This window comes from Oikopleura dioica, chromosome 1 (assembly GCF_907165135.1).
Source record: "Oikopleura dioica chromosome 1, OKI2018_I68_1.0, whole genome shotgun sequence".
Taxonomy (NCBI): Eukaryota; Metazoa; Chordata; class Appendicularia; order Copelata; family Oikopleuridae; genus Oikopleura; species Oikopleura dioica.
The window spans coordinates 2,546,438-3,549,406 of NC_137291.1; the positions used below are offsets into that span (position 1 = coordinate 2,546,438).

The following is a 1,002,969-nucleotide window of genomic DNA, read 5'->3' on the forward strand; positions in this document are numbered from 1 at the left end:
TTGTTTGAAATACTGGAAATTTTTCCTGACAAGTACACTTCAAATAATCGGGCAAAAAATCAATTTGTTCGGTTTTTTTTCTTGGGCTATCATGAAATTTATCCAATTTTCTTTAAGAAAAGCTGATTTTCTTTGATCTCTGATTTTCGATCATAAAAGAAAAATGGGTTTCAGAGGAATAACAAAAAATATCCAAGAATAAATTAAGGGTGTCACCATGTTAAAAAAATGAGGAAATTCAACCTTTCCTTGTTTCATAAATCTCTTCAATTGGACTCTTTCTTCCCTCCGCCAAATTCTCTTTAATTTCTTCCAAGATCTTCATTTTCTCTTCTTGATGTGTGTTGACATAAAGTCCTCAATTAATCTCCCGGGCAACCTAGATTAATTAGCACACTTCCGCTCTTTATCAACTGTGCGCACCTTAATCAGCTGCTTTTCCCGCGCTCTTCCCTGTGCAAGATCCATTTAGGATCATTCAATAAAGTGAGCTTGTATAAGTTGGACGACTTTTTCACCAGTTGAACCAAGAAATATATATACGCAAGAGCCAAGTATATCACTGGCGACTGCACAGATAAAAAACCCAGAGACCTCCCCCGAACGAAGACTGAAAACTACATCAAGAGAACTCTCCAATTGTGCCGAATCCAGATCCTGTTGCTGAAACTTGTAAGTTAAAGTGTGAATCTTGGGAGTGGGAAGAAAGGCAATTTGGGAAAAGTGTTTTATCTTTTGGTGGACGCCTTTATTGGATCTTTGGATTGCCTGGACTTCTTTATCGTTGCGATCTCACACGCGCTAGTGGTCTCCAACCGAGCCGCGCCGATTCCGAGCGCCGCATCGCCGCACGAGTGACTTCCTACCACGACGCCGGAAAAACTTCCTACTGCGCTACCGTAACTTGCGTTGTTCTCCTGCCACGCAGATACACATCTACTCAGTTACAGAAGTAGTCAACTACACGCTGCGCTTTGATTTTGGTAACAAGCTCCCGCGTGGTTCCGCAAACACAAATCACGACTATCAACCTCGATCATCAGCAACCCGTTGAGTGATCACAACGACGGTCGCACGTGTCGATTACCCGCAGAATTCCGCTACTCATTATCAGTCTCCTGCTGTTCTCGTTGCAATCAAACGAAGTATCCCGCAGAACTCTTCATTAGCAGCGTCCTGTCATTTCTGGAACCCGCTGAGCTGAGCTCGCACGCAAACTTTCTGCTGCGACTGACACCATTTCTCCCAGTCGAAACTTAAGGGTATCACTCGCTTACCCGAAAAAACGCTCGCTAGCTTGTCGATTCGTCGGACACTCATCTAAGCAAAAGCGCGCCTCTTCTAAAGTCAACATGGGCCTCAAACCTGTTGCTGAACTCACTGTTGCCGAACTTCGAGCAGTCTGCAAACGACTCAAGTTGGACACGAAAGGCCTAAAGGCTGAATTACAACATACACTTCGGGCTCATGCTAAGAAAATTGGATATCGCCGAACGGACGATCTTAAAGACTTTGTTATCAATACAGATAACATCGATACTGAGAACCAGGATGCACCAGTAACGACTGTCAGTAGCGCTGATCCTGCTCTATCACTGTCGCCCTCGATCATTCCAGTACCCACGACGGAGTTGCCATCGGTAACAAGTCCAGCGCCTGTTTCATCATCGTCCTTTGCATTTCCGCAGCCTTGCTCAACGGTGCCGATCTCGACGACAAGTCTTGATTCAATGACTGCGTCCTCGATGTTTACTCCTCAGGAGAGCAATTCCAGAGCCGATTCGGTCTCCCGCATCCTTGGTGGATCTACTACTACTACATCGGCAGCATTTGGTGGTCAATATGGTCTTTTCGGAAATCGCCTAAATTCTGGATTAGCCTCGAATAGGAACGTGATTGGTCAATCAGCGCAATTTGCGAAAACTTCGCCTCCTCTGACGCCGCCGATGAATCAATTTGCAGTCAACTCTGCTGGTGCAAGCACTGGAAAAGCCAGAGACAACTTAAGAAAGGAAAGTTCCGACATCAAACTTGTTGTTTCGCGAGACCCGCAAGAGATCGAGAATCTGCTTGACCAAATTCTGAATTTGGGAAGTATCTACGAGTGGAGCGACGCGCAGCGCATGATCGTGCTTCGAACTAAGCTCAGCCCGCAAATTCAGCGAGAAATCGGAATTTCGGGTCTTGGAAACTTCGAAGATGCCGCGGAACGCCTCCGTAAAAGATTGGGATTCAGTCATCAGAAACTGACGCTGTTGATCGAAAAGCTCTCTCGTGGACGTCAAGAGACCGTGACTGCTGCCTTTTCGCGACTTATCAATCTTCTCTCTTCTGCTGGATCCGTTTTCCCAAATCTGCCCGAAGAAGCCAAGCAAACGGTGTTGCGCCAGGCACTGCGAAGAATCCTCCGCCCAAGCGAATTTCAGTCCTTCTATCTCGCTTGGATCGCCCAGCAGATGCCAACCAATCTTTCCTCGGTGGCAGAAATCCTCAGCCTTCTTGAGGGAACTTTCGCTAGCCCAGCCGAAGCCGTGGATCTCGAGAATGACGAGTACGATTTGAATGCAGCAAATCGCGAAATCGTCTGCCACATGTGCGGCGAAACTGGGCACGTGATGAGAAACTGTTCTTTGATGACTGGAATCAGGCAGATTTCAACAATCACGTCGCGATTGGACCAGTTGGAAGCGATCGCAATAAAGCAAGACTCCTCTTTTGAGCGGCTTCTGAACAAAATAGAAATGATTGCTGAGAACCAGTCCGCTTACAACACGACGCAGCAGCAGCAGCAATCACAAGGCCAGAAGCAAGGACAAGGTGGGAGCAAGAATCATCGCAACACGAAGCCGCACTGTGAGGTGTGCCCACTTTTGCCAACTGGATACCCACCTCGTCATTTTAAACAGACGTGCCCAATGAAATCCCAGCATTGACTAGGCGGGGATTCTCCAGGCTCAGAAAGCCAAAAACTCGCCTGTCATGAAATCTCGCTGCCTTCCCTGCTTCCGAAAATCAGACTACAAATCCTCGACACTGAACTTCTTACTCTCGTTGATTCGGGAGCCAACTGCTCGATTATGGCCCAAGAACTCGCTGCTAAATTCCCTAACGCGCGCCGTGAGCCAGTGGAAGCGAGCATTGTCGTTGCGAATTCTGACAAGATGCGCTGCAAGGAAAAGATCATTCTACCATTGTGCCTGAACGGAAGAGTTCGTTACCAGAGTTTCCTCATCGTCCCCGGCCTCAACCACGAATGTATCCTTGGAATGAACAGCTGGAAAGAATTGACGATCAACCGAGACACAGAAACGATCCAGATTGACGGAGAGACCTACGATATGGTTCAAACTGGCCGACACCTTGCACTAAACAATTTGGTCGCGGCTACCATTGGTCCTGAGTCCTTAACGCCAATCAGAGTGAAAGTTCCTGTCGGTGAAGACGAGCTCGAAGATGTGATCCTGGTTGAGCCTTCACCAGAGGGATTCTGCAAGGAACAAGGTATCGAGACTTGTGAAGCGATTTACAGTGCTGCGAAATGCCAAACAATCCTCGTATACAACTCAACGAACGTGGCGCTTACCATTCCAGAGGGCGCGCAGGTGGCGACCGCTAGCCTCATGAAAAGAACGAAAGGGGGGCAGTATGAGTTCAATGAGCTGATCAGTGTTTCAAGCAGTGAATTCGACCGTGAGTGGGAGGAGCATCAACGAAATCGCGAAATTCGACTTAAGGGTCCAGACCGCTATAAGTACAAGGAAGTGGAAATCGGCCCTGACCTCACGTTCGAAGAGAAGAAAGCAATGACGGAGAAGCTGGACAAGTATTGGAAGGTTTTCTCGACTGGACCGCAGGATCTCGGCATGGCGAAGTCTCTGGCCTTCAGAATCCGACTGAAAGATGAGACAGCCCGAGTTTACGAGAAGCCTATTCCTGTGCGCCCTGGATGCAGAGAGAAGGCTACAGTGGTCATCGAAAATTGGTGCAAGGCGGGCGTCGTCAAGAGGGGAGCGAGCGACTTTAACCTCCCTCTCTTTTTTGTGAAGAAGGGCAAAGACGACGTCCGCCCTGTATTAGACGCGAGGCGGCTCAACCAATTGACAGTCCCTACGCGTTGGCCGATCCCTTCCCTGAAAGAATTGATGTCCAAACTGTCGCGGGACATCTCCAAGACGAAAGGCAAGCTCTACGTGACTTCCGTCGATATCGCCTCCGCGTTTTCGCAGATAAGAACAGCCCCACAAGACATGCACAAGTGTGCGTTCTCCTTCCTTGGCCGACAGTACATCTGCCGACGCATGGCTTTTGGCCTGATGAATTCGCCCTCCGTCTTTGCTCACGTGATCGACCGACTCTGTTCGCACATTCCTGGACTCTCTGTGCTTATGGACGATATCATTCTTGTTCATGGAGATTTTAAGGAGCATCTTTCGGCAGTTGACGAATTTTTGAAAATAATGCTCGAGAACGGTCTTCTGCTGAAAATCTCCAAAAGCCACTTCGGCGTCCGAGATTTCCAGTACTTGGGATTTCAGGTCAGCCACGACGGAATACGGCCTTTGGATGACAAGCTTGACCCAATCCGATGTTTTCCGCGCCCAGGGAACCGAAAGCTTCTCAGGCGCTTTCTTGGGCTTTGCAACTTTTACTCCCACTTTGTCAAGGATGGCCATCGCTTGTTGTCTCCGCTGTTCAAGTTAGCTGCGCCTTCGAAAGAAAAGTTCGTGTGGAAATCCCAGCATGAAGAAGCCTTCTCCAGCTACAAAGAAGCACTCGCTCAAGTCGTCTCCTTCAAGCACCGCGACGAGTCAATGGACCTCGTGATCGCAACTGATGCCAGCACAACCGGAATCGGCGCTTGTCTGTACCAGAGGGACGAAAATGGGCGGCTTTTTCCGTTGGGTTTCTATTCGCGCGCGCTGACTGATGGCGAGCGGAAGCTACCGTCCCGATATCTCGAACTACTGGGATTGGTCTGCTCTTTGGAAAATTTCGAGTATGAAATTTACATGAGCCAAGTCTACGCGCTGACTGACCACAAGTCGCTGCAGTTAGTTCTGAATGAACGTCGCCTCCGGCAAGATGTGCCAGTGCGTGTAACGAACCTGTACGCAAGGCTGAGTAGGTTCAGGGTTAAGGGAATAACGTATGTTCCCAATAACGAGCCTGTCATCGTCTCTAGCGACGCCTTATCGCGCGCATACGAAATCGCCAACGACGACGACCATGACGAATCCGATGGACACATCGATCGGGGATTTCTCAACAAGATCGAGCTGCGACCAAAGGGACCAGAAATCTTCGAAGTTCTTACGATGCAGACGCGTCGGGCGAAACGATTGGCGAAAGAGGAAGAAAAAGCAAAGGAAGAAGCCGGTCAAAAGGTCGTTATGATCAGCGGCGACGTGCCCTACAGAGCCTGCGACATCATCAGACTCCAAGAAATCGATCCAGTGCTGATAAGAATGCAGAAAAGAGGAGAAATTGCCACTGATGAGCAGGGTGTATGGGTTCTGTCACGCGACAAGGACATCATCACCCTTCCTGAGCAGCTTCACATCGAGATTGCCTCCTTCGTCCACTGCAAAATGGGTCATCCTGGAACACTTGCCCTTCAGAGGATCCTGAAACGGAAGTTCTTTATCAATGGCCTTCAACGGGTATGCAATGAAGTCTGCAACGATTGCCACACCTGTTGGCGCACCAAGCCACGGCCAAAACTTAAGGCTCTCCACCCGCCTAGGCCGGAAGTAAGCACAAAGCCTTGGCAGAAATTGTATGTCGATTTGTCCGACTTCGGCTCAGTAGATATTCTTGGAAATCGGTTCTTCTTGGGAGTTATGGACGATTGCACGCGCTACCTTGTGGGAAGATGCCTACCGGATAAGAAGGCTGAGACGGTGGCATTTGCGTTGGCCGACGTTTTGCTGAGCAACAACGCGCAAGGGGCCATGCTCCGTTGCGACAATGGAAAAGAGTTTCGAAATGCCGTTTTCGATCGCGTCATGGAAGCCTTCAACATCCGCGTCGCCTACATCAGCCCTTTTCACGCTCAGAGCAACCGCATCGAAAGAAAATTTAGATCCTTGGGATTGAAGGCTCGACTGGCAAATGTCAGCCGCGATGACTGGAGCCGCCAAGTCTGCTTTGTCCTTCACACAATCAACAATACGCCAACGGAAGCAATGAGCGGTTTAAGTCCCTCTGAAGCACTCACAGGGCGCCCTATGGAACTCCCGCTCTTTCACCTCCGGCCTGAGCCCGACAACAACGACGACCCCTTTCTCTGGAGTGGCTACATGTCTGGATGGCTGCGTCAAGTTGGCCAGTTTCTCGCCGGAAAGTACCAAGAACAAGCGGCACATCACGTCAAGCCGTTTCATGGAACCACGCTCGAAGTGGATCAGCGAGTCGCCTATTGGGCACCCATGCGGATCGGAAAGTGCAAGAAGTTACATGTCTCCTTCCGCAACACCGCCGTCATCACAAAGAAGCTCAGCCCTGATGTCTATGAGATCAGAGACGAATCAAGTGGGAGCGTTCTGAAAAGGAACATCCGTTTTCTGAGACCTTTGCCCTTGCCCAGTTCCAAATGATTTATTCTCCATGTACATACAGATGTTTTGCCGTGACTCAACGTTAACTCGCCGATTTTCAGACAGTGCACCTTTACGAAATGCTTTTCTTCACCCTTGCCGTCGCGCTGGTCCGATGCTCTGCCGAATCTACTGTGCTGAGCGGGGGAATTCTCCTCGAGGAGACTGGCAGACTCTTCCTGTCGCGACAACGCAGCCATCATCATATCATCATCAGTCGGCCCCTTCCGCTCGACGTCCTGAGAATGGAACCTGGAGTCGACGCCGGACAATGCGACGTCGACCGCTGCATCAAACACTACAAAGCCAACCGTTGGGACAGGAGGGAATGCACGGAAAACCTCGCCGATAAGCGAACTTTTGCCCTACTGGATGTGATTGAACGGAAATTTCGATTGGAACTGCAGTCACTTAAAGCACAAGCAGCATATGCAAGATCTCACGAATCGCATCTGGGAAAAAGATTCGCCGGCGCTCCTGCTCTTGTTCTGGCAGCAGCCAACCTGGGTCTTAAATTGAAAAATACGAACGACATCGCCAAGCTTCGATCTGTATCTCTTCATCAAGGAAAGAACTTGGATAAACTCACACGAAACTTCGCGAAGCTCCAGAGCGCCGTCCAAGTCAATCTCAATGCAACACAGGACCAGCTTGCGAGAATCGACGACGATATTTGCCGACTCAATAACCGGATGTTGGAAGCTCGATTCGAGGACTGGGCCCGGATCACCGTGGACAAATTCATGGAGGAGATGGATTATCAAGTCGCAAGTCTGGAGCAAGGATTGATTCCGAGCCGTGTGGAATGGAACAGACTCTTTACGTCTGCGTGTTGGGGATCATGCATTGCTCTGGAACCGGAAATGTGCGAGCGATACTGTGAGAACATGCTGAGAGAATTCCCACAGGAATTAAAGCCTGAACTCTACGGGCTGAACATCACTGAAAACTCTCTCGACATCCACATCCAGCTCTCTTTCCCAGTCATCGAGTCCGCGCCAACACGACTGTATCATGCGAACTCCTTTGGAATCATCACAATGGACCCTTCAACTGACGAGAACTTCCTGATCGCCCCGGACATTGCCCCGTTTGCAACATTGATCCAGAACGAGTTTTACGAAGTTGACCGCTTTAGCTGTTTAAGCGCTCGCAAAAACATGATCTGCCGGCACTCAGCAATCTCAAGCGCTTCCTGTCTCCGCGATGTCCAGAATTGCAACATCCGGAGAACTGCTACAAAAGCAACCTGCTCATTCGCCTTCGACAAGAATGGACTCATCGTTTACGCGGCAGAGAAAGCAATCCTGAGAAACAGAACAGTCTTGTCCGACATCGGATCGGCCCACGATACTTTCACTGGCTTCAAATATTTCCCTGAAACAAGCTTGGACCAGGAAGTCTTTTGTTCCGGATCGCAGCAGCTCATCAAGATCCCAAAAACAAGCATTGTGACGTCTGACAACACCAAGATCGACTTCAGAGGTGCAAGGAACAACTTCACCTTCAGCGCCGTTGACCTTGACCACAACGACTTCGCTGATGACGTCGAGGACCGTCTCGATGACTTGGAGGATGTGGTGGACGACAACTTCACTCGATCAAAATCCATATCTCTAATCTCCAACGGTATCCTTATTCTTTTTACTTTCTTAACCCTGACCCTCTTCACTTGCATGTTCTGCAGGCGAGTACGCGGACTTGACAAAGCGATTAATAAACATCTTCAACCACTTGTGTAAGCTAGCACCGTTAAGTTCACACCCACGTCCAACTTCTTTTTTTTTTGATGGAGTCAAGCCACTTCGAGTCCTACCTCTGGAGAGCCTGGTTAACTAGTTATAAATAGAGTTTTTTTTTGTCCGATTTTATTAAAGAGGGGGGCGGGAGAGACTTGGTTGACGGCAAGTCTGGCTCTGTATACGTAACGGTTGCAGAACGGACTTTCCTCGATACCACTTAGCACTCCTTATTTTTATCGCGGAAGCTAACTCCACGCTGACCGACCCATATGAGCGGCCTTTGGGTAAAGGCGGGGGTTAATTGCTCTGATCGGACACTAGGATTAGAAATTAGCCAGGTCTAGCGTTTTACAGTTCAACTTATGTATGTTGGATAAAGAATGTTAAGTAAATCGCTTGGTCAACCCTGTACTCCGCTTTGATTATTGCAACCTTCAATATCATAATCACTTTTATCAATAGCTCTAGACATCTTATACTCAACCCACTTTTCCTTAAAATCTCTTTGTTCTTCTATTGTGTGTGTGTGTGTGCCTTTTCAACGATGCAAACTTCCTCGAACAATTCTTCAACGAGAAAACTACTCCTTATACAAGAAAACGACGAAATATTACTGTATCAAAGAAATCTGTTCTTCAACTTTTACTCTTATACTACCCTGTAAAACTTTACCGCTCGTGCCAGTCAAAATATATCCAGTCAATGTGTGTGTGTATTTCTTAACCCTTCTACAGCTCTAAAAAGCTGGGGGTGGGTGATGTGTGTTGACATAAAGTCCTCAATTAATCTCCCGGGCAACCTAGATTAATTAGCACACTTCCGCTCTTTATCAACTGTGCGCACCTTAATCAGCTGCTTTTCCCGCGCTCTTCCCTGTGCAAGATCCATTTAGGATCATTCAATAAAGTGAGCTTGTATAAGTTGGACGACTTTTTCACCAGTTGAACCAAGAAATATATATACGCAAGAGCCAAGTATATCATTCTTTTCCTAAAAAAATTTTTCGTTACCGAAAAAATCCATCCTGTCTTTTAAATTGTCCAAATATTTATGTCTCTTATCAAAACCTGGCAGCGCGAAAAACGGCGAACTTTGAAGTTGAATTTTTAGTTTTTTCATTTTCGCCCTCAGGGCTGTGCTTTGAAATCTCTTGTCTAGCCGTGCACTTGTCATTTTAGAAAACAGCGTTTTCAAAAATTTATTTTAAAAATGTGAAAAAATAATGCGCTTCTCAAATTGAAAATGCGCAGCGGCGCTAGTAGTTGTGGCGCCCCGAAAATCAGAAATTGCTAAAAGCTCCCCAGCGGGGAGAAAAATTATAGGCCAGATGGTCAAGGCCAATTTTACGGGAGGTGAGGAGGAGAATCGAATAGGGTCATAAACGGAGGATTGATATGTCTACTCATAGGATTGAATTTGCACTTTTTGGTAAGGAAGCACCTTAGACTAGATTTTTCTAAAAAAAAGTGATACCCTTATCCAATTTTAACCATATTTAATTTGTTGATTTTTTATGACGAACACAGTTTTTTGAATTTAGAAATTTAAGGGTAAAGCCGTCTATTTTGGCCGAGTTTCAGAGTTATAACTTATAAGCATCCGAAATCGGCGAAATCGACGGCTATACCCTTAAATTTCTAAACCAAAAAAATTGAATTCGTCTAAAGAATCTAGAAATTAAATATGGTTAAAATCGAATAAGGGTATAACTTTTTTTAGAAAAATAGAAAAATTTTTTTCAGAAAAAAAGCTAATTTTTATGAAAAATTTTGCATATCGGTCTTTGAAATCTATTAATAATAGAATAATTTCAGTAATTCTTACGTCCGTTATACTATTTAAAACTAGTAATTAATAAGTAATAAAGCATTCCTCAATCTCAAGGGTATCATCAACCTCCAAAAAATTTCACGCTCGGGCCCTAAATTCGGTCATCTGGGTGATTATATGGCTCCCCATGCGATTTCCGGCGCTGATTATTGATGCAATCTGGGCTTGTGAACAAGGCCAGGAGGATAATAATCCCCCTTTGCCAAAAAAAGCTACAATACGCATTGCTTTTTTGTAACCGCCAAGTTTAAAGAAAAGAGATTAGATCACAGGCAATCCGCCAAGTAATTTGGCGATTTCGCGCAACGCGGTTTTTTAATTTTTCTTTAAAAAAAAAGCAAAAAGCTTTATTTTAGGTAAACATACCAAGTTTCTCGGTGGAAATTTGCATCAATTGTACAAAACAGCTTCTTATGTCGCCAAATTTCTTCATGACTTTTCGCTGTCTCTGCGCAGACCAAGATTCCATTTGAAAATCGGGGCCGAGACAGATTCTTGAGGACAGAACAATCGTTTGTTTCCACAAATCTGTGGTCATTTCTATTCGGCCCAACAATGACAGCAGGAAATTTCCTTTTCAGAAGTTTTTAAATGAATCATCAAAGAAAATCGATGAAGTTATAGATAGGTCAGGGTGAATGTTCCTTAAAAATATATTTTTTAAATTCATTTTTTGGAAAAAATATTTTTTATTTAAGGGGTTAGAAACAGCTTTTTTCCGAAGAAGGCATTTTTTGACCGGTGCTCCAGACAAGAAAATCTTACATTTTCAAATTTTCTCTTTAGGTTTAGATAGATACCTCTTAGATCTAGGAGCATCTCCCTCGAAGTTTTTTAAGTCATCAATTTTTTGAGTAATCGGGCTCAGAATCAGCTCATCTCTCCGAAATTCTTGATTTTCGCCAATTTCGCCAACACGAATATCTCGAGTCACCTGATAGTTAAGCGTATTTCATTCACAGTTATGTGAAACTCAACCCCTTTTCTTGGAAAATTTATGAGGAATTTCCGTTAACATAAATATATCTTATGTTTTCTTTTATGGAGCTACGGTCCAAAATCGAGAAAGCTGTTTCTACCCCCTTTATTTATAAAAAAAATTTCTAAATTATTTTTTTTTCTTTTGAAAAAATATTTTTTTCACTAAAAATTTTCTTCTTAAAATTTTAAAAACTCTTTCCTAAACAATGACCAAATATAAAAACCAATCTTCTTTCCTCATCATTTTCCATCGTTTCTTCGTATCCATCAAGCATCTTCCCGAGAATCCTAAAAACCTTGAAAAACAGGTGGTCCGAAACTAAAATCGCTAATGGCTTATTATTGATTCGTCTTTTTGAAAAAAAAAGATCCTCAAAGTTTATTGCTCTCGCTAATAACACCCATCATCGCCATATGTTCCCTTTTTATCTTCTTACCGAAAAAGAACCGGCAGAAACTCATCTTTCTTCTTGTCAGAATTCAGATTTGATCGATAAAAATGTTCAAAGGCCACTTTTTCGCCGAGAATTCGCAAAATTGCTGTAATGACTTGAACGGGACTACTGGAAGCTGCGTTTTCTGATGAAGACAAAGAGGACTTATCGGCAGAAATGATCAAGGGGACGAGGAGGGCGCAGCTGACCAAGGTGGTTTCCATTGAATTCGAGCTTGAATCGGAACTTGATCTTTTGGTGGGTAATTCAATTGTTAATTTACGGCCTTTTTGGCAACAGAAAAAGGGGTAAAAGCCATAAAAGAGACAAACACAATGATTTGGCCACTCAAGCCAATTTTGGGAGAGGCTTGCTCAAATTTTCATCTTTTTTCGTGATGATGAATCCTGAAGAAAAAGAGTTTATTTCGCAAAAGGAGGCAAGAGTTGAGACGGAGAAATCTACTTTTTCAAAAAAATATTGGCGTCTTTCACTTTTGGCCCTTTTTCTCCTTGGTTCAGTTTTCTATGGAGGTATTTATTGTTTAAAAGATGAACTAAGAAATTAAATGAGATTAATAATTCTAGATGATTGTAAAATAATATCCGTTTAGGCTTCCAATTAGGACGTGCGAAAGCGCCTGAAAAGGAGGATGTGATTTCCGACTACCAAGAAGAATACAATGAGGAATTTGGGCTACCAGATGCTGACTGGGAATTCATAACAAGCCGAGGAGGTCACAGAATGCTCGCCTCCTTACAAGATGACAACAAAGATGATGAAAGCGCGGTTACTACCACCCTTTTTACCACAACCGTCATGAATTTCGACTGCGACGGAGACGCATTTAACCGGCAAGCCTTTTTCTGGCGCATGAGAAATTGCGAATAACTGTCTCTTTTTAAGCGAAAATACCGACTGAACATTAAATTAAATTTTAATCCACTCCTAAGAATCTTCAATATCTTCCTGACAAGTTCGCAAATTTCCTCAAAGACTTTTGAATCGTTCCCTCTCTTCACAATCAATTCTTCCAACTTGACAATCAGCACCGACAGAATCGGCTTTCTTGTAGAAGAATTGGCGAACTCTGTCGATTCTACCATCGATCTCATTGTGCTCAGTTGATCGATGAAAGAAGCAGATCTTGTGATTTTTCTCGAAAGGTCGTATTCTTTAGCGCGAATTCGTTCTGATCTCATCGCGCTAGAATTCGCAAAAAGCAGCGATTCGTCAAGCAAATCTTCCGAAGACTTGAATCTCTTTCTTCCTCCTTCCAAAGTGTCGTTTAAATTTCCCCAGCCGAAAATTCTCTTTTTACGCAGCTCTGATTTTTTCCCCATGTTTTGCCAAAAACCAGAAAAAAATGCAGAAAATTTCCGAAAATTTCAAAAAGGCGCCAAATTTGAAGGATTAAATTGAACGCGTGGCGCTGATTGGATAATGCAGCTGTATTTGCCCCCGGGCGTTTTAAAGCGGAGTTAATTTATTTTATACAAAGCGTGATGAGCTGATTTATTTGTACAGTAATTGGCGATTGTTAATGGATTTTGAGATTCTGTGGTTATTTGAGAAAATCGTAAATCGTTCCAAATGCTAAAATTTAATATTTTTGAGAATGAAAAACTTAATTATTCTTACCAATATTAAATATCGAATAAGTGAATATCGAACATTTGATCAGTAAGTATGAGTCACTTTTGAATGCTTAAAATTTTGCAAATTAAAATTTATAAAGTGGTATTTCAAGCTCTTTTCCTGAAATAATCATCAAATCTGACCAAAACCGAGCTTAGCCCGAATTGAAGAAAAAGAAGAAAACACTGCAATCCCAGGCTCAAGAAAACAATCGCCCTTTTTCGAAATTTCATGAAAGGCAGAAGCAAAATTCCAGCTCCGAAGACCCAAAGTTCAATAATCATTTGGCTCTCCATTAGCACTAGAATTTCTTCGAATAACCAGGCGCAGTTGAAGCCGATGAGGGTAAAGAGAAGTCCGAGGATGAAAAAGTTGTTATAAGATGGAGCGGCTGGGACCGCAGTGGTTGGAGCAGGAGAGGATTGACGGGAAGAGGAATCTTCATGGACGACGGAGAGAACTCGTTTCGGAACCGGCCTGAACAAAAAGTTCTTACAGGCGATATTGCTTTCAGAAATTTTTACCTCGTTGGTTTTTCACGAACATCTGTTTTTCTAGCTGATCCTGGGGATATTTTGCCATCATTTTTCTCTATCTCCACTTCTTGAATCCGACTTTTTATGCTCGCAAGGGCACTTGGCGATGAAATATTTCTTGAAACTTTGATATTTTCCTGCTGAAAGAAGATCTGTCTTACCTTGTATGTCCCCTTGATTTTCTTCTTTTGGATTTCCATCAATAACTGCTTCATTTTTCAAATCAGGATTCGAATTCCATTTCCTCAGCTCTTTTTCTTCCTTGTCTTTTCCTTTTTTGGTCAAAAATCTGATCGATTTCGGCACTTTCATCTCGAAGAAGAAAATATCAAATTGGCTTGGTTTCACACAAAGGTAAGAATCGGGAATTGAGAAGATCGAGAGCTGTTGGATTAAATTTCTGTTTAATCTGTCATTCTTCTGTTTCTGTTCTGACGAGTGATTATTCAAAACGCAAATATGTTACTAAGGCGTTTTCTTGGACAGATCTCTCTTGGACAGATCATCTGAACTTGTTGCAATAACTGAAGGCTCTGCGCCTTAAATTTCATCGGTTAAGGACCCCCCCGTCAACGAATTTCCTCAAAAAATCGAAAATTTCAAAACAACCATATTTTAGCTTCTCAGTGTGCCTGGAAGTTCAATTCATCATTAAAACTTGTTCAGAGCACTTTTTACCAATAAAAATCCAAAATTTTAGCAAAATTGGGACTTTTTCGTCATATTTCGTCAAAAAGCCCAATTTTCAAACGCGATTTTGAGGGTGTTAGAGTCGAGATAGACCCCCAAAAAATGCAGCCTCAAAATCGTTTTTTGACCCGAAGAATCCATTTCCGGGGTCAAAATTTTGAAATTCCGAAAATAGATTTTTCGAAAATTGTTGACGGGGGGGTCCTTAAAGAATTAAAGACTCACAATGATTTTGAATTCGAAAAATTCAGAAAGAATAAATCGACAGAATTGCAGGATAATGCGTAATCTTTGGACTTGTGAAAGTCAAACAATTTCTTTTTAAATTTTTTTTCTGTATTTTACAGATCAAAATCGGATAGAGAATATGAGTCTCGAATTTTCTTTTGCAGAGCTAGCAATATTCGTGATTATCATTTTTTCGATACCGTGCTGTTGCGCCTTTTTGTGGTGCTGGTGCTCAAATGAAAGAAATGAAAATGTAGAGAATCAAATGAATGAACCCGACAGTTACCAAGAAAGGTGTCAGTTCGGACCATACTCGTTTTAAGATTTTGAAAATGAAGAAAAACAGTTAGTCACCATTGAAAAGATGGATACATAAATCGATATCTGGACAATCTCTCAATTAACTCAAACGATAGTTCTTCGAATTTTGACCAGTTTTTGGCCGTTGTTTCAATGCAATACGGTGGTTCTGTCGAAAACCCTGTCTTTTCGGAATCACGCGACCCTCCTCGTAAGATTGCTTTTACCTGTCATTTCTTTACTTTTGATAAAGAGTACGTGGACAACAACGAGGAGAACGATCCGCCTCCAGCATATGATGCGCTCTTCAAAGTTTAATATTTCACTTTTTACGAGATCTGCGTTCGGACTGTTCATGTCATAAAACAATTTTCTAGGCTTGAATTTCAGTATAAAAGTCATCTGACGCCATATAAAATCTTTATTTCTTTTGACATTTTTATTTTATCCACACATTGTAGGAAATTTTCCGCTTTGACAAATTATTAAACTCAGCTGAATTTCCAAACGCTCCGGCGAATCTTTTCCCTTTGTAAAAAAGAGATAATGGAGAGAAGCATACTTTACGGGTTGATAATCGTTGCCTTATGTGAGGATCAAAAAGCCTGTACTTTTACTCAATACCCTGCTAGACAAGGAAATTTTCAACAAAATTTTCATGTTATCTAAAATTTTGAAATAATGAAATCGAAAAAGACGGAAAATGCGTGGCTGCTCCTGTTGATGACCCTTACTACTGTATTAGTCCGTCAAACGGGACTCCAACATTGTATGGATCTGTGATGAACAGAAAAGATTCAATAGCGCGAGTATTCAAAGATTACAAAGATATGCATAAAGGATTTACAGCGCAGAAGTATGATCTTGACCTTGAGACTTTTGGTATTGTTGCTCTTGTAGACGAACCAATCAAATACTGCACAAACAATCCGGCTCTCGGAAGTGAAAGCGGGCATTGCGAGGAGATTCAACCCAAGCAAATGACTAGTGATTTCTTTTATTTCGATGGGGGATCATTGAAGCTCAAAAATTATGTGGATATGAAGCTTTTGGGAGGCCCTCGACACATGATAAAACTCGGAACTTCTGGCGGATGCTTCGTTTACTACAAAGTTTTTATTTTTCCGTCGTTTGATTTGAACGTTGATATCTCTCTTGTCGATAAAACTCCAAACAACAGAATTTTGGAACATCTTGAGATGCCAACATCAAGTCTGATCAACAACGGGCTAAATCCTCTCTTTAAAATGGATATTTTTGACAACGTATTTTGCGCGATCCGAGATGAATGCAGATTAGATAAGGGCGCGTGTCAGAATTATGACACAGATCTTAGCAAAAAAGTGGCTATTGATCTCTGGGATGTCATCTCATCTTCTATTCACTTTAAAAACGCAAGAATTGTCTCTGGCCCAAAAATTGAGCTTGCTAAAAATTCTAGCGAAGAAGCCGGTCTTGCAGAAATGGCTAAACGTTGGTACTTACAGGATGAGTCTGGCAACTGGCTCAAAATCGCTCCACAATCACCGTTGTGCACGATAACTATCCAATTAGATTGGTACATGTACCAAGCGATTACTCTTATCGATAATATCAATAAGCAAGAAACACTCTTCATCGAATATGTGAGCATTCAAGGGGCCTTTCAAAATGTTCTTTTAGCTGATGCCGATATTAGTTTTAACAGAAATTTCGATGGTAATCTGCTTGCGACTAGAAATCGTACATCTATCAGGTCCCTATTCTACGATGATGTCGAAATCCAAGATGTCGACGATTTGCCTGCTATTTTTGTCATTGACCAAAGCTGTCAGTCATATTTTGATTGCGTTATCATCGACAAGCTTCTGATCAATCAGACTTTCGAAGCTTGTAAAGATGGAGAAGCCCTTCTTACCATGAATTCCGATCTTTTTGTTGTCGATGGCGATCGACAGATAAACAGCAGAAGTGTTCGATATGAGGTTCTTCAATCAAGAAGTTTTGAGCTTTTTGGCTCAGCTATTTCTTGCACCGCTGCTCTTTCCCCTGGCCAGCATGAATTTACAATGAAAGCTGTTCAAGATAACAGGATTGATAGAACTTCTTACTTGACGGTCGCGGTAACTATTGCTGAGCCTGTTGTAAACTGGACTTCAATTGTCACTACTCCGGTAAAATCTGCCGAATTTGAAATACTTGGTTCTCCAAGCTTTGTGATGAATACTCAGGACCATTCGGCGTTTAAACTTGACATCAGCCCTCCAGCTGATGGCCAAGAAGTCATTCTTATATCAAAAACTCCTGGATTTACTTTCACTGATAGGTTTGAGCTTCTTTACACTGGAAGAAGAAATTTTTTACTTTCAAACTCCATTGATTTGGTTGTTCAAATCTTACTCGTTGAAAATGATGCAGTTATTGCTCGAGAAGATAGTTTTTCGCTGGGAATTTTCAACATAGAAGATAGGACTGCTACAACAACCGAGACGCCTAAAACTGACTCGTTTACAGCAGCGGAATATGCAACGGAAATGTTAAATGAATGTTCTACTCCAGCGATTACGTGTGGTAATGCTTTTTTGAAATAATGGTTGTTCTTAATTGAGTCTTTTAGAGCCTTGCGCACCCATCGAATGTTCTTCAACAGCCGCGACTTCTTCAGTAATGACTTCAATGGCTTCTTCAAAAGAGGATAAATCTCGAAACTGTGATTTATTCAAAATATTAATGAGTTGTCTTGCAGCCTTGTTCTTCGTCACAACAATTGTTTTCATCATTTTATGGAGCAGAGCGAGGAACAGTGCCAATGAGGTAGGTGAAGCAAGAATTTTCTAAAAATGAGCTTTTCGAGAAAATCGCGCCGATCGGAAAGCAAGTTCTCGAAATCAGCGAAAATGAGGACCAGGGAGAAAGCAAAAGTTTACCATCGGAATCGGAACTTACTGATTCTGAATCAATCAGTGATTCAGAGTATGCACAGCCGAAAATAGTTTGGGTTCCAGCTGATACGAAGTAAGACTTCTTACATGATTTTCGGAATAAATTGATTTGTTTTAGACTTGAAGATCCTGTTTATCATACATTGGAAGACCATCAAGTCATTCTTAAAAATTTCATAAAACCGGGAAGAATTGTAAGTCACCGTGAGGTGCTCCTCAGGAAGAATGGTGAAACAAAACATGCATTTGCAGTCGTGCACGATATTGAGCTTGCTAGTCGAGATATGCTAAATGAAATCAACAGCAGAATTCAAATCGAGACACAAAGTATCTTATCTATCAAGAATAATAATATTAGGGGAATTTAGTTTCGAAAATGCGTCACGAAAATGTGCTGAGATATTACGGATCCTGGGTCGAGCTCGACAAGCTATATGTGGGCTACGAATTAGCAGAAAAGGGAAACTTAGACGAACATCTGCGACAATGCCTGCGTCCGGAAAATTCAGCGTCGAAGATTTCAAATAATCAAATAAAGGAGATCCTCTTCCAGATCGTTCAAGGCCTTGCGCATTTACATAGCCGTGAGATCATTCACGGAAATTTGCAAGGTAAAAGAAACAATATGTGTCCTCTTCGCTTACTTGTACTGTTACTAAGCGAGCGCGATATACCTGACACAAGAGAACATTCCTAAGATTGGCAAAGTATGCAACAATCAGATAGATTCAAACGATCGAAATTTCCGGCGATGGTGGGCACCTGAACTTTTCGAAAATGACGGGAAACATTCATGCGAGGCCGATATATGGGCGCTTGGCGTTGTTATGTGGGAAGTGTGCTCCTTTGGCAAAACACCATACGATGATGTCGAATTGGATCAACTCAGTCAATACGTCAAAGATAACAGGTAAATTTCAGAATTTTGAATATTTAAGAATGCCCACAAGACTAGACTTGCCGAATGGTGATTTTCCTGATGCCTGTACTTTCATGTCAAACTGTTGGATCATCGAACCTCGACTCCGGCCGGACGCTTCCCAGCTGATTGAACTGATGAGCGCTGAGCAAGAAGGCGACTTATACGAATTTCTTGTTTAATAAAAATGCAAGACTTGAATCTATAAGAAATATACGATAATACTAGAAATAAATTCAAGATACAGCAACATTCTTTTGGTTGATAACAGTCATGTTCTTAGCTCGATTGAGCGAAAACGTATCTTGTAACAATAGATCTCATTAATAGCCAAAGCGTCATGCTCATAAAAACGCAGCACATAAACTTCTTTGAGCGGGGTCATCACTCCAATTTCCTCTTTTCAAGAAAAACATGCGTTTTTTACTCTTTTTCGGGCTGACCGCTGCGCTCGAGGAAGATCAAGAGCGAGACAGAGAATGCCTGGACGATCTCAGTGCTCTGTATTTTTACGAAGAATACCACTGTGGCTACTATAAGAGAATAGAGACATGCGAAGACCAGAACCTGGCAATGGCCATCGCAATGGAATGTGACGAGAATCTTATTTTTGGACTTTCGAGATTCGGCGTTTCGGTTTTTTTCACGACGCTTTCGATTTTTACAATTTTGTCAATTCACTGGAAATTTGAGCCGCCAATTCGTAAGTCTACTCCGAAGACAATGACTTTTTCAACAATATTCTCTTTTCAGAAAACAAGTTCTACAAAGCCGCCAGAATCATCTCCATCGTTTTTCTCATCATCAACATCATCTGCGCTTTCGTGGCCATGCGAAAAACTCCAATTCACGAGCGATGGGCTTCTGGAGTCGCCTCCGTTGTTTTTAACGCCTTGAATATCCTTCCTGTCGGAGTGATGTATTACATCCGCGCTTCTGGAAATATTTAAATAAATTAACGAAGAACTCAATTCTTATTCTCTATATTTTCAGAGAGGGAAATTTCATCAACTTCGTGTTTCTTTCCTTCAAGTTCAGGTTCATTCATTTCGGCCTTCTCCATTCCTTTCTCGATAATACCTTTTCGATACTCCCTTGATTTTGTGACCAAATTTGTTATGATCAAAACCAAGCAAAGAAATGCTTGCACGAAATTGGCATAAGCAGCGACAAAAAATGGCAGTGCGTCATTTTTCATTGCACCCACGAGTGAATCTTTCGGAACTCTAAAGCGCAGGAATTATCAAATCGATCATAATTTTTGATCTTACTTGTCAGAAGTTAGAAAATGGAAATGCAGTGCGCCAGCAACAATCGACAGCAACAGCTCAATAACCCCTTCCCAAATCGACACACTAGAGTTTTGTCAATAATTCGCTTATTGTTAGAATAACTGTAAATATAACCGAATGAACTCATAAGCGCATAAAATGAAAAGTGTCTTGAAATCGATTTCTCTTCTGAGTTCAATGAAAGGCAATTCTGGGAAGTAATCCAGCGACATACCTAAGACAACATAATCTAAGCTTGTTACAGCAGTAGCTGCTGCATTCAACAATCATAAGAGCGTTGAAAATTGTCGAGACAATTCCAATCAGAGCAACCACGATGCAGTAGAGGCGGTAAGTCAGCAGTGCTTCGGGAAGAACAAGTGCATTTATCGCGAGTTGAATGAAAGAGGCTGAAATTTTCGATTTGAAGCAGGTCATTTTTGTCGCTTATTATACACCCTGAGTAGGGCCCGTCAATTTTTATTGGACATATTTAGATAAATCGGCGAAAAATTGCCAAAAAAGACCAAAATAACCGTACTTACAAATTAAACAAAGGGCGAGAACAACAATGATAAATTTTTCTCTACACTTCATTTTTATAATTTATTATTGAATGAGGAAGTCACTGTTGAAAAACAAAACTTCCGTTCTGAAAATCTGATGACGGAACTCGTTTTCCACTAGCGCCATTTCTTCCAGCAGCGCGGAGGACTCGCACCACTTGCGCCTTTTTCACTTTGACTCCTCCGCCCCGCTTTTTCCTTTTTCTTCGCGGCGAAAGAGAAACTCGCTTTCGGAGAAAAACTGAAATGAAAAACAGCTGATTTTTCGAATTCTCAAATCGAGTAGGTAAAGAAAATTTTTAATGATAATCTTTTCGTTAAATAAATGAGAATTTGTTTTAATTATCATAAATTATGAATCGATAAATTGTGGAAAACTGTTATTTCTCCGACTTTTATCGGTGATGATTGAGTACTCTAATCATTATTCAAATAGCACATTCTAAAATTTTGTATCAATACAAAATTACCCGATAAGAAGCTTTAAAACTGCTTCAGCCTGTCGATTTTTGGAAGAAAATGCCGCTGAAGAAAGTGAAAAGAAGTATTTCGAAGATTTTTTCGCGTTCTTCGACGAATTTGAAAGAAATCAAAGAACATCCGACAGAAGGGCTTGGAGCGAAAATACCTTCTTCGACTCTCTCGCCTTCTGAAGATTGCTCAGGTACGAATTCTCATCATTATTGTGGGAAAAATCGAGAAGCCGTTTGCGGCTTCGAGCGGAAAAGGGAAAAAGCCGCGTTTTTTGCCAAATATGCGGCTTTGAATAACTAGACACACCGCGGCTTATTCCTCGAAGCCGCGAGCTCTCGTTTTTCTTCGGAACTTTCGCCTATTAGCTAACTTCCTGTACTCTAGAACCTCCATTCTACTACAGTGGCTCCTCAACCCGTTCCCCTTCCACCTCGAGCCGCTCCTCATCAGAAGACTCGTCCTCTTCTTCTTCTACTCTCCGAGAAGAAGCGAAAGTAGTTTTGCGATCAAAAGAAAGACGCAGCCGCCCTCCGAGACTCACTCATGCCATTTCAAAGGTATTTTCAAAGCGCAAATTAGAAACAGATTTATCTCGGCTAAATTGACAATCCGAGTCTCTGAAGAAAGAATTATTATTTTATCTCTTCTCTGAAATGAGTTTATTTGAAGAGAAATCATGTCTAAAGCAAAAGTTTTTGGTTTTTTTTCTTACTTTTTCAGAGATCAAATTGAGCCTCAATTTGAGTGATTGACTCCAAAAACTCGCTTAATCTATTTATTATTCAAAAACGAAGCAAAATAAAGATATGGGCATGGAAATCTTCGCTGGAGCCGAGTCAGGCTCCCGTATAAGCGTTTTTTAAAGACCTGACTCAGGATTTCAACACAGGTTGGTTGTCTAGCCTTTTTTTTGCTTCCTTTTTTGATTGATGACAAGATTGAGCGCGTTTGTGGAGTCGATTCCCTTAAGATTAGAAAGAGACTTAGGAATAGGCGGCAAAACTATCTTAGATTTTCTATTCAGGAAAATATCAGCAAGCGGCTGTCGTTACCAGCAGATGTGCGCATTCCGCCGATTTACCTGACGATGCTGACGCCAGATTCTCCCATAAACTGGGAAAAGCCACTTTCTAGGTAAAATTAATTCGCAGAAAACATAAAGCATTCCAATCCCATTTTCAATTACTGCAAAAGCACTTGTCAATCCAGACTAATCCGCCTCGAATATTTATGACTGGCTTTCTTGTTTTATCTCGGATCATTACAGTGATTCGATTAAAGGAGCGGTTTTCTGTCTTTAATTTTTCATTAGCTTGGCTTGTTTTTTTCTTGTTGTGGCAAAATTAAATAGAAAAACAATTATTTTCAGGGTCGATCGAAGAAAGAGTCTAAATGAAATTGGCTTCGGAAAACTGGAAACATACAGAAAAGGCGTTGTTCTCGGCGAGGGAACTTATGCGGTCGTCTACAAGGGGACAAGTAGTCTTACTAGTATTGGGATCTTAGATTCGTTAGACTCCCTCGTCCCCTAAGGTCACTTGCTTATCTAGATCGAGCTTTGCTCGGTCGCCGCCGTGTATTTCTCTCCATTCGGTAATTCACGCAGTTCGTGAATTAACCTCTATTTTACTCCAGCTCGAAATACAGACGTCAAAGATACTTTACTCGTTTTCTTCACTCGTCCAGATATAGAGAGCAGGCAAACTACGCTAGAAGTGGGAGATTCAGCAGAAGCTAGGATCCCTTCAGTGGTATCAGAGTAGTCCCGTTGGAGAAAAGATAAATTTTTCCGCCATCGACAACCGAAGTTTCGCAACTTGGACGCTGATTGGCCGTCAGCGGAGTCGAGGGGAACCGAATCACCAACCGCCACCGCGCCGCCGGAGAAACTCCACTCAGAGAATTTTCCGCACCACACCAACACCACCCCGAGCGAGCGCCACCGCACGAGCGCCACCACGACCCACGCGCCGAAAGTCGCGCCCACGCAACCACGCACGCACGCCGGGGAAAACCTAAAATACTGAGAAAAACATAATTCTTTCGCCACTTTTCACCAAAAATCGAGAGAAGTTTACGAAGAATCGACCCTTGGACCAGACCTTGAAATTTCGACAATCGCTGGACAGAGAAATCGTCGGGCGTTTGCGCAAAAAGGCACCTCAGCTCATCATATTGCGACTTTTAGTCGCAGTATTTTCTGAGGGCCTGAAAGGTAATCCAAGGCCCATAAACCCTTACTGCCGATATATTTCGAGCTATGGCGGCGAACAAATCACTGCTAGAAACCGTCACCGAAATAAGAAGCATAAACGATCGAGTAAACTACCTCGAAGAACAAGTGCGAAATGACGAATCACTAAAGCCAAGCCTAGAGCCCTTGATCACAGAAAGCAGAGTAAAATTAGAACAGCTCAGTACAACGCTTCTTACCTGCGAGCTCGATCAAGGAAAAGACTCTACGAATGCGACAATGAGAGAAGAAGCATGGGTGGCCACTACCTGGTCTCGTCACGTCCAAGACTTGCCGAAGCTGGACGCCGCATGCAACACATCTTTCAACACCTTCTTGGGCAGAGCCGACATTTATCACCGCGCCTACGTCCGCGACAGACCTTCACGTGAACAGCCTTTCATCGCAGCAGTGTACAGCCACTTCGACTTGAACATCGAACGCTCACTTGGAACCGAATTTCTGAATTGTCAAGACTGGAAATCGGCCAAGGCGCTGCTAGAGAAATCATTCGCCGCGAAGAGTCACTACTTACTGAAGCTAAGCGAAGTTTTCGACGTCGAATACGACCATTCGAAGCCGTTTGCACACTACACCGCCAACGTCTTGCAAAAGATGAACGAGGCGAAGCAAGCGACTTTGAACTCTTACCGACAAGAGAAGTCAGCCGACGCCGGGGTCGATGAAATATTCGACATATTCTCGACGATGATGCTGTACTTGAATCTTAGGAAAGAAGAACCAGACGTTTTCAACGCAATCCTTCCAAGCCTATCAAAAGTTTACGATATCAACGAACTCTGCCGTCTCGCCCAATCCACAAGACAGAATCGAGTTGACAGCGCGACCGTCTCCCAGCACTTCAACAGAAATAAGAACAAAAAGAAGAAGAATGCTAAGCGCGCCAGCACCGATTCTAAGGATGGGAAAGACGATAAACAACCAGAATCCAAGAAGATTAATACGACTAAGAACGTCGAAGATTTCCAACCATTCGATGTTCACTTTTACACAGTGAAGAAGAAGCGACCAGGAAAGGCTTATTTCGCTTCGGCTACCATCATTACGGGCTCTAAAAGTTTTGACGTATCGATGGAAGTCGACAGCGGAGCCGAGTCCTCCTGTCTGTCCGCTGCTTACGTTCCCGACAAATTTCTCCAGATGCTGAAGCCCTGCCCCTTCAAGGTCACCGGTTTCAGCCCAAATATCCCCGCCGAGCAGCCGAGGGGTATCCTTCCCTGCCGCTTATCATTCAATGGTGGCCCTGCATTCTCCTTGAATCTCACCATCATGCCAGGCAGTAAATACCCAAGTCTACTGGGCCGCGATATACTAGAGAATGCGATGACGGACAGCTTCACAGTCGACAATAAGAATCGTACTCTCTCATTTTGCTACAACGAAGCCTTCACACAAACTGAGACTCAAGTGGTGAAGCTGGACGGAGTGAAGCGGACCAAAATCAAGAAATACTTGACGACTAGATCAGCGGTCAAAGACAGCGATCGGTCCCGCACTCAACCACCACGAGAAGTCCCAAAGCTGGACGCGCCGAACAAGAACGCAGCCAGGTGACCCATTCAGCTAGCGAAGCAAAAACTCGGAATAACCCTACCAGCAGACGCAGACCCGGGGCAAAAGAAGATGGTCGCCGAGCTGTGTTTGGAATTCGACGACAGATTCGGCTGCGACGGTCAAAAAATGGGTGAATTCCCGTTCGAGATCGAAATCCCGACTGATGGTACGAGTCGAAACATCAGTCAACACCCGATTCCGCAAGCTTTTCATGGTCAGGTCAGCGATCACATCTCCGAACTGCTCGAAACGAAAATAATAGAAGAGATCAAAGACCAGAAAGGGTTTAACAGCCCGGTATTGCCTATTCCTAAGAAATCTGGGGAAATGCGCTTCTGCATCAACTACAAAAACAGCCTGAACAAATGCCTCTCCGACAAATCCGACCCTTACCATCTCCCAAGCATGGAGGATACGATTGCGAACATTGGACCGGGCAATAAGTTTTTCGCCACAGTTGATCTACGAAGTGGATATTGGCAGTGCCCTGTAAAGAAAAGCGACAGGTACAAGACTTCCTTCCAGTGGGGTGGGAAATCTTACGCCTTCTGCAGACTACCATTCGGTTATCGATGCTCGGGGAATATATTCTCGCGCGTCGTAAACACAATTCTCGACTCAAGCCCCACCAGGAAAAAGATGCTTTCTTATATCGATGACATAGTGTGTTTTGGGAAGACTTTCAGCTGCTATTACAACACTCTCCGAAACCTATTCATCGCGCTCCGCAAGTTTAACGCTAAACTCAAGGGCGAAAAGTGCTCTTTCCTACAATCCGAAGCTCACTTTTGGGCCGAATCATCAACGAAGATGGAATCAAACCGGACCCTGCGCAAGTCTCCGCTCTTCGTCAGATGAAACCCCCACGCTCCCAAAAGGAGTTAGCTTCATTAATCGGGTCATTGAATTGGATCCGAGGTTTTCTAGAAACGAAAATGGGCGAAGCTATTTCATCCGGTTGCTTCTCGAGCAGAATGAAGCCCATAAACGATGTTCGAAATTCGGCGAACGAAACAAATTGTTTCAAGTGGACCAAAGAAGCGGATTTGGCGCTCAAGGAAATTCAACGACGACTCTCCGAGACTCCAGTCATAAGTTTTCCTAACTTTGACGAGTCTTTTCATCTCTACACAGACGCGAGCCTGTACGCAGCGGGTGGCGTCCTGCTACAAGAGTATGGCGGGAGAGTGCACCTAGTAAGCGCGATTTCCCACACCTTCAACAAAGCTGAAAGAAAATGGAACACTTCAGAAAAGGAAATGTTTAGCATTGTCTGGTGCTGCGAGCGACTGGAAAAGCTCCTGAAAGGTAGATTCTTTCAGATTCACACAGACCACCGATCTTTGATCTTCCTACACAAAAAGAAGTTCAAGAATTCTAAAATAAGCCGATGGCAAAGCCGATTGGAAGAATTCGATTTTCACATTGTCTACATCAAGGGATCAGAAAATCAATTCGCCGACTTTATGAGCCGCAGACCTGGCGAGGACGACAAATCACTTGGATACGACTCTGAGTTTCCCGTTGGTCGCGAGTACGAAATCGACAAGAATTCACCAGTACGTGTCTTCGTCCCTTTCTGGAACGAAAATCAGTTTCCGGAGAAAATCACTTTATCAGAGGTGAAGATACATAAGGTAAACGTCAAGGCTATCGCGGCGCCAATGGAGATTCCGTTGGTGTCAGCGAATTATAATAACATTCTGGACTATCAAAGGGAGGACTCTGCTCTGAGTGCAATCATCACTTTTCTGGAATCTGGTAAGGAGCCACTGGACATAAAATCGCTGGTGAAGGACTCCGACCACCGACAATCGTCTCTACTCAAGATGGAAAAAGCTCTGTTCCTGGATAACACTACCGGGTGCTTGATGTGTCAATTCAAATCTGGCGCGCGGGCGGTGGTACCGGAAGCGGTAAAAAGTCACTTTCTCTTTCTAGCTCACGACTTGTCCGGTCATCTGGGCGAGCCGCGGACTTTAGAGCGATTAGAGGACGTTTGGTGGCCTTCATTTCAAGACGATGTTTCTAACTACGTCCACAGCTGCGTCCCTTGCCTACGCAGAAAAGGATCTGCTGGAACTCGTACCAAACCGCCACTTGGAACCCTTCGTCGTGGAAAAACAGCTGGCGAATCGATTCAGATCGATTTCGCTTGTATGCCTCCCGCTGGCGGATTCAAGTATTATTTGGTGGTGGCGGACACTTTCTCTCGCTACACTTGGTGCATTCCGACGCGGTCCGACACTGCTATCTGCGCTGCAAAAGCGCTCATCTACAAGGTCTTCCTTCCCATGGATTTCTTGCCGAAACATCTACACAGTGACAGAGGTACCCACTTCTGCGCAAGCGTGATTGACGAAATGTGTAAGCTTAACCAGATAAAACATACAATAAGTACCGCATTTCACCCTCAATCAAACGCTTTCGCAGAAAGAGCGAATCGGACTATCAAAAACAGTCTATTCTGCATGGTCAACTCATCTTCCGGTCGAAAAACTTGGGCCGACTGCGTTCCCCACGTGATGCGCGCGCTCAATAGTGTGAAAAACAAAAGCACGAAAATTTCACCGCGAGAAGTTTGGTTTGGCCGAAAAAGTACTTTCACCCACTCTACTGGCGCAGAAATGACAGCGGAAACACCTCAGGTGTTTGGTCTCAATGTTGGAGCTTTAGCGAAATCGGCGGAAGCCATTGTGAAAACTGCGATGGAAGCTGCTGACCGAGCCATGGAGCACAGGCTGAAAAACGAGCCTAAGCCGAGACCAATCCCCGCTGGCGCTGTCGTGTACATTAAGCGAGAAAACCTGACCGACGCTAAAAGCAAGAAGGAACGCTGGGTAGGTCCCCTGAAAGCCGTTTCGAGCAACGACTGGGTCGTCATGGTCGAAGATAAAAAAGGACAACGTGATTTCATCCATCGAGAACACGTGGTTCACGCCGCAGAACGAAATCACGACTTACGCTGGATTGATTACTACGAGGCCGAGTACGTATTCCCACATTTAACCGAAATCGTTAAGTCGAAAGTCCCACAAAAATCGCCTGTTCCTACTTCCAAACCGATGGAAAAGTCCGGGTCGAAGTCGCATGGGGGGAGGAAATCTTCTCAGGTCGCGTCGACTCCGATGGTTGCTATGGAAAAACCGCCAAGATCATCTCTATCACCTATTTTGGAAAGTAGACGCCGATTGGACATGGAAAATCTGGGAGATACAACCGCTACATCTATTTTGGACTCGTCGGTAGCTCCAGCCGAGCCGTCAGATCGCTGGTACTCTGGTGGTACTCTTTATGAAACTGCCGAGGACATGTCAGCTGATGCTACAGTGATTTCGGAGGTTGCTGCGCCCGACAATAGCCATATGTCAGTCGATAAACAAAATTCAACAGTAGTTGAGGGCTCAGCAACTGAAAACAGCAAGAAAAGAACCCGTCCAAAGTCTTCACCAGATCGTCAATACTCAGCCGGCGCCGATCCGAATGCGACTTTAACCGAAGTTGGAGCAGCTCATCTCCCGAAACATACAAAACGAGCACACCGTGAAACGAGGCCCGTCGAACCTCTAAACATCGGCACAAACTCGGGTCAGTCATACGACTAAGCGCAAGTACTGCCCCACTCAGGTCCCCTATTCATCGACCGGGGCCTGAAAAGGTACGGAAATTATCACAGTTTACCGTCGCCGACGTATTTTGAGTTCTTCTACATGTGCAGCTACTCCTTCATGTCATCACCGCTCGGACATCACGAAAACTTCGCATCTGATTCAAGCTTTTTCCCAAAAAGGGTTTTTAACGCGAATCAGACTGCCTCGACGTTTCGAACCTGCCATGTTACTCATCTTACGCTTATACTCCTGCAAAAATCACACACTTTGGCCTTAGAGGACGTTTCAGTCTCATGGGGGTATTGGGATCTTAGATTCGTTAGACTCCCTCGTCCCCTAAGGTCACTTGCTTATCTAGATCGAGCTTTGCTCGGTCGCCGCCGTGTATTTCTCTCCATTCGGTAATTCACGCAGTTCGTGAATTAACCTCTATTTTACTCCAGCTCGAAATACAGACGTCAAAGATACTTTACTCGTTTTCTTCACTCGTCCAGATATAGAGAGCAGGCAAACTACGCTAGAAGTGGGAGATTCAGCAGAAGCTAGGATCCCTTCACTAGGTACAGGAAAACGCACGAAGGGAGTTAACCTGTTTTTTTAAGCCACAAAGTCGCTCTGAAAGAAATTCGGCTGGACGAAGAAGAAGGGTACTCCTGCACAACGATCAGGGAAATTTCACTTCTACGAGGACTGAAGCAAGCTAATATCATCACGCTTCATGATATCGTCCATACGAAGAACATGATTACTCTAGGTTCGTTTCTCTTGGCCGAAGCTTGCGCAGAAAGAACCTGTTATAAATCGATTTTCAGTGTTCGAATACAGCGATTGCGACTTGAAGCTGTATATGGAGCACGTCAAAAGCGTCGACATGAACGATGTGCGAATCTTCCTGTTCCAAATGCTTCGTGGTCTAAGTACGCCTGTCTAGCCTCTTTATGTCTTATTTATTTGCCGATTTAGGTTATTGCCACGCGCGACGCATTTTGCACCGCGATTTGAAGCCGCAGAATCTTTTGATCAATTCGAAAGGAGAATTGAAACTGGCGGATTTTGGTCTCGCCAGAGCGAAGAGTATCCCGACGAAGACCTATTCCAACGAGGTCGTTACTTTGTGGTACCGCCCGCCGGATGTTCTTCTCGGAAGGTAAGAAGATCCTCCTCCTTTTCTTTTCTCTACGGTCAAATTAAGCGTCGAATACACAACTTCGATCGACATGTGGGGCGTGGGATGTATTTACTACGAAATGGTCGCTGGTCGACCCTTGTTCCCCGGCAGTACTGCAGACGATCAATTGGAAAAGATATTCAAAGTTCTTGGCACTCCCACTGAAGATTCTTGGCCAGGTACTTCCTTTTCACCTCCCTTATTTCCAACATTTTCATTAAAAAAGGCATCATTTCGTCTGATCGAATCGAAGCAAAGGGCCTTGTTGGCTTCAAAACGCGCAAAAACGCAAGACATTATCCTGGCGAAGACCTTTCAACAATGGCGTCGAGATTAGACCTTCACGGCCGAAATCTTCTTCAGAAGTTTCTTTCTTATGAAACGACCAAGCGCATTGGCGCGAAAGCAGCAATGGATCACTCTTTTTTCAAGGTAAGGAATTCTTGGAAGCAAAATACTCCCAAAAAACAGTTTGAGGTGGTCAACCTGTTTAGAAAGCCTGAGTCAGGGCCGAAAGAGCTTTTCTCGTAACCACTTTGTGCCCTGACTCAGGTTTCCTACACGAGTACCGAGGTCAGCGTCAAGCTTTAATTCAGGTGCTGGGTAGCGAAGTGCGCCAACTGAAAGAAGACCAGCCAATTTTCAAAGCTCGTGGCATTCGGCTGCGCAACCCCGTTCCCGGCGAACGAAACAAATCCGCGAAGACGGCGGTTGATCGCCGCCGCTCCCACATTTTCTAGCAAAATTTCAACGAAGATATCGCTTCTTGCCAAAAACAGAAATATCGTTCAAAAAAGCCCTTTCTTTACCTGTTTAGTTTTCATCTCGTGCCAAAATTCGAATCGTTCTTTTCTAGCAAAAGTTCTCAAAATATGCATGCAATATCATCTCGTCTCCGCTCTTCATTCAAACTCTTAAATTTCAGCAATTTCACGATTCTAGTTTTATTTAGAGTCAAAAACCCATATTCGTGGACTCAATAAAATATTATGCTCGTTTCTACAATAAATGTTAGTTTCTTTTCGATATTTTGAAAATTAAAATAATCCATTTTCTTTTGAAGAAAAACGGAAAATCCGATTTCTAGCGTGCTCGAAGAAAAAGATTATGTTTCGAAAGGTAAGAGAGATATTTCCTAAAATGTTCTTGTTTTTTTTCTTTCTTGTGTATTTCGTTTCGGAAGCTCGAGGCATCCGATTCTCGAAAACACCTTAATCTCGTTTTTCAGCGAAAAGCAAAAGACGCCACAAAACTGAGAGGGACAGACAAGCCGATCAAAGAGCAGAGTTTCGTGAAGAGGATTCAAATGGAAGTTCCCGCCGACGAGCCGCGATTGACCAAGGAAGAAATGGACAGACGCAAAAATCGGGGTAAGAAATGAAAATCGCTAGTTTGGTCCAACTCGATTTAATTTTTGATTGTAAAGAAGTGGGCAAGAATCGCTTATAAGTATTCGCAAATTTTCTGTTTAGACCCGTATCCACAAGATCTGGATCATTTGGAACTATCGCTGCAGGATGCCTACGACGACAATCGCTACAATGAAAGACTGGCGGCGGTGAAGCATGATCGAAAAGACCCGGATGCGGAAGATGATCTGATACCCGACTGCAGGGTCAGATACTTGTTTAGTTGGGTGGAGCGAAGAGACGAGGAGGAATACTGCATTATTGGTAAAAGACTTCTTTGACGAGCGTTTTTATCGATTTCTAGAGCCGAAAACGAAACAGATCATTGAAAAAGCGGAAGAAATAATGAAGAATGAACCGCAAGAAGATCCCGATGTTCCTGTTCTTTTCACGCCATCAGCGAATGGTGGTAAAGGAAGAGCCAAGCCCTATCGGAAGACACAAATGATCGAAGGTAAATGAACGAGTTGTCGCCGAGCCGAGGCACCTTTTGATAATGTTTGAGCAACTCTCCTTTCAGACAAAAACGGCGTGAATCTTCCCCTCGTCATGATCCAAGCACCAAACATCGAACGCTACGATAGCGGGCTCTACAACTACAGGCATAAGCGAATGGACCTGCTACCGAGCGAGTACACCTTGGCTGTATTTTTGTCGCTTCACTGCGAAACTAACAATGACAAAACACGAATGCTGACGCTGAATAGGGAATTCGAGGAAGACTACAACAACTACAGTAGCATCCACGCGGTCATGGCGAGAAATAAACATCTTTACGATTGCTTGTACAAAACCAGCAACATTGGCGTGAAAAGACACAGTTTCAAGAACGGCGATTTAACTATTGGTAAGCATTTGCATAGCCGGGTTTTTTGATGCATTTTTAAGGCGAAATCAAGATGAAAAACTGGATCGGAAAAGTCCTTGGCGATGACAACACAATCCGCCAGCACCAAGAACAGTGCAAAATCCTTCGAGAAAGTCTGAAAAGAAGAGAGCCGGAAAACAACTATCGTATTCTTGTTGGAAACCGCGATTTACTCGGAGCGGTAAACGAATTTCTAGTTGGCTCCTTTTCATAATGTTTAGTCGCAAAATCTGAACTGCCAGGAAACTTGGGAAAACGGCGGAATCGCCGGTGAAATGGGCCCTGGTCGCTTCAAAGAAACTGTCAATCTCGCTCCGGAGTTTGAAAAGCTCTTCCATGGCTACAGAGAGAGAGAACGCGAATTTCTCCGGATGCGAACGACGAAATATGTTGAGCCTGGAAAGAGCCAACTTGGCGGTCTTCTCTGAGCGTTTTTTTAACTGTACAGTTTCCACTGCCAAGATATTTGTTCTTCACAAAAAAGTTAAAAGATTTTTCCAAGTATTCGATTTTTTTATTTTTTAAGCAGGTATTCTTTCAAGAAGCAACAGATGATGCCCAGTTTTGCTTCTTTTATAAAGAAAATTTTTCATTGTTCTTTTTCTGGAGTTTCTCCGGTAAACTTGACATCTGGATAAATGATTGAGACCTCGTTATCTTCTTCGTATCCGTCAGAGACTTGGACGGAAAAGCCGGCCTTTTGCACTACGTGATCGGATTGGAAATGGACGTCGACGAAAGACGAAGCGAAGGAGAATCGTGTTTCCTGAAATAGACGATGAAAAGGACAAAAATACCCCAGTAGCGTCTTTACCGATTGAGTTCCAGTGAAGGCATATTGTTCTCCAGCGTCATCACGGAAAACGAGATTGTCCCAAAATTCTTCGATTTCAAAGGAAGTGAAGTCGAAAGTGAGTCCATCCGTTGAGGAGGAGAATCTGTTGGTGCACTGAGAATTTGAGTTGTAGTTACTCTCTGGATAATTCGATGATCTGAAGAAAAAGTGAATGAAAAAATAATTCATTTCATTTAAGAAAAAATACTCACTGAAAAGTTCCAGTGCCAGAAACAGAGTACTCGTTATCACCATCGCAGATTCCAACAATCAATGAATTAATCGATCCTTGATCAGAAAACTCAGTCGTGAAATTGTACGGGTTGTTACGGGGCCCCAAGCTGAATTTCTTTTTGAACAAATGCATGAAAATTTGACTTACTTATCCCGTGAAACAGCTGCTCCAATGCCTCCAAGGATAATCATAAAAACGAAGAAAATGCAAGGGCAGCAAATTACGCCGACGATGAAATAGGCGCATGAGTTGTCCGACTTTCTTTGCTGCATAACGACCGGCATTGGTTGCGGGGAGGGTGGGGGTTGGTAGTAAGCTAAATTGTGAATATTTGCGAAAATTTTGAATTAAAAAAAAATCTTACGTTGTTGAGGCGCATTTTGCTGAACATTCAAAATCATCGGAGGTTGCTGCATTTTGCTGGCTGAGCTATCAAACCGTTTTTTGTTGCTACGAGGCTCCTTTACTAACGAAAACTAATTTTACTGAAAAACAAACTTGCTTGGTAAGTATTGGTTCTAGAAAAAATGAATGAGACTGTATTACGATTGACTCAGTTCTGCAGGCCATTTTCTGTCTTTTGCGTAGAAGTTTAGTCCGGAACATTTCATCTGCTTTTCAATTTATTTCAGTAAATATCCTTTATTATGAAATGAACAACAGTTATTTTTGGAAAATGAAGAAAGTCGGTGACAAATAGTATTTTTGTACAGGAGCTGCGTACCAGTTAGATAAGAGCTGATGAAGAAATTTATGAATGAAGATAGTGTTTTCTCATTTTTTTCAAGCGCTATCGAGCTTGATCTTTTTTGGTTTCGAGAGATCAAGGGGCTTTTCTTGCTCAGTCAGGTTTTCCGGCGACGAAAAATATTCAGAAGAAGTTGTGTCCGGCTCGATTTCTTCGATCGTCGCAGAGTTGGATTCTTCGTTGTTTGCGGAGCCAGTCATTTCGAGCAGCTGCTGGAGCGCTAAAAGAAAATGAATTTGGGCTGGCTTTCAGTTAATTGAAGCTTACCAAGAAGAGTTTGGAGGTTCTGCAAGTTCTGTAGTCCCTCGGCTCCTTCTCCCATGCCAAGTTGATTTGCTAGGCTCAGGATTTCAGAAAGAGTTTCAGCCGGAACTCCTGAAGAGAAATATCAATAATAGATTGATTGAATTTTTTGTTTTTGTCTTTACGAACCTTGAGAAGTCGGTTCAATAGCTGGTAGAGCCTTTTTCTTCTCCGTTTTTGGTCGCTGTCTTTTGCGAGGTGTCTTGGCCGGAGAATCCGCCGGCTTTGGAGAAGCCGCTGTTTTTTCTGGCGAAAATCGATAACTAGCAAGAGTGAGGGAAGGTGGAGAAGGAAGGGTTTCGACTGTGGTGTCGACTTCGATTTCGGAGTGGTTGAAGTTTTCAGGAAATTGGACGAAGCGGTAGACAAACTTTTGACCGGAGACTTTTTGGATGATGTTCTGAATTGAAAGCTTGGGAAGACGAAAAAATCGTTGTTGATTTTTACCTTGTCGTAGTAATATCTCAGTGCCCGGGAAAGCTTGTCATAATTCATGTTATTCTTGTTTTTTCGCATTCCCCAAAGACGGGCGACTTCTTCCGACTGGTGCAGCTTGAATTCGCCCTCTTTTGAAGTCCAGCTGATCAGATCACGTGAGCTGGGTTCCATCAATAGCTCCAAAAGGAATTGCCAAAGAGTGATGTTCACGTCAAAACCTGAACAAAACAAAATGAAATTTAAGATTTTCGAGAATTTTTCGCTGTTTCGTAAATTTTCAAAATTATCAATAATACTTTTCTTCGGTGGAAAGAGTCAACCCTTATGCCATGTTAATAAGCTAGTAAAGAGACTGGAAAGAGCAGCAGTAATCCGAAATCAATGACTCCGGCGGGGAAGATGAATCGGCTTATAGGATCGCGGAAGTTGGCGTCCGTCTGTCTTCTCCTTTTTTGCTGCGAGAAAGAAATCGATCGGTCAAAGCTCTCGCCCCGGGCCAAAAGTCAAAGAGGTTGAAAATGAATCCATTTGGACCCGGCTTAATGTAGTCAGAAATAACGCGTTTTTGAGAAATCTGAGCCAAGAAATATACTAGATGGAAAATATACTATCTTGAAATCTGTCTCGAACGATAAACTAACAATCTTAGGCGTGTACTCCTCAAAATCATCAAAATCTTGATATGACAGACTTGAGAATCGTTGAAAATTCCTCCGGAAAAAAATTCCTTCCCAGCGGAACAAAATGATCGACAGAAGCGGAAGAAATTTTCCGGGGCGAGGAAATATTCAAATCTTATCAGATCTTTCTTTCAATTAAATATTATCAAAAATATTTCAAAAAAGCAATTTTGTATTGTATCGTCTGCCACTTCCGCCATGCGTCAATCGCTTTCGAGTGATCCAGACTCGCGGCGGAAGTTGAGAGATCGTCGAAATTGACGAAATTGACGAGGAAGGCCACTTCCGCCACGCAAGCAGCATCCCGCCTGGCGGAAGACGCCTGATCCGGTCCCTGAGCTCAGGCCCACTTCCTTCTTCCCGAGAGAGCTTCTCAAGGGCAAAGATTACCAAGAGCTTGAGGAGAGGCAAATCGAATCCCGCGATGGAACGGAAGCCGATTCATTTAAAAACTCGCGATCTCCCGCTGCGAAGAGTCAAGAGCAAGAAAAGGCCAGGGTTATAAAGTCATCTCCTTTTCGAAAAAAGAAATCGCGTACACTGTGTATCCGCCATTATTACCGAGAAGGTGTTAGGATATCGATCGGAGCAGGAGCTAATGCATCAAGCCCGCGTCTCCGGGATCTATCGATGCAAGCGCGAATGGGAGGAAATTGAATTCAGATTTAAAGCGAGGCATATTTTTTATTGATGCATCAAAATTTATTCTTCTTTCAAAAAAATAATAATTAACTTCAAAAAAGGCATAATCTTAGTTAAAATCTGAAAAAAAATCTTTTTGTAAAAAAAAAATTTTTTTATCAAAAGTTCATTTGAAAAAGCCGCGTGCGGCTTTTGTTTGATTTTCTCTCAATAATTTTTACCTTTATTAGGAGATGAAGAAGAATCACTTTTGCTTTTCGGCTCTTTGGTTTTGATGACAACAATGTTATTATCGCTGGCGTTTCCGGAGTCTTCCATTTTTCTGATCTATATTTTGCTGAAGAAAAAGGTTTAAAAATGCGGAGGAATATCGAATGTGCTTTTGATGGAATGGCTTTTGGTCGTGCCGGGGGCTAGTGAGCGAGGCGACTTCCGTATGGCGCGAAAGGAAATCGATTCGCCTCGGGCCCCGAGGGAAATCGGCGGCCCCGGAGCAGCAAAAGCGGTAGTGCATTATACAGACAGTCTAGCTTGCGATTTACTGTATCATATTTCCAGGAAAAAGGGAGTAAATTGTTTCATAATGATTTTCGAAGAATTTCATATTGATGAATTTTATCGAAGAATGCTTGGATTATAAGTTAATGACACGCGGCTTTAATATTCAACTTGATCTGAAAGCCGTATTACAGAGTTTTTCACATAAAAATTATCATATTGAGATTTACCTGCAAAAAGCCGCGCGCGGCTATTTCATTTTCGATCGAATTTTCCTCTCAAGATTTTTGATCAAAATTCTTTAAAAAAAACCCAATGGAATAATTTTAAAAATCCCTCTAAAAATAAAAAAGCCGCATGCGGCTCAAATATTTACCGAATAATATATTTCATTTTCTTGAGCTTACCTAAAACCAAGAAGAAATTCCTTCAAAAGACGATTCTCTCTACGAAAACAAATTCGATATTCTGTGATTGCGGCCTGGCCCGTACAGGAAAAGGAGCCGGGATCTGTATCCCCTGGGATTTATTTTCGGAAAAGCTCTTTCACCGGAATGATCTGTTTTGTTCGATCTCGCGCGCCGCTCTAAAAAAGGAAACTCCTTCCAGCACAGGATACCCGCGCTTCGGCCATTTTTCTTTCAGAAAGATCCGGATCTCGCTTTTCTCACCCGTGACTATCGCATTTTTTCTCTCTTTCTGATTTCTTTAGCGCTATCGCATCGCGTGAAGCCGCTTGTTATCGCAAGAAATTGCTCTTTCGTGAATCAGCGGTAAATACAGTATTGTTGGTTTAAAAAATGCGACAGAAAACTTGATTTTTTGAGACGATTTTTCGATTCTTGATAAGTTTGACCAAAATTTTGGTCAAAAATTTTCGAACTTTTCGTCGATTCTTGACCAAAATTTATCACCAAATCATCATTAAGAACCAGTGAGACTCAAACTCCAGATTTGTCGATTTCCGCTTTGGATAATTTCTTCTTTGGATCTGTTTGATGGAGCGCTTTCGCGTCTCAAGCTCAAGGTCGAACGGAAATGCTCTGGCAAATAAGGTTCGCTTCCGATTTATTCATTTTCGTCCAAATAAAGATGTACTCTTACAGAAAATCAGCATCTCAATTGATGATTCAAATTCTCGAACATAAAAAATTATAGAAATTCGAGGCTGAAAGATTTTTCGGAACTTGGCAGTTTATCATTCGGAACTTGAACTCCCAACGCTCTCAGGTAATTCCAGAACAACATTTCGTATCCTTCGGGCGCTTCTTCGCTTATCCAAAAGTCCAGTTCTCCGCCAGCGCAGTACATAATCAGCCGAGTGCAGAGGCAGCTCATCTCTGGCATGGGTTTCCGAACGGGTCGTTTGTAAACTCCTGTTTTGAAGAATTCGACTCGAGCATCAAAGAGCCGATTCGCGAATTCGTAAAGCCATTTGTTAAGCGGTTTGAGAGCGTTTAATTTTTCAAGAACTAAAAATTATTTTTAAAAATTTTTTGTTTAAGGACCGCCCCCGTCAGCTCTTCTTTTCGAAAAATGATAATTTTTAAAAACACCATGTTTTTGGTTCTTCTTGCGTCCTCTGGTTAAACTTGCTTCAAAAACTTGATTAGAGGAATTTTTGACTAAGAAAATTCCATTTTCCTGTCAAAATTTGGGCAAATTCATCAATTTTTGGCGAAAAATCCAATTTTCAAATGCGATTTTAAGGGTGTGAGACTCGAGATAGACCCCCAAAAAGAAGCCTCGAAAATCGATTTTTTTACCCGTAGAATCCATTTCCGGGGTCAAAATTTTAAAATTCCGAGATTTGATTTTTCGAAAAAAGCTGACGGGGGGGAGGGGTCCTTAAAAACCTGAATCAGACGCCTTTGGTTTTCGCCCGGTCAAATCTGCGGTCTTTCGAGCATGCGCCAACTTGATGTTTTCTCCAATATAATTTCTTAAGAAAAAATCATGATGAGAATCTAGCTTGATAAATTCCTACGATAAAAGCTTTTCGGAGTCTTCCATTTTCTCCAGAATTCCAAACCAGCCCATATTCTCAAGTCTGTCTGCAGCCAAATTCAGGGACCAAGTAGCATTCAGTCTCATCAATTCCCGATCGCGGAAAATTTGATCCATTTTTTCCCGATCGTTTTTGTAAATTTTTCGCGTCGATGTTCTTTTAAATTGGATTTCGAAAACCTTGAAATCAAGGAAGAAAAAACAAGCGTCTAAAATCCTTTCCCGTAGTAATCATCCGACATGAGTCCGTCAATCATCGACAAGCCGGCAAAACTGTCGATCCACAAGTGTGCAAAATCGACCATGACCTCTGGCTGCTCAAGAAACGTGTCGAAAGTGCTCTTCATGAATTTTACGTAGGTCGGTTGCTTGCTTTTTGCGACGGCAGGAATCGTCTTTTTGAAGTGATAATTCGACACTGACCTTAATTTTGATTTTTATTGACAATTTCATCAAAAAAGACATTCAGCCTTGACAAAAGGTCTGATAAAAAATACACCCTTTTGGCCACGCCTTAGGCGTTTTTGGCCTTATTTTTAGTCCGTCGAAAAATCTACCTTTCAACTGGATCTCTTAACAAAATAATCGGCTCAACAGAGTCTTTTTCAAAAAGCTCAAAATATGACCAATCGTAGTGCAAATTTCCGATATATTTATCGTCCTCTCTGGTCGATAATTTCCTCACAACAGGACCCAACGTTCTGTCCATAGATGTACCGCCACATTTTCCACAATCTAAAAAGTTTCAGGCATCGATGAGAGTCGAAAGACTTTACGTAAAAATCCAATAGATTTGCTTCTGTCCCATTTTTTCAGCTGAAAATCTTCAATTTTTTCTTCCTCGAAAATTGCGTCCGAAATGATTTTCTCTTCTTCTCTCGAAATTCCGCTGGCTTTAATTCGAACGTCCAAAGTTTCTTGAGTCTCGCAGGAATAGAAAAGTAAGTAACAAAATGTTCCGAGAAAAATCGCAACGGCCAGAAATGCAGTTGTTGTTCTCATCATTTTCCTAGAAAAAACTGATAATTTTTCAATAATAACGCCTCGGACGAATAAAACCATCTGCATTCAACGTACGCGGAACGAGTAAGGCTCGTTAAAAAGCTTTTAACCTTAGCCGGTCAAAGTGTCATTTTGACCCTACCGGCCTAATGCTCCGTGAGTGGTGCATCACCTGCGTATCTTCTTTAAAAATTCAATTCAAAGTCTACTGCGTTCATTTTTGGGTCCTTGGTTTGGGTTCGGGTTTGGGTTCGGATTTGGGTTTTGGTTTCAGCATCGGATAGAGTCCTCCAATTCGAAGAGAGAGACTGTTCGGCGAATTTTTCGGAAAAATATTGCTTACCGGCCAAAACACCATCAGAGGTGTCGGCGCTATTGTAGCAATGCACCATACATGGTGCATGCAGTTATTCTCAAAATAAGCCTTTTTCCGAACCCTTACCCTAACAAAGGGTAGTCTATAGACTATAGGTAACCTAAGGGTAGCTAATCGATAAATATCCCTACAGTTTCTTCCGTTTTTCGAAAATCAAAATCACTTCGGTTAGAGACCCCTTTGATCCCTGTTCCATAGCTGGTGCACCCTGGCCGGCTAAGCTTAAAAAGATTTTTAGGCAAATAAAAAGATGGGCCCTTTTTTGAGTTATTTCCACAATAAATTTACGAATTTCATTTATCTTGTCGAGTTAGCCGCATCAATATCTCTTGGGTAAACTGGATCAGTTACATGTTTTGAATTTTCAAACTGTAATAGAAAATTAAGTTTTAGCGACAAAAACCTGTAAATGAGATTTGATTTGATTTTTGCAAACTGAAGCGAGAGATTCTTAAAAGTTTATTTTAAAAGGGGGCAGATAAAGGGCAAATTCCCTTCATTATAAACATATTGCCAAAAATAATTTGCTCATGTCATATTTTTGTTGCAGAATAAATTTGAAATAATTAATAATGACAAGCTTATATAAAGACTAATCATGATCAATGCGTCAGGCCGTGAACAACGGGCTTACATTCACAGCCAAACTTGACGGTCGTTATCTCGAAGTGATTAAATTTGAAAAAGAAAAATGAGGCTCTTTTGAGAGAAAAATTATTGACCGTAAATTGTCAACTTCGAGAAAAATAAAAGGTAAGTTAATCCTCCTTCTTTATCTTCATCCATTCATTCTTCTTTTAGGAAAAAACAAAAAGAAACGAGCAGAGAAAAATACTAACCGTAAGTTTTTTCAAGAAAAAGTTGAGAATATTATTAAATTGAAAACCGATAATACCGGTAGTTCAAAAATCCAAACAACTTGTATCGAAAAATTTGTACATTTTACTAACGAAAATTCCTTTCCCATCGCCATTAAAATTGGCTTACCTCAGGTTAGTGATTATTGAAATGTCAAATGCCGACGGGGATAATAAATAATGAAAAATCAAACAACCGCGTTTCGAAGTCAAATCTCTTTCGTGAAAACAGATTTTCTAGATTCCAATTGAGCTTGAAATATTTTTGCATTTACATTTCTCATTGACAAGAATCATCTTTGCACAAGAAAAATTAATATTGACTTTATGAATTAGCTCCGCAAGCGAAAAAGAAGCTCGAGAAAACGAAGAAAATAAAGAGAAAATGAATACTAAAGAAAAACGAAGCAAAATTGAAAATTATTCCGTTATTTTACTTTTTTAAGTTTTGGGAACTGGTTTGTTATAACTTATAACTTATAAGCAAGAAAATAAATGTTTTACTATTTCGGAAACCAGAAGAAGGGCGCTGCTCGTGACATTTATTCTTTCGAAAATGAGTGCAATCAATCGATTGATCAGAATATTCCTCGGCTCGAAATGATGGAAGAACAAGAAATGACGGAAGAAGAAGAAATCATAGAAAATGACTTTGAGGATCTCGATAAGGAAGTCAAAAAACTTAAATCATGCAAGACATTTGAAGCGCTCCCGGAAAATTGGAAAACAAATGAATCTTGGGAGGTTGGTTTCATCGAAGCGCCGAAATGTCCAGAAAAAGAACTGATAATAATCGTCAACACTGCCCATAAAAATCGGGGAAATCGACTTCTTCTTCGCCGATATTTCGAAGGTTAAGCCCAACCCTAACCCCTTACCCTAACCCTAACCTAACGATGTTTTCGCGCTTTTTGATCCCCTTTTTTCTAGAGCTGGAGAAGAAGCAAATAAATTTCGCGTATTTCTTCCTTCTCGGAAAATCAGAAACCCCGATAGAAAACGAAAACGACTGGATCATCGGCGACTTCGACGACACTTACGACAATCTCATTCTGAAAACGAAATCTTCTTATGAGTACTTTGAGCGATTCTGCGGCTCGGCAAAGTTTTATCTTTTGATTGACGACGATGTTGCTTTTTACCCTGCGAAAATTATTGAGAAATTGGGAGAGGAAGGAGCAAAAGATACTATTTTAGGCAAAAGATGGAATAAAGCAAAAGGTACGGAAAATTTGAAATTTCAAATGAACATTTCTACTTGAAAGCGCACAATCATCCCTGGCTGAAAGAAAAGGGAATAACAATTTCGGAAGATCAGTGGGCGAAGCAGTTCTGGCCGGACTACATTGCTGGTCCTTGCGCGTTCATGACAGCGGAGAGTGCGAGAAGCATGGCAAATGTTGCTCAAATGACAAAAAAGCTCTCACAATCCCTATTGAAGGAAATTGTTGAATTCGAAAATTGAATTAGACTATTAGTGTTTATATAATTTTTTTCAACAACTGAAAAGACGTGGCTTTCAACGGAATCCTCCGAGAAAAAGCCTGCCTCGACCTGAGAAATGAAGAAAATCTCTGTGTTCACTTAGAAGGAAACACGAAGAAGCTCGAAAATAGAATAAATGATGCAATTAAAAACATGTAAAAACGCAACACTTTTTTTACAGAAATAAAAGATATCCGTCACTTTGAAAATTTTCATCTGGAGCGCCTATTTTCTCGCGAAATCTTGCGGAACGCGACCGTCAAAAAGCTTTGAAACGAATTTCATTCTCATAAATATGGGGGAGAACGAAAAAGATAGAAAATTAGAAAAAAAGAGAGTTGGTCTAAACGGCAAGAATATCAAGCAAGGAAAAAGAATGATTGATTCCAGAACTAAAGAAACAAACGCGACGCAAGCGCCGACAAACGAAGGAATCAAGAAAGAAAATAAAAGCGAACCGGATACTACCAGTAATTGGCAAGAAAAGCGAAGTCGAAAAAAGGGTCTGGCTGTTGCTATTTTTGCTGGATTTGGTGTTTTTCTTGTTTATCTTTTCTTATGAAAGTGATTTGAATTAAACCTGGGGTCGGCGGTCCATCTTTCAAAGATGGGTATGAATCATACCGTATGATGGGTGCTGGGAAAGATGGGAATGATGGGTAAACCCATCTTTCCATAACCCATCATCTGATTCTGTAAGATGGGAAAGATGGGTCTCCCAAAGATGGGTAAGATGGGTTCAAATGATGGGTAAGATGGGTTTCACTCAGTTTTAAGATCGGATGTCTATCTTGTTATCTAAACCTGATGTACAGTTTTATTCTTCCATTGATAAATGATAATGATGATTTCCTGTTTCTGAAAACCCATCATTTCCTTCTCTGACACCCATAATTCCCATATTTGGAACTCATCTTCCCCACCTTTCGGTTACCCATCTTTCCCATCTTTGAAACCCATCTTTCCTATCATTCCCATCTTACCCATCTTTCGGGAAAACCCATCTTTCCCTAACCCATCTTTGTTTGAAAGATGGGTCGCCGACCCCAGAATTAAACATACCAGAAAATAACGTGATCATATAAGTTAGGTATATCTTATTACCGCGATTAGCATATCTGACTGACTGATTTATTATATTTTTATTCAAATCACGAAAAAGTATTCGAAAACATCAGAATTTACAATGATCTTCGATTCTCGGAATCACCCTTTTCCGAGCTGAACTCTCTGCCCAAACTGACCATTCACCGCGAAGAAATTGGCCTGGACTGGCAGAAAAATCCCTGCAAACCGTCATCGATGATTTGCGATGCCGTGCCTCGCTGGATCCCCTTGACAGCAAGCGATAAAACGGCAACACAAGAGCAGTGCTCTTTTACACTTCGCGAATCCGATTCGACGGCAAATTCAGAAATATTACCATGATTAAGAATTGTCTGGGGCTAATGACTAATTTGCATGCAGGCACAATGGATTTGTAAGTGTCCTGCTTCAAGAATTTTGTTCATTAACGGATTTTAGAAAACAGGAAGCCCGTCAGATTTGCGGAACTTTGGATGCAAGTCTTCCTCGCCCGAAAACAAAGGACGATATTCTACAAATAAGTATTTTTTCATCAATTTTTTCGGAATAATATTTGCCGATTTTTAAAATAGTCAATTTCGCCATGCAAATTTTGCCAAATATTTTCGACCGACCTGAGTTCTCGGCTGGAGATACCGTCGCTTACTTGAACCGGCGAACGATGACGGACTACAGGTCAGGCTAGCGATCTTTTGAGGCCATCAAAGACACTTCTCGCGCTTTCCACTTCTTTGACTAGCATCAAAAAGCTTCGTGACGGCAAACAATATTGGCAAATTGGCGGACAGCGATGGCAACATCCTCGATAATTTCTCTTTCATCTCTCGCAACACTTTAGGAGAACTTGATCCAGAGTACTCTTATTTAACTGTCGATGTGAGAGACTCTCATGGAAATTGCGACCCTTACTGCGTTAAAATGGAGCCACGTTCTCTCTTCAAATGGTCAATCCAAAGTGTCGATCCTGAAAGAGGATTGTACGCGACTCTTGGTGAGACCATTCATCTTTTTCTCCTTTTAATTTTAAGTTTGTTTCTACGAAAATGGGTTTGATTGGACAATAAGCCATCATGACAAGAATATAAGAGATGGTAAGCGAGAAGAGATACCAGTCATATTTTCAGTTAGGATGATTCAAAAACTTTTTTGGGGCCGGAAATCGTAAAAACTGCAAGTGCAGTTTTCTTCAGCTCGTCAAGACGAGTCGAATGATGGGTCTAACTCCTGATAATTCTAAGGATCGACCGGCTTACCGGCTGGTTTCCGAAAAATACGTTGTCACCGGACGGTTTGTTCTAGAAGTGATAGACTAATGTTTGACACCGGAAAAAGTTCCTTAAAGTAAGTTCTCTTGCAGGGTAAAAGATGAGGGTTTTATCAATACTCTGAAGAGAGTTATCACTAAAATACTATTTTTGGCAAAAATGGGACTAGAAATTAGGAACGTGCAGCAACAATAAAATTTTAGTAAAAATTTCTCTTTTTAGTGATAACTCTCTTAAGAGTATTGATAGAACCTTCATCTTTTACCCTGCAGAAGAACTGACTATAAGGAACAATATCCGGTGTCAAACATTAGTCTATCACTTCTAGAACGAAAACGGCCGGTGACAACGTATTTTCCGGTAACCAGCCGGTAAACCGGTCGATCCTTAGAATTATCAGGAGTTAGACCCATCATTCGATTGGTCTCAACGAGCTGGAAAAAACTGCACTCTAGGGTCGGCACCGACCACGACTTTCCCAGGTCGGGTTGGTCGGTCCCCCAGAAATTGGGCGAAATCTGTGGTCGCTTTGGTTGGTCGGGTCGCCTTAATTTTTGGTCGGTTTCTGGTCGGTCGGTGGTCGGTTTTGGTCCGGTCGGGTCGGTTTTATCCAACCAAACTATGATTCGCTTTTAGTTATTCACAAAAATAATACTCGAGTGGTGAAGAAAATGCGTAGGTGTCCGACCAAAAACCGACCAACCCGACCATAAACCGATCAAAATCCGACCAAAACCGACCATAAACCGACCATCGACCAACCAAACCCGACCACCGACCAAATAAAGGATAAAAATCTCAGGTTGGGTTGGTCGATACCAAAATCAACCCGACCAAACACGACCAGGTCGGGTTTTGGTAGGTGGTCGGTGCCGACCCTAGACTGCACTCGCAGTTTTTTTCGATTTCGGGCCCCACAAAAACTTTTTGAAATAATCTAGGATTTATTAAATTTATTGTTAAGATTTTACGTGGTATGAACCGAATATGTTTAACAATTTCTCGATCTTGCAAGCGTGGGATAGAAAAGGAAATGCTTGGGAAGAACTTGGCCAGAATGCAGCTTTCAGCACTTTGACGGTTTTTCAGGGCGTTAACAATCCATTTTATGGGATCGCGATGTAATTTTCAATCGAATGTTTAAAGAAAACATGTGTTTTTTAAGACGAGATTCAGAAGAGGCCTGCCAGCTTCTCGGAGGAAAATTGATAGAAAGCGACAAAGAGTTGCATTTCTTCATCAAAGCATTTCAAAGAGCGTTCGAGGACGAACAAGAGACACTAACTTACAACCAACTCGCCAATTTACGCATACCTCTCAAAATCGGCATACCTACTTTTCTAGGAAAAGCTTAAAATAATCCCCCTTTTCTCATTATTCAACGAAATTTTCGAGCTTGAACAGATATGCAACAAAACTGCTCAGAAAGTGGGACAAAGGAACACAAAGAAACCCGATGCGGGTCTCGTGTTTTTGGTAAATTCTCAGAAAATTTAATATCAAAGCTCATTTTTCGAATTCAGATCCTTCCGAATATATCGATATTGATATCGTTCCAGTTTACAATCACGACGAATCTGGTGGCACAGTAGTTTCCACCCTCGACTTGAACTGGTTCAACTATCTTCAGGGTATTAAGGGGTCCCCTCCCGGAATTTCAAAGCTTTATAACGGGTCTCTTTGTGGGATATTTAGATTTCTCGTGTTCTGAGGATCATTTTGATATATTATGGTACCCCCTAACAAACATCCTAACCCGAAATTTTGGCCTTCAAAAATCGCAAAAATACATGTAAATTATACTTAGCGTAAAAATCGTATTTTTTTCGACTTTTCAATGTCATCCAAAATAGACAAATAAGGGGTCTTTGGAAAGCTTAGAATCTACTGATTAAGAATATTATAACCGCAGAAGAATTTTTGGCCGTAATTCGGCGCTAGAGGGCAATTTGAAGCTAAAAAACTGGCAAAAATGGGTTCGAAAAGTTTTTCTTAAGAAAATTTTTTACTGACATGATGAATCATGCTAAAGCTGCGCTTGAATTTAGATGAGGGTACATTTTTCATATTGAAGAAGTTATCAGAGAACTTTGATACCTCAAAACAAAGTTATTCCCACCTTTATACCCCCTAAAACGCGTTTTTTTAGGAATTCGTCTTTTTCAAAGCAAAAATTGAGGATGTTTCACTTATCCAAAAGAGCTAAAGCTGCGCTAGAATTGTAATTAGGGGATAAGCTTTTATATGCGGATTGAATTTAAAAAATCCATAAGGGAAAACGAAAGTTATTTCAATGAAAAGTTGACGATTCCGGGGGATCCCTTAAAAGAAAAGAAAGAAAAATTTTTGGACAAATATATTTAGGTCGAAATCTCCTCCGACTCTTCAGGCCAAAATCTGCCGCCGTTGACCAAATCTGCATTCAGAAATAAATTTGATCATATTTATTATATTAGTCGTTATTTATATAGAAATACCGCGATTGGCATTTCTGACTGACTGATTCTGATTTTCGAGTGAAATAGCTAATCAACCAATTAAAATTTGACTCTAGTGTCTCTTCTTTGAGAGTTCCGTCAAACCAGTGACGCCTACGCAATCTACGTTACAAATCTCCTATGTTTTTAGAGAATTTTTGGAGAATTGTAACGTCAATGTGCATCTTTCAAAAATCAGTCAGTCAGGACTGCCAATCGCGGTATATGTTATTTTTTTCAGAATATTTTTAGTAAGGATCTTTGAGTATTCCGTGAAAACAGACGATTTCTCCTCCATTTCCTTCCAATTTCGTCGGCGGAGGACATTTTTCGTTGCCGGAGTCTTTCACCCAAGCGTAGAAGCCTCTTCCATAGTAAGCCGCATAATTATCTCCAAAAAGGATCGACGCGTACCACATGTTCCCTTCCCCGAGGTCTCCAAACTGAATTCTCGCTTTCGCCATTTTTCCTTCTTTTCTGGCAGACTGATAGACAATCGTTCCATTGACACTCGCCCGAAGATAAATGCCCCGATGAAGCTTGTCAGTGTTAATGACTTTGATCATCGGGCAGCAGGATTTTCCAGTCACGTGGTTTTCAAAATAACGTTGATTTCTCGCAATTTTTTACCATCGGAGCAATTTCGGCAATCGCAGTCCCATCTTCGCGCGACACAGTGCCCTGCAGGGCTACAACATGACCCGTTTCGCATCAGCTCGATCGGCTCATCTAACTCGGGCCTGGCGAGTGTGGCATATTTCGGCCCCCTGAAAATTGGGGCTTCCAGACTGCTTGCATACCAATTCTTAAAGAAACAAGACGGCTGCGATCGAATTTTTGGGTTTTCTTTGCATTTGCTCGCGTATTTGAAGACACTGTCAAGCATGCACTCGTAGTCGAACTTAGCATAATGCAAAGTAATTCCACTGAGCAGTTTGCAAATCGGCGTGTTTTCTTCTATTGGAAACGCGAGAAAGCGCTCGTCGTGGAAAATTCGATGCTCTAAATCCATTTTCTTGAAGACGATTCCTTCAAAGACGTCGTCGATGATTATGAACGGGATGAGCTGCATTTGACTCTGGAGCATGAATAGTGCTTTTCGGTTCAGAAATCCACCGGAGCCAGAAACCCACGCCGGATACTTTGGATACGGCCACCTTTTTAAGGGTGTCAATTGACAATTGTCTTAATTTAAGGAGGGGGTCGACGAGAATCGGGATTTCCGTGACCAAAAATGCGGGAAAACCTGATTAGATAGGCAAAATCTGATTTTACTGGTGGATAGAATAGGGTTGTGAAAATCAGGCGGCGAAAACTAGAAAAATTTTTGGCCAGAAAAATCGGTCAAAAATCTCGTCAAAGTAGGGCCATTTTCTCGAAAATGCACCATAAATTGTCAATTTCTTTACAATTTTGTTCATTTCGACCCCTAAATCTAATTTTTATCAAATGATTTTAGACTCAACAAATTCGGGAGAATCTGTAGATTCCAAAAAATATAAGATTCATATCCTGACTATGTGTTTAAGCGAAATTACGATCACCTTGAAAAAATTCTCGTCGACCCCCCCCCCTGAAAATTAGATATTCTCAAGGTTTTTATATTTTATAATTTTTTAATAATTATTTTTAAAAGTTTTTTATTATTTTATTATTATCACTTATAATTATATCATTATTATTTGATACCCTTAAATTTTGTCTCTGAACTCTTGTTTCTCAATCGTTGAGTCATATCCACTGCCAAATTTCATTCCCCACATTGCCGCCTCATCCTCAGCGAGGTCCCATTTTTCCTCAAAAAACTCCAATATTTTCAGCGGGTTCAGAAAAGTGTCATCATCGCCGCGATAGACAAATTTAACATTAGGTGCGTTTTGCGTCGTCCAAGAGAAGAACATTTGCTCCTTGACTGTCAAGTTCCAGTAGTTTTCCTTGAACTCGCCGTACAAGATATCATCGTGGAGTTTTAGCTCTTCGAGGATTTCGTGATTTTCATCCATTTCTTTTTGCCCGAGAAGGAAGACAAACTTGACTTTGAATTTATGCTTGTATAAATTTGCGTTTCCGAAAGATCTTCTTATGGCATCTCGTCGTTGACGCTTGGTTGAAACTGTTTTGATGCCAAAAATAATCTCGATTTCTTCGAGCGGCTCTTTCGGGGAATGAAGAATTTTGTAAGGAAGAATGTTCGTTTTTTGGGGGATGTAGGATCCGTTGTTGATAAAAAACTTCAGGTTCGTTTCATCTTTAGAGCTGTTTGTTCTTTTTTCTTGGAGGAAGATTCTCTGGCTTATAAGAATAAACACAATTAAAGAATAAATCAGAAGAAACCCAAACTTTTTTTGGGCAATCATTTTTTTTCTTTTTTTACCGGCGCAGACGAGAATCGCCGGTTGTTTCTGCTGGTGCACTCGAAACCGCATGTAAAATATTGCGAGAAAGCTCTTCAAAATAGCACCCTTAGACCAAGAACATCCACAAGAATTTTTCGCTCAATACAAAAAAGAAAGATGATAAGAGATAATTCTGTAAAATTGACTCTGATTCTGATTCTAACTTTTTTATTTTTCGCATTTTTGGGAAAAACATACTCGAAATTGTCGGTTTCGGAAATGAATCAGAAGCTTCAAGATAAAATGAATTATTTACAAGAAAAAGAGAAAGGACAAGAATCGCCGCCAAACAACTTTACTTTTCAAAAAAATTGTTCTTCAAGGAATATTCCGAATTATGAGAAGAACACTGAAGCAGGGTTCTTACAGCTTAAAACAGCTTGCTTTTGAATTTTAATTCATGAGAACCCCCTATTAAAGGAAAGCGTATTCTTATACCAGTGCTTGTCTGGGGTCCGAACAATCAACTTCAAGGACTTCGAGAAGCAGTGTACATCGCCAAAGCTCTGAACCGTTCACTCGCTGTGCCCATATTCTATCCAAACTGGAATCAATGGGAAAAACTGCCAACAGTTATCAACGCTTCTATGCGTGTCGACGTAGAAAGTCTCTCGAAAGTCGTCTCCTTAATTGATCCGGCAGAAGTTTCAACGCTTTGTGATGGAAAAATCGACGCTGTTTTTTATACAAGAAACGATGGCGATGGCCATGATGCAGTAAACATGGAGTATTACGGTCTGAAGTACGCGGAAGAGCATATCTATAGCGATCGTTTTTCAAGAGAAATGCCGTTTCGAGATGCAATCAACCGCACCCAAGTCGCTGAGTACTTTTCTTCTGATGTTAAATGCGCTCAATTACAATTTCCCTGGAGCACGATTCCTGCTGAAGAAATTTCGAAGCAAACTCAACTCAAAAGCAGACAAAGAAGTGGTGAATTCAAAGAACTGATAGAAATAATCAAGCACACAAGGAGGCCAGTGTTTATCAGAGAAGCGGCGAAAAAATTTTTGGAAATAAATGGAATTGAAAAAATTGCCGTGATGCATTGGCGATATGATGATGTAAGAATTGATATCGAGAAAGAATAATAGAATGCGTTCAGAACGACTATATTCACAACAAAAACTGGCGAAGGCAAATGGCCGAGGATTTTATTTTGGAGATAAGGGTTCGAAATCACCAAGACCAATTTGCCTACGTACCTTGATTTCAAAGAGGTAATCATTCGAGCCATCAAATATCTCTAGAATCTCTGCTAGTGGTTAGGGTTAGGGACTGGGAACTCTAAAGGGGGGCGAAGCCCCCTTGTTTTGGCCTTAGGGGGGGGCGGGGGCGTGATTTCTCGAGTCTAGTTAATTTTGTCGAGAGATTTTTGAACCCTGATTGAGATGAAGTCTGAAGAAAAGTATCAAAAGAAATTCGGCACTGAGCTATCAAAAACACTAAAATCGAAGAACCTAACAACAATCTACTTCGCCAGTCCTCCAGACGAAAAACCTCTTTTAGAAAAAATTGAGAAAGAATTAGATGGACAAAAAGTCGTAAGCGATCAACTACTTGTGGAATTTTTGCAAGAAGAGTTCAAAAATTGCGTTGAAATCAAGGAAGACTTTGGAGATATCATCTCGCTGATGGAACAAGAGCTTTGTTATTTGTCAACGCTTTTTGTTTATTCTTGTTTTAGCACGTGGAGGTACCAATGAAACATTCTTAGATCTTGCCTAACTGTTTCTTTCCTAGCGCGAATGTTTTACTTGAAAGACAAATCGACGGGTTCTTCGAGAACGAGACGAATGTCAAACTCATTGCAAGTGCTATTGGCAAAGAATACACTGGCCTTTGCTTTCCTGACAATCCTTGAAAATAAAAAATGAAAAAAGATGACGTTGTGAATTTTTATGGTTAGAAATTCTCTTGGGATAACCCGGGTACACACAATTTTCGAAATTTTTATTCCAGATTTATCCTTTTTCGTTTTTTTTGAAAAATGCCAAATCATTTTAAATTCTTGTTGTGATTTTTTGTGGCTTGGTCAATTCCAAAATATTTCTTTTGCCGATTTAACTAGAATCTGTATCATAAACCCGTATGGGACACAGGCTATGGCTTATTTTTTCAAATTTGCAGGAAAATATTTTAATGCTAAATTTGCTCTTTATCTTTGAATTTACGCGAAGAAATACAATAACTCCCTTACTGAAAACACCCTAAAGAAACAAATATCATTTTTTTAAATATGCGAGATTGTTTTATTTTTTAAGATATCACCAGAAATAAGGAAAATAAGGAGTACAGAATCATTTTGCCGAGCCAATTTTTTCGTAAAATTATTCACAAAATGAATAATTATGAGAGAATAGGAAGAGAGAAGTCAAGATCGTAGCTGGATGTAGAAGAGAGTCCGTGTCGGTTGGTGAACCAGATGTCGTTGAATGTGGCATCATTGCTTCCGTAAAGCGTCACAGTTGCCGAAACACCGCTGCCGTTGGGAATGGTGAATGAGAGTCCGTCGGAGTTACCAGCGAAGAATTGATTTGGCTTGTTAGCATCGGAGGTGGAGGCGTAAGCGGAAATTGAAGGGGCAAAGCAAGTTCTGCAGACGGAAGCGATCGAGCCCAGTCGTGGGATTCGGTTGTTGGTGTCGTGCATTTGATGGCACTGTGCGAGGTCTCTCAAAGCTGTGCCTCCTGTGATCGAGTTCTGTTGCTTGAGGTCCCAGCAAGCTTGAGCGTTCTTGCAGCCAGTGCAGATCTGGGTCAACTTACCAGCTTGATGACTTCGTCGGACTTCGAGGAAGCAAACCTCGCCATTTTCGCATGGCTGGTTGACCTCATCGTTTGTTTGACCAACAACGGCGCACTTTGCTGGGGTCATAACGTCGCACTTGATGCAGTGTTTAGTGATTCTGGAAGTGGTGGTGAAAGTCTGAGTGGTCGGCGACGTAGTGGTGGCCTGCACAACTCCGAAGTATCGAGCCTCGTCTTTGTCTCGTCCGGCCTCGTCGGCAACAGCGGCATCAGCGTCAGCGGCGGCAGCGTCGGCGTCGTCGTAGTTGTACGCAGCAGAAAGAGAGTTGTAATCGCTGCCGTAGGCTGAGTCGTAGAAGGCTCCGCTATCGAATCCAGCGTAAGCACTGTCTCCGTAGTCGAAAGCAGAATCCCCGAAGGAGAAAGTTCGTGCATCATCTCCAGCTTCGGAAGCAGCAAAGTCCTGAGCGGAAGCGATGGCCAAAGTAGCAGCGAAAAGTTTCATGATTCGTCGAGTTTTAAGTACAAATCAAAAGATTACTTATACTGAGACTCTTATAAGTTCTGATGAAAAAGACGACACTTTTTTCTTTTATAGGATAACGCTGCCACAATCATAAATAACAAGTCGTCAAAAAACTATGCCATCTCGATAAAGTGAAAATAGCGACGCTTTGTCTCTAAACAAATAAGCGGGGTTCTCCGCTTTGTGTTGGTGCTAAAAACTCGCAATGCCCAAGTACAGGCAGGTGTCAAGCTGTGCAAATAGGATGCAACGGGCCCACCGACACGCGCAACCTGCTGCGATGTCCTGCAGAGACTGGTCCTAGCACCAATTTCGAGCAACGCTCGGTTTGAGATGGCTTCAAAATCAGCAAGCTAAGCCGAGGATAAGCTCAAAAGTGAAGTTTTAAAAGAGTAAAAAATTGGAATTTCATAAAATAAATAACCTTGTAATTTACCTCGTAATTTTTTTTTTGTAGATTTTGATTCTGAGGCCGAAAATAATTTTATCTTACCAAAACTCACCTAAGCCTGCCCTAGACAAGAAAGTTCGGGTACAAATTGGTACTGTCTGCTCAAAATATAGTCCAGAAAAATGTGTCAAGGCAAAAAGAGCAGATTATAGATAGGCTATCTATTAGATAGCGATACCGTTTCTTATATTTTTATATTCTTGCCAACCGAGGCTCTCAGAAGTTGAGAGCATTTTGCAAGACCTGTTCGCCCCTGTTGGTAAACCCAGGCTGCGCATTATGAAACTCTGGGTTGGTAAATCTAGGTGACTGCATTCCACCTTGAGTCAGGATAAAAGAAATCTAATGCAAGTCGTTAGATACAAATTTCAGTCATCCTCATAAAAAAGCGTTTTTTGGAAGTTTTGATAATGATGATTTAAGAAAACTTTGTCTGAGGCCGAAACACGCGAAAAATTAGCCAATTCTTCTGTTGGTCGAGTCGAATTAAATGATGAGTCTTACCTCTTAGGATTTTCTGGATAACCGACTTGTTTTCGGAAGAAATGTTTTTATTCTAGAAATGATAAACTGATGATCGACCCAGAAATTTTTCATCATAATATTTAGTCAGTTCTTCTCGAGGATGAAGGATGATGGTCGTATCAGTACATCAATGTACTTTAATTTAGGCTAATGATGACTAAAAATCAGGAACGTGCAGTAACATCAAAATAAATGTAAAATTTACTGTTTTTAGGGAAGCGGGCGGCCTCGTTCGCAAAGGCTATTTTGCGAATGGCTTTTGCAATTTACGAACGGCGTTCCCAAAATCGAATAAATTTCGGTCAAAAATCGAGTTCTTCTTTATTTCAAAATGTGTCCTAGCGGTAGAGAAAGACTGCCCCTGCCAACTAAATGAGTTCTCTTCCTGATAATGCGCGAAGAATGCGCATCCTCACGACGCAATTTCATTTCATTGCGAACGGTGTTCGCGAAATTTCGAACGGTAAACCGGTAATTTTTTGCGTAAAACGAAATTAAACAAATTTTTTGACTAGTCTCGACGAGCCTTAGAAACCTGCACTAGCTTTTTTTACGATTTTGTAAAAGCTGCAGAAATATGAATCATTTTCCAAGGGTCGAATCTGAAAAAATATTTTTGGAGGCAGCCGAGAGAAAATTACAAATGAGACTTGTTTTTTGGATAGATATTTCAACTTTAGCCAAAACGAGAAACAGAATTTGCTGTCTTTTAAGCAATTACATTCAATGCTTTTTCCATTCTCATTCTAATTTGGAGGCTACGGAAGGTGAGTAGGGCATATATAGGCCAAGATTGAAAAAGATAACAGCTGCGCGCACTTGGATAGAGATCAATCGTTACCTGATGGTAAAGGGAACTGTAATCTACACTGTAAATCAGCCTCAGCAGGGCACTGAGTAGGGCATTCGCGAACAATATCCGTTTAGAGATGCAGAAATCCCTTCGAAATCCGACTTATCAAGAGCTAATCATTCCTAATGAAACTAGGTAAAATAACCTCCGATTGTAAAATTTCTGAGTTCTTTTCTTCAGGCTCTATTGCGTATGGATATCTCCAAGAAAATTGAAAGAATTTTCATTTAATGTTATTTTTTGTATTGGTTCGACAAACACCAAGGATCCAACATGGTCCATCGGTCGGTGAAGGCACCAAGCCGAGGCAGGGGGATGCAAGGTGACCACCCGCAGAGGCAGCACATCTGCCAAACTCGACGGTGACGAGGCTACTCTCAGTGATGGGCTGAGCAGATGTACAAAAAAAATGAGCGAGTTGAGCTGATAAATCATTTTAAGCTCAACACTCAGAGATATGGAAGACAAAAAAACATAATTCGCTAGAAATATCCTCAATAGGGTCAGAAGATTAAAAGTCAGAATTTGTACAATCGAATCGATAATTGAAATTTCGACGAGGTTTTTTTTACCTTCGATGAACGTTTCATAATGAATTATTAGCTCTTGATAAGTCGGATTTCGAAGGGATTTTTGCATCTCAAAACGGATATTTTCAGCGAATGCCCTGCTCGGTGCCCTGCTGTAGCAGATTTACAGTGTAGATTACAGTTCCCTTTAGTAAAGGGCCTTTACTACCAGGTAACGATTGATCTCTATGCAAGTGCGCGCAGCTGTTATCTTTTTCAATCTTGGCCTATATACATGTATGCCCTACTCACCTTCCGCGTCCCCCTAATTTGCGCTAGTATGCGACTCACAAAATGATACCTTATCTTATTTTGAATCCTTTATAAGTTATATTTGGTTATCAAGGACCTGCAAAATGTAAGAGACGAAAACGCAATCATATTTGTTGTAAGAAAAAAGAACACATCGTACTTTGGACACCAATTTATTTAACCAAATAAAGAAAACCTGCAAACCAGTTAACAATCGTTTCTGGTGGTTATCTTTTCTCCAAAATTTGTAAAATTATTTGACAGAGACAAGCAAGATAATAAAATTATCCAAATTAATAAGTATTATTATCATCGATCATGGCCCAGAACTTCCAGATGCTAGTTCCAGAAGCAGCATCAAGATCTTTCAATCTATCGGTGGTGTCCCAAACCCATTGTCCGTGGATTTCGTCACCAAAGAAGCAGTCAGGGAAGTCAGATCGGTCTGTTGAAGGACTTGATCCTCGTCGGCAGGTAAGGGAGATTGCAGCCCAAGTTCCTCCAGTAGTGGTGTCGAAAAGTGTCACTTCAGCGGCAGCATCGGTTCGCGAATTACCAGTATTGGCGGCATCCCACTGACTGAAAAGAAAAGTATTAAGAAGAAGCCCCTTTAAAAAAACTTATAATATAATTACTTACGTTGGTGCTGTCACAATGTTAAGGTAGCCGGAACTGCCAGAGACAGCAGCATCCATTTCAAGTTTATTTGGTCCAACATAGCTGGCGGCAGTAACTGCAACACCGTTGATTGCGCTTGGTCGTTTGTCTTGAACCATAAGTTTGATGTTGAGAGTATCAGTGAGTGCTCCCAAGGCGACATTGACAGCATAGTTTTGAGCTTGCGAGCTGACAACTCCTGGATGAGGCTCATCGATCCATGCTTCCGAGTTCCAAACCTTTATTTTCAAAGTTCAGATCAATATATTTTTTATGAAAAAGAGAAGTTAAGAGACTAAGTCTTGCTAGTTATTCACCTGCTTGTGAAGAGGGTCGACACTGTCGAACCATGCCTCAGCATCATAAGTATTACTGTTGATAGATGTTTTGTAATTCCAGTTCCATGTGCATCGTTTTGGATTATTTTGCGACCAGAGGCTGGTGTCTCCAGTAGGGTTGTAGTTTGCAGTGTAAGCATTAGCATTGAAAGCTTCTTCATCACCATCAGCACAATATTCGACATTGTTACCGACCTTAAACCGCCCGTTAAAAAAGATAGATTTCAGCAATAAAAATTGACAATTAACCACAAAGTAAATTGGAAAAATTTTCAGAAAATAATAAAAAATTACCTGTCGGAGATTAAATCGGACGCAAGCGCCAACACCGTGGCGGTAATCCTGATGCCAACCTCCAACGATGACCATACGGTTGTCGTTGTTACCAACACCACTTTCAGCTGGCTTGTTGTGGGTACCATCTTGGAAAGCTTCGGCGCCTTCAGCTCCTTTGTCTTCAGTCAAATGACCTCCTGCAAGTCCGCCCATGACATTGACATTGACCTTTCTCAAGTTTCTTGTGGCAGGTCCATAAATCATCTTAATTCATTATTGAATCAATTTGATTTTATGTAAGGAATATCATATAGATAAAAAATAAGAGGTATGAACTTACGTAGTCAGAGCGAGCACAAGTGATGAATGAGTAGAAGGCGGCCCATGCACCAGCGTTTGGCCATCTTCGGGTTCCACTTGTGTATGTGTTGAGATTTGTGCAACTGCCGGAACCAGCAGTGTTGTAATTGAAGCCGAAATTATCGTCCATAAGTTCGTTGTTCAAGGTCGTATCAGCATTGAGAGTTTTCGTGAAACCAAGAACGCTATTGGCTCGGCACGATGTGAGGCCATCAGCGTTTGGACCACGTTGAACGCCATCATTTTTATCGTAGCAGAGACCACATGATCCAACATCACCTCTAAGACGCTTATCCCAAGCATCCATAAGGGCTTCCTTAGTGCCATAAGTGGGCGCAGCTCCACCGTTCCATGATCGGAGATTCTGTTGCTTATCATTTGGAGAAGGAACAGCGTTTCCGGTAGTTTCGCCATAGCCATGATCGTTGCTCTTCTGCATGTCAACAATGTTCCAGTGAGAAGCACACCAGGCGGTATCAAAGTGAACAACAACATCGAAGTTGGATCCCATGTTGACTTTGTGTTGTCCAGAAGTTTTATCTCCAGGAGTTCCCTTCAACTGGCCGAAGTTCGTGTTTTGGTCGAAACCTGGCCAGATGGTACCAAATTGAGCAGCAGTTGCAGCACCAGTAGTATCGTCGTATTTAAAGCCGACATCGTCACCAAACCATTCTTTGCCAGTGCCGCCTGCTCCACGGGCAGTTTCATCTTCACCAGCGACGTTGGCGTTAGCGATGTTATTCTTTCTGTTTGTCATGAACTCGGCAATATTGACAACTGAGAAGCAGTATGCAGTACCAGCATGGTAGCTCGCAGAATGAGTGGTGCCAGCGGAACCAGCAAAGTTACCGACAACAGCAGCATTCATTTCAGTCGAGAATGCTCGAAGAGATCCCCCAGCGACTCGAGCATTATTGACGTGAACACCAGCAACACTGACTTGGCGGATGAAATTCTTCTGAACAGGAACAAACAGTTTGCAAACTGCACCAAGATGAACTTCTCCAACAACTGGCTTGCCTCCCTCGGCAGCAGCGCCCTTATCTTCACCGGAGAAAGATCCTCTGGTAAGGGAGAGCATATTCCAACCATTACTAGCGTTCACATCGGCCGGATTAGTATTGGCTCCGAAATTTCCACCAGTAGCGAGTACTTGGTAGTTAGCAGCTCCGCTCGTCCAAAGACCAAGTTTATGAAGATTATCAGAGGTATCACCGGCCTTTGAATGGTACCAAGGGAAATGTCGCTGGAAACCGCAGCTTCCCCAGTCATTTTGAACAGTGCTTGTTCCTTTGTGGGACTCAGAAGCAGCGCCCGCGTTTGCTTCCCAAGCCTTGCAAGCATAAGACTCCTGTGGAACAAGAGTGGTTGCTGGATCAACCGGAGAAAATGGAGATTTTTCGCTCAAGACCTCAATACAAGTATCGTGAGGGACTCCAAAGTCGTCGTATGGGCAGCACGCATAGTCGGCTGCGGCGACAGACAAAACAGATGCTAATAACTTCATCCTTAATTATTTGATATCAGACGGTGAACTTTGATTAGAATCAAGGTCCGATCTTTCGTTAACGAAATTCATGCGTTAAGGGGGTAGAACTAGGTTTTTCGAAAATAGCCAATTCGAAACCGGCGCTCAAAGCCAGGCGAGCTAAGATATTCAAATTCTCTCTTAGGCTGTAGATCCAGCAAATGTAGATCTAGCAACATTTTTCTTAAAAATTTTTTTCGTCAATGGATTTTTGCGGAAAGGATCGAAACGTCAACGCATCTCTTCAAAAATTGCGATTTTAGCCCATTCGCGTCCTCAAATTTCTAGATTCACGTGACGAGCCAAATTTTTTCTATTCCATTTTAAGATAGTTTAACCCTTTTTCTAGCAACATCTTATTTTTTTCTTATTTGAAGTGGCTCTCGAAAATCACTTTTATTCGGAAAATCTAGTTCTATCCCCTTAATGCATTAGATTTATATTTATGATTTGATATAATGATTAATTTGGTATTTTTTAAAGCCGAGCCGTCTGAAAATTTAATATCATCATTAATTAGAATAAATAGAAATTTTGGTGTACAAAGCAATTTTAATAATTTGGACTGATTTGCGTTCAAAAGCAAAAATTAATGCTTTCAGGCATCATGAATTTCGATATTATTTATGTTTTATATATTAAAAATTGACAAGCTTTAAATTTTTGATTTATCTTCAGATAAAAAATCTTCTACATTGATCAATAAATAAATTCTCTTGATCGGACCTCTCTCAGAATAAAAAGACTTACGTTCTGGTGAATGAACTAAATAGGCCCTATCCGATTCTTATATAGTAACAAGCATTTAAGAAGCCCTCCAATCAATAACTCTGGTTTTGAACCGCCCAACCGTAAGCTGTAGGGGAACTTCATTTTACCAATCACCATCTCTGGTCAGAGGCAGAGGAATATTTCAGAGGAAAATATTCTAGTGCTCCACCTGACCAATCACGATCAATGGTCATTTTAACCAGAGATTTTTATTCGCGAGCACTGAGAATGGCGCAAAACCAGAGCTTTCTATTCGCACGCTCTCTAAATGTCGCAGGACCAGAAGTTCTAATTCGCTGAGAAGCACAAACTCAATAAAAAACTAACGGACAAATCAGAAGCTCTGGCCACGGTTAGCTACGACATCAGATTAGTGAGAATCACGTGTGGTGGTGAATAATTATCCACTTCGGACATGGAGGACCTTCTGACTTACTACCGGTGAGCTGACTTTTTGCCCAGTTCTTCAAGTGCTCAACCAAAGAAACTTATTTGGAGCCTTAAAAGTGCGAAAACGGGATGAAATCAAAGTGTATCAAAGTTAATTTAAGACGTTGTGGCCATAAAACTTTAATCATGAGGATAAAAATGATGCGCATTGATGCTGTCGGTACCAGAGGTCCTGATTGGCGGATCTTCAGAGAGGACTCTTAAGCAGAGGATAAGCAAAGTACGGTGACCAGAGCTTGTGATTGGATAAAAGAAGACTCGTTTTAATCAACCAGACCTACCGATTCGGCAATTCTGAAATGCTGAGATGGTTAAGACGGTTTTGCGTAAAAGGGCAGATCTTTTTAAACAGCTCATCAAAAAGCATACAATTTATTTGTTTAAAAATAAGTTTAGCAATAAATGTGTAGATTAGAAAAATAAAAGAACTTAAAAATCAGGACTCTGACGATTCGGGAATCAACGCAATAATAAAATTTCGATTATTGATAACAATTCCAGAAAATGTGTTTTTGATGGAGAGTAATCATGTTGCTCATGTTGCCTTTGTAACCCTTGATGCCATTATCAGGTTTTACAAGGTTTCCCACGTTTAGACACAGGGACAAGGCGCGCGGTGTGTTCTAATGTGAGTTTACCTGAAAAAAGTTGATGGAGCATGCAGCAAGCCATTGCAGTGTTAAGACCGCGCAGATATTTAGAAGTCTCGCCGAGCGCCCGGGTCAACTGACTTCACCCCTTATCAGCTTCCAGATAATTTTTTCGTTCTTTTGGGAACTTGAGTCTGGTCAAAATCAAACGGGCTTTTTCATGAGCTATTTATTTGTTTTGAAGATGATTTCTTCGGTCTTTATATCAATTTTCAGTTCACATTCGCCTTCCGTTCAATATCTCGTGAAAAGAATATGATATGAAAGAATGAAAAATATGGAAAAAAAAAAGATTATTTTAAATTACATTGTATATTAGATCTCTAATTTTCAAAAACTTTTATCAATCTTGAGATTGTACGATGGCTTAAAATAAGCGAACCGGGCCGTGTATCCTTTTAGAGATCTCTGAAATAAGATAGAGCGGGGCGTATATCCGTAAATGGGTCAGATCGTCGAGAATTTTAAGTAGAATCAAAAGATAAGTTATCTTAGATAACTTATATTGAGATTTTTCTTAGTTCTGATGAAAACGACGGCATTTTCTTATCTCGTCCAAAATGATAAATAGCAAGTCGTTAAGAGGCACCAGGACGGTGTTATTTTCATTTAATCAACAAAGCATAGTTACTTGACGACTTGTTATTTATCATTGTGGCAGCGTTATCCTATAAAAGAAAAAAGTGTCGTCTTTTTCATCAGAACTTATAAGAGTCTCAGTATAAGTAATCTTTTGATTTGTACTTAAAACTCGACGAATCATGAAACTTTTCGCTGCAACTTTGGCCATCGCCTCCGCTCAGGACTTTGCTGCTTCCGAAGCTGGAGATGATGCACGAACCTTCTCCTTCGGGGATTCTGCTTTCGACTACGGAGAAAGTGCTTACGCCGGATTCGATAGCGGAGCCTTCTACGACTCAGCCTACGGCAGCGATTACAACTCTCTTTCTGCTGCTTACAACTACGACGACGCCGACGCTGCCGCCGCTGACGCTGATGCCGCTGTCGCCGACGAGGCGGGACGAGACAAAGACGAAGCTCGATACTTCGGAGTTGTGCAGGCCACCACTACGTCGCCGACCACTCAGACTTTCACCACCACTTCCAGAATCACTAAACACTGCATCAAGTGCGACGTTATGACCCCAGCAAAGTGCGCCGTTGTTGGTCAAACCAACGATGAGGTCAACCAGCCATGCGAAAATGGCGAGGTTTGCTTCCTCGAAGTCCGACGAAGTCATCAAGCTGATAAGTTGACCCAGATCTGCACTGGCTGCAAGAACGCTCAAGCTTGCTGGGACCTCAAGCAACAGAACTCGATCACAGGAGCTAAAGCTTTAAGAAACCTCGCACAGTGTCATCAGATGCACACCAGCGGCAACCGAATCCCACGACTTGGCTCGATCGCTTCCGTTTGCCGAACTTGCTTTGCCCCTTCAACTTCTGCTTACGCCTCCACCTCCGATGCTAACAAGCCAAATCAATTCTTCGCTGGTAACTCCGACGGAAACTCATTCACCATTCCCAACGGCAGCGGTGTTTCGGCAACTGTGACGCTTTACGGAAGCAATGATGCCACATTCAACGACATCTGGTTCACCAACCGACACGGACTCTCTTCTACATCCAGCTACGATCTTGACTTCTCTCTTCCTATTCTCTCATAATTATTCATTTCGTGAATAATTTTACGAAAAAATTGGCTCGGCAAAATGATTCTGTACTCCTTATTTTCCTTATTTCTGGTGATATCTTAAAAAAAATAAAACAATCTCGCATATTTAAAAAAATGATATTTGTTTCTTTAGGGTGTTTTCAGTAAGGGAGTTATTGTATTTCTTCGCGTAAATTCAAAGATAAAGAGCAAATTTAGCATTAAAATATTTTCCTGCAAATTTAAAAAAATAAGCCATAGCCTGTGTCCCATAGGGGTTTATGATACAGATTCTAGTTAAATCGGCAAAAGAAATATTTTGGAATTGACCAAGCCACAAAAAATCACAACAAGAATTTAAAATGATTTGACATTTTTCAAAAAAAAACGAAAAAGGATAAATCTGAAATAAAAATTTCGAAAATTGTGTGTACCCGGGTTATCCCAAGAGAATTTCATAGCTTGTTTTTGGCGATTTCAAAATATCAGCTTTTCTTTCGTTCGAATCTCTGAATTATCTTGATAAAAAGAGAAAAATGGAAAGTTCTGTCAAAGACTTTGTTTTTATTTTGATATTTTGTTTCGTCGTTTTATGGGCAAACACTTTGAACCTGCCGCAAGATAAAGCTGAGAATTTCATTGCACCCTTTTTTCAAACTCAAGAATCGGATACGGAAGATGTGATCAACTTTCCGGTAGATGAAGCGACTAAAGAAAGCAGAATTTTCAAAACCTTTGTGAAGAAAAGAAAACACATCAATTTCGTCTGCGAGCGATTGAGACAAATTATAAATCTGTATCAGGACAAATCCGCGACTTCTTTGAAACTCATGAAATACCAGAAAAATATAAATAATTTCGGAAAAGACTATATTCCATGCAAGCCAATTACCCATCCGCTTGGATTGCCTGACAATCTCTTCAAAAACGAAAGTAAGCGCAACGTCGCAAAGTCGAGATAATTACTAATTGACCTGTTTTAGAGTATAAATTAAGAACATGTCTTCCGACCAAAACCGGAAGCACTAGCTGGCTTAAAGCGCTTAGCTCTCTTAAATTTTCTGATGGAATGTGGAGTCCCAATGTTATTGAGCATGGATCACTAAAATTGAGATAAGAGTCCTCTTCTTAAAATAAGAAAAAAATGCCAAAAAAAATATAATTTAAGAAAAACATAAAATCTGACCCGCTTTTCTAAGCTGTAATTGAAGATCCATGAAAAAGATAACGAGTGGTCATATCCAGAAAAAATGCATCGAAACGCATGGTTACTTGACGCTGATGACAGTACGTCATCCGATGGCGAGGCTCTATTCAGCGTGGAAGGATAAATTTCGAAAAGGTCATGCATATCTTGGGACGATCGAAAATCAGTTCAAGTAGTATTTGACCAAGTTCGAGCGCCAAAACATGGAAAACTCGACCTATCAATACTCGTTTGAAGCTTTCGTCGAAACTGTCGCTCTTTCCGATTTCGATGGACAAAGAGACCGCCACTGGCAGTCAATTCACACCTACTGCAATCCGTGCGCCATCCCTTACGAATTCATTATAAAACAAGAATATGCCTCTGAAGAAAACGACTTTGCTTTGCGCGTGTTTGACTGAGAAGACAGATTTCAAAATCTTAAGAGCATTCCACAAATATCTTCGTGGGGCCGAGAGATGAAAAATAAGCCGATCGATGTAGACGAGATGCTTGAACACTGGAGAAATGTGAGCAAAAGAACAATAAGAAGGATTTATAAATTATTTTTCATGGATTTCGTTTATTTTGACTACAGAATCGAGAAGTTCATTGCCGCTGGAAAAAATGGTTTAGTCAAAATTATCGAAATTCATTCTACGATTAATACGATTTTAGATGACGGAGAGCTGGAGTCATTGAGAAAAGTGCTCAAAAAGAGGATCGATCTCCAGGGATCATTAATAAGGTGGAGAGAGACAAGTCATTGCACTGGAAACTTCCCGGAAGCATGTCAATTTGTAGAGTTCCCAGGATACATTCTTTCGTGCTCAATTCAATTGTCAACACAGGATTTTGAAGGTTTCTAAAATAATTTTAACTTTTCAAGAATTTTTTTTAGAGGCGAAAAAGAGGGCATGTCAATATCATCCAGACGAAGGAATTCATGGAATCGGAATAAACGATGGAAGTTACTGCCTCGCTACAATTGATGATAAATTAATGAAAACAGATGATAATCGAACGATAGGATGAGTGCGAAGGGAGCTACCAATTATTATTACGGAGAGCTTTCAACCCGGTTATTTTTCACGAATTCTGATAAGACACCAAAATAAACAAAGCTTAAACCTAACCGGCCAATTTCATCCGTTAACATATTTTCCGAAAAATAACTTTGAAATTTGTAAATAAAAAACTGGCGCATGAAGAAATCCCTTACGTTCAAGAATAAACTCGATGCGAATTTGCTCACATGTTTTTTTTTTGTCGAGTGATACAGTCAATTACGCTCTCTCAAAATGAAATCTTTTGCTTTGTCAACTCTTTCATTTTCTGCTGCAGAGACTCTTGTCCCGGTCACTCCTCCTCCTCTTTGTCCGTAGGTTCAAAAAAAATCTTCGTATTTTTGAACAATTGAAATTTCCCAAGAGATTTGGACAAGAACGAAATCTGCAGTACAGAATGCTCAGATGCTCGGGACAGTTGCTACAGTGGATGTGGAAATGATTACACTTGCGCGAATCGCTGCAATGTCGTTTGGTTGGATTGTCTTGAAACTTGCCCTTGCTCATCTGGCTGCCCAGACGGTTGTGATGGCTGCCCGCATCCAGTTTGCGAGTCAACCGAGCAGTATCTTTTCATGATCAACTACGACTGGAGTTTTGATAATAAAGCTCTTTTATTGAGACTTTCCGATGATACCTTTATCGAATCGAGTTTCAACTATCGATTCGACATCATGGACGTCGACGATGCCTGCTACTCGTACATCAAGGGCAACCACTACTTTCTCGGCGGATACTACAATCCCCGAGCGATAATCAAGGTCACCGACTGCGAGTTCAAATTGCAAGACGACGAGTTGATGGTTCCGCATATCGATGGGATGTGGGGATCCTGCACTAGTAAGAAAGCAGAAATTGATAAAAATATCACTGTTTTTTATTCAGCGTATTTTGATCAGGCGCATCTTTGTTTCTCCGAAGATGGAGTAGGGGCGAAAAAATGTCAAAGATTCGATGGAGAAAATCAAGAAACAGACATTTCAGCTTCAAGTTTTGGGTCAAAAATGAAAAAAAAAAGATCAATTGTATTTTTTTATTTTGGTGTTCATTTTTTCAATAATCTACGAGAAATCTTGACCCAAGAATCAAGGCATCCTCATGATTGGACTGCGATGGCGGTTTATGACAACAAAATGTGGGTCGTCGGAGGCTGCGATCCAGACGACTTTTCCGCCTGCCACAATCACGTCGAATACTACATTCACAACAACTACTCGTGGTTTTCCGGACCGGAGCATCCGGCTGAAAAAGTTTATGGAGGACTTGTTCTTGGAGACGCTTCTGGTTTGTATACTTTTGCCGGGCGAGGACCAAACCAGGGTCGCTCCGTTTTCCGAATGAGAAGTGGCAGTTGGTCATTCTTGGGTCAAATGACTGCTGCTGCGGGATACTCGTATTATTTTTCAAGCGGAAAGATTGTCGGCAACTTCGCTTACGTCGGGGAAAAGTAAGAATAGTAAATTGAAAAATTATCTAAGGAAAACCTAGCAATTTCGAAAAAGTCAACCTCGAAGACGAAGCATTTCCTCTTTCGACGAACATTGGTCCAGAATACGAGTCCCTTAATCTTTACTACGCTGCTATGATTCTCACTGACCGACCAATTTGTATTGAATAAATAAAATAAAATAACCAATTTGATGATTTTTCCAAATTGGTTCTATCTCTCTAGATAATTTTGACATGCTTCGCTCTGACCCTCAAAAATTTGTTTCACAATTCTAGTTTGTTTATATTTTGTTTGCGAAAAATCAATTTGAGATTTTGCGAGAAGAAATTTTTGTCTGTGATTTTAAATGCCCAAAATATCCTTTTGTTTTTGTATTGTCATTTTGTCCGAGCGCGATTTTATAGAGAGAAATGTCCGATAAGCCGTTCCATATCGTCGAATGTCCTCCAGGCTCGGTTCTTCCAAAAGAGTTGGAGAAACATATGAAGTTGAAGGAGACTCTTCCAAATGGCCTTCAAGTTCACACAATGGATATTCCGGAAGGAATGCAGGTTCCAGGGCCGAAGAGTTTAGCTTATCAACCGCAGTGGGTCGGAGGGGATCTGGCCCGCGAAATATCTCGATCATCTTTTACAGCGATTTCACCCCGCCATCCAGTGGAAATCGAGACGAAATTATAAACGCCTTGATGACTACCGCCAATTGTATTCTGATCAATGAGGCGAATCCACACATGGTCAAGTTCAAAGTCAGAGGCAAACCTGCTTTTATCGATGTCATTCATTGTCAGTTCTTTCTTCTTTTGATGATTTTAAGGGACCCGGTTAGGCAACGCCGAGCTGAACTTCACGCGCCCGTCGTTACTCTTGTGAATAAGATTTTTCGAAAATTCTTTTTGCTAATGATATCTGCAGATCAACAGCTTTCTTATCCAATTTTCAGTTTTGTCTATCATCACTCGTTCATGAGCCAGGTCCGAAAGAGGGAGCGCAACTTCAAAAGGGTGTTTGAAGAGCAATCTTTTTCAATCTTCATGAAAGCTGCATCATTGAAAAGCCCATTAAATTTTCTACAAATCTTACCTATCGCGCAAAAATGAAGCTGTATCTATTAGCGATACAGGTCAGATAAACAAAACTTCTTAGCGCGCGCCCAGCGGAATCATGTCCCGGGAGCCCGAAATAGCGTCCTGCAGCGCTGCGGCGTGCTGAGCGCGCTAAGTTCTCTAGTTTATCAGTCATTAATCCGCAATTAGTAATGTTTCATTTTTGCGCGATAAGTAAGATTTGTAGAGAATTTAATGGGCTTTTCAATGGTGCAGCTTTCATGAAGATTGAAAAAGATTGCTCTTCAAACACCCTTTGAAGTTGCGCTCCCTCTCTCGGACCTGGCTCATGAACGAGTGATGATAGACAAAAACTGAAAATTGGATAAGAAAGCTGTTGATCTGCAGATATCATTTGCAAAAAGAATTTTCGAAAAATCTTATTCACAAGAGTAACTACGGACGCGTGAAGTTCAGCTCGGCGTTGACTAACCGGGTCCCTTAAGGACGAAGACAGTCAGCTGAGTATTCTTGGCTTCATCAGAGCTGTGTCAGATCAATTCGCCAAACAAGCAGGAGTAAGTCAATAAAATAATTAAAAATAACTGATTCGTATCTAGCGAAAAATCAATCTTTGGCGAGAAATCCCGTGCAAGTTGAATTTTTCGAGCAAATTCATGTTCAAAACGAATGGAAACCGTCAACTTTCGACTGGCTCACGCCTAAATGTGCGAAGGTGGGTTTCATGTGTGAAGCTCACAAGTTGAACAAGAAGCTGGAATTCATCACCATGCGCGAGGTAAAAACAAGGACAGATAAAAAAATATTTAAATTTGTTTCCAGCAAAATGGATGGCGAGAAGGACTTGTTCGAGTCTTGAATGCATAAGAAAATAGTTCACTTTTTGGTCTTATCTCTTACACTGTCTTCCTTTACCAGCAACAAGATCAGAAACCTCATTCTTGCCTGGCAGGTTCTTACTAAATTTTCAAACGATCTTGAATAAAATAAAATTTATTGAAATAAGAAAATATCGATTTGAGCGTATATGTTGTTCTTGCATATCATTCATCTTCAGTTGCATCGTTTTTTACAAACTTACCATGATAGAATTATTAAGTTGATATTTGTTCTTTCATAAATATTTTGGTATCAAACTTACCTCCAGCGTTGTCACCCCATTGAGGATTGTGAGTATTGGTCCTGTTCCAAACGAAGCTATTGTAAGTTTCTCCAAGCTCATTGAGCGGATAAGGCGCAACGTTGCTATTGAGAGCGCCAAATTGAGTCTCGGTCAAGGAAGCCATCCAGTTGTATCGAACAACCCAGGGCATTTCTTCAAGCATCGGAAGCGTCTGTTTCATGTATTCGTGATGCTGCTCGTTTGGACAGTCCCACCAGCCGTTTCCGCAATTGAATTCGACTAGCCAAACAGGGTAGCCGAATTTAGCCTTGTAATGACTTTCTTAAAGTTGAAAATTGCGGAAACAAAAGTTATCTTCAGCGCCTTTTTCAAACTTTTCCTAAGGGTGTCTCTAAGCAACTTTGGCTCGCAATTGCAGTGAACTCCCTGTTGTCCTCCGTTGATATTATACTCATGGACATTGAGAGCATCAATTCTGATGTTTTCCGGCAAGTTGAAATAGAAATCCTCTCCCCAACGCATCGCGCCATCTTTTGAAGCGATCGAAGGGCCAACAATCTTGATCTCGTCGGTCGAGACGTTGTGATTGCCAGCATGTTCTTCCACTCGTTTCCAGAAGGAAGGCCAAAGGGCACGGGCGTTGGGGACGGTGAGATTCGCTTGGTTATCTCCGTATGGCTCATTCAAGTAGCCCATCCACTTTTCGCCGGTTTTCAGAACCTCATTGTCTAAAAATTCATTAAAGTTGCTGACTCGCGAGAATTCGCGGTGCTACGAGAGCGTAGATACAGCGCTAAAGAGTCCCGTTATGCGCAATAAGCGCTGCGGCGCGGTAAGTCTAGAGAAATAAAGCGCATTTTGGACATTGAGAAACGCGCAGAGACCCTGCCGCTGCGCTTATTGCGCATAACGGGACTCTTTAGCGCTGTATCTAGCGATTTGTACGCCTTTTGACTAAGTTCCGAAATCGGTGGAAAATCGAGCTGGTTCACTTACTTCTTGGGAAATAATATTTCGGATGAGTGCAAGTATTCTCTCCCCATGGAACACTACCGCAAGTTTCCTGATCACAAGTTCCATCTCCATATCTCGTGTCAGTATCCTGCCTACATCTCGGATAGCTCATGATCGGCCAGACATGCATATTCTCCGCCAAAAGCTCTTCATCCCCTTCGTTTTGAAACGACCACCAAACATGGCTCAGCGCTCCGAATTTGATCCATCCGATCGTCGGATTTTCCGGATTTTTATGAGGAGTGTTGTATTGACGAACAAATTCAGCCTGATCAGGGTGGTTCCAAATCGCCATCCCTCGCTTGATACCCGGCGCTGGAATTTCATCGGGAACCTCGCAGCTGACTTTCAGGCCGTTTTCCATGTCCCAGTCGGACCAGAAGTAGTTCATCAAGAATCCAGGGGATGGAGCTCGCCTTTTCGGCAGAGAAGCTCGGCGAAAACTGGGGCGGTTCCCTAAATTTTCAAAGAAGAAATTTCAAGTTCATGGTAATAATAAAAATACCTCAGAAACACATTGCAGGGTGCACATGCTTTCTTCTGGTATAAACTCCCCCTCTGCGCATTTGATATCATCGGAAAACTTGGCGATGGTCAGATTGTTCGTATTACAGTCAGTTCCGCTCAATCCTTCTACGACTCTCTTGTTGTACTTGTAATTTGGATCTCTTTGCGCAAGCGCACTGGAAAGAACGAAATTTGAAAGCTTCATTTCTTCCTTTTTTGCTCTTGGCGGAGTTGATTCGTGATATTTAAAGATAGCAATCACGAGGCTACCGGGCGGTGGTTGCGTAGTGAATTTAATTGTTTATCGTTTTTTGTCTTTCTGACTTTGATTGAAGGTTAGTTTGACGAGTAAATTGGCATTCGGAGAAAGATATATTTGAGCTTTTTCGACATTTTTCTTCAATTCTGAATCGATGGAAGAAGGAAAGAAACATGGAAAAACGTTCGTTTTGGGGTTTCTTGCTGACCAAAAGCAAATTATCACGCTGCTGCCTGCTTGCCGCTTTGCCTGATGGGAAAATCGGCCCCTGTCGTTCAACTGTTTTGGAAACAAAATTCATCTCAATTTAATTAGAGAGAAAAATGATTGAAAACATCGCATCTTTGATTTTGCACAAAATTTCTTTGAAAGTAGGAAGAAACGGACAATTTCACGGATTTGAGGATGATGCACTCAAGCTCTTTGTATTCCTGATTTACCCTGCTCTGGTGTTTGTTGCTGTTAGAATTGCTTCAAGAAATAAAATGAAATAAAAGGTCCAGTTTCAATATCTTTTATTCAAAGCTCAGGTTTATCAGTAAAAGTCGAAGAAAAATGAAGACGTTTTCGCTAGTAATAAGGATTTTTGACGAATTCTTTTTCAATTCGTTTTCCTTGTGCGCGTTTTGCCCGTCCAAGGCTGATTTTTTCGCTGGATTTGATGAAGAAATTCGGGACTCGGTATCTTCGAGACATCCTGAATTGATTTTTATTCATTTTATTCATAAATTTTTCTCAAAATTTACCTTAATTTTTTGTTGTCTCTATCTTTCCTCCTTTGATCGGACAATTCCAGCGCTAGAAAATCCGCAAAGTCGTAATATTCTTCTTCAAAAATTTCAAAATCGGTAAATTGCTTCACCATTTTTTTCTTTTATCTGAAGTTAGCATGATGAACGCGGCGTTTTATAGCGCCAAGGCCACGAATGAAAATGATGAAAGGATGGCGCATGTTTTTCGATGATTCTCGTAAGAGCGAGAGGTTTGGAGTGAGTAACGCGTGAGTTGGACTGGTGTTGATTCAATGGAACGGATGTGACTCATGATGAGCTTTGAGGACCCTTCAGGGCAGACGCATTGGAGAAGGGTCGAGTTGTTGGTTAAATATAATTGCATCGTCTTATTGAAGCTACTTGAAAAATGAAACATTCTAGTCAATTAAAAGTTCGTTGGTTCCAAATGAATCCCTTATCAGTGACACCGAAAGATTTGAAGTCAACAGAACTTGAATTTATCTTCATTTTCTTCCCTAATTTAAATAGCTACAAGCAATGTTAGAAATGATCGCATGTCTAAAGGTGCTAATCCCTGTCTTACTACAAATATTCTTCCCAATCTTAGAGCAGAAAAAGCATAAAAATGATGAAGAAAATCGAAGGATCGTCAGTTTTAACCGGCAAAAAGCAATCTCATTCGATGCTGACTGCTGCTATCGAGGATTTTTTCAAGCCAAGCTCAGGTAAAAGCTCCTCGATGAGAATCTATCTTATCGAACCGGCGAAGGAGGGGCTGGGAACAACCAGTGTCCACAAATTTAATATCATCAATTGAAAGCAAAATCGATTCTTTTTTCATGAAAATGGATTCAAAAAGCAATTTTAAATATGAAAAAGAGGCAGAGAAATCAAACAGCTTTCCGGAGAGTTTTATGAAATAGCATGCGATTTATCGATCAAGACTTATTCTTTTAAAAACTCAGCAAATAGAAGCTTCTCAAAAACTATCTTGTAATGAGAAGAATGCAGCAGGATCAAGAAGAGTTCGACAAATCTCTCACATCGACAAGTAAATTCATGAAACATTTTCTCGTGAGGACGATGAAAAATTCTCACTGGGGCTGGAAATTCAGTAAAATAGCGAATTCAGTAAACCGGAGTCAGGGCCCAAAAGATCTAAAAATGACGCGTAGCGGCTTTTTTACAACGAAGCCGCATTGCGCTTTGAAAGCGGCTTCCAAAGAATTCGAGAAAAATCTCGCAGGGCCGCTTTGACGCGCTTTTTTTAAGGTGGTGGAAGTTTTCTAGCCCACTTCCGCCATACCTACCCTGGAACACCATACCTTTTCTGAATCCGCAGAAAATTTCAAGAATTTTGACCCATTAAAATTCTAGAAATCTCCACTTCCGGTCGATTCTAGAGCCGGAAGTTGACGAAATTTTCGAATATGCATAAAGTGTGACCCATCAAATTGATGCTCAGAAGATTCTGAATCATCTCATTATCGATTCATTCAAAGAAACTAGTCCGACCGCAGTCAAACCGACCGCCAAAACTACGAAAAAAGCATAAATTTATGAAATTTTTTTCAGTTTTTAGCGGTTGATTTGACCGTGGATGAGATTGATTCTTCTCTTAGATGATAGAGAATCTTCTGAGAATCAATTTGATAGGCCACAAGTTGCCCATACTCCCGAATTTCGATGACTTCCGGCTCTAGAATCGACCGGAAGTGAAGATTTATAGAATTTTAATGGGTCAAAATTCTTGAAATTTTCTGCTGATTCAGAAAAGGTATGGTGTTCCAGGGTAGGTATGGCGGAAGTGGGCTAGAAAACTTCCACCACCTTAAAAAAAGCGCGTCTTTGCTTTTCCGACCCTGACTGAAATTTACAGTAAATCATTTACTACATAGGCTGCCAGGCTCAGGACTTCGCCGACTCAAATTCGGATCACCCATTTAGAATGGGCCATTTTACAATTATTTCGACAAATATCCATTCTACCTTAAAATCTTTATTGTATTATCACGAATCTATCGGACTTCCTCTCGAAATACCAGATGAAAATCCTCTAGGTGTAATTATGGTCTATTGCCAATAGACTAGTGGACTTTCGGAAAAAACAGGCTCCGAATTCCTCTGCGCCAAAAAATGTGGCGCGCCATTGGCCACCGCCGCCCAATCGCGTTTTTATCGACTTGGGGAAAATTGATTTTTCGCGTTTTTTGCTCTTTCCTCTGCTTATTTATCTTTTCGAGAAATCGCCCGATTCTTTCTTATTTTCTTTAGCTTTTCCTTCATTTAATCACCCGATTTTTTTCTCAAAAAAAAATCTTTCAAATTTTTTAATTAAAAAAATGTCTTCAGAAAGCATGACGGACTCAAAGTACTTCACGACAACGAAAAAGGGAGAAATCTTCGAGCTGCGAGCAGATCTCAATTCCGACAGAAAAGACAAAAAGAAAGATGCCGTTAAGAAAGTAATCGCGAGTATGACAGTCGGAAAGGATGTTTCGGCACTCTTTCCCGACGTCGTTAATTGCATGCAAACTGAGAACCTGGAATTGAAGAAACTCGTCTATTTATACTTGATGAATTATGCGAAAACGCAACCAGGACACGGGCTTTTTTGAAGAGAAAAATAGTAGAACATCTAAACAGTAACTGTTTGAGTTGATTTGAGTATTTAGATTCTAAATTTTTGAAGAAAAAACATCTCTTCGGGCCAAATATATACTCGAAACTATCTTTGATCAGCATTTTTTTCCGCTTTTATTGAGCCCGTCTTCAAGACATGACAATTATGGCTGTCAACACCTTCGTGAAAGACTGTGACGATCCCAACCCGCTTATCCGCGCTCTCGCTGTCCGAACAATGGGCTGCATCCGAGTGGACAAAATCACCGAATACCTCTGCGAGCCGCTCAGAAAATGCCTGAAAGACGAGGACCCCTATGTTCGGAAAACCGCAGCAGTTTGCGTCGCCAAGTTATATGACATCTCCGCCGACATGGTTCAAGAACAGGGCTTCCTGGACGCGCTCAAGGACCTCCTCAGCGATTCAAATCCAATGGTCGTTGCAAATGCAGTTGCAGCACTCTCCGAAATCGGCAGGGATGATTTCTTGACAAAATCAGTCGTCAACAAGCTTTTAACCGCGCTAAACGAGTGCACCGAATGGGGACAGATTTTCATCCTCGACGCGGTGGCCGAATATCATCCAGCTGATCCAAGAGAAGCTCAAAGCATCTGCGAACGAGTTACTCCTCGTCTTTCTCATGCCAACGCCGCCGTTGTCCTCAGCACTATCAAAGTGCTCATGCGCTTCATGGAGCTCATTCCCGACGTCGATTACAAAACTGGACTTCTCCGAAAGCTTTCGCCGCCACTCGTTACTCTTCTCAGCTCCGAAGCTGAAGTACAATACGTCGCTTTACGAAACATCAATCTGATCGTCCAGAAACGCCCTGAAATTCTCAAGCACGAGATCAAGGTCTTCTTCGTAAAATACAACGATCCAATTTACGTCAAACTTGAGAAACTCGACATTATGATCAGATTGGCTTCTCCTCACAACATCGCTCAGGTTCTTGCTGAATTGAGGGAGTACGCAACGGAAGTCGACGTCGATTTCGTCCGAAAAGCCGTCCGAGCTATTGGCAGATGCGCGATCAAAGTCGAAAACTCTGCTGAACGATGCGTGTCAACTCTGATCGAACTTATCCAGACAAAAGTCAACTACGTCGTTCAAGAAGCAATCGTCGTCATCAAGGACGTTTTCCGAAAATACCCGAACAAGTACGAATCAATCATTGCGACGCTTTGCGAGAACTTGGACTCTCTTGATGAGCCAGAAGCTCGAGCAGCGATGGTCTGGATCATCGGAGAGTACGCGGAACGAATCGACAACGCGGATGAGCTTTTGGAATCGTTCTTGGATGGATTTAATGATGAAGCGACGCAAGTTCAGCTTCAGCTGCTCACGGCTATTGTTAAATTGTTCTTGAAAAAGGTAAAGAATGCTTGCTTGGAAGGAAGAAATAAGGGAAATAGACATTTTCCAAAAGTTTCGTCGTTTTTGCGGGTTTCACGGATGTTTTGAGCCATTTTTTGGATAGCTTACCGTCTTCTTTCTTTACCCAGCGCACTACAACTTTCTTTTCAGCCAAACGAGTGCCAGCAGCTTGTCCAAACCGTCCTCTCCCTCGCAACACAAGACTCCGACAACCCAGATCTCCGTGATCGGGGCTACATCTACTGGCGTCTTCTCTCTACCGATCCAGCTGCGGCGAAAGACGTCGTCCTCGCCGAGCGACCTCTTATCAGCGACGAAACAGATCTGATCGAACCTACTCTCCTTGACGAGCTCATTTGCCACATTTCCTCGCTAGCCAGTGTTTATCACAAACCGCCCTCGCTCTTTGTCGAGAACGAAAAACCAGTCGTCAAGACTCTCCGATCGGCAGCAGCTGCTGCTTCCACTCCTGATGCCGCTGCTGAAGCCAATGGATCAGCTGCCGAAGCTCCAGCTCCTACCATCATTCCTTCCTCAAACAACCTCGTCGACGATCTTCTCGGTTTGGACCTTGGAGGAGGCAGCACTGCCGCCACTCCAAGTTACTCAGCTCCTCCACCAACTGGAGGAATGGATATCCTGGGCGGCGGGCTCGATTCCTTGCTTGACCTGGGAATCGGTGGTGGAGCTCCACCACCGCAGCAACAGGCGAATCCGGTCAATTCGAACCCAATGGGAGCTGCTCCTCCCATGGGTGGAGGATTGCTTGATCTCATGGGTAACCAATCTATCGATTCTTTCTTAATTGATCATCCCCTTGTGTTATTTATTATTCCCCAATCAAACTCCTTGTTCAGGCGGAGGTGCTCCACCTCCAGCTCAGGCAGCACCAAGTCCTTATGGAGGTATGGGCGCGGACATCTTCGGCGGTTTGGGCGGTTCAACTCCAGCGGCTCCACCTGTAGAACTCGATACCTGGTGTAATGCACAAGCTTGTATGGGCCTAGAACTCAAGGGCAGAATCAAACGGGAGAACAATCAGGTAACCCGAGTTTCCGAACCATTTTCGAGCTCTTCTTTATCCTTCAGATCAGGGTCTCGAAAAATTGGATGCGCGGCGGTTGTTTGAGCGCCCCCTCTCGCTTTCAACCCCCGCGCCCTAGATGTTTGCGCGAAAAAACAACGGTGGGCTGGATGTTGCGCCACCCTCCGCGGAGAGTTGTGCGCAACGGGAGCCGATTGTTAACAGCGGTCGCTCGGTTGTTCACCAACTGGTGCGCGGTCCTCGCCTAATAGAAATAAACAAATTAGTACCCTTAGTCCCTATTTTAAATAAATGATTAAAATTTCATATGTGATTTATCAAAATAGATGTTATTATACCGTGGTTTTCCATTTTAAGAGCGCCCAATGTAAGAGCGTTTTCGCCAACATTTTGCAAATTATGTTATCTGCGAAAATTCCAATTTAAGAGCGTTTTTGAAGATTTTTATGCAATCAAAAAATTTTTAGACTCAAATAAATCATTAACTAAAACGTGTAATCTCTGACTGCTTTTCCGGCCATTTTAAAGTCAATGGTTTGGCAGTGTCGGCTCCTTCTGTCATTTGAACTTGAGGTTCTTCTTCAATCTCCATCGCCGACGGACCATCATGGTCGGAGCTCTTTTGCTTTTAATCTGATTCCTAGATATTTAATTTACCTATTCCTACAAAGGCTAGAAAATGTACCCTGAGCCTCAGTGACTGAGGCATGTCTTCCCCATCATTTTCCTTCGGATTATCTATTAGATCTCCATGACAGTCTTTCTCCCATCCTTTCTTTTTGAGCCTTCACCAGAATCTGCGCATATTTTTTCTTCTAAGCCAAAGACATGTGTTTTTCTTTTCTTCTCCTGACATTTTCGTTGTTTAAATTTTGAAGAATGAAAGAGATCAGATTAAGAAAAAACGCTCGAGGAAAATCCTGAAAAAATCACTCACGTTCTCATCTTGATATACAAATACTTTTGCTTCTAGATCTTTTCTGTTTCATACTTTCGAAATTCCCTGAAAAATGAAAATAACCACTGTCATCCTATATCGATAGGAAAATTTCCAATTTAAGAGCGTTTTGAGCAAACCCTGTCATCTAAAAAACGCTCTTAAAATGGAAAACCACGGTACCTTTAAAATATTATTTTCTAATCGGCATTTTTCATGAAAATCTAAGAAACACTCATAAGAAAATATTTCAGATCACTCCAGCTGCCTATTTAGGGATTTTATCGGGTAGACGCGGTGTTTGACCAGATGACTTCAGTCATCTTTCAGTTCATTTTCAGTTTCTCAAGTGTAAGTGGCAGTGCGCTAGTGCTTTGGGCGCTCCCCGAAAGGCCCCATAATCTCAGTGGGTGCACACTCTGACCTACTGTGACAAATATCACCGGGTGATCTAAACAAAACAGTTCTCGGAAGTGGTCAGCTTCCTTTTTACCAAAAAATATTGAATTCATAGGCAACAAGTACTTCTAAAATGTGCTAGTTACTGTAAGCTGTATTTTGTGAGCTTTTCAATCATAAAAAAACTAATTGCCCGAATCTCAAAATAATTTTTACATATTCGTAATCAGCGGAAAAAGTTATATCTGGAGTCAAAGTTTCACCGAAATTGAACATTTTTGCATTTTCCTATAGCGTCACTTTCCCTTTGGCGCGAGCCTATTTTTCAAACATCCAGCCCAAATTGTTTTTGAAAGTGAACAACTAGCGCGCCGATGTTGAGAGCGAGAGGGGGCGCCCTCACAACCGCCCCACATCCAATTTTTCGAGACCCTGCTTCAGATCATTATGGAAATGCAAATTACGAATAAAGGAATGCAACCGATGACCGACTTTGGAATTCAATTCAACAAAAACTCATTTGGTCTCTGGCCCAGTGGTCCGCTGTCCGTTCCTGCTGTTCAAGCCGGACAGACTGTCCCAACTCAGTTGATCCTGACGACTCAGGGTCAGGTGCAAAAGATGGATCCTTTGACAACGCTCCAAGTAGCGATAAAGAACAATCTAAAGGTGTTTTATTTTGCCACAGAAGTTCCACTTGAGGTCTTGTTTACTCCCGATGGAAAGATGGATCGACAAGGAAAAGGTTTAATTATCAGCTTTCGTGGATCTTAGCTAGAAGTTCTTGCCATGAAGAGCTCTGAAAATCTCATAAAAAGTATTCCTTGCGACGTGGAAAGACATACCCGCACAGAATGAATCATCATCAACGATTCCCTCGGCGGGAAATCTCGGTGCAGATGCAATCACGGCGAAATTGGAGAGTGCCAATGTTTTCAATGTTGCGAAAAGAAATGTGGAAGGAGTCGACATGCTCTACAACTCGTTTAAATTAACCAACGGCATTTGGTACGTCAACGAAAGTTTGACGGTTTTCTAGCATTTTAGGTGCCTTCTTGAGCTTCGAATCCAGCCGGGGTCTTCAGACGTCGTTCTCTCGCTAAAAGCCCGGCAGACGGAAATCTTCAAGTTTGGTCAAAAAGCAATCGAGTCCATCCTCAAATGAAGATCTTTGAAAAAATCTCTTTATTAAAAGTATCTCCAACTCACAGCTTTTAATTTACACATTTATTCCTTCGTTTTTCGCGTGTATCGTCTTGTTTACTGTATATTTTACCCCTTATCATGTATTCTTTCAAGCAAGCCATTTCATGTGCAATTTCCAATTTTGTTTATCCGACTTTCTTCATTCTGGGTAATTTTGAGTTCAGAGCAATAAACTATTTATTCTCTCAATATAAACAATCGCTATTTCCGATACAAAATAGGTCTATCCATGAAAAAAGGATTCTCATGTTAACAGGTTAATATTCATAGAAGGGTCTTCCAGACATAACAATCATTGGCTAAATGTCTTTGATAATGAGGCCGACAAGGCCAGAGTCAGGGTATGAAAGCGTTGAAAATGGCGTCGCCAAGAACTGGGACGTCGATACCGGTAAAAAGAACGAAGAAGAAAGAGAAACGATATCTACCGCGAACGAGAGTGGCTCGACTAGCTCAAACCAGCCGCGCTCTCTCCTCGAAGCGTTAGAAATTCTAAAAGAAACAGAGGAGGAGAAGAAAGCACGGCTTGACATGGAAGAAAAAGTCAAAAACATGCTGGAGAACCTACCCTTTTATGTCAAACGCGTTGTCAGAACTCCTGTCAAGCCTCTAGGTAAGCTACTTTCAATTGAATCTTTCCTGTTGAATAGTAGGGAAGCTCTTAACCTAGGTTAAGAGTGCACTAGAGTGCTCTAGGAAAGATGAAATATTGAATGCCCCCAAGATCATATTTCAGACAAAAGTCTTCACTGCAAAGACTGCGATGTTTGGGTCAACTCTCCTACCCAGATGGAACAGCATCTCGGCTCGCTGCGCCATAAAAACACAGTCGCAGGGATTCCAGTACCTCCTCGTATAGATAAAATCGAGCCTGTCAAGCCGAAGTCAATCTACCAGTACAAATGCGAGCTGTGCCACAATACGCTCAACTCGGAAGTGCAGCTTTATCAGCACTTGTGCAGCCAAAGACATTTAGCGGCTCTAGAGGGTAAACCACCAAAACGCAGATGGGTTCCGTATGAGCAATTCCGGGCGCATAAAATAATCCAAGCCAGACTCGTAAGTGTCCACCTCTCAAGACCACAGGGCTTATTCCATAAATTCAGAGACAGCAGTCTGCATACACCGTCGCTTACCAGCCGATTCTCATGCCCAACTTTACGAACTTGCAGATAGGCCAACTCGGGCAGTTGCAACAGGGAGCGATGCAAAATGTCCAAAACGTACCCCAATTGTCCTTACCCCCTGGAATGCCGTTCGATCAGTTTATGTAACTTTGACAACCACTGCTACTCGATTATTTTTTTTTCAATACTTTATCTACACGCTCAGCCCACTCGTTCTGAAATTGTCAATTGTTCAAGGTTCTCTACCTACTATTTATTATTTTGTAGGTATTTGCTAGATTCCTGCCCACAAATTTTTCTCTGCTAGGGATGTCCATGATATTTGGAGAACTGCCGAACCCTCAAAAGAAACATATCGAGTATTTTGCACAGCCACACTCTCCTGTTCAATTGGGCGCCACTTATTTTCTAATAATTGAAATTTTTGCCACAAGAAATTCTAAAGCATCTTCGATTTGCAGATTTGAAAAAGAAATAAGATGCGTTTTGGCATTTCCCTTCGGAATTACTCGATCCGACTCGACCCAAGAAAATTCAAAATTGCAGAAAAATCAGCTGCTGGAGAACTCTCCATCGTTTCCAAAATTGATCTGGGCGTTCAAGCCAGCATTCCCTACCAAATCAAGATGACCGGCGAGAATGGGAAGCCGTTTTACTTTGCTGGGCAGATTCACGCTGTTTCGAAGAAAAATCTCGTCGGAATCGCGGGAGAAATCGACGAAGGGAGCGAAACGGGGTTTATTTATGATGAAAAGAATGAAGATCATTTGGGCGATCTTTTCAACAAGGTAAGTTCTTCTGAGTGGCTGGAATTGAAGTTATTATTTAGGATGATCTTTCGAAAAATGTATTCGGCTGCGAAACCGCCTTCAAAGAAGTAGAATACGATCTCGTTTTCGATGGTTCCTCTGAAAAAGCTGTTATTCACTCAATTGAGGGTCAAATTCAACTGACATAAAATTCCGTCTTCCGTTTTGATTGTTTATCCTGAAGCTAGGTTCAACAAATCGAAATCCGATGCCCGGAAAACCCGATATCGGATCGGATATTTATCGGGTTTTGTCGGGTTTTTTTTCACCCTACAAAACCCGATCCTGAAAATTTCAAACAACCCGACGTAGGATCGGGTTTTTGTCGGATTTTGTCGGAATTTCGTCGGGTTTTTCTTGCCTTTTCAGCCAATCACAGTCGGTCTAAATAGCCTCCCTTGCCCTTTTTTACTCAAAAAGCACTCGAAATAGATGAGTACTGCCTCCAAAACCGAATAAAGGCATAGAACGAGCTCTAGAGGACATTTACATTAATCTTACCAAAGATAATCTTCTGGCGATTGAGAGAATGAAATTCAGCGAGGTCCCTGGCAATCAGCGATCCATTTCGAGGGCAGAATTTCAGAGAACGCCTGAGCTTGAAGGCCTTAGCAGAACAGTCTTTTAGGTTAACGCCCACTATTTTCAACCCCATGGGTTATTTAAAGTCATGTGACCTCGGCAAGGCCTAACCCCCTAAACTGCAACTCAGCAAGGTCCAAGCTTTCTAAACATATAAAGAGGGTTTGGATTATTTATTCTATATTCTACCGTATTACTAATAATACGGTTTTAGACGAGGCGTTTTTATTGTATAAGGAGATGCACAATGGGAAAATGCACATTCTAAATAATATTATTAATGATCCTCGAAAATTGCTGAAAAAATCTGCTCAAGATAAGTTATTGACCTTCTTTTGACTTGATTTTTTTTTATTTTTGCTTGTAGGAAACCCGACAAAAATCCAACAAAAACCCGATAAAAACCCGATTTCGGACCCGACAAAAACCCGATAAAATCCAACAAAACCCGATCCAACAAAACCCGACCTCCTAAAAAACCCGATAAAACCCGATCTTGGTTTCGGGCGATTTTGTTGAACCTAGTGCTGAAGGAAAGCTGTTTGTAGAATGAGCATATTGCGAGCAACCAGATTTTTGACGAGGAGAAGCTCTTCGTTCATCCTCGGCGAGCTGAAAAACGGCGAAATTGTCGAAGCAAAATTGCCGAATGTTCCTCATTTGTCTCTTAATTTCCCAGGTACAGTTTTCTCTGTATCTTTGCTCGGTTTCATGTGTACAAAACCTGAATCAGGACATTTTAATAAAAGGTGCATGGCGCTCTTTCAAGACCCTGACTCAGGTTTTGTACACAGAAAGTAGGAGCTCTGAGTCAGAGCCTCTGACTGCAAGGAATCGTGTTAACCTTGTTTCTAGTTGAGCTCGAAGGAGAGGGAGAAGCCTGGCTACTTGGGAAGACCTTTCCAATTTTGGCGGAAGATGTAATGGGAACAATTATTGAAACGCCGACACAAGGACCTGGCTTGATAAAAGTAGAAAATGATGAACACGATGATACAGTTTTCTTCATGGTAAGAAAAGTAATCGTTTCTCAAGTGCTTACCATGTGTGTAGCAAGATGTCCCGCTGTATCTCCGCCCAGAAGAAGTAGAAAGCCTGGCAGGAGCGAAAGTAAAATTCGACCTCGTGAAGACACGAAAATCAACGAAAGCTTTTATTACAGATATTGTTTTGCCCTGATCCCTCGATATCCCTATCAAACTTCTCTTTGACGTCAACCTTTCTATAGAATGCTGGCTCGTGCTTCAAAACAGCTTCTTAGGACGAGAATAAGCTCGAATTATGTTCTCGCTCGAGTCGTTGATGGAGAACTTCAGGAAGCAAAGATTGATTTGACCAAGACTTCATCAACAAAAGATACTCGGGAGAGCTACGGATTCCAGGGCTCCATTTGGGCAGAAGTGAACGTCAATAACTCTGAAATGTTCGCTCAAGTTGGCGAAGTCTTCTCAAAAGAAGCTAGTGGCCGGTTAGGTAAATAGACAACTTTTATGGACTGAACCCGACACAAATGTTGTTTTCAGGCAAAATTGTGTCAGACAAAAACGGAGAAAGCTGTATTCATCCCCTTGACGTCCCTATTGAAGAGCAAAAAGTGATAGAATTCGACTTGGCCGATGTTAACGAAGAGCAACTTGTTCGAACTAAAAACACTCGCTACCAATTCGACACTGTCAAGGACCAGGATGGATTTATCAGAGCCGTTAATATTCATCGACTACGTAGGAGAATCATTTTTCTTCTCTTTCATCATCACTTTTTCTAGCGAAATCGCAGCTCAAGAAGTTAAACGCGGCTTGGGACGAAACTCAGGAAGAAAATCTAATTTCTTTGTACAGTTATTCTTAACTTTTATTAAAATAAAGAGCTCAAATGAACAAATCATGGCGCGATGACGAAAGTCGAGCAGCATTGGGAAAACAAAAAGGGCTTCCATGAATTCACCTGTCTCGATCGCAAGTTGTCCCTGTCCCAGTGATAGAAGTACTGAAAGTTGCAGATGAACAAGGAAAAACCTTTAGACTCTAAAGTTAAGAGGGAGTACCTTCAGATCAAGAGCGTCAGCTTCGTTGTCAGGAGAAGTGTAGATAGTGAATCCAACACGGTTGAAAATTTGTTCGGGAGAATCCGTCATGAACCTTTTTAGATGTTTTGTAAAACAAATCTATTTCAAGAAATCAAGGAAACAAAACGCTCCTTTCATCGCACCAGGTGATAGCAATATGCACATTTTCTGACCTTCGCAAAGTTACTTTCCGTCTTATCTAATTGTTCCTTACCCTCCTTTACTAGCCATTTGTGTGCCTAAATCGCCAACCCAAGCGTCTCTCAAAAGGTCTGCCTTGCCACAAGCTACGTTTTTCGTTAACCGGGCGATGTCGACTTCCTCTGATCTTGGGGTGAAATCGAATTCGGGATCAGAATGAGAAATATTCCACTTTGTATGAATGAACTTTGGCCTTCTTCTTGTGCTGATTCCAAGTGAGACCTTTTTTTGTTAAAGAAAATTGTTGAATATTTTCTCACCTCGATTCCGTACATAACCCGATCAGGCAAAACCGATACCGCTTTCGCCAAAATCAAGCTTGAATCCGGCGAGCAAGGATACCCCAAATCCGCTGAATCCTGACAATACAGGGCTCTGAACACTTCGCCGACGGAATTCATCTGCTCATCACTCTCTTTTCCTTCAAAAGCCAGGCAGAAATACGCTTTATTCTTTGCGTCAGCCAAGAAAGCGGGAAAAAACTCGTCGTTCATGGTTTGACAAGCGGCTGGTAGGGTTTCCGCGCGGCGAAGAACCCAGTCGCCGAATTCTTTAAAGTTTTCTCGCCAGTCTGCGTTAACAGAAGCAGAACAAAAAAGAAGTATTTTGAAAATCATGTTTATTCAATTCATTAGTTCGTGAACACAGTTTTAGTTTGATGAACAGTTGGGAGATTTCTCATCATAAACGAGTAACTTCAGACTCCAAAGAATCCACCAAGCATCTTTAAGAAAAAAACGATTATTATCTAGTAGACTCCGATATTCCCATGTAACATGGGCCATGTTACATGGGCCATGTAGTTTAACATAGCTCTAGCTTTACCTGGTAATACTTCGTTGGATCAGTTTCAAGCAGATTTCCCTGCTCATCCCTACTCATCTCTTCCAGTATCATTTCATCCATCGCCATTTCCGCTGATGTCGGCGGAGGGAGAGGAAGATAGTTTGCAACCACTACAACTTGTATCGTCGAAAACAGGAAAAGACCTCTCATAATCTTCGATTCGTGTTCTTTGAAAACTTTAGCTTCCAGGCGGCTTATATAGTCCCCTGATTCCTGTTTTCCGCATTCGAGTGCTTGTTTGAAAGCGTTTAGAATGTACTTGTAGCGATTTATATTTAATAACTAGCAGGGAAATTAAGCAAGCGCGAACTGGAATACGGTACTTCGTCTTTGAGCCACCCTTGGAGAAGCTTGCATCTGTGTTCAAGACCCTGTGTAGAAAACCTGAGTCGGCGTTTCTTGCAAATTTTTGGGATGAAAGTGAATCGAAGGGAAAAAGTTTATTTATAATCAAATTTATGAATACAAAGAATTGGTGCTTGGAAAAAGAAAACAAGAAGTATTTGTTTACGTATGAGAACATGTAGTTTTTTTATGGCAGTTAGGTCAGCAGTAAGTTATTAAATATTCTAGCGACCATTTTCATCAGGGCGAGGAGGCGATACTTCCGGATAGAGATGAATCACTGTTGCTTGAATTCTCTTGGTCGAGTTTGAAGCTTTGATGGAGTAGTCGAATCTTTAGTTGGCGCAAATTCGTGATGACGGAAATCAAAGTCTAACGAAAAATAATCAAATTGTCGGAAAAAAAGAAATTACCGGAATGAGTTGAGAGCGAATTCTTGCGTTTTTCTTGCATTTGAAAAAGTTTTCAAAAGCAACTGCTAGTTGATGTTGAATTTCTTCGACTGTTTCGGACTCGACAAGATCTCGCCTGTCATCGGAAAATAAGCTAAAAAGAAGCTAGAGGAAGAAAACTGTTGAAAATTCTTACCAGAGAGCGAATAAAAGCGCGGTTTCTTCCTTTCGAAGTTGAAGTCGAAAAAGTTTCTGGTGTAAATTGAGGTAGCTGTCGATGATCTCCTGAATTTAAAAATATAAACAGCCCCCTAATCGGCTGCTTTTCAACTTACAGGCGTCAAGATATAATCTGCCTTGAGCTTGAATTTTTTGTCCATGAACAAAAACGACTCATCTGCTGCATTGAATCTCGTATTCATCTAAAAACGAACATTATTTCTTAAAAAAACGGCGGCAAACCTTGAGAATAAAAATCTCGAGAAGACAGCCTCGTAGAAGAATATGCTGATCGACTTGGTGTACTTTTTCCAAGCTTTGAATTCGTGTCTAGCAGACAAAATTAAACCTCAAGAACTGAAAAAATTCCTTACCGAGAAGTCGATTATTTGCAAATAATCCTCGAGAAGCGCGCTTTTCAATCCATTATATTGCGAATTGAGAACTTGAAAATTTCAATAATTTTGAAGATACGAATCTATCTCTTACGGGAGCCGATTTCTTCGTCCACTAAAGAGATTCTAGCATCAGCAATTCTTCCATTATTCGTGGCGATTTTGATGACCGACCGGTGCTTTGGAGGAGTAGGCAGGAGACGGAAAAGGATTTGGTTCATCGAGTTGTCTTCTATCAGACAATCGGAAGCCTAAAATTTTCCCTAATGAGAACAGAAGAAAAAACTTACCCATGGGAATTTTTCAAGGCTTTGCTGTCTCCTGATGATTCGAAATTTATGCGGCAAAACGGGTAAATGGACGAATGCATCCAAGTAAGCTCCAACAACTGAGCTGACCAAATCCAATTCGTCCTTTTCTAGCGCTGGCTGGCTAAGCACTGCCCGTCGAAGTTTATTCTTCTCGATCACTTTTCGTTTTTCCTTGATTTCGTTGTCGCTCATGATGCATTCTCGCTTCATGCCAACTGCGAGACACTTTTCCCAGCGACAGTACGAGCAGGATCGTCGATTGACCCTGCTGATTTCGCAGTTTTTCGCAAAAGCACAAGCGAACCGCTTGCCTCCTTTGACCGATCGCCGGAAGAATCCCTTGCATCCTTCGCAAGTCATTGCATTGAAGTGGTATCCAGTTGCTTTGTCGCCGCAAACTCGACACATTTTCCATTCGGAATCGGGGATTTCCGATTCTTGGATTTTCACATGATTTTTTGTCGTTGCACTAAAAACTCTTTTTGATTTCCTTTTTCATAAAAAAATTTTTCATAAAGAATTTTTTTGAATAAATTTGGATTACATCAGAATGCTACTGGATCGATAATTCGCTGACGACATCGTGTCTCCTTTTTTCAGCGTATCTGGGTCAACAAATAATGCCCAGGTCACCTCGTGTCTATTTTTTGGCCCGGGTGACGATTTATTCCGCGACCTTGGATGATCTTTACCGCGAACGAAATCGATTTGGCTGTTTTTCGTGCTTTTTTCAAAGAATATACCGCCGTTTCATTTTGAGTGTGTGCACTCTCTTTTTGGTGACAAAAATCAAGCCTTTTCTGTCACGAAAAAAGTGAACTCTTTTTTCTTGCACCTCTTTTAACTTTCCGCGTCACCTCAGAAAATCGACGGCGTCGGCGTTGCACAAGTTCCCAGGCCACGAGCGCGTACCTCGAGCCTTTTCATCCGGCGGCAATGTTAATCCCTCTTTCACGGATCGTGATTTAACTCCAGCATAAAATCTTATTTTATGAATATTTTGAAAGTAAAAATACCATCATATTAATCAGCGTGATTCCAGCATTCTTATGGTACCAAAAACTTGATATCGATCTTTTGGAGTAAAACTGGGGCATGATCTCCCGCCGCGAATGTAGCTAAAACCGTCCGGAAATAGCTAATTTTATCAAGATAAACAGCTATGGATCGAACCTTGGTGGTTTCCTTGCACATAAATACTCCACGAGAAGTCCATTCTTGTCCGGAAGTCAAAAAACTGTAATTTTTAAAAGTTAATTTGGAATTTTAACCTAAAAAGAGAGCTCAAAGAAAATAAAGAGAGTTGAGAAGAAGATGCTGCTCGACGAGATTCCTCCATGAGTAAGTTTTAGAAGACAATCAGGAAAGGAAAACCAAAGATGAAAGGAGGAACTAAAATTTCTGCGAATGCCAGACAGAATTATAAAAGAAAATTAGATAAAATTCATAAACTAATGAAAGAAGCCGTCGAAATCGACGGTTATGAAGACCGAATTCTCTCTTTAACCGTTGTTTCTTGTTCGCTTGAAAATCGTGGCTCTGAAGCGAGAGAAATCATCGCTCAGGGAAAAAACGCGTTTGAAGCTAGAGCCTCCAAGAAAAGAAAAGCAGAGGCACTTTTGCTTGACGAAACAGTCAATGCCCAAGAATTAAATCAAACAGTAGCTGAACTTCCACCAGATTCAGAAGAAGAGTATTTCTGGCTCGATCCAAAATTACAAGCAAGAGCAGACGCGCTAGACCCTTTTGAAATTCCACCTCTCCCACAATTAAACACCCGAGCCGATTTTGCCGAGCTGCACACGACCGAAATGGGTCAAATTCAAAGAGAAGCCCTCTTCGATAATTTAGATAAATATAAAAAGTATGGACCAGCCATGTTTGAAGAACATGCTAATAAAAAGTTACGCTTACTTTACAGAAAGCATGAAATGTTTTCTGGGCAAGTTAAAGATCATTGTTTCGTTATCCGAAGCTCTAACAGGCAAATCTGGTGGCTTTCAAAAAGGGATAGACCAAAACTCGAATCTGTTTTTAACAAAAAAACCAAGCTAGAGCGAGCTATCCCAGATGACCCATCGCTTTTAGAACTCGTAACAAATGTCGAAAACGATCTCATTGCGCAAAGAGCGACAAGTTACAGGCAAAGTTCTAGCCTTAAATTAGCCCTTTCGAGACAGGGAGTTGATTATGATGACACTTCTCTATACAATAAAGTTTATCGAATCCTCCTTCAGAGCAAATGGACATGCGGCAATCTTGAGCCTGTCAAGCCATGCGTACCGGAGTCAACTCGAGTTGAACGTTTAAATTTCGCCCACTGGGTCCGGGAAAAATACTCAAAAGACAGAAATTTTCATGATAAAATAATCCATTCTGATGAATGTAGCGTTATGTTAAATTGCACTAATGATCAAAATTTCAAAGCCTGGCGTCAGAAGGGCGAAATATTAGCTCCTAGCGAGTTTAAAGTAAAGCGCTCTGCAACAATAATGGTCTGGGCGGCGGTGTCGATAAATTATAAATCAGAATTAATTTTTTTCTTAGAAGAATCGAAAAGAACATTAAAGGGCGTTGAAAAAACAATTTACAAAAGCCTTACATGTGGGTCAACGGAATACAAAAACATCGTTTTGGAGCCCTTTTTTCGAGATTTAGAGGCTAAAGGAATGATTAAAAATAACAAATTAGACGGAAAATTTTACGCTCAAGACGGGGCCCCATCACACACGGCTTCATCAACTCTGGATTTTATTGATGATAAGATCGGCCTTGAAAATTGTATCACGAAAACAAAAGCTTATAAAAAACGACCAGACTTGGCGGAAAAAGCAGCGACAGTGTGGCCAGCTTCAAGTCCAGATATTAATCCTATGGATTATTCAATTTGGAATACACTTAAGCGAAAAGCAAAAATGATTCTTGGATCTCAAGGATATTTTAAAAGCCTAGAAGAAGCTAAAACGATTCTTGCTCAGGCGTGGAATGAAATTCCACAGGAGCAGATTGATAGAGTCTGCGCCGGTTTTGAGCGGCGGTGTGAGGATATCATCCGCGGTGATGGCCATTTTCGTGAGGGAACTCCTCTTAATCGAGGCGCCTATGGAAGTCAGCAAAAGTAAAAAGCCGCGGTGCGGCTTTTATTTTGGAAAAATTTTAGACAAATCAGATTTTAGAAAAAAAAATCGACCTAGTCTGTAAAAAGATTTTTTCTACCGCCGCCCATATTTTGCCCCTTTAAAAAAAAAGCCGCGGCGAGGCTTTTAATTTTACTGGTCATTGGCCCGCTTTTTAAAAAAAGGCTCTGCGATACTGCCGCAGCGTCTTTTCCAGGGGTTTTTTATTGCAGTTTTTTTTCGCCCCTTTAAAAAGAAGCCGCGGCGCGGCTTTTAATTTTTTCGCCCCTGGTCCTCTTATTTAAAAAAAATTCTCTGCGATACTGCCGCAGCGTCTTTTCCCTCCGGGGTTTTTTATGGCAGTTTTTTTTTGTCCCTTGAAAAAGCCGCGCTGCGGCTTTCAACTTTTTTTTCAAAAATCGACTTTTTCCCCCATCCGCGTTCTCTTCGGCTTCGATTTCAAAAAAGCCGCGTAGCGGCTTTTCATTTTAGCTCTTCAGAACCTGACTCAGGTTTTCAACACAAGTTGCCGAGCCCAGCTAGCCGCCGTCTTCAGGTAAGGAAAATAAATTAAAACTGTTAAAAATTATTCAAGGAATAAAGCAGAGTTCGAAATCTGGCGAAAAATCTCTGCCCCTGCTGTTTCCTTGCTCCTCTGTGTCTCCATTTTACTGCTTATTCTAATCTAACTGTTTCGAATAAAAATAAAAAGAATTTTACAGAAAAATGTCTCTGGGTTGTCAAGGGAAGTCTCAGAAGCGAATGATTTTTCAAAACATAAAGCCGGCCCATCTAGAAAAATTTTCAATAACAACGTCTAGAAAATCCAGGCGCCCGCCGCTTTGCATTCGAAACAATTTTTGATTCTCATCGCTCGTAAAAAATTATCGAAATTACACGATGATTGGTATTAAAATATTGGTTGTTTTATGGAAAGAACGATTCCACAAATTATTTTCTGTAATTATTTAATTCTCAGGAAACAAATTTTTGGGTAATTATTCAGCTGTGAAATGTGACCGGGGGATTCTTTGAAGGGATTAGCGCCCGACGCCGGAGCCACTTTCCGCCCTGGGCGAGAGTTGGAAAAGTCCAAAAGCGAAATTTCTCCTGGGCCTTGCGCCCGAGCGCCCTCCCCCATGTGCACACACTCGAAATGAAACGGCGGTATGAACTTTGGAAGACATCGATAATTTTTTATTTCGGGTTCACAAGAATAACTTATTGCTTATTTACAAATGACTTTGAAAGATTGAAAAATTTAAGGGTAAAAATATCGAAAATGACGATTCTTTAGTAGATTTTTCTCCGAAATTTAGTTGAAATTTATTGATAAAAACACGGCTGAACATCAAAAGAAATCTCTTTCCATGAAAATCTCGGATTCCTGCGTCTAACCCTAAATTTTTAATTTCTTGAAGAAGCACGATCTGATTATGAACATTTTTGTCAATAAAATGACTTGAAATAACTTGAAAAAGTTACGAGTTCAAAAATGAACTCTTTTCTTTTCTCTTTCTCTTTGTCCCACTTTTTTCATACCTTTCATTTTCCATTTTTTCACCGTTTTTTCGATTTTTCGGATTTTAAATTTTTCGATTTTCTTGAAAAAGTTCAAATTTGTGAAATGAAGTGCTTGTTTGAAAAGGTCTGGGGCCTTTGAATATCATCGGGACGGGCTGCTCTCCTTTCTGGCTGTCTATATTTTTGCTGTCTATTTTTTCTACCGTTCAATTTCGACTCGAATCTGCCTCGATTTGACCCCCTTTTCGGCCCAACAAAAGGTCAAAATGATGTTTTGAGTCGAAAAGGGCCGTTTGAACTTTTAAAACTTTCAAATTTCTTGAAATAAAAGGCGAAAAAAAGATAAAATTCGAACGAGCTTGAACTTTTGAATCGCCAGAGGGGCGCTTGGACTAGTTACGTAACTTCTTTCCGCGGAGTTGTTAAAATTGAGCCTCGGCGATTTTGAAAAGAGCTCAACTTGAATGACATCGTAGTGAATTCAAGTAACTCGTGTTAAATGAGCACCAAATGAGTCATTATTTTGACGCTAGAACTGCGCGAAATAACGTTATTTCTGTGGAAACCTGACATTTTTAAGGTCGTCAACAGCGATTTAGGCAGTGACTAAATAATAAGCGATATGATCCATATCATATGGACACCCTTAATTTAGAAACTATCGTTAATAATAAAGAAGCTGAAATCTTTTACTGCAAGTCAAGTTTAAAGTAAAAATGCTAAGCTAGAATTAAAATTAATTATAAATATGAAGCCTTTTCGAAAAAAAAAACGATTTTTCTTTTCAAAATTATGGGAGAAAAGCTGCTGAGAAAAATTGAACTTTCTCTTAGGGGCAAAAAAGAGGCGTCACAATAAGGATATCAGACAATTAAATAGGGTGTCCGTATTGTGCGAACTAAGTATTTCTTGAGTTTCAGTCTATAAGACCTCGTTCGCCTCGACGCGTACACTGGCGATCGATCCGATTGTTTTCTTATCCTTTCCAAAAAACAATCTAGTAGACATTCGCCTTGAATCTAGACAGTTATGCAATAATTCTATCGTTTTTCAGACTTCGAAACCGTTGACCGCTGACCTAGAAATTAAAACATTACCACATCAATATTCAATTTTCTCTGGCAAGCATATTTTCTTGTTAATTTTTTGATCAAATCTGAGTTCAAAATATAACACCGTATGAATTTTCTCTGTATTAATTATCGGTATCACAAGAATAAGAAACAGAATTTTCATTTTCTTTGCAGAAGTTTGATTTCGCCTGAAATTCCCTCTTGTTCACTCTCGGAGATTTCAGAGTGATAGAAGTTTCGATTGACGTCGGAAAGTTCACCACGGTTATTTGCTTGATGAAAACGTTGTCAGCTTCCATTTTCGAGTCGATGCTCTTTTGCCCGCCCCAATGAGTCGAGTACGGTTGCGAGTGATTGACTGTGGATTGGCGGGTTCGAAACTGATTGGCATTTGTTAATTGAACTAGAAATCATCAAAGTTACCTTGGAGTATAATCTGAAATGGTGAAAATATGCGATTGGAGTCAAGGAGAAATACGAAACAGCCATAACCCTAGCAGCGTAAAGAAGCCAACTAATGATCACGTGCTCAAGAAACCAATTCGTCGCAAAGGATCTTGAAATATCAATCAAATAAGTTGGGAACCAGCCAATTGTGAACAATATACAGTCGGACATGTTGTAGCGATAAAGCATCGTCATCAACGAAGAACCTGATTTTTCCGAACGACCTCTAGAATTATTTGACTTTTTGTTTTCAAGAGAAATTTACATGTGCCGTCGAGAAACATTTCGTTGAATCAGATTTTTAGACGTGCTTTTGTTTCCCTTTTTCTTTTTGACCTTGAAATCGTTCGATGATATTTTTATCACCACAAGCGCCAGTAAAGAGCATAAAGAAGGGATCAAGTACAAGCAGCAAAAGAGGAGGAATTTGTAGTTTTGCTGGATTTTGTGGTAGGAAGAGGCTGAAAATGATCAAGATCGAGGGCATTTCGGAAATTTGGAGGGCTTTTTCGAGTCAAAACGGTCAAACTGGATCGACTTATCCTTATTAACGGTGATTGACCAGGAAAAAGCGTCTAAAAATGACGTCTTGGATCATTTCCTGGCATGCACATTCCACAGATGTCGTCGTACCAGAAGCCAATGGGCGAGGCCATTAGCACTGGCAACGAAATCACGACAAAGCGGATCATATCTTATCCAGGGTCAATTAAATCAATCTAAAGCAGAATGCTGTTGAAGCTCATTTTATAGTGAATGACCCGTCTTTTTATAGCATGAGAAACTGGTCAGTGTTTCGCGTTTTAGCGGACTGATGATGCCAATTGACCGATCTTTTCGTAAATAAATTTGAATAATAATGCTGTTAACAGTCAATACCTATGACCATTGCAAGATTCGAAAAGATAGAAACTCCAGAACAGACATAAATCCAGGTCATTCCAATTTTACAGATCTGAATAAATAAGAAATTAATGCTGAGCATCGTTTTTGGGGCCTCGAATTTGAGAAGTTCTTACCAATGATCCTTGACTCCAAGAAGGAGAGACAAGTACAAAAGCGTCGATTGGAACAGTAATGACAAGATACGAAATCGCGAAAATCGAATTTATCCTGACCATCGATGATGTCCAGCTTTTGTTGTTATTGAGGAGGAATAACTGAAGACTGTGCCCAATCAATCCAACAATCGCTTTTTATAAGGATTTGCATGATGCATCCCATTATGGGATCATTTTTTTATATAAGGAGAATCAATCTATATTGCGTATTCCTTGACAATAATCACGATAATCAGGGCGACGAAGTAGTCCTGCCATCTCGTATCAAATTTATTCACCCAGTCAGATTCAGACCCATTATTTGAGTCTGGAAGGTGTTTTCTAATTTGTTATTTATGAGAATTATGGTGGTAGTCAAGAAGGGTCGGAGACAGTCAACGAGGTAGACTTCGGTTATTCAGGGTAAGGGTTAGGGCTAGGGTTAGGGTTAGAGCTAAAAAAGATGTCTGGGTTTGTGTTAGTGGCTTAAACACCTTCCTGAAATATTCGCTAGCTCACTTTGCTCAACAGGTTTTTTGAAGTTCATCAGGAAGCTGCAGTTTGCCTAGAATCATTTGAATTTAACATTTTCTTACAAATTAAAAATAGATAAGCAAAAACCTCCATTCTCTGCTCTGTTCATTTCTCCCTTTGTATCTTATTATTTTCTCCCTTCTCTTTCTTTCTGTTTCTCTTGGACCGTCTTGGGTTTATCGACTTGTACTTTGGAATCGGTCCGTCGATTTTCTCAAAATCTGTCAAACTCAGAAGGCGGGGAACGTAGCCAGAGTCAATTTAAAAATCAGCAGCTGTACGGCCGAAATCGCTGTGCGCCCGAACGCGCCCGAAGAAACACGAACGCAAGGAGGTTTATTTTAACATGCATCGTTGCATCAACAACTGACACTACTTCTACTACTGTACTGATATTAATGACTATACACACTTTTGCACATCATTGAATTCAAGTATTTGCTCAAGGGACATACCAGGTACCAGTCTCATTAATTTTTGAAAAAAAAACAAGTTCGAAAATTAGTTTCGAATCAAAAATAATTTTAATTGAGCTTCTTATCATCAAAAACGTACCTTTCTGTAAATATCAATTCTAAGTTCTTTGCATGCGCAGCTTCGTATTTCTTTCATAATGTCCATTAACAAAAAAAAATAAAAATATTTTCTTCAAATTTATTAGTAAAGGAATTTTTGTCACGCGCGATAGCAGTCAAAATCTCAACGCCAGATGCTAAACCGACAAAGTCCGTGACAGACAGATACTGTTTTATTCAATCTGAAGCTATTAGAGAATGTAACTTGATGCAGGTCCATAATTCGATCGGTCGAGATTTCGATGATAGTTCGATTCTAGGTGACTTTCGACTAGCCCTTCAATGGCGGTCTTTCGACAGATCGTTGTAAGAGAACCGCCATTTTCGAAGATTTTCTTCATGCTGATTTCGTTTGCAAGAGCATCTAAAGAGGTGAATTTTTAAGATAAAAAAGTGTCAAACCTCTGAAACACTCATCAAAAAGCAGCGTGAACTCAAGAATTTCCCTTTCCAATTCTGCATTCAGGGCTCCAAAGGAAACTCCAATGAAAAGAAGAAAAAAGAAAAATTTCATTTTTATGTTGTTCTAGGTGTTGACAACACTGTTGAGACTGATTCTAATTACGAGTAAAGACGTATTATCTTCTGATGAATTCTGACGTCTTCGATTATCGAATGTAACTATTGATGAATAGACAAGATTTTCAGAAACAGAAGTTCAAGTGCAGAGTTCCAAATTCAACTTACCCAAGATTCACTGAGGTGAAGGTGAGTGAAGGTGAAAATTTTTACCTCATCTCACCTCACCTAAATTTTTCGAAAATTGGTTTTCACCAAACCTCACTTTTTCACCTCACTCTTGAGTGAAGGTGAAAAAGTGAATTTGGAGCTCATTAATTTCTTCATTGCACCCCCAAAAATCACATATTCCATGACAGACAGACTTTTTTATTCAAGCAATTAGAGAATGAAACTTGATGCAGGTCCATAATTTGATCGGTCAAGATTACGATGATAGTCGCTTTTCAGATGACTTTTCACCATTTCTTCAATCGCTTCATTTCGGCAGATCTCTGAAAGAGATCCGCCACTTTCGACGATTTTTCTTGTTTCATTTTCATCCTCGAGGCCATCTTAAAGGGTGATAATTGTATGAAAAAGGTCTCAAACCTCTAAAGCACTCATCAAAAAATAGCTTGAACTCGAGGAATTCCCTCTCAAAAATCTCAAGTTCTGAAATCAGGGATCCAAAAGAAGCTCCAATGCAAAAAAGAAAAAACGAAAAGTTCATCATTTAATGATTTCGAGTTCGAAACTGATTCTTATATGAGTTCAGACGCACTCAAATTAATTCTTACATCTTCAATTATTGATTTTTACTTATAAATTATTTAGGATATTGAAAGGTTTTACGAATTCGTTCAAGAATGGGGCAAAAACAAAAACAGGATCATGAGGCCGTAATTATAATTTCATTCGTTAATTGCCCCGTAATTGGCGCGCTTCTGTTGGCAAAAATTGCAGGTCAGAATATTTTTCGGAAAACATTGAAATGAAAGGAAATGGGCGACACTGAAGATATCTTTTCGAAAATCAGAAAACGAGAGGACCAAATTAACAGGAGAGAGATCAATAGACAGATAAGCTTTGGGAGCAGTGTTAGGAGGCAGATAAGTTTGAAGGAGCTTGGGAGGATGGATACGATTGAGCTTGGATATGAGGTAAGGAGGGATAAGATTGGAGGGCCTGGCCAACTTACTTATCAATTTAAAGGCAAACAGAAGAAATTGCCGCCGCAAAGAAATCGTTTACCGATACTACCAGCAGGTGATTCACAACTTTTTGGACCGTCCCTCCGAAGGAACCCTCGGCCGGTTCTCGACCCTTTACCACTTCCTCTCCTTCATTTTGGTGGTTGCCTGTCTTTGTCTGACGGTATTCTCGACGATGGATGCTGATCCACGATTCGAAGAAGCGCTGAATTTCATTGAAAATATCATGATCGTCCAGTTTTTCTTGGAATACATTCTGCGAGTTTGGAGCTCGGGCTGTAGAACACGATATAGGTAAGAATATTGAAGAAAGAGTATTTCAGCGAGCATCATTTTTTATAAAAGATATGACAAGAAACAAAATTTACAAAATGCAGATAAGATTAAGAGTTCTATAATTCCATTCGAGGTATCGGAATAGCTGCTGCTCCAGGAACCCATTGAGCTAAAATTACGATGAGTCATCATTTCAAGCATTTTCTTACCTTTTTGGCGGTTTCGGCATCACTCAACGAGCTTCCGAAAAAATCCAATCTTCAAAAATATTCAAAAAATCATATGACCAAAGTGCTTACTGGAATTGATTTTTGAAGCGTTCAATTTCGATGTCAACAGCTTCATTTTTTCTCAGGAGCTTCTGGATTTTTCTAGTTCTCACTTTGACCCAATCGATCATGTGACCCGTTGCATACTCTGTCGCTTGGGTGATCAAAGCGATGAGAACTTGCGGGTCCTTAGCCGGCATTCCCGCCCAATCTTTGATAAGTTCAGGGTCAGTCCATTTTGAGGTGTTGTCGGGACTTCCTTGTTGTCTCCATTTTGCCTGGGTACAACTTGAAAAAGAAAAGGGAAAAAGAATTTCTACCTCCCAGACCATTTGGTTGGCCATATTGACGACGACTTGAGTTCGAATGATTTTGTCACCCTTTTTGATTTTCTCGATTGATTCTCGCTCATATTTCACTAAAAATAGCGAAATGAGACCCTTATTTTTCAGATAACTTACATGGTGAAGTCTTGAACCGGAACTCTTCTAGCACATCTCCCAAAATTTTTTCATCATCGAAAATCTTCTCTGCTCCCTTTTTCGCCTCGGCAATCAGTTCCAATCCGAGCTCAGTTTTCCAGAATTTCTCATTTTCCGCAACGCTTGACTCGCATTTCAGCACTGGGTCACCGTGAAAAAGAACGGAATCGGAGTAGGCAAAAGCTCTAGAAATCAGCTCTCGTGCGATGATTTGCGCCAAGTGGTCGAATTCGCCAATTTCTAGCGCTCGCTTGAACCGTTCGGGATTATTTTGCAGGAGCCAGTCTTGGACAATCCAATCTTTCACATCACGAATCGCTTTTTCGCGCTCTTGAGGAAACGGGGCGACGTAGGCTTTCTTGAGCTCAACAATGAGATTTGGAAAGTTGTCATCCCACTTTTTCTTTGCAGCGGCGAAAAATTCTCTTGATTCGTCGTTATCCCAGCAACACATTTTTTGATTAAAAAAGAGCGGATGGGATGCTTCCGCTCCGGAGAAGAGGTGTCTATTTTTGATCTAATGACCTTATTAATTGCTAATTTACTATATGGCGCGATCACCAATAAATTAAGGGGAATGCGCGGAAGATTGCGCTACTGCTGCCGAATCTTCTCAATCTTGGACTTGGTCGTCATCATCGTTGGTTTCTCCATGCTCGCACTTGGCCGCGACAATGAATCATCTCGATCGTTGTCCGCGACGTCAACTCTCCGATCAATCCGTTTTCTCCAAATCGCCCGGGTCTTCCGCCTGGATCGCTGTGGAACGAGCTGGAAGTTGCTAAGAAGCGTTTTTCTAACTCACGCGAAAGAGCTTCTCTCGGCGGTGTATCTTGGATCCCTGACTTTGGTTTTTTCGTCTTTTGCGATTTATCGACTCGAAAGTGGAATAAATCAACAGGTATTTTATCAAAAGAGGCCCGTTTTTTCATTGCTGGCCAATAAGGATCAACCTTTCAAATTTTCTTAGAACGGAACTGACCCCTTCGGTACTTTTGGCGATGCTCTCTGGTGGGGCGTATCAACCTTTTCGACCATCGGCTATGGCGATAAGGTACCATCAACTGGCATCGCGAAATTCATCTCAAGCATCCTGTCCATCATCGGAATATGCTTCTTCGCCCTACCTGCTGGAATCCTCGGCACTGGATTCGCTCTGAAAGTTCAAGAGCAGCACAGAGTAAAGCACAATGTTAAACGAAGAATTCCAGCGGCGAGGTTGATTCAAACGCTTTGGAAGATTCACGCGGCTGAGCAGAGTATGCTCAGAAGATGCAGACGCAGCCAGTAAGAGGGCATTCTATTTGAATTTTCTCATTTGTTGAATTAGACGTGGTTCCTTCAGAAAGAAGAAAAATGAAATTTATCATGATCTAGTTCATACTCAACCAGAAATTCAACAAGAACGGTCTCCATCGGCTTTTATTCAAGGTTTGATTCTCGAGATTTTTACGTGACATTCTTTGACAATTGTAGGTTTTGCAGGAATCCTATCTTCAATCAAGAACCGGCAAGAAGACGAATGCTTTCTCAGCAGTGACTCTGGAGAATATTTTAAAAATGCATCTGAAGGAGCCAAAATTCAAGCAGTCAGATTTATAACAAAAGTCAAGTTTTTTGTTGCTCGAAAACAATTCAGAGTAAGCCCTAGAAAATGACTTGTTCCTGATTTTTTTCAGGAAGCGCTGAGACCATATGACATAACAGATGTCATCGAGCAATATTCAAAGGGGTATCTTTTGGTGCATGACAGTGTCAAAGCTATTCGAGCCGGAAACGATGAGATAAATCTTGAACTTCAAGGTGAAAATGATGAAATAGCGAATTATTGAATGCTTGTTTTAAGCTCTTCGAGAGAAGATGTCGTTGATGATGTCAAAAATGGACAGGATTATTACTGATCAGCGGACGTCAAGTGTGGCCCTTGCACAACTCAAAATCGAGCAAAACCTTGGCAACGCGAAGTCAAAGAGGATCGAAAAAGCCAAATCATCATCTCTCGAAGGCAAAAGCGAATCATGTCCTGAATGAGTACTCTTCAATGTTAAATACAAAAATATGAATATGAAATTATGAAATGAAACGACTCTTGATTGTAAAAAAAGGAAAGATATCTCTCTTAGTTTCATAAATCTTATAGAAGAAAAGGGAAAAGATAACATGTTAATAATTAATATTTGCTTAATTTTCCCTTCACCCATTTTTTGGAAATGACAGATGTAACACTGTCAGTATGTAGTTTTAAGTTCCGATGTGAGTACTTGTTCGAAATGACATCAAAAAACTTGAGAACTTATGATGGGTTGACTCCTGAGTCGGAGTCGCCAGTGACTGACAGCTCAACAGGTAAGAATAACTAATAAATAGGCAGTATTTATTGATATTATAAGATTTTCATGATGAATTCAACAACTACAACCCAAGACTACAAACGCGAATGCGAACAAACCGGAATTATTTCAACCAAAGGCCTGCTAGAAACTCAACTCGGCGATCCTCTCAGCGAGATGATCGGACTTCAAACTCGGAAATTATGCAAACCCTTCGGCAACAAAACAACAATTTGACTGATGAAAATCGAACTCAAAGAGCAATGATTGTTTTTCTACTGGCTCAACTCAAAGTTCCTCGGCAGGAAACTCCTCGACAAGATAATCGTCGAATCTTCAACTTTGGAATCTATCAGGAAAACCCGACAGTTGAAATCTCGACTGCTTCTCAAGATGTCTCTTCTCAAGCTACGAATCTGCGGCGAGGGTCTGCCGGCCAGATGAACGAGTCTGAGCTTGACTAAGATCGCGTTTTTACTATTTGCCCAAGAGTGTTTCATCGTTACTATTAGTAACTAACTAATGCAGTTTTCTTGAAATCGCAAATACTACATGTAAACTCAACATCAATTTCTTTATCTTATCCAATTATCTTCAGGTTTGACTTTGATTGTCAAACTCGTGATTTCAACAATTTTGTTATCATTTCTTTTTATTTTTCTAATTTCCAATCCTTTTTTTCGTCCGAAAAGCAATATTTTGTTTTTCCCTGATTTGATTGACAGCTATTTGCCGTTTGATTTAGGCATTCAATGGTTTACTTTCTTCAAATATTTAATAAAATTAATCAAAAAGTGTCCTGTCTAATGCTTTATTTTCACGGCCATCAAGATTTTTGGCAACTCCGGTGGCATAAAACAAATCAGTCCGCCAAGTCCCATGAATAATTAATCCGCAAAAAAACAAAGCAGCTTTGTCAATGAAGCAGGCGCGTCCGAGGGTCCTCCTTTTTCTGTCCCTCATCTTTTCCCGCAAGCACTCTCCATCGGCCTCTCAAGGGAACCCGCCCGGCCGTCTCTAATCAAATCCAAAACTCTTTATTCCAATATTCTGTCCTACACAGTCAATACTTACTTAAATATTCTTTCGAAAAAAGCAAAACACAGACGCACGGAAAAGAAATTCCTACTGAGAACAGAGCCGAATTCAGTGAAGATATGACAGAAAAAGCAGTCGAAGGAAATTTTAAAAAAATCTAGAAATTTGTAATATAGATTTCAGGGATAAGAGTAAGACCTTTCTAAGGTTCAAAAGATTTCTAAAAATATGAAAGATAAAGAAAATAAAGCGTCCCCATCGACAGGCGAAAAACGAGAGGCTCCAGATGGCGCTGTTCAGAAATCCGAGAGTTTTCAAGAAAGAAGCTCAAGAAGCTCGAGGGGCTGCTCTAGAAGAAGCTCGAAAGAAAGAAAGAAGCGAAAGGTTTCACAAGAAAAACGGGTAAGTAAAGAGGGGACAGATTCTCTTTCACGAAAAAAGCAGGTTTTCGCGGTACTCGTTTTCAAAGAATTGATGCAAGCATGAGTAAATTGATCCTGGCATTCGTAAAAGCCGCAGCAACCGATTTTTGAGACGATTCTTTTCTTCGATTTTTTGTTCTTGTTATTTTTTATTCCGATAATGCGAGATTAAAAAAGGTCAACTTGTCCCGCCTGAGCTGTTTTTTCACTGCAATTAAGAATTTGTATTATTCGCAGATTGCAGATCTTTGTATAAGGGCATATTCACAAGATGGTACAATTATTTTGCAATTTGCGTTTGATCCCTTTTGAATATAGATAGAGGCGGCGAAAAGTATGAAAAAAGTGTCAAGCGTGATTTTGGAGACAACGAAGAGAATATAAGTTGAAATGAGAGCGGCGCATACAATATCCTCGTTCGCCACTTCGAGGAATGACCGTGATAATTACGGTTTTAAGGACAATAAAGATTCTGACATCCTTTCTCAAATCCGGCGATTCTTGGGAAAAAGTCGAAAAATAAGAAATTTCGCTCAATTTTCGCAAAAATATTTTTGACAAAAATTTTATTTTAAATAATTAAAATATTTTTTATCAAATAAAAAAATATTTTTGACAAAAATATTCTCGAAAAAAAACCGTTGATTAGAATCAAATCACCACTTATTCGCAACGAGGGCAAAGTTGCCATCCCCGTTGGAAAAAAATCACTGACCGAGGTAGTGGGCTTTGACCCGATCGCAAACCAGCGCGTATTGCAGGCGAAAAAGGAGCGCAAGCACCGGCGCAAAAAATTTAAGGTACGGGCTTAATTAAATCGATTTTGAAAGGGTAATTAGAAGGGTGAAGAAAGTGTTTATTCGGAAAAGTCAATAAGGGTGCTTTTTTGCATGGATTTAAAAACAAATGGCTTTATGTTTTTTTTTAATTGATTGATTGATTGTTTTTTAAATTGGCAAATAATCGACTCTTTATTTTCGGGATGGCGTCCGGAACCGACAAGAAAATTTCGACAAATTTTCCGTAGGCGGCTAATTGGCTTCTGATTGGCCGGTTTGCCAAATCCAGGGTTCTGATTGGTTGGAAATTTCCACACAAAATTTGTCTAAATTTTTTTGCCGATTCTTGACGTCTCCCCTTATTTTCGATTTCAAAAGATTCAATGTCATCATTATGATATTAAGGATCTCACTTTCATAATATTGGGGAAAATAATTCTGAAAAATATTTTGACTTTGAATCAAAATTAAGAATTCATCTACCAATAGAATAAAAATGCATTTATTCACTTTAGGCCACCTGATTGAGCACTCCCCTGGGGGCAGAGCATCAATGAGTAAAATGAGTGATGAGCAGGCTGTCAGTTCGGCGAAAAAAAATATCGTCTAGCTGCTCACCCGATCAATTGAAATACAACGTATCGCTGAATCCAGGGCCCCGTCCAGAATACTCCCCAGAGATTGGGGTCGCTCTCGTCTTCTTTTCTTTTTTGCACGCGCTCGAAGACGAAAAAAAGTATTATCGAGAACAAGCATCGCGGAATGATATAATTAATAAAACGTTTTCAAAACAAATGAATTAAAAGAAAAACAAGAATACAAAAAATTTGATGACGAGAACAGAACCGAGATTCCGCTTTTGCGGGAGCACAGAAGCGGTTGAATTGCCAGAAGCAGTAAGAAAATATTTTTGCGAAAGAAATTTTGGCCGGCTTTAACACGAATGATATTATTTGAGACTGTATTTTTATTCTGATTTATAAATTTCATTCAGAATGCACATTTTCTGCGAGCGGCAAGATCTGGAAATGTGGAGAAATTTCAATTCTATGTTGAAGAAAAAGGTATTCATCGTTAATTTTCCCAAAAATGAGAGAAACATAATGCGTCTTTTTCAAATAGGAAAGATGGTTATTCAAATCAGAATTTCAATTTTATAATCTTTTTAAAATTTTTTTATAGTTTTATTGAGTAAAATCGTGTTGTATTCTAGCCATGCCTGGTTGATAATTTTATCTTGTCAACAGATAGGGTGCCATAAAAATTCTAGTTTGTATGTTTTAAATATCAATTATGGTGCCTCATTTTGAATTTTTTTTAGTCGATATCAACACTGTGAATACAAATGGTTTATCCGCACTTCATCTCGCAAGTAAGGAGGGTCATCAAACGATCGTAATCGAGCTACTCTCGCTAAAAGTAGACGTCAACAAGGAACAGGCTTTTTCAATCAGACAAATCATTTCATTTCTGAATTCAATTTCTGAAAAAAAATTGCGCATTTCATTTTTTTCAGAGTCGTGAATAATAGACCAAACTGTAGCTAAAGGTTGAATTCAGACATTTCTTGAAGAATTAAGCCGGTCTTTTAATCCGTTCATCCCTTTTCTTCGGAAGACACACGGAGCGAAAATCGATCAAATGTATAAGTAATTAATATACACCTTCAAAAGCATTTTGTTTCACCAAATCGCAAATTTGTAAAAGCCGAATAAAAAGACGACGAATCGAGGCAACACAGCTCTGCATATCGCCAGTCTAGCGGGACAGGACTCGATCGTGGAGAAACTCATCGAAGCAGGGGCGAATCCGAATTTACAGGCGCACGGTGGATTCACGCCGCTGTATATGGCGGCGCAGGAAGGACATGCCGATATTGTCAAACAGCTCTTAGCAGCCAAAGCAAACCAGGAAAGGGTTCAATCGATGTTCCTCATCAGAGTCATTTTAACAGCTGAGTTATCATGAGACAAATGATTATATTGGTACTACGGACGGTAACTGTCTAGTAAATACGGGTTAATTGTATGACTCACCTCTTATGATTCGAGAAAATTTATAAATTCGTTTTATTCAAATAAAGATATGGTTTTTAGACGACATTTTTCTAGAGAGTTTCGATCATTAACCCTCTCATAGTCAATTCCGACAACAGATGGATTCACTCCCCTTGCAGTTGCCCTCCAAGAAAACCGCCACGATGTCGTGAATCTCCTTCTAGAAGACGATGTCAAGGGAAAAGTAAAACTTCCCGCCCTCCACATCGCTGCCCGAAAGAATGATGTCAAGGCTGCTGCTCTTTTGCTGCAGAATGAACCAAAGAATGAAACGGAAGAGGTTTTGATTGTGAACAGAACGACTGAGTCTGGCTTTACCCCACTTCATATTGCCGCGCATTATGGAAATCTAGGAATCGCATCGCTTCTTGTTTCCCGGTCCGCTGGAGTCAATTTCGTCGCGAAAAACGGCATCTCGCCTCTTCACGTGGCTTCAAAGCGCGGTCACGTGGGAGTGGTCAAAATGCTCTTAGAAAAAGGAGCGAGTATAGCTGCAACAACACGTGATGGGCTTACTCCTTTGCATTGTGCAGTTCGGCACGGTCATTTGAGAGTGGCGGAAATTCTTCTAGACAAAGGAGCGAAACCCATGGTCACGGCTAATGGCCTCACTCCTCTTCATATGGCAGCGCAAGGAAACCATGAAGGCTGCGTGGGAAAACTGATCAAATGCGGCTATTCTGTCGATTCGAAAACGCACGATCTGTTGACTCCCCTCCACATTGCTGCCCATTGCGGACACTTGACCACTGCCAAGCTTCTTCTCCAAAAAGGGGCGGATCCGAATGCTGTGGCGATGAATGGTTTTACCCCTCTTCATGTTGCTGCGAAGAAAAATCGGTTCGAAGTGGTGAAATTGCTGCTTGAAAACAAGGCAAAAATTGAAGCGGTGACTGAAAGTGGCCTGACTGTACTGATGGTTGCGACGTATGCGGACAACTTGGCCGTGGTAAAGGTCCTAACCGAAGCTGGAATAGCCCTCGACGCCCTAAACTCTCGAGGAGAAACGGCGTTGCATGTGGCAGCGAGAAATGAGCTCAAGACAAATCACGTGCTCGATCATTTAGTGAAATTGGGCGCGGATGTCAATGTGCGCGGCGAGGATGCTAATGGAGTCATTCATTTGGCAGTGCGATCGGGCTCCGTTTCTTCCGTCAAGAATCTGATCGAAGCTGGGGCGAGGATTAATGAGAAGGTTGAGTCTTCTGGATATGCGCCGGTTCATTATGCCAGCAAGGATGGAAATTTGGAGATGGTGCAACTTCTATGTTCGAAGGTAAGAAAGATCTCGATGATCTTATAAAAATTATTCGCAAAGTTTGAAATATCTATATCTTGTGATACCCTGTGATATAATTCTAGAAAAAGTAACGAAAGCTCTTAGCCTTCGAAAATATCTTAGGAAAACCATAATATGGAAGAAAAGATACTGTGAGTGAATTTTCTTAATAACTCGTACATGGTCAACTATCTTAAATCTTTTCGCATATGATAATTACTTGGTAAAATTTAGGTGTATTAACATTTAAATATCATATTTTAATATGAGTCATATTATATGACATTAGAAAAAATAAATTTTGATTGATTAAGGGGGCTGACCTGTCGTCAAAAACCAAGAAAGGCTTCACCGCATTCCATATGTGCGCAAAATACGGACACCGTCAGTTGGTTCGATATTTGGCGGAAGCAGGTGCGCAAATCAATGAAGTGGCTCTTGGCGGTCTGACTGCACTCCACATCGCCGCGCATTATGGTCACGTGGAGGTGGTCAAAGATCTTGTTGGAGTCGGAATCGACATTTCTCTCCAAGCTCAAAAGACCGGCCACGATGCGTTGCATGTTGCTTCCCGACTTGGAAACGAAGAAATTGTTCGATTCCTCCTTGATTCCGGCGCAAAACCAGATTCGACTATCAAACAGGGCTTCACATCTGCCCATCTCGCTGCTTTCGGTGGCCATGCAAATGTCCTACAAGTTCTTGTCGATGCCAATGCTGATCTAGAATTTGCCGCGAAAAATGGCCTCGCTCCAATTCATCTCGCAGGGCAAGTGGGAAATCTCGAATGCGTCAAGTTCTTCTTGGACAAAGGCTGCTCGCTCGGACTGACAAAATCTGGCTGTTCTGTTCTCCATCTTGTCGCTCACTATGGACACGAATCTCTTGTCGATGAGCTTCTCAGACACGCTGATGACGATGAACTCAACAGAAAAAATGACGCTGATTTCACCCCGCTTCACCATGCCGCGCAAGGAGGCCATCTCGGCGTTTACAAGCTTCTTGTTGAAGCTGGAGCTCGGCAAGACATTGTCTCTTCTTCTGGAATGCGTCCGATTGACATTGCGAAGCGGCTTGGTTATGTTTCCATTGCTGCTGAATTCGACCTCGAGGATGTGAATAAAGAGGAAGCGACAAGCGAGGGCGGAAATGATGACCAATGGTCCGCGACTTCAAGCAAAATGATTATACCAGAGAGTCTTCAAGAATCCTTCCAGAATGAGTTGAAACAGCTGTCTGATGATGAGGTTAGTACATTATATTTTCAGTCAGGCAGCTGTTTTTATTAGAAATTCTCTTCCTTGATTTCATTATCTTTTTAGGAGGAAGCACCACAAGACTTCAAAGTGATGACTGACGACTCCCTTCTCGGCAAATCCTACTCTCTCAACTCAATGCAGCATTCTAAGAGCCTGAATCAATATTCCCGAAGGGTCGACCCGTTGGACGAGGTCATCGACGATGAGGAAAAACAGTCTGGATTCCTTGTCAGTTTCATAGTCGACGCAAGAGGCGGAATTATTTCTTCAAGAAGACATCCGGAGCTGAAATTTTTTATTCCAGAGGGCTCTTGTCCAGCGCCAACGAGAATAACTTGCAGGTAAAACTTGATTGAAGAGAAAGCTTTTTTTTCAAAAAGGTTGATTATCAATCAATGATTGATGAAGCCCTTATCCTACTTCCATTGATGAAAGACCTTTTCAGACCTTTTGTCTTTTACACTTGTCAGAATAGTGCCCCGCTTTTCACCGCCAAAGTCCAAAGGCTCGTGCAAAATTCAGCCGATATTGAATAAATGATAGCAGCGCAAGAAGAGTAGCTCTTTCCTTGCGATCAATATCCCGCAATGGGCAACGAGACCTCTTTTCCAGAGGAGACTCCTTCTAATCACTCTTTTTCAGGACATTGGCGCGAGCATTTAGGCTTTTTTTCTTAAGAAATATTCTCTTCCTTGATTCCAAGAGATTTATTTCATGATTCATGATTAACGCAATTTTGACAGAACGGAATACAAATAATAACTCTAGAATCGCGAGATCGACGAAACCGCCACTATCGGAAGCAGAGAACCAGGCGACTTCGGTGGTGGAGGTTGCTCCTCACCCAATGCACTACGAAAGGTACTGTCGTTCATGTACTGTTATCGAAAATGAATGTGGATGGCACTTTTGGCTGACTTTGCTAGATTTGATTTGATGCTTTAAATATGCTATCAAATTATTTTAATATCTCTGTTACTCCTTGCTTCTGTCTAAAATGAATCACTAGAATACCGCCAGTTCGCGAAGACGAAGGCGTCTGTGCTCCATTGTTGCACATGTCCCCGTCTCAGCAGTTTCAAGGGTAATTCATTTGTCTTTGTCGTATCGTCTGCCAGACATCTTAAAAAAGAAGAATTGAATATTTCTTTATTTACCTTCCTTATCTTACTGTACCTTGAAGCCCCGTGGCAATTGATGTTCCACATTTCGGCACAACAGTCGGCGGCAGAAGAGAAGTATTTGTCCTATCCAGCAACGACGGTCTAAAATGGCATGAACATCCGTCCCTTTCCAGCGAAGAATTCAAAGAGTCCATTTCTCCCGAAGGTAAGAGGCTCCAAGCGACGCTAGAAACGAAGCAATAGCGAGGATGCCGCAAAGTCTGTTTTTTTGAATTTTTAATCATTCTTCTGCTTCAGACATGGAAGAGCCAAAGGAATTCGTGCATCGCATTATCACAACAGATTTCCCGAAATACTTCGCTCTTGTTTCACGACCAACTGTGGAGTATGGAATGATGGGACCAGAAGGAAAGAGGTTTTCCATAGCAGAGAAATTCTTCATAAATTAGTGGGTGCCGCTCCAAGACAATTTGTAGAACATTATTATACCGTGATTCACATTTCTGACTGACCAGAATCAATTTCTATTGTAATACGTTTGAACAAAAGTCCTATAGGTTTAACATATGTTTTAGCACAGGGAAATGTTCAAACGATTTTTGAATTGGTCACTCACGAATGTGAATCGCGGTAATATTTCGCTAAGCGAAGTTTTTGTTGAATAGAAAAACTTATGAAAAATATTATTTTTATGGTTTTCACGGTCAAGTTTTTAAATGAAAACCTTTCAAAAAGGCGGTGAACTTTCTATCCGCGCAGAGGATAAAGACGGAATCGCCTCGTTTCCCGAGAATGCTTTGGTGAAAAAAATCCGCGTCGCGCTTCAGACGCTCCCCATCAATCCCGAAGTCGTGAAAAAATATGCAGATGGAAAGCTTTATTGCGGCGCAGTTTTGACCGTCGAGCCTAGACGTCGGAAATTCCACAAACTCATTAATCTCAGCATTCCGAGCCCGGCAAAGGACGAGCATGCTTCTGGGCTTAGGCTTCTTTACAGCTTGACGGAGGGAAATGAACAGGCAGAATGGGAGGATCTGACGAATTCGGTCGATTTCTGCGTGACGAAGAATGGATGCTTGAGCTTCATGACAAATGTATCAGCGCGCTTTTGGGCGATTCAAGTACTCGATCCAGAGATTATTCCAGATCTCGAGCCGCTCGCTACGGCAATTTATAAAGAGGCGATTAAAATACCGTACATGACGACATTTTCTGTTTGCTTGAATACCATTGATCAGGAAAGGGTTATACATTATAACTTAAAAGTAAATTAAGAGCACTAAAGTTGGTAATCACAAGTATATAAGCATGACATCAAGAGCAAAATCAAAAATAAGCATGTTGAAAAGTTCAGAAAATACAAAAAGATAAGAAGATTATGGTGTGCATTTTCGTTTGTTTTAATCCACTAAAGGTTGCTGGCGAAGTTCGACTTACAATCATCTGCGGCACAAGAAACGAAGCTCCTTCTGATCCTCGCCTTGTAGAACTCGCCAGAAGCAAACCAATCGAAGTTCATCAAGATGCGAGCATTTGGATCGACGTCATTGGCGACATTTCTCCACACTCCGACGATGCTCAAAAGGGACAAGCATGGTTTACCTTCCATCCATTTGAAGAGACCCAGCTCAATCTCCGATTCAAGCCTTCTATAACAACTGGCGACAATTTAGACTTCCGCGTTTGTTTCTACCCTGAACCACGTGGCGGCGGAAAAGAGCCTATTTGCGGGCTCAACTGCGAAGTACGAAACAACCGCGAAGAGTCGCCAGAAGAATGCCAGCTTGATACAGTGTCAGTTCATAGCTCCAATACGTACACTTATCTAGTGCCACCTGATACAAGTATGGACAGTATTGATATTTTAACGGAACTGTAACTTTATTGTCTTGTACAAATTTGTCTCCTCGTTGTTGTCAATATTTCAAATGAATATTATTCAATTGAATCCATGTTGATTTCTTCCACGAAAGCTCTTTGGTTAAATTTTGATAAAGTTTTTTTCAGTTGAGGTTTCGGATGACGAGCATCAAGAAACCGACCGTGGACGATCCTGCGGGGGCGACGAAGAAGAGCCTCCAATCACACCAGATGATCTTTTTCGCGACATTCAAGAGGTCAAGTCAAAACTTGCCGAAGTCAGGCAGTTGCTTGAGGGCAGATCAGGATCGACCAGTGGTATGACTTGTAGCCAATCAGAAATGCATTTGAGTGGCTACAAAGTAAGCACACCTGTGGGCACGCCGATGAAAATTGATGAAAATACAGGTATGATTTCAATTTCTTGAGCGATTAGGGACTAATCCGCTCTAGAATTGATGGACTCCGTTTTCGGGACAATCTGCAACGAAGATGAACATGGCGTGCTTGAAGAAATGGAAAAGCTTCGATCAAAGTTTAACGAGCGACGCTCGCCTGAGGGCGCGCCATCTTTTTCCCAAAATCCGGAAATGACCAAACTCGCCGGTATCTTCCAAGCCCGCGTCGAGCAAGAACTGAAAGAAAAAGAACAAGAGCGGCTGATCGCAAAGACCGCGAATGAAATTTTCAACGAAACATTCGAAAGCATCATCCGCGAGAACAGCCAATCGCAGAAAAAGAGGTATGAACCCGTGGATAAGTGCATATGTGTGGCATATTGGTGACAATTTTCGGCTCGATTTGCGTCACGAAATCCGAGCGGTAATGTTGAATAAAGTAAATTAAGGATGTCGATCAAAGACAGAATTGCATCGATCGAGACGGGAGAGTGGCGTTTTAGTTCAGACGACGAGGCCGACGAGAAAAAATCCCAAACCAAGGTGAGAGATTTTATTTTTTGTTCATTTTAAGGATATAGCCTATGAAATTGAGTTTTCATAGCGCCTAAATGCAACGTCGGATCATTATATTTCAAAAGCAGTCCTATCTAAAAATGTACGCAGAACTCGATTCTGGTACTTTTTTAAAATTTTTCATTTGAATTTTTCTCTTTAGAGCGTTTTGAAATCTTACGATCGCGATTTCTCGAAATATTTACATTAAATCGGTCGAGTTTTTTTGATAAAAAACTAATCTAGACCCTTATCTACAATATTGTGGGTTCGGTTTTCTCTTATCCCGACAAAAACCGATTTAAGAGCTATTTCCGTGAGGCTTCCTCGGCGCGTGAATAGTGTAAAAAGCGCCGCGCTGTGTGCTCAATCTCTCGACTCCTCTTTCCCGAGAGAGAGTGCGCGTTTTAAAGAGCGCTCTGATTGGTTAGACCTAAAAAAACGAGCAAGGAAGAAAAATAGGAGCATGAAAGAGGAAAACACTAGAATGATAATTTGCCCGAGTTTGAGAAATTTTCAGCCACAATATTCTAGTTTAGTATTTTGCTAATGCAGTCATTGGTTTAGTTTTAGCGATTTAATGTAAAAATTTCGAGAAATCGCGATCGTAAGATTTCGAAACGATCTAAAGAGAAAAAATCAAATGAAAATTTTTAAAAAAGTACCAGAATCGAGTTCTACGTACATCTTTAGATAGGATTGCTTTTGAAATATAATGATCTGACGTGGCATTTAGACGCTATGAAAGTTCAATTTCATAGGCTATATCCTTAAAAGGCTTTAACAACCTTTTGAATAAGTAAGAAACCATAAGTCTTAATTTAAATTTAATTTTGAAATTGAAAGTTTTTTAAATAAATTTCAATGAAGATAATTATTAACTCGATTGTAGTTCTTCGTAATAAATTCCATTCTTTTACTAAACATCCAAAACATTACATTCAGGAAAATCGAAATACCGACCTTGAAGAAGTCAACCCCTTCGCCATGAACTCCGACATGCCGATTGAGGGCGAGGATGAAGAAATCGCCGAATTCAAGGCAGCAGAAACCATCCCTGAAATGATGAAAATGACTGAAACAGCCTTTGACGAAGCGGAAAATATCATCGCCTCGGCTGAAACACGGCTGGGTGAAGCTTGGGATCATACTCAAAAGATTTTGGAGAGGAATGATGGGGAAGAATCAGATGAAGTTGATACAGGTTAAAACCGGGGATTATGATTTAGGGATAAAATTTTTTTAGTGACAGGAGAAAACAGCAGCAAAAATACTTCTGAGTCGTACAACACCGCCGTTTCTGATATTCGCGATCCAGATATCGGCTCAATCGAGGATCAGATTCTCAAGTCCGCGCAAAGCACCCGAGCCCGTCACTCGAGCGATCCGATTCCGTGTCTGACAGACTCGAACTTCATAGAGCAGCAAACGCGTGCTTCGTTCTCCGCGCTTTTTGGAGATCCTGTCCCCCAGAGCCGAATCGATGCTCAACTTTTGATCATGATGTTCAGGAATGTCTCGAAAATTACCGAAAACTGAAGAAAGTTCTTCCTTACGCCAGTTAAAAATTCCTATTGCAATTATTTTTTGAGACAGAACAAGAAAATGACAGTAAGCTCATCTTCATCAATGGACGATGTTTTTGAGCAAGAACTCAATACAGTAGCACTGGATCTATCGCTGAAGATTATCCAGGATTCGATTGAAGAGCTCCAGACGGAAATCTCACAAATTGACTCCGTCGAAAAAGCTGCAATGAATCTACTTGATGACATCATTCCTTCTGGTGAGTTTATGCGTGATTTTTTCTATGAACTCTTTCAGTCGTGAAAGAAATCAAGGAGGAAAACGATGCGAAAATCGATCGAAGCGAAATGGTACAAAATTGGCTGAACGACAAGGGCCAATCCGTTGATACAGTCATTTGGCGCAATCAGAGCGAGGAAAACGAGTGCGATTCCGTCTGTGAAAATAACACGTCTTATGAATCTGACGAAGAATCCATCGTGACAAGAACCCTCCCTCTTGACATGAAAAGCTACGGGTCTTTTGATCAAGCAACATCGTTGACAGAAACTGCTGTAGCTGAGCATAACTTGGTCGAAGCCTTAGTCAATAACGCGATCATGAGTTCCATCACTGAAATCAAGCGCGAATACGATTTTGTCCGACAAGTCCAGCTCAAAGAATGCGTCAACAAGCTCGTCCTGGACGCCATCGGCTCAGCGATTCTAGAATCAAAGGAAGAATCCGACTCCCCGCAAGAAACTCAGCGTGAAGAAAAGTGTCATCTTCATCGAGAAATTTCAGAAGATACGACCATCGAAGCTCGCTACGAAATCGCTAGCTCAAGCGACTCTGAGGGCGCTCCTGAGCTCGACGAGCCGATCGAAAAAGGCCCCTGCAAGTATCTTCTCAAGCGCGATTCTTGCGAGCAATTTCGATTACGTAACAGCCGAACTTGCCCAGACCGTCATTCAGCTAATTTCGCATCAGTAGATGAAGAGGATGAGAGCGATGATTTTCGAAAAGTGTCCTTCGGAAGCTGTAAGATCTACAGCTACAAAGTAGCGAACAGTGTGGACTTGGACGATGTGCCGGAAATGGACGATGACGATTTGGAGAGTCTGATCGAATCGGAAGCAGTAGCACTTACAGAAGATGCGATTTTCTTTGCAAAAAGGAACTCTACCAAGAAATCTCTAAAGCAGAGCGAATCTTGCAGGAAACCGCTGAAAAACTCGTCTCGAAAGCGATCAATTCATCGCTCATCGACCTCTACTCTGATCGTAACTCAATGGCGTCTTCAGACTCTGACGATCGAGAAAGCCCAGCCACCTTGCTAAACGAATTGCCTGATCCATCGGATTTTGTCTACACTTCTCTTGGATCAAACTGCAGCTCGATCGCTGGCGAGAGCCACGGCATGCTCCGATTGGATTCGATCGCTGAAGAGAGTGAGCACTCGGAATGTTCGCTAAGAAGCTCAAGCTCGAACAACCTTGGTTTGATGCAAAATATCGAGCAAGCCTCGACCAATAGAACAGTTTCATACGGTCAAGAATCCGTCGAAATCGCCGAGTACTTCAACAACACAGAAGAATCATCAATGACTCAATCGCCAATCAAGATGTTTGTTCATCAAGGTTCCCTGCAGCATCAACCTTCTTACACCGGCTCTGCAGACTCAGCATTGTCAGATGTTGAATCTCAATCGCTTCTTGGTGGAAACAATTCTCCTTATTTCCGCCCTCAATCACCAACGCCCCCTGCCTCTCGCCTTTCCGGCGAGAATCACAAGAATCGAGCAATGGCTTGGACAAGGGAAGAGTCCCGGGATTGGAGATCTAGCGACGATGATTCAGCTCAAGAATCGATCGGAACATCTCCGCTTTTTAATAGAATCCAAAAGCGTACCACGCCATTCCCATTTGGTTCAAGATCATCGACGATGGATTTGGACGACGGTCCAATCGAGACTCCAGAACAACAGGGTTCGACCGAACAGCTACCAATTCAGCCTCGTGCTGGGTTCAATTGGTTCTCAACGACGCTTGATGAAGATGACGAAGCAGAAGAGCTTATTACAGGATCAGGAGCTCAAGGATCAACATCTCAGCATCAAGATCAAACGATGGACTTCGAAATCGCCAGCTCTATCGCTTCTTTCGATACAGTTATCGAGCGAGAGAATGAAAACGTTGACGACGGAACTATCGACGAAACGACTTCAACCGGCTCTTCTCCGTCGATCATTAATTTGAAAGACGGAGGTTTTCCAGAAAGCGAAGTAGAGAGCAATTACCCAGCCAGTGATGATTTCGACCTGGTGCAAGTTCAGCCGCCAACACCCACTGACGGCTGCAGCCGAACCTTATCTCCTGAACTGATTCCTCAAGAAGAACCGGAAGTGGACAAGAAAAGATACGACTACGATCCGATTGAGCGAAAACAATCCGTGGCCGATCTTTTGGTTGAAAAAATGGAAGCACAGCTCAACTCCGTCGCATTTTCTGTCGATGAACCGTGCGAAGCGCCCCCTGGAGAGACTCAATTTGACAAATTTCTAGAGGATATGCAGCGGGATTTCAGCCCTGATTCGGATATTGAGACTTCTGTTTCCAACGAGACTGCTGTGGAGAAAATTTCGGACATTGAGTCGAACGAAGATGAACATTCAGAAAAACAGGAAGATCTTTCTCCTCATCACGAGTTCGATCATTACGGAGAAGAAGAGATTAACATGCTCGCGAGAATGCTTGACAACATAGCAACTGATCTTGTCGCAAGTTGCTTAGATGATGTCGTTCATTCTGAAAGGCTTTCCTGCCAAACTCTTCGAGAAAAATTCAAGCAACAATTGAGTAGCGCTGAAATTGCCGATGAATTTGATCCGATCCCGAGAAGAGGATCAACAGGAGAGAGCAATCCTGAAGGCTTGCAGCGAAGAGACACGGGTATCCATGATCTGATGGCACCCGTCGAGGCGAAACCTGTCAAGCGCTCTTCTCTGGAGATATTCGACGAAGAAGACGAAGACGAAGAAGAGAATGATTCTGAGAACATTGGCGTTTCTAGAAAATCACCCCATGAAGAACCACCAGCCGAGCCGACCTTTTCCACTTTTATCAGCACAACTGAAGAGACAGTTGTTCCGGGAAAAGTTGTCAGTGAATACATGACTGTCGGCGGCGAAGCAGCGGATGCGAACGTAACGATGCGAGAATTCGGCTTTCAGAATCCCTATTTTGACATGTCAAAATCGATCTCGCTAGAATCCAGCTCAAGAGGGGATACGAATGAGCAGATTTCTTCGCCAGCGATGTTTGCTTCTGAAAATACACAGGTAAAATCATTTCATTCTCCAGAAAAGAATATCATTTTTAGGAGCTCCCAAGCGTTCCAGAAGAATCGCAAGAACCACCAAAAGATCCCTTTACAACAGAAGCGCCCGAGTCCGAGCGAGGTGATGACATGGAAAGTCTCAACTCAACATTTTCGCCATCGAGCTCGATTCTCGATTTTCGTCAGGACCCGCGTAATACTCAGTCTCTCACTGGATCGATTGAGCGTCGATTGAGGTAAAAATTTTTTTCAAAGCACTCAGCTATTTCCCTTCAGATGCACTTCTCGCTCCTCAGCCTCAACTTTGAGTTCCGGATCATCCCTCAGTCGACGGTCGAAATATTCAGATTCGACGATTGTTTCTAGAAACCGCAAAAAATGCTCAGGAAGTGCACCACCTTCTTCTGATCGCTTTTTGCAACTCAAAAGTGGCGTCTTTACCTACAGGTTGCTCAAATTTTCAATTCGACTTTTTAACCTCAAATCAAGGATGAGCCCCGACGAAGAAAATCGCTTCGGACGATCAAAATCATCGAACACCGTCGAGCGTCCACGAAGCGATTTGATCTGCTACTCGGACTCCGAGGAGATTTTCAAGCCAGCAGCGAGCGAGCCTTCGCTTTCAATGAGCACTGGAGATCTTTCAAGCCCAAAGGCGACCAATCTCAATCGATCAAACAACAGCTCGTCCAGGTATTTTCAAAAGAATTTCGAAAATATGAACGACAATCCTTAGTCGATTGTCAATTGGCGAAATCATATTCGGGCAGAGCTCGAACTCCACCTCTGCGACTTCTTCAAGCTACAACTCTGCGATGATGTACTGACCTTACTTGTTTATCTGTTTCCCCCTACCGTTCAATAAATTCATATTATTCTTACTTCGAAAATGAAAACACCGAGGATAGCAAAAACAAGCCACAATCTGAAGCATGTGAAGCATGTGAAGCCACGTTTCGGGTGTAAAAATGTTGTCTTCGGTTTTTCATTTGCACCTGGTGTGGTCCACAAGAATTTGTTGTACTGAAGATAAGTGGTCCCATCATTGAAATTTGATGCTTTTTTCAATGATTTTTTCTCTGTTGGTCTTATTTTTCAGGAATTTTGTTATATTATTATTAATAATTAAAGATATTTATTATTCAATTTATAATTCAAAAATATTTACTCTTGAATTAATATCATCTTTTCATTAAATTTGGCTTTAAATCTTCAAATTTTTTTATGGCTTTGAGACTCTACGGTAGTTCTCGTAATCTCCCTTTTAACTAATAGTTAGGGTTAGGGTTAGGGTTAGGGTTCCGCACGATTGGGACAGAGACTTTAAATTTACCAAAATTTTTAGATTCTACTAAAAATGACTAGTAGAATTCATTCCCGATCCTAGTTTTTCCTAAAAGCCATTTCTTCTGTCATTTTAAGGCTATTTAAAAATACCAAGTTTAATAAGCTTATGCGCTCTGATTGGTCAACTGCGCAAGGGACTTTTTCTAGACTGAAGATTCTTCCATCTGAACAACACAGAAATTCAACCAATCAAGTTTTTGAAATTTGGGTCCTCCGATCCTGCGGAACCCTACTTTTAACTGTCTAAGAGAAATTTTCGGGTGGAGCTTGTTTTCGTCAATTTCTGACATCGTGAACCGACGCCAGGATTATCCTGACAAGCTTTTGCGTTTCTCATGCAAAGCTCAACAGCGCCACGATACCGTTGAAAAAGAACTGTAGCTTGTGAAAGTTACTTTATTCTCGAGTCAAAAATTGAGATAAAATTGCTTGGCTCAGAATGAAAATTCTAACGTTTCTCATATCATTTTTCTCAGCTGCTAATGCTCAACAATGCGAGCCAATCCCTGACATAGAGAATCTTAGGTACCAAAAGGGCAAAAATACGATACTAAAAATATTTCTAGTGTGAGATGCTCAGATGGAAACAACGAAATGTCGATCTGTGTTTTTTCATGTCTTCCGGGGACCATAATGCAACCAATAAATCATCCATTGATAGTCATTTGCCGGCGGAACTCCTTGGTATGGTCGAGTTCTTGGCCTGTCGGGTGCAAATCAAGTGCTGGGACAGACTTCTCCACGACAACTGACTTCTCAACAACATCGACCGCTGAAGGAACAACTTCTTCAACAACAACGAGTACCACCCGAACAACGACCTCGACTACTACTACTACAACAACAGAGTACGATGACACAACGACTACAACAACATCAACAACAACTACAACGACGACGACAGAGTATGATGACACAACATCGTCAACAACTACAACTACGACAACAACGACAACAACATCGACGACAGAATACGATGAAACTACTCCAACCTCGACTACCACTACGACAACAACTACGACGGCATACGACTCAACAACGACGACAACAACGACAACATCAACTTCAACAACATCGACAACAACTCTCCCGCCACTCTCCCACGATCAAGCTCTTCTCTCACTCCAACAATGGATCAATATAACATCAAATATTCTCTCCACACATCGTCGAGCTCATAAATTTACAGTCAGAAGCAGAAAACTCCAACGAAACGCTATCTCAACTTTTGATGAAAACTGCAGCGCTCCCTACGGTAAACAGCTTTACTTGCAGAATGACTTTGCCATTTGGAACGCTCAAACTGTTGTATCAGATGACCAGTGCACTCAATCAATAACTATGAAGGAAGGCTACAAGCACTGGATTAACAACTACGCCTGCAAAGATACGAAAACAACAAGACAAGTCAAAGCGATTTCTCGTTTTGTCGAGAAAATACCACATCCTTACTGCTGAAAAATAAAAAAATAAACTTTATTGATCAATAAAAACTAAGCAAAACCCTATTTCGTTGCTCCACTGGCGTATCTAAAACCGAGTTGTTGATTGCAAGCGGCGCAATAATGAGTTGTATCCTAAAATTTCTTAAGAAAAGTACATTTGAATATATTTTAACCTTGAGCGATGGGATGCAAAACGCAATCCAGGAGATCGGCCAGACAAAAACAAGAAGGATTATGAAGATCAGAAAAGTGTATCCTCCAATGGATTTCTCGATCGACGACATTCCCTTTGAAAAAGATAATAAACACTTGCGAAGTTTCTTTTTACCTGGTAACCGCAAACTGGACATTTGCAGAAAACACTATCGTGGCCAAATTCAGGTTGTTTTTCGGGAATCGGAGATCGAGCCGGAGCAGCCTGTGTTGGTTGAGCATTTTGCTGGACATTGATGATCACAGGCTGCGGAGTTGGTGATGGCGCAGGTTGTGGAGGCAACGGTGATGGGGGAGCTGGAGGTGGCATGATTGGCGATGGTGCTGCTTGAGAATGAAGATATGGATTCTCCTGGGGAGCTGGAGAATACGCCGGAGGAGGTTCAGAATAACCAGGAGGCATTGCATAAGCAGGCAGTTCCTGTCCATATCCTTTTTGAATAAACGATTGCCAAATGATTTATGTGAAGTTTGAATACCTGTGCCAGAAGGGACAGGAATTTCGGCCTCTTCTATTTCGCCAGAATCGGCAGGCGCCACTTTACCCATTTTTATGATCTAATTTTTTGAGAGAAAATATTATAAAGACATCATTTGTTCTAGAAGCTGACAATCTTTTATCAAAAATAAATCTTCTCAGCGCAATTCGACGCAATGATTTCAACAAACACTGTCTTCAATTATTCTTTATCAATATTTTTATTGAGAAAATATAAAATACCTACTGCTGATCCGAAAATAATACGAACAGGAAATCAAAAATATTTCAGTAAGAAGACAGTCTCATAATTAGGCGGCCTTGAAAGCAATTTGCTGTTTGCAAGCGACACAGTAATGTGTGGTATCCTAGAATATATTTTAAACAATCATTTACATAACATGGGTTAACCTTGAAATTTGGAATCATGAAGGCAATGCAGCAGCATGGACCCATCAAAAGGAAAATGAGACAGCAAGCAATCCAAGTCATTGATCCGACTGTTTTATCGATCATCGACATTCCCTTAGAAAAATGAGTATTTTCGAAAAAAAAACGGTTATATTATTACCACATGGCCGCAAAATGGACAATTGCAGTAGACAGGATCATGGCCAAATACGGGTTGGGGAACTGGAGCTTGAGTCTGCCATTGGTCTTGGCCCCAAGCCTGTTCGGGAGCCGTTGAATATCCTGGAAGACCTTCAGAATACCCAGGAGGGGCTGCATACCCGGGCTGCCCCTGATAGTATCCTATGATTGTATTGACTTGTTAAACTTGTGAACAAAATCAATAATACCTGTGCCAGAAGGAGCAGGAATCTCGGCTTCTTCGTTTACGCCGGCATCAGCAGGCACTACAACCTCCATTTTTTCTTACTAATTTTTTTCGAAAGCAAAATCATTTTGGAATTTCTGTGTTCTAGAAACGCTTTTAATTTTTTTTCTTTTCAACTTTACTGACAGAAAAATACAGGAAAACAAATTATGTAACATTAATTATGTAACATAATTCTACGACTTTTGGACTATGAGAAAAAACATGTGTATTTTCTATTTTAATTTAACAGAAAATCATAAAATACAGGCAGAAAATCATGCGCTTCCTTATTTTATCGATATTTTCTGAATACCCTGCACTCGAGATTTCAAATTTACCAATTTGCAACTATCACTGCATTGGCGCCATCATCAGAGGAAATCGATCCTGCTCCGATTCGTGGGACAACGATTCGGAAGAGTATCATCTTTTCAAAGAATACTTTCACAAATGTACTCAAGAAGGAATTACTTTGCCAGTAGAAGATAGGTGTTGGGAAAATTGCATTGCTCCAGGGATGGAGTACACGGGCGCTGCTGACTGTGAAGATGGATTTGGGGATGGAGACCAGGATGAAGATATTTTCTTCAAATGTCTCATAGACTTAGCGGTATGTCAAGCAATGATACTTTCAAGAAAGTTTTATGTTCATATTTTTAGGTTACGGCTGCCGAATGCCTTGCAAATTGCGATCAGAAAAAATAGACAATATTGATTCTTCAAAAATTTCTTCAGAGTAACAACACTTTATTCAATAAAATCAGGACTCAGAAGTTGTTATCGTCAAGAACATTTATTGCAGATCGGCCCAATCTTCGAGAAGCTGAGAATAATCTGAAAAGTATAAAAAGAAACGTCTTTTATAAGAGCGTTACCATTTTCGTTGACACTTCGTTTCTTGAAATAATTACTGTTCATGAGCATCGAATAGGGCGAAAACGATCTTCTCACTTTAAAAAAACCATAATTTTTTATCAAAAAAAATTGATTCTTACCAGCATCAGGGATTCGAATATCACTGAAATCGGCATAATTCGACCTTGTTCTCGCAGAAATCGCGGAAACGAGAAAAAGAAGAAGGTTCATCCGTGTTTCGGTCCCTTTTTTGGATATTGATATTGACAGAAAAGCATATTAGGGCGGCATTTATATGCAAGAAAAAGGGGATTAGGTTCGCTTGATCAAGTGGATAATACACGACGACGGGAATTCGTTATTCTCGTTTGCTCTTACTGTATCTTTTCCCATTGATAAGTCACTATTTCGTGAATAGTCAAATAGTTTCGGCTGTCATTTCTACCTGAAAAAACAGCATTGTTTGTTAGTTTTTCGTTAGAAATCATCATTTATTCTCCAAATGAATCGTTAACGACAACATGCACATGATATTCTCCCTCAAAATCGTCAGAATCAAAGATAGGGATAACCTAATTTACCAATAAAAAAATTAGACAAGCTCAAAACTTCCGGTCTAAAAATCACTCCAAGCCTAGATTAATTTCCTCTTCTCTTCTCATTTGAGAGAAAAATTGACAAACACGATGGGTTTTTACTACGACAATAACGTATGAGCTCTTCCCCCTTTTACTCTCCTAAGAGATATTTTTAGCAAGGCTTCTACTACGCCGTTCCTGTTGAAGAGCAGGCTCCTCAGTTCCAGCCGCGATTTGGTGGATTTTCGCCTTACCGACAGGGATTTTACTACGACCAGCAGAGAAAGTCCAAGCAAGGTACACAATAACCATCTTCTTCCTTGATCCCATCATATTAGGTTTCTACTACGACAGATTCGACGGCGAAACCAGCTTCGCCGCCGCCTGGCAAGAAAACGACGATGCCAAGCGCGCCCTCGATGCTGCGGAAAAAGAGGCCACCAAGAAGGTCTCAATCTTCGCCGTCAAGAACAAGCACTCGCCAAACCAGGTGCAGAACCGAATCCTCGGAAACATCGCTGGCGAGCGACTCGCTTATGAAGCTTGTGAGATTTACATGAACGAAACTGCTCCTAATGATCTCTCTGCTGATGAAATCCGAGCCGAAATCTTTGAAGTTGTCAAGAAGGCCATCACTGCTGATGAATAAGCATCGATTTGATTCATTTGTTTTATATTGTCAATAAACTTATTGAAAACTTGTTTCGAGGGAAAAATAGATTTGATCGTTCATGAACTTTGTTGTTGAACTTGGCCCTCCTCAAAAACGATTTTCACGCAATCCATCATTCATGTTTTCATCGACGTTTCAGAAATGACATTTCGCTTCCCCCGCGTGAAGTCTTTCTTTCGTCAGAAGGTAAATTATTCTGCGTTTCAGGAGTTGAGTATTTACTGCTTTGATGATTGGTATTCCAAACTCAAGTTTTCAACAAGAATGTTAGATTTAATACAAGAAATTTTCATCCTTTTTTGATAAATCCGATTTTCTTTTCAAATAAATATTTAATTCGAACTCTTATTGTCTTGAATGGAAGGTCTTAACAAAAATCCTTCGGGGTTCAAAAGGTTCCCTGAGTTTGAAGGGCCTTTTCTGAAGAATCTACAGATATAAGTGTTAACCGTCGATGAGCACAAGATCATTACTGATAGGTTGCAATTAACACCCTGTCCCCGAAGAAAATGTTCTGAGCAGTTAGAACAGCGCTGCGTGCCCAACACGCCGCATAATCTCCTCTTAGCGATCCTTTCTGACCTTCTACACGTACATTCTTTTATTTCGAAAAAAAAACGGAGAGATTAATCAAAAATGGGTTTATTTGGAATTTTTTCGTATTTTGCCAAAATCGACAAGGATGGATCTGGATATCTAGAGCTGAATGAGATTGAAGGTAAGGTTTAAATATATTAGTGAGGATGAGGGTCTTCGTAAAGGGTTTCAATGCGATCCCCTCGTTGTTAAATTAAAAAAAAATTCTTATGAAATAAGGGTATCTATTTTATAAATTTTGATAAAATCTCTGATGAAATAAGGGTATCTCATTGTTAATTTTTTAAGAATACTTAAAATTATAGTCAAAATTAAGATAACATGCAAAATAATATTTTAAGACCTCGCTCGTGAAATTTTCGGCGCCGAAAAAAAACAAGAAGTCAACGAATACGTCGGTCGAGTTTTTAAAGAATACGACGCTGATAATTCTGGAGAGCTGAGCTATGAAGAGGCTCGAAATTTCATCAAGGGTATCTACACATATTTCGAAAAGGCCGGAAACCTAACGGAGGAAGAAAGAGCAAAGTTGTTTGGAATCATTGAACAGGTAATTTTTGGTTGAGAATGATGAGTGGGAGTTAAAATTGAGCAGTTATTTTATTTTCGTCTTGACCCGGTCAAGAAGTTGATGCGCTAAGATCAGTGTTTTATCCACTACAAAAACTGTCTTCCAAAGCAACCTCAACGCAATTAACCTTTGGTACAATTTTGAGAGCTTTTGAGGGTTGAAATGATGGGTTTATTATGTGACTTTGGAAATATGGCCTGTGAATTTATGTCTTTCCCCGTCACAAGTAGCGATTTATCGCTCTGATGTCAATCCTCGTAATCAGCAGTCCTTTTTCTAATACGTTTCTTTTATACTTGTATTTAATTCATCCTTATTTTAGACAGAAGAACAAGTGGAAGTACCACAGGTAACATTCAATGTCATTTTGGCTTCTCATTTTCATGCACATTGAAAATGATCTGGAATAACTACGATAACTCTTATCAGCACGAGTTATCAAATGCGCCTGTAGCTGTATCGGAGTCAACAGTGCAAGAAGTGGTCGCGCCGGTAGAAATTCCCATTCCTCCAAAGGTTTTATTCGTCAATTTATAAAGCCCAAATACATCATGCTTTATGCTTCTTATTTCAAAAGAAATAAGATGTTTCGAATATGTTAGGAATAGAAATGATAAATAAAAAATTCTCAAAACTCCCTCTTCGCTTAGGTTGAATTGCCACCACCACCGCCACCTGCAGAACCTGAGCCAGTCAAACCCGCTCCTGTCGAAAACAAGCCAGTTGAAATCAAAGTGGAAATTCCACCAGGTTCGTCCCTTACTCACTAAGGAGCCCTTATGAAGATCAAGCGTGGATCTTCATATCAACCTCTCTCTTTTATAGCGCTAGAATATTTCTTGATTGTTTTTGTCTCTTGAAATATTCTCTTCCAAACCGCGATTATTTCAGTTGTCGTTCCTGAACCAAGTGAAGAGGTTAAAAAGTTACTTGAAGAAGGACCAAAATTGGGGGCGAATGGAGAGCTTCTTGGTCCTGATGGAAAGCCGATTCTTGGGCCAAATGGCGAGCTTTTAGGTAATTAAGATATATGGACAAAATATGCAATTAATAAAGGCGCGGATGGAAAACCGCTTCTTGGACCAAATGGAGAAATCCTCGGCCCTGATGGAAAACCTCTTCTCGGCAAATTTGGCGAATTACTGGGTCCAGATGGAAAATCTCTTCTTGGAAAATTTGGTCATCTTCTTGCGCCACCAGATGGACGAGCGCTTTTGGGCAAATTTGGAGAAATTCTTGGCGCAGATGGTAATGCGATTTTGGGACCAAGTGGTGAAATTTTGGGAGAAAATGGATGTGCGCTGCTTGGACCGATTGGAGAACTCCTTGGTCCCGATGGAAAGCCGCTTTTGGGGAAATTTGGACAGTTGCTTGGTCCGGGAGGAGTGAGTCTTTTGGGACCGAATGGAGAGATTCTTGCGCCAGGTAGGCCATCAGAACTGGCAAAATATCAGTTTTGGTCATTTTTGAACGACCATTTTTTAGGAGGAGTCGCCCTTTTGGGTCAATTCCAGCATATTCTTGGCCAGGACGGAAATGCTATTCTTGGCAAATTTGGTCAAATTCTTGATGCCGCTGGTGCCTCCCGTATTGGTGAATTTTCGCAACTCCTTGGCCCCGATGGTAAGTCTCTTCGTGGAAGATTTGGGGAGCTTCTTGGTGCTGACGGACGACCGCTTCTTGGACCCAACGGAGAACTTATTGGTGCTGACGGACGACCGCTTCTTGGACCAAATGGCGAACTTATTGGTCTTGATGGTCAACCTCTTCGTGGACCAAATGGAGAGCTCCTCGGTCCTGGTGGAAAACCTCTTGTTATGAGAACCGCAGCAGGTTAGAAATAAGATTTTCCGGTCATGTTTAATTTCGAAAAAGTTGCACCAAAAGTCGAAGCGAAAGTCAGTTCCGCGGCGCCACAAGCCGCTAGTCAAAGTCCCGCTTCTACCACGAATACAGCCCCGAAAGAAACACCAGCAGCTCCAGCAGCAACTACTGCCCCAGCTGTTTCTTCAACGACTTCCGATCAGAGCTATTCTCTTCCACAAAAACAGGAAATTTTCGAAAATTCTTCAGATCATTATTGAAATTTTTTCCTTTTGAAATCATGAAAGACTGTCCGATCATCATCGCCAGTAGAAGAAGCGACGATTCAGCCAATTTCCACAAATTCAACTGAAGCTAGCCAAGAAAAGGTTAGTAAGTCTTTCGAAATCGAAGCACCTGAAAGCGAAGCATTGTATCGGACGATTAGACAAAACAGATTACAGTGTAATGATCATGCTATCAGAGCTTGTCTGATGCATTCTGCTGAGTTTAAATGATTTGTAACCAAGAGGATTCGCCCTAATGCTGGTCTCACACTTCGTTAAAGCATTTTTCCAGAGCTGTCACCAGTTTTTTGAGAAAAGAAATTCTCAAGAGTGATGGAGGTGGGTGATGATTGGGCGGGGGTTTTTGATGATAACGTGGGAGATAGTGAGAACTGACCACTTGACAGCTGACGGATGAGCGCTAAAATTGTCAATTTCGTTGAAAAGTAATTGCTGGAAGTGTTCCAACTAGATGGTTATTGTGGGAGAAATTTTGTTTTCTTTTATTCAGTACAGTGGCATTTGCGGTTGCCTCCCTATCCAAACGCTTCTAGAGAGGGAGGCAACGCGGGACGATTTCTGGTTCGATTTAATGCGCCCTTATAGTCTATAAGTTATAGAAGAAGAGCGTCTGGATAGGGAGGCAACGAGGGACGCTCCAACAGGGAGGCAACCGCAAACGCCACTGTAATTTCAAATAAGGGTGTCACTATCTTAATTTTTTTTCTTCGAATCTTCGAAATCGCTTCATTGATTTCCACCCCCTTAATTTTCTTTCAGGTTTACAAAGCAGGAGGAAGTCTTCGTTCAGAAAAACCCGATCCTTTCGCAAAACAAGAAGATGATGGTTTCGATTACTCTGCCCAGGTTTCGAACAAAATAAACTTATCATTATTCTATGTCCAATAAGGCAAATGCGATGCAAGCTCAAGTTGACAAAAGAAAACTCATGGAAAAACTGAAGAAAGAAAAGTTGGCAGCTCTTCGAGCGAATCGACCGACTGGACATGATGGTTGGTTCGAACCACTAGGAATTTACTTACCAAAGGTTTGCAGGAACAAACGGTCTTTCCCTGTCTAATTGAATCTTAAGCCCAGCGCCTGTGAAATCCCAGACACCTGCCCAAAAGAAGTCAAGTTTTTCCGCGATCCAATTTCCCGCCAGTGGATTTCCGTCCGCCAAATCGCCCCCGATTTCGTTCGAAAAGACCGTCCCGGGGAAGAGAAGCCGACAGCAGAGTAGGGCTCCAAAAATGCTTTTGCCAGTTTCGCTCCGATTTCTTTCGCTTCGCTTCGCTTTTTTTTCATGCCTAGATTATTTCGCTACGCACTGATTTTCGTCGCGATTTCGTCCCGAAAATTTCTTTGCCAGCTTTTTTTTCAAAATTATGAAAAATTTGAGTCAAAAAATCGAATATTCAAAACGAATATTGAGTTTTGTTCTCTCTGCCTCTTTCGACGGGTAGAGCCTTAAATTATGATCCAGGAGCATCATGATTTTGAATAGGACATTTTTGGAACCTGCCCAACTGAAGGAGGAGGAAATATGATGATGCGACTTGGTTAACATTTGGAGGAAGCAATTGAAATTTGTTGAAATCTGTACCATACTGTTATTCAACTTTGTGCTGTATAAATAATAAAAACTCAAATTCTCAAGAACAATAAGCATTATTCTAGATCAGTTCTGATTGAAATTTGTGTAAAAAAAGCTGGTTTTCGATTGGTAAGGGTATTCAACAGACCGTCGTGCCCCGGGGTCTCATCCCTTCTGAATACCAACTTACTTCAAGTTAACAACGTGCCTTTAGACCCTTGTCAACGTTTGAATTTTTGAAAATAACCGCGGAAAAAGACTGATAGAAAGAGAAAAATGAACCACGATCATCATAACCACGGCCATCATGAAATTCCACAGTCAGAAGAAACAGTAGGAGGAGATTATCAAGAAGATCATGGAGCTCATTCTATGAGCGGACACGTGAGTTTAAGTGATCAGAAAGCTTTATTATTTGTTGTCAATTTTGGTTTTGGGAAAAACTGCCGAAAAAATTGTGATTCAGTCACAAATTTTCAGCAGAAAAAAATTTTTTTCAGCTACTGTTTTTCGCATAACACTTGATTAATTGCACAGGCAAGTGCTGCTATCAATGTGACAAACTCTTGAAAATTCACGTCACCACTCTCATCCATGTCCATTGTACGAAAAATGTCATCCAACACGGAATCGGGCCCGAGTTCCAAAAGGCCCTTGAACTCAGCTAAAGTATACTTTAGGTAATTGTTAAATTCAATCGCTTACTTTGAAGTAATTTCCGGCACTCTTCTTTTGAAGTTTTTATCTGGGCCGGCATGCTGGTAGAACACTTCAATATTTGCTGCCATTGCTCCCTGAAGTCGTGACATGTTTTTTCTTACGGGTTTTTACTAAAATAAGTAAATGGAAAAGTGGGAAAAGCGAGGGTCGATTTTATACCATCCTAGCTTCCGGTCTATTTTCTATTCCATTTTAATCTTGATCTAACTACTCGCTTTTGTGGAATTTTATCATCTATTTTTTACTGAATTATTCCAGGCTTCATCCTTCACATCCAATTTCGGCCAAACTCTACTCTTCTCTGGCTGGGAAATCAAGGACGAAAAACACTTGGCGATAGCTTGCGTTGCCGTCGCCGCAATCGCCATTATCAACGAAGGATTAAAAGCCGCTCGTCAAAAACTCACGCACAAGACAAAGCCCGGACAGTTTTTGAACAAAACTTACGGCCAAAAGATTTGCAACAGATGGCACATTATCAACACGATCTTATCTCTCATTCAGGTGAATATTCAATTGAAAGACTCATTTTTAAAAAATGTATCAAATTTTAAGAATATTTTATCATATGCGCTGATGTTGGCTTTTATGACTTTTCAAACATGGATTTGTGTGTCGATTCTTCTTGCTCATATGGTAAGTTTCTTATCATGAAAACTCATGAACGCTGAATTTTAGGTTGGGCATTTTTCTTCGGAGTTTTCCACTCTGATTTTGCCTACGACCACTGCTGAAAAGTACATGTTTGAAGCCTTTTGTGTTTAATCTTGTTCTGAATAAATTATTTTGTATGTATTTTGTTTGATGCGAAAGCTGACAGAAATCTGTCTTTGAAAAATGTCAGCGACTAAACAAATCTTGTGTTAATATTGTTTTGCGTTTAATTTATTTATCGAGGCTTCTTGAAGACTTGAACCAAGAGGCGTTTTCAAAAGAACATTTTTAAAAGAAAAAGAAAAATGTTTATTTCTCCTTCTTATCAGCTGATTTCTTGTTCTAAACCGGGGAGATACAAAAAGAATTGGAAAACGATTTTGATTGACATCGTCAAAGATCCGTTTTTTATTCCTGGGAATAAGAGAATCAGTTGGAGAATCAAGAAGCCGTCAAAGGAAGCTCAAAATAATAGAAGCAGATGAACTTGCATCGAGACTTTTGTGCCGCTATGTGCCGCTTTGTGCCGCCTTTTGCCCGCAAAAAAGTCTGAGTTCCTTCAGATTTGAAAAAACTGGGCTACCGTAGGCGGCACAAAGCGGCACTAAGCGGCATAAAACAGCATTTCTCTCGTTCTTGAGCCTTTTAGTCAAATATATGGGTTTATATCGCTTCAATTTCGTTCAAAGTCATCCACAGTACTCCACCTCAGCAAGACATCGTTCATCAATTCGACAATGAACAACAGATTTCATAGAAAAAATATTCTTGAAAACGATGAAAAGAAAATAGATCAGATTTCAGAGATTTTACAGAATCAGTTTCAACATCGAAAAATAAGGACACACTGAGGAAGGGATGAAAAAAAAAACAATTTTAATATTCGATGAATCATCAAAAAACATATTTTTTTCATTGACAAAAGGACGAATAGTGAGCATTTGTTCGGAAACATCGATTTCGAACAAGAAGAAGATGATGGCAGCGATTCTGGAAGCGAAAGTGGCGATGGAGAGAAACAGTTTCAGGATGAAGATCTCGAAATCGTCAACGCCCAGGAAGAAGAAGAAGCGGATGAGGGCGGCGACGACGATGACGATGATGGCGATGACGACGGAGGAACTGATGATGATGACGGGTAAGACAATCTCTTCCTTAATTTGATTTTTTGCTGAAGTGGTTTTGGTGAAAAAGACGCGGACGAACGGCAAGTCGATATTTTGTGCCATGAAATGTTCGAAAACGACCCAAAAATGGGCGATGGTGAAATTGAGGCTGCATATCTTGAGCTCGAACTGCAGCAGAATATGGTTGAATGCCTTGATTACGAATATGCCAGAGAAGGTGAATCTGATGAAGAGGATGATGAGTTTTCGGTTAAAAATCAGAGATGCAATATTGACATTACTTTCAAGAATTTGACATGATGATTTAACCGATTTGACAGGCTGACAGCGATTTTTCTCTTGATGAATATGATCTTTTGTGCTCTGAAGCGGATTAAATTATTTCTAAAATAAAAAATAAACAGATGATGATAGTCAGTTATTTACACAAAAATGAGTAGCAAACTGGGAATCCAGCCATCTGGGGGCGATTCCATGAATTATACAAAAAAAAAAATTGAAAAAATAGAAAAATTATGAAGCTTTTTTCAACAATTTTAGCCACTACCTCTGCCTTGACCGAGAAAGGCGAGTACACCCTTCCAGATGACTTCAAAGCCTGGGCGGAGGAGCACCACAAAGTTTACCCAGACTGGCGAGTCGAGAGAAAAGCATTTGGCGACTGGCAGAAAGCGAAATTATGGATGAACGCAAAGGCGGAAAACTACGATTTTGAGCTTGGACTGACTTCCGTTGCGGATCAAAATCCTTTCCGAAAGAATGAAATTAAAAGGTCTGATGGGTGTCCGCCGGTGAAGATTGAAATCGATGGGGATGTGCCTGAATCGCTCGATTACAGAGCTTTTGGGCCGGATAAAGAGGACTGTATCGGACCTGTTTTTAATCAGAGCGCATGTGGACCTTCATCAGCGCTCGCGGTCAAAGATGTTTTAGGAAAGGCTTTTGATCAGTAAAGGTCAGGGTTTGTGCAAAATCTTAAGCAATTTTCAAAACCATTCTAAGACAGCATTATCTGTATTCAAGACAATGTCCGAGAAGACATATCACTTCAAAACATCGTCGACTGCGCAGATTGTCCCTTCCCCGAAAATCCCGGGCCAGACTGCCTCCTCGCCGGAGCAGTTGCGAATAAGGGCGCAAATTGCGAAAAGTGCTACCCGACGAGCAATTATTGCAAGCCGGGAACTTGCAAATACGATCCCTTCTGCAATTGCTCGAATATTCAGGGCTGTGGGGTAAAGAACAAAGCAAAGAATTTTCATTCGAAAAATATTTCTAGATGATGAACCCAGAAACTGACGAAAAACTGCTTGCTTATGCTCTTTCGAAGTTTGGAACGATGTCTGTAGTTGTCGATGCCGGAAATCCATCTTTTCAGGTTTCACTAGAAATTTAAGGACCTCCCTTCCTTAATTTTTTTTTCAGCTATACACTTCGGGAATCTACTCCGAGCCGAAATGCCGAACTGATCATGGCAATCACGTGATGTCGCTCGTCGGCTACGGAACTGAAGACGGAAAAGATTATTGGATCCTGAAAAACTCCTGGGGAACCGGGTGGGGAGAAAATGGATTCATGCGAATGGCGAGAAACGCCGGAAATATGTGCGGAGTTGCTTCTTACTGTACTTACCCGATTTATACCTTGTGAATTGAGAGGAAAGATACATTATCCTTGGGGTCAAGAGAAAACGTGAGGTATTAATAATACCGTATTATATTTTTGACCATGTGTATCTCAAGGAGTAAAGGCTTTCACCTGCTGACCCAAAGTCTTACTCTCGATTAAGAATTTTGCTGAATCATCATTTATCCGCAGACGTGTTTATTTTAGCTCCAGATTTTATTGTCAAGTGCAGCCACTAAACTTTATTTTTCTTTCGGTTTGAGATAAAGCCAGAATCTTTTTTTCTCTCAGGTTTTGCAAGCTGGTAGACACGAGGTCAAAATCGGAAATTCGTTGAGCAAAATCTAACCTCAAACCGATTATTCGACCACCTTGGTTCGGCTCATTTTTTTGTCTTACATCATTTTTTTATCGGCAAAAAAAAATTATTTTTTTAGTTCGAGAAAAGGGTTGAAAAAGGCGCCGTTTATCAGCTCTTGTAGTTTGTTTGAAACGAAAATAGATTTGACATAACAGAATTTTTTGTGAGCCGCCTATGCGGATAAATTACAAAACATCGACAGCTTCGTAGAACCTGCGGATTGTTTCTTCAAGAGGAATGTAAAACAACGTCTTGCGGAACTTATCAGATGAGATCCAGTTACATTCCTTGAGTATCGAAGAATGCAAACTTTGAAAGTTTCTTTATAATAAAGTTTCAATATATGTGTCAATTTGAAAAAATCACAAAGATGAAAAAGAGCGAAAGTTATTTTTTGCAGATTTCGATACGCGGGTTTGGATTCGTTGTCAATCGGAAAATCGGGGATCATTTAATTTTCCGACTTCCTGAATCAGGAAGCGATGACGTTTCTTCTTAGGGCACAATTTTGTTCTAAAAACTTTGCTCTTTTCATTTTTATAAGAGTATGAATGCTTTTGAAGACACATTTTTAAGAAATAATTATTAACGAAATAGTTGCGCAACTTGAATTTCGATGAACCAAAATAACACCGCGAAATAAGCCGCGAAAAAATGTCGCTTCAAGTCTGCGAAAAAATCTTATAAAAACATGTTATTTCCGAACGTCTCAATTTAATTTTCGTTTCTTTCAGAATCAGGATTTTAAATAATACACTGCGTCGCAAGTTTCGTAGAAAGTGTGTTCCTTGCGGAATCCAAAAATCGTTTGATGTGAAAACAGTCGTCTGATCCAAGCAAGATAACATAATTAATCCAAGCGGAGAGTAAACTTGTCGTCAGCTTACCAAAGATCAAAATAAATTTAGTTGATCTTGACGTGTTTTCTTGATTTTTTTTTGTTGAAAAAGATATTTTTTTATTTAAAATCTTATCAGAATAAGCACTAGGTTTGGTCGTTATTTTTTGCCAAAAATCTTTTTCAAAAGTCGCAAATCAAGATCAAGATAAAGAATGTGATCTTGAGCCCCGAAATGAGCCCCGGAAAGAGCCGTGAAGATCATTACTAATGATTCATTAGAAAAGCTCGTTAGAAGTTTCGCCTCACGTTTTTCAAGTCCGTAGTTAAAGAGTAAATTATTTTATAAAAAAAACGATCAAAAGAAAAATAAGCTTTATTGAATAAGGCATAATAAGTCATTTAAAAAAGTTTTAAAACTTGATAATATATTAAAATTTCATTATTCAAAAGTCATTGAGTAAACGAGGCCACGTAAAAATGCAGAAAAACGTTTTAGAAAATCGAGTTTTTGTGTCGAGGTTTTGCAAAAAGCCGATTAAGAAGAAGCGATTATTCAATTTCGCGATGCTTTGCGCGGTCTCGAAGTTGGTGGAGTCTGGTGCTCGCGCAACAGTGCACCACCTAGGTTACGAACTGCGTACTAAAGCGACGGTCTCGTCTTGAGTGAATTTATTCACGAGAGAGAAAATCTTCGATATGAAGGTAAGAGAGACATCCTTTTTTTTAATAAAAACTTGGGAAAGATACCACGTCGAATTTGAGTTCAGTAATCATAAAAGTATAAAACATTCAATTCAATTTGAATTTGGGAGGGGGGGGGTCGACGAAAATTTCTTTCAGGGGTGATCGAAATATCACTTCTACCTATAGTCTGCATATGAATTGCATATTTTTGGAATCTACAGATCCTGCCGAATCTGTTGAGCCTAAAATCATGTGATAAAAATAAGTTTTCGTGGGCGAAATTAACAAAAATTACCATTTTTGGTGCATTTTTGCGAAAATGGCCCCACTTTGACGGGATTTTTGACCAATTTTCTCTGGCAAAAATTTTTTCTACTTCTCGCCGGTTAATTTTTTCAACCCTTCTCTATTCACCAGTTAATTCAGATTCCGGCTATCTCATCAGATTTTCCCGCATTTTAGGTCACGGAAATCCCGATTCTCGTCGACCCACTCCTTAATTATCGTGATTACAATTTATTAGTCTATTCAGACATTAGGGAACGTGGATTTTACAAACAACACATCGGATAAAATATCTCAGACAATTGTAAACTTTTACAAAACATAAATTTACTAAAATAATTAAATAATTATTTAATAATTATTAAATACAGCCGGAGTCCAAAATAAGGGACTTTTTTTGGTCCCAAAATTGTCGAAAATAGTCCCTTAAATTGGGTCATGAAGGAAAATTTTCGGGCGCAGCGCAATTTTTCACAAAAATCTTCTAGAGCAGATTTTAATTTGTTGTTTTCAATAAGCGTTCTATCACTCATATCATGTCAAGTAAAAAACAAGAGAGATTTCGCCTTACTTTCAATGAGAAAAAATATTGGGCCTCGCTTCAGACAGCTCGAAGAATCAGACAGTTCTTGGACAAGTTTCTCGTCGAGCATGATCATGCGAAAGTTCCCGAAGAGCAACTTGTTAAAGAAACTCTTAAAATTTTTGAAGGCCTGTCCGCTGCGCTGTTCAAGAAAGCTTGGACAAATACTCTTCTAAGTGAAGAAGAGTTTGAAAATGATTTGGACAATGATGAAGATATGGAAGAAGAGGATGATTTGGAGGAGTTCTACTTTGAAAAAGAACAAGAAGATGAGATTCGAGATGAGTTTTTTGCTATTGAAGAAGCTGAAAATGCTGTTTCTGTCTCTACGAATCCGGTTTCTAAAGCGATTACGTATTCTCAATCACAAATCACTTCATTTTTCGAAAGATCTAAAACAAAATCAAGCAACTGATTTCCTTTATCTGCTGTCGATTGAATAAAAAAAATTTCTCGTCTGAAAAAGTCCCTTAAATTAGATTTTTTTGAGGCGCAGATTGTCGGCATTTTTCGTCAAAAAGTCCCTTATCTTGGTGTCCCTTATCTAGGGCCAGCGCGGGGAAAATCAGCATGCAGAACCCCTTGAGGTAAAGGGCTGAAACTTCGGGACAATATAGATTTTGAGCGAATCAAAAAAATTGTAATAGAAAATTTTTTAGTCTGGTCAAGTGATCACGTGATACAGGCCCTCGAAAACCTAGAAAAGCTTGACGAGCTCGATCCCCTTGTCGTAGTCGATCACATGATAGCTCAAAAGAAAGAGCATAAGGAGTACTACCTAGAGAGTTAAAAAAATCTTTGGGCCCGATTGTAGTTTAGGCGGTAGAAGCAAGAGAAGGCCTCGAAATGGCTGAAATTTGGGTAAAAAATGGACATCATTGGGTGATTTCTGTCAAAATAAGCTACAAAAAGGGTCATTTTTCACGTAAAACTCTCCGTGCGGACTCACACGATCGCGGGCCCAAGAATTTTTCTCATCCATTCAGAAGTACTTTTTGAGCTCTTTCTTCTGAGCGATAAAGTAATCACCTGTAATAAGGGGATCAAGCTTGACGAGCTTTTCAAGCTTTTCGAGGGCCTTTATCACGTGATCATGTGGCCAGACCAAAAAAATTTCAATACGATTTTTTTTCGTTTGTCCAAAAACTCGATTGTCCCAAAGTTTCAAACCTTCACTTCAAAGGGTTCAAGAGGCTGATTTTTCGCGCGCTGACCCTACCCTTATCTTGGACTGCCCCTGTAAAATAATATGAGCATTATGGTTCGCGGGGCAAAAGATTTTCTCTAGAAAAACAAGGGAACTTTTGAGATTGATCTTTGTTCTTGATGAAGCTGTCTGTATATCACCGTTATAGCCTATATAACTTATAGGTTATAGGGAGCTTAAATTTAAATTTGACGCGAAACCTGCTAAATACTACTCCTAAATTTGTATGTCAGTCAACGTTTTTTAGATCTCTGCCAGTCTTTTCGTCCTCACTTCCGCCGCTCCTGGCGCAAAGAAACCCGCCAAGTTCGTCCAAGACCCCGATGCTCCCCGAACCGTCTGCGGCGGCCGAATCACCGGCGACAGCATCATCACCTCTCCCGGTTTCGAAGACCCGGGACACTACGTAAATAACCTCGACTGCACTTGGGAAATCGAAATTCCCGGCGTTTCTGCTTTCACGATTTACCCCGAGTTCTTCCAAGTCGAAGATCAAGACCAATGTATTTACGACTCACTGAACATAAGCTTTGGAAGCTCGAGCTTCAAATTTTGCTCGCCTGATATTGACTGGGACAATTTGGAGCCATATACTTCCTCGCCGGCATACAGTACTACCGATTACTCAACTACTTCAACGAGTGATTGTGAGTTTGACTCTATATTTTTTTGAATTTTTTTGTATTTTCATTTATTGATTTAAAAATTGTAATAATAATTTAATTCAAGACACAACCACATCAGACTACTATCCAACAACATCAACTACTCAGACATCAACAACGTCGACATCTTACGATTATCCAAGCGGAGGAGACTATTACAGTAGCTACGGTAGTTCTTACTCTGGGAGCTACAGTAGCAGCGATTCTGGCGGATACAGTAGCTCCAACTATAGCTACGGCTCTAGCTCTTCCTTTGGCAAACGAAAGCGACGAGCGCCAGTTAAGGGTGTTCTCGGCGCTTCCGGAAGCGGCAGAACACATGAATCCTCGAGCTCTGGATACATTGGAGATTTCACCCAACCACTTCGAGTAAGAAATTTCTCTCCTGGCTAGATAAGTTATTCGCATCTTAGGTTGAAGGAAATACAGCAACGATCAATTTCAAAACTGATTCATCCGTCGTTTTGAGAGGATTCAAGCTTCGAATTGAAAAGGACAACAACATCGAAGAAACAGGATGTGATCAAGTTCAATCTGGTTCCGGATCTCTAAGCAGCACGAATTATCCAGAAAGATACGGAAACAATGAGCTTTGCAGGTGAGAAAAGGGCTAAAGCGATGATTTTCAACCATATCTCTAGATACACCCTTAATGCGGAGCCCGGCAAGATCATCAGAATCAACTTCGATCAGTTCGACGTCGAGTCCGAATTCGAATGCAGATACGACTTCCTGTCAATCAACGGTCGAAAACACTGTGGCACTGAAGACAAAGGATTCGGCAACAAGAAGATGCCACAAGAATCGCTTTACGTTCTCTCTGAATCCACCGAGCTTGTGTGGAAGACCGACGGCTCTGTAACAAAGAATGGTTTCTCCCTTTCCTGGGAGTCTGTTGATAATCCAGCCGGGCCCGCCGCTTCCGGACCTCTTGAAAGCGCCGCTGGATTTCATGATCATATGGAGGTAAGATACGATCAGGGAATGCAAACAAGTTCAACCGCAGTGTTTCTTTAACCAGGGCGGTCTTATCATTCCGGCTTCAAAGATGTCCTTTTAGCTCTTTTACGATCAACTCATCTATCAAATGGAATTCCGTCGACCTTGGATGTCAAAAGCTCTTTCCCGATTCTGGAGCAACATTCAAATTTCCGAAGAATACTTTCAGAGCGAAGGCGAATGCGAATGGAAATACTACACCCCGAAGTACCAATCTTTCGATTTCAAAAATTTCGACGAAGGTCTTTCGAAATGCTCGAATTTGAAAAATTTTGCCAACAATGCCAAACAGTTTTTGGACAACTTTGTTTGTATGGATGACCACGAGTTGCCAAGAAGAACATTTAACCAATGGCAGAAGCAAGCATCACAAATAGTCGGAATCGCCGACGATTTGGAAGGCCACTGCTCCGATTCTAGCGCAAGCTCTAGCAGCTCCAGCAGTTCTAGTAGTTCTAGTAGCTCTTCAAGCTCAAGCTACAGCTACAGCTCCAACAGCTCAGGAAGCTATTCTAGCTCCTACAGAAAATGAGTGCCAGAAAGATGCTGGAAGTCGCATCTCATCTAAATTTATGTAAGAAAAAAAAACTGTTTCTTGCCTGTATAATAAATTATCAAAGAAAAAAAATGATGAAAGAATGTCGGTAAAGATCGAAAGAAACTTCTCAAAAAAGCAGATGTCATGCTTATTACTTTTCAATAATAATAGCCCGCAAAAAATGAAAAAAAATATTTTCGAAATTTGACAATAGTTTTCAAGACTGGAATGATCCACCAGACATGTGAAGATACACTTCGCTGCTCAAGCAAAAACATGAACCCAATTTTGTGCAAGACTTTTTCTGAAATTTCATTTGAGATCGATAAAATAAAGCAAAAAGTTTAAATTTAACGAGTTGTCTACCGTTTCTAACAAAAATGGGAATGCCGGAAGAGAAAAATGGAGAAAAAGAGTCCGATTCTTGGCTCAATTCTTACTTCACTGACTCACTTCTTTCCTGTTGAATAAAAACAACCAATCTTTATAAACCAGCATTCTTGATTTATTACAATATTGTTTTCAGAAATTTCTTTTCTCTGCAGCATAATCGGTGGAGCTTCGAACATTTAAAAATGATAAAATAATGGAAAACTTACCAAATGGCATTTGTCCTCCATATCTTGGAAGGAATCATCTTTTTTCATAAAAGAAAATTGAATAATTTTCGCGCATTTATAACAATTCGTCGCCTCGCAGAGTTTATTCTTCACCAATTCTTAAAAAAATGATTTTTTAATGTCCAATTACGCACTATCAATAACTTACCGTAACCAAGGACGCATCCAGCGAAGGCAAGAAAATTCTGAAGTCTCATATTCTCCGCAAAAACAAGAAAAATGAGTGACAAAATATTGTTTCTTGCGATTTATATAGTGTTGACGGACAGGTGCCACGAAACATTTATTAAAATCCCGAGCCCCAATCGCGTTAATAATAAAGTGACGGACAGGTCAATTTCCGTCGACATCAGCACAATATCGAAGCAATTAGAGGTTCTTTTTTTTTTGTACAATTATACTCTAAATGAACTTTTGCACCTCCTTTGAACCCAGTCAAAAGGTTTAGTGGCTTCCCTATGGAAAGAATTTTAATTTATTTGAAATGCATCGAAAGATCTTTTTCTAGCGCCAAATATAGCGAAAAGACCGATAAGCAATATCAGCGTGTTCCAGCCGGCATCAACAACTCTCTCTTACCTCTTGAACAGCGCGGATTATTTCATTTTATTAAAAATAATGCCACCAAGAGATGAAAAAATTCAAGTCGATCAGCGCAAATTTGAGCCTGGCCTAGCAACAATCCCGGCTCAAGCTTACCGAAAAGCGCTCAAATCTGGCTTCAGATTCAATCTAATGGCGATTGGAGAGCCAAGTTTGGGAAAGACATCGACAGTGAATACAATCTTCAAATCGGAAATTTACAACGAGCAATTTGTCAGCTCAACTCAGAGAATCGCCAATTCGGACTCGCTGATTGTCCAAGAATTTGACCTGAAGCTGAAAGAGAATGGTGTTCCACTGATTCTCAGGTTTGAAGGGAGAGATATGTCAAGCCCCTGACTTATTAAACGAGAATTCAGAGTCATCGACTGTCCTGGTTATGGCGCCTTCATCGACAATTCAAACCAAGTGCCAACTATTGTCAGTTATCTGGATGGTAGACACAGACGGCAATTCGACCAAGAAATGGATATCGACCGTGACATTGAAAAAAATGATGATGAGCTTGTCCACTGCTGTCTCTGTGAGTTTATTTTCTTTCGAAGTGCAAATGAATTTTTTAAGTCTTCTTTTCGCCAAATTGCCGGACAGTCAAAGAACTCGACCTTGAGTGCCTAAAAGCGATCCACAACAAAGTCAATGTTATTCCAATCATCGCGAAGGCTGATAGTTTGACGCTGGACGAGCGACACGAGTTGAGAAAGGAAATTCTCCGTGTTTTCGAAAAAAATAAAATCAGTTGCTATGCATTTCCGGAAAATGTTGATGATAGTCAAGCAGCGCTTATCAGGAAATTTGTTCAAAAAATTGTTAGAAAAAGTGAATTTTTCGTTAAAATGGAGAATTCCACTTTTAATTCGATAGACATTATAGACATCTTAAGTCATCTGAGATGACTCATCTCTAGGCATCTGTTGACATCCGTAGACATCTATAGACATCTACTGACATTTTAAGACATCTGTAGACATTATATCTCAATATTATCATTGAACTTCTTTTTTACCTACAAAAAGGCTCGTTGATAAAAACGAACTGCTTCTACTTTGAACGTCAACTTTTAAAATCAATTTGAACGGAAAAAAGACGAATGAGAAGAAAATCTCCATTCAGCATCATCAGTGGAGGAAGAATGATCGACGCCGGTGCTGATTCCATCGGAAAACAAAAGTTGTCATCTTTCAAAATTTTCGTGCTAAAAGCAATTCTAGCGTTTCTCTATTCGACGAAGAAAAGAAAGAAGAGCCCGAATCAAAGCCAGTCGCCATGAGACGCTATACCTTCGGAGCATGCGAGATCGAAAACGACGAGCACTCCGATATGCGAATTTTGCGCCATCTGATGATTCAAACGCATCTTGTCGATCTTGTCAACTCGACAAAAAATGAAAAATACGGGAATTTTCGCGAGCACTGGTTGACAAAGCACCCAATTAAATTTCCAGAAAAGAAGCCGGAAACGACCGAAGAGCTGAAAAAACGTCTTGACAAGGAGCTCAAGTAAGTTTTTCGCGGAAAATTTGAATATTGAAAACTCTCAAGGGATGAAATAATGGGGCACAAAGAAAAACTCCAACGAATTCAAGCGGACATGGAAGCAGTCTTTCAAAAGAAACTCCAAGAGCGGCGGATGAAAATCGCCGAAGGAGAAAGAAAACTTGAAGAAATGCAGAAAGCCCACCGGGAACACATGAAAGATGAAGAAAACGTCATCGCAATCAAGCGAAAGTAAGAAAATCAATCCGACCTTGACAAAATTATTTTCTTCAGCAAAATCAAGAAAGACATGGCAGCGCTAGAAGCTGAGCTGATTCAGTCGAACAGGCAGTCATTTGAATCGAAAAATGAGAAGAAAGAAAAATCTGGAAGACGTCTCTTTTTCTAGAAAAAATAACAATAAAGATCACAATTTTATTTGGAAAGGTCTTAGCAGGCGCAATTGGCTCCGCAGGCTTCTCGAGCTGTCTGGCAGACAAAGACTTGACCAGCTCCGGCGTTCTTTTTTTGGACTTTCTCTATTTCTGTGAAAAAATTCTTCCTAAAATGAGTCCATTCCTGGGTGCATCGACGAAGCTTTCGATCGCATCTTGTCAAGCATCGATCATCGTACCCGAGGTAGCAGAAGCCAGAAGAAAGGCCAAAAACGGCGGCAAAAATTGTAAAAAACTTCATTTTTAAGAATCTCTGTTCTTAGTTGATCCTATGCTAAGTGGCTTGCCGGTAGGAAAGAGAACTCAAATACTGTTTTGTTTATTAGATAAACAAATCTTACGGTAAACTTTGTAAGTTCAGCACTTGAAGAGTCTTCAAGAGTCTTCAAGAGTCTTCAAGACATTCCGAACTGCTGATACTGTTAAAAGTGAAAACAGCGGTATTTTGTTATTTAACAAGTTTATTGTTTGTCAATAGAAGCTCAGTATTGGTGCTATCTATTCAATCATTTTTTTTTGAGTTTTTTCGTGACTGAAACCTTTTCAGTCTATATGCAGAAAGAGGATAAGGAAAGAAGTAATTTAAATAAAAGTTTTGTTCGTTGGGCAGGATCGGGTTGTCATTTCCAAGCGTCGATTTTAGGAAAAATCAAAGGATTTATTTACTTTCGTCCGGGTGCAGTAGAACTGTAATCGGCAGCCCAATCAGTCTCAGTTTGTGGTCTCCATGAGGCGTTGCAGTTGTCAGCGTTTGAACAACACTGGGTGCATCTTTTTAATTGGTTCAGAGAAGTTTTTCTAGTTTTAAATATGCTGTTTGTAAGTTGCTATTTAATGATTTCTGAATCGTTCCTGGAAGTCTCCTTCATTCCATTTTTGTAAGCGCCGGAGTGGCCATGGATGATGTGAAGAGAATTGTAGTTCAAGTTGCTCGAGCCATCAAGAACGTAGTCTGGATCAACGTAGAGTCCGCTGACAAGTCCACCAGAATCAGGAGAACCGTCAGTGAAATCAGTGAAAGTTTTATCATGAGAGTCGGCGTGGTTTCCATTGGCATTGTAATACCACTAACAATAAGTAAATGTCTTTGATCTTAAAATAATATCTCACCTCATCAGCTTTAATGTCATATGGTCGTCGGGCAATCTTTTCAGCGGTGTTAGTTGCATCGACAGGCCAGCATTGTCGTCCAGCCTTGACAAGGAAGTTCTGGTACTTTTGCATGTAGCAGGCCTTGGCTTGTTTGCAACCTCGCTCGAAGGAGACCAAGAAGCCGAACTGTCGTCGCTCTTCAACAAAGCAGACACCAGATGAGTATGGGCAGAACGTTGTTGGCGCATCTCCGTCTCCGTCTTGGTCAGCGTCACAGGCGGTGATAGCAGCGGCCTCGTCAGTGTAAAAGTCAGCTGAATATATTTGAAATCAATGTTATCCGAGTCATTGCTTACATCCGTTCTTCTGCTTGAGAACAAATTTATCATTGTCCGTGTCCCACATAACTTGGAAGTCGATCTTGCAAACTTTGCATTGCAGTCTTGCTTCATCATTGATGTCGCTGAATGCTCGGGCATCACTGGGGTGAAGTCCAAGTTCCCAAGATTTATCATAAGTTGCATCACCGGCTTCATTGTTATGAGTAGCGGAGATCCATGATCCCTGATAACGAGCATGGTCGTCTTGGTCGAAGTCGCTCAAGACACCTTTGTCTTGGATGCCACCTAAAAGTATATTATTAAGTCTCAACCTTAATTATTCTTTATCTCGTTTGATAGAAATGTTTTTGCTCCTTACCCATGTAGTTCTCCATGTTGTTGTGGACGTGTCCAATATCAACGGCTTGGTCGGAATGGTTAGTGTGGACCTTTCCATCCCAGTGGCGACCGTAATCAGCTTTCCACATTGCGTATGCATCGGGAGCAGCAGCTCTCTGGCCACTGACGTATCCGTAGGAAGAGACTTCGCCGAAGTTCTGGTAGGGATCGTAGCTGCCGCTGGATCCAGTGTTGTAGCCGTATCCGGTATTGTCATAGCTTGGGTAGCTCAAAATGTTGGAAAGGCCGTAATCGTAGGAACCGTAAGGATTGGAAGATGGAGCAGATGGAATGTATGGCTGGTAGTCCTCGGCTCGTTCGGCGTCATCAGCTACTGGGGCCTAAACTTGGGTTGTACAGAAATTCTCGAGGATGAAAATTACCATTGTTGTGGTCTGTAGGGAGTTCACTTTTGTTAGATAGCCTTATTGATAAAAAATCTGTATTCAAATAATTGATCGCAATTATTTACTTCGTTAGATTAGTGCATGAGTACTTGTCTCTCGATGCATTTTAGTAAAGAAATTGAAATAAAAAAGATAAAGAACTTTTTAAAGAACTCATCGTCTCAACTTTCAGAGAAGAAAGTGAGGTTGTAAAAATTATCTCTTCAGTTGATGTGGTTGCCGTTGTTGTTTTTGTTGTTGTTGTTGTTGTTGTTGTTCTTGTTGTTGTTGTTGTTGTTGTTGTTGTTGTTGTTGTTGTTGTTGTTGTTGTTGTAGTTGTTGTTGTTGTTGTTGTTGTTGTTGTTGTTGTTGTTGTTGTTGTTGTTGTTGTTGTTGTTGTTGTTGTGGTTGTCGATGTGGTTGTTGTTGTGGTAGTACTTGTCGTTGTTATTGATGTCTTTTAGACGTTAAAAAACATTAAAAATGTGAAAACTTGATATATTTTATATATCAGCAGATAAAAAATGTTTTTTTTTGGTTTGTTAAAAAATGAAAGTAAAAATGGAAAAATAAATTCTTGTAAAAAAAATTAAAGAACTCAACGTCGTGGTTGGGGGCTCGGTAGTCGTTGTTGTTGTAGTTGTGGTTGTAGTGGTTGTTGTAGTGGTTGTTGTAGTGGTTGTTGTCGTGGTTGTTGTTGTGGTGGTGGTGGTGGTACTTTCCTCCGTCTTCGACGGTTCACATTAAAAAACAAAAAAATATATAGAAAAATAACTGTTAATAAAGTATCACGACGCTGAGATAAATATATAGAATGTTGGAAAATTGAAAAAACTGATAAAGAATTATATAATCTTGAAAATCGAATATTTGTGAACTTAACGTTGTGATTTCAGCAGTGGAAGTCTGGAGCTCAGTTGTAGTGATGGGCTCCGTTGTTGGCTGATATTTGTTCACATAAAGAATAGAAAAATTCAATGACAGCAAAATAAGAAATAATAAAACTCGGAAAATCGTAAAAAAATCAAAATAAATGAAAAACAAATAATTAAACAATTTGCGAACTAAACTCAGGAGTTGTCGTTGTGGTCGTCGTCGTTGTTGTTGTTGTGGTTGTTGTTGTGGTGGATGTTGTCTTACCTTGGTTCCAAAAAATTTTTAAATAAAATAAAATATTTGAAATATTCTTTTGAAAAGAAATAAAGATTCAAAGAATTCTAAGAAAAATCAAATTTAAATACAAACAGAAAAATAAACAAGAAAAAAATTGAATCGAACAAGCAAAAAGCTTCGAAAAAAGCAAAATTAAGGAACTCAACGAAGTGGTTGTTGAAGTAGTTGTGGTTGTTGTTGTTGTTGTTGTGGTGGTGGTTGTGGTCTTCAGTGGTTCAGAATAAATAATATTAAAAATCATCTTTCAAAAAATAAATCAAGCTTTTGAGAAAAATTTAAATATTAAATTACAAATCGATAATAAAGAAAAATATGTATTTTTAGTAGAATGTCAATAATAAAGACAAATATTGAAGAGTTTAAATATACCAAAATTGTTTATAAATTATTCGGAAAATAGAAAAATCAGTGTAAGAATCAGTAAAATAAATAAATAAACAATGACTTTGTTTCGTTAAATAGATATATTACTTGAGTTTTGATTGTGAGATGATATTTAAAAAAAAATTTTGAACTCTTAACGTTGTGGTTGTAGTTGTTGTTGTCGTAGTCGTTGTTGTGGTTGTAGTGGTTGTCGTTGTGGTGGTTGTTGTCTTCGAAATGGTTCATTTTGTTCATAATAAAAATATTCCATTAAAAATTAGAATACGAAACAAATATCTTCAGGACAAGAAAAATACATAGAGTTTAAGTAAATCAAAATGCATTCTTTGTCCGTTTGCAACATATTATTAAACTATAATGAAACTCAAAAATTGCAGATTTAAAGAAATAATTGAAGATATCAAAAAAAATTAACATCAAAAAATTATTTCAGGAAAGACAACTGTTAAATAACGCTAATCAATATTTCTACGTAACAAATTAACGAAAATTTGAACTCATAACTGTTCAGCGGTGGTCTCAACAGCGGCGAAATCGAAGTCACCAAAGTCAAAGTCAGCAGCCTCGCTCTTTGACTCGGTGGCATCAACACCGGCGGAGTCGTAGTTGTAGTAGTTGTCGAATTGTGAAAGGTCCATTCCTTCGAATGTGTTAAGTCCAGAGCTGCCAGCTGATCCGGAAACGTCATCGCTCGCACCGGCGGCAAGTTCGACATTGGAACTGTCCTGAAATCAAGAATAATTTCAAAAGTAATGAGTGAATATCTACCTGGAACTCAGCAGAATCGGCAACAGCAGCTTCAGTTGTTGTTGTCGTGGTTGTAGTAGTGGTCGTTGTAGTGGTAGTGGTCGTGGTAGTGGTAGTAGTAGTAGTAGTAGTAGTAGTAGTAGTAGTAGTAGTAGTAGTGGTAGTAGTAGTAGAAGTGGTAGTAGTAGTAGTAGTAGTTGTAGTAGTAGTAGTAGTAGTTGTTGTTGTCGTTGTTGTCGTGGTCGTTGTGGTGGTGGTTGTGGTAGTTGTCGTTGTTGTTGTGGTCGTGGTCGTGGTAGTTGTTGTTGTTGTCGTGGTTGTCGTGGTAGTGGTAGTAGTAGTTGTAGTGGTGATGGCAGTGCATTTAAATCCATTTCCTTCAAATCCATCATTGCACTGGCAAAGGTAGCCGAGATCATCTGGTCCTCGCTTTCGACCGCGCTCAAATCCGCCGACAGTGCTTACACATGTTGCGTCGGCATCACACTTGTGGTCACCCACGGCGCAGTGGTCGATTCGCTGGCAGGTAAATCCGTCACCTTCGTATTCATTGTTGCAGGAGCAGGTGTATCCGCCATCAGTGTTACTGCAGCTAGCGTTCTCGTCACATCGATCTTCGCCTCGCTTGCATTCATTCACGTCATTGCAGCGGACTCCATTTCCGTCGTATCCAGCATTGCAGCTGCATTCAAAGCCGCCTGGCGTGTTATTGCACGAGGCATTGGCGTTACAGTTGTTTTCACCGTTCGAACACTCGTCGATGTCGTTGCAAGAAGCACCGTCGCCAAAGAAGCCCTTGTTGCAGGAGCAGTTGTAGCTGCCTCGGGTATTGCTGCAGCTAGCGTTAGCATCGCAAGGAGAGTTGGCGCACTCGTTGACGTCGTCACAGAACTTGCCATCGCCGGAGAAGCCAGCGTTGCAAGAGCAGCTGTAGCCGTCTTCGAGATCAGTGCAGGAAGCGTTGGGGGAGCAGTCGTCCATGCTCAAAGCGCACTCGTCAACTGGACCCTGAGTTGTTGTTGGAGCAGCAGTGGTTGTTGTTGGCTCAGGAGTTGTCGTAGCGGCTTGGGTCTTGGGCTGTCTCTTCTTCTTCTTTTTCTTTGAGCCGGAATTATTCGCGGCAGAAAGAGCGATCAGCTGAGCAAGAACATCTGCGCTTGGAGCAGCGAACATGGACGCGTAATCCATATCATCGCTGCCGCCGAACTGGGCCGTTGCCAGGCCGCAGAGAACGGCAACGCCAAAAACGAGCCGTTTTTGCAATTTCATCGAGTCGAGTATCGATCAGTCCGTCCCTTATCGACACGTGACTTATACCCGTTGATACCTTCATATTGGATTAAGAACGTGGTTAGGCAAAATCAGTTAATAAGGAAAATGACATCAAATTTTGGTAGAAATGACCGAGAATCGAAGTGAGCTTACTTTGATTTTTCATTTTACTTAAAAAATTCAAACTATAAAATTAAAATCAAAAATTCTCTATTCTAGACTTTGCGATCAGATAAATATGGATAAGGGTTTCACTAGGTAAAGATTTAAAAATCTGATGAAAATAGCGAGTATTGAAGCCTACTTCTTTGATCAACATTTCTCTACGGAAAATCTCTTAACAGTTCTCATGAATGAAAGTTAAAAAAAACAAAGATTCGTTAATCCGTCCCGAGAGGTGAATGATGAATATTGAATGATGCTGGAAACAAACGTCCGTGAAATCACCGGTGCTCCGTTTTGGAAGAGGCGCCGCCATAACTCTGAAGATTCGGGTTCATATGACACAAATATGTGGCGGATATTGATGGAGATCATCTTTTTCAATGAATAATAATCATTCTCTGGCTCATTTTTGAAAATAGTCCCTTATATTATTCTTTACGAATGTCTTAGAAGGGAAAAATAACTACAAGGCGGTCTTCCCACAGCGTCCAAGGCAATTCTCATCATTAAGCGTTTCTCTGCGCTCTGATTGGTCAATCCTGAAAATCGGCCTAGTCATGATTGAAAGACCCCTTTGTAGAATCTGACTTGCCTGCATTGGTTTCTCTATTTTCCGAGGATGACCATTTTTTTATCAATTTTATCAAATTTTTGATAAATCGAAAATTTTTTGGACTAATTAAACTCATTTGTATTCAGATAAAAATGGATCAATTTTTCAGCGAGATCTCAAGAACAATTTATGTAAACGACATTTTCTTGCTTTTATTACGATTTTCATATGTTTTTAGAATTTTGATATCGATATTATGATAAAAGATAACTCACGGAGACTTCGAGAATCAGAATTTGTGGAACTACGGAATCTTCCGTCGAAAAAGTCGTGTCCAGGATTGTCGACCGCGGAAGCCAAACTTTTCGAAAATTTTTCGCGTCCTGGCAGAAAACAAAACGGCGCTCTGGCCAAATTGTTTAAGCCGCGTCAGATAAACAGTGGCACGCATGCATAGACATAGCTTTTATTCGCCGGATATAAATATAACTTTCTAAATATTGACGGTGCTAAATTGTGAACTTATCATCTGAGAATTGATCTTTTTGTATTTTCGAATCGATGTGAAATTAATTTAAATGTCAATAATTTACGTCAATAGTTAAGTGAACTTAATTCAATGTTTTATTTATTTGCTACACATATTGGCAGTTGTCGCGTACAGAATTGGTTGCCACCAGTATTTTCCCATATTATTTGTGGAGTGAATGAGTTCTATCGTTTTAACCTCGTCATTATCTTTATAAAGATATAATTTAGTTTAAATTCTTAATCTAGTCGAGTTATATCGTATCTTTTCCTAGTATTATTCGCTCGGCCATAGAATTACCGTCCCATTTAAAGGGATGAGAAGCCGTTCCCGGAATGACGAAGATTTCCTCGTTAATATAGATTGATGAATGGTCATACATATTCTGAACACAAAATGAAAATAACAAAGAAAATCAAGTGAGAACCTGGTTAAGTTTTCCAAGTCTACTCCATGACAAATCCTTCAATCTCCAGATACCTCTCTCCCTCCATCCTCCAATAGTAAGAAGTGCTCCCATGGGAAGAGCAAGCCCGGATGCCGAATTCAAATCTCTTAAAATCAACAAATCATTAGGCTTACCGGACTAAATTTCAGCCATTTTTCTAGCTTAGTTTAGAAGAAATATGGCTTATTGTTGGAAAGCCCAAGACCTGGGCTTTCATTTGGTACCCATATCGAGGGGGTTAGGTCATGCCCGCAAGGCAATTTTTGAGGCCGGAAGTACAAAAATAGGCACTAGAACTCTTGCATCAAATTTTTCGATGCATTAAGGCGATCAAGAGCATTTGACAGTCGAGTAATAAGAAAGCTCATACTCTGAGCTTTCTAAAGAGCCCAAAAAATCTAGCTGCCAGTCGGTCTGTGGCCTCCAGCGAGCGCTAGACGTCCAATTTTGGTGCCAAAATTTCGCTAAAATTAGAGACTATTCCACAAAAAAAGTGCCAAAAATGGGGGATAATAGACATTATAATTGATTATTGATTGTCACAAACCCCCCTTGGCAGCCAGATTTCTTGGGCTCTATAGAAAGCTCAGAGTTTGAGCTTTCTAACAAACCTAGGTCTTGGGCTTTCTTGGCCTAGGTCTTGGGCTTTCCAAAAATAGGCCATATAACTGCTAAACTAAGCTAGAAAAAATGGCTGAAATTTAGTCCGGTAAGCCTACAAATCATCTTTCATAGACCAGAGAACAAGCTTTTTTTATTCCTTGAAAAGCTCTTCCAATTTTACCTCCCTGGATGATCAGGAAGAGGAACCCAATCTTCATCTGTCTTTAGATATTCTGATGCACCGTCGACATCTTGACCTGCAATGAGAGCAGGACGGTACTCGTACAATGCAAGAACTCCCTTTTCGTGGTGATAAAGTGCCTTCGGAAGCCTTCTTGATTTGACTCCGTCAAATTCTTCGCAGAAAAATCTTACATGGGCCGAAGGCAAGCAAATAACAGCTTTTTATAAGAATTATGAGTAATGATGATTTACCTTCACCGCCACCATAAGTTGACGTCGCAAGATATCCACTAGTCCAACCATTTCCATTAATTAATCTGTACTGTAATTTTTCGAAGCGACAATTGTTGAAAATAGAGATCTGAATTTTTTTATGCAACAATTAAATGACAACGAGTGCATTACTCTTATACGGAAACTTTCACTTGTAAATATATAAAGCTTGTTCTTAATGACAGCTTGAACTGCTTCGCGAGTGTCATGTGGGGTTTTCATGTTCAAATTCGCGTTTATTGATCCGTCAGACAACAACCCGTAGGGCCGATTTTCTTGAATTTCCTTTTTGGTTGTACTATCTGTAAGAACGAATCTGGGTATGACCATAATTTGATAGAATATCGAAGAAAAGAAGTTTTTTATTTCGAAGATTTGATCAAACTTGTAGATTCGTATTCTTTTTCCGCTTTTGTTTTCATCAAATTGTATATTTAATGAGAAAATTTCCACGCCATTCTTTTTGGGCAAGATAAATAAGAAATATTCAAATATGGCACTCATTAAAAATCATCAAAGCTTGATTTGATCGGAGATGCCGCCTCTTCTTGGAATTTCTATACTCTTTCTTAAGATTATCTCTAACGATCCTTTATGATTGTCATTTTTTTGTCATCTGAATGATTATTTTTCAGGCGAATATTGATAGATGTCCACTTTTATCAGAGCTTTAAATTTCGTAAAATAGAAATAAATAGATAAAAGAATTGATAGAATTTCTTCTTCACCAGTAAGTCATAAAATTTTTGAGTCAATAGAATTATTTTGGTGGATTTTAATTATCAACTCTGATTCCGATTGAAGAGAAAAATTATTGATCAAAACGACATTTTTCTTGAGAAAATCGGATTCGAATACAACCGTGTCATTCGAAATAATCCTTAGACGAAAGAACACCTGCTCATTGGTAAATTCACAAGTTAGAATTTCATGAAAATTCGTCATATTGTCAACTCGTCTGATTTGAAATTGAAAAATCTCATATTCATCGAACCTCATTTCAATCGTTGAAATATGATTGAACTCCTGAAGAGAGACAAAAGCATTGTCTGGAATGATTGTTTTTGCATATGAGGGCGAATTTGCGTTAGCAGACTTGCTAAACATGCGCTGCGAAACCATATTCTTCAAGAGGGTTCAAAATTTTTTGTTTTCAGGGGCCCTGAATCAGGGCGTTCTCAATTAGGTTATAAGCGGATGCGTGTCATTAACCATCGTTTGGGGGTTTGAGTCACTTGCAACGGCTGGGTCAATTGCTACGGTGCGTCAATAGCTACGGTTAAAAAATGATTCCTAGGGACCATAGCAATTGATACGGAGTTTAGGGTTGGCCTCAACCAACGTTCGGTTTGTTAGTCATTTAGAAAATTAGAACAATTTGAAGCTATCTAGGTCGGTCATAACGAGAGTGTGGTATTTTTTTTTGCTTGCAAAAATGATAAAAATATGAAAAAAAAACCATTTTTGGATCTATACACATTAGTCCAACTTTGTGACTTATTTCTTGTTTTTTAAGCGATAAGTGACCACACTCTATTTTCGACCGACCTAGATAGCTTCAGATTCTTGTAATTTTCTTAATTATCGGCAAGCCCTTGGTTGATGCCCACCCTAAACTTTGTGTCAATTGGTATCGTCCCTATGATTCATTTTTAACCCTAGCTATTAACCCACCGTAGCTACTGACGCAAACCCTCCAAACCGTAACTAATGACGCGCACCAGTAATAAGCTAGTTTACTTGAATAGGGAGTGAATTAAGCCCATACAATATGGGCCTAATGATGTGGGCTATTTGCCTATTTCAAACCCTCTTCTTAGCAAAAGCTGGAAAGATATCGTCGTGAAAAGCGAAAAAGGGATTGCTTGTTATATACATCTTGTTTGTTGAATTTTGTTGCACGAAGTCAAGTTCGAATATATCTTTGTAAAATTGAACAAACAATCAAGGAGTAATTTAAAAACGGTAAAAAATTCGTTTGATCCCTTCCAAAATTGTATTTTATCTCAAAAGTCGTATCGAAGACATAATTTTGAAGAAAGAGTCTGTCTTGATTGATGATTCCGTTGACAAAATACTCGCATTCGTCATTGTTGCTTCCAAGCTGATCGGTGAATTTTTATCATTTGGTGCAAAGATCGCCGAGTAGCATATCGATCTCTGTTCATATCTGACGACCGATCCTATCCACTCACTGCCAAGAGTCAAAAATCTTCCATCACTCTCTACTAAGACGGAGTACTGAGTATTTGAGAGAACGATGCTTCTTGTAACTAAGATGAGGAGAAGTCGACCAAGATCAATCTTTCGTATGGTTAAAAAGATCACCATTATCAGAAGTGAATTAGAAGTTTTAACCCATGACATTGGAACAATATGTACTGGATCCATATCTCGAAATTCAATAGGCAATACGATCTCGCCCTTCTTCCACCCTTTTTCAAGTTCTTCCGTTTTACGAATTCGATTGAGCGCCATAGTTGTTGACAATTTTATCCACCGTTCGCCTAACCTCACACTCATGAGGTGAAAAATTCCGTTGAAGCTTACAGAAGACAGCTTTGCGTTTAAATGGTTACTGGCAATGAAGCCCTGTGCTTCCTCAAACCGATCAAGGTTGTAGTCAGGAGCATAAAAATAACATCGATCTGCTCTTTCCGTTGGCGCACAAATAACGACAACAGGAAAAACCTGCTTATCCTTCTCTTTATGTCGAATTTCGATTTGAAATGTACCAATTGATGATCCAAAGTGGAAAACAAAAAGCCAGTTCTTTGAAAAGAATGATAGATTCTGAATTTCTTTATAGAGACTTACTGTCTAAAATATCGATTCGGAACAGAAATCATTAATGATTGACTTTCGGTTAGTCTCAATAAATTTCCTTGCGCGTCAACCAAATAATGCTCTCCCTCGAGAAAAGTTGCACCAATTGACTTTCAAGGTTTTTTTGTCTCATTGATACAGTATCAACGGTAGGGATTAAATGTGTTAAAAAACCTTCATGAAGGATGAAAGAACCGTTGATCAGGTTTTCGCTATTTTGATTCATCCCCGTTGTTAAATCTGCAAATTGAACAGAAAACTCCTTGATTGTACGTTCACGGTCTTGAATTCGACCGGTGATTAATTTTAAATTTAATTCGTTCTCCTTCTCATAAGTTTCTTTTTAAATTTAATGAATTTGTTTAAAGAGAAAATAAATAACTACATGTATTTTTTCAAAAATTATTTTTAAACTTCCCTGTTAAATTTTCTTTTGATTTCTGTAGGTCAAAAACAGGAATCATCTGTTGATCGAACTGAGTTATCTCGCATTTGTAATGGAGACAAGGACAGCCAGTTTTACAATATTTCTCAAACGGACATATTTCTCCAGCAGCATCAGATACTCTTGCGAGCTCAAAGCAAATGTTTTCACATCGAGATGGTAGATTCTTCTTTCTTGATTCCAAAATACGAGTTTTTGAACAAAGATGACGGCAAATTTTCGCGTCGTAAAACTGTTGCTTCTTGCAGCGGAGTAAGTTAATCCTGTTGTCTTCTTCAGTAAACTGAGCGGGCTCAAGTTTTTCATCAGGGATTTTAACGGCTGGTTCGGGGAGGACGAACTTTCTGGTTTCACGACATTGCTTCATCAAATGTCCACAGATGTCCATCGATTCAGTCCGGACGCATTTCTTGTAATTACGGTGGCAGGTCGAAGTAAGAAAAGTTTGAACGCCACGTGATCTCTCCAAAGACTGGTAATTTGCTAGGGAAACATAAATTTCAATACCCATTCGATTCTCTTACTGATAAGCATGATCGTGATCCAGAAAAGAGAGCCAAGAGTCAAATAAGTGTATTGCTGCTTGTTAGTTGCGAATCCATGCTTAGCAAGACTAACGCTTTCGTTAATTTTTTTCACAAAAGTTTTCTTTTCCAAATCATGCTTTTGAGTATGAATACTTCTAGTCGACAGGACTTCTTCTGGGAACAAGTAATATTTATTTTTGCTCTTTCTTATAACTCCAATACATTGACAGTCCAAGCACTTAATCACTTGGTTAAAAAAACTTAGTCAATCATTTATTTTTCAATCCTTGCTATAAGTTATAAACTGTACTTGAACTCTTTTTTGGTAAATCGGAACCGATTGTTTCTCGTTTGAAATCACCATTTAAAAAGTAGCATAAATTTCGATTCTGAAAGAGTTTGTGAAGGGAAAATTTCAAAGTCGCTCTTGACTTCGACATTTTGACACTTTGCTATTTCACTTTCTGCTTGTAGTGCGCTTTTGAATATCATTTGTTAGTAACGATTGGGTTTTGACTTTTACGAATCGCAGGGAATTATCTCTTGAATTTTTTTGGCTTTATTTGGAAATAAAAAGAAAATTCTTCTATAAAAACTCTTGAAAAGCTACAATAAAATAACCATTAATAAAAACTCATCCTTACTAGTTTGAAAACAAACAAGACATAAATCAAGTCTCATAAATTCCGACATGCTATTCCGTAATTATACTTGCGCTCAGAAGAAAATTGGCAATTTTCCTTTACAACGCCACTATTTAAAGCATCGAAATTATTGTTTATTTCGCCGCCGGTCCTGAATTGCCAAGTTCCGCCATTGCTCAGGCGCCTTGAAAAAATAAACATGATGAAAAATATCTTTCTAACTTTTTTGCTTCAATTTTTGTTCTAATTATCGTTTATATTTTTGAATTTAAAGAGCTTGAATTCGAGTTTTCAGTTGACAAAATAGCGCAGATAGAGAGAGTAAACGAAGAAATAAACGAAATTTCGACGTCAGCGAAAAAGTGCACGCCTTTGAAAAGTTATGTTTTCCTGAAAAAACACAAATGCGCTTCGAGTTCATTCCAGGGAGGATTTTAGAGCTGATCGAAAGCAAAGATTTTTAGCGGAAAAAATCCCCGAAAAGACGATTTTCAAACGATACGGCGATGAAAATGGAATCGGCGCCGCAATCCCCTACTACGGCTCTTACGGCGGCGGATATCCAGCCCGTTTTCAACCTCAATTTTTCAAACCTCCGATTATTTTCACCAACCAATCTATCCGATGCCACCATCGATTCAATCCTGATATCGAGCCTGGGCTTTTTCCCGGGGCGAAATTCTTCACTTCTATAAGAGAGCCATTCGAAGCCTTCAAGAGCAATTTTAACTACCACTACGGAAGATTTTTCAAGTAAAATTGCTTCCGTTATTTGTAAAGAAATTTTTCAGCGAGAAAAATTTGGAGCGACGGGAGCGCTGGTGCACTGTTGGCTGCTGGGGCGAGCCGTTTCGCTCGATCGTCGGTAAATTGAACGTTTCAGCGGCTGAATACCTCGATGTCGTTGAGAAGAAAGGACTGCCAGCTGACGAGAAGACTCCTTGGTTATTTCGAGCGAAGAATTTTCAAGGCTTCGAGCTCGGAATGGATCACAACAACTTCGACATCAAATACATTTATGATGAGATTCTGAGACTCGATGACATTTTCGACCTCGTCATGGTTCAAGAGTATTTCTTCGAATCCCTTGTTCTTCTTGCTGAAGAACTTTGCACAAGTTTCAAAACACTGTATGCTTCGACAGATAGGATGGTCTCAATGCCAAGATTGAAGGAAAAGAACTCGAATGCGAAATTCACGGACCAACAAATGAAAACCTTTCGAAAAGACAATATCCAAGATTATGCTATTTATGAATTTTTCAATAAAACTCTTTGGGAGAAGATCGACAGATATGGACATGAAAGAATGAAAAAAGATGTCGAGAAACTGAAAATGATCTACAAAGGTAACCGCTTATTTCATTTTTATGAATTTTTCATCGTTCAAGAATGCGATGAGGATGAATCATTGTGTGGAATAGAAAAAAGACGCGAGCCAAGTGGAAAAGCCGAATTCGACCCTGGAACAAAGAAAGAACTGCTTCAGCTAATGGCGGAGAATGGTGGAGCTTGCGCGACGGGGGTCTTCCCTAAATTACGAGCGGGGAACCAACAGGCTGCGACTATGTGGACAGAGAGCTCACATGATTCCCGAGAAGCACGAAAGAAAATTGTATAGTTCTGTATCTACTGATATTTATTCAATAAAAGTCATCAAGTTCAAAGAGAAAAAGCAGCTAAGAGCCCCTGGAATCCAGCATTATAGTCGATTGCCACCTCATTCGCGACATAATCCGATCGATCATTGACGAAAACATCAGTCAGTGTTCTTGGGCCTCCACAGAGAGCTCCATAGAGAGTCCAGTGATTTGGACCGGAAGAGTGGAAGTTATTCCAGCCACAAGCATTGGGGTAAGGAGGACAGCTTGAAGCGGTATGGTGGGGTGAGTGGGGCGATTTCGGACCATGACCGACGACGAGAGAGGCTTGGATTCCGTCGATCACCGGATGTCCGTTTGGTCCGTTTCCAAGAACGTAATCAAGCTGGCTCTTTGCGAAGGTTCCGTATTGAGCAGAAAGACCAAGATCGGAAGCCACCTGAAAGAATTAACAAAATTGGCATCATGGAAGACTCACCTTGAGAATGAAGCCTGCATTGCACGCATGTCTCGCAGATCCCCATTCTTGAATATGCACAAGACCTCCTGGAGTTGAGGGTCTGTTTTGTAGGGCATTGTAGAATTGTTGGATCTTGGCTGAATAAGTGCTTGCATCAGAATCGCCAGCAAGAGTCAGGACATCGTACATCATGACATTTGCGCCCTCTCCCTTGTTGTCCCATGAAAATTCACTTGCCGAACCTGGATTGAAGGAAGAAAAGAGAGATTTTGCCTGCGCAACGTCGGAGTTAAATGATGCACTATCGACAACGTAGCTCGCTCGGGCAATGGAAGCTCCAGCAAAAACGATTTCATCGTTGTATCCAGACCAGGAATCGTAAAATGGAGAGGCGCCGACAATGTTTTCGGAGTATTTGCCAAGATTGGTTGTTGCAAAATCAAGCAGCTCACGCGCCCTGCTGAGGAGATCCGCTGCATAAGCAGGATCAGAGTCGTAGAAAACTAGCGCAGCAGTGGAGAAAAGTGATGAAACTCCAGCGGCAAGGTCTGATCCAGGGTTTGAAGGGGTGATCTTCACAGCTGGTCGAACCATGTTCATTTCTTCAGGGCGATCCCAGAAAGCGTGGTCGAGATTGCCATCACCGACTTGAGCGTACAACTCGTTGGGCGCGATATGGCATCGGACAAAATAATCGACTCCCCATTTGAACACTCGGAGGGCATTTTCATACTCACCGGCGGCTTCATATCCGGCTTTGTATTGATGAAGACCCCATCCGAGAGTTTGCATGGCCATTGAAGCTGGGAAATGAAATTTGACGAAATCACCAGCGTCGTAAAATCCACCAGTAAGATCGACTCCGACATCGCAACCATCAGTGATAGTGGCGTCTCCTCGCCAAGGGACGCGATGCCAGGCGGGCAAGGGACCTGCCATTTGGGCTTCGTAGAAGAGGATGCTCTTCTCAAGAGCACCTTGATAGTCAAGCCAGCTTGTAGAGCCAACGGAAGTCTGAGCAGGACTTGGAGGAAGAACTCCCTGAGGGCCGTTGCAGTCTTGTGGACCAGTTGTGGTGGTGGTCGTTGTTGTTGTCGTTGGTGGACCTGTGTAAGGCGTTGTGGTGGTCGTTGTCGTTGTTGTAGTTGTTGTTGGCCCTTGGGTGGTAGTCGTCGTTGGTGGGAAGTTTCCATCAGGATAGACGCCGTCTGGCAGACAGACCTTTAGGCTGTTTGGTAGGAGTGCAGTTAGTGACGCCTCTGTTACGTAAGAAGAAGCAACTTGACCCTCGAAGACGAATTCGATCGGGTTGACGTTCCACTTGTTGTCGAAAAGCATATCCCAATTCAGCGCTTCTGACGCAGTTACAGGGTCTTTTATAGAGTTTCATTTAGGATCATTCGAAAATAAAAACTTGCGGTAAAACTCAGTCCTGGATTGTTTACGGTATTACCCCATGTTTCGATCGAATTCACGGGCCATTTGAAATTGACCTTCACCAAAAAGGTATCTGTCATGCCAGTAAGCGGGATATTCGGACGGGCTTGGAAGTGATAGTTTCCTGAGTTTTCCCAGAAATTCGTGATTTCCATCGAATATTGCTCCGAGGACAAAGAGAAACAGTTAAGATCGCCAGAAGTACTCGTTGTTGTAGTTGTTGATGGACCAGGGGTCGTTGTTGTCGTCGTAGTTGGACCAGCTGGTGTAGTGGTTTTTGTTGTCGATGTTGATGTTGGACCTGTCGTAGTCGTGGTTGAAGTTTGTGTTGTAGTTGTGGTCGTCGTAACCTATGAAAGGATATACTAAGTAAAAGAATAGCTACAAATTCTGCTGCCAAATCCTTTCCTGACTGGTGATATCGAGAATCCAGGGGACGATCGAAGACACTTTTGTGAACACTGATGGTCGATTTGGCCCGACACATCCTAAAAATGATAAAGAAAAATCGCTGATCGATGATTCACCTGAAGTTCCCCAAGATAAAAGACCGGAGAGAACGGGTTTGCCGCCCATATCGCAAACAAGAGGGCTTCCAACATCACCATTGCAGATGTCCTTTGTTCCGTCAAACATTGAATCAGGAACACCAGCGCAGAACTCTGAGTTCTCATTTATATTTCCATACCCGAGCCCGGCGCAGTAGTTATTCGGAAAGTAGTTGACCGGAGAAGCATGAAGATTTTGAAGATTCTCAGATGCGGCTCTTATCGATCCCCAGCCGGAAACGTAGCACATAGCACCATCTTCCGGCATATCATTTGAGATGCAAGCTGGTTCGTAGACTGATTGACCCGATGTAGTGATTTTTCCAATATTGATCAAGCAAGCATCATTTCCAGTCCACTCGCCAAATTTGAGGTAATCGTCATGGATGAAAATGTTGCTGCTGGTTATCGTGATTTCGCCGGCATCGTAGTTTTGAAGGTTGAAATCTCCAACTTTTGCGATGATCGTGTTCCTGTTATCACAGCATTGGGCAGAAGTGAGGACCCAATCAGGAGAATCAGCATTGTTTTTGCTGATAAGAGCACCTGAGCAGATGAATTCTCCGGTTGGGTCGAAGAGGGGTACTTGCCATCGATAGGTCTCTCTAGAAATAAGTCATCAAAAGTGATCTTTGTTGAAGTTTACCTAGGAGCTTCAGATCCTCCAAAAATCTTGGGCCCAGGTCTTCCCTTGACGGATCCATAGCCAGCGGGGTCTAGGGGATTGTGACACGTCATCTGATTAGGCAAATGCGCTCCATTATCCTCCCACGTAGGGGGCGCGACGGGGGCATTCGTCGTTGTCGTCGTGAATGTTGTTGTCGTGGTCGATGTCGTTGTAGTTGTTGGCTGAGGAGCTTCATCCCAATCCGGCGTTTGAAGATATCGCTGATAAAGATAGCATTTTGAGTAGTCCGCTTCTTCGAAACCAAAATCATCGTCAGCCATTGTGGCGATTCCCACATTCGAAAAACACTGGTAGTAGTCATCATGCACTACATTTGAATTTGGCGGATCAAGTGGATCGAAATCGGGGTCAACTCCGCTCATAGTGAAAAAGAATCGATCTTTTCCTTTTGTTAGGAAATCGCCTTCGAGGAATCGTGATCGTCGGAATTGAACAACTGCAGCTTCCTTGGTTTTGGATCCGTCGGCGGGGAGCTCGTAGTACTGTGCTTCGGTGAAGTAGTTATCATCGGTACGATCCCAGACATTGATGGTGATGGTTCCGTCGCCGATTGCACGGAGGATCGGCCGTTTACAGTAAGTTCTGTCGAATCTAAAGAGAAAGGAAAGAGGTAAAAAGAAGAGTCAAGAAAAACCTGAGCATGCCAACATATCCATCCTCTTTGTTCAAATACGGCAAGCCCCATTTCAATGCAACCATCTGCGCCGTGAAAGAAAATTCACTCTTCCCCATGTCTTTGTACATGACATTATCTCCCCGCCCGAGCCAATCAAACGAACACGAATTTTTGCAAAGCATCGTCGACTCTGGTTTTGTTCCATCTTCGTAGCAAGAGCCCTTGTTCCAAGCCCTTGCGGATGCGAGAACGCAGCCTAATATCTTCATTTCTCTCTTTTTTCTCTGACTTCTGCAATAATCGAAAGAAAACTCACTTATCAAGCTTGATATTTCTCGGCCAAAGCGTCGGACATGCGATATCAAGTCGGAGATGAAATTGATTTGCGGTATATTTTGATGAAAAATCAAAATCTATTTTTAGTTGGAACATCAGAGTTATGAAAAAGGGGAAAAAACTAATTGAGAACAAGCTTTTATATTTACAGAAATATACAAAATTTCAATTTCAACTTTATATAAAATGCAGATTTTCTCTTTCCTTCAGCCTCGTCGACCTATTATCGAACCACTGAAGCCATCTTTTCGGATGAGTCACTCTCCTCCGCGAAGTCTGCCGACAAAGTTGATCTTGTCGAGAAATGATCGCCGTCAAAATCGACATGATTTTGGTCGATGTTGTCGCGGAATTGATCTGATTCAAGAAAAGTGGCGGAATGTCGCTGTTTTCAAGCGAGCTTCCTTGTGGGAGATAACAAGGACGAAGTTTTGATTTTCGATCTTGATCGGCAAAAACATGGGTGATCAGCTTGTTGAATTTTTCGATGATACGGCTTAATACAGGTTGAGATCTTAATTTTTTTCTCTTCAACCTTTGAAGACTTTGATTTCCTCCAACTTGCTCTCTTCTTTTGATAAGCAATTCATATCTTCTCTTCACTGTTTCGATAAAACCGACCTTAACCCTTTGCTTTTTCTTCTTTTTCCGACTCTGTCTCTTTTTCCTTGTCGTTGTGGTTGTAGTTGTCGTTGTTGTTTTTATTTGCGATCTCCATTCAAGGTCGAAGCCATAGTGCTTCCCGGAATAGCCTTCGAAATAGACCCCTAAGTTGCCCGAATCGACATTTGTCCAATTCATGAATTCATTATCCGCTATTCGACGGTTCGAATATTTTCTAAAAATTCAAAAAAAAAAAATTTTCTGCGAAAAAAAATTCGAATTTGGGGACATTTTTCTTAGGGAACCGTTTCTTGGCAAATCCAGCCAAGTTCTTTGTGTCCATCATAGAGCTGAATATTATCAAACAAGCAATTTTGAGTTACCTTGAGTTCCATCTTTTTGATCCGAAACTCGATCGGTTCTGGAGATGTGACAGTGTACATACATCCGAATCCAGCGGCGTAAGGGTGCTCTGATGAGATTTCACCGGAGGTACTTTAGAGGGTTAAACGCGTTAAACTGATCAGATGGCCGTTAGATTTTGTTTGGTCAATAAGAAAATTGCGTAAATGAAAAATTTGATTGATAAAAAATTATCCACCCAAGCGATTTTCCAAAAACGTTTTCAAATTTATTTGAAAAGCAAACATCAATATTTCTAACAAAAAAAAAGTTTTTTCATAAGTTTGTCGAAAAAATTATTTTAAAGTTCAACCTATCCTATCCCAATTACCACAATGCTGCATTGGGAGAACATCCGGTGCACTTTCGGCAGAATTATCAACTTGTTCGAATTGAATTCGTTTTATTTGCACTCAACACTGTCAAAAAATACCTTTATTAGCCAGGTCATAGATTTCCTGAAGAATTCGATCCGTTCCTGTATCTTTTGCCGCTGTCGACCCAGAACTAAAAGAGGGAATCGCTGCTGACACCCTTAGCAGTCCAAAAAGACAGAACCAATCGACTCTCATCGACTTCTTTTTCTGCTTCTCTTGTTAGAAAATCACTTTTGCTTCTTCAGAAATTTTGAATAAGCGACAAAAAATTGCAAAATTTTATTCCGAACACGTTTACTTTTTCGAGCGTAAACTTTCATGATAACGGTACAGCGCCACCAGCGCAAATCCGCGGGTACCAGCGCGCGCGGTTCAGTATTTCTGGTTTTCTAGAATTTGTCTGATGACCTTTTGGCTGGAAAAGAATGAGGTTATTCGAAGCAATATTTGATTGAGTAAACTTAAGGGTATCTCAAAGAATTGCTCATGGGAAGCAACAGTTGCTCATATTTGACCTCCAGCGCCAAATCAAAAAGACAAATCTTTTATCTAAAAAAATGAGAGCAGTAGGCTTGCTCCCCTTGCTAAATGCCTTTACAATCGAGCATGGAAGTTCGAAAGGCGAATTTACAATAAGAGGTAGTAAAGAGCACACACGGCATGTCTAAATTCGGGGAACTCTTCAAAAGTGAATATTTCAAAAAGAGTCCTAAAATAGTTGCCCGGAAATCCACAGAAGCCTCATAAATATTCATTTTTAAAGACGTAGAGATGGTTTTATATTAACAATCGCGTGCACTTTTTGGCCGAAATCGGGTGGGAAAATCGATCAAAAAGGAAAATTATGTATTTTTTTCAAAAATTTTTCGTTGAAAAGATACAGCGAAAACGGCATCTGAATTTTTCCACACGTTTCGGAACGTATACCTGTTTTCTCCACGTAAAAACAAATAGTTGCCAAAACAAGGCCCCTTGTTTAGAGGAGAAAACAGCTTTGCTGGCCTCAAAACTGGTTTTGCATAATTTTCTGTTTAGGGGGCGATGCGGCCTTTGACTCCATCGGCGGTTTTCTTTGGGCTGATGGACGCCAGGTGAGTTCTTTTTTATCATCTGTCTGAGCTTGAAGACGCTTTTTGACTCAAAAATTGATATTGACGGAAGTCCATTTTTTTCAGTTTCACCTTGGAGATGGATCACTCGAAGTGTACGCAGAAGATACGGTATCCGGAAGGTTCGTTCGTTTACAATTAAATAATTATCACAGACCCCAAATCCGCCTCTCCAACGTGAATTTTGCTCTCCCGAAATAAGGATAATAACTTTTCGAAAAGCTTGTTTTTTAAATCTTTCTTCAAATTAAGGGATGAATTCGGCGACTATGAACTTTTACGATGGCGAGCAAAGGCGGAAAATGAGGAAGAGGAAATTTTGGTCGAATTTTTCATCAGAAATTATGAAAAAAGAGACATCATCGTTTTTGAACAACATTTTATGTAAGTTGGCGAAATTCGAGCGCGAAAAAACGCGCTGATCCGTCTAAAAACGTGATTTTTTTATCGGGCGAATTCAATAGCTCCGGACACGATAGCCAAGCTGTTAGCGAAGAAGACGGGATGGATACGATTTGCACCGCTTTTCCGATGATTCGCGTGCCTAAGCTTTGGTTCAGCAAAATTGATTTTTGAGCCGGATTTTCACGATGATGTTGAACTTGAAGGTTAGGAAGATGAAGGATTTGGATATATAACGCCGGGAGGAAATATGATGGGAAAGGCTTAAATTTCGTGCTTTTTTTCGAATTGAAGAAAATAATGCTAATCCCGGTTAATAAAGGTGCAACACGTATCTCGTTTGGGCCGTGGCATGATCTTCCAGAAACGCTCTCCGAAAACGGTGCGGCTTACGGTTAGATTATCCGCCTCACACTTTCTCTTAGAAGCGACCTTCATGGACGGACGTGAAGGTGGATTTGCGACCATTTTTACGAAAGATTTCTCGACTGTTTGGACTTCTCTATCCGAGCCGATGTCTCAATACATCCAGATTCTCACCGATCCAATCACGAATCAACAAACAATGTCTTTCGGAACCATGGGAGGTGTTAAACACATTCCAGCTGGCCACATCACTAGAACCGTCCTGGTCGGAGGCGATGGAATCAAAGAAGGAATCGAAAACTGGGGCGAGTTTTTCAGAAAATTTCACGAAAAAAGTTCGGCAAAAAGAGACGCGTTCCTCGAAATGCGATACTTGGGATATTATACAGACGCCGGAGCTTATTATTATTATAACACGGAGCCAGGGCTGAATTATGAAGAAACTTTTGATTATATACGGTAAGAAGGGAGGAGTTTCGAAGGAAATCATTAATCCCCAATCTTCCGCCACACTTTTTCTTTTAGAAAATACGCCGATGAAACCAGTTTTCCGATCCGATTCGCTCAGTATGACTCTTGGTTCTACCCCCATGGCGAGGGAAATGGATTGCTAGAATGGGAAATTCGAACTGACGATGGATACTTTCCGAGTAAAAACTTGAAGTACTGTATGGAATGTTATGTTCTTTAGACGGCGGCGAGGCAGCATATGCAAATCACAATGTCCCAATAGTGGCCCACAACCGGTGGTTTGGACCGGACGCGGTTTATGCCAAAGAAAACGGGGGCGATTACGATTGGGTTCTTGAAGACAATAGAAAACGTGATAAAATGCAAGATTTTCCATTTTATTTATGTTATTCAAATCACGGAAAAAGAGTCGATCTTCCAATAGGCCCACCAGGCTCTGGAGTAGGACCATATTCATTTCCCAGTAAAACGAATCAGAAAGGAATAAATTTTTGATCTGTTTAGACGACACGAGTTTTTGGCCGGATTTTCTGGCTAATCGGCGCCAATGGGGGCTCAAAACGTACGAGCAAGATTGGATGGACGTTCAAATAAATAGAATGAATGCGACTCAACAAGACCTTGCTCTCGGAAGGTAAAGACTCCCTCTTCTTCGATGAGTCATTGTGACTCATAATTTATAAGTCATAATTTATGAGTTATATTTTATGAGTCATAATTCATGACTTATAAAATATAAGTTATATATTATATAACCCATAAATTATGAGTCATATTTTATGAATCATAATTCATGAGTCATAATTTATGACTCGTCATGATATGAGTCTGTAAGACGATAACTACGCTTCAATTTACTTTTGAATAACAATTTTCAGAGATAACTGGCGGCAAATGGACTGGGCTGCTGAGCTGAAATACCTGGATATACAATACTGTCTTACTCTTCCACGTTTCGTCCTGTTTTCAACTGAACTTGACAACGTCTCCCACGCTCGTGGCTCGCCAGATTATGCTTACAACTTCCTCCAGTGGAATATCGGCTTTCAGTCGCTCTGGGGAGAGGCTGCCGGTCTCGCTGTTTTAAAAGTATTGAGAAAAACGGGACGAAAAAAATCGGGATGAGAATATTTTCAGGACACGTTCCACTCGGTTCATGTCCAGCCGGAAGTAGAGGCGGATGGAGATGTTCCAGGCGACATTTTCAATGAACATTTTCCGGATTTACATGCTGCTGTTTCCACTTTTTCCTCCGGTTAGTTCGAAGACCGTCTTAGAGGGAGAAAAAAGCGTTGAGGATTATTTCAGCTTATGAAGAGATAAAGTAACTGATAAGAATCTAGGGCGTTATGTTTTTTTTCAGGCCCGGTTGTTCCTGGAGATCGAATCGGCTTCGAGGAAAGGGGTTCTTAATCCTTTTTAAAAATCATAATTTTCACCATAAAATCATGGCCACCCTCGGCAAGGATCGTCTTCTCATCGACAAAAGCATCAACTCCGACGGCCTCATCCTCCGCCTCGGCAACTCCATGAAACCTATCAACTCCGAAATGCAGCGAAAAGCGCGAAATGACTGGGACGGCCCAGCCAGCCAAGAGCCAGGAGAAAATCTCCACATCTTCGGAAACCGATTCGGCGCTCAAATTTGGTCGGCAAAGTCGACATTCGGGAAATTTGAAGGATCAGCTGTTTTGTACGCGAGTTTGCTGGAGGAGTATGAAACGAATGCCGAAGATTTGGAAATGGACTCTGAAAGGAACGGGCTAAAATTAAAGGGGATACAAGGAAGGAAATTCAGGACAATTTATATTTGAGATAAACACAGTGCCGCCCTGTTTTTTTCTTCTTTACAAAATAGTTTTAAAAAGAAGAATTTCTTTCTTTTTTGCTGCAAATGCGACATAATCCGTTATAAAAAGTTTAATTTTGAGCTAACAACTCCCGTTTGAATAAAAAAAAATTGAAAAATCATTTGAGTCAAAATTTCATTTTTTTTTTCAATTTTTTTGAGTCAAATCTCAATTTTAGCCTTCAAAAAGCTATATTTTCGAAGGATATCCCGAACAAAATTTAGAAGTTCGTCTATCCGCCGCATCAATCAAATTGCCAGGGACGGGGATAAAAGCTCACTTTTGAAAATACATCTGTTCGATTTGCATGAAATTCGTTATCGCGCACGTGTTGCGCTCAATCCCTGCTCAAGTGGCGAACCGGTGGGGATTGTTGTATTCGGCGCCGATTAAATGCTTTGAAAATGGAAAGAAGCTTGTCATTTTTGGGGAGATGGGCAAATGGAGTTATCTCAGTCCGCAAGTCAGGAAGTCTTTTTTGTTTTCCTAGGTATAATTCTATTTCTAGAGAATCAAGCAAATAAACGATTATGGGAGCTTCTTGACGATAGAACTTTTCGGTGCGATTGGAGAGGAAATTGAGTTTACAACTGGACGATTTTCTGAAAATGAAGAAATTCAAATTGAAGTTCAGTCGATCAAATTCGATCGCTCTCAAAAGAAAATGCTCTATTTTTACGAATAAATAGCGAAAATACGGCAAAACGGCTTTTTATTGGCTCTGAGGAAATTTTGAACCCTCTGATTAGCCGAAATTTCTTCCCATTTTTGGCTTGAATCTTGAATTTGTACATTTTATTTCAATATTTGAGGCAGTTAAAAGCTCTCGCTGGAATTTCCTAGACTTTCTGTGATTGTTTTGGGTGGCTCGTCGGATGATCTTGGCGAGCTTGAGAAAATTGCCGCTCTTCCAGTGTAGTGACTTTGTTCGAAAACCGCATTGAAATTCCAGAAATACCCGGCGACCAGTCCAAAAATTGCAATCAAGGAAGAGATAATGAGGTGAACTATTAGGGCTTTATCTAGAAAAAGGGATTAGCTACTATTGCAAAATTACAGGAGAAAAATACCTATGGTTCGAAGACAATTGCTAGTAAACGGCGTTTGTATCAAATAAGTCTCGTTTCTTGGTTGAATCAAGTCGTCATAAAAATCCACCTTTTTCTCGAGACAGTTCATAATGTAGCTTGGATCATCGGGGAAGGTCAACACCGCGAAAATACGGACGGCGTGAACCACGAGGATTGAGAAAATAATCAAAACCATAAAAAAGAGGCGAAGATGCTCGTTAATCGTATCCACGAGTTTCCAGTAAGGAATCACGTGACGCAGGAAGCGGATGAAGGAAATCAGGGCGAAGACGACCATGATGACGCTTTTTACTAAAAAGCGATTGACACCCTTATTAATCACCATTTTCTCATACCTGTAACGAGCCAGCTATCTTCTCCGACAAATTTATCAACATAAAAATATTGGGCAAAGCTCTCAGCTGCATCTTCAAGCAAAAAGCTCAAAATATCTCGCCAATATTTCAGTTTTTCGTAGACGTTTTCGTCTTGCAAATTGCCTTCGTCATCTTGAGCGCTGGAAATTCTAGCGTTGACGACATTTGGGCGAAGTGGATTGATTGTTTGGCGAATTATTGGGACGTTCGGTCGAACCTGAACTCAGGGAGATACCCTTAAGAAGAGGGGTTGTTGAGCCCTACCTGTCTGACAGCAATGACACCAAGAGCGAAAGCTTTGACATTTGCTGTTATCAAAAAGGTGAACATAACAGGAAAGATCTTCCAATCTTTAAAAGCATCAAAACCTTTCTGCTTCCCCCAATAGTCAAAAAAACATGTGATGCTTTCCTAAGTGAATCCGATTGTCAAACATCTTAGACAACGCGAGATCGTTAAAATATTTCGTGTCAAAGAAAATGTCGAAGAAATCCGCCATCAGAACCGGAATGACTGTGAAGAAAATGACGATTCCAACGATCCAGCGGGGCAGACATCGTAATTTGTTGAATAAACAGTTTTTTGAATAGGGCCATTCTGGATTTTGTCGTTTCACCTTGTTTTAAAATACATCAATTAAAGCGAATGACATTTTTAATTTTTATTTATGAGTTCAAAAACGTATAGAAAGGCCGACTTAGAGTCAGTATTTATAACCTTGTTAAACTTAATCCAAGCCGGCTGGCCATAAAACGCGAAATCAAGGAAGAAAATGTCTGGTTAGGACATGAGATTTTCATTAGTAATAAATTCTTAACACGTAATTACGCAAATAAGTGATTACCTTGACCCAGCTGCGGTAGATATTGATGATAGAAACTGTGGATATGAGGGTTGTGATGACGAAATTTACCCAAAGGACGACGCGGAAAATCTTTTTTTAGGCTCACATTTTTTTCTGTAAATAAATTCTCAATGTTTCAACATTAGGAATCCTAACCCTAACTCTAACATAAAATGATGTAGGCAAAGTCAATCGAAAGAAAATAAATAAGAAAAATATAATTTTGCAATACACAGTTTTATGGGATTTCTGGCGACCAGAATTGTCAATTTTTGGTCGACCATTTCGGCAAAAATTTTGAGAAAATTTTGAATCAATTTAGAAAGATGATAGAGAACCTTTCCTGAACATAATTCGGTGGCTCAAAAACTTTGCATTGATTCTGGCAAAGTTCATCAATCTTTTCTTTTATCAAACTCATATTTTTAGCTTCTCTTCTTTTCTCTTCTCATTTTCAAGCGTCTTTTTTCCTCTCTTTCTCTTTCTTGCCTTTCAAAAGAAAAAAAAGAATGCGCTCTAGAAAGACTCTAGCATTCTCGTTTTTTTTTTATTTATGAAAGATTTGAAGATCTGGCAAGTGTATGTTTTATAACGTGCTAGATGGTCCTGCCGTTCGTAAAAAGGTATTCGAGGTATTCTGCGGGGCTCGATCGCGAGGGGTGCTCGTAAATCCTGCTGCCAATTTTTTCCTCTACTGATTCGAAATATCTATCTGGTAATCACCTCCTTTCAGACTTGGCCTAATCAACGGGGCAATCCATTTTTAGATCTTCTTTCTCTCTGAAGACGAAATTTATTGTTCTTGCCTCTTTCATTTAATTTTTTTAATTAAATTAATAAGAAACCCTTACTTTTTAATTAACCGTTTAAAATTTGATTCTAGGGAATATTATTTCGAAAATTGCGATAATCGCGTGGGCCCCGAAATTCGGGCGAAGCCTATTCAGCTTTTTCAGCAGTCGAGGAGTTCAGAGTAACTAATCCTGCTCCAGGCGAAAGAAACTCAGAGTTTCAGACTTAAATGAGGGGCCCCCGCATCTCATCCCTTCATATCTCAGAACGAAAAGTTCCACAAGAGATAGAAATTTTGAAAAAAGAGAAGCGATGAAGATTTCATCCCTGGTTTTTGGGAGTGCCACAGCCCAGATGGCATCCCTTTGTGCTGATAATAATGAGATGGTATTTATATTAATCAAAAAATTTCATAAATAAATTGTTAAAATCATCTGAAAATTTAAATTTTTTCTTATGAAAATAAAATTATTTTATTTTTTTTTAAATTTTTTATTCAATTTTTATGTTATGAATTTAGGAATGTAGAGGCGCGACTATGTGCAACTGGACCGGATCATCATGTGACCAAGCCATGAGCGGATCAAACATGCTCAGCCCAGGAGTCAATTCTGCCATCACCAATGCCCTAGCCGCTGCCATGGGAAACATGAAGCTCAGCCAGCAAACGACAGCAGCTATCAATCCAGCGAGTAACAGTCGCATGGGCGGAATCGGCATCACAGCGATGGCTGCTCCATCCGTTGCGTCGACTAACTCTAGAATGTTCTCCGGCATCGGTGGCGGAGGCTTCGGATTAGGTCAATTCATGACTTGTCCGTTCAACGTGCCATTTTGCGAGCGTCAGGCTTGCACAATGACTCCTCTCGACGTCAGCCCCCTCGAAAACGACGCTTACCAGTGCTACTCTAATCCAGGCTGCTGTTTTGACGAGACACTTTTTGTCTACCGCCAAGCCTTTGGACCGGCATTTTTCCGAGGAGTTCCTCTTTGCTACAGAGCGATCGACAACCCGATCTTCAACCAGCTGACTGCCATGAACTACAATCCATATTTCCTCAGCTCGATTGTCAATACAGTCAAGCAAGCAAATAGGAATGCATTCGTAAGTCATTTATTATTAAAAACAAGATATTCAATTTATTCTCAGACAAATATGCAATCACGAAGCTTAATTGGCTGCCCACCTCGAGCCGATGACGACTACTCAAAGCTTGGCTTTATCCAGAACGTTGTCGGAAACAACTGGTGGCTGATGAGTCAACTTACGGACAATGATGGATACGCGGATTTCGTGGAAACCGTCAGTCCCGCTTGCGGCTGGTCAGGAATCCTCGAAGATGAATGCTTCTTGATCGGCTGCTGCTGGAATAAGGGCAGCAATACTTGTGGGTCTCCACTCAGCACTGGGCTCGGAAAAGACCGAATCAACTCGTTTATGCAGTACAAGATGTACAAAGGAGTTTTCGGCGATGACGAAGTTTCGATCGGAGGAAAGGGAGGCAGCATCTCTTCCGGTTTACCTCTCAAGCCAACTCAACCAGGAGGTCTTCCACCATTCGTCGGTAGAAAACGAAGAAATGCTCGGGATCGCAGACAAGCGAATCCTTTTGGCGCTGCTGGCAACCTTGGTATGCTTGCTCTCATGACAAACACTGGCAACAACAATAACAATGGCAATAACAATAACAACAATCTCGCCAATCTTGCTTTACTGAGTGGCCTGGGAGGCAACGCAGGGTTAGGAGGAATGGGTGGTCTCGGTGGACTTGGCGGAATGGGAGGACTTCCCGGATTCGGTGGAATGGGTGGCTTTCCAGGATTCGGAGGAAACCAAAACGCAGAGATTTGCCCATCGCGCGAAATAAGCTCTAATTGCATGGTGTCTACGCAAATCAAAGCTTTCGATTTCTCCCAGAAATTGCTCCTCAAAGAATCTTGCCGAGCAAAGGGGTGCTGCTGGGACGAACAACACTACACTACCCAGCAGTGGGGAAGTCCTATCATCACCAACTTGAACTGTCCCTGGAACTTGCCTGCAACGATGAATCTTTGGAGCTTCCCAAGTCTTCAGGCATCTGTGAGAGGGTGCTGTGAGGCCTCTCCATGCGTCGATCGACAAGCTAGAAATGGACAAATGTTTCCTGGAAATCGCAATTCCTTCCCTCAACCAACTAACCCACCCACTCCAGTTGAGCCAATGTGGACAAATTGGTCCTCCTGGTCTTCCTGTATGCATTCCATTCAAAAAAGAACCCGAAGTAAACCAGAAAGCCCACAAGAAGAAGAAATCAGAACATGCTCCGCGCCAGTCTGGTCGAATTGGCAACAAATCAGCCAATGCAGCAAGCAATGTGGCGGTGGATCAATGTCGCTTCGCCGAGACTGCACGGGAACTGCATGCCCACGATCTTTTGAATACAAGGACGCTCCATGCAACACTCAATCCTGTGGCCAAGGCGGTTGGGGATCGTTCATTCCCCAATTTGGTGGAAAATGAATCATCAGATACTGTCTTAAAAACTCTGTGCATGCAATAAAACTCTCCCGAAATCAAGTTCGGCAAAATTGAATTTCAAAATTTGCGCGCGTTTATTTATCCGAAATGTCACGATTACGAACCCGACATAAAAAAATCATTATTCATCGCTCGTATCCAAACAGCGCGCGAGGGACAAGACCAGCTTTAAAATTTCCCAGCGCGACATTTTCTTTTTCCATTTTGCCAACAAAAGAGCTTTTGAAAAGAGAAGGAAACAGAATGGACACGAGTAGTTTGGAGGACGATTCAATTACGCCTGGTTGGGTCAGAGAAATTGGGTAATTAGTGAAGAGGATGGTTTTTATAAGCTTTATTCGAATAAAAATTCTTTTAATAAAAATTAATAAAAATTTTTAATAAAATAAAAAAGCTTGAAAATCTTAAAAAATTGAATCAAAAGCTCAAAGAAATTTTTCAGTGCTAATATGTCTCCCAGACTCGTTCTATCCCGGTAAAACTCTCATTTTTGTCTCATAATTAAAACTCCCTGATCAATGATTTCGTTGAACTTTCACCTCATTTTACCCATTTCTGATTGTAATTCTTTACTAAAAATGCACTAAGAATACGGCTCATGACTCACGAGTCACCATTTTCTAGAGAAATGTCGAATCCGTTTCAAAATGTCAAATTGCCGATGACATCGAGGATATTGAAGTACTCGTTGTTTTTCTCAAATCTGCTTATTTATATTCTCGGGATTGTTCTCATGAGCACAGGTAGAGACGTTTATGAGAAGTTTTTCTATTAAAAAATGAAGGTTTTACGGTTTCTGCTGAATATGCTTCGGCGAATGGCCTGGCCGAGCTTTTCCAGGACAATTATACAGCACTGCCAGTATTTGTCGGAGTCGCGGGGGTCATCCTCAGTTTCGTGACTTTCTTTGGCTGCTGGGGTGTTGTCAAGGCAAGGCGAAAAATGTAGCATTGGAGCAAGTTTTACCATCAATTTTAGGAATCAACTACGATGACACTAATTTATGGAATTTTACTTTTCCTCACGATGGTCTCGTTGCTGTTGGCTGGCATTTTCGGCTACTTATACAGGGATGCCGTTGATCACTATGTTGAAGGTCAGCTCACTACTTCGCTCAAACACTGGTGTCATTCCAATCCAGAGCCATGGGACTCGATTCAGGTGAGAGAAGACATGGAAGACAATTATCAAATCCCTAGAAATACTACAAATGCTGCGGCATCACAAGTCCAAAAGACTGGTCCGAAAAGGCAAAAGACTTCGAATACTGGGCTTACGGTTATGCACACTTGAACAATCTGACATCTACAGAGACAAAGTTTTCTGAAACTCCAGTTCCAAGCTCCTGCTGTGCGGAAATTTCCGGAAGGGCTTACCAAACTTTTTTCTGGAATAGAAATCCACTTGATAGTTTTGAAAAGAGTAATTGTGAGCTGAAAAAGACGGATGCGGCCTCCTTGAGGGCGGAAACATTCATGAAGAAGGATGCCTAAACAAACTTGAGCAAAACATCGCTGATAATTTATCAGCAGTTGCAGGTTGGAAATTTTTTTACGCCATATCTTCAAAGAAATAATTAAGGCGCTGCCGTCGGTATTAGTATCTTCACCTTGATAGGCATCTTTGTGGCGTTCTTCCTTTTCCGAAAATACCGAGAGCGAAACTACAGCAATATGGACTAGTTTTTTTAGCACTGAATATTTACTGCGAGCAAGTTTTCAATTAGACTAAATAAAGATAACATTGTATTATAATTAATTCCTTTTGTTTTCTTATGTTTCTCCTTTATTTTTCTCAGAAAGAAAACAAGGTAGAAGAGTAAACTCTGTAAAAAGCCGCGTTTATTTGTAATCATACATATCTAAAATCACTGATTCATCGTTGATTCGATTGTTTTTGATGGTGAACTTCTTCTTTGGCGGCTTGTTCTGCACTTGAAGCATGATAAGCTCGTCCCTTTTGTTGTCCTTTCTGGATCGATGGTAGCTTTTGAGTTTCTTCGTGAACTTTTTTCCATAGCTTAAACTTTTTGAGTATAAGAAACTTCGGTTCGACTTACGTTTTGAATAAGTATTTGATGAAGTATAAAAAAGCCCTTCTGATAAGCGGGTAGATTAAAATTATCATGATGATAGCAAGGAGAATTTTCCAGAGGTAATTCAGAGCAATTTCAATAACAGAATTTTTCGCCTGCTTGGCTTGGGAATTTCTTTTTGCTTTGAAAATTCTCTTGCTTAGGTAAAGCCGAGAATTAGCCTAGTCTCGCCAAGCCTCACCTTAGTGGCAAATTCGCCTAGATTATTTCGAAACCTGGGTAGATCTTTAGAGAAGAAACTCACGAACGTGTTTTCGATTGATAAAGCGACTTCAGCACTAACAAAAGATAATTAAACCCATAAAATTAACACAGTATAAATTATACGGTGTTGTGAATACCCTTTTTCAAATGCGCTTTGCAAGTGTGCTTCAATCGCGCTGGTTCCGTTTGCAAAGAATAAGTCGGGAATCATTTATCAAGTCTGAAAAAAAGAACTAACAAAATTATCAATATTGTCTGATTATAATTTGCGATTTTTCTATATAGTTGGAGGCAATTATGATCAATAACTCTTTGTCTAAATGAAGTTTTCTCTCTTTTGTTCACTGTAAAGGTAATGCGAAAATACGAAAATCTTCGTACTTTTTATACATTCAATTTTATGGTGTTAGAATGACTAGACATTTAAATCTAGTCACGAAAGCTTTTCCCTCGATTTTATTGATAAGTTCAAAGGTTTTATTTCCGGAACTGAAGTTTGATGATATATGAGGACAATGATTGTTTATCCCTTCTAGTCAAACAAATTATATTTCAAAGACGATTATTAATTAAAATAAAAAATTTTCCTTTTTTATTGATTCTTTGATGTTAAATATCGACTCACCTGACAGCTGATGCAAATCGGAGTTCTGATGAAAATCATGAATTCAAAAAAAATCAGTTGCTTATCCATATAAAAAAGAAAATAGAGAAACTTTTTTAGATAATTGATAAATTTGTCGAAATGAAGCAAAAATGATGAAGAAATTATTATAAAATGCTCTTTCGAGCAATTTATAATCATTTATTCTTTATTAATAATGTTGTTAACAGAGCGTCATACTTGAGACCTCGAAAAAAACAAATAAAAAATTATTGTCTCATATTTGAATTTTAATTATTTTTCGAATAAAAATCGGAAAAAATATCGCCATGGAAACCGCGAGCTTATGTTTACCGATCCGCTGCTTGAATACTTTTCTGAGTCACAAAAGAAAGCGATAATCCTAAATCTCGCTTTTGAAAAACTCAAGTTTAAGTGTTGTTGACTTTCTAGAACCGAAGTTTTGAAAAGCGCCGGAATGAGCAGACGCACCAGTCAGGCGACGAGCCGCGCCAGTTTCGCCAAATCGCCAGCGGTACAGAGAGATCCGAACATGAAGGAGACGGTGATTTCGTTCAATATCAAGGGTGGACAGAATTTATCAGCAACAAAGGTCAGTTTTTGCTTTCAAAAAATTATTTTCTTTAATTTTTTGCTACAAAAAATATTTTCACGAAATATTTTGAATGAAAATTTCTTTTTGACTTATCTTAGTGACACCCTTAATCCTATAAAAGATGGTCAATCGACTACCGAGAGATTTTTATTTCTAATTAATAAAAATTTTTATAAATATTTTCATTTTTGCCATTTAAAAATTATAAACGATCAGTGTCATCATAAGGGAGTCAGAATGTTATTTCTGCTTTCAATCTTGTTTTCTCAATCCTATCAACCCAAATTTAGGATGGTTCTGAAATGTTCATTCGCCTGTCTTTCGGCTCCTTCACCGCTGAATCTGAATACGTCGAGGCAAAAACCGAAGCTTCCAACGTCAAACTCGCGATCAAGGAAGAAATCTCCGGCACGAGCACTCCCTTCTTCGACAATTTGGTCCGATACCCCTTGACAGTCAGCTTGATCGAAATGCTGCCGAAAGAAAAGAAGCAAAAAGAAGATAAAATTATTTGCCACAGAGAAGTGCACCGAGATCTTTCGCCATTTTTGAAGGGAAAGAGGAAGATTTCCGAAAGCGTGCGGGAGGTTTCAAAAGAAGCGCCAAATGTTCAGGTCAATTTGGAGATTTCTGTTTCCATAAGTCCAGGTAAGAAACAATCCTTTTTTTTCTGTTTTCTTAATCGTTTTCAGAGCTGAAACCCGAATTCCTGGAAAAGAACCGAATCATGACCCTCCGCCTAATCTACGCTTCTGGAGTCCCCGATTCATGGGTCGGAAACAATTTCAACGCCTGCCTTCCCATTCAAAAAGAAGAAAACGAAACCGCCGCGATCAAGTTTTCCGGAAAAGCAGAAAACGCTTTCAACACAAGCGAAAAATTGCCCCTCTTCTGGAGCGGATTGAAAAACACTACCGAGAAAATCATCGCGAAGGAAAACTACAAAATTCCAGACAGCGCGGAAGCTGAAGAAAATGCGGATGGAGAATGCCCTAATGCGATTGTTTTTACTTCGGAGAGGAAGATGATCATGAGTGAAGATGATTGCAGAGCTTTTGAGGCGAGAATCGCGAAGGTATCAAATTTGTTGCCGATTGAGGTTTCGAAAGTGAAAGATACAGGAAAGGGATGAGATAGTTTTCGCTAAAGAAACTCTACTTGATTGGTCATTTCTAGCCAAAAAAACTGTGTAGAAGCCTGTGTCAGGATCTTGAAAGAGCTGATTAGCCGGGTAAGATCCTGACTCAGGTTTCTACACAGGTTGCCATGACAGGACTGTCTTTTGTACGTTTCAAATTGACTCCCTAATTCTTGAGGCTCAGGTTGAGCTCATTATCATCCCTTTGAAAAAGACGCAAAAGCAAAAGGAAAAGCAAAACCTGACGATGGTGAGCTCCACAACCACGGAATCGCCCTGATCAACCTCGAGTCACTTCTCTATCCCGGTGTAAAATCCGTCTCTGGCAAATTCAAGCTCAATCCGTTTACACAAAATCAACTTATTCGCGCTGGATATGGAGAGAGTATCACAGCGAGTTCCTGCAACAGCGGCACGATTTTATCGATGGGATCAACTTCAAGAAACGACAGTTCTGATGCCGGCGGCGCTTCAGACATCAGACCCGAATCACGACAAATGGCCCAAGACGCGCTTCCTTACAAAGAAATGAACTCGTCAATTTTCTTCGAAATCTCGTTCTCCCGCGCCCTCGTCGATCGCGCTACTCTTCAAGACCTGGACAAGAACCTCGCGACTTTGATTCCAATGCGGCCGAAAATCCCAAGGAAGAAATATGGAGCTGACATTAGCGTTCAAGAGTATAAAAAGCAAATCACAGAAGTCGCGAAACAAGTTCTCGCGGAGATCAGAGCTTTTGCGCCGTCGACTAAAGGAGAATCTTTTGAAAAATCATTATTGTATCAGGTAAGAAAAGAAGCATAAGGAGTAGAGCCCCATTTTGATTTCAGCTGAACAGAACTGGAAAACACGCACAATACCACGAACTGCTGAAAAACTCGATCATCCGCGTCGTCCGCGAGAAATTCCTGAAAAAGAAAGACTTTGAAGATCCAGAAGCAAAGAAAGAATTCATCGAGCAACTCTACGTTTTTCTCATAGGCAAATGGGTTTCTTTTTTATTTTTGAGAAATGATTTTTTGAAAGTTTTTTGTTTCGCCAAAAGGGAGGAGGCCGTATTTTTGGAGGGTGAGGGCGGGATTGTTGGTTTGGAGTGCGAGGAGGACGATGAGGATTTCTTGCTGTTGGCGGCGGCATTTTGAGATTTCTAGAGATGAAAAATAGTAATCAGATAAACCTGTATTAAACATGTATTTTACCTGTGTAAGAATTCTCTGCACAATCGTATAAAAGAAGAGGTTTCAGGTCTTCAAGACCTTCTTGAAATCCTTGCTTTTTTCAATGCTTTTGAAAAGCGTTCTGATATCCTTATTCCTTGCATACTTATTAAAATCTAGAGCATTTCCTGAGAATATCTCCCTTCCGTCATCATCTTCCCCAGCACCATAAAAAGCGTATTGTCAAGCTCTCCACTTGATTGTCTCGTTTTTCGCGAGTCACTTTCTTCATCCCTCAGTTGGGAATTGCTTCCGCTCATTACGGGAACATAAGTTTTAATTGGTCTATTTCCTCGCACGCGTGAAACCGTCGGACGCTGATAAATCGGTCGAGCGGTTCTTTTTCTCGGCTTTGAGTACGCTTGAATAACGAGGAGCTTTTTGAGCAAGTTTGAGTTGAACGCGGATCGGCGGAATCTCGACTTTGTGTTTTGGAGAAAGTCGATAGCGGCTTTTGTATCTTCCTTGACCAATTCAGAAAGTAGAAAATCATTCGAGCTAAGGAAGGAGAATTCTTCGGCTTCTTGAAGATTCTTTCAAACAATATTCATCATTGCTAATTATTTAAGAGTGAAATTAACGAATAAGTTCGAATGGTTCAAAAACACAAAATCCATAAGAATCATTCGAGATTTTTCGTTTAAAAATTTTCCTTTTCAGTTTCAGGCGACAACCTCAAAATATCAATTGGAACTGCGTAACAACAGAACTTTATAATAAAAATAAATTTAAATATTTTCCTGAAATCCCCGACCATCGATTCTCTCTTCTTCCACTTCTCGAATTCCTGATCTCTTCCTTGATTTCACTACTCCATCAACACCTCTTACAATGAAAAAGAGCCAAAAAACCTTCAAAATTTGTGATCTCATCAACATTTTTGAAAATTTGTGAGTTTGAAATGAACACCGGTAAAACATATGCCGCCTGGCTTATCCAATCTACGGTTCATTAGGCACTCGAGTTGAGACTTTTTATGTCAGTGCTTTTAACCCTGTTTTCAGGTTGAGTTAACATGGCGGAACTGAAAAAATATTGATTATTGAAGGCGAAATTTTGGACATGATTACATAACAAAGGATTTTTTCTTCCCGTTTATGACTAAAACACTCATTTGTCTACCAGACGGCGAAAAAACCCGAATTCAGAACAAATGCACGTGGCAATCAACGAACAAGTGGTCAAGCAAACTGACGAAGAGCCAATTCCAGATGTAGTTACTGTCGAGGAGCTCGCCAAAGTGGCCCTTCTCGCGGAAAAAATTGGAGATTTGAAAAAAGCGGAAGCGACTTGGCTGGAGCTGCTTTCCCGTGACGAGGCGAATTCGGACAATTGGGCGGGCTATGGAAGAGTGTGCTACAGAAAAGGAGATATTGGAAGAGCATATGAAGCTTTCAAGCAAGCTGTTTCATTAGAACACTCCGAACCCTGGTACATGATCCTCGCCTCCCTCCTCGCCCGAGAAGAAGGATTCCCCAACGAAGCAAAACTCATCCTCCAGCGCGCAGCTGCCAATCCTGACTACAACGATCAATCGACCAAGGGTGGCAAAGAATCGAGGCTCATGGAGCGCGCGCTTTCAAACATCTTCCTTTCGGAAATTCATGAAGAACAGTTGGAAAACAGACTCAGCGAATTCACGAAGTTGGAGGGAAAGAGGCTGATAAAACTTTTAAACTCAGGTAAAAACGGAGAATTGGACCGTTTGAACTCATTTTTGAAGCTCATCCTGGCGAGGGAGTCCTCCTCGAAGCGGCTGAAAAACTCTTCGATTCTGGCTTCTGCGAAGTTTCGGACAATCTTCTCGCGAAATACCTTTCATCTCTCGATGCTGAAGAGCCGATTCCAACAGCTGCTTTGCTTCTCCGAACTCGACTGATGATTCAGCTTGGCAAAATTGATACGGCGATGGAGACAGTTATTCAAGCGACGGAAGCTGATCATAAAAATGCGAATGTTTGGGCGCTAAAGGTTTGCTTCCCATTTCTCGTCCTTCGACTGATTTTCGATTCTAGGGCGAGATCTTGCACATTCAAGGAAACGAAGAAGCAGCAAAAGAGTGCTTCTCCCGTTGTCTTTCTTACACTACTCCTTGCAAAGATCCAGCTTTTGTGTGCCTTCAGCTTGGCGATATTTTCTCCGCCGAGGAGAAATGGGAAGAAGCAAGAAATTACTACCTCCATGCATGCAGACTTAGTCCGACATCGATTTCCTGGCTTGGAGTGGGCATTTGTAGTCTGAGAATGAGTCGACTTTTGGAAGGTAAATGATCTGAATGATTTCGCGACGGCAGAAGGCAATATCATAATTTTATTAATTTCTTCAGAAATTTTTATTAAGAAAAAACTAACATTTTTTCATACAAAAAGCAAAGTTATGGTTTCCAATTTTCATCTCATTTTTTTTAGCGGAAGACGCATTGGCCGAAGCAAATCTCCTCGACTCAAAGAGCCCAGAAGTGTGGGGCTATCTCTCCGTCCTTTGCCTCCGAACACATCGAAAAGTCGAGGCTGAGCAGAGCTTCAAGTACTCGATGAAACTCGGTCTTGACGAGTCATCATCTCTTCACAAAGAAATTCGAGGGCTTCAAGCAAAACATGGATTCGGCGATCCAAGCCTTTGAATTTTGTTTTCTTTTGTAAATACTGCATATTTTTTCAGTAATAAATATATTTTTGCAAATCTAAAAAAGTTCTTTGTTATGCATTGAAATAACCGCTGACGCTAGTTTCGAGTCAGCATTCAGCAGAATACAGTGGGATAAATCAAAAATGTGCGAATGCGAAAGTCAGGTGTCAATGAAACTCGGCCCCGCTGCTCGATGTTTTTATCTTCTCAGTCGACCATCGCCTGATTTTCCTAAAGGACTCTTTTTTTCTGCAGAAAAAGCATAGAAGAAATAATGGCTCACGAATTTACTGAAGAACAAGTTGCTGGTAAGCTTTTTATTAACCCTTTCTATAATAGAGGACCTCGCTTTTCCCTCCTAAAATCTCTCTAGAATTCAAGGATGCCTTCGAGCTCTTCGACCGAACCGGTCAGGGCTTGATCAAGTGGGAAGAATGCTGCAACTTGGCCCGATGCTTCGGTTACAATCCTGCTGAATATACAGTTCAAGGTACGTTTTTTATGAACTTTTCTTCCGCGTTTATCAAAATCAAACATTTATTTGACATTTTCGGGACAGGGTGTTGATTGGCGATAATCTTGACTTGTTGTGTAATGGGAAAATGGTGAGAACGAGCTGAGAGGAAGTCTGCAAAAGTGATGAGCAGACAGTAAAAACACAATTTTAGTTCTTCTCGCTGGTGGAGACGAAGAAAACCTCCCATCAAAAGAAGACATGGCGACAAAGTCCCTTCCATTCGAAGATTTTCTTCCTATTCTTTGGGCGATTTCCAACACTGCCGATCCAGGAAGCTATGAAGATTTCCTCGAAGGTCTTAAAGTCTTTGACAAGGATGGGAACGGAACTGTCAACTCTGCTGAATTGCGTCATGTTCTTACTTCTCTTGGTGAGTCCTTGTTGATTTCAATGGAAATTATGTCCTTTTTATAGGTGAAAAATTGACTGGCGCCCAATTTGATGACCTTATCGAAGGCATGGAAGGATCAAACGGCCAGATCGTGATCGAAGACTTCATCAAAAAAGTCATGTGCGACGATGAGCTTGCTCCTGCTGAAGCTTAAAAATCTCCATTTTCTTTATTTTTCATTTTTATTTTCAAAATTTGGGGAAATTTTGAAAAATCGTCAATCCAAATTAGCTGCAATAAAAAACGGTTTCTGCTTGATTTATAGATTTATTCGTACATTACAGTAATGAACAAGTGTTCGCATCCAGCGCCACTTTGAGATTCTGTTGAAATAATCGCCATCGTCTCTCAATCTCTCGCACAGTTCCCAGAGTTTGTCAACTGGGATATCTTGTGTTTTCTGAGGGAGAAAAACGTGGTTAGGGTGCAGCTCTGGAAGCGCCTTTGTGGATTCGAAAAAGCTCGCTTCATATGGAAGTGAAGTCGAGTAAAAGCCAAAGGCAAAGACCAAAAGCTGGAAGAGCGTGATTTTCATCTCGTAATCAAAAAATGGCTTTTTGCCGAAAAAAAAATGGAGTAAGGACAGATTTGGAAGGCTTCTTTTTATTTTTTATGAATGACAGTCACATGACAGATTTTCAATATGGCGACAAAATATGGCCTTCACTCTTCGACCACATGCTTGCAGAAGTGATAGATTCCTAAAAAAGTCCTCTTATTGTGCTCTTTGCAAGTTTTTAAATTTTCATTATAATAATACAGACCTCTGAGTCTAACTTTTCTTCTCAGCGAAAATTTGCTTTTTGGATATTTGAGACCACTAAAAAAATTTTCACGAGCGGGAAACCGTTAGTTACTAACTTGCACATTTTCTGCTGTTCTGACATCCATTGTGGGTGTGATGTGAGTGACATGATGTCCTCAATCGGTCTCCCGTTGAGCTTAGATAGATAAGGCCGTTTCCGCCGAGAATCAACTGTTCTCACTTCCTGTCAGCTGTTTTCCCTCGCCCTTTCTGTGCACGATCCGCAAGGATCACTCACTCATGCAATAGTTTCTCTACAAAACACACACTCAAGCAAAGCCCAGTGTTTTACCCACTGTGAAATAAATATGTTACAGTCACAAAGAGTCCAGTACATTGAGCAAGGAAAAACTCATGTCACTGGTGACTGTACGGGTAAAGAGCCCCGCCACGCCCCGAAGAGCCGACTGAAAAAACAATAACCTGGAAAGAGAGATCCCTTCGACTCGGATGAAGAACGTCAACGACAAGCAGTAAAGAGGACGCGGGAACCTCGTTGTTCACTTGTCAATGATAAACCGCAAGAACGGGATGCGGCGCTAATCCTGTTCTTCATCTCAACGGAGCCGAATTCGATCTTCTTGCTAACCAACAAAAATCTGAAAAAAGAGAAAACCCTTCGACTTGGAAAGAAAATCAAGTACGCGCAGCAGCTCGACTCGTCAAAGATGATCAGGGGATGCGTGACCCCCGACGAACACGACATGGAGCAGGTCCTGTTCTTCATCTCAACCGATCCGAAAATGCGTTTCTCTTCTCATCTATAGTTCTTAGTTAAATTTTTTGACTATTCTTTAGGACTTGTGCTATGGTATGCTTTTTGATAAACCTTCGCTAGGATGCTTGCTCTTGATAAAATAGGTCTAAAATATTTTCGTCCTCAAAGCCATTATCAAAGCCTGACATTTTATTGCTACGGCCATGGGGGTGCGTCATGGGGTGGCTATAAATATTGTCTTTTTCTTGTGATCTAGTAAGCTAAGACCGTTGATATGTCCGGCACTGAAATTTCACCTTTTTTGGCCAATTGAATTTTGAGTTTTCGAGGTAATAAAAATGGACAACGGATATAAGTGCCATGTAATTAGGGAATCATTAGATTTTTTTATCAAGAAATGCTTTATTAATTTGAATAGTAAATGAAGGTTAACCTATTCATAATGATAATTTTTCCCTGCTTTATCTATAAGCGTACCAAACCTATGATGAACTTATAATTGATGTTAAAGATGCTGATTTTTCTATCCTTTTGTCATGAAAAGGGGGGAGGAAGAATTCTTGAGACAAAGAATCTGACTTTCGCAAAATAAGTCATTTTGTCCTCTGACCTACCCCAAATATTCTCTCCACATTTCAGTGCTAACTTTTATTACTTATCCGATATCCTTAACTACCGCTTATGCCAATCAATACCAGATCCAGTCAAATCTTGTGTATAACCTTATAACCTTTTATAACTGTGCACAACCTTAGAAAGCTGGGGGTGGGTGATGTGAGTGACATGATGTCCTCAATCGGTCTCCCGTTGAGCTTAGATAGATAAGGCCGTTTCCGCCGAGAATCAACTGTTCTCACTTCCTGTCAGCTGTTTTCCCTCGCCCTTTCTGTGCACGATCCGCAAGGATCACTCACTCATGCAATAGTTTCTCTACAAAACACACACTCAAGCAAAGCCCAGTGTTTTACCCACTGTGAAATAAATATGTTACAGTCACAAAGAGTCCAGTACATTGAGCAAGGAAAAACTCATGTCAGGTGGACAAGCGAATAAAAATCGTTCTGATAGGCAAAATGGCAAGTGAAAAATACAAACAAAAATCTCATAATGACACTTTTTTATGCACTTATTTGTGAATATGCATTGCTTTTTATATCCTGGTTGTGGTATTGACTGGAATCCGATTTCTGTCATCATTAAGAAACAGGGTAATGAGGATAATTTATCATGGCGCATTTATACTGTAAAATCGGGATAAGAAAGTGTGGCTTAGCATAAAACAGGTTTAGTATACTGACCCACAAAACTTATTTTGGGTAGACTTTCTTGCTCAAATATGTGCGGCTGTGTTTTATTTCATTTTTTCGCAGTATAGTAGTTGCATTTGATAAATGGCATTTTGGTAACTTCGGCTTCGAAAACATTCTTTCTGACTTTGACTTGAAGTTGTGTCCCTGGCTTGGCTAATTCGAGCGGGACGTATCCCATTCCAATATTAAGGCCGAGAGTAGGACTTGGGCCACCAGAAGTGACTCGGCCGATTTTTTCGCCGTCTTTGAAAAGCTCTGCTCCTTGTCTGGCAGGTGGTTTTCCCTTTTGAAAAATCAAACCAACTCGTTTTTCGTCTGGCTTTGACTTTTGCTGCGCCACGATTTCCGCACAACCAGGAAAATTTCCCTGAGCTCTGCGAGATTTCGGGACGGTAAAAAGAAGAACAGCTGATGGTGGAAGCGTCGTTTCGTCGATATCATTTCTTAGAAAGAGGGTTGAAACAGGGATGATGCTTGAGAATATTTTACCCTATATTGTAACATCAAAATAAGGTCTCCTCGGGGTTCAAAAACATTGATTCTTACATGATGTAAGTTACATCAAAAATTGTAAGTGACACCCTCATTTATTATTCTAGAGATTCTGTACTCTATCAAGTTTCAACCCTTTCCCATAAAGACACAATCCTGCTTCCAATCTCAATGTATCCCTCGCTCCAAGTCCTGCCAAAAGCGCTCCATCCTCCATCAGTTTTTTCGTCAATTTCTCAACTGCTTCTGCCGGAATCGAAAGCTCGAAGCCATCTTCTCCAGTGTATCCGCATCTTGTTGCGCGAATACCGTCGATTCCAAAGAGGGAAAGATCAGCTCCTTGCATGAAAGAAAGGGTGGAGAGATCTGTTGTAGTTCCTTTTTGAAGAATTTCCGCGGCCTGAAAACAATAATTGTACTTTTCTTCGGATAAGTATATAGGTACGAATTAGAGTAAGCATTGACTCTAACAAACTACCACTAATAATTTTAATCAATTAAAACCGTGAAGGCAGAAATATTACCTTAGGACCTTGAACGGCAATAAGCCCAGTCTCAATCTTCTCCAATCGACAGCCAAAAGAAGCCGCAGCAGTCTCCAAAATCGCAAAATCTTGCTCCGCCATAGAAGCATTTGAAACGATGTAGATTTCATTGTTTGAAATTTTGTTCACAATCAGATCGTCCAAAATTCCTCCCTTTCAAGAGAAGTCTCAATACCTTCAACTCTATCGAAAATTCTTACCTGATCATTTGTAAAAAGAGCCAAAGACCCTGAATTATCCGGCATAGCAGCAACATCAGCAGTGCAAACAGATTCAATGGCGGTAACTGCTGCTTCTCCAGTCAACCGCGTCTGGAGCATATGCGACACGTCGAAAATCGAGCAGACGGAGCGAGTATGTTCGACAGATTGAGGAATCGACACTCCCTGAATACAGCGATAAATAAACAAATCTGGCGATAAAGGCAAGAACCTTGTAAATCATCGGCATGTCAAAACCAGCAAATTCGGCCATTGTAGCATTTTGCTCTTTGTGAAGATTCCATAACGGCGTCTTTCTCAAAAATCTCGCGGGAATTCGAAAAAGTGAATTTCTCATTTTTCTTGCTAAAATTCTCTGCACTAGAATGATGGGAGAAATGATGCTAGACAATATCAACAAAACACACACCCTCGTGTGTTTTCGTGATTTTCCAAATAAAGGGGTGCGAAATCCCGCGAGCACGAGATCGTACTGGATTTTAACGACACCTTTTTAGAGCGAAAAGGTTGATAAAAAAGGGGATAGGAAGATAGAAAATTCGAAATTTATGACCAAAAATTTGGTCAAATTTTTGACCTCTCAGATGAACGCATTTGTCCAGTAAGCCTATAAAATAACAAACAATTGAAAATTTTGAATTTCTTGTCGATTTTAGTCACCAACCCGATACCTCACTCAGAGGGCAAATTTGTAGTCTTCTATTTTATTACATTTTATAGATTTCAAAGAAAGCACTTTTTCTTGAGTTATTCTTCTTCACCCAACAAAATAATTGTTGCACAGAACGGTAATGCATGCAACTATCGTGGCAAACTCAACAAAGTCCACATGTCCGCTGCTATCAGAGTCTTAGTCTTTGAATATTTTCTCTAATTTAGAAGGATCTACTGCATTTCCAAGCAATGCTCCATACTCGTCTAAAATGATATGTATAGCAATATGTGAATTCCAAAAAAATGTGATATCAGAATATTGCTTACCATCAAGTAATTTTCTCAGCTCTCCTTTTCCTAAAACCTGGTCATCGCCGGCATGCTTTTTGAAAACTTTGATCAAGAGTGCCATAGCGTTTTGTACGTAAGTCATCGTCTCAAAAATATTTCAATTGCTTGATATAAGCGAAAACTAAGGAAAACTAAGGATGGAATGAAGCGAGAGATCACGGTTTTATGCAAAATTACTTCCGTTTTTTGCTTCGCTTTATAAACACTCTCATTTTTAAGCTTCTAAAAAGCTCGACGGCTGATAATACGAAGCCTTCGCTAGAAAATATGAAAACGGGAGTTTTTCTTTATTGTCTTTTGGAATTTATTTCAAGGAAGATTTCTGTAATGAAGTTGTCGACCCAACTTCTGAAGAAGAAACAGAGCTTATTTGCGGCGGCTCGGATTTGTTCAAAATCTCACTTTTCGACACCACTTTACTGAAGAAGAAAATAAATCAAAATCACGTCACACTAGCCCTACTTGAATCGTCTTCTTCTCAAATAACAGAAAATCACGGATATTCCGATGAAAACAAGACATCCTAAAGTCACGGAGCCAATGATGAGAATTCGCGTTTGCGTGTTTAATCCTCCTGTTTCTTCCCTTACTTCTGAAATTTCAAATAAAAAAAGCGAAAATTAAGGGTATCTTACCGTTATCCATCGGATCGAAGCACTCAAAACTGCCTTGTGTATCTCTACAACTCAATTCTCCACAGCCACCTCAAATTTAAAGTCGAACTTTCGTCCGTCAAAAATGATGAATGACTATTTCATTTCATCAGAATTATAAAAGTTCAATGAAAAAGGAAAAACTCACCATTGTTAACTTCACACTCATTAATATTCAAGCACATAGGCGTCGGTGGATCCCAACGACCAGAGAAACACGTGGATGGAGTTCCTGAATTTTGTTGGTTTTAAAAGTTGATAGAAAAAGAAGGTCAAGAACCTTGACGAGAGCCATCGCGAAATCGAAATCCTGGGTTACAGAAAAACTCCACTTGACGCTGCGCATTGAAAACACCGCTAAAATAACATCATTATCTGTTTCTTACATAATCGATAGAAGAAACTTACAATCCATTTTCAGGATGCGGAAGCGCCCCGCAGCTCCCACTCGTTCCATCTTCTCTCCACAAGTCCAAATTCATCGTCGCTTTTGCTCCACAAGGAATCATCGTTGATATCGTTGGTTCTTGAACAAACGCATCCGGGGGCACTCTTCCAATATCACTCGTCTCGCAAAGAACCAAGCCCATATCCACTGCTTGGATCGCCTGAGTTTGAGCGGCGGAGAACGTCGATGGATTTTCGAACCAAAAACGATCGCCAGTTCGGTATCGCGAAAATTGCTCCATCAGAAGACATTGAAAAGTTGGTCCGACGCGCGAGCCGGTTGGAATGTCTTCCAGAAGACCAGCGATCCAAATGTCTGTGTTATCGATGTCTCCGTATAAGACGGTCAAGCGATTGATGACGTCAGGATCGGTGATGAAGGCAGTACTGGCAGAGTAGGCAAGGGTAGGGGCGGCCGTGGATAGATAGCTTTCACAGAATTGTTTCCAAGCGCCATAAAGGGGCAGCCCATGATCTCTTCCTCGCTGCAAGTTCAAACTTGCAAGATCGAATCCCGACTTGTTCTCCAACTCAAAGAGTTTCTCCCTCAACTCATCATTCATCACCGATCTTGGTGCCACGGCCTTTGCTTGCCCAAACACAAGACCCCGAAGAACAGGATCTAACCCTCCTCCGCGAACGATTCGCCAAGGGCTGAAGAAACTTTTGTGAAGAGGAATGTTTTTGAATTGCTCGTGTTCTTGAAAATTTTCGTTCAGTCGAAAGAGTGTTGATCTGATGGCGGCGTGGCCGAATCGGAATGCAGCTGTGGTGAATACGTTTGAGACGGTCGCGTCTATCGTCTCGTCATAACCAGGATAATTGACACCTATCGCGTCGAATGCAGTTTGTCCGATAATCTTCGGCAAGTAGTCATAAAACGTCACTTTTTGATGAACGGCAGAGACGATTTTTCGCGTTTCTTGATAAACTTGCTCTTGGGACCAATGACGATTAAGCGAGATCAGTTTCTCGGCTAGAAAATTATGCCAACGGACCCAAATGGTATGAACACTTGCAAGAGGGATGACTTCTGCTGCTCTGCCATCTCCAGCGAGCCAGCAAGGAACGTCGGGTTCTGTTGAGTTTACTTCTTGGACGCATTTGTCGCCGGAAAAAGGAAGGTATGCGCGGCCGTTATCATTGAACTGAGCGTTGACTTTCAGAAACGCAGGTCTTTCTGGATCCCGGATCATTTCTTTCGTCTTCAAATTCGATCCATAAACCGTCGAAGCGTCCAGAAATGCCGTATTCGCATTAACCTGCTCTCGCGGCTGCTGCCAGGTAAGGCCACCCGGAACGATCGCGCCTGTTCCACAAATCGCAGCAGATCGGAAAAAAGGCAAGCATTGGCGGCCGAGGAGCAGTTTTGGGTCGCCAGCGGGAAGTTGGATCGGAAAACAGGGATTGAGATTTTCGCAGGTACTTTCGCATCGAGTGTTGCCTTGGAAAGAGGAGATTGATTTGGACTTTTTTGGTTTCATATTTTTTGAAAGAAAAATATTTTTTTCTTCTGAAACGTTCCTGAGGTGTTATTCCAAGATCATGATCGATATACTGTCCCCAAACAGTAAGCAAATGCGTGTACTGAATGTCCGAAATTACATCTGCCTCTGCAACTCTCGCCAAAGAATTCGACACCGCCCTCACTAACGGTAGGGGTTGCCCTTGAGTTTGATCAGCGGAACGAGTTCCGCCGGCGTATCGTATCGCTGGGTCGATTCCGACGGGGAGGGAAATGTTGTCTTCGTAAATCGAGGGGAGCACTCGTCGCTGGGGCATGTTGGAAGCGCCCCAGTGGGAGTTTCGCTGGTTATTGCAGGTTCCCGTTATTCTTGAAATAAAATAAGGAGGGAAAGGATTTATATTTAGACTACTGTTGATATTTGGTATTCATAAGGTCTGTCGGGCAAACTCGCGAAATGTCGTTGACTCGACATCCCGTAAAGGCCACCAACGCGTCCTGCTGCTCACGGCTCAATTGATCTTAATAAAATGGATGTTATCGCTATTGATTTTCACCACCAGACCTGTTGCGTCAACTCTTTCCCTCCGAACCCGTCGCGGATTTTTTCGCGAGTTTTTGATGAGATCGAGCGAATGGGTGTACATATCCGCTGCAAGGACTAGCTTCTCAGTTTCATCTCCTACAGGGCGCTTGAAGTAGGAAAACAAAAGACGGGGATCGCGCCAGATGTCGGATTTGAATTGATGCTCGGCGTGGCTAAATGATGATTTTGAAAGAAGTTCAACATCTTTAGTATCATAATTTCCTATGAAGACAAAATTTCAATCATTTGTTATTTTGGCGGTATTACGATGTCTTAAACAACATAAATGTCTTGATGTCAAAGATTGTCAAACGATCCTCAAAAAATTGTTGCAAGAAAAATTTTAAGGGATTATCATTTTTTAATTCTGATTGAAATTTTTCACTTATTTAAGAATTTCTATTTTTTAATTATCATACACATTATTTTGAATTTCAAATAAAAAGAAATTTAAATCGAAAAATCAAAAAAAAAAAATCTTGAAATTTTCTTATGGTAAAACTCTTACCTGTAAGTATCCAGTACATTCTGCTGCGCTTCATAAAAAGTAACCGCAATTGTATCGTTATTGATTTCTTCGAAGATCATTTCTCCTTTCAGCTTCTCTCCTAAACGAAAGATCGTATCAACAACTTTGTCTTTATTTTTGTGCAATTTTGTTTATAATGATGCCGCCCTTGAATAAAAAGAAAAAAGACAGAGAGAAACAATGAATCGAAAAATTCGACAACGAAGATTTTTTATGATAGTTTTGCAGTTTATGAGATCATCTAGCGGCCCTAGCTATAAATTGTTTTCAGGCGTGCGCGAACGGTCGTCTAGATCAAGTCGGAATTCAAAGAAAAAAAAAAACAGTTTATTCGGTTTTAATTGCCAGACACGGGAAACCAATGGACGGAAATGTACGCTTCTCAATAAAAAAGGCTAAATTTTTATGACTTCTTACCATAAGTAAAGACAAAATCGTTCATTAAAATGATAAATATAATGTTTCTTTTCTTCATTTTTTTTACGAATCGAATGAAGAATTGCGCGACGTTGCTTTGTTTGAACCGATGTCCTTACAGTACAAATCTCATTTTAAATAAAAGTACAGGTATATGTCGATTAAAAAAGCAGATTTTAAAATGACAGAAATTCTCGGATTGATGGATAAGTAGATCATTGTTCATTTTTATATGAACAGTCAACTCATTTTCCCTCTTTTCCGAATTGATTCTCAAAAAGTCAGCTGGCCTTTTTATATTTAATGATTCCAACGATCCCTATTTGTAATTACTCTCTAAAGCAATCAAATCAGAAATTGTAGGAATCGAGGCAATTGGTGTTAATCTCCGGAAACGACGCTTTTTCGGCAGATTTTTTTTATTTCCATTACAATTTGAAATGTCGACATAAAAATCATACCTTGGGAAACAACGATATCCACCAAAAATATGCACAAAATTTTGATTCTCTTCATCTTCATTTTTAATCGTTACAAAAAGAAATTTTCATGAGCGTCCTCTTCATCGGTTTTTTTAAAGGCTAGCTCAGATGTTTCAACTCGGAATATCAAGTCCCTCTTGTTCAAGCGCGCAAGAAAAACGATAGACGCATTTTTTCGAGTGTGTTTTTTCTGACATGTTCTTCGAGAAAGCGGGTAATAGATCGAGGTGAGTTCACTCAAGGTAAGCGATTCTCGAGTCCGGAACTCTTGTCAGCCGTATTGTTGGATATTTTCATTTGAAAACATGTTTTCTGATGAGTAAGGAGAATATTCTCGAAAGAAATTTTGGAGAATCTTTCTGATCTTTTTTACTCTGATCAGGGAGATTAAAGACAGATGCTTGTTGTGATGAAGATATTATCGTTTCAGCTGCCAGGAAGAATCTGGACCCCAGCTGGAAGGAAGGATATATGGACAAAATGAGTTAGATTGGTGTCAAATTTGAAATGAAACATCTAAAAAGAATAAAGAGCATTTTATTGCTTTAAAAGCAATAAGTTGTTCTATGTTTTTTTTCAAGAAATTGTTGTTCGAGTCGCTGCAGCGCAGAACAGGCAAACAACAAAGTCAACAAAGTAAGAAGACGGAAAAATTCGATTAATGAGCGGCCTTCTCTCTCTTTTCTGTTTGATTTATGTTGAATTTTTTTCTGCAATAAAATATCATGATCAAGAGATAAATACTCATGCAGTTTATTTTGCGAAATAAATATAGGAAGTTTTTGGATAATTGTTTACTTTCGAATCAAGATCCCAAAATCAGTCTCCTAAAAATTCAATAATTTAAGAAAAAATCTACCGTCTTACAATTATCTCTTCTGTTTCAGTCGTAAATGCGGTCGTTGTCGATACTTCTTGCACTGCCGCCTTTTCTAGAACCTCCGGACAGGCGCCATCCCGAATCTCCTTGATTATCTCCTGAAGCCGTCCATTGTAGCAAAACGTCCCAGGAACAGGGTCTGGGTCGGAGCAATTTTCGACGGATTTTTCTCCGTTTTCATCAAGACATGCTTTTTGCTCGTTTGTTTCTTTGAACTCGCCATAGCAGCGCCAGTTGTTTTTGGTTCCTGGAGGACCTGGTCCAAAACGAGCAAGCATTTTGCCCTCGTAGCCCGCGACGTTTTGACAAGAATCTGCAGTAAGGGATTGGCAGAAATTGTCTTTCAAAGGATAATATTCATTTTCATAGCTCTTGAATGATAGCGAAAAAGAAATCCTGCCCTAGATAGAATTGAAAGTGCCGTTTGTACTTCCACTTTTCAAGCAGATCTTCAATTTCCTCTTGTCTATTACAGTAAACTCCTGAAAGAGGAACCGGATCGCTACAATCAATGCTCGTTGATTCACCAAAATCATCCACACATGCTTTTGTTAAATTCATCGGAGCAGTAACACCATAACATCTGTAACCAGGCTAAATTTCATTTTGAAATTTTAGCTGAATTTCAAAGTTACTTGTTTTCCACTTTTGTTGAGTCCGAATCTGGCGACCATTTGTCCCTCAAATCCTTCTGCTCTTGGGCAATTGAACTCGCCATCGCCGAATCTGCTCATTCTTGAGCAGTAGCGGTCAAGCTCCATTTGCAAATTGCAATAAGGCGTGTCATATGGTGGGGGTTTCGTAGTTGCTGGTGTAGCCGTTGTTGATTCGGTTGGTTTAGTTTGTTGAGTCGAAGTTGCTTCGGGAAGTTTGTCGGCTGAAATTTCTAGAATTCTTGACATGGCAGATTCCCACTGCTCTAGCATCATTTCCCAGCGTAACTGCAATTTTTCTAGCTCGGCTTTGGCATCTTTTAAACGGTTCTCTTCCCTGATTCATTGAAGTTTCTCTTTTGACTTAGAAATGAGATCCGTTTCTGTTACTTGAGGAGCTGGTTGATAAACAGGCAAATGACTTGCAGGAAGATTGCTGCCTTCGTGAATTTTGTACTCAACGGTAATTGTGGCTGAATACTTTTCTTGAATTCCATCTTCAAGATCAGCTACGGTTTCTGCAGTCCACTGTGGGGGCTGCTGACCTGGTGTTGTTGATGGACGATTTGTCTAAATGGCATAAGGAGGTTGTAAGAGATTGAAATACTCGTACTTTTGTTGTGTGTTCGTGGGTTGTGTGAGTTGGTTTGGGCTTCTTTGTTGTTGTGACCGGAACGGTTGGATTAGGAGTTGTGTTTGTAATTGGTAAAGGAGTCGTTGTTGTAGTCAAAGTCGTTGTTGAAGTTGTCGTCGTGCTGGTAGAGGTACTTGTTGTTGTGGTCTTGATTGTAGTCGTTGTTATGGATGTGGTGGAGGCTTCACTTGTTGTTGTAGTTTTAGTGGTGGTCAAAGTTGTTGTAGTCGTGATTGTCGTTGTGGCTGAACTCGTTGTTGTGCTTGTTGAAGTAGAAGTTGTATTTGTCTCTGTCGTGGTTATCGTAGTCGTTGATGTCGAAGTAGTTGTTGATGTACTAGTAGTCGAACTGGTTGTTGTTGTTGTTGTGCTTGTGATTATGGTTGTAGTCGATGTTGTTGTTGAAGTTGTTTTTCTTGTTGTAGTTTTCGTTGTTTTCGTAGCGGTCGAGGATGTTGATGTTGTTGTCGAAGAAGCTGTTGTCGTTGTTGCAGAAGAAGTTATAGTGGAAGTTGTAGTAGTCGTTGTAGTTGAAGCTTTTGGAGATTTTGTCTTTGGCGTTTTCGGTGATTTTGGTGAGCCAGTTTTTGGTGTCTTTGCAGTTTTTGGACTCTTCTCTGACTTTGGCGTTTTGGCTGTTTTGGGACTTTTCTCGGACTTCGGCGACTTTGCTGTTTTTGGACTCTTCTCTGATTTCGGTGATTTTGCGGATTTCGGGCTTTTCTCAGACTTTCGCGTTTTCGGCTTTACCGGTGAATCAACAGATCTTCGAATCCTTCCGCCGACGACATCAATCCTTGAGTCTCTGCCGCATTCTCCATTTTGCAAGAAAACAACAAGGACAAAAATAAGATAACCCCCTTTCATTATTTTTTCTTTGTGAAATACATCTGCTCTGCATTTGTTATATATCTTTTACCGCGTCAAGACGAGGATAAACTAAGATTTTCTGCTTGACTTCCTGGCGTCCTGACAATTAGCCGTTTTTTGTCCGTATAAAACTTATGATTTAGATTAAATTTTCTTGTCTGAAATATTTTTCCCAAGACTTTGTGCGGTCATCTTGTTCTGAAATGAACGGACTTGATATCAAGTTCTCATTCTTATAAGATATGAGTTGCTTTGCAAGAATAAAACTTTTCGCGCGAAACAATCGAATCAGCCCAATTTATTGCCCTCTCGATTCCAGCTGAGTAAGCAATCGCACGCCTTCATATCTCCCGTAGCCACTCAGCTGCTCGATCTTCCACTCCCTTCGAAAAATCGATGCACTCTTTTTTTTCATCAATGGGCGCACTGCTGTAAATCTCCAAGTGCGTTAATGAAAATGGCCTGGTGAGATGATTGAAAGCTGACTCAGAGATTTGAGGACGAGTCGCGCCTTTCTTTTTTACTGTCGTGTGTTTTGTGTATTCCTATTTACTGAGCAAAAGAGAAGGGCGAGAAGAAGGGATAAAAGAACTGGAGACATAGAAAATGGCGGTCAAACAAAAGAGTGAAAGGAAGAGGTCATTTTTTATTATTGTCGAAAAAATAATGATTAAATTTTTTCATACTCAAATTTTCGCCCGTTTTTGATACTAGTTTTTTTATAATTAAAAAATTTTAATGACCTCCTACATGAGCCATGAGAATCTGTACGCGTCAACCACAAAGATCCGATTCAGCCAAGTTCAAAAGCTCTTTCAATCACACATTGGATCAGATGCTGTCGCTCAAATTGTCTTTACGCTTCTGGTCGTATTCTGCTCAAGTCTAAGCTCGTTCGGCTTTGTTGTCAGGATTTTGGCGATTTGGACGCAACAAAAGGCTTATTCAAAAGGAATCTGCGTTTTCTTTTCAAGATTCAGAAGGCTTTTTATTGATGCAAAATCTTCTTTGGATTGTTACATTAACTATGATAGGCGACCTGTAAAGAAAACCTGAGTCAGGGTTCTGAAAGAGCTTCGTAGGACCCTGACTCAGGCCCTTCTTACAGGTTTCCGGGCTCCGATTTTCTTTTGAAATTGAAAATTGAATCAAGTCGAATTGAACTCAAGTTGATTAAACCTTCTGAATAATTGAAAAACGCCGTGACAGCTCCCGAAGGAGTATCGCTGCATATTCTCGCCGGAGTAATGTATCTCATCGACAGGAGCTTTCAAATCGGCCGGCTCAGTGTTCTCCTTGGCATCATTTCTTGGGCCTGTGCTTTTGACGTTCTTCAGAAAAACTTGGAAGATCATTTGGAAAAATCGAAATACACTCAATATCAGACGATTCAACGATTCAGCTTTCAGATGATTTTTCATCGAATTGCAGATACAGTCAGGTACAGCCATTCTGTGGTTTTCTCCATTATGCGCCCTTTATTTCATTTTTTTCGCTGCCTTGGCAGCTGGATGAGGCATTGTTTGCCGAGATTAGAATGCTCTTGATCAAAATCCTGAAACTTTCGATTCCGCCACGCGTTTTCCCAGACTCGAGCTCTGAGAAGCATTCATTGCCATAAAAGAAAGATAATATTAAAAGAGATATGTAGTGGATAAAGCGAGAAATGCTCAAATTTTACAATGAAAATGAGTGTAAATGGGAGAGGAAGAAAATCTCCTACCAGAGAAAATTGAGGAAGCTTCCGCAAAAGGATCGAAACAAATTCGTCCTTGATGATTCTTTCTGGTAATTTTCGGGGAGTGGCCTGAATCGACGAGAATGCGACAACTGTAATCTAATTTTTAGCCAATCAGATTTCTCCTTTCGGTGAGAAGGTCAAACAAATTCAAGAAAAAATGGAATTCATCGTCGTATTTTTTCTCAATTAGAGCCACCGCCCCCTTTTCTAGTAATTTTCCGACCATAATCTTGAACTCCAGGAGCTTCTCAAAAATCGTCCAGGAAGAAGAGTCCATCTCTGGCAGATCCTTCTGCATCGCGAATGAAATCTTCACCACCGAAAAAACTTTCGTGAAATCCCTCCGCGTCATCAAAGAAGTCTACGCAGACCCGATGGAAAACATCCTCTCCTACGATGATTCTTTCATGACGCGAAACTCGTGGAAAACGATCTTTCAAAACTTCCCCGCGATTCTAGCGCTGCACGAAAAAATTCTCACGGACATGGAAGCTGTTCTTCAAAAGGGGAAAATAAAGGGAGAAGAGGATCTCGAGAAATTTCTGTACTCGAAATATACCGCGGAGATTGTTGAAGTCTACACTCTGTATATGAACTCGTACGATCGAAAGACGGAAGAATTGGCGAATCTTCAATCAAATGAGAAGTTTTCAAGCTTCTTGTCAAGGTATTTTTTGAGCGATTGCTAAAGATGTTCTACAGTTTCTTTTCTCGATATCAAATTGTTCTATCGTTCTTTTGATTGGTGGAGCTACGAAACTAGGTCTTATATGGCTCTCTATATGGCCAATCACAAGATCGATGAAATTTTCCGTTATCAAGAAACGCCATTGTAGAAAATCGTCAAATGAGCCAGTTCAACCGTATTTCTAGTCAAATTTCCAATTCGAAGGGAGATGGTCGCCCTCTTGACGCTCTCCTAATCCGGCCAATACAGCGACTTCCTTCTGTTCTTCTTCTTTTGAAAGATTTCCACAGGGAATTGGAGAAAGCAGAATCGAAGTACAGTAGCATCGTGGAGATGAGTTTTGATCAAATGAAACTGATTCTGGAACGGCTCAATAAAGAAAAAGGAATCGATGAAGGGCGTCAACGCATGCTCAATTTAGCAACGACGGTCGAGAACTTTCCTCAGGGCTTGGTCTCATCGGACAGGATTTTGCTGGAAACGGGCGCAGTACAGGGTAAGAAAGGACCATTTGATCAATTTTAAAGTCACTTTTTATAAAATTCACTTTTTATAGTTGAACAAGACATTACAATTGAAAGATCGAGGCTTTCAAAGGGAAAATCTAGGATCAATTTCCATCTTATGAGCGATATGATTATTCTGACGAAAACGAAGACGAAATCGGTTGGTCTCAAACGATCGAAAAGAGATGTCGAAAATTTCGTCGGGCTGATACGAAAGGACAAAATTTCCCAAATCTTCCAAGTATGGCGGACCGCCTTTTCTAAAGAAAATATGATTTTAGGTGAATTCAACGAACAACATCGGCATCTATTTCTCAACCCACGAATTATCCCACCAACTGCTGTACTTCTCCGTCCTCTCGAATCGAGAAACGCTCGTAGAAAAGCTCAAGTCCTTCGAAAAATATAGAGTCAACGATGATTTTACGCCGAAATCGCCAGTTCGAGCAAGGTCAAAATCCTTTGACAGAGCAGCTTTAGTAAGAAGATCTTTCGACTTTCAGAAAAAGATAAATCTAGAACTGTAAAAATTAATAAAACTTGTCGATAAAGTCAGTATTTCTTGCTTACAATCAGTTTTTTCAACGAAAATGAAAGAAAAGGAGGCGGACAATTGAAGAGCTTGTTGAAGTTTATTAAAATTAGTGAGCCTAGGAATATGAAGAATGAATACTTGTTCTTTTGTCAGAAGAAAAGATTGATCTCCACCCTTTTCCTTGAAGGAATGAAGCTTTTCTCGTCAGGAAAGAACAAAAACAGGACTGTGAACATTGAATTTGGAGTAAGAAAGAAAATTTTGAACAACAAAGGGGGTTACAGGAGGAGTAAGGGTGGTTGAACAGATAGAACACGACGAAAAAGAAAAACCCTACAAGAGTGGATTGAAATTTCCTTCATTTCTAGAGCTCGAAAGCGCTAGAAAGTCATGCAAGCAGGGTGAGAAAAGGATGATCTTTTGAAGCCTTTTTAAATAATTTCTTTGAACTTTGAAAGATAAAAAGGTTGAAGATGTTTTTCGCGAAATTGGAGCGTGTGAAATACGACTTGGCAAAATTCTAGTTTATCTCTTTAATTTCGTTGCTTTAATTGGCTACCTTGTGAATCAAAAAAGAAGTATTTTGTTTTGGAATACATTTAGTAATTTGTTCTAAATTACATGGGGGGAGTATAGAGAACCGGGTTGAATGAAGAGGATGTTGTTTTCACGCAGCTACATGTCATCAGAGCATGGCAGATTCTCAAGCTTCGCGTAGTTGCCGGAGATTGTCCGGCCACGCTGCTTTTTCGCGGGAGATCGAGCGCTTTTTGAGGATTTCGATGACTTTTCTTTCATATAAAATGACTTCCAAAAGAGTAAAAACAATCTAAAATAGTCAAAATCCATTCCTTGGAGGCCCAACGATCTTGGGCCCCTCCTCAAGATCGAGGTCCTTGAGGGGAGTGTTTCCGAATCCGTCCGATTCGGAGACATCTTGAGATGAATCTGTGAGCTTCTGATACCGCCTCCGCAAAATTCCATTTCGCCCGCGCTGGAACCAATGTGCGATGGTGTGGCAGCCCGGGACGAGGACGAAACAGACGCCAAAGACGACGAAACATGTTATCATTCGGTCTAAAGAGGGGTTATCGAAGAGTTTGAGTGAAGAACTTACAGTCGCCCCAATCAAGTACTCCCTCGTAAATGTACGGAAGAGAGGAGTACTTGTGAAGAAGCCAGGTCATGAGGATATACGAAAGGCCGAATATCCAGGTCCAGGTGAAATGAAGAAGTCGGATAGGCACATCTGATACGACCAGGTCGAGAATTATTCCTACAGAATTTACTTTCAACGAGTTTCGAACAAAAACGTTCCCCCTAAATCTTCAAAATTGAGATCAGCAACCTGTGTAGAAACCTGAGTCAGGGTTACTTCACAGATTGCCGTCTACAGCTTCGAAATTCTATGAAATATGAGATAAAACTCGGTTCCTAAATGGCAATGCCAGGAAAAAGCATCAAATTCAGTCCTCAGCAACGCCCAAAAGGAAATCGTTACAGACAAGCCGACGTCAATCGCGAAGGTATAAAGGACCCAGCTGAGTTTGTGGAACCAAAGAAGCTCGTCCTGCTCGGTGGAGTAGATCTGACCGGCCCGGCCAGTCGCGGAGAGGAGCTTGTCGTTGGACTTTTCGTTGCCGAGGTCGATTTCAGACGAGGTAGAAGAGGGATTGTCGCTTGTGTCGATTGTTTCTAGGGAAAAAAGAGTGTTACAATCAGTCACTAACAGGGAACCCTGCTCCGAGATCGGTTTTGGGAGGAGGTACAACCTGAGTCAGGGCCTCATAGTTTCATAGCCTGACTCAGGTTGCCAGCAAAGTTGCCAGGGGGTTATCAAGGTTCAGAAAGATTTCTAGACGCGATAAGAAAACGAACCATTGAGGTATCCATAGAGACAAGTGAGAAACGAGGCGATAAGGTGAAGATTCAGCGCAGTTTCCGCCCATGTAGTCAGGTAGATGAAGTGCTTAGGCTGCTCTCCTAGTGATAAAAACGGTAAATGGGTATATACTCATTTGGTGATTTTATTACCTTCCAAAGCCTTGGAAACAATCTGGACAATAAACCAGGCGACAAAGTACGCAGCGAGGAGGCCACGGTAGACGCAGTAAATCAGTTGTGACGGGAAGAGCTAAAACGCAATTTAAAATAAAACAGAAAAATAAGCGAAATAATGAAATAAATCATCGACCAAGTCAATTCGGTGCAATCAGAAAGAAAAGCATTCACCAATAAATGGCTTTGAGAGTACTCAATCGTTGAATTTCGATAATTCAATCAAGAAATACGGAAATCTCCATCAAAAAAGACCTCTCCTTCTGAAAACATAGCTGCGGTTCCGTCATTTCCGCTCAGCAATATTTTCTCCTTTACAAAATCACGATATATTTGCACTCTGAGTTGCGATTATTTTATGAATATATTTAAATAACAACGCATTTTACGTTTCCCTGTCAAATGACCCCGTAAACGCCCATATTTTTAAGCTCAAGAATATTAGAGTCAGGTTTTCCTCGCAGGCTTGAGCCAGAAGGTCTTTTTAGGAGGCCTCCTTGCAAAAGTGGTTATTTTACAAGTTCCACTGAGTTCGACTCATAAAAGTCAAACTCATAAAATCAAACCGCGATCACGCGAACTGGTTGTATTGCTCAACACCAGAATTATGCAATTTTTGATGGCCGGGCATCAATAATAAACCAATCCGTTATTAACAATACCTTGTTGGAAAAAGACCTTTCTGAAAAACGGATGATGTTGAAGAAGGAAAAAGAAGACAAGTTTAGATTTTAAATATTGATTAAAATTGACAAATCTGATATCTATTTGTTGCAGACGTGTTGTATAAGAAACCTGAGTCAGGGACAGGAAACAGCTTTCATAAAAATAGCGGCTTCGCTAGAATCTTGACTCAGGTCTTTTACACAGGTCGCCGAGCCCAGAATAAGTCGAAAAATCATATAAAAACGCGCCGTCAGAAATAAACTCAAATTTCAGCAAATAAGCAGATAAATATCTCAACGAAAAATGGGCGTCACCGACGACAGCCGGTTAGAACCAGAAAAACCCGTTCTTGACCGTTTCGAAAATAAGCCGAAACATGTCAAAATAACAAAAAAATCAATGACTGGCATGGGCCCATGTTCCTGGTATCGGCGTCACAAATGAGATTAACACACGCGTGATCCTTAATCAGCCTAAAAGGTTCAACAAAGGACGAATTTGTTATTCGCACCTTTATTTTGAAAGAATGCAAAATTCGAATATTTCTCTAAAAAAACATTTCTGCTTTCAAGTCTCAAAAATGCGAATTTTATGTAAAAAGTCGGGAATAAGAAAAGCTTTCTTCACGAAAAAACTTTGAAAGTAATTATTACAACTTCAGAAATGGACTTACAGTACTCCGATAAAATCGTCTTCGCGAAACTCCAGCAAGCTTCACTTTTCGCGGATGAAGTTCGCTCTCCCTGCTTGGGACGCAGCAATGTTCGACTTCTGAAAAGTCACAGAAAATCGGCATTTTTCTCTGTCTTTTCGGATTTTCAGAGTTCTTTCCCGATTCTGATTTTTTCTCTTTTTTTTTCCTCGAGCTCCCGAGCGCGATTTTTTTTCTTTGCCTTGGCGTCGCGAGTCGTCGCCGCTGCTGATTGGTCGAGCGCGCCACTTTCGAGCCAATTCACGCACCTAAAACATTATCGGACCATTATTCATCCCTTCGGGACCTGTGATAGATGATGAGCTATTTTCTGAAAAATGGATCATCTATGAATTAAATTCGACTATAATCTTGATTTTTGGCTAAATCGTTAGTAAGTAAAAGTCATTTTCATCACGTTCATCGAATATTCAGGCATTTTCGACTAGATAGTCATTTTAATTCAAGTCAAAATGCCTAAATTTTCGATAAAAGTGATGAAAATGACTTTTACTTACTATTGATTTAGCCAAAAATCAAGATTTTAGTCGAATTGTTACGGAAAACATTCGAAATATGATTCACATTTCTTCAGAAGAAAATATTGGAAAATTTTTAACCACCCACTTCGGGGCAGATGACCAAGGTCAAGCAATTTTCTGCATTGCACTTGAGGCGCTAATCTACCATTTTTGTTCATGCTTTTTTTCGCCATGGCAGGCGTTTTTTCTGCCTTAGAGAAAGTCGAAGATGGGGCTGGCTCTTGCGGAAACGCTGATTGAGTACTCTAATACAGGTTGTTATTTTGAGACAAAGACAGTTTCCGGGACAGTTTTCTAGCGATTTTGTACAGTACTCGTCTTGGTATCTTGTGGTACGCGTTGACATGCGGTTTTCGACTAGGAATGGCGGCTTTAATTGGTCCGGCAATTTGGACAGGCGCTTCTGGCGAGTTCAGATGCGATACAGTTCTGTTTGGGTGCGATAATGCTTGTTATAATAATTTCATGCCGATTGGACTGGACAAACTTTGGCAGATTCAATTGGAAAGTGATTCAAAATTTCGTTTTCTTCCTTGATTTCAGGGCACGTTTTTGAATCATTCGTAAGATTGCGGCTCTTTTTCCAAGTTTTTTGTTCACGAGTTATATTTACCTCGAAGATGGAAAACGGCGGTTAGGTAAGATTAAGGCCCTCCCCCTCGATTGTTCATTACGATCTCGATTTGAGATGTAACAAGAAGAAAGCTAGAAGAAAAATCGACAGTTGTTGGCTCCGATCATACAATTGAAGATGACGTGACTGTATCCGAGGCCTCACGAAGAACGAATCATGAAGTGATGAAAGCAAGAAGTGAAAAACGAAAACTGAGGGTGATGGGAAAGAAGGTTGTGGAAGTCGTCTGGAGCCCAAAAATTCGATTTGCTTTTTTGGTCCATCTGATTTGCAGAATGTGCGTCGAGATTTCCTTCTTTGCGTTTTCGATGATGATCCAGGTAGAACGACTTTTTGGTCATTTTTTTGCAAATTTCAGGTGAACATGAATAATATTGGTCGACATGGAGCTGATCATCAGTCCGTTTTCGCTGGACTTTTTGATGTTCCAGCGACTTTTTACTGCCCTGTCAATGATGTTTATGTCAGACAATGGTGCAACAAGAATGAAAATATTCTCTGCTACGTCAATAAGGTACAGTCCCTCTTCTTTCTTTGTTGAAAACTATTTTCAAAGCCATCAGAGAAGAAAATCTCTTTGTTTTACATGAACATCACCTGCCTTATTTCAATGTGCCTTACAGGTAAAAAAACTAGTATTTCCGATGTCATGTTTCTAGTCGCCGATTTCATCTCCGCCTGCAGTCATTTCTGCCGAAGAAAAATCCGATCCATCAAGCACCAGGCAAGAATCGGGCAACATTTTGCCCAAGAACGTAATTTTGGGCCGATTCCTCCACTGGCAGGTCGAGATTCGTTGAATGGACCAAACACTTGGAATGGCTGCAGCTACCATCCAGATTTCACAACAGTAAGTATTTTTTTCCGATGCATGCTTCATGATTTCAGATCGGCAAAAACCATCAATGCAATCAATACGTAAATGATATTCCGTCGAGAAGAGCGACCCCCCAAACGATGCCAAATCAGCAAAGTAGTTTTCAAGAAGAAATGCCATCAGAAGAACTAAGAATCCAGCCGCCAGTAAGGCAGTCTGTAGCTTTTATTGATCCACAAAATCGAGGAAGTATCTGAATCAAACAAATCTTCTCTGACTAAAAAATAAGTCCTGACAAATGTTCTCAAAATTAAAATAAACTTTCTCGGCGAAAATTTTTCCTCGATTCGGAACTTCTGAAAAAGCTGTGGAACTTTCCCGCGGGGCATATTCATCCATCATTTTGGCTTTCTTCCAAAATTATTCAAAACATCGCGTAAAAGTTTCTCCTCTGAAAAACCGCGAAATTTCCCAAACAATCATCCCTTTTTTGTATCGACCGGGTGAACTTCAAAAAAAGGTTGAAAAGCGTAGGCAGTCGATTTCCCGCTTATTGAGTGCCTGCTGGAACGTGTCTGTCTGTGTCTGTGTGCCCGCTAGTCCGCTCAACTTGAACCCCTTTTTTTATTTTCTCCCGAGAGAGGAAAGAGTAAAATCATCCTGATCGACTATTTGATTATTCATTATTCAAAAGAGAAGATAAGGAAGACTTGATAAAAATCCCGGGCGGGCCATCTCTCCTTTGTCTGGGGAAAACAAAACGACGGGAAATAAATATCAGAGAGTAGCAGCAGAGTAGACAAAAGAACAGTTTTTGGAAGAAAAGAAAAGTACTCAGAAGAATTTCAGAAGAACAAGAGATTTTAAATAAGAATTATTTCTGAAAATTATCGACCAAAAAATCAGGTAAGATTAATTTTTCTTCTTTTATTGAAATTTCTTATTCTTTTTTTAATTAAAATCTTCTTTTTCAAGCCTTTTTTTCTCGTAAAAGCTAAGTTATAAAAGTAATTCAAATCTTATATAACCGAAAAATTTTCGAGCTACTTGAAATTTTTTCATTCAAAAACTGATTATCAGGGCAAAAATACATGAAAGTCGTAAATTCTGAGCACCCTGGGAAAGCTGAAAAGTACTCAAACGTCATAAGCCCATTATATCCTCTGATACTCCTCTGATGGTATTTTCTAAGTGGTTCTTTTGCTCTTCAAAATGATTGTTCTTCTTAGAGTGATTATTGAGGTTGCTAATTTATTGATTTCAAATGGAGTTTGCCATTTGAACTTTGATCTCGTGTTGATTGATTGACCTCATTAGGATGATGGCCAAAAACTCGATTAAGGATTTTTTTCTAGAGTGATTCTTAAGGGATCATAAAATGGTTTTTATTCACTTCGATCAGACAATTTTCATTCATAACGAATTGAACTAGATACAAAAGGACCACCTTACCCTTCTACCTTCGTGAAAGCAAATTTCAGTAATGATTTAATGATTTTTCACAATGACGACTCATCTCTCAAAAATTTGTTTATGATAAGCCCTCTTGGGCAACAGTTTGATTCCCTAATCCTACTGGTCGCAATTTTAACACGTGATCTGTCTCTCTTGTTCCTGTGTGCCTAAATGCTCCCTCTCCCCTTGTGACACTCGGACTGCTTAATTAATAAGTGACACCAAAAGGCTAAGCCTGACTCTGCTCCTTGAGTTTTTGTTCTTTATTGAATTCTAAATTTGACTTTTTTTTTTCCAAGTCATTTCTTTTCAACGCAAAAAAATATGCCGAATTCTTTTTCTTCAAAAATTCTAGCGCTCAGCCCTAAATTAGGGAAAAAGAGAAAAAATGAAAATGATAAAAGTATCAAATTGGACAGAGAAAATTCGAAATCGATGGAACTTGCATTTCATTTGAAAAAACTTGATAGATTTCAATTCAACAGCGGTTCCAATCGGAGTCTAATCCACCATCAGCTGTGGAATGTCCCGATCGGGCGGAGCTACTCCACCTCGACTGTTAACTTCGGCCCCTTGCCGGTCATTCCTCCGGTAATTCAGATTTTCCTTTTCCAAAATGGGGGAGGAGCAAATTTCCGGGAGTGTTTTTTCGAGAAATTCATCAACAAGAAGTTCCAAAAGAGAAAAAGCGTTTCACAAGCGATTCAGAGAGAGCATCGCGCAATTTCCGAGCATCGATTTTGAGCAGTTCAGAATGTGCCCTGGTGCTCAAGAATTTATGCCGTTTTATGAATGTTTTCAGAAAAAGAAATCATTTTTTCCATTAAATTTTTCGATTTTTTCTTTGAAAACTCGCTAAAAAGCAGCTAGAAAGACTGATTCAACTTGACAAGATCTCCTTAAATTTCGAGCGGCTTCGTTTCGATCGCCTTAGTCGGGAAGGGGTCAAAAAATTTTTGTATCCAATGGCGTCGGAGATCGGAGATCGGACAATTTCACGCTCCGCGGACTGCCGATAGCATTAAACGGGTAGTAATCCTTTTGTACTCGATTACTAAATTTGACCCTGAAATTTTTGATTTTCGAGATTTGAGGAGCAAAGCCAGTTTTCGAGGTTGGACGAGATTCTGCGAGTTAGGGTTTGTCAAAGTCATTTTTCTAGACGAAAAATTTCAATTTTTATAGAAAGAAAATTCATGAAAATTTGATTTTTTTCATTAATTTCTCGTGGTAATATTTTTTTTGTAGCGCAAGTCAACAGCGTATTCTGGAACTGATGTGTCCCAAAGTATCGATTGTCTCTCAATAATGTCCGATCGAAGCAGAATCAACACTCTTCTCGACGATCCTGGCCCAGTTGAACCGATAGATTTCGAGCGCCATTTGGCTGGAAAAAGATTTCAAATACAAAACGATGCCTGTAAACATCTTCTTCAGCTCCCCGAAGAACCTTACGTAGAAATCCGCGAAGCTGAAAAACGAACAGCTGTTTCAGAAATTCCCGCTTATGAGCCGACTCAAATTGATCCAGTTGTTTTGTCTGCGATTGAACAGTATGCTGCTCCGAGCTCGACTGTAATTAGAATTCACGAGGCGCAGTTTGGAAGGAGTTACAAGCAGTTGCCGCCGAACGACCTTCAGTCGAATATTTTCCCGCTCCAGTACGAGCCAGATATTGATAAAGAAAATGAAGTCATCAATCCAAGCCAGGGCTCTAGAATCTTTTTCATCCTTTCTGATCCTTTCAGATGGTTTTTGAATAAAAATCAATTCTCTTTTCCCATTTCTAGAGCCCTGATTCTAGCGATAAGCGAGGTTGGCTCCTGAAACTGAAATCAACAGTCGAAAATAGCGAAAAATTCTCCCTGAAGGAGCTCAATCGCGATGGCAAAAAACGATGGGCGGTTCTGAGAAAAGTTCAAGAAGGAGATGATACGACGGGGTACTTACTGGAATGTCTGAAGGACGAGAAGGAGGAGCACAAGGGAAAGAATGCGAAGGGAGTGACGTACTTCTTGGCAGAGCCGATTTTCGAAGCATTTCCGTTTGATGAAACGAGTAAGGATCAGAAGAGAAGATTTGGGTTTGAGCTCAGGATGCAGAACTCCGAAGGGGATGAGAAAGATGAAATAACAGGAATGATTATATAATCAATATTATAATATTAAGATTTGATACACTTGACTAGTCAGAGGATGATAAGAATAAATGTTCAATGAATAAAGGGGTAAAAAGGGGCCTTTTCTCCAAAGAAACGATAACATTATGGCCTCTTTTTCAATTTTATAAATCATAAAAAAGTCAATGCTGTCTTTGTCGCTGAAAACGAAGAAGACCGAGACGATTGGGTCTCAAGAATCAACGATGCCCTTGCCTGCTCTAAGCGACAAGAACTAGAAGAAGATTCAGACCCGGAAGACATCATCGACGAGGAAAAAATCCAATCGAGATTTTCCGCCACTCAAAATAACTCGATCTACTCGTACCTCAAAGAATCACAGCGATACGATGATCTGACACGAAAACGCAAGCGGAACCGAAATCGAATTCTTGCGCTTTCATCTCAGCGGGAAGGGCTGAACTTATCACAAAACTCGCAAATGACGGAGATCTCTGAAGTCGCGGAGAATCGATTGGAGCCAGTGAGATTTGTTCTGAGAGCGGCGAGTTTGCAGTTTCATCTGAGAGGAGCAATAAGGGAGCAAAATATTGACATTTCAAATCTGGAGCCGTTTTTTGTTACTTTTGCGCTTTTTGATGCGAAATCAAGGAAGAGTTTCAAATTAAAAAAGGGACCATAATATTGTCCTCTATTTTTCTATTTGGAATTAAAATACAGAATTTTCAATTGATTAGGAATAAGAAATTGAAGCAAATGTTTCTTCTTACACCACAACTTAATTTCGGAACTCTCAAAAGAAAGAAAATCTCGGCGGATTTCCATGCCCAAATGAACGATGAAGCCCTTAAAAACCTGACCAATCCAGTCGGCATCAATGACTTCGTCGATCAGATGTTTGGCGAACCTGAGCGCAAGAAGATCAACTACTCCTGGATCGAAAACCCTAAGCAAGCGATTTTCGATGTCTACCAACCTCATGAGCAAATTTATCTCGTGGCAAAAATCGAAAGAGTTTTGCAAGGATCGATTTCGAAAACTTCCCAGCCGTATTGTGAAAAATCTGATTCGGAGAAAATCGTCAACGGAATAATCAAGCAAGTCAAAAGCGCATGCAACAGAATTCCAGAGCATCGGATGCCCTTTTGCTGGGGAGCCGTTTCTCTGTTTGACAAAAAGGGAAGTTTCGCTCCTGGTGGCTTTCAGTCTTCTTTCAAGGAACAGGAAAACTTTCAGATACCGTTTGGAGATCTTTATCGACAAGAAGCGAATAAACTAAAAGACGAGGAATTATTCCGCTTTCTCTCGGAAATCGGCAAATCTGGCAAAAATCTCGACAAACTTGACCGAATCTACCGCCCTCCGAATCTCTCCTTGCTTACAGTCATCATCGAGCCTCTCAAGGAAAACGAGCAGTTGGTCGATGTTCTGACTAGCTCTCTCCAGCCAGTGAAGCCGTATCACGCTGCTGGAGCCGATCCATACTTTGAAATCGACACATTTGAAGATATTCCTCAACATATTGCCGCTCCTTTTGAGAATTACCTCAATCATCTTTATATTCGCCCGATTTCGCTGAAGTACGATACTCAAAAGAGCTTTCCAAAGGCGAGGAATATCACGATCAGCTGCGAACTGTGGAATGGAGATGAGCCCGCGAGCTCGAGAAAATTATGCGTGTTTTATACGAGGCCGGAAACGAGAGGGCTGATTTTTGATACTTCAAGGAATGATTCCAAAAACCATAAGATAAACATTGTTTGATTCTTTTGATAATTTTTCATTACTGATATGACTGATACAAAATCAATTGGCCTAAGATACATGTGATGATGGTGGAATACAAAGGCCACATTCATCTTACTTCTCAATACCGAATCCCTTATCAGTAAAAGCTTATGCCCTTAAAAAGAACCCCGCTGGTGTTAGCGCTTATCACTCTAGAATCTATTCAAGACACACGGCAGTCACTCATCACCAAACGTGCCCACAATTCTACGAAGAAATAAAAGTAGAACTTCCACCAAATATTCACGACGGACATCACGTGAAAATCGTCATTTACCACGTCTCCGTCGATCCGAAAAAGACTCCCTCAAGCAAGAAAGGAGCTCCCGAATCCGTCTTGACAGAAATTGGTTCAAGCTGGATTCGGCTCCGGCAAATCGACGGAAGATTCGACTTGAAGCAAAAATATGACCTCCCGGTTTTCGTAACCGACGGCGAAAACAAAACTCTTCCAAATCATTACTTGACAAATCCATCAGGAAACTACGTCGACGGGATGAAAAAACTCCTCGAAGTGGAACTCGTCCTTGTCTCCACTGTCCAAGTCACTGGCAAGCTCATCCATTCGTTTCTCTCCAACCCGTTTGACTTGAGAAATTTCATGGCTCTGCCGGGGGAGGATCCGATTCATCTGATTCACTTCATGCCGCTGATTATTAACCGGTTGTTGGAAATAACCGCCAGCGACAAGATCGTCGAGCGGCCGAAAATGATCCCTCTTGCTCAGAGAAATACGCGAGCAGGTCCAGATGCAGATGAAAACTCGAACCATCATTTCAACGTCATCGAATCAATCCATTCGCAGCCAGAAATGATCACCAAATCAGAACGATTCGCTGACTCTGCTTTTTCGACTTTTGTCCACATCGTTGCGATTCTGGTCGAAAACGAGCAGAAAGAAAATTTGCTGAAATTTATCGAAAACAAGCTGGATTTGCCGAAGCTTCCGAATTTGTTCGATTCGGTCTTGTCCGCGATCGTGAACTTGTTGGATCAGGACTTGATGTCGAATGATCCGAGGAAGCAGCGCCAGGAACAGCTTTTGGTTTATTTGGACGTGTTTTTGAAGATTTTGGCGAAGTTGATGTTTCAGCGAATTTATCGAAATCAGCGAAAAGTGAGGAGGAAGTCCGAAATGTTCAATTCGATTTTTTTAACGAATCTTGAACGATTTGTCTACAAAACTTGCGAGCACATGCATCGACTGAAAAATCATTCTCCTTGGGAACGATCTGTTGATGATTCTCTTCAATCTAGAGCTCGTAATCCTTCAGGAAAGGTCTCAAAAATTATCGATAACCTTTATTTTTGAATTAATCAGCCGGTTGAAAGGATAGTCTTTCCTTATTTTTTGAATTTTTTCTTCTTAAAATGTTCGTCCGAAATTCCTATCCCTTTACGTTTGTCGCATTTTTGACACCTTGATTGAAGGTGGTGAGAAATTCCGTATAATCCGCGCAGCTGCTTTGGCCCTCACCGACTTTTATAAGTCGATTTACTGGAGCCTCGAAGTTGGTTTTGTCTCCAAACTGGTCGCCTCTACCATCAACCATGAGGTGTTCTTTCTCGACCAAAATTTGGACGAACAGAGTCTCAATTTGCGACTCGAGATTTTGAAGAATCTGAGCGAGCACGAAGCGTTTGTCGCTCTCAACTTTCCCAACTTCGCGGACACTTCGCTAAAAAGCTTGAAATTGACAAAATCATTCGTCGAAAAACACTTTCTCGCTGCTGAACTCCTTCGAATGGTTCAATTTGGTCTTTCTTCTCCAAGTTCTTCAGTTTCCTACGCGAGAAAGAAATCACTAGAAGCTCTTCTCAACCTCCTGACGAAACACACTCTTGATAGAAGATATTCTCAGCCAAAGGATCAAAGCCGCATCGACCAGCTTTACAGTCCTTTTATCGGCTTCGTGACTCGCAATCTTCATTCGCTCAACATTGGCTTCACCGATTTATCCGAATTCAAGCGCAATCCTTCAATGCGATCCATGCCAAATCTCAATCCAGCTTCTCTCGACCTAGATGCCTTGAAAATGATGCTCAAATGCTTCTTCCACATCGCCAACAATCTAAATGAAGACATCATCGCTGATTTCTGGGGTCAATGCTCGGCCTCGGAGCTTGAAAACTTCTTCACTATCCTTTCAATGGCAGTGCATTTCTTTAAGTTTAAGGAGGCGAAGAAGAATTTTGACAGAATGCCGTCGAATTTAAGGGTCAGTCTCAGGAAAACAGTCACCAAAAAACTTGCATGAAAATGAACTTGATTGATCAAATTTGGGTTTATGATAGTGACGCCCTTAAAAAGTGAGTTTAACTTTATGACGGGTAGAGCCTTAAGTCAGCGAAATCCCTGATTTTCGAGTGCTCGTTTAAAAAGTCCACCTCATTCTTTTACGAAACCTCACTATCATAAGCTCAAAAATCATCTCCAACAAAATCCGCGCATTAAAAAATTCTGCGGTCGTTCAAAATGACGACGCATTTTTCTTTCAAACACGTGCGATCACCTTGATTACTCGTTGATTACTGCACTTACTGACCGAAACTTTGCTCGAAACAGCTAACTAAAACCCATCGCGAAAAAGCTCTTGAATTTTGAAAAACACAAATTCATGAGGAAAAAAATGGAAAATTCATGAGGCGCACCGCAGGAATGGGACCACGTGACCGGGCGAAAAAAATGCCAAAAACGGGTGGTACTCGTCACTTGATCGTTCGGCACACCGAAGCACTTATTTCAAATTTCGGCGAAATTCGGATGCATTTTTCAATAAAATCATTTTTCCATAACCTTCATTACTGTCATTTAAACAAAATTCCGAATCTTACGGAAATCAACAACGTTCAAAATTACTCCTGCTTGAATAACCAAAATAATGTGCAAACGCAATTTTCATTTTTTCTTCAATAGGAAACCTCAAACAAGGGTCATTTCCCAGTCAGAAATATTGCGACAATAGTTCAAACTAAAAACAGCCCGAACGATTCTCCGAAACTCGGGAAAAAATCAACTCAAACTTCTAGACCAGTTTCTCAGGTAAGCAAACCCTAAACCTAACCCTAACCCTTCATTTTTCAGCAACTGGGAATCACAAATATCCTCTCCCTGGCAGAAAGTTCAGGACTCAGTTCTCGAGTACCGCGACCAGCATCGTGGTTGCCCAAGAGTTTCCAAATTGCAAGCAATTCAAAGGACAATTATCAGGGAAATAACGCCGGTAGTGTCAGTTCCACGAGTACTCAAGAGGTACAACGGAAAAACGTAACGAACGGGCAAGGGGTGCCCACTCTCAAAACGCGACCTTTTGAGGACATGTTTCTAAGTGCTGCGCAGCGGAAAATGGACAGAAGATCTGAAGAGTTTGAGAAGCAGAACTGTAAGAAAATAAAATTTTCAAAAAACGAAAATTAAAAACGAATTTCAGTTTCTCGAGCGGGCGTTTACCGCTCCCTCGTATTAACAAACCGCCCTGTTGAGAGTAAGTTGCCCCCAATTAAGATGACCCCACGTAGCGCGGTGGCACTTTTAGTAGATTAGTTCCTTCTCAAACGCTGGTTTCATGACATTTAATGACTCCAGCCTTATCATGGATTTTTGAAGATCTCGGAAAAAAATAATTTAGGTCTTCCAACTGATGACGACTGGGCAAAACACGAATCCGCCGAGTTCTCCCTCATCTCTCTCGACCTCCTTCACTTGTACATTTCTGGAGCGCGAAGTACAGTCGCCGAACGCCACCGGGGAAACAGCCAGCTTCAGAAGAAAATCTTCGAATTGCTTCTTGATCTGCTCGATTTTTGCCAACCTACTTTGGTGCTCCACAATGCTTTCAGTTTGCTGAGGATTTATATTAAGGCAAGATCCATCAAACAAGATCGTTTCGGCATCTTCAATGTGCCATAAGTGCCTTTCGTTGCCGGGCAACAGGCGAGAGTACACAAATGCTCAAAATCTGTTGACAGTTATCTTGCGTCTGATCTATTAGCTTCCCCGCAAGAAAATCCAATAAAAAAGAGAGAAACGAAGCACACTTGAAAATTTAAACACGGAAGTCGATGAAGCAAATTTATTATTTCAGGAAAATCGACAAAGTTTATTCGTGCACCGGACGGACTACTGTCAACGAATCGTGTTTGTACTGCTCAAGGCATGCAATTCGAGGATTTCCGCGATCAGGCAAAATGCCAGTGCCACGCTCTTCTTTCTGGAAAGAGGCTTAGATGACTTTCAGACGGGATGATGCCGTTTTTCTTTAAAAAAAAGCCGCTTGCGGCTTCGACAAAAAGCAAAAGCCGCGCTTAGGGTTCGCGAAATTGTGTCAAAAACTGAGCTACTCAAAGAGACTCTTGAATTTATCATTATTTTTAATCATCAAGTGTCGCTCTAAAATAGAACTTTGTTGACACCCTTAATATTATACAAAGGGCCCACGCAAGACTCAAACTACGGTTCATATAATCCATAGAAACGAAAAACTCTGAGCCTCAAAAAAGATGCAAACGGAAAACAACAATCCGCATTCCAGCCGCCGTGGCTTCCCACGCTCCCAAATACAGGTATTCTGCTTGAAGAAAATTACTTTCCCAAACACCACCACCCGAGCCTTCTCAACGTGAGTTTCTCTTCAGATTATGGGCGCGATCTTCCGTCTTATTTCGGAAAAGCGAGTCAACCAGAAACTCTTCCAACTGGCGCTGACTGGATTGAAGCAACTTGCGGGAAATGATACTTACTCAAGCGCTCTGAGTTTCGCGAAATCGTAAGTTTGTAACAAAAATTCTCAAAATTTTTTTTTTCAAAAAATTTTTCAAAAATTTTTTCTCAAATATTTTTCTCAGAAATTTTTCACTTTCTTTTTTTTTCACTTTTTTCAGGTCATTTTCTGGCGAAGTAAAAGACCTCATCAAAAAAATCCGAAACGTCCTCGTCTCGACCCAGCAAATGAAAGAACACGAAGACGACCCCGAAAAGTTCTCCGATCTGCAGCATACAATGGCGCAGAGCTATTCGGACTCGCCGGAGCATCGGAAAACGTGGCTGCAAGAAATGGCGCGTCGCCACAGAGAGAACGGAAATCGAATTGAGGCGGCGATGTGCTACGCGCATATTGCCGCGCTTGTCGCCGAGATTCTAAATAAAGCAAAGGAAAGCGGCTAAACGAAATTTTAGTACTGAACTTTCTTATTGAAGGGACAAGTTTCGATGTCTCATTTTTATTTCTTTCGTCAAAAGAATAAGTTTTGATCTAATTTTTAAGGACCATAAGATGATGAAATTTTTTTGATGTTTATAAAACAAGATTATCTAGAATTTGATTCAATAATAACACTTTTTAGACGTATTTTAATAATTTCACCTTCAGCATACTCTTGCTCAAATACGTTTCAAAATTGATTCCAATAAACGTGTCCGGTTCAGAACTTTTTGTTAAACGAACGAGCCTAAGACGTGCTTTTTTAAAGTTAACGAAGTTTTCCAGCCCACTTTGGCCATATAGACCGGGTGTAGGGCGGCCACGGTACAAATTTGTACCGCCGTTACAAATTTGTACCGCCGGTACAAAAATTTTTGTACCGCCGGTACAAGCCAAAAATAAAATCCGAGAAAAAGTGTGCGCTTCGCGCTAGAATTGAAGGAAACTCCTTACTGGTATAGCTGAGGTGGAGTTCTGTCCAAAAACGAGCATTATTTTGGGTAAAAATCGGTTTTTATCGCCAAAAAAATTATCATTTTTTGTACCGGCAGTACAAAATTTGTACCCGCAGTACAAATTTCACTTTTGTACCGCGGCCGCCCGCCCCCCTATAGACCCCCTAACAACATACCTTTTTAGAGAAAAATTCTAGAAAACTCTACTTCCGGTCGATTCTAGAGCTGGAAGTTGACGAAATTTGGGAGTAATGCTAGAGTGTTACCTATCAAATTGATGCTCAGAAGATTTTGACTCATCCTATAATCAATATATCAGAAAAAATAATCCCAAACGGTATCAAACCGACGGGTAAAATTATGTAAAAAAGGCATAAAATTATCAATTTTTTTTTCTCAGTTTTTTCCGGTTGGTTTGATCCCCGTTGATGTTGATTCTTTTCTTAAATGATAGGAAGTCGTCTGAGCATCAATTTGATAGGTCACACTTCACCCTAACACCTAAATTTCGTCAACTTTCGGCTTTAGAATCGACCGGAAGTGGAGTTTTCTAGAATTTTGAATGGTCAAAATTCTTAGAATTTTCTGCTGATTCTAAAAAGGAATGATAAAAGGGGGTCTATATGGCGGAAGTTGGCTGGAAAACTTCGTTTAACCCTATAAAACCAAAATCCCGAGCCCAACAAGTGTAGTTTTGGTTGAGCTGGAATTCTAGTAGCCGTGTAAAAGGTGCTCGACTTTGGATGCAAAGAATTTCACGACATTTCCGAAAACATCGCGCGCGACGAGGGAAAGCCAAAAGAGGACGAGGAGGATCTGTACTCGCCCGCCGATGTGACGGCTAATTTGAGAAAAGCCGCGCATCTGGCTCGACAAGCTGATCAGCCTGAATTGGTGCCGAAGCTGCTCAGACTGGTCACGCCGCTGGTGGAGAGAGATTTTGATTATGAAAATTTGGCCGAGCTTTTTGGAGAAATGAAACTCGCCGCGGAAGAATCCAATGAATTTTTGAGGAAAAAAAGATTTCTGGGAAAGTACTACCGAGTCGCGTTTTACGGATCTCACTGGGAGGATGATCAATCAAAGATTTTCATCTACAAAGGGAAGGTTCGAACATTTAATATTCTTATCATCATGTTTCACATTTCCACTTGCTCACGTGACGAATTAGTAATCAACACGTGTTACGAAAAAAAAGAAAAGTTTTCGTTATTTTTTTACCAGAAAAAGCAGTTTTTGCTCGTTAGCGATAAAGAAATGATTGTTGAACCAAATGATAAGAACCGAAAATTACGCAGCTCAATGAAGTCAGAGCGAGGCTGGAAGAATTGTATAAGAGACGATTTCCGGGTGCTTTCGAGATTATAACAGATTCTAAGGAAATGATTTTAGAAAAAGAGCAATAATTTCCGAAACCATAATTTTGTGTTTATTTTGCTTGAATAAGTATTAAGCGATATTGCAATTATTGTTCTCTCGTTTTTACCATTATAGCCTAGTACTAGAACGACCTTACCTAACATTTTTACCAAACAAAATCACTCAAAAGCCAATATCCGAAGCAGAACTTGACTCCAAGACCGCTTTTCTTCAACTCACATCCGTCGAACCCTATTCCGCCAAAACACCATCCTTCTCCACCGATTTCTCCATCAACCACAACCTGAAATCGTTCTCCTACGAAACCCCCTTCACCAAGGACGGCAGAGCCCGAACCGATGACGTAACAAAGCAATGGATCAGAAAAACGATCATCTCGACAAAACACGCTTTCCCGTACTGCACAAAGAGAATTCAAGTTGCCGCAGAGCATCAAATAGAACTTTCGTTTTGGGTGTCTAAAATTTTCTAGTCGGAAAGATAAGATAGTGGAAATTTCGGGAGCGAGTGGTTTTGAAAGTTATTTTACCCCACCGCGGGAATTTTGATACAGTCGAAATTTTCGACTCGAAAATGACTGGAAAAAAGCCTAGAAAATCTCCAATGTCTAACAGACTTTTTCATATAAGGGGGTAGACATCGTTAAACAAAAATTCGACACCCAATTTTCAGCCTCCTGAAATCGCCATAATCTCTTTGGAGAAGAAAAATTCTGACCTCAAAGAAGTGGTACGAGAACCTGTCGATGTGAAGAAATTACATCTTTGCTTACAAGGGAGTGTCATGGTTCAGGCAAGGGTCAACTGATTTAATTTTCAATGCGTCGAGAACATCAACAAATGATGTCTGAAATGATGTCTTACAAGCGGTGTTTTGGAGCGTTTTTTTTCTTACGTGGAGTTTGGATTTCTCTGGTTGATTGAAAATTGACCCTTTTGTAAAGGTTAATGCTGGTCCAATGACTTACGCTGAAGCTTTTCTTCGCTCTGGCACTGGCGTCATAATATCTCCCCACCATCGAAAACGCCTGATCGAAGAATACGAAAAGTTTCTAAATCTTTCCTCCGCAGCGCTAGAAACGAATCAAAATCTTCTCCCGCCTCCGACAAATCCGCCCTCGAGCGAATGGCGATATCACGAGTCGCTCAAGTCCGGATTCAATCAAATCAAAACTGCCCTTGCTTCCATGGATCTGTTGACCGAGGACCCTAATCTTGTCTGAAAAGAAGATTTTCTATTAAAAAAATGGGGATGAGAAAAGTCCCGAAGCATTCCATTTCCAAGCTTTATCTATTTAATCACCCGACACCCTTATTTTGAAAAGTTCAAAAACTAACCTCAAATATCAAGAAACAGCTAAAATTCGTCTTTTATGAACTTGCCAGAAATTCACTGAAATAAAAATTAACAGAGCAATATTCTTTTCATCGAACAAGGCCTTTTGGAAGAAGCCTCTCAGAATATTGAACTATCCCTCATCCGGACTTGAGGGTTTTACTATATTCTTGCGGGCTGGGCAGTTAATCCCAGACCGCTGCTGATTTTCGCGGTCCCTTCTTTCCTAACATCTATCCCAACTTTAGAATGCGACGGATTTTTATATAACAGTATTAAATCGCTGATTCGACACTTTCTTCAGTAGATTTCGACTCGAAAATGGCACAAGCTGAAATTCAAAAGCTTCTGGAGCTCGCCGAAAATCGAGAAGGAAGGGTTTAATTTTTGCGATAAGAAATTCTAGTTTAACCAATAAGATGAACCCTAAAAAAGAGGTCGGAGATCACGATGGTGCTAAAAAATCCTACCAATCAGCTCTAGAACTCGCCCGTTCGAGCCAAAATGAGCAGCTCAATCTCATCTGCGGCTACAACTTCGGCACAGCCCTTGTAAACACCGGAGAGCCACGAAAAGGGGTTGAAATTTTGCTCAAGATGCTGAGGTAAGCAAAAAAAAAACTAGGATAGAAAATGTTTTGAAAATCCTTGTGGACTTGAGTTAGCCGGGGCTCGGCGAATTATCTTCGCAGTTTTCTCCCGCTTATCGGTCCTGCGTTGGCGCGCTCTCCTGCCGAGCTCTATCAGTCTCAGCGTTAATTGCACGTACTTGGGAATTATTCTCAAGGCTGTTGGTTCAGTTATCAAGGGCTTATTTCAGATTTTTTTCGAACTCAATAATTTGGTCATTAATTTCGACATATTCGAGTGGCGATTTCTAACCAATCAGAAGCCTGAATTCGGTTCACCCGCCAATCAGCAGCCGAGAAGCCGCCCACGTAAAATTTGTCGAATTTTCGTCGCTTTTTGACGCCACCTAGATATTCCATCATTGTGAAGTAAGGGTGTCACTATGATATCTTCAAAATCGCGATAAATTAAGATAACGATCTAATTCTAGTCTTCTCCCAGGCGGAGACGAGCCTAAAGTCATCAACGAGCAGCACTTGTACTACAACCTCGGCATCGGCATGGCCTACATCGGCGACTGGAAGAGCTGTTTCGAAGTGATGCAGAAGATCATCAATCCGAATTTGTACGCGAAGGCGGCAATTACGCGCGGCAAGGTGAAAATTACACGAAATCAGAAACACCGCCCAAAATATAAATTTCACATTCGTGGGAAATCTAGCCGTTTTTAGGCGGCGGAACGAATGCGCGAGTTCGACAAAGCTTTGGAAGAACTGTCGATTGCTAGAAAAGCAGCTGAGGCGAGCAGGGACTATGCTACTTTGGCACAAGCGTGGTTTATTGAGGAAAAGTTCTCGAAATTAACTGAACGGAGTATTTCTCCGTTAGAAACAAAACTTTTAATCTGGCGATCTTAACCTCTTTCCGTGCGATAAAAATCTCGTTCATCCCCTTTTCGTGTTTCGACAAACTCGTGAGCTTGGACTAGGGAAAAGTCAATCTGGCCACGGACGAGCCGAAAAAAGCTCAACGTGCTCTTCAAAATGCCGCGCTCATGTCTGACAAAATAGAAGGTGATAATAATCATAATAAATTCAACGTTAAATAAGCCTCTTTTGTTTCCTAGACGACCAAGAGAAAACGGAACACAAGACGCAACTGGCAGAGGCAATGATAGAGGCGAAGTTGTACGAAGACGCCCATGTTACGCTCAAAGGAGCAAAGAACAATCCAAGAGGTACGAGTTAGAAAATTATATTTGACTCCCTTAACTTAAAAACAAAAAATTTTTTTTTCAATGAGAAATTTTTTAAATAAAAATAATTTTATTTTAATTATTTATTAATGATAATAAATTATTTTGCAAAATAATTATTTTATTAAATAAATTAATAAAATAGTTAAAATTATTAAATAAAATAATTATTTTTTTTTATAAAAATTCCTAAATATCAGTCGAAAATGCTTATTCAGGTCATTATCTTGCCGCAACAAATTTCGCCTCAACCGGCGATTTCCAAAACGCCATTTCCTCCTACGAATCCGCCTCAAAAGGCTACCTCCTCGATGGAAACCTAGAAATGGCCGGCTTATGCTATCTCGGCGAAGGAAAATGCTTGAAGCGAATGAAAAAGTTTGACGAAGCCCTAGCCGCTTTCAACAATGCTCTAGCGACTTTCGAGGACATTACAATTTCTTCGCATGGTAAAGTTTTAAAGAACACTTTTTTCAAAAATGCGCTGCGAATTCCTCGAGGACCAGGAGGGCGGACAAGGTCGCCAAGGTCGGATTCCGAGAGTTCTTTGTGACTTTCTTCGTTTTCTTGCGGGGCATTCCTTATGCGTTGGCGCATATTTTTGTTGAATACTTGACTTACTGAGCCGCGATTTTAGGAAAGACGAATGGATTGATGGGCTCAAATGCGAGTATTGGCGAAACGTTGGTGAAACTCAACTCAACTGATGATGCTCTTACTCCACTCAAAGAAGCAGCTGCGATAACTCATGCCGAGCAACAGAGGCTCCAAAGACAACAAGAAAAACTACAGGTAAAAAGACAATAAGGCGAAGCTCCTGTGACCGGAGCAAAAAGAAAACGTTTCCTAAAGGGGCAAATTTGAGTGCTCGCGTCAACAGTAGCACTTTCGGATGCATTTCAAGAGTCACAAAATGCACGAGTCGGAAAATGCGAGTCTCGCCCCTTTTAGAACTCTCCGTCAAAATTTAAACCAACGAAGCAAAAACAAGATTATTCACTTCATTTTTCAACCAAATTTTCAGCGACTGATCAAAAAAGCAAGCCGCGGAGGAAAAAATGACGATTCTTTTTCCGAAACAGCTTCGTATGCTTCTCTCCCTGTGGTGGTACCTCCTTCTGTGACGAATTCGCTGCAATCGGCTGGTGGTGGAGTTTTGCTACAGCGACCGTTTTTGCAGAGGCCGACGAAAAATGGACTTTCTTATAAAGCGCAATTATTGATGAGCAGACCGAAAATTTCTCAAAAGGTAAAAAAGAGAATTTTTATGAAAATTTTCAATTTTTTTATATATAATTTTTCATTTAGGAAGGAATTGACGCTGCATTATCCGGCCGAGCGCCATCCAAAAGTGCCAAAAATGTGATCCCGTCTCTTCCCAATCCTCAGCCCTTGAACCGCGGCAGAAGAGCCCACGGTTCCGGGCGAGAAGAAAGACCCGGCACAGCAAGCAGATTCGCTCTGAGGTAAGATTCAAATCGAATCAATCGCCGCCCCGAAATCCTTTCAGCGATAAAGTGATTAATTATGTAGCCCGCAAATTTATAAAACTGAAAATTTACGATTTTAGAACATCGCAGTTGGATGAAAGTTCAGACGAAGAAAATCCCAAATCGGCGAAAATGATTTTGAAGGAATATGACGAGGGACTAAATTCTGTTGGTTGAAGACTCTTTAAAAAAATTTTTTTGTATGGAAAATTTTTATTTTGTACTGAGATTAAATTTAATATTATTCAAGAAAATCCTTTGCCTGAAAAAATGAGGAATCACGATAAACGGGATCAGGAAGGAAAGAGCTTATAGAAGCTCTTAGCTGCTTATCTTATTTTGCAAGCTTGATTTTGCAAGTTGCATAAGTCGCGATTTAGGTTGGTACGAAAGAAAGGGCTCCCAGCGGGAGACGGAGAAGCGGTTATCGCCGTGCGTCTAGATAAGGGACCACAACCACAACCACAACGAGACACGTGCTCGACCGGAGCCTTTTAGCACCACTTTTGGAAACACAGCGGGTTCATTTTCAAAACAGCAATTTTCATAGGCACGAGATAATTACAGCCCTTCTTACAAGCAAAAACATTTAGCAGTTAAACATTAATTTTATTCTTGAACGAAGGTAATGTTGAATCTGACATAGTTGAAGTCTGCATCTCCATTGAACAAGACAGATTCCCAGGCTCCATCTTTGATGCTCATAAATTCTCGTTTTCTTGACACATCGCCTTTGTCCAAAAGTATTGTTTGAGCGACAGCACTGAATTTCGCGGAAGACTGACCATTTGAGGAAACAGAAAGAAAATGATTCGAACCATCACCACCGTATTCTTTTTTTGCAGTTTGGAATCTTATTCGCCAGCCAGCTTCTGCTACTTCATAGTTTTGAACTGTTACAAACTTGGGCATGCTATTTAAAATAACGAATCATAAAAAAAATATGCAAATTTTTTAGGAAACAAGTTCATTTTTAACTTTCATGGCTTGACGTTCACAGTTTTTTGGCCAAGAGATATAAGCTTGAGAACTCGTCGCAGATTCTCATCATTCATCGAATTGCGAATGCTGTTGGTATCTCGTCCATAATAATGATGAAACCCGCCAGAGTTGCAAATTTGCTGAGCTGAGTGAGCTGAGCTGGCTGAGTGAGCTGAGCAGTCGCTCAGCTCAGCTCAGCTCAGTGATTTTGGAAAATGATCTGATCTGCTCAGCTCAGCTCAGAAAATTTTCACTCAGCTCAGCTCAATTATTTTCGAACATGATCTGTTCTGCTCAGCTCAGCTCAGCTCAGACAATTATCACTTAGCTCAGCTCAGCTCAATGATTCGAAAACGTTTTACTAGCAAAAAACAGTAAAAACCAGCTCAGCTCAGCTCAATCAGCTCAGCTTAGCTCTTATTAGGGTCCGCTCAGCTCAGCTCAGCTCTCTTAAACAGAAGGTCAGCTCAGCTCAGCTCCGCTCAATGACCTCTGAAAATGTTCAGCTCAGCTCAGTAACCTCCAAAATAGGCCGGCTCAGCACAGCTCAGAGAAATTTTTACTCAGATCAGCTCAGCTCAGTTAAGAAAAATTAATCAAAATTTGCAACTCTGAAACCCGCCGATGAGGCCCATTTCGATTCCCAAATTCAGTCTTTGAATATCAACTTTCAGTTTTCCATCTGCTTTTTTTGCGGCGCTATGGATGTTTGCGATTTCTTCTTGAATTTTAGACGTTTCCCATTTCTCTTTGAGCTCCTCAAGTAACTTTTCACTATCAAATTTCTGGCGTTCCATTTCTCCGACCACGTGATCGATGTTTAATTGAAGAGTTTCATTTCGGTTTTTCAGGTTTTGGTTTTCTTCGGAAAGCATCTTAATTTCATTTTCAAGGTTGGCGATTCTCGCCTTCGTCTCAATCATTTCTAATTTTGAGGAAGTTTGGATATCTCCAAGGAGTGTGTGGATTCTCTGCAGCTGATTTTCGATATTTTCATCAATTCTTGGCAACGATAAAGTCTTTCTAAGGCCTGCAGGAGGTTCAAAATTCGAAGGTGTTCTACCAGTGACGTCACTCAGAGAAATATCAGCAGTTTTTCCTCCAGATTCGGAGCTCGAGTCGGAGGACATTTTCTCTTTTCCCTTTTCTCTAACTGATTTTTCTCGCTTGAGTTAAAGAAAATCCATTTTATGGATCATTAAATCGCTATCGATTTATTTTTTGAGTTACGTTTACAAACTCACCATTTCGTTTTAAATCATGAAATAAACTAGGAAACCGCATAAATCTTAAAAGACGTGTCATATTCTAGAACAGGTCACATGTCATGCACCTTTGAAATGATGTTTTCTAGCTGTCCGCAGCCGTGGTTTTCATTAAATTTTCATGTTCTCACGTCCTTCAAAGGACTTTAGAAGCATTTTTTTTATGATTTTTTTTTCTAAATGACATCATATTTATAACCTCATATCTTTTTCAAGAATCAAGATTTTATTTCAAAAAAAAAAAAATAAAAAAAAATTGCCATGATAGGATTCGAACTCGTGCGCCTGCGATGCCATTTTTAACGAAAAGCGATTGTTTTAAACAACTACTACTAACAACAACTTACTAATAGTAAATATTCAGTAGAATTTATTAAATTATCTGATCATAATTGACCCACCCTCTCTCTATCAGAAAGGGTTGCCAATTACAGTACACTGCAGAAAGAGTGAGATATAAAAAGTGAGTGAATAAGTTCACGTCACAAATTACTCGAAACAAAAATTTTCGTAGAATACAAAACTGTACAGTATTAAAAGAAAAAGAGAGACAGTAAGTTTGTTTTTGAGGAAATTAGAAGAGTTGTGTATAATACAGTCAAAATGAAAATCTTCGTCAAAATCTTCGTCATTTGAAATTGCCCTGGCCATTTTTTTCTATTTCAACAAAAATAGGCAATTCCAACGTTTCATTTCGATTTCGAATTATTTTACCGCCCGGCGGGGAGCGGAAAAACCAGTAATTTTTATGGTTCCACGGAGAACGATTTTCATTTGCTTCCAGTTACAAGAAAACCTTTCTCCGAGGCTGCTGGTTTAGCGCCCTTTGCCTTTCGCTTCTAATCTCTCTTCCTAAAAGAAACATTTTTAGCCTCTCTTTCCATGTTTTCAAAATGCGTACCTGTTTGAGTCGTCTCTTTTCGTCCTTGACTTTTTCCTTGAATAAGCTCGAGTCGCATCCGGAGTTGTCCTTGTACGGATTGTCCGTCTCTTTCGTCTTCACAAGTCCCTTGTACAGGTGCTTGCAGACGCGAAGTTCCAATGTATCGAATTTTCTATGCGCTCGGTTTCGCCATTTCTAGAATTTTATTGAGATAAATCTATAGAGAACGGTTGTTCCTTTTTTTTAATACAATAAGGGTGTCACTTTCTTATCAGTGCACCCTTAGGCCCTGACTCAGGTCCTGACTCAGGTTCTGACTCAGGTCCTGACCAAGGCCCTGACTCAGGTTTTGACTCAGGTCTTGACTCAGTTCCTGACTCAGGTTATGATTCAGGTTCTGACTCAGGTACTGACTCAGTTCCTTACTCAGGTCCTGACTCAGGTTTTCAAGGAAAAGAGAATATTTAGAGTCGAAATTCTCGATCTCAAAAACCTTAAATCTTTGGCTTCCCCGAATTCACAAAATTGCCAGTTCTCGATCAACCCTCTAAAGGCAAAATTCGAGGATAAAGTTAAACACGCGCAAATGACTCTTTCGTATCATTACGAGCTTACCTTAACACGTTGAGCACCAGCGCGCGAGTCCTGCGCTTTCGGGTTGCTTTCATCATAACACGCCGAAATGTTTTCTTTGTTACGGATTTTCTATTGCAACTCAAAATAGTATGGTATGGCTTGTTTGATATCCGGCACGTTTAGTCGATGTTTTGGCAATTTTCAAGTTACGTTAGTAAATGAAGAATTAGTAAGTGCTTCTTTTACACCTTTTATTGTCTTAAAAATAAGGGTATCAACGTGATATCATCGAAAAATGATGATCCAAAAGTTCCCCGAAAAGTTGTCGAATTTTTCATTTTTTGGTTGATCTGAAAATCAAATCAAGCATCTGCTGTAAAAAGAAAACTAGAAATCCGTTCCGTTAATCCACAAGCGCCATCTGGCGAATTGCAGCCACAAGTTTGTTAGCGGCGCTTCTTGAACCGTCTGCCGTCCGCGGAGTCCGTCGGCCGCGCTCGCTGGCCAAATCAGCTTGCCGAAGAGGTTGTATTGGTCCTTGATCTGGAAAGGAGTGATACGCAACGAGAAAATTGGCCCTGAATAATTTTCGTATGAAAAGAGAAGGCCCTGGACGGATGTTTGAAAAAGCAATAGATTAACCTTATCAGACAACGGCGGGATAGGGACCTTCCGTTTCGGGTTAAATTGAAAATAGATCGGAGGGAGGGTTACAAGTAGGAGAGCACGTTTTGAGTGTTTTGGGAAAGGGGCTTATAAAGGGGGCTTAATAAGGGGCGTAGGGACTGTATATTCTGGAAAGAGGGGGAAGAATTCAATGTGAACTTTTATAATTAATGATAATATATTTTTTAAAAAATTTATTTGAAAACGAAATAATTTATGAATTAAATTATTTAATAAATTACAAATTTTACTTTTTAGATCAATTTTTAACAAAAAGACTTGATTAATAAAATTATTAATAAAATAATTAATAATTTATGATCAAATAAAAAAATTGTGTATCAATTCCTTGTTGCCTCCAAACTCCGCCCAAACATCGCTGACATCACTTTGATTCGGGTTTCCGTATTTTCGACAGTCCGCGGAGTTGTATTTTTTCTGGAGGAAGGAGGTCTGCTTGACGATTTTGGTGACCCAGCTCTTGTGAATTCGATCGGAAATCATTGTCGATTCGCTGCGCCTTAAAAGATCACCGTCCTCTACATTACCTTTTTCTTGGCTTGAAAATCAGTTTTGCAAATATTTAAATCCGAGCGATAAAGATTGGATTTTTCAAACAAGTTATAATTTCAAAAAAATATTTACCCCGTCATAGGGAGGGGCAGGGCTCAAACATGCAAATTCCAGAGGCAAAAACACCCCATTTTTGCAATTTTTAAAATAAATTACGGGAAAAATCATGTTTTTCAAACTCAAAAATAGTCCTTAAAAGCTTTATTTCCGGAATTTTTCGAGTCAAAACACCGTTTTTAGAAACATTCTCCACGTCAGATAAATCATAGCTCTCAAACCGCCTATTACATTTTCGCAGAGGAGGATTCCCTTATTAAGGGTATCTCCGGAAAAAAAGGGAGAAAAAACGGCACGTGTTAAAAGGCCACCTTTTTCTTTCTAAAGGATCTTATCGCAATCTTATCAGGCATTTTTGGAAAGAAAGGCTAAATTGTTTAAAAAACGCGCAGCCGGGCAGTTTCGTCTTTGCATATTCACGCAAGCGGACAACTAAACGAATTTTCAGACTAACAACGTGTTTGACAGAAACGAGCCCAAAATAGCAAATATTCAGAAAGGAAAAATATTTTTCGCAAAAGAAAAAAAAACGCGAAAAAAATCTTAAAATAAAAATTTAAAAATTTAATCAGAATTTTTAAAGTTAAAATTATTTTTTTAAGAAAGAAAATTTGTTGCTTCACTAAGGCGACGTGGCCTTGTGAGCCAACAAAGGTACCCTTCCATTTAAATATTTATTTCTAAAAAACAAAATTATATCTCCGATAAGAGAATGATCATTTTGCCAATACATAATATCCCGATAATTTTTTCATCCAAATTACCTACTATCCCTCTTTTCCTTCCCTTATCAAACCCGTTATCAGCAAAACGGTAGTGTAACAAATATTTTGACAAAAGAGTAATCTCTGTCACAATTCGCGATTATGAAAAGAGTGTCCCGCCGAGCGTTTTTACGATGAAATTCAATTCCGATAAGGACAATCGCCAAATCATATTACACAAGCAAAGAATCCAAATCCTCAAAAAAAGGCTGAAATGTTCCAAAATGACGCGCCGCTGAATTTTTCCCACGAAAATTTTTGAAAATTCTTTTAGAAAAAAAAGTTCAAGAATCGTTCAAGCCAAAGTTCCTGTAACTCCAATAGCTCGATCTGCTTCTTCCTTGGAAACTGCTGTTGCAAGCATTTGGTCCACAATTTCGATGGTTTTTCTTTTTCATGGATAAAAATGTTTGCTTTTGTTGTTTTCAGCAAAATGAAAGGTCTTCTGGGGCAACGAAAAGAACAGCTAAACGCGCGATAAATGGGCCCAAAGGAGCTTTTCGCGCTGACCCCGGCAACACTAAAGTACCGCGAAGCCGAGAAAGGGATTAAGAAGCTCGTTTCTTTTCGTGCGCAAATACGATTTATGCTGAGTTTTACAGAAAATTATGCATATTTTTCCTTTTTCAAATCCTGAGTCAGGTTTTTGCAAAGGTTCTGAGCCTTGTCTTTTTCGAGAATGACACCCTTAATTTTTTAATTAAATGAGTTTTAAAAACAAATAAACGAATCTCTCCCCTTTGGCAAACGAATAAAAGAGTGAGATTATTGAGTGGTACAGCCTTAAATTCAAAAAGTTTCGGTCGTTCGGCGATTAGAAAGAAAATGCATCTGTCATAATTTGATACCTCCGCGGCGAACTGACATCACTGAATTCGACCTCTCCCAAAATTGACCCGCGGAGTTAGAAATGAATTTTTTTGTTCATTATCTGCCTTTTTCTAAAATCAACAAATTTTTTTTCTATATTTTATTAAAATAAAATTTCATGATCGCGATTCGGGTTTTTTCATAAATAAAGATTTTTATTAGAAAATTATTAAAAAATCTAAGTAAAAAATAAGGGTGTCAATCTGTTATTTTTTCGTCAAGACTAACGGTAAGATTCTTACCGTAAGAATAAGGGTATCCACCTTAGTTATCAAGATGACTAATGAAAATCAAGCTACACCCTTATTTCATTTTACCTAAACGTCTTGCTATTTCCCGAAAGAAAATAGTTCTTATCCATTCCTGAAGTTTTTCTTGAGCCTTTGATTTGGAGTGTCCCCAGCTCCGGCCATTGCCTGGCCTATCAAAATCGCATTGAACAAGCGCATCTTTTCTTTTTTATTCTCTCTTTGTTCTTTTTTTCAGATTTTTCGTAGCTGTTCGTTTCGCAAGAAGGGTGTTCTCTCGAATAAAAAAAGGAAGCCGCTTTTGGGCACACAACGGTTTATTCCGATGCTGGGGATTGTTACAAGAAACTAGCCAGACCGTTAGCTATGCAAGCAAAATGGAGATTTTTTGTCGCGCTCGTGAAAATTCAGGCGGCGCCGCAGAGCGCACAAAGTTCAAGCGCCGGGCGCCGGGTGGCGCTGTCCCAAGCGTGCCCGGACGAGGACCACGGCTGACCTCTGGAGAGACCAAGACGGCCCGAACGTGTTTTCCTTACGCGACACGTAATCAGATTTATTTAATTTTAAAAAGTAAGATGATAAGGAAGTTGCCAAAGAGGTTGACTCGCGACTCGCGAGCTAAGAAACTTTTTCCTTTGATCTTGCGGTCGATGCTTTTTATCTTTTAAATATTAATCTTCATGAGCCGAAACAAATCCTTATTGCATACTTTTAACATCATAAAAAATTTAATTCGGAACAAAAAAGATCGCATGCATATCATCTTTATTATAGATTATAGATTCTATAACTAATAAATATTGAAACTTTTGATTTTTATGAAAAAAGTTGTTTTGGAATTTATTTAAATCATCTAAGGGAATAAATTATTCCGCATAATATTCTAAGGATAATCTTCGAACAGATTCATTTTAAAGTATTTAAAAGAAATGATAAAAATCATTTCATTGTCGCGGAGAAAAACGTAAGAGTTTCATTTAAGATATTTTTTCCTTGATAAAAATACATAAAATGACCGTTTATATGGCGCTTAACAGCTGTTCCATAAAATTGGCCATGTGTAGATCTCTCTGATTGCATAAATGCCAAAATTCGCGATTTGAATCGATCCATATTGCCTAAAAATCAACTCTTTTTGAGATAAAAGTGCCTGTCTTTCAGAAATATCTCCCGGATAGAGAATCAGCTTTTTAGATTTGTTTTTATTCCGAACCCGAATTCTCCCTTTGCCAGAAAACCACAATAGTATCACGAAAAAAAGGGAGCATAAGAGCTTCCACTCAAGCTCCACTCGCTTTTATACTTCTACTTACCCTCACGACCCTTATTTCAGACAAACATTTCCTTTTCTATTTACAGAAGAAATTTTTTAGAGACATTGAGGCTCTCTCAAAAGCTTCGTTTATTTGAAAATAACGGGGCTTGAAATTGACGAGCGCAAAATTGAGCCGTCGCACGAGTCGTATTTTGACTGTGAATCTTTATTTCGCTGATGTTTCAAAGAAAGGAAAATTTTGACTAATAAAGTGTCAAGATAGAATTTTTGTAAGAATAACCGCGAAGTGACTACTAGCTTGATGGCGTGGCAGGCGATTACAGTGATCTTATTTCCATAGCCAGGCTGGCGACTTTAGAATTCTGCAGGTGCGCAAGTCACGTGCTCTGACCACTATCTTGGCCAGGCTTCTTGAATTATGTCTACGAGTGATTTTTACCCCTGTCGAAGGCAAAGAGAAAAAAACTGAAATTTTTAATAATTATCTTTAGTTATTAAATATTATTTATCATTTTTAAATTATTTATTTATTTATTAATTTATTCATTAAAAACTTTCATTTATTCATTTATTGATTTTATTAAATTATTAAATTTATCAAATAATAAATATTTTTAAATTTTTTTTGATTGATTTCTATTCGGGCTATTTTGCGTCAGAAACGCTGCCTCTGATAATAACATGTCAAAATCAATCGCTTTTTTCAACTCGTTTTTGAAAACGCTCAAGCGCGGTTAAACCAATTTCCAGTCTGCATAAAGCGCGGCGAAGACGAAATAATCAATCAGTACCAAGAAGCTAATTTCAAAAAGCCGATTCGCTAGTTCAAAAAAATGGGATTTCGGTTGGTGAAATTCCTTCGAGCGGCTAGTCAGTTTGTGGCCAGCGAGACTAAGGAAGACCATTCAGGTTCAGAAAAGGAGAGCAAATAGACGTGAGCCCAGATTGAACGCTGGCAGCTGGTGAAGTCCGCGGACAAATATTTTCGCGATTCGCGCGCTGGTTTTGTTTTACAAGATCAACTTATCGAGCTTGGAAGCAACTTTTCAGCCCTCTCGATGGAAAAGTCGGAAATTTGGAAGTTTCTTGAAGCGAAAAAGTTGCATCGAAGTTAATGAGTTCTGCGATAAGCTTATCTTCAAGTGGGAGAAGTAAGTTCGCCCGGACGCGTTAGAAACTCTCTCTTACGATCGATGCTCATCCTGTTTATAAAGTAGCCATTCAATGAGGAGGAACCTTTTTTATTCAAAAAATGTACAGTAGCTTTTAGGAATGAACTTTTTTGCCTTCCGAAAAATTCGGCTTTTCCGAAGATTGTTTTGAGCAGAGCTTTTTGAAGAGGATAAGAAAAAGGATGAAGAAGAAGGAGCCGAAAACGACGGATGAGGCGACGATCAGGATGTTGAGGATTTTACTGCATTCTTTCTAGAATTCTCGAAAAGAAAGGCTTGATTTGAAAGAGCACGGGCTTTGTTTAGTGAGAGCCTTATCCTTATCAATTGGAATACGTAGTCAGGCAGTGTATCGAGCGGATTTACGAGCGATTAATTTCTCTTATCATTGATAATTAAACAAAGCTCAAAAGATCATCCGCAGCTGCCCATTTTTATCTCGCAAGGTAGCTTTTTTCCATTCATGGGCTCTCTTTTTTCGATATTTTGAGAATGTGCCTGTTTGGGAAAGGGTAGTACTGTCTGCCAGCTTTTCCATTTTGCCGTAACCATTGCGCGGGTCATGATGGTGCTTCATTTCCAAACACGTCAGCGTCGCGTCCCTAAAGAGCTCCTCGCTAATGAGCTTGAGAAACTTCCGCCCCTCCGGACGACGAGCCAGTCCTTCGCTTTTTTCTAATCGCAACGATTTGAAAAAAAAATTCTTGGGATTATGAGGCAAAACAATTCATCTTCATTTAAATTCAAAGAGGAAATGAAGATCTGTCTCGTCATTCTGAAGAGCATCAAAAGTGGAAGACACTTACCGGCAGGGTTCGAAATGTAGCAATATATTGCTGCTACATGCTACACGTGCTACATCCCTCAAAAGTCCCTGCTACATGCTACATGTGCTACACCCCCTTAAAAAAACCCATGCTACATGCTACACTTGCTACATAAAATTATGCCGGTCTGCTACCATTTTCGATTAGATCTAAATTATAAATGAGTTTTTTTTATGTTTTTGAATTTCTTAAAGTCAAACTAGATAGAAATTAAGCTTATCATCATCCCTAATAATCAAAAGAGACATTAAAATATATTCGCTATCCATAAATCGTCTCTTCTGTTAAAAAAAATCTTCGCCCCCAGAAAAATGTAGCAATGTAGCAAGCTACACTTTGCTACACGCTTTTTGAACGCTGCTACATGCTACACCTGCTACATCAACATGTAGCAAAAATGTAGCGATTGCTACATTGCTACATTACTACACTGCTACATTTCGAACCCTGCTTACCGGCTGTCCGGAATGTCGTACAATCCACCCTCAATCACGCACTAGAAAAAAGATCTTACTTTCTTTCATGTTTGATGATTTTTTTAAAATTTTTTCTTAATGAATAACATTTTCTTTCTGAATAAGCGAGGCTTTTACCTGGCCAGATATGCATATGTAATGTTTCGGACAAACGTGGTTCTCGTTGCTGAAAGGAAAAAGATAAAAAAAGAGATGAAAATTTCTGAAAAAATGTTAGAATTGCAAAAAATAAGGAATAAATTGACAAGGGACTTGAAGCCGAAATTACAAAAAAAAGATAACAGCGACTAAGAATTTCGAATTTCAATATTAAGATTTTTTCTAAAGCTAGCTCTTTTTTTCCAGTCAAAATACGACGACCAAAAATACGAATGATTTAAGAAAAATTTAAAGCCGTCTCGCAGCGTCAATTTTGGCAACAGTCGGAAACGCGTGTCTCAAATTCCCAAATTTCCAAACTTCAGAACTCAGAATTCTAGGTGATTTAGAATCAGTGGAACTGGAAAGGGCCATCTTCGGCGAAAATGGCCACTTGATGGCTACACTTGACTCGCGGTGGCGATTATCGACGCAACGGGACGCCCGTCAAGCCACTTAAGGAGGACTCCCTCGTTTTTGGAGTTCAGGGGGAATCGAAGTTTTCGCTTTTTTTTCTTCGAAAACATCATAAAAATAAATTAAACTGAAAACAATTTTTGACATTTTCGAAAAAAAATGAGCACTGCGATTTCGGTTAACTTGTCTCCTTTTTTTGGTTTGAAAGGTAGTGCTCTCGGCTCGCGATAATGACACGCGAAAGATCGTGGCTGCTTTCTAAATCGCTGGCGTTTTTTCGAAACAGCTCCTGCTTTACGCAGATTTACGAGCTTTGAAGTTATCTTATTTTTAAGCTTCTATCGAAAGTACAAAAAAGCTCCTTTCAACGAAAATGAGAAAAAGCGACAGCTTGTCACTCGTTGTCAGATTTGAGCATTTCCGCTTTTCCGGACAGGCTAAGCCGAATACATAATTGGTACCTTCCGAAAAAAATGCTACGATAGAATTTTTCCTCCCTGGAAATTTTCGGCTCAAAATGGTAAAAAAAAGCTTACGACGTAAAGCTTGCCCTGACAACCTGTGAAGAAAACCTGAGTCAGGGTACAAAAGATTTTTAAAGAAAAGCCGCGCCGCGGCTTTTTAAAAATCGAAGCCGCGAGCCAAAATAACCATTTTTTCGCGGCTTCTTTTTTAAAAAGCCGACTCGCGGCTTTTCTTTATAAATCTCTAAGATCCTGACTCAGGCTTTCTTCACAGGTTGCCGAGGCTGGGTTTCAAGTCTTATTGAAATAGGCGACAGGCAAAAACCTGAGTTACCTTTTCTCTTCGTCCTGAAACAGGGGTGCTGGAGAATCGGGAAAGCCGCAATCCACTTACATAGTGTTCAGAAATTACAACTGCGGCGTCTTTTTCTTTTCAAAGAATCTGACTTCAAAGACGCTCAGTTTGTTTTCTCTAGAAATTCTCGCACAAAGGAGGGTCCAAAAGGATTATTACGAAGTATATTTGCATTTCTTCTTTTAAAAATTAAGGAACACGACCTTCGTCGGAGCCGTTTTCGCAGTCGGGGACTCGGTCACAGACCCAATCGCGAGTTATGCAATAGCTGCCGTGAGAATCTTCGCATTGGAACTGGGTTTTCTCATTGCATTTTTTTTCTAAAAAGAGAGTCAAAAAGACTAAACAAACTTTCAAAGAAATAGGCTCTCTTTTTAGTCGAAAAATAATTTTCGATTTTTTGTCGAAAGAAATTTTAGATTTTCGAGTCGAAAAAAATTTTTGATTTTTTAGTCGAAAAAAAATTTCGATTTTAGATTCGTAAAAAATTTCGATTTTTTAGTGGAAAAAAAATTCTCATTTTTGAGTCAAAAAGACTTTCGATAAATTTTTTGAGACATTTTGCTATCATACCTTTTCTCTTCTTTTTATTCGCCATAATCTTTTCTTCTGCTTATCTCTGTGGTGTGGTGTATTTTGATTTTTGGCGTGAACGCGGATTTGAATTGAAAATTTAGTCTCCTTGTACCTATCTCCAGGCAAGAGCATAAACAGGTGCGTCAATTCACGCGCTTTTGTTTTCTTATTTTCTGAAAAACTCGGTTCTTCTGTTAATTTTGATTGATAATTTTTCGATTTGAAAAATTTACTTTTTGAATTTTTTTTTTGAAGGCCGAAAAATTTTTATGAAAAAATCTCGCTTCTTGGAAAGAAATAATTTCGGAGCCAGCTGTGGCTCTCGGCTACCAGCTAAAGCACGTCAAATATTTAACTTATTTCTTTTATAGCGCTATAATACCTCCCGGACGGATTTTTAAATTAACAACGGGCCGTGGCTATAACAAACAGACGCTACTTCTCCTTCCGAGCAGCGTTAATTGCACGCTTCAATTTGCGGACGAAGGATTAGCTCAGCAAGTTCACGGGATTCAAAAAGATGCGATTCTTGAGCCATGAAAATATAATATTTTCAATATAATATTTTAAATATTCTGCCATTCTTTCTTCAAAAAAATTTTAGGCAACATGCTCCAATTCGAGAGGTAGATAGAAGAATTGATTGTTCGGTCAAGCCAGCCGTAAAATTGGCCCGAAACATGAAGAACAGCTGTTTACTGAAATAAATACGAATGCATCTTATTCTGGCCAAGAAAAAAGAGAGAAATCTAAAATGAAACAAGAAATAACCTATTTCTAATGTCGATAAAATCTCAAAATGAGTCTACACATCTTTATATTCTAAATCTTTTAATTTCCCTACTAGTTGTTTCTGCCCCTTTTTTTCATATTATCATTGAAATGAATCTTAATTTTACATAATATCGATATGTGTTATAATGTCTTTAATACTATGTTCCAAAAATAAATTGATAAAGAGAAATATATTGAGAAATTTGTTTTGGCTTTGAATAAGTCCTTGCTTTCATACGAAAAAAAAGAGATTAAACTCATTAAGAAAAATATTCTTATTATTGCCTCGAAGCCAACTGCTTAATTGTACCGCTCCCCCTCTGTTTCGCCCAGACGCTGGGTCGTTTTTAAATTCCAGCGCGGCCGCAGCCACTCTCAGGTCCAGCTCAGCTTTCGGCGGTTTCTTTTCCGCCAGAACCCTTAACATTTCAATTCAGCACAAAATTGCCAAAATCACCATCGCCCCTGCATTTTGACGACGTGTTACTTGATAAAACATGAAAAGTGACAGATTTTTTTCCAGAATTTATATTTTTTTCTGACGCAACGAATTCTTCTCGTAAGTAAAGGAGCTTCCTTCAAAAGGTCTGTTCTTCGTGATTGTGCTGGAGAAAAAGCTGTCTTTTTTCGATTTTTTGAAAATTAAAATTTTTAATTTTTTTTAGTCAAAAATCGTGTCTGATAGAATTGAATCGCTTGTGCATTCGTCTCGGGCTTGGAGTTTGATAAATTCGCTCATTTTGGTGCAAAAGCTCTGGATTGACAAATTGTCGCAGTCCAAAAATAATCTAAAAATCGGGTTCGTGAAATCAAGGAAGAGAAAAACGAACCTGAATGGCGAGTAAAAGCATTGGAAGACTCATAATCGTTGTCCAGTCCTTCGTCGCCATCTGCATGTGATACTCTTCCTCGGTCATTTCCACGTAGCTAGAATTTCAGTTTCGGCACAAAATTTTTGTTTCGCGTGAAACGTAATATCTCGAGTGCGAGTTATGCGACCGGCGGGAGCGGTTGAACTCGAGCCCGGGCCAGAAATTGTTGCAAAATTAGATGGACAGCTGCTTACTTGGAAATGTGACCTTTTTGGTCGAAAATAAGGGATGAATCGAAAAGAAAAAATAATCAATTTTACAAAAATTTATATTTCAGTCGCCTCGTAACACGATTTTTCGGTCAAAAAGATGATAAAAAATATTCATCCCTTATCAAAACTCATGTATTCACGGCCAAGTTCTTCATAGTGAATAAGCTTAAATGAAGGCTAAATACTCAAATAGTTTTTGACCGGCCAAGAAACCCATGTGGGAAACCTGAGTGAGGGTCAAGGCTCTTTCAGGACCCTGACTCAGGTTTTCCTCACGGGTTTAAGACCGTAGGTCTTGTGGTAATTTCAGACCATGATAATAAATGCAACAAGAATCAAAACAATGATCGCTGAAAGAGTCTGTCAAAATGCTCCAAATTTGCTTGCAAATAATCTCTTCTAAGAATTTTTTGAAGCTCTGCATAAAAAAGTCCAAGTTTCATCGTTTTGAAAAGTGAAAAGTGCTGCTGGGTGGAAAAAGAATAAATGAATCAATGAAAACGATAATGCGTGAAAAAATCGTATTGACAACATCATTTCTGCTGTCATATGTATTGGAGCGGATAAGAAGCGTAGTCCCTTCTTAAAACAGCCATAATTGAAATGAATCTTGGCTCATACATATGCTCAAAATGGATAGAAACCCCCTTTTCTGATGAAAGATATAAATGTTTTCTTGAAATCGTTTATTCAAAAGTGTAAAAATCATTATTGTTCTGTTTGTTCTCTAGCAGTACGGCGCCAATTATCGAGCAAATGTCTACTTTTCCTCGTCCAAGAGGGCCTTCTTCAAGCCCAAGACCCATCAGGTACCGGCATTCTTCCTCTTGCCTGGATTTTTTTGAAGCTGGAGCTGCTGATGCATAAACGAGAACTGATGGAGAGCTTCAAACTGTTTTTTTTTTCTGAAACCGAAATATTTGAATAAAGCTTTCCTGAAACGAAAAATGCAAAGAAAAAATTCATAGTTGTATGAAGAGAAGTTCAATTTAAATTCTTCTTTATATGAACCCTGCCTCGCGTCTTTCATCAATTATAAGTAGCAAAAAGTTGCCAATAAAAATTCATTCAGAAAAGGTGCAATCTAAGAAGATTAGAAATGAATCTTTAACTAGAAAAAATCACAAAAGTTGACCAAAAAGCAATCAAGTAATAGCTCAATGGGAAAGAAGATCGCTCTCTTATTCTTTATTGAGAAGTTCATTCATGGTCGCAAAGCATCCGCCGTGGATGTCGGAAAGTTTCATGATTTTAGTTTCGTCGCCTTCGTTTTTCGTCAAAATCAAGGTCATGTCGCCGAATTCAGCGAGTGTTTGGCGGCAATTTCCACAAGGGTAGATCCAGTCTTCCAGGTCTCTAGGAAAAAATCAGTTTTTCATCCCTTGTTACAGGCAAACTTACGAAGTAATCAAACAAGCCGAGAAAGTCCTGCTTCCTTCGCTGACAGCCTTGCAAATTCCAGTTCTTTCTGCGCAAGTGGCACTTCCATAAGCCAAATTTTCGACATTACAACTTCATAACTCCATAATACGGAAAAAATGAGAATATTTACCCAGTGAAAATTTTCCCATCAGTTGTAAGCAAAGCAGCCCCGACTCGGAATTTACTGTATGGAGCATAAGCATTTTCTCTTTGAAGATTTTATGTAAAATTTACAGTAATATTTGTTTTATTCCATTAAAAAATCGTTCCTGACTTCTCTCGCTCTTTGAAGAAGATGCAAAATTGACTCTTTATCCATTTTTTTGCGAAAATTTTGTTATAAAAACTGAAGAGGAAACAAAAAAGGCGTGTCATGAATTACGTCATTCTAGAGATAAGCCTTCTTGGCAATAAATTGATGTAAGATTTCTGATCAAAACTGATAAAGGCAGTTCTAGATAACTTATCTAGCATGAACTTGATTTCTAGACTAGAAAGACTTTAAGACTTAAGTCTTTTTGCTTTCCCTTTTTTTTGCGAATCTGATTTTGAAGAAAGGGTTATTTCTTCATTTCAAGCATGAAGTCTGAGAAGTTTTTCAAGGGAGTTTGGGATGGAGGAGAGATGTCTTACGTCGAGGCTGGTAAATTTTTCAATGATGAGAAGACTAAAAAAAGGATGGAAGCTGTTGGTGTAGAGATTCTGAAGGTAGGCTTATCAGTCCTTAATACTAGAATGTAATGCTACTAGTGGGAACAAATCTCGCAAATTAAGGGATTGCCATTTGGTGGATTTGCTGCTTCCGCTATTTCAAAGCCAAAACAGCAAGAAATCAAGACTGAAGGATCATCTCTTCAAGAATCCGAAATCAAATCAGAAGAGTCGAAGACGAGTGACCCTCCTTTTGCCGGGATTCGGCAAAAGCACGGTCACTCTTCGAAGATGTCAATCGAAGATTTGGAAGACAAAGTACGAATGCTAGAGGATTTCATGGTTGAAATCAAAAGAACTCAAATGGTAAACTAAATGAATTAACTATAATCGACACGAGCTGAATTTTAAGAATGAATCTAAACATACCCACTTCCTCCTCTCCCAGCTTCGACGAGAAATCAGCCAACACGAACTTCGAGTCGAAGCCCAACTTCTTGAGATGAAGAAAGAGCTTGGCGAGAGGAAAGCGAAGAAAAGGGGAACCTGGCGCCGATTCTTCTGCCTTTGAAGCGCCTTAGAATAAAACGACAAACAAAAATTTTCTTTGTCAACATTTTCAAAATTTTTATCAAACCCGCTGAATTTAATATTGTTGGTAGAAAACAAAATTTTTTCTTTGAAATTTTAGCTTTGAAAAAATTTGGCATCGCAACAATTTCGAGCGGCTTGAAATTTCGCGGCAATCAATGAAATCAGGGCTTGTTCAAGCTCATCGTTGCAAATTATCGACAATTAGAGCCTTTCTTTCTTCTTTCAATTCGTTCAATTCTGCGCGCCAGAGAAGAAGAAAGCGATTTTACAGAGCTTCGGTGACAGTTCAAATTAATTTCTAGTCAATTACTGGCTCATCAAACGAAGCAGAGGGCAGAGTCCCTGGCCCGGAAAACTAAACAAATCAAAACGCTGAAGGATCAGAGCTTTTTCAGACGACTCCATCATTCTCAGAACAACCTCATAAAGGGTTTTTAATACAGAGAATTTAGGCTCAAAGAAGATTAATGAGATGATATGAAGGCTTTCTTGTTTTTGGTCTTCTGATTTCAGTACGAGGTAAAGAACAAGGATTTCAGTACAAACAGCAGTAGATGGTTGAGGGTTTGTTTTCAAAGTTAGAAATTCTAACAAAGCTTCATTTAAGAATCAAACAATGTTTTAAAATTCATTATTTTTCATGTAAAAGAAAATAAAGAACTTAAAGATCTTTACGAGGGCATTTTATATTTCAGAAACTTTTTTGTCATTTCTTAAATATCCAAAGAAGAGATCTCTAGCGCCAAATTTATTGATATTATCAAGATAAGGGCTGTGTTTGACTATTCTTATCAAAATCTCTTATCTACTCGAGGTCGATAAAGGTAGATAATTTTCGACTAAACCAGTTTATGGAAGTGTATTTGTAGATAACCAATAAGATTGTTGTATTTGACCTGTCGGCCAATCAAAACCCCGATCCATAAAATCACTTCCACAAATTGGTTTAACCCATTATTTAAATCAAGATAAGTAAACATTTCTCTTTTCTACTCAAAAAATTGCCAACATCATTTCTCACAAGACTTTTAAGGACTGAATACAACTGTAGAAATATTCGCTACACATTCAACAAATTTCGATGTCCGTCAACAACCCGAAAAACCCGTAAATCTGGCAAAATGCCTCATTCAAAACTGCAACTGGAACTTGAAAAAAGAAGAAATCCTCTTCATAATTGGCCAAAAAAAAGTCGAAGCGACTGAAATCGAAATCAACGAAGAGTCAAATTTGTGCACTGGAATTTTAAATTTCGCTCCGATTGCAGAAGATGATGAAAAATGGATCAGCTGCGAAGTGAATAAAAATAACGAAGAATTGTTGAAGAGCAATAATTGCTTTAATTTGGATGTCAAACGTAAGCAATCATTTAATTGATTTTATTGAAAGAATTTTTGATAAGAGCCTTTTTGCTCTGAGAAAATCAGAAGACAAATAAATCATCACGTCACAATTAAGACACTGCTAGGTCGATTAACCTTGAACTGTCGAATGTAATGAAGAGTGGAAACGCGACACTCGTCCTGGCGGGCACTCGCCTAGGGGTGAAATGTCTCACCGATGGAAATCCTCGGGAAAAGACGCAAGTCACGGTTAACGGAAAACGAATGAAAGGAAGATTTTACAACGTCAAAAAGGAAAATTTGATTGTTGAGTGCAGGTCGAAATCACTAAGTACGTTGGAGCCTGTAAGAGTCATTTGTAAGTATTTGATTTTATACAAATAAGGGTGTCAATTTGATAATTTTCAAAAAAGATATGTAAAAAATCTCGATTTTCGACTTTTTCTTCGAAAACTTCTCGATCGAATTTTGCAAAAAAATATATTTCAAGACCTCAATGAACCAAAAATCACGAAAACATCCGCCAACCAAACAACATGCTCTGCTGATGGCTACCCTTCTCCAAAAATCACCTGGCTGAAACTTCCAGAAATCGGTCAGCGAGTGTTCAAAATGCGCTCGGAATCAACAAGGACTCGAAAATGGCTTCGAAAATGGGAATACGACATGATTTCAAACTCGTCGACTGCGTTTCTTCAGCAAGATCAGATTTATATCTGCAATGTGGAAAATGAATATTTGTCGATGTCAAAATTATTTCGAGCGGAGAAAAAGGCTGATTCTGCTCAAACAGATTTGATAATTCAGGTTTGAAGAAGAAATTGAAATTATTAATTAATTTTCAGCCTGAAATTCGGCGACGAAAAGAAGCATCAAAGCAAAGTCCCTGTTCAAACAGCATTTGCAACATTCAAATGAAGAAGTCCATGCTCGTCAGCTGTAGCAAGCCATATTATGAATCATCAGAGTCTGACTCTCTTGAACTTGTGCTTGATGGATATTTATTGGAGCCAAATGAAAACAGAAGGAGTTCGAAAGTCGTGGCAAAGATGGAACTTCCGATGAAAAAAGAAGGTTTGATAAGGTAAGACACATTACAATTGAATTGACGTTACGGGGAAATTTAGGCGAAAGAAGAGCTTTTTTCCAGAACCGACTCGAAAATCTTGCGCTCATCGTTTAGCCTGCTGCAGTGGAGATGACATCCTCAATTCCGTCGATATTGTGCAAAACTGTAATTTCCTTCGTAAAAATTTCTTTCACAAATTTTTTTCTAGTTCTGAAGAAGCCGATAATCGCTTTCAAACGGCACAATATCTATCGCCAAACGCACACAAACAAAATTCGCCGTAGAATCGGGAGTTTTCTCGATTTACAGTGCTTTCCTGACAGTATTCCGCAAAGTTCAATTTTTTGGGTACGAGAAGATAGAAAGAAGAAGGAAAGAAAAGTTGTTGGAGACAAAGCTTTTCTTTATTTTTCAGTAAGTTTTTAATGAGATTTATCGTTCAAAAAAATTGCGAAGTGACACCCTTATTTCAAGATTTTGAATTAAAGCGATAAGGTTAACCCCGAACTCAAATTATGATTATGAAATTTTGAAAATAAGGGTATCACTCTTTTATCAAAAAAAGAAAGAAAACACCTTGAACATTTTTTTAGAACATAACATTGGAAGATAGCGGAATCTACACCTGTACCTCGTCAAATTCACTTGGCTCTCGCGAAAACTCCTTCAAACTCAAAATTCACTAAAGATCCCAAAATCCACTGCCAGATTTTCCTTCAATAAATGCTCCTTGAAAAAGACAAGGGGGATAATTTCGTTTGGTATTAATAAACGAGAACTTGATGAACAGATTCGTTAAGCATTGAAGAAAGAACAAAAAAATAATGAACTGCAAATTTGTTAAACTCAATCACAGTCGATTCACTTCTTAGATTGATGCTGCAGCGCAAAGTTTTTCTCGTATTTTTCTATATTTCGACGCATTTCCTTGAAAATATGATTAGCTTTTTTCGGATGGGTTGGACTTACTGGTGGCATTTTGTCGTTTTTGGTCAACTGTACATTAGTTACAATTGGATTTCTTCCGATCGGGCGCGACAAGTACTTCTTTCCAAATTCGTTAAAATCTATTTGTTCTGGGCGGAATTGGAAGCCGGAGCTCGACGAGTCCGACGAGAAATTTGAGCCGTTGGAACTTTGACTCCAGTCGATCGAGCTCGACGTCAGCTCGCTTGACGATTCGCTTAGGCTTTGCTGGCAATATCCTGAAATGTGCTTTTGAGAGATTATTCTTGATTTGAATAAGAGTGAGGAAATGCTGGCCTCAGCAAAACTGAAATCATGGAAGAGAGGATCTCAAGCCGGGCGATCGAAATCGCTCCAATCAGCGGGTAATCGCCAGACTGCCTCTCAAAGTTCAAGTCACGTTTTTCTTACTCGACACAAAGCATTTCTACATCATGAGCACTTACTATGCAAAATACTACGATTCTAACAAAATTCACACCAAACCAGTAATTACACCGCATCGGGCTTACCTCGCTGTCGATGACTTGACGGAAAAGTCGGGCGAAAATTGGGTTTAAGACTAGAAGAAGGGAAGGCGGAAGATCCAGATATGGGCGAGAAAAGCGCGTCGGAAGATCTTGACGATGGGTCGCCCGGGGCGAGCTCGACGACTTTTGAGGGGATGAGAAACGATAGCGTTCTCAAATAGGGCTGTCCGTGATAGGGTGTTTCGATCCCTTTCCTAATGAATCCTTGCTGGCAAAAGTTTGAACCAGTTGTTCTTGCGATGGGGATTGCGGCTTTCTCCTGCGCATTTTTCCAAAGCAGCCGCATAAGATCGTCATGATTTCCGAAAGATTTTCGAAAGATTTTGTTTCGTCAGCAGGAGCTCAATCAACAGCTGGTTGACGAAATCAGGAATTATACAGCGTCATCTTAAATAATTTAATTAAATTTTTATGAAAATAGATATTTGTTCTTTCTCTCTCGCATAAATACGTGATGGAAAGGAAAGTTATCGCCGATCTTATATACAAAACTCCAAGGAAAAAACGGTGTCTCAAAGACGAAATCCCTCAACCGTCCCGCTTGAGTTTCATTCTTCCGTTACACAATCAAAATAACTATTCCGAAGTCTGACAGACTCAGAACTGCCAAAATTCCAAATGTTTCCAGCAAAGCAGAAATAATGCAAATCAAAAAGCCGCTTGCGGCTTCAAGAAAAATAAGGGGACGCCGCGGCTAAAAATTTTTCTTCAAGTACTTCAATTTATGATGTCATGATGTTCTTGAATGCCTTTACTTCCGCTTCGCGAAGGTCATTCGAAAATAAGTACGGTTGCAATGACGAACTCGAGTTGAAGAAAATCGAGCAAGGGTTTAATAGCGTGACCCTTGCTTTATTTGGCTTTGCTAATTGCTTTTGCCGCTGGCTCCGCAAGAGCTTTTTTCACCGAGGACGTTCTACACCAGACGTGACTTCTTGAAGCACCGTCCCATAAGATGAAAAAAGACCAGCTATCTGTTATCGGAAATTTCCCAATTCAGTTTTTCTTTTAATGATGTATGTTTAATAAAAACTAGTCACTTCGTCCAAGATTTTTTGAAGCAAAAGTTCATAGGCTAGGGTTAGGGTTAGTTTAAAAATTCCTTATTACAAAATACAATGAACCAAATTGGCAAAGGTATGATTAAGGGTTAAAACAAGCTCTTCGTGGAAAAGTTGACTACTTGCTACTTTGCAAATTTTCAACCGATCCTTCCTAAAGTTATAAACTCCGATCGCCGAAGTGTTTTCAAAATACATGAGGGAAAAAACTGACTTCCCGCAAAATTATTTCATAAATGAAGAAAGAAATATTACTGTCTTCTATTGTGTAATCTTTGACCCTTTTACTGTATCTATCATTTACCCTTACCCAAATAGAAAATATAAATGAGCTTTTCTTTTGAATTTTTGTTTTCAAGAATTTTGAAAATTTTCACTCTAACCCTAACCCTAACCCTAAAATTTACATGAAGTCGAACTTACTTTCTGAAGAATCTGTAACCCTTCTTTTTCGAATCGAATAGCTTTTTTTATTCGATTTTTTTCAGAATTCTTCTCTATCGCGTGTTTTTGAACTCTGGTTGAAAGTCGAGTTTTCGTCGCTCTAGCTTATCAATCCTTCGCTTTATCAGTATCTCAGTCTTCTCTGCTGCCTTCTGGTAGTCGCTGTTATTTAGGGTAGCTCCCTTTTTCTGTCGTTGTGAGTGAGAAAGAGAGAGATGCGCAAAAATAAATGGTTGAAGGACGTGACGGCCGAATACGTGAAGTGTAATACTGAAGCCAAGGCCGGTCAGGAGCCGCATGTGTACGTGACCTGACAGGCGCCTAGCTCAGCACTTATCACGTCAGCACCACTTTTCGAGTCGAAAAACGCCGCTCGCGCACGCGCCTCGACATCAAGCCCACCAGACGAGGAAATACTCGCTTTCCACGCGTGGATGTTAAACCGCTTTCGATTCTATCTCCAAAATTTATCTCGAAGATTCTTTTTCATGCTTGGCGACCGACAATTTAGGGATCTTAACCAGAATAGAACTTTTCAACTGATTTTTCCTCTTTTTTGTCAATTCTAGCCGAATCCCTAAGTATCATTCCGCTTCGAAATTTGTCCTTTTGAGTCCTTCCTCCTTCTTTTTGGCACAAAAAATGGTGAAGAAGCTGAAGACAATAAAAATGCACTGAAACCGCACTGATAAGTCGCCTGAGCCTTGAGAAAGATCCTCTCTGACTCAGCAACTATTCCAAAAATAATTTTCCTTTGGAAACAATTTTTATCAATTTTCTCGTTCAACCTTTCCTGTTCCAGAATATATAGACTGAGCCAAAATGCCGAAAAATCAAGAGAATGAAGAATCAGCTGGAGTCGGAAATGCGGCTCTTTTTGGTGAAGTCAAAATGAAGAAAGGTATTTTTCAAGAAAAAGCTATTAAGGGAACCCCAATGGAAAATTTCCTCCACCAAGAAATATTTGTGCTTTGATTTATCAAATTTTCAAATTTCACGGAATCCGGAAATTTTGAAAACGCATTTTCTGTTATTGAATTTCTAAGAAAATGAGGAGTTCTGATTGAAAACTCTAATTCTAATAGTGATTAAATTAGCGAAGGAAAACGGCGTCAAAAAAGAAGCTGAAAAACCACTACCAGGTAAGGCCCGTTTTCTTCCTTGATTTCAGCTGTTTTTAGAGAAGAAATCGAAAAGGAAGGGAATGTCAAAAACAGAACATTAGACCTTAATTAACAGCTTGGCGGAATTTTTTGTTTTGTCATTTTCGCGAAAAAGACGAGGAAGTGAAAACTACTTGGGCAAGGCTCGCAAAATTTCAGTCAAAAATCATTGAAATCTGATGATTTTCGATTCCGATTTTTTGCATCACTCAAACTTGATTTCACATCAGTAATGTGCCACGTGACGCTAGAATATGTTTTGTGATGAAATCAATCAACCCGCACGGTTCAATGATTCACTAAAATTCTGAGTAGTATCAAACTGAAAGAGGTCGATGTTAGAGTTCACCTTAAGCATGTTCGAATTTGATACTGTTTTCAATCATTTACCGATCATTTTTCGATAAAAATATAATGTTAGTGAATAACTGAGTGAGCCCCTAAAAGTCTCTTTGCATGAATGGATGAGTAAATGCAAAACAAATGTTGAACCCAAATAACGCTTTAAAATACAATAGATAATAGAAAAGTAATTCTGGACGACATCCCCGATAGTCCTGAAAAAGAAGAAAAGCAAGAAACAAACAGTTTGATGAACGCGAAGGGAACGGAGGAGTCAAAAATGAAAATGGAAGACGAGGCGCTGGATCTTGTTGTTAAGGTGACAATTTTGGAGGCGCCGCTAATCACCCGTGAAAATATTCTAGCCTCTCATCTTTCTTTAGAACTCAGCTTCTGTCTGCAAATCTCATAAGATATGAGAAAGTTCATTTTTCAAAAGAATTTCTTAAGAAAATCGCGAGGTTCTTATTAAATATCTTTCCTTCAAATTAAGGGTGTACCTTATTTAAAAACCAAAAAGCCTGCTATTAGGAACCTGACCTTTAATGGCCTGTATATCCTTAAGAAACGATCTAGAGATCATGATTAAGAGAACCTTGAAATTAAGGGTGTATCTAAGATAGATTCGAAGATAATTCTAATTTTAAGGGTTTCAAACACTACCGAAAAGAATCGATACGACTTCAAGCAGAAAACGACAAGCTTTGGGAAGAAAACGAGCGAATCAAAAAAGCTTACGAGAAACTCAAGGTTCATCATTTCTCGATCTTAATTGAATTAATACCACTAAATTTCAGGATGACGCGATGCAGCTGAAAAACTTGATGAGTATGGTGACTGGAGAAATGTCAAGTGCGCTGGGTTTTATGGAGAAAGCATCCAAAGGCGAAGACGAAGAAGAATAATGAAAGTTTGAGAAAAGAAATTTTCATCGAAAATAAATGAGACAAAAAAGTTCTTTTGCTTCTTTTTATCATTGCATAATTAGGGAATAATTGAATTCGTTTTGGTTAAAAGTGCCAATTTTGAATATTTTCTAATTTCACTCAAAACAGAAACTAAACGATCAACGATGTTTTCAGAAAACAGGGATTACTAGCACTACCTATCAGCTCACGTTTTTCTTATTTTGATCCATAATGATTGCTAATCGACGATTGCGATACAAAAACATACAGAATTGGTTGGAGATAAAATAAACAATCTGATCTTGCAAAATCAAAAAAATGACGCTGATATCCGTGAAAAGATTGAAAAGAGACGATTTAAAATCGTCTATTTTGGCCTATTTTATGACAAATATGTACGAAAACTCGATGACAAATTATTTTTAAAGGTTTCTGCTATTTCAGATTAAAATTAATTAGAAAAAATACAATCGCTTCTTAAGACCTTGATAATGAAGTGGTGCCCCTTATTCGAGCCTAAATTCTTTGATAAAAGACCCGTTTTGCTTGATAACAAGACAATCTTTAGACGATTTCCCTAATTTTCGCGAGCTCTAGTCACCGCGTCCACGCGCTCCGAGGGCGCTCGCAAGCCATAATAAGCGTTCGTGAGCGCTAACGGGAGCGCCACGATCCCCCTAGAAACGGCGATAAAGAAGATACTGAAATTCTGAAACTGAACTTGAAAAAAGTTTGATCTTTTTCTTTTCTTCTTTTTACTCGCATCCTGATAAGGGACAAGAGAAGCGAATTTCTTCAGCGAAAAAAAAAAATATTCTTCGAAAATAGAGAAAAAAGAAAAATGAAGATTTTCAGAAACTTTGGGATTGTTGCCTCCGTAAATGTAAGCAAATTTAAATTTGATATAAAAATTGAATTTTGAAATTAAATAAAAATATTTTTTTTTTAATTTTTCTTGTTTCTGATTTTTTTCTGAATTTTTGTCGGCCAAAATTTTAAACCAAAAAGATAGGAAAAATGAAGAATAATTTTTTTTCCAAAAAGAAAGCTCAGCAAAAATCCAATCGCCATAATCGCCTTTGAAAAAACGGATTTGAAAAAGAAGCGTAAAATTAAATTTTACGAAGCGCGCGTTTTTTCGCTTATTCGACATTGCGTTCTTGCGGCAGGATGTTTCGTTTTCTTTCTTGAAAAGATTGATTTTATAGGGTCGCATCTGCGGCGATGATATATCAATTTTTATGGTTTATGAAATAAGAAAATTTACTTCAAGGCTGAAACCGAGTCGATTTAAAATGACTTTTCTAAAGTACTTTTTGGATCAAAATTGATTTCTTCATTGAAAATTTGATTTATTTTTTATATTTTTCTTTTGAAATCTGATTGGCTTTTTTGCCGAATGCACGAATCTGATTTGTTTATAAAGTCATTCTCCCTTTTTTTCCAAAATTACTGCCATTTTAATATTTTAAACCTATTATATAAGTTTTTCAAAGCCCTAACCCTTATTTATGAAAAGTCAGGGTGTCCCCTTAAATTCTTATTTCACTGATTTTTCAGGGGTTGAGCACAAAAGAATGGCGTACAAAACGAGTCGCCAAATCCGAAAAGAAGAGTTCAAACGTGGACACCTACCGAATCTATCAAGAAGATCTGGAGCCCGAATCAGATGTTGACGGAGTGGTAATTTTAGACTGGTGGGGGAAGAAAGAAGCGCCGCCATATTTGAAAAAGTTGACAGATTCTTGTGGAGCGTGCTTTTTGACCAATGATCAAAGACGAGGTGAGAAAGTATTCCCGCAGCATTCAATGTTCACATTTTCTCCTTCGGTGAACTCGCTGGTGACACCCTTATTGTTATCTTGCTCTTCAACCCTGCCCTTTTCAAGACTCAGCAGTTCTTACGTAGTCGATTATCCCTTGCCCTTTTCAGAGCAAGAAAAGCCTTTGTTCCTCTTTGATCATCCTTTTTTCGACTGAAATGAACAAGCGCTAGAAAAGTAGGCCAATACAAAATCTCTTAATTCTTTATTTTCCAAGTCGGAAAAGACAACGTTTCTAGGTTGGATCAAAAATGTTTTCGGGTCACTTGTCTCCGGATACAAGTTCGGACACGGGTTTTGTTCATGTACATAGCGGGATAAGGAATATAGTGATATGCAAATAACCGGTAGGAAGGTTTGGTAAGTCGATAAAATGTTGATAAAACAAAGACGACTAGCCTTGAAGGTCAATTTGTATTGATCGAAACTAAACTTTAAAATTTCCAGGGCAAAAATCGTGAATCCGATCTTGAAGAATTAACCTAGTGACGCCCTTATTTTTTTCAAAATTGCTGAATTGTGAAAAGAACCGTTTTAGAGAGGAAAAGCTGTTTCGTTTCGAAGCGCGGTTTCTTTGAAAATTAAAATTCTTTGTTTTAGAAAAATCGGCTGATGGCATTCTTCTCGATAACACTCGTTATCTTCGTTATGCTCATTTGGACAAATTAGAAGAAAAGTATTTCAACCCGCCGAGTTTAAAAGACAGGAATGCCGACCAGTACTGGATCTTCTGGCCACGGGAGGCCGCGTCCAAAGGGGTAAGTCGAAACTTGCAAGCAACATTTTTTCCGAGCAAATGTCAAGAAAATTGATAAGAAAAATATTTCTCCACGAAGATATTTGAAATTTCTAACTGAGGAATTTAATTTTGGAAAGATTCTTTTTCCAGATTTTCCAATGTCGTGGAAATCTGATGAAAGCGAATACTTTTTTAGATTTAAGAAATAACTTGATCTTATCGACCTGAGCTCGGCAACCTGTGTGCAGAACCTGAGTCAGGGTTTGAAAGGGTCTTTATGGCGAAGTTTTTTTCATTTTAAGGGGGTCCCCATCGATTTTGCTAAAGTCGGAATTTTCAAATTCTTTAATCATGTTTTCGATGATGACACCCTTAAGCATGCTTCTTCAAATCCTGACTCAGGTTTCTACAAAGATTTTTGATCGTAGATTTTTTTTGATTGGTCAAATATAAAAATCAAAAACAAGAAGCACACCTTGATTTTTTATCATTTTGCGGTTTTTTGATTATAGTTTTTGACCGTTCTACAAGACCGACACGATTTCCTTTTGGTAAATTTACACCTTGTCAAAGCATTCATCAATCTTCAAATTTTCTGATCAACAAATTGATAATGACCGTGAAACAAGTAAATTTTCCCGTCCACGAATCAATTGAAAGAAAAACGTTTTCAAACTTAATCTATCACGCAATCTCCTGTAGAACTTGCTGGAGTCTCTTTTTGAAATGCTTTCACTAGAACTCCTTCTTCAACTACTGCGGCGACCACAGTTTCCCACGTGGAAAGGGCGCGGATCGAGGGCCCTGCGGTGACTTGAAAAGGAAAACGTTCTATCGAATCAAGTATCCGGGAATTTGTGATGAAATCGAGGAGACTTCGAATTACAGATTTGTTGGGAGGTCAATTTCTTAAAATGTTAGTTGAAGAAAAAATTCAAAAACAATGAATTTTCTTCTTAAAAACGACTGGCGCCAACCAGTGCGAAAATATTTAAAACATTCAAAATTCAATCACTTTTCTCATCACTTTTCTTCTTCAGGCGGATGAAGGAGTTGAACTGATGGCTGGTGGATGGGACGGTGCTTTCAATTTGACGACGAGTTACCGGATGGATTCCGACATTCCAAGACCCTTTGGTGATTTTGAGAGCGAGCTCAAATATGCGAGGTACAAATACAAAAACGGAAACTGGACGCAACGACAAACTCCTGAAGAACATCTCAAGGTAGATCATCATCATCGCTATTTTGAAACTGAGAGAAGTTCCTTTGTAAAAATTATATTCCATGGGAACCAAAAAAAAGTCGAGCTGAACAACGTTAATAACAATAATCAACCCATTTTTGTGAGCTCCCAAAAACCTCAAAAACGAAAATTGAAAATTGAAGCCGCAAATTTGCAGAATGAATCCAGAAAAGAGAGATCTAGAATCAAAGTCTAATGTATTTTTAAGGATGTGATGGCGCAGAAAACGTCGGCAAATAACGTGGCTTGGATGGTGTCGAACTGTGATCAAACGGGTGGCGCGGATCAACGATTTGAATACGTCACAAGGTGCGTTCTTTCTGCCAAGGTTTTAAGGGCATCACTTTGCTATTCGAAAAATTTTTGAATGTGAAAATCACAATTGAAATTTGAAGGAATATTTTGTCTTGAAAGATTTTGTATGCATTAGTCATCAGTAGTTTATTTGCAATAAACTTTAGTCGTTACAGTATTTTCCTCAAAACATTGATGATAAGGTGCTTAAACGCAAAAAAGTACACATCCGAGCCCTTGACCATCCGGCCACTTGTCCATGTCCAAAGATAATTGATAGTCATGCAAAATTGGAAGTCACCTCAAGACAGGATCTCCTTATCCTCAAAACTGCTTTCCATAATCCGGTGAGAACGTGGACTTTCCCTTTCCCCTTTTCTTGTCTTATCGACATTCGCGGAAAATTTTTCGCGTTGGCAAAACTGAAAACTTTCATGTCAGTGAAAATTTGAAGTGTTCAACAGCCGCAGTTTTAGGCCTATCTTATCGTTATTGGTCAAGTTTTGGAGGGCAATAAAAGTCGAGCGGTCTCTCTAAAATATTGATAGCTAGGATAAGAAAGTAACTCCCGGAAGCAATAATTATTTTGACCCTTGCTAAGTCTATTTTCCTGTCTACATTTCAGCGAGACGGAAGTACTGAAAGACTTATCCGTTTCCCCCACAATGGGGCTAATCTTCTTTTCAGGATGATTTCCGAGGGTCTAAAAATGGACGGCTACGGTCACTGCTTTGACAACGTCGTCGGCGACCGACCATGGACAATCTACCAATCGAACGGCGTCCAATGGGGACAATTCGCTAAGTATAAATTTTATCTAGCTTTAGAGAACTCAGTTCACTGCACGGATTACATGTCCGAAAAATTTTGGAGAAACTCGCTGCGCCAGGGTCTTGTTCCCATTGTCTCAGGTAAAATAAAACGACTAGAATCGATAAGCCGCTTGCGGCTTCGAGTTGAAAAAATGAAGCCGCGCGAAGCGCGGCTTTTTCATTTGAAATCTCGAAGCCGCAAGCGGCTTCTCGATTGAAGTCATTTGTATATTTTAAAAACGGGCGGGAATGAGTAATTATGCTCTAATTTAAAGCAACCATGAAAAATGTCTGAGCTATTCGAGATAAAAATGTGTGTTGAGGAAATAATTACATGATAATAACGGTAAAGGGTTCTCGCTCTTCTTCTTTCTGAAGAATCGCGGTCTTGAAATTGAGTGGTTTTTAGATAGTTTCATGACTATTTTTAGAAAAAAAATTTTGTCGATTTTCAAGGATCGAGCTCTTCCATTTGATTATGCAATTTTTTCAGGAACGCATAAAGCAGATGTAACAAAAATGGCTCCTCCAAACTCCTTCATCCACGTCGAAGATTTTGCGACACCAAAAGAACTTGTCAATTATCTCGATTATCTGGATAAAAATGACACCGCTTACGAAGAATATCACAAGGTAAGAAGAAGACCAGCATATGTTGGTTCAAGCCTGATTACACGGCCAACGCATTTCTGACGTCAAGTACAGAGTAGCTTCTTCATTTAACTCATAATTGCCTCAAGTGCTTTTCACCAGGTGCGAGAAAATTGGATCGAAAGTGGAAGAAAGGCTTCTTGTCTATTTTAAAGAAAAAAAATCATTCAAGAATAATTTTTTTGCAATTTTTTTTCGGCCGGATTTCACGATTTATCCTATTTTTGAAAAACACCGCGGAGCCAGTTCGAAAAGAATTAGAACTCCGAACATTCGAACAAGGATTAAGCTGATCTCCAGCGATGTCACTTCTCTCGTTATTTTACTGAGAGAGCTTACTGGCCACGTTGACACTTGCTCAACATATTTTCTCTTCTCTCGGGTTGTGCTTATTGAAGCTTGTTTTGAGTCGAAACAGTATTTGACGGGATCATGAGTTTTCATGAGAGCAAGCAAATATTCGGTCAAATTATGGCTTTGATAGATAATAGGGCCTTAATTAAGACCGTCGAAATTAAGACCAAAATTTCAGTCGAAATTTAGACCAAAATTTTAGTCAAAATTTCGACCAAAATCTTAGTCAAATTTCTACCAAAATCTTAGTCAAAATTAAGGCCAAAATTTTAGTCGAAATTAAGGCCAAAATTTTAGTCGAAATTGAGACAAAAATTTACCTGAAAATTAAGACCAATCAGATGCCTGTATTCGCTCCCTATACCAATCAGAGTTCCAAAAAACGCCTATCTTTTCTTCCCTCTAAAATCGGCTCTAGAAAGCCGTCTCTCTCTTACCTCAAGTCATTGGTAAAACACACGTTCCATCACACTTTCGCTGTGATTTATTTTTCCAGTTGGATTTGTCCCTACCTGTTAGTTTATAAAAATAAAGTGAGCACACTCGAGCGCGGTCTATGATCTCAATAAATAAATTCTAGAGCTTTGCTCTTAGATCGACGTTTCGTTTACCCGCGGATGTGGTTAAGGCCAGGGATCTAAATTTTTGCCGAAAATCAATTGCGATTGCGATGCGATTGCGACGCAAAATACTCCGGAAATTGCGATTCGATTGCGATTTTTTCGCAAATTGCGAATTTTTCGCGAATTGCGATTTTGTCGCTATTTTCGAAATTTTAGCGAAAAAAGTACCTTTTCAAAGAATTTAAGAAAATTTTTTGGAGTCAGGCTTTCAATTAAGCCTTAAGAGCACAGAATATATGCTCTGAGTCAAAAAACACTCATGTCAGAATACCAAGGGAGCATTTTGACAAGACCGAAATTCCCAAAAAAATCGCAATTTGCGAATTATTAGCGAAAACTGAGTTGCGATTGCGATGCGATTGCGATTAGATCAAAAAAGTTTTTGCGATTGCGAATTTTCTGCGAAATTTCGCATCGCAATCGCAAAATATTCGCAAATTGCGATTTTCGCGAAAAAATTTAGATCCCTGGTTAAGGCTATACCAACTCGGATTTCCGAGAGAGAACACTTTAGAAACGGACGCCCTTAAGGGGGTGGTGGTCGAGAATTAAGATTTTTCAAACCATGATTTCCTTTTTTAGTGGCGACTTCTTGAGCCTGACTTTGAGAAGCCTTTTTATATGCAGCCAGAAGAGACGATGATTTGCGGAATTTGCAAAGAAGTAACAAAGAGGAAAAATCTCGGTTTTCCGAAAAGAATCATCAAAAGTGTCGCCAACTGGTGGTGGGTTAATCAACATGATGATCAGGAAAGGGTTATTTTTCGGGAAAAATTAGTCGATTTTTCAGGAGCCGATAGAAAATTTCGACAAATTTTGCGTAGAAATTTTAACCAATCAGAAGCCTGGATTTGGCTTACCGGCCAATCAGCAGCCTAGTATCCGCCCACGCATAATTTGTCGAAATTTTTCGCCGAACCCTAATTTTTTTAACGATTTTTTTATTCTTTCAAAAATTCAATCCTTAAAAAGTGCATCGCTGGGCAAACCCTGCCATCCTGGATCCACGAAATGCCAATTGTCTCGATGGAAAACTCTTTCGATGAATTAAAACATCTACCAATGCAGACATTATAAAAACAAAAAGAAAAAAAGACGCCCAGAAAAAAAAATTATGCAAAAATATGCTTGTAAATAGAACACTGTACAAAGAATTGTATGTCGCAAAATCTGACCAGATTGAATAAAAAACAATTTTATTCCTGTAAATTTGGATTTGTTGTTGATGTTCCTTGTTGTTTTAGAAAATTTTTCGATAATTGTAATCCGATCGGTAGCTGCGGTTTAACGATAGAGGGTTTTCTGTGAGTAATAAACGTGAACCCGGAATTGGATGACAGAGGATTACTTCGTTGTTTGTGGCATTCTTTTATTTTTAAAAATATCGTTAAATTTGATGTTGATGGATGCTCATTTCTAAACGCACCGTTGACAAATCGGCGTAATCCCCGATTTTCAAAGCTCATTACGTTACTCTCCTGCACAATATTCAGTTTCCAGCGAAAAAAGGTAGATTGGGCAAAATTAAATGGTTAATTTAAATTCTGACTAGCCCAAAAAATGGATCTTGGTCTCTTATCTTTCGATAAGAATTTAATTTTTGACCATTTATTTCGGCTCGAAATCGATTTCGAATTTATAAATTGAACTCTTTGAACCAAGAAAAGCTCGTTCGAAAAAAAAGCTTTTGATTCGAAATCGCTGAACTTTATTTCACGCAATTTTTTTCTCGTTGATTTAACCTTTTCTCGACAACGCTTGACCCCTGTCAGCTCGATTATAAAACCGGATTTTCGAACCATTTCGAAAGTTGATTCTTTTTTTTTCTTTGAACGATAGTGAACTTTTGATGTTTCAAATTCTTGTAACTGTAACTGTTATTCAGCAGCAGGGGGGGAGATCTAATCTTATTGTTTTGAAATAAATTATTGCGGGAAAAACAGCTTCCGAGATAATGAAAAGATTTAGCAATATCAAAAATCATCAAAAAAAAGCAGGAGGAAAGATAAATGAAAGCATTGAACTCAACTTTGAACAGAAAAAATATTCCAGAATTTGAAGAATGCAGAAAGCTCACATTCAAAACAAGATTCAGTTTTATAAAAAATGCGCATTTGAAAATTCGAAAAAGGTCGTGGAGAGCGAATAATTAACCTGTCAGTTTGCCGCCACAAAGTGACGCTTTAGAAATTGGTTAGTCGACTGCATTTGCATTACCAATGCTAATTCCAATGCTGACATCAGGGAAAATTTTCGAGCCAAACTCAACTGAGTCATTTTTATGGGGAGGTGTCTTGATCCGACGAAAAAATTTCGACAAATTTTGCGTGGAAATTTTTAACCAATCAGAAGCCTGGATTTGGCAAACTGGCCAATCAGCAGGCGAGAAGCCGCCCACGCAAAATTTGTCGAAATTTTTTTGTCGATTCCAGACACAATCCCATTTTTATGAAGGTTTTTAAGGGGGTTGCGTCAGGAACCGACAAAAAAATTTCGACAAAATTTTGCGTGGGCTGCTATTTCAACGCAAAATTTGTCGAATTTTTTGTCGGTTCCAGACACCTCCCCTTCTTTAAGTTTTATGACAAATAGTCGATTTGTAGCGAAAACAAAAAAGACTAAAGTTAATTCCAACCACGTTGCGAAAAACGGAAGTATCCCTCATTAAATAGCTGGCCTTATATTTTGACTACCGACAAATTGTTACATACAAATTGAAACAAACGAGGAGCCCACAGATCAAAAAAGAATTAAGTGCGTCACGTCAGAAAACATTTTCGATCACAAATTATCTTCACGTGCATAAACACATGTTTCTTGATGATAGGAGATCGGAACCGTCGGAACCAGAAGTGACAATCATGATGCGCGCTCGCTGAAAAATGAAAGCAACGAAAATAATTCTTTGGAAATCGAGAAGCTGCGGTAATGGAGAAGGGTCAACTCGCGAGCAATTTGCAAGGAACAAGCCTTTCCACATCATTTTTTGCATTCTAGAGTGGTCAATTTTTAAATCGATTTTTGCGGAAACAACGGTAACTTAAGGACCCCCCCCCGTCAACAAATTTCCTCAAAAAATCGAAAATTTCAAAACAGCCATATTTTGGCTTCTAAGTGTGCCTGGAAGTTGAATACATCATAAAAACTTGTCCAGAGTAATTTTTGACCAATAAAAATCTAAAATTTTAGCAAAATTGGGCCTTTATTGTCATTTTTCGTCAAAAAGTCCAATTTTCAAATACGATTTTGAGGGTGTTAGCGTCGAGATAGACCCCGAAAAATGAAGCCTCAAAATCGTTTTTTGACCAGAAGAATCCATTTCTGGGGTCAAAATTTTGAAATTCCGAAAAATAATTTTTAAAAAATTGTTGACGGGGGGTCCTTAAGGATATGCCTTCGATTTGCTCTTTTTGCTAGGTAAATTAAAAATTACAAGGTTGAGGATTTTGTCCTATTTTTAAAAATCAAAAATCGGTATTTTGATGCTCTTATCTCATTGGTAATCTGTCGATTTTTGAGCACGTGACGCGGCTGAGCTGAAAATCACTGATCAAAGGTACTTTTGGTCTCTTGAATTTTTATCCTCGGGCACGTTATGAGCCCGACTCAGACTGATTTTTGAAACTTGTGAATATCTCTGAGTCAAGATTTGCATAAGTCTTCCAAGAGAAAGATTCAATTTTCTCTAACGAAAAATTCCGGCAAAATTAAAAATTGGAACGTGAATTGTTTATCAATTTTCTTATCAATATTCTTTCCAAAACAGCTTCTTTTGGACTTTTAAAAAGTGAAAAAGAAAATTTCTTTCCTGAGAAGGTTATTGCGATATATTCTTGACGGGTTGTCATCATATTAACCCCACGAGTCCAATCGGAGGGCGTAACCCCACGAGTCTAAGTCGACATTTTTTGTCGAAATGGCCTTCCCGATGAGATAACTTATTGAAAATTAGTACTTATACTAATTGAAACGTGCTCTTTCACATGGTGGTCTTTTTTTTCTCTAGCATGAGTAGAACATGATTTATTTGGTCTGACCCAATTTAACAAGCACCGTTCCATCTATTTTTAGCGACGCGCTAATTTTCAAATCTTCATGACAATATTTGAATGGAAACAGACTGAACCAATTAATTAGGCCAGGGTTTTAGCAGGATTACTGCATGATGTATAAATGCTTCCGTTTTTGCTTCCTGTATTACCATTCTTTACGCGCTTGTTTTTCAAAAATGTCTGACTCCGAAAATGAAAATGAGAATGAAGCTGAGAGATTTCTTTCCGATGAAGAGATCACAGAGTTTCTTGAAAAAGTTGAAGAAGAATTGTACTGTCTGCCTTCTTAAAACTTTCACCACTTGAAGTCATCACTTCGATTCCTAGCCCAGACTAGCTTTTCTTCATTTTATCTAATTGTAAATATCTTATTTGAATTCTACGCATTTGAAAACCTATATGTACCTTTTTGAACGAAATAAATCCGATTCTTTGATCCGAAATAATTGTCGGAAGGTTATGGCACGTACTTTCACGTTGGTGCAGAAAGTGATTAATCCGGTACCAAGCGACACCAAAAGGGATTAGCGCGCTCTTTTTTTGGTCAGAGGTGCTTAATACCAGTGTGAATACACATTACATTTTTCAGCTCGATCCGGATCACAGATAGATCAGTACAGCTGATTAAAACCGGATTTCGACAAAAAATGTCGACTTAGACTCGTGGGGTTAAATCATCGCCGGTGAGCGTTAACATAATAAATTTTTAACGCCATAAGCGGCGGAGGAATAATAGTCGCTGCCATATTTTTATTGTACGCGGTTGACCGCAAATCAATAAAAAATTTTATCTTAGGCTAGATCTTAATCTTCGTTAGTATCTTCAGGATGGTGTCTAGAACCGACAAAAAAATTCCACAAATTTCGCGTGGGCGGTTACTCGGCTGCTGATTGGCCGGTTTGCCAAATCAAATATTCTGATTGGTTAAAATTTCCACGTGAAATTTGTCGAAATTTTTTTGTCGGTACCAGACACCTCCCCGTATCTTCGGTAGAACTGGCAGCCCTAGAAAGTTCAATGTGGACTGAAGAATTTTTTCTAAAAAATAACAAAAAAAAATTTTTTTGTTCAAAAATGGACATTCGTACCGATGGGGGTCAGCAGAATTTTTAATTTGCGCAGATGATATCGACTGAACCTCGATTGATGAGCCCGTTCGTCCATAACCGGCATACCAAACATTAAATCTCAGACTAGGCAATAAACATGATCGTTAAACGATTTTGGCCTTAATTTACAATGTTTGTCACTCGTTGGTCACTCGTGGAAAACATTTCTGCTAAAATGAAGCTTTTTTATCTTTTTACTGCAAGTCTTGCAGAGAGACAACGGGGCAATATTACGGCTCTAGCACGATCTTCAGGTTCCTGCGCGGCAGTCGATAATCCTAAGTGTTGTGGAAGTCAATTCGAAAGCAACGGGGGATCTTGCTCCAATGGATGCTATTGCGATGCCGTTTGCTGCTCGTATGGCGACTGCTGTGATGACTACGATACCACCGGCATTTGCAATGTCTTAATAGGAACCAGAGCGCGATTTCATTCTTATTTTTCCAATAAAAAGAAAAAAATTGTCACTCTGTCGATTAGGCTCTTGTGGTTTCCAAAACGGCGACCCAAATGCACCTGGCCCAGGAGGAGCATCCAACACGACTACAACGACGACGACAACAACAACAACAACTTCAACGACGACGACCTTAACAACAACATCAACAACCACAATCGTTCAACTGGAAGAGAAATACGACGAGCTTGAATTCGTTCTCGACGACGCTGTTTCCGATCATCCCAACAACGGCCTCAAGAATTTCTACAAGATAAAGCAGCGATTCGGCTGGTTTAATGACTACGTTGATAGTCCCTGCGTGAACCCTGCCGGTGCTGGCCCAGGAAAGGCTTTTTGATAAAAATCGACAAATTCTTGAACAAAAATCGACAAGCTTTCGTAAAAGGAGTTGCACCAGACTACATTGATCCTACCATCGCCATCACTGATCCTTGCCTCGCCGCCGAAACCTTCTACAACTCCCTCCTCGGCTTCTACGATGACTTCGTCTGCTTGGATCGAGTTCCACCAAAGATCGCCGCCAAAGTCCCCGCTCAACTGGCCCACGCGAAGAATCTCTTCAACCGAATCTTGAGAAAGACCCCAACCTGCTCACCAATCGTCTAGGAAAAATCATCGAAAATTCAATCAAAAACTTTTAAGAGCATTCGATTAATGCTTCACTTAAATTATCATTATTTATCTCAAAAGAATAAACAACTCAATTATAAAATGTCTTTTGGATTATTTTTTTGAGTCCGATGATTAAAATTCGGATTTTCTTCGACAAGTTGTCAAGATATTTTATTTTCAGCGGTCAGCGTCAAACCAATTTTTATTTAACAACCGGAAAATAAATGCTGAAGATTTAATTTGATGCGCTTCTTGGTGAAGCAATTAAACATCTGAGAAGGATAAAATTAACGAGTGACCAAGAGACTAACCCGGATCGTCCATGATCATGGACCATGATTCATGGTCAACGGTGGTGTCGACGTAGATTTCCCTCGGATAGCAATTATTAGAAATTAAAAAAAAAACATGGCTGGGCGTTTCCATTTCTAAAATTTAAAATATTTTTCATCACTGTTCTTTCCAAAAATATCAATTTTTGCAAAGAAAATATAATTCATTTGAAATTTCCATTTATATTTTATTTGGAAAAATTTCATTAAAATTTCTTATGTGACAAACTCCCTTGCGGGCATTACGAAGAAGTTTTGGTTAAAGACCGCTTCATAAGAAGCTTTAATTTTGGCAAAAACGGCAAAAAATGATGGAAAATAAGCCACATTGCTGGAACAACATTTGGAGTCAACATGCAGAATTTTTGGAAAAAATAATCTCAATAAAAAAAAACGATTCACCATGTGTGTCTTCTTAAATGTACTCAGAGGTAACTCGGGTAAAAAAAAAGACTTTCAGCGATCGGAACAGGAGTCAACGACGGTAGTTAGCGCCCCTTGATAGCAGCATAACGATTGTCGACAGGGATTTATAAAAACGAGGATTAGCAGAATTCGAAAGAGACAATCTTCATTTTCAAAAGAGATGAAGCTCGCCGGATTTTTGTAACCTTAGCCTCGGCTCATCAGGTCCACAAGGAAGGAAAAGTAGTTCGACCAAAATCAGTGACATGCGGAGCTGATCATACAGGCACAGATGAAACAGTGACAATTACATCTCCAAACTACCCAAGCGACTACAACGATGGCGATTATTGTCAGTGGACATTCCAGGCTCCGATGGCTTCTCATGTATGTTTCGTTGGCTACAAAATAGAGGCAGATGCATTTATTCTTGAAGGTAGGCAAAATTATCGAAAATTATCGAAAATTTATCTCTGAAATCATTAATTCAATTAAAGATGACACTGGTTGCAGCTACGATTCGCTGTCGTTTGAATCACCTGAGACACCAATCAAAACTTTTTGCGGAGAATCGGATATTCTTACTAGAAAACGAAGATCTCATTGCGGCTCCTCTTCTTACTACTCTTCTTACTACTATTCCTCCGGTTCCTCTTCTTGCTCTTCATCCTATTCATCCTATTCTTCTTCCTCTTCTTCTTCTTCTTCTTCTTCTTCTTCTTCTTCTTCTTCTTCTTCTTCTTCTTCTTCTTCTTCTTCTTCTTCTTCTTCTTCTTCTTCTTCTTCTTCTTCTTCTTCTTCTTCTTCTTCTTCTTCTTCTTCTTCTTCTTCTTCTTCTTCTTCTTCTTCTTCTTCTTCTTCTTCTTCTTCTTCTTCTTCTTCTTCTTCTTCTTCTTCTTCTTCTTCTTCTTCTTCCTCCTCTTCATCATCTTCATCATCTTCATCATCTTCATCATCTTATTCATCCTATTCGGAGTACGATTTTCCGGATGCCACGGAAGACGGGTAAAATCACCTCAAAAATAATTCTTTCAAGTTTTTTCCAGCATGGCTGATCCTTGGCTCATCGAAGGGGCCAATTTAACCATAACATTCCTTACGGATGGGTCTGTCACATATCCCGGCTTCTCCATCGATGTCACTCCAGGAAAACAGCTAAAAAAAGCAAAAAATTGAAATTAAAAAGAAAACTTCTTTTGAATTTTAAAAGTTTTGAACCAAACTTGCGTTGGAGATCTTCTCCCAAAGGAGTTTGATTACCTTGAATTCGTTCTTGACGATGCCGTATCCGATCATAAGAGTGACGACTTGAAGAACTTCTACAAAATCAAACAACGACTTGGCTGGTTCAGTGACTATGTTGACGCTCCTTGCGCTAACCCCGCCGGTGCTGGTCCAGGAAGGGGTTTTTGATTTTATTTTTGGATTTCTCGAAATTCCAGAAATCCGAACCCCTTACCAGGATTTGCACCAGACTTCGTTGAGCCAACCATCGCCATCACCGATCCATGTCTTGCCGCTGAAACATTCTACAACGCCCTTCTTGGTTACTACGATGACTACGTCTGCCTTGATCGAGTTGAAGAAAGAGGGGTGACGAAAAATTCTGCCCAAAAACTTGCAAAAGCGAAAAACTCTTCAACCGAATCTTGAGAAAGACCCCATCTTGCTCACCGATTGTCTAGAAAGCCATCGAAATTCAAAGTTCTTATCATGTCAAATAAATTGATCAAATGAACTCATCTAGATGTTTAAAGAGAATTTCGGTAATCATCAAGTTATAGTTTTGTGATGTTTTCGAGTGATTAATTAGAAAATAGATTTTATTAATGGCCCGGCTCTGTCTTTTATTGATATTTAAAAGCAAGTCCAACGGAAAATAGGTCGATGTTCGCAAATTCTTTATTTTATTTGTGTCTACTCTTCAAGTGACAAAATGAAAAGGTCGAGTTTTCAAGCAAAAATCACAACGTCTCCACTCATTTGAACGGTTTATTTTCCTCATAATATGAGATGAATATATTCTTCATAAATTATTAAAGTCAAAATAGAGGTTTTTTGGGGTCTTTATTTATATTTAATTTTAAAAGAGACGTTTTAAATTAAATTGAGTCAAAAACGTCTCTTCTTAGAAAAATACGATCAAATGAGTGTTTCAAATTCTCCGTGCGCAGATAAATTTCGCGAAAAATTTATATTTTCCGATATCGGACAGAGTGAACAGTTCACTCGAGTGAACAGTAAACAGGGGTTTTCGGCGGATTTCGGCCCCGAAAAATGTGTCATGCTTCTTCGTGCTCCCAAGAAAGAAACCTCCCAAAAGTAGCTCCCAATTTTTCTCCCGAAGATTTCGAATTCTGATTTCTGAGGTTCAAAACGCTTTTTAGACAATACTATTATTAAAAACGCGCCACGAAAGAAGACCGGAAGAAGCAACCACCACCGAGACGGAAGGTTAAAACCTTCTATGCCCGAACTTGTAATTACCTCGGTTGTCCCACGTTTCCGAGCATTACCGTGAAACTTTTACGGTTTTAGATTCCCACTCGCAATGGTTTTTGTCGTAATTATGCAAAATGTTCTAGAAACGAAAGAAAGGGTGACATAGTTAGGCTCCACGCTTAAAAAACGCTCGATTTTTTAACGCCTGATATTCAGGGTTTTTATTCTTTAGAATAGTTAAACATGTTCCAAGGAACAAAAAATTGTATTATGACGAAATTGTCAGGTCACGTGATGACCCTTAAAAATGGCCGAAAAGTGTCAAAAATCGGCCATTTTTGGTTTTTTGATCACATGACCCTCCACAAGCAGTTTTTTCTTTTTTATATATTTTCTGAAAGAGGATCGAATACTCTTTCGATACATATTGGTCTCGACCCTGCCAATTGATATCTCGACCCTTTTTCGAAGGGTTGAAAGTATTAAAACACTGTTTTTTTTGGATTTTTTTTTAAAAAAAGCTATATTTATCACATTAGTATGAAACCCGGTTAAACTTTCAATTATCGGCCGGTTATGGTCGGATTCGGCCGGAGGACCCTCTGGAGGACCCCTGTGGTTGAAAACAAATTGGTGGAAGACTAATTTCATTTACATTTGAATATCTTTACTCTTATCTTGAAAATTGGCCTTTTAGGGTCAGTTGTGACCGGAGGACCTCGTGGAGGACCTCCCTGGTTGAAAACAAATTGATGGAAGACCAATAAATAAAATCTTTTTTGAAAGTTTATTCAGTTTATTCATTCGGGATGATACAGGAGTCTGCAGCTACACAATTCAGAATATCTAATTTCGGACGCTTGTAATAGCAATGATCCAGTCTATCAGCATATCCACAATCATAAGCGTTTTTTATAAAAGGTGAGACAATGTAAGAATTTCCAAAAACAAGCAATGTTGATTGACTGTCGAAAAACTTTTCTTCAGTTGGTACTCTAACAGATTTCGAGAATGACAATAAAGGCATAGGATAGCATGGCCAACTCTGACAAGGTTCATCTTCATGAAAAACATTTTTTTGAATTTCCAATGCCAAAAATAGTTCCCCAACTTTGTTGTTTCGCTCAATCACAATTGTCGCATATTTATTGTATAAATAAACTGACGATGGATATGACAAAGAAATTCCTGTTTTCTTTCCGTGATTGTTGATCCAAAACAGAACAATTTCAAAATCCATATTTGCCTTTCTGAAAACAATCTCGTATTTTTGAATTTCACTATCATTTTCCCGATCTTTATTGTATGATAGGCTCAATATTTTTTGTCCGTTTTCATCTTTGGGCTCATCTATTAAAATCTTTATAAATACGATTTTTATTTTTCTTACCAAGAAAAACAAGAAGTGATATCAATTTGAGATTCCGAAGATCAACAAATAAATTTTCCTCACCAAACCAGCGATTCCAGCTTCTCCTTGATATTCTTCTTCATGTCTTATCGGAATAGTATAAATATAAGGTGGATGCTTTGTCTCGTCAGTAATTTTGCAACGTAAATTTGATTTCAATCGACTTTTCGGATTCTCATAGTCAATTGACACGATGATTTCTTCTCCACGAAAGGAAAATTTGTTAAGAGTTACAGTATTTGAAATAGATGAAGGTTCTTCAATGGAAGTATCATGAAGTTTACCAATTTTCAATCTTTAAATCGGTTGATAAAAATCATCCTTTTATAAGCATACCTAAATTCATTTGTTTTGATATATCGTGAAGGCTCTAACAGGTTATCAACGTGAACAGCTTCGCTATTGAATTCGTGTTGGAATTGAATCTTTCCAGTTATTAAACCAGCTGAGAGTATTCCGTAATATCGTCGTATTTCCAATCTCATTGAATCGCCAATAATATAGCCACTTGTTTCCAATTGAATCGAAAATATTTTGGAATCTTTCTGCGGTGAATAATAAATCCAAACTTTTGAATTTTCCATTTTCGCCCCGAGCCTGGCTTTTCCAGTTTCCTCCCTATCAAAACACATCTATTTGAAAATATGGATAGACTTCGGAATAGGGAGGCAACCGGAAACTCCACTGTAAGTCGAACGATGTTGACCCCTTGGATCCTTTTCATCGGAATATGTGTCTTTATCGGGTTGAACTAAAGTGAATAAGTCTTTGCAAAGAAGATTCACTGTATCTTTTGGATGTTCTGATTCGCCAATTGTTTGAACCGGATTCGTGCCAGGGGCATTAACTGTATTATCAGGGCTTTCGTTACTGATTGTTTCATCCTGGTTATCAATATTGATTGTTTCATCACCATTCTGGGCAGGGTTGGATATTTTGATTTAAACTCCTCATTTCAACCCCATTCGGCCATCCTGATTGGTTGAGAACAGAAATTTCAGGGTTTGAAATGAGGTTTAAAATCAAAATATCCACCCCTGATTCTGGGTAATGTCAAGATCGGAATCAATATCATCTTCAGTGGTGATGTCGATCTTTTGAGAACAAGTTGGTGTAATAGTAAGCTGGCCACAATCAGAACCGTCAATTTGATTGCTTGTAAATTCAATCGCGGCTTTTAATTGCACATGGAAGATAATCGGATGCAGAAGGATGGTTGCAGTTGGCCGTTATTGAATAAGAACGTGAATCAGGACAGGAGACTTAAATTTTGCATTTTCAGGATTCTTATTAAATATGATACCCGAAACAGAAGCGCCACCATTACTTCCGTCAACAAATTCCATAATACAGGATCTTTTTCTGTTTTCTCGCTTTCGGATTACCCCGAAATAAGTTGGCTCAGATTTGTGAACAGTACCAGCTTTTTTCAAGAGCCTCAGAGCGTAGGTTTTGATGAAAGCAAATTTTTCAGATGTCCAACGATCGCCTTCTCGAAGGACGCATGTATTGCGTTCACTTTCGGACCAAATTTTATTTGTTCTTGTATTTTTCTCTATCCATTCGACGATATCATCAATATATTTTTTCGTTAATCTGTCCCAGCTCCGTAACTTGCTCTTTCCCATCCCTGGATTAGCATAATAAAATTCTTTGAGTTCATCAGTTCCGGGTCCATCGTAAACACGTATAAGAGTGTTTAATAAAATGCCAAAACAGGGCAAATCTTCTTGGGCTTTTGATTTTCGATTCAAAAAATAAAGCAAAAACAAAAGCACTCTCATTTTCTCTTTAGGCTTGTAAGTGAGCTTTCTCAGTCTTTTCTCTATGCGCCACGCCGGCACCACTCCCCTCACGTACAGGGTCACGTTCAGTTTGAAGTGTAAATGATTCTTTTCGGAAATTTTTTTTTCTTATTTCACCATATCTTCCAAGAGTTTGTTTTCAAGCAAATATTCTCCGGAAGTCCTCTTTTAAGATGGCCAATAAGAATCGAGTTCTTGCTCATTTTTGCCAAATAAAAGAATAATTTTAATATTCTTCCAGCAAGTTGTCTTCCACCCACGGGGTCCTCCAAGGGGTCCTCCGGCCATAACCGACCAAAAGTGGCCAACTTACAAAAAGAAATATGTTGTTTTATTAAAAAAGCCCCAATATTGTTTTTCATTTAAAACGTCACCAAAAACGCTGTTTTTAAACTTTCAACCCTTCAAAAAAGGGTTGAGATATCAATTGGCAGGGTCGAGACCTATATGTTTTGAAAGAGAATTCGATGCTCTTTCAGAAAATATATAAAGATCGAAAATAACTTGCTGTGGAGGGGGTCATGTGACAAAAAAACTAAAAATGGCCGATTTTTGACACTTTAGGGCCAATTTTAACCCAATTCCCATCGAGATGAGATGTTCACGTAATGGAACAAAATGTTCCTTATAGTCATACAATTAATAATTAAGGGTCAAAACACGTGATATCACGTGTTTTTTCGACCCGATTTTTTAAGCGTGGAGCCTAGACATAGTTCAAAACATTCGATTTCAAATAATCGCATCACCTCATTTTCTATAATATTTGCACTTCGAACAGACGAGCTTGAAAAGCAAACTAAACGCCTTAGCCTTTGGGCTTTTATTTTTTTGGGTACTTTTTCGAAACAAAAAAAAGACCAGGAAAGAAGAAATGCCGGAAATGATAAGAGACAGAGTAAATGAAGTTCTGGAGGAGAATGACTCATCAAGGAACTGTTCGAAAAAGGTTGAAGAAAGTGATTTTTCGATTTTTTTTTTCAAGAATTTTCGACGAAATTCATGATTTTTCGATACATAATTTTTGACTCATAAATAATCTAAAAATCATAAAAAACTATTGGTATTTTATCTTCATGTCCTCTTTTTCAATTTTTCGATCCGAAAATTCGAAAATTTTTCGAACGTCAAAAAGCGTTATCCTGTCAACAGCCCTATCTTCCTACGCTATCTGGAAGCTGTACACCTGGGTCTATCACCACGAGCTATCCCTGTCGCAAAGATTGAGACTTGGTTTCTTCGAGTTTGTCAAATCGCTGCCGATCATCAGCGGAAAAGTGAAAGAACAGGTCGACGCGGAGAAAGCTGAGATGGCTAAGAACCTCACCACCGCCGCTGACAAGTGGATCAGGATTGATTAGAGACGAATCGTGTTTGTCGTTGCATAACTTCCAATTTCAAGGAGCTTTTCTCTATTTTAAGTGTCTTAGATACCACCTAGCCAATAGATTTCGATTTACTAATATCAGGATTTACCCACGTTCATTTTTCGTCTTATCTTATCGCTCGGCGGGGGGCGTCAATAAGCTTAATTTTCCGCTGATAAAAAAGTATTTGTCGAGGGCAGCACTTTTCAAATCGGATATTCTTAGAGCCGAAAAATTCGTCTAAAAATCAAAAAAGTCAAATTCCAGCTGACGAAATGAAGGACGAAGACCTCATCAAACTGATGAAAGAATACATCGATTACGACAAAATCGACTGGCGAGGCGGCCGTCTTTCCGGCACCACTTTCGAGAGCAACGCCGAAATCACGAAATTATGCGCCCTGATCTACCCCCAGTTCATGCTGCAGAATCCACTCCACGCAGATTTACATAAAGGACTTCGGAAAATTGAGGCTGAAGCGCTTTCCCAAGTTTTGAATTTGTACAACGCCCCGAAAACCGGCTGTGCGCTGATGACTGGAGGCGGAAGTGAGAGGTAAGAAACAGTAAGGGAGTCGAAATTCTAAGTCTGAAATTCTAGCCTCGGTTTGGCAGTTCTCGCCGCTCGAAATCGCGCCCATTCGCGCGGAATCCGCTGGCCCGAAGTGATCATGTGTCGAACCGCTCACTCAAGCATTGACAAAGCCTGTCACTATTTCAGAATAAAGCTGATCAAGGTTAGACGCGACCTTCGAACCAGCTCACATTATTTTCTGAAAGGTTGATTATGACTACTCGAGTTGGACAGCAAATGTGAAGCAAATGGCGGCGCAAATTAACCGCAACACATGTCTCATCATCGCCAGCGCGCCGGATTATCCACACGGGCTTATCGACGATATCCAAGCTATCTCCACGTGTAAGTACTGCTATTCCAGTGAAATTTTGAGTTTTGAAATCTTTTCAAAAATCTCTTCATTTCACAAATCGGAAATTTTCGACCAATCAGATTTGCGTATTTTATCGGTTGTCCAATCAGATTTGAGATTCTTTTTCTGAATTTCACAGCCCAATAGAAAAGCTCCCTGTCAATTGAACAGATCATTAATAGAAATATTGAGTATTTTCGGAAAAAGCAGAATTGTGTTTTCGTCCAACTCAATAATCAAATCCAGTTGTCCTCACTTATAAAACTAAGTGGATAGTTGCCAAAATAACTAATCAACTCAATAATTCCATTTTCGACCCTTAGTAATGGGATCTCTTTTTCACCAAAGCAAGACTTTTGTTTTGATTATAAATTGCAGGAAAATTGCTTCTACGTGGCTTATCACTATCGTTAAGCCAATCTCTTCACCTTGATTTTCTCCTTTGGTTACACTCTGATTTCTTGAGCTCGAGAATTCAGCGGTCTTTATAGAAAAATGGCAATTGGTATGAGCATGAAAATTGCTAATATTTACTTCGAAATAGCTCAATTCTCAATTAAACCCCTTCTTGCGGTCTTGTTTTTTGGTGTTTTTGGGTAAAGAAAATATTACGGAATTTATTTGATAATTGCATGTTGGAATTTTGTTTAATCGTCAGTCAGACCTACCAAATACGTAGAAAAAGGACACATGTGTTTTTTTTTAAATTTTATTAAAAAATGTCTATTGAAATTTCAAATTGCATCATTTCTAGAATAATGATGACAACGGTTCAGTTTGCTGCAGATGGAAAAAAAATTATGGGTTGTTAGCTTCCCAAGCGGCCAAAAAGGCGGCCTTGTTGAAGGATCGCGATCTCAATCCGAGCCTCTGGGACTCTTCCTTTGATTTCTTCTTGGCATCTCTGAGCGCGCCCTTCTTTTTCTGTTTTCTGTCCTTCTTCTTCTGCTTGTCGGCCTTCTTCGAGTCCTTGTCTTTTTGCTTCTTGTCCTTTTTCACCTTCTTGTCTTCCTTTTTCTTATTTTTCTTCTCGTCCTTATCTTTCTTATCGGCCTTTTTCTTGTCTTTTTTGTTTTCTGGAAATTATTTTTTGATTTTATTTTCAAAAATTATTTTTTACCTCGGTCCTTTTTCTTTTGGTCTTTTTCGGCCTTTTTGCCCTCCTTTTTGTCTTCTTTTTCGGCCTTCTTTTTATCCCTTTTGCCCTTCTTGTCCTTCTTGTCATTCTTGGCAGGCTTGTCTTCCTTGGTTGGTCGTTTTCCTCGCTCTTCTGAGTCGTCCATGGAGCCCATAGTTCGCTCGATCGCGTAGACTTTTTCGTAGACGGGTTCATCTAAAGTTAGCCCTTTAGTTTCCCGAGGAAGGACAAGGTCTTACGGTAAATTGGTTCAGGAACAGGTTCCTCTTCTCTCCTAGTTCTAGCGAGCTGGAGAGCGCTAGAAGCAGCAACAAAGATCGTCAATCCGGAAAAAAGTCTCATCTTATCGATTTGATTTTTGAGTCTGGACGAAATTCAGTGGGATAAGTTTATATAGGAACAATAACGATTGAACGTAAACAAATAAAGATGCGTTGGGCAGCTTGCCACGTATTTTATTCTGAGTCGGAAAAATGTATAAAGAAAATCGGTCAGCCAAGACGTAAATTTGCGGCTTCTCGAGAAAATTCGAGTTTCCAAACTTTCTATAATTTTGCGCAATGAACATCAGAAAATGGCTAATTCAGTGGCCAAGAAAAACAACATTCCTTGTCACGTGGACGCCTGCATGGGTGGATTCCTCCTCCCTTTCGCCGAGGAAGCTGGTTTCCCGCTCCCTCTGTTCGACTTCCGGTAAATATTATCATAACAATGACAACCGAAAATTGAATTTCTAGCCTCCCTGGCGTCACTTCTATTTCTGCCGACATTCACAAATATGGCTGCTCTCCCAAAGGAACAGCTCGATAATTCATCTTCTTATTCATTAATTGGTAGTTGATCGCTTCCTTCGAACTCGGTAAAAAGGCGCCTCAGTACTGATGTTCCGAAATCGGGAGCTGCGCTCGCACGCGATTTACACGTGCACAGATTGGTGCGGCGGAGTCTACGCTACTCCCACTTATCAAGGAGCGGTTCGGAAATAAAAATATTTTTATTTGTCGTTACGAGCATTTTTATCAGGTTTTAATTATATTGAACTCTGATAAAGCAGAAGCATAATTTATGAGTCATGATTATGAGTCATAAAATATGAGTTATATTTTATGACTCATGAATAAATTATGAGTCATTATTTTTGAACCTGGAAAATCTAATTATTTTAATAAAAAAAAATAATTTCAATTTTTGCGAACGAAAAATTTCCAATCCGTCAAAGGCTCCCGCTCAGGAGGCAATATTGCCTGCGCCTGGGGCGTGATGAACCTCTTGGGAAGAGAAGGATACGTCGAGCGAGCGAAGAGAGTGATCGGATCCGCGCATAAATTGCGCGACGCTGCGCGAAATATTCACGGCATCGAGGTTGTCGGAAACCCTCAGGAACATGCTGACACTTTGTCGCGCTAGAATCTTATTTTAGAAAGTAACGAGTTGTGGAAGCATGGATTAAGCTCTGCATCGTGGCTTTTACGTCGAAATCATTTGATATTTATGCGATTTTGTCTAAAATGCGCGAAAAAGGATGGACAATGGGAGGAATGCAATTCCCGCCAGCCGTGCATTTTGATATTACTCCTCTGCCAGGGATCTTAAAGCGGAATGAATTGCTCCTACGTGGAACAAAAATAGAGATCCTCGATAAAAGAACACGCAGCCGGGAGTAATGGACCAGTTCATTTCCGACCTGCGCGAAGTAGTTTCCGTCCTGGTCGGTCTCGGCGGCGCCGCAGCCGCAGAAGGAGCTGCCGCAATTTATGGAAAGGCTGCGGTAAGCGCAAATGATTGATAACAATTTTTTCTCTCAATCGCCGGATTTGGACGTTGGGGGAACATCATGTCGCGGGGTACATCAACTCTCACGTGTTCTTTCTTTTAGGCTATTCCTGATCGATCGATTGTTGGAGAACTGGCCTCGTTTTTTGTCGAGAATAATTTGACTATTCCAAAATCTCATCAGTGAATAAATGACTGTTTATTTAAGGGGGAGTATCACGGATTTGGAAAAGTCGGAATTTTGATAATATCTCTTTGGATTTTTAAAGCTCTGGTCTTGACTAACAAAAAAAATATGTATCACTTTTTTTGATTTCTTCGAAAAGTCCGTCAAAAACGACATTGAAAGTTGCCTAGCCGCGCCTATTGATATTCATCTGCGACGCTGTGGGTGTCGAAATTGTGTTCAGAATACTTTGTTTTTAAAATTTTTTGTAAAATTTACATTTTTATGGGTTTTTAATGAATATTCTCACATAAAAACAGCAAGATATCTTCATTTTAGCAGCTTTCAATACTAATTGAATTCATGAAAATCTTCAAATTTGGAATCATTTTTTCAAAAAAATTTTCGGTAAGAATTTTTTGGGTACACAAAATTTCCTCCAAAACAGCATTAGATAAGGGAATGATCTTCCTAAATCCACTGAGAATTCCATGATCAGACTTAATTTTCTTAAGAAAATTTTTGTTCTGCGAGAGGCTAAAATCGCGACTTTTCAAAAACGGGTTTGACTCTTGGCTCTCTTCTGCGATACTCGATTGAGTTAATTGAAATTAAAAAAAACAGCACTAGATATTGGGCATATCTATCTACCACAGGCGGAATTTTAGCGTAAGCTAAGCTCACGTAGAAATGAGAGCTGATCTCCGACCCCCCTTTAGCCCAAAATCCGTGATACTCCCCCTTAATGTTCAAATGTATTTATACAGTTTAGTAGACATGGGGTTGCTAAAGGGTTCTCTCAGCCAATCAGAGACCAGTATTTTATCTATCAGCCAATCAAAGACGAGCTTTTGCCAAAAGTCTATTGATCAGGTGGTACAGAGTCGTATCTCATCAGCTGAGAAAAGTTCTTCTTATTTTCTTCAGAAACCATGGTCGTCTCCAGAAACGCTTTGAGATTTTTCGCATTGTTCGCCAAATTTTCAAATCGTTTTCGGAAAATGTATTTTCTCGTCAGATGAACTCCTTCAATGTAAGCGTTGATAGTATGCGTCATTCGAGAATTGGTAGGGTCTTTTCGTGGCTTTTCGAATTTCCGTTAAATATACACGTCACGAATCCTATGATTTTCCCGTTACTTTTTTGAGCCGAAAATAAACGTAAAAGTATAATCCCCGAACGCTTCAAATCCCCTGACGTGTTTTTCTTAAATATTTTTGTGTTGAAATAGCTACGAAAAAATGACCACAATTATTTTTTATTAACGGCCAATTTTATAGCTCCACCTTAGTTTTGCTCATAAAAGCGAAAGCCCTGCCGTAACAAATAAAATTCTGAGTCGATCCCTTGTCACAAGTATGGATGAGCAGTGACCCTCGCTTCATTGCTTTTGGAATCGGATCGTTTGGCATCACAACTCGTAGATGGTGATTTACCCTTTTTTCTGGCTCGTTTTGCTCTTGCTTTTGTTTTTTTGCGAGAAAATGAGCCCGACCTTGTCTGGAAAAGATGCTTGAAAACGATATTTCCCGGTTTTGGCGACCCAAACGTCTCAACATTGATCCTAACATCTTCATAAACACGCGCCAGATAGCAACCAAATAAGGCGGCGACACCTGTTTAGATTTACATAAAATAATGCTAAAACATAATTTTCTTACCTCCGCCGAGAGAATGGCCAGTAAGAAGAATTTCGTCGACTTGATGTTTTGATTTAATTCGGTCCATGAACTCGAGAGCTTGATCTCTCAAGCCAACAAATTGTTGGTAAAAGCCTAAAAATCTTGAAATACACCGGTGTAAAAACCTGAGTCAGGGTCCTGACTAAGCGTTTATACGAAGCCGCGCGGAGCGGCTTTCTTTGAAAAGCTCTTGGTTGACCCTTATTGAGGTCTTTTCTACACAGGTAACGAAACTGTGCGATTCTTATTTAGCATAATTTCTTTCTAAAAAGAATGAAACTGCCCGCGAAAAATACCTGCGTGAACTTTGATCTTAGGATGCGTGTCGGCCTCTTCTTTAAATTTAACTTGCCACATTTTGAGATCTTGTGCCATGTCGCCAACTTCTGAAGTTCCACGAATGCTCAAAATTATCATTTTGCGCGGCGGTTTCAAACAGCCTGGAATTTCTTTTTCAATCGCGTAACAAATGTACGCGTCAGCACGCGACTTGTTGTGCCGAATGTAGTCGTACTCCAGGTGGCTAAAATTTTTCATTAACTTATGAATCATAAGTTATGATCGATTCGGAATCTGAAATGAGTTTTCATGAAAATATTTCTTGTTTTTTTATAAGAAAAGAGAAAAAAGGTTAACTTAGGCGTAGTCGAAATTCTAGAGTATAACTTAGTTGTTTTGATTATGGTGGCCAGTTCCGAGCGTGAGTGTTGTTGAAATCAGGTGCGCGGGTCACGATATTTCTAGAACGCTCCTGAGGATGGGCCGCGCTAAAGCAAAAAGTGAAAAACACTTCATTCTGAATTTTCTCAGAGAGGCATCAACACCTCTCGGAAAATTTTCTCAAAAAGCGCTTGAAGCGGACCGGAATCCGAAAACAAGCAGCTAAGAAAGAGAATTTGAAAATTTTTCCTCACGAATTGACGCTCTCTGGAAAACCCCTACTCAGTGTGACGTTTATTCCACACGAGGAAGATGCTTACGGAGGTCAACCCTCGTCGGACGGACGTAGCCCATTGGCTGAGACAGAAGGATAATCCGTGGGTTGGAATGTCCGTCTTTGATTTCTCAGTCACGGAGCTTTTCTCCAATCTCGTTGTCACTAAGGCTACGACTCCCGTTGGAGGTAGAGCATGTGAATGCTAATCCTCAGTAGTTAATTTTGGTTTTCAGAAGGCGTCGTCTTCCTGGAGGAACTACGGACAGAAACCTTCACGAACACTAAGCGACTGATGGACCAGTGCTTCTTGATTCGTATTTCAACTAAGGATGGAGGCAAGAACCTCTCCTTCTATCACGACGCGAAAGAGTGAGTTATTCCCACAAAATTACGTTTCCTAAGAATGATTTAGCATGACTGAGGTCCTGCTCACGGCGGATGCGCTTAATGCCTGGATAAACCCGGAACTTATTGGCACCATCGGACGGTGGAAGCTTCCTCAGGAAAGGTTGAAGAAAATCCTTGTCGTAAAAGTTCTAAGAAAAACAATTCTAGAAACCCGAATTGAACATTCATCATTAAAACCACATATGTGTATAAACTCAGTAAATTCATTTGGAATCATCCGGGAAACATGTCAAAGCGCCTTTATGGTTTACAAAAACAAACAATTCTAGAAGGTCCATTATTGCGAATCACACATCCTGCCGGGAGAGATATTTAAACCCTTTCCTCAGGCCAGATAAAAGCTGAGGCGACCGGAAAACCGGTGATTTAACCCAAAAGATGGGAAAATAATGATTCTAGAAGCCATCTATATTACAAACTACATATCTAAGTAAAGGATTTTCGGTTCTCTAACAAGAACGCCCTCCCGAGAGATATATTCCTAAGGATTCACTAAAAACTTAGTGGACTTAAAATAAACAATTCTAGAATCGTACAAAATCGCCCAGAAGGATAATCCAATTGCTAAGTTGATACCGTCTTCAAACCTCTCTAAGTTGCCGAAGATTCGGGTGCCGATAACCCGAAATGATTCCTTAGCGAAGAACTGCAGCCTTCGAGCGTTCGCCAGTCTTTACAAAGAGGATGAAGCGGAAAATCCGAAATACTTAGAAATCTGCTACGACTCGCCGCGCGAGGACGACCTCAACATAAGTCTTTGGGAAGCCGAGAACTTGAATGCGATCACTAAGGCTCAACGGAAATGGTTCGAGCGAGACCCAGCGGGAAAACTGAGATCCCCGGCGCCGGCTGACCCAAAGAAGCTACTGGACACGAGCACTTCAGCCTTGATCCGCTGGTGGACCAAACTTCTGATGAAGAAAGATACTCAGGCAGGCCATCTCGACTTAGATATCTCCACCTTGCTCACTGAGGAAGATTTGGACGACATCTTTCGGTGGACCGAAACCGTGGACCAAGCGGATTTCAATACCCAAAATTTAACTAAGTTCCTCGCGTCTCGATGGATAAAGCGAACCCGACCACACACCCGCAGAATCTGGTATGAGAAAGACTACGTGGAGAAACTAAAAGAAACAGGCGGAAACCTAAGAGAAACTACGAATCCTGAGATAGTTGAAAAGCTATACAAGCTCGCTGACTGCATTCGAATTGACCCGGGTAACCAATTCTGGAGATTCACCGCGGCATGGCTGAGACAAGTTTACCAACTAAGTTACAGCTGGCACAAAAGCATGCAGCAGAACACTGAGGAAATCCCGGAGACTCTTTTCTTCTTCGAGAACGGCGCAGATTTGACCAGACGCAAGAAGGAGAAAGATGAATACCTGAGCCCGATTCCCTCCGTCATTGAAGAAACGTCTTCGACCCCGACGGCCTGGTTGCTTATTGACACAGCCCCGCTGCAACTGGTTTTGATCAACTTAGAATACGATAAGGAAAGAATCACTCAGGAAATGTGGATCTGGCAGAAGCTGGCCAAGACGATGGGCGTCAAGAAAGAAGTCCAAGAGTCGATTCGACGATGGATAGCCACAACTCAGAGACAGGGCTTTCGCCAAGCTGCGGATGATTGGAAAAACTTAGTGGAGAAAGTTAACGATCGTAACTGCGAAGGAAACCTGAGGGTGTTAATCGAACCATGGGCAAATTCGACCGACGAACAAATGTTGAAGAACATCCGACAGACTCTGATTTACTTAGCAAACGACGACATCATGGTCACCAGAGCCCGACTTAGAAAAATCCTAGGAAAGCAGAGGGTTTCAAACGAAGTTATCAACTTTGAAGATATTGAAACGGTCGAGGCTGACTCCCTCCCATACGATTTTACGACTCAGATTCTCAACGGCGGCCCAGTCAGAGTCTTCCAAACTTCCTCAGAACACAGACCGGGCATCTGCAGAGTCATCGGCTGTTCTCGACGCAGCGGAAACTTTCAGTGCTGCAACAAGTGCGGACAAGCCCTCCCGATGATTTTCGACAACCTGAGAGACTCAAGAATGGTCGTCGACCTATCCCAACCCACTGAGAAGAAAGTAATTGCGCGGGAGCGATGGACGGAACCGAAAATCATGAACGACGTTCACCCACACACCCGAGCTGAAATCCACGCCGACATCATCGACATTCAATCCACTCAGAGGGAAATGGGTGGCGCCCGCGACAAAATTGCGGCGATTCTGGCTGAGAAATATCTGTCAGGAGTTCAACGAGACTGGGGCCACTCGTATTACCGCAATAATGAAAATCTACTGAGAAATATGAGGGACTTCGCGGAAAACTTCCAAACCCTTAAGGAAAAAGCTCACTGGTGCTGCCTTCAAGAGCAAACGGAAGGCGTGGCGATCCTCTTTCCTCTACTCAGCATCAACGACGATGGCAAAAGAAAATACGCCGACCCTCTCTTAGTCCAGATAACTAAGGGATCTTACTCGAGAGGGATCCTGCTCCGCGAATTACCCGACAACACTGAGAAACTCTGGACTAAAACTAAGTTTAAACTGAGACACGTGGACGTCCTGGCCTTCATCGACCAAGTCTCCCAGCTCGCTGAAATGTACGACGCTGAAAACTACCTCCCTGAGTTCGAAGTAATGCGCGACATTATCACTAAGCAAAAGGGAATCGACATCGCCATCCTGACCGAAACACACAGGGAATTCGAAAAACTCTCAAATCTCCTGCTACGAGAATTGGTCGACGACGTGGAAAACAGGGGGGCCAGAACCCAGTACCCACAAATCTTAGGACACGGCTCAGTATATGGTTTCTCAGTAATTGACCGTTTTGATGGCCGATCGAAACAAACCAAAACTTTCCTCAGACCAGTCCAAAAAGGCGCTCATCTTGGAATGCCGAAATCCGTGGACAAACACGAATCTCAGTCACTCCTGAACTTCCTGAGCAACTTAGCAGTCGCAAGAAACACCGTCAACGGTTGTCATCCTGAGAACTTGATGGGCATCACAACCTGGAGCGTTTTGGGATCTTCTCAGGGAGCGGAATGGGCACGACAAGAAGAGGTGGTTGCCTTCATGGCATTGATCATCGATCATGCAGACCGTGCCATCCTGAGATTTTGGAAAATTGAAGAAGCTGAGTTGATCTACAAGGATGGAGTTTTCAAACCAACTGAGGAAACTCCTGAAATTACTAAGAAGAAGATGGCAACTTCTCAGGCGCCACGCGAATTACAAGCTCAGCGGGAAGAAACCCTCTGGAATAAACTGAGAAGTCACACGTTGTGGCCCCGCCGTTTCTTAGAATCGATCCGACAGTACCTTCAGCCAGACGGCCGAGTGGGAAAGCGCCTGTTGAAGCAGATTCTTCATGACTTTAATCGCTTCTATCTTACAGGATACATGGGCCAGAAGAGAGCCCTCATCCCGATAATGGAACGATACTTTCAACTCAGAGATGATGCGAGGAACACGAGAAATCGCCCACGGGATCCGACGAACAGACCTTTCCCTTCTAAGACTTGGCACAAACGCCAACGAACGACCCGCAAAAAGCTCGACAAATTCGGTTTCCCGGAACCGGGCGATGACTCAGATTGCTCAGATTATAGCTCAGGCGAAAACGACCCCGAACCAAATTACGATACGGGACTTACATATGTAGCCGACTCAGCATCGGAACTATCCGACACTAGCTCAGACTCAGACTCGAACTCAGAGGATGGAGAAAGAAGCCTTCGCGTGGAAGAATCCTTGTCGAATGAAGAAATTCCCCCAGCCTTGGTGAGACTGGAGGATGCAGGATCACCGAACTTACCTCAGCTGGAAGATGTTCCCGAGCCACCACCGGCCTCAATGAGGGAAGAAATCGAAAAACTTAGTCAGAAAACTCAGAAGAATCACCCAGAGCCCGAACAACCTGGCGGTTTCAACAAAGAAAGATACTTCGAGATGCTGAAAGAAGAAAGGCACGCAAGAGTGCTAGCTGGCGAACTTTCTCACCTTTATTTATCTAAGGAAACAGAGGATAAAGCTAAGCAAGAAGCGAGGGATTTCTTCGCACGAAAAGCCCAGGAGTACGCGAAAAGAAATGTGGCAGCGGGGATGAGCTCAGAAAGCTCTTCTTCATCGTCCTCAAACAGCGAAAGTCCTGAAGAAGATGAGATTGTCATGGTCCCAAGACTGGAAGACGACTCCGGCTCGTCTTCGGATTCCTCAGTGGCAACAGTCATCGATCAAACTGAGTTTAGAAGGCGACAAGAAGCGATCCAGAAGATCTCCGACGTCCAGCGAATCGAAACGGATGATAGACAACGGGAAAATTTAACTAAGAAAATCCTTTCGCGAGAACTGCTTGGCGAAACTAAGAAAGAAGATGGACTTTCGGGGTCACGAAAGAACGCCGGAGCAGCCGGAAAACTTGCAACTGAGAAAGAGTTAGAGGAAATCACTGAGGACATGAGCAAACTGAGCGTCAGCAAGAGCGAGAACTCGGGAAACGACTCGAAACCGACACCTAGAAATCAAAATCTGCTCTTCGATGAAGCTAGACAGCTGAGACAAGGTACGGGTGGAGAGAGACCCGAGAGAAGATTCAGATTCGCCGATAACTCATCAAGGGAGCGACAACTAAGCGAAGTTCGTGTGATTCAGCGATTGAACTACCGACGAATGTTCGACTCAGCGGAACTGAACCAAAACGAGGGTCCGTCTTATTTGCCTGAGGAAGAAGACGGTTCACTTCCAGAAGGTAAAACGACACACATAAAAACTCCATTTAATACTAAGAAAGAATACTGGCTAAAAGATTGATTAAAGGCAGCTTTTTCGGACCAGGATATAAAATTTCATTTGAAATAGTTCCGCTAAGCATTTCATGAACCGGTATTTCCAGCTACTAAATTTAACTAAAATATGGTGTTGACTTTGTTAACAAAATTATCCTTACTAACTTAGAATTATAGTTCCAGCCGGCATTTACGGTCAGAGCTCGAGATTTACACGCCGGGGACCTACTGGCGAGTCCGAGCGAGAAATCCTACGACTAAGACAGATCGGAATCACCAGGGAAGCCCAAGCAGTCGAAACAGCCGCCTCCACGTGGTCCGAAACTCAGGTCAAGAGGATTGAAATGGCCGCTTATACGGTCACGACCCTTTACAACTCAGTCACAGATGATGTGCTCTTACAGGTAGCTCAGTAATTCAAGTTTCTCGGGAAATTAATGAAATCTCAGGCACAAGACGACTTGGCACGTTTTGCCTTAGAAGACGGCGCTCAACTCACACGCTTACTTCACCAACTAAGTTTAACTCGAAGAGACGCCTTTTTCAACCCGTCAGTTTTGCGGCTCTCTATTTACCACGCGCTCAGACGAATGCAGAAACTGGTAAGAACTGAAACTCGGACCCAGAACTAAGTAAGTGGTTCAGGGACAGGTTAAAACATGGTGGAAGGACTTCATCCCGAAGAGCCGAGAAGATTGAAAACCGAAAAAACCAATAACTTAGAACAGTAAAATTTTCCTTTCTACTGAGAAAACTTCAAACTTAGTCTGTATCCATTTATCAATACACTTATCTCATTGACAAGCAAAAACGCTACGCCGAGAATTCACAACTTCCGTGGTCAGATTACAGCCGAGAAGCCCGGTGAAATGGGAGACCCCAAAGTACTCGGTGCTTCGGAGCGGAATGAAGGAGTCGGTGACTCTGAGGCCTCGGTGGTTATGAATTCTTGGAGGGCAATTTTTGTTATATATACTCAGGTTCAAAGGCTTCAGAATGAGCAAAACTCGCAAGCATAACTCGATTCCCCCAACTCAAACTGAGCAAGATCAAGAGCCTCAACTTGGAACAAGCGGCTCAGTGCAGGAAAAACTCAGTGATAGCGGAGAATGTACGATCAAGGTGTTGCAAGAACAAGTCATCACTTTGCAGGCGCAAGTCAAGCTTGTCGACTCGGTGGTCAAAAATCAAGCACACCTGGAGAATTCCGTGGATACCTTAGCAAACCAACTTCACTTAGCACACCAGCACAACGACACGGTGGTCCCGACAGACTACACACGCGATTTAACTGAGATTGAAAAAGAAACCGGCCGTTTCTCGAAACCGATCGAAATTTCGGTTCAACAGGCTTATAGAGTCGAAGCAACTTACACTCAGATGCTGGCCCTAACACTGGGAAGAGAAGCTAAATGTCTCTACGCGGCAACACGTTTCTCCCTGTACGATCTTTTTCCCAATCTTACCTCAGAACAGACAATGGTAAAGAAAGTCCCACTCGACGCCAGCATCTATAAAGAATTTGCCGACGTCAATGCACTACTTAGAGAACTCATGGACGAACGCAAGGAGAAACGAACGTGGTCTTTAAATCTGAGAGATGGCCTTTTTATCGTAGCACGGTGAGTACTCAAAGACCTTAAAACTTCACTTTAAGATTCCCGTCAAAAATTTTCCGTACTAAATAACGTAGACTCCCTAGAATGTATTTCTTGTAAATCTTCGTTATATAAATCTTGAACGTTCTTTAGTAGTTGAAACGAATACAAACTTAGTGATTCCTCGACAAACTGAGTTATTTAGAAACACCTACCAAGCCTTCTTCGTCGATCTTCTCCGGGCAGTCACGGCCCCAAACATCTTCGAGCTGTCCCTGGGAACTTTATCTCACTTAGTCAGAACATCGAAGGATGGCCTACAACGTTTATTCGGACGACACAATAACACCGTCTACAGAATGGACGACTGGCTGAGAATGTCTGAGAGCCCTACTTTTACCAGACAGAACGCACTACAAGAACTAAGAAACCTCTTCCCACTCAAGTCGGAGACATCGAAGATGGTTTTCACAGCACTGGCCTTGGATAAAGCAGATGAGGCTCTCGCAGCCGGCATCGATGATTGGCATGCCACGTCCTCGAAATACGACTTAGAAGAAGAAGGAGAAATCCCGACGACTACTTAAAACTCAGACTCAGAGGAAGAGGCCGGAAACATCTACGAAAATTTCGTCAGGAAAGCCAAAAGAGCCCGACTATAAAGAAGGAATAATTTTACTTAGATCATAAATAACTACTGAGATAAAAACAACTGAGAGTTGAATTATGTAATCTGCCTTTACAATTAAATATATCCAATAAGGAAATTCCACGTCCACATTTCAGAATGACAGATAATTATAACTTTCATGAGGCGCGCGCGAAAACGTTGGAATTAATAAAAGAAGGAAAATTCGATTATCGCAACTCAGATGAAATTGCAGCATGCAAGCTCGATCAACTGGAACGAGACAAGAATACACCGATTTGGAACACTCAGGACTGGATAGCTTATGGATTAAGATGCTTAGATAACTTAGAAAAATACGATAACGGGAACCTTGTACTCGACTGGGAGTTAATAAGGTTTAGAGCAGAGTCAGAATTCCAAGCAGGTTCGTTTTCTAAAATGTCCCCAATTTGGTTTTTAATCTCGAACAGACTTAGGCCCCAAGACCGCGGCGAAATTTATCACACCATTCATAAAGGAGTAAACCTGTTCGATAATTTAACTAAGATATCGGAGAAAAAACCAATAATTTATAAGAACAAATCATTTTTTACTAAGAAAATTACTAACCCAGACAATGCCTCGATTTGCCACAAGGAGGAAGTGGTCTGGGCAGAAAAGTACCCATACCCGCGAGAGGTGTGGACCCCAGTCTTCAGAAATGATAAGGGAAACATTGAGAACTTAAGTTTTAGAAACCCAAAGTCCATCACCAAGTACCACTCCGTTATTACTAAGCAATTAATTAAATGGTCCAACTCGGGGAGTATTGAGTGGGTTCCCTGGCATCACGTTCAAAGACCCTTAATGATCGGAAATATAGTTATCGCCCCAAAAGCAGGACCTGAGCTCTATCGAATGTGCTATAACGGGGGCCCCATAAAGTTCTGTGAAGAGCACAAACAACCCTGCCACTTAGATACAGCCGCAATGGCTCTGGATCACCTAGAAAAAGGGGACTTGCTGACCAAAGTGGACGACAAGTCGGGTTTCCACCAACTTTTCTTAGATAAATTTAGCCGAGAAATGGCATATTGCTCGTACGGGGGAGAACTCTTTCGTTACTCAGCGGCCGCGTTCGGTCTCCCTAAGATTCCCGGAGTCTACCAAATGATAAACAACGTGGCAATTAATTTTCTGAGAGAAAGGGGCCACCAGGCCTTCTTATACTTAGATGACAGACTTTTTATCACAAGACCAAAAACTAAGACAGAAGCGGAAGACCTTCTCAAAGGGAAAAAGGTCCCCGAGGGACCTTTCTTAGGAATGATGATAATGACGGCCTTGGGAACTTATATTAATCGACCAAAGAGCGAGCTGGTTCCCACCAGAAGAATAGAATTTTTAGGTTTTATAATGGACACCGATAAATGCACGGTTGAGATCCCACCGGGAAAGTGGGAGAAGTTTTCTGAAGAATCTAAGGAAATCTTGAAGAAATCCAAAGTCTTATTTAAGGACTTGGAAAAGCTAAGGGGGAAGATGGCGTCTTTCGCGTTGGTCGCCTTAAATATGAGACTCTACATAAGACGGATAACTGAGGCTCTGGTTAGATCGGAAGGAGAGGATTACGTTAAAATGACTCAGGATATTAAGGATGAAATTAATGAATGGCTCAGCTCGAAATACGTAGCCAAAAGTAGATCTTGGCTCAAGCCGGGTATTGTCAAAGCCAGGATAACTGAGGTACATACAGACGCAAGCAATTATGCGGCTGGAGTCACCATCGAATCGGAAAACTTAGATATTAATGTCCCCTATACGGAAGGTGATGCGATAAGCAGAGACCCCATACACCTAAAAGAGGCATACGCCGTTTTGTACACACTCAGAAATTTCGGGAAAAAGTTTCGAAACCGCAGACTTAGCTTTAAAAACGACAACATGGCTGTCGTCAGAACTTTCGAGCACGGCTGCTCGAATCCGGCCCTGAATAGACTAATCCGCAAGATCCATGAAACGGCGGCGGACAATAATATTTCCTTAGAAATAGAATGGGTTCCTACAAAAGAACAAAAAGCGGACGCGGCCTCGAGAATGATCGACTCACGTGAAGCTATCTTTCGCACTTCAGCTTTCACTGAGATTGAGAGAACTCTCAAAATAAAATTTACCTTAGACGCAATGGCCAGCCCGAACAACAAGAAATGCAAAAACTTCATCTCTTGGAGAGAGGAGGATAACACGTGGGCCTCAGATTTTTTCTCAGTTAAGGACTTCGGGGATCACAACATCTGGGTTTTCCCGCCCAAGAAATGCACAGAAAAGGCCTTTTTCTGGCTTAAGGAACGGGCGAGACGAAACACATGGGCGCTGGTTATCTTAGAGTATGAAGCGGTTTCTTCAATCTGGCCAGTGGCCACCGGCCCGGAATTTAGCACACTTAGAAATATTAAGAATAATCCTGTTCTCTTCCCTTCGAAAAAGTGGTCTGATAGCTTTAAGGGATATTGGAAAATTCCAAGCAAAACCACCTGTTCAATCTTAGTGCATTATCCAACAAGAAAACGAGCTCTCCAAATTTAGAATGGCCCCCTGGTTCGTTGCCTCAGTAAGAGCGGGAGACTACGCCTACAAAAAGCACGATGCAAGAGTTAACCTCTTCAACGGATACCAGTACCAGCTAGAGCAGATTCGGACTTCGAAGTTTTATAGCGGCTACAAAACTAAGTTAACAAGGAAACAGTGGGCCGACACGAGACCATCCTTGGAGGAATTACTGAGCGCAACATCGAAAGTCTTTCCTCTCTTCCGAACCACCTCCATGTCGTCGATCGAGAGATGTATCTTGCTATCAACTCAGGACAACTTGAAATATGAATTCCTACACAACATCGGAGAAACACTGAGAGAAACTCTCGAAATGGAAGAAAAATACGTAAAATTACAAACTAAGATGACAACGCACATTCACTTAGACTGCTATACTTTCGCCCAAGAGGCAAACCTCTCAGCACCTGTCCTCGACTAAGAAATTTCTTTTCTTGTTAACGGAAACAAATTTCATTTTAACCAAACTTTTATTTAACGAATTTAGAATGGCCTTATTTACGACAAACCTAAATAAACCGTTATTATGGGACTCAATGATCAAGGGTGAAACTAAGTCGAACATCCAGAGATTCATCGAACCAGTGGCAATTGATGAAAAACAATTCCGTGAAATCCACGAAGAAAACATGAAGAACTCAGACTTCAAGCTTTACTACTCAGACATGAAAGAGACTAAGGAAAGATGGGAGCAGGCAAGACGTGAGTCTTCACAAGCCTTGGAAACACTGAAGGAATGGAAGAAGAAACTGGAATGTTTCCCTCTTCTAAAGAAGTCCAAAGAATCCGGATCGCTACTCAAGGGTAAAGACAAAGACATCTACGAACTAAGGGAAGAAGGATTGGCGGATAAAATCGAGGAAGCTAAGAAATTGGACGACGCCAAGAATAAAGAAAAAACTAAGCTAAGAGAGCAGTGGGTCCACGCTGATCGCCTCTGGAAAGAATTTTCCCTGACAATGCTGGGCCAGCCCTTCGCCTACGAAAGCGACGGTAAATTCTTCAGAATCGGAGGAGGAACAATCTCACTACGACAAAAACCTAAGAAAAATCTGGACGAAATGGGAACTGAGTTTCGGGAATTCTTGATGGATAAGAAGAGCGTTACAACGATGAGCTTTGCAAAAATAACTGAGATTCTTTACAAGTAAGATACCAACCATAAAACTTAGAAGAATTCTCCCCATTTAGAATTTCAGTAGATAAACCCAGGCGATACCCTGATGTAATGAATCTTGTTGGACATTTATGCATGATTACTGCTAAACGCTAACCCTAGATACGAGAAAGCCTGCGAACCTGGAACCCACGATCGCGGACAAGTAGGAGAGGTACTCAACTTCGTCCGAGAAAATCCGACCTGCTCAAGACAAGATTTCTTAGATGAGGCAATGAAGATTGCAGATGCGGACTTCAAGGTCGAGCTTCAACGACACATAAAATCACTAAGAAAAAACAAAGAATATGAAAACGATCTGAACAATTCAATCGACCCCACAACTGAGAGAGATGAAATACTGAAACAAGGACGCGCAGACTTCCAGGTCGCCAAAATGATGCAACGGAAGCTGGCACCCGTTCGGGAACATTTAACTGAGGAAGAAAGATCGAGGTAATCACGAACAATTATGCGGAACTTAACGCAATTCTTGAAATTAGAATATCAATCTTAGCACGACTTAAAATTATGTACCAGCTCAGAAAAAAGAAACATTACGGTTTCCATAACTTAGGATTTAGATATGGCCTCCAGTTCAGCAGGAGAGGGAGCCGCCCTGACAACCGACGAAACAACTTCCAAGAGCAGCGTCGACGACATGGAAACTCAGATCGACGTGACAACGGCTTTAGAACTGAGCGAAGAGAACGATACTCAGGGCGGGACTCAGGAAGAGATCGCCGGGAGGGCTTCGATTACCGACGACGGGATCAACGCCCTTTCAATGACAACAGGCGGTTTCACAATGGCAACGGCAACCACAACAACTCAGGATACAACAACCGACGTGGTTGGGGCAGCAACAACAGAAACAACTCAGGCAACTACAATGGCGGCAGAGGTTACCACGGAAGAAACCGCGACAACTCAGGTTACAACGAAAATCAACGACGAGGAAATGCTCAGCCTTCTGAACAAAAGATGGAACAGTAGATGATATGAAGAATATGACAACTGAGAGAACTTAGAATTACTTAGAAAAACCTTCCTTATGCTCAGTAATTGGAAAAGTCTGCACTTATCTTCAATATATCCCACGTATACCTCATATAACGCCACAGGATCTAAAAATTCTCCCGAAACTTAGAATGAAAGACCGAGACTGGGCAGTGAACGAATGGGTCCGCGTGGGCCTGAAAAAGAATACCAACTCAGAACGATTGGACGACGAGAAGATGCAGGAGTTAGTAGGAAACTTAGAAATAGATAACCCGGGTAAACCCTACGGATGGACATTAATCCAATCTCAACTAATTTATGCACTAGAAGAGTCCCTAAGATATCAACTAACAAATGGTGCAATTCAGACGTTAAGATCCTACATAACTAAGAGAACCCGGGAGCAAGCGAAAGGAGAACTGTATGAGCCAAATCCGCCTCCCTTCTTTGGATGGGAGGACATGAAAAAGTATGGAATACGATGTGGTACCCTCACCCAAAGAAAAACTTAGAAACTCGGCACAAGGTGGTGCTCGTGAGCTACATTTGCTACGTTACTGGAGCCAGAACTAATGAAATTTGCAACATCAAGATCCAAGACTTAGAGGAACATCAAGAGGACGATCACACTTTCCTCAGAATGCCAATTAGGGTAAGCAAGAGTAACAGTAAAAAGACAAGGAGAGAAAGTGTGATCCTTATTTCTAAGCCAACGGATATTATCCCAGTCATGGAACGATTAAAACTCAGCATCGGGAAACGAAAGAAAGGCCCGGTCTTTCAAGAAATGAATACAGCTAAGGTCACTTATTTTTTGAAAAAGACAGCGAAAACCTTGGGCTGGAAGATCGCGCCACGGGCCCACGGAATGCGGTTGGGATACGTTCTCAACTCTTCGATCGGAGGAATCGCGGACGACGAGATCATCAACTCCTGCCGTTGGAGAGACGACCAAATGCTGAGATATTACAGAAATCACCACTTAGAAGCGACGAAGCATGGATCGGCCTTCAAAATATACCAACAAAACGAGAAACTGAGACTGGGAGACATCGAGGCTAAGAAAGCTTGGTGCGAAAGATCGACACAAACACCGGATTGGGAACCCCCTAAGATGGTCCAAACTAAACTGAGAACAATCAAGAAAATGGCGGATGGACAGACTCAGACGGAAGAAATTACATCCGAAAATCAGGAGGAAACTTCTATCTTCGAAAAATTTCTGAGAGACTCTCGACACTAAACTTAGAATTTAACAAGATTACCGAAGTTGACAAAGACCGATCTTCAGAATGCTATCCGTGAACATGCTCCGAAAAGGGCAACGACTCAACACTTGTGGATCACTCAGGTGTATCTGGTCTCCAGTCACACCGGCCGATGCCTGTGATGCCCCAGAAGAGAGGAAGGACCAGCTCAACTTACAAGTCTCCATGGCCTGTCAGTCTGCCAGTTACTGGTATGCAAACAACTTAGTGAAAATGGTGAGAGATGGCGAAAACAAGGAAGAAGAGTTCAAGAACCACCTTGACACTTTAACTGAGAAACACCACTACGACTGGCACGAGGTGAAGTCTTTCTATCACAACGTAAAGAACCACTCAAACATAAACGCTGTGCTGGAGAAATGGGAAAGGTAGATCACCTACACGTGATTTATCGGGATACAAAAAATTTTTTAGTTTAAAACAACTGAGTATCATCAAGATCGCCAGAAGGGACAAGAACGTCGACGAGAAGCTGGAGAAGATGGAGAGACGAATCGGCATCCACTTAGCGCAGGAGGAATGCGGACTGGCAGACCTTGACCTTGGAACCGACTCGAAAGGGACAATCCAGAAAACTCTGCATAAAATCTGCGAAGAAGCATTCCTTAGTGACATACAGGTGAAGAAGCTTTGGCACTTAGCTTGTAGGGAACCGGGCCTCTCAAACAAGAAGACAAACATCTACGTGACGGGCGAAGCAACAAACCTATACAGCTTAGAAGAGGAAATCGCCACTCATGCCCGTTGGGACAGGCTCGACAAGAAGTTCACGCTCGTCTATCTTTACGTGGATTCAGACGAGGCCCCCCTACTGGTGATGTATAATGGAGAAAATCCGACAATTCTAGACTCAACTCAGGATGACTGGACATTCAAAACTAAGACTTCCTGGACACGTAACGATAGAAAAATCAGCGAAATCCTTCAAGACTCAGAAAGCAAACCTCTACTCAGATATAACGACTCCACTCAGGCTGTTATCTTGTCACTCACAGGGGAACAGTTCAAGACTACGGCAGGAAGAAAACGACGAAACTCAGCATCACGACCTTTGACAGATCAAAACTAAGGAATGTTATCTTGTATGTCTCCTCATGTATCAAATTCACGGGAATAAACTTCATAAACGCCACACTGAGATGGGGTTCCAAATATGGAGAGGGAACGTATTTGGTCTCCATTAGTTGTTATTTATTGATCTTTACTGTAAGAAAAGAGAAAAAAGGTTAACTTAGGCGTAGTCGAAATTCTAGAGTATAACTTAGTTGTTTTGATTATGGTGGCCAGTTCCGAGCGTGAGTGTTGTTGAAATCAGGTGCGCGGGTCACGATATTTCTAGAACGCTCCTGAGGATGGGCCGCGCTAAAGCAAAAAGTGAAAAACACTTCATTCTGAATTTTCTCAGAGAGGCATCAACACCTCTCGGAAAATTTTCTCAAAAAGCGCTTGAAGCGGACCGGAATCCGAAAACAAGCAGCTAAGAAAGAGAATTTGAAAATTCTCTACCCACCCTTGCAAAAATTTCTCAGAACGAATTTAAAAACCATATAGATAACTGAGGAATAGGCGGTTAATAATTTTAACCTAAGATTGATTTCCGGGAAACTTATTCGTAGAGTCACCACCATAACTTAGCTATAAGAACTTAGACACCGAAGAATACAACAATGAGAACGAGGGAGAAGGTAAACTGGAGATAGTGGGGAAACCATATCAATTACTAAGGAAGAAGTCGCTTATATTTTAACTAGGACGTGGATATTCGAGAAAACTCCTATAATTTTGGTAATAATTCGTACTTTTGGCAGAGCATTTCTAGCGTAAGGATCGATCACCATAACAAAGCCAAGAAAACTGAGATACTTGTATTTATCATTACGGGAAACAAACGATAAACTAAGATAAAGAATTGCACTAGTTTCTGTAAACTGATTGGTTAAACATACTAGAAAGATCTACGGACGGAAGAGATCCGAAGGATGCTAATTAAACTAAGCTACTTCTTCACTTTGTCTAGAACGCCAAATCTTAGAGTATAAGATATCGATTGAGACACGGGGAAAGAAATCCAAAAGTTTAGAAACCGAATGAGACTTAAGGTTTCCTCTGCTACTGGCTTCTCGCAGGGATCCAGCCTGAAAGCAGCTTTGGCCAATCTGAGTTCGAACACGGAGCTGGGATCAAGACTTAGTTTAGCGGCTTTCGTTGGATAGTCTCCTAGATGAAATTAAAAATGCCATAAAAACTCTCTCGGGCGACCGAGATAACAATCCTTTTGATATACAACAAATGACTTAGTAACTTAACTATAATTCTTAGGATTATTAATCATCTTACTGAGTGTTAAGCTAGAAAACAACACGTGAAACGATATCAAGCTCGGTTCAACTACCTATACAATGGGCCATAATTTTTAGAACCATTTCTAAGTTTATTCAATTCCCAATCAGACCGGACATAGCAAAGTTAGGTAAAATAATCACCACGGTTAGAAATCTGTACGATGATAATTTCGCTCTCTAGAAAGGGTATCAGGGGACCATAAAACATCTCAGATGGAATAAAACGGAAACTCAGGAAGAGCCGCGGGACGCGATTCAGGATTATGATTTATCTTTAAAATGCGTACACTCGAAAACATCATGGCAAGTCCAGACAAACTTAGGGCATTAAAGAATGCGCTCAAGATTAAATCTCAAAAATGATTATGAACCTAAGACAAGAATCGAATAACATAACCCTCAGATGAACTGATGACGGTGATTTCGACGAGTACATACCCCCGGCGTCTTTCGAGATAAAATGCTTAGCTACCATAATATTAATTATTCCGAGTGACTGAGACTCTCGAACAAATGACGGATACTTGAAGATCCTTTCTTAGGCCAGTAATTTAACTCTTCCTAAATGCTATCGAACTGAGACAATAAAACTAAATGTCCCGAGACACACCATTCATTCGAACGACCTTAAACCTTATCGTAGGATCACATGAGAAGTTACATTTATCCTGAGTAGTTAAGGATGGGAACCAAGAGGCAAATTACCTTGCGAATTAGACAATTGAGTCGGATCATCGGCTAAAGCGAAAAATCTAAGGAAGACTCTAAAAAAGGAACTTTAAGGTGCTCACACCCGTCGGGAATTCCTGAAACCCTCTAGAGAATCTCTTTCGGGAAGAACCAATCGATGCCATGACGGGCTTAGACTGAGTGAGGAGGCCCTTAAAACTGAGAGTTCGTGCAAATTAGTTACAAACAAGTTTTTCGTCACCACTAAAGAGTATTCTGAAACTTAGGAACACCTGAGATTAAGGCTCAAAAAGCACCGTTGTCGATAAAAAACCGTAATAACCCTTAAATAATGGTCACTAAGTAGTTTGTATCGAGACTTAATCTCCTTGGATATAAGGAGTGATGAAAGATGTCTTGTGGACCTCAAGGATCATAACGGTAATAAGAATTTTTGCCCACCCTAGTTTACAGTAAGGATCGGTAAGTATTTGGTCTCCATTAGTTGTTATTTATTGATCTTTACTGTAAATTAAGTTTATTCTTCTAATAATACTATTGTGATAAGATTCATAAATAACTTAATTGATAATTTCATTAAAAAATTAATAATAAAATTAAATTAATTCTTTCATCAAAGAGATTAAGAATCAAATCGATATATTTAAAAAAATAATTTTTGATAATAATGAATAATTATTTTTGTTATGAAACCAAATTTTTTAACGCCAAATTTTCATATCAAAAAAGTCGCTCATGACACGATTTCTAAAGCAAATTATGATTCAATTATGAATTTAATAAACCGTTAATTTGCCACAGATTTCTTTACGAAATCATCAAAGCCTGCGTTTTGATTGAAATATCAACACTTGCCTGAATCTACAGAAAACTTTTTTAATATTCAGTTCTTGCTGATAAACAGCTGGTTTTGACAAGCTCCTTTTCTTCCACTTTTGAGCTTTTTTGTCGTCAATCGCAGCGGCCGGGTTAAAGATTTCGTTGTAAATCCTCCTAACATGATCCTTCAAACCAATAAAATTAACCGCAAATCGTAAAAAGGGAAGACTCTTACTTCGTCACGATAAGCGATCGCGCTGAAGCGACATGCCATTTGAATTCGAAGAATTTTGTCCAGGGGGACTTTTCGGCAATTCTGAAAGGACATTTAACCTATTTTTCAACAAAATTATTCCGAAAATTATCACTGATAGAATCCTTTTTTGGGTTTTTGCTCGAATGGACAGACTAAACAAACAAATTACTTGAATTTTTGAGATTTTTTTCAAAAATCCGATTGGTCCTTCCACAAAAAAATACCAGAAAGGCCAAGATGCTGATTATGCTGTGTCTAAGCTACGGTATCTTCAACTTGAGAAGACTTCAAGATTTATTGTCGTCGTAAGCAGTTAAAGTTAATTTCAATGGCTGTTTATGAGCATTTTCTGTGGCTCGGCCTTCTCGTTGTGGGTTTTATGCGAAAGAAATTAAATACGTCAGAAAAATTTTTGCTCTCAGAAAAAATTTTATTCATAGATTTTAGGATTTTCTAATCATGAATTTTCCAACAGCTTAGAATAAAGCATTTTCCATAGTAATATTGCTTGGAAATCTCAGAAACTTCATTCTGCTTACCTCTTCTATCCATGAAGCAGCTTTCCCTTCAGCTCTTATCTTTCAAGGATTTTGAACAAAAACTTTTTCTTGCAAAAACTCTTATCGATTCAAAATCCGTCCCGTAGATCCAATCATCCAGTGCCACCATCTATTGCAACAGCGATCTTCTTTATTCAAATTCTTCTCATTTTCTTGCTTTTGAACCTTCATGCTCTCTGCCATGATAAAGTGCTTTTTCTTTCTCAGTTATTTCCGCCGAATTCTGAGCAGAATAACGACCATCGGTCTTCTACTTGAGCTTCAATTTTATTGACAACGCAGATTACAACCTGCCAACTTGGCAGTTTTCGAGAAAATTACTGCTTATTCTACGGCGATAATTCAATAAAAAATCGTTTTTTGGAAGAATGATTGAAAACCTTAAGAATTAAAGCTGTCGAATAGAAGGAAATAATTATTTTTTTTTACTAGAAAAATTTTATATTCTAACTTTTATTATTATTTTTCGTCGAAATTACGATCTACTAGTGCCAAATCGTTAGTTTTTATTATACTTAGGTTCAATTTCTTTCAATATGAAATGAACAGTTCCGAACTTCTTTTTTCTTGAAAATCTCAAGAAGAAAACAAGTTCTTAAGATTTGACTCACAAGCGGAAAATTCTTTTTACCCTAATCCAATCATACAAGTTGGCCAAAAAACGTGGATTTGTTTTATGCTTACTTTGAACAATTTTTTGCATGCTGTGTTGATTTATTTGGTACAATTAACAGTCTTGAGATATTCTATCTCAAAAAGGAATAATCTGTAAAAGTCAGTCTTCGTTGTTTTCACGGCTCAAAAACTGGAGCGATCCTCTAGAATGATATTTTATTTTTCATAATCGCGAAAAAAACTCACTTGTCATCTTGATTTTTCGCCCATTTTTGCGCCTCAGAAGTGCCGAAAATCAGAAATGCCGCGGCTCCGACGAAGTAGACGATCGCTGTAAGCCAGAAAACAATGAACCATCCTGTTATTCCCGAAAACAGGCTCAATAAGAGTCCCGTCACTGCTGGCCCGATGAAGCCTTTTGAAATGGTTCAAAAATTAAAGATTGAAAAATTGTGAAATCAAGGAAGAAAACCTCAAATAAGGTCAATTTTCCGTTGTCAAAATCGAATTGAACCATTTCCTGGTAGTGATCCAAAGGTATTTGCCATGGCATACGTAATTCCCGAAAGACCTTAAATTTCAAACTCAAAATTAAAAAATGAAAATCAAATCTTACCCGGAGCAATTTCCACATGATTTGCCTTGAACCCACTTGTCGTAACTCCATCAAATGACAGCGAAATCGAAAGAAGAAAAACGATCACCGGTGCATTACAACCGACATGGCCGGCAAGAGCAATCGAGATTCCAGCAATGCAGAGGCCACAAGTCGACATGATTTTACGAACAGTGATGGTCTTCATTTGCATGTGACCAACGAGGAAATCGGACAAAACACCAGAAATCATCGTCATAGCTGGTTTAATTAGCGCTGGTATTGCGGCTGAAATGATTGTTATCACGGTGACGCCCTTATTATTCTACTTAGTAAGTTATACTAACAGAAAATCGCTGCAGATTTGATATTGTAATGAAGCTGTTCATCCAAATAACTCGGCATGTAGCTTGTCATAACGTAACTGCCAAAATTTCCGGCGGTGTGAGCAATCACGATTGCCCAAACTGGAATGCTCGTCAAAATGCTTTTCCATGGAATAACCAGCCGTTCGTTGGTTAATTCTTTTTTGTCTGAGAGGATGAGGGTGAGCTCTTCTTTTGAGATTGAATTGTGATCGGCTGATTTTTGGCTCTAGAAATCAGTTTTCAGAGAAAAAAGGAGCTGATTAAGTTTGCTTAGAAAGATAATTCTAGAGCCAGAGCTGGAGTATCAAAGCAAAAATACCCAAGCGCCGCTGCAAATAGCATCGAAACAACTCCAGTGAAATAAAAAATGAACTGCCAACCAAACTCGACGGCTAACCAGCCATTGATTGGGTACATCACAGCAATTCCGATTCCAGCGCCGGCGAATTGAATCGAGACCAGACGGCTCAACTCGCTAGATGGTGCCCAGCTCCCCCAGAGAGCCATGAAGGTCGGGTAGCAGCAGCCTTGTAAGAAGCCAATCAAGACTCGCATGAAGATGAAAAATTTGACAGCAGCGGAATCTCGGAGCTGAAGCATGACATATGGCAGAAGCGAAGTCAACAATCCCGCTCCAAAGAAAGACATTGTCAGAATCTTGATATGTCCGTATTTTCTGCCCGCCCAAGCGCCTGGAATCTGAGTGACTGTATATCCAATGAAGTAAGAACCGAGAATCTGGCCCTTTGCCTTTTCATCCCAAGCGTATCGCACTCGCCGTTCTTCCTCCATGATGTATTCTTCTGTTGAGTTTTTCGACTCTTCCGGATATGGACAAATCGTGTCCTCGAGAAAAGTTGAAGAATTTGACGAAATTGATGTCTCTGGAATTTTATTTTTCTGGACCATTTCGACGATGGCGATGGAGACATTGCTTCGAAGGGAATAGACATTGAAAGTAGTGAAAAATCCGAAAATTGCTTTTCAAGGCTTTGAGGATTCGGCTCGAAAAACTGTCCAGAGAGCCTGAGTCAGGGAAGTTAAAAATCCGCACAGGGTGGGAAAGCTCTTTTGAGACCCTGACTCAGGTTTTCTACACAGGTTTCGGGCCAGATTTCTACCGTTGGCTTGAAGCCCTGGTCCCTAGAACATATCTCTTTGGTAAAAATTTCATTGTTTGTTCTTCTCGTTGAGCAAGTAAAAATTTTTTAAAGTGCAAATATTCTCGTTCCAGCTTCTTGTTTGCCTTGACTTTGTCGTGTTCTCTGATACGCCGTTTTTCCAGCTTCCGTTTTTTTGCCAATAAAATGGTAATTGTTACGAGAAATTGTAACCGATTACGAATTTTCTTGAAATGAAAAAGGTCTTATTCGAATTCGAGATTGTTACGTATTTTTGCGTTGGGCAATTAATTTTATTTTATTCGGCCGATTCTGCCGCCATAAAAGGTTCTTTCCTCTTTGATCATTCAGACGAACTTTGTTGGCTCGCGTTGAGTTTTAATCGTAGATAAATTGAGAGCAGTCATTTTTGACTGTTAGATAAAAGAAGGTTTTCTTCTCCTGTTCTACCCGACTAACTCAATTTGAAAAATGCTTGCTGTCAAAAAATCATCAAAAATCCCTATTTCCATCGAAAAAAATTGTTCGATCATCATCATTTTATCCGAAAATAACAACGGTCCATGATGAACCCACGTGGCTCCATGTTGAGTAATTCATCCCTCTACGGATCCCTCCCCGTGAAGAAATAACCGGATCGGAAGTGATTACCAAAATGCCAACTTGAAGTGAAGGCAAAATATCAAATCCACCAGCAAAAAATAACTATCAACGATCAGAAGAGGCTTCGGCTCGAAAACTGCTTTTATTAATTTTTTATCGATATAATAGGGTTCATCCTTTGTTCTCTAAAAAGATAATCCGACAAAAAACAAACTACCACGTTTAAAAACAGGTTAAAGAAAGCCTCAGATGTGGTAAACACACAAATCGACATGGCGTTCCGGAAAGGGCAATCCTTTTAGCCACCGATTGCTGCATCAATCGCTTTACCCCAGACTGGTATATAAATCGCTCCATACCAAATCGCTCAGAAGAAAAAATAGAAGTTGAAATAATCAACAATGAGAATTGCGCCGCTTTTTGCCCCGGCCATTCTGGCGAATGAAGTTTACGATAACTTTTTGAAGATCAAAAGTGATGGGCAAATGGCAAGAGGAGAGTGGTCTGGGTCTTGTAAGGAGAGGGCCCAGTGGAGGAATCTTTTCGGGGATGAGGGCAATGGATACTTAGGTATGAAAAAAGGACCTCAGAACCCTGTGTTGAAAACCTGACTAAGGTTTTTTGGGCCAAAATTTTCTAAATTAACCTCCTTTTCAGATGCTGGTTTCCATGTCTGCCAGACAGACACAGAACTCTACTACGACGCATACCAACCAGACGGCACCAGCGTCTTTACAATCCAGAAGATCAACGAGTGGGTATCCCTCTGGCCCGGTCTTGGAAATCATCTGATCTTTGGAAGCGCTGAATTCAAGTGCGGCTGCTTTCTCGGCTGTGATCGATTTTTCGTCGAAGGAATTGGACTTCATGTTGATTTCTGCTGCTCGGATTATGAAGAAACTTGTGTCAATCGTTAGTTCGACCCGAAAGACGAAATTTGAATTATTTCTAGCGCCAAATGTAAGTGATGCTTTGGAGCAAGCAAAAACCGCTGCTGAAGAAGAATTGGAAGCGATGAGAGATGAGGGATTTCAAAGAATCGATTTGGGGAAAAAGAAACTTCGACGATTCGTGACAAAATTGAAGAGAAACATCAAAAATGGTTTGTTTTCTGATCATAAGTCCTCCTTATTTCAATTTCAGATGCTCCCAATTGCAAACTCCGACGCGGTTGCAACGCCGGTGAAACCCCTCTTCTCAACAATTGCCGCAGAAAGTCCAATCCTTCCTTCGGCCAGTCATGGAATGGTTCGGCTGAGCCCGTTGCTCCTTTCAGACGAAGAAGAGATATCAACATCGTCGAACCTTCCAAGGGCGATCAATTTTCTTCGCACAAGATCACTGACGATTTGTGGCATGTCGTCGATCATTACTTCAAGGACTGTCTCAATGTGAGAAAACACTTGAACAAAGTTAACAAGTTGACGAATACGCTCGACAAGATCAAGAAACGATAAACGATTCAAAAAGAAAAAAGTGTATTTAATAACAAACTGTTTATAAAAAAATCAATCCGCAAAAAGTTTTTGCCAAAAACTGAAAGACTCTTTTTAAAAAAATTGCAATCGCTCTTTGATGTTTTCGAGTCGAAAAAAAATTAATAAGCAGGAACATGGATAAAATAAGGGTTTTAATATTTCAACTTTGGGAGAAAAGTCTGAAGGAAAATCGCAATTCTTGATATCAGTTGGTAGTCGAGAATAGGGGTTCATTTTGACCAAATTTGAGCGAAAATCACCCCCCATCAAGATGAATTTGGTCAAAATTTTCTGTATTTTTGATCATTTCCTGTTCTATAGACAACGATTTATTCATTAGTCATATGGTTTAAGGTTCGAGAAGCAAGATAAAATAGCAGTGTTGGCATCTCTCATTTTCTGTTTGATTCTTTGGATTTTTGGCGGGCATTTCTCGCAATTTGGCATACAAGGAACATATGATCGTTTGGTCCATAATTCGCTGCTCGAAGTGAACATACCCACAGAACGTGTGCTCGGCAAGTAAACAACTCTTCCATCATTTTTTATCGCTGCCCATCGATAGTACGTATGCGGAAACTGACCATTAATAAGTACATTCTCATTTCTTTCTTCAAGGCGACTTTGATAACAAGCACCGGGGTTTCTGAATAGACAAGATAAATTCACCTTTAGATAAATTCTACTCCTGGTATTTTTACTCACCTCATTTTCAGCCACCAATAGCCCGAATATGTGCCATGTTGTCTAATCCATGTAAATGAGCATTTCTCTTGATAGTCATTCTTGAGAAGAAATATTTCTTTAAATAATTCATTCGAAAAAAAATAATTACGTTTATGTCTGCTGCTAATGACCGAACAATATGGTCGAAAGACTGACATGTGCATATTGTTGCGCCATATTTATCTTCGCAAGCCTTTTGTTTTTTTATGAAGTCGGAGAATTGATACTCAATGAGCTTTGTCTCATAGTCAATATTACTTTTATCGCAGTTCTTTCCAGCAAAAAGTTTTCTCGATTCTTGTATGACTTGATAAAGAGAATAAAGCGTTTTGCCTCCAGCTATCGCCCCCGGGGACACTTAAAAAAATAAAAAATAATAGAAAAAAAAAATCAAACCGCACTCTCCCGGATGAAGAAAAATGAAGATCAACAGAGCAGGTCTCATTTTCAGAAACAAGCAATTTTCGATGAAAGCGTTCTATTTATCATGGCCTTTGACGACCAAGCAAATAAATGCTCAATGACCTCTGATGTAAAAGATTATAATAAGGCCGAAGTTTCAAAACAAGCTATCAAAGTATCATTGAGAACCTTAATAACCTTTTGCTTTTTAAATTTACGAATGCTTCATTTCAAAAATTTCTTTGAATGTAATGATGCATCAGTGATATATTGGCAGGGTAAGTGTAACAGATATTAAGTTGCAGGAACACGTGATTCCAGGCTGCTGTCGCTGCAGTCTTCGATATTGACAATTGTTAGTCGGTTTCTTTTGAGCTGGAGGCTGGTATCTTTTGTAGCTGTTTCGCGAATTGTAGTTATGCTGATTATTTGTTAATATTTCCAGGAATAAGACGGCGTTTTCTGATATTGTTTTGGCTAAGAAACTGTTGGTTTCTTTGGAATGCCGAAGTTTTGCTTGTAAGTTGGTCTTTTGAACGGCTCTTGAGTGCCATATCTTCGTTTTGGCGGAAATCTCTTGTTGAATTCAATTATTCTTTGGCGCGCTCAGTCCTTGTAAGCTTGGTCATATTTTGGGCTTCTATGGGATTGATGATTTAAATTGACGAGTTTTTGAGGGTCAAGATCAAATCCCTTTCCTTTTTACTTTGATTGCTCCAGTTTTAGAGACGGTTGAAGAAGAAGTTAAGATTATCTTGTGCGCGACAGTATTTCGTACAATTAATTCATGCTTGAATTTTCAGATAAGCAGACAGGAGATAGAGGAAAAAACTTACTCTTCGTAATTTTTTAGAGTCCTATTTGTTGGATTCCAGCGGCGAAGATATTGATAAGCGATTGGAGTGAAAACTGCAGCATAACCCGTATAACGGTATAAGCGTCGATAAAGGTAGCTTCTTCGTTCTGAGCAAAAGATGCGACGCGAAAGACTTTTTGAACTCCTTAGAAATTTTTTGATAAAAAAGGGAGAAAATGCACTTACCGATTATGAAACAGTACCAGGGTCCGCCAGAGTCGCCTTTTCCTGCTATTGCTTTGCCAGAATTACCCATCAAAAATACATTTTCCTTGTCGCCGTTCATGAATCGAACTGATTTGAGCTGTCTCAATGTGAGAAAACACTTGAACAAAGTAAACAAGTTGACGAATACGCTGGACAAGATCAAGAAACGATAAATGATTCAAAAAGAAAAAAGTTTATTAAATTTCAAACTGTTTATAATAAAATTAATCAGCAAAAACCAGAGTTGCAAATTTGCTGAGCTGAGTGAGCTGAGCTGGCTGAGTGAGCTGAGCAGTCGATAAGCTCAGCTCAGTTCAGTGATTTTGGAAAATGATCTGATCTGCTCAGGTCAGACAATTTTCACTCAGCTCAGCTCAGCTCAATAATTTGAATACAATTTTACTACCAAAAACAGTAAAAATCAGCTCAGCTCAGCTCTAAATTAGAGTCTAATTAGGGTCTGCACAGCTCAGCTCAGCTTAACTCTCTTCAACAAAAGGTCTGCTCAGCTCAGCTCCGCTCAATGACCTTTGAAAAAGGCCAGCTCAGCTCAGCTCAGTAATCTCCGAAATAGGCCAGCTCAGCTAAGAGAAATATTTATTCAGGTCAGCTCAGAAAAATTAATCAAAATTTGCAACTCTGGCAAAAACTGAAAGACTCTTTTTTGCAATCGCTTTTTGACGTTTTCGAGTCGGAAAAATATAATTCACCAAAAACGCTCTTTCAGAATAAACATAAGCGGAGGTCAGCAAATACTAATTTTCCCTTTTGGAAGGTCAGAATTTGCCCGCCGTATGCATTTCAAAAGAGAGGGGCGGTAAAAAAAGAATTATTATGCGAAATTTTGATCTAGGTGTTCCAATTGATTTGCTAAATTTACAGTTCTCAGAGAGTACTGATCAAAATACATGTTTCTACTGCAGGTTGGGAATTTTTGTTAAATTTTTCCTAATTTTTTTTTTCAGAAAAGTGACGGCTTCTCTTTTCTTTCATTACCTCAAAGACCAACCTGAAGAGGATGAAAATATCTGTCCTCAGCGAATTTGTGAAAACTGCTTCAACGAAAACGAGAATAAAGAATGCACAAATGACGACTGCAAAGTCACCTTTGACGAGAATCTTCAACAGCATCGAGAAAGCGAACACCATCACGGCCTGATCTTTCAATGCCCATTAGAAGAACCCTGCAGTCAACTCTTGACCTTCGAATTCTTTTCGCAGCATAATCATGATGGCTTTTCCAGAACTCAGAAGGAAGCTTTCAAAAGAAGAAGCATCAACAATCGGATTGCAAAAAGCAAAACGAGCATCAATGTAAAGAGGGGAAAAATGGTCGAAATTGAGAGCTCGATTCTAGAAGGGATCCGACAACTAAAATGCTTGACAAATGAAGTCAACGAAGAACAAGCCGAATTGGCGTCAATAGATCCTAATTTCGAGCCAGGTACGAGTCTCCACTGCCAATTATTTCCTCAAAGAGTCATTTCAGAGCTCCATACGATGCCGACTTTTGATGAAAAAGCGCTTCAAGCGTTTCTTGGCGAGGAAATTTTCTGCAGCTTTTGCGGCGGAGCAGGAGTCTGGGAAAATCAACACGACGCATTTTCATGTGGACACAAAGTTTGCAAAAACTGCCTGACCAAGTTTCTTGAAGAAAATTGTTCAACCTGCAAAAACCCATATCTGACATATAATTGAATACAAAAATTATTTATTTCAAGACTTCAAGATATCAAATCGAGTGGAGAGAAAGTCGTTTTGGGTTCAAAAAGGATTGATGCTTTGCTTTTGATTCCAAAGTCAAGGTTTTTGAATCGATCGTTGTCTTCTGATCTCTCCGAAGACTTCCTTTTCTCGAGACGAAAGCGCTAGAAATATCAGTTAGAGACGGAAAACATTCAATTAAAGAAGACTTCATATTGTATCGCTTGGCAAAAAAGACATCCTCTTTTTCTTCTTGCTTTGCGTAGCTGTCGCTTCTATCTCGCAAACTAAAAAAACTGTTTTTCTACTCAAAACGGTTTTTTTCTTACAGGCAGTATGAGAACAAATCGACGACAACCATGACCGCAATTCCAAAAAGATACAGTCCCACGACGATTTTTCCAATTATCATTCGCCTAAAAATCGTTTATCCTAACTTTGCTCTTGAAAAACTCACAAAGGTAAGCCATTTGTGTGAATTTCTGCAGCTTCTCTGTCTGTAATAATCGCGTCGATGTCATGAGAACTTAATTTTAAAATGAAAAATGAAAGTTCAAGGGAGTGTTCAATTTTGATCTTACGAGTCCATCTTATTTCTTTTCCAGTTGTGAAGCGAGAGACACGTAGAAAACACGCGTTCTGCGGATTTATAAAGAACAAGAATGGTGATTTATTCATCCCGTGCTTCTGAATATCTCCTCTGCTTAGCAAGAAAATTCGCGCGCTTCGTTAAAAATTTATTGATGCAGTAAGTACTTGCTATTTTCGAGGACTTGTGCTGAAAATAATTTCTAGAATTCAGGAACTCTAATATTGATGAAAATATACTAACCGCAGATCACGCTATTGATGTATCCTAATAACGTACCACCACAGGGTCAGCAGCAGCCTTATCCTGCAGCACCCTTCGCTGGTGCGCCCGGCTACGCAGCTCCACCACCAGCGCCCGCTCCAGCACCAAGTCCTCAACCAGTTATCCTGAATATTCAACAAAATGCTGCTCCCACTCCTCCTACTTTGGCAGCTCCTGTACCGATTCGATCAGCCCAACCATCACGTGAGTTGAAACATAAGGCCCTTATGATAATTTATAGCTTTAAGCTAAAAATACCAGCAAAGATATTTTTTTGAAAATTTTGATTATCGACACAAAAAAATTATGAAATAAATTCAGCAACTCCATCCTACAAGCCGCCACCTTCACCAGTTATAATGCCACAAGAGGAATCGAGCAATTCATGTGGCAAGTTTTGTCTCGGCATTATTTGCTGTCCTGTGATCTTTTTTGGAATTCTAGTCATCATTGCTCTTATTTCTAGAGCTTCTAGTAGCGGGTATGTTCCTTACATTTATCTCATTTTTCTTCATATTTGTAGCTTTGATGGTCCGGTTTCTACTGGACCTAACTGCGGCGAAAACGTTTACACTACGACTAGCTTACCATACAATCAGTCACCAACTCCAAGCTCTTCTTTCTGCCAACAAGGTTCAATCAACTCCAATACTGTAGAATTTTGCGAGGGCAGTAACCATTATGAATATTCTGTTTCGACTTCTGGAACCATACAGTAAGTCAGACATACATTTTTTTCATGAATTTATTTTATTAATTTTATAGAAAATTATTAAATAGATTCTTAGATCGCCAAATTACCCAAACGGATACTACCCATGGCATACTTGCACGAGCAGATTCACGACTTCTTCCGATGGAATCACTTTCAATTTTAACAATTTTACCATGCAAAGCTATGAATCCCTGACCTTCAGCAACAGCACGAATGAAGATTATGCTTTTTCCGGATCATATTCTTCAGTAGGTCAAATTTCAAATACTTCTTTGTCATTTCAAATAGGGAACGCGATTTTCATTTTCTTCATCGTCCGTGACTGTTTTCTTTGTCAGCGAATCTGGCTATGATTATAATGGCTTTCAAATCGATGTTATCAACGGGTACGAATCATACAACGACGTTGGCTACGTCTACGCCAACGTGAGTCCTTTCAAAAAAGACACATAAAGAAAACATTTCTTGATTGACAATTTTTCCCTGCTCATTATTTTGATTTTTGTGAATAAAAAAATAAGCTCTCAAAACGCTTTCCTTGAATTCATGAATATGATTTTATTGAAACAGAAATTGAATAATTACTTTTTAACCCGCTTCGATCGTCTTCTGGGTTGATTTTCTGCAAGTCGTTTTTCGCTTTTGAGCTTTTCTAGAGCTCCGTAGCCGCCGCCTCCGGGAGTTTGAAGCTCAATCGTGTCGTTTGTCTCCAAAGATAGTTGACAACGGGGAGCAAGGCGCATGATCGTATTCGTCGAGGCTTTGTGGATAAGATTGTTGCCTTTGGAGCCAGGAAGGCCGCCGTTGAGGCCATACGGGGTATTCACTCGGCGCTCTGTGAGAAGCGATGCGTCCATAGGTTTTCTAGAGGTTGTTGACGGCGGCGTTCGAGAAGGAGATTTACCTGAATCGGACTTTTCGAATGACGCCATCGCCTCCTTTGAATTTTCCAGCGCCACCAGATTCGGTTCGGATAGAAAACTCTTCAAGAATAACCGCTAAAAATAATATTAAATAACTTTAATTCCAATATTTGTTCGTTCATATTTATAAAAAAATTAATTCGTTTTTTAAGTTCAAGAAAACTGCTCATTTTCATTGCGAAAATCAGTATTCTGGTTTTTTATGAAGAAAACCTCAACTTACCGTATCGATTCTCCATGATCTCCGGATCCGTTATCCTCGTGTTGGTCATATGAGTATGGACCGCTGAAGTGCCAGTCCAGCCCGGACCGGCGCCTGCTCCGCCACAAATTGTCTCATAATAACCAACATTTCCATCTCCAAAGCAAAAGTTGTTCATACATCCGCTGCTGGCCGCCGCTGCTTTGAACGCTTTGAGGACAACGTCTACGACTCTTTGGCTTGTGAGGACGTTTCCGCCAACAACAGCAGAAGTTTCCGAGGGAGAAAGAATTGTGCCTTTTTTGAGCTTGATTTGAACTGGGTTCAGGCAGCCTTGGTTGAGAGGAACGTCGTAGCCGATGAGGCAACGGAGGCAGTAGATGACGGCAGAATAGGTGACGGCGCGGGGGGCATTAAGGTTTCCGTAGACTTCCGGGTCGGAATCGGTGAAATCGAAGATCGAGTCGCCTGAATCGGGATCAACGGAAATTTTCAAGGAAATTCTGAACGAGGGCGTTTCTATTATTAATCTTAAGAATGGTTTTCTTACCTTGTTCCATCATCCATAAAATCCTCTGCCTCAAAAACCTTCGCTCCTATCCTCTCCACACTTTTCCTCAGCAAATCTCTTACAGAATCTTCCGCCGCTGCTTGAATCCAATTCATGTACTTCAACACTCTCGGAAAAGAGTATTCTTCGATGAGCTCCTTGACGAGTTGACTGCCACGGACATTGGCGGCAATTTGAGCGTGAAGGTCGGCAAGATTGTCGGATAGATTTCGTGTTCCAGTACAGCCTGGGTGTTTTGCTGGCTCGTTGAGATGGGCGATCAGGGCTGACTCTTGGAAGTTGCCGGCCGAGACGATTTTGAAGGACCTTAAAAGATAGCTCTCAATTTTAAGAAACATATTTTTACATTTGTACATATTACATTTGTAATTTCCATTTTTTTGATTTTTTTATGCCGAGGTTTTAATTTCCAAAAATTTCAGTGCGATTATCTTTTTGCCAGATTTATGGTTCTAACGAAAAAATTTTAGAAAGATTAACTGCAAATACCTAAAAATCGCGCCTTCTTCATTAATACTCGTTGACATTGGCGGCATAGAACCTGGCGTCAAGCCACCAATATCAGCATGGTGACCTCTGTTGGCAATGAAAAAGCTTGGCTTGTGATCCGAATCGATGAAAACTGGAGTGATAACCGTCAAATCTGGCAAATGACTTCCTCCTGCTTCGGGGTGATTTGAAAGAATGACATCTCCGGGGACGAGAGATTTTTGAACAGAAAATTGAAATTGAACTGCTTGTTGCATCGCTCCCAAGTGAACAGGAATGTGAGGAGCATTCGACACCAAGCCTCCGTCTGGGCCAAAAAGAGCGCAAGAAAAGTCAAGACGCTCTTTTATATTCGTAGAAATCGCAGTTCTCTGGAGCACTCGACCCATTTGCTCGGCGATTGACATGAATCGGTGACCAAAGATCGAGAGGAGAACCGGATCGGCGACTTTTTCTTCGATGATTTTGCTGTTGACTTCAGTTTCCGAAAAATGCATGAAGATGTCGCCAAAAGCGTCAATTTTCACCGTCCAAGATGGCTCGATGATCGCGGTCGAGGTTCCACAAAGGATGATAGCAGGGCCAGGGACGGAGGAACCAGCTGGGAGTTCTTGAAGATCGTAGATTTTTACCTTCTTCAAATGACCATCAAGAAACAGTTCCGCTTTGCCTATGAAATCCGCCGTTCCAGAACTTCTCTTTCTCGATTCTGAAAAAGCGCCGGTTCTTGCTTCAGCTCGGACTCGCAAATCATCAATGAAAATTTCCCGATCTTTCAAATGAAAACCAAATTCTTTCGTGTACTTTTCTGTGAAAGTCTTTGTCCAATCATCACTTGATCTTGTTCCAGAAAGGTCTTTTTCGGAAATCATGAGGGGGAAGTCAGTTCCACGGTATCTCAATCGCAAGAACTTTTCGATAACGATTTGGTCTTCCTTGAATTCCTTCAGCTTCAATTTTTCCTTGCAGGATTCAGCGAGTTTTTCAAGATTCGAATTGATCGATTTCAGCGTTGCTTCGTCCATGATTCTAGATCCGGCTGGCTCTTGCTTTTCTACGACAATCGGGGATGTTGAAATGCCGAAAGCAGAGAGAATTCCGGCGTATTTATGCAATGAAATCGTCTTTATCTTCAACGACTTTGCGATGGCGCAGGCATGCTGTCCTCCCGCGCCGCCGAAGCAAGAAAGAACATGGGTGCGACAATCAAAGCCTCTCGCCTGAGTCAAATTTCGGATCGGGCGGCACATTGCTTCATTTGCCACTCGGATGAATCCTTCTGCAATTTCGAACACATTCTTGTTTGTTCCTTCTGCTTGGTTGACTCTGTCTGCAAGTTCTTGAAGGACTTTCAGCGAGGCTTCTTTATCCAATGGCTGGTCTTCCGTCGGGCCAAAAATCTTCGGGAAAAAGTCTGGCTGGATCCGTCCAAGAACAAGATTAGCATCTGTAACTGTCGCTGGTCCCCCACGTCTATAACACGCAGGCCCGGGAAAAGCGGAGGCAGATTCGGGGCCAACTTGGAGCAGTCCGCCTCGGAAGGTCAGAATACTCCCTCCACCAGCAGCGACAGTTTGAATATCGAGCTGAGGAACTTGCAACTGCACTTGTGCTGCCTTCCCTTCGTAGACGATTTCTGCCTGTCCATCCCACCTAGAAACGTCTGTTGATGTTCCACCCATGTCAAATCCAATACAAGGCGCTTTCTCTTCCAATCTTTCATACGTCGCCGCGGCGTATCCTCTCACGCCACCTGCTGGACCCGATAAGACCGCTCTCGAACCGAAGAATGATTCTACTGGAGTAAGGCCGCCATCTGATCTCATGAACAAAATCTTCTTGTTGAGGCTGTCAGAATCAGCAAAACCAGATCGGAAGTTTCGAACATAAGTATTGATTGTCGGCGTCAAATAAGCATCAACAACTGTTGTTTGTCCCCTTGGAACCATTTTCACCATCGGCATGACTTTGTGAGACACGGCAATGTGCTCGAAACCTAGGTCGGTCGCGACTTTTTCAATTAAGAGCTCATGATCGTGAAAAGCATAACCGTGGCAGAGGACGACAGCGAGGGATTTGATGTTCTTGTCGAGGAGGGATTTGAGTTTTTGGCGAACATCTGCTTCGGAGATTTTTAAAGTAACGATGTATTTTTCGCCGGTCGATGCTTTTAATTGGCTCTATCAGAAAATTCTTGAGAATTTTTTGAAATATTTGTTTAAAAATCAATGAATTGAAGAAGAAAGCCATGCCTGTAATTTCTTGAGTTCTATCTTTGACCATCTTGCAGTCTTCTCTAACTGGAATCACCCTCTCTTCAATCTCCACAACTTCATCATAAAGCGGTTTTGCCCTAGCAGCCTTGATGTCAAAAATATCCGGTCGATCTTGAGTGCCAATGTCGACCACATCTTTGAATCCCTTCGTAATGACGAGTCCGGTAGGAGTTCCTTTTCGCTCAAGAAGAGCATTCGTGGCGACGGTGGTACCCATTCTGATCGAGCCGATTTGAGAGTGGTCGATGGGTTGACCTTTTGGAGAGTTGAGAACTCGGCGGATTGCTTCGCGGGGGGCATCTGGGTATTCAGGGTTCACGGACAAAAGCTGAAATTTTTGATAAAAAATTTTTTTATAAGAAAGATTTTAATTATATTTTTAGCTTGATTATCATTAAAAATCAATAAAAACGAATCTTTCGCTTTTGAAAGAACTCTCAAAAAGGATTTGACCTCTGTTCGAGAGTGCACGACCTTGGCCTGGTATCTTTGTTCCAAGAGTGGCCACGCCCTGTTTTGATCAAACAAAGAAAGTCACGAGTTTGCGCCGACGTACCTTGAGCACTTTGAGCTCTCCTGTTGGCAATTTGACAATCACATCTGTAAAAGTTCCACCTCTATCGATCGCGAAATGATACATTATAACCTCTTCTGTTGACTATTCTCTGCTCTTCGCTGTCAAGTTTACAAAAACAATGATATGGTATCCTGTTCAAGAAATTGAAAAAATAACTCCTGCGTTATTGTTTTGTGCCGTATTTGGTGAATGAAGAAGGCGAGCTAGTCTTGTGACCAGTTTGAGCTGGATCACACGCGGGGACATGGCCCTCAAGGCATATTTAATTTGGCTGGGCGCTGCCAAGTTTAGGAGGTTCGCCCCCTTTTTGACCTCTTTTCATTAAAATACGAAGAAAATTCTCGAAGATTTTCATTGAAAACCACAATAATACCGTTCATTTTATCATTCCCGCGGCAATTTTTCGGAATAAAAGCTGTTCTTAGGATATCCTTTAATTGACGGGAAGATGACTTGAAGATGAAACTTTTTGAAACGGAAAAGATAGGTTTGTTGTGCTCAAAAACAACCAATTTTAATAATTTAGTGCATGTTTTTCCCCTTGCAAACGGTTTTTTCCTCCGTTCTAGCGCGAAACCAACTCACTTGAGATAGATCTACTTTGGATAGTATTGCATAAATTTGAACACTTCGCGAAAGTAAGAAGAAAAATCCGCATGAGCTTGGCGGTAATCAATGTTGATCGCTATTTGGATAGCTATTTATTTTTTTGCGCACCGCTGTAAGACGATTACTTTTCTTACTGTAGTTAAGTTCGCGGTGATTATTTTCAAGCACAGCAATATACAATTGTCAATTGACGATTGTCGAAAGACAAGTTCGTCTTTCGGAATTATTTTTGGACTAAATCATGTTTTTTGATCAAAAAAGCGACTTTTTTCTAGTCAAAAATGAATGAAAAGACCAATTTTTTCCCAGAAAATATTTTTTTTTGTTTATTTTTTTAAATTGACAGACAAAATTGGTCTTTTTTATGACGAAAAAACGTCTTTTTTGACTCATTTTACCCCCATCCCTTTTTCATTATTCAACATCATCTGATAAATATTTGAAACAACAACTACATCAGGAACAGGTATCGTTGCATATCTCTAAATCAATGGATGTAAGTTGCGGCGCTAGATGGCGGTTTAATGTCGGACGCTTTGAACTCGCGGACGAAAATTACTTTTTGGTGTCTTTTACTTTTTTAATCATATTTCGTTTTTGGGAGAGCTAAAAATAATGAGCATAAGAGAACATTCATCAGAAGTCAGAGAATGAACGAAAGTATAAGAGGGACAAGTCTTTACGGCGAAAATATTGAAGAGCTTTTGAGGTACTTTTAGGAAGGCGGTTCGCATGGACCAAAAAATGATTTTATTTTCGGAAAAAATTTGCTTAAGATTAAAATCTTTAGGCCAATCAAATTCTTATATTCGGCGGACTGACCAGTAAGATTTCGGTTATCATACAGGTTTAAATTAACTTGCGCTGTATCACCTTTTTACAAAAAAAATTTGGTTGATTTTTAAAGTCGAAACGGATCTAATGGTCTTTTCTTTTCAGAAGCTCATGGAAAGAGCCAAAAGTTTGCTACGAAGAACTTTTGCTGCAATGTTTTTCCGCCGCTTACGAAACCGATGTTGACATTTCTGACATTGGGAACAACACAAGTTCAAGCGAGGATAATCCGAATAACATGGAGGAACACGACCCACTCACGATCATAATGATGGTCCTTGGCATAAGGAAATCTCGGTCCTTATTTATACGAATCTTTTGTTTTTTTAGTCATAAGCGCTTGAAAGTGACCAGGCTGAAAGTGTCAATTTGATTGTTGTGTTAGTCTGGATTCAAGATGAAACAAAATATCGAACGTCGAGTTCCTTGCGAACGGGTTCCAATTTTTCAGAGCAAAAAATGAGTTTGTCGGTCAAATACCTTCTTACTAAAAAGAACATACCCTAATAAAATTTATCGGATATAGATTCTATATTAAAGATCTATCTCATTAATTTCTAATTCGATTGATGGTTCTTGTCGAAAAACTGACATAATCTATTGGAACTCAAAATACAGTTTCTCATCCACATGACTCTTGCAAATATTCTCAGCACTTCTTTGTTTCCTTTTGGGTACTCCGGTTTGCACAATTGTCAATCTTTCAGAAAGACAATGAATTTTGTGCGTAAACCGTACTTAAGATCTGGTAATCGGGTAATGGGCGTAGAAGTATGCGGACTGGGGCAACCCGTCAAGTGTGTCTCCTCGATTATTTCCATGATGATGGTCACGCTCATGGCTGTTGACAGGTGGCGCTCGATAAAGATGAACCCAGGAATTGGTTCTGTCTTGTTTCTGTTTGTTCCAGACAGCTTCCGTCTTGCAGACAAATTGCCGTCGTCAAAATCATTGAAAATAACTAGCTTCAAACCTGTTTGATCTCTCGATAATGATCAAAAAACTTATCGAAAATGAGACAGGCGAAATGTCTATCAGACAGTCTGCCAGACATAAAACCACAAAAGTCACAACTTGGTCACGAAAAAGCTTCCCACGAAATGTTCACCTTACTTGCCTTGCCATTTGGCTTGTTGCCTTCTTATCTGCTGCTCCCTTATTTTCTAGAGGTACTTTTTTTAAGCTTCATCACTTGACGTTTTCTAGTTTCGATCACATTTGTTAGCGAAAAAGCTAGCTCAAACATGTGCGAATCTTGGAAAGCAGGAGAAGGAGATTGGAACCTCGCAAAAATTCCTGAGATGGACGAGGAGGAAGTTTGCAATTGCGCGCCATCTAGCGGTGAAAATTTCTATTACTCTGAAATTGAAAAGAAGGAAAAGATCAAAACTATCACGACAGCTGATTGTTTTGTTTGGGGGATCTGGTCGAATCCGAAAATGCATTATGCAACTTGGAAGCCGCAATTTCCAGATTGCGATTTGAAAAACCAACCAGAAGATCCATGCAAAGATAAGATTTGGGAAAAGGGTTTGAAATGCTTTTTGACTTATTTTTTCGAGTAGTCTGCCTCTTTCAACCCAAAGCAGAAAGATATCGATGTTCGCTGCGGTTGCCCCTCATCTCGGCAGAAGAAAACCCTGTCCTGGTACTTGATGATCATCATGCTCTTCATCCCCGTCATCATCATCACCTGGTGCTACATCAAGATCATAAAGAGCGCGAAATTCTTGGCGAAAAAGCTCGGCGAGTCCAGAACCCGGGGTAGAAGCATCGGCAGTACTCCAAAAATGAAGCGACCATCTCCCTGCTCTAGCGAAAGTGGCTCAACGACGGCGCTTCATTTTGCATCGAGCCAAAATACGATCAGAAAACCGACGATTTCCTCGACAATGCAAAACAATAACCGACAAAAGCGCATGTCTGAGTTCAACTCAAATCTTAATCTGATGGTTTTTCTTATGGTCGTTGCTGTCGTCGTCTGCTGGCTACCATTTCACGTCTTAAATCTATCCTGGGCATATGGCCTCCGAGTCAGGTTAAATCATTTTCAAATCGCCTTTCGGTCTGCTAATTATTTTCTTAGAACGGGATTGTGCGAGTTTCTTCAGAGCGCTGCTCGATTTTTGACTTGGTTTCATCCTCTTGTGAATTGCTTACTGTATTCTTTCATGGGAAAGAAATTTAGGAAGGAACTGAGGCACACGATTTATCGAGTCAGAACCATGAGAAAAAGAGGAATAGAGAATGACTCTCAATTTCTAAGGTAAAGAATTTTCATGCAGCTGAGGAAAAATCTTCGTGAAATCGATTTAGAGCAGAATTTTCTTAGAAAAAATGTCTTTTATAGCCTGAAATCATCATTCAACTCTAGAAGACCTTCTGCTTCAAGACTTGTTCTGTAAAAAGTTTCAAAGAAAAAATAGTTTATCCGAATGTACATGGTTCTTTTCATGGTTTTGTTGCTTTTTATTTGCCTAGAGATGATTAATTCAATTTTTGCTGAGCAGAAGCTTTTCAAGTTCGGGCAGGCTAATGAAAAATTCGATGATGGAGATTTTCCCGTCTTTGTTGTAGTCGGCGTTTTTGTAGAAAAAGTCGACTTTCTAGAAAAAAAATTGAAAAACGAAAAGATTTTAATGGTGACAAACCTTCATGATATCGTCTTTGGTGAGTCCATATCGATCAGCTCGAGCTTCCAGGAGCTCAACGGTTTCAATTACTTCGATTTGTTTGTCTGAAAAAGTCTAGTGATTTTTAACTTCTTTCTCGTTTACCTCCATCTTTGTCGATCTTGTTGAAAAAAGCATACAAATCGGCCCAAAACTTGACGAATTCTTCTTCATTCAGCTCACCTGGACGAGTTTTGTCGTATTTGAGTTTTGAGATGTAGGTTTTCTTGAATTTTTCCTTGATAAAAATTGCAAAAAAATACTCACAAGAGCGGCTGAAAATTCAGCTTCTCGATCACCAGGAGAAACTTCTCCCTTGGCAATCATAGCCTTCGTAATTTCGTCGACTGTCGCGTAGCCACTTCCGTCTTGGTCGATTGTCTAAATGGGAAGTGGATGAGTTTTCTTGTTCGTAATTTTCGGACCTGGAAAGCGGATTTGAGCCCAGCGCCGTATTTTTCCCGTGCTGCTTCTCGGCTCTTTTTTCCTTCTTCTTTTGCTTGTTTGATTTCCTGAAATGGAAATTGAAAAATATATTCTTCAGAATTCAAAAGCTTCCTCCCCAGCACTTCCGGGAATAAGGAAAAAAATCCGTATTTTCGTGAAACCTCAAATTTCTCGGTCTCGCTAGAGCGCCACCGTGTTGCATAACAACCGCAGACTCCTGCATTTTAACACGGCAGACCTTCTCCCTAAAATTAATTGGAAAAATAAACAATGATTTTTTCTCTTTTGCTTTCGGTTAAGGATGTACAGGCAATTTCCTTTGAAGCACTGGCTTTTGGGGCTTCGTCTTCCAGCTGGATAGAGAAAATGTCGCCGGAACAGTGGGCGCTTTTTACATACAGACAGGAAAAGGGATTCAAGACACTGATGTAATTTCTTATTTTAGCCCTGTAGAAATATGGGTGTCACTAAGAAATCTTTATTTCTGAATGAGGCTTATATTGTAATTTATCGTTTTCTCATAAAAAAATTGACAAATCGGATTATTGTCATCAAAAAATCTAGGTTTATTAGGGCCGGCCTCGAATCGGAGCAGAAAATTGTTGAATACATCTTACTATTCATCGTAAAAATGCCAAAATGGTACCCCCAAAATCAAGTTCCCAGCGCTAACCTCGTTAACTTCTTCGTTTTCTTGAACTTCTTTTTCTTCTTCAGGGGCTTCTGGAGCTTTTTTTTCACATGTTTCTACTTCTACTTCTTTTTCTGGAATTGGTTCTTCCGGAGCTTTTTCTGGTGCCTCTTCCTCAGGAGCTGGTACTTCTTTGGGTTTTTCTGGACTTTTTTCTTGAGCGGGATTGAGTTGACATTTTGTTGGTTCTTCCTGGTTGGGTTCTTCTAGAATTGGTTCAGCCGCTGGTTCAGGTGCTTGTTCCGGTGCTGGTTCAAGTGCTGGTTCGGGCTTTGGGTCCTCCTTAGTTGGTTCGTGCTCTTGTTTTTGTTCGGGCTGTGGTTCGGGCTTTGGTTTGAGTTCTTCCGGAACCACGACTTGACCATCGACAGTTTCGATCCGATATGCTTTTCCGCCTAGATCTTCGATCAAATCGGCGAGCATGTTGTTAAGTTTAAGAGCGCCTTCCATCTCACTATCTAAAATAAAAGACTTCAAATAAGGACATAATAAATATCAAAAAGGCAGCAATAAACAGCAGCTTCTTTTTTTTTCTCTTGGCAATGAGACGATTTTCACGATATGTTCTTACGCGTCTTTGTTTCATTTGTGCGGGAAGCGATGAAAAAGCTCGTAAATTTACCGGATGTCGTGCGATTTATCCGCTTTTTATGATGAGAGCAAAACTATTCGAAAAACAATATGCAAGCAAATTTGTTTTTGACTTTATCGCACTTTTTTATTATGCCAGATGATCAGTTTTTTTTATGATTTGTAATCAGGGTGGAAACATGGCGGATTCCCGAAAGATTAGGGCGTTATAAACCGTTATTTCACTTTTCTCCAAATAAACTCTTAGAAATATTCACTTTACTTGAAAGACCCGCGCGTTGGTACATTGAATTAAATTGTTAATATTCATAATCAAGATTTTTTTTTTACAAATTTATTTGAATTTCGGAGGAGTTCAGGAAGGAAAGTGATTGTCAAGCAGAAAGATGTTCATATTCATTTCTCGAGAGAGCGATCATTGGGTTTGTTGAGTAACGTTTTCGTCTTGGGGATCCTTGTTTTGGGAGTCGTCGATGTTGGAGGCGTCAGTGGCATCGTCGTTGGCATCGTTGTTGGCATCGTTGGAATCATCCGACTTCTTCAACTCATCAGGAACAACAACTCGGCCATCCTCACCGACAACAATCGAGTAGGGTGTTCCTCCGAGAGAAGTTACAAGCTTGGAGATTTCCTCGTTCAAGTCGATAACAGCTTGCAACTCAGGAGCAGTTTGGGCGACCATCTCGATTCTCTGTTTTTTGGGAGGGACTCTTTTTTTAGTCTGCTGCTCTGCCGGCAGGAGAACTTGACGCCTCCGATCGTAAAATTATTTATGATATTCGCAAGTCGCGGCACTCCTCTGATTCGACGATGAGACGTCATTAATTGTGGCTTTTTAATTGCAAGTTTTTCCGAAAACGTAGCATTTCCAAAAAAATCCCTGAATAAAGAACCCCTGTGGGCCACTAGAAGAGCCTCGAAACGGCAAACTTTCCTGCAAACTTCGCCATGGAACTGCATTTTGCCGAGTCACGTGTTCCGATGGCTTCGACTTTGCGGACGACAAGAGCAGATTCCAATGGTGTAAAAATAAACAGTGGATGCCGAAAACAAGCGCTTCTTGTGTTCCGAGCGGTGTTTTCATGCCAGAATCGGCCAGATCGAGAAATGTTCTTGGCTCGGCGTTTTTGGCGGAGTTGAGGGATTTATTTGGGGATGAGGTTGATTTTTCAGAAGAATTAGGAATGGATAAAAGATGGTAAAATGTCAGGTTCAAAAAAATCAAAAACCATAAGTTTGTTAAAAATTTCATAAATCTATATTTTCTACTTTTAAATCAGTTCGGAAACATAGAACAAGTTGTGTTAAGACGTAAATATCCAAACTCCAGAATGTCCGGCTCTAGAAAAACCCAAAAATGGCGTCAACTGGTGCGACGATGATAATAAATCCGGCTCTGTCTGCTCGACAATCTGTCAGGAAGGCTTTCATCTTGCCAATTCTGAAACTGGAAAGCGAAAATGCAACTGCACAAATGGCGAGTGCCGTTGGTCCGATTCTAGAGCCATTCGATGCCGAAAAAATCCAAGTTGTCCTTCTCTCTCTGCGCCGGAAAATGGCAGCATTTATTGCCCGATTGATGATGTCTGCTTAGTTTCTTGCAATGAAGGGTTCGAAACTGAAAACGGCTTGGTAGAAGAAACGATCAAATGCGATTGCGACGTCTCTTCTGAGGAAGCAATGTGCAACTGGAATCAAAAAATGCCCATTTGCAAGGCGAAAAAAGGCTGCGAGAACGAATGCGGAAAGAACTCATCCTGCCGACTAGGGCCGAACGGATGGGGCTGTACCTGCAATTGCGGCTTTTTCCTCCGTCAGGGAAGGTGTATTCAAATAACTCCGAGTTGGAATAAAAATCGTTGCAGGAAAGGGTTTTCGATCGAGTTTTTCCAAATCTCAAAATTGTCGACCGATTTTTTTCGACCGATTACGAACCCTGATGTAGAGATGGTTGGATAATGAAAAGTCGAGAATGTCAACTTGAAGACTTGTCGAACATCGGCCCTTGTTCATACGAAAAAATCGCCAGGCGAGTTCTGGAAGGGCAACAAGAGACGAACGAGAGCTTTCTGGACTGCAGCAGAAAAGACTTGTCAAATTTGAACGAGATCATCATTCCAGGAAAGACGAATACGTTCATTGCTTGGAATTCAGGGCTCAACTCGACAGATGACTTGATGAAGAAATTTGAAAATCTTATCGACTTGGAAGGTAAAAATTAGTAAGAGAAACTTTTATAAAAATTTCTTTTAGTGACGAATATCGGCCAAAACGATTTTGAAGAGCTACCTGGAGATCTTTTCGCGTCTAACTGTCAATTAACCGGGGTTGGAATCGGTCCAGCGAAGAAACCACCGCGAATTTCACCTTTTCTCTTTCACAATAACAATCTTCTCAAGAAGGTCGATCTTGGTGGTCTCAAGGAATCGGGTTTATTTCTTATAGAAAAATATTTTTTGAAAAACGAAAACTAACCAAAAAAATTTCTAGAAATTCTTCCGACAATTTTGATTGGTCAAATTATTGAATTTAATCTTAAACTCATCAAAAGACGACGATCCCTCTTCTTACCTTGTCTCATCTCTCCAACCTCGAATGGCTGAGCCTCCGAGAAAACAACATTCCCGTCCTCACTCAAGCCGTTGCTTTTGGAAAGCGAAAGCTGCAATACCTCGATATTTCTAGCTCCAGAATCCGAGCTATCCTTGATGGGGCTTTTCAGGACTTGGAAGCGCTGGAATTTCTGGATTTTTCCAACAATCAGATCAACTTTCTGACGGCTGGGCAAATGAGAGGAATGAAAAAGTTGAGGTTTGGAGATTTTTCGGGAAATGAGATTCTTGAGCTTGGAGGCGATTTATTCATCGATTCGGTAAGTTGATTAAAAGCCGAATGAAAGATAAGCCTTTTTCTTAGCCCCTAATTGAAGATATAAATCTATCATCGAATCATCATCTTTCAAAAATCTGCCGGTCGACCTTTGTCAGACTTGAATACCTCCAAACTGTCGATCTGCGAGATTGTTCATCCCTACCGAGTGTTTTGCAGAAAAAATTTTGTCGAGAAGGTAATCTGCAGAGAAATTTGTTGGCTCTTCTGACAAATTAATTGTAGTTCGTCCTGAATGTGCCGGATCATTATTGTCCATGCAAAGAGCTTTACTGGACTTTGGCGAAGAATGCTGAAGAATTTTTCACTGTATCATAAAAAGCTGTAAATAGAAATCCTATTTGTACACATTAAGAAAAAAGGGGCTTCGAAAAATCTGATGGGAAAAGTTTGATGTCATTGTTTTCATTTTCTGATGTATAAAAATTCAGCTCTGCTTCGTGCGAGTTTATTTTTAAGGCTATAACGTCCCTTTTGGCCTCTCTGGAAAACGGACTTCCCTTGGTCAATTTCAAAAATTAAAAAGACTCATATACTTGAAATCTATCGTAGATTTCAGAAATGCGATCAAAAATCAATTTTTCTTTTGAAATTTTGACTTTACAATCATTTAAAAAACGCCGATCGGTTTTCCGAAGAATTTTACCATTACAGAGGTAGATTTTTTCGATCAATTGATAGATTAAAGCCTTCTCTACAATCCCCATGGAAAAAATCTTCGATATCTCTTCAAATTTTCATTCTAGGGCCATGTTAATGCTGGCACCTGAGGATAAAAATGCGCGTGGACGCGCTGCGCGGAGTGCTATCCTCCAGGCCAAAAAGAGAGCGCTGTTGGCGAGCGTGTGAGTCAAGCGATTCATCGCGCTCTGATTGGCTGCGCAGATCTCAAGCGTCAGTCTATAAACAAAAGAGTTTTAAAAGAAGAGAGAACTATAATCATTATTTGGACAATTTCTTGAAATTTTTTCCGTGAGGATTATAGAATTTGCTCTGTTTAATATTATTATCGGATAAATTCTACCTCAGAACTTCCAGTTTTCTCGGAAAACCGAATGGCGATTTTTGAATGATTCTAGAGCAAAAATTACCAGAGAAAAGTATTTCTTGATGGAATTTTTAAATTTTTTAGGAGAAAACAAGTATGTTTGCCCTTTAAATTTTTGAAATCGACCAAGGGAAGTCCGTTTTCCAGAGAGGCCAAAAGAGACGTTATAGCCTTAATGGAAAGATATTTTTTGACGTTCTTTCTAAGGAAGAGTATAGTTGAACGAGAGAATCGAAATAAACTTTATAAATTAGCAAAAATAAAGCCCTTTTATTATCGCTAATGATGATTTGGGAAATTGAAATCCGGAGAATACGCATTTTTGCTGTGCAAACAATGTTATATCCGTGCTACTTCTCTTGAAATAAACCGTTGTGAATAATAACACGACCGCTATCCATAAAACATTTTTATTTTTAGTTAGAAACCAATGGCGAATTTTATCCATTTCGCATTTTGAGCTCGTTTTAATATATTTTTTACATTTAAACTTCATTTTTATATATTTTTTTTTTAATTTCTAACGTAAAATGATTGAAGGAATTTTTAATTGCGAAACAAGACTTTAACCTTTTTTCAGTAAAATTTGAAAGTGTTAAATGTTATAATCGCTTTTTTAACAAATTTTGTTCATAAAACATGCAGCTGGGCCTAATTCCTAACAAGTTTCAAACGTGCGAAAAGAAACGTTTCTTTTCAAAAATTTAAAGTAATAACACCCCGCGAGTGCTGGAAACGGTTGTTATTTGTTCTCGATACATGGTTTTTCCAGCGCTTGTTGAGGCTCATCGAAACATTGTTTATGGCCAATACGATGTCCAGAGCGCCATCAAGGGTTCAATCAGCCGAGGCTTTTTAGAGGAAGACTTTTTGTCAATTGAACTTATCTGTTCATTTTAGAGATACACTGAAGTGAGAAAAAAGAGTGAAGATATGAAGGTAAGAATTTATATTTTTTGGAAAAAGAGCCGCCAAAAGAGACGTTTTTACGATGTATTTTTTTCTACAACATAAAATTCTAGCTCCAGCTGGCACTTTTTGGCCTCTCCGCCAGTCGATCAACCGATCTCTGGAGCCCTGAAGAAGATCGTCTCTGGACTCCTGATGTCACCGAAATCATCGGCATCGATCTCACCGAAGGAGCCCCATCTCAATCCTGGACAGTTCCAGTCGACGACATCGGCCGATACGCCCACGACCAGTACATCCGAGTCAATGTCAACGCTCCGGAATTGTGGAAGATCACCGCTTCTTTCGAGAATTTTCATCTTGAAGGAAAGGATTGGAGTGGCGAGTGTACAAACGATGCGGCGATTATCTACGATGGACCAGATGGAAACGAGAAGATTACAGAGTACTGTGGGAGTGGATCCAAAGCGCCAGTTACAGGTTTGTTTCCGGAGAAAAAGCGTTTGGGAACATCTTTTAGGAACGAACAACGTGATGACTCTCGTGCTCAAAACAAACGAGCCAACCATCTCGTTCACTGGCTTCACCGTCACTTTCACTGCTGAGCCCATGCCTGATATCGAAGCAGCGTGGTTCCAGATTGTCGATGAAATGGGAAAACTTCAGAGTATGATTTTCGACGCTCACGCCCACAAAAAAGATCATATTCAGATGAAAAAGGCAAGATTTTTTTTCTGATTTCTCTTTTTAAAGAAATTCTTCAGGCTCGTCACATCCAGCTAATCTTCCAACGATACGCCTGGTTCCGCGATGAAAGCCTCGAGCTTTGCGAAACATACGCTGGCTCTGGCGATCCAAATGCCTTTGTCGCTCCCTACGTCGACACGAATGACAAGTGCGGATCCGTCGCCTCCTTTGTTCATGCTCTTAGGACCTTCCACGATGCCTTCGTCTGCCGAGACAACACTCCTTTCTCGATGGCAGATAAAAGACCAATTAGGGTACAAAACAGGTTAGATCGACAGGAGAACTTCTTCCGAAAGCGAAAATTTGTCAACATGGGATGTAACTAATATGAAGACCTCGATTCTTCTCTCTTTTCTCTGAGCAATACTGTATCTCTGTACATATAAAAAACTATCAATAACTTTTTGACACAGGAAAGTGTGCTTATATCATCGTCTTCCTGTGGAAATATTTTCTAATAAAATTAAAATCAAAAAAAATTTCGTTTTTTTTTCTAGGAAAATTTATTTAAAAAAAGCTTTACAGAAGATAAGAAGACAATCTTTTCATATCGGTCAAATTAAAGTCCAGGGAAATATGTGCCAACACACATTCCAATTTCTTTTACTTCTTCATCGCAGCATTCATGAGAATCAGGACTAAAAGCGTCGTAATTAATCAGATTTTATTCAAAAAAAGAACCTGAAAACGCTCCCAGCACAGCACTTTTTCTCAACTCCTTCTCCGTTATCCGCGACATAGGGGAATCGTCTAAGCAGAACAATAAGCTATCACATTTTTCTGAAGAAACATTTTACCTTGGGTATTCTCCGCAACATTCATGTTTAGCCGGATTGAGTTGAGCCATGAGTCGCGCACTCTTCAGCTGGACTTTCGGAGGCGTCCATTTCTCACAACTCTGATCTCCCTTGAAAGCTCCCCATTCGACATGATTCGCCAGCGACCAGATTCCCTGGGTATCGGCAAGATCGTAAGCGAGGGCCTTATCGCATTCGCACAAATTCTAGAGCCATTTTTTTATCGGAAAAATACCTCTTTTTTCATACCTTTTCGCAGGAGCCCTCCTTATCTTCGCATTGAATGTATTTGACTCCAGTTAGCGAATCCATTCTTGCTTCGAATTTGTATCCCTTCGTCGCTTTGCATTGATGTCTGAAATAGAGATTCTTGAGTTTCTAGTACTAATCTGTTGATGGTAAAATAGCTCGTTAGCGAGCCTAGCGATGTTCTTATTTTCGAAGTATAACGGTAAATATAACCAGCTCTTTTTTTCTGGACTCGATAAATTTAATTAACGACAGTTATTTTGACGAAAATAGAGAGGTTTTTCCTAGTGAAAGTTCACTCGTGATTTTTAACGGATGACTTACCCATAATCGAGCTTGATACAATGATGGCATTTCTGATGATCCTGGCAAACTTGATCTGATCTATCTCGCGGTTTTCCAAAAGTAGGATTTTTCAAATAATCCTTTCCGTTGTCTTTGAAGCAGTGGCAGCCGTAATTGAAGTACTTTCCGAAGCGGGGAACGTCTTGAAGGTACATGATGAAGTTTTTGACCATTTTGATTTTCATCACTTCTTCCAGCTCATTTTCAGTCGTCGAGGGAGTCGTAGTGGCGTTTCGGTATCTTTCTTCAAAAGCGTGGAAAAGATCGTCGTCCGAATTTTCTGCTAGAATTCTCTCAACTGGAAAATTTTCGAAACTCCCTTCGAATTGTTTTGGTACAAGCTCGAAGGCCCGTGCGCCCAAAATTAAGCACAGAACTTTCATTTTACGAAATTATTACAAAAAAAATATAAAAAGAAAAAGGCAATTGTTCGTTTTTCAGAACAATTTTCCCGAATAAAGGGCTGAGATTGAGCTCCTGAAAAGCAGCGAAATTGATTCGGAGCATTGAGAGGAAAATATAAACCGATGTTTATTTTGCTCTTGCAAGTTTGCGGGCCAAGAAATTTTGTTAGAATTAACAAAACGACGAACTCGAAAATTCCTGAGTAATTGCATGACGGTTAATTCTGTCAACGAAACAAAATCTTAATGTATTTAAACACACTTCTTAGTCACAAAACCAACATGGCACAGTTTTAATTTCTTAAAGAATTTTAATCCTATTCACCAAATCGTCCGGTCCTCTTTGAATAAAATAAGCTTTTCAAAGGGTGCAGAAACCCTCAGGAACAAGAATTGCATGAGGATCATCCCAATTGTAAAGGGCTGGATGACGAAGTGTTCTTGCAGTTATATGAGTAAAGTCCTCGTTGAAAGTGAATTTGGTGAATTTATGAGCCTTTGCTTCGTTACCACCGACCAACATTATCTGATGTATGGATAAAAGAGAAGAAAAATTATCTTATTTTACCTCGTTATTCGGAAAAAGTACCGCTCTTGCCCAAGGTCTCTCGGTCCATCGTGTTAAACCGATTGTCGTCCACTCATTATTGTAAAGCCGCCAAATTTTTACATTTGATCTTTATACATTATTTTATTCATTTTTGCTAACTTCTCATTACCCTGATGATCCCGGAAACACAACAATACCGAATTCTCCCCAAACAGAAGTGTAGTCTGTTATGAATTTGTCTGGAAAAATAAGCTCATCGTCTGCGATCCAGCTGTTATGATCACTAACGCAAGAATCAAATAAAATAATCAATGACGTCGTACTTAAAGATCTCGACTTTGTCGATGTTCAATCTATTCGTCGAGTCCCAGCCGCTTATGAGAATGGGTCTACCATTATATATAGGAATTTGGCCACCTGTGCTCCCATGAGGAAAGGTTGGACCATTGATAGACTCATCCAGAATTTGTGTTCCATCGTATCGTATAAATGATTGTTTGTTTATTTTTCTTACTTAGTTATTTTTACCCTTTAACGGTAAAATCGCCGTCATATATCATAATGTTAGCCTCGAGATCATCCCCTTCAGGAAAATATCCGACCGCTCCTAGCGCGCAATTATGGTGAAACTCTGCACCACTCGATTTAACGATATCACATTCGTCAAGAATGTGTGGTCCATACTCTTTCTTTCCATTTTCAAGAGCGAACCAACCACCAAAGAGATAGTTTCTTCCCTTGAATACCACTGAACATCCCTCCTCGGCAAAAAATTCCCGATTATAGGGTCCATTATTAAACCATGATATCTAGTTATAGTGAATATAAATTATTTTGTTTTAATTTCTTTACCTTCAGATCCTCTGTGTAAGTGTCAAAGCTAGCGAGAATCGGCACATCCGGAATCCTGACATAATCAGGATCTCTTCTAAGCAGTAGGACTGCTCCAAGCTTCTGAGGTGGTTGAGGATTGCAAATATCAGCTGGGCAATTCAAACACCCTTCAGGACACTCAATGTGGCAGGGGCACCCATCGATGCAGTGAAATCCGTCACGAATGCACAAACTCCCACAAACATCATCATCGGGCTCGCAAAATTTTAAGCATTCGAGAGTCTCATCAACACAATCGGTCGCACAAAGCTCTCCAAGATCAAGGTCGATGCAACTCTCATTAACTCTCAGAAAGGGGTAAGAAAAGAGTTCATTGTTCGAAAAATTTTCTGTTAGAGCAAAACTCATTTTATAAAAAGTCATTTTTTCTCTTTCCAAAGTATCTCTTGACAGAAGGAAAGCTCTCACAATGAATATCTGACAGTTTTTCCTACAGCAGGAAATCATATTCTTTTGAAATCGTTCTAATGAAATCAAGGAAGAATAATTTTATTAACAGTTAGTCATTGGCTAAGAAGATCTTTGAGAAGAATTCGAGGCGGTTTCTTGTGCCGGGCGCAATTGAAAATCGAGTCAGGATTGTTTGTGTGTTTTCGGATTTTGTACAAAAAGTAGATCATGAACTTGATAAAGATGAAGAATCCTCCACCAAAAGACAAGGCAAATAGCTAAACATAAATATTTTCCGTTCATTAACTCTCTTTTCTTACCCAAAGCGTGACTATTCGACTGTCCCGACATTTGCACTGAAAAATTTCCCTTTTTTTCTTGTGACAAACTGGATCTTCTGGGCACTGTTTTCCGTTTATCCGGCAGTTTTTGATGCTCATTATTATCATATCTACAGTCTTTCGATCCGGATCTAATCGACGTTCTTCGCAACTTTCAAAGCAAAATCGTTCTGTCATTGTACCGTTGTCCTTCGCTGTTACGAACCAATCGCCTCGGTAACATTTGTCTTCACTTAAAATTTTTTTGAATATCGAATTTTATATTAAAGAAATTCTTTTTTCGTCTTAAATTGAGAACTTACTTTGCAGAAATCTGTTGAAGCAAAAACATCAGCATCTGTAAAACCTTCATCTTGATAGTTTTCTTGTTTTCTTTTCTCGTTTTTTTCTTTAATTTTTTTCTCAGAAAATAATCCAAATCCAATTTAAATCAGCCCTTTTGTGCGTCTGGCAAGGGGGCTTTTCACTGGTCAGTGTGGCCAATCCTTGCAGCTCGCTTTTGATGAGATCGATTTCGCCCTCGCTGATAGCATCTTACTCTCCCGTCGCTCATCCAAAAATCGGATTTCTCGATCAAGAAGAATTTTCGAGCAGCCTTACATACCCTCAGACAACAGAATTTACATATTTCTGGGGAGCGTTGGGCGGAATTACGGGTCCCAGACAGAATTTGATTATTGATTTGACTCGGAATTTCTAGTTCTAGCTCGTTGATCAAATACTGTAACGGATTATTACAAAAAATAAGCAGAAAAATTATTTGAAAAAATAAAAAAAAATATTTTTCTAAAATAATTTCTCAATAAAATTATATCCAAGATTCGAGTCTTTACAAAAAACATGGCCTTCTTCGCCTTAGGCAACTCTAAGATTATTTTCATCCCGGCGCAAAAGAATTTTTCCCCATCGAAAAAAATGAAGATTTCTAGCTTCTTATTTCTTTTTGACTTTTGCCATGGAAAATTGGACATGGGATCGGAGGGTAGAGGAAGTGTTACAGGCAGTGCGAAGCCGCAGATGAATCAGAAGGGGAAAATTTCGCAGCTGATAGAGAATGAAAAAGATTGGGAAGAACTTCAAGCGAAAGATGTTCCATTAGGTACGAATGAAAATTTCGAATAAGGGGGGGGGGGGAATCAACCTAAGGGGGGATGAAAATTTTCGTTTTGAATATTTTCTTTAAAATTTATTTTCAGTCGTTGGCTACTTTGAAAATTTCAACTCAAACACTGCCCGAACTTACATCGAAGCAATGCGAAAAATCACATCTGAGAAGAAAATCGATTGGCTCTTTGGCCACTGTATTGATAAAAAGCAAGTCGCAGAAATCGGCAACGAAAAAATCATCGCATACAAGTCAGTTTAAACCTCTTTCTTTTTTGCTAAAATATTTTAGGCCACTTTCGTTCGAGTCTGATTTTGAGCCGCAAGCAGCTTCTTTTGATCACAATAGTGGTTTAACTGGAGATTCACTGTATAAATTCGCGGTTCGAAATGTCTATGGATTGGTTCCAAGAGTGACAAAAGAAAATATGGCGATTTTTCCGAAGCTAATTGTTCAAGGAAAGGCTTTATATAGAAAATAATCTGTTCAGCAATTTTTGTCGAAGCAGTTTAATTGTAAGCCTTTGAAAGTTCTGAAACCAGATGAGGATGTCGGAATCGCTCGGGCCCTCCTCGCAAATGTCCGAAAAGCAGGCTATCAAATCGCGTTTGGATCTTTGTCAGACGATTTCGTGAAAGAAACCTTCATTGTTGCCGGATATTGGGAAGTTCTACGAGGCCAGAGGCCCTATAAACTCAATAGTTTGGATGAAATCGAAGATGCAAAGAAAAAAAATGATGCTAAAACTGAACTTTGAAACGAGCTCAAATAAATTAAAAAATAATGTTTTTCGTTCATTCTGAAAAAAGGAATAAAAACGAGGATAATCTGGGCTCTGATGAAATAAATTCGCGCGGCGCTAACTATCAACTAGGTTTAAGCTCAATTACGTAAGGCAGGCAGAGTCACTAGACCAAAAGCGCGGTAAGCTGGAGCGCGCGGTTGCTGCTACTAGACCGGCCGATCGCAATATAACTACACCCGAAGCGCCAACTTACGTGGCCTTCTAATCACTATGGTGGAGAGCTTTCTTGAATGGAGCCAATAGAGCGGATTAACCTATCTCCAAAGCGAAACCGTTTTTATACTTTTAACCAGCCACATTTCTTATCTTTCTAAAAACCGGTCAAAATCTTCACTGCAAAAATTGCTCTCATAATTAACAAATCTAAGATATTTTTAATTAAACCTTAATTAAATTATTTTTTTAAATTATTTCTTTAAAAATAAATCACTTTTTGTTTCCAAAACCAGAAAAATTCTCAAAAATTTTTTATTGAAAATTATTTTTATTTTATAAAAAATTTTAAAATTAAAAAATAATCAAATATAATCATTTAAATTTTTTGAGTGAGTTTTTATTAATTTTGGCTTCGCGATTTTAAATTTTTTTTTATTGAAAAATAAATTTTAAATTGAACCATTTTTCGGTCCGTTGGCCGAAAATCACTCGAGCTTGTATTGAAATCAAAGCCTTTTTGAACCAGTTGGTTCGATTCTGAATTTTTCCGGGTTTTTATTTTTATCGGCGAAAAAGCAGAATTTGGGCTTTTAGTAGATTTGTATGTAAATATTCGCGTCTTTGGGAGAGTGACGTAAAAGACAAGAGTGGAAGAGTGTGGTGGAGAAGTGGCACCGGTAGAAAATGCAGAAGACGCAATGGTACTAGACCGACCGGGGCGCTACCACACCGGGTGGTGGTGGAGCGTGAGTGGCTCAAGACACACCACTGGCCAGTTTATCGCTTTGTACATATTTCTCAGAAGCCCAACTTTCTCAGAAACACGCAACAAAACGGAAGAAACGGCGTAAACAGAGAATTTTTATAAAAGAAGATAGAAGAGCCTTTTTATATATTTTTAATAGTAAGTAAACATTTAATAGCACCATTCAAAATAAAAAAAATCTTAATATCTAAATTATGAGTAAATATATAAATAAAAAGTGAGATTCTTGAGTCTTATTAATTCAATAATTTTTTTTTTGAATTCCAAAGAAATTTTATCGAAAATTCTGACTTTTATATTGAAATTTTCTCTCGAAACATGTCTTATACTTGCATTTTTCACAATTTTTATTAATTTAGAGACCCCCTTAATTTTTTCCACAACCATTTCTCTATTTTGAAAAAGCGATCCAATTTTTTATTTTCATAATCTCTTCTTTCATTTTTCCTTCTCAAAATAATTTTTTTGCGATGACACCCTTAAATACTGGAAGATGGCCCATCAAAATAAATATTATCCTTTTCTTTAAATAATCATATTATAATGTGAACCTTCTTATCCAGAATCAAACAAGTCGATTCCTACTAGGAATTGTCTAAGACAAAATTGATAAAGAAGACTTCTAAAAAGCTTTTAAAGAATTTTGTCAAGTTATGTTTTCGGCGGAGTTGTTTGAGTAACAAATGCATTAATGTTATGCTTGCGCCCAAAACAGAGACTTATCGCTTCGTTTTCTTTCATTTTCGATGCATCAAATCAAGGTCCACCAGCAATTTCGATGACTCATGATTTTTTGGGAGCCCTAGAAACCGCAGGGCACCCTTCAAAAGCCTTCCAAGATAGTCATTTTTTTTAAATAATTACCATAATGTTTCTGAGTCATCAAAAAGGCGGTTCAAATTATATTCACGAGTTCGATAAGCCGCGGTCTAATTAGACGCTAGAAATGAACTTGGGTCCCCTCCACTTCCCTCGATTGCGGGAAGTCAAGGGCGGAAGTCAAAAGTGACACCTTGTGAAATTCTAGCGCCCGCATCTGCCTGTTTAAAGGGCTCGGGTGACTGTATAAATGACGTGTCTAACAAGTGCAATTCCGTTGCTACATAAGTTCTAGAACGACTCGTGTTCCAAAAAGCTCTTCCTCGAAATTTCAAATTTGCAACTTTCAATTTTCAATTTTAGAAAAAAAGAAAACTCGTGCGTCATTTTTGAGCGACCCGTCATTTTTGAAGCACCACAACTTCCTTTCCTCCTCTTTCTCATTTCATGCATTTCAGACTACCCGACAAAATGGCTTCTGACAAGCCAAAGCTAAACGGAATGGCCGCCGAGTTTACACCCCGTGGATTTGGCGTTCAACAGAATATGACGAACCAAACGCAAGATTTGAGCCAGCTTCAGAATATGATCAACCCGGCTGCGCTTCAAAATCTTCTTGCTTCTCCGGAATCAAAGGTGAAACACCTCCCTTTTTTACCCCCTCATCCTTTGTTTCAGCTTTTCCAACAGATGCAGCATCAGCAATTGCAGCAACTACAGCAGCTTCATCAGCAAAACATGCGTCTTGCCGCTGCTTTTAGCCGGTCCCAAGCCGGTCTGTATAACGCCTTGATGAGCCAAGGTCTCAATGCAAATGCGGTGGCGATGAATGGGCGAAAAGTGCAATCAGTGGCCGACCAAACGAATGCTGAATTTGATCATTTTCCAACAAGAGAGGTCGATTCGCCTCCAGCTCCCCTTCCTGTCGCTCAACCAAAATCTAACTCTGGCCACAAATCCGGTCCTGACTCCAATAAAGACTCCGCCTTTGACGACATCTCCGACGACTCCTCCGACTCCAACGGCTCCTCCTTCCTGACTGGTGATCTTGAAGAGCGCGAAATTCCAGAGCCCGAAGTTTTGCGACAGATTTGTATGCAAGTTGAAGAGTATCTTTCTGATGCGTATTTGGCGAATGACAAATATCTTCTTCGCCAATTGCGGTCTAAATCGGAGGGCTATCTGTCCGTGAAACTTCTGACCAGCTTCAAGAAGATCAAAAGCTCACTCGTGACTGGCGAGTCACCTCTTACGCTCTTCGAATGAGCAACAAAGTCGAACTTTCCAGCGACGGAAATCGAGTGAAACGAATCGCCAATCTTCCTGACAACCTTCGCCGGGGCCGAACGATGACATCCATTCTCGCGATCCGCGTTCCTGACGATTGGGCGACTCTAGAAGCAATTACGAACATTTTCTCTGCGTATGGAAATATCACTTTGGCGCGAGTTCTTAGACCAGGAAGGCCGATTCCTGCGGATTTGAGGAATTATGCGACGCAGATTCCGGATATGGGAAATACCACCTGCGCCGTGGTTGATTTTGACTCAACTGATTCTGGTAAAACCCCTTTTAGAGAGAGTTTGACATCCAACTGATAATTCTAGCGCACGAATGTTGCCGCGGACTTCGAGACCAAAATCTTCATGGAATGCGAATCGCTCTTCTCGGCCCTAGAATTCGACGAACTCTTTACAAGTCTGAGAAGAAGAAGTTTCCTGAGAACAACAAAACGCACCAGACTAATCAAGTCCAAGCCCATCATCAGCAAAAACAACATCAGTACGGAAACCAACAAATGATTGACCAGCATAATCAGCGGGCTCATCTTCGGTAATTTTTTTTCTACCTCTTTCCTTTCTCAACCTTTTTCTCTAGAAATGTGACAAAAGAAGAAGGCCTCCGAATCATCCAATCGTACTTTCAAGCCAACCAGCCGCAAGTTACACCGAATGATCCGCTAGAATTTCCACCACTTGGAGCTCCAGCGCAAAATCCAATCAACTCGCTCGAGGCGAATATGAAGAAAATGACCGTCCAGAAGCAAAAAATCAACCCACCAAAATGGCCGCTTCCAAATCAAAAGCCCAAAATGGCTGAGATTGTTGCTCAGGGCACTGCACAGGACAGGCTCAAAAATAAAATATTGCTAATCTCAGGGACACGGGATCGATCCCCGATTCGATCAATTTTTTTACTTTTGCAGAGATATATTTTGAACCTTTATGAGCGACACCCGCTGCGAGCTGACATTTCTGAAGATTCAGTTATCAGTCAGAAGTCAGGTGGCGCCCTTGGCTGGTCAACCGACCAATCTGAATCTTGGTCCCCCTGGTCGACTAGCTTCAGCTTTGATCGACGAGAGAGCAGCTCGTCCAATGCCAGTGATGATTTCGGAAGCCAACTGCTAATGGCTCCAACTGAGACGAAATTTGATCAGATCCCAAGGTTCTTGGGACAGACAGGATTTGATTAGTTTTTGAGGCAGCTTTTATCTCAAATTTATTCTCATTTTTTTAGATTTTTTATCAAAAAATTATGCAAATTCGATATGATCTGCCTCAGAAATGGTTGTTTTCTTTCATCACTAATTCTGAATTTAGCATGGGACTTGGCGACATCTGGAGCTCCACAAGCAATACCGAATCTAAGTGGTAGAAAATTGCAACTGATCACATTACGTCCGCAGGACACCCTACCCGTACACACAAAATTTAACCCCCTTTAAAACCAATAAGAAACACCATCTCACCCCCTCCCCTCAATTTTTATAAGAAAATAATAAAAAAATAATGGTTTCTGTCAAAACTCTCTTTCCAACCTGTACAAAGATGGCTGAATTTTGGTGCTGGAAAAGAAGATACGGCCTGAAGAAACCGCAACACTGGAGACACAACATTTTTTTAGCTGGAGACATTCGCCCGAACAACTTTTTTAAATCAACTTGTCTACGAAGAAGAAAAAAAAATCAACAAGTAGAATTTTGATGGCGCCAATTAAAAACGCAGCAGAAGAGGAGATTCGGCCAATCAAAAATTCTGATCGTTGGCCATGGGAATCATCATCCGATCGGCGCCGAAGAACCAATCAAAAATCGAAGAATTGAAAGATTGATCCAAAGAAGATTCTTTAGAAGACAAATGAGCCCGTTTTGAAAAGATAAAAAATGGGAAGAAAAGAAGAGTTCGTGTAGAATGAGGAATAAACTTTCATCATTATAAAGAACTTCATTTTTGTGTCTCGTTAGATCTCTCAGTCTTGAAAAAAAGAAAGAAAGCCTGAGTATTGATCAAATAAAATGACGCATTGAGCAATGAAGACGTAATAAAAAACAAAATAAGATTTCCTACTAAGTTTTTTCAGAGAAACAAGTGTCAAAATGAGCGATTTGCGTTTCGAGCGATGTGTTGACGGCTCAAGAAAAGGTTGTGTACATTTAAATTTTCGGTTCGAAACGGATTTTTAGAGGAAATTTTGAAGTTCCTTTTGGAAAATTTTCTTCAAAATACTTTACAGAAAGTTTTGCCATTTTCTGTTGAACAAGCGCGGTTCCACTGGGAACGAAGGTAATAACTCTTTTGATCTTGAGAGGAAAAATCGATTTCAAGCATCGCCGGCTGTAAAAATGCCCAACTTGTATTTTCGGAGAATGATCTTGTTGCAGTTGAGACTGGAGATTTAGTCAGCTATCGTGAAACGAAAGAGGAATCTACTGACGTACTGACAGGTTCAAAAATTGGTTCAAAGAGGTGATAAATTTTCTTCTAGAAAATGGCGAAAATTCAAAAAGAACGGAAGAATTTCTTGCTGAAATGAGCAACGTAGACTTGGAAAAATTCGGCGTTACTGATCAATCAAAGATTTATAGTAATGGAGTCGTCTGTGTTTCGGAAACAATGGCAAGATCTTCAATTTTTATCATTTCTAGACAATTTTTTTCTTCAGCGAGGGAAGAAAATTGGTTCAAAACTTGTCAAAAACTCGATTGAATTCGCCACATAATCACGTGATACAGGCCCTCAAAAACTTGAAAAGCTCGTCAAGCTTGATCCCCTTATCACAGGTGATTACTTTATCGCTCAGAAGAAAGAGCTCGAAAAGTACTTCTGAATGGATGAGAAAAATTCTTGGGCCCGCGATCATGTGAGTCCGCACGGAGAGTTTTAACGTGAAAAATGACCCTTTTTGTAGCATTTTTTGACAGAAATCACCCAATGATGTCCATTTTTTACCCGAATTTGACCCATTTTGAGGCGTTCTCTTGCTTCTAGCGCCTAACTACAATCGGGCCCAAAGAATTTTTTGACTCTCTAGGTAGTACTCTTTATGATCTTTCTTTTGAGCTATCATGTGATCGACTACAACCAGGAAATCGAGCTCGTCAAGCTTTTCTAGGTTTTCGAGGGCCTGTATCACGTGATCACTTGACCAGACCAAAAAATTTTCTATTACAATTTTTATGATTCGCTTAAAATCTATATTGTCCCGAAGTTTCAGCCCTTTACCTCAAGGGGTTCTGCATGCTGATTTTTCACGCGCTGGCCCTAGGTATATTTCAGTAAATGTATAGAGGAGCAAAATGATTTGAAGGTTAGATTTCTACAGGAGAGTTTTGAACGCCATTTCTTCGATAAAATGTCTGATTGACGATCATCTTAAAAAAAGTAAAAAAGGGGGTCGGTAAGTAAACTTACTTTTCTAGCAAAAGGAGAAGGTTTGTGAAACTTGAGAGCATCAGAAACATCCCATCCATAGTCCCAGCTCGAAAGCGCCTGAAAAGAGATAGTGAGTTCATTTTTTGAAACAAAAGACGAAGAAAAAAGTGTCGAACTTGATAGTTGTATTTGTCTTGAGGAGCGAGCATCTTTCGCGACGCCAGATAAGCGTGTTTGCCGAGCCCCTCTTTTGAAATGCCGTTGAGTATTTGGCCCCTGACACTTGCATCCACTGGCTTCATCAGATTTACAGTCACGTTTTCCTTCTGAAAAAATGACGTGATAAGCACTTTGCTTCCATCAAGAAAATTTGCTCGAAATAAAATTTTTATGGAAAAATTTTTTCGATATTTACATTTTGGCCATTATCGCCGTTTCTCGAAAGCGCAGGAAGCTTGATTGGGTCCGATTTTTGGATCTGCTTTTCGAGGACTGGAATTTCCACTTTTGGGCTCATTTCTCGCTGCCGAGCGAGGCGTTTTTGATGAGCAGAGTTGAATTTTGCCAGTCGCTCTTCTTCTGTCATCCCTTTTTGATAAATAGAGTCTTTTTTAAGCGCCTAAAAAGTACCTTCTTCTATTTCCCGCTGTCTCGCCAGAAGTCGATAATGTGCTTCTTTTGCGATGCTAAAATTTCCCGTAATATAACTGCTTTTTCGAACACTGCTAGAATTACTTTTCTTTGTAGAAATTCAAGACTGCAGTTGTCATTCCCAATTCTCTCGACATTTTGATAAGTTTTTTTTTTAAATTAAATGTTTCAAGTTTTTCTCCTCTGAATCAAGCTCGAACTTGATGCTTCTTTCTTTCTGAAAAAGTTTGTTTGAGAAATCCGGTGACGTGCTCTTCAGATTTGAAAAAGTAAAGACAAGGAGTACTGTATTTGCTCGCATTTTCGCGGCTTTGAAACAAAGAGTAAAAAAACGGGAGATTCGCAAGATTCTCAAATAAATTTCAAATAAACGAAAAAAGGTCTCCTTTCTCTGACAGTATCTCTTAGAATACAGTGTGCCCGGTTCATTGTTGGCGAAGGTCTTTGTGCGTTGCGGGCGGTTACCTTGTGTTCTGACCTTTTAATAATCTAAAGGCAGGTTTTTTTAAATAACATAGGTTAAATCCTGAAAGTTTTCCAGACATTCAATTTTCAATTTTTTAGGAAAATGATATTATATCATTGATATACACTGGTGTGAGGAGTTTCCGCACCCTTTGTGAGTGCTGCGTTCCGGCACCCCTAGCCCGCAATTTTTCTACTATTTTCTTCTAAAAGTAGCAAAAGTTTGACAGAACAAACACAAGACAAGCTTACAAATGCAAATGATTTATTTTCATTGTTTTTGAAGAATTTTGGTTTTTTTTAAATAACAAGAAGACAATATTTTTTCTAAGTAAAGTTCTATGGAATTAAAATTAGATAAGGCAAAAAGAAGGTTTTTGAGAAACAAAGGCTACTGGAAATGTTCCTTCGAATGCTGATCCAAACTCATCAGTTGATATAAAAAACAAATCGGAGTCTGATTCGAATTTTTAAAATAAATTCAAACTTGATTAATAATTTTATTTATAATAATTTTTATTAAAAAAACTCTGACCTAAATTGATTCGTTGAATCCGAGCACTAAAGCTGAACATCACGCCAGGAATAACAAAAATATTGTCATTGAAGAGAATAAGAGACATGCCATAATAGCTCTTTAATTAATTGAAATAAATTGAAAATAATTTGGGTCCCAAAACCTTTGCAAGGAAGCCATAAATCGTCCATTGATTATTCATTAATTGCCAAATTTCAGGAAGTGGATCAAATTGAACATTAAAATCATTTCCTCCAACTGTAAGTAAAACACCAGAAGGGAGACCGATTGCGTCAAAGCATGACAGAATTCTGTAATATTTTAACTGTATTTTACAGAGTTTTTCAAGAATTATCCCCGAGAAAATCAAAAATCGCCAGATATGATGGTCAAAATTTGCTGATCAGCCAATCAAAGCCCTGGAAGGTCTTTGTAGCAGGGCTTCTCGGATTTTCAGTTTCAAATACTCAGTTTATGCGTTCAAATACCTTGGGTGCTTCTCAATATGAATCCAACCATCATCTTTCATCACTTCAACAAGGCCATGAGTTTCACGCCCGGCTACTGCCGTTGGCAGACCATTGTAATATGCCAATCCACCTTGGTAATGCGAAGAATTTGTTGAGAAAGTCGAAGTAACATTCTCTCCATCAAATATTTCACAATTTTTGCCAGAATCCTGATCTGCCCAGTATTGAAGATTATAATTGAAACAAATCATAGCTAAAAAGGATAAAAAAATAATTATTCTTCGACTACCCTCATTTCCATCGTTAATTGTCAAGACATCATGTCCATTTTTATATTGTTCTAAAAGATATACATCAAGTGAAGAAAACATACATCCATCCAATCGAACAATCTAAAGCGCCATTATTGAGTAATTTTAAGGACCCCCCCATCAAGAATCATGAATTAAGGGCTGTTAAGTGAAAGTTTTTCTCAGAAACTATCTTAGGTAGACCCTTAATTTCAATTGCATCCTTAAGGTCCAACCCTCGACTGCAACAATTTCCCTTATGATGATCTTTCGATATCAAACTTAAGGTTTTACAGGCTGATAAGGGTAAGGTTGCTAAGTGAAGGTTTTTTGCGGGGTTTTAACGAAGGTATGCCCTTAATTTTTTTCAAAGGGAAAGTTTAGGCCGTAGGCTACGACAGTTTACCTTGACAGAGTTTTTGGTCATTAAATTTAAGGAGGGCAGCCCCTTTAAAAATTTATAAAGCAAAAATTTCGCAAATTTTCAGAGATTATTTTCAGTTTTTTCTGCTTGAATTGCCCTCAATTATGTTTTTTTAATAATTTTTATGAAAGAAATGCATTTTAAGATATGTATACCCTTAATTTTAATTAAAAAAGAGCATTAAAATGAGAATCTAAGATTTTCATAAAAAATATAATGCGAATTTTCAATTTTAAAACCCAATTTTTGCAAAAATTTTCTATAGCAGCAAAAAAATTTTCAAGACAAAATTTTCTCCTCGTTCTCTTAACAACCCAAAAAAATCAACAAATAATGAAAATTTGGACATAACCAATTGGGGGGGGTCCTTAAAATTATTATTTCACACGAAAAAGCCACTCAAAATCAAAAAAAAGTGAGATAATATACCTGATGCGCATTCTTATCGCCTCCGAAAACATAAACTTGATCTTTAAGAAGAGCTTGTTGTGCCCCATAAAGAAATCCATGGATAACGTTTTCACTCGTTAAGCCATCAATTTCGATTGAAGACAAAAATGATGTCTCTCTGTTGATTTTTCCGTCAGCAAGTAAAGCATAGCTCATGACTCTTCCCCGACTATAGAAAGAATCTCCAGTAACTAAGACATTTATTTGGGTGGAATCTTTAGCGCCAAAGACGAAATTTACGATTTCAGTAACCCGATCAAACTTATAAATCTTAATTTTCTTTTCGTCAATTTGTCGATACTTGTTAAACTTGAAGTTTCTTTCAAAGTCAATATTTTTTTGATGATTCTTCAAGAGTTTACTATTTTTGTCTAAAATAGGGCAAAATTAATATTCGGATAACGAAAAAATTAAAAATTTTTTTAAGGGGGTCCCCAACGATTTTTCTGGAATTGGCCATTTTCGACCGGCGCTCACGCCGACACGGACTTATATTTTTCAAAAATTTTTTCTTGTTCATGTTAAACAAACCTTGATCTAGTGAAGCGTGTCTCAGATTTTTTTAAACCCAACCACATCTGGCGCTACGGCGCAGAGAAGGAGAGCATCTCGCAGAAAATCGCGTTTTTGGACACTTTTTCACCTGAGATTACTCCAAAATTTCGGGTTACAAAAAATTTTTTTCCTTCTGTTTCCGAAAGTTCCAACACTAAACTAGTGAAGCGTCTCTCAGATTTTTCAATTTCCAAAAAATGATTATGTAACAACGACGATCAAAAAATGTACGATTTTTGAAATTTCAACCCTGTGAATTGTCTTCCGGGGATAACTTAAACACTTATTTTCGGGTATAAATAGAAAGATGAGCTCATAGCCTTTCAAAAAATATGGCATAAGAGACCCTAAGACAACAGTAAATAGGAGTTTATTTTTTGATTTTTCTGCAGATTCGTCGAAATTGGCCACTTCAGATTCAATTTTAGACACTTTTTTCTACAACAATCGAAAAAAGCTAGAGACCTTTTTTGCAGCTTTTTGCATGAGGAATTCAAATCTGAAGAGAAAATATTCTAATTCGAAAAATCGAATAATCGTGGGGGACCCCCTTAAGGACTATAAAATTTGAAATAATCATCAATCTATAATCAATTTTTTTAAAGGTAAGTTATTGCCCAAAACATCACTTAAAATGGCCATATTTTATGATGTGACGTTAAAATTTAGTTTTTCCGATTTGTACAACTTTTTTAAGCAGTTCCCATAAATAAAATGTTATGATTCTTAGCTTTAATAAAAGCTCAGAGCCTCTTCTTAATTGCAAATTGAAAAAAATCGGAGGCTCCGAAAATCGTGTTTTCGTCTAAATTTTTCACTCTGGTTTTTTAAGTTTACTCGAAACTTGAAGGATAAAGCCGACACAATTTTTGCCACAAAAAAGAGACTCTTAGCTTTTATATGGGCTTTTTTAATAGATTTCTGCACAAAAAAACCTTGCGTAATCGCGTGTTCAAAGATAAGTAAAAAAATCAAGATATTGAGGCAATAGCATGAGATGGGAATTTTTCAAATATTTTATCTAAAATCCGACAATCGATTCTCACGATTCATCAATGAGGTTTTATTTGTTCTTGAAACTTTTAAAAATTTTGTAAACTATATTTTCATGTCCCAATTTTCCTGATTATACCATGTAAACCTCATTTTTATTCAATGCCTCTAGCCTTACAGTGGCGTGCATGAGTGCCGCCCTTTTCGAGCGTGAATGACTCGTGCGCTATCAAGAAGAGCTTTTTGTTTTAGTTCCTTCTGAAATTAGAAAAAATCGGGCAGCGTTTTCGCTCTGTCTTGAAGAACTTCGAAGGGGCGGGACCCGTGCATGCCACTTATACTGAAACACCAGGAATTTTTGATTTGAAGATATCAGATGTGGATGAACAGAATTCGTATGATGTTATTTTAATCACTCATGAAAATTCGTTTATATCTAACCCCCTTTAAAAATAATGCATTTACATCGAAGAGAGAGAAAATATTAAACTTTTGTTTTCCTTGAATTTTATAAAGATCTCGGCTGAGGATTCTGATGAGTTCGATGTTATTTCCATTTCCATTTTTCCGATAAGAGTGGTGTTAAAAACAAATTTTTCCGGATTATAATCAGAGTAGATCCAAAAGGAGCCATTTTGAAAAAGACCAAGACCAAAAAATATTTTGCCGTCATTAAATCGCCATTCCATGATGTTTGTCTTTTTGGACTTTGATTTCGTTTCCTAGAATAACATGATTATTCTTTAAATCTAAAAAAAATCCTATGTGGATCATTATAGGCATCAACCTTTTTGCCAGTTTTGCCGTTCTGCCCCGATGGTGTTTTACCCGAATACCGTTCTGCCCGTTCAGGGCAAAACGGAAAAATGTGCTGAACGGATTTTTGATCAAAGCGTTTTTTGAAGCCTTGATTTCGGAAATAATTATGAATTTGATGATAAAGGGGAAGTAACTTAGCTTAGATGGAGTTAGCGAAAAATGCTATTTATTTAAGAAGCGTAACGAAAATTGAAAAGATTCCGATGTTTTGTCACCTCAAGAAAAAAGCATATCTTATAAGGTCATGGTAAATAATTTCATAATGTATTCTTAGTCCGTTGTTAACGCCCGGTCCAGAGGAAAGTATACAATTAGCCCGGGTGTTACTTGAACGAAAAATGCGCTAAAAAAAGGACTCCTAGTACCATCAGATATGCCTCTTGGACGGGGCCAACTTCACCGGAATTGATTTGAATCTGATTCGGGCCTTTACTTTATGATTGTAATTTTTCAAATCTGGAACTCCAAAAATAGATATGATTGAACGCGATTTGGAAGTTAATTGATGTTTGAACGTGAGAAAAGTCTTCAAGTTTCAATAGTGAATATTTAACAAATTGCGTCCTCCGCCTGGCGTACAGTGGTGTGTGGAGTTGGTGCACCCCTAGATAGCGGGCAAAAGGTGCACAAACGCAGCACTCACTTTTGCTACTTCTAGAAGAAAACAATAGAAAAAGTGCGGGTCAGGGGTGCACCAACGCAGCACTCGCTAAGGGTGCACCAACTCCACACACCACTGTACCTTGATACTGATCTCAAAATCGAAGAATTTTGTTCCATGAGAATTAAAATTGAGACTCGATATATGCTCGAACTCTGCAAGAGAGGAAAATTTTTTCTTCTTGAAACTGTCTGGAATAATTGTTTTTTTGTATGATCTAAAAACTGCTTTCGTTGAGAAAGGAAAAGCTGCTTGGCGGGCAATATTTTTCGCGAACGCAGGAAAAACATCATCGTGAAATGCGAAATAAGGGTTGCTTGTTACGTGCATTTTCATGCTTGAGTTTTGTTGGATGAAGTCAATCTCATGCAATTCTCATTTTTGGAATTTTTAACAGTTTTTCTTGAAAATAAGAAAGTCATTTTTATAAAAAAACACCTTTTAAAATATCTTTCTTTAGTCAATCCCTTCCAAAATCATACTCTAAGTAAAAGGTCGTATCAAATACATAGTTTTGAATCATTAATTTGTCGTTCACAATGAATGCATTCCCATAGTACTCGCATTCATCGTTGTTGTTTCCAAGTCGGTCAGTGTAATTCGGATCATTCGAAGCCATCAAGCTAGAAACACAGATAGAAGTTTTATTGTATTCAACAAGTGAGCCAATCCATTCAGTGCCGAGTGTAAGATATTGTCCTCCCGCTTCTAATAGAATAGAATATTTCGTATTTGAGAGAGCGATGCTTCGAGTTATTAAAAGAATAAGAAGACGCTCATCATCAATCTTCCGAGGATTTATCATTTTTAAGAAACAGAGATCCTTAGCTAAAAAAATCCTTTATGACCTTTTCAAAGGTACAAGATGGACTGGATCAAGATCTCTGTATTCTGCTGGAAGTTTAATCTCGGTTTTCCGCCAGCCTTTTTCGATTTCTTCGCTACGGCGTATTTTATTTAATGCAATTGTTGTAGATAACTTGATAAAACTGTCACCAATCATCACGCTCATCAGATGAAAGACGCCATGGAAACTTATTGATGACACTTTTACATTAAAGTGATTGCTTGCTATGTAACCTTGTGCTTCCTCAAATCGCTTCAAGTTATAATCTGGGGCGAAGTAAAAACACTTATCAGATCTTTTTGTAGGAGAACTAGAAAATGCTCAAAAAATTCTCATTTGAGTTATAAAAAGCAATTTCTTTATGATTAATAATTTAAAAGATTAATAAATCAATAAATTATTGTCGTCAAATTAATATATGACGAGTTTTTTGACCTTGATCAAATAACAACGACGGGAAAAACTTTTTTACCATTGTCCAATGGACGGCGAATTTCTATAAAATGAGTACCAATCGATGAGCCAAAGTGAAAAATAAAATATTTCCTTAAGAATAATAAAGAAGACATATAAAGTTGTATAAATTTTACATATTGATATTTTTGTTTTGAATAAATATCGGAGAATCAGTTGATTCTGAGATTGTCAAGATATTTCCAAGTGCGTCTACGAGAAAGTGCTCTCCTGCCAGAAATGTTGCACCAGTTGACTTTTGTGATTTTTAGTATTAATTGGCGCCGGACGGTGCCAATACCATTATGGTTCCTTAGTCAAGCATTTTATCTGACTCATCAAAAAACAAGTACTCGCTTTTCGGCTTAACTGCAAGGATACTCTTACAACGAGTATTTTGGATTGATACCGGCACCATCCGCCCCCGAATATAATTCGATTAAAATAACAACAAGTTAATTCTTATAAAAAACCGTTCGTAAGAAAGAAACTCTTTAGGAACATTCATTTTTAAATCGCTTGAATTGTTTATCATATTTGAAAGAAATACTGGAAAATTTTTAATCCGTGATTGACGCCCTTCCCAGCGCCCAGTTATCCATTCGATAGATAAATTCTCTTCACTTGAGTTTTCAGATAGAAGCTTCACTTCACCATTTTCTAGATCGAAAACCGGGATTAACTCCTGGCGTGACTCAAACTTTTCACAGTCATAATAAGGACAAGGGCATCCATTTTTGCAATATTTTTCAAACGGACAAACTTCTCCAGCAGAATCAAACGATCTTGATAGCTGATAGCACATTCTCTCACAGGGCGTATTTGAAATCATCCTTCTTGATTCCAAAACAAGAGTTTTTTTGCATAAATGCCGGCATATTTTGACGTCGTAAAATTTTTTCTTTTTACAGCGTTGAAGGTTGATTTCATTTTCCTCGGAGGTGAACAAAGGAGAATTTGCCTTAACTTGCTTGATCAATGAAACTGGCTCGGGAAGGCTAAAATTTTTCGTTTCTTTGCATTTTTTCATCAAGTATCCGCAGTAATCAGTGTTTGCAATCGTAACACATTTTTTATAATTTCGATTGCAAGTCGATGTCAGAAAAGTTGTTACTCCTCTTGATTTTTCCAACGAAGAAACATTGGCTTACAAATTAAACTTAATTTGAATTAAAGATAAGTGTACCTAAAATCATCACAGTTATCCAGAATAGAGAGCCAAAGCCTAAATAACTGTATTGCTGTTTCTCTGTAGCGAATCCATGTTTTGACAAGCTCATTTTTTCTGTCACTTTTTTCTTCCACGTTTCCTTTTTTAAATCAGCTTTTTGAGTGTGAATACTTCGTGTCGACAAAATATCCTCAGTAAACAAATAAACGTTTCCCCCTTTTTGCTTCAAAACGCCAAAGCAGTGGCAATCCAAGCACTGATATTTTTTTATATAAGGATTATCTATATCTTCATCTGAAACCTGAATTTTTATCTTTGGCAGCTGGGTAAGAGAACCTTCGTCATCTTCTTCGATACTCATTCTATCAATTCAAAAATGAAGTGAAGATTTAACTTGAGGGTCTTCTTAAAGGTCCCAAACATTCCTCGGGAAATGTCGACTGTCATTTTTGTTCCTAGTTGGTGTTATTTGTGTATCAACCGCATTTTTACGAGACAAGAAATATTGTATTTGCTCGTAATTTCGAAGTTCATCAAAAAAATAAGCTGATTCGATCACCCGAAACTCGCAAAAAAGACTGTATTTTTGCGCTTCTCACGCTTTTCCGTTATTTTTTTCTAATTAAATGCAGTAACAGCTCGTAACACTCGTGTAAAATGATATCATCAATTAAAAATTATTCTTTTTTTTTGGTTTATTAAAATAATCAAAAAGATTTGACAATTCATGATTTCAATTTATTCTAGTTTTTCGAGTTTTCTTCTTCTTTGTTGACAATATTTTTGAGTTTCTCGGCCCGTTCCAAATACTAAGAAATTTATTCAGAAAGTCGTCTCATTTAGGACTTTACCTCTTCGCATTTTGCGCGAATCGTCTCTTTCGCTTTTTCAGATTGAGCTTCGTACTTGATTGCATGAAGAAAGTGCTCGACGCCATTTTGATATAGCTAAAAATGAAATAAATAAAATTAGAAGGAACAAAACTCACTTGGAAAGCCTTAGCGTAGTTTCCTCCTTCATCTTCTTCGGTTGCTTTTGTGACGATTTCGATAGCTTTTTGTAACATCGTCATTTTCGACTAAAATGAAAAAATATTCACTCTGTTTTTCGTCCAATAAAAGTTTACCTTTTCACCTTTTCTCTGATTTATTTTATCGAAAATTTATGTTTAAAATACGACTGAACAAACAACTCGTTCTCGAGAGGTCAATATTCTCGAAAAATTTTTATTATTCGCAATAATTGCTGTTTTACACCCAATTTTTCGAAGAACTCTTTACACCTCATTATAAATTAAAGACCCTTGGGTATGATTTGGAACACGACTTTACAAGCCTTTTAAATGCTGAAATCTTAAAGGGCTGTCTAGTCTGGATTATAAAAGAAGAAAACATGGGCTCGGCGGTTGCGCTGTGAAATATCTGTGGTAGCGAGATTACATCAGGGCGCGAAATCGAAGCCCAATACTTCCTTGTTAGGACAACTCAAGGCCACTTCCACCTCTAATCTCCTTAAAAACGGAATTATTTCCGCTCTCGCCCTTTCCTCATCCCCTTAATCTCGCACTCAAAATTTCTTTGAAGAGAAAAAGATCTTGAGGTCTTCTCGCGGAAAATCATAAACACCCGCATTTTCTCCTAATCGACCTCGAGAAAACCGCTTCATAATAAGTCCACGGTCTTAATTAATGCCGTCTTCGGTTTCGTGATTTTGTGGTCAATTTTGCACTCATAAACTTTAGAAGATTATCAAAGGGTAAAACACCCGGTTTTTTTTTAATATTTTTTCTTAATTTTTTTCTGAAAAAATATTTTTTTGATTTTTTTTTTGAAAAATTATTTTTCAATTTTTTTCCCAAATTATTTCTTTTAAAATCTTTTTTTTTTCTTCAAATTTTTTTTTTGAAAATTTTCGAGGAAGCCCAATTTTCCTCGAAATTCCTGTCAAAATCTTTGGTCACAGCGGTCTTCAAAAAAGGCCCTTCGGAAATAATAGTCGGCAGCTGGTGCCAAAAACATTTCCGGTCTATTTGGTTCTACAAACGGTCGAGCTTAGAACGCTGGCCACAGTTGACAAGCTTGGCATGGTGAATTTTCGCGTTTGGTCCATTCAGAATTTTTAATCGAAAAAAGGGCGAAATTCTTGTTAAGACTTCTTTCTGGCGTAATCACGTTTCTAGAGCTATGATCGAGGCGTAATGAGCACCGCAAAATGACAGATGATGAGACACGGGTTCATAGAATACGTAATAATTGGAAGCTAACCGGACAATTGACGCTAATGAAAGTGAAAGAGACGATAAAGAAGTCATTAAATTTCATAACGAAATGATGGGTTAGATTCAGTTTTTATTCGGAATGCCTTTGTTATGTCCCCGAATGTCCCGAATGTCCCGAATGTCTCCGAATGTCCCCGAATGTCCTGAATGTCACTGAATGTCTCTGAATGTCTCCGAAGGTCCCCGAACCTCCCGAATGTGTCCGAAGTTCCCAAAATGTCCTCGAATGTCCCAAATGTCCCGAATGTCCCCGAATGTCCCCGAATTTTCTCAATGTTCCGAATGCTCGTTCTTATTCGATCTTTCTTTTCCATTAAAAATGCTTGTTTTTCGGCTCAAATACCGAAAAACCCCAACTTCACGGTTTTCGCCTTGTTACAGTCAGTCAAAATACCACTTGGCTTCTTCGAGATCTTCACACGTCAGTTTTGATAAGCTCATCACGCTTCAAATGCCAGAGTTGTAGCACCAACTTGGATCAAACATCGATCCTTTTGCAAACGATGATATTATTTTTTTGCAGAAGATAAGATGGTGAGTATATTTCTAAAGAAGCGTGACGAGCAAGACACGGGTGAGCAATTGCGCAAGGAGCATTAAAAGACTCTCGTATCGATACCGCTAATGGCTTGTCGAAGATCTCATTTGGAACATGAAAGGCCCGCGCTGCAAAATTTTCTTTTTGAAAAGAAAATGTGGCTTTTTTGTTTCAAGCTGAAACAGTCGTTACAAGAATATCCAGTCAATTGCCACGAACAGGGAACAAAATTTCGAAGAATCGTTATTTCCAAAATCGAAAGAAAGTTACTCCCTTATTTTTCTTATTTTAATGCTATTCCAAGTTCAATTGAAAGAACTTAATTATGACCTAATTCATTTGACCTCAAAAAATTCATGAAATGACGGGGCTGCAGTCATTTTATGTAAATTTAATATAAGCTTTCTGGAGCCCTAGGATAGAGGCGACCGATTAACATTGAAAGATGATCTTCTAAAATTTAAGTTCTAAAACGAAATTATCGATTTTTTTTTCAAAGTTCAATTTTTTGATTTCGAAATTAAATATTTTTTCTGAAATAATTATTATACTGGAATATTGAATAATTATTTAAAAAAAAGGAATAAAATAAAAATTTTTCTTAGAAAATGAAAAAAAAAGAAAAATTGCAATTTTCTTCTTTTCAAAATCAGGTTTTGCGAATTTCAAGTTTTGAAATCGGAAAACTGCCGTAATAAGCAAAAACGCGTTAATTTATGTATAATTGGTAATTGTTAATTTCGCAGCTTTCACGCGGTGCTCCCAACAGTCGACCACTATTGCATTCATCAGAAATACCGTTTTTCTCTCACTGATTCGGAAACTCGCCTTTTGAGCATGACGGACATTTCCTGTGACATCGTCGAAGATGGCCATTCTAAACTCTGAAGAAATGAACATGACTCGCGACCGGAAGTCAATTCCAAAATGCATTTGCGACGGTCGATTTCGCTTACAAAAATTGAGTTTTGAAATTTGCCGATTTTCTTGAAGTGCCGAATCAATCAGGTACAGTTGATTTTAACATAACGAAAGGTGATTTTAATATTATAATTTTTATCAGATAATGATTCATTGGGCCTTGGACGTAAAAATAAACTCGGGTTCATGGGGTCGTCTAGGACTAATCTGCACAAAAAAATTAAAAAAACAACGTTACCTGTTATATATTTGAAGGAGCTTATTTTTTACTTACCCAACGGTTATTTTGAAGGGGAAATGGAAGGTGAGTCGGCCAACCAGACCTCCAAGACTTCTGAGTGAAATCCTTACCCCCTATTTTATTTGCTCATTGAAAAGAGCGTTAAAAGTTATCCCAGATGCGCCCGGAAAAAGATGAAATTTCCGAAGAAATACCTTCATGGCACGTGACTGAAGTCCCAAGTACCAAAACTTTCCCGCCCGAGCATTTTCGACTCGTCTAAGATACAATAGCTTGTGATAGCTCAAAATGATCGTCTTGGCGAGCATCATATTTTCATCCTTCTTCAACCCTTTTTTATCCCTTTATCTGTTGCTCGAAAGCTGATACTGACAGTATCAATGATATCAGTGTATTAGTGATACACTGTCATCCTCCTTCAAACTTATTGCCTTTATCATTTTCCTAGGACGAACGGCCCGAGGAGCTCTTTACTACAGGAATAAGCCTCCCCATCGAAAAAAATGTCCGATTTCGCGGCGTGGCTTTCTCTAGCGCCGAACAGCGCCCCTTTCCGCTTATCATTTTGACCGTTTCTTATCACCTCAGCACTTATCTTTTTATTTCGGAACTTCAATCAGAATAAATTTTGTAAAGTTTTTTATTCAAAAATTTTTTGTTTTGTAAAAGAGAGAAAGAGAAAGAGGAAACATAGAGGAAAATCAACGATGAAGCTTTTCGCGCTTCTCTCATTGGTTACAGGTTCTTACAGTAATTTTTCTAGCTTACAAAAAAACATCTGAAAATGTCAATGAAACCATTATAGCAGTTAAAATTAAAATAATCGCTTCAATTATTCTTTAATCTTTAAGGCTTTCAACAATCGGAGAAAATCGAGCTTGGGCCACCAACATATGATAAAATTCAGCGGCGTCCTGCCGCGCTATCATCCGAAAGAGACGCTTTTGCTGAAAAAGGAAATGGAAAAGGAAAAACGCCACAATTGTCAGTAAACGATTTGGACATTGCCAACAGATTACCACGTAAGAAAATACTGATTTGAAGAAACCATAATTTTTTTTCTTCTTTTATGTATCGGATTTTTATTTGAATTATTATTTACGATGATTTTTAAAGACCTTGATTATTGATTAGCAATATTCCTCTAGTAACGATGACCCCTTTTTAACAATTATCAAAAATAATCGTTCGACAAACATAAATTCAGCAAAACTGAAATGCCACACTCCACTGGTGAAAGAAGGACTGGCCGAGCGAATCGTCGGCGGCTACGATGTCCAACGAGAAGCCTGGCCCTTCATCGTCAAAATTCGAATCGGCTGCGGCGGGAGCATAATCGCCAGCAACTGGATCCTGACCGCGGCGCATTGTTGCAGGCAGGGCGCGACATCTTTTTTTTCAATCAGACATTTCTTCGAAAAATGACTCAATCTTCAATGATTCGATTATTTGGTTTGTAGGTCATTAAAGTTGGGACTCCCAAGCTTGCGAAAATTTCAAATTGGAAGGCTTTAACTTTAATGACCTATTTCAAATTATCAAAATTAAGGATTGACTCAAGTAACATTGAAAATCATCCAAAATGTCTTGTCGAACCCATTTTAAAGAGTTTCAGATAATCGATTCTTGCAAGTGACCGTCAGCGAATTTGATCGAGCGAAAATTGACATGGGAGCCAGGACGATCAATATTAAAGAAAAATACCTTCACCCTCAATTCGACCAATTCACCCTCAAAAACGACATTTGCCTCCTCGAGCTCGAAGATTCCATCAACTTTCACGTCTTTGCTCAGCCAGTCTGTCTGCCAGACAAGGGCTCGAGAATCGACAAAATCCCACTAGGAAAAGGGCCGCTTTGCTACGTCGCCGGCTGGGGGCGAATCGGAGAGATGGAAAATACCGCTAGAATTTTGCAAGAAACTCAAGTGCCGATCGTCAACAATACAGTATGCGATGCGGCTTTTCCGAAAAACGAAGTTGTCGAAGATAAAATGATGTGCGCCGGATATGCAGAGGGAGGAATCGACGCTTGCCAGGGCGATTCTGGAGGACCGCTGATTTGCGTCGAAGATGATAAGCCGATGCTGCGGGGGATCGTTTCTTGGGGAATTGGATGTGCAAGAGTTGGGCATTACGGCGTTTATACCAGGACATCTTCTTATATCGACTGGGTATTGAAGAGCATTTAATCTTTATGAAAAAGGCCTTTTTTGAAAAAGAAAAAATAATCAGCCGAGTTTCTAGATAAAATCGATCGTCGTTCCTGATGAAGTCAAAACCACCCTTCCGCCAACAACAACGACTACAGAACGAAGTCCCGTTGTCGGCCTCACCAAAATGCATTCCTTCTGCGGTTCGACCCATTTTTCATCCCCTCTTCCCAATCTCATTTTAAGGAAATCCGAAGGAAAACTACAAGATAGCAAAAAACGTCCAGGTCGGCTGCAACGAAATCGGATGCAAGTTTTTCTGCCCAAAAAGGATGAAACCTTCTGTCTCGAAAGTCGGGTGCAATAAGAAGTGGAAGAATTTCGTGCCGAAAAGACTCAAGGTAGGTACTGTTTATAACGCAGGTAGGGACTGAATTCTAGCGACCAATTTTCTGCATGGAAGAAAAGAAAAAATCGATCAAAGAAGAGGTCATCCAAAGAGGTAAAAAAAGACAAAATAGATGATGGCTGGAGAAACTGGAGTTCAAAAGACAAGAGAGTTAATCGAGATTCTGACATTTTTTAGGAAACGAAATGACAAGCTGCGGTAACGTGACGAAAAAGTTCAAATTGCCAGAGTCGATTAATATTGACTGCAAAAACGACAAATGCGATCTCACTGTAAGCAAGTTTACCATAAAAAAACTGATGACAAAAAAACTTTTAGTGCGAAAATCCAAACATGGAGCCTACGCTGTCTCAAATCAAATGCCAGCGATCAACAGGTAAGTCGAAAAAAGGCAAATTTATTCCTAGACGCGCTCGGGTCAACTGCGTCGTGAAGAAAAATTCGAAAGCAATGAGATCAATGGGCTCAACTGCCGAAGAAACATGCGGGTACCTTCCTGTCCAGATTGCTCAGCCAGCCAGCTACTTTTGCGAGGACATGTCCTGCCATTTTTATTGCCCTGATAATCTGACGGTAAAAAATGGAAGCAGAACTACAGTTATAAAGCTGCTTTCAGCCAAATCATGCAAAAATCACTTGCAATCCTTGGAAGCGATCCTGGTGGCCAAAACGATTCAGCGTTTTCTGTGAATAATTCAAACTCTCAAGCCTCGAAATTGAGCTTTTTCCGAAAAATCTTAAAAAAGAGAATTTTCGAAATTTAACTGTAAATATCAGCTTGCAATCACTTGATGAAATGAACAACCATTTTCGCTTGAAAAACCTCAAGCACGACAATAAACTTGTAAATATTCTTTGAATAGCTTCAAATTATTCATATATAGGACTTGAAAATAATCGAGAGTTGTCTTTTGGTGATCGTTTGTAGTATCTATTCCAGTGCATCAACTCGTCTTGAGTTGGAATGATCAAGGATGGGAAGAAATCGATAAGTAAAATTAGGACACTGAAGCCATTTCTCTGAGCTGAAGCTTCATTCGAGATATTGCTGGTAGAGCGTTTGAGCTTGCTGATTTTCATAAAAATTGTAATGAAAGAGATTTCTGAATTATCAGCTGGGAGGCTCCTCCTTTTCGACTCGATTATCACAAGATGTTCAAAAGATGATATGATTCTAGCGATACGGGTGTATAGAAAGGTGAAGGATCTTATTGGCGAACATCACGAAGGCTGCCTTGAAGAAGAATTATTCCATGATCTCGAGAAAGAACTTTATCGCATTGACCCAAACAACGAAACACTCTACCTTCCCGGAGGATATGCAGGTTTGACCGGTTCTTTATTCAGTTGAATCAACATCAATCAAAGGTCTATATTTGGTCATGAATCAAAGCAATCGTGAAAATGAGTTCAAGCCGCAAAACACTGATCCGCATATTTTCGAGGAACTCATGAAGATTGACATAGAAAATGGTGCCGTTCCAAGCCATTTCAGAGTTGTTGCAAGCTTCACTTACAATTTCTCGATTCTCAAACATTCTCTATGGGAAGAATGTAAGCTGAAATTTTTTCATAAAAAAAGTGATTAAATTATGTTAAGACACGATGGACTGGGCGTACAATATTGGCGGATACACTATTTTCACAGCCCCAAACGAGTTCGTCGTAAGAGTTATCATCGGAAATTGTTCATATTCAAAAGATGAAATTCGCGAAATGCAGCTCTCGAATGATGAAACCCTTATTTACTTGATAAAAGAAATGCTGAAAGATCTGTCGATTGAGGAGGGGCAAGAAGTTCTTGAGATTCCAACTCAAGTTGGACTGACATTACCTTATTACGCCACGCTTTATTATTATGGATGCTCGAGCTTTCTGTTGGAAACATTCCCAAAACTCGAGTTCAACTGCTGCAGCTACTTCAATCAGACTCCCTACATCATGTACAAACCACTCATGAAAAAAATACTCCAAAGAGGCTTGAATCCTTTCATTACTCCACATACTTTGCCTTCCTTTGGAAACTTCTTCAACTGGTACTTCACGGAATATGCCTTCGACGCGCACGAGGATCTGCAAGATTGCAAACTACAGAAAGATATCTTCTTCATTTCCTCCCCATACATCAAAAACAAAGAAGAAATCGAGCAACTTGGTCTTTACGATGAGCTGGTTGAAAAATACGTAACCGAATTCGCAGCCGATGGAGCTCCTTTAACAACAACGTACAATTCCTGGTACGATATTGCTTGCAACGAAAAGTGTCCCGAAAATTGCAATCAAGCGATTCCATCCCTCCGGTATTTCATTGGCCAGCTCATCGAGAAAACCAACCTCCTCGGAAATGGCGGGCAAGGATCCGTTTTCGAGTGCACTTGGCATGGAAAAAAGGCGGCAGCGAAATTCATCCCGAATCGACAAATAACTGAAAAGTTGTTCAAAATCATCAAGGGAGCGCCGCAAAAGCTAATGGACCCGTTGCGCGAAAAAAAGATGCGACAGCTTTTTACAATGCAAGCTTCGGAATTCTACATCGCCAGGGAAATCAATCATCCTTATGTTTTGCGAATGTTCGATTTTTATCTGCAACATCGAAATGGAAAGGACGAGTTCGTCATTGTCTCGGAGCTCTGCGACACGACATTGAGCAAGATCGACTTCAATATGGCTTCCTTTTTGAATTATTTTCTACAGGTCACTTCGGCTATCAAAGCAATCGGAGACCAAAATTTGTCACATGGCGATGTGAAGCCAGAAAATATCCTGCTGAAGCGAGAGGGCGACACTGGAGCGCTTTCTGTTCGACTTGCAGATTTCGGAATGGCCGGAATTGTCGGAGGTACACCCTTATTCATGGCGCCTGAGGTGCTGACCAGATCGATTCCTTATGTATCTGATATCTACTCGCTCGGCATGTCGATACTTTTTTCTGTTTACGACTTGCAGCTGGCTTTTAAGCTCTTTCTTCTTCCAGGTAAAGCAGTCGAATCCCGTTCGTTTTTGAATTTTCTATTTTTAGTGGACAATGATAGCCTTCGATCGGCGAAAAAAATTGTTCAGAAGCATGAATTGACGAAATTCATTTCGAACATGATCTCGGACGATCCAGCTGTCCGGCCTAGCATCCGGGAGGTAAATGATTTCTTGACGGTGGAGCAACTTCTTTTCACAGATGAGAGCAAAATCACGATAAGAGATCTTGGAATCAACGATGATTTGGAGGCTTCGGAGACGAGTATTTCAAATGATCTGAAGAGAAGAGCAGAGGTTTTTGAGAACTGTCCGTTTTCAACGGTGAATATCTTGAGTTCAATCAGTCATTTGACGTCATATGAAGAATTATCAAAGGCCGGATAAAACAAGATATAGTCTGAAAACTGAATAATTACGTTATATTCATCCTTAAAAGACGACGAAAATGATCAGCAAAACAATCCATGACCAGGTTTAAAAACACTCGAACTATAAGAATTATTCAATAGGGTGATTCTTTCAAATGCTGGGCTTTTTCGACCGCAAGTATGCTTCGATCTTCACTTCGAGAAATGATCAAAGGCGTCGTTTTGAAACTCAGTTTCTTGATTTTTCGAATATATTTTTTCTAAAACGGCTCAAAAGGATTGGAAAATTTCTCCGATACCGCGAAAGAAGGTTGTTTCGCGGTTCTTGATGATCCGTCGCATCACAAGGTTTCAAAGAATATATATTTCGACTTACTGTTTTTTGTAGACGCTTAGATCTGAGTTGATGATGACCGTGATTCCGACGAAAATCAACGCAAATGAAAGCGAAATTCAAGCAGCGCTTCTCTATCACGTGATGCAAAGACTCGCCAGACCGACATTTCTGCAGCGAGAAGGTGCAGTGCTTCATTCCTATAATTAAATTCAACGATTATTGAGGAATTCATCTTCTTGGAAGCCTGAAACCGATACTTGATAAGATCGGACAAGTTCAGCCTCTTCTTGAAATATTTTTCCACCCAACGGAATATGACAAAGTATCCGAAAAGCTTAAACAATTCGACGTTGTTGGCGATTTCTTCAGTGCTATTGATCAGAAAAAGACCCTCGTCTGCCCGGTCAAGTACGCTCTTTCCTTTTAATTTCAAAAAACGATGATTTTTAGTACTGGATTGGAAAATATGAAGCATGCAATGTGCTTGTACGGATTTGATGAAGAGGACAAGTCATTCATTTTCAAGAACAGCTCTTCGGAACAGACGACGATCCATGTTCCTCTCATGTCAAACCAGGTCAAGGTCGACTATTCGTTGAAGTAGAAATGAGATGTTGCAGTTTTTTGTCGCTCCCTGACAGATTTTCTTTACAGAACGCGACCTTAATTTAGCCAAATCTTGGATATCACATTTCTTTTGTGCAAAAATCTTATTGAAACCGAAAATTTTTTTTAGCTTTTTTCTTGTTCTTTGTCATTTGTTTGATAATTTATTTGGGAAAATTATTCATTCAATCAATAAAATTCTAGTAAAGAAAATTCTCCACAACTTATTTTTTTAATAATAAATATTATATATAGCTAGCGCCGTGTGATGAAAAAAGGTTTAGTTAGTGAAATCGATCGTCGGATCTCTTTTCGAAAATCTGGCTTATCCGGCCGCGCAAGTCTAGCGCGCATTATATCGATGCAAAAGACGAGATGATCGCCAGGCCCGCCAATTCGCGGCCCCATTCAAAACCTTCATTTTATATTCCTTTCGCATTCATTTTTCGAGAAGAGAAATTATTGAAAAAACACTTCTGAAATCAAGAAAGACCCCATTTTCTAAGGGAAAAGTCAAGCAATGGGCGCGACGAGCAAAACTTCAAACAAAAAGTCATCCCGTTTTGTTCGTTGGCTCATGCTTTTCTTCTCGCTTTTTCTCGACAAAAGTTAAAGCATTTGCATAAAAATTCATTTGCGAAGCAATTTCTGTTCTTTGTCGCCATAGAAACTAGCCATCAAAACTTCAAGATCTTGAAAACAAAATCAAAGAGAAAGAAAAATGTCGTATCACTACAAAGATTTCAATATGATGTACGACAGGAACCTTTTTACGGCTGCCAAAATGGGCGATGTCCAGGTTCGTTGTTTAAAAAATCGGAAAAGTAAAAATTGAAGATGGTAAAAAACCTCCTCGAAAGTGGATTTCCTGTGAATCATCGGGACAAGTACAATAAAACGGCCCTTCATCATGCTGTGGAAGGGTTGAATTTTGAGTGCGTGAAGATTTTGCTCGCTCATGGATCCACTCAGAATAGGGTGGGTCACTTTCAGGGTTGGTCTTTCGATTTCGATTTTTGTTTGTAAGATGCTTGTTCTTACCCCAATAAAGAGCTTTCCATGGAAAACTGATCAAAAAATTTTTTCATCCCTCATTTTTGAAAAAAATTTTGTCGAAAAAACGGTTTTTCTAGAATAACACCGGAAGCCGCTGACAGTACACGTGATCTTACTGTATCATCATAAAGAACTCGTTAAGCCGGTCATTTTGGTACCCGAAACTTCCCCGGGAAATGGCAGGAAAAAAAACTGCTGAGATTTTGAATGCCCAAATCCAGCAAAATTGAGCCAAATTCGGCCCAAATTTCGCGATTTTCACGATTTTCTAGAGTCTGTAAAAGTACTTTCCCGGGAGTGCACAGAGGTGTTCGGGTGCTCAAAATGATCAGCACGGTGAGAGCTTTCAAATGAGCACAAAAAGAAAGTGCGGCTCGAAAAATGTTTAAAAAGTGACCCACCCTAACTCAGAACGTTACCGGTAAATTCTTTTATTCGTAAGAAATGAGAATAGTTACTTGAAGATAACTTGCACCGAAATCCGATGGAAATTTTGGACTATCTCTCCGCCCGGGCCCCGGCAAGACGACAGCGACAAATTGATGATATCAGAAGATGCTTGGAAGCCGACAGATCTCAAATTTAAAACCAAAAAATCTGTTTTACAAATACTGTTTGTATTTATAGTCTGCAGATATTTCAAATGATAGAAGACCATAAATAATTTATGAATTGAATAAATTTGAGTTTTTTATTTTCTTATGCACAAGAAGACACAATACAATCGTTATCAAGAAAGTAATAGTAAGTAGAACCGCTGGACGCACTCAACAAAGATTTATACATGATGATTTTTCTTTAATTTTATCTATCTAAAGGAAGTTAAATTCAACAATTGTTTTTCCCAAAAAACCCCTCTCTAAATAACCCAAAAATAGTTTGCTTGAGTCATGACAAGTGCGCAACACAAATCAAGCATGATTCTAGAGCTGAAGTGTATTCAGAGGCACTGGGGGAGTCAGTGCTTGGGCGGCGATAAGCCCCACCTCTGCGAGGAAGAACGAAACTCACAACGGGCTTGTTCTTCTTTTTCCCTTGAGAAAGAGACTCGCACAGGTAGATTTTTAAGAATTTGTTTTTCCTGAAAAAATCCTCTTTGAAAAATTATCTCTAGACATTAATTTTGGCAAACATAAAAAAATAGATGATTCTTCTTGGTCTGAATTTTGGCGGGTTATTAACTGTAAAACCCGGTCTAATTTCATTCGATCATAATTGTCTCTATCTTCATGCATTATAATTTATTATTAATAAACAACTCATCAACAGTTGAATAATCTCAAAAAAACTTAATTCCAGCTCAACGCAAAAAAATATGATCCTCGAAAATTCCTACATCAAATTATTTAATGAATATATTAAGGGTATCATATAAATAAACAATAAAAATATGGGCAGCTTTCTTATGAAATTCAGAAAATTTCCTCTTCATCAAAATTGCTTCTAGCTTTCTACTCGGAACAAGGACCTCTTTATCCTTTCCTCTCTTTTGAATACAGAATAAGAAATGGACGAGGATTTTGTCAAAAAGCGCCTCGAGAAGGATCTCTCTGAATTGAAGAGAATCATCGAGGCTCATTTCATCCAGCGAAAAAAGGATGAAGAAGAACTCGAAGAGCTCAAGACCCGAATTGAGAAGCGAAAAGAATACCGAGAGCAGCAGCTCAAGCAGCGAGCCGAGCGAGAACGACTTCGACAGGAAGCCGAACAGCTCGAAAAGGATCGACGAGCCGCCGAAGAAGGTTTGAAAAGATCGATTCTAGAGGGGTTTCTGACGGATTATTTAAGCCGCTCGAAAAGAAGAAGAAGAGCGAAAGAAGAAGGAAGCTATGCAGGCTCTTTCTCAATCCTTCGGTGGATACAAAGCTCAAGCAAAACAGGTGAATTCGTTTTTATACAAATTGACACCCTTACTCAAAAAAAAAATTTTTTTCAAGAAAAATTTTCGAAGAATTTTGTTGTTCCATCAATACTTTCAGATTTATCTGATCTTTTTTCTAACTTATCCCTAGCGAACTGGCCGAGGCGAGCGAGAACGAAAGAAGAAGGTTCTCGCCGAGCGAAGAAAGCCGCTGAACATCGACCATTTGGCCGCCGAAAAGCTCCTCGAAAAGGTCAAGGATCTTTACGAGCACCTCAACCGAGTCGAATCCGAACGGTAGGACTCTCTTCTCATCGCTCCCGCAATATTCTTTCAGATGCGATTTCGAGCAGAAACAGAACCACCACAAGTACTACGTTACGATGCACCGCGCCCGCGTCAACCAGGTCATGTCGCAGCTTTCCAAAAAGAAGAAGTAACTTTTTCTCACGATTTTATTCTGACCTCTCTAGGTGTTGACATACAACTCTGCTTCAAATACATTACTATCGTGTCTTTTTTAAAACCTCGACTCATCACAAAATTTATTTACAAGCTCTGAAAAGAAGGAACTTTGTAAAAAGCCGCTTGCGGCTTTTCGTCATTTTTCAAACGCGGCTTTTTTGAGCTTCGTTTTTTTCTACTCCGATTCAAAGCAAATACAGTTTTCGCACATTTCATGAGCGAGGGCAAACTGGCTATCTTGGAAGAAATGGAAAACCCGAATTTTTTCGAAGAGAAAAAAGGAGGTGCATCGACGATATCGGAATATGAAGAGTTTCAGGGAAGAGAAGATTATACCAATTGTCCGACTTGTCAAGGGATCGGGCGAGTAGCGAGGAAGAATTTAAATGAGCTTGTCGCGCTCGTTCCTGCAAGGTATCACAAATGCTATAGCCTATAGGGTGTTGTAGGTATGGGATTTAGCTAGAATTGAAGACATTCTTACATAGTTAACTTCGGCGAAAACACATAACTAAAAAATCAAGAAAATAGAATTAAAAAATATAGTTATGATCCTATTTTTCTTGATCTAGAAATTTTTTCGATTTGATTTTCTAGTGACGATCGATTAAAACCTCGCAACGACAAGCGAAATCTCTTTATCGGCGGGATGGTAGTCCTCGTTGTCTGCGGCCTTGTCGGAGGCCTCGCTATTTTTTTCCTCCTCCCTCGAGTCGTCATGGTCTCAATGCGCACACCTTCCCGTGACTCCGTCATCGTTTGCCCCCAAAATGGAACGGAGCCGCCCTGCACTGAGCCGACCAACGCTCATGGCGCAGTTTTGATGAACCTGACCGTGCCATTGCATTTGGACAATTGCAACTTTCGAACAGGAGAAATTTCTGCGGTTGATTTTGAAAGTAAGATTCTTTTTTTAATTAATTTTTAAAAAGCTCTTCTTGAAAAAAGAAGGCGTTTCTTGAGCTCGGCAAGTTTTCTTCCAGTCGTCGCAATTTTCGCCTTAGATTTGTGTGAACCAGGGCGAACGCTTGTTACGTAATAAGGGTAGTTGCGAAGGAGGCGGTTGAATTTGATTCTGTAGATCAGGTCGGATTTACTAAAGAAAGTGTTTCAGTTTTCAGTTTTTTTGAGTCTCTCTACCTGAGCTGGGCAAAGCAAAATGAAAAAAATAAGAAAAAAAGATTCATTTTTTTGTTCTTTTTTCAACTTTTTCAATTGAGAATGGGCTCGGGTTCTTTGAATCATTCATTTTATAAAGCATTCGTTTGGCCGATACCCTGGCCGTGCGTCAAAAGTGAGCAGATTTATCTCGACGCGCGCTGCTTTCTTAATCTGTAGAATTGCGTGAACTGTCAGAAAAAATGAAAAACAAACAAAAAATAACCCAAGTCGGATTATACCCGTACAAGACGCTGACTAGACTTTATTCAGTTCTTTTTGGAGGAGTCATCATTGGATCAAATAAGCTCCTGAAACCTGGTCATGTGAATTCCAGATCTGAAGGAACCTTCAATACGACCATTCCTGCCGCGGTCACGAGTAAAATCAGTGAGTTTCTCAACGTTTATTCTCCTTTATCTCGCTCTTTCAGACCCTTATGCAGTAGAAGCCTGCCAACCGGACGCGAGCGGACCTCATCTGATGGTCATCCACTTCGAAATCACAGTGAACGTTACAGTCCACGATACAGTCCAGCAGACGGCATTGCAGCAGTATTGCTACATAAACTGCAGCCCGGCAGTTTCTGATATAACATGTGTTTTATAATTTCCAATAAACGTTTCCTTTTGAATGATTTTCGTCATTACTTTTATTCGTGAGAAAAACTCCGTATGGCAGAAGAATCGGCAATTTTACTTGGCTTTGACAAGCATATCTTTTGAAACAAGATGAAGGTAAGGCGAATTCGATAAAAAACGTATCTAGAGAATATTCATATAAATCTTAGTTCGCCGCAGGAATCCTCGCCGCCACCAATGCCCTGTCCCCCGTTCCCGTCATCATCGGCGGCAGCATTGTCAAGCCCAACTCTGAGCCATACATCCTCTCTCTCCAGCGAAGTGGATCCCACTTCTGCGGTGGCTCCCTCGGCACTTTCGTCTCCAAGGGTATCACCGCCGCCCACTGCTTCTATAACAGTGGCGTCACCGCCGTCGCAGGTGCTCACAACATTCGAGTCAACGAGAACACCACCCAGAAAAGAACCGTTTCTACTTTCCGACGACACCCCAACTACAACAGCCGAACTTTGATCAACGACATCGCTGTTCTTCTCTTCTCCTCCGCCTTCACCGTCGACACCTACGTCACTCCAATCTCCCTCCCTCCTCACAGAAACGAGGAATGGATGCCAAACGGCGCTCAGGTCCGAGTCTGCGGCTGGGGCAACACCTCGACCTCTGGATCCGCTTACCCAAGCGAACTCCACTGCGTCAATGTCAACATCATCTCCAACGACATCTGCAACACCAAAGACCGATACGACGGAGAGATCCTAAAGGGAATGTTCTGCGCCGGTATCTTGGATGTCGGAGGCAAAGACGCTTGCCAGGGTGATTCTGGTGGACCAGTTACCTACAACAACCAGGTCGTCGGTGCCACCTCCTGGGGATACGGCTGCGCTCAGGCAAAATACCCAGGTGTCTACACTGATGTCGCCATGTTCAAGAACTGGATTGATGCCCAATAAAAACAATAACAGTTCTTTTTCTAAGATGATAATAAATTTTAAAATATAACTTTCGACGAATTGCCATTCGAAATATTTGCATTCGACACATTTGGAAAGTTCCTCGGTAAAATGTTGCATATTTTATTAACTTGTCAAAAAAGAGCAGGATAGTGATTTGCAGGAAGTTTGAGTTTTGTTTCAAAAAAAATTTTGATACTTTGAGGTTTTTTCTTATTGCGGTTTCAGTTGATCCAAGATTGCGAAAACCTGGCGCCGAAGTTCCTTGAAAAAAATTTACAGAGAATCAAGTGCGTTTTCTTACGTTTGAGTCCATATAGCCAGCTTTGCCTTTTGGTCCGTTAGCGCCAGGCATTCCCTTAATTCCACAGCGACCAGATTTTCCAGGTGGCCCTTGTCGTCCGCAATCACCAGGTTCTCCGGATGACCCGGGAAGTCCTTTGGGTCCTTGCTCTCCGGCTGGTCCTTTCTCGCCTCTCGGTCCGTGAGCTCCATGATCAGCGAGTTTGCCCGGTTCACCTTTTGGTCCTGGGAAGCCTGGTTGACCATCGCGACCGGGAACACCCATCGGGCCGACGGGACCAATTGGACCTTGTTCACCGGGAAGACCATCTTCACCAGTGCAACCGCTTTCACCGCGTTTTCCTGAATGAGAAAAACTAAGAAGAGTTTCAAAGTCAAGACTCGATGGTAGCAAGAAAAGAAAAGAAACGCTCTCAAATTCACTCGTCAGCAGGAGTAACACAAGTCCGTCGCGTGGATAACCCGGATCAAGGGCAAAGCCGCAGCTGGAGTTTTGCATTTCAGGCTGAAGTCTACTCCGCGGGATCAAGCAACGATTACAACTTGTGAAATTCCTGGAACAAGGAGCCCTTGTGTAACACTTATGTGCTTTTATTACCTTGTTCGCCAGGAACACCGGCGGGTCCTCGCTCGCCCTGGCAACCAGTAGGAAGGGGGCATTTGCAGTCGCAGTGGATTTGCTCTTTTTCGCGCTTGGGGCACAAGCTGATTACGTTGTCGACGAATGTTTTTGCTGCCCATGCATCTGTGTACCTAAAAATCGGGACAAAGGGTTTCGGGGGAAAAATCCTACTTGTCAATATGCGGGTCATTTCCATTCAGATATCTCAGCGTAGCAGCCCGTTTCTTGCAAATTTCAACTGCTTGAGCAGAAGTCATGTGCGCAGCACACTCATTTTCCGTCATGATAGAATGGTCTCCTCGGGCGATTGTATGGACATCAACCTAAAAACGAGTTTCCACGAGCAAAGGAGGGGAGAATACCTCCATGGCGTCATGGAGCAGTTTCATTGCCCCTTTGATGTCAGCCACGGAAACAGATGGGTGATTGTAGCCGTCTGTGATTGTTAGCAAAACTCTTCAAAAAAGCAAAATTATCAATAAGCAATTATTCTAGGAGGACATACCGTTTTGAGTTTTCTCTTGCGTCGGCAAAATTTTCAATCACATTTTTCAGTCCATTTGTAACGTAGCTTCCTTGAGCAACAAACTTGTCCATTTCCAGATTTCTCGCTTTGTTGATCAGCATATCTGGAATGTAGCTCGCTGCTTCGACGAAATTCGTAACGACTTCTGTATCTTTTGAGTATTGGATGATGCTGATTCGTGCCTTTTCGGGCCCAATTCCGAAATCGCGGTCGATTTTTTTGATCATTGTCTTTTACCGAGTTTCAAAGGAGAAAAATTTTTGAAAAAGTGGAACTTTGAGAAACGGTCCTGAAGGTAGCTTTTCATCGCGTTCCAGACATCGATGGAACAGCTACAGACATCGACGAGAACAGCAATGTCAAGTTCGCAAGGCAATGGCGGCTCCTTAATTTTAAGGAAAAGGGGGGTCATTTGAGCCATAAATTTGAGATTTTCTCGCTTTACCTGAACACAGTCGCAGGAGCAATCCTCCTCCTTTTTCATTTCCGCGGTGCACGTTTGCATTTCCGGCTCGCAGATCGGAATATGAGGAGAGCAGATTTCATCCCTCTCAAAGTCCGAATCATCAAAAGAATCCGAACTGGAGACACTGGACACCACTGGCCCGTGCGATGAAAAATCCTTAAATGTCACAGGGACAAAACTCGAGTAGTCGGAAGAAAATGACTCTGGATCGTCGTTTTGAATGTCTATTTGGTGGATTCTTTTTCGCCTTGTGATTTTGCCGCCGTTTTGGAGGAGTCCATGAGCGAGGCCGATTTGCAAACAAGCCTAAATTGAAGAAGTTCTCGAATGAAAATAGTCTCTTTCTCTCACCGTAATTTTCATGATCTTGACTTCTCGAAATCGCCGAAAAAAGTGAAATGAAAGAGATTGAGCCCAGTGCCAAGGGTTCAACCTCAAAGCGATCGTAAAAGGTATTTTTGGACGGGAAGTTGATTGAAGCCGGTAATAAACGGGACTTTTTGAATTTTGACTCGTCGGTTTTACGGGAAGTGAGGATTTATCAATCATTTTCTCGATTTTTTTGATAAAATATTATTTTTTGATAAATAATTAAAAATATTCTTCATGGTTTTTCAAAATTTATTTGTATTTTTTTCATAATTTATTTTTCATTTTAACAAAAATTCAATTTTAAGATTTTAAATTACATTGTAATTCTAGATTCAAAAAAATGAAATTACTTCTGGAGAATTTTTTCATATAGAAAAGCCAAGACGGGCAACGTTATTTCCGGTCAGCGCATTTTGTTCATCTCCCCAAGTAATCGCGAGATATCCCTTGTCCAAGAAGAAAAGCGCATGTTCAAAGTGCTGAGTGCGCAGGTAAGCGATACGTCTTTAGAGTCTCCAAAGTCGCCGATTTTTTGCAACGTCTGAAGAAATGAAATGCGACGGGGCGCGCGCGCTCCAACTCACCGAGGATTATCAGGTGAGCCCCTTTTTGGGCTTCTATTACCAGCCACTTCGAATGTATATAAACCCAAGCGGCAACGGTGTCAAAGCATCCAGTTCTTCCAACAACGGAAAAACGAACCAAATCGTATCTTTTTAAAGACTCAATACGAGTTAAAAAAGAAAGCAACCAACCACCTCCCAGATCAAGATGAAACTCTCCGCCAGTCTTTTCGCTCTCGCCAGCGCCGATATTTGTGGCCAATGTGAAGGTAAACAGAGATCTAAAAATTTTCGACGGCTTTCTTCATTTTTTCAAAATAAAATTTTTATGTACTGATACCCTTATTATATCAGACGAATGGCGTTTCAGACGTTTTCTTAGCTTTTTGAGTCGAAAATTTTGACTCCAAAAATTGACAATTTCACAAAATTGACAAGGTTTTTGTTGTTTTGGCTCAAAATCATCCTCAGAATCGCCTTTTTTAATATTTTTTTCAGACCACGTCGCCGCCGTCAACGAGTGGCACAATCAAGACAACATCGTCTGCTCTCGATACACTCATCCCCGAGACTACGCCCAGTTCAACTCCCGCGCCGCCTGCAAAGAATGCAAGATCAAGTGCGTCCCCACCGAGGATGCTTGCCCCGGAACCGACGATCTCGAAGCTGGATTCTGGAACAAGACAGCGATGAAGATCCGAGAACAGTACATCGAGAGAGCCGCGCAAATGCAGGCTGAGAAGGAGAAGGAGAAAGCCGAAGCTCGATTGGCCAGAAACTTGACCAAAGAAATGGCCAAGGTAAGTGATCTTAAGAAAAAATTGATCGTTAACGGGTTTTTCTAGTACGAGAAAATCAAGAACAAGGTCGAAGAAAAACAAGCCAAAGAAGACAACAAGGCATGGAAGAAGGCCGACTGGGAAGCCTGGCGACAAAACAAGCGCGACGAAGCCAACGCTCGACGCGCCGCCGCCAAACAAGCCAAGAAAGAAGCTAAAGCCGCTGCCAAGGCAGCTAAAGAAGAAGCTAAGGTAAGCTGGAAGACCCTTTCCTAACCCTAACCCTTCCTTCTAGCGCAAGCGACTTGAAAAACGAGCACTCGCAGATGAGAACAAGGTCCTCTTCGCCTTCTACGCCGATTTGGAGGAGCACTACGATCCCCTCTGCCCCGACATGTTCCTGATCAAGGACAACAAGAAACTCGCCCGACAGTATTCCGATTGGTTGATGCTCCAGGCTTAAATGAGCCATTATTCCTAGGCCTGTGATAAGAACCTGTTATCACCAACCTTTTTATACTATTTTTTGAGGATCCCGCGACTGAGTTATATTCTAGAGACATCTCCTTAATATGATAATCAGGGCGGGATCCTTATTTTCAACCGAGCACAAAAACATCTATTTCTAACTAACTATCTGTTAATCCAGCGAGTTCCCTTTGCTCCTACTCTATCAATTTGTGAGTTCTTGAATTGCGGCATAAGTGGGAGTGCCGTGGTATTCAGTCTTATACTTGTACAGTCTTCTTCCGAGGTGAAATTAATAAACAAAAGTACTTTTATACCAATGATTTTTGATTGCCCTGAAAACTAAAGCCCGAATAAGCGACACCAAGCGAGCATTTTTCTCTTTCTTTTCTGCCTGGAGGACCCCTCCTACTGGAAGAATTTCAAATTGAAAGAAGAATAATCTCTTCCAAGGAATTCTTCACTTATTTCTCGTTATTTTAACAAAATTGTCGATTTTTCATTTGAAATAATTAAAAATTTATTTATTGCCTTCAGAAATTTTTCATTTCTTCATAAAGCGGGTTGATTCGTGCAAAGTGTACAGGTCCTTGCTTTTCATAAATTTCAAAGAACAGTTGTTTTGATTAAAAAGGGACGATGAAGATACATTTTCTACAGGTCACATGTTGTACTGTTATGCTGGAAGAAAAGATGTTCATTCGTGGTAAATGAATTTGAATAAATAGTTTGCGACGAGGGCTAGAGCAAATGCGAAGTAGAATTTGTAGCGGTTGTCGTTGATGATTTCTGACCAGCGTCGCTTGGTTTTTCGCTCTTTCATCAAAATATCCACCGCATCAGAAAACTTTTAAAATCAGATTTGAGAATTCTAGCGGCTTTTAATTTTACCTTGTAGTTTCCGGGTCGATAGCCAAGCTCATTTTTCGCCGCAGTGATATCGCAATAATGCGACAAACACACTTTTAGGCACTCGTTTCGAGTAACAATGGGCTCGAGGCGAAATCCAAAAGCCACAAGTAGGAATGACGTTAGCTTTTCGCTTAGATACGCGAAGAAGAATACTGAAAGAAAACGCTTGAATGCAGGAATTGGAAGGAATGCGCTTACCTAGGTAAAATGGCAAGCTGATTTGAGGTAGTGGTTGCTCCATGGCTTTGAACAAAGGAAAAAGAAAAACATATGGGTCGGATGGCGCGTCGTCGGAGATGTTGTACGCTGATTTAGTGCTCATTTTAGTGCTGTTACTCATTTATATCAGCAGCTCGCAAGCCTTACCAGATTTTTAAACGAATTTCTGTCTGACAGACAGAAAAAATGACCAATTCCTTTTCCACAAGAAACATCAATCCCCTCCTTCAACTTCCTGTCCGCACAAATATGCGCTTCGACCAGATTCATCACATGACACCAGTCAAGAATACAAGTCCCAATTCCAAATTTGAAGATTGTGACGCCTTGCTCTATTCTAGACGCGATCCGGGGCAGATGTTTCTTCTCGTGCTCGCTTTTAAAAAGGTTCGGAAAAGGGGGATGAGGAGGGATAATCGGAGTTTTGAGGTTTTTGAAGATTAAAGTTTTTAAAAGAATTAGATTTTTGCTGATTGATTGCTTTAAAAGAATTTGTAAATGCTTTTATATTTTCCGACCTAAGCCATAAATTCCATTCGGTCGGAGGGCACAAGTCCTAAAATCCTCGTTGTTTGCAGCGAGAACCATTTTTTCAGCCTCTTTCTTTGTCTTCGAGTACCAATCATATTGATCCTTATCGTCTGGGTAGGGCTCTTCTTCTGTGACATTGACAAGCTCTTTTTTGCTGAAGATAACGTTGTAGGATGATGTGAAGATGAATCGCTTGACGTTGTGTTTTTGCGAAAGATTGAGGATATTTGAAGTACCGTTGACATTTACTGAAAAAAAGAGGAAAATGTTTATCTTGTGATTCAAGTCTTCCTGTTTAAAACTTACCTTTTTTATTCAAATTTTCGTCTAGTTGATAGCTCCCCGTCATCCCCGCACTTGCTGTATGAAAAATAACTTCTGCTCCTTTGATCAGAGGCTCCATTTCCTCCTTCGAAAGCATGTTCGCACGGTGGAACACGCATTTCTCCGGGAGTTTTGATTCGGGAGGGTTCAAATCTGAAGAAAAAGATCATCATTGTGAACTTTTTGTTTATAATTTTTGCCAGTTGTGATAATTGACCACGTGATTAAAATAAAGGAGGGGCAAGATTGGAGATTTGTTTGTTCTTCTGTGGTATTATTTTGGGTTCAGGAAAAGAAAACAATTAGGGTCGATGAGGGGGTCGGGGTTAAACCATTCTAGTTTTGATATATAGGGGGCTATAGCCTATAGGGGGTGTTTTTGGGCTAGGGTTAGGGTTAGGTTACCCTTATCTTAACCCAAACCAAACCATTCTTTTCCAGAGTTGGATACTTTTTCCTTCGAAATTTCTAGCAATGGAGAAAAAAGAGCCTGAAACATGTCATAAAGAACTCCGGAAGAAAATCCTTCTGACATTTTCAACCTGTCTTTATGTCTACACTGCGGCCAGAAAACCTGGTTTTCCTCGTTTTCTTGAAGTCAAGTCGAGAATTATCAATATTCCATATTGACGGCTTTCGCGATGGAACAAGGCTTTTTGTAATCAGTGCTTAGTGGCTTTTGAACAGAACACAATTATCAAATGCCAAAGGATTATTGAGCGAACGTGATCAACTTCGCTTTTTTCCGAAGAACGATCAAGTTTATGCCAAACAGACGTGATAACTTAGTGATAAATACGATGTTCGTAATTAAACTTCTGAACAATTTTACGATGAGCAACATTTCAAATTGATGATGTGAGAAAATCGTTTTTCGGGAGGGAGATTTTAATGGAGAAAAAGAGGGATACCCTTAAGTTTGACTTACCAACACATCTGACGACATAACCTTCTTCAGCCAGCGCCTTCACCAATCTCTGTCCGAAATAGCCGCTCGATCCCGTTACCAGGGCGATGCTCTCTTCCATGATTTCAACCAATTAATTGAATCAACTGACTTTTAAAAATCGAACTTCAAATTGATATTCTAAATATTTAGAATGCAGAGTTATTTCCTGATTGAAAGGAAAGAGAAGGGGAAATGCGCCGGCGCGCCCTCGGGCCGCCAACACCGCGCCTGAAGTTTACTACTTTATCGCGAAATCACGCCCGACGCGGAAAAGAATTTCGCTCTGAGATTCGCATTCCGATGGACAAGCTGTTCTTCGACGACCCAAAAATGAGCATTTTTCAATATCTTAAAAAATAGAAAAAAGAGCACCAAAAATCCACAAAAATCGCAAAATCCCATCAAAATCACAATAAAGACAGAAGCCAATCAAAAATTTTCATTGATCAAAAGGCTAAAGATCTATTTCGGTTGATTAACAGCTTGAATTATTTTTGGTTCAATTTTGATTTATTCGAAACAAATTGCTTTTTTGTTCTTTTGATTGAAATCATTCAATTGCCGGCTTGTTCTTTACTGTATGTATTGTTCGTTTCAGGACAAATAGAAGTCTTTTCGTCACGCAACGTTTTCGTGACGCAAAGAAATTAAACGACCTTGAATGATGGAACTTGAAATCAAGATAGAGCAATTTCGATGATTTTTTTTATTTGAATAGATTGTTCTGGCTTGGGTCAAAGTAAAAAAGTTCGTCTGTTAAGCCAACAACAAGAAAATCGTTTCAATTAACTTACCAGTAATCAGAAAAGAGGCACTGTCAAACACGTGATTAGATAAATGGATTCGTGGTTCTGGACAGACAAGGTGTCTGACAGTATTCATCGAAATAAGCTTACTCAATCAATTTGTAATTGACAATTTAAGGTCGAGTAATAAAGAATGTCGAAAATTTCGATTCAAAAAAGAAGTGTTCTTTTATGTAAAAATAAGTAATATCGCCTGAAATTGTAAATGGTTCGATTTGGACCGAACTTGTTAAACAAATTGTCAGCTTCATTTTTCAGCGAGATTTGCACTCGTAGGTTCCCACGCGTAAAAAAAAAGAAAAACACAAGTTTTCGAGAAAATAATGAAGAAGGAGACGAAGAAGAAGAATAAAAGCCCAATCATTTGCAAATATTGCGGAAAACATTTTAATAGAAATTTTGCTGTGAAAAGACACGAACGAATCCATACGGGAGAGAAACCTTACCAGGTAATTTTGTCTCCCAAAGCAGCTTTGTGAACATTTCAGTGTGATTTCTGTGACGTCAAGTTCAATCAATCCGGGACCCTTTACGAACATAAACGAAGGCGACATAAAAAGGCTCAAGAAGCTCTGAGCCAAAAACAACTCAAATTTCGCGGGAGAAAAATTATCAATGAAGTTGTGCACTATCGAATTTGCATTGACGAGGAAGATAAAGACGAAAACGTAAAAGAAATCTGGGTGCCGATTTTCGACATAGAAGATTTCCAAGATGTGGTCGAATTCGAAAAATTCATGAGCGGAGAGCTCTGAAAACGCTTTTATTCAACTGTAAAGACGAGAATAAACCATTTTCGTGAATTTTCTTATCAACCGGTTCAATCGGGCCGAACCAATTTTGCGAAACTATCGTGTTAGTACCCAATTTTTCACTCGATCGCAGAGTTGATTGAGAAGTGTGCTTTTCTGCGAGAAATGAAAATGAAGAAAAAAAGCTCGCGACCATGCAAAACCTGTGGCAAATTGTTTCAAACAAGCTGGCATGTCAGAAGACACGAACGGATTCATACTGGAGAAAAACCGTTTGAGGTCTTGTTTTTAGTTATTGAAACAGAAAATAATGAGTTTAGTGCGAGCTGTGTGATTTCAAATGCAACTTGAAAGAAAACATGGTCGTTCATCGAAGAAAACTTCACAAAAAAGCTCTAGAACTTCTTCACAAAGAGCAATTAAAAATCCGAGCGCGAAAAGTTATCAATCAAGTTGTTCACTATCGTATGGACGAGAGAAAAGAAGAGAAGGAAAACTGGGTGCCGATTTTCGACGTCGAAGATTTTGAAGATGTCGTGGAATTTGAAAAATTTATGAGTGGGTAACTTTAAAACGGGGCGAAATGAAATTTTTCTCTTCCTTTTTTTCAAAAAATCTAAATTTCACTTTTTTTCGCGTTCTCCTCTTTTCTTTATCATTGAATTCTTATTTCAACATCATCGAAAACAGGGCTCTAGAAAGCAGAGTTCGAAATCTGGTAGAAAATCCGTGCTCCCGCTCCCTCCCTGCTCCTTCACCCTGAAAAAAAGGGAGCTCCCTCGTAAAAAACCCGTGCTCCTGCTCCCTCCCTGCTCCCAAAAAAGGGAGCTCCCTTTGGGAGCTCCCAATTTTGCTCCCTTTTTTCAAATTTCAAAAATTTTCGAAAGTTTTTAATTTTATTAAGTAAACTCTAAGTAGCAAAACCATCGTATGGTTATTATATAGCAATGATAAAGAAAGTATAAATAGGCATAATGCCAAATAGGCGAATTTCGTGAATGACTTCAATATTTTCTTTTTAAAATTACATAACCAAATTTAGGTCAATTTTAGGCTATTTATTTATATCAAATTTCAGAAGAGACATTTAAAAATAAATCTAATCAAAAAACGTCTCTTCTAATGAAAATCTGAGCAATCACGGTATCATAATTAATAATTATGCTTATAATCTGAGAAAAATACATTATGTTGAAATTATTAAAGTCAAACTAGATGTTATTTTGGCTAGATATTTATATGATAATTTAAAAGAGACGTTTATAAATATATCTAGTGAAAAAAACGTCTCTTCTAAGAGAAAAACTATAAAGTTAGCGTTTCTCATTTTTCGGTGCGCAGATTAGATTCTAGACTAAAAATTGTTGATTTTCAAAAAATTTTTGAAATTGGGAGCAAATTGGGAGCTCCCAATTTACTCCCAGCCCTGAAAACCTGTGCTCCTGCTCCCTCCGTGCTCCCAAAAAAGGGAGCTCCCTTTGGAAGCTCCCAATTTTACTCCCATAGATTTCGAACTCTGCTAGAAAGCACCAAAAACTAAAAGTAAATGTTCTTAATTTTTTTTCTCGAAAAAGATTGGCGTTTTTCCAGCCGAAAGACGCAGTAATAAATCTATTGATGAAATTCTACTCGAGGCTGAGCTGAAATCAATGCCGCTGCAGGCAGTCTCGTCCATCCAAAAATCGCCAAGGGCGGCTTGTGTTTTCCCGCTGCGGGCTAACGACTGGATTATAATTGGGAAATTTAATTAGTTCTCCCTTTTTTCATCCCTGGGCAATGCTTATGTAGAGCGGTTTTTAAAGAGATGATTTTGAAATCAACGAAGAGACTTTGATCAAGCAAGTAAGCCTTTTTGATCGTTAAAAACTTAAAACCGAATCTTTTATATTTAACCGATTTTAATTGCTTTCCTGACCTTTTGTTCGCATATCCTTTGATATACTATTTAAATGCTTTGCTGCAATTAACAATTGTTTTTTTTTCAGCGTCTCTTTTTCTTGTCTCATTAGCTTTGCAAACAAAAGATTTTGGAATTTACTTTCCGCGAAAAAGTGCAACTCTTTCAGAATAACGAAAAATGCCGATGGAGATGATAGATTGAGAGAGATTCAAGAGGAAAAGATTATGGTGATTTTGGTCGTCGTTGGATGGCCTAGGATTAAGTTCAAGGAGAAGAAGAAAAGGTGAGTTCTTTCATATGTCTGATCAGAATTGCAAATTTTGCTTTATTTCTGCTGAGCTGAGCTGAGTTGAGCTCAGTAAAATTTCTCTGAACTGATCGGGCCTTTTTCAGATGTCATTGAGCTGAGCTGAGCTGAGCGTTCTTTTTTCAGAGTTTATTGAGCTGAGCTGAGCTGAGCAGGCATTTTCTAAAAGTAGTTGAGCTTTTTTAAGCAGACCCTTTTTAGAGCTGAGCTGAGCTGGAAGTTTATTGTCTGAGCTGAGCTGAGCAGGCCAGATAATTTTTGAAAATCACGGAGCTGAGCTTAGCTGAGCGTATGCTTAGCTCACTAAGCCAGCTCAGCTCACCAAATTTGCAATTTTTTGTCTGATTCATATTCTTTTTTATGCTTTAAAATTTTTAGCTTTGATGAGGAAGCAAATAAATCACAATATCTCTACAGTTCCCAAGGACCGCGAGTCATGAATGTCCTTAATTACTCGCATCAATAAATTAAACCCTGTTTCTCAAGTGCATATTTTCCAGCTGCATATTAAAGATCGCGTCAGCACTTGAGAGTTCTATTAGCTCATGTGATTGCCTCTCGCCGATGATTGTCGGGCAATTTTGGAGCTCACTGAGCCGCGGCAAATTGCTCGAGCTACTTGTTGGAAACAAATTGTAGAATTCAAGGCTCAGAGTTTTTTTAATGACCCGCGGGAAAGAATCGCTTCAAGAGAGCTCTGATGATGAAGTGTTTGAAAGAATCAGTCCGCTGCCGAGGAAAATTGAGAGTGCTGGAATGAGAAAAGATAGTCTAAGAAGATCGCCCAAGGTAAAGTTTTTGGTGACAAGATGCGTCGAAAAAACTGCTAAAATTCTCGGGAGATTTTTTTTTGATTTTTTTCTTTTTATGATTTTAGGACATCAAAGAATTCAAAACCCTCCTCCTGAGTCAAATCACCAGCTCAAGCGGCCTAAAACCTCGCCTCTCCGCCGCCGAGCGCTTGAAAATCCAACCGGGAAAGAGCCTCAAAGAACTGTACAAACCTCAATCTTCATCAATCCAGATCTCCGCTCGATCATCAAACTCTAGAAAGAGCAGCACAAAACAGAAATTAACCTCAATCTCAGAAGAAAATAACGATGTGAAAAAAGCTCAAAATGATGATGGATTATTACGAGCGCCAACAGTTTCTCTCGATTCTGATCTGTAAATAGATAAAAACGCTGTCAAGATTTTTCGTTATTTCTTTCTTCGACAGATGTGACACTGACCTAAATCAGGCTGTTTTTTTCCCGAAACAGTCCACTTTATCGGACAGTTTGCGATTGTCTTCTTCGTGAACGACAAACTTCTGCGTCTTTGAATAATTCAATCCTTCCAGGAATAAAAGCAGGACGCAAACTTGGAAGTCCGAAAAAGCGATGAGATTTGTTTGTTTCATTTTTTTCGCAGCTGTTTTTAGCCGAGGAGTAACAGTATATGATCTTCATAATATCTTCAATTTCTGTATGAAAGGTAAATACATTCTCTTTTGCAATTCCTCGAAAGAAATTCTAGGGCTGCTTTCAAATGATAAGCGATACGCCAATCTCATGGCGGAACCGAATTCGCAATCATTCTTCAGCCTTGAAATAGCCTGTGACCAGTACATCAGCCTTATAATGATGAAAAAGGATCTCTATCAAAAACCAGTCCATACAATTGATGACCATCACTTCGCGTAATAACAACAAACACTTATTTTGATAAAGAAAGAAACAACAAAATTTATATTTGATAATTTTTATTTAAAAAGAAAGTATAAAAATGCAATATACAATGGAAATTTAGTGGTTCTCCCATTTTCCAAAGCGTTTGAGGATTTCCCGGGAAGGATTAAGAGGGTTGAATGTACAATTTTTTTTCTTCATCGTTGTTTGATTTTGCTTCGTGAGAGTTGGCTTCAGGGTGCATCATCGCTTTACAATGGCTGGTCGCATCCCATCAAGTGGAATTTTTTTTCGACGAGTCGGTAGGTCAGATTGTCGAGTTTTCGGTTCGTGAGTTTTGGTCGTCGGAATCGCTGTTCTTCGAATTTCAGATCGGCGTAGGTGTCGAAGCAGACAAATCTGAAAATGTTGAAGAAAAATTCTTGATTTTTCAATTATACCGTTCATAGAAACTTCTGAGCGAAGTCATGAAATTGTTGATGGAGACGCAATGATTGACGGAATCGATGACAATTGGGACGAATTCAGCAGAATCCCCAGCGGCAGCCCAGTTGGTGCAGGAATCGGCAGCCATTTCTTCGAACCAGGCGAAGTTGAAGCTGAATTTTCGCTTGAACAGCTCGGTTTTTCGGGTCTGGATGTGGTCTTTCTTGTGATCGTGTTCGACGAAAATGGTGGACTGAAATGAATTTCGATAAAAAAGTTTCGAATCGAGAAAATCGCCGAAGAAGATTTTCTGTCCGGGAACTTACTGTAAGAGTATTGAAAGCATCCATGATCCTGATCCAAGCAATTTCGTTTTCTTCCAATTCGACCGCCTCAAATTGCGCTTCGAAACCTGGTTGCACGATGATGTCTTCATTCGACTTGAAAACCAGCGTCATGACATTGTTCGTACTCAAGAAGCTGAAGTTGTCCTGTCCATCAATGCCGCAGAGCCTCGCCGCTTCGGCGTTTCCGTCCGGTCCGTCGTAGATGATCACCGCGTCTTGATCGCACTCGTTGGTGAATCCGACGCCGTCGAGCTTGAAGGAGTTGAAGGTCTGGACGATTTTGAAGCCCTCGGGTGCTTCGACGTTGATTCGAATGTACTGGTCAGGGTAGTAGTCGCCAGAAGTAGGGTCGGTTGGAAGCGTGTAGGTTTGAATGTCGCCGGGGCCGGTTAGAAGGATGGTTTCGCGGGCGGTCGTGTCGGGGGTCCAGATTCTGACTTCATCGAGGCTGGAAGCGGATGAGTCTGAAGATGGGATGTCTCGAGCCAGAGCGATGGATGCGATTAAATTGAAGGCCTAAAAGGGTCGTTGAATAAATAAAATGAAATGTTTTTTGCTTTCATGGTGACACCCTTATTTCTCAAATTTATTTTTTCATTGATTTTGATTTTAAAAATTCGCAAAAATTAACTTTTTCTGAGTAAGAAAATAAAGAATAAGGTGCGATCGAAATCGAAATTCCTTAAGGGTATCGCGATGAAAATTTGAAAAAATAAAAAAATTGATAGTTTTTCTTACCTTCATATTTAGTAAAAATTCTCTGATGAAGAAAAATGATGAAGAATTCGTAGATCTGTCGCGATTTATAAAGAATTTTTTGCTGCTCTCCGGCGGCGCCAGACTCTCAAAACATTTTTTTCCTGGATGCGGGAGCAATGTTCGTTTGAGGATCTGTTTGAGACGATAACAAGCGCCAAGGATGGAAATTCTTGCGTAAATGTGAGACATTGTTACGCGTCCAAACAGCTTGGCTCAGACAGTTTTCTAAGTCGAATTAGGAAACTTAATTCTGTATGTTTCCGGATAGTTGTTGTGTTAGCTTCTTCTCGAGAATACGGAAGAAAAAGAGCATCCGGAATACTCATTACTGCGTTTGTTTTTCGAAAGAACGGAACTTGACGAAACCAAGTCCTCAAGTCTTCTGGAAACTTTTGACGTACTGTTAGGTAAAATAAATTAGGTAAAAAACAATATTTTTACTCGATATCGGGCGAGAGTCAAAATTGAACGCCATAAACAAAGAAAATTCGGTGTAATGTTCGATTTCATTTGAAAGCGGCTGTTTTAACCGTCAACACAGGGGTATCTCAAGTTCGCTTGTTTTTCTTACAAATGACGTTCAGGGCGCTTGGATTACGAAGTTGATTTGACCAAAATAATCAAATTCATTTATTTTTTTTTTTGAAAGCAAAGTAACTCAGACTTATTTTGAAAATTTTCTTTGATTTAGGGATCATTTAGGAAAAAAATGATTTTTGACTTATGAATCTGCAAAAATCATCCTAAAATTTTTTTTTTGGCCCGAATCAGCCAAAAATTATCAAATTCGAGGGGAAATTTAGAATCATCAAAAATAAACGGGAGCTTTAACAACAATTCTTTATTTTGCTCACATCAAAAAAGTTACCCCCGCGCCATGGACATGTTTTTAAATGAAAGCAAGTGAACTTGAGAGAACTCTTTGTTGATCGTCGAAATAACGACTTCATAATGAGATTGATCGGCTCCAGAATTATTACTATGGTTTGTAGAAAACACGAAAACAAGAAAATCTTATCGATCAATTTTTTTAAATTTCGAATTTCATCAGAAAATATTTTGAAAAATTTTCGTCAATTTTAACTAAACCAATTTTTTATGGTTTTCTAAAGTTATTTTAGAAGAAGAAAGTCTCGCTTGATGTGTCATCAAAACCTACCGGTGCATAATTCTAAAGAAATGTTCATGTATTGCGTTTTTTAGCGACAATGTTGAGGGTCTAAATTATTTAAGTGTAAATCCGCGGTTCAAAGAATGAACAAAAGACATAACAGTCTCTTCGAAATTATCCAGCTTCGTTTCTAAATAAAGCTGTTTCCTCCGCAAACCGGTGTTAATTAACTTTCTTTATTATAGACATGGGAACAAGCGGCTGTGTTGGCAGAAAACATCAGGATTCAATCAAGACGGGTTAGTAGTATTGAAGATAAAACATTGTGGTATTGCAACACTTTGTTTCGATGTAGTAATTCGCTGATTCCTCGATTCTCACTAATAAAAGAACTTCCACATTAACCTCATAAGACTCGAGATGATCTTTTTAGACATTGCAAAACCCAGTTTTGCAGATGTAACATCTCATTTTGCAGCATTAATGACCATTGGCCGTAAAGTCTATAAATAAAGAGATCAATTTCGCTGCTGACACGTTATATTAACACATTTCAATTAACGCCGTGATACCCTTATTAATTTTTCCATGCAATTTTCTGTTCTATACGGGGAGGTGTCAGAAACCGACAAATAATTTCGGCAAATTTCGCGCGGAAATTTTCAACCAATCAAAAGCCCTGGTTCGGCTAACTGGCCAGTCAGTGGCCGATGAGCCGCCCACGCATAATTTTTCGGAATTTTTGTGTCGGTTTCTGACGCAACCCTTAATTAAATTGGGAATCTTTGAAAAAAAAAACGATTTTCTCTCATAAAGACGGCGTATTTACATTTTGTCAATAACTGCTTGCTTAGCTCTCACGTTTATTTTTTCTTGCTGATCCTGGCGAAACGCGTCCGTGAAAAAACCGCGAGAAAAAAAAAAGAAAAAATGAGGGAGAAAAACGAAGAAAAAGATACATTAAATTTCATGCTTTGGAATTTTTCATTTCTGTGTTCCTGCATAAATGGGATCATTATTTTGAGCTCGAGATGGATGGTGACGAACAGGAAGGAATCCATGAGTTTGGCAATTGGAAGTGAATATTGGAAGGGGATCTTTGCTCAATGTGTCAGGTAAAATTTCCTTATAAAAATTTTTATTACGTTGCAATTTCAAAAAGCGGCTCTGTAAAAGTTGCAATAAATATTTCGTTTTTTTTTAAATCTGATTGGTCTACATGCCAAATGTGCAAATCTGATTCGTCGTAACTTTGGCTGAATATTGGTCCAATTTTTCCGTCGATTCATTCTGCCTCCTTCTTATTTATGAGCAAAAGTAATAGCCACTTATCCAAGAACTTACCATAATCTTATTGATGGAGAGAAATTAAGAGTCTCACTATGTTAGCCCTTGTATAAACCTTGTAAGTTGAGTCCGATTCCACGTTTTGAAAACATTAACTCTGGGTCTCTCTTGAACAACGAAAATCATATTCATTATTTTAAAATGAATTTTGAATTTTAAAAACCTCTAGCGCTAATGAGATGAATTTTCACTGCGATAATTACGAGGTCCCGTGGTTTCTATTCGACTCTTTGGTCCTTTCATCCAGGTTTTTCATGGTTCTAGCCCTCGTTTTCGTTATTATCGGCCAGATTCTTATGTTTGTCTGCGGTGGCTGGAATCATTTGCTTTCAAGGTTAAAATTTCATTCCCTATTATTTTCGCTTAATCCCTTTTTCAGGTCGAAAGAAGAAAATCCCCGAATTTTCAAAAACCTTGTCCGGGTTTCTGCCTTTTTCTTTTTCCTTGCTGGCGTTTTTCTCATCATCGTTTCGTCTCTTTTCACCGATATAATTCTCAAGTCATATTCGAGCGACACGAAATTCGGTCCCGTCAATGGAAATATCGTCGTTCAGCAGCAAAATCAAAATACTGTCAGATACGAATTCGGAGTTTGTCTCTGTAAGATATTTTCAGAAATTTTGTTTTTTGAAAATTTTAGATCTCGGCTTCATTTTTGGGTTTTTCGAGCTCTCCCTTGGTTTGGCAACGCTCTGCCTGAATCCATATTTAAAAAGAAACCAAGAAGAGGAAGAGCCAGATGAAAGATCTGATCTTCAATACGGCTACGATGGCGAAACTTTTCATTCTTATCAATAAACGCTCTTATCATTCCAACTCGTCGTTTATTTTTTCCGAGATTGATGGTTTTAGTGAAGGTCATTTTTGAGTAAATATTCTGAAGCTTCTTTGTCGCATTCTTCCTCTATTTCAGCGTATATTTCTGCTGTTATTTCATCGCCATACGCATCCAATTTCTCTGAAAAATGAAGCTTAACCTTAGCCGGTCAAGGTACTCCAATTTTGGATCATGGGTCATTCGATCGCATTTAGCTTCAAAAGTTGAGGAAAAAATTTTATTTGAAATTCACTTTGAGGAGTATTTTTCGATCGCCTTTCGACTGGTAGGGGTTTTAACCCGTTTCAGATTGACCAAAATGTTGGCAGAGCCTCATTTTCACGAGAACTCAAGGCTCCATATATGGCGCCGGGTAATAAAAGGAGGTACTCCATATATGGCGTCCTTTGACCGGTACCCGAGCTTTTTCCCGGCAGCGGGCCGATAAGTTTTTCTCGAAATAGATATTATAAAACTAGTTTTTTTTTTCATAATAATGATAAAATATGATTTTCATCCGGAAAACAAGCAGAAAAAAGCATTATTTAGCGTTTTTCATCCGAAATCAGTTTTTGACTTTTTTCTCGTCAATGATCATCAGCGAGAAAATTTTTTCGGATTCATAATTTCTTGGAATTGATACGATTAATCCATGCTTATATTAATAAAAATGATTTTTAATAAATTAATATAAAAATTTTCAGAAAAAATTTTGATGATTTCTTTAAAAAAAGCCGCGCGGCGCCATATTTGGCGCCTCTTGGCCTGTACCCGGAGAAAATCATTTTTGGCCGGCTAGGGTTAAGGGGGAGGTCGACGAGAAATATTTTTTTCGACTTTTCAAAATTCTAATAACATTTTTGACTTCCTCAATAAAAAACAAGCAATTTTGGTACCCAGCTTTTTTCGATAAGGTGAAGTCAACAGTGAAAAAATTTCACTCAAAGATTGGGAATTCGGGCGCGCGAGGCGGAAAAATGGCTCGGGACAAGCGAAAAATGAGAAAAATAGCGTCGAGAGCGCGCCGCGCGAGCTCCTCTTACTTTTTCAATCGTCTCTAAGACATTTTTTCTGTAAATATAATTACATCATCTTGTCGCCGCCTGATTCTAAAGGGTCTAAACTATCAGTAAATTAATTTTGATTACAAAAAAACAAGTCGGGTTTCGAGATTTTTTGGTCAAGAGACACCCCTTCTTTGATCCAATTTTTCGCAAATTTTTTGAATGAAAATTTTTTTTTCTTCTCGCCGCCTGATTTTTTGAACGCTTTTCTTAACACTCGAAAGATCAGAATTTTGATATCGAGGCCGGTTTTTCAGCATTTTTGGTCACGGAAATTCCGATTCTCGTCGACCCCCTCCTTAACCCTACGCGCCAAATGTGCCATATATGGCACAAGGGCTTTCGAAAACCCATTTTTCTCTCCGTCATCATTTCGGGTTCTTCCATTTTTACTCATTTTCGGGCAATAGTCTGGGCTTGGGTTTGGGTTCATTTTTGAGCTCGGGTTCTGGTTCGAGTTCGGATCTTGGTTAAGGTTCGGGTTCGGCCATTATATGGGGCCTAGGACGACGGAAAAGATGATGTGCCATATATGGCACATTTGGCGGCGGGGGGTGAAATTTTAGTTTGGCGGCGTAAGGTTAAGTTGTTTTCCGAAGAAAAAATTCTACTTACTATTTTCACATGTAAAATAAATATCGATAAATGCGCCCATTGAATCGAACTGTAAATTGTACGCTGGGGTCGCGTCAATCTTCATGGCGAAAAATGCAAGAAGCGAAAAGAATCTCATTTTTTCTCAATGCCTAAGAACTCCAAATACGGACGTTTATACCTGCTTGAAGACATTAATGTACATTGAATATCGGACGTCTTGTCAGGAACTTGTCAGCTGTCGTTCAAAAATCAGGAAAGATGGAGATATACAGTGTTTTTTCTGTAAAGAGAAGCCGGAGGGTTCAGAGGATGTTTATTTATTCAATCAAAATTTTCACAGTCGCATAATCTTTTCGAAATCTTGTTCAGTCGGGGCGATTTGACTTGGTTTTGGTTTCAGGTCCTTTCTCTTCATGATGAGGTTGATGTACTTGTCGCAGGCGTTTTCGAGACTGTAGAAATTATCGGATTGGGTACTCGCCATCAGCTGGGCATATCGCTTATCATTCAACAGGAGACCTTAAAAGCAAAATAAGGCGGTTTTTCCTAGAAAATTTTACCTTTGATGCACAGGTTGTAAATATTGTGCAAATCGTAAATCTCAATCGCTCTTCCAAAAACACCAGAAATAAAAACAAAATTCAAAAACTTCATTTTTGCCGTTTTCCCAATCTTTGCTTTTGCTTTTCTTATAAAGCAGAAGGACTTAATTATTGAACACAAATTGGAAGCGAATTGGAAATGCGGAATTTTATCTAACCACAGTGTGGAGTTCGACTCATTTTAAATTAATTTTGATACTTTTCGCGTCCACTTTCGTTTCCTGAACCTTTTTAAGTGGTACTATACAGCCGGAGTCCAAAATAAGGGACTTTTTTCGGTCCCGAATTTGCGAAAAAAAGTCCCTTAAATTGGTTCAATTTAACATTAGAAACATACAAAACGGGGCGCAGATTTTCGGCGTTTCGAGCCAAAAAGTCCCTTATCTTGGTGTCCCTTATTTTGGACTCCGACTGTATATACTCTCTTGGAAGCTTTTCAAATCCCTCTCGACTGTACTCCTTCTCCTCGAATAACGGGGTTTCTAGAGCTGAAATTGATGATTCCAAGTATCGAAATTTCTCTAGACGCGATGGAAAACAACAATAACATCATCTTCAAATCCCCCAAAATCGTCGGAAATGGAGAGAAAAGCGGATGTTAAAGAAATTGTCAACGACGCAATCGCTTATGAAAATTCCCTCTTGAGCAGAGGTCGTTCCAGGGCACTGTCGACGCCATCAATTTGCCGGGATGACTCGACATTGAAAATCAAAAAAGAAGAAGACGTTGGAAATCTACGAGACTCAGAAAGAAGAAGCCCTCCTAGATTTAGACGATTTCCGCCGCCGACAAAACGGAGGGATCGGCAAACAAGAGGGTAAGAAAGATGATTTTTCTTTAAGAAAAAACCGTTTAGGGGCTCATTGTCTCGCTCCCAGCATCATCGAAATCGCCGCCGAGAAGGGTCAGTCTTCTCTCGTCTTGGAACTATTCATAGAAATCGCCGCAACAAAGGGCCAAGAAGAAGATTTCGTCAACGACACAAACCATACGATAGCCTTTCAAGATCAGAAGACAATCTTTCTGTAAAAGGAAACGGTTCTTAAAGATTGAATTCTAATAAGGAAATCTTTGAGAATCTTTTACAAGTACTGCAAGCTCGAAAAATGGCATTGTCGATTCAGGAGCATCGAGAAAAGACGAAGATTATTGAGAAAAAGATGAATGATGAAAAGAATATCCTTGATGAGGTAAAGTCATTGAATAGGAAGAAAATTGTACTGCGAGAATTTTAAGTGAAGACTTCTGATATTTTATTTATTCAGTTTTGAATGCGGTCTTACTAATACCGTATTAGTGCTGACATTAGAATAATATAAGCTTCATTTTAATTTTCATAAAAATAAATATACAATTTTCGGACATCAGACTAAATTTGAAAAAGATTACATAAATATTCTCACGAAGATCATAAAAATCATGAAAAATCTTACCGCGATAAATATCGTAATTAATGTTTCATTTTTTCAACTTGCTTGGTAAGCGAAAATTTTCTGACTATTATACTATCTGAACAGCTGTTGAAGCAGATGCATATCGAACTCTATCTACCTGGCAATGTGCTCGCCAGCTTGTTTTGCCATCTGTTTAATTTTATTGTAGGTTTACGCTCGTCTACGAAAACTCAAACGCCAAAAAGAAGACAATGAGCGCGATCGTGGAAATTACGAATGTAAGTTCTCTTTCGTCATTTCTTCTTACATATTTCTCAGGTCGCTTCGAGCGATTGTGCGCAGAACTACGATTGAAGGACATTTACTGGAATGGCGACTTCCGAGCTCCTATTTTCAAGCGCCCCGACGATGGGCCTGATGATTCCAGTCTCCTTGAAGAATCAGAAGAAGACGGAGAACTGCTTGATGATGATGATGACGATGATGAAGACGAGTGGTCCGACGATGAGACATTTACTGACGGTCCTGATGACTGATTCTTTTCTTTATTTCTATTTTTATATTCAATAAAATTTTCGCCCTTTATAAGTTCAAAACTGAAATCATGGAAGAAAATTTGTTAAAGAAAATGAGTAAGAATAGCTCGTTTTATGTTCTTTCCAAAATTGACAGTCATGATTTCTGGTCATATTTGTTAAAAGCGCGTGAGCAATTGTGATATCACCAGAAAATCTAATAGCAACTGTTTACTTTGCCATCATGCAGCATTTCGACATTTAAAAAGCTCATTTTCTCACAGGAACTGATCATTTCATTCTAAATATTGAGAGAAAATGAAATTTTTTACAATTTTCGGCTCAGCTGTTTTCGCTCAAAAATGCGAAAAACCGACTGACATTTCGAACCCCAACTCGGAGCTTCACTGCATCGGTGCCGGCGGAAATTGTGGAATCAATGAGGATTTTGCGAGAAAAGGATGGCAGGCATATTTAACTGTTCCCGGACAAACGGCTGAAAATACTGTCTGGACTGAGGTAAGCTTTTCAGATGAGCTCGGTGAAATACCCAAATTTTAGGCACAGAAATACTGTGAGTCCATGGGCATGAATCTCGCGACTGTTGCAAACGAGCAAGAACACAAAGATCTCATGACATACACTGTCGAGTACGGGAAGTGCATGACGAATGTTACCAACCGACCTGGCAATTTCTTCATTGCTCTCAATCGAGTCAATAATCATGATGAGTTCAAGTGGACTTATCGCAATGCTCCTGGAGAAGAGGTAAAATTTCAAAGATGAAATTTGAAATGCTCATTTTAATTCTAGAAAACCTGCCTTCCATACGAATTCGGAGACGGGCTCAACAAATTTGAAACCGAAGACAAGCTCATCGACAAATTTTGCGTCTACATGGAAAGTGGATCTGGCTCAAACCAGTCGAAAAACTGGAAACAAGTCAGTTTTTTTTCTAATAGGAGCTTATTCGATGACCTCTTAGGTTGATTGCAACAAGAACCCAACTGGAACTCAAATTGGCTTTGTCTGCCAGCCGCGAAGAGATGTAGAAGAATGCAAAAGTGGCGCCGCCGGGTTTTCTTCCTTGAGTGCAATGATTTTTATGCTTGCATATTTTTTGATTGAATAAATCCGAATATAGTACAGATGATCAGAGCATACACTCGATCCTTTCTGAACTTGGCTTCTATTAACGAACAAGAGCGAATGAGCCATCAATTATTGATGATCAATATGTGATTTCAAATTTGTTCAAACGATAAAATCCTGAATAACAGAATATATCAAGTAAATTCAACACCGTATAAAAGCAACAAGAGGCGTTCTTATTCTTTAATATTTTGGGTAAAATGAAATTCTATTTTCCCTTTTTCATTTTCATCTGGCTAACCAACCCATACCTCGGTGACACTGACAGTGACTTCGTCAAGAAACTCAAGGTAAATTTAAAGGATAAATTCAGTTTAACAAATTCAAAGCTCCGTCAATGGCGATTCAAAATGCGGCTTGCACGGCACAATTCCCATCACCGTCACAAGAACTCACATCGTCGCATGCGAATTTTCTAAATATCATTCAAAAAATAATTTACGAATAAAGATTTTCGAAATATGAATGCTAAGGTATTTGCTTTTGAAGATAATTATAGAAAACAATTTGCTTGAACTTTAAAGAAAGGCCTTCTCTGAAGACAAAAATAATTTTGTTGACAGTTGTCCCTGAAGGTCTGTCTTCCCGTACGTATAAATGACAATGCCGAGAATAACTGAATATGTTAACAACTGTATATAAGAAGCAAAATGTCCAATTTTCAATTGATATTGGTTTCGAAATCTATTTTGATGAATTCATTTTTTCCCTTTTTCATTTTCATTTGGCTTACAAACCCGTGGCTCGGAGATACTGATAATGAATTTGCTAAAAAACTCAAGGTAAGGAAGAAAGCTGGCGACGTATTATTAAAATTATGTTGGCTCAGCTTCGTCAAAATCGATTCAAAATGCAACTAACTGGACACAACTCCCAACACAGTCAGAAGAATTCTCATTCAAAGCATATGCGCATGCTAAAAAGATCATACTTCTCATAAAAAATTTCTCCTGTACCAAATAAACTAAAAAGAGAAGGTCAAACCCAAACACAAATGGAACGCAAAAACACAGAAGCTATCAATACCCGTCCTCCGATTTTTTAATGACAATGTTTTCAATAACAAAAACACAGTATATAAGAAGCCGAATGACCTTCAAAGAACAAGCAATCGTTCCTTTTTTTATTTTTTTTTCTCGTTAAAATGAAAATTTATCTTCCCTCGATTATTCTTATTTGGGTAACCTCCCCGTGGCTTGGTGAAATTGACAATAATTTTGCTAGAAAACTCAATGTAAGTTTCGAGACAGGAAAAATATTGAATGAATATTAAGCTTCGAATATGGCGATACAAGATGCACCAGGCTCTGCACAAAGCTCACGATAGGCACAAAAGTAGCATCTACAGACACATGAAAATATTCAAATAATCATTATTTTTATTTTCTTCTTTCTGGATACAAAATAAACGAACCAACAGCAAAAACTAATTTTTGGTAAGTGCGCAGCTCTCATTAATTGGAACTTTGACTTGAACTCGGCAATGAAAATGATTCCACCTGCTGCAGACGATATCATTCCACCACGGCCCACCCCACTCTGTTGATCGCAAACTTTCGGCGCAATTTTCGTTTCCACCCGTTTTGTCTGGCTGTTGGGGGAAAGGAAGCCAATTTTCCACGGTCTTCTCGGCACCAGTCGGATTGTACCATTTTTCATCATTTCCGAGAGTCATTCCAAGCCACTCTCGTCGATCTGGTTTGATGTAGTTGTAATGCTTTAGCTCAGCCTCATTGTTGAAGAAGGGTAAATCCCCTCCGATCTGGTTGCATCGCTTTTTTGCTTTTTCAAATTCAAGTGGAAAGGGCTGTTTTTTGAACTCAATGCAGGTCCTCTTGGCCGTGACTCCCTAAGGAACAAAATTTATAATTTCAATTGAATAAAATCTCTTACCAAATCACAGCCCTTCTCCCACTCATCAGAATTGGTCCACCAAAGAGAGGATTTTGAAAGTTTTCCATTTGCACAGCGGGCTTGTCCATTTATTTTGCCATTTTTGCATTCAATATCGTAGTACGCGCGATAATTTTTCGTTTTCTCGTTTCGATTTGGGAGTATTTTTCTTGGAACGAGTCTTCCTTTCACGGAAAGTTTCGAGTTAATAGTCATTGCTTCAGAAAGACATGGAAAATTCTTGAGATGAAGGCATTGCAAACGCTTATTTTCTTCAACTTCACCTTTTCTATAAAACTTGAATCAAAAAATAAAATCTTCCTTTACCTTTTAATTCTCACGATCCTGCTACCATCGTCAAAGCACTTGATGAACAGATTTGGTTCTCTACATCGCTGGGCTTGGCAACCTGTTAAGAAAACCTGAGTCAGGTAAGTTCTCTGAGTCAGGTTTTCTTCACAGGTTGCCAAGCCCAGCTTCGCCCCCATGTTGGAAAAGAATTATCATCGCACTTTGGTTGACACTTCAATTTACCCAGAGCCGTCTTTGTCCCAAGATCCTTGCAATCCCAGAAGCCATTCTTGATCGAGTATCTATACCAGCTGTTATTGATCTCTTTTGCTTTTTCATAACATCGTTTCGGAGAGTCGATGGCCTCACAAATTTGAAAAGAAAAAAAGAAAATAAGTAAGTTCATGACTAGCAGAGAGAAATTGAAAATGATCTGCTTACTGAATTCGAGCGCAAGGAGTGATTGAAATACGAGATGGATTATTTGACTTCATGTGCAAGTTCTTCAAATCTGTTAAGCCGCTTTCAAATGCAGAAAAACATCCCTCCTCAGAACTTCTTCAAAGATGTCTTTCTTGAAATAAACAGAAGTTCATTTCGCCGCAGAAAGGACAGAACCTATCAATATTGCGGATATAATAATCGATTTTTCGACAATAATTTTTTCAATAACAAAATGGTGTTTATAATTTACCCTCTGTATATAAGGTCACGTATTCCATACTGGAAGAAACACTCGATTTTATTAAATGAGATTATATTTTTCTTTACTTATTTTTACCTGGGTGACAAATCCCTCACTCGGCGATACTGACAGTAACTTCGCTAAGAAACTCAAGGTAAAAAATCAATATAAAAAGGTAACCAAATATTATTTTGTTTTAGCTCCGTGTTTTGCGATACAAGATGCTTCATCCGGACAAAAATAACATGCGAGTTTTTAAAAAATCCTCCTGAATAAATTGTTCGAAATTTATTTAAATTGAAAAAAGCAGGACAAAATTATGCCCATTTTAAAGGAAAGCAAAGATTAAGTCTTCCGTAGTCAGTTTTTTCTTCTCTTTCTTCTATCAACCTCAAATTCTCATCGAGTTTATTTTGAAGTCTGGCGATGATCGGCTTTGCCCATTCTTTCTCAAACTGATTAACAGTTTCGTCTGGATTTTGCTCGAGATTATAAAACTCGGAAATTTCCGGGATGAGTTTCCACTTGTTCCATCTGATCGATTGAATTCCTTGGTAGACGGCATGAGTCATGATCCACTGCGGTCCTTTGATCTCATCAGAGGCGCCGGTCAGAAGAGGGAGGAGGGAGCGGCTGTCGGGCCCTTCGTTGCAGGAGGGGGAGTAGTTGATGATGTCGGAAAGAGTTCTAGAGAAGAGTTAATTAAAGAATATTTTTCAAAAGGAATTTACCTGAAAACATCGACATAGGAGACGACTTTGTCCTCCACTGTCTTCGCCGGAAACTGCTTTGGGTACCACCACATGAAGGGCAATCGATGACCTCCTTCCCAGTTGTAGTTTTTAAACCCCTTCAATTGCCAGTGCTCGCCTCCAAGGTCGATGGCATTTTGAGTGTGATTGTAGAGAATTCTGTTGAACTCGCTGGAATGGTCCGCTCCGTTGTCCGACATGAGCAGAATCAAAGTATTGTGGATTTTGCCCGTTTCTTCCAGGGTTTTGAAGAGATTTCCGACGATGTCGTCTGCCTCGGCGATCATGTCTCCAACGACACCGGCTTCGGTCGTGTTTCGGAAGCGAAGGGGGGAGTTGAAAGGACGATGACCAGAACGCATCCCGTAGTAGGTGAAGAAAGGAGTGGTGGAGGCTTCTTGCGAGCGGATGAAATCGAAAAGCTTGTTGGAAACGACCTCGTCCATCGTTCTGAAAATGGCTCGGAAGGGCAAAAACTGAAAGAAAATTACCTAGAATCGTAGTTTTTTTGCGCGACCATCGATCTGGGATAGTTGCCCATCAGAACCTCCCCAAAAGTTTCTTCCTCGAACCAGGGAGCAGCAACGTAAGCCCCGACCCCAAATTCTTCTCTGTTAATCCTGGCAGTATCGTTTCGAATAGAGCCTTCCGGGAAGGTCCGTTGAATAGCCCATTCAGTAAAGGGCTCAGTTTGGAGACCGTTTTCGAAATATCCGTTTGGTTGGCAGCAAGGGGAGCCTAAATTTTGGGTCAGAAAAGAAGAATGGCGATTCTAGCGCTTGCCTGAGGTAAATGAATAGTCGTAGTCAAAATCTTTTACTTCCGAAACCGGTTTCGTATAATTTCCCGGAACTTGATAAAGCCTTTTCTCATCTCCAGGAGTTCTGCTTTGCGGATTTTTATAGCTAATTTTCTTCCATTCTAGAACCTTTCTTCTTTGTTCGGCTCGTTCTTCAGGCGTCTGGTCCATATTGAGCGTTTCAGTTTTCAGCGGCTGCGATTTTCCGAAAATTCCAGTCGTGTAGCCCGCTTTTTTGAACATTTGGCCGAGGTGGGGTTCGCGGCCGGCTTTTAGAATTCGGTTCTTGCCCTCTAGAAAATGGTTAAGGGAAACGAGGGTTCAGGAAGGGGATATCTTACGTTGCATGGAATATCGGCCTGTCATGAGCATGTATCGACTCGGTCCGCAACGAGCTGAACCAGCATGAGCATCCTAGAATAAAAAATCCGATGACTCATCGGCGATGAGATTTTTATCGTTACCTTGAAGTTGACTCCTTCTGTCCCCAATCTATCAATATTCGGCGTCGGGACTTTTCCTCTCGCTTGATTTACTCTGAAATCCCCAACTCCAAAGTCATCTGCAATCAAAATGATTACATTTGGTCTCTCATCGCAAAAAATATTTGAAAAAAGAGAAAAATATTTTGCAAGTTTCATTTCTTTTTCAAATTCGTTTTTTTCAATTCTAGTTCACTTTTCTTGCGTCTGATTGAACGGATCACGAAAATGCGGCTCTAACTTGTTTTGAGTAAAAATATTCGAATTCCGTTGAATACCGTTTCTTGGGGATTTGATAATTTTACGAAGTAGGGCAATTCTATTAGGTCGAAATTATTATGTTTTCCCATTTTTTTGTCATTATTGCAGATAATCGTCAATTCGACTTTATTTATAGCGGACAGAAACCTTACGTAATGATTTTCATCCTTTTTCCGCATTGTTGTTAGTTCTTCTCTAAGACATCTTGTAAGAAATGTCTTTTTGTTATCTTTTGACATGGAAAAGCAAGATCAATTTCTAATGTCGCTTTTCTGATTTTCAGTCTTGTTCGTAAGGGCCCTTGGTCATTATCTAATCTTCTCTTTTTAGTTTTCAAAATCCATTTTAGTCGATAAAGTCAAGTGCATCGCCAAACCTCCGAAAAACGAAGTGGGTTCAATCGGGATCATTTTTTTATCAAAAAAAAAAAGAAGAAAAAAAATGAGGAAAAACGGACGATTTTGAGTTTATTTTTTGATTATTTTTAATAAAATTTTTTATGACAGTATTAAGAATTTCATGTTTCGAGGAAGTTCATGTAGGGCTTGAATTTTGAAGAAGATCGCATTGGATCGGAATCGCCGTAGTCGTTCATCAAAGAGTCTGACATGCCATCTTCATAAACGCTAGAAAATCACATTATTATATCTTGTTCGATAAGAATTTTTTGAGAATAGGGGCTGCAGGGGCCCCCGGGGGTGTTATTTTTCAGAGGGATAAGGGTTGGGGAAGGGTTCTTAAGGGTATCACTTCGGTATTTCTTTTAAAAATCCAGCATCGAAATTTCCATTCAAATAATTCACATGCGGATTTTTCTCCCCTAATTTCATGAGGAGAACCCCTTAATTTTTGACTTACTAGTTCCATGGATTAAAGTTTCCAGCATCTCCCCTCGTCGGACTTCTTGGAAACATCGCCTGGCTGATTCCAGCAAAAACAGAAAAGATCAAAAAATTCTTCATTCAATTTTAATTTCGCAAATATTTTTGGTTGCTTTTTAAATACAAAGGAGGAAAAGAAGAATTGGTCGCGTTTTTATAGAAAACGAACGTTCGCTGAGCGCCATCTGTGGCATGTTTTTTACCGCGAAAAGCTGTTGCTCTTACGTGCTGCGTTTGTTTCAATGAAAGATGACTGATGTCCGTCAAAATTTGATGCTAATGAATGTTGGTTCGCGGAGACGTAGAATTCGCACTTTTTGATTTGACAAAAAATGCTTTTACCTCAGTTCACGTCAGTTCTACCAGACAAATGGCAATTTTGAATATTTTCCAAAAAAATTGTTAACTATTTTTTAATCAAAAACTCTTTTTGTCCCTTGAAATTTCATTTTAAATGACTTATTTTCAAATATATATTAAAATTATTTGGAAAAGAAGAATTATTTTACTTATTTTTGCTTATCTTTAAGGGGGTAGAACTAGGATTTTCAAAGTCGGATTTTCAAATTTTTCTTTTCAGATTCTTAAAGCTTAGCTCATGCAAAATAAAACTTATCATTACAACTTTTTCCATCCGCCAATCAAAATCGAGAAAAAAACGATTTTAGTTTAATCGATTCCTGCGTTGAGCGTTGATCCCTGCCATAATAGTTTTGATCTTTTTTCATGATTTTTACAGTAAACACGTGCTTAGAAATCAAAATTATTCATAGAGAATATACTAAAATATTTTTACTATTATTTATATATTCTAATTTATGGAAAAAATAAGGAAAGATAAGCAAAGACTAATTTTCTTTTTCAGAGTTTTCTTTATTTTCGACTTCTTTCTTCTTTCGTTTTTCTTCTCGATCAGCAATTTCCTTCTCAGCTTTTCGCTCTTTCTCCAGCTTCGTTCGATAAACACTTGTCTTGTTATAAGTTCCAAGAGTCGCCCTTCTTTTGAACTTATTTTCAATTTTCGTCAACTTTTGTGATCGACGATTAGCATCAGCAGCTTTCTTCAATGACTGCAATTTTTCGATAACAGGATCATTGAGCGTAAATCCAAGTTTTGTTGAAATCAAGGAAAAAGCATTAGCCTCTCCTTCGTTCCAAATTATTGTACCAACAGACACTGATGCTTCAGCGAGAAGAGACGGAACCAGAGTTTGAAAAAATGGTCAAGCCATTTGTGAATTCTAGCCTTGAGCGTCATTTCTGGTAAAGAAGCGTCCTTTCGAGCTTGTTCCTTGATCCAAGTCAGCCTGAAAAGGATGAAATGAAAAGAGCATAAAATGACCCTTGCTCATACTCTGTCGCTCATAACAAAAATTAGACTGTGGCCTCTCGAGCTAACATATTTATGCATGATTTTAGCATTTTTTCAAACTCTGGTCGAGACGGTCACTATCTTTGATTTGTCGATGAGGGATCGAGAGGTGAGCAGGGCATGAAATGCTTCTACGAAGCTTGTCGAGGCGGATTTTCTCATGATTTTAAAAAAATCGGTATTTTCAAAATACGCAATTTTCATTTCATCAAGGAATGAAGCCAGTTGTGCATCAGGGTTCTTCTTCGCGCTTTCTCGATCAAAAATCGGGATTTTTCTGCTGCATTTTTCTGGATCCAAACAGTTGTCATGCTGGTTGTTGCAGTGTTGAATGAAATATCGAAAACGAGCTCGAATCGTCTCATCTTCATAAAAATCTTCATCTTCTCCAATTTCCTTGATCAACCGAGCAATAAGAGTTTGAAGGCTAAAAATATAAATTGAGTTCATTTTCAATAGTTACTCTAAAAACCAAGCGTGAAATACAAAACCGTTTTATTTTGACTTATCTGAAGGTCAAAAGTCAACCCGTTTTTCGCTTTTCATGATGATGTCTTTCCCAACTTCGCTAAAAACGCTGTGTGTTCGCACTTTTCATCAGACACTGATGAAAACAAGAGTATTTATCGATCAAAATGAATTGTGAGAATTGTAATTTGAAAGAAAAATGTTTTCGTAGAACTCACCCTTGAATGAATCGTCGTTTACAGTTTCCACCAAAGCAATTTGGATAAAACAGCTTTACTGTTTTATCAATGGTCTCCACACGATTACTGACGTTTTTCAAAACGTGCGCTGTAATTTGATAGTAAAATAAATCCAAAGATTATAAGTACCTTTGTCGCGCAAAAAAAATAATTGCTTCTTCAGAAAGAATAACATCTCCAGCCTTTTTTGAGTCAGGAGAATAATGCTTCGTGTAAAGCAAAGGATGCTTGTACTTGATGTCTCCATCCGTCGCGAATCGGAGCGGCTTAGAAGTGGTTTCATGGAGTGGGAGAAGAACATCAGTCGCCATTTTTGTGAAAGAAAGATATTCCATTTCATCTAATATTACTGTCATATAACGCAAAAAAGCCCCCTAGGTGGCAGGAGAATAAATTTATTCTCCTGCCACCTAGGGGGCTGAGGTATAAAGAACTTACTGGCTTTACAATGTGCGATTTGACCAGGTCCATCACAGTTCGAAGTGTCTGATCTTTTCTGGACATAATTACTGATAATCTTTGGTCTATCATCGTCGGTCACGTTCTGCGGAACCATCATCGTTGTATAGCTACAGGCGTAACTTTTGAATCCCGTTGTCAACTTTATGAAAGTTTGGAAAAAAGTAAAATGCTAATAGTGATTTTTTATCATTTTCATTTCAAACTCTTGCCTTATCATTTGGTTCAATATACATTGTCATGGATTATGGGAAAAAAGGAGACCTGGTTAGGTACATCCAGAAAAATAATGCATTAGATGAAAGTGTAGCGCAAAAATGCTCTTTGACAACTTTATCGAATAAATAAGAACCGTTCATATTGTCCGTCTCCAGCAAAATAGATTCCCGAATTAGGATCGTCAAGCTGAAGTCGGCGCTCTGCTTTCGCTTTGTAAGAACTCATATTTTCGTCAGAAATTTTCATCAGAGAAACATGAACATCTTTTCTCACTTTACCAAAAGCAGAATCGGATCGAGTCAAATTGACGCTATTTGATTGACCATTTTTCAAAACCGCTCCAAAATTGAGAAACAGGAGTAGTCTTTGAGCATTGACTGTTCGAATTCCGGAAACAGTGCAGCCAGCTGCAAACTGTCTATTGAAATTTTCAGAAACAGTTTTGAACTGTATCTTCTCGCCGCATTGGCAAGCGAACTGAATGCTGAAACCGACGCCAATCAAACTGGTCAAACTTTTTTAGGGTTATACAAGACCGGCAAGAACAAGTGGTTATTCCAGAAGCTCCGATTCTAAATTTTTAGAAATCCCATTCCTTGGTAGAAAATACGCATTTCTACAATTCTGAGAATGGGTGACAACATCGTTGACAAGCTGGCACAATTTGAAGTAATTGACAAACATGTTTGTAAACTAAATTTAGTGATCGTAATGTATTAGAAAAAATATGTGTTCGGGTCTAAGTTTGTTATCAAAATCTAAAAATGCAAATCTATAATAATCTTACTTCATTTTTTTCAAAAGATGTGCTCGAGCTGGAAGATGATGATGACCTTGCACTAGAAGAAGGAGGAAACGAAGGTCTAAAGCCTTTTTTATTTCTCTTATCTGCTGGACTCATTTCAAAATTTGAATTTGATTTTATAAAGTGCGAGATTTTGATGCTTTTCCTGCCCTGCTTCAGTATTTTCGACCCGCGACGGCGCGAGCTATCCTAATCAAAAAGTCATCGTCAAAAATGATATTTTTCGATCATATTTTTGATAAGAAAGAATATTTAATTTATTGACAACAAAAAACGAGTAAAAAGAAGACGATAACAGTCAGTATATTCATCACATTTCGAATTTTTCTTCCTTGATTTTGGCCGATCCGCGATTTTCGACTTCCAGTTTTCGAGCGCTTCGATTACGTTATCATTTTTTATGATTGGACAATTTCCTTTAAAATGTTGTTAGAAAAAGGGTTAAACTGTCTTAAAATGAAATTTAAAAAATTTGGCTAGTCACGTGACTCGAGAAATTTGAGGACGCGAATGGGCTAAAATCGCGATTTTTGAAGGGATGGGTGGACGTTTGGCTCTCTACCGCGGAAATCTGTTGACGAAAAAAATTTTTAAGAAAAATGTTGTTAGATCTAGGTTTGCTTTATCTTCAGCCGAAGAGAGAATAAGAATATCTAAGCTTGTTTAGCTTTGAGCGCCGGTCTAGAATTGCCTATTTTCAAAAATCCTAGTTCTACCCCCTTAATGCTTTATTTGAATTTTTTCGGACGAAACTTAAGGGTATCCCCGTAATAAAAAATTTTGCTTTAGAGCTTATCTTCAGCTTTTAATAATAAGGCCTATGTTTTTATTTTACATTTATTTTTTGCCCGATTTTTAGTCAGACTTCAAGACGGTAACTAAAGTTGTTTCAACCATCTCGGAATGTTGGAATATTGTTTGAAACATTGTCAACGACGATGCTTATCATTAGAAGCCTAGTTTATTCCACAACAATTGCATATGTTTCTGCGGTTTATAAAGACGCCGCAAAGTGGAGAGAATGATCAGGATTAATGCCATAATGACGCAATGGCAGATTCAAAAACTGAGATTTCGATATGCAGCTGCGTATTAATTATGTTCAGATTAATTAATCAAAAAGGCTTTAGAGGCGACCAATGCTCCATCATTGACGATGTTCAATATTTATTTGATGATGATGGGCATGAGCGTATTGGAGCGAGAATATTTTTTGAAGGGCTATTATTAAGGGTGTCAACATCGATTTCGCCATTTTTTCGTACGCAGTTTAGGCACTACCCCCTTAAAAATCGACCGAGAAAATCGGCCAAGAAATCTCATTTCCTGGGAAAAACTCGATATTCGGACGTCGAAATCGTTCAATTCTTTTTACTTATTGACAGCTTCGTTTTATCGACGGTACGAATTCGACAATTGCTAATTGACAAATCTTCTTGTCAGACTGCTTTCATCAATTATTACCGAGAAGAACATGAACTTCAAATTAAAAATAGACGAATTAAAATGTGATTGACAGATTTTGTCTGATTGACAAGACATGTCACATGTCACCTTTCATTTTGAGTCGGAAATTTGTTTTTTCGAGGAAATGCAGGAATTATTCTTAGTAGCCAAAAAGTTAAATTTAGAATTTTTTTCATCATGAAAAAGAAGCGCAGAATGGTCCAAATATACAAGTTTTTTATTGGTAAAATCAGTAAGTAAGGTTTAAATAAGCAGAATGAATATTTCATTTCGATCGAAAACAGCTTAGAAATTGCTCAGCTTCAATTGCCTCTTGATCGACTTTTTGCTCTTTTTGGCCTTTTTCTTCGCCTGAGTCGCAGCCTCTTTCTGCTTTTTCTCTTTCTTGATCGCTTCTTCAGTCAGCCAGTCTTCGTATCGTCTAACCGCTCCGTTCAGTCGCTTTACAGTGTTGTCTACTCGCTGGCTGACGTTTTCGATCTTCTTGCATTTTGACAAATAAACGGCGGTGAACTTTTTATACCCATTGAAGAGCTTTTTGATTTTGTTTCCAGCATGTTCCGCGAAACTCCTTTGGATGCCTAAAATACTTAATTAATTTAGAAAACTTGAAATTTGAAAATTTGATTCGGAATCGCAATTATGTCATATTTTTGACCGGCTTCATTTGAAAAAAGAAGCATATTGAGATCAACCATCTTTTTGGCGATTAAATAGTCGTCCAACAAACATATGACAAGTCTTATCTTGGATCGACAACTCGACTCGCCGGTGAACGAAGAGAAATGACGCTACTACTCTCTGTAATCACCCCCAGATTCTCATGTAAAACCGGTCTTACCTCCAACATCATTGCCAAATAGAAAGTCGAAGTCGCTTCCCAAATTGCGCCTGACTGATTCGGACTCGTCGAAAAAATCGTCCCAGTAGTCTGATAAGACTTCCACTGCTTCTCGAAAGCCTTCATCTCCAGAACCAGAGGTTGCTAAAATCAGATGTTAATGGATTGCCACTGCTAATGGAGCTTTCTTTTTTTGCCTTTTTCTGTCAGTTTTTTGTGGAATAAAAGCTTACTTAGCCCAAATCTTAAAATCTAAAGGTCTACGGATAATTGACACTCAATTCACAATTGTCAATAAATCGGGAAATCTTGGCTTAGCATTGTTTTTCATGGGGACTGGACTTACAGTCATAATCCTCGTCTCGGCGGCGTCTTCTTCGGCGGCCCTTGCCGATGATGTTGTCTCCGTTGAGATCGACATTCCAGTCTTCTTCGAATTTCGTGATGGAAATGGGGTCGTAGCCGCATTTTTCGAGGAATTCGGCCAAAGCTTTCTGAAAGAAAAATTTGTTGAAAAGCAGGAAAAAGAATAAAAGGAACTGTATCTTACTGTGAATTATCCTCTGCATTTTCTTACCTGCATCTTGTGGAGCTTATGAATGTAGTTATCCGCTCTTGGCCAATCGGCGAGGTAATCGACGTAAATTTTTTGTGTTCTTTGATTCAGTTTTGTCAATTTTCCACTGGCATCAGCGATCAATTCTTGAAAAAAAAAATAAAAAGAGTTTTTTAAGTTTATATTTTTACCTTTGTTATTTCTTGCTTTTCCCGCAAGAGCAAGAGCAAATTGGAGAATCGAAAAAATCTTCATCTTTTTCTTGGATTTTTTCTCTTTTTTGAAAAGATTTAAATATTTAAATCGTCAAATTTATCGTTTGAAGAATTTTAATTTAATGCAATTAAGAGCTTTGATTATATATTAATGGCTCATGAGCGCCATCGGAGAATGCGCGATCATGAGAACCAGTTTCTTCCGACTAATCAGTGATGTTCCGGCTCTCGTTGATTGGGAATCAAATTTGATTGCTCAATCAAAAGGGCTTATTAGAACAGATCAAATCAGAACCCTAACTCTAACCCCAACCCTAACCCTAACCTGAAAAATAAAAGTTTATTTTCAAAATATTGAATTAAAACTTGCCCCTTGGGATATCATTTTTGCGTCATTACAGTAACTAAAATGCTGTTAGCACAATAGAAAATAATTCGAAAAAATCTGCGGTTGATGAAGTGGATCAACACAGGCTTTTAACCGCTCATCCGCCTTTTAGGCAGGCGCATAATTTGACAGAAAGAGGTTCAAACTGTGAAAGGCAAGTCAAGTTTATACCCGCTTTTCTGTAACAATTTTTCAGTTTGTCAACTTATAAAAGGTCAATTTTTCTCAGCCAAAAATGCTCATGTGGACAAAAAACTGATAAAAAACCCAAAAGATTTATCTTGGTTAAGCTATTTATCAGCAGCTAAAAGCTGTATGACGAGGTCGGTTTCGAGATATTATTACCTTTAAAAAGAAGGCCAAAAACTACCGTATTTTTTCAAAAAATAAATCTCCAAAGTTCATGAAAAATCGACAATAAAATCTTATTTCTTGTCAAATGTCATTTCTATTACCTCAATTCTGCCTCGACAAGAGTTCACTAGAAGAAAACCAAGTCTTCGAAAATGAAGATTGCCCCTTTTTTGACTCTCGCTTCTGGCAATGCGCTGGATATGAAACGACTGCTTCCTGGAAACTTGCTCAGAGAAGCGCGAGAAAAATTTCAGATTTTTGACCCGATTCCAGAGGGAAGTTTTGGGGCAAAGCCGGTGGGGGATTTGAAACTTCCCCGGGGCGATTCTTCGATTGAAAAAGCTGATGAGCTTTGCAAGGTGAGATTTTTAGGAAGAAGGTCTTGTTGTCTATTTTTTCTTCAGAAAAATTTCGGAATAGAAGCTTACTCAGAATATCTTGCTGAAGGAGCTCAGGGTGTCGTGTACAAATGCGTCAATGATGTGACTGGAACAGCCGTTGCTCAAAAAATGTATAAAAACGTAAGCAACCTACTTTTGTAAGAATCCTAATAAACATTCCTTACAGCCGTATTTCATCGACACCGATCGCGCGCGTCAAGTCGACCAAGCAATGGGTGACACGGGAAATGGCCCGGAAGTGTACGGCTTTGAAGAATACAAACCCGACATCGGTGACATCGACTGCTGCGATTTGAGTGACTGCGATCCATTCTACGAAGGTTGTGCTGATTGCTCGTCTTGCCCGCAAGATGCGTACTTTTGCAAATTCGAGGAGTTGCTCTTTGGAAAAAGCTTGGACAAGATTGAAGAACTGGGGGCGAATCAGCCGGAGATTTATCGAGTTGCTGCGAAACTGTTTGCGAAATTGCATACTGTGACGGAAGAGGAATTGCCGAGAAAGATGGACTACTGCTATCGAAGCTGGCCATGGAATACCAGGTAGATCCACATAAACGATCTGTTGTTATCGATCTTTTTCTCAGAGCAATGGAAGCCGCCCTCAACAACTGGGGAACCAAGACCAGGGAATTCGTCACCTCCCTCATCAAAGAACACCCTATCGAAGCTGGAACCATCAAGATCACCAATATCGACGAGTACATGGCATTCCTCTACGACCTCCAATACGCGACAATTTCCCCTGGTGTCTGGGCACACAATGATCTTCACCCAGGAAACTTTTTCGTTCGGGACGCGCCGGAGGGCACGCCAATGGAGGAACGATTGTTGTTCATTGATTATGACAACTCTGATTTTGGACTGAGGAATTTCGACTTTACCTACTATCTCTTGAACTCTGACTTTTCAGATGAAGTCCTCTACGAAGACTTCTTGGGTAAGCTCCTCCTTTGTGCAATTTTTTTATTTGATAAGCTGCTTACGCTCGGGAATATACGAAAATTGGAGCCCGAGAACTCACTTATGAGCAGCTGAATCAAGAAGTTTTCTGCAACTTTCCGTTTGCCTACATGAACAGGGTCTATCTTTTTGCAACGTATGGCGGGGAGAATTTCGCGAAGCTGTATTACTATGGATTCATGGTTTGGGCCGAAGAATATGGAAACGGGAATGGTCAGTTGAAGAGAAATATTTCGATAATTAGTCCTTTTTTTAGTGAGCTGCCCGTGGGAAGGTCGATATCCAGAGTATCCAAAGTGTTACCCAATTGCTTGAATCATTTCATTTTCTTTCATTTATCAATAAATTTGATTTGTTTGTTCATTGAGAATATTTCCTTAGTCATGATCATTGCATAAGAACTTAGCGGATTGCGTTCTGCGGAGAATCTTAATGCAAAATTAGTTGACAAAACTTGATAATCAGGCTTTTTTCCCGATGCTCATTATATCTTCCGGAGTATTTTCAAAACAGAGCAGAATCAATCACAATCATTCCCTCGAAAGTCGTAAATTTGATTCTCAAGAAGAGCAGAAAAGCCCAAATTTTAGTCTTCAATCGAATTTATTAGCAATGCGATTTGAAATTTTGTGTATCCTCGGCTTCTCAAATTACTGAAAAGATTAAATCTTGTTCTGTAATTTTTCTCTTACCTGCGAAAATTTTGATTTTCGTTGTCGAAATTATCAATTATTCTCGAAAGAAAAGCAGTGATGAAAGCAAAAATCTTCATATTGGATCGTTTAAAACTTATATGAAAAATGCCTTAGCTGAAAGTAAAGCTTGTAGCAATATCATGATTCAATCAGAGGGCGCTCCTGTGAAGACTTTCGGTGGTACCGCATAATTAGTTACACTTACGACTTAATCCTCAAAGATGAGTATTAACTGCCTCAGCATCGTTTTTTACAGTTCGCCTTTTTGACCAAAATATGATTCAATAAAACAATCAAAAAGGAAGGCGGCGTTCTTGTGACGGTAGAAAATGTCGGCCTCATTCGTCTTATTTGAGCGTCGAATGTCGCAGCAAACAAAAAATGATCATTAGTGTTTGCTTTCAATGCTTGCAATGGTCGTCTGTTTCTTGACTCAGTCTCATCTAGCGCGCCATTTTTTTCGTAACCCACTACTACGCCTCAGAGAATCCGCCCATTCTAGAGCTTTTTCAGTCTTAAACTGTCTTCCGTGATTTCTAAGTAGAAGAACAACTTGTCTTCCTTTTTCAAAAATTCGAAAAGCCGCTTGCGGCTCCGATTTTAGACAAGAAAAAGCCGCACACAGCTCGACTTTCATCTAAATTTCTCGAAACCGCAAGCGGCTTATCGATTTATTCTTTATAAACCCCAAAAATAGCCGCATAGAAAGCAATATTTTCAGATAAAATATGGGATTTGTAAGAACCCTTGGAATATTCCTCGGCTTTTGCGCCACCATTCTTTCGTTCTACTGCCTGATCACGCCCTTTTGGGCGACAAACGTCTCAAATAACAACGGCATCCAGACGACCAACCAAAAAGCACTCGGCTTATGGAAGTACTGCGAAAAGCCACAGAATGCTGGAAACGTAAGTTCTGTCTTCCTCCATTATTTTGGCGCGCTCCTAGCGAAAATCCGGTAGTAAATTGCAAATATTTACTGTCTCAAATTTTGCGCCCTTCCGATATTTGCCCACCACTCACCGCCATAATCCCTTTTTTGCCTTTTTTTCCCCTTTTTTTTCAAAAAAGAGCACCAGCCGGCATTTTTCTCACCCCAGAGATGGCGGTTATCAATGTTTTGACCAGTTTTGCCGGATTACTCGCTACTATTGCGAGCATTTACAGTTGCGTTTCGCCCTTTTGGGCAGTAAGCGTGCAGAATAATAATGGCTTCACGGAAATGCAAAAGAGATATTTTGGATTGTGGCAATTTTGTGCTGGCGGCGATTATTATGGAACGGTAAACCTTTAGATTATGGTCCTTTTTCATGGATTTTCTTGAAAATAAATTATTATAAAAATTATCCTTTTTTTCATTTTTTTAATTCTTCCTTTTCAGTACCAATGCCAGTCGTTGAGCCAATTCGGTATCGCCCAGCTCGCCCAGTACGGTATCGTCGGTTTCCGAGTCCTTGTCATTCTCGGCTGCATTTTCGGAACTGGCGGCTTTTTCGCCGGCGTTGCTTCTTCTGATTCTGTCAATATTGCTTCCACAAAGGTAAGACTTCCTTTTCCCAAGCCGGGTTTGAAGGAAATTTTCAGAAAGACAAGGGACGAGCAGCAGGCGGCGCGGCTGGAATGTTTTCCCTCGCTGGAGTTTTGATCCTCGCGGCTACTTCCTGGGCGGCGAATTCAATCATCAAGAGATGGAAGCAGCTTCAGATGGGTGGCGGTGGAATGAGCATCAATGCTGTAAGTTAATGAAAGAAGGAATAGGGGACGAAGGGATCCTTTTCGGACTTCTTCTGCTAAACTATTCTTTTTAGGGAACTCAGTGGACTTTGGGCGCGGCTATCTACGCCGGCTGGATCGCCGCTGCTATTTACATTGGCGTCGCAATCATCATGTTCATGGGCTGCTGCCAGAGCTCGGGCGATGACGAAGACGAATACGAAGATGACTACCGTTAGTTCCAAAACCTATCGAAATCGCGTTAACAGTTCTTTTTCAGGAGGAGCTCCTGCTGCGTACGCCGAGTCGGGATATTCCCAAGGCCGAAAAGAATTCGTCTAATTCTGCCAAAAAATGAAATAATGATAGAAATCCAATCATTCCTCTGTTCTTCTTTACTATCAACTTATCAGAATAAAAACAAGCAATAGAAAAACCTATTAGCCTCAAATCATTTATCCTTCAAATTTTGACTCAAAACACAAATAACAGGCGCTAGAATTTTATAATATTCAGAGAAATAGAATCCTAGAGAAAATTTTCCGTTCCAAAAAGGTCGTAAAAATCCTGAGAAATATCGTTATTCTTCTTGCAGCTTCAAGTCTAGAAAATATCATTCGCCTATTTGAATTTTCACCCTTCTTCCTAATTGGCCACTCTTTGCACTGAGGTTTTTTCATCAAACTTTTCATTTGTCGTTTTCTTTCGTCAGAATTAATCTGAATTTTCGCTTTGTTTTCATTTTGTGAGAGAATTACTGTGTATTTTTTCTAGCTCGAAAATATATTTTCACAAGAGAATTTCAGATAATTTGATGATGAAAAGTGTTAGCAAGATGAAGAAAGAAAAAGAGATAAAGGGGGAAATAAAGGAAGAGCCAGTTGAAGGAAACGAGTTTTTGATTAGGCATTCTTTGATAAGCGCAATTTGCGCTGCGCAAATTTGATAACAACAATTTTAAACTCATGAGAAGTCAAGGAAGAGCCAGAAGGCACCTTTGTCGGAATAGCTGAGAAAGTAAAGGACAACCCGCGAAAAGCGAAAACAAAGAAGAAAATCAAGGATGAAAACTCAAACAAGGTCCCCGACAAGTCTCATCAGGTCGATCTTTTTGCGACTGCCTTAGCAACTGGCGATCAAATAATTGAAAAACAGGAAGGTTTTTTTTTGATATAATTTGACGAAAAAGGGAGAGGCCAAAAATAAACCCAAAAAGACAAAGAAGAAGAAATCAAAGAAATATAAGAATTCGGAAGGCAAGAAGAAAATCAAAGAAGAAGGGTCACGGAAAGATGTAAAGACAGAGCCAGATGATTCTTCATATGGAGAATCTCTCCAAAAAGAAGATCGAAAGAAAACGCTTAGGCCAAAAAAGAAAGATGTTCGTCGAGAAGCCAAAATCGAGAATGCGTCCGATGAAACTTCAGAAGATTCAAAACTCCCTCAAAGGAAGAAGCAAGAAAGAAAACCGAAAAACCCTGATTTCTCGAAGAAAAAGCCGTTTCAGGTCTGTTCGTTATCCAAAAAAACAGTTTTCGAATTTTTATAGTGCGAAGTTTGTGGAAATCGTTTCAAGACCAAGGCTACTCTTAAAGCTCACACGAAGAAATTTCATGAAGAGAAGACGGTCAAGCAAGAGCCGAATAAGGAAATCAAGGAGGAAGAAATGGTAAACGAAGAACCCATAGAAGGTTTTGTCTTCAAAGAACCATATCTTCCGAGACGATTCATTCCACTCAAGTAAGCCAAAATCAAAATTTTTTGAGCATTGTTAAACCCTTTTTCGAGCTCGTTTTCGAGCCAACAGCTTCTATTTAACAATTTCTTCAGCAAGCCGTTGAACCAGTTTGCGAAACCGCCTTTTATCGGCCCAAAAACGCGCCAAAACGACTCAAAGAAAACTTGAAAATCAAAGCCCGGCGAATCATCAACAACGTGGTCCACTACAATATTGAAGATGAACGATGGGTGCCGATTTTCGAGGTGGATAATTACGATGATATCGTCGAATACGAGAAGTACAAGTCGAAGATTCGAAAAGAAAAGGGCTTTACCTTATTTAATTTGAGATTTTTTTCTCTAAATTTGAAATAATTTAAACAGAGATACCCTTATTTCAGGATCGGAAGCGGATCTTTTTGTCCCAGAAGATGAAGAAGTCGAAGAAAATGAAGAAGAAATTGCGAAGGAAACAAAAAAGTTGGAGATCAAATAATTTTACAAATGTTTTTGAGTTCAAAAAATATTTTAACTGCCACTAAAGTCGCTCCAAATTGCCATATCAATTGAAAATAAACACAATTTTCGAAATTTTACATTTAGAGATGATTTTTTTATTACAGAAAAAAATAGTGACAGAATAAATAAGTGTTCTCATTTTGCATATTGCCGGCCTGAAATTGAAGGATTATTTTATTTTTCAAGTCTCAATTCTGCGGCTTTGACTATAAAAAAACAATGATAAGCAAAAATTAAGGGGTTAAAAAACAAAATTCCAGGCAGAAAAGTCTGCTTGATTGGGGGTTTATATTTAGGGAAGCATTTTTTTACCTTCAAAACCAACAAATAAACAAGCAAAACAACAAAACAAAACACGGAATCACAAAAACTCTTTACTGTCAAAGACGTGGTAAGGAAATTTTTTGATGAATCCATCAATGAATTGCAGTCCCAGCAAACTCGAGCTAGAATGGATCGACAGCCAGGGCGAGTAAATCGTCATTGACAAGACTCCAGGAATGACTACGTCGGTTACACCGGAGACGCCGCTTTTCGCCGGGACGCCGTATTTGAAAGCGAAACGGCCAGAATAGTCGTACATTCCACAGGTGAACATGAGACTGAGAGCGCGTTTCACAGATCGAATTGGGAGGACGGATTCGCCTGTGATGGGATTGATGCCTCGATTGGCAAGGCAGGCGGACATGATGCTCTGGATCTCTGTCGTGACCTGAAAAAAGCTAGCCTCTTTTTAATTTTGAAACTGACTGTACCTCTATACTACAGAGTTGATAATACAGATCGAGATTCTTGAGTAGTTGTTCTTCTGATTGGATCATTCCTTTCCAGCAGCCCATTCTGAAGATAAAAAAGAATATTTTGGATAAAGAAAAATAACTTACGTCATCATATAATTGACCGCCGCCTTGTTCATAAACCCAACTTCGAGCTCCGACTTGTAAACGGGCATATTACAGGAGAGCGTAGACCGACTGCCAGTGAGCTTTTTGTAATGCTCGAGGAAGTAATTGAAGCGATGCGAAAGCGGCTGCTCGTGATGCACCAGTGAGCAGGTCATGATTGCGCCCATGTTGATCATCGGATTGAAGGGACGGCCTTGATTGTCGAGGATGATTTTGTTGAAGGCTTGGCCGGAGGGCTCGTGCCCGACAAACTCGTGGAGGACGTCGTCCAGGGCGGCATGGGTGATTCCATAAGTATAAGGCTTTTCATTGGTCGAAAAAAGAATAGTTTTGTTAAGGGCGTCACTCTGCTAAGGACCATTTCCTTTGAAGTACTCTGCATCGTGTAATAAATATCCGAGTCGCCAAGATGCATCCTCTGTCCATCAACAGTACAAATCGAAACGGCAAATAAAGAAGTATCGACTTCGCTGAGCTGCGGAATATAATCCGGCAGACGGCAGATTTTGACTTTTCCATTCCGGTCGATAATTGAACAATCAAGTTTTGAGCTTTGATCAATTTCCAGGTCGCGAACTTCGTCGAAAATCTCCTCGCAGGATTTTTCAAATGACTCCCAATCAGTTACTAGAAAATAATTGAGAAAAGACAAAATAAGGGCGTACCTTTGAGATTGTTGACGAGTCCATTTAAAATCCTCTGTTGCTCGAAGTCTGACTGTTTCTCTATAATTCCCACAAATTCTTCTTTTGTATAAGTTTCTCGCTCTCGTAAATCTCGGAAAAGATTGAAAGTTCTTCCTTCCAAGCCGCGTTTTGAAAGGACATTTCTTAGTTTTCGTGAAGTTATACCGATCAGATCTGGCAAATGCGGCGGTGAGGATGACGTGTCCTTGGATTTAACCAATGAGAGCCAGTCCTCGCTCGCTCGATCTGAGAGGGCTTCAGATCCAGATTTGCGGCCGCCGCAGCTACCAAATCTGATCGGTATCATTCTCTAGAAAAAGTCGTTTTATTTTTAATCGAAGCTAGAAGTTTACCGAGGTTTACGTCCGAAAGAGCTTGTGACCAATTGTGCGCTTTTCTTAAGATTCTTCTGGTCAATCTAATTAATTATTCAGACCTTCAGTAATTACTAGAAATGATTTTATTGCTTCGATTTCTCACCTTTGCGCGCCCAAATTCATTTTTTCTCTTTTTTTCTGCTTTCTGTCTCTTTCAGAAAAACATTGACCGCCTGCGACTTTTTGTTCTAGAGCGCGTGACCTTTCTTTCCAAACAAAATTTCTATAACAAAGTCTTGGCAATATAAATCGGGGAGGGAAAAAGAGGAGTGATGAGAGCTGAAGGCTCGTGTTTAGGGGATTAACAATTCCCTTGAGGGAGTTTGGAGAGACAAAGTAGTGGGGTCACAAAAGTATGTGCTTTTCTTGCAATAACTTTGTCATGAAAATTACGTTATTTTCTTGATTTTGCCGATATACACAAAGACACATTTTTAGTTTAATGATTTTTATTGCGAAGAATCAGAAAACAGATTGTTTATTTCAAGGGCTCGTAGCACTCATCGTCCGAGTCGAGATTGTATGGCCAGTCGCAGATTTTGTACTCGTCGTTCCAGACAAGACCTGAAATGTGCATTTTTTCACCAATTATCAAGTAGTTTACCGATCGGGCAGAAAAGCTTGTCCCCAACGCTTCCTCGCTCCCAGCATCGGAAATAAGAGCTGCAATCTAAAACAACGATTATACTCTCTTCTTTCGAAAACGAGTCACCTTTTGGGTTCAAGTAGGTCCCATTCAAGCAAAACCCAGTATCTGGGTAATGAGTATCTGGCTTGTCCTGGCAGTAGTTGTTGCAGAAGGCCATGGCTTCTTGGTCATGATTCTGGGCCTGAACAAAAGCGGCGAGAAAAAGGAGCTTCATATCTGTATCTTTTTATGCTGCTCATTTCATTTTCTGCTGAAGAATTAAGCGAACAGATGATGAGATTCTCAACAATAGGAAATTTTCTAGGAGAAGAAAGGGCGATTCAGTGACAGAATCCGTCATTTGGCAAATATTGGATTTGACCCACTTCCAGTCGGACTCATTATTAGCTAATCACCATAATACAAGAAAATAGCAAGAGACAAAAATCGCAAGAAAATGAGCAAAGTTGTTCTTTTTACCCCCGGGTCGATATTTCTCCTTGGAGTCGGGGGCTGGTTCATGACTTATGGAATCGGAATCAGTGATCCCCAGCATCTTGTTAGACGTAAGACTAGATTTATTTAGGGAGTCCCCAGAAAGATCGCTTTTCTAGTTCCTGATTGGCCGACAATCTCAAATACAGGGTCATTTCCGCCAGAATCTTGCGTTTTCTCGCAGTTACTCAATACAACAGGAAAATGTTTATTCATTTAGAAAAAAAACAACAGACAGAAATCTTTTGAAGACATTTTCGGAGCAATTATCGGCCTCTTCGTCACCGTCGTCTTCTTCAAATACACTCAAGCAATCGGCGCTGACGATAGTCTAGCAAAAGCAACAGCGGTTCTTGGAATCATTCAAATGTTCGGAGTGATGCTGGTCGGAAATTTTCAATTTACGTCTATTCGGTTTGTTCACTTTTTCGGGGCTACTCTTGCGTTTGGTTGTGGATTGGCCTTGGCGCTTTGTATTTCAATAATGAGCGCGGGGAAACTCATGTCGCCGAAGTGGTTGGTTTGGACGAGGATTGGGATTACTACGATTGCTTTTGCTTCGGGAATCATAAGTATGCTTTTTTCAGATAATTGATAACATCATAAAAATGCCATTTCTTAGATGAGTAAGAATCGATGCCATTTTTTTCATAGAATTTGATAATTTACTTTTGACAATTTATTGGTAAATAATTTTACAAAAATAACAGGGTTGAAATACCGAAGCCCAAGCTCGCATTCTCTTTTTTGATAAGGTTTTCGTTTAAAAATTGTGCAGCAAGTAGAGAGAATAAAAGATCGGAGAAAAAGTTCGGGCGTGTTTCAGGTTGTCTTATTTATTTCTTTACTCCGATAAAAGAATAATAATTCCTGTTTGTAACGAATCATTTCATTTTTGAATATGACAAAAAAAACTCATTTTCTTGGAGACTTGTATCGTAAAAATAGTTATTGCTGGTTCGGGTCATCATTTTTATGGCGGCAAACTGAAGAGCGTCATTTTTGCAAAAAAAATATTAATTAATTATTCATCTAAAATCTGACTTCAGTGCTCGTGTCGGCTTTTCAACAAGGCGATCCAGCAGAAGCCGACTACTCACGTTTCTGGGCAAATATGACGGATGCCTTTGAGTGGTCTTTGGGAATTTCACTTCTTTGCTTCTACTGCTCGCTGACGTATGAGTTTTCAAAGATCAAGTCGACGAAATTTTCAATAACGCTGGATTCGGTAACCACGGTGAAATCTGAAAATGGTGATGGGAGAAGGGAGGTGGAATCAGAAGAGCATCGATTCTAGATTCTAGCGATTCGTTTCAGAAGAAATTTTATAGAAAAGAGACGCTGACGCCCAGACAATTACGACTGAATTGAGCATCGATTAAAGCCTGTTATATATTTTCTTGTGAATTTATTTAATAAAGATGTCACTTTTCCCGACGCGCGGAAATTTATTCTCCTCTCAAAAAACATGAGATCAAAGTTGCACAAGCATTCAATTTGCATTGGAACGTAAGATGCATGCTGTTTGCGTGCTGATTTTTATATCGGAATTTTGGCACACCGCGCTCAATAAACTTTGCTAATCATTATCCTTGTGGTAGGGCACTTGCATTTGTCCAAACGAATTTCTTTCTTCTCTGACACAGTTATCAGTATCAGTCTTTTTTCGCAAAAGAGAGCAGCAGTCACTTAATCAAAAGAAGAGCTAAATAACAACACAGAAAATGGGCTGCGGGAAAGGTTTTTGTACAGAGAGAAGAACTTGATAGTGCCGCCCTGAGCCGCTTTTTGCCGCTCTGCGCCGCCTTGCGCCGGCATAGAAAATTCGATTTAATAGATAACATCTATTTTGAATCACTCCTAACAAATTCTTTAATTTTCGAGCCAGTTACTAGCATTTGACTGACTATTTACTTTTTTTCTTTTCTGGACAAACAGTCGGCCCATGTTCTCAAACAAACAAATCTAACTACCGCAAAAAACCAACATAAAGTCTTATCATCGCAACCTTCGCCATCCTAATCGGCTCATGGTGGAACATGGGTTGGGCGATTGGAGTCCTTAATCCGCTTGGTGGCGCTATGGAGGAACTTTTCGACAAATGCGGATCAGCTGCTTTCGATGAATTCGACTTGACCTGGTCTTTTACTACGGGTCTTTGGACAATCGGAGGAGCCATCGGAGCCGTTTTGGGAGGACCAGCGTCGAATTTGTGGTTCATTGGACGCAAAAGAGGGTTATTTGTGACTTGCGGATTGATGGCTCTTGGATCATATTTGGAAGCTCATCCGTTTTTCTTTGCGTACGCGAATGATTATAATGAGTGTGCTGGAGATTATGACTTTATTCTTGCTGGAAGATTTTTCTCAGGTAAAAATTCTGACGAATTGAGCCCTAAAATCTTCATTCTTAGGAATTGCTTGTGGTCTTACAACTGCTATCGCCCCAGTCTACCTCAATGAAATCGCCCCTAAAAAGTGGAAAGGTCTTTTTGGCAATTTGAACCAGTTCACCTGTGTCATTGGAAACCTCTTCGTTTGGGTAGTTGGGCTCAAGCAAGTCACTGGCTCGATGGATTGCAAAGTCCCTCTGAACGATGATAATGAATGTCCGGCGGAAGAACAAGATATTGGACCAATCAACAGGTGAAATCAACAAGGAAACCCCGTTTTCTAATTATTCTTATTATTGCGAATTTCTAGATTTTCACTGACTCTTGGTCTCCCCCTCGTTTTCTGCGCTGTTCAGATCATCATTCTTCCATTCATCTGGGAGTCACCATCGCACTTGGCAAAATTCTCCCTCGATCGAGCGGCCAAAGCTGCAAAATACTACGGAGCCGAGGTTGAAGACGATTCCGGAGCTGACAAACCAGGTATAGAATTTTCTCATTTTCGTCTTCTTTCATGATTTCAGTCTATCCACGACTCGGCTGCTGCCAACCGCTTTTCTTCAAGCCCCTCATTGCCGCGATCATTCTTCATCTTTCCCAGCAGCTCAGCGGAATCAACGCCATCTTCTTCTATTCAACTCGTAAGAAAATGCTCCCTAAGCAAGGCCTAAAATTCCCTCAGAGATCTTCACGAGCGCTGGTGTTTCGGACCCAGAAGTGGCCACTTGCTTCATTGGCGTGATCTCCCTCATTTTCTGCGGCGCTTCTCTTGGTCTCGTCGGCTGTGCTGGAGGCAAAACGCTCCATACGTATGGAATCGGGCTCATTGGCATATGCGCTGGAATTATGGCGCTTCTTCTCGGCATTTTCCTCGAAGACGATTCTTATAATCAAGATGCTGTTTCCACCTCCGCCATTGTCTTTGTTCTGGTAAAGTTAAACTTCGAAATTTCCTTCAATCATTTTTCATAGACTTTTGTGGCTATCTTCCAATGCGGACCAGGTCCAATTCCATGGGGAATGGCGGCGGAACTTTTTGATGACACAAACAGGTAATTTTCTCGATGATGTTCAAAATGATCCGTTCTTCTATCAGATCCCGAGCAACTGCTATCGGATGTCTGTTCAACTGGGGGGCCAACACTGCTGTCGCCTTCGGTTTCCCTCTCCTTGAGGTATAAAAAGCTCATCAACCCTTTTTCAATCAAATCTAGGCATCGATGGGTGGTCATGTTTTCTGGATCTTTTGCGGCTTCAACATCATCTTCTTCTTCCTGCTCCTCTTTTTCGTCCCTGAGACAAAAGGAAAAACCCTCCGAGAAATCCAAGCCTTCTTTATTCCTTCAATTCTCGATGAGCCGGAAAACTTCGCCGTGGTTGTGCCCGAATACAACGACGCTTTCAAGGATGAAGAAAACAAGGACAAAAGCGAGTTGAAGAGTGAAGAATGTGATTTTTAAAAACGACTTCTGATAGCTGTAAATTTAAGGCAATCCTGTCATTATTTTTCACTGTACGATGAATATACTGAACTTCAGTTTATGTTCTGTAAACTTTGCTTGTCAATTTCCCTGTGGGAAAAATCATTGATTTCATCAAACAGAAAAAAATTCCCTGGCCTACATTTTTTCTCAGATAAAGAATTAAACGCTTATTTTATAAGAAAACAGGAAATGACTTGCGGGATTGGTTTTTAAATAAACTAAAGAGACACTTTAATATCTAAGAGAGCTCGATTAAAGGAACCATGAATAAAGGCTGCTTCTGGCTACTTTTGGCATCCTGATCGGCTCATGGTGGAACATGGGTTGGGCGGTAGGCGTCCTGAATCCTCTCGAAAACGCTTTGAACGAGCTTTTCAACGAATGTGGCTCCGCAGCGTTCGACTCATGGGAATTGACGTGGTCGTTTACAACTGGGCTCTGGACGATTGGAGGTGCAGTCGGGTCAGTTGTTGGGGGACCAGTTTCGAATTTGAGAATAGTCGGCCGGAAAAGAGGGTTGTTTTTGACCTGTGGATTGATGGCTCTGGGCTCGTATTTGGAAGCGCATCCATTTTTCTTTGAATATCCTTAAAACTACGAGGATGATTGCAGTGGATCGTATGATTTGATTCTTGCAGGGCGATTTATTTCAGGTAAAATTACTCTGAGCTTTTTCATTCTCATTTTTCAGGAATCGCTTGTGGATTGACTACAGCGATTGCCCCTGTTTATCTCAATGAAATAGCACCTATCAACCTGAAGGGTCTTTTCGGCAATCTCAACCAGTTTACGTGCGTTATTGGTATACTGTTCGTTTGGGTTGTTGGACTCAAGCAAGTTTCTGGCGCAATGGATTGTCAAGTACCACTTGATGAAAAATTCGAGTGCCGTGTCGGGGAAGAAGATATCGGAGCAATCAACCGGTAGGAACTTTGGATGAACCTAATTTCTCAAATTCAAGGTTTTCTTTGACTCTTGGTCTCCCGCTCGTTTTCTGTGCGATTCAAATCATCATTCTTCCATTTATTTGGGAGTCACCGGCTCACTTGGCGAAATTCTCTCCAGAAAGAGCCGCAAAAGCTGCTGACTATTATGCTGCGGAGATCGAAAAAGATACTGAAGAAGACAGACAAGGTAAAAATCGGAACAACTGGGCCAAAAACCCTCAAATTTTATCCCAGTTCACCCTCGACTCGGTTGCTGTGAACCACTTTTCATCAAGCCCCTGATTGCCGTCGTCATCCTTCATCTCTCCCAACAACTCACCGGAATCAACGCCATTTTCTTTTATTCAACCCGTTAGAAGTCCATCTTAAAATCTTATCCAACGACTTTTTTCCTAGAGATCTTCACTAGCGCCGGCGTTTCTGACCCGGAAGTAGCGACTTGTCTGATCGGTGTTGTCTCCATCATCTTTTGCGGCGCATCTCTTTGGCTTGTTGGCTGTGCTGGAGGAAAAACGCTGCATATGTATGGAATCGGATTGATCGGCATTTGCGCTGGAGTGATTGCGCTTTTACTCGGCGTTTTCCAGGGCGATGATGATTTTGATAATCAAGCTGCTATATCTATCTGCTCAATCGTCTTTGTCTTGGTGAGGATAGGCAAAGAATGATGAGGCCTAAGTTTTTAGGTTTTTACGGCAATTTTCCAGAGCGGTCCAGGTCCGATTCCATGGGGAATGGCGACTCAGTTATTTGATGATACTAATAGGTGCAAATTTAATTCAAAAATGAATAAAAAAATTTTGTATAATAGATCTCGAGCGACAGCGATTGGAAGTCTTGTAAATTGGGGGGCAAATACCGCCATCGCTTTTGGTTTTCCCCTGCTCGAGGTAATATCATACTCAAAATTTGACATTGACAAAAAATTTTATTAGGCAGTGATGGGAGGTCATGTCTTTTGGATCTTCTGCGGCTTTAATTTCTTTTTCTTTTTCATGGTCATGATCTTCGTCCCTGAAACCAAAGACAAAACTCTTCGCGAAATTCAGGCTTTCTTTGTCCCTTCAATTCTCAATGAGGAAGAAACTTTGCCAAAATACAACGAAGCTTTCAAGACTGAAGAAACCAAGGAGGACAAAAACTTTGGGAGAAAAGAATATGCTTTTTAATACATTTTCTATCATATTAATAAACATACTTTTTTAGACAATATTCATAAAGATGTTTGAAATTAAATCTCAAACTCGCGATAATCCTCTCTTGATCCCATTGACTGAGGTGGCGTAAGATAGTACTCAGAGATATTTGAAAAATGTCGACTTATAAAAAATGGATTTGCGTAGAGGAAAGAATGGCCATTTTCAACAATCATTACACAAAACTCCAAAGGAAGATTCTGTTCGACGATATTTTCATTGACAGGTAAAGACTCTTCCCGATAATTTCAGGCCATCACATGACAGACGATTTTATTTTATAAAACTGCTTTTTTTGTTTAGACAATCTTGTATCGCAAAAGTCCCAATTTCTTATCGCACGATGAATATGCTCAAAACGGGCGACGTCGTTTTCTACCTTGAAAAATGCGAAATCAAGCAGGCGACATACCTTTGTTCATCCCTCCGATCCCGACTGAGTCCTAGAGAAATCGTATCAGAACTTCTCGGCTCAGAAAGCGAGCTAAGAATGTACTGCAAACAGTATGGCATCTACAAAAGCGGAGAAAGAGCTAATGGCTTTGCTCTGGCAATCGATGTTCATCGGCATATCGTCAAAACGCTCGGAACTCATGAATGTTTATGGAAGCTCTCTCACGACCGGGCGCTAGCGATCAGAGCAGAAGCAAGAAAAGAAACCCCGAGCACAAGTACCAGCAGCCAGGAAATCAAGGAAGAGAACCAAGTCGAAGACGATGGAATTTCCGACATTTCCGAAGCCTCGCAAACAGAATCAGAAATGAACGAAAGGCCGAAAAATGTCCCAATCAGCATGGGAATCTTACCGATCGAGCTAGCTGGTGAATATGAGGGGCCAACAGCTGGATTAGAGTTTACTTCCCGACCATCGATTCCACTTGTTCCTGTGCAAATGTGTCCGGAATTGCCAAGTACTTCAAAGAGCATCAGGCCGCCGGATAGAAGCAAGCAGAGAAACGTACTGTCGTTACAGCAGAAGATCAAAATTATCCGTAAATCGATCTTTTTGATAACCTTAAAGAAAATTCTTTCTAGACCAACATGAGAAAGAAGGTCTTTCTTATCGAAAACTCGCTGCGGAATATGGAGTTTCTGCCCCAGCAGTATTCTATCTCATCAAAAACAAGGAGCAAATCATGAGCGATTATGCAAGAGGATGTCCCCCTGATCGGAAAATTCGGAGACAAGAGTAATTATAAGAAAACATTTTTATTTATTCTTATAAAATTAAAGGCATTTTGACGCCTTGGATGACAAATGCGCAGAGTGGCTACGAGCTCAACCCTTTCCAGAGCATGTCCCAAAAGTCGCCATCCAAGAAGTTGCCCGTCAATTTGCAAAAGAACTTGGCCACAAAAATTTTAAAGCGTCCTATGATTGGCTTTCCAGATTCAGCGAAAGGAAGAACTTGAATCTTTCCAGAAGCAGTCTGAGATGAGTTTTTGTAACCTCATTTTTTTCTATTGTCTTTGTAAATAAATTAAAAAAATATTTTTTATGGGATTCTTTGTGTTCATTTATTCATCTCAGTGCAAATAAAAATCAATAAAATTGTTTAACTCTTCAGGTGTTCTTATTTTCAGCAAGATTTTGGACGCTTTTCTTTCTAGAACTTCGTTTTGATGATTATTCTGTTCGATTTGGGCATAATGGAAAAATTTTCTCGCATCTAAGAATTTAAGTTTATGAGAAAAATAACTCTTCTTATCAAACCTTCGATTTCTTGCCCGATAAGAAGACTATTTTCTGGAGAAAGATCCATTGCGTGGTATTTCCAAGCTGTTGAGATTGAAAGAAGATATAAAAAGAGCATGATTGGAACGTCAACTGTTGAATTGAACACGAAAAAACAGTCTTTTATTGTGAATTCCGAGGACTCATTAAAATTTTATCGAATCAACTCGATTATCTGTCTCATTTGAACCTCTCTTGTATTTTTATGTCAAATATTTCGCCGCCAGACGATCGTTTTAGAGCTTTCAAAGCAATTTTATTTACAGAAATATCGCAGTCAAAGGCACTGGACAGGATCACCAATCCAAAAGCATTTTCCATCGGAGCACGAGCATTTTCTCCAGGCATTTTTTGGGCGATCAAGCGTTCTGCCTAGCTTGCAATTGAGGAGGCAAAATGAGTTTTCTTCTGAACCATGGGTGCATTTCGGTCGCCGGAAGTTTTTGTCAAGTTGTTCTTCCAAATGAGCGCAGCTTTTTTCAGGATCAGAAAATTTTCTCTTACAATGGATTTCTTTTATCAATATTCTGATCCCATCGCTGAGAAGATTGCTTATGACCGGTGGCGAAGGCTTTTTTCTCCGCCCTTCGAGTCGATTTGAAGTCTCGGGCTTTTGAACCGTGCCCCCAAGTTTGACACATCCGATTGACTGCTCACGGCTCCAGCGACATTCGCCAGATTTCTTGCAGCGGCATTTTTTCCAGTTTTGTTTCGGTGATTTGGTTTGAGAGACGTAGCCTTGTGGGCATTTCAAAAGACATTTTGATCGATCAGCGTAAATTCCTGAAGCGAAAAAATGATCTTTTTCTTCAAAAAAAAATTTTTTTCTTCTTGAAAAAATTCTTACCACTTTCACATTCGAATTCTCCGACAAAATTCTCTTGACTAATTTCTGGCGCATCGCAAAAACTCCCTGTTTCCATCACGATCCCTCTTTCTCCACCAGAACCAAAGACCGGTTGACATCGGATATTTTCTATGTCTGCATTCCATGCCAATCTTTTAGTGCATTTGACGGCTGATCTTGTTCCTGAGGGAAGAGAGAAGCCATTGTTGCAGATGATTTGGCAGCGGGAATTGGCAAAGTGGCCATTTGGGCAGTGGAAAAATCCGTTTTCGAGATTTTCTTTTTGCGATTCAAACAACTTTTTACCCTTTTAAAAAATTATGAAAAGATGAACCGAACCTGGAAGAGCGCATCCCTCCTCATTTTCCGCCAAACACTCCATTTTCAACAGAGAAGATCCTCCTTCCATTATCAATTCTTCCTCGTTTCCGATTCCGTTGAAAAGCTCCGTTTTCACGGCGACTCTAGAATTTTCCCACTTACAGAAATCACCATCCAAGCAGTTGCAGGTGACCTTGGCATTCGCTGGTTTATCAAGACGGTATCCTCTTCCGCAAGAAGCGTAGCACGTGACCCCGTGGAGAAAAACGTCACTTTCGCAAGACCAGTTGAAATTCGGGGAAAGATCGAAAAGGCGGCAACTTTCGAAATTCAGTGATGAAATTTCTAGCTCCCGAGCTTGCTCGATGCTGGAGGTCGATGTTGTTGTTGTTGTTGTTGTCGATTTGTTGATGGTTTGATGAAGAGTTGTCGATTGGGCTATTAGAATTTGAGTTGTTGTTTGTAAAGCTGGTTTGGGGAGAGATTTCGATTCCCAGATGCACTCGTCACGTGGAAGCAGAATGTTCCAGTATTGTTGGTAACAGGAACATTTTGCTATTTCGGTTTCAAAAGAGGGGATAATTGACAGACATTTTAAACCATTTGTCTTTAATATTTTTGAGGTACCCGTTAATCAAGAATATGTTATGATAATTATTATTCAAATTTCTTTTAATAAAGTACTATAATAAAGTTATTTTGTCGTCGTAAGGTTAACTTATTTTCTAAGTTTGCGAAGTAAATGAAGCTATTACACTATATTTTTTATCTTTTACGTTTACAATTGATTTGAATAACTCAGATACATTATTAAATTAGATAAATTATGATTTTTTTAAACGTTTTAATCTAGAATCAACAAATTATATGATATAAAATTTATATCGGATTCTTTTAGTGCTGAATTAACGCTTCTCATTTTAAGAATTTCTGAATGAAATTAAATTTTGAAACCAAAGCTTCGAGGAGAAAGTCCTCATTTTCTCCGTTGCAAATTGTTCTATGAACCCAGTCCTCACCATCGCAGTCAAAATTTATCCCCTCGGAAAAAGGCTCTATCAAGCAGATTTTTTGTTGTGGTTGTTGAATGTGCCTGGCTTTGGCGACATAATTGACGAGTTTGGCTAAAGATGATCCGGCGAGCAAAGAAGTTGCGAAGAGTTTTGCCATGAAAAATTGGCAAAATTGAGATTCTAGAGCTCTGTTTTAAAATTTCTCTTTTTGAAAGGTGAAAATCGTAGTTAACTTTTTCACGTTTGAATGAGGATTGGGATCTTTCTCGTTTTGGAAAATGGGAAAAAAAGTGTATTTTGGCAGCGCCACCGAGGAGAAAGTGAAAAATGATCCAGCGAGACTAGTCGGATTTAACTGACGCAAGGAGAAGATCTTTTAGAAAGCTGCAAATTGAGTCAGATGGGAAATGCAGCCGGGAGGGGGAGACTATAAGTCTTTTCGAAGAAGTGAAGTAAGTTTATTTTAGAAGTTTCTGGAATTTATTATTTGACTAACTGACTGCCAGAAGCTCGATTTCTTGACTGAAGATGGAGTATCTGATGAATCATCAGTAATGATAAAAATATTGATTTGATTTCACGAATTTATGAGAAAGAAAATTCGATAAGCGAATTCTCAGCTTTCTTCCTGATCATTTTGAAATGAATGAAAGTTGAAGTCTAGAAAAAAATTCTTTCGCAACCGGCGCTTTTCGAGATTTCATTTTTTTTCATTTCCAGATTGCGAGGAAGCGCGTTTTTTGCGCTGACGCATTTCAGCATTTCGATTTTCGCGAATTCGGAAGATGAATTTTGAAGAATTTCTGGAGTGGATTCACAGGGAGCCAGAGAAACTGACAGGAGCGGCGAAGAGGAAGAAGAAAATGAGACCAGCGGACCACTTGCACAACAGATTGATTGATTTGCGGGAATGGGTTTCAATTTAAGATTTTCCGACTCAATTTTTTATTGATAATTTTCCATGAAACCCGAAAAGAAAGAGATGGAGAAAAGAAACGTCAGCGAAGAGGACAAAATGAGAGAATATCGGCGTCAATTCGACAATTATAGCGCTTGTTCGGAGCACTTCAGTAGAGTCTACAATTCGGCACCTGTTTTTCATCAACATCCAGATCCCGACGGTTTCGGTATGAGTGAAGGGTCCCTTTTTTTTAAAACTGATTTTAGTTCCGCCGCGAACGCCATCTCCGAAAAATAAGCGAAGACGAAAACATAAGAAAATGCAAAACTGCAAAATTGAAGCAACAATCGACATCACAGGAAATTCAAAAAACCCATTTTTCCTACCAAAATATGTTTTTTTATTGAATTTGAAAAGATGATCAGCCAAAAATCGAACCAGCTGCTGAAAAGAAGGCCGAACCAGAAAAAGAACCAAAGAAAGAAGAAAATGAACCGAAGAAAGAAATCAAAGAAAGAGGCCGAAAGCGGAATCTTCGAAAAAGGGATGAAAAACCGGAGGAACCAGAATTGACGGAAACAGAAAAGATCTTGAACAAAGTCCGAGAGCACTTTGCAAGTTTGAATCCACGAAGAGAAGGAACGGGTTCCATTGACTCGATTTCTTGCTTTCATTTGCTGTCAGAGAATCGAGAAGCCGCGTGTGGCTTTGAGCCAAAACGAAGAAAAAGCCGCGTTCTGAGGTCGAAGTATCAAGCGGCTTCTAATTGCCGTTTTTTCGACTCAAAATGAGCCCCTAAAAAGAAAAACTCGACGAAAATATTCCCGAATTTTCTGGACTGGTCATAACTCCACAGCTTGAAGCGCGAGAAGACGAAATTCCCGGATTCGAAGCTGAGCTTGAAATGAGTCACGTGGTTTCGAAACTTATTTTTTCAAATTTAAAAATTGATTACGAAATCACATGATAGAGAGGAAATCGAAGCAATGAAGAACGAAGTCGAAGATGACGGGTATGAAGTTCCCTCTCCTTCTGGAATCAATTCTCGAGCGTTTTTGGAGGAGGATTCCGAGTCTGATGAGGACGAAGTGGAAGAACCGGCTGGTGGAAAAATTGGGCCGCTGGAAGATCAGCCGGAAAATGAGCACATTTTGAGAGAGCTCAAAAGGATCGGGATTTCAAATATTTTTATTAGAATGAGACTTTAAATTTAAAAATTTTTAATTTTGAAACGTCCAATTCGAAATCCTGAAAATAGAAACCAAGAACGGCTTTCTTTGATGGCAAATGAAGTGAAAGAAATCGAAGACATCAAGAACATCAGCCTTGAAGATAAACCAGAGCTTCCCTGATTCTCGAGTCATTTTCCCTCGAACTACCAGTTATTTTTCACAAAAAAAACGAACCTGCCAAACAATAAAAAAATCTCATTTTATGCTGTTTCGGATTTTGGTCTTTATTTCCAGCAGGAGTCAGCAATTTCCAGCGCCGGGGCGATGTTTTTGGGATGAGATTTCTGTAATTAAATATTGATCTCAAAAGTGGTTGAGTTTCTTGAACCTGGTTTTGGAAGCCAAATCAGCTTATTGCCAGATCTGTCAAGGGAAAATGTTTAATTGTCAGAATTTCAAGGGATTTTTGGAAGGGCGCGAAATTTCTCGTTTTCAGGTTTTCTAGAGAAATAAAAGACTGTCTTTTGTTACATATTGCATATTTAAGGGTATCAACAACGATTTTCCACCTTTGTTATTAACTTTAAGGGTATCTATTCCTTTTTCAAGTTTAACTTGAAGAAACAAAATTCGATTTAGAGGATAATCCACTAAGGTTATCATTTTTCAAAAAAATCGTAAACAAAATCAACCGCTCAAACTGACAATATTTATTTGCCACAGCTTTTCATTTTGCGCGCTGGGAAAAAAGTTGGACGAAACTGACAAACCCTTCCAGTCTGTTTTCATTTCCTCTCCTTTTTTCGAGACGATGAGATTAATTCCGGTAAAATCATTTACTGTCTTTGAGAGATTTAAAAATTTTTTAGACGATAGTGTTGGCGTTTGGCCTTGCCGAAGCTCTAGAAACTCATCGAGTTGCCCGAGCAGCTCATCACTTCGGACTTGGAGCTCATACAAACAAGCCTAAACCTTCGAAGGCGCCAAAGGAAATGCTCAAATTAATATGAAAAAAAAAAGAAATTTTTTTACCAAAGAAGTCGAATTTTAGCATCTTCCGTAGCCCCCTAAACCATCAAAAGCCCCAAAACCACCAAGACCGCAAAATTCAAACAACAACAACAATAATCGACCAAACAACCAAGGCGGCGGCAACAACAACGATCCAAGATGTGATCCTACCTGGAGTCAGAAAAAATGCACAAGAGCTCGGTTAGATTTTATTTCTAACTTCCAAATTCTATTTATTTTAGCAAGCGATTCGAAAAACGGGAAGAACGACGACGAAGACGAGAGCAAAAGCTCGCAAACCGACCGGGCAAGGGAAAGTAAACTGATTTCTCTACTGATGAATAAACATGAAATTCAAATTTCGAATCTTTTTTTTTTCTAAAACGGGCAGGCAGTCATTCGGGGAAATTTGATAACCAAGCGTGCATCAAAAGAAGGATAAGTCGAATTCAAGATTCGGGGAGAGATTTTTGCAAGGAAAGCAGATTTTTCGGGAACATCGATTTTCATCAGAATCTTTATTTTATATTTTATATTTTTCTCACTTAAAAAAAGAGCATTTTACGAGCATCAAAAAGATCACCATGTTTCTCAGGCAGAAATGCGGAAACATCAAATTTTTGATATAGCGGCTTCTCTAGAAGTTTTTCTGACTCTTCCCAAAGATATCGCGGTAAAAGACTGCTGCAGGAAACCGTTGCAAAAAGAAAAAAATTCATACTTTTTCGAACGACTTGTCTCATTCAAGAAGTTATTGACAATAACTGAACTTATATTTCGATTTGTTTATAATATTAATTGTTAAAGATGGCCACGCCTCTTCAAAATGCACAAGAGTGCTTGAAATTAATAAAAAATAAGAGACCTAATACCTGTTTGCAACCGCAAGTTCAAGTTTCAAATAATTTAATTTCGAGAAAAAAAAAGCAGGCAGCGTGAGAATTCTTCAATCTGAATCATTTTTTTCCAGACTCCCGACGGATGTCCAGCTCCTTACTCTCTATTGTCTATCAGACAGCGACGAGACTTCAGTTGCATTCAGTATCGTGGAGATCGGACACAGTATCGTCTTCAGGATGCATGAAAGCATTGTAGAAAGTGAACGCGGAAAAGCCAAGGAAGAGAATTCCTCCAGCAATATTCACTGAAAAAATAATTTAGAAGGAAAAGAAGAACTTACAGTAAGTTATTTTAATTTTCGAGACGACGAATTTTCCCAGAATGACTGCCAGACCCACGCAAGCAGCATATCCAAGGGAGCATCCGATGAAAACCATAAGTTGAGCACTCGGCTAAAAAATTATTGGTAAATAAGTCTTTTTGACTAGAAAATTTACATTTGTCGCGGCCAAACTGATCGTTCCAAGCTGAGATTTGTCGCCCCATTCGCCGAGAAAAGTCAGCAAAAAAGCCTTCAGGAAGACTTTGTTGACGCAGATTCCGAGAGTATTTTCGGTCTTCTTCAAACAGCCAACATTTTGATTAGCTGTGTCGGATGTTTGCGAAGCCGCTTGAGATGGGCGACGAGAATTGCTGATCATTTCCACGGAAACTTCTGGGTCATTTGGATCTTCGCTTGTTGAAGACTTTCGGAAACGAACTGTAATTGACGAATCATCGTTGCCTCCCTCGCTCAACTCATCCGCCGCGTCCTTCATTTCATCCGATGCCTTCAAGCCCCTATTCTTGTACCCTTCGTAAAACATCTGAAGTCCAAAAATGGCAAAAAGCGCTCCAGCCGCGTATTGAACGTAATTTTGCGGAATGACGGAGTGTTCGAAAATCATCGCCAACGCGACAGAAATGCCAGTCATGCAGACAAGCCCAAGCCAGCAACCCATGAAGACAAGGACACGACTGTACTTCATCGCCAAAATACAGGCGACGAAGAAGGTTTTGTCGGCGAATTCGGCCATGAGGATCATTCCAAAGGAGAGAAATAGCGCCTCGAAAGCGTTGGCTTAAAAGACGATCAGACTTTCAAGACTGGACTTTGATTGGCTGTCAGTACTTTATAGCTTTTCTTATTGGTCTATTTCAAAACTTACGCTCTTCGAAATCGTCATCGCAACCGGGGAGCAAAACCGCTTCTCTAGGAAATCTGGGGCGATTTTCATCCAAAAACACCATTCTTTTTTGCCCTCTTTTTGCAAGGCACTTGTTTGACCTTCTGAAATTTTGAAATCCCACCCGCCGGAGCAGACCCGTGAGCAAACATCAAATAGTCTTATCTCCTGCTCAAAATGCTGAATGTTATCTGAAGTCAAACTATCGTATGTTGCATTTTTCTGATGTAACAGTCGACTCAGAATATTCAAAATAAATATAAAATATTTGATATGAAATAAATATTTAAAAAAAAAATCTAAAAATCAAAAGAAAAAATTTTATTTTAAAAAAATTAAGAAAAAATTTTAATTTTGAAATAAATTTTTTTATTTTAAAAATCCGGCTATTTCGCTCTACGACCGTGACGCTGATCGGTTATCCCATTAAATACCTTTTTTATGCGGCAATTCATAGTCAACGAGCAAAGCAAAACAAAAGAATTTTACATTGCTCGACAATTATTCTTGTCGCCGATCCGTTTCAAATTGACAAGAGAAAATGAATGGATACGGCAATTATGAACATGCTTAGAGCAAGCGTATTTTCAGCAGTGTTTCTGATTTTGATCGGATTTGCCGTTTTACAACTCGGCAATGAGGATAAAAAGCTGACAAGAAATCATAAATTAAACGGAAAACAAAATTGGAAGATAAATAAAAATAAACAAAAAATCGAAGAAACCAAAGAAAAGAGAGCAAAAAATGAGAAAATTAAAAAAGAAAAAGAAGAAAAAAGGCAATGATTTCAAAATAAAGGGAAAAAAATTATTGCTAATGATAAAAATTTTTAAAATCGTCAAAAAGACAACAACAGAAAAAGCTCCAAAAACAAAGCGAAACGCTCAAACTCAGACCGAAAGAAAAAGTCCTCTTCAATCCCGTGCCCCGATCGTCTCTAAATGCGGCAAAAGAAATGAACGAGCGGCGCGCCGCCAACTTAGATAAATTCATTGAAAGTGGGAAAAAAGTTCGACTGCCAGATGTGATCATCGTTGGCGAGAAAAAATGCGGCACGAAGACGCTCATGACGTTTTTGCTGGAACATCCGCAGATTTGCGGATTTCGACAAGAGGTGCATTTTGTTAATACTGGAGGAAAGGGATCAACAAATGAACAAGCATTTACCCTTACCCCTCGCGGCCTCGCCCTTATCCTAACCTTAAACACAAGCAATAATAGTCTTCTTATAATAAAACAAGTAATGGGAACCTAACGACCGGACTCTTTCCTATGAGTTTCCTATTTGGGAATTTTTATGAATATCGTCTTTTATTGCTGGCACTATTCTTACCTCCTTGACCTTTCATCTTACATTATCCCAACAACAGAAATCGTGAAAGACCTAAAAGCCTTGCTTGGCCACTATTCTTCCATCAAAAACAACAAGTCGCAATTTCTCATCGCGAAAACAGGTTTCGCTCTTTTCAAAGCCTACCTGCCAACCGTTCCGCAGAACAAATTGAAGATGATAGAAGAAAAATATCTGACTGAGACGTTCGAAAACTGGAAGAATCGAGTCGTTTTTGTAGATATTGTTTGTGACCCGGTGAAGAGGCTTTTGTCCGATTTTCAGCACTACAAAGCTGAGCATCCGAATGCGTTGAAAATGAATGATCATAAATTTGGAAACAAATCGGAATTTTCAGTAAGTTCTTTTTCGTTTTTTCAACCCTAGCCCTCCCCCTTTTCAAGGAAATCAGCTTCAACCAATTCGTCAACACTCGCATCAAAAAACACATCAACCAAACCGACATCGCTCGAAGCATCATACGAACATCGACTTACAAGTTTCCCAGAACCCTTCTCAAAAGTTTTCCTTCCCAACTAGTCATTCTCGACGGCGGTGTTCTTCAAAAAGAACCGTGGAAAGAGATGAAACGGCTAAAAGAAAAGCTGAAATGGAAGGGTTTATTTTACGAAGGAAGATTTGGAAAAAGGGAAGATGGATTTTGGTGCGTCAAGAAGGATGTTCATTTAAATACGAAGGAAAACTTGGTTTGCATGCCGGAATCAAAGGGTCGATCGAAACATGGGAAAGAAACCATCTCTCCCGCGAACGAGAAATTTTTGTACAAAGCATATGAACTATCCAGCAGAGCACTGGGAAAAGCAACAGGGAGGAATTTTTCTTGGTTCGACAAGTTCTAGCGCTTTCTGATAAAAAATGATTATTCGACCTTTTTTCTTCAATATTTTTTAAAAATTATATTTATTTCTTCTCTTGCCTGAAAATCTTATTGAATAAAAAAAAATTTGATAATATTATTTCAGTAAAAAAGACTTGAACCAATAAAATTTTTCGATTTTTTGAATTTTTTTTCTGAAATCTTATTGGTTGAAAATTTGTCCTATTATCAAGAAACCCTTTTTCTACTTTTTTGAAAGAAAATCTGGATTAACTTTGTTTCAAATTGTCTTAATCCCTCAATTTCGGCCGCAGGCATGGTCAGATGAGCATAATTACGCTGTCTATTTTTCCTTCAACCCCTCCTTGTTTAGCAAACAATGGCGGAATCCGATGAAAAACGCTTAAAATCGGCTAAAACTAAGTCATAATCTCTTAATCAAAGTCTTCCATTCAAATTGTCCATGTTGCCATGACGAGGTGCTCAATTCTTCAAGTATTTTTCGAAAACCTTTAAGAGCTTAAACTAAAGCCCGGTGGGCATGGTATTCGTTCAACCAGGTCGAACGTACTAGGCCTGGTTGACATTCCGCGGTGAACGTTTTTTTTTCTTCAAACTAGACAGTGGATAAAGAAAATATTAAACTTTTATTGGACAGTTTTTCCTGAATTCAGCGGTTTTTTACGAACGCATTGACAGTCTTTCTACAGCAGTGACCTAGATTAAAAGAGAACGGAGGTCTTCAAAGAAAAACTCGATGACAAATAAGGTAATTTTTCTCCAAGCTTCAAAATTTATCAATTTTTATTTATCATAAAAAAAAGGATTTTAAATCGCAAAATTGCTTTTTTTGAAGAACAAAATTTGGGATGGCGTCTGGAACCGACAAAAAATTTCGACAAATTTTGCGTCGGCGGCTACTTGGCTACTGATTAGCCATCGAGCCGAATCCTGGCTTCTGATTGGTTGAAAATTTCCACGCAAAATTTGTCGAAATTTTTTTGTTGGTTCCAGACACTTCCCCCAAAATTTTGATCATTTTTCGTTTTATTTTCGAGAGTCTGTTCTTTTTTCTAACCACTTTTCCCAGGTTGGAGATTCTAGCCAAGGCGAAGCCTGGGGAAGTCATATCGAGTTCATCCTCTCTTGCATCGGCTACTGCGTCGGCCTTGGAAATGTCTGGCGCTTCCCCTACTTAGCTTATGAAAACGGAGGAGGGGTATTCTTCATCCCTTATTTTTTGATGCTGTTCCTCGTCGGAATCCCACTCTTCTACACTGAACTTGGCATGGGCCAGTTTAGCGGAGAAGGAACACTTGGAGTTTGGAAGTGCTTGCCAGCGTGTAAAGGAAATGTTCAAGAAACTTGAATGAAAAACCAACCGGGCGGAAAATAACTTGATTGAACCTTTTTTGCTCAACAACGCGTGAAAAAATATTCGATAATTCCGGCTTATCATTGTTTTAAAAACATTGAAAAAGGTCTTGGCTATGGGATGATCCTGGTCTCTTTCTACGTGATGATCTACTACAACGTCGTGATCGCCTGGTCGATTCACTACCTCTTCTCCGGAATGCAGAAAATCCTCCCCTGGACGAAGTGCAACGAGTGGTGGAATACTGCAATCACAAAGGTCAGTTTACAACTCCCGTGAAATGCCACTAAAATTTTTAATTCAAGGGGCAATGCGCTATTACCGCCTCTTTGAGCGAGAATCAAATGAACTGCAAAGCAAACAACACCGACGAATTCGAAACGCTCTTTTGGAAACTAAACGACACTGTTCGTGATGAATGGGCACCGGTGCTCGTGTCCAATTACTCGCTAAGCGAGGACGAGATTGATCAAGTATTCAATGTTTCCACCAAAATTGCTTCTTCCGAAGAATATTGGTTGTAAGTCTCTTTTTTCGATAACCATAAAAAAACCGTTTTCCCCGGTTTTTGGGGGGTTTTTCGGGGTTATCGCTCCTTGGAGATTTTTCGGACGCTGATTGGTCGGTTGACCGGAAACTCGATTTTCATTGGTTAAAATTTTTTTGCTCGATTTCCTGAATTTCAAATCTATTAAACCTTTTTAAGCCGTCGAGTTCTACGAGTTTTCGACAATTCAACTGATGCTGGAGAGCAAGTGTATGGTCTTGGAAACAACGGTGCTGTTTTGGGAGATCTGGTCGGATGCAACCTTTTTGCTTGGATCCTTGTCTGTGCTTGTCTTTGCAAGGTTTGTTGAAAGACTTGGCTCTTCTTGACCTCTTTTGAAGGGTGTTCAATCGGTCGGAAAAGTCGTCTACGTCACTGCTACGTTTCCCTACTTGGTTTTGCTGATTCTCGTTATTTTCGGAGCGACACTTGAGGGCGCTGGAGAGGGCATCAAATTCTACCTCAAACCGGACATCGAAAAAGTAGGCGAAATCAACCCTTTTCTCTTAAAAAATCTTGTAAGCTTGCTGATCCGAAAGTCTGGTCAACCGCCGCTTCTCAAATTTTCTTCTCTCTCGGCGTCAGCTTCGGCGGCTTGATGGTCATGGCTAGTTACAACAAATTCTCAAATAACATTATGCGGGATACTTTTATCGTCGCTCTTGGAAATTGCTTCACTTCGATTTTCGCCGGCTTCGGGGTTTTTTCTTTCCTCGGGCATATGGCCGTCAAGTAAGACTTTTTTCGAGATTGGATAATATCTTTGCTCTAGAAATTGCATGTCCGTGGATTCCGTCGTCGAATCTGGCCCTGGTCTTGCCTTCATCGCCTATCCTGAAGCTATGGGTTTGCTTCCAGCATCTCAGCTTTTCTCAGGTTATATTTGATAACAAAAACCCTTTTAAAGCCAATTCTAGTGCTATTTTTCATCATGTTGATCACCCTCGGCCTGGACTCCCAATTCGCCTTCGTCGACATCCTCATCGCCGGCGTCCTCGACGAGTTCCCGAAACTCCGGTACGGCTGGAAGCGACTCCTGACCGTCAGTTTCTTTTGCTTCCTCGGTTTTCTCCTTGGCTTTCCGATTTTGACCAACGGTGGACTCTACTGGTTCAAATTTGTGGACAACTACAGCGCTTACTATGGCCTGCTTCTCTTGGCTCTTTTCTTGAGCTTGAGTGTCCATTTTGGATACAACTTCATGTCCGAGCCATTCAGATTTTTGGAGAATATGAAGGAAATGAATGGTAAGACGGATTTTATTTATCGATTTTACTCATTTTTTAGGAAATATGAATGTGATCCTGAAGGGGTACTTCTACAGCTGTTGGTACTTGCTCACCCCTGGAATGATCATTTTTATCACTGCCATGGCATTCAGCGGCTACGGCCCGATTTGGAGTGGGGATGGAAAAGAAGTTTATCCAGAGTGGAGTAATGGTCTTGCGATGACCATGTCGATGAGTCCGATTATTGTCTGCGTTCCTTACTTTATCATCAGGTATGAGAAAATTTCAAGTCCAATTTCTTACCTATCTCAATTTAGCGTGATAATGACAAAGGGCAAGAGCCTAAAACCGACCGATGATTTCAAATCAAAGCAAGAAAAAGAAGGCGGCGCAACAACTCAAGACTCGAAATTCTAGCTCCGCCATTCAAAAGAACGCCTTCTAGAATATTTCTATTAATTTCTCCACTTTTGCAAGTTCCGAAACGCCACTAATCCTTCTAACAAAAATGTGCTAACAATTATCTTCTCGGTTTATTAAAATAAACTTGATTAAAAAAACGTCAATTCAAAATTCTAGCGCTTCGTTTTCGACAGCGCCTTTTTCCGAAAATTCTTCATCTTCGTATTTTTCGCTTGAAGTCATTGCATTTTGCCTATTCAAGGTTTCTTTTGTCAGTCCGGATAAAATCGTTCCTAGAAAAGCTCGAGCATTTCAAGTTCTTATAATTATACCGAAGAAAAGAAGACCAATGATGATTAAATTGGAGATAAGCACTGCGTCCTTGTTGATTTCAGCTGTCAAAATCGCTTAAATCGTTCAATTTTCAACCAAAAAATAGAATGCTTCTGGACCAATGGTCCTATGCAAAAGCCTTAACCCTGAGTAAAGATTGAACATTTTCTTGGCAACCGATTGTAAGCCCCATTGAAAAAATCCCGATGAAGAAATTCAGCATTCCAGAGCTGGTGCACTCATCGATCGGATATGTCAGCTCAGCTGCATATTCAAATCCGATCGGAAGATATCCGGTCATGAAGAATCCCAGTATCGAAATGAGAATATAGTCAGTTGGAATACTATTCAATTGTTTTTCGAAAATTTCACAAAAGAAAAATTCAGTTGAAAAAGCACAATTTCTTGAAAGATCTAAAATTCCCGCAAAAGCAGCAAATGTTCCCAAAACGCCAATATAAGTAATCATCGTCACCAATTTAAACTTTTTCGACGCATCGAGCGCCAGTCCTCCCAAAATCGACCCGACCAATCCGGCCACGATGAAGCAAAGCCCCATCCAGCCAAACAGCGTGTCCTTCTCGCTAGTCGATAGACTCGAGTCTTCAAAACTCGGCCCGAGCAGCTGCGGCAAAAGGGTTGAAATCGCGTAGTACGAGCCGCCATTAATGCCGTATGAGATCATCAGAAAAATGTAAGAACGATTTTTGAGCAGATCACTGAGGGCTTTTTTGTAGACTTTGAGGGCATCCTTTGATCCGTGGTTTTTTGTGATATTTTCTGCTCGACGAAGAGCCTCAGCTTCAGATGGTGGTCGATCTGGCTCGTTTCGGAAGAAGACAAGGATGGAGAGAAAACTTATCGCGCAAAGCCCAGTTCCAACAACAAACATCAACAAAATCTGCTTCCCAACATCTTCCACCGTCTTCTCCGCCGCGTCCGAATATTTGGTCGTGTTCGACCAATCTTCAGGTACGACCCCATTCGGCCAGTATTCTTCTGGAGGGCCGGGAACAAAAGCTGGAGGGAGAACGAAACCAACAGCGACCCCAAGTTGATTTCCGAAGACACCGATGGAAGTTGCGGTTGAAACCTGGTTTTGGGGAAACCAGACGGAGGCGATTCGAGCGGGAACTTCAAGGAGAAATGGCATTGTGCAGGCGACGATGAATTGGCCAGTGACTGAATGAAGGAATAGGTCTTGCCCCGAAAAAGAACTCATAACTTACAGGAAAGCCACCATAAATCGGGCTGAACAGCGCAGCATTTGATCACATTTCCGAGCAAATTGATAAAAGAGCCGACGAGCACAAATCTTCGAAGAGTCGTTGTTTCAAGAAAGAGCAAACAAGGAACCATAAACAAGACCATGTTGGAGCTGAAAGAAAGTGCCGTCCAAGATATAAACATTTCAGAGGTCTGGTAGTATTCGATGAAAATATGAGGAATAATCGTGTACTTTTTAAATATTTCAAAAAAATATTTTTTGTGTAAAAAAATTCTTTGAAATTTTGAGAAATTTTCCTGAATCCAAGCTACCGCATTTGTAAAGCTGAAAAAGGCAAAAACAAGGAGGACAAGCCATCTTCTCGGAGTCACGGAAATCTCTGTCATTTTGAAAATGCGGTCAAAGAATCAAGAAGTGCAAATAGAGGGCCGATTATATTTTGTCTCTGTATATTTGCCGGATTACTTTCGATCTTGCAAATTTGGCTTTGGATTAAGCTGCTGAGATTTTTGCTGACGGAAGAGTGACCTATTTTATCCGTTTCCTTTTTTTGTTATTTTTAAGCTCAATTAGGCAAACAATTAAAAAAGAGTTTTATAATCGCTTTTTTGCTGATCATCGGAATTTTAAATTGATGACAAATTTTTGGCTTCCAAGCAAATTTGGGTTAAGAAACCCCGTATCAGAAATCGTGAAAATGAGGCTCTGAAATTAAAGTTTTTTTCAAAAACTATCATAGGTAGACCATTTATTTCAATTGCTTCCTTTAAATCCAACCCTCGACTGCAACCGTTCCCCTTATGATTATCTCTCGAGCTCAAACTTAAGGTTATACAGGCCGTTAAAGGTAAGGTTGCTAAGTGAAGGTCTTTTTGGTCTAATTGAGGTATACGGTATACCCTTAATTTTTTTTTAACGGGGGAGGTATCGTTTTCTTATTTATTTTGCTCAACATTTTTTTTAGTTGTTAGCAATTTGTTTTGTCCTAAAAATAGACGGTGAATTATGATTCATAATTTATGAAGCAAGCATCTCCCTCTAGCAAATTGTTTATAGTCATATCACCAAGAAAAAAATTCTGTTGGCGGTGGTGCACCAAAAACGTGCGCCCCGGCACCACCACCAATTACAAACGAGGCGTTTTTTTCCACTAAGACTCGATCTCGCTAAAAATAATCAACTGGGAATCAAAAATAAGAGAAAATTTGAAAAATGCGCGGAGAGAAAAAATGATATTTCATCGAATCAAGCGGGATTGCTCGACGGTTTTGCTCTTTATTTTTGCCCTGTTTTTGGTTTCTTATGAACGGGTTAAATTCGATTTAGCAATTTTGAGTCGTTTACGTTTATGTTATCAGGGCTTACACTTGTTTTTCAAGAAAGAGCCTGGCGAGAACCTTCTTTTTCAATGAATTTTGAACCCGCAAAAACAGTTCGACGAGAGAAAAGTCCGCCACCACCGATCAGCTGATGAAGATTTTGACCCTTCAGATCTTGAAAAATTCTTCGAAAAGCAGAAGAAGCACGAAGCACATGAAAATGTCCACGTGAGACATCTAGAACCCTTGGTCCCAAAAAGAAATTTCCAGATTTCATCATCACAGGTAAAGCAACTTTCGATTCCCTAATTCTCACCCCTCAGGTGTTCAAAAATGCGGAACAACAGGCCTCCAAAAGTTCCTCCAGGGCAATCCGTTTCTTCTTTCCGCCCCGGGCGAAGCGCACTTTTTCGACAGCGATGAAAATTATGCCCGAGGCGCGGATTTTTATCTGTCGATGATGCCCAAGGCGAATGAATTCCATCACGTGTTTGAGAAGACTCCGAGTTATTTGACGCTGAAGAAGGTGCCCGGAAGAATAGCGCAGTTTAAAAAAGATATTAAAATTATAGGAAAGGTTGAGATCTTAAAAATAAAAGCCTTCCCGCTTTCCGAAAACGGATACTTTTTCTTCGACCCAAAAAAGCCATCCTCTGCGATCCTGTAAAACGCGCCCTGAGCCACTTCCTCCACGTCCACGCCAATAAGATCAAGATTACAAAGAATGCAGAACGCAAAGAAGTGCATTTCGACCCAGACGTCACCCTAATTGACGTTTTAGGTAGGCCGCCGCTTGTGCCCGCAATCAAAAAATTAATGCTCACAGGTGACATTTTCAGCAAGAAATCAATCGATTATTTGAAGTCGGATAAGTTCAACCCGCCAAAACATAAAGCAGCTAGGGCGGAGTTTTGGAAGTAAGTCACGAATTTTTTTTTTTTGAATTTTTTCATTGATAATGTCAAAATTTTTAGGTTTTTGGAAAAGCACGAAGACCGAAAACCGCACAACTTCGTGACCCGCGGCGCTTATGCGTTCCACATAAATATTTGGAAGGAATATTTCCGCGACGATCAGATGCTCTTTATCAGCGGTTCGGACTTGGCCGCGAAGCCAGCGCAAGTCGTCATGAAAATTCAGGACTTTCTCGGAGCGCCGAAGATTTTGAATGAAAATCATTTTGTTTTCAACAAGGTAAAACGCCTTTTACGGCCGCTTTTCAAGCTTTTTTTTAATTAAGACATCCGGGTTTTACTGCCTCCAAAGTCCAGGAAAACACAAGCCGGATTGCGTTGGCGCCCATAGTGGCGGAAAAGGGCGTTCGAAGACAGCTTCTTTGTCGGAAAGCACCACCTATCTTCTCAAACGCGTCTTTGGCCTCGTCAAATACGATCTTGACCAGGCGCTGAATACGACTGTCAAATTCTAGCTTTTCTTCAATATTTCTTTTTGTTAATAAATATTATTTATAAACTGATACGAGAAATTTATTGAATTGAAGAATATATATTTCGCAGCAGGAGCAATGATGTTTAAGCAGTTTCTCTTACAAACTTGAACTTGTGCCCGAAAACTTCCGTCAAATCGTCTTCTACTGATTTGAAGATTTTCGACAGGACTTGTTTCGTTTGAGGCGTGAATTCGGCGTTGATGCGTTTTTGGGAATCATTGACGGGGTCGGAAATTGCGCAGTTTGGCACGTGATCTGATGATTTTCCATGAAGGCAATACCAACCTGAAGACAAGGGTTGAATAGAAGGGTTGAAATGAGTGAGGTTTTGAATTTTACCAGAAGTCTCGTTTTTGACGAAGGAAGAAATGTTGATCAGCTGGTCTACATCTGCGAATTCTTGGACCTTATTCAAGACTTTCCACGGCTCTTTTCTGAGGTCGTTTTCGTTCAGGATCAAGATTTGGTCCCGTGGAAAGTACTTTTCATCGAGTTATTATGGTTTTCTCAAAATACAGTCCAATGAAGAATAATTCAAATGAAACTTGATTATCAATTTGAATTTAAATTTTTTCAAGATGGTCAAATTTTGTTGGAAAAATTATGGTTTCAAGCTTCGATCAATTTCACAAAAAGAAAACTCGTTTCCTTGAACCAATGTCGAATGTGATATCCGTATGCGCCGCGAGTCAAGAAATTCGCCGGTTTTCGATCTGAATTTTTCGCGGTTTAGATGACATTTTGTAAATTGCGGATTTGCGCCGTACCCGCGCCTACCTCCGTTTTGGTGCAAGTATTGATGCAGCAGATCGCGCACGTCCTCGGTGTTGAAATCAGGGTCGTTTTGCATCATTTCGACGACGACGGAAGGGAATATTTCTTTGATTGCATCCATGAGGCCTTCTTCGGCGGTGGTGGCGGTGAAGACGAAATTTCGGGGAAGAAGGTGTTCTTCGCCGTTTTCCATTTTCGTGCTTTCCGCAGGAATAAAAATTTTTCATATTATATTATATTATATTAATAATTATATTATATTATATTATATTATATTATATTATATTATATTATATTATATTATATTATATTATATTATATTATATTATATTATATTATATTATATTATATTATATTATATTATATATAATTTAAATATTTTAAGTGCAGAAACATTCTTATCCTAGCCTTTCTGCTGAAAAATAGTGCGCAAGAGCTCTAGAAATCGGATCGCAAACGAGGATGACGATTTTCATCGACGAGTCGAAATCATACACTCGCCCAGGAACGAGTTTTGAAGAAAAATAGCTGAAAATGATAATTATGGAAAATCAAGAAAAATCCAACCTCGGAGTACTCTCGAAAACGCGATGATAAGGGTAGACCTTAGGCATCAGCGACATGTAATATTCTGGACCAGATTTGAAATGCTCCATGTTATCGAAGTAGTGCGGGTCTTCAATATTTGTGTGAACAAAATAAGGGTTCCCATGAAGATAGTGTTTCAAAACGTTGGTTCCGCATTTTGAAGCGCCGACGATCAGAAAATCCGGAAATCGACGGTGTTTTTCGTACAATTTGTAGTCCTTTCAAACGTTAAAAATAAGGCGAAAACGAGGCTTTTGTTTATTTACGATTATTCATCTTATGAGCATAAAGGGCTATCCAATTTGTCAGCTAGAAACATAGCTGAAAAGAAGAAAAAAACTATTTTTCCGCGCCGGATCGAGAGGGATTTTCCCCACATGTTATGATCCTAAACATTTGTCGCCGGCTAGCGCGGCCGCATGAAATAAAAAAATAGGTAACGCGATCCTGTGATTGCTTCGCTAAAAAATCTTGTCCAAGTTCTCGCGAATGTCCGGGGCGAATATTTTCGCGGCTTTTCTTTCGCTCGATATGTTCTTCGTTGAGAATTTTTATTATATAAAGGCCTTTGAAAGGGGTTTAAAATTAAGGGTATCGCGGTCTCATTAATTTAGCAATAAAAATTATCGGCTTTTTAGCTTTAAAATCATTAAAGTTCTTATTTTAAAGCGTTATTTTACTTAAGACACATTTTTAAATAGTGGAGGGTATACCCTTAGTCGTGCTCTCGAGTTTTTTATTTTTGACATTTAGATGAAGCCTATTTTTTCAATGTTTCTATCAAAAAAACCGTCCTTCTTTTGGCACTTGAATCGATATTAACGCAGTGATACCCTTTATTCCAGACCCTTTTTCCTATGATAAAAAATATAATCTTCGCAATAGAACTCCTCGCGAGCGGATTTCTCATCGTAAATCTCGGCTTTACTGGAAATTTAAATCTTGTATTCGGACTTTCTCTCTTCATCCTTATTTTCTATTATCTCTACTGTATTAAAACTTGTTAATGAAAAAGAGGTTGAAATTGGCTAAGCGGTATGGAAGGACGCCGCGCCCAAACGATGTTACGAAAAAATTGGTACCCAAAGGGCAAATGCTCACAGAATGGAGAATAACGCTACTATCACGATCGCAATTTAAGGATCAACCGCAGTGAATGATAAGCGATTCGAATTTGCGGAGGAAATTTTTGTACGAATAAATTTTTTTAAACATGACGATTTTTAGACTCCTGAACGTCAGAGTTCATTCGCGAGTGTTATATAACTCGCTGTGGAAATGCTGAATGTTCACGCATTTATTGGACGAAGAAGAATAATCATGAGGCAATTTATTTTTTGATGAGAAATGCGCAGAACAAAGCGACCTCAGCAATTATCCTTGTGAGTTCATCCAGTGTTGTTATATAATACCGTATTCAGGGCAGAAGTACGAATAAATAAATTTCGGTCTTACAGAAAATCGTCAGCGAAAGACATGATGCAGTCTGTACAGTGTACACCTCGACTTTATCGTTTCCTTGCATTCCAAGAATCAATGGCGTGTCTGTATCCTTTAGTTTTAAATAGATAAAAATCATAATTATCCAGCTCCAACTAAGGGGCTTCTCTTCGATTTACCTTGATAATTCGATCGTGGAAGCGAAATTCTAGTGTTCCCCTTGCCACCTTGTGAAATTCTGCAAATGATTGGAACACAATTCCAAGTGGCAATTGCTAAAGAAACGGGTTCATTCATGATTAAAATTCTCAACTTACGATATCCACGACAAACGATCTCGGCTCGTCAAACCCTAAATATCCAAGAAAAATCTTATTGTTTTTCTCTAACTGTCGAAAAAAATTTTTGATAAGAGGTTTTTTGTAGAAAAATTTCCTGTAAAAACCTGCCGGACATTTCAGAAATCGTCTAATAAAAGTAAACAAGGGAAAAATTTATGTTCGAGAAAGAAATTTTACGCTGGAGGAAGCACTGATCCGTAAATCGTTAGTCGTCATATCGATTTATATGAACATTTTTATCGTTCTTTTTATTAACAAATTTCATTTTCTTCAACAGAAAGTTTTCTATCTACAGTGATTCTACACAAATTTCTTCTACATTTGAGGCGATGTTATTGCCAAACATCTTTCGTCTTCATGTGTCTTACTGTACTTCAAAAGACTCGTATTTGGCGATTTTCCGGAGCCTTTTCGGAAGAAATTTTTCAATCCAAAGAACTAGAAAATTATCATTCAGGGAAAAACTCCTTCAAAACAGACCTTTTTCTGATTCAAAGCAGATTTTTGAATGATGAGTTTTGCTCGTGAGCGTGACTGTGAGCTGATGAAGGAATAAATGATAGGATTGAGAGCGTCGTTGAGGAAAATGAGGCCTTGGATTTGGATAAAAACGTATTGAACTCATTAATAACTAGTATGTCTGACCTAATTCTGTCGAGAGCCAGGAGCTGATGGGGTTTAATCTAACTCAATTTTAATGTCTTTTTATTAAATATATCTTCATTGTTATCCTTGACATAAGTCAATCGCCCGAGAAGGACGCAGCTTCTTTCGCTCATAAACTTATTCTCGGTCAATTTCATCAAGTTATAAATGTGAAGCGGAGTCCAGCAAATCACAAACGTCACAACAGTCACTCCCACCAAATACATCACTCGAATTGTCTTGCCTTTTCCATTTTTTGAAATATTCTGAAAAATTTTTTTTTTAATTATTTTGATTTTTTTCGATAATTTTTACCTGCATGTACGCTTCCTGTCTTCTGATGAAGTAGATGATTCTAGAGTAGCAAAACATGATCACTGTAAAGGGCGAAACAAAGCCGCCGAGGAATATTGAAATGTAATATCGTTTGTACATATTTGAGTCCGACTGTTATCGGATATTTATAAGCATATTGAAAAAAACGGGTAAAACCAATTTTTGGAAAATTTAATTTTGGAGAAGTTAGTAGACTCTACTAAGTAGAGAAACGATTAGTGAGGATAAAATAATTTAGGAACAAATAGTGGGGATAAAACTATTTTGAAACGAGTAATTTGGGAAGAACTAATTTTTGAAATGATTTTATGGAAAAGGGTTTTGATTGGCCGGTAGGCCAAATACGGCAATCTTATTGGTCATCCAAAAATGGATCCTAGAGATTTGGATTTCCAATATAAGTCGGTCCTAGATTATTTTTTAAAAATTAATCGTTTAAAAATTCAATTTTCCTAAATTAATCGTTTCAAAATTCATTTCTCCAAAATTAAATTTTCCGAAAATTGGTTTAGACCAAAAAAACAACCATAAAAAGTCCCTTTCATTTTCTTTAAATATCCAGTCTTGTGGCAATAACCAATGGATTCCCAGTCTAATTCAGAGCCATTTGTTACCTTTGAGTTCGAATTCAAATCTGGAAAGCGGACGACACAATCCTTAGTGACCGAATCGTATTGAGAAAAGATTATCATCGGTAGGGCAAAAAGCGTCGCCAGCAAGAAGCAAGCTAAGCACTTGCGCCACGAAATACGGAGAACGCGATTGATGGTCGAATTCTGCGCAAAGCAGATGAGCCCAAATCTGTCCAGTGAAAGAAGGGCCAGGATGAGGGTTGAGGCGAGGAAGGAGATGTAATCGTTGCTTCGGAGGATTTTGCAGCCAATTACGCCGATTGGAAGCTGCTTCTGGAAAAAAATTAAAGTCTACTTTTTTCTCGAAAACTTGCAACAAAATGAGACTGTCGAAAAAAAGACAGCTTCATTTTCTACTAAAAGATGTGATCAAACTTTTTTGACATCTTTGCTTAATCAAACCTGTCCGAAAAAGTTCGCCCTGGTTGATTATGTGAGTCGCCATGGACAGGGTGATTGCGAGTGCACTCGGCGGATTGTGAAAGAGAATAATCAGCAGACAATTAGTTTTTTAATTGAGCTCATTTTGAGGCATGATGAATGATTGGTAGCCTTGGCTACGGTTCTAACTGTGGGTAAGCAGTTTTGTGGGTTGAAAAAAATGTTCGATTTGTAATTACCTGTTTTGGAATGAGAAGAAATGGTATCGAGAACAGGTGGAATAAATTCGCAACGGCCAGGGAGATTATGCCTTCAATACCAATTTAAATTAACCAAAAAAGGTTATGTTACTGTAGATTCTACAGTTAAACACCAGAACTTTCACTCTTCAACAGTATTTATAAAGACTCAAAATTAAAAATTTATAAGAATTCCGTCTCCAAGGAGGGGGTCGACGAGAATCGGGATTTTTTCAACCAAAATTCCGGAAAAACCAACTTTGAATGAAAAATTCTAATTGGTTAGGTGACTAGAAAAGGGTTTGAAAAATACATCGGCGAAAACTAGAAAAAATTTTGACCAGAAAAAATCGGCGTAATCGTGTCTCAAAGTGGACCCCAAATTGCAATTTTAGCAATTTTCCGATTTTTTTGCCATTTTTTTTCTGTCACATTTGGTAATGAAGTGCACAAAATTCCTGCGAAAACTCGTGAAACTCGTTGCCGCTGTATTCTAAATACCCTTCTCTTCTCACGTGATAAGTCAAAAAATATTTGCAAAATCGGGTTTTTCGGAAAAATTGGTTTAAAAATTCTGATTCTCGTCGACCCGCCCCTTAATAAAATAGGGGAATTCTTAGTTTTGTAATTATGCATACTTCCATGACTACAAATGCATTATTATTTCTGATGAACAAAAAGTCGTACCGACTGTACTCCCTTTAAAAAAAGAAGCCGTCAGAGCAAATCAAATTCTTCAAACTAACGGCTCATGCTAAAGGTAGACATTAATTTAAGATTCATCAATTTGACGAAAACAGTTCAAATACGAAAAAACAGGTAGACAACATTGTTTGTGTTTACCTCGGGAAATACCTTTGGTAGAAGGATTTGCAGCGATACGGTCGTTTCCAAGGCTATTTAGGAGCAAAACGAAGAGGTTGCCAATGATTCCGATGAGAAAAGTTGTCGTGTAAAAGACGTCCTAAATTATCAAACTTGGAAAATTTTTTATCAAAACATATTATTACCAAAAGAACCCTTGTCGCTTCATTTTTCGTATTTCCGGTCGAAAATGTCTCTAGATAATCATCAATTTCGCCAGCAGAATAAAAACTATAATTCGAGTAATCAGACGAATAATCGTACTCCTCCATGATTTCACTGATGCCAGTCCGGGATGCTTTCTTTGCGAAAGTTTTTTCGCGCGGTTTTATGATGGCCTTGCCCCAGGCGAGTTCAAATGCGTGCGCACGCGGGCGACACCAGTAGAAGGCGATAAATAGGTGTTTTTATTTTCAGAAGAGGAGATTTATTCATAGACGATAATTTCATTTGATGACGAACTGCCTGTCTCATTTCCTCTTCAGAATTAAATTAAAACGGTATGTTCTCATGGAACATGACTGAAAAACATCATCAACTTTTTATCAGTCAATTCACAATTCCGTATCTCAAACAATTATTCAATAATCAGACTTTTTTTTTACAAAATTATCGCGAAAATTTTGAAAAAAATATATATATTTTTTTTTTCTAAAAAATGATTTAATAAGGGTTGAAATCATGAAGGCGACTTTTTCTGAAAAAATAGTTTTGTCAAAAAATTGTCGAAATTTAGTGTCAATGTGGAGCTGTAACGCGTGTTTCGTTATTTTCGTGAAAACATCTTCCAATTTGCGGTTATTTTTGGAGAGATTTTCTTTCGAAAAAAATCTTTCTTGTTGGCTGAGCGTAAAATTATCCGCTCATCCCTACCAAATGTAAGCGAAGCTACCATTAGCGAGAGAGTGTTGGTTACTGTTACAGTAACCAGCAATCAGCCCTGCGTTTTCCTTCTTCCCTTATATTGACATTTTGGATGACCTAAGAAAACAGCGTTTGAAATTCAATGGCGAGCAAATTTCCGCGAAAATATTTTTCTAAGACACCCCGCTGCGGAAATGAGGAAGAAACGCGCCGCTCAATTTTCGTTTGATATTTTGAGTTCCAAATTCGCCTCCTGTCATTATTCTTGCAAAAGAGAGGGATTACTGTAACTAACCTTTAATTGAAAGATTGACAGATATTAACCTTGAATGGAAGATGAGCGGTTTAGGTTTGTCTTCGTTACATAATATTACGTCACGTGATTAATTCATCAAGCAGATGCATCTTTGCATAGATAGATCTTATACTTACAGTAGGCTCCGGGAAGAGTTACTTTGTAATATTGAAATATGCACAAGATCAGATTAGGCTTCTGACTCAACTTTTTTTACAAATATAAGAATTTTATTGAAATCAGACATAAGAAGCAGGCGTTTTTTCAAAGCTGGAAACAAGCTTGTATTTTATATTTTTCGCTAAAAGTTCTGCTCAGAATTTTTTTCAGTAAATCATTGATAATTTCAAAAAAAAAATTTGCGGGTCCGGAAATCATAAAAAATCTGAAAGTGCAGTTTTCTTCAGCTCGTTGAGACGAGTCGAATGATGGGTCAAACTTTTGATGACTCCAATGATTAACCGGTTAGCCGGCAATTTCCCGGAAAATACATTTCCGGTCGCCGTTTTTGTTCTAGAAATGCTAGAATGACAAAAAAAGCGGGAAACTGGTCCTTGAAGTTAGTTTTTCTGTGGGTGAAAAAATGAGAATCATATCTCTAACCATAAGATGCTTATCACCAAAATTCTATTTTCTTATGAAAATGGGACCGAAAATTAGGAAGGTGCAGCAACAACGAAATACATACAAAACTGCACTTTCAGAATTTTTACGATTTTCAGACCCGCAAAAATTTTTTTGAAATTATCCATTACTTACATGAAGACGTTCTGCAATTTCTCGGGCAATACAGTATAAGAACAGTAACAAACAAACAAAACACTAGCCAAAGTCTTTTTCGAGGCTCGAAAATTTTCCGACAAGTATTAAAAAGTTGATTTTTGAGCCCAAAAATGAATATACAATAAACTTGTTCCAGCATCTCTGTTTTATACATTCTTTTTCAAAGCCTTTTTTCTCTTAAATAATTTGCGGATGTTTTTTTCTCGGACTTGCATCTTTTCCCGAGGGGTTCGATTAAGGCCGAAAATGTTGATTTATAATACATAAGGACGAGGTAATCATTATCGCCCCTAATGAACGTTCAGGGAATACTGTCACTGTCTGTTGCTCTGAACCGTTTTTTTTTTGCTTTTTTTATTGATTTTATTGCGAATGAAGACTTTTTCCTGCAAGAAAGACACCACAAGTAAGGGTAGAAAAAATAAGTTTATTAATTAAAAAAAATATTTTTGCCGTCATAAAAAAATATAAAAAATCATTCAAAAATCATTACCTGATGCAGCAGGATCGAGAGAAGCAATTTGAAAGACCTCTTCTTGCTCATCCGGAGAATTGATTGAAGCCAGGGTTCCTCCTTCTCCTTCGCAAACGCCAAGAGCAGTTTTCCACGGCTTCTCATCTCGCATCAGCAGGACGCATTTTTGGGAGCTCGGGATGAAGTGCCAGCCGTAGTCGCATTCTTCGTGAGGACTTGCAGTTGGAATCGTGCTTGGGTCCTGAATACCGATCATGAAAACGACGAAGACAGCGCTTCAGCCAATCAAAAGACAGTATGTCTAAGACAAGCCAATCAGAGGCCTCGCTTCATACCTTTGTCGTTGAAACAGTAACAGCTGGTCTCATACAAATCGGATACTTTTTCAACCCTTGATTATCCTCCCCACAGGGGCAGTTTTTCCACAGACCATCATCGAGACCATCTCCTTTGATTTGCGCACAGAGCTTGTTCTGATCGGCCTGTGGATTTCCATCCCGCCAATTTGTAAAAGTAATTTGCTCTCCATCGTCCCAAAATTGCGGCTCATTCGGAGGGTATTGGTTCGTGTGTCCGCCAGAAGGTCCGAAAGTTATCCCCAGCCAGGAGTTGCCCATGATTCGTTTCATGACGAAAGCGTTTTCGTCTTCAGTCTGGATTTGAAGCAATTTCGCGCCGAAGGATTCACAGTGAGCTACTGCGTCGTCTTTGAATGTCTACGAAATTGGCTCTAGAATTAACTTTAAGGGGGAGGTCGTCAATATCGGGGTTGCTCTTGACCAAAAAAGCGGGAAAACCTGATTGGATAGAAAAAAATCAAATTGTTAGGGGGAAAGAAAGGGTTGTAAAAACGTGACCGGCGCAATCGAGAAAAAATATTGGCCAGAAAAAATCGGTCAAAAATGCCGCCAAAGTAAGGCGATTTCGCGAAAATTCACCAAAAATGGTTATTTTTTTCACAAATTCCTCGATTTAACCCCCTAAAACTTATTTTTATTAAATAATTTTAGGCTCAACAGACTCGTTAGGACCTGTAGATTCCAAAAATATATGATTCATATGGGCACTATATGTATAAGTGGGATTTTGATCAGCCCTGAAAATCCATATTGACGACCCCCCTCTTAAAACATCAATTTTTCACTTGATTATAATTTTTGTAAAATATCTAGATTTAAAATTCTAGAGCCCTTTCAAAAGACTCGTTCCATTATAGAAGTTCGAAAAGCTGTAGCACATTCCATTATCCTCGTTCAAATAAAAATTCAACGTCCAGCTCGCATCATTATAGCAAGTCAAATTGGAAGTCGGTTTTTCCGTCGGACGCAGATTGAAGGGCGCTGGCATTGAGCAAGCAAAAGCTTCCCTAGAAGTGCAGCCTTCTGAGATCCAGTTTTGCTTCGATTTTTCGAGATTCATGTAGGCACAGGAATGCGATTGTTCCAGACATTTGGGCTGCTCTGCCTCCCAGGAAGTGTAGCCAGGTGATTGGCCGGAAGAAGAGTAGCGCATGTCGCACTGAGCGCCATTCAACGGCACCGACTGGTGCATATTCGACAGATCTAGCCACATTCTAGTGACGCCTGCATCTAACCACTCGTGGAAATAATTTCCAAGAGCTTCTTGCTCTTGAATGCTTTGGATTCTCAACTGCTCCGCTCCGACGCTTTCGCAGTATTTCTTCGCCTCGAGCCAGGGTTGATGGTATTGTCCGTTTAGGAAGAATTTGTAGCACTTGCTGCTGTTATCGTTGATTCTGATGAGCGACCATCCATCGGGGCAAGTTCCGCCAAGGGGTTTTTGACAAACGCCGGAGAGTTGTTCTCTCGAAATGACTGCTTCCCACTCTCCAGAACCAGGATTGCCGAAAGCAGCAGCAATCGCGCTTGGATACATGTCGAGTGCCGCATCGGGCTCGCCATAGGCCCAATTTCGGAAGCCGAAATCTGGTGCCCCGGAAACCCATTCGAATCTGTCTGGCTGGTTTTTCGGCGCGTTCAGATTGTTTAACCCGATCCAGGCGCCGTAGTACTTGTTTTGAACTGCTTGGTCCCATTTCTTGATTTCATCCTGAATCAGGTCGACGATGAAGTCGTTCTCCTCCATGTTTTCAATCGTCACTAGCTGACCACCCATGTCCTGGCACTTTGAATTGGTCAAATCGAAATTTCTATTGGTCGACGAAGGAATGACTTTGACACATGAAGGATCAGATCGACCAACATCCATCTTGTACCAGCCTTCTTCGTTGCGACAGTCAGGGACGCAGCCCATTTTCTGGACTTTGCAGATAAAGCTAAATCGCTTCGTACATTCGTTCTTGACCCATTTGCCTTCGGTCCCGTAATCTTGGGGGAGATTTTCGGTGAATAGCGCGAAGGTACATCGCTTGGATGGATCGGAGTTTGTTTCTTGCTGAGGGCCCCAGTATTTGAAGTTGTACGGCTTTTCGATCGACATTGAATTGACCCAAACGTTTTGATTGACGTTTTCGAGGTTGTTGAGGCCGATCCAGTAGCCGCGGTAGCCGCGCTCTTGCCAATTTAGCTGGTTGTAGATGAAAAGCATCTCTTGCTCCGACTGAAAATAAAGGTTAAAGTAGCCGAAAATGAGTTTGTTACCTGAAAATCAACGAGATCTCCTCCTTGCGAATTGCAATAAGATTCCGCCTCATTCCAGCTTTTTTCTCCGACTCCATCTTTGCCGCTCTCAAAAACTTTGTAGTGAAAGTCGCCAAAAGTACTCCACGAGTTCGGACAAGCCACTCCGGCTTCGGCAACTTCTAGCTTTGAAAAAAGAATATTTATAACTATCAATTTTATCATCATTTTTTGATCTTGAAAATTGACCGTCTGAGGTGTTGGCAATAAGTTTCGAAGACAGAAGTTTTGAAAGAAGGTGCGAAATTGGCGAGTTAGCGAGAAAATGGAACGATTATGATTTTGCAATTGCGTCAATGGAGAAATGCCAAAGAAGAATTTACCATATCATTTTTCTTATAAAAATTGTTTCGAACGAAAAAAAAAATGATTTAGGAAGAAACTACCTTATTCATAAAAATCTAAAAAAATTTCTTGATGACCAATTTATTACTAGAACTGTTTTGAAAACGATGATTCACCCAGTTCAAATAAAAAATTACGCTTCTTTCCAAAATAGCAAATTTTCTTAAAAATTCGCCTCCCATTGATTTTCTCATTTTTCACCAGCTGATCTTTTGTCTGGCCGCCAGCGAGACAAGCTTCTGGCTCTTTTCCAAGGGGCGACGTATCTCAAGCCTTTCAAGAGATTCAAGCCAAGAAAACGCGATTTCTAGAGTTGTTGTTGAGACTTCTTTTGATGCACGAAAAATGGACAGTTTTCAATGGAGAATGGAAATTTCGTTCGAAGAGATAACTAATTTCACAAAATTTTTGGAAAATGAAAAGATCGTCAAGTTTTTGGAAGCAGATTCATGTCATCGATATTCGGATAAATATCTTCTCGGTATTTTCAAGAATTTTATTTTTCATAAAAAAAATTCTAGCGACGACGCTGATTTATGCAAGCAGAACGAAAAGAAATCCGCTTACCATTGACGATTTTTATTGCTTACTGTATCTGGCGAATGATATGGAAGAGGACATAGAATTCAAGGTAAAAATTGAAAATTTTAAAAAAAGACACAAACGAAGAATTCGAATTTCTATTTATTTTTGTTATGTAACAGCTAAAAAACTTCACAAGCTTTTCGAGAAAATCATAAATATTATATTTAATAACTTTATATACCATCATAAAATACCCTTGTGTTCACAATCTGCATAGATGGCCAATTGACTCATTTTATTTCACATGGTTGAAGTTAATTCACATCTTCTTCTATTTCTTAAAAAATAGATCCATTTCAGAAAATATTTCTCTTTTTTTTAAATATGGGTTTCTCATTTCAGTACCAATAAAGAGAAAAAACCGTTCTACATGCTTAACCATGCATTTCATCTTCAAAATCGAACCAAGCCAAATTAACGGTTCATTGAATTAACAAAACAAAAATTCAAAAAATTCAGAACGAAATTCTCCCGTGGTGCCTTGGAAGCGACTGGGAAAAACGCTGGCGCGAGTTCAACCTTCGAAAGGAACATCTCTGGAAGAAGATGGGCTACCGCGCTCTCGTGCCGCTAGAACTTCTCGAAGAAATCATCTTCTACGGCGAGTTTTGTCAACAAAGCTGGGTCTGGAAACGAGTCAGGCACAACGATCACGGTGGTGCTATCAGGTTTGTCTTTCTAAGTCGACTGGTAGAGAAAAAAGATTCTAGAGATCATCATCGACCAAAATGCGAAAACATCATCAGCCCTCGTGGCCCAAGAAGAAGCCCGATGGGCTGTCATTATCCAAAACATTCCTCAGAGCTCAAACGAACTTCAATTTCCGCTTCATCCGGCTATTTTACGGACTCTTCCGAGTAAGTCTTTCTTCCTTGATTTCATCTTATTCTGGTATTCAGCGAAAAAGGAGGAAAAGGCGGAATTTTCGGCGATATTTCCATTCTTTCCGAAGACTACAACGAAGAAAAACTTTGATTGCTGTTCTTAGCTCAAACTGCCATTTATCTTTTGTATTATTCAGAATAAAATTTTGTAAAAAAACAAATCAAAAAGATATTTACGCAAGCTCTATCTCAAAATCATCGTAAAAAAATCGTTTTCGAACAGGAAGGAAAAGTCAAATTTGTTTGATGAATAAGAAAGGACGCTTAATCATTGACATACATTTCTGTGCCGGGTTTTTTGTCAAGTTTAAAAGCTCCAAAATGGATAAAAATATTGTCGAGAGCGACAGAGAAACTCTACTTTTTACAAGAGGAAAACTAAAAACCAATAATAGTATCGCCGAAAATATCCTTATTTACCAGAATCATTTTCATATTCGCGAAGGAGCAGAGACACCAGCGCGCAAGAGTAAATCTCACAATAAGATACTAAAAAAGCTTTATTTCGCTTTGAAATTTATTGGAGCTGTTCTCGGAATCGCGAGTTTGAGTTTTTCTATTTATATGGCCATCATCAAGATCTCGGTACCGAAATCCGAAGCTTCAGTCATAACATTCTCGCCGAGTTTGTATAACATAACAACTCCTTCTCCGAAAAATTTTTCTCTGAAAAACCCAATAACGACAACATCTACAACAACAATATCTCCTGTCATCACAGAGAGCTACATTCCAAAACCGGTGATTAAAATAATTCAGCGTTAATAGTAACTCAATTTTCAGGACGATTTTACCATTCTCCTTTATCGCCATAGATTCATTTTTTTCGGTGATAAGAAAATAAAAAAGACATCGGCGACTCAAGCTCATATTTTTCCTCCTTACGCTGTAATAAAAGATCAGCTTTTCCTATTCGGAAATGATCAGGTACTCGAAAAACATGACTGGGAATATCGGAGGTTTATTGTTAAAAGATTGCAATGCTCGATGGATGCTCAGTTAAAAAAATGAAAATCAAAACATTGAATTCTTATAATTCTGGTTCTGCTGCTCTCTCGATTGAGGGAAATTCAAAAGGTTCGCATTTCATAGAGCAAATACTAATTTTTTTTCAAGCACTTATTTGTTTCGACTCTTATTATGGAAATAAATGTGAGATTTTCGATTCAACATCAACCAAAAGAACACACGCTTCAAAGTTTAAACATCTGTGGGGCATGCTCGGATTTTATAAAGGAAAACCAATAACTGTCGGCTCAACATCTTTTTCAAGCTATTGCAAGGTAGAAAGTTTCTCGGAGAGCGGATGGTTTTCGGTAGGTTCTCATCCGAGAGATCAGTGTTTGAAAAAAGAATGTGCGCGGGCTGCGAGCGGGCGAGCGGGGCGCGGGCGGGCGCGCTCGTCCATCCGACCACCTAAAATTTTGACAAATTTTGCCCCCGCCCATCCGCCCATCAAAAAATCAGGCCTTATACTGCTCGCACGCGCACGTACCGCTCATGCGCCCCCGCTCGCCCGCCCTCCCCTCCCATGCTCGCCCCTTGCCCGTGAGTGCATGTGATCGGACCGGGTATTGTCAAGTAAAACGGACTCATTTTACACAGAACAAGGCCTTATTTTACATAAGATTGGGACTTATTTAACACAGAAAAATAGAAAATCGTTGATGACCTGTGTAAAATAAGCCCGTATTCTATGTAAAATAGGTCCATTTTCTGTGTAGATTACGTCCGTTCTCTTAGTTGGTCGATGGGTTGGGGTTTTTGGTCCAGAGTTGGAAACGTAGTAACATGTTGCGACTACATAGCTCCTCAACTGTGGAGCGGTTTTTAGTATCTTATAGTCGAGATATTTTAATTATCTCTTTTGCATCATGTAGGGTAGGGTCCATAGTGTGTTAAATAAGCTTTTGGTGTCTTCATCTTAATCGGTGGTTGAGCAATTACGTCATCATTCATCGATCCTGCCTCTTTTATCGACGGCACCAAAAAATTTAAAAAGTTGTAAAAAGCAATAGAGATTTGATCTAATCGACCAGGGGCCTTCCTCACATCAGTAAAAATAATTCCTAGGGTTTTTTGGTGTCAACACCAATGTTGGTGGTGGAGAAATGACGTCATCATCAATTTTTCCTATGATTTTAGTGTATTTTTGACTATCTGATTACTCCACCACCAGTGATGGTGCTTACACCAAATCCATATTTAACACACTACAGACCTTCTAAAGCAAGAAACAAAAGAGAGAATCGAAAAATCTCAACTCTAAGGTATTGAAAATCGCCCCACAGTTGAGGAGCTGTCTTAAAAAAAACTTGTTTTTGGTCGGTTTTTGTTTTTACGTTTCTTTCGGTTGGTTTTTTTTGAGTAGAATTTAGCGCCCCGGGAGGGTGAGCGGGCGGGCGCGGGAGGGTGCCCGCGCACATCCGCCCATCCGAAAATCTGGCCTTTACATGCCCGCTCCCATCCGCCCTTCCAAAAAATCGTACCCTTCGCGCCCGCGCTCGTCCGACCATTCGATTCTAAGGCTTTTTTCAAACACTGCGAGAGATACAAGAGAGCACACATTAATTGGGCTTGAAACTGAGCAATGATCTTAGCCGGTGGGAAATATTATCGAAGAGAGTCTAAAGATGTTTGGATTCTCAAAAATAACGACTGGTCAATTATTGGTCATTTGAAATCGGTAAGAATAATTATTCAAAAACTTTCCTCAACTGAGTCTAAAGAGACTTCATACAGCTTCTTCTATTCAAATCCAACAGTTTGTCTTTATCGTCGACAATGCTCTGAGTCAGATGGAAGTAGCAAGATTAAAAATTGAAGATGATAAGATTGTTGAATCAGAAGTTGTTGGTCATTATTCCTTTGAGACAAGATTATATGAAAGACCGCCTGTTCTTTATCAAACGAAAATGATAAACTGTATTTGAAAAAAAAAATCATGTAATACATTGAGTCAAGTTTTCGGGATGCATTTTTCTTTTAAAAATTGGCTGTCATTAAAATTGATTTCTGGGTGCTTTGATTTATCGAGTTAGTTTGGCAAAAGTGAAACAATGGGCAATAATTCCCCTCGTCTTCCATTTTCCGTTTTTCCCTCGAGTCAAATAAAATATTTATGACGTCGGATTTTTTCACTTCGTCCTCGGACATTTCCTTGATCTCGCGACACTGATTTGAGAAGTTGACGGAATGGCGGTCGGTTTTTCCGCTGGAATTTTGAGAGGAAAACAAAGAAAAAGATTCGGAAAGAGTAAATTTATTTTAAAAGAGGTTGATTGGGCTGGAGCAAGGACTTATTTCGATGGTCTCAAGGACAGGAATAAATGCAAAATTAAGGGCGTAGAGGCCTAATACGGTTGCCTTCTTTTCACCTTATTTTCTCCGTGAATCTCAAAATGATCCCTACGAAAGTTCACCAGATGCACTTCCTATCTCCTTCTCAACGCCTTCCTCTTCATCCTCGCCGGAACCGTCGTTCTGGCCTTCATCCCAGACGCAAAACGACGCGATAGAGTGGTCATTTCTGGCTCCCTCATCGGATCTGGCTTCTTCCTCGTGATCACTGTTTTTTCTTACCTTTTAGACCTGCGAGATAGAAAAGAGAAACAAATAAACATCGATACTATTTGAGTCCATTTCATGATGAAAATCTTTATTTACAGAAGAATAATTAAAGGCAGTAACAAATTACTAATAGTCCTCGGATTTTCGGATTCGGACATTTGCCTTTTGGTAAATATTGTCCAACGATGAGCTTAAATTAAATTTTTATAAAGCTCTTTTATTTTTCAATTTGTAAAAAATTGATGTTACCTGTGAAAAACTTGAATGGCAGTTTCATTTCTCTCGATTTTCTTCATCTTCTGACCTCTTTTCGGCTTCCCGATCTTTTCACTCTTCGAACGAAAATCATAAAAATTTAAAAAAATCAAAAGAACGAATGTCTTCAAAATCGAGAAATAAATCATTCTTCTCGCTGCTTTTCGTAAAAATTTGATATTGTTCGCAACATAACTGTATATCAGAGACTTCATTATTTTGTTATTTTTAGGCAACGTTATTTTTTCGACATTCTAGCGTCTTATTTTGGGAAAAAGGAGAAGGGATGGGCTTTGGTAAAGGGAGTATTGTTGCCCCGCGGGCCGAATACTGAATTTTGTTTTTTTTTAATTTCTCAGACTTTTCTTCAGACTCATTTTTATTAAGGGTACTACCTTCGATTTCCAAAAGGTATCTTATAGAACTCAATGTAGAAAACGGTAACTAGAAATGGATTCTTCGTTAAAATTTATGGTCATATATTGAAATTCTCGATCCTTCTTCAGATATTGCCTCAAGAATTTTTTCGAAAAAAATTTTGATCTTCGATTTTCTTGATCAAGGGCTTATTTCAAAGCTTAGAGCAAGAGGATAATTTTGGCAGCTATATCGATCGTTGAATTTAGATATTTCAGATTCTAGAGCGAAAAATAAGGCCGCAACTTTTAAAAAATGCTAAATTTTAGCAAAATCGTTGAGACACAATTTTCAAAAAATTAATTTCAGTATTTTAAGTCTTTCAATGAAAAAATCCTTCTGACATTTTGAAGATCAATGTTTAAAGAATAAATAAAAAATAAAATGAGATAAAGTTATCAGGGTTGTTTTTGAGTTATTCAAGCCTAAATATAGGCCATTTCGGCAAAGACGTTGACTTCAAGCCAAAATTTAGCCGGTTTTTCCTTGAGCAATGGAGAAACCCCTCTGTAAAAGTAAGGATCTAGGATAGATCTAATTAATAAGCGCATATGGAGTTCGCCATCATATATAATTCCTGAGTTATTCAAGGCTCAACTTGGGGAAATCGAAGGTAGTACCCTTAAGCAAAAATATTATATTTTTGCTCAAGAAAAAATATTCGTTCTGGTTGAACTTAATCAGATATCATTTCGATTTCCGTCAAAGGACCATCTTCATCGATCTGCGAATAAACTCTTTTACTTCATTTATCAACTTGATGTCATTTACAACAAACATATCATTTCAATCATTTCGGTCAAAGTTGGGCCGCCAAAATTTATTTCCGGGCTTTGAAGCAGCTGATTCTTATTTCTCGAGATGAAGCTTGATAATTATCAAAATTTCGAAGCTCTTACCGACTTCTCAGTCTCACTCAGGAGAATTCCTCCTGGGCTATAAATATTTTTGCTCTCTTCAATTTTCAAGCCAGTCAAAAATTCTTCGGAGTTTTCTTTAAAGGTGTCCTAAGACTTCATTTTTAGTAGAGTCGAGATCAGAAAAAAAATTCAGTCTAGTACATCATCTAGCGACTGAAAAAAGAGAGATGAAAGTTAATTAAGGGCTCAAATCAGCTGATGCCAAATATTTACCGAAATTCAATTCAGCTAATTTTGGTAAATTTATGGTCGTCATTTGATTGATCTCGCAATCGACTTCATATTTTCTTGAAAGGAAAACAATAAAGAAATATTGGTCTTTCGTCGTGTTATTCAGCAAAAAAATGTAAAAAGAGATGTTTTTTCAGTATAATTTCGGAAGTAGAGCTGTTTACAGTAATGATTCTGTAAGATGCAAATTGAAAAAAGAGATGGTCGAGCCTGAAATGGTGGAAACTTTGGTTCTTTGCTTTATGGAGACTTTTTGGCCAATCAGAGGACAGAAAAGCTTGGCTGCGCAAATCAGAGGCCATCTGGTCCTGGAAGAACCAATAAGATTCGCCCATTTTAGGCCGATTTTGGCCTTGAAACGTGCGGAGATTTGTGTGTTGGAACTGATTTCTTGAGCAAAAAAATGGTCATTCTTTCGGATGGGAGTGTGATGCAACAAAATTTTCGGAATTCGAACTAGTGTGAGAGCAGGTTACAGTAGAAACAGTTTCGTGATAAAAGTCGCGGTGACTCTTTTTCTTCGTTTTCGTTTTCTAGTTCATCTTATTCTTCAAATCGTCAAGGGCGTCATCGCCAAAGGCAAAGGGCCAGGCTTTGATAACGAGCAGAATGTTGAGGATGGAGGCAGCGACGATCCAGACGACGATGAAAATGCCGACGCAGAGGATTTTGAGCGAGTCGCCGCAGTCTTGGCAAGCAGCGATGAAGATACCGAGGACGGTGACGATCAGGAAGAGAGCGGTGAAGAGGAGGGAGATCAGGGCGCAAATTGTGGTAGCCTGAAAAATTGAAGATTCGATCGAAATTTCTCATTCGAAAAGCAAGTCTGAAAACCATCCTTACTTGTCTGAACAAAGACTTACCACAAGCAATTCTTTGCAGTCGAGTTTGATGGCCAAAACACCCATGAGGCCAACGAGGAATGCGAAGAAGGAGCTACCGTTTCCAGATGCCCTAGTTTTTGGTTTAAAATGGTCCATTGTATTTTCGCTTACATTGATTTTCGATCACCACTTTCAGCACTTCGGTTGGTGATGCAAGAAAGAATTCCAGGGAGAACGGCGAAGGCGATCTGGATGATGCAGATCCAGAAGATAGCGCCGATGTCGCCCTTAAGATTCTTAAGTTAAGAAGATTGATGAGTTCATTTCCCGCGAGGAAGGACTTGAGGTTCGTCAGAAAGCTAGGGCAAATAAAAAATCAGCTGAATTGGTAAACAAGTTATAAATTTATGACGCTGCAAAAGTAAAAATTCCGCTCATGAAAATAAAATAAACTCTATGATGAGTACCAACAGTGTTAAATACCTTTGCCTTGTCATTGAGGCCGACTGCGCCCATGACTCGATCAGCAAAGCCCTCAACAGTCTTGATCCATGGTGTTCCGATTTGAGCCTCTCCAGGCCACCACCAGTCTTCGCCGTAGGATGTTTGGATGTCAGAAGCTGAATTATCGATAAAGATTCGCATATTACAATTGAGCTCGGCAAACTGTGTGAAAACCTGATTCAGGGTCCCGGAAAAGCTTTGATTAATAATGCAAAGATCTTTCATGACCCTGACACAGGTCTTTCGACCGGTTGCCGAGCCCAGATGGCTGAGACTTATTTTTCTTCAGAAAAATGTCAAAGAATTTTTTTTATTCTGAAATGAATGACTTTCAGCCGAAAAAATTCCTTTATAAAGAGCGAAAAAGGGATAATTTTCCCTTTTTTGATCCCCTTTGAAATTGATATTTCATGAAAGAAATAAAGAAAAAGATCGATGGATCGATTTTTAGTAATTAAACCAAGAAATTATCAAGACTTTTACATTTTGTGTTAAAATCTTTGACAAAATCTAAGTCCAAAATGCTGCAAACATCTATTTTCATAAAAATCTTCATTTGATTAAAGTCTTTGACAAAACCTGAATTCAAGAGCTCTCTAGCAATGCTTCCTTCTGCCATCTTTCAAAAATCCTTATTTTTAATTCCTCTTTATGAAAACTCGCAAAAAATAAATAAAAAAACAGCTTTAGATTTTGTGAACCTACAAAAAAAGGAGAACGAGGATTTCAGATTCTAGAGCGAAAAATAAGGCCGCAACTTTTAAAAAATGCTAAATTTTAGCAAAATCGTTGAGACACAATTTTCAAAAAATTAATTTCAGTATTTTAAGTCTTTCAATGAAAAAATCCTTCTGACATTTTGAAGATCAATGTTTAAAGAATAAATAAAAAATAAAATGAGATAAAGTTATCAGGGTTGTTTTTGAGTTATTCAAGCCTAAATATAGGCCATTTCGGCAAAGACGTTGACTTCAAGCCAAAATTTAGCCGGTTTTTTCCTTGAGCAATGGAGAAACCCCTCTGTAAAAGTAAGGATCTAGGATAGATCTAATTAATAAGCGCATATGGAGTTCGCCATCATATATAATTCCTGAGTTATTCAAGGCTCAACTTGGGGAAATCGAAGGTAGTACCCTTAAGCAAAAATATTATATTTTTGCTCAAGAAAAAATATTCGTTCTGGTTGAACTTAATCAGATATCATTTCGATTTCCGTCAAAGGACCATCTTCATCGATCTGCGAATAAACTCTTTTACTTCATTTATCAACTTGATGTCATTTACAACAAACATATCATTTCAATCATTTCGGTCAAAGTTGGGCCGCCAAAATTTATTTCCGGGCTTTGAAGCAGCTGATTCTTATTTCTCGAGATGAAGCTTGATAATTATCAAAATTTCGAAGCTCTTACCGACTTCTCAGTCTCACTCAGGAGAATTCCTCCTGGGCTATAAATATTTTTGCTCTCTTCAATTTTCAAGCCAGTCAAAAATTCTTCGGAGTTTTCTTTAAAGGTGTCCTAAGACTTCATTTTTAGTAGAGTCGAGATCAGAAAAAAAATTCAGTCTAGTACATCATCTAGCGACTGAAAAAAGAGAGATGAAAGTTAATTAAGGGGGTGGTAGTCGAGAATACTTTTCTCGACTTTTTGAAATTTTGATTTTATTTTTGAATTCCTCGATGCAAAAGGAACATTTTTGGTCCCTACCATTTTTTGATTTGATCAACTTTATTTTAGAAAATATCGATTTTAAGTCGGGAATTTATGATTTTTCGAAACTTGGAAATTTGATTTCCTTTACTAAAACCGATATTAACATGATTTTTGCTGCGTGATATTGTCAAGATAAAAGATTTTACTAATAAATAGGCAATAATTGAGAATAGTTGTTATTTTTTCGAAAATTAAAGTTCAAATTGGGTGAAAATTGACGATTTTTATGAAAACTACATTTTTTAAATCAGGTTCTGCGACCTCAAAATGAAACAGAACCTTTTTTAAACTTATTTGCCCACACGCCTAAGGGTCTGAACTATCTTAAGAATAAATCAATTTTCGAAAAAAATTTAAGGGTTTTCTCACAATTTTGTCAAGAGATAGGTCCACTTTAGAAGCATATTTTGAGCTTTTTCCGAAAGAAAATTTTTTAAAAACTATGTCGCCCACATAATTTGAACCCTTTCAAACCCATTTTCGATGAGAAAAGAAAAAATTTTTTTGAAAAATTTTGAGCTAATTTTGTTGAAAAAAATCCGATTCTCGACCACCACCCCCTTAAGGGCTCAAATCAGCTGATGCCAAATATTTACCGAAATTCAATTCAGCTAATTTTGGTAAATTTATGGTCGTCATTTGATTGATCTCGCAATCGACTTCATATTTTCTTGAAAGGAAAACAATAAAGAAATATTGGTCTTTCGTCGTGTTATTCAGCAAAAAAATGTAAAAAGAGATGTTTTTTCAGTATAATTTCGGAAGTAGAGCTGTTTACAGTAATGATTCTGTAAGATGCAAATTGAAAAAAGAGATGGTCGAGCCTGAAATGGTGGAAACTTTGGTTCTTTGCTTTATGGAGACTTTTTGGCCAATCAGAGGACAGAAAAGCTTGGCTGCGCAAATCAGAGGCCATCTGGTCCTGGAAGAACCAATAAGATTCGCCCATTTTAGGCCGATTTTGGCCTTGAAACGTGCGGAGATTTGTGTGTTGGAACTGATTTCTTGAGCAAAAAAATGGTCATTCTTTCGGATGGGAGTGTGATGCAACAAAATTTTCGGAATTCGAACTAGTGTGAGAGCAGGTTACAGTAGAAACAGTTTCGTGATAAAAGTCGCGGTGACTCTTTTTCTTCGTTTTCGTTTTCTAGTTCATCTTATTCTTCAAATCGTCAAGGGCGTCATCGCCAAAGGCAAAGGGCCAGGCTTTGATAACGAGCAGAATGTTGAGGATGGAGGCAGCGACGATCCAGACGACGATGAAAATGCCGACGCAGAGGATTTTGAGCGAGTCGCCGCAGTCTTGGCAAGCAGCGATGAAGATACCGAGGACGGTGACGATCAGGAAGAGAGCGGTGAAGAGGAGGGAGATCAGGGCGCAAATTGTGGTAGCCTGAAAAATTGAAGATTCGATCGAAATTTCTCATTCGAAAAGCAAGTCTGAAAACCATCCTTACTTGTCTGAACAAAGACTTACCACAAGCAATTCTTTGCAGTCGAGTTTGATGGCCAAAACACCCATGAGGCCAACGAGGAATGCGAAGAAGGAGCTACCGTTTCCAGATGCCCTAGTTTTTTTTGGTTTAAAATGGTCCATTGTATTTTCGCTTACATTGATTTTCGATCACCACTTTCAGCACTTCGGTTGGTGATGCAAGAAAGAATTCCAGGGAGAACGGCGAAGGCGATCTGGATGATGCAGATCCAGAAGATAGCGCCGATGTCGCCCTTAAGATTCTTAAGTTAAGAAGATTGATGAGTTCATTTCCCGCGAGGAAGGACTTGAGGTTCGTCAGAAAGCTGGGGCAAATAAAAAATCAGCTGAATTGGTAAACAAGTTATAAATTTATGACGCTGCAAAAGTAAAAATTCCGCTCATGAAAATAAAATAAACTCTATGATGAGTACCAACAGTGTTAAATACCTTTGCCTTGTCATTGAGGCCGACTGCGCCCATGACTCGATCAGCAAAGCCCTCAACAGTCTTGATCCATGGTGTTCCGATTTGAGCCTCTCCAGGCCACCACCAGTCTTCGCCGTAGGATGTTTGGATGTCAGAAGCTGAATTATCGATAAAGATTCGCATATTACAATTGAGCTCGGCAAACTGTGTGAAAACCTGATTCAGGGTCCCGGAAAAGCTTTGATTAATAATGCAAAGATCTTTCATGACCCTGACACAGGTCTTTCGACCGGTTGCCGAGCCCAGATGGCTGAGACTTATTTTTCTTCAGAAAAATGTCAAAGAATTTTTTTTATTCTGAAATGAATGACTTTCAGCCGAAAAAATTCCTTTATAAAGAGCGAAAAAGGGATAATTTTCCCTTTTTTGATCCCCTTTGAAATTGATATTTCATGAAAGAAATAAAGAAAAAGATCGATGGATCGATTTTTAGTAATTAAACCAAGAAATTATCAAGACTTTTACATTTTGTGTTAAAATCTTTGACAAAATCTAAGTCCAAAATGCTGCAAACATCTATTTTCATAAAAATCTTCATTTGATTAAAGTCTTTGACAAAACCTGAATTCAAGAGCTCTCTAGCAATGCTTCCTTCTGCCATCTTTCAAAAATCCTTATTTTTAATTCCTCTTTATGAAAACTCGCAAAAAATAAATAAAAAAACAGCTTTAGATTTTGTGAACCTACAAAAAAAGGAGAACGATCAATTTTGCTGTTTTACATCGTCCCAGGGGATGAGGTCACGGACCAGACTCACGTCTCAGAAGAAAAATACTGTGCTAATTAACCGAGTTTGGGAGAGATAATGAGCTGCATAAGCTGGTTCCCATTTCCTTTAACGAAAAATCGATCAATAAATTAAAAAAAATTCCTTAAAAAGCGCGAAAAATTACGGGAAAAACAATCAAATTTAAAGCCTATATAAAAGCAGCTCCCCCTATTTTCAGGTTGACCCCCTTTAAGGGGGCCCCTTATTCAAATAAATAATTACCCTCTCGAATAATCCGCATTTTATGATAGAGTCTCTCAAAAATTCAACAAAAAATTCAATTCTTTCAAAAATCAGAAAGTGCCATAAAAAGTGATCTCAATGTCGACTGTTTTACGACCAAGGAGGATCACCTCTCGTAAAGATTTTTCACGCTCGAATCATTAAATTAATCATTATATTATTCAAGCACAAGTTTAGCGAATATGGCAAATTTCTGATGAGACTTTTTAATTAATTTTTTATTTTAAAAATTTCTTACCAATGTCTTCAATTTCGCCGGGAATATCTCTTGCAAATCTCATTTTTCGCGGATTTCTTTTTCTGGAAATTGTCACTGTACTTTTCAATTTCAAACAAAAAAGTGCGAAGTCGTGAATGGCGAGCTGATTCAGTTTTATCAAAAGGCCCCAGGCGCCCAGAGGGGAGGCGAAAAACGGCTGACGCACTGTAGCGGGGGCGGGCGATGGTATTCCTCATTCCCGGACGCGATCCATCGAAGAAAGGGAGAACTGATTTTCAAAATTTATTATGAAAGACACAGGAACGTTTTTATCAAGTTTTGATTCACCCGAAATTCTCACAAAGCTCATGAAGGTACTCGGGCTCATCTGTTTCGTCTTTTTCACAGTCTTCAAGCCCGAAATGGCTGATGCATGCGCTTACATTGTAATAAGTTGATTTCAAGCATGTATTTCCTACTTCATAGCATTCTAAAAAATGTTTTTTTGGCTTCGCTTTTTTCTGGCGATCTTTACCTACTTCAAACATATTACAGTGTTTTATAGGATAAAATTTATCCAATAAACAAATATTTTTTTCATGAAGATCATTCATAAAGTCGCACTCCCTAGGATGTGTGATCACTCTTCTGGTTGTTGTTGTTGTAGTCGTTGTTGTAGTTGTTGTTGTAGTAGTTGTTGATGTAGTATTTGTTATAGTTCTTGTTGTTGTAGTAGTTGTTGTTGTAGGTGTCTGTGTAGTTGTTCTTGTAGTAGTTGTTGTAGTTGTAGTTGTAGTAGTTCCAGTTTTTGTTGTTGAAGTTGTTGTTGTCGTGGTTTTTGCTGTTGTAGTTGTTGCTGTGTTTGTTGAAGTCGTTTTTATTAATCTTGTGGAAGAAATTGATGGAGAAGTCGTTGAAGCTGTAGCGGTTGTTGAATAAGTTGCCCCAGAAGTTGTGGTGGGTATTGCTATAGAGGTGGCCATAGAAATATTCATAGCAGGATGGAACATTCAGATTTGGAAAATTTAGGAGCCACAAAGGTGAACGATTTGAGCATATATAACTATTAACTGGATAAAAAAACGCATCGGCAAAACTCAAATTTTTGCGCCATAATGTTCCACCCTGGTCGAATAAGTTGTAGGAGAAATAGACGTGAACATCGTTGTACTGTGAACAGCGTTTGGATATGTCAAAATGGACGTTGAAGTAGTATTATCGACATCTGGCTTTGTTGCTGGTGCAATCGTTTGCGGGATGGTAATCGCAAGAGTCAAGCAAATAAGAACAAACAATACACTCGCAATTACAACCTAAAAAGTTTGTCATCCCAATTCGCAAATTTATTATCAACCCATGGTTTTATTCTTGATTTTTAACTTCTTGATAATCGCTATCAAGATTTTCTCTCGAATCAGATCTTGCACTTTTGGGTGTCATTTGATGTTATGCGCGAATATTGAACTGAAGAACTTGCTCTTCTATTTGTCTATACTTTCGATAAGGATGACAACTTTGACAGTGTCCAATCGTCGATCTCCGATATCTTTCCTTAGGCGCCTGTTGGTCGCTAGTTTTTATTAAAAAAGAATTGATGTATTCAGTAGAAAAATAAAAAAGGCAAGCGTGAGCACATTGAAAGTTTCTACAAGTCTGAGCCGTGAGCATCGTTGAGCGTCGATCGAAAATCATTTATGAAGTCAGCGAAAGTTTTGAAAAAGTTTTCCGATTTGATGACCGTCGGGTTTTCGCTGAAAGCCTTCGCGGTTTGAAAAAATTGTCGATTCGCCTGAATAAGTGTTGACGAAGGCATAAAAAAGGAGTCTTACCTGAGCCATGGCGATTTCCAAGTCGATGAGGATCTTGTCAGATTGATGAAGATATTCTCTTTTTTCGGGGTTTTCAAAGGTTTCTCTGGCGTAAGACAAAGGATTTTTCGAATCAACACTAAGAAAATTTCCCCTTGTTGGTCATTTTATCCATCAAAAAAATGCCAAGAATTGAAAACTCCGTCCCTAATAATCTTCGGAAAATTATCCTTTGAATTCACTCTTCTCATCGTGTTAATTTTCTTTGACAGCCAGTTGCACTCATTTCGGTACCGCTGCATTTCATATCGCAAAGCTCCAAAATGCACTAAAACTCGCACTCAGAAAAAACCGAAAATGTTCAAAATTACCCTTGGAAGCTTCCGGAACAAACTGCAGTTCTTCTTCAAAATCCAATAAGTCCTCGCCAATAAGCTTAAATATCCAGTTGAGAAAAGAAATCAAAATTTAAATGTCAGTTTCTTACGCGATTTTGTATAAGGGGCCATTCAATAAAAATTTTATGACAATGAAAATGGCAAAATGGGCGATATAAAAGAAGTTCTTACTCAAGCAAACTTTCATTCGAGCATTGAGTTGTCAAGAAAAAGGTCAAATTATGAAATTATTTTTAGCGCTTTTTGCAATTTCTCAAGGTTTGGTTGAGTAAATAAAAACATGAATGAAATTATTTTGTAGCGAATCTGAGATTGTCGGTAACAGATAGTGTTCTTGGGAATCTTGCTGATGGAATCGAAGGTGAGAGGAAGAAAAGTCGATATGAGAGATAGCTGTCCTTTAGAGCGGGGTCGGACGGTGCCGGTACCAATCCAAAATTGGTACCCGGTACCAAATTTTTGGTACCCGGTACCAAAAAAATGTCAGAATACCGAGCCAAAATTGATTTTAAAAGGTTAATTCGGTCAATAAATGGAGTTTCTTCACACTTCAGCCGCGGAGCGGACATTAGTTTTTCGATGATTCAGAAAAAATGCTTGACTTTGGTACCGGATACCAAATTTTTGGTACCGGGTACCAATTTTGGTACCGGGTACCAATTTGGTACCGGCACCGTCCGTCTCCCCCTTAGAGCGCCCCCTTAACCGTACCCTGGGCTATCCCCCCTAAGGCCTCACGCCCCCCCAACTTCGGTGTCCTGACCCCAATCAAATTTCATCCCAGTGACTGACACAGCCCCAAACCCTGTCTACCGAAATGATGATCAATTTTAGTGACAATTTTCGATGGAAAATCGGAGCAAAATGCGACTCATTCTTGGACAAATTGGTCAAATCCCCAAAAACTGTAAGAAAAATTGCCTTAGTCGGGTCAGAAAGGGTCTTATTTGTCTTTTCAGAGGATATTCCGAACAGAATGGACTCGAGAAAACGACCCTTTCGGAAGGTCAACTTTACCGGATTCATTTTGCATCCGGGAAATTCTATGGAATCGAAGCACCGTTTTTCCCCGAGCCGACATTCGATTTTAAAATGGTGCCAGTTCCTGAGGAGAAAGAACTGATGCTTTCCGTTCTTATTTCTCCCTATGCCTACAGGTAAAAATCGAAGTAAAACATTTCTGAGATGAATTAAAGCACCGACGCGAAAATGGTTCCGAAAGGATCAGGTGCAAGAGCTGTTATTGTAAGTCTCTTCACCCTGCTTCTTGCTTACTGTAGTTTCTGATACCGCGCAGCAGTAACAATAAACTCACCTTTATTCGTTCGATCAGATCCAAAATCGCCCCCTTCGCCGATTCCCCGGACTCCGATTTGATAAAAGTCTTCAAATATTGAAGTTTGAAAGCATTTTCGTTTTCCGACTTTGGCGGGGCTTTTTGATTGACTCGATCAAGGGCTCGGGATTTTTTCTGTTTTTGGTGTTCTTTTTGGGTCAGAAAATATTCGAAAAGGAGTCTCAAAGTTAATTTTTGACCATTCCTTGAGTCAAAATCAACTTGCAAATTTCTCCGAATTTCTCGCTTTTTCTCAAGGATGTAGCCGCTTTTGTCATCAGATTGAAGATCGGAAGAATTATGTCTAAAAACCATAAGAAAAAAAACCTCCATTGAAAACATACCGCCGCGGCCATCGAACTCCATCTTGAAAATCATGCATTTGAGTCGCAATGGAGCATCAGAAATACTCATCAATGCATGGGCTAGGGCATCAGCTTCGTTGATTTCAGCTCTTGAATGGATCTTTTCGAGGATTTTTTGTAACTCCTTTTCGTCTGGGAGGTTTCTAGACGAAAGGATCAGAGTTTGTCAGAAATAAAGGACGCGCTTACTTGAGAAGAGTTTTCAGATGACAGACGTCTAATTTTCCCGGATTTCCGGTAATCAAACATCGAGCGACATCATGTGGTGAGGATCTGAGATGAGTGAGGAGAATTGAGAGATTTTGCGCCTTCGAATGATGAATCATTGGTTTGATACTTGTCTTGAGCATCGATCGGATTCGACCATCTTTATTTGGTGTTTCCGCTGAAGACAGATGGTTATGGTTTGGGTTAGGGGTGATAAGAAACGGTAGGATAATTTTCTACCTGGGAGTGGCTCTGGACTTGGTGGAGGAGGTGGTCTAGCAAAAGAAGTCAACTTCTGCTGAAAACCTAGAATTTTTGTCAGATGAAGAACAACAAAGAAATTTGAACCTGGAGACGTGGGCTCGTTTTCGTTCTCAAGCGAATCCTCTGAGTGAATACTCGGAGTAGCCGGTGGCGGAAGTGAAGGAGAAGAATCGGTTTTCCAGCATTTTCGTCTTCCACTACCTTTTCTAGCGCTCATGTGCCGCGCTTTTGGAGCTTGGAAGTTGATTCCATCGACAGTTCTTCAATTTTGATGAGGGTAAAAATGATGAATAGTCTTACTCATGTGAGCTGATCATTTTCCGCTGAAGCGCTTTTCTCATCGAAGTTTCATCTGATCCCCCTGAGAAAGACCTGTTACTTCCTGCTGAGCTTGTTCTTCCTCCTCTTTCAAATCGCCCTTGCACCCGGGAAACTTCTTCTTCTGACAAGAAATTCTCCAAAAATGTGAAAAACTGGGTCCGGTCATAATCAGATGAGGTAAATTCTTCGCCGAGTTCTAACCCAAGTCTATTGAAGTCCTTGTGACCTCGGTACTCGTTGCAGATTCTCTCCATTCGCGAAATATCCGCTCGGGAAAGGCTGTTTGGGTGAGTTGGGGAAACAGAAGTCGTGGCGTCCTTGCCGAGTTTCACATTGTCGATGATGACCAAGACGGGGTTTGGGCCGCAGGAGGTCAAAATCTGGACGATTTTTGAGCGGTTGAAGTTTTTGATTGAAATTTCATTGACGGAGAGGAGCTGGTCGCCGATTTGAATTCCGGATTTTTCAGCGGGAGAACCAGGCTTGATGTCTTAAGAGATTAAAGGGTGAATAGGAGCATTATAATAAGGGGCTCACTGTACTAATTTGTAAAGGAGAACTTGACTGTATGTTACCTGAAATAGTGACTGGATATTCGCCCTTGATCGTAAACCCGAAACCTTCCGATTCGGTCTTCCTAATGACCAGTTTTCTGACATTACCATTATTCATCCTTTCAAAATCAAGGTCCGGTCTTCGAGGTCGCTCGAATTTCTCAGGGGTAAATCTTTGAACCTACAAAAAACTTGTTCTCTTCCTTGATTTCAAAGAAAATCATTACCTTCGGAAGGGGCCCGGATTTGGGACGACGAAGGAGTTTTGGAATAGCAGGTGGGGCTGAAGGAAGAATCGGTTGCTGGTTAGGCTTCGTCGACTTCAAAATCGGCTGTGGCTGGTGGTTATTGTCTTCTTTTCTCCGATTCTCTCTGAGCAAATTGTCGAATCTCGGTCTGTCTGCCGTGGGCAAAAAGCCGCTTAATGAAATTTCAAAGACGTTTTCAAAAATTCATGGAATACCGTAATGCATGGAGAATAAACTCCTCAGCCGGGTGGCATAATAACGTCGTTAATTTTTCAAACAGGAGGTCGAGATTTCGGTCGTGCGTGTAGACCTTTAGAGCGCGAAGCAATCGCTAGAATTAATTATGAATTGACTGGCAAAAGATTAAGTATCTTAAGAACGCCTTCTGTCTGGGCGCAGGAACCTTTGTGAAAACCTGAGTCAGGGTCCTAAGAGAGACCTCAGAAAGCCACACAGGACCATAACTCAGGTTTCAGTACAGGGTACCTATCGTAGAGCAGAGTCATTCTGTACCTCATAAGTTTCGAAATGATCATCTCCCAAAGTCTGCTGAAGCGTCTTGAGAAACATCTGGGTCTTGATATCTCCCTGTCCATAAAGCTCAAAGTATCGTTTAGCAGAAATCATCTTCGGCGTTGATTTCTTCCGAACGACTCCTGTTGTTATCATTTGCCCCTTGTGCTGGCCAATCATTGGGAGAACGATGTCCGTTCCGTTTGAATTTGACATTCCATTAACCTAAAAATTCAATCAGTTCAAGGATGAAATTTTTGATGATGCCTTGAGTGAAAGGCTAACAGGAACTTCTGGTTGGAAACGATATCTACTGCCATAAATCGTTGTTTCTCTAACAAAAGCCATTTGGGCTCCGGCAAAATGAAAAATCTCGACTGACAGTCATCATTGTTTATGTTTTCTTTTTCGAGGGAATTTTTAATGAAGGCAATTTATTATTCATATCAATATTTTTTACAAGGAAAAGGTAAAATTTGACGGCGAACTGCTTGTTTCCTGTGAGTTCTTTGCAATTTGAATTATGTTAGATTTGTTTCAACTCTGAAAACCATAAAACAATTTCAGTCATATGAAAATCTGATTTTTCGTATTTCTCAGAGTTTCAATTTTCGAATGAAATTCTTTTCAACCGTTTCTATCGAACCTTTATCCACTAGAATTTTTAAAACTCATCTTACAATATCAAGAAAATTCGGAGTTCTCCTGCCACAAGACGGTGGAGTCAATCGACGCGTGAATTCTCTAAATTGCAGCTCGTTTTTTCTCCCAGCCATAATTCGTTTTCTCGCTTTTTTCCTCGATCTTTTCGAAACTTCCAAAACTACGAAAATAATTCAACCCCGGCGAATTCAAGCGAAACAAATTCATAAATACGGAATCGTGATTTTTTGCTCAGAGAGAACTACATTATTCATGGCGCGAATTTTCTGCTGGAAATGAGACGGAAATTCACATTTTATTTACAGTAAATTTTTCTAAAAAAATCATACAAGCGTTTCAGCTTTATGAACTTTTTGAACAGGCAAATATTCGTTATCAGAAGAGTCCATCGAACTAAAATCATTTTAACGCCTTTTTCGAGCGGCTGAATTTCAAACCTGAAGCCAGTATCGGAATCAGAATCCCTCAAATCGTTGAATTTCGAGCAGTTGTTTTCCGAAAAACTCGGGCGAAGGAGATTGTTCATTGAAGGCCAGCGACATGTCCTTGTTGATTTCATGGAATTCAGGGTTGCTGATCGACGCATTGAGTTTATTGGAGTGTGTTTGTTGATTTGGGATTTGAGGAGATTTGCTCGATTTTCGATAAATTCCAGATTCTTAAAAAAATATTTTCTACTATCTGAAAAACGGACACCTCAAAGTACAACAAGGAAGTCTATATAGAGATTGATTACCTTTTGAATATTCATATTCTCCTGATCAAAATGACCGAGGCAAGTTGGCGCCAGTAATCCGGCAATTTGTCGGTCTAAACTTGAGATGATCCGTCTTTGCTGCTCGATCTGCTGCTCTTGAAGTAAAATACTCTTGAGACACGCTTCTTCTGCCGTTTCATTTTTGTCTAAAATTCCTTTCACAAAGAATTTTTTTTGAAACCTACGATTAATAATTTTTAAATGGAGTTCATGATCACCGTCATTTTCTTTCGATCTTCTTGGCAGTCTTGAAATAATCGTCGAATGGCTTCATTTCGGATAGTCACGTGAAAATAAGAACGAAAAATGTTTCGTTTGAGATTTTTGTGTTTGGCGGATCCGAGTCTTAAGTCTTCCTGTTTGAGTGCTTCAGGTCCGATCCGTCGGAGGCAGAAATTTTCGTTTCTGACGAAACGTGAAAGGGAAGAACTTTTTTCACGCAAATGACTTGATATCCGGCTTGATTGGAAGATCGAGGAAAGCTGTTCTTCGACAAGGGCGGATATAACATCTGAAAATGACTTTTAATTCGCGGTTTGGGTCACTCTGACTGATAATAGTCTTTCTTGTTGACAAAAAATAAGAAGGTCATTTTATAAATTCTTCAAGAAAATTAGCTACAGACTCGTTGATTAAATTAAATTTAATCAGCAAAGTCGAGTAGTCTTTCGATATTGGTTTTTGCCCAAAAACAGTAAAGTGTCTTTAACGCATTTTTTCTGCGGTAGACTTTTTCTCCCTCAATGATGCGTAATTTGCGGCTACGTCCCGACAACACCTACTGCCCCGCCGCGATGCGTCTGAGGCCCTTTTCTTTCCTCCCCGCCGTGAAATCGGCCTCGGTTTTTCAATAAACTCGACAAGACAACAAATCTTTTCTGAGAGGAAATTCGAGGTTAACTGCTTTGACCGAGCCCATTGTTTTTTATCGAAGAGTCTGAGATTTTCTTGCAACGATTTTTTTTAAGAATTTATCAATTTTTGCCTTGTTTTTTTTACATAAATCCTCGGAAAAAATCTCACTTTCATGAGAGCCTACATATAGACAGGTTTAAAAGCAGGTGCGAAACCCGCATAACACGTGAATTTCTAACCGTGGGATCATCACTTGAAAAATTAATTGCTACTGCGATGTGCTTCCGAAACTCAAGATTAATTCATTTATTAAAACATGAAACTCGATCCGTTAGAATAACCCTTTGAATCCTCAGGGATCATTTTCTTCCGCCCTGACAGGGTTAAAATGATTAATCTTTCAACCCTCCCGGCTTCAAGTAATCAGATGGTCTTTTCGAGGCTCAGTCACCTGTGTAGAAAACCTGACTCAGGTTCTTAAGAGCTTAAATTACTTAATAGTAAGAGCCGCGTAGCGGCTTTTCCAAAAGAAGCCGCAAAGCGGCTTTCCATAAAAGTTCGTCCGAACCTGACTCAGATTTTTACACAGGTTGCCGATCCTAAGCCTGACTCAGGGTTCCGTTTTTCAGAAAAATCCATTTGAATATTCAATGAAAAACATAAAGATGTTAATAGTTCTTGTTCCTAACAAGATCAAAGTGTTTATTTTTTTCATTGTAGCTCCCATTTAATTAAATTTGCGTCAGATAATTGCCCATTTAGCTCGTTAATTTATTTATTAATCAGATAAAGTAGCTGTATCTACATAAAACCAATCTTCATACATTTTTAATTGCAAAACCCTGTTCAATCAGAACTTTGTCATTGGAAAAATGCTGTTTCTTAACACCTTCACTTAGTCTTGTCAGATCGATATTTCCTATTAGCGAAAAGAGCCTGGAAAAAAAAGTTAATTTAATTCATCTTTCCTCGAGCAAATCAAGTTTTTATCTCCCCTGTCACCCGGGACAGCTACTCAAGCTCACTGGTAATAAGCTAGGGTCGGCAAATTGCGTGAAAAACCTGACTCAGGGTCCGAAAAAGCCCTGAGAACCTGACTCAGGTTCGATTTTCGAAAACAGGTTGGAAAAGTAATATTGCGAAGCCTCTAAGCAGCTTTTTTTTCATGGAAGCTCTTTCAGAACCTGACTCAGGTTCTCAACACAGGTTCTCGAGCTCAGGGAAAAAAAATTACCTCCAGCTGACGTTTTCTTCTTCACATTTCTAATCTCTTTTTCCACTGACCCGACCCAAACCGTCAAGACATTTTCTTCATTCATTCTTATTATCTTTGTTCTTTATTTCTCAATTTTGAAAAAGATATTCTTTCCAAAAACTATTTTTCTATTGAGAAAAGCTCGGAGAAACCCTTCCGCCGTGGTAGTTTTTCACGCTGAAGAGGGCGCTCCCGCGCGCACACGCTTTTAATTTTGCTCCTCTTTTTTCCGTTTTGCGGTTTCAAGTCTTGATTGAGTTTATTTTGCTGATTGACGCGATGCATCATCGGGAGATGTTCGCCCAAGTACAGTTATTTTGCCACTAAAGCGCTTTTTTGGCTAGTTTTTCTGCAGAATTCCAAAAACTCTTGTCCAAAAACTTGAACAACCCTTTTTTGTCATAACGGTGCTTCTGAGTCTCCTCCACGCCAAGACTTGTCACAAGTTTGACAACGTTCCTTTCTCCGTGGTCAGAATTCTGACTCTCAATTTCAATAATCGACAGTCCAAAATTATTATCCAGGGACCATTTTTTTCAATCAATAAAAAAGAAGAAAAACCGATTTGTTTTGCGTCAGTCTAACGTGCAAAATAAACAAACCATCCGTCAACTTGAGCTGCTTTTTGGAATAAGAAAAAAAGGGATTACATAACAATTTATTTCAAACTCAATCTTTGAGATGCCTTTTCAGCTCAGAAAATTCGTAATTCCTGAAATATTCGAATAAACCAGCAAAGTCACCGTGTCAAGAAACGGTTTTAGAATGCTGACTCTATTTTAATTGACCGTTCTTGGGCAAAAATTCGGATGATCCCGGATCACGATTATTTAATCCCAATTAAATAATGCGGCACAGCTGCAGTTCATTCTTCATTAATCATTTTTTTTTCTTCGAGAAAATGAACTTGACAACTGCTCAATGGACACAAAATCCGGCGAATGAATTTCTTGCTTTTACAGTAAAAAGAAGAGGTTTTATAAAAATGCAGATTTATCATAAACAGCTCTTGAGACAATTTTAGATTAGCGTGAAACGCAACGTGGCGCATCACTACGCCGCCGCGGATTAAACCAGGAAGTTATTATTTTTACCGTCTTAAAATAGAGTCAAGCAATTTTCAAAACATTCGTTTTTCCCAATAACTAGTTCGCAAAAGCCGTTGAACTGTCGCTCACGGGAAAAGAAACCTTGTTGATTGCAAATTTAAGGAATTTAAATTCAAAGCCCTGCTAACGACATTCAATAAAAGGCGGAATTCTTCTTCCTCTAAAAGATAAAGAAATTCTTTAAATCAATCTTTTTTGACCATATTTATTCAGTAAAACACAGTCAAAACAACGCAATATCCTTCTATCGCTGTCTTCGGTTCGCCACCTTGTTTCCAGTCGGTTTTCCCTTTCTCGATTTGCCATCTGCTTTGAAGTTGCGCTTCTGAACCTTGCCTCCTGCTTTTCTCTTCTCCAAATTAAGTACTTTATCCGCGGCGGAGTTTTTGTTGAATTTCGGGTTTTTCGCTGACATCAGGTCAAGGATCTGTTTCTGCTCCGCCTGAAATGAAAATAAGTATCGCTTTATCTGTATTTTTTTATTTTAAAAGGGAGCTATGAGCACTTACCTCGGCGTCCTTGGAAAAGAGCGCGTTGTACTTCTTCTTTCCTCCAATTTTTTCCTTCTTTTCGCCTTCAACTGCCTTGTCGAAATTGCCCAAACTGGCCGTACTGTACTTTGCCTTCCTAAACGAGTCCCGGAGCTCGTCCTTGTCTTGCTGCTTTTTCGCGTTGTTCATTCCTCTCTGTCGCGCTAGAATCGAGAATTCAATCGGCATATATCATGAGCATTTTTACCGATGTTTTTGAGCCGGGCATGCTCGTTTTTGGCGACTCGTTCTTTCTTTTCCGCCTTTTCTTTTTCCCAAGGATCGACATTTGGGTCCTCGTGGGGCTTGATTTCTCGGATCCAGTCTTTCGACTCGTCGTTTTTGTTCAATTGCTAGAATTTCAATAAAACATCGAATTGAAAATCAATTTCTTACCGAGGCTTTTTCAGCTCTCATGTATCCCCATCTCGGTTTCCAGGAGTTTGTGATTTCGCACCAGACCATTCTCGACTTCTTTTTCTTCGGGTTGATTCCTTCAAAATTGATCATTAGTCCACGACTCTAAAAGACTAAACGCACCTTTCAACGTCGCATAAGCTTCCCACTTCGTCTGAGCGGCCTTCTTCGGCACTGGTTTCTCACGTGGTTGGATGAACACATCATCGTACTTTTTATCTGGCAGTTCTGTTACGATCGAGTCGTTCACAACTAAAAAATCAGTAAAATCAACGAGGAGAAGTGGCTATTATACCTTCAGTTTCAAGCCCATCGCCCTTGAAAATCTGGTTGATGAGCAATTGAGCGTTGTCGCGGGCAAGGTCTTTGAGGTACTCGTTGGATTTGCCCGTCAACTCGTTTGTATCGAAAATAAGCAGGTCTTTCAGATCAAACTGCGGCTCTAGAAATGTGTAAAAAAGGGAGGGGGAGTTCATTCTCACCAAGGACTTTTTCGACCTCGACTGTGACGGCTCCGACTTTTTCAACTTCCATTCTTGAGACAAGTAAACGTTAAAAAATCGAAAAAGACGACATTTTTATAAGGAAAGGGAAAAATACAGAACAGTCATCACTTTTTCTTCTTTTTGCTAACTGGAGATGTTCCCAAGAGCTCATGTCTTTTTGCCTCCGCGGTTTTACTTAAAAAGGTTTAATTGCTTTCTTCTAGAAAACAACTTTACCTTAGTGTGAACGCAGCTTTATCCACCATCCCTTCAAGTGTCAAAATCACATGAGCCCCCAAACTCTTCGCTGCCCATTCATCTTCCAAATCCTCCGAATACTGCTCACTTTTTTCTGCTCCTTCCATCGCTTTCAAGTACTGGGAGGATTTGACCTTCAACATCTTTTGAGAGAAGGATTGTTCGATGGAGTCGACGTTTTTGACAAGCTTTTTACGCGAAGCAGCTGTTGTTGGGGGAATTTTGATCGTGATAACTTCGTTTTGAGATGTAGCGATGAGGTTTGCTTTCTGGCATGCTAGAAATTCAGTCAGCTGTTGATTACTGCATTCTTTTACCTTGAGTGATCGGCTGAACAAGCTCAGGACAGCCAGCAACAGAAGCTTTCACCATGCTCCGACTAACAGCCAAAGTCGCCAAATCTTCCAAGCAAAAAGGTCGCCATCGTAAAGCACATTCAGCTGTCCAACGGTCTCTGCCTCTAAAACGCTCTTTCTCCACTCCTATCAACTTCAAAATCACCTCAAAGCCGGGCTTGATCGCGTTCAAATGGCCCAGCGAATCGTCAAGAAGCGTTTCGACGATTTCCTCAACGGCGAAAAAGTCGATGAAATCAACATCATCAAAGTCAGATTCTTGAAAAGCGGAAACGACGAATTTCTGAGCAGAGCTACGTCCTCGTTCTTTGGGCCCTTCGAGGAAGCGTTGGTTCTTGTTTTTCTTGATATCGATGTTTTCAAGCTTCAAGTAATCAGGAAGAGCAAGAGCGGCGCTAGAATTGACAAAGGCTCTTTTGATGCCTGATATCGACGTCCGTAACATTTTCTAATAATACCGGCTTGACTTTTTCTTTGATCAAAATCCATCGTGTTTATTTTTAGATTTGGGCAGTGAAGAAAAATTAAAAGAATTGTGGCCTAAAGAGATTGAACTTAAAGTTTCAGTGTGAACATAAATTTGTCTATTATTTCAAAATCGCCCGTGATTGTCTTCCAGCAGTCCTTTTTCGATGATGCCAAGATCTTCGAATGCTACCTTCATCTTGTCCACCATATGCTGGATTCCCTTCTGCTGGTCCTAAAGAAAAATAGATAGAGGGCCGGGGAAGAGAAACTTACCCCAAGATGTTTTTGAATAGCCTTCATAGTTCCTTCATCAAAGTTGGCGTTGACATTTTCAAAGTGGGGCCGATGATCACCTTCGTACTGCATCCGGATCGAAGACAGAAGCTCATTCAGTCGTCCTAAAAGGAGGGATGAGATCAAGGAGGAAGCATTTTTTAACAAATAATGAATAGATATTGAGTTTAGACCGGAAGTAGAGGTGAAAAATGACAATAAATACTTGCTCCGAGCATAGTATATTGTCAGAATAAAAATGCCTGAATTAGATTTTGGAAAAATCGTCGACGAGTTTGTCGAGCACACCAAGAAAGTAGGAAAAAAGGACTGGGAACAGCTCTTTGCGCTTTTCGAACGAGGTTTGATAAGAGAGAATTTCATACATTTGTTATTATATATTTTGAAGAGGCTGAAGAGAAAAAATATCCTCTCGATACAAGAAAACGTGACTTGTTTGAATTCATGGACTATCTAATGACTACTGGACTCGAGAAAATGGCTGCCATTGTGGATGTTGCCGATATGCATGTTTTCAAGCAAGAGAACGGGGAGCTGTCCGAAGCTTTCAAATCACTGTATCGGGAATATGAAAATGTTTAAAGCCTTTCATCTCTCACCATTGACAAAATAAATCAATAAAGAGCCAAGATGTTACCTCTGAATTGCTGCGGAGCGCGAATTTGATTGTTGAGCGCTTCCAGCTGGGCTCTCAGCTGCTCTTCTTCTGTTTGAATCGCCATACCCGACTTTCGTTGCACTTCTTGAGCGATGATCACTTCGAGGATCTTGTGGGAGAGCTCGAGGAGTTTCCGTTTGCGTTCTTGAATCTTTGACTTTGTATTTGCCTGCCGCTCCTTTGAAGAAAGATAAGACGATGTTAAACAAGGGAAATAGTACCTGGGCTTCACGAATTTCCTTCTTGAGCATGTCGCATCGATTTTCATGCGCTTGAGTCATTTCTTCCTGCAGTTTTAGCCGTCCATTCAGCGCTTGAAACCCTAGGGAAGCCCTTTCATCACTTGAAAACGAGGCTTAAATTACCGAGAATAGGAACAGGAATCATTTTCTTCGGGTCGGGATTGTTCGCCACTGCTTGCTTCCAAATCACTGGGTCAATACAGGCAGGAGGTTTGTCGCAAATCTGCTTGATAGTCTCTTCTGATAATGTCGTTCTTACTGTAATTTCTTCCAGCGCAAGTGCGGTTGTCAATTGCGATTTGATATTCTAGGGGATTTTTAACGATAGTTTTTGGGTAAAAATACCTGTTGATTGAGCCCATTTGACAATTCCGAAGCGCCAAGCACTCGTGATGTTCCATCGTTGTTCTGCACCTTGACAAATACAGTAGCTTCTGTTTTTTCGCTCTCGATTGCGCGCAAGCCTTCGACTTGTACTGAAATCGCTGGATTCTTTCCCATCGCGTTGTGGATTGCATCAGATACAGTCGACTTTTCGACGCCCCCAGGACCGAGTTTTTTCTTCAGCGTCAGAATCACAAGACCGTCTATGGAAATAACTGAATCATTGCATCAAAAAATCACTGTACCGGAATCTTTCGCAGTCGGTAGGGAAGCATATCCAACATTTTTAAAGCAGCAGAAGTGATTGTTTGGCTTGAGTTCGACCGCTTCTCCACTCTTTGAATAGAAAGCTTTTCCAGCGCCCCAATTTGCCTGGACCGTGTTGAATTTACCGATGATTTGGTCTCGCTCGTCGCCGAAAAGTTGAGGCTGGGACAAGGCTTTGGCAGTGAGGAGGAGCTGGTTGGATGGCTGGCCTTGTTGGTTCTGATTCTGGTTGTTCTAAAATAGCACTTGGTGAACTCGTGATACTCTCTTTCTATCTGGTATCCGATAGCCAGCAGGAAAAGGAGACATGTGTAAATGAACAAATGTCAAAAAAGCCCCGCTCAGAATCATTTCTTATCGATCAGAAAAGCTCGACAAATATCCCTGCAACTGCGCAATCAACAAATAATCTACCCTTATAAACAACAAATCAGAATGTCAATGAAAAAAGAATCCAAGATGCCCGAGGAAAATGAACCCGGTGAAGATATAACGATAGTCGTCAACGAAAAGCCAGAAGAGGGAAAGAACGAGAAAAATGACCTAGAGCTTTCGCATTCCGATGACTCCATCAATAAAGATACCTATGAGCCGGAAATTGTGGAAAACTATCAAGAAGTGAAAGATTTAAACGGCAGACGCTTGGTAAAACTTCCAATAAAGTCAATTCTTGAAAAAAATTTTAGTTGAAGATTGGAGCTTTGGTATTTTTGCTCATAAGCATTATAGTAATTTCCGTTACCGTTCCACTTGTCCTTCTTGCCCCGACCACAGAACCAATAAGCGAACTAAGTTCAACGACATCATCCCTATTAATTGAAACAACCACAACAGCACAGATAACCAACATAACAACGACAAGCCAGTCAAAGTCTGAACTCACAACCACAATGACTAACAATGCGGAGAAACAGACCTCAACTAAACCAGTAATTTCAACTTCACGAAACGTCTCCACATCGTCTTCGATAACAAACAGTACAGTGATCTCTGCGCCAACATCATCTGCCGCTTCTACTTCAACAACTTGTCCAAAAACTGCGTTGACAACTACTTCAACGACTAATTCAACGACTACTTCAACGACTACTTCAACGACTACTTCAACCACTACTCCAACGACTACATCAATATTTACAAAAACGACTACGTCAACAACAACATCAACCACAACAATAAGAGTCATTGAAGATGATAAAGAGTGTCTCGGTATTGATGAGCTTTTACAACTAGGTGGTATTTGTCGATTGAACATAGGCTATCCGATTAAGCCTTGTAATAAATATGACAAAGGTAGAATATTTCTCAGCCCAAAAAATTAAAAATTAAGGATGTTATCATCTCGACGGAACTTGCGTAAAATCACTCTATATGGACATGAGTTTATGCGCTGAACTGCTAAATTGGGAATTTTGTGAAGAAGAGCAATCAGAAGACCCAGATTATATTTATGAGCTCTGTAACCCACCTGAAAAATAAACAAAAAAATCTTACTCTTGATAAAATGATCAAGAAGATGCACAAACTTTATCTCTTGAACTCTTTGATAGAAAAGTGCCGCCGAAGAAGTCACTTGACAGTACTGTCAAAAATGCTGTCTTCAAACATATCTGTATAAACAGAAAGAACTGTTTTTCGAATACAGTTTTTGCATCTTCAAATCAAATGTCTGAAGAAAGAAGTAAAACAGGTTTTTTTTAAGTGTGCCCAAAAATGGTGGAGCGTTTTTGAAGGTGTTAGAGTCGAGATATTTCAATTCTCTCTTTTGCACCTTGTTGGGGAGGGTCTGTAGTGTGTTAAATAAGCTTTTGGTGATATTTGCACCAGTGGAGGTGGAGTTATGACGTCACAAAGTTGAAGGCCCCCTTTTATAATGCATTTTTATGACGTCATAACTCCACCACCAGAATAGATATTGACACCAACTCTATCTCAAATGAGTAAACTAATACCCGGCTACATTCTGCAAGTTACAGATTGTAATAATATTAACCCAATCAAAAGATACGAAAATTCTCGGGCACACTTAGAAAAAACCTGTTTAACTCCGCATCGAGAGATAGTCTTTATGATGAATTTCAAGAAGTAAAAGAGCCAAGAGCTAAACCATGGGTGAGTTAAACTACTGATGAGATTTAACTACATAAGATTTGAGGTTATTTTCCTAAGTGTTTGTTTTGTTCTTACTTGCCTCATCACCGCTATCACGATTCCAATTACTATCTCTCCAGCTACTAAGCCGGAATCTACATCAGAAACGCCAGTCCATTCGACCATGACAACGAGCTCAACAGTAAAATCAACGACATCTTCAACAACAACATCGACGACAACTTTCCAAATTTCTTCTCATACGACAAAAACTACAACATCCCCCACAATAATTTTTACGACAATACCAACGACAATGGACGCTCCAACTACTCAGTTGACTACAACAAGGCCTTTCTTAACTTCTTTTCAAACAACAACAACAAGAGCAGTCGATAACACTGCCGAGTGCGATGATATCAGTCATTTACTTGATCGAGGGATATGTTATTTCGACAAGCATTATCCAGTCAAGCATTGTGACAAGAACGATTTAGGTAGTAGTTTTTAATCGAGCTATTTTTTTTAAATTAAGGCTGCTATAAAATTGGTGAAAAATGCCTGAAATCATTGTACTTGGATTGGACGCTATGCGTTGATTATCTAGGATGGGAGAATTGCGAAAATGATGAAACTGAAGAGCCGGAACTTATTTCTGAGTGCTGTTTGAACCACGACTGTACTGATAATTGAAAATAAAACGTACTTGATTATTATTTGAAAAAGCAGACGCTCCAAAAGAACTCGTGTTTCCAAAAAGTCCTCCTGTCGTCCCAGTCGTCGATTTATTACCAAAGAGTCCACCACCGCTACTCGACGTTGTCGTATTTCCAAAAAGACCGCCTCCAGTTGAAGTCGAAGTATTTCCGAACAAACCTCCTCCAGAAGAAGAGGTAGTCGTGTTTCCAAAGAGACTTCCGCCGGTTGAATTCTTATTGCCAAAAAGACCGCCGCTTGACGACGAGCTTGTAGTTGTGTTGCCAAATAAGCTGCCTCCAGTTGACGTACCAAAAGTAGAACCGCCTGAAAATTAAAGTTTATTACTCTATTCTCTTTGATTTCGGCCTGCAACCTTCAGGGTCTTTCTTTCTCTTGATAAGCATTTTTCAAAAGAAGAAGGAAACGATCTGTCTCTCGTAAAAGAATGAGAATCATCTCAAGAGAAATCTAGAAGGCGGAATAGATCTAGAGATCGGGTACCTGTAGAAGAAGTGGCTGTGTTTCCAAAGAGACTTCCACCTGTTTTATTATTCGAATTCCCGAAGGTAGATGTCGTCCCAAATGAGGAGGTGCTATTTGACGTATTTCCGAAGCTAAACGTCATTTTCTACAAAAGACTTCGGTAAGAATTTGGAGAGGAGAGTTGCTTGAAAATGTGGGCAGGATTTATTGAGAGCACAATTGTCAATTTATCTAAGAATTCAAACTAAGAATCGGTTATTTTTCAATTATTCTTGCTTGAGGACACATTCAGACGGAGTTACAACGATGTCATTCCAGATTGAGATTTGTGAGTCTGAAATATATTCAATTTTTCAACCGAAGTCAAGGAAGACTTTCTTGCCTAAATTGGAAGTATTTTCTAGGCCAAGAACAGCCCTGTGGCCGCCATTGCACCAGACTCGGAGGAGCGTTTGAGCCGTCGTGCAGACCATGTCCATGTCGTTTGGCGACCAGTCCTGGTGGACGCGGTATCCGGCCTCAGTAGGATCAGTTAGACCGACAGAGTGCGGTAGGAAGATTCCAGAAGCGAGAAGTTGTAGAAGTCGACGCATGACCTGAAATATTGTCAATTTGTTATGACCAATTTTTTTCACCTTTTGAGGCGATAAGCGGCCAGTTTCCTCTTGCTTCGGGTTGTTCATTATACAGTGCGCGACGAGCAGATCGGCGACCCAGACATTCAGTGAGCTAAAAGAAGATATTCGTTTGATCGGATAATTTTCATTCAAACCTGAAGCCAGGGAATCGTTGACGCAAGTCGCGGAAAATACGAGTCAAAAGAGGAGCCTGAGACTCGTTAGGAGGAACGACTTGGATGGTGGAGGAGTACCATTGAGTGTGCTTGATGGCTCTTTGAGCGAGCTGACAGAATTCAGGGGAGATGTGAGTTCCTGAATATTGAATTGAAGAAAAGCTCAAGGAAGATAACTTTTAACAGCTATTTAATGAAAAGAATTCAGACCTGGACATAGCTCTGGAAGCCTTTCAAACGGAATCGTCAGCCAAACTGCGACAGTAGTCGTTTCCTTCTTCGTAATATCGAATCCGTAATCAGTACTGTTCAATAAATACTCGCTGCAACTCGGGTCTGTTTCCTTCATCTTATTCATCACTTTACGACTCACTTGTCCGATTGTTTCGTGTGTTGGTAGGGTGGAAATGATCATGGCAAGGTCAACCCTTTTGTTGTTTTTGAGAAGACAGTTACGCGTGTAAGAACCGATTGTGTGGAATTCCAGGATTTGAAAGTTCTCTGGCTGGTCCATATCTCCAGTCATGAAGTCACTCGGCGCGTTCGTTTGCTAAACATTATCGTGTCAAGTCTTTTAGACGTTTAGGGCTATCTCAGATAGCCTATCTGTAATGATCTACAGACATCCAGGGACTAGAAATCTACCTAGAAATGTACCTGAACAGCAGCGATTCCCGCTACAATTTTATCATGAAGCTCTTTCAGCGCCAGATAGTCATTTTCATCCGGTCGGATCATGTAATCCCGCTCCTCCAGTGCTTTAAAAATATCGTCTTCGTCCAAATCTGGGCGGATTCTGAACTCGATTCGTTTCAATTCCCTTTCCCTGCAAACTCACCTTGGGAAAGACTTTTCACAAATGACGAAATCAAACGGTACATGTGGAACAAACTGTTGTGGCATGGGCGGTCTTGGAGCTCCCATGGGCCCTCTTGGGCCGTGACCTCCTCGCCAGTTTCCTCGCCATTGCCCTCGACCACGGTAGCCTCCCCGACCACGCGGGCGATATCCTCCTCGATTCTGATAATACGACATTCTAGACGCGCTGATTTTAGCTTCCATCGTTACATAATTGGCAGTTTGTTACAGAAAAATCAAACAGAAACGCATAAATCAGCTACCAGTCGTAGTCAAGCAGCGTTCCGCGTTTCTTCTTCGAGTTTTCAAATTGTTCGTTTGGTTTGCCGCGTTTGAGGGATGAATATCCTGAAGAACGATCATTCTAGCGCCCGAGTGAGGATATCGTTACCTTTTCTTGCAAGTTGTTTGGCGATAACGATAGCATTCGCTGTGTAAGAATCAGCAATTTCCTTCGCTTCCATTTCATCCTCGTCTTCGTCGATTGTCGAGATCGTGACGGTTCCGAATTTTCCAAGATCTAGCATAGTTCATGAGTTTTTGAAAGGAAAATGAGAAGGGATCACCTTTGATTTCTCGTTTCAACTTCGTTTCGACCTTTTCTCCAGCGACATTCACGTGCTTCTCGCTGCTTTCTAGCGAGTCCGGGTAGAGAAACATAGGACCACCTGAATGAAACTATAATTTTTACACCTTCAGAGAGGTTGTTTTTACCTTCCGTATGAGCATAAAGTATAGGCAGCTCACACCGTTTACAAAGATGTCTCGTTCTCTCTTCGTATCCATCTTTCCACTTGATATAAATTGATTTATTCTGAGTATTGGGATCTTAGATTCGTTAGACTCCCTCGTCCCCTAAGGTCACTTGCTTATCTAGATCGAGCTTTGCTCGGTCGCCGCCGTGTATTTCTCTTCATTCGGTAATTCACGCAGTTCGTGAATTAACCTCTATTTTACTCCAGCTCGAAATACAGACGTCAAAGATACTTTACTCGTTTTCTTCACTCGTCCAGATATAGAGAGCAGGCAAACTACGCTAGAAGTGGGAGATTCAGCAGAAGCTAGGATCCCTTCAGTGGTATCAGAGTAGTCCCGTTGGAGAAAAGATAAATTTTTCCGCCATCGACAACCGAAGTTTCGCAACTTGGACGCTGATTGGCCGTCAGCGGAGTCGAGGGGAACCGAATCACCAACCGCCACCGCGCCGCCGGAGAAACTCCACTCAGAGAATTTTCCGCACCACACCAACACCACCCCGAGCGAGCGCCACCGCACGAGCGCCACCACGACCCACGCGCCGAAAGTCGCGCCCACGCAACCACGCACGCACGCCGGGGAAAACCTAAAATACTGAGAAAAACATAATTCTTTCGCCACTTTTCACCAAAAATCGAGAGAAGTTTACGAAGAATCGACCCTTGGACCAGACCTTGAAATTTCGACAATCGCTGGACAGAGAAATCGTCGGGCGTTTGCGCAAAAGGCACCTCAGCTCATCATATTGCGACTTTTAGTCGCAGTATTTTCTGAGGGCCTGAAAGGTAATCCAAGGCCCATAAACCCTTACTGCCGATATATTTCGAGCTATGGCGGCGAACAAATCACTGCTAGAAACCGTCACCGAAATAAGAAGCATAAACGATCGAGTAAACTACCTCGAAGAACAAGTGCGAAATGACGAATCACTAAAGCCAAGCCTAGAGCCCTTGATCACAGAAAGCAGAGTAAAATTAGAACAGCTCAGTACAACGCTTCTTACCTGCGAGCTCGATCAAGGAAAAGACTCTACGAATGCGACAATGAGAGAAGAAGCATGGGTGGCCACTACCTGGTCTCGTCACGTCCAAGACTTGCCGAAGCTGGACGCCGCATGCAACACATCTTTCAACACCTTCTTGGGCAGAGCCGACATTTATCACCGCGCCTACGTCCGCGACAGACCTTCACGTGAACAGCCTTTCATCGCAGCAGTGTACAGCCACTTCGACTTGAACATCGAACGCTCACTTGGAACCGAATTTCTGAATTGTCAAGACTGGAAATCGGCCAAGGCGCTGCTAGAGAAATCATTCGCCGCGAAGAGTCACTACTTACTGAAGCTAAGCGAAGTTTTCGACGTCGAATACGACCATTCGAAGCCGTTTGCACACTACACCGCCAACGTCTTGCAAAAGATGAACGAGGCGAAGCAAGCGACTTTGAACTCTTACCGACAAGAGAAGTCAGCCGACGCCGGGGTCGATGAAATATTTGACATATTCTCGACGATGATGCTGTACTTGAATCTTAGGAAAGAAGAACCAGACGTTTTCAACGCAATCCTTCCAAGCCTATCAAAAGTTTACGATATCAACGAACTCTGCCGTCTCGCCCAATCCACAAGACAGAATCGAGTTGACAGCGCGACCGTCTCCCAGCACTTCAACAGAAATAAGAACAAAAGAAGAAGAATGCTAAGCGCGCCAGCAACGATTCTAAGGATGGGAAAGACGATAAACAACCAGAATCCAAGAAGATAAATACGACTAAGAACGTTGAAGATTTCCAACCATTCGACGTTCACTTTTACACAGTGAAGAAGAAGCGACCAGGAAAGGCTTATTTCGCTTCGGCTACCATCATTACGGGCTCTAAAAGTTTTGACGTATCGATGGAAGTCGACAGCGGAGCCGAGTCCTCCTGTCTGTCCGCTGCTTACGTTCCCGACGAATTTCTCCAGATGCTGAAGCCCTGTCCCTTCAAGGTCACCGGTTTCAGCCCAAATATTCCCGCCGAGCAGCCGATGGGTATCCTTCCCTGCCGCTTATCATTCAATGGTGGCCCTGCATTCTCCCTGAATCTCACCATTATGCCAGGCAGTAAATACCCAAGTCTACTGGGCCGCGATATACTAGAGAATGCGATGACGGACAGCTTCACAGTCGACAATAAGAATCGTACTCTCTCATTTTGCTACAACGAAGCCTTCACACAAACTGAGACTCAAGTGGTGAAGCTGGACGGAGTGAAGCGGACCAAAATCAAGAAATACTTGACTACTAGATCAGCGGTCAAGGATAGCGATCGATCCCGCACTCAACCGCCACCAAAAGTCCCAAAGCTGGACGCACCTAACAAGAACGCAGCCAGGTGCCCCATTCAGCTAGCGAAGCAAAAACTCGGAATTACCCTACCAGCAAACGCCGACCCGGGGCAAAAGAAGGTGGTCGCCGAGCTGTGTTTGGATTTCGACGACAGATTCGGCTGCGACGGTCAAAAATGGGTGAATTCCCATTCGAGATCGAAATCCCGACTGATGGTACGAGTCGAAACATCAGTCAACACCCTATTCCGCAAGCTTTTCATGGCCAGGTCACTGATCACATCTCCGAACTGCTCGATACGAAAATAATAGAAGAGATCAAGGACCAGAAAGGGTTTAATAGCCCCGTTCTGCCAATCCCTAAGAAATCTGGGGAAATGCGCTTCTGCATCAACTACAAGAACAGCTTGAACAAATGCCTCTCCGACAAATCCGACCCATATCATCTTCCGAGCATGGAGGATACGATCGCGAACATTGGACCGGGCAACAAGTATTTCGCCACAGTTGATTTGCGGAGCGGATATTGGCAGTGCCCTATTAAGAAAAGCGATAGGTATAAGACTTCCTTCCAGTGGGGTGGGAAATCTTACGCCTTCTGCAGATTACCTTTCGGTTATCGATGCTCGGGGAATATATTCTCGCGCGTCGTAAACACGATTCTCGACTCAAGCCCCACCAGGAAGAAGATGCTTTCTTATATCGATGACATAGTATGTTTTGGGAAGTCTTTCAGCTGCTATTACAACACTCTCCGAAACCTATTCATCGCGCTCCGCAAGTTTAACGCTAAACTCAAGGGCGAAAAGTGCTCTTTCCTACAATCAGAAGCTCACTTTTGGGCCGAATCATCAACGAAGAAGGAATCAAACCGGACCCTGCGCAAGTCTCCGCCCTTCGTCAGATGAAACCCCCACGCTCCCAAAAGGAGTTAGCTTCATTAATCGGGTCATTGAATTGGATCCGAGGTTTTCTAGAAACAAAAATGGGCGAAGCTATTTCATCCGGTTGCTTCTCGAGCAGAATGAAACCCATAAACGATGTTCGAAATTCGGCGAACGAAACAAATTGTTTCAAGTGGACCAAAGAAGCGGATTTGGCGCTCAAGGAAATTCAACGACGACTCTCCGAGACTCCTGTCATAAGCTTTCCTAACTTTGACGAGTCTTTTCACCTCTACACAGACGCGAGCCTGTACGCAGCGGGTGGTGTTCTGCTACAAGAGTATGGCGGGAGAGTGCACCTAGTAAGCGCGATTTCCCACACCTTCAACAAAGCTGAAAGAAAATGGAACACTTCAGAAAAGGAAATGTTTAGCATTGTCTGGTGCTGCGAGCGACTGGAAAAGCTCCTGAAAGGTAGATTCTTTCAGATTCACACAGACCACAGATCTTTGATCTTCCTACACAAAAAGAAGTTCAAGAATTCTAAAATAAGCCGATGGCAAAGCCGATTGGAAGAATTCGATTTTCACATTGTCTACATCAAGGGATCAGAAAATCAATTCGCCGATTTTATGAGCCGCAGACCTGGCGAGGACGACAAATCACTTGGATACGACTCTGAGTTTCCCGTTGGTCGCGAGTACGAAATCGACAAGAATTCACCAGTACGTGTCTTCGTCCCTTTCTGGAACGAAAATCAGTTTCCGGAGAAAATCACTTTATCAGAGGTGAAGATACATAAGGTAAACGTCAAGGCTATCGCGGCGCCAATGGAGATTCCGTTGGTGTCAGCGAATTATAATAACATTCTGGACTATCAAAGGGAGGACTCTGCTCTGAGTGCAATCATCACTTTTCTGGAATCTGGTAAGGAGCCACTGGACATAAAATCGCTGGTGAAGGACTCCGACCACCGACAATCGTCTCTACTCAAGATGGAAAAAGCTCTGTTCCTGGATAACACTACCGGGTGCTTGATGTGTCAATTCAAATCTGGCGCGCGGGCGGTGGTACCGGAAGCGGTAAAAGTCACTTTCTCTTTCTAGCTCACGACTTGTCCGGTCATCTGGGCGAGCCGCGGACTTTAGAGCGATTAGAGGACGTTTGGTGGCCTTCATTTCAAGACGATGTTTCTAACTACGTCCACAGCTGCGTCCCTTGCCTACGCAGAAAAGGATCTGCTGGAACTCGTACCAAACCGCCACTTGGAACCCTTCGTCGTGGAAAAACAGCTGGCGAATCGATTCAGATCGATTTCGCTTGTATGCCTCCCGCTGGCGGATTCAAGTATTATTTGGTGGTGGCGGACACTTTCTCTCGCTACACTTGGTGCATTCCGACGCGGTCCGACACTGCTATCCGCGCTGCAAAAGCGCTCATCTACAAGGTCTTCCTTCCCATGGATTTCTTGCCGAAACATCTACACAGTGACAGAGGTACCCACTTCTGCGCAAGCGTGATTGACGAAATGTGTAAGCTTAACCAGATAAAACATACAATAAGTACCGCATTTCACCCTCAATCAAACGCTTTCGCAGAAAGAGCGAATCGGACTATCAAAAACAGTCTATTCTGCATGGTCAACTCATCTTCCGGTCGAAAAACTTGGGCCGACTGCGTTCCCCACGTGATGCGCGCGCTCAATAGTGTGAAAAACAAAAGCACGAAAATTTCACCGCGAGAAGTTTGGTTTGGCCGAAAAAGTACTTTCACCCACTCTACTGGCGCAGAAATGACAGCGGAAACACCTCAGGTGTTTGGTCTCAATGTTGGAGCTTTAGCGAAATCGGCGGAAGCCATTGTGAAAACTGCGATGGAAGCTGCTGACCGAGCCATGGAGCACAGGCTGAAAAACGAGCCTAAGCCGAGACCAATCCCCGCTGGCGCTGTCGTGTACATTAAGCGAGAAAACCTGACCGACGCTAAAAGCAAGAAGGAACGCTGGGTAGGTCCCCTGAAAGCCGTTTCGAGCAACGACTGGGTCGTCATGGTCGAAGATAAAAAAGGACAACGTGATTTCATCCATCGAGAACACGTGGTTCACGCCGCAGAACGAAATCACGACTTACGCTGGATTGATTACTACGAGGCCGAGTACGTATTCCCACATTTAACCGAAATCGTTAAGTCGAAAGTCCCACAAAAATCGCCTGTTCCTACTTCCAAACCGATGGAAAAGTCCGGGTCGAAGTCGCATGGGGGGAGGAAATCTTCTCAGGTCGCGTCGACTCCGATGGTTGCTATGGAAAAACCGCCAAGATCATCTCTATCACCTATTTTGGAAAGTAGACGCCGATTGGACATGGAAAATCTGGGAGATACAACCGCTACATCTATTTTGGACTCGTCGGTAGCTCCAGCCGAGCCGTCAGATCGCTGGTACTCTGGTGGTACTCTTTATGAAACTGCCGAGGACATGTCAGCTGATGCTACAGTGATTTCGGAGGTTGCTGCGCCCGACAATAGCCATATGTCAGTCGATAAACATAATTCAACAGTAGTTGAGGGCTCAGCAACTGAAAACAGCAAGAAAAGAACCCGTCCAAAGTCTTCACCAGATCGTCAATACTCAGCCGGCGCCGATCCGAATGCGACTTTAACCGAAGTTGGAGCAGCTCATCTCCCGAAACATACAAAACGAGCACACCGTGAAACGAGGCCCGTCGAACCTCTAAACATCGGCACAAACTCGGGTCAGTCATACGACTAAGCGCAAGTACTGCCCCACTCAGGTCCCCTATTCATCGACCGGGGCCTGAAAAGGTACGGAAATTATCACAGTTTACCGTCGCCGACGTATTTTGAGTTCTTCTACATGTGCAGCTACTCCTTCATGTCATCACCGCTCGGACATCACGAAAACTTCGCATCTGATTCAAGCTTTTTCCCAAAAAAGGGTTTTTTAACGCGAATCAGACTGCCTCGACGTTTCGAACCTGCCATGTTACTCATCTTACGCTTATACTCCTGCAAAAATCACACACTTTGGCCTTAGAGGACGTTTCAGTCTCATGGGGGGTATTGGGATCTTAGATTCGTTAGACTCCCTCGTCCCCTAAGGTCACTTGCTTATCTAGATCGAGCTTTGCTCGGTCGCCGCCGTGTATTTCTCTTCATTCGGTAATTCACGCAGTTCGTGAATTAACCTCTATTTTACTCCAGCTCGAAATACAGACGTCAAAGATACTTTACTCGTTTTCTTCACTCGTCCAGATATAGAGAGCAGGCAAACTACGCTAGAAGTGGGAGATTCAGCAGAAGCTAGGATCCCTTCATGAGCGACGATTCCTGGAGTTCGAAAGACGGTGAATTTCGGGTCGAGAACTCGGGCCTTGTCTTTCGATCGCATCGGCAGCATGTCCAGTTCTTTATCAACGACTGAGAGCATGATATTCAGGTCGATTTTGACGAGACTTACTGAGACAAAGTTGACCACAAAGACAGTGATACGTTTTCAGCGACCCTTCAGTATCATATTTGACAGGCGCAAACTTCTGTACTGCAAAGATCTTGGCATCTTGAGTGTATTCTTCTCGAGCACCGCGCTCCTGGTGCATTGCCAGGCCTCCAATACTTCCCGTCGCCATTTTTGATCAGCTGAAAGTTATGAAGTGAAATAGGGGTTAAGATACGGCTTCGTAACCTGTGTATAAAAGCGGCTTTGACAGACAAATGATCTTATTGGCTTAAGTGTCTAGCTCGCTCAGAAACCTGAGTCAGGCCTTCTACACAGGTTGACTAGCGAAAGATTGAGAGGCAAAAGCAGAAAACATGCGTTTTGAAAATTATAGTACGTTGGTTCATCAAAAATTGAAGAAGAATAAAACAAAAGTAGATAAAGAAGGTCAGTAGAAACAAATGATAAAGAAAGGTAAGGAAAGTGCGTTTTTAAATCAAAAAGTTGGTACAAAATCAAACTTTTTCGGTGTTCTTTTAGCATTATTTTTGTTGGCGTAGAAGAAGGCAATCTGGTTAATAGAGATTATTCTAGATAACTGTCCGAATAATGGAATTCTTTTGAGGAATGCTGTTTTTAGAGTCGGTTAGTACAGAGAGAGAAAACATGAAGCAAAATTTCATTGAAACGAAATATACAGGCTTTGGAAATCAATTTGCTTCGACGAAAAAATGACGACGATCACATGATTTGACAGCCCTTTTTCTTTTTGTTCTTCTTTGGCTGCGGTGGCGGGTTTTTCAGCCTGTATTGGACCACTTCTCGGACGATCTTGAAACAAATGAGAGTTTGCTCAAGAGTAAGAGCGTACCTCAGTGAACAAATTCTCAACATTGAGGTTTGTTTTGGCAGAAGTAACGATGTAGCGCAAGTTTAGCTGGTTGCACATACTTCTGACGGCGTCTTCTTGGAATTGACGGTCTTCTTTGTCCGCTTTGTTGACCGCTATGATGATCGGTCCGTGCTTTCCTGAAAGAAAAATGAGATCTGACATTAATACTTTTTTCTTACTCTCTGAGGTTCGCTGAATTTCGTCAAAGAACTTCCTCACTTCGTCAAGAGAAGCTCTGCTGTCGAAGGAGCAGACAATGATGAATCCTTGGCCGCTTTTGTAATAGTTCTCGCGGAAGAGAGAGAACTCATCTTGACCAGCCGTGTCCAAGATGCTCAGTTTGTATGTTTGACCGTCTACGTCGTGCCGTTTTACGTAGTTGTCCTGAGAAGAATTGAATGAAAAGATTGGTGCTGCCGAGCCCAGTTTCAGACTCCTCTTACCTCCAGTGTGGGATCATATTCCTGCACAAAAACTTGTTGGTGAAACTGAACTGTTAGCGCTGATTTACCAACTCCCCCAGATCCGAGCACTACTAAGCTCATGTCATTCTGCGGAGACGCCATTCTAGAGCGCGAAAAATATTGAAATTTTATAGGAAAATAATATTTCTTAAGACTATCTAGGCAGCGGAGTGTACATGGGTCCCGATTGAATAGAAATAGTGCTGGTGCCGAATTCGGAGCCGAACAGAAAGTGGAAGTAAATGTTTGAAAAGACGATGATGTATTCGAAGAGCGCGAAGAAGGTGTAAACGAAATCGTTGCAGGTTGAATTGTGGTGGTGGTAGAGGAAAAGGGTGACGAATGTTGAGCTCAAGTGGAGCAGAAATGTCCGTTTCCGCGATCGATATGCGCCGTGGCCAACGTTTACGCAGGAAAGCGCTAGAAAAGGGGGGAATTTAATGATGGAAGATGTCATTTGATGTCTTTGAATGTCTAAAGATGCCGAAAGACTTACCAGTAATCATGAATAAAGGAGAGGCAGAAAGAAAGGTGCCGAAAGAAATCGCATGGACAATAAACCACTCGTTCGATTGAACATACGTCAGGCCAATCAGCGCCAAAATGTCGAGGAAGTAAAAGAAATACATAAGATTCACGCGGCTTTTATTCCCGATGAGATGCAAGTGCTTCTGGCGGAAGTAAACTCTGAATATGAAGAGTTAAAAATGAACATTTTTGTTTCGACAATTACCCAAGAAATAATCGAGGAAAAGAATGTAGACCGATTGCCGCTCTCCAGATGAATTCCATCGGCTGTCGATCTTGAAAAACTACATGATTGGGTGCCTTAGAATTGTGTCTAACCTGATATCATCATGGAAATCGAAGGGAGCAAATTATACGGGTGATGAGTTTTTCCATCTTTGACACACTGTGTGTTAACAGATCTTTCCCAATCCGTCCAAAGCGATAGAAATAAACAGGAAATGAAAGCTAACGATGGACAGGCGACGCAGAACTTCCAAATAGAGAGGATTTCTGCTTTCATACTTCTCTTTTTTTACTCTCTCATTCTAGTAAAAGAAATATAAAGAATCATTCTATGAATTAAAATGAATTATTGATAAGAGTAAAGGAGATATCCTGACTCAGGGCATGCGTTCTGCAGCCTGTCTACAAAAACTTACTGAAACTGAAAGGGTCAAAGTGGAAAGCCGCTTTTTCAAAAACTAACTTAGCGTCAACGGGTTACAAAACCCATCAGCCGAGAGGCGGCTTCGTCAATGCTATCCTCTCCATGCTCCCTCTATTATATAAATTTTGAAGACCCCGCTTCGCGACTTCGTTTTTATAAACTAGCGGCTTTTGATTTCAACTCTTTCAGAATCCTTACTAAGGTCTTGTAGTTAAGATGCCGTGTCCAGAAGTTAGGTGAAACAGGTTAACAGTAAAAAATGCTTGGAAACAGAAACAAATGAATTGATTAAATATGAATTGTATTTAAAAAGTAACAACAAGATTTTCATCACGAAATTCTTGCGAGCAGTAAGGACACAATTTCCTTGGCAGTTTTTTGGAGCACTCTTGGCAAAGCTGATGGCCGCAGGTTGAAAGCACCGTTCTCTTCCTTTCTTCTCGGTTGAAAAAGAGCTTGCAAATGCCGCACTCGAGTTCGAACTTGACGAGATCGATGTTGTCGCGGACATAAGCGAGGAATGCTTCTTGGGTTTGGGCGGCGCTTTCGGGGATGTAGTCGAGCTTTGGAAGGGATTTTTTGCGAGAAGAGGAGCTTTCCTTCATGACTAGCGGCGGACAGTGGGAGAAAAGGGTTGATAGGGTCTGGCAGAGCTCGATTAGCGAACACTTGATGTTCCAGTTTTGGAGATAGGGAGTAGAGATCTGAAGAAATGCGTCAATTTTGGACAACTTTAAAAGAAAAGGCGTGTATTTTTCAAACAAATGCTACCCAGCTTTACCAGAAATCTGAGTCAGGTTTCTGGAAAGGTTGCCAAGCAAAGGAGCAGATACAGCAATTGATATTTGTCAGATCAGAATTGATAACTTACATGACCGGTTCTAGCGACATACTCCGACGGTATTACTCTCATCCCGTCAGTGGGCACGACTTTTGCTAAGGGTGGGTCTTGTGGAAACGTCAGTGGAAGCAATATTTGAATCGAGTAGTTATAGGTTTTTCCTTTGTATGGCGCTGGAATCGTCCCTTTGAGAACTGTATATTCGGCACCGCTTCTGTCGGTATTTGAATTGAATCGCTGGCTTGTTACTTCGAGATTCGGAAAATGGCGTTTGAGCGAGTCGAGCTGTTTCTTTTTCATGTGCTTCCAGCGATGACTTTCAAGGGACATGAAATCTGAATAATGAACATTTTCGATGAATTTTCACTCCGAAATCCGGTATTGAAGAATATGAACTTTATTAAACATAAAACCCTATAAATTATCAGTCTGAGTTATCAAGCATCGCAAAACGATTTACAGGCGCGGAAAATTCATCATCGTCTTCATCTTCTTCTTCTGATTCTTCCGAGCTTTCTTTCTCTCTTCTTCCTTTTTCAGCTTTTCATACTTCTTTTCCAGCTCATTTTCTCGTCGATAAAACTGCTCCTTATTCGCCAGTGCTTTTATCTTCTTTACTTCCGGGTCATTTTCAAACTCCGCCGCTTCGAATCCGGGCGGCTCAAATGCCAAAACGAGTTGGCCAGAAACTGCCATTCTTAGAATGAAATTCGCCCCTCGGTACGCGTCAGGATACGCTCGTTTCGCGACCATGAAGTTTTTCTTTTTTGCGAAGGCTTCGCAAATGTCCCAGGCTGTCCAGTACAGTTCGTCGGAGATGTGCTTCAGGTGGAACGCGGAAACGAGGTTGACTCGCTCTGCCAAGTATCCTAAATAATTTTCGTAATGAGTTTTCATCGAGGAAGACTTACCAATGACAGAATATGGCTCTCGAACTTGATCAACAGGGAAAAGGCCAGAAAGAACTTGGAGCTGTCGAGAAACTGTTGATGGGAAGATTATTCCAGGAGAGTCAACTAGCTGCACATGCTCAGAAACATTCCAAGTTTGTAGCTCTTTTGTGTGTCCTTTTCTTTGGTTTCGAGAGCTTTTGAAGAGAAAAGAGTGGGATCTGGTAGGCATATTCCGAATATTCAGGCGGTTTATTGACTAAAGCCTTTAGCCTAAAGAGATAATATTTTCCCCTTTGTTCATACGCGATTAGAGCTTAATATTCTGTAAAGCGCTCTTGAAACCATTTCCTGGACGAATGGACATCGAGAAATGCTTTTCGCCGACAAGCGAGTTCATTATCGATGATTTACCCACATTCGTATGGCCCACGAACCCGACTTTGATGACTTCTTTTTCATTGTCTTCAAATCTTGACTCTCTAGGTTGCTCTCCCTTCGCGATCGTCTTCAACTGCTCAATCCACTGGTCGAGTGGGTAGTCGGGGAACATTTCTTGGATCGCTTCGCCGAGTTCTAGCGGTCCAATTTGGGAGGAAAACTGGTTGCCGAATTTTACGGTTCTTTGGCGACGTTTTTGGAAGGTTTTGTTTTCGCGATAGGTGAAAGCGTCGAAACAGGTAAATCCGATCAAAAGGGTTATCAAATGGAAATGAGTTTACTCGAAATAAAGGTGTTCTTGTAGAAATGGATAACCCTGCCTATAACGCGTAATTCTGGATATGAATTCGAGAAGTATCGTTTCCAAGCTGCATATTGTTCAGGCGCCACGAGATCGACTTTCGACAGGATCAGAAGAACTTGGATTTTCTTTGAACGGAGATGATGATAAAGAGCGGGAGGAAAGTGAAGAACAGGATGACGTACGTCCGCGACGATGCAGATGACGTCGCAGAGCTCGGTAATTCGCCACAGTTGACGCCAGGTTTCGATGTTGTGCTCGAAATAACTCAAGTTTCGGCCTTTTAGAGGGTTTTCAAGCCTTTGATATTCAAAATGAAAAATTTTTCCCCAGTTTAACGAAAGTCTCAACTTTTTTTCTGTCATTGAAAGCCTTTCCTTGATATTCTTCATGAATTTTTTCAACAAAATCATCAAATTCCTTTCTTTCTATTTCATCAATCTTCTTGGCATCCGTTTCTCCTTTCCAATCCGGCCTTTTTGGATAATTTATCACTTCACTGTAAATATCAGCAACAGAGAGATCACGTGCGGTTTGACCAAGTCGGATGGTTTCGTTCTGGGCTCGCCTTTTCGCTAAATCGAGTTCTTCCCTCGTTTCGTTTTGAAAAAGCAACTTGTATTTTTCGCTTTTGGAGACTTTTTCGGCTTCTTTCTTTCTGCTTTCGGGCTTCTCTAGAACTACAGGAGCGGAAGAAGAAAGGAGAAATTCGGCATGAGATGGGATGGAAGATTTCGAAGCTTTTCTCTTTTGCTGGAGCTGTTCTTTCTTCTTCTTGCCCGAAAATGCTTGAGCTCTTCTTTTTGGTGGCATTTTTCACGAAATTTTGGACATTCTAGTGATGAAAAATAATTAATAATTTTATCCTTGCTTTTCTTTTCTTCAGGGAATAAATCCTCTTCTTCAAGAAAATCCGGCGCGGCGGTTTCATGGAGCGTGGAAAAAATAGTCCGCCGCGATGGTCCTCCTCCTCCTGGAAGAGCAAAGATTGCTGGAAGAAAAATTGATTTCGAAATTTGTGGGATATCTCCAGATGCTTCCTCTTCCAAAGTGCTTTGTGACGTAACTTATCGAAGAAAATAATTTGTGATGCGTTTTTTATTACTCTTTTCGGGTTCCTGGGCTCAGTGTCCGTAAGATTTCCTTTCGAATTTTATATAAATCATTGATTGATCGCTAGAGACGCTTATTTACAGAAAAAGTGTACAGATATCTGCCCAGGCGAATTAAATGACTGCACTTCTTTGTGCTCCGAAAACGACTCTTCCTGTACAACACGATGCCAAGCAACCTGGCTCGATTGTCTAGCAGATTGTCCCTGTAACAGCAACTGTCCAAACGGATGCGCCGACTGTCAAAATCCAATCTGCAACGAGCCAAGAACGTTGATGATTCTCAACGATGCCTGGAGAGATGGAAATTACGGCTTCACCATCAATCCGGGTACAGATGAACTGAATCTGGCCTGGATTGATTACGGCGGAATTTCGATCGAGGATTCTTGCGCAGTCAATTTTCGAGGCGAGGTTTGGGTTTTGGGAGGATGGTTTAACGACAGATTGGTCGCCAAGTTTCAGGACAACGCAATTGTTTCTCAGGTTAGTTTCAAAAAAGAGGAGAAAAAAAAGAGAATCTTAGCCCGTTCAACTTTCAAATCGATACGTCTTCGGCTCATATGGTTCTTGCGCTGTTCATAATAACCTCATCTACATGTGTTTCGATGCTATGTGGCACTATGACGACAAATGCATGACCTTCGACGGTGAAATGCAAGAAGAAGTGGACGGAAGAAGCATTGGCGAGCATGATTGGTCTGATTTAATCGAATTTCAAGGTGGTTATGGATGATTGAAGACGAAATATTTTTTAGGACAACTCGCAACGGTCGGTGGTTGCGATTGCTGGGTAGAGTGCAGTGGAATCACAGAGTTTTATACTGATGCTGATGGTTGGAAAGAAGGACCGAGGCATCCGCTTTCCGAGATTTACGGACACGCCATTACTACAGGAAAAATTCTTGAAATCAACAATGAAAACACCAAAACACGGGTTTGAGTTCCTTACCCCTTAATCTTGATTTTTATTTGAAATCAAGAATGTCAAAAGACGGAGAATCAATTTTCACAATCGGCGGGGATATGTTTCCAAGCCAAAGGCACCAAATCTACCGACTGAAAAACAATGTCTGGGAAAATTTTGGACGACTTCTTCAAGCCGATTCTAGCAAACCCGTGAACAGCGCGTATCATCTAGGAGATGTCATCTTTACTGGCTCATAGTTAGTTAGAATAGATAACAGGATTGATCATTTTCTAGTGAAATCGAAAAGATTGAGATCGTTGATGACGAAATGCATTCGATAATTTTGGAAAATAACGACTTTGAAGATGGTTTTGGTTATTTATACTACGCTCTGATTTTTGAAATTTGAATAAACGAGTCGCTAAAAAGTACTTCTTCTTGAATAAACAATCATAACTGTACAAACAAATAGTCCAAAACACCGTTAACCTGGGCTTTAAAAATATAATAATGAGATTTTTGTGTTTTTTAACTGGTCTCGTGTTTTCAATACCATCAGAGCATTTTTCTGAAAGATGCTCACCAGAAGGATTTGATATGGAATGTCGATTTTCTTGTGCAAAAAGATATGTTGTACGAGTTAAAGATCGTTCAACGAATATGGAGCACAATAGAGAGTGGCTTCAATCTTGTCGCTCAAAGGTAGTAAAGATTTAGATATAAAAATTATCGATAGTGTTATACCCTTGAATGTTCACCAACAACCACTTCAACAACAAAGACGATGATTTCAACTACGATCACTACAACAACAACGACAACGACAACGATTTCAACTCCAAAAACGACAACCAAACGACCTGTAAAATATTTAGCACGGAATATTTCAGTTGGAACTTCTCGATATACTGAACCGAGTTGGGTGAGTCCATGTTCGAAACCTTACGAAGAAGATGGAATTATGAAAGACCTACACGGAGCTGATATTCCATACACGGATATTTGCAGGTATTAAGATTTTTCGAGAAATACATCTCTTAACCCTCATCTCTTAGGTGGAATAATAAGAAAATAGGGTTCGAGCAGAATGATGGAAGACAAATTCGGTGGATGTGTTATTATTTATGCGATCGTATTTATCGATATGAATAATAAATTTCAAGCAAGAATATCTTTTTCACAGCTAAATTTTCCTCCTAAAGTATTTTTCTTTATCAAAAGTCGGAAAATTGCTTTCTTCGAAAAGATCAAATACTTCGTTGATGTACTGATTTCCTTTTTTAATCATCGACTGCGTAAAATATTCGAAGGATGGCGGATTTTTTGCTCGATGAAATTTCTCGGTTTCTTTTAAATTCTGAAGCTTATAAATAAATTAACAGAGTCCTCTGTTCTTACTTTTTCGAGGCATTTAAGTCGTTTCTTTCTGTCTCGGACAATAAAATATTTCTGCTGCTCGATGAAATCAAGAATTTTCTTCATCTCTTGTATCGCATCAATTTTCAAATCTTCGTAATAAAAGATGTGCATAGGAAGATTCGTCTCTTCTTTTTTCGCGAGAATTTTCAGCATATGCGAATGCCACCATCTCAAAAACTTCGTTCCCTCCTTGACCCATTCTTCTTCCTTGAAAATGGATTCTGAAACTGTTGAAGTGTGGCCATGGCCTTTTCGTCGCTTGAATTCGGCGACAACTGCGTCGAATGGATTTCGGATGAGAATTAAGTAACCCTTCGCGGAGGAAATACTAGCTTTGTCGATACTATGCGCTTTTTGAAAAAGAGTTGTTCCGTCGAGAGGGTTTTCATATTCGCCGAGAAAGCCGTCTTCATAAAGAGAGGTGTCGTTGTAGATGCTTCCTGTGAAGATTCCAGTTGCTTTTTCAAGTAGCATTCGCGTCCAACTAAAAAAATTAGGGGGCCGCCATGGTATCAATTTTACGTGTTACCGCTCCCTGGAAAAGATAAAAGTGGGAAGACCACGAATTCGTTTTTCTTCCCCATTCTGATCCCCAACTCGCAGGAGTCTTCTTGCGGCATTTCAAAGTCTAGAATCATTTCCTCGCCGAATTTACCGTCTGCGAGTCGTTCAAGAACAACATTCGCACTCCAACTTGACGGATTTGAATAAAAGAAGAAGTCGGATCTGAAAGCAAGCTCTTGGGAAACAAGAGAGAGCTGGGTGTCGAAATAATCTTTGCTGAGTCGCGGTCGAGAGAAGGCTGAAATTTCTTGTTCTTGGATGACCTGAGCTTCTGGATAATATTGAAGGAGGCCGTCGCTTATTTTTTGTAAGAAGTCGTAGTCTGATGGAGGGCTATTTTTGATTCGAAAGAGACCAAGAAAAAAAGCTTATTTTTGGTCTAAAACTAAGGTACAAGCCGCCGATATTCAGAATCATTGGCAATCTGCAAACACTGATTTCAACATGAAATCGTCAGTTTTAGCAAAGAGACCGGTCTTTTCGAACCTTTTACCTGAAAAGAATTATTGATTTTTGTCCCTTCTTCTTCATTTTGTCGACAACCCACTTGACCAAAAATGATGGATCATTTCGTATCGCTTGAATTTTCTCCAATAACGAATCTTTCTTTTCTTTCCGAGAATTGATTTTCACGAAATCGTCCATATCATATCTCCAGTGAAGAGCCGCAAAATTCGTAATGTTTTTTGAAAGAAGAAAGTCTTTTGATATTTCTTGAATTTTTCGCGATCTTCTTGTGCTTCGAATGACTTCGAGAATGATGTCGATGAATTCAAAGTCGTATAGTTTGCTGGCTCTTAACCGATTCTTCGCTAATTCGTTCTGAAATCAATGATAAAGGTTCAAAATAAATAGTTTAATGTTTACCCAATTGACGATACGAAATGGTTCTTTTAGCATGACACAGCTGATTTGGTCGTAGCGGGAGAATTGCTTGAAAATTTCATCTTGAAATTCGTTTTTTGGAACATGTAAATCAACTTTCTTTGTTTTGTTATAAGTGGCAAAGTCTAGGCCAAAATATTTGTAGGTTTGTTTGATATTGCGCTCGCTTTTCCAGTTTTTATGAGTATTGAATATCAACTCAAAGCGGTTATCTTATCATCAGATTTCATTTACCGCGGTATTTTTTAAATATAGGAATAAGTTCGTATGAAATCCTTTCCGGGGCAACTTTCATGAATTTTATTTTCAACTGCAATCATTGATTCAATCAATGAAGTGTCGAAAATCTCTGATGGTGGAATAACAGCTTTGCCACTTGATGAAAAATGACGAAAAAATGGCGGAATGGCGATCTAAAATTCTCTTCGAAAGCAAATTTCGAAGAAAAGTTACCTTTCGATTAAGAATTTTCGCAATAAGAAGATTTTCCCTGAACCCTTGAAACTGATTGTTTGGCCCATAAATTACAACGGGAATCAGTACATTAGCATTTTTCTCATCGTTTTTATTTGTAAAATCTTCCTTGAGGACAAATTTTATATGTGGCTTACTTTGGCTCATAAAAAATTAAGGGTTCCTTTTTGAACTCTATCCGGCTTCAGGAATCCACGGCCTCACTAAGTTGAAGAGCCAAGACCTGAAGAATATCGTTAGCTTCTCTTTTCTCTTCGTATTCTTGTCGAATTTGAAAAACAAACAGCCATATTAAAAAAAGACTCAGAAAAATTTGATAAAAGACGGGTTTTTCCATTCAGTCTCTTTTGCTCTTATTTTGATTTAATAAATCTCTCTCAGTTTAAATCTCCCCAGTTTTTATCACTAGGAAAATCTTGATGAATTCATCAATTAATTTTCATTCTTCTTCCGCTCTTCTTGATGGATAAGAGACGAAAATTTACACGAGCGAATTTTTTAAGGAAAAAAATGAAAGTTTTTTGTTTCTGACATTCAAGAGGAAAATAACAAACGGGGAGGTAACTGTCGAGCTGTCAGGAGTCAGCACTGTTTCACCTCAACAAATCTTGCTTCTATTTTTTAGGCAATAAATTTTTTTCTTAAAAATTGATATTATATCAATCTAGCTATTAGCTGAAAGGTTTTTTTTTATTTTTCGAAGAAAATCTTCAGATAAAATGTAAAGTCAAAAAGAAAGAAAATTACTTGCAGGCATTTTCGCATTCTTCCTTGGTCAAAAATCGGTTCTCATTTCCCTGGCATCCTCCGTAGAAGAACTGCTCGCACTCGTTCGAGTTTCCATTGTAGTAGAAGACTGGCATCGCTGCTCGACAAGGTCCAATGTCTATCTGAATTCATAAATGACGATGTTTTTAATAAAAAAACTTACTGGAAGATCGCAGATGCTCGCCGACGCGAAGCAAAAGCCGAGTGAAAAAGCTGACATCAACTTCATAACTGTAAGAATGAGAGGCTCGTTTTCTCTCTTTTTATACAATTATCTGGATTCGTTCCGCTTCAATAAAAACGGGGAGAGAGAGAGATAGAGATTTGATTGAGAGCCCGGGGGCTAACCTGACCTTCAAGCTTAGGATGAAGGAGGAAAACATGATGATCTAGAGCTTTTTTTCATAGAAGAGCAAGCTCTTTTCGTTTTTCAGAAATTGAAGGAAGGAGAATGTCTGGGAAAAGGGGTGAAAAAGAGAGGTCCTACCGAGATTTGAACTCGGATCGCTGGATTCAGAGTCCAGAGTGCTAACCGTTACACCATAAGACCTGTTATCTGATCTTATCTCACTGTAAATCTGAAGTCGACTCAAATTCGTTTAGAGTCGTCCGCGGTCATCACTTGAAAAGGGCCGACCCTAGTTTAGAAAATTTAATTCGTCTGAGGGTATTTCTGTATTACAGCTCTTATCGCAAGAAACAGGCACCACAAAATATATTCAAGCTTCGAGACATTTTTTCACCAATCTTTCGAACAGAACGTTGCCTTCTTCTTTCGCTTCTTCCTTACTGTCATCCTGATTTGGTGATGGAGCTTTGTATTCTTTAAGCAAGTCGAAAACTCTCTCAGTGACAGTTTGAGAAACGGCTTTTTGAATTGCGCTTAACGATGTTTTCGATGGTTGATGAAGACTTTCAGCTTCTTTTTCTTTCAAATCGCTGCTTTTTGAATTCTCATCGAGTCCCAAAGCTGAATCTTCTGTCTCCGAGCTAAAAAAATTACCAGTTTTGAGATCGTAAAAGTGTCATACTTTTCTAAAGAGGAAAAATGCTCTTCCTTGATTTCAACTTCCGCCTCTGTTTTCGGAAATCGCATGGCTTGCATTCCTAAGCAATTTTCATCCTTTTTTGCAAAGAATTCTAGCGCTCGTTTCGCGAAAAGCGGGGTCGGTGGAGCATCGAATATTCCGATCTTTACACCTCCTTGATCATTTGCTTCGAGTGAAGGAGCAAATGAAAAATTGGAGAGAAGAGGTTTCTCGGAATTTTTCGCTGGTTGTTCGATTGTGATGGTTTTTGTTGGGACAGGAGCTGGTGGCGGCAGGTCTTCGAATTCAAACGACGTTCCTTAGGACAATTTTGTTCAAGGAAAGTGATGATAAATGCGAAAGTTTACCTGATGCTTGGCGGAGAGGTTTTTCGCTCATCATTTCTGAAGAAAAACTTCTAAATCGAGGAGTATGGCTTGATGGAATCGTGCTTTCAAAGGTTCATGTTGCTCATTTTCACCGAAGAAATCCCAAAAATTCGCATTTCCAAACTTTCCTGAAATCATCCTCCGTTTCATTATCCGCGTCTGACGAGACCTCCGTATGTTTTGATTTCCTCCTCGAGCGCTTGGAACTCCTCATCGAAAGATTTTTCTTGAATCTCGCCTCGTGCCACGTTTTTCTGATTCTGATCTCATCATCTGTCGCCAAAGGCCCGACAGATTTTGAAACGTCGTCTTTTTCGTTTTCTTCATCTGTTGAAATTGGCTTGATCTTCTGACTTGCTCCAGGGTCACGTGAAGCATCTGTCGAAAAAGTTTTTTTCTTGTGATGAAAAATTCATGTTCTTAAAACTCGAGAAACCTCAATTTTGACCTGGTTTAATTCTTAAAATCCGGAGTTGTAATTTCTGGCTCCGTTTTAAGTTAGTTTCAAAGTACTTTCTTGTTCAAGTTAAACAGAGCGCATTTTCGTTAGTTTAAAAATTCATCATGCTTTTTTGTGCCAGTTTCATAATGGATCGAATTCGGAGGATATAAAAAAGGACAAGAGAGAGGAATTCGGGAAGCAAAAAAAAAAAATGAATTTTAGCTTTTTACTGCAATTTTTGACGGTTTTGAAGGCAAACGAGATCGGTCAAAGTTCATCATGTAAGTGAAAAAATTTCCCGAAGAGAAAGAATTACAAAATTTTTTCAGGGAGAAATTTATGCGAAAAATGGCCAAATGGAGTTTCCCTGAACTGCGCACGAATCAAGTATCAACTGCGCTCTGGAAAGCCTGACCCCGTCTTTCCCCAGACTTCGCCGATCAATCTCGAGAGGACCCTTTCTGGCATAAAAGAAATCTTCAACCGCGTTCCCGTCCTACCTCCGAGAACGAATCCGTTTCACTGGACAACTTACGAACAATAAACAAAAAAAAAAAACTTTTCCTTTTCCGGAACTTTCGATTTGAATCTCATCTGCCACGGAAAGATGTTTGACGGAAGGAGCTCTGGAATTCGCGCGAGACTTGATTTTCTCCGATATTTCGTTGAGTTTTGCCAGGGTGTCTGGATGGCACTCCGAGTCGATGGAGAGTTTTCGAGGTTGAACGGATTTCAGCGAGAGCGTTTCATAATGATTCGGGATGATTTCGTGATTTGCGTAGATTTGATTCGGTAGAACATGGAAGGAATAGGGCTCATTCGGTTTCGCATTGGTCGAAGTAAAAAAATATCAAAAGCCAATCAGAACCCGACACTGAACTACCGGTAGACCGACTCCAGAATCAAAGCTTTCAATCTTCCTTGCCATTGGAGGAGATGTTCCCACCCCGCAATCCACCGTTCTCGAGCTAATGATACTCTTCGTTGACTTCATCGAGGGCTTTCTCATCAAATTCGACTTTGGCTTGACCTTCGTTTCAGAATTCGCGAGATCCTTGAGCAGCTGCTCTTGAGTCACTGAAGCGGCTGAGCCTACAGCTGAACCTATTCGGCTAGGTGCCTCGGCAAATCGACCTGTTTTTAAAGATGAACCAGTAAATTGAATCATTTATTGATGCATTAGATTTATACAGTTTTGTTTTCAGGGAGGAAAATTTCCCGATGTCAAAAAAGTTTTTACAGAAAAAATCTCAAAATCGTTGTAAGTTAGAATTCTGGGCGATAAATTCGTTGTACGAAATTGGCTTGTCGCCTGATATTCTCCTGCCTTATTAAGGGTTTCTATTAAATAAATATCCCAGGTAGAGAAGACTTGCTTTCAACCCCTATTCCTATTGCTGGTTCACCGTTTCCTTGTTGTCCGGATGTCGTCCTTCCTGATGGTTTTGGATTATAGGGCCTTGTGGAGTTCGAATTCTTGGACGATCTCCATTTTAGAAAACCGAGGAATCCAAAGGCGAGAATAATAAACAGGAAAACGACGTTTATGATGACTACGCTGATGATCAAATCGTCTCGTTTTGGTTCTTCCTCAGATTGGTCTTTCGCTTTTCGTTGAAAGTTATTCTACAAATTTTGATGGTTATATTTTTAAAAGAGTAAATTTCAAGAACATACCGGAAAATGCATTGGATTGAAAACAAAAGGAGTGTGCTCTGTCTTTGGCTTTGTTGTTGCATAATATCTTGGCGTCACTGCATTTTGACTCATGATTTCATGTTCAATTTCCGGCCTCGATAAAAGCTCGTGCGTTGTGGTCGTCGTTTTCGCCGTTGTCGTTGTTGTTTTCTTTGCCATCGTCATCGTTGACGCTGGTGTTGCCACGACTGGAGGCGGGCCCATGTAGAGAATATCATCTCGCCGCTCGAAAGGGATTTGTGTTGGTTTGCGAAGAGTATCGGGGCCAGAGTAGGCGAGTTTTAGTTGATCCGCGTAGCCAGTGTCTGTGAATTCAATCACGATTTGGTGTCCACCGCCAGCCAGGTAAATCGTTGCATCGAGTAATTCTGACCAGGAGCATCCTTTTTAGATATAGAGAGATTTTTGTTCATGGACTACTGTACCTGATTTGAAGATTTCAATATTGTCAATCTTCACTCTCGCCGTATCCCGCTGCCCGAGCATCATAAAAATCTTGTACGTCCCTTTTGCTCGGACGAAGAAATAGCTTGTCATTCTCAGAACGAAAGCTTTGTCCGTTTGAATCCCATAAATGATTGGTTCTTCTTCGGGACCTTCAAAAGTTGCTTCAGAGATTCGCTTTTCTAGGTCGGCTTCAGGGAGGGTTTCGAATTCGGGAAGGTAGCCGCAGTCGACTTTATTGGATTTCCAGTACTCGAGCTCTTTTTGATTTGGTCAAAAACAACATCAGAAAAAATGATTAATCAAATAAATACCAATCAAATTAGGGGGTTGCCCTGGAAAAAAGCGACACCATGCGAGTGGATATCTTTTTTTTCTCAGGGGCAGAGGACCCCGCTTGCTGGAAGACTTCTATTATTTCGGAAGAAATCAATTTTTAATTGAATTGTTATTTGACCAATTCCTATGGGCAAACTTTGCTTACACGCCATATCTCTATCCGGGCAGCAATCTCCCCTCCTCGTACAATCTGTATCACATTGACACGCGTAATCCCCTCTCCACTGCCCATTACACCTATTCACGCAGCTCGTACTCGTCCAGCAATTCGTCACTTGTCTCAATGTATGCTGACATTCTCCAACCAACAGGGGCCATTCGGAGACGCTCTGATCCGCGCAAAAAGGAAGACATTTTTGGTCAATTGATTCTTTCGCGCAACAGTCTTTTCGCATGAAATCGGTTTTTGTGATGATTTCATTTTCTGTCGGATCAGATTGATCTTTTGTTTTGCCAGTTAGGTAGCATCGCTGGACTTTGTGAATTTGCATTTTGCAGGACTCAGTTGCCATTGAAAGGGAGTCGACCATGTTTGCAGCTGTGCACATTTGGCTGCAGTCGTCTGAAAACAGAGGTTGCCATTGGTATAATAATCATGTTAGAGTAATCTCATCGAAACGTCGGATAATTCTGACAAGAAAGCAGCAACTTGATAAATATCGACCGCTGCGCATTCTCGATATTTGACCATCACACATTTTCGATACAGAGAAAAATGGTCAAAGAGATTACTTTATCAATAAATCAAACTGAAAAGGTACAGTCTCTTCTAGAAAAAAAATTTCCAGCACATCATTCTAGTAACTCGTTAATTCTAGTGGGTTCTAGAAAGAATGAAAGAAGACCCTACTTTGAAGATCAAAGTCTTTCCATCAGTTTTCTCCTCAGCAAGTAATTACGGAGCCGATGCGATAAAATTCAACAATTATGAGCCGTGGATGCCCGAGTCTGAAAGCGCGATTCTCAGCGAAACCCCCTGGTTGTATCTTTATTTGATTATTCCAACTCTCTCTCCATTTGTTTTTATTCTTTATATGTTCATACAAGTTGCCAAAGAAGGTTAGAGCTACTGTATTTCGTAATCAATTCTTATGAAATTAAGGCGGAAAACTTCGATCAATGAGGCGAGAAACATCTTTGTCTAGAAGAAATGCAATGCCAAAAGAATCACTACGGTTTCTTCCTTTTTGGGGAAATTTTCAAGGAAAAAAAATAAATATTTAAGCGGAAAATTCAAAAATCGCGGTCGAACTCGAACAATATCTGAGATGTCCTCCAATTCCGTCCCTTCGCCGAAAATTCGAATCAAGTAAATATGCTTTTTTAATTCTCAAAAAAATTTCTTTCAAAAAGAGAGCCAATAATGAAACTCATCAAAAAAGAGAAGAAAACTCGACGATCTTCAAGCTGCTCCGATCTAACCTCTGCTACTGCTCTTTCAAGCCCGCAGAGTACTCGAACAACATGATGAGTTGAAAATTCGTCTCACCTGTTATTTCATGTTCGCAGCATTCTTTCAGCGAAATATCATCTCTCAAATAAAGCGTCTTTGAAACTGTGTGTTCATAATTGCCCGTCGCAGTCCGGAAAGTCCCGATAATGACCAATTCTTCTGGCATTCGCGGAAGACCAGGAAACGAAGCGACCCATTGAAGGCGAACTTTTGACGTTTCTCCTGGAGTCCTCCAGCGAATCGTGTCCAAAAGCTGGGTGAGATCTCGCTCTCCGCAGCGATACGCTTCTTGAGACGAGTCGAGTACTTTCCAGTAGCCGCTCGTTTTGTTCGTTTTTAAATCTTTTGCTTGAAGAAAAAACTCGGTGAAGACCAGTCCATTATTCGCAAAGACATCCACTTCGACGATGTCTTCTCTTTGGAAGGTGTAATAGACTGGCTTGATTTGAAGACCAGTTTTTGAAGGAACCATACTTGTTCTGACAACGGGACACATTTGATCACCGACGTTTTCTTGAGCCTCGATAAACTCATTTTCTGGGACTTTCGCGGATGAATTTTAATTGAAAAATGAGCAAAAATCAATCATCAATTTCTCGCGTTCTTTTCATTAAAAAATCCGCTCCTGTAACAGCCGAAATCTCTAGAATCCTTCCATCCCTCGGATCCGTCAACTGTGGCGCCTCTTTCTCTAGAATCACCTTCTGCGTTGGATAAAGCTGCGAACTCGGAACGCGCTGTCCTGTTCCAGCTTCAAAGTGAGAAAAAGAAATTGCCGCGGCGAAGAAATACTTGAGCATCTTGGCCCTTATTTTCTTCGCAACCGACAGATTTCACAAAATTTATAAATTTGTTCAAAAAAGAAAGTCAAAAGACAAGCGCGGAGGGATGCAATTTTCGCCCGGCGCATCATTCTTTTTAAACAAACGAGGAAGGGATTCCATTCTCGGATTTACGTTCTAATAAATGCCTACAAGAAGACATAGGATTGGAAAATTCTGGTTCATAAGCGTGAATCTGATTTATATACCATCTTCCGAGTCTTCGTTCAAGTTTCAGAAAAGAATTATTCATAATAAAGTATTGTCAATACCTGCTAGTTTACTTAGCCATCACTTTTGAACTTCGCCTAGGTATATCAATTTTTTGGATGCTAGACAATAATTTTTGCTCTTTCGACTTGGCTTTGAATGACAGCTTCAAGAAAACGAATCAAGAGTTTAAAAATTCATTGGGAAAAAAAGCTGCAATTGCATTTGATGATTTTTTTATCAACGATGATCGATTAATTATAATGAATTCTGTAATTAAAATAAAAAGTCTTCCGCAAAAACCCCCGATAATTTCTTTCACAGAAGCACTGTGATTAAAATCAAATGAGATTCACCCAGATCAGAAGCTCGCCTCAGGCGTGAACTTAAAAAGAGAAGAACCAATCAAAGTCGATAGAAAAAAAGGGTTGAGAGAAACGTAGTAAATTTCATTGATTTCCCTCGCGCCTCTTTATTGATTCAATATTGGCACAAAGAAAAATATATTTATATGAGATATTTCTAAACATCAAAGGTAAGAAAACAAGCAAACTATTTCTCTGCAAAAAATTATTTGATATTTTGCCATAAATCGGGGCATAATACAAATTTTGGAACTTTTCAGCCTTGGACGGGGAAAAAAAGGAACTTTTAAGCTTGGACGAGAAAAAAAAAGGAACAGTTAAGCTTGGACGACGAAAAAAAGGAACTGTTAAGCTTGGACGAGGAAAAAAAGGAACTGTTAAGCTTGGAAGAGGAAAAAAAGGAATTTTCGATTTGGAAAATTTTTTTCAAATTAAATTTTAAGGGTTTTTAAGGCCTCCCGGCCTAATGAAACCCCGTTTAAATGAAAGAGAGGATCGAAAGGAACATTTTAAGGGGGGTTCCTCTAGGCCGGTAGGCCTCTAACACCCTTAAAATTAAATTTGAAAAAAATTTTCCAAATCGAAAATTCCTTTTTTTACTCGTCCAAGCTTAGCAGTTCCTTTTTTTCCTCTTCCAAGCTTAAAAGTTCCTTTTTTTCCCCGTCCAAGCTTAAAAGTTCCTTTTTTTCGTCGTCCACCCTTAGAAATTCCTTTAACTACTCGTCCAAGCTTAATTGTTCCAAAAATTGTATTACGCCTAAATCGGAGATGAAAAAGATAAGACGAAAAATCGCCCCTTCAAATTGAAATCTTTGAATTTTAAATTGTTATTTTTCTAGACAAGTTTTTTCTTTACTTAAATTTTACTATCTGCGCTTTTATAGCCTCTCGAGACTGGGCCGGATTGGGCAATAAAAATCTGTTGACCTTTTATATTCACGAAACAAAAAAATTCAGAAACGCGCGGAAAAAACAACAGTCAAACGAACTAAAAAGCTAATTGAAAATTGAAAAGAGAAAACAAAAAGAAGCGCTGGAAAAGCGGGTCAACTATTTGGCTTTCAATGGAGAATGCAGTTTGCTGGAAACAAGAGGATAAAAATTAAGAAACCGGGCTCTGAAATTGAAGGAAAATCTTTTTAAGGAAAATTTTAAGCGAAAATTTCTGAAAAAATAATTATTTTTTCGTTTTAAGGGTAATGGTATACATCGGCGCGTCGCTGCTCGCTCGATCCGCGCTCCGCCAGAACCAATTTTTCACGAAGCTGTTAAATCTGAACGGATAAAGATTTTTTCAAAATTCAAAAAGATTCTGAATAATTAAAGTCTCTTTTATAAACACAGCAAAAATGGAAATGATTGTCAAAGAGGAACTATCTGAAAATTGCAAGTTTTCTTCAAATGACATTTTCTTCAACATTTCTCATCCAAAATTTTTAAAAATTAGACTGTCTTGTAGAGAATCGTCAGCTCTACAAATCCTGTTTTTTAGATTTATGTTTTAAGCTTTCATTAATTTTACATCGCAATTTGTAAAGAGCGCTACTTCTTCTCGCGCCTCTCCGCTCTCTATTTCTTACGCCACGACTTCACAGCGCTGACTTCAAGGTCGCCTATTAAAATCCGAAGAGCTTGAAACAAAAATCTGAAAAACAGGATTTGTAGAGGTCGTCACTTCCAACCTTTCGGGATCCCGAATGTTTCGGGATTTCCCGAATCTTTCGGGATTACTCCCGAATCTTTCGGGAATTCCCGAACCTTTCGGGATCGCCCGAATCATTCGGGAATTTCGTTGAGGATTACGTTATAAAAAAGTGGTATAAATGCCGAATTCGGGCATTTTACTTATCAAAAAGATAACTCTAGCTGCCTTCGTCAAATTCGATGGTCTAAGAAGGCCAAACCTTGTTTAAATTGTGAATTTGCAGTCAAAGAGAATGTGTGCGCTCCGCGCCTGTCTTATAGAGAACTTCATGAGTTATAAATCCAACTATTCGTGTAAATTATTTTTTTCCTTCGTGTCTTCATTTGCTTCAATAAAGATGTACTTAGACGTTACTATTTTGCTTAAGATATTTTCTCGGACAGAAATCATTCAAAAATCATCCCCGAAAGGTTCGAAGACAAAAAGGCCCATTTTCACTGCGAATGTTTCGGGAAATCCCGAAACATTCGGGATACCGAAAGGTTGGAAGATTCAACCATTTGTAGAGCTGACGATTCTCTACAAGACAGTCTAATTTTTAAAAATTTTGGATGAGAAATGATGAAGAAAATGTCATTTGAAGAAAACTGGCAATTTTCAGATAGTTCCTTTTTGACAATCATTTCCATTTTTGCTGTGTTTATAAAAGAGACTTTAATTATTCAGAATCTTTTTGAATTTTGAAAAAATCTTTATCCGTTTAGATTTTACGGCCTCGTGAGAAATAGGTTCTGGCGAAGCGCGGATCGAGCGAGCAGCGCCGCGCCGATGTATACCATTACCCTTAAAATTTGAAAAAAATTTAGGATGAAAAATAAATGCAAACCGGAAAAATTCTAAAGCCCCGAAAAGACAGGAACCGCTTTAACCCTTCTCCTTGGCGGAATCTCATTCATAATCACAACCCTCTTGTTAAAAATTCATCGGTAAGCCTCTTTTTCAGACTAAATCACTCGATTTTAATTTTTAATAATTTTAGCCTCCAAGATGATCTGTTGCTGGCAAAACTGACTCTTTCGGAAGAAGAAAGTCTTGTGTCAAAGTTGACGCGAATTTCGCAGCCGGCAAATCTGGCAAGCTCCTCGAAAAGGGAAAAGTCGAAGCTTTCGCTGTTGAAATTTGAAAGAAGAGCTGAACATGTGAAAAATTATTGTGAAAATGTTCTGACGGCGAAGGATCTTAATGAGTATGAATCGCCAACACTAGGTACGAAAACACTAGAAAAAGGGGTTTTCGACGCTGTTTTCGTAGATTATTGGGACTCATGGAATTGGGATGAAAATGAAGTCGACGATGATGGCTTTTCCCGAGCTCGAAGAGAAGAAAATGAAGAAAAAACCGAATCTCCTCCTACTCGGCCTTCGTTAACTTATCACAAAGATTTTCACCAACATGGCCCGACCGGTAAGATAACAAAATAAAACATCGCTGAATCCGTTCTAGCGGTGGCTCCAGCTTATAATTTCTTGGTCTCGGTTCCGGAAAAATGTGGCTCTGAATTCTGGTTTGCGATTATTGAATACTTGAATTTTCCACAGCCGAGTTGGCCGAAAGATTCAACAGACAAGGTCAGTTTTTCTCCAATTTTTTTCTTCATCAACCATTGTTCAGAAATATCATCAACGAAAATATCTGCTTCCAATGGTCAGCTCGATAGATGGCGCTTCAGAATCACTCATGAAAAAAGGAAGTACAGTAGCTGTCGTAAGACATCCTTTCCTCCGACTGTACTCCGCCTACACTGGATTCTTCAAAGGAGGAAATCTTTACAGAGACCGTGAATTTGCTTTTTGGGTAATTTATATTTCGAAAAAATCACCAACGAAATTAAGTGGACTGAACAATCAGGTTCTTTTTACGAACTGTTCGACCGCCATCCCCACATTCGCGAAAATATCTACGATTTGAAAGAAACAAAAGAATCATTCCAGAGCCAAGCGCGCGATTTCTTCACCTTCCCGGAATTCATCGAATTCGTGATTATCGAACTCTCGACAACAGAGAACTCAAAGTATCAAAGAACTTGGAAAGAGAGTGGGAATGATCATATCAACCCGATTTTCGCAATTTTACAGCCGTGTAAATATGAATTTCAATACTGTAAGTTCTGACTTGAGTCAAGCTCTTTTTCATGTTTTTAGTCGTCAAAGTTGAACACCTCTCCGTTGAGTCTCGAGCCCTCTTTTCCGCGCTGGACATCAATCTTCCAGACAAATACCTCCTGCCAGGTAAATAACCTCAAATCTTATTACATACTATCGTTTATTTTGAAGCTCATGAATCGACAAATGCCGCAAAAAGCGCCGAAATGAAAGTGCGCGAAGCCTACAAAGACGTCAAAATCGCCGATCGTCGCAAACTCGCCGAGTTTTACAAGCTCGACTTAGAAATGTTCGAATATACCGTCGACCCAGACACACTTGCAATTACTTATTGAAAGAAAAACCTGTATAAAATAAATAAATTCATTATTTGAAGAATTCATGTCAAAAATCAATTAATTTTTGCCAAAATCATTGTTTCTTTGCAAAGCAAGCAAATGAAATCGCATTTTTCGCACATTTACGCCCTGCAAAACCATCCGAAACTCATTTTTTTCAAAGATGACCATACAAAGTCATCCACTAGAGTTGACAAAAGAAGCGATCAAAACATGGCTAAGAGATTTTGTTCCGAAGCTAAGACGAATAACAACGAGAAATTGTAAGGATCGATTGCTCCTTTCAATTGAAAGAACAGAGCCGTATAATGTTCATCACCGAAAGTCATGGACCAAAGCGAGATTCAAAAAAGGACGAGGAACAGTTTTTTATCCGCTTACTGAATCTGTCAAAAATATGACAAGACTATGGTCACTAGATCCGAACACGAAGGAAATCGACTTCACTCCTTCATCTTGGAAAATGTCGCGATTTCAACATAAAATTCTTATTCAAAATCCGCAATTTTACGATGCTGAAATTGAACGATCAGAGTTACAGGCTGAAAACGGAAGGTGGGATCTCGATGAAGATTTGTCAGAGAAAATCATTTCATCTGGAGGAGAAGCAATTGTCGTCAAAAATTCTATTCACGGCGTTGATATTGCGGCGAGATTGCATGTTTTTGACCCGAAACTTTTCACTGAAGATGGAGCACTTGAAACCTACAAATTTATTGTCCATCTTTCTAATGGTATTTACTTTTTGAAGATGGAATTTGTGACAAGAATGATATTTTCAGATTATATTTCTGCGACAGACTATCAGATTGACAGGGAAAAGTCTGAGAAAACTAGGAGAATGGTGCCTTATCATGAGAACGTCATCAAAAACTATGCAAATATTGAGATTTTCGAAGCAGATGACGAGAAAAATGAAGACTGTCTTGGTTGGATTACACTTATGGAGTTATGTGATGATGAACTCCGTGGTGCGCTGATAAAAGACATTCTCTCTCTCGAAGAAAGAAAACGGATCGCAGTCGGAGTCAAAAATGGCATTGAGTATTTGGAGTCAATAGGCATTCATCATTGTGATCTCAAACCAAAAAACGTTTTGCTCAAAGACGGTTCGCCTCGTATCATCGACTTTGGAATTATCATGGATAAATCACTCAGAGACGGATATCGAGAGCTAGGCTTTTGTAGAAGAGGCTCAAAATTTATGTTTTCTCCTCATTTATGTAAATTACTCAAACATAATGCTTATAATAAATTCATTTTAGTTTCTGGATCAGCTGGTTTTTCGAATAGTGCTCAGCTAAATACAAATGTTTGGAAAGGCTATCCAACTGAAAATAATATTTTCGTGTATATTCTTAGCGATTGGACTAGTTCCTGGAGCTTATTTTTTAATCCGATCGTCAATGAAAATATGAAATCGAGTATTAAAAAGATTCTCAAGGTCTCTTTTTTTGAAATATCTCGAGAATTCAAGACTTTATTTAAGAACTCGAATGCGGAATGGATTTTTAAATCAAGAAAACCGTCAGTCAAAGAAATTCAAGCGCAATCAAAAATTGTTTCTCTTGATGAAGACCAAAATCTATCATGTGATGATCCAATGATCGCCAAATCGGTTGATGTCGCTTATTTGAAGCAACGATTTACCCGAGCTGTTTATAATAAATTCGAAAATGTCTCTGAGAATCTCTTGGACCAAAAAGACACGAACCTTTGTGTGCCAATTTGTGTCGCCAATTTGCTTCGATGGGCAATCAAATATGACCTCCAGCCTGATGAAAAAACAATGAAAGAAAAATACACTTTCGAAAATATTTTTACAACCCTGACGATGATTTTCTATCCTCGAAGCCTAGCGGGCATAAATTTAAATCCAAATAATGATGAGGTAGAATTTCAAAGGAACGAGATCGAAACACTCTTGAATCGCTTGAAATATCCAACATTCCTGCAACAAAAAGGTTGGTCGATTCTAAGATTCGATCACGAGCCTGATTCCATTTTTGATTTCAAACAGGGTAAGAGCATGAGCTTACATTTGATCACTAGGCTTTTTCAGTTTTGCTGAACCAAAACTTTGTTTTCGATGGAAGACCTCTTACAGTCACTGGAGTATATTTCAAAGAAGATCCCCGAAAAAATGAAATTGATGAACCTATTTTTCATCAGATGGTTATTGATCGAATCGAGAACGATCATTATATTCTTAAAAACAGCCTGATAAAATACGGAGGAGCCGAGATTCGAATTGATATGAAGAGCCCTTATTATACGAACATTGAAATGGTCAAGTTTTACGAAGATCAGAATTTTATCTACGAGACGAAAGATGAAAAAATGCACCTAGTGAATGAAAATATCAACAGAGACGCACTTCAAACAAATCGTTGGTATCTTCTCCCCCAAGCGTACTCTGTTTCTCTTGAACAGCTGCCACTGCATCCTGGATACGAATTTATGCGAAAAACACCCTTCGGCAAATGTTTTCTCATTCCAAGCCATGAAAAAACTTAACGAGAATTTACTTTTGTCAAAAAAATGCTTTCCCTTAATCATCCTCATTTATTTACAAATTTAAATTTGAATTCTGCACTCAAAAATCTTCTCTAGCGGTTTTCTTCCAGCAGGCTTAATTCGATTATTTTCCAAAAGAATTATATTTCCTTACTTATTGCGGGTGAATCGAGGTTCCCATTTGAGCCTTGATTTTCAAAATTTGGCAGTGTATTGCGATTCATTCTTCTCATCAGGGGAGAAGGCATCATGTTATCCCCTCCCTTCGGAATGGATAGTTGTTCAGAAATGTTCAGGTGCTCATTTTTCGAGTCCATCAAGAAATCGTCAGAGATCACTTCTTCGTCTGATTCCAGAATTTCATGGCTTTCCTGAGTTTTTAACGATTTGAAGTGATCATATTTTAAATAAGTAAAAACTGTCCTTTCAACATTTAAGGCTTTATCAAAAACTTTTTTGACAAAATTTCCGAATTTCTCCGAGGTCAGGGAGAGCATACTTCCCAGCCAAGCAAGGCCAATCAGCATCCTCAAGAATTCGTAATCAAATATCCTTTCTTTTTGTTTACCATGTCAGGACGAGAATTCTATAAATTGACATGAATCCGATTCCAGTTTCTTCCGCGCCTTCAAAACTCGGTGTGTAGTCGCCAAAACCGACTGTTGTAAGCGATATAACTGTGAAATAAGCAGCGTCGGAGAAGGACCACCCCTCGAGGTTGCTAAAGCCGTATGCAGGTAAGATGAAGAGAATAAAAACTCCGAATGTAAGATAAAGGACATAAGAAAGTCGCTTTTTCGCCTAAATTACCGGTTATCAGAGAAGAAATCAAGGAAGACCAACCTTAGTCGGAGAGTCGCCAATTACTTTCTGTTCAATTACTTCAAATCGTGCTTTGATGAAACAGCTCACGTGATAATTCACGAAGCCGAAGATAGGAATCGCCGTCAATGCGTAGAAGATACAGAACATCTGAAGAATTATGTTTCCTTTTGCCAACTCATTTTCGCCAACCTTGCCGTAGAATGTTTTCGGGTAAACATTTCCGTATCCAATGGTAGTACCGATCGTTCCAGTGAAAAAGAAAGCGTTTCTGAATGAGTCAGAAAAATGAAAGCCCTTTGAAGACTACCTGTAATTCCAGATGTTTGGACAATGCACTTCATCTTCAATTCTGATGTTCACTGCCGTGGGATCATCCGGCTCAGATGGATGATCAGATGGTCTCGAGATTCTCGAATCTGAAGAGTTTCGCGCTGAATTCAAGAGATCTTCAAAACACGCTCCGGAAACAAAGAAATCTCAATTTTCTATAGTCATGAATTTCCGCCACAAGAAATTTCTGATGTCAAAATTGACCGAGTATTTTTCATCAATACGCGGGTAAAGACTCGAAGAAAAAAAAATTACGGAGTTGATTGGACATCTCGACTGCGGAGGGATTCAGCATGTTGTTTGCGCCGCTCTTCATTTTGCCGAAAATTTCCATCGTGTTTTCAAACGCACGGATTTGACTCTTGAGCGCTTGGATTTCGTAGTCCTGAAACATGCTTTCAAGGGTTCTGGAATTTCGAGATTACTTTTGCTCGCAACTCCATTCTGAGCTTTTCTTCCAATTTTTGTTTGTTGATCAGGTCTCTTTTGTGCTCTTCAACTTCGTTGTCCTTGACCACTTCCACGGCATGGATTTTTTCTTCGACCTTTTCGATTTCTTCCGTCATCTTCGTAATCGTCTTCGAAAATGTCGTCATGTGATCTTCTAGCGCGGCTATCTTTTCATCGTCTTCTTTCAGCAAAAGAATCGATTTCTCCAATTTGACCTGGCATTCATCATTTTTCTCCTCAAGCTTTCGGACTTGATCGGGATTGAAGCCCTCAAAAATATTCGTCTTCGGAAATTCGATCGATTTTGCTTCGTCAAAGCGCATCGAAACACTCATTTCTTCATCTTCGCCGATTGTGATTTCTCCAAGACCGTAGCCAAGTTTTCCTAACGAGCGTTTTATGTGATTTCGGACTTCGCTTTCCAGATTTTCTTCCTTGATTTCAGCCGTTTTTTCGGCAGGCTATATTTTGGATGCAAAATTTGAAGACGAAATTTGCCATTTTTTCCTTAGAAATTATTTGATCCGATCCCAAATAGCAGTTTGAACAGCAAGAATGTATTTTTCTCCCTTTTTGGCTCAAAAAAACTGAATCCGTATAAATGTGTGGCAAATGATCAAGTATATTTTCGAGTCTTTCCTGTTCGAATTTGTGACCCGGTGTCATTTTCGCGAGCAAGTTCGGCAGTTGTAAATCAATTTGATTTTTATACTTGTCACCTGTGTCTAAGACCTTTTGATTGCTTGAATTATCGTGACAAGAGCTTAATTGCAGCTGTTATTCATTTCTTCTCCTTATTCGATTAACACAGTTTCATTCAGTTCTTGAAGCAATTCCTTAAATTTGACTGGTGGGGAGCAATTTTTCAGATTTTCAGATTTTTCGCAGATAAATGGAAGCTTTTTTGAGCAGGGCCTGTAGCGAAAACTCGGCTTGAGAAAGCTTCAAAATAACAAATTCATCTTGGCAAAATGGCTTTTCAATGCGAATTTATTTTGAAGCTTTTTCCTTTTTCGACCAATGATCGACATGAAGATTGAACTCCGCAAACTTCGAATGATGCCAGCTATAACATCTCCTACCACAGCTCTTTTCCATCCCAACCATTGGATTCAACCAGCTCTCTCCTTCCGCAAATCCTTGACTCTCCAAGACAGCCTGGTCAGTTTCTTGCGCCAATCGCATTCCCTGAATTTCGCAAAATTCTTTTGCTTCCCAAAATCTTCTTTTCTCTTGAAAAGCGACGAGTTTTCTCGATGTTTCTCTGACAGCGCGTTTTTTGGATGACGAGATTTCGATGCACTGAGGACTGTCATCATTTTCTGCGCAAGAAACATCGATTTCTGTTGAAGAAGCAATCAGAGCATTTGATTTTCTTGCCATTTCTGCTGCTTCATTTTGGAACCGCCTTTTATAAAAATTTTGAAAATCCCAATTTTGTCCAATTTTAAAAGTCATTCTCTTACCTTGCTGTTTTCGCTAACTTCGTTATTTCTTCACATGTTCGTATCTCATCTGGTCTCTCCAAAATCATAAAAATAAGTCCGCCGAAAAAGATGTATCCAAAGTACAAAATTGTCACTAAAACTGCATAGAACCAAGTAGGAACTTGCGAACCCATTTTTAAGAAAAAGAGAAAATTTGAAGCATTCGCGCTATTCGTTCGCTCGCATAAAGAAAGAAGCCCTAAAATAAATCACCTCGCAATAAACACGAGATGTCAAATGCTGAGCGCTAGAACAGTTCATTCGCGAAAAGCGAGCAGTAGACATTTTTGTAACGAGAAAAAATAATGAATTTTCTTGCAACCATATTTCAAAGTCAATAATTTATTGTGTGATGAAAATTTCAGTCGAAAAATGAGTCAGTAATATAAAAAAATTACTCAAGAGCAGCAATAGCTTTCTTGGCAATAGCAGAAGCCATGTTCTTCGATTGAGCAAGAGCTTGTTTTGGCTCATCAGCGATATCGGGCTTGGTCTGCTTGGCAAAAGCGTAAGCGGCTTCCTGAAAAAAGGGCTTTAAATTTGGTTCAAAAGAAAATGGATAACCTTGACGCATCGTCGAGCGACGAGAGCCTGGAGGGTTTCTTCCTGTCCAGCGTTGGCGGTCTTGAATTCGGCCTTCTGGAGCCAGGTGACGATGAAGGGGATCAGCTCCTTGGAAACGTTGTCCATTGCTTCCTTGGCCTTGGATCCCTCGACTCGCCATTTTTCTCGGTGGTCGACGGCTAGAGAGAAATTAAAGATTTGTCACGAAATGATCATTCTAACGGTCGGAAAGAACTCGCTGGCATTCTTTGCCGAGGAGAAGGGAAAGCTTGTCCTTTGCCTCCTCTCCCGCAGTTTCGAGGAATTTAGCTGGATCGGTGTTGAGGCAGAATCCTCGGACGACCTCTTTGACGAGCTGGGTAGTAACGACGTTTTGGATCGCGGCTCCAGCGGTTTTACCGGGCTAAGCAAATGCATATTGGGTTCATGAGTTTTTCATTTACCTTTGGGTTCTCCTTGTTGATGAATTCGTCGACTTCGATTTTGAGCTTGTCGAAGACCTCGAGCATGCGGGCTTGTCCGTCGCCAGTGGTCCAGTAGTCCTTGTTGTCCTTGTTGAATTTGTCTACCTTGTCGGCGAGGAACTGGGATCGCTTCTGGTCGTAGTAAAATCCCTGCTGCTGGTCGTAATAGAAACCATCTCGCTGGTCGTAGAGAAATTTCTGAAAAACGGCTCAAACCGGGAGATTTCTGGAAAAACAAACCGTATCGTAGTAGAAACCCTCGGCTTCGTTGTAGTAAAAACCTTCGTTGTAATAAAAACCCATTTTTTAGCTCTTATGACGCTTCCCGTCTAAATTTTTAATTTTATACGCTCGATGCTTCCGGTCTATAATTTTACTCCACTTTGTCTATTTCTCTCTCTTCCATGATTTCAGCGTCTTTTTCGCGCTAGAAATCGCAAAATCAATCGGGTTGAACAAAATAAAGAGAAATTGATACTTTCAAGTTGAACAAAGTTTTTTAATTGCAGGAAATAACAATTAGAAATTTAGACTCTAGGCCACTTCCGGCAAAAGAAAAATAACTTTGTGAATAAAATCTTGCGGAAATTGAGCGGGGAGAGCACAATTGTCGAAATGAGCTTTCCGAGATATCCCGTGAGTAATTCTATTTCAGAGATTCTACCCCGTTTTCGGACCTCAAATCGTTTTATTTAGGCCCCTCTCTCCTTCATCCCCGCCGAGGAAGCCGCCAAATTGGCGAAAAAGACCGAAACTGATGGATTCTACTACGACCAGGCCGATGGTTTCTACTACGATGGATTCTACTACGATGGTTTTGCCCGAGACAACGGCTTTTACGTAAGATAACTCTTCTCAAACTGATAAAAAGCTTCTCTATAGTACCAAAATCAGCAGAAGCAGCAGGTGAGCCAGTATCAGCAGGGATTCTACTACAATCAAGAAGAGAAAAAATGGCAAGATCGACAGGTAAACTTTTCAGAGAAATGAGAAAATGAAGAACCAAAATTTCTAGGACAGCGGTGACGCTGGATTCGCTGCCGAGTGGCAGGAAAACGAAAACAGCAAGAAAGCTCTTGACGCTGCCACTAAGGTAGGAACTCTCTTTTTCTCGACAAATTATTGTTTTGGCTAGGAAGCGACCAAGATCGCCGAAACCTTCGCGATCAAGAACAAGCACGCTCCCAACAAGACCCAGGGTCGAATTCTCGCCCAACTCGCCGCCGAGCGACTCGCCTACGAAGCATCCGAGATCTTCATGAACGAGACTGCTCCTGATGGTGATATTACTTCCGAGGACATTCGACAGAAGCTCTTTGAAATGGTCGTTGATGCTCTCGTCAACTAATTCAACTTTTTTTTCTGATTTTTACTTTACTGACTTTACTGAACTTGAAAACTCACATAAATACACCTGGACTGCTTTTATTTCAAAAGTGTTTATTTTGTTTATTTTTCCATAGTAAAATCAAGAAAATTTGTCGTAAAGGAAAGAGCTTCCTGCGGCTCCGATCGTCGTTTTCTTCGAGCTCCGCATCCTTTCAAGCGTTTTAGAAAAGATTCTTTTTCAAATTCTTATTTGATCATTGAGTAAAAACGTTCCTGGGTCTTGGAGACAAGTGGAATCGGAATCATTTTCATCACAAACCATCACAGAGCAAGCGATTGAAAGTTTAGCGCTATCATCTGAATTTGGAAAGACGAAAGAAAGGAATTGAAATCTGATGATTTTGTCGTCTTTAGCAAGGATCATGGAAATTTAAGATTTGATTTTTCACTTTGAATTAAGAAGATCCGATCCTGAGTAAGAACTAATTACGGTATTGACCAGTGGCGAGCCGCATCTGTTCTCGATGATTTCGAAAGAATCGCCGGTTGATTGATCGTAAAGAGTGCATTGCTAGAATTATCATCACTCGAGCAAATTGAAAGGAGCTTACGTCGACGGAGAAGATCATTCCATCAACATCGACATTTGTAGAAACAGCGGCGTAGATCGTGTCTCCGATCGAAAATGATTGGTCGTTTGTATCTTGAATCTTAAACCGTTTTTCATGATCTTCGAATTATATTGACTCTTGATTGAAAAACGATTCCTGTGTAAAACTTCCATCAGTATAAAAGTTGACATCGTAGATGAATGCGGGCTTTTCGGGTGCCTCCTCTCCGATATTGAATGTCACTTCAACGGCATAATTTGTAGTGTTGAGCCAGAGGTCATTAATTTCTCCAGCAGTATCGAAATCGCAGTGGAAATCGAGATGACTTGGTCGGGCGATCATGATTCCGTTGTCGAATCCGGCGCCGGCGACGATCGTGTTCTAGAATTTTTTTCGAGAAAGAGTCATTTTTGAGAAGATCAACCTCGAATCGAATGTACTCTCCATCAAAGAAATGAGAGCTTCCGCACTCATCAAGAGCAGTTTCAAAGACATAGCTTCCATCTTCTTCTGTTGGTTCGCAAGTATCATCAAGAAGGGCAATCTCAGAAACTCCTGGAATGACACATTTGTCGACAACGAGTTTCATTCCTTCCTGAGAACAGGTCAGCTGAGCAAGGCCAGGTGAAGGCCTGCAAGTCAGTTGATTCGGAAGCAGCTCCCAGCAAGGTGGGCAGTAGCAAAATCCAGACGCACACATGTGGGAGCATCCTCCGTTGTTGCCATCATGACAGTCTCCTGCGATCTTGGTCGTCGTTGTTGTCGTCGTTGTTGTCGTAGTTGAAGTAGAAGCTTCACAATCAGGAGCAACACATTGGTAGCTGTACTCGAAGCTTTCAGAGTTTAGCTTGTAGTTGTTAAGGCTCGTAAAATATTCTGAAAAGAGGGTAAGGAAGATTTACGATACTGTAGTTACCTTTAGAGCCGGTCATCCACTCGAATTTGCTCAAAGTCTCGGTGAGAGGGAGTTCTTCGAATCGTCCACTCATCGAGAAGCAGAATTCAAACTCGCTTGAAAACGTCGTTTTTGTAAATTTCGTCGTTCCTTTGACGTGAACACCTTTCTCGGTGCCAGCCTTATTGAAGCTCGATCCGAGGTAAAGATCTCCCGTTTCTTCGCTAACATCGTTGACGGAAACAATGTTGAATTCCGAATTGATGTAATAATTTTGGAAAAATGAGCTGTGATCGGTGAAATTGCCGAAACCAGCCTGGAAATTAGTCATGACAGCTGTTTTTGCTGCGTCAAGAGCATCAGCGTCGGAAATATCGAAGAATTCCATCGGGATGTCGTAGCAGAAATCGACGTCGATGAAAATGTTTCTGCATTCGGTTGCATCATCGAAGCAGGTTTCTTCGTGGATGATTCCGTTGGGGGCGAGCTCCAGATCCGGGTTTGCGTCCCATGCATTTTGGTACTCGGAAGATCCGGGGAGAGAACCAGAAGGGAAGACAGCTGAGACGTCAGAGGAGAAACTCGAGGGAGGGCTTCCCTTGTACATCACTTTTTGAGCTCCAGAAATTTTTTTTAAGAAAACCCCAAAAATCTGTGAGCACGACCTTGAATAATGAAATAATAACTGTAGTCAGCAGAAATATCCGCGCTGGATTCTCCGAGAAGGGAAATGTTCAAATCGCAAATGTCTGGATTCACATCTCTTAGCTCATTGAGCCACATTCTTTCAATCGACCGGTAGGTCATTTCCTCGCCGATTCGGACATTTGGGCCGGGGATGAAATTCGCGAAATTCACGAAATCTAAGTGACGCTTTAATCTTTTCTTCTTGGTGGGTTTTTAAAATTACCTTTTGAGTAGTAATACGCATTCGCAAAATGGTTTGTCGCCAAAGCGAAAAACGATGCAAGCTTCATTTTGTTTCTCTCAGAAGTTTAAGCTACGAAATATTGCTTGAATTTTTTAAGCTTATTTCTTTTCTGGCGCTTTCAACCGATTGCAAATAACGTGAATTTTGCGATAAGATCAGCGTTCTAATTTATTTACCGATAAATTCCGATTTTGTCGCCGTTAATTCTGAAAAATGGAATAATTCGATGACTTTTGAAAAGAGACTTCATCGGAGTCTCGAGTGTTATTTCAGGTTGATGCAATTAAGTCAAAATGCTTTTGATAAGCGTTGTTGAAACTCATCACTTTTTATCAGTGCTCAACCAAAATCGAGGTTCTCCAAAATAATTTAAATTGCTGAGCTGAGCTTGCTTCTTTTTTTACAACTTCTCCCAAGTGGGCGGGTTAACAACATCGTTTTCTTGTGATATTTTTTATCTTTGGTACTCAAAACATGCGTCTTTTCGTTCTCTTTTTCTCTGCGATTACAGGTGTCACACTGAGAGATCCGATTCCAACTCAGGAATCGCCATCAACTGATCGGACTCCTGGTTCTACTTGGAATCCTTCCTTTGCTTGCGAGACACTTGAGTGGTCAAGTTTCTGCCCAGAAGACAGCTCTCTTTCTCCTGAGATCGTTGAGCCTGCTGAAAATGAAGAATAAATGAATTAAAGGTCTTTTTTTATTTTTCCATAAATTTCGTCAGAATCGCAAGAAACAGACGAATAGCTTCAAGATGCGTCAGATTATTTGGGTTTTTATCAATGTCTACGCTTTTGAAGAGATTGTCGAAAAATATTCGGTTGTCTTCGGATGATTTCGTCGATAGCCAAGCCTTAATTCATTAAAACTTTCAAAGAGCATTTAAAACAAACGTGTGCGTAATCAAGGAGATTTTCAGTTTCTTCTTCATTCAAAGAAAATTCTTCTGCTCCTCCGAAACCGTGATGAATAACTTTGAAACTTGAACAAATTATAAAGGAAGATGAAGTTCTTTTTCTGTTTACTTGATATAACCAAGCGCGAAAATATAGCCCTTCCACTCGGTGAAATCAAGTTTTCCGTCAAAGTCTTGGTCAATGCTTTCCCAGCTGTTGAAGATGAAGTTTTTCGAGACGGATGACTCATCATTTTGCAAATCGAAGGGGAAGCATTCTAGCATCGTTTCTCGTGTTACATATTCGCCATCAGAGCAAAGTTCAAAAGAAGGCTTGAAATCTTGGCTTGGGATTTGATTCTTCATCAAATTTCGGTAATGGCTATAAAATTTAAAATATAATTAAAATTAAGAATACCTGCCTTAGACTATTCTCAATCTGCAAATAAGTCTTCTCTCTCACATCTCTAAAAATATCTAGCGGAGTTGCTAAAGCAATTCCAACCAAACAGATATTCGCCTTCATCCTTTTTTTCTATTCTCGGAAAATACTTGGCTTCACTCGAGCCGCTCGAACTTTAAATAAACAAAAACACACTTGAGGAAGATTTATTTCATCTTTTTCGGAAAATATAGTTCATTCAATCCGCTATCGATTGATTTTCTTCACCTTTGTCATTTTTAAACTTGTACAGAAGATAAATCGCCGGCGCTGTTACTAGAATCAGAAAGCCAGTGTAGGAGAAAATTATCCCTTTGAGAGCGTCGGTTTCAACAAAATCTGGCATTTGTGAATTCAAATTGTGAGTGTTTTCAGGTTGAATCGGGGGTCTTCGAGGAATTTTTTTGTTCCAAAACGGGCTTGGTCGGCTTTGACGGGGAGTCGTTTTGAAAACAGGCTTGTTGATTGATTTACTGTTGACTTTGATGCCTTTCTGATCAGTAACAGCTTGGTATCCGAGCTTGAGCCTCGCTCCCGCCGCGGGGGAGTCGACAATGAAATGAATCTCGAATGAAACATCGCTTGAAACGAACGCGGGAATGTCGATAGAGCCACAATATTGAGGACTTTCATTTTTCTTCGTCTGTCCGACCGGAATGTCGATGATCTTTAACATGTTGTTTCCTCGGCAAGGAATGTCCATTATCTCCGGGACGAGCTTGATGTATTGGCCGTAGTTGGTGTTGATCGTCCATTTGCAGGAGATGGTGTTTTTGTAGAGCGAAGGAAAATCTGAAAAAAATCATAAAATTCCGTAGCAAAGAAAAAAGACCTGGTGTCACAAGCCATTTGACTCTGCCAAGATCGCCCTGATCACTTCCCCTGAAACAGTCGGTAAATAAACTTGGCGCTCCTTCTCTTTCTCTTATTTCAGCAACTGTCAACTTCAGCAAAAGCAACAAAATACCAATCATTTTTTGAAAAGTGAAGCGGTGAAAGCAAAGTCTCAAATGGTCATTCGATACGCGATTAGCGCGGTTTCAGGATTAAAATATTCTTCGCGGTTGCAAAAATAGCATTTTTCGCCTTTTACAGACAATTTATTTTTAGCAACAATTCAAGTCATGTTTTTAAATTATCTTTATTTCGACTCATTTTCATTTTGCGAATCTTCTTCATCGTCTTTTACAGAAATAACTTCAGCTTTTTGCATTTTCTCCGATTTCAACTTTACCACTTCTTCTTTTGCTTCTTCCAGCTCTTTTCGCAGAGAATCAATCGTTCTTTCATGCTTGTCGATCTTTTCCATCATCCAAATATAAACTTTATCGCGGGTTTCACTTTCTGCGTCTAGGTCGATCACTTTTGCTTTTTTGGCGACATGGAAGACTCCATTCGTCAAATCTGAAATGAGAAAAATGAGAAGACATTCTGGATAAGCCGCTCAGGTCGGCAACCTGTGTAGAAAACCTGAGTCAGGGTCTGAAAAATCATAAATGAAAAGCCGCGAAGTTTAATTTGCGAAGCCGCTTCGCGGCTTCGATATTAAAAAGCCGCTACGCAGCTCTTCATTTATGATTTTTCAGACCCTGACTCAGGTTTTTTACACAGGCTGACGAGCTCGTTATTGAAATTACCTGTTACATTGTGGACTGAAATCTTCGGCAGTTCTGTCGGAAAAATACGTTTTCCATTCAATCCTGTTTTCTGGGAAATATTCTGACTCGGGCGAGGCGCAATTGCTGGAAGAAGAGTGGGCAAGGAATCGACGATACTTTGAGCCGTGAGGTTTTGCGAGGCGAGGGTGGTGATAAGAGCAGCGGGTGATTGAGTTTGATAGATAAGGGAACTTTTGGCGGTTTCTGCTGTTTGCGGTTTGATCGCGTTCATTTCGCTGATACTTTTGAACTAGAGGGAGTAAATGACTTTTTACTTACGAAACGGAAAGTACCTGTGAATCGATTCTAGCTTCAGAGAGCGGGAAAATCTGCTCCTTTTCGGTTTTGGACGCGAGTCGGTAGATTTCAAACTTGTGATGTAGATTTTGAAGAACTGGGTGTTTCTTTGGCGCTGAGGCGAAAATTTGCTCGCAGATTAAAGGCACACTGGAGTTGTCGTATCTTCCTTTCAGCTGAAATTTTCGATGAAAAGTAAAATTCTAGAGCTTTTCTTACCTTAACGGGGTCGTTGATCAAATTGCTAATTGATTGAACTCGAGTGAAAATATTCGCTAAGGCACTTTTCGGTTTGTAATAGCTCGTTGAAAACCAAATCCCTTTTTTGATGCATTCCGGGTCTTTAGAGGTCTGAAGCAGGAGGGCCATTATTGAGAGGTTTTCTTTGTTTGTCTGGAGGTGAGGATCGAGCTTTGACATGTAAAACTTGAGCACTCCGACTGGGCAGGGAAAGGCCGCGTTCTCGCTCGCCTGGGGGATGATCCAACCATTGCTAAAGGCGATTTTAAGGGGGGGGAGAAGGAGAGAATGGGTAACCTGTTGTTTGAGGCGTAAATTTTCTGGAGCCGCTTTGAGGGGAGAAAATACTCGCCATGTTTATCTTCGTGATGAATGAAATCGCCGAACTTGAGATTCTCGATTTCGGAGACTGTATAAATCTTCAAGTAATTTATCACCACGAAATGGACCAGACAAGAGAGCACTTCAGGCAGCTCGGTGTGGTATTTCACGAAGAATTTCACTAAAAACACTTTTTAGAAAATTCAAAATTCCTTCCGTTTGTACCTAGTTCTATTGCATCTTCCTTGATAGAAATATTGCTTTTTGGAAGCAATTTTACTTCTTCCTCTGATTTCTTTTTTTCCTCGGACTGTTTCTTGAATAAATATCTTCTTCGTTCCGCCATCGCTTGGTACACCAAAGGAGCCGTGTGTTTCGTCAACTGAACTCCTTTCAGACTCAGTTGTCTTCTCAGCCCAGACCATCTTCAAAAATTTATTTTTTTGGCAAAAAAATTGAGATAAGATTGGAAAAGCGGCTCGAAATTTACAAAAATTCGAATTATTTTTGAATTTTTTTCCTAAAATCTGATTGGCCCGCTGATTGAATCCGCCCATCTGATTGGTCTTAAGCCTAACGAAAAATTTTGATGGGACTTTAGTAAGTATTTTGATTTTAACGATATTTTAATTATTATTTGAATTGAAATCTTGATATTTAAAAGTCTCACCTGCATTCTAGCGTCGTGACTTTGACTTCTGACTCGCCATGAACTCCCCCCATTTTGTATTTTCTGAAGAAATCGGCAACCAGCTGGTCGAGTTGGTGAATCTCCAATCCTTCAATAACCTGGTCAAGCACATAAAACTCGCCATGATCGCGTTCCAGCGGAATTGTCGGGAGACCAAGAGTCTCAAACGGATCGGTGGCGAGATATTCGCCGAACTGCTTCACCACGGTCCTGAAAAGATGAAAGGTCAGAAAACGGGGGAGGGGCGCGGAGCCAATATTCCAATGTCGCAATTTTCTGTATGCATAATTTTCGTATGCTCTTGCACAACGAATATTTGCCATTCCGGGCGATGGAAAAATAAACTAAAAACGACAATAAGAAATGACTAGACGATTATTTATGAAAAAATTCTTGAAAAAAAAAATAAGTCTGTGGTAATCTTGTAATTTCTAGAAACTTTTGTTTCTAGAATTTTTCTAGAAAAAAAAATTTTTTTTGCGAAATTCTTACCTGTCAGAAGAAAGGGTCGATTTCTTGAACTCCTTGCTCTCGCCAGTCTGCAAGTTCGAGTAAGAAGAAGGCGTCCCAATCGTCAATCCCTCCGGATAGTTCAGCAAAGTCGCGTTCGAGGAAAGAGTTGTCAAACTTGTCCCAGAAATACGCTCCAGCGAATTCGTTCCGGGAAAATTGAAACTACCGGTAGAAACTTCGCTTTTGACGATTTCTTCTGGCTCGTCGCTGCCTTCGTCTTCTTTCACGTCGATGACGTAAACAGAACTAGAAAATAATATTAAGAAAATTGAAAAATGAAAATTTGAAAATTTTCTGATATTACGTAATTTGAAATAATTAATTTCCCAATACCCAAAACCCCCCAAAAACAGCTGTTTCACTCGTTAAACACTCACTCGTCGTCATTGTCCGAACTCTGCTGCATATTCTCTCGCTTTCGGCCGCGTTCGGGCCCTTTGTGATACGAACTAATATGAGACAAAACAAGACAGGAGGCTATACAATATCGAATGAGCTAATAAAAGATTTCCGAGCCAATAAGACGCGCAGAGTCAAAATCTCCAGGACTACTACACGCCTGGGCATATTACACACGAACCAAGCGCGACCACCCAGCGCCCGTATAAAAAAATGATCTGGTCAGAATTGGGAATTAAAAAGGGTTGAAAAAATTCAATCCTTAAAAAATTTTTCTTACATAATTTAAATTAAAATAAAGCCAAAGGGTCAAAATCAATTTTATTTACTATTTTTATTTAAATTATTATTTTAAAAATTAAATTTATTGTTATTTCTCAGATTTTTAATGAGAATCTTGATTAAAAAATATTATTTTTTTTTAATTTTTAGAAATTAATTTTGACTTTTGGGCGGATTTTATATTTAAATTTTATTTTTACATTTTTTTGTAATAAGAAACTTACTCTTCTGATATTTCCGAATCTGATCCCATGGCTTCGTCTCTGTTGAGATTTAGCCATGTTTAGGTAGATTCGGGGAGATACCAAAAGAAGCGATCTCCTCGACAGGACGGTCCATCGCTGGCATAATATTTTACAGAGCACGGCCACTCTCAACTTGGCGCCCACGCAGAATCAACACTGTGTGATTCTTCCTCTCTGTCTTCAATCAGATAAGTCAGCTGATCATCGACAAGGGACAGGATTAAATAAGCCTTCAAACTGTAACTCCAAAGTTCCACTTAGTCAGGGTTAGGGTTAGGGTCCCTAAGTCAGGGTTAGGGTTAGGGGCCCTGAGTCAGGGTTCCTTTCCTTATACAGTCAAAATTTTTATCCATAAATCTTGTGTTCGCCGCATATATTACCATCTTCAGAGAATTGTATTTCCTTTTGTTCTCCTCATACAAATGATGATCGCGCAAAAGAGCGAATAGGTTGACATCGTAAAAAATGTCACAAAAAAAAGAGTATCTCCGAGTGTTGAATTAGACAAGTGCTGATTTAAAAGCGGCAAAATGGGGGGAATGCTGCATTATCTTGCGCAGATTTTATGTGAAGAGAAAAAATGCATGAAATACAAAGGCGGGCCGAGTTTTGTGACGATTTTGACGATTGGGACTATCGTTGGTAAGGATTTTTTTACAATTGATTCTTTTCAAAAAATGCTCGTTTTTTATACTTCAATCTTCAGCTCTTTTCTCCTCCATCGTCATTTTCTTCATCATCCGCGCCCTCATCCGCCTCTTCCAAAAAACGACTCTCATCAAAGACCATTACCTCCATCTCCTCACTTCTCTCCCCCACGACCTGGTGCACCACTTCTTTCAAATTTTTCTTTTCTTCAAAATCTTCATTTTCGTTCCCGACGAAGCCTTTCCCGCCACCTTTCAAAGTTTTCTTCTTGAAAAACCGGGCCTTGGAATATTTTATGCAATCATCTTGTTTTTGGATATTCTGCGAATTTTCGTCGTTTTTAAATGGTGCGAAAAAGTGCAGCGGGATCAGGGGCTCGCTCTTGTCAGAATTGACGCTTTTGTTAATGGAACTTCTTTTCTGATTTGGTAAAAAAGGGTGTTTAAGGGGGTAGAAACAGCTTTCTTGATTTTGGACTGTAGCTACATAAAAGAAAACATAAGATTTATTTATGTTAACGGAATTTCCTCAAAAATGATCCTAGAAAAGGGATTGAACTTCACAAAAATGTGAATGAAATTTGTTTAACTATCAGGGGACTCGAGATATACGTGTTTAAAAATTTGCGAAAATCGAGAATTTCGGAGAGATGAGCTGCTTCTGAGCCCGCTTTCTCAAAAATTTGATGACTAAAACAAATTTCGAGGGATTTGTTCCTAGATCTAAGATGTATCTATCTAAACCTGAAGAGAAAATTTGAAAATGTAAGATTCTCTTGTCTGTAGCGCCGGTCGAAAATCGCCTTTTTCGGAAAAAAGCTGTTTCTACCCCCTTAAGGGACTTTGAACCTTTTTTAGCCGAATTCCACTGATGCTTGTCCAAAGAGCAATAATGGACAAATTTTATTTTCCGAATTTTCTCGTCTTATTTATTTGTTATGATAACTTGTTCCTTCTTTACAGTGTCATTTCCAGGCAAGTTGTTTTCAACGCAAAAAAATATGAAGAAAAAGCATGAAAAACAACAAAAAAGCGCTTACTACGCAGAAATCAAGCTCAAGAACGCTTTAAATTTCTTATCAAAAACATTCATCATTATTTCTCTGCCGATTATATTTATCATTCTTTCAATATTTCGAATGGCTCTGCAATTTAGCAGTGTCGATATTTCCAAATGCTTACAAATTGTTACTTACGGCGAGTTTTCATATTTGACGAGAAAATCTTGCACTGGAATTTTGGAGCATTTCTTTATTTATTTGAGGTAAGGCCGTTATGCGAGTATTTTCATCAGAATTAAGCATTTTGCCATATTTGCTCATTCCGGCGTTGATCATCAAAAACTACTACTTCATCCGAAGCAGCATGAAAAAGAACAAATCATTGCTCGACAATTTTATTCTCGACAAAGTGCATTCCCGAAATCCATCGGAAGAAGAGGAGCACAAAGAAACGCTGGAAGAAGTCGATGAATTCTCACAAGTTCTGAAAGAAGTGAAAGTTGATGATGAAGTGTTTGACAATCGAATTTCTTCTTCCTCTGGACCGTATCATATGGTTGGCTATGTGCAGACGGAAAATGAACCGATGAGTCAAGAAGCTCAAGAAGTTTTTCAAGATCAAAGCTTGAAGACCGGCGCCTCTTCTCTCAAGGTAATTTTGTTGAAGATCCTTGATTATATTTTCTTTTCAGTATCTTGAGTTTCAATCAATGTCTCGAGAAGAGAAAAACATGTGGCTCAAAAACGGAATTGATCCGGAAACAGGTCTGTACTCGGATAATCCAAATTTTGATTCTTATTTTTAGGTGAAACTGCCGCGAACTCGGAAGACGAAGAAGATGTCGAGTTTTATTCCTCCTTTGCGTCTCTTTCTTTGAAGAAATGAGTAATAAAATAAGTAGTTATATAATTGCCCGTTAGAGGGTACTCGATTATGCGTTGCCCGTTAACGGAGTCATGTTTTTAAAGGTCAGTACTTGACCTTTGATCAAGTGATAATTGGGGACCGTAACCCGGCGTGTTTTCTCTCCCGGTGGAACTTGGCTCCCGGTAGACCCTGGTTCCCGGTAGAACCTGGCTCCCGGTAGAACTTGGTTAGCGGTGAAACTAATCTAGGGATAGAACTTGGTTCCCGGTGGCTAGCGGTAAAACTTAAGCGGTGTAACTTATCTACCTGCAATTTTCTGAAAGATCGACACATAAATGAGTTTAAATAATTTATGTATTTGGGAAGCCAATGACAATAACAATTAATAAATATGTAGTTTCATTTTAAACAAGTTCAAATTATTTTCTTTACTGTCGTTGATTCTTCTTCTTGCTGTTCATTTTGAAATCATATTTTTAGTGTGTTCTATGTGTAACATTTTGAGCGTACTTAATTCGAAACCCTTCCAAAAGAGGGTGCCAAGTGCACTTGAGTAAATATTGAAATCGAACCAGATGTAACTATAAATATCTCAGCGTGAGCTCTCAGCAGGAGACCTGACCTTCCAAAAATATCTGCTCTGAACGCCCTCTTTGGGTCAACCTAGGTTTATAACTGGTGGAGAAAAGATGTAAAGTATGATTTGAAAAATGAAACAATAACAAAAACCGAAAAACTGAGACATGATTTTGAAAATGAACCAAGAAGAAATAAGAAAAGAGTAATTTTGAAAATGATACATAATGAGAAATACTATCGCCGGTGAAAATGAGATGTTTATAAAATGAAAACAAGAGCTAGTCTATCTTTCTCATTCCTACGTTCTTCCTCAATGAAAAATATTAATCTATTTTCCTCTTTATAAAATGAATCACTACACAAAAGGTAAAACAGATGCCAAAAAGGGTTATTTCACACATAAACTGTATAAAATGACAAACTGTATAAAAAAGACCGATGTGTGCACTCTCTCAGAAATTCTTCTTTATTTTCTATCTCTTAAATGCTGCAAAACAAGTATTACGTCGTTGAAAAATTTGACACAACACTTGTCCTCTTCTGAATTAAAATAAATCTGAAATATATCAATGAATTTTATTGCGTCAGTTATTTTCAGGAGTCAAACTTATGGTTGGAAACATCATGATATTCGTATTGATTCATTTCACTCGGTAAAAAAGGTATTTTTGGAAAATCTCGAACATTTTGATGTGTATCTACTGTTCTTCGGATTTTATATGCGGAGCCGGTGATTCTCAGATTTTCAGCTTGACCTATCAACTGTTACCATCTTTACCCATGACTTGGTGTTCTCTAAACAATATTCAAAAGCTATCTTGACCTCAGGGGAAAATAACATTAATATAAAGTGAAATCGTAAATTCATATCATCATTCGCTCAAATTGAAAATGAAGTTAACTGTAAATGGAGAAATTCTTCCAAAGATTAAATTTGCTTATCCGTACCGCATTCTTCTCAGTGGAGCAAGTGGAAGTGGAAAAACATATATGGCTGGCAAAATATTGGGAAAGAAAGATTTATTTGAGAAAAACGCAAAGAGAATTATCTACTACTACCCTTGTTTCATAAAAAGTCGTCCCGTTAATTGGGAGGAAGAATTATCGACTCCTGTTTCCTATCGCATTGGAATACCAACTCAGGAGGACATTGATGAAATGCTTCCTGACACAACAATTGTTATTGATGACAGTTATGATGAGGCTGTAGAGAGTAAAGCCATTGACCATCTTTTCCGAGTGACGAGCGGTAAAAATATGCTTAATGTTATTCTCATGACACAAAATAACTTTGCTGCCGGGAAGCATAATCGAGATATTAAGAATCAATGTAACCTATCAGTTCTTTGTCGAAACTATATTGATACTCGAATAAATAAGCGTGTTTGTCAGCAACTTGGTCTGACGAAAGCTTTGGCAGCAGCTGAAGCTGACACTCAATACGAACAATATCCTTACTTTCTCATTGATCAATCACCAAGAGCCTTCGCCTCGAGCTATCGTTTCTATACTGATATATTCAGCGAATTTCCTGTTGTATATTCAGTCGAAGGAATGAAAGGGTTCATTGTAAACGAATCTGATTTTCAGCGATTTTTCGAAATTCAAGAGCGGGGGAGAAAGTTTGAAGCTACCGTGAAAAATGAAGACGAGATCAAAAAAGAGCTCGAAAGAAATCGAACCGAAGAAGACGACAGTTTCACAGATGACAGTTCCAACTCGTCGGAGCAAGAGACTTCAAAGAACTCAATCGAAAAGAACGTATCATGGAAAAAACTTGACTGCAAAGTCAAATCAAGGAAACGAAAACGTAAAGATCAAGCTTCCGAAACGAGTGATTCTTCCTCCTCCTCCTCCTCCTCCTCCGACTCCTCATCAGAGTCGTCCAGCGACTCCTCCTCCTACGTCAAGTCAAAATCAAGATCAAAACGGGAAAAAAGAAGAAGGCGACAAAAGAAGAGATCAAATGAAAGAAATATACGAAAACGTAAAAAGTATTCCGTCGTTCTCAGCGAAAATAGCGGATTTTCTTCGTCAGAATAAGATTCACAGTGTTCATAGACGAATCACAAAGAAAATATTTCCTCGTCGAAGAATCATTGTAGAGTATCCATTCCAAATATTCATGGGTGACCTGATTGAATACCAAAATTTCAATTATCAAAATAAGGGTTATAAATTTATTCTTGTTCTTATCGACTGCTTCTCTAAATTTATTTGGACACGCCCAGTGAAGCGTAAAGATGGTCCAAGCTGCGCGAACGCTTTAAATGACATTTTGCAGGATTTTAGCGAATGGCCCAACTCTTTGATTACAGACCAGGGAAATGAATTTTATAATAAGGAAGTCAATCAAATCCTCGAACGATATGGTATTCATCTTTACAGTATCAAAACCAAAATAAAAGCATCAATGGTGGAGCGAGTTAATCGAACTCTTAAAGAAAGAATCGAAAAAATAATGATGAAAAGAAAACATAAGAAATGGGAGGATATTTTAGAAGACGTCACAGCAAATTATAATGCAACTCCACACTCTGCAATAAAGATGGCGCCAGAGGACGTGAATCAGAGCAACAGAGATTCAGTCTTTGCCACTCTGTATCCTGACATCGACAAGAAAGCAACTCCAAGATTAAAAATTGGAAATATTGTAAGACTTAAACTAGAGAAGAGCCTTTTTGACAAAGGATACGCTCAAAATTGGTCCACAGAGCTTTATCAGATCCTCGACGTTCGGCAACGAGCTGGCATTGTCTGGTATAAAGTTGGAGACCTTGACGGCAAGCGTGTTGATGGAATAAAATATTATTACGAGTTGAACAAGGTCGCAGATGATTTTGAATCTTTACGAACATAATTCAACTACAATCAAACTTCCAAATATCAACCTTGATGTTAACAAGGAATACAAAATTGCCATCTTAAATGCGGGTGCTGTTTTCAATTGGGATAAAACTGATCGGTCTCCTCACTCTTTCCTACACATCACTTATGATGGGATTCGAGCTCAAGAGGGACCTCATCCTTACGTTGTTCTTATGCTTTCGATTTGGCTATTTAAAAATGGTTTCAATTACCCTGCGGCAAAACCTGTTTATTATCCTCTTCGGACAAATCAATTAGCCAGCACTTGCTTCAAATTCAATATCGAAGAAGCAGCAATTAATTTTTTTACGATTTTTATGCAAATTGAGATTACTGAGGCTGATGTCAAGAATTAATAAAGCACTCCAAGACCGGAAAAAGATCTGGTCTCCTACAAAACAAACTGGTGAAGGCGTTAAAAAAAAATCAACTCGACAATGGTCATCAGCAAATTCACCAAAAACAAAAAAGAAAAGAAAATCTCAAAAAATAAGCGTTTCGAAAAAGTCAAAGAAAAAATTGAAGAAGCGAAGACGATGAATCAGTATTTAATATTGAAACGACTTCAGCGTGTTCAAAACTTTATCGGATGTTTTCCATCCGATTCTCTACCGGCTTGTTACTCATTTCCATGCTACTATATTCTCAATATTGACAAATCTTTTCAGAAAGGTTCACACTGGTTTGCCGTTCGAGAAGATCGCAACTCATTTGAAGTATACGATAGTTTGCGCCTTAGAAAATACCCGTCCGAAATAGAATCATTTCTGTCGAAAAAGAAAATGATACGAATTCGAAAAGTACAGTCGAATAAGTCATTCCTGTGTGGGCTCTTTTCCTGCTATTTCATTTTATCCCGTCAAAGTCACTCTTTAAAACAAACTCTTCTTCCTCTCTCAAAATCTGTTTTAGCAAATGATAAAATCCTTTACGATCAACTCGAAAATATTTGGTAGCCTACTCAACTTTAACTGTCTTTGAATCTTCGAATAAATGTTGGTGTTTTTTTAATTTGTTATTTCACAAAGAATAATTTACCCTACGGCAAGACAAGCTCCTTATATCCCTTGCAGTAATTATATCTTCATCATTTGCATCAGATATAATATCGACTAAACACCTTCTGAGTTTTTTTTCAATTTTGAGGAGAATTTTGAAAAGATGGAGGAAACATATGACCAGCGTGTTATCAAAAAACACTTTCCGAAAGATCTTCAATCGTCTGAGCTCATTTCATTCGAGTTTGAAAGTGATCCAAACTTATTTTTATTAAAGAATAAGATTGCAATCCATATGACGATAGCTCTTGACGAAAACTATTTACCCTCGAATGGATTCGCTGCCAAACAATTTGGAGTAATGGAAGTTGAAGTTAATTCGCAGCTTATCGCTAGCTCGAAAAATACGTAAGTAATTCAGAGAAAGGCCTTAGGTCAAGTTTTGTTTAGTTGTGAGTACTTCTTGGCTGACTTCATTACAAAATACGCGAACTTCAACCGCGACTACATCACTACTGGTTTTCAGATGGAAGGATATTATGACCATCAGATCTATAATTATCTCGAAAATGCTGATGATAAAGCATACGTCGCTAAGCTGCGTCGCCCTCAATGCTTGTATGATCCCGCAAGCAAAAAATACATTTACGAGCTCATATTTTTCCCAAGTAATGGATTTTGTTTGGATAACAAGCCGCTCCCGCTAAATACAAGCTTGAAATTGAAATTTAACAGACTAAACGCAGGCTTCTCGACATATTTCTTGTCGCCTGATGGAGAGAAAGTAAATACCGGAGTACATTACAATAAACCTCTCGAAATTAAAGATTGCTATGCTCTGTGCGAGTACGTTTCAAGCCCCTCGATGAGAAACTACTTTACTCGAATTAGATCAAAGCCAATTACATATAAATACGATGAAGTAACTGTTTCTACACGGACTATTCCATCTGGAACAGAGAGTATTACTCTCCACAATATAAAGGGAGGAAATACCCCAGCATATTTTTTCTTTGCGTTGACACCAACAGACGCATTCCAAGGGCAAGGAGATCTCGAAACGACAAGCTTTGGGTTCCATCAGGATTTAACTTCGATAAATCTTACTTTGAATGGTCAATCATGCATGGGATATCCTCAGGTAGGATTTAGTCAAGCGATAAAAATAAACCTGAATACTTTAGCGAATAACAAATGAAATGCCAATTTGGCCATATTACAAATTGATGGAAATTCTGGATCGTCTTGTTAACACAAAATGTCCATCATCGATCGGTTTGGACACTTACAAGACCTGTGCAATCTTTGGTCACGAGTTCATGGGGACTGAAGAGAGTCAGGGATGGCTTAATCTATCCCTCGACTTCAAAAATAGTACGACTAAAAACCAAACGCTTGTCATGTGGAGCGTTCATCGCGTCAAAGTTGGAATTGACGAGCATGGAAACGTAGAAAAAGAAATCCTTTAAAACCATGAAATGGCTGCGGTCAATCTTTTGGCAAGCACCTCAATCTGGCTGTCTCCCAAATTTCATGCGGTATTTTAACCTTTGCGAATCGTCTTTAATCCAGTTATGTGCGAAAAACTTGGCGTATAAATATCGAAAATAAGCTTTGAAAAATCATTCCTCACGATGGTGCAACTAAAAATCAACTCTTTTTCTCTTACCTTTACGAAGAACTCGGCGGCATATCTTACCATAACTGGAATTCCAGCTGACCGTACGACCAGTATGAAGCTAAAGAAGTATCTACGAGCTGACGAAATCGAAGACGCCGTCAAAAAGTGTCTCGATCTTACTCAAACCTGCGAAGTGATGATATTAGGACGCAAAGTGCCAACAGAATTCGAAAAATCCCATAACCTGGAATTCTTTGAGTTCTGTTTCCTAGAGGAAAACTGCTACTAAACCTGTCAACGATCTTCTCCTTCTTTCTGTGCGATTTTTTTCAGTTGGTTTTTTACTTTTCTAGTTTCATATTTCTTGCTTCTTTCTCTATAATCAATAAATGTCGGTGATAAATTCTTTGTTTTTTTTTTATTGTTCACAGCAAAGGATGTCTACTCAAGTTTTGTGAGAAAAATGTTGCATGTTAAAAGTTTCTTTAGCTGATAGCCACTACTTTCATAGTTGCTCTGATTCTGATGTGAGGTAACAAGCATTTCCGGGAGAGCAGTTTCAGAAGGAAAAGTTTCAAGAAAATTTTCTACCGATTCATCGTCTTTAATCAAATTTATTGGCAACGGTAGAGCTGTGCTTCTTTGTGCCCATTTATATCTATATCGTAAAGATATCTCAGTTTGAAAAGGATTCTCTAGGAGAAAGCTGAAATCTACCAAAATTCGATATGGATATTGAAGAAAGTCAAAGATCTCTTCAAAAATTCTCCGCAAAGAAAAATCAGGGTGAAGGAGAAAAATGAGTACAGAATTTTCCACTATTCGTCCTTCTTTCGGAGGGTTTATAATCTGATAGGTTCGTAGCTGACGAAGATTCCCCATCTCTCGAAAAAACTCCAATTCATCTTCTTCGAGATCAACGCTTGCTGACTCTTGCTGACTGATAAGTTCATAAAGCTCTAGTCTTTCAGTTGCGTTAAATGGCATAGTGTGTGTTTGAATAATGTTGGAACGTCGAGATTTATTGTAATTTCTTTACAGATGAATGATTTTATAATATTTTTCCGTCTTTTTCGAGCGGCGAGCAAGTTATTTTGTCATCCGCGACTCGCATTTTGAAAAAAACATCACTCAGGAAACGTTTTGTCACAGTTGTTCGACAAACAAAGTGGTTTGAAGGTTGCTTACGTAGCCCGTTCAAGTTGAAGGTGTTGTTTTCGAGAGTGTGTCCTTTCAAGCATTCGAGCATGAAATCGAATTCGACTTTCACTCTGTGAGGTATCCCTTTGCTAGATCGTTTTTCCAAGCCAGTTTCGGGATCTATACCCATGTATAATTTATTTCCAAGAGCAATCAGCGCACCAGACTCAGTTGACCATTCGGCTATAAAAATTTTTATCTTAATTATAAGAGAATTTCAAACTTTTCATAAGTCCCGGAGTTTTCTTGTTTCGTTCAGTCTCTTCAACAACAAACCATTGATCCATCTCGTTAATGAATTGATCTCGAAGTTCTGGCCTGACGATTGGCAAAAATGTTGAGATTGTCTGGGATCGGTTCGTTTTGTCGGACGGGGCTGTTCTTGTTGTGGCTAAATATTTTTAAGGCATAAACTGATTTGAATGTACTTACAAATCGCCAGTGAGTCAGTATCACAATAGTTCAATTTGAAACTCCCAGGGACAAGGAACTTGTGAAGAACGTCGTAAACAAATTTGAGAAAAAGAAGTTTAGACTGCTGAAGAATCGCAACGGCGAGAACAATTGGCTTATCATCATTGATTTTCAATTTGTCCATAGTAACTTGTGTTATTTCGTAGTCGCCATCTTCTTGTGTTAACGGTTCAGAGTACTTGTAACGTGGCTTTTTGACTGCTCGTTGAAGCTCTTCCTCGGTGAGGAATTGCGTGTCCGGTCTTTTGACGATCTCTCCCATTTTACCGTACCCGCTTAATCAAATATAAGTCGAAATTCTGAGAAAAGAGACTCTTACCAATTCCCCACCGTTTTGAATGCATTCGCGAGTGAATCGTTCTTGTCTTCAAGACTCTTTACTCTTCCATCGGTAATTTTGCGGCAGAAATCCCCAAGACATTGTTCAGCACGATATTGAGTGAATTTGGTGATATTGGTTATCTGGAGACCAAGGCGTAAGTAGAAGGCGACCAGTGGAGTCATAAGAAGAAGTTGCTTTCCATTGTACGTTTGAACAACAGTTTCCTGTTTCATTTCGCGATTTGCTGCTTCTGCTCTCGTTTTCATGTAAGGCGAAACGTGATCTTCGTTGAGCGTCATTCTTTGTATAACTGGAGGGAAGTTTAGATGCTTGATTTTCTCGTAAACCTCTGACGGACAGGTAACATCGGCGACAACGAATCCAAAAACTTTCTCGAGACGGATTTCTTCAAGCAAATGTTCTTCAGTATGTCTCATGAATATCTTTCCCCAGTAAAGTGAACGAGTATGATGCTTGAGAGTGATTCGTTTACTCCAAACGCACTCGTGGATGTATGTCAATTTTCCAGCACTCTGTAGATAGGCTTTCTTTAGCTCCCAGGCAGTATCAGTTTTTCCAGATTTGCAGACAGGACAGCAATCATGAAAGTAACATCCCAGAAACTCGTAAAAGTGATCAACACCATCAACGCAAGCGTACCCGTCGATTTTCCAATTCATCACTTGATGTTCTCCACGAAAATAGGCATGTTGAAGGGGCACTCGTTCACCATTTGACGAAATAAGATCTGAAGAGTATTCATCGATGAAGGTCAACCATCTATGGGCGGCAAAAGAAGTCTCTCTAGCCATCATTGTTTGCTTGTAAAATTTTGCACCTTTTGTCCAGAGAATACCTAAATTTTGGTCAATACTCAACAATAAAATTCAACTACCTGGTGTCGTTGGCATCTTCTGATTTTGCGCATAAAGATATAATGCGTTAAAGTCGAGAAAAGTTATTTTTGTAAACCTTTCTCCATTACCAGCATATTTGGCATTTCTAGGTGCGTCGATATCGTCACGCAGCTCAGTGTATCGCGAAAAGACATTGACAAGACCTCCAACAATATTGTTCCTGAATAGCTGATGCTCGGACGGAGACAGAGATGAAAATGAATCTAAAGGAGAGTTATGTACAATGAAAATTATATCATCAATTACATGCAAGCGGAGCCTTTTTAGAGAAAAGATCGAAAAGACATATCATGGCGAATTTCGGAAGCGAAGAGCAAAGCGAAGGATCAACATTGAATGCTTGATGAAAGATGTCAAACTGCACAGCAATCGCTCTTGCGAATGGACCAACATCAGTCAAGTTGTAGTAACGAAGCCAATCCATCATTGAATAATCTGGATTGAGGGCTTGATTTGCATAGAATTGTCCTCTAGCAATCGAATAATCGTTGTCATCGACAGGAATGTCTTTTATATCATTATAAAACGCATCTTTTGACGGAAACGTTTTGCAATTTGCGATGTCGGAGACCGATTTAAACAAAGTGTATGGCCATATTGACTTGTTTTCGTTGATTTTTGATTGCTTCAGGTACTTTGACAAAGTCATCGGAGTGGTGAAAAGCATTGCATCCTTGAAAACGTAGTGTTCAGTGGAGATTGAGAAAAATGTCGATCCCTTCTTGATAATGTGCAGTTTTTTCGGATACTCTTGCTTCAGAATCGGAATCAAATAAGGACTCAGCACAGCAAGATCAAATTTTGCTACAAAAATGAACAGTTGCTTTATCGTTTGCTCAATTTTTACCTGAATTAAAACCAAAAACGCTCAGCTTCATGTATTCTTTGAGCTCTCTCTTCAGTCCCAGCAACTTCAATCTTGCTTTCATTTGTGATTCTAAAATAGGAGTCGTTACTATCCAAAGATTTTTTTTATACCGTTCTCGATGAGACTTTCAAGTTTTTCTAATGCAAGAAAAAACTCATCCGGGAGCTGACCAGCTTCTCCTTGCGAAAGCTCGTAGAGTATTCGAACAAATCTCTCCACCAGATCAGAGGCTGACTTTGGCGAGTCATCATTTCGTACCAGAAAATGCTCAACTCCAAAGTTACTTCCTGAAAATTGTCTTGAATTTTGAGTTTAAAGAGTTTAATTACCAATAGCTATTGAGAGCAATCTTAACGATGAGTGAATTGTCGTCTCACAGGTTTTTAGCCCGATCGGAGACTCATAAGTCTCAATATCGTAGGTCACTTAAATAAATATAAGATTGAGTTTTTTTTTTTCAACTTACCTATTTTTCTTTTGATAAAACTGATAAATTCATCATCAAGAAGTCCAAGGTCTATCAGTTTTGCGATTGGACTTATTGGCTGTCCGTAAGCACGTGGCACGGCTTCAACGACTCCTCTTCTGTTTTCACATTCTTTTTCGTGGGTTTTCAATTTAGCAAGTCGGTCGAAATGCATGAAGCAGTTTTTGAATTGGCAAAGAAAACGTTGTTCGGCGATTACTAGAATTCTTTTGAGTAAATTATAATTGGATATTCTTACATTTGCTGTTGAAAATTAAGAAGGGTGTATTTGGTGTTTCTTCATGCCTGTAAAGAAGAAGAGGATCTCCTGGCTCTTTATTTTTCGGCTTGTATCGTCCGATTCTTTTGAAGAGAAAGTTTTTTTGCTTTGCCTCTGGTCGAGTTGAAAGAGAATAGATATGAACTTCCTTGTTCAACTCGTTTGATATCTTTCTGTACGCAGACTCATTGAAAGCACCATTGTAACCGATGACAGAGAGATTCTCGAGTTCCAGGGCAAAGTATTTGTGAACATTCTCGCAATTTTTCATCTTCTGATTGCAATGTAGGTTTTGCACAAGGTCTTCAAAAGACAATGGACAATAATTGTATTTGGGTTTTACTCCTTTTTCCCGCAGTTCATAGTAAAGAACAGACGGAGACCAGAAGGGAACGTCATCGACAAATCTTATTCCACTTTTATCGAGTGAAATTCGCATGAATCTTTTGCCATAAAAACTCTCAAAATCATCTTTTGTGACAAACGGACATGTGCGCGATAGGTCGTAAACGTACTTGACAAATTCTTGATCACGTATGTATCCCCTTTCGCAGAAGAAGCTCTCTAACGGTAGTTCTGATTTGATGAGCTCTCCCAGAACTATATAAAAAGGGACATCATCCAATGTTACATCAAATTTTCTCATTAAAACCTGCTGACCTTGAGTTGGCTTTTTAAATGCAGAAAACATGTCAAGAGCATTCAAGTGGAAAGAGTTGTATTGATTATAATCGGATAAGGCGACACGGTTGAGAGATAAGAGGTCAGTAAAAAGTGGAATAGAGTAAAATGTTTTTTTATGTTGAGAGTTGAGCGAACCGGATGAGATATCCATGACGTTTGAGTAGCAGTACTGTTTGACGGGTTGCGGATCAAGATTTCTTCTTCGCGAGTTGAGGTTTCCATGGTTGTCGAGATGAGGTATAATTCTTCTGAGAGTCGTAACGAGCAATTGTAGAAGGAGAAACTTTGAAAGAAGTAAATTTCATGCCTTCACAAAATAAAGCTTACTTTTTTAGTCGAAAGCCAGGCGTCGGGGTTTGATGTCTTTTGTGGGGGCTCCAACGTCATCCTCTGATCTTTTGCGTTTTCTTGGATTCTCCGGGATGGGTGGGACCCCTTTAAACTCTGGTGTCCGAGGTAAATCGTCAGAGGAGTCGACTTTAAAGGTGGAGTGAGCATTTTGACGAACAAGAGTTGTCTTACGGAAGGCGAAATCTTCGTCTTTTTGATCAAAAGAGACATCGATGGTTCCATCTTCATCGATTAGACTGAATTCGACAACTTCAGATGCTTCATTTGTTTCCATTGCTTCGAGTAATCTCCCTAAAGATATTTGGGTAAGCTATAATTCTAGTCAAGAGTGGACTCTTACATTTGATTTTGGTGGCAAACTTTCGCTCCTCTGCTGATAGAGTCGACTCCATTCCAACAAAGGCAGTGGCTTTTTCCACAAGGATTGACATCGACTCCTCAAAAGCCTTTTTAAGACTTTTTGCGGCTTGCTTGTAAGCTTCCATTTCTGAATTGAATGAAGATGATGGTCTTTTCCTTGATTTTATTGTTTTCTGGACTTCTAGCGGTGAGATAATTTCAAAAGGTCAATTTTCTAAGAGCGAGCAAAAGCGAAGCGTAACCCGGCAAATTAGCGATGGGGTGAGGGGGTAAGGCTAAACAACAAAATCAGTTCAGTTATGCTGGAATCTATCTGGCCGTCGTCGAGCTCTGGGTGGATTGCGTCGGGGCTAGATATAATTAAGAACCGAGATCCTTTGAGTCAAGTCTTGCCTGATTGTGTTCGATTTCTGGGGCGCCTTGTTGGTCTTGAAAGAGAACTGCCTATCAAAATAATAAATTGATATTCAGCCTGTTTTCTCTTACTTGAATCGCTGGAAGATTTTGAGCTGCGAACTGCTGGAGTGGCAATGGAAGACGATTGTAGAGCTGCAGTCGAGCCTCTTCGGAGAGTCTGTTGACGTAGTCTCAACGATTGTGTTAGAATTCAGTCATTTTGTGAATAAATTACCGTTGACGTAGATCAGAAAGGCGCTGTAGAGGCAATAGAAGATCCAGTAGATCATGAATACGAGCACTGCGGTGACTGGATCATTGATCGTCATCATTCCCCGCAAAAAATCGAAGATCGCAACTGGTAGTCGTGTTGTTATTGGCGGCGGTGGTGGCGGTGGTCTTGGCGGTGGGGTAGGTGGAACATTCGGTCCGGGCGGGTTCATGACTCTAATAGAACACAAACATTAGCTGGTTTTTTGGCCGAAATTGATAATTTAATTAAACTAAACCTAACAAAATTTGAAAATAATTTGGAAAATTGTTTTTTGCAGAATTAAACTAGCTGAAGTGTTTCCCGGGGTCGCGGAGGAGTGCGTCGCATTTCCCGCTGAAGTCGTAGATAAGCGATGATGGTGGTAACAAGCGTAACAGTGACGAGCCCAATGACAACCATCGACATCACCAGCAAGAGTTTAGTTTGCTTGCAGTTGAGCATAGCGTTATACTCACCTGCAAGCGAAATAAACACTGGCGAGTCTTGGTAGTCGCTGAGGATTGCGTCGTCACGCATTCTGAAATTTATAGAAAATAATATTAAATCGTCGACATGTAATTTGGATGGTTGCAAAAAAAAAACTCCCGGTCACAAGCGAAAGAAATCAGTTATGCCCGGGAGATATTGAAGTTGAGCTTAGGAAGTTTGTAAGAAGCGAAATGATTCTCGACTGCAATCAGATATCTAAAGTCTTTTCCGCATGCTTCCAGTCACAATTTACGACGGGAAGCACACAAAGAAAAGACCTCTTTCTACCTGATTGCAACCGAGAGTCATATTTTTCAGTTCTGCTTGGGAGATGAGCAAAGGAAGATTGAAGGCAAGCGTGATTCTCGAAGGCAATGAGATAGCTAAAGTCTTTTCCCCAGTCAAAAAATATTCCAAAAAGCACGAGAAAAAAAACCTTCTACCTGATTGCCTTCGGGAATCAAGAAAGAGTTTACTCAAATGGAAGTGGCTCCCGTTGAATTGCGGTCTCAAGCATTTGAAGTGGAGTGGCTATAAAGAGTAGTTAGTTATTGCTTGATTTTGATTAATTTCACCTTGGTTTTGAGATGGAGGGTTTAAAATGCTTCGCAGCGTTCTGAAGTGAGTTCGAATTCGCTTCCGCCATCTTTAGATTGTCACTCCTAAAAGAAATAAAAGAAGTAGGGACCAATAAAGCTAACAGTACCTGTTCCAAGAAGAACAAGAGCGATGCTGATGCCGAGCAGAATCTTGACTAGATAGGAACGTTGGTTTGTTTTCCTGGATTTTGTAATTACCGTTGTTTTGAGAAGTCTCGATTTCTGAAACTGAGGTTGTTGTTTCAAGAGGCTGGGTCGTTTCGGAAGTCTCGGGAGACTCCTCGGTGTCGTCACCGGGTAACACGACAGAAGGAACAAACCTATTCATCTGAAATTTTAGAGGTTAGCGAGTTTTTGTTGACCCATTGAGCTTGAGGAAGAAAAGTATTTCGTCTTCAAGCTAAATGGGTCTTTTTTTATTTTATTACAAAATTATTGAAAAAGTTCTTAAGTTAAGCTCAAGGTTTCAAATTAAACAACCAGACAAATCACCAAACAGACAAAACAATCAAAAGAAACAGTTACGGTTTACAGCTCACGAAAATGCTTGTAGACTCTCTTTGTAGAAGTCTTCGTTGATTTCAAGTCCTTCTCTTTAACGTTTGCCCCAGGAAGAATTCTCTTCCTGATGATCACGAAGAGAAAAAGATATTTGGTTATTTTCATTTTTTGAGAGATTTGAATGTGACTGTATGATCTGACTATGACCCATATAGGGGAATGGTTTGATCTAGAGGAGCGCCCTCCGGGTGACCGTTTGAAGCGCGCCCATTCCTATCTAAAAATAGCTTGATTGAAGTTGGCAAACTAACAGCAACTGAATCATCGATATGACCGAGATATTGAACATTCTTGCTTCTCTTCTCAGCGATTTAGCTGAATGTGCGATTCACTACTGGCTAAAAAAAGAGTCGGCGATAGAGGAGATCAAAGAGCTTCAAGAAGTAGACGAGAAAATACGATCCTCAGCCATCATCAAATTGCTACCTGATCTTTCGCCGGATGTGCTCGATGCATTCAAGCTGCAAATAGGTTCATATTATCTATAGTCAAATTTTAACTCGAATTAGAAACAATGATGCTCAAGTACAGAAACTGCCCTGATGCTTTTGAAGTTCTTGAAAAGCTCCGAAACCACCTTGATACAGCAAACGGTAATATACATTAATTGCAACACTTTATTATTATAAAAGAATCCGATGACAAAATGGAGACGGATGCGAAGCCTGCGATAATCACTGCCAATGAAATAGACGAATACTTGGGTAAAGAGCAACCAAATTTATTGAAATTACGAAAATCAAAGATTCAGAGTAAAGATTTCTTTCGCCGACGCCTCGTTCACACCTCAGTTGATCGAACAATGTAGTCTCCTCGCCCGTCGTTTAATGTGTACTTGAGTCCCTGGGAACGTCGATTCTTGACGAACTTGCAAACCGCCGCGTAAATCCCCACTGCAACAATGATTATCGCCATGCCGATGCGATCAGCGAGGATCTGGTCCTTTACCTCCCAGAGGAACAGAATCATTTCCTTGCTTAAATTTCAGATTTATCAATCATTTTTCCTTAAATTTTCTTACCGTTCGTTTTCGATGTCAATTGACAAAGGCATATCTCCACTCATTTTTAGTATTTTGACTGTTTTTAAAGTCGATTTTTTGGTATCTGCGAAACATTTATTATTCCTGCTGTTTTTATAACAAATTTTCTTTGACCCCTGGGCAAATAAATTGGTGGCATTTAAGTTTTTGAGAGATTTTTTATTTTTGAAACTCGGCTAAAAGAAACTGTCTAGCGGTGGAAGTGTCTGCGATTGTTGAATGTCAAAGTCCATGTTTTGCGGTTGTCGCTGGTCATTAGATCGTTCGTTGCCTATAATTTTGTAAGAAAATAATTTTTAATGAATGAAAAAGACCTTTGTATGGAACAATATTGCAATCGAAAGAATTGTTGATTTCATTTTGCTGGGTAGAGTAGGTTCCAAATATTGTGTCAAACTAAGAATAATGTCTTTGCGACCTGTATTCTGATTACCTCAGCAACAAACATCTGTGTCGAGAGGTTCTTTGAAACATCTATCGCTGGCTACAGAATTGAATTTAATGAATAATTCATAGATAAGCTCACTTCTTCTGTTGTTTTATCTGGTTTTTCTTCAAAAAAAGACGAAATTTCGAAATTTTCTGGCTATTGTAAATAATTAGAATAGTAAGGATAAGCTCAACTCACAATCTGGGGCACAGAAGCATTCGGTTCACTGACAAACTAGAATTATCGATAAATTGAGAAAAGCAAAAGTAAACTCACTGTATAAGTTTGGGGACAGGGATTATCACAGACAACGATCGATTGTTCTTGAGACTAGAATCCGATTATCTTTGAATATAAATCCATTGAACTTACTTCATGAGCAGGATTCTGTTCAGGCTGCTGATTTTCGATGGAGTTAATTTGAGGAAGGATTATCTGTTTTATGAGTTTAAATAAAAATTGCAAGGACGAACCTTCTGAGGTGGGAAAGTTTTAAGCGCGCGGAAGGATGGCTTGATTTTTTGCGGTCGTTCAATAGATTCGCCTTTTCTTTTCATGCAGCTTTTCGAATTCTTTGGAGCGATTGAAGGACCCTTTGATTATTGATTTTTTTTTATATCATGCTAGATCTTACTTTATAACAATCATTATTCGATTTGGTCCAATACATTTCGGTGACAGCCTCGTTTGTAATGGGACCAGTATCTTGTATGTCCAGTATATTCTTCAAAGATTCTTTTGGACATTGGCTCAACACATTAAACATCGAGTCTAGATTGATTTTAAGTTTATTCCCATATCAAAGGAATATACTAATGAGAATGGTTGAGTTTGCTTCATCTCGAGGATGAACCTTTTCGAGCTGTTGTTTAAGTTTCTTTCCGTAGGCCTCGATATTAGAGCAGCTTTTGTTCCATTCGTTCATTATTTTCCCGACTAATTCTCTCATGGTCTCCATTTTGAAATGAAACGATGATGATCGAGATTATACTCTTGGAAAGTTGGGGCTGTCGAGCATGAAATGGTGAGCGGGGGTTTACAAGGTTAAAATTTCGAACTACAAGGGCTTTGTCACGAATGTCGAAAAATGGAAAACAACACCTAGAAAATGTTTTAGGGGCCAAAAATGACACCTAGGCTGTACAAGGTTAACGCGTCTAGATTTTTAAAAGCTTGAACATGCTTGTTATCTTGTTCACTTTTCGTTGATGAAGTCTAAAGGCTCTCTCTCTAACTTGTTTCTTCAGTACTGCGATTTCTTTAGAAAGAACAGTAAGTCTTCTTTTTATATCTTTTTGCTGTTTTTTAAGAGCCTGCTGCTTTTTTTGGTTGACTTTCATATTTTGCATATATCTCTATAATCACCGAATATATAACCGACTACACGAGCGACATCTTACCACCTAACAACTTGCAGATCAACAAAACTACTTTCAAACGATTGATAACCGTTTGATTCTTTTTTTCCTTGGTGTACATGTTTATTGAAGGAAAAAGGGGCTGGGGCAGTTAGAGTCTCTTTTTTTGGGGCCCACTCTTTTTCTTCGGGGGTCCCGATTTCTTCTTGGAGGGGGCAGCTCGCTTCTTCTTGGAGGGGGCGGGCTCGTCTCGCGTCGTCTTTGGCTGATCTTTCCTCTTGTGCTAAATAATATTTGTAAATAACGATTTTCAATTCATTGACTTACAATTCGCATCGAATATTTGCTCCCGGTGCCGAGGCAGCTTTTTTTCTTGAGGATCTTCCCCAAGAATACGGCGAAGGCCTCCTCTAATTCCTGGTAATAGTGGTACTTGCTTTCCCAGACCTCCGGTGTCCTGTCTTTTTCCGTCTGCATCCAGATTGCTCGGTCTCTTAATTGAAAATAAAAAAGTGTGAAGAACCTAAAAAACTTACCGCCATTTCTGGAAAGTCAAGGGCTCGGCGGACGCCAGCATTTGAACCAGGGCCTTCCGTTTCTCGCGGCGACGTCGTTTCAAAAGATAGCTAAATATTTATTAATATGTTTGTTTGTCTAAACTTACAAATGACATCTGCTGACGTAACGGTGTTTCTGGAAGGGGAGGAGTGGTTGCTGCGCGTTCAGTTTTGCGGTGCCTCTGGAGATGCTATTCGACGCCCGTTTGTTGAGTTCGTTATGAGCTTGCAGCGTCTGGAGCCATAGCTTCCACCGTCCTCCCGCTCTGTATGAAGTGAGCACGAGGTCCTGGGGGGAATACTCGCGCGAATCGGGATTCTTGGGGGCGAGATCTTTCTGCATCTCTAAAAAATAAATGAGAATCGTGCTTATTGTCAATAAACTTACGCAGTCGCAGCGCTCGTTCAGGCTCGTAGGTCTCAGGTTCGCCGGCGGTTTCTCTATCAAACCATGAAACCGCGTTGTCTACTGATACTATCGAGTCGCAAGTGTCCTGGCTATTCAATGTGCTGTCTGAGCCCGATAACGAGCATTCGTACTCGGGAGAAACGGCGGGCAGATTGTCGGGTGTAAATTGAAACCCGAATAGGGCCCCTTGATGCCATTTCCCTATTTGGCTGAAGGGGAAACATGTCACATATCGCGCGATACGGACTTGAATGTCCTAAAGACGATTATTGTTCTGTTCTTGTTTTCTATCCTACCTTTATGCTCGCGTCGGGATTTCCACATACCCGTAGAAGGTCGCCATGGTGTTTAACAAGGTTGGCCACCACGCGCCAGTGTTTATCGTACGAGGAGCAGACATTGATGACACGTTTGAATTGCAGGCTGAAGGAGCCCGGCGTTTCTTCCATCTCGAGAATTTTGTCCCAAATTATTCGAGGGATGCGTTTCTGTTTCCCTGAAATAATGATATTATTATACTGTCTGTAGGGTCACAATTATCAGGAGAAACTGTTATTTGCTCCTGCTTATTGCTCGCTATTCGATAGAACTCTTGCAGAGAAGAACTCCTCTAATGAGTGCAGAACATCAGCCGCTGCTCCGTGGGGGATTCATCCCACCTATGGGTTACAGACGCACTGATGTTCTGAACTCACCAGAGGAGTACTTCTCTACAAGAGTTCTATCGAATAGCGAGCAATAAGCAGGAGAATAGCAGTTCTCAAAAATTTTCCGTCGATAGAAACCTGCTTTAACCCTGGTGATCTTACTATCAACTGTAAAGGATCACCAGCCGCTGCTCCGTGGGGGAGTCATCCCACCTATGGGTGACAGACGCACTAGGACCCTCTATAGCTGATAGTAAGATCATCAGGGTAAAAGCAGATTGCTACCGACAAAAATTTTTTGAAAACTGCTATTTACCCTGCTTATCGCTCGCCATTCGGTCGATCTCTTACAGAGAAGAACTCCTCTAATGAGTCCAGAACATCAGCCGCTGCTCCGTGGGGGATTCATCCCACCTAAGGGTTACAGACGCACTGATGTTCTGTACTCACCAGAGGAGTACTTCTCTGTAAGAGATCTACCGAATGACGAGCAATAAGCAGGGAAAACAGTTATCTGCTGATGATTGTGACCCCTGTGAAATATAAGACCTACCTTTCCATGTCGATTTAGTCCTAGTGACTGTCCCCTCGCCCGATGGACCGTCTTTGTCTGTACCCTCGGCCGATGGGGCGTCGTCGTTGCCTGTGCCCTCGCCCGACGGACCGTCTTTGTCTGTGCCCTCGTCCGATGGGGCGTCGTCGTTGCCTGTGCCCGCGTCGTTGTCAGTGCCCTTGCCCGATGGGCCGTCCTCGCCACTACCCTCGCCCGATGGACCGACTTTGTCTGTGCCCCCGTCCGATGGGGCGTTGTCGTTGCCTGTGACCACGTCGTCGTCTGTGTTTACGACGTTTGGGGCTGTGTTGCCTGTGCCCTCCACGTTTTGGTCGGTGTTGTCCTCGTCGTTGCCCCTTTGTGACCGTGTTCGCGGCCCCGCGAGGGCTGTGGCTTGACGCCTGGGAAAATTTTTCATTCTCACCATCTTCTATAAAATATTTTTATTTCCCTCCCTCCCCAAATATTTAGAAAGAAAACAGACACAGACACCGCGGAGCACCATGAATTTACAGTTAGTGAGTTTTGGACTGGAACTCGGTAAGATCGACGAACAGGGTAGCGGTGATGGAGGAGACGATCTGTTAAGATTTGTGTAGGTAGGTCGCTCGATGTCAAGGTTTCGTCGACAGATGTCAACCTGAATGTATAAGTTAGCATTTGGTTAGCTTGAAAGTTCAAATTGTAAAATCGATATTTTTTCTAGAACAAGATTTGTTTTGGTCTTACCATGAAAGCAAAGTCGAAGCTTGTGAGCTGACTCGGGTGGTCTCTCGAGCTTGGACTTCTTGCCGTAGTCGACGGAGAGTCGCTCCGAAGATGAGGGAACCCTGGAGACCAGTGCACTGATCGGCGAGCTTTCGAATTCGAAAGTCTTAAAAATTTGGGTGAGTTCTCTTATTTTCAAAATTTTTGTCGCTTCTCTCTTATTTTTCGAAAAGCTGCTCTTGAAAAGCGCGGAAAATTTAACTGAGCTTTATTTTGAAAAGTCGCGTTTAATTCAAAGCGTTCTAGAAAAAATTACCTTTCGGAAGCGCGTCGTTGCTCTCGTTGCCCTTGTTGTTCTGATTCGTGTTTCTGAAAGATTGTCGTTAGATCGTTTGTTGATTAAAGTTTGAAATTTCAATCAGAATCCTTAATAAGCTTACCTTCTATTTCTGTCATCTTGAATCGGAACCGCCGAGCGAAGTTCCTTTTATCATATGGTCTTGGTTCAAAATCGAAATGGCACCATCTAAAAACAACCATTGAATATTTGTTGTATTCTAGAAAATAACGGACTCGATTTTTTTTTCGCTCGAAAACTAACTCGAAAAAGTTGCTACGGTGATGTGCTCAAATTGAGAAAATACTATTCACCCAACCCATCTTTTTATTTCTTACCTTTTTGTCTTCTTCTCGTTTTCTCTGTTTTCTCTTCTTTCTCCTTCTCTAAAAATCAATTTTTTAAAAAAATTCTGACTTTTATAAAAGTCAGTGGCATGAGAGCCAATCGGAGGGAGGAGATCCAAAATCAGGTGAACGCGCTCGACCAATCCGAGGAGTATCGGCGATCTAGAGAAAAATCTCGAGCGAGCGCGAAGCGCTCGCTTTTTTCAATCGCTCACCTTCAACGCCGCGCTCACTTCCGTTGATTCGTAATCCAGCATAATCGGGTTTTTCAGTTATGAATATGAAAAGAGTCTTCGTCTTCTTGCTGAATTTGAATGGTCGGAAGCTCATAATTAACTTGGCAAGTTTCATGAACTTCAAGAGGACAAGAGTGCTCCTGAATCATTTCAGGGGCGGCTTGGGCGATTCGATAGACAGGCAAGTCCTCGACTAGTGGGTGGTTTCGGTCGAATTTAATTAAATTTCTGATTTTCGCACATCGCTTTCGCTCCCTGCCGATTTAGTTTGTTCATCTTATTTAGTTTTTCCGCCGAAAATATCACACTCGCATTACTACGGTGCAAATGTTTGGCGTCATTATATGGCAAATGAATTCCTATCTATATAAAGGATAAGGGGCTAAGGGGTAATTTAAGTTTGAAGGAAGCATTAATCCGGAATGAGTGGCTAATTGTTGTGCGATCGGCTTAGGGCTTGTTGGTGTCCGCTCCAGTCGACGGAAAAGTAATTCGATTCTGCGCAGAAGAGAAGGGTTATTATCTTGGCCAGACTTAAAAAGCGGACTTATTGCTTCAACACTTGCCTTTTACAGTTGATCACTGACGAGAGTTTACCGATGACGAAGACCCTGTAGCTTCTCAAGTGCTGATTTTGGCCAGTGTAAGTCCGACATGTTTCTTGCTTGCTTTGTTTTGTTATTGCTTGAACTTCTCCAACCTTTCTATGATGTTTTTCTAGCCGGGGTTAGTGAGTCACTTCATTTAGCTTCTTCTGATACTCGAATATAGAATTGATGAAACGAGCGGCCAATGAGTTAAAGTGAGCTCTTCAATAAGGAATAACTGTTTGGAAATTGAGAAGCACTTTGTGAATAGTTGATAGTTTTGTTCTAAACTAACGACGCATATGTCTCAATGCACAGAAAATTACCAGTAAAAACTTTTCCAGAAAAGAAAAACTCAAAGAACTCTACCCGGACCCAATTAAACGATCCTTCAAAGTATTTACAACAAAGTATTTACAACAAAACGGAAGATAAATATTACTGTAAAGTCCGCGCCGGCCACTGCATCGACATCGCCCACTGACAACCTAGAGATGAAGATCTTAACGAAGAAGGCTATCCTTGCCACGAGAGAAAGTGCGCAAAGAAGCATTACACGATGAAAGGCCGTGTAGAATTCAACCAAAGAAATCCAGTTCGAGATTCGACGACGAAATTTCGTCCTTGCTCAAAATTTCTTCTCACTATGCATTCAAAAAGATTTCCTAAGCGGTCAATACGGAGAGGATGAAAAACGCAAAAACGGCAGCTTCACATCGAAAAAAGCCGGCATCGTGCACGTCCCGCTTATTTCAGGTTTAATGCTTTCGAAAGAAGTAGCTGTTAATATTCATTGATTCCAGGATGCAACCCAATCTGTACGGGAAAAGATTTGATCGACAAAAACGAAGACCTAAAAAGTTCGCTTGTAAGTGCGACGTGAAACTTGTAAATGGATTGGTACGCAACATCGACTCGTTTGAACAGTCCCGGTATGAGAAGAATTCTTTGCATTGAAATAACAGCAGATATTTAGCGTTCTTGGCTACAATTATGAGCAAAAGCGACATTGAAAAAGTAGTAGCAGAGACCCAAATGAGGAAAGCAGTGATGTTGAGATTCCGCAAAACGATATGTTTCGAATGGAACTTGAATCGCTCGCATTTGCTGACGTTAACAACGAGGAGCAGCTGCAAAAGAATCAGCTCGTCCGAACAGGTCCAACTAAAGTAAAATTTCTTGACTGACTTATATATTTTAGAAAGTTATCATTCAATCCCAGCAAAGGAACATACGACATTTGCTACGGTGATTTCCCTAATGTCAAGTCGTTCAATTCTTTCGGAGGTCACCGGGCTTGCTGTGCAAAGTACGTGATTGAAACAAGAACTTTAATTATGTATAAACAGATTTTCAGCAATGCTCTTTTCTAACTGCTTCGTTTGCTTTTCGATGTCGTTGAAGTTCTTCAAATAGAAGATGTTCTCGGGCGATGGAACCGACCGGAAGTTCAACCGGGAGCCAGTTTCTACCGGGAACCAGGTTCTACCGGGAGCCAGGTTCCACCGGGAGTCAGGGTCCACCGGGAGCCAAGTTCCACCGGGAGAGAAAACACGCCGGGTTACGGTCCCCAATTATCACTTGATCAAAGGTCAAGTACTGACCTTTAAAAACATGACTCCGTTAACGGGCAACGCATAATCGAGTACCCTCTAACGGGCAATTATATAACTACTAAAATATTTACGAAATCATAAGTTTATTTCACCACAGAGAAATTAAAGATAATTCAGAGACATTTTAATCAACAAGGACCTAAGGTTGTCACAAGGTGTTCTTCAAGACAGCTTAAATTTTGAGCTCAAAAAAGAGCTCATTTTTCATCAAGTTTACTTACTCATTCCGAGTTTCGCAGCGGATACTCCTTTTTCGTTGATCGCGAAAAGCTTACGGCGAGTTAAGGTATTTGTAAACAACGATTGGAAAAAAATTGATGATTATTGCAATAAAAAGACAAATTTTATTAGGTCATCTTTTTTTCAAAACATCTGGAAAAACAAAAACATGACAGTAGTCATCAAAGCAGTAGTCGTTGTTGCAGAGCTACATGTATCAGTTCCTTCTGAGCATTTGAGCTCATTCGTCTAGAAATTCATTTAAACGATAAAACGGACATATTTTTGTACCTGGATGAGATCAGAGTAGAAGCGTGCAGAATCCTTGAAGTGAGTAGTTCTGTTGTCGTCAGTGAAATCGACCCAGATCATTCCGAATCGCTCGCTGTAGCCAGATGCCCACTCGAAATTGTCCATCAACGACCAGGCGGTGTAAACTTCTACGTTTGCGCCGTCTTCTTCCATGGCGCGCTTCATTTGTCCTAGAAAAGATGTTCGAAGAAAGGGATAACGAGGGATTACCGATATATCCAGTGTAATGATCTATTCTCCACTGATCGTTGAGTTCAGGATTAGCGTCTGTGCCGTTTCCTCGGGAAGAGACGCCATTTTCAGTGACGTAGATTGGGTAGGTCTTCGAGTTGTATCGCTGGTGAATGTATGCCAAAAGCTTTTTGTAGCCCCACGGGACGGAATATAGCCATTCCGACCCAGCTTGTGGCCATTGAGGGCAGGTATAGCCAGTCCATTCAACACCAATGCCTCCTTAAATTTGAAGATAAACTTGAGTAAATATTGCTAAAGATACCTCCATTCTTGTTTCCATCCTCAACAAGCCGAGTTGTGTAGTGATTGAGTCCGAAGAAATCGGCAGCACCAAGATTTTTCTGCTTTTGCTCGTCGGTAAATCGCTGGAGAACAGAAGCATCGTTATTTTTCAAAACCGATTCAGGGTAATCTCCCGTCAGGTAAATTGGATCAGCCCAGAAGCCAAGCTTAATCTAGGTTTGAAAAGAATCGTGAACAAACTGGCAACCTGAAGGTCCATCCATCGCTGCGCAGCATCCAAGTTTGCTTTTGTATCATCAAGACCTTCGTACCAGTCGGTATTCATCGTGATTCCGATCTGTCCTTTTTGCTCCGCTCGGAATTCTTGATCATAGATATGGTACGCCCTAAGTGGGAACGGTTGAGTTTTGTGAACTCTAAAAATGCAAACTTACTTGACATGAGCAAGAACTGTATGGTGTCTGCAAGCAAACTGCGATTTATCACCAGTTTTTCCGGGCGCAAATACCCCGATTCCATATCCAAGGTCGCAAACAACCTCCGCTTCGTTCAGCGTGATCCAATTCTTGACTTTGTTTCCATATTCTGTGAAGACAAGTCTTGCGTAATCGCCGAAGTCATCAACGATCTGCGATCCCTCCCAACCTTCGTACTCGTCTTCGAGCGCCTGTGGAAGATCCCAGTGGTAGAGCGTCACGAAGGGTTCGATTCCAGCTTCGTTGAGCATGTCAAGAAAGGTGTGATAGTGATCAATCCCCTTTCGTTCTTGACCAGCAGTGGTAGCGCATTTGCCAGTTGGGCAAAGTCGAGCCCAGGAAAGTGAAAACCGGTTATCCTTTACCCCCAGTTCTTTCATATTATCCACGTCTCGCTTCATATTCTCGTATGATTTGCAAGCGTCGTTCCCATTGTCGTTTTGCCAGACATTTCCGGGGGTTTGAGAGAAGGTATCCCAGATGTTCTTTCCTTTACCATCCTGGTTCCAGGATCCTTCGATCTGGTAGGCGGCTGTGGCGAAAGACCACTTTTATTGGATTAACAAAAAATTATTTTTTTAAATTTTATCAAAAAATTCTTGAAATCCGTTCCTTGAAGCCATCAGGAAATTTTCCAGCGCTGAATGAATCTCTATCTGCATCGAACTCGCACTTCGCCACCGGGTTTTTAAGATCATCTGGCCTTGGTCTTACTTCTCCGGCGAGAGCAGCAGCTAGAATTGATGATCCGAACAGCTTCATTTCAAAAAAAATATTGCGTTTGCCGCGCGCTTACGAACTTGTGAACGCTCTATAAAAATGCTTGTAAAGGAGTTACATCACAATCAGCTTAATTTGCTCACTGTCACTGTAGTTTGCGAAGAGATTGAGATTTTAGGGCGTTGGCAACTTTGGCCCGAGTCCTGCTTTTTCTCGAATTTTTTTCTTTTGCAAATAGTTTTTTCGCCTGAGGGGACAAAAACGTTGGTCCACTCCTTTTGTCAAGTGTTAATTTTTTTTTTGTACAGAAATTTATTCTCGGAATTTTTTTTATAAAAGCGGAAAATTATCTTCATCATCTGAAAAATCCTCCGTAGTCCATTCAAGCCTCCAGCCATAGCTTCCTCCTTTTGTCGCATTGAAAAGGATGGTGAGTCCATCTTCGTCATCCGAAGACATTCTCGTCCATTGAAAAAGCGACTTGTCCTCCTCAGACATTTTGGGATCCATAGAAATGTCGAAGGCATCGACTCTAGAATCCTGACCGATCTCGAACATTGAGCCAATTCCGCAAATTTCGCGCGTGTTATTTTGATTTTCGAATTTCAAACTGTCCGCACATCCATTTTCCGAATCACGTGGCAAGTCCAAATCTGAAAAGAAACGTTTTCCTCGATGAATGAGAAGCGAGCGTTACCAGTAATTCTGATCTTGAGATTGTCGGCGTTTTCGCGCGGCTGGATTCGATACTTGCACGCTGTTTTCTTGGGTCCTCAACTGCTCTTAGCAATTTTAAAATAAAGAATTTTTCGGGGGATTATGAGGACCCTTGCCTTGGCGAATCTTTCAATTTGGCTTGATTTCAGAGCTAAGAAAAAAAAGTCATATCGAAAAAAATATTAAAATATGAGGTCTCCTTGTAGATTTATTCGAAGATCAAGCCAAATAACTTAAGGGTACAACCTTTGATCTGTTATCAGGAAAACACGTGAAGAAAATCCCCCTCCCGCTCGAAATCGATATCTAAAATCCTCTCCCAAAAATCTCCCTCTCGAATTTCTTGATCCCATCGCATAATCTTAGCTTACCGGATTTTCAGATTAGTATTAAAATTTTTCTAGCGCTCGAATTTTCTCTCAAACCGCTCCTGAACAGGATGAGCCGATTGGAAGACGCCACGTGATTCCATGCTCAGTCCGCAGAAGTTCCAGCGAGGCCCTTCGGTGTGTGTTCCTAAATATCTTACCAAGGCTGATTTCATCTTCTTTTTGTTTTGAAGTTTTTGAGGATGCTAAGTTTGCTTTATTCTGGAGTATTGCCAGTAATTAAAACGGAGACCTAAAATTAAGATAAGAAAAGGGATGAAAGAGATGGAGCTTCAGAAGGGCTTTTCTAGAGCGCGAAAAGAAAGACCATAAAGTACTTATTTAACCCTATGCGTGACCATCAGAACTACCCCTATGCGTGACGCGGGTGCATTCAGTGCACCCGGCCCATCTAGAACAATTTTTTGCTCTTTTTTGCAATTTTTGGAAGAAAAAAGCCTAATTTTGCTGTTGTTATTGTCTCAGAGTTAATTAATAATTGACTTCTATACTAGAACTTTTCTCCAAAGAATATTTATAAAAATATATTTTTATAATATATATTATAATTTTGCATTTACTCTTAGCCTAATCCTAACCCTAACCCTAACCCTAACCCAACGAATAAGGATATCTCTTGTTTGACTTACTTGAAAAACGCTGGAAAATCAAGAGGCGGTTGATATCAATCGTCCTCGAGTGGGAATGCGCTGGGATGATCATGAAATCTCCGGTTTTCGTCAAGGACCTGCGAGGTGGCGCTCTCCGCACTTGTGGGATTAATTTCAAATTTGCATATTTTCAAAGCGCAATTTCTATTTATTCAAAAAATTATTAATAAAGATGAAGAAAACTGACTCAAAAGCGATTGTGCAATAACTTTTACTTTCCATTTGTGCTCAGAAAAAAATCACATATTAAAAAAGCGAAGATGAAAAAACAGAAAAAAAAATAAACGTAAAAAGGTGGATTTTTCTAATATTCGATGATTGAAGGATTGGAGTCGAAAAATTGACCAGATCGCTTGAAATACTGGCTCTTCATCAGCATCGAGTACGGCGAGTAGCCACGGGTTTCTGAAAATTAAAAAAATTCGAAAAATTTTTTCAAAAAATGCCTGAAAAGGGAAACTTACGTTCTTCATTGAAATGGCTTGTCTTGCCATCTCGAACATTTTTGAAGGGATCAAACAGGGCCGAGCTGAAACCAATGAAAAAATATTGTAACAACATCTGTTTTCTTTTTTTCAAGTTAAACTCGTCTTTCTCCACTCTTGTTTATAAACTTACAGCTCATTAATTATGCAGTATTCACTTCACTGTACGCACAGCTCTCATATTCATAATTCAAACCGGGGCGAAAAAAAAGAGGATGAGAATCCGCTTTCAAATGGAGGATGGTCAATGAAGGAGAAATCTGAAAGAAGGGATGAATGGGAACAACATAATGGAGTTTTAATGAGGTCCGAAAAGGTACCAAATTTGAAGGTATTTCGAGAACGAAAGTGGTCGAAATTAGAAAGTTTCTTTCGCGATTTTCCCAAGAGCGCGTAAGTGGATTCCGTCCTACTCAAGTGGAAGCGCCAAGCTGCGATAACAAATGTTTCCACGTTCAAGAAATCAGATTCGGACATGGTTTTCCGGACACGCTTGTGTGCAATGTATAATCATTACATGATTTCTTGCGCCTTCCAGGAATCCTTGCCGGGAGAAAATTGCAGAAAAAATATTTTTTATTCAAGATCCATGTCAATGTTGGTCAAGAAATTTTGCTCGATGTCGATGTTCGTTTCAATTTCGTTCAAAACTGGCGCGAAGATGACGATGCCATCCTGAAAGTCAACCTTCTTTTTTGTTATTATTGTATTAAAAACATTGTTATTAATTGCTCTTACCAATTCTTGCTCCTCGTCATTATTGTCCTCACAGTTGCATGGCTCTTGGGGAGCTTTTTCCGTCGTTGTTGTTTCCGGCTTGAAGGTTGGTTTCATTGTGGGTCGGGTGAAGGTTCGACTGGTTGATGATTCAGTTGTTGTGGGAAGAGTGGTTGTTGGCTGTCGAGACGTTGTCGTTGAAACTGTAGTTGGCCGTGTGGTCGATGTTGTTGTTGTACTTGAAACGGTAGGAGGGGGAGTTGTGCGAGTAGGAAGAGTCGGGAGAGTGATTGTTGGCCATCTTCGTGTAGTGGAGGTGGTGGTTGAGGTCGATACTGTTGTTGGTCTTTTTTTTCGAGTTGTTGTTGAAACGGTCGTTGGTCTTGTCTTGATTGTTGTGGAGGAAACTGTTGGTGGCTTGGTTGGTTTCGTTGTTAGTGTTGGTGGTCGAGTCGGCTTCGTTGTCACTGGAGGAGGTCTTGTTTTTCGAGTAGTCGTTGAGACAGTTGTTGGTCTTGTTTTTTTGGTTGTGGTAGAAACTGTTGTGGGTCGTGGCGGTTTTGTTGTTACTGTTGGTGGCCGAGTTGGACGTTGAGTAGGCGTTTTGGGAGACTTTGGCGTTTTGGGAGACTTTGGTGATTTGGAGCTTTTGCCGGATTTGGGTGACTTGGGCGATTTTGGAGACTTGGAGCTCTTACCAGATTTTGGCGTTTTCGGAGATTTTGGAGATCCACTCTTTCCAGATCCACTCTTACTGCGCGCAAATCGATGGAGAGGTTCTGGCTCATCAACCAGTAAAGAGTTTTCAGCTTGAAGAAGAAAGTCAGTTCTCGGTTGTGTAAAATAATTTTACCTCTTTGAATTTCTTTTGCAAGAACAGTTCCAGCCACAAAGGCCAAAAACGATACGAGCCTCATTTTTTCAATGATTGAGACTCAAACTAGAACTAATCGGAAGCCCCTCCTTCTTAAATCAGAAAGTTCAACAATGGAAAAGAGAACTTTTTCTTCTGAAACAAAACGAACTTCCAGATTGATAAAATTTAAAAACAATTAAACGGAAGCGACGTGGTCTTTTGTGCGGAGAACGTACGAGAATCAGCTGAGTTTTTTACTGCAAAATCAACGATTCCCGAAAAATGACGTTTTGAGATGAAAAGATTTAAAGAAATTTATTTATTTCAAAGCAAAAATGAACAGGAGCACCCCTATGTATGCGTCAAAAAGCGTTGTCTTCTGCCAGCTCCAGGGCGTTGTTTCTCAATCCCGTTGTTCAGTCGAGTGAACAAGGACTTGAATCTGTCATCTTGATCGTCCAGTTTTTCTGTCAAATTACTTTCAGCGAGTTTCGAAGCCACGTTTTTTTGGGATGGGGTCTGGAACCGACAAAAAAATTTCGACATATTTTGCATGGGCGGCTTCTCGGCTGCTGATTGGCCGGTTTTCCCAATACAGGCTTCTGATTGGTTGAAAATTTCCACGTAAAATTTGTCGAAATTTTTTCGTCGGTTCCAGACACCTCCCCGTTTTTTTTTCAGAAAAAAAGCAGAAAATTCGAACCCCTTCCTTATTTTTGTTGACAAATCAGAAATATGCGATTCTACCGTCGTTGACCGATCATTCACTTCTTCATAAAGCTCTACCACGACAGATTTTTGCTCCAATTCTTCAAGTTTAATTTCGTTGTTCAACACTTTGTCCCACCAGGAACGGTAGTATTTTGGATTCAAAATGAACTTTATCGCGGGTACATTCATCGTATCGACTCGATATTTGTTCGGCAGCTTGTAGATAGAGCTCAGCGATTGTCGGACGCGAATGGCGATTTTCTTCAAATTGGCTTCTTGGCTTACCGCGCATACGTCGTCGACGGACAGGGCGATCAGCATATTGACTGTTTTGGTGGTTTCAGAAAGCATGGAAGATTCTACAATGCGCTCATGATCGACCACCTTCCTATAACGATCGGCATGGCGATCACCATCGTGGCAATAATCAGCATTCCAATTTGATATCCTGCCGACATTCCGTGGTAATCAAAGCATTCTGCTTCCGGACCCTCAGTGATTTGAGTGTTGTTGTATGGGTCGCAAGGTGGCTTTACTACTGCTGACCAGTTGTAGGAAAGAATCAACATGAAGATAGTGCTCATCAGGGAGAGGAAGAGGGTGTGGAAACTCGCGTGGTTCATGAAGAGGAGGTAGAGAATGATGGTGAAAGCGAAGATGAAAACAAGGAAGACCATTCCGAAATAAATCTAGAAATTGATCGGTGATTATTTCGTTATTAAGGCTCCTACCCAGGTCATCGTTACTTTTCCCATCATGATCAAGTAATAACCCATTTTCGGAATATTCATTAATTTGATGAAAAACACGATCCAAGCGAGCCAAATCACAACGACTCCGCATTTCCACTGCCAGGTTTCAACCAAATTGTATTCAGAATCAATATTAATCACAAAAATAATGGTTGAAATATACAGTGCGACCTGTTCACGTGTTACCACTTAAACTGTCAATTCACAGTACAATCACTGTATAAAAAGACGGCTCAAAAGACATATGCTGAAAATGCGATTCTTTTCAATTATCTTCTGCTTTTTTATCTCCTCTGAGGCTCAGCTTGTCTCAGACGCGGTCATCGAGGATCCTGATTTTCAGATGGACGTTCTCAAGATGCTCATGGATCGCAGGTTTTTAATTCTACCAAAAAATAAGCGACAGCTCTTTTCAGAAAAAGCGTGAACGAAATGAAAAACATCATGTCCAATTACCAGGGCTACTTTTCTACCTAGAAATCAAAGTTGAAATAAAACACGTTCCTCGATCCAGTTTGGTATTTTTCGCAGATACTGTAGTCGCTCGTAGCTAAGATTCATCAATTCACCGACCAAGCGAATTCCTTTTTATCGGGGTTGAAAAAAAATCGGGGTTCTGATCGGCCGGCAGGACAAATACAGCAATCTTATTGGTTATCCAAAAATGCTCTTTCATTTTGGTTAGTCCATTTTTTTAACCCTTAGCTGAGTAAACAATCAAAATCCAGTCCAATCCATCTCTGAGCGCTTTGAACGAAAAGCAGAAATTTTCATAATTGTCGAGATCGCAATAATCTTATTTTAGATTTCAGCAAAAATTCCTCAAAAAAAATCTTAAAAAATTTTTTGACGAAAGTTTCCTTGAGAACTAAAGCAATCTCCATGATGCCAAGTATCCTGGTACTCTTTCTTGATCCCGACGTAAAAGAGCGTCAATCCGTTCAAATTACAAATCTCCGTTCTTTCATGATCAACCGCATAATTCGGCGGCATCAGAAGCGCAAAAGTATTGATCATGCACAAGAAAGCAAAATACGAAGCCATCGAAATGTAAAAATACCAAAATCCGCCAGAGTCCCAGAGATGATTGTTCACAGCGGTGATTACCGGATGAGCAAGAAGACGCTCTCGTTTGTGGCGAATCATGAAGGCGAGCACGTGATTTTGGTAAAGAAGCTGGGTGTTTTCGCTTCAAAACGGTCAATATTTCGGAGGTTGATTTCATTTCCTTGATTCTTTATTGATAAAATGACCGTTTCCTGTAAGCCCGATAAGTCTGAATGACATTCCTCCCCTCTTGATAATTCGGCTCTAGAATGACATCCAACAGCGACGTTCCATTATCCATCTCATTCGACTTTGCAAGCACCTTTTTATACTCCGCGCACCAGTTCGGTATTCCGTAATCATCCAAAAGCCACGTGACATTGCAATCAAATCGCAAATCGTCCTTATCCAAATCTTGCTTCGCGACGTTTTGAAACTCCACACCCTTGACATGCATGCATCGATTGAGTACGAACTCGGCTTGGGCGGGCATTTGTTCGACGAGTTTTCGCATCGGTGTGATGAACGGAGCCATCGCTTTTCGTGTCATTATAGCGTTTGACATGACTGATTGCCAATCGTTAGTTTTCAGAATCAGATTCACGATTGGCTCGTTTTGACTGTCGATCGCGTAATCCAAGCAATTGCGCCCTTGATTGTCAATTTGGTTAATTTTTTCAAACCAGTTCAAAAGAAAAGTGACGATTTCTTCTGATCCTTGCTTGCAGGCGTACATGAGCAAAGTACAGTTGTTCGAATCGGGAAGATTGACGACTTCCATGAATCGCTTTTCGCCGAGGTTTTCTTCCATGTAACCGACTAGTTTCATCCAGAGATTGACAGCTTCTTCTTTTCGGCCGCGATAAGTCAAATTTCTCAAAAGCGGAAAGAGCAATGATCTTCCGTTGGCTTTCTGAACCCAGTTGAAGTCCATGCGGCGGATTTTCCAGGAGAAACCTTTGAGAATATTGACACTGTAGTACCAAGAACAGCGCCAGAGAAGATCTTCAATGCAGACTGGGCCTTGTTTTCGCTCAGCTTCAACGAGGAACTTGAAAAGCTCAATATCACCATCCACATTTCGATCATGAATGAACAGCTCTAGAATCGTCATCGCATGTTTGAAGTCTCCGTAAAGAATAAATTTCTGCTTCAAATTCGTCTTCTTTAGAAGAATATTCAAAAGCTGCTTCGCTTTTTGGTTCGTTTTCCAAAACTCTTCTAAGGGCCCGATTTTTTGCTTGAAGACCAACTGATGAGTGGTGATCAAATGTGCCAAGGGAATCATCCCGATTTCGTCGACAAGATGGTAGCCGAATTGCTCCAGGAGCTGAGAATAGGGTGATGAAGAGAAATTACAGTAAGTTTACCTGGATGATGATGTCGACAAGTTCCAATTGGTCGAGAATAAAGTGCAATAATGTTGTTGCTTCTTGATCCTTTTTCAAGTTGATCAGACTGAAAAATAAAAGTGATATTTGCCATCGCGACTTACTGTAATGATTTAACATTTGCGGCAACAGATTTGATGTTAACCAGCGTAATTTGCGAAAGCTCCAACGCCTGAGAACACTGTTTCTTCGCATCTCTGAGCATCAAAAACAAAGAGAATTCGATCGGAAACTTCTTCTCCAAATCACTCAGCGAATAAACCGTCGTATCGATAACAACTGGCTTTGGCTTCGGAGCTTTGTCATCTTCTTTCTTTCCTCTTTCGGGCGAAATTTTCCCCGGTTTCATTTTTTTTTCTTGTTTGATTTTTTTCGAAGGGAAGCAGGAGTGAATTTCGGACTGCGCGACCTTTTTGGTTTTATGATTTTTCAAATAACGATTTTCAATCTTATTCCATTTATTGGAATTGACTGTTATTCTACAGTTTGAGAAACCTTTAGAGAAAAGAAGAATACGGTCGAATTAAAAATTAAAATCTGGCATTAGAAGATATTTTCCACTTTTGATTGCCCTTTCCTCCTTACATAGTACTTGTCATATAGAGTCTACATCAGTTTAGCGCGAATAAATTATAAATTTATTCCTGCTATAAAACAGGCATTTTTGCTCGGGAAAACAGAACGAAAAAATGATAAGGTTTCTTTTTTATTTTCTTTTGGTTTTTGTCTCCTGCGCTGAAGAAAGCTTCAATAGGGAAAGATTTGACGATTATTTGAAGCAGGCGAGAATGAAATACGCCATCAGAATGTACATGGAGTCGCTGAGTGATAGCGGCGGATTTGGGGAGCTTGCTGATTTCTTCTGATTTTTCGATCTTCCAATAAAATATATCTAACACTGACAACTTTCTTATTTATTTGCTATCAGCAAAAGTTCCATTTTGACTGATTATATGAAAATCTCAGAAAAACCAGATACGGAGACGAGATAATTTTCGGCCTTGTTCAAAAATATCTTTCGGACAAAAACCCGATCAAAGAGAAAATGATTACCCTTCCTTTCCTTCTTCTGAATCGTGGGTATCAGCAAATGAGAGACCAAATATAATTTTTGTGCTAACTGACGACTTGGGCTGGTCAGATGTCACTTGGAATAATAAAGCCGTTGATTCAACGCCATATATGGCGAGTTTGATAAAAACGGGCAGAGCCAGCACATTGAGAAACTCTTATTCAACTCATAGGAAGGGAATTTTAATGAGTAGAATAAATGACCGTTGAGAGAACTTTTATGAAAAAGTCTTCGAAAGATGCACTCCTTCCCGCGCTCAGCTGCTCACTGGTAGGTATGCTTTTCGATACGGCCTCGGAACGGACCCTCTTTCTTTCGAAGTTCCGACTGGACTCAGCCTCAAGGAAAAACTTCTGCCAGAATATCTGAAAGAGATCGGATACACAACTCATGCAGTGGGAAAGTGGCACCTTGGATATTGCAATGACTCATTTCTCCGAATGATCCGAATGAAAATCGAGGATTTGACACTTTCCTTGGGTAGGTTCTCGTTGTTTCTTGATTTCAGTCTGTTTTGAAGGCATTATGGTGGTGCAGTCGACTATCATAGCCACGTTGCTTCTGGTGATCTTAGAAACTATCTCAATCATTTTCTCAACGGAGAGCCGTACATTCCTGAGGACGGTTTCGAGTTCGCTTCGTATACTTGGAGTAACAGAACGATCAAAATTTTGAGAGAAAACGAAGATCAGCCAAATTTCGTGTATCTTGCATTCAATGCGCCGCATGAAAAAGTGGCTGCTCCACAAGTTTTGAAGGATGAAATGGACGCTCTTTATCCGAATGTACCAAGTACCCGCCGAATGCAACTCGCTGCTGTTAAGTCAATCGACATCGCCATGGAAAGTGTCATCAAAGAAGCATCAAAACTCGACCGAGAAACCATCATCATTTTTCATTCCGACAACGGCGGCGCCCTCCAGGCCTATGGCAGCCTTGAAGTAGGTCCACGAGGATGTAGCTTTCCCTACAAAGGATATAAAAGTGTTTTGGCTGAAGGAGGGACCTTGAGTCCGAGTTGGATCTTTTCGACAGAAAGGCAATTTCATTCAAGAAACATTGACGGAATTATCAACATCATGGACTTTTTTCCGACCATACTTCATTGGACAGGAACGGGCTCTAGAATGATTTTTTTGTATCGACAAATTTATCGATTCTCAAAGCTCTCGAAAGGCTACAATAAACCGCTGCCAAGAAATCTCGATGGAATTGACCAACACGCGCTTTTCGAGAACTCGACTGTTACTCAAATCAGAGATAAATTTATTTACGCGATTTTACACGAATGGGACGATGAGAATCTTGCCTGGAAAACGACTTATGCAGTGCGTTTTGGAGATTTCAAGTTTATGAACTATCAATCTGAGCTCATCGGAATTACTCAATGTCCCGAAGGATGGTCAAACTATGAGCATACGAAGTCTCTTTTCCCGAATCCGAGTAAAAGACAAACGAGCATGAGAAAAGTCTGGGATTTGTCTGATCCTGGGCCGAACAAAGAATTTGGCGAGATGATTCGAAGCTCTGGGTTTTCTCTTTATAATCTGAAAAAGACCCCTTTGAACTCAACAATTTGGCGTTGAAGAATGAAACTTTAAGAAAATACAAGGATTTGATTGACGAAATTCAATCATATGTGGCGAAAGAAATGCAGAAGGGCATTGAGTTTCCGGTCACGGGGAAACTGAAAGGAGGCAAATTACTCGCCAAAATTTTGCGAAAAATTCCATTTGAAGAGAAAATGCAGCACTACTACGACACTGGACGAATTTACTCTTTTGACAGGTATCGAAATTTTCACTGTTGAACCCTGTTTCAAGCAAGATTCTAGTGTTCTTCGAAACAAAACAGGTTTGGACGGATATCTCGGGAGCAACTGGTGTCCAAATAAACTCGACGAGCCTTTATTCACAAAAATGTACTTTGAAGCTGTCGAAAATAACCAAGAGGTGAGCAACTATCAAACAAATAATAAATAGACAAAACCGTATTTTTTCAGAAACACGCCTTTATGATCAATAAACATCTCTGGAATGGCCTTGGTCCAGATCCAAATACCCCTTATTTTGGGTCCTCACACAAAATCAAATTTAGATATATACGAAGCAAATATTTTGAGGAGGACGAAGAAGATTTGGACAGCGATTGGTGGTTTACTGATTAAAATCGAAATCAAATACACTTTTTATTCAATTTATTTTGTATTCGTATTTTGATTTTCAAAAAAAAAGATGAAATTTACAGCGTATCTTCTTTGACCGAAAATTGCCTGAAATAAAACTCAAAAAAATAATCTCGCAGGATTTTTGTACCTTGAAAATTGTTTGACCTCCGGCTTGTTCATTTCGACAATAATTTCCAAGTCCAATTTCCCATGTTTCACATCTTTACCAGTCAGTTTGAATTGCCCCTTTTTGAAGCCCCTCAGTCCAGAATCAGATAGCGATGAGTTCTTCGAAAGCAAATTTTGAATACTAAAAATGTTGAAGAAAATAAAAAGAAAAGCAAAAACCTGATCTCGACTGAGCCAAGAAAATCGTCGTGAGTAAGTTTGTTAAAATCCCAGCATTCGATTTGCAAAAACTCTTCGCCATGCCAGTCGAAGTCGAATTTCTCGGACCATTTTGGGTTCAAATCGTTGGGAACTCGCTTCGTTTCGAATTTATTCTTCAAAAGAGCTTTTTTTTTCTCAATGAAAAAGAAGGACTTACCGGGCCGCAGAGGACGATGCAATACGGGTCAGATTTTCCGATCAGGTCGGTGTCCATTAAATCTGTTCCTTGAATAACCCGAAGTTGAATTTTTCCCAAAGTTGGGAACTCGCAAAAGTTCTGCTTTGACCAAGCATGGCCGGGGTCGAAAACGTTTTCTTTCTGCTTCATGACGATGAGTTCATTTGGGTCAGTAACAACTATCAGAGGCTGAAAAAAGTCAGTCTCGATAAAATCGAAAAAAACTTACATTTTCATCTTTCATTTCTCTCAATTTTCAAGTTATCTTTTTTCAGAAAAAAATTTGTTTTTTCAAATTTCTTCAGAAGCTCTTTCGAAGTTTTAGTCAATACTGCAGTGGAAATTCCTGCCTAGCCAAACAGCTCCGACTTTTCAGCTTTACTCAAATGCCAAATGCTGAGCTTATCCGAAGAGCAAACAAAAGAAAATCAGATTATTCAACTTCAGTGGACTTTTATTTCTTGCATCACGTGAAAAAAAGACATGCGAAACAAGATCATCTTTTCTTGGCAGTTTTGTTTCATTTTTTAAGCCGGGACAGCTTCAAAAAAGCAGGAATTACACAAAATCGTGTATCAATTTTGACTCTTCATCAGTTTTCTTTGATTCTTTCCAGAAGAGCACTATTTTTATCGTACTACAGTATTCATCAAAGCATTCAAATGGCAGACAGTCGCAAAAAATAACTGAAGAAAAAGAGGTCCAAGAAATAATCCAATATTTGAACCAAAAGAACAGTCCAGGAATAGTCATCCAAACAGGCGCAAACAAAAAAAATCACAATAAAACGGAAAAACAAACAAAAATTACAACTATCCTTCTCTACCATTTTTTTCTTCAAAAGAAAAAGAGATTTGTTCTTCCGTCTAAGTCTTACGTCATAAAATTTTTATTGCTTCTTCAACATGAAATGTTGTTTTTTTTATTGATCTAGTTCAAATAATCGCGACAGTATTTGAAGAGCGCAACAATGCCCGCCTGGAACTCTTCCCACTGCGGCATAATCTGATCAGCCGGCAGCAAGAATCCGAAATCGCCAGTATCTCGCAACTCCCAAGTCCATGCCATGTCGACATCGTAGACATCCAGCATCCAGTCCTTTGTCGATCCGCTGGATGGGTAAAGAATGTCCCGGGCTTGGCCGTAGCCGTAGTTGAGGCCGTGGACGGAGCTCATTGCTTCGGCAACGAGGCCGCCAGCTCGGGTCATGTGATTGAGATTTTTCGGGTCTTGGGGGTAGACGTTTTTGGAGACGGCGTAAGAAGAGATGATGATCTGCGAATAGCTAGTAAATGAGAAGTTTAACGATGAAAAAGCTGTTTCTGAAAGACCTGTGGAGAGAAACATAAGCATGAATTTTGCCATTGTTTGTGTAGTTGTTGATGAATTCAAGAGCAGCCATGGCGGCTTGAGTTTCTTTCTCCGAATTGGGCGCGTCGCCGTGGAAGGTTTCAGAGCAGGTATTGCTGGAAGCGCCTTCAGTTCCCCAAGCAATATCAGCATTTCGATTGAGATCGGTTCCCAAGCATTGGCCGTTTACCGAGCTCGATCGGTTTTTTCTCCACATTCGATTGTCCGACCAGGTGTAGGCGTAACTGAAAAAGATTGAACGTGAGGTTATTTGTTAAGAGTTGTTCTCCTTACCCGTCTGGATTGTAGATTGGGATGACCCACCAATTGTAGAGCTGCATGAACTCGTCTCGGATAGTCGGGTCGCATCTTTTTTCAGGCTCAAAATGTCTTTGAGAATGCTGATTTTCTCGATATTATTGTTTACCGAAAAAAAAATTTCTAGATTTTTTGAGCCTTTATTATCGTAGTTGTGCTCTTCTGAGCATTTCATGAGCTCGTGGATGAAGAGGCGGCACATAGCTGAAAGTATTCAAAATAACTTTTCTCGAATAGTCTTACCTGGCGAGATCCATTCTCGAGCGTGAATGCCACAATCAACAACGATATTTGGCTTGTTTGGATCTGGAATCGCGGGGATTGCTAGACCAGTAATTGGGCGATTCTCGACAGTGTAGCCGAAGATTTGAGGAGAGATTTCGTTAGGATGATTAGTTGTCACGTGGTCGAGCCAGTCTTGCCATTCGTCGAAGTCGAGGTACTCGTTGTAGGCGTAGTTGGCGGGAGATTCGAACTTACGCGCTGCGCGTTTTTCAAGATCGGCGTCGATCAAGCTCTAGAAAAAAATTAACAAATCGAAGGAATTGGCCATCATTTACCTGGACATTTTCTTGAAGGACTTGATAGTCAGCTCCTTGGATTTTGACTAGCTTCTCGAACTTTTTAAAGTCCTTGGGAGAAATCAGCATGCGAACCTCCTCCTTGTTTTCATCAAAAACCCGGGAGTTCTTCAACAAGTCAAAGTGAAAATTTTCTCTGGCATCAGCATTGATTTTCACGAGCTTGTGGCCCTCGAAAGATTCGGACAAAGCCGATCCGGCTAAAAATGACAGGAAAAGTTTCATTTTCGAAATAACGGAAAATAACAAGTCTTTTTAATAACAGGAATTTGAAATTTTTCAACCAGATGGTTTTTTCCCAACAAGTTTTTGCGTAAAATTTCGGTAAACTCGGGTCAAATGATGTTGTTGAGATTTTGCAATAATGTAAAATTATTTTTAAAGAAAACGATTTTTATAATATTAAAACCGTTTTCATATCAAATCATATCAGATTAGTAATGACATGAAAAAACCTCTTTTATAATCAAATCGATAATTTCGACCCCTTTGAATACCCTCTGGCGATCAAGTTTATGCTTCAATTGCTTTCGAAAACGTCAACCCTTTTTGAACCCCATTTTGAGTGAGTGACGCGATTTTTTTATTTCCTCCCGGCAGTCGTGTTTGCCCTCATAATCTCTTTCTTCCATCGATAAAAAGAAAGAAAGATTAAAAACGAAGATTTGAAGAGAATTTCGAAAAATGGAGAAATCCGGGTCCCAGAAATTTTTGCCCGTTTTTTCGATATTTTTCTTTCCGCCTTGGCTGCTTTTATCATTCTGTGCTGGATTCCGTTTGTTTATAAATATTCAAAGAAGATTCTTGGAATTCATAAGCACAAAAGGTAAAAGGAATGATCTTTCTTTTCGTAAAAATTTTCGAAGAATGACGGAAGAGTCGCCGCTCGGCAAGATTTTCAAGGAAAAGAACTCGATTGACTGGACTGAAGCTGAAGAAACTGAGCATCTGGTCTAGAATTTTCACTGTAAAAATGACTTTTTAATGCATTTTAAAATTATCCTGCCAATAAAATTCAAGAAACCCTTGGCTTGAGCTATTTTCTGAAGATTTGCTAATTCCAATGTCCCTTATCAAGTTTTCTTTCGAGCAAGTACAGTATGAAAAAAGCACTCAGCAGCGCAAATTTGCCATTCTCGCGACAGAAAGAAAGATAAGGCTATTCGTAACTTTTGTTCGAGATCTAAAGTTGTCCGGAAGCCTATTGTAATTGTATTTGCCTTCTTCTACGTGTAGAATTATAGGAAAGGGCGAATCATCAGATTCCAAAAAGACTTTTTTCGGGGTCAGAGATGAGGGTCTTGAGCAATTTTGTTGTGGCGGTTTTTGGGCAATGCGATCTTTTCCCAGGTGAGTTCCAGGCGACTTGAGAAATCAAGGAAGAAAATCTGAGTTTTTTAATTATCTTGATTTTCAGTTGATTACGGTTTCGGCGAGTCGATCTACCACCGAGCGGAGTACTTTCTCCGAAATCGCTGCCACCGAACCCTCAATGACGGCGATTACCACAAGTTCGGCGCCCTCACTGATTTCGCTCTCGGCGGAACTGGCTACTACAGGTACAAAGTATCATATTTGTTGGTTGTTGAAATTGATCTAGAGCGACTGGATTGAAGGGAAAGGTCGACAATTTGCTCAATTTGCCACTGACTTGGGAGGAGACAATGAAGAAGAAGTATTCTGTTGGAGTCATCACTGGCTTTCAATCGCCGTTTGTAGAGATGGGCAAAGTGTTTGAGCTCAACTCTGCCTCTGTCGCCGGTTTCGTCAAGTCGGGAAAAATTAAAGGGACAAAAAATTATTTGTTTTTCTTTCAGTGGTATAATTTGGACCGATCATGCGTTAAAATCATACCGAGAAAAATCTGAGTGGGACATCATGAGCGATTTCGAAATGACAAATTTGCTGGATGAAGCTGTTGACGATATGTACGCCCAGTTTGAGTCGATTTTCCGAGGAGGCTTTCTTGATCCTCAAGAATTGACGATTCATTACGCCCAAATTTTGCTGAACGGGTACTGGCTCGTCACAACTGATGGTGTTCTTGGTCTTATTGAAGTAATTGAAAACAAAATTTTCGAGAGAAAAAAATAATAATTTTTAGTTTGTGGCATTTCTCGGCGATAAGTTTTTCTCCTGGCTTCCCTCAATTATGACCGCAAACATCTACGAGCTAATCATCATCGTCGAGGAAATCATTGTCTCCATCCAAAATTTAGTCAATTTCTTCATGACAACAGATACGATCGGTGATTTCTTCCCGAAGATTCATGATCTGTTCTCTGGTTTCCATCGCTTTTTCAGGTTTATATTTCTTCAGTAGCATTTTTTATTAATTTCTAAAGAAAATCTGTCCTTTCTCTTATCGATTTGCAAGTTTTGGCGAAAGAAAACAACAAAAACTTCCGACAATACGGTAACTCCTTCCCTCCAACAAAATTATATAACCGTCCTTAAAGGGCTTTATGGAACAGAATGTGAGCCCTTCGCGGCATTCCTCTGCCCTATTCAAACAGCTTTTCCAGCTTTGGAAGATGCGATTATTTTCATCAATGATCTTTATGAGTCGTTTTTCCTCATCGTTGTTGATTTCACCGAGCTGATCCTTGCGCGAGATTTCATCGACTTTTTGGACTCGGTTTTCGTGACCGTCACTATGACAACTTGGATCGCCGCTTTCCCGATGAGATTTTATGAAGAAGCAATTTTAAGTATAATGGAAATTTGAATCAAGTAATATCTTGTTTCTAGAAATTCCAGCGCTTTTTGAGACAGCTACAGCAACTCCAACAGTAACAACCACTGCATCGATCGCTACAACAACAGCTTTAGCAACAACTACTGTTTTATAATAAAAATGCATTTCTCGATCTCAAAAAAATTGAGTCAAAACGAAAAATCATGACATTTTTTTGACATTTTCTAGCAAAAAAAGGAGATTTTTCCATGCAGGCAGTTGAGCAAATATCTCATGCTTGTAAAATTTAAATGACCCGCCAAAATAGCTTGAATTCGTTCATTCGCGCAGCGGAGAAAAGACAAATTCTTAGAGAAAAATGCAAAAGATACGGCTTGGAAGTGGATTTCCCAGCTTAAAATTTGCGAAAAAATCGAACAGGTTCATAAAAAATCTACTAAAATTTTTCGTCATTTTACTCTTTGAAGAGCTGTTCCAGTAAAAGTTACGACTACAGATGGTTACGGAAATGCGTTCGTCTCAAACTCCACTATTCCCACTTCTCCGTCGTCTCCAGAGTTCACAACTCTTTCAAGCGAGCAATTACGGGACATGGTCAGCCTGAGAGAGGCGATTTTCTGGCAGTTAGACTTTCTGGCAGTTAGACTTTCTGGCAAAGGCGATTTTCTGGCACTGCCAGAAAATCTTATATGCCAGAAAATCTAATTTCCAGAAAATCGCCTCTTTTGATTTTGAATCTACAGTTAGTGATCCTTGAAGGTAAAAAAAAGGAGAGGGTTTTCGACAGTACCACCAATGTTTTCTTACACGTTTTATAAAAATTCATTGACAAAAGCCACTTTTGACCCATTTATTCAAGATTATTGGCTGTAGATGAATTACCATAAGAATTTTTCGGCCGAAAAAAAATTTTTTGAGATAAGAACATATTCTGAAAGCCCAAGTCAAAATTAGTCGATTCCCAAATTTCTAGGGCTCAATGACGTCATTATGACGTCATTTATGATGAATAAATGTCCGAAAAGGCTCCAAATTCATGAGACTTTGGAACGCTTTTTGAGGCGGTTTTTGCTGGAAATAGATTTTTCGATTGATGGCATGTTGTTCGCCATCAAAAACTACGTAGGGACCCGAGGTTTATTTTCGAACCGACCGGTTTCAAAAATTGAACCGGTCGGTAATGGTTGATATTCAATGGTTTGATCCCGGGTCCCTACGTAGTTTTTCATGGAAAATCCAAATCCGTCGAGAAAGATAAAATTAAAAAACGTTTTCGGCTCGAAAAAGCGTTCCAAAGACAAAATTTTCAAATCAGCCCGATGACGTCATAATGACGTCATCTGACCCTAGAATTTGGTGATTCTGTATAACTTTTTACGGGCTTTCAGAATATACCAATATCTCAAAAAAAATTTTTTTGCCCGAAAAATTCTTATGGTAATTCATCTGTAGCAAACATAAATCAGCTTCTTCCGGGAATTTTTGTGTTAACCCGTTAACAGGGTGGTCGATTTTGCCTACGCTTTTGCCTGTCTGTGATTGAGTGAAATCATGGATCCATGCATACGATTTGCTACTCATTTCCACGCGTGGCCGTGAGACAGCCACGCGCCTGTTAACGGGTTAATAACCCGGTGTTATTTGCATCTGATTTCAAGTACTTGGTCACAGTGGGCACCCACTGAGATAATGGCGCACGCTCATGCTTTTCGAAACTGAACTTGTTATAAAACTCTCCTGAAAATTCTTCCTCAGAAGGTGGTGTAATCGGTGTCATTTTCAATTTTTTTATCCGATTTTTCTTCCTCATCATTCTCCATTTTCTCAAAAAAATCAAAATCTAACTTTTCAGCTGCCTGTGAACCCGTTTGTCACTCCGAAAACAGCAAGAAATTTCAATTCCCATTTTAGCGCAGAAATCTCAATTCCCAATTCGTAGTCTTTTTTAGCGCCCTGAATAGTCGGCTTTTAGATCAAACGCTCCCGTCGAAAGGTGCAAACTCCTGCTGAAACTGCTCCGAAATGAAATTTGTGTGATAATCACCAGTTTTCGAATTTATAAAAAGATTTTATTAAAAAGAGTTTCTTGCAGAATTTCAAATAATATCCAGCCTATAAAGGCGATTTCACCACCTGAGGAAGAATTTTCTAGAGAGTTTTATAACAAGTTCAATTTCATAAAGCATTAGCGTGCGCCATTATCTCAGTGGGTGCCCACTGTGACCAAGTACTCGAAATCAGATGCAAATAACACCGGCTGATTAAGGCTATAACCTCTCTTTTTGCCTCTCTGGACAACGGACTTCCCTTGATCGATTTCAAAAATTAAAAAGGCTTATATACTCAAAATCTATCGTAGATTTGAGAAATGCGATCAAAAATTATTTTTTCTTTCGAAATTTCGTTTTTACGATCATTTAAAAAACGCCATTCGGTTTTCCGAAGAATTTTACCATTACAGAGGTAGATTTTTTTCGATCAATAAATAGATTAAAGCCTTCTCTACAATCCCTATGGAAAAAATTCTCGATATCTCTTCAAATTTTCACTCTAGGGCCATGTTAGTGCTGGCACCTGAGGATAAAAATGCGCGTGGACGCGCTGCGCGGAGTGCTATCCTCCAGGCCAGAAAGAGAGCGCTGTTGGCGAGCGTGTGAGTCAAGCGATTCATCGCGCTCTGATTGGCTGCGCGGAGCTCAAGCGTCAGTCTATAAACAAAAGAGTTTTAAAAGAAGAGAGAACTATAATCCTAATTTGGACAATTTCTTATTATTTTTTCCATAGGGATCATAGAATATGCCCTACTTAATATAATTATCGGATTTATTCTACCTCAGAACTTCCAGTTTTGCCGGAAAACCGAATGGCGATTTTTGAATGATCCTAGGGCAAAAAATTACCGATGAAAAATATTTTTTGGTTGCATTTTTGAATTCTTTAGGAGAAAACAACTATGTATGCCTTTTAAATTTTTGAAATCGACCAAGGGAAGTCCATTTTCCAGAGAGTCCAAAAGAGAGGTTATAGCCTTAACACAAAAATTCCCGGAAGAAGCTGATTTATGTTTGCTACAGCCAATAATCTTAAAAAAAAAATGGATCAAACGTGGCTTTTGTCAATGAATTTAAAAAAATAACGTGTAAGAAAAAATTGGTGGTACTGTCGAAAACCCTCTCCGTTTTTTTACCTTCTAGGATCATTAACTGTAGATTCAAAATCAAAAGAGGCGATTTTCTGGCAGTGAGACTTTCTGGCAGTTAGACTTTCTGGCAAAGGCGATTTTCTGGAAGTTAGATTTTCTGGCAGTGCCAGAAAATCGCCTTTGCCAGAAAGTCTAACTGCCAGAAAATCTAACTGCCAGAAAATCGCCTCTCTCGGTCAGCCTTGGAAAGTGCGAAAAGAAAACGGCATTTATGATTCCCGAGTTTGAAAGCTTCAATGTCGATGTCGAAATTGAGGGAGAAAAACAAACGCTACAGGTCGAAAGCGGTGTCGGAGACACGATTGTGAAGGAAGAATGGAGAGGAGAGCATGTTTGTAATGTCTTTTATCCGGCAACTGGGGGCCCTTTCAAGGTCATTATTCATACCAATGGCGGGGTTTCGCTGATGCAAGATGCCAGGAAAGGGCTTGAATAGAAAAATAAGAATAGAAGTTTCTAAGAATTCAAGACCCAATTTGAAAGATCCCAAATGCTTGCGAATCTTGGCTACTTGGTCGTTGAAGTCGGCTACAATCTGCCCCAATATGGCCAAGAACTCATCTTTTTCCGAAAACAAATCGAGTTGGAATACTTTGAAGCCATCATCAAGCGAGCTTTGAAGCATGATAAGGCTTATGGAGATGAGGTTTGCTTCATTGGACATTCGAAGGGAGCTGATTTGGCGCTGTTTACATCTGTTTCTTGTCCGGAGCTGGTTAGTTTGACGATTTGCAGCTCAGGAAAGAGATTTTCATTGATAAAAGAAACCTCTTTCTAGATTTTTTTCTAGAAAATTGAACATTTTTCCATAAGGCGGTTTCAATGCACCCGTTTTTACCGATTCGACTTATGGAAACCGACGATTTCCCAACGCAGGAAATGGATTAGATTTCTTTCTCCTTTTCATCATTTAAAAAAAAAAATATCCATCAAAGGAAATCACCCCGTAAAACTCCTCGACTTCGCCCACCAATCCGACGATGGCTTGATGCGATTAAGGGGACCCCACGGGCTCACTGGCGCAATGAGTCTCGCCTACCACTACCAAGATCACCCGCTGTACATTGCTGATAGTTTTGAATCTGGATACTACCTGAATCCAAAAGCGCTCGAAATTTCAAGAACTTATCCTTTTCCCAACCCCCGAAAGATGCTTTATTTTATGACTCTTGATGATCCGATCGTCGCGCCGACGAGAGAAATGATGCTAGCGTTCATGAATGAGTTCACAGACCATTTGCCAAGCGGAGTGGAAGTTGAACTGCTTGAAGCTGGTCATTTATACGTTCTTCCAGATATCCCAGGTTTTATTTTTCCGCGACAATAAAAAAGAGCCCCTTAGTTTGCAACGAAGCAGTGATGAAATTTGGCGACATCAAACTCCTGCTCGACTGGTCTTGGAATACCTCAGACGAAGATCGACTCAAAGAAGCTGCAGTTTACAGGCATGTTTGGAAAAGAATTCAACAAATGCTTTCTGATCACTTTTGATTTTGCCGAAATTTAAGAAAATAGAAATTTTATTTTTTTTTTATTTCAAGAAAAATACAATTATTGAGAAGTTTAAAAAAGAAGCAGGAGGAAAAATTATTCCTCGCAGGAATAATGAACTAGTAAATATTTTTCCGAGTCTTCACAGAAGCCCTTATTCTCTTCTGGAATTAAGCCTGTTGTCAACGAGCAACTTGTTTGATCTTCGCATGCATCAGAAATCGAGCTCTTTACATCCTCCTTGTGACTGCAAACCGAAAAATGGCCCTTCGGAAAATTCCCGAGGCATTCGTGGCCATTTTGTCGCCCGAAAACGGCAGAATCGATCACGAGTTTCTTGTCGTCCTTGCAGGAGATTTTTTGTTCGATGTCATTGTTTCCTGCATCGATGTCGCAGACGACTGCTCGTTGTTGAAATGGAGCGTTCTTTCCGTATTTGCCTTCGATCCAAGCTTGTTTTCGGGGATGAGCACGAATGTTCTTTTTGTTGTCCAGGTATGCCCAGCTGCATTGGGGGACGGTCGAGTCGAATCGGTGACAGTAGTGCCACAAGGCTAAAAAGAAGTGAAAAACTCTTTGAATTGTAAGAAACTTACTGATAAGACGAAGTCGCTCCAATCGTCGCATCAGGATCACCTGCTGCTTTGTGCATCTAGAAGATCCAGTGCTGAAAACTTGCCGGATATATACAGCGATTTTTCTCGCGAGCTGAATATGAAATCTTCTGTACATCGTTGTATTGATCAGTTCATTCCCTCCGTAGCTAGTCAAATCTGGGAATTCAATCGGGGCGATGTCGAAATCGCCGAAGCATTTTGCCGTGTCGCTTCGAAGTCGATCTTCGAGCTTTTCAAATTGGTCGTTTATAGTGTTCTTGACCGTTGTTCCTCGCATTCCTTCACTAAAAATTATGAGAAAAGGGCTTCATTAGGGAAACGAACATTGGTGCCGGCCAGTCGAAAAAGAGTTTCGCCCTCATATCGCGGATCGCAGCGAGCTCGTCGTTGAGATATTGCTCTTCCAATTTGAAGTTCTTATTGTCGATGTTCATGAAGCCTTCTTCATCAATGAAGACCCTCTCATCAGCATTCGCGGGTCGAGAGAGTTGAGAGAAAGTCGCAAGCAAAAAGGTTGAAATTTTCATTTTTTTTCTTTCAGAAGAGAGTGATGAGGAAAGAAGGTATAGGTCGTTGTTTAAATAGGCCGCTGCCACGTTGTGTCACTCAGGGGTTCGATAGAATCTAAAGACATCTCTATCGTAAAGGGATGTTGTTATCCGAAACACGGGGGTTACGGGCCTCTGAGTGCGATTAAAGTAACCAAAAACAAAGGAACGTTACCCTCAGAATCCTTTAAACATGAATTACGAGCACGTTGCCGTGCATTTTGAGGAGGTAATTATAATTTGCAAAAAGTTCAAACTAAAAAAATGATGACAAAAGGAAATGAATTTCTAATGAGTTTTTACTGATTAAAGTTTATTTTTTTAGAAGTCATTTTTTCTCTTTAATGATTGTAGACATCGATTCTGATACTTCCGACTCCAGGAGGGCTTGATCCAGTGGCGAAATTTCCGAAGAAAATCAAATCGAACTGATCGTTTATTTCAACGTCAACCTCCTCATTGCCGCAGAATTTCTGTCCTAAATATATTTCCTAGGCTTTTAAAATTTGCTTGTTTGAATACCATTTATTTCAACGAAGGCATCCTCACATGCAAAATTGGATAAGGCAACATTTCCTCTTGCTAAAAATTCGTTTGAGGGAATTATTTCTCATAATTTTTGTACCGGAGATACGAGAGTTACTCGGATTAAGAATCGTCAAGCTACAGTCCTTTCCCGCAATGGAGGGGTCGATGAAGGACTCGTATTTGTCTCTGTTGAATGCGATTTGATTAGCAGGGAATGTAAGATGCGCGCTAGCAGGGCCATCCAACAGCGGCGATTATTATGACAAGGCAGCAGCAAAATGAGGCGCAAAATTTCGACCCGTTCGATTCTATAAAAACTTTTTTCTCGAAGTTTCGAATGACTCCTGCCTTGTTTATTTTGCTGATAAGACGAAACCGGTTGGTTTGCGCTCTGGTTAAAATTCGAATGCGAGAACTGTTGAACTGGAGTCGGAATTGGATTCAGAGCTAGAGCTGGAGCAGGAGCTTGAGATGGCTGAAAATTGGAGCTTTGGAAGGATGGTGGAGAGCTATAAGAACTGTCCCCGTAGGTGTATGTTGAACCCCAAGGGTCTCCCTGATTTTGGCCGTAGTACGACATTTTGAAACTGATTGATGAAAAAAAAAAACACAATAAAGTACAAATTAGGTTCTAGAAATTATCAATTCAGAGATTTTTTCTTATTTTTTTAAACAGATGCAATTTGAATCATTATTAATAATTCTTATGCTGCATAAGTTATGCACGAGAAATGAAAAAGTGTCAAAGCGTTTTCGCTTTACTTTCACTTTTATAAAATAAGACAGAAAAAGGCGAAATTGAAAAAAATAATAGTTCATTTTCAAAATGGATTAATTTTTGATCGAGATTTATTCGACATCATATAAAGCTGGGTAGACAAGGAAAACAGTTGATTCGCTATTTTACCTTTTTCGAGAAAAAAATGAAATTTTATCTTTTGGGTGTATTCCTTTGCTTTGAATGCTCGTCGCAGTTTCATGAAAACAACAGTTTTAATGATTTGAACAAAATGTACTTCAACTGCTTAGGTATAGGATATTTTGATCTCTTTTTCCTGGCGGAGAGAATTTCATTTAGACTTTTCAAAGATGAACAAAATTGCGCTGCCAAGCTTTGAGAAAATTTGCAAGATGATTGTTGCCACGGAAATTCGACACCAGCAAAAAATGTATTTTTTCTCATTTTTCTTTTCAAATTGAGTTTGTTCCTCAGCGACAAATACATGTTAGCTGGAAGATTTGGTTGACAGAATTGAAGAAGAAGATTACAAAGAAAAAATCGATTTTCTTCAGAATTTTTATCGAGAGTAATGAATTGTGCCGCCTTGCGCCGCATTGTGCCGCCCTTTGCCGGTCTGTGCCGCAATGCGCCGCTCTGAGACCCGATTGGTTCCGGGCGGCGCTAGGCGGCGCAGAGCGGCAAGGGTCGGCAAAAGGCGGCACAATTCAGTGTATCCCTTTTTATCTTCAAATAAAGAAGAAACAATAAATGAGTCCTGTTCGTTTTGAAGAGAAATTCCATTAACAAAATTCAGCGCGAAAATCGCAGTAAAAAAGAGGGGCGCTCTCACACGTGCCACCTAGTCTACATTAGGTTTAAGCCGATTTCTCATCAAGCTGTTGGTTTTTCTTTTCTTGTTGTCGTAAAAACGCTCGGCGGAGGAAATAAAACTTTTGCTCTAGCTGTCGTCTCACGAGTGTGTGTTTTTGAAGAGCTCAAAATTAAGCGCAGATTATCAATCTTGCTTTTTTGAAGAATTATTTGATTTTTTAAATACAGAATTTTAATAGGGACGAAAAGGAGTTACCCATTGTTCGAGACTATTTGCCGAAGTCTCTCTGTTTGAGAATGCTGCTGAAAAGATAATTACAAGCTGAATACAGTCATGTTCTTTTTTGTTGAAAATGGAAATTGAGAGATTTGATGAGGTGAAATCAAGGAAGATAAACGATAGAAGATACCGTATTTAGTTTAAAAGGCTTAGATGATAAATCCCCAATTTGAAATTGGTAATTTTCAAAGTCAAACCGTTATTTTAGCCCAATATTTCGATTTAGGTCAAATATTTCAATTTTGGACAAAAATTTCGATTTTGGTCAAAAATTTAAATTTGGTCAAAAATTTCAATTTTGGTCAAAAATTTAAATTTGGTCAAAAATTTCAATTTTGGTCAAAAATTTGAATTTGGTCAAAAATTTTAATTTTGGTTAAAAATTTAAATTCTGTTCTTAATTTTCAACTCAAGTCAAAAATTAAAGCTTTAGTCAAAAATTTCAATTTGAGTCGAAAAAACAAGTTTTGGTCGAACAATTCAATTCGGGTCGAAATAAGATTTTTCTTTGAAATGCCTTTTTGATCAGAAAAATGAGTCTTTATTACGATGATGAGAAAAATAAGTCGTCATAAAATGATAATTATCGTTTCCGTCGCAGGATTGATTTCTGCTGGCAAAGTTGAAAGGTTGGAGCATTTTATGATGATCGAGGCGCGCTCAGCTGCGAGGACGTTGTTAAATGATTCCTCCCATCTCACAATCATAAATTTTTGCCCTCTCTCTAATCAAAATTCTTACTCATCGTAAATATCTTTTCATCATCATTTTCAATTCATTCTTAGAAGCGAAAGACTTATTTAAACGAAAACCATTTTTTTTCACAGGGCAATGCATTTGCCCCGAGGCGTGTTCCCCGCTTTCCCGGAGCTACTTTCGCCTCGGGCGCGCATTCGAACGTGAGCAACTGTTGACCTGTCAAATATTTAAAAAATTTGGCTCATTTCAATTTCGATTTTTGAGTATTTTACAGCTCTAGACAGCGGCCTTCGTTTGCACAAAAATCTATTTGAAAGACAATTATATTTTTCTACCGTTTTTAATCCGGCCAAAAATAACCCTTTTTTATTTCGAGATATTTAGAAGAAGCCGAAGAAAAGCAAAATCGTCAATAAAGAAAAAAACTAGAAAATAAATTATTCATTATTTAAGTTAAAATAATTAAGGGGGTATCCTACCTTACGGATAATATTTTTCTAAAGTCACCTTCTGAGGCTTTTCTTTGAGTTTTCTAGCCGAATACGGATATCTTATCGGTTGAAAATTTTGGCTTGAAATTTGGTCAAAAATTTTGACTCCAAATTTTTGGCATAAACTATCGATTTGTTCTGCTTATTCTTATTGAAAACTCCGAACTGTATTTCGTTACAGCAGATGAAAACAGTAAAGAAGATCAAAAGCCTAAAGACAATATTTTTCAGCGAGAAGGAAATCGTAAGATTGTGAAAGATCGAAATCGGCTCTCCTCATCATATTCTGTTGAGAGAAACGAACAACCTTGAAAATGCTTTTCAAACACAGGTAAATCGCAAATCTATTTTCAGAGGGTTCATTTACCAGCCAGATGCAGGGCAGTGCAGGTGTAGACTAGTTGGAAACATAAAACGCGCTGGTTTGAGCAATTAGCTCGAGCTGGCCGCTTCACAAACGTGAACTTTTCGACAAGAGCGCATCGCAAAGTTTACGATCAAAAGGAGGGAGACAGCTCAAAAGTACTCGTAAATCTTGAAAAAAGATTCTTGCTTGCCGAAAAAATATAGAACGATCACGATAAAATTGTTTCTTTACTATTTCCTAAAAAATTTTAATAATTTTCTTAAAAAAATTTTTTAAATTATTTTCTAAAAATTTTTTTAATAATTTTTTAAGTCAGACTTAAAATTCTTATTATGAGTTTTGCGACATGAACCCCTTCGATTTACAATTATGACACATTTTTTCTAGCCTTGTGCTGTTAGGGTTAGCTTCGGCTAACTCGCCCTGCTACGACGAATTCGGCGCGGCACAAGCTTGCTCCTCGGACTTTCAGAACATCGTCAGCGGGAAGCTTTTCGACGCCTCCTCAACTTGCGGCCAGGTCGCTTCGGAGACCTTCTTCAAGCACAAACGACATGGCCAGTTTGCAGAGGTGAGTTAACTCGTTTGCGGCTTTGGGACAGTTAAATGCTTCCGCCGGATAAACTTTGGAATTTTCACTCAAAAGAAGAATCTTTCTCGAAAAAATTAATTTAGAAATTTTTTAGAACAAAGTTTATACCTGCAACACCCGCGGATCCGTCGAAAACCACGATGCTTCCCGATTGACCGACAATTCTACTGCAACTTGGTGGCAATCCGAATCCATCTATTCCTCCCGAAAATACGGCCGGGATATCCGGGACAACGACGTTACCCTCACCCTTGACCTTCAGAAGGTGAGCTAGTTTTAACGAGCCCGGCGCGCGAGCACGCGGGAGCAATTTTACACCAGAAAATACTTCCTCAATGAACTTTTGCAAAAAGCATGCTTCCAGGCATTTTTTCTTGACTGACAGTCGAAAACAGTTACTGGCTTTGTTCCAAAGCAGCACCTGGATTTCTGAATTTTATCGGTCTATAACGGAAATAGAAATTTTGCAATTGACCTTTTCGAGTTCTCATGCTTCTAACTTCTTTATTTTTGTCGAATGAAAGAAGCCTTGTTGGTAAAAAATGACCAGCTGCAAGTTTTTACACATGCATTTTGACAGTCGTTGAACAAACTGAAGAAATGTCACCTCAATTCAAACAATAACTCGTTTTTTTTTCCGGATGCAAATCTTTCTTCTTCTTCCAATACTTATATTTCTATCTAGAATTACGAAGTAACTGCGATGATCCTCAACTTCACCTCTCTCCGCCCAGAATCCATGGTCATCGAAAAGTTCCAAAACGGCAAATGGTCGGCCATGCAGTACTACAGCTCCTCCTGCCTTCGAACTTTTGATCAAGTTTCTGATGATTATGTCCGCGCAGAAATGCCACAAATGGCCATTTGCAGTTCAAAATTCACCTCAACTTCGCCGATTCAAAACGGAAAGATTCTCTTTGCTATTCTCGAGGGGCGACCTGGCGCGACCAATTTTAAGTACGATGCTCAGCTCCAGGACTTTTCGACTGTCCAGAAGCTTCGATTCCGATTCGTCCGACTCAACACCTTTGGTGACGAAATCTTCAGCAATCCCAAAGCCCTCAGGTCTTACTACTACACTGTTTCGGAAATCTTCGTCATGGGTCGATGCAAATGCAACTTCCACGCCTCCCAATGTCTACCAGACAGCAACGGAGTCGACCAATGCCAGTGCGAGCACAACACGACTGGACCTGACTGTAACATGTGTAAACCACTGTACAACAACAAGCCCTGGGCTCGAGCCACACCTGAAGACGCAGCTGAATGCGAGAAGTGCGAATGCAATGGTCTCGCAGACGAGTGCGTCTACGACGAAACCCTCGGACATGGAAGATGTCTCAACTGCCAGGACAACACTGCCGGGCCAAGATGCGAAGAGTGCGCTAAGGACCACTTTCGAGATCCTTCCACAGGCCGATGTGTCCCCTGCAACTGCTCAGAAGACGGCGCCAATAGCTCACAATGCGACGCAAATGGCAAGTGTTCTTGCAAATTCGGTGTTGAAGGCGACCAATGTGATCGATGCAAGCCCCAGTTTTTCGGCCTCAGCCGTGGTGGATGCCAAAGCTGTCAGTGCAATAGCGCTGGATGCATTGAAAACACTCCAAGCTGCGATCCAATTACTGGACAGTGCGCATGCAAAGATAATGTCGCCGGACAGAAATGCGACAAATGCAAGAATGGCTACATGGGAGCCAACGTCGAAAACGAGCCCGATGAAGAAAACACTGATGGTTGCATCAAGTGCTTTTGTTACAAGCACAGTAACCAATGTACTCCCGCAACGGATTTTGTCAAGAAAGATATCGTCGAGCCTTTTGCGGACAAGACAATCACTGGTTGGTCCGATCTTAACGGCAACGATGTCGACTATGATGACATTTCCGGCGGCGTGATTTCTGAAGACGGTTTCGTCACGACTAGCGAGAAGTTTACTGGAAACCAGCGAAAATCATACAATGAGTTTTTGACAATGGAGGTTCATCTTGGTGACGAATTGGATGCTATTGATAATGCCAAGGTGACCATCACCGGAACTGACGAATTTGGAACCCAAATCGAAGTCAGCAAAGAAGTCCCACTTTCCCAGACCACTGATGAGCAGCTGATCTCCGTCAAGGTCAATGAGAAGGAATTCATTCCGCAACTTACTGATGAAGAATTCATCACAATGCTCGACAACATTGAAACCATAGCCGTCGATGTTCCCGGCCGCCCTTGTCTATCAAAGGTCTCCCTTGGTAGCGCCACCAACGATTTCGACCAATCAGGAGATCAAGCAAGCCATGTCGAGAAGTGCTTCGACCCCAAGTATGAAAACTCTTCGCTTGACAAGTGTGCTCCAGGTTTCACCCGCTCTCCCGTCAAGAAATTCGTCAAAGATCAGTACAACCCTTGTGTGCCCTGTGAATGCAACGGCCATGCTTTGGAACCATGCGATCCTGATACCGGTGTTTGCAAATGCCTCCACAATACCAAGGGCGACAGCTGTGAGGAATGCGCCAATGGTTTCTTCGGCAACGCGCTCGACGGAACTAAATCAGACTGTCAGAAATGCCCCTGCCCCGAGGGCGCCACTTGTGCCCAGACAAAAGCAATCGCCGAAGGTGGAAGTGTCGATGATGACGTCACATGCTTCGACTGCCCCGCTGGTTCGACCGGAAACCGCTGTGAAAAATGCCAAACTGATTATTTCGGAGATCCTTTGAATGGCCGACCCTGCCAAAAATGCAACTGCAACGGAAACATGGAACCCGGTGTCCCTGGAAATTGCGACGGAATCACAGGCCAGTGCAAGAAGTGCCTCCACAATACAAAAGGCTACAACTGCCAAGTCTGCGAACTTGGAACCTACGGAAATCCGTTGGCTTCGATCCAAGATCAGGGATGGAAGGGATGCAAGGATTGTGGTTGCAATCCTGATGGAACCCAAGCTGGTGAGGACAACTGCTTCCAAGATGATGGACAGTGCAAGTGCAAAAATGGAGTTGGTGGCAAGCAGTGCGATACTTGCTTGAAAGGATTTTACGGTCATGGAGAAGAGGAAGGTTGTCTTGAGTAAGTAAAAATGGGAATATTTGAGATTTATTTATTTAGTTATTATTTTAGTTTTTTTTTACTTTCAAAATCATTTTCAACCTTATTTTTTGAAATAAAAATTTTTTCTATGAATTTTTTTTGAAATCTCGGGTTCAAGGAGAGTTTAAATCTAGAACCGCAAAACGGGCGAAATATAAAAAAAATCCAATCTGTCTACAGCCTGGATAATATAAAATCGAAAGCTAATAAAACAAATTTTATGGGAGCGCTCGAACAAAATCGAGTGCCATTATTTGCCTTCCCAAAATCCAAGAAATGCCAAAATTCTTCTTTTTTTCGATTTTTATACAGAGTTGCGTTTTCGCGCTTCAGTAAGAGAAATCGCGCCCCGGAATGAGATTTTTAACGACGATTTTAGATGTGGATGCGATGCACTTGGATCGGTTGATGATCAATGCGATGATCGAGGAGTTTGTACGTGTCAGCCGGGAGTTTATGGTGCTAAATGTGACTCGTGCATGCCAGGTAATCAATTTTTCAATACTAAGGATATTTGAAGCCGGAGCCTATTTTTTGGGGGTTCTGGAGGGGTGCTACGCCCCTTGATAGGGTTTAAGGTTGGAGCAGCTCGAAGAAAATCCCCATTTACTGATTTTCTTTATGATACCTTCCTTTATTTTTTTCCTTCGAAAGCCGTGTTTACAGAAGAAAACAATTCAAGCCTGTTTATTTAAGGATTCTACGGCCTTTCCGCCGAAGGATGCAAGCCCTGTGAGTGTTCCCCTGATGGATCTCTCGACGCCCAATGTGACGAAGATGGAATGTGCCTTTGCAAAGAAGGCGTGGAAGGCGACAAGTGCGACAAATGCGCCCGAAATCACTTTTATGAAAAAGATCAGGGCTGTAAGAAATGCGACGATTGCTACAACTTGGTTGAATTTGAGTACAACAAGCACCAGGACGAGCTCAATAGACTTCGACGAGCTGCTGAGACGATTCAATCTTCTCCAAGCATGCTCAGGTGGGATTTCTTTCTCGTCCCTCTTTCCTTATATATAGGCTTCCCGCACCTTTTTCTATTTTTAAGGTTCTCTGGCCGAATCTAACCAAACTTGCTGGACATATGCATCAAGACAAGTTATGAAAAACTGCACTAGCCGATTTTTCGAAATGAGTCTCTTTGACACCTTTTTGGGTGTTTTTTGACGAGAAAAAAGCACTAAAGTGATTAGAAGCTGATTAGAAGTGCCTTCCCACCGGGTCAGACGTTCGAGAGTAGCCTTGGAAGAAAGCTAAGGGTCAATTCTATCGACACACCAAAAATTGGTTTTGCACCTTGGTGTTATCAGTAGTATCTGATGCCTCAAAATTGACTGAAATTGTCAGATACGAAAATTCAAGATTTTCAACTTTTGATAAACGCGAGCTATGATGACGTTTTATAGCTCAAATTGAAGCTTAGGAATCACTGAACTCACTGAACCGGTTTTTACCGAACCAGCCGGTCATTCTAGCGTTTCACCGCGGTTAATCGCTTTTTATTGAATATTTTCACTCAAAAACGAAATAGAACCATGAAATAAGTCAATTCAGAGCCTTCTGGTGTTTCAACTCGAGCTAACCGAAAATAACCGGACGGTTGATAAGGCGGTTCAAAGCGGTTCAGGCAGAAAAATGATCGGAAATACAGCAATATGCACATGAAATTGCTCCTTATTACACGACGATCATTTTGAACATATTTTTGAACCGATAAAACAAACCATGTGGTCAATAAAGCGGTCCCGGGCGGTTCATCGCGGTTCACGCTAAAAATAGTAAGAAATATCGCAAGATGTATATCAAATTGCTTCTTATCTGAGTACGAACATTTTAAAAATATTTTCAAATCGATCGAGCTGACCAGGTGGTCGATAAGGCGGTCAAGGGCGGTTCATCGCGGTACATGCTTAAAAATAGTCAGAAATATGGCAATATGTATATCAAATTGCTTCTTTTCTGAAAACAATCATTTTGAAATATTTACGAATCGATCGAACTAACCAGATCGATAAGGCGGTTCAGGGCGTTTGATCGCGGTTCAAGGTCAAAAATTAAAAATTGAAAAACAAGAAAATGAGACTTTTTCTATTGATTGCGCCTGTAGGCCTGCTTAAACAATTCAGTCTGAGACGGGGCCAAGCCGATCCGAAGGGGAGGCCAGGCCCATTTACACAATTCAGTCTGGAACGGGGTCAAGCCGACCCGAAGGGGAGGCAAGGCCCGTTTACACAATTCAGTCTGAGACGGGGCCAAGCCGACCTGAAGGGGAGGCCAGGCCCGTTGACACAATTAAGTCTGGAACAGGGCCAAGCCGACCCGAAGGAGAGGCCAGGCCCGTTTAAAATTCAGTCTGGAACGGGGCCAAGCCGACCCGAAGGAGAGGCCAGGCCACTCTACACAATTCAGTCTGGGACGGGGCCAAGCCGACCCGAAGGGGAGGCCAGGCCCTCTACACAATTCAGTCTGAGACGGGGCGAAGCCGACCCGAAGGGGAGGCCAGGCCCATTTACACAATTCAGTCTGGAACGGGGCCAAGCCGACCCGAAGGGGAGGCCAGGCCTCTACACAATTCAGTCTGAGACGGGGCCAAGCCGACCCGAAGGGAGGCCAGGCCCGTTTACACAATTCAGTCTGAGACGGGGCGAAGCCGACACGAAGGGGAGGCCAGGCCCGTTTACACAATTCAGTCTGGAACGGGGCCAAGCCGACCCGAAGGGGAGGCCAGACCCATTTACACAATTCAGTCTTGGACGGGGCCAAGCCGACCCGAAGGGGAGGCCATGCCCGTTTAAACAATTCAGTCTGAGACGGGGCCAAGCCGATACGAAGGGGAGGCCAGGCCCGTTTACACAATTCAGTCTGGAACGGGGCCAAGCCGACCCGAAGGGGAGGCCAGGCCACTCTACACAATTCAGTCTGAGACGGGGCCAAGCCGAACCGAAGGGGAGGCCAGGCCCGTTTACACAATTCAGTCTGGGACGAGGCCGAGACGACCCGAAGGGGAGGTGAGACTAATTTATACAATTAAGCGTAAGACGGGACCAAGCCGACCAAAAGGGAGGCCAGGTTCGTTACACAATTCAGTCTAAGACGGGGCCAAGCCGATCCGAAGGGAGGCCAGGCTCGTTTATACTATTCAGTCTGCAACGAGGCCAAGCCGACCCGAAGATGAGTTGTATGAACGGGCCTGGCCTCCCCTTCGGGTCGGCTTGGCCCAGTCCCAGACTGAATTGTGTAAACGAGCCTGGCCTCCCCTTCGGGTCGGCTTGGCCCATTCCAAGACTGAATTGTGTAAACGGGCCTGGCCTCCCCTTCGGGTCGGCTTGGCCCCGTCTCAGACTGAATTGTGTAGTGGCCTGGCCTCCCCTTCGGGTCAGCTTGGCCCCGTTCCAGACTGAATTGTGTAAACGGGCCTGGCCTCCCTTCGGGTCGGCTTGGCCCCGTCTCAGACTGAATTGTGTAAACGGGCCTGGCCTCCCTTCGGGTCGGCTTCGCTCCGTCTCAGACTGAATTGTGTAGAGTTGCCTGGCCTCCCCTTCGGGTCGGCTTGGCCCCGTTCCGGACTGAATTGTGTAAACGGGCCTGGCCTCCCCTTCGGGTCGGCTTCGCCCCGTCTTAGACTGAATTGTGTAAACGGGCCTGGCCTCCCTTCGGGTCGGCTTGGCCCCGTCTCAGACTGAATTGTGTAGAGTGGCCTGGCCTCTCCTTCGGGTCGGCTTGGCCCCGTTCCAGACTGAATTGTGTAAACGGGCCTGGCCTCCCCTTCGGGTCGGCTTGGCCCCGTTCCAGACTGAATTGTGTAAACGGGCCTGGCCTCCCCTTCGGGTCGGCTTGGCCCCGTCTCAGACTGAATTGTTTAAACGGGCATGGCCTCCCCTTCGGGTCGGCATGGCCCCGTCCAAGACTGAATTGTGTAAATTGGTCTGGCCTCCCCTTCGGGTCGGCTTGGCCCCGTTCTAGACTGAATTGTGTAAACGGGCCTGGCCTCCCCTTCGGGTCGGCTTCGCCCCGTCTCAGACTGAATTGTGTAGAGTGGCCTGGCCTCCCCTTCGGGTCGGCTTGGCCCCGTTCCAGACTGAATTGTGTAAACGGGCCTGGCCTCCCTTCGGGTCGGCTTGGCCCCGTCTCAGACTGAATTTTTAAACGGGCCTGGCCTCCCCTTCGGGTCGGCTTGGCCCCGTCTCAGACTGAATTTTTAAACGGGCCTGGCCTCTCCTTCGGGTCGGCTTGGCCCTGTTCCAGACTTAATTGTGTCAACGGGCCTGGCCTCCCCTTCAGGTCGGGTTGGCCCCGTCTCAGACTGAATTGTGTAAACGGGCCTTGCCTCCCCTTCGGGTCGGCTTGGCCCCGTTCCAGACTGAATTGTGTAAATGGGCCTGGCCTCCCCTTCGGGTCGGCTTCGCCCCGTCTCAGACTGAATTGTGTAGAGTGGCCTGGCCTCCCCTTCGGGTCGGCTTGGCCCCGTCCCAGACTGAATTGTGTAAACGGGCCTGGCCTCCCCTTCGGGTCGGCTTGGCCCAGTCCCAGACTGAATTGTGTTAACGGATCTGGCCTCCCCTTCGGATCGGCTTGGCCCCGTCTCAGACTGAATTGTTTAAGCAGGCCTACAGGCGCAATCAATAGAAAAAGTCTCATTTTCTTGTTTTTCAATTTTTAATTTTTGACCTTGAACCGCGATCAAACGCCCTGAACCGCCTTATCGATCTGGTTAGTTCGATCGATTCGTAAATATTTCAAAAATGATTGTTTTCAGAAAAGAAGCAATTTGATATACATATTGCCATATTTCTGACTATTTTTAAGCATGTACTGCGATGAACCGCCCTTGACCGCCTTATCGACCACCTGGTCAGCTCGATCGATTTGAAAATATTTTTAAAATGTTCGTACTCAGATAAGAAGCAATTTGATATACATCTTGCGATATTTCTTACTATTTTTAGCGTGAACCGCGATGAACCGCCCGGGACCGCTTTATTGACCACATGGTTTGTTTTATCGGTTCAAAAATATGTTCAAAATGATCGTCGTGTAATAAGGAGCAATTTCATGTGCATATTGCTGTATTTCCGATCATTTTTCTGCCTGAACCGCTTTGAACCGCCTTATCAACCGTCCGGTTAACTTCGGTTAGCTCGAGTTGTAACACCAGAAGGCTCTGAATTGACTTATTTCATGGTTCTATTTCGTTTTTGAGTGAAAATATTCAATAAAAAGCGATTAACCGCGGTGAACCGCTAGAATGACCGGCTGGTTTGGTAAAAACCGGTTCAGTGAGTTCAGTGATTCCTAAGCTTCAATTTGAGCTTTAAAACGTCATCATAGCTCGCGTTTATCAAAAGTTGAAAATCTTGAATTTTCGTATCTGACGATTTCAGTCAATTTTGAGGCATCAGATACTACTGATAACATCAAGGTGCAAAACCAATTTTTGGTGTGTCGATAGAATGGTTCCTTAGCTTTCTTCCAAGGCTACCTTCGAACGTCTGACCCGGTGGGAAGGCACTTCTAATCAGCTTCTAATCACTTTAGTGCTTTTTTTCTCGTCAAAAAACACCCAAAAAAGGTGTCAAAGAGACTCATTTCGAAAAATCGGCTAGTGCAGTTTTTCATAGCTTGTCTTGATGCATATGTCCAGCAAGTTTGGTTAGATTCGGCCAGAGAACCTTGAAAATAGAAAAATGGTGCGGGAAGCCTACTTATATATCTTAGATCCGATGGTGAATTCGATCAAGCCCTGAGCAACCTCCAGCGGGACTCGGAAGATCTCGAAGACAAGGCGGAAGAAATCCTCAGTGACTACAAACAAATGATCCAAGAGCTCTCCGACGCCGGCCAATCAGCCCAAGATGTCCAACTCAAACTCGATCAGTTCGCCAGTTCTCTTGAATCTTGCGAAAATAGCGTTTCTGCTTCAAAGGTTGATAAACCCCATTTTTTCAAAAGAAAACTCATCTTTCAGGAGAAACAAGAAGCAACAAAAGGAACCATCAAGACTCTTGAAAACGAAATCGTCAAGATCGAAGAAAACATCGTCGCCACTAGCGATGATCTCGACGCCATCCAAACCATTGCCGATGCTCAGGAGCTCAAGAACGAGGAACTCAGAAAACTGGCCGAAAAATCTTCCAAATTCATCGAAGAAATTCAAGCCAAGAGCGAAGAGGTACAATTTCACACCGAAAATTTTCATTAATCTTTCATATCAGGTCCAAGAAAAAGCTCAACAAGCTCGGGAAACGGCTCAAAATGCCAAAGATGAAATGGAAAACAGCATGAAAAAACTCGCCAAGCTCAAGAAAGATCTTGAAATGATCCGATCTGACGACGTCAAGGTACTTTTTAGAATTCCTCTTCAAATCTCAATCTCACTTTCAGGCAACAACTGAGCGAATCATCGAAGCCAAGAGAAAAGCTCAAGCTGCCCGTGACGAAGCCAAAGCTGCCAAACAACGCGCCGTAGAACTCTACGAAAAGATCAAGAGTGACGTCAGGGTAAGTCAAGAACCAATAACGATCTTAGAACAAGAATACTGTAATGGACGTGGGAAAGTTGAAAGTGATTATTTTAGATTCCAAACATTGGCGATCTCTTTGACAAACAAGATGTTAAAGAAAAAGCTCAGCTGATCAAAGAGGAGGCCGCGGATCTTCAGAAAAAGGTCGATCACTTGATGAATCAATTCGAGGCGAAGAAGGATGATCTCGGAGAAAGGTACGTGACTGTATTAGAAAATCTAATCATCTTTTTTCTAGCGTCGAATTGGCAATGGCAGAGTACGAAAAAGGCCGCGAATACTTGAACAAAGCAGATCGACTTCTCGCTCAACTTGACGGCGCAAAACACGACTCTCAAAACAGCAAGGCTTTGATTGACGAACTCACCGCCAAGGCAGAGCGTCTCATCCAAGATCTTAGAAAAGTTGTCGCAACTGCCGGAGACATGGAGGATTTCGACAGTACTCAAATGTAGGATCATGTTTTGAGGAAAATCCGTTGATAAAAATTCTAGCGCTTCCTTGGACGAACTGCAATCGCGAGTCAAATTGGCTGAGGATCTTCATGAGAACTTGAAAGACAACGTCCAATTGATTTACACCGAAGCTGAAAAAGCCAACGAAGGAGCCCAGAAGCTCAAGGATTCTTCCATCCAAGCTTTTGAGGTAAAAAACCAGCTTTATAAACGGTTTCATTTTCTGCTAGGACGCTGAAAACAACAAGGACAAGGCCGAAAAGATCCTCCAGGGAGTTCAGGATGCGATTAAGGATGTCGAGAGCAAAACTGGAATGTCCGATGAGATCCAAAGTGCTTTTACGGCGAAAGAAAAAGAGGTTTAAAAATCTTCTCATCTCAAATTTTTAATTATTTTTAAGATCGACGAAGCAAAGCGCGAATCCGATCGAGTCCTCAAGATGGCTCAAGGAGCTGAACAACAAGTCATCGATAGTAAAGAAGATTTGGACGAGATCAAAAAACTGGTCGAAGAAATCAAAACGAGAAAGCTCCCAGAAATCGTTGACAGTATTGGAAGCCTCGTTGCCGAAGAAAATTATGCTGTTAAGACTTCGGTATTATTGAAAATTAAGGATAGTCGATGAATTTATTTTAAGGGTATCCAAGCTGAATTGGAGGCACTGGCGAAAAAGTTCGCCGATATCAAGAAACATCAACAGGGTCAAATTGATATAGTGACCCAGCAATTGGCCGAAGACGAGCGCAACTTGGTAAGAAAGCATAAGTTTACACAGTGACACCCTTAAAAAATTAATTTAAGTCATCCCTGACAGACAAGAAACAAAAGCTTCAAGAAGAAGTCGACAATTTGGAGCGAATCAGTAAGCTTCTTCCCGATTGGTGTTCCGGCAGCGCGAGCAGTTCGAACGAAAATCCTTAGATTTCCCGATTTCTAGAGCTCGTTAACTCTCGATTTCGCGATCTTGTTTTAGAAAGATGATAAATTTATTATTGTACCACCTTATTGATACCTCACGTCCACACTGGCCCAGTGCTGGACCTTCTGCCAGTTAACTTTCAACCAGTTCCTGGTGCCTTTTTTAACTGACAGTCAATCTTTGAAAATATTGACTGTTACTACTTGTATCTCAGTTTCTTTACAACGAATACAGCATACATCCCTTCTCCTGTATAAAACGCTCAGCAACAAATTTAAACAGTATTGAAAATGCCTCAAAATAAAAAATATCAAAGAGTTCAATAAAAAGCTATTTATTCGATTGACAAAAATTAAAGGTCGCCAAAAACTGGGAGAATGTCTGTCAATTGATAGGGTTTATTGCAGAAAGGACATCTTCCAGTGTTCTGCTGAATTTGTTCCAAGCATCGCTTGCAAAGAATATGACCACAGATTTTTGAGATTGATGTCGCATGCTGACCAGAATCGTATGCGCTAAAAAGACATGATTTTTTATTCTCGAAAATTGGAGCCGAATTGACTTAAAACTTACATAGAACAGATAGAGCACTCGTTTGGCTCCTGAGAGGCTTTCTGAAATTTAAGTTGTGCGATTTCCCTCAACATGAGCTCCTCCTTTATTCTTAACCCTTGGATTTCCTGAATTGCCAAATTACAGGTATTTGTCTTTTCGTCTTTCTCAGAAGTAAGTTTTTTATTCATGGAAAAGAGAGAATTAATATTCTTCTCCAAGTTTTTAATTTTTTCTTCGGACTCATGGATTTCCATGGCCATTCCTTTATTTTCCCTTGTCAATCTTTTGATGTTCATTTCAAGTCCTGAATTTAGTTGATATTTAGTCTAAATTTGTGATTCACCATTGATTTGAGTGTTTTTCTCCTCAATAAGTGAAACTGTGTTTACAGTTTGTTCAGGCCTTGGAGTATTTATTTCAGGAACAATCTTCTTCTCCTCTTCTTTCAAATTTTCAAGAAAAAATTCGAGTTGGACCTGAAAATCGACATCGTCTAAGACTTCTCGAAAACAAATCCAGAACCAGCAATATAAAATACTGAAGACGAATAAACCAAGACAAAGCTCCCAATGTTCCTAGAAAACAATAGCGTATTTTTTTATATTTAATTTGTAACACAAATATATATTCAATTATTAATTGACAAATAAGCTAAAAAACCTTGTTCTGAGCTTTCAAAACACCAAGGCTGTAAATGAGTTCCATAAGCTAGTACAATGCTAAAAAAGGTCGATATGATTTTTAATAAAGAAATTTAACAGTCTGATATCAAACTGAGATAATACTAACTTATAAGTTATGAGTCATAAATTATAACTCATAATATGATAATGAGTTATAAATCTGTTGTATGCATTGTTTATGCTCAGTAACTCCTCCTTATAGGCGCAGGAAGAAATGACAAATATGCGATCACTGCAAGAGAATTAAATGAATGCAAGAGAATTTTGAATGCATATTTATATTTCACGTTTTCGTCCAGAAAACGATTAGTCATCATCCTTAAAAAATTATCGAATGATCTAACAAATAATTGTTACCAGATAAACAGGAACGGCGAACTAAGAAAAAATATGACTTGAAAAGAAACAAGGTAGGAAACGAATGTTGTTATTCTCAGAATAAGCCATCCGAACTGTATGAAAAGATTTTCGCATTTCATTTTTTCTCTCTGCAAAGAACTTCAAAAATTCAGAAACTCTTCTTTTTTCGACTTGATTTTATTTCATATAAACATAGATTTAATGACAAATTTCATTCTCTGGAAGAATAGGCTTTCTTTTGGGAACATTATACTCTCAAATACCAACTATAAAACTGGGATCCATTCAGAATAGACTATAAAATGCTTGAGGTAAATCTAAGAGGAGAGAACGCCAAAAGAAACAAACAACTGCATTTTGGTGTTGGAACAGAAATTTTAAATTTTTGTCAGACAAAAGTTTTGTCTTGCATATGAGTAAAGAAAAGAATCCAATGTGAATAGGTTATCTGCTAAAATAATTACTATGACTCATATTATTTGAGTTTGTCAAGAATCGTTGTTGATAAACTTAAAGAAATCATATACATTTTATTCGACAATATTTACACATTGATCGTTACAGATGTAATTACTAGGCGTTGCGCCACAGGATGTTCTCTTCGACGCATTTATCTTTCAAAAAGCTCCGAAATCATCCTTACCAAAAAAGCCCTAAACATTCTAGAGCCCTTCCGATGCACCAACGGTGACACAATCCTCTTTAGTTTTCAAATAAGTACTCGAAACATCCTTAGTGAGAAAACTCTTACGTGTAGCTAAATCTGAAGTGATTGTTCGTCCTTTAGAGTTTCTCGTGATTTTCGTGGATCTTCGATTTTTCGAGCCCATCCACCTTGGGAACGAATATTTTGCCAGCTTCGCTCGTATCTAGAAAAGTTTTGCTTTCGACGGAAATAAGGGGGTTACCCTCGATTTGCATCCATTCCAGCGTCGGCGAAAATCTTGCCCGAGAAAAATGTACATGAGAGGGTTTATCGCGCTAAATTCCAACCTCATTTTCGGCTCGAAAACTTCAGTTTTACCTGGACATGTATGCAAGACAGAATGTTACATCAGTTATTATTTCGCAGTTCTCCAAAGGGATTTGGAAGCCATGCGCTTTCACCAAATGCCAAGAATACCTTAAACATAAAAAAGGAGAGATTGAACTCAATTAACCATGGAAGCCGGCAGATGACGAATGTTGAAAGCAGCAGGGTCACGAAACGATTAAGCTTTAGAGAGGGATAATCGAAATAGGAGAGTGAAGTATTCATCAAAGTTCAATCAGGTTGTTAGGGTTAGGAATCAATTTCATCCCTTTCCTGTCTTCTCGCCGTTGATTCCTTATTCATCGGCATTTTCAAGTGTATTTTCGCCTCCTTTCATTACTGGTTAACCTCCTTGCCTCCTCCAAAAAACCATATTCTCTTGGTTAACCAGTGTTCCTTTTTCATGCCATATTTGACAAAGGGCTGTGTCACTGTGTCCGTAAACGCGCGCCACATCGGGTTGTCTTTGATGTCTTTTGACACGAAGCGTTTCGCGCGTTTTTCAGTATGCTTCACTTTCATCATAATACGTCCGTAGCAATAGCAAATCACCCCGAGCGGGATGATGAAGCCGAGCACGAAGATCGAATAAAGATACTGAAAATACAATGATCATCATCAATTTTCTTGTTTTACCTGAAGAAGCATCTTTGATTTGGTAGTTTGGCATTTGTGGAGGACTCGTTCTTTGAGCAAATTGAAGATATCAGCCATTTTGCACTCAATTTCGTCGGATTTTTCGTCGGAATCGTCGGTTGGGAGACTGTTTAGACCTAGCAAAATGCATTTTCTGTCAAATAAAAGGGTTTGATTATTGTTTTTTATGCCCGAAAACTCGATAAAATTGAAAGAAAGCTTAATTAAGGGTATCACTTTGCTAATTCCCTCGATGAATACGGTATTCAGAATACCTGATAAATCCAAAGCTGGAACTGGGCTAGCTGACGAGTTGAACTGGATTGGCGGAAAATCTCGTCGATTTCGCATGAGAGAACCTTCTTTTTCATCAATTGTTACAGTATCATTTGGCCTAAGCACTGATAAGGCTATTTTCATGATTATAACTTACAGTGATAGTTGATTGAAATTTACAGTGGGCAGGTCTTTCGGCAAGTTAAACCCCGGCATTGGCAAATTTCCAGTCGGAATCGCCCCGAAATCCATCCCCCCGGAAAAGGGATTTGATGTAACGGGTGCTGCTGGTTGTATTTGCGGATCATCGTCTGAAGATTGATTGATAAATAAAATCAAGGAAGAGGAAAGTACTCGGGAATTTTTGAATGCACATGAACTGGCCTTCGTTTCCTTGAATTTGAGTGTAGTGAAGAATTGGCGAAACCATGGCGATGGAAATAAACCAAACAACGACGCAGACGGAATGGGTAAAAATCGGCGGCTTTGGGCGGGATTTTCTGACCCGAACGACCGTGAGATACCTATCTGTCGAAAAGGTCCATTTATCGAAAAATTGCGTACGCCAATTTGCCGAATGTCAAATGATTTGTTAATAAGCAAACATATTTGTCCGAGAATATCCTCCTTACTCTTACGTAACTCGAAAAGAAGAAACCTTTTCCTACAGCCATTAGAGATATGAAAAGAATGGAGTTGAAAAAATTGATCATTTTCAAGCTCTCATTCATTTTACAAGCCATCCAGCCAAATCGCCAACTAGAATTGTTCAGCCTCGAATCTGCATTTAGCGGAAGAGTCGTCTTTCAAAGGGATTTTGAAGAGGAAAAACGATGACATCGTAAGACATTGTCAGACCTTCGAAGATACATTTGAGGGGACATGTTAGAACATCGAAAGAAAGAGAATCTATGGGAGGATGTTAATGTGTGTATAATCCCGCTCAAAAGAAGAGTATCGGCGAGGGACAAGTGAATAATGTGGACGGTTTAAAAAAGGGATAATCAAGTGATTGAAAAGCTTAAAGCTCGCTAGTCAGATCATCCCAAACGAAGCGGTCTTGACCGGCGACACCATCAGCACGAGAATAATTGCCAAGTTGGCGATTAAGCCGACAGAGAAGTACACCAGATAAGTAATGATCACAGCATATTGCTAAAAAGAAGTGAGAATTTAATCGGAACGAAAAAAACAATACAGTAAAAACCCGAAAATTGGCCGGTTTTCGGATACAAATTCCCGAAAAAGCGGCCAAATTTTGGGTTTTCTGTCGGGTAGTCAAGTTTCGCCTTGAAAAAGCGAAGTTTCGAAATTTTCGAAAATCGGCATGATTTTCACATTTTTGAGAAATTTTATTCAAATTTTTGCTTGCTTGAAGACATTTTTATTTGAATTTTGTCATTTAAAATGATAAATACACCTGAAAAAAGATTGAAATGATCAAAAATAGCATCATTTGGGCCCAATTCTGATGGAAAATTTTTTACTTTTGAAAAAGCGGCCAAATTTTGGGTGGGCAATTTTTGGGTTTTCACTGTACAGGACAATCAGACAATCAGGACGAGTTTTTTCGAATAACTTGAATTTGCAAGTCTGATTGGTCAAAGATTTGACCAAATTTTTGGTAAAAATTCTCGGATTTACCGTGGATTCGTGATCATCCCTCGTTCAATTAGGGCTAATGAAAAATGAGACATGATTGGTCGAAGTCCATGAGTTTGCAATCTGATTGGTCGAAATTGAGAAAACCATATTTTTTAGGATCAAATGAAAAATTCGAGTAGAAAAAAAAGTTTAACAATATTCTTTATTGTAGGGAAGTCCTTAACTTACATTCCAAGCCATTTCGTCCGTCATCCCGTTGTCCATGATTGGTTCTAGCGTTTCATTTTGCGCCGCGTAATTCTGAAAAAATACTTTTTTCTCTGAAATCAGGAAAAGATAAATAATCCCCGGAGGAATCTGGGATAATGACGGTCTCGTCGAAGCGATGAGTCGCGCCCCGGGGCGAGAGAGTGTAGATACTAAACATTGCACTTTGGCGCCGTGATCAGTTTATTTTCTATTATCTTTTCTTGTTTGCAAAATGTATTGGAAAATATCTGATATGATTGAACTTGACAGATCTGTATGCAAGCGCAGCGATACGGTCTTTTAATATTTTAGGTAGTGGACATAGAAGGTGTCAACTATTATTTCCGACTGTCCAATTTGATCTCGGGGCGTCTCAGGACAGACGCAAAAATTAATCTTGTAATAACTAGATTTTCATCATTTTTATTAACAAAAATGAATTTCGATCGCCTTTATTTTAATGTCACTTAAGGGACAAAATTCCTTCAAAATATTTCTCTAGAATTTTAAATAAAAGACCATTAATGAAAATTTAACGCTGCACTTATATTTTTATCTGTATCAAAGAACTTTTGAAAGACAATCATAAGCCATTCACAGAGTTTTGCGCCTAAGGTTCTAATCCTCAATCATGAAAAACGCTATGAGTTAAAAATTACCTGAATATTCGGGTAGGTTTCATTGCAGTTATTGTAATGGTTATTATCAACATATTGCTGCACATTCGCAAAACCATTAAAAAATCTTTTAAGCGGGTCGATTGACGACAAAACGATGAAAGGACAACTTATTTTTTAATAAATCAAAAAAGCTCTTTTAGAACAATTTTTCTTTCAAGTCAAGAAAGAAGGAAAAATCATCAAAGAAGACTTCTGCTATTGAACAGAAGAAAGCCTGTATTTTCTACTGCTGGACTCGGCAACCTGTGTTGGAAGCATGAGTCAGGGTCTGAAAATTTTTTTATGAAGAGCCCCATCGCGGCTTTTTTCAAAACAAAGCCGCAGAAAATAGAGAGGCGGCTTTTCATTCATAATCTTTCAGACCCTGACTCAGGTTTTCATACACTGGGCCAAGTTCTAGTGTTCTAGACCCTTCCTAGAAGAAATTTCGTCATTCATCTTTTTTTTCTTCAAAAAGGCGTTTTTCCTTCTCTGGACCTGTTTTCTCTTTAAAATTATCTAAACGCGTCCAAAAACGCGAGCAAATGTATTGCACTGAAAACTGTGATAATATGTATGCTGAACACGGAGAATGATTGATGTATAAATATTAACGAGGCGGTAGACGAAAAAATTGCTTGGAGAAGGTTGAAAACGGTTTCCAGTCACAAATGAGGTTTTAAAAGCATTTTCCCTTCATAAAATCCGATTGCGTCGTGATTGTCTTTAAATTTTTATGGCGCAAATGAAATGGTCAGTTCAAGGTGATAGAACGTCTAGAAAGATGCTTATTCTTTACTGATAGGCCGGACAAGACGGCCTACCGGTAGTAGGGGCAAGATTCTAACCCTAACAGATATACCCCTGATCGAGAATTCCTCGAAGAAACATTTGGATATCATAATCATCCGGGATGAATCATCCCCCTTAACTTCTCATTACACGGGCGCGCGACTAAGCGCTCAAAACACGGGGTCCAATTATTGGACCACAATGCATTATCCAGCCCCGCGCGGCGCGCCAAATTCAGAGTGTGAAAAACAGCGCTCAGGACTTTTGGCTCTAATTGACGTTTCCGTCGGGTAAAAAAGCTCGTGAATATATTGCTAGAAAGCTTGAACCCTCTTCTATAAAAGTAAACAATTGTAAATGGAAAAATCCGTTCCGATTTTTCACCAGAGAACGAAAGAGAAATCTGGCGCAAAACGCCACCACTTTTGAGTTTTCACTCGAAACTTCACAGAGTGGTTCGTTTTTGTCTTGTCAGCTCACATTACAAAATTCAGGTCAAACAGATAACTACAACGGGAATTACAGGCGGTCAAAGTCCCCGTGGTCCAATCATTGGACCACGTGCATTGGGAGCCCCTCCCCCGTCAACAATTTTCCTCAAAAACTCGTTGAGAGCAATTTTTGATCATTAAAAATCTAAATTTTTAGCGAAATTGGGACTTTTAGTGATTTTTGTCCTTAACCTTAGCCGGTCAAGGTACTCCAATTTTGGATCATGGGTCATTCGATCGCATTTAGCTTCAAAAGTTGAGGAAAAAAATTTTATTTGAAATTCACTTTGAGGAGTATTTTTCGATCGCCTTTCGACTGGTAGGGGTTTTAACCCGTTTCAGATTGACCAAAATGTTGGCAGAGCCTCATTTTCACGAGAACTCAAGGCGCCATATATGGCGCCGGGTAATAAAAGGAGGTACTCCATATATGGCGTCCTTTGACCGGTACCCGAGCTTTTTCCCGGCAGCGGGCCTATAAATTTTTCTCGAAATAGATGTTATAAAACTAGTTTTTTTTCATAATAATGATAAAATATGATTTTCATCTGGAAAACAAGCAGAAAAAAGCATTATTTAGCGTTTTTCATCCGAAATCAGTTTTTGACTTTTTCTCGTCAATGATCATCAGCGAGAAAATTTTTTCGGATTCATAATTTCTTGGAATTGATACAATTAATCCATGCTTACATTAATAAAAATGATTTTTAATAAATTAATATAAAAATTTTCAGAAAAATTTTGATGATTTCTATTAAAAGCCGCGCGGCGCCATATTTGGCGCCTCTTGGCCGGTACCCGGAGAAAATCATTTTTGGCCGATTCTCAAACGCGATTTTGAGGGTCTTAGAGTCAAAAAAGACCCCCAAAAATGAAGCCTCAAAATCGTTTTTTGACCTGAAGAATCCATTTCCGGGGTCAAAATTTTTAATTCCGAAAATCGATTTTTCGAAAATTGTTGACGGGGGGGGAAGTGGTCCTTAAATAAAGTGCCTGATTATTAAATGAGTGTCTGATTATTATCAAAATGTCTTACTTTTTCGCATGGATGCGTTTGCAAATAAGTCTCGATTCTCCCGAGCACCCTTGCTTGAAAAATCTCTTTTGGAGGTAGTTCTCTTCCATGATTTCATTCTTCTGATTTTTACTTCTCGTTTTTGCTCACATTGACCTCAAGTCTTTTCTCATTCTTTGACAGTTATTTTCGGATTTGAACGGCTCAGGTGACTGAGGCCCGAGCAAATGGACTAAGAGAGAGAGAAAAAGTATAATTGTAATTAATGTAAGTGACGAAAATGTCGATATTTCTCCGTTTTTGTCTCCGAAGCACAATTATTTCGGTTTTCTTTTTGAATTAAAAAGTGTGTTGAAATTATAAAAATATAGAAAGAGGGATGAAAGATCCAAATCTAATAATAAATCGGATCCAAGAGGATATACTCCTTGAGTGCATCTTTATTTTTAAGTTTTATCGGCCTTTTTATCTTATTTTTCTTGGAATCCTCGAAGAGACACTGTATATAAAAATATATAATATATTTCATATATATATATATTATATATTATATATATATTGATAAATGATGACATCTCGTCGATAAATGAGTTCGTTTTATTTGCAGTGGCTTAACGTTTTCGGAACAGCAAAGTTCCATCATCAGAGCCGAAGTCTTGGAATTACTTGTAAACCTTCCAAAAACAGACAAACGTACCTTTTGGTGAAAACTGCAGAACTGATCAAGCTCCCAAAAACAACCATCCCTCCAGATAGTGTTCTAGAGAATTTAACCCATTAAAAACTCGAAAATTTGTCAGAGGCTCCTACTCAATTTTACGAGTTTTTAATGGGTTAAATTCTCTAGAACACTATCTGGAGGGATGGTTGTTTTTGGAAGCTTGATCAGTTCTGCAGTTTTCACCAAAAGGTACGTTTGTCTGTTTTTGGAAGGTTTACAAGTAATTCCAAGACTTCGGCTCTGATGATGGAACTTTTGCTGTTCCGAAAACGTTAAGCCACTGCAAATAAAACGAACTCATTTATCGACGAGATGTCATCATTTATCAATTCTTATGGCAAGCGACATCAAGATTTCAAGTCCTTGGATACTCTTGCAAGTAAATTGCACAGGACCAGGCAAACGCTGCATTTCTTAGACAACTGCGTTTCTGATCAAGTACTTCCAATTTTTACCAAAATCCCAATTCAGGTGGTAAAATTTTGTAAATGGGGTCGAAATAAAATTAAGCGGGAACGATTAAAAATTTTAATTAATGAACAAAAAATCTGTAGTTACAAACTCGAGGAAATTCGAATATTATTCAATGAAAGTCTATCCAAATTTTTTGAGAAAGAAGGTATTGGTTGTGAAAAAGAAAAAATGATAATAATTTTAGATTTAGAAAATCGTGCGAGAATCCGAGATGAGGAACGCGACAGAAAAAGACAATTAAAATTCGGCAAATTGAAAATTCAACAATCATTTCGGAAACCACTTAAATATGAAGTAAAAAATTTTTCAAAAAAACAAATTCCTACTAATATAATAAACATTCTAGAAAGAGGTTGGAAGGCCCCTCTTGGGGGGCGACCGCACTCGATAAATTTGCTCCAACAATTTGATAGCCTGATGGGCCATATAATAAAATATGATCAATTTCAACAACTCACACCAATGACTCAATTTCAGTTAAAAGGCAGATTGACTTCGATTCACGAAAAATTAACTACTTGTTTCGGTAATGACAATAGTAACAGGATGATAAGACAGTATTTACGGGAAAACAGGGAAAGTGTGTTTGTTTTATCGGACAAAGACTCAGTTATTTTAATTTTGGACCGTTCTCAATACGAGAATTCTATGCATCGAGAATTTTCAGATAAGACAAAATTTATTCAATTAAATTCCGATCCAACTGAGGAGGACACTTTGGAAATGAGGCAAAATTTACGCAAAATGGAAAAATTTGCGGACAAGAATTTTTCAATAGAAATAAACCGGTTTCGAGGATAAAAGACGCATATGGACTTGGCAAATGCCATAAAGAAACTTTCGAGCAGGAGCTTAATATGAGAACTATAGTTTCAGCAAGAAATTCTGTTTGTGAAAATTTTCATAAAAATTTTTTGGCAAAATTATTAAATAATCTCAAAAGCAAATTCTCACTTCGTGGGTCTAAAGAATTCGGCTTATGGTTTAAAGAGCAAAAATTCAATTTTGATGAAGTTGATTTTGCAAGTTTTGATATAGTAAAACTCTACCCAAGCTGCGATACAACTCACCTGATTCATCTCCTCTTGAAAACAATTTATGACGATAATTCGCCATCCAAAATGTTACCTCGATACCGGGATGAGAATAAAAGACTGCTAAGACCAATTCCAAAAAATGTTCTCCGACCAGTTTTGGATTCAGTTTTGAAAAAACTAACTGCATTTCGGTTTGCAGACAGAACTTATCGTCAGATATCGGGTCTATCAATGGGCGACAGTAGTTCTCCAAAATTAGCGGATTTCTATCTGTTTATGCTTGAGAAAGATAAGATCGAAAAACTTATTTCGGAAAAAGTGATTTTAGGCTATAAAAGATTTCTGGACGACACGATTGTCTTTTTTCGACGCGGTTCGTTCGAAAAAGTCAACGAAGTTTTTCAAAATTTGCATGAGTCTCTTAAAGTAACTGTTGAAAGGTCAAGTCCTGAAGGGATAAAATTTCTCGACTTTGTGGTCTATCCCTCGGAAACAAACACCCTGCAAATTCGTAATCATCGAAAACACACTGTTCCAATGAATTTTGTAAATGACATTGCTCCTTTGTCATTGAAAAAGGGTATTCTAACGTCAGAATATAAAAGGGCTTTATATAAACACTCAGATCCGAAAACCCTGGGGGATGAGTTTATAGAGATAGAGGAGAAATATCTCGCCCAAGAATATCCCTTAGAAATGATCCGTGATGTAGAAAAGGTGGTGAAAGAGGGAAGGGTTGACAAGAAAGATTGGAAAGAGGAAAAAAGTTTGCATCCAGAGAGGAATTTCACAGTTTCTATCCCCTTTACGTCCCAAAGGGTGTCCCGGATAACGAGGGAAATGCGTAAGATTATCTCAACCTTTCTTCCCGAATTCAGCCTACATACGGCGTTGAGAACAGTATCGATGAGAAACACGATTATCTCCAATCTCTTACCTAAGCCGGAAGAGGAAAAGGCCATTAATGTGGTGTATTCCTTTGTCTGTAGTTGTGGGGAGGAGTATATTGGGGAATCCGAAAATTTACTGATGAGAATTCGCGACCACGGGCAAAAATCAAAAGATACAGCTGTATACGCACACACTCAGTCATGTGAGCTTTTTCAGACAGGATTTAATGAAAAGTATCAGCAAAATAACCCGAAGTCCCGGTTTGAATATCTCAAATCGAAATTTACCCTGCTGCATAAGAATCTATCGTATGACAAACGAAAACAAGTAGAGGGACTTGAAATTTCGTTGAAAAATCCCAGTTTAAACAAACAGATACAGCATAGGAAAATCTTTATTTTGTAATACCAGTCAGAGGCATTGTAAAATTGAGTAGGAGCCTCTGACAAATTTTCGAGTTTTTAATGGGTTAAATTCTCTAGAACACTATCTGGAGGGATGGTTGTTTTTGGGAGCTTGATCAGTTCTGCAGTTTTCACCAAAAGGTACGTTTGTCTGTTTTTGGAAGGTTTACAAGTAATTCCAAGACTTCGGCTCTGATGATGGAACTTTTGCTGTTCCGAAAACGTTAAGCCACTGCAAATAAAACGAACTTATATATATACTTATTATATATATATTATATATTTCAGTCTTAAGGGACCCGGTTAGGTAGCGCCGCGCCGAACTTCAAGCGCTCGCCGTTATTCTTGCGAATGGGATTTTTCAAATTTTTTTTTTGCAAATGATATCTACAGCTCTTCAGCTTTCTCATTCAGTTTTCCGTTTTTCTCTATCACCACTCATTGATGAGATAGATTAAAAAAGGGGATCGCAACTTCAAAAGGCATCAAGTCCTGCAAATTTTATTTTATCTTTTTGAAACCTGCACCATTAAAAAGCGCATGAAATTCTCTACAGATTCCACCTAATGCGCAAAGCTGAAACATTACTTATTTCGGATCAAAGGCTGATAAACCAGAGATCTTAGCGCGCTCAGCACGGCGCGGCGCGACAGGACGCTATTTTGGGCTCCTGAGACATGATTCCAGCAGGGCGCGCGCTAGGAATTTTTGTTTGTATGACCCGTATCGCTTATTAGTACTGTTTCAGCTTTGCGCATTAGGTGGAATCTGTAGAGAATTTCATGAGCTTTTTAATGGTGCAGGTTTCTAAAAGATAAAATAAAATTTGCAGGACTTGATGCCTTTTGAAGTTGCGATCCCCTTTTTTAATCTATCTCATCAATGAGTGGTGATAGAGAAAAACGGAAAACTGAATGAGAAAGCTGAAGAGCTGTAGATATCATTTGCAAAAAGAAAATTTGAAAAATCCCATTCGCAAGAATAACGGCGAGCGCATGAAGTTCGGCGCGGCGCTACCTAACCGGGTCCCTTAAAATGATTTCGCGTCTGAAAATTCTAAACCAATCAAAGTTCCGCATTTGGCCGGTGAGCCAATCAGATTTCGGCAGAAGAAAATTGAGTTTTTATTGCATTTTTATGACCATTTTTAAATTAAAAATTGTTTATTAATACCTTCATCCGAATTCTAACCCAAATCATACCATAAAGATACGAATTTCTCATCAAATATATCCACTCACCGATAAAAGTCGCGAAATTTGAAAGTTTGAAAACTGAAAGATGCATTTCTCTAGCCATCGCGGGCTGAAATTCGGCGTCATTATGAACTGCGATGGAAAACTCATTTTGCAAAAAGCAAGGAAATAATATCAATCTCGAAAGAGGTTGAGCCTCGAATTAAGGTCACTTGCAAAGGAGAAAAAAAGGTTAAGCCCTGCGAATTGGCCTTTTTCATAAGTCTGTATTTTGATTTCTTAGATTAATTTATTTATTAATTAAACCACAGGATATCGAGCTGGCAAATATCAATAAGAAGAAAATCATAGACTCTTCATAAAAATCGATCTGAGGAATTTCTACAATATTTTTCGACACGAAAAATCAGAAAAGCTAAGTTTTCCAAAATCGACAATCTTGGTCGAAAATTATAATAAAAATCAACAATCTTCCCCAAAAAAATTTTTCATGAAAATTTGAGCCGAAAATCGACTGTTATTTTGACCGTTTGTCTGACAGACAACCCATGTCTGTTCTCATGAAAAACCTTCAGACATCCCATGCTATGCTTAATTTCCCTCATGATTTCGTCCTTTTTCTTTTCGAAAAAAGAAAACTCAAGCTTCACAAAGCTAAAAAATGAGCTCGTATCAATCGAGTTTTTATGTTCTTGAGAGCGAAAATGACATCGAGAGTTTGAACGAAGGCTTGTCTTCCATCACCATTCAAGAAGAAAAAGACGAAGAAAAAACTGAAAAAGTAGAAGATCTCCTTAGCCGTTTGCAGATTATTTCTGAGAAAGCTACAGTCCTAAGACGCGCTTTTTTACGGTTGGATTTTATAACTTTTTATTCTGTCGGTCAATTTCGGAGTTCTTGGGCGCAAAATGATCGTCTTGAAAAATAAAAATTTTCCAGTGCATTACTTTTTTTTCAAAAAGTACCTAATACAACTGATATGAGCAAAAAGAGCGATAAAAAGAGTTTGAGAAAGCCTTTTGAGGTAATTTTACCAGCAAATTCATCAGAATGAAAATCTTGAAAATCTCAAAGTTAAAAAAGTACTCAAAAGTACTGATAAGACCAAAAAATACTGATATCTTGGCTTTGATGGGGCAAATCCGAATGATTTCAACACCAAAACCGATTTTTTTGTCTTCTTCTTTTTCAATTGGTCTCACGTGTATAAGATGGAATTAAATCATCAAATGAAATAAATTCTAGCTTAAATGCTAGTAACTCTCATCTGTACTGCGATTTCAAATGAGCGGAAGTTCTCAAGAACCTCCGGAACATTTTATTAGAAAGGTTGATTTTCTTAAAAATATCTACTTGACGCAGCCGGTGGGCCAGATGAGCCAAAGAAGTAAATAACATACTCGACGTTGCCTTATCATATGGCCATATGCGCTTATTGCAGCTGTCCTCTCGTATTTAAATTGATCAGAACTCGGAATTTCTCATAGAACAGAATCTTTAACTATTTTTTATTGAAAAAATGTCTGGTGATAAATGTGGTCATGTTCGAGAAAAAATCTCTTGAAGCCTAATAACAATCGATAAGCCAGATAAAGTCCCATTTTTGACAATCAATACCTTCTTCATTTCGTACAACAACCTTGTATTTCACTCTTAAAAATTTGTTATATCACTTTTTCCGGGCTTATCAGTAATTTAAGGTACTATTTTTATCGACTTCGAGTTTTGAAAATTTCTCTCCGATCAATTTGGTGGTGAAATCATTGGAAAGGATGCTTTCAAACTCATGATATCATTACTTCCGGTCTTATCAGTACTTATAAGTACCATCTTATCGATCATGATTATTGAGAATTTCTTTCTCGTTAATTTGGTGGTGAAATCAGTTCATTAGATGCTCTCAAACTCGAGATATCGCTACTTCCGGTCTTATCAGTACTTTTTGGTACTTTCTTATCTATTATGATTGCAGAGGAATTCTTTCTGATGAATTTGCTGGTGAAATCACTCCAAAAGATGATCTCAAACTGAAGATATCGCTTTTTTTCTTCTTATCAGTACTTTAAGGTACTCTTATCGGAAAAATAATGCATTGGAAAATTTTCATTTTTAACGAGGATCATTTTGCGCCCAAGAACTCCAAAATTGGTCGACTCTATAAAAAGTTATTAGAATCCAACCGCAAAAAAAGCGCGTCTAAGAGAGGAAAATAGCTCATTAAAACTTCGGAACGAGCAGCTGGAATCGCTGAATTCATCGCTGATTGAAGAGAATCATAACATCAAGTACAATCCTCTTTTTGCGTCGCAAAGTTCGATTGATTCGTTTGAGTCGGAAATTGACGATCAAGATGAGTTCTGGGACTTTGATGAAAAACTTGGGCTTGGAGTCGAGGTACTCTTTTCGGAGGAAAATTTTTCTAAATGAATGCTAGTGCCGCCGAAAACGCAGAAATGAAGCGCAAAAGCGATGCACTTACTGTACCAAAATCGTCCCGCAAATCACAGAATTCATTTCTCAGACGGGCGAGAATCACGTGATCAGACAAAGCCTCTTCTGTGACTCAAAGAATGTGATCTACTTGGCCACGGTTTTGTCCTAGTTTATATTGTCAGGCTTATTTTCAATTCTTTTTAGTGCAAGAAATGCAATTTGAGCTCTGTCGGATCTTCAATCAACTTCAAAAATCGCCTTCAAAGCTATAAAAGAAATATTCTTGAGCGAATCGGGGACACTGCCTTTGAAACTCACATGCGTAAAATTCACTCGAGGTCAGACCCTTAATTTTTGAGCTTATCGATGAAGATTTATTAGGGTAAAAGATCCGCTATCGATTGTGGAAATTGTGCCGATAAGAAAATACGACCCGCGAACGCATAATGCTTCGCATTTGAGGGCACATGAGACACTCTGGATGAATAGGTTAAATACTCTTGAAAAAGGATTGAACAAAAGAGAGGAGAAATCAATTTGCTCATGTGTTGATTATGAACGCGAGGAATCCCTTATTTTGAATCATTTGGCAAAGTCAGTGCATGATACTCAAAAAGAACCAAGAAGAAGTCCAAGGAATAAAAAATCTGTGAATTATAAATAAATCAAATGTTCAAATATTTGTCTCTTCTTTTTTTGTAAAGCATTGTTGCTGTAAAAGATATTCTGCATGTAGATGCTGAGAATAAATTAAGGGAATCGCTTAACTCCGCAACTGGAGCTCGACATTTTTTTTCTCGATAAGGCCCGCTGTCATTATTGACTGAGATTTCGGAACGGAAAATAAAGTGTAATATAGAGTATTTGCACTGACCTTCCGCACCCTTAGCCAAAAGTAAGTCGCGCTAATCCCTCTCGGTGGGGGTTGGCACCGAAAACTGTCAGTAAAATCAGACGTGTTTTAGGAGGAAACTTTCTTATAACATTTTTATCCTGATGATATATCTGCATTTATGACCTGAAAACATCTCTTTATAGGTTTTCGAACATGCAGATTTCGAAAATTTCATTAAAATAACGAAACTCCGACCTTTTTTTGGAGACAGTCGTTAGAATTTGAGCGAGATATAGCTGAAATAGGGACAAACTAAAAACGCCATGTGAAAAACACATTTAAATTAGTGTGTCCACGAAGATTCAGAAAATTATCTCGACGGGAAGGTCTTTTCCACAAAAATTGTCGAGCTCGAGTTGGGAAGTTCTCGGGGCGCGCTCCACTTGGGGAGTTAATAAAAGCACGAATTCAATTTGCGAAAAAAAAGGAAACTGCCGCGCTGTATACTGATCCGTCATTTTCCTTTTTAATCGATAAACTTCGACTCTCTCGCGCTACGATTTATACTAGTTTGAAAAGTGAAACATTCAGGGACATATTGAGAGAAAAAGATGCCGCTTCTTTTTAATAGTTTTTCATATTTCTGTATAATTGTACACTAAAATTCGTTTAACCCCTTCAAATTAAGAAAATGTCGGCGAGCAACGAAAACAATGAGCAGGAACCCATGAAGCAAGTGATATGGGAAATTGAAGATTGGTTTGGGAAAATACGTTTTACAGCAGAAGTGAAAGGCGTTATCGTGAGTTAAACAAAATTTTTATTTTCCGATAAAATTATAAATCGACTGCTTAATTTTAATTTATAAAGTGCCGTAACCCATGGGAAGTTCCAGGAAAAGAACTTTGTACTTATTGCAAAGATTTTGTGCCACAAATCAAAGAATTCATTGTTGACTCGACAGGCGATACTTACAGACTCACGCAAAATCTTGCTTGCGACCATACTGATGTAGTCTACTACGCTCGGGTTTGTTCAATCATATGATTAATAATAACTTTATCTTAATTTCTAGTGCAAGCCTTGCAAAAAAGGTTATGTCGGTTTCACGACCGACATGAAATCAAGGCTTGCCGGATACAAGTCAAACATTGTTGCACGACTTGGTCGAACAGCAATTGAGAAACACCTGCGTGAGAAACATGCTGAGTAAGTTGAAATAATTATTGAAATGAAAAATATTATTAATTACTATATATTATTATCTTGTTACAAAATGTATTGATAAGGTGATTTTTTAAGTTCCGAAAACCCATTAGATCTTTTTGAGATCTTTCCTTTCATTCATTACAAGAAGCACGAAAAGATTTCTGAGTACAAGGCGCACGAGTCCCTTTGGATGCAACGATTCAAAACGCTGGCAAGAAATGGCGGCGGATTGAATATGCGGCTTGAGAAGGGTACCTGTTCCTGTCCTGAATATGTTGCTGAGCAGACCCTTCTCTGGGAAATGCAGCAAAAAGAGGAGCCGGAAAAAAACGAGAAGCCAAAAGACGAGAAGAAGAAAAACAAGCCAAAGAAAGCCAAACAAACAAAAAAATCAGCAAGAAAAACAAAGAAGAAGTAAAAATATCATCAACTGCATCTCCATTTATCATTGTGGACTTTAGAATTCCGTGTTTTATTTGTCTGTAAAATCTCTTTGCAAAATAAGGGCGATTTTTTCGTCTTTAAAATAAAAATAATTGAAGAACTTTGATCGTTTATTTATAATTGTTTGACTGTAATATTACAGAATAAATTTAAGTTTTCAGGTCTGACAATGTTTTCAGGAGCAAGAAAAGAGATTCTTCAAAGAGGGATCGAAAGTTAAGAGGGGAGCATAAGTTTACTTATTCAAAGAAAGCACCGCTTTTTGATACAACTTAGTTTTGGGCATGTTTCGTTCCACCACGGAAAAGAGTTTAAATAATCATTTTACAAAAGAAAAAAGAGAGAGTCTTCAGTAGAAAACATGATCATTCGCCGGCGCCGGTATCTTTTCCGGAAGAAACGCCGGGAGCGGAGATCCCTCTCCAGTCGGAGAGATCAATTCAGGGTTGACGCAGAGAAGTCGGTAGTTTTCGCCGTCGTTGTTGTCCCAGAACTCGGTGTCGTTGGCGGCGTAGCAGATGCAGAACTCGATTGTTTTCGTGGAATCGTAGTTTTTCGGGATCGAAGTGGTGAATTTGAACGTATTTGTCCTGAAAGAAAAGGTCAGTTTTGACAGGTTAAAAGATAAGGATGTCTCTGTAATCTAAAGCGCTACAAGCTGCTCGACAATCTGGTTACCGCCCCTTTTGAATTTTTGTCTCTCTAAAAATTGGAATTCCAAATTTGACAGTTAGACTCAATTTGAAAACGTGGTTCTATCGAATCAGATAAAGCCATAATATTTAAGAGCGCTTGTTTAGATAAGCAAAGACATCAAGGCTGGGGATTTATTTACCATTCTCCTTCGTAAGCGTTTCGAATATAAGTCGCCTCCACATCGCTGAACGTCTCCCAGCCATCGAATGAGATACGGACTGTCACGTTCTTTTCAAACGCGATGTTTTTAACCTTAATTTTCATTTTGGAAATTTGGCTCAAAAGATGAAATTTTACCTTTATAGTGCCAAGAATTGTGCGGTGTCGAATAACCATGTTTTCTAGGGAGACGTTTTGCTCATCAACTTTTCTCTAAAAACAAGTAAAGAAGGAGTGCCGCGAAATTAAGGGTGTATACCTTGAATTTTAAATAATCCGACATTGGTTGAGGAAAGCAGATTTCAAAAGTCTTCGGCCTCGGAGTGGTCTCAGAAGGAATCGCCAATCTGAGTCGCTCTAGAACTGCTTTTTCGGAAGGTCGGGGGAGGCTTGGTTCGTCGGGTTTCTCTGTGAAGATTTTTTCTGAACGAGAACTTGAAGGAGGAAGAGAAGGGGGAGTGGCTTACCTTTGCAAAGTGGTTTTCCGTGGTCGTCAGCAAACGTGACTTTTCGCTCCTTCGTTGTTTTACTTTTTCTAATTGGTTTTGGCTTTGATTGTTGGGTGTTTAGCGCCATCTGGATCTGGAGGAAAAGGTTGAAAATGAAAAAGGAGGATCAGAAAACTTACGGTATTGTACAGCTGTGTTGCTTTGGCGCTAGGAGAAGGAGCAAAAGATTTGGTCCTTGGAAGATGTCGATGGCGCTGGGGCTTGTTGTCGAGAAGGGACGGACTGAGGTCGAACATCGACGCGGTTAACGCCTTCCATTCGGGCGAGTGCGAGATGAAACACGCTACGTCGGCGGGCATCTTTTCGCTCCTGAAAATATCCTTGAAAATTGCAATACAACAGAATCAAAATTACTCATTTATTCAAATTTTAGCGCCTTTTATCGATGTTTTTTGACATCCCAACTAATAAAAGAAGATTAAAAATAAAAATAAATTCAATTCTTTTACGTAACAGGTCGGCAAATTCTAGAAAAATGCAAAAAGAAAGTCTTTTTTTGATGAAGATTCGAGTTTTTCTGATGATTCATCATCAAATCCTAAAAAAACCAGCCACTTAGTCGTAGCAAAGTGCTAGCTCCGTGGTATAATTAAAACGCATCTGTAGAAAAAATGCTTGTCGCGCTAGAACTTGACTTCTTTTTAGAGAGGATAACGTCGCCTTAGGAGCTGAGAAGCTATCTCTCTTTTGCGACACGTTTTTGATTCGTTCACGTTACTTTTGAGCGCAAGCGGGTTATTTATGGACAATCATCATAATTAGTCTTGCCGTCCTTCATTCCAAAAAAGAGGTCTAAAATTGGAAGATATTGTAACTGGAAAAAGGGGGTGGGGCGATTCTTTGAACCGCCCGGTTAGAGCTTATGAAATCAGTTTTTAGCAACAACAAGAAGTTATTTTAAGGGAAATAATTCAAATTATCAAATACGTTCTCCAATAAAAGATGAACAAATTTTCAATTATCGATAATCAAAATGTAATGAGACGATAATTGTCCAAAAATTCGATGATTTTGTACATTTTAAACGATAAAAGGGGTATTTTAATGGAGAATGTTTATATTTCAATGACTTTAAATGCCTTGATTAGGGGATTTTTTGGCCGTAAAATTTGAAAATTAAGGGTTTACCTGTCGAAGTATTTAATTTTGCCTGATTTTTATGAACCCTCTTTAAAATAAGCTCTCTCTTTTTTCAGATATACTTTTGGAGAATGCCTCCTTATATCTTTTTTTTTCTCTTGATTTTCGTCTGTAAAAGCTTATATTTTTCAATTTTTTACGCTTTTACTTGATCAGTTTTCGGGTCAAAACTCGTAACTGTCAAAAAATCAGCGTCTAAAAAGCGTCTTTTCAGTAAAGCGGAAAGAGAGAGAGAGCGATTTTCGCGTTCCTGGCTTGTTCCAGGGTCGAGATTTGGTGGCGCCCGCGGGTAAAACCAGAACCGTCATGAAACAAGTGCTAATTACGGGACCCCGTAAACAGGAAAATAAATTGTGGAGTGCTCTTTCACCGAGACCAATTAGAAATTAATGTTTTAAGAAAGTCATTTGAATTTTAATAATATAGAATTTTTTTTAAAAATTAGATTTGCTTTTCGATGAAAAAAAAAGAATTTAATTTTTGAGCACAAAAAATATATTTTTGAATTTTGTTGCAAAAATAAATAAAAAGAGCTTTTTCGAATAAAAAAGCCATGAAAAGATAATTTTAATAAAAAATCAAGAAAAAAATAATTTACCTCAAAGACTGAACTTTCGCCATTTTCAATAAAAATTCTCTTTTTCTCTCCGAACGAAAAAATAAACAGCCGTTTACGGTATGATAAAATCTCGCTTTGAGAAATGAACTTTGAAAGAACTCAAAAAACCTCAAAAATTTCACAAAATTAAGCGTGGCGTCATTTTCCGATTTTCATCGCGCGTACAAGTGTTTCGAACTTTGGCGGGAAGGGCAGAATCGAGGGCGTGAATCAACCCTCTGGGCAAAATTTTTGAAAGGAGAAATTTTGAATTTGACGATTTAGGGACTTACAGAGGTATTCTCATTTTTCGTCAAAAACAAAGTTTTTCTTTTTCAGTAAATCTCTTAGGAACCGATTTGATCTCTATGGATTGGTTGTAAAAATGGTCAAAATCATTGAAGTCATTTTGAAGTACGTTTTAAAATCATTAAATTGTTTGAGTGAAAGCGGGGCCCAGGGCTGGCTAGTGGCCAAACTGCGGCTTGCCCGGGACCCAAGGGCAGCAAATAATTGTCAAGTGATTAGGACCCACTCCAACGCAATTTTCTGAGAAGCTAGGTCTCTTTCTTAGTATAAGAAAATAATTTTTTTTTATTTTTTTAGTCAATCAAATTTTGTAAATTCATTTTTGAGTCAATAAAAAAAAGAAATTTTCTGATAAACTTTTAAATTTACCTTTTGTTTAGAAAATAATATTGATGCGTTTTCTTGAATCGGGTGATTTTTCTTATTACTGATATTTTTTCTCGCAAATCAAAATGGAAAAAAACAAATGACTAAAGGAAATGATCCCCTTGAAAATCAAATCCCAAGTGGCCACTTGTTGGCGCTTGGCCCACGTCAGGCCCGATTGGAATCACACATGCGTGCCTGCTGATTGTTATGTAACCAGCAGGCGGCGCACCTGTGTCCGCGAAATTTGAAATTATTTCTCTCAGAAGCAATGCAATTTTTTCAACCCTATCCATCTTACGGTCTCTAACCGCACCAGAAAATAGTTAAAACAGACCATTTTGTTGATTCTGAATTACCATTGTGAGACCCTTAAAAATAATGCTCATTTTTTAGTTCATAAAAATTGAATTTTCTTCAAAATGAAATATAAGTCAGTGAAACCCTTAAATTTTTGTATCAATCAAAGAAAGGCGATTATATAAAATGATCCGTCAATTTTTTTCGGGGAGACCCTTAATTTGGGAAATTTTTATAGGAGATTTTTTTCTTTGAAATCAAGGAAGACTACTCCCGGAAACCCCCCTTTTCGACGCCAAAATTTTTACCTGCTAATTCTCCTAACTCTTCTGTTTCTGATTGGTTTTGGTCCAACTCCAACAGAATGCGGCATTCTCTCTCTTTTAGATTTTCGTTGTTGAAGAAAAGGGAAGAGAGGGGATGATCCGATTTTATCGATTTTGATTAAAAGCTTCGTGCGACAACTGAAACAGGATTTTGGTCCAAAATCTTCTCTTTGATTTTCAGCTCATTCGACACGAATCTCACTTGTCTGAAAATGCATTCTTGTAATTACGAGAAACGGTCGTAAATGATGATAATGACGAGGGGTTAAAAAGAATGAATTGAGTTCGAAATTTTGGGATTTTCAACCAAGCAGCTCAGTTTTGCAAAGCTCGAAAACCTGGGTCAGGGTTTGAAATATCTCTTTTGAAAAGCCGCGAAGTTAAAGTAAATTTTGCAGACCTTCAATATTCTAAGTAAGCGGCGAGTTTGGAAAGTAGACAATCTCTGACTTAGTGAACAATATAAAAAAAAACGATCGAACGATGATTTCAACATGCTCTCAAGTTGAAATTTAGAGTGCCTCACGCCTATTTTGCGTGCTGCTCCAATTTCGCCAGATCCTGATTTCTCTCTTCAGACAAGTTACGTAACTACTCTTGAAGATTAGCACAGCCTGGAAGAAGAAAAATAGGCCATAAAAATCAAGAAGCTGACAAAATTTTTAAACATTGTTTCAGCGAAATCAGCGAAAAAACGAGTGGGTCTATTAATTCCTGAAAAGATGAGGAAAAGAATAATATTTTTGAACTGATCACGCGCCGGCTGCGTGATCTGGTGGAGGTGCGCCGCTGAACTTAGAAAACGAGCATCATTCGGAAGAAAACTGTCAAAACAGAATATTTTGGTAGCGGAACATAGCGGCTTTCAAAATTTCTTTCTAACGATAGTGACACCCTTATTTTTGAAGCCGAGTATTTCTTGATTTTCAATTCTAATTTTGATTTTTGATTAAGAAAACTTCTCAAAAAAGGGAGCCGCATGCGGCTTCGAATCATTAAGAAAAATAAGCCGCGCTTTGTGCGGCTTTTTCATTTTTCAATTACATAATTCCCTGATTTTTAACATCTTTTTCAACCGGCTCGAACCGGTCACAACTTTCTTCTTCATGTAAAAACGCTGATCTCTGGCTGATTTTTTCTCAAACGAAACACACCCCGTTTTTCTCTCTTTCAATAATGAAAAGCCTGGACAAATCACGCAGCTTCTGCGTGCTTCTCGGATGATCTCTCTTTTTGAGCTTTTCTTTCCTTTGTTGGATTCATTATCGATTTTATGGAGGAGTAAACAGAAAATGGCGAGTTTTAACGATTCGAAAATATCATAAATTTTCTTGCGACGATCATCATCATAAAGACCGTTTTTGATTTCTAAGCGGAAAAAGGGAGAATAAAACAAGAGTTCAAATTCGTTATTCTGTTTTTATCCAATAAAGTGCTCTAGAGCTATTTTTCTTTTTCGGGATTGTGAAGAGGGATAGTCATTTAAAACTGTTGCAAGTTTGAAAAATAGAATTGCGCCTTAGGCGATGATAGTACGACTGAAATGACCTCGATAAAGGTTCAACGAAGTGTTGGGTTTACGAAATTTCGACAACACTATCGACATCCTTAGGTTAAACTAAATTAGGGGATGGTCTTATCGGAATCAAAAAATAATCAAAACTATTTATCCATTTTCTTATTTTTAAACTTTATTTTCGGAAGCAAAAGTAAAACAGTCAAATAGAATATTTCAATATCTTTCTAATTTGTTTGAAGAGGTCCTTCGGATCACTCTGAATTAACTGTTCTCAATTTCCGGTTTCTGAAAGGATCCTTACCTTCAATGTACTCTTCCTTGATTTCAACTTCATTTTCACCATCAAGAGTATGAACAGAACAGTGTTCTGGGTGGTCGTTTTGAAAGACGATTTTTCCCAGGCTCTAAAAGATAGGTCAGAATTCTTCCGTCTAACCGAGAAAATTACCTCGCACTTCTCGATTTTCACCTCGACAGTTTCTTCATTATCGTCTTTTAGAAAAGCAGTCTCAGATTCTTGAAGTCCAACAGGTTTTTCACCACATGCAACTGGGCCGAAATCTTCAAACTGGCCAGGTTTTTCCGGGTTTTCAAACAGACAATCTTGAGGAGGACAAGTTTCGTTGCCGATAAACTCCAACAATGGCAGTTTTCTTTTCAGAGAAGCAGGATTTTCTGAAGGCAAATCATCATCATAGATTTCTTAAGCAAAAAAGGCTTACTTTTCTTGGGAATCGGGTTTAACCAGGGCTGCCAAAGATCCGAATTTCTTGGAGCTTTCGGAGCTGATTCATCGTTTTGCAGTTTTTTCTGCTGAATTGCGATGATTTTCGACTTTTTGGGCGTGAAAATCAAAATCTTTCCAACTGGATTATCTTCCCATTGAATACCAGCATCTTTTTTCGCCAGTTCTTGTTCGTTGTTCGTTTTTTGTTCTGCTTCTTTGGCATTTTTAGGGACTGTCAGGTCGATTGGCTCTTCGTTGATTTCAGCAACAGGGACTGGTTTTAGTCTTTTCTTCCTCGAATTTATCATTTTGAGATGCTCTTCTGCTAGCTGTTGCCTTTTTTGAACAGTAAGGTTGCTTCTTGTTTTAACATGCTCATTTTTGTTTGCCTGAAGTTTTCTCTAGAATAGAAAGTGAGAATTTTTTCCGAAAAAGGCTTCTTACCCTTTTTGGCATGTAAACTCTCATGATGTCTTTGATGTATCCTTTTTCGCAGAAATTTTTGATCAGCTTCGTCAAGTCTTCCGCTTTCGTCGCGCAATGATCCCAGGATGTCGCTTCGAAGTGCTCGTACAGGTTTGGAAAGACCAATTGGTAAAACTCCTTGATCGCGATTTTTCGAAAGTCGCCATAGTGATTTTTTCCGACGCCTTCTCGTTTTCGCTGTTGTAGAATTCCTTGTTCAAAATTGAAAGAAAACCAAAATTAATAATTTTAAAATACCTAGTGCTTTTATGACGAGTTGAGATTCCTGCTCAAAATTGAGGGGTAGTTGCTTTAGTTCATCTGATTTTTTCGCGTTTTCGCTGTTTTTGCTCTTTGGCGAAGACATTTTCTTGAATCTGCTTTCTGGAATCAACTTTTTGACAATAAATTCTCTTCTTCTAGAGATCTGCAACTGCATGGAAAATGCTATTTTCTAGAGATCTATCGTAAAAACATGTAATTTTCATCTGTTTTTGCGTTTTTAGGAGTATTTTTTTTCAAAGCTCTATTTTTCAGTTTACTTTTCTTCTTTATTTACAGACAATAAACAGTTTTTAAACATGATAACCAATGCTCGTCTTCACCAGCGTAAAATCATCTGCTTTCTCAGCAACAATCGAGTCCTCATATCTTCTCTCTCCCCACGGAAAGCTCTTCGGAAAAATATCCGAGTAATTCGGGGGGCATTCGCCGAGATGAACAGGTCTCAAAATCGGGCCATTTGTTGGTGAGAATCGAAAAGAATCGTTCGCGGAAATCGAGTAGATTCCTGTTGATGCAGTGTTTTGAGCGGCGATTTCGTCAATGTCGAGAATTTGGAGGCCGGGTTGGACGCGGTTTCGGACGATCCAGGAATCAGTCGTCTTGGAATTTTTTTAAGTTTTGAAAATTAAAAGTCAAATTCGAGTTAAAATATTGCAAAAAAAATCTCTGAAATTTGATTTTTTTTTTACCTTGAGTTTTCTTTTCTCCTCCTCGGCCTGTTTGACCGAAAGAAGCCAGTTGCCCCCGACTAAGAATGGAATTGTCGTGCAAAAAAGACCAAAGGCTCCCGCAATTTCACATAGAAGTACCAAAATCGCAAATTGACTTTCATCAAGCAAAATGAAAACGGCAACTAGGGCGCAATCGATGACAAAGAGGGCGCCGGAACAAATTGCTAAAAGGAAAAGGTTAGTTTTAATTGATCTTTGATGTCTTTTTGGCGTGTACCTGTTAGGATGGCGAAGGCGAATTGCATGCGGACGAGGGTGATTGAAAGATTGCAGCACCACATGGTGACGCAAATGAAGACCAGGAAGATGTCTGAAGGAAGAAGTTAAGGATTGAAGATGGCCCATCTTAGATGGGAGATAGGGAGCTGATGAAAAATACTCCCATTAAAATCCATATGTAATCCTTGTATGATATTCATGAATCCGTGGCAGATGTGACCACGTGACTCTGGCCGCGAGCTGTCAAGGGTATCATCAGGCCATCGATTTATGCGTTTTTGGAATTAATCTGATTACAGAGCGAGCATTTTTTGGCAGAGCGAAGAAATAAACTAATTTTCATCTTGATCTGCGATGGTTTATTTGGCTTTTTCAGCGGTAGGGGCATAATGTCTTTTTTATAGAAATTAAATATGGATAAAAGCTGAAGATCTCAGATCGCTAAGGACGATCTTCGGCGAAATAAAAGAGATTTTAAAAGGTATATATGAATGATTCTATATCCTCTTTTAGCTCTATGTTCATTTTTCTTACCTAAAAACGGTCCAGTAAAACCGCCAAGAGCAAAAGTACTCGATTTCTTATAAATAAAGATTCCCTGCGTCGCCAAAACCACCATCGAGCTGATCATATTTATGACCAAGACGATGCCCACGTGACAAGAAAGTCCAAACAGCCCACATCGCATCTCAAATTTGCTTCCTTTCCATTTTGGTCCGATTGGTCTTTGTTCGTTGACATTCATTCTTTTTCTCTTGGTCTTTTGGTTCGAAAAAAATCGAGTAAGTGAGATAGTGACAGTAAATAGGAGTCACATGGCCTCCAGCGAGCGCGGCGTCCCAGGAGATGGAGGATGGCGCCAAATTATGTCGCGCAAGAGGGAGGAAATTAGGGGGCCAAGGATGCAAATTGGGAGCAGGATAATAAGCCGGCAGGAGCTTTTATGGTCGAAAAAAGGGAGAATCACTTGATTGAAGATTGAACATCATGTCTTATCTTGTTTATATGGATAATATTTATCTGCGGATATTATTTTGGACGCAGCAGGAAACGGGGACATGAAAATGAACCAATTTTAAGGAGCTTGATTTTGCACCGTTTTTATTAAGGGTATCAATGCGTTTTTCCTCATGAAATAACCTGTGAATTCAATAATTACATAATCGCGTCTATATATTCTGCAGATGACAGTCGCGCTCCTAATTTATATTCTGGGGACTTAATTTGGCAGGTCGGATCTTGCCTGACAGAATCCAATTAAGAAGGGCAGAATGGGAGATACGAAGGAATTAAGGATATCTCTCTTTAAAATTATCGCTGATTAAGGGTTTCAACATCGATTTTGGCAGTCATACCCTTAATTTAATTCATGCTTTTCTTTTACTAAGAAATTTATAAAATTATTAAGAATAATTAATAATTTAATTTATTTAATGAAAATCCGAAAAAAAATTTATTTAGCGTCTAGACGCCCTTATTTTTGGCTTCAAAATGCATGCTGAAAAGCTGAATAATATAAAGATCTTGTGAAACGAATTTTACAAGTATGAGCATATTTCACCGTGAAAATGAGCTTCCGGCTAAGGACAAATTGCGCAGAAGGGCGCAAAATTCAGATCGATTTTTCAAAATCAGCAAAACACATGTTGGATTTACAACACTTTCCGCAGGCAATATGGCGAAGGAGATAGATAGTAGCGCGAAATCGAGCGGGCTTCATTGTCTGCGAAACTCGCTCCGGGGCGAGTTAATTGATCATTGAGGGATCATTAAGCGGATAGGAGATACATAATTTGGCAAGCGAACACACAAAAGTCGACAGGCGAAAAGAAGGTTTATGCCGCCGCCGAGATATTCTTATGCTTTATTATAAAGGTCATATAATAGGCTTTCTCCGAAATAATAAGTTTTTAAAAAATGAAAAAATAAAAATCATAAATCCAAAAAATCAATTTATTTCTTATTTTGTAGAACTCAAAAATCACTAAAAATTAAAAATTTAACAATTAATTTGAAGCAAGAAAAAAAATATTAAAAATAATATTTTTCAGAAGTGAAAATTTTGATCGGGTTAATTCTATTCCGAAACTTTCAGTTGACCAAATTTAAGGGTATCCCCTTAAAAATCAAATTTTAAGCCGACATGACAGAAGTTTAAAAGCATCCTAAAAGATATCTGATGTGGATTTTGTGACAACAACGAAGGGAGTAACGCTTTCATGCGCCGCCCCGGGGGAACCTGTCGATTTCGATTTTCTGTCAGAAGATCAAAATCATTGAGATACAGTGGGACACTACAAAGCGGCGATGAAAATTTTAGGCACAAAACGGGAACTTTCAACAGGTGACTATCAAAAGTCAATATTCTTCATTCGTCATTTTCTTATTATTTTCGCGAACGTGAGTTTTTTCCCCAGCTGGAATGAGCTTTATCAAAAGTCCCTTACATAATCTTTCTCATTTCTTAACTCATCAAGTTCCAAAAAAGTCATGTCCCGGGCCTTATCAACAACAACGATGGTCATATAAAAATATCACCGATGCCAAGGGTCTTCACATTCTTTTTTCGATAAAGAAAAAGAAGAGAAAAATATTCGAAGGATGAAAGGGTTTTCGTTCGCTGTTTTTCTGACAAGTGCTTTTGCTGGAAAAATCGTGAAGTGCAACAATGTCATAATCGTAAGTCCAGTTTTCAAAAAAGAGTGAGTCATTTTTTTCAGTTTTTGGAAGAAAATGGAATCAGAGCCGAGAATCGGGTTCATCGACGAATTTCTCTTTTCAAATCACAGCTTTTTCCTCTTGTCAAAGATCGGGCTTCAAGCTGCAGTCCGGAGTTACAGAGTCGGATGGATGAAATGGAGGAAGCAGAAGAACTTGATGATGTCGGGCACAGAATGACATTCGAAACCGTTGGCAACAAGGTAACACTAGAATGTGGATGCTCGGGGCTGAATTTTTAGATTTCCTTGTGCGCCGATTTGTGGGATGAGTACATTCAGCGAAAACTGCCATTTGACGTGTGCCCAAAAGCGAATAACAAAGCGAATCGAAAACTTCGCCGATTCACGAGCCAACTGCTCCGAGGTTCTCACAAAGCGCATGTGAGAACTGTTCTGGAAAGTTGAATTTTTTTGACTTGAATTTCTGTAAATAAAGAAAGAAAAAAAATGGTTTAAAAAACTAAACAATTTATTGTATTAAATAAATAGAAATGCTGATTTCAGAAAGTCATTTTTTTACGAAAATAAAAGAGAAAAATGGTTTATTTTTTTATCGAATTCGTCGAGTTGGAGATCGACCTCGACGAGTTGGGGATGGCGAAGTTGAACGACGGGTTGTATGGAGGAGCTAGAAAGAGTATTTTTGGGAAGGCTGGAGGGATCTTACCGCTCCTCGTTTTGTATGTGCTTCTCCCTTGGCAACGCAGTCCTTTCCGTCCATCAGGGCGGGCCAGGTGTAGAAGGCAACAAGAGGGGCGGTGTATTCGGAATCGTAGGTTCGTCGGTATCTGGGAAAGATGATATGAATTGAATTATTGGTTTGAAAATAAAGATTCTTATTTTATCCACCAATAAGATCATCAAGATGGCGCTCCTGGCACAACAGCGCCACCAAGAGAATGGTTTTCTTACTTTTTCTCGTCATAAAGTTCTCCTTCCGAAGCATGAGCAATATCGATTCGGGGATTTACTGCCTGCATTTCGAAAGCTAGAAATAATCATATTCATCCTTGCGAAAAGTTTTTTTAATACCGATTTGGCAAGCTTCTCGAATATAATTGTTGATCAACATAAAGTCGCACTCTGCTGGGTGAGAAATGACGGCATTATTGTCCATTTGTCGAACAACATCTCGGACGCAAGATTCGATATCGAAAAGATCCATGTTTCGGACGACGTAGTCTTCAACGGCTTCAGAAAGGAGTTCTAGGGATGGTGGATTAGTGATTGGTCAAGAAATAAGGGGGTTACCTGGGCCAGTGTGAAGCGGGGCAAGAGTTTTGGATGCTCGGTCTTTGAAAGATCTAAAAGCAAAAAGGGTTGAAAAAGAGGATGAAAGAATGCGAACCTGTAGGCAATCTTGGCACTATGGAATGCCTCAACAGTTGCAATGTAAACGATTCGTCGGCACATTTCTTCTTCGTCCACAAATCGTCGAAGAACATCCAGGGCGTTGAGTCGAGAGGAAGAGAAGAGACTGCTGTATCGGGAGATAAGTCGATTGGCGCGAATGTCATTCGTCAGGGCGGCCCGGGTTGGAGAAGGGGATCGGTAAGTCACTGAAGAAAAATCGGTAAATTTTAAGAGAAAATGGAGTTTTACCGATGTGGCGGACGGGCGAGGTAGATCGAAGGTAGGAACGAGTCAATGGGTAGGGATATTCCAAGTCCGAAATTCGAGTCAAGAGCTCTCGCTTTTCAAATGATAAGAGACGGATGTCAGATCGGAGTCGAGCGACTTGGGATTCGTAGTCACCAACAAGATCAAGTCGAGAGTTGGTAGCAGACAGCTCGAGCTTGGCATCAGCATTTCTAGAGATATTGATATGAAATGTCTTGACAAAAATTCGAGCAAAGCTTACTTTTTTCTGAGCTCCAAAATCTCCTCTTCGCTTGCTTTGAGAGTTCCAGCAGATTCCAACTTGTGAGCTTCTAGTTCCGAAGTCAGCTGGCTGACCTTCTCCTGTTCCTCGGCAAGTTGAGCCTTGAGCGTGTTGATCTGAAGCTCGAGCTGCTTCTGAATTTGAGCAGAATTTCTCATCGCTTCTTCGAGTTCCTTCTGCTTCTCGACTTTTTCCTTCAAAAGCACAAGTGAAGTGTCGTTTGAAACTTGCCCCTTTGGCGCTGAAGAATAGAAATGTTAGAGTTCTGATGAGCGTCTTTTATGGTATTTGAACTTATGAGTCCAAGTTAAATATTTGAAAAGAGTCGACTTTTAAATGAGAGATAAGCTGCGCATTTGACGTTATTAGCAGCGATTGAATAAAGCACTTGTTTTTTGAAGACCATTCATCAATTTTCTCTGACGGAAATCTGTGAATCAAAATCATGGGAGGATGGCATTTACAATAAGAATTTGACACGACATTTGTCACTTTATTTAAAAATTTAAATTAAATTAAATGCTGTTTTTATCCCAAAATTAAGGGTATGCAACCCATATTTTATAACTCTAAAGATAAAAATTTCTTATTTATCAAATGAAATAAGGGTGTCACTCCCTTAATTCCAAAAAAAAACTATTTGTTAATTACCGTAATTCTCGTTGCTAACCGAGTAAAAGATACAATAAGGGTGTCTCTATCTTAAGGGCGAGATTTTGATTGGTGGTTAATGATGTCTGTTCCCATATTTTTTCTCTTACTTCTGAGTTTGTCCGCTTTTCTCGAGTAAACCGGCTCGCCGAGTCTGCCGTCTTTGACAGTAAATGTACAATTCGAGCGAAAATGCTCCATTCTCTTCCTATCCGATCAATATTCTATTTTCTCCCTTTCAAAAATCTACGAGATTATCCTCGTCTTTTCTCGCCCGAAATAGCTAGATCTTGGCCTTGCTGGAGAACATAGAAAGAGCAAGAAACAAAGGCCCTCCCCTCAACAATATAAAAACGCAATTTATGGGAATGTTAAGACTCAGCGAAATCGACTCACAATGGGACTTTCTCAGCTGGGGGAACACTGTTGAGTAGGTAAAGAAAAAGAGAGTTAAAAAACCTGCTTTGATCTTAAAACATTCTGGGAACGACAAAAAATTTTGACAAATTTTGCGTGGAAATTTTCGACCAATCAGAAGCCCGGATTCGGCTGAAGGACCTATAAGAAGCCGAGAAGCCGCCAACGAAAAATTTGTCGAAATTTTTTTTGTCGATTCTTGACGCCCGCTTACTCTGACGAAAATATAGAATATAATTTATTTCGGGTTGGCTTCTGGAACCGACAAAAAAATTTCGACAAATTTTGCGTGGGCGGCTACTCGATTGCTGATTGGCCGGTGAGCCAAATCCTGGCTTCTGATTGGTTGAAAATTTCCACGCGAATTTTGTCGAAATTTTTGTCGGTTCCAGACATCTCCCCTTTTTTTCTAGTTATTTATTCTTGAGTCTTACAAACACGATTGAAGTCAACTTTCTCTTTCTTGATTCCCGCCTTCTGAAAAAACCTCTTCAGAAAGCTCTTAAGAGCGCTAACTTAACTCCCCACTTCAAAAATTTTACCTCAATTGTTATCTGAAAACCCACCTTATCGATATTTGTCAGAATGGAGGAATAATCTCTCTAACGGTCTCTTTACCTTGACTTTTTTCAGTATAATGAGATGGCAGAGCAAAGTTTAACTCTCTTTGAATGGAAGGCGAAAGAATCTGATTACCTAGGAAACCATTACTGATCCACGGAAGGACGCGTGTTTGAAAAACATCAGAATCCGATGCCTGTGACAGAGTGGAGACCGCGCTTTCAAGAGCTTTCGAAAATATTAACAAAAAAACTTCGGAAAAAATTTTTCAGAACAAAAAATAAAAAGACCATAAATTTTCTCAAAAAAGTAAAAGACTTGGTTTTTTCCTCAAAAGGAAAAGACGAGAGGCCTAATTCACAATAATTAAAAATGAAAGCATAACGAAAACTTATGGCAGGGGCAAAAATCTCATCAAGAGAAAGCTCTTTCCTGAAAAGCTCATGCTGAACTTTGGCAGTCAATTCCAATACTTCGATTACTTTTTCAATTTGCTCTTTGGAGACCTCCTCTTCTCCCGACTCTTTAATGGCTCCATCCAGTCTCTGAATTTTTCATCGTGAGTTTCAACAAGATCAAATATCATAAAACAGCTCAAATTTTTTTTCATCTCAAAAAAAAAAATTATTTTTTTGAATCTTCAATTTCAAAAATTTTTTTAAGAATATTCTCTTATTAAATATTTTAACAAAAATCAATTAACCTCTTGAAGCTGGGTAAAGACAGCGCTCTGGCTTAAATTTTCCAAGCTCTCCATTTTTAGCGATTCTCTTCGTTGATTTCAAAAAGAGAAAAAGGGTCTCTGGAATTCGAAAAGTCGTCTTCGCGGTGGGTCGTAGTTAAGTCGAAAGCGGCGATTTTTCTGTCGTTCAAATATTTGACGATCCTGCGCGGCGCAGCACAATGCCTGAATCGACTCACAATTATTGCTGCTTGTATTTGAAAAAGAAGTTCTGCCAATGAGCAAATAAAGATAGAATTGTGCCCGTGATGATAGTGTCCAAGGAACACTGTTTTCAATCACCAATAAGACTGTTTGACATCAAGGAAGACCTGATTATTCAAGTCGATATCTAAGTTCACAAAAATACCAAAGTGATACCCTTATTTTTCATGAAAAAGCCCCCTTTACCTTTTTTGAAGAAAGAAGTAAACTCTGAAGGTGCTGTATCTGAAGTGTGAGGCTTTCTGAATCTCTGAACTGGTTTTTTTTTGAAGAGAGGCTAATCCCGTCGCAGAGGCTGTTATTGTGACGACAATGGGCGAGAATGGAATGGCCCAGAGACTATATTGTTTCGATTCTTGTTTTCACTGTTTTGGCAGTTTTTTGTTGCTCGCTTGAAGACTGTCAGTCAATGTCAAGCACATGAATCGGCTCTTTTCTCACTTCGTTCTGTAGATAAAATTTCAGACCGATTCAGGCACCATAACTCCTTATTTCTGAAATCAAGTTTAGTTTTTCTGATGGTTAATTATCTAGTTTTGTCTTTTTATCCTAGGCGATAATTATTCTCATTCTTTGAACCCTGGTTTGTCATAACTGGGGATCGTTTTCATCAAAAAAATCATTCAAATGAATTATTGTATTGCGAAAACGTCACTAGGCGGGGTAAAATTTGCAAAAGGAGCGTTACCTTTTAAATAGGGAACAATTCAACCATCATTGTGATTGATAATAAAATTTCATGAAAGCATTGACGCTATTTCCAATAATTATTTCTGCCTGGAATCTTCCGCCAGGATGGGTCGAGAGAAAAAATGAATTCATGAGAAGAGTCAATGGAGAGGATCCAATGGGTAGGGTTTGGGGTAAATCTGAAAGTTATGTTTTTCAAAGGGTGGTGGATGAAGCCTGCTTCCTTTCCTCTTCAGGAAGATAAGCACGCGGAATTGAAGCAAGAAGCGGGAAAAAGGCTGGAAATTTATGATGCGATAGATTTTATCAAAGATACTGAAATCGTCAAGGTAGCTTTTTGAGAAGAAGAAAAATCACCAAAAATTCAGGAGCTGGATGAAACATATCCAATTGGGCCAATCGTTGACATCATCGACGACGCAGTTGTCTTCCCAAGAGAAGAAAACGAAGAAAGGTCAGCGTTTTCTTTTATTTTTTTTCATTTTTTTTTCTAGCTCTGCGATCCTCCCAACAACTGGTTTCCTGCATATAATGACTCTGGCTCTCATAGTTCTTTTGAAATAAATTTTATTTGTTATCTTATGAAAAGAACGGTTTATCGAGTTTTCCTCTAAGTTTGTCCAGGCCTTCCAAATCAGCTTGGTCAGTCAGAGCTACAGGCATGATAAAGTCAAAAGAAGGTGGAATATTTTCAGGAACAGTATCGGAAAATAACAGCAGCAGTGACTTGTATTCTTTTATTTCTTGAGCCGGTGGAATTTGTTCTAGAGATGTTCGATTTGAATTGATGCAGGAAGATTCGACAAGATCAGAGGCCAGGAAAATATCCGCTCGGGAGGAGAGGGTGATTTTTGAAGATTGCTGACGGTTTAAAATAGTCAGGAGATCGGGATAAAATGTCGATCTTTCGCCGAGTTTGAGGATCGAAAATACGTTTTCGGCGAATTCGCTTATTTTTGGACAAAGATCCTTGTCTTATGAAAAAGTTTTACTACAAGAAAGCATTGAATCTCACCTGGAGAATATATTGAAACAAAAATCGACATCGGACTTTTCTCATTTTCCCCAATCAGATTGTTCAAAAACGGCACTTCACAAGAGCACTTCTCACAAAAACACTGACAGCTTATATTCCTCACTCTCAATTTCTTCGCTTGAGCGAAAAGGATCAAAATAAAAATCAATTTTGTCATCATTTTTCTCTCAAAATAACAAATCGACCAAATGACTTATTTTATTGCCATGAATCAAATATGAAAATTATTTTTTATTGCTTCACAGAATCAACCCGATTTGAGTTTTTCTGCAACAGAACTGTCAAAAAAGCTAAGAAAAGTGTCGGTTGAAAGTTGAGAATTGCTCGTCGAAGATTTGAGCTGAACTTGCGGCGGCTCTACAAATTCGGCAGAGAATGGCAAGGTCGGGTGGTGGAAGTTTTCAGCGTGTCTCTGAATCGATTTTTGAGCTGACGAAAAGACGGAAACCAAACCTGGCAAGAAATCTGCAAATAATTTAAATTAAACAAATTTCTTTGATAATCCCTCGTGTTTAGAATTTCTTTGCCAAAAGGATCGGAGCACCAGCAAATCGTTCTTTTTCGATTGCATTGGAAAGCTTGGAAATATCCCTTGTCATCGCAGCTTGGAACGTCTTTCATTTCTCGATGAAAAAGGCTAAGGATGGGTCCGCCGCCAATTTGGGTCAATTGCTCGTTGAATTGGGTGTATATTTGGGCGAGTTCTGAGCAAGGCCCTCGGATTTGGCCCGGGCTAAAGAAGATTTTTACTCAGCACAAAATCAGGGTCCTAAAAGAGCTCAAATGAAAAGCCGGGAAGCGGCTTTTAAAGAATCGAAGCCGCAAGGCGGCTTCGCCGGAGGTTAACTTGATTTTAGTTGAAATATTTTTGAAGCCGCTTTGCGGCTTCGCTTCTAAAAACCCACTGCGCGACTTTTCATTTAAGGTCTTCTATAGACTATAGCCTTAGTCAGGCTTACCTCTGGTTTTCTTCAGCCCATTCTTTTGCCCGCAGATTCTCCGGAATAGCCATTCTTGCTGCTTGATTATTCCTCAAAATCTCATCGCAATCCGGTCTCTCTTCATTGTACACAGTCCTCTCCGTATGAGGAATTTTAAACATTCCAATATAGCAAGTACAGACTCTCATCATTCTCTGATGCGCAGCTCCTTGTCCCTTCAACGCGACTGGAATTGGATAGAGTGAGGCTAAAGGACCTGGCATTGATCTCCCTCGATTTGTGATGAAAGCGGGGGAGGAACAACTGTGGTAGAATTTTGAGTCGGAGAAAATAACTGGAAAAGAAAAAAGGGAAAACTTCATTTTGTCGTGGCTCTTGCTCTCAAAATGGATGTTTTTAAATTTGATGCATTTTTGCTTTACTGATCTATTTATGCGCTGAGAAACCGCCTCGAGGGATGAAAATTCTGAGGAAAGAAGCATGTTGCAAAAATCTTTACCTGCGATCACGAGACCTTCGGAGGGATTTAGGGATTATGCGCGTTCTAGAAAAATCTTTATTTTTTGAAATTCTTGTACAAATCAATTCAGTGGTAAAACTTAGACATATCCATATTGTTTCTTGAGATTTCCAACAGATTTTCCTGTCTTTGCTTCGATTTCTCCTTCCATAGCGCTCAATTTGCTCGTCCACTTAATAAAATATATTTATTTAAGAAAGTTTTTAGAACTTATTAAAACTTTTTAAAATTTAATAAAATATTTAATAAATTTTTGCTAAAAGAAAGCTCTTTTTTTCTAGAAATTGTCCCTTTATCAGTTTTGAAACCATAAAAGAATAGTTTGAAATTATAATAAATATTTATTGTTAGGTATTTTCGTCGGTAATAAACATTAACAGTCACATATCACTTGTGAATCCTGATGGTGTGACGTGCTTTTTTTAAGGTTATGCAATTTATTTCTCTGATTTTATCCATTATCGACCCAGAACACTATATATATTTAGAATCAGTGAAAAAAATCTAGAAACTTGACCGTTTTAGTTTTTCGAAATTCACTTCCGGTTACGATTCTAGAGCCGGAAGTAGGCGAAATTTTGGAGTCATGGTAAAGTGTGACCTATCAAATTGATGCGCAGAAGATTCTCAGTCATCTCATCATCGATATACTTGAAGAAACAGTCCCAAACGCGCTTAAACTGACCGGTAAAACTTTGAAAAAAGCATGAGTTAATGAGAAATTTTTCAATTTTTACCGGTCGTTTACCGGCGGTTTTTGACCGCGGTAAGACTCGGTTCCGATAAATAATGACTAGATTCGTTGTGAGCTTCAATTTGATAGGTCCTATGCACGCTTTTCTTATAAATTTCGTGAACTTCCGGCTCTAGAATCGTAACCGGAAGTGAATTTCGAAAAACTAAAACGGTCAAGTTTCTAGATTTTTTTCACTGATTTCAAATATGTATGGTGTTCTGGGTATTAAAATGAGGAAGTAGGTGAAATAAATTGCACAACCTTAAAAAAAGCACGTCTGTGCATTTAAGGCTATGATTTTTATATTGAAAAAATTAAGTTAAAAGACATATATTGAGCTCTGAGGAACAAACCTTTGATTCTTGAAGGTTTTCCTTCGCATAAGCTTCAGCTGCTTTAAGGGTGTCGCTGTGCAATAAATCATACAATCTATCGTCCACCTTTCGCAAGCCAGTTTTCAAATCATCAATTGCAAGATCATCGCGCAGAATATTCTAGAACAGTTCATTCATCCAACTCCCACAGAAAAAAACACACTTGCCTTAGAAACAAGTTCGGCAGATCTGTAGGACATGTTAGCGATTCGGCAGACGTTTGAGGAGCGTTTCATCATGTTCATGTCCAACTCTACTTGACGGTCTTTTTTGGGTCGAAAAAGACAATTTTCTTCAAAAAAATTATAAAAAAAGATTCCAATTTTTTCTTCAATAAAAGCGTTTTTTTCGACCCTTTTCCCATTCGAGCCCGGATCAAATCCGGCAAAGTCAAATCTTTCTGAACTCCCATGATGTTTTTTTACTCTCTGTAACTATCGTTCAATCGTTAAACTTTGTATGAAGCTCAGAAGGGGTGGGAAAAGGTGAGAATACTGTCTCGTAAATTTTAAGCCATCAGAAAAAGCGTTTATCATCGCTCATAAAATATGCTGAACTCAAGTTCTCGATTTCACGCTGACTAATCAAAATATTTTTCATCCCTTTTTCCTCCTGATCAAAAACTATCGGCAAAGTATTGAGATATTGGTCGCAGCGATTTATTTGACAATTGAATTTTATTGACTAAAAAGGGAACAGTAGAAGAATTCGAATTTTCATGAGCATTCGATTGCGCTGAAGTGAGCATTCCAATATTTTTCGGATGCTCGCGGGGCAAGATGAACTGCATCCTTGTTGAAGTCTCGCTTTGTCAGGATTGGAGCGGCGGGCGAACAAGGGTACTCTTCCAGAACTTCCAACAGCTCTTCGTACACTTCCAGCGAGACTTGTTCCTCTTCGCCGTGGAACGACCATCGCGGCACTTTGATCGGCTTGACGAAGTGGAGACTCTTCAGTTTCGGCATGCAGTAGTTGATGTCCCTGTGCAGAGAATGCATTAGTTTGCCGACATCTTGATTTTCGAAAGCAGCTTGTGACGCTTTGAGAGCATTATTGAGGCCGATCCCGATTACGAGTCGGCCGGTGAATTTCTTCATGCAGTTGCTCTCACAGCACGGACAGATGGTCGACAGAGGCATCATCTTCTTCTTGTCGCCGTTTTGAAACTTATCTCTGTTCGATTTCGTCGAGAAAGGGTTGATTTTGTTTGTTTGCGGGTCCTTGAGCGCGCCAGTACGTAGGATGCAGAGCAGCTCTAGAATGTCGCAGCCGCTGTACGAGGTAATATTGTAGCCAGCTCGGTTGATCTTTCTCCTTCCAAACTCTTTGAGTTGCGAATCGCCAACGACGACGACTTCGTACTTCTCGAAACAAGGCCTTTCCCACCTCGCTCGTTTGTCGCCAGGAAACCAAGTCGAATTGGATTTTTTGTCGTCTTCTTTGACGACTCGTTCGGAACTTTCGCTTTCTAGCGGAAAAGAACGACTCTCAGAATTTTCCTCGGACCATTTTTCTAAAAGAAGAGAAGAATTTCTAGTAGCCTTGTTTCTTTCTTTTTGACGAATAAGTTTGTCCTTGAACTCTTCAAGTTCCCGCTGCAAAGAAATGATACTTCTCTCGAGCTTCTGATACTGCAGGTTGGTAGCTTCTAGCTCCTCTTCTTTCTTCTTGGGCTTCAGTAGACATTCTTTTATGAATTCTAGTAGCTGCTTTCTTGCACTTTTAGTTTTTGGGTTTTCACATTCGGCTGGTTTAGGAGCGACCAAGCGGTTGAAATACTTCATGTCAATCTGGCACATGCCGCCGAGAATGTATTCCAAGTGCGCCAGATATGTCTCGGCTGCGCGAGAGCCCTGTTCAACAAGAACTCTGAAAGCAGCATTGGTGACTTCTTTGGCGTGGTTCAACTGAAGATCGTTGACCGAGGTCACTAAATTTCGAGCCAAAACTTCTTTTGATCTTGCTTTCTTTCGTTCAGAGTATCTAAAAGGACTTCTGAAAGGAGAAGTTTTTCTTCCAGCATTAGTGCTTTTCTCTTTCTTCATCATTTTTTGTCGAAGCTCCGGAGAAAATAAAATTGATCCGGGTCTTTGTTTGGTCAGCAAAGAGCGTCGTTCAACCTAAATATGGCCAAACAGCTGATCTCAAATTTTGTGAAATCAAACCAATCGCTTTATGCAATCACCGCTCACAGATATGCGTTTGCGAGCGATTCTTTTCGAAAAAAAATATTTAACGCTCCCTTTTTTGATTGACCGAACAAAATGTCCTACGGCCAAAATATTCAAGAAACTCATTTTTTGGGAATAAGTTTTGGATATCTTCATTTCAGATTCAATTGCCCCGTTTCCAGGGTTCTAAAAATTAACAAAATTGCTTGTCTGGTAAAACGAGATAATAATAAAATAATTATAAAATAATATGGTTAAATGAGCGTAATGAGACATTTATGATGACTTGAGGATATATTCTAGCAAGAAAAAACTGTCGTTATCTCATAAATTTTCTTGCGAAAAAGCCAGTTACCGAAAATGACGAGAAAATCATGAATCAGGCGGCTACCTCCGAACATGCTTTTGACCACGCCACGCGCGCATGTGCCTCGGCAGTCGGAATTTCTTTCTTATCAGTCCTTGTATTTCATAATTAAGAAAACTCGCTCCCGTCTCGTCTTCACAGAGATCTGACATCATGCATCGATATCGCCTTCGATATTGTCTCTTCAGAAACTATAAAATCAACAACGCGCTCCGAAAAAAATTCACATCGAAAAAAAATGATGATCAAAATTTTAACACAGATTTTTTTGCCTTTTTCCTTCTTCGTTTTAATAATTTGCTCGCCTCTTTTTCTCAAGAAGAGAATAAAAAACTCCTCAAGCGACTCAACTTCCGTTTTCACAACTTCTGGTATTCAGTTTTCAACAGTAAAATCAACTTTACCTCAAACAACGACGAACACAGATCAATCTTCAACAAGAAAAATTGCTTTAGAAACATCAGTCGCTGAAACAACCATTTCTCCATCATCATCATCCTCATCATCTCCATTATCATCTTTTTTACAGTCAACAAATGCTGACTCACCTTTTCCGACGACAAGAGATGCTCCAGCATCACCCATTACATTTTCTATCAATCCATCGTCCTCAATTCCCGTGGAGACAAAAACGACTCGTTCAGAACCAACAACCACCTTTTCCCTTCAATTGTCAACGATAAAGCAGGACTGCGAGTCCTGCAGTTGCGATCATAAAGAAAATTGCCTCGGAGACTTTTTCGGAGACGACAAGCAAAACGAGTGCAAGAATCGTGGTTGCCGCTGGTGCCCGAATTTCGACAATGAACCGGATTGCATCAGAGGACCAAAGCCGGAAGAAGATCAATGTGAAATAGAGACGAGGGAAAAAGTTGATTGTGGTTATTTCGGAATCTCGTAAGTTTTCGGAGACTTTTTCTTTCTAACTGAGATTTCTAGGAAAGAAGAATGCGAAAGCTCCAACTGCTGCTGGCAAGAACCTGTCTTTTTGCTTAAATTTTCTCGTGATATTCCTTGGTGTTTTTATCCTAAAGGCTTTGGCTACTGACACTTGATGATCTTTTTTTGCTGAAAAATAATAAATTTCCAAAAAAATATTTTTGACCAAGAAAAGTCATTTCGGAAGCTTTTAGAAAAACCTGCTCAAATGAAAGATTGATGCGAGTTCAATCTGAGCAAAGAACTTGGAATGTGGAAATGCAGCTACAGTAGTCGTGCATAATTGAGGTTACAAAATTAAAGCTCCCCAAACTCGCCCTTTTGAATAATTCTGAAGTGCGAAGCCTCATGGAGCGCACAGTCTGGCGTCACAAAGTCCGCTGCGTGCCTAAATAAAGGGATACCACTGTGCCCAAACACAAACGACCTAATCACTTTTTTCGAACCACGAGATAACTGACGCTGTAATTGAGCTTGTAACTATCGACTAAGTGAAGAAAAATCGCGATAAATTCAAAGAAAAACTTCGAAAAATAGGAAAGGCTGTGAAAAAATTGAAAAAAAAAATTGGGGATTAGGCTAGAATCTATAAAAATCAATATTTTTGACCAAAATTTGGTCAAATTTTCAAGAATCTTAACACCAATCCTAAATTTTTGGCCAAAAAGAATCAAATTTTTGGGACATTTTATTTTGAAATCTGATTGGCTTATCAGCGGAACGCGGAAATCTTATTGGTCGAAAATTCAACACTCTTTTTATCACATTTTATGACGTCTCAGCCGAACATAAGCTTATCCAGATAATCAAAAAAAAAAAGAAGAATCGCTTCATTGTGAGCACCCGCACATCAATAAAATAGTAAAATAAAGTATCTCTCTGAGGACCTTATTGTCCCAAATAAAAGAAGAGAAGAGGAATAATTCGGCAAAAAGTTCAGACTCAAGAGATTTTCCAAAACGAAAGATGAGAATTCCAAGTAAGTAAAGATTCTTTTTCTCTAGAAAAATTGATAGGAGAGCATAAATGTGATAGAAAAGTCTTTTACAAAGAGTTTATTTTGTATAAGAACTTTGTAACCAGCTGTAAAGTCTAACCGGATTAAAAGATCCGCAAACATTTGCGTATTTTTGTAGACCCTCAAAAAGCTCAACGAGGGTCATTTTACTGAAAATATAAGAAAAGATATAAGGATTATTATAAGAATACAAGAAAGAACGAATTTCAGAAAGCGGCTTCTGATTGGCAGGGAAGGCTGACACTATCTTTTGATTGGCTATTGAAGGAATTTTTGAAATTTTCTGCCAAACTTCACTAGAATCGAAGTCTAGGCACAATAATATTGTATTCTTTTATTCCAATAGGAATTAAAAAAATAATTCTTGTGCATATCATTATTTCAAATTGTTTTACCGAACAATTCTGTGTAATCGAATTTTTGCCCCCTTGTTAGGGCCTCTTTCTCCAAATATAAAAACCATAATGACATGAAAATCACCATCAATATTTATTTTTATTATTGAAATTTGGTCAAGTAAACCTTTGAAGTCTTTAGCTTTTTTAATGAAGCTGGATCTCTATTTTTAATCCCCGCTGTTCATTCAGAGGGGCATCTTTTTCAAAATATCGACATGAATATTGCTAATAAAGCAATTCAGCAACAATAAAATTTGACTTTTATTTCAGACTTCCTGTTTAATTTTTCCGTCTTTACGATCGTCCTCGCAACATCGTCCAATTCATCATTTTTATCCGATGACGAAGATTTTTTGGAGAATCTGGAGGCGTCTGGAGAGGAAGCAATTGATGAGAAAATCGTTTTTTCGACGATGGTGGAGGATACAACTTTAACATCCAGGTAAGATTCATCGTTAAATGGGCAGTTTGTCTGACACCCTTACCCTAAGGGCCTTGGGCTTACCCCTAAGGGGCTAATTTGAGCATTTTTCTAAGCACTGAATTTGATGATCAACCATCAGCATCTTCCGAAATCATCGAATTCTACGATTCGTCCGACTACACTGTAACATCGAAAATTTCAATTTTCGATCCTGAATTGAAGCAAGCAAATGAAGAGGTGAAAAATCTCCAGGAAGAAATAACAGAACTCATCGAAGAGGTATCTTTTCCTTCTCTTTCAAAATAAGAAATGTGGGTTTCAGACGATTGAAGAGCAAAATATTGAACCAATAGAAAAACTGAAGCAAGAAATTATTGAAGAACGAAATCGGGAAAAGTGGGATATGATGAAGTGGATCACTTTGGCTTCGATAATTGTTGGTTTCTTGCTTATTTGCTCGACTTTTGCTCTTCTTATTCACAGGTAATTGACATTTCTAGAGGCCAAAATGGCCAGAATACTCATTTATCTCATCCTTTCTAAAAAAATTTAAGATATCAACAAAAAGACCGCGGAAGCTACGAAATCATGACTCCCTTCGAATATCAAAAAGGAAACAGAGAAGCCTTTGCATAAATTATACCCTCTCACGTCTTTTCCTAAGTTCAACTTTCTTTCATTATTCAAAATTATAATATTTTTTTCTTTGCCAGTTTGGTTGAAATAAAATTCTTACCGCCTCTCTCTTCTAGACTTGATTTTCAAGACATCATAATCTTCCATCTTTCTCCTTCGAAAATTCATTTTAAGGGTGTCATCAAGTTATTGACTTCCACTAATCTTCCAACACAGTTTTTATAAAATTTTTCCACCTCTCCTTATCTCCCTTCGCAGGGCTAGAGAGGTTATTATCTGAAAACAAACGAAAAAAAAATCGAAAAAATCGGGTATTCATTTATTTCTCAATGAAAATTTTCCAGGAGCGGTCGTTTCGTGGCCAAGAATGCCTTGATCTTTTGTTTGCGAATTTGAGAGGTCGTAGAATCGAGAAGCAAAAACTGACGATTTCCTGCCGTAGTAGGATGATTTTCGGAGGTGGATTTCTTTCTTGAGAATTTGACCGTATCGCTTCCAGACGTATAAAAGCAGGACGAATAATTCAAGGAACTAGAATTTTTATCGATTTGGCAAGAAGGCTTTATCTTACCATTGCGATAAGAATCGCGACAAAGACAAAATATTCGACGGGATTTGAACAAGTGTGACTGACAACGATCGGTTTTGTCCTCAACTGCGCGAGTTCGCAACCATCTTCCATGGTCATCCACTCGCTTGTTTTCGGAAGGCATTCGTCCCCAAGACGCATGTGAGTATCGAAATATTGCTTCGGGAAGAGGTGACAAATTGGACCAGAGTTCAGGTCGTGGTCTTGTTTTTCTTGCGCCAGGGGGCTTTGTTTGTTCAGCATCGTTCCGTTTTCGGACATAACTCGCAAGCTGAAGAGGTAATAAGATCATGAAATTGCTAGAATTACCGGGCGTCGATATAATTATCCGCTGGAATGCAGGAGGAAACAATCAGGCTCAGCATAAAAATGAAAAACGTCAGCATCAAAACAACAATCTGAATCGCTTCGGAACAAATCGTCATCATCAATTTTGTGCATCGCTCAGATTTGTTCATTTTTTTCAAGCTCGAGGTTTCGGAAGATTTCGACGAGTTTCGCTTTTTGTAATATTTTTTGACCGCCCGGGCGATGTCGAAAATTCCGGGAATGAAAGCCATCAAAAATTCAAAAACAGGGAACCAAATTGCTGAAAATGAAACGTCGTTTTCTGGAGTCATGTAGCGAATGATCATGAAGTAGATGACCAGGAGCTCCCAGCCGTTGCAGAGGAGGAATTCGACGATGTCGTTATCCAGGAAAAGCTCGAGGATGAGGGGATGGTCTTTCAGGAATTGGGATCAGAGTTCGAAATCTGAAAGAAAATGGCGACTGCCACTGCCAAGCGACTGCCAGCTTTTTTGAAATGGCGACTGCCACTGCCAAGTGACTGCCAGCCTTTTCTAAACTGCAACTGCCACTGCCAAGTGACTGCCAAAATCGGCAGCTGCCACTGGCAGCTGCCAGTCGACTGCCAAAAACTGCCAACTTCGATACTATTTTTAAAAAATTTTAAAGTCAAACTAAGTTCAAAACAGTCTTTTCGACAAGTAAAACAGATAAAAGAGACGATATCTTAGATATAAATGTCTCTTCTGATTAAAAAGATTGAATAATATAGGTCTCAGGAGCGAATTTGGATCATAAGCGTTGTTTTTTGTGGTTCTAGAAAGAAAACTTTAGAAAGAAATTAATATCTTTCGAAGTGGCAGTAGGTTGGCAGCTGCCAGTTACTGCCAGCCCTTGAAAAATGTAACTGCAACTGCCAAGTGACTGCCGAAATTGGCAGCTGCCAGTGGCAGTCGTGGCAGTACTGCCAACAAATTTCGAACTCTGATTGGGATTCTTTCGACTTTTGTGAGTTTGAAATCTTTTTTTTTTCAAAATTGTCAAAAATGAAAGTTTCGTAAACTCTTTCTTGAGATAGTACAAATACATCTTTCCAATAAAAAAGACCAGCTTGATGACCAAAAAGTACAACAAAAAGTGAGAAATGTGTGGTAATGGTTCGTATATGAGTTTGTCATCAGTTTCATACTCGTACCAAATGAATATCATCGGCACGATTCCAGCAATCGGCCAAATGAATTGAAAAATAATCGCGTACAAGAGCGATCCAAGAGTCTTTGAAACGGTCAAAATGAGCAAAGAAGGGTTCTTTTCGGAGTGCGATCTTTTTGAATTAAAGGTTCAGATTTGATAATAATCGACCTTTATGGCCTAATTGGTAAAGAACTGATTGGCGATCAGTTCGCTTGGAGTCGCTTGGAGTCGCCCTAGAATTTGAATGAAAATGAAATGAAACAAAACTACGGGATTTATATGTGGAATATTATTGCTGAAAAAATATTTTTATCGAGGACCAATCCTTTTTGTTCAATTTAATTCTGTTCCTGACCTTTTTAAAAATGAATCCCAAAGATTAAAATGACCTATAAGAATGACGTTATTGTAAAGTGACTCAAAAAACATGGTCATACTTTAATTATGAATATTTGAATAAATTAAGATGATTAAAAATAAATTCATTTTATCAATTAAAAATGTGATTAAATGACATTTCTATGTCGATTTTCTTTCTGAAAGCAAAAATGAAAAGAATGGCAATTATCAAAAGAGAATCTGTTATGGCAAAGAGCGAATGCTACAGTAAAGCAGCTGATCCGATCTCGGGTCGTTGATTGAGCCCGACTTGGGCGCGAAAGTTGACGCGCTTACTCTCGCGCTTATAAAGAAGGTATACATTAGTGCTCTCAGGCGCACTCTGCTTTTTTCCATTTTCGATTTTAATTTGAGTCTGCCTTTTTTTGATCCAGCGATCCTAGTTTCAAAGAACCCGAAATGAAGGTAGGCCGACTCCATTAGAGAAAAAATGCCAACAAAATAGCTGATCGACTATTTTTTGACTGTAGAAAAGAGACTGTAGGCTTCCCTTAGGATCCTTGCTTTATAGACCTCAAAATCCATATTCAGCAAATTCTGATATTGCTTCTTCTTTATGGGAAGCAAGAAAACCAGATCCTTTGTCAAGAAACAAGAGAAGGCTTTCCGACAGCAGCGCCATCTCCCGAGTCAAATGTCGACATGAATCCGTCCAATGAGGAGCTTTACATGATCGACGACCCGGAAATCATGAAAGTTTTGCTTCCAAAACTTGAAGGTTTCATTTCCACTTTAATTTTGTTTTCAACCGATTGTTTCTAGCGGCGCTGGTGACGAAAACCGAGACGATCAACGAGTTTCTAGTCGACCAGCTGCACGAAATCGGCATGTGCTCGAAGATATCCTGCGTCGCATGTCTGAGACTGCTCGCTTACGAGCGCCATTTTAAAACGATCAAAATCCCCAGACTCGCCTGTTTACAAGGATTCGGCTCATCCACGCATTCTTAATTTGATCCCCTAAAATCCATTTCCCCATTTCAGGGATGAGCCGAAATAAAGCCTGGTCATCGTATAATTGCTGTCGGACGCCGAACGCCCACAAATTTATCTTTTAGGGAAAAAGCTTTCAAATCTACAGTAAAATCGCTTCATCGAGCCATCTTATTGGTCAATTTCAATCATCAAATTTTTTCAATCAAAATGAAGCTTTTTAAAAGACTTGAAAAAACAACTCCAAAAATCTTGTTCTCTGAAATTATACTGCGGAAATACTTGAAATAAATTTGAAACTTATCCCACTGTAATCAATCTATCTTACAGTATCGATTTTCAATTATTTGACCGGGCCCTTGTGACGTGCATTTCCACTCGCACCAGCTCGATACATTTGCACCTGGAACGCGCTCGCCGCCAGCCCGATACAAAGGCAAAAAGAAAGGACCACCATTTGCGCGATAAATAGACCTTGATTATCTAAAACAGAGAGCTTGAGCGCTTTCCATGACGCATTTTCTGTCACTGACCTTGTGGAGTCAGAAGTCCCAACACCTCGTTTTGGCCTATTTTGCCATCGTCGTCTTTTGAATTCAGTCGATTTTCAATCTCCATTGAAATATTTTGAATAATCTCTTCCTTGATTTCAACTTCCAAATTGTCCAAAAATCGGGCAACTAGTGTCACTTCCGAGGAAGACTTGCAATTTGACGCAGAATTCGACCTTGTATTCGGCTCTGGTGAGGAGAATCGGATGATTTTACAGTCGATCATTCCTGTTTCCATCGATTCTAGAGCTTCGTAGCAGCTGGAAGATGCTTCGTTGATGAGAACTTCTTCGCTGATTTCATCTTCCGTCAAAAGAGCAAATTTCATTTTGAAATTTGAAATTTGCTGCCGCTCTAGAAAGCCCATTTCCAGCGATTTTCGGAATGCAGAATGTCGTGGATTCGCGCAGTTTTCATCGGAAATGTCAATATCGAACGAAAAAACATCCCCGTTGGAATTCGAAAAATCAATTCGAGAGTCGACCGGATCGTATTCAGACAAAACCAGATTAAACTGAATGCCCTGGTTCGATGCGACACTCTTTAGATTTGTTAGCTCCCCATCGCAATTGACGAAGTTATAAGACAAAGGAGAGCCAGGTGAAATAAAAGATTCCCCAGTGTTGAGCTCAAATAATTGAGGTGAAGTTGCGCAAGAATCGTAGACGAAAAACTCGTCTAAAATTTGGACGTCCTCCTCTTGGAAATTGGTTGTGAGGATGGTGGATAAAGTAGGAGCCAATGTTGTCTGAAAAGAAATTAAGGGTAGGGACCACAGTACGGCAAGTTACCAAAATTTCGTTATTTTGACTTCCAGCGAGAAATTCAATCAAGCTCAGAAATAAAATACCCGTCAAAAATCCGCCCGCGGCGATGACCACATCCGAGAGCCCATTTTCTGGAGCTAGAGTTGTTGTAGCCACAGTCGTTGTTATCATCTCTTTTGCTGGAAACAGGTCATCAAAGAAGCCAATAAACAGTCCGACCGCAAGAATGCCAATGTTTTCTAGAAGATTGGGGAGCCAAGTGGGAATGTTTGAAGCACTTGTTGTTGTGGTTGTTGTCAAAGCGGGTTGAGTAACAGGAACGGTGATGTTGATTGAGTTCGAGTAAGATTTCTTTTGGCAGAAAATTTCATCGCTATTTTTGTAATAAAAGCATGGAAAGAACAAGTCCCAGTTATAAGCCGCTTTGTAGATACTTCCATCGCAGAGCAGATTCTCTTGCGGCATGACTGAACATTCGACAATGTCAACAGTCACTGCTCTGCTGTACAAAACTTCACAACTGTTTAAATCGCATATTTCTGTAACAAAAACGTCGCCAGAACATGAATCAGAATATGGATACGTTCTTGAGGAACAATTAAGCTGGCAATCGTTGTTGTTGTCCAAAAAGGTCGAGCAGGTGCTTTGAACTATTGTCGACCCGGTGACGTTTTTGTTTTCAAGAAGAGAGCATCTTGAGCTGTTGCAGATTTCGACTACCGAGACGGTTGGAGAACAATCGCCGAGGTAGTCTTCATAGATTCGGGAGGTACAATTGAGGGTGCAGGAAGAGTTTTGAGGAAGGGCTGAGCATTGGCTTTTTTGAAAATTAGAAAATATGAAGGATGAAAAATCGCTCTAGAATATTTTTTTCTCTTTTTTCAACCTTGTTCCTTTCAATAAGAGTACTGGCCAACACAAACTCAAAAAGGAAAATCTGCCAAATGGCAATTTTCTTCATAAAATCTCTCTTTTTTTTCTCCCACAGTTGCGTTTTTTAGTCTTTTTTTTATTGAGGAATGAACTCAGATGGGGAAGTATAAAAAAACTTTTATTTGCGCTTTTTTGATCGGTCATTTCCGCCAAAGTTATTCAGAACAATGGAATTTGCCAGCTTCTGTAATTGTCTTTTGATAAAGACCTGTCTTACAGTAAAGAGAAGAAAATGGGTAAGAAACTGTATCGAAAATGTCTGGAATGGCTTTGAACTTGAAAACGATTATCACCTTATTGAGCTTGGGTGAGCCGATAACAGGTTACTAGGGTGAAATTGATAATCGAGAGAAATGTTGAAACTTTGGCTTGTTTTGTCTACTTTTTTAGACTTTTTGTTGATTTATACGTTGGCTTTTAATGAATTCGTTCTTTTAGGAACCGGATTTGATAAATTTGACTCAAAAAAATAATTTTTTTATTCGTAAATTTCCAAAATAACTGATTTTTCTCGAGTCCTGAAAAGATGAGCTTTCAATAAAAATCGCATTTTTCTTGACTTGCTTTGAAATTTTTCTGAAGCTTTTCGTCCTTGATTTTATCTACTGCCGAATTCGACCGAAAACGCCGGGGATCATTTATGTCCTCATCGTTTTATGCTCTCTTATTTGTCTTGGTATCGGATGGTTTTATTCAAGAAGCGAATGTGAAAGTCTCTGCGCGGTGGATTTTCGATATTTTATCACGCAATATGGCGCGATTATTGGAATACCGATTGTTACTGTGGTTCTGGCGCTTTTGGTATTTACTTTAGTAATATCTTGAGCGCCAAAAAATATTCTAGAATCTGCATTACGAAAGAAGTCGAAACATCGAATACTGCTGCGTTGGGGGTGGAGTTGGTGATGGAGTTGGACCTGCGTGAAGGAAAATCATTCTGATTCTTGAATAAATTTTATCCATTAAAAAATCTTTGCTTCCCTCGAATCTTCCAAGAAACGCGGATCTTTCTTGTCTTTGACAAGTCTCGAAAAAACATGCGAAATAAATGATTTGAACAGGATACTGCGGATCCTCGTGCCATCAAATATTCATCTTTCAAATGATCATTTGACAATCTAATTGATTCTTGAGCCAAAGGCATCGGAGTTTGTCAGAGTTTTGTAGAGAGAACTTTATTGCTTTGGAAAAAAAGATGAAGAAAGGATGAATTTTTTCAGAAGAAATAAAGTTGATGCGGAGGAAATCAAGGATGAGAAACCTTGCCCGTATTGTACGAAAGTGAGAGATGATGATCACGTGGGAAGATGCTTGACAAGGACTGGATTTTGTGAGCCGCCGAATAAGCCGATTTATAATTGTCCAAGCAGAACATCATCATCGTATTCTTGGAGAAAGCGATAAGTTCCCTAAAAATACTCGTTTTTATTGGCATCACCCTATAATTAACTACTAGTAGACAATATCAATTTAACTTACCGGACGAATAATATCATTTTCTGACATTACTGAGGTTGAAAAAATTAAATTTTTCCCGTTTCGGCGACAGCTTCTATTTTTCAAAAACTCTTTAGACTCTCGAAGTCTTGTTGAACGTTGTGGCGGCTCGCTCAAGGAACTCGTATTCATTCTTGATTCTCCAAGCTCTAACGGAGAGATATTTTCTTCAAGAATATCTTCATCGGCTAGTGACGGCTTGAGTGAACCGATTTTTTCATTGAGTTTCATATTTCGAACTTCACTTTGAGCAAGAGCTAGGATTATTTCTTTAATATTGTAAATAAACTTCGACTTACAAGCTTTCAGGCTTTTTATTTCCTGATTCTTTGACATGAGCTGCTGCTCAAGGCTCATAATATGTGATTTTAAAGAGGATAATTCCGCGATAAAACCATCAATATTCTTAAAAATTGGCTCGCTAATTGACTGAATATCTTCGTCTTCATTCATGAGACCTAAACTAAGAGTAATATTTTCGATTTTATACATTTGTGCTTACTCTTGACTAGTTTGCCTTCGAAGAAATCACCAGGAAGACTTTCGGTTATTTCAGATTCCGAAGCAATACTGAAATAATCGCTTGATTTATGCATCTCTCTAAGAAAAAAAAACCAAAACTGTTTTCTGAGTAGCGCAACGCCGGAGTTTTCAAAATTTGAAAAAAAATCCGGGATTTTTTTTTTTGATTTTGAAACATTGTAAATTTGTGAAGTAAACATCGCGGGTTCCCAAAAGGTTTTTTCGATAAACAAGAAAAATAGGCAATCCAAAAATCCATCGCAAGAACAGTAAAGGACCTAGTCGAATCTGTCAACCAAATTCATGAGTCCATCGAAGAAATGAACAAATCTGCTACGGCAATGGGAGCAAAAGTCGAAAGCTTCGCCCTTCGAATGCGAATGGAAAAACTCGCTCCCGGCGCTGTCAAAGGCTTGTTAGCAGCAGGCAAGCAGGAGCCTCCCCCTCAATCCGGAGTTTCGAAGAAAGAAATCAACGAAATTCAAGCAGCGCTGAAAGGAATGAAAGTCATGGGCAATTTTCAAAGCGCCAGCATGCAGAAAATCAATCAACAGAATGCCAAGATGTAAGTCCTTGACAAAAGGAGCTCTTAGGCTCCTTTGGCCGTCACTTGATTGTTTAAATTCTTGATTCTAGAGAGGCGCGGATCGACAATTTAGAACGCAACTTTTCGAAACAAACTCAGCAGATTCAAGACACCCTTCGTTCTGGCAAGAAATTTGGCGGGAAACTTTCTCGTTGGCAAGCTCTTACAGTAAGACTGAAGCGCAATAAGAGAGATTATATTTTGTATAGAGAAGATTGGACTCGATTATCTCGATTCCGCTGATGGAAAATCGAACTGCTCCTGTTGACTCGAATGAATTTCCGATTAGGAGAGACAGATTGCTTCAGACCGTCGAAAAATTGCATCGGACTTGGATGATCAAATTTGAAATCAGGAGCTGTCCTCATTCGCTTGTTATTGGCTCCTTTTTGGGCATATTAATGAAGGCAGTAAAAGACCATTAGCGGCTGGAATAGGCCTTGGAAGCGTGCTGAGATTTACCCTTGGTCAAGATCGAACGAATTATGGCGACAGAGCTCCAGTTTCGGGTTCGAAATCGAACTTTTCAAAGACTTAGGGGACAGCTCGAACCCAGAAACCAGCTGTTTGGTTCAATAGCTATCGGATGGCTCTTCAATTTTCGAACGCTGTCAATGGAAATCTGGACAAGCAATATCGAAATCCTCAGAAATGCGCTATCCCGATGAAGGAATGGAGCTCCATAGAACTTGCCCAAGGACCTGGTTAACCATAATTCTCGAGAGAAAAAATGGAACTGATGTCTAATCAGGGAGAAAGTTGAGGACTCAAATGGGATCTTTTATTCGATACGAATAAATGACATTCTTGTGCATATTGAAGAAAACAAGGATCCCCGAGCTTTTGAAAATGTCAAAGTTTTTGCAGGTAAGAATTTAAACATGCTCGCCGCTGATTGGCTCTTTTTAAGGGGACCCATGGTACCGACCAGCAAAATGTTTCATGAGAAACTTTTCTGTGAGAACTCCTGCGTGAATAAAATGAACAAAACTTTTGTTAAATAAATATTGTATTTACAGGGAAAAAGATACAGTGAAATATTTACGATTCTCAATTGATATTTGCTTTGAACTGTCAATTGATAAGTTATGAATCTCTCTTCGCAATTTTTGCATGTTCATTTTTGTACAAGCGGCTTTCCAAAAAATTCCAATCGGGAAGATTTTGTTCTTTTTTTTTCGTGATTTGTTCAAAATTATTTGCAAAGTGGTGGGTTCAATTGTTGAGTATTCGCGTCTAAATTATTTTTAGCTGAATTCGAATTTGGGAAATTAAGGGTGTACCTCGCCAAAGACCATTTTTGCACTGTGGTTTTGCATTGGTCTTTTGTTTGTTTCTCGGACATCGTCGGACAACGGCGAGGGTGGTTTTAACTGGGTTTTTCTTTGCGCCAACTCGCTAGAATAAAAATTTCAGTTTGCGAACTTTAGCGAATTACGTCAGTATTACAGTGAAAATCGTTAATATCGCACATGTCATTGCAAAATTTTAAACCGCTTTGACCGGAACTCTCAAAAACCACCAGACATCTTGAAAACAACATGTTTTTTATTTGACATCAAAGAAGAGTACCGCCGTTTTTTGGGGGTGGCGTCTGGAATCGACAAAAAAATTCCGACAAAAATTTTCAAAAAATAGACACTTCAGAAAAAATACTCTTAAAATTTTTTGAGAAGATTTTTTTCTTAAAACTATGCAGAAATGGCCTTCTTAGGCCACAATGGACATTTCTAGGCAGTTTTGAGAAATGTTCGTTAGCGCAGCAGGTAATGGTGGGCGATTGAAATGTACATGAAAAAATTTAAAATTTTTGTCGGGATTTTTTTGTCGGTTCCAGACACCTCCCCGTTTTTTGCACTTGCCCAACCTTGTCACATTTTTTTTAACAGTCAGTCTGCTTTTTAGACTGTATTTAAGGGGGTCCCCCACGATTTTTCGATTTTGCGAATTAGATTTTTTTCTCTTCAGATCTAAATTCCTCATGGAAAAAGCTGCAAAAAAGGTCCCTAGCTTTTTTCAATTCTTGTAGAAAAAAGTGTCTTAAATCGACCTTAAAGTGTGCAATTTTGCTGCATCTTCATAAAAATTTAAGAATCAACCCTTTTTTATAGTTGCCTAGGGGTCGCACATGGCACATTTTTAGAAAGCCTATGAGCTCAGCTTTCTGTAAATACCCGACAAAATGGGTTTGGGTTATGCCCTGAGGCTAATTCACATCGTTGAAAATTCCGAAAGCGTACATTTTTTTGATCGTCTCTGTTACATAATCATTTTTTGGAAATTGAGAAAACTGAGAGACGCTTCATTAGATTAGTGTTAGAGCTTTCAGAAACAGCAAGAAAAAAAATTTTTGTAACCTAAATTTTTGAAGTAATCTCAGGTGAAAAAATGGCCAAAAACGCGATTTTCTGCGAGATGCTCTCTTTCTCGGCGCCGTTGCGCGAGATGTAGTTGGATTTAACAAAATCTGAGATACGCTTCACTAGATCTGGGTTTGATCTACTTATACGTGAAAAATTTTTTGGAAAATATAAGTCGGTGTCGGCGTGAGCGCCGGTCGAAAATGGCCAATTTCGGAAAAATCGTTGGGGACCCCCTTAATGATTTTCTAATTGGGTCAAAAATGTAAAAACCTAGTAAAAATCTGACCGAAATGAGTATTAAGAATGTTTTTAGATGTTTTCTAAACCGTTTTTTCTTACCCTGAATTTGACTCTTTTTCCAAGCTGCTTCGAGTAGATACTTTCGTCGCATTCATAAACGCAGTGGCACTTCTGCCTGTTCGTCCATCCCATCGAGCTAACCTTTCCGTTTCCCTTTGCCTCCATTTTCGCGCATTGTTGAATTCCTAGTGTTTCACCAGGAACAAGTCCTTTACCTGTGCAGCTGAGTTTCTGGCCAGCGGGGCATTTTGCCCGACAAACCTGACCATTTCCGAATTGATTGCCATTCATTGGTCTCCAGCCGCTCAGATGACTGCATTCGATTTCGCCAGAAGTTGGTCCTTGAAGAATTCTTGGCCTATTGCAGCTTTTGCACAAAACCTGAAAATTTCATTTTCTGACCTTTTTTCTTCAAAGAGTTACCTTGGTAGTTCCGTGCCAATTTCCATCAGCCCCACAAGTCAAGCCATCACCACCGACTGGAATCGCTGTCTCATGCCATTTCTTACATTCTGGCTCACAAAGCGTCCCTTCAGGAACAAAACCGCCTCTGGTATCTCTGCACATCCAGTTGTAAAACTCGCTGACGGGCAATTCTGACATGTTGCATCCGCTTGGGACGCAATCGCAGCCGCCGTAGGGGATGTCAGTATGGTCGTGGGTGAAGAACACGTGACCGTCGACGGCATTGCATCGAGCGGTTTTGGAAAGAAGGTCGCCGGAGGAACATTTTAACTCGAAGTTGGCTGGACAGGTGGGGATGCAAAAGTCGCCCTGGTCGACATCGCCGAATGCGTTATCGCCTTTTTCGAGTTCGATAAGAGCCAAATTAGATCAAAAAAGGAAAAACTAAAAGAAGAAATTATCAAACACTGTCCTAAACAAGTCCAATTTCCAGCGCTCAGCCAAGGAAGATCAAATTCCGAGCACTTCTGATCTTCATCAAGATAGTCGTCCTCCCAACTAGTCGCGTTTCCTGTTGAGTTTCCATTGAGCATGTCATCGACTTGCCAGTGGATTCCAGAAGGAGGAGCGAAAGTTGTCGTCATGTCGAACTCGTTGCTACGGTCAAGGCAGTTGGGTATGTAGTTGACGGGATCCCACTCGTTGATTTGATCGTTGTAGGTTAACCAACCGGATGCTGAAGAAAATGGGTTGATTTTTGGGTCGAAAAACGGGTCTTTTTTTACCTTCGTTGGCGCATTGTCCCGGCGCAAAGTTTCCAAAAGAGTAAGCACTATCCGATCCGAGCGTTCTCCCGAGAATCCAAAATCCCATCCTGTCATTCAAATAAATGACCTTGGAACTGCTCGGCGATCGGTACCATTTTTGCCCTGCCCAGGTTCCTTGTTCTTCAAAAACTTCGCCTCCAAACTCCCATTTTTGCAGCAGTTTTCTTCGCAGCCCATTTCATCCGAGCCGTCAGTGCAATCAGCGAACCCATCGCATCGGCGAGAGGCAAAGTATTGTTCTCCGCCGCTGTTGCACATTTCCAGCTCGTTGCCGCAAGTAGGATCGCAGCCGTAACTCTTGCAGATGCCCATCATGTCTTTTGTCGTCGGACGAAGTCGTTGGCCATTCGTGATCGGATTCAAGCCGCTTTTGAGCGTCAGAGTCGGGCCGTTACCATTCGAAAAAGCATCGGTCGAGTAATGCATTACGCTGTTGATATCGTAGCCGATGAAATTATCAGAAAACTGGTTCATGGAAATCTTGGAGAAATCCGAGGCATGTCCGTTTCGGATGTTTTCCCAGTGGATGTCGACGAAGTTGTCTCGATCGGGTCGCTGATGCTCGTGGAGAAAACCAAGCGCGTGGAAGAATTCGTGAAGGGATCGGCCGAGAGTATGGCAGCCAGAACCAAGACTGATTGAGGTGATAAGAAGACTTGGAAATAGAGAAATTCGACATTTTTGATACAAAAATATTGTCCAAATTTCGACAAAAAAAAACGGATTTTTTCGACAATTTTTTTTCTGAAATCTGATTGGCCAAATTTGATTGGTCAAAAATGTCGATATTTTGGTCAAATTCATTATTTTTATTTTGCCGATTTTAGCCCCTTTTCAAGAAACCTGATGTTATGAAGTTTTCTCTATCATTTTTCGGGGATTAAAAAAGGTATCGCCCAACGCTTTAGATAAATGAAAACCCCTCTCTGAAAGCAACCCTCTCGCGAATTGAACGTGTCTAGTACCAGTTTTACGAAAAACGGCTTCTCGACTGCCGCAGCTCACATTCCGAAGAGCCATTCCGCGGACATAATCTCTGTCAATTATTGAGCAACGTTGGCGATTAAATTTTTTGAAGAAAAATCCCTGAAAATTTCAAAAATCCCTAAAACTCGAAAATTATTGCTTACGTCGAGATTTTATGACGAAAACCGAATTTTACATTGAACTTCATTTTATGGATTTTTTTCTGTTTCTTAACAGACGTGAAAACCCGCCTTTATCTCGAGTATTTTCATGCAAAGTGAACGTAAAGGCGCAGCTTTAGCGCCGATTACGGAAAAAACGTTGTCAAAGTTTACGCGATTGGATCCAGCTCGTCCAGAATGCGTGAGGCATACTCTGCTGTGAAAACATGATATCAGCGCCTATCACGCTGCGAGAAAAACAAAATTCGAAGGCAAGGGGTTATTTCGATGAATTTTTTATCGAAGCGTTTTTTTTGATTGGACAAAAAAGATAATCATCAAAAAGCTAGAAAACCTGTTAGATTTTATGTTTCTCAAAGCTAAATTTCGTGCTTATCCCTAGAACATGTTAAATCCTCCTCCCGTTAGCGCCCGAAATTATAAATTCTACAACCCCTTCAACCAAATTTTCGCAGCTTTTCGAGTCTAAGGTGGCCCAAAATTTACAAACAGAACGAAAAATTTACACAATCGGCTGGTTTTTGAGGTGGAAATTCTATTCGATTGAATATTATGCGACTGTGGCATGGGCGAAATTCGCAAATGAATTCGATTTGTTTTCAAATTTCCCATTTTTTTTTTTACGAAAAATACACAAAAACTTTCTTGGATTTGAAGAAGATCACGTTGTTTTTTTAGAGAAAATTCGGTATCCGACCGCGAAGATAATATGAGCCGCAATAGATACGTCAGCCGGAAAATATATTATCAAATAGATTTTGATCGATTTCCACTCCGGAAACATAAAGTCGGAAATATGTCCAAATTTCATGAAAAAGCATGCATCATGTTTTCTTTTTAACCCCATTGGTCATTTGTGTCCAAAGTGGACATTTTAAATTTTTATTTTTCACGATTATCGCTTAAAAAATTTGGGTCCCCAAGTTAGGAGATGTCAGGAAACAACAAAAATCCCGGCAAATTTCGCTTGAAAATTTTCGACAAATCAGAAGCCTGGATTCCCCAAACGAGCCAATCAGAAGCCAAGTAGCCACCCACGCATAATTTTTCGATATTTTTTGCCGAACCCTAAAGAATTGGCGGAAAAAAAACGAAAACTGAATTATCAGAAAATTCAACTGATAACGATTTTATCACCCTTTCCTAATCAACTGTTCTTTATGAAGCTTTCCAATATAACTCCAGCAACCGGACTGGGCACCAATGATTTTCAACCTAGCGCCGTTGAACGAGTCCGAATCGTCTTCTTTAAAAACGATGCACTTTTTCGTCTCCGAGTTGAACCAGTCCAAGTGCTCGCGAATCGAGTTCTTCGTCGATTGAGAAAAGCCAAATTCAGCGATCGAGCCGAATTTGAAGGGAACTTGGTAGACGCCGTTTATCTTCTTTTCTTTCCACCTGAAGGAAAAAGGTATGAAACGAACGAATGATAAGATATGCAATGAAGAATTTATAATTCGACCTTGGGAAGATGATAAAAATCTTGAAATAATATATTTTGCGGAGAGGGCGAGGTAAGAATATGCTCATAAAAATAACACAAAAACTGATGATTCGTCGATTTTTTAATCAGCAAGAGTATCGATAATTTTGAAATATACGACGGTTTTTCAGAAAATTCTCGACTAGAAAATTGGAGGTGTCAGGAAGCGACAAAATTTCGACAAATTTTGCGTAGAAATTTTCAACCAATAAGATGCCTGGATTTGGTACACCGGCCAATCAGCAGCCGAGTAGCCGCCCACGCAAAATTTGTCGAAATTTTTTGTCGGTTCCCGATACCACCACCTAGAAAAATGCTACTTTTTTCGACTTACTGAGGTGCATTTTTCTGATTTGATCTTGCCATCAATCCATTTTCATCTCTCCTTCTCGGTCTTGAAATTTCATCAGGTCTTCTTTGAACATGTCGAGCTGGAACATTCTCGCCATCGAGTCGTCTTTGTCGAGCTTGCCAAGGAGTCATGATCACCTTTTCAAAATCCGTCTTGAAGGGCACTTGTACTGGACTACTGTCTGATGATAGGAAGAATCGCTGCATGCCTAAAAATAATTTTTACTAAGAGTTTCTAAGTTTGGTAGATTTCAAGAGTTCTCAAGAATTTGTGATTTTATCATAACATTTTCGGGTATCATGTAAGTGCCCTTGAATCTGGATGTTTTTGATAAGCCGGAAAGCGGAAAAAATTAGCTGAACCTGATCAAAAAGCAAGACATCTGTGATGGATTTGTACTTGTACCTAACACGTACGCCGAGCGAACTTTTAACGAATGAAAATGAAAAGATTGCAAAAAATATACATTGTCTGGAAAGTCGACATCTGAATTGGGATAAAGAAAAATTTTCGAATTTTTCAAAAAAAATAAAACTCAATAAAAGCAAAATAAAATTTGAAATTATGCTTTTCGAAAATAAAAATTCGAAATTTATTGTTTTTACAAACCTAAAAATCAATCCTAACCCTAGCGAAAGTTATCTGTTTTTCATGAGTTTTCATGAAAAACTACTATAAGACTGAAAAATTGCTGTTAAAAAGAACGTTATGAACATTGTTTTCAACAAGTTTCAATCATCGTCAAAATTCACATTTTCTACTCACGTCTCGTGCTCGCTGGCTCGGGCGGAATGCATCTCGGCTTGTACAAGGACCGCTTTGGTTGCCATTGACATCTGTTTCGCGGAACACCACTGAATTCGATTTGAAGGAGATATATTTGTAAACTTTCACGCCACTTTTCGAAACGGTCCAAAATCTCGTCATACCCATTCAATTCGTAAAAAAATTGAACAGTATCTCAGATTCATGATCATCATAATCCGAGCAAGACAGAATTTTTTGCTAAAACTAGTGGTTGTACCGCTAACACGTGATCTCTTATCAATCGGATTCAAGTAATCCGGGGATTACTTACTCATACTCAGGATAATCGTTTGAGCCCTTTTTCAATGCTGACTATTTTTTGAGATTTTGACATATCTTTTTAGGCTTTTCATTAATTTAAATAATCGTGAATTTATGACTCTTATGAAAGTTATGATTTATGAAACCTGAGTCAGGGTTTGAATGATCTTCTATGAAAAGCCGCTCTGCGGCTTATTTTAAACGAAGCCGCAAGCGGCTTCGCAGAATGACTATTTCGATCAATTTTTTTAATTCGGATATGAGAGCTTTCCGAAAATTAGTGGAGCGATTTCGCTCTGACAGGAATTTGACAGATGTGGAGTGCGCGTTCTCGAGAAGAACTTTCTCACTAACGTAAGCTCCGATATTGGAGATGTCAGCGATTTTTTATATTTTTGTGGACTCACCTAAATCTGGTGCAGGAGCAAGTGACTTCTGGAATAGACGGCGTGTAATCATCTGGGCAGGTGACTTGGCACTTCGAGGAGTCGGTCAGTTCGTCTGGGCACGAGAAATTTACACGGCTAGAAAAACGTGTAACAGGGGTTAATTGAGAGAGGGAGAGATGTTCTCATGAAGATCGCTTATCCGAGGCGAAAAATCTCTAGAAAAATTGATGAAAAATGTGAAGCCGCTTGCGGGTTCGAGCCGAAAGAAGTAAATTTTTTTCTGGGCTCGAAGCCGCAATTTAAGCCGCGCTTTTTTCGACTCGAAACCGCAAGCTGCTTCTCGATTTTCATCATTTTTTCTAGAAGAAAGAAATCTTATGTAAAGAGACAAATGTAAAAGAGGATTTGGCAGATGAGCCTCTCCGATTTGATTTTGTGAGTGAGAGCGGCCACTCGCCGCGGCGCATCTGCCGAAAAAGCAGATTAGAAAGAAGCATTTTTGTTTGTGCGACCTTGAGAGACGCGTACTTATCGCTTTTATCGAATCATAAATATGCAGGTCTTTTGGATCATGCTTTCAAAGAAATCAAAAATTGCAAAAAAAAAATAATATTTTATGATTTCTGAATCGTTACTCATTTCAATCTTTTGCTCCGCAGCCTGCGTTAAAACCTGAGTCAGGGTTCATGAAAGATTTTCAAGACCCTGATTCAGGCTTTTTCTCAAGCTTCATCCTAACCTGTGTCGAAAACCTGAGTCAGGGTTCCAAAAAGATTTTCAGATTCCTGACTCAGGTTTTCCTCAAGCTACATCCGACCTGTGAAGAAAACCAGAGTCAGGTTTCTGAAAATGCTTTGACAAAACCTGACTCAGGTTTCCAACACAGGTTCCCGAAGTGTTGTTCCAAGGGTTTTTTTGTTTGTCCTTTAACTCCATTATTTCTTACCTTGATAAGTTTTTGAACCACTGATCCGGCTTTCTACACTGAGTATTTGTAGCTATGTCGCTTCCATGAACTGAGCTTGCGGCAAGTGCCAGTAGTTTTAGCTTTACCATGCTTTTCGTTCTGAAAAATAACGTGAATAGAAGTAGAAGCGCAAGAATAAGATTACGAGAAGCGAAGCACAACTCGAGACCCGACCGCGTAAATAATCATTATTGACGTACCAAGACGCCAGCTGAGGTTTCAGTAATGCCATGATGCGCCATGTACTACTCATCGCGATAATTTCTTTAAACCCTGATTGGCCTCCAAGTCGAATACCGAGTTTTGATTGGATCAAATTTAAGACCAATCAAATGCTCGCATTCGGCCGTTAAGCCAATCAGATTTAAGAAAATAATTTTCGCAAATTTTATTTTTTCAAAGCTTGATCAATTTTAAGGATTTTACTCCGAAAAAAGGAGAATATCTTTGAGATCCCCTTAATTTCGGAAGCAAAGTTTCTTTGAAAAATTTCATTCTTTTCCGATTGAAGGAGATATCCTCACTCCACAGAAACATCTTATTTCCAAAAGCTGTGTAATTTGTTGGCTTGATTAAAAAAAGTAGCATTTCTAGCGTTCGGCTACTGGAATTAGACGCACCGGTAATGCGTTGCCGCCGCGTTAGGCACCCTTGCGAATACCCAGATGCCAAATCAAATAAGCATCTCGTACGTAATATCAAGCTCCGTTTTGTCAGCTCGATTTTGGCTTTTTTTAGGAAAGAAATTACTCGCTGATTACATAAATTTCAGTATCTTTGGATCTACAAAATCTTTAGCATCTTTAAAAATTCCTAAATTGACGGTAAATCGTGAATGTTGTTTCTTTAACTGACAATTTTCCTTTCTATTTATTAAATTTAGTAAATCAAATTAATTTCAAGAATATAAAAATAGAGTTTTTTGTTATTTTTATCGACTATTTATTAAATAACTTGATTTTTTCTTTAAAATTGATAAAAAAAAATACCTTTTTGTATGTTTTTTTGCTCAGGTTGACGTCTCTATCTTTCGATCAAAAAAAGTAAATTATCAATCAAATAAGAAAATTAAAAAGTTGGAGAGTCGAGATAATTTCTCTTTCGAACTCTTCCGGACTTGAGAAATTTCAACTTCAAGCGCGTTATTTTACAGCGCGTTGCGATGCGCGCCGCGCGCCGCCGTGAGCTCTCGCGCGCCCTCGGAGGAACTCGGAAAAGCGACGAAGAAGTGAGTTAACGATTGATTTTCTAATGACCATCAATAGCTGTTTACGGTAAAAGATGAAAAACAAGAAACTGAAGCTTCTAACATACATTTTTTTGTGTGCCGATTGATGAGTTATCACTATTTTATAACAGTTGAAAAGCAGTTGTGATGATTTATGAAATGAAGAACTAGGGATTATCATTTATAATCCCATAATAGTACCTAAATCTTATTTTGTAAAAAGCAGAATTATTGAAGTTTTTTACCAACAAGTCGATTTCAGCGGGAAATATAGGGATTTTCTTAGTTCAAAATATCTTTGAGCAAATGATAGTATTCCAGCTTATCTTTTTCTTCAGTTACGTCCAGCTGATTTTTTTGTTTTCAAGGTTTTCTATTTTAATCTTTTCCTCAAAAAAGACCGTTTTCGACCGTCTTTCTAAGTCTTACCGAAATAGTAAGCGACTTGACATCATGAACAGGAGCCTTAATATAGTGACACCCTTATTTTTATGTAATGGGACAAAATTGCATTTCGTGCGAAACAAGGTTCATGAAAATGATCTCTAAAAAGACTCGAGAAAACTATTTCTTTCCATAGATTCTAGACTCTTGTCGAACTTGAAATTTTCTCCGGGATAATCTTGGGAAGATATTTTATCGAGAGACTCAGGGGTAAGTAACACGACAGCTTGGTGGAGCGGCGGTGGCCTCTAGAAATTGCAACGGCGGTTTGACTTGCGCAACCTTTTGGATTTTTTCAAGATGGAAAATCTACCGGTTTGGGAATCAGGATGCAGGATGTTTTACGTGTGACTTTGGTTTTGATTTAGACTTACAGTTTTTTTATTTCATTTCGACCATTTTCTTGGAAATTTCAATACTTTAGCTCTCTCAAAAGCTGAACGATAATATGAATCTCCTAAAATTGCTCAAGTCTCGTAAAAATATACGGTAAAAACCTGATTGAATTATCAAAGACGTAGATAATTGGCCCAAACATCTTTTTGAGCCCTTTTCCTGTATATTAAATTGAGCCCTTCACGTTTCTAGCGTCCAAGAAAAAAATTATATTTGTAACGAACGACGTATTTATGCAGCTCTTTTTGAGCGACTAATTTGATTGAGGAAAAATCAGAATCCATTCTCCCGCATAAGCTTTTTCTAGTGGGTTAGAAATGTTCTTGTTTGACTCGCAATACAATCAATTCAATTGTTAACAAGTTTTGAGGACCAATTTCAGGAAAATCTGAAATTTTAGCAAAATTGGGACTTTTTGGTCATTTTTCGTCGAAAAGTTCGATTTTCAAACGCGATTTTGCGGGTGTTAGAGTCGAGATAGACCCCCAAAAAATGAAGCCTTAAAATCGTTTTTCGACCTGTAGAATCTATTTCCGGGGTCAAATTTGTGAAATTCCGAAAAAAGATTTTTCGAAGATTGTTGACGGGGGGGTCCTTAATAAAGTGACATCCTTATTTCATTATATTCAAAGAAAATATAAGGTGGAGAAGATATTTTTTATTTTTTTTTTTTTAATTTTATCATTTTTGTCAGAATTGTCTTCAAAAAATATTTTTGAAACTCAGTTAGGAAAATCAAGTTTCCCGACATCCTAGATCTGCTTCGTTGAGCATCAATAATTACCCCTTGGAAAAGCTCGTACTAATTCTGTTTTCTCACGTTTCGCTGTTTATCTCAAAATAATTGAACAATCCAAAAATAAGTTAAATTATTGTCAAAATAAAATGAATTGTAATCCTCTTGTTGTCATATCGACAGAGAAAATCCGTTTACTATTCAAAAATTGAATTGACCTGCCAAGTTCTATTAATTGTTTTCAAGCGAAAAAATGGAAAAAGTGGAACACGAGTTAAAATTATTGATTGACGTGGAAAAAAGTGCTGATCAGAAGTCGAACAAGGTGTTTTACCACTAATTTTTTGTGATCAAAATATATTCAAAGAAAACAGATGAGTTTCAAGAGACAGTATTTTTTCTCGTTGAGATTGTGACTGGCAGACCATATTGACAGTTAGAGTTTTATATACAGTACTTTAGATAAAAAAACGAGAGAGCACAAAAAGTTTAAAAAATAATTTATTATTTTTCAATAAGTGGCCATTTTTTGGGGAGGTGTCAGGAACCGACAATAAATTTCGACAAATTTTGCGTAGGCGGCTACTTCGATGCTTATTGGCTGGTTATCTAGGCTTCTGATTGGTTGAAAATTTCCACGCAAAAATTATCGAAATTTTCTTGTCAGCCTCCGACGCCATCCCTATTTTTCCCCAGCCAATCAAAAAACAGCTACCCTAACCCTAACCCTAACTTTAAAAAATTAATTCTTCAGTTAATCACCTTACTTAGGAAAATTTCAACATCTTTATTTCTTTTCAGTATATTTAACATAAATCATTCATCAGAAATTGGGTCTTTTGGGTTGGAGTCAGGATTCTATATTTACATTGTCCTCAAATATCCACAGCGCTGTTCAACCCTTTTGGCTCAACATAAGTCAGGTCGTCCACCGAATCGCCCCCAGTAATCGTTGGCGGGGAAACGTAGTCTTGCAGGCCATTGTAAACTTCTTGTTCGAAATTTTCCGCGATGGAGCTTCTCGAAGCGACTTCGTAGATTTGATTGGATTTGACGGATAGAGGGTTGGATTTGGGCTCGTGGCCGTAGGCGATTTCGAAGTCGGTTGATTCGGGCGTCTGTGGCATTCGAAGCTGAGTTGGCCGCCGTTTACTGATGCTCTAGAAATATTATAATCGAGTGGATAAATTGACGGAAAATCGCCCAAATTTTGGGCGGGCAAAAATCAGAGCATTTACTGGTAACTGGTAAAAAAGTGATGTCATGTATCACTGCTGTAAAACAATATTATTGCTTTTATTCTCTAACTAAAAGATATATTTTTAACATTCTCATTTCTGATTCGGACGTCTAGAAAAGTGACTTACATTTTTGTTGAGTCTTTTGTAATGCTCCCTGAAAAACGTCGAGAGTTCTTTGAAAGAAGGTCGGTTCTGCCGCTCGAATTGCCAGCAGTATAAAAGTGTATCGTACAGTTCATCGTCACAGTGATCTGGTTTGTCGAGTCGCCGGCCGCACTGGAGGTATTCCTCAAGCTCTAGAAAAATGAGATGAAAAGAGCTCCTGAGGCGAAAGCCTACCTTTCCAATTATTCTGGGGTCCATAAGGAACCAACCCTCTCGTAAAAATCTCCCAAATCAGAATTCCAAACGCCCAAACATCGCTCATTGTCGTAAATTGCTTATTTTTCAAAACCTCAGGCGCCAGCCACTTGATAGGAAGCTTCGTCATCGTTTGCATACTGTACTGGTCATAATCGCCGTATGCATTTTCCATGTGTTTTGCAAGGCCAAAGTCGGATATTCGGAGATTAATTTTTGCTGAAAAATAAAAAATTTTTCGTTATCTGATTGGCTGGCAGGCCGAATCGAACGATTTGATTGGCTCTAATTGGTACGTACTTCCGTTACTTTCCAAAAGGCAATTTCTCGCAGCTAAGTCTCGATGAATCACATTCTTGGTCGACAAGTAGTCCATTCCATCCGCTGCATTCATCGCGAATTGCATGCAAAGCTTATAAGTAACAGGGCTTTCAGGAGATCTGATAAATGTCAGAGCATCTCCTCTATCCATCAGCGGTAGAATTATCTGTTTTATGGCTCGTTTTCGAAATCAAAATACCAAAATTGCTGATTGAAAAAGCCATTTCTCTGGGTTAATCTTCTCGTCTAAACTGACACCCTCGCATTTCATAATATTCTCATGCTCGAATCTCGCCATTTCGAATGCCTCTTTGAAAATCTCCTTGAACAAATCCTGGTTCAGCTCTAGCATGCGCTTGCGGAAGGCCTCCACTTCTCGATAATCTTTTTTTTTGGGTTTCGAGCTTATTTAAAAAATTGCTTATTCATCTAAGATTGAATCAAAAAAAATTTTCTGCAACCCGTTCCGACATCGTCAGGTGGCGAAATGTCTGCCCGACACGTCTTCACGCAGCATTCTTTTCCGTCGACAATTGCTACTGATACAACTCCGAACTAGAAGAATTAGTATAAAAATATAGATAAATAGAGGTGAGATTCTTGATGTCCAGAAACCACAATTTGATTTTGAAATTGATCACCTGGTTAAATAAAAGGCTTAATTTTATTGAGAAAAATTCTTTATAATCATCGACATATCTTCTATCGAATAGGATCCTTAAGTTAACTGACCTTTTTAATATTAGATTTTTACCATTTTTACTATACAATATGATTAAAATTTTAATTGATTATCAATTCAAAAACAAAAAAATTTTCCTACCTGGCCTTTTCCGAGAATTCTTTCTGTTCTTTTGATCCTTTCATTCGGAATATAAAGCTTTTTGAGACCATTTGCTAGCATTGGATCTTCTTTTTCCACCTTTTGAATGTATTCTTGAAACGCTTTCGTATTGCTGATCACGAAAGACTGCGGGATTAATCGGTCCATTTCTTTGGAATTTGTTTCTTTTTGCTTCTTATTCTTCCAGAAGAGATATCCGATGACGGCGAGAAGGACGAAGATGATGGAGAAAACGACGCTGAGGATAATGGCGACCTTGTTTTTCCACGGGTTTCTGATGACTCCGATGATTTTTGACTGATTTCCAAGGCTAAAAGAAAAGCTTGACTTCGGAAAAACTGGCTGATTGGGTAGATTTGTGCTTAGCCCTCACGTTTAGCTGTTATGATGGACAATAAATGGACCCTTGTGTTTTTGGATCGATCGATTGTTAGATGTTCAACCAAAACAGAGCTCTATTTACTCTCAGCAGCAAGGAAATCAGCTCTGTTTTACGAACAATGATAATGAGATAAAAGTAGAAATGAGAAATGAATAAACAAATCATCAACAATTTGCAATTTGTTGATGTCTTGCGCCAATTAATGATTTATCTTAGAACAAGGGCCAAGGAGAAATAAGCAATTTTACCTAAAATGCAATTCGGAATATTTCCACTGAAGATAGTGCGCCGCGTCAGATTCGTACATTGCCTCGAATCGGAGGATGTTCAGATTATCGACAGTCGTGAAAGCGCTGATATTTCTAGCGCCGTGGAGAACTGGTCCAGAGTAGCTGTCTTGTCCAAGATTATCGGCCATTGTAACTCTTTCGCCGTGCGCGATGGTGACGTTTTGGTGCTTGTTTTTCTCGTTGAAGAATCCAAGAGAACTGTGCTTGATGAAGTATTTGAGCATATCAAGTCCGTCTTCAACATGATGGCCGGGGACTTGGTTCAAATTCAGCTCCAAGTACTTGACTTTTCTTCCCGCTTTGTCGACTCCTTCAAGATCTTTGACCAACGAGAACTCTCTTGCGTCTCCTTTCTTTTCATCTTTCGATCCCTCCAGGACGAGTGGATAAAATCTGTTATCGAAAAAATCGTGGAAGACAATTTCATTTGTGATTAGCACTCCCAAACCATCCAGTTCCAAATTCAAGATTCCGCGCGACCAGTTTTTGTTCACCTCCGGCGTGTTGAAATAAACCCGATTTTCTTTTATATCAATCACTTCTACTTTCACGGGATCAAGTCTTCTATCGGGATCTTCAAGCAGAAGCTGGTATGTTTGAAAATTTGGAACTCGTGCTTTTTTTCGCGCTTTCTTTCAATTCTTCGATCAGAGAGCTCAGAGTTTTCGATGATTTTGAAAGACCACCAGGCTGCCATCTTGTCACATGACATCCCATCGTTAGACCACCCTCTCGTGGCCAGTAATGAACTGTATTTTGACAATCATAAAATGCTGCGGGGCCTAGAGCAGCTTGAGCTTCTGCGGAAAGAGGAGAAGGCGAGGGTTGAATTGATCCAGTTTGAAAAAATTCTATTAAATTCTGAAAACCTTCTTTTCCATTCTCTAGTTTTTCTTTGGCCTTCTCTCCCCATTTATAGGTCCTATCTGCTTTCGCTCTCAAAAGAAGAAATAAGAAAAAATAGTTCATCTTTTTTATCTTTTGAAATGCATTTTTCGGATAGCGGGGAAATTTGCACAAGAGTATGATTACTGAGCAAACAAGGTGAGCCTGGCTCTCCAAATCATCAATGACACTACAAGTAGTCAAATTGACATGAATTTATTTAATATTTAAAAAATGAAATCGCGAAATAATCAAAATAAGGCTTTGTTTGGTAAACCTTAGGGAAATAAGAATGCAAGTTCATAAGTATTCATCAGCTAATTATGGCGACGGGTGATCACCTTCAGCTCCTTCTTTTTTCTTCAAAGAGAAAACCGAGAATTGAAAAAAAATGAATGTCGGAAAGGTAAGTTCCCTTCTTTTTGCCTCTCAAGCAGTTGTCAATTGTAGCATGGAAAAATCTATGGCGATCAAGTTTCAATCCACAAAAAGCACTTATGCAAATTTCTGTTTGAAGTCAGTGAGGATAATATGAATATCAATTTTGGGTCCGAGATCTGTGAAGAATACACTCCCGTATATAATCAAGAAAAGCCTTTTGAAATCAATGACGATAAAATCGAATGAATAAATTAAAAAATATTTTTGTTCCCGAAATTTTTCAAAAAACTCTTGAAAAGACAACTCAACAATCGTCGGCGCAATCAAAACCGACTCTCAAGAAAACCACGAAAAGTAAGTTACCCCCCCCTTTCCCCCTCCTCTAAATCTCTTATAGAACTTGGGATCCAGTAGATACGACCCTGGTCATTCTGACCCTTGTTGGTTGGATGCTTCTATTGGTTGTTTGTTTCAACAAATTTGTCGACGTCCTGGCTTATCATGCTATTCGAAACGAGTCGCAAATTGACAAAAACTACCGAAAATATCTTCATGCGAGGGTTCAGATTGTCAAGCCTTCTGAGAGACGCAATGCTTTCGGTAAGATAGTTTTCTTTTAAAAAAGAAAAAAACCTATTTAGTAATTGAAAATAAAGATGCAAGAGACAGACGATCATCAGAGTTTCGACGAAGCCAATCAGAAATCGGTATGGTCTCTTGAAAAAACCCATAAAATCAATTGTTCAGGGGATGATTTTGACGATCTGGAATTTATGGATTGCCAAGAATTTACTGTTTTCTGACTGTTTCAAAACAAAACTGATGTTAATAAAATTCTTTGCAAAAAATTCAAAATATCTCAGACAAGAGAAGAGAAGTGAGTACATATGTATTTCGGGATATAAGAAACTACAGGAACATTAGCAACAGTATCTGCTGCGAGTCATATCATTTGCATTCAGTCTTATTGCAGCTCGTTTCGCAAGGAGTGCAGGTTTTTTCGTGCGTCTACAAAGAAAATTGTAAAAAATATTCGTAGAAAAAAAAATGAAAAATTTTTCGAAAAAGTACTCACGTGATTCTCTTTCGGAGCACAGCAGTGGTCTTCCTTGTGACAGTGCGTTTTTGGATCGTTTTCAATCATTGTCAATTTTTTTGTTCAAAAAAATTTTTCTTTTTTGACTCTGCTGAATCGACCTTCATTATATACTCTCTTCCCTCTCTGCTGCCCTCAGGAGATTACTCGCCCGCGGCCAGCGCATGTAATTGCATAACTGATGCTAAATTGACGGATAATGAGCCGTCCGTAATCCGATCACGCGACTTATTAGCCTTATTACGACGCAGAAAAGGCTGATTATTCAAAAGTTATTGAAACGAAAAGCATTTTCTCCGCTTCTTATTGCATCAAGCATGCATATTCCACCCGTCAATTATTCAAAAACGCTCAAAAAAGAGCTGCAACTGTACCTCCAAGGTCAGCCTGACCAAGCCTCGGGGGAAATTTGTTGACCGGTAAATATTCGTTCCAATCAAGTACTAAAATGAGCCATTCAGATCCAAAAATGGGTCGTTAAATTCATAAAATTCAAAAAAAGTACCGTTTTTTGAGATAAACAGGTCATAAAAATCTGTTTTCCGTGACGCCCGAAAAAACAATGAACCTAACAAAAGATACTTCAAAACTAGGGTTAATGAACAGAAGAACGATTCAGAGAAAATGGCTATTTGGAATTCTAGTGGCGCTTTCATTTTTTCTTTTATACAGTATCGCAGATCTCTTTCAAGGTAAACAATGCGATTTCGGCAGCTTGAAAAATATTTTAAGTTCGAAGATTCTCCATGAGCGAGATTACAGGGAAGAAATCGAAATCACCGAAATTTTCACTGCCCCAAAAACCGCTTCGAAAACCTGCCAAAAACCCGTCGAGGACATCATTTTCGTCAAAACCCACAAGACCGGCTCATCAACTCTCCAGAACATTATCCGAAGATTCGGAATGAAGAATAATTTGCCAATTGCCATGCCTGTTTCTGACGGAAATCGCTTCGAATACCCTTATTTCTTCAAAACAACTTTTATTAAAAAACTTCCGTCTGGGCAGAAACCGCGGATTATTGCGAATCATTTACGAGCGTCGAGAGAATTGTACGAAATTTTTCCGGAGGCGAAGAGGATCACAATCTTAAGGGACATACCGTCGTTGTATGAGGAATAGGATGAATGAGAAGTTATATTATATTATATTATATTATATTATATTATATTATATTATATTATATTATATTATATTATATTATATTATATTATATTATATTATATTATATTATATTATATTATATTATATTATATTATATTATATTATATTATATTATATTATATTATATTATATTATATTATATTATATTATATTATATTATATTATATTATATTATATTATATTATATTATATTATATTATATTATGAATCATCATCCCAAAATAAGAGCTCTTTCGGCTACTTCCGGTCAATAACCACTCCCTACAGAAAAGCTCAATCCTTGGAAGCCTTCTACTCTTCTCCCGAAAGATTCTGGAACGCAGACGAGCCATATGGAAACAAAGGAAATGATGTTTTCGCGCGAAACCATATGGCCTTCGATCTGGGTAGGGAACGCTCTATTCGAGCAATTTACAATTAAGATTTAATTATTCACATTGCAGGCATGCCATGGCTCAGTGAAAACAACGAGGAAAATATTTTGCAAGCGCTTGAGCAAACATTTGATTTGGTCTTGCTGACAGATTATTTCAAAGAAAGCATGGTCCTTCTCAAGAAAGAACTTTGCTGGGAGTGGGAGGATGTCCTATTTTTCGTCACAAACGAACGATCAGAAAAGCAGAAACTCTCACCGGAGCTAGAATCGAAAATGAGAAGCTGGAATCATTTGGACAACGCGATCTATGAACATTTCAGCAAAGTTTTCTGGCAGAAAATTGACGACTATGAAGGATTTGGAGAAGATTTGAAGATTTTGGAGGAAAAACTTGATGAAGTTAAAAAGACTTGTTTGGAGAAAGAATTTATTTGTGAGGAAAATGACCTTCAGTGTCAGTTTTCTTACGATCAAGTCAAGATCAAAAATTATCAGGTACGATTAAAGTGGCTCAATTAAGGGTGTCCCCATACAAATTTATGCTTTTGAATCGATCAACTTCTTTACATATTTTTTTTTCATCTATAAAATTCAGTTGTCGAAAGAAGGCGAAAAACTGGAGCTTTGTCGACTTATGGTCATGCCAGAACTTGAAATGTCAATAAAGATCTTCGAGTCCCAGTGGACCGGCTGGTACGATCTTTATGACGGCCAGGTTTGAAATATTCATCGTCTGCACTCACTTTTTCTCACTGAGCATCAATCATTCATCAGTTCTTTATTGTAGAAATATATTTGTACAGGCGGTAAATAAACAATTTAAAAATATACCATATCGTCAAGTTGAAGGTTGTTCGTTAAATGTTAATTTATTTCAAAATGCAGTTAGTACAGGAAAAGAATTGACACCTTTATAAAGCTTTTGCTTTCCACCGAAAGAAATCGGAATTTCTGTGAATTTTACGCTGTCCTCGAATTCATAAAGCTGAAAAAGCATAAATTATCAATCGTCCACATTCGAAAATAACCCTTATGTACTCAACGCTGAGATTTTTCGCCAGATCTAGATTCAATTGGCTAATTTTCCCAAAAGAATCCACAACTTCAAACGAGTACTCATTTCTCTGGTTCGCGTAGATTCCATCCAGAGCGATTGGCTCGCCTTTTTCTCTCTAGAAATTTTATCGATCGGAAAATTTTAGAGTTCTTGCCTTTTTGAGATGTTTCTCATTCGTAAGAAAGAACTCGAGTCGGTCGTTATCTTCATTCAAAATAACAAGAGTGGCTTGAGTGACGGAGTTGCTGAAGAATTTTTTCGCTGTCTTGATTTCAAATCTGTAAATTGTCGAAGGAATTTTGTTGGAGTCGGAGCTCGCTCGTGTTATTTCTTCGTGATTGTTGATGACGACATCTTTTTGAGATCAAGAAAAGCTGATTTTTTTTCAAAAAAGAAATAATTTTATTGATGATCATTCCTGAATGATATCTTCCTTCTTCCTCTACTGGTATCTCAGGAGCAAGAGGTAATGGTTCAACTTTCGAGTCTTCTTTGTAAATGACAGTATTTTCATTCTCCTTCCTTTCGACATTTTCGTAAAGATGAATTGACGAAGACCATCTGCTGCCACCAAGAGGCACTTTTTCCTATTCCGGTTTTTCTGACGCAAAAATTTCTGACCGAAAAAAGACAGAGGAAAAACCCGGGGGCGCTCGGTTAGAATACCAAAAATATTGGGTATTTGAATACCAAAAATTGATATTTGAATACCAAAATTGGTATTTGAATACCAATTTTTTCTAGCGGAAACAATTTTTTTCCCTGAAAAATATGTAAATCACCTCTAGAGCTTCCTAAAAAACAGGCCCGGAACGCACACTCAAATTTTTTGGCGGGCGAAATTAGTATTCTTTGGCGAATTTGGTATTTGAATACCAAAATTGGTATTTGAATACCAAAATTGGTATTTGAATACCAATTGGTATTCTAACCGAGCGTCTCCCGAAAAACCGTGCCTCTAAGTTTCGCTTGCGGACTTTGCACTTTTTCAAAACGCCCAGATCAGAGAACTCCGCCGGTAGCGCGCGACTGAACAGTAAATATCACCAACAGCCAGAATTTAATGCGAAAAGAGAAGTTATATAATCGCTTATATAATGGTTACTTTGACTCTTGAAGCACAGGAACTGACGGACGACTTATTTGAAGAGGCCGGGCAAAAACAGGTCGCTCGGACGATTTGTAGGAAAAATTTTCGCTGGGAAAATCGGATGTGTCAGCTTTTTCTGGTGCTTTTTCTAGCGCTGCTGGAGCTGGAATTCTTCATTAAAAAAAGCTAAAAAACTATGCTGGCTTACCGACAAAAGGAGTTATTTGAGAGAAATCTTCAGATGTATTTGACTCAAAAGATGATTTTCGTGACGTCGTTTTTGAGCATTTTATCTGGCAAGAAACCGTCACAGGACTTTCCCACTCGATCCCTTCCAATCCAGCGGAAGAACTTGTTTGAACAAGAAAAGATTTGAGATAACTTGGCTGCTGTCCACCCTGGTCGACAATTTTATACTTTGCAAATTTGTCCATCGCAGCACCGGATGTGAAGAAGATCGCCTTTTGCTCGTGAAACGGGGCGGTCGAATGCTGGTTGAAAAGCTCCACACGGTTCGATTCTTCTTTTGCAGCATCATCTTGAAGGAACAGCTCCTCGGATTTGGATAGTGAGTTGGCAATTTCGTCGCCGCAATTTGAATGGAGGACTTTTTGGTCTTAATATATTTCCTGACACTTCCGACATCGTTGACAACACTGACATTTGTGTAAAAAGCCAGATAGCCAGTATTTTTCATAATTTTAATGCGAATCTCAAAAACTTCCTGACCAACAGTTACAAAATTTCAGTTACGTAACAACCTCTTCAACTCGTTCAAACTTGACCAAAGACAACAGTTTCAAAATCTGCCCTTTCGCAGAATTTTCTTTTTTATTCGAAATTTCCAATTCGAAAAGAGGTCATTTCAAGGAGTGAACTCACTAAATGGGGTAACAACTGTATATTCTTTCCGCTCGGAACATCGAAAGACAAACACGTGACCGATCCTGTTTCTCCCGTCGCGTTTGTTCTTCTGCTTCATCGAACAAATATTTTATTCTGTTGGCAAATAACATAGCGAAGTTATCTTTATATTCCTTGAGCGACATTTCTCAGAAGAACTCTTTAAAAATATGGATGATTTTTTCAACGAAACAAGAGTTAACCAAATTGACCAAGAACCAATGAAACGAGAGAATACTAACACTCACGAACCCCTTATTCAGCAGTACCAATACCCAATAAGTCAGCCAATGGATGACTTTTTCGATAACCGACATTGGCAAAACGACGAAAACATGCAGGACTCCCCACAAGATCCCAATAATCAAACACCAAGTCCTTCGACTTCTCATGATTTTTTCGACCAACAACCTTCATTTGCCAACAACGAGCTTTCGTCTCCCCCTTCAAATCGCCGAGAAAAGCAAAGAGAGCCCTGTCCAGTCTGTGGCGACGTTGTGTCTGGATATCACTACGGAATACTGAGCTGCGAGAGTTGCAAGGGATTCTTTAAGCGGATCGTTCAGCTGAATAAGAAATACTATTGCTCGAATAATGATCAATGTACGATCACGAAGACAACGAGGAAGAAGTGCTCTTCTTGCAGATACAACGTAAGTTTCTGCTCATCCCTTTTCTGATTGGCAATTTTCATTCTAGAAATGTATCCTTCTTGGAATGAAGCGCGAAGCCCTGAGAATCGGCGGTAATCGAGGCGGCCGATCTGCGCTGAAAGAAGAATACGATAAAGACCGAGCAAATCGCAAGAAAAAACGACTCGTCAGTTCCAGCTCGGACCAGAATCATAACGAACATCCTTTTCAACCGCTGGAAATGAAAAATGAAATGACCGATTTTGACCCAAAACCGGCCAATTTTCTGACAAGCTTTGACTCGATCCTTGGAATGACGAATTTGGACATCATTAAGGATATCACATCGTCTTGGATTCCCGAAGAACAAGTCGCGGAAAGAGTAAGGAGGGGTGAAATGCTGGTTTCTAGAGATTTTTAAGGCGCGAAAAGCGGTTGAAGGGATGATTTTCGTGAACAAATACAGTGTGATCGATCACGTGATACGAATGGACGAACAGGTGTTGTTTTCAAAAGTGCTTTGGGCAAAACAAACTGCTGCTTTTAGAGAGTTGTCTACTGATGATCAGGTATTTTTCAACCTGATGCATGATGACAATTTTAAAGGTCAAAGCCCTCTGTAAATCCTGGCCGCATGTCATGTGCCTTGACCAAATCTACCGCCAACTTTGGTTCTCTGACGAAAAGCATCTCCTCCTTGTCTCCGGGCGAAAAATTTCCCAGGAGAGCTTCTCGACTTATTTTGACCCCGGAGCGCAGAAAATGGCAGAAGAGATAATGAGGATTACGACTATTTACAAAAAGCTTAGGATTGATCGGACAGAGCTTATTTGCTTGATGATGTTTTCTATGTTCATTTTGGACGAACGGGTAGGTAGCAAAAGGAAAAATATGGTCTGAATGTCTTCTAGCCACAGCATCAGCTGATTGCAGAACGAATCAAATCATGTTTACTGGATCATATTCAAACTCATTTTTCCGACCAGCCAGCGAGATTTCATGAATTAATGAATGCTTTCAGAGGTAAGAAAAAATCTACAAAAAAAGATAAAAATTCTGATAAAAAATATTTCTAGAAACATCCGAGCTCGCGCGAATAGGAACCGAATGGTTTCGCGAAAAGAAGCTCTACGGAATGATCCCAAGCACCTACATTCTATCCGAAGTCCTCGACAATGGAAACTCTTTAATGCAAGCATAAGACCTTTCCTATTTTGTACAAAGCGCCGCTTCTCAATTCGTCTGCATCGCTTCTTTCGCTCGAATCTTTGAAACAAATAAGTAAATAAATCAAAAATGAATAAACCCACTGTAGTAGAATTTTCCAGCGTCATTTTCTGTCGAAACAAAAAGGCCAGTTAGTTCTTGGTGGGTCAGATTTTGGTGGTAGTTTACTTGATTGTTGAGGCGGACTTTGACGAATTTGACGGAGCCGATTTCCGGGGCTTCGATTTCGAAGGCTTCAAGAGTCGAAGATTTAAAAGAAGATCCAATCGAGCAATTCACCCATTTCGTCTCTTGTCCATTTTGACCAAAAAGCTTGACTTGTAAAACTTCTCCATTCTCTTTATTTATCGCAATTCCTTCCGGACCGGTAGTGATTGAAATTATATAAATCATCCGTTTTCTCTTCGCCGCTTTTTTGTTGTTTTTGAAAGAGAGATTTTATTGAGGAGATGCGAGCTGACAAGGCCGTTTTTACGACTGGAGTGGTGAAAGAGATTTTAACTGACAGTTTGCTTCATCAATAACAAGTCAAATTAAAGTCACGACTGAATTTGATTTTCAAACTTAAAAAAATTCGATTAAAATTTTTCATCAATTAAATGGCGACAAAAGGGACTTTACTGTAATACGGTCTCATGAAATCTCTCCGTCTTCGTAAAGCTTTGTCTACTCATCGTTATTATTTGCCAAACGAATGTGATTCGTATCCCCGATCAAATATTGTAAATTCGAAAGAACAGAAAAGAGAGAAAATGTCTGAATATTCCCACTCTGAATTCACAGAACCTGCTCCTGAGAGTTTTGTTTCGTATGAAAAAGAATCTGGCGATTCAAGAGCTTGTCAAGGTATTTTTTTAGCAAAAGTTTTGCATTCATTCTTTCATAAGCTCTCTCGAAAGAAGAAATTACATTTCTTATAAGACAAGAAATGGGCTTTTATGAAACTGAACTAACAAGCCTGAAAAGAGAGCAGTATCAACTACGAAAGAAGAATGACGAGCTCGTCGAAAAAGTTAGCGATCTTGAGAATCAAAATGAGAATCAGAAGCTGACAATCTCTGCTTTGGAAGAGAGAATTGAATTGAATCACGAGAATCAAGCCCTTAGCCAGAAGACAATCGAAACATTGGAAAATATGTTTAGCGTTTTGGAGAAAAAGTATCAATCTGCTATCCAAGGTCAAAAGAACCTCACTGAAACGATCGAAAATTTGAAGAATCAAGTCGAATTTTTAAATTCTATTGAGCCTGATTCCGAAGAAAATACAGAAAACGTCTACGATCTTGTCTACGAAAATCCAAGAAAAAGCAAAAACGATGAGATAAACACGAAAATGGAAACCCTTGCAATCCCAGCAATTCAAAAACCAATACATAGTAGCCTCCCACCTAAACCGAATCTTTTCAAATATCATACTCGTGACGATGTCGAACCATTTTTGAATGCCCTGAAAGATGACACAACTAACTTGAGTTTCAAAGTTTTGTTTTCAAAGCCAAATAATGAGGAGTTTTTCAAAGGAACCTTCGGGATTTACTACTATCCACGACTTTATCACACTCAGGCTGATGAAAAATTCTCTTCATTGGATATGGATTGGAGACGTTGGTTCGCGAAAGAGACAGTTACTATGAATTGGTTTTCATCCTGTATTCGCCTATTGACAGAAAGCTGTACTTGCAAGCTAGCTTTGATGGTGATAACAAATTGGATCCAAGGAAAATATTGAGTTCGAGAGATCGAGCTATTAAAGACTCAGGAACAATTAAAATTGACTCAGATAATCTAAATTTTGTGCGACTGAAAATCGACGTCCCAAAGCAAAGTTTCACAAAACAAATTGTTACGTATTATGTTTCATCTGACTGTCTCATATAGTTTTAACAAATACATGAGCATATTTCTGATGATCTGCTGCAATAAAGACAATTTTATTATACAATAACGTTATGTTTTGTATTTGAGGGCATTTTCAGGATCATATTTGATCTTTTTGATCTCGTCTTTCGTCAGTCCGTAGGAGCTGAATCGATCGTCGGTGATATTGTCCAACTGTCCCTTGTGCTTTCGCTTCTTCTTTATCTTCTTCTCCTTCTTTTCAACTTCCTGCGCCGGCTCTTCTTCGCTCTTTTCTTCCTGAAAACAATCAGTTATCTCCGACATCAAGAAAAAAGCCTAACCTGGTCCTCGCCTTCTTCCAAAAGCTGTCTTTCCTTCAGCTTTCTTCGCCGTTTCGAATTAATCTTTCGATTCTTCTTCGGCTCCTGGGCCTTTTCAACCTCGTATTCGTCCCCATAAATACTTTTGAAGATCTGTTTCTTTTTCGCTTCGATCTTTTTCGGGTTCGTCCAGAATTTGTTCTTCGTAAATCCATCGTCTTGAAAGAAAGAATAAAAATACAGTCAAAAGAGTGACTCCCTACCTTTCCATTGAGTGACTCTCTTCAAACCGACCCACTGATTCAGCTCTGCATCTGTAGCATTCAGTAGCTCATCAGCTGTTAGTCCATAATCTTCCTTGTCAACCTCCCTAAAAACGACAATAGAAGACCACCACTTCCCTTTTTATCCTCCTACCGATATCTAAACTTGCAGGCAGTGTCGCCGACCATATCAACTTGATAGTCCAGCTCGTCGATTTCTTTGGCAATTTCGGGGAACTTTTCTTTCGCTTCTTCGTAATCATCTGTCTCGCGAATTCGTCCACGGCCACCGCGCTTCTTTTTCTGCTTTCGTTCCTTTTTCGCTTTTCGTTTTGTTTCTGCCTGTTCTTCTTCCCATTCTTCCAGGTCGGAAAAGACCGGCTAAAAACGTCACAAGTCATATCAAGTGTAGAAAAGCGGGCATACCTTTATGAGCTCTCCATTTTCGTCGAATTCGTCTTCTCCTAAATTCGCAGCTAGCTTTTCCACGAGTTCTTCGTGCTTGTCCGGGTCAAAATCGCCCTTCAACAAGCTCGGATCGATGTCGATATCGGACACTCCAAGCGCTAGAAAAGAAGGAAGATAAGGCTAAGGAGAGAATGAGGCATTTCTTACCGGACTTGAGCTCTTCCATTTTCGCCATGAGTTCTTCTTCTTTGATGTGTTTCATTCTAGCCATATTTTCTTTGTATTCCTTTTCTTTCTTCATTTTGCGTTCTTTCTTTTCCTGTCGTTTCTTTGCTTTTGCTTCTGACTTCGTATCCTAAAGAAAATTGTCAGAAAAGACAATTCTAGCGCTTTTAAATCCCAAAATCGAGAAGCTGCAAGCGGCTTCCTGATCTCAAGAAATACAGAATGGCTACTGTAGTTAGCGAAATACCTGTCGCAAGCTGTCAGGAACACCATTTCTCGGGTAAGCTTTTGGTTCCCTCGATTCTTCTCGCTCAAACTTCGTTTTCAAAACGTCGACAGATTCTTTGACTTCGTCTGTTTCAAGTTTTCTCGACGAAAAGAGGTCTTCTCCGTCGCTTTCTTCCTCCTCGGACGATTCTTGAGCTGCTTTGCCGTTTTCTTTGTGGTATTTCAGCGCGACAAGTTCTTCTCCAGAAGAATAATCTACAAAAATGGTGAAAAAGCGAAGAAAAGTCGGTCTTACCTTGATCAGATTCATCTTCATTCCAAGCCGCATTCATCAAATACTGCTTGACAAACTTTTCCTTTTCGTCCAAGTTCTTATTCGCCAGCAAATCCCAGTCAATGTCCTTTTCTGTCGCGACGCCGGACTTGATCGCTTTCTTCGAAAAGATTTCATCCTCGGAATCGGAGCCAGAATCGGACTCGGCGAGTTTTGCGAATTCGGACTTGATTTCTTCTTGTTCTTCCTGAATAAATCTCATGAATTGGAACTCCATTCACTCACGTACCTTATGCGATTTCCCACTCGTAGACGGTCTGGTCAATTCTTCCATTTCTTCAGCTTCTTCATCGACGATTCCGCCCTTCTTCAGCACCACATTTCTTTCGTAATCTTTCAAAGTCAAGGATTTCTCTGTTTTCGTCTTTTCGTTTTCATCCTCTTCAGAATCAGTTTCATAAAATTTCGTTTTGGAATCGTAAATCGACGGGTCGTTTCGTTTCAACGCATCCAGCGCTAGAATTTGATAGGTTTTGAGGGAGAATCAAGGGCAAATTTTACTTTTTAAAAAGCCAAGAGTAGATTTTTTTGGTGAACTGCGGGTCTTCCTCTTCTTCCTCGGAAGTTGATTCTTCATCTGATGACCCAAAGCGGTCTTTGAAGCGCTAGAATTATTTTCTCTTATCAATTATTCGCGCTGAAAATAGTACCTGTAATGTCTCTTTTCGTCTGTACGAGTCATAATGATCTGCAAATTTTTTGTTCACTTTGAATCCCATTATTCTCGTTTTTTCTTATTTCTCTATTTTTTCTGAAAAAATGGATTTTAATTTTTTTCCTTAGAGAGAAAATTGAGGCCAATAAGAGCGCGCCGCGCGCTATTTGAATATCTGAGGAAGCAAATCTAGAGAAACCGCTTGAAATTGGTCAATTCGGGGAGCTCTAGTTAGCAAGTTTTTCTAAAAGTATTTTTTTTTGTTAGAAATTCTATATTTTTATTTTGAAAAATGGCAAATCATCTAAAACAGAAAGTATCAACAACGCAACGGAAAACGAATATCAAGTATCAACAAAGTGGTTAAACTTGCACGACATATCATTAGAGCTCTCTATTGCAAGAGTGCTGAATTTCGCTCATGAACTCATCTAGTGGCGAGGGCGACTTCCGAAGTCGTCAAATTCAAAAACGAATGTGTTTCTCAATTTTTTTCAGAGAGAACTATTTTCATTTAACAATGAAGATAAAGGTATTTCAAGAGATTTTAATGAATAATTTTATTTTATTTAGATATTCTTTTTGCTTTTCTCTTCGATTGCGAGTAAATCGCTGAGCATTCCATCAGCTTCCGCATGGAAAGAAATTCTTGAAGCCTACGACACTGTCCTCGAAAAGGTCTCTCAAGAAGAAAGTGATTGCCTCGCCGTCACACCGAAGAAAATACGAGCCTTCTTCGAAAGAGTCGAGAATTTTCCTGCAAGAGTGAAAGATGACTGCGCTGAGTTTGCCGGATCCGGCAACGAGAATGACTTCATCCGTCCATCAGTCGACAATCCTAACAGGATAGAAATGATGCACAATTTTTACGAATCGATTAAGAGTTTTCACAACGCTTTCGTCTGCATGGACGGTAATACGAACAAAAAATGGCGATCGAAAATCATGGTTCGCTACATCAATCGACAAATTAGATGGACAGAAAAAAGAGGATGCGGAGAGAACGAAAAAACGCCTGAAGAACAGCTAAAACTCTTGCTTGAATCAACTGGTTGGAAACCTTTTTGTTTCACTGGAGAAGCGATTGAGACTTTTTGTAACCCAGAAAGGATCGAGAAACTCGCTCTTCCTCACAAAATGAAGTGTCCTATCTAGGGTGGGTCACTTTTCTAACAATTTTTCTGTACGCTTTGTTTTTTGAGCTTATCTGATAGAGCTCGTTGCGCTGATCATTTTGAGCCCTCAAATACCTCCATACCCTTCCGGGAAAATACTTTTGCAGAATCTGGGAAATCATGAAAATTGAAAAATTTTGGTCAAATTAGAGTCAATTCCGGTATAGTCAGAGCTTTAAAATGTGTATAAGATAAGTTCCTGTAGTTTCCCGGAGTAGATTCGGGTATCGAATTGACGAGCTTGACGAGTTCTATCTGATGACGTCATAATATCACGTGATATGGGGGTGTGCCCAAAAGTTATTCTAGAAAAACCATTTTTTCGAACATGAATTTTTCAAAAAAGAACCCCAAAAAAATTTTTTTTCCGAATCTATTGAAAAAAGTTCTTTATTCGGGTCAGATCTATCACCTGATAAAATTAAATCAAGTTCGGAAGACCAATCATGAAAGTGACCCACTCTAGTCCTATCTTTTCTGAATGCATCGAACCTACCACTAGCCCAAGTATACTTCTTGGAAAATAAACTCATTTTTTTTTTATTTTGTCGGCTTATTTTATGCTTTAAAGTTTATTCGTGTGTTTTCAATTTTACATAGAAATCAGTCGAATCTGCTCAGAGCTCATTTGTTCAACTTTGTACTTTTTCGTGATATCGTCGTGTCTCGCACTCCAGGCGGCGCCGATCTTCGGCACTTGCTGGAAAAACTCAATTAGTCCGATGAAAACTGTGATCAAGCCAGTAATGAACATGATCCAAATCGCGATCGTCTTCTGATGCGGGCGGGAGATGTAGCAAGTGACGATGTTGCTGAATGGTTCACGATCTATTGGCTTGTCGAAAAGGTTGTAAAAGTACCATTTCTTTCGGACATCGGCATTACCAAGTCCACTTAGCTGAGCAGGCATGCGCAGAGTTGCAAATTTTGCTTTATTTTCGCTGAGCTGAGCTGAGCTGAGTGAGAAATTCTCTGAGCTGAGCTGAGCTGGCCTATTTCGGAGCTCACTGAGCTGAGCTAGCCATTTTCAGAGGTCATTGAGCTGAGCTGAGCTGAGCAGACCTTTTTTAAGGTAGTTGAGCTGAGCAGACCCAAATTCGAGCTGAGCTGAGCTGAGTGAGCTGATTTGAGCTATTTTTTAGTAGTGAAATTGTGTTAAAATCATTGAGCTGAGCTGAATGATACTTGTCTGAGCTGAGCTGAGCAGATAAATTCATTTTCGTAAATCAGTGAGCTGAGTTGAGCTGAGTGACTGCTCAGCTCACTCAGCCAGCTCAGCTCACTCAGCTCAGCAAATTTGCAACTCTGGGCACGCGATGCATGAAAATGATCGTCTTGTCGAGCTCTACATTGGCATCTAGGTCTCAACCCTTTTCATCCATTTATTCTCGAAATCAATATTTTCAGAAAACAGCTGATTTCAAAAAAGGCTGAAAAAAAATAAATTTCAAGGGTTCATACCATGATGCCGATGTAAAGTTCGACAAGACGATTATCTTCATGTATCGCTCAGAAATCTTTATTGAAAATCGTCTTAGGAATCGAGTCCATTCGGGGAACTAAGAAGAAAATAAGAAGGTTTTTTAACTTATTTTTACAAACATAAGAGTAGGCTGTTTTCAAAAACAATAAGATGAGTTTTTAGAGAGCTATTTAACTTCGAATTGACAAATATCTTCTACGTTCAAAAATGGCAAATCATCAAAAACAGAAAATATCAACGCAACGGCAAAAAATATCAAGTATGAACAAAGTGGTTAAACTTGCATGACATACCATTAGAGCTCTCTATTACAAGAGTGCTGAATTTCGCTCATGAACTCATCTAGTGGAAAGGGCGACTTCGTCAAATTGAAAAACGAATGTGTTTCTCGATTTTTTCAGAGAGAACGATTTTCATTTCAAAATGAAGATGAAGGTATTTCAAGAGATTTTCTTTTCAGAATAATTTTATTTTATTTAGATATTCTTTTTGCTTTTCTCTTCGATTGTGAGTAAATCGCTGAGCATTTCATCAGCTACCGCATGGAAAGAAATCGTTGAAGCCTACGAGACTGTTCTCGAAAAAGTCTCTCAAAGCGAAAATGATTGCCTTGCCGTAACACCGAAGAAAATACGAGGCTTCTTTGAAAGAGTCGAGAATTTTGGTGCAAGAGTGAAAGATAACTGCGCTGAATTTGCTGGATCCGGCGACGAGAATGACTTCATCCGTCCATCAGTCGACAATCCTAACAGGATAGAAATGATGCACAATTTTTACGAATCGATTAAGAGTTTTCACAACGCTTTCGTTTGCATGGACGGTAATACGAACAAAAAATGGCGATCAAAAAACATGGTTCACTACATCAATCGACAAATAAGATGGACAGAAAAAAGAGGGTGCGATACAGAGAAAGAAAAAACGCGTGGGAAACAGCAAAAAGAAAAAGCGCCTGTCAAACAGCAAAAAATCGTGATTGGACCAACCGGTCTGCAATCTTTATGTTTCTCTAAAAATTTGATTGAACTTTTTTGCAAACCAGAAACTGTCCAGAAATTCCCTCATCACAAAGAGAGTTGTCCTAACTATTCTGAATGCATCGAACGCCCTATCAGTAGCCCTAAGTTCCCTGCTCTCTGTGGAAAATAAATTCAATTTTTTGTCAACATGTGAGTTTTATTCGTCCATTATCAATTTTACATAGAAGTCAGTCGAATCTGCTCAGAGCTCATTTGTTCAACTTTGTACTTTTTCGTGATATCGTCGTGTCTCGCACTCCAGGCGGCGCCGATCTTCGGCACTTGTTGAATAAACTCAATGAGTCCGATGAAAACCGTGATCAAGCCAGTAATGAACATGATCCAAATCGCGATCGTCTTCTGATGCGGGCGGGAGATGTAGCAAGTGACGATGTTGTTGCATGGTTCGCGGTCGCATTGGTAAGTCTAGAAAACGGTTTGTCTGGTAGACAGGGGGACAGGGGCTTACCTCTGGCATGTAAAGAGTCCAGGCGTAGATTTGAAAGTAATACCAGATGAAGATCGCTTCGATAATTGTTCGGAAAAACACCTGAAGGTTTTGTCAGCTCAAAAATCGCGAGAATCTCTTCTTTCGTGGTCTTACCATTGGGACGTGAAAATATAAATTTTCGGTTTTGACAAAATGTCGTAAACGTAACATTTTCAAAAATCTAAAAGTGCAGTTATGTCGAGCTAGATGTGCCATTCATGAATCTGCAAAAAAATTTTGGGATTTCATTATTATGAAGCGTGGGCGGGGCGATCTAAGAAAAAATTACGAACTCGCCTAGGGACCAGGGGTACTTATTTTTTCGGTTTTTTTTTGGGCTTTATTATTCTCTATGATCCAAGGACGCTTCATCTTTTTTCAGATCTAAAATTACTCATCGTTATCATCAGTTATTGCCAAATTTCAAATTTGATAATAATTTCGAAAAATTCTTAATAAATGCAAAACGAAAGATTCTTTTTCTGAATTAAATTATCTATTTCTTTAATAAAGCATAAAAATGATAAAAAAAAGTATTCTCGGAAAAGATAAACCTTTTAAAAATCGATTTTTATTCATTTAAAATATATAAATACAGTAAATATTCTGATATCTGCAAGATCACTAGTCTATCACCTGAAATTTGTAAAATCACTCGGATTAATGTTAATGATTATCCACTGATTATCCTTATCAGTGGTTCCCGCTCTCGGCGAGCGAGAGCGGCATGTTGCGCCCTCTTTTGGCCGCAGAAAAGTGGCATAAAAATCGCTTCCGCTTCCGGAAAAAACAAGTTCAAAGGCAAAAATTTTAAAACACCAGGGGTTCAATTATTGACATTAGCTAGTTTTTCATAAATTTTGATTTTATTTTTCTGAAATTTGTGAAACATGGAAAATATCAATAAATGAACCCCTGGTTAAATGAGAAAATTTGAAGAGATGAAGGAAAAAATCATGTTCCTGTTGGTTTTGGTCGTCGTTTTGGTCATTATCATCAAGTTTTCAGGTAAAATTAATGATGAACTATTTATTATAAAATCTAGTTGTATAATTTTATCAATTAACTCCATAAATCCTTATTTTTGTATAAAATTCTCTATTTAGTTCAAGATGAAGAGGAGTCCGTCGTGACAACTACTTCAACAACAACTTCTTCAACAACCACAGCAACTGAATCAACAACGACGAGGTTCTTCTGTGGAATGCGTTACCATCGCCGTTTTCATTATCGACTGCGTGATAAAATCTGTCCTTGAATAAAAATAACCGAATTTTAATTTTAACCGTATGCGGCTCGCGGGGGAACTTTTTTCCCCCGCGCCCCTTTTTTGCCAATTTCTCGGCCATTTTTGGTCCAAATTCAAAAATTCAAAAAGAATAAGAATCAACATCGAATTTCCTATCTTCTTAGATCATAAAAATGATATGTTGGTATTTTTCATCAATGAGTAAATTGTAAAAAACCGTCAAAAATAGCCATTTTTTGTCTCGAGAACATGAAATCTGTCTAGAAAATCGAAGGAACGCGCGTAAAGTTGGTGCGTTTTCGTCTCCAGAACATGAAATTTGTTACATAACAGTCTCTAGCTCGCCTGAAAAACGCCAAAAATTGAAGATTATCTGTCTCCAAGACACTGATAACACGAGACTCACCCCATTTTGCTCCGAAGACGCGTAAAATAAGGCATAAATTCTTCTAGATGGGCGGGTGAAAAAAATTCCCCCGCGAGCCGCACAGGGGGTGCTCTGACCGAGACGCATACGGTTAAACGTAAGTGACTTGTTGATTAGCAGTTCGAACATTTCGGTAGGGATTTTCAAGAAAGAGAGATTCTTAGATGCAGCAAATTCGATTGAACCAGAAAGCGGGAAGGTTTTTTGGGGGAGATGGGACAATTGTCCGGTCCAAGTCTTGAGGAGCGCGCTACGACACCGCGCTTCAGTAGTTACTAGCCGAACAGTAAGAGGCGCCAAGGAGCACCCGCCAGAATCAGAATCACGAGCCAGGAATAAAAATCTCTCCTCTATCTGATGCCATTAAGACTTTTGCTGATAAGAACTAATTCTAGCTAAATGTACTTTCTATTTTTGAGGTTAGGGTTAGGGGGCACTGAGCAAAATGACAGAACAAACTCATCCGAGGGGGATAGGCTAGGGTTAGTTAGGGTTAGGGTTAGGGCTAGTAGCTTACTGAAGCGGTGTGGTAGCGCGCTCCTCAAGACTTGGACGGGACAATTGTCCCTCCAGCCGTTTTTTTGGGCAGATTGCAACGATTCGATCTGTCACCGCGTTTTTAAAGACTGACCCGTGTTATTACAGAGTGGAAATAACTGCCAAAGTTCGATCCAACCGCCATCGTCGAGGTCTACCTCCGAGTTGTTGGTGGCGAAGTCGGTGCCACTTCCGCCCTTGCCCCAAAGATCGGTCCCTTCGGTCTCTCCCCAAAGAAGATCGGTGCCGACATCTGGCGCCCGGGATCTTTCCGGCACCATCCGAGAAATCCTCGGCACTGCCCAGTCCGTTGGATGCACCGTCGACGGCTCCGACCTACACGATCTCATCGATAAGATCAACGCCGGCTAACTCGATTTTCCTCTTGAATAAATACTGCAGCTTGAGTTGAGCAACAAAAAAAAACCATCTTTTGGAGAATCCTAGTTTTATTTACGATTATTCTCTTCCTTGTTTCTATGTGCTTATTTGCAGGGCTAGATGAGTTCTTTTAATGCGTATTTACAGGGCATTACAGTAACGGTTATTGCTTGTGCCGATAAATAGGCTCAGAAATGATGGCAAAATCGTAGCTACGCCGACGGACGTGGCTTTTATCAGACTTCAGCAGCGGACTTCTTGGCAAAAGTCCCTTGGGAGATCTGATTCAGTATAATTTAATGAGCACAAATAATTAAACTCCGTCTGGGACCGTTCTTGTAAGATTCGCGCACTCTTCCTAAAAAACGACAAAAGCTAGATGCGAACAAGTCCAAAGTGCTCAAAATCATCACTAGAATTCGAAAGCGATTGGGGAGCCAATTACAGTCGATATTCCAGGTGTTGAGGCACCGATGGGAGAAAAGTACTGCGTTGAAATTGAGAAATTCGTGATTGGAGTGCGCCTCAGAAAAATCATACGGAAACGCCCTTTTTTTTCTAAGAACCATGCAAAAGTTTTTATCGTAAAATCCGACGCAAAAGATCTTCCAACGATTCTCAACTATTTTCATTCCGCTGGCTTGAAATACACGATCTGCAAACTTGCTGCAGCATTTCCCGTCCGTTTTTGTACTCGCTTGATTCAAAATTACAGTAAGACTACAATCCATACAGTCAATTTTCATGCCCGTACTGGACAAATTGCCCTTCCGGGATCGTTTCTGAGCAAGGATTGAGACAGTCGCACCTGTTTTCTCGGTTTGACTTGGCTGTTCTTGACGGGTCAATAATGAACTTGGCAAACCGCTGACGATTTTGGCGACGCATGTGGCTTGATCTTGAACGCTGCATTTGCTTTCTCTATCGAGTCATTTTCGCCGCGCAGGTAATTCATCGTGCAATTGCAAGTGTTCTCGACCGTGTCTGCCAGAAAAAACTGCCAGAAAAAATAATGCCGCATTTTTGGAGGGTTCTTTTTCTCTTCAGCGAATTTTGGCTGGTATCTCCAGGGCAGAGCCTCGAACAACTGGTACATGATTGAGTTTTCCGCTCGCTGCATCAACAGCCTTTATTATTTGATCGTCGAGAATTGGTGCACGTTCTCGCGAGCTGTTGGAGCAATTCGATAGCTTGCGATCTTGTAGTTCAGTACGACCATTCTTTGAACCAAACTCGAAATTATAAACGATCCGGTGGAACTGGAAGAAATGCTCAAGAATCATTTTTCGAGTTTCGGAGAAATAGTGGATTGTGCGGTGCTCAACGACCCTACTGCTGATTTTTCTAGCCGCGACTGTGATCAAAATGATTGCATCGCTGATGCAGTTCAAAAGAACGCATTTTGTCAGCTGTTTTTCTGGGTATATATTTTAATTTCTTGGTACTTCGAACACCAAAATTCGAGATGAAAATTCCAGAGCAAAAAGCGAGAGCGATGCGAGAGAGAGAAAGAGAGCTTCGAGAAAGATATGGTGTAAGAAAAACAAGAGATTTACCACTGAAACTTTTGGCGAGACTAGATAATTTTAAGATAGATGAAAAGTACTTTTCTATCCACTACATGTCAAGTAATTTTCCTAATTTCATACATCATGTCAACAAAACTAAATGTCAGCCTAAGTTTAAGAAAAATCTCATCAAAACAGCCGAAAAAATTTGTCTTACCCATCTTTCTGAACTGAATAAGGCAGACTCTCTCTATCTCCAGCCTATTTTGCTGCCTGAATTTCGCTTGAAAAAAAATTCGGCTTTGAAGCGTCCGGCAAATATAAAAAAAATCCATGAAATGGATAGTGAAGACCGTGCAGCTTTGGTTGGAAAGAACTCGAATGACATTGTCGCGGAGATTTCGCCAATGTTCATCACCAAAGATCATCTGAGTAGCTTAAGCGGAACACAATGGGTGGACGGAGAGGTATGAAAAATAGTCAAATTTTCTTCACTGAACTCATTTTTATTTAGGTCATCAACTTGTACATCAAGTTGATCGAGCAGCGATCTCTCCAAAATCCGGGCATGCTTCGAGTACATGCATTCAATAGTTATTTGTATGAGAAGCTTCAAGAAGCAGGCCACGCTTCAGTCAAACGATGGACGCGGAAATGCAACATTTTCAAGACAGACATCATCTTGTTCCCGATCCACGTTGGCGGGACTCATTGGACGCTGGCCTTTGCTGACACGAAGAAAAAGGTGCTCCGCTATTGCGATTCAATGGGTGGAGATAACCCGAAATGCTTGTCGATTCTTCTTGAGTACTTGAAGGTAATTTTGATTGATCTCAAATGTTTCAAATTGATAATTTTAGACCGAGCACGAGGTGAAGCAAAACTGTCCACTGAGCGATGACTGGAAGTCCGAATCGATTTCAGAAGAAGTCCCCCGGCAAACGAATTCTTACGGTAATACAGTTTTTAAAAATCACCAATTTAATATCTTTCAGATTGTGCTATATTTTGCATGACTATTGCCGAATATATTTCCCGCGATGCGGCTTTCGATTTTTGCGAAGATGACATGCCCAATTTGAGAAAGTTGATAGGGTCTCAACTTCTCAGAAAAAAACTTATGTACTGATATAATCTCCATCATATTTTACGATGTTTTTTTAATTCACTCCTCCAATCTTCATTTTATTATTTTTACTCTCTTAGTTTTACTTCCAGTTTATCATGAAATAAACAGTCATTTTACTTGACATCAGTCTCTTTAATTAATCAGGGAGAGGCAAAAAGCTATGGTGTTCAAGAGCATCATTGTGCACCAAAAGGAGTCGATGCGAAAATTGAAGAGGGAAATGTGCTCCACCGAGCAAAAACATCACCAAGTAAGAGTCCGTTTTATTTCTTGAAAGAAAAAAGTTGCTCATACGAGTTTTTAGCTGATGGAAGAGTTCGGAAAAGAAAAACATCAAGAATACATGGACAAATCCGACGAGTTTGAAAATCTTTTAGGTAAAATAGAAAATGAGCTTTTTTCGGGACAAAAATTATTGTCCGAGGCCTGCCGGCAAAAAAATGAAGCTTCTTCTGGAAGAAGAAAAAACTCTACGGCAGGATTTCGAGGAACTACGAGAAATTGACAAAAGACTCTTCGGAAGAGATCGAAATGCTCAAGAAGTTCTCCATGTTGTTAGTCGAGGAAAAACAAGCGCAAAACAAGAAGGATGAGCGGTTCCTTTCCCGGCTGAAGACGGCAGAGTCAGAAATCGTCGAGCTTAAAGAGACACTCGAAACTTTGCTCAAATAGTTGGAAAATGAGCAGGAGCATTCCGCCCAGGTAGAGCGTGGATAAGACGTGCTCTGCGACAAGCACATACAAGAATTGGAAGATGCGATGGAGGAACTCGTGGCGGACAGGAAAAAAGTCGCTGAGTTGGAAGACACGCTCGAGAGCAAAATCGCACAGGTGAAGAAACTTAAGGGGTCCCCATTGGTTTTGCGAAATCACGTATTTTTGAACAGCGCTGACCAATAGATGCTCTTGTACTTTTGAATTTTTAACACTTCTAAATTGTAGATCTATCCTTCAGCTTAAAATATAATTTTCGAAAAAAAAAATTATCAAGCATTTTAGGCGCTAGAGAGCTCGAAAGAGGACTTACTCGAGAAGAATAACGATTTTGGCTCATTTTCAAACACGCCTCAAGCCCAAAAAAAACAGATTTTTTTCAAACTAGCTTTGTTTTTAGAAACTACCAATCTTGATCTAAAAATTAAATGAAGGGTAGCTGGATTCCCCAAAAAATGTTTATGTAATATCGAGACAGGTCGCCAACGAGCTCAAAGCGATGGAAGATCTTGAAAATGAACTCGATCGATTGCGAAAAACGGCCTTGATCAACAAGCAACCAGAGTTCGAAATTCCCGCGAACTTTTGCGGGTGCGGGGGGGAGCGGGAGCAAGGTCGAAAAATTAAAAATCACGAAACGGGGCTGAAACGGCCCGAAGGGCCGTCAAGCCCCTTAAATTTGAAAATCATGGAACGGGGCTGAAACGGCCCGAAGGGCCGTCAAGCCCCTTAAATTTAAAAATCACGGAACGGGGCTGAAACGGCCCGAAGGGCCGTCAAGCCCCTTAAATTTAAAAATCACGGAACGGGGCTGAAACGGCCCGAAGGGCCGTCAAGCCCCTTAAATTTAAAAATCACGGAACGGGGCTGAAACGGCCCGAAGGGCCGTCAAGCCCCTTAAATTTAAAAATCACGGAACGGGGCTGAAACGGCCCGAAGGGCCGTCAAGCCCCTTAAATTTAAAAATCACGGAACGGGGCTGAAACGGCCCGAAGGGCCGTCAAGCCCCTTAAATTTAAAAATCACGGAACGGGTTGAAACGGCCCGAAGGGCCGTCAAGCCCCTTAAATTTGAAAATCACGGAACGGGGCTGAAACGGCCCGTAGGGCCGTCAAGCCCCTTAAATTTAAAAATCACGGAACGGGGCTGTAACGGCCCGAAGGGCCGTCAAGCCCCTTAAATTTGAAAATCACGGAACGGGGCTGAAACGGCCCGAAGGGCCGTCAAGCCCCTTAAATTTAAAAATCACGGAACGGGGCTGAAACGGCCCGAAGGGCTGTCAAGCCCCTTAAATTTAAAAATCACGGAACGGGGCTGAAACGGCCCGAAGGGCCGTCAAGCCCCTTAAATTTGAAAATCACGGAACGGGGCTGAAACGGCCCGAAGGGCCGTCAAGCCCCTTAAATTTAAAAATCACGGAACGGGGCTGAAACGGCCCGAAGGGCCGTCAGGCCCCCTAAATTTAAAATTTAAGGAACGGGGATGAAACAGCCCGAAGGGCCGTCAAGCCCCTTAAATTTGAAAATCACGGAACGGGGCTGAAACGGCCCGAAGGGCCGTCAAGCCCCTTAAATTTAAAAATCACGGAACGGGGCTGAAACGGCCCGAAGGGCCGTCAGGCCCCCTAAATTTAAAATTTAAGGAACGGGGCTGAAACGGCCCGAAGGGCCGTCAAGCCCCTTAAATTTGAAAATCACGGAACGGGGCTGAAACGGCCCGAAGGGCCGTCAAGCCCCTTAAATTTAAAAATCACGGAACGGGGCTGAAACGGCCCGAAGGGCTGTCAAGCCCCTTAAATTTGAAAATCATGGAACGGGGCTGAAACGGCCCGAAGGGCCGTCAAGCCCCTTAAATTTAAAAATCATGGAACGGGGCTGAAACGGCCCGAAGGGCCGTCAAGCCCTTAAATTAAAAATCACGGAACGGGGCTGAAACGGCCCGAAGGGCCGTCAAGCCCTTAAATTTAAAAATCACGGAACGGGTTGAAACGGCCCGAAGGGCCGTCAAGCCCTTAAATTTAAAAATCACGGAACGGGGCTGAAACGGCCCGAAGGGCCGTCAAGCCCTTAAATTTAAAAATCACGGAACGGGGCTGAAACGGCCCGAAGGCCCGTGAAGCCCCCTAAATTTAAAAATCAAAAAACGGGGCTGAAACTTTATAACATCCTTTTTATCCCTTACTTTATCATTACACAGGAGGAAACGAATTTAAAGATTTAATTCAAGTTTATTCAAAGAAAGCAGTTTTTTCATATTTTTGTGCAGTCCAGAATTTCAAATGAATTTCACGCAAAAAATTAATATCTTTGGAATTAAATTGATAAGGGGACTTTATAAAACTATAATTTTTAGTCGACAGAATTTCAGAATCCAGGATCATGTGTGGGCCGCAGTCATCCGCGTTTTGCGGCATCGTTTCCGGGATTTCGACGTCAAAAAAATCTCCCCAAATATGACTGTTAACTTTCGTGAGAATCTCGCCAACTAAAAATAGACTTATTTATCCTTAAAAATATGACGACATACCGTAACTCCAATAATCTTCTGGACTGTCAGCGTGATCATACAGGATTATCTTGTTCTCGTCTTTCAATAGACCAGCGACAACGAAATGACCCTTTTTTCTTCCGATACCAAGAAATGACTTATTTTTGATCGATTCTTCATTTAAGAAAAAAGTGAAGATAATGCGATTGACATTTTCCATTCCTCCACCATAAAAATGAAAAATTCTTGGCCAGAAGTTCCGAATATCATTTTTCGTTTCTTCGAGAATGGCAGCAGTTTTATTTGGATCAACAAGTAAAACTTCTTGAGAAAATTCATTCTTCATAAGATTGACGAGGTTGCAAAGAACATCCAAATAATAGGCTCTATTTGGTTTGAAAGAATTGCGACGATCCGCGATTTCTTTTTTGTAGGTTTTGTCTTTACCTTCCGTCATTTCGCGAACAGCCCTCTTTATTTGTTTCATATCAATATCGATATTAGGCAAAGAAAGTTGAGGAGGATTTCGTGTTGCGCTCTCGTCTTCTTTTTCGGAAACAATAAGTGTTGGAAGCGGATGAACGACCGATTTAGGTATCTCCTCTTCTTCAAAGTTCTCGGTCTCTGTCTCACCATCAGCATTGATCGACGATGAATTTACAAATTTACTCTGGCTGTGATTCTGGGAATGCGCTTGATTTTGGCTTTGGCTTCGATTTGTGTCTGGTTCGAATTGCTTCTCATAATCCATTCGACTTTGGCTTTGGCTTTGATTTTTGTCTGGATCGAAATGCTTTTCACAATCCATTTGACTTTGGCTTTGGCTTTGAGACTGGGTTTTATCCTTCTTATTTTTGTGTCGAATGTCCGCTTCACGAATTGAGCGTTCAACAACTTCTCGATATGTCATTGGACAATTTGAGAAATCACCGGCAGCACAAGAATCACAATTTGATGAACAGATGGCATTTGTGAATTGAATTTTCGATCGATCTTCTGAAAAACATGCCATTCGCACTCTTCGGCATTGAAAAGTCGAGGGGAACACTTCTCTCCGCTCTAGTTTATCGTAATTCTCCAGGTTTACAAATACACGTTCGAAGTATTTTTCGAATGGCCTTTCTGCTCGAATTCGATTCTCCTCAATTCGAAGTTTTTCAATCAGTTCAGGCAGATCAAGTCCTTCATCAAGACTGTTGTACTTGTCCGCTATCGAGGGCACAAAGCCATGATAGCCATCGATAAGACTCTTTTTTGGATGAACAATTTTTATCAATAACAAGAATTATGAAAAATGAAAAAAAAAGAAAGCCTACAATTAAAAATACTTTTTGCTCACCCAACCTTTCCATGGCTCGGGCATTTAAATCGAAGGCATGTCGGCCGAAGACTCTCCAATATGGAGAGACTAAACCTATTTTTGAACTCCCCCCCGGAGTTGTCACTGACTGCGAGGATTTTTCTTCCGGAGAGATCAAGATTACGCTTGGATGCATCTTCGAATGCGATGTCTTCAAGTATTTTTATACTGGAAATATCCTTCTCATAGGAAAGACCGTGGTAAACCATTCGAAACCATTGCTCTTCAATATCATCATACGCGGAAAAGATATAAGTCAGCGAAGCAACTGATTTGCTGTTCTAAAAAAAGTTAAAATCAAATTTTATTCTACTTTTACCAAAAATTGTCCTTGAGTTCTTCTTGAAGGTAAAATCGAGAAATTTTTGCCATAGTCAAACTAAAATTTGTTCTTTTATCTTTACTTTAAAATTTTTACCAACCTCAACGTAAATTTGATTTCGATCAAGTTCGACTTCACCCGCTGAACACTTGATTCGCTTTTCGTGTGATAATTTTCTGTCGAAATGATGGGCGTGCATTTTCTGGAGGCTTTCAGAGCAAAATTGGAACGCCTCTTTGAATTTCATAAGAGCTGTTTCAGATCCTTGAGGCACCCAAATAATTTCTTTTGATTTAACCTAACATGAATTAATTAATTTTCAAATAAAGCGTCAAACTACCTTAAAATGAGGGATTCGATAATTATGTTCCGATGATTTAACATCTTTTAAGAGATCGTTTAAAATATCGTCGATTGAGCTTGAATCGCATTTATGATTGCATCGGTTACAGGATTTTTCATTTTTCAAGTGTCGAAAGCATTCTATCACAAAAAATAAATAGAAGATCAAGAAAAATGACTTACGGAAATGTTTACGAATATCAGCGCAATGAAAATTTTCATAAATATTGTCTCCACAGACACTTCTTTGGAAGAAATTCTCGACGGTTATCCAATTGTATTTTTTACGCTGATCTTCCGTCATATTTTCTCGGCGAATTTTATTGATGAAGTTGATGGATGACTGTCCATTCGTACAGTTTTCGCATTGGCATTGAAGACCCCAATAATTATCGCTACTTCTTATGACAACGTTTATTGGGCGAAATTTATTCAAAAGATGCTCCGAAACATAAAATCCCAATCGTTCTCGAGCAAGTGCGTAAACTTCATGAGTTGTCGCGGATAAAATAAGTTTTTGCACTTTAACGATTTCTTCTGCGCCCTTTTTGAGATTCCTTGTTTCGTGAAAAGCGCCAATTTCATTAAATATCTGAAGCCAAAAATCATCGGTTTTTGATTTTCGTAGCGTCAAAGTAGACCGGTTCTTCGATACGATCGGGCAGGATTTTTCCAACCACGTTGTTGCTATCGTTTTTCTGTTGAGAACTCAGTAATTCGCCTCGGCTCTTTCGAATAACTTGATTTTCTAAGATTTTTCGGCGATCTTCAATCGCCGTTAATGTTGCATGCTTGCTGACTTCAATTCTGTTCATTGACTGAATAATATATGGAAGTACTGAAGAGTCGGGTCGTGATGGAACGATTGAAGCGATAAATGAACGTTTTGCATCAGTTGATATCTCCGCGAATCGAGGGACAAAATCTTTGAGAAATTCAATTTTCACGAGTCCAAGTGAGTAAAACACAGATGTTATCGTCTTTTCATCAAGCTGTTTGATGATGGATTCGATGCGTTTTTTTGTATGTTTTATCAATTTATCCTCAGCTTGACATTGACGTGCAATTTTCCGATTGATAAACTGTTCTTCCTCCTCCAGTTCTTTTGAAAATTTTGCTTCTTCATATCGACGTTTTCTGTCATCTTTAGAATATTCTTTTTTTTTATCAGAAAGTTGAACATCTTTGTCGAAGATTTCCCAAAGTTCTTGAGAATTTTTTTCGTCAGTTCGATCTTTGCGAAAATTCAGCGTGCATAAAGATGCGTGCGAGGGAAAAATTGACGCGGGAATAAACATAAGACAGCATCTGCACTGGATTCCATTGCAAGTACTTTTATGTTCAGTAAAAAATCTTGTTTTTGCGATCTTTTCCGAGCAAAAAATGCACTGAACACGCTTCAGATTTTGACTTGAGCGACCTATAAATATTCATTAGTTTTTATAAAAATTTGCTACTATCACCTCTCGGAAAGTCTTTTATTGGAACTTTGATTTCTTGAGGCGAGTGATGAGCCCTTCGATATTTACATTTACCATGAAGATGACTGTTATATTCGTCTGGAAGAAGAAAAATTTTGCCGCAAGAACGACATTCAGTTCCTAGAATCATTTCATACAATTATTGATAAATTTTTACGCCCTACCATTGCAGGTAGTTTCGTGTTCGGAATAATCAGTATTTTTGAAGAATTTAGCGCATTTACAACACTGCTTGAATTCGGGATAATCTTGAAATATCTTTATTTATAGAAAAAAATCGAAAATTAACCTTTTAAGTCACTTATTATAACCAGTGGTCCGACGATTGATCTTTTAACTGCATCTTTTCTGATAATTTGATTCAAAAGGGTGAGTGATATTAAAAATATCGAGACAACTGATCCGATGAATATTGTAAACCAGATCATTCTAAGAATAAAAGTCAGAAGATATTTTCTAAAATTCAAATATATTTATCATACAGAAACTCAACAAATAGTATCATTGCAACAACAGAAACGTAAATATAATTCTTTTTTACAAATTTCAAGAGATAAGCAAGAAAAATAATCTGAAAAAGCCTCGGACTTATAAGCATTCGGTAGAGATGACGCTGGAGTTGGATTAAACTGCGTTCGTAGACGTTAAGATCGAGATGACTTAGAGGAGCTCCGTCGCTTTATATAAAATATTTTAATTCGAAATGCATCATTGTGATAAACATTACCTTTGAAAAATGATGAGCATAATGAGAAGCATTGGATCAATTTAATAATGAAAATCTGAATAAAAATACAATAATTTTTTATTACAAACTTTTAATAACAAATTGTAGAACAAACATAATTGAGAGAACAATCATAACAATGACAAGAAATATTTTGATATCACTAATTAGAATTCTAAAAAATGATTTTGCAGAAGAAAAAACATTTTCTGAGCGATTGGACAAAAAGTTATCAATGTGGGTATAAGTTAATTCAGTTAAATTAAATCCGTTTGAAAGCATGGTAAGAGCACTATGCGACCATGAGTATGTTTCCGGGGTTAAAGATGAGAATTGATACATGTTATCAAGCTTCGCTGGCGTAAGAGTATATGAAACCATTCGCTTAGGAATAAGGAAGGTCTGCATTTTTATCACTGCGTTATAGCTTCTTGAATATCTTGGTAGGCATATCATTCCCGCTTAAAAAAAATTTAGACGCTCACTTACTGAAATAGTTTTTACCTTGACTTCGAACTTTCTCATTGGTTTTTATTTCAGCATATGTATCATGTCCACTTTCGATACAAATACGATCAGAATGATAATGAGCACGGCCGAAAGTGAAAGCAGACTGAGAGATACGAATATGCTGGTAAAGTCCGAATCCTTCTTTTGAATTTCTCATTTTACAAACATATGCTTCACCAATACCCCGCTCGCATCTTAATAAATTCATTAATAATAAAAATCATTGATAAACAAACCTATCTCTTTTAAAAGATCGAAAATAATGTTGATTATCCCGATGCTCGCGCACAATTATTGCATTGCTGAAATCGGGCGATTCGTAAGCATCAGCGTTAACGCGTCCGCGCGACTCGACTTTGACTGCATTGTATCGGGAAATTTTCGCAGGCATTTTTATCTCCACTGAGCAATATTTGTGAATAAAATTTAACCTGGCATTTTACTTGAGAGTTGAAGTCCAAGAAAAGTTTGATTGTCTTTATAAAGACTCAAGGAAGGCTCATCTATTTTGAACAAATAATTTGCAACTAAAAATATAAATAGAAATTTTAGACATAGAAATACCGATAAGCTCGCAGGAGTGGTCTATTAAATGCTGCCTTTCAACTGTCGTGTTCTGATTCTGGCTCGCTCTACACAAAGATTTGAATAACCCTTGGGTATGGTAATCTAAAGATTGTTAATAAAGAAATATTTTGATAATATACCGATATCCTCGCACGGCTGACTGTTTGTAAGCAGACATTTGACAAAATTCGACAGTGCCTCGAATCGATGCATGTTGTCATCAACTACTTGCTCCCACTCAACTGAGTCGGCTTTTGCTTGTATTTTTAAACTATCATCATTCTTGAATGGTGTTGATCGGAAGTCATCAATAGCAACAGCAAGTTTTTGTTGGTTCTTTTTTAGTTCCTGTAATGCAACATTCACTCTTTTCTCCAAGTCCTCGGTTTGTTTATGAGCTTAATTTTGAAGTTCAGATTTTCAATATTTTAAAATTTCAGAACCTCGGTAGGAGCCAAAATAGGGGAGTGAAAAACTAATTTCGTCCACTGCTGCAGTCAAATCGAACCCCCTCTTATGTTTATCTTGAAAATCATCATTTTCAATACGCTCATCGGAAATAACATAATCAAGGATTGAGTTTGTCTTCATTGAAATTTTGAGAGAGTCAACGTAAGCGAGCGCCAATTTTAAATCCAGTAAATTTTCTTTTTGACAAAAAATGAACTCATTGTCCACCACACGGTCATTGAAAGTTTTTTTTCTCTCAGCTCGCTCATGTTTTTTGAACTGGAATCCAGGTGAAATGTACATCAACTCCTCTTTTTCAGCTGAAGATGTAGTCACGATGAAACTCGACAAAATGAGTCGTCGTATAAGAAAATCGTTTCGATCAGCAAAATTTCGAAAAGTGAGGAATCGTTGGAATGCCTCAATCAATAGGTCACCGCATAGAGATTTTATGGGCTCACTCGTTTTTCGTGATCTTAAAAAGGGGCACTCAAGATTTTAGATGTCTTGAAAACAAATAAATATGATAAGAAATTATAAAATGCCTCTTTCCTGACGGACAATTGAAATAATTGATGCGCGTCGCATCCTCCCAAAATCTTTGTTACGATGGAATTTAAAAATTCTTCTTGCTGAGGGTTGGATAGCTTAATTTTCTCCACAATTTCGGCTTCAATATTCAAATTGAAAAAGGTCTCGATGGAGACAAACATATTTTTAGCAAGAAAATGCGCTTTTTTATGATGACAATCGTATTTACTGAGCTGTATTTAAACGAAAAGCCACCTTTCCTAAAAAGACGCCACAAGAAAGGTCAGATGATATCACTGCTTCTCCTGTGTCGGGAAACTGGACACTCATCGAAGAAGGTCCTGGGTATTTAAGGTTCAGCGTGAATTCGGCGAATTCTTCGCTACCGATAATGACATTTGCCGTATCGTGGATACTAGAAAGAAAGATTTTGAAGAATCTTCTACAGCTGATTAATATTTTTATGTTAAAATCACTCAAATGGAAACCAATGTATATAAACCAAAGGACTGATTGTTCAATGATCAAATTAAAAAATTTAAATATATAAAACGATAAGCAGACATTGTTTATAATAAATTTAGATAGAAGCTTCTTAAACGGATTTTATCCATAATAAGACAAATAAACTTATTTTGATCATAAATATTTGCTTACGTCTTAAAATTCGCATTTACTTAATTCCAAAAGGATTTTTTCAATGCTTACTATTCGTCAAATAATTGGTTCGTAAAAAATATATTTAAAAACAATAAGCATGCATTTTGAATCGTTAATTTGGAAAAAATTGTCTAAAACGGATTCTATCCATAATTAGACAGGAAAATTATCAATTATCACAAACAGCAGCTTTTGTTTTTAAATAAATTTTTATTTTTTTCTTCAAATCTAACACGTCTTAAACGGATTTTAATCCATATTAAGACCAATATTTCTGTATTTATAGTCCTACATTAATGAATAATAAATTCTATTCACAATGGGAGTTGAATTTAATTTTATACAATTATTTTACTTTTATCATTTAATCAGCGGTAAAAGTTCTTAAATAAAAAAATATCATATTTTAAAGTGTGTATCTTTCTCTTAGTTGAAGAGATTTCTGTTAATTTGACAAACAAAATTCGTTGGTTTTTGAGGTCGCAAGTATGACGCTCGCCGAGGCCTTCATATGGCATATTTACCACGTATGGAACTGTATCGGACTACCCTCCTCTTTGACCCCTCGACCTTGAACCCGTCTGTCAAATGTTTTTATGAATGATTTCTGTTACTTATTCAGTCCAAGTGTATCATCGACTCTTTCATGCTGGGTCACGGATTTTAATCCATGAACACCAGAAGTAGTTTTCCGAATCAACTGTCTTGACTGATCCCCCAAATACGATTAAGAATACTTACGAGGTTAGAAACGAATCCTCGACCTCAAAAGAATACTTTCGATTGTCAACGAATTCTTGCTCCGCAGAGCGGCGTTGTCTTATTTCCGACGATGAATTCGTCGCAGACGCATCTGAGCCGAAAAAGACTTTCAGCCCTTCATAGATCTCTCTTTTGTTGTCCCGGAGTAAGTCCGCTATGAGAGTTGCGGACAAAACTGCGATGACTAGCTGAACAAAAATGGGAAATTGCATGTTGATGATGATAAAACCAACTCACGTCAAGTTATAAAGGCCAATGCCAACTGATAGAAACAACTGATCAAAACATAGCATGATACCGTAGACTTTCATTTTGACACTTATGGCGCTTCAGAAGAGGCGGCGCAGCAGGTCATCACAACCGCGCTTCTATTTTATCACACTTTGGAAATGACCGATGTGATCGAAGTTTATCCAAAATGGCAATAACGAGCTAATTCTCAATTCTAAAAATTCTTGTCTTCAAGCATTCATTCTTCCATCAGGTTGGTCCTCCGGGAGGTCCTCCAGCAGAAAATGGCCAAAATAAGCCGAAAAAATGGCAATTACTAGCCCTTGATTATTGTTCAATGACTTTTTGAAATACTTCTCTTCCAGCACATAATCTTCCACCAGATTGGTCCTCCGGAAGATCCTCCAGCAGAGAGTGACCAAAATTAGCCGAAAATGGCAATTACTGGCCCTTCAAAGCTATTTAATTATCTTTTTAATTATTTGTTTTCCAGCAGTAACTCTTCCACCAGGGTGGTCTTCCAGGAGGTCTTCCGGCAATTCTCGACCAAAAGTGACCTTAGGTGGCCATATACTGGCCAATCACAGCTATATATCCAATATTTTTAGTATAATCCTCATAAACTATTACATAATGGGTAAAAATAATGAATAACGCAATATTTCATAATTGGGATGAGTTATTTTTGATCTGAAAAAAGATGAAGCGTCCTTGGATCATAGAGAATAATAAAGCCCAAAAAAAAACCGAAAAAATAAGTACCCCTGGTCCCTAGGCGAGTTCGTAACTTTTTCTTAGATCGCCCCGCCCACGCTTCATAATAATGAAATCCCAAAATTTTTTTGCAGATTCATGAATGGCACATCTAGCTCGACATAACTGCACTTTTAGATTTTTGAAAATGATACGTTTACGACATTTTGTCAAAACCGAAAATTTATATTTTCACGTCCCATTGTTACATAAGCAAGAAACAAAACGGAAGGAGTCGAATTTTCAGATTTGGTCGCTTTTGTCGCTCGATCATCATCTTTATTTTCCTTCTCGTCTTTTTTCGCTTTTTCTAGGGCGTTTTGTCGAGCCTCGCATTCTTGATTGATTCTGAAAGAAGATAAAAAGGGAGGAAAAAGAAGGATGATCCTACCGATCTTCTTCTTCTTTGAGTTGTGCTTCAAGCTGTTTTCCATCGATTGTTACACCACGGATTGTTTCGTAATCCTCAAAAGAACTTGAGCTTTTTTCGAATGAGTCGCCCTCTTGACGGTCCTTCCTGACTCAGGAAAAGTAAAACGCCAGATTCAACAGGTCGCGACATGTTTAAATAGATGTGCAAATTCACAGTCACGGGCGCAGACTCTCAAATAAACTCTCCTACCTTTGAGTAGTCGATCTTTTCTAGGTCTTCTTTCAGCGCTCTCAGTTTTGCGGTGTATTCATTTTCGATCTTGGCCTTGTCTTTTTCAAGTTCTTCTAGCCGCAACTTTCGTGCAATCGCGATTTTTTGCTTCTTGTCACTAGAAATGGCAGTATTTGCGATTGCCTCTTCTTTTGGCTTGTCACCTGACATAGACGACAAAAAGCATAATTGGGAGACAAACGCAAAGCATTTGAATCGCCCAATATCCATTTGGCGTGATTGGGAAGAATTGATTGATGCACATTCTAGCGCAACCAGGCGTTTTTGTGTCGCATTCTAGATCTGACCCTCCAAAGGCGCTACCGACGATGGAGAATAGAAGGAGAAGTCTTTATACAGGGTTTTTGATTGAAATTATGTTTCCTTGTATGAGTTATCAAAGCCCGTTCCTTAGTGCTAGAAAAGTCGAAATCCAGTATTTGCCCAATAAGGTTGTATGCTTCTGAGTCTCTTGCAGGTAATTCTCTATCACATGCCACCCTGCCATGATTCAATCCCTCTGTTATCAATTCTGTATCTTTCAAAATTCGCGAGAGAAAAATCGTATTTGAAGAGAGATTTGGTAAAAAATGTTTATTTCCTCCGGCAGCAAACTTTGGAGCCCACAGACATGATTTTGTCACGTTACATTGAATTGACGCGAATAAAAACGCAGGAAGAATTTCAATGCAAATAACAGTTTTGCTGATCTTTTTATTTTTTGATTTATAGTGGTCATTCGCTTTTTTCTTGGAGGAAAGATGGTTAATCCTCGTTGTTGTTTTCTGAAGATTCGAGTCGGTTTTCGAGCTTTTCTTGAATCGCGCCGATGATTGATCCCAACCAAGCGAGGCTAGAACATTTGATGAAAAAAGCCAAAAGAAGAATGTTTTCATACCCGAGATAAATGAAAATCACAATGCCAAATTGATAGTTGCTTCCTGGGGTAACAGAATAATCCCCGAATCCAACAGTAGTAAACGTAACCACCATGAAATACAGAGCCTCAAAATAGGTCCAGCCTTCTACCAAGCAAACGATCATGGCAGGGATGCAGATGAAGAAGCCAATGCCGAAAAGAAGGACGAAGAGAAATTTCAGAAAAAGAGGAATCTTTTCGAAGCGTCGTCTTATTTTCTTCCGAATAAATGTATACTTAAAATATTTTTCATGCTATTTTTTAGATAAAAACTTACGAGTTTGGCGATTTCTCCAAGAAGAGCGCCGCAAAGAACGATTCCCGGTATCACATAAAAAATAAAGAAAATTCTGCCTCCCACAGTCTAAAGTCCTTTTTAACATGAACTCGTAGCTTGACAAACCTTAGGCGCAGTGTTTCCGTAACCAATAGTGGTCACGACGGTCATCACGAAATATACAGCGCTTTTAGGTGTCCAGTTCATCGGGCAAGGCTCCTCCGGATCTTCTTTGAACATAGAAATAGGGACGCCTTTTCCTGCGTATTCCTCTGCCGTTGCGATGATATCCGTTAGGTTCTTTTCGGACAGGACGAATTGCCCGTCGGAATTGATCTCGAAGGAATCCCGCATTTCAACAAGCGCCCTTTGAGATTCTTTGCAGCGGATTATTTCTGCTGGGCCTTCGAGCTTTCCGAAGGAAAAGGTACCAATGATGACATAAATGATGAAGGTTAAAAAAACGAAGCTTTTTTAAAATGTCAATTTTTCAGTGAAAAATATTTATGATCAAAAATAAATGACACTTTCCAAGGACGTCGCCATTTTCCCTTCTTTACCGAGCATTTTCCCTCTTCTTCTTTTCGTCCCACCACCTCGCGATTGACTTCTCTCGTTTCCATTTTCGGAAAACGAACTTTTTTGATTAATTTCTCGATTCTTTGTTATCGTTAAAATAGTTTTAGGTGGTCTTGATTGCGGCCTGCCTCGAAACTAATAAACTTCTGACAACAAGCTGTTGCCGTATTATGCCATAAATTTTATTTTCTTTGTTACGTTCGAGACGAATTTTAAGGTCAGCACCTTTCCGCATTGTTGCTTTCAAGTTCAGAGCCTTTCAAAGGCAGTTGTGAATATTCATTAGTACAGTCGTTCTCTGACTATAAGGCAAATATATAACGAGAACCAGAGCAAATAGAGATTCTGTAACGACTGCTTTTTCGAGTAAAAAGAACTCTCATTATAAGATCACGTCTTTTTTTTTTGACATTTTGTTCATGCGAGTAACCACTCATCCAGAGGAATTGGCAAGAGAAAATGTCGAAAAATGGTTGCCAAATTTTACGCGGAAACTCAGGCGATCAACAAGTAGAAATGATTTAGACAGGCTCATTTTATCTGTCGAAAGAATGGAATTTTATAATCATGATTGTGCAAATTGGACTCAAGTTCTTTTTGAAGACCAACATTCATATGAAATGGGGGGAAAAATTCTCGGAAGCGAAGAATTGCTTCTTGATGTATTTGAGCCGACAGCATTTCAAAAAGAGATTCTCGCTAGAAACCCACAATTGAAAGGAAAATTGATCGAGCGAAAAGACTTGAATGAAGAAACTGGAGAATGGCTACTTGATGAATTTCTTGCTGAGAAAACGATTTCAATTGGGGGCGAAGCGATTATTTTGACGGAAAATTTCGAGGGCTTCGAAGTCGCTGTTCGCGTTCAAGCGTTTGACCCGTTTCTTTTTACAAATGATCTGAATGATGACGACTTGAGATTTGAGATTCATCTTTCAAACGGCTACGAAATAGCGGAGGATAATTCTGAAGATGATGATGATGATGATTCACAAGTGATTCCATTTCATAAAAATCTCGTCAAAAATTCCTGCAATATCGAATTTTTCGCAAGTGAAGATTGGGAAAAGCAAGACTGCTTAGGGTGGATCACAATTATGGAAAGATGCGACGGCGATTTAAGAGGTAGACTAAAAGCAGACGATTTGGCATTTGAAGAGCGAAAGAAAATCGCGATTGGAGTCAAGGAAGGAGACGATTATTTGGAGAGAATTGGAATTACGCATTTCGACCAGAAGCCGGAAAATATTCTTCTCGTCAATGGGGTGCCAAAATGGAGTGATTTCGGAATCGTCTGGGATCGCTCAGGAAGAGAAAGCTATCGAAAACTTGGTTACGTCAGAAGAGGCAGCAGATTTTCAAATTATCGATGTCTTTGTAAGCTTTCCATTTATTTTTCAAAATTGTTCATTTTAGATTCGGGATCTCCGGCCTTTTCATTGAATTGGCAGCTCTGTGGAACCACCGGAGAATATTTTTCGAATATTTATGTTTTTATTCTGTGCGAGTGGAAAACTGCATGGAATCTTTGCTTCAGCCCAGTTTCACATGATCAAGCGGAGAAAATAAAGAGAAAACTAAAAGTTTGTCCAGATATTTTTTATTTGAACCGTCGATTTCTCTTTAAGATCTTGAACGCTGAATGGTTATCAAATAAAACTTTCAAAATTGACGACATCGAGAAGTTATCGAAAGCCATCACAATCAAAAACGCTCATTTTTATTATTGTCTGGAGAACCAAAGTTTTACGAAGTCGCTTGAAATGGAAAATTTGAAACATCGACTAGCTAGAATGATGGATCTTGAATTCGAAAACTTGACGACGAAAAATATTGCTCAGAGAGAACGATTCCTTTCCGTCCCATTTTCTGTCAGCATTCTTGTTCGATGGACCATCAAAAATGACCTTCAGACGACTGATATAAAAATGGAGAGCAAATATTCTCTTCACAAAATTTTTATAATCTTGACGATGGTTATTTACCCACGAAGCTTGCTGGGATTTAATCTGAATCCAAGAAACGCTAAGGGGGATTTTCAAACGACCGATGTCGAGATACTCCTAAAAAGGCTTAAATATCCATCTTTTTTGAACAAAAGTGGCTTTGACATTTTCAAAGAAAGTGGCGATTTAGAGGGAGAGCTTGATTTTCAGCAAGGTTTGTTTCATAATTGTCATCGTTTTTATTTTTTTTCTAGTTCTTCTTCATCAAAACTTTCATTTCACCCGCCCGTTGAGTGTAACTGGCGCTTATCTGGATTCCAAAGGAAGCGTCATTTTCCACCAAATGCTTCTTGCCGGAATCGAATACAATGAGTACATTTTGCAAAATACGCTCAGTGCAGCTTCATCATCGCAAATAAGAATCCCTCTTGACCGACGATACTACGCCTCTTACAAGATGACCAGATATTGCTACGACAATTACAACGACCTCATTTACTACGGACCAAAAAATGAATTTATTAAATTGGCGAATGAGCAAATCAATATGAAAAAAGAAGTCTGGCATCTTCTTCCCCAAGCCTATTCAATTATTCTTACTGATAAATAAAGCTTTTTCCTGATAGCATCTTAATCCCTGTTTACAATCAAACGTTATTTCAACCACTCGTAAATAAGAGCGAGGTTGGCAAAATTCATCCATAAATCCGAGAGCTTATTTGACCTGTGAAACGATTTTGCATTTTTCCGAGATCAACAAGGTTCATGAAGATTCAAATGCAGGTTATTTTCATCAGCAGGATTAATATCTTTTGAATTTTCGATAAAGCATTTCAGTGATATATTTCCCTAGTCAATAGAATTGAAAGAAAATACTATCTTTTGAAAGCATTATTTAATCAACTCAAATTCGAGACACACATTAAATTGTGACAGACTCATCGAGAATTGGAGCCAGTGAATGATGTCTAATGACTTTGATTTGAGCAATCTTCGAAAACAATTTTCCCCATTCATCTTAGTTCGACCGTAAATCTGTGCTTCCGATTTATGGTTTTTCTTTTAACGATTGTTGACGTAGCCTACAAAATCCTCTCGAAATATTGCTTTCAATGATCGTCAATAATCGTAATAACATTTAATATTTTTAAACGTCATTTTGACATTGTAAAACTTGATTTTCCAAAGAAACTGATATAATTTCCTTCGGTATTAAAAAAGCAATAAACATTTGTTTCGATTAGTTTTTTTCTGAATTGATACAAATACAAGGCCGAATCTACGAAACAAGCTGCCGACAACATAATTCTCAAGATTTATCGGAGGATAAGCCCTTAATTTTTATCAGCCTGGACGGGCATTGTAGATTAATCTCGCTGCAGATCGTAAAAGCTTAAGCTCCTGGTGTTGTAGCGCTACGTGAGCGATCATAATATCAGTAGAGAAAAAAACGAAACGAAACTACGAATGAAATATAAAGTTTGTAAACAAAATTAATCAAAAGATAACAGAACAAAAGTTTGAAACTTAAACTTAAAATTTTCTTTCTTTTTTTATGAAATCTTTAGTTCTTCCTGGGCATCCTGTGCCTAGGAACAGTATCCTGCCTTGGAGTAACCGACCTCACTTGCGCTGAAAACTCTGATTGCTACGCATACAATGCTTTTTGCAATTCAACAACCTTGACTTGCTACTGCAACGATGCATTCTCCTACTACCTTACCCCGCAAGACCCCGAAATCGAAGTCAATGGGCAATTATTGGAAGAAACATGCGTCTTAAAAACTCGTAAAGTCCCCCTTTTGCCCTCCGTCCAAATCAAGGCCAATTTAGCTTGCGACTTTTACGTGGAGGAAAATGGCCCGTGCCCTGCTAACTCGAATTGCATGATTCAAATCGATGGAACTGCCGAGTGCGCTTGTTATCCTGGCTTCGAATCGACGGATGCTGACGGTCAAGTCGGAGTGGATGGGGTTACTTGTGAAAGGAAAGGGATGATAAAATCATTTTTGTTTTTCATGAAATCAATTTATCAATCCAAAAATAAAGAATTAATCCATGCAACTCCTACTCCTGTGACGCAATAGCAAATTCTGAGTGCGTTGCCCTTTCCGAAACGGAAGCTAATTGTGCATGTGGCAATCTTTACGAGCCGTACGTTTTCGGACAATCATGGGAGCTGTCAGAAGACGATCTTTTTCCCAATTCATTTGCGCCAGACGTCATTTGCAATCCTAAATTTCCCTGTTTTGATCAAACCTGTGGTGGGAATCAGACCTGTGTCGTGAACAACAACGATGACGGAATTCCCACTGCTTTCTGTGCCTGCGACGATGGCTTTTCCTCTACTGGAGCTCAAACAGTCCTCATGTCGGATGGCGGTCTTGAGTGCGAAGATCTCGACGAGTGCTCTGATGACGCGCTTAACTTTTGCGCTGCCACTCAAACCTGCATCAACCAAGTTGGAAGCTACGAATGCGAATGCTCTCCTGGATACCTTCCAAATACTGACGAGAACACAGTGTCTGTTGCTCCTTGTGTCCAATGCTCAGGACCAGGGGCAACGGAAAATGACGGAGAATGCACTTGTTATAATGGAGCGATTCTGAGCGAGGGTGATAGTACCCTCTGTGTGTGTCCTGATGGTTGGGAACAGGTAGGTAATATGTGTTCGCTAGGAGGAACTTCTTCGACAACAACCACAACTACTACCACAACTACGACTACAACAACAACTACTTCCACGACGACAAGTAAGACTACGACAACAACCACTACTACGACGACAACCACTACTACGACGACAACCACAACAACGACAACTACAACAACGACAACTACTTCAACAACAACAACTACCACTACTACCACTACGACAAGTACAACTACGACAACTACGACTTCCACAACGACCACTACTACGACGACAACAACAACAACTACAACTACTACAACAACGACAACTACATCCACCACAACTACAAGCACAACAACAACAACTACGACAACAAGTACGTCGACAACTACTACAAGCACCATCACAAGCACAACCAAAAGTACAACAACGAGCACAACTACCACCTCGACTACCACGACTACTTCAACAAATACAACTACCTCGACGACTACTACCACAACGTCAACAACTACAACAACAACCACTACCACCACAAGCACAACGAGCACAACTACGACCACTACAACCATATCTCAAACAACAACTTCAGGCGAACCTTGCTTTGGTCCAACCAGCCGTTTTGAAAATGGCGCTTGCACTTGCGACTTTACAATCCGAAGTATCGAACTAAAAGATGACCAGAAAACCTGCCGTTGCAAAGAAAAATTTACTTGGAGAGAGAATCTTGGAATTTGCGACTGTGAGCCTGGTCTTTTCGTGAGTACAAAAGTTTATAGAAATCATTAAATGAGTTAAAAGAAATCGATTCGGGGAGGTTGCGTTCCACCAGAAGACAACTACATTCAATGGAAGGGACCCTTCGGAAAATGCGAAGGAAATCGTCGGAAACGAGCGATCAAGCAAATCGACCGTGTTGAAAATGGCGCTACTGAGGTTAGGTTATCTTCTTAATTAATATAAGAACAATGTCAAGGCTCCTTGGTTCGGAAGAAATGTCAACTCTTGGAAAGTCACTGAAAAATGCGGCGCCGATAGACCAGGTTCGAATCCTTCGAAAGAAGATAATTGAAGACTTTATAGATTTTTTAAGCCATCACCACCGACTGGAATCGCTGTCTCATGCCATTTCTTACATTCTGGCTCACAAAGCGTCCCTTCAGGAACAAAACCGCCTCTGGTATCTCTGCACATCCAGTTGTAAAACTCGCTGACGGGCAATTCTGACATGTTGCATCCGCTTGGGACGCAATCGCAGCCGCCGTAGGGGATGTCAGTATGGTCGTGGGTGAAGAACACGTGACCGTCGACGGCATTGCATCGAGCGGTTTTGGAAAGAAGGTCGCCGGAGGAACATTTTAACTCGAAGTTGGCTGGACAGGTGGGGATGCAAAAGTCGCCCTGGTCGACATCGCCGAATGCGTTATCGCCTTTTTCGAGTTCGATAAGAGCCAAATTAGATCAAAAAAGGAAAAACTAAAAGAAGAAATTATCAAACACTGTCCTAAACAAGTCCAATTTCCAGCGCTCAGCCAAGGAAGATCAAATTCCGAGCACTTCTGATCTTCATCAAGATAGTCGTCCTCCCAACTAGTCGCGTTTCCTGTTGAGTTTCCATTGAGCATGTCATCGACTTGCCAGTGGATTCCAGAAGGAGGAGCGAAAGTTGTCGTCATGTCGAACTCGTTGCTACGGTCAAGGCAGTTGGGTATGTAGTTGACGGGATCCCACTCGTTGATTTGATCGTTGTAGGTTAACCAACCGGATGCTGAAGAAAATGGGTTGATTTTTGGGTCGAAAAACGGGTCTTTTTTTACCTTCGTTGGCGCATTGTCCCGGCGCAAAGTTTCCAAAAGAGTAAGCACTATCCGATCCGAGCGTTCTCCCGAGAATCCAAAATCCCATCCTGTCATTCAAATAAATGACCTTGGAACTGCTCGGCGATCGGTACCATTTTTGCCCTGCCCAGGTTCCTTGTTCTTCAAAAACTTCGCCTCCAAACTCCCATTTTTTGCAGCAGTTTTCTTCGCAGCCCATTTCATCCGAGCCGTCAGTGCAATCAGCGAACCCATCGCATCGGCGAGAGGCAAAGTATTGTTCTCCGCCGCTGTTGCACATTTCCAGCTCGTTGCCGCAAGTAGGATCGCAGCCGTAACTCTTGCAGATGCCCATCATGTCTTTTGTCGTCGGACGAAGTCGTTGGCCATTCGTGATCGGATTCAAGCCGCTTTTGAGCGTCAGAGTCGGGCCGTTACCATTCGAAAAAGCATCGGTCGAGTAATGCATTACGCTGTTGATATCGTAGCCGATGAAATTATCAGAAAACTGGTTCATGGAAATCTTGGAGAAATCCGAGGCATGTCCGTTTCGGATGTTTTCCCAGTGGATGTCGACGAAGTTGTCTCGATCGGGTCGCTGATGCTCGTGGAGAAAACCAAGCGCGTGGAAGAATTCGTGAAGGGATCGGCCGAGAGTATGGCAGCCAGAACCAAGACTGATTGAGGTGATAAGAAGACTTGGAAATAGAGAAATTCGACATTTTTGATACAAAAATATTGTCCAAATTTCGACAAAAAAAAACGGATTTTTTCGACAATTTTTTTTCTGAAATCTGATTGGCCAAATTTGATTGGTCAAAAATGTCGATATTTTGGTCAAATTCATTATTTTTATTTTGCCGATTTTAGCCCCTTTTCAAGAAACCTGATGTTATGAAGTTTTCTCTATCATTTTTCGGGGATTAAAAAAGGTATCGCCCAACGCTTTAGATAAATGAAAACCCCTCTCTGAAAGCAACCCTCTCGCGAATTGAACGTGTCTAGTACCAGTTTTACGAAAAACGGCTTCTCGACTGCCGCAGCTCACATTCCGAAGAGCCATTCCGCGGACATAATCTCTGTCAATTATTGAGCAACGTTGGCGATTAAATTTTTTGAAGAAAAAATCCCTGAAAATTTCAAAAATCCCTAAAACTCGAAAATTATTGCTTACGTCGAGATTTTATGACGAAAACCGAATTTTACATTGAACTTCATTTTATGGATTTTTTTCTGTTTCTTAACAGACGTGAAAACCCGCCTTTATCTCGAGTATTTTCATGCAAAGTGAACGTAAAGGCGCAGCTTTAGCGCCGATTACGGAAAAAACGTTGTCAAAGTTTACGCGATTGGATCCAGCTCGTCCAGAATGCGTGAGGCATACTCTGCTGTGAAAACATGATATCAGCGCCTATCACGCTGCGAGAAAAACAAAATTCGAAGGCAAGGGGTTATTTCGATGAATTTTTTATCGAAGCGTTTTTTTTGATTGGACAAAAAAGATAATCATCAAAAAGCTAGAAAACCTGTTAGATTTTATGTTTCTCAAAGCTAAATTTCGTGCTTATCCCTAGAACATGTTAAATCCTCCTCCCGTTAGCGCCCGAAATTATAAATTCTACAACCCCTTCAACCAAATTTTCGCAGCTTTTCGAGTCTAAGGTGGCCCAAAATTTACAAACAGAACGAAAAATTTACACAATCGGCTGGTTTTTGAGGTGGAAATTCTATTCGATTGAATATTATGCGACTGTGGCATGGGCGAAATTCGCAAATGAATTCGATTTGTTTTCAAATTTCCCATTTTTTTTTACGAAAAATACACAAAAACTTTCTTGGATTTGAAGAAGATCACGTTGTTTTTTTAGAGAAAATTCGGTATCCGACCGCGAAGATAATATGAGCCGCAATAGATACGTCAGCCGGAAAATATATTATCAAATAGATTTTGATCGATTTCCACTCCGGAAACATAAAGTCGGAAATATGTCCAAATTTCATGAAAAAGCATGCATCATGTTTTCTTTTTAACCCCATTGGTCATTTGTGTCCAAAGTGGACATTTTAAATTTTTATTTTTCACGATTATCGCTTAAAAAATTTGGGTCCCCAAGTTAGGAGATGTCAGGAAACAACAAAAATCCCGGCAAATTTCGCTTGAAAATTTTCGACAAATCAGAAGCCTGGATTCCCCAAACGAGCCAATCAGAAGCCAAGTAGCCACCCACGCATAATTTTTCGATATTTTTTGCCGAACCCTAAAGAATTGGCGGAAAAAAACGAAAACTGAATTATCAGAAAATTCAACTGATAACGATTTTATCACCCTTTCCTAATCAACTGTTCTTTATGAAGCTTTCCAATATAACTCCAGCAACCGGACTGGGCACCAATGATTTTCAACCTAGCGCCGTTGAACGAGTCCGAATCGTCTTCTTTAAAAACGATGCACTTTTTCGTCTCCGAGTTGAACCAGTCCAAGTGCTCGCGAATCGAGTTCTTCGTCGATTGAGAAAAGCCAAATTCAGCGATCGAGCCGAATTTGAAGGGAACTTGGTAGACGCCGTTTATCTTCTTTTCTTTCCACCTGAAGGAAAAAGGTATGAAACGAACGAATGATAAGATATGCAATGAAGAATTTATAATTCGACCTTGGGAAGATGATAAAAATCTTGAAATAATATATTTTGCGGAGAGGGCGAGGTAAGAATATGCTCATAAAAATAACACAAAAACTGATGATTCGTCGATTTTTTAATCAGCAAGAGTATCGATAATTTTGAAATATACGACGGTTTTTCAGAAAATTCTCGACTAGAAAATTGGAGGTGTCAGGAAGCGACAAAATTTCGACAAATTTTGCGTAGAAATTTTCAACCAATAAGATGCCTGGATTTGGTACACCGGCCAATCAGCAGCCGAGTAGCCGCCCACGCAAAATTTGTCGAAATTTTTTGTCGGTTCCCGATACCACCACCTAGAAAAATGCTACTTTTTTCGACTTACTGAGGTGCATTTTTCTGATTTGATCTTGCCATCAATCCATTTTCATCTCTCCTTCTCGGTCTTGAAATTTCATCAGGTCTTCTTTGAACATGTCGAGCTGGAACATTCTCGCCATCGAGTCGTCTTTGTCGAGCTTGCCAAGGAGTCATGATCACCTTTTCAAAATCCGTCTTGAAGGGCACTTGTACTGGACTACTGTCTGATGATAGGAAGAATCGCTGCATGCCTAAAAATAATTTTTACTAAGAGTTTCTAAGTTTGGTAGATTTCAAGAGTTCTCAAGAATTTGTGATTTTATCATAACATTTTCGGGTATCATGTAAGTGCCCTTGAATCTGGATGTTTTTGATAAGCCGGAAAGCGGAAAAAATTAGCTGAACCTGATCAAAAAGCAAGACATCTGTGATGGATTTGTACTTGTACCTAACACGTACGCCGAGCGAACTTTTAACGAATGAAAATGAAAAGATTGCAAAAAATATACATTGTCTGGAAAGTCGACATCTGAATTGGGATAAAGAAAAATTTTCGAATTTTTCAAAAAAAATAAAACTCAATAAAAGCAAAATAAAATTTGAAATTATGCTTTTCGAAAATAAAAATTCGAAATTTATTGTTTTTACAAACCTAAAAATCAATCCTAACCCTAGCGAAAGTTATCTGTTTTTCATGAGTTTTCATGAAAAACTACTATAAGACTGAAAAATTGCTGTTAAAAAGAACGTTATGAACATTGTTTTCAACAAGTTTCAATCATCGTCAAAATTCACATTTTCTACTCACGTCTCGTGCTCGCTGGCTCGGGCGGAATGCATCTCGGCTTGTACAAGGACCGCTTTGGTTGCCATTGACATCTGTTTCGCGGAACACCACTGAATTCGATTTGAAGGAGATATATTTGTAAACTTTCACGCCACTTTTCGAAACGGTCCAAAATCTCGTCATACCCATTCAATTCGTAAAAAAATTGAACAGTATCTCAGATTCATGATCATCATAATCCGAGCAAGACAGAATTTTTTGCTAAAACTAGTGGTTGTACCGCTAACACGTGATCTCTTATCAATCGGATTCAAGTAATCCGGGGATTACTTACTCATACTCAGGATAATCGTTTGAGCCCTTTTTCAATGCTGACTATTTTTTGAGATTTTGACATATCTTTTTAGGCTTTTCATTAATTTAAATAATCGTGAATTTATGACTCTTATGAAAGTTATGATTTATGAAACCTGAGTCAGGGTTTGAATGATCTTCTATGAAAAGCCGCTCTGCGGCTTATTTTAAACGAAGCCGCAAGCGGCTTCGCAGAATGACTATTTCGATCAATTTTTTTAATTCGGATATGAGAGCTTTCCGAAAATTAGTGGAGCGATTTCGCTCTGACAGGAATTTGACAGATGTGGAGTGCGCGTTCTCGAGAAGAACTTTCTCACTAACGTAAGCTCCGATATTGGAGATGTCAGCGATTTTTTATATTTTTGTGGACTCACCTAAATCTGGTGCAGGAGCAAGTGACTTCTGGAATAGACGGCGTGTAATCATCTGGGCAGGTGACTTGGCACTTCGAGGAGTCGGTCAGTTCGTCTGGGCACGAGAAATTTACACGGCTAGAAAAACGTGTAACAGGGGTTAATTGAGAGAGGGAGAGATGTTCTCATGAAGATCGCTTATCCGAGGCGAAAAATCTCTAGAAAAATTGATGAAAAATGTGAAGCCGCTTGCGGGTTCGAGCCGAAAGAAGTAAATTTTTTTCTGGGCTCGAAGCCGCAATTTAAGCCGCGCTTTTTTCGACTCGAAACCGCAAGCTGCTTCTCGATTTTCATCATTTTTTCTAGAAGAAAGAAATCTTATGTAAAGAGACAAATGTAAAAGAGGATTTGGCAGATGAGCCTCTCCGATTTGATTTTGTGAGTGAGAGCGGCCACTCGCCGCGGCGCATCTGCCGAAAAAGCAGATTAGAAAGAAGCATTTTTGTTTGTGCGACCTTGAGAGACGCGTACTTATCGCTTTTATCGAATCATAAATATGCAGGTCTTTTGGATCATGCTTTCAAAGAAATCAAAAATTGCAAAAAAAAAATAATATTTTATGATTTCTGAATCGTTACTCATTTCAATCTTTTGCTCCGCAGCCTGCGTTAAAACCTGAGTCAGGGTTCATGAAAGATTTTCAAGACCCTGATTCAGGCTTTTTCTCAAGCTTCATCCTAACCTGTGTCGAAAACCTGAGTCAGGGTTCCAAAAAGATTTTCAGATTCCTGACTCAGGTTTTCCTCAAGCTACATCCGACCTGTGAAGAAAACCAGAGTCAGGTTTCTGAAAATGCTTTGACAAAACCTGACTCAGGTTTCCAACACAGGTTCCCGAAGTGTTGTTCCAAGGGTTTTTTTGTTTGTCCTTTAACTCCATTATTTCTTACCTTGATAAGTTTTTGAACCACTGATCCGGCTTTCTACACTGAGTATTTGTAGCTATGTCGCTTCCATGAACTGAGCTTGCGGCAAGTGCCAGTAGTTTTAGCTTTACCATGCTTTTCGTTCTGAAAAATAACGTGAATAGAAGTAGAAGCGCAAGAATAAGATTACGAGAAGCGAAGCACAACTCGAGACCCGACCGCGTAAATAATCATTATTGACGTACCAAGACGCCAGCTGAGGTTTCAGTAATGCCATGATGCGCCATGTACTACTCATCGCGATAATTTCTTTAAACCCTGATTGGCCTCCAAGTCGAATACCGAGTTTTGATTGGATCAAATTTAAGACCAATCAAATGCTCGCATTCGGCCGTTAAGCCAATCAGATTTAAGAAAATAATTTTCGCAAATTTTATTTTTTCAAAGCTTGATCAATTTTAAGGATTTTACTCCGAAAAAAGGAGAATATCTTTGAGATCCCCTTAATTTCGGAAGCAAAGTTTCTTTGAAAAATTTCATTCTTTTCCGATTGAAGGAGATATCCTCACTCCACAGAAACATCTTATTTCCAAAAGCTGTGTAATTTGTTGGCTTGATTAAAAAAAGTAGCATTTCTAGCGTTCGGCTACTGGAATTAGACGCACCGGTAATGCGTTGCCGCCGCGTTAGGCACCCTTGCGAATACCCAGATGCCAAATCAAATAAGCATCTCGTACGTAATATCAAGCTCCGTTTTGTCAGCTCGATTTTGGCTTTTTTTAGGAAAGAAATTACTCGCTGATTACATAAATTTCAGTATCTTTGGATCTACAAAATCTTTAGCATCTTTAAAAATTCCTAAATTGACGGTAAATCGTGAATGTTGTTTCTTTAACTGACAATTTTCCTTTCTATTTATTAAATTTAGTAAATCAAATTAATTTCAAGAATATAAAAATAGAGTTTTTTGTTATTTTTATCGACTATTTATTAAATAACTTGATTTTTTCTTTAAAATTGATAAAAAAAAATACCTTTTTGTATGTTTTTTTGCTCAGGTTGACGTCTCTATCTTTCGATCAAAAAAAGTAAATTATCAATCAAATAAGAAAATTAAAAAGTTGGAGAGTCGAGATAATTTCTCTTTCGAACTCTTCCGGACTTGAGAAATTTCAACTTCAAGCGCGTTATTTTACAGCGCGTTGCGATGCGCGCCGCGCGCCGCCGTGAGCTCTCGCGCGCCCTCGGAGGAACTCGGAAAAGCGACGAAGAAGTGAGTTAACGATTGATTTTCTAATGACCATCAATAGCTGTTTACGGTAAAAGATGAAAAACAAGAAACTGAAGCTTCTAACATACATTTTTTTGTGTGCCGATTGATGAGTTATCACTATTTTATAACAGTTGAAAAGCAGTTGTGATGATTTATGAAATGAAGAACTAGGGATTATCATTTATAATCCCATAATAGTACCTAAATCTTATTTTGTAAAAAGCAGAATTATTGAAGTTTTTTACCAACAAGTCGATTTCAGCGGGAAATATAGGGATTTTCTTAGTTCAAAATATCTTTGAGCAAATGATAGTATTCCAGCTTATCTTTTTCTTCAGTTACGTCCAGCTGATTTTTTTGTTTTCAAGGTTTTCTATTTTAATCTTTTCCTCAAAAAAGACCGTTTTCGACCGTCTTTCTAAGTCTTACCGAAATAGTAAGCGACTTGACATCATGAACAGGAGCCTTAATATAGTGACACCCTTATTTTTATGTAATGGGACAAAATTGCATTTCGTGCGAAACAAGGTTCATGAAAATGATCTCTAAAAAGACTCGAGAAAACTATTTCTTTCCATAGATTCTAGACTCTTGTCGAACTTGAAATTTTCTCCGGGATAATCTTGGGAAGATATTTTATCGAGAGACTCAGGGGTAAGTAACACGACAGCTTGGTGGAGCGGCGGTGGCCTCTAGAAATTGCAACGGCGGTTTGACTTGCGCAACCTTTTGGATTTTTTCAAGATGGAAAATCTACCGGTTTGGGAATCAGGATGCAGGATGTTTTACGTGTGACTTTGGTTTTGATTTAGACTTACAGTTTTTTTTTATTTCATTTCGACCATTTTCTTGGAAATTTCAATACTTTAGCTCTCTCAAAAGCTGAACGATAATATGAATCTCCTAAAATTGCTCAAGTCTCGTAAAAATATACGGTAAAAACCTGATTGAATTATCAAAGACGTAGATAATTGGCCCAAACATCTTTTTGAGCCCTTTTCCTGTATATTAAATTGAGCCCTTCACGTTTCTAGCGTCCAAGAAAAAAATTATATTTGTAACGAACGACGTATTTATGCAGCTCTTTTTGAGCGACTAATTTGATTGAGGAAAAATCAGAATCCATTCTCCCGCATAAGCTTTTTCTAGTGGGTTAGAAATGTTCTTGTTTGACTCGCAATACAATCAATTCAATTGTTAACAAGTTTTGAGGACCAATTTCAGGAAAATCTGAAATTTTAGCAAAATTGGGACTTTTTGGTCATTTTTCGTCGAAAAGTTCGATTTTCAAACGCGATTTTGCGGGTGTTAGAGTCGAGATAGACCCCCAAAAAATGAAGCCTTAAAATCGTTTTTCGACCTGTAGAATCTATTTCCGGGGTCAAATTTGTGAAATTCCGAAAAAAGATTTTTCGAAGATTGTTGACGGGGGGGTCCTTAATAAAGTGACATCCTTATTTCATTATATTCAAAGAAAATATAAGGTGGAGAAGATATTTTTTATTTTTTTTTTAATTTTATCATTTTTGTCAGAATTGTCTTCAAAAAATATTTTTGAAACTCAGTTAGGAAAATCAAGTTTCCCGACATCCTAGATCTGCTTCGTTGAGCATCAATAATTACCCCTTGGAAAAGCTCGTACTAATTCTGTTTTCTCACGTTTCGCTGTTTATCTCAAAATAATTGAACAATCCAAAAATAAGTTAAATTATTGTCAAAATAAAATGAATTGTAATCCTCTTGTTGTCATATCGACAGAGAAAATCCGTTTACTATTCAAAAATTGAATTGACCTGCCAAGTTCTATTAATTGTTTTCAAGCGAAAAAATGGAAAAAGTGGAACACGAGTTAAAATTATTGATTGACGTGGAAAAAAGTGCTGATCAGAAGTCGAACAAGGTGTTTTACCACTAATTTTTTGTGATCAAAATATATTCAAAGAAAACAGATGAGTTTCAAGAGACAGTATTTTTTCTCGTTGAGATTGTGACTGGCAGACCATATTGACAGTTAGAGTTTTATATACAGTACTTTAGATAAAAAAACGAGAGAGCACAAAAAGTTTAAAAAATAATTTATTATTTTTCAATAAGTGGCCATTTTTTGGGGAGGTGTCAGGAACCGACAATAAATTTCGACAAATTTTGCGTAGGCGGCTACTTCGATGCTTATTGGCTGGTTATCTAGGCTTCTGATTGGTTGAAAATTTCCACGCAAAAATTATCGAAATTTTCTTGTCAGCCTCCGACGCCATCCCTATTTTTCCCCAGCCAATCAAAAAACAGCTACCCTAACCCTAACCCTAACTTTAAAAAATTAATTCTTCAGTTAATCACCTTACTTAGGAAAATTTCAACATCTTTATTTCTTTTCAGTATATTTAACATAAATCATTCATCAGAAATTGGGTCTTTTGGGTTGGAGTCAGGATTCTATATTTACATTGTCCTCAAATATCCACAGCGCTGTTCAACCCTTTTGGCTCAACATAAGTCAGGTCGTCCACCGAATCGCCCCCAGTAATCGTTGGCGGGGAAACGTAGTCTTGCAGGCCATTGTAAACTTCTTGTTCGAAATTTTCCGCGATGGAGCTTCTCGAAGCGACTTCGTAGATTTGATTGGATTTGACGGATAGAGGGTTGGATTTGGGCTCGTGGCCGTAGGCGATTTCGAAGTCGGTTGATTCGGGCGTCTGTGGCATTCGAAGCTGAGTTGGCCGCCGTTTACTGATGCTCTAGAAATATTATAATCGAGTGGATAAATTGACGGAAAATCGCCCAAATTTTGGGCGGGCAAAAATCAGAGCATTTACTGGTAACTGGTAAAAAAGTGATGTCATGTATCACTGCTGTAAAACAATATTATTGCTTTTATTCTCTAACTAAAAGATATATTTTTAACATTCTCATTTCTGATTCGGACGTCTAGAAAAGTGACTTACATTTTTGTTGAGTCTTTTGTAATGCTCCCTGAAAAACGTCGAGAGTTCTTTGAAAGAAGGTCGGTTCTGCCGCTCGAATTGCCAGCAGTATAAAAGTGTATCGTACAGTTCATCGTCACAGTGATCTGGTTTGTCGAGTCGCCGGCCGCACTGGAGGTATTCCTCAAGCTCTAGAAAAATGAGATGAAAAGAGCTCCTGAGGCGAAAGCCTACCTTTCCAATTATTCTGGGGTCCATAAGGAACCAACCCTCTCGTAAAAATCTCCCAAATCAGAATTCCAAACGCCCAAACATCGCTCATTGTCGTAAATTGCTTATTTTTCAAAACCTCAGGCGCCAGCCACTTGATAGGAAGCTTCGTCATCGTTTGCATACTGTACTGGTCATAATCGCCGTATGCATTTTCCATGTGTTTTGCAAGGCCAAAGTCGGATATTCGGAGATTAATTTTTGCTGAAAAATAAAAAATTTTTCGTTATCTGATTGGCTGGCAGGCCGAATCGAACGATTTGATTGGCTCTAATTGGTACGTACTTCCGTTACTTTCCAAAAGGCAATTTCTCGCAGCTAAGTCTCGATGAATCACATTCTTGGTCGACAAGTAGTCCATTCCATCCGCTGCATTCATCGCGAATTGCATGCAAAGCTTATAAGTAACAGGGCTTTCAGGAGATCTGATAAATGTCAGAGCATCTCCTCTATCCATCAGCGGTAGAATTATCTGTTTTATGGCTCGTTTTCGAAATCAAAATACCAAAATTGCTGATTGAAAAAGCCATTTCTCTGGGTTAATCTTCTCGTCTAAACTGACACCCTCGCATTTCATAATATTCTCATGCTCGAATCTCGCCATTTCGAATGCCTCTTTGAAAATCTCCTTGAACAAATCCTGGTTCAGCTCTAGCATGCGCTTGCGGAAGGCCTCCACTTCTCGATAATCTTTTTTTTTGGGTTTCGAGCTTATTTAAAAAATTGCTTATTCATCTAAGATTGAATCAAAAAAAATTTTCTGCAACCCGTTCCGACATCGTCAGGTGGCGAAATGTCTGCCCGACACGTCTTCACGCAGCATTCTTTTCCGTCGACAATTGCTACTGATACAACTCCGAACTAGAAGAATTAGTATAAAAATATAGATAAATAGAGGTGAGATTCTTGATGTCCAGAAACCACAATTTGATTTTGAAATTGATCACCTGGTTAAATAAAAGGCTTAATTTTATTGAGAAAAATTCTTTATAATCATCGACATATCTTCTATCGAATAGGATCCTTAAGTTAACTGACCTTTTTAATATTAGATTTTTACCATTTTTACTATACAATATGATTAAAATTTTAATTGATTATCAATTCAAAAACAAAAAAATTTTCCTACCTGGCCTTTTCCGAGAATTCTTTCTGTTCTTTTGATCCTTTCATTCGGAATATAAAGCTTTTTGAGACCATTTGCTAGCATTGGATCTTCTTTTTCCACCTTTTGAATGTATTCTTGAAACGCTTTCGTATTGCTGATCACGAAAGACTGCGGGATTAATCGGTCCATTTCTTTGGAATTTGTTTCTTTTTGCTTCTTATTCTTCCAGAAGAGATATCCGATGACGGCGAGAAGGACGAAGATGATGGAGAAAACGACGCTGAGGATAATGGCGACCTTGTTTTTCCACGGGTTTCTGATGACTCCGATGATTTTTGACTGATTTCCAAGGCTAAAAGAAAAGCTTGACTTCGGAAAAACTGGCTGATTGGGTAGATTTGTGCTTAGCCCTCACGTTTAGCTGTTATGATGGACAATAAATGGACCCTTGTGTTTTTGGATCGATCGATTGTTAGATGTTCAACCAAAACAGAGCTCTATTTACTCTCAGCAGCAAGGAAATCAGCTCTGTTTTACGAACAATGATAATGAGATAAAAGTAGAAATGAGAAATGAATAAACAAATCATCAACAATTTGCAATTTGTTGATGTCTTGCGCCAATTAATGATTTATCTTAGAACAAGGGCCAAGGAGAAATAAGCAATTTTACCTAAAATGCAATTCGGAATATTTCCACTGAAGATAGTGCGCCGCGTCAGATTCGTACATTGCCTCGAATCGGAGGATGTTCAGATTATCGACAGTCGTGAAAGCGCTGATATTTCTAGCGCCGTGGAGAACTGGTCCAGAGTAGCTGTCTTGTCCAAGATTATCGGCCATTGTAACTCTTTCGCCGTGCGCGATGGTGACGTTTTGGTGCTTGTTTTTCTCGTTGAAGAATCCAAGAGAACTGTGCTTGATGAAGTATTTGAGCATATCAAGTCCGTCTTCAACATGATGGCCGGGGACTTGGTTCAAATTCAGCTCCAAGTACTTGACTTTTCTTCCCGCTTTGTCGACTCCTTCAAGATCTTTGACCAACGAGAACTCTCTTGCGTCTCCTTTCTTTTCATCTTTCGATCCCTCCAGGACGAGTGGATAAAATCTGTTATCGAAAAAATCGTGGAAGACAATTTCATTTGTGATTAGCACTCCCAAACCATCCAGTTCCAAATTCAAGATTCCGCGCGACCAGTTTTTGTTCACCTCCGGCGTGTTGAAATAAACCCGATTTTCTTTTATATCAATCACTTCTACTTTCACGGGATCAAGTCTTCTATCGGGATCTTCAAGCAGAAGCTGGTATGTTTGAAAATTTGGAACTCGTGCTTTTTTCGCGCTTTCTTTCAATTCTTCGATCAGAGAGCTCAGAGTTTTCGATGATTTTGAAAGACCACCAGGCTGCCATCTTGTCACATGACATCCCATCGTTAGACCACCCTCTCGTGGCCAGTAATGAACTGTATTTTGACAATCATAAAATGCTGCGGGGCCTAGAGCAGCTTGAGCTTCTGCGGAAAGAGGAGAAGGCGAGGGTTGAATTGATCCAGTTTGAAAAAATTCTATTAAATTCTGAAAACCTTCTTTTCCATTCTCTAGTTTTTCTTTGGCCTTCTCTCCCCATTTATAGGTCCTATCTGCTTTCGCTCTCAAAAGAAGAAATAAGAAAAAATAGTTCATCTTTTTTATCTTTTGAAATGCATTTTTCGGATAGCGGGGAAATTTGCACAAGAGTATGATTACTGAGCAAACAAGGTGAGCCTGGCTCTCCAAATCATCAATGACACTACAAGTAGTCAAATTGACATGAATTTATTTAATATTTAAAAAATGAAATCGCGAAATAATCAAAATAAGGCTTTGTTTGGTAAACCTTAGGGAAATAAGAATGCAAGTTCATAAGTATTCATCAGCTAATTATGGCGACGGGTGATCACCTTCAGCTCCTTCTTTTTTCTTCAAAGAGAAAACCGAGAATTGAAAAAAAATGAATGTCGGAAAGGTAAGTTCCCTTCTTTTTGCCTCTCAAGCAGTTGTCAATTGTAGCATGGAAAAATCTATGGCGATCAAGTTTCAATCCACAAAAAGCACTTATGCAAATTTCTGTTTGAAGTCAGTGAGGATAATATGAATATCAATTTTGGGTCCGAGATCTGTGAAGAATACACTCCCGTATATAATCAAGAAAAGCCTTTTGAAATCAATGACGATAAAATCGAATGAATAAATTAAAAAATATTTTTGTTCCCGAAATTTTTCAAAAAACTCTTGAAAAGACAACTCAACAATCGTCGGCGCAATCAAAACCGACTCTCAAGAAAACCACGAAAAGTAAGTTACCCCCCCCTTTCCCCCTCCTCTAAATCTCTTATAGAACTTGGGATCCAGTAGATACGACCCTGGTCATTCTGACCCTTGTTGGTTGGATGCTTCTATTGGTTGTTTGTTTCAACAAATTTGTCGACGTCCTGGCTTATCATGCTATTCGAAACGAGTCGCAAATTGACAAAAACTACCGAAAATATCTTCATGCGAGGGTTCAGATTGTCAAGCCTTCTGAGAGACGCAATGCTTTCGGTAAGATAGTTTTCTTTTAAAAAAGAAAAAAACCTATTTAGTAATTGAAAATAAAGATGCAAGAGACAGACGATCATCAGAGTTTCGACGAAGCCAATCAGAAATCGGTATGGTCTCTTGAAAAAACCCATAAAATCAATTGTTCAGGGGATGATTTTGACGATCTGGAATTTATGGATTGCCAAGAATTTACTGTTTTCTGACTGTTTCAAAACAAAACTGATGTTAATAAAATTCTTTGCAAAAAATTCAAAATATCTCAGACAAGAGAAGAGAAGTGAGTACATATGTATTTCGGGATATAAGAAACTACAGGAACATTAGCAACAGTATCTGCTGCGAGTCATATCATTTGCATTCAGTCTTATTGCAGCTCGTTTCGCAAGGAGTGCAGGTTTTTTCGTGCGTCTACAAAGAAAATTGTAAAAAATATTCGTAGAAAAAAAAATGAAAAATTTTTCGAAAAAGTACTCACGTGATTCTCTTTCGGAGCACAGCAGTGGTCTTCCTTGTGACAGTGCGTTTTTGGATCGTTTTCAATCATTGTCAATTTTTTTGTTCAAAAAAATTTTTCTTTTTTGACTCTGCTGAATCGACCTTCATTATATACTCTCTTCCCTCTCTGCTGCCCTCAGGAGATTACTCGCCCGCGGCCAGCGCATGTAATTGCATAACTGATGCTAAATTGACGGATAATGAGCCGTCCGTAATCCGATCACGCGACTTATTAGCCTTATTACGACGCAGAAAAGGCTGATTATTCAAAAGTTATTGAAACGAAAAGCATTTTCTCCGCTTCTTATTGCATCAAGCATGCATATTCCACCCGTCAATTATTCAAAAACGCTCAAAAAAGAGCTGCAACTGTACCTCCAAGGTCAGCCTGACCAAGCCTCGGGGGAAATTTGTTGACCGGTAAATATTCGTTCCAATCAAGTACTAAAATGAGCCATTCAGATCCAAAAATGGGTCGTTAAATTCATAAAATTCAAAAAAAGTACCGTTTTTTGAGATAAACAGGTCATAAAAATCTGTTTTCCGTGACGCCCGAAAAAACAATGAACCTAACAAAAGATACTTCAAAACTAGGGTTAATGAACAGAAGAACGATTCAGAGAAAATGGCTATTTGGAATTCTAGTGGCGCTTTCATTTTTTTCTTTTATACAGTATCGCAGATCTCTTTCAAGGTAAACAATGCGATTTCGGCAGCTTGAAAAATATTTTAAGTTCGAAGATTCTCCATGAGCGAGATTACAGGGAAGAAATCGAAATCACCGAAATTTTCACTGCCCCAAAAACCGCTTCGAAAACCTGCCAAAAACCCGTCGAGGACATCATTTTCGTCAAAACCCACAAGACCGGCTCATCAACTCTCCAGAACATTATCCGAAGATTCGGAATGAAGAATAATTTGCCAATTGCCATGCCTGTTTCTGACGGAAATCGCTTCGAATACCCTTATTTCTTCAAAACAACTTTTATTAAAAACTTCCGTCTGGGCAGAAACCGCGGATTATTGCGAATCATTTACGAGCGTCGAGAGAATTGTACGAAATTTTTCCGGAGGCGAAGAGGATCACAATCTTAAGGGACATACCGTCGTTGTATGAGGAATAGGATGAATGAGAAGTTATATTATATTATATTATATTATATTATATTATATTATATTATATTATATTATATTATATTATATTATATTATATTATATTATATTATATTATATTATATTATATTATATTATATTATATTATATTATATTATATTATATTATATTATATTATATTATATTATATTATATTATATTATATTATATTATATTATATTATATTATATTATATTATATTATATTATATTATGAATCATCATCCCAAAATAAGAGCTCTTTCGGCTACTTCCGGTCAATAACCACTCCCTACAGAAAAGCTCAATCCTTGGAAGCCTTCTACTCTTCTCCCGAAAGATTCTGGAACGCAGACGAGCCATATGGAAACAAAGGAAATGATGTTTTCGCGCGAAACCATATGGCCTTCGATCTGGGTAGGGAACGCTCTATTCGAGCAATTTACAATTAAGATTTAATTATTCACATTGCAGGCATGCCATGGCTCAGTGAAAACAACGAGGAAAATATTTTGCAAGCGCTTGAGCAAACATTTGATTTGGTCTTGCTGACAGATTATTTCAAAGAAAGCATGGTCCTTCTCAAGAAAGAACTTTGCTGGGAGTGGGAGGATGTCCTATTTTTCGTCACAAACGAACGATCAGAAAAGCAGAAACTCTCACCGGAGCTAGAATCGAAAATGAGAAGCTGGAATCATTTGGACAACGCGATCTATGAACATTTCAGCAAAGTTTTCTGGCAGAAAATTGACGACTATGAAGGATTTGGAGAAGATTTGAAGATTTTGGAGGAAAAACTTGATGAAGTTAAAAAGACTTGTTTGGAGAAAGAATTTATTTGTGAGGAAAATGACCTTCAGTGTCAGTTTTCTTACGATCAAGTCAAGATCAAAAATTATCAGGTACGATTAAAGTGGCTCAATTAAGGGTGTCCCCATACAAATTTATGCTTTTGAATCGATCAACTTCTTTACATATTTTTTTTTCATCTATAAAATTCAGTTGTCGAAAGAAGGCGAAAAACTGGAGCTTTGTCGACTTATGGTCATGCCAGAACTTGAAATGTCAATAAAGATCTTCGAGTCCCAGTGGACCGGCTGGTACGATCTTTATGACGGCCAGGTTTGAAATATTCATCGTCTGCACTCACTTTTTCTCACTGAGCATCAATCATTCATCAGTTCTTTATTGTAGAAATATATTTGTACAGGCGGTAAATAAACAATTTAAAAATATACCATATCGTCAAGTTGAAGGTTGTTCGTTAAATGTTAATTTATTTCAAAATGCAGTTAGTACAGGAAAAGAATTGACACCTTTATAAAGCTTTTGCTTTCCACCGAAAGAAATCGGAATTTCTGTGAATTTTACGCTGTCCTCGAATTCATAAAGCTGAAAAAGCATAAATTATCAATCGTCCACATTCGAAAATAACCCTTATGTACTCAACGCTGAGATTTTTCGCCAGATCTAGATTCAATTGGCTAATTTTCCCAAAAGAATCCACAACTTCAAACGAGTACTCATTTCTCTGGTTCGCGTAGATTCCATCCAGAGCGATTGGCTCGCCTTTTTCTCTCTAGAAATTTTATCGATCGGAAAATTTTAGAGTTCTTGCCTTTTTGAGATGTTTCTCATTCGTAAGAAAGAACTCGAGTCGGTCGTTATCTTCATTCAAAATAACAAGAGTGGCTTGAGTGACGGAGTTGCTGAAGAATTTTTTCGCTGTCTTGATTTCAAATCTGTAAATTGTCGAAGGAATTTTGTTGGAGTCGGAGCTCGCTCGTGTTATTTCTTCGTGATTGTTGATGACGACATCTTTTTGAGATCAAGAAAAGCTGATTTTTTTTCAAAAAAGAAATAATTTTATTGATGATCATTCCTGAATGATATCTTCCTTCTTCCTCTACTGGTATCTCAGGAGCAAGAGGTAATGGTTCAACTTTCGAGTCTTCTTTGTAAATGACAGTATTTTCATTCTCCTTCCTTTCGACATTTTCGTAAAGATGAATTGACGAAGACCATCTGCTGCCACCAAGAGGCACTTTTTCCTATTCCGGTTTTTCTGACGCAAAAATTTCTGACCGAAAAAAGACAGAGGAAAAACCCGGGGGCGCTCGGTTAGAATACCAAAAATATTGGGTATTTGAATACCAAAAATTGATATTTGAATACCAAAATTGGTATTTGAATACCAATTTTTTCTAGCGGAAACAATTTTTTTCCCTGAAAAATATGTAAATCACCTCTAGAGCTTCCTAAAAAACAGGCCCGGAACGCACACTCAAATTTTTTGGCGGGCGAAATTAGTATTCTTTGGCGAATTTGGTATTTGAATACCAAAATTGGTATTTGAATACCAAAATTGGTATTTGAATACCAATTGGTATTCTAACCGAGCGTCTCCCGAAAAACCGTGCCTCTAAGTTTCGCTTGCGGACTTTGCACTTTTTCAAAACGCCCAGATCAGAGAACTCCGCCGGTAGCGCGCGACTGAACAGTAAATATCACCAACAGCCAGAATTTAATGCGAAAAGAGAAGTTATATAATCGCTTATATAATGGTTACTTTGACTCTTGAAGCACAGGAACTGACGGACGACTTATTTGAAGAGGCCGGGCAAAAACAGGTCGCTCGGACGATTTGTAGGAAAAATTTTCGCTGGGAAAATCGGATGTGTCAGCTTTTTCTGGTGCTTTTTCTAGCGCTGCTGGAGCTGGAATTCTTCATTAAAAAAAGCTAAAAAACTATGCTGGCTTACCGACAAAAGGAGTTATTTGAGAGAAATCTTCAGATGTATTTGACTCAAAAGATGATTTTCGTGACGTCGTTTTTGAGCATTTTATCTGGCAAGAAACCGTCACAGGACTTTCCCACTCGATCCCTTCCAATCCAGCGGAAGAACTCGTTTGAACAAGAAAAGATTTGAGATAACTTGGCTGCTGTCCACCCTGGTCGACAATTTTATACTTTGCAAATTTGTCCATCGCAGCACCGGATGTGAAGAAGATCGCCTTTTGCTCGTGAAACGGGGCGGTCGAATGCTGGTTGAAAAGCTCCACACGGTTCGATTCTTCTTTTGCAGCATCATCTTGAAGGAACAGCTCCTCGGATTTGGATAGTGAGTTGGCAATTTCGTCGCCGCAATTTGAATGGAGGACTTTTTGGTCTTAATATATTTCCTGACACTTCCGACATCGTTGACAACACTGACATTTGTGTAAAAAGCCAGATAGCCAGTATTTTTCATAATTTTAATGCGAATCTCAAAAACTTCCTGACCAACAGTTACAAAATTTCAGTTACGTAACAACCTCTTCAACTCGTTCAAACTTGACCAAAGACAACAGTTTCAAAATCTGCCCTTTCGCAGAATTTTCTTTTTTATTCGAAATTTCCAATTCGAAAAGAGGTCATTTCAAGGAGTGAACTCACTAAATGGGGTAACAACTGTATATTCTTTCCGCTCGGAACATCGAAAGACAAACACGTGACCGATCCTGTTTCTCCCGTCGCGTTTGTTCTTCTGCTTCATCGAACAAATATTTTATTCTGTTGGCAAATAACATAGCGAAGTTATCTTTATATTCCTTGAGCGACATTTCTCAGAAGAACTCTTTAAAAATATGGATGATTTTTTCAACGAAACAAGAGTTAACCAAATTGACCAAGAACCAATGAAACGAGAGAATACTAACACTCACGAACCCCTTATTCAGCAGTACCAATACCCAATAAGTCAGCCAATGGATGACTTTTTCGATAACCGACATTGGCAAAACGACGAAAACATGCAGGACTCCCCACAAGATCCCAATAATCAAACACCAAGTCCTTCGACTTCTCATGATTTTTTCGACCAACAACCTTCATTTGCCAACAACGAGCTTTCGTCTCCCCCTTCAAATCGCCGAGAAAAGCAAAGAGAGCCCTGTCCAGTCTGTGGCGACGTTGTGTCTGGATATCACTACGGAATACTGAGCTGCGAGAGTTGCAAGGGATTCTTTAAGCGGATCGTTCAGCTGAATAAGAAATACTATTGCTCGAATAATGATCAATGTACGATCACGAAGACAACGAGGAAGAAGTGCTCTTCTTGCAGATACAACGTAAGTTTCTGCTCATCCCTTTTCTGATTGGCAATTTTCATTCTAGAAATGTATCCTTCTTGGAATGAAGCGCGAAGCCCTGAGAATCGGCGGTAATCGAGGCGGCCGATCTGCGCTGAAAGAAGAATACGATAAAGACCGAGCAAATCGCAAGAAAAAACGACTCGTCAGTTCCAGCTCGGACCAGAATCATAACGAACATCCTTTTCAACCGCTGGAAATGAAAAATGAAATGACCGATTTTGACCCAAAACCGGCCAATTTTCTGACAAGCTTTGACTCGATCCTTGGAATGACGAATTTGGACATCATTAAGGATATCACATCGTCTTGGATTCCCGAAGAACAAGTCGCGGAAAGAGTAAGGAGGGGTGAAATGCTGGTTTCTAGAGATTTTTAAGGCGCGAAAAGCGGTTGAAGGGATGATTTTCGTGAACAAATACAGTGTGATCGATCACGTGATACGAATGGACGAACAGGTGTTGTTTTCAAAAGTGCTTTGGGCAAAACAAACTGCTGCTTTTAGAGAGTTGTCTACTGATGATCAGGTATTTTTCAACCTGATGCATGATGACAATTTTAAAGGTCAAAGCCCTCTGTAAATCCTGGCCGCATGTCATGTGCCTTGACCAAATCTACCGCCAACTTTGGTTCTCTGACGAAAAGCATCTCCTCCTTGTCTCCGGGCGAAAAATTTCCCAGGAGAGCTTCTCGACTTATTTTGACCCCGGAGCGCAGAAAATGGCAGAAGAGATAATGAGGATTACGACTATTTACAAAAAGCTTAGGATTGATCGGACAGAGCTTATTTGCTTGATGATGTTTTCTATGTTCATTTTGGACGAACGGGTAGGTAGCAAAAGGAAAAATATGGTCTGAATGTCTTCTAGCCACAGCATCAGCTGATTGCAGAACGAATCAAATCATGTTTACTGGATCATATTCAAACTCATTTTTCCGACCAGCCAGCGAGATTTCATGAATTAATGAATGCTTTCAGAGGTAAGAAAAAAATCTACAAAAAAAAAAAGATAAAAATTCTGATAAAAAATATTTCTAGAAACATCCGAGCTCGCGCGAATAGGAACCGAATGGTTTCGCGAAAAGAAGCTCTACGGAATGATCCCAAGCACCTACATTCTATCCGAAGTCCTCGACAATGGAAACTCTTTAATGCAAGCATAAGACCTTTCCTATTTTGTACAAAGCGCCGCTTCTCAATTCGTCTGCATCGCTTCTTTCGCTCGAATCTTTGAAACAAATAAGTAAATAAATCAAAAATGAATAAACCCACTGTAGTAGAATTTTCCAGCGTCATTTTCTGTCGAAACAAAAAGGCCAGTTAGTTCTTGGTGGGTCAGATTTTGGTGGTAGTTTACTTGATTGTTGAGGCGGACTTTGACGAATTTGACGGAGCCGATTTCCGGGGCTTCGATTTCGAAGGCTTCAAGAGTCGAAGATTTAAAAGAAGATCCAATCGAGCAATTCACCCATTTCGTCTCTTGTCCATTTTGACCAAAAAGCTTGACTTGTAAAACTTCTCCATTCTCTTTATTTATCGCAATTCCTTCCGGACCGGTAGTGATTGAAATTATATAAATCATCCGTTTTCTCTTCGCCGCTTTTTTGTTGTTTTTGAAAGAGAGATTTTATTGAGGAGATGCGAGCTGACAAGGCCGTTTTTACGACTGGAGTGGTGAAAGAGATTTTAACTGACAGTTTGCTTCATCAATAACAAGTCAAATTAAAGTCACGACTGAATTTGATTTTCAAACTTAAAAAAATTCGATTAAAATTTTTCATCAATTAAATGGCGACAAAAGGGACTTTACTGTAATACGGTCTCATGAAATCTCTCCGTCTTCGTAAAGCTTTGTCTACTCATCGTTATTATTTGCCAAACGAATGTGATTCGTATCCCCGATCAAATATTGTAAATTCGAAAGAACAGAAAAGAGAGAAAATGTCTGAATATTCCCACTCTGAATTCACAGAACCTGCTCCTGAGAGTTTTGTTTCGTATGAAAAAGAATCTGGCGATTCAAGAGCTTGTCAAGGTATTTTTTTAGCAAAAGTTTTGCATTCATTCTTTCATAAGCTCTCTCGAAAGAAGAAATTACATTTCTTATAAGACAAGAAATGGGCTTTTATGAAACTGAACTAACAAGCCTGAAAAGAGAGCAGTATCAACTACGAAAGAAGAATGACGAGCTCGTCGAAAAAGTTAGCGATCTTGAGAATCAAAATGAGAATCAGAAGCTGACAATCTCTGCTTTGGAAGAGAGAATTGAATTGAATCACGAGAATCAAGCCCTTAGCCAGAAGACAATCGAAACATTGGAAAATATGTTTAGCGTTTTGGAGAAAAAGTATCAATCTGCTATCCAAGGTCAAAAGAACCTCACTGAAACGATCGAAAATTTGAAGAATCAAGTCGAATTTTTAAATTCTATTGAGCCTGATTCCGAAGAAAATACAGAAAACGTCTACGATCTTGTCTACGAAAATCCAAGAAAAAGCAAAAACGATGAGATAAACACGAAAATGGAAACCCTTGCAATCCCAGCAATTCAAAAACCAATACATAGTAGCCTCCCACCTAAACCGAATCTTTTCAAATATCATACTCGTGACGATGTCGAACCATTTTTGAATGCCCTGAAAGATGACACAACTAACTTGAGTTTCAAAGTTTTGTTTTCAAAGCCAAATAATGAGGAGTTTTTCAAAGGAACCTTCGGGATTTACTACTATCCACGACTTTATCACACTCAGGCTGATGAAAAAATTCTCTTCATTGGATATGGATTGGAGACGTTGGTTCGCGAAAGAGACAGTTACTATGAATTGGTTTTCATCCTGTATTCGCCTATTGACAGAAAGCTGTACTTGCAAGCTAGCTTTGATGGTGATAACAAATTGGATCCAAGGAAAATATTGAGTTCGAGAGATCGAGCTATTAAAGACTCAGGAACAATTAAAATTGACTCAGATAATCTAAATTTTGTGCGACTGAAAATCGACGTCCCAAAGCAAAGTTTCACAAAACAAATTGTTACGTATTATGTTTCATCTGACTGTCTCATATAGTTTTAACAAATACATGAGCATATTTCTGATGATCTGCTGCAATAAAGACAATTTTATTATACAATAACGTTATGTTTTGTATTTGAGGGCATTTTCAGGATCATATTTGATCTTTTTGATCTCGTCTTTCGTCAGTCCGTAGGAGCTGAATCGATCGTCGGTGATATTGTCCAACTGTCCCTTGTGCTTTCGCTTCTTCTTTATCTTCTTCTCCTTCTTTTCAACTTCCTGCGCCGGCTCTTCTTCGCTCTTTTCTTCCTGAAAACAATCAGTTATCTCCGACATCAAGAAAAAAGCCTAACCTGGTCCTCGCCTTCTTCCAAAAGCTGTCTTTCCTTCAGCTTTCTTCGCCGTTTCGAATTAATCTTTCGATTCTTCTTCGGCTCCTGGGCCTTTTCAACCTCGTATTCGTCCCCATAAATACTTTTGAAGATCTGTTTCTTTTTCGCTTCGATCTTTTTCGGGTTCGTCCAGAATTTGTTCTTCGTAAATCCATCGTCTTGAAAGAAAGAATAAAAATACAGTCAAAAGAGTGACTCCCTACCTTTCCATTGAGTGACTCTCTTCAAACCGACCCACTGATTCAGCTCTGCATCTGTAGCATTCAGTAGCTCATCAGCTGTTAGTCCATAATCTTCCTTGTCAACCTCCCTAAAAACGACAATAGAAGACCACCACTTCCCTTTTTATCCTCCTACCGATATCTAAACTTGCAGGCAGTGTCGCCGACCATATCAACTTGATAGTCCAGCTCGTCGATTTCTTTGGCAATTTCGGGGAACTTTTCTTTCGCTTCTTCGTAATCATCTGTCTCGCGAATTCGTCCACGGCCACCGCGCTTCTTTTTCTGCTTTCGTTCCTTTTTCGCTTTTCGTTTTGTTTCTGCCTGTTCTTCTTCCCATTCTTCCAGGTCGGAAAAGACCGGCTAAAAACGTCACAAGTCATATCAAGTGTAGAAAAGCGGGCATACCTTTATGAGCTCTCCATTTTCGTCGAATTCGTCTTCTCCTAAATTCGCAGCTAGCTTTTCCACGAGTTCTTCGTGCTTGTCCGGGTCAAAATCGCCCTTCAACAAGCTCGGATCGATGTCGATATCGGACACTCCAAGCGCTAGAAAAGAAGGAAGATAAGGCTAAGGAGAGAATGAGGCATTTCTTACCGGACTTGAGCTCTTCCATTTTCGCCATGAGTTCTTCTTCTTTGATGTGTTTCATTCTAGCCATATTTTCTTTGTATTCCTTTTCTTTCTTCATTTTGCGTTCTTTCTTTTCCTGTCGTTTCTTTGCTTTTGCTTCTGACTTCGTATCCTAAAGAAAATTGTCAGAAAAGACAATTCTAGCGCTTTTAAATCCCAAAATCGAGAAGCTGCAAGCGGCTTCCTGATCTCAAGAAATACAGAATGGCTACTGTAGTTAGCGAAATACCTGTCGCAAGCTGTCAGGAACACCATTTCTCGGGTAAGCTTTTGGTTCCCTCGATTCTTCTCGCTCAAACTTCGTTTTCAAAACGTCGACAGATTCTTTGACTTCGTCTGTTTCAAGTTTTCTCGACGAAAAGAGGTCTTCTCCGTCGCTTTCTTCCTCCTCGGACGATTCTTGAGCTGCTTTGCCGTTTTCTTTGTGGTATTTCAGCGCGACAAGTTCTTCTCCAGAAGAATAATCTACAAAAATGGTGAAAAAGCGAAGAAAAGTCGGTCTTACCTTGATCAGATTCATCTTCATTCCAAGCCGCATTCATCAAATACTGCTTGACAAACTTTTCCTTTTCGTCCAAGTTCTTATTCGCCAGCAAATCCCAGTCAATGTCCTTTTCTGTCGCGACGCCGGACTTGATCGCTTTCTTCGAAAAGATTTCATCCTCGGAATCGGAGCCAGAATCGGACTCGGCGAGTTTTGCGAATTCGGACTTGATTTCTTCTTGTTCTTCCTGAATAAATCTCATGAATTGGAACTCCATTCACTCACGTACCTTATGCGATTTCCCACTCGTAGACGGTCTGGTCAATTCTTCCATTTCTTCAGCTTCTTCATCGACGATTCCGCCCTTCTTCAGCACCACATTTCTTTCGTAATCTTTCAAAGTCAAGGATTTCTCTGTTTTCGTCTTTTCGTTTTCATCCTCTTCAGAATCAGTTTCATAAAATTTCGTTTTGGAATCGTAAATCGACGGGTCGTTTCGTTTCAACGCATCCAGCGCTAGAATTTGATAGGTTTTGAGGGAGAATCAAGGGCAAATTTTACTTTTTAAAAAGCCAAGAGTAGATTTTTTGGTGAACTGCGGGTCTTCCTCTTCTTCCTCGGAAGTTGATTCTTCATCTGATGACCCAAAGCGGTCTTTGAAGCGCTAGAATTATTTTCTCTTATCAATTATTCGCGCTGAAAATAGTACCTGTAATGTCTCTTTTCGTCTGTACGAGTCATAATGATCTGCAAATTTTTTGTTCACTTTGAATCCCATTATTCTCGTTTTTTCTTATTTCTCTATTTTTTCTGAAAAAATGGATTTTAATTTTTTTCCTTAGAGAGAAAATTGAGGCCAATAAGAGCGCGCCGCGCGCTATTTGAATATCTGAGGAAGCAAATCTAGAGAAACCGCTTGAAATTGGTCAATTCGGGGAGCTCTAGTTAGCAAGTTTTTCTAAAAGTATTTTTTTTTGTTAGAAATTCTATATTTTTATTTTGAAAAATGGCAAATCATCTAAAACAGAAAGTATCAACAACGCAACGGAAAACGAATATCAAGTATCAACAAAGTGGTTAAACTTGCACGACATATCATTAGAGCTCTCTATTGCAAGAGTGCTGAATTTCGCTCATGAACTCATCTAGTGGCGAGGGCGACTTCCGAAGTCGTCAAATTCAAAAACGAATGTGTTTCTCAATTTTTTCAGAGAGAACTATTTTCATTTAACAATGAAGATAAAGGTATTTCAAGAGATTTTAATGAATAATTTTATTTTATTTAGATATTCTTTTTGCTTTTCTCTTCGATTGCGAGTAAATCGCTGAGCATTCCATCAGCTTCCGCATGGAAAGAAATTCTTGAAGCCTACGACACTGTCCTCGAAAAGGTCTCTCAAGAAGAAAGTGATTGCCTCGCCGTCACACCGAAGAAAATACGAGCCTTCTTCGAAAGAGTCGAGAATTTTCCTGCAAGAGTGAAAGATGACTGCGCTGAGTTTGCCGGATCCGGCAACGAGAATGACTTCATCCGTCCATCAGTCGACAATCCTAACAGGATAGAAATGATGCACAATTTTTACGAATCGATTAAGAGTTTTCACAACGCTTTCGTCTGCATGGACGGTAATACGAACAAAAAATGGCGATCGAAAATCATGGTTCGCTACATCAATCGACAAATTAGATGGACAGAAAAAAGAGGATGCGGAGAGAACGAAAAAACGCCTGAAGAACAGCTAAAACTCTTGCTTGAATCAACTGGTTGGAAACCTTTTTGTTTCACTGGAGAAGCGATTGAGACTTTTTGTAACCCAGAAAGGATCGAGAAACTCGCTCTTCCTCACAAAATGAAGTGTCCTATCTAGGGTGGGTCACTTTTCTAACAATTTTTCTGTACGCTTTGTTTTTTGAGCTTATCTGATAGAGCTCGTTGCGCTGATCATTTTGAGCCCTCAAATACCTCCATACCCTTCCGGGAAAATACTTTTGCAGAATCTGGGAAATCATGAAAATTGAAAAATTTTGGTCAAATTAGAGTCAATTCCGGTATAGTCAGAGCTTTAAAATGTGTATAAGATAAGTTCCTGTAGTTTCCCGGAGTAGATTCGGGTATCGAATTGACGAGCTTGACGAGTTCTATCTGATGACGTCATAATATCACGTGATATGGGGGTGTGCCCAAAAGTTATTCTAGAAAAACCATTTTTTCGAACATGAATTTTTCAAAAAAGAACCCCAAAAAAATTTTTTTTCCGAATCTATTGAAAAAAGTTCTTTATTCGGGTCAGATCTATCACCTGATAAAATTAAATCAAGTTCGGAAGACCAATCATGAAAGTGACCCACTCTAGTCCTATCTTTTCTGAATGCATCGAACCTACCACTAGCCCAAGTATACTTCTTGGAAAATAAACTCATTTTTTTTATTTTGTCGGCTTATTTTATGCTTTAAAGTTTATTCGTGTGTTTTCAATTTTACATAGAAATCAGTCGAATCTGCTCAGAGCTCATTTGTTCAACTTTGTACTTTTTCGTGATATCGTCGTGTCTCGCACTCCAGGCGGCGCCGATCTTCGGCACTTGCTGGAAAAACTCAATTAGTCCGATGAAAACTGTGATCAAGCCAGTAATGAACATGATCCAAATCGCGATCGTCTTCTGATGCGGGCGGGAGATGTAGCAAGTGACGATGTTGCTGAATGGTTCACGATCTATTGGCTTGTCGAAAAGGTTGTAAAAGTACCATTTCTTTCGGACATCGGCATTACCAAGTCCACTTAGCTGAGCAGGCATGCGCAGAGTTGCAAATTTTGCTTTATTTTCGCTGAGCTGAGCTGAGCTGAGTGAGAAATTCTCTGAGCTGAGCTGAGCTGGCCTATTTCGGAGCTCACTGAGCTGAGCTAGCCATTTTCAGAGGTCATTGAGCTGAGCTGAGCTGAGCAGACCTTTTTTAAGGTAGTTGAGCTGAGCAGACCCAAATTCGAGCTGAGCTGAGCTGAGTGAGCTGATTTGAGCTATTTTTTAGTAGTGAAATTGTGTTAAAATCATTGAGCTGAGCTGAATGATACTTGTCTGAGCTGAGCTGAGCAGATAAATTCATTTTCGTAAATCAGTGAGCTGAGTTGAGCTGAGTGACTGCTCAGCTCACTCAGCCAGCTCAGCTCACTCAGCTCAGCAAATTTGCAACTCTGGGCACGCGATGCATGAAAATGATCGTCTTGTCGAGCTCTACATTGGCATCTAGGTCTCAACCCTTTTCATCCATTTATTCTCGAAATCAATATTTTCAGAAAACAGCTGATTTCAAAAAGGCTGAAAAAATAAATTTCAAGGGTTCATACCATGATGCCGATGTAAAGTTCGACAAGACGATTATCTTCATGTATCGCTCAGAAATCTTTATTGAAAATCGTCTTAGGAATCGAGTCCATTCGGGGAACTAAGAAGAAAATAAGAAGGTTTTTTAACTTATTTTTACAAACATAAGAGTAGGCTGTTTTCAAAAACAATAAGATGAGTTTTTTAGAGAGCTATTTAACTTCGAATTGACAAATATCTTCTACGTTCAAAAATGGCAAATCATCAAAAACAGAAAATATCAACGCAACGGCAAAAAAATATCAAGTATGAACAAAGTGGTTAAACTTGCATGACATACCATTAGAGCTCTCTATTACAAGAGTGCTGAATTTCGCTCATGAACTCATCTAGTGGAAAGGGCGACTTCGTCAAATTGAAAAACGAATGTGTTTCTCGATTTTTTCAGAGAGAACGATTTTCATTTCAAAATGAAGATGAAGGTATTTCAAGAGATTTTCTTTTCAGAATAATTTTATTTTATTTAGATATTCTTTTTGCTTTTCTCTTCGATTGTGAGTAAATCGCTGAGCATTTCATCAGCTACCGCATGGAAAGAAATCGTTGAAGCCTACGAGACTGTTCTCGAAAAAGTCTCTCAAAGCGAAAATGATTGCCTTGCCGTAACACCGAAGAAAATACGAGGCTTCTTTGAAAGAGTCGAGAATTTTGGTGCAAGAGTGAAAGATAACTGCGCTGAATTTGCTGGATCCGGCGACGAGAATGACTTCATCCGTCCATCAGTCGACAATCCTAACAGGATAGAAATGATGCACAATTTTTACGAATCGATTAAGAGTTTTCACAACGCTTTCGTTTGCATGGACGGTAATACGAACAAAAAATGGCGATCAAAAAACATGGTTCACTACATCAATCGACAAATAAGATGGACAGAAAAAAGAGGGTGCGATACAGAGAAAGAAAAAACGCGTGGGAAACAGCAAAAAGAAAAAGCGCCTGTCAAACAGCAAAAAATCGTGATTGGACCAACCGGTCTGCAATCTTTATGTTTCTCTAAAAATTTGATTGAACTTTTTTGCAAACCAGAAACTGTCCAGAAATTCCCTCATCACAAAGAGAGTTGTCCTAACTATTCTGAATGCATCGAACGCCCTATCAGTAGCCCTAAGTTCCCTGCTCTCTGTGGAAAATAAATTCAATTTTTTTTTTGTCAACATGTGAGTTTTATTCGTCCATTATCAATTTTACATAGAAGTCAGTCGAATCTGCTCAGAGCTCATTTGTTCAACTTTGTACTTTTTCGTGATATCGTCGTGTCTCGCACTCCAGGCGGCGCCGATCTTCGGCACTTGTTGAATAAACTCAATGAGTCCGATGAAAACCGTGATCAAGCCAGTAATGAACATGATCCAAATCGCGATCGTCTTCTGATGCGGGCGGGAGATGTAGCAAGTGACGATGTTGTTGCATGGTTCGCGGTCGCATTGGTAAGTCTAGAAAACGGTTTGTCTGGTAGACAGGGGGACAGGGGCTTACCTCTGGCATGTAAAGAGTCCAGGCGTAGATTTGAAAGTAATACCAGATGAAGATCGCTTCGATAATTGTTCGGAAAAACACCTGAAGGTTTTGTCAGCTCAAAAATCGCGAGAATCTCTTCTTTCGTGGTCTTACCATTGGGACGTGAAAATATAAATTTTCGGTTTTGACAAAATGTCGTAAACGTAACATTTTCAAAAATCTAAAAGTGCAGTTATGTCGAGCTAGATGTGCCATTCATGAATCTGCAAAAAATTTTGGGATTTCATTATTATGAAGCGTGGGCGGGGCGATCTAAGAAAAAATTACGAACTCGCCTAGGGACCAGGGGTACTTATTTTTTCGGTTTTTTTTTGGGCTTTATTATTCTCTATGATCCAAGGACGCTTCATCTTTTTTCAGATCTAAAATTACTCATCGTTATCATCAGTTATTGCCAAATTTCAAATTTGATAATAATTTCGAAAAATTCTTAATAAATGCAAAACGAAAGATTCTTTTTCTGAATTAAATTATCTATTTCTTTAATAAAGCATAAAAATGATAAAAAAAAGTATTCTCGGAAAAGATAAACCTTTTAAAAATCGATTTTTATTCATTTAAAATATATAAATACAGTAAATATTCTGATATCTGCAAGATCACTAGTCTATCACCTGAAATTTGTAAAATCACTCGGATTAATGTTAATGATTATCCACTGATTATCCTTATCAGTGGTTCCCGCTCTCGGCGAGCGAGAGCGGCATGTTGCGCCCTCTTTTGGCCGCAGAAAAGTGGCATAAAAATCGCTTCCGCTTCCGGAAAAAACAAGTTCAAAGGCAAAAATTTTAAAACACCAGGGGTTCAATTATTGACATTAGCTAGTTTTTCATAAATTTTGATTTTATTTTTCTGAAATTTGTGAAACATGGAAAATATCAATAAATGAACCCCTGGTTAAATGAGAAAATTTGAAGAGATGAAGGAAAAAATCATGTTCCTGTTGGTTTTGGTCGTCGTTTTGGTCATTATCATCAAGTTTTCAGGTAAAATTAATGATGAACTATTTATTATAAAATCTAGTTGTATAATTTTATCAATTAACTCCATAAATCCTTATTTTTGTATAAAATTCTCTATTTAGTTCAAGATGAAGAGGAGTCCGTCGTGACAACTACTTCAACAACAACTTCTTCAACAACCACAGCAACTGAATCAACAACGACGAGGTTCTTCTGTGGAATGCGTTACCATCGCCGTTTTCATTATCGACTGCGTGATAAAATCTGTCCTTGAATAAAAATAACCGAATTTTAATTTTAACCGTATGCGGCTCGCGGGGGAACTTTTTTCCCCCGCGCCCCTTTTTTGCCAATTTCTCGGCCATTTTTGGTCCAAATTCAAAAATTCAAAAAGAATAAGAATCAACATCGAATTTCCTATCTTCTTAGATCATAAAAATGATATGTTGGTATTTTTCATCAATGAGTAAATTGTAAAAAACCGTCAAAAATAGCCATTTTTTGTCTCGAGAACATGAAATCTGTCTAGAAAATCGAAGGAACGCGCGTAAAGTTGGTGCGTTTTCGTCTCCAGAACATGAAATTTGTTACATAACAGTCTCTAGCTCGCCTGAAAAACGCCAAAAATTGAAGATTATCTGTCTCCAAGACACTGATAACACGAGACTCACCCCATTTTGCTCCGAAGACGCGTAAAATAAGGCATAAATTCTTCTAGATGGGCGGGTGAAAAAAATTCCCCCGCGAGCCGCACAGGGGGTGCTCTGACCGAGACGCATACGGTTAAACGTAAGTGACTTGTTGATTAGCAGTTCGAACATTTCGGTAGGGATTTTCAAGAAAGAGAGATTCTTAGATGCAGCAAATTCGATTGAACCAGAAAGCGGGAAGGTTTTTTGGGGGAGATGGGACAATTGTCCGGTCCAAGTCTTGAGGAGCGCGCTACGACACCGCGCTTCAGTAGTTACTAGCCGAACAGTAAGAGGCGCCAAGGAGCACCCGCCAGAATCAGAATCACGAGCCAGGAATAAAAATCTCTCCTCTATCTGATGCCATTAAGACTTTTGCTGATAAGAACTAATTCTAGCTAAATGTACTTTCTATTTTTGAGGTTAGGGTTAGGGGGCACTGAGCAAAATGACAGAACAAACTCATCCGAGGGGGATAGGCTAGGGTTAGTTAGGGTTAGGGTTAGGGCTAGTAGCTTACTGAAGCGGTGTGGTAGCGCGCTCCTCAAGACTTGGACGGGACAATTGTCCCTCCAGCCGTTTTTTGGGCAGATTGCAACGATTCGATCTGTCACCGCGTTTTTAAAGACTGACCCGTGTTATTACAGAGTGGAAATAACTGCCAAAGTTCGATCCAACCGCCATCGTCGAGGTCTACCTCCGAGTTGTTGGTGGCGAAGTCGGTGCCACTTCCGCCCTTGCCCCAAAGATCGGTCCCTTCGGTCTCTCCCCAAAGAAGATCGGTGCCGACATCTGGCGCCCGGGATCTTTCCGGCACCATCCGAGAAATCCTCGGCACTGCCCAGTCCGTTGGATGCACCGTCGACGGCTCCGACCTACACGATCTCATCGATAAGATCAACGCCGGCTAACTCGATTTTCCTCTTGAATAAATACTGCAGCTTGAGTTGAGCAACAAAAAAAAACCATCTTTTGGAGAATCCTAGTTTTATTTACGATTATTCTCTTCCTTGTTTCTATGTGCTTATTTGCAGGGCTAGATGAGTTCTTTTAATGCGTATTTACAGGGCATTACAGTAACGGTTATTGCTTGTGCCGATAAATAGGCTCAGAAATGATGGCAAAATCGTAGCTACGCCGACGGACGTGGCTTTTATCAGACTTCAGCAGCGGACTTCTTGGCAAAAGTCCCTTGGGAGATCTGATTCAGTATAATTTAATGAGCACAAATAATTAAACTCCGTCTGGGACCGTTCTTGTAAGATTCGCGCACTCTTCCTAAAAAACGACAAAAGCTAGATGCGAACAAGTCCAAAGTGCTCAAAATCATCACTAGAATTCGAAAGCGATTGGGGAGCCAATTACAGTCGATATTCCAGGTGTTGAGGCACCGATGGGAGAAAAGTACTGCGTTGAAATTGAGAAATTCGTGATTGGAGTGCGCCTCAGAAAAATCATACGGAAACGCCCTTTTTTCTAAGAACCATGCAAAAGTTTTTATCGTAAAATCCGACGCAAAAGATCTTCCAACGATTCTCAACTATTTTCATTCCGCTGGCTTGAAATACACGATCTGCAAACTTGCTGCAGCATTTCCCGTCCGTTTTTGTACTCGCTTGATTCAAAATTACAGTAAGACTACAATCCATACAGTCAATTTTCATGCCCGTACTGGACAAATTGCCCTTCCGGGATCGTTTCTGAGCAAGGATTGAGACAGTCGCACCTGTTTTCTCGGTTTGACTTGGCTGTTCTTGACGGGTCAATAATGAACTTGGCAAACCGCTGACGATTTTGGCGACGCATGTGGCTTGATCTTGAACGCTGCATTTGCTTTCTCTATCGAGTCATTTTCGCCGCGCAGGTAATTCATCGTGCAATTGCAAGTGTTCTCGACCGTGTCTGCCAGAAAAAACTGCCAGAAAAAATAATGCCGCATTTTTGGAGGGTTCTTTTTCTCTTCAGCGAATTTTGGCTGGTATCTCCAGGGCAGAGCCTCGAACAACTGGTACATGATTGAGTTTTCCGCTCGCTGCATCAACAGCCTTTATTATTTGATCGTCGAGAATTGGTGCACGTTCTCGCGAGCTGTTGGAGCAATTCGATAGCTTGCGATCTTGTAGTTCAGTACGACCATTCTTTGAACCAAACTCGAAATTATAAACGATCCGGTGGAACTGGAAGAAATGCTCAAGAATCATTTTTCGAGTTTCGGAGAAATAGTGGATTGTGCGGTGCTCAACGACCCTACTGCTGATTTTTCTAGCCGCGACTGTGATCAAAATGATTGCATCGCTGATGCAGTTCAAAAGAACGCATTTTGTCAGCTGTTTTTCTGGGTATATATTTTAATTTCTTGGTACTTCGAACACCAAAATTCGAGATGAAAATTCCAGAGCAAAAAGCGAGAGCGATGCGAGAGAGAGAAAGAGAGCTTCGAGAAAGATATGGTGTAAGAAAAACAAGAGATTTACCACTGAAACTTTTGGCGAGACTAGATAATTTTAAGATAGATGAAAAGTACTTTTCTATCCACTACATGTCAAGTAATTTTCCTAATTTCATACATCATGTCAACAAAACTAAATGTCAGCCTAAGTTTAAGAAAAATCTCATCAAAACAGCCGAAAAAATTTGTCTTACCCATCTTTCTGAACTGAATAAGGCAGACTCTCTCTATCTCCAGCCTATTTTGCTGCCTGAATTTCGCTTGAAAAAAAATTCGGCTTTGAAGCGTCCGGCAAATATAAAAAAAATCCATGAAATGGATAGTGAAGACCGTGCAGCTTTGGTTGGAAAGAACTCGAATGACATTGTCGCGGAGATTTCGCCAATGTTCATCACCAAAGATCATCTGAGTAGCTTAAGCGGAACACAATGGGTGGACGGAGAGGTATGAAAAATAGTCAAATTTTCTTCACTGAACTCATTTTTATTTAGGTCATCAACTTGTACATCAAGTTGATCGAGCAGCGATCTCTCCAAAATCCGGGCATGCTTCGAGTACATGCATTCAATAGTTATTTGTATGAGAAGCTTCAAGAAGCAGGCCACGCTTCAGTCAAACGATGGACGCGGAAATGCAACATTTTCAAGACAGACATCATCTTGTTCCCGATCCACGTTGGCGGGACTCATTGGACGCTGGCCTTTGCTGACACGAAGAAAAAGGTGCTCCGCTATTGCGATTCAATGGGTGGAGATAACCCGAAATGCTTGTCGATTCTTCTTGAGTACTTGAAGGTAATTTTGATTGATCTCAAATGTTTCAAATTGATAATTTTAGACCGAGCACGAGGTGAAGCAAAACTGTCCACTGAGCGATGACTGGAAGTCCGAATCGATTTCAGAAGAAGTCCCCCGGCAAACGAATTCTTACGGTAATACAGTTTTTAAAAATCACCAATTTAATATCTTTCAGATTGTGCTATATTTTGCATGACTATTGCCGAATATATTTCCCGCGATGCGGCTTTCGATTTTTGCGAAGATGACATGCCCAATTTGAGAAAGTTGATAGGGTCTCAACTTCTCAGAAAAAAACTTATGTACTGATATAATCTCCATCATATTTTACGATGTTTTTTTAATTCACTCCTCCAATCTTCATTTTATTATTTTTACTCTCTTAGTTTTACTTCCAGTTTATCATGAAATAAACAGTCATTTTACTTGACATCAGTCTCTTTAATTAATCAGGGAGAGGCAAAAAGCTATGGTGTTCAAGAGCATCATTGTGCACCAAAAGGAGTCGATGCGAAAATTGAAGAGGGAAATGTGCTCCACCGAGCAAAAACATCACCAAGTAAGAGTCCGTTTTATTTCTTGAAAGAAAAAAAGTTGCTCATACGAGTTTTTAGCTGATGGAAGAGTTCGGAAAAGAAAAACATCAAGAATACATGGACAAATCCGACGAGTTTGAAAATCTTTTAGGTAAAATAGAAAATGAGCTTTTTTCGGGACAAAAATTATTGTCCGAGGCCTGCCGGCAAAAAAATGAAGCTTCTTCTGGAAGAAGAAAAAACTCTACGGCAGGATTTCGAGGAACTACGAGAAATTGACAAAAGACTCTTCGGAAGAGATCGAAATGCTCAAGAAGTTCTCCATGTTGTTAGTCGAGGAAAAACAAGCGCAAAACAAGAAGGATGAGCGGTTCCTTTCCCGGCTGAAGACGGCAGAGTCAGAAATCGTCGAGCTTAAAGAGACACTCGAAACTTTGCTCAAATAGTTGGAAAATGAGCAGGAGCATTCCGCCCAGGTAGAGCGTGGATAAGACGTGCTCTGCGACAAGCACATACAAGAATTGGAAGATGCGATGGAGGAACTCGTGGCGGACAGGAAAAAAGTCGCTGAGTTGGAAGACACGCTCGAGAGCAAAATCGCACAGGTGAAGAAACTTAAGGGGTCCCCATTGGTTTTGCGAAATCACGTATTTTTGAACAGCGCTGACCAATAGATGCTCTTGTACTTTTGAATTTTTAACACTTCTAAATTGTAGATCTATCCTTCAGCTTAAAATATAATTTTCGAAAAAAAAAATTATCAAGCATTTTAGGCGCTAGAGAGCTCGAAAGAGGACTTACTCGAGAAGAATAACGATTTTGGCTCATTTTCAAACACGCCTCAAGCCCAAAAAAAACAGATTTTTTTCAAACTAGCTTTGTTTTTAGAAACTACCAATCTTGATCTAAAAATTAAATGAAGGGTAGCTGGATTCCCCAAAAAATGTTTATGTAATATCGAGACAGGTCGCCAACGAGCTCAAAGCGATGGAAGATCTTGAAAATGAACTCGATCGATTGCGAAAAACGGCCTTGATCAACAAGCAACCAGAGTTCGAAATTCCCGCGAACTTTTGCGGGTGCGGGGGGGAGCGGGAGCAAGGTCGAAAAATTAAAAATCACGAAACGGGGCTGAAACGGCCCGAAGGGCCGTCAAGCCCCTTAAATTTGAAAATCATGGAACGGGGCTGAAACGGCCCGAAGGGCCGTCAAGCCCCTTAAATTTAAAAATCATGGAACGGGGCTGAAACGGCCCGAAGGGCCGTCAAGCCCCTTAAATTTAAAAATCACGGAACGGGGCTGAAACGGCCCGAAGGGCCGTCAAGCCCCTTAAATTTAAAAATCACGGAACGGGGCTGAAACGGCCCGAAGGGCCGTCAAGCCCCTTAAATTTAAAAATCACGGAACGGGGCTGAAACGGCCCGAAGGGCCGTCAAGCCCCTTAAATTTAAAAATCACGGAACGGGTTGAAACGGCCCGAAGGGCCGTCAAGCCCCTTAAATTTGAAAATCACGGAACGGGGCTGAAACGGCCCGTAGGGCCGTCAAGCCCCTTAAATTTAAAAATCACGGAACGGGGCTGTAACGGCCCGAAGGGCCGTCAAGCCCCTTAAATTTGAAAATCACGGAACGGGGCTGAAACGGCCCGAAGGGCCGTCAAGCCCCTTAAATTTAAAAATCACGGAACGGGGCTGAAACGGCCCGAAGGGCTGTCAAGCCCTTAAATTTAAAAATCACGGAACGGGGCTGAAACGGCCCGAAGGGCCGTCAAGCCCCTTAAATTTGAAAATCACGGAACGGGGCTGAAACGGCCCGAAGGGCCGTCAAGCCCTTAAATTTAAAAATCACGGAACGGGGCTGAAACGGCCCGAAGGGCCGTCAGGCCCTAAATTTAAAATTTAAGGAACGGGGATGAAACAGCCCGAAGGGCCGTCAAGCCCCTTAAATTTGAAAATCACGGAACGGGGCTGAAACGGCCCGAAGGGCCGTCAAGCCCTTAAATTTAAAAATCACGGAACGGGGCTGAAACGGCCCGAAGGGCCGTCAGGCCCCTAAATTTAAAATTTAAGGAACGGGGCTGAAACGGCCCGAAGGGCCGTCAAGCCCTTAAATTTGAAAATCACGGAACGGGGCTGAAACGGCCCGAAGGGCCGTCAAGCCCTTAAATTTAAAAATCACGGAACGGGGCTGAAACGGCCCGAAGGGCTGTCAAGCCCCTTAAATTTGAAAATCATGGAACGGGGCTGAAACGGCCCGAAGGGCCGTCAAGCCCTTAAATTTAAAAATCATGGAACGGGGCTGAAACGGCCCGAAGGGCCGTCAAGCCCCTTAAATTTAAAAATCACGGAACGGGGCTGAAACGGCCCGAAGGGCCGTCAAGCCCCTTAAATTTAAAAATCACGGAACGGGTTGAAACGGCCCGAAGGGCCGTCAAGCCCCTTAAATTTAAAAATCACGGAACGGGGCTGAAACGGCCCGAAGGGCCGTCAAGCCCCTTAAATTTAAAAATCACGGAACGGGGCTGAAACGGCCCGAAGGCCCGTGAAGCCCCCTAAATTTAAAAATCAAAAAACGGGGCTGAAACTTTATAACATCCTTTTTATCCCTTACTTTATCATTACACAGGAGGAAACGAATTTAAAGATTTAATTCAAGTTTATTCAAAGAAAGCAGTTTTTTCATATTTTTGTGCAGTCCAGAATTTCAAATGAATTTCACGCAAAAAATTAATATCTTTGGAATTAAATTGATAAGGGGACTTTATAAAACTATAATTTTTAGTCGACAGAATTTCAGAATCCAGGATCATGTGTGGGCCGCAGTCATCCGCGTTTTGCGGCATCGTTTCCGGGATTTCGACGTCAAAAAAATCTCCCCAAATATGACTGTTAACTTTCGTGAGAATCTCGCCAACTAAAAATAGACTTATTTATCCTTAAAAATATGACGACATACCGTAACTCCAATAATCTTCTGGACTGTCAGCGTGATCATACAGGATTATCTTGTTCTCGTCTTTCAATAGACCAGCGACAACGAAATGACCCTTTTTTCTTCCGATACCAAGAAATGACTTATTTTTGATCGATTCTTCATTTAAGAAAAAAGTGAAGATAATGCGATTGACATTTTCCATTCCTCCACCATAAAAATGAAAAATTCTTGGCCAGAAGTTCCGAATATCATTTTCGTTTCTTCGAGAATGGCAGCAGTTTTATTTGGATCAACAAGTAAAACTTCTTGAGAAAATTCATTCTTCATAAGATTGACGAGGTTGCAAAGAACATCCAAATAATAGGCTCTATTTGGTTTGAAAGAATTGCGACGATCCGCGATTTCTTTTTGTAGGTTTTGTCTTTACCTTCCGTCATTTCGCGAACAGCCCTCTTTATTTGTTTCATATCAATATCGATATTAGGCAAAGAAAGTTGAGGAGGATTTCGTGTTGCGCTCTCGTCTTCTTTTTCGGAAACAATAAGTGTTGGAAGCGGATGAACGACCGATTTAGGTATCTCCTCTTCTTCAAAGTTCTCGGTCTCTGTCTCACCATCAGCATTGATCGACGATGAATTTACAAATTTACTCTGGCTGTGATTCTGGGAATGCGCTTGATTTTGGCTTTGGCTTCGATTTGTGTCTGGTTCGAATTGCTTCTCATAATCCATTCGACTTTGGCTTTGGCTTTGATTTTTGTCTGGATCGAAATGCTTTTCACAATCCATTTGACTTTGGCTTTGGCTTTGAGACTGGGTTTTATCCTTCTTATTTTTGTGTCGAATGTCCGCTTCACGAATTGAGCGTTCAACAACTTCTCGATATGTCATTGGACAATTTGAGAAATCACCGGCAGCACAAGAATCACAATTTGATGAACAGATGGCATTTGTGAATTGAATTTTCGATCGATCTTCTGAAAAACATGCCATTCGCACTCTTCGGCATTGAAAAGTCGAGGGGAACACTTCTCTCCGCTCTAGTTTATCGTAATTCTCCAGGTTTACAAATACACGTTCGAAGTATTTTTCGAATGGCCTTTCTGCTCGAATTCGATTCTCCTCAATTCGAAGTTTTTCAATCAGTTCAGGCAGATCAAGTCCTTCATCAAGACTGTTGTACTTGTCCGCTATCGAGGGCACAAAGCCATGATAGCCATCGATAAGACTCTTTTTTGGATGAACAATTTTTATCAATAACAAGAATTATGAAAAATGAAAAAAAAAGAAAGCCTACAATTAAAAATACTTTTTGCTCACCCAACCTTTCCATGGCTCGGGCATTTAAATCGAAGGCATGTCGGCCGAAGACTCTCCAATATGGAGAGACTAAACCTATTTTTGAACTCCCCCCCGGAGTTGTCACTGACTGCGAGGATTTTTCTTCCGGAGAGATCAAGATTACGCTTGGATGCATCTTCGAATGCGATGTCTTCAAGTATTTTTATACTGGAAATATCCTTCTCATAGGAAAGACCGTGGTAAACCATTCGAAACCATTGCTCTTCAATATCATCATACGCGGAAAAGATATAAGTCAGCGAAGCAACTGATTTGCTGTTCTAAAAAAAGTTAAAATCAAATTTTATTCTACTTTTACCAAAAATTGTCCTTGAGTTCTTCTTGAAGGTAAAATCGAGAAATTTTTGCCATAGTCAAACTAAAATTTGTTCTTTTATCTTTACTTTAAAATTTTTACCAACCTCAACGTAAATTTGATTTCGATCAAGTTCGACTTCACCCGCTGAACACTTGATTCGCTTTTCGTGTGATAATTTTCTGTCGAAATGATGGGCGTGCATTTTCTGGAGGCTTTCAGAGCAAAATTGGAACGCCTCTTTGAATTTCATAAGAGCTGTTTCAGATCCTTGAGGCACCCAAATAATTTCTTTTGATTTAACCTAACATGAATTAATTAATTTTCAAATAAAGCGTCAAACTACCTTAAAATGAGGGATTCGATAATTATGTTCCGATGATTTAACATCTTTTAAGAGATCGTTTAAAATATCGTCGATTGAGCTTGAATCGCATTTATGATTGCATCGGTTACAGGATTTTTCATTTTTCAAGTGTCGAAAGCATTCTATCACAAAAAATAAATAGAAGATCAAGAAAAATGACTTACGGAAATGTTTACGAATATCAGCGCAATGAAAATTTTCATAAATATTGTCTCCACAGACACTTCTTTGGAAGAAATTCTCGACGGTTATCCAATTGTATTTTTTACGCTGATCTTCCGTCATATTTTCTCGGCGAATTTTATTGATGAAGTTGATGGATGACTGTCCATTCGTACAGTTTTCGCATTGGCATTGAAGACCCCAATAATTATCGCTACTTCTTATGACAACGTTTATTGGGCGAAATTTATTCAAAAGATGCTCCGAAACATAAAATCCCAATCGTTCTCGAGCAAGTGCGTAAACTTCATGAGTTGTCGCGGATAAAATAAGTTTTTGCACTTTAACGATTTCTTCTGCGCCCTTTTTGAGATTCCTTGTTTCGTGAAAAGCGCCAATTTCATTAAATATCTGAAGCCAAAAATCATCGGTTTTTGATTTTCGTAGCGTCAAAGTAGACCGGTTCTTCGATACGATCGGGCAGGATTTTTCCAACCACGTTGTTGCTATCGTTTTTCTGTTGAGAACTCAGTAATTCGCCTCGGCTCTTTCGAATAACTTGATTTTCTAAGATTTTTCGGCGATCTTCAATCGCCGTTAATGTTGCATGCTTGCTGACTTCAATTCTGTTCATTGACTGAATAATATATGGAAGTACTGAAGAGTCGGGTCGTGATGGAACGATTGAAGCGATAAATGAACGTTTTGCATCAGTTGATATCTCCGCGAATCGAGGGACAAAATCTTTGAGAAATTCAATTTTCACGAGTCCAAGTGAGTAAAACACAGATGTTATCGTCTTTTCATCAAGCTGTTTGATGATGGATTCGATGCGTTTTTTTGTATGTTTTATCAATTTATCCTCAGCTTGACATTGACGTGCAATTTTCCGATTGATAAACTGTTCTTCCTCCTCCAGTTCTTTTGAAAATTTTGCTTCTTCATATCGACGTTTTCTGTCATCTTTAGAATATTCTTTTTTTTTATCAGAAAGTTGAACATCTTTGTCGAAGATTTCCCAAAGTTCTTGAGAATTTTTTTCGTCAGTTCGATCTTTGCGAAAATTCAGCGTGCATAAAGATGCGTGCGAGGGAAAAATTGACGCGGGAATAAACATAAGACAGCATCTGCACTGGATTCCATTGCAAGTACTTTTATGTTCAGTAAAAAATCTTGTTTTTGCGATCTTTTCCGAGCAAAAAATGCACTGAACACGCTTCAGATTTTGACTTGAGCGACCTATAAATATTCATTAGTTTTTATAAAAATTTGCTACTATCACCTCTCGGAAAGTCTTTTATTGGAACTTTGATTTCTTGAGGCGAGTGATGAGCCCTTCGATATTTACATTTACCATGAAGATGACTGTTATATTCGTCTGGAAGAAGAAAAATTTTGCCGCAAGAACGACATTCAGTTCCTAGAATCATTTCATACAATTATTGATAAATTTTTACGCCCTACCATTGCAGGTAGTTTCGTGTTCGGAATAATCAGTATTTTTGAAGAATTTAGCGCATTTACAACACTGCTTGAATTCGGGATAATCTTGAAATATCTTTATTTATAGAAAAAAATCGAAAATTAACCTTTTAAGTCACTTATTATAACCAGTGGTCCGACGATTGATCTTTTAACTGCATCTTTTCTGATAATTTGATTCAAAAGGGTGAGTGATATTAAAAATATCGAGACAACTGATCCGATGAATATTGTAAACCAGATCATTCTAAGAATAAAAGTCAGAAGATATTTTCTAAAATTCAAATATATTTATCATACAGAAACTCAACAAATAGTATCATTGCAACAACAGAAACGTAAATATAATTCTTTTTTACAAATTTCAAGAGATAAGCAAGAAAAATAATCTGAAAAAGCCTCGGACTTATAAGCATTCGGTAGAGATGACGCTGGAGTTGGATTAAACTGCGTTCGTAGACGTTAAGATCGAGATGACTTAGAGGAGCTCCGTCGCTTTATATAAAATATTTTAATTCGAAATGCATCATTGTGATAAACATTACCTTTGAAAAATGATGAGCATAATGAGAAGCATTGGATCAATTTAATAATGAAAATCTGAATAAAAATACAATAATTTTTTATTACAAACTTTTAATAACAAATTGTAGAACAAACATAATTGAGAGAACAATCATAACAATGACAAGAAATATTTTGATATCACTAATTAGAATTCTAAAAAATGATTTTGCAGAAGAAAAAACATTTTCTGAGCGATTGGACAAAAAGTTATCAATGTGGGTATAAGTTAATTCAGTTAAATTAAATCCGTTTGAAAGCATGGTAAGAGCACTATGCGACCATGAGTATGTTTCCGGGGTTAAAGATGAGAATTGATACATGTTATCAAGCTTCGCTGGCGTAAGAGTATATGAAACCATTCGCTTAGGAATAAGGAAGGTCTGCATTTTTATCACTGCGTTATAGCTTCTTGAATATCTTGGTAGGCATATCATTCCCGCTTAAAAAAAATTTAGACGCTCACTTACTGAAATAGTTTTTACCTTGACTTCGAACTTTCTCATTGGTTTTTATTTCAGCATATGTATCATGTCCACTTTCGATACAAATACGATCAGAATGATAATGAGCACGGCCGAAAGTGAAAGCAGACTGAGAGATACGAATATGCTGGTAAAGTCCGAATCCTTCTTTTGAATTTCTCATTTTACAAACATATGCTTCACCAATACCCCGCTCGCATCTTAATAAATTCATTAATAATAAAAATCATTGATAAACAAACCTATCTCTTTTAAAAGATCGAAAATAATGTTGATTATCCCGATGCTCGCGCACAATTATTGCATTGCTGAAATCGGGCGATTCGTAAGCATCAGCGTTAACGCGTCCGCGCGACTCGACTTTGACTGCATTGTATCGGGAAATTTTCGCAGGCATTTTTATCTCCACTGAGCAATATTTGTGAATAAAATTTAACCTGGCATTTTACTTGAGAGTTGAAGTCCAAGAAAAGTTTGATTGTCTTTATAAAGACTCAAGGAAGGCTCATCTATTTTGAACAAATAATTTGCAACTAAAAATATAAATAGAAATTTTAGACATAGAAATACCGATAAGCTCGCAGGAGTGGTCTATTAAATGCTGCCTTTCAACTGTCGTGTTCTGATTCTGGCTCGCTCTACACAAAGATTTGAATAACCCTTGGGTATGGTAATCTAAAGATTGTTAATAAAGAAATATTTTGATAATATACCGATATCCTCGCACGGCTGACTGTTTGTAAGCAGACATTTGACAAAATTCGACAGTGCCTCGAATCGATGCATGTTGTCATCAACTACTTGCTCCCACTCAACTGAGTCGGCTTTTGCTTGTATTTTTAAACTATCATCATTCTTGAATGGTGTTGATCGGAAGTCATCAATAGCAACAGCAAGTTTTTGTTGGTTCTTTTTTAGTTCCTGTAATGCAACATTCACTCTTTTCTCCAAGTCCTCGGTTTGTTTATGAGCTTAATTTTGAAGTTCAGATTTTCAATATTTTAAAATTTCAGAACCTCGGTAGGAGCCAAAATAGGGGAGTGAAAAACTAATTTCGTCCACTGCTGCAGTCAAATCGAACCCCCTCTTATGTTTATCTTGAAAATCATCATTTTCAATACGCTCATCGGAAATAACATAATCAAGGATTGAGTTTGTCTTCATTGAAATTTTGAGAGAGTCAACGTAAGCGAGCGCCAATTTTAAATCCAGTAAATTTTCTTTTTGACAAAAAATGAACTCATTGTCCACCACACGGTCATTGAAAGTTTTTTTTCTCTCAGCTCGCTCATGTTTTTTGAACTGGAATCCAGGTGAAATGTACATCAACTCCTCTTTTTCAGCTGAAGATGTAGTCACGATGAAACTCGACAAAATGAGTCGTCGTATAAGAAAATCGTTTCGATCAGCAAAATTTCGAAAAGTGAGGAATCGTTGGAATGCCTCAATCAATAGGTCACCGCATAGAGATTTTATGGGCTCACTCGTTTTTCGTGATCTTAAAAAGGGGCACTCAAGATTTTAGATGTCTTGAAAACAAATAAATATGATAAGAAATTATAAAATGCCTCTTTCCTGACGGACAATTGAAATAATTGATGCGCGTCGCATCCTCCCAAAATCTTTGTTACGATGGAATTTAAAAATTCTTCTTGCTGAGGGTTGGATAGCTTAATTTTCTCCACAATTTCGGCTTCAATATTCAAATTGAAAAAGGTCTCGATGGAGACAAACATATTTTTAGCAAGAAAATGCGCTTTTTTATGATGACAATCGTATTTACTGAGCTGTATTTAAACGAAAAGCCACCTTTCCTAAAAAGACGCCACAAGAAAGGTCAGATGATATCACTGCTTCTCCTGTGTCGGGAAACTGGACACTCATCGAAGAAGGTCCTGGGTATTTAAGGTTCAGCGTGAATTCGGCGAATTCTTCGCTACCGATAATGACATTTGCCGTATCGTGGATACTAGAAAGAAAGATTTTGAAGAATCTTCTACAGCTGATTAATATTTTTATGTTAAAATCACTCAAATGGAAACCAATGTATATAAACCAAAGGACTGATTGTTCAATGATCAAATTAAAAAATTTAAATATATAAAACGATAAGCAGACATTGTTTATAATAAATTTAGATAGAAGCTTCTTAAACGGATTTTATCCATAATAAGACAAATAAACTTATTTTGATCATAAATATTTGCTTACGTCTTAAAATTCGCATTTACTTAATTCCAAAAGGATTTTTTCAATGCTTACTATTCGTCAAATAATTGGTTCGTAAAAAATATATTTAAAAACAATAAGCATGCATTTTGAATCGTTAATTTGGAAAAAATTGTCTAAAACGGATTCTATCCATAATTAGACAGGAAAATTATCAATTATCACAAACAGCAGCTTTTGTTTTTAAATAAATTTTTATTTTTTCTTCAAATCTAACACGTCTTAAACGGATTTTAATCCATATTAAGACCAATATTTCTGTATTTATAGTCCTACATTAATGAATAATAAATTCTATTCACAATGGGAGTTGAATTTAATTTTATACAATTATTTTACTTTTATCATTTAATCAGCGGTAAAAGTTCTTAAATAAAAAAATATCATATTTTAAAGTGTGTATCTTTCTCTTAGTTGAAGAGATTTCTGTTAATTTGACAAACAAAATTCGTTGGTTTTTGAGGTCGCAAGTATGACGCTCGCCGAGGCCTTCATATGGCATATTTACCACGTATGGAACTGTATCGGACTACCCTCCTCTTTGACCCCTCGACCTTGAACCCGTCTGTCAAATGTTTTTATGAATGATTTCTGTTACTTATTCAGTCCAAGTGTATCATCGACTCTTTCATGCTGGGTCACGGATTTTAATCCATGAACACCAGAAGTAGTTTTCCGAATCAACTGTCTTGACTGATCCCCCAAATACGATTAAGAATACTTACGAGGTTAGAAACGAATCCTCGACCTCAAAAGAATACTTTCGATTGTCAACGAATTCTTGCTCCGCAGAGCGGCGTTGTCTTATTTCCGACGATGAATTCGTCGCAGACGCATCTGAGCCGAAAAAGACTTTCAGCCCTTCATAGATCTCTCTTTTGTTGTCCCGGAGTAAGTCCGCTATGAGAGTTGCGGACAAAACTGCGATGACTAGCTGAACAAAAATGGGAAATTGCATGTTGATGATGATAAAACCAACTCACGTCAAGTTATAAAGGCCAATGCCAACTGATAGAAACAACTGATCAAAACATAGCATGATACCGTAGACTTTCATTTTGACACTTATGGCGCTTCAGAAGAGGCGGCGCAGCAGGTCATCACAACCGCGCTTCTATTTTATCACACTTTGGAAATGACCGATGTGATCGAAGTTTATCCAAAATGGCAATAACGAGCTAATTCTCAATTCTAAAAATTCTTGTCTTCAAGCATTCATTCTTCCATCAGGTTGGTCCTCCGGGAGGTCCTCCAGCAGAAAATGGCCAAAATAAGCCGAAAAAATGGCAATTACTAGCCCTTGATTATTGTTCAATGACTTTTTGAAATACTTCTCTTCCAGCACATAATCTTCCACCAGATTGGTCCTCCGGAAGATCCTCCAGCAGAGAGTGACCAAAATTAGCCGAAAATGGCAATTACTGGCCCTTCAAAGCTATTTAATTATCTTTTTAATTATTTGTTTTCCAGCAGTAACTCTTCCACCAGGGTGGTCTTCCAGGAGGTCTTCCGGCAATTCTCGACCAAAAGTGACCTTAGGTGGCCATATACTGGCCAATCACAGCTATATATCCAATATTTTTAGTATAATCCTCATAAACTATTACATAATGGGTAAAAATAATGAATAACGCAATATTTCATAATTGGGATGAGTTATTTTTGATCTGAAAAAAGATGAAGCGTCCTTGGATCATAGAGAATAATAAAGCCCAAAAAAAAACCGAAAAAATAAGTACCCCTGGTCCCTAGGCGAGTTCGTAACTTTTTCTTAGATCGCCCCGCCCACGCTTCATAATAATGAAATCCCAAAATTTTTTTGCAGATTCATGAATGGCACATCTAGCTCGACATAACTGCACTTTTAGATTTTTGAAAATGATACGTTTACGACATTTTGTCAAAACCGAAAATTTATATTTTCACGTCCCATTGTTACATAAGCAAGAAACAAAACGGAAGGAGTCGAATTTTCAGATTTGGTCGCTTTTGTCGCTCGATCATCATCTTTATTTTCCTTCTCGTCTTTTTTCGCTTTTTCTAGGGCGTTTTGTCGAGCCTCGCATTCTTGATTGATTCTGAAAGAAGATAAAAAGGGAGGAAAAAGAAGGATGATCCTACCGATCTTCTTCTTCTTTGAGTTGTGCTTCAAGCTGTTTTCCATCGATTGTTACACCACGGATTGTTTCGTAATCCTCAAAAGAACTTGAGCTTTTTTCGAATGAGTCGCCCTCTTGACGGTCCTTCCTGACTCAGGAAAAGTAAAACGCCAGATTCAACAGGTCGCGACATGTTTAAATAGATGTGCAAATTCACAGTCACGGGCGCAGACTCTCAAATAAACTCTCCTACCTTTGAGTAGTCGATCTTTTCTAGGTCTTCTTTCAGCGCTCTCAGTTTTGCGGTGTATTCATTTTCGATCTTGGCCTTGTCTTTTTCAAGTTCTTCTAGCCGCAACTTTCGTGCAATCGCGATTTTTTGCTTCTTGTCACTAGAAATGGCAGTATTTGCGATTGCCTCTTCTTTTGGCTTGTCACCTGACATAGACGACAAAAAGCATAATTGGGAGACAAACGCAAAGCATTTGAATCGCCCAATATCCATTTGGCGTGATTGGGAAGAATTGATTGATGCACATTCTAGCGCAACCAGGCGTTTTTGTGTCGCATTCTAGATCTGACCCTCCAAAGGCGCTACCGACGATGGAGAATAGAAGGAGAAGTCTTTATACAGGGTTTTTGATTGAAATTATGTTTCCTTGTATGAGTTATCAAAGCCCGTTCCTTAGTGCTAGAAAAGTCGAAATCCAGTATTTGCCCAATAAGGTTGTATGCTTCTGAGTCTCTTGCAGGTAATTCTCTATCACATGCCACCCTGCCATGATTCAATCCCTCTGTTATCAATTCTGTATCTTTCAAAATTCGCGAGAGAAAAATCGTATTTGAAGAGAGATTTGGTAAAAAATGTTTATTTCCTCCGGCAGCAAACTTTGGAGCCCACAGACATGATTTTGTCACGTTACATTGAATTGACGCGAATAAAAACGCAGGAAGAATTTCAATGCAAATAACAGTTTTGCTGATCTTTTTATTTTTTGATTTATAGTGGTCATTCGCTTTTTTCTTGGAGGAAAGATGGTTAATCCTCGTTGTTGTTTTCTGAAGATTCGAGTCGGTTTTCGAGCTTTTCTTGAATCGCGCCGATGATTGATCCCAACCAAGCGAGGCTAGAACATTTGATGAAAAAAGCCAAAAGAAGAATGTTTTCATACCCGAGATAAATGAAAATCACAATGCCAAATTGATAGTTGCTTCCTGGGGTAACAGAATAATCCCCGAATCCAACAGTAGTAAACGTAACCACCATGAAATACAGAGCCTCAAAATAGGTCCAGCCTTCTACCAAGCAAACGATCATGGCAGGGATGCAGATGAAGAAGCCAATGCCGAAAAGAAGGACGAAGAGAAATTTCAGAAAAAGAGGAATCTTTTCGAAGCGTCGTCTTATTTTCTTCCGAATAAATGTATACTTAAAATATTTTTCATGCTATTTTTTAGATAAAAACTTACGAGTTTGGCGATTTCTCCAAGAAGAGCGCCGCAAAGAACGATTCCCGGTATCACATAAAAAATAAAGAAAATTCTGCCTCCCACAGTCTAAAGTCCTTTTTAACATGAACTCGTAGCTTGACAAACCTTAGGCGCAGTGTTTCCGTAACCAATAGTGGTCACGACGGTCATCACGAAATATACAGCGCTTTTAGGTGTCCAGTTCATCGGGCAAGGCTCCTCCGGATCTTCTTTGAACATAGAAATAGGGACGCCTTTTCCTGCGTATTCCTCTGCCGTTGCGATGATATCCGTTAGGTTCTTTTCGGACAGGACGAATTGCCCGTCGGAATTGATCTCGAAGGAATCCCGCATTTCAACAAGCGCCCTTTGAGATTCTTTGCAGCGGATTATTTCTGCTGGGCCTTCGAGCTTTCCGAAGGAAAAGGTACCAATGATGACATAAATGATGAAGGTTAAAAAAACGAAGCTTTTTTAAAATGTCAATTTTTCAGTGAAAAATATTTATGATCAAAAATAAATGACACTTTCCAAGGACGTCGCCATTTTCCCTTCTTTACCGAGCATTTTCCCTCTTCTTCTTTTCGTCCCACCACCTCGCGATTGACTTCTCTCGTTTCCATTTTCGGAAAACGAACTTTTTTTGATTAATTTCTCGATTCTTTGTTATCGTTAAAATAGTTTTAGGTGGTCTTGATTGCGGCCTGCCTCGAAACTAATAAACTTCTGACAACAAGCTGTTGCCGTATTATGCCATAAATTTTATTTTCTTTGTTACGTTCGAGACGAATTTTAAGGTCAGCACCTTTCCGCATTGTTGCTTTCAAGTTCAGAGCCTTTCAAAGGCAGTTGTGAATATTCATTAGTACAGTCGTTCTCTGACTATAAGGCAAATATATAACGAGAACCAGAGCAAATAGAGATTCTGTAACGACTGCTTTTTCGAGTAAAAAGAACTCTCATTATAAGATCACGTCTTTTTTTTGACATTTTGTTCATGCGAGTAACCACTCATCCAGAGGAATTGGCAAGAGAAAATGTCGAAAAATGGTTGCCAAATTTTACGCGGAAACTCAGGCGATCAACAAGTAGAAATGATTTAGACAGGCTCATTTTATCTGTCGAAAGAATGGAATTTTATAATCATGATTGTGCAAATTGGACTCAAGTTCTTTTTGAAGACCAACATTCATATGAAATGGGGGGAAAAATTCTCGGAAGCGAAGAATTGCTTCTTGATGTATTTGAGCCGACAGCATTTCAAAAAGAGATTCTCGCTAGAAACCCACAATTGAAAGGAAAATTGATCGAGCGAAAAGACTTGAATGAAGAAACTGGAGAATGGCTACTTGATGAATTTCTTGCTGAGAAAACGATTTCAATTGGGGGCGAAGCGATTATTTTGACGGAAAATTTCGAGGGCTTCGAAGTCGCTGTTCGCGTTCAAGCGTTTGACCCGTTTCTTTTTACAAATGATCTGAATGATGACGACTTGAGATTTGAGATTCATCTTTCAAACGGCTACGAAATAGCGGAGGATAATTCTGAAGATGATGATGATGATGATTCACAAGTGATTCCATTTCATAAAAATCTCGTCAAAAATTCCTGCAATATCGAATTTTTCGCAAGTGAAGATTGGGAAAAGCAAGACTGCTTAGGGTGGATCACAATTATGGAAAGATGCGACGGCGATTTAAGAGGTAGACTAAAAGCAGACGATTTGGCATTTGAAGAGCGAAAGAAAATCGCGATTGGAGTCAAGGAAGGAGACGATTATTTGGAGAGAATTGGAATTACGCATTTCGACCAGAAGCCGGAAAATATTCTTCTCGTCAATGGGGTGCCAAAATGGAGTGATTTCGGAATCGTCTGGGATCGCTCAGGAAGAGAAAGCTATCGAAAACTTGGTTACGTCAGAAGAGGCAGCAGATTTTCAAATTATCGATGTCTTTGTAAGCTTTCCATTTATTTTTCAAAATTGTTCATTTTAGATTCGGGATCTCCGGCCTTTTCATTGAATTGGCAGCTCTGTGGAACCACCGGAGAATATTTTTCGAATATTTATGTTTTTATTCTGTGCGAGTGGAAAACTGCATGGAATCTTTGCTTCAGCCCAGTTTCACATGATCAAGCGGAGAAAATAAAGAGAAAACTAAAAGTTTGTCCAGATATTTTTTATTTGAACCGTCGATTTCTCTTTAAGATCTTGAACGCTGAATGGTTATCAAATAAAACTTTCAAAATTGACGACATCGAGAAGTTATCGAAAGCCATCACAATCAAAAACGCTCATTTTTATTATTGTCTGGAGAACCAAAGTTTTACGAAGTCGCTTGAAATGGAAAATTTGAAACATCGACTAGCTAGAATGATGGATCTTGAATTCGAAAACTTGACGACGAAAAATATTGCTCAGAGAGAACGATTCCTTTCCGTCCCATTTTCTGTCAGCATTCTTGTTCGATGGACCATCAAAAATGACCTTCAGACGACTGATATAAAAATGGAGAGCAAATATTCTCTTCACAAAATTTTTATAATCTTGACGATGGTTATTTACCCACGAAGCTTGCTGGGATTTAATCTGAATCCAAGAAACGCTAAGGGGGATTTTCAAACGACCGATGTCGAGATACTCCTAAAAAAGGCTTAAATATCCATCTTTTTTGAACAAAAGTGGCTTTGACATTTTCAAAGAAAGTGGCGATTTAGAGGGAGAGCTTGATTTTCAGCAAGGTTTGTTTCATAATTGTCATCGTTTTTATTTTTTTTCTAGTTCTTCTTCATCAAAACTTTCATTTCACCCGCCCGTTGAGTGTAACTGGCGCTTATCTGGATTCCAAAGGAAGCGTCATTTTCCACCAAATGCTTCTTGCCGGAATCGAATACAATGAGTACATTTTGCAAAATACGCTCAGTGCAGCTTCATCATCGCAAATAAGAATCCCTCTTGACCGACGATACTACGCCTCTTACAAGATGACCAGATATTGCTACGACAATTACAACGACCTCATTTACTACGGACCAAAAAATGAATTTATTAAATTGGCGAATGAGCAAATCAATATGAAAAAAGAAGTCTGGCATCTTCTTCCCCAAGCCTATTCAATTATTCTTACTGATAAATAAAGCTTTTTCCTGATAGCATCTTAATCCCTGTTTACAATCAAACGTTATTTCAACCACTCGTAAATAAGAGCGAGGTTGGCAAAATTCATCCATAAATCCGAGAGCTTATTTGACCTGTGAAACGATTTTGCATTTTTCCGAGATCAACAAGGTTCATGAAGATTCAAATGCAGGTTATTTTCATCAGCAGGATTAATATCTTTTGAATTTTCGATAAAGCATTTCAGTGATATATTTCCCTAGTCAATAGAATTGAAAGAAAATACTATCTTTTGAAAGCATTATTTAATCAACTCAAATTCGAGACACACATTAAATTGTGACAGACTCATCGAGAATTGGAGCCAGTGAATGATGTCTAATGACTTTGATTTGAGCAATCTTCGAAAACAATTTTCCCCATTCATCTTAGTTCGACCGTAAATCTGTGCTTCCGATTTATGGTTTTTCTTTTAACGATTGTTGACGTAGCCTACAAAATCCTCTCGAAATATTGCTTTCAATGATCGTCAATAATCGTAATAACATTTAATATTTTTAAACGTCATTTTGACATTGTAAAACTTGATTTTCCAAAGAAACTGATATAATTTCCTTCGGTATTAAAAAAGCAATAAACATTTGTTTCGATTAGTTTTTTTCTGAATTGATACAAATACAAGGCCGAATCTACGAAACAAGCTGCCGACAACATAATTCTCAAGATTTATCGGAGGATAAGCCCTTAATTTTTATCAGCCTGGACGGGCATTGTAGATTAATCTCGCTGCAGATCGTAAAAGCTTAAGCTCCTGGTGTTGTAGCGCTACGTGAGCGATCATAATATCAGTAGAGAAAAAAACGAAACGAAACTACGAATGAAATATAAAGTTTGTAAACAAAATTAATCAAAAGATAACAGAACAAAAGTTTGAAACTTAAACTTAAAATTTTCTTTCTTTTTTTATGAAATCTTTAGTTCTTCCTGGGCATCCTGTGCCTAGGAACAGTATCCTGCCTTGGAGTAACCGACCTCACTTGCGCTGAAAACTCTGATTGCTACGCATACAATGCTTTTTGCAATTCAACAACCTTGACTTGCTACTGCAACGATGCATTCTCCTACTACCTTACCCCGCAAGACCCCGAAATCGAAGTCAATGGGCAATTATTGGAAGAAACATGCGTCTTAAAAACTCGTAAAGTCCCCCTTTTGCCCTCCGTCCAAATCAAGGCCAATTTAGCTTGCGACTTTTACGTGGAGGAAAATGGCCCGTGCCCTGCTAACTCGAATTGCATGATTCAAATCGATGGAACTGCCGAGTGCGCTTGTTATCCTGGCTTCGAATCGACGGATGCTGACGGTCAAGTCGGAGTGGATGGGGTTACTTGTGAAAGGAAAGGGATGATAAAATCATTTTTGTTTTTCATGAAATCAATTTATCAATCCAAAAATAAAGAATTAATCCATGCAACTCCTACTCCTGTGACGCAATAGCAAATTCTGAGTGCGTTGCCCTTTCCGAAACGGAAGCTAATTGTGCATGTGGCAATCTTTACGAGCCGTACGTTTTCGGACAATCATGGGAGCTGTCAGAAGACGATCTTTTTCCCAATTCATTTGCGCCAGACGTCATTTGCAATCCTAAATTTCCCTGTTTTGATCAAACCTGTGGTGGGAATCAGACCTGTGTCGTGAACAACAACGATGACGGAATTCCCACTGCTTTCTGTGCCTGCGACGATGGCTTTTCCTCTACTGGAGCTCAAACAGTCCTCATGTCGGATGGCGGTCTTGAGTGCGAAGATCTCGACGAGTGCTCTGATGACGCGCTTAACTTTTGCGCTGCCACTCAAACCTGCATCAACCAAGTTGGAAGCTACGAATGCGAATGCTCTCCTGGATACCTTCCAAATACTGACGAGAACACAGTGTCTGTTGCTCCTTGTGTCCAATGCTCAGGACCAGGGGCAACGGAAAATGACGGAGAATGCACTTGTTATAATGGAGCGATTCTGAGCGAGGGTGATAGTACCCTCTGTGTGTGTCCTGATGGTTGGGAACAGGTAGGTAATATGTGTTCGCTAGGAGGAACTTCTTCGACAACAACCACAACTACTACCACAACTACGACTACAACAACAACTACTTCCACGACGACAAGTAAGACTACGACAACAACCACTACTACGACGACAACCACTACTACGACGACAACCACAACAACGACAACTACAACAACGACAACTACTTCAACAACAACAACTACCACTACTACCACTACGACAAGTACAACTACGACAACTACGACTTCCACAACGACCACTACTACGACGACAACAACAACAACTACAACTACTACAACAACGACAACTACATCCACCACAACTACAAGCACAACAACAACAACTACGACAACAAGTACGTCGACAACTACTACAAGCACCATCACAAGCACAACCAAAAGTACAACAACGAGCACAACTACCACCTCGACTACCACGACTACTTCAACAAATACAACTACCTCGACGACTACTACCACAACGTCAACAACTACAACAACAACCACTACCACCACAAGCACAACGAGCACAACTACGACCACTACAACCATATCTCAAACAACAACTTCAGGCGAACCTTGCTTTGGTCCAACCAGCCGTTTTGAAAATGGCGCTTGCACTTGCGACTTTACAATCCGAAGTATCGAACTAAAAGATGACCAGAAAACCTGCCGTTGCAAAGAAAAATTTACTTGGAGAGAGAATCTTGGAATTTGCGACTGTGAGCCTGGTCTTTTCGTGAGTACAAAAGTTTATAGAAATCATTAAATGAGTTAAAAGAAATCGATTCGGGGAGGTTGCGTTCCACCAGAAGACAACTACATTCAATGGAAGGGACCCTTCGGAAAATGCGAAGGAAATCGTCGGAAACGAGCGATCAAGCAAATCGACCGTGTTGAAAATGGCGCTACTGAGGTTAGGTTATCTTCTTAATTAATATAAGAACAATGTCAAGGCTCCTTGGTTCGGAAGAAATGTCAACTCTTGGAAAGTCACTGAAAAATGCGGCGCCGATAGACCAGGTTCGAATCCTTCGAAAGAAGATAATTGAAGACTTTATAGATTTTTGCATGGATTGGTTTGCTGAGTTCAATGAAGAAAGTGGGCTATGCGAATGCATCGACGGTTACACTGACAGCGTTGATGGGTGCACACCTTGGGAAAATAATAAAGATTCAGCTGGACAAACGATCATGGATGAAATTCTCCGACGTCTTCGATTTATCGGTTCGCTTTTTCTTGCTTTTGAACGCAAACAGGGATTTTATTATTTGATTTTCAGAGGAAGATGGTTCTTTGAACTCGATCAACGCCAAACGACTCGGTGCTTTTGAGCGATTCTTCTCAATAATGGAACAGAAGGCGCTCGCGAAGGCAAGGTCTGGTTGCGGAGAAAGGGGTCGAGGCATGCATGGATCCTTCATCGATGGTAAGTACGAGAAAAGAATGTCATTTCTGATGGAGCTCTAGAAAATCTTGATTTGTTCCGCAACTTTGAAATCGAGTCTGCAAAGGGCGACAACAACCACAACGCTCTCCGTAAGATCATCTATCTCTACAACAAATGGCAACAAGCGTATCTGTGGAATTGCCCAAGGTTTATTTTAAAATGATTTCATTCCGCCTCAACCCTTTTTAGATCTGGGTATGGATATGATCCCCAAGATCCGTCCGATCCAACCGGAACAGTTTGCAAATCGAAAAACAAGAAAGATTCTTTCAAATGCCGAATCCAATTCCATTTTGACATCCTTTTCGACCGAGTTTTCAAAGAAACAAAACTCGACTGGTAGATCTGAAATAAAGAAAAAACACTCTAAAAGAAATTTTGCCGGATTATCCTAATTGAGCATTTTTTAAAACACCTGTGCAAATAAAAAGAACCAGGTGCCAGAGAAAATGCCTTCTGAGCGAATTTCAGTTTAGCTGAGATAAACAGTAAGTTAATTTTTGCTTCAACTCTTTTTCTTTCCATCGCCGGTTTTGTTTGAAAATACGGAAATCCCCGCCGCCTCAAATGGCTCAGCTCAAGGGCATCAAAATTTCCACCGAGAAAACACTATTGAAAAAATATAAGAAATAACGTGAGATTTTTTTGCAGAGGCAAGCATTTGAACTTTCACGCATTTTTTCGCGAAAATTCTCTAGATGAAAAAGTGTCATTTCGCTTTTGAAACTTCCGAATTCGCATTTTTTCTCTAGATGAGCCGGCTTGGTTCAGCTATCTTCGCAGTTCTCGAGCATTTCCAGTTTCTTCTGGAGAAAGCGGGGTCCGAGAGCAGGGTTTGAAATCTGAAAATTTTGCGTGAGCACGAGCACGCGTGAGCACGGGGTGCTCATAAATCAGTGAGCATGAGCACGCGTGAGCACGGGGGTGCTCATAATTCAGTGAGCATGAGCACGCGTGAGCACGTGATGCTCAAATTTTCGTGAGCATGAGCACGCGTGAGCACGGGGGTGCTCAAATTTTCGTGAGCCTGAGCACGCGTGAGCATGCTCATTGAGCTCACTCACGTGCTCATGAACAGCTCATGCTCACGTGCTCATGAGCAGCTCATGCTCACTTGCTTATGAGCTGCTAGCGTACCTAGAGTATTTTCAAAATTAAAAATATTAACCATAATAAAATTAAAATCTTGGCAAATTTTAGTTTTTGCAACAATGGGTGAGGGTGGGGTTGGGGACAATACTGAGATTGATCACCTCAACGGTCCTAGCCAATGTCAAGCCCCTTAAATTAAGAAATCAAGGAACGGGGCTGAGACGGCCCGAAGGGCCGTCAAGCCCCTTAAATTAAGAAATCAAGGAACGGGGCTGAGACGGCCCGAAGGGCCGTCAAGCCCCTTAAATTAAGAAATCAAGGAACGGGGCTGAGACGGCCCGAAGGGCCGTCAAGCCCCTTAAATTAAGAAATCAAGGAACGGGGCTGAGACGGCCCGAAGGGCCGTCAAGCCCCTTAAATTAAGAAATCAAGGAACGGGGCTGAGACGGCCCGAAGGGCCGTCAAGCCCCTTAAATTAAGAAATCAAGGAACGGGGCTGAGACGGCCCGAAGGGCCGTCAAGCCCCTTAAATTAAGAAATCAAGGAACGGGGCTGAGACGGCCCGAAGGGCCGTCAAGCCCCTTAAATTAAGAAATCAAGGAACGGGGCTGAGACGGCCCGAAGGGCCGTCAAGCCCCTTAAATTAAGAAATCAAGGAACGGGGCTGAGACGGCCCGAAGGGCCGTCAAGCCCCTTAAATTAAGAAATCAAGGAACGGGGCTGAGACGGCCCGAAGGGCCGTCAAGCCCCTTAAATTAAGAAATCAAGGAACGGGGCTGAGACGGCCCGAAGGGCCGTCAAGCCCTTAAATTAAGAAATCAAGGAACGGGGCTGAGACGGCCCGAAGGGCCGTCAAGCCCTTAAATTAAGAAATCAAGGAACGGGGCTGAGACGGCCCGAAGGGCCGTCAAGCCCTTAAATTAAGAAATCAAGGAACGGGGCTGAGACGGCCCGAAGGGCCGTCAAGCCCTTAAATTAAGAAATCAAGGAACGGGGCTGAGACGGCCCGAAGGGCCGTCAAGCCCCTTAAATTAAGAAATCAAGGAACGGGGCTGAGACGGCCCGAAGGGCCGTCAAGCCCCTTAAATTAAGAAATCAAGGAACGGGGCTGAGACGGCCCGAAGGGCCGGGCAACCGGGAGAATAATTCTGTGCACAGAACTATTCTGTGAAAAACAGAATTATTCTCACGATAACACCCCCCCTTTCCGGGAGAATAATTCTGTGGAAAAAAATTTTTTTTGGCAAAAATAACTATTATTCTGCGAATGCAGAAGTTGTTTGCTGCCAAAAATGAGTCCCAGCGGTAGAAAAAGACTGCCCCTGCCAACCCAATGAGTTCTCTATCAGAAAATGCGCGCAAGGGCCGTAGGCCCGTAGCGTGCTTCATAGCCTCTTCGGTTCAGCTTCTATTAACAAACTATCATTGTTATAGATTGCAAGATTCAAAGACCGACTGAAGTCAATCCTTTTCCACTCTTAGACATGATTTCCAGAGTATTATAGGCTATCTACGACATAATCGAAGTGAATTTTGCTAAGCTCGACACAGAATAGTTTTGTTTCAAACAGAATGGTTCTGTTTCAAACAGAATAGTTCTGTTTTTTCACAGAATAGTTCTGTTTCCACAGAATAGTTCTGTCCACAGAATTATTCTCCCGCCCAGCCCGAAGGGCCGTCAAGCCCCTTAAATTAAGAAATCAAGGAACGGGGCTGAGACGGCCCGAAGGGCCGTCAAGCCCTTAAATTAAGAAATCAAGGAACGGGGCTGAGACGGCCCGAAGGGCCGTCAAGCCCTTAAATTAAGAAATCAAGGAACGGGGCTGAGACGGCCCGAAGGGCCGTCAAGCCCCTTAAATTAAGAAATCAAGGAACGGGGCTGAGACGGCCCGAAGGGCCGTCAAGCCCTTAAATTAAGAAATCAAGGAACGGGGCTGAGACGGCCCGAAGGGCCGTCAAGCCCTTAAATTAAGAAATCAAGGAACGGGGCTGAGACGGCCCGAAAAATCCCACCAGCGCATCGCCAAGTTTGACTTACAATCGCTTATAGTCTATAAGTTATAGAACCTGTCAATTTGAGTCGTTAACGACTGTGAGCACGTCTTAATGTGAGCTATGAGCACGTGCTCACGTGCTCATGAGCACAGAGTTTGCTCTTGCAGGGATCCATGAGCATGAGCTCGCGTGAGCACGACTGTGCTCTATCATCGGTGAGCATGAGCACGCGTGAGCACGAGGGGCCCAGAATTCCGTGAGCATGAGCACGCGTGAGCATGCTCATCGAGCTCACTCACGTGCTCACATGCTCGTGAGCTCGTCAGATTTCAAACCCTGTCCGAGAGAGCAAGAATTTCCGTAAGTCGACCAAAATATATTGAAGTAATTTCTTTTCTAGGTGGAAAAAGCCGAACGGACCGAGGCAGCAAAGGGTAATCCCTCGATTACTTCAATAAAGCTGCAGAAAGCTGGTAACATCACATGTTCTGATCAACTTTCACATTTCATACACAGATAAACTGTCAAATAAACCTTCCATTTTTATTTCTACTGTCTCATTTTCAAAGCAAGCAGACAATATCGAACTTTCAAATTAGAAGAGAGTAAGATTCTTTCTATTATGATTTTCGACAGCGCCACCGGAGTGATAACACTGGCGCCGCACGAAACGGATCTCAACTCTGGACCATTTCGATCATTTGCGACGCGACCGAGCTACGAGCTGGTTACTGAGCAAGATGAAGATTTTCCAGGCGTTGTTAGTCGGCACCCTGGCCGCAAAGGGCGGGAAGAAGAAAGCTGGTAAGTTGAGAGATATGTTTTTCGTAAAGGATCGCTTTTTAGAGCGTGAAGCCGCTAAAGCAGCAGCTTTAGCTGCTCAAGCTGAGGCTGAGCGACTTTCTTCAACTCCGGAGCTCGGTCCGGGGACACGATTCAAATGGACAACTACGGTGATAACGTTGCAAAAACCTGGGAAGTCGTTGCTGACGATGAAGGAGTAACCTCTCTCACTTTCCACTTCGTCGGCAGCGAGACTTCCATGGACTGGGGTGCTGCAGACTGCCCGGACTACGTCAAAATTGAGCCGCAATCCGAGTTGGGAGAAATCCTCGACACGGTGTATTTTTGCGGTTCTGGCGATGCTGCAACTTCGTATTTCATTCGAGATGGAGAGAAGAACTTCATCCCTCGGCAGAAATTCGGTCTGAAAGGATGGGACCATGCTTGGGATACGTTCGCGAAGAGAGCCACCGTGACATTTTCTTCCGACTCCGAAGGAAACGGCGGCAACTTCAAAATTCTCGTCGGAGAGCAGCTCCGATCCTCGCCCTGCCGAACTCGATCGGATTGTCAGCACGTCGACTTGACTCAACATATTTGCGCCATCAACGATGAGACGAAAGAAAAAGTCTGCACCAAGGTCGACTGTACCAGCCACGATCACTGTAAGAAAGGAGAGAATCCTGGAGACCCAATTGAAATCTGCTCGAAAAACAAGTGCGAACCAACAGAATGCCGTCTCAGAGAGCATTGCCCAGAGCAGCACGTCTGCAAGGACAACGAATGCACACTCGTCGACTGCACAAAACACGATCACTGTGACCAATCTGCCGGCCCGAAGCGATGCACCAAGAACGTCTGTACCTCCGTCGGTTGCGTCGGCAAAAAAGACTGTCTGGCGAACCAGCTCTGCGTCGAAAACGAGTGCGTCAGCCATGAGTGTCTCGGACATTTGACCTGCGAGAACGACTTTCCGGAACGATGCAAGGATGGAATTTGCAAATGCATCGGCAGAAAATGCGAAAAACAAGAATGCACCAAGCATACACACTGTCCCGATGGCGGCCTCTGCGACAACAATCCCTTCAACGACCCAACTTTCAAGTGCTACAACGAAGTTGACGGCGTCAAGACCTGCCGAAACCATGCTCAATGTGGGGCAAAAGCAAAATGCCAGGACAAACGATGCGTGAGCGTGGAGTGTCGAACAAATAAAGATTGTGAAGGAAAGAAAGGTGCTGAAGCCTGGAGATGCTTCGATGAAAACACTGCTCCAACTGTCGAACAACAGAATACTTGCTACCCAGTCGACTGCAGTAGACATGACACTTGCGGCGCCAAGAAAGCTTGCAAGGATAACACCTGCGTGGACGTTACCTGTAGAACTAATGCTGACTGTACTGGCAACTTCTTGTGTCACAAGCCAGATCGTTCCGACCCTACGAAGAATTTCTGCAAAGCCGTCGACTGCATCGGACACAAAGCCTGCAAGGAACATTCCAACATCGACTGCCAAAATGGCAAATGTCTTTGCATCAAAAACAAATGCGAGGCGCAACAATGCGTAACTTCTGATCATTGCGGATCAAAACAACGATGTCACGACAACAAATGCGAAGATGCGCAATGCTCCAATCATGATCATTGCCTCACATTTTTCCCGAAATCCAACGGAGTCGACTATCACCCAGCCAAGTGCTTCCCCAACTGTTACACCGAAAAGGGACGAAAGTACTGCCTTCCGGAATGTAGAAAAGTCGCCTGTCGAACGCACGAACATTGCGGGCCCAAGCAGCTTTGCGACAAGACAAAGAATCAGTGTAAAAATGTCGATTGCAGAGGACATGATCACTGTGGCGACAAAGAAAGTTGCGTCAAAAACGTCTGCACCCTCCAAACTTGCACGAAAAATTGGCACTGCAAAGGTGAAAAAGAGGTCTGTGAAAACAACGAATGCAAACAAGTCGGATGCAAAGGACACGACGATTGCGGAGAGAAAGAACGATGTATTCGCCATGAATGTGTCGCCAGAGAATGTACTCTCAACGAGCACTGTAGCAAGAGCCCAGGCAATTTCGAAAAATGTGATAAAATTGATGGAACATGCATCGACATCGAATGTATTGGTCATACCAGTTGCAACAATGTCAAATTGAACTCGTTCGGCGACGACTGCTCTGATGGACACTGCCTCTGTCTCGGAAACGTCTGTCATTGGCAAGAATGTCGAACGAACGACCATTGCGGTGAGAAAGAAAAATGCTCTGGAAATGCATGTCTTCCCGTCGATTGCACCAGCCATGATCATTGTGGCGAGAAAGAAGTCTGCAGGGATAATAATTGTGTCGATGTCAAATGCCGCGATAGAGAGCATTGTCAAGCCAAGGGCCTTAGAAAAACAGCTTACAAATCGTTAATTTTTAAGTTAAATGATAAGCCCTAAAAAGACAAACAAATTTGCGGTGGCGAAGCAACTAATAACACCTGCGTAGACGTCGACTGCCTCGGCCATGCTGATTGCGACAACTTCAAGGGCGATACGGAAAACGCCTACTATTGCAAAAACCAGAAGTGTGAGCCGATTCAATGCCGAGTTACTGCCGACTGTGGTGATAAAGAAGTGTGCAAAAATAGGGAGTGCCAGACAGTTGCCTGCACAGAGCATTCTCATTGTGAGGAAGAACACGATGATACTTACAGGCCTGGTTCTTGAGATTTTCATATTTTTCTTCGAAAAAATATTTAAAAAACCGAATAAAAGCTGCTTGAGCAACACCTGTACAAAACAACAATGTCGAAACAACCAGCACTGCAACAGCAATCAGCTTTGCAACAAAGCCAAGGGCGAGTGCTACGATGTCGAATGTCGAGGAAATCTGATGTGCGACGATAAAGAAGGCTGCGAAGATGGAAAATGCCTCTGCCTGGACAATGTTTGCGAGGTGCAAGAATGCAGGAAAGATGCTCACTGCGGCGAGAAAGTAGGATCTTTTTCTTGTTCAATAAATAGTTACTTATTCAAGGGCGTTTGCGAAAAAAACCAATGTGTCCAACTCGACTGCAAAACTGACGAGCACTGCCTCGACGACAATAGAAAACCTTGCAGGGACGGAAAATGCCGCTGCAACCTGTCAAAAAACTGCGAGCCCGTTTCATGCATGGAGAACACTCACTGCGCTGCTGATGAAGTCTGCTCTGGCGACGATCCGAATGATGGAATCGAAGATAACACTTGCATTTCTGTCGAGTGCAAGAGCATTAACGATTGTGGCGACCAAGAAATTTGCGAGAAAAACACTTGTAAATTAGTCGAATGTACTACTTCTAGCCATTGTGCCGATCGATCTTCTCCTCATGTTTGCAGAAAGAACAAATGCGAGCCAGTGGAATGTGCAGCTCATGACGACTGCGCCGACTTCTTCCCAGAAACTGAAGGCCTCGGGTACAAATGCATCAAGAATAAGTGCAAAAACTTCGAGTGCACAACAAACTTCCACTGCGGCGAAGGGCAACTTTGCAACAAATCGATCAACGAGTGCTACGCTCCCGAGTGCATTGGTTCCCTCGCTTGCGATAGCCTGGCAACAACTGAGGGTGGAGAAAACTGTCTCGACGGAAGATGCAGATGTGAAGCGAACAAATGCGTGAAAAAGGAATGCAGAGACAATACTCACTGCGGATGGCCACAGAAGGCGAGTATTTGTCAGAACAACAAGTGCAACAATGTTCCATGCACTTCTCATAGCCACTGTCAAAACGCTGATGGCGGAAACGTCGCTTCCCGATGCGTTGATGGAAACAAATGCGACCACTCAGGCGAATGTCTTGTGACCAACCACTGCGATTCATACGACGAGCCACATGTCTGCCGAGACAACCAGTGCGTTCCAGTGCCATGTCTCAGAAACTCAGACTGCGGCGACCAGCACATTTGCGTCCGACAAGAGTGCGTCAAAGTTGAGTGCGACTCGAACATTGACTGCGAAAAGGGGCAAATTTGCGTCGACAACCTTTGCGTCGAGTAGACAATCGTCCTGTCTACCAGACTGTAGCGGACCAATTTGCAAGCGAAACGACATGAATACCGGACATCCCAAAAAACATAAAAATTTCTTGCTTATGAAATCTATATTTTGTAAGCATTCTTTCCTTATCTTCTTCTGCATTTTAAAAACTTTTACTTTTGAAAAAAGATGCGTGGTAGGCCATGTCCACGGAATTATCAATAAATCTTTTTCGAATGTATACTATTTTGTGTGTATTGTCAGGCAATGCTACATGTATAAAAGCAGTCCACAAAAACGGACAGGCAGTTATTGAAATGCTTGAATGAATCGAGTTGTTGGTTCCATTTTCGTTGGCTCTCGTTTTCTATTGAGCGTAGACGACGCCGGACCACTTGTCCATCATGAGTGCAGTTTGAGCTCTGAGCTTCTGGAAAAGAGGTTAATTTGGGTAAGGAAGAACTGCGTCAAACCAAGGTTTCGTCGTTGGCATCTTCAAGCTCGGAGACTTCTCGGACTTCGATTTCATTGTCGCTTTTGACATATCCTTCGGCGACGAGGTAGTTGTCCTCCTGAAATTTGTCAAGCAAAAATTTGCGCTCGAAGACTTACCATGAGAAATTCGAAGAACTCCGCGGCGTTGGCAGTGAGAGTGACATCGCCAGAGCCATCCCAGATTGTGATCGAGGTCTCGCTCTTTCGTGCTTTCATTTTACCAAGGATAGTCACCGCATTGCCTTGGTGCTAGAATTACTCTTAGCTAGTAGGGCGTAAAGGGGAAAAGAACTGACCTTGGAAAGGTTTTCAAGGCAGGCAAATTTGCGGATTTCTTCTTTGTGATCTGGGATTTCGAACTCGACGTTTGCCATTCTTTCTGAAAAGAAAATCTTTAGCTTTTTTCTGTGAAAATAATTTATAAAAGAAATAGTGAAAAAAATAAGTTGAACTATTCTATAGGAATGTTTCAAAGCGTTGTTTTCAAACTTGATCGTCTTCATCTTGCAGCTCGTTATATTTTTGGCGGACGAAGTTCTTGAATAAAGAAATGAGCTCGAAAATCAGGCTTTCTTTCTCACCTGCCAGGGAGAGTAGCCAGCGAAACAGTCGTCTTGGACCTTTTGCTCTTCACTTTCGCTATCCATGTATTTGTCCAGGCTTATAAACGTGTCTAAAGCCAAACCGGGTTATTCTAGAATTTATCCTCAATCTTCAAATTACCGATGAGTGGAGCAGCTTGCCCCTTTGCTCGCTTCAGGTGCTCGAGTCTGATTCCCTTCGCCAGTTCATTTGGATCTTCATTAATCGCCGCTCCAAGTCGATCGAGAATTTCGTCCATTTTGTTTTCGAATTTGAAGTCTCCATCTTCTGCAGTGACGTCGCTGCTGATCCTGTCGATTTGCTCGTAATAGAATTGTTGCAAGTCGTACATCCTGAAAACTTTTGTCAAAACTATCTGGTCCGTGAAGAGTAAGCCCAAAATAGAAGCAAAAAACCTATTTATGTAAGAAGAAAAGGTATAAATAAAGATCCCGAAGGTTAGAGAGAGCACAATGAACTGGGTTTCGCAAATTGTAAAGAGAAACTGAATCGGGATTGGAAAAGCTGCTGTTCATCTTTCGAGACCCTGACTCAGGCTCGCTACACAGATTGCCTAGCCTTGATGATGAAAGCGTTATCAATTAAAATAATCATTGGTTTCGGTTTATTTATTTGCTTGGGATTGCTGGGCTTTGTGCTGAAAAAGATATCCGGAAAGGATGAAATCGAAGAGATAGGAAACGCAAAAGATTTAGATTTCAATTTTGATAATCTAACGAAGATTTACGATGTGAGAATCAACAATAAAGGTTTGGCTGACTTCTGGGCTGGGCAACCTGTGCAGAAAACATTGTCTCAAAAGAGGACAGATAGAAAAAGCGGCGGTTCATTACAGCAAAGCTGAAAAATTCAAATCCTGTCTCAGGTTCTCTACATAGGTTGCCGAGCACGGACTGGCAAATATCGAGAAATGTCGAATGAGCGAGGAGCTTCTGAAATTTGTCAATAAAAATTTAGAGTATTTGGCGGAGCTCCTTCCTCTGCAATCATTGGAGAGTGCGGTACAAATCTGCAAGGAAAAAGGCGGAAATCTTCCTTGGAATAGACTGTCATTCGAAATTCCGTATGAAGACGGGTATTGGGTCCTCCCAATAACCGAAGGTGAAGAAAAAAAGACTAATTTAAACGAGTTCAATTTGCTTGAAGCTTATGAAATCTATCAAAGGACGGGAGGGAGAGGAAATTGAATAAAAATAGAGGAAACTAGATTTTTCAATGATATTTCTATCCTTTTTTAGATGGCAAACCGGCTTATTCGACTTTTTATCACTGAGCATCTTCCATTTCAATAATAAGGATGAATCCTGTTTGATAATTTACTTCACCACTTGGATGAAGCAGCTTAATTCTCGACAGTTTCTTTGCGAAAACGATCTCTACGACAGCGAGTCACGGGTGAAGATCTTTTTCGATGAGAAAATCGACTGTGAGCAGATGAATCTCAACGCGACTTTTTGGAAAGAAAACGACTTGTGGAATACTGATTATTTGGGAGAAAAATGGGTTCTCATAAATCGCCTTAAAAACCGAACGACCGGGTCACTTCCGAACCTAAGGACCTTTTCATACTTACGCTTTTTACCCTAGAAGGCAACCTGTAAAGAAAGCCTGACTCAGGGTTTACAAAACTGTGTGACACTCAAACAGGCTCACGAGCCAATGCGATCTATTAAATTTCAGCTAATTTAGCTAATAAAAGCTAAAATTATGAAAACTTAAAAGACGGGATATTGGATTCAAAACCGTTCCTCTTACAGAAGTAGAAAACATAACTGGTTTTCATTTCTGTGACCGAAACCAAAATGCTCTAGCGATTTCGTGGATCCCTTACGAACAGCGATTTACTATGTCTTCCGCGAAAAAGGGGTGAGTTTTGTGAAAACTCTTGGATTTAAAATTTTTTTAGCCAAACTTTCTGCATTTACGATAAATAAAAAAAAATCTGCTGATATAAAACCCCCGAAAAACTTACGTAACGATTCCATCTCCGTCAAAGTCAAGAATCCTGAACCAATATTCGATCGCTGTCGAGTGCGTTTTGTCTTCTTCCGACATGATGAACCAAATAAAGTCGCCAAAGTCGACCCCTTCGGTGTTATATCTATTCGTCGCCTGGGCCATTCTACTGAAAACTTTCGGGTTGACTGTGTGTGACGAGTAGCGAGAAAGCTGGTTAAAAGTCAGCATTTGCGTTTGGCGCGTGTCCAGCTCGAACCATTCGCAGTACTGGACGTAGAAGTGCTCGTAGCTGAAGAAGTGCGGCTCGTTGTTGACGTCGTTGCCCGGCTCGAAGACGTAGTCGAGGGCAGAGAGGAAGTCCGTGCGTTTGATCATCTTGGCAGTGAGATTTCTACCCCAGCAGTGGGCGTTATAAGCTAAAAATGAACTCTATAAGGGGATCAGTCGAAGGCGGAACCAACCTAATCTTTCGATGACAGCTCTCGCGTAAGGATAATGAAAGCTGGGACTGTTCTTTAGATACGCAATGGTCGGTTGACAGTTGATCAAATCGAAAATGAGATATTTCATTCCAGGAGAATCGATGTTGATGAGCTCGCCTCCCTCTACCAAGCGCGTGAAGAGAAGATACAGGTCCGTAATGTGTTCGATTTCTTGCCACAGAACTTCCAGATTGCGTTTTGGGACGTTTCCAATGTACAGTAACTTGAAAAAATGACTGTTAGGAGCGATTCTACCTTCAAACTTGTACCTTGTCATTGAATAGCTGTACTCCCTGGTCTCGTTGAATCGACCAAGGGATCAAAATTCTCCAAGATTTCGGCAATTTGGCTCTTTCGCAAAACAGCTCAAAATCGAGTAAGCTTCGCGAGGACTCCGGAAGATCTCGGCAAGGATCGAGCTTTTCTTCGCGCGGCATTCCAGTCGGAAAGTAGAATCTTGGAATTCGCTCTTTCGGTTGTTTTGGCTTTTCAGTAACAGCGATCGAGCTTTTGGATCCCGTTGAGCCAGTGCTGTCGGCTCGGCGACCACGAGGACTGAAAACTTTCTTTAGAAGGAGAAAAGTCGGTAAATGAGGGGATTATGAAATAGCTTGAATGAAGAGCCGCGTAGCAGCTTCTATGAACACTAAGCCGCGAAGCAGCTTCGCCAGAATAACTTCCAAAATAGCCGCTATTCACCTTGTTCCAGCAGAAGGCGGTCTAGGCGACAGTTTGACTTCTTCATATTCTTCATCAGAACTCGAACAGAAAGCATTTTTCTTCTTCTCATTCACGGTGGCCGTTCCTGTCGTATCCAAAGGGTTGATTCCACGAAGAGCGAGAGAATGAGCTTCTAGCAATTTTTCATAGACGCCGGGAGAATTCATAAATCGATGGAAAAGCTCATCGATTTTGAATTTAACGCGGACTTCTGGCCGTTTTTGGTGTTTTCCCATTTTCACTCTTCAATTTTGCTATTTCGCGGCGTGTTAGTGAATTTTCCAGTAGGAACGAAGAATGGGATTCCCAAAATAAATTCAGATTCTAGTAAATTCAACTTTTCAAATGAAAAATTTCAGTTTTATTTTTCCAAAGAAATCGAGACTGAAATTCACTCGTTAATTCACTAATTTCAAGCAAAATTCGCTTTATCAGTAGAAAACTTGAAAATTATCAAAAATTCCGATCTTCGGAGCGAGTAGGCGTCAAAAATCGTCTTCTCAGTGCTGATTGGCTGCGCGATTGCGCGTTGAGTTCAAGTCTGCGCGAAGAATTTCTCTCGAATTTTAGGACAGTAAAAAGAGAAAATGATCAGTCCAGGAGCAGAAGAGAGATGCTACTCCGAATCAAGAGGAAAGTTAATATTCGCAGAAAAAGGAAGACCAGTTCATCAAATCGTTGAGAATCTCCCTCGACCAGCGACTCATGAACTTGAGGTATTTTCTGTCAAAGGGCTTCTTGAAAATAAATTGTAAAATTCTAGCGTCGAACACGAAACCCAGGCGGCGCAGATGACCAATTCCTCGAGAGCACGAGCGTCTGTCACGAAGAACTTTCCTTCGCGGAAAATATTGACCAGTTTTGGCAAAGCTTTGAAGCCGACGGACTCTACCCCGCGATCAAGGGCTTCATGTACTTCAATCCAGCTTCTCAGGAACTCACCAGGCGATATTTGAAAGCAGCGAAAATGGCAAAAAATCTCGTCCCAGAGAAGATTCATTCTTATCTAACTGGAATCTTTCACAGCGAAATCGAGCACCGAGAAGTTCCAGGGCTTATCAGATGCATCGACTGGCATCCTCGTTTCTCAAAGGTAAAGAACTACGTTTTCAAGAGGGCTCGAAAAACTGACTCAAAACCTAGCTTCAGATGTACCCCGTCTAACCGGTTTTTAGGTAGCGATTGGTTTAAAAGACGACACAGTCAAAGTGTGGTACGAAGAGAACAAGCTCGTCGTCCCTCATTTGAAGCACAAGCGCCAGCAGCAAATCCACACTCTCGCCTGGAAACCCGTCGTCGAAGAAGTCCTCGTCGTCGGCTGTCGAGACTGCGCGATAATCTGGACGATCGAGACGAATTCAATGTCGAATCGACCAGCTTCCGGCTGCGCTCAAGTGATTCCTTCTCCCGGCAGTCAGCCGATCCACTCGCTTTCTTGGGACCCGTTCAGCTCGCTTCTGGCGCTGAGCTCGAAGAACGCGACTTTTGTCGAAATCTGGGACTCGGATCGAGAAGAACTCGTTCAACGACAAGTTGGAGCTTCGTGCGTTGCCTTCGTCGGATTTAGTAACTCGGGAGAGAAACTGGTCGTTTCAGGAAGCGATTCTATCGCTATTTTCAGGTAAAATTGAGTTCAATTTGCGACCGATAAACTGTTCTTTCAGCTGCGTAACCTGGACGAACGAAGGAACCTGGCGAAACTTGGAAGGCCCTGCTTTGAACGTCTGTTGGTCACATGACGATCAAAAGATCATTTTCGCCATCAAAAACAAGGCAAGTACTCTATCCTTGTTTTCGATTTTTCACTCTCAATCTAGATCTTCATCGCGTCTTTCGAGGGAATCATGGGCCCGGACGAAGAAGCTCGCGAAATCGAAGAGTTCGAAGGCGACGTCCTCCAAATGGCCTGGCATAATCAACGCCTCGCAGTTGCGGTTGAAGGGGTCAGCGATACGCTCTTGTACTCGACGCAGATTAACCAGTCGGGCTTGATGGACATCGAGCTCGTCGGACAACTCCCAGGCGCGGGTCACGCGATGTTTCTTCACATGAAGCCTGTTCCGGGGTCAGATACTGTTGCGCCAGGATCGCTGCTCTCGATTGTTCATGAAGATGGAGAGATTCAGAATATACCACTTTTCTACAAGGTAAGCTCGAAATTACCAACCCTTCATTTCTATTCCTTCTATTTAGTCAACGAACTCTGCGATAAACGAACTGAACTCTTCGCACAACGAAACATTGTCGACCAGCTTCGGCTTCACCACCGCCCTAGAATCAAACGCCTTCGAAATGAGTCAATTCAATTCCACTCGTCGCTAGAATTTTTCTTCCCTCAGTTCAAATTCACATTTTAGACCATTTTTTCACTGCTACACTTCACAACTCACATATTTTCTTGAAAAACAAACTGCCTTTATCATTTTTTGAAAAATCTTTTGTATTCCAATATCTGAATTCAGAAATTTGACTTGAAAAGTATCGAAAATGGCCAAGTCGAAGAACACTTCGCATCACAACCAGAACAAGAAGGCTCACCGAAATGGAATTCCTCGACCACGAAAGAGCGTCTACAAGCAGATGTCTCTCAAGGGTGTGGATCCAAAGGTAAGGCTTCTTGATTTGTAACCAGGGCGGCTCTTTTTCTAGACTAGAAAGACTGTGCAGCTCGAAGCCGCAAGCGGCTATTCGAAGAATGAGCCCTTAGTTAATGTTTATCAGTTTCGTTTTATAACACCTTCATTTTAGTTCGTGCGAAACATGCGATTCGCCAAGAAGGGAAACAAGCGAGTCTCAAAGGAATAAATCTTTAGGCTTACCGGACTAAATTCAGCCCATTTTTCTAGCTTAGTTGAGGGGTCACATGATACAGTTTTAGAAAGCCCAGAAGCTGGGCATTCATTTGGGCACCGTATCAAGGGGTCAAAGTCATGCCCGTAAGGCAATTCTTGGGACATGAGGTTCCAAAATAGGCACTAGATCTCTTCTAACTATTTTTTCGAAGGCGGGCCGGCCTCGAGAACCGTCAAGACTCATATATTTAGAAAGCTCAGGCTCTGAGCTTTCAGTAGAGCCCCAGAAATCTTAGTGCAAAGTTGTTTTTGGCCACTTGGGGGTGCTAGAAGCTGGGTGAGAAACCGGAAATTCGGGTAAACTCTGATTAAGAGTTCTTAACCGGGAGGTCAATTGCGTGGCTTGGCCGCAATTCATCTTCCATTTCAATTTTTATTTGATTTCTCGTCGAAAAATACCCATATTGTCATGTTTCAGAAGATTTCTAGAGTTAAACCGCGATCAACCACCCGGTTGACCACCCGGTCTGTCTGCGGTTTCCTAGTTTTTATAGCCTCAATTATTGTAAATATATGTTTTATAAACAAAATAAAAGAGTTTAGAGCTCTAAAACCGAGTTTTCCAGAACTTCCGGTTTCAACTAATGAACTTCTAGCGCCCCTAGGTGGCCAAAGACGGCTTTGCACTAAGATTTCTGCGGCTCTACTGAAAGCTCAGAGCCTGAGCTTTCTAAATATATGAGTCTTGACGGCTCTCGAGGCCGGCCCGCTTTCGAAAAAATAGTTAGAAGAGTTCTTGTGCCGATTTTGGAACTTCAGGTCCAATAAATTGCCTTGAGGGCATGACCAAGACCCCTTGATATGGTGCCCAAATGAAAGCCCAGCTTCTGGGCTTTCTAAAACTGCATCATATGACCCCTCAACTTAATTAGAAAAATGGGCCGAAATTTAGTCCGGTAAGCCTATAAATCTTTCTTTCTTTGAAACAGAATGTCTGTCTGTGTACTTTGGCACTTGAAAGACCGTTCTCTCCGGCTGTGAAATAAACTCATTTTCCGCCGATGATACAAGTTGTTTCTCTTTCATTTTATTACAGAATTCTATTCCGGAAATTTTCTCATGGCATAAATTTTTAACTTGAAGCTATCATTCAATCTTCGTTTCAGTTTCACAGTTCGTCTTTGCTTTTTCTCTTCACTTCGCGGTCTTTTCTGTCGTCTCTTCCGTGTCTGTCCCCGCTTGATTTGCATCTTATTTTGTCTTTGTATTCAATAGGCGCATATCCTTAAAATTTTAAGCTTCCATGCGATTCCCTTCTCTACCTTTGGAACAGACTTTGCAGTCAGCGTCAGTGGGACCAGAGCATTCTTCACAGGCTTTGTCGCAAGCTTCGCAGTCGAGATTTTTGTTGATGAAATGGTCGGCAGCGCAATGATGGCAGAAAGCTCCAGTGTAGCCTGTTCAGCTTTTCAAAAGAGCTCTTCGACAAAAAAGGCCCCAAAGGACAAATGTCGAATATTTTTTCTTTTGAAAGTTTCCTGTATTGCACTCACAAACTCCAAGCCCTTGTTTATCTCCTCCTCCGAGACATTTTCCCTGGTTGCTGCAAACTTCCCCCTTCTTATTCGTTGGGCATTTTCGCTCGCATCTACTCCCGAATTTGGTCTTATCAGAGCAGCAGTACTTCATTTCTTTCACGCAGAATTCTTCCCTCAAACTAAAAAGAAGCAATTCAAAGGTGAAAATTGAGTAGAACAAACTCAGATTTTCGTTCTTCTGGCTCCGAATAAAACCATTCTTCAATCCACTCTTCTTCCTGCTCCAAGAGATTATGACAGCCAGTGTTTTTGCCGGCTTTTTCGATGTCTAAGAAAGGGTTCAAAGGAGTCCGAAAGCCCGATTTGCTTACCCATACTATTGAGGTTGATGTTGCCATATCCTCCTCCACAAGCGTTCTCTAGAATCTCCAAAAGCCTACAATTGAAAAAGTCATTGATGTTGGGGTTGAAAAACGTACCGGCTTTCGCTAGAAATCCAATTGATATTCCTCTTCTTTAATTTCGCCTCTTCCCACTGCGTATTTCCGCCGCCAAAGTTCTGCTTGTAAGTTTCTTTCATTTGAAAATTGACGCCATCGACTAATTGTTCACAGCTCCCGCATTTTGTTCTTTTATCCCCAGCTCCGAATGCTTTTCAAACAACAGTTTTTTAATTGAATTTTTTTCTTCCTACCTGTGGACGAAAGAGCACAAAGAAAAAGCTTCATTTTCTCTGAATACGAAAATCCAGAGAAAAAATGAAGTTCAATACAACCCGCGGCGGAGCATGACGCAGCGTTTTCGTCTTTTGACTACGTCATGTTCCAACGCAACACTTATTTGAGCGGTAATAAATTCCAGTTTTCTGTTCGTTTTTTGTACATTTTTATTATTTACAAAATGACAGTATTCTTTTTCAGTCTTCACTGGTTTTGAACTCAAGGGGCATTGTTCGTAGCACAAAATCGGCACCTTTGTTCTCCAAAAAGACGCTCATCAGATTCGCGGTTTTCGGAACAGATCTTTCTTCCAGTAAGTTTCCTTCAGAGACATTTTGAAAAAGGGTTTAAATATGCGTCTTACCTTCGCGTTCAAGAAACAATGAATTTTTACTGTGACGACCGAGTACAGTTCGCATCATGTCCTTCACTACTGTAGCTTCATCGAAAGAATACGGCACTAGAATTCGGTTTTTTAAGATGGCCATTTGAGCAGGCTTACCTGTTTTATACTGAATTCTTCTCTCATCCTCAATATTCAACATTATCGTCCTGTGGCTCATGTTCTCCCCACCAGCCACAGGAGCAATGAACTTGTTCGACTCCGAAATGAGTTTCTGAATCGAATGCTCTGAAAACTCCTTTTGCTTTTTCCAAGGGAGGAGGCTCTTCCAGAGGCCGCGGGAAGGGATTCTGTTTTTGTCCATTTCCATCTTGTATTTTCGCAGTTGATTGACGATCGATTTGGGGACCAAAGTGATGATCTCGTGGTATTCGACCATGATTTCCAGGGCGAGAATGAGCGAGTCCATTTTTGCTTGCATCGATGCTATTTGAGAGGCACTTGCTGAAGAAAATTCGATGATGAAAAGGAAGTAGGCTATTTCAATTTACTTTTTTGATGCTTTGAATGTTTCTCAACAAAAAGGGTCGGCGCGAAGCAAATTCCGATGTTCTTCGCAGACATTTTGTTTTCCTCGTCATTTTCGGATATTCTCTTGAAGAGTCGTAGAAGCTTTCGGAGAATGTACTGATTTGTCGTAGGAAGCGTGAGGAAAAGCATATTCAGGAGCTCGAGCTGAAAGTCATTGTTATTGAAAATAATACAAAAAGTAACTCAAAACCACCTTAGTTCAGATTTTCATTGAACTTCACTGAGATGCTCATTCGAGAGATTTGAAAATGACTACTTTAGAAGATCTTGTCGAAGGCTTTCGGGACTATGCGCCAGAGTTAGTAAAATAAGTGCGATTTAATTGACAAAAGGTTTTTTATTGAAAATTCTATCGGATTTCCAGTCCTGCACTATTTTACTAGCTCTGATCTGCTTCGAAGCTGATAGATGACAATGACTACTTTTTGTCCGTTGCAATCCCTGTTGGATTTATTGCATTAGGGATCTGCATTTCTGTCTATCTTGCACAAAAAATTAATGTAAAAGATCGCAGTGAGAATATTTTCCTCAGAAAAAATTAAGGCCGCGAAGAAAAAAGTAAGCCCAGAAGCGAATGGACGTTCATCTGGTCAGAACAGCCTTCGCATCGTTCGAGTTGTGCGATACTTACCATTTCATCCTGCATTCCTAGCTTTTCTTATGGCGGCTGAGAAAGAAAAAACCGAGCAGAAAGAAGAATCTGAGGGGGAAGATGCTAATTTGATTGATGCTTAATCTGTTTTTGCAAATGAATTTTTGAGAAACTGATTGATAGCTTCGACATTTTTGATCATTCAATAAACTTACTTGACTCTGAAGATCTTTTAATTTCGCAACGGCTTCAAATCCAGGCGAAAAGCTCTTGATGCACAGTGGTTCGGGAAACGAAGCGAGGATCTCTTTTAGTAATCCGCCTTTGATGAGCGGATTTCTGAACGCTTCTTCGTCCAAAATCTCCCTAGAGAAAAAAAACTACTGTAAACGAAAAAGAAAAAGAAGAAGCAAAACCTCACTTCAATGTCGAAATACGCGCGATCTTCTCTGTACAAATGAACTAATTTTTCTTTTACATCGACAATCGTCTTTTTCGACGGACAGGTTCTGAAGATTCCAGGAGTAGCGGCCATTTCCTCCGTATTTCTGAGGAAATCATGAATTTTTGATCAAAAAAAATGAGAAATTCTTTCGATCCAATTAGCCGATATTTTATACTCACTTGCATAGAAGGTCAATGAGGAGCGGAACTTGACGCCAGGGAGCGCCTAATTTGTGCCGATCGACATTTAAGAGGGTATCTTGGTCAATTTCGAAGAGGTCACCTTCTGTCGAAACAGCCGTCTTCTTTGGTATTTTGAGCTGTCTTTCACGCAAGGATCGTAGAATGGCATCTGCGTGCAAAATGCAAGCAGTCTGAAGAAACCCTATTTCTGGTTCAAAATCCATTAATGAGTACCTGCACAAATTCCATATCCCGCTCCCCGAGGTCCGAAAAGCTCACATTTCCCGTCCGCGGCGGTATGACAATGGCAGTTGCCCATTTTCTCGTTGTTTCTTGCTCAAATCGAAGTTGATGTCGGCAATTTTGCGTTTCTTCCGGAACCGTTTCATGAAGCTTGGTTGGCAAACTTGAGGATTTTTCGGAATCGGACTCGATTTGTTGATTTTCTGTCCAAGCAGTTGGCAGGGTCGAGCGCTTGTTTCGTTTTGTTCTCTTAAACATTTCGTCAAATTCATCATCTCATCGTCAACAAAGATAAGGTCAGCAGCATCAATGAATTCTAGAGACTCAAAATGCGAAATAAATTCATCAAACTTCATTTTTCTTATGGATTTTTTTTTATCCTAAACTTACATCATATTCTGCCTGTATCCTCCTTGTCAAGCTGTATCGCTGATTCCTCGTCAGGGTCCGTAAAAAGCTCTTATCTTCGCCCAGCCTTATCAGCGAATCCTGCTCTTCATCTGAAGCAAATATTTACCCGAAGCTACTGTAGTTCGATATGAAATCGTGCTACTTTCGTTCGGCCTGATAAATTTGCCATAGAAACAAAAAGAAAAGGCCAAAACAATCCAAAATTAAAAAATTCAAATTTCAAATTTTCGGAATTTTTACCTGAGTTTTCTTTTTCCATAGCCTGTTGTCTCTATTTCTCAGTAATGGTCAAGCGGTTTTCCTTAATGAAATCGATTCAGCTTCAGTCTTGTCCGACGGCTTCTTATTTCGGTCGATACTTTTCAATCCGACACTCGTTTCTTACTGAGGATTATTCCAACATAAACTTCAAACTGAAATCAGTAAAAAAGAGGCTAACGAAGTTTTTCTTTAAAAAAGACAAATAAAAATTTGAGAAGTAAAAAAAATCTTCATAAAAAAACAGCTTTTTTCTTAAAAATTTCATTAAAAACTTACCTTGAAAAAAGTATAAAATTCTTAATTTCTTCGATTATGCTCTGAAATAACGGCAATTTTATTTTGCCGACGAGCTGAGAAAAAATCCCGAAGTTTGCGCGATAACGCTATTTACTCTGGAAAACGTCATGCTGATGTTATTTGCATTCCATTTTTATTTCAATGCCAGGGAGGCCACTTTCTACAGCCCACGTGATTTTCGCTTCTGTTCACGAAATAATGACCTCCTCCGCGCGTTCTTTTCAGGTAAAATTGATTTTTTTGGAATTTTTAAACAATGAATTTTTTTTATTTTTTATGCTCGAATTAAACTGAGAGCGAGTTATGAAAAAATTTACAAATTTTAACATTTTTCGACAAAAATAAGAAAAAATTTTTTTTCGTCGGAAAAATTTATTATTTATTCACTGTTTGCAGCCATCTAAAATAACTAATTTAGTAGCCGTAGTAAGAATAGTCTGAATCTTCATCTTCATCCATCGTCGGAATTACTCCTCGGGGATCCATTTCCGGTGCGTATGTATTTGTGTAGATTTTCTTCAAGATCGTGTTGACAATCGTCGATGTTTTCGCATAGACTCCGGCAGATTCACCGCAACTTTTGCCTAAAACATTGAAAGGCAAAAATCCCTTTTGATTACCCTACCAGAAGATACGAGACCATACTGAACTGGGACATTTTTGGCTTTTCCTTCGTATTCGATCTCTTCCATGCAAACAATGGCTCCTCCAGAGTCTCCTTAAAAACATTTGAAGATTCATAAGAAGAATTTCTTTTAACCTTGGCATGAATCGACTCTCATCGAATCCTCAACACCAGGGGATGATCCAGCGCAGAAATATTGTCCGTCGTTGAAGGCTGGCACGGCAATTTTAATGTCACTGAAATGGGTTTTTTAATTTGAACTATGAGAACGTCGATGATACTTTGAACATTGGGTAATATTGACATGCGCCCCAAGAAGATTGTTCGACGTTTCTCGTGTCTCAAAAAGACTCGAAAACATTTTGTATATCCACGAGAGCTAAGGGGGTCGATATCAAGAATCGAAGGAGAATCCTTATTACCAGAATTATCAAGTCCGATCCTGAGTATCTGTGACTCCCCAGCCAGCAATATGGCACATCGTTCCAAGTTTTGGCGGTTCACTTGCAAGGCAAATCGGCTGAAAGCACTTCTCCATTGTCGAATCATAATAAGGTGATTGTTCCGCCGCGTCGCTCAAATTGGGGACTTCGATCAAGCAGGAATCTCCAACTTTGCCACTGAAAGCTTGTTAACATTTTGTTAAGAAAAAGCGCCAACTTTTCCTGGATAGTAAAACTCTCCCCTGCTTCAACGGAAAATTCATTCGTTTCATCTTGAGCTTCTCTGTTTGCATCACAAGCAATTATTTTCGTAGGCTGACCGAGCTTTAGCCGATCCTTCATCGAATCACAGCAATGATCTGCAGTAAGAATGTAGTCTTTTTCGCCACTTGGATTTTCTCAAAAAACCGTTTTTAATCAAAAAGAAGAAAAAATGTACCAGTCAAAATTGAGCCACTGCAAAAACTCGAGCCGTCTTCAGTAAACTCGATTCGAACATTCCAAGGGACGGATTTTTGGGAAATTTCTTCGGCATCTCCGAATGTTGCATTTCCGTTCGGATTGTTGATCATTACGATTCTGTCTTCTATTGGCTGATTGTCTTCTCGAGATTGGCAAGTAACCCCGCCGAGGACCTTCTTTGGTTTCAAGGTTCGAATGCACTAGAATTTTGAACAATCATTTCAGGGAAATTTCAACTCACTTCAAAGTCTTTGGCAGTCTCACAACCCGCTTCGCAAAGACATTGGTTCGCTGGATCGGTGTAGTGAGCATCAAGACACTCATCGTAGCATTCCAGACCCGTGAGAGCGTTGCTGCAGTCGTTATCCTCAAAGCACTGAACAGTTGTATCGGCAACAGTTTTCATGCATCGCTTCAGATCAGCGTCATTCTGAGGACTTTCGCACTCCTTCGGTTTCTTGCAAAATTTTGACTGGCAGTTTTCATCGCAGCCGCCGGGGCAGGGTCCGTCAGGGACACAAGGGCAGTTTCGTTGGCAAGATTCAAAGTCGGCCTCGCAGCTTTCCAGGCACTCGTAATAGTCTTCAGCCCCAAAAATGCAGGATTCTCTGAAAAAAGATGAATCAGGGTATCCTTTTTCTCCACATACTTGCAGGCAATTACTCCTTTGACATCCTCACTAATGCAGTTGATCTCGCATCTTCTTTTCGCATCATTCGAGTCACTATCCTTGCACTCATTGTCATCCCCGATCGCTGAAGTTGACTGTGTTATCGCGCTGCAAAACGCAAAAAATGTCAGGAAAAGTTTCATGTTTTTTTTGCCTCCACTCTGAAGACCTCCTCCTGCCTTGCAGATTTTTTCTGTTTGCAAATAATTGAAAGACAAATAAATACGCTGCCATTGTTACTTACAGTCAAATTATCAAAAAAAAACCAGCGGTTGAAAAATTCTTCATTCATTTATTTTCCGGATTCTTAAAAAAATTAAAAATGAACAAAGAAATCAAACTTCTTCTTCCTTAGCTTCGGCATTTTCTTCAGCCTTATTCTCCTCCGCAACAGTCTGCGCCTCAGCCAAGTTGTTGAAAATCCATTCGCGGTCGATTTGATTCCAGAAGCAGCAAGTCTTAACCGTTCAAAATACTCGAAAAAGAAGTCGCTTCCAAACCTGTATGATGAGAGTGACGAGGGCCAAAAAGAAAAGAGCCACATTGAAAACCAGATGGACGGTCCTGACTGAAAACAAGTCGACGGTTTCGAGCGTGGCAGAGATATCAAAATTAATAATCGCGAAATCCAGAACGATGTTGAAAATAAGAGCAAGTATGAAAATCAATTCCTGGTAAAAATGGTAAAAAGGATATTTGATGAAATTTACCGTGATATTGAACATTGCTCTTTTGACGCTCGTTTCCGGTGTGGCCTGATTGTGTGTCGTGTAAATGCTGGTTCCGAAGCCAGAAGCGATGAAGCCAATGACTACGCTGCCGAGACTGACGGAAAGAATCGGCAAGGTGTAAAAATCGGCGGAGAGGGAGTTTTCTGCATTTGAGTGGCTAGTTTATTCCTTTACGAAAGGACCAAACAATTTTTTTGCATTAGCCACCCTGATCTGAAGAGCCCTCGATTTCATAATGATCGTTTGCTAGACGATAAACCTCGTCGAACGACAGGAACATAACAACTGAGATAAAACTGTCATTTGATTCACAGAAACCAAAAACTTACGAACTAGGATCACCCACTGAGCGATAATGATTCCCTTGAACTGGGCCATCGTCATTTGACCTACACATCCCCATAAATTGAGTGGAAAAAGTTTCTGAAAAGATTTAGGAATGTGCCCTGATTCTCTCGAAGTACCTTTTTGGCGCTAGTAAATCGGTCTTTCAAAAAGTCAAAAGTTTTCATTTTATCTCAATCGTTGAATATATACATCGGTATGGAAATTATTTCCGTTCAATGTTTTTGTTGCAAAAAGTTTTAGACTTCAAAACTAGGTTAAGTTTTCAGGCATAAATATTCAACACAGCTATGCTAGAATTTTCATTGTATTTTGACAAGAAAATGCTAAGCCTTAAAAATCTTAAACCGCGTCTTTTTGGAACAACCCAAAGCCGGTTCCGTATCCGATTTCAGCTCTCAATTCGAAACGCTGAGCATATTTTTGCTCAGAAGAAGAATTCTCATTTTCGAGATGCAGCTTTCTCCATTTTTTCTCACTGCTGTTTCTGCTTCTGAATTCAAGTGAATGTTCGAAATTTTTGAGTCGGGACTTTTCATTGAATAAAGATGAAATCTTTCAAGTTTTTCGTTTTTTCGAACAGAGAAAAGGGATTCGGCTTTCCATTCGACCGGCCGTCGAAGGACTCTCTAGAACGCATGGATACCAGGATCATCGGCGGAGAGGTCTCAGATCTCGGTAACTGGCCCTGGCAAGCCGCGATGCTTTACGCTAAATATGGAAGTCACATTATTTGTGCCGGAACAATCGTGACGAAAAAAGTGGTCATCGGCGCGGCACATTGCGTCGGAAATTTTGAAACGAATCTTTTGACTTTTTCTGCTGGCCATACCGAAGGTTTCAATGCAAAGAAAAGGGCTCAAGAATCAAATAACAACAAAATCAAAAACAATCGCGAGCCCCACTGAACAGAAATCAAAAAGAATCATACCAATCCAGTCCTGTCAAACGAGCCGTTCCTCATCCAGATTTCAATAACTTCTTTCACAATGATATCGCTCTTTTCGAGCTAGAAAAACCATTCACCTGGACGGAATTTGTAAAACCCGCGTGCTTGCCTTACTCGGATTTCGTTCCTTCCGATTCTGGCCGATGCGTCGTTAGTGGCTTCGGCAAAGGGTCGAATGATAGGCTTACTCATGTGGTTCTCCCGCTTTGGGAGAAAGCATCTTGCAAGTCGATTCTTGAGTCGCAGGGCGGCGCGACCTGGACTGGACTGCCACTTGATGAATCGCAATTTTGCGCGGGCTACCAACCAGGCGGACTCGACGCCTGCCAGGGAGATTCTGGAGGGCCCTTCGTCTGCAAGACGAACCAAGGATGGGTTGCAACAGGCGCAGTTAGCTACGGATACGGCTGTGCGGAGAAGAACATGCCCGCTGTGTACGCCAACATTCCGCTTTATCGAGATTGGATGCTCGCTTTCATTGGGGAGTCGAATGATGAGATTCCGGATGGTTGTGGGGAGCCAGTAAACAAGGCGAGTTTTGGAGACTCAATTTTGGCACCGACTTTGCTCGATGTCGAAAATGGGAATTTGTGGGAAGGAGAAGAGCATCGATTTGTTCAAGGTATGCAATTGCCAAATATTTATTTATTTTATATAAAAAACAGAACAAAACAAATTTTAAAAGGGGGGAAGATCCTCTCTTTTTCGACGAACTGTAAATTTTCCGAGCATAAAATAAAAATCAATTCGCTAAAATCAAACAGGATCAGGTGCTCATCCATGGATCTAATAAATGCCAAGAGAAAATGTCTCGCAAATCTAATAACTTTAATTCGTCTTGACTCTTCTTTTTTCGTTCGCGTGCGCGTCTATCTTTTTTTCGCAAGTTCTCATTTTTTGGCGAGCTGGCATTACCGAGTTTTTGGATATGGAAATCAAAGAGGAAAATGATTTTACAGAGAATGCTTTCGTCAATTTTCTAAATGATAAATAAGGGTCAAATAAACTTTAAATCTAATATAAATTATTATATTATATAATCTTATTTTTATGTGTCCATAAAAATCAAAGAACCTTGAAAAATCCTAAATTGAAAAAAAACCATAAAGTTGCCAAAAACCGAGCTTTTCAGTCATTTTTGGTGCGCTGATCTATTGAAAATAGAAAAAAATATCGCAGAAATTTTATCTGAGCAAACCGATTTCTAGAATATAAAAATTGACCCAAAGAAGCCCTCTTTTGACAGTTCTCGCCGCCTTTTTGCTCGCTCTTCTTATATTCTTCCTAATCGCCTGGAAATGTTGCCGAATCGACATGGCTGAAGGTCCTCGAGATACAGTCACTCAAGTAAGTCTTCTTCAATCCGATTAACTAACATCAGAAAAAAAGTCTACGACCGCGGCAGGAAGGCTTTCATCGATTGGAACGGAGAAGAAACAGTCAAGAAGCTCAAATTACTCAATGAAAGTGTAATAATCAAAATAAAAATGAAATGAAAAAATGCTGACGTCATGAATTTTTATTTTTTGAGTTGCTAACTCCTCGCTCCCGATTTGGTTGGCAATACGGTTAAAGTAAGTGCGCGAGCTTTGCGCCCCTAAGTGGCGAAAGTTGCGGCCTACAGTAAGTTTACTCGTCAAAGTTCGATTATCATTCGAGCTTCAACTTTCCATTTTTCTTACATGTTGAAATTTAACAGACCATCAAGTGCACCGAGCTCGAGGAAGCAGCAGACGAGGTCGAAGAGTAATGAGAGAAATAGAAAAGCACTCAGAACAGGTATTTTTTTTTCATTTTTTTTGCAATTTCGAGTCAAAAATCTAGAATTGGAAAAATTGTCAGTCGATCATTTCAACGCGCTTTCACTTTCAAAGCCAAAGAAAAACGTCACCTGCCGTCCAGTTTCGGCAAAAGGACGAATCTCCTTCCGGCCCGAAGTGGTCACCTCCGACGATGGCTTCGAAGAAGAACTGAGCTGGCCCGAGCTGCCAGACCTCTGCGGCCTGTGCAACAAACTCGTCATGGCGGCGACGAAATGCACCGTGCTCAACGAGAGCTTTCACAAGAGCTGCTTGAACTGTGCCGACTGTGGCGAAAGTTTATTGAGGTTTGCTTTTTAATTTCGAACACGGCGGGAGGCGGTTTGTTTAGGGACAGTAGGGGGGCTATCGATTCAGTTTGATTTTCGGAAATAAAATTTTGAAATAAAAAAATAGGGATTCCACTTTAAAAATATCCGAAAAAGATGAATTTTTAATTTTTATCAGAAAATTTCATTTTAGAGATTTTTTATTAAAAAATTATTTTTTTGACTAAAAAATAATAATTCAGAAATGATTTCAAACGAGGAGAAGACAAACAGTTCTACTGCCAGCAATGTCATCTTTCCCGATTTGCCAAAAAATGCACAAAATGCGAAAAGGTACGATTTTTTCTTTACCCATTTATACCCAAAACCTTCAGCCACTGATAGGAATGGCCTTGAATGTCAACTCGGAACTGTATCATCCAAACTGCTTCAAATGCGATTCCTGCGACACTTTCCTTTACCACCAGAAGTACAGACATCAAGGAGGAATATTTTACTGCATTGGCTGCTATGAAGAGTAAGTGATGTAAAAGAGAAAGATTGACAAATAGGGATTTAGGGGCTTTTCGAAATTGATTAATTACTTGCGAAAAAAGGGTACCCTGCTTTTAGGAAGTGGAAATGGGCGGCAGTAAATGGCATCTGTTTCCAGGTGACCTTGTCAGCTTCGCACAATGCGCGCTTTTTTATGGGTCTTTTTTTTTACGGCCAATCAATGCCCTAACGAATATTTCCTTATAAGGAGTTTTTCAGGGATTTTTAAAAATTGAATTCTCTTTTAAGAAATGTTCTGTCAACCTGCTGGTACTGTTCCGACAAAATAAGAGCAAATTCTTACGATGGACTCATTGAAGAAGTGATTCTAGGGAATCGCCATTTTCACCGCAGATGCTTCTCGTGCCATGTAAATTCAATTTGTTTGAGCAAAATCTAATGCAGTTTCAGGAATGTGGGAACAACTTATCGGACCCGAGCGCGGGCGGATGCTTCGAACTTCAACAATTCATTTTCTGTAAATCTTGCTTTCTCAAAACTGATGATATTCCATGTTAATACATTAACTGTTTGTTCCGTCTCCTGCGAAATAAGCAAAGCGAAAAAGATCCCTGAGAAAGAGAGAATGCCAATTTTTTATTATTTTTTTTTATTGTAACTAATTTTTTGTGAGATGTCAAGAAAAAAAATAGCAGACAGAAGAAATAAAGAGCTAATTTTCAGTAGCAAGGTCAGGAACTTCCAAATGAACGTCAATGGCTACTGGAGACGCGCCGGAGAATAAGATTTTTTCGCTAATCTTAGTGAAGAAAGCGTCAATGATTTGCGCTGAAGTTTGCTCGGGGTAGAAAATCATTCGAACAAGCTGGAAACCGATGTACAAGACGACCAAGACGATGTTTAAGACACCGAGGACCAGGAGGAGATAATTACGTATCTTCTCCCCTTTTGTTTTCGCGTCGAGGAGTGGCACGACGGCTTGGGTCAATTGGACAAGCTGTCCGACAACAATATCCTTCCATGACCAATCCTGAATCTGACGGTTCTGCTGCGGAGGCTGCTGAGGCTGGAGTTGCTGGGTCTCCTGATTGCTAGTATCGTCGTCCCCTTGAAGTAGAGGTTCTTCGTCTCTGGATGAAGGATGACCTTGACCTTGTTCAACATCATCCTCGTGAGCTCGTTGTTGTTCATTACGACCACAAATCAATTCTGGAAAACCACCGGCAGCGGGAGGTCCTATATTCATTATAGGAGGTCCGACATTCTTTGATTGACTTTCGGAACCAACGTTTCGATGCTAAATAAAAAATTTATGCCATGAATATAACAGTTTTAATTAAAAATCTCTATAAATGTAATAAAATTCAAAATTATTGACATACTCTAAGTTCATTCTTTTTCTCTGAATCGGTCATTCTCTAATGAAATTTTTCTCTGAATTTTTCGAACTTCGATTTTTGTTCGGCGATTGCTGTCGGCGTCTTGGTTTTAAAGGCAGAGAAAGGAAAATGATTAATTTTTACGATGCGAGTTGAAAGCGCGCAATCATTGTGGAGAATGTGTAACGATGATTTTGACTTTCCCTTTCAGAAATTGTATTAAAGAACCTTCTGGAAGCGTCTTGAAGGGAAAACCAGAAAATTTGTATATTTTGAAAGGGCTAAAGACAGTATTAGGCCCTTTGCTACTAATTCTAAACAAACATTACTTTCGTTGAAACAATATTTATTGATGGAAATTCCGAAGAAGCATTGACAAAAAATTTTGAGTCATCAGTACTACTGATTCAGTAGTCGGCTCGCTCAAATTCAATCGGGCACGCGCCAGGACCATCAGCAGGCTCCGCATGAATTCCGCGAAGGTTCATTCTGCATTTCATTTGATGAATTCGTTGTTTTGCGTCTTCCACATCTTCAAAAAAGGCTCAAGTATAAAAAAGCAAATATCGAAGAATACCAGTGACATCTCTTGCTGACCAGAGTCGCTCGGCAACGGCAGAAGCTCGTGGAAAAAGTCGTGAAACATAATTCGATGCATCGACAAACTCCGACCAGAGGCAGGTTTCTCCTCCAATGACCAAGTCTTCCTCTTCTTTTGTTCCATTGAAAGCAAGTGGCTCGTACTAAAAACTGGTTGAAGCAGGGGTCTAAATTCGCAGTTAAGAAGGAGAAAAGGCCACAAACATTGTAGTAGTAAACCCAATCTCTTCCGTAGCTGATGAGGTCCAAATACCACGGCGCGCTAATAAGCGCTCTATTTAACATTATCAATTTGTTACAAAATGAAGATAACCGCGCGATTTGATAACGATTTCCTATAGCCGGCTTTTGTTACGTCGCGAGTTGTGTTTAATGGATGGTACGGAAGCCAGACTTCTACAACAGTACTTTAGAAGGTTTCATCAATCTGGAATCGTTTTTCCTCAGAATAAGCACGGTGGCCTAGTTTTTTTGACCGTCATTTGTCAGAGTTGTGCATGCATTTGGTTGACAAATCTGTCAAAAATACGCGAAAGCACGATTTTTTTGCAGTTTTTTTTTTGCAATTTTCTTCATAATAAGGCAAGTAGGTCACAAAAATCATTTTTCGAATCGGATAAAATTTTCTAGTGCAAATTTTTTTCAGATTTTTTTTTTGAAAAACCGGCCTTGGATCAATTTCAACCCCGTTGTCGAAAACTTCCTCCCAGACGATGTAGTTGAATCCGACTTCTTTCGTGATGTTCAGCACATTTTTGACCCAATATTCTTCCAACTTCGCGTAGTCGCCGGAAATGCCATGTTGGTACATCCAATCGCTGATGTTTTTATTCGATTTCCAGCAAGCAAATGACACTTCATCGCCTCCCAGATGGACATAATCGTCGTGAAAGACGTTTCTAAAGTCTTGGAGAACAGTTCGCATGAAATCGTAGTTCGACTCGTTTGTTGGATCTGCTGGGCCAAGCAAGCCTGTCGGTTTTCCATCGGCATCGTAGCAGACCGTAGCAAGACCGGGGTGTCCCTTGGCCGCCGCGCCAATGTGCCCGGGCGTGTCAAACTCTGGAATGACTCGGATGCCCCGGACTCGCGCGTATTCAATAATCTCCTTGATTGTCTCCAGCGCGTAAACGTGGCTCCGCGATGGCGCAAAATAGGCACCTTTCAAGGCTGAGTACCGACTCTTGAATTCTTCCCTCTACTTTTATACTAAGCACTTGTTCATAATAAATATAAGAAAGAAAGATCATTTTGGGGCAAAATCCGGTACCAAAAGAGAGAGAAAGCAGGATGTTTCTTAAGGGGGTAGACATCACAAAAACCGCTTTAAGACCGTTATTTTATTAAGTTTTTTTAGATCCAAAAAAAATTTAAATTAAAAAAATTTAAAATATAAAAAATTTAGTTTTCAATTTTTAAAAATATTGAAAATTTAAAACCAATAAGAAATTTAAAAATTGAAGAAAAATCTAGAATAAAAAAAATTTTTTGATTTTAAAATTAATGTTCTTTGTATTGTTAATTCAAGATCGTATTCTGAATACGGTATTCAAGCCGTTCCTTTACCAGCAAGATCCGGCAGCGGCTTGCAATCGTATGAAAAACTCTGATCATCGACGAGATGCCAGTGGAAAACGTTGAACTTGTTCATCTCCAATCCATCCAGAACTTCTTTGATGACACTTACGGGTTGGAAGTGGCGAGCTGTGTCCATCAAAAATCCTCGATGATTGAATCGGGGAAAGTCTTGAACAGCCATTCCGTTGATTTCGTATTTTTCTACTGCGCCGTTTTTCGTCATGATTGGGGTCGTGGCTTGGTAAAGGGTTTGAAGACCTCGGAGGATTCCCCAAACCGTGTCGCTGTAAATCGTCGCTCCTTCGCCGTCGAGATGGAGATCGTAATGCTCCTGGATCGAAGACATCGGCCATTTTTCGCAGGTTCCGGGCATGATCAATGTGACTGTATTGACAGTTGGATGGCTGTTTGAGTTGAGACTTCGGCGTTTTCGAACCGGATCGGATTCCTCGTGGGGTTGAATTCGAGCGGCAAGATCGTTAAAGTACTGAGTGTATCGCCAAGTTGCATTGTGGAGGACATCGCAATCCGGGCCATCATGAGTTATCTTAGAAAAAATAAGGGGTGGTGTCAGGAATCGACAAAAAACTCGCCAAATTTTGCGCACGCGACTACTTGACTATTGATTGGCCGGTTTGCCGACCCATGGCTTCTGATTGGTTGAAAATTACTACGCAAAATTTGTCGGTTCCTGCCACCTCCCCAAAAATTAAGGGAGTTTACCTCTTAAGGAAAGAATTATTAGTAGTAGGTGATAAATCATTAGGCTTACCGGACTAAATTTTGACTCATTTTTCTAGCTTGATTCAGCGGGCATGTGACACAAATAAAGAAAGCCTAGAACCAGGGCTTTCATTTGAGCACCATATCGAGGGGTCTGGGTCATACCCGCAAGGCAATTTATGGGACCTGAAGTTCAAAAATGGGCACTAGAATTGTTTAGAAGAATTTTTCGATGCCGGGCCGGCCTTCTCGGAAGTCGAGAGTCAGCTATTTAGAAAGCTCAGGCTCTGAGCTTTCAGTAGAGCCCAAGAAATCTTAGTGCATGGCGGTTTGTGGCCTTCAGCGAGCGCTTGACGTCTTGTTTTTGCGGTGAAATTTCACTGAAATTGATGACTTTCTCCCAAAAAATGGCCAAAATAGGAAGTAAATTGACAATTAAACTGATCGCTGATGGCCAAAAATTGGCATGCACTAAGATTTCTTGGGCTCTTCTGAAAGCTCAGAGCCTGAGCTTTCTAAATAACTGACTCACGACTTACGAGGAGGCCGGCCCGGCATCGAAAAAATCTTCTAAACAATTCTAGTGTCCATTTTGGAACTTCCGGTCCCATAAATTGCCTTGCGGGTATGACCCAGACCGCTCGATATGGTGCTCAAATGAAAGCCCTGGTTCTAGGCTTTCTTTATTTGTGTCACATGACCACTGAATCAAGCTAGAAAAATGAGTCGAAATTCAGTCCGGTAAGCCTATAAATCATAGTACCTGTGGAATAAATTTGATACTCGCAGTATCAATCGTATAGACATCACTTCTCGTATCCAAAAACTGTGGCTTCGGCCAAATCGTTCCCGTGTAAGTCGGACTTATCGCTGGATCACGTGCCAGCGCCACACCGTATAAAAAGCTAAAAAGTCTCATCGCAAGATTTTGATCTTGTGATGCGTTTTTTCAACGAGTGGGAGGGTTTTTAAGGAGAGTGCCGTATTTGCCAATTGCAGCAATAAATTTCCGATTTTTCATTTTTTCATTTTCGTTTGTAAATTTGCGACAGGATCATAAATCGCTCTTGAGGGCGGGAGCGAACCACTTACATGCAAAAAAAAACGCATTGGGAAATTCTAAGAGCGGTTTTTGAACCTCTTGTATCTAAATAAGCTCTTGTGGTTTGTAATTTTTTTGCTGGAAATGGTCAAAAATGAACGTGGTTCTTTTTGTTTTCGACCATGTTTAATTAGCGATTACGGGAAATGCTTGATAGAGCGGCTCTTGAAACGTTCCTTCTCCTATATGAAGTTTATTGTGACATAAAGGGTTTGTTTTTGATTCAAGCTGACGGCCACGCAATTTTAAAATGTGCTCCGTTATTGTCTTTCTAAACAGATTTGGAAAAAAACGGAGCGTATCCTGAGTTTTTGGATAAACTTTGCTCAAGCAACAAATGATGGTATTTTTCCTGCGTCAAATAAACATAGCGTAATATGAAGAAACATTTAGATATAAATTTACGTCAAAACCTAAAAGGGTTAGGGTTAGAGATAGGGTTCAAAGTAAGCGATTTTGATGAAAAATTTTGTGAAAAAAATTTTACAAATTTTAAATTTCGGCTTCGATAGAAAGTAGATAAAGGTCAAAAGTTTTCATTTTCGAAGTAAAATAAGGGTGTCACTATGTTAAATTTCGGAAAAAAAAGCTGTACCAAAATGGCGATTCTTTATATCTACCACCTAAAGGAATCTATCTTTTTCATACGTTTTCAAACCAAAAATTACACCATCTTCGAAAATGATAACCTTGAATACTTGGCAAATCGGTTGGACACCTGTTGCTTATCATTTTTCAAAAAAATTTTACACAACCTCTAAACTGATGAATGAACCTCATTAGAACACTGATGACTTCTAGTCACATGACTACTCCAAATATTCAAAATTTAGACTTTAGACTAGCTCATCTCATGTATAATCAATTTTTATCTTTTGAGAGCATCTCCATGCCGTAAAGAATTCGACATGGCTCCGGAGGTTACATATCCGCATTTATTAATTTTGCAACAAGCTTGGTCGTGTTTTTCTTACGTTTATCGTGATCATAGACCATTTAGAGGTCTTTTTTTCGGTGTTGAATAGTGGGGCATTCTCGGCTCGAAATTCAAGAGCTGTAAATTTAAACTTTGGACTCACGTGTTTTTTTTCAACAATTCAAGTATCCTAGATTGACGAACTTAGAGATAGCAATTTAGTTGAACGAGTTTTTCTGACCAACGCGCTCTTCAAAAGATACATATTATTTAGCTCATTATATTTTCTAATGAGTCTTTTCTTGATCATGCTTTTTTATTTTAGATAAAATTTTTTTATAAAAATAATTATTTTATTTTAAATATTTAATTATCAAAAAATATTTTTTTAAATAATTAGAAATTTTATCATCTTATTGAATAAAAAATAAATAATTCAAAAAATAATATTTTTAAATAAATTTTTTTCAGAAAATGAAATTTGATTTTTTGACGAAAATTGAAATTTTGTTCGTATTTTGATAATTGCTCTGTAAAGAGGGAGAAAAAGAAACGTGTGCCTCTAATAAGCGTTCCACTTTAGCAAACTTCAAAGATGGCGAATGTCTCAAAAACACGCTCAGAAGAATGCTCTACGGGTCGAATAATAGTCAGATTAAAGTGCCGCACAAATAGCGCTCTGCACATTTTGGGGGCTCTAGAAAATTGACAGGGATCAGGTGAATTACTAGCATCAGCATTTTTGTTCATAAATTTGAGCCTTAACCGGGAAGAAGCTTTCTGCATTTTACGGTGATTTTCTATGTGCAAGTTTGGCTCAAGAAAACAGTTATTTTGCGAATTAAAAAATGTCAAATAATACAAAAATGACTGTTTTATATATCAAAATTTTAGATTCTCCTGTTATTGGAGAAAAATCGCGTCTTAAAATATTTCGAAAAGTAAATTATGTTCGCAGCCTTATAGTAAAATACTTTAGGAAGTATACAATTTCCTCAAATATGGCAAAGAATGTCCAAAAATACATCATTTCGTCATGATATCCTTACAGCAATTCAAAATAAAGATGAAAATTAAGCCATAAGATAAATTATTCGCTTCGCTTTCGCTTTCAAATTTCGAAAAATTTCGTTTTCTTTTGCTTTTCATTTTACGCCAAAATCCAGACTCCTGCCCAAACGACTTATTTTTGAAGAATGATCTCACTAAAAGGTCAAAAACTTGAGTATTTTTCTAACATCTTTTCCGACAGAAAGGGAAAAGCTCTGATTTTTATTCATGAATCGGAAGTTGATCATGCAAACGTGTTGTACAAATTCTATTTATTAGCGAGCATAAACTCTAATCCAGCGCTGAGGTGTACTAAACTACCTGCCCTTATTTAGGCTCAAAACAGTGGAGCGCAAAGTTCGCTCCCCGTGTCTTTTTAGCCTATGCACGATAACTGCAACGCGTTACGTATAAGCTGATTTTCCTGAGCCCGTACCTTCATAACATACAAAAAAGATAACCGAGTTTACGAGTTATCGAAGTTTTAGACTTTCTTAATTTACAAAATATATCCGTAGAGTTAATCTCGATTTTAGGGACAAAAACGTGCAGAATCAAATGAAGGCTCTTTCTCATCTTATTTTTAAACATATCAATTTTTTGAGCTAAAAAATATCTTCAAAACTATTCCGTGTAATTTGTTTTTTTTAACCGTTTCTTCCGTTTTCCGTTAATTTTATCAATATCCGAAAACCGTCATTAATAATTTTGAATCATCACGGGATCAGTTAGTGATAACAGATTATGATTCATTACTGGAAAATTTTAACGGTAATGAAATTTTTTATCGTGAAGATGACATTTTACTTGAAAACGCGAAAAAAACAGATAAACTTTAGTTATGTGATAATTTTCTGCCAGTTTTGATCTTGACATGGATAAGTAGCTGGTAATCGAGCGGTCCTGATGATCTTTTTTGGAATCAAGATTTGTTAATCGCAACACTTCACTTTTCTATGTGTCTATTTCTTCGAATGATGAATTTAGTAAATATATGGTAGATTAAGAACTGCGTCCAGCTGATCAGCAACCTGGATGCGGCTTGTTCTGAAAGCTTTTAATTCTGAATACATGACATTTTATCCGATAGATTCTATCAAGAGATGCTCTGTCTTCTTCGAAAATTGATTGATCAGCAGCGGAAACAAGGATACTTCAGATTTCTCATAAAACGTATCATTTTTTTTTGTAATTTAACTCGCTCTTTTTTCAGAATCTTACATAAGAAAGTGGCTATCTTATGCATGCCTCATAGGGTTGGCCAAAAAAATCGAAGGTCGTGCGACCAACACAAGTCACCCCGCATTCGAAGCGCCTTTTCTTAGGGATCATTTTGATGTATAAATGAAATCGGTCGCGCAACGGGAAGGCATCGAAAAAAATGTTTTTTTAAAAATTTCGATTTTTTCGATTTTGAACAATATAACCATTATAAAATGAGTCATATCTTTTGTTGAGTCATGATCCCACATGGTTTGGAGAGTTGCGCAAAATTTAAATTTCAATCTGCTTTAAAACAAAACTTAATACATGCTTTTACGTTTTTGAAGAATGCAAATGGTTTTTTCGTATAAAATGACTATTTCTGATTTCATCTGTACAGTAACAATAATAAATACTGCTATTTATCTTAATCAGTATGCAAATTATAGTATATATATCGTGTTTATTGCTTAACTTTGCTTTTGAAAGCTTCTTTGACGATAAAAGAGCAATTAAAATGGTTCTTATATATACTTGATTGAAAGAACAGACGCTCATTAACATTTCTAGAATAAGAATGATGACGTCATAATGACTCAGCAAAAGTTATGAGTCATTTTTTGACATTGATTTTCATAAAAATCGAAAAAATCGAAATTTTCAAAAAAACATTTTTTTCGATGCCTTCCCGTTGCGCGACCGATTTCATTTATACATCAAAATGATCCCCTAGAAAAGGCGCTTCGAATGCGGGGTGACTTGTGTTGGTCGCACGACCTTCGATTTTTTTGGCCAACCCTATTGCCTCATCAAGATTCGCCGCTCAAGACGATTGTTCTTACGGAAAATCAAGTCTTCCAAATATGATCATCCCGGATGATTCATCCGTTTGACAGAAAATTTAATAAAAGATAATCAATTTGTCTGCCTTTGAAGATAAAAAGATATATTAGGCTCAAATTCTGAGCCTCAGAAAGCACATTATATTGCCAATGGACAATTTGTAGTAAAGGGTCTTTATTCGAGCTGCCTCTATCCGAAATCAAAACTCAAGGCAAAAACCAGGGAGTTTTCCTTCAGAAACTTTTGACCTCATTGCATGTAAGTATGTTCTTCACATTATCTATGTCAGAGGTAAAAGTTCAGTCGCAGGTCATTTCGGGCGCCTAAGCTTCTCAATAGACGCCGTGCACGATTTCTCGCGGTAGATTGCTCGTTGGCGCCAAGTCACGCGCGCGACGCACCGCTCGACCTCTTTATTAAAAAGCGCGTATCTGGTCAATTCGTCAGTGCTGAAAATAGCTTTCCGTTTTTACATATTTTTTTTAAAAAAGATAATTTTTGAAAAATAAAATTAAACCGCGATGAAACTCTTTGGAACATATCTCCTCGCCAGCGTCGCTGCTAGAAGAAATAAGAATAAGAATAAAGGTAAATTAAGATTCAAGAGAGCATAGAATTAAGGGTATCTCATCGTTTATTCTATTTTATGTTTTTTTTTTCATTTTCTTAAAATATTTTCTCGAAAAAAATTATTTTTAGCTTTTTGATTGGCCAAATCATTTCTACCTTGTACTACCCTTAATTTAATCATCTTATGTCCCCTTAAAAATATTTTTATCAAAGGTGAAGGTCGACTCTATGCCGATTTGGGCAGCTTCCTCTCCGCCGCCCCGCCATCCTGGTGGAACGAAAGCCAAACCGTTGGCTTCCTCAAAAACGCGCGAACTGATGGAAAAGCTGTCTTTTCCGATGAAGTCTGGGCAGGTGCTCGTCGAGGTGCTGGAGAGCGAATGGGAAACCAATACACTGCCATTGTCAACAGAGCCTTGTAAGTCCTATATTCAAAGTTCGTTTTATAACGAAAAATTTTAAGGAGAACCTATGCTAAATGCAAAGACATCACTCTCCCTGAAGACACTTTCGAGTCACGACGAAGACGATCCACCGAGGAGGGCGGCCGAAAGAAAAAGAAGAACCGAGGCGGCAAAAAGAACAAGAAGAACAAGGAGTCTGGCCGAGGCATCCCAGCCACCACTCCAGACAAACTCCACTGGAACATGACCTGGAGAGTCGCCATGGTCGTCCGAGAGACAATGATGTCCGACGTCAATTGCATCACATCTGCTTACAGGTAAGCTATTTTGGCATTTTTCGACATCTTTTACCTTCTTTCAAGACTCTTCCAGCGATTGGACCGATACAACTTGAACGCGAACTACCAGTACTGCACCAACGTCAACGACAGTGCCCCTTACTGCCAGTGGCTCCAAAAGGATGAAGAAGGACAGACGATCTCGTACAAGACTGCCCGAAAGCAGGGCACTTACACAAAGGAATGGGTCGATTATTTTTCTTTTTTCTCCTTGATTTCAGCGTAAGAAAGACAATTCTGACCCTTGAAAAAGTTCGCTAAAGGTGGCGCGATCAGCGTCTACTCTCCAGTTTGCGAAGTGATGGACAAACCCGCCAACGCCAACTACGATGGAGACATCTACTGCCCAGAAGGATACGCCATCAAAATCGACCGAGCAAAATATGGACGAAGCACCAGAGGATTCTGCCGAGGAGATGCTGATTCCAACATCAACGTAATTTTCAAACACAGATTCACTCATGTTTACCAACCAATTTAGCTTTGCAAGGGTAAAACCGGCAGTACTGTTGTCGTCACTGACATCATCGCCGACAAATGCGACGGCCTGACAAACTGCGTCATCGAAGCCTCCAACGAGTTCCTCAACGGCGGCGAAGATCCCTGCCCCGGAGTCGAGAAATTGGCCGAAGTCTACCACACCTGCGAAAAGATCGAAGAGTAATTATTTTTTCAACCTTCTTTGCCAAAGCTTTTAATTTCGCCAAATCTTCTTTTACCGATTTTTGCCCGGCAAATCACGGGGAAATGAGACTCACTCAAAAAATTTGAGTCATCTACCGGGCAACAAATTGGTTAAAGGAAATAACATGCTTCATCTTTCATAAGTGACTGTACATAAAAATATCAATAAATTTTCTACAAAAAATTTTTTTCAAGAATTTATTGAATCGATTCTCTTGATTCTGGCAGCAGGGTTTTTGAAGAAAGCGATCTTGGTATGGATAAAAACAAATAAGGGTCTCACTCTATTATCAAATTTTTTATCCATTTTCTTGGTTAGTTCGTGGACAGCTTCAATGACCAAGAAAAGAGAAAAACGCCGAAAATAATCGCAACTAAGATTTTTTCGACACGAAAAGAAAACTAAACTGACCAAATAATACATCGATTTCTAGGTGAATTGATCCGAGACCGCCGGGCATTGGTGGAGCTAGAAATGACATTTATTCCAAAAGTAAGTTTTGAAGCTGAACTTCTCTTTGATGCTCTGTAATCTTCCGCGAGTTTTTGAGGCATTCTTTTTGCTCGATTCAAGTTGTTATTCATTGTCGAACCTTCTCTGCTCTTTTCTTTGCGATAACTTGATTTAGGGCTTTGATTGAGTTGCAGTCGACTCAATTAAAATGTTCAGAGTTAGAGTTTTATTTCGACAGTTTTTTCAGAAAAAGCTTTTTTGGAAAAATTTTCAAAAACACAAAATTCTTCGATAATTCAATAATTGACTCATTATTTTCTCATTCTCAGGGTATTTAGCTAATCCTATAGCTTGTAAAGAATTAGGAGCTAGAGCCAGGAAAATCTTCTTACTCATTTTTCTAGCTCCTTCTTTCCATAATTACCAGAGGCGGGCCAGGTCAGAAAAGTTATAACAATTAATTAATTTGGAAAAAAAAAATGGTGGCGCCATTTGAAAAAAAGCTGCCCTCTGGCGCGTGTTCTCGTGTTCGATCAAATTCAATTATCACGTGATTGAAGCTGATAATTTTTAATAGAAGCAAAGAAAAAAAAGAGATTCTTTTTTACTCAATGGAAATCATGCACAGTAGAAAAGAGGAAGAAGGAGGAAAGAAAATTAACTTTGGAATTGACTCGATTCTCAAAAGCCAAAAGGTAGGGCGAAAAATGATATCAAGGAAGAGAAAATTTCGGTCTAGAAAAACGAAGAGTCCGATTCTTCGACAGAAGAGGGGCACGGTCACGAGCCTCAGGGCATGCCACAGCATATGAATCCACTGCGACTTCAAGCACTGGCAGCTCAGCTGAGCAGTTTGAACAATCATCAATCCAGGTAGGAAAGGGCTAATGAACGATTTTGAAGAAGACTTTCGCTTGTTTGATTTTTCGTTGAGATACCCTTATTTTTCAGTGAAATGGCCGCCTGGTATCATCAAAATCTAATGCAGAACATCGCTCAGAACAATCAGTTAATGAGTCTGCAGCTGAATCGTCTGGCCACTCATCCTTTTCAAATCGGGCAATATCAGGGTAAGTAAAGAGACATGGGCTCTTTGTGCTAATTGAGCAAGTTTTACAAGCCTGACGAGGCTCATCACAGTCCACTTAGTTAAATAATCGCGCTAATGAACATTCGACAGTAGAACTTGCCTTCTCCTTGCTTTCGTTAAGGGAGTATCCCGGATACTGTATCCGCCTTATTTTGACAAAAAGCAGGTTTCATAATGTCCCTTCTTCAAATACAGTATTATCAACACGCTGGGAGGAATGAACTAGTAATCGCCTGTAATAGAACAAAGCCAGCGTGTGCCCAAGCCATAAATCGCCCCCGGGCACAGTAGGAAAGCGTCATAAAACACCGAACAAAAACCACAAATTAGCAGTTTTAATAACTCAAAAATATCAAGATCGACGTTCCGCTTAAAATCTGCCTTTTTGGCGATCAAAGAGGGGGCCGCCAATTTATTATCGAAAAGGCGCGGGAGGGGCGCTCGTAAATTATCACGTGATATATAGAATATTGGAAGGGATCATATGGTGATTTCATATTGTTAGCAAAATTTAATGGGTAAGATCCAAAGCTCCGCAAGCCTGTGCAAAAAACCTGAGTCAGGGTCCACAATGGAGTATTTTTAAGAACCCCCCCCCCTTAAATTTTTTGACTGAATGCTCAAATCTGATTGGTTGTAAATTTGACCAAAATTTTGATCCAAATTGCCTTTACTTTGGGCAGAACCAAAATATGGGAGTCATTTTAAAGATCGGGGTTTTGATTGGTCCGTAGGCCAAATACAGCAATCTCATTGGCAATCTAAAAATGCACTTCCATGAATTTGTTTGATTCATGTTTTTTTTGTCTTTTCCGGCAACTACCTTAAAAAGTCCAGCTCAAGATGGCGAGCTCCCTAATTTAAGGGTGTCCAAAGCAATTTGAAAAATAATCAAGAGTGATAGATCAAGACGTTATTGGAATTAATATGTTATCGATGCGGATTGATTATAAATTAATTTTAATCAAGCGTGTATCAACCTTTTTGGACAAGTTAATCAACACTCGTAAATTCGCCTGTAATTGGGCGCAAGCAATCATCGCGAATAAACCTTCAATTTACAGAATTAACACTTGATTAATTGAGCCCCTCCCCGCTGAAAAAAGGACGAGTTAATCAATAAACACAATTTTATCTCTATTTTTCAGGGCTTTTGCAACAAACTGGAGGAAAGTCTAGACGACCACGAACAGCTTTCAGCTCGCAGCAATTATTGGAACTAGAGAGGCAATTCAAGATGAACAAGTATCTTTCAAGGCCAAAACGATTTGAAGTAGCGACGATGCTTTGCTTGACTGAAACACAGGTTGAAATCAACAAGGAGAACCAAAATTCTCGATCGTTTTTTTAGGTTAAAATTTGGTTTCAAAATCGAAGGATGAAATGGAAGAGGAATAATTCGAAAGAAAACGGGGAAGGAGAAGAAGGATCTTCGGAAATTCAAGAAGGGGAGCATAAAGAAGATAGTGATACGAGTGAAAATGAAAGTGAAGGACTGAAAATTGCTGGTGAAACGATGGAGAGCTAGAGTTTCTTCGCTTGTCGGCTAGATATTGTACAAACATTATTGACTGTTTATATAATCGAAGATATTATCAATATGATTTTGAAGTTTTATTTTCCGCGAAGTTAACGGAAAAGTGACCTTTTCGCGCAGCACAGTGCAAATATCATTTGTTACATCGAAGAGAGGTTTTTTCCTTCAGAGAGATTCCAGAGATGAGAAAATTGCTCATTTTATTTTGCCATTTAGCAATTGCTTTTCGCCCAAAACAAGTCAACGAAACTTGCCCGTAAATATTAATAATAGAGTTCACTCTTTTTTAAATTAATAAGTGACGCTGATCTTGGTGAAATTTGTGATGGACATTGTTTCTCAACATTTCTGAGCTGCAAGGACGATTGTGAGTCCGGCTCTTGCGAAAGAGAATGCCTCTTTGATTATACAGGTTCGCTTACGATTGCGATAAAATTCCGTTCAATTTATCTCCCAGACTGCTATTCGAACTGTCCATGCTACCAGAACTGTGAGAATGGATGCGTTGAGTGCATGAATCCAATCTGTTCATGTGTATCACCCGAAAAAGACAATGCTTTTTATCAACACTGCATTGATGAGAGTCAGAAAAACTTCGGAAAATGTGTGAAAGCATGCGTTGCTCAAGAGATTTGCTACGATGCTTGTTATTCTGACTTCATTGTCTCGTCGAGAAAATGCCCATGTAATGCAGGGTGTGAGCTTGGTTGCCCCTGCGAGTCAGGTTATGATTGTCAACCTTTTATAATGGCCCTTTGTCAAAGCTCTGAACCACCAAAAATTGATTTCGGTTACGTTATATCAGCTGATGGAAATTTCAAGGATTTGTTTCTTGATTAATTAATTGATTCATTCACGGAAAATAGATCTTTAAGTTAAACAGAAAAAAGGAAAATAGGTTTTATACAAGTCAACAAGGATCGTTCATTGAAAGATCTGGACATGCCGTATTGAATGGAGAAATGTTCATATTTGGTGGTCTTCAAAATCCGAAAAAAGTAATTGAAAAAAATTTTATTTACTTAAAATATTGTTAATCTTAGATTGGTAAAATTGATGAATGCAATTTTGTTGACACTGGGATGAAGCTTATCAATGACTTTTTGTCTAACTCTGGAGCACTTGTGACCGTGCATGAAATTCACGATGAAACAATTTTGTGCCGAGGCGAAATTGAATGCGAGGGATTTGACGGAGTATCGTCGAAGCCAATAGCATCAACGAAAGAGAAACATTTCTTTAGTTGTATGGCACTTTATGATTCACAGCCCATAATCATCGCTGGAATCGCTTCGAGTTCGGTCGAAGCTCTTGCTGTAACGTAATGAAACAAAAAAATATTTGATGATAAATAACAATGTTAAGGGGCTGGCAGACGGAAACCAAGCATCCCTCTGGGACTATTCGAGGCACAACTTGCGTTTCTCTTGATCATGGAGTTCTCGTTATTGGAGGTTATGTAGATTCGCACCAAACCAAAGCATATTCTTACACTGATTCTAAGTGGTCCATGATTGGTGAAATGAAACAGGTAGAATGGAATTTCATCGTCAATAGAATTTATCTTTGAAGAAATTTTATGGAGGATCAATGATATTATTTGACGATTTTTTTCTGGTATTTGCTGGAATAGGTGGCGGGTAAGGAACAGGAACAATCAAAAAATATTAATTATTGAGGTCATTTGCCGTTGAACGCGCAGAATGGAATGGTGAAAAAATAACTTCTTCTGAGGTTTTATTCCATCATGAAAATGGATGCTACAGGCCGATAGTCTTCGAGACGTATCCTGACCATTGTGAAAATTTCTGTTCCGATGATTTCTGCTATGTTTAGCGAGAGAATGATGAGCAATAAAAAAGTGAAATCATGGAAGAAAATATCAAGATTCGATTCTCAATATTTTCCACTGACCGTATCATCATGTGCCTAAATGTCAAAGTAAATATACGTATTTCTCTCCCCAAGAGGTGACCAAACAAAACGGTGTTCATGTCGTGCAAATATTCAACAATCAGAAAGCCACAAGTGAATGTCAATCTCACGCGTCCGCTCACGTCATTTCATTTCGGTAAAAAGAAATTTATACAGCCCCAGCAGCGACAAAATCGTAAAAATAACCTCTTTCGAAAATGGCGTAAAATATCACAAAAAATGGAAAAATATTTTTTTCAAAACAATTTTTAGCAAGATTTTTTTTTGAAAATTCACAAAATCAAAAAAAAAAGCGAATAAATATTTTTGACTTTATATTTTTCTTTATATAAAGGAAATAATAATATTTACAGAAATAAACAGGAAAAAATACTCTTATTCTAAACAGGCTTCCAAAACCGGCTCAAATTGTAAACTTCTTGAGCTCGCATTCGTTTTTTGCTGTTTTGGCTCGATCAATTCTAGATCTTCAAGATTCAGCCTCGACAAGAACTTCGAGGAGGAGGTGGAGGAGGATGAACACGTGACGTCGGAATTGCACTGGCGAAGGGGGCGAGCGTAGATGGCTTTGGAACGGGAAAGTTTTCGGTGAGTTCGGACGATTTTTCGACCTCGGGGCGCTTCGTCGGAGAGTGTCAGGTGGGAGAGATCGAGGTTGCCCAAATCTGAAAAAGGGGAGTTATGGTTTTGGCTCAAAAAAGGTTATGATTCATTTTCATTGTTTCTTATTAAGAATAATTCAATCGTATTTTAAGGGTATCATTCTGTTAAAAAAATTTTCTTAAACTTGGAAATTTCGAGTCGAAACATAAATATTTTTAAGTACAAAATTTTAAAAATTCTTTTTTTTTTCTTTTAAAAATAAGCCTATATTTACCTGATATATCCGAGCTCGTTAAATCCGAACTTGTAGAAGACGCGTCATCGGACTTGACTGACTGGCTGATGCTCATTGCCGCTCGAATTTCATGAAACATAAATTCCTTCTTTTTTCTTTTGTTGCTTTGAGGTCTTGTCGCTTCGATTTGCTGGTTTTTCTTCGATTTCAGAACTCGGCAGCGCCGCCAGAATTCCTTGCTCCGAGGGGTTTTCTGATAGTATGATTCCTTTCTGACAGCGATTTTTGATTCAAATATCTTCGTTTTTGTCGACCTGAAAAATTATTAAGGGCTTCATCAATGAAAATAATAACTTAAAAAGTAATATTAAATATCCTTTAATTTATTAAAATAATTCGTTAAAAATTATTATAATTATTATTATTATAATTAAAAATTATAAGGTTTCATCAAAAATATGTAATTTAAGGGTGTCACTTGGTAAAATTTGAGAAAAGAAGCATTTTTCTTACTTTTTGCTCTTGATATTTTTTCTTGATTTGTTACCTTAAATTTTTTATTTTTTGATAATCTGCTTATTTTTTGTCTTCTTTTTAGTTTTCTTTTGAGATAATTGAAAATTCGAAATCTCTGTTAAAAAATTCTTGCTTTTTTATTGATTGAAAATTTTCGTGCACGGAAAAATGATAATTTTCTCCTAGTCCGTTTAGTTTTTTTTTTCTTTCTTCGTGTAACTCGGATGAGCTCGGTGGCGACGCCTTGACGTCACGTGACGACACTTCAAATTCGATCGAGGCTTCTTGTGACGTCACAGCGCTCATCGACCGAAACAGACCCCCACTGACTTACACAATCAGTATCAGCTTTATCAAGAGATTCGATGGCTTGATTCACTCTCCTCATTCTGAAGCAGAAAAATTAAGGGTATCTCCACGAAAACAAAAAATATTTAATTCGCTTAAAATTCGAGATGAGAGCTTCTTTCTTAGGTCCCAAAAGAAATTAAGCGGGCAAATATTTCTTGGATGCCCTTAAAAATTGAACGACAAATCGTTAATTACAGTCATCAGTAACAGTTAGATAAGTTATCTAAGATAACGTAAGCATATTTGAGAATCGACCAAATCAATACTGCGATAAAAAGACAGCTTTCGACGTCACAAACTTAAGGAGGTCTCTCCGCACATTTGGTAAAAGCGTTTGCCAATGCATTTATCATTTTGTCACTCAGATTGCGTCACTCTGACCCATTGAAAATGCCCGTGAAAATGCACCCTGATCATAAAACAACGAAAATTATCGCCGAACATAAATCATCATAACCCGACAGTCAAATAAAATGAAACTTGAAAATTCTTCCGGCATTAGTACTTTTGAAAGCAAGATTTATCTGACTGCCCTTTCAAACAAGAATTCAAATTAAAAGAAAAAATCATGGAAATGGTCCTCTAAAAACGTCAAATTTATGATTTCGCTTCCTACGAAAATGAATCAGAAATAATATGACGCTTTTTACGTTAATTTCCTACGAAAACGCGAGTCTTTGGTATGAATTAATATTTTTTCCATTGAAGATTTAAAATAAATTTGAAATTTTCCGCTGAGACAGAATGTGTTAATATCGAATTTTGCGAATCGCATAAAATCGTTCATTTCTGATCCAATATTTGCGCTGGTAAAGGACATGTTTAAAAACTCTTCCATGACAATTGAATTTTTCTCGTTCTTGAGAGAAAATGAAGCTGTTTTCATTCTTGTTCTTTTCTGGTCTGAGGGCGAGTCTTGTGCCCAAAAATGACACAACAGAAGTTTGCTACGAAGGACTCGGTTGCTTTGACAATGAGTTCCCCTGGGACTGTCTTTATGCGCAGGAATGGGACTGACAATAAGGGCATCAATGAGATAAAATAAAGATACTACCAAATCATTTTTCGAAAAGCTGCGAGTAAAATTTTATCATTAAAAAGGGATGGTGTCTGGAACCGACAAAAAAATTCGACAAATTTTGCGTAGACGGCTACTCGGCTGCTGATTGGCCGGTTTGCTGAATCTAGGCTTCTGATTGGTTGAAAATTTCAACGCAAAATTTGTCGAAATTTTTTTGTCGATTCCAGACACTTCCCCTTAAAAAAGTGGCAATAATCAAATTTTCAAAAAAAAAGGTTATCAAGGTGACACCCTTATTTCGAGTTTTTTTTATATATTATCCTCTTAAAATTAAAGCCTAAGGCTATAAGCTATGCATTTTAACCTATTATTTAAAGGTTTTGATTTTAAGAAGATAATATGAAATAAAAAAATCGAAATAAGGGTGTCACCTTGATAACTAATTTTTTGAAAATTTGAATTTAATCCTTATTTTTCTGATACTTATCAAAAACCGTCAGAAAACTGAGCGGGTAACGGGAAATGAAGTTTGTCATTGACGTAAATTTACGCTCCATCCTTCGAATAACGCATGTTTTCAAAATAAACGGCCCTGTTCCCTTACGAAAAAGCGCTTGCCAGGAGACCCAGCAACGATGATGTTTTCCTACCGACTTTATACAGAAGTTGACAATTATGACGAACTAGATTATTTTAATCCGGTGAGTGGAAAATCGAGCGCCGAAAGGACTAAAATAGAAAAAGTCGAATACGTCAACGATTTAATTATTTCTCCGCCTCACTGAGCAAAAAGCGATATTGCGATTGATACACCATGTGGAAAATTGAATACCCTCTTTTCACATGTACCACATGACTTGATAAAACTCGTGTATCGCATACGTAGTTCTTTGATGAGACATCTTGAGATTTCCACATGATTTGCTACTTGAATCTCAAACGCAAAAAAATTATCAAAAATTGCGAAATTTGCTAATAATGCGAAATTGCGAGATTTGAAAAAAACTGCGAAATTATACAAAATTGCGAAACTTGTCAAATTTGCAAAAAAAAGGCAAAATCTCCAAAAAATGCGAAATTTCCAAAAAATGCGAAATTTCCAAAAAATGCCGAATTTCCAAAAAATGCGAAATTTCTAAAAAATGCGAAATTTCCAAAAATGCGAAATTTCCAAAAAATGCAAAATTTTCCAAAATTTTCGTAGAGCTTTGGTAGCTTGTGAGCTTCTAGTACTGACAAAAAAAAAATAATTAAATTATAAATTTATTCATCCGAATTCATTTACATCTGTAGTCGCCAAATGTCGACTGGACGGCGAAATCAAAGATCTTGCTCGCGACGCATGGCTGGCATGATTCGGGCACAACTGGCTGGCTTAGAGACACAGTGATGAAAGCAACGCAGCTTGATGATTACCATGTTGTCATACTTGACTGGGAAGGAGAAGCATCTTCGATCAATTACGTCGAATCGGCGCAGAATGCACGGGTCGTCGCTGCTGCTGGAGCGGTTCTGCTCTCAGACGCTTTCAACAATGGTACGGTAGACAAATAATTTAAAAGATTTATTAAGATTTTTGAACGAATAAAAAATTGGGATGAAATATGGGGTGGCCTCGGGAACCGACAAAAAATTTCGACAAATCTTGCGTGGGCGTCTACTCGGCTTCTGACTGGCCGGTGGGCCAAATCCAGGCTTCTGATTGGCTAAAAATTTCCATGCAAAATTTATCGAAATTTTTTGTCGGTTCAAGACAACTCCTCTCGAAAATCGGGGTTGTTCTAGATTTAGATATCAAGAAGCATATTTAATATTAAATTACTTTATATAAGATATTAATTCTTTGATTAAAATTGATAAAACGTAATTGTTTTCAATCTCTTCGATCTTCATTTGGAGGCGCAAATTTACCAATTCTATCCATTAAATTTTCAAATTTTTATAATTCAAGGAATTCTTGCTGAAAACATCCACATAACCGGCCACAGCCTTGGCGGTCAATTAATGGCATTCCTCGCCCAAAGATTCCAGACAATCACTGGTGGCGCCAAAATCGGCCGATTCACTCCCTTGACGCTGCCGGCCCCTTATTCGATGAATGCTCCGCTGAAGCTCGAGTTGACGAAAGCGACGCTGATTATGTCGATTTTATTCATACCGATTCTGGACGGCTCCCAGCGCTTTCGATGGAAGAAGCGGTTGCTTACGCGGGTAATCAAAATTACCAATTGATTATCATTTTTCACAAAGCGTTTTTGAAGATTTTTACGTGAATGATGGGCGCCATCAGCCTGGATGCCCGACTCCGTCCTTGGATACAAATTGTGAGCATCAGCGAGCAGGAATCGTTTATTTTTTCCAAAAATGTTTTATGTAAAAAATGTTTGGAAAAAATCTAATAAGTTCAAATTTGGGTGAGTTCTTTCGACATTTCCTGCTACGCCTGCCCTTGTGAAACCTTCCAAAATCTAGAAAACGGCCTCTGCTCCAGTAAGCGAACAACAATTACAGTAACCCGTCATTTTTTTCATTCTAGACAACTGTCGGTTTAACGCGATCGGATTTTACTCCCAAAAACCAGCTCAGAAGACCACTTATTTCATCGAAACAACCGATAGAAAACCATTTTGCGTTCAATAAAATCTCTGAAATCAAGGAAGAAAATTTCAGAAAAAAATATTTATTCACAATTTATATTTTGTTCAACAAAGTTGGCTTCTCTGCGCCCTAGCAGCTGCGAGCCGCGATTCTAGATCTTTTGCCCGTGCGCTTTTACAGTAAGTCCTTTTTACAGAACTGTTTCTTGTCGAATTCGCGAAATCGCGTTCTTGTTTTTTCGCCTTTTGATAGATTGCAATTTTCTCCATCGTTTGTGCCAGAAGATCTTCTCGGTCGCTCTTGATTTTCCCGATTTCTTCGCGCTTTTCTTCCTCTTTTCTCTTTAATTCTTCGCGGAGAATCGAAAGTCTTTCCTGCAACTCAACGATGGACATTTCGTCGAGCAATCCATGACCAGCGCTTGAAATTAAATCAACTTGGAGCTTGTATTGGCGATCTTCGAGGGCGCGGCGCTGGAAATCCTTGATTTTCGATATCAATTGCTTCTTTGCTTCCATTTCCGCAGCTTCTCGTTGCGCTTTTTCGGCAAAAAGTTCTTCTCGGTGTTGACGGATTTCAGCTGCGATTTTGTGTTTTTCTTGCTCAAGGCGTTCTCTTATCTGATAAAGAGTAAGGGTTAGGGTTAGGGTTGGGCCTTACATTTGCCAGGTTCTTATTCGCTTCAATTATTTCTTGAATCCGCTGAGCAATAATTTTCCGTTCTTTCGCCGTTTTCGCTGACTAAATCGAACTTTCGTTTTCAACATTTTTTTCATGACAAACCTTTTCTTCGAGAAGCTCTTGCCATTCTCTTCTCAGATCATCTGCAAGATCGTGTTTTCGTTGAATTTCTTTCAGGTGATTCAGAACCGCCATTTCGCGCGAAAGTTTTGCATCGAGAATGTTTTCTTCGAGCCGATTTTCTTGTTCTTCTCGGTCTTTTTCGAGCATTTTTTCTTGCCATTCCGTGAAAGGTAAATCATCAGCCCCGCCTGAAAAAAATAAATAGTGAAATGAACGACAGGAATACCCTTAGAGGGGGCTTTTTTCTTACCCTGAAGAAGAATTTCTAGTTTTCGGAGATTTTCTGTCTCTTTTTTCGTGATAATTTCCCCCGCCCTGAGAATGCTAGCCGCATTCTCTTTATTCTTATTCTTCGGCTCTGGAAAATCGGGCGAAGGTTGCGCGAATTTTCGATTGAAATCCAATTTCCGCTGCTCTTCGACAAAAATCAACCGCATTCGCTCTTTTGTCTTGTCGCTCTTGTCGACATATGCGCAAGAAAAAGCATTGAGATCACTCTCTTTAGTTTTCTCCTGAATTCGGACGAGGCGTTCGTGCTCTTTTTCACGAACGAAACTCCCGCGAAGATTTTCGGGAGTTTCGTATGTTGTTGCTGGAATCGATGTTCGGAAAGTGCGGCTTTCGTAAACTTCTTCTTCCTTTTCCAGAGGGACAGATTTGTTCAAATTTCGGGAGAAGGGGACTGGCTTTGTCGGAGCTTTTTTAATGAAAGTTCCATTCGATTGTGACTAAAATATTGACTTGGTAAAATTTCGACTCGAATTTTTAATTAAAACGGAATGACATTTTATTCAATACCTTTTTGATAAGTCTTTGCTGAATCCCTTGATAAATTCTTCGACTGTTCTTGATCGGCTGAATCAATTTTTGTTCGACAAATTGCTTGTCCATTATTCTTATCCATCCATTCTTGAGTTTCTTCAAATAGCTTTCTTCAAGAAAAATGTCCAAAAAGGCAATGCCTTGCTCTTGCTTCAAAGTTCCGAGCCATTGAAAGATCAAATCTGCTACTTCCGCGTTGAAAATGCATAAATAGCCGATCACTTCTAGTTTTGTTCGATCTTTTTTGAAGAAATTCGCTTCCAAAGAGAACAGAAGCTCTTTTGAAAATGTTGAAAACGGCGAGAGAATTCCTTACCAGAGATTTTCCGAAGAATTGATTTGAACTGCGCCATTCCAGAGAAAATCTCAACTGCCAAGAACTCTTCTTCATCTGAAAATTGAGAAGCATTTATTTTTTCGCGTAAATAATTCTCTGGATCTACTTCAAGTTTGTAACCATCGCAAAGTTCTATGATAAAATCAAGAAGATCTCTAGAAGTTTTCATTTCGCGCTTGGATTTTCGAGAATGACGCATAGATTCAAAAGCAACTCAATTCGTTGCTAGGGGACAAATTTCTATCTGCATGGTTTTTCTTTTCAGACTTTTTCAATAATTTTTTTTAATTACAGTAAGATACTTGCTGCTCGTTTTGGTCGGTCTTCAAAAGGGTAAACTTTGGTCCGGAAAATGGAAGAAAAATTGATTTTCGTCCAATTTGATAAGTTTTCGCCTTTTCCTAAAGAAAATTTCCCGATGGCTGGAGTAAGGATTCTTCGATTTTTAAAATTCGGGAGTGAATGAAACAGAGAAAATATCGCTAGCGCAGTCTTTTTCGTATCCTCGGCTCCGCTAATTTCGCATCTTCGATCAGCATTTTGCAAACAGACTTAAAAATAAGAAGTTAGAAGCTAAACGAGGTGCTGACCTTGAAATTGGTGGAAGCGTTTTTGAGCTTTTGCTTGATTTGAATTGCCAGTTTTATGTCTTCTTCACTTTGCTGAATTGTCGATTTCAGTCTTGTCGTTTGAACCCGATGAGCAGTTAGAGCCCGCTCTAGTTCGCGGATTCTATGGATAGTGTCAAGGTCACATTCTTTTTCGGACTGCTGTTCGTCCAATTCGTCCTCCAAGGAGCGATATTTATTCACCAAGCCTTGGATGATTCTTCGTTTTTCGCTGTTTTCTTTTGACAGCATCTGAAATTCTCAATTTATATCAGTTTCCCTTGGTCATAGAGGGTACCTGAATAGTGCCATCAACGACCGTTTCCGTCTTAGGCAGCCTCATATCTTGATAAGTCCTGGCTAAGCACTGGTACTCTTGAAACTGATTTTTGAGACTCATCGCTTTTGTCAGAGAAACCCGAGCTTTCGGGTCAATTTTGAGCAGTTTCTTTGAAAGAACCGCGTTTTCTCGAACAACGACTCTAGAATTGAGGATTTTTGATGTTTAGAAACTTATTTTTGCTTACTGGTTAGTTCGTTCAAGCTGAAGTTTTGAAACTTTTCGAAATTTAACGACCAAATCACCAATTTTATTTCCAAGTTCTGCTTTCTTAAAGAACTCGTTAGCTAGTTTCACGCGTTTTGGCATACTTTTGCATGAAATCCGATGAGTTTATTTTTATCTGTATCATAAAGGGTGTCTCTGAAGAGAATTGTGTTGTCTTTCAGGAGTTTCTGCTGATCGAAGATTGCTGTTTGCAGCTTTTTTCGTTCCAAAGCTAGAACGGATTTCATTAAAAAAACAAATTAAAAAAATTACCCAAGGGATAAATATGATTTCTCGACTGCTTCAGTCTCATTGTTTCTTGCTTCATCCCGCCCTGAAATCAACAAGGAAAGAGACGACATCAAATCGAAACGACTCAAACCAGTTCAATTCCTTGATCCTTGTTTTCATCCTCTTGTCGTTGATTGAGCTTATTTTCCTCGCCTTCTCTTTTTTCCTCGATTTCTTCATGAGTATCGACGGCCGAGTCGATGAAGTCTTCTTTTTTGATGATTTGATTCGTCAGTAGGGTTTCTATTTCTTCTCGCTGCTCGAGAACTTCCTTGAGCTTCGATTTCGCATCCTAAGATTATGATTAAACGAAATTTTATAAGGGTATTCAACCTTTATCGTCAATTCTTCCTGTTCAAGAGTGTTCCGAAGCTCGAGTAGAATTGCTTCCCTATCAGCTATTTTCTGCCTTATCAAGGTTTTTATTTATAAAATCTTGAAATACGTGACAACTTTGAAACCATTTTTCCTGTACTGATCATGAGTCAACTTCGGTTCTTCCTCAAGAACCCGTTTCTTGTTCTTTTTCTTCGGCATCTCTTTTTTCCGGCAAGACTGAGGCACGTGCCGTAAAAAAATAAGGCTCTTTGTCTCTACGTACTTCAGTAGTGTGCATTTCACCCAACAATAAACAACTCAACAATTCCGCAAAGTCTGCCATTATGATAGACAATCTTTGGTGAAGGCCTTTTCTGTACTACCTCAAACCGGTTTCACTCCGGATTATTGATAAATAAGTTATTTAAAATAACTCAATAATCGGACTCTCATGCATTTTGTTCCGAATTCATATTTTATGAATCAGAATTCCACTTGTCTTTTTTGAAAAAAAAATTATAAAAGCAGCTTCGAAAGAATTTTATCGTTTGATTTTAGCACACTTAGAGAAGAACATTTTTCAGATGAGGTTATTTATGGTAATACGTCAGTTTATGATTAGGACAATCGATGACGTTTTTCGCCATAAAATGGGATTTGCTCCGAAATGATTGTGAATTGATAAAAATTTCAATTTTTTACGTATATATTTTCTCAAATTCCTGATATAATCGTGAATGTGCAGGTAATTATTTTCAGCAAGAAAAAGCAACATGAAAGCTGCTGTTGGTGATTAAAGATAATAACCTCTGCCGGATACATTGTCCATTTCTTTGGTGGCAATTTATCTCACTATAGTCCACGATTTATAGATCTGTCACAATTATAGAGATTTCAACCGTAAAGAAAACAAACCTCAAAACGACATTTTACGACTCCGATTTCATTTCCACGATCATAAATAAGCACAAAATATGCAAATTTTGTTCGTATTTTTGTCATAAGAGCGATGGAAGCGACGAGTCCTTGTAATGAAAAATACTGCGTAACTTGTGATCGGTTGAGAACAGAGGGAAGAAGAGTCGATGTCTGTGAGAGACTATTGGCTCAGAAAAATTGCTGCTCGATTTATTTGAATGGCAGAGGTAATGATTTAACCCTAGCCCGGCAAAACGCCATTTCGACTTTTTAGGAACTCTTTTTACAGCATCAATGATAAAATGCCATCTCCACGAAGCTATCGACGATAATGGCTCATTATCTCCGTCAGAATTCGATGAATTATACGAGGCAGCGAGTGCTTGCGATGAAAAATGTGTGATGATCGCAAACACTAAAATTCTTTCCTTTGGCGTTTTTATTTTGGTTTCACTGGGAATTTATATTGCCTGGCTATTTTGGAGAAAAATGCAAAAGAATCGTGGATCGATGATCGTAAGCAAAGCTTCTTTTAAAAGAGGCACAAGAAAATGGTCAAAATTTTATAGAAATTCGGAAAACAATTTTTCCGAAAAACGCAAACAGAAAAAAATTCTCTGAAATCTGATTGGCTCACGAGCTGAATTCGTATTTTTTATTGGATTTTAATTTCACCAAAATTTTCCTCAAAAATTCTCGAATTTTTTGTCGATTTTAGCCAAAAATGGAAATTTTTGACCATAAAAAGTATCTCAAATTATGAAACAAATGAAGCCTGACAACCTTATTTCCTGCACAAAATCTTTTTTGAGCTGTCTTATATAAACAACACCAAAGAGATATTCCAAAAATTGTCTATTGTAACACCTGCAAAAATACCCTCCTTCTGGCACAGGCCGAACTCACTAATCAAACAGATCAGCGCAAATATGCATGTTATTTCATAAATTTTCAATCTGAAAAAAAATCTCGACTGCAGAAAGCAAAAAAATTTATGTCATTTTTTATTGGAATCGAAGGGGGTGCGACCAAATCAAGTGGCGTTTTGGTGGATGGAAAGAATGGAGAGATATTAAAAGAGATAACTGGTGGTCCAGCAAATGTTCGGGTATGAAAAGAGGGTCAAAAAAAGGACCCTTGCTAGCAGGGTTCTAAATCTGAGCTGAAAATCAGAAGTCAAGTCGAGTCGAGTCGACTTTATCGACTTATTAGTCGAAAAGTCGACAAACTCGAGAAAAATAAAAATTTAGTCGAAATAGTCGAAAATAAGTCGTTATTTAGTCGGAAGTTGAAAGAGAAGTCGGTTACTTTCGACTTGATTTTCACCTTTTTCGACTAGATTTTCGACTTATTCGACTAGATTTTCAACTTTTTCGACTAAATTTTCAATTTTATCGACTAGATTTTCGACTTATTCGACTAGTTTTCGACTTTCTCTGCAATCTTGTTTTCGACTTTTTCGACTAGTCGACAATCTTGTTGAGTCAGAGGGTCAAGTCGAGTCGAGTCGAGTCGACTTATTTCCACAAGAAGTCAAGTCGAGTCGAGCTAATCTTTTCGACTAAGACTCGGCCCGACTTCGACTCTTGTCGAAACTCGACTAGTCGATTTAGAACCCTGCTAGCTAGCTGAGCTTTCTTCTCCGGTATTTTAGACTGAGGATTTATCAACAGTCATCTCTCGCTTGGAAAAAATAATGAAGTTTCTATACATGAGTTCTTCTTCCGACGTTCCCATCACCGGCAAGGTCTCCCTCGGCCTCACCCTCGCCGGAGCTTCTCAAGAAGACATTCAAGCAAAAATCGCAGTTGAAATCAAACAAAGAGTCAAGTTCATTGATCGAATAATAATCAACACAGATGCTGTTGCTCCTGTTTTTATGAGTCAAAAGAAAGGGACCGTTTTGATTTGCGGAACTGGCAGTAGTTGCTTGTTTGTGACGGAAGATGGGATACAGAAGAGAAGTGGAGGGCTTGGTCACATGTTAGGAATTGGTCAAAATGACGAGAAAGCGCTTTTTCGAAGCAAAAATGACCAAAAATAGGCGATGAAGGATCCGCTTTCTGGATAGCCACAAAAGCCATTAAGTCAGTTCTCGACAAAGCCGATGGAATCCCAAACAATGTCCTTGATACCACCCTTATCGAAGCCGAAATAAAAAGCTACTTCAAAATTGAAGACCTCAAAGAGCTAATAAAAATCTACCAGGAAAATTTTGATAAGGGAAAAATTGCTGGTTTCACCGCGAAATTGGCCGCAATTGCAAAAGAAAAAGACGATCCAGGTTTTTTCAACTCGAAAGAAAATTTCTGAAAGAAAAACTTTTAGTTGCAAAAATTTGCTTTGCATCAGCTGGAGGTGAGTTGGCAAAATTGGTCGTTTCGATGGAAGATACTCTTGAAATCGGAGAAGAAGAACCACCGGAGATTCTGTGCCAGGGCTCAGTTTGGAATTCATGGGAGCTTTTGAAGGAATCTTTTATCCAAGGTTCTTGGTTCACGGTTGAATTTAATAGGAAAATTAAGGAATGAAATTGCATTCAAAACTGACTGCGCTTTCTCTGGTGCGAGTATCTGTCTCCTGTGCTTATGGAGCTGCAAGATTTGCCTCCATCAAACTCACGGTAAGCATTATTCTAATTACTAAATTATTATTGTTAACAATTCTTATTAAAAAATTAAGGATGCGCCGCTCGACTCAAAGTTGACATTTAACCTCATCGAAACCGTTCAAATACAACGAGAAAGTCCTGTTCTTTAAAATATAAAGAAATGCGTTGTTTTTGTAGATCCAATACTTGAATTTAATTCGAATTTTAATAAAATTTTGCATGGCTCAAACAACATGAGCGAATTTATTGCAGACCGAAAATGTCTTTTAACTTATTAATGTTGAAATCAGTGGAAAGTTATAAATGAATAAGAAATTTTTGGCTTAGATTATAAAAGAATATATTACGTTTCTTACGTTCTCTTGTTTCCCTTATTATTTATAAGCCTAAAATTGATAAATGACCTATCATAGATAAGAACAGGATAAAAACGGGAGAATCTAGGACAAGGGATTAGCAGGCCGCTAAAAATAGAACGCGGCAGCGGAGCCTAGTCAACGGCAGCAGAGACTCCCAGGAAACGGCGGAAGGTGTCACAGGCGCGCGAGAGCATCTAGATTCAAGCGGGTGCCCCGAAATCACGCAGGTTCATTCCAAAAGGTTATAGCTTGAGGCTAAAACCTTAAATTGGGAAACTTATATTAGAGACTTTTTCTCAGCAGGAGCATTACCAATAAGACTCCTACCTGATTCAAAAAGACTCTAAGGTAGACCATCAATCGATACTACCGCTTATTTCACCTAAAGTCCAAGGACTATAAAAAAAAAAAAGGGGGAATTCCCTTCTTCAGAATCTAGAAGCGTTTTCGGCCTCTTTGACTCACCTCTCAGAGCACGGGTTTCCTTCGAAATCTTCGAACGCTAAACCGACCCACCTTGGCTCCGCCAATCAGGTGCGCCGCGATTATTTCTTAAAAAAAAGAGATTCAAACTGTGAGGAAAAAGAGAAATGAGCCGTTTCACTGCCGTTTCCAGAATCCTTGACTCTCTCATCTTTTAAAACTCCCTTTTCAGACCATGATCGAGAAAGCTTTCCTCGAGGCAGCCGAGGATTTTGCCCCGAAATGGGGAATAGCCCTGGATTCTGACCCGTCCAAGCCATTGGAAAATTCTGAAAGGAGAATCCAGACTCTGAACGAGACTGTGACCAGGAAAGGATCTTAAGCTCTCTCAGATTCTTAACTTTCTGAAATCTTTTAATATGAAGAGAGTCTTATCCATCAAAAGAAATTCCCTGCTGCTTTCGAGTCAGGTGAACTGGAAAAGAATCTCACGCACATCCACAGCGAAGCCAAAGATTCAAACAAGGCTGATCAGACTCTACGTCCCGGCGGACGCGAATGAGCCACTCTCCAACCACAGGCTGGCCTTTGATCTTCAAGCCCCTTCAAAAGCGAAGTTCAATTTCGCGGAGCTAGCATCCTGGACAAAGATCATCTTCACTTCACCCATGGGTAAAGAGTCACTTTGGGCAGCGAACCCGCGCAACGAGCCCAGCTTCACTCTCGAGCAAATTGCTGAAGAAATAGCTGAAGCAGAAAATGACTCCCCCGAAGATTGGAGCCTAGAGTCGAAGCCATTTCCCTTCAAACCGCTGCTCAGCCCAACAAAACTCCTGAAAAAAGATGCCTCAGGCATGAGCGTAGAACCAAGCGTCAACATTACCGACTCAGAGACATTGGAGGAACTCCTGAAAGCCCTGAACATAGAGAAAGGCCCGTTAAGAATCTTGGCCCGACGAGGAGACACACCAGCTTCAAAAGCCGCCCCAAAGCCTGACGAGAAGGGCAAACTCTATCCCACCAATGTGATGGAAGAATTTTCAAAATGGAACAAGCTGGCGAGCCAAGACTGGTTCCAAGCATGGGAAGACTCGGAAAATCAGAATGTCCTCAACAAGGGTTTTTGGCACCATGTCTGTCTCCGAGTAATCATGGAGGACAAAATCAAGGCTCAAGCAAATTACGAAAGACCTGAATTCCCGGATGAACACTGGCTCCAGAGACTCTTAAAAAAGGGACTGGAAGAAATCTTCAACGGACTCAGTTGCACAGAAGCAGACGCAAACCCGGCGGAATTCTTTGACTCACTCAAACAAATGGAAGCGATCAACAGCGACTGGCGCGAGATCTGCCACCAGGAGAACGCCTGGTTGACTCTCAAGAAATACGGTGAAACGAAATGGGCAAGAAAGGAACCAGCAAATAAAAACAGCTGGATTCTGGATGTTATTGGTGAATTCAGACTCGAAGACTCCGAACAACCGGTTCAGACTCCATTATCAAAAATCCTCACGCCACTAGTACTTCACCTAGCTCACCGACAGATCTCAGAAGACTCAGTCATAAGCCAAGACGGAAGCTGCGAGATTATGCTGACTCAGTGGCACATAGAATGGCTCGAGCTCAAAAACAAGAAATCGCTGAAAAAATGGATTGAAGCAGCAGCAAGAAAGGTTGTCCCCATCAACACAACCGCCAGAATCAAAGAAATTGGGGAAGGGGATTCACATTGGATAATGTGGATTCCATACAAGGTGATTCCGCAACTGTGGGTCTTCAATATTGGGAAAGATCAAATCCACCGAAGGGAGAAATCATTGCTCTCACTAGCAGCTCACCCAGGACTCGCTCCGGAAGAATCAGAAGCGCTAAAGACTCTATCAGCCCAACCATGGACCGAAGAGAACGTCCGGAAATGCATCAGACAATTCCAAAAGCCCACCAGAAATTTCTACGCGTCAGGAAAAGCCTGCATTGTGGGAGTCAACCGCCCCTTCTCGACTCAAAAGGACATTCTCGAAATCATCGGGAAAATAGTCAGAGACACAAAAGCTTGCCCTCAGTCCCGCTCAATAGAGCACAACCTCGGAGTCCTGACAGCTGGATGGAACTGGACAAGTGGCAAAAGATTCAGCCCAAACTCGATTTTAAGATGCTTCATAGACAAATGGACTCAAAAGAGAGAAGAGATTTCCAAAGTGCCAAGACTCCAATTCCAGCGCGAAAAACTGGAAAAACGGAAAAGATCCTGCGAATGGCCGTTCTGCGGCGAAGCCGATGGAGATTCAGCCTGGTGCAGCAAACACCAGGAAGCACAGGAGATCAGAGAACTCAGACAGCCTCAATGCACGGAAAGCTGCATGTCCAGAAATGGGATGTTCCAAAAAGGACTCTCAGGAAAGCGTCTCGAGATCGGAATCTCCAGCGACGAGTGGCAACAAATCTATGTCAGACTCTCAGAAGCCTTCAAAACCCCTAACCTAGCAGACCTTGACGCTGAGCTCATCCAAACCATCCAGAACACCACTGTTCACGGTTTTGACTCAGTAATAGAAGCATGGACATCGACAACGATCCTCTTCCAAGGGCAGAACGACTCTACAGCAAGCTTCAGAAAGCTCGAGGACTCCGAGAAATGGATAGCGAAAAGGCCACGTCAGGAGAAGCCAGAAGCGGCGGGAATCGTCATTTACCACGCTGGCCTTGCAAGATGCGGCAAAAAGTTTGACGCTTTCGTGGTAGGAAACAAAACGGCCGGAAAGAATCGGCACTTGGAGAATCTAGCGAAGGAAATCTCCAAGAAATCAGGAGATAAATGGCTCGAAGTAGCAGAGCTGATCAGCGAGCACACAAGATTCAAACACACGACTCTGCTCCTACCTTCATACGAAGACGCAAAAGAACTCCGACGGGCCTTGGTCGCCTGGGCAGCACCGTATGTTCGATTCGTTACTCAGACTCTGGAAAAGGGCTTCTTATCGAACCTCAAAGGAGACCGAAATCAACGATATTCAGGATTCTGGGAAATCTTCTCAATGGCTTGCGATGGAGACTATGAATCTAGAATCACACCTTGTTGGGGCCACCCAAGAGTGGCAGAATTCATGGCCAGAAGCTGCAACAACCTTGGGACAGCGAAAGAAGGAATCCAGAAAGTGGAAGGACTCAGAATCAGAGCCAACAGAACAACTTGGGAAGACGCGGAGTCAAAAAGACACAAACTAATGCCAAATACCCCTTTCTCGACTCACCTCCGGGACATCTTGCTGGACGGAATCAGAGCCGGAGAAAACCTCGACATGGAAGGGAACGAACGAGCCGGAGCAGAAAATTTCTTCCCCAACGTCTGGACTCAAACACAACAGACTCTCGAAGATCGGATGGCACGACTAGAGCTCCTTAAAGCCGACAACTAGATTCAAATTCAGGAACGGACTCAAAGATAAAATACTTTTAGCGTCAAAATAAATGAAAAATTGAGTCAAAATTAGCCACCCCAGCCAAAACACTAGAATCAAGGAACAGGTTTACATGAATCTACCGATTAAGGCAGCTGAGCGAGCCAAATTAAAAAAAAAGAGAAAAATCTTATTGTAAACCTTCAAAAACAGCCAAAAACCCTTCCTCCTCTTCTTCTGACTCCCTACTGCCATCTTCTGGAGTCCACAAAACGCACAAAAAGAATCCATTCCAGGCCAGGTCCAAGATATTTAAGCATAAAGAGTCAAAATAGCATTTTAAAACAAGATCCGGGACCGTGGGAAAGTCTTTCCGCGACCCGAGAATCGGGGGCGCTGATTGGCTGGCGCGCGCGCCAATGGACAAAGGACGGGATCAAAAGCCAAATTCTCAGAAATTTTTCCATTTTCAAAGAATCAAGGATTAAAATCCCAAGAAAAAGAGAATCTCAGACGCAAAAGAAGCCAAACCAAAAAGAAAAATTTAGCTTTCATTTCTGACTCGAAAATTGTTTCTAGATTCCCTTCCATCCCAAATTCTCCTGGCGCCAAAAATTTTTCAAATCCCCAGACTCTAAAACGAAACTTTTTTTCAGACTCAGAAATGCCAAGAGACGCAGAAAAAGTCCAGATGCCCAGCGGGGATGAACTAGAGAGACTCCGAAACGAAGCTGGAATCGTCCAAGACCCCATCGGCGACGAAAACTTCTGGAGACAGAGAAAGTCGGCAATCAGATCCGACCCGGTGACGCAGAGACCGAACGAAAAGAAGGGCCGAATGCTCAACCGGATGAGACGCAGAATCGCAGACAGATTCACTGATCTGCTGGAACAGATTCTCGAAGGAAAGGGTCCTCTTAATTTCCCAAGAATATTTAAAATAAAAGAAAAAGCTTTGATTAAAAACTTCTTAAAGAAAAAGAAGGAAAAGAAATGACCCAAATTAAAGGATTCTCCGATCCAAACAGGCAGATGAGTCTCGACGGCTGGCAACATGCGATCAACGGCGCTTCGAACGTTCTCTCGGATCTTATCCGAGAAGAAAACGGAAAGTTCAACGAAGACGACCAGAATCAGTCAGACGAGAGTCTTTTCTACGGATGCCTCAACACCGCCAAGACCACCATGGACATCCCACCGCTCCTCAACGTCGTCTACGTCGACAAAGACCGCCAGATTCCAGAAGGAAGACTCCCCGCCTACCAAGAGAGAGTCTCAGCTATCAAGGAATGGGTTCAAAAAAATTCTAGAACTAAAAAACAAGAAACTTAGTACGCCTAATAAAAGGAAAGAAAAAGAACCCGAAATAAAGTCCAGAGCGGATTTCCTGTTCAGGAAAGATAGACTCCCAAAAAGAGGCGAAGACTCCCTCGAGTCCTGGAAGGAGAAGCGAAGAGACGAGTACATCAAAGACGGAGTTCCAGAGGACATCGCCAGAGTCCTGACCCGTCGAGACTCAGGAGTCATCGGTTGGACGTCGAGACGAGATGGAACCTGCCAGACCGACAGTGTGGACGCTCAGCAGGCCAAGACTCAGCAGACTCAGACCAACTCAGGGACTGGTTTTGAAAACCCGAAACAGAAATATAAGACTCAAATCAGTCAAAACTTGACTTCATAAATTCGGAAATCAAACCATTCAAAGACTCAAAAGACTCCGAGACTCAAACCGAGATGTCCAGCACCTCGATGGCGACCCAAACATCAGCGCCTGCGACGGAAACTGGAACAATTAGCGACACAGACTCAGAAGATTCTTTCAACGCACGCTCAGATCCAAACCAGTTCTTCCCTCCAGGCTACCAACGAAATGTGGCGCTGACGGATCAAGACTCCGGCTCCGACTCCGACGACCAAGCGATCAGAGAGTCCGACGACGAGGGAGACAACCAGGACTGGAACCGACGCACCGATACCCTCTTCGCTTCAGCAGAAGAAGAGGCAGAGGCAAAAGAAAGAAGCGCGAGAATCGCCAAAGAAATGGAAGAACGCCAGGACCAGCCACTGTCGGACATCATCGAGGAGTCTGAAAGCCGATCGCTGGAAAGAATGGCTCAGAAAGAAGAGGCTGAAGCTCAGCGACGAACTCAGAAGGCGCGCATCGACAGACTCAAGCAAGAAGCAGAGGCAGAAGCCCAGAGAGCAGCGGACAAAGCCAGAGCCAAAGAAGCCTTGAAGATCCAGATGAAGAGACAACTGGACGAGAACACCAGAATCCGCCGGGAATACGCCGAGCAAATCCAGCGCGAAAAAGAGGCGAAAGAAGCTCAAGAAAGACGCATGGCTCGAGACAAGGAGGCAGAAGAAAAACGACTCGCTGCGATCAAGGCTGCAGAAGAAAAAGTCCTCACAGAGCCGAGAATTGGAATCAGACTCGTCGCGGAGACCGGAGCCAAAGGCAACTACTACTACCTCTCGAAGAAGGAATCCAAGCTGATGGAAAGATCCGCAGGAAAGGGCCCTTAGACTCAAAACAGTAGACTTCAAATCTAAAAACTCTAAGAATCTAAATCCCAAACCAAAAGAAAAAAGTCTTTTCTCACAAAACTAACATATCAGGGCCCCTTTAAAAGTTCGAGACATGCTCGACAACCGAAGCATCAGCAACTTCAACGAGGTCAAGCAAGCCTGGTTCAGCAGCACCGGACTCCAGAAGTTCAAAGACTCTCGACTCCCCGGCCACCGCCACTACAAATACAACAACAGAAGCAGCTGGGAAATCAAGGAGGGAACCACGGAATGGAGACTCGACCCAATCGACTACCTCACCAAAGAAGAAAGAGCTGTCATCCATTATGTGGTGGAGTTTTTAAACTATGAAGGAATCAAACGAAGATTCAAAGAAGCCATAGGTAAGACACACAAAATATAGAAAAAAAAAAAAAGTAATAACCAGCAAAATAAGAGTCATAAAAACTTATGCAAATCTTTAGACTCTGGACTCCTCAAGCCAAAGAAGCTGGACGTCATCCTTCTCTTCGCGTACAAAATCTGTGGAAGTAACCTGGTCCACTACATGCGCTTCATCTTCGTCCGACTCTACAAGCTCCACGAGATTCCCATCCCTCCAGTGCACTCCGACGCTGCACCAAGACCACCCAGATACTAGAAGACTCAAGAATACAAACTGCCATGAAAAAAAAAACCTCATTGATAAAAAACTGTTAAACTGACTCTTACTTCCCACTGAAAAAAAAGACTCTTTCACATTTTTAAATCAAAATTGACAGAAGCTGTGCTTAATAAATTAACCCGATCTCACTAGAAGATCCTAGACTCTTTCTTGACTCCAAAATGAAGAGCATATTCAGAACCGAAAAAGAATAAATAATAAATACAAAGAAGCTTAAACTTTTTCGCTTTTCAGACGCAATGGAATCGCAATATCTAACACAAAAAGAAGCGCCTAATGCGCTAGAAATGCCATCGGATTCAGGGAGCGGCTACAAGAATCAATATTAAAATAAAAAGAAACTTAAAAAAGAGGCCAAAAAAGCCCTAAGCAGGCCTAAAAATCCTAAGCCAGTATAAAAGAGGATTCGAATGCGGAAGCACCCTCAGACGAACCATCCCAAGACTCATCCCCAGCAGCAGATGCAGGTGCAGCCGCGGGCGAAAACCCAGCGCAGATAGAACACTCAAGCGTCGACTTAGAGATGCTCAAAGGACTCGTCTGGGACATACAAAATAGTCTCAACACGAACGCAGCAGTCCCACCAAAAAGAATCCCATGCTACGGTTCGACTCTCGCCGAGAAATTGACGAACCTCGCAGCTGAAGCAACCAAGATCATTGCAGAGTCACAGGAAGTGTCCAATAGCATCAGAAAGATTCTACAAGAAGCTGACAACGAGGGCCTCCAAGGGGCTCAAATGCTGGAAACCTTCCGCACTATTGCCATACTGGCCCACAGCCCTTCGATTGGGATCAACCGCCGTCTAGCCTCAACCAACAAAGTCGACATAGAAAACATCCAAGACACGCTCGAACACACAGTCAGACCCCTCGTCTCGGACCTTATGCGACAGGTTTATGAGAAAAGCGTCTATAACTCGGACGAAATCGCATTTTGGGCAAGAATGATGGAGCCATTAGAAAGAGACTCGATCTCCAAACCGGATCTCCTCAAATTGGAAGAGGGTGTGGCATGGATTCTCCTAAGACTCTGGGGAGAGCCGGCGGAGGCCATCTTCAGAATGATTCTAGCGCAATGTAAGCCCCCAGAAGAATCGAACTCTCGGATATCGCCAAGACTCACAATGGTGGCCCACATTTGGAACTGCAGATTCAAGAAGATGCTCGGACGCCCGCCGGCGGAAAGACGAGCTTCTTTTGCAAACGAGAGGCAACTGTGTGCAACAATAGCGAATGCGATCTTCGGAGAAATCCATTTCCAATTGACCAACACCAGATGCATCTTCCCAAGACTCCTCTCGAGTGCAGCCAGATCGGCCTGGACTCATTTGAACACAATCTTCGGGCCCGCGAACCCACTTAGCCTAACGCTCAGAAATTTTCTAACGAACATTGACGCGAATCAAGATTACACTGCGTGGGACGCGATTGGCACGCTGCGCAAACTATGGCCGCATAGAGACGCAATTCCAGAGGCACAATACAAGACGCTGAACCTCAACGACATCGATAATCGGCTAGAAAAAGGACTCGAAGATCCGTCCTCACTCTACGGCACCACGTACGAGAAGCTCTTCTGGAAAATTCCGATCCCAAGAAGCTATGAGTCTACCTACCCAGTCGCAGGACCCAAAAGAAAGAGACAAAAAACAGAAGACGAAGAGCTGGAAGGAAATAGAGGCGGAAATGAAGATTCTCGCCAATAAAGGAGTCTTCAACAGACAAAAAATCCCAATTATCTACCCTGTCACCATAAGCAACACAATCACAAATGGCCCAAAAACTTTACCAGAATGGAAAATCTACGAAACAGAACTGCTGCATAGAGTCATCAGAGTCTTAAACAACGAGGAAAAGCCAGATTGGGACAAATTAGCGCTGAAGAAAGAATCAGATTTCGTCTCAGGACTCTGGACACACAACAAAGACAACTGGAGGACACTTATCCATCAAATGCCAGAGAAAATACGGCCACTAATTTATCACTTTGTCCACGCGGGTGCCGACCTATTCCTGAACCTCAAACGGATCCCCCCGAAGAAACCGGAAAGATTCAAACACAAAGAGCTGGTGACAATATGGAAGAGAAACGAAGCCAACACGGAAACTCTGAAAAAACTGGGTGGAAATTTTAAAACCTGGTACAATGATAGACTCAGACTCTCAAAATTCGTGCCACGCCCTTATGAGAAAATCGGTAAACGATTCAAGACTCTGTCCGTCCCGAGCCAAGAAGCAGTGAAAGAAAGGAACGAAGAAATCATCAACCAAATAACCGAGTGGTGCGACATGGGATCAATCTCAAGACTCACAGACTCGAAAAAATGCTGGATTCAGGCAGGATTTGTCCTCGTCGACAAGCCAGGAAGGGAAACCAGAGTCTGCTGGAATGGTGGAGTCCTCAAGCCGCTCCAACTCTACACCTTTCCCTGCAAATTAGAAGGAGTCGGAGCAGCGATTCAGATGCTAAAAAAGGGAGACCTACTCTTCAAATTCGACGATAAGAAGGGTAAGGAAACTCGGCCAAAAAATCTGTCAAATAACACCGAAGCCCTAACCACATCTTAAGGTTTCCACCAGCTTCCGCTCAGCGAGGAAAGCAGGAAAATGGCATGCTTCGAATGGGGAGGCCAAGTCTTCAGAAACAACATCCTCGCCTTCGGAATCCCGGCAGCACCAGGAATCTATCAGCTCATGAATCTCTGCGGAGTCAACTTCCTAAGGAAAAATGGAGTCAGGATAACACTCTATCTAGATGACAGACTCTTGGCAATCACACCAGACTCTGATAAAGAACGAAAAGAGCTCCTCACAGGCGAGAAAATAAGCAAAGAAGTCTGGGCTACAGTTGCGACTCTAGTGGCCCTTGGCGGATACGTCAACATAGCCAAGAGCACATTTACACCCACCCAGAGAATCGAATTCTTGGGTTTCATTCTGGACACAACCGAAGAAACTGTTGAAATACCGTTGCAAAGATGGGAAGCCCTCAAAACCCTTATGAAAGACGCAGAGGCCAAGAAAACGATCCAGACAAAAACGCTAGAAAGAATCAGAGGCACAATGGCGAGCATGGCAGAAGTACTGACAAACATGAGGATGCTTATTCGACAAACAACGATTCTCATCAGCCAGGCATTGAGAGAAGAAAAAGAAACCTGCGCCCTATCAGAAGAGGTCAAAGAAGAATGGAGACTCTGGAGCCTGCTAGAAGAGAAAGGGCTCAAAAGACACTGGACAAATTTAAATCGCCAAGAGACAGGCCTAATAATTTACACAGACGCATCCTCTCACGCGGGGGCCATCGTTATTGAGCAATGGAACTTAGAAGAAAGATTCGCTTGGGAACCAGATCTGGCAGACAAGCACATCGGGATCAAAGAGGCAGCGGCGATCCAATTCACTCTGGAATGGTACGGGCAGAAGCTGAAAGACAAAAGAATCCTATTTTTGTGCGACAATGATAGTGTAGTCCAAGGTGTAATAGCCGGAAGCAAAGATCCGGAAATGAATAAGATTCTAGTCAGAATCTGGACTCTAGCGCAGCGCTCAAACATCGATATGAAAGTCGATTGGGTTAGCACCAAAAAACAACTTGCAGATGGCCCCTCAAGGAATTTAGACTCGCGAGAACAAAAACTAACGGCTGACGGATTCGCATATCTTCAATCTCACCTCTCGGACTCCTTGGACGTCGACGTGGCAGCAACGGTAAATTGCCTAAAGACTCGAACCAAATTATTTAACAAAATTCAGCCACTGAACGCGAAATGCAGAGACTTCATCACGCGCAGAGAGACAAGAGGAGCTTTTGGAAAAGATTTCCTTAATTTCCCGATTCATGAGCTCATAGGAAGAAAGCTGTATGCATTCCCGCCTCCCAAAACAGCCCACAGATTCTATAACAGACTCGTAGAAATAGCCACGCCCTGGGCATTAGTTGTCCCCTGTTTCGAATCAGAACCACTGGTAATCACAGAAGCCAGAATCAAGGGATACAGAATCTTCGACATCCCGGCTGACTCAATCCTCACCCCAGCAAAAGTTAAAACAGCCGACGGCTACTGGAAAGTGGCATCTAACATCTCAACCATAAAAGTCGCCACAAACAGACTCTGATATACCGATTCTGCCCCCTTTTCACACTCGACTCAAAAGGCCAGCAAGAATAGCCACTTCTGGCTCGTAGATTCTCCTAAAAAAAAAAACACCACTTACCCAACCTCACCACTATACCAAACTAGAAACAAAAGCCTTGGCGGTAACTCCTTCCTTTTTTCAGACTCGAAATCCTTGGAAAAAATGTCGGATCAGACCAAGACTCTCTCCAAGCTGCTGGCGGACCACACCAAGCTCACAGAGCAAGAGGCGAAGACACGAGCGGCAAGAGTCCAAATTTCAAAGGCCCAATTCTTCGAAATCGCTCAATCCAAGACGAGAACGGAAGAGGCGGACAGACTTTTCATGGAAATCGAAGACATCAAGAAGGACATGTTGACTCACGACAAGTTCACCGACTCCCTCATCGTAAGTAGATGACTAGAATAAAATTCAAAACCCTCACCGCTTTTTCATAGGCGGAAATCGCGGAACTAGAGGCCAACCGCGACAAGAGTCTTGCGATCAAGGAAAACGAGCCAAACGCCAAAAAACGGTCAGAAGAAGATAACAAATTCTACGACCGTTGGAATCCAGCGGAGTTGGAGTCGAAAATCCGCCGGCTGATTGCGGACAAGATGGAGCGATACAGCCTCAAGGGATCCATGTTCGCCCAGATCAAGGCTCGAGAGTCAAAAATCGCCGAACTATCTTCAGGCGGCTCGGAAACTTCGGCGGTCTTCAAAGAAGTCGACCCGCTCACAGGAGAAGAGTCTTATTTCATGGTAAGTCCAGAAATTCAAAGGAAAATAACAAATGCACGCATACCAATAAACAGAAATCTATACAATTCCACTCAAAACACGCTTCAGACTCAAATAGGCACAAGCAACCTGCCTCAGGACGACGGCGACTCTCTTCGGGAAATGGGCAAGGAATTCCGAGCTTTCGTCTCAGACGCGAAAAACCAGCGCACCTTCAAAAAGGACAAGCTCATGCGACTCCTGGGCAACTACAAAAGAGCCATGTCCCCAGAATACCCGGAGCGAGCAATCATCGAAAGCATCTTGGACGAACTGATCAGGATGCCCGATATGACTCGAAAAGACGCGCTGCTCTCACTCACGGTAAGACTCGTAAAATAGCAACCCTGCTTTTAAAGCGTCGCATTCAGCCGCTCATGCGCCCGAACGTCCGACACAGCTTCGATCGCGCACTCACGATGAACACCAACCACCATGTCTTCAAGAAAATGATCGGCAACCCCTGTGACGGCTCTGAAGACTGGCGGTCGGAAAAAGACTCGAAACCGGGTCGAGGACGCCGAGGTGGACACAATAACGGCGGTCAATCAAAAGCAAAAACTGACCACCAAGGTGACGGCCAAAAGGCCAAGGACGGAGACAACGAGACTCATTCCGGAGGCCGCGGGCGAGGCCGAGGCCGAGGCCGAGGTCGCGGAAGAGGCCGAGGCCGAGGAGGAGGAAATGCTGGTGGCGACACCAAGAAATTCCAAGATCAGGGTGGAGTCGAATAAAAATCACCACTGAAAGAAGCGCAACAAGCCAGAAATCTCAAACTAGCCGACTATAGACTCTCAGCTTTTTAGGACTCTTAAAAAAAAAACTGCTTCAAATGCTTAAAATTCTCAGATAGCTCTTCAAAGGAAAGGTCTCAAATTTTCAATTCTTAAGAACCATGACCTGGCTCGACTACAAGAATCTCCTGGAACACTGGGAAGTAGCAGAAGCAATGGCCACGTTCAGTTACGACGAAGCCGAAATCGACGACGTGATTCAACACTTCCTCGACAGACTCCTCACAAGACCGACTCTCAAGGCCTACGCCTACGAGAAAGGGATCGTAACGATCCAGGACGTCATCGTTTCTCGACTCAAAAAACCGCTCACCCCGAAGCAAAAACGGAAAATAAAGACCTGGTGCGAGCACAGAGCGCGGGAGTCAGCAACCCAGACTCTGCAATACCCAAAGGTATAAAAAAAAAAAGGGAGACCCAGCCCGAAAAATAATACTCCTTCAAGCAAGCGGAGGTCGTCGACGAGCCCGAGGCAATCCGACTCTGGGAAGAGCTCCTGAAGACAAATAAGCCCAAGCCAAGAGAAGCGGCCATCGCTTTCTTCATCTGCTTTACGACGGGAGCAAGAATGAAAGAAGCGCTCAATCTCAGAGTCGAAGATCGAGAAGTCGTTACCGAAGACGGAAACGAATTTTGGCGATTCCATATTCGATGCAGCAAAACCGATCCGTTCTGCAAGCGAATGGAAACCCTCACCATCGTTATGGACATGCGGCATGGAGTCCCACTCGGCCTAGAACTTAGAGCCCAACTCAGGGATCGAGATTCAGGTACTTATAGCACTTATTACTCAAGACTCAACAAGAAACTTTTTTAGGCCTTGTTCTCAAGACGCTCGAAGGCCATACTCGCATCGCATCTGACTACCTGGCGCGCTACGGAGCCAAGGCAAAACTGTCAAAAAAGGTAACCAATCAAGGAAGAAAACAAAACTCAGATTAATAAACGTCGTAGGTCTCGGCGCACACGGGAAGAGTCAGTTTCTACATCGAGGGACGCCGAACAGGCTTATCACAACAGACTCTAGCACACACACTCCGTTGGGCACCGGGAAGCTCCATGCCAGACTACTACGAAAGGTGCTGGCTTGAATGTAGCAACTCAGGAGCGCCGGTCAGCGTGGCAAAATCTAGAGCCAGAAAACGAAACGACAGCACTAGCAGCGACCAAGACCAACCAAAGGTACTAACATTTAAAAATCCAAGAATCAATTATGAAAGGCCTTAGAGTCAAGAACGACCAGAAGCAAGTCAAAAGCCAAAGAAGCCGAAAAACACTGCTGAAGAAGCATAAAAAGAAAAAGATGCCTTTTTCCACTTTTAAACAGACTCGAATAAAAAAAGACTCATTTTTACGATTGATGAGAATAACAAGAATGGTAGGGAGGGAATATTCCCATTACCATTGTTATTTATGCGTGATTATAATACGAATCTAGGACAAGGGATTAGCAGGCCGCTAAAAATAGAACGCGGCAGCGGAGCCTAGTCAACGGCAGCAGAGACTCCCAGGAAACGGCGGAAGGTGTCACAGGCGCGCGAGAGCATCTAGATTCAAGCGGGTGCCCCGAAATCACGCAGGTTCATTCCAAAAGGTTATAGCTTGAGGCTAAAACCTTAAATTGGGAAACTTATATTAGAGACTTTTTCTCAGCAGGAGCATTACCAATAAGACTCCTACCTGATTCAAAAAGACTCACCCACCCACCATCCCTGAAATAAGCAGTACAAGTAGGGTAAATCGAGCACACGCCCTACATACTGCCCAGTCCTAACCTTAGAATCTCAGCGGAGCTTCTCTTACCACAGTATTGTAATTGCGCGTGCTCGGGAATATTCCCATTACCATTGTTATTTATGCGTGATTATAATACTAATGCCGAACTGCGATTCTTTGTTCGCGACAAACTTTCATAGAAAATCCATGAGAAAAACTGGCCAATCAGAGACCTGTATTTGGCCTACCGGCCAATCAGTGGCCAGTATTTTTTTCGGGAAAAGTTTTTCGCCAATAAAGAATTGCTGTTTGGCATATTCCCATAATACCAGGAGAAATAAATGGTTTTTCTTCGTTGCATCGTAGCTTGACAGCTTTATTTAGGCCTTCGGCTTAAGTCCATAACCAGGAATAAACTTAGGGGGTGTTGTGACAGAGTTTGCGAAATCAAAGTTTGAAAAATCTGGACATTTAGCTTTAAGAGCATCAGTAAGTTTATCAAAATTTCGAACGCATAAATTATAAGTCAATTTGGTGAGTGCAAATTTTTGGGAAGGCTTAGGGGTTGTTGAGATAGGGAGAAGGTCTGGACATCTTGCTTTCTCAGCATCAGTAAGGCTCTCATAATGTTTCGGTTTACAAAAATATTCAAGCCTCCAATCAGGCTTTGGTTTGCACATCTTTTTATGCGTTTTATCAAATTCATTTATTTTCCCATCGATAAATCTAACCATGCGTTTTGAACTCCATTTCTTGTAAGTATTACCGTCCATGCACACAAAAGCATTATGAAAGCTCTTGACGGATATGAAGAATTTTTTGACCATTTCGCTGTTGATAAATACTTTTGGTTTTATGAAATCGTTTTCATCACCTGAAACAGCGAATTCTGAGCAGTTAATTTTCGTTCTGACGGCAAAATTCTCTACACGCTCGAAAAAAGCGACAAATTTCTTTGCCGACATTGGGTTGCAATCATACTTATTATACGTTTTATCGGAAATTCTGGCGAGAATAGTCTCGTAGGCGTCGACGATATTGTTCCATGCGGTAGCTGATTGCTCGTTCAGTGACTTACTCGCAATCGAAGAAAAGAACAAAAAGAATATCTGAATTTTATAATAAGAATTTCGAATTTAATAAACAAAAATTGAGAAAATTGTGATTCTCTTGTTATACCTTTCTCTTCATAGTATGATAAAAAAAAGATCTTTGAGAAAATTGGGAACAAAATTCGTTAATGAATTTGTCGTAGTCGCCCTTACCACTAGATGAGTTCATGAGCAAAATAAAACTCTCTTGATATGAGCACGCATATTTCTTGAAAATCCTTGTTACCACAAGTGCATCGCTAAAGAGGTTTAATAGAATGTCATGAGAGTTCAACCACTTAGTTGATACTTAATATCGTCCTGCGGGTTGTTTTTTATAATTTGCTATTTTAAATTTTGAGCATTTTATTCGTCTGAACAATTGTGAAAAAATAGTATCTCTTATCGTTTTTATGACTCATATCTGACTTTAAATTGCCGGTTCGCCCAGTCGTGTCACCGTGGTTTTCCATCTTAAGAGCGCCCAACTTAAGAGCGTTTTTTCCAATATTTTTAATATTTTGTCATCTGAAAAAATCCCAACTTTAGAGCGTTTTTGGGAATAATTAGTATAACGTTTGAAAATCATTGAAAAAAATTTTTTTCTACGCTTTTTTTCAGGTGAAATAGCCTCTGATTCAAAGATCGTAATTTTTTTATCATAAATAGGTAAAAATGACATGAGATGCATTTTAAGAGTTTTGGAAAAAATTCATATTATGCATTTTCATTCATTATTTTTTCCCACTGTCATCCTAGTTTGGTCGTAAATTTTCCAACTTAAGAGCGTTTTGGTCTACCCTTGTCATCTGAAAAACGCTCTGAAGATGGAAAACGACGGTATATCAATTTAAAATGACAATATTTGGTCAAAATCCTTATGCGTCGAAAAATAAGCAATGAAAGGTCTGAGAATTGAGTTCTGAAATCAAGGAGGACTTATGGTATTGTATTAACCCGAGATAATAAAATATATTTGAAAATATGCTCATTCATTTTGAACCAGTAGAAATTCCTTTTCGACTCTTGTCAGAGTATGAAAAATATTTTTGAATAGCAGCAAATAAAAAGCAAATATAACAAAGTATAAGATTATTAAAAAGTAGGAAAAGAAGGTAAATCGAGTTTTCCTTTTCAGTTTCTATCGCTTATTTTTGTCCAGCAAGAAAAAGTTGAAAGAAGAAAACCAGGTTGGAAAGTGTTGTTTACGCAGTAAAAAGCGATGTTCGTTTAGTTGGTGGCGGTGCGCGCACCTGTCAGCATCTTCGTTGAGTATTATTAAATGGACAATAATTCATCATAAACTATTCGTAAACATTTCGAGCGCGGTTTTGCGAAGGTGTCAACTTTTACATTCTTCGCAAAACAATATTCGCCACACTTTCACCTCCCAAACGCATTATATTTACAGTAATTTGAATTTTAGAAAATGAAAAAAATAGAAAAAGGAGGATTTTCACTTCCCGGGATCATCTTTTTCGCCAGGCGGAAGGGTGAAACTTCCGCGCGAAAACAAACTGACGAGCAAAATACGAATTATTTTCTGAATTTCCGATTAAAAAACGGAAAACATCATGATAGGAAGAAATGGAAAAATTTTTTTTTGAACAAAATTTCTTGGAAAGTGAAAAACAGAATCGCCGAGGTGATTTGGCCTCGGTTGTGGCAGGTGGGCATTTCTCGTCCGTTTTTTGAGACGTTCGTGGCGTCACGTGATTTGAGTGACGGAGGTGCCTTCTGCTTCGACGGGTTGAACGGCGAACGTGTTCCGTCCTGCGACAAGTGCTTAGATCCCGACGATAGATCCAACAACCCAACGCCCCTTTTTCGTTACTATTGCCGCAACGTGCGACGCAAACCGACGCAACAAAATACACCGAATGACGATTCAGCAAAAACAAAATAAAGAATGTCCAATAAAGACTTTTTCAATAAAAAATATCAATGGATTCGGCTCAGAAAACCGGGCTCGGCACCCTGCGTAGAAAACCTGAGTCAGGTTTTGAAAGGCTAAAATTCTAAGCCGCACTGCGGCTTTTGATAATAAAGCCGCAACGCGGCTTCGCCATAATTTTTGATAGCGGCTTCGATATAAAAGAGCCGCTACGCGGCTTTTCATTGAAGACCTTTCAGACCCTGACTCAGGTTTTCTACACAGGTCGTCGAGCCCAGTTCTTGGCTCAAAAACCGTCTCTATCTCGCTCTAGAATTTGGCTTCCCAGGAAGTATAAGTGTCTATTTACCCGACTTTCTGATTAAAGAAAACCCGCCAATTGTCAAAATGCAAACAATTGGGGTGAATTGGCAAATATCCGGCAAATCTTAGAAAACTTGGAAATCAGCGAAAAAGCGCCTATTTGTTTTGCAAATTTTCGAAAACTTTGAAAGCGTTTCAGAGCTGCTCGAATCGGTCATCAAAAGAGACCTCTTGTTGGCGCAAAATAGGAAAAACAACCGCGATTCCAGAGATTTGCAAAATGTATTTTTACTTGAAATCACTTCCGTTCTGGCCTCCGTTGATTTAATTTTGGAGACATTTAGTTTCAGAAGTCAGGAGCTATTAACCGAGGTTTTTTTGAAGAATTTTTTGAATAGTTTTTGAAAAGAAAAGTTCAAACTATCCTTCTCTCAAAAAATACAATGACTAAGCAAAAAAGCGATGAGCTTGTTTGAAAGCAGCGAAATTGAGCAACCGCAAAAACGCGTGAAAATTGATGAAGCGCCGCTCGGAGTTGCTGCTTTGTTCCCCCAAGTGGCTTCGTTATGAGAACCGGGACGAGCGCTTTTTCAATCTTTGGATACCAGCGGCTTTCGCTTCAAGTACCCCAAAAGCGGCTTCCTCAAATAAAGACAAAGTTATGAACTTTTCAAGCTTCATTTTTTAAATAAGATTTTTTTCAGAATTTCGTGAAAAAAATATTTTTCCCAAATTCGAAAAAATAATTTTTCTACCATCATCATTGATTCTCGATTCTGAGATGTTGCATCGTGAGCTATCGTTGTTTTGGCGCGTTGGGCTCGGAGGAACTCTTGCTCGGCTCTCTTGCATCACGTGGCCTCGTCGGAGCTTCTCGTCGCTCCGTAAATCGGCAAGGAGAGGCTCACGGCAATCCAAACGGCAAATATTATTACGTGAGAGATGTACAACCCTCGACGCTGTTGTGAACACATCGCCCGAGAAAAAATTACGGATCGGAGCAAAAAAGCAAAAGCTGAATACAACTGTTCAACGAGGTTTCGGGGCGGAGTCGATTTTTAGAAAACTCGATGATAAAAAACATTATCATCTTCTTTCAATTGGAATAAGGGTGGATAGTGCCAAGCTTGGGCTCGGCAGCCTGAGAAGAAAACCTGAGTCAGGGTCCGAAAAATGCTCTGAGAAAAGCCGCTCTGCGGCTTCGTTCTTAAAAGAAGCCGCGGTGCGGCTTTAAAGTTCATGTCATTCAGACCCTGACTCAGGTTTTTACTCAGGATATCGAGCTCAGATCTCAGCTCAGGAAAGATTTTTATGCTTCGTTCTTAAGTTTTTGCTTCGAGGAAAACCTTAATCTCGCCCCTTAATCCCGAAAGTAAATTCGCCACGCGCTAGAATCTCGATTCTAGGTCTCCCCAAAATTAGTAGATCCTTATCCCGCTTTCTCAAAAATAACAAAAATGCTCGATGGTATCTTCTCCAAACAAAAATGAGCAAAAAGGTCACTTGTCACAAATATACAGCACCAGGGGCGAGCAAGTTAGCCAGGTGCAAAAAGAAGAGAGTTTTTAACAGGCTCAAATAATTAACTCAACGATTTCTAAATTTTCAATTTTTCAACTTTCCTTTTGCCGTTACTTTGTCGATCGCGCAAAATGACAAGCGTTTGGAATGTGGCGCAATCAAGAATAAATTCATTTTCGAATTTTTGACGAGCCTGGCGCACCGCGACACTCTTTTTGGGTGAATTTTAATTCACTCGCAAAAAGTACTTGAGAAAAATTTGACAAAATTAAGTGCTCGACTTCATGATTTTTCTTATTTCATGTGAGATTTTTGAATAAAAATGGGTTGGCGTTAGGAACCGGCAAAAATTCGACAAATTTTTGGGTCAGCGCATTTTTGGCTTCTGATTGGCCGGTAAACGGAATCCAGGCCTCTGAAAATTTCAACGCGAAATTGGCCAAAATTTTTGTCGGATCCTGACACCACCTTGTTTTTATTCGAAAATCTCACATAAAATTTGAAAAATTCTGGTTCAAGATTGTCGGTTTTCGGGTTCGGTGTCGAAATTGACAATCTTGTGCCCTGAATTTTAGCTTCCACAGCAATTTTCGGCCAGAAAAGTCCGTGATTCATCCGAAAATCGACTATTATTGACCTTCAGAGTCGATTATTCTTGAGAACTTTGGTAAGGTATATTAAAAAGAAGGAGCTTGTTAAAATGAGATCGTTTGAAAATAAACTGATCAGATAAAAAGAGCGTCAAAAAACGAAAATTTCCAATTTTGTCAATTAGCGATAAAACCCCGTCCGATTTGTTAATTGCTATCGGACAAAGGCGATAAACCTTCGATTTCACAAAAACCGGCGCCAATTTCCGGATCAGTATCTCATTTTTAGCATTCTCCATTTCGAGCTTCCGAAAATTCGAAAATTCGGGAAAACATTTTTCGTCAAAAATTGAATTGCCTCTTCTCATGACTCGCACCTGGGCGAGTTAACATCTTTTGGTCAAGAATCCGCAGCTGGAGCAATAAGAGCCAGTGTAAATATAAAGTCAATTTTCATAAATATATCCCTTCCTAACCGGCTAAATAAGCTCTTTGAGGCAGGGTGAAAAATGGCGTGTGATATTCCTGGGATGTCGCGCGCGCGCTGAAAAAACCTCCCGGGGCGTGTGGGAGGTTTTTGCCTTCTCACAGAGCGTGGGGGAGCTAAATTTTTTCGCGAGGTGAAGTGACGTCACGCTTTTTTCGATTGTTGAATGAAGTTAGGGACTTTCACGTGGAAAAATAATTTGTTCGTTGTAAAAGTTTACTCATAAATGTAGATTTTCCAGCTGATTTCAATGAAAGCAAACTATCCGCAGGATTTTTCAATAATGAAGTTGTTCAATTCGTTCAGAACTGACCAAAAATGAAGTGCTTGGGCCAAGCAGCTTGGCAAAATCTGGTGATAGATTTTAGGATTTTAGTTTACGGCTGTTTTCAATGAAAAATTCATAATGAATATTGCTCCAGACCTATAAGAAAGCTATAAATAGGGACTTTCACGGAAAAATCAAGGTGCTCCGATAACTATGAAAATTTATCATCTAGTACATTTTTTTTCGCTGATTCCAAAGCCTATAAAGAAGCTCGTAGCGTTCCTCAGGTACCCGATTTAGTGTCGTTTTATCGCACAAGAATGTTTACGCCACTAACTTTCGCTACTAAAGGCAAGTTTTTAAATTTTAAAACCCCAAAACAGCATGTTCTGTAAAGTTTAACTCCATGCGAAATGACCCAATATAATTAGTGATTTTTATTGATTTTTATGAGTAGAAAATAATTTGGTGATTTTTGGCTAAAGTTTCACGGATCAGAAGTTGTTTTTTCTTACAAAATTAGTTAAAAACATGAACCTTTTTACCTCCGGAAACTTTTTAGTGATAATCACAATCAATTTGCTTCTGATTTCGAGTACTTGGTCAAAATAAGCCCCCACTGAGATTAAGGCGCGCTGATGCTTTTGGGCTCGCCGAGGATCGCGTAGCCGGAGTGCCCGTGCGCTCCCAGGCACTCTGTGAGCTCACAGCGCGTGGGTGATCTCGATTTTTAAGCACCTCACAGAATTTTCTGTGATAATGGCGCCACCTCCCACGCGCTCTGGGAGGTTTTGCCGCGCGCGCGAGATCCCAGGCAAATCACGCGCCATTTTTCACCCTGCTTTGAGGGGTTTTGATGAGTTTTCCGGTCATTTTTCGGCAAAAAAATTTTAAAAAGATTTTCGAAAAAGCGAGAATTTTGGCTCAAAACCTCTGAAGACTCAAAATATCTGAGTTAGGGTCAGGGTTAGGGTTCGCGCTTGGTTAAAAACTGAGTCGGGTCCCAAAAACGCTAAATCTTTCAATAATTATAAAAATAATTTTTTAAATAAATTTGAAGAAGATTATTATTTTTATAAATTTTGAAAAATAATTATTTTAAAATATCTTTTGGGGAATAAATAATCCTTCTTTATGTTAACGAAATCCTGACTCAGGGTTTTTGGCAGGTTTTTTGAAGGTTTTTCGCTCGAAATTGAGATATTTTGTAATGAAAAAGATAATTATTGCCTTGGTAATAGAAAATAAATGGAAAAAAAAGGTTTCTCATTTTTTCTCGTTTTTCGAAAAAAGCTCTGAGAGAATCTGTGTGTTGGTAAGTTACGTGAACAGTGACGAGAAGGGGTCGGAACGTGTTCGCTATTAACGCGGCGGTCTCTGGCCGAGTTGCGAGTTATTCCGGCTTAATTTTTACGAAACCGAACGTGAACCACCGCCGGATCACCGTGCGACTGACGAGACGATAACACGCAACCGCCCAAGACATCTTTAACAGACACAGCTTTTTCAGAAAACTTAGAATACACAACTTTCTTTTTAGACGCCTTTTTTATTTTTCATTTTTTCGAGCGATTTTTTCTCGAAAAAAATGAAAAATGAAAGCATTTTTCAATAAGTTTCATTTATAATTGTAAAATTTAAATAGCCGAATTAGCAAGAAAGCAGATTGAGTGATGCATTTGTTCATTCATTCTCCTCCTTTTTGAAGAGGTGCCCAGCCGACGGCTGATCCAGGCTGAGATTAATTTGCACTTCAGCTGGAAATTCCTGAGCCGCTTGAGCGACGTTTCAATCAATCAACCTTGCTCCTCGCTTTTCTGAGCTGACAGAAACAATCGATTACGCATTGCCCGGAAACAAAATCCCGAGCTTTTAATCCAATTATATATAATTATTTATATTTTAACAAAATAATTTTCTTTGTTGAAAATTCCAAAAAAACCCTTTTTTCTAGTGAGAAGAGCGTTTTTGGAAAATGCTTATTGTGCGATATTTATTGATTTGATTGGGCCTGAGTCGGATCGTGCTCTGAACGAAAAAATGCTCGGCGGCGCCACCAGTCTCTCAACCTTTTTTATTTTACTGTCCTTCAATTAATTTTGTTTCTAGCGCAAGATTTTTTCAATAAAAGCATTTCGATAGACAACACCTTTTTAAAAATGTTTTAATAAATAAAAAACGTTCTAATAATCCAGTTTTTAATTATATGATTATATTTTTTTCATAAAAGAGTGTGAATGATTCAATTTTATAAAAAAAATAATAAAATAATAAAGATTTGAGTTTAGGTGTCTGGAACCAATGAAAAATTTCGAGAAATTTTGAGTGGAAATTTCCGACCAATCAGAAGCCCAGACTCGGCTCACAGGCCAATCCGCAGCCGAGAAACTGCCAACACAAAATCTGTGGAAATTTTTTGTCGGCTCCCGACGCAACCCCAGGCACCATAATTGGATATTTTCTTTGAAAAATAAGGAATATTTTTTAAGCTCGACTGATTCGCTCAGTTTAACTCAGGTTATGAAGGCAATAGTAAGTACTATTAGCTCGTCGCTATTTTACCAATTCATAAAAACATATTGTTCTTAACGATAAGAAACAAGCCAGAACCAAAAATCGATAAGGCGGTCTTGGATCTCTCAAGTCCGGAAATTTTTTGTTATTTTGGCTTCAGAATTTTGCCGCCGCCGCCCTAATTGGAGTATAAATTAACCCACCTTGTGATTAAAACATTCGATTTTGTTAGGATTATGCCACTTGCGTCACACAACTCCAGCCTCGCCAGCGTCGATTCTAGCGTTTTTTTCAAGTCGAGTTCCTCAAAAGTGGCGCGTTATATAAATTCAAGTGGCCTTTTACGAGGCAAAAAATAAATAGTTTTTTTGGAGGAAAAAAAGAAGATACTCTTGAAATATTATACAACTAGACCACTTTTCTCAATCAAGAGCCAGAGTCCATTTTTACCGTTTTTATTTTTATTTTTTCAAAAAAATTTTTTTCCAGAAAATCAACTTTTTTGGCTTGAAAATCATCTCTTCGCGAATTCCGATTCCGGAACTTGTTCGCTATTTTTCGTTTTACGCAAAAATCCATGGCATTAGCCGTCGAACAGATCAAAGAGGAGTACCGCGCTCGACAGAATTGAGCTCATCATTGGCTCAAGGCGGATCATCGCGCAACTTTTCCAATTCAGAGCCGCGCCGCTTTTATCGCAAATCCCCAATTTCATGATGAAAAAAGCAGAAAAGATCCTCCAGTTGTGCCAAAAATAGAAAGTACCGTCAATTATCAAGGCTTTTAGCAAGATTTGAGCGAAGAAAAATTGGCTTGAAAATTTCATAAAAATTCTAGAATCGAGATCTCGAAAAGGTCAAATGAAAAAGGATCAAAAATCTCGATGGAATTCGGGTCACGTGCCAAGATATCGACTGGGAGGAACCATCTGGTGCGAAGGGGAGGTGCCGCCCCACTTGACCAAGTAAGCTCGTCAGGGCTAGTGCTCATTCCCTAAAACAACAAATTTGCTAATTTTGCTATTATTTTGGCCTAAATGCATCTTAGCCAAGATAAATAAATAGACAAGTTTTTCTAGAGTTGTTCAATGAAAATAGAAGAAAAATAAATCGGATTTCTCGATATTCGTTTTTGAATTCAATTCAGCAACCTGTGTCTTTAACCTGAGTCAGAGTCCTGAAAATGCTGAAATAAAGAGCTTCAATTATGACACAGGTTTTTATTCGCAGTTTTCAGGACACTGAGTCAGGTTTTCTTTACTGAATGCAAGAAACAGTTAAGGGTATCACTGCGTTTCCTTGGCTTACAAAACCTGTGTGAAAAACCTGAGTCAGGGTCCTAAAATTGCTGAAATAAATAGCTCTTATTTTGATACGAGTCTCTTTATTAACAGTTCTTTAGGACCCTGAGTCAGGTTTTTCAGACAAAATGAAAGAAATATTTAAGGGTATCCCTCCGTTTCTTTGGCTTTTAAAACCTGCGTGCTAAACCTGAGTCAGGGTCCTAGAAAGGCTGAAATAAATAATTCCAATTTTGATACGACTCTTTTTATTAACAGTTTTTAGGATCCTGAGTCAGGTTTTTCTTACAAAATGCAAGAAACAGTTAAGGGTATCTCTCCGTTTCTTTGGCTAACGAAACTTGTGTCAGTATTCCCGGACAGGTTTTGAAAGCTGAAGAAGCGCAGTGATACCCTCAACTGTTTTTTTCCCATTCAGTTAGGAAAACCTGTCTCAGGGTCCTGAAAACTGTGATCTAATAGGATCATTTTTAAAATGAAAAATTCTTTTATGACCTTATTTTCATTAAAATTTCGCCCTGTCTGGCTTATTGAAAATTTGCAGACACGTACTTTTTAGTCCGGTTTTGGAGTGGGAATCAATTTCGCGGGTTGAAAATTCGATTGTCGCCACCTTTGTCTCTTGAAAAAACTCACCAAGTCGCGGCTAGAAAAACATCCAACAATAACAGTGGCCGTTTTTATGATAAATTATGAAATTTCGAAAAAGAAAATAAAACCAGAAATCGCTAATTTTTTTTCACTAAAGCGAGTCGGCCAATGTCAAACACGAGAAATCCGATTTTGAATCGGGCAAATAATCGTGCTGGAATCGGATTAATTTTGGAAAAAAGGCGAAAAAGAACAAGTCGACGAATTTTTTTTTTACTAAGGAAAAAAACTCGGTTGTGTGTATTGAGTGCTGGTTGCATTTCTCAGTTTTCTGAGCAGAATTTGCAAATTTGCGAATTTTCGCCTCTGCCTATTTGTTAGTCAGGTGGTGAACAATTTGTCGAACAAAGAGGCTGGGTACACAAAGGAAGGCTGAAAGTTTAATAAATAATTCCATAAAATACAATTCGAAAGCACCAACCATGACAAGACCAACCAACTTGTGAAAATACTGTTTTCACCAAAACACAGGAAACGCGCAGAAAAGGGTTGAATGAAGGGTTGAAGTCGTCGGAAGCGGATTAAAAAGGGTTGAACAATTGGAAAAAATAAGATTTGAACCGTGTTTTTGATGTGAATGAGGAGTTTTTTTTTCAAAAAATGAAAAACCATAATTTCATTCCGAACAGAATGATTTGTCAATTTTTAAGAGTCATTTTTTTCTGAAATAGTTTGTTAAAGCTTTGCATACATTAGAGTAGCCTGCTTTCATCATCGACCTAGTTGAATAGAGAAATTTTGACTCAAAACCTGGTTTTACTTGAAAAATTTATAGATTGGCTCAAAAACCTGTGCCTCGAAAACCTGCGCAGAAAACCTGAGCCAGGGTCCCTCGGATTTAAGATTAATCAGGACTCTGACTCAGATTTCCAACACAGGTTTTCTGGGCTCGGTAATTATATTTTAAGGACCCCCCCCATCAAGATGAGTTTTGTCAAAAATTTTCTGTTGATTGGGGGGGTCCTTAAGATAGCTTTTTTGCAGAATCCGACAGTTGATAATATGCATATAATCACGTGTCAAATCGCCATAATTGAACAGTATCAAAAATACCATTTTGGCGTCAATTGATTATTCCCGTTGTCGTTTCGTTCCTTCTGCTTCTGCCAGAAAGTAATTAATTATTTTGAAGTTTTCTGGAATCCGCAGCATTTTCGACGATAAGTTCCAACTAGATAAACATAAAAAACAAACTTCCGCTTTTTTCGTTTATTTTCAAAGGCAGAGCGGCGAAAGAACTGTTCTTTTTTGGGTAAAAAAAATCATCAAATTTCAAATTTGAAAAATCGAAATCGAAGATATAAAAAAACCAATAGAACTTCTAAAGATGATCAAAAAAGGGGTTTTGCTTTTGTCTTTTACGATTCCCATGAGTCTCAGTTGGCTGAATAGCTCGGAAGTATAAATCCAGAGGAGCACTTTCAGCCAAATGGAACTGTTTATGGCCACACGAGCCCGGAAATTACCATTGATTTTTATTGTCAACCTCTTTTTTATTTTGCTTTCTGTTTTGTTTACTGAGTTTTTTAATCGAAAAGGGAAAATTTTCCCGGATAAGGGTATCTCAGGTGTTATTTGGGAGAATTTTTATAATAAGGGTGTCATCGCCAAAATCCGCCGTCTGAAACTAGCCTATTTTAAACTTGATAAAAACAATTCCGAATTAACAAAGTGACGCCCTTAAACAAGAAATATGGCAAACCGACTAAGGGTATCACTTTTTTATTTGGAAAAAAGGTACAAACTCGCTCTTTTCCCTCTGTGTCTCTTTTAAGGGATCCCCCCCCAATTTTCCCAACTTTGACCCCTATCTACTTTTTACTCGTCTTGCGTGTGGGGCTGTATAAGGGCTCAAATTGAAGCCCGTTTCTTGACGAGCAAATGCATGCATGATAAGCCCCTAGTTATAATATTCACTTATGCATTAGAAGCCGTCTAAGTGACTTAGGTTGCCAAAAACGGCTATTTTCGGTCATTTTCAAGTTGTATCTACTTTTTTTTGGGCTTATGGATTCCTAATATCTCTTCATTTTTAGGAAGAATGGACCCTAGTCTACATTTGCATGCATGATCATCAAGTTTGGCAAAGTAGAAAAAAATTTTCTTATTATAAAAGTTTCAGCCGTCATTTTAGCGATATTTTGGAGTCTTTTTGCTCTCTAGCGCCGCCAAGTGATGAATTTCTTTCTTGAAAACTGTTTATTTCCTGATAAGGGCGTTATATGTTTTCAAATAAGCCCCTATTTGCCTCGCTATGAAGACCTTCAAATTCTGAAAAAATCGAAAATTTTTGCCAAGTATTGATTATAGTGCAACTTCAACACGCTCTCACGAGTAATCAGGTGATATGAGGGCCTTGCCATAAAGGTAAAAAATGACGCTCAGATCATGGGGAATCTAAATATGCACCGCTCGATACTTTTTGGGAAAATTTTTCGGATCGGGGGGTGATCCCTTAAATAAGCTTTTTTAGAAATAGAAAAGTGATACCCTTAATTGGTTTGCCATATTTCTTGCATAAGGGCATCACTTTCTTAATTCGGAATACTTTTTTATTGACTTTAAATTTCTAACAGAGAAATCTCCAATCAGATTGATTCTTTTGAAAAATCTTAAATAAGGGTGTCAATTTTAAATTCAAGACAAAATCATCATTCACAGAGGATGTTTGCAAAACAAAAAGTCCACTTCAGAAGAAGGGGAAAATAAAAATAAGGGTCTTGGTGATCTAAGATTGTGCAAAATAACGAGCGGGTCAATAACGGGTTAAGTAGGACACACTTACAAGTAAACCCGTGCATTTTTTATGTGTAATTGCAGCTCGGAGGAACTCAACTACTAACTGCGCGCGGCCAGTGCCGCACCGGATCTTCAAAACTTTTTTCTTCTCTTTTTTGTAAACTCCGTTTTTTGAGCTTTTTTGCTGAATAAAAATTTCACCAGTTGCTTACCAACAATTTCGATGACGCTGGATTTTGGCGATTTCGTCGCTGTTTTCCGACAAATTTCGTTTTTCGCGAATCTGAAATCGAAATCGTACGTTTTCGATTTAATCCCTTTACGCCAGGCCTTGTTTATATCCGGTATTTATGATAAATAGTATTTATGTAAATTGAATTTACTCCAGCCCCGAGACTGCCTCAAAATAACAACAACATCAGGAGCAACATTTCATCAACAACATTTCTTTCTAAATCCCATCAGCATTAAGGGGATTCACGCCAGCCAGCCTAATCGAATCTAAACTTTTTTTCATGTTTTGAGCGAAAATTTTTCAAAAGAAAAAATTTTACTAAAATAAAAGATAAGGACTTACCAAGAATTGAAGTGCATTTTTGAATAACCAATCAGATTGCTGTCTTTGGCGTACCAGCCAATCAAAACCCTGATCAAGAAAATCACTTCTATTTTTTTTTGGTCTGGCCAAAAATTAAACAAAAAAACGGGCTCAACAAAAATATCGAAGTGATTTTATGGATCTGGGCTTTGATTGGCCGGTAGATCAAATACAGCAATCTTATTGGTTATCCAAAAATACACCTCTATTTTTTGTTGAGTCAAAAATACTGTTCATTCATCAAAAATCGATAAAAGAAGCAAAAGAGTATGTCTCCTCGTTTTGAAATTGATAAGAGAGGATTTGGACCTTCCATCTCAAGTTGTACTCTTGAGAGTAGCAAACCACAGAGTTATCTGAATTTATCAAAAAATGAATTTTTTATCAAATGGGGTACTTTGCGCCGCGCTGAAAACTTTGAGTGCCGCCCATTACTCCGATAACGGGTTAACTCTCCACACTCGGGTGGGGTCCCTTAACTCCACTGCCAAAAACGCCTTGATTATTTATCTGAATTGTCAATTAAGGATCTCCCTTGCTTTTCTTCTCAAATTATTGAACGCCGGAAATCAAAAACACGAAAAATCGCTCATTTGCGTGATTTAGGGAAGCGCTTGACAGCCAACACGGGTTGTGTTTATTCAAAAATAATTCTCAAAAATGGATTTGTAAACTCAATTACAGGCGAGTGTATATTCACAAGATTTACGCCGATTTATGGAGGGGCTTAGAAGCCCATTACGTAATTATGGGATGTTGTCAATTTCTAGCAGCAATTTTATGGGCAAAATTTATGAAGAAAGATTCTTCCCGCAACGCTTTTTTTTTGTCTCAGTAGCTGCAGTAATAGAACTGTATACCCCCTGTCCTCCAAATCAAGTAAATAATAAAGTAAAGTATCAAGGTCTACTTTTTTACTTTCATTTCTGCTCAAAATTGAACTGCGGGGGAGGGCGCGGTATAGCGCAGAATTTTATTACTCTTTGGAAAAATTAGCAGATGTATATCTGGCCCTCTTATTTTCCAATCTCCGCTCCGAGGATATTGGATAATACAATTTCAACCCTGTTTTTCTTTTTGACTCACCTTGCTTGTAAAAAAACGCTTCCTGAAAATTGGAAATTGCTTTAGGGTACATTCAGTTCTACTCATCTACTTAAATGAGTTTGACTGTATTTTACAGTCTGTTTCCTTAAGGGTGTCAACATCGATCAATATTTTCCGATTTAACCTAAATTACCCCCTTAAATGGGGAGGTGTCTGGAACCGACAAAAAATTTCGAAAAATTTTGCGTGGGCGGCTACTTGGCTGCTGATTCGCCAGTTTGACGAATCCAGTCTTCTGGTTGGTTGAAAATTTCCACGCAAAATTTGTCGAAATTTTTGTCGGTTCCAGACACCTCCCCATTTAAGGGGGGGGGGGGGTAATTAAGGGTGTCATCATCGATTGAGTGAAAAATGCAAAAATCGATGATGACACCCTTAATCCGTCTGAGCCGTAATAATGGCAAAAATGAGGCGATTGATAATTTTGATTGTAAAAAGTAATTCTAGTGCCCGGAAGAAATAGGCGATAACTAATCTTCGGGATTGTGTGGCTGAGCAGGTGGGGATTAACCCGTATCATACCTTGGATAGGAGGCGGATTATAATTGGCAAAAGTCAACTACCGGTACTGCTACGAGTTAGGTCCTGGTTTGTTTTAGCCTCTGAGTTGGCGTTGTTTTAATTATGCGAAATGACTTTGGCCAGGCGTGGGAAAATTGGAAGAAGCTGAAAATTATTTTAATTTCGCGTTGCCAAAACAACCGGTTTTGAATTGGCTCAACAGAGAAAGGCTTCTATCTTCTGAATAAACCAGTGATTGAATTATTGGCAATAATTTATTGCTCTCGACAAAATTTTGCGAGAACAACATTAACAACTGAGGGAATACGGTATTCAAAATATCTTTATTCTTACAATTTCAATAAGGGTATCACTTTGGTAAATCATCTTTCCAAGTTATTTGTATTTGCTTTTCAAAATCTCGATTCTTTGTGAATATGATTTAACAAAGTGATACCCTTAACTCGTTGTCGAGCATGAATTTTCAATTTTATTAAGGGTATCACTTTGGTAAATCATCTTTCCAAGTTATTTTAATTTGCTTTTCAAAATCTCGATTCTTTGTGAATATGATTTAACAAAGTGATACCCTTAACTCGTTGTCGAGCATGAATTTTCAATTTTATTAAGGGTATCACTTTGATAAATCATCTTTTCGATACATTTTTGTAGCTTTTAAAAATCTCGATTTTATTTGTAAATATGATTTATAGGAGTGATACCCTTAATGTGTTTAAAGATAATCTGCCCATTTTTTAGCAGACGGATACCCTTATTTTTCTAAGAGTTAAGGGGGTAGAACTAGATTTTCCGAAAAACCGAGATTTTCGGGAGGCACTTTAAATAAAAAATACCTGTTTTTACTTTTGATTACGCAATTTCCTCAAAAATGTTGCTAGATAAAGAGTTAAGCTATCTTAAAATGAGATATAAAAAATTTGGTTAGTCACGTTTCTCGAGAAATTTGAGGACGCGAATACGCTAAAATTGCGATTTTCGAAGAGTAAGGTTGAAGTTTCGCTCTCTAACGCCAAAATGTGTTGACAAAAAAATTTTAAGAAAAATGTTGTTAGATCTAAGTTTGCTCTACCTCCAGCCGAAGAGATAATTTGAAAATCTAAGCTCTCCTGGCTTTGAGCGCCGGTCTAGAATCGGCTATTTTCGAAAAACCTAGTTCTACCCCCTTAAAATATTTTTTTCTGGCTCGGTTGGAGAAGTCCCGATCAGATACAGTTTGTTGCCAAATTTCCGGAGTCCAAATTTCCGGACACTTTTCAGATTTTAAGGGGTTTTAGTGGGACACTAACAAATTGACGATGACCCAAATTTCCGGACTTTTTTCAAATTAAGAAAAAATTGACGGTAGCTCATATTTTTCTTCGAAATAAGGTACAAAAGGTTTAATACATCGACTTTTTGTGTTTATCCTTGAGTTCTCCTATCAAACCCACTTTGTCGTCGTCTTTTTACGTTTAGACGACTTCTACACGGGTAAGTGACCATATTTCGAAAAATTTTAAGGATGCTTGGTGGGACATTATTTTTCATAGGGAGGCCAAATTTCCGGACATTTTTCGGAAATCTGGGGACAAAATTAGTCCGGAAATTTGGAAACATACTGTAACATTGATCTGGGTTATTGGGGTTTATGGGGGATGAAATAATCGCGCGGGGGTAAACAAGCACTACACAACAGGAACAAATATTCGATTGTTATTGGTTGTTTATGGCCGCCCAGTTCAATAAAAGAACTCCTTGGAAAGCCACTGTTATGTTATGGGGACTTTTCTAACTTATCAATTTATCACCAAAGCGCCTTTTAGTGCCCTAAAGAAAGATAGCGCGGTTCGGGTCTTTAGGGGCTCAGTGGGTTAAAGAAAAGACCTCTCGTACAGTTAAATCAATTATTAGATGACGTTTGGGCGGTCAGGCCCCTTCTCCTGACCGGCGCCGGGCGCCAATTAACCGGTTGTGATTAAACCTATCATTTTACAGAACTTCACGGTCAGCGAGTATCCATCAAATGTTGCGGTTTCGATACAAGTACCCGCCCTTTCCAAGAAAACCTTTAAACCCAATCTCCCTATTCCGGAAGTACTCTTTTCTCCGTTAAAATAAGGTCCAAACCCGCGGTTTTTCAAAAAAATTTTCGAAACTAAAAATTTCCATTATTTTCAAAAATTTCTGTCTTATTTTCATCGAGCACCTGAAACAGCGAAATTCAGAAAGAAAACAGGAGCTAGGTTCACCGAGAATCAGTAACCCGTGAATGGGGAAATAATGATCCGTCAAAATAATCGTTATCGGCGCTGTCTAAGGATCCGACAGCTAGACTTGTTTTTGCAGCTCTCAAAATTTCAGTCTTTTGAAAAATGTTCCAAATAGTAAGGGTGTCTCTTCATTAGAAATAATCTGAAATGGGAAACATACGAGCTTTATCTTTTGTTTTATCTGAGATTGGGTTAAAAATTTTGGGTTTTATGGGTTAAAAATCAAGGGTTTCAATTTTTTATTTCAAATGCAATTACTGTTGTGACATCCTTAATCTTCGGAAGACTTCAGTTCAAAATAATTGTTTTAACGCAATGACACCCTTATTTCTTAAATTTTTTTCATAAAATAAGGGTATCATCGCCTCTGAAATGAAATCTTATTTTTTGTTAATAAGGTCTTCCCCCCTTAAAATTTTTATTAACTGAGCTTCTTATAATTTTGAGGTTACAATTGCATTATTTGATAAATAATATTTGGAGCTTGATATTTTCTGAAAATGCAAATTCAGTTTTTCAAATATTGCGTTTTTCGCCTGATCATGAAATTAAAATTTGTCAAATATTTACAAGTTCTAAATTCCCATTTTTGCAACAATTGGCGGCGCAATCAAAGGAAATCTCTTAGTTTGAATCTAATTCAATTTTTAAAGCAAATTTAGTCAGAGCCAATAAAGAAGGAGTTTTCCTCATTGAAAAAAATAAAGCTCCAAAAGGATCAAAGCGCGGCGCTAATCGCTTATCTCGCCAGAGAAAGTACTTAGAATTTATTCAATAAATAAAGAGTTTTATCTGATTTCCGATTTTGGGAGACATTGAAGCGCTCCTTTATTTGGGGAATAATGTAATCGATGCCAAAATTTTTGGTAAGCTACTTCGAAAAATTAATTGATTCATCGAAAAGTCAGGACCCTGAGTCAGAGTCTTTCAAAAATCAGGACCCTGACTCAGGCTTCTTCGAAAGTCAGGACCCTGACTCAGATTCTTCCAAAGTCAGGTCCCTGACTCAGGTTTTCTCAAAAGTGAGGACCCTGACTCAGGTTCGTTCAAAGTCAGAAACCTGACTCAGGTTCTTCCAAAAGTCAGGACCCTGACTCAGGTTCTTTCAAAAGTCAGGACCCTGACTCAGGTTTTCTCAAAAGTCAGGACCCAGACTCAGGTTCTTTCAAAAGTCAGGAGTCCTGAGTCAAGTTCTTTCAAAAAACAGGACCCTGACTCAGGTTCTATCAAAAGTCAGGATTCTGACTCAGGCTTCTTCGATAGTCAGGACCCTGACTCAGGCTTCTTCGAAAGTCAGGACCCTGACTCAGATTCTTTCAAAAGTCAGGACCCTGACTCAGGTTTTCTCCCAGGTAGCTGGTCCCAGCTCCCTCTAAAAGCCCATAAAATCGAAGTTCAACTTGATCGGCTAATCATTACAGACCTATTTCTGTAATTGACTCTGCTGCATCTAATTTTTTTGCTTCCCATGATAGCGATCGTCGATCAGGTCGAAATTTACAGGTAGCTCAGTTGGTGGTTTTCTGGGTCAGGGAGTGGGTGATATCCCTCACTGGGGGTTTATTATCCTCAGCAATTTGTCTATTTGCAAATCAACAATAATGAACTGGAACGATTGATTACAATCGACATTTCTAAAGTTTCATGCAAGCTCGGTGGGGCGCCCCTTGAGCCAAAAATTGCAGAAGGGATGACAAAAAAATTTGAGGGGATGGCTCACCCCCGGGTTCGAAAACTCCCTTATTAGAAAAGTTCTAGTTTTTGGAACGTCATTTTTTTCGAGATGGCGTGAGTTGTCGAATGTATCATTGTTCTATTGGCGGCGCGTTCAAAGCATAATCAAGAATATTTACTCAGCTCTGAACGACGGCGAGTTTGATGTATCACTCGCCAAAAAAAAGAAGCGCGAAAAAGTTGTAATTTATAAAGTTTTTAGCATTGATTTTTGAAGAAATGAGAATACACTATTACTGATTTTGGCGCGGCGCGTGCTCTATTATCAACCCTAATGGCATTACAATCCCCGATCCGCGTCTAAGCCGCGTCTCATCTACAAGGCGGTACAACCTTAAAACGCCACGGCTAAACACAAACGTTACAATTGGTGAGGAATATTGTAAAATATATTTTTCTATTATGACTTTTTCTTTTATGAAACTAATGAAAATTTCTATAAAAAATATCAAAACTTCATAAAGTATTTTGCCTCGGCGCTCGTGTACTCCCTCATGCGGCGTTTCGGAGCGTGGCAAGTTGCTTCGTCAAATCCTTTCCTTTGCGAAAAGAAAAGGGAGCGCGGCGCTTGAGCTCCCTCGCCCCGGCACTGGGCGGCGCTGTTCGACTCCTCCGCTGGTGGAACCCTCTCTCTAAGACCACGAAAGCGCCGCAGCCCTTATCCGCTACCCTTATTCCTACCTAGCTTCGTTGCTACTTATTCCTTTACCAAAAGAAAAGAAATCTCCGACAAAACAATTTCTCCAAAAACAGTTTTTAAAAACCACAATTGACCAATCAAAAAGAGCCATAGAGTGAAATCAACGAAGAAAAAAAACCCTCAGAAAGAGACTTGAAGAAGAGATTTAACCCGCTGACGTCCTTCATAATGAGAGACTGAAAGAAAGTCGACGAGAAAAAATAGAAAGCAGTCTTTTCGGATTTTAGCTACAAGATTCTAGAGACAATGAGCTGTCTAGCAGGTAAGAAAATAGACAAAAGTCAGGTGGTTTCGATTATTTTACTTTGCAAATTTGATTTCCTTTATCATCTTTTTTGAGTCAAGATCTTCTAGGACCATTTTTAAGGGAGTAACTTTCATTGATTTCACTTTCTGATTTTCTATAGCTCGGATATTTCAGATAATTGAATTCCAATTTAAAGTGGGTAAATTCACTAATTATTTTTTTATCGATGGGAATTTAAGGATATCATCACTGATTATTCTTTTGGTAAAAATTGGGCAAATTAACCGTTTTAGACAGTAAGGAATCACTTATTTAACTTATGGTTTTCTCCTTGAAGGTACAAAAACGAGATTTTCTAGCTGTAAAATGGATGAAGCTAGCTAGTAAATAAAGCGTAAATGGTCATTTGAAATGATATTTTTCCAAAGATAAAGTACAGAAAATCAAGGCGGCCCGCTGAGAGCATGTTTGGTCGTTTCCAAATGGCCGATAATTTTGACACTTTGGTACTAAGTACACAACTGCCTCAAGTAATGGAGGCGATTAGGGCGGCAATTTTGACACCATTATGAAAAACCTTGAGCCCGTGAAGCCAACTAAAAGTCCTTACATCTGAAAACCACCAATACTGCTTATTTTCATGGCTTAAGGGTCTACCAAACGATAATTGTGAAATTTAAAATTTAAGCTTTTCGGAGAAAATACGAGTTTTCGATTTGTCATCAGAATAATAGTAAAGCTCTCCTTAAGGAGGTAGATATCAAGAATCGGGATTTTCTGGCAGACTTTTCTCCCAATCCTAACATAGTGACCTATGATTTTTTTTGTTTTAATAAAAAGTTAAGGCCCTTATCTCGTGCCTATGGACGGCCGATTTCTAAATTTCCAGAAAAAAAATCGGTAAAAATGGCGTTGAAAACTCGGAAATCGCTAAAAATGACCATTTTCTTGGCAGACTTTTCTCGAAACCCTTAAATAGGGCGGAATTTATTTTCTTCTAAGAAGTTAGATAAGACCCATGTCTAGATCCTATGAGGGCCAGATTTTAAAATTTCAAAAATTTTTTTAAGAAAAAAATCGATTTCCTGTTTTTCACGATTTTCAATGAAAATATAAAATTTTGAATTTTTATTCAGGAGTATTAAAATCATTCTTTAAATGTTCCCAGGGGTTTTTGTTAATGTTTTTCGGACGAAAGCTAAGTAATTACTTATTTAATTACGAAAAATTTGTCGATCTATTATCAAACGGGCAAATTTTCGAGATTTTAGAGGCGATTTTGTGAAAAATCACGTGGTCCAATCAAAAAATTTTTGCTTACAAGTTTTCTCCTCAACCTTGAAACTATACGTAGAAAAAGTTTGAGGCGGAAAAATGGAAAATTTTTTTCTTGATATCTACCTCCTTAAAATCGAAACTCAAGCAAAAAACAAACAGACATCCTCCAATCACCTTTTCAGACCCGCGATTCGCGTCGCCACCGCCAGGGCCGCACCGCTTGGGCCCTATGGAATTTCAGCTCCCACCGCCACCAGGGAGTCACATGCTCGGCTCACCAGATATAGTCACCAGTTCCTCGTCACACGATTCCAGCTTTCTCCAGACCCTCTCTGGCCCGCACGATGAGCTTGCTGGTCCTGGTGGACCACCTCAAATGGGCGCTGGTCCCTTTCCCCTGGACCGTTTGGACCGGGAATGCCGCCTCATGGACCGCCTTTTGGGTGAGTTTTTAGTTTTCAGGTGATAGGAGAGGCTACACCCTTAAGAAAATAGTGATCCTGAGATTCTTAACTAAAAAAATTTAATTGAAAATTTTGGAATAGCGGCGCGGAAAATATGTTTGAAGCAGATGGCGTGGGAAAATCTGCTCATTTTTCAGTGGTATACAAATTTTATAATGTATATAATATCTCGCAGCGGGTGGACTGCGACCTGGTGGAGTCCGGTTTGGGCCAGGTGCGCCCGCCAGTGCAACCACCGGCGCACCACCTGGTCCCACCAAAAAGAGGCGAAAACCGAGAAAATGAAAACCTAACTCAATATGTCAGTTCCCAGGGCCAGTCATCTTTTTAGATTCATAAATACCGCTTTAATTTTCACTTTCTGAAAATAGCAGATTGTTGTGAATTATTTCCGCTCCCTCTGTAAATCCCCATATTTTATTAGTTTGTCACCCACGTGACAGCCCGGCCAAGTCCTAATTCTTAACATTTGAGCACAATAATTTGACGATTCTAAAGTTTGATGCGATTCTTGATCAAACAGGGCATATGTGCCGTGCGTCAAGTGCCATCAAGTGCACGAAAATCTGTGCCTACTTTAAGGGTATCAACCCTCGCGCTCTCAATTATTGAATTCGATTCATTAATTTTTGCGACTCGCGCATGTCGAAAACGGATTAATGAGTTTGTCTATTGAGATTTCAAATAATTTATAATTTCCTGCATTTTTCATAAATCGTAGGATATACCCTTAAGTTTATCCTTCTAAAAATTGGTTTTCTATTTATTTTTACTCAAAATTTCTCATTTTGGAGCACAAAAATCTAAAAGAAATGTAAATTTTTAACTTTATTTTGTTCTTTGGATGTCGAAGGGTATACCCTTAAGGGTAAAGTCGTCGATTTGGCCGACTTTAGGGCCGACTTTAATGTTTTTTTAAATTTGTGTTTATTGATATTTTTTAAAAAAAATGATCGTTTTCGGAGCAGAAAATAAAGATTTTCGACTGAATTATAATTTTCGTATATCGATAGGTATACCCTTATTTCGCCAATATTCGTTTTATTCAATTCCTAAAACCACTTGCTCCCGAAAAATGTATCCCGGAAGGAAATTCTGCTTCTCGCGCGTGTCGGAAAACCTTGTCGGAAATGTAGAAAATTATTTCAAGGGTAGTTAGGGTACTTCCTACTGCATTGTGTTTGTCATCGCAATTTCCTGTTTACAGTGGCACGCGCGCGACCCGGATTATCCTATTTAGCCCGCTTGGTGATAACCTTTAAATCCCAAATCTTCACCATTTTAAGGCGCATCCCCCCAAAGCGCAGCCGGAAAAAAGATAAATTCAAGGGCATATTTTTTTTATTCCAAAATTCGAAAATTGAAAGGTTACTCCCTTATTAAATCATTTTCAATCGAATTTGAACATCTGCTTTTGCGAAAAAATCAAGGTCGAATGAAAAAGGGAGAAATTTTCCTCTAGAATTTGGCGGCCGAGGTGCTTGATATTGGAATGTCAATTACACGAGTGGCCAGTGGAATTCGCGCGCACCGGGAGCACCCACTGATCAAGAACATACACACTCATCCACAGAATTTTAATAAAATTTCTTTCCAAATTTGAAAATTTAAAAATTTCAAGAATCAAAATTTCAAAAAAATTTTCAGGTCTGAAAATATTGATGAAAGTCAATATGTCGTTTACATTGATCAAAGGTATCATTTAGCCTGTAGACGCCCTTAAGGGTGGGGCGACGAGAAGTGGTAGTGAACTAGAAAGTAGAAGCACTGGTGAAAATAGTAGATTCCTGCTTTTTTTTATCAGGACATTAACATTTTGACATGCGAGGAGAAATCTAGTCTTTGATAAACCAAACGCTGGGGGTTATCTTAACTAAACAGGAAGATTCCTTTTTTTGTGTTTGGGAAAAATGAGAATTTTATGGGTGTCAAAGTCAAAAGAAAAGCTGAGCAGTAATATGTTTTTGAGAAATTTAAGGGTATCGCCCCCGAAAAATCAATTTTTCGTCGAAAGTCGAAATAGTCGGAGGTACACCCTTAAGCTCTTTCTGTGGCCCGAGTTTTTTTATGACAGCCCTAGTAGGAATTAAGGGGATACAGTCCGTTATGTCACTTTGAAAGTGAGTTTTTTGGTTCGTTATTTTAGCCCAAGTCATAAGACGACTACGGAGTCGCCCTCTTTTTTTGCAGGTGCTGTGACAAGGCGCTTCCTTATGAAAATGGCAAGCGATTCTTATCACATTTTCTTATCACTCGCCTTGGATAAGCAAAGAATAGCTCTACTGACAGCCCAGCAAAATGGTGATCACAGATAGTCATCATCCATAACAAGAAAAGAGAACTTTTTCTTTTCAAAATTTTTCGAGTTCCAAATTTAATATGCTTTTTTCGAAGATATAATATGCTCCCCAAACACGCGAAAAATGGCCCAGCTGTTTCTATTGAGGAACAATTTTGAGCAAATTTCGCTGTTTAATTTAGCTTTGTTCAGGTACTTTTTTGACGCGTGTTCCTTTCAGTCCTCAAATGCCGGATTTTGACGCCTCCGGACAATCGGACTAAAATCGGCTATTTACTTTTCCGGATTAAATTTTCTTCGCCTCTTCCACTCCGGATTTAATCAGTAATGATTAAAAAAAGGGATGGGAAGTGGCAAAAAGGGCGGGGTTGGAATTGATAAAAAGCAATTAAGGGTATCCCTATCTTAGATTCGTATTTTCCATCTTTCGCGAAGCTTTTTCATTCGGTTCATTTCCCAAATGTCGGCTTGATCTAATTGCTCGCGGCGGATGATCCAGGCTATGATCCGACAAATTCGGCACCTGTGAGTGACAACAATATTCCCTCAAAATCGACAATTCCCAAAAATGCACATGCAATAGATCAATTTGAAAAAATACTTTTTTGAATCTCCGCCAAAAGGAAAGGAAAGAAGTATTGCATCAATTTTTGACCCCAACCCATCGTGGCTTCCGGATAAAAAATGGGATCAGGGCGGGTTAACCGCTACGTCCTGCTTCAGCACAAGGCTTAAAACACTAGTTCTTTTTCTTTGTTTTAATTTTTTAAGCGGAATTGCACGTTTTGGTCGCTGCTTTTCGAGGCGTAAATTTGCAGTATTTTTCTCCTAATCCCGCGAGTCAATTTGGGCAACACTTGTTTTTGCCAGGGATTATGGAGGAAGCCTGCCTTTCTATACAAATAATAATTTGGGGATTGACGAATAATTTGAAAAGCCTTAGAAAAGTTCCACATTCGATGAGTCTCAAGTATTTTCATGAAAACTCATGAAAAAAAAAATTTTTGAGAACCTTTTCGAGCCGAAATTCATGAAAACTTATGAAAAAAAGGAATCATTTTGAGAAAATTTTCGAGCCAAAAATCGTGAAAACTCATCTTAGAAGGAAGCTATATAATATAGAACATACAACTTTTCGAGTCGAAAGTCACAATAACTCGTGAAAAAATGATGCGCTTTTGAGAAAACCTTTTGAGCCGAAAATCATGAAAACTCATCATAAAAACTCGCGCGCTAAAATCAAAAGAAAAATATTCAACTCCGGCGCTAGAATCCAGTCGCGGGTCCCTCTCATCGGCTCAAGAGCTCACTCTCTTGTCCAAAATTCAAAATTTTCAAATTTCGCGAAAATGTCTTTCTTGAAAGAAAACTTACACGCTAAATTAGCGAATATCAAAGGCCCACGCCCCTGGAAGAGCGCGCGTATGGGGGCTACTTGAGAATGTTTACAGAAATTAGCATTTTGGCACTTTTCTTTTGAGATTTTTTGAATTTGAAATTTTAGCGTGAAATGCCAAGAATGTTGGGTAATCAGCTGTTTGCGGCGCCAATTTTGATTCTGAATTAATTAAATTAAGAAGGAACACGATTGTTTTCCAAAAAACACCCAGCCCAATGATCGTGGCGCTAGAAAAAAAAAGAGCTGAGTCGAAATCAAATTTCTCGACTCGAAATGCCACCCATCTGCTGATCACAAATTAATTTTCGGACCGAAATTGAGTTTTCTTATCAAAAAGTCGACATTTTTCGGCTCAAACTTTCTCAAAAATTGGGGGAGAAAGGTTAATCCGCTGAGTTTTGACTCGAAAAAACGAGGCATCATCGAATTTTTTTCCTTAAAAAATTCAATCAACGAATCAAAAATAAGGGTATCAAAACGATAAACCAGTATTTTATCATTTATAAATAAAGCTCTTTAAAAATCGAAGTCAAAAATGTAAAGATGGGATACCCTTAAGAAAATTAAACGACTTGTTACCAATTTAACCGACATAGTATAGGGGGTCCCCTTATAAACGAATTTTTGTCATAAAAAACGTATTTGATTTTCGATTTTTTTTTTATTTATTTTCTTGAAAAAACAGGTGTCAAGAAAAAGACTCCACGATTTTTTCTAGTCACAGGTGCAATTTTGAACCCCCCAAAACCTCAAGTCACTTCCGTTTCCGATTTTCTCAGCGCACCTGCGCCAGGAATATATTTTTGGCAAACTAGTTTAAATTAGTTTTACGCAGCTGGTGCTTAGGCCGAAGCAACAAGGAAGAGAGAGTAATTTTATTTTTAGCCATCGACTTGGATTTCCTCCGGGAATGCCCTGTGGACCGAGACTTGGACTGCCGATTCCGCCGCCGCCGTTCTTGGACTTTTATGGAATGCCTGGTGGTTTAGATGGCAATTATAGAAAGGTAAAAGAAAATTCCAAAAAAAAAACGAATTTAAGGCTCCTCCTTCTGTTTGACATTTATTAAAAGGCACAAAGAACGTTTTCGAGTCAAAAAACTCAGATATTCTTAAGGGTATCCCTTTCAAATTAAGTCATTTTGTCAATTTATGTTCGAACTTATATTTGATGCATTTTTGACTCAAAAAATTAAGAGTATCCCAACAATATTAAACAACAAGATATCTTTTGAAAATATCGTTGGGATGCCCTTAATTATTTTTGACTCAAAAAAGGCTCAAGCATAAATGATCATATGACTCGTTTTGAGAGGTATACCCTTAGATATCTTATATTTTTCATTTTTATAATTATGTTTCTTAAAAAATAAAATCAGCTTCAGAAGAGAAAAGCGTGCGGAAAATGCGTACCCTGCCAGCGAAAAGACAACTGCGGCACATGCCTGAACTGCGTCAACCGAGCAAAAGGCAAACAAATCTGCATCCACAGGAAATGCGACGCTCTCAAGAAAAAGGTAAGCGGCCACTTTCTAATGGCTGAAAATCTCGGCCGGCGGCGGCGCTGTTGCGAGTTGAATTCATTTCATTTTTTTTAATTCAAAAGTGCAATTTAGTTGACACACCCGCCGCTCGTTTATAATGCATTAGAGCACAGATTTGGCAGATTTGGGCACGCAATGTTAACTCATTAGTGACTCCATGTTTTTTCTTTGCCAGTTTTTTCGGGAAGAAAGGGTTCGTGATAGATACACTTTCTTCCCAAAAAAACTGATTGATCCGATTGGGGGGGTTGAATTTCGACTCGAAATTTTTTCACTCGGAATTTTTTTCGACTCGAAATTCTTTTTCTCGAAATTTTTTTCGACTCAAAATTTTTTGACTCGAAATTCTTTTCGACTTGAATTAATTTTTCGAGCCGAAATTTCGAGCGCCAGTTTGACTTCTAAAATTCTGTTTAACCCTCTCTGTATCAGCACGATTTTAAAAAAGAAGAAGCCGGTATGTGCATTCGAGTGCCGGAATGCATGTCCATCTCGATTCACATTTTTATCGCTTGAGCAAAGTGCCCGAGCGGGCTCCTCAAAATTTATAAATATTGAAATTTTAAACTCAAAAGGGCAAAATGCTTATTTAATGCATCAAATTCAGCCCGAATATGTCCCTTTCGTTTTGCTTATACAGGCAATTTTGGAAGTTTCAAGAAAGAAGAAAAGCAAAGTTTCGTTTTCGAGTCGAAAATTCTCAAAAACATCCTCAAGAACCTAATGATTTTCTTGTCGAAAAAGAGTTTCGACTCGAAATTTGGATTTATTGAAGAATCAGTGATTCTGAATCACTCAAAATAACTCCTCTATATTTTCAAATTTCGGCTCGAAAAAGTGTTTTTTTTTTGCTCAAAACGAAGAATTCAACGTAGAAAACCACTTTTTCGAGTCGAAATTGAGATCTGTCGAATAATCGTTTTTTTGAGTCATTTTTCGACACATAACCATTTTTCTGGCAAAATCTGCAAAATGGAAAAAGAAAAAAATAATGAATCGGATCAGAGGCGGTTCTTAGGCTTGACCACAAGAGTTGGAAAATTCAAAAGTACTCGCCGTCGCTTTCGATTTTGCATAAAGCAGGGACCACAAATGAAGTTAACCGCGGCGGCACATAATCGCTCTAATTAACCAAACCTAATACTACGCAGAATCGACAACAAGCAAAAAAAGTAACTGTATTTTTCAGGCTTCGAAATTCGACAAAGATGACGACAAAGACGACAGAAGCAACGGTCACAAGGTAAGGAGACACCGACAGTTTTTCTCGGAGGGTTGATTAGGCGGCAAATTAAGGGATTCAATTGCGAATATTTCTTTTTCCATGTCGATAGGAATCTGAAGCCAGGGTAAATAGAGGAAAGTGGGTCTAACTGACGCAGGAATTTGAACTTTGGAAGAAGATTTCGACTCGAAAAAAGCAAAGATTATTAAGGGCTTCCCACCGAAAACTGAGATTTTCGATTTTCGAAGATTTCGACTCGAGAGAAGCAAAAATTACTAAGGGCTTCCCAAAGAAAACTGAGACTTTCGATTTTGAGGAGATTTCGACTCGAAAAAAGCATAAAATATTATGGGTATCCAAACGAAACTTAACAAAATTTGAATGGTTAAGGGTATCCTCAACGATCTCATTCGACCGCTAAAATCGTTGGTGACACCCTTAAAGTGAAGCCCTTTTCTCGATTTTCTTCGATTCTTTGAATGAGAAAGTCCTCAATTTTTATCACTAGAAATCTTCAAGTGCCCGAAAAACCCACAAAGTAACATAAAAGCCATAAGTCCTCTTCCCTCCACAAAAAAAAAAGAAAGTGGAGAGTGGCAGCTCGATAAGATCACCGAGGTCATTGTGCACCTGTTATCTTCACTTTCCCTCTCGATATTTATTTTTTCGCGAAATTTTTTGAAATTTCTTTGTCAAGGAGAAAGAGAGCAAATGATATCACTAATTAATCTACGCGCGCGGGCGCACTCGCTCTAATGCGCTTAGGAAGTCAACCCTTTTTCCGGGCTAAACTGATACCTTTGACATTTTCCTTTTTTCCCTGTCCCGATTTTTTCCCTTTTCGAGCTGGCTGGATGAAGAAATCAGATATACATTTTTCGCTGTAATTTAACACTGCTCCAAGTCGCGCCCCTGTGTGTATCGAGGTGGCGTTATCTTGTTTATTTACTAATGCGGTGGTGTTATTCTAACGTATCCTCGCTCGTCTGTTGGGGCGTATTTGTTCAGCTACTCGGTAATGAGCACCACCGAGCCCATAATTTTACATAAACACCTTCTACCAAACAAATTATTACTTTAGCTCGAAAATACACAACCACCATCTTCCCCGGTGGCTTTTTGAGATTTCAAGGAAATTGACATACAACTATGAAAATAACTTTTTCCGCAGCAAAACAACTCTCGACTCGGAAACCTGCAAAAAAACCCTGAGTCAGGGTTTTCAATCAGCTCTTAAGAAAAGCCGCTTAAAACAAAGCCGCGAAGCTTCCACGCGGCTTTTCCAGCGGCTTTTCGAAACCCTGACTCAGGTTTCGAAACAGGTTTTCGACTCGCTTGATTTAAGGGTATCAACAACGATTTTTGAAATTCGAAGCTCACTCCCTTAATTCGGAAAACCTGATTCAGGTTTTAAAATATCTTTCCGATCCGCTTGATTTAAGGGTATCAACAACGATTATTCGAAAAATCGATGCTCACCCCCTTAATTCAAAAAACCTGGAACGCACCCCATTTTCTTATGCCATGAAAATCGTAATTAAAAGTTTTGATTTCATGACTCAACAAAAAAAAAATTCTCAATTCTGCCTAATTGAAAATTTCAAACTCAATCAACTCGTGCAAACATTCCCATTCTTCACTGGCGCTCGTTCAAGAAAACGAGTTAAAAAGAGCGATTGCGTTTATTTTTCTTGGAGATATAGTTTTCTTTCTTTCAAAAAGAAAAATCGCCATTTTTTCGAAATTTTCTGAAAACTTTTTTGCGCCAAATTTGTTTTGAGAAGAAATATGGATATATTTCCATTTGAAAAAAAGGAGGATGAGATTTATCATCACAAAAATAATCAATGTCGATTTCAAATTTGAAATCTCAAAATCGCGCAAATCCTAATTGGATTGAAAGGCAAACCAAATAATTGATGGATTCTGAGAAGCCGCTTAGCCCGACTGGCTTCAGAGCTCAAATAGACAATAAAGATGACCGACTAAGACCCTTTTAAAATAATGAAATGGAAGGAAAGATAGATACAGTAACTTATTTTGTCGATTTTAGTCGCCGTTTTCGGAGCGAGATGGAATGAGACCGCCGCAAATGATGCCCTTTGGAGATGGTCTAATGCCTGGAATGCCTGGTAAGTCAGACTTTTTCATCTTTATTTATCGTCCGGGAGCACCTTATTTTCGAAAAACTTCATTGATCGCTAACCATTATACTTAGATCGTGACGGGAACCTCCCTCCTCCGATGATGGGTCTTCCACCGCACATGATGCCTCCTCACCCTGGCATGCTCGGCCCCGTTCCTCCATCTTGGGACGGTCCAGGCCCCCATGGCCCCGGCCTCCCACCACATCCCCTCGGTCCTGGCGGCCCAGGTCCAGCCTTGGATCCGAATGGCCCGCATCCGCCGCCATTTTACCCACCTCCTGGAGAAATGATGCCTTTTGACGAGAACTCGCCTCACCATCCTGCATTCATGGCGAACAACAATCCTCAGAATTTGAACTCGTCGAACGATTCATCATCTCCACAGCCGCAGAGTAATCCTCAAATCACACCGCTCGGTTCGAATCAATTGCCTCCTGTTAGCGACAGGGTTCGGTAATTTGAGCTCAAGCTAAAACTCATTTTGGCTAGACGCTCAAATTTCCTCAAATTGAGAACTCAAAGTGACTTGAGAAATCATTTTGAGAAAATTTGAGAGTTTAGAGAGTTTTGAGTTTTTGGGAGATTTGAGAGTTTTGAGTTTTCAAAACTCAAATTAAGCGAGCGCTTCCTTGATTGGCTCATGGATCGCCCGAATTGATTTCTCACTTGAGCTCTCATCTCTGAGTTCTCAAAACTCAAATTAAAAAACGTGAGTCTCAAGCTTTGTTTCCTTGAGTTTTAGCGTGAGCTCAAATTACCGAACCCTGGTTAGCGAAGAAGGATTGACCCCAATGACGAATCCCCATCATCTTCCCCCTGCTCCTCATCATCCCCATCATCTGCCGCATTTGTCCGCCCCCTTCTTCCCAGGGCCAGGTGGAGAAATGCCTCTGCCGCCGATTTCGATGGTTTCATCGCTGCCGCAAAGTCTCCCCTTGCCCCTGCCGATGATGAGTCATCCTCCCATCAGCAGCAGCACGCCAGACCAGCCCCAACTCAACATCCCCGGCCCTGGCTTGCTAAAACCGATCATTTCAACAACTCCGACTCCGATAACCTCCTCAAATCCTCTTCCAGCAAATCCGGCAATACCGAATGCGCCATTGCCAACAACAACGACGCCGCAAAATCCAGCGGGAATGAGCGGAAAGAACACGAGTTTGAACAATTCGCCGGAAAGCGGGAGCAGATGCTCGATAAGTCCGAGAGACTCGGGTTATGACTCGAACGAAGTTGTCAAGACGGAGCTCTAGAATTTGAGAAAATTCAAAATGGAGAAATGAGCTGTTGTATTAAATTGTAAGTTGGACAAAATTTATTCTTTTTCAACAAAAAATCTTTAAAAAATAATTCAAATTTAATCGGCAATTCAAAAATTCTCTTCCTTGATTTCAAAACTAACTATTTCCTTTCAGATATTTATTTCGCTGGCTGAAAAACACGGAGCAGTTAGGATCTTGCATGATCTTTTTTCTCTTTGAACCTTCATCTTTCAATCAAAAACTCGCAATAGACTATAGTCAACCCTTCAACTTTCAACTTTCGCTAAAAAGAATCAACCTTACTGTATTTCAAAAAACTGTACAAAACGACGACAAACACACAAAACCATTCATTTTTAAGTTGCAGTCTGTATCTTTTGTTTATTTCCTGTTGTAAAAATAAAAAACTATCGAATAAAAATAAAAATAGAAAACTTTGAGCTTTTTGATGAATTTGATCATGCGCTGGAAATTCTAGCAGCTGCAGCAAATGTCAAAAGAGGGAAGAGCTACAAAGGTCAATTCCAGCTTATCTTTAATTTTGCGGAATCGAGTTTTGATCGAAAAACTTTCAAAATTGATCCAATTTTTTCGGCACAGGTGCAGAAATTTTACTTCCGTAGTCGTTTTCATAAATTTTTACTACCGACTTTGATTGGTTTTTCGAAAAAAAAATTAAAGTAAAAAAATATTTTTCGATTATTAAAAATAAAAAATTATGATTTTTGCAATCACCTAAAATACAATTGTCTAATAAGAACGGTACTATTTTCGCCCCAAACTCGCTTTGTTCAACGAACATGTTTCAACCAAAAACATGATAAACATAACTTTCCCGGGTCTTCTTGGCCATTTCACGTTTGCATCAAAAATTTTCAAAATTAAAAAATGAGAATAAGAGAGTTTTTCCTCATTCTCGGCGTAAGAGGGGAATATAAAGACTACGGCTCAGATTTTGAGGTTTTTTATGATTATGAATATGAAACGAGCGAGATGAGTGAGAGATTTTATTTGCCAGAAGAGTCGGAGGAGAGAGAATATGAATACGAGAATGAAGAATTCGAGGAAGAAATTAATAAAACTGGAGAATCTTTTTTCAGGAAGAGATTGAAATTAAAGAGGAAAATTTCTAGTAAAATTGAGAATATCTTTATTCAAAATGAAAAAGGCGGAAAATCAGATTTTCAAAATATTTTTCGAACTTCAATTTTTAATCGTTTTTGAAGCTCTTTCTTTCAAACAAACAACTCTCCTCTCACAACTCTTCCTCCAACAACCGAAGAACCAATTCAACTCTGCGAATTCAAACATTTTGCCGAAAAATCCATCGTTGCTTTCCACGCTCGATCTTATGATATCTTTGACCGAGAAAGGGCGAAAGAAATTTTTCGGGGAATCATGACTAGAATGTCGGATATCGCGCATGGAATAGATGGCGATTGCGAGGAAAAAATGTTCAATTGCGATTTTTTGAAAATTGATAGAGAAGAGGTTAGTCTCTTAATTTATCAGACCGCTCAAAATATTTTCAGCATGCATGCACCCTTGTCCGAAGAATCGAAAATCTCGCTGGTTCAATCTCCTCCCTCTGCCCTCGCGTCCAGTTTCCAGATTTCGAAGAGCTCCAACAAGCCGTGCAGCCAAAGCACATGTCTTGTCCCTTCCCAACCATGCTACGAGAAAACATCAACTCAATGAACAAAAAATTCAAACAAGAGTACGAGCGATCTCCCCTCAAAGCCCTTTCCCTAGCGCTGGAAGAATACAAAATCAAGCTTCAAAATCTCGTCGAAAAAAGCGCCGAAATTGAAATGGAAGAATACCCGGAAATGCAAAGCGATGCTTTTGGAGAAATTTTGGAAGAGGAAGAAGAAATCGAAGACGAAATTGACTTTCTCGAAAAAATAATTCGGGAGAGAAAAAAACGGAAAGAAAAAGCAAAAAATTTTGCAAAAACTCAATTTGAGAAAAAATCCTCTTGGAGGACGAGTTGGCAAGGTCGACTTTCTCCATTCAATGGGTTCTCTTCGTCGACTTCTGTCAGACAAATGGGAGCAGTGAGCGAGAAAATGAAGCCAAAAAAGTTTGGTGGCGCGTTTTCTGTTTTTCCGAGTCATGGGAGTAATAAACCATTCAAGGCGGAGGTCAGAACTTTGGAGCTCGGAATGAAGGTCAAGGATCCGGAAGAGCCAGGAAAGCCAATTGATCCTTGGGATGGGGAAGGAACAACGACCCAGGAGCCATTTACGACCACGACGATTTTTGATAGGACGCAGAATCCAGATCCGACTCCTTCTTCTACGACTTCAACGACGAAATCTACAACGAAATCGACAACAACAAGCACATCAGCATCATCATCAACGAAACCATCAACCACAACAACCACGACAAAATCGACAACCACGACGACAACAAAACCTAGCACAACAACAATTACCACGACGACAACAACCACAAAAACATACAAGGGCGATGAACCTACTGGCAAATGCCCGCCTTTAGAAAATCCGTACTGGTGGAGTTGTCAGAGAGACGGTATAATTTGCTATTTGAGCACATGTGGCGGTAGTAAGCCAAGAAAAGCAGTCTGCAGAAGAGGGAGCTGGAAAGGAAATTCGTCCACAACAGGTTGCACGATCCCTGATCATCAAACAACAACAACAAAGGCGACAACTACTACAATGACTTCTTCTCAAATAACAACGACGACATCAACCACTACTACATCAACACCGAACACTCCCTGGACAGGTTAAACTGACAATTCTGAAAAAAATAACGATTTTTTTACATCTCTTTTCAGGTCCGCCAACGTCAACAACTACCATCAAAACCACAACAACAAAAGCAACAACAACAACAACAACAACAACAGCTGTCACTTACAAAGGCGACGAACCAAATCCGAAATGCCCCGAATTGCAAAATCCAACATGGTGGACTTGCTCCAATAATGGCAATACCTGTATTCTGTTCACATGTGGAAAGAGGAAGAGGCAAGCTCATTGCAGAGTGAAGAATGGGAAGTTCTTCTGGAAAGGAATATCCAATACAGACGGGTGTACTATTCCTGGTTATGCTACAACAACAACAGCAAAATCAACAACCACGACTACAACCACATCTACAACAACCACAACAACTCCCTGGACTGGTCCGCCGACAACACCAACGACAACAACAACCACGACGGCAAAAACAACAACAACAACCACGACATCAACAATCACCTACAAAGGCGACAAACCAAATCCAAAATGCCCTACTTTGCCAAATGCTACTTGGTGGAATTGCGAAAACAACGGAAACACATGCTACTTGTTCACATGCGGGAGAAGAAAGAGAAAGGCAATGTGCAGGGTGAAAAAAGGAAATTTCTTTTGGGCTGGTAGTCCAAGCACAAATGGCTGTGATAAGCCTGGTTATGTTCAAGAATCAACGGATCAATCTGTCGCTTCCTCTACTACTGCAGTTACTCTTCCTGCAACCACAAATTCTCCTCAAAATCCCACATCTCCGACATCTTCGACATCGTCGTCAGTTTCAGCGAACCCGACATCGACGACCACTACGATTGCAAGTTCTTATATCGGCGATGCTCCCTACTTCAAATGCCCTATTCTCCCAAACCCAACCTGGTGGAACTGTTCAAATGATGGAAAAACTTGCATCATTGCAACTTGCGGCAGGAGACAACGGAAAGCCTACTGCAGATATAAAAAAGTAAGGCAAAATAACAAGACCTCAAATTCATATTCTTCAGAAACAATGGGTTTGGACCGGCAGTCCGGGAACAAATGGTTGTAAACAGCCGAGTTACGTTACATCAACGACTCAAAGTCCTACTGTACCAGCTACTACAACCGGCCTCTGAACTATGAAAACTCTGAATTTTCCTGTAAATAAATTTTTACCGAAGCAGCTTTCTTTCTGAATGTTTTGTTATTCAGGTCACCATAGTGAAAACTAAACTTGACCGAAGAAATTGAAGCGCGAATGCATTCTCTATTGTCTGAATAAAAAAGATCACGCAACAAAAATTTCGAAAGGAACGCTCAAAAGAGCGAGAAAGAGGTCGAGAAAAAATGACGATGAATCAAGTTGGTCCGTTAGCCGGGGAGGCTATGTCTGGCGATCCGATGGATACCCTTAATTTTTTACAACACGGTTTGCTTCTTGTCTTTTTGGGCCGAACCAAAATAAGGAAGTAATAAGCTAGGAAGTGACAGCGTAGGAGCGAACAAGAAAGTATCATACACGAAAGGATCAAATTATAATGGAAGATCCAAGCCAGTATCGTGCAAGATTGGATCGGGCATACATTTGAAAATGATTGAGGATGGGTTTCTTATAGGCCGGTAGGCCTTATACGGCAATCTTATTGGTTCCAAAAAAATTCGATCCTTTAATGCATGATCCTATTTAATTTGATACTTTCATGTATGATACTTTCTTATTTGATCCTTTCGTGTATGATACTTTCTTGTTCGCTCCTACGCTGTCACTTCCTAGCTTATTACTTCCCTATTTTAGTTCGTGCCGTCTTTTTCATGATTTGAGCGATTTAAAGAAACGGAAATTCACTGCCTATTGCCAAGATATGGGGCGGCAAGCGTCATGAATGGGTTTGAAAATCATGATTTCTTTGATTTGATAGGAGTTTTTCGCCAGATCGAGACAAGAAGTAATGACTGCAAAACGAATTCGAGGATCTGCTGGTTATGACTACATGGGCTACGATACTTCAGGACTGTTTTTCTTCAAGAAAATTTTGGAGAGTGATTTTTGAAGAAAAATGAAAAAGGCAATGTGATTTTGAAGGCTACTGGGAAAAATGAGGCGAATTTTTGCTTACGGCTTTGTATCTGCAAGGTCTGTTTCATAGAAAAATAAGGGTGTCTCTCAACTTGCCATTACAATCAGTTTTTATCTCAAATTTTAGGTTGAAGGAGGACTGTACATCGAAGCTGGAGGCTGTCATCAAGGAAGTGCATTGTAAAAATCTCCTTTTTTGCCCGAAAATAACTTTTCTCTAGCGCTGACGGGCAGTGCCTCAAATACGACATGGGAATTTCCGACAGCAATGGAAAGAAGATTTTCTCCCTCGCTCAACCCTTCGGCGGCTGCTGCAACCAACACATGAGCAATCACGAGTGGATCATCAGCGAGTACGGAACTGACAATGAAATCTGCCGACTGAAGTCGTACATGAATGTTTCTGACACGAACGTTGAAGTGACATTTCCTCGTGATTTGAGCATCGACATGAAAATTTGTAATAAGAAAAAGAATGGCCACTTTTAATGATTTTTCTAGGTCTAATGATGACAACGATTACGACTGCCTTCAGCATGATGGACGTCCAGATTCGACGAGAACACGATCGAAGAAGAAGATAACTTTTTACAAAAGAAAATTTATTTGTATGAAAATTTTTTAATAAAAGAAATTAATCATGATGACTAGAAATAAGAGAAAAGGTTTCAAAATCAGAGAAATTGGACATTTCCTCGCTTTCGCTTTCGAAAATCGAAAAATCGGAATTGTTGTTTCGCTGATTTTGGTTTTCAAAGTCATCTATGTAAACATAAACGATCTCTTTTCGAAGATTTTGAATTTCTTCTTCCATTACCATTGCGAATTCTTCCTCTTCCTCGGCTAGATTTTCTGCTTGTTCGTTGTTGTTTTCACCGTCCTCTTCTTCCTCCGCGATTTCGACACTAGAATTATCTTTGAGAAAAAATCGAATGATATATTTACTCTTGAGTTATTTCAATCTCGCCATTTTCCGAGCAAGAATCCTCCATATCTAAAATAAAGAAAAGCAGCCCTTTTAAACTTCCAAACTGATTGAAGAAGATGATCCAGAAGCTTCCTCTTCTTCCTCTTCCGCCTCTAGAATCATCCCTAGCGGGGTGACTTCCCTCGTAATTTTGGGTGATTTTTTCTCGAATATTTTTGGATGACTTTTGCGATAAACATCCTTTTTACGAGAATTAAGTTCTTGTCGATATTTCTTATTTGTAAGGCCTCTATAAATTTCAGCAATTTCTTTTTTGAAAACACGATAAATTTTCATTTTTTCTTATTTTCATCTTTTTTTTTGCCGAGTAAAGTGCGAGGAAACCGATTTAGACTGACACATATCCGGGGATTACCCCTTCCGCAAGTTATCGCTTTTTTCTTTATTGAGAAAAGAGATTGCATTTGCGAAATTATCCGTCTTTAAATTGACGCTAGCAATGTTCAACTTTACATCTGCCCGTTCTCATGCTCGAAAAAGACCGCTCAACTCAACCAAAACTCCTCAGTTACAAAAAGACTCAAGAGAATGATGCTGACCAGTGCTCTCCTTGGCATGGCCCTCGCCGATCCAATTCTGTAAGTTCTGTAAGTCATTTCATCGTCACTTTCTCATTCATTAAGCATTCCTTTGAAAAAGACCCCCATGACCCGAGGAATCGGAAATCTCCACTCCAAGTACCGAGCCGACGTCCCCACCAACGAATTGACCAACTACTTCGACGCCCAGTACTTTGGCCCTTTGACAATTGGAACTCCCCCTCAAAACTTCACGGTCATCTTCGACACTGGCTCCTCCAACCTCTGGGTTCCTTCCTCCAAGTGCGATCCTCACATCGGCACTGGTTTCGCTTGTTTGAACCACAACAAGTACAACAGCGATGACTCCAGCACCTGGACCGAGGATGGAACCAAGTTCGAGATCCAATACGGAACCGGCTCCATGGTCGGCTTCCAGTCCATCGATGACGTCGACATTGCTCCTGGCTCTGGTGGCCTTGTCGCCAAGCAGGCTACCTTTGCCGAAGCTGTTGAGGAGCCTGGCGTCACCTTCCTCGCTGCCAGGTTTGATGGAATCATGGGTCTTGCCTACCCTTCCATCTCCGTCAACGGCGCTACTCCCATCTACAACCAACTGATGGAAGACGGCCAGGTCAACGGCGTCTTCGCCTTCTACATCCATCGGGATAGCTCCAAGCCCGGCCAGTCCGACATCGGCGGCGAAATCGCTTGGGGAGGCGTCAATCCAGAACGATTCGAAGGAACCTACCCAGAATCGTTCACCTGGCACGATGTGAGCCGACAAGCTTACTGGCAAGTCAACATGGGAACCGTCACTGTCAACGGGGATGGTTTCGTTTCCGACCAGCCTCTCGTCGAGTGCCAGGGTGGCTGCCAAGGAATCGTCGATTCTGGCACCTCTTTGATCACAGGCCCAACCGAAATCACCGACCAAATCAACAAGGCTATCGGAGCGATCGAATTCATTGCTGGAGAATGGCTCGTTGTTTGCCGAAACAAACCAAGAATGCCGACAATCGACATTTACATTGATGATGTTCGATACCGAATGACTCCTGGTAAGATTTAAAAAGGGAATTTTAGCTAATAAATGTCGCATTTAGACGACTACGTTTTGACGATTGAGGATCAGGGACAAACCCAGTGCATTTCCGCCTTCATGGGTCTTGACATTCCCCCACCAGCTGGTCCTCTCTGGATTCTCGGAGACGCCTTTATGGGCATGAAATACACTGTCTTCGACTTTGACACCAACCGAGTCGGTTTTGCTCCACTCAAGGGTGAACAATAAATTTCAATGAATCTCCCGAAAATGTTTCTTTTCACGAAAATTCTAGAAAATTTCATCATAAAATAACGTCCCTTGAAAAATTGGGTGCAAATTACGTGCCAAGTTCGCTGCAAAAATGGGCCATTATGTCTTGTTTAATTTGAAATCTTATAGATTAGGGGGCGAACATCCCTTTTCCGACCACTTTGACAAGTCCAGCAAGGGCGGAGCGCATTATTATTCGCGAAACTAGAAATGCAATTTTCTTATGCAATTTTCTATGGTTTTGATTGAAAAATGATAAATAAAAGAAATTGCGTCTGCAAGTGAAACCAAAATGACCCCGGCCAGTGGCGGCCACGAACAAAAACAATGCAAGTGTCATTATCATAAAGATACGGTTTTTTATCTGAGAGTGAATGTTGGTTTTTTAGAGTTGATGGCGTGGTTTTCTTAACTAAGATGAAAATGAATATATTTTCTTTTTTAATGCTAAAATGAAAGACACGCATATAAAATGAGACAATTAAAAGTTCAATAAAAATATTTATTTTCAAATAAGACTTTGAAAAAAAGGATTTCTTAGAAAAATTTTTTCATCGAAAAATCATTTCTACAGAAGTAAATCTGTGAGTTTCTTCATTTCGTTGAGAAAATAGCAAAAGAATCAAAGCCTGTTAAAAGCTGCAAAAATCAAATATCATGAAATCGGTCGTGTTCGCTCGTTGGCGCCCTCAATGTCCGGCGCAATCTTGTTTCGGTTCTTGAATTCCAGCGGTCCTTGTCTATAAGAATTTTTAATTACTTGAGTTTTTTCAACATTCTTTCCAGAAGACAAGAGAAGCATAAATCACAGAAAAAAAAAGAAGAACAACAAGAAAAATGAAGCTTTTGCTCCCTTTTCTGACGCTAGCAAAAGCTAATTCAGGTATTTCAATTAAAAAAATCAAGTCAATAAGATATTGCTTTGATAAATTCAAACCAATCAAATTAAATCTTTTACCTGACCAAATTATAAGCCCAAAAATTGTCCATGAAAAACAAAAATCAAATTTTAGGATCAAATTTTATCGATTCCAAAAAAGGCTACGTAAACATCACAGCACCAGGAACTGCAGGTCTTCAATCTCGTCGACCAAATGCCATTTTCGGTATGAGTCAAGGCGGCCGAGATGTTTTCGCAGCTCAAGATGTCGATCGAAATTTCGCCGAACCAGGTCTAAGCGTGGCTGATCTTGATTTGGACAACAGAATGCCGTCGCCGCTACGATGCAGAAATCCGCTAGTTCGAGGAGTTGTGGATTCTAGAATCGTTGGAGGATACGATGCACAAAGAGAAGCTTGGCCGTTTATTGTGAAGATAAGGATCGGTTGTGGAGGGACGATTGTCAGTCCTCAGTGGATTGTTACTGCTGCTCATTGGTAAGCTATTTTTTGAAGGATCTCCTATCTATCTTTCAGCTGCCGAGTCTCAAACTTGCGATTTTTGGACGTGACGGTTTCTGAATACGATCGCGCTGGAATCGATAAAGACGCACAAACCATCCAAGTCGACAAAGTCGTCATCCATCCCAAATTCGTCCCTGCCACGCTTTTGAACGACATCTGCTTGCTCAAGCTCAAATCGCCAATTGAATTCAACAGTAAGATTTGTTTTAAAAGAGGGATTGTTCACGTGTTTCTTCAAGTGCACGCGCAGCCAGTTTGCCTGCCAGAAAAGAACTCTCGAATAGATAAAGTGAAACTGGGTGAAGGGCCACTTTGCTATGTCGCCGGTTGGGGACGGGTTGGAGAAACAGAAGGAACCGCGCGAATTCTTCAAGAGACCCAGGTTTGGAGGAGATTTATTTTGAGAGAAGAAGCGTTCACTAGTAGTATAAAAATTGGTTTGAAGGCAGTAAGGTTGATGTTCTCACATTTAAATCAAATTGTTATATTGAAAAAAATTCTAAGTACCCAAAAATCGCAGCTCAATTATGGTTTTTTTTTATGTTTGATCTTAGAAATTTTTATTGCAATCTCTCCCGAAAAATCCATTTTGATTCAATCAAGAATTTTTGAGTCGACACTTGAGTAAAAATTTATTATGAGGAAAAATTCTCTATTTTTTTAAATATCTTTTTAGGTGCCAATTATTCCAAATAAAGTCTGCGACGCGGCATATGCCCGAAACAAGGTACACGAAAACGAGATGATGTGCGCTGGCTATGCAGAAGGCGGCATCGATGCTTGCCAAGGCGACTCCGGCGGGCCAATGATCTGCGTCGAAAACGATCAGCCAGTTCTCCGCGGCGTCGTTTCTTGGGGAATCGGCTGCGCAAGAGTCGGCCTCTATGGCGTTTACACTAGAACTTCCTCGTACATCGACTGGATCAAAAGCACCGTCAATCCAAACGACCAAACCTTCGGCGATCTCATCAGCAATCCTCCCACAACACAAGCTCCATCTACTCCTCCCAAGACAACAATTCCTTCTGGCACAAGTCCGATCCATCCTCGATGCGGTGATCCAACGAAAAAGGGTTTCAAGATCGCCAACAACGTCCTGGTCTCTTGCCACAGCAGCCAATGCGATTTCAAATGTCCGGATGGAATGCGACCGTCTCTTGCAAAAGCTGTTTGTAATTTCAAGAAACGACAATTTGCTCCGAAAAAATTCAAGGTAAATCCAAACCTAGGCCCCTTTTTTCACCATTTTTTCAAGAAAACGATTCATTGTATCAGCGACAAACCATCAGAACCGCCAGTTCAAAGCTCTTCAGGGGGCTTCAACTCGAATCCTTCTGCTGACGTTGCTGCTGAACTCAATACAGGTCAGGTCCAAAGTCAAGGACACCCTTAATCTGAGCTTTAGGAAATGCAATGACAAAATGTGGAAACATCGTCAAAAAATTCCGACTTGATACATCCGCCCTTTCTGTCGACTGCGAAAATGACATCTGCAAATTAACAGTAAGAAAACAACCCTTTTTCTTTGACTTAGAAATTCGCTAAGTGTATCGATGACAACATGCGACCAACTCTGAACAAAATCACCTGCAATGTAAAAGGAAAGAAAAAGAAAACTGCCCCGAAAAAAGCAAAAGTGAAGTGCGTCGTGAAGGAAGGATCCAGAGGTAAGATAAATAACTTGGCTTGTTAATTACTCAGCTTTTTGGAAAATGCTCAACCAGCTGCGAAATCAATGTTTTTATTCATCCTTTTTAGCGATGCGCCACGTTGGTTCAGAAGCAGAGGAAACATGTGGATATATGCCAGTGAGAACCTCAGATCCGGTGGATTATTTTTGCGAGGGAATGCAGTGCAATTTCTTTTGCCCTACCGACGATCTCAAGGTTAGTCAAAAAAATAAAATTTCAATATTTTTTGAACGAATAAAAAAACTTTTTTTATTTCAATTTTTATTTTTTTATTGAAAAAATTAATAATTTCTATTCAGCCAACTCGTGAAAAAATCACTTGCAATCCAAGAAAGGGAAAATGGTGGCCAAAACGATTCAACGTCTTCTGCCAATAAGAAATCGCCTCTCTTACTTTTATCCAATCAGAGTCCTCAATTTCGACTTCTCATCTATTGATCTACTTTTGTAGAATTTTTTTGTAAAAAAACTTGTTCAAAACTGCGAAATTTTTTTCACACAAAATCACCTCCAAAATTTCCTTCTTTTCTCTTTTGATCGCCCCTTATTTTTGTCTCACATGATCAAAGACAGAAAACGAAGCGAAATTTAGTTGGTCGAAATCGTTATTTTCGTCCCTGTTCGCTGAAAAAAGTCCAAGACTCTAAGTGCGTGAAAGTGCTTATTTCAGCGAAAAGGACATTTTCCGCTGCTGGATATGAAAAGATAGTAATCTGAAATTCTACTGCTGGATATAATGAAATACTGTCGTTCTGTCTTCTTACTGTAAATAAATGCTGTTATCAAAAAAATCACAGAAAAGCTGGTTTTTTTCTTTGAAAGTTGAAAATAAGTGCTGATTTTGGAGAAATAAAAATCCGAGTCGGAATTTCTTGAGATGATGCGACAAGCGTAAAAATTCGCGGATAGGTTCAGACGTGTAACGGTTTTGGAGGCGAGACAAGTTTTGCTCTTCAAGAAAATCGGCTTTCTAGCATTTTCTTTTGTCTAAATTGACGAAGACAGAAATCTGCACGCCAGTTGGTTTTTGAGAAAAATCACCTTGAAGATACTATTTTCCAAAAGAGTAGACGACCTTTAATGCTCATGGCTGGCGTGTTCCAGCTAAAATCGGATGAGCCAAATGTCGACATGCTTTTTAATCGACTTTTCACTTTCAACTTCCGGAGAATTCCTCGAAATACTGTAGGAAAATTCCGACGATCCTAGCATAGGATGGAAATCCGCCTTCTCTTTTATTGCGGTTAAAAAACTAACACCAGACTGTCGAATTCTCTCGATTTATGAATAGCACCTTATGTGTTGCTTCCACCTTGACAAAAGCGGTGTCTTCCGGATCAACAAGTCGATTGTTGAAAAAGTGAATATAAAGGTGAAAAATTCCTAAGGATTTGTTCAAGAAAACAATGACTAAATTCTATGCATTTTTATTTGCAGTCATTGTCTACGCTAACGACAATTTGCCGAGTCTCAAAACCTGCACCCACGAGTCAAATTATGGTTACCGGTCTCAATATTCAACAAGGATTGTTGGTGGAATCGAAGCAAAGGAAAACCAGTGGCCGTTTATTGCCGATCTTGCATTTCGTAGAGAGGGAGGAGGCATCGAATTTCATTCTTGTGTAGGAACTATTATCGACAACTTCTGGGTGCTAACGTAAGATTATAAGAGTTATTATTTATAAAAATTAAGTGCCGCGCATTGCTGCGATGATGCGACTAAGGTTTTTGCGGATTTCAGTGCTCTTGAATTATTCGACACTCCGGGTGAATATTATTTAACATCTGATGACTGGATTAAGCATCCGTCGTACAGGAAGAGTTTATCACAAGAGTAAATCAAGAGTTTATTATACAGTTTTTAATCTTGTTCCCGAAAATACTTGAAGTGCGTTTCCTTTTAAAACTTTATTAAACTCAACATTATACCCGAGACTTTGGATTTCGATCTCTGCTTGATAAAGTTTCGCGAAGATATCATTGCAAAAGACCCCGACAAAGATGTTCGAATGGCGTGTCTTTCAGAAACCGTTCCAGACCATGGATCAAAATGCTGGATTGCAGGCTGGGGAGCAGAACATTTTACCGATTTTATGGCCGATTCCTTGAAACAAGCGAGTGTTACTCTGTTGGAAAGAAGCTACTGTCTGGCTCACTCTGGCTATTCATCGTCAGAGCTTGGACCGGAAGTGATCTGCGCTGGAAGGCTTGATAATGACGGAAACGGGCTTACTGATGGCGGTGTCGATACTTGCACAAGAGATTCGGGAGGGCCGTTAATCTGTGACATCGAGGGGAAAGCAGCACTTGTTGGCGTTGTTTCATGGCGAAAAAGATGCGCTGTAGAAGGACTACCGGGCATTTACTCATCGGTAGCATATCCGAGTTCATACGAATGGATAAGAGAAACTGTTGGCCCTGCTTTGAAGACAACAACAGCCACGAACACGACTTCAGCTTCAAAAGAGCAAATTTTTACATTCAACATTGTCTTGATGCTTGTATTCCTGTTCTTTTAGATTGCATTTTTTCCCAACTCATCATATTTGCTTTATTTGAAAATATATATTGTTATTAAAAAAATGTAAAAGGCAAGTTTATATTAGTCTGCATATTGTTCAGGGAAAAGAAAAATTGAAGTTTTGTCAAAATTGCCGAGTCACCCGCCGAGACAGTGAACCATGTATGAAGCAAATATGCAATGCAGAATGAAGCAATGCAGAAAGATCCGCAAAATTAATATATGAAAAGAAGTCAAAACGAAAAAAAGGGATTGAAAAATGAGCAAGGTGATAAACGCTTGACTCCGTGGGTGATTATCAGCATCTACTCTTCTGTTTACTTTTTCCAAAGAGCAAAAACCTCGAATTTACAAAGAAGATCGAGAAAATGGCTGATAAAAAATCAGCGAAAAAGGGAAATGAAGAAGATAAGCCAGTCACTATGGATGGTCTCAAGTGAGTTATCGAAATTTTTAGCCAATAAAAAGCGAGTTTTTCCAATTTTATCCAATCGACGCCCAAAAAAAGGAATGAATGAGATATGTCCTCTTTCTTGCATTTTTGATTTTTTTCGACTCAATTTCCTTTTTCAGAGGTCAGCTTTTGCGATTTGGCGAGCACAACATCCTCTCCCTTCGAAAAGAGCTCCACGCGGCAGTCGATGAAGAAGCCCGATTTTCTGATCCAAGCCAAAAGGACATCCGAAAACAGCTGATGGACAAAGTTCTTATGGGAAAGGCTCAAAGAAAAATTAGCGAAAAAACAAGAGGAGTACGTTTTGAGTCTTGTAAAAAGCTGTTTTGATGATAACCAAACTCGAGGACCAAGTAAACGATCATAAGAAACACGTGGTCGATTTGAACAAAAAGAGCAAGGATTTGAAGCTGACCTTCAATGTCCATAAAGAAAATGTCGAGGAACTGGAAGCACACAAGAGACAATGCAATCAAAAGGTTGAAAATCACAAATTTTGCTGGAAAAAAGGCGTTTTAGATTTCGAATCTGAGGGCGGAGAAAAAATCGCTAGAAGAATATGCTCAAATGCAGAAAACTGAGACAGATGTAAGTTTTTTTTTTATTTTGAAAATAACAAAGAGATACCCTTAAGTTTCCATTGAAATTTTAAGCTCATTATTTTATTGATCATTTTTTTTCAGAAAATGAACGCTGAAATGGCTCCATACAAAAAGCAAAATGCAATGCTGATGAACATCGTTTCCGCAGCCGAAAAGGGTCACAACATGCTGCTGACAACAATGTCCAGCATCAACAAAGAGATCAGTTCTGGCTTGTAGAATATGTTTCATAATATATTTTAACATAAAGTATACAAATATTAATTAAAATATGTGTTGATACGGCATCTGGTGGATAAATAATTAAGACTGGCAGTATTGAAAAATATGGACTAAATACAGAAATATAAATAAAATAAAATACGATTTATAATGCAGGATTCCAGTTCCAGTTGAACGGCTCCCGTCCTAAATCGCCAGCGAGTTTTTGAGAAAATGGTTCGAAGAAATTGAAAAGTCGCTGGCGCATGTCTTCGCTCATCGTCTTTGATGGTGATTTTTGTTGACCCCTAGTGGCGGAAAATCGTTAAAAGGGGACAAAAAAGGGAGGAGTTCTTACTTGATGCAGTATTTGGTATCGTCGCCGGTTCTAGTGTAGCAGTAGTAGCCGCGTTCTTCGTCGAAGATGAAATTTTTCTCGTCGATGATTCGCTCGATGTTCAAAAATTGCTAGAAAAATGAGGATTCTCGTTAAAAGTTGAGGTTTTTACCTGTGTTTGGACAACAACGCCTCCGGGATTGGAGATCATTTCAGTTCCATCGACGACCAAAAGTTGTCGCTGGTCGAAATTTTCAAGCCATCGTTTGTAAAAGACGGAATAGGCGCTAGAAATCGTAAAATATGCATCTTTTTTTGTTTTTAAGGAAAATTCAAGAGAACCCGGGGGCACTTTTTATTTCTTACCCATTTACAATCAAGTTCGAAATCGGATCAGTATAATTGAACCAATCCCGTCGCTCCTTGTACATTTTGTAGACCTCATCGTGCCACAAATCGCCCTGTTCCGCCTTGATCGCCGCCATTTCCGTCTCCATCTTGGAGAATCGCTCGCCAATGAAAGCTTCGAACTCCCCTGGGCTCGGTTCAGATCCAGCGTCGTTGCTAAAAATGCATTTTTGACAGCTGCTGAATTTTTGAAAAGCAAATATTTCGCTTGTTTCTTACGTTCTTGAATGCAAAAAATCCGAAAGAGTTCTTCTGACTGGATCGCACGTGACGTAGATCATCTTGATCTCCTTTTTGACGCCTGAGAGCTTGGAAACTTGGCTTTGGAAGTTTCGGACTCGGTCGGGAACGACAGGAAGTCGGTAGTAATTTGGCGTTTTTTCGTAGGAGAGAACATCGTCGGTCGTATTGGGCATTTTGGACTTGTAGTAATCGAGTCCATCTTTGAAATTATTCGCGAAGAAGAAGGTTTCTCCGGCAGAAGCAAGGTCAGGGTGAATCTGAAAGACGTTGAGAAAGTGAAAAAATAAGGGTGTACCTTGAGGAAACGAGATAGGGCGGAAGTTCCACATTTCTTGACACCGATGATGATAAAGCTTGGCAAGTGCTGGGTCTTGGGCATCGTCTTACGTCGCTTAATCCGCTCGTGGAGGCCGACCATGATCTGATCCACTGTCTTTGGCGCGGGATCGAATGTCGGGATTTGGTAGATGGGCTTTTCAATGGTTCATTTTTGATTTTTCTTGAAAAATATTTGAAAACAAAGGTTGTTCTTCGAATTGAAACCATTTCCTGACCATCAAGACCAACACCGATCGCTCCAGCTGGCAAAACCGCGCCGTAGGGCAGAGCACCTTGCGGAGCAGGGACATTTCCAAAAGCCGGGGCAGCGCCAAAACCAGGGACAGCAGGGGCAGCAGGGGCAGCAGGAGCAGCAGCGCCATAGCCAGGATTGACGTCTTGTGGTGGCACTCCATAAGCTGGCACTTCTTGAGCAGGTGGAGCTGCTTCAAACGCTGGGGCAGCGGGCTCGTAGACTGGGGCGGCAGGGGCAGCAGGTTCGTAGGCGGGAGCAGGGGCGGCAGCTTCGAAAGCTGGGGCTGCGGGAGCAGCGGCAGCAGCAGCAGCGTAGTCATCAACCATCGGGGCAAGAGGCTCGGGGACTTCAGCAGCACCTTGAGAAACTTGAGGAGCTTCGGGAACTGCTTGGGCGACAGGAGCTTGTTCAAATGCTGGAGCGGGTGCTTCAGCAAGAGCAGGGAGTTGAGGAGCAGCGGGGACAACAGGGCCAGCTGGAGCGTCCTGAACAAGAGCAGCGGGACGGGCACCACCGGCAATGCCAAGTTCGCTTTCAACTTCTTTCTCGAATCGCTCAAGCTCATTGTGAAGATAAGTCGCTTCAGAATCCTGGGCAGCTTGGGCGGAAACGCGAGCTTGTTCCCATTGCGCTTTCCAATCTGCTTGTTGGTCTAGGATTTCGTTTTCGAGGATTTCTAGGCGTTGTCGCTCGGTGAGAAGCATCGAGTGGATGAGGAGGATGGAGAAGCCGAGCATCATTCCGAGGAAGACTTTTTCAGAGGTCGAAAAAATGAAAATTAAAAGGAATTTTTTTTTTGAAATTTTTTTGATTTTTTTTATCTGAAAAAATGCCGCTGGACGAAAAATAAATTGAATTGAACCCAACTCGTCGATGAATTAATCTCGCATCTTTTATACGCGAGGATAGATTTCGCCCCTCAATTTTCGCAAAATTACAAAATGTTCATTTTGACCTCTTTCCTGTCGACAAGCATGTTAAACTTATGCCGCAACGTGCCATGGCTCTTTCAAGTTCGATCGCGCAAGCGGTATGTATGTATCAGATGGCGAGTTTTCCGGGCTGAGGTAAGGATTACAATTTTCTCTGCATGATAAGAAAAAGGAAAAGAGACGAAGGTTGAGATCAAGCTGCAGATTTGGGTGCGGCAACACGAATTGGCCGGCCAAATGGAACCTTTCAAAACTGCCCCGGGCAAATTCATGCGCTGAAGTTATGTTTTCTTTTCACTCGATTTCGTGCACTCAGGCTTAATTTGTGATCCTCTTGGACCATGATGGGATTATTTTTCCGTTGTTCTAGCTTTCTACTGAATATAATGAAGGATCCTTAATCATCTTCAAAAAAGTGACGTAAAGGTAAGGTGATTTTCAGAAAAAGTGCACTTTTAGGTGCACCTTACAAATTCTTTTTTCATTGAAGTTGAAGGTGAAGTTCTTTTAATACCCTCTTCCCAAGAATGATTCTATTTTTATCTTTCTAATAAGCACTTGTTTCTGAAGAGATATAGTCTCGTACTTGCTCTAGGAATTCGAGGAAATTTTATAAAATTCCATCGTAAAAATTCGTCGTAGAATTATTTCTCGGTAAATATGAGAATAATAAAAATGTGCTTCAATGAGAGTTTGTCGCAGTTTTTTCGAAAGATGATAAGAAAACGACTAATTGTTTTGCTCCCTTTTCTCGCAGCTCTTCCCGATAGAAACTGTACTGATTGCATCACCTTCCTTGACGAAAATGATATAAAACCAACACAAGCAAGCACGACAATGACAGTTGATGAAAACGAGCAAGTAACCCAATCATAAAAAATATCTAAAAAATTCGTTAAATTTCAAGAACGATTTCAATATTCTTGTCCTAATGAACAACTTAACAAATTCATACATTATCTCTGGTGACGGCTCAACAATCACTTCGCCAACAATAAAAGGACTTCTTGAGTATCCTACAACATCTTATGACTACGTTGCTAATTCTCCATATGCGTTATTAAAGGATCAGTTATATATTTTTGGTGGAAGCAGATATGGAGATCAGCGAAAAGTGTCTTTAAAAATTGTATTAATGTTACAAAAAAAATATAGATCAGAGGTGGATATTTTGAAATCAACCATAATTCCATTTTTTCTATAGCAAATTTGGCTTGATGAATCGGCTTGAATTTTCGCATGTTATCATCTTTTATATACAATCGGAGTCCAAAATAAGGGACTTTTTTTGCTCAAAATTTTTCGAAAAAAGTCCCTTAAATTGGGTCATCAAACCAAAAAATATGTCGCAAGCAAATTTTTTCGAAGTATATTTTTTGCGTCAAAATAAGCTAAAAGCATTGTTTTTGTGTCTTTAAAGACATTTTATAAAGAGGAAAACATATTCTGAACGGCAAATCACTTCAGTTTGTCGCAAAACTGATTGTAATCAAGGCTATTATTACCCTTTATCAGCTCTCAACTGACTGAAAAAGCTAACTTATCTCAGACAGCCCCTTAAATTGGATTTTTTTCTGCCGCTGATTTTCGGCATTTTGAGTCAAAAAGTCCCTTATCTTGGTGTCCCTTATTTTTACTCAGACTGTACTCGAATCAATTCTGAAAATCTCAGACTGATTTATTAAGCCAGTTTTGCGCTGAAAAAAATGGAATAATGATTTGATTTCAAATTATCCACCCCTGCTATAGATAGCAAAATTATTCGGTTGTCGATTTAGTCAATTGGGAACTCGATTGAATTATCCATATGATGGAAGAGCTGCCGCTCTAGCGATTGAAAATAACACTCAAGGTTAGACGAAATTTATACGTTCTAGTTTAAGATTGATATTTTAGCGCTTATTTGTTTTGACAGTTACAAATGGAATTTAAGATGTGAGATTTTCGATACAGTCAATGTTAAAACGACGCACTCTGTTAAATACCTAGGCATAACGCACAAAAAATCGACTTTTTATCTGAACGTCGCAGGAAGCTGATTTTCAGATATGATATAGACTTTTGTGCTCGGATAACATTACAAATAAAAAAAATTTCAAAATTTTCAAATTTAGTACTTTTTAAGTACCCCAAAGTTGTCAAAAAATTGATTTTTCGAGCAATCCAAGCTACGGGGTTGTAAGTATGCTCATTTGAAAGAGCGCAAAAAACTGAGTAAGAAACTTCAATAAAAAGGGGTGCATTGGGGGTTCTCTGGATTCTAGGGATGAAAAACTCGGAATCTGATGAGTCATCACTTATTTCAAAAATCGGCCTTTTTCAAAAATAACATGATTTTTTTGAAACTTATAGGTTTGGCATAAAAGATGTCCAGGATTCCGATCACGTGATCAAAAATTTTGAAAAAGTTCATCTTGGGGTCACTCGAGGTCATCAAAGTTCAAAAATTTGATTTTTGAAAAAAATACCGTATTTACCTGAAACTTATTGGTTCAACATAAAAAATGTCGAGGATTCCGATCACATGATCGAAAATTTTTAAAAAGTTCATCTTGGGGTCATTCAAGGTCATAAAAGTTCAATTTTTAATTTTTTGAACTTTTCGGAAAAATCATGACTAACGTAAAATTTATGCGTTCCACGTTAAAAAAGTGGACATTTTTTATCTAGTCACACGAAAGTTCAAATTGAGGTCATCTAAGGTCACTGTAGTTCAAGAACTCACAAATTTGAAGAACAAAAAATTAAAAAATCCTTTTCTCTAAATTAAGTCTTTGAGACGGCGCCTTGTATTCTGCAAGCACGCATTTTTAACGCTTCTTGAACGCCGGTTACTTCACTTGCCGATCGCATTGGCTTTTTTCGAAATGAGATCTTTGTTTTTACTATTTTTTTCGACATTTTATACAATCAGTCATTCGACTGATTTTTGTGTGCTAACTGTAGAGAGTGTGAAGAAGATTCTTATTGCGAATGGTGTCACAACTGAAGATGAATGGAACGAAAATGTTTCTCTTTACAAGCAAGGATACAAACAAAGATGGCGAGATTATATCAAATGCTCATCCTACTATCGATCGAAAGGGAGTTCGAAGATCAACAATTACCTTCATAAGTAAAAAATGAACTCGTCATTTTTAAATACCTAATTTTTCAGTGGAATTTTCGATCCGTCTAAACGACACCTCTTGTTTCCACCTGAAGTTCTTGATATCGCTGATTTTCCAAAACGTTCTTCGCAGCCATGGTCCGGCTCGATGAAGATGGTGCTTTTCGCTCCCATGATGAGTTTCATCGCATGTACCGTGTGGCTGTCGTCTGGCTCGCGCAAACATGGATGGAAGTTTTTGACAGTGACAACAATGAGTTTATTTCCTGGAACGAATTGGATATGGCTTTGCAAGAAGTGAAAAGACGGCGAGAAAAATTCGGTGCTGCACTGGAGAGTAAAGAAGTTCAGTATTTCTTCTCAAAATGGAAACCATCGGTCTGGAACACATTGAAGTAAATATAAAAAAATATATTTAAGACAATTCATGGTCTCGACATTGACGACCTGGTTGTATTTACTTCAGAAGCCTGGAATTATTACATTGAGAATCTTCGCCCGCCGACAAACCAACGAAATTTTGCGTGATTTTGTGTGCTAGAATAATTCTTCTCTGACTTATCAAAATTATCTTTTTCTAATATATTTCAAAATTTTGAAACCAAAAAGCCTTGTTCACCTTAAATGACCTTGAATGACCTCTATTTGAACTTTTTTATGTGACTAAATGAAAATGTCAATTTTTTAGCGTGGAACCAATAAATTTCACGTAAGTCTAGATTTGTCATAAAAGTTCGAAAAATTAATAATTGAACTTTTGTGACCTTGAATGACCCCGAGATGAACTTTGTGAGAATTTTTGATCACGTGATCGGAATCCTCGACATTTTTTATGTTGAACCAATAAGTTTCAGGACAATACAGTATTTTTTCAAAAATCAAATTTTTGAACTTTGATGACCTCGAATGACCTCAAAATGAACTTTTTCAGAATTTTCGATCACGTGATCGGATTCCTCGTCATCTTTAATGCCATACCTGTAAGTTTTAAGGAAATCAAGTTATTTTTGAAAAATGCCGATTTTTGGAATCAGTGATGACTCATCGAATTCCGAGTTTTTCATCCCTAGAATCCAGAGAACCCCCAATGCACCCCTTTTTATTGATGTTTCTTACTCAGTTTTTTGCGCTCTTTCGAATGAGCATACTTACAACCCCGTAGCTTGGATTGCTCAAAAAGTAGCGAGAAAAGGGATGAAAATAGTACTAAAAAGTACCAAAATTTTTTTTCCAAAAAATTTTGAAAAGTCGTTTTGGGTACTCTTGCTGCTCCCAAAGTTTCAAATTGATATCTCTTACAGGGAAAAAGTTGATTTTTTTGTACGTTATGCCTATAAATACCAACATGTTTATGGCAAGCTTGGATACTATGAGGGAAAACCAACAGCAATCGGTGGTTTGAATTCGAAAATGAATATTGAAAGCTGGACAAAAAATGGCTGGATAACAAAAGGCCACTTTAGCCAAGTTTATGGAACAATTTACGGGCACTCTTTGATAGGACTTGAAAGCGGTTCACTTTTCCTGTTTGGTGGAGCTACAAGAAAATTCAATGAAGACACATACTTGAAATCTGTCTACAAAATTGAGGACAATCAATTGATAGAAATTGGAAATTTGGCAAAGGTACTTTTTAATTAAACTTTTTCTTTTGGGCAAGAGGTAGGCCGTAAGATGCATTTACCGACAAGATATTCTCCTCGCGATTAAAATATAACTTACGTTTAGTACTTTTTCTCGGCTCTTCAATCAGAAATGGGCATTTTGTCTACCTCGTTCCGGGAAAAAGCCCTGGGTTTTCACTTCAACGAATCAAAATCAACGAAAGTGAGGTGATAGATGCAGCTATTATCGGCCACCATTCGTATGAGAATGCGATTCCTGTTTTATTTTCAACAGATTCAGATTACTGTGTCAAGGATCCTTCGATTTCAAATGCCTCTTATGAAACATTCTCCCTGTTTATCTTCATAATCTTATTTATAAATTACATTTAATGACTGCGAGAATGAAGACAATCAAAAAGTAGGAAAATAAAAAAAAATAAAACCAAAAATTATCAAATTCGCCTGCAAAAAGCATAATTGCCATCTTCTTTCGTACTAAAAAAACCAAGGAAACAAGTTAACGACAGGATTATCAAAAATGTCAGATTCGCCAGAGCGAGAAAAATATCTCTCAAAACCATCAGTTATAAAACTAAGAGGGGAGAAAATATGAGGAAAATTCTTGTTTTGAAAATTCTTCTTCATTTCTTCAAGGTCGAGGCTTGGATCGCTGAAAAATCTTACAAAGGTAGTTTTTCATGTTTTCTTTATTAGCTTATTTCTTCAAGAAAATCCATGCTATTCGAAAAACAACTGCAAACCCGAGGAAGTTTGCGTCCCAGAAGGGCAATCGCTGTACCAATGCTGCGATGTTGGATGGGATTATGATGAATTTGAAAAATGCCGTAGTGGGATCGCCCATCCATGCCTTGACCAACATCCCTGTCAAGAGGATGAGGTCTGCCAGCAGAAGATTAAAACTAATGAGATTTCTCATGACTTCGATTGTGTCAAAAAGGATGAAAAATGTCTCGGTAAGATCATTTATCAATGATAAATTACCATTCATCAAAAGTGGCTAGATTTTGTAAAAAAGCGAAGATCTACGATATTCAAATCTTCTGTAAAAGTCTCTAGATGTGGCGCAAAAGAGCCGCGATCGCATTATCAGCGCGTTTTTACGCATCCAGAAAATTCCAATACAGAGAGTTTTTCTCTAGTGCTTTTGCATAAAAGCTCTGGTGCGCTATATCTAGCGATTTTTCCTCGCTTCTTCGTACCGTAGATTCTCGCGCTTTAGACTCCATGGTTGATCTTCTTTCTCAGGAACAGTCGTTTGCGAGGAGTACCACCTTGGTTCCTGTTCCGCCAATCATCCGGAAAACCGAACTCGCATTCCCGTCCGCAGCCTCGGCGACTGCTACAACCTTTGCGACCAACGAGACGATTGCCTCGGCTTCGACATTGACGAAAAGGGCGGCTGTTTTCTCGCTAATCAAGACTGCCTCGAAGGAAACTCGACTCTTGTCCAAGATGATGGTCTTGAAGGCTGGTCAAAGTATGAATGCCCTTGGGGATGGTGGTGCTATTATATGGATTTGAGCAGTTACAAGCCGATTAATAGAAAACTTCGGATTCAGTACATTTACTATCCGATGAAGAAATGCAAAGCGCCCGGTGAGTTTTTGAAATTGATGAAGATCGTTGTTGATTTCATGGTTTTCAGAGCGCTCAGAGGAATGCTCAAAAGACTTGTTGAAGGACCTCGATGATCATATGAAGCAAGGGTATTGATGAGGCTATTTTCTTTCCGATAAATTGTCAATACCCTTGAAAGACATTCAGCAATGTCATGCTATCAATAGAGCCAAGCGTCAAAGAACTAGCAGGAATCTACGGCGAAATTCAAACGCTCGAGACATCTTTTGCCGACCAAGGAAAGAGTTTTTCATCACAAAATAGAAATCGAAAGACGGCTTTTAAACTCGAAGAAAGCGAATGGATATATCAACGTTCTCGTCGGCCTAAGTGTGTTGCTCCTGCTGATTAAAATTGTCGGGATGATTTTGAAAGCGACGAAGACGGATGAGATCATCATTGAAAAATTGCCGACAAAACAAATTCTCTGATGTTTTCCTTAGAAAAATAAACTAAATCAAGAAAACATGATTCTTGTATTTTGTTCGATTTATAAGTTTTTGTCAGGATTATTGATGAAAATGATGATTATTGCTAAGCCCATTCATGTAGGTTTTATCCGTTTTTATTTCACTTGACGATTATTCGTAGATGATTTCAGAGTTGTAACTGAGCTGGTGTCTTGATGGAGGATACGCAGGATAAATCGGTTGTTCTGGAGAACTTCGATTAGTTGCTTGAATTGTTGTGATGTCCATCAAATTAAATGGAATAGCTTGGGCTTCGAAAAATTGATCAGCCTCGCTTCTGTTTGACGATGGAGAATTTTTGTCTCGAAGAGCTTTTTCTTGATTGTTTTTCTTCTGACGATGAATAAGAAAGATGATAAAAAGAAGAAAAAGGATCAAAAATACGATGAAAACGACCGCTATGATTTTGAATTTTTTGAGATCTTTTAGAAGTGCTTTGTTGTTGCTTTTGCATGACTCTGTTTGAGAAATCGGTACAATTTTCGCTTTTTGTAATGTATCAAGAGCCGTTGTTGTCGAGTTCGTCATTGGTTGTTGCTTTTTGACCATTTTTATTGGAGCTCTGGATGTTGAGATTGTTGTTGAAGTTGTTGTTGCTCTCATTGGTGTTTTTGTTGTCGTTGTTGCTGTTGTAGTTGTTGGGCAAGTTCTTCTTATTTGGAAAGATTCATAGCATTGCTGAAGTCTCATTTGACGATTCTCACTCTCTCCTTTTTCATTCCTCAATTTCCCTTTGAAAAGCTAAAAATCATGTTAAACTTTATGAGAATCAAAATAAAAGCAAAAGAATGCTCACATTTTTCTTGCGAGTCATTTTCTCCAAATCATCCTTCAAATTTTCGATCGTTAAATCTTTTGACCAATTTTCTTGCTCCAAACCCTTGATCCTATCCAAAAGAGAAGACCGATCAGAAGCGGAAAAATCATCATCATCAGTCAAAGAATCTCTTTCGACCTCGCCATCCCCGCTCGATTCCCCACTCGATTCTTCCGCAAAAACAGCGAAAATAAAAATCAGAAAAATTTTCATTTTGCATTTCTGAGGTTTTCCCTTCTCTAAAGATGGTTTTATAGTTGCAGTATTTGCGCATTACTAATAACAAGATCGAAAAAATCATTAGACAAACATCGCCAATTTTTATTTGCAAAAATTGCTCATGCTTATTTTCCATGGAATCGTGAATGAGTCAAAAATTAATATCGAGATAATTTATTAAAGGGAAACATGTAACATGTATTTTTCGACATCAATAGTCAAATTCGGGAATTCCAAAGTCAAGTCGAGGGCTTCTTTTGTGCATCATCTGAAAAAAAAAATTGAATTTGGGCCAAAACCTTGGACATTTTTTACCTTGTAATCGACCATTCGTCGGAGAACGCCATTTAATCCCCGATTGTTGCCAATGGAATTAAGGGTCCAGCCTCGTGTTTCTCGAGCTGGGAAGAAGTTTGACTCCTAAAATGATGCAAAACTTTTTAATTGGTCAAAATTTTCTATGTTTTTTTATTAAAAAGGCCTATTTTTTGTAGATCGTAGCGAAAAATTGCCTTTGAATACCAAAAAATTGATGCTTTTAGCGTTATTATTCAATTTTAAAAATATTAATGAACAAATTTCTTACCTCTTCAGCGTTGAAAGCAGCAAAAAGTCCAAAAATCTTGACAAATTTCATTTTCTTTTTTTTCTGTCAAATTTTTATTTTCACTCTTTCGAAAAAGAATATCTCCACCCAAATCGCAGCAGCTTTTAAAGGATTGCGAATTAAATTCACTGGAAAATCGGGCTCGTCTCGAAAAAGCACTAATGATGAAAAACCCGTTTTGTGACTGATTGAGCTTCTTTTGCGATGCGACTTGTATCTTTTGCGTCAAGATGTTTTTATCGATGCTTGAGTGGCGGGACAAAGGTGCTTTCAAATTTTAAAAGCCGGAGACATGTGTTGCAATTTGTGCATTTTGCATAATATAATGCTGATGCCAGATGTCGCTGAATTAAATATTTTTGACACTAAATGAGTACTAGATAGAAACAAGATTTTTCAGAACTCGCTTGTTTTCCATCAAAAAATTGAAGAGCAAATACATAAAAGCAGGGTGATATTTACTGTCTTCAGAATTTTAGCGACAATTTCGCATTGCGCGAATTTAACTCATTTTTAAAGTGCAAATGTCGGAAGAACGACCCCTTTCAGTAAAAGAGAGACTGGCAAGATTTGAAAATCTTGCAAATAAACCCCAGGAAAAGCTCTTACCTATTCACTTTGCCATTAAGAGTCTTAAATTAAGACCTTTAATTTACGGATAGTTTTGATGACTGAGCCCTAAATACAGGAACCTGTAAGATTGAGACAGCGACAGGGTCCCAGAAGACGCCGGCCACATACTCTCAATACGTTTGCTCGAGATGAACTTGAAGGTTTCTTGAACAATCATTTACAAAACAGGCCACTAATTCCAGAGCAGCGAGAAAGTACTCCTGAAAATTCGCCTGATGATTCTCCGGTTGAATCTCCTCCAAGAGGTACCTTTTCAATTTTTCCAAAATCATTATTTCATTGAGATTTTTAGAGGAACCTCCTCAGCAAAATAACAATCAGAGTTCTTTGGAGTTTGAAGAAACGAAGGAAAAACTCAAACTTTGCGTAAGAAAATTAAATATTTTCAATATTATAAATATCCTTAGGAGAATGCGAATAGACAACTCCAGCAAGATGTTAAGAAATTCGAGAGCAGAGTTGAAAACTTGCATTTTCTGACTCATCAAATGAAGAAGCTGGTATGCAATTCGTGCCACGAAGAAGCTATATCTGTTGCGTATGTTCCTTGCGGCCATGGCTTTTGCTTTAATTGTTTGAATGAGTTCGAGAGACCTGCGAAATAAAACACGGAAAGAAAACTTTCATCTAAAGAGTAAATTTATTAATTGATAAAAACATGACATGCATAATGTTGTTTTGAACGTTGTTTTTCAGAAACAGTTTGTTTAGTCAGTTAAATTAAAAATAAAAGTAGTAACAGATATGAATGAACGGGTTTTCGGCGAAAAGAACAAAAAAATAAAAATGTTAAGTCTGGATTTTATCAGTCGGTTGTTTCGAAAATAAACGTGAAGCTATTACAGTTGAGAAGCTAAGCGGACTGGGCATTCGTGTTCTTATTGAAAATGCGACGAAGCTGCGCGGTAATCGTGTGCATTTGGTAATTGTGCGTGTATTTTTCATCCTCCTAAGGGTTTTCGGCCAATCAGATTGCTTCAATTCCCAAAAAATGGTATCGGACGCTCTGATTGGCCGAAAACCTCGTCACTTGCGGCGCTATCGAAAAATTGCGCCAACTCGATTCTGACCAATCAGAAAGCGTTATTTGACATACAAAGTCAAAGCTTCTCGTCCTTTGATTCGTCAGAAAAAATCTTCCATGATGGCGCTGTTTGACAAATAGCGCCAAAATCATTCCAAAAAGAATACTAAAATTTTCGCACACGAAAGCAAAAACAAACTTCTGCTCAAGCATCACGTAAGTCAAAGCCCCCTTTTTCTTCCAAAAATTTGAAATCGAAGAAGACTCGACCTGTCGTGGATACAAAAAGCGGCTTAGCTTTGGGCTGTTGGTAAAAAATATGAAATTTCATCTAGTTGAATGTTTCTTGTCTTTTTGTAAAATCGATAAAATTAGTTTCAAAAAAAGAAAACGAATCGAAGCAGCTGTAGGAAATGTTGGGCTTCTGGTGGGACTGTAAATAAAGAAAAAAAATGAGATTAAATAAAAAGAAGCGATAAAGCCGAAAAAATAAAGCTAAAAATGAGAATTGGGGAAAATGAAGAAATCCAAAAAGTAAGCTCAAAGCAGCAATAATACAAAATAAGTTGACTGAAAAGAGAAGGATCATTTCTGAGGGTTTCGTGCTTTCTCAGCCAATCAGAGACGAGTTTTGCTTGTCACAGCCAATAAGAAGTCGGTCTTTTCTCTTAGCCAATCAGAGACAAGTATTTCATCTCCTAGCCAATAAGAAGTGAGCTTTTTTGTTCTTAGCCAATCAAAAACTAGTACTCTTTGTCTTAGCCAATGAAAAAGCCGCAAAAGCCCATTACCTCACAGAAAATCACCTACCCAAAATAAGGAGAGTTTAATTGAGCTGAAATCTTGGATAAGAAATTTAAAAAGTTGGGGAATTAAAAAAAAAGAAAAGGGATTAATTAAAAGAAGCAGGGGTCAGTTTTGTGAGCTTGAAGAAAAACCAGGGAGGACTGACTTCCTTGGCCGCTGCTAGAAAAGAAAGAACAAAAATAGAATTGAATAAATGGGTTTTGAACTAAATCGGACGTCTAGTAGGAACTTTTGGAACTTCGGAAGGTGTTTTTTTTTTTAGTCTACGGAAAATATTCTAGATTTCACCACGTGGGCTGCTGCTGCTGTTTTTTGCTGTGCAAAGTTTAGTTCGACCAATTTCGCTGAAAAAAGAGGGTTAATTCGGGAAACGAAGAAGAGAACTTACAATATTCTGGGCTTCTTGTTCGCTCCAAGTTCCGATTGGCATGGTCATTGGACTTAAAATGGGGTAAAATTGGTAAATGGAATTTTTCAACGATTTTCCGACTAAATTAAATAAAATTAACTCACTTGACATTTCGAACTTGCTGCTGCGCCGCCCAATTATTTTGCTGCAATTGGACTTAACCACAATTTTAATCTTCCTCTATCAATTTCTTTCATTACCGTTGGCGAAGGGCGCTAAAGAGTGATGAGCTTGCGAAATCGGCATCATGTAGGAGGTCATCATTGGCATCGCCAGCGATGTTGTTGGAAAACCCCCGTTTTGAGAGCTGTACTCTTCGTGAACTTTGAAAAAGGGATGAAAACGGGCTTTCGGGAAAAGGCGCTTACGATTAAGGGAGGTGCCGGATGAAGCGCGCTGCTGCTGGCTGGACTGGATTGGATCGAAAGTCTGGACTCCGGAGGGGCGGCGTTGTTGCCCGTTCAAATCGTATTTCATGTTGTATTTGTTCTCCAACTGCTGGCTCTAGAATGGTCGTTGGTTCTAGAAGGGCTTGTTTCGGATTACCTGAAGCTGGAAGCTGGCCATGGGCGAGGAAACACCACTGTTGATCATCTAAAATAATGGATGAAGGAGGAGAACATGAAGTTCTTAAATAGATTGTCTACTAGACAATTTGTCTGCTAGACATCGCGGATTTACGTTAATTATACCGTCAGATAAGCTTAATTTATTTCATGAAAATCTTGATTCTGCAACGGATGAGTCTAGTCGACAATTTTGAGATAATACTGTTCCAAGTTTTAAGATAAGGGGGTACATACGGGTTTGCTCTCAAAAGTTGTTGGAAGAATCGATCTGGATGTTTGGTCCGTTTGTTGAGAAACAAGGGTTTGTCGATGTTTCACCTCGCTCTGAAAAGATTTTTATGAATTCAACTTTTTTTTGAGCTTAAAACTAAGGGTATCACTTACAATAAGATGGCTGGGCGGGTGAAAGTACTTGCAAAGCGGCCGCTGACATCTGCCTTTAACCGCGTCCATGCAGACAATTACAGTGTTGTCAGAAGTATCGATCATCGACTGATCCCCTTTTTGCAGAATATCCAGCTAAAAGCACGAATTAAACAGTCATTCTTTTTTAACCTTGATTGTGGCTTTATCTTCCCTCACGTACGAATAAAATATAAATCCGACTGAACGTCAGCTATTCTCTACGTGCGCCGGTGAAGAAAATAAAGCGCTTAGTGTGAATTATTAATAAATTTATCAAATAGAAAAAATATAGCTTACCGGTGGATGCGCAAACTTGCAAGTTTCGATGCCTCGTTCGCAGTTGGAACGAATGTAGTCGCGGCAAATTTCGAGCCGATCGGGGCGGATACCCTTAATCGTCGCCGGCTGCTCTTGGTTAAGGATCTAAAAAGAGGGATGAGAGTGGTTTTTAGGGAGAAAGAGCTTACCATAACAGGAGTTTGGACGATTGAAAGAGGTTGAACTCCGGATAGGACGCCCTTAATATCGCATTATTTTTCAGAGAGATTATTAACTGACCATTTGAGTTGTATTTTGAAGAAGTTTCTTGTTCATTTGCGCGTTTCTTCCATTTATTTCCAGCTGATTTTTGATGTGTGGCGAGGGATGAAGATATTTGCAAAACTCTCGGTGGCATTTTCCCTGTATTAAAAGAAAAAGGGATGAGCAAGATCGAATGGGGGTTGATTTACCTTCAACGAGTCGAAACAAGCCGTGACTTTTCCATTTTCGACGACGATGCATTTGGACTGCGGATGGGCGAATTTGCACTCATCCTCGGATCGCTTGCAGGCGCCGCGCATGAACTCGCGGCAGACCTCGACTTTGAGCCACTCGGTGTCCCTGAAATCGCCCTTGATTGCGTGTTACGTAAGCTAGTCTCTCTAACCGGTTGGAGTTTGACGCCGGAAAGGCATTGGAAGCGAGCGAAGCGGCATTAAGCGATTGAGTTGGAAGCGAAGCAATCTGAAAGCAAATCTGTCACTTTCAGAACGCGAATCAAGAATATAAGGACGGACAAAAAATAAATGACAAATTCAATAATGGGCAACCTGAAAGGTTTTTGGGGCCCCGACGGGGTAGCGTGAGGAACCGACAAAATAATTTCGACAAATTTTGCGTGGGCGGCTACTCGTCTGCGGATTGGCCGATGAGCCAAATCGTGGCTTCTGATTGGTTGAAAATTTCGGGGAGGTTTCTTGGACCGACAAAAAAATTTCGACGAATTTTGCTTGGAAATTTTCGACCAATCAGAAGCCTTGATCTGGCATACCGGCCAATTAGCAGCCGAGTAGCCGCCCTCGCAAAATTTGTCGAAATTTTTTTGTCGGTTCCAGACACCATCCTAAAATTTCAAACAAAATTAGTCGAAATTTTTTGTCGGTTCTTGACACCTCCCCGCCCCGACTTTGGGAAAAGATTGTTTTCGAATAGTAATGATCCCTTTTTTTATAAAATTTTGAAGCAAAAAACTGTGCACCAGTAAGCGCTAAAACAATCCATCTGTACTTACAGGCATTTTGTTGTTTGATCTTTCGCCATCCAGCTTTCTCGGGTCGCCCCAGGTTTCGATAGGAAAGTTGCTTTGTTGATACATCAAATGGCTGAAAACAAAAGTTTGAAAACAGGAATAAATTGGGCATCAAGCGATTTTGGTCAACCTCTTGGTCAAAAAATTGCAATTTCCGTCAATCGGTGAGTTTTTTCTGCTTTTTTTAGAAATCACTTTTGGGGGAGAAAATTTCGATCTTTTCATCAAGCACTTGTGATTTTTTGAATTTGATTAAGGTGAAGTTCTTAGTTACGGTCACGCATCAGTTGGCGACATAACAATGTGTAATTCTGGTTCTGGAGCAGAATACATATTGATTTGACGAAAGAAGAAGGTCTTTCGAAAGAGCGAGATATTTTTGGAGTGTCTGTCAGACAGTAAAATAACGAAGAAGCTACATTTCAAGCTTAAAATTTAGACAGTTCTAGAGTTTTAGAATTAGAGAACAAAAAAACGCTTGACGCTATTTTGAGCGAGAAAAAAATCAAGATTTTCGAGTCAAAAAGCAAATTGATGAATCAGTTCTTTGAAGCGATTTCTTCAAAATTAAGATTTATTTCCTCCTTGAAAACTTTGAAAAAATACATTTAAAAATTTTCTATAATAATAAAAATAATAAATTTGTCAACTTACAAGCTCATTTTTCCCCTTTCAAGCGTTGCACGAGAAAAATAATAAAGAAAAAACGGACAATTTTTATTCTAACTTAAAGTTCAGCGTCAATGGCAATCTCTTTGGAGGGCGAGGGAAAAATAGAGAGAGAGGCGCGGATGATCGCTCGCGCAGCGTCCTTCTGAAAGCGGGAAGCGAGCCGCGGTCAAAGTCAATGTAGCCAGCGACGGGCGCCAGAACAAGCCCGGCTCAAGAACAAGAGCACGCACACAACGAACCCGCTAGGGCTAGGGTTAGCGCGGGGGTTTTGGCAAGAAGTTCATTCTTTTTGATCTGAGAATTTCATACTGAAGAGGTCGTCTTATTGAGAAGAAAAATACTGTAAGACCTCATGATAAGACAAGCCCAAGCTCAACCGATACTGTCACCCTTTATCGAAGTAGTTAATATTATTTACAGGATTATTTTTCAGACTTCATAAAAGGATATTTGCTATAGCAACACCCTTATTCTATCTGACTTAAAACGTTCTTTTGAAAGAGTTTGATAAGGGCGTCACTTTTGTTGTCTTTTCACAAGGCCCTGACACCCTTATTTGATTCCGCCGAAAGGATTTTTTGAGTATAGAAAAATAAGGGTGTCGCATTCTTAAATATGTTGACATAAAATCTTAAAAAACTCGATATGAAAAAGTTCAACTGATCTAGCTTTGTTTGTGGGTCCACCCTTAATCCTTCTGAGTGCGAACGTGCCTGTCAATTGTGCTGATCAAATTGAGCTGAGAGGTAAGTTCTGGCTCACGAATAAATGAGCCGCCTCACGCGTTCGCTTTCTCAAGAGCCTTTTGAAATTGAAAACGGCGCACGAAGCTAGCTGCTGCTCGCGCTGCGGCGTTCGGACCCCCCGACAAGGGGATTGCCCGCGATTCTGCCTTCCAGCTGGATGATTAAACGCTTTTAGGGGATTTATTACTTATCGCAAAGCATTGGCAAAAAAATTCCTTTTGAAATAATTTCGCAAAAATCCTGAGATAAAGAATTTTAGCTTTCAGTTTTGTACTTTATTTTTTCTAAAGTAATCGGTAGAAGCTACCATCATGATAACCAAAATTAATATAAGATTTGGTGTAAATTTGTTTCAATACTTAACAAAGATCTAAGTAAGTGCTTGCAAACGAAAGCTTTGCTAGAAAAATAACCTTCATTCTTTCTCTACCAAGCAACTCTTATCTTTTGAATAAGAGTTGCTGGGTTCGACTTGTCTTGCCTTGGTCAAATCTTAAGATTTGTTAACTATACAACTAGAAGTTATCTATTTTTATACCGCTATTTTAAATAGCCTATTTATTACCGGTATTTATTAAACCGCTCTTAACCTTAGAAACTCGTTATGACAAGTGGAAAGTCTTTCGCAATTAGAGCTGCCTTTTTATCACCAGAATTCATCCTCAGACATTTTCCAGACCTTCTTATTTGGTCAGATGGGTACCTCCGTCTTTTTTTGAGCTAATTTATTTAATTGATGTGACGCTTCCTTACAATGATGGAGTCAATTATAAAAAAATCCGAGTATAGTCAGAGTCGATTCATCCTCATAAACCGTCGCGTCATTACTAATATCTTATCAAATCTGAGTCCAAATATTCAAAATGAATAGTTCTTCAGGCGCATTCCTCGCTCAAATTTGCTGGTAAAAAAGGAGCATTTAATATTTCTCAACAAAGCCTTTCACCTTAAGATCATTTGGTGGTCTGGTATCGGAAACTGCATCAGTGCAAACATTGATCATTTGGTCATTTTTGACACATTTTGGACCAATTTCAAAAGATTTCAAGAAGCACGTGATCTGACCAAAACACAAACCTTTATTTATTTCGTTGAAAAACTGTCTTCCGATCTTCAAAAAAGTCTCTTTCCTTCAAGAAGAATCCATCAAGAAAAAAATCAATTAAAAAGACGTCTTTTCTGAGAAAGGTCACTTCAGAAGGGAGCTCAGAATTAAAGTTGAGCTCCGACTTTGCCAAGTCTGATGCCGTTGCAGTTGGCGTCTTTTCTTCGACCAATTGGAGCGGAGGCGCGCGGTGCAAACGTGAGCCACACGCGCCGGAGTCCGCGCGCCGTCCGCGATCTTGACCGCGAGCGAGCGCCTGCGCGCCGCGATGCCCAACCGCCGATTTCGCACGTTCCAGCCCAAAATCGTTATTCAATTAATAATAAATAAAAAGAAATGTTCTTTTTAGAAATCACAGATGAACTTTTCGAAAAGCATTTTCATTTCAAAACCTTGGCTCGACAACCTGTGTAAAAAAATCCTGAGTCAGGGTTTCTATTTTTTTAAATTAAAAAGCCGCGTAGCGGCTTTTTTTAGAAAAGTAGCCGCGGAGCGGCTTCGCGAAGATAATCTTTAAATTCAAATTCTGGCGAAGCCGCTTTGCGGCTTCGTTTAAAAAAAATTGCTTTGCGGCTTTTCTTACTAAAACTCTGAAACCCTGACTCAGGATTTCTGAACACGTAGCCGAACCCAGTTCAAAACCTGACACAGGTTTTTCACAGGTCGAAGAGCCAAGAAAAAAGTCAGATCATAACTGACATCTTTTTGTTGACAACATTAACAAATCAATTTATTCCCATTAAATCTAATCGAGTTGATCATCACATGATCCCTCTTCAAACAGAAGAGTCAAAGTCCATCATTCTATTTTCAAGTCCATAAGAGTCCAAAGTCGTTAAATATTCAAAGCCAACTTGAACAACATGGTGCTCGTTGCGCAACTCGACACAAGTCGTCGAGGGTCAAAGTTGCCGTTGTCAGCGTTTCGCTCCCCTTTTCGATTGGCCGTGTCGCCGGGCGTTGGCCTTGCTGCTCTCTCCCCGTCGCTCGGCCTCGGTCTCAGAGACACTCGATCTGCGAGCCGGAGAGAAACGATCTTACCAGCCAATTTCGCGACTCCAAATTCCAGCGCTAGAAAAAGCATGCCGCCGCCTCTCCTTATTCGTCGATTGGGAGAACAACCACCAGCTGCCAGTTTTGGATAACGGGATGATATACCCTCAATCGACTGAATGAAACAAAACTGGATTTCGATTCGCGATTTTCTGAATCCGGGATCATCCCATTAACCCAAATCCTGACTGACAATGGGTCTCACTTACAACTTGAACTTTTGAATGAATTTTTGACTTAAGGGTATCCCTATCTTTCGGTTTGAGCATTTTAAGGGCGGTTTTGGGGTCTTTTCAGGCGCTTTTAGCATATCGAAGGCTATTCCCTTAAGTTTTTCGTCATAAAACTTAAGGGAACCCCTCTTTCCAAATTTTGCCTTGGCAGACCCTTAACTCAACCCCTTAGGAATCACGATTTAGCGTTTTTCCAAGCGAAAATTAAGGGGATACCCTTAAGAAACTGTTAGAAGAATCACTATCAAAACTGTTTACTCAAAACTGTTAGTATCTCTATCTCTCTGTCTCTGTCTCTCTTTTTCTTTATCCATCGTTTTATTTTTCCCCTGTTTAGTTAATTGCCAATAAAAAAAATTTGATCCGAAAATTGATGGATTAGAAATTTTCGATTTCTCAAAAATGTGTCCTAAGCCAGGTCACTCGTTCTCGAAATGATGAGCGATGATCGGATGGCGGAGTGTGCGCGAGGCAATGCGCTTGTTTTATTGGAGCATTTTGCGCTGAGTCGGCCGAGTCTGAAAGACGAGCATCGCAACTTGCGTCCGACAGAATATTTTCCGCAGGCAAATTTACGTTTCAAGCGACTCGAAAACACTGTCTATCAGAACGCGAATCCAACTTTTGGTAAATCGTTGTTGTTTTCAACATATCGTCCGGCACATAGGTCAAGCGTTTTGTGCGTGTTCTGGTTCTGATAAAAAACTCAGAAACGTCTAAATGGGAAGTATAAAAAAAGAGCTTTCACCTTGACGTGATGAAATCTCAAAAGTCAATGTGAGATGTTAGCGAAGTTCCTTTAAATTCTGTCAGCAAAAACAGAGGTGATTTCTTTTTGCCATTTTATCTGATCGTCTCTACAGCAAAATTAAATTGTTTTTGATGATTTTAAATACTTTCGATTAACCGAACACCTCCTCAGAGACAGAGGTGGAAAAATTGCCTTTGAAAAAGAAAGAATCCGTAGGGATATTTATCGATGAGCTTTTTTTTGGTTTCTTTTCGAGCAATTTTCACGAAAATGAACCTACTTTGGGGACATTTTAGCAGATTTTTTCTGGCCAAAATTTTTTCTTGTTTTTGCCGATGAATTATTTCAACCCTTTTCAATTCAATCCTCATTTTAAATTTCTCCATCCAATCAGGTTTCACCGCTTTTTTTTTTGTTTTTCCGTAATCCGGATATTGACGGCACCCCCCCTCATGGTTTTTAGGTCTAAGGACAGAAAATCAAAATTAACAAGTTAATTTTTTTGAATCATTTTACTTTCATTTTAGTCAGATTCAGCGTATTCGTAAACCCCGATAATTGGGTACTTCCCCTTAGGGTACTTATCCTTCCGACGTTTCAAAGGCCAAAAACGTCCTACTTTGATCCTGGAATATGAAGGCATATTTGCCTTTTCACTTATTTGCTTCGCAAACTCTGATCTTACTCTCGTAAAAAAGACATGTTGAAACAAGTGAGTGTTCAGAGTTTAATAATGACCCTTCATTTTTTGTGAATTTTTTTCATCTGAGATACCAAAATTGAAACAAAAAAATGGCAAAAACAATAGAGCCTGAAAATGGTCAAGATATTGGCCATCCAAGTCAACTGGAAAGAAAGAAAGTTGAATCTTGGCTAAAGGAATTTCTTCCGAAACTGAAGAGAACAACTTCGCGGAGTCAGAAATGCCGACTTGTGGAATCAGTTTCGAGAAGCTATTTTGAAGATGATGGCTGGTGCGTTTGGTGGTACTTTATTATTTTCAGGAAGGACGGCTTTGCAGATGTTTTCTTCAGCCGGCAATGGTCACAAAGGGAATTGAAGCTGACGACATTCCAAAAAATGCTTCTTGAGAATAACCCTTCCTTTTATGGTGAGACAATAAGTCGATGGGATATCAAAGAAGAAACTGGCGAATGGCAGCTAGCCGATGATTTGGAGAGTAAGATTATTTCGAAAGGAGGAGAAGCAATCGTTCTTGCTGAGAATTTCGATGGTTTTGAGACCGCGGTGCGAGTCCAGGTTTTTGATCCCTTTCTTTTTACCGAGGAATTCGGAGCCGAAGAGATTATTTTTGATGTGAATTTTTCTAAAGGTTTAATAAGGTTTTGAGAATTTTTTGCTCAAGAAATTATTTTTAGATTTTGAGCCAGCAAAAAGCCAGGAATCATCCGAAGACAACGATAAGAAGATCCCATGCCATAAGAATCTGGGCTCGGAAGTCTGAGTAGAAAACCTAAGTCAGGGCCTGCAAGAGCTAAAATGAAAAGCCGCGTAGCGGCTTTTTTTAAAAACGAAGCCGCAAAGCGGCTTCGCATATTTTACCTTCTTAGTGTATTTATTAATTTTGGCGAAGCCGCTCTGCGGCTTCAATTTTAGAAAAAGCCGCTACGCGGCTTTTCATTTTAGCTCTTTCAGACCCTGACTCAGGTTTTCTAGTCAGGTTGCCGAGCCCAGATAAGAATGTTATCAAGAACTACGTTAATATTGAATTATTTCACGAAAAAGACGAAGAGAAAGAAGACTGTTTGGGATGGATAACCATCATAGAAAAAGGAGAAGTTTCTTTGAGAAGTTTGCTTCAGGAAGAAAAAATTGATTTGGAAGAAAGAAAAATGATTGCGTACGGAATTTTGGATGGAGATAAATACTTGAATGACAATTGTGGAATTTCGCATTGGGATCAGAAACCGGAAAACTTTCTGATTATTGGCGGAGTACCAAAGTTCATAGACTTTGGGCTTGTTATGGACGAGACTGGACGAAAAAGCTACCGAAATATGGGTTACGTGAGAAGAGGATCTAAATACAAAGCTTATATTGCTCTTGGTAAGTCTTTGAACATTTTAATTACCTAAGTACTTTTAAATTTCGAAGCTGCTGGGACGCCAGGATTTACGCATTCTAAACCAACTTCGACTGGAGGAGGTTATGAAGCTTCAAATTTATATTATTTTCTTTTTGCGACTGGAAAACGTCGTGGACGCTTCTTTATCAGCCGATTAGTGATGAGCAACGCAAAGAAATCGATGAAATCGCAAAGGTTTTTAAGGACCCCCTTCCCCGTCAGCTTTTTTCGAAAAATTTAGTTTCGAATTTCGAAATTTTGACCCGGGAAATAGATTCTGCGGGTTAAAAACGATTTTAGGCTGCATTTTTGAGGGTCTAATCTTGACTCCTTCACCCCCAAATCGCATTTGAAAATTGGACTTTTCGCCGAAAATTGACGAATTTCCCTTATTTTGGCAAAACATTGATTTTTATTGGTCCAAAATTCCTCTGACCAAGTTTTTAAAGCAAGTTTAACCTGAGGACGCATGAAAAACCAAAAATATGGTGTTTATAAAAATTTCCATTTTTCGAAGGAAAAAGCTGACGGGGGTTCCTTACTGTTTATTTTTTTTATATTTTTAGAATTGTGGCGCTCATTCAATTACAACTTGGGCAAATGTTTATGATTTCGACGAGCAACGCAATTTATTTTCCGAAATCACGAAAATAATCTCTCTCAAAAATGCGTCTGACGATTTTTGCCAGGAAAATCCAAACTTGACTGAGTCCTGTCAAATGTCGATTCTGAGACAAAGCGCGAGCAAATGTGTCGAGCAAGGAATGCAAAACTTGACCGAAAACGTCTTTGACCAGAAAAACTCGCAACTTTGCGTGCCAATTTCTGTCACGACACTTCTTCGACACGCAATAAAAAATGATCTTGGCTTCAACGATGCGGACTGTTCATACACTTTCGAGAAAATTTTGTCTACTTTGACGATGATTGTTTTTCCACAAAGCATGGCTGGACTCAATTTGAACCCAAACGAGAAAGAAAAACAATTTCAACAAAATGAAATCGAGATTCTTCTTCAGCGACTTTGCCAGAAAACATATTTAATGGAAAGTGGCTGGGAAAATATAAAAAACCTTAGCACTCAAAGCTTCAGTCCTCAGATTCACGCATCATCTTGTGAATATCAAGAAGGTAAGGAGAGATTCCTTTTATCAAATTTTGCCAAGTTCAGTAATTCTTAACGAAAATTTCTCCTTCACTCGCCCCGCAACTGTCACTGGCGCATATTTATTTCCTTCTGGCGAAATTCTTTTCCACCAAATGACGCTCGACCGAGTTGAAAATGACGAGTACGTTCTCCAAAACACCGACTTCAAGGACCACTCTCCAGGTAGGTTCTCTATTTATCGAAAATTAATTTAAGGACCCCCCGTGAGCTTTTATGTCCGAAAAGGGAATTTTTTAAAAACACCATATTTTTGATTCTTAACGCGTCCTCAGGTTAAACTTGCTTCAAAATCTTGATGAGAGAAAGTTTTGACCAAGATAATTCAATACATTTGCCAAAATTTGGGGAAATTCGTCAATTTTTGGCGAATAGTCTAATTTTCAAATGCGATTTTGGGGGTGAAGGAGTCGAGATAGACCCCCAAAAAATGCAGCCTAAAATCGTTTTTTGGCCTGTAGAATTCAATTCCGGGGTCAAAATTTTAAAATTCCGAAATTTGATTTTTCGAAAAAAGCTGACGGTGAGGTCCATAAAAAAATTATAGCTCTGCGAATCCCCCTGAAAAACCCTTACTACGAGAAGTTTGACTTCGTGCGGTTCTATTTTGACAATGACACCAGAACTGCAGAGTTCGAAGAAGACGGGATGAAAATAAAGGTCGTCAACGAGCATCCATCTATCGACAATATGGAAGCCAACACTTGGTATTTGATGCCCACTGCTTTTACTCTTAAACTGGCGAAAATTTGAATCGCACAAACATGTTTATTCTTGATTGAATTTGTACAGGAGAAAAAAGAGTTAAAGCCAGTTCAGTTGGAAGACAAGGAGGAAAGCTGGTTCTTGATAACATCGTTCATCAAGTAATTTGGGTCTGTTGATTTTTCCACAATGTCTAAAAAGAATCATTCTTTTCTTGAAAAAAAAATTTTCTTACTGAAATGATCGGTATTTTCGAATTCAATGAAATCGCATCGAACTCCAGTTGCATTCAGCATTTCGTAAAAGCTTAAAAATGAAAGAGAAAGCCAAAGTAAAAGATTACCGAAGAGACTGATCGTGGAAAGCTGGAGAGTCATTTTCAGCGATGCAGATAATGAAACGAGTCGATTGTCTTGAATTCGCGTAGATTTTCTTGAAGTTAGTCGGGTCCATTGGAGACATGGCTTCGGCGTCGTCGATGGTGAGTTTCAAGGCATTATTGACGGAAGTTTCCACAATCGGCCTAAATTTATTTTAAGGAAAAATTGGCCCCTTTTTTCACCTCAAATCGAAAATCCCCGAAACAGCATAAATCGTCACGGGCAGCAAGCTTGGAAAATCGTGCGAATGCTGCGCCAAAACCATCGTCGCCAAATGAGCACCAGCCGAGTGTCCCATAATGTGAATTCCGACAGTGTAAGGAAATTTGTGGCGAATGAATTGAAATGCTGCTTGCACTTGAGCGACGATTTCAGACATTGAAACACTGAAAAGGATGAGTTTGTTGCGCAAGGAGGTTAAATAAGGAGAGGGCGAGGGAGGGTTTTATTTTTAGGGGATGACACGAGAGAAGAATTAGCAGCGAGTTAAAAAATATTCCACTGTTGAAAATAAGCAAAAAGGACTTTCCTCTGAAAATTAACAAATTGATATCCTTATTTTTGGTAAAAAAATTTTCAAATTCTTCCGAAAATTCCCGAAAAACTAATTTTTTTTTTGAAAAAATCCATTTTTATGGCTTTATTTGCAATTTTAAGGGTGTCACTCTGTAAATTTCACGAAAACATCTCATTGAAATCTCACCTCGGACAGAGATCATAACCAATTCCGACATAAATTGCGCCCATTTTCGTCACCGATTCTGCTGCATGTCCCGAAACATCTCTACTGCACTCTTGCCAGTAACCACCGTGGATGTAGACAAAAACTGGCGTTCCTTTCGTCACTTCTTCTGGCTTGTAGATGTCTAGCAGACAGTTCGGGCCGAGATCACTGTATTTCACTCCGGTTTCGCAGTTGATGCTGCTCCGCGCGTTTTTCGTCGCAGAAACCATCTTTTGAAAAAAAGTATTTTGGAGAAGGGGTTGAAAAGGACTTACGGTTTCCACATGATTTCCCACAATTGTTTCGGGTGTCAGGCGAGTCGCCCATTGTGACGGCGAGTACTGCTTGTCCAAATTTGCGGAGTCATCGAGCGACTGCGATTTGTGCCTAAAAGAGGGTTGATGAAAATTTTTTTTCCAAGGAAAATCTTCTTCAAAAATCCTTTTTATGTTCATTTCAAACCTTGATCTTGCGATTCCTCTGGGAGAGCTTACAGTCATTCTGACTTTGACAGCCTTTGTATCTTATTTTTTCTTGACTTTTCCCTTTTTTCTGTTGATAATAAAAAATATCAGCGATCTCGAAATCTGCACTCGCCACTGGCGAGTCGCCAGAGAAAAAAAAATGATAAGCACGGATTTGGTAGCTTTGAATGAAAAAGTGACACCTTGGGACTCGAAAACACGCGCCTCAAAAAACGCGTTTCATAGAAACAGAGAGACCATTCGTCACACCACCCCACTGCGATGCAGCATGTTAATCACTTTCCATACAAAGAAAATGTGACTCAAGGAACCTTTGAAATAGAATTCGTAGAAAAAAAAACGAAAATCAAAAATTTGAGCAGATTCGTGGCGATTTGCTCTCCTCAGCTTGGCTCACCTCAGCTCAGCCGAGCTCTGCTCAGCTCAGCTCAGCTCAGCTCGGCTGAGCTCGACCCAGCCCAGCCCAGCCCAGCCCAGCCCAGCCCAGCCCTGCCCAGCCCAGCCCAGCCCAACCCAGCCCAGCCCAGCCCAGCCCAGCCCAGCCCAGTTCTGCTCAGCCCAGCTAAGCTCAGCCCAGCTCAGCTAGGGCTTAGTTTAACCCCTATAAGCGAAGCAGTCTAAAGAACCCCTTAGACGAAGTGTACAATTTTTGTCGATTTGGCCTTCCTCTTGAGATAATCTCCTGAAAATCACAAATTATACATAAACGAACATTTTCTTTCAAACTACACTTTTAGATTTTCTATACTACGCACTAGAATTTGTTTTTCTTCTATAATTAATTATGTCGAAATTATTAAAAATCTTCATCCAATCTTTTCAAAGATCCCAGATTCGAATTCTCCATACTTAAAAACCTTTAAATAAGTTAAAAACAATAGCTCAGAGACGCCTAAAAGATAAATAGAATTTTTTGTTCCTTTGAAGCGCGCAGGTGGAGGTGAGAAAAACGGTGCTCACGCAGTACTCGTGGGTCTTATCAGACTGAAACTTTTTAGGGAGGTGCGTAATGCGTGTGCAAATACTCATTTAAGTTTTCAGATCGTTCCGATCTACCAGTTCTGTTTGGCAGGCGATAATAACCCAAAATCGACAAAAATTGTACACTTCGTTTATAGGGGTTAAGCTCAATCTCGGCTCAAGAAAGTCGGATTTTTCGCTCAACAAATTGAGCGATTTTCAGCTCAAATTTAATGAAACTTCAGTCTTAAAATAACAGAAACATCAAAACCCTAACCCTAGAACGACGATTTTTGAATAACTTACTTTGTATAATATTTTTCTATCACCGTCAAAATATCCATCTTTTTCGCAACTCTCTTTCTGTATTCTTCTTTGCTTACGCGATATTTCCGTGAGAATAAAAGTCTGCAAAACTGAAGCTTAAAATTTTCAAGGTGACAAAATATTGATATTGCGACTGACTGATGAGTAAGCTCCCACACACGTCCGCCGAGCTCGCTTTTGTTTTCAAAACTAATAAATTTGCGTTCAATTTAATGCTTCGAATAATTTTGTGGAGCAATAAATTTATGTTTATTGCTCTCAGAAGAACTGCTTCCCTGCTCAATCTTCTAATTGTTAAAAAAGAAAAATAAAGGAGCAAAACAGTTTTTCACTTATCTGCTTTTGTAAAAATAATTATGCTCAACAAGCTCATATTTTCGAAACACTTGAGTTTCGAGTTATTACTGTAATTTTTAATTATCAATCTTTCGATTTCCAGATAGGTTTTCTCGAAAAACATCATGAGCAGTAATAAAAAATGCAGAAAAATTAGGTTGAACCAATTTATGGAAGTGGTTTGATAAATCAGGGTTTTGATTGGCCGGTTGGCCGAATACAGCAATCTTATTGGTTATCCAAAAATTCACTTCCATAAATTGGTTTCGTCCGAAAAATTAGTTTTCTTTCAAAATTTCCTCCAGTTTTCGCACCATTTCGTCCAAATCGTAACCAAACGGTCCAGGTTCACCAACATACTCGACCTTTTTATTTTTAAAATCGCGAGTCTTTCAGGAAGGGCTGAGAAAAACTGCTCGATTTCGTCGCCGATTGGGTCGGCGAGAATTGTTCCGATCTCGCCGGCTTCTGCTTGGAGGATTTTTGCGGATTGAATTCTGTCGGAGTTGGAAGTTGCCTGGGGAAGATTGTAGGAGTTTTGGATTGCCCAGCCGTCGGTGGGGTGAGCTTCGCGGACGTAGATCGTGAGAAAGGTTACTAAAAAATTAATGATTTGGGAATAAATTATTTGAAAACGAAGATAAGAAAAAGATTACAATGAGTGATCGACGTCGCAATCTTTTTATCTGTCAGGCGAAAAATTCATATCAGAAACAGTTTGAAATCTTTTATCGAAAAATCAAAATAAACACGCATAAAATCGAGCATTAAATTCGTCGTCAACGGAAACAAAAGATCAAATCTTCAAAATGAAAATAGAAAATTACAAAAAAATTCTATATATTTTATCAATAGTGGTTCTTCTCTCAGCTATATCATCCATTACAACGCCAGTTTTCTTGAGAAGACATGATCACGACTTTGATAAGACACTACCAAATATAGAGAAAAACACGACAGGATCTTATGGAACAAAACAATGGACATCAAACTCTTTTCCGATGGATTCAGAATCAACAACTCCAACAAGCTCGATTTCAAGTTCTTCTACAACCTCGTCAACCTCTTCAACAAGCACGGTTTCGACAACAACAAAAGGAAAAACAACAACGGTTTCTAATATGAATCCTTGCTTTGGAGTCGACTGTGGGGAAAAAGGCTCTTGTTTTCCGATTGAAGACGAGGCAACATGTTTTAGCCCTGATGTGAAAATTGGTTTTCTCACTTACGACCTGGGGTCTCTTTTTCAGTCAGATTTAATGATTTTAAAAGGATTAAGGGGGAGGTCGTCAATATCGGGGTTTCTCTTGAGCAAAAAAGCGGAAAAACCTGATTGGATAGAAAAAACTAAAATTGTCAGGGGAAAGAAAAGGGTTGTAAAATTCTATCGGCGCAAACGAGAAAAAATTTGGCCAGAAAAATCGGTTAGAAATGCCGCCAAAGTAGGGCCATTTCGCGAAAATTCACCAAAAATGATCATTTTTTCACAAATTCATCGATTTTACCCCCTAAAACTTATTTTTATATAATAATTTTAGGCTCAACAGACTCGTCAGAATTTGTAGATTCCAAAAATATAATTTTTATATGCACACTATATGTAGAAGTGGGATTTTGATAAACCCTGAAAATCCATATTGACGACCCCCCTCTTAAAAATAAAAGTTAAAAATATTTAATAGAATATAAAGATATTTTCTGATTGAATTGCATACCCCATAAGAGGACAGAAATGTATGATACTATCGATAACATTTATTTCAAAATTTGATTAAGATGACAGTTGTAAGGTTTTGGCAAATCCTGCGGCTTGCTTGATAGTTCCCCACTTTACGTATTCTCTAGTGCGGTGAATGAAAGACGAAACTCTGGAAAAGGTGTTGCTCGAGTTTTATTTACAAGACGACTGAGATGCACGCGTAGCGCGCAGTAAGATGTGGCCTCAGATAAAATCTCCGGCCTCAGGGTTCGTAAAACCTCACATCCCCCCTAGAGTTTAGTATGAGGGTACAGTAAGAGAAGAATTGCATCGCAAGTCGGCTTCTGAGAAGTAGTTGGCGGACAGGCGAGACCTTTTCGAAATTGCTCTAGTAGTTTTGAGTACTGACTGGAGAGCGGCAATTTCTCTTGGGAGTAGATGGCGGCGACGATGTACGAGCAACAACACACTTGAGCGGCGTATCCAAGATTTCCGTCGGGATCGTGGGAAAGTTCACCGGGGTCGTCGACAGCGGCGGACGCTGATTGGCTGGTCGGTCGAGATTTCCGGCCAATCTGCCCAAATCGGACTTTTCAAGGGCAGAATTTTCTGCTCGTTCCTGGGAATTCGTTGTCGAGAGAAACGTGGCATTCTGTCCAAGGTAGACTTGAGGTTGATCTGTAGCGGGGTCCGAAGGATTCTGCGACGAAGTATTTTTCGCGACGGTTGAAGTTGGAGATTCGACGATTGTAGTTTGATGTTCTGTGCTGAGAGAACTATCTTTCTTCGTTTTACCAGAGACATCCCCCTTAGACGAAGAAGGCATCGAATCAGCTTTGAAACTAGCAGCTTGGATCTGACCAGTATCAAATGCAGGGGTTTCGGTGAGCACTTTTTCGGTAGGCTCGACTACCAGTGAAGATTGGGCCTGCGGAATCGAGTTCTGCTCACGGTTTCGTACCTCGCCAGGCACGGAGTGCAACTCTGCGTCTTCCGGAAATTCGCCAAGTGACTGCGGAGAAGTTGCAGATGCGGCCTTGAGCTCTTTAAGATCAGCTGTGATCGTATTTTGGTGCTCCAAAGGCGCGTGTGTAGGCAGATCGTGGCCGAGACTTTGCTTCACCGACAAAGTCAGGCTTCCATCGGGTACCTGATGAACCTCGTTTCCACCGTCAGGTTTGGCGATCCCAACCCGCGAGTTTCGCTTGAGCTGGACCTTCAACGGTGAAAATGACTTGTACCTGCCATCGAAGTTCAGGCGAAGGTAGGTTTTCTCGAATTCGACTGATCGAATTTCTGGAGATTGGAAGATGTCGCGCCCTAGCAGGCTTGGGCAATCCTCCAGCACGTAGACTTTTGCTTCTAATTCAGGGCCCGCGTCGAAGATCATTTTCATCTCCAAATAGCCAAGTGGGCTTTTGGCGGCACCATACAGTCCAGAAATCGTCAATGGAGCTGGTTTCAGCTGCGACAGTAACTTTTCAGGGACTACCTTCTTTGGCAGCATAGTGGCGCAGGATCCGGAGTCGATCTCTACGTCGGTGACGAACGAGCAGTTGTCACGTGTGAATTTGATGCTAGCGGTGTAGGGGTCTGGCACTAGCTTTGGCAAAGATTGGTACACTGGAGCAGCTCGCCAGCACGCAAGGGTAATGGCCGATTCATCCTCGTGTGCATTGTCGGTGGTTGGTTGAGCTGTGGCTTGCTTGACTTGCTGGTCATTATTACCGGTCTCAGAATCTTTGCTGTTTTGACCACCATTTTTGGTACGGTAAGCCCCTCGTTTACCGTTTTTAGTTTTGTTGTCGGGCTTCGACTTGTTATCGCGGCGTTTTCCCAAGTAGTAGCAGTTGGCGTCGGTCGGAGTCATATTTCGGCGGAGTGTCTCAGCGACAGCAGCTAAATCATCTGGTCTGAAACTGTCGGACATTTTGTCGATCAACTTGTTGTAAAGATCTGGCATCTGGAGACGGAGCTTTTCTGACAGGAGATGCGTACCAAAGAGATAGAAGCAATCTTGGGCGGTCATCTCTTTATCAGGATTTACGCGTTTGAATTCACGTAGACAAGCTTCATACGCCTCGTTTAGCTTTTGTTGGACCTTTCCGGCATAGTCGTGGAGCGGCAAATCAGCATCGCAGTCGGTAGCAGCAGCTTCAGCGATGATCAAAAGGTGGTTGAGCTTTCCGCCGAACTGTCTGTTGATGAGTTTACGGGCGGCTTCGTAGTCTGCACATTTATCAAGAGCATCACCGATGGCGCGAGACGGGGCAACATCCAGATGGGCGCGCAAACAGCTGAGAAAGAACTGCTGTTTGTCCATGGCGGGCTTGCCGGTGGCGCGGTCGATGATGTAACTCTTTTGGAAGGAGTCGGCGAGACCGAGGAAGTGATCAGTTTCTTGTGGGCTGGTACCTTGGAACTTTGAAGTGCCGAAGTGGCGGGTGAATGCCGTGTTGATGACAGAAGCGGAGATGACAGAGCTACCAGCAGTGGACTGAGCAGCAGGAGCGCCAAGAGGTAACTTTCCAGACATGACGAGAGAAGTGCACTTATCGATGATCGCTTGGTACTCTCCGATCTGGTTTTGACCTCTTCGTTTTCTCGTAGTGTAGCTGGGAGCTTTTCAAGGGCTTCTTTCTGCGCTCGAGTTGTGCTGGCGAACTCCAGGGCTTCTTTTACAGTTTTGATGCTGTCCGGGTTGAATGACATTTTCAGCGATGAAGACGGAGATATGCTGGCGAGACGCTGCGAATGGACTGAGTCGACTGGTTATCTGTTGGGTAAGACTTGTACCTGGACCGATCCCTTTGACGCTAGATAGTTAAAGTCTAGGTCAAATTATAGGGATGATAGGCGAGCTGAGAGCGACAGGAAATCCCCAAACCAGATTTTAGGAGGCCAGTGACTGGTGGGTGCGGCGAGGTGAAGAACGAAGTAGCAACAGCAGCGCGGGCCGGACTAGAATGCGCGAGAAATCAGCAGCAAAACGGTTGTACCTGGCCTGACCCCAGTGAACTCAGATAGAGATCACTTTTAGGGGCTTGCGGAGCGGGAGCTAGTGGCGACGGTTGGGCTGATTCGATCAGCGGGAGTGCGCGAAAAGTTTTACGCCGTTGGTTCCACAGGAGAAGGATGCGCGGCCTTGGAACGGAAAAGGCGTCTTCCGGGAAGAAATCAGGTTTAGCGTCGACGAAGAATTGATTGGAGAGCGGTTGATTGTTCGAGGATCCTTGTAGATTTTAGTTTTACCGGTAAGTTGTACTCGAGGAGCCGTCTTGTCTTCGCACAATTACGATGACACCACTTGTAAGGTTTTGGCAAATCCTGCGGCTTGCTTGATAGTTCCCCACTTTACGTATTCTCTAGTGCGGTGAATGAAAGACGAAACTCTGGAAAAGGTGTTGCTCGAGTTTTATTTACAAGACGACTGAGATGCACGCGTAGCGCGCAGTAAGATGTGGCCTCAGATAAAATCTCCGGCCTCAGGGTTCGTAAAACCTCACACAGTTAAATGCGCAACAAAAACCTCAGTCGATAGAATGCTCGTCAAACATGAGTGCCTTGCTGGAAATTCGGCGATTCCCTGTGAAACTGATGGAGTCAAAATTCATCATACATTTCTCGAAGCAACGGAAAGAAAAAACGAGTACTGCATCAATACTCATGTCTCTGAAGATGACCCGCCGATGCGAGCGATGTACTATAAAGACCTTCCTCTTCATGAAGATCCTAGTCTACTCGGGCTTGTTCTTCAACGACCATTTGGCGCGAATAACCATTATAATTCTGAGTTTGGGGACACTTGGATTCTCGACAAGCAAGAATGCATGGAAGAAAAATGTCCTTACATTGTGAGAGCGGGAGAACGTCCTCATAAAGGTGATGAAAAACAAAGAATAATTCTTTAAAATCAGGTTGGAAACGGAATCCGAGTCATTCCCAAATGGAGTCTAGCGACAACTGGCTCTTGTTCGAACAAATCGAAGACGACAATGATGACTTTCTTTGGTTCATTGAAACCCAAATCAAAAACTGAATATCAGAAGCTCTTTGATTGAAAAATATATATTTACATTTCCTTGTTGATGAAAATCTATTACCTGATGGAAATTTTTTCAAAATTTTCTTGAACTCTTTTATCGAGTCCATAAACGGAGGTCACGTGCACGAGCCAAAGTTGAGGACGGTTATTTCGCCAAGATACTTTTCAAGTTCCTCTAATCCAGAAGTCTCGATATTGAGAACTTGAAAATTTGGGACTTCTTTTCTGATCGGTAGGGGAATTGTCGAGTTACGAATTCTCTCCCGGTAGAGTTCCAGGTAGCATTGAATAGGGCTTGAATTTAGTTTGAAAGGGATGAGAAAGGAAGCTCTACCTTTTGCGAAAGAGTCCAGGAAACTGGCCGGAAATGTCGAGCCAGAAAAGGATCGGAATCCGTAGAATCGTTTGAATGTGAGCCCAAATTATATAGGCCCACATTTTTGTTAATTCGTTTCTCTTTTTTCGCGATTGTGAGATGTTTTATTTGCCTTCCTTAAGTCGTCAAGACTTGCGTAAGAAGGAAAACATTAAGTAATTACAGAAACACAAAATTCTGAAAAACGAGATAATTTGATTGATTAGGCAGGTGCATCGTTGCTTGCGAGTTTTTCGAATAGGCAATCCATCTTTGTCCATTCATCGGAACCGCTCTTTTTTGAACTAACAATTTTGACCTCGATTTTTCTGAACCTTTTTTAATAAAACAAAAAATAAGGGGATCAATAATCAATCGATTATCACGTCAATTACGGTTAGTTGTAAAATTATTTTGAGTCCAAAATGATTTCGAAATGCGCCATGTCAAGTGAATGAATTTGCTTAACAATGTTACACGTTACTTTCGGAGAATTAGCGGCGGAGAATGTTGAAAACAAGGATAGAGAGAGCCCCAATTTCTTTAGCCCTGGAGCTAGACCTCACCCACTTTTCATGTTTTCTGCAGATTGCCGCCAAAACGGGTTCAACATAAGCACCGCAACTACTCAACTGATAAGCCTTCCGAACGACTTGATAATGCTTAAGGACTTTCCAAGAAGAAGGATAATTATATTAAGGACCCCCCCCCAAATCAAGCATCGAGAAAATAGGCCTCCTGGGAGCAATTTTTTCTAAAAAACTATCTTAGATACACCCTTAATTTTAGTTGGAACTTTTAGATCAAACTCTCTTCTGCAAAAAGTCCCCTTTTGATGAGCCAATTTAAGAGTATACAGGCCGTTGGAGGTAGCGTTGCTAGGAGCGGGTTTTTAAAGAATTTTTATTGAGGTAGACCCTTAATTTTTTCAGGATAAAGCTAGATCCGTTCGATATTTGAAAGTTTTTGATCGACAAAGAGTCCAGAATTTTGAGGACAGTCCCTTAAAATTTTTGTTTCTTCAGTAAAACTCAAAAATAGACTCCTTCGAATTTAAAAATTATAAGATGTCGAAAATCCGACCGCGGAATCTTGCACAAGCTTTTATCTCCAATGCCTGCGGCATTCTACTGAAAAAATAAAATTCCAGCGAAATTGGGTTAAACCGGAGAGTCCACGGTCTAATTGGATTAAATCAGAAGAGAAGCACCTCTTCTCATCATTTTTAAAAACCGTTCAATTCGACCGAGCAAAAACAAGTTGTGGCTCTTTTGCAAGGTTGTATCAACAACTCTGGACATTTCCAATCTTGCGAAATCGAGTCTTAGAATAAAGGCGAAGCATAAATATTATGGCATCGAGCGGCGGACATGCTCACGTTAATTTTTTTAGGCAAAATAAGCCTTGGAAACTATCGTAAAAAGTAAACTTCCGGAAATTCGTTATTATGTCGATTCTAATAGAAGGAAATTTTCATCAGAAATAACCCCCTAGATGATAATTTTCGACCTAAAATTCGAGTTTTTATTCAGAAGAAACTCATTTTATGAAAAATAAGGGCAATCATGATTATAAAAAGTTATTATGGTTATTATTTGAATTATTATTTTAAAAATATACCGTGGTTTTCCATTTTAAGAGCGTTTTTTGGATGACAGGTCTCGCTCAAATCGCTCTTAGATTGGAAATTTTTCAATCAAGGTAGGATGACAGTGGGATTTTTAATTTTTGTGACAACCTTGTGTTCTGTAATTAAAAAAAGATCCGATGTTTTCTTGACGATTTCATCGTCGATCATGATCATCTGAACATCAAGGAAGAAGATCTCGTGAACAAAGCGAACGAAATCTTCATGAACATGAATCCAGCAATCTTCAAGCGCTATTCGATCAATACTGGGCTGATCAAGGAAGAAGAATTCGAAGCAGCTGTTGAAGATTTTGAGGATTTGGATGTTTTGTGTGCTGGAGAAAGAAGACGAGGAAGAGCTGGTCGAGCATTTTCTGGCGCTTCAAATCGATGAAACACGATCCGCGACCCCGATGGAGATTGAAGAAGAACCTCAAGTTCAAGAGATAGAGACCCTGCGAAGCCTTCGACTTCAAAATAGCCAGAAAAGCAGTCAAAGATTACAAAATTTTTTAATAAATGATTCACTGTAAGTCTGAAAATTTTTTGAAAAAAAAATCTTCAAAACCGCTCTTAAACTGGAATTTTGGAAGATGACAACATTTTCAAAATATAGGCAAAAACGCTCTTAAAGTGGGCGCTCTTAAAATGGAAAACCACGGTATTATTAATTTAACAGGTGATAATTTTTTTTGCAATAATGATGACTTTTTTTTAAATAAAATGAGTTTATTATGAATAAAAACTGGAATTTTAGGTCGAAAATTATAATCATTGAGGTCATTTTTGTTGATAAGTTTGACTTCAGATTTGTTAATCCTTAAAAATGGCACCTTTTCGGGGAATATATAATCCGTACAGGAAGAAAATTGATCTAAAAATTGAGAAAAATGAGCTCTCGGTTTTTCTTGGGCTAGCCCGGCTAGGTCATGTTCAAAGGCTTCGCACTTTAGATAAGGAAGTGAACTGGAAATCATCTTTCTTCTTATCAGTCGACCGGTGAGAAGGCACCAGCGATGAATAGGCTGTTCGCACCTCTAGAATTGAGTAGGCACAGATTTCATTTCATGTTCAAAGATGATAACTTATCATTGATAAGAAGGATTTGCTCATCGTTTGGCTGGTAAGAAAAATAAAAGTCCAGAGGATTTCTCTGAGTATTTGAGTTCAAAACCAGGATCTTTGAAGCTCATGCTCTTAAAATTCGAGAGCGCTGGATCACTTCTCACTTCACTTAAAACCCTCAAGATTACAGCATTCTGACAAAGCACGTTATTTTCATACTTTCCGAGAAACCCCTATTCTTTCAAAAATTGACCTTGGAAAATGAAAAAAGGAACGTGAAGCTGAAAATGTGACAAGAGAAACGGGAGGGAATGAGAATAGAACGCGCAGCTGCAGTTTAAATTTGCACGTGCGAGAATTCTAGAGCGCGCGCGGGCACAGACGGATCCATCAAATTTATTCAAGAGCTTGTTTCACGCTTCTCTAGAATTTTTTTTACATTGAACTTTCAAGGCAAAAATGATTCGTTTTTAGTCAGGTTTTTTAGTCAAAAAACGTCTCTTTTGCCTCGAAAAATCGTTTTGTGAGTAGTAAAATAGTCATTTTATATGTTAAAATGAGTAAAAGAGACGTGAAATTGTCTCTTCTGACATATTTAAAAAAAATTCGAGTGAAATTGTGATTTTGGAAGCTCAAGAATCTATTTTTGGCTCAAAAATAGCCAAGAAAAATGATACGTAAGAACAAGCAATTTAGCGAATTGAAACTGAATCACCAATTTTCCGAAAATTACCAACTTAATCACGCACTTGAGAACAACGTCAAATGATTATGGATAAGTGCCAACTCAAGTCACCGCAAGAATTTCAATGTTTACTGCGTAGAACCTGCTTGTTCAGCTATTTCCGAGCGTAGATGAAAAAATTCTACGCTCAAGTCTTTAACACGTTTTTGAAGATGAGTTCTAGACTCTTAGACTCCGCGATTTCAAGTGTTTGGTAGGGCGAGAAAGTCGTTATGTACTTCACTGACCGTTTTCAGATTCGGTTTCAGAAAAAAATAATTTTAGATAAAAAAAATTTCTTTTCGTTAAAAAATGGTGACAGTCGATTGAATATTGTTGCCTTTGAATTTGTTAAATATTATTTTTTTAAATAAATATTATAGAAAAAAACTGTAAAATCACCAATTTTTTGGCAAAAATTCTTTTAAAATTGCTTAAATGATCGAAATAATTCGACAAAAATTGCTGCGCGGAAATTACAAAACAATTTCAAGTTCCACGAAGCGATTCACTTTCGCCTAACTGCTGCTGCCACCACTTTTCAGAAGATTATCATCCGCAGTGCCGCGGGCCCTGCTCCACCAAGTTCCATATAAAAATGCCCGCTCGCGTCTTTCAACTTACATTTTTCCCATTTGGTAAGTTTTTTTTTGCGATTTTTGGTGAAAAAATTGATGATGCGGCAGTTTCCAGAAAATCAGAGAAAAATTTGATAAATTTTTACAAGAGAAAAAAATTAAATAAAAAAATTAGAAATAAAATATTTTTAATAATAAATTGACAAAATCATCAATTTGACGTGATTTTTTAATTAATTTCGCATTTTCTAACTTATTTTTCAGATTGACTTGAATCTCACAAAGGAGATTTCCTGTCAACAATGGTCAAACCTGTGTCTTTTCTTCTGGCTTCGGCCTCGGCAATGAACGCGAATCAGTGGTGGACCGGCGGTGCCATCAATCCCCAGCCAGCTGCGCCAAAGGCTCAGCCTAGTGCCAAGCCACTCTGGCTTCCATGGGGCGCCTGGTCTAGCTGCCGCGGTGTCTGTGGCTCTGGAGTGAGCAACCGACTCCGAAGATGTCTCAACGGCGTCGCTGGCGTTGACTGCGAAGGCGACTCCCTCGACTCGCGCGCCTGTAACAACCCAGTCGACGACACCTGCTCCTACTGGTCCGGATGGGGACAGTGGGAGAGCTGGGCCTGCGTTGAAAACCAGCCCAACAAGCTCCGACGCGTCAAGACTAGAACTTGCTTTGGAAGAAGCACAGACCAATGTGTGGGATCTACGACTATTGAAGAATTTGATGTAAGTTATCAAAAGAAAAATGAAATTTGTTATATAATAATATATGATAATATACTAAAAATAACCAAAATCAAATAAGGGTATCACTCTATTAAATCAAAATTTTAGATTTTTCAGTGGGACCCCTAATTTTTTATTTATTTCATTTTATTGAATATTTTTTAGACCGCGCCAATTCGAACCTACTGCGTGGAAACCAATCAAGCCTCTTGCTGCCCATACAACAACCCACAATGCAACGAGAAAGTCTGCTACATGGAGGGTCAGTGCCAAGCCAAGGTGATGACTGACCGAACTCCAATCACTCTCCCCTGCTGCGAAGAATACTCCACCTGGACCTCGTGGTCTTCTCCAGTCTACAAACTCGCTGGAGACGAGTGCAAGGACCAGTCCGTCTACAGAACCCGATACAACGTCTGCAACAAGGCCCAGACCGAAACCCAGGAGCAGACCATCAAAGGACAAGATGGCCAATACAGTGCCTGGCAAGAGGTCCAATCCTGCGACGGAAAGCAGCTCACCTACGGACCAAACCAAAGCAAGGTCTGGCAGTGCGCTGGAAAGCAGGTCTCTCGACGAACTCACTCTTGCTACACGGAGGGAGTCCACACCGTCGACAAATACGGCAACGCTCTTGATTTCACTCGAGTTGATGCTTGCGGTCAAAATGCTCAGCCACAGTTAAGCGACTGGGACATCGATGATGCTTCCTGCGCTGCTGTCTGCCGAGGCTCCGGAGTTTTCCGATACAAGACTCTCATCGACTACTGCGCTGGTACTCAGACTCCATGCCAGCAGGGCGATGCCACTTGCATGCAAGAATGCGGTACCAACGGCGACTGGCACCTCTGGTCAGCTTGGTCCGGATGCTCTCGAAACTGCGGCGAGAAAGAAACCCGATACCGAAAGCACAGCTGCGCCCAGTGGAATGGACAAGCCGATCAGGTTGAAGAGCGAGCTTGCGGATTTGACGAAGGATGGGCTGCTTGGGGACAGTGGGATGCTACCTGTGCTACTTCCTACCCAGACGCCTGTGCTGACACTTTCACCAAGCGAGTTCGAACTTCTCGATGTGGAGTTATGGACGCCGCTGGAAACTTCGTCTACGAAGATTCCCAGAGCTCTATCTGCCAGAAACCAGTCATGCCCGCCCCAACTGAGATCGTCGGTCAGTGCTCTGCTCAATGCCACGACACTCGAAACGGGATCTACTCCTTCCGAAACATCCAATACGTCAATGCTTGTGGACAACTCGTCGATCAGAAGACTGAGCAGTGCAATGTCCCAGCTTGCTGCGAGCTCGGATGGTCCGACTGGTCCGATTGCACTTGCGCTGGATTGAGAACTCGATCCGAAGTCTGGATCTGCCCCAACAAGCAGCCCGAGCCCACCGGAAAGGTCGAGTCCGATAGCTGCCAGGTCCCAACTCTCCCACTCCAGCCATGGAGCAACTGGAGCAGCTGTGAAGCTGATGTCTGCACCAAGCAATCTTCTCGATTCCGATGCCCAGTCTGCGCTGATAATGCCAACGATCCTACTTGCACTATCGGCATTTCCGGTGCCCGCCAACAGCCCGAATACGAATACGCTGAGTGCCCAGCCAAGACCGCTTACACTTGTGATCCATGCTACACCGTCTGCGGAAACGGTCAACAAAAATGCTACCAGAAGGATCTCTGCACCAACATGCTCGTCCCTGGAACCGAGACCATGGTCGCCTGCCAATCCACTTACAGCTGTGTCCCCGAGGAGACTACTACCGGATGCATCCACAACTACAATAATCCCAAATGCCCAGGAACCGAATTTTTCAAGCGAAGCGCCTGCGTCGACAAGAACTATGAATGCTCTGCCGAGCAGTCTTGGCAATTGCCATGCGGTCCAACTGAGCTTCCAGAAGCTGTCTTCGGCCAGTGGTCTGCCTGTGACCCCGCAACTTGCACTCAGCGACGATCTGTCACTTACGAATGTAACCCAGCTGACAACTACGAAGAAGAACAGGCTTGCAAGCCGTATGCTCAGCGAAACTGGAGCGCCCCAGGCGAGTGCCTCGCTTCTGACGCAACTTCTCCACGATTCTACTACAATGGCGAGACTCTTCCATGCTCAGGTGCCCGAAAGCAAGTCCTTCCACCAATGTGCCCAGGCGAAGTCGAAGAGGTCCGATTCATCCCATGTGGTCTTGAAATCGAGCTTGATCAATACAACAATCTTGACAGCGAAACTTGCCTTGACAACGTCCCTCAGTACGTCGACTGCATGAGAGACGATATGGGCGAGTGCATCTTCCCCGCTACTCGATCTCAGGAAGAAGCTTGCCAGACCGGAATCTTCGAAGATGTCGTTTCCATCATCCGACAGCCAGTTTGTCCAAAATGGTCTGCCATCCAGTGCTCCAAGACCGTCGTTCTTCCAAAGAACTGCATCGAGTGCGAAAGAAACTGGAGCCCATTCGGAGCTTGCTCTGACGAGTGCAAGCTTGGCTACCAATACCGAGAGGAAATCGAGACCTGTAAGAATGAGTTCTTGCCCGATCAAGCTGGACAGACCCGACTTACTGGAAACCGACAGTGGCAACAGTGTGGACCATCTAACCCAACTTCCTACACCGAAGAAGGAGAATGTCTTTCTTCTGGCTACTGCAGCAAGTGTTCCAACACTGGTGCTGGCTTGAAGACCGTCACTACCTGGGACGAGTACCCAACCCTCCCACAATGCGGTCGATTCAACATCCGAACTGAGCAAGTCGCCTGCCAGCTTCCACAATGCCCACAATGGCGAGAAGAGCAGTTCCCAACTTGCGCCGTTTGTGACGTTTCCGTCTCTCGAAACCGACAGTGCATCAAGCCACTTGGCGCTGAAATGTGCGACTGCCTCGATACTCCTTTCGAATCCGAGCGATTCTGCCCAGTTGTTGCTTCCTGGAGCGAGTGGAGCGCATTCGGTCCATGCTCCCGATCTTGCGAAGAAGGTGAGATGACCCGAACTCGAACCAACATCTGTGACAGCAGCCAGGTTGAGACCAACACTGTCAAGTGCACTCCTGAGCCAACTCCCTTCCTCCCCGCTGGATTCACTCAATGCACAAGCAACCGATGCGTCGTCGGTAAACACATGCCAATTGAGAAGAACGCTTGCGGACAAATCCGATACGGAGCTGAACAAATCTGCTTCGAACCGACTGACCTTGCTATCACTCGAACTGCTACCGGCGGCTGCATGATGAGCCCCACTGAGCCCGCTCAAGCTTGCCAGACTGGTGTCCAAGTTTTCATCGTCCGAAACGAGTGCGCCGACCTCGCCAGCCAGTACCCACAATTCGCTGACAAATACGACTACGAGCAGTGCACTGTTGCTCCAATTGAGCCAACTCCATGGAGCCAGTGGGCCCCATGCCAGAAATCTTGCTTGAACTCTGGCGAAGCCCAGGAGATCACCACTTCTCAGCGATACGACCAGTGCGGCAAATTGGAGATCCGAGAACAGCTTTGCACCGTTCCTTCTTGCGCTGCATGGTCTGGCTTCCAGGTCACCGCCAAATGCTCATGCAACAACCCAGGATCCGCCGTTGTCGAGCGATTCTGCATTGACGGAAACGGTAACCCAGCTGTTGGATGCGTCGGTGAGAGCCGATTCCAGATCCCCTGCGGTGTTGGCACCTCCAACATTCTCGTCAACCCTACTCAATACAACTTGCCACAGCCTTCCCCAGCTGAGATGGCTGCCATCCAGAACCTCGACCTTGGATCTTGGACTCAGAACCCAGGAACCTGGACTGGATTCAGCGGATGCGTCAAGACCTGTGACGTTTCCGGCCTCTGCGGCAGCGAGTACCGATCCCGAGAGCCATTCTGCACTGACAGTGACGGAAACACCGTCAAATACGCTCGAATCGAAGACTCCCGCCCTTGTCCATGCCAAAAGGGAGAATGGCGAGTCACTGGCGACTCTTGCAGCTCGCTCAGCCCAATGTCCTGCCCTGGCGTCCGAACCGTCACCAAGACTCACTCTTGCACCGGTGATGTTGTCCAAGAGCCAGCTGGTCAGTGTGGTACTCAAGGCCAATGGGGAGCCTGGTCTGCCTTCACCCAGTGCTCGACCGAGTGCAACATCAATAACCGAACTCCAGTCAAAACTCGACAGCGATCGTGGACTTGCGCCGGCGAGAAGGCCGATGAAGTCGAGACTGTTGCTTGCCCAACACCAACCTGTCCCTACTTCGGCGCCTGGTCCAGCTGGTCTGCTTGCACTGTCTCTTGCGGACTCGGTCAGAAGACCCGAACTCGATACTGCCACGGTGGTCCAGTCGGTTCCGGATTCTGCATCGGTGGTTCTGACAATCTCCTTGGAGACGAAACTGTCAGCTGCGACATGGTAAGATTGAGTTTTCCTTCCTCATATTAACTTTTAAATCAAGGGTGATTGCTGCGAATGGGACTGGTCCGGATGGACTGGCTGCTGTAACGCCGGAATGACCAACAAGCGACTCCGATTCCGAGGAAACAACTGCGGACAAGATGTCGAAGAGATCCAGAAGGATTGCGAAGCTGACAAGATCAACCCAGGGTAAGAGACTTTTTCCAATTTTCAAAAGCCTTATGATTTATTTCAGACAAACCTACCCATCCTGCTCTGTCTTCCAGCAATCGAGTCTCCAGATGGTCAGAAACGGTGGCTCCCTCACTTGGTTCAAATACGACGACAGCCAAATCGTTGACTTCCTCAACCCCGACAAGAAGCGAAACGTCGTCTACCAAGACTACAAATACAACGAAGATCCACTCACCCACAAGGTCATCAGCCAGGCTGAAGTGATCAACAAGGCTCCAGTCAACTATGCTCCAGTTAACGTTGCTCCAGTCAACATTGCTCCAGCTCCAGTTGCTCCCAACATGGTCTACACTCCAGTCAACCAGTCGGTCAAGGCTCAGCCAGCCTTCAACCCAGTGATGCCAGAGCCAGTCGCCCAGCCTAGCACGAACATCTTCTCCAACATGTTCCAGGCTCCAGTCGCCCAAGCTCCAGTCGCCCAAGAGCCAGTTGCCGCCCCAAAAGTCCAGGAGCCAGTTTCAAGCCCATTCAGCAACCCTTTCAGCTTCCTCCTCAGCGACAACACCGCCTTCAAGACCGGCAACAACAACGACATGACCCCAATGACTGGTCACAACAACTAACTTCTGACTTCACTTAAAAAACAACTAGCAGCTTGCTTATTGCTTGATTGCCAATTTCATTTCATCCTGCCTATATATGTATTTTAACAAAGCTTACCGCTCATCCAATTGACTCCCAAAGCATATGTAAAATGTGCGCTAACAATTTTTCCTCGGGTTAAATATTTCTTTTTTCAATTTCTGCTTGATTTATTTCTGCCTGAAGAACAATAAAAAACCCATTGAAACAACGAAAAACATGTTTATTACTAATAAACTACTAAAATGACTATTTTTAGAGGCCAAATAAGTTATTTATTAAAACTTAGATAAGATTCAATTTTTGATAAATGAACTTTGATAATATTTCTTCAGAAGATTTTTTGACGACATCATATTCAAAGCTCGGACAGCTAGGCAGCTTGCTGAGTGCTTTTGGTTCGATAATGAGCAGTTTTTCGGGTGCCACGGGTGGACGATGTCCACGACATTTCCTCGGAAGAACTCGATCTTTAGATTTCGTCAGAGTGGTCGATCTTTACAATCTACCTTTGATTTCAATATTTCTTCAGCAAAGAGAACATCTTCTCCTCCCCATCCAGTCAGATTCAAATTGAAACCAGGCGTTTGAAGATAAGTTTGCTTTGTCATCGCGACCATTCCATAAGCAGTCGATCTCCAGTAGCCTTGATTCTCCGCGATTATTTTTCTTTCTTCGAAGGATTGTTCATACTCACTGAAAATTGTTATTTGTCAATTTGGGCGGTAAAACCTGAAAATGATTGGGAAGAAAATTCGATTTTCAGCACTAAAGCTTCTGACAACTTGAATCGCATTTTCGTTGAGAATCAAGTCCACATCGCAGATGAAGAAAAGATCGGATAATTCAAGAGTGTCGATTCCTTTCGAAATACATTCTTTTAAAATGTTCCTTTTTTTGCTTTTTTTCTTAAATTTTCTGAGAAGACGAACATTTCCTGCGCGGCTGAAAGGCTCTAGTTTGCAAGGTACGATTTTGATGATTCCAGAGTTAAGGAAGGGGTGATAGTTTTTCTCAAGAAAAAGTTGAGTTGATTCAAGGGAATCTTCGTGAATCGCAAGCGTCAGTTTCACAGTTTGATTCTGTCGCATTTTTTCAAAGTTCTTCAAAAATCTTCAAAAAAATAAGCTAATTGTTACGTTCTTTCCATTACCTCGAGAAAGTTGAGCTTCTTCCTTTGAGTGGTAGAATTAGATTGACAATATTTCTGTCATGTGAAAAGCGATTTTCTCCAATCTTCAGCGTTAGTTCCTCTTTTTCGCGAACAAAAGCAAATTTCTCCAATTTCTAGTTCTGAAGTCAACAACGATTTTCAACCAATACTATCGAACCTGGTACAAATATTCATTGCTTTCTCCTTTTCTTATCAAGCTGTTTCTTCCATAAAGCACTGTCACCGTTCTCGTTTCGTTCGAAAAATCTTCCATCAAATCATGAACCAACGGATTTGTCTTCATCACCAGCGGGCCTTCGAAATGACATTGCTTTTCCCACTGAGTATGGACGTTCAAAACGGCGAAAAAGGTCTCTCCGTTTGCTTCTTTCAAATCATCAAAGCCAAATCTCGAATTGTCGACGATTGAAATATGTTTCTGTAGCTTCTCTATTTCTCGACGAAAATCTTCGATAGAAAAGCTGACCGTGATTTCCGTCGTTTTTCTGACATTGGCAAGTCGGAAATTTTCACCGATCAGAAATCCCAAAAGCGCCCAGTAAGCAATTTGGAAGATTTTTCTCGCCGTCAGAACAATCAGGCTGATTCGATATTTCTCAAAAGAGCAGCTTCGCTTTTCTTTTATCCAGTCATCTCTTTTTAAATAAACTTTTTTCGAGTCTTTTTGATTTGACAAAAAATAATTGCTAATAAAAACGCTTTCCTTGATTATTGTTATTTTCTTCCATGGGCGGCTCTTCTGAAAATTTTTAAATTGATAAAAATAAACTCGAAGGAGATTTTGTTAGTTTCCTAGCAAACACTCGTTTTCCCTTTACAATCATTCCTTTAGATTAGTTTTTTACCCAAGGTCGCTTCATAATGTCCCGAAAATTGTGATGGATTCATGATGTAGGAAGGCAATGTTATAAATAACGTCTCCTTTTATTTTTGAGTTTTTTATTTACCTTTTCAAATTATCGTTTTTCTCGTGAAAAAATATTATTGTCAAAAAATTGTCGTGATTCAGTAAAAACTCATTATAACGATGAGTTGTCTGACTTTTGCAAATAATTATTATTTATTTTTTGCACACCTGCGAAAATCAAAAACAAGGCGACGCAGAAAAAATTTCCTTTTTTGGAAATTTGAAATTTGTGAAAATAATTCTTTTGGAAATTCAGACGAAAAATTTTATTTAAAAAAATTATAATGATAATTTTATTGCGGCAAGTTTACAGAGCATTTTTTGTTGTACAGACGTTATTATTTGTAAATCTGATTGCCATTATCAAGAAGGATGATTTCCGCTTCTTTTGAGGGAATCAACCAGCAATCATGATTTCTCTGGTGGCGCGTTTTGTAGCTCACAATCGTCGTCTGATCATTGAAAGTAAAAATTCCAAGCCGATCGGTCAATTTTTCCACTGAATAGCTTCCCGGCCGCATGAGCTCTCCGATGAGCCCAGTAAGCAGCCTCGGCTTGGACTCGCCGACTTCAAGAACGCGGAGATTCAGGTCTTTGTTTTTGAAACCAATGCTGATTTCAAACTTGATCTCGTCGACGACAACATTGAAAAAGTAGAACTTTGCGCCTTTTTTGACTTCTCCGATAGATATTTCTTCTCTCGGCTTTTTTGAGTCAAAAATTTATGAGCGGTTTTCAAATTTTTTGATCGAAAAATGAGCGGAAAATATTCGCTCGAAAACCGCTCAAATTATCATCATGTCTAGAGCCCAGTTCCTTCATACCACACATTTCCCGTCTCTTCATCAAAATAAGGCTCTCCCTTTGTTTCCTTCATTCTCCAGTTTTCTTGACCAACTTTTAACTCGTTCTCCCCGAAAACGAAAGTGAACGATTTGAAGAATTCGCGATTCTCGTCCAATTCCGCCGTCACTTTGAATCCAGAAAAGAGATCCTCGAGTAGAACGACGGAATCCATTCGCAGCTGAAGATCAAAACAAAGGTCAGCGGACTCACCTGAGATGTGGAAATGCGGATCTCCGTAAACAGCACTGAACTGCTCGGAACTTGGCGTTTCCACTTGATGGTAAGTAAAATTCGTCTCGATGTAGTCCTTAGCAAAATTCCTGACACAAACTCCCTCGTCCATTCTGTACCCTGGCATGCATCCACAAATCGGCCCAGCACAAGTCTCCTCACAAAAACTAAACGAGCCACAGTCCAAATCCGAACATTTCGCTTCCGAGCAAATTTTCCGACAGACGCCATTTTCCGACTCAAAGCCATCTTTACACGAACAGGTCGCCAAATCGCATCCATTTTCGTCGGAAATTATCGAGCATTTTTCGTTTTCGCTGCAATAGCAAGTTGCAGCGCTTTTGCTGCAGATTTTCTTGCAGATTTTTCCTTCTAGTTTGTGACCAGCAGGGCAATCCTGAAAATAAAATTTCGATGAAAAGGAAAGGATAAATTTCTTTTTAATTTTTTAATTGAAATTAAAAATTTTAAATGAAATTTATTTTTTTTTATTTTAGTTTTAAATTTCATATTTTTGATTCAAAATTAAAATTTTTTGATCTTGAAGTATTAAATTTTTAATTTTTTTTTTCAATTTTACCTTTTGGCATTGACTTCCTTCCCCTTTTCGCGAAAACCCTTTTCTGCATCTGCATTTCTTCAGGGTGCATTTTCTAAAATCCACCGCCCGGATGCAAATTTCATTCATTCCACAATCGCATCTCGTCTTTTCACATTTGTAAACGCATTCTCCATTCACTTCTTCTTTCCCCGCCGGGCACTGAAGCTCGCAGCTAGAGCTTTCAAAGTTCCATTTTCCCTTTTCGCAAAGACATTCGAATCCAGAACAGCGATTCTGACAGCGAGATTCAGCTGGGCAAGGATTGGCGAGGCACTGGTCCGCGTCGCATTTTTCTGCTGAGATGCAGGTTGAACCGCTTTTGAAAAATCCTTTCTAGAGGCGGAAAATGAGAAAAACTAGGGCAGGGCGGTTTTTGTTTACCTTGCATTGGCAAACGTACTTGGCACATTTATTGATGCACTCTGAGTTCGCCGGACACGCCCACTTATTTTGGCATTGATCTTCATCGCAGTGCAGACCCTTAAGATTGGATTATTGAAAAAGTATTTAAGAGGGTCGAAATTATAAAGAATGAATTCGCAACAGAATTTATTTTTGTGAAAAAATTAAAAAAAAAATTAAAAATTTATCTTTGAAAATTGAAAAGTGGAGTTAAGAGTGTCTACACCCTTAATTGTACTCACATGTGTTCTCTGTAAGTCTTCAAACGAAACTGCTTGTTCATCGAAATCCAAAATCGTCACATTCGCGAATCTCAAATTTTCTTCCAAAATTGCTGGGTTCGCAAAAATAGAAGTAAAAAATGAAAAAAGAAGTAAAATAAATCTGATCATAATTGAATCTCAATCTGAACGGCCATCAACTGAATTGCCTTTTTTCAAAAATGGATAGTCAGACGGATTCATTAAATTCACGTTGCGTGGAGGAAAACCGCCGAATTTGCATCCGGCGATTCTCAGTGACAGGTTTTGGAGACGCTTTTTAGAACTCAAGACTGTATCCCTGAACTCCAGCGCCCGTGGAGAAAAGCTGAGTCAGGGTCATGAAAAAGCCTTTCTGCCGGAAAAAAGCTTTTTCAGGACCCTGACTCAGGTTTTTTCGGCAGGTTTCGACCCCAGTCCAGGGCAAAGATATGCGAGTTCGTTTCGAAGCCTCAGGCATTTTATTACATTTTAGTCTTATAATTTTATTTTAACGAATTTAAAAGAATCCTGAAAAGCATTAATCATCATCATTAGCGTAAAAGGTAATTTTCTATTTCCTTTCCTTACTGCACTGTACCATTTTAGACAGTAGAAAAGAATGAGGCGTGAAATAAAATGTTTGTTCAAGAGAGCAATGTTTGGGACTTTTGTCTTTGAGCTCTATCTGAGCCTGCCTCACTTCATTAAATTTAATAATCGTGCCATCTTAAAACTTGAACAAGCAAAATCGAAAAAATCAGCAGATTTGAGAAACATCAACTTTGAACTCAGAGAAAATTACAGAATGAGGAAGAAACTACCAGAGGAAGCGATTATAGTTTTGTCGCAATTGGGAGCGATGCTGTATGCTTTCATCACTGTTTTTCCCGTTTTTGGACACGTAAGCCTCTTTTTTCTTGAGTTTTCTAAAATATGTTTTCGACTCAAAAAGGCTTAATTTTGACATAAAAATGAGCTTTCTTAAAAAAATTGACTAATAAGCCGCTAAAATTTAGCTTTTTTTCTGATTTTTTAAAAATTTCAGCTTGTTCCGGAAATCAACTGTATTAATAACTCGTCTGATCCCTGTAAATGCGAAGAAAAAGACCTCAATTTCAATTTTTCTTCCGTTCAGCCTTCAGGAAATTTGTTCGGAAACGACCATAAATCAGACGATAAACTTTTCTTTTCACAACGAAATGGCTTCTTGCCAGGATTTTTATTGCTTTTTCCCCGCTTTTGAACTTGAAAAAAGACTTTTTCATCGACGAGTGGAATTCTTTGGCGACAGAATTGAAGCTCGTCTGCGAGAAAGACAGCCACAATGCGGTCATGATCTCTTTAGGAAAGTTGTTACGTAACTTCTCACTTTTCTAGCGCTAGTTATATAATTATCAATTGACGCCCCCTGACAACTTTGGAAAGGAACTTTTGGAGAAATCACGTCTATCTTTCTTTCAGGCTATATTTCGGACACCTTCGGACGGCGAAAATCATTGTTGTTTTATAACTGCATCTTTTTTGCTTCCATCGCGCTGCAGTTTGTTGGCCAAGGATTGGTCTTTTTCTCAGCGGCGCGGTTTTTTATTCATTTCAGGAAAAAGGGGTCAATGTTTTTTTTCAATTTTTTATCGAAAATTTTTCCGGAAAGACCCGGACAAGTGGAATAGCATTGATGCTACTAGCCGTTTTGTATGGATCTGAAATGGCGGAGAACCAAAATTTCGCATACATCATTTGGGCACTGTATTATTACTCCGGGACGGCGATGGCTTCTGTTGTTGCTTATTTTCTTCCAGATTGGAGAGCGCAAATGGCTGTCAACTTGACTTTATCCGCAATTTATTTCATCTTGTAAGATCAGTTCATAACTCAGATCTTTAAAAATTTAAGCTTGTTTCTGATTCCAGAATCGTCCGTTTTCAAAGCAAGCCGAGCAAGGGCCGAAGAAAAGCCAAAGTTTTACGATACCAGACCAAATCGATTCTATTTCCTGAGCATTTGTATTCTTAGGTAAACTCTTTTTCGACAATCACCCCGTCATTTCTTTTAGTTTTTCAATGTTCGCCTGCAACTTCATCTATTTCGGCCTCCTCTGGAACGGCGGCTCCCTCTCTCCGAACCCCTATCTCAACGTCTTCTACCTCGGCCTTCTTGGAACAATCGGAGCTCTTCTTCAAAAACCCCTGCTCAACATTTTCTCCTCGATAAAAATCGTGGCCTTCTCTTTCTACGCCTGTTCCGGGGTCATTTTCCTTGCACTCATTATTGGCGATGACTGGTGGACATCGATTCTCTGCTTTTTCGGGTTCTTTTGGATTTGCCTGACGTATATTAATGCGTACGATGCTGCTGCTACTTTTCCGGTTAATAATCGCTCGATTTCTTGCAGCATCTGGAACGGATTAAAGACAAAATTCGACCATTTTTAAATTCTAAAATGGTCAAAAAATGGTTCAAAAATGATGAAAAAATCCGCAAAAAAAGCTCTCTTTTAGCCAGATCAGCAATTTTGACACCCCCTTTTATGAAATATTTATCCCCGAAAATGCAGCTTGGAACTCTCGTCATCATCAGCGCCGCTTCAGCTTCTATTTATCTGATTCTTCCGCGAATTCCCCCTGAAATGCCGTTTTTCACGATGGCAGAAGCGAACAAGGTTTATGAAGAAACATATTTTTCTGGCGCAAGATATGAGAAAGGAAAAGAGAAGAAGGAGGATCTCCAGCAAATTTTCCTTGAAACTGCCTGATTATTTCATGTTTTTTTTTAATAAAGCAATCGATTATAAATACATAAATACAAAAAATTCATCCTTCGCAATTGTATTTGACAGGACAGTACTCCCATCTCACGTCTGGATCCGTGGTATAACACCATGCTCCACCAGCGTCCCCATCGTGGTCGGAGCAAAAGTTGTGCGACGAGTTCTCAGGCGCAGATTTTGGACGGTGCGGTTTTCGAGCGTCCCAGCGCTGGCAATCGAGACCGGAGATGGTTTGACTTAGTCGGTTTTCTTGCTTCAGGGAGTATTCGCCGATTTGGCCGGGGAAACAGTCTTCTTGTTTTAAGGGTGGCTCGCCGTTTTCATCGCATTTTGGGATCGAGCAATATTCAAAACGGACCTTTGAATTCTTTATTATTAGAAAGAAATCGGATTCTTTACCTCAGGATCGACTGTATAACACCAAGGACCTTGTTTATCCCCATCTGGGTTTCGACAAAAACTGTGTCCTTCCCCAAGATCAACTGGCTGATATTTGGGAATGTGAGGAAAACCAACGTTCCATTGCTGACATGCTCGGCCGGTTTTCGTGACATTGACTGTCCCAGAATAGCGGAAATCAGGTGACCAGCAGGATCGACGAGAGCTGATCGGTACGTTTGGATTGATGACTGGGACGGCTCGGGGAATGTCGTAAAGGATTTTTTCTGGTGGCTCGTTGGTTAGGGTCGTGGGGATCTCGGTTGTGATGGAAGTCGTGGTCGTTGTTGTTGATGATATTGTCGTTTCTTTTGCCATTTTTGTCGTTGTTGTTGTCGTCGTTGTTGTTGTGCTTGTTGTTGCTGGGGAAGTTGTTGTTATTGTCTTTTGTTCTGTTGTTTTCAATCCAGCAAGCTGCTCATTTGAAATAAGGGCTGCTCGAAGAGCTTCTCTTCTCTCAGTCGTGTGTCTTAAAGTCAAATTTGAAAAAACTCATTGAAAAAATGATGCCTGAAAATTTTCAATTCAACAAAAAACAGAAATTAAAACAAAAAACGGGGCCGAGATTAAACCTGATGGTACTGAAGGGAGTGGTTTCAGTTCGCCAAGTTGTCGTTGATGTTGTTTCAATAGATGTTGTTGTTGGCAATACCTCATCATAGTTGTCAACTGGATAGCTTGTTGGAATCACTGGTCGTTGCTCCTAAAATACGAGATTGGTTTTGAAGAAAGGTTTTGAAAATTTTTTTATTACTTTTCGAGGAAAATAATTGTCAAGACTCAAATCTTCGAAGATTTCGTTTTCTTCTGTTGTTTCAAAGCTCTCTGTTGTTGTAATTTCTGTTGTCGTTTCTATTTCTGGTTCTTTTGGCCGCTTTTTGCAAGCAAAAGAGACCTGAAGAATTGATAAAAGCTTTATAAGTTTCATTTTAGTTTGTGTCACAAACTTTCTTACTTCAAGAGTTTTTCAAGTAACAAGTGTATATTTGGCGCCACCAGAACGTGCACGAGTTAATTTGCGTGTATTTTGAGTGAGTCACGTTGTTGAGATAAGCTACACTTATAATTGCATGGCAACATAAATAAAGTAAATGAAACATAATTCTGCCTTTTATAAAAAAATCGTTTTTTGAATGAAAAAGGCTCCAAGGCGCTATTACTCTTTAAAATAAAAGGTTAATTGATCTGATTTTTTACTGCTAAAATATTTTTACCTGAGACTACAGATGGCGGTCCTTAGCTCATTTGAAAGTAAAAGTCGTTCATTTATATTCAAGAATACCAGTGAGCCGAAAATTGTCTCCAGAATGCTTTGTGAGAAAGAAATGATTGAAGGCAATTTTGAGGATCAAGATCTCTTCTGTCATTCATCGCCAATGAGAAATTTTTTTGTAAAAATTGGTTTTTGGACGATTATTGGTTTCCTCCTCGGCGAGAGCTTCAAAATTCAAGGAAGAAAAATCAAAAAAAAATTTTCCGATGAAGAAATTTTTCGAGAAATCGAGAAACTGCAGAGACATATTCATCTCGTTGATCAAGCGAGATTTTCATTCGAAGATCTGAGAGAATCAAGCGGACAGATTCATTTTGCCGTTTTGAATGTTCATACTCAATGGGAAAAACGATGCCATTTCGAAGGCCCTCTCGTCATCAAGACGAACTCGCTTGTCCACAATTTAGTGAAGAATTATCCAAATAAGACGCGAACAGTTACCGTTCTGTATGGAACAAACAGTTTGATAACCAAGGGAGAAAGCTCAGAATATCACGTCAAGGTATTTTAGAAATTATTCGAGTCCATCCTAAATTTTTTTAAGAAATTGGAGAAATTCGCGTTCCTAAAAGAAGAAGAAGCGCTTGATCGAAAAATAAGAGAGAAAGCTGAAGAAAAAATTTTGAATATCATTCTCCCAGTCAAAGGAAGAGGCGATGCATTATCGAGATTTCTCGTTAATTTCGAAGAAATGAGGAAAAGTCTGAAGCTGAAAATGACGATTGCTGTGCATGAGGAAACGATGGTTTCGACGAAAAATTTTCTTGAAGAAAAATATTTATCGTTGCTAGAATCAGGCATTTTACAAGTTGTTCCCTGTTTTCAAAAGCCTTTTAGTCGCGCAGGAAATGTTTCTTTATCAGACTAATTTTATGTTAATCAAATAAGGAGCATCTTGAAAGAATGTGTATCTAATGGAATCGAAGCTCTAGAATCATCTGATCTCTTCTTCATCTGCGATGTCGATCTTATTCTGAGCGAAAACGCAATCCAAATCGTGAAAAGTTTCACTGGCGAAAATCGAATTTTCTTCCCAATCATCTTCAGGTTCAATGGCTTCGATGAAACAATAATGATTTTCTAGTGAGTATGAAAAATCTTTTGAAGAAAAAATAGCAATCGCGGAGAATCAAGGCTACTGGAGATCGACTGCTTATGGAATGGTCGCGATGACGAAAAAGACTTATCTTGAGACCCCTGGTTTCAATTTGAATCTGACTGGATGGGGAGGAGAAGATGTTCTTTTTGCCGAAGAAATTCTCAAATCAAAGGTTTATTATAAAGATTGACCTCTATGACAAATTCTTAAGATCGATTTTTTCCGAGGAAATGTGGAAAACATCATTCACCCGTGGCACCCAAAACACTGCTCATTGTCGAACCAGAAACATTCGGCAAGCTGTTTAGCTGTCAGAGCTTTGAACAAGATTTCGTCAAGAAATCTTCTTAAGAATTTTTATCACAGCTCATTTGCAAATCAAAAATAACGATAAAAAAAGAGTGTTTTTTATTTGAAATTGTAAGATCTGAACTCGCGAGTGCTATAGGTTTTAGCATTTCCGCGAAAGAAGATTCAGGGAGAATTTTTTTCTTAGCACACATCTTCGTATCTGCAGACGATACCGAGGGGACCATCACAAGAAACGTCGTTCCAATTGCTATTTGGATTCGCCTGGACACAGTTCTCCATCCCGTCAGCGTTGTTGGGCTCGAATTGGTCCCAGCTAGTAAATGGGAGATCTTTTCGTTTCAAGTCTTTGAATTTTCTGCCATTTTTTGTTCGCTTCATTCCAAGCCAGTCGGATCGATCAAGACCATCGCGAGCAGATTTAAAATCGTCAAATTCTTCCTGAAATAGAATTATTCGACTTTCGGCGAAAAATATGGCTTAAACTAACCATTGTCTCGAAATGAGCAAGTTCTCCACCAGTTAGCCGACAGATTTTTTTAGCCAAATTCCAAGTGGTTTTGACATTTGTCGGAAAAGATTCGAATCGTGCGCATTTCTTCGGAAGATTCGTGCCGAATGTGCGGACTACCAAGTCTTTGACCTCGAAGTCAGACTCAACAGTTTTGAAGGTCTGAGATCCAAGGAAAAAATCTATAGGTAGATTTTCGATGTTCTCCCCGAGTCCCTCGGAAACAAGAACTGCTCTGTAAATTCCATCAATTTCTGTTCTCTTGTAAATTTTACCGTCTTCACCAAACCACTACGAAGTCGTGAATTCGGGAACAATTGTCAATACCGATCTCACCTGATTAACAGTTATTTCCATAAATTCACCATCCGTGCAATCATTGAAGATGTAATCATCAACCTCATTTTTCGGGTTCACGAACTCTTCATTGATGTAAGTTTTGTCATTGTAGTAGTCCAATGGCCACACCACACCCTGATACATTCCTCCTGACACTGCTCTTATACCAAGAGCACGGCTGGAGATGATATACGACCATGAACTTGTATGGGATTAGAATCTATACTCAGTGAAATTATATCAAAACTTAATATCAATAATGCTATTGAAAGCTAAAGAATATAAATCCCAGTCCTTCTCAATTTACTAAATTTTGAAAAATTGCACTCGACCTTGACTTTCACCTCGTATTCGCTTGAAGATCTCGCTGGGCAGGCTGTTTGAAACTCTTTTGAGTCAATCGCTACAACAGGCGTGCTTCCGATCAAAGTTTCTTCGCAAGTTGCATCCCGAACCGGTGGGGTCTAGAAAAATGATAAAAAGGAAGTGATAATTGTTCTTTACCATAGCAGGCGGAGGAACTTCTCCAAACGATCGAATTTCCAGGTCTTTGACCAGAAAATCGGAGTCAACAGTTTTGAACGTTTTTCCACCAAGAACGAATCGGACATCTTCTTCTTCTTTGTCCTCAGGAAGTCCATCGGAAACCATTACAGCCCTCCAAATTCCATCGACTTCCGCTCTCCTGTATATTTTGTTGTTTTCGCCGAACCACTATATTTGATTTGAAAAATTTTTCATTGAAAGGAGTTTAGATGAATGTAAATAACATTCTCGGGGCAAAATCCTAACCCTCAGGTTTCTTGTCCTTATGTGAGAGCCCGTGCTCTGAGGATTCGAATGGTATATAGTTCTGGGGCTGACTCATCGGTAATGACGTCATTTTGGATAGTGAAGGGCCGTATGGGGTTAACCTATAGCTACCGCTAATTTTTAATTGAATATAGGAACCTATATTGATTTTGGGCTCATTCGAAAGTGCAGCTCGAAATCTACTAGCGGGCCTACAAATCTGGGTCAACCAACCGGTTTTCAATTTTTGACCACGTGGTTAGGTGGCTCTAGAATTTTTTCCCCTGGGAATTTTTCCTCCCGCATGATCCCCGCTCGTAGATCTCGACCTGCTCTTTCGAATGAGCCCAAAATCTGCATACTTTTATCAGCAAACTTAAAAGTTACAGGTGTCGGTTGTTTTCAACCAATCACAGAGACCCTATGACGTCATTTCTGATGACTAAGACCCAAAACCTATACCATTCGACTCCCCAGATCACGGGCTTTTAGATGAGCACAAAAAACATGGGGGTCTGGATTTGGTCCCGAGAATGTCATTTTCATTCATCTTTACCTGATTAACAGTGATTTCCATGAACTCTCCATCTGTGCAATCATCGAAGAGAAAGTCGTCATCATTATTAGGGTTATCATATTCTTCATTAATATAGAATTCGTCATTCTGCCAATCTACTGGCCAAACAACACCCTGGTATTGTCTTCCGGAAACTGCTCTCAAAGAAAATGCATTGCTGCTAAGAATAAATGACCAGGAACTTGCAAGGGATAAGAATACGAGTTTCATTAAAAACGTCAAAAGAGACTTTCATCTAAAAAAATCGTCTCTTTTGAGAAAAAAACAAGCGTTATTCATATCCCTTTCCTTCCAACTGCTAGAACTTTTGCGAAATTGCATTCGACTTTAGCTTTGATTTCGTATTCGTCAGCAGATTTTACGCCACAAACAGTACTGAACTCCTTTGAGTCAATCGCTGGTACTGGCGTGCTTCCGATTAAAATTTCCGAGCAAGTTGCCTCTCGAATCGGCGGGGTCTAGAAAAATACTTAAACAGGAACAGATTATTGTTGTTTACCATCGCAGGAGGAGGAACTTCTCCAAACGATCGAATTTCTAGGTCTTTGACCAGAAAATCGGTGTCAACAGTTTTGAATGTTTTTCCACCAAGAACGAATCGGAGAGCCTCGTCCTCTTTGTCCTCAGGAAGTCCATCGGAAACCATTACAGCCCTCAAAATTCCATCGATTTCCGCTCTCCTGTAAATTTTGTTGTTCTCGCCGAACCACTAGATTTGATTTTATAAACACTCATGAAAAAAAAATACCTGATTAACGGTTATTTCCATGAACTCTCCATCTGTGCAATCATCGAAGAGAAAGTCATCATCATTATTCGGGTTATCATACTCTTCGACAATATGAAATTCGTCATTTCGCCAATCTACTGGCATAACAACACCCTGGTATCTTCTTCCTGAAATTGCTCTCAGAGAAAACGCTCTGCTGCTCAGAATATATGACCATTTACTTGTAAGGGACGAGACTAACATTTCCATTAAAATATTTAAAAGAGACGTCCTCTCAACAATAATCGTCTCTTTTGATGAAAACGAAGCGATAATTCATATCCCTTTCCTTCCAAGTGCGGCGAGTTTTGCGGAACTGCATTCGACTTTCACTTTTAACTCATATTCTTGCGCAGTTTTTACGCCACAAACAGTATCGAACTCCTTTGAGTCAATCGCTGTTACTGGCGTACTGCCAATTAAAATTTCCTTGCAAGTTGCCGTCCGAATCGGTGGAGTCTAGTTAATAAATTTATTAAAAAAAAAAATTTTTCTTTACCCATTCTGGTTGTTCGACAAATGATCGTTGGGGAGATGTCTGAATGGTTAAAATAATTGAAGTTATAAATTTTATCTCTTCTTACCAAGGACTCGCCACGTGAGAAGTCAAGAAGGAAAAAAAGTAAATTCTTCATCCTAAGTGCAAAGGGTCTGCTACTGACAATCAGAAGAGAAGATTTCGTATTTATAGGAGTAGGATCGGGGATAGAGAGCAATTCAAATGGGTAAAATACGCCATCAAGTATAGCGCGCCCCGCCGCAGACTACGTCATATGCATCAAAAGTTCTAATCTTTATTACAGTGAAATCTCAGAATTCGCGAAACCGAAATTTTTGCAATCATTCTCAAAAAGCTATTCCGGCGAAACTTCTCCGGAGAGAGTGCGCCAAGTCGATGATGAAAAAGTCTTTTTCGAGAAAGAGCTTTTTTCGCGATTTTTGGGCTTATCATCTCTCGAAAGACGCGAAAGTCGCGAAAATGATGTGAGAAAATAATTATTGCGCATATTTTTTTCTTTAGTACGCGTATTAACAATTAAACTAAAAAAATCCAAATTATTTTTCTCTCCTCGACAAGGGAAAAATCTCTGGATAAACTTCAATTCAACTTGGATTCTTTTTTTTATTGTTACAAATAAAAAATTGTGCAGTAGTTCCGCAAGGAGGGAGAATCTTATCAGTATACGTCGCTAATTAAGGCTCTTAAAAAAGCTCTTGAGTCGCTTAAACGATTTAGGCTAAACCTCGTCTCTTTAATCTTTAAAATTATCTTATCATCTAAATTGACTTTTCGAAGAAACTTTTAGATAGCATCAAACTCGCGATACGATACATAACTATTAAATACATACGTCGCATTCAAAAGTTCAGATAGATATTTTGAAAGAAGCGGTTAACCGGAAAACTCAGCAGCGGTTTCGGATTAACTCCCCTGCCCGCAACTTACTTAAACCTCCAAGAAAATTCAGCAATACGGTTTTCAAAATAAGGGGAATTCTGAAGTAGGCGCAGCGAAATACGGCTGTATCATTTTATTTATAATCTTTGATTAATAATCAGTAAAAATAATTTATTGAGTCTTCTGTCTTCCGCGGAACTAAAGAAAAATTAACGACCGTATTAATTAAATTTTACTTACAGTATTCATCGACTCAAAGTTCCCGCCCCACTTGCAGAGGTGCAAAAATGCTTTTCTCGGAAAAATAGCTTGGCAAAACTAAAAGATAGAAATCAGCTCTAGAATATTTTCAATCGGATTTACATCAAGTGCAGTTAGCCGTCCGGGAAGAAGAACCTTATCAGCGTCAGTTTCGATCGCTTTGACAATGTCGTCAATGACAGATTGCGGCTCTAGAATCGCAGAAACCAGCGGTCGATTTGCTTGGAAACCGTCGAAGAAACCGGTGTTGATGGCGTAGGGGCAGATCCAGGAGACCTTGATGTCTTTGTTGTCCCGAAACATTTCCATCGAAAGAGTCTGAAATTTTTGGTTTCAATTTCTAGCGCAAGAAACGAGCTCTTACGTCAGCAAAATGAGCAGCAGCAGCTTTACTGGCGCAGTAATCGGTCAGACCAGGAACGGCGAAATATCCAGCGGCAGAGGCGATAGAAACTAGAAAAAAGGGAATGAAGTTTTTCAGTTCAAGATTTCTCGCTTACCAATATGTCCCTTGTTCTTCTCCATCATTTTGGGCAAGAACGCCTTGGTCGTCCAAAAGTGCGAAATCGCGTTGACCTCAAAAGTCTTCAAAATCATCCTGTCGTCCGAGTCGATCAAGCTCTTTCCTCCAACAACACCTGCGTTGTTCACCAAGATCGTCACATCTCCGGCGACTTTGACGGATTCCTTTGCGACGGCGTAGACCTCTTCTCGGTTGCTGACGTCGCATTTGAAGGCGAAGGCTTTTCCGCCAGAGTTGTTGATTTCGTTGACGGTTTCAATGTTTCCCTTGACATTGACATCCCAGCAAATGACTGTCACTCCCTTAGCAGCGAGTTGTTTTGAAACTCCTGCTCCTAGGCCACTTCCAGCGCCTTAGTTTTGAATCAAAATTTAGGATCATCTATTTTGTATTGATTTTAGCCAATTTGGAGAATGCGCGCGAATTTCAAATTCGAAATTCAAGCAAAATTACGAATTTCAAATTTCAATATTTTTTTTGTAATTATTTTAAGGGATTTCTTAATGAAGAAACTCTAGTACAGAAATTAATTTTCATAAGGGGAAACACCTTGAAAAGACGGGCTGAAAACATTGATACTCGCGAAAAACCCCATTTTGGGCCATTTTCAAAATCGAACTTGTTTTTCCTGCTCTTAGATAGAGCCCTAAATCAATAATAACTGTCTTCCTTGATCCCTGATCTACAATCTCTAGTACAGGCATGTGATTCCGTCAAGGATTGTAGAATTTTTCTTAACAAGATGTTTTTTAACTGATTTTTGCCATTTTTTTGACTTTCTTTGCTCTCTAGCGCCTGTAAGTGGTTAGATATTTTATCAAATCTATTTTTTTCTAATTCAGTTTTCTCCAAGCTTTCTAAAGAGCCCTTATTCATCTGATGATGTCGACTTTGAAAAGTCGAAAATATTGCAAATTTTTTCTAAGTAAAATTTTTCGTTAAAATAAGGCATTTTCAAAGCTGTGTCACGACTTACCACGTGACGGACTTCCTTTGACATAATATATGAAAATGATCGCCAGACAACGGAGATTCCAAAAATATATCACATAAAAGCTCTCGATGATATTTTTCAAATCGGGAGGGGATCCCTTAAGGAAAAATTATTTTTGATGAAAATACCTGTAACAAGTGCAACTTCTCCGTCCAAAGATTTTCTAGGGCTCGGGAGCGGAAAAAGCAAAATAGACTTGACAATTTCATAAAAACACAAAATCAGCGGTTTCAAATCGTTTTCCCAAGAAATCATTACTGCTCTCTTTTCTTATATTTTTTTTACGAGAATGAGATTTTGGACTTGATGAATTTTTATTTGACTAGAGGGTCGGTTACGTAACTTGATCGGCTTCAGAAGGCATGGTCGAGAGATTTTGGCAGAAAGAGGAGAAAAATTATGTAAACAAAAATGCACCACTCGATCACTTGAACAACTGCGATGGTTAATGCTCGTTTCGGGGATCCTCGGGCCATTCTAGGGCATGATTCATGAAAATCTTCTTTTAGCAGAGAAACAATGTACCTTTGGACCTGTTGAATTTTGGCTTGGCTTTCATAGTATGTGTTTGTTATTAAAATCGAGGCTCGTTTTGATGCTTTTTTGATCTTCTCCGGAATATCTCCTGGTAATTGAAATTGCTTGACTCTAAGTTGGCTCATTTTTTTTATTTTGAATCATTTCCTGTCCTTTTCAAGAGGTTTTGCTTGATACCTTACCTGTAAAGAAACCTGAGACAGGGCCTGTTTCCTATTTTTTGGACCCTGTTCTGTCTGCCTGATTGAAAAAAGGACTCATTTTCGGCCTGTAGTAACTCATTTTCATTGATAATTTATTATCTTATTGTATTTTTAAAGTATATTTATTTTATATGAATAATGACATGGATAGAAGTCGTTACAAAGCAGAATTGAAAGTACAGAAGGCAAAATTTCTTTCAAGTTTTTAAAGAAAATAACACTTTTTCATTTTTTTTCTTCACATAATATGGCATGAACTTTTCTCCTCGTATCTGGAACTCTTTGGAATGGCCGATTTCAAGCTCGTTATACTCGCGTCCTCTGTGTCTTTGACTTTCGGCATGATGCACGAAAACAAGGAGGACTCCTTGAGACTTCCTCGACGCCCTTTTTTTATGAAAGCGAGGAAAAGATTTTCGGCGCTGGGATTTTGTGAAAGAACTCCCCGCTGCGGAAGATTTGGAAATTGAGGCACAATCAAGCTTGGTTGAATTTGTTTCTGGATTGTCGATTTTTCGAGGCGCTAGAATGGGCGCTTGCTCGGGCTTCGTTTCGACTTGTACTTTTGGTGCTTCAGGGGAAGAGATGATTTCAGTTGTTTTTGGTTCCTCGGATTTTGGAGAACCTTGTACTTTTTCGTCCTTGTTTGTGTTGATTTCTGTTTTGGATTGTTCTTTTTTCTCCGCGGAATCGGGAATTTCTGAAGAAGAATTGTTTGTTGTGGTCCTTTCTGCTGATGCTTGTTCAAATGATTCTAGGGCTTCGATTTCTAGAAAAAAAAATGAAAATGAAAAAATTGCGAATTTTCTTACCAGATTCAGTTTTCTCCTCTTTTTCTTCATTTTCTCCTTTCTTCCATTCCGAAACCGCTTCCTTCTTACAATCAGCAGCATCTGTATTTGAAACCACATCTTTCGACTGTTCTGGTTCTTCTTTTAATTCTGGCTGTTCTCCACTCGCGGTTTGATTGATTAAATTCGACGCTTCCGGCTGCGGTTTTTTCGCTTGAGATTTGGAGTTTTTCGAGAATCGCTGGGATTTGCGCACTTCTGAAGGACGAACAAGATTTTCTGACGAGATTTCGGCTTGGCATTCTTCGAGGCTGAAGAATATCGTGAAAAGTTTGAAAAAAATGAAGCGAATTTTCGGGCTTGAAAGAAAAGATACCGTCTAGCAATCTCAGCCTCTCGAATTTCGGCAGCAAGGAGCTCAATCGCGAAATTAATCGTCTCGGTGACAATTTCTTCTGCCATGATTTTCGTCTCGGATTCAAAGAACTCTTCTTCCTCGTCCTGAAATTGAGCCTCGCAGGTGTCGTCCAAATCGTTCAGCATTGATTCAAGAAGATTTGCGCTGGATATTTTTCGGCCTTGCTCTTAAAATTGATGATTATTTTTTCGTTGAAAAGCATTAACAATTTATCAAACTGAGCGTTTAGATTATTTGACGGGCAGAAATGGAAGTTAAAATTAGCTAGAGGGAGAGAGAGACAGAAGAAGTCCAAATATATTATACTTGGTGAATCGCTCAGTTTTATGATCAAAAAAATTGAAATTTACAAATTGAAAATCGAGTTATGGTTTTTTCGATAATTGTCTCTATCAGAGGCTCTCAAAAATAAAACTCAAAATTATAAAAAGTGACCACTTTGACCTTAAATTTAGCAAATTTCTTGTGGAACAATATAAAAACTCTTCTGACAAATTGAAAATCTAAGATAGAGGGTATTAAGAAAGCCCATTTGATTCCCCTTATCATTAACATTTTCCGAGTTATTCAACGGTAAAGTTGCGGAAATTAAAGGCAGTACCCTTAATGAAAAGCGAAATGAAAGGCTCATAATAATTTTCTCGAATAATCAGTACCTTCTGAGCTTATCTTCCTCTCCATTCTAGCTGCCTTTTTCCTGCTTTTCTCCTCTTCCTCCTGCTCTCTCCTTAGCTCTTCTTCGTCTTCTTCGGCTATTGTCCTCAATGAATAGGTTCCGCTCTCGAAGTATTCAAAATTCGCCGAATGAAAATAGTCGTCCAAACTTTTTGGCGTTTTTTTCCAACTCTCGAATTCAAGAATTCATAAAAAAAGGGCTGAGAAAAAAGCGCTGACAGGCTTGGCAAGCTGAGCAGCAAAAAAACTACTGCTGTGGCCCGGGGCGGAGCACCAACTGCACCTCGCCAATCTCGCGAAATTTAAATTTTTCACCTGCAATTTGTGGCTCATCACACCGCCGCAAACTAAACCCACAAAACATAATTATGCGCAGCGCTGCGAATCTTGGTTTTGAAAAATATTGAACCTTAAAGATATTTCCCTAAGGTTAAGCAACCTGTTTTGAACATTCGTCACAAAGCTGTTATCTTATTTTTTTAATTAAATTTTATTTAATTAGAAAAAAATATTCAAAATCAATTAAAATGGTTTTATTAATAATAAATAAAATAATAAGTTAATTTTTTTTAGTATAATTCTTTAATTTAAGGGGGCGATTTTTGACTGGCGCTACAGACAAGAAAATCTTAGATTTTCAATTTTTCTCTTCATATTTAGATAGAAACATCTACGACCTACGAACATCTCCCTCGAAATTTGTTTTTGTCATCAAATTTTTGAGAAATAGAGCTCAGAAGCAACTCATCTCTCCAAAATTCTCGATTTTCGCACATTTTCAACTTCGAATATCTTGAGTCAGGTAACAGGAAAAGAAATTTGATTCACATTTTTCTGAAGCTGAACCCCTTTCTAAGGAACATCCATGAGGAAATTCTGTAAACATAAATAAATATGATGTTTTCTTCTATGTTACATAAATTATGTATAGGCTTCCCGCACTATTTTCGATTTTGCAGGATCTTGTGCCAAATGACATGAAACTCAGTGAACATATGTATCAAGACACGCAAAAAAATCCTGCACTAGCAGATTTTCAAAAAGACCCAATCTTCTGACCTTTTTCGGCCAATAAATAGAGAGAAAAAAAGCACTAAAGTCAATCAAATCGATTTTTAAGGGTGTTCCGACCCCTATCTTGATATTTTCAACCTCACCAGATGAAAGCTGAGCGTCTTCTCTTTCACCAGGATGTAAAATTTTTATGGTCGGAGTACTCCTTCATGATTTCACGGAGCTTCAAAGTCGAGCAAAAGTGTCAGATACGGAATTTCAAAATTTCCAACTTCCGATAGAGCTGTGCTACAGACATGTTTGATAGCTAGAATTGAAGCTCGTAATGCACTGAGTTGAGTCGACCATGTTTTGACTGACCAACCGGTCATTTTCGATGAACCAGCCGGTACAATTGGATTTTTGCCTCAAATATCGATTTTTGGGATCTAAAAATAAAAAAAAAATAGATTTATCACGAATTTTAATTTTGAACCGATGTTGAACCGGGTGGTTGAAGCCGCGGTTTATCGCGGTTAATTTCAATTACTACATAAAACTCCTCGATATGGGTTTTTTATTGAACCGAATACTAAATCAAATCGTTCTGTGATGAAATAAAAGTGAACCGTCGATTAACCGGGTGGTTAGACACGTGGTAAAACGTGGTCAAGTGCAATATATGATAAATACCCTCCGATATGGGTATTTTATTGAGCCAAACAATCAATCAAAGCGGCCAAGCCTAATTATGTAGCTACAGTCCAAAATCGAGAAAGCTGTTTCTACCCTCTTAATAAAAAAAAGATTTAAATTTTTTTTTGTTATATTTTTTCAAAAATAAGGGTGTCATCATCATAAATTTAAAAATTTAATTAAAAATTAAAAACAATTGCTCCGATAGTCATCCTTTCTTCTTCCTGCTGAAAATCTAGCGAAAAATTGCCATTTTCTCCCTCAAAAAGTACAACCCTTTTTGAAAAGGTTATTTCGCTAGTAAAGCTCTCATTTTTTCTCTCTTCAAAAATGTCATTCTCACGCTGAAAAAGAAAGAACGCTCCCTTATTTCTTCAGAATCGAAGCAAAAATTCTTGTCTCCAATCGCCTCTTGAAAATCTTTGGCACAATGCTCTCTTCTGTTTGAATTTCAATCGTCAATATTTTATCCGCTCATAAATCAAACGAAATCATTTTCTGTTTCATTTTTTTCACGAAAGAGCATCATTTCCTGACTCGACAAAGGATCTATCAAGTAAGCCGCCGAAATCGTCCTCGTCGTCTTGGTCATTTTCTTCTTCCTCGATTCTTTCGGTGGATTCGTCGTCGTCGGAATAATTGGCGGCGAGGACGGCGGAGGAGAAGATGTCGTCGGGATCGGGGTCTGTCAGGTCTGACTCATTTCGGCTAGAATGATATGAAGTAATGTTTGGTTAGGGTTAGGATAAGGGTGAAAATACACATCAAATTTGGAACATTAATAATCAAAAGATGAAGTAGATAAAATTTTTTCTTAAAAATCAGATGGCCATCAGAAGGCCTTGGTTCATTCTAGATCTGATTAAAATCATAGCCTGTAGATTTTTGCACATAAAAAGTAGCTTCGAATGCACTCAAAGTATCATTTTAAAATGATCTCGAAAAGGAGTTTTAACAGGTTGTGTTCGATATTTCTTGTACCAATTGTACTTTTAAATCACTTCAAAATGAAAACTTGTGGGTTATGACGAAGTCTGCTATACAAACCGTTTTGGTTGTCAAATAAATAAAAAATTCTTACGTTAAAGTTTCTGCCATAGAAATTATTTCCCAAAATAAAGCAGCAAAAACTTTTCTTCCTTGATTTCCACTTCTCTGAGTTCGAGCTTTTCTTTCTGTTTTCGTAACGAAAAATTCTTTCTTCTCTTCTGAAAAATTTGTCTCCGTCAGGTGGTGGTTAACTGCTTGAACTTTGCTCGAGAGCAGCTTCTTTTTTTCTGAGCGCGGCAAGAAATACGCTGATTATCTATTGATACAGTTTTGATTATTTAGGCCCGCTTCTCTCAGTCAAGTTCTTAGCTAAACAGAAAAAGCGTTGAATAAAATGCACAAAATGAAGAATTGGAAAAAAGAAACGATAGCGGCGTCTATTTGAAAATGAAAAAGGGAGAACTATCTCATAGTTTCGATTTTATTATTTTATAATTCATATTATTTTCTGGAACCAAGCTCTTTTGTTTTATATCTGTGATCTTCAGAAGATTGGTAGTTTTTTATTGATAGTGTGGGCTTTTTATTGTCCTTTTTGAACAAGAATTCCCGCTCGATTTGACTCAAAATCATCAAAAACTCGAGACGAAGTCCAAAAAATAATCTCAAAATTGAAAATTTTGGGATAATTTTTCAAATTTTTGCACAAAACTGGAAAACCAGAATTATTTTTAAAGAACGAATCGACAAAAAATGGTTATTTTTGACTCAAAATCAAAAGCTTACATTTTTACCTGAATTATGAATTTGTTCTTCTGAGAAGAAAAAAATCGTTATTCTGAAAATCAGTCTCTTTGTCTTTGATTCTTCAAACACGAGGCGCAGATCAGACAATGTCGGTCGTAGAATTCCCGCGTTTCAAAGCTGTTTGAACAGCACAAGCAGTTGAAATATTCAAAGTAAATAATTAACCCCCGGAAGCGTCATTCTACCATCTTAGATAGTCACTCTATTTTCTTTATTAAAATGGTTTATTCTGCAAAAAGCTGTTTCTTGGAATCAAGCAAGCATTGCCGCTGATTTGAATCAAGATAAACTTCTGAATAATCCATTTTTTCCGGCGATCATAGAAGTCAGATGTGAAACAGCTGTTTTCTTTCATAAATTTGAGCAAAATTTTGATTTGCCATGAAATTTCATCCTCAGAAAATGTAACTTGTAATTCCTTTTCGTATAGCCAATTGTTATCATCAAAGAGTATACAGTATACTGTATACTTCATTCATAATTTTTCTCAAGAACTGTTTACTAAAATGAAACATTAATTTTCTTAAGATCACAATTATTTATGAATTCTCTTTATTCTCTTTTTTTTCTTAATCTTGAATGAAAAATTATCAAATAAATCAGTAAAATATTGAGGAAAATCTGAATTATTTAATTAAAAGAAAAAATTTAGAGAATTTATTATTAATTCTTTGAAATAATGATTTACATAGCAAAACAGTCGGTGAAATACTAGCAGAGTACTTTAAAAATCGCAGTATCCAAATATTTATCGATAAATTCCGAGCCACGCCTCGGTTAAAAAAAAATCTGCAAGAAACTAGTTCGAAAAAATGGGACAGCTGAAAACAGTCTGCCTCACTCTTTTTGGCGTTTTTCTTGCGCGTTTTGCTTATCAACAGTATGAGAAAACGAAGAGACTCAGAATCGATCAAAGCCCCTTGTTTTCGGAGGAGCTAGAAGGGACAGTGAAGGAATATCCGGCGAAGAAGAGGATTGAAGAAGTGGTGCCGGGCGTTTATGCAGCGATTGATTACAGTCTCGCTTCTAGGTTTGTAACAAAGGAAGATCTATTTACTTATTCTTGAAGCCTTCTGATAGTCGATGAAAACCGCTGGTTCTTCCTTGATTCCACCGAAAACTGCAACGTAATGGAAACAATCATCGAGGACTTTGAAAGGCTCCTCGGTCGGCCAAAAGAAGTCACTGGCATCGCACTCACTCACTTTCACCCGGACCATTGTTTTGGAACCGGATCAATTCTCGCCTTTGCCGAGTCGCTTGACCAAGAAAGGGTTCCGGACATCTGGGCGCATGAGAAATTCAAGAGCGAGAACGAAAAGTTTATTCATTTGTCTTACCTTGGTTTTCGAAGAGCGACCAGCCAATTTGGCCACAAGTTGGAGAAAGAGAGGCAGATTAATGCGGGCATTGGGCACAGATTGACGCATAGAGATAATGAAGTCTGCTATGTCCCGTAAGTTTGAACTAAAAAATTTTTGAAAAATAATTCTGAAAAAAAATTTCTAAAAAAAAATTTCTGAAAAAAAACTTTTTGAAAAAAAAATCTGAAAAAAAATTCTGAAAAAAATTTCTGAAACAAAAATTCGACTCAAAATCGTCTCAAAAAGCCATTTTTCAGGCCCTCAAAAACGTTCGAAAAAGAAGTTTCGATTCCCTTTGGAAAATTCACCATCACTCTTTTCCACGCTCCTGGAGAAACAGACGATCAAATCTCCATTTTCATCCCCGAAGAAAAAGTGCTGATCCCAGCAGACAACGTCTACCCCCACTTCCCAAATCTCTACCCGATTCGCGGAGCGCCCGTTCGGTCTGTCAGACAATGGGCCAACACCGTCGCCAATTTCAGAAAGATGAAGGCAGAGCATATGGTCGGCATGCACAGTCCTGTTGTTCACGGAGCGAAAGAAATTGATGAAATTCTAGTGACGTATCACGATGGAATGAAATTTGTCCACGATCAGACTGTCAGACTGATGGAAAATCTGTACACGATTGAGGATATTGTGGAAATTGTCAAATTGCCGAAATTGTTGGCGGAACATCCATGGCTTGAACAGACGTACGGAAAAGTAGAATGGTGCGTAAGGGGCGTCTACTCGGCATACATTGGCTGGTTCGATGGATTGCCCAGAAATCTCCGCCCGCTGCATCCAAAAATCACTTCGAAAAAGCTCTTGAAAATCGCCGACAAAAGCAAAATCGCTGCTGAAATTCATGAAAGCATCGAATCCGGGCTAAACTGCAAAGAACCAAATTGTGCTCATAAAAATCTCCAGTGGGCGCTAGAATTGGTCGATATCATGATTTACTCAGGTTGTCTGTTTTCTTTTTCATGATTTAAAAGACTGAAAATTTCAGAAATCGATGAAGAGGTGAAAATTCAATCCGAATCGAATTTCCACCCGAAAAAGCTGACGAAAGAAGAGTTCCTCAAAGCAAAAATCTTCATCCTCCAAGCCATCGCCGAGGTCCAATCAAATCCGACCGCAAGAAATTGGTACCTCAACGAAGCGAATATTCTAGCGACAAACAACGGTAATTCACCCTCGATTTTTTGCCCAAATTTTCAGGAAACCGGCCCTTCAAACTTTTATCAATAAAATTCTAGTGCCGACAATAACCCCTGAAGTAAGACGAACTCACATGACGAACTTGTCGGTTGACTTGATTCTTCGAAGCTTTGAAACCAGAATGAACGCCCCAAGAGCTCTTGTCGAATATGAACGAAAATGCTTCTATTTCAATATCGATGAGAAAGAATACAATTTGCTGATTCGAAATGGCGTTCTTGTCAATATCGAAGAGGTAAGAAACAAGTCGAAAATCGTCCTAAAAATTGGAGCTCTAGAAATGCGAGGAAATTCACAATGGCTTGATTGGAACTTCGGAAAAATTCAAAGATTTGTTAACCCATCCAGCCACTGCGGTCGCGAATTTGGCAAAAGGGGATTTGAAGATTCTCGGCTCAATAACCGACTTTGTTAAATTTCTTACTCTTTTCAGACCTGTTCATAAATAATTTTTGCCCGAAAGAAATAAAGAAAAGGGATCCGCTATTGTCTAACTGTGTTCGTTGGCGAACAGACAGGTTTGACACCCGTCAATCTGACGGGATTTGAGCCGGCGATTCATTTCAATTTCAGATTCGCCTGTTCAATACCTTCATTTTTCATTATAAATGGAATTATTCGAGGCAATCGAGACTTTTTAATTCATTTAATGTCTCGGTTCTGTTCGGTCTGAGTAATTTATTCAATTAATAATTAATTTAGTTTGTCTGAAAATTTTCAGCGATGAGCCTATGACGAGAATGAATCATTTGATGTAGCGCCATATTCCGAAATGCTCCTTGACGCCCTACTAAATCCCGAATAAATTAATTTAATTCAATATATAAGCGTGATTTTCTCAATTATCTGTGCACATCAACGTATTTTTCGACAAAAAAAAAACTCTTTCAAGAAATCGAAAAACAGCTCTCAATGCTTCTTAGTGTTCTTCTTCTTCCAGCCGCTTTTGGCGACAAAATTTCATTCAACAGAGGGTTGAACAACGCTAGAAAGCACCACTACCGAACGTTTTACAGCCAACTTGGTGAAGCATCGCCGGTAATTGTTCACTGCTTCAGAAACTGCGACGAAGAAATGATGAGCTTTCTTGCCCAATTCATGAAAGTTGAGAAAGTCGACGAACCAAAAGATCTTGAAGAAATTCCTCGTTTTTACCTGAATTATCTACGCGGTGCTTAGAATTGCAAAAATTGACCAAAAATGAATAGATTATTGACAATTTATCTTTGAATTCCAAGTCTTTTTTTTCTGACTTGTCATTGATTGACTATTAATTTTTTGGTGAAAAAGAGATTTTATACTTCTACATTTTTTATTTTTTTTGTTTTGTTTGCAGAAAAAAGATAAGGAAAAGGTGTTTGTTTGGCAAAGAAAAGTCGTTCCAGTCCGTTCAAGTCATGTGACAAAACATTTAAAAAGTTAAACGTAAAAAGTCTCGCAAATTTAGCAAGTTTTTGTCCAAAAATCATTAAATAAATTCCAAACAAAAAAATGAGAAAAGTCAGATTTTCAAGTTTTTCAGAAATTTCAGAAGACATTGATTCGTGCTTGGACAATGTGGCTTTCTGTCACTTCCATTTCCGTCTGCGCAAATCGTCGTCGCCGAATGCTGGTTGAACCGCAGGCCGTATTGAGGGTACAATCACTTGAAGAACCGCAGATGACGACTGTGCACTCGATGTCGATCGGAATTTCGTCCTCCTGGTCAGTGAACTTGAAGGACGCGAATTTCAGTCGGGTTTTGGAAGGAGGGCTTGGTGTGAGAAAAGCGACTGTATCGTCCTCCACCACGCCATTGTCCATTATCGGGCAGTAATTGTCGATAATCATGTGAGTCTTGTCAAAGGACGTGGCAGTGCACTGTTTAACGAGCAATTCGTAGTCCGTTCCGGCATTTTCGATTTCGAATTGCAAAAATACTTCTTTCGGAATGACAAAAACATGAGTCGCATCGACGGGAGCATCAAAACTGACACTCCCTTCTTCGTCGTAAACACCAACGCTGACCTCGAAGTTGCCGACCTTGTCTTCGAGAACAACTCTGTGGTAGTTTTCTTTTGTAAGAATCGCCTTGTCGCCGAGAGAGAGGGTTTGCTCCGTTTTGACGATGCATTTCAAGTCGAGATCCTTAAATAATGTGATGAATATTTTTTCTTTTTAAGGACCCCCCCCCCCGGCAGTTTTTGTCGAAAAATGAAATTTCGGAATTTTATAATTTTGACCCCGGAAATGAATTCTACGGCTCAAAAACGATTTTGAGGCTTCATTTTTTGGGGGTCTTTATAAAGCAAGTTTAACCTGAGGACGCATTAAGGACCAAAAATATGGTGTTTTTAAAAATTTTCATTCTTCGAAAGAAAAAGCTAAGGCGGCGGGGGGGTCCTAAAGCCTGATTCTTACCAGGCCATATTTTCTTGAAATATCCCCGATGACTTTGTCCGCTCGCTCATCTGTAAAGAGACTCGTCTGAAAAACGAGTTCGGTTTTATTTGCATTTTCTGGATCAGGTAACAGCGTTGGGGCGACATGAGCGCAGTTGTCAAAGATGAAGTTGCCAGTATCGGTTCCATTGACATTTTCAACGGCGCCATTACATCTTGTATCGGGAGCTGTAGAGTTCTTGTCACCTTAATTTTCGATTATTATCAGAGCATTGGGGATCAACGACTTACCGAGTAAAACTTTTGTTTTGTCAAGTCCGCTATTCTCAAGAAGACATTCAGGAATCGAGACTTTAAGGATACCCCCATCGCAATTGACATAATCCGTCGTCGTATCATTCTTCAAGACATCGAAGGATTCCAACGTACAGTCAGAAGTCTGAGCGCTGATTGCTTGAAAACCGGCGAAAAAGGAAAAAAGTTTCATCGCTGCGAAGATCACTTTGATTTTTTTTCCGGCGCAGCGCTTGAATTTATATTTTTCTGCATCATGACGCAGCGTAATTAGCTATTATTAGCGCATGCAAAATTATGTAGTGACTGATTTTCAACTGTCGAAATATCTCCGGAAGACGTTGATCTTCTGATGCAGCCGGTTGTGACGGCTTTTCTTTGATAATTATTTGGCAAGGTTCAATTAGGAAAAAAAATGCTGAGAATCCATTACGCAATAATCGCAAAAGAATTCGAAAATAACTGGCACTACGAAAAAAAAAAAGAACTCAAACAAGTCGATAAGTCGCAGCGCAAATTTGCATTCGGCAGAGTTATCAGAAGCTGGTCGCCACGCTAACATCTCATAAGTGAAATGAGAAACGTGATAAAATGGGCGATCGGCATCGGCTGTGCCTGTGCAGTTGGCTTGGCTATCGGCCTGGGGGTTGGGCTCAGCGGCGGTTCTGATGAAGCTGGTAAGTTTTAAGATATGAAAAATAAGATATTGATGATTAAATTTTTGAGATTTTCAATTTACTGTAGATAATCCTCTAATCAACATAAAAATTAAAAAAAAATAAAAATATTTAAAATTAAAAAATTTTTTTAATTAAGAATAGTTTTTTTTATTGAAAATTCAAATTCTGTTCTAGATCCTCCAATGCGCGAGGGCGGATTCAAGGTCGAAACGGAAAATGGCCCTGTTATCGGTTTCGAGTGGGACCCCAATGAGAAAATGGAAGGCGTCTGGGCAAACAAACAGCACAATTCCGTCAGCTTCAAGGGCATTCCATACGCCCAGCCGCCCGTCGGCAACTTGCGATGGCGACATCCACGACCCGTTGAATCCTGGGAAAAGCCAATTGAAGCAAAGAACTTCCGATCTATTTGTCCACAAAAATGCCATGGTCCACCGGGAAGTTGTGACATCAGCGAAGATTGTCTGTATTTGAACGTCTATGTCGAAAAACGAACTTTGCCGAGCGCGAATGTTCGGGATGGACGAAAAGTTCCCGTTGCGATTTGGTTCCATGGTGGGGCTTTTGCTTGGGGTTCAGGAAGCTCGCCACTGTACGATGGAAAGTTCATCACGGAACGAATGGATATGGTCGTCGTTACAGTCAACTACAGACTCAGCGCTTTCGGCTTTTTGGCCCTCGAAATGAACGAAGACGAGCGAAGCCATGCGAACGTTGGCTTTGGCGATCAGCAGCTGGCCGTCGAGTGGGTCCGTCAAAACATCGAGCAGTTCGGAGGAGATAGCGAGAAAATTATGATATTTGGTCAATCTGCTGGGGGAGTGTCCACGACGCTGCATCTACTCGAGACTCCGGGCATCAACTCTGTAAACATCCACTCAAATCCACTCGCCATTCCCGTCAAGGTCGGTCTTATCTTGGAATTTTTCATTATTTGCGCAAATCGAAATAGTTCGATTTTTTTCTGAAAATTTGTTTGTCTTGACGTCAAAATGAATCCACTAAAAATTTTTATCAAAAATCAAGACTCTAAATAATTTCCAGGAACACTGGGAGGGACAACGGCAATTCCAGCAGTTCGCGGAGCTCGCTGGCTGCTACGATTCTGACGATCGAATGGGCTGCCTTCGAAAGATTCCAATGTACAACATCACTCACGATATCGTCCCAAATATGCCCACAATTCATTCTCCCCGCCTTCTCCTTGCTGCGATGCCGTTTTCTCCCGTCATCGACCACGTGATCATCAAGAAGCAGCCTTACATCAAGCTCATGGAAGGCGACTACGACCAGTCCCGGAACATCATGATTGGAAATACAGAGCATGAAACAGAAATCTTCATCCGTTCAATCTGGCCAAAAGGACCAATCAATGGTGCAACCTACGAACTTGCAGTAAGAGCGATCATCCAGCATAACGAAACTGCTGATGCATTTTTGGAACAATATCCAGCTGCCTGCAAGGAAGACAAGCCAAGTGGGAAGTCTATTTCAGTTGAAGATTGCAAGAAGGGGCTTTGTGATGCTCTCGGCCTCGAAGGAGTTGCTTGTTCAGCTGTTGATGGCACTTTGACAACACTTTGTGAAGCAGTTAATAGTTAGAAATTTTAATAAGAAATCAGAATTCATGAAATTTTAGCGAATCTTCCTTGCATTGGCGATGATGGCCCAGATGAGCGAGATACCTTTGAAGAGCCCGGAACTGAATGGATTTTCTCTTGTCCGACCAATCAGATTCTTCAAAAAGCATCCAAGCCAACTTATCGGTAACCCTTTTCAAATAACAACCTTTGAAAGATTCTTTAAAGGTGGCACTTTCGAGCTCCAATGATTGCAGATATCTCCCAAGTTGGTGGTTTTCAAGGAATTCCTGACACAGAATCAAGAGTTCCATCTTTCAAGTCCGCTCTTTTGGGTAAAATCGGCGGTCAGAATCGGGAAGCAGGAGCGGATGAGTATGAAAATTGCAAATATATGAGTTGCCATGCGGCTGAGCTCAGGAAATTGATCAAAATATCGACATGGAATACGTTTTAGCTGGAATCGTTTTGATCAAATCATAAGTTACATATTCGCAATTGAGGAACAGTTTGACTGCAAAAAATTCGATGAAATTCACGGCGACGACCAAAAATTTATCGAATGTGATGAAAATAACAATGTTTTGCCTTACGGAATGACTTCTGGTAGGTAGTATGACCTCAAAATTCGGCCAAGTATAATTTGATTTTTTATTTTTCCTAACCCTACTCTTAACCCGGGGGCTTCGCCCCCCGGGACCCCCCTGGGTAAATGTACGTAGTTCCTAACCCTAAGGCCTAACCTAGGGGGCTTCGCCCCCTTGGAACCCCCCTAACACTAACCTAAAATGAGGGTGGCCGAATTTTGAGACCATACTACGTTCTGGTAACGTATTCATTTGATGCATTTTCGAATTTTTCCTAGAAAACATGCAGCTTTTGGAGCGATTCATGAGCCGCTACTGGGCGAATTTCGCCCGAACTGGCGATCCAAATGACTCCACTGGCGCTCAATATTCCGAAGAGCAAAAAGCACAATACGAAAAAGACGGGTCTCTCCCGAAATGGGATGCGTTTGGCAACGAGCTGACAACTCTGCATCTCGGCTACAACACAAGAACCCCTGGCTACACTGGAAATGACGATCAGGTTAGTAAATGGCCATGTTTCTGATAAATAATATTTTCTAGCTGATTGTCGAGGAGAAAAATTGGAAGAAGGATATTTGCGAATTTTGGGACTCGTTGGATATTTATGCCAATCACTGATTAATAAATCTAAACTCTTCGTTATTTCTTAAATGAGTTCGTCTTAAATATCTTTCTTTTTCTTGATCTTCGAAATTGACGAAAATTTTGGGGGATAACAAATAACGCAAAATGAGCCGTTCTTCAACTGGAGAACCGACTTTCCGTTGCTCGGGTTAATATTCTCTTATAAAGTTCAATGTTAATATTCGGCGAAATGTCAAAATTTACGAGCACGATCTTTCCTGAAAACTCGTGTCAAGAAAACTCGTTATATACCTAAATAAATCACAATTACTTAGAGTTTTTCCTCTTTTCATTTTTTTTATTTACAGTGCATAACAGAAGAAACTATCTAAAAGTCTTCGTCCCAGCCAGAAGTCTCATCTGGCGGTTCGTCAGTTTCGGGATTGAACATATCGAAGTTTCTAGCGTCAGATGGTCCATTGTACGGTTGTCGAATCGGAGAAATAAGAGTCCTCCCTCTTAGCGCATTCCAGTTCATTGCCGCAAGCCTGAATTTTTTTTTTTTCAAAAATATTGTCGAATTTTTTTACCATTTTTGCTTCTTGATTTCTTCAATTCCATCTTTTCCCGCTCCAAGCCTCTCTCTCGGCGTTTTGCGACAAAGCTTCTTGATAAAATGCCTCGGCGTTCTTGAAATTCGATCGGGAAATTCAAGCGCATCAATTCCATTCAGAATATTTCGATAAATTTCGAGCTGGTTGCCGCTTTTGACGGAAAATGGCGGGCGCCCGGAGAGAATTTCGAAGATGAGACAGCCCATTGCCCAAAGATCGGCGGTGAGATCGTGACCTGTATTGAGCAGGATTTCTGGGCAGACGTACTGGAAAATGATTATTTGATGATGCTCAGTCGAAGAATGATAGTTACTTCAGGAGTACCACAGAACGTCCAGGTCTTATTCTTGTGTCCAATTTGTTTAGCAAAGCCAAAGTCAACAAGTTTCACGTATCCTTCAATTCTCGGATTGACATTGGGATTAAGCTTTCAATCCTACCTTGGTCGTCTGTCATTAAGTTTTCGGGCTTGAGATCTCTGTAAACGATGCCCCACGAGTGCAGATAATCGATTGCTTCTAGCACGCAGCCGACGACGAATTGGGCTTGGCGCTCATTAAAAGGGCCTTTTTGTGATTTTGAAAGAAATTTGGCTAAGTTACAGTCGTAGCTAAGCTTTGACTTAATATTAATGATTGGCTTAGCCGAAGCTTAGCCTGAAAATTTTAACTCAGCTCAGTCGACCTTAGCTACATAGAAACTTGGCAAGCTTAGCTAGGCTAAGCCGAATATTCTCATTGGCTTAGATTACTTAGCCTCTTTATTTGGGTTTTGAGTTCGAATCACTTTCCTTGATTTTGAATCATCGTCCAAACTTCTCCTCCCAGACAGGCATCCAGCAACAGGTAAACATATTTTCTGTCCCTATCGAACATCAACTGTCAAACAAAATTCCCTTCCTTAGTGCTTACCGAAATGATTGATAGCACTTGACGATAAAGTCGTTGGAGAGACGCATCAAAAGAGCTCGCTCGGCTTTTATGTGTTCTTGTTGCTCGTGCTCCACGATTCTAGAGCCGTCAAAGGGTGGAAGGAGGAGGAAAATACCTTGATTTGGTCATTCGCTTGAGGGCATAGGAGTGGTTTTCGTCGCCAACGGGGCGGACGAGCTCTACTCTTCCGAATGCACCGACTCCGATGGTCGTAATCAGTTCCAACTCGTCCAGCTCGTATTGAGTATGGATGGAGTTTCCGAAAGAATGAAGCTTTTTGAATTTCAAAGTCAATATTAAGCCAAAGATATTCTTCTTTAACCCTATGCGTCTCGGTCAGAGCACCCCCTGTGCGGCTCGCGGGGGAATTCTTTTCCCCCGCCCATCTAGAACAATTTTATGCATTTTCTTACGCTTCTTCGGAGCGAAATGGGCCGATTTTCGTGTTTTCAGAGTCTCGGAGACAGAAAATCTTCAATTTTTGGTGTTATTCAGATGAACTAGAGATTGTTATGTAATATATTTCATGTTCTGGAGACGAATACGCACCAGTTTTATGCTCGTTCCTTCGATTCTCTAGACAAATTACATGTTGTCGAGACAAAAAATGGTCTTTTTTCACGCTTTTTTACAATTTACTCATCGATGTAAAATACTAACATATCATTTTTACAATCTCACGAGATAGAAAATTTCATAAAGATTCTTATTCTTTTTAAATTTTTGACTTTGGGCGAAAATTGGCCGAGAAATTAGCAAAAAGGGGGCTCGGGGGAAAAAAGTTCCCCCGCGAGCCGCATACGGTTAAGGGACCCCGCCGACCGAGCTCCGCGCGCGCCTCTCGCTCTTTTCACTCTCACTCTTTAGCTGGTTTAATTTTTTCGACTATCGTGATTTTTTGTACACAAACTAAACTTTTCATGCTCTTTCATCTGCATTTCTTTAAATTTTCATAGCTTATTGCTACGCTGAGTAAGGGCGAAAACATTGGCGCTCGATTTTAAGTGAACATAAGTACTCGAAATATTCGGATTGACACTTCGAGACTGCCCTCATTGTAAAGCCCGTGCCTTCTTTCATAAGGCTTACTTATTGAGATTTCCCGGAAGCGTTTACTTATCTGATTATCGTGGGATTAATGCGGGTTACCTAGAGCGCTCGGCGTGAAACACGGCCAGTTTACACTGTTGGCGCGGGATTCCCGCTGCGCTGATCAGAAGAACCTTCATAAACCGCTCGATTACGAGCGCTGCATAAGTTTTAATTAAATTTCAATAAGTAAGCCTTATGAAAGAAGGCACGGGCTTTTCAGTGAGGGCAGTCTCGAAGTGTCAATCCGAATATTTCGAGTACTTATGTACACTTGAAATCGAGCGCCAATGTTTTCGCCCTTACTCAGCGTAGCAATAAGCTATGAAAATTTTAAGAAATGCAGATGAAAGAGCATAAAAAGTTTAGTTAGTATACAAAAAATTATCATAATCGAAAAAATAAATCCAGCTGAAGATTAAGAGAGAAAAATAGCGAGAAGCGCGCGCGGAGCTCGGTCGGCGGGGTCCCTTAAGGGGGTAGAACTAGGTTTTTCGAAAATAGCCAATTCTAGACCGGCGCTCAAAGGCAGGAGAGCTTAGATTTTCGAATTCTCTCTTCGGCTGAAGATATAACAAACCTAGATCTAACAACATTTCTCTTAAAAAATTTTTTCGTCGACACATTTTTGCGGAAGAGAGCGAAACGTCAACCCATCTCTTCAAAAATTGCGATTTTAGCTCATTTGCGTCCTCAAATTTCTCGAGCCGCGTGACTAGCCAAATCTTTTAAATTCCATTTTAAGATAGTTCAACCCTTTTTCTCGCAACATCTAAGAGGAAATTTCCTTATCATTAGTAAAAACAGATTTTTCTTGTTTAAATTGGCTCTCGAAAATTACTTATATTCGAAAAATCTAGTTCTACCCCCTTAACTGACTCTACTAGCTCAAATTATCAATAATTAAAAATGCTTGAAAAAAGAATTCGCTGACTCTTCAATAGAGCCGCGTCAGCATGACGAGAAAGCACTAATTATTAAAACATTCAAAATCATGCACACGAAAAAACAGCACCATAAAAGGGTCAAAATCCAAGCCAGCGAGAATCATTTCTCAAAAAAGAAATGCTTCTTTATGGCTTTTTATTTGAAGAAATCATAGAAGAAAAGCCAAAATGTTCAAGTTATGAAAAGCCAAAAAAGATCCGACTGAAAAAATTTTTAAGAAAACTTTTTTGTCCAAAATTTTCTGAAAAAACTGTTAAAAATAAAAGTACTTGAAATATTTTCCTGAGAAGCTTTGTGTTGAAGACTATCGACAGACATTTTTCCAGAGCTCGGATTGTTCCAGTCCTAAAAAAAGAGTCAGAACCGAATTCATCCCCTTTTTTACCTTTTCCGCGACGTTTCCGATGAGCTTTCGGAAGGGCTCCCGATCAAGAGTATAGCAAGAAACAGCAGTGACGCAGGAAACAGTGGCAGATCGCTTATCAGTGGTTTCGCTGAGAAGAGCCATTTCACCGAAATAATTTCCTTTGCCCATTTCGCGCAAGGTCTTTTCTTCGCCTAAAAAGGTAGCGATGAAAATTGAAAATTTTCTAAGCTTAGATTGCTTAGCCAGCGGCTTAGCTCAGCGACTTCCTGGAGAAGATAAACTGAGCTTAGTTGTCGACTAAGCAAAGCTAAGCTAAATCTCAGCTTTAACTAAGCTTTGATTTTTGAATTTCGCATTGAATAACTTTGGCTAGGCAAACTTAGTCTTAATTCAGATCAGCTTAGCTAAGTTAAGCTGAGTTTTTATTTTAAGAAAAATGTCACGCTTAGGCTAGCTTTTTTCTCATCAGCTTATCGAAATCCTATTTTCTTGTTCTTCTTCAATACTGTACCTTTATCATCAGTTATGGTTATCCTAACAGTTCCTTCTGAAATAACGTAGAAAGTGTTCCCATGCGCCCCCTGGTGAATGATCGTATCTCCTGCGGAGAACGTTTCCTCCTCCAATAAATCGACGATTTTGTGTAAATTTCGTTTTGACAGGAATTTCAGCTGCAAATACAGTCATTGAGACGGTGCTCGAGAATTTACGCACGTGGAAGCTCTCTTGATTCATTTTCTAGCTGTCAAAAAATCACCTGATCTACGGTCGACAGATATTTTAGCCGCTTGTCCAGTTCCTCTTTGCCTGAGGTTTTGATGATGTGCTGGAATACCGTTCTCGAAAGACTGAAATAAAGAAGAAATAAATTAAACAAAGGGAAATTTATGATTGGGCAGAAAGAAAAATACGAGCTTCTGATTGGCTTATTCTCGGAATTAAGACTTTTGATAAGCCAAAAACCAAAATAGATGGTTTTGATTGGCGCAGAGGCAAAAGAAAGGTTTTGATTGGCTGCCACGCAAAATCCTGGTTTCTGATTGGCTGAAAATCGTCTGCTATCGAGAAATTCCAACGATAGAAAAGGAAGCTTTTGAGTTACAACTTCCCCCTCAGTGCAATAAATTCGTTCAAAAATTTCAACGACTTCTTCATTCTTTGAAATTTGTGCGCAGTGAATCTGTCAATTCGACTGTAACTCACCTCCATATTCTGCATTTTTCTCTCGTAATGACGCTTGCTGTTCTTTTGCAGTGGTACAGGATCGCGAGTTCGCCAAAAACTTCTCCTTCGTTGATGACTTTTAGGATTCGGTTGTCTTTTCGGACTTCTAGGACGCCATCGGAGAGGACGTACATTGAAGATCCTTAAATTAAGGGGGTAAGCATCGTTAATTCGAATTTTTTGACCCTTAGAGTTGTCCCTTACCGAGCTCTCCTTCAGTAATAATACTTTCATTATCACTGAAGAACTGCTGCTTCATATAATCGGCCAACAAATCCAGCTGTCTGAGAGACAAGCCTTTGAGAAACAAATTCGAAGAGAGTGCATTTCTGATGAATTTCTTTTCACCCTCAGTTTTTGGACTTGTTTTTAGCTTCTCTGGAGCTTCGTTTCCGGCTGATGCTGGTTCCGCCGAGAGAGCCTTAATTTTTTATGTCAATTTTTGATCAGTTTTTTGATCAAAATCGTCTCTATTTTGAAAAATTTGTCCAAGAAAAATTTTTAAAGGGGGCTTTTGAGCATTTCAATACAGAAACAAACGCCCAAGTTTCCACCCTGAGCTACAGTAGGAAATCGCTACTGTAGCAGTTTTCGTTTAAAGAGGTCAAACTCACGCTCATGCGGCCATACTTCCGGCAGGCTGTCTGAAACGGGCGTCATTTTGACGATTTCGGAAACGTTAATAGTGTTATGATTTGTCAAACGGGGAGTTTTGAACTTTTACTCAGCTTCCGGGCGGAAATTTTTGATAAAATTTTTTGATGAAATTTCAATTTGAAGCCAGTTTTTCAAGAGACCCAAAAGATCTCCATTGAAAAAAGCTAGAACGCATACCTGTTTGCCCTTCTGTCCCTGGCCCTTGATGATCAAAGGCGAGTTGGCGTCGGAATCGTCATACTGGACGATTTGTGTCTCGTCATCGCTTTTCGCGTATTCGATGAGAACATCTAGGAAACCATTACCTTTCAAGCTCAAGTGCATCTTTCCAACTCACCCTGCAGCTTTTTGATCTGCTCGTTCTTTTCTTCTATGATTGCATCTTTGTCCCGGATCTCGGCCCGCAGCCGGTCGATCAGCTCCTCTAGAAAAAAAAATAAGAAATTAGCTTCAATTCTGAGTTTTTCAAAAGAAAATTTCATTGATGAAGAATAAGGGTGCCACCCTTATTTCAATGGAAAAATACTTTTTTAGGTCCAAATAATGAGATTTCATGATAAAAATTGATATTAAGGGTATCAACATCGATATAGACCTTTTCCAATAGTTTGCCAAAATCGTCGTTGACACCCTTAAAAAAGCTTTCTTTTTAAATAAATATTCAGAAATATATAACTTTGATCGTAAGAAAAGAAGCGACCGGAAAGTGTATTCAGTGCTTCCAAATTTGCTCAGCTGAAAATCGAAAATGTCAAATATTCAACTTTTTCACGCTAAAATTTCAAGTTCTTAAAACAACACTCGCTGCACAAGCACTCGGTTCTTTTTTATAAGTCCTGGCCGGAAGTCAACACTTCCCAGCTCAGAGCTTTTTTCTGGGGCAATTTTAAGGCCCGAGCAAATATTGAAAAGGAATTTCCTAGGGATTTTTTTGGGTCGTTAAATAAATTCACGGACGATCAAAAGAAAATTTTTGTCGCTCAAATCTGACTTTTGCTCAAATAATCAAAGCGTGGGTAAACTTACTTTGCGTGTTTTGTTGGAATTGCTCAGCGGTCGATAAAGTTCTATTTTGCTCAATAATTTTATTCAAAGTTTCTATTCAAAAATCAATTTTGAGCTTTCCTTGCTTCTATAGCAGCTTGTTGTTGATGTGCTGAATTTTTGAGATCGTTTTTTTCTGGGCGTTTTCGAACGCTTCTGAAATGAACAAATTAAGAGCGACCTATGAAGATTTTTAAGGGGATAGACTTCAAAAAATAATTCATTCAAGCGGTTATTTTCTGCGTTATTAAGCATGTGTTACCCTTATTAAACGTTTTTAATAGAAGCTCATTTACTGTTATTTTTGATAAAAAAGGCTTTAAATTAAGGGTGTCACTCTTTTATTATACAAATTTAGTGTTTGTCATTAATATGATCCGATATCTAAAGTTTTCAGGAAATCGAAAAATAATTTTTCTTAAAAAATATTCATATTTTAGTTTAAACATGGAGATAATTGTTATGACTCCCTTAAATTTAATATTTTATCGTTTTTTCTTTATTAATACCTGAATAGTCTACTGAGTCTCTTCGTAAAATTATCTTCTCTGGCCATTTATCTTCTTAGGCACCTTTTCTCTTGGTCAGGTTATTCTTGCCCTTCGGCGAATTTTTCCTCCTTTCTCTTTCCGTTTTTTTTTAAATTTCTCTCCTTGAATAAATTTTCGATAAAAATTCACGATTGACTAGGCATGTGTTTATTTTTCTGAATAATAAATTTCTGTCCTTGGCGCGAGAAAAAAGGTCTTCTGGCGCCAATTGCAGTGCCCAAATGTTAGAGCTCTTCGAATTTGACAAAAATGACATTCGTCGTTTAAATGTGCCCAAGGATTTGTTTGCGATTAGGCACACACTCGGGGCAGAGCGCGATTAAACATTTAAAATTTGCCGAAAAGTTACGCGCTCAGTGGCTTCTTACAATTTTTATGAGATTTAACAAATGAAATGAATCAATTTTTCTAAGCTTAACCGAATTATAATTTGACTAAGCAAACTGAGCCTTAAAAACATTGATATTTTTCCCCTTCTCGGTATATTTAGATTCTTCTTTTAAGACAATAAATAAGAGGCTAAGCTAGCTTAGCTAATAAAAGAACCAAACTTTGGCTAAGCTGAGCTAAGCCTGCCTATCATATTCCTGGCTAAACTTATCGAATCAAAATTTAAAAGCAAAAGCACTAAAAATTCAAAAAAGCTAAGCTGAGCTAAGCTTAGCAGAAGCCAAATTTAGCTTAGCGATATTTTGGCTAAGCTGAATAACTTTGATATTTTGGATAAAATGGTCAAAAAAGTGTGAGCTTAGTTTGCAAAGCATAAAAAAATCAGGCTTTGCTTAACTTAGCTCAAACTTTTCGAATCCTGTCTGAATCGATGGTAGAAATAAGGAGGAATTAGGAGATTTGAACAAGAAATTCTGACCTATTTCTGCTCGATAAGATAAAGCATTTATTCAACTACTATTTGGATTCGAGCTGTATAATGAATTTCAGAATCCAGGTGCATGGCGGAATGTGGTCACAAAACAAACTCGCCCGAGGCTCGATAATGCATTTATCAGCGCAACGGAAGTGACCTTGAGCCCGTCAGGTGCCACCGAAATCCGAAACCAAATCAAGAAAAAAATCCATTTCTTGCCAAAAACAACGAAAAAAAATGGGCAGAACGGGTGGCGGTAATTTTTTACGAGAAAACAGAATGACAGAAGGGATCTTGATAGCGACAGTTCTATTGGGCGCTGTGACGAGCCGGGCACTCGACTTCGAGTGTAATCGAAATCGTCGTAAATTCGTCGCACGCGCCGCCACGCCATCCAGGAGCGTCCCGACTTCAGAAGGCTTCCTTCATTTGACAGCTGCTTTCCCAGTTGCGGCTCACTTGCGTATTTACTGTTTCTTACGAAAATGAAAAATGAATCAACGAAGAATCCTCTGTCTCTATATAGGAGCTCTTTCACGACCCTGACTCAGGATCCAAGACAGGTCCAGAGCCAAAATACCGAGCCATAAGAAACACAATTAAAATTATCTTCTTCGAAAAATTGAAAACAAGCGAGCCCGCGAAAATCTCCTTTTTTGGAAATTTTCTTTGCTATTGAGAAAAACATCTGCATATGAAATTTAATCAAAAGCTTTGCAAAAACAAAAAGTCGAAAAGAAATTGAGAAAAAAGCTGTCAAAAAGAAAAGATACCGATTGAAATGTTACGCTACGAAAAAGTCGGCTTCTTGAGCTTGTTTTTCATTGGGCTTTTTGTCGGGTTTCTTTTTTCCAGAGAGAATGAGTTTGTTCTCATCAAAAAATCGAATGAAATAGGGCTGGGTCAATCATGATTTTTTCTTTTTTTTCATGAGAAAAAATTGCGACCCTTCCAAAGAGAGCAAAAGAGAGCATTTGAGGATCCTGTCAACGAAAGTTCAACAAGAAGATAAGCATGAGAAAAAAGAGAAGTTGCCGGAAAAATTTACTCCCAACTGTGAGGCTCTTATTCGCGTAAGTTAAAAGTTTCTTATCGGGAATGAACTCCTTATTTTTTAAATAGGAAGATGAGCATGAGCTGCTACGAATAAAGAAATACCAATCTTCGAACAAAATCGATTCACTCAGTCTGCCAGACGGTGCAATCTCATCTTTTATTCATTCAAAAGGCTGCTCAGAATTTGTCAATTCCCGCAACTACCGCTTTTTATCTTCCAACGCTGATTTTCCCCTTGCGTACTCTTTGGTACTCCATAAAAATCCGGGTCAAGCAGAGCGACTTCTAAGAGCGATCTACTCTCCTGACAATGTCTACTGCCTTCATATCGACGCAAAGGCACCTGAAGATGTTTTTGAAGATTTCGAAGCCCTAGCAAGCTGTTTTCCGAATGTTTTCTTGGCGAAGAAACGTGAGAGCGTCTACTGGGCATCCTATGAACGACTGCAAGCTGATCTGAACTGCATTGAAGAGCTTCTTCAGGTCGGTTGTCTCATTGTTATTTTTGATAATTTAAAGTTTTAAAACAATAATTGTCAACCAATTGGTAGCATGAAGTTCAATGGAGATATTTGATCAATCTTTGCGGGAATGGCTCAAAATTCATAATTTTTATTTATCAAATTTAGAATTCAGAAAAAAATTTAAATGAGCCAAAATAAGCGAGGATTTTCCACTGAAAAGTAACTCCGAAATCGTCAATTATCTCAAATCCTTGTACCCAAGAAACTCGATCGAAAGCTACTCAATGTCCTTGGCTTGGAATTCCAAAAAGAAAAAGCGATACGAGAAGCATTGGGAACTGCGACAATACTACTCCGACAAATCGGAATACAGCTTGCACCCGAGAATGACGGATCAAGACAAGATCCCACCTCCCGGTGACATTGAGATATTTTCCGGAATGGCGTACAATTTCTTCACGAGGGAGTTTATCGAATGGGCCAGGGAAGATGAAGAGGTTGGAGAATTGATCGAGTGGTCGAAAGATTCTTTTTCGCCAGATGAGTTTATTTGGGCGACGATTTTGAGGATGAAAAATGCTCCTGGGAATGAATTTGTTGGGGTAAGTCTCTTCTATTTCCTTGTTTTTTAACTTCTTTCTAGAAGACCCCATATCTAGCTCGACTGGTTTTATGGGAGAACAACGCTAAAAATCACCGCTGCCGAGGATATTACCGCCGAGGAATTTGCGTCTTTGGAAGTGGCGATGTTGGCTGGGTATGACAACAAAATTTTGCCTTGATTGATCAGTCTTTTAGTTGCTGAAATCTCCATATTTTTTCGCAAACAAATTCGATGCAGTTGATGATTTCGCTCTGCAATGTCTTGAAGAAGAACTGAGGAAGAGGGACTGAAATCATGGAAGAATCTCACTTTCAATTATTTTACTGAAAATAAATCTATTACATATTTAATGTGAGAAAGTTAAATGTAGAAGCAGGATATGTACTAAGACTAAACTTTAGCTTAGCTGAAGTTTTTCTATCGCGAATGATTTTCCTGGAGAAATTCTTCAAGGATCGCGCGCTTCCAGCAGAAAAGTCCTCCGCGCCCAGATGTGCGAGTTTTCCCACGCTCTGGCTAAAAGTGAAAATGCTCTTTTCGAAATTTCTTTTTCACGCAAAATCGTCATTTTTGAAATTTCTAGAGAATGAACCGTGCAAATACGAAGATCCTGTCCCGATTGGCTGCACGAAGATTTGATACAAAGAATTTTGCAGTTTCGACTGTTTTGGCGAAAAAGAGAGAAATTCCGGAAGATTGGCTGCCGCTGCATTTGAGGGATGAAGCGATCTCGGCAAAACTTATTTCTACAAAGGGGGTAAGAATTATTTCGTAGAAGAAATTCAGTTATAAATAAACTTTTTATCGACAAATATGGTACTTATGGTAATTCAATAATATAAAGTACTTTTCGTTCTTTCAAACTCTCCCATATTGATTCCAAGTTCTAGCGCGCGTTCCGCAACTTCCAGACCATCTTTGGCTGGAGCCTCGTCATCTGCCTTGTCGTTGGAATCTACTACGGAATACAGAACTTGGTCGTTGCTTCGGCCCCACTAGTCATTGGAGAACTTTCCGAAGAAGAAATAAAAAAGATAAAAACTGTAGAAGATAATTCTGTTGAGACGAAATGGCTTAATTTATCAACTTCTGAAGCGAGCAAAAAACAATGATGCTTTTCCTTGATATTATTTGCGATATCGCGGTACAGTTTTTCTCGATTTTAGTATGAATCGTCTTTTGCATCCGAGGACATTGACTCGGATTCAGAAGCAAAAGGTCTCCTCCGGCGGCGGTGGCGGTGGGGGAGTCAAGTTGATTCTCGGCGTCGCTGCTGGAGCTGCTGGCGGAAATTGGGTCTACAAGAATTACGTCAAAGCTCCAGAATCTAATGGTAATTAGACTTGATGCGGATTTGAGGCGGAAACGCGGCCAAATCAAATGTCTCCTTTAACCCTCTCCTTTCAGATCAGAGCTTCTCCAAGTACATGCCAAAAGCACCAGAACTACCTCGTAAGCAACACAAAGGAACCCAGGTTCAACATTTATCAAACCAATTCGCATGCCCTTTACTTCCTCATTTATCATTTATCGTGATTCGTCGTCGATTGCTTTCAGTTTTTTCATCTTGAATTTTGTAGCGTTTCTAAAGAACTTGGCAAAAGTTGAGTCGCCAGAAACTTCCACCCAAGCGCCAGCTCCCGAAGTTCGGGAGGCGGCGCGGGAGGAGCTTTCGTCTCAACCAAAAGAGCCTGAACCCGAACCCGAAGTCGTTTTAGCCAAAGAAGAGGAAGCCCCGGCCGCTGAAGAAATAATTGAGTCAGTTGTTATCGAAGAGACGGCAGCTGCTAGCAGTGAAAAGGTTGAGGAGAAAGAAGACCAAGTTGCTGAAGAACGAGTCGAAGAAACTGTTTCTGCTATCGAAATTGAACCATTAGGTAAGAGCAATTTATTCGATGATCGAATTTCGATCAAAGAAAGGCTCATTTATCATCGCACTCAGTTTTCCGGAATCTTTTTTTGGATAAAGCCATAAGAAAGCTCTTTCAGAACCCTGACTTTCATAAAATCTTTAGATAACGGACGTTATCGCCTTATCTCTCTATTTTTTAGCCGACACAACACCAGAAAACACCGAAACCCTCCCCGAAGATGCGCCCCTCGCGGAAGAAATCACTGAAGCCGTCCCTGCTGAGCCAATTGAGCCGGAAAGCCCAACAGAAAGAATCCTCAAACTCGCCCAAAATGCCTCCCGATCAACAAAAACCGCTGTCGAAGCGCTCAACTCCTCCTCTTCTTCGATCGAAAACTACATCGCGACTAAAAGCGGCTCTTCTGTCCGATGCTGCGCCTGATACAATGGCTGCTTTCTGGCTTCAAGTCACTGAAGCTGGTAAACGAATGTCTGCAGCTGAAGCCACCGTTGAATCAGTTATTGCTCAAGCTGAATCGAACTTGGCCGAGTTGAACAATTTCGCGAAAGAGAACCCCGACTGCGTGGAACTTGTCAAGGACGAAATTGAGTCACTGAACGAGGCATTCTCCAGCGCCACAAGCAAATTGGCGACTGTTTCTGAGACGATGGCTAACTTCCGTAAAGTGGAGGATGAAATCCAAGAGTCTGTTAATGAAAGAAGAGAGAAATTCAAGGAGCTTTTTGGCCAAGAACTCAACAACGACGGTGAGTTCAAATATCGATGAACAATAAATTATTGTTCGGCTTGCATTTGAGAAGTTCGTTGAAAATTTACCCAATAAATTCAGAAAGCGTGGATAATCTGTGCAGTACATTCAACGACAACGATCTCAAGGGCCTTATTTTCATCGCTCAGAAACGCCTTGAATCCGTCGCTCGAGAACTCAAAGAGTTAAAGGAAGTCCAAAAAGAAGAAATAGAGAAAGCGCTGGAAATGCAGCGAGATGAGCTCAGATCCCAAGCCGAAATCGAACTCCAAAGAACCATTGAGCTGCAGGAGCAAATGCTTAAAGAGTAAGTCATGTTTTCCTGTACGGAAAGCCTGAGTAGGGGTTTGAAAACAGCTTAATGAAAAGCTTCTTTTTGACAGGTTTCTTGTAAGCTTCTTTTGGACCCTGTCTCTGGTTTAGTTCACAGTTTGTGGAACCTAGTAGACGTCAAATTGAAGGAACTTCAATTTTTCTCTTAGCAAACGGGTTGAAATTGCAGAAGAATTGAGAGAAGAGTTCGAAAACGACCTACGAAAGCAGCTTGCTCGCCAAACCGCTGCTCATTCCACACACATCAAAGAAGAACTCGATTCGCAGGCCGAAAAACTCAGAGTTGAAGCGAACGAAACAATCCAAAAACAACTCGAAGAAAGTGAAGTTCGCTTTTTGGAAGAACTTCTTACAGGTAAAAATGCGTGAAAATAACTGTCGGAGCCAGGTTTTGTAGAGAGAAACGCGAGCATCGAATCTTTGGAGAAAAAGCAGCAAGAATACGCGGCGACTTTAGGCCAGCTTTTAGGATATGCGAATGGCGTAGAAAGCGCCTTGAATGATCGACAAAAAATTGAATTGTAAGTAAGAATTATTTGGGAGTTATATTGGCTAGACTTCGGGAGATCTGGCCTTTGCAACCGATAAGAGAACCTGAGTCGGGGTTCTGATGGAGATAAATGATTTATCTGAGTTGTTTTTGCTTTCAGGATCCTTGACTCAGGTTACGTGCGCAGTTGAGTTGCTGAGTATTTGCTTTTTCAATCTTATCATTAGTTATCTTCCAATATTTGATTATCTTTTCAGAACTGTATCAAATCTTCAATATCTCGTCCTCTCTGTGGAAGAAATGCAATCAGCTGTAATGGAACTACCTCTCAAAGTAAGCTCTTCCCCTCCTTTTCCTCTCATCCTCCTTTTCAAGCCGCTTTCCTGTGTCAGAAAACTTGTACAAGGCATCGAAGATCAAAGTGTCCACGCAATCATCGACTCAATTCCATCAGAAGCGCTCGATTCCGGCGTTCTATCTCCCAAAGCTCTTGAAAGCACCCTACCTAGGTACTGCTTATGCCCTTTTTAACAGAAAATGATTAGTTGTTTCAGATTACTCGAGGCCGCTAAATGCCAGCACATGATCGGAAAAGATGCTCATGGACTATTTGCGCGACTGAGAAGCTCTGTAACGAATAAATTCACAAACTGGTCGAAGCCAGCTGCGATTTCTGAGAGTGACTCGGACTTGACACTTGATAAGGTAAAAGCGGCTTTTTGTTTTCAATTTTAACTCTTATTTTTAGCTCTTATCCGCTGCGAGCCACTACAATCGCGAGGGCGACATCGAATCCGTCACACGAGTCCTGAACCAGCTGACTGGCGAGCCGCGAAGAATCGTGGCCGACTGGCTCAAAGAAGCCCGTCTCTCCCTAGAAGTCATGCAAGCCCTAGAAGCACTTTCAGCAGTCGCCCAAAGTCAAATTATCTCTGCCCGTTCATTCTCCTGAAAGTTGAAAAATTCATCCTTCTTCAAACTATCTCCTTTCAAGCCATCTTTGGCCAGTTATTTATTATTTATTGACTTCGACATTCGTGAAGTTTTTCTGTTTTTCAAGTTCACAAATCCCACGTAAATAAACTCACTATAAAACACGAAAAGTAACTGTTGAAAAACGTTTGTTAATTTGAACAGAAACAAAAATGAGCAGGGTGCGCTAAGTTTTTCTTTTCAGTTTTTCGGTAGGACGAGCTTGATAAGTTTTTTCGTCCGCGTTTTCGTCCGTTTTGCTGGTGATACGGCCTAATTCTTCGGGTGGATTCTAGAAAATTTGCCGAAGAATCACTGTCAATTTTATCATTAATCCTTCGGTTCAAGGCAATTCTCAATCAACCGAAGAATCAGTGTTAGTGAAAGCATCAATTCTTCGGTCTTGCCGAAGAATCACCCCATACCACGGTTTTGCTTCCGTCCGGGGACGATCTTTGGTCCTCGTCCGTCATTCGTCCGGGAAAATTAAAAATTTTGGACGAATCGAGCGATGAATGTCGAAGACAAAGGACGAAAAAGAGGAAGAAAAAGATGGAACTCGGTAAGTTTTTCTGATACTAGTTTTTCTTCTTCTTCTTATGACTCATAAGTTATGATTAAATATTATTTAGGCGGAAACTCGACGATTCATCGAGACGCTTAAGGTGTACAAAGACGAAGAAAACGTCTGGGCACTTTCTAGCGCGGCGTTAAATGACGGAACGACCAATCTTCAGGCGCGAAGCCGGTACAGAGTGTTACGATCAAAAAACGACCCGCTGCTTGGAAATTTTAGGTTGTCGCCCAAGAGGAAAGGCAGAAAACCAAGAAGCAAGAGCGTGCCGGCAAAGAGAAATGGCAGAAAAGAAGATGTCGAGAAAAAGGCCCCGAAAAAAGATGATGAAAAGGAGAAAGATCTCATCAGATCGACGGAGACTGTTGAACAGAAGAAAGCGAAACCAACCCAAAAAGAAAAACGAGATCATCTTCACCGACTTCACGAGCTCAACAGGGTCGAGAAGCAGGTAATCACACCTGTGCGAAAGCCGAAGGACTTTCGCCCAGAACCAGAAGAAGGCACCGATGAAAACCTAGAGCCATTTTCGACACCTGCGAACCAAGGCCTTTCAAATCATGCCTTTCGGACGCCACAGATGAGCGCTTTCGCGACTCCTGCTCCAAGCACGTCAGCTAGCTCTCCTACAGGTTTGTCTTATTTTAAGAGCATTTTCTATGAACAAATTTAGGCTGCCGATTTCAAACACCAAGCGTCGTTGATTTTTCCATGGAGAAAAAGTACATCGAAACGCCTACCGCGAAGATGTCTAAGAAACAAGCAGCAGATCGAGTTCGAAATGCAGAATTCATCAGAAAAGAAATGGTAAGCTTTTTTACTAGATTTCGTGGGGATTAAGTTGATAATTTAATTTCAGGAGAAAAAGAAGCTTGAAACAGACCTTTTTGACGTCTCGGGTAAAAAGCGCCGCGAACTTATGAAAGCGACAAAAGAGCTTCCTTCCATCCAGCAACAAGCAAGCGCGGGCGAAGACGAGCTCGACGAATATTACGATTAAAAGTGACTCAAAGTTTGCCCAAAATGACCCTTTTCGCTGTCTTCTCAGGTCACGTGTGACGTCATTGTCTGGAGTTTTTTGGCCAAATCTAGATCACTAGAATCAGAATTTTCTGGGCTTTTTTAAGAGCCCAAAAGGGATAGGTCAATTTTTTTGCTGCAAAAAGTTTTTTAATTTCATTTGATGCTTCTTTTTTGCTTTTTACTGCCTATTTTAAGCTTTCTACCTGCCAGTGCTTCTGTATATTGAATGAACTTCATTCAATGAAGTTTTGTTTTTTTTGAAAATAATGTTCTTGTTCCTCAAGTCTCAACTGAAGCCCGGAGTCTGAGCCCAGACTTAGGTCAAAACAACCAAAACACAAATGCTTACTCAATTGTTCAATTCTAGATTGAATAGAAAACGCCATGTTTACGAGAAACTTCGACGACAGTGGAAATTTTTACTACCAACGAGCTGGTGGAGCGCCGATGCCTCGAGGAATGCGGTCTACTTTTTCGCGCGAATTCGCCGCTTATTCTGTTATGATGATGCCTGGCAATGAAAGACCTGATGTGAACGCGGTGAGGCTCTATCAAGAGGACTTTTAATCGAGTTATTTCTAGGGAGGAAAGATCATTATGCCGCCTTCGTCGTTGGAGACGCTCTCTAGGTTGAATATTTCGTATCCGATGCTCTTCAAACTTGAGGTAAGAATAAAAGCAAGGGGACTGGAGGGGGTTAGACATGAAAATTAAAGAGCACTGCTCTTACAGCAGGATTAAGTTTTTTACTTGAACTACAAGCCAAGGTGGACTTTCAATTTAATCTGCCAGATTTACTATTGGATTTCCGGGAAAAGTTTCCATTAGACCCCCAGGTATCATACCTTTTAGAATCGTCTTGAGCTGCTCTTTTGTTTTATGGAAGCCGATTTTTGAATTTCGGACATTTTATCGGTTTTTGTCGGTTTTAAGTCAAATTATCGGCATTTTTACGTTTTCACAATCAATATCAATAGAGAATGATAAATATTTGTTGAGAGAGTCATTTCACCGGTATTTGTCGGTTTTGACGCCGGTTTTAAGCAAAATTATCGGTTTTTCTCAGTAAATGGATCATTTTGGAAAAATTAACAATCTAACCTTGATCGGGCGCTGCGACAAGCGTTTTTGAAGGGAAGTACGCTTACGCGGCGGCGGAGTTGGACCCATTTTCGGTCCCGAAAAGTAATACTTACATCTAAATTTATAAATTCTTAAATTTGTTAGGAGCTGTTCATATTTATTTGGCAGGGTTGGATATTTTGAACTGTTAATTTTACAAAATAAAACGATGTCTTCGTTTTACGAAGATTTGAGGTAATTTTATCAATAAATAGGTAATAACTTGAACATAATATAACTTATTGAAGGTCGTGAAGGATCCAGTGAAGCGAGGAAGGCATATTACAGGTTGGGCAGGGTTTTTTCTTCTCGTTTCGTCAAAATTCTTGGACAGTGATCGGTAGTCGGCCTTTTTTGAAAAGAAGCTTTCGCTCTTCCCATTGATTGTTCTCGTCTTTGATGAGCTTCACCAGATGATAGGATCTCGATCCAGAGATTTTTTCTGATTGTTTATCAAAGTTCGGGTCAACAACGTATTCGGAAACGTATCGTCCAACTAAAGTGTAGCCGAGACTGTCTTCTTTTTTGTGTTCCAGGGTTCCAAAATGATCTTTTCTTTCATTTTGAAGAAAATTTACGAGCTGTGATGCAGAATCAACAACTCCAATGTTCTCCAATCGCTCTCCATCGAATCCACAGCCACCAAGATGATTGTATTGTCGGACAATATCTTGTTTGACGCATCCGTGGGAGGAGTCGATCTCCCCTATGAAATTTTTAAAGGCTATTTATATATTTTTCAACCTTTTCCGTGCCCGGACACTGTTTTGAACCATACAATAGAGTCGTAATCGTGGGCAGGGAGGTTATTCATGAACCGTGGGAGGCAATGGAACATCTCTTTCGACCAGAATTGAGATTCTAGAATTGTGTTAACCGATATCGCTCCATATTCACAAACCGGCTCCGTCCGATTGGACCCACAAGCATTTCTTCGGACCGACAGTTGCTCGGGCAGTTTCAAGAGCGCATTTGATCCCAGCAAGGCTGAATTGGACATCTTTTGCGACGCGTATTTCGCTGAGAAGATGGTTGTACACCTTTTTGGGGTTGTTGTTGTCGTCAACGCCATAGCTGATGACCGAAAGCATCGGATACGCGTCCCTCTTAAAGTGCATATTGGATGTTTCGACCATCTCGCGACAGGAGACTCCCATGGCTTAAGAAATATCAGAGAAAGTCCTCGTCATCTCTCAAAAACATCAGATATTCTGAAGTCAGAACTGTTCCAGAGGATCTGGAGGCTCTAGAATATCTTGTCGGAAGATTCTGAAGGCTAGTCAGAACTATTCCAGAAGATCCGGAGGCTCTAAAATGTCTTATCGGAAGATTCTGAAGGCTAGTCAGGACTATTCAAGAGGATCTGGAGGCTCTAGAATTTCTTATAGGAAGATTCTGAAGGCTAGTCAGGACTATTCCAGAGGATCTGGAGGCTCTAGAATGTCTTATAGGAAGATTCTGAAGGCTAGTCAGAACTATTCCAGAGGAGCTAGAGGCTCTAGAATGTCTTATCGGAAGATTCTGAAGGCTAGTCAGAACTATTCCAGAGGATTTGATAGTAATTATATTCCTATAAGACATTTGAGAGCCTCCAGATCCTCTGGAATAGTTCTGACTAGCCTTCAGAATCTTCCTATAAGACATTCTAGAGCCTCCAGCTCCTCTGGAATAGTTCTGACTAGCCTTCAGAATCTTCCTATAAGATATTCTAGAGCCTCCAGATCCTCTGGAATAGTTCTGACTAGCCTTCAGAATCTTCCTGTAAGACATTTGAGAGCCTCCAGATCCTCTGGAATAGTTCTGACTAGCCTTCAGAGTCTTCCTATAAGACATTCTAGAGTCTCAAGATTATCTGGAACATCCTTAAGAATCTTCCTGTAAGAATTTCTAGTGCCTACAGATCTTCTAGAATAGTTCTGACCATCCTTCAGAATCTCCCTTTATTATTTACCATAGTCAGTGACGAGAAGCAGGGAATCTTTGTCAAAGGTGCAGTTGCCCAGGTGTTGCTTGCGGAAGTCCTTGGATTCTCTTGAAAGCTCGTAGTGATTGATTGTCTTCCGTTGAGCTCCTGTAGCGACAGCCCCGTTGAAGATAGTCACAGACGACGCTGATGAACTCATCACGGGTCGCCAGTTGCATCACCAATTGTTCTCTCTTATATGGATTCTGGTTAGCATCTGTGCGCTCGATTTCAACAAGTTGTGCGTAGGTCACTTCTGTTTCAGGATCGATGCCGTGGAAATGATCTTCGAGTCTTGCTTTGACATGCTCGTATCCGGCTTCAGTATCCTGACAATACTCGCAAGAATTTTCGATGCACTTCAACCGGTGGCCCGAGTTTACACATATAGACATTTCAGCAAGATCGAAGTCAGTAATGGGCTCTGTAGCCGAGAATCTGTTGATCGCAGAAGTATAAAGCTCCATTTGAAGGTGCACTGGGCAATAGCAGTTGAGAATTGCGTTGTCATCGGCGAGGCGAAGCCATTTCGTGAAGTTTTCCTTATAGATCCGACGATAAGTGCTGATACTGGGAGGATCCGGCACTTCCTCGTTGATTTCTCGCATTTCTAGAGTTTGTTGTTTCTTTTCATCGTCATATTTGAGAAGTAAAACCCAAAATGGCTTTTTAAGCAATCGTTTTCTTTTCATTTCTCCAGCTACTATCGCTTCGTTTCTACATCGAGTATCCAAAACCGAATTTTCTTCGAAAAAGCGGATCAAATCATCGCGAATTTCCTCATTTTTTGTCAGGGATCTGTTCTTTTTTGTTCTTGATAACCCGTCCAGTCTTTCTCCAACGTTTCGCTTTGGGTGTTTATTGAAATGATGTCCGACTTCAGAGTAGCGCATCTCTTCCAGTTTGATTTCGCGAAGGTCAACTTCATCAAAATATGCGGGAAGGTGATCTTTGATACCGCAAAATATCGCTATATTAATTTAATGTATAATAAATTTTGGTTCAAAAGTACCTTGCAGTGCACGAGTAACAATACGGGCGTTTTCGTCAGGTAAGTTGCGTAAATCTTGCTCAAAAACCGCGTTGAATGACTTTTCGGCGTTCTGTATCATCACCGGAAGCAGCTCCTCCACTTCTACTCTTTGCTAATTGGAGGTTAATTTATAATAAATATGAATTTGCTTGTCAAAACAATCCAAAAACTGAAAAAACCGAAGAAAAAGAGAAAGATCTCGCTCAACTTTGAAAAAACCGACGAAATGCCGATAATCCCATCCCTAGAATGTTCACGGATCGCGTTTCCAACATCTTCTTCTTGTTTCACTACAAATTCTCGCTCTCTCTCTCCATTTTCCATTTTATTTTCTCTCTTTCATCGTCTTTTTCTCTTTTTCGAAGTCGTTTATAAAGCTTCTCCTCTTATTGGCAGGAAAAACTCATATTCAGCCTTATCGAATAGTGAGTCATCAAAATATTTTTGATTGAAATTGCTAGCCAAAGAAAGAGAATTGAAATTCTCTTCGAAAAATAAGAGAAAACCGACAATTTGAACTTCAAACCGATAAAAAACCGATAAAAAGTCCGAAATTCAACAATCGGCTTCCATAAAACAAAAGAGCAGCTCAAGACGATTCTAAAAAGGTATGATACTTGGGGGGTCTAATGGAAACTTTTCCCGGAAATCCAATAGTAAATCTGGCAGATTAAATTGAAAGTCCACCCAAGCTTTCAGAACCGAGGAAAAGAGCGACAAACACACGCTGGAGTTCTTGAATTCATCGCCGAAGAGGGAAAAGTCTATCTCCCTGGTTGGATGATGCGCAATCTTCTTCTGAACGAAGGCGACAGAATCGGTAAGATCACCACTCAAAGACCCTTCTCATCTTTTTGTAGCGATCACCTACGCTTCTCTTCCTGTAGCGTCGTACTCGAAGTTCAAGCCTCAATCTTGCGATTTTCTGGAAATTTCAAACCCAAAAGCAGTTCTGGAAAAGCACCTTCGTAGTTTTGCGTGTCTATCAAAAGGAGACATCATTTCAATAGGTACATGGCCTCATAAAGTAAGTGGAATGTATAAACGCCTTTTAGACTACATCGGACGGGAGTTTGAAGTCCAAATCGTCGAAACAAAGCCTGAAGATGCGGTTAACATCATCGAGTGCGACATGAACGTCGATTTTGAAGCGCCCGTTGGATACAAAGGTTCGTTTCCTTCCCTCTTCCCTTCAATAAGAGCATATTTCTAGAGCCAGAGCGAGTCCAGCCGCCAGAAGAAACCCCTGGATCGTTTGGAACGCCGGATATTCAAAAGAAACTAGTCGATTATTACGAAAAGCAAACGAACTTTCACTCGTTCCAGGGCAAAGGAGGCCGAATCGATGGCAAGAAAAAGGGAACAAAAGGCGTCAAGGTGAGTTCGTTAATGATCTCGGCGGTTTATTGATAATTTGCGCTAGAAAACGATCGATTTGGACAAAATCTACAAACGGGGCGTACCAAATTACGATTGGGATGGGCGAACTCTTCACTACATTCATGCCAAACCAGCGAAAAAGGCGGAAGAAGAAGCTGGCCCGAGTTTTAGCGCGTTTTCTGGGTCCGGACAAGCTCTGAGGTAGCAAAATTTTTCTCGGTTTAAAAATATCATTCTCTTCAGAACGAAAAATCAAAGCGAAATACAGCCTCATGAAATTTTTGCAGCACAAATTGACTTGTATGAAATCAGAAAAACTTCAATTCAAAACTATTTAAAAAAATTCTCTGTCACTCTTCTTAAGCCTAAAAGGACAACTGCACTGGACATCGATCTTTTTATTTTGCGGATATTCAATAAACAATGATAAATCAGAAACTCTAAAATTTCAATAGTTTTTATTTACAATTGATTACAGTATAAATGTACAAGCGACAAGTAGCAGGAGTATTTTCACTGAAGCCTGACAACAGGAGCTTTTGGCAAATAATAATCGCAGTTTTCAATCCCGACTTTGTCCATTTCGCTCTCCACTGAAATCGAGCTGCTGTAGCCAGAAGTAGTTTTGTCCACAAAATGGGAATCGTAGGGGAGCGCTTTTACGTGATAAAGGTCTGTGGCTGAGTTAAAATGTCCCCAAGCAGAAGTCATTTTCTTCGAAACCGGGGCGTACTGGACTTCTGTGCGGCTATTTCTAGAGCTGGAGGACCTGGAGGATGAAGAGGTAGCATCGCCCGCTTGAAGACGAGGAAGATGATCGTAAAGATGAGCGTTTTTTCGAGCCTGGATGATGAGAAAGTCGTCCTTGGAAGTGAAGGAAATGCAGATAAAGGCGACGATGTTGATGCCCAAAATGCAGAAAACCTCGATCAGGAGCATGGAAAAAAGCGCCGTCCCCCCGAGAGACGAGAACCAGGACGATTTTAGGAGAGTAAGCAGGCCGTAACCATCGGTAAGAGTGCCAAAGAGGGAGATGAGGAAAGTGAGGATGAAGAGAAAGACGACATTGTTGGTGGCAAAACGCTCTCCGCGGAAGCAGAATTGATCGAAATTGTTCTGAAAAAAATGAGTTATTGAGGAAAGTTGCCGCTATTTTATGTTTATTTATAAGAAATGCTTTTTTCTTACCTGAATTCTCGCTGAAATATAGCTAAAAGTAACACAAGCCGTGCACAGAGCCATTCCACCACACCAAAGCCCTTGCCCCAAAATCGACAAGGGCAGTTTTGTTTCTTCCTCTCCCCTAACTGCTTCCAAGTTCCAGAGGCGTCCGAAGGTCTCGATTCTCGAAAAAAGGATGATGAAGACGAAGCAATGGGAGATGCAAGCTCCGATGCCAAAAATAGAGAGGAGGATTGTCAGGAGTCTGAGGGATTTGTTTGAAAGAAGATTCACCATCTTTGGCTTTTTTCTCTTTTTATTTTCAAATTTCAAATTGCTTTTTTTGTGTAAATTGATGGTTGTTCAACTCGGCGGTCGGTTTTATTGTCGCTCCATGGGGTCTAGCGCCCTTTTTTCCAGCTGCGTTGAGTCAAGAAAAAATAACTATCGAATTTTCAATCTATTCCCGATTGAGATTGAAACTTCGATAATCATGTGTTCTCTGGGAAAGAATAAGGTGCATCTTGCGAGTTGAACATGTTCAGCTGCACGGGGCGGGGATCTGAAAGATTGGGGCGAGGATGAAGGTGGGAACAATTAGGCAAGATGCGGCTGGTTTCAGATGTTTTTCAGGTGGGCATGTGCAGTTTCCGGATTTTGTAAAAATGATTATTTTGTTCTGCTTAGATTCGTCTAAAATTTTGAATTTTTGACTCCTTAAATTATTAATAAGGGTTCAGAGTTTCGATAGATTTAACAATAATTCAAATTTTTGAGGAAAATCATCACGATTCATGAGGCCTAGCCCCTAAAATAATTATTGAAGGAAACTTTATTTACCCTTACTCTTACTTAGACCTCAACCCTTATTCAAGCCCTCACATTTCGTTAGCCATTTGGACAAGGAAAGCCCTAACCCTATTTTTTTGAAAGATATTGAGAAATTAACATTTTACGCGAAATAATAAGGGCGTCTCTTTGTTAACATCGAGAAAAAAACCTCTTAATTCTTTAAAAGAATCTTTTCTTGGACAAATTTGATGCATAAGATCAATCTTCCGTTTAGATTATATGATTCTAGTGATTCTAAATGAGAGGAAGCAAAATTTGATTGACAGCAGCATAAATAATATTCTTGAATCACGACTGTTTGGAGTCAATTAACCTTGACACAATTTGATGGAATCGGAAAATCATGGTCCTCGAAGCCTCATTTTTTTGCCATAAAATCAAGAATTATCGTTGTAAAATTGATCATTATCCCGATTTTTCCTTTTTCCAAAATTTTCATTCTTATTTCCATAAAAATTCGATTTTGAACTTTTTTCGCCGCGAAGGTTTATAAGGTCAGATAATCTTTTGAAAGCGAAATTACGCTTTCATCATTCGAAATTTCTATTTCTGGAACGTTTTAACGAGCGACTCGTGGCCACTTTTGAAAATTTCAAAGGCCGCCGATCGAAACTGACGTTGTAAAATTTTTGAAGTCGAAAAAAACTGGTGATGTTCGTAAATGAGTTTCGGAAGCGTTTTATTCCAAATGTCAAGCGGACACAATTTTCTGGGCAGCGTCATGTCAAAAATGATGCGATTCGGGGGCGTTTAAAAATCATGAGTTTTCATGAAAAAGATTGAAATGGCGATATTTTCTCATGCAATATTGTTTTTTATTGAGAGCAACTTTCAAATAATAAATTATTATGAAACTTGAAAAGGTATAAACAGGCAATGCTTCTAGGCAAAAATATCAAAATAAAAATCATTGAAATTTTTTAGTTTTCTTCAGCTTTCGTTTTCTTTTCTTCGAGAAGAGCTTCCTGCTCGCATTCTCGCTGGTAAACGTCGTTCACATCTTCCATTGTTTGAAGCATTGGTTGTCCCTTCGTCTCTAGAAAAAGGGTTGAGGCACATTTCTTCTTTTTTCTCAAACCTGGCAATGATAATGTCGCCCATCCCGCTAGCAGCCCACAAATTCCAAAAAATGTATTGGAAAACCATGGGAAAGTGTTATCAAGTCCAAAGACGAGTGGACTGATAGCACCACCGATTCGGCCTCCCGCTGAGCTGAGACCGACGGCAGTGGCGCGGACGCACGTTGGGTTGAGCTCGGCGGTGTAGATGTAGACGATGGTGAAGGTGGCGGAGGAGCAGAATTTGCCCGCGAGAGCGAGCCATTTTGCGATTTCCAGGTAGATTTCTTTGCATTCCGCCTAAAATATGCAAAAACGAAGAGGCACATGAACTACCTTTTCGGGAAGAAAACAATCCCCATTATGAATTTCCTCGCATCCGGACATCAAACTGAGCACCATCGCCCCAATACAAGCCAAACCACCGGCCACGAATAAAAAGCAAAGCGTTCCTCTTCTTCCAAAGCGCGAGCCGATCATGAAGGGCGATAAAAATTTTGCCACAGCATCGAAAATTCCACAAAGAGCATTGTTTACGAAGATGTTTCCAGAAAGGCTTCCAGCGTTCAAACCAAGACTTTTTAAAAATGGTCAGGAAATTCGATAGAATTTGATCTTTTTCGATAAATTTTGTCAAAATTTTGAGGCGAAAATTAAAAACTTTGGTCGAAAAAATTGAAAATTTGGTCATTTTCGAAATTTTTCATGGTTCTTTTCGACCCTTTCCCATAGTAAACCATCGAGGTAACAAACCAATTAAAAAACATCACCACCGTCTTCCATCTCAAGTACGGATTTTTGATCAAATCCGCGATTCCAGCCTTTTCTTCTTCATTGTTCAAGGATTTCAGCTCAAATTCATTGATCCATTCATCGTCAATAGTTCCACCAGTTTTGGCGGAAATGAGTTTCAAAGTCGCCCGAGCTTCCGAATTCTTTCCTTTCGAGTAAAGCTAGAATAAGAGAGCTAGAAAGAGAAGGGGGAGGGAAGTGCTTACCCATTTGTAGGAAGAAGGAAGGTAGAAATAAAGCGGGAGGAATGGAAGACCAACTAGGACGAGTCCAATCTGAACATCGTGCCAGTTTCGGTTGTAGTAGCCGATGATTGATAAAACGACGATTCCAAGCTCAAACAGCTGCAGATGCTGGCAACCAAGGAATGTTCTAAAAAAAGGATGAAAATCTTGAAGACCAAAAAAGTGGACTTACCTCCATTTAGGCCCAACTTGTTCAATGCAATAAACATAGCTAACCACCACACAAGCATGAGCAAAGGCTCCAGCCAAAAATCTCATCAGCGTAAAGCTAACTGGTCCATCGGCCCAGTACAGCAGCAAATTCGTAACCAAACAAAGAGAATGAGCGAGCATCAGTCCTCGCTTTCGTCCGATAATGTCCGAAATTCGACCAAATCCGAGGGCGCCAACGAGCAAGCCAAGCATGAACAGCGAGGTCGAAATGGAAGAAGCGGGGAAAAGCGATTCTTCGCAAATCCAGTCAAATCTGAAGAGCGTATTTTGTTTTGATGGATTTGAACGGAGCTAACCTCGAAACCACAGTTTCCTGGAAAGTATTATTCGGCGAGTACACAAAGCCATTTTCGCACTTTGCGCACTTTTCCGTCTCAATCAAGTCCAAGCAGCTGGCCGGGTCATTAAGGGCGTCGCAGTGGTCGGTCACGTTCGTCAAATCGTACACTCGGCACGGGTTTTGCGGACTTTTGGGAGTTTTCAGAAAGCAAAATTGCGGTGAAAAAGAGGGCTTTCGAAAACTTTCCTGAGAGAATCAATAAGGGCGTAGTCGGTAGAATTGATTCCTTCTGGAATGCAGCGGTATTCTTCAGGTTTTGCGTTGAGAATAACACTGGCATTTTGAACCGCGCCTTGAAAATAAGGGTATCACTCTGTTAATTATGATAAGGGCCACGTTCTATTAATTTATTTTCTTGAGCAAGATCTTTTTTAATAAAAATTCTGGGCAAAACCAGAAAAAAGAAATGATTTTCTGGATCAGGTTTTTGATTGGTCGGTAGGCGAAATACAGAAATCTTATTGGCTACTCAAAAAACCACCTCCAATTTTTGGTTTTGTTCAAAAATTTAGACCGATGTATTAATTTTCGCGAGATTTATTTTTAATAAAATAAAATTACCTGATAAGATGATCGTATAACTCGAAAAAAGAAGAATGCAAATCTGGTAGCCGGACAAGTGCGGTATCCGACTATAGATTTGGTCGAAGCCTTTCAGTTCCTTCTCTTTCTTCACATCTTTAGTCATCAGAAAGTCCTGCGAATTTCAAAAAGTCTCTGAACGAAAAAATCTAAATTTTTGCCTCCCAAAATCAGATTTTTGGATCTTTCTTTTTCGATTCGCGGTCGATTTTATCCAAAAAAAGAGCAGGTATTGTGATAAATCGGCAATGACAAGTTTAAACTAATTGGATCGTAAAAATGATTTTCAGACACTAAGAGTTCACTTTTGCTTAAAAATACCGATAAGTGATCCCCCTCTTTTATTTTTCTAAAGAATTCGGGAAAAAGGGCGACAGCTGTTCTCTCTTAAATAATAATAACTGAAAGGTTGTGCATTGGTTGCTGCAAATGGACCCGTGAGAAAGAGCGATGATAGAAGCATGCTGGGCGATAAGCTTCGCACAGACTCATGATTTAAACTGCCAAGTTCAAATGCATCTAACGTCAGTTCTCGGCTGTTAACACTATTTATGATTGAAAGTTTTTCTTCATAAAAATGATTTTTTGTTCAAAAAACGAACCTTTTTTCTGCTTGAAAATGTCAACCTGGATCACAAGAACTCTTCTTTGTCTCTCTTTGTGTTCGGTTTGTCACGTAGAGGAATTTGAAAAGTTGAAAACAAGGAATTCAAGTCTGAGCTCGATGAATTGGCACTCGTGATTTTCTAGGAAAAATAGGAGGGGCCACTAATTTGATCATAATAAGACTGAGTTCCCGACAACCTCCGGGCTATTCAACAACTTCATTATGAATTTTATCTATCATGTCGTTGTGAATAAAAAAAAATTTGGTCAAAATTTCGACCAATCAGATCATCGCATTTTGTTGGTGGGCCAATCAGATTAACAATAAAATTGTCAAAAAATTCCAGTTTTTCGACTCGAGGCGCCAAAAAGTAGGCTTAAAAAAAGTTAAGAAAGAAGGCTCAATGTGTTCATTTTTATCCCTGAGATGGTCATTTTATACCTTGTTTGTTCTCAAACCAAATGCTTAGTCTTGTTCACCTCATAATTCCGCATAAATAAGCGTCATCTTGTGATGCATTATTTTCGAATCAAATAAAATAGAACGGACCGATGCTAGATTGCAATGTCTACTTTTGTACATCAATCAAATTTTGGGCTAGTTTTGATTACGGTAAAGACTCAGCGCTAGAATCTTCAAAGAGAAATGATTCAATTCGCTTAATTTAATCTCAACATTGATACGTCTCATGTTTTGACTTGCGTACTATTCTAGTTATTCGCCGCGCAAGATTTTTTGAAAAAATAGACCAATCAGAAGTGGCTAGATTTTGCTTAGCTCAATAGACTGAGCTGAGCTATCTGAGCTGAGGTCGAAATTGAGCTAGCTGAGCTGAGCTGGCTCTTTTCGAAGAACCATTGAGCTGAGCTGAGCTGGGTTTTTTTCAGAAAAATTGAGCTGAGCTGAGCTTAGCTGAGCTGACCTTCACCTCAAAATTGCTGAGCTGAGCTGAGCTGTAGTTCAGCTAGCTCAACTCAGCTAGCTCATAAAATTTGCAATTCTGCCACTTACCCAGACCCCTGCTTGGCTACGATCCTTGATTGTTGTCTCATGAAACTAGAGCCAATTATCCAAAAACACAAATACTTGAATTTATACCGTAAACTCCTGACTGGCCCAAATCGAGGTTTTGAGTTCGAGAATGCAAACTTTTCGTCTTTCCGTTTCTCCTTGCGCCAAAGGATCAAAAATATAAGAAGTCCTTTGGATTGTTTACTTTATAAACATATATGGCTTTATTTTTCATAAATTGAGCCTGGTCTTAAATTCGTACTTGGAAATAAAATAAAATCGGACGACTATTTCGCACTGTCTATTTTTAACCTCCATTTGGGCTCTTTTTTGAGAAGCAAGAAAGTGATCATTTTTTAATCATTATTTTCATATTGATTTATTTAAGATTTTTGAAGCAGTAAATAATTACTTGTTGCAGTAAATACAGTATAGCAGGCACGGCAAAGATAACACCTTATCATGATTTTCCTTTATCATCATTTTGATGGATTCTAGAGCTCATAAAGCATGCTGTCGCCGACTTTCACGATCTTTGGGTTGTAGTTTTCGAAGCCTTGTACACTCTAAAATAACAAAATAAATATTTTTATCGCTCAAAATTATATAAATAATATTTGCTCGGCATTCTCAATTGCTAATTTTGACCAATAAGAAGCCCGAAATCGGCTTTATTTTTTATAATTAGCCAAAAATGAGCTTCTATTGGTCAAAAATTAGCATAAAAATAGTCAATTAAAGATTTAAGCGTCTCGAAAATGCCTTTAGAAATAATAAACCGTAAAAATCGATCAAAAACTCACCATTTCAAGTCTGTCGAGTTTCTCATAAGCATAATTGATGCTTTTCGAATCTAGTCCGGTCGATTTCAGGAGTCTCAGCAGCGTGATTTGCTCCTCTGTCATGCCATCTGTGGCTCTTCCTCCTTTCATCGGCATCATACTATTAAAAAGCATATTTTTTTTATCTCCAACTCTTTCTTTTTTTCGTTTTTTTTGTAGTGAATTTCTAGCAAACCCGCCGATTTTATGTCTGATTTTTCGCCAATTCTAGCGCCGCTTGCGAAACGCGATTTTACTTTGTTTCGTTTCCAAACAAGTCCAATTTTTTCTCATCTCGGCGAGTCTATTATTGGAGAACATGCTTAATTCGCGGAGCTTTGGTAAAACAAGACCATGTTAAACAAAGACCTCCAAATAAATAAAGATGTACGCTACAAGTAAGACGAAGATTACGAGCAAAAGGCTCAACCAAGTGCGGATTGAGTTGATTTCGCCGGTAAGGAATGATTAAACTGAACCTTTTATTCAAAATTTAAAGGAAAGTCTAGGCTAAGCTAGCTTTGCTCAGAGGAGCACTTAGCTAAGCAAAGCTGAGCTCTCTTTCTTTATACATGAGATAAGCTAGCTAAGCCAAATCAAAACTATCAAATCTGAGCTAAGCTTTGCTAAGCTAGATTTATTATCCATCCCAAGCTCAGCTGAGTCCAGCCAATTTGGCTTAGTCAAGCTAAGATAAGTTTAAAATGAATCCGAGCTCATTTCCGTTTACGAATTATTTGTAAGCATTTCATACTCAGTAGAGCTTAGCCTTATCAAGCTTAGCGTTACTCAGCTTAGCTCACAAATTCTTTTGAAAGCTAAGTCTATTTGGCTAAGAATAGCTTAGTCCTCCAGATAAATTGAATTCTTATGTTAGCTAGAATAAGTTTGCGGCTTAGCTAGCTAAGCTCGAAATTTAACTGCTCTCATATTCAAGATGCCAGATTCAAATCATAAAAGCTAAATTTTCGGTCACTCAGAGTTTTCACCGTATTTCCGTCATTTATGTCAAAACAATTTTTCAATTCATGGAGCAATGCAAAAATAGAGAAAATGTTTTCTTGTTTTCACTCAAGTACCGAAATTATTTTGAGTAAATATGATAAGAATTGGAATGACGATATTCTGGGCCTTTAATTCTTAGGGCTACCCGGTTCATTTCCGTAGAAAAAACGTTTGTTCAAAGTACCGAGTATCAACTTAGGGATGAACTTTTTATTAGAAAGAGTAGGAAAAAGGAAAAATTATATTTGCAGAATAATATCATCGTCCAGCATCATCGGAATCTCCTCGCTCAAGTCCTGCATTGTTTCGTTCAGATACGTGACTTTTTCGAGGTACAAAAAAGAATATTTTATACATTTAAAATAATTAAAAGGCCCTTATAGTCTATAAGTTTAAGATTTTTCGAGATTTTCCATAATTTATCTTTTTATTTGAAAATATCTTCTTTTGCTCTCGGCATATTCAATTAAAAAAAATTTCAAAACTTAAGGGTATCCGAGTGATATTTTTGTTGGAAAAATGAAAATTGCGGCAGCAAAACTAATCTTACGCGAAATACTCTTCTTCTCTTCTGCTTGATTCGAGTCGAATAACGGTCATTTTTAAGTCATTTTTAGGTCATTTTAGGGTTTCACTCCGATATTCAATTTTCAAATAATTGACTTTTGAGTTCCTTAATCCTCGTTTAGAGATAGTTAATTGTTCAATAAAAAACTGGGTCATGATTATTAATTAATCCAAAATTGTCAATTTTTAATTGATAAAAAACATGGTCCAAGTTGTCTTTTAGTATTAATTTGATTATAAAACTTCCACCTAAAATTATCACTTCGTTCACGTATACGATCACGATTTACCCTAGTTGGAACGGTTAAAAATAGACACGGCCCAGTTGCGCCGGCTCAACTCGCGAATTGCATTTGTTTAGCAGCAACAAAAGGACAAGCCATTACTTTTTTTGGTGAAATCATGCATCTCGCTTGTGTTCATCATAAATTGGCAAAATATTCTTGCGCAAGAAATGCGCTCAATCGAAGCGCATGATCATGAGTTAGTTAAAGAGAATAATTTAATCTCGTTCCTAAAAGCTTCTGGAGTTGCCCGAACTCGGCGCGGTAAGTTGTGTTGATCTTCCAGCAGTGGGTTAAGGCTTTGTAGACTTTTTCGGATCAAAAAAATGAATAAGGGAAAAATCAAAAAAAATTTTTATATTTTTTTAACGAAAATTTTTTCTTAAAATTTTGACACCCTTATTTTGCCTCTTATTTTCAGATCCCGGCCTTGTCTGCTCATACTTTCCGGTCTTGGAGGAACCTGACCCCTGTCGATCGATGTCAAAATGTCATTCCAGCAGCGACAGTAGCCATAGGGAGTCTGGCCTCGAGTGAACATCTCCCAAACAGTGCAAGCGAAGGACCAGACATCGGAATTCGAAGTGAACTCCATCGCTCTCAGCGTTTCTGGAGCAAGCCAGTACATAAAGTCTAGAAAAAAAGGATGAGGAGGCAGAAATTGATCATTTTGACCAAAATTTTGGTCGAATTGAAAAATTTTTTTGCTTACCTCGGATTAATTCATCACCGAGTCGTTCGTGAATGTATTCGAATTCGCGGATACTCTTGATATACGCAATTTTCACCTTCAAAAACCATCAAAAAATTCGCCAAAAATAAACAAAACCTGAAGATCAGGAGTCAGCATAAGCGTCAAGCATCGTAATTCTCGCATGACAATTCCGTAATCCGAGAGAACCTTCATCGCGGAAACAAGTTCTAAAAATATATCAACCAAAAACACTCGCTCTTGTAAATTACCAGTGACGAATCCAAAAACCATTCGGTAGGTGACTTTATTTTTCGGGTCCACCAAGTAGCTTAGAACTGATTGTTGGACGACGCCTTTTTCAGAGTTTCAAAATTTTATCCTGCCTTAGCAAAACTTAGCCCTTCTAAGTATCTTCTTCTGTGTTTAGCTTAGCCAAGCTTAGGTAAACTAAGAAGAGTTTCAAAATTTATTTTTTGCTAAGCAAAACTTAGCCCTTCTTATCTTCTTCTTAACCAAGCTTAGCAAAGCTTAGCTAAGCTGAGCCTACTTTTAACTTGTCTTCTAAAGCTGGCCTTTAAGACCAGGGCTAAGCTAAGATAAGCTTAGTCTTCCTAGAAATGCGCTAAGCAGAGCTAAGCTTGCTTAGCTAGGAAAATAATCAAATATAGTCAAGTTTTTTAAAAACTCTCCTTCATAGACATAAACAGGAATATCGTAGTCGTCCATAAAAATGTACTTGACATGGAGATATGCCCGATGGTTGATGTTTCGCGAAGCTTTGGCGCTCTGGAACATGCTTTTTGTCAACTAAAAAGGATGATTTTGGAGATAGAAAAGGGATGAAAAACCTTGATTCGATTCACCGGATCTCGTTTGATACGATCTCTCTCTTCGTCATTCCAAGTTAGGGACCAGAAAACCGGCTGGCCGACGAAATTGCCGGACATGATTCGAATTCTGAAAATAGGTTGAAAATTTTGAGAAGGGAAAGCTTAAATTTTACCCATAAGAAGTGTCAGAAAGTCGACAAAGTTGTTGATTTTCAATGTTCATTTTCTTCACATAAAAAAGGTCAATGTTCTTTTGTGGAATAAACTCCTCAATTCTCTTCGGCAACCTGACTTTGCCACGATTATGGACGGATCCGTAAAACGCAGCGCTGTGAGTTGCTTGTGGAGCTTTCATTTCTACGAATTTTCGGCGGACGAAGCCTTTTACTGTCACATCCGCGATTCGCTTCAGACTTGTTCGTTCGACGAAGAAAAGGAAGAAGGTTGGGATGTACATTACTTGGAAAACAAGCAGCGTAACAGTCAAATATCCATTCATGAAGAGCCAGATGAGAATAAATTGCAGCAAAATGCAACAAGTCGACGTCGCCATCAGCGAAAAAAGATGCGAAATGACGACGATTCCTCGCTCGTGAAAACCAGTAATCGCCATTCGCTGAAAAGCCAACCAGATTGTCCCGCAAAGAACTAGAATTTCTTTTCTTGTTTCAAAAACGATCAACTTACGTCCAACATTGAGAAATTCAAGAACAACGGACGCGACGCAAAAGTAAATCAGCAAATTGCTTTCCATAACTCGGAAGAAGCCCCACTCGCCCTCGGGCGCGCAGCCATCGATGGAAGGAAATTTGCTGGTGAAACATTGCCGCGGGGCTGTGAGAGTACTGTTGCTTCCGGCGACGAGGTCAGGGATCCGGGAGAGGCAGAGGAAGACATTCAGCATTTGAACCACGTGAATAAGCAGCGCTGCAAAAATAAGGGCGTCAATAGCTTATCTTTCAAAGAATGCCGATTACCTGGTAGAATAGGGAGCAGTGCAAAGTATTTGCCCGACATTGGAATTCTGACAAGATCGATGTTGTATTTATCGATGTCTTCCGCCTGTCCTCTTCGGCACTCTTCCTCAAAATCCTTTCTTTCTTGGTCGAAGTTGTTGAAGTACGCAGAAAGCCGGATGGCGTAGCAAACTTGGAAGTAACAAACGGGAACGAGGACCATGATGACAACGAGGAGTTTCGAGCTCGGGTAGCAGAGGCAGCCGGGGATGAGCTCGAAAAAGTCGATGAAAAAGAAGAGGCCGCCGATGACGCCGCAGGCGATGGACATGACGACCGCGCCATTGTAGGTTCTACGACTGAACTTGTCAAGAGATGAGTCAAATGAGGATTAAGGAGGGATATCGGTGAATATTTTTCTTCATCCTTTTTTCATCTCGATTCCTGAACATTTTGTCGGTTGCAAATGACCAGCGTGTATCTCTCAATCAAAACCCTCTTCATATAATAAGGCAATTTATGCTTCCAAAAATACATCAAAAACATCAAATTCACCAACAAAAAGGGAATTATCATTGAAGCAGCTAGAAACTCCGAGCTTGTGATTTTCATGTTGTAGCTAGAATTATTTCTCGGAGAAAAATCTTTTGGGTAGATAGAAAATACGAGCAAATTGGACAGGAAGCACTGGAATTTCGATTTATTGATGACAAGTGGGGAAAAATTTTTACCAGGGTACTCGATCAATATCCGACTCTGAAAATAGATTAATTTCTATTTCAAAGAATATGATCGTAAGCAACAACCCTAAATACCAATTACAACATAATTTTATTTAAAAAAATCCCGAATTTCTATTTCGAAATCATCATTCTTGTCAGACCAACCGCATCGCCCCTGGGGCCACCCCTGATGATCGATCATTTTGTTTCAAGATAAAATACATCTGCTGTTGTCTCCGGCCGGTTTTTAAGATCGGCGTATTTTTCAGTCTTGCCAACGAAGGAGAGAGAAAAGCGAAAGAAAATGGCAAAAGTAAGTAATTTTAAACTAAAAATCTATCAGAAACAATAATTTTTCAATAAATATTTTCAAGACTGCGATCATCACTGGGAGCTCTCGTGGTATTGGTGCTGCTTCAGCGATTCTGTTTGCGAAGAAAGGATTCAATGTCGTCCTCCAAGGCCGAAACAAGGAAAAACTCCAAGGAATCAAGGAAGAGTGCGAAAAAGCCGGAGCTGCAGGAGTTTTGGTCGTTGAACTGGAGCTTTCCAATCACGCTGGTTTGTTGATTTTTTGATTAAAAATGATTATGTTAAGATCTTCCTCGATTGGTCGAGGAAACTATCGACGAATTCGGCGGGCTGGATGTCCTAGTCAACAATGCCGGCATGGGCTGCTTCGCCAATCTGGAAGAAGTGACTGGAGAAATGATGGACTTGATTTTGGGCGTCAACGTCAAGGCGCCAATTTTGATCTCAAAAGCAGCAATGCCGCATTTAAAGAAATCGAGAGGGGCCATTGTTAACGTCTCTTCCCTCGCGTCTCATGTTCGAAGCAACAGTAAGTTACCGTATTGAACTGCCAAAAGACTATTTGGAAGATCAAGTCAGGCCTTTATAAAGCGATTTTTGGTCTTTTATGTCCTTGAATATGTCCTTGAGAACGAGGTATTTTTTGACCTCGAGTTGCTGACCTGCATCAAATAACTGTAGTTTTTGTGTTTGCCCTTGTCATACAGACTAGTTCGCCCCGGAATTTTTCAATTTTCGGAAAAAAGATCATTTTTGCGAAGAAAAATGGCTAAAACAGTGATTATTACCGGCAGTTCGAGAGGAATTGGTGCTGCGACGGCGATTTTATTCGCAAAGAAGGGATTCAATGTCGTGGTACAGGGAAGAAACAAAGAGAAATTGCAGCAAGTCAAGGAAGAATGCGACAAAGCTGGGGCGGCAGGAGTTTTGGCCATAGAAATGGAGCTTTCAAACACCCAAGGTGAATTATTTTTGATAAAAAATTGAGCTAAATTTAAGAACTATTTTAAGATCTGCCTCGATTGGTCACCGAAACAGTCGAAAAATTCGGCGGTCTTGATGTTCTCGTCAACAATGCTGCCCTTGGAACGATCGGATGCAATCTTGAAAACACCACGGCAGAAATGATGGACGCTGTTTTGAATGTGAACATCAAGGCGCCGATTTTGATCACTCAGTCTGCCATGCCTCATTTGAAGAAAACAAGAGGAGCGATTGTTAATGTTTCCTCGATGGTTTCGCATGTCAGGACGAATAGTTAGTTACAGCGAATTTTCAAAGGCCTGACTTGATTTTCAAAGGAAAAAAAAGATATTTTTTTTACCGAAAAATAATATTTTTTTTTCTACTTTTATCCTTTTTTTTCAGATTTCTTCCCGTACGCAATTTCAAAAGCCGCCCTGGATCAATTCTCGTTGATTTTGTCAGGCAACTACGCCCCTGATGGAATTCGAGTAAATACAGTGCGCCCGGCCGCTGTGGCCACTGACATTTGGGAAACTTCTGGCGTTCCAAAGGAGATGCTCCCAGCGCTTGTGCAGATGGAAGCGGCAAAACAGCCATGTACTGGAATGCTTACTGCAGAAGAAATTGCTCAGGATCAGTTTTTTTTTTGGCGAAAAACATTCATAATTGACAATCTCTGGCCCAAAATTTCGATTAAAAGTAGAAATTTTTGGCGCGAGTTTTGAAAACTGAAGGAAGGCAATTTGGATGTGCTGCGATCCTGCTCTGCCCAGCATGACAGGCCAAAACATCACCATCCATGGCGGCCGAATCGAAGACAAACCGTGGGTCAACCCAATGGCCCCTCAATAAAGAATTTTTTTCCTGTAAGAAAAAAATTTTACAGTAATAAAGACTTCCATTCTTTATTTCTTTCAGACTTTGGTTGAATTCAAGGATTCATCCTTGTTAAGTTTTTGCAAACGCAAATGTTTGCCTACGTTTAATTTCATTTGCTGAGTCTGCTTGTTTTTTTTTATTTTTGCAAACAAAAGGGAGATTAAAAGAGCGATAATAAAAATAATAAATGGCAAAAGTAAGCTTTTTTGAATTAAAAATAAATTTGTCAGAGACAATTTTTTATTAAAAATATTCAAGACTGCGATCATCACTGGAAGCTCACGTGGTATTGGTGCTGCTTCAGCGATTTTATTTGCGAAGAAGGGATTCAATGTCGTCCTCCAAGGGCGGAACAAGGAAAAACTCCAAGGAATCAAGGAAGAGTGCGAAAAAGCCGGAGCCGCGGGAGTTTTGGTCGTCGAACTTGAGCTTTCAAACCATGCTGGTTCGTTCGGGTAGTAGGGGGTTATCATTAGGGTAAATCACTAGTATTTTCCACTTTTTTTCTTGCTAAGTAGAGTAGGCATATAAAATCTTTTTATAATCCTCAGAAGCTGAGGATCATTTTGATAATTGATAGTGGGGGGTCATCTCGTACCCTGAGGGCATTCTGGTACCCGGAAGTCCCAAAATGTGGCCAACTTCGGAAATTCGAATTTTCGAGGCCGTAGACGTCTAAAAAGCTTAGTTACGACCTCGAAAATTCGAATTTCCGAAGTTGGCCAAATTTTGGGAATTCCGGGATACAAGAATGCCTTCAGGGTACGAGATGACTCCCGACTATCAATAGTCAAAATGATCCTCAGCTTCTTGGGATTATAAAAAGGTATTATATCATATAATTTATATGCCTACTCTACTTAGCAAGAAAAAAGGTGGAAAATATTAGTGATTTACCCTAGTTATCATTCGAGCTGCCCCTAACCCTAAACCTAACCCAGGGGGCTACGCCCCCCCCCCCGGGACCCCACACATAAGGCCTTAACCAGGGGGCTTCGCCCCCCGGACCCCCCCTTAAGAGTTCCCAGTCCCTAACCCTAACCACTAGCTCAGATTCTAGAGATCTTGGATAGCTCGAATCATAGGCTCGATTCGAGCCGCTCGAATGATAGCCCCTCTCTTCGTCGTTCGTTCTATTGATAAACTGATTATGATTAGATCTCCCTCGAGTGGTCGACGAAACCATCGAAACATTCGGCGGCCTGGATGTTCTTGTCAACAATGCAGGAATCGGCTTCTTCACGAATCTCGAAGAAGTGACTGGAGAGATGATGGACATGGTTTTGGGAGTCAATCTCAAGGCGCCAATTTTGATTTCGAAAGCGGCGATGCCGCATTTGAAGAAATCGAGAGGGGCCATTGTTAATGTTTCCTCCCTCGCGTCTCATATTCGAAGCAACAGTAAGAAAATTTTTTTGTTATTTTTTTTTGAATAACATTTTTGAGATTACTTGGCGTATGCGATTTCCAAGGCCGCGCTTGATCAGTTCTCGTTGATTTTGTCGGGCAACTACGCCCCCGACGGAGTTCGAGTAAATACAGTTCGCCCAGCCGCGGTGGCAACTGACATGTTAGTAACTTCGGGTGTTCCAAAGGAGATGCTTCCAGCGCTTGTCCAGATGAGTGCGGCAAAACAGCCATGTAACGGGATTCTTTCTGTGGAAGAAGTTGCTCAGGAACAGCTTTTGATACAACAAAATAGGGGTCTTAGATGATTTTTGTCCATAAAATTGCCCTTTATTTTGCAAAAAAAAGTGACAATTTTTATCTTTGATGTCGATTGAAAGAAAAAAATTTTGGGCGGGAAATTCAAAATCTGAAAACAGGCAATTTGGAAGTGCTGCGATCCTGCTCTTCCCAGCATGACAGGCCAAAACATCACCATCCACGGAGGCCGAATCGAAGACAAACCATGGGTCAACCCAATGGCTCCCCAATAGAAACACCCTCATTCTGTCATTAATACTGTATTACTGTCAGTAATAAAGAATTCGTTTCGGACCTTGATGTTACGCAAGCTTTTTCGTTCACGGAGGAAAGGAGGTGTTTGCATTCAATAAAATTAACGGGAAGCAAATATCGCGAGTTAAATAAGCCGACAAGTGCGGTATTCGCACAGATCGTTAGAGATGTATTTCGCGTGGATTTTGCTCATTTCTTCTTTTGAAGCTTTTCGACCCAAGCCCCGCGCTGATTGCCCGTAAGACAATTTTAACAGAAAAGATGATAGCTCGAAATTAATTTCAAAATATAAAACGAAATTTTCAATTTAAGTCCAAATTCGATCGTAAAATTCAGGGATGAAGACCTTGCTCTTACTTGTGATTCGTATTGCTACAAGGACTTTGTCGAATGTAAGGACTCATGCTTGTCAAGTGGCTGCGAACGTGAATGTTTGGCTACGTACACCGGTATTTACTGACTCGTAAAATGCCCTTCCAAATTCTTCTTTCCATAGATTGCTATGAAGTCTGCCCTTGCTTTTCCAAGTGCCCTCTTGGCTGTGCTGACTGCGACAATTCGATATGTTCCTGTGTTTCTCCTCAAGAAAACAACAGTCTGTACAAGCAGTGCATCGACGAGGCATCGACTGAATTTACTGGATGCGTCAAAAACTGCACCGCGAGCCCGACCTGTTATGAAAATTGCTTTTCCGGTTTCATGAAAGAAAGCGAAAAATGTCCCTGTAATGCGAAGTGCGAGCTTGGCTGTCCGTGCGATGATGGATACAAGTGTCAACCGTTCATCACCGCTATTTGCCAGTACAGCTCGAATCATTTTGGATATGTCATGTCTGCGGATGGACATTACAAGGAAGATCGATTCTACAACAGTCCCCAAGGAATGGCTTTTATCTTTCTAAAATTCATAATAATTTGATTTAATTGATAAAAGCTTGAACAGGAAGCTATCCATTTCTTCATCGAGCTGGACATGCTCTTCTCAACGGCCAGATGATGATTTTCGGCGGAGATCAAGACTCAAAGAAGGTGAATTAATTATTTTTTTCATCGAATTAATCAAATTAAGATCGGACGAATTGACGGCTGCGACCTCGTCGACACTGGAAAACGACTTATAAACAATTTTTACTCTTATTATGGAGCGCTTGTTACGGTCCCCGAGGTCCACGAGGAAACGATTTTGTGCGAAGGATACAATGGAAAGTCCTGCGAAAGCTTCGATGGAAGTGTTTCATTGGCCATCAGCGAGACGAAAGAACAACATCAATACAGTTGTATGGCGCTTTACGAAAATCAGGCCTTGATTATTGCTGGAAGTTATACAAATGGAACGGAGGTTCTCAGCGTCAGGTAAGATAGTAGATAAAATTAGCAAATTAAATAATTTTCAGTGGCTGGCAATCAGAAGCTGAACATCCAGAAGGAGATCTTTATGGGCTCTCATGCGCTTCAGTTGATGGTGGAGTTCTCACGATTGGTGGTTATAGCGGTGGCTATAAGAAAACTGTTTATTTGTTCAAGAATGAGCAATGGACTCTTGTCGGCGAATTGAAAAATGTAATTTTTAATTTTTTACAACTTTTCTATTTTCAGAATTTTTATTTTGGGTCGATGATGATGTTTGATGATTATTTTATTGCTTTTGATGGTTACGGGTACATTAATCACGATTGAACATTTATCTTAATCAAATTAAGTGATTATCAAGTTGAACGCGCCGAATGGAATGGCACTCACGTGACATCCTCTCAAACCCTCTCTTCGCACGAAGTTGGCTGCTACCGTCCGATTGTTTTCGAATCCGACCCAGATCAATGCTCTCAGTTTTGCTCCAACGATTTCTGCTACGTCTAACTCTCTTTATCAATAAATTCCACGACTCACTTACCAATCTCCCCTGTCGCTTAGACTTCAAGATCCAGCTCAGGCTTAAAAACGAGTTTTTTTTCGTTAGAACGTGTTCGCATTTAGCAATGCCAGAAAAAGAGGAAGAAAAAAATGTGTCAGGTGGAATTCGCTCCGAAGACATTTCGATAAAAATCACGTTTTACACGAATTGAGCTGATAAAGATGCGTTTAACTTGAATAACGCCACCTATCAGTTGGAAAGCGTTTCATTCTCCATTCAATTTGATTTCGAGTTTCACTATTTTTGATCTGAAAGACGATCGAATTTTTTGAACCATTATGAAGTGGCTAAAGAAGAGAAAATCGACCCCCAGCGAGCTGAAAAAGTAAGAATCCTGCTTCTATCCCTCTTAAATCGTAATTCTAGCGCTCCTTCTTGTACAAAAACATTCGATTCTGGCCTTGGCCGGACTGCTTCAACATCTACTTATGGCGAGAATGAGTCAACAGCTGGAAGAGGGTTGATAAAGTTGACCTCTGAGCTTTTCATGGCTATGGTTTCACAAAAAAAGGGCTTTCCGGATCGAGAAAAAGTAGGTGAAATCATGGAAGAGAATATAAAACACTGGCTTTGCCGTTTGATTCCAGCGCGGAAGATGTTTGCCACAGCGCTGTTCTCAAGAAACATGCTCAAATCGTACTCAATCCAATCAAATCGCCCCGCAAATAGAAAAATAGGCGATCTTTTCGAAAAAATTGTGAGCAAAAAAAAGTTTGACGAATTATCCGGCTCCCAACTCGAGCTGTGGGAGCTCATTTTTGGCACCACCGGAAATATCGTCCTGGAACGAAGAATGTATCCAGAAGAGCGACCCTTGATCCATTCCGCTTTTCTCCGATCCGTCAGCGGCTACGAGCGAAAATTCGAACTGAAAGAGTCTCGCTTTATCAATGAAATCTACGCTTCGCTTCCGACGTTGATGAAGACTTCTCCGGATCTTCAGCCGTTGGAAAAGACGATATCCGTTGCTGAGCCGGAACCGAAATCGGTCGGTCTTGACCCGGTTTCTTCGCTGCAAACGGTTTCGGAGAGAGATGAATCGTCACTTTACTCGGACTTCGATAGTGATGAAGAGATTGAAGTTGTTGATCGAGGGACTTGGACTCTTCCAAAAGGTGAATATAAAAGCAGAAGGATAAAAAAGGTGTATCCTTGTTCATCCTCTAAATTGATGCATGTGAACCTTTGTTCATCTTTTAGGCCACGTAGCCTTTCCATGAGTCCCCGATTTTTTTAAGTTTTCGATTATTATATTTGCTGCGCTCAATTTTCATGAACAGAAAGGCCACGTGGCGAAAAGGATGAACAAGGGCTCACTTGCAAAAATTTAAGGACGAACAAGGACACCCTACTTTTATTTCAAATCAACCCCTTTGAAAACCCAAAACCAAACATTTATCCCAAGCCACGTGCGATCAAAATGTGCAGACCGAAGCATCCGATTTAGATTTGACATTTTCATTTGGCGAAATCAAGAGCGACTCGGATCCCGACTCCGGCATGCAGGTAAATTAATCCCTCTCACTTTTTTTTTCACTCAGAGGAATTCTTCGCGGCGTTTGTTTTGAAAGTTGCGTTCCAGCGCATCAAATTCAAGCCTGCGCTGAATTGAGAATTTTTTCTGCACAATCTTAAATTAGAATTTAAAAATTTCGTTTTCTTTAGGATTCAGAGGACGATGTGAGCTTGTTTGCGAAAATTGAGAAAAAGGCGAAAAAAAAAATGACCAAAGGTAAGTCATATTTTTTCAATAAAAGAGATGCGCCTTTTTTTCTTCACAAAAAAATAACAATCTAAATAAGGGTATCACTTCGTTAAAAATTATTTTTCTAGATACCGTCTCCATCACTGGCCCAGTTATCTTTATCCTGAAAGCGCCCCAACCAACCCGAGCTTTTCTCCAACTCGAGTCCGGAAAAGACTTTACTCTTGGCTCCGGCGAATCTGCTGATGAAAAATTCGAGTCCCTGGGAAAAGAGCACTTCAAAATCTGCGGCGTGGATCTCATCAGAAGACTTGGAAACAACCAAGTTGCTGTTAATGGCGTCCAAGTTTCCTCGACCGCGGTTCTTCGTCATTCCGACATGATCACATGCGCTGGCTACAAAATGGTCTATTTGAATCCCGACTACGATCCAATCAAAGAAAACCAAATCTGCGAAAACTCAAATACCGAATCTTGCGAAGAAGAATTCTCGAAAAACTCGAAAAACACCGCCGAAAAACCGAAAATTACCGCGAAAATGAGCGCGGCCGATACTCTTTGGCGCCGGCGACTGGAAGAAAATGCGAATAAAACGCTGGTCGAGAAGAAAGAAGTGGAGACTGAAAATCCTGATCGACCGGTGATTCCGTTGACGGATAAGGAGATTCCGGAGAAGAGCAGGGCGATTAAATATCAAAGTGGAAAGGAGTTCGATATTTTGTACGAGCTGCTAGGGGCGGATTTTGAACAATAGAAAATAAAATTCTAAAAAAAAATTTTAAAAATTTGAAAAATTTGAAAAACCCGCCAAAAAGGCCTCCAACCAGAAGAAAACCCGGAAAAACTCAGCCCTTCGGTCATCATCAATCTCTGCCTCCTCCATAGCCAGTCCCTTCAAACCGACGAGAAGGCAATTTTCATCGAAGCAGTCAAAACCTTGTTGAAAGAAAAAGAAACAGAGCTCGTCGGAAAAATCGAAAAATTCAAAACTGAAAAAGCCGGAGAAAAAACCGAGGCCGGAGCAATCGGACAAATGATCGCTCGACTTCCAGTTCTGCAAGAGCTTTTTTACTGGTCGTCGAATTCGGCCGAAATCTCGATTTTCTGGAAACGAGCGCTGTCGCTTCCAGAATCAGAGATTCTTCCCTTGACGAATATGACCACGAGATTGGTTCAGAAGTGCGTCTCGCTGGCTTGCGACACGATGGTCAATCATATAGAAGAATTGCTGACAAAGAGTCCTTTTGAAATGAGTGTTCCTTATGGAGTCATTAGCGTTCTAGCAAAGGGTTGAAAATGCAATTTTGAAGAAACCATAATTTTATATTTTTGAGATTTTGGCTTGAATTTTTATGAAATTGAATCGAGTGCATTATTTTCCAAACAGAACAATTTAAAGCTTACTCATTATTTTCGGGCCCTAGCTGGGCTTTTTTCTCAAAATCATCCCAACTCATTTCAACCCTCTTCTTCCAGATGGAACATACACCGCGATGACCGACACAAAACTGCCAAAAAGCCTCATCAAAAGCGCATTTAGATATCTTTTCACAAGAGTGGTAAATCTGCTGATGGATCTGCTCACTGAAAACCCCTCGTATTCCAAACTCGAGTGGTCTCTTGGCGTTCGCCTTCGCGGCAATCTCGACAACTTGGCGAAATGGGCCTCGTCCAAAGGGTTCGAATCAGAGTTTCAAAAAGCGAATACGAAAGTTTCCGAAGCGGCGGACTTGGTCGCTACACCTAGGGGACAGCTAGGCCAAATTTGCTCGGCGGTGCAGTTGAGGAGAAGATATCCGAACTTGGGGGCTGGACAGATGGCCAAGATTCTCGCGAGATTGAATGATACGGACACGGAATTCGTCAAACCGATTGCGCAGGTAAAAATTTTCTGCATTTTTTCGGAAAAAACTCATCTTTAGGAGCTGAACGAATTGGCCTCCACACCAATCAGTCGATTCGGTTCAACATTGAAAAACGATTCAAAAGCTCAAAAAATCTCGCTCTCTCCTCACGACAAGCCGCAAATCATGACTCTCCTCGACTCCGACGAAATTCAGAGCTTCATAAACATCATCACTTACAAATTTGGGCCACCAAGAGCCGCTTGTTCCGAAGGAGTGACGAAAAAGAAACGAATGCGAGCGAAAACGCCAAAGATTGAAATTCCAGTCTTTGAAGGGGGAGAAGAAGAAAGAGTTTCGATTAGAGTGGAGAGCGAGAATCAGAAACTAGGGTTGACGCTGACGTGTGGGCTCGATACGTTGTTGAAGAAAAAGGGGGTGTTTGTCAGATCGTTGGTTGAAAATGGAGCGGCGGAGAAAGCGGGAATGAAGATTGGGGATAGAATTTTGAATGTGAATTACAGGGTAAGTCGGATTTGATGAATTTCAAAGTGATACCCTTAATTTTCTTGCTGAAAACGATTATTTTGATTATTTGGGAAAAGATGCTCTTTCTTTGAGCTCAAATATTGGTGTATCGTTTGTGTGTATGTTGATGAAAATGTTTTCTAAATCAACGAGGTACAACTTTAGGTATAAATTGCTCCATTCTCGAAAATATCAATTTGAGTTTAAAAGTGAATATTTATGGTGTTCTTTTTTCTTTCTTCGTTTTTATTCTTTTTCAGGACATCGAGAATATGGAGTACTCCAGTGCGATAAAAGTCATCAGAGACTCTGGAAAGACGCTAAATTTGACGATTTCGCGGCAAGTCGAAGCTGTTAATCGCGAAAAACTGGCGGAATTTATTCTCAATGACCTTATTTAAACCCTTTTCATAGGAAGCTTCTGTAAATAAATTTTTCATATTCAACAAAAACGAGTTTTTTCCCAAGCGCTGAAAAATTGCTGAATCGTCAACGACAGACGAGAAGTAGAGTGAATCTTCTCGTGCGCTTGTCAGATGGTGTCAAATTAAACCATTCAAAAGCAGGTAGAGCAGAAGAAAATAGGAGTTTGGAATAAGAGAGAGAGAGAGAAAAAATGACGTACTCTATGATTTTTCTTTTCGTTTTTGTGATATTTGTCTGGCAAGTTCAAGGAAAAGGGCAGAAATCATGATTCATTATGGATGTTTTTGGAACTTTGTTTTCCTGGATCGGCGATTGGCCTACTGGTCGAATGGGTAAATTTTATTGGTCCGATTTTTTTCGCTAAAAATCGTCGATTCTTGCCGCCTCCCAAGTTTTAGACCAATCAGATTTGTGCATTCGGCAGGTAGGCCAATCAGATTTCATAAAAAATATGTGGAAAACTCGAAAAATACAGTAAAAGCCCTCTAAAGCTGGTGTGATGTCAATGTACTACCTCCTTGGCGATTCTGACAGCGAGAAGAAGGCTGATTTCATCAAATCTTTTGTCAATGAACTTTCGACCGTACGAAACCCTCGCGAACCTTATTATTGATTCCCTGTAATAAAGAAAGAAATGACCTGTTTAAAAATATATCTCAGAAAAGTCACTTCTTTGATTTCAAACAGAAGTGTGGTAATTTGTATAGCAGATTTGTAAAAGATTATTTATGCACGCTGATGAATAGGTTTCGTCATTCAACCTCTCGGCGCGTGAATAAAGAAAGGGTATAAATTGAGCCAGACGAGGCAAATACCAATCAGTACTACAGATAATGAGGGTTTCGGTAATACTATTCAGTCTTCTGATCGCAGTTTCATCTGCTCATGTAAAAAGGTAGATACTTCATTTTTCTCGAAAATGATTACAAAGTGACACCCTTAATTGATTGCCAATTCGGTTTTTCCTATTGTAACTTTCTATCTTCTTGGATTATAAAATCGTTCAGATTTCCGAATTACAAGCAGAATAAACAGCGTCAGTACATGGTTCTCGTCCGACGCGGAAATTTCTACCTCAGACCGCTTGGAAAAGATCCTGATGGTCAAAAATCATCAATGATCATTCTGAAATAAACCCACCAGTCTTCAGCATTGAATACAGTCGTTGTTGTATCGAGAAAGAAAGGTTTGGTCATTCAACCTTTCAGACGGAAAGATTCGGTTCGTTAATTATGAACAAAAAGGTTCATAAAAGGATAAGTTCAGCTTTAACCCGAAAGACTCAAGAGCTGAATATTTGTTGAAAAATGAGATTTTTGCTTGTTATCTTCTTCTTCGGTTCAATTTCCAATGCTTTTATGAAAATATTCCCGAATTACATGAAGGGTAACAATTTCAACCCCAACGGACATTTCTTCTTCAGGACAATCGGCAAAGAACCCGGAAGTGGAAAATCAACGATGAATATTTTGAAATAGAGTCGTTCAAAATTTTTTCTTCAATAAAGTACCAAGCATCTTACCATGTATTTTCATTGAAGTTTTCATCGAACATTTGAGTCGAATTGCATCATATCAAGAAATTTTCTAGAAGAATCTTCCCGCGCGCGTTTATTGGCCGCGTCGATTTTGCTTTCCATCGACCCGAGTAAAAACTCAAAATCTCCAAAAATAAAGAGACAAAAAATAAGAGAAATGCTCGCTAAAAACATCACCAACATTTCAAAAATCGCAGTTCGTCAGGCTTCCAACGGCAAGAAAGTCGGCACCACTGTAAGTTCCAAAAAAAAAAATTAAATGTAAAATTTGATGATCGTGAATACTCATGGCGAAATTTTAGGTGGCTGGTTTGGCCGGTGTCAGTTTTGCTGCTTATGCTTTCCTTTGCCCTCACTCCTTCCTCAATGCTGGCAAAGAAAATTGATGATGAAGATGATTGTACTGTAATTTTGCCTCGAAAATGATGTAACAAAAGCTTACGAATAAATTTCAATTTCACACTGTCATTTTCGGTTTTATTTAAAAATCCCGAAAGTGGATCGCTCCGAGCCTACCCCGGGCACGTTTTGGTAAGGGTGGTCACGTTATTCGAGTCGGATTGGGAGGAACCCCGCCTCCTCTTCGAATCGCGTCCAATCGAAAGTAGCGCAGTGCCACCAAGAGGGGGCGATTTCGCGGTGTAGGGTGGCTAAAGAGAAAAATAGAGAGAAAGCTTCTTTACCCTAAATAAGGATCTCCACGTCAACTTGATGCAGAATAAGGGTAGGGCCTTGATAGTAAAATATCAGAAAGAATTCAAAAATAGAAGATATCTTGAAAAATTTCTAGCGCTAGAAAGCCGTGGCTGGAGATGCATCGAGCTAGAAGACGGCTCCCGTCATCTCCACTTTTCGAGCCCTTCAGTCGGCCTTGGCGATGTTGGAGAATTAATCGAGTACGACCGCGGTGGAGAAATTCATCGAGGAACTCTGGTTGCCACTTCGGAGATGGGAGTCACTTCGATCGATCTTTTCAATGACATTTTGGTGTGCGAAGAAGACTTGGGAGTGTTGCTCAAGAATCAGGGGATTTCACCGTTGCCCAGTAAAGCAGGGTTATTGATTCAGGCATATCTAGTCTTCGCCCGAGAAGCTCAAGTCGACGTCTTTGATCCCATCAACATCTACCCCAAATCCGACCAGCCGCTTGAAGAAACCATCATCATCGACAACACGGAATCGATCTGCTTCGAAGACCACAAAGTCGAAACCGCAAGTCCAGTAAGAAGACCTCCGAGAAGAGCGCAAATCCAAGCGCAAGAAATAACGATTGACCAGGATACGTTTGACTCGCTCGATGATGATCAGAATTACGAGCCAATTGAAGATATGGATGATGATCAAGAACAAGAATACAGGCCGCCGAAGAAATCTGTCAAGGAAAGGGATGAAAAAATTAAAAACAATCATTGTTGTTATTTTTTGATACCCCTCTTTGAAGACCGAAAAAGACTCGCGAAAGAAAGCCGAGAAAACAAAAAAGCCAAAACCGACCGGAAACGATAGTCTCACCTTCGCAGAAAAAATGGTCGCCATCCGCCAAGCCTGCATTCACTGCGGCGGGAATCCCGAAACTCTTTCTTCCTGGGATCAGCGATCGTACGAAACGACCATGTCGAAACATCTCTTCGAAGAACACCAGATAAAGGATGAAATTTACCAGGAAGACGAGTATCATGAAAAATTGAACGAAAACTACCCCGAAAATCCGGAAAAACGAGAAGTGGATGGGGTCAAGATGAACAAATGCCCAAAATGCCCGGCTATGCTGAAGCGAGACATCGACTACAGGAAGCATCTTCAATGGCACGATCTCCTCGATCGGTCGGGAAAACTGCAGCAAGGAGAACTCTACCCTTGCATCCACTGCCCTGCGTTTTTCGAATCAGTTGGCTCGCATAGAACTCACGAGGATCAAGTTCATCCATTTATAAAATTCAAGTGCAGAGCTTGTGACAAGTCTTTTTCGACAAGACAAAATGTAAAAATCAAATTATATCAGACCCAAATGTAAATATTCTACCTTATATCTTGATGAACCTCGATTGTCTTTTTTATGTAATTCTAGAGGGGCCAGCATTGGAGTTTGATGCATCGAATCGACGCCTGCGAAACCTGCGAATTCTGCGGAAAGGTCTTCAACAACAATCGCCAGCTAAGAGAGCATATCCGAAGCCATGACGAGTCGAAATCCTGCACTTGCGAACTTTGCGGCAAGGCTTTCAAGGTAATATTTTCTCTTCCTCAATTTCATTACTCTCTCTAGAATCCGTACGCGCTGAAAAAGCACATGCGGTGGCATCAAGACGCAACGATCAAATGCGAAATTTGCGACGATAAGTTCGTGTACTCCGACGCGCTGGAAACGCATTTGGTTCGCGTTCACAACAAGCCGAGAAAATTCACCTGCGAGTTCTGCGGCACTCAGTTTATTCATCAAAAGCATTGGAGAAGACACTTGAACAAGCACAACGCCAGTCCGGATAAAGTGTATCCAACGCAGACGATCAGGAGGGGTTACACGAAGAGCTCGAATAAATACTGGGAGGACAAAAAGGTACAGTTAAACAAAAGAGCATCTCAAGATTTGGCTCTTTATTGGTCAAATTTTCATGTTTTTATATTATAAAACTGTACTAATTTTCCTCTTCCTAGCTTTATCCAGGCCTGAATTTGTTGAAACGAAATCAGAACAAGAAAATCAGCCCGAAGACCAACCAAGAAATCGTTGTTGCCACTTCTCAGTCGCTCCAGCAAGTCGTCAGTCAAGAGCAAATTGTGCACTTCAAAAATGGGCAGCCCATTGCTACGACTTGGCGAACCATTCCTGTTCAAGGCAAATCTTATTCATTTTGCCCGTTTTTTATTTGGTTTTTAGGTGGAGGAAGTCCTGTTCAAGTCAATCAAGTTTTTCCTGTCGACGGGCAAATTGGGCCATTTTCTGTTCAGCAAAATAATCAGTGATTCGTTCTTTTTCGGAAAATAAAAAGGTTTTGTTTCAGATGTTGTTGTTTACCTATGGAACTTTGAAAAGAAACTTTCCAAATCACCAGATGCTCCTTTCCGTCGGAGCGGAATTTATCTCTGAAGCTAGGACCCAGGAGGTATTTTATCGTAATAAAAACGCCGTCAATTCTGCTTCTCTAGAAATATGGGCTAGTTATTGGAACAGACTTCAATATTCCTGCTCTGTTTTTCGACCCAGAAGCAAAGAAAGTCCAAGGCGAGCTCTACTCCGTCTCAGATTATAAAATAGACGATGTCGATGCGCTAGAAGGCCATCCAGTTGTTTATACAAGGAAAACAATGAAAATTTGTTATGAAGAGAAAACTGTCGAAGCATTTGTTTATGTCATCGAAGATCCTCATGAGAAACTTTTGGCGAAAATGAGACTTGAGGAGTACAAAATTGAAGATACAGAAAAGTATATTCCACCTTCAAAAAGATTCCCAGGTGGGGTTACTTTTTTATATGCGGATTTACTCTTTTGATAGAAATAAAAGATGTCGAAGAAAAAAGAAAACTTTTATCTGCTCAGTTCAAATCTCAATAAACTCTAACCGAACATGCAAATCAATTTTCGAAAAACCGCAGAAAAATTAGAAATGAAATCAAAATTGATCAAATATTCAATATTGGGCGTGGTCTCATTACTTCCTGAAGTTTTTCGATCCACTCTTTCCATTTTCGAAAATCGAAAAGAGCAAAAAGAGAAGAGAAAATATGGGAAAAGGAAAAGTGGGGATTGTGGGGTCCGGATTGGTAGGAAAATCCTGGGCGATGATTTTTGCTTCGGCTGGGTACAATGTCACGATGTATGACATCAACAATGAAGCTGTTCAAAATGCACTCGGTAAAGCCTTCTTATCAAATTTTTCGTTATCATTTTTCAGTCGATATCGAGGCTCAACTCTTGGCTCTAGAAAAATCTCAGCTTCTTCGAGGATCCCTTTCGCCAAAAGAGCAAAAAGACCTCATCACCGGAACCACTTCCCTCGAGGAATGCATCAAAGACGCGTTTTTCATCCAAAGCGCGATTCCAGAAAACCCCGATTTGAAGAAAAAGGTCTTCAAGAACATCGCTGAATTGGTGGAAAAAGATGATGTTATCATTTCTTCTTCAACTTCTTGTTTGATGCCAGATATAATTTTCAGCGACAGCGCTAGAAAAAGCCAGTCGATCATTTGCCACCCGGTCAATCCTCCTTATTACGCTCCGATGGTCGAGATTATTCCTCACGATGAAACTACACAGGTCAGAAAACTGGGTCCGAAGCCCGATTACATTTGATTTCAGGATATCAGAAAACGTACTCGAGAAATCATGGCCGAAGTTGGTCAAAAACCCGTCCTCCTGAATCGAGCCATTGATGGCTTTGCCCTGAATAGAATCCAGTACTCCGTGATCAACGAAAGCTGGAGACTCGTTCAGGATGGAATCATGTCTCCTGAAGATGTCGATACTGTTCTTACAGGTTTCTTTCTCTGAAAAAATTTTGGTGTTAAAATTTTTGATCAGCCGGTCTTGGAATGAGATACGCAACAATTGGACCTTTCGAGACAATTCATCTCAATGCCGAAGGAGTCAGGTAACCAAATCAGGCTCTAGAAACGAATAAATCACGGTTTTCAAGGGAGTACATGGAGAAATTCGCGAGTTCAATAAAACGAGTCTCTGCCACTTTTGGCCCGACCCCTGATTACAGTGGAGAAGCGCTGGAAAAAATCTGCGACATGATTGAGGCGAAAATTCCGCTCGACCAAATGGCAAAACGAAGGGCAAGAAGAGACAAACTTCTCGCCGGAATGGCGAAACTGCTCAAAGAACTTGATTCTGAAGAATAAAATTTCAAAAAAAAAAATGCAAAATGAATGAATTTCGAAAACATCGGTTCCAAAAAGATTGCAGCAGTCTCTAGAACTTGATTTACTTTTTACTTGTTATGCAACCATTACTATCAGTTTCAGTTTTTAAAGAAAAAGAACGCCCCGCACCCTCAAAAAACGGGGAAAATGCAGGGTGTGCGCCCAAATTGGAACCAAGAAATTCCACAGTATTGGTTAGACAAAGGAATGGATGCAGAAACTATTGAAAAATGGTACATTGTCGTCAGAATCAGTAAGTTTGTCGAAGAAAAGATAAGACAAATGCCTTTTAGTTGCACTTTGCTTAATTGCGATTTCGGTTTTCAATTATGTTTTCACATGGTGGATTCGAAAGAACCTCTCTCCTCTGAAGAAAATCGGAGATGAACCCCTAACAAGAATCGAAAGATATGCTCAAGCTTGTAAGCTTGGCCAAGAACCTGCGATGAATTTCATCTCTTCCACCCTTATAACGAACGATAGAGTTTACATTATTCTTCGGATGATTCTCGCCCTTTGGTCATTATTTTTGACAGCTGCTGCTCCTGAAGGCTTGCGGACGCCATTTTTTGCTACGTATTATCCAACTGGTACAGTTTTTTTCTTCTTTTGTGGACCCTATTTTTGTGGACATTTTCTTCATTTTAAGGGGTTTTCGTGGGACACTTTTGCAAGGATAATGTTCCACTTTTGTGGACATTTGTCCAGCCGAAAAAAATTAAGAGGAAAAAATAGGGTGATTTTTTCAAAAATTAGAATTTTTTTGATAAGAAATCAATGGCTTTTACTGTTTAATTGACCAAAAATGGTAAAAAAAAGGCAAAAAAATGCGTTTCGATGATGAAATTTGCCAATTTTCGAAGAAAAATTTATCGAAGAAAAAATTTTAAGCCCCTATGGCGGGACATTTTTTGGAATACTGTTGCCCACTTTTGTGGACATTTTTATGAAAATTTGGGACAAAAAATTTCCACAAAAAAGGAAAATAACTGTATATTTTTTGAATGTTTTTTTTAAAAATATTTAGCGACAATCATCACAATCTACGTCAATTTCAACCGCGAACTCATTGTCGAAGGATTCGGTTCTAAAGTTCAAACTGTCAACAAAATCATCTCATGGCTATTCAACTGCACGGTAAATTCTATTGTAAATACCCTGATTCTGTCAATTCATTAAGGCCCCACTAAGACTCTTCATTGCAATTAGTTGGTGGACAAAATGGTTCGGAATCGCTAGATATCGAGAAATGTCTAGACCAGGGTTCTAAATCTGAGCTGAAAATCAGAAGTCGAGTCGAGTCGAGTCGAAAGGCTATCTGAAAATCCCAAGTCGAGTCGAGTCGAAAGCGTTTTTGAAAATCGCTAGTCGAGTCGAGTCGAGTCGAGTCGACTTAATCGACTTATTAGTCGAAAAGTCGAAAACTGGAAAAATATATAAATTTAGTCGAAAAAGTCGAAAATAAGTCGAAAAGTCGAAATTTAGTCGAAAGTCGAAAGAAAAGTCGAAAAGTCGAAAGCAAAATAGTGATTATTTTCGACTTTTTCGACTAGATTTTCGACTTATTCGACTAGATTTTCGACTTATTCGACTAGATTTTTCGACTTTCTCCTTAACATTGCTCTCGACTTTTTCGACTAGTCGACAATCTAGTTGACTCCTAGGGTCAAGTCGAGTCGAGTCGAGTCGACTTATTTTCCCAACCAGTCTAGTCGAGTCGAGCTAGTCTTTTCGACTTAGACTCGACTCGACTTCGACTTTAGTCGAAACTCGACTAGTCGATTTAGAACCCTGGTCTAGACCCGCGGATTTGCCAGTTTTTGTTCTTTTCAATAAAGAATTTGCACCGACCGTTTTCATGCTTACCGAGTTGCTTTGGTTCGATACTATGGGTAAATAAGAAAAATGTACAGTCATGATTAAATTTCAGTAACATTTTGCGGCGCTTGGGCAGCAACAATTACTGGCAATCTTGTCGTTCATGGAATTCTCAATGATATGGTCGACGAACCTCCTCAAGCTCTCGCGTAAGATCTCATTCTTCAACTCTTTCAGATATTTTTAGTGTCCCGATTGAACATCCGGCCGCACATCTCCATGTTTTCTATTTTTTCGTCTTTGGAATGCCGCTCATTCAATGGGTCTTGGCGACTTTTTGCTTGGTGAAAGTTTGGATCTTCAAGAAACTTCCTGTTATTGGTGAAAGATTACGCTTGCGCCAGGAATGGTTTATGAAATAATTCTAACAAAAATATTATATTAATCTTTGTTATTTTCAAGCGAAAACCAATCAAAGAAATGCATTGCAAATTTCCGAAAACGACAGGCTTTCAATGCTTACTTCAAAGAGAAAAGCGATGCTGATGAATTAAAACGAAGAGAAACAACAAAAAGTGTCTTTAAAGATCTTGGTCGATATTCAACTAGAAAATCTGTTGCGCCAAGAAGAATCAAAGCATAGAAACTCAGAGCGTTTTCTTCAAAAATACAATATTAATAAATTTATTCTTCAGAAATAATAATCAAAATACCGGATATCAGAGGCTGATGAAATGAAGTCCCGGGGTTTTAATTCTCTCCAAATAAAACTCATCGTCTTTTTTATCAAAAATCAGTTTGAAGGAGTCCATTTCTGAATTTGCATAAATAAATATCTCGCCATAGTTTTCTTTTCTCGAGTTTTTAAAGCATTATACGCTTCATTGTGAGATCGCTCTTAAAAACCCGAGACAAAGACATTTATATCCTTGAAAAAGGGGTGAGATAAATATCCCCCGTGATTAAAATTCGTTTCCATTTGACCAATACGAAGAAATCGCCCGCTATAATACCTATAAAGAATGATAAAATACTCCGATTTTGTATAAATGTTTCGTTCTTCTGGTCTTTGAAATTCTCGCCAGCGAAATGTTGCGATAAAAAGGACCCCTTTTCTGTCCGGAAAAGGGCAAAAATCGTTGATTTGGGTGTCATAAGGAACTGTTATTCCAAGAAAATCGTCAGAAACATGAGAAGAATTCGTAAAGTTTCTGCTCCAAAAAGGATCTTCATAAATAAGCTCGGTCCATTCGCGATTTTTGTCTCGAAGAGTTTGAATTTTTATGTCATGTGAAGTGTACGCATTCACATTTACAACACTCAGTTCTCCATTGAACACAAAAGCGTGCCGGCGACTGTCTAATTCAGACGTTTTCAATCGAGCTGGAATCTCAAGAACGCTTTTGCGCCCATTTTTCAGCGGATTGAAAAAGAAACAGTGTTCAAAATATTTCATCGTCGAGCAAAAGTAAAACAAGCCATTGTAAACAGCAGCAATGCTAAAATGTCCTGAAAACAGGAAAATGTTATTTCGCCCGTATCTTGAAAGCATCAACTCTGATTCGACTCCAATATCCGTTATCTCAGCAGTTTGTTCGTCGAGAAGATAAGTTTTGAGATGAGAATCGACCAAATAATGCCTTCCTTCGAGAAAAAGCGGCGCCAGTGGAAGCTCGTCATCTTGAAAAAAATGAAGTTTCTTTAAAAATAAATTGCTCTTACAGTATTTGATAAAATCGGAACGATAGCTCTTCAAAGTCCTCAGTTTTCTGTCCTCGCCGAATTTCAGATAAACTAGAAAAGGGCCATATAATATGGCCCATATTGAAGTGAAGAAAAGATTAAAAACTTGCCTATTCTGTCAAATATTTCTTTCTTTTTGAAATTTTTTGGGTCGACTGTGGCAAGGCGGGAGAAAAGATCATTGATTTTGGGCGCTGGAGCATGTTCGATATAATAATCAAAATAATAGACTGATCTTTTTGTGATCTTTTTCGTAAAAAGAGGATGCCCTTTTTCATAGAACCAGGCAAGAGGGGCGTTTTTTGGATCAATATGTTCGCATTGATAATAAACGCACGGGCATCCGGAGGAACAGAGCGGTTCAAACGGGCAAATATCGTCGGCTTCTCCTTTTTCGCTCAAATGAGATTTGCAGATTTGCTTACAAACTACAGCATCAGCGCTGTCGATCTTCGAGCAGAGTTTTTCGCACATTTTCAAATCTAAAAAGGGCTGAAAACGGCGTTTTACTGCATAAAGGTACCGTAGAAATTTAGCCGCTTGCATCTTTTTAGGTTGATTTCTTGTTCTTCTTCAGTAAAATTATCAGCTCGAACCGTTTGTGCAGATTTCGCCACAGTCAAAATTGGGCGAGGGTAGATAAACTCTTCATTTTCTCTCATGCAAGTCGAAAAACTCGAATAGCAATCTTCGTATGGAAAGTTTGAAAGGCAGTTCTTGAAATTTCTCCCGCAATTGAGAGTTTTGAAGGTATATTTTGGCGCGAGATTTTTGACGCTAGCAAAGTTTGTACCAAGAATAATGCTTTGCCAGAAAAGAAAACCGCATATAACATAGGCCCATTTTTGTTTATCAGTAGAAGAACCGCTAAGAAATGATTATTTTATAATTTAAGTTTTGATACAAACTGAGATCTCAGACCAAAGGACCGATCCGTTTTGAAATCATGGAGGTGTTTCCATTGCCTTGGTACCAGAACAACTTTATCTTTCACCTTTCTTACCAACCCAACGCAATGGCATTCCAAGCACTAGAATTTTCAATCTCTAATCAAGCTAGTTTTACGCACCTCTACTGGAACTTGAGCGGAATTCATTTTTTCCGGTTTCAGTTTTGAAAAATTTTAAGAGGAGACGTTACTTTATTGCTGAAAATAATGCCAAGCGGAGACATCCCATCAAAATGTCAGCCAAAATTTGTGCTGGTGTGAATAGTATTTAGCGCAACGGTCTGAACTTTCAGAGCGACAGACAGGTGTGAAACGGTTTCATCAGCAGAATCTGATCAGCTGGTAAGATAAAATAATAGTAGAGTAATTTTCATGAATCATTTATTTACATTTTCCTCAAACGAGCAGTTTTCTCAAAGAAAAAATCAGTTATTCGCGGCGCAGGAAGGAAAGTCCCCACAATCCGACCACCACTCTACTCCGCACTCGCCATAGTAGTCCATCACATCGTGGATTATATTGTAAGAAGTTTTGAAAATGTGGTGATTCGAGCACGTGATTTCCAGCTGGCTCTCGCCAACTAGCTCGTCCGCAAGGTGATACCCGTCCTTGCACTTGATTCGGCACTAGAATTTCAATTTAAAATTCACCGCGGACTCGTGTTTAGAATTTACCTTGGATCCATATTTCACCTTGCCCCGGACTCGCTCATCTTCGTGGTCTTCTGGCCAGTATTCGTCGCAATCCAGCTCCTGGAATTCCGCCTCTGGGTTGCCATCGATCCAGTTAGGATCTTCAAAGCCTTCGGAAAATGTTCCGATCAAGTCATCAATATTCGGCGAGCAAGCAGCGACCTCGCATCGTTGGATTTTATTCTCGCTGAAAACGCATCGTCCAAGCTCATTGCACTCACAGGTCGAAGTTTTCGAAAACCACGTGCCGTAAATTTCTGTTTCCTGGCATTTAGCTTGACAAACTGCTCCCTGAGGAAAGCCATCGACCATGGCTTGGGCGTAGTCGATTTGGACGCCATCAGCTGTCTTGCAGTCCATTTCGTTCCCGTCCAAGTTATCGGGCCAGTATCGCTCGGGATTCGGGAAGCAAATAGCTGGCTCGCAGTTGGCCAGGTTTGTCTTCCACTGACATCGTGTTGCGTTTCGGCAGTCGCAATTCTTTGTCGTCTTTCTTCCTCGGATGACGAAGCCAGGTGGACAGGATTTTTCGCAAAGAGATTGGTCGGCGTTGGAATCGGTGCAATCCCAGAGCATGTCGGAGGGAGAGATGCCGAGGGCGATTTCGTAGTCGGAAATTGGGATGACGGAGGGGCAGTGCCAATCGGCTGGGGGAGCAGGAGTGGTGCTCGTTGTTGTGGTCGTGGTTGTGGTGGTGGTGGAGGTCGTGGTGGAAGTGGTGGTGGTGGAGGTTGTTGTAGAAGATGCGGTTGAAGAAGTTGTAGAAGGCGTGGTCGTGATTGGAGTAGTTGTTGATGTCGTTGTCGACGTTGTTGTTGTAGCAACATCACACGGGGTTACATAAGGAACCCCATTCCATTTGGTATGGTTGATGCTTTAATTTGTTTTATCAAAAATACACGTCCTGCTGGAGCGATCATTTAGTTTAACGAGTTTATCTCCATGTTTTTAACTAAACGCAGGAAGCTAGATTAGATGATATTTTGGGATCGAGATTGTAGATTCTATAATGATTCCAACAATGATGCAACATTTTCCTTGCGATGCTTCCTCGGAAATTGAAAAAGTAGTTGCAGTTGCTGCCATCACACACGCATTTGAGTTTTTTGTTCGATGTGAGTTTTGTTCCATTCGGCTTAAAAAATGATTTTAAAAGCTGTCGTCAAAAATCGACGAAAAACGTGGTCATTTTCTTTAACGACGGGATACCCTTAAATTACCACAGACCTGATTGCATTCTCTGAAGCAGACGTTGTTCTCTGCCTCAAGCCCGCTTGCTGTACAGTTTTTTATGGAATTTGTGGACATCAAATTTGTGGACATTTTTCAGATTATAAGGGGTTTTCTTGGGACACATTCTAAAAAAGAGGGTATCAAATTTGTGGACATTTTTTGTCAATTGATATCTTTTACTTCTAAATTTATAGTCGTACTTTCGTAATTGAAGCCAATTTTATCTGCAAAGAACTGTTTTTCGTCAAAAATCTTAATTTTTGTTTAGATTTACGTCTTTAGATTCAATCTTGTATTCTTTTTCTCATTATTTTTTGAGAAAAATCATCAAATTTTCTTTCTAGGAAAAAATTTAAACAAGTTCGTTGGGACATTTTTTTCGAGGCTCTGTATCAAATTTGTGGACATTTTTCAGAAAACTAGGGGACAAAAAATGTCCACAAATTCCATAAAAAACTGTATATCCTCTTTTGCAACCATCAGATCTCGTGTACGTCTTCGTATTCCAAATTCCCAAGTCAGCCGGATTGCATCCTTTTTCGATACATTCTGGGACGTCTTCGACCAAACTGCCATCAGAGTAGCACTTGATCGTACCAAATTGCTTCTTGTCGGCCGAGCAGCTGACGAACCAATCGGAGAAGGTTCCAGATTCATGGAGGAGGATTTGAGCTTGCTTTCGGATCTTGCCCTTGTTGGTCAAGGTTTGGCCCTTTATAGCTCCGCGGAGGAGGAGGGTGGAATTGGAGAGGAGGTGCGAGATGTCGCATCCTAAGAATGATCTTCAGAAAAATGATATTTCAGGGGAGGTTTTTATGAAAAGAATCTCTTTGTTATCTTCTGAAAAATTTTGAAAAAAAATCTCTCTTTTCTTACCGACAGTAGACGCAGCCGCCTGAGAAATCAAAAATGCCGACGAAAGTTTCATTTTTTCTCTCGTGCACTTGAAAAAAGTATGCTTGACAAGCGTCGACGCTCGTTTATTACCTTTTCGTGAACGCTCAGGTGGCGCCCGCGAGCGAGATCGAGTTCGCTAGAATTCGTCAAAGTGTGTCTTTTTAGAGACCTGGGTGGTTCTAAACCTGCTGTTTTGTTACGAAATAATTATTGATTCAAGCTTTTTTATTACTTTTTTTATACAGAAAGTTTATTTTTTAGTGAAATCTTCTGTGAACAGGCAATTTTCTTCGTTGGAAAAATCCGCATCTCCACAAAATGATCAGCATCGTGAAAAAACTGATGAAAATAGCGGCAACGATCAAGGCAATCAGCCACCATTCCATACTCGGTCCGTATGCTTGCACCAAAATTTCCTAAAACGAAAAAATTGGGGAAAATTTTTTTCTGAAGAATCAAACCTGATCGACTCTGAAAACATTTTTACTGGCAAGTTCTCCCTTGAGCATCGAGTTTTCAGAGTTGATTTCAGCATTCCACTCGATATCGAAAATATTCGAACCTAAATTTTGAATGAAAAAAATTTTCTTCGTTGAAATTTAACCTTCAAAATGTTTTTGAAGAGCTCGATGAGAAATCGCAGTTTGGATTCGAATCCAAGCGTTGTCATTTGCATTCAAGGATTCGATGTTGCAGACGACTTCGGAGCACTCGATCAAGTCTGAGTCGCAATTAAGGGTGTGGCTCTAGAAAAAGATTGATAAGATTTCGGGGAGTAGTTTCTTCGAACCTGAAGTTTGATCATTCGATGAGTTTCGTCTTCTACAAAATCAAGGACGCTGGATCTTTTTGATCTTTGAGGAATCAGCTCCTAAGGAAGGAAAATTCTAGAGCTGGAAATTTGTCATGTGTCTTACCTTGTAAGTATTGACGAAATCAAACTTGTCAGGATTAAATCCCTCGGCCAGGTGGCATCGGCTCTTGAGGTCGATGTCTTTGATAACCACTGAATCCATCGGATACATTAGAAAATCTCCGTTTTTCAGTTTCTAGAGCAACTTTTTAAATAGCCACTAAAATGAGTTTACCAAAGGAATCTTGACAGAAACAACCAAATCATTCGCCGGTGTCGCTCCTCGATTCTTGACAACCAAAACAGACTCGACTCGATCGCCAAAATCGCCGATGTTACCAGTGCTCGCCCCTCTATCTCTAAATTGATCTCATCAATGAGAAATTTAAGATCTTGTTACCTTCGAATCTGACTGGGGGAATACTTGATTGGGATGAATTCAGGACGAGTAGCGGTGACAAGTTCAACATCAGCCTCGAATTTCAAGTCGCCGAAAGTGTGGATGGTAGCTTCATCGGATCCGCCGTATCCCCAGCTCTAGAATTATTGTATAAATCTGCATTCACACTCATTTTAACGTTGATGATAATATTGTTTATCTAATTTCGATATGATAAAAAGCATAAAAGTTTAATTCTTTTCGAAACTATCATCAACATGGTCTTTTACCAAAACCTACCGAAGGTCCTCTAGAAGATCTAGAAAGCTCATCCCTCCTCGGATTCTTCGTCTTGTGGCTCCAAACCTCCATTTTCAAGTCGAAGCTCGGGCTCACATTTTCGCGAACATAGATAATGTCCAAATCCAACTCGACTTTCGCTTTGCTTCCAGTCAAAAATGGATTTCCGACTTTGCAGGTGATTTTATTGAATTTGACGGTGATTTCTTCGAAGCAGGAAAACTCGGACTCTGATTTTTTGCCCGAAAGAAATTTGATAGAGAAGTCGGCCAATTTGATGAAGGATCGGAAATATGCGGTGAAACCGGCTTGGTGGGCGTCTTCCCCGTCATTTGTCAGGACAACCGACCATCTGAAAAAATAAGGGTTCCCTCTTTTTTTGAGTAAAAAAACAACCTTGCTTTGGGCAAATTCGATGATCCAAAGACAACTTCCTTGCCACTTCCGGCCGTCATCTTTTGCCAGTTTCCTTTAGCATCTTGCACCTCTAGAATTTGCTCGGCCGCCTTCAAATTATCTTGGCAAAAATGAGGATCAGCGCAGTTGTTCTTGATCTGAAGGAATTTCGACTCTCGATCTTGACCATTTGTTCGGATAATTGGGTACTCGTTGATATCCGCCAAGTCGCTAGAAAAATGGGTGAAGAAAAAGCCGAAGAAAAGCGATAAACCTCCTGGTGAGCTCAGTATCTTCAAGCGAAAATTCAAGGCTTATGTCGATCGGACTCAGTTTGTCACTCATCTCTCCTTGCAAAAAGACCTTGAGCTCATCAAAACACTCCAGCTTATCAGCTTCAATTTCAATCTGAGTTTTCGCCTTGACAGAATTCGTGAAATCCTTCCATCCTCCGATTCTTCCCCGAGGAGTTTTATTTTCTAAACGAATTTTCAACCTCGAAAATTTTGAAAAAGCTCACCTTCTTCGGAAAGAGAATCGATGATGACTCGATAGTTGAGCATTTTATTTCCTTGGATTTTGTCGATCGAAGCGTGGTCGAATTTGTAGCAGACTTTGACATTGAAGCAGGTGTATTTTTCGCCGTTTTCGTCGCATTGTTTTGGTTCTGAATCAAATACCATAAAATTCAATCTCAATGAAGCAACTGCTCTCTTTTAATCGTCGGTTTGTTTGACTATTAATAAAGAGCAGCAATAATGGTACTTAAGTTCTTCTGGACTCTTACCATCTAGATCAATCGACTGAATCTCCTCTCCATCAAAATCCGTCATTGAAATCAAGGAAGAGATCGAAATCACCGGTCTCGTCGGAATTGCCACAATCGCATCTTTTCCTCCAACGAGCAAGTCAGGATGTCCATTCTTGTCGAAATCTTGCCCACCAGAAACCGACATTCCAAAAGCATCGATGTCAAAATCTTCTCCAGAAAGCACTTGAGTCGGATTTTTTGAAAGACTTTTTCCTCCATTGTAAATAAAGACTTTTCCTGCTGCTGGAGCGCCGATGATGAGTTCTTCGAAACCATCGATATTCGCGTCTTTTCCATTCGTCAAGCTTTTGCCAAAGCTGCTGCCTGCGGAGCCGACGAGAACAGAAGCCTTTTCGAAGGGTTTTTGATCAGAATTCTGGGAGGAGAGGAAAACAAAAACAGCGCCACCGATGTCGTTTCCGTCCGATCCTTTGTCGAAAAATTGAGGAGCGCCAATGACGAGATCGTCGAATCCGTCTCCATCAAAGTCCAAGCTCGTCATACTATAAGAAGGCTCTATTTTCAAGCTTTTTTTAAGGTCCCGAGTGAAATTCTAGAGCCCAGCCTGTAGCCAAAAGAACTCGTCAAACCAGTCGGTCGTTTGAAAAAATCAAGAAAATGTTCTCTTCCATCAATGAACAATTCCTCAATTTCTCGAAGATTTCGCCCATCATTTCGATAAAATCTCACGGCGCCATAGTAATTCTCTCCTGGAAGGCCAGTAACATACAGTGCTTCTCCAGGAAAGCCCCGGACATTCCGAAGAATGAGAACAGAAGAGCCAGAGTAAGAATCTTTCGGTTGATTGAGTTCTCTGCACCAGTGATTTTTGCCTGCCTTTCCAACTTCTTCTTGACAAAGTTCTGAAAAAACAAGCGAATCTTCTCGGGAAAGATCAGCTGCGGCGACGAGTCCGGACCAGGCAAAAGCACCAGGAGCGCCTAGAATCAGATTTTCGCGGTCGACAAAGGCGGAAGAGCCGATTTGCGATTTGGCGTACCAGAATGTATGTTTTCGGATTCTAAAAGAGTAAGAGAGTTTTTCCGCGATTTTCTTACTTGTATTTCTTGCCAAGTTCATTGACTGGATTCTTGAGGTCGCTTCTCAGCCGCCAGTTGACGCTCTTGCTCGCTAGGCAACTTCCAGTCAATGATTGAATCGGATTTTCAATTCTTTCTCCATTGAGATTTGTAAAACTGGGAAATTCCTTGTAAAATTTTGGCGCGCAAGAAACCAAGAATCCATTGTCGGAAGAAAGGGTCATTCCGAACATCGAGTTGTTGTACTCTTTAGTTAGCTGATCATCAAAGAGCGGGGCACAAGAAGTCGATTCTTTCTCGAAAGAACATTTGAAGACTCCGCCGGTTTTGCCATTCTTTTTCGATTCTAGAGTTGGCGCCCCGACGAAGATTGAATCCTCATCGAAGTCAAGAGAGTAGCCGAAGTTGGAGCCCGAGGGCCCGCGCTCAGTAATTGCCCAGTCTTTTTCGTAATTGAAAGCGGCGGAGAAATGACTGTAATGAGTTGAAAAAAGGGATGAATTTACAAAGAAGAAATATTCTTTATAAAGAAAAATTCTTTCCAGAAATTATAGAAAGAATCCATTAGAAACCATAGTTGAAAATTTAATTCAGAATTTTTTCAAACTTTCCTGTTTAAAATCAAAAATCCAGCAAGCTTCATCCTTCTTCTTCTTCTTTCTCTCTTTCTCGTACCTTCTTATCAAATCTCTTGTCGTTCCTTTACTCCATGTTATTATCTCTTCAAAAACTGAGGGCTCAAAATCGAAAGTGATTTTTGGCTGAAAAAAGGGAGGATGATAATGGCCGAGGTGAGTAGCTGGAGCTAATCAGCGCGCTCGAACTCGTCTCAGCTTTTCGCGGCGCAAAAAAGGGCCACACAAGCCAAGGCCAATTGTTTCACGCTGCGAGGTGATAACCACTTGCATCCGCATTGCCAAAACTGTAGTGAGACGACGCGGTTCATCAGGAATTTTATTTTTTATTTTACAAGCAATTTAATAAAAATAGAGAAAGTGCACTTCAGAACTGTTTATTTTTCTTGGCGATATCTTCCGAGTCGTTTTAGTAGATCGGGATTATAACGTATTCGTAGTTGTTTTCGTCATCTTCATCATTATTGTTGTTGTTGTTGTTGTTATTGTTGATTTCTTTGATCTTGGACTGAAGAACATCCGATCGGCAGACTGAAAAGTATGAAAAGCAAACGAAAGAACTCCCAAAAATTCTTACTTGGACAAGTTCGACGCTTTTTGAGCCAAGGTCGAATGCAGTTCCTGTGAAAGTCGTGCTTGCAAATCGGGAGTCGGAAAATCTGAACATGATTAACTCCCTTTTTTTTCTCTTTTTAAAAATTCACCTCGTCTCCAGACTTGAATTCTTCCAAGCAGATCGGGCACTTGCTTTCTTTGTTCGATCTCAAAACTCTGAAGATTTTTTTCTCCAGCTGGTTGATCTCCTCTCTACGTAAACTAAAAAAGCCTAAGATAGAAGTTCTACAGTAGTGCAAGTTTTACCCGGTAAGTCGAGGCGATCGCCGCTGCCGTCTGATAATCATTCGTCGAGCCATCTCATCAAATTCGAAAAAAATGAGAGTAGGAATAAAACGAAGAAAAACGCTGTTTGTTGGCGCTTTTGACGCTCTTCTTGAGAAATTGAGATCCAAGCTGAAAAATCCTGGAAGCGGATCTTGTCAAAAGGCATAATTTCCGCATGTTTCTTGGAGTTTGAAAAGTCTTGATCAGTTATGATTTGAGACATTTTACTCAGAATTTTACTGAGCAGGAAAAAATGTGACGTATTTTCAGTCTCAGCATTTCTCATTGGCGTAAGACTTAGACGATTATTTCAGCGAATTTCAAGAATTTCAATCGATAGCGCTCAATTTTCTCGCCATTTTGGGCACTTGGTCCTAGCGAGGGCTAGACTTAATTCAATGGTGAAATGAATGGGGGTGCTCAATCAAATGGACTAGAAAACGAATTGAGAAAAGAAATTTTAGAGAAAGAAAAGAGGTCATTAACACCATTATTCGGAATCGGTAATTCAAATTATCAGAATCAATATTTCTTTATAATGATCTGACGCAGGAGTCGGCAATCTGTGTCGAAAGCCTGAGTCAGGGTCCTGAAAAAATATTAATAAAATTTCCATTTCCACAAAAAAAGTGATTTTCCAAGACCCTGACTCAGGTTTTCTGCAAAGCTTTCCGAGCCCAGATCTGACTGTAACTTCTAACTTAGGTCATTACTTCGGTCCAGACAAAGCAAAAGGCTACGGGGGACCAAGAAGTGCACATAAAGCTGCTGAAGTTGAAAGAATATTGAAGCTAGCTTCATTTGGGCAGCGCGAAGTCAATCTGAAATTCTTCTCCAGTGAGAACGTAACAGCTGAATTTGAGGAATGGAAATTGAAGCATCAAACATGGCGGTCGGCTTCGTATTTGCACGAAAATTTGGGAGGAGATGATGTTCATTGGATCTTGTCTATCAAAAGCCCAGGTAAGTTTGAACGGAGAGTCGAATTCATCTGAAAATAAGTTGTGCCTGGAAGATTTAGAGCAGATGTCGATGAAATAGGCTCTGGCAGCGGAACTGTCTATGCATCCGCAAGAGGCCTGGAAAGTGTCCGCGATGGAGATTGGCACAAGGTCAAATTCAGAAAAACCGGAAAAGGAAGCTACATTCGCTGGAATATCACTTTTCTTACCTAAATCTACCTTCATTATTAGATTACTGTAAAATACAATACTGGGAAAAACGTCATATGTCAACTTTTTGTCTTGGGAAAAAGCCTTCTGCTAGCAGGCAGGAAAATTTTAATTGAAAAAAGAGCGACAGTTCAATTTTTCTAATGTTGCGACTCGGACTTTTTGCACTCGCCGCCGCTGAGGAGCCTTCCGTCAGAGCCGGCTGGCAAGATGGATTCAAGGTAAGCGACTTCGCAAGAGAAATCGATTAAAAAAATTCAAGGCCTATGCCACCACTGTTATGAAGGACACCACTGGTCTTTGCGACACCTTGACCAAGTGCGTCGGATCGATGGAAAACTACTTCCGAAAGTACATCCAGGACGATTACACCAACACTTACGTCACTGTGGGCTGGTGCGCTGAGCCAGAGGACAACAAGCCCGACATCAACGGCAACGTCTGGTGGTACGATGGATGGGATGATCCAGCCAACGGCGGCTCTGACAAGCCTTACTACGTCGTCGACGCCAACTGGGGCAACGTCAAGGCCTGCAACGGCAAGGGTATGATCATGCGAGGAATCGAGGTCGACAACTCCATTTCGATCTACGCCAACCCCGACTACTACCATACAAAGTGGGACATCTCCCACGAGCAGCCCATGTTCGACTA

General features: G+C 40.0%; 271 protein-coding genes, 26 long non-coding RNA genes, 1 other non-coding gene and 1 pseudogene across 325 annotated transcripts in view; 155 read left to right on the plus strand and 144 right to left on the minus strand.

The window, feature by feature from the left end:
• Positions 1–13,060: 13,060 nt before the first annotated feature.
• On the minus strand, positions 13,061–14,239 carry LOC145710897 (uncharacterized). The gene is made up of 4 exons (XR_014135097.1): positions 13,919–14,239; positions 13,746–13,874; positions 13,225–13,698; positions 13,061–13,179 (listed from the first exon to the last, which is right to left on the minus strand). It is a non-coding gene; the product is annotated as an uncharacterized LOC145710897 (long non-coding RNA).
• Positions 14,240–17,841: 3,602 nt separating this feature from the next.
• LOC145708151 (megakaryocyte-associated tyrosine-protein kinase-like) lies at positions 17,842–19,518 on the plus strand. Its single transcript, XM_081785795.1, has 4 exons — positions 17,842–18,223; positions 18,265–18,507; positions 18,557–18,806; positions 18,847–19,518. Exons 1-4 carry the CDS (start codon positions 18,181–18,183, stop codon positions 18,995–18,997), a joined length of 687 nt encoding a protein of 228 aa, XP_081641921.1. The 5' UTR covers positions 17,842–18,180; the 3' UTR covers positions 18,998–19,518.
• Positions 19,188–19,770, plus strand: LOC145708159 (uncharacterized). Its single transcript, XM_081785806.1, has 2 exons — positions 19,188–19,518; positions 19,569–19,770. Exons 1-2 carry the CDS (start codon positions 19,230–19,232, stop codon positions 19,763–19,765), a joined length of 486 nt encoding a protein of 161 aa, XP_081641932.1. The 5' UTR covers positions 19,188–19,229; the 3' UTR covers positions 19,766–19,770.
• A 1,044-nt stretch (positions 19,771–20,814) lies between these two features.
• Positions 20,815–30,697, plus strand: LOC145711280 (cyclin-dependent kinase 5 homolog). The gene is made up of 11 exons (XM_081789002.1): positions 20,815–20,938; positions 21,151–21,316; positions 21,511–21,683; positions 22,151–22,260; positions 22,496–22,616; positions 29,146–29,299; positions 29,358–29,462; positions 29,509–29,692; positions 29,738–29,892; positions 29,940–30,145; positions 30,310–30,697. The coding sequence occupies exons 2-11, from the start codon at positions 21,172–21,174 to the stop codon at positions 30,451–30,453; spliced, it is 1,497 nt and encodes a 498-aa protein (XP_081645128.1). The 5' UTR covers positions 20,815–20,938; positions 21,151–21,171; the 3' UTR covers positions 30,454–30,697.
• A 55-nt stretch (positions 30,698–30,752) lies between these two features.
• Positions 30,753–32,485, plus strand: LOC145711281 (uncharacterized). The gene is made up of 7 exons (XM_081789003.1): positions 30,753–30,832; positions 30,942–31,083; positions 31,186–31,386; positions 31,427–31,576; positions 31,643–31,969; positions 32,011–32,171; positions 32,212–32,485. Exons 1-7 carry the CDS (start codon positions 30,821–30,823, stop codon positions 32,416–32,418), a joined length of 1,200 nt encoding a protein of 399 aa, XP_081645129.1. The 5' UTR covers positions 30,753–30,820; the 3' UTR covers positions 32,419–32,485.
• Positions 32,486–32,494: 9 nt separating this feature from the next.
• On the minus strand, positions 32,495–33,522 carry LOC145711282 (uncharacterized). Its single transcript, XM_081789004.1, has 5 exons — positions 33,425–33,522; positions 33,208–33,376; positions 33,038–33,166; positions 32,805–32,982; positions 32,495–32,756 (listed from the first exon to the last, which is right to left on the minus strand). The coding sequence occupies exons 1-5, from the start codon at positions 33,474–33,476 to the stop codon at positions 32,580–32,582; spliced, it is 705 nt and encodes a 234-aa protein (XP_081645130.1). The 5' UTR covers positions 33,477–33,522; the 3' UTR covers positions 32,495–32,579.
• A 176-nt stretch (positions 33,523–33,698) lies between these two features.
• On the minus strand, positions 33,699–36,241 carry LOC145703553 (uncharacterized). Its single transcript, XM_081780932.1, has 5 exons — positions 36,093–36,241; positions 34,559–34,767; positions 34,241–34,511; positions 34,076–34,183; positions 33,699–34,028 (listed from the first exon to the last, which is right to left on the minus strand). Exons 1-5 carry the CDS (start codon positions 36,187–36,189, stop codon positions 33,844–33,846), a joined length of 870 nt encoding a protein of 289 aa, XP_081637058.1. The 5' UTR covers positions 36,190–36,241; the 3' UTR covers positions 33,699–33,843.
• A 2,115-nt stretch (positions 36,242–38,356) lies between these two features.
• Positions 38,357–39,381, minus strand: LOC145704463 (uncharacterized). The gene is made up of 3 exons (XM_081781919.1): positions 39,153–39,381; positions 38,934–39,111; positions 38,357–38,799 (listed from the first exon to the last, which is right to left on the minus strand). Exons 1-3 carry the CDS (start codon positions 39,379–39,381, stop codon positions 38,586–38,588), a joined length of 621 nt encoding a protein of 206 aa, XP_081638045.1. The 3' UTR covers positions 38,357–38,585.
• A 1,760-nt stretch (positions 39,382–41,141) lies between these two features.
• Positions 41,142–42,638, plus strand: LOC145707607 (beta-1,3-galactosyltransferase 1-like). The gene is made up of 3 exons (XM_081785165.1): positions 41,142–41,464; positions 41,542–41,832; positions 41,877–42,638. Exons 1-3 carry the CDS (start codon positions 41,212–41,214, stop codon positions 42,074–42,076), a joined length of 744 nt encoding a protein of 247 aa, XP_081641291.1. The 5' UTR covers positions 41,142–41,211; the 3' UTR covers positions 42,077–42,638.
• Positions 42,639–43,264: 626 nt separating this feature from the next.
• LOC145711500 (uncharacterized) lies at positions 43,265–45,802 on the plus strand. Its single transcript, XM_081789192.1, has 7 exons — positions 43,265–43,576; positions 43,621–43,703; positions 43,755–43,857; positions 43,932–44,173; positions 44,211–44,273; positions 45,412–45,568; positions 45,613–45,802. The coding sequence occupies exons 1-7, from the start codon at positions 43,521–43,523 to the stop codon at positions 45,800–45,802; spliced, it is 894 nt and encodes a 297-aa protein (XP_081645318.1). The 5' UTR covers positions 43,265–43,520.
• Positions 45,803–45,820: 18 nt separating this feature from the next.
• Positions 45,821–46,879, plus strand: LOC145711501 (uncharacterized). Its single transcript, XR_014135193.1, has 3 exons — positions 45,821–45,923; positions 45,971–46,078; positions 46,812–46,879. It is a non-coding gene; the product is annotated as an uncharacterized LOC145711501 (long non-coding RNA).
• A 2,778-nt stretch (positions 46,880–49,657) lies between these two features.
• Positions 49,658–51,184, plus strand: LOC145711502 (uncharacterized). The gene is made up of 5 exons (XM_081789193.1): positions 49,658–49,679; positions 49,741–50,384; positions 50,426–50,491; positions 50,712–51,016; positions 51,064–51,184. The coding sequence occupies exons 1-5, from the start codon at positions 49,658–49,660 to the stop codon at positions 51,182–51,184; spliced, it is 1,158 nt and encodes a 385-aa protein (XP_081645319.1).
• A 4,219-nt stretch (positions 51,185–55,403) lies between these two features.
• Positions 55,404–58,403, minus strand: LOC145695446 (uncharacterized). Its single transcript, XM_081772435.1, has 5 exons — positions 56,858–58,403; positions 56,536–56,781; positions 56,221–56,436; positions 55,886–56,142; positions 55,404–55,825 (listed from the first exon to the last, which is right to left on the minus strand). Exons 1-5 carry the CDS (start codon positions 58,382–58,384, stop codon positions 55,540–55,542), a joined length of 2,532 nt encoding a protein of 843 aa, XP_081628561.1. The 5' UTR covers positions 58,385–58,403; the 3' UTR covers positions 55,404–55,539.
• A 6,014-nt stretch (positions 58,404–64,417) lies between these two features.
• LOC145711503 (uncharacterized) lies at positions 64,418–65,285 on the plus strand. Its single transcript, XM_081789196.1, has 4 exons — positions 64,418–64,497; positions 64,548–65,023; positions 65,069–65,180; positions 65,252–65,285. Exons 1-4 carry the CDS (start codon positions 64,418–64,420, stop codon positions 65,283–65,285), a joined length of 702 nt encoding a protein of 233 aa, XP_081645322.1.
• LOC145711183 (uncharacterized) lies at positions 65,275–65,809 on the plus strand. The gene is made up of 2 exons (XM_081788914.1): positions 65,275–65,630; positions 65,672–65,809. Exons 1-2 carry the CDS (start codon positions 65,296–65,298, stop codon positions 65,799–65,801), a joined length of 465 nt encoding a protein of 154 aa, XP_081645040.1. The 5' UTR covers positions 65,275–65,295; the 3' UTR covers positions 65,802–65,809.
• Positions 65,810–65,986: 177 nt separating this feature from the next.
• LOC145698605 (uncharacterized) lies at positions 65,987–67,695 on the plus strand. Its single transcript, XR_014133932.1, has 4 exons — positions 65,987–66,408; positions 67,185–67,256; positions 67,299–67,477; positions 67,522–67,695. It is a non-coding gene; the product is annotated as an uncharacterized LOC145698605 (long non-coding RNA).
• LOC145698594 (uncharacterized) lies at positions 67,686–69,557 on the minus strand. Its single transcript, XM_081775805.1, has 4 exons — positions 69,342–69,557; positions 68,819–69,292; positions 67,841–68,550; positions 67,686–67,775 (listed from the first exon to the last, which is right to left on the minus strand). Exons 2-3 carry the CDS (start codon positions 69,225–69,227, stop codon positions 68,102–68,104), a joined length of 858 nt encoding a protein of 285 aa, XP_081631931.1. The 5' UTR covers positions 69,228–69,292; positions 69,342–69,557; the 3' UTR covers positions 67,686–67,775; positions 67,841–68,101.
• A 543-nt stretch (positions 69,558–70,100) lies between these two features.
• Positions 70,101–70,668, minus strand: LOC145710667 (uncharacterized). The gene is made up of 2 exons (XR_014135057.1): positions 70,349–70,668; positions 70,101–70,299 (listed from the first exon to the last, which is right to left on the minus strand). It is a non-coding gene; the product is annotated as an uncharacterized LOC145710667 (long non-coding RNA).
• A 2,446-nt stretch (positions 70,669–73,114) lies between these two features.
• Positions 73,115–78,121, plus strand: LOC145695575 (AP-1 complex subunit beta-1-like). The gene is made up of 6 exons (XM_081772563.1): positions 73,115–74,333; positions 74,487–75,114; positions 75,194–75,378; positions 77,159–77,453; positions 77,533–77,725; positions 77,765–78,121. Exons 1-6 carry the CDS (start codon positions 73,116–73,118, stop codon positions 77,880–77,882), a joined length of 2,637 nt encoding a protein of 878 aa, XP_081628689.1. The 5' UTR covers position 73,115; the 3' UTR covers positions 77,883–78,121.
• Positions 78,122–78,173: 52 nt separating this feature from the next.
• Positions 78,174–80,036, plus strand: LOC145695576 (uncharacterized). The gene is made up of 4 exons (XM_081772564.1): positions 78,174–78,536; positions 78,660–78,982; positions 79,030–79,838; positions 79,880–80,036. Exons 1-3 carry the CDS (start codon positions 78,227–78,229, stop codon positions 79,195–79,197), a joined length of 801 nt encoding a protein of 266 aa, XP_081628690.1. The 5' UTR covers positions 78,174–78,226; the 3' UTR covers positions 79,198–79,838; positions 79,880–80,036.
• Positions 80,037–80,969: 933 nt separating this feature from the next.
• Positions 80,970–82,347, plus strand: LOC145697659 (uncharacterized). Its single transcript, XM_081774879.1, has 5 exons — positions 80,970–81,120; positions 81,297–81,451; positions 81,495–81,914; positions 81,965–82,162; positions 82,207–82,347. The coding sequence occupies exons 3-5, from the start codon at positions 81,671–81,673 to the stop codon at positions 82,287–82,289; spliced, it is 525 nt and encodes a 174-aa protein (XP_081631005.1). The 5' UTR covers positions 80,970–81,120; positions 81,297–81,451; positions 81,495–81,670; the 3' UTR covers positions 82,290–82,347.
• LOC145697670 (uncharacterized) lies at positions 82,285–83,311 on the minus strand. Its single transcript, XM_081774888.1, has 4 exons — positions 82,968–83,311; positions 82,721–82,929; positions 82,486–82,679; positions 82,285–82,427 (listed from the first exon to the last, which is right to left on the minus strand). Exons 1-3 carry the CDS (start codon positions 83,199–83,201, stop codon positions 82,619–82,621), a joined length of 504 nt encoding a protein of 167 aa, XP_081631014.1. The 5' UTR covers positions 83,202–83,311; the 3' UTR covers positions 82,285–82,427; positions 82,486–82,618.
• A 667-nt stretch (positions 83,312–83,978) lies between these two features.
• On the minus strand, positions 83,979–90,211 carry LOC145704429 (nuclear receptor subfamily 1 group I member 3-like). The gene is made up of 9 exons (XM_081781889.1): positions 89,874–90,211; positions 85,195–85,684; positions 84,999–85,155; positions 84,884–84,954; positions 84,753–84,839; positions 84,626–84,712; positions 84,487–84,575; positions 84,312–84,444; positions 83,979–84,270 (listed from the first exon to the last, which is right to left on the minus strand). The coding sequence occupies exons 1-9, from the start codon at positions 89,885–89,887 to the stop codon at positions 84,139–84,141; spliced, it is 1,260 nt and encodes a 419-aa protein (XP_081638015.1). The 5' UTR covers positions 89,888–90,211; the 3' UTR covers positions 83,979–84,138.
• A 5,376-nt stretch (positions 90,212–95,587) lies between these two features.
• LOC145710855 (uncharacterized) lies at positions 95,588–96,717 on the minus strand. The gene is made up of 5 exons (XM_081788562.1): positions 96,243–96,717; positions 96,102–96,199; positions 95,812–96,059; positions 95,722–95,770; positions 95,588–95,681 (listed from the first exon to the last, which is right to left on the minus strand). Exons 1-5 carry the CDS (start codon positions 96,715–96,717, stop codon positions 95,601–95,603), a joined length of 951 nt encoding a protein of 316 aa, XP_081644688.1. The 3' UTR covers positions 95,588–95,600.
• A 1,792-nt stretch (positions 96,718–98,509) lies between these two features.
• Positions 98,510–99,095, plus strand: LOC145710939 (uncharacterized). Its single transcript, XM_081788651.1, has 2 exons — positions 98,510–98,609; positions 98,654–99,095. The coding sequence occupies exons 1-2, from the start codon at positions 98,534–98,536 to the stop codon at positions 99,055–99,057; spliced, it is 480 nt and encodes a 159-aa protein (XP_081644777.1). The 5' UTR covers positions 98,510–98,533; the 3' UTR covers positions 99,058–99,095.
• An 822-nt stretch (positions 99,096–99,917) lies between these two features.
• LOC145711504 (uncharacterized) lies at positions 99,918–111,091 on the plus strand. The gene is made up of 21 exons (XM_081789197.1): positions 99,918–100,033; positions 100,703–100,853; positions 101,827–101,896; positions 102,154–102,251; positions 102,540–102,749; positions 102,972–104,165; positions 104,483–105,415; positions 105,491–105,768; positions 106,145–106,288; positions 106,437–106,511; positions 106,611–106,756; positions 106,849–106,966; positions 107,127–107,137; positions 107,287–107,795; positions 107,966–108,395; positions 108,559–108,819; positions 108,865–109,153; positions 109,259–109,352; positions 110,310–110,568; positions 110,611–110,869; positions 110,961–111,091. Exons 1-21 carry the CDS (start codon positions 99,918–99,920, stop codon positions 110,971–110,973), a joined length of 5,658 nt encoding a protein of 1,885 aa, XP_081645323.1. The 3' UTR covers positions 110,974–111,091.
• Positions 110,994–115,059, plus strand: LOC145711505 (uncharacterized). Its single transcript, XM_081789198.1, has 7 exons — positions 110,994–111,150; positions 111,189–112,009; positions 112,048–114,210; positions 114,252–114,445; positions 114,486–114,656; positions 114,699–114,902; positions 114,946–115,059. Exons 1-7 carry the CDS (start codon positions 110,994–110,996, stop codon positions 115,034–115,036), a joined length of 3,801 nt encoding a protein of 1,266 aa, XP_081645324.1. The 3' UTR covers positions 115,037–115,059.
• A 903-nt stretch (positions 115,060–115,962) lies between these two features.
• On the plus strand, positions 115,963–117,056 carry LOC145707840 (uncharacterized). Its single transcript, XM_081785429.1, has 2 exons — positions 115,963–116,081; positions 116,123–117,056. Exons 1-2 carry the CDS (start codon positions 115,996–115,998, stop codon positions 117,012–117,014), a joined length of 978 nt encoding a protein of 325 aa, XP_081641555.1. The 5' UTR covers positions 115,963–115,995; the 3' UTR covers positions 117,015–117,056.
• Positions 117,019–117,763, minus strand: LOC145707851 (uncharacterized). The gene is made up of 4 exons (XM_081785440.1): positions 117,694–117,763; positions 117,330–117,646; positions 117,175–117,288; positions 117,019–117,133 (listed from the first exon to the last, which is right to left on the minus strand). Exons 1-4 carry the CDS (start codon positions 117,761–117,763, stop codon positions 117,062–117,064), a joined length of 573 nt encoding a protein of 190 aa, XP_081641566.1. The 3' UTR covers positions 117,019–117,061.
• A 2,244-nt stretch (positions 117,764–120,007) lies between these two features.
• On the plus strand, positions 120,008–120,648 carry LOC145709638 (uncharacterized). The gene is made up of 3 exons (XM_081787324.1): positions 120,008–120,077; positions 120,122–120,242; positions 120,284–120,648. The coding sequence occupies exons 1-3, from the start codon at positions 120,054–120,056 to the stop codon at positions 120,592–120,594; spliced, it is 456 nt and encodes a 151-aa protein (XP_081643450.1). The 5' UTR covers positions 120,008–120,053; the 3' UTR covers positions 120,595–120,648.
• A 515-nt stretch (positions 120,649–121,163) lies between these two features.
• On the plus strand, positions 121,164–123,870 carry LOC145711506 (uncharacterized). Its single transcript, XM_081789199.1, has 8 exons — positions 121,164–121,336; positions 121,557–121,765; positions 122,109–122,135; positions 122,437–122,536; positions 122,678–122,803; positions 122,843–123,211; positions 123,272–123,619; positions 123,662–123,870. The coding sequence occupies exons 1-8, from the start codon at positions 121,255–121,257 to the stop codon at positions 123,868–123,870; spliced, it is 1,470 nt and encodes a 489-aa protein (XP_081645325.1). The 5' UTR covers positions 121,164–121,254.
• A 270-nt stretch (positions 123,871–124,140) lies between these two features.
• LOC145710972 (uncharacterized) lies at positions 124,141–125,528 on the plus strand. Of its 2 annotated transcripts, none has more exons than XM_081788686.1 (5): positions 124,141–124,215; positions 124,657–124,743; positions 124,787–124,924; positions 124,970–125,115; positions 125,363–125,528. In XM_081788686.1, the coding sequence occupies exons 1-5, from the start codon at positions 124,210–124,212 to the stop codon at positions 125,424–125,426; spliced, it is 441 nt and encodes a 146-aa protein (XP_081644812.1). In that variant the 5' UTR covers positions 124,141–124,209; the 3' UTR covers positions 125,427–125,528. The 2 variants fall into 2 exon arrangements, with proteins under 2 accessions (XP_081644812.1, XP_081644813.1); XM_081788687.1 differs by having other exon boundaries at positions 125,384–125,528.
• A 47-nt stretch (positions 125,529–125,575) lies between these two features.
• Positions 125,576–126,877, plus strand: LOC145710843 (high affinity copper uptake protein 1-like). Its single transcript, XM_081788547.1, has 3 exons — positions 125,576–125,857; positions 126,452–126,697; positions 126,749–126,877. Exons 1-3 carry the CDS (start codon positions 125,750–125,752, stop codon positions 126,845–126,847), a joined length of 453 nt encoding a protein of 150 aa, XP_081644673.1. The 5' UTR covers positions 125,576–125,749; the 3' UTR covers positions 126,848–126,877.
• A 4,571-nt stretch (positions 126,878–131,448) lies between these two features.
• LOC145697356 (tolloid-like protein 1) lies at positions 131,449–135,819 on the plus strand. Of its 2 annotated transcripts, none has more exons than XM_081774551.1 (6): positions 131,449–131,504; positions 133,809–134,208; positions 134,291–134,595; positions 134,640–134,824; positions 134,868–135,192; positions 135,287–135,819. In XM_081774551.1, the coding sequence occupies exons 1-6, from the start codon at positions 131,499–131,501 to the stop codon at positions 135,755–135,757; spliced, it is 1,692 nt and encodes a 563-aa protein (XP_081630677.1). In that variant the 5' UTR covers positions 131,449–131,498; the 3' UTR covers positions 135,758–135,819. The 2 variants fall into 2 exon arrangements, with proteins under 2 accessions (XP_081630677.1, XP_081630685.1); XM_081774559.1 differs by having other exon boundaries at positions 134,306–134,595.
• A 324-nt stretch (positions 135,820–136,143) lies between these two features.
• LOC145711507 (septin-7-like) lies at positions 136,144–137,923 on the plus strand. The gene is made up of 5 exons (XM_081789200.1): positions 136,144–136,225; positions 137,060–137,294; positions 137,346–137,509; positions 137,551–137,795; positions 137,894–137,923. Exons 1-5 carry the CDS (start codon positions 136,144–136,146, stop codon positions 137,921–137,923), a joined length of 756 nt encoding a protein of 251 aa, XP_081645326.1.
• A 148-nt stretch (positions 137,924–138,071) lies between these two features.
• LOC145711508 (septin-7-like) lies at positions 138,072–138,717 on the plus strand. The gene is made up of 3 exons (XM_081789201.1): positions 138,072–138,156; positions 138,198–138,485; positions 138,528–138,717. Exons 1-3 carry the CDS (start codon positions 138,077–138,079, stop codon positions 138,715–138,717), a joined length of 558 nt encoding a protein of 185 aa, XP_081645327.1. The 5' UTR covers positions 138,072–138,076.
• A 642-nt stretch (positions 138,718–139,359) lies between these two features.
• Positions 139,360–145,103, minus strand: LOC145710938 (uncharacterized). The gene is made up of 11 exons (XM_081788650.1): positions 145,080–145,103; positions 143,439–144,743; positions 143,174–143,395; positions 142,809–142,879; positions 141,716–141,830; positions 141,111–141,122; positions 140,708–141,068; positions 140,365–140,634; positions 140,027–140,322; positions 139,769–139,983; positions 139,360–139,687 (listed from the first exon to the last, which is right to left on the minus strand). The coding sequence occupies exons 2-11, from the start codon at positions 144,684–144,686 to the stop codon at positions 139,579–139,581; spliced, it is 2,919 nt and encodes a 972-aa protein (XP_081644776.1). The 5' UTR covers positions 144,687–144,743; positions 145,080–145,103; the 3' UTR covers positions 139,360–139,578.
• Positions 145,104–150,664: 5,561 nt separating this feature from the next.
• Positions 150,665–151,605, minus strand: LOC145711509 (uncharacterized). The gene is made up of 3 exons (XM_081789202.1): positions 151,552–151,605; positions 151,239–151,479; positions 150,665–151,197 (listed from the first exon to the last, which is right to left on the minus strand). The coding sequence occupies exons 1-3, from the start codon at positions 151,603–151,605 to the stop codon at positions 150,665–150,667; spliced, it is 828 nt and encodes a 275-aa protein (XP_081645328.1).
• Positions 151,606–152,095: 490 nt separating this feature from the next.
• Positions 152,096–153,505, plus strand: LOC145711511 (galactosylceramide sulfotransferase-like; the record flags this gene model as incomplete). The annotated part of the gene is given in 4 exon segments (XM_081789203.1): positions 152,096–152,306; positions 152,308–152,638; positions 152,677–153,233; positions 153,276–153,505. Coding segments are annotated over 4 exon segments (1,329 nt in total), but the record flags the coding sequence as incomplete, so codon positions are not given.
• Positions 153,506–153,545: 40 nt separating this feature from the next.
• On the minus strand, positions 153,546–157,514 carry LOC145711512 (uncharacterized). Its single transcript, XM_081789204.1, has 7 exons — positions 157,253–157,514; positions 156,577–157,209; positions 155,910–156,535; positions 155,833–155,870; positions 155,376–155,732; positions 153,964–155,316; positions 153,546–153,924 (listed from the first exon to the last, which is right to left on the minus strand). The coding sequence occupies exons 1-7, from the start codon at positions 157,501–157,503 to the stop codon at positions 153,547–153,549; spliced, it is 3,636 nt and encodes a 1,211-aa protein (XP_081645330.1). The 5' UTR covers positions 157,504–157,514; the 3' UTR covers position 153,546.
• A 233-nt stretch (positions 157,515–157,747) lies between these two features.
• Positions 157,748–158,516, minus strand: LOC145711513 (uncharacterized). Its single transcript, XM_081789205.1, has 3 exons — positions 158,479–158,516; positions 158,106–158,408; positions 157,748–158,066 (listed from the first exon to the last, which is right to left on the minus strand). The coding sequence occupies exons 1-3, from the start codon at positions 158,514–158,516 to the stop codon at positions 157,748–157,750; spliced, it is 660 nt and encodes a 219-aa protein (XP_081645331.1).
• A 986-nt stretch (positions 158,517–159,502) lies between these two features.
• LOC145711514 (uncharacterized) lies at positions 159,503–160,637 on the plus strand. Its single transcript, XM_081789207.1, has 5 exons — positions 159,503–159,591; positions 159,988–160,043; positions 160,128–160,183; positions 160,314–160,445; positions 160,526–160,637. The coding sequence occupies exons 1-5, from the start codon at positions 159,510–159,512 to the stop codon at positions 160,635–160,637; spliced, it is 438 nt and encodes a 145-aa protein (XP_081645333.1). The 5' UTR covers positions 159,503–159,509.
• A 134-nt stretch (positions 160,638–160,771) lies between these two features.
• Positions 160,772–163,436, plus strand: LOC145711515 (uncharacterized). The gene is made up of 10 exons (XM_081789208.1): positions 160,772–160,845; positions 160,889–161,288; positions 161,355–161,479; positions 161,521–161,763; positions 161,805–161,934; positions 162,179–162,389; positions 162,438–162,555; positions 162,664–162,705; positions 162,864–163,027; positions 163,329–163,436. The coding sequence occupies exons 2-10, from the start codon at positions 160,900–160,902 to the stop codon at positions 163,434–163,436; spliced, it is 1,530 nt and encodes a 509-aa protein (XP_081645334.1). The 5' UTR covers positions 160,772–160,845; positions 160,889–160,899.
• Positions 163,437–163,947: 511 nt separating this feature from the next.
• On the minus strand, positions 163,948–164,957 carry LOC145708267 (uncharacterized). Its single transcript, XM_081785924.1, has 4 exons — positions 164,862–164,957; positions 164,577–164,814; positions 164,221–164,532; positions 163,948–164,172 (listed from the first exon to the last, which is right to left on the minus strand). Exons 1-4 carry the CDS (start codon positions 164,925–164,927, stop codon positions 163,967–163,969), a joined length of 822 nt encoding a protein of 273 aa, XP_081642050.1. The 5' UTR covers positions 164,928–164,957; the 3' UTR covers positions 163,948–163,966.
• Positions 164,958–166,500: 1,543 nt separating this feature from the next.
• LOC145710954 (uncharacterized) lies at positions 166,501–168,767 on the plus strand. The gene is made up of 3 exons (XM_081788665.1): positions 166,501–166,620; positions 166,754–167,338; positions 167,384–168,767. The coding sequence occupies exons 1-3, from the start codon at positions 166,546–166,548 to the stop codon at positions 168,731–168,733; spliced, it is 2,010 nt and encodes a 669-aa protein (XP_081644791.1). The 5' UTR covers positions 166,501–166,545; the 3' UTR covers positions 168,734–168,767.
• Positions 168,768–168,913: 146 nt separating this feature from the next.
• On the plus strand, positions 168,914–170,501 carry LOC145711516 (leukocyte surface antigen CD53-like). Its single transcript, XM_081789209.1, has 7 exons — positions 168,914–169,053; positions 169,194–169,226; positions 169,376–169,494; positions 169,536–169,681; positions 169,730–169,912; positions 169,951–170,289; positions 170,333–170,501. Exons 1-6 carry the CDS (start codon positions 168,995–168,997, stop codon positions 170,242–170,244), a joined length of 834 nt encoding a protein of 277 aa, XP_081645335.1. The 5' UTR covers positions 168,914–168,994; the 3' UTR covers positions 170,245–170,289; positions 170,333–170,501.
• A 1,531-nt stretch (positions 170,502–172,032) lies between these two features.
• LOC145711517 (cilia- and flagella-associated protein 70-like) lies at positions 172,033–177,289 on the plus strand. The gene is made up of 9 exons (XM_081789210.1): positions 172,033–172,267; positions 172,561–172,918; positions 172,963–173,400; positions 173,599–174,194; positions 174,239–174,389; positions 175,774–176,307; positions 176,349–176,596; positions 176,641–176,887; positions 177,034–177,289. The coding sequence occupies exons 1-9, from the start codon at positions 172,133–172,135 to the stop codon at positions 177,246–177,248; spliced, it is 2,922 nt and encodes a 973-aa protein (XP_081645336.1). The 5' UTR covers positions 172,033–172,132; the 3' UTR covers positions 177,249–177,289.
• A 161-nt stretch (positions 177,290–177,450) lies between these two features.
• On the plus strand, positions 177,451–178,406 carry LOC145705781 (myosin light chain 3, skeletal muscle isoform-like). Its single transcript, XM_081783267.1, has 4 exons — positions 177,451–177,561; positions 177,627–177,743; positions 177,922–178,140; positions 178,185–178,406. The coding sequence occupies exons 1-4, from the start codon at positions 177,528–177,530 to the stop codon at positions 178,313–178,315; spliced, it is 501 nt and encodes a 166-aa protein (XP_081639393.1). The 5' UTR covers positions 177,451–177,527; the 3' UTR covers positions 178,316–178,406.
• Positions 178,407–181,005: 2,599 nt separating this feature from the next.
• Positions 181,006–182,636, minus strand: LOC145696245 (aminomethyltransferase, mitochondrial-like). Its single transcript, XM_081773249.1, has 5 exons — positions 182,464–182,636; positions 182,232–182,417; positions 182,011–182,184; positions 181,614–181,886; positions 181,006–181,424 (listed from the first exon to the last, which is right to left on the minus strand). The coding sequence occupies exons 1-5, from the start codon at positions 182,587–182,589 to the stop codon at positions 181,041–181,043; spliced, it is 1,143 nt and encodes a 380-aa protein (XP_081629375.1). The 5' UTR covers positions 182,590–182,636; the 3' UTR covers positions 181,006–181,040.
• Positions 182,637–183,558: 922 nt separating this feature from the next.
• LOC145710882 (thyroid peroxidase-like) lies at positions 183,559–187,124 on the minus strand. Its single transcript, XM_081788589.1, has 10 exons — positions 186,917–187,124; positions 186,388–186,581; positions 186,235–186,343; positions 185,884–186,191; positions 184,319–185,828; positions 184,191–184,267; positions 184,059–184,142; positions 183,893–183,961; positions 183,720–183,849; positions 183,559–183,676 (listed from the first exon to the last, which is right to left on the minus strand). The coding sequence occupies exons 1-10, from the start codon at positions 186,994–186,996 to the stop codon at positions 183,562–183,564; spliced, it is 2,676 nt and encodes an 891-aa protein (XP_081644715.1). The 5' UTR covers positions 186,997–187,124; the 3' UTR covers positions 183,559–183,561.
• Positions 187,125–189,052: 1,928 nt separating this feature from the next.
• LOC145711518 (uncharacterized) lies at positions 189,053–189,642 on the minus strand. Its single transcript, XM_081789211.1, has 2 exons — positions 189,352–189,642; positions 189,053–189,310 (listed from the first exon to the last, which is right to left on the minus strand). The coding sequence occupies exons 1-2, from the start codon at positions 189,640–189,642 to the stop codon at positions 189,080–189,082; spliced, it is 522 nt and encodes a 173-aa protein (XP_081645337.1). The 3' UTR covers positions 189,053–189,079.
• Positions 189,643–189,711: 69 nt separating this feature from the next.
• Positions 189,712–190,870, minus strand: LOC145711519 (uncharacterized). The gene is made up of 2 exons (XM_081789212.1): positions 189,983–190,870; positions 189,712–189,939 (listed from the first exon to the last, which is right to left on the minus strand). The coding sequence occupies exons 1-2, from the start codon at positions 190,868–190,870 to the stop codon at positions 189,712–189,714; spliced, it is 1,116 nt and encodes a 371-aa protein (XP_081645338.1).
• Positions 190,871–192,002: 1,132 nt separating this feature from the next.
• On the plus strand, positions 192,003–194,363 carry LOC145700066 (protein ECT2-like). Of its 2 annotated transcripts, none has more exons than XM_081777329.1 (5): positions 192,003–192,314; positions 192,856–193,281; positions 193,488–193,798; positions 193,859–194,049; positions 194,090–194,363. In XM_081777329.1, exons 1-5 carry the CDS (start codon positions 192,121–192,123, stop codon positions 194,333–194,335), a joined length of 1,368 nt encoding a protein of 455 aa, XP_081633455.1. In that variant the 5' UTR covers positions 192,003–192,120; the 3' UTR covers positions 194,336–194,363. The 2 variants fall into 2 exon arrangements, with proteins under 2 accessions (XP_081633455.1, XP_081633461.1); XM_081777335.1 differs by lacking the exon at positions 192,003–192,314 and adding an exon at positions 192,442–192,661.
• A 58-nt stretch (positions 194,364–194,421) lies between these two features.
• Positions 194,422–197,951, minus strand: LOC145707316 (protein rolling stone-like). The gene is made up of 6 exons (XM_081784834.1): positions 197,741–197,951; positions 196,378–196,477; positions 196,222–196,326; positions 195,778–196,038; positions 195,461–195,631; positions 194,422–195,420 (listed from the first exon to the last, which is right to left on the minus strand). Exons 1-6 carry the CDS (start codon positions 197,861–197,863, stop codon positions 195,182–195,184), a joined length of 999 nt encoding a protein of 332 aa, XP_081640960.1. The 5' UTR covers positions 197,864–197,951; the 3' UTR covers positions 194,422–195,181.
• Positions 197,952–198,440: 489 nt separating this feature from the next.
• On the plus strand, positions 198,441–200,034 carry LOC145708683 (uncharacterized). The gene is made up of 7 exons (XM_081786384.1): positions 198,441–198,554; positions 198,599–198,938; positions 198,989–199,254; positions 199,293–199,448; positions 199,491–199,557; positions 199,594–199,784; positions 199,823–200,034. Exons 3-7 carry the CDS (start codon positions 199,099–199,101, stop codon positions 200,006–200,008), a joined length of 756 nt encoding a protein of 251 aa, XP_081642510.1. The 5' UTR covers positions 198,441–198,554; positions 198,599–198,938; positions 198,989–199,098; the 3' UTR covers positions 200,009–200,034.
• Positions 200,035–202,460: 2,426 nt separating this feature from the next.
• LOC145711520 (dedicator of cytokinesis protein 11-like) lies at positions 202,461–203,356 on the plus strand. The gene is made up of 2 exons (XM_081789213.1): positions 202,461–202,898; positions 202,997–203,356. The coding sequence occupies exons 1-2, from the start codon at positions 202,515–202,517 to the stop codon at positions 203,354–203,356; spliced, it is 744 nt and encodes a 247-aa protein (XP_081645339.1). The 5' UTR covers positions 202,461–202,514.
• A 65-nt stretch (positions 203,357–203,421) lies between these two features.
• Positions 203,422–210,521, plus strand: LOC145711522 (dedicator of cytokinesis protein 10-like). Its single transcript, XM_081789214.1, has 13 exons — positions 203,422–203,443; positions 203,508–203,848; positions 204,070–205,083; positions 205,238–206,392; positions 206,446–206,449; positions 206,545–207,332; positions 208,031–208,156; positions 208,199–208,496; positions 208,545–208,598; positions 208,743–208,975; positions 209,614–209,676; positions 209,749–209,879; positions 209,995–210,521. Exons 1-13 carry the CDS (start codon positions 203,422–203,424, stop codon positions 210,275–210,277), a joined length of 4,512 nt encoding a protein of 1,503 aa, XP_081645340.1. The 3' UTR covers positions 210,278–210,521.
• Positions 210,522–211,373: 852 nt separating this feature from the next.
• On the plus strand, positions 211,374–212,621 carry LOC145711523 (dedicator of cytokinesis protein 11-like). The gene is made up of 3 exons (XM_081789215.1): positions 211,374–211,418; positions 211,499–211,876; positions 212,319–212,621. Exons 1-3 carry the CDS (start codon positions 211,374–211,376, stop codon positions 212,619–212,621), a joined length of 726 nt encoding a protein of 241 aa, XP_081645341.1.
• Positions 212,622–212,826: 205 nt separating this feature from the next.
• Positions 212,827–213,502, plus strand: LOC145697543 (dedicator of cytokinesis protein 9-like). Its single transcript, XM_081775118.1, has 2 exons — positions 212,827–212,941; positions 213,093–213,502. Exons 1-2 carry the CDS (start codon positions 212,933–212,935, stop codon positions 213,369–213,371), a joined length of 288 nt encoding a protein of 95 aa, XP_081631244.1. The 5' UTR covers positions 212,827–212,932; the 3' UTR covers positions 213,372–213,502.
• Positions 213,503–213,805: 303 nt separating this feature from the next.
• LOC145711524 (uncharacterized) lies at positions 213,806–217,046 on the plus strand. The gene is made up of 11 exons (XM_081789216.1): positions 213,806–213,862; positions 213,904–214,088; positions 214,544–214,709; positions 214,785–214,896; positions 215,040–215,126; positions 215,180–215,290; positions 215,527–215,757; positions 215,946–216,100; positions 216,333–216,557; positions 216,617–216,774; positions 216,879–217,046. The coding sequence occupies exons 1-11, from the start codon at positions 213,806–213,808 to the stop codon at positions 216,973–216,975; spliced, it is 1,584 nt and encodes a 527-aa protein (XP_081645342.1). The 3' UTR covers positions 216,976–217,046.
• Positions 217,047–219,394: 2,348 nt separating this feature from the next.
• On the minus strand, positions 219,395–221,788 carry LOC145696934 (uncharacterized). Its single transcript, XM_081774056.1, has 4 exons — positions 221,518–221,788; positions 220,543–221,046; positions 219,946–220,122; positions 219,395–219,896 (listed from the first exon to the last, which is right to left on the minus strand). The coding sequence occupies exons 1-2, from the start codon at positions 221,671–221,673 to the stop codon at positions 220,891–220,893; spliced, it is 312 nt and encodes a 103-aa protein (XP_081630182.1). The 5' UTR covers positions 221,674–221,788; the 3' UTR covers positions 219,395–219,896; positions 219,946–220,122; positions 220,543–220,890.
• Positions 221,789–226,191: 4,403 nt separating this feature from the next.
• On the minus strand, positions 226,192–229,427 carry LOC145710928 (uncharacterized). Its single transcript, XM_081788640.1, has 6 exons — positions 229,380–229,427; positions 229,010–229,126; positions 228,786–228,840; positions 227,550–227,598; positions 227,412–227,452; positions 226,192–226,731 (listed from the first exon to the last, which is right to left on the minus strand). Exons 1-6 carry the CDS (start codon positions 229,402–229,404, stop codon positions 226,536–226,538), a joined length of 483 nt encoding a protein of 160 aa, XP_081644766.1. The 5' UTR covers positions 229,405–229,427; the 3' UTR covers positions 226,192–226,535.
• Positions 229,428–232,419: 2,992 nt separating this feature from the next.
• Positions 232,420–233,049, minus strand: LOC145711525 (cytidine deaminase-like). The gene is made up of 4 exons (XM_081789218.1): positions 233,045–233,049; positions 232,793–232,870; positions 232,642–232,752; positions 232,420–232,596 (listed from the first exon to the last, which is right to left on the minus strand). The coding sequence occupies exons 1-4, from the start codon at positions 233,047–233,049 to the stop codon at positions 232,422–232,424; spliced, it is 369 nt and encodes a 122-aa protein (XP_081645344.1). The 3' UTR covers positions 232,420–232,421.
• Positions 233,050–233,228: 179 nt separating this feature from the next.
• Positions 233,229–233,884, plus strand: LOC145696298 (uncharacterized). Its single transcript, XM_081773315.1, has 3 exons — positions 233,229–233,370; positions 233,437–233,679; positions 233,726–233,884. Exons 1-3 carry the CDS (start codon positions 233,242–233,244, stop codon positions 233,882–233,884), a joined length of 531 nt encoding a protein of 176 aa, XP_081629441.1. The 5' UTR covers positions 233,229–233,241.
• Positions 233,885–234,292: 408 nt separating this feature from the next.
• On the plus strand, positions 234,293–237,038 carry LOC145711526 (uncharacterized). The gene is made up of 8 exons (XM_081789219.1): positions 234,293–234,426; positions 234,941–235,264; positions 235,366–235,608; positions 235,741–236,057; positions 236,096–236,334; positions 236,378–236,484; positions 236,528–236,733; positions 236,913–237,038. Exons 3-8 carry the CDS (start codon positions 235,404–235,406, stop codon positions 237,003–237,005), a joined length of 1,167 nt encoding a protein of 388 aa, XP_081645345.1. The 5' UTR covers positions 234,293–234,426; positions 234,941–235,264; positions 235,366–235,403; the 3' UTR covers positions 237,006–237,038.
• Positions 237,039–240,837: 3,799 nt separating this feature from the next.
• On the plus strand, positions 240,838–241,772 carry LOC145711360 (uncharacterized). Its single transcript, XR_014135161.1, has 3 exons — positions 240,838–241,144; positions 241,474–241,575; positions 241,623–241,772. It is a non-coding gene; the product is annotated as an uncharacterized LOC145711360 (long non-coding RNA).
• A 662-nt stretch (positions 241,773–242,434) lies between these two features.
• Positions 242,435–249,154, plus strand: LOC145711527 (4-galactosyl-N-acetylglucosaminide 3-alpha-L-fucosyltransferase FUT6-like). Its single transcript, XM_081789220.1, has 8 exons — positions 242,435–242,616; positions 243,294–243,516; positions 244,157–244,314; positions 245,336–245,521; positions 245,750–245,850; positions 246,523–246,746; positions 247,141–247,280; positions 248,858–249,154. Exons 1-8 carry the CDS (start codon positions 242,575–242,577, stop codon positions 249,152–249,154), a joined length of 1,371 nt encoding a protein of 456 aa, XP_081645346.1. The 5' UTR covers positions 242,435–242,574.
• Positions 249,155–253,612: 4,458 nt separating this feature from the next.
• Positions 253,613–254,584, plus strand: LOC145711528 (uncharacterized). The gene is made up of 3 exons (XM_081789221.1): positions 253,613–253,829; positions 253,918–254,208; positions 254,271–254,584. The coding sequence occupies exons 1-3, from the start codon at positions 253,613–253,615 to the stop codon at positions 254,501–254,503; spliced, it is 741 nt and encodes a 246-aa protein (XP_081645347.1). The 3' UTR covers positions 254,504–254,584.
• A 3,917-nt stretch (positions 254,585–258,501) lies between these two features.
• LOC145711218 (uncharacterized) lies at positions 258,502–259,691 on the minus strand. Its single transcript, XR_014135134.1, has 3 exons — positions 259,436–259,691; positions 259,079–259,394; positions 258,502–259,038 (listed from the first exon to the last, which is right to left on the minus strand). It is a non-coding gene; the product is annotated as an uncharacterized LOC145711218 (long non-coding RNA).
• Positions 259,692–262,506: 2,815 nt separating this feature from the next.
• Positions 262,507–265,909, plus strand: LOC145711273 (sphingosine-1-phosphate lyase-like). The gene is given in 7 exon segments (XM_081788998.1): positions 262,507–262,827; positions 262,873–263,008; positions 263,052–263,190; positions 264,926–265,031; positions 265,076–265,122; positions 265,176–265,304; positions 265,555–265,909. Coding segments are annotated over 7 exon segments (1,029 nt in total). The 5' UTR covers positions 262,507–262,546; the 3' UTR covers positions 265,746–265,909.
• LOC145710101 (uncharacterized) lies at positions 263,912–264,686 on the minus strand. Its single transcript, XM_081787797.1, has 3 exons — positions 264,578–264,686; positions 264,321–264,533; positions 263,912–264,276 (listed from the first exon to the last, which is right to left on the minus strand). Exons 1-3 carry the CDS (start codon positions 264,678–264,680, stop codon positions 263,999–264,001), a joined length of 594 nt encoding a protein of 197 aa, XP_081643923.1. The 5' UTR covers positions 264,681–264,686; the 3' UTR covers positions 263,912–263,998.
• A 79-nt stretch (positions 265,910–265,988) lies between the features above and the next one.
• On the plus strand, positions 265,989–266,325 carry LOC145711264 (uncharacterized). Its single transcript, XR_014135144.1, has 2 exons — positions 265,989–266,106; positions 266,215–266,325. It is a non-coding gene; the product is annotated as an uncharacterized LOC145711264 (long non-coding RNA).
• A 21,403-nt stretch (positions 266,326–287,728) lies between these two features.
• Positions 287,729–290,310, minus strand: LOC145711529 (sialin-like). Its single transcript, XM_081789222.1, has 7 exons — positions 290,301–290,310; positions 288,895–289,583; positions 288,583–288,829; positions 288,257–288,523; positions 288,155–288,211; positions 287,887–288,055; positions 287,729–287,843 (listed from the first exon to the last, which is right to left on the minus strand). Exons 1-7 carry the CDS (start codon positions 290,308–290,310, stop codon positions 287,801–287,803), a joined length of 1,482 nt encoding a protein of 493 aa, XP_081645348.1. The 3' UTR covers positions 287,729–287,800.
• Positions 290,311–290,710: 400 nt separating this feature from the next.
• On the plus strand, positions 290,711–291,856 carry LOC145709576 (uncharacterized). The gene is made up of 4 exons (XM_081787267.1): positions 290,711–290,897; positions 290,985–291,239; positions 291,280–291,429; positions 291,471–291,856. Exons 1-4 carry the CDS (start codon positions 290,729–290,731, stop codon positions 291,782–291,784), a joined length of 888 nt encoding a protein of 295 aa, XP_081643393.1. The 5' UTR covers positions 290,711–290,728; the 3' UTR covers positions 291,785–291,856.
• A 246-nt stretch (positions 291,857–292,102) lies between these two features.
• On the minus strand, positions 292,103–292,983 carry LOC145709586 (uncharacterized). The gene is made up of 4 exons (XM_081787275.1): positions 292,928–292,983; positions 292,641–292,888; positions 292,511–292,590; positions 292,103–292,451 (listed from the first exon to the last, which is right to left on the minus strand). Exons 1-4 carry the CDS (start codon positions 292,974–292,976, stop codon positions 292,142–292,144), a joined length of 687 nt encoding a protein of 228 aa, XP_081643401.1. The 5' UTR covers positions 292,977–292,983; the 3' UTR covers positions 292,103–292,141.
• Positions 292,984–294,814: 1,831 nt separating this feature from the next.
• On the plus strand, positions 294,815–295,718 carry LOC145711179 (uncharacterized). Its single transcript, XM_081788911.1, has 3 exons — positions 294,815–294,919; positions 294,962–295,440; positions 295,486–295,718. Exons 1-3 carry the CDS (start codon positions 294,831–294,833, stop codon positions 295,692–295,694), a joined length of 777 nt encoding a protein of 258 aa, XP_081645037.1. The 5' UTR covers positions 294,815–294,830; the 3' UTR covers positions 295,695–295,718.
• Positions 295,719–295,909: 191 nt separating this feature from the next.
• On the minus strand, positions 295,910–296,369 carry LOC145695512 (uncharacterized). Its single transcript, XR_014133744.1, has 3 exons — positions 296,158–296,369; positions 296,030–296,116; positions 295,910–295,987 (listed from the first exon to the last, which is right to left on the minus strand). It is a non-coding gene; the product is annotated as an uncharacterized LOC145695512 (long non-coding RNA).
• A 1,442-nt stretch (positions 296,370–297,811) lies between these two features.
• LOC145695432 (5-oxoprolinase-like) lies at positions 297,812–302,498 on the minus strand. Its single transcript, XM_081772451.1, has 7 exons — positions 302,286–302,498; positions 301,706–302,057; positions 299,454–301,620; positions 298,944–299,270; positions 298,415–298,896; positions 298,173–298,266; positions 297,812–298,132 (listed from the first exon to the last, which is right to left on the minus strand). The coding sequence occupies exons 1-7, from the start codon at positions 302,367–302,369 to the stop codon at positions 297,850–297,852; spliced, it is 3,789 nt and encodes a 1,262-aa protein (XP_081628577.1). The 5' UTR covers positions 302,370–302,498; the 3' UTR covers positions 297,812–297,849.
• A 3,716-nt stretch (positions 302,499–306,214) lies between these two features.
• On the minus strand, positions 306,215–308,013 carry LOC145709491 (uncharacterized). The gene is made up of 6 exons (XM_081787183.1): positions 307,542–308,013; positions 306,847–306,933; positions 306,689–306,802; positions 306,527–306,647; positions 306,401–306,486; positions 306,215–306,355 (listed from the first exon to the last, which is right to left on the minus strand). The coding sequence occupies exons 1-6, from the start codon at positions 308,007–308,009 to the stop codon at positions 306,242–306,244; spliced, it is 990 nt and encodes a 329-aa protein (XP_081643309.1). The 5' UTR covers positions 308,010–308,013; the 3' UTR covers positions 306,215–306,241.
• Positions 308,014–310,701: 2,688 nt separating this feature from the next.
• Positions 310,702–311,374, plus strand: LOC145711401 (uncharacterized). The gene is made up of 3 exons (XM_081789105.1): positions 310,702–311,022; positions 311,067–311,217; positions 311,265–311,374. The coding sequence occupies exons 1-3, from the start codon at positions 310,939–310,941 to the stop codon at positions 311,333–311,335; spliced, it is 306 nt and encodes a 101-aa protein (XP_081645231.1). The 5' UTR covers positions 310,702–310,938; the 3' UTR covers positions 311,336–311,374.
• A 1,551-nt stretch (positions 311,375–312,925) lies between these two features.
• On the plus strand, positions 312,926–314,205 carry LOC145702792 (uncharacterized). Its single transcript, XM_081780064.1, has 4 exons — positions 312,926–313,026; positions 313,110–313,476; positions 313,517–313,716; positions 313,761–314,205. The coding sequence occupies exons 1-4, from the start codon at positions 313,021–313,023 to the stop codon at positions 314,067–314,069; spliced, it is 882 nt and encodes a 293-aa protein (XP_081636190.1). The 5' UTR covers positions 312,926–313,020; the 3' UTR covers positions 314,070–314,205.
• A 34-nt stretch (positions 314,206–314,239) lies between these two features.
• LOC145703532 (uncharacterized) lies at positions 314,240–315,601 on the minus strand. The gene is made up of 5 exons (XM_081780898.1): positions 315,114–315,601; positions 314,790–314,895; positions 314,541–314,746; positions 314,425–314,493; positions 314,240–314,381 (listed from the first exon to the last, which is right to left on the minus strand). Exons 1-5 carry the CDS (start codon positions 315,515–315,517, stop codon positions 314,303–314,305), a joined length of 864 nt encoding a protein of 287 aa, XP_081637024.1. The 5' UTR covers positions 315,518–315,601; the 3' UTR covers positions 314,240–314,302.
• A 1,867-nt stretch (positions 315,602–317,468) lies between these two features.
• LOC145711252 (uncharacterized) lies at positions 317,469–318,143 on the minus strand. The gene is made up of 3 exons (XM_081788980.1): positions 318,016–318,143; positions 317,693–317,945; positions 317,469–317,650 (listed from the first exon to the last, which is right to left on the minus strand). Exons 1-3 carry the CDS (start codon positions 318,063–318,065, stop codon positions 317,486–317,488), a joined length of 468 nt encoding a protein of 155 aa, XP_081645106.1. The 5' UTR covers positions 318,066–318,143; the 3' UTR covers positions 317,469–317,485.
• Positions 318,144–318,636: 493 nt separating this feature from the next.
• On the plus strand, positions 318,637–319,576 carry LOC145711203 (uncharacterized). Its single transcript, XM_081788935.1, has 3 exons — positions 318,637–318,812; positions 318,910–319,069; positions 319,110–319,576. The coding sequence occupies exons 1-3, from the start codon at positions 318,683–318,685 to the stop codon at positions 319,297–319,299; spliced, it is 480 nt and encodes a 159-aa protein (XP_081645061.1). The 5' UTR covers positions 318,637–318,682; the 3' UTR covers positions 319,300–319,576.
• A 767-nt stretch (positions 319,577–320,343) lies between these two features.
• Positions 320,344–324,589, plus strand: LOC145707902 (uncharacterized). Its single transcript, XM_081785494.1, is given in 8 exon segments — positions 320,344–320,683; positions 321,823–322,000; positions 322,043–322,580; positions 322,583–322,924; positions 322,972–323,197; positions 323,243–323,495; positions 323,601–323,812; positions 323,968–324,589. Coding segments are annotated over 7 exon segments (1,791 nt in total). The 5' UTR covers positions 320,344–320,683; positions 321,823–321,835; the 3' UTR covers positions 324,023–324,589.
• A 94-nt stretch (positions 324,590–324,683) lies between these two features.
• LOC145707627 (uncharacterized) lies at positions 324,684–325,760 on the plus strand. Its single transcript, XM_081785187.1, has 4 exons — positions 324,684–324,789; positions 324,831–324,930; positions 324,973–325,091; positions 325,133–325,760. The coding sequence occupies exons 1-4, from the start codon at positions 324,744–324,746 to the stop codon at positions 325,351–325,353; spliced, it is 486 nt and encodes a 161-aa protein (XP_081641313.1). The 5' UTR covers positions 324,684–324,743; the 3' UTR covers positions 325,354–325,760.
• A 120-nt stretch (positions 325,761–325,880) lies between these two features.
• Positions 325,881–326,909, minus strand: LOC145707617 (uncharacterized). Its single transcript, XM_081785176.1, has 6 exons — positions 326,755–326,909; positions 326,650–326,705; positions 326,435–326,607; positions 326,196–326,345; positions 326,059–326,136; positions 325,881–326,018 (listed from the first exon to the last, which is right to left on the minus strand). The coding sequence occupies exons 1-6, from the start codon at positions 326,805–326,807 to the stop codon at positions 325,956–325,958; spliced, it is 573 nt and encodes a 190-aa protein (XP_081641302.1). The 5' UTR covers positions 326,808–326,909; the 3' UTR covers positions 325,881–325,955.
• An 8,607-nt stretch (positions 326,910–335,516) lies between these two features.
• On the minus strand, positions 335,517–335,943 carry LOC145695233 (vacuolar protein sorting-associated protein 4A-like). The gene is made up of 4 exons (XM_081772236.1): positions 335,912–335,943; positions 335,774–335,863; positions 335,637–335,732; positions 335,517–335,594 (listed from the first exon to the last, which is right to left on the minus strand). Exons 2-4 carry the CDS (start codon positions 335,855–335,857, stop codon positions 335,529–335,531), a joined length of 246 nt encoding a protein of 81 aa, XP_081628362.1. The 5' UTR covers positions 335,858–335,863; positions 335,912–335,943; the 3' UTR covers positions 335,517–335,528.
• Positions 335,944–339,380: 3,437 nt separating this feature from the next.
• Positions 339,381–342,152, plus strand: LOC145711530 (uncharacterized). The gene is made up of 10 exons (XM_081789223.1): positions 339,381–339,504; positions 339,615–339,785; positions 339,971–340,139; positions 340,371–340,935; positions 341,009–341,117; positions 341,161–341,315; positions 341,356–341,416; positions 341,501–341,595; positions 341,642–341,896; positions 341,940–342,152. Exons 1-10 carry the CDS (start codon positions 339,471–339,473, stop codon positions 342,015–342,017), a joined length of 1,692 nt encoding a protein of 563 aa, XP_081645349.1. The 5' UTR covers positions 339,381–339,470; the 3' UTR covers positions 342,018–342,152.
• A 4,115-nt stretch (positions 342,153–346,267) lies between these two features.
• LOC145695504 (uncharacterized) lies at positions 346,268–347,401 on the plus strand. The gene is made up of 3 exons (XR_014133740.1): positions 346,268–346,406; positions 346,445–346,589; positions 347,128–347,401. It is a non-coding gene; the product is annotated as an uncharacterized LOC145695504 (long non-coding RNA).
• Positions 347,402–348,114: 713 nt separating this feature from the next.
• On the plus strand, positions 348,115–349,050 carry LOC145695484 (troponin T, fast skeletal muscle-like). The gene is made up of 4 exons (XM_081772469.1): positions 348,115–348,405; positions 348,452–348,543; positions 348,676–348,821; positions 348,862–349,050. Exons 1-4 carry the CDS (start codon positions 348,171–348,173, stop codon positions 348,962–348,964), a joined length of 576 nt encoding a protein of 191 aa, XP_081628595.1. The 5' UTR covers positions 348,115–348,170; the 3' UTR covers positions 348,965–349,050.
• A 195-nt stretch (positions 349,051–349,245) lies between these two features.
• On the plus strand, positions 349,246–350,878 carry LOC145695493 (transmembrane protein 106B-like). The gene is made up of 4 exons (XM_081772481.1): positions 349,246–349,403; positions 349,587–349,888; positions 350,421–350,537; positions 350,581–350,878. The coding sequence occupies exons 2-4, from the start codon at positions 349,639–349,641 to the stop codon at positions 350,754–350,756; spliced, it is 543 nt and encodes a 180-aa protein (XP_081628607.1). The 5' UTR covers positions 349,246–349,403; positions 349,587–349,638; the 3' UTR covers positions 350,757–350,878.
• On the plus strand, positions 350,879–351,730 carry LOC145711531 (trypsin-3 pseudogene; annotated as a pseudogene).
• Positions 351,731–351,816: 86 nt separating this feature from the next.
• On the minus strand, positions 351,817–353,979 carry LOC145707017 (uncharacterized). The gene is made up of 8 exons (XM_081784493.1): positions 353,947–353,979; positions 353,575–353,901; positions 353,109–353,514; positions 352,966–353,059; positions 352,775–352,926; positions 352,580–352,734; positions 351,983–352,323; positions 351,817–351,942 (listed from the first exon to the last, which is right to left on the minus strand). The coding sequence occupies exons 3-8, from the start codon at positions 353,354–353,356 to the stop codon at positions 351,892–351,894; spliced, it is 1,041 nt and encodes a 346-aa protein (XP_081640619.1). The 5' UTR covers positions 353,357–353,514; positions 353,575–353,901; positions 353,947–353,979; the 3' UTR covers positions 351,817–351,891.
• Positions 353,980–354,627: 648 nt separating this feature from the next.
• LOC145711134 (uncharacterized) lies at positions 354,628–356,091 on the plus strand. The gene is made up of 4 exons (XM_081788863.1): positions 354,628–354,799; positions 355,029–355,330; positions 355,376–355,561; positions 355,605–356,091. The coding sequence occupies exons 1-4, from the start codon at positions 354,739–354,741 to the stop codon at positions 355,770–355,772; spliced, it is 717 nt and encodes a 238-aa protein (XP_081644989.1). The 5' UTR covers positions 354,628–354,738; the 3' UTR covers positions 355,773–356,091.
• Positions 356,092–356,310: 219 nt separating this feature from the next.
• Positions 356,311–358,863, minus strand: LOC145711533 (short-chain dehydrogenase/reductase family 42E member 1-like). The gene is made up of 7 exons (XM_081789224.1): positions 358,692–358,863; positions 357,746–357,916; positions 357,427–357,687; positions 357,069–357,342; positions 356,888–357,018; positions 356,669–356,841; positions 356,311–356,624 (listed from the first exon to the last, which is right to left on the minus strand). Exons 1-7 carry the CDS (start codon positions 358,789–358,791, stop codon positions 356,475–356,477), a joined length of 1,260 nt encoding a protein of 419 aa, XP_081645350.1. The 5' UTR covers positions 358,792–358,863; the 3' UTR covers positions 356,311–356,474.
• A 942-nt stretch (positions 358,864–359,805) lies between these two features.
• On the plus strand, positions 359,806–360,730 carry LOC145705265 (uncharacterized). Its single transcript, XM_081782726.1, has 3 exons — positions 359,806–359,967; positions 360,007–360,549; positions 360,591–360,730. The coding sequence occupies exons 1-2, from the start codon at positions 359,842–359,844 to the stop codon at positions 360,271–360,273; spliced, it is 393 nt and encodes a 130-aa protein (XP_081638852.1). The 5' UTR covers positions 359,806–359,841; the 3' UTR covers positions 360,274–360,549; positions 360,591–360,730.
• Positions 360,731–360,844: 114 nt separating this feature from the next.
• On the plus strand, positions 360,845–363,900 carry LOC145705254 (uncharacterized). The gene is made up of 3 exons (XM_081782717.1): positions 360,845–362,453; positions 362,856–363,266; positions 363,355–363,900. The coding sequence occupies exons 2-3, from the start codon at positions 363,141–363,143 to the stop codon at positions 363,646–363,648; spliced, it is 420 nt and encodes a 139-aa protein (XP_081638843.1). The 5' UTR covers positions 360,845–362,453; positions 362,856–363,140; the 3' UTR covers positions 363,649–363,900.
• A 310-nt stretch (positions 363,901–364,210) lies between these two features.
• Positions 364,211–365,730, minus strand: LOC145706353 (uncharacterized). The gene is made up of 4 exons (XM_081783749.1): positions 365,659–365,730; positions 364,900–365,436; positions 364,588–364,826; positions 364,211–364,546 (listed from the first exon to the last, which is right to left on the minus strand). The coding sequence occupies exons 1-4, from the start codon at positions 365,662–365,664 to the stop codon at positions 364,399–364,401; spliced, it is 930 nt and encodes a 309-aa protein (XP_081639875.1). The 5' UTR covers positions 365,665–365,730; the 3' UTR covers positions 364,211–364,398.
• Positions 365,731–367,605: 1,875 nt separating this feature from the next.
• On the plus strand, positions 367,606–368,935 carry LOC145710505 (uncharacterized). Its single transcript, XM_081788269.1, has 4 exons — positions 367,606–367,905; positions 368,307–368,471; positions 368,517–368,737; positions 368,778–368,935. The coding sequence occupies exons 1-4, from the start codon at positions 367,721–367,723 to the stop codon at positions 368,933–368,935; spliced, it is 729 nt and encodes a 242-aa protein (XP_081644395.1). The 5' UTR covers positions 367,606–367,720.
• Positions 368,936–371,773: 2,838 nt separating this feature from the next.
• LOC145709247 (uncharacterized) lies at positions 371,774–373,202 on the plus strand. The gene is made up of 5 exons (XM_081786928.1): positions 371,774–372,035; positions 372,075–372,247; positions 372,305–372,408; positions 372,821–372,890; positions 372,931–373,202. The coding sequence occupies exons 1-5, from the start codon at positions 371,797–371,799 to the stop codon at positions 373,146–373,148; spliced, it is 804 nt and encodes a 267-aa protein (XP_081643054.1). The 5' UTR covers positions 371,774–371,796; the 3' UTR covers positions 373,149–373,202.
• A 194-nt stretch (positions 373,203–373,396) lies between these two features.
• On the plus strand, positions 373,397–374,273 carry LOC145708423 (uncharacterized). Its single transcript, XM_081786097.1, has 4 exons — positions 373,397–373,646; positions 373,689–373,895; positions 373,941–374,069; positions 374,113–374,273. The coding sequence occupies exons 1-4, from the start codon at positions 373,446–373,448 to the stop codon at positions 374,257–374,259; spliced, it is 684 nt and encodes a 227-aa protein (XP_081642223.1). The 5' UTR covers positions 373,397–373,445; the 3' UTR covers positions 374,260–374,273.
• Positions 374,274–375,678: 1,405 nt separating this feature from the next.
• On the minus strand, positions 375,679–376,580 carry LOC145710054 (perlucin-like). The gene is made up of 3 exons (XM_081787741.1): positions 376,500–376,580; positions 376,173–376,461; positions 375,679–376,128 (listed from the first exon to the last, which is right to left on the minus strand). The coding sequence occupies exons 2-3, from the start codon at positions 376,386–376,388 to the stop codon at positions 375,706–375,708; spliced, it is 639 nt and encodes a 212-aa protein (XP_081643867.1). The 5' UTR covers positions 376,389–376,461; positions 376,500–376,580; the 3' UTR covers positions 375,679–375,705.
• An 841-nt stretch (positions 376,581–377,421) lies between these two features.
• LOC145706693 (N-acetylgalactosamine-6-O-sulfatase-like) lies at positions 377,422–379,366 on the minus strand. The gene is made up of 6 exons (XM_081784125.1): positions 379,164–379,366; positions 379,041–379,113; positions 378,684–378,992; positions 378,392–378,638; positions 377,880–378,350; positions 377,422–377,835 (listed from the first exon to the last, which is right to left on the minus strand). The coding sequence occupies exons 1-6, from the start codon at positions 379,338–379,340 to the stop codon at positions 377,466–377,468; spliced, it is 1,647 nt and encodes a 548-aa protein (XP_081640251.1). The 5' UTR covers positions 379,341–379,366; the 3' UTR covers positions 377,422–377,465.
• A 553-nt stretch (positions 379,367–379,919) lies between these two features.
• Positions 379,920–380,431, minus strand: LOC145695360 (uncharacterized). The gene is made up of 2 exons (XR_014133700.1): positions 380,301–380,431; positions 379,920–380,068 (listed from the first exon to the last, which is right to left on the minus strand). It is a non-coding gene; the product is annotated as an uncharacterized LOC145695360 (long non-coding RNA).
• A 5,128-nt stretch (positions 380,432–385,559) lies between these two features.
• LOC145710292 (uncharacterized) lies at positions 385,560–387,066 on the minus strand. The gene is made up of 5 exons (XM_081788030.1): positions 386,941–387,066; positions 386,771–386,895; positions 386,540–386,687; positions 386,194–386,337; positions 385,560–385,933 (listed from the first exon to the last, which is right to left on the minus strand). The coding sequence occupies exons 1-5, from the start codon at positions 387,002–387,004 to the stop codon at positions 385,638–385,640; spliced, it is 777 nt and encodes a 258-aa protein (XP_081644156.1). The 5' UTR covers positions 387,005–387,066; the 3' UTR covers positions 385,560–385,637.
• A 782-nt stretch (positions 387,067–387,848) lies between these two features.
• LOC145703683 (uncharacterized) lies at positions 387,849–389,430 on the plus strand. The gene is made up of 6 exons (XM_081781071.1): positions 387,849–388,065; positions 388,111–388,227; positions 388,274–388,647; positions 388,692–389,044; positions 389,083–389,280; positions 389,324–389,430. Exons 1-6 carry the CDS (start codon positions 387,859–387,861, stop codon positions 389,380–389,382), a joined length of 1,308 nt encoding a protein of 435 aa, XP_081637197.1. The 5' UTR covers positions 387,849–387,858; the 3' UTR covers positions 389,383–389,430.
• Positions 389,431–390,466: 1,036 nt separating this feature from the next.
• Positions 390,467–391,905, plus strand: LOC145702174 (claudin-like protein ZF-A89). Of its 2 annotated transcripts, none has more exons than XM_081779388.1 (5): positions 390,467–390,670; positions 391,144–391,302; positions 391,347–391,496; positions 391,571–391,709; positions 391,756–391,905. In XM_081779388.1, the coding sequence occupies exons 1-5, from the start codon at positions 390,491–390,493 to the stop codon at positions 391,815–391,817; spliced, it is 690 nt and encodes a 229-aa protein (XP_081635514.1). In that variant the 5' UTR covers positions 390,467–390,490; the 3' UTR covers positions 391,818–391,905. The 2 variants fall into 2 exon arrangements, with proteins under 2 accessions (XP_081635514.1, XP_081635522.1); XM_081779396.1 differs by lacking the exon at positions 390,467–390,670 and adding an exon at positions 390,850–391,044.
• A 1,896-nt stretch (positions 391,906–393,801) lies between these two features.
• Positions 393,802–395,904, minus strand: LOC145710632 (putative glutaminase 3). Of its 3 annotated transcripts, none has more exons than XM_081788483.1 (7): positions 395,785–395,904; positions 395,658–395,722; positions 395,284–395,614; positions 394,598–395,245; positions 394,469–394,553; positions 394,092–394,425; positions 393,802–393,868 (listed from the first exon to the last, which is right to left on the minus strand). In XM_081788483.1, the coding sequence occupies exons 4-7, from the start codon at positions 394,792–394,794 to the stop codon at positions 393,849–393,851; spliced, it is 636 nt and encodes a 211-aa protein (XP_081644609.1). In that variant the 5' UTR covers positions 394,795–395,245; positions 395,284–395,614; positions 395,658–395,722; positions 395,785–395,904; the 3' UTR covers positions 393,802–393,848. The 3 variants fall into 3 exon arrangements, with proteins under 3 accessions (XP_081644609.1, XP_081644647.1, XP_081644589.1); XM_081788521.1 differs by having other exon boundaries at positions 393,804–393,868; positions 394,026–394,425; XM_081788463.1 differs by lacking the exons at positions 393,802–393,868; positions 394,092–394,425; positions 394,469–394,553 and having other exon boundaries at positions 394,791–395,245.
• A 209-nt stretch (positions 395,905–396,113) lies between these two features.
• On the minus strand, positions 396,114–396,568 carry LOC145704002 (uncharacterized). Its single transcript, XM_081781423.1, has 3 exons — positions 396,394–396,568; positions 396,286–396,351; positions 396,114–396,245 (listed from the first exon to the last, which is right to left on the minus strand). Exons 1-3 carry the CDS (start codon positions 396,542–396,544, stop codon positions 396,160–396,162), a joined length of 303 nt encoding a protein of 100 aa, XP_081637549.1. The 5' UTR covers positions 396,545–396,568; the 3' UTR covers positions 396,114–396,159.
• A 174-nt stretch (positions 396,569–396,742) lies between these two features.
• Positions 396,743–398,204, plus strand: LOC145703990 (modulator of macroautophagy TMEM150B-like). The gene is given in 3 exon segments (XM_081781413.1): positions 396,743–396,875; positions 396,924–397,376; positions 397,854–398,204. Coding segments are annotated over 3 exon segments (810 nt in total). The 5' UTR covers positions 396,743–396,766; the 3' UTR covers positions 398,102–398,204.
• Positions 398,205–398,802: 598 nt separating this feature from the next.
• On the plus strand, positions 398,803–400,810 carry LOC145695756 (solute carrier family 2, facilitated glucose transporter member 4-like). The gene is made up of 8 exons (XM_081772774.1): positions 398,803–399,174; positions 399,218–399,449; positions 399,507–399,679; positions 399,721–399,837; positions 399,879–400,126; positions 400,169–400,248; positions 400,293–400,371; positions 400,411–400,810. Exons 1-8 carry the CDS (start codon positions 398,844–398,846, stop codon positions 400,654–400,656), a joined length of 1,506 nt encoding a protein of 501 aa, XP_081628900.1. The 5' UTR covers positions 398,803–398,843; the 3' UTR covers positions 400,657–400,810.
• A 189-nt stretch (positions 400,811–400,999) lies between these two features.
• Positions 401,000–402,373, plus strand: LOC145711534 (solute carrier family 2, facilitated glucose transporter member 3-like; the record flags this gene model as incomplete). The annotated part of the gene is made up of 6 exons (XM_081789225.1): positions 401,000–401,132; positions 401,372–401,603; positions 401,642–401,814; positions 401,862–401,978; positions 402,024–402,274; positions 402,314–402,373. Coding segments are annotated over exons 1-6 (966 nt in total), but the record flags the coding sequence as incomplete, so codon positions are not given.
• A 567-nt stretch (positions 402,374–402,940) lies between these two features.
• On the plus strand, positions 402,941–404,275 carry LOC145710994 (uncharacterized). The gene is made up of 4 exons (XM_081788708.1): positions 402,941–403,049; positions 403,127–403,815; positions 403,859–404,012; positions 404,057–404,275. The coding sequence occupies exons 1-4, from the start codon at positions 402,979–402,981 to the stop codon at positions 404,259–404,261; spliced, it is 1,119 nt and encodes a 372-aa protein (XP_081644834.1). The 5' UTR covers positions 402,941–402,978; the 3' UTR covers positions 404,262–404,275.
• Positions 404,276–404,806: 531 nt separating this feature from the next.
• LOC145711535 (uncharacterized) lies at positions 404,807–406,895 on the minus strand. Its single transcript, XM_081789226.1, has 4 exons — positions 406,680–406,895; positions 405,744–406,332; positions 405,405–405,683; positions 404,807–405,340 (listed from the first exon to the last, which is right to left on the minus strand). Exons 1-4 carry the CDS (start codon positions 406,893–406,895, stop codon positions 404,835–404,837), a joined length of 1,590 nt encoding a protein of 529 aa, XP_081645352.1. The 3' UTR covers positions 404,807–404,834.
• Positions 406,896–407,493: 598 nt separating this feature from the next.
• On the plus strand, positions 407,494–408,060 carry LOC145711536 (uncharacterized). The gene is made up of 3 exons (XM_081789228.1): positions 407,494–407,652; positions 407,721–407,865; positions 407,906–408,060. The coding sequence occupies exons 1-3, from the start codon at positions 407,524–407,526 to the stop codon at positions 408,058–408,060; spliced, it is 429 nt and encodes a 142-aa protein (XP_081645354.1). The 5' UTR covers positions 407,494–407,523.
• A 1,545-nt stretch (positions 408,061–409,605) lies between these two features.
• LOC145711234 (uncharacterized) lies at positions 409,606–410,181 on the plus strand. The gene is made up of 4 exons (XM_081788964.1): positions 409,606–409,637; positions 409,681–409,798; positions 409,873–410,023; positions 410,065–410,181. The coding sequence occupies exons 1-4, from the start codon at positions 409,623–409,625 to the stop codon at positions 410,141–410,143; spliced, it is 363 nt and encodes a 120-aa protein (XP_081645090.1). The 5' UTR covers positions 409,606–409,622; the 3' UTR covers positions 410,144–410,181.
• Positions 410,182–410,695: 514 nt separating this feature from the next.
• LOC145695777 (GDT1-like protein sll0615) lies at positions 410,696–411,984 on the minus strand. Its single transcript, XM_081772796.1, has 4 exons — positions 411,871–411,984; positions 411,160–411,782; positions 411,003–411,114; positions 410,696–410,966 (listed from the first exon to the last, which is right to left on the minus strand). The coding sequence occupies exons 1-4, from the start codon at positions 411,950–411,952 to the stop codon at positions 410,851–410,853; spliced, it is 933 nt and encodes a 310-aa protein (XP_081628922.1). The 5' UTR covers positions 411,953–411,984; the 3' UTR covers positions 410,696–410,850.
• Positions 411,985–413,262: 1,278 nt separating this feature from the next.
• LOC145695778 (uncharacterized) lies at positions 413,263–414,148 on the plus strand. The gene is made up of 2 exons (XM_081772797.1): positions 413,263–413,575; positions 413,623–414,148. Exons 1-2 carry the CDS (start codon positions 413,396–413,398, stop codon positions 414,076–414,078), a joined length of 636 nt encoding a protein of 211 aa, XP_081628923.1. The 5' UTR covers positions 413,263–413,395; the 3' UTR covers positions 414,079–414,148.
• Positions 414,149–414,600: 452 nt separating this feature from the next.
• Positions 414,601–417,898, plus strand: LOC145695780 (sodium- and chloride-dependent glycine transporter 1-like). The gene is made up of 11 exons (XM_081772798.1): positions 414,601–414,825; positions 415,147–415,394; positions 415,527–415,689; positions 415,737–415,951; positions 416,138–416,279; positions 416,320–416,460; positions 416,502–416,710; positions 416,751–416,854; positions 416,896–417,225; positions 417,266–417,479; positions 417,525–417,898. Exons 1-11 carry the CDS (start codon positions 414,814–414,816, stop codon positions 417,622–417,624), a joined length of 1,878 nt encoding a protein of 625 aa, XP_081628924.1. The 5' UTR covers positions 414,601–414,813; the 3' UTR covers positions 417,625–417,898.
• On the minus strand, positions 417,775–419,556 carry LOC145711537 (choline/ethanolamine transporter flvcr2a-like). Its single transcript, XM_081789229.1, has 5 exons — positions 419,482–419,556; positions 419,172–419,400; positions 418,120–419,124; positions 417,942–418,016; positions 417,775–417,902 (listed from the first exon to the last, which is right to left on the minus strand). Exons 1-5 carry the CDS (start codon positions 419,554–419,556, stop codon positions 417,775–417,777), a joined length of 1,512 nt encoding a protein of 503 aa, XP_081645355.1.
• Positions 419,557–420,399: 843 nt separating this feature from the next.
• Positions 420,400–421,918, plus strand: LOC145711538 (heparan sulfate glucosamine 3-O-sulfotransferase 4-like). The gene is given in 6 exon segments (XM_081789230.1): positions 420,400–420,427; positions 420,813–421,141; positions 421,144–421,270; positions 421,316–421,406; positions 421,464–421,683; positions 421,730–421,918. Coding segments are annotated over 6 exon segments (984 nt in total).
• A 615-nt stretch (positions 421,919–422,533) lies between these two features.
• LOC145695577 (uncharacterized) lies at positions 422,534–422,906 on the minus strand. The gene is made up of 2 exons (XR_014133753.1): positions 422,717–422,906; positions 422,534–422,652 (listed from the first exon to the last, which is right to left on the minus strand). It is a non-coding gene; the product is annotated as an uncharacterized LOC145695577 (long non-coding RNA).
• Positions 422,907–425,360: 2,454 nt separating this feature from the next.
• Positions 425,361–426,319, minus strand: LOC145706091 (putative G-protein coupled receptor 33). The gene is made up of 3 exons (XM_081783612.1): positions 426,043–426,319; positions 425,563–425,993; positions 425,361–425,520 (listed from the first exon to the last, which is right to left on the minus strand). Exons 1-2 carry the CDS (start codon positions 426,160–426,162, stop codon positions 425,766–425,768), a joined length of 348 nt encoding a protein of 115 aa, XP_081639738.1. The 5' UTR covers positions 426,163–426,319; the 3' UTR covers positions 425,361–425,520; positions 425,563–425,765.
• A 217-nt stretch (positions 426,320–426,536) lies between these two features.
• On the minus strand, positions 426,537–428,752 carry LOC145711539 (C-X-C chemokine receptor type 4-like). Its single transcript, XM_081789231.1, has 4 exons — positions 428,326–428,752; positions 428,171–428,279; positions 427,316–427,386; positions 426,537–426,968 (listed from the first exon to the last, which is right to left on the minus strand). Exons 1-4 carry the CDS (start codon positions 428,449–428,451, stop codon positions 426,537–426,539), a joined length of 738 nt encoding a protein of 245 aa, XP_081645357.1. The 5' UTR covers positions 428,452–428,752.
• A 111-nt stretch (positions 428,753–428,863) lies between these two features.
• Positions 428,864–434,129, minus strand: LOC145706991 (C-type mannose receptor 2-like). Of its 2 annotated transcripts, XM_081784470.1 has the most exons (4): positions 433,218–434,129; positions 430,932–433,176; positions 430,098–430,837; positions 428,864–429,639 (listed from the first exon to the last, which is right to left on the minus strand). In XM_081784470.1, exons 1-2 carry the CDS (start codon positions 433,422–433,424, stop codon positions 431,779–431,781), a joined length of 1,605 nt encoding a protein of 534 aa, XP_081640596.1. In that variant the 5' UTR covers positions 433,425–434,129; the 3' UTR covers positions 428,864–429,639; positions 430,098–430,837; positions 430,932–431,778. The 2 variants fall into 2 exon arrangements, with proteins under 2 accessions (XP_081640596.1, XP_081640589.1); XM_081784463.1 differs by having other exon boundaries at positions 428,864–430,837.
• On the plus strand, positions 433,794–435,219 carry LOC145707005 (speedy protein 1-A-like). The gene is made up of 5 exons (XM_081784482.1): positions 433,794–434,082; positions 434,123–434,232; positions 434,646–434,854; positions 434,897–435,043; positions 435,086–435,219. The coding sequence occupies exons 1-5, from the start codon at positions 433,947–433,949 to the stop codon at positions 435,159–435,161; spliced, it is 678 nt and encodes a 225-aa protein (XP_081640608.1). The 5' UTR covers positions 433,794–433,946; the 3' UTR covers positions 435,162–435,219.
• A 192-nt stretch (positions 435,220–435,411) lies between these two features.
• LOC145711315 (uncharacterized) lies at positions 435,412–436,352 on the plus strand. The gene is made up of 3 exons (XR_014135154.1): positions 435,412–435,811; positions 435,854–436,147; positions 436,187–436,352. It is a non-coding gene; the product is annotated as an uncharacterized LOC145711315 (long non-coding RNA).
• A 2,355-nt stretch (positions 436,353–438,707) lies between these two features.
• On the minus strand, positions 438,708–439,149 carry LOC145695335 (uncharacterized). The gene is made up of 2 exons (XR_014133696.1): positions 438,890–439,149; positions 438,708–438,830 (listed from the first exon to the last, which is right to left on the minus strand). It is a non-coding gene; the product is annotated as an uncharacterized LOC145695335 (long non-coding RNA).
• A 1,394-nt stretch (positions 439,150–440,543) lies between these two features.
• LOC145699273 (uncharacterized) lies at positions 440,544–442,487 on the minus strand. Its single transcript, XM_081776540.1, has 5 exons — positions 442,371–442,487; positions 441,771–441,907; positions 441,459–441,574; positions 441,327–441,417; positions 440,544–441,242 (listed from the first exon to the last, which is right to left on the minus strand). Exons 1-5 carry the CDS (start codon positions 442,408–442,410, stop codon positions 440,997–440,999), a joined length of 630 nt encoding a protein of 209 aa, XP_081632666.1. The 5' UTR covers positions 442,411–442,487; the 3' UTR covers positions 440,544–440,996.
• Positions 442,488–444,200: 1,713 nt separating this feature from the next.
• Positions 444,201–446,850, minus strand: LOC145698046 (uncharacterized). 2 transcript variants are annotated; one of them, XM_081775255.1, is made up of 5 exons: positions 446,720–446,850; positions 445,431–445,567; positions 445,119–445,234; positions 444,984–445,074; positions 444,201–444,899 (listed from the first exon to the last, which is right to left on the minus strand). In XM_081775255.1, the coding sequence occupies exons 1-5, from the start codon at positions 446,760–446,762 to the stop codon at positions 444,654–444,656; spliced, it is 633 nt and encodes a 210-aa protein (XP_081631381.1). In that variant the 5' UTR covers positions 446,763–446,850; the 3' UTR covers positions 444,201–444,653. The 2 variants fall into 2 exon arrangements, with proteins under 2 accessions (XP_081631381.1, XP_081631389.1); XM_081775263.1 differs by lacking the exon at positions 446,720–446,850 and adding an exon at positions 446,461–446,568.
• Positions 446,851–449,062: 2,212 nt separating this feature from the next.
• Positions 449,063–450,226, plus strand: LOC145711287 (uncharacterized). The gene is made up of 5 exons (XM_081789008.1): positions 449,063–449,144; positions 449,188–449,247; positions 449,721–449,793; positions 449,846–450,043; positions 450,083–450,226. The coding sequence occupies exons 1-5, from the start codon at positions 449,108–449,110 to the stop codon at positions 450,171–450,173; spliced, it is 459 nt and encodes a 152-aa protein (XP_081645134.1). The 5' UTR covers positions 449,063–449,107; the 3' UTR covers positions 450,174–450,226.
• Positions 450,227–450,410: 184 nt separating this feature from the next.
• Positions 450,411–452,524, minus strand: LOC145711540 (uncharacterized). The gene is made up of 9 exons (XM_081789232.1): positions 452,397–452,524; positions 452,161–452,353; positions 451,955–452,114; positions 451,359–451,869; positions 451,143–451,318; positions 451,035–451,100; positions 450,777–450,972; positions 450,567–450,730; positions 450,411–450,526 (listed from the first exon to the last, which is right to left on the minus strand). Exons 3-9 carry the CDS (start codon positions 452,049–452,051, stop codon positions 450,411–450,413), a joined length of 1,326 nt encoding a protein of 441 aa, XP_081645358.1. The 5' UTR covers positions 452,052–452,114; positions 452,161–452,353; positions 452,397–452,524.
• A 1,112-nt stretch (positions 452,525–453,636) lies between these two features.
• On the minus strand, positions 453,637–454,379 carry LOC145711277 (uncharacterized). The gene is made up of 4 exons (XM_081788999.1): positions 454,300–454,379; positions 454,094–454,260; positions 453,795–454,015; positions 453,637–453,750 (listed from the first exon to the last, which is right to left on the minus strand). The coding sequence occupies exons 2-4, from the start codon at positions 454,106–454,108 to the stop codon at positions 453,681–453,683; spliced, it is 306 nt and encodes a 101-aa protein (XP_081645125.1). The 5' UTR covers positions 454,109–454,260; positions 454,300–454,379; the 3' UTR covers positions 453,637–453,680.
• Positions 454,380–457,522: 3,143 nt separating this feature from the next.
• Positions 457,523–458,893, minus strand: LOC145711226 (ribosome biogenesis regulatory protein homolog). Its single transcript, XM_081788956.1, has 7 exons — positions 458,763–458,893; positions 458,576–458,722; positions 458,404–458,532; positions 458,260–458,357; positions 458,072–458,216; positions 457,843–458,027; positions 457,523–457,775 (listed from the first exon to the last, which is right to left on the minus strand). The coding sequence occupies exons 1-7, from the start codon at positions 458,812–458,814 to the stop codon at positions 457,578–457,580; spliced, it is 954 nt and encodes a 317-aa protein (XP_081645082.1). The 5' UTR covers positions 458,815–458,893; the 3' UTR covers positions 457,523–457,577.
• Positions 458,841–459,831, minus strand: LOC145711227 (uncharacterized). Its single transcript, XM_081788957.1, has 4 exons — positions 459,525–459,831; positions 459,341–459,481; positions 459,003–459,300; positions 458,841–458,960 (listed from the first exon to the last, which is right to left on the minus strand). The coding sequence occupies exons 2-4, from the start codon at positions 459,393–459,395 to the stop codon at positions 458,891–458,893; spliced, it is 423 nt and encodes a 140-aa protein (XP_081645083.1). The 5' UTR covers positions 459,396–459,481; positions 459,525–459,831; the 3' UTR covers positions 458,841–458,890.
• A 32-nt stretch (positions 459,832–459,863) lies between these two features.
• On the minus strand, positions 459,864–465,107 carry LOC145711229 (nuclear pore complex protein Nup54-like). The gene is made up of 9 exons (XM_081788959.1): positions 464,984–465,107; positions 464,490–464,806; positions 461,671–461,926; positions 461,387–461,628; positions 461,165–461,348; positions 461,021–461,121; positions 460,779–460,977; positions 460,121–460,245; positions 459,864–460,079 (listed from the first exon to the last, which is right to left on the minus strand). The coding sequence occupies exons 1-9, from the start codon at positions 465,105–465,107 to the stop codon at positions 459,972–459,974; spliced, it is 1,656 nt and encodes a 551-aa protein (XP_081645085.1). The 3' UTR covers positions 459,864–459,971.
• Positions 460,380–460,760, plus strand: LOC145700276 (uncharacterized). The gene is made up of 2 exons (XR_014134186.1): positions 460,380–460,482; positions 460,530–460,760. It is a non-coding gene; the product is annotated as an uncharacterized LOC145700276 (long non-coding RNA).
• On the plus strand, positions 462,152–463,171 carry LOC145700304 (uncharacterized). The gene is made up of 3 exons (XM_081777558.1): positions 462,152–462,337; positions 462,379–462,985; positions 463,023–463,171. Exons 1-3 carry the CDS (start codon positions 462,152–462,154, stop codon positions 463,169–463,171), a joined length of 942 nt encoding a protein of 313 aa, XP_081633684.1.
• LOC145711230 (uncharacterized) lies at positions 463,741–464,498 on the plus strand. Its single transcript, XM_081788960.1, has 3 exons — positions 463,741–463,804; positions 463,848–464,280; positions 464,319–464,498. The coding sequence occupies exons 2-3, from the start codon at positions 463,968–463,970 to the stop codon at positions 464,474–464,476; spliced, it is 471 nt and encodes a 156-aa protein (XP_081645086.1). The 5' UTR covers positions 463,741–463,804; positions 463,848–463,967; the 3' UTR covers positions 464,477–464,498.
• Positions 465,108–465,146: 39 nt separating the features above from the next.
• Positions 465,147–466,790, minus strand: LOC145711228 (interleukin enhancer-binding factor 2-like). Its single transcript, XM_081788958.1, has 7 exons — positions 466,597–466,790; positions 466,416–466,554; positions 465,969–466,308; positions 465,738–465,897; positions 465,601–465,694; positions 465,348–465,561; positions 465,147–465,299 (listed from the first exon to the last, which is right to left on the minus strand). Exons 1-7 carry the CDS (start codon positions 466,680–466,682, stop codon positions 465,232–465,234), a joined length of 1,101 nt encoding a protein of 366 aa, XP_081645084.1. The 5' UTR covers positions 466,683–466,790; the 3' UTR covers positions 465,147–465,231.
• Positions 466,791–466,822: 32 nt separating this feature from the next.
• On the minus strand, positions 466,823–474,239 carry LOC145711231 (STING ER exit protein-like). Its single transcript, XM_081788961.1, has 6 exons — positions 474,061–474,239; positions 473,918–474,020; positions 467,331–467,431; positions 467,183–467,284; positions 467,008–467,136; positions 466,823–466,964 (listed from the first exon to the last, which is right to left on the minus strand). Exons 1-6 carry the CDS (start codon positions 474,227–474,229, stop codon positions 466,876–466,878), a joined length of 693 nt encoding a protein of 230 aa, XP_081645087.1. The 5' UTR covers positions 474,230–474,239; the 3' UTR covers positions 466,823–466,875.
• A 32-nt stretch (positions 474,240–474,271) lies between these two features.
• LOC145712150 (ras-related protein R-Ras2-like) lies at positions 474,272–475,521 on the minus strand. Its single transcript, XM_081789841.1, has 4 exons — positions 475,375–475,521; positions 475,111–475,315; positions 474,911–475,068; positions 474,272–474,870 (listed from the first exon to the last, which is right to left on the minus strand). The coding sequence occupies exons 1-4, from the start codon at positions 475,495–475,497 to the stop codon at positions 474,781–474,783; spliced, it is 576 nt and encodes a 191-aa protein (XP_081645967.1). The 5' UTR covers positions 475,498–475,521; the 3' UTR covers positions 474,272–474,780.
• Positions 475,522–476,488, minus strand: LOC145712128 (acyltransferase PGAP2-like). The gene is made up of 4 exons (XM_081789819.1): positions 476,242–476,488; positions 476,129–476,198; positions 475,892–476,082; positions 475,522–475,815 (listed from the first exon to the last, which is right to left on the minus strand). Exons 1-4 carry the CDS (start codon positions 476,423–476,425, stop codon positions 475,550–475,552), a joined length of 711 nt encoding a protein of 236 aa, XP_081645945.1. The 5' UTR covers positions 476,426–476,488; the 3' UTR covers positions 475,522–475,549.
• A 47-nt stretch (positions 476,489–476,535) lies between these two features.
• On the minus strand, positions 476,536–477,772 carry LOC145712139 (uncharacterized). The gene is made up of 2 exons (XM_081789830.1): positions 477,444–477,772; positions 476,536–477,276 (listed from the first exon to the last, which is right to left on the minus strand). Exons 1-2 carry the CDS (start codon positions 477,741–477,743, stop codon positions 476,878–476,880), a joined length of 699 nt encoding a protein of 232 aa, XP_081645956.1. The 5' UTR covers positions 477,744–477,772; the 3' UTR covers positions 476,536–476,877.
• Positions 477,773–477,787: 15 nt separating this feature from the next.
• On the minus strand, positions 477,788–479,939 carry LOC145711541 (guanine nucleotide-binding protein-like 1). Its single transcript, XM_081789233.1, has 5 exons — positions 479,402–479,939; positions 479,065–479,325; positions 478,653–478,999; positions 478,325–478,478; positions 477,788–478,282 (listed from the first exon to the last, which is right to left on the minus strand). Exons 1-5 carry the CDS (start codon positions 479,856–479,858, stop codon positions 477,870–477,872), a joined length of 1,632 nt encoding a protein of 543 aa, XP_081645359.1. The 5' UTR covers positions 479,859–479,939; the 3' UTR covers positions 477,788–477,869.
• Positions 479,940–480,131: 192 nt separating this feature from the next.
• On the plus strand, positions 480,132–481,100 carry LOC145711542 (uncharacterized). Its single transcript, XM_081789234.1, has 4 exons — positions 480,132–480,178; positions 480,226–480,643; positions 480,684–480,879; positions 480,916–481,100. The coding sequence occupies exons 1-4, from the start codon at positions 480,135–480,137 to the stop codon at positions 481,098–481,100; spliced, it is 843 nt and encodes a 280-aa protein (XP_081645360.1). The 5' UTR covers positions 480,132–480,134.
• A 3,984-nt stretch (positions 481,101–485,084) lies between these two features.
• Positions 485,085–485,520, minus strand: LOC145705790 (kappaPI-actitoxin-Avd3c-like). The gene is made up of 2 exons (XM_081783278.1): positions 485,341–485,520; positions 485,085–485,299 (listed from the first exon to the last, which is right to left on the minus strand). The coding sequence occupies exons 1-2, from the start codon at positions 485,404–485,406 to the stop codon at positions 485,153–485,155; spliced, it is 213 nt and encodes a 70-aa protein (XP_081639404.1). The 5' UTR covers positions 485,407–485,520; the 3' UTR covers positions 485,085–485,152.
• A 135-nt stretch (positions 485,521–485,655) lies between these two features.
• Positions 485,656–485,727, minus strand: TRNAQ-CUG (transfer RNA glutamine (anticodon CUG)). The gene has a single exon. It is a non-coding gene; the product is annotated as a tRNA-Gln (tRNA).
• A 131-nt stretch (positions 485,728–485,858) lies between these two features.
• On the minus strand, positions 485,859–486,652 carry LOC145711138 (uncharacterized). Its single transcript, XM_081788868.1, has 3 exons — positions 486,574–486,652; positions 486,209–486,524; positions 485,859–486,167 (listed from the first exon to the last, which is right to left on the minus strand). Exons 1-3 carry the CDS (start codon positions 486,605–486,607, stop codon positions 485,897–485,899), a joined length of 621 nt encoding a protein of 206 aa, XP_081644994.1. The 5' UTR covers positions 486,608–486,652; the 3' UTR covers positions 485,859–485,896.
• Positions 486,653–488,181: 1,529 nt separating this feature from the next.
• LOC145711544 (uncharacterized) lies at positions 488,182–491,509 on the minus strand. Its single transcript, XM_081789235.1, has 5 exons — positions 491,007–491,509; positions 489,636–490,079; positions 489,160–489,438; positions 488,714–489,117; positions 488,182–488,662 (listed from the first exon to the last, which is right to left on the minus strand). The coding sequence occupies exons 1-5, from the start codon at positions 491,464–491,466 to the stop codon at positions 488,381–488,383; spliced, it is 1,869 nt and encodes a 622-aa protein (XP_081645361.1). The 5' UTR covers positions 491,467–491,509; the 3' UTR covers positions 488,182–488,380.
• A 1,737-nt stretch (positions 491,510–493,246) lies between these two features.
• LOC145704655 (uncharacterized) lies at positions 493,247–496,531 on the plus strand. The gene is made up of 9 exons (XM_081782131.1): positions 493,247–493,481; positions 494,932–494,997; positions 495,051–495,277; positions 495,323–495,475; positions 495,515–495,639; positions 495,683–495,865; positions 495,904–496,171; positions 496,213–496,299; positions 496,345–496,531. The coding sequence occupies exons 1-9, from the start codon at positions 493,438–493,440 to the stop codon at positions 496,506–496,508; spliced, it is 1,317 nt and encodes a 438-aa protein (XP_081638257.1). The 5' UTR covers positions 493,247–493,437; the 3' UTR covers positions 496,509–496,531.
• A 2,637-nt stretch (positions 496,532–499,168) lies between these two features.
• On the minus strand, positions 499,169–501,299 carry LOC145711545 (uncharacterized). The gene is made up of 8 exons (XM_081789236.1): positions 501,222–501,299; positions 500,609–501,094; positions 500,439–500,568; positions 500,161–500,269; positions 500,043–500,121; positions 499,872–500,000; positions 499,597–499,829; positions 499,169–499,556 (listed from the first exon to the last, which is right to left on the minus strand). Exons 1-8 carry the CDS (start codon positions 501,297–501,299, stop codon positions 499,169–499,171), a joined length of 1,632 nt encoding a protein of 543 aa, XP_081645362.1.
• Positions 501,300–502,446: 1,147 nt separating this feature from the next.
• On the minus strand, positions 502,447–503,515 carry LOC145704053 (uncharacterized). The gene is made up of 5 exons (XM_081781480.1): positions 503,389–503,515; positions 503,128–503,346; positions 502,907–503,087; positions 502,685–502,863; positions 502,447–502,640 (listed from the first exon to the last, which is right to left on the minus strand). The coding sequence occupies exons 1-5, from the start codon at positions 503,449–503,451 to the stop codon at positions 502,515–502,517; spliced, it is 768 nt and encodes a 255-aa protein (XP_081637606.1). The 5' UTR covers positions 503,452–503,515; the 3' UTR covers positions 502,447–502,514.
• Positions 503,516–503,745: 230 nt separating this feature from the next.
• LOC145707982 (uncharacterized) lies at positions 503,746–504,576 on the plus strand. The gene is made up of 5 exons (XM_081785586.1): positions 503,746–503,784; positions 503,845–503,988; positions 504,031–504,117; positions 504,164–504,241; positions 504,284–504,576. The coding sequence occupies exons 1-5, from the start codon at positions 503,764–503,766 to the stop codon at positions 504,494–504,496; spliced, it is 543 nt and encodes a 180-aa protein (XP_081641712.1). The 5' UTR covers positions 503,746–503,763; the 3' UTR covers positions 504,497–504,576.
• A 352-nt stretch (positions 504,577–504,928) lies between these two features.
• Positions 504,929–507,025, minus strand: LOC145698582 (uncharacterized). The gene is made up of 6 exons (XM_081775794.1): positions 506,894–507,025; positions 506,649–506,846; positions 506,005–506,592; positions 505,513–505,964; positions 505,089–505,469; positions 504,929–505,048 (listed from the first exon to the last, which is right to left on the minus strand). The coding sequence occupies exons 1-5, from the start codon at positions 506,958–506,960 to the stop codon at positions 505,215–505,217; spliced, it is 1,560 nt and encodes a 519-aa protein (XP_081631920.1). The 5' UTR covers positions 506,961–507,025; the 3' UTR covers positions 504,929–505,048; positions 505,089–505,214.
• A 592-nt stretch (positions 507,026–507,617) lies between these two features.
• Positions 507,618–508,337, minus strand: LOC145711546 (uncharacterized). Its single transcript, XM_081789237.1, has 3 exons — positions 507,943–508,337; positions 507,811–507,898; positions 507,618–507,770 (listed from the first exon to the last, which is right to left on the minus strand). Exons 1-3 carry the CDS (start codon positions 508,176–508,178, stop codon positions 507,618–507,620), a joined length of 477 nt encoding a protein of 158 aa, XP_081645363.1. The 5' UTR covers positions 508,179–508,337.
• Positions 508,338–508,453: 116 nt separating this feature from the next.
• LOC145711547 (uncharacterized) lies at positions 508,454–509,228 on the minus strand. The gene is made up of 2 exons (XM_081789238.1): positions 509,087–509,228; positions 508,454–509,046 (listed from the first exon to the last, which is right to left on the minus strand). The coding sequence occupies exons 1-2, from the start codon at positions 509,226–509,228 to the stop codon at positions 508,454–508,456; spliced, it is 735 nt and encodes a 244-aa protein (XP_081645364.1).
• Positions 509,229–509,395: 167 nt separating this feature from the next.
• Positions 509,396–512,542, minus strand: LOC145711548 (uncharacterized). Its single transcript, XM_081789239.1, has 9 exons — positions 512,352–512,542; positions 511,954–512,220; positions 511,441–511,671; positions 510,996–511,195; positions 510,747–510,951; positions 510,429–510,702; positions 510,206–510,385; positions 509,892–510,162; positions 509,396–509,658 (listed from the first exon to the last, which is right to left on the minus strand). The coding sequence occupies exons 1-9, from the start codon at positions 512,378–512,380 to the stop codon at positions 509,396–509,398; spliced, it is 1,920 nt and encodes a 639-aa protein (XP_081645365.1). The 5' UTR covers positions 512,381–512,542.
• Positions 512,543–514,557: 2,015 nt separating this feature from the next.
• On the plus strand, positions 514,558–515,434 carry LOC145711549 (uncharacterized). Its single transcript, XM_081789240.1, has 4 exons — positions 514,558–514,811; positions 514,849–515,200; positions 515,241–515,313; positions 515,355–515,434. The coding sequence occupies exons 1-4, from the start codon at positions 514,687–514,689 to the stop codon at positions 515,432–515,434; spliced, it is 630 nt and encodes a 209-aa protein (XP_081645366.1). The 5' UTR covers positions 514,558–514,686.
• Positions 515,435–538,865: 23,431 nt separating this feature from the next.
• On the minus strand, positions 538,866–540,775 carry LOC145711550 (uncharacterized). The gene is made up of 7 exons (XM_081789241.1): positions 540,728–540,775; positions 539,972–540,561; positions 539,785–539,923; positions 539,557–539,743; positions 539,271–539,513; positions 539,040–539,230; positions 538,866–538,997 (listed from the first exon to the last, which is right to left on the minus strand). The coding sequence occupies exons 1-7, from the start codon at positions 540,773–540,775 to the stop codon at positions 538,893–538,895; spliced, it is 1,503 nt and encodes a 500-aa protein (XP_081645367.1). The 3' UTR covers positions 538,866–538,892.
• Positions 540,776–541,049: 274 nt separating this feature from the next.
• On the minus strand, positions 541,050–542,518 carry LOC145710869 (uncharacterized). The gene is made up of 3 exons (XR_014135093.1): positions 542,469–542,518; positions 541,431–542,071; positions 541,050–541,386 (listed from the first exon to the last, which is right to left on the minus strand). It is a non-coding gene; the product is annotated as an uncharacterized LOC145710869 (long non-coding RNA).
• Positions 542,519–542,683: 165 nt separating this feature from the next.
• Positions 542,684–543,059, minus strand: LOC145695321 (uncharacterized). Its single transcript, XR_014133692.1, has 2 exons — positions 542,954–543,059; positions 542,684–542,894 (listed from the first exon to the last, which is right to left on the minus strand). It is a non-coding gene; the product is annotated as an uncharacterized LOC145695321 (long non-coding RNA).
• Positions 543,060–543,532: 473 nt separating this feature from the next.
• On the minus strand, positions 543,533–544,654 carry LOC145704031 (uncharacterized). 3 transcript variants are annotated; one of them, XM_081781467.1, is made up of 3 exons: positions 544,545–544,654; positions 543,713–544,500; positions 543,533–543,661 (listed from the first exon to the last, which is right to left on the minus strand). In XM_081781467.1, exons 1-3 carry the CDS (start codon positions 544,606–544,608, stop codon positions 543,551–543,553), a joined length of 963 nt encoding a protein of 320 aa, XP_081637593.1. In that variant the 5' UTR covers positions 544,609–544,654; the 3' UTR covers positions 543,533–543,550. The 3 variants fall into 3 exon arrangements, with proteins under 3 accessions (XP_081637593.1, XP_081637596.1, XP_081637585.1); XM_081781470.1 differs by having other exon boundaries at positions 543,539–543,649; XM_081781459.1 differs by having other exon boundaries at positions 543,539–543,664.
• A 963-nt stretch (positions 544,655–545,617) lies between these two features.
• On the minus strand, positions 545,618–548,797 carry LOC145711552 (transient receptor potential cation channel subfamily A member 1 homolog). Its single transcript, XM_081789242.1, has 7 exons — positions 548,553–548,797; positions 548,428–548,515; positions 547,264–548,387; positions 546,880–547,199; positions 546,726–546,805; positions 545,990–546,181; positions 545,618–545,947 (listed from the first exon to the last, which is right to left on the minus strand). The coding sequence occupies exons 1-7, from the start codon at positions 548,795–548,797 to the stop codon at positions 545,618–545,620; spliced, it is 2,379 nt and encodes a 792-aa protein (XP_081645368.1).
• Positions 548,798–549,236: 439 nt separating this feature from the next.
• Positions 549,237–551,106, plus strand: LOC145711553 (arylsulfatase B-like). Its single transcript, XM_081789243.1, has 5 exons — positions 549,237–549,273; positions 549,536–549,637; positions 549,749–550,004; positions 550,041–550,477; positions 550,697–551,106. Exons 1-5 carry the CDS (start codon positions 549,237–549,239, stop codon positions 551,104–551,106), a joined length of 1,242 nt encoding a protein of 413 aa, XP_081645369.1.
• A 600-nt stretch (positions 551,107–551,706) lies between these two features.
• LOC145710983 (protein unc-13 homolog B-like) lies at positions 551,707–552,624 on the minus strand. The gene is made up of 5 exons (XM_081788699.1): positions 552,485–552,624; positions 552,235–552,444; positions 552,036–552,190; positions 551,836–551,997; positions 551,707–551,792 (listed from the first exon to the last, which is right to left on the minus strand). Exons 1-5 carry the CDS (start codon positions 552,497–552,499, stop codon positions 551,762–551,764), a joined length of 573 nt encoding a protein of 190 aa, XP_081644825.1. The 5' UTR covers positions 552,500–552,624; the 3' UTR covers positions 551,707–551,761.
• A 532-nt stretch (positions 552,625–553,156) lies between these two features.
• Positions 553,157–554,734, minus strand: LOC145695914 (carboxypeptidase O-like). The gene is made up of 6 exons (XM_081772966.1): positions 554,484–554,734; positions 554,167–554,440; positions 554,067–554,127; positions 553,900–553,974; positions 553,587–553,850; positions 553,157–553,540 (listed from the first exon to the last, which is right to left on the minus strand). The coding sequence occupies exons 1-6, from the start codon at positions 554,727–554,729 to the stop codon at positions 553,186–553,188; spliced, it is 1,275 nt and encodes a 424-aa protein (XP_081629092.1). The 5' UTR covers positions 554,730–554,734; the 3' UTR covers positions 553,157–553,185.
• Positions 554,735–555,069: 335 nt separating this feature from the next.
• LOC145711350 (uncharacterized) lies at positions 555,070–555,533 on the plus strand. The gene is made up of 2 exons (XR_014135158.1): positions 555,070–555,330; positions 555,371–555,533. It is a non-coding gene; the product is annotated as an uncharacterized LOC145711350 (long non-coding RNA).
• A 263-nt stretch (positions 555,534–555,796) lies between these two features.
• Positions 555,797–557,385, plus strand: LOC145711121 (uncharacterized). The gene is made up of 8 exons (XM_081788850.1): positions 555,797–555,854; positions 555,922–556,063; positions 556,105–556,275; positions 556,322–556,562; positions 556,609–556,808; positions 556,850–556,920; positions 556,964–557,215; positions 557,256–557,385. Exons 1-8 carry the CDS (start codon positions 555,797–555,799, stop codon positions 557,354–557,356), a joined length of 1,236 nt encoding a protein of 411 aa, XP_081644976.1. The 3' UTR covers positions 557,357–557,385.
• An 86-nt stretch (positions 557,386–557,471) lies between these two features.
• LOC145711554 (uncharacterized) lies at positions 557,472–561,292 on the plus strand. Its single transcript, XM_081789244.1, has 5 exons — positions 557,472–557,622; positions 557,670–557,802; positions 560,586–560,830; positions 560,888–561,119; positions 561,218–561,292. Exons 1-5 carry the CDS (start codon positions 557,561–557,563, stop codon positions 561,290–561,292), a joined length of 747 nt encoding a protein of 248 aa, XP_081645370.1. The 5' UTR covers positions 557,472–557,560.
• A 44-nt stretch (positions 561,293–561,336) lies between these two features.
• On the plus strand, positions 561,337–561,934 carry LOC145704675 (uncharacterized). The gene is made up of 2 exons (XM_081782151.1): positions 561,337–561,708; positions 561,747–561,934. The coding sequence occupies exons 1-2, from the start codon at positions 561,393–561,395 to the stop codon at positions 561,893–561,895; spliced, it is 465 nt and encodes a 154-aa protein (XP_081638277.1). The 5' UTR covers positions 561,337–561,392; the 3' UTR covers positions 561,896–561,934.
• Position 561,935: 1 nt separating this feature from the next.
• On the minus strand, positions 561,936–563,292 carry LOC145704665 (uncharacterized). Its single transcript, XM_081782142.1, has 3 exons — positions 562,837–563,292; positions 562,492–562,796; positions 561,936–562,449 (listed from the first exon to the last, which is right to left on the minus strand). Exons 1-3 carry the CDS (start codon positions 563,037–563,039, stop codon positions 561,992–561,994), a joined length of 966 nt encoding a protein of 321 aa, XP_081638268.1. The 5' UTR covers positions 563,040–563,292; the 3' UTR covers positions 561,936–561,991.
• Positions 563,293–566,837: 3,545 nt separating this feature from the next.
• Positions 566,838–578,856, plus strand: LOC145706614 (laminin subunit gamma-1-like). Its single transcript, XM_081784073.1, has 17 exons — positions 566,838–566,941; positions 567,365–567,548; positions 567,664–567,834; positions 568,255–570,629; positions 571,030–571,136; positions 571,347–571,632; positions 576,366–576,573; positions 576,616–576,819; positions 576,863–576,988; positions 577,032–577,148; positions 577,226–577,368; positions 577,410–577,622; positions 577,666–577,816; positions 577,857–577,985; positions 578,028–578,222; positions 578,265–578,378; positions 578,429–578,856. Exons 1-17 carry the CDS (start codon positions 566,925–566,927, stop codon positions 578,546–578,548), a joined length of 4,860 nt encoding a protein of 1,619 aa, XP_081640199.1. The 5' UTR covers positions 566,838–566,924; the 3' UTR covers positions 578,549–578,856.
• Positions 578,857–578,898: 42 nt separating this feature from the next.
• LOC145711555 (uncharacterized) lies at positions 578,899–579,806 on the minus strand. Its single transcript, XM_081789246.1, has 4 exons — positions 579,762–579,806; positions 579,445–579,676; positions 579,120–579,405; positions 578,899–579,061 (listed from the first exon to the last, which is right to left on the minus strand). The coding sequence occupies exons 1-4, from the start codon at positions 579,804–579,806 to the stop codon at positions 578,899–578,901; spliced, it is 726 nt and encodes a 241-aa protein (XP_081645372.1).
• Positions 579,807–580,673: 867 nt separating this feature from the next.
• LOC145711556 (uncharacterized) lies at positions 580,674–582,708 on the minus strand. The gene is made up of 10 exons (XM_081789247.1): positions 582,444–582,708; positions 582,247–582,400; positions 582,089–582,207; positions 581,814–581,950; positions 581,526–581,774; positions 581,305–581,360; positions 581,169–581,267; positions 581,053–581,125; positions 580,804–581,013; positions 580,674–580,743 (listed from the first exon to the last, which is right to left on the minus strand). The coding sequence occupies exons 1-9, from the start codon at positions 582,517–582,519 to the stop codon at positions 580,807–580,809; spliced, it is 1,170 nt and encodes a 389-aa protein (XP_081645373.1). The 5' UTR covers positions 582,520–582,708; the 3' UTR covers positions 580,674–580,743; positions 580,804–580,806.
• A 51-nt stretch (positions 582,709–582,759) lies between these two features.
• On the minus strand, positions 582,760–584,712 carry LOC145708992 (uncharacterized). Its single transcript, XR_014134870.1, has 3 exons — positions 584,603–584,712; positions 583,923–583,994; positions 582,760–583,244 (listed from the first exon to the last, which is right to left on the minus strand). It is a non-coding gene; the product is annotated as an uncharacterized LOC145708992 (long non-coding RNA).
• Positions 584,713–592,284: 7,572 nt separating this feature from the next.
• LOC145711557 (uncharacterized) lies at positions 592,285–594,728 on the plus strand. Its single transcript, XM_081789248.1, has 5 exons — positions 592,285–592,404; positions 593,796–594,017; positions 594,058–594,213; positions 594,261–594,394; positions 594,438–594,728. Exons 1-5 carry the CDS (start codon positions 592,285–592,287, stop codon positions 594,718–594,720), a joined length of 915 nt encoding a protein of 304 aa, XP_081645374.1. The 3' UTR covers positions 594,721–594,728.
• An 855-nt stretch (positions 594,729–595,583) lies between these two features.
• On the plus strand, positions 595,584–596,638 carry LOC145709340 (uncharacterized). Its single transcript, XM_081787025.1, has 4 exons — positions 595,584–595,693; positions 595,762–595,920; positions 595,967–596,100; positions 596,194–596,638. The coding sequence occupies exons 1-4, from the start codon at positions 595,619–595,621 to the stop codon at positions 596,516–596,518; spliced, it is 693 nt and encodes a 230-aa protein (XP_081643151.1). The 5' UTR covers positions 595,584–595,618; the 3' UTR covers positions 596,519–596,638.
• Positions 596,639–596,641: 3 nt separating this feature from the next.
• Positions 596,642–601,150, minus strand: LOC145709302 (protein phosphatase 1 regulatory subunit 3B-like). 5 transcript variants are annotated; one of them, XM_081786984.1, is made up of 7 exons: positions 600,930–601,150; positions 598,028–598,217; positions 597,867–597,981; positions 597,659–597,822; positions 597,538–597,612; positions 597,380–597,492; positions 596,642–597,134 (listed from the first exon to the last, which is right to left on the minus strand). In XM_081786984.1, exons 1-7 carry the CDS (start codon positions 600,992–600,994, stop codon positions 596,894–596,896), a joined length of 963 nt encoding a protein of 320 aa, XP_081643110.1. In that variant the 5' UTR covers positions 600,995–601,150; the 3' UTR covers positions 596,642–596,893. The 5 variants fall into 5 exon arrangements, with proteins under 5 accessions (XP_081643110.1, XP_081643132.1, XP_081643125.1 ...); XM_081787006.1 differs by lacking the exon at positions 600,930–601,150 and adding an exon at positions 600,325–600,451; XM_081786999.1 differs by lacking the exon at positions 600,930–601,150 and adding an exon at positions 599,940–599,968.
• Positions 601,151–602,717: 1,567 nt separating this feature from the next.
• Positions 602,718–604,032, minus strand: LOC145711558 (uncharacterized). The gene is made up of 6 exons (XM_081789249.1): positions 603,917–604,032; positions 603,638–603,870; positions 603,189–603,594; positions 602,915–603,141; positions 602,768–602,870; positions 602,718–602,722 (listed from the first exon to the last, which is right to left on the minus strand). Exons 1-6 carry the CDS (start codon positions 604,023–604,025, stop codon positions 602,718–602,720), a joined length of 1,083 nt encoding a protein of 360 aa, XP_081645375.1. The 5' UTR covers positions 604,026–604,032.
• Positions 604,033–604,206: 174 nt separating this feature from the next.
• On the minus strand, positions 604,207–605,675 carry LOC145708734 (uncharacterized). The gene is made up of 4 exons (XM_081786435.1): positions 605,428–605,675; positions 604,892–604,984; positions 604,633–604,838; positions 604,207–604,542 (listed from the first exon to the last, which is right to left on the minus strand). The coding sequence occupies exons 1-4, from the start codon at positions 605,636–605,638 to the stop codon at positions 604,234–604,236; spliced, it is 819 nt and encodes a 272-aa protein (XP_081642561.1). The 5' UTR covers positions 605,639–605,675; the 3' UTR covers positions 604,207–604,233.
• Positions 605,676–607,451: 1,776 nt separating this feature from the next.
• LOC145711559 (uncharacterized) lies at positions 607,452–608,018 on the plus strand. The gene is made up of 3 exons (XM_081789250.1): positions 607,452–607,572; positions 607,614–607,814; positions 607,854–608,018. Exons 1-3 carry the CDS (start codon positions 607,495–607,497, stop codon positions 608,016–608,018), a joined length of 444 nt encoding a protein of 147 aa, XP_081645376.1. The 5' UTR covers positions 607,452–607,494.
• Positions 608,019–608,064: 46 nt separating this feature from the next.
• LOC145707238 (mitochondria-eating protein-like) lies at positions 608,065–612,309 on the minus strand. The gene is made up of 12 exons (XM_081784735.1): positions 612,257–612,309; positions 611,828–612,031; positions 611,557–611,669; positions 611,260–611,342; positions 609,475–609,736; positions 609,216–609,424; positions 608,962–609,172; positions 608,865–608,917; positions 608,646–608,819; positions 608,526–608,601; positions 608,281–608,401; positions 608,065–608,241 (listed from the first exon to the last, which is right to left on the minus strand). The coding sequence occupies exons 2-12, from the start codon at positions 611,879–611,881 to the stop codon at positions 608,164–608,166; spliced, it is 1,434 nt and encodes a 477-aa protein (XP_081640861.1). The 5' UTR covers positions 611,882–612,031; positions 612,257–612,309; the 3' UTR covers positions 608,065–608,163.
• Positions 612,310–612,807: 498 nt separating this feature from the next.
• Positions 612,808–613,336, plus strand: LOC145711389 (uncharacterized). Its single transcript, XM_081789096.1, has 4 exons — positions 612,808–612,921; positions 612,962–613,089; positions 613,129–613,214; positions 613,255–613,336. Exons 1-4 carry the CDS (start codon positions 612,810–612,812, stop codon positions 613,322–613,324), a joined length of 396 nt encoding a protein of 131 aa, XP_081645222.1. The 5' UTR covers positions 612,808–612,809; the 3' UTR covers positions 613,325–613,336.
• Positions 613,337–613,976: 640 nt separating this feature from the next.
• LOC145708255 (uncharacterized) lies at positions 613,977–615,120 on the minus strand. The gene is made up of 3 exons (XM_081785914.1): positions 614,756–615,120; positions 614,250–614,529; positions 613,977–614,208 (listed from the first exon to the last, which is right to left on the minus strand). The coding sequence occupies exons 1-3, from the start codon at positions 615,097–615,099 to the stop codon at positions 614,044–614,046; spliced, it is 789 nt and encodes a 262-aa protein (XP_081642040.1). The 5' UTR covers positions 615,100–615,120; the 3' UTR covers positions 613,977–614,043.
• Positions 615,121–620,633: 5,513 nt separating this feature from the next.
• On the plus strand, positions 620,634–622,424 carry LOC145709291 (uncharacterized). The gene is made up of 5 exons (XM_081786973.1): positions 620,634–620,823; positions 621,531–621,702; positions 621,798–621,963; positions 622,007–622,167; positions 622,239–622,424. Exons 1-5 carry the CDS (start codon positions 620,811–620,813, stop codon positions 622,318–622,320), a joined length of 594 nt encoding a protein of 197 aa, XP_081643099.1. The 5' UTR covers positions 620,634–620,810; the 3' UTR covers positions 622,321–622,424.
• Positions 622,425–622,634: 210 nt separating this feature from the next.
• LOC145699447 (uncharacterized) lies at positions 622,635–623,671 on the minus strand. Its single transcript, XM_081776723.1, has 3 exons — positions 623,219–623,671; positions 622,892–623,180; positions 622,635–622,851 (listed from the first exon to the last, which is right to left on the minus strand). Exons 1-3 carry the CDS (start codon positions 623,542–623,544, stop codon positions 622,636–622,638), a joined length of 831 nt encoding a protein of 276 aa, XP_081632849.1. The 5' UTR covers positions 623,545–623,671; the 3' UTR covers position 622,635.
• A 1,425-nt stretch (positions 623,672–625,096) lies between these two features.
• On the plus strand, positions 625,097–625,740 carry LOC145711560 (uncharacterized). Its single transcript, XM_081789251.1, has 3 exons — positions 625,097–625,195; positions 625,322–625,508; positions 625,553–625,740. The coding sequence occupies exons 1-3, from the start codon at positions 625,190–625,192 to the stop codon at positions 625,738–625,740; spliced, it is 381 nt and encodes a 126-aa protein (XP_081645377.1). The 5' UTR covers positions 625,097–625,189.
• A 325-nt stretch (positions 625,741–626,065) lies between these two features.
• Positions 626,066–628,041, minus strand: LOC145711561 (uncharacterized). The gene is made up of 3 exons (XM_081789252.1): positions 627,065–628,041; positions 626,256–627,021; positions 626,066–626,205 (listed from the first exon to the last, which is right to left on the minus strand). The coding sequence occupies exons 1-3, from the start codon at positions 627,503–627,505 to the stop codon at positions 626,066–626,068; spliced, it is 1,347 nt and encodes a 448-aa protein (XP_081645378.1). The 5' UTR covers positions 627,506–628,041.
• A 3,534-nt stretch (positions 628,042–631,575) lies between these two features.
• LOC145706082 (uncharacterized) lies at positions 631,576–634,612 on the minus strand. The gene is made up of 6 exons (XM_081783600.1): positions 634,432–634,612; positions 634,128–634,382; positions 633,665–634,053; positions 633,281–633,622; positions 631,862–631,976; positions 631,576–631,814 (listed from the first exon to the last, which is right to left on the minus strand). Exons 1-6 carry the CDS (start codon positions 634,517–634,519, stop codon positions 631,774–631,776), a joined length of 1,230 nt encoding a protein of 409 aa, XP_081639726.1. The 5' UTR covers positions 634,520–634,612; the 3' UTR covers positions 631,576–631,773.
• Positions 634,528–641,006, minus strand: LOC145711562 (uncharacterized). The gene is made up of 7 exons (XM_081789254.1): positions 640,870–641,006; positions 639,860–639,979; positions 638,932–639,048; positions 638,222–638,310; positions 637,439–637,664; positions 636,759–637,019; positions 634,528–635,107 (listed from the first exon to the last, which is right to left on the minus strand). Exons 2-7 carry the CDS (start codon positions 639,967–639,969, stop codon positions 634,528–634,530), a joined length of 1,383 nt encoding a protein of 460 aa, XP_081645380.1. The 5' UTR covers positions 639,970–639,979; positions 640,870–641,006.
• A 2,490-nt stretch (positions 641,007–643,496) lies between these two features.
• On the minus strand, positions 643,497–644,987 carry LOC145705889 (hepatocyte growth factor receptor-like). Its single transcript, XM_081783392.1, has 4 exons — positions 644,586–644,987; positions 644,265–644,504; positions 644,052–644,221; positions 643,497–643,844 (listed from the first exon to the last, which is right to left on the minus strand). Exons 1-4 carry the CDS (start codon positions 644,755–644,757, stop codon positions 643,560–643,562), a joined length of 867 nt encoding a protein of 288 aa, XP_081639518.1. The 5' UTR covers positions 644,758–644,987; the 3' UTR covers positions 643,497–643,559.
• Positions 644,797–646,839, minus strand: LOC145711563 (uncharacterized). Its single transcript, XM_081789255.1, has 5 exons — positions 646,828–646,839; positions 646,081–646,709; positions 645,430–645,760; positions 645,068–645,161; positions 644,797–644,990 (listed from the first exon to the last, which is right to left on the minus strand). The coding sequence occupies exons 1-5, from the start codon at positions 646,837–646,839 to the stop codon at positions 644,797–644,799; spliced, it is 1,260 nt and encodes a 419-aa protein (XP_081645381.1).
• Positions 646,840–649,108: 2,269 nt separating this feature from the next.
• On the plus strand, positions 649,109–650,860 carry LOC145711564 (galactosylceramide sulfotransferase-like). Its single transcript, XM_081789256.1, has 5 exons — positions 649,109–649,176; positions 649,217–649,418; positions 649,876–650,035; positions 650,093–650,520; positions 650,621–650,860. The coding sequence occupies exons 1-5, from the start codon at positions 649,109–649,111 to the stop codon at positions 650,744–650,746; spliced, it is 984 nt and encodes a 327-aa protein (XP_081645382.1). The 3' UTR covers positions 650,747–650,860.
• Positions 650,861–651,878: 1,018 nt separating this feature from the next.
• LOC145697592 (uncharacterized) lies at positions 651,879–652,869 on the minus strand. The gene is made up of 3 exons (XM_081774815.1): positions 652,381–652,869; positions 652,188–652,335; positions 651,879–652,111 (listed from the first exon to the last, which is right to left on the minus strand). The coding sequence occupies exons 1-3, from the start codon at positions 652,604–652,606 to the stop codon at positions 651,925–651,927; spliced, it is 561 nt and encodes a 186-aa protein (XP_081630941.1). The 5' UTR covers positions 652,607–652,869; the 3' UTR covers positions 651,879–651,924.
• A 335-nt stretch (positions 652,870–653,204) lies between these two features.
• LOC145697581 (nuclear receptor subfamily 5 group A member 2-like) lies at positions 653,205–654,980 on the plus strand. The gene is made up of 6 exons (XM_081774805.1): positions 653,205–653,728; positions 653,775–654,089; positions 654,130–654,276; positions 654,314–654,577; positions 654,619–654,730; positions 654,784–654,980. Exons 1-6 carry the CDS (start codon positions 653,246–653,248, stop codon positions 654,906–654,908), a joined length of 1,446 nt encoding a protein of 481 aa, XP_081630931.1. The 5' UTR covers positions 653,205–653,245; the 3' UTR covers positions 654,909–654,980.
• A 700-nt stretch (positions 654,981–655,680) lies between these two features.
• On the plus strand, positions 655,681–656,663 carry LOC145711565 (uncharacterized). Its single transcript, XM_081789257.1, has 2 exons — positions 655,681–655,780; positions 655,822–656,663. Exons 1-2 carry the CDS (start codon positions 655,687–655,689, stop codon positions 656,661–656,663), a joined length of 936 nt encoding a protein of 311 aa, XP_081645383.1. The 5' UTR covers positions 655,681–655,686.
• A 181-nt stretch (positions 656,664–656,844) lies between these two features.
• On the minus strand, positions 656,845–659,336 carry LOC145708304 (protein KRI1 homolog). The gene is made up of 11 exons (XM_081785964.1): positions 659,202–659,336; positions 659,053–659,156; positions 658,781–659,007; positions 658,513–658,738; positions 658,237–658,472; positions 657,972–658,119; positions 657,783–657,922; positions 657,511–657,737; positions 657,357–657,463; positions 657,115–657,311; positions 656,845–657,070 (listed from the first exon to the last, which is right to left on the minus strand). The coding sequence occupies exons 1-11, from the start codon at positions 659,231–659,233 to the stop codon at positions 656,882–656,884; spliced, it is 1,833 nt and encodes a 610-aa protein (XP_081642090.1). The 5' UTR covers positions 659,234–659,336; the 3' UTR covers positions 656,845–656,881.
• Positions 659,337–659,700: 364 nt separating this feature from the next.
• On the plus strand, positions 659,701–660,894 carry LOC145702961 (uncharacterized). Its single transcript, XM_081780264.1, has 2 exons — positions 659,701–659,738; positions 659,780–660,894. Exons 1-2 carry the CDS (start codon positions 659,727–659,729, stop codon positions 660,359–660,361), a joined length of 594 nt encoding a protein of 197 aa, XP_081636390.1. The 5' UTR covers positions 659,701–659,726; the 3' UTR covers positions 660,362–660,894.
• Positions 660,895–663,033: 2,139 nt separating this feature from the next.
• Positions 663,034–681,760, minus strand: LOC145708334 (gap junction delta-2 protein-like). Its single transcript, XM_081785996.1, has 7 exons — positions 681,566–681,760; positions 681,309–681,505; positions 681,124–681,262; positions 680,893–680,966; positions 680,711–680,849; positions 663,353–663,433; positions 663,034–663,309 (listed from the first exon to the last, which is right to left on the minus strand). Exons 2-7 carry the CDS (start codon positions 681,407–681,409, stop codon positions 663,061–663,063), a joined length of 783 nt encoding a protein of 260 aa, XP_081642122.1. The 5' UTR covers positions 681,410–681,505; positions 681,566–681,760; the 3' UTR covers positions 663,034–663,060.
• LOC145708372 (potassium channel subfamily K member 5-like) lies at positions 681,759–682,875 on the minus strand. The gene is made up of 4 exons (XM_081786036.1): positions 682,467–682,875; positions 682,341–682,427; positions 682,043–682,299; positions 681,759–681,997 (listed from the first exon to the last, which is right to left on the minus strand). Exons 1-4 carry the CDS (start codon positions 682,692–682,694, stop codon positions 681,910–681,912), a joined length of 660 nt encoding a protein of 219 aa, XP_081642162.1. The 5' UTR covers positions 682,695–682,875; the 3' UTR covers positions 681,759–681,909.
• Positions 682,876–683,343: 468 nt separating this feature from the next.
• On the plus strand, positions 683,344–685,493 carry LOC145708276 (uncharacterized). Of its 2 annotated transcripts, XM_081785941.1 has the most exons (4): positions 683,344–684,296; positions 684,336–684,502; positions 684,548–685,079; positions 685,120–685,493. In XM_081785941.1, the coding sequence occupies exons 1-4, from the start codon at positions 683,471–683,473 to the stop codon at positions 685,473–685,475; spliced, it is 1,881 nt and encodes a 626-aa protein (XP_081642067.1). In that variant the 5' UTR covers positions 683,344–683,470; the 3' UTR covers positions 685,476–685,493. The 2 variants fall into 2 exon arrangements, with proteins under 2 accessions (XP_081642067.1, XP_081642061.1); XM_081785935.1 differs by having other exon boundaries at positions 684,336–685,079.
• Positions 685,494–686,203: 710 nt separating this feature from the next.
• On the plus strand, positions 686,204–688,572 carry LOC145711566 (uncharacterized). Its single transcript, XM_081789258.1, has 6 exons — positions 686,204–686,344; positions 686,434–686,653; positions 686,699–686,876; positions 686,915–688,259; positions 688,302–688,436; positions 688,477–688,572. Exons 1-6 carry the CDS (start codon positions 686,333–686,335, stop codon positions 688,570–688,572), a joined length of 1,986 nt encoding a protein of 661 aa, XP_081645384.1. The 5' UTR covers positions 686,204–686,332.
• Positions 688,275–695,891, minus strand: LOC145711567 (uncharacterized). Its single transcript, XM_081789259.1, has 9 exons — positions 695,755–695,891; positions 694,745–694,864; positions 693,817–693,933; positions 693,107–693,195; positions 692,324–692,549; positions 691,644–691,904; positions 689,318–689,994; positions 689,014–689,268; positions 688,275–688,939 (listed from the first exon to the last, which is right to left on the minus strand). The coding sequence occupies exons 2-9, from the start codon at positions 694,852–694,854 to the stop codon at positions 688,578–688,580; spliced, it is 2,097 nt and encodes a 698-aa protein (XP_081645385.1). The 5' UTR covers positions 694,855–694,864; positions 695,755–695,891; the 3' UTR covers positions 688,275–688,577.
• A 2,489-nt stretch (positions 695,892–698,380) lies between these two features.
• LOC145708323 (hepatocyte growth factor receptor-like) lies at positions 698,381–699,871 on the minus strand. The gene is made up of 4 exons (XM_081785986.1): positions 699,470–699,871; positions 699,149–699,388; positions 698,936–699,105; positions 698,381–698,728 (listed from the first exon to the last, which is right to left on the minus strand). Exons 1-4 carry the CDS (start codon positions 699,639–699,641, stop codon positions 698,444–698,446), a joined length of 867 nt encoding a protein of 288 aa, XP_081642112.1. The 5' UTR covers positions 699,642–699,871; the 3' UTR covers positions 698,381–698,443.
• Positions 699,681–701,959, minus strand: LOC145711568 (uncharacterized). Its single transcript, XM_081789260.1, has 4 exons — positions 700,965–701,959; positions 700,314–700,644; positions 699,952–700,045; positions 699,681–699,874 (listed from the first exon to the last, which is right to left on the minus strand). Exons 1-4 carry the CDS (start codon positions 701,720–701,722, stop codon positions 699,681–699,683), a joined length of 1,377 nt encoding a protein of 458 aa, XP_081645386.1. The 5' UTR covers positions 701,723–701,959.
• A 1,943-nt stretch (positions 701,960–703,902) lies between these two features.
• Positions 703,903–705,740, plus strand: LOC145711570 (galactosylceramide sulfotransferase-like). The gene is given in 6 exon segments (XM_081789261.1): positions 703,903–704,060; positions 704,101–704,362; positions 704,365–704,471; positions 704,756–704,913; positions 704,971–705,398; positions 705,499–705,740. Coding segments are annotated over 6 exon segments (1,212 nt in total). The 5' UTR covers positions 703,903–703,929; the 3' UTR covers positions 705,625–705,740.
• A 1,016-nt stretch (positions 705,741–706,756) lies between these two features.
• On the minus strand, positions 706,757–707,389 carry LOC145708392 (uncharacterized). The gene is made up of 3 exons (XR_014134829.1): positions 707,259–707,389; positions 707,066–707,213; positions 706,757–706,989 (listed from the first exon to the last, which is right to left on the minus strand). It is a non-coding gene; the product is annotated as an uncharacterized LOC145708392 (long non-coding RNA).
• A 693-nt stretch (positions 707,390–708,082) lies between these two features.
• LOC145708313 (nuclear receptor subfamily 5 group A member 2-like) lies at positions 708,083–709,863 on the plus strand. Its single transcript, XM_081785976.1, has 6 exons — positions 708,083–708,606; positions 708,653–708,967; positions 709,008–709,154; positions 709,192–709,455; positions 709,497–709,608; positions 709,667–709,863. The coding sequence occupies exons 1-6, from the start codon at positions 708,124–708,126 to the stop codon at positions 709,789–709,791; spliced, it is 1,446 nt and encodes a 481-aa protein (XP_081642102.1). The 5' UTR covers positions 708,083–708,123; the 3' UTR covers positions 709,792–709,863.
• A 700-nt stretch (positions 709,864–710,563) lies between these two features.
• Positions 710,564–711,696, plus strand: LOC145711571 (uncharacterized). The gene is made up of 2 exons (XM_081789262.1): positions 710,564–710,663; positions 710,705–711,696. Exons 1-2 carry the CDS (start codon positions 710,570–710,572, stop codon positions 711,694–711,696), a joined length of 1,086 nt encoding a protein of 361 aa, XP_081645388.1. The 5' UTR covers positions 710,564–710,569.
• A 32-nt stretch (positions 711,697–711,728) lies between these two features.
• Positions 711,729–714,219, minus strand: LOC145708293 (protein KRI1 homolog). Its single transcript, XM_081785953.1, has 11 exons — positions 714,085–714,219; positions 713,937–714,039; positions 713,665–713,891; positions 713,397–713,622; positions 713,121–713,356; positions 712,856–713,003; positions 712,667–712,806; positions 712,395–712,621; positions 712,241–712,347; positions 711,999–712,195; positions 711,729–711,954 (listed from the first exon to the last, which is right to left on the minus strand). The coding sequence occupies exons 1-11, from the start codon at positions 714,151–714,153 to the stop codon at positions 711,766–711,768; spliced, it is 1,869 nt and encodes a 622-aa protein (XP_081642079.1). The 5' UTR covers positions 714,154–714,219; the 3' UTR covers positions 711,729–711,765.
• A 249-nt stretch (positions 714,220–714,468) lies between these two features.
• Positions 714,469–717,913, plus strand: LOC145708354 (uncharacterized). 2 transcript variants are annotated; one of them, XM_081786027.1, is made up of 3 exons: positions 714,469–714,620; positions 714,662–715,230; positions 717,820–717,913. In XM_081786027.1, the coding sequence occupies exons 1-3, from the start codon at positions 714,609–714,611 to the stop codon at positions 717,890–717,892; spliced, it is 654 nt and encodes a 217-aa protein (XP_081642153.1). In that variant the 5' UTR covers positions 714,469–714,608; the 3' UTR covers positions 717,893–717,913. The 2 variants fall into 2 exon arrangements, with proteins under 2 accessions (XP_081642153.1, XP_081642145.1); XM_081786019.1 differs by lacking the exons at positions 714,469–714,620; positions 714,662–715,230 and adding an exon at positions 716,812–717,178 and having other exon boundaries at positions 717,224–717,913.
• On the minus strand, positions 717,901–736,577 carry LOC145708343 (gap junction delta-2 protein-like). Its single transcript, XM_081786007.1, has 7 exons — positions 736,383–736,577; positions 736,126–736,322; positions 735,941–736,079; positions 735,710–735,783; positions 735,528–735,666; positions 718,236–718,316; positions 717,901–718,192 (listed from the first exon to the last, which is right to left on the minus strand). The coding sequence occupies exons 2-7, from the start codon at positions 736,224–736,226 to the stop codon at positions 717,944–717,946; spliced, it is 783 nt and encodes a 260-aa protein (XP_081642133.1). The 5' UTR covers positions 736,227–736,322; positions 736,383–736,577; the 3' UTR covers positions 717,901–717,943.
• LOC145708383 (potassium channel subfamily K member 5-like) lies at positions 736,576–737,692 on the minus strand. Its single transcript, XM_081786046.1, has 4 exons — positions 737,284–737,692; positions 737,158–737,244; positions 736,860–737,116; positions 736,576–736,814 (listed from the first exon to the last, which is right to left on the minus strand). Exons 1-4 carry the CDS (start codon positions 737,509–737,511, stop codon positions 736,727–736,729), a joined length of 660 nt encoding a protein of 219 aa, XP_081642172.1. The 5' UTR covers positions 737,512–737,692; the 3' UTR covers positions 736,576–736,726.
• Positions 737,693–738,123: 431 nt separating this feature from the next.
• On the plus strand, positions 738,124–740,310 carry LOC145700891 (uncharacterized). 2 transcript variants are annotated; one of them, XM_081778176.1, is made up of 4 exons: positions 738,124–739,112; positions 739,152–739,318; positions 739,364–739,896; positions 739,937–740,310. In XM_081778176.1, the coding sequence occupies exons 1-3, from the start codon at positions 738,155–738,157 to the stop codon at positions 739,811–739,813; spliced, it is 1,575 nt and encodes a 524-aa protein (XP_081634302.1). In that variant the 5' UTR covers positions 738,124–738,154; the 3' UTR covers positions 739,814–739,896; positions 739,937–740,310. The 2 variants fall into 2 exon arrangements, with proteins under 2 accessions (XP_081634302.1, XP_081634301.1); XM_081778175.1 differs by having other exon boundaries at positions 739,152–739,896.
• A 786-nt stretch (positions 740,311–741,096) lies between these two features.
• LOC145711572 (uncharacterized) lies at positions 741,097–744,145 on the plus strand. Its single transcript, XM_081789263.1, has 10 exons — positions 741,097–741,161; positions 741,251–741,470; positions 741,516–741,693; positions 741,732–743,076; positions 743,119–743,253; positions 743,294–743,360; positions 743,401–743,565; positions 743,621–743,767; positions 743,809–743,935; positions 743,978–744,145. Exons 1-10 carry the CDS (start codon positions 741,150–741,152, stop codon positions 744,129–744,131), a joined length of 2,550 nt encoding a protein of 849 aa, XP_081645389.1. The 5' UTR covers positions 741,097–741,149; the 3' UTR covers positions 744,132–744,145.
• Positions 744,146–747,577: 3,432 nt separating this feature from the next.
• On the plus strand, positions 747,578–750,371 carry LOC145711573 (uncharacterized). Its single transcript, XM_081789265.1, has 3 exons — positions 747,578–747,679; positions 747,722–750,045; positions 750,106–750,371. Exons 2-3 carry the CDS (start codon positions 747,816–747,818, stop codon positions 750,369–750,371), a joined length of 2,496 nt encoding a protein of 831 aa, XP_081645391.1. The 5' UTR covers positions 747,578–747,679; positions 747,722–747,815.
• Positions 750,085–751,903, plus strand: LOC145695539 (uncharacterized). The gene is made up of 3 exons (XM_081772526.1): positions 750,085–750,358; positions 750,420–750,639; positions 750,682–751,903. The coding sequence occupies exons 2-3, from the start codon at positions 750,538–750,540 to the stop codon at positions 751,681–751,683; spliced, it is 1,104 nt and encodes a 367-aa protein (XP_081628652.1). The 5' UTR covers positions 750,085–750,358; positions 750,420–750,537; the 3' UTR covers positions 751,684–751,903.
• Positions 751,891–752,545, minus strand: LOC145695540 (uncharacterized). The gene is made up of 4 exons (XM_081772527.1): positions 752,454–752,545; positions 752,275–752,406; positions 752,136–752,234; positions 751,891–752,092 (listed from the first exon to the last, which is right to left on the minus strand). Exons 1-4 carry the CDS (start codon positions 752,529–752,531, stop codon positions 752,030–752,032), a joined length of 372 nt encoding a protein of 123 aa, XP_081628653.1. The 5' UTR covers positions 752,532–752,545; the 3' UTR covers positions 751,891–752,029.
• Positions 752,546–752,559: 14 nt separating this feature from the next.
• On the minus strand, positions 752,560–756,344 carry LOC145695541 (serine/threonine-protein phosphatase 2A regulatory subunit B'' subunit beta-like). Its single transcript, XM_081772528.1, has 7 exons — positions 755,901–756,344; positions 755,471–755,756; positions 755,181–755,424; positions 754,733–755,135; positions 752,881–753,092; positions 752,739–752,830; positions 752,560–752,694 (listed from the first exon to the last, which is right to left on the minus strand). The coding sequence occupies exons 1-7, from the start codon at positions 756,155–756,157 to the stop codon at positions 752,641–752,643; spliced, it is 1,548 nt and encodes a 515-aa protein (XP_081628654.1). The 5' UTR covers positions 756,158–756,344; the 3' UTR covers positions 752,560–752,640.
• Positions 756,345–756,438: 94 nt separating this feature from the next.
• LOC145695542 (aladin-like) lies at positions 756,439–758,355 on the plus strand. Its single transcript, XM_081772529.1, has 6 exons — positions 756,439–756,637; positions 756,685–757,014; positions 757,097–757,542; positions 757,586–757,694; positions 757,739–758,068; positions 758,115–758,355. Exons 1-6 carry the CDS (start codon positions 756,509–756,511, stop codon positions 758,241–758,243), a joined length of 1,473 nt encoding a protein of 490 aa, XP_081628655.1. The 5' UTR covers positions 756,439–756,508; the 3' UTR covers positions 758,244–758,355.
• A 1-nt stretch (position 758,356) lies between these two features.
• LOC145695544 (large ribosomal subunit protein eL29-like) lies at positions 758,357–759,775 on the plus strand. 2 transcript variants are annotated; one of them, XM_081772532.1, is made up of 3 exons: positions 758,357–758,528; positions 758,670–758,722; positions 759,678–759,775. In XM_081772532.1, the coding sequence occupies exons 1-3, from the start codon at positions 758,409–758,411 to the stop codon at positions 759,679–759,681; spliced, it is 177 nt and encodes a 58-aa protein (XP_081628658.1). In that variant the 5' UTR covers positions 758,357–758,408; the 3' UTR covers positions 759,682–759,775. The 2 variants fall into 2 exon arrangements, with proteins under 2 accessions (XP_081628658.1, XP_081628657.1); XM_081772531.1 differs by lacking the exon at positions 759,678–759,775 and having other exon boundaries at positions 758,670–758,825.
• Positions 759,776–759,801: 26 nt separating this feature from the next.
• LOC145695543 (cysteine-rich with EGF-like domain protein 2-A) lies at positions 759,802–761,052 on the minus strand. The gene is made up of 7 exons (XM_081772530.1): positions 760,946–761,052; positions 760,731–760,902; positions 760,623–760,687; positions 760,474–760,579; positions 760,251–760,430; positions 760,036–760,169; positions 759,802–759,997 (listed from the first exon to the last, which is right to left on the minus strand). Exons 1-7 carry the CDS (start codon positions 760,977–760,979, stop codon positions 759,882–759,884), a joined length of 807 nt encoding a protein of 268 aa, XP_081628656.1. The 5' UTR covers positions 760,980–761,052; the 3' UTR covers positions 759,802–759,881.
• A 108-nt stretch (positions 761,053–761,160) lies between these two features.
• Positions 761,161–763,624, minus strand: LOC145711574 (rho GTPase-activating protein 18-like). Its single transcript, XM_081789266.1, has 8 exons — positions 763,358–763,624; positions 763,121–763,314; positions 762,913–763,044; positions 762,712–762,862; positions 761,865–762,048; positions 761,473–761,817; positions 761,335–761,430; positions 761,161–761,292 (listed from the first exon to the last, which is right to left on the minus strand). The coding sequence occupies exons 1-8, from the start codon at positions 763,622–763,624 to the stop codon at positions 761,168–761,170; spliced, it is 1,494 nt and encodes a 497-aa protein (XP_081645392.1). The 3' UTR covers positions 761,161–761,167.
• A 1,082-nt stretch (positions 763,625–764,706) lies between these two features.
• On the minus strand, positions 764,707–765,409 carry LOC145709556 (complement factor I-like). The gene is made up of 4 exons (XM_081787248.1): positions 765,242–765,409; positions 765,096–765,196; positions 764,961–765,053; positions 764,707–764,919 (listed from the first exon to the last, which is right to left on the minus strand). The coding sequence occupies exons 1-4, from the start codon at positions 765,319–765,321 to the stop codon at positions 764,750–764,752; spliced, it is 444 nt and encodes a 147-aa protein (XP_081643374.1). The 5' UTR covers positions 765,322–765,409; the 3' UTR covers positions 764,707–764,749.
• On the minus strand, positions 765,271–766,678 carry LOC145709544 (uncharacterized). Its single transcript, XM_081787236.1, has 5 exons — positions 766,515–766,678; positions 766,107–766,473; positions 765,843–766,065; positions 765,621–765,801; positions 765,271–765,580 (listed from the first exon to the last, which is right to left on the minus strand). Exons 1-5 carry the CDS (start codon positions 766,676–766,678, stop codon positions 765,391–765,393), a joined length of 1,125 nt encoding a protein of 374 aa, XP_081643362.1. The 3' UTR covers positions 765,271–765,390.
• A 192-nt stretch (positions 766,679–766,870) lies between these two features.
• On the minus strand, positions 766,871–767,370 carry LOC145711575 (uncharacterized). The gene is made up of 3 exons (XM_081789267.1): positions 767,246–767,370; positions 767,036–767,206; positions 766,871–766,993 (listed from the first exon to the last, which is right to left on the minus strand). Exons 1-3 carry the CDS (start codon positions 767,258–767,260, stop codon positions 766,871–766,873), a joined length of 309 nt encoding a protein of 102 aa, XP_081645393.1. The 5' UTR covers positions 767,261–767,370.
• Positions 767,371–768,242: 872 nt separating this feature from the next.
• Positions 768,243–769,350, plus strand: LOC145711577 (trypsin 3A1-like). Its single transcript, XM_081789268.1, has 3 exons — positions 768,243–768,448; positions 768,511–769,182; positions 769,331–769,350. Exons 1-3 carry the CDS (start codon positions 768,250–768,252, stop codon positions 769,348–769,350), a joined length of 891 nt encoding a protein of 296 aa, XP_081645394.1. The 5' UTR covers positions 768,243–768,249.
• An 838-nt stretch (positions 769,351–770,188) lies between these two features.
• LOC145709921 (LIM domain-containing protein DDB_G0271356-like) lies at positions 770,189–771,723 on the plus strand. Its single transcript, XM_081787618.1, has 6 exons — positions 770,189–770,339; positions 770,385–770,667; positions 770,892–770,982; positions 771,024–771,166; positions 771,433–771,553; positions 771,595–771,723. The coding sequence occupies exons 1-6, from the start codon at positions 770,243–770,245 to the stop codon at positions 771,700–771,702; spliced, it is 843 nt and encodes a 280-aa protein (XP_081643744.1). The 5' UTR covers positions 770,189–770,242; the 3' UTR covers positions 771,703–771,723.
• Positions 771,724–771,792: 69 nt separating this feature from the next.
• LOC145710740 (uncharacterized) lies at positions 771,793–772,604 on the minus strand. The gene is made up of 2 exons (XM_081788471.1): positions 772,527–772,604; positions 771,793–772,441 (listed from the first exon to the last, which is right to left on the minus strand). Exons 1-2 carry the CDS (start codon positions 772,557–772,559, stop codon positions 771,857–771,859), a joined length of 618 nt encoding a protein of 205 aa, XP_081644597.1. The 5' UTR covers positions 772,560–772,604; the 3' UTR covers positions 771,793–771,856.
• A 257-nt stretch (positions 772,605–772,861) lies between these two features.
• Positions 772,862–776,399, minus strand: LOC145709454 (beta-hexosaminidase subunit alpha-like). The gene is made up of 7 exons (XM_081787173.1): positions 776,188–776,399; positions 774,697–775,248; positions 773,792–774,297; positions 773,459–773,530; positions 773,328–773,397; positions 773,101–773,266; positions 772,862–773,055 (listed from the first exon to the last, which is right to left on the minus strand). Exons 1-7 carry the CDS (start codon positions 776,341–776,343, stop codon positions 772,931–772,933), a joined length of 1,647 nt encoding a protein of 548 aa, XP_081643299.1. The 5' UTR covers positions 776,344–776,399; the 3' UTR covers positions 772,862–772,930.
• A 4,583-nt stretch (positions 776,400–780,982) lies between these two features.
• On the plus strand, positions 780,983–782,703 carry LOC145697703 (uncharacterized). Of its 2 annotated transcripts, none has more exons than XM_081774928.1 (6): positions 780,983–781,126; positions 781,322–781,526; positions 781,572–781,829; positions 781,875–782,027; positions 782,100–782,286; positions 782,332–782,703. In XM_081774928.1, the coding sequence occupies exons 1-6, from the start codon at positions 781,060–781,062 to the stop codon at positions 782,512–782,514; spliced, it is 1,053 nt and encodes a 350-aa protein (XP_081631054.1). In that variant the 5' UTR covers positions 780,983–781,059; the 3' UTR covers positions 782,515–782,703. The 2 variants fall into 2 exon arrangements, with proteins under 2 accessions (XP_081631054.1, XP_081631046.1); XM_081774920.1 differs by having other exon boundaries at positions 781,875–782,020; positions 782,093–782,286.
• Positions 782,704–783,577: 874 nt separating this feature from the next.
• LOC145701014 (uncharacterized) lies at positions 783,578–785,617 on the plus strand. The gene is made up of 5 exons (XM_081778242.1): positions 783,578–783,683; positions 783,728–783,861; positions 783,940–784,058; positions 785,227–785,384; positions 785,430–785,617. The coding sequence occupies exons 1-5, from the start codon at positions 783,600–783,602 to the stop codon at positions 785,604–785,606; spliced, it is 672 nt and encodes a 223-aa protein (XP_081634368.1). The 5' UTR covers positions 783,578–783,599; the 3' UTR covers positions 785,607–785,617.
• A 2,228-nt stretch (positions 785,618–787,845) lies between these two features.
• Positions 787,846–789,077, minus strand: LOC145710858 (uncharacterized). The gene is made up of 3 exons (XM_081788565.1): positions 788,936–789,077; positions 788,428–788,702; positions 787,846–788,215 (listed from the first exon to the last, which is right to left on the minus strand). The coding sequence occupies exons 2-3, from the start codon at positions 788,525–788,527 to the stop codon at positions 787,926–787,928; spliced, it is 390 nt and encodes a 129-aa protein (XP_081644691.1). The 5' UTR covers positions 788,528–788,702; positions 788,936–789,077; the 3' UTR covers positions 787,846–787,925.
• Positions 789,078–790,866: 1,789 nt separating this feature from the next.
• On the plus strand, positions 790,867–792,941 carry LOC145709816 (pancreatic triacylglycerol lipase-like). Its single transcript, XM_081787522.1, has 6 exons — positions 790,867–790,977; positions 791,570–791,813; positions 792,228–792,487; positions 792,538–792,616; positions 792,678–792,766; positions 792,813–792,941. The coding sequence occupies exons 1-4, from the start codon at positions 790,912–790,914 to the stop codon at positions 792,547–792,549; spliced, it is 582 nt and encodes a 193-aa protein (XP_081643648.1). The 5' UTR covers positions 790,867–790,911; the 3' UTR covers positions 792,550–792,616; positions 792,678–792,766; positions 792,813–792,941.
• Positions 792,942–792,978: 37 nt separating this feature from the next.
• On the minus strand, positions 792,979–795,006 carry LOC145711578 (cilia- and flagella-associated protein 99-like). Its single transcript, XM_081789269.1, has 6 exons — positions 794,817–795,006; positions 794,477–794,778; positions 793,929–794,406; positions 793,658–793,866; positions 793,535–793,615; positions 792,979–793,494 (listed from the first exon to the last, which is right to left on the minus strand). The coding sequence occupies exons 1-6, from the start codon at positions 795,004–795,006 to the stop codon at positions 792,979–792,981; spliced, it is 1,776 nt and encodes a 591-aa protein (XP_081645395.1).
• Positions 795,007–795,244: 238 nt separating this feature from the next.
• On the minus strand, positions 795,245–796,691 carry LOC145710956 (uncharacterized). The gene is made up of 7 exons (XM_081788667.1): positions 796,617–796,691; positions 796,375–796,575; positions 796,266–796,326; positions 795,973–796,224; positions 795,744–795,927; positions 795,428–795,697; positions 795,245–795,388 (listed from the first exon to the last, which is right to left on the minus strand). The coding sequence occupies exons 4-7, from the start codon at positions 796,092–796,094 to the stop codon at positions 795,320–795,322; spliced, it is 645 nt and encodes a 214-aa protein (XP_081644793.1). The 5' UTR covers positions 796,095–796,224; positions 796,266–796,326; positions 796,375–796,575; positions 796,617–796,691; the 3' UTR covers positions 795,245–795,319.
• A 1,635-nt stretch (positions 796,692–798,326) lies between these two features.
• Positions 798,327–800,372, plus strand: LOC145711579 (N-acetyl-D-glucosamine kinase-like). The gene is made up of 6 exons (XM_081789270.1): positions 798,327–798,627; positions 799,174–799,513; positions 799,564–799,755; positions 799,836–800,006; positions 800,045–800,142; positions 800,202–800,372. Exons 1-6 carry the CDS (start codon positions 798,514–798,516, stop codon positions 800,277–800,279), a joined length of 993 nt encoding a protein of 330 aa, XP_081645396.1. The 5' UTR covers positions 798,327–798,513; the 3' UTR covers positions 800,280–800,372.
• Positions 800,373–806,951: 6,579 nt separating this feature from the next.
• Positions 806,952–807,479, plus strand: LOC145711580 (uncharacterized). The gene is made up of 2 exons (XM_081789271.1): positions 806,952–807,222; positions 807,304–807,479. The coding sequence occupies exons 1-2, from the start codon at positions 806,952–806,954 to the stop codon at positions 807,477–807,479; spliced, it is 447 nt and encodes a 148-aa protein (XP_081645397.1).
• A 4,328-nt stretch (positions 807,480–811,807) lies between these two features.
• LOC145711582 (uncharacterized) lies at positions 811,808–813,140 on the plus strand. The gene is made up of 4 exons (XM_081789272.1): positions 811,808–812,032; positions 812,083–812,388; positions 812,476–812,730; positions 812,778–813,140. Exons 1-4 carry the CDS (start codon positions 811,808–811,810, stop codon positions 813,138–813,140), a joined length of 1,149 nt encoding a protein of 382 aa, XP_081645398.1.
• Positions 813,141–813,269: 129 nt separating this feature from the next.
• LOC145711583 (uncharacterized) lies at positions 813,270–813,980 on the plus strand. Its single transcript, XM_081789273.1, has 3 exons — positions 813,270–813,595; positions 813,646–813,914; positions 813,971–813,980. Exons 1-3 carry the CDS (start codon positions 813,302–813,304, stop codon positions 813,978–813,980), a joined length of 573 nt encoding a protein of 190 aa, XP_081645399.1. The 5' UTR covers positions 813,270–813,301.
• A 21,136-nt stretch (positions 813,981–835,116) lies between these two features.
• Positions 835,117–847,460, plus strand: LOC145710093 (uncharacterized). The gene is made up of 8 exons (XM_081787785.1): positions 835,117–835,446; positions 836,892–837,152; positions 841,757–841,877; positions 842,256–842,387; positions 843,604–843,657; positions 845,693–845,771; positions 845,858–847,085; positions 847,202–847,460. Exons 2-7 carry the CDS (start codon positions 837,127–837,129, stop codon positions 846,241–846,243), a joined length of 798 nt encoding a protein of 265 aa, XP_081643911.1. The 5' UTR covers positions 835,117–835,446; positions 836,892–837,126; the 3' UTR covers positions 846,244–847,085; positions 847,202–847,460.
• Positions 847,461–848,308: 848 nt separating this feature from the next.
• LOC145711584 (uncharacterized) lies at positions 848,309–850,939 on the plus strand. Its single transcript, XM_081789274.1, has 4 exons — positions 848,309–848,539; positions 848,581–849,802; positions 849,855–850,774; positions 850,815–850,939. The coding sequence occupies exons 1-4, from the start codon at positions 848,447–848,449 to the stop codon at positions 850,923–850,925; spliced, it is 2,346 nt and encodes a 781-aa protein (XP_081645400.1). The 5' UTR covers positions 848,309–848,446; the 3' UTR covers positions 850,926–850,939.
• A 178-nt stretch (positions 850,940–851,117) lies between these two features.
• On the plus strand, positions 851,118–851,840 carry LOC145711585 (uncharacterized). The gene is made up of 3 exons (XR_014135195.1): positions 851,118–851,218; positions 851,622–851,676; positions 851,723–851,840. It is a non-coding gene; the product is annotated as an uncharacterized LOC145711585 (long non-coding RNA).
• A 19-nt stretch (positions 851,841–851,859) lies between these two features.
• Positions 851,860–852,450, plus strand: LOC145711586 (uncharacterized). Its single transcript, XR_014135196.1, has 4 exons — positions 851,860–851,923; positions 851,994–852,046; positions 852,088–852,326; positions 852,368–852,450. It is a non-coding gene; the product is annotated as an uncharacterized LOC145711586 (long non-coding RNA).
• Positions 852,451–853,366: 916 nt separating this feature from the next.
• Positions 853,367–854,678, plus strand: LOC145698913 (cathepsin D-like). The gene is made up of 3 exons (XM_081776154.1): positions 853,367–853,432; positions 853,478–854,433; positions 854,479–854,678. The coding sequence occupies exons 1-3, from the start codon at positions 853,383–853,385 to the stop codon at positions 854,664–854,666; spliced, it is 1,194 nt and encodes a 397-aa protein (XP_081632280.1). The 5' UTR covers positions 853,367–853,382; the 3' UTR covers positions 854,667–854,678.
• Positions 854,679–855,445: 767 nt separating this feature from the next.
• On the plus strand, positions 855,446–858,569 carry LOC145698880 (uncharacterized). Its single transcript, XM_081776116.1, has 10 exons — positions 855,446–855,573; positions 855,704–856,067; positions 856,107–856,288; positions 856,334–856,476; positions 856,771–857,307; positions 857,350–857,458; positions 857,500–857,597; positions 857,641–857,761; positions 857,853–857,980; positions 858,085–858,569. The coding sequence occupies exons 1-10, from the start codon at positions 855,528–855,530 to the stop codon at positions 858,160–858,162; spliced, it is 1,806 nt and encodes a 601-aa protein (XP_081632242.1). The 5' UTR covers positions 855,446–855,527; the 3' UTR covers positions 858,163–858,569.
• A 2,070-nt stretch (positions 858,570–860,639) lies between these two features.
• Positions 860,640–861,635, plus strand: LOC145699052 (uncharacterized). Its single transcript, XM_081776306.1, has 4 exons — positions 860,640–860,742; positions 860,880–861,239; positions 861,280–861,348; positions 861,444–861,635. The coding sequence occupies exons 2-4, from the start codon at positions 861,090–861,092 to the stop codon at positions 861,579–861,581; spliced, it is 357 nt and encodes a 118-aa protein (XP_081632432.1). The 5' UTR covers positions 860,640–860,742; positions 860,880–861,089; the 3' UTR covers positions 861,582–861,635.
• LOC145698922 (heparan sulfate glucosamine 3-O-sulfotransferase 3A1-like) lies at positions 861,620–863,003 on the minus strand. The gene is made up of 6 exons (XM_081776165.1): positions 862,847–863,003; positions 862,528–862,808; positions 862,267–862,464; positions 862,073–862,187; positions 861,922–862,031; positions 861,620–861,871 (listed from the first exon to the last, which is right to left on the minus strand). Exons 1-6 carry the CDS (start codon positions 862,967–862,969, stop codon positions 861,730–861,732), a joined length of 969 nt encoding a protein of 322 aa, XP_081632291.1. The 5' UTR covers positions 862,970–863,003; the 3' UTR covers positions 861,620–861,729.
• Positions 863,004–866,811: 3,808 nt separating this feature from the next.
• On the plus strand, positions 866,812–867,768 carry LOC145699074 (uncharacterized). Its single transcript, XR_014133972.1, has 3 exons — positions 866,812–867,172; positions 867,215–867,544; positions 867,587–867,768. It is a non-coding gene; the product is annotated as an uncharacterized LOC145699074 (long non-coding RNA).
• A 1,599-nt stretch (positions 867,769–869,367) lies between these two features.
• On the plus strand, positions 869,368–870,763 carry LOC145711587 (uncharacterized). Its single transcript, XM_081789276.1, has 5 exons — positions 869,368–869,461; positions 869,502–869,747; positions 870,040–870,390; positions 870,440–870,500; positions 870,559–870,763. The coding sequence occupies exons 1-5, from the start codon at positions 869,383–869,385 to the stop codon at positions 870,761–870,763; spliced, it is 942 nt and encodes a 313-aa protein (XP_081645402.1). The 5' UTR covers positions 869,368–869,382.
• A 197-nt stretch (positions 870,764–870,960) lies between these two features.
• LOC145699030 (uncharacterized) lies at positions 870,961–871,906 on the minus strand. The gene is made up of 2 exons (XM_081776284.1): positions 871,678–871,906; positions 870,961–871,622 (listed from the first exon to the last, which is right to left on the minus strand). The coding sequence occupies exons 1-2, from the start codon at positions 871,693–871,695 to the stop codon at positions 870,993–870,995; spliced, it is 648 nt and encodes a 215-aa protein (XP_081632410.1). The 5' UTR covers positions 871,696–871,906; the 3' UTR covers positions 870,961–870,992.
• Positions 871,907–872,075: 169 nt separating this feature from the next.
• LOC145699063 (uncharacterized) lies at positions 872,076–872,701 on the minus strand. The gene is made up of 3 exons (XR_014133970.1): positions 872,504–872,701; positions 872,233–872,337; positions 872,076–872,185 (listed from the first exon to the last, which is right to left on the minus strand). It is a non-coding gene; the product is annotated as an uncharacterized LOC145699063 (long non-coding RNA).
• Positions 872,702–873,048: 347 nt separating this feature from the next.
• Positions 873,049–873,762, plus strand: LOC145711588 (uncharacterized). The gene is made up of 4 exons (XM_081789277.1): positions 873,049–873,072; positions 873,213–873,402; positions 873,450–873,523; positions 873,565–873,762. Exons 1-4 carry the CDS (start codon positions 873,049–873,051, stop codon positions 873,760–873,762), a joined length of 486 nt encoding a protein of 161 aa, XP_081645403.1.
• Positions 873,763–873,825: 63 nt separating this feature from the next.
• LOC145698890 (muscleblind-like protein 3) lies at positions 873,826–878,744 on the minus strand. Of its 3 annotated transcripts, XM_081776127.1 has the most exons (15): positions 878,596–878,744; positions 877,924–878,014; positions 877,300–877,376; positions 877,103–877,253; positions 876,930–877,052; positions 876,839–876,889; positions 876,669–876,794; positions 876,351–876,485; positions 876,201–876,290; positions 875,944–875,991; positions 875,766–875,901; positions 875,598–875,720; positions 875,502–875,553; positions 875,377–875,428; positions 873,826–875,332 (listed from the first exon to the last, which is right to left on the minus strand). In XM_081776127.1, the coding sequence occupies exons 1-15, from the start codon at positions 878,601–878,603 to the stop codon at positions 875,315–875,317; spliced, it is 1,281 nt and encodes a 426-aa protein (XP_081632253.1). In that variant the 5' UTR covers positions 878,604–878,744; the 3' UTR covers positions 873,826–875,314. The 3 variants fall into 3 exon arrangements, with proteins under 3 accessions (XP_081632253.1, XP_081632269.1, XP_081632262.1); XM_081776143.1 differs by lacking the exon at positions 877,300–877,376; XM_081776136.1 differs by lacking the exon at positions 877,300–877,376 and having other exon boundaries at positions 877,103–877,264.
• Positions 878,745–885,202: 6,458 nt separating this feature from the next.
• On the plus strand, positions 885,203–886,574 carry LOC145698990 (uncharacterized). The gene is made up of 3 exons (XM_081776239.1): positions 885,203–885,718; positions 885,759–885,917; positions 886,300–886,574. Exons 1-3 carry the CDS (start codon positions 885,307–885,309, stop codon positions 886,503–886,505), a joined length of 777 nt encoding a protein of 258 aa, XP_081632365.1. The 5' UTR covers positions 885,203–885,306; the 3' UTR covers positions 886,506–886,574.
• On the minus strand, positions 886,507–889,451 carry LOC145698953 (kynurenine formamidase-like). 2 transcript variants are annotated; one of them, XM_081776206.1, is made up of 7 exons: positions 889,313–889,451; positions 887,837–887,948; positions 887,541–887,791; positions 887,020–887,223; positions 886,801–886,980; positions 886,693–886,763; positions 886,507–886,650 (listed from the first exon to the last, which is right to left on the minus strand). In XM_081776206.1, exons 1-7 carry the CDS (start codon positions 889,348–889,350, stop codon positions 886,568–886,570), a joined length of 939 nt encoding a protein of 312 aa, XP_081632332.1. In that variant the 5' UTR covers positions 889,351–889,451; the 3' UTR covers positions 886,507–886,567. The 2 variants fall into 2 exon arrangements, with proteins under 2 accessions (XP_081632332.1, XP_081632323.1); XM_081776197.1 differs by lacking the exon at positions 889,313–889,451 and adding an exon at positions 888,024–888,185.
• Positions 889,452–889,771: 320 nt separating this feature from the next.
• Positions 889,772–895,877, minus strand: LOC145699041 (type I iodothyronine deiodinase-like). Its single transcript, XM_081776294.1, is given in 4 exon segments — positions 889,772–890,045; positions 890,048–890,266; positions 895,472–895,707; positions 895,748–895,877. Coding segments are annotated over 3 exon segments (366 nt in total). The 5' UTR covers positions 895,521–895,707; positions 895,748–895,877; the 3' UTR covers positions 889,772–889,947.
• A 4,156-nt stretch (positions 895,878–900,033) lies between these two features.
• On the plus strand, positions 900,034–905,903 carry LOC145698869 (SCO-spondin-like). The gene is made up of 4 exons (XM_081776104.1): positions 900,034–900,492; positions 900,658–904,866; positions 904,910–905,058; positions 905,105–905,903. Exons 1-4 carry the CDS (start codon positions 900,067–900,069, stop codon positions 905,664–905,666), a joined length of 5,346 nt encoding a protein of 1,781 aa, XP_081632230.1. The 5' UTR covers positions 900,034–900,066; the 3' UTR covers positions 905,667–905,903.
• Positions 905,904–905,981: 78 nt separating this feature from the next.
• Positions 905,982–907,519, minus strand: LOC145711589 (chondroitin sulfate synthase 1-like). Its single transcript, XM_081789278.1, has 5 exons — positions 907,017–907,519; positions 906,839–906,972; positions 906,418–906,798; positions 906,195–906,381; positions 905,982–906,155 (listed from the first exon to the last, which is right to left on the minus strand). Exons 1-5 carry the CDS (start codon positions 907,140–907,142, stop codon positions 905,982–905,984), a joined length of 1,002 nt encoding a protein of 333 aa, XP_081645404.1. The 5' UTR covers positions 907,143–907,519.
• Positions 907,520–908,568: 1,049 nt separating this feature from the next.
• Positions 908,569–910,256, minus strand: LOC145711590 (uncharacterized). The gene is made up of 4 exons (XM_081789279.1): positions 910,089–910,256; positions 909,826–909,924; positions 909,424–909,777; positions 908,569–909,240 (listed from the first exon to the last, which is right to left on the minus strand). The coding sequence occupies exons 1-4, from the start codon at positions 910,236–910,238 to the stop codon at positions 908,569–908,571; spliced, it is 1,275 nt and encodes a 424-aa protein (XP_081645405.1). The 5' UTR covers positions 910,239–910,256.
• A 1,498-nt stretch (positions 910,257–911,754) lies between these two features.
• Positions 911,755–912,908, plus strand: LOC145706961 (uncharacterized). The gene is made up of 3 exons (XM_081784429.1): positions 911,755–911,942; positions 911,982–912,101; positions 912,142–912,908. Exons 1-3 carry the CDS (start codon positions 911,764–911,766, stop codon positions 912,518–912,520), a joined length of 678 nt encoding a protein of 225 aa, XP_081640555.1. The 5' UTR covers positions 911,755–911,763; the 3' UTR covers positions 912,521–912,908.
• Positions 912,828–914,221, minus strand: LOC145711591 (hepatocyte growth factor-like protein). The gene is made up of 4 exons (XM_081789280.1): positions 914,048–914,221; positions 913,866–913,996; positions 913,255–913,762; positions 912,828–913,213 (listed from the first exon to the last, which is right to left on the minus strand). Exons 1-4 carry the CDS (start codon positions 914,219–914,221, stop codon positions 912,899–912,901), a joined length of 1,128 nt encoding a protein of 375 aa, XP_081645406.1. The 3' UTR covers positions 912,828–912,898.
• Positions 914,222–916,103: 1,882 nt separating this feature from the next.
• LOC145711205 (mannose-binding protein C-like) lies at positions 916,104–917,110 on the minus strand. The gene is made up of 3 exons (XM_081788936.1): positions 916,822–917,110; positions 916,465–916,776; positions 916,104–916,415 (listed from the first exon to the last, which is right to left on the minus strand). Exons 1-3 carry the CDS (start codon positions 916,966–916,968, stop codon positions 916,158–916,160), a joined length of 717 nt encoding a protein of 238 aa, XP_081645062.1. The 5' UTR covers positions 916,969–917,110; the 3' UTR covers positions 916,104–916,157.
• On the minus strand, positions 917,097–919,131 carry LOC145711593 (uncharacterized). The gene is made up of 6 exons (XM_081789281.1): positions 918,942–919,131; positions 918,693–918,902; positions 918,513–918,651; positions 918,173–918,327; positions 917,329–917,538; positions 917,097–917,288 (listed from the first exon to the last, which is right to left on the minus strand). Exons 1-6 carry the CDS (start codon positions 919,065–919,067, stop codon positions 917,097–917,099), a joined length of 1,032 nt encoding a protein of 343 aa, XP_081645407.1. The 5' UTR covers positions 919,068–919,131.
• A 107-nt stretch (positions 919,132–919,238) lies between these two features.
• Positions 919,239–922,421, minus strand: LOC145711594 (epidermal retinol dehydrogenase 2-like). Its single transcript, XM_081789282.1, has 6 exons — positions 922,268–922,421; positions 921,123–921,497; positions 920,987–921,075; positions 920,725–920,940; positions 920,602–920,679; positions 919,239–919,421 (listed from the first exon to the last, which is right to left on the minus strand). Exons 1-6 carry the CDS (start codon positions 922,392–922,394, stop codon positions 919,239–919,241), a joined length of 1,068 nt encoding a protein of 355 aa, XP_081645408.1. The 5' UTR covers positions 922,395–922,421.
• Positions 922,422–923,021: 600 nt separating this feature from the next.
• LOC145701749 (uncharacterized) lies at positions 923,022–925,004 on the minus strand. Its single transcript, XM_081778971.1, has 4 exons — positions 924,745–925,004; positions 924,047–924,254; positions 923,692–923,981; positions 923,022–923,648 (listed from the first exon to the last, which is right to left on the minus strand). Exons 1-4 carry the CDS (start codon positions 924,767–924,769, stop codon positions 923,077–923,079), a joined length of 1,095 nt encoding a protein of 364 aa, XP_081635097.1. The 5' UTR covers positions 924,770–925,004; the 3' UTR covers positions 923,022–923,076.
• A 1,819-nt stretch (positions 925,005–926,823) lies between these two features.
• Positions 926,824–927,757, minus strand: LOC145711387 (uncharacterized). Its single transcript, XR_014135172.1, has 2 exons — positions 927,534–927,757; positions 926,824–927,160 (listed from the first exon to the last, which is right to left on the minus strand). It is a non-coding gene; the product is annotated as an uncharacterized LOC145711387 (long non-coding RNA).
• A 1,402-nt stretch (positions 927,758–929,159) lies between these two features.
• LOC145696095 (linear primary-alkylsulfatase-like) lies at positions 929,160–931,545 on the plus strand. The gene is made up of 6 exons (XM_081773085.1): positions 929,160–929,279; positions 929,319–929,705; positions 929,871–930,565; positions 930,611–930,787; positions 930,861–931,057; positions 931,101–931,545. The coding sequence occupies exons 2-6, from the start codon at positions 929,380–929,382 to the stop codon at positions 931,269–931,271; spliced, it is 1,566 nt and encodes a 521-aa protein (XP_081629211.1). The 5' UTR covers positions 929,160–929,279; positions 929,319–929,379; the 3' UTR covers positions 931,272–931,545.
• Positions 931,546–932,165: 620 nt separating this feature from the next.
• On the minus strand, positions 932,166–933,697 carry LOC145709616 (uncharacterized). Its single transcript, XM_081787307.1, has 3 exons — positions 933,495–933,697; positions 933,223–933,449; positions 932,166–932,949 (listed from the first exon to the last, which is right to left on the minus strand). The coding sequence occupies exons 1-3, from the start codon at positions 933,688–933,690 to the stop codon at positions 932,350–932,352; spliced, it is 1,023 nt and encodes a 340-aa protein (XP_081643433.1). The 5' UTR covers positions 933,691–933,697; the 3' UTR covers positions 932,166–932,349.
• Positions 933,698–934,040: 343 nt separating this feature from the next.
• On the plus strand, positions 934,041–936,998 carry LOC145711595 (acetylcholinesterase-like). The gene is made up of 8 exons (XM_081789283.1): positions 934,041–934,174; positions 934,352–935,082; positions 935,222–935,774; positions 935,817–935,943; positions 935,986–936,207; positions 936,242–936,363; positions 936,623–936,846; positions 936,888–936,998. The coding sequence occupies exons 1-8, from the start codon at positions 934,072–934,074 to the stop codon at positions 936,963–936,965; spliced, it is 2,160 nt and encodes a 719-aa protein (XP_081645409.1). The 5' UTR covers positions 934,041–934,071; the 3' UTR covers positions 936,966–936,998.
• Positions 936,999–937,274: 276 nt separating this feature from the next.
• Positions 937,275–938,088, minus strand: LOC145706600 (cGMP-dependent protein kinase 2-like). Its single transcript, XM_081784024.1, has 4 exons — positions 937,966–938,088; positions 937,839–937,921; positions 937,502–937,791; positions 937,275–937,459 (listed from the first exon to the last, which is right to left on the minus strand). Exons 1-4 carry the CDS (start codon positions 937,979–937,981, stop codon positions 937,300–937,302), a joined length of 549 nt encoding a protein of 182 aa, XP_081640150.1. The 5' UTR covers positions 937,982–938,088; the 3' UTR covers positions 937,275–937,299.
• Positions 938,089–938,289: 201 nt separating this feature from the next.
• On the minus strand, positions 938,290–944,647 carry LOC145711596 (cGMP-dependent protein kinase 1-like). Its single transcript, XM_081789285.1, has 15 exons — positions 944,296–944,647; positions 943,868–943,942; positions 943,769–943,809; positions 943,080–943,166; positions 942,920–943,032; positions 942,700–942,729; positions 942,290–942,506; positions 942,065–942,227; positions 941,619–941,709; positions 941,373–941,532; positions 940,880–941,052; positions 940,764–940,839; positions 938,573–938,780; positions 938,437–938,535; positions 938,290–938,389 (listed from the first exon to the last, which is right to left on the minus strand). Exons 1-15 carry the CDS (start codon positions 944,340–944,342, stop codon positions 938,308–938,310), a joined length of 1,662 nt encoding a protein of 553 aa, XP_081645411.1. The 5' UTR covers positions 944,343–944,647; the 3' UTR covers positions 938,290–938,307.
• A 2,279-nt stretch (positions 944,648–946,926) lies between these two features.
• Positions 946,927–947,647, plus strand: LOC145710967 (beta-1,3-galactosyl-O-glycosyl-glycoprotein beta-1,6-N-acetylglucosaminyltransferase-like). Its single transcript, XM_081788681.1, has 3 exons — positions 946,927–947,324; positions 947,366–947,479; positions 947,521–947,647. The coding sequence occupies exons 1-3, from the start codon at positions 947,007–947,009 to the stop codon at positions 947,614–947,616; spliced, it is 528 nt and encodes a 175-aa protein (XP_081644807.1). The 5' UTR covers positions 946,927–947,006; the 3' UTR covers positions 947,617–947,647.
• Positions 947,648–947,875: 228 nt separating this feature from the next.
• LOC145699001 (uncharacterized) lies at positions 947,876–949,620 on the plus strand. 4 transcript variants are annotated; one of them, XM_081776265.1, is made up of 5 exons: positions 947,876–948,083; positions 948,217–948,659; positions 948,734–948,790; positions 949,033–949,203; positions 949,379–949,620. In XM_081776265.1, the coding sequence occupies exons 2-5, from the start codon at positions 948,494–948,496 to the stop codon at positions 949,618–949,620; spliced, it is 636 nt and encodes a 211-aa protein (XP_081632391.1). In that variant the 5' UTR covers positions 947,876–948,083; positions 948,217–948,493. The 4 variants fall into 4 exon arrangements, with proteins under 4 accessions (XP_081632391.1, XP_081632382.1, XP_081632375.1 ...); XM_081776256.1 differs by having other exon boundaries at positions 948,734–948,789; positions 948,927–949,203; XM_081776249.1 differs by having other exon boundaries at positions 948,734–948,778; positions 948,907–949,203.
• Positions 949,621–949,624: 4 nt separating this feature from the next.
• LOC145698932 (uncharacterized) lies at positions 949,625–951,725 on the plus strand. Its single transcript, XM_081776175.1, has 8 exons — positions 949,625–949,946; positions 950,030–950,255; positions 950,431–950,636; positions 950,679–950,802; positions 951,029–951,104; positions 951,147–951,280; positions 951,326–951,476; positions 951,520–951,725. The coding sequence occupies exons 1-8, from the start codon at positions 949,625–949,627 to the stop codon at positions 951,721–951,723; spliced, it is 1,443 nt and encodes a 480-aa protein (XP_081632301.1). The 3' UTR covers positions 951,724–951,725.
• A 226-nt stretch (positions 951,726–951,951) lies between these two features.
• LOC145698970 (uncharacterized) lies at positions 951,952–953,644 on the plus strand. The gene is made up of 4 exons (XM_081776215.1): positions 951,952–952,305; positions 952,376–952,949; positions 952,991–953,124; positions 953,177–953,644. Exons 1-4 carry the CDS (start codon positions 952,255–952,257, stop codon positions 953,315–953,317), a joined length of 900 nt encoding a protein of 299 aa, XP_081632341.1. The 5' UTR covers positions 951,952–952,254; the 3' UTR covers positions 953,318–953,644.
• A 67-nt stretch (positions 953,645–953,711) lies between these two features.
• Positions 953,712–959,058, plus strand: LOC145698942 (ubiquitin recognition factor in ER-associated degradation protein 1-like). Its single transcript, XM_081776186.1, has 7 exons — positions 953,712–953,880; positions 953,923–954,006; positions 958,158–958,278; positions 958,319–958,468; positions 958,514–958,627; positions 958,672–958,835; positions 958,882–959,058. Exons 1-7 carry the CDS (start codon positions 953,725–953,727, stop codon positions 959,041–959,043), a joined length of 951 nt encoding a protein of 316 aa, XP_081632312.1. The 5' UTR covers positions 953,712–953,724; the 3' UTR covers positions 959,044–959,058.
• A 222-nt stretch (positions 959,059–959,280) lies between these two features.
• Positions 959,281–960,337, minus strand: LOC145698981 (uncharacterized). The gene is made up of 2 exons (XM_081776227.1): positions 960,027–960,337; positions 959,281–959,954 (listed from the first exon to the last, which is right to left on the minus strand). Exons 1-2 carry the CDS (start codon positions 960,294–960,296, stop codon positions 959,352–959,354), a joined length of 873 nt encoding a protein of 290 aa, XP_081632353.1. The 5' UTR covers positions 960,297–960,337; the 3' UTR covers positions 959,281–959,351.
• A 1,299-nt stretch (positions 960,338–961,636) lies between these two features.
• LOC145711597 (solute carrier family 22 member 15-like) lies at positions 961,637–964,754 on the minus strand. Its single transcript, XM_081789286.1, has 10 exons — positions 964,684–964,754; positions 964,061–964,216; positions 963,686–963,791; positions 963,456–963,626; positions 963,119–963,412; positions 962,908–963,073; positions 962,630–962,862; positions 962,246–962,486; positions 961,930–962,209; positions 961,637–961,887 (listed from the first exon to the last, which is right to left on the minus strand). The coding sequence occupies exons 2-10, from the start codon at positions 964,185–964,187 to the stop codon at positions 961,772–961,774; spliced, it is 1,734 nt and encodes a 577-aa protein (XP_081645412.1). The 5' UTR covers positions 964,188–964,216; positions 964,684–964,754; the 3' UTR covers positions 961,637–961,771.
• Positions 964,755–966,140: 1,386 nt separating this feature from the next.
• Positions 966,141–966,674, minus strand: LOC145695405 (uncharacterized). Its single transcript, XR_014133719.1, has 2 exons — positions 966,503–966,674; positions 966,141–966,265 (listed from the first exon to the last, which is right to left on the minus strand). It is a non-coding gene; the product is annotated as an uncharacterized LOC145695405 (long non-coding RNA).
• A 2,084-nt stretch (positions 966,675–968,758) lies between these two features.
• LOC145711598 (non-receptor tyrosine-protein kinase TNK1-like) lies at positions 968,759–969,420 on the minus strand. Its single transcript, XM_081789287.1, has 4 exons — positions 969,340–969,420; positions 969,206–969,297; positions 969,089–969,164; positions 968,759–969,009 (listed from the first exon to the last, which is right to left on the minus strand). The coding sequence occupies exons 1-4, from the start codon at positions 969,359–969,361 to the stop codon at positions 968,759–968,761; spliced, it is 441 nt and encodes a 146-aa protein (XP_081645413.1). The 5' UTR covers positions 969,362–969,420.
• Positions 969,421–969,656: 236 nt separating this feature from the next.
• LOC145711599 (uncharacterized) lies at positions 969,657–971,216 on the minus strand. Its single transcript, XM_081789288.1, has 6 exons — positions 970,878–971,216; positions 970,588–970,827; positions 970,074–970,548; positions 969,919–970,027; positions 969,756–969,877; positions 969,657–969,681 (listed from the first exon to the last, which is right to left on the minus strand). The coding sequence occupies exons 1-6, from the start codon at positions 971,185–971,187 to the stop codon at positions 969,657–969,659; spliced, it is 1,281 nt and encodes a 426-aa protein (XP_081645414.1). The 5' UTR covers positions 971,188–971,216.
• Positions 971,217–971,818: 602 nt separating this feature from the next.
• On the plus strand, positions 971,819–973,708 carry LOC145711600 (putative oxidoreductase TM_0325). The gene is made up of 5 exons (XM_081789289.1): positions 971,819–971,891; positions 971,953–972,139; positions 972,902–973,147; positions 973,259–973,493; positions 973,591–973,708. The coding sequence occupies exons 1-5, from the start codon at positions 971,883–971,885 to the stop codon at positions 973,706–973,708; spliced, it is 795 nt and encodes a 264-aa protein (XP_081645415.1). The 5' UTR covers positions 971,819–971,882.
• A 214-nt stretch (positions 973,709–973,922) lies between these two features.
• LOC145711601 (putative oxidoreductase TM_0325) lies at positions 973,923–975,675 on the plus strand. Its single transcript, XM_081789290.1, has 5 exons — positions 973,923–973,935; positions 973,968–974,180; positions 974,894–975,136; positions 975,182–975,363; positions 975,562–975,675. The coding sequence occupies exons 1-5, from the start codon at positions 973,923–973,925 to the stop codon at positions 975,673–975,675; spliced, it is 765 nt and encodes a 254-aa protein (XP_081645416.1).
• A 189-nt stretch (positions 975,676–975,864) lies between these two features.
• On the plus strand, positions 975,865–976,615 carry LOC145711602 (uncharacterized). The gene is made up of 3 exons (XM_081789291.1): positions 975,865–975,935; positions 976,034–976,146; positions 976,194–976,615. The coding sequence occupies exons 1-3, from the start codon at positions 975,865–975,867 to the stop codon at positions 976,613–976,615; spliced, it is 606 nt and encodes a 201-aa protein (XP_081645417.1).
• Positions 976,616–976,643: 28 nt separating this feature from the next.
• LOC145696608 (uncharacterized) lies at positions 976,644–977,568 on the plus strand. The gene is made up of 5 exons (XM_081773679.1): positions 976,644–976,725; positions 976,766–977,049; positions 977,091–977,256; positions 977,293–977,354; positions 977,397–977,568. Exons 1-5 carry the CDS (start codon positions 976,690–976,692, stop codon positions 977,551–977,553), a joined length of 705 nt encoding a protein of 234 aa, XP_081629805.1. The 5' UTR covers positions 976,644–976,689; the 3' UTR covers positions 977,554–977,568.
• Positions 977,569–978,332: 764 nt separating this feature from the next.
• LOC145711604 (uncharacterized) lies at positions 978,333–980,067 on the plus strand. The gene is made up of 4 exons (XM_081789292.1): positions 978,333–978,723; positions 979,014–979,114; positions 979,274–979,340; positions 979,442–980,067. The coding sequence occupies exons 1-4, from the start codon at positions 978,402–978,404 to the stop codon at positions 980,065–980,067; spliced, it is 1,116 nt and encodes a 371-aa protein (XP_081645418.1). The 5' UTR covers positions 978,333–978,401.
• Positions 980,068–980,745: 678 nt separating this feature from the next.
• On the plus strand, positions 980,746–982,125 carry LOC145696545 (uncharacterized). The gene is made up of 3 exons (XM_081773604.1): positions 980,746–981,193; positions 981,236–981,682; positions 981,946–982,125. Exons 1-3 carry the CDS (start codon positions 980,807–980,809, stop codon positions 982,084–982,086), a joined length of 975 nt encoding a protein of 324 aa, XP_081629730.1. The 5' UTR covers positions 980,746–980,806; the 3' UTR covers positions 982,087–982,125.
• A 1,623-nt stretch (positions 982,126–983,748) lies between these two features.
• LOC145696684 (uncharacterized) lies at positions 983,749–984,116 on the plus strand. Its single transcript, XR_014133822.1, has 2 exons — positions 983,749–983,883; positions 983,951–984,116. It is a non-coding gene; the product is annotated as an uncharacterized LOC145696684 (long non-coding RNA).
• Positions 984,117–984,235: 119 nt separating this feature from the next.
• LOC145696593 (uncharacterized) lies at positions 984,236–985,154 on the plus strand. 2 transcript variants are annotated; one of them, XM_081773662.1, is made up of 2 exons: positions 984,236–984,372; positions 984,439–985,154. In XM_081773662.1, exons 1-2 carry the CDS (start codon positions 984,360–984,362, stop codon positions 985,152–985,154), a joined length of 729 nt encoding a protein of 242 aa, XP_081629788.1. In that variant the 5' UTR covers positions 984,236–984,359. The 2 variants fall into 2 exon arrangements, with proteins under 2 accessions (XP_081629788.1, XP_081629795.1); XM_081773669.1 differs by having other exon boundaries at positions 984,280–984,372; positions 984,445–985,154.
• Positions 985,155–985,173: 19 nt separating this feature from the next.
• On the plus strand, positions 985,174–986,649 carry LOC145696491 (uncharacterized). The gene is made up of 5 exons (XM_081773540.1): positions 985,174–985,629; positions 985,717–985,875; positions 985,915–986,205; positions 986,304–986,484; positions 986,527–986,649. Exons 1-5 carry the CDS (start codon positions 985,174–985,176, stop codon positions 986,610–986,612), a joined length of 1,173 nt encoding a protein of 390 aa, XP_081629666.1. The 3' UTR covers positions 986,613–986,649.
• LOC145696647 (putative gamma-glutamylcyclotransferase CG2811) lies at positions 986,629–987,222 on the plus strand. The gene is made up of 3 exons (XM_081773721.1): positions 986,629–986,752; positions 986,796–987,102; positions 987,144–987,222. Exons 1-3 carry the CDS (start codon positions 986,651–986,653, stop codon positions 987,200–987,202), a joined length of 468 nt encoding a protein of 155 aa, XP_081629847.1. The 5' UTR covers positions 986,629–986,650; the 3' UTR covers positions 987,203–987,222.
• Positions 987,223–987,257: 35 nt separating this feature from the next.
• On the plus strand, positions 987,258–988,494 carry LOC145696562 (lambda-crystallin-like). Its single transcript, XM_081773627.1, has 5 exons — positions 987,258–987,502; positions 987,543–987,904; positions 987,947–988,124; positions 988,169–988,238; positions 988,284–988,494. The coding sequence occupies exons 1-5, from the start codon at positions 987,373–987,375 to the stop codon at positions 988,492–988,494; spliced, it is 951 nt and encodes a 316-aa protein (XP_081629753.1). The 5' UTR covers positions 987,258–987,372.
• Positions 988,495–988,624: 130 nt separating this feature from the next.
• Positions 988,625–991,043, plus strand: LOC145696512 (uncharacterized). Of its 2 annotated transcripts, none has more exons than XM_081773562.1 (8): positions 988,625–988,768; positions 988,809–989,105; positions 989,543–989,652; positions 989,696–989,766; positions 990,310–990,407; positions 990,446–990,542; positions 990,581–990,742; positions 990,796–991,043. In XM_081773562.1, the coding sequence occupies exons 1-8, from the start codon at positions 988,663–988,665 to the stop codon at positions 990,974–990,976; spliced, it is 1,122 nt and encodes a 373-aa protein (XP_081629688.1). In that variant the 5' UTR covers positions 988,625–988,662; the 3' UTR covers positions 990,977–991,043. The 2 variants fall into 2 exon arrangements, with proteins under 2 accessions (XP_081629688.1, XP_081629696.1); XM_081773570.1 differs by having other exon boundaries at positions 990,581–990,735; positions 990,810–991,043.
• Positions 991,044–993,389: 2,346 nt separating this feature from the next.
• On the minus strand, positions 993,390–995,895 carry LOC145696583 (uncharacterized). The gene is made up of 4 exons (XM_081773650.1): positions 995,827–995,895; positions 994,945–995,721; positions 993,700–994,852; positions 993,390–993,651 (listed from the first exon to the last, which is right to left on the minus strand). The coding sequence occupies exons 3-4, from the start codon at positions 994,291–994,293 to the stop codon at positions 993,451–993,453; spliced, it is 795 nt and encodes a 264-aa protein (XP_081629776.1). The 5' UTR covers positions 994,294–994,852; positions 994,945–995,721; positions 995,827–995,895; the 3' UTR covers positions 993,390–993,450.
• A 191-nt stretch (positions 995,896–996,086) lies between these two features.
• LOC145711605 (integrin alpha-6-like) lies at positions 996,087–1,000,337 on the minus strand. Its single transcript, XM_081789293.1, has 15 exons — positions 1,000,333–1,000,337; positions 999,645–1,000,100; positions 999,146–999,607; positions 998,563–999,083; positions 998,296–998,442; positions 998,050–998,254; positions 997,776–998,006; positions 997,380–997,731; positions 997,101–997,237; positions 996,936–997,059; positions 996,765–996,896; positions 996,638–996,718; positions 996,452–996,593; positions 996,309–996,409; positions 996,087–996,263 (listed from the first exon to the last, which is right to left on the minus strand). The coding sequence occupies exons 1-15, from the start codon at positions 1,000,335–1,000,337 to the stop codon at positions 996,105–996,107; spliced, it is 3,255 nt and encodes a 1,084-aa protein (XP_081645419.1). The 3' UTR covers positions 996,087–996,104.
• A 2,108-nt stretch (positions 1,000,338–1,002,445) lies between these two features.
• LOC145696553 (uncharacterized) overlaps positions 1,002,446–1,002,969 on the plus strand; it is a 1,278-nt gene continuing 754 nt past the window's right edge. The window contains exons 1-2 of the mRNA XM_081773615.1: positions 1,002,446–1,002,536; positions 1,002,578–1,002,969. The exon at positions 1,002,578–1,002,969 is cut by the window's right edge and continues 388 nt beyond it. Of these exons, the coding sequence (XP_081629741.1) occupies positions 1,002,459–1,002,536; positions 1,002,578–1,002,969 (470 nt within the window). The 5' untranslated portion in view covers positions 1,002,446–1,002,458. The remainder of the gene's footprint in view (positions 1,002,537–1,002,577) is intronic.

Coding starts and splice junctions, on each gene's coding strand:
- LOC145708151 (XM_081785795.1), top strand. CDS start 18,181: ATGCTAAATGAAATCAACAGCAGAATTCAAATCGAGACACAAA. Junction 18,224..18,264: donor AATTCAAATCGAGACACAAA/GTATCTTATCTA, acceptor AGGGGAATTTAG/TTTCGAAAATGCGTCACGAA. Junction 18,508..18,556: donor CATTCACGGAAATTTGCAAG/GTAAAAGAAACA, acceptor ACTGTTACTAAG/CGAGCGCGATATACCTGACA.
- LOC145708159 (XM_081785806.1), top strand. CDS start 19,230: ATGCGTTTTTTACTCTTTTTCGGGCTGACCGCTGCGCTCGAGGAAGAT. Junction 19,519..19,568: donor GAAATTTGAGCCGCCAATTC/GTAAGTCTACTC, acceptor TTCTCTTTTCAG/AAAACAAGTTCTACAAAGCC.
- LOC145711280 (XM_081789002.1), top strand. CDS start 21,172: ATGCCGCTGAAGAAAGTGAAAAGAAGTATTTCGAAGATTTTTTCGCGT. Junction 29,693..29,737: donor CCGGATGTTCTTCTCGGAAG/GTAAGAAGATCC, acceptor GGTCAAATTAAG/CGTCGAATACACAACTTCGA. Junction 29,893..29,939: donor CACTGAAGATTCTTGGCCAG/GTACTTCCTTTT, acceptor TCATTAAAAAAG/GCATCATTTCGTCTGATCGA.
- LOC145711281 (XM_081789003.1), top strand. Junction 31,970..32,010: donor GAACGGCGATTTAACTATTG/GTAAGCATTTGC, acceptor TGCATTTTTAAG/GCGAAATCAAGATGAAAAAC. Junction 32,172..32,211: donor ACCGCGATTTACTCGGAGCG/GTAAACGAATTT, acceptor CATAATGTTTAG/TCGCAAAATCTGAACTGCCA.
- LOC145711282 (XM_081789004.1), bottom strand. CDS start 33,476: ATGCAGCAACCTCCGATGATTTTGAATGTTCAGCAAAATGCGCCTCAA. Junction 32,983..33,037: donor TCTGGCACTGGAACTTTTCA/GTGAGTATTTTT, acceptor CTTTTTCTTCAG/ATCATCGAATTATCCAGAGA. Junction 32,757..32,804: donor CCTTCACTGGAACTCAATCG/GTAAAGACGCTA, acceptor CGTCTATTTCAG/GAAACACGATTCTCCTTCGC.
- LOC145703553 (XM_081780932.1), bottom strand. CDS start 36,189: ATGGAAGACTCCGGAAACGCCAGCGATAATAACATTGTTGTCATCAAA. Junction 34,512..34,558: donor TGAGATATTACTACGACAAG/GTAAAAATCAAC, acceptor CTTTCAATTCAG/AACATCATCCAAAAAGTCTC. Junction 34,029..34,075: donor GAACCTCCAAACTCTTCTTG/GTAAGCTTCAAT, acceptor ATTTTCTTTTAG/CGCTCCAGCAGCTGCTCGAA.
- LOC145704463 (XM_081781919.1), bottom strand. CDS start 39,381: ATGATGAGAACAACAACTGCATTTCTGGCCGTTGCGATTTTTCTCGGA. Junction 39,112..39,152: donor CAAATCTATTGGATTTTTAC/GTAAAGTCTTTC, acceptor GAAACTTTTTAG/ATTGTGGAAAATGTGGCGGT. Junction 38,800..38,933: donor TTAAGAGATCCAGTTGAAAG/GTAGATTTTTCG, acceptor ATCAAAATTAAG/GTCAGTGTCGAATTATCACT.
- LOC145707607 (XM_081785165.1), top strand. CDS start 41,212: ATGATGGAAGAACAAGAAATGACGGAAGAAGAAGAAATCATAGAAAAT. Junction 41,465..41,541: donor TCTTCGCCGATATTTCGAAG/GTTAAGCCCAAC, acceptor CCTTTTTTCTAG/AGCTGGAGAAGAAGCAAATA. Junction 41,833..41,876: donor AAGATGGAATAAAGCAAAAG/GTACGGAAAATT, acceptor TCTACTTGAAAG/CGCACAATCATCCCTGGCTG.
- LOC145711500 (XM_081789192.1), top strand. CDS start 43,521: ATGATTAAGAATTGTCTGGGGCTAATGACTAATTTGCATGCAGGCACA. Junction 43,704..43,754: donor GGACGATATTCTACAAATAA/GTATTTTTTCAT, acceptor TTTTTAAAATAG/TCAATTTCGCCATGCAAATT. Junction 44,274..45,411: donor TGACAAGAATATAAGAGATG/GTAAGCGAGAAG, acceptor TTTATTGTTAAG/ATTTTACGTGGTATGAACCG.
- LOC145711502 (XM_081789193.1), top strand. CDS start 49,658: ATGAGAAGAACACTGAAGCAGG. Junction 49,680..49,740: donor GAGAAGAACACTGAAGCAGG/GTTCTTACAGCT, acceptor CCCCTATTAAAG/GAAAGCGTATTCTTATACCA. Junction 51,017..51,063: donor TCTTGTTTTAGCACGTGGAG/GTACCAATGAAA, acceptor TTTCTTTCCTAG/CGCGAATGTTTTACTTGAAA.
- LOC145695446 (XM_081772435.1), bottom strand. CDS start 58,384: ATGAAGTTATTAGCATCTGTTTTGTCTGTCGCCGCAGCCGACTATGCG. Junction 56,143..56,220: donor TCGACCCTCTTCACAAGCAG/GTGAATAACTAG, acceptor TTGAAAATAAAG/GTTTGGAACTCGGAAGCATG. Junction 55,826..55,885: donor AACATTGTGACAGCACCAAC/GTAAGTAATTAT, acceptor TTTTCTTTTCAG/TCAGTGGGATGCCGCCAATA.
- LOC145711503 (XM_081789196.1), top strand. CDS start 64,418: ATGAAATCTTTTGCTTTGTCAACTCTTTCATTTTCTGCTGCAGAGACT. Junction 64,498..64,547: donor ACTCCTCCTCCTCTTTGTCC/GTAGGTTCAAAA, acceptor AAATTTCCCAAG/AGATTTGGACAAGAACGAAA. Junction 65,024..65,068: donor GATGTGGGGATCCTGCACTA/GTAAGAAAGCAG, acceptor TTTTTTATTCAG/CGTATTTTGATCAGGCGCAT.
- LOC145711183 (XM_081788914.1), top strand. CDS start 65,296: ATGGCGGTTTATGACAACAAAATGTGGGTCGTCGGAGGCTGCGATCCA. Junction 65,631..65,671: donor TTCGCTTACGTCGGGGAAAA/GTAAGAATAGTA, acceptor AGGAAAACCTAG/CAATTTCGAAAAAGTCAACC.
- LOC145698594 (XM_081775805.1), bottom strand. CDS start 69,227: ATGAACTACTTCTGGTCCGACTGGGACATGGAAAACGGCCTGAAAGTC. Junction 68,551..68,818: donor GAAATATTATTTCCCAAGAA/GTAAGTGAACCA, acceptor ATGAATTTTTAG/ACAATGAGGTTCTGAAAACC.
- LOC145695575 (XM_081772563.1), top strand. CDS start 73,116: ATGACAATTATGGCTGTCAACACCTTCGTGAAAGACTGTGACGATCCC. Junction 74,334..74,486: donor TTAAATTGTTCTTGAAAAAG/GTAAAGAATGCT, acceptor CTTTCTTTTCAG/CCAAACGAGTGCCAGCAGCT. Junction 77,454..77,532: donor CGATGGAAAGATGGATCGAC/AAGGAAAAGGTT, acceptor AAATCTCATAAA/AAGTATTCCTTGCGACGTGG.
- LOC145695576 (XM_081772564.1), top strand. CDS start 78,227: ATGTCTTTGATAATGAGGCCGACAAGGCCAGAGTCAGGGTATGAAAGC. Junction 78,537..78,659: donor AACTCCTGTCAAGCCTCTAG/GTAAGCTACTTT, acceptor ATCATATTTCAG/ACAAAAGTCTTCACTGCAAA. Junction 78,983..79,029: donor AAATAATCCAAGCCAGACTC/GTAAGTGTCCAC, acceptor CCATAAATTCAG/AGACAGCAGTCTGCATACAC.
- LOC145697659 (XM_081774879.1), top strand. CDS start 81,671: ATGCTGGCTCGTGCTTCAAAACAGCTTCTTAGGACGAGAATAAGCTCG. Junction 81,915..81,964: donor AGAAGCTAGTGGCCGGTTAG/GTAAATAGACAA, acceptor TGTTGTTTTCAG/GCAAAATTGTGTCAGACAAA. Junction 82,163..82,206: donor CGTTAATATTCATCGACTAC/GTAGGAGAATCA, acceptor CACTTTTTCTAG/CGAAATCGCAGCTCAAGAAG.
- LOC145697670 (XM_081774888.1), bottom strand. CDS start 83,201: ATGAACGACGAGTTTTTTCCCGCTTTCTTGGCTGACGCAAAGAATAAA. Junction 82,930..82,967: donor GGGTTATGTACGGAATCGAG/GTGAGAAAATAT, acceptor TAACAAAAAAAG/GTCTCACTTGGAATCAGCAC. Junction 82,680..82,720: donor CAAATGGCTAGTAAAGGAGG/GTAAGGAACAAT, acceptor AACTTTGCGAAG/GTCAGAAAATGTGCATATTG.
- LOC145704429 (XM_081781889.1), bottom strand. Junction 84,576..84,625: donor CAGATTATATCTTGACGCCT/GTAAGTTGAAAA, acceptor TTTTAAATTCAG/GAGATCATCGACAGCTACCT. Junction 84,445..84,486: donor GCGCTTTTATTCGCTCTCTG/GTAAGAATTTTC, acceptor GCTTCTTTTTAG/CTTATTTTCCGATGACAGGC.
- LOC145710855 (XM_081788562.1), bottom strand. CDS start 96,717: ATGTGTTGCTGGGATAACGACGAATCAAGAGAATTTTTCGCCGCTGCA. Junction 96,060..96,101: donor CCAACCAAATGGTCTGGGAG/GTAGAAATTCTT, acceptor AGTTGTACCCAG/GCAAAATGGAGACAACAAGG. Junction 95,771..95,811: donor CGCTTCAAAAATCAATTCCA/GTAAGCACTTTG, acceptor ATATTTTTGAAG/ATTGGATTTTTTCGGAAGCT.
- LOC145710939 (XM_081788651.1), top strand. CDS start 98,534: ATGACATCAAAAAACTTGAGAACTTATGATGGGTTGACTCCTGAGTCG. Junction 98,610..98,653: donor AGTGACTGACAGCTCAACAG/GTAAGAATAACT, acceptor TGATATTATAAG/ATTTTCATGATGAATTCAAC.
- LOC145711504 (XM_081789197.1), top strand. CDS start 99,918: ATGGCGCTGTTCAGAAATCCGAGAGTTTTCAAGAAAGAAGCTCAAGAA. Junction 105,769..106,144: donor CCAACGAGAATAACTTGCAG/GTAAAACTTGAT, acceptor ATTTATTTCATG/ATTCATGATTAACGCAATTT. Junction 106,512..106,610: donor CCGTCTCAGCAGTTTCAAGG/GTAATTCATTTG, acceptor TGTACCTTGAAG/CCCCGTGGCAATTGATGTTC.
- LOC145711505 (XM_081789198.1), top strand. CDS start 110,994: ATGGACGATGTTTTTGAGCAAGAACTCAATACAGTAGCACTGGATCTA. Junction 114,211..114,251: donor TTGCTTCTGAAAATACACAG/GTAAAATCATTT, acceptor TATCATTTTTAG/GAGCTCCCAAGCGTTCCAGA. Junction 114,903..114,945: donor TCAAACAACAGCTCGTCCAG/GTATTTTCAAAA, acceptor GACAATCCTTAG/TCGATTGTCAATTGGCGAAA.
- LOC145707840 (XM_081785429.1), top strand. CDS start 115,996: ATGAAAATTCTAACGTTTCTCATATCATTTTTCTCAGCTGCTAATGCT. Junction 116,082..116,122: donor CCTGACATAGAGAATCTTAG/GTACCAAAAGGG, acceptor AAATATTTCTAG/TGTGAGATGCTCAGATGGAA.
- LOC145707851 (XM_081785440.1), bottom strand. CDS start 117,763: ATGGGTAAAGTGGCGCCTGCCGATTCTGGCGAAATAGAAGAGGCCGAA. Junction 117,647..117,693: donor TCCTGTCCCTTCTGGCACAG/GTATTCAAACTT, acceptor TTATTCAAAAAG/GATATGGACAGGAACTGCCT. Junction 117,289..117,329: donor GTCCAGTTTGCGGTTACCAG/GTAAAAAGAAAC, acceptor TCTTTTTCAAAG/GGAATGTCGTCGATCGAGAA.
- LOC145709638 (XM_081787324.1), top strand. CDS start 120,054: ATGGGTTTTTACTACGACAATAAC. Junction 120,078..120,121: donor GTTTTTACTACGACAATAAC/GTATGAGCTCTT, acceptor AGATATTTTTAG/CAAGGCTTCTACTACGCCGT. Junction 120,243..120,283: donor GCAGAGAAAGTCCAAGCAAG/GTACACAATAAC, acceptor CCATCATATTAG/GTTTCTACTACGACAGATTC.
- LOC145711506 (XM_081789199.1), top strand. CDS start 121,255: ATGGGTTTATTTGGAATTTTTTCGTATTTTGCCAAAATCGACAAGGAT. Junction 122,136..122,436: donor AACAAGTGGAAGTACCACAG/GTAACATTCAAT, acceptor CTCTTCGCTTAG/GTTGAATTGCCACCACCACC. Junction 123,620..123,661: donor TGTTATGAGAACCGCAGCAG/GTTAGAAATAAG, acceptor ATTTCGAAAAAG/TTGCACCAAAAGTCGAAGCG.
- LOC145710972 (XM_081788686.1), top strand. Junction 124,744..124,786: donor GTTTCGATTACTCTGCCCAG/GTTTCGAACAAA, acceptor ATGTCCAATAAG/GCAAATGCGATGCAAGCTCA. Junction 125,116..125,362: donor GAAGAGAAGCCGACAGCAGA/GTAGGGCTCCAA, acceptor ATTATGATCCAG/GAGCATCATGATTTTGAATA.
- LOC145710843 (XM_081788547.1), top strand. CDS start 125,750: ATGAACCACGATCATCATAACCACGGCCATCATGAAATTCCACAGTCA. Junction 125,858..126,451: donor CTCATTCTATGAGCGGACAC/GTGAGTTTAAGT, acceptor GAATTATTCCAG/GCTTCATCCTTCACATCCAA. Junction 126,698..126,748: donor CGATCTTATCTCTCATTCAG/GTGAATATTCAA, acceptor TCAAATTTTAAG/AATATTTTATCATATGCGCT.
- LOC145697356 (XM_081774551.1), top strand. Junction 134,825..134,867: donor GGAAACAATGAGCTTTGCAG/GTGAGAAAAGGG, acceptor CCATATCTCTAG/ATACACCCTTAATGCGGAGC. Junction 135,193..135,286: donor GATTTCATGATCATATGGAG/GTAAGATACGAT, acceptor ATGTCCTTTTAG/CTCTTTTACGATCAACTCAT.
- LOC145711507 (XM_081789200.1), top strand. CDS start 136,144: ATGGGAATGCCGGAAGAGAAAAATGGAGAAAAAGAGTCCGATTCTTGG. Junction 136,226..137,059: donor CACTGACTCACTTCTTTCCT/GTTGAATAAAAA, acceptor AGCCTGGCCTAG/CAACAATCCCGGCTCAAGCT. Junction 137,295..137,345: donor GGTGTTCCACTGATTCTCAG/GTTTGAAGGGAG, acceptor ACGAGAATTCAG/AGTCATCGACTGTCCTGGTT.
- LOC145711508 (XM_081789201.1), top strand. CDS start 138,077: ATGAGAAGAAAATCTCCATTCAGCATCATCAGTGGAGGAAGAATGATC. Junction 138,157..138,197: donor GATTCCATCGGAAAACAAAA/GTTGTCATCTTT, acceptor AAGCAATTCTAG/CGTTTCTCTATTCGACGAAG. Junction 138,486..138,527: donor CGTCTTGACAAGGAGCTCAA/GTAAGTTTTTCG, acceptor AAAACTCTCAAG/GGATGAAATAATGGGGCACA.
- LOC145710938 (XM_081788650.1), bottom strand. CDS start 144,686: ATGAAATTGCAAAAACGGCTCGTTTTTGGCGTTGCCGTTCTCTGCGGC. Junction 140,635..140,707: donor CAACATGGAGAACTACATGG/GTAAGGAGCAAA, acceptor ATATACTTTTAG/GTGGCATCCAAGACAAAGGT. Junction 140,323..140,364: donor TCTCAAGCAGAAGAACGGAT/GTAAGCAATGAC, acceptor AAATATATTCAG/CTGACTTTTACACTGACGAG.
- LOC145711509 (XM_081789202.1), bottom strand. CDS start 151,605: ATGGTGATTTCAAACGAGAAACAATCGGTTCCGATTTACCAAAAAAGA. Junction 151,480..151,551: donor TTTACCAAAAAAGAGTTCAA/GTACAGTTTATA, acceptor CAAGTGATTAAG/TGCTTGGACTGTCAATGTAT. Junction 151,198..151,238: donor GATCACGATCATGCTTATCA/GTAAGAGAATCG, acceptor ATGTTTCCCTAG/CAAATTACCAGTCTTTGGAG.
- LOC145711512 (XM_081789204.1), bottom strand. CDS start 157,503: ATGAAGATATTAGGCTGCGTTCTCGCATCCGCAAGGGCTTGGAACAAG. Junction 156,536..156,576: donor GGAGGATCTGAAGCTCCTAG/GTAAACTTCAAC, acceptor ACTTATTTCTAG/AGAGACCTATCGATGGCAAG. Junction 155,871..155,909: donor TTTATCTTGGGGAACTTCAG/GTGAATCATCGA, acceptor TATCATTTTTAG/GATGTGTCGGGCCAAATCGA.
- LOC145711513 (XM_081789205.1), bottom strand. CDS start 158,516: ATGGACACAAAGAACTTGGCTGGATTTGCCAAGAAACG. Junction 158,409..158,478: donor GCTGGATTTGCCAAGAAACG/GTTCCCTAAGAA, acceptor TTGAATTTTTAG/AAAATATTCGAACCGTCGAA. Junction 158,067..158,105: donor GGAAATCAAAGTCTTCAAAG/GTTGAAGAGAAA, acceptor ACCTGTATTAAG/CCGTATCATCGAAAAATTCA.
- LOC145711514 (XM_081789207.1), top strand. CDS start 159,510: ATGAGAGCAGTAGGCTTGCTCCCCTTGCTAAATGCCTTTACAATCGAG. Junction 160,184..160,313: donor GAAGATACGGTATCCGGAAG/GTTCGTTCGTTT, acceptor CTTCAAATTAAG/GGATGAATTCGGCGACTATG. Junction 160,446..160,525: donor GTTTTTGAACAACATTTTAT/GTAAGTTGGCGA, acceptor CGAATTCAATAG/CTCCGGACACGATAGCCAAG.
- LOC145711515 (XM_081789208.1), top strand. CDS start 160,900: ATGGACGGACGTGAAGGTGGATTTGCGACCATTTTTACGAAAGATTTC. Junction 161,480..161,520: donor TGACGATGGATACTTTCCGA/GTAAAAACTTGA, acceptor TATGTTCTTTAG/ACGGCGGCGAGGCAGCATAT. Junction 163,028..163,328: donor TGGAGGAGTATGAAACGAAT/GCCGAAGATTTG, acceptor TCTCAATTTTAG/CCTTCAAAAAGCTATATTTT.
- LOC145708267 (XM_081785924.1), bottom strand. CDS start 164,927: ATGTTCACCTTTTTGATAACAGCAAATGTCAAAGCTTTCGCTCTTGGT. Junction 164,533..164,576: donor AGATAGCTGGCTCGTTACAG/GTATGAGAAAAT, acceptor ATCGCTTTTTAG/TAAAAAGCGTCATCATGGTC. Junction 164,173..164,220: donor CAATTGTCTTCGAACCATAG/GTATTTTTCTCC, acceptor CCCTTTTTCTAG/ATAAAGCCCTAATAGTTCAC.
- LOC145710954 (XM_081788665.1), top strand. CDS start 166,546: ATGAAGATTTCATCCCTGGTTTTTGGGAGTGCCACAGCCCAGATGGCA. Junction 166,621..166,753: donor GTGCTGATAATAATGAGATG/GTATTTATATTA, acceptor TTATGAATTTAG/GAATGTAGAGGCGCGACTAT. Junction 167,339..167,383: donor AAGCAAATAGGAATGCATTC/GTAAGTCATTTA, acceptor ATTTATTCTCAG/ACAAATATGCAATCACGAAG.
- LOC145711516 (XM_081789209.1), top strand. CDS start 168,995: ATGGACACGAGTAGTTTGGAGGACGATTCAATTACGCCTGGTTGGGTC. Junction 169,054..169,193: donor GGTTGGGTCAGAGAAATTGG/GTAATTAGTGAA, acceptor GAAATTTTTCAG/TGCTAATATGTCTCCCAGAC. Junction 169,495..169,535: donor GATTGTTCTCATGAGCACAG/GTAGAGACGTTT, acceptor TAAAAAATGAAG/GTTTTACGGTTTCTGCTGAA.
- LOC145711517 (XM_081789210.1), top strand. CDS start 172,133: ATGAGCAGACGCACCAGTCAGGCGACGAGCCGCGCCAGTTTCGCCAAA. Junction 172,268..172,560: donor AGAATTTATCAGCAACAAAG/GTCAGTTTTTGC, acceptor ACCCAAATTTAG/GATGGTTCTGAAATGTTCAT. Junction 172,919..172,962: donor TTCTGTTTCCATAAGTCCAG/GTAAGAAACAAT, acceptor AATCGTTTTCAG/AGCTGAAACCCGAATTCCTG.
- LOC145705781 (XM_081783267.1), top strand. CDS start 177,528: ATGGCTCACGAATTTACTGAAGAACAAGTTGCTG. Junction 177,744..177,921: donor TGCTGAATATACAGTTCAAG/GTACGTTTTTTA, acceptor ACACAATTTTAG/TTCTTCTCGCTGGTGGAGAC. Junction 178,141..178,184: donor TCATGTTCTTACTTCTCTTG/GTGAGTCCTTGT, acceptor TCCTTTTTATAG/GTGAAAAATTGACTGGCGCC.
- LOC145696245 (XM_081773249.1), bottom strand. CDS start 182,589: ATGAGAAATTCACTTTTTCGAATTCCCGCGAGATTTTTGAGAAAGACG. Junction 182,418..182,463: donor ACATGCCGATGATTTACAAG/GTTCTTGCCTTT, acceptor CGCTGTATTCAG/GGAGTGTCGATTCCTCAATC. Junction 181,425..181,613: donor TTTATGGGAAAGGGTTGAAA/CTTGATAGAGTA, acceptor AATGATATCGAC/GAAACGACGCTTCCACCATC.
- LOC145710882 (XM_081788589.1), bottom strand. CDS start 186,996: ATGATCTTCGAAGAAATCAATAACGATACAATTGCGGTTACTTTTTAT. Junction 184,268..184,318: donor CCGCATCCTGAAAATGGATT/GTAAGTTTCTTC, acceptor ATGTTATTTTAG/CGGTGTTTTCAATGCGCAGC. Junction 183,850..183,892: donor CTTCGATCCGATGGATAACG/GTAAGATACCCT, acceptor TTGAAATTTCAG/AAGTAAGGGAAGAAACAGGA.
- LOC145711518 (XM_081789211.1), bottom strand. CDS start 189,642: ATGCTAGAGCAGTGGGAATCTGCCATGTCAAGAATTCTAGAAATTTCA. Junction 189,311..189,351: donor TCAACAAAAGTGGAAAACAA/GTAACTTTGAAA, acceptor AATGAAATTTAG/CCTGGTTACAGATGTTATGG.
- LOC145711519 (XM_081789212.1), bottom strand. CDS start 190,870: ATGAAAGGGGGTTATCTTATTTTTGTCCTTGTTGTTTTCTTGCAAAAT. Junction 189,940..189,982: donor CCCACGAACACACAACAAAA/GTACGAGTATTT, acceptor TATGCCATTTAG/ACAAATCGTCCATCAACAAC.
- LOC145700066 (XM_081777329.1), top strand. CDS start 192,121: ATGTATCTCATCGACAGGAGCTTTCAAATCGGCCGGCTCAGTGTTCTC. Junction 192,315..192,855: donor CGAATTGCAGATACAGTCAG/GTACAGCCATTC, acceptor CTTGAACTCCAG/GAGCTTCTCAAAAATCGTCC. Junction 193,282..193,487: donor TTTTCAAGCTTCTTGTCAAG/GTATTTTTTGAG, acceptor CCGTATTTCTAG/TCAAATTTCCAATTCGAAGG.
- LOC145707316 (XM_081784834.1), bottom strand. CDS start 197,863: ATGCCGATTTTCTGTGACTTTTCAGAAGTCGAACATTGCTGCGTCCCA. Junction 196,478..197,740: donor GACGATTTTATCGGAGTACT/GTAAGTCCATTT, acceptor ATTGCGTTTTAG/CTCTTCCCGTCACAACTGAT. Junction 196,327..196,377: donor TGTTTCCAAGGCTTTGGAAG/GTAATAAAATCA, acceptor TTTTATCACTAG/GAGAGCAGCCTAAGCACTTC.
- LOC145708683 (XM_081786384.1), top strand. CDS start 199,099: ATGAAAGCAAGAAGTGAAAAACGAAAACTGAGGGTGATGGGAAAGAAG. Junction 199,449..199,490: donor TTCTCTGCTACGTCAATAAG/GTACAGTCCCTC, acceptor CTATTTTCAAAG/CCATCAGAGAAGAAAATCTC. Junction 199,558..199,593: donor TATTTCAATGTGCCTTACAG/GTAAAAAAACTA, acceptor TCATGTTTCTAG/TCGCCGATTTCATCTCCGCC.
- LOC145711520 (XM_081789213.1), top strand. CDS start 202,515: ATGTCCGATCGAAGCAGAATCAACACTCTTCTCGACGATCCTGGCCCA. Junction 202,899..202,996: donor ATATTGATAAAGAAAATGAA/GTCATCAATCCA, acceptor TCCCATTTCTAG/AGCCCTGATTCTAGCGATAA.
- LOC145711522 (XM_081789214.1), top strand. CDS start 203,422: ATGAATAAAGGGGTAAAAAGGG. Junction 203,444..203,507: donor GAATAAAGGGGTAAAAAGGG/GCCTTTTCTCCA, acceptor ATCATAAAAAAG/TCAATGCTGTCTTTGTCGCT. Junction 209,677..209,748: donor TCCCACGCTCCCAAATACAG/GTATTCTGCTTG, acceptor GTTTCTCTTCAG/ATTATGGGCGCGATCTTCCG.
- LOC145711523 (XM_081789215.1), top strand. CDS start 211,374: ATGATAAAAGGGGGTCTATATGGCGGAAGTTGGCTGGAAAACTTC. Junction 211,419..211,498: donor GAAGTTGGCTGGAAAACTTC/GTTTAACCCTAT, acceptor GCCGTGTAAAAG/GTGCTCGACTTTGGATGCAA. Junction 211,877..212,318: donor TTTTCATCTACAAAGGGAAG/GTTCGAACATTT, acceptor ATCACTCAAAAG/CCAATATCCGAAGCAGAACT.
- LOC145711524 (XM_081789216.1), top strand. CDS start 213,806: ATGGCACAAGCTGAAATTCAAAAGCTTCTGGAGCTCGCCGAAAATCGA. Junction 214,897..215,039: donor GGCACAAGCGTGGTTTATTG/AGGAAAAGTTCT, acceptor TGAGCTTGGACT/AGGGAAAAGTCAATCTGGCC. Junction 215,127..215,179: donor CATGTCTGACAAAATAGAAG/GTGATAATAATC, acceptor TTTGTTTCCTAG/ACGACCAAGAGAAAACGGAA.
- LOC145696934 (XM_081774056.1), bottom strand. CDS start 221,673: ATGATTTCCGATCGAATTCACAAGAGCTGGGTCACCAAAATCGTCAAG. Junction 221,047..221,517: donor CGGAGTTTGGAGGCAACAAG/GAATTGATACAC, acceptor ACTCCTTTCCAG/ATCAAGGACCAATACAACCT.
- LOC145710928 (XM_081788640.1), bottom strand. CDS start 229,404: ATGGCGAATAAAAAGAAGAGAAAAG. Junction 228,841..229,009: donor CGAAAACGGCTCCGACGAAG/GTCGTGTTCCTT, acceptor ACACTATGTAAG/TGGATTGCGGCTTTCCCGAT. Junction 226,732..227,411: donor TACGACATTCCGGACAGCCG/GTAAGCAGGGTT, acceptor GGAGCTCTTTAG/GGACGCGACGCTGACGTGTT.
- LOC145711525 (XM_081789218.1), bottom strand. Junction 232,753..232,792: donor GATGGGAAAATTTTCACTGG/GTAAATATTCTC, acceptor GGAGTTATGAAG/TTGTAATGTCGAAAATTTGG. Junction 232,597..232,641: donor TCGGCTTGTTTGATTACTTC/GTAAGTTTGCCT, acceptor ATTTTTTCCTAG/AGACCTGGAAGACTGGATCT.
- LOC145696298 (XM_081773315.1), top strand. CDS start 233,242: ATGAAGTCTGAGAAGTTTTTCAAGGGAGTTTGGGATGGAGGAGAGATG. Junction 233,371..233,436: donor TTGGTGTAGAGATTCTGAAG/GTAGGCTTATCA, acceptor TCGCAAATTAAG/GGATTGCCATTTGGTGGATT. Junction 233,680..233,725: donor AAATCAAAAGAACTCAAATG/GTAAACTAAATG, acceptor CTGAATTTTAAG/AATGAATCTAAACATACCCA.
- LOC145711526 (XM_081789219.1), top strand. CDS start 235,404: ATGAAGAGTGGAAACGCGACACTCGTCCTGGCGGGCACTCGCCTAGGG. Junction 235,609..235,740: donor GGAGCCTGTAAGAGTCATTT/GTAAGTATTTGA, acceptor ATATATTTCAAG/ACCTCAATGAACCAAAAATC. Junction 236,734..236,912: donor AAGCTTTTCTTTATTTTTCA/GTAAGTTTTTAA, acceptor ACATTTTTTTAG/AACATAACATTGGAAGATAG.
- LOC145711527 (XM_081789220.1), top strand. CDS start 242,575: ATGAAGATTTTCAGAAACTTTGGGATTGTTGCCTCCGTAAAT. Junction 246,747..247,140: donor TCTTGTTCCCATTGTCTCAG/GTAAAATAAAAC, acceptor CAATTTTTTCAG/GAACGCATAAAGCAGATGTA. Junction 247,281..248,857: donor CTTACGAAGAATATCACAAG/GTAAGAAGAAGA, acceptor TTCCTTTTTTAG/TGGCGACTTCTTGAGCCTGA.
- LOC145711528 (XM_081789221.1), top strand. CDS start 253,613: ATGAAGCTTTTTTATCTTTTTACTGCAAGTCTTGCAGAGAGACAACGG. Junction 253,830..253,917: donor TGATGACTACGATACCACCG/GCATTTGCAATG, acceptor TCTGTCGATTAG/GCTCTTGTGGTTTCCAAAAC. Junction 254,209..254,270: donor TCCCTGCGTGAACCCTGCCG/GTGCTGGCCCAG, acceptor AAAATCGACAAG/CTTTCGTAAAAGGAGTTGCA.
- LOC145710101 (XM_081787797.1), bottom strand. CDS start 264,680: ATGAGACTTTTTTCCGGATTGACGATCTTTGTTGCTGCTTCTAGCGCT. Junction 264,534..264,577: donor TGTTCCTGAACCAATTTACC/GTAAGACCTTGT, acceptor GGCTAACTTTAG/ATGAACCCGTCTACGAAAAA. Junction 264,277..264,320: donor CCAAAAGAAAAAGGACCGAG/GTAAAAAATAAT, acceptor AATAATTTCCAG/AAAACAAAAAAGACAAGAAA.
- LOC145711529 (XM_081789222.1), bottom strand. Junction 288,524..288,582: donor CAAATCTGCAGCGATTTTCT/GTTAGTATAACT, acceptor CAATCATTTCAG/CCGCAATACCAGCGCTAATT. Junction 288,056..288,154: donor TGGATCACTACCAGGAAATG/GTTCAATTCGAT, acceptor CCATTTCAAAAG/GCTTCATCGGGCCAGCAGTG.
- LOC145709576 (XM_081787267.1), top strand. CDS start 290,729: ATGAGAATTGCGCCGCTTTTTGCCCCGGCCATTCTGGCGAATGAAGTT. Junction 290,898..290,984: donor TGAGGGCAATGGATACTTAG/GTATGAAAAAAG, acceptor CCTCCTTTTCAG/ATGCTGGTTTCCATGTCTGC. Junction 291,240..291,279: donor TGAAGAAACTTGTGTCAATC/GTTAGTTCGACC, acceptor AATTATTTCTAG/CGCCAAATGTAAGTGATGCT.
- LOC145709586 (XM_081787275.1), bottom strand. CDS start 292,976: ATGAGACCTGCTCTGTTGATCTTCATTTTTCTTCATCCGGGAGAGTGC. Junction 292,591..292,640: donor CATTAGCAGCAGACATAAAC/GTAATTATTTTT, acceptor TTTCTTCTCAAG/AATGACTATCAAGAGAAATG. Junction 292,452..292,510: donor TATTGGTGGCTGAAAATGAG/GTGAGTAAAAAT, acceptor TTGTCTATTCAG/AAACCCCGGTGCTTGTTATC.
- LOC145711179 (XM_081788911.1), top strand. CDS start 294,831: ATGCGAAATTTTGATCTAGGTGTTCCAATTGATTTGCTAAATTTACAG. Junction 294,920..294,961: donor AATACATGTTTCTACTGCAG/GTTGGGAATTTT, acceptor TTTTTTTTTCAG/AAAAGTGACGGCTTCTCTTT. Junction 295,441..295,485: donor AGATCCTAATTTCGAGCCAG/GTACGAGTCTCC, acceptor GAGTCATTTCAG/AGCTCCATACGATGCCGACT.
- LOC145695432 (XM_081772451.1), bottom strand. CDS start 302,369: ATGTATCATTTCGCGATCGATAGAGGTGGAACTTTTACAGATGTGATT. Junction 302,058..302,285: donor GAGAGCTCAAAGTGCTCAAG/GTACGTCGGCGC, acceptor CAAAAATTTCAG/CTTTTGTCCGTGAACCCTGA. Junction 301,621..301,705: donor TAGAACTCAAGAAATTACAG/GCATGGCTTTCT, acceptor GCCAATTAAAAG/CATCGACCGGCGAAAAATAC.
- LOC145709491 (XM_081787183.1), bottom strand. CDS start 308,009: ATGGAAGGCGCTCTTAAACTTAACAACATGCTCGCCGATTTGATCGAA. Junction 306,934..307,541: donor AAAACGAAGAAGTTAACGAG/GTTAGCGCTGGG, acceptor TTTCCATTTCAG/GAAATCAAACAAGCAAAAGA. Junction 306,803..306,846: donor GGCTCAAATCCGCTTTCCAG/GTCCGAAAATTA, acceptor CTTCCCATTTAG/ACAATCGACCAAGACGGAAG.
- LOC145711401 (XM_081789105.1), top strand. CDS start 310,939: ATGAGAGGAATGAAAAAGTTGAGGTTTGGAGATTTTTCGGGAAATGAG. Junction 311,023..311,066: donor GCGATTTATTCATCGATTCG/GTAAGTTGATTA, acceptor CCTTTTTCTTAG/CCCCTAATTGAAGATATAAA. Junction 311,218..311,264: donor GAAAAAATTTTGTCGAGAAG/GTAATCTGCAGA, acceptor AATTAATTGTAG/TTCGTCCTGAATGTGCCGGA.
- LOC145702792 (XM_081780064.1), top strand. Junction 313,477..313,516: donor ATCCAAAGCGCCAGTTACAG/GTTTGTTTCCGG, acceptor AACATCTTTTAG/GAACGAACAACGTGATGACT. Junction 313,717..313,760: donor ATCATATTCAGATGAAAAAG/GCAAGATTTTTT, acceptor GAAATTCTTCAG/GCTCGTCACATCCAGCTAAT.
- LOC145703532 (XM_081780898.1), bottom strand. CDS start 315,517: ATGAAAGTTCTGTGCTTAATTTTGGGCGCACGGGCCTTCGAGCTTGTA. Junction 314,896..315,113: donor TGTATCAAGCTCGATTATGG/GTAAGTCATCCG, acceptor TCTCTATTTCAG/ACATCAATGCAAAGCGACGA. Junction 314,382..314,424: donor TGTGCTGGGAGCGTTTTCAG/GTTCTTTTTTTG, acceptor CGACGCTTTTAG/TCCTGATTCTCATGAATGCT.
- LOC145711252 (XM_081788980.1), bottom strand. CDS start 318,065: ATGAAGGTTTTACAGATGCTGATGTTTTTGCTTCAACAGATTTCTGCA. Junction 317,946..318,015: donor CTTCAACAGATTTCTGCAAA/GTAAGTTCTCAA, acceptor AAAAATTTTAAG/TGAAGACAAATGTTACCGAG. Junction 317,651..317,692: donor GTCGAATAGTCACGCTTTGG/GTAAGAAAAGAG, acceptor ATTTATGTTTAG/CTATTTGCCTTGTCTTTTGG.
- LOC145711203 (XM_081788935.1), top strand. CDS start 318,683: ATGGGATCGGAGGGTAGAGGAAGTGTTACAGGCAGTGCGAAGCCGCAG. Junction 318,813..318,909: donor AGCGAAAGATGTTCCATTAG/GTACGAATGAAA, acceptor ATTTATTTTCAG/TCGTTGGCTACTTTGAAAAT. Junction 319,070..319,109: donor GAAAAAATCATCGCATACAA/GTCAGTTTAAAC, acceptor AAAATATTTTAG/GCCACTTTCGTTCGAGTCTG.
- LOC145707627 (XM_081785187.1), top strand. CDS start 324,744: ATGAGCGATTTGCGTTTCGAGCGATGTGTTGACGGCTCAAGAAAAG. Junction 324,931..324,972: donor CGGTTCCACTGGGAACGAAG/GTAATAACTCTT, acceptor ATCGATTTCAAG/CATCGCCGGCTGTAAAAATG. Junction 325,092..325,132: donor ATCTACTGACGTACTGACAG/GTTCAAAAATTG, acceptor ATTTTCTTCTAG/AAAATGGCGAAAATTCAAAA.
- LOC145707617 (XM_081785176.1), bottom strand. CDS start 326,807: ATGTCGAGAGAATTGGGAATGACAACTGCAGTCTTGAATTTCTACAAA. Junction 326,706..326,754: donor TTGAATTTCTACAAAGAAAA/GTAATTCTAGCA, acceptor GGGAAATTTTAG/CATCGCAAAAGAAGCACATT. Junction 326,137..326,195: donor AAGACAAATACAACTATCAA/GTTCGACACTTT, acceptor ATCTCTTTTCAG/GCGCTTTCGAGCTGGGACTA.
- LOC145695233 (XM_081772236.1), bottom strand. CDS start 335,857: ATGACGATGTTACAAAAAGCTATCGAAATCGTCACAAAAGCAACCGAA. Junction 335,733..335,773: donor ACTACGCTAAGGCTTTCCAA/GTGAGTTTTGTT, acceptor TTTCATTTTTAG/CTATATCAAAATGGCGTCGA. Junction 335,595..335,636: donor TTCGCGCAAAATGCGAAGAG/GTAAAGTCCTAA, acceptor TAAATTTCTTAG/TATTTGGAACGGGCCGAGAA.
- LOC145711530 (XM_081789223.1), top strand. CDS start 339,471: ATGAAGCTTTTCGCGCTTCTCTCATTGGTTACAG. Junction 340,140..340,370: donor ACCGCGGCGCATTGTTGCAG/GCAGGGCGCGAC, acceptor CCCATTTTAAAG/AGTTTCAGATAATCGATTCT. Junction 341,316..341,355: donor TCGTGCCGAAAAGACTCAAG/GTAGGTACTGTT, acceptor ACTGAATTCTAG/CGACCAATTTTCTGCATGGA.
- LOC145695484 (XM_081772469.1), top strand. CDS start 348,171: ATGGACGAGGATTTTGTCAAAAAGCGCCTCGAGAAGGATCTCTCTGAA. Junction 348,406..348,451: donor TCGACGAGCCGCCGAAGAAG/GTTTGAAAAGAT, acceptor GGATTATTTAAG/CCGCTCGAAAAGAAGAAGAA. Junction 348,822..348,861: donor AACCGAGTCGAATCCGAACG/GTAGGACTCTCT, acceptor ATATTCTTTCAG/ATGCGATTTCGAGCAGAAAC.
- LOC145695493 (XM_081772481.1), top strand. CDS start 349,639: ATGGTAGTCCTCGTTGTCTGCGGCCTTGTCGGAGGCCTCGCTATTTTT. Junction 349,889..350,420: donor TTCTGCGGTTGATTTTGAAA/GTAAGATTCTTT, acceptor GACTTTATTCAG/TTCTTTTTGGAGGAGTCATC. Junction 350,538..350,580: donor CGCGGTCACGAGTAAAATCA/GTGAGTTTCTCA, acceptor TCGCTCTTTCAG/ACCCTTATGCAGTAGAAGCC.
- LOC145707017 (XM_081784493.1), bottom strand. CDS start 353,356: ATGATCAAAAAAATCGACCGCGATTTCGGAATTGGGCCCGAAAAGGCA. Junction 352,735..352,774: donor AATGACCCGCATATTGACAA/GTAGGATTTTTC, acceptor CCCGATTTTTAG/GTACACAGATGCATGGGCAG. Junction 352,324..352,579: donor CGGTGTTCCTGGCGAACAAG/GTAATAAAAGCA, acceptor TTTCTCATTCAG/GAAAACGCGGTGAAAGCGGT.
- LOC145711134 (XM_081788863.1), top strand. CDS start 354,739: ATGAAACTCTCCGCCAGTCTTTTCGCTCTCGCCAGCGCCGATATTTGT. Junction 355,331..355,375: donor TGACCAAAGAAATGGCCAAG/GTAAGTGATCTT, acceptor GGGTTTTTCTAG/TACGAGAAAATCAAGAACAA. Junction 355,562..355,604: donor CAGCTAAAGAAGAAGCTAAG/GTAAGCTGGAAG, acceptor CCTTCCTTCTAG/CGCAAGCGACTTGAAAAACG.
- LOC145711533 (XM_081789224.1), bottom strand. CDS start 358,791: ATGGAAGAGAGCATCGCCCTGGTAACGGGATCGAGCGGCTATTTCGGA. Junction 357,343..357,426: donor GAATGGAATTTATGGCTTAG/GTCGGAAAATAT, acceptor CTTTAATCTTCA/AAAACCTCAAAACTCCGATT. Junction 356,842..356,887: donor CAGCTTGCCATTTTACCTAG/GTAAGCGCATTC, acceptor GTTTTCTTTCAG/TATTCTTCTTCGCGTATCTA.
- LOC145705265 (XM_081782726.1), top strand. CDS start 359,842: ATGAAGAAGGAGACGAAGAAGAAGAATAAAAGCCCAATCATTTGCAAA. Junction 359,968..360,006: donor CGGGAGAGAAACCTTACCAG/GTAATTTTGTCT, acceptor TGAACATTTCAG/TGTGATTTCTGTGACGTCAA.
- LOC145705254 (XM_081782717.1), top strand. CDS start 363,141: ATGACCCGCGGGAAAGAATCGCTTCAAGAGAGCTCTGATGATGAAGTG. Junction 363,267..363,354: donor GTCTAAGAAGATCGCCCAAG/GTAAAGTTTTTG, acceptor TTATGATTTTAG/GACATCAAAGAATTCAAAAC.
- LOC145706353 (XM_081783749.1), bottom strand. Junction 364,827..364,899: donor ATGCTTTCAATACTCTTACA/GTAAGTTCCCGG, acceptor AATTCATTTCAG/TCCACCATTTTCGTCGAACA. Junction 364,547..364,587: donor CTCAGAAGTTTCTATGAACG/GTATAATTGAAA, acceptor CAACATTTTCAG/ATTTGTCTGCTTCGACACCT.
- LOC145710505 (XM_081788269.1), top strand. CDS start 367,721: ATGAGGGAGAAAAACGAAGAAAAAGATACATTAAATTTCATGCTTTGG. Junction 367,906..368,306: donor ATCTTTGCTCAATGTGTCAG/GTAAAATTTCCT, acceptor AAAAACCTCTAG/CGCTAATGAGATGAATTTTC. Junction 368,738..368,777: donor CGAATTCGGAGTTTGTCTCT/GTAAGATATTTT, acceptor TGAAAATTTTAG/ATCTCGGCTTCATTTTTGGG.
- LOC145709247 (XM_081786928.1), top strand. CDS start 371,797: ATGGAGAGAAAAGCGGATGTTAAAGAAATTGTCAACGACGCAATCGCT. Junction 372,036..372,074: donor AGGGATCGGCAAACAAGAGG/GTAAGAAAGATG, acceptor AAAACCGTTTAG/GGGCTCATTGTCTCGCTCCC. Junction 372,409..372,820: donor AAAAGAATATCCTTGATGAG/GTAAAGTCATTG, acceptor ATTTTATTGTAG/GTTTACGCTCGTCTACGAAA.
- LOC145708423 (XM_081786097.1), top strand. CDS start 373,446: ATGAAATTTTTTACAATTTTCGGCTCAGCTGTTTTCGCTCAAAAATGC. Junction 373,647..373,688: donor AAAATACTGTCTGGACTGAG/GTAAGCTTTTCA, acceptor CCCAAATTTTAG/GCACAGAAATACTGTGAGTC. Junction 373,896..373,940: donor GCAATGCTCCTGGAGAAGAG/GTAAAATTTCAA, acceptor TTTTAATTCTAG/AAAACCTGCCTTCCATACGA.
- LOC145710054 (XM_081787741.1), bottom strand. CDS start 376,388: ATGACTATTAACTCGAAACTTTCCGTGAAAGGAAGACTCGTTCCAAGA. Junction 376,129..376,172: donor GGGAGAAGGGCTGTGATTTG/GTAAGAGATTTT, acceptor TTTGTTCCTTAG/GGAGTCACGGCCAAGAGGAC.
- LOC145706693 (XM_081784125.1), bottom strand. CDS start 379,340: ATGAAACTTGCAAAATATTTTTCTCTTTTTTCAAATATTTTTTGCGAT. Junction 378,993..379,040: donor AGGCCGATATTCCATGCAAC/GTAAGATATCCC, acceptor ACCATTTTCTAG/AGGGCAAGAACCGAATTCTA. Junction 377,836..377,879: donor TCCTATGTCGATGTTTTCAG/GTAAATTCCTTT, acceptor ACTCTTCTCTAG/AACTCTTTCCGACATCATCA.
- LOC145710292 (XM_081788030.1), bottom strand. CDS start 387,004: ATGAAGATTTTTTCGATTCTCCAATTTGCTCTTGCTCTTGCGGGAAAA. Junction 386,896..386,940: donor AAAAGCAAGAAATAACAAAG/GTAAAAATATAA, acceptor TTTTTTTTCAAG/AATTGATCGCTGATGCCAGT. Junction 385,934..386,193: donor ATTTGGCAATGATGTTGGAG/GTAAGACCGGTT, acceptor TAAGTATTTTAG/GCATCCAAAGGAGTTTCGCG.
- LOC145703683 (XM_081781071.1), top strand. CDS start 387,859: ATGAAGATTGCCCCTTTTTTGACTCTCGCTTCTGGCAATGCGCTGGAT. Junction 388,066..388,110: donor AAGCTGATGAGCTTTGCAAG/GTGAGATTTTTA, acceptor TTTTTTCTTCAG/AAAAATTTCGGAATAGAAGC. Junction 388,228..388,273: donor CTCAAAAAATGTATAAAAAC/GTAAGCAACCTA, acceptor CATTCCTTACAG/CCGTATTTCATCGACACCGA.
- LOC145702174 (XM_081779388.1), top strand. CDS start 390,491: ATGGGATTTGTAAGAACCCTTGGAATATTCCTCGGCTTTTGCGCCACC. Junction 390,671..391,143: donor AGCCACAGAATGCTGGAAAC/GTAAGTTCTGTC, acceptor CTTCCTTTTCAG/TACCAATGCCAGTCGTTGAG. Junction 391,710..391,755: donor CGAATACGAAGATGACTACC/GTTAGTTCCAAA, acceptor GTTCTTTTTCAG/GAGGAGCTCCTGCTGCGTAC.
- LOC145710632 (XM_081788463.1), bottom strand. CDS start 395,611: ATGATACCGATCAGATTTGGTAGCTGCGGCGGCCGCAAATCTGGATCT. Junction 395,246..395,283: donor ACTCGTCAACAATCTCAAAG/GTACGCCCTTAT, acceptor ATTATTTTCTAG/TAACTGATTGGGAGTCATTT.
- LOC145704002 (XM_081781423.1), bottom strand. CDS start 396,544: ATGAAGCTCCTTTTTCTCGCCGCTTTTGTTCAGGCCCAGAATCATGAC. Junction 396,352..396,393: donor GACCTACTTGAACCCAAAAG/GTGACTCGTTTT, acceptor TCGTTGTTTTAG/ATTGCAGCTCTTATTTCCGA. Junction 396,246..396,285: donor CAAGCTTTTCTGCCCGATCG/GTAAACTACTTG, acceptor TGCACATTTCAG/GTCTTGTCTGGAACGACGAG.
- LOC145695756 (XM_081772774.1), top strand. CDS start 398,844: ATGGGTTGGGCGATTGGAGTCCTTAATCCGCTTGGTGGCGCTATGGAG. Junction 400,249..400,292: donor CTTTTTGATGACACAAACAG/GTAATTTTCTCG, acceptor TTCTTCTATCAG/ATCCCGAGCAACTGCTATCG. Junction 400,372..400,410: donor TCGGTTTCCCTCTCCTTGAG/GTATAAAAAGCT, acceptor AATCAAATCTAG/GCATCGATGGGTGGTCATGT.
- LOC145710994 (XM_081788708.1), top strand. CDS start 402,979: ATGGCCATTTTCAACAATCATTACACAAAACTCCAAAGGAAGATTCTG. Junction 403,050..403,126: donor GACGATATTTTCATTGACAG/GTAAAGACTCTT, acceptor TTTTTTGTTTAG/ACAATCTTGTATCGCAAAAG. Junction 404,013..404,056: donor CGGAAAATTCGGAGACAAGA/GTAATTATAAGA, acceptor ATAAAATTAAAG/GCATTTTGACGCCTTGGATG.
- LOC145711535 (XM_081789226.1), bottom strand. CDS start 406,895: ATGGCAAAACTCTTCGCAACTTCTTTGCTCGCCGGATCATCTTTAGCC. Junction 406,333..406,679: donor ACTTTCTCCTCGAAGCTTTG/GTTTCAAAATTT, acceptor AAAATATTAAAG/ACAAATGGTTTAAAATGTCT. Junction 405,341..405,404: donor AGAATTCGAATGTGAAAGTG/GTAAGAATTTTT, acceptor TTTTCGCTTCAG/GAATTTACGCTGATCGATCA.
- LOC145711536 (XM_081789228.1), top strand. CDS start 407,524: ATGAATTTTGAAGAATTTCTGGAGTGGATTCACAGGGAGCCAGAGAAA. Junction 407,653..407,720: donor TGATTGATTTGCGGGAATGG/GTTTCAATTTAA, acceptor GAAAAGAAAGAG/ATGGAGAAAAGAAACGTCAG. Junction 407,866..407,905: donor TCCAGATCCCGACGGTTTCG/GTATGAGTGAAG, acceptor AACTGATTTTAG/TTCCGCCGCGAACGCCATCT.
- LOC145711234 (XM_081788964.1), top strand. Junction 409,799..409,872: donor TAAACCTTCGAAGGCGCCAA/AGGAAATGCTCA, acceptor AGCATCTTCCGT/AGCCCCCTAAACCATCAAAA. Junction 410,024..410,064: donor AAAAAATGCACAAGAGCTCG/GTTAGATTTTAT, acceptor TATTTATTTTAG/CAAGCGATTCGAAAAACGGG.
- LOC145695777 (XM_081772796.1), bottom strand. CDS start 411,952: ATGGTGTTTTTGGATGAAAATCGCCCCAGATTTCCTAGAGAAGCGGTT. Junction 411,115..411,159: donor TCAGTTTGGCCGCGACAAAT/GTAAATTTTCTA, acceptor ATAATTTTTTAG/CCGAGTGCTCAACTTATGGT. Junction 410,967..411,002: donor GAAAATTAAAATAACTTACT/GTAAGTTCTTCT, acceptor TTATTTTTTCAG/TGAATATTGCTGGAGGAATT.
- LOC145695778 (XM_081772797.1), top strand. CDS start 413,396: ATGATAGAAGAAAAATATCTGACTGAGACGTTCGAAAACTGGAAGAAT. Junction 413,576..413,622: donor GAAACAAATCGGAATTTTCA/GTAAGTTCTTTT, acceptor CCCCTTTTCAAG/GAAATCAGCTTCAACCAATT.
- LOC145695780 (XM_081772798.1), top strand. Junction 415,395..415,526: donor GGAGTTTGGAAGTGCTTGCC/AGCGTGTAAAGG, acceptor TTGTTTTAAAAA/CATTGAAAAAGGTCTTGGCT. Junction 415,690..415,736: donor GGAATACTGCAATCACAAAG/GTCAGTTTACAA, acceptor TTTTAATTCAAG/GGGCAATGCGCTATTACCGC.
- LOC145711537 (XM_081789229.1), bottom strand. CDS start 419,556: ATGACAGAGATTTCCGTGACTCCGAGAAGATGGCTTGTCCTCCTTGTT. Junction 419,125..419,171: donor CGATTTATGGTGGCTTTCCT/GTAAGTTATGAG, acceptor TCCTTCATTCAG/TCACTGGCCAATTCATCGTC. Junction 417,903..417,941: donor CATTGGTCTTCTTTTCTTCG/GTATAATTATAA, acceptor GAGCTTTTCTAG/GAACGATTTTATCCGGACTG.
- LOC145706091 (XM_081783612.1), bottom strand. CDS start 426,162: ATGTACAAACGATATTACATTTCAATATTCCTCGGCGGCTTTGTTTCG. Junction 425,994..426,042: donor GACAGGAAGCGTACATGCAG/GTAAAAATTATC, acceptor AAAATTTTTCAG/AATATTTCAAAAAATGGAAA.
- LOC145711539 (XM_081789231.1), bottom strand. CDS start 428,451: ATGGAGGAGTACGATTATTCGTCTGATTACTCGAATTATAGTTTTTAT. Junction 427,387..428,170: donor TGCAAATCCTTCTACCAAAG/GTATTTCCCGAG, acceptor TTGGTATTGAAG/GCATAATCTCCCTGGCCGTT. Junction 426,969..427,315: donor TTCTTCTCATTCCAAAACAG/GTAATTACAAAT, acceptor ATTTTTTTCCAG/AAGCAGCTTCCAATCGGCGT.
- LOC145706991 (XM_081784470.1), bottom strand. CDS start 433,424: ATGATGATAAAATTGATAGTTATAAATATTCTTTTTTCAAAGCTAGAA. Junction 433,177..433,217: donor GAGATCTCGTTGATTTTCAG/GTAACAAACTCA, acceptor CTTTATTTTCAG/TCGGAGCAAGAGATGCTTTT.
- LOC145707005 (XM_081784482.1), top strand. CDS start 433,947: ATGGACAGTTTTCAATGGAGAATGGAAATTTCGTTCGAAGAGATAACT. Junction 434,233..434,645: donor AAGAGGACATAGAATTCAAG/GTAAAAATTGAA, acceptor CAAAAAATTCAG/AACGAAATTCTCCCGTGGTG. Junction 434,855..434,896: donor GATCACGGTGGTGCTATCAG/GTTTGTCTTTCT, acceptor AAAAGATTCTAG/AGATCATCATCGACCAAAAT.
- LOC145699273 (XM_081776540.1), bottom strand. CDS start 442,410: ATGGCAGAAGGAAGCATTGCTAGAGAGCTCTTGAATTCAG. Junction 441,575..441,770: donor GCCTCAATGACAAGGCAAAG/GTATTTAACACT, acceptor AAGAATCTTAAG/GGCGACATCGGCGCTATCTT. Junction 441,243..441,326: donor ACTGCAAAGAATTGCTTGTG/GTAAGTCTTTGT, acceptor TCAATTTTTCAG/GCTACCACAATTTGCGCCCT.
- LOC145698046 (XM_081775255.1), bottom strand. CDS start 446,762: ATGAGATTTGCAAGAGATATTCCCGGCGAAATTGAAGACATTG. Junction 445,075..445,118: donor AGTGGTGATCGAAAATCAAT/GTAAGCGAAAAT, acceptor AAAAAAAACTAG/GGCATCTGGAAACGGTAGCT. Junction 444,900..444,983: donor ACTGCAAAGAATTGCTTGTG/GTAAGTCTTTGT, acceptor TCAATTTTTCAG/GCTACCACAATTTGCGCCCT.
- LOC145711287 (XM_081789008.1), top strand. CDS start 449,108: ATGAAATTATTTTTAGCGCTTTTTGCAATTTCTCAAG. Junction 449,794..449,845: donor TGGTCAAATCCCCAAAAACT/GTAAGAAAAATT, acceptor TTGTCTTTTCAG/AGGATATTCCGAACAGAATG. Junction 450,044..450,082: donor ATTTCTCCCTATGCCTACAG/GTAAAAATCGAA, acceptor GATGAATTAAAG/CACCGACGCGAAAATGGTTC.
- LOC145711540 (XM_081789232.1), bottom strand. CDS start 452,051: ATGAATAATGGTAATGTCAGAAAACTGGTCATTAGGAAGACCGAATCG. Junction 450,731..450,776: donor CATCTGAAAACTCTTCTCAA/GTAAGCGCGTCC, acceptor CCTTTCGTCTAG/AAACCTCCCAGACGAAAAGG. Junction 450,527..450,566: donor GGAGTTCGATGGCCGCGGCG/GTATGTTTTCAA, acceptor TATGGTTTTTAG/ACATAATTCTTCCGATCTTC.
- LOC145711277 (XM_081788999.1), bottom strand. Junction 453,751..453,794: donor GATTCCGATACTGGCTTCAG/GTTTGAAATTCA, acceptor AAATGATTTTAG/TTCGATGGACTCTTCTGATA.
- LOC145711226 (XM_081788956.1), bottom strand. CDS start 458,814: ATGGAAGTTGAAAAAGTCGGAGCCGTCACAGTCGAGGTCGAAAAAGTC. Junction 458,533..458,575: donor CGATGGGCTTGAAACTGAAG/GTATAATAGCCA, acceptor CTGATTTTTTAG/TTGTGAACGACTCGATCGTA. Junction 458,028..458,071: donor TGCCCGGCTCAAAAACATCG/GTAAAAATGCTC, acceptor TCTCGATTCTAG/CGCGACAGAGAGGAATGAAC.
- LOC145711227 (XM_081788957.1), bottom strand. CDS start 459,395: ATGGTGAAAGCTTCTGTTGCTGGCTGTCCTGAGCTTGTTCAGCCGATC. Junction 459,301..459,340: donor TGTTCAGCCGATCACTCAAG/GTAAAAGAATGC, acceptor CTGAATTTCTAG/CATGCCAGAAAGCAAACCTC. Junction 458,961..459,002: donor AAAGCTGCGTTCACACTAAG/GTAAAGTTGTTT, acceptor AACCTTTTTAAG/TAAAACCGCGGAGGCAAAAA.
- LOC145700304 (XM_081777558.1), top strand. CDS start 462,152: ATGCCCGAGGAAAATGAACCCGGTGAAGATATAACGATAGTCGTCAAC. Junction 462,338..462,378: donor ATTTAAACGGCAGACGCTTG/GTAAAACTTCCA, acceptor AAAAAATTTTAG/TTGAAGATTGGAGCTTTGGT. Junction 462,986..463,022: donor TTGTAATAAATATGACAAAG/GTAGAATATTTC, acceptor TTAAAAATTAAG/GATGTTATCATCTCGACGGA.
- LOC145711230 (XM_081788960.1), top strand. CDS start 463,968: ATGACAACGAGCTCAACAGTAAAATCAACGACATCTTCAACAACAACA. Junction 464,281..464,318: donor TTGTGACAAGAACGATTTAG/GTAGTAGTTTTT, acceptor TTTTAAATTAAG/GCTGCTATAAAATTGGTGAA.
- LOC145711229 (XM_081788959.1), bottom strand. CDS start 465,107: ATGACGTTTAGCTTCGGAAATACGTCAAATAGCACCTCCTCATTTGGG. Junction 461,629..461,670: donor ACCGACTGCGAAAGATTCCG/GTACAGTGATTT, acceptor TTATTTCCATAG/ACGGTCTTGTGATTCTGACG. Junction 461,349..461,386: donor CAAATGGGCTCAATCAACAG/GTATTTTTACCC, acceptor AAAATCCCCTAG/AATATCAAATCGCAATTGAC.
- LOC145711228 (XM_081788958.1), bottom strand. CDS start 466,682: ATGGGAGCTCCAAGACCGCCCATGCCACAACAGTTTGTTCCACATGTA. Junction 466,555..466,596: donor TGTGAAAAGTCTTTCCCAAG/GTGAGTTTGCAG, acceptor AATCGAGTTCAG/AATCCGCCCAGATTTGGACG. Junction 466,309..466,415: donor CGGGAATCGCTGCTGTTCAG/GTACATTTCTAG, acceptor GATAATGTTTAG/CAAACGAACGCGCCGAGTGA.
- LOC145711231 (XM_081788961.1), bottom strand. CDS start 474,229: ATGGCGACGGGAAGTATTGGAGGCCTGGCAATGCACCAGGAGCGCGGT. Junction 467,137..467,182: donor GTTGAAACGAGAAATCAAAG/GTGATCCCTTCT, acceptor GAACTATGCTAG/ATCTTGGAAAATTCGGAACC. Junction 466,965..467,007: donor CAAACAACTTGCAAGAAAAG/GTAACGATATCC, acceptor ATCGTTCTTCAG/GATATTCATCCCTCAAACGC.
- LOC145712150 (XM_081789841.1), bottom strand. CDS start 475,497: ATGGCGTCTCCGCAGAATGACATGAGCTTAGTAGTGCTCGGATCTGGG. Junction 475,316..475,374: donor AATATGATCCCACACTGGAG/GTAAGAGGAGTC, acceptor AATTCTTCTCAG/GACAACTACGTAAAACGGCA. Junction 475,069..475,110: donor AATTCAGCGAACCTCAGAGA/GTAAGAAAAAAG, acceptor TTTTTCTTTCAG/GAAAGCACGGACCGATCATC.
- LOC145712128 (XM_081789819.1), bottom strand. CDS start 476,425: ATGAAAGCAGAAATCCTCTCTATTTGGAAGTTCTGCGTCGCCTGTCCA. Junction 476,083..476,128: donor TTTCCTCGATTATTTCTTGG/GTAATTGTCGAA, acceptor CTTCATATTCAG/AGTTTACTTCCGCCAGAAGC. Junction 475,816..475,891: donor TCCTTTATTCATGATTACTG/GTAAGTCTTTCG, acceptor CCCCTTTTCTAG/CGCTTTCCTGCGTAAACGTT.
- LOC145712139 (XM_081789830.1), bottom strand. CDS start 477,743: ATGTCCCTTGAAAGTCATCGCTGGAAGCACATGAAAAAGAAACAGCTC. Junction 477,277..477,443: donor ATGTCGCTAGAACCGGTCAT/GTAAGTTATCAA, acceptor GCATTTCTTCAG/ATCTCTACTCCCTATCTCCA.
- LOC145711541 (XM_081789233.1), bottom strand. CDS start 479,858: ATGCCACCAAAAAGAAGAGCTCAAGCATTTTCGGGCAAGAAGAAGAAA. Junction 479,326..479,401: donor AAAGGCTTTCAATGACAGAA/AAAAAGTTGAGA, acceptor ACCCTCTAAAAG/GCCGAAACTTGAGTTATTTC. Junction 479,000..479,064: donor TCCAGAATTACGCGTTATAG/GCAGGGTTATCC, acceptor ATTTGATAACCC/TTTTGATCGGATTTACCTGT.
- LOC145711542 (XM_081789234.1), top strand. CDS start 480,135: ATGCGTTTTTTATTACTCTTTTCGGGTTCCTGGGCTCAGTGTCC. Junction 480,179..480,225: donor GGTTCCTGGGCTCAGTGTCC/GTAAGATTTCCT, acceptor ATTGATCGCTAG/AGACGCTTATTTACAGAAAA. Junction 480,644..480,683: donor ACAACGCAATTGTTTCTCAG/GTTAGTTTCAAA, acceptor AGAGAATCTTAG/CCCGTTCAACTTTCAAATCG.
- LOC145705790 (XM_081783278.1), bottom strand. CDS start 485,406: ATGAAGTTGATGTCAGCTTTTTCACTCGGCTTTTGCTTCGCGTCGGCG. Junction 485,300..485,340: donor CGAGCATCTGCGATCTTCCA/GTAAGTTTTTTT, acceptor TTATGAATTCAG/ATAGACATTGGACCTTGTCG.
- LOC145711138 (XM_081788868.1), bottom strand. CDS start 486,607: ATGATGAGCGAAAAACCTCTCCGCCAAGCATCAG. Junction 486,525..486,573: donor ACCTCTCCGCCAAGCATCAG/GTAAACTTTCGC, acceptor AATTGTCCTAAG/GAACGTCGTTTGAATTCGAA. Junction 486,168..486,208: donor CATTTTTCCTCTTTAGAAAA/GTATGACACTTT, acceptor TAATTTTTTTAG/CTCGGAGACAGAAGATTCAG.
- LOC145711544 (XM_081789235.1), bottom strand. CDS start 491,466: ATGTGTCCCGTTGTCAGAACAAGTATGGTTCCTTCAAAAACTGGTCTT. Junction 490,080..491,006: donor CTGCGAACATGAAATAACAG/GTGAGACGAATT, acceptor CTCTGTTTTCAG/ACGACTGCAGCCAAATGTGC. Junction 488,663..488,713: donor TCAATCCAATGCATTTTCCG/GTATGTTCTTGA, acceptor CAAAATTTGTAG/AATAACTTTCAACGAAAAGC.
- LOC145704655 (XM_081782131.1), top strand. CDS start 493,438: ATGCAGTTTGCTGGAAACAAGAGGATAAAAATTAAGAAACCGGG. Junction 494,998..495,050: donor CTCTTGTTAAAAATTCATCG/GTAAGCCTCTTT, acceptor TAATAATTTTAG/CCTCCAAGATGATCTGTTGC. Junction 496,300..496,344: donor AGACAAATACCTCCTGCCAG/GTAAATAACCTC, acceptor TTTATTTTGAAG/CTCATGAATCGACAAATGCC.
- LOC145711545 (XM_081789236.1), bottom strand. CDS start 501,299: ATGACACCGGGTCACAAATTCGAACAGGAAAGACTCGAAAATATACTT. Junction 500,569..500,608: donor GAATGGAGTTGCGAGCAAAA/GTAATCTCGAAA, acceptor AGCATGTTTCAG/GACTACGAAATCCAAGCGCT. Junction 500,001..500,042: donor CGAAAACATTCTACGGCAAG/GTTGGCGAAAAT, acceptor ATAATTCTTCAG/ATGTTCTGTATCTTCTACGC.
- LOC145704053 (XM_081781480.1), bottom strand. CDS start 503,451: ATGGGTTTTTATTACAACGAAGGTTTTTACTACAACGAAGCCGAGGGT. Junction 503,088..503,127: donor TCAACAAGGAGAACCCAAAG/GTAAATGAAAAA, acceptor GCATTTGCTTAG/CCCGGTAAAACCGCTGGAGC. Junction 502,864..502,906: donor CCAGCGAGTTCTTTCCGACC/GTTAGAATGATC, acceptor ATTTCTCTCTAG/CCGTCGACCACCGAGAAAAA.
- LOC145707982 (XM_081785586.1), top strand. CDS start 503,764: ATGAGCTTTCCGAGATATCCC. Junction 503,785..503,844: donor TGAGCTTTCCGAGATATCCC/GTGAGTAATTCT, acceptor CGTTTTATTTAG/GCCCCTCTCTCCTTCATCCC. Junction 503,989..504,030: donor CCCGAGACAACGGCTTTTAC/GTAAGATAACTC, acceptor GCTTCTCTATAG/TACCAAAATCAGCAGAAGCA.
- LOC145698582 (XM_081775794.1), bottom strand. CDS start 506,960: ATGAAGCTTGCATCGTTTTTCGCTTTGGCGACAAACCATTTTGCGAAT. Junction 506,593..506,648: donor TTATTATTTCATTATTCAAG/GTCGTGCTCACA, acceptor GAGCTCAAAAAG/TGATGTACAAGGGAAGCCCT. Junction 505,470..505,512: donor GAGAGTACATTCGATTCGAG/GTTGATCTTCTC, acceptor AAAAAATTCTAG/AACACGATCGTCGCCGGCGC.
- LOC145711546 (XM_081789237.1), bottom strand. CDS start 508,178: ATGAAGAATCAAATCCCAAGCCAAGATTTCAAGCCTTCTTTTGAACTT. Junction 507,899..507,942: donor TTCGCGCTTGGTTATATCAA/GTAAACAGAAAA, acceptor AATTTGTTCAAG/TTTCAAAGTTATTCATCACG. Junction 507,771..507,810: donor ATCTCCTTGATTACGCACAC/GTTTGTTTTAAA, acceptor TAATGAATTAAG/GCTTGGCTATCGACGAAATC.
- LOC145711547 (XM_081789238.1), bottom strand. CDS start 509,228: ATGATTGGTATTTTGTTGCTTTTGCTGAAGTTGACAGTTGCTGAAATA. Junction 509,047..509,086: donor CAAATGGCTTGTGACACCAG/GTCTTTTTTCTT, acceptor GATTTTTTTCAG/ATTTTCCTTCGCTCTACAAA.
- LOC145711548 (XM_081789239.1), bottom strand. CDS start 512,380: ATGCAGCAGAGTTCGGACAATGACGACGA. Junction 510,703..510,746: donor ATTTACGCCTCAAACAACAG/GTTACCCATTCT, acceptor AATCGCCTTTAG/CAATGGTTGGATCATCCCCC. Junction 510,163..510,205: donor AAGCTAGAATCGATTCACAG/GTACTTTCCGTT, acceptor TACTCCCTCTAG/TTCAAAAGTATCAGCGAAAT.
- LOC145711549 (XM_081789240.1), top strand. CDS start 514,687: ATGGCTCTGCAATTTAGCAGTGTCGATATTTCCAAATGCTTACAAATT. Junction 514,812..514,848: donor CATTTCTTTATTTATTTGAG/GTAAGGCCGTTA, acceptor ATCAGAATTAAG/CATTTTGCCATATTTGCTCA. Junction 515,314..515,354: donor CGGAATTGATCCGGAAACAG/GTCTGTACTCGG, acceptor TCTTATTTTTAG/GTGAAACTGCCGCGAACTCG.
- LOC145711550 (XM_081789241.1), bottom strand. CDS start 540,775: ATGAAGCTGTTCGGATCATCAATTCTAGCTGCTGCTCTCGCCGGAGAA. Junction 540,562..540,727: donor CTGCTGCTCTCGCCGGAGAA/GTAAGACCAAGG, acceptor ATCCAATAAAAG/TGGTCTTTCGCCACAGCCGC. Junction 539,231..539,270: donor TCATTACACTGGATATATCG/GTAATCCCTCGT, acceptor CATCTTTTCTAG/GACAAATGAAGCGCGCCATG.
- LOC145704031 (XM_081781459.1), bottom strand. CDS start 544,608: ATGAGGCTCGTATCGTTTTTGGCCTTTGTGGCTGGAACTGTTCTTGCA. Junction 544,501..544,544: donor TGCAAAAGAAATTCAAAGAG/GTAAAATTATTT, acceptor TTCTTCTTCAAG/CTGAAAACTCTTTACTGGTT. Junction 543,665..543,712: donor ATGACGAGGAGCAAGAATTG/GTAAGAGCAATT, acceptor ATAACAAAAAAG/AAGGTTGACTTTCAGGATGG.
- LOC145711552 (XM_081789242.1), bottom strand. CDS start 548,797: ATGAAACCGGGGAAAATTTCGCCCGAAAGAGGAAAGAAAGAAGATGAC. Junction 546,806..546,879: donor GCATCATGGAGATTGCTTTA/GTTCTCAAGGAA, acceptor ATCTAAAATAAG/ATTATTGCGATCTCGACAAT. Junction 545,948..545,989: donor GAAAAGTAACGATGACCTGG/GTAGGAGCCTTA, acceptor ATCAATTTCTAG/ATTTATTTCGGAATGGTCTT.
- LOC145711553 (XM_081789243.1), top strand. CDS start 549,237: ATGAAATACGCCATCAGAATGTACATGGAGTCGCTGA. Junction 549,274..549,535: donor AATGTACATGGAGTCGCTGA/GTGATAGCGGCG, acceptor CGTGGGTATCAG/CAAATGAGAGACCAAATATA. Junction 550,005..550,040: donor TTGACACTTTCCTTGGGTAG/GTTCTCGTTGTT, acceptor TCTGTTTTGAAG/GCATTATGGTGGTGCAGTCG.
- LOC145710983 (XM_081788699.1), bottom strand. Junction 552,191..552,234: donor GCATCGTCCTCTGCGGCCCG/GTAAGTCCTTCT, acceptor GCTCTTTTGAAG/AATAAATTCGAAACGAAGCG. Junction 551,998..552,035: donor CTTGGCTCAGTCGAGATCAG/GTTTTTGCTTTT, acceptor CAACATTTTTAG/TATTCAAAATTTGCTTTCGA.
- LOC145695914 (XM_081772966.1), bottom strand. CDS start 554,729: ATGAAACTTTTCCTGTCATTTTTAGCCGGATCGGCTTTGTCCGAATCT. Junction 554,441..554,483: donor TCCTTCAAGAAAATGTCCAG/GTAAATGATGGC, acceptor ATTTTTTTCTAG/AGCTTGATCGACGCCGATCT. Junction 554,128..554,166: donor TCGAGAATGGATCTCGCCAG/GTAAGACTATTC, acceptor GAATACTTTCAG/CTATGTGCCGCCTCTTCATC.
- LOC145711121 (XM_081788850.1), top strand. CDS start 555,797: ATGAGGGTCTTGAGCAATTTTGTTGTGGCGGTTTTTGGGCAATGCGAT. Junction 555,855..555,921: donor GCAATGCGATCTTTTCCCAG/GTGAGTTCCAGG, acceptor CTTGATTTTCAG/TTGATTACGGTTTCGGCGAG. Junction 556,921..556,963: donor CAAAAACTTCCGACAATACG/GTAACTCCTTCC, acceptor CCGTCCTTAAAG/GGCTTTATGGAACAGAATGT.
- LOC145711554 (XM_081789244.1), top strand. CDS start 557,561: ATGCAAAAGATACGGCTTGGAAGTGGATTTCCCAGCTTAAAATTTGCG. Junction 557,623..557,669: donor TTTGCGAAAAAATCGAACAG/GTTCATAAAAAA, acceptor TACTCTTTGAAG/AGCTGTTCCAGTAAAAGTTA. Junction 561,120..561,217: donor CTGTTTCTTGTCCGGAGCTG/GTTAGTTTGACG, acceptor TTTTTCCATAAG/GCGGTTTCAATGCACCCGTT.
- LOC145704675 (XM_081782151.1), top strand. CDS start 561,393: ATGCGATTAAGGGGACCCCACGGGCTCACTGGCGCAATGAGTCTCGCC. Junction 561,709..561,746: donor CGTTCTTCCAGATATCCCAG/GTTTTATTTTTC, acceptor AGAGCCCCTTAG/TTTGCAACGAAGCAGTGATG.
- LOC145704665 (XM_081782142.1), bottom strand. CDS start 563,039: ATGAAAATTTCAACCTTTTTGCTTGCGACTTTCTCTCAACTCTCTCGA. Junction 562,797..562,836: donor TTCGACTGGCCGGCACCAAT/GTTCGTTTCCCT, acceptor CATAATTTTTAG/TGAAGGAATGCGAGGAACAA. Junction 562,450..562,491: donor GGAGCGACTTCGTCTTATCA/GTAAGTTTCTTA, acceptor ACTTCTTTTTAG/CCTTGTGGCACTACTGTCAC.
- LOC145706614 (XM_081784073.1), top strand. Junction 567,549..567,663: donor GACATGGCCAGTTTGCAGAG/GTGAGTTAACTC, acceptor GAAATTTTTTAG/AACAAAGTTTATACCTGCAA. Junction 567,835..568,254: donor TCACCCTTGACCTTCAGAAG/GTGAGCTAGTTT, acceptor ATTTCTATCTAG/AATTACGAAGTAACTGCGAT.
- LOC145711555 (XM_081789246.1), bottom strand. CDS start 579,806: ATGGAACTCATTTACAGCCTTGGTGTTTTGAAAGCTCAGAACAAG. Junction 579,677..579,761: donor TTTTGAAAGCTCAGAACAAG/GTTTTTTAGCTT, acceptor ATTGTTTTCTAG/GAACATTGGGAGCTTTGTCT. Junction 579,062..579,119: donor GAGTGCTCTATCTGTTCTAT/GTAAGTTTTAAG, acceptor ATGTCTTTTTAG/CGCATACGATTCTGGTCAGC.
- LOC145711556 (XM_081789247.1), bottom strand. CDS start 582,519: ATGGTTTCGCCAATTCTTCACTACACTCAAATTCAAGGAAACGAAGGC. Junction 582,208..582,246: donor AATTTCAATCAACTATCACT/GTAAGTTATAAT, acceptor ATCAGTGCTTAG/GCCAAATGATACTGTAACAA. Junction 581,014..581,052: donor GGAATGGATGCAAATCGAGG/GTAACCCCCTTA, acceptor AAACTTTTCTAG/ATACGAGCGAAGCTGGCAAA.
- LOC145711557 (XM_081789248.1), top strand. CDS start 592,285: ATGAGCTCGTATCAATCGAGTTTTTATGTTCTTGAGAGCGAAAATGAC. Junction 594,018..594,057: donor AACTTGGGCTTGGAGTCGAG/GTACTCTTTTCG, acceptor AATGAATGCTAG/TGCCGCCGAAAACGCAGAAA. Junction 594,395..594,437: donor ATGCGTAAAATTCACTCGAG/GTCAGACCCTTA, acceptor AAGATTTATTAG/GGTAAAAGATCCGCTATCGA.
- LOC145709340 (XM_081787025.1), top strand. CDS start 595,619: ATGAAGCAAGTGATATGGGAAATTGAAGATTGGTTTGGGAAAATACGT. Junction 595,694..595,761: donor CAGAAGTGAAAGGCGTTATC/GTGAGTTAAACA, acceptor TAATTTATAAAG/TGCCGTAACCCATGGGAAGT. Junction 595,921..595,966: donor ATGTAGTCTACTACGCTCGG/GTTTGTTCAATC, acceptor CTTAATTTCTAG/TGCAAGCCTTGCAAAAAAGG.
- LOC145709302 (XM_081786984.1), bottom strand. CDS start 600,994: ATGCCGCATTCTGTTGGAGTTGGACCAAAACCAATCAGAAACAGAAGA. Junction 597,982..598,027: donor CAACACAGCTGTACAATACC/GTAAGTTTTCTG, acceptor CTTTTCCTCCAG/ATCCAGATGGCGCTAAACAC. Junction 597,493..597,537: donor CAATTCTTGGCACTATAAAG/GTAAAATTTCAT, acceptor ATGAAAATTAAG/GTTAAAAACATCGCGTTTGA.
- LOC145711558 (XM_081789249.1), bottom strand. CDS start 604,025: ATGTCTTCGCCAAAGAGCAAAAACAGCGAAAACGCGAAAAAATCAGAT. Junction 603,871..603,916: donor ACTCGTCATAAAAGCACTAG/GTATTTTAAAAT, acceptor ATTTTGAACAAG/GAATTCTACAACAGCGAAAA. Junction 603,595..603,637: donor GAGTTTACATGCCAAAAAGG/GTAAGAAGCCTT, acceptor TTTCTATTCTAG/AGAAAACTTCAGGCAAACAA.
- LOC145708734 (XM_081786435.1), bottom strand. CDS start 605,638: ATGAATGTCAACGAACAAAGACCAATCGGACCAAAATGGAAAGGAAGC. Junction 604,985..605,427: donor TTTTACTGGACCGTTTTTAG/GTAAGAAAAATG, acceptor TTCTTCCTTCAG/ACATCTTCCTGGTCTTCATT. Junction 604,543..604,632: donor AGGAGAAAAGAAAACTCAAG/GTAAAAAAAAAA, acceptor AAAAATTCCAAG/ACGACTGATTCCTGGATCGT.
- LOC145711559 (XM_081789250.1), top strand. CDS start 607,495: ATGAAAGGGTTTTCGTTCGCTGTTTTTCTGACAAGTGCTTTTGCTGGA. Junction 607,573..607,613: donor AGTGCAACAATGTCATAATC/GTAAGTCCAGTT, acceptor CATTTTTTTCAG/TTTTTGGAAGAAAATGGAAT. Junction 607,815..607,853: donor TCGAAACCGTTGGCAACAAG/GTAACACTAGAA, acceptor CTGAATTTTTAG/ATTTCCTTGTGCGCCGATTT.
- LOC145707238 (XM_081784735.1), bottom strand. CDS start 611,881: ATGGAGAGCTTGGAAAATTTAAGCCAGAGCGCTGTCTTTACCCAGCTT. Junction 611,670..611,827: donor TCTTTACCCAGCTTCAAGAG/GTTAATTGATTT, acceptor TGAAAAATTCAG/AGACTGGATGGAGCCATTAA. Junction 608,820..608,864: donor CCCGCTTCACACTGGCCCAG/GTAACCCCCTTA, acceptor CACCATCCCTAG/AACTCCTTTCTGAAGCCGTT.
- LOC145711389 (XM_081789096.1), top strand. CDS start 612,810: ATGAAAGCATTGACGCTATTTCCAATAATTATTTCTGCCTGGAATCTT. Junction 612,922..612,961: donor CAATGGAGAGGATCCAATGG/GTAGGGTTTGGG, acceptor TGTTTTTCAAAG/GGTGGTGGATGAAGCCTGCT. Junction 613,090..613,128: donor AAGATACTGAAATCGTCAAG/GTAGCTTTTTGA, acceptor CCAAAAATTCAG/GAGCTGGATGAAACATATCC.
- LOC145708255 (XM_081785914.1), bottom strand. CDS start 615,099: ATGAAGTTTTCCCTTTTTTCTTTTCCAGTTATTTTCTCCGACTCAAAA. Junction 614,530..614,755: donor TGGGCTGAAGAAAACCAGAG/GTAAGCCTGACT, acceptor AATCTTCTTTAG/CCCGGGCCAAATCCGAGGGC. Junction 614,209..614,249: donor ATTTGCAGATTTCTTGCCAG/GTTTGGTTTCCG, acceptor AAATCGATTCAG/AGACACGCTGAAAACTTCCA.
- LOC145709291 (XM_081786973.1), top strand. Junction 621,964..622,006: donor TAACAGAACTCATCGAAGAG/GTATCTTTTCCT, acceptor TGTGGGTTTCAG/ACGATTGAAGAGCAAAATAT. Junction 622,168..622,238: donor TTTGCTCTTCTTATTCACAG/GTAATTGACATT, acceptor AAAAAATTTAAG/ATATCAACAAAAAGACCGCG.
- LOC145699447 (XM_081776723.1), bottom strand. CDS start 623,544: ATGATCATTCGCTACATGACTCCAGAAAACGACGTTTCATTTTCAGCA. Junction 623,181..623,218: donor GATAATTATATCGACGCCCG/GTAATTCTAGCA, acceptor TTACCTCTTCAG/CTTGCGAGTTATGTCCGAAA. Junction 622,852..622,891: donor TCGCGATTCTTATCGCAATG/GTAAGATAAAGC, acceptor TAAAAATTCTAG/TTCCTTGAATTATTCGTCCT.
- LOC145711560 (XM_081789251.1), top strand. Junction 625,509..625,552: donor TTTGCTTCCAAAACTTGAAG/GTTTCATTTCCA, acceptor GATTGTTTCTAG/CGGCGCTGGTGACGAAAACC.
- LOC145711561 (XM_081789252.1), bottom strand. CDS start 627,505: ATGCCGCAAGAGAATCTGCTCTGCGATGGAAGTATCTACAAAGCGGCT. Junction 627,022..627,064: donor GTCAAAATAACGAAATTTTG/GTAACTTGCCGT, acceptor ATTTCTTTTCAG/ACAACATTGGCTCCTACTTT. Junction 626,206..626,255: donor GGGACTTCTGACTCCACAAG/GTCAGTGACAGA, acceptor TCTCTGTTTTAG/ATAATCAAGGTCTATTTATC.
- LOC145706082 (XM_081783600.1), bottom strand. CDS start 634,519: ATGGGATTTTGGATTCTCGGGAGAACGCTCGGATCGGATAGTGCTTAC. Junction 634,383..634,431: donor GGGACAATGCGCCAACGAAG/GTAAAAAAAGAC, acceptor CATTTTCTTCAG/CATCCGGTTGGTTAACCTAC. Junction 634,054..634,127: donor GCTGAGCGCTGGAAATTGGA/CTTGTTTAGGAC, acceptor CTCTTATCGAAC/TCGAAAAAGGCGATAACGCA.
- LOC145711562 (XM_081789254.1), bottom strand. CDS start 639,969: ATGGTAAAGCTAAAACTACTGGCACTTGCCGCAAGCTCAGTTCATGGA. Junction 638,311..638,931: donor TGCTCCTGCACCAGATTTAG/GTGAGTCCACAA, acceptor AATCGAATTCAG/TGGTGTTCCGCGAAACAGAT. Junction 635,108..636,758: donor GAACAGTTGATTAGGAAAGG/GTGATAAAATCG, acceptor CACCTCAATCAG/TCTTGGTTCTGGCTGCCATA.
- LOC145705889 (XM_081783392.1), bottom strand. CDS start 644,757: ATGGATAGAGGAGATGCTCTGACATTTATCAGATCTCCTGAAAGCCCT. Junction 644,505..644,585: donor CCTTTTGGAAAGTAACGGAA/GTACGTACCAAT, acceptor TTTATTTTTCAG/CAAAAATTAATCTCCGAATA. Junction 643,845..644,051: donor ACAAAAGACTCAACAAAAAT/GTAAGTCACTTT, acceptor TAATATTTCTAG/AGCATCAGTAAACGGCGGCC.
- LOC145711563 (XM_081789255.1), bottom strand. Junction 645,761..646,080: donor TATTCCGAATTGCATTTTAG/GTAAAATTGCTT, acceptor CTTTTCTTTTAG/CCTTGGAAATCAGTCAAAAA. Junction 644,991..645,067: donor ACCTGACGATGTCGGAACGG/GTTGCAGAAAAT, acceptor CCAAAAAAAAAG/ATTATCGAGAAGTGGAGGCC.
- LOC145711564 (XM_081789256.1), top strand. CDS start 649,109: ATGGCTATTTGGAATTCTAGTGGCGCTTTCATTTTTTCTTTTATACAG. Junction 650,036..650,092: donor CCATATGGCCTTCGATCTGG/GTAGGGAACGCT, acceptor TTCACATTGCAG/GCATGCCATGGCTCAGTGAA. Junction 650,521..650,620: donor TCAAGATCAAAAATTATCAG/GTACGATTAAAG, acceptor TATAAAATTCAG/TTGTCGAAAGAAGGCGAAAA.
- LOC145697592 (XM_081774815.1), bottom strand. CDS start 652,606: ATGGACAAATTTGCAAAGTATAAAATTGTCGACCAGGGTGGACAGCAG. Junction 652,336..652,380: donor TCAAATAACTCCTTTTGTCG/GTAAGCCAGCAT, acceptor GAAGAATTCCAG/CTCCAGCAGCGCTAGAAAAA. Junction 652,112..652,187: donor CCTGTGCTTCAAGAGTCAAA/GTAACCATTATA, acceptor TTTACTGTTCAG/TCGCGCGCTACCGGCGGAGT.
- LOC145697581 (XM_081774805.1), top strand. CDS start 653,246: ATGGATGATTTTTTCAACGAAACAAGAGTTAACCAAATTGACCAAGAA. Junction 654,090..654,129: donor AAGAACAAGTCGCGGAAAGA/GTAAGGAGGGGT, acceptor GAGATTTTTAAG/GCGCGAAAAGCGGTTGAAGG. Junction 654,277..654,313: donor AGTTGTCTACTGATGATCAG/GTATTTTTCAAC, acceptor ACAATTTTAAAG/GTCAAAGCCCTCTGTAAATC.
- LOC145711565 (XM_081789257.1), top strand. CDS start 655,687: ATGTCTGAATATTCCCACTCTGAATTCACAGAACCTGCTCCTGAGAGT. Junction 655,781..655,821: donor CGATTCAAGAGCTTGTCAAG/GTATTTTTTTAG, acceptor TTCTTTCATAAG/CTCTCTCGAAAGAAGAAATT.
- LOC145708304 (XM_081785964.1), bottom strand. CDS start 659,233: ATGACTCGTACAGACGAAAAGAGACATTACAG. Junction 659,157..659,201: donor GACGAAAAGAGACATTACAG/GTACTATTTTCA, acceptor AAATAATTCTAG/CGCTTCAAAGACCGCTTTGG. Junction 657,071..657,114: donor TGGAAGAAGGCGAGGACCAG/GTTAGGCTTTTT, acceptor GATTGTTTTCAG/GAAGAAAAGAGCGAAGAAGA.
- LOC145708334 (XM_081785996.1), bottom strand. CDS start 681,409: ATGTGCATCAATCAATTCTTCCCAATCACGCCAAATGGATATTGGGCG. Junction 681,263..681,308: donor CTTTTTGTCGTCTATGTCAG/GTGACAAGCCAA, acceptor TGCCATTTCTAG/TGACAAGAAGCAAAAAATCG. Junction 680,850..680,892: donor CTCAAAGAAGAAGAAGATCG/GTAGGATCATCC, acceptor ATCTTCTTTCAG/AATCAATCAAGAATGCGAGG.
- LOC145708372 (XM_081786036.1), bottom strand. CDS start 682,694: ATGCGGGATTCCTTCGAGATCAATTCCGACGGGCAATTCGTCCTGTCC. Junction 682,428..682,466: donor ACGGAAACACTGCGCCTAAG/GTTTGTCAAGCT, acceptor AAAGGACTTTAG/ACTGTGGGAGGCAGAATTTT. Junction 681,998..682,042: donor GTGATTTTCATTTATCTCGG/GTATGAAAACAT, acceptor CAAATGTTCTAG/CCTCGCTTGGTTGGGATCAA.
- LOC145708276 (XM_081785935.1), top strand. CDS start 683,471: ATGGAATTTTATAATCATGATTGTGCAAATTGGACTCAAGTTCTTTTT. Junction 684,297..684,335: donor TTCAAATTATCGATGTCTTT/GTAAGCTTTCCA, acceptor TGTTCATTTTAG/ATTCGGGATCTCCGGCCTTT. Junction 685,080..685,119: donor AGAGCTTGATTTTCAGCAAG/GTTTGTTTCATA, acceptor TTTTTTTTCTAG/TTCTTCTTCATCAAAACTTT.
- LOC145711566 (XM_081789258.1), top strand. Junction 688,260..688,301: donor ACTGTGAGCCTGGTCTTTTC/GTGAGTACAAAA, acceptor ATGAGTTAAAAG/AAATCGATTCGGGGAGGTTG. Junction 688,437..688,476: donor TTGAAAATGGCGCTACTGAG/GTTAGGTTATCT, acceptor AACAATGTCAAG/GCTCCTTGGTTCGGAAGAAA.
- LOC145711567 (XM_081789259.1), bottom strand. CDS start 694,854: ATGGTAAAGCTAAAACTACTGGCACTTGCCGCAAGCTCAGTTCATGGA. Junction 692,550..693,106: donor CGAGCCAGCGAGCACGAGAC/GTGAGTAGAAAA, acceptor AATTATTTTTAG/GCATGCAGCGATTCTTCCTA. Junction 688,940..689,013: donor GCTGAGCGCTGGAAATTGGA/CTTGTTTAGGAC, acceptor CTCTTATCGAAC/TCGAAAAAGGCGATAACGCA.
- LOC145708323 (XM_081785986.1), bottom strand. CDS start 699,641: ATGGATAGAGGAGATGCTCTGACATTTATCAGATCTCCTGAAAGCCCT. Junction 699,389..699,469: donor CCTTTTGGAAAGTAACGGAA/GTACGTACCAAT, acceptor TTTATTTTTCAG/CAAAAATTAATCTCCGAATA. Junction 698,729..698,935: donor ACAAAAGACTCAACAAAAAT/GTAAGTCACTTT, acceptor TAATATTTCTAG/AGCATCAGTAAACGGCGGCC.
- LOC145711568 (XM_081789260.1), bottom strand. CDS start 701,722: ATGGGATGTCATGTGACAAGATGGCAGCCTGGTGGTCTTTCAAAATCA. Junction 700,645..700,964: donor TATTCCGAATTGCATTTTAG/GTAAAATTGCTT, acceptor CTTTTCTTTTAG/CCTTGGAAATCAGTCAAAAA. Junction 700,046..700,313: donor GAATTCTCGGAAAAGGCCAG/GTAGGAAAATTT, acceptor TAATTCTTCTAG/TTCGGAGTTGTATCAGTAGC.
- LOC145708313 (XM_081785976.1), top strand. CDS start 708,124: ATGGATGATTTTTTCAACGAAACAAGAGTTAACCAAATTGACCAAGAA. Junction 709,456..709,496: donor TGTTCATTTTGGACGAACGG/GTAGGTAGCAAA, acceptor AATGTCTTCTAG/CCACAGCATCAGCTGATTGC. Junction 709,609..709,666: donor ATTAATGAATGCTTTCAGAG/GTAAGAAAAAAA, acceptor AAATATTTCTAG/AAACATCCGAGCTCGCGCGA.
- LOC145711571 (XM_081789262.1), top strand. CDS start 710,570: ATGTCTGAATATTCCCACTCTGAATTCACAGAACCTGCTCCTGAGAGT. Junction 710,664..710,704: donor CGATTCAAGAGCTTGTCAAG/GTATTTTTTTAG, acceptor TTCTTTCATAAG/CTCTCTCGAAAGAAGAAATT.
- LOC145708293 (XM_081785953.1), bottom strand. CDS start 714,153: ATGGGATTCAAAGTGAACAAAAAATTTGCAGATCATTATGACTCGTAC. Junction 714,040..714,084: donor GACGAAAAGAGACATTACAG/GTACTATTTTCA, acceptor AAATAATTCTAG/CGCTTCAAAGACCGCTTTGG. Junction 713,623..713,664: donor CGAGTGGGAAATCGCATAAG/GTACGTGAGTGA, acceptor AGATTTATTCAG/GAAGAACAAGAAGAAATCAA.
- LOC145708343 (XM_081786007.1), bottom strand. CDS start 736,226: ATGTGCATCAATCAATTCTTCCCAATCACGCCAAATGGATATTGGGCG. Junction 735,667..735,709: donor CTCAAAGAAGAAGAAGATCG/GTAGGATCATCC, acceptor ATCTTCTTTCAG/AATCAATCAAGAATGCGAGG. Junction 718,317..735,527: donor CCGTTTTGTTTCTTGCTTAT/GTAACAATGGGA, acceptor CAAAACCTTCAG/GTGTTTTTCCGAACAATTAT.
- LOC145708383 (XM_081786046.1), bottom strand. CDS start 737,511: ATGCGGGATTCCTTCGAGATCAATTCCGACGGGCAATTCGTCCTGTCC. Junction 737,245..737,283: donor ACGGAAACACTGCGCCTAAG/GTTTGTCAAGCT, acceptor AAAGGACTTTAG/ACTGTGGGAGGCAGAATTTT. Junction 736,815..736,859: donor GTGATTTTCATTTATCTCGG/GTATGAAAACAT, acceptor CAAATGTTCTAG/CCTCGCTTGGTTGGGATCAA.
- LOC145700891 (XM_081778175.1), top strand. CDS start 738,155: ATGCGAGTAACCACTCATCCAGAGGAATTGGCAAGAGAAAATGTCGAA. Junction 739,113..739,151: donor TTCAAATTATCGATGTCTTT/GTAAGCTTTCCA, acceptor TGTTCATTTTAG/ATTCGGGATCTCCGGCCTTT.
- LOC145711572 (XM_081789263.1), top strand. Junction 741,694..741,731: donor GGGATGATAAAATCATTTTT/GTTTTTCATGAA, acceptor CCAAAAATAAAG/AATTAATCCATGCAACTCCT. Junction 743,936..743,977: donor TATCTGTGGAATTGCCCAAG/GTTTATTTTAAA, acceptor AACCCTTTTTAG/ATCTGGGTATGGATATGATC.
- LOC145711573 (XM_081789265.1), top strand. CDS start 747,816: ATGGACAACTACGGTGATAACGTTGCAAAAACCTGGGAAGTCGTTGCT. Junction 750,046..750,105: donor AGAGCATTGTCAAGCCAAGG/GCCTTAGAAAAA, acceptor AGCCCTAAAAAG/ACAAACAAATTTGCGGTGGC.
- LOC145695539 (XM_081772526.1), top strand. CDS start 750,538: ATGTGCGACGATAAAGAAGGCTGCGAAGATGGAAAATGCCTCTGCCTG. Junction 750,640..750,681: donor ATGCTCACTGCGGCGAGAAA/GTAGGATCTTTT, acceptor TACTTATTCAAG/GGCGTTTGCGAAAAAAACCA.
- LOC145695540 (XM_081772527.1), bottom strand. CDS start 752,531: ATGGCAAACGTCGAGTTCGAAATCCCAGATCACAAAGAAGAAATCCGC. Junction 752,407..752,453: donor GCCTTGAAAACCTTTCCAAG/GTCAGTTCTTTT, acceptor GAGTAATTCTAG/CACCAAGGCAATGCGGTGAC. Junction 752,093..752,135: donor ATGCCAACGACGAAACCTTG/GTTTGACGCAGT, acceptor CCTCTTTTCCAG/AAGCTCAGAGCTCAAACTGC.
- LOC145695541 (XM_081772528.1), bottom strand. CDS start 756,157: ATGGGAAAACACCAAAAACGGCCAGAAGTCCGCGTTAAATTCAAAATC. Junction 752,831..752,880: donor GCAAGCTGCTCCACTCATCG/GTAATTTGAAGA, acceptor GTTTGGCTTTAG/ACACGTTTATAAGCCTGGAC. Junction 752,695..752,738: donor CTGGCTACTCTCCCTGGCAG/GTGAGAAAGAAA, acceptor TCTTTATTCAAG/AACTTCGTCCGCCAAAAATA.
- LOC145695542 (XM_081772529.1), top strand. CDS start 756,509: ATGATCAGTCCAGGAGCAGAAGAGAGATGCTACTCCGAATCAAGAGGA. Junction 756,638..756,684: donor CAGCGACTCATGAACTTGAG/GTATTTTCTGTC, acceptor GTAAAATTCTAG/CGTCGAACACGAAACCCAGG. Junction 758,069..758,114: donor ATATACCACTTTTCTACAAG/GTAAGCTCGAAA, acceptor CCTTCTATTTAG/TCAACGAACTCTGCGATAAA.
- LOC145695544 (XM_081772532.1), top strand. CDS start 758,409: ATGGCCAAGTCGAAGAACACTTCGCATCACAACCAGAACAAGAAGGCT. Junction 758,529..758,669: donor TCAAGGGTGTGGATCCAAAG/GTAAGGCTTCTT, acceptor CCTTCATTTTAG/TTCGTGCGAAACATGCGATT.
- LOC145695543 (XM_081772530.1), bottom strand. CDS start 760,979: ATGAAGCTTTTTCTTTGTGCTCTTTCGTCCACAG. Junction 760,688..760,730: donor TGGATTTCTAGCGAAAGCCG/GTACGTTTTTCA, acceptor TTTCAATTGTAG/GCTTTTGGAGATTCTAGAGA. Junction 760,170..760,250: donor GTTTGTGAGTGCAATACAGG/AAACTTTCAAAA, acceptor AAGCTGAACAGG/CTACACTGGAGCTTTCTGCC.
- LOC145711574 (XM_081789266.1), bottom strand. CDS start 763,624: ATGTTTAAGAGAACAAAACGAAACAAGCGCTCGACCCTGCCAACTGCT. Junction 763,315..763,357: donor GGGATATGGAATTTGTGCAG/GTACTCATTAAT, acceptor GGGTTTCTTCAG/ACTGCTTGCATTTTGCACGC. Junction 763,045..763,120: donor CTCATTGACCTTCTATGCAA/GTGAGTATAAAA, acceptor TGATTTCCTCAG/AAATACGGAGGAAATGGCCG.
- LOC145709556 (XM_081787248.1), bottom strand. CDS start 765,321: ATGTTTTCGAGTCTTTTTGAGACACGAGAAACGTCGAACAATCTTCTT. Junction 765,197..765,241: donor AATATTACCCAATGTTCAAA/GTATCATCGACG, acceptor AACCCATTTCAG/TGACATTAAAATTGCCGTGC. Junction 764,920..764,960: donor GTATGGTCTCGTATCTTCTG/GTAGGGTAATCA, acceptor TCAATGTTTTAG/GCAAAAGTTGCGGTGAATCT.
- LOC145709544 (XM_081787236.1), bottom strand. CDS start 766,678: ATGAAACTTTTCCTGACATTTTTTGCGTTTTGCAGCGCGATAACACAG. Junction 765,802..765,842: donor CAGTGGCTCAATTTTGACTG/GTACATTTTTTC, acceptor CGGTTTTTTGAG/AAAATCCAAGTGGCGAAAAA. Junction 765,581..765,620: donor AGTTTTACTATCCAGGAAAA/GTTGGCGCTTTT, acceptor ACAAGCTTTCAG/TGGCAAAGTTGGAGATTCCT.
- LOC145711575 (XM_081789267.1), bottom strand. Junction 766,994..767,035: donor TCGTCACTCTCATCATACAG/GTTTGGAAGCGA, acceptor TGAACGGTTAAG/ACTTGCTGCTTCTGGAATCA.
- LOC145711577 (XM_081789268.1), top strand. CDS start 768,250: ATGGATACCAGGATCATCGGCGGAGAGGTCTCAGATCTCGGTAACTGG. Junction 768,449..768,510: donor TTCTGCTGGCCATACCGAAG/GTTTCAATGCAA, acceptor AACAATCGCGAG/CCCCACTGAACAGAAATCAA. Junction 769,183..769,330: donor AGAGCATCGATTTGTTCAAG/GTATGCAATTGC, acceptor AAACAGGATCAG/GTGCTCATCCATGGATCTAA.
- LOC145709921 (XM_081787618.1), top strand. CDS start 770,243: ATGTTGAAATTTAACAGACCATCAAGTGCACCGAGCTCGAGGAAGCAG. Junction 770,340..770,384: donor TAGAAAAGCACTCAGAACAG/GTATTTTTTTTT, acceptor TCAAAAATCTAG/AATTGGAAAAATTGTCAGTC. Junction 771,167..771,432: donor TGCATTGGCTGCTATGAAGA/GTAAGTGATGTA, acceptor TTCTCTTTTAAG/AAATGTTCTGTCAACCTGCT.
- LOC145710740 (XM_081788471.1), bottom strand. CDS start 772,559: ATGACCGATTCAGAGAAAAAGAATGAACTTAGA. Junction 772,442..772,526: donor AGAAAAAGAATGAACTTAGA/GTATGTCAATAA, acceptor TTTTTTATTTAG/CATCGAAACGTTGGTTCCGA.
- LOC145709454 (XM_081787173.1), bottom strand. CDS start 776,343: ATGAGACTTTTTAGCTTTTTATACGGTGTGGCGCTGGCACGTGATCCA. Junction 775,249..776,187: donor GTATCAAATTTATTCCACAG/GTACTATGATTT, acceptor ATTTTTTCTAAG/ATAACTCATGATGGCCCGGA. Junction 773,267..773,327: donor ATTGGGTTTACTACTACAAT/GTTTGTGGCCTT, acceptor ACCAGTTTTTAG/TACGAGCCACTTGCTTTCAA.
- LOC145697703 (XM_081774928.1), top strand. CDS start 781,060: ATGAAACTCTTTGGAACATATCTCCTCGCCAGCGTCGCTGCTAGAAGA. Junction 781,127..781,321: donor AAATAAGAATAAGAATAAAG/GTAAATTAAGAT, acceptor TTTTTATCAAAG/GTGAAGGTCGACTCTATGCC. Junction 782,287..782,331: donor ATGCTGATTCCAACATCAAC/GTAATTTTCAAA, acceptor CAACCAATTTAG/CTTTGCAAGGGTAAAACCGG.
- LOC145701014 (XM_081778242.1), top strand. CDS start 783,600: ATGGAAATCATGCACAGTAGAAAAGAGGAAGAAGGAGGAAAGAAAATT. Junction 783,684..783,727: donor CGATTCTCAAAAGCCAAAAG/GTAGGGCGAAAA, acceptor ATTTCGGTCTAG/AAAAACGAAGAGTCCGATTC. Junction 784,059..785,226: donor TCAAATCGGGCAATATCAGG/GTAAGTAAAGAG, acceptor TCTATTTTTCAG/GGCTTTTGCAACAAACTGGA.
- LOC145710858 (XM_081788565.1), bottom strand. CDS start 788,527: ATGTTTCATGAAATTCGAGCGGCAATGAGCATCAGCCAGTCAGTCAAG. Junction 788,216..788,427: donor AACGAGCTCGGATATATCAG/GTAAATATAGGC, acceptor CCCCTTTTTCAG/ATTTGGGCAACCTCGATCTC.
- LOC145709816 (XM_081787522.1), top strand. CDS start 790,912: ATGATGTTTTCCTACCGACTTTATACAGAAGTTGACAATTATGACGAA. Junction 790,978..791,569: donor AACTAGATTATTTTAATCCG/GTGAGTGGAAAA, acceptor TTACATCTGTAG/TCGCCAAATGTCGACTGGAC. Junction 791,814..792,227: donor CTCAGACGCTTTCAACAATG/GTACGGTAGACA, acceptor TTATAATTCAAG/GAATTCTTGCTGAAAACATC.
- LOC145711578 (XM_081789269.1), bottom strand. CDS start 795,006: ATGAAAACTTCTAGAGATCTTCTTGATTTTATCATAGAACTTTGCGAT. Junction 794,779..794,816: donor AATTCTTCGGAAAATCTCTG/GTAAGGAATTCT, acceptor CATTTTCAAAAG/AGCTTCTGTTCTCTTTGGAA. Junction 793,616..793,657: donor AAGAGCTTCTCGAAGAAAAG/GTTTGTCATGAA, acceptor AGTTCGATTTAG/TCAGCGAAAACGGCGAAAGA.
- LOC145710956 (XM_081788667.1), bottom strand. CDS start 796,094: ATGCCAAAACGCGTGAAACTAGCTAACGAGTTCTTTAAGAAAGCAGAA. Junction 795,698..795,743: donor TCGTTGATGGCACTATTCAG/GTACCCTCTATG, acceptor TGAGAATTTCAG/ATGCTGTCAAAAGAAAACAG. Junction 795,389..795,427: donor ACGCTTCCACCAATTTCAAG/GTCAGCACCTCG, acceptor CTTATTTTTAAG/TCTGTTTGCAAAATGCTGAT.
- LOC145711579 (XM_081789270.1), top strand. CDS start 798,514: ATGTCATTTTTTATTGGAATCGAAGGGGGTGCGACCAAATCAAGTGGC. Junction 799,514..799,563: donor TGGTCACATGTTAGGAATTG/GTCAAAATGACG, acceptor GACCAAAAATAG/GCGATGAAGGATCCGCTTTC. Junction 799,756..799,835: donor TGATAAGGGAAAAATTGCTG/GTTTCACCGCGA, acceptor AATTTCTGAAAG/AAAAACTTTTAGTTGCAAAA.
- LOC145711580 (XM_081789271.1), top strand. CDS start 806,952: ATGCTCGACAACCGAAGCATCAGCAACTTCAACGAGGTCAAGCAAGCC. Junction 807,223..807,303: donor AAGATTCAAAGAAGCCATAG/GTAAGACACACA, acceptor GCAAATCTTTAG/ACTCTGGACTCCTCAAGCCA.
- LOC145711582 (XM_081789272.1), top strand. CDS start 811,808: ATGTCGGATCAGACCAAGACTCTCTCCAAGCTGCTGGCGGACCACACC. Junction 812,033..812,082: donor AGTTCACCGACTCCCTCATC/GTAAGTAGATGA, acceptor GCTTTTTCATAG/GCGGAAATCGCGGAACTAGA. Junction 812,731..812,777: donor ACGCGCTGCTCTCACTCACG/GTAAGACTCGTA, acceptor CGTCGCATTCAG/CCGCTCATGCGCCCGAACGT.
- LOC145711583 (XM_081789273.1), top strand. CDS start 813,302: ATGACCTGGCTCGACTACAAGAATCTCCTGGAACACTGGGAAGTAGCA. Junction 813,596..813,645: donor AGACTCTGCAATACCCAAAG/GTATAAAAAAAA, acceptor TACTCCTTCAAG/CAAGCGGAGGTCGTCGACGA.
- LOC145710093 (XM_081787785.1), top strand. CDS start 837,127: ATGCCGCCTCATGGACCGCCTTTTGG. Junction 841,878..842,255: donor TAGATGGCAATTATAGAAAG/GTAAAAGAAAAT, acceptor AATCAGCTTCAG/AAGAGAAAAGCGTGCGGAAA. Junction 845,772..845,857: donor TCTAATGCCTGGAATGCCTG/GTAAGTCAGACT, acceptor CATTATACTTAG/ATCGTGACGGGAACCTCCCT.
- LOC145711584 (XM_081789274.1), top strand. CDS start 848,447: ATGACTAGAATGTCGGATATCGCGCATGGAATAGATGGCGATTGCGAG. Junction 849,803..849,854: donor ACCGAACACTCCCTGGACAG/GTTAAACTGACA, acceptor ATCTCTTTTCAG/GTCCGCCAACGTCAACAACT. Junction 850,775..850,814: donor CCTACTGCAGATATAAAAAA/GTAAGGCAAAAT, acceptor CATATTCTTCAG/AAACAATGGGTTTGGACCGG.
- LOC145698913 (XM_081776154.1), top strand. CDS start 853,383: ATGATGCTGACCAGTGCTCTCCTTGGCATGGCCCTCGCCGATCCAATT. Junction 853,433..853,477: donor GCCCTCGCCGATCCAATTCT/GTAAGTTCTGTA, acceptor TCATTCATTAAG/CATTCCTTTGAAAAAGACCC. Junction 854,434..854,478: donor TCGATACCGAATGACTCCTG/GTAAGATTTAAA, acceptor TGTCGCATTTAG/ACGACTACGTTTTGACGATT.
- LOC145698880 (XM_081776116.1), top strand. CDS start 855,528: ATGAAGCTTTTGCTCCCTTTTCTGACGCTAGCAAAAGCTAATTCAG. Junction 857,308..857,349: donor TTGCTCCGAAAAAATTCAAG/GTAAATCCAAAC, acceptor CATTTTTTCAAG/AAAACGATTCATTGTATCAG. Junction 857,598..857,640: donor ATGACATCTGCAAATTAACA/GTAAGAAAACAA, acceptor AAATTCGCTAAG/TGTATCGATGACAACATGCG.
- LOC145699052 (XM_081776306.1), top strand. CDS start 861,090: ATGATAACCAAACTCGAGGACCAAGTAAACGATCATAAGAAACACGTG. Junction 861,240..861,279: donor AGAGACAATGCAATCAAAAG/GTTGAAAATCAC, acceptor AAGGCGTTTTAG/ATTTCGAATCTGAGGGCGGA. Junction 861,349..861,443: donor TGCAGAAAACTGAGACAGAT/GTAAGTTTTTTT, acceptor ATTTTTTTTCAG/AAAATGAACGCTGAAATGGC.
- LOC145698922 (XM_081776165.1), bottom strand. CDS start 862,969: ATGGTCGGCCTCCACGAGCGGATTAAGCGACGTAAGACGATGCCCAAG. Junction 862,809..862,846: donor CCCTATCTCGTTTCCTCAAG/GTACACCCTTAT, acceptor AACGTCTTTCAG/ATTCACCCTGACCTTGCTTC. Junction 862,188..862,266: donor TCGAACTTGATTGTAAATGG/GTAAGAAATAAA, acceptor TACGATTTCTAG/CGCCTATTCCGTCTTTTACA.
- LOC145711587 (XM_081789276.1), top strand. CDS start 869,383: ATGAGGAAAATTCTTGTTTTGAAAATTCTTCTTCATTTCTTCAAGGTC. Junction 869,462..869,501: donor CGCTGAAAAATCTTACAAAG/GTAGTTTTTCAT, acceptor TATTTCTTCAAG/AAAATCCATGCTATTCGAAA. Junction 870,391..870,439: donor GAAGAAATGCAAAGCGCCCG/GTGAGTTTTTGA, acceptor CATGGTTTTCAG/AGCGCTCAGAGGAATGCTCA.
- LOC145711588 (XM_081789277.1), top strand. CDS start 873,049: ATGTCGGAAGAACGACCCCTTTCA. Junction 873,073..873,212: donor CGGAAGAACGACCCCTTTCA/GTAAAAGAGAGA, acceptor CCCTAAATACAG/GAACCTGTAAGATTGAGACA. Junction 873,403..873,449: donor GGTTGAATCTCCTCCAAGAG/GTACCTTTTCAA, acceptor TGAGATTTTTAG/AGGAACCTCCTCAGCAAAAT.
- LOC145698890 (XM_081776127.1), bottom strand. Junction 877,053..877,102: donor CTTGTTTCGACTCGTTGAAG/GTAAATCAACCC, acceptor CTTTTAATACAG/GGAAAATGCCACCGAGAGTT. Junction 875,992..876,200: donor CAACTTTTGAGAGCAAACCC/GTATGTACCCCC, acceptor CCATTATTTTAG/ATGATCAACAGTGGTGTTTC.
- LOC145698990 (XM_081776239.1), top strand. CDS start 885,307: ATGTCGATTCTGAGACAAAGCGCGAGCAAATGTGTCGAGCAAGGAATG. Junction 885,719..885,758: donor ATCTTGTGAATATCAAGAAG/GTAAGGAGAGAT, acceptor TGCCAAGTTCAG/TAATTCTTAACGAAAATTTC. Junction 885,918..886,299: donor CTTCAAGGACCACTCTCCAG/GTAGGTTCTCTA, acceptor AAAAAATTATAG/CTCTGCGAATCCCCCTGAAA.
- LOC145698953 (XM_081776206.1), bottom strand. CDS start 889,350: ATGGATATTTTGACGGTGATAGAAAAATATTATACAAA. Junction 887,949..889,312: donor ATAGAAAAATATTATACAAA/GTAAGTTATTCA, acceptor ACCCTCTTTTAG/GCACAAATCGCAGTCGCTCG. Junction 886,764..886,800: donor TTCCACGATCAGTCTCTTCG/GTAATCTTTTAC, acceptor TTCATTTTTAAG/CTTTTACGAAATGCTGAATG.
- LOC145698869 (XM_081776104.1), top strand. CDS start 900,067: ATGGTCAAACCTGTGTCTTTTCTTCTGGCTTCGGCCTCGGCAATGAAC. Junction 904,867..904,909: donor AAACTGTCAGCTGCGACATG/GTAAGATTGAGT, acceptor TTTTAAATCAAG/GGTGATTGCTGCGAATGGGA. Junction 905,059..905,104: donor GCTGACAAGATCAACCCAGG/GTAAGAGACTTT, acceptor GATTTATTTCAG/ACAAACCTACCCATCCTGCT.
- LOC145711589 (XM_081789278.1), bottom strand. CDS start 907,142: ATGAAGACAAATCCGTTGGTTCATGATTTGATGGAAGATTTTTCGAAC. Junction 906,799..906,838: donor AGAAGCTCAACTTTCTCGAG/GTAATGGAAAGA, acceptor ATTTTTTTGAAG/ATTTTTGAAGAACTTTGAAA. Junction 906,382..906,417: donor TTCTTCCCAATCATTTTCAG/GTTTTACCGCCC, acceptor AACAATTTTCAG/TGAGTATGAACAATCCTTCG.
- LOC145711590 (XM_081789279.1), bottom strand. CDS start 910,238: ATGATCAGATTTATTTTACTTCTTTTTTCATTTTTTACTTCTATTTTT. Junction 909,778..909,825: donor AGTACGTTTGCCAATGCAAG/GTAAACAAAAAC, acceptor TTCCGCCTCTAG/AAAGGATTTTTCAAAAGCGG. Junction 909,241..909,423: donor AAGGAAGTCAATGCCAAAAG/GTAAAATTGAAA, acceptor TTTTATTTTCAG/GATTGCCCTGCTGGTCACAA.
- LOC145706961 (XM_081784429.1), top strand. CDS start 911,764: ATGCTACTAGCCGTTTTGTATGGATCTGAAATGGCGGAGAACCAAAAT. Junction 911,943..911,981: donor TCCGCAATTTATTTCATCTT/GTAAGATCAGTT, acceptor TAAAAATTTAAG/CTTGTTTCTGATTCCAGAAT. Junction 912,102..912,141: donor CTGAGCATTTGTATTCTTAG/GTAAACTCTTTT, acceptor CATTTCTTTTAG/TTTTTCAATGTTCGCCTGCA.
- LOC145711591 (XM_081789280.1), bottom strand. CDS start 914,221: ATGAAACTTATAAAGCTTTTATCAATTCTTCAGGTCTCTTTTGCTTGC. Junction 913,997..914,047: donor ACAATTATTTTCCTCGAAAA/GTAATAAAAAAA, acceptor CTCGTATTTTAG/GAGCAACGACCAGTGATTCC. Junction 913,763..913,865: donor ACTCCCTTCAGTACCATCAG/GTTTAATCTCGG, acceptor TTTGACTTTAAG/ACACACGACTGAGAGAAGAG.
- LOC145711205 (XM_081788936.1), bottom strand. CDS start 916,968: ATGTATCAGGGTGTGGTGTGGCCATTGGACTACTACAATGACAAAACT. Junction 916,777..916,821: donor TGGAAATAACTGTTAATCAG/GTGAGATCGGTA, acceptor ACGACTTCGTAG/TGGTTTGGTGAAGACGGTAA. Junction 916,416..916,464: donor TTGCTCATTTCGAGACAATG/GTTAGTTTAAGC, acceptor ATTCTATTTCAG/GAAGAATTTGACGATTTTAA.
- LOC145711593 (XM_081789281.1), bottom strand. CDS start 919,067: ATGCCAGTAGATTGGCGAAATGACGAATTTCATATTGTCGAAGAGTAT. Junction 918,652..918,692: donor AAGTTCCTCCTCCTGCGATG/GTAAACAACAAT, acceptor GTATTTTTCTAG/ACCCCGCCGATTCGAGAGGC. Junction 918,328..918,512: donor AATCAAAGCTAAAGTCGAAT/GCAATTTCGCAA, acceptor CTTTGAGAGCAG/TTTCCGGAAGACAATACCAG.
- LOC145711594 (XM_081789282.1), bottom strand. CDS start 922,394: ATGATTTCTTGGGAAAACGATTTGAAACCGCTGATTTTGTGTTTTTAT. Junction 921,076..921,122: donor GAAGAACAAGGGACATATTG/GTAAGCGAGAAA, acceptor CCTTTTTTCTAG/TTTCTATCGCCTCTGCCGCT. Junction 920,680..920,724: donor GACGGCTAACTGCACTTGAT/GTAAATCCGATT, acceptor TCTATCTTTTAG/TTTTGCCAAGCTATTTTTCC.
- LOC145701749 (XM_081778971.1), bottom strand. CDS start 924,769: ATGGAGAGGAAGATAAGCTCAGAAG. Junction 923,982..924,046: donor GAGGCTGAGATTGCTAGACG/GTATCTTTTCTT, acceptor GATATTCTTCAG/CCTCGAAGAATGCCAAGCCG. Junction 923,649..923,691: donor AGAGGAGAAAACTGAATCTG/GTAAGAAAATTC, acceptor TTTTTTTTCTAG/AAATCGAAGCCCTAGAATCA.
- LOC145696095 (XM_081773085.1), top strand. CDS start 929,380: ATGGAAACAATCATCGAGGACTTTGAAAGGCTCCTCGGTCGGCCAAAA. Junction 930,788..930,860: donor TATTCTAGCGACAAACAACG/GTAATTCACCCT, acceptor ATAAAATTCTAG/TGCCGACAATAACCCCTGAA. Junction 931,058..931,100: donor TTCTTGTCAATATCGAAGAG/GTAAGAAACAAG, acceptor TTGGAGCTCTAG/AAATGCGAGGAAATTCACAA.
- LOC145709616 (XM_081787307.1), bottom strand. CDS start 933,690: ATGAAACTTTTTTCCTTTTTCGCCGGTTTTCAAGCAATCAGCGCTCAG. Junction 933,450..933,494: donor CAAAACAAAAGTTTTACTCG/GTAAGTCGTTGA, acceptor TCGAAAATTAAG/GTGACAAGAACTCTACAGCT. Junction 932,950..933,222: donor TTTCAAGAAAATATGGCCTG/GTAAGAATCAGG, acceptor ACATTATTTAAG/GATCTCGACTTGAAATGCAT.
- LOC145711595 (XM_081789283.1), top strand. CDS start 934,072: ATGAGAAACGTGATAAAATGGGCGATCGGCATCGGCTGTGCCTGTGCA. Junction 934,175..934,351: donor CGGCGGTTCTGATGAAGCTG/GTAAGTTTTAAG, acceptor ATTCTGTTCTAG/ATCCTCCAATGCGCGAGGGC. Junction 936,847..936,887: donor ACACTGGAAATGACGATCAG/GTTAGTAAATGG, acceptor AATATTTTCTAG/CTGATTGTCGAGGAGAAAAA.
- LOC145706600 (XM_081784024.1), bottom strand. Junction 937,792..937,838: donor CGTTCTGTGGTACTCCTGAA/GTAACTATCATT, acceptor ATCATTTTCCAG/TACGTCTGCCCAGAAATCCT. Junction 937,460..937,501: donor GAAATCAAGAAGCAAAAATG/GTAAAAAAATTC, acceptor AAAAAAATTCAG/GCTTGCGGCAATGAACTGGA.
- LOC145711596 (XM_081789285.1), bottom strand. CDS start 944,342: ATGGCCAGAGAAGATAATTTTACGAAGAGACTCAGTAGACTATTCAG. Junction 942,507..942,699: donor GGAAGTATGGCCGCATGAGC/GTGAGTTTGACC, acceptor TAAAAAATTAAG/GCTCTCTCGGCGGAACCAGC. Junction 941,053..941,372: donor AACCATAACTGATGATAAAG/GTACAGTATTGA, acceptor CTACCTTTTTAG/GCGAAGAAAAGACCTTGCGC.
- LOC145710967 (XM_081788681.1), top strand. CDS start 947,007: ATGTCCTTGGCTTGGAATTCCAAAAAGAAAAAGCGATACGAGAAGCAT. Junction 947,325..947,365: donor CTGGGAATGAATTTGTTGGG/GTAAGTCTCTTC, acceptor ACTTCTTTCTAG/AAGACCCCATATCTAGCTCG. Junction 947,480..947,520: donor GAAGTGGCGATGTTGGCTGG/GTATGACAACAA, acceptor TCAGTCTTTTAG/TTGCTGAAATCTCCATATTT.
- LOC145699001 (XM_081776249.1), top strand. CDS start 948,494: ATGAATCGTCTTTTGCATCCGAGGACATTGACTCGGATTCAGAAGCAA. Junction 948,660..948,733: donor CAAAGCTCCAGAATCTAATG/GTAATTAGACTT, acceptor CTCTCCTTTCAG/ATCAGAGCTTCTCCAAGTAC. Junction 949,204..949,378: donor TATCGAAATTGAACCATTAG/GTAAGAGCAATT, acceptor TCTATTTTTTAG/CCGACACAACACCAGAAAAC.
- LOC145698932 (XM_081776175.1), top strand. CDS start 949,625: ATGGCTGCTTTCTGGCTTCAAGTCACTGAAGCTGGTAAACGAATGTCT. Junction 950,803..951,028: donor GATCGACAAAAAATTGAATT/GTAAGTAAGAAT, acceptor TTATCTTTTCAG/AACTGTATCAAATCTTCAAT. Junction 951,477..951,519: donor CGGACTTGACACTTGATAAG/GTAAAAGCGGCT, acceptor TCTTATTTTTAG/CTCTTATCCGCTGCGAGCCA.
- LOC145698970 (XM_081776215.1), top strand. CDS start 952,255: ATGAATGTCGAAGACAAAGGACGAAAAAGAGGAAGAAAAAGATGGAAC. Junction 952,306..952,375: donor GAAGAAAAAGATGGAACTCG/GTAAGTTTTTCT, acceptor AATATTATTTAG/GCGGAAACTCGACGATTCAT. Junction 953,125..953,176: donor AATTCATCAGAAAAGAAATG/GTAAGCTTTTTT, acceptor ATTTAATTTCAG/GAGAAAAAGAAGCTTGAAAC.
- LOC145698942 (XM_081776186.1), top strand. CDS start 953,725: ATGTTTACGAGAAACTTCGACGACAGTGGAAATTTTTACTACCAACGA. Junction 954,007..958,157: donor CGATGCTCTTCAAACTTGAG/GTAAGAATAAAA, acceptor CCAAGCTTTCAG/AACCGAGGAAAAGAGCGACA. Junction 958,469..958,513: donor AGGAGACATCATTTCAATAG/GTACATGGCCTC, acceptor AACGCCTTTTAG/ACTACATCGGACGGGAGTTT.
- LOC145698981 (XM_081776227.1), bottom strand. CDS start 960,296: ATGGTGAATCTTCTTTCAAACAAATCCCTCAGACTCCTGACAATCCTC. Junction 959,955..960,026: donor ATATTTCAGCGAGAATTCAG/GTAAGAAAAAAG, acceptor CATTTTTTTCAG/AACAATTTCGATCAATTCTG.
- LOC145711597 (XM_081789286.1), bottom strand. CDS start 964,187: ATGACTAAAGATGTGAAGAAAGAGAAGGAACTGAAAGGCTTCGACCAA. Junction 963,792..964,060: donor TTATACGATCATCTTATCAG/GTAATTTTATTT, acceptor CTTATTTTCAAG/GCGCGGTTCAAAATGCCAGT. Junction 963,627..963,685: donor GCCCTTATTGATTCTCTCAG/GAAAGTTTTCGA, acceptor AACTCCCAAAAG/TCCGCAAAACCCGTGCCGAG.
- LOC145711598 (XM_081789287.1), bottom strand. CDS start 969,361: ATGGTTTTTGGATTCGTCACTG. Junction 969,298..969,339: donor GGTTTTTGGATTCGTCACTG/GTAATTTACAAG, acceptor ATATATTTTTAG/AACTTGTTTCCGCGATGAAG. Junction 969,010..969,088: donor CGGTGATGAATTAATCCGAG/GTAAGCAAAAAA, acceptor CTTTTTTTCTAG/ACTTTATGTACTGGCTTGCT.
- LOC145711599 (XM_081789288.1), bottom strand. CDS start 971,187: ATGTCCATCGCCTGCGGCGTCATCGGCGGCCTCTTCTTTTTCATCGAC. Junction 970,828..970,877: donor ACTGCTCCCTATTCTACCAG/GTAATCGGCATT, acceptor TTATTTTTGCAG/CGCTGCTTATTCACGTGGTT. Junction 970,549..970,587: donor TGAATTTCTCAATGTTGGAC/GTAAGTTGATCG, acceptor AAGAAATTCTAG/TTCTTTGCGGGACAATCTGG.
- LOC145711600 (XM_081789289.1), top strand. Junction 972,140..972,901: donor GGAGCTTTCCAATCACGCTG/GTTTGTTGATTT, acceptor AACTATTTTAAG/ATCTGCCTCGATTGGTCACC. Junction 973,494..973,590: donor GAAGAAATTGCTCAGGATCA/GTTTTTTTTTTG, acceptor TGAAAACTGAAG/GAAGGCAATTTGGATGTGCT.
- LOC145711601 (XM_081789290.1), top strand. Junction 974,181..974,893: donor TGAGCTTTCAAACCATGCTG/GTTCGTTCGGGT, acceptor GATTATGATTAG/ATCTCCCTCGAGTGGTCGAC. Junction 975,137..975,181: donor GTCTCATATTCGAAGCAACA/GTAAGAAAATTT, acceptor AACATTTTTGAG/ATTACTTGGCGTATGCGATT.
- LOC145711602 (XM_081789291.1), top strand. CDS start 975,865: ATGTATTTCGCGTGGATTTTGCTCATTTCTTCTTTTGAAGCTTTTCGA. Junction 975,936..976,033: donor AAGCCCCGCGCTGATTGCCC/GTAAGACAATTT, acceptor CGTAAAATTCAG/GGATGAAGACCTTGCTCTTA. Junction 976,147..976,193: donor ATGTTTGGCTACGTACACCG/GTATTTACTGAC, acceptor TTCTTTCCATAG/ATTGCTATGAAGTCTGCCCT.
- LOC145696608 (XM_081773679.1), top strand. CDS start 976,690: ATGATGATTTTCGGCGGAGATCAAGACTCAAAGAAG. Junction 976,726..976,765: donor GAGATCAAGACTCAAAGAAG/GTGAATTAATTA, acceptor AATCAAATTAAG/ATCGGACGAATTGACGGCTG. Junction 977,050..977,090: donor ACGGAGGTTCTCAGCGTCAG/GTAAGATAGTAG, acceptor AATAATTTTCAG/TGGCTGGCAATCAGAAGCTG.
- LOC145711604 (XM_081789292.1), top strand. CDS start 978,402: ATGTATCCAGAAGAGCGACCCTTGATCCATTCCGCTTTTCTCCGATCC. Junction 979,115..979,273: donor ATCCCGACTCCGGCATGCAG/GTAAATTAATCC, acceptor CGTTTTCTTTAG/GATTCAGAGGACGATGTGAG. Junction 979,341..979,441: donor GAAAAAAAAAATGACCAAAG/GTAAGTCATATT, acceptor TTATTTTTCTAG/ATACCGTCTCCATCACTGGC.
- LOC145696545 (XM_081773604.1), top strand. CDS start 980,807: ATGACCGACACAAAACTGCCAAAAAGCCTCATCAAAAGCGCATTTAGA. Junction 981,194..981,235: donor TCGTCAAACCGATTGCGCAG/GTAAAAATTTTC, acceptor ACTCATCTTTAG/GAGCTGAACGAATTGGCCTC. Junction 981,683..981,945: donor TTTTGAATGTGAATTACAGG/GTAAGTCGGATT, acceptor ATTCTTTTTCAG/GACATCGAGAATATGGAGTA.
- LOC145696491 (XM_081773540.1), top strand. CDS start 985,174: ATGGTCGCCATCCGCCAAGCCTGCATTCACTGCGGCGGGAATCCCGAA. Junction 985,630..985,716: donor CTTTTTCGACAAGACAAAAT/GTAAAAATCAAA, acceptor ATGTAATTCTAG/AGGGGCCAGCATTGGAGTTT. Junction 986,485..986,526: donor GCGAACCATTCCTGTTCAAG/GCAAATCTTATT, acceptor TTTGGTTTTTAG/GTGGAGGAAGTCCTGTTCAA.
- LOC145696647 (XM_081773721.1), top strand. CDS start 986,651: ATGTTGTTGTTTACCTATGGAACTTTGAAAAGAAACTTTCCAAATCAC. Junction 986,753..986,795: donor CTGAAGCTAGGACCCAGGAG/GTATTTTATCGT, acceptor CTGCTTCTCTAG/AAATATGGGCTAGTTATTGG. Junction 987,103..987,143: donor ACCTTCAAAAAGATTCCCAG/GTGGGGTTACTT, acceptor CTCTTTTGATAG/AAATAAAAGATGTCGAAGAA.
- LOC145696562 (XM_081773627.1), top strand. CDS start 987,373: ATGGGAAAAGGAAAAGTGGGGATTGTGGGGTCCGGATTGGTAGGAAAA. Junction 987,503..987,542: donor AGCTGTTCAAAATGCACTCG/GTAAAGCCTTCT, acceptor ATCATTTTTCAG/TCGATATCGAGGCTCAACTC. Junction 987,905..987,946: donor CTCACGATGAAACTACACAG/GTCAGAAAACTG, acceptor ATTTGATTTCAG/GATATCAGAAAACGTACTCG.
- LOC145696512 (XM_081773562.1), top strand. CDS start 988,663: ATGCAGGGTGTGCGCCCAAATTGGAACCAAGAAATTCCACAGTATTGG. Junction 988,769..988,808: donor GTACATTGTCGTCAGAATCA/GTAAGTTTGTCG, acceptor AATGCCTTTTAG/TTGCACTTTGCTTAATTGCG. Junction 989,767..990,309: donor ATCGCTAGATATCGAGAAAT/GTCTAGACCAGG, acceptor TTTAGAACCCTG/GTCTAGACCCGCGGATTTGC.
- LOC145696583 (XM_081773650.1), bottom strand. CDS start 994,293: ATGCTCTGGGATTGCACCGATTCCAACGCCGACCAATCTCTTTGCGAA. Junction 993,652..993,699: donor AGGTGAAATATGGATCCAAG/GTAAATTCTAAA, acceptor TTGAAATTCTAG/TGCCGAATCAAGTGCAAGGA.
- LOC145711605 (XM_081789293.1), bottom strand. Junction 996,719..996,764: donor ATTTCGTCAATACTTACAAG/GTAAGACACATG, acceptor TTCCTTCCTTAG/GAGCTGATTCCTCAAAGATC. Junction 996,264..996,308: donor ATGTTTTCAGAGTCGATCAG/GTTTGATTCTTC, acceptor TTTTCGTTTTAG/GAAATTTTGGTGCAAGCATA.